Here is a 1,153,433-nt window from a genome sequence, read left to right as displayed (position 1 = left end):
GGGAAGGGGGGCGCTGGGCAGACGCGACAGGGAGTGGGGTAGGCAGAGGAGGGGAATACAAAAGGACTCAGGAGGGGGAAGAAGGGAGGTAGGGAGAAGTTTAGTGGGGAGAAAACAGGACGGAAAGGGGGAAGAGGGAGCCCAGGGAAAGGACAGAGGAAAGGAGTGGGAGTGAGGATCAGAGTTGATAGGAGGGATAAATGGAGGGAGAGAGGGCATCATCCGGGAGGGGGAGTTGATGGAAGCCACCTTGGGAAAGGAGATGTAGGGTGTAGAGATGGAGGGTAGGGGGGACACAACGGTGAAGACGTGGCAGGGGGCGGGGATGGGAGAGGAGAGGAGCAACCAGGGGGTGAGGGGGTTCAAGACGGCGGGAGGTGTAGAGGATGCGGATATGTTCGAGGAATAGGAGCAGATGGGGGAAAGGAGTCTGTTGGTTCTACCCGACGATGATAATATTACACTTGGCCCTCCATGACCGTTATCGGAGACATGCCGTGACGTTACAGTAAGCAAGTGACTAAGGAAAATGCATCGCAGTGTAAACACCTTCAGGACAGTTGTGTATATGTTATCAAGTGGTTCAGCTCGTCTCGTGAAATATCAAGATAAAAACTCACAATAAGCTGACCAAAGTGCCCTCATTCCCAGGTCCAATAATATTGTAGTGGACTATACACGTCACACAGATGTCAACGAAGTTACTCCATTGGTACACAAACATTGCGTCACTAAATACATTTCGAAACCATGTGTGTTATCGATTACAGTAAGTATACTTATTCCAGTAGAAGAAGTTTTATTTGTAAGTGTGATGTAGTAATAATTTAACAGCAGAACATTTCATAAGATAACAGTTTTAAACATACTCTCGAAAGCTAATGTTAAATAAGTCCTAAATATAATAAAATGCTAATTTCCAATACAAATATAATACCGAATTGTATACCACCAGATAAATTAATTAAAATTATCAGCACTGCAGCAAATATAAAATTTCTGGAATTGCTGTAGGTAATCTTGGACATGTTTTCTATGTCCACCAGGAAACTGTACGATGTGCATGAAAAGTAGTTTCAGTTTGATTTCTTACAACGTTACGATGTGGTAAATGCTTCATTTTGTAATTTCCATAGTTCTTCATACACCATTCCCGGGAGATAAGAGTACCGCAACATGGTGCGCTATACTTAATCATTTGAGTAGCGATTCATGTGTAATGAACCACAAACGTCAGCAAAAACCGCAGCTTGAGCCTTGTCCCGAAGTTACGCAGGGTCAGCCATCGTTAATCGGCTTTGGCATGTGAAGCATGTGAATGTTTAAAGGGTGGCCAGATGCCCTTCCTGCCGCCACCCCGTACCCCCCGGGACGGAATTAGTGTAACTCCAACTGTCCGAGTCGAGTGTTCAGATGTCTGCGAGCCGTGGAACTGAGGCGGAACATGGGGAACAGCCCGGTATTTACCTAGCGGGATGTGGAAAACCGCCTAAAAAGCACACCCAGCCTGGCCGGCAAATCGGTCCTCGTCGTTAATCCGCCGGGCGGATTCGATTCAGGGCCAGTGGGCCTACTCGAGTTCATGAACCAGCGCGTTAGCGCTCTCGGCTGCGCTGGCGGGTTACCAAAAACAGCAAATAATGTTGACGAATGTGACAGAAAACACCGCCACGTAATCAACACGAAATTAAGAAATTGTCGGAGGGTGTGATTCGTCTTTAAGCACAACACATTCAACCCCCCCCCCCCCCCATGAACCATGATGGACCTTGCCGTTGGTGGGGAGGCTTGCGTGCCTCAGCGATACAGATGGCCGTACCGTAGGTGCAACCACAACGGAGGGGTATCTGTTGAGAGGCCAGACAAACGTGTGGTTCCTGAAGAGGGGCAGCAGCCTTTTCAGTAGTTGCTGTGCTGGTACTGCGAACGGCTGAAAGCAAGGGGAAACTACAGCCGTAATTTTTCCCGAGGACATGCAGCTTTACTGTATGATTAAATGATGATGGCGTCCTCTTGGGTAAAATATTCCGGAGGTAAAATAGTCCCCCATTCGGATCTCCGGGCGTGGACTACTCAAGAGGACGTCGTTATCAGGAGAAAGAAAACTGGCGTTCTACGGATCGGAGCGTGGAATGTCAGATCCCTTAATCGGGCAGGTAGGTTAGAAAATTTAAAAAGGGAAATCGATAGGTTAAAGTTAGATATAGGGGGAATTAGTGAAGTTCGGTGGCAGGAGGAACAAGACTTTTGGTCAGGTGATTACAGGGTTATAAATACAAAATCAAATAGGGGTAATGCAGGAGTAGGTTTAATAATGAATAAAAAAATAGGAGTGCGGGTAAGCTACTACAAACAGCATTGTGAACGCATTATTGTGGCCAAGATAGACACAAAGCCCATGCCTACTACAGTAGTACAAGTTTATATGCCAACTAGCTCTGCAGATGATGAAATGTATGACGAGATAAAAGAAATTATTCAGGTAGTGAAGGGAGACGAAAATTTAATAGTCGTGTGTGACTGGAATTCATCAGTAGGAAAATGGAGAGAAGGAAACATAGTAGGTGAATATGGATTGGGGGGAAGAAATGAAAGAGGAAGCCGCCTTGTAGAATTTTGCACAGAGCATAACTTAATCACAGCTAACACTTGGTTCAAGAATCATAAAAGAAGGTTGTATACCTGGAAGAATCCTGGAGATACTAAAAGGTATCAGATAGATTATATAATGGTAAGACAGAGATTTAGGAACCAGGTTTTAAATTGTAAGACATTTCCAGGGGCAGATGTGGATTCTGACCACAATCTATTGGTTATGAACTGCAGATTGAGACTGAAGAAACTGCAAAAAGGTGGGAATTTAAGGAGATGGGACCTGGATAAACTGAAAGAACCAGAGGTTGTAGAGAGTTCGAGGGAGAGCATAAGGGAACAATTGATAGGAATGGGGGAAAGAAATACAGTAGAAGAAGAATGGGTAGCTCTGAGGGATGAAGTAGTGAAGGCAGCAGGCGATCAAGTAGGTAAAAAGACGAGGGCTAATAGAAATCCTTGGGTAACAGAAGAAATATTGAATTTAATTGATGAAAGGAGAAAATATAAAAATGCAGTAAATGAAGCAGGCAAAAAGAAATACAAACGTCTCAAAAATGAGATTGAGAGGAAGTGCAAAATGGCTAAGCAGGGATGGCTAGAGGACAAATGTAAGGATGTAGAGGCTTGTCTCACTAGGGGTAAGATAAGATACTGCCTATAGGAAAATTAAAGAGACCTTTGGAGAAAAGAGAACCACTTGTATGAATATCAAGAGCTCAGATGCCAACCCAGTTCTAAGCCAAGAAGGGAAGGCAGAAAGGTGGAAGGAGTATATAGAGGGTTTATACAAGGGCGATGTTCTTGAGGACAATATTTTGGAAATGGAAGAGGATGTAGATGAAGACGAAATGGGAGATAAGATACTGCGTGAAGAGTTTGACAGAGCACTGAAAGACCTGAGTCGAAACAAGGCCCTGGGGATAGACAACATTCCATTAGAACTACTGATGGCCTTGGGACAGCCAGTCATGACAAAACTCTACCATCTGGTGAGCAAGGTGTATGAGACAGGCGAAATACCCTCAGACTTCAAGAAGAATATAATAATTCCAATCCCAAAGAAAGCAGGTGTTGACAGATGTGAAAATTACCGAACTATCAGTTTAATAAGTCACAGCTGCAAAATACTAACGCGAATTCTTTACAGACGAATGGAAAAACTGGTAGAAGAGGACCTCGGGGAAGATCAGTTTGGATTCCGTAGAAATGTTGGAACACATGAGGCAATACTAACCTTACGACTTATCTTAGAAGAAAGATTAAGAAAAGGCAAACCTACGTTTCTAGCATTAGTAGACTTAGAGAAAGCTTTCGACAATGTTAACTGGAATACTCTCTTTCAAATTCTGAAGGTGGCAGGGGTAAAATACAGGGAGCGAAAGGCTATTTATAATTTGTACAGAAACCAGATGGCAGTTATAAGAGTCGAGGGGCATGAAAGGGAAGCAGTGGTTGCAAAAGGAGTGAGACAGGGTTGTAGCCTGTCCCCGATGTTATTCAATCTGTATATTGAGCAAGCAGTAAAGGATACAAAAGAAAAATTCGGAGTAGATATTAAAATTCATGGAGAAGAAGTAAAAACTTTGAGGTTCGGCGATGACATTGTAATTCTGTCAGAGACAGCAAAGGACTTGGAAGAGCAGTTGAACGGAATGAACAGTGTCTTGAAAGGAGGATATAAAATGAACATCAACAAAAGCAAAGCAAGGATAATGGAATTTAGTCAAATTAAATCGGGTGATGCTGAGGGAATTAGATTAGGAAATGAGACACTTAAAGTAATAAAGGAGTTTTGCTATTTAGGGAGTAAAATAACTGATGATGTTCGAAGTAGAGAGGATATAAAATGTAGACTGGCAATGGCAAGGAAATCGTTTCTGAAGAAGAGAAATTTGTTAACATCGAGTATAGATTTAAGTGTCAGGAAGTCGTTTCTGAAAGTATTTTTATGGAGTGTAGCCACGTATGGAAGTGAAACATGGACGATAACTAGTTTGGACAAGAAGAGAATAGAAGCTTTCGAAATGTGGTGCTACAGAAGAATGCTGAGGATAAGGTGGGTAGATCACGTAACTAATGAGGAGGTATTGAATAGGATTGGGGAGAAGAGGAGTTTGTGGCACAACTTGACCAGAAGAAGGGATCGGTTGGTAGGACATGTTTTGAGGCATCAAGGGATCACAAATTTAGCATTGGAGGGCAGCGTGGAGGGTAAAAATCGTAGAGGGAGACCAAGAGATGAATACACTAAGCAGATTCAGAAGGATGTAGGTTGGAGTAGGTACTGGGAGATGAAGAAGCTTGCGCTGGATAGAGTAGCATGGAGAGCTGCATCAAACCAGTCTCAGGACTGAAGACCACAACAACAACATTCAAATACATGTCTGAAATAAACACAGTGGTGCAACGATCAAGTTAAGAAATTCCCTCGACATTTTTTAAACTTCTACCATTGAATCAAGACTTTACAAAACGTTAAATGCAATAAGAATACAGAAGTACAGGACACACGTTTGGATCAGCGATATCTTCAGAACCTTATTAGAAACTATCCAATCATTGGGTAAGTATCAAATGTGAAAGAAACTGATTCAAATCAGTCTGATTTATTATTAGCGGAAACGAAGCAAATTCAGAAAGAAGGAAAGGATGAGAATATAGCGGAAAACGATCGTCTTCTTGCTCTGGCACATATTCAGCCATAAATTCCTTGGTTCCATAATTTACTGCCGAAAAAGACGTAAGTGTAGCTTCACTTACGCGCGCGTCAGATGGAAACATCAGTGTTGCGAGAGGAAGGCCCTAATTTTGGGGCGTTGTAGTGACTTGAGTCGGTTGCTGCACACACTCTACGCCGCTCGTGAATACGGAAATGAAGAGATCTCCGTAAGAAGACGTGACGTGACGGCTCCCTCTGAACGCTGGCGCATTTCCTACCTCCACGTCGTGCCTCAATTATTTGCCCGCAGCCGCGCCTCTTATCTTTACGGCCTTCAATTCATAAACTCCTGCTTTCTGCGCAACCTCATGCATTTCAAATACGCATTGCCGCTATTTCACGGCCCGCACTGTCACGCAATTAGCGTTTCGCGTTTTTTCGGTCCGAAGCCTTTTAATTTAACAATTTAGTAGCTCCCACAATATTATAAATTATGTGGATTATTATTTGCAGAACTAGCACTTACTTTATCCACTTCATTCCAGTACTGAAATTCTGTTTTAAAATTTACTTATTTGCCCCGAGGTGATCGATACCATTATAAGTGGAGAGGAAAACGGATTGAGTAAGTGTCTTAACTATTGGGAGGTGAATATTGACTGTTCGTACACGGTCCGTCTGTCTTCACACTCTTCCGATCCTGGAGGCTCGAAGAATCTTAAGTCCGTTCCAGGTAAGATTACCCTCACTACGGGCACAAAACTGATTCTCTGTGATTGCACAATGGCTTATTAAATGATAGCCCTGAGTAATAATCGTTTTCGTGTGACTGCGTAAAGCATTTCATTCGCTTGGAGCATATCTTCGTAGCGTCATAGCCCTGAGACTCACAGCGTTTGCGTGAGTAGATATTGTAAGTTCACAGTGTTGCTTATTACATATATTCCAATACATTTTGAAGTTTGTTGGTGGGTGCAGCTACACTTATATCGGTATAGTAAATAAACGCACCATTCTTAATCATGTTCAGCATTAGTGACCTCAAGTTTTACCTAACAAATCTATTTAAGTGTCGTTTAACAGCATCACCTAGTAACTGCCATATTCCTTTGGTCAGCTCTACAAGCTGGCGCTGTAATACAAAATTTAAGCATAATTAACCAATAACTGAGGCATTTGATTGTTTGCGCCACCATGTGCCTCGATGGGGTCTTGTATTAAAATAAACTATTGCACAATTAATAAAATGTCTTCCGCTCGGGCTGTTAAAATCCATTATTGAAAGGTTGCTTCCGGTTTCGCATTCTTAAAATGCATCATTATGTGATCTGTACATTGGAGTAATATTCCCTTATTTTATAGGCCCGTTTTTGGGCCCAACGATTTTAACTTGGACCACCGCTTCACAGCGGGTTACTTATTTTTATTGCTTTGACGATGAACGATAGGACTTGGCTATAGCTGTTTTTCCTGTATACTACAGTGACTTAAAAGATAATTTAAGTATACTCTTCTTAGCTCTCTTATGTGATTATGATCATTTATTTTCAATCTTTTTAATTTTTGAAAATTAGTTATACCTATGAAGAAATACGTTACTGCTCCAAAGTACATATCACCTAATGATGTATTTCAAGAACGCGAAACTGATCGCGACCTATCAATAAATGGCTGTAACTACATGAGCGAAAAAATTTTTATTCAACATGCAGAATTTCGGCTGTGGATGCCCTCATTTTAAAGTTACGTGTAAGCTCTAGCACTTATTTTTAAACACATGTCACATCCAAATACATAACATGCAGTGTGGTCGGAAACAGTCTGAAAAGCTTGTAATGGTGTTGCAGGGTAGGTTGTGCTGCTAAATAAATGTCAAGAAAAAAATTCGATATGTTACGCCGTTTTCGAGGTGATTAGCACTGAAGTTAGCCAGTCAGACCGCTGCGCGCTCCAATTCGTGCTGCCCGCCAGAGACGGAGTTGCCAAACGTGTTCTTCGTTTGGTTTCCTAAAACCGAACAAGAGAGCGACACAAAAATTCAAAAATTGGACATGGGACAGTAGTAAGAATCGACCCCGAGTGAAAGGCTGAGCAGTCTCGAGTGCTATGAGGATAACTGTCACAAATTATATCTGGCGAGCAGCTTGAATTTCCCCTTTCAACGGTGTGATTGGCTAACTTCAGTGCTAATTAACTCGGAAACGGCGCAACGTATCGAATTTTTTCTTAATAATTATTTCTCAGCTCAACCTACCCTGCAACATACAAGCTCAGTCTCGTGGGGTACCTGCCTGGTCTCAGGCGCCTTGCCACGGTTCGCGCGGCTACCCCATCGGAGGTTCGAGTCCTCTCTCTGGCATGGCTTAAGTTACTTTAAGTTAGCTTAAGTAGTGTGTAAGCCTAGGGACCGATGACCTGAGCACTTTGGTCCCATAGGAACTTATCACCAAAATAACTTCCAAGCTTTTCAGACTGTTTCTGACCATCCTGTATAATAGCATTAATTATTTCTCACCTCAAACTAATCATCATAACTACTTTACTTTCGGTACCAGTAGTGTTAGTAGCTCACCCGATAATTCGATAACCTTCTATTTGATCTCCATATAGGATACAACTGACTTCGTGTGAAAACATTCCAGTCCTTATTTTAAAAACATTAATTAATTCGCTTATTTCTCATTACGCAGCTCCCATGATTAACTACTCAATAAATACCTTTCTTCTACATCACAGCATTACACTTCGGTCACAGGGACCATCTTTTCGTTCCTAGTATAACACCGACACATATGCGATATTATCCATTGGTCTGAAATTTCTCCAGATACCTGCAGTGGAAGTAGAGATGCCACTTTATGTATTCATATACATGGTGTTACATAAAGGTACGGCCAAACTTTCAGGAAACATTTCTCACACACAAATAAAGAAAAGATGTTATGTGGACATGTGTCCGGAAACGCTTAATTTCCATGTTAGAGCTCATTTTAGTTTCGTCAGTATGTACTGTACTTCCTCGATTCACCGCCAGTTGGACCAATTGAAGGAAGGTAATGTTGACTTCGGTACTTGTGTTGACATGCGACTCGTTGCTCTACAGTACTAGCATCAAGCACATCAGTACGTAGCATCAACAGGTTAGTGTTCATCACGAACGTGGTTTTGCAGTCAGTGCAATGTTTACAAATGCGGAGTTGGCAGATGCCCACTTGATGTATGGATTAGCACGGGGCAATCGCAGTGGCGCGGTTCGTATGTATCGAGACAGATTTCCAGAACGAGGGTGTCCCGACAGGAAGACGTTCGAAGCAATTGATCGGCGTCTTGGGGAGCACGGAACATTCCAGCCTATGACTCGCGACTGGGGATGACCTAGAACGATGAGGACACCTGCAATGGACGAGGCAATTCTTCGTGCAGTTGACGATAACCCTAATGTCAGCGTCAGAGAAGTTGCTGCTGTACAAGGTAACGTTGACCACGTCACTGTATGGAGAGTGCTACGGGAGAATCAGTTGTTTCCGTACCATGTACAGCGTGTGCAGGCACTATCAGCAGCTGATTGGCCTCCACGGGTACACTTCTGCGAATGGTTCATCCAACAATGTGTCAATCCTCATTTCAGTGCAAATGTTCTCTTCACGGATGAGGCTTAATTCCAACGTGATCAAATTGTAAATTTTCACAATCAACATGTGTGGGCTGACGAGAATCCGCACGCAATTGTGCAATCACGTCATCAACACACATTTTCTGTGAACGTTTGGGCAGGTGATGTCTTGATTGGGCCCCATGTTCTTCCACCCACGCTCAATGGAACACGTTGTCATGATTTCATACGGGATACTCTACCTGTGCTGCTAGAACATGTGTCTTTACAAGTACGACACTACATGTGGTTCATGCACGATGGAGCTCCTGCACATTTCAGTCGAAGTGTTCGTACGCTTCTCAACAACAGATTCGGTGACCGATGGATTGGTAGAGGCGGACCAATTCCATGGCCTCCACGCTCTCCTGACCTCAACCCTCTTGACTTTCATTTATGGGGGCATTTGAAAGCTCTTGTCTACGCAACCCCGGTACCAAATGTAGAGACTCTTCGTGCTCGTATTGTGGACGGCTGTGATACAATACGCCATTCTCCAGGGCTGCATCAGCGCATCAGGGATTCCATGCGACGGAGGGTGGATGCATGTATCCTCGCTAGCGGAGGACATTTTGAACATTTCCTGTAACAAAGTGTTTGAAGTCACGCTGGTACGTTCTGTTGCTGTGTGTTTCCATTCCATGATTAATGTGATTTGAAGAGAAGTAATAAAATGAGCTCTAACATGGAAAGTAAGCGTTTCCGGACACATGTCCACATAACATATTTTCTTTCTTTGTGTGTGAGGAATGTTTCCTGAAAGTTTGGCCGTACCTTTTTGTAACACCCTGTATGCTAAGTTAACATAATTCCACTTTTCTTACACACACACACACACACACACACACTCACATATAATGCGAATAATATTCATCCCCACCTGAGCAACTGTCAGATGTATTACGCAGCTGCCGGCCGAAGTGGCCGTGCGGTTAAAGGCGCTGCAGTCTGGAACCGCGAGACCGCTTCGGTCGCAGGTTCGAATCCTGCCTCGGGCATGGCTGTTTGTGATGTCCTTAGGTTAGTTAGGTTTAACTAGTTCTAAGTTCTAGGGGACTAATGACCCCAGCAGTTGAGTCCCATAGTGCTCAGAGCCATTTGAACCATTTTTTTATTACGCAGCTACACTTGGGATGCCTGTGAGAATTCGTTGAAAGCTTTTACACCAGAGTAACGATTATATTATCCCAACTTAATTTCAGCTGCAGCTGAACTTTTCCAACTGCATTTCTTCCATTTAACGATAAACAAATAAACTTTAAAGTAAGGCCATTGCTCCCATGTAATTAAACAAATTCAACAACAGCATTATATTCTTGATTAATGGCCTTGCTTAAAGAAAAATATTTTTCCATTGACACTACTAGTAATACTGTAATCTCAAATAGCGTAGAGCAACCTACACATGATTAAAATACCTCCCAACACTTATAATATTAATTTAATATTCAATTCCAATAATGTGCATACGAGATTTAATGTTATTCAACGCCCGATCGCCTGCGAGGAATTAGTTTAACATTAAGCGTGTACTATGTTGCTTAACTAACTGTTATACTCAACACTAGACCTTCTGCTGCAGCAGACAAGGAAACAGGAGAATACTCAACAACATACTGTACATAATTTAAAAGCTTGAACTCTTTCAATTTGAACCTTTCTCTCGAACAATAAACAAGTATGTGAATGAATAAGGCTATTGTCTCCACTAAAATAAATAAAATTACTATAACTGTGTAAATCTGAGCCAACAGCTTTAGCTTTGAAATAAAAGTTCTTTGCCAAACCTGTCACTGGTCGTCATGAGGAAAACCGCGTTTGCAATTATTCTGTGTGCCCTCAGCATGAAATAACACGAACACATCCAGGTTTTGGCAATAGATGCACCTTAAGTCTTTATCTTTTACTTTCTCGGTAAACAACACATCTGTTACACGTAAATACATCACATCTACACAACGCAGAATGCCTGAAATTGCACATAGTCCTCTAATAATAAACTTTGTACGTTCCACAGACAGTAATTCACATAGCAGCATATATACTAGGGATTCATGGCTTAAGGCTTCATCCATATGTTCATTAACGTTGATATTCGTATTGTCATAAAGCTTAAAAACGCTTCATACTTCAGCATTTACGCTAGCAGTTAATTTCTCTTGACGCACACTGTTTTCAAAGCTTAAGAACTCCTTATGAATACTTATAATACCTTAAACATTTTTCACAGTTAGTTATATGACGGTCGTACATTTTGGTACATTCACTGCGAGACATAAATGCTTTCTTAAAGGCTACTTGGAACCTATCCTATTTTTTAAAGTTATTTTGGCATTTCATACCCCACTTAGTAGCTTCTCCTCTTAAACGCCCAACTATAACCCTTATCCTCTTAACTTCGACCAGCATTTCGGAAATGTTCCTTTGAATGATTTCTAATTGTAGAGGGTTTATATTGCCCTCTGGATCGTATGTAAAAAAACTTAAGTAAACTAACGCATGATCTCCCGCTATCTCTTCTTTAACTTCAGGTTTACTCTTTTTAAATCTCTTAAAATTATTATTTTTTACTTGTGTCATTGATAGGTTCATCTCATGTAACTGAAATTTGTATAAATGCCAAATATATTTTATAGCACCTTCACAGATTTCCCTCTCAGCATAACCATACTCCCCTCCAGATTTCTTAGACTTCAATATTTACAAAGTTTTGTTTCCCATACTTAGCTAATTTATCCCTCAGTCCTGTGGCTTCTACGGATTGTAATACACGAATCACACATGGGGATCTAGTGTTGTTAAAAACAGCTCCTTCATTCTTATTAGTTAAGTGATCTATATGCTTATGTACTACTGGTTGTCTTACAGATACCTCCTCTGCATAGTTAACTTGAAAATTCTTTACTAATTTGTCAACTTCGTATTGTAAATCATCTTTTAGTTCCTTACCTTCAGCTTTCCCTTCTTCTTACTCCGCATGTCTTCCTTCCTCTTCTGCTTCTACCTTAGCGTTGCTTTCCTCATACTGCTTACATCTAGCTTCCCTTTCCGCTTCATGTTTAGTTCTCACTCCCCATCCTTGTTATATCTAGCTTCCCTTTCCACTTCGAATTTAGCTCTCATTTCTTCCAGCTTCTTAATTCCATGTTCCCTACCTCCCTCATGTTTAAGTATCATTTCTTCATACTTCTTAAATCTAGCTTCTCTTTCTGCCTCATGTTTAGCTATCATTTCCTTCATATAACGATGTTTAACTATCATTGCTCTAGTGTTTACTGTGCACCACTGCAAATCTTTCCTCTACTATCTAAATCCATGATACGGACATTTTATTCACTATCAGTATACAAAACGATGCCAAAAGCTAAGAAACCAAAAATATATCCTGTGAGATAAATTGAAGCCATGGGCTGAACAGGCAGATGGGGATTATCGAACAGTCGAACAGGAAGACAGAACTTTTATTATAAGGTAAATCTAGGAGAAGTACTAGGAGTTAAACAGACCCATTCCGATAACATTTACACATATCTTCAAAGTATATGACAGGGACCATTGGCTGCTTCTGTACAACATTTGGAGGGGGGGGGGGGGTGAATATGGTTTTTTCAGGAAGTTAGTGCAGATGCAGAGACAAGAACAAAGGTGAAATATAGAAAGAGACAGTCGTACAGTTCAACAAATATAAGGAGCAGTCAAATAAAAACGAGACATGTGGAAAAGAAGTAAGTAAACTGTTTATTATTTCAAAAGTATTTGCCATAACTGTTAATACATATTCCCACTGTGAGGAAAGACAGTCAGTGACGCCATGGAAAGAATTTTGCGTTTGCCTATGGAACCATGATTGTACCCATGCTTGCTCGTCTTGGTCCGAAGCAAGAATATAAAAAGGTAGATGTGACATGGAGTTTTTGCGGAAAGCATTAGATTACATTGGACAAGGACACACAGACAATAGTTAGTTTGGATATCTTCAAGCGTACATATAACGGCAAATTGGATGTCAAGTGGAGAACTTATTTTAAGGAAAAGTAAGAGTTTCTGCATCGTTTAATATACGAGTAGAGAAAACTGTGAAGGGCAAGAGTTATGACCTAAAAGCTGCTACTAATGCTGAGTGCGGATTCTGACGCCTGACGCCTTTATACTACTTTATAGTACTCGTGAACAGCGAGAGAAACTTGTGAAAGTCATAGAAGAAGAAGTAATTCTTAGAAAAAATTAAGTTACAAGAAACATTTGTTAATTTAGTAGCTGTTATGTAAATGATAAATAGAAAGATTTTACGTACTGTGTGCGTATTCTGTGTGTACTTAAATCAAATGTAAATTACAGACACATTATTTGAGATCTCCAGATATTCAGTTTCGCTAACAAAGCTAACAAATGACTTAATTCTCTCCCGTGAAGGATTGTTTAACTTGCAGCCGTACATCCTACGAAGAACAGATGACTGCTAACCCGACCGATTTTCCGGCATTTGTGCTATTGTACAACGCTAATCGTCAGCAAATTCGAGAATCGAAAAATAAGCCAGTGAATTACCACGGTATTTACTGGCACGCAACGCAATAATCAGCTTCTGATAAAGAAGATAGTAAGTAACATCTATAGACGCATATGTCACAAAACACGCGGCAAATGGCACTGGTCGTGTACTGAATAATCTGAATGACTTAGGTTGGTATGCCTGTGACCGCGACAGCAGTATGGCACAGGAGCACGAAAGCGACTACAGAATCCTATGGCTAGTAACGATTATACAGGACGACGTAAGTGTTAGTGGTCGCTTTGCACTCGTAAACATTGCGTTACGCATACAAAGATGCGTTCTTGCTTCCCAGTTCTCCCTTTCTTCTTCTAAGGTGCGAAGGAGTTTCACTGCCTTCAAATTTATTTCCTTCTCTAAAAGTAGGGGCCCGTTTTCTCGGCTGAGAGCCACAAATGAAATATGGGCCTCTTTACTGCGCTGGCTCCTCCCTATTATGAGGAGTAAATGCATATTCATAGTTGTGTATAACGCTCCACTTAGATTCGGTAACAGACGTGATAACTGTATTCGTTTACGTTGAAAAACAAGTGAAACTTGTAAGTATAAATCAGACAAGTACGACAGTAAAATGTTTACCTTTTTTCGGAAGTTCATCTTATTAGTCTGGTAATAGAACACACAAACCCAATTACTTTCGATTTCATTGCACTTAAACTCTTATTTAAAAGCGCCCCGGTGAATCCTTACAGATTTATTCAGAAATTGCGGTAGCCCAGAAACTTCATTCGTAATATTCGGGTTCATAGCCTCAAAGTATTTTCTGATGGTCAAAATAATTTTGTCCCTCATAGACTGTTTAATTTAAAAAGTCAAGCTTTTAAAGAATAAACTAAACAGTAATTATAGCAAAGCTAGCGGCCGTTGAGTCTATTGACCTCGACTTTACCAAAGTAGAAATGATTTCACTGAATAAGAAACTTAGGTACATCATTGTTCTTAAGTTATACAATTATTAGATTACATACTTAACGGCCACAGTAAGACGGCATTGCATTTTTATTTATTTTTTATTGCATTTTAGTTTGGCTTTCAACAGTTTAACTATTCTACCACTTACAGCATTATACTGAACAGGTTAACCGTTTGTAACAGTAAATGAACGTCAAATGTAGTAACTACCGTGAGTGAACATAACTAAAACACTAATGTGCACAAATTTTAGGTTAACAAAATTTAAAAATACGAAAAAGGTACTTTATATTAATAATTGTAATGATAATGATAATGTGATAATAATAATACAATACAAATGTACTTCTACTGATTAAATTAATACCTTCTATAAACTAATATAGTGTATGAATTTATATGAATTAAGTTTTGTTAGGTTGTATACAGAAAGAACTCTACACTTCGAGCCTAGTATCTGCTAGAAAACATGTTACTCGGTGAGGAAATATGTTTCACTTTTGAGGTTAATAAGTAATTTTTCTATTTGTTGTTTATTCTTACCACAAAAAATAACACGTGATTTAAATCTCCCGCTGAACTACTGAACTGCACAGAAACTGATATCCTCTATTCTCAGCTTCTTAACAGAACCTGAGAAAATCCTACGATTGAATCGTAACCTGATTATTGATTTGATTATTGATTTTATAAAGTTCCTAGTGCATCTCAAATTGTGTTACGTGGGATTTTTTCAGCATTAGTTAGGATCGCCGGCCGCTGTGGCGGAGCGGTTCTAGGCGCTTCAGTCCGGAACCGCTACGGTCGCAGGTTCGAATTCTGCCTCGGGCATGGATGTGTGTGATGTCCTTAGGCTAGTTAGGTTTAAGTAGTTCTAAGTTCTAGAGGACTGATGACCTCAGATGTTAAGTCCCATAGTGCTCAGAGCCATTTGAACCTTTTTTTTATTTAGGATCCATAACGACACCTGACGTCTCTCTTTACTAATTATTGTGCACTCGTCTTGCCATTTTGTGAAGGCTTTTTTCTTTATTATTGTCATTAAGTCGGTGTATGGCAGTGAAAACATTTTTTATTTATTTTGGCCTTAAATAACATTGACCATATGGCTAGCAATAGTTACAGAAGTACACAGTTAACATGATTTAAAAAATTACATTGGAGCAATGTAGAAATATAAGTCCTTAAAATAAATACGCAATTGACAACGCATTTTGCTAACCGGGCTGATCCCATAAGAGTACTTTGATCACATCAACTTATAGCTCAAATCTGTATTTCACTTTCTTTTAAATATTTCACTATCAAATTATATTTATGTGCGTCGGATTGGTAGAGTAAGGAGGTTGTTGTTGCTGTGCTCTTCAGTCCAGAGACTGGTTTGATGCAGCTCTTCATGCTATTCAATCCTGTGCAAGCTTCTTCATCTCCAAGTACCTACTGCAACCTACATCCTTCTGAATCTGCTTAGTATATTCATCTCTTGGTCTCCCTCTAAGATTTTTACCCTCCACGCTGCTCCAAATCAAAAATTGGTGATCCCTTGATGCCTCAGGACATGTCCTACCAACCGATCTCTTCTTCTAGCCATGTTGTGCCACAAATTCCTCTTCTCCCCAATCCTGTTCAGTACCTCCTCATTAGTAACGTGATCTACTCATCAATCTTCAGCATTCTTCTGTAGCACCACATTTCGAAATCTTCTATTCTATTCCTGTCTGAACTATTTATCGTCCATCTTTCACTTCCATTCATGGCTACACACCATGCGAATACTTTCAGAAAAGACTTCCTGAGACTTAAATCCAAATTAGATGTTAACAAATTTCTCTTCTTCAGAAACGTTTTCCGTGCCATTGCCAGTCTACATTTTATATCCCCTCTACTTCGACCATCATCAGTTATTTTGCTCCGCAAATAGCAAAACTCATCTGCTACTTTAAGTGTCTCATTATTCATCCCCGTCGACGAGCAGGTCGCCGAAGTGGCGTCAAATCGAAAGACCTGCACCAGGCGAACGGTCCACCCGACGGGTGGCCCTAGCCACACGACATTTCCATTATCTAATTCCCTCAGCATCACATGATTTAATTCGACTAAATTCCATTATCCTCGCTTTGCCTTTGTTGATGTCCATCTTATATCGTTCTTTCAAAACACTGTCTATTCCGTTCAGCTGCTATCCTGGTCCTTTGCTGTCTCTGACAGAATTACAATGTCATCGGCAAACCTCAAAGGTTTTATTTCTTCCCCATGGATTTTAATTGCTACTCGACATTTTTCTTTTGTTTCCTTTACTGCTTGCTCAATATATAGATTGAATAACATCGGGGATAGGTTACAACCCTGTCTCACTCCCTTCCCAACCACTGCTTCCCTTTCATGCCCCTCGACTCTTATAACTGCCGTCTGGTTTCTGTACAAATTGTAAATAGTCTTTCGCTCCCTGTATCTGACTCCTGCCACCTTCAGAATTTGAACATCAACATTGTCAAAAGCTTTCTCTACGTCTACAAATGCTAGAAACGTAGGTTTGCCATTCCTTAATCTATCTTCCAATATAAGTTGTAGGATCAGCATTGCCTCACGTGTTCCAACATTTCTTCGTAATCCAAACTGATCTTCCCCAGGTCGGCTTTTACCAGTTTTTCCATTCGTGTTAGTATTTTGCAGCCGTGATTTATTAAACTGATAGTTCGGTGATTTTCACACCTGTCAACACATGCTTTCTTTGGGATTGGAGGTTACACATTTAGATAGGGGAAAACCTCTTGGAATCAGTTTCCTGTAGAATACGTCTTGTGCATCTTCGTATTTAGTGCATGCCTGTGTTACATGATTCAAATCTGCTACGTCAGATTGCACTGCATCGCAGTTTCCAGAATCTAGAATTATTTGTCGCTGTAAATATGCGGGTGGAATCCTTGTCCTAGCCTCATTCGAATGATGGATGTTACATGATGTCTACTAAGTTTCACACAGTCTAACCATAGCCGTGGAGGAATGTCCGGTTGTACGGCCGCCAGGTGTCTGCCCTTACGAGGGCTGAGGCACAAACATTCACGGTTCCAGTGAATGCTCCTCTTTGCTGGGGAGTCGACTACTTCGTTATGTAAAATTCCATGACGTCCGTTAATCCATAGCAAGTGGGCATACGAAATAAATCTTTAGTCTGCTTGTTCGAATTTTGGAATTTGTCATTTCTGCATAACGCTTTGGGAGTCCGTGAGTAATAACAGGAGCATAAATGTCTGTATGCCACAAAAACTAGCCTACCTTATGGCCAATTACTCCGCTGTGTGGACAGAAATTTTGGATGGAAGTGCAATCGTTTTATAGGTGCCATTAGAGGGGCACTTGTTTTAGTAAAACCTATGTATACACAAGCATACTGTGGCCAATATCGTTCAACAAATTGCTATAGTTCCTAACTGATATCCTTACCTTCTCTTAAATCGTATGGCAAGTGTAACACTGGGGCTGCATTCAAGGAGATGTCAAACAGATAGTGAAAGCAAGGGAAGTTCGGGTCCTGTAGGACTATCGGTAAGAGATTTCGCGATTTCTCGTACCTTCTTACTAGAAGCGAAATTCAGTTCGTTCTTTTCCTGTGAGGTGTTCTTGTTAGACCCAAGAGTTTGTTCACTGCCTTTATGGGGCTACAATCAGATATCGAAAACCTACTTAAGAGCAATGTGTCTGACAAAATCTGTCTCCCTGTCTTTAATGGCATTTCGGAAGCTTTCACCAACAGTGGGTTCAAAAATGGTTCAAATGTCTGTGAGCACTATGGGACCCAACATCTGAGGTCGTCAGTCCCATAGAACTTTGAACTACTGAAACCTAACTAACCTAAGGATATCTCACGCATCCATGCCCGAGACAGGATTCGAACCTGCGACCGTAGCGGTCGCGCGGTTCCAGACTGAAGCGCCTAGAACCGCTCGGCCACACCGGCCGGCTAACAGTGGGGGTTGCTTTCATGGTACTAAGAGTTAAGCGGATCATTCTGTAATGGAGTACGTCTAGTTTCTGCAAAGTAAGTTTTGGTGTGTTGCCGTATGTGATGCTTCCGTAGTCGAAGACAGAGGGGATCCAGAACTTACGCACAGTCAGAAGCATCGTCCGTCCTGCTCCCCACGAGACTCTAGCAACTATTCGTAGTATATCTGCAGTTTTTTCCAGCTTGTTTATTAGGCACGCAATATGACGAATCCACGTTTGTTGTAGTCAAGTAGACTCCACGTAGTTTAGCATGTGACTGTATAGGAACTTTGTACAGAACAAACAGTATTTTTGTTGAGAAATATCACCACGTCGAATTTTTCTGGTGACATAGTAAATCTATTGCCTAACGTCCACTTGGAAAGCACTTCACGTGCATCGTTTAGCCATAACTTTCCCCCCAAAAATATAGGGAATGGGTGTATACATGAGGGTTGTCCATAAAGTAATGCACTGTAATTTTTTTCTTCAACAGTACTTTATTGAACATGATGAAAATTACACACACAATAGAATGGTGTTTTATCTACATACCCTATTTTTCCACGTAATCTCCATACCGTTGTATCGCCGTCCTCCAGTGCGAATCAAGGACGTGTGTGCCCTGTCAGTACCAATCCTTGTCCTGGTGACGGAGCCAGTACTTCAATGTGTGAATCACTTCCTCGTCGTCCTCAAAATGTCTTCCACGATCGGGGCTGTTAGGTGTGACAAGCCGTGGATGGTCTCCCCGACCGCTGCAAATCGTGGAGCTCCGTCGAACTGCCTTCTGATGACCTCATCCTCTGTGCCCAGCGACTAACTGTACTTCTGTCAACAACAGATACTCCATACACTTTGTCAAGCGTTTGTGAATATTCCGCACTGTTTCTTTCCCTGCAGTGAGAAATTAAACGACGGCACGTTCCTTGTAACGTACGTCATCTATAGACGCCATTTTGAATCTATCCTGCAGCTACGCTATCTGTCAGACGTGGCGGACACTTGGCGCGCTCCCTCAGGAGGCTTCACATAATACATACGTAACGTTTCGCATTCGCAGCATTGTTTTTGGCTGAGAAAAAAAATGCGGTGCATAACTTTCTGGGCAACCCTCGAACAAACGTCGTCCGCATACTGAAGAGCTTTGATGTTGTCGTAGCGTAAGCCCTTTGCTCTTTGTAAACCCTGTTGTTGTATAAATACTGCACCTGTCCTGTCTGTGACTGGATGCTGACCGGAACACTGTAGGGAAGTTGGAACTATCGCCGTACACGTATCCGCTGCAATAGATATAGCTCCTGCAGTGGTTCACCTGATGATGAAAACTCCAACAACTGCTGCACTGAGTTACCGGAGCGGCATAAGTCTCAACCGGGCATCGTGCCGCGAAAATAGTAACATGTGAAGGAAAATTTTGTGAGCGAAACACAATTCTTTTGCGTATGTTTTGATACTGTATCTACATGTCGTCAATTATCTCTTTACCTATCAGACTAATATCTGTATCTCGGATAATTCCAAACTTATGAATCAAGAAGTTTGGGATATACACATCTAATTTATGATCCTTGAGAACGGAAGCCACTCTTAAGTCGTTGGCAGCCGCAGTGGACTTCGGTTCTATCTTAACTCTACTTCTGTCTGATGGACTAATGTTGACAATAACATGTTTCAGATGAGAACCTTAGGCGTACAATAACTTGCCTACTGACACGGGATGTAGTTTGCCAAGGTTCTTGTCCAAGCTATCCACGAACACAATGAATGGGCCTGTATCAAATCGAGTGTACCAATCATTTGCGCTTGGTCGCACAACCACATTGTTTGTAAGCGGTGGTTGACCCCGAGAGTGATCTGTGTTCGTTGACACTACGCCTCTATAAGCAGGAGTATGTGGACACGGTATCTCGTTCATGCCACAGTTTCGGTCAGTGTAGGAGTCCACGCGTAACCGTTTACTGAGGTGACCACTTTGCTGCTGCTTGTTATCGATTATACCGTCATTAAGTGCTATGCTATTAGTGTCGAGCTGCTTGTTGACTTGCTGCTTGACCTATTGTTGCTGTTGATTTAGTTTCATTTGTTGGAATTGTTGCTGCTGGACGAGCTGTTGTTGCTACTGAAACTGTATTTGTTGATGGTGCTGGTGCAGAAGCCTCTATTCCTGTAGTTGTTACAGCTGCTGTCGCTGAAGGAACTGCGGGCTCTGAGTTGGTAGTTCAGCCTGCTAAATCTGACAATGAATTTCCAACATCGTCTGCGTTGTGCAGTTAGCTAGCTGAATTTAAAAGTATTTTCTTTGAAAAAAGTTATTCAGCCAAGTTTTGTTAGCTCGACTCACTTTTTATCGACCGAACTACGCATAGCACCTCACACGGATTCGCACCGAGAAGGGGTGCCGCAGTGCTAAGACACTGGATTTTCATTTGGGAAAACATATTTGCAATCTCCTTCCGACCATTCAGGTTTAGGTTTGCCATGGTTACCCATAATCAGTCAGTGCAAAAGAGGTATATTTCCTTTCGAAAGAATATGACCGATTCCCTCCCACGATTCTGTTTCTAATGACCACACCGTGGAAGGAATGTTAAACCCTAATTTTACTTTGGTTTCTATTTTTGCGATATGTCACTTGTTTGATTAGCGCTTGTTTGCACTGCAGCTCGGATTCCACGTTCAAATCTAAGCACTAGCTCTGTCTGGGTGAGTTCATTCTCAACTAGATTGATGACTCTACAAATAGCAGTATGAAACATTTAACACCAAGCTCACAGGTCATAAACGGTGCTGCTGGTTGGGACAGGTGGAGAACTTGCCATGTCAGAGAGCATGCTGTGTGAGAGTGTCGACACAATGAAATTCGACGGACGGGCGTTCTCGGTGTGGAGAAGAGTTACCACACTCGCTTGTTCAGAGAAGCTATAGAAATGCACAAACATGACAATAACTTCGACAAGAAAGAGGAAAGCCTCATTCTAAGCGGATCCGTGGTCCCTGTGCTGCAGAGGACGACCGGTGCAGGGAGCAAGGGAAAAGTCGACAAACGTTAGCGCAATACATACATATAATCTGCACTCCGCCACCAGCAATAGAGGGTGAACCGTTGGCAATGCCAGCCACTGACTCTGGCGAAACGACAGAAAAGTCATCAAACGTCGGTGGAAGAATCAGAGACAGAATCCAACAGGCAATATGTAACCAAGTAGGCACGGAAGCCTCAAAGATTCTGTGCAGGCACTTCTCACGATCGTTACTTAGTTACTGACAAGTAGAATTTTCTATCAACAAATTTTTTTGAACAATGTTAAAAGACATAACTGCTTTTGGTAACCACATATACGAATATATGACTGACATTTATAAGATCGAATTCAAATTTTCCTTGTACAGAACTGCATAAAAATTACTTCAGCTTACTAATTACACCACTAAGTATTCCTGTGAAAAGTGTCAATAACAACAGGGTAAGACGGACGATTTTGGGAAATAAATTGGCGATGACCCTGCTAAAAGAACTGAGGTGGGATCCTTTGTAGTGACTTAGAGAAACCACATAATACCTCAAACGAGATTAAAAGCCACCCACTGTTTATAAAATATTGAAAACATCTAAATATTTGTTCGTATCCCCAGTGGGTCAAACTTATGGCATATAGCATGGATTTCTTTGTACCCTCGAGGATCCTATTGAATAAAACAGTGTCTATCATTTATTAACTTCCAATTAAGGTCAGGCCATATAAACTTTCATTTAATTTGGCCCTATGTTCTGTCACACAGATACCGTGCAACGTGAATTTCAGTACGGGACTTCATATCGACCAATCAAGGAATGAATTTCGTTAAATGGTTCCGAATATCTGTCTGTTATAGGGTAAATGAGGTTAATGGCTACAGAAGGTGAAATGATGCACTGGTATGCACATTGGGGAAAACCTTAACAACCACGTTGACTCCAAATTGACATTTTTCCACAAAATGGAGAGTACTTCTCAACTTCGGTAAACATTTAACACGTATAAAATCCTAGGGCTGTGGTCTCGGAAGGGGAATTTGTTAGGCACTACATTAATGATCATGATTCAGCGAGGATTATGTTAAATAAGGTTCAAAATGGTTCCAATGGCTCTGAGCACTGTGGGACTTAACTTCTGAGATCATGAGTCCCCTAGAACTTTGAACTACTTAAACCTAACTAACCTGCATGGAGAGCTGCATCAAACCAGTCTCAGGATTGAAGACCACAACAACAACAACAACAACCTAAGGACATCACACACATCCATGCCCGAGGCAGGATCCGAACCTGCGACCATAGCGGCCGCGCGGTTCCAGACTGTAGCGCCTAGAACCGCTCGGCCACCCCAGCCGGCGTTAAATAAGGAACGCAACATGGACGCTCATGGGCTCACACACAAAGATTCATTCATTTAACGTGAAATGAGATTTGTAAAAGATAAATGGAAATATGGTAAACAACCTAACCATATACACATACATAAAATACCCACAAAAATAAATCACATGCAAAATACGCAAGTGTATCGGTGTTTCAAGAAATAATTAATTTTGCAAACAACAATAAGAGGCGTCACAAAATGCTGTCAATCATCAAAGATCTGTCAAACATAAAATATAAACTACCAATAACTAGGTACATGAAAGCGTGGTCCTCATTCAAACTAAATGTGATGCAAGGATATACTTAAATCGTTATTAGATCAATGTCTTTCTCAGGAATTAAGAAACACGTAATAGAAAAACAATCGTAATACGAAATATGGTTCTCGTTCGGACGAGACTGAATGAAATCTTTACGTAAATCACTGTTTTTTCCTGCGAAAAATAACCTCATGTTCAGGAAAACAGAGCACCTTGAACGACTAGAGATAGTAAATTCATATTCACAGGACATGTACATTAATATGTTTTGCAGAAATGATTAGCATTTTAGTCACCTCGGTTCAGCATGTGTCCAATTGTCTAGCAGGCACGGGGTCCGGCATAGGTCCTGATAGCTTGTTCCATGCGTGATGGCATTGACACGTATAAGGCGCGAATGGCGTCCTGTGGAGTAGCCCTCCATGCTGCATTCAACTGGTTCCAAAATTCATCTGTGGTGGTTGGCATTGGATCACAGCGCTGCACCCATCGTTCGGCGGACCATGGCAAAAGGCTGACATCCTATGGCACCAAGAAGACACGAATTCATGCAGCAACATGTGGTCGTGCACTATCTTGCTGAAAAACGGCGTCTGGGGTTTTGTGCAGAAAGGGTATTACTACTGGTCGCAGAATATCATTCACGTAGGTCACAGTGGCGACCGTGCCCTGGACACGCACCAACTCTGATTTTTGGCTGTACCCAATAGCATCCTTCACCATCAGGCCTTCAGCTGACACTGTACGACTTGTGGGAATGCAGTCACTGTGATGCCGCTCCCCCTGTCTGCGGCGAACCAAAATGCGGCCATCGTTTTCAAACACAGAGAACCTGAATTCGTCCGAAAACACTACCTGATGCCATTCCTGTCCCCACAGACGTCATTCCTTACACCATTGCCGTCTAGCATGTTTCTGCACATTAGGCGGAAGAGTGGACAAAGCTCACGTAACCCATGCCGTAATAATCGGCGATGGACTGTCCACTCCTGATAGTGTACGATATGTTACACCGTTCCACTGTTGCGCCAGACCCGAGGAGGACGTAGATCTGTCCTGCAATGCCATTCGGATGAGTGTAGATCTTCTCAGTGGGTGGTCTGGGTAGTGCGACCTGACCCATCTCGTTATGTTCTACGACCTTCTGCGACCATTCTGCACACATTCGTTGCACTGCCGAAACACTTCGTCCCACACGAGCAGCAATTTCCCGAATGGATACACTACGTTCTCTCATACCAATAAGCCGCCCTCTTTCAAACTCACTGATTTGACGGTACGTTTCGCGCACACGTCTGCGAGGCATTCTGCACGTCTGTTCAAGTCACACGGATCCATTACCTTTGGTTTATAGCGACAACGAGAGCCGCAGGCACATTTTGCTAGTAGGCGGTGTTGCGCCGCGATATCGATGTTGACTTTGAATCCGTGGGTCGACATAGTTCAATTACTAATAATTTCTGCAGAATATACTAATTTACATCTCCTGTGAATATTAGAGTCCTGTCTCTAGTCGTTCAAGGTGTTCTGTTTTTTTTTCTGAACTTGACTGTACACAAACAAATACACAAAGGAAAATTACATTCGCTTGTGAGATGTCACGCAGTGCGCATCCTAATCACTTCACTTCATTGTCTCTGCACAAGTAAAAACACAACCTTCAGTTGGCTATAACATGGTTTGTGAAAGTTCTGATGTTTCTTTCAAGGCGCCATACTCTGAACAAGGACGTGATAAAAGCGGTAATTAAAAGAGGGCGGTTTCTAAGTAGTGTCTTTCATACAATCTGTCTCTTTACTTTCAAAATGCCATAGCAAGTCCATTGTTCTATCACGGACCACGTTTCTGCAATTATTGGTCGTAAGTTCTGAAATTCTACAACCTACAGCGGCCATTCTACGTCTTTTCCAAAAAATTATCACATCTTAAATAGAGATTGCCCTTCATTAGCATTGCCCATAATATACAGAGGTGTCAAAAGTTACGAGGTACCGCCTAATATCGTGTAGGACTTCCTTAGTGCAGAAACTCGACGTGGCATGGACTCAACAAGTCGTTGGAATTCGTTTGAAGTTGTTGCCGGTGCAGGATGTTGGGCACGAACTGTCCTCTTGGTTACGTTTCATAACTGTTCGATGGAATTCACGTCGGCCGATCTGGGTGGCCAAATCATTTGCTCGAACTGTTCAGAATGTTCGGCTACTTTGGAACCATCTCCACCCAATCGTGGACTTCATGTTCCCAAACAACGATGGGATTTTTATGGATGAAAATGTTCCGTGTCACTGGGCCACAACTGTTCGCTATTGGTTTATGCCCAGTGACACGGCGCATTTTCATCCATAAATATCCCATCGTTTTTGGGAAGATGAAGTCTACGGATGGGTAGAGATGGTCCCAAAGTAGCAGAACTTAACCATTTCCAGTCAATGACCGGTCACTTGGTCCAAAGGACCCACAGTCCATTCCATGTAAACAAAGCTCACGCCATTATGGAGCCACCACCAGTTTGCACAGTGCCTTGTTGACAACTCGGATCCATAGCTTCGTGGGGTCTGCGTTGCACTCGAACGTTACCATCAGCTCTTACCAACTGAAATCGGGACTCATCTGGCTAGGCCACGGGCCCAGCCGTTTTGGTCGCAAGCTTACGAGAGGCGCTACAGACGATGTGCTGTTAACAGTGGCATTCGCGTCAGTCGTCTGCTGCCACAGCCTATTGACGCCTCATTTCGTTGCACTGTCCTAAAGGATACGTTCGTCGTACGTCCTGCATTGAATTCTGCCGTTATTTCACGCACCGTTACTTGTCTGTTAGTGCTGATAACTCTACGAAAGACTGCTGCTCTCAGTCGTTAATTGGAGACAGCAGGCCCCTGAGTTGACCATGGTGAGAGGTAATGCCCGAAATTTGATATTATCTGCACACTCTTGACATTGTGGATCTCGTTGAATTCCCTAACGATTTCCGAACTGGAATGTCCCATGCGTTTAGCTCCACCTTCCATTCGACGTTCAAAGTCTGTTAGTTCCCGTTCTGCGGACGTAATCACGTCGGAAACCTTTTCACTGAATCACCTGAGTGCAAATGACAACTCCGCCAATGCACTGTCCATTTATACCTCGAGACGCGATACTACCGCCATGTGTATATGCGAATATCGCTATCCCATGACTTCTGTCACCTCAGTGCATAACAGTCACTTGTGTACAGGCTTTGCTTAATCAAAAAATGGTTCAAATGGCTCTGAGCAATATGCGACTTAACTTCTGAGGTCATCAGTCGCCTAAAACTTAGAGCTAATTAAACCTAACTAACCTAAGGACATGACACACATCCATGCCCGAGGCAGGATTCGAACCTGCGGCCGTAGCGGTCGCTCGGTTCCAGACTGTAGCGCCTAGAACCGCACGGCCACTCCGGCCGGCTATGCTTAATCGTCTCCCTCATTTTGTACCGAATGAAGAACATGGCGCGAGAAGGTTGTCAGTAAAACAGTTCCTCCCTCGCAATTCAGTCTTCGATTACTTAGTGGGCACAACTGCATGTCATTACGAACAGTCACAAGTCTCTGGCCCATTCACTGTTCACCCAGTGCCAGTGTGCAGGACACTAAGAAAGAAAAGCCTTGTGCAACTACTAATTACTGCTCATCCAGTCCTCGTTTTCGACGTGGCTGCCTTTTGTTGAGATGCCAGCTTTCACAAAACAAACGCCCAGGGCAGGTCGACTATCTGGAGAGTGGTGTGCTCAGCTGCTACATTCTGGAGGGGGCCTATTCATGAGAAGTGGCCACAGGCTATCGGAATGGGATCGAAGGCAGTCGGCGCCACACATCCCTCTGGATATGTCTTCTTGTTGGCTAGCTTGCCTGCAGCCAAGACCGTCTGGAGGTCAGCTGGCTTCAGGGCAGGAGATGGAGACACCTCTCCCCCCACAGTCACCCCCATCGTAGTGCTGCCATCAGCTCCAGTTTGTCAGACTGGCCTCCAGCTGATCGCAGGTGCATGTGCCCCCAAGGCTCGGAGACGGCTTTGGCATTCACAGGAAGCAGGGGCGAAGCACCTGCCGTTCTTCCAAACAACAAGGAATGTGGCCACCCATGCTCAATATGCTCACCCGTCAGCTGATGATGACTGCTCCACAGGCGCTCTATTGGAGCTGTCCCAGTGCACGCCCTCACTCTCTTCAGCATTGCAGAGTACCTCATTTCATGTGAAAATACAATCCTTAGATTATAAATATACACATATATCTAAATAAGGTACCATAACATTACAAGGATATCTAAAAGTTCTCAAAACATCCTCTAAAATATTGAATCGATTTTTAATTTCACTAGATTTTAATTACATAAAAATTAATTTGAACATCTTGCATTGAAATCTAAAATTCAACAGTTTACAAGTGAGTATCCTCAGCTCGATGTTTTATAAGAAATTATGTCACAAGTAAAATAAAAATGTATCTCCGTATAAACAAAATAAACATGACTTTAGATTATCCCCTTTTGGGATAGTGGATGGGTTCTTGAGATTTCTCACAAAACCCACACTATGAAATCACCAAATAAACACTACAATAAGAACACAATATATCTAATTACTTTCTGATTCCAATGTCACGATTCCAATGATGCACGTCGATACAGAAATGTATCATCAGTCCTTCCCAAATCTATTTATCATTGAGTCGCTCTTACAATCAATTACATGCGAAACTGCATTCAGATATATACGTGAAGACTCACCATGGACCTACATACACAAGACAGTAAAGTTTACTTTGGATATATGTACTTGTTAGCAACAAGCATAAACGAAATATTCCACCATACTCTTTTCTACACGACATTCTCTTTGTGTTCTCTCGTCTCTTGACAGAATATCTTCCCTAAACACTGTGAACATACAGTTGGAACCATACAAATGGTTAGGAGATACAAAGTAGTACCCTGAATGGCAACACCTTATGGCTAACACAGATTTTAACATGCACCTATTTAGAGATGTATATACCACCTTGTTACCCTCCCAATTATTCTCCCTCTTCTCGACATGTTTTCCTTATTGCAGGTCATATGAGAGCTTAATGAAAGTGTTTTACGTCTCTCTTCCATTAATATTGTGGTCCAATCAGAGACGGTTATGTTTAAAAATAACATACTAAAAGCAAAACCATGGACATCACTCACAGGCAGTCGATCTCCCTTGGTCCTATGACTTACGTCTACTCAGGCAGGCAAACAAAGAAACACAAACAGCTTTACCTCTGCATCTACATGCAGGTACTTACCTCTGCATCCATGTGCATGTATGCAGAATTTTATCTCAGCGTTTTCTCCGACAGCTTGCATTTGCTTCCCATTACTTCTTCTGCCACACTCATCCTTTTCATATAACTGATAACTCTTAACTGTGGATCAGCATCGTTCTAAATCGAGATCCCTTTCTTCAAAGTTCAGTTAATAGCTCACGTAATGATTTAACCCATAAGAACTCTCTGTCACCTGTAATAATTTTCAACTAGCAAAATAATCACATGCGAAACACGAGGTCTCTTTGTGCGTAAGGATTCTACCTCGATTATATTTAGGTGCATGACTCTGCGCACCCGAAAGGGACCACAGTACACATAAAAAACTTCTTGCAGGGAAAATTTCACTTGTTTGACAGGTGTTGAGCCTTAATAAGTACTTTGTCCCCAGCTTCCAGTCCCATATCTTGAATGTTTCCTTTCTGGTTCACCTTACTCCTTCCCGTAGCCCTTTCAATACTTTCAATAGCCATCCATATGATCAGTGCGTGACTTTCTCTCCTGGTTGGCGGAAACTTGATTACTTCTCTAATTTTATACGCTGACCACTTGTTCTTCAAGACCAGTACCAGAGCCATTCCGGGTGTTTCATGTAGTAAACCATTAAAGTCTTCTTGGAAATAATCCAAGAAGAGGTCCCAGTTTCTATACTGAGTGTGAAAATATTCCTTGCTTGCAGGAATAGATGCAGGGTGATAATGAGATGTAAATGTAGAGGTAATCTTCTGCTGATGAACCAGACTTTCCCATTGTCGAGACCTAAACTGGACCCACTGTTTGATGTTACTTTACTAACTTTTCACACATCTTTCAGGAAAACTTCAGCAAATGCTTTGCATACAGCTTTCGCGGTAGCATTTTGCAGCACCATAAATATGGCGTATTTTGATGTAAAATCAACAATAACCAATACATATCGATAACCATGCATTGATCCTAGCACTGGACCAAATAAATCCGTGGAGGCGAACTCTCACAACCTCACATGTACAATCAGAAGGAGTGGGGTCTTCTGTACCACCATTGTCAGTATCACACATTGGCACACCTGGAAAGTTTCTAAAGCCTTCCATATTCTCTTCTCCATATTGTAGAAATATGCTATCTTATCACAGTGAAGCACTACTGCATGATAAAATGTGTGTTACTAAGATATACATATTATATTAATTTGTTAAAAAAAAACTTCTGGTACGCACAGCAGCCAGTAGTCATCTGCTGGATTTCTATTCTATTCTATTCTATTCTATTCTATTCTGTTCTACTCTATTCCTGATGAGGTAGTACGGCCTAATCATGACTTCATTCTTGTTTCTCCACCTGTATTTATATCCCATAACATCTGACCCTTGTCCTGGTCTATGGAGATTTCAAATCGGATAACCACAATGAAATTCTCGAAGGTCACCTGTCTTAGATATCTAATTTAAAATACATTTTCCCAATTCTCCCCGTTTTCCTCAGACTTTAATCCTGCAGGAGCACATGAAAGAGCGTCCTCTACCATGTTATCCTTTCTGGGAATATAAACGACACTTAACTTGAATTCTCTGAGTTATACTAACCACCACGCTAAACGATCAAGTGTAAGCTTGTCACTTAAGAGAAACAGCAGGGTACTGCGGATGCAGTAAACTTTCGTATGCTTCCAAAACAGGAAATAATGGAACCTCGTAGACCCCACGCAGTTACGAGAGCTTCAAGTCCTGTGAATGAATAGTTACATTAGTACTTTGCTAAAATGCAACTTGCAGAAGTGAGTGTTTCAGCTGCCATTACGCCTTTCGGTTCTACTTTCTGGAACAAGTGGAGGCCTGTACCTTTCCGTGAGCTGTAGGAAGCCAGACAGAACTCTTTCTCAAGGTGCAGATGACAGTATAGGTGCATTGACCAAACCTTCCCTTAGCAGCACGAACCCTCGCTTTGTTCCCTTTTCCCAGGACCAGACGGTGTTCTTGCCTGTGTGTTGGCAGGGATGAGGTGTAGACACGGTCATGTCGATAAAATGATTGTAGACGTTTATGAGGCCTAAGAAAGCACAAAATTGGCGCTTATACCTTGTCACAGTAACGTACCTAATTGCTTGAAGTTTCTCAAGGTTTGGCAGAAGACCCAGGCAGTCAACTTGCTTGGAACCAAATTCACATTTCACGAGGTTTGCCATTACCTCACGCTCTCTGAATACTTGCAACAATTGTCCTTGTATCTTACCGTGGTCGTCCCAAGTTTTCTTTGCAATTAGCGTGTCACTGACGTACAGTGTTATCCTTTTGTGCAGATCATCCCAAATGAAGTCGTTAGACCCTGTAATAAACATTGTCTGTCAAATGTTAAGACTGAATGACAGTTTCTTGAATTCGAAACACTGTCTGAAAGCAGTGTATTGGCAGCTCTCAGGATGAAATTCTACTTGCTGGTAACTCATCTCCAGATCAACTGAGTGAGCACTTTTACTCGGTCGAACTGTTGCAGTGTCTCTTCCACTGTCCCAGGACAATTATTTTCAGACTCAGTAATAGGATAATATGCCGTGAGCCAAGTACCAGCCGAATGAAACCAATCTTTTGTAGGGATGTACAGAAAAGGGCTTTTTAAGAGCTGATTGCAGCTTCAATAATCTTCTTCATGGCCATAGATTATAACTCCTCTTCAACGCACTCCTTAACTTTAACGGGATTGAATGCGACCACACATACGACTTCCTGTGCTGTTTAACTTTGAAGCGGTACACAAAATTCGTAATTGCAGTGTTTCCTTCAGAGAATACTTCACAACAATGAAGTTAAAATTTAGCGAAGCTGTTCTGTCTCTCTGGAAAGCTCCGCATGTCCTAACTTATCATTTATCTCATTTAAATCTATTCCTGCACGCTCCACTTGGTTTTTAACACATCCTATGTGTAAGATCTATATGAACACAATGGACAAATCTTTCTCCAACATGCCGTTTTCAACCCAGTCAATCCGAGTTTAAAGTCTCAGTAATGTGTTTAGCTTTGATCAGTTTTAATTGAAAGTCGATAAACATCTTATAATAATTAATGCAGTCAAGACCAAGAATCACATTCACTGTTAGGAACATTATAATCACAAAATTCGCCCACATTTCTTGCGACTGACACATGAAATCTATTCTGATACCGAGCGAGGTGGCGCAGTGGTTAGCACACTGGACTCGCATTCGGGAGGACGACGGTTCAATCCCGCGTCCGGCCATCCTGATTTAGGTTTTCCGTGATTTCCCTGGATCACTCCAGGCAAATGCCGGGATGGTTCCTTTGAAAGGGCACGGCCGACTTCCTTCCCCATCCTTCCCTAATCCGAGCTTGCGCTCCGTCTCTAATGACCTCGTTGTCGACGGGACGTTAAACACTAATGTCTTCCTCCTCCTCTATTCTGACACATGAAATCTATGCGTGGAATACTCAGTCAACGCATTGTGTTGCTTCATGACAACGTACGTCTCCCTTTTGCTGCTGTCACTCAAAACCTTATTGAGAAATTCGTACAGCCCCGTTCTCACTCCTTCTGATTACTACTTGTTCTTGAACATGAAGCATAATTCTAGAGGGAGGTGCTTTGACAGTGATGATGACGCAAAAAACGATGTTTAGTGAAGCTGTTTACACTGGCGACATCTTTTTATTAAGAGGACATAGAAAAGTTGGTTTCTCGGTATGACAATTGTCTAAACAATGGGGACAACTCTGTAGAAAAATAGTTTAAGATACACTCTTTCTTGATATGAAAAAATTCCCTTTTATGAGTTTTTTTTCCAAACCGGTGCTTACTTTCTGGAAATGCCTCGTAATTGGATTGTCCAGCTCCACAATGATCTTAGACTGGTTTTCCGTCAATTCCTCTAGTTTATTGCCAATGTCGTCATGCCATTGGCAAATTATCTGTAATTATGTTCGAACTTCTCCTATTTCTTCCTATTTCTTTCATTATATGCATTAATTATGGTGTTTTTTGCCTCAATCTTTTACCAGTTTCTCCTAACACAATTTTAACTTATTTAACTCAGCGTCCTACACCTCGGTCCTTGTTTCCACCTCAGTATTCTGTACCTGAAGTTGCTGTAAAATAAGGTTTTGGAAAGCAGAAAAATCATAACTGCACGCAGCATGTGACTCTTATTTTGGCAGTTTCCTTACTTGAGTGTTCCGGGACCTCACGCACCACCTGAATTGCTCGTGTGGCCAGATCAATCACCGCATTAAGGCTGATTCCTTCTGTGTGGTTCTTCAAGGGTCGAGTCGGCGGTGCAACTGATAAGCTTGGGGACAATGCTACTTCCCCATTATCGCTTAAATGCTTGGCCTCCATTAGCAGAACACTCTCCCCCTCTGATATTTTTCCTCATTCGCTTTCATTGCTGTTACTCGGCCTGCTGACACTTGTTTTGTGATCCATCCCAAATACTGCGGTGGGGCAGGTTAAATTATTTTTGTCTCGAACAGTCGTCGTACTGTTCATATTAAATGTCCACCTACCTCAGTGCGGCTTCCGCTCGACGTCCCTTCACTCTGCAATCGTAGGTACTTACTAGACGGCGAAAAAGCAGCGTTGAAGAAACCGTCCCCCAATACCAACCCAGCAGAGACAGCGTAACTCTAGTGGTGGAAACCGTCCCTGAAAGTTACTATTTATCAAGATTTCGGGTGGTAATTGGTGTAATTTTGACTGAAATACGCGTCCTAAAATTTCAAGACCAGTAATGTTTATTGCTTAATAACACACGTTTATGGCTATGATGTCCGCATTTAGTGAGGTACTATTCTATAATTCTCAATTCCCAGTGAAACAACAAATTTCAGACGCAAAACCGCCAGAAGTCTACACAAGTCCGACCCGTTCATGTTTGCGATCTCACAGTCTCTGATTCACGACTGTTTGCGAGTTCTACATTCGGCCTCATTCAGTCGTCTTACATAAAAGACGCGCTCGCCAAGTACTCCATAAATGAATACAGAATATGCCACGAGGAATTTTCACTAAGGCCGAAAGTTCACACGCTAGTAACTTTCCAACAAAACTATCCAGAAACTTCAAACTTTCATCAAAATGTTCGTAACTGCGACAGCTTTAGTCACGACTCGTACTACACGCAAGAACTCAATATTTCCTCGTTTTACACATAATGAGCACCGTGACATTTACCATGACCTTTCGCATCCTATAGCTGGCGATCGACTCTGTCGATGCCTCCCCACTCTCTGCATATATAAGTTTCTGCGCGCGGGGACAGCTTAATCCTGATTAGCTGATCAATCTGGCTGACCAATCAGAATGATCCTTCGAGGTCATTCTCGCGCTAAAACTTGCCTAAGCCAATCACTCTTCAGAAGGTAATTTACGTCATTCTAAAATCCAAATACTAATATATTGTTTAATAAAAATGACCGAAATGAAAAATAATTTTGAAATTAATTCAGAAACTTATTACACTCTAGACTGCTATTCTGGCTGCTCTCTTATAAAAGCATGCACACCTCGACATACTTCTTCAGTATCGTGGTTACCATACAGCTTTCCGACACTCCAATTGCGTAATGTTTTACAGAAAATAATATTGAATTTTACGTATGTCTCACATACACTCTCTCACTCGTTACCATTTATACACACAACAAAATAATAAACGATTAATAATTTTGAATAGTTTTTACACTACTAAAAGCAGAGTAATTAAAGTTTTGCAAAGAAAAATTTCAATAAAATTATTTTTATACATTGAGAACTCTGAATGACTTTAAATGATAACAAAAGACAAACTGTCATTGTTCCTAACTGAGTTTTTAGACCTAAGTGTCGCTGTTCTGACTTTTAAGTAATTTTTTCAATCTGCGAAACTATAATAGTTAGAAAGCTGTAATTTGGATGAGATCTTCTACTGGATACCAAAACGTAGTATATCAAGTTTGAAAACAATTGTCCACATAGCGTCAGCTGCGCGGTGATCCATAAAAATGGTTCAAATGGACTTAAGGACATCACACACATCCATGCTCGAGGCAGGATTCGAATCTGCGACCGTAGCGCTCGCGTGGTTCCAGACGCGGTGATCCATAGTCGAGGCGTCTTCCTGCAGCCTCCGTGATACACGTCTGCTTGTTATACTGTACTAAATGTTATTTGGGAATAACGTGCTACGTTACAATACTTTTTGAGTCGGGGATCTGGTACATATACGCATACTAAACCATGTACACTGGTAACCGTCAATCGCAGACAGATTTTAAAAAGCATCCTTAAACCCCAATATTTCAGTATTTATAAAATATTGGAAAGATGTAAGTATTGGAAACTGGATATTCATTCGGACAAACCTTTGCCATATAACATGGACTTTTTCACACCAAAGAGCATCCTACTGAAGAAAATCATCATCCACTAACTTCCGCCAGATACCAAACTATTTGAAATCACATAAACATTAGTTGAATTTTGCCCTATGTTATATCACAAAGATATCGTACAACGTAAATTTAACTTCTATACTTCAGATCGACCGAGCAGAGAATAAGCATCTATAAATGCTTCCTAATAATCTCTCTCTTACAGAGTACATGAGGTTAATGACCGCAGTAGGCGACATGGTGTGCTGGTATGCACACCGGGGGAAAAGTTTACCGAACTAAGTTGATCCTAAATTGACGTTAATTCACAAAATGGCACGTACTTTTCAACTTCAGTGAACATCTAAGACGTTTAAGATCCTAACACCATGGTCCCCTAAGGGGAAACTGCTTTTCATTATATTATATTCATAAGATTAACTAAGGAATGCACCATCGATGCTCAAGTGCTTACACAAAAAGATGCATACAATCGCACAATAATCGACGGTAAAACACATTATTTTCTAGTAAACGTTAAGTCGTCAAAGCCAGCTTTTGAGTCACAGCGAAAAGAAGTACGCAACGTAGTGGGTGTCATGACGCCTGGGGTGAATCGTGACCGAAGAAAGAAGAAAATCGGCCCTATCGGGATCTAGTTAACTATAGCAATTTTACCACTCATGATAAACCCGTAATACTTCTGCCAAATGATTTTAAAAATGATAGAAAGCTCGTAACATGAAAAACTACACTAGCTCCTATCCAAAATCACTTTCCAAGTGCGCACAGAAGCTGCATATCATACTCACCAGACACCAGCACGGCCTGATTCTGCAAAAAATCCGACCTACTGCGCCTCCATGGACAGAGACAGAAAGAAACTTGAAGGAGGGGGGGGGGGGGGCGAGAGGGTGCAACCGGACCAATCGACATGCCGAATTTTACAGTGATACCAGCCATCTCCACCAATCAGAACGTAGGAGAAACCGCGACTGGTTGCTTTGCTCAAAGTTTTGCATAGGCTCAACGTCTAAAATTTGAACACGCGCTTGCCTTGTTCGTAGGCATGAGGGAACCAATCGCGAAGCCGTGCGTTAAGAAAGACCGGGCAGACAGACACCGTGAAACTGGGGCCCCAAGACAGTTTCGAAAACTGGGAGTGCCAGATTCTAAAAATTAAACTCCAAGTCCGTTCCCAAGCCCTGCTACAAAGTTGAATCAAGGAAGTCCACCTTAAATTTCCAATGTACGTGATTTTGCAATTACTCTCACATTCATACAGTCTAGCAGTCATACACTTTTAGGAAAGGTGGTTAACAATAAATGGGATGCTGAATAAGAAACCTAATAAAAATGAAGATAAAAATCAAATTCAGTCCCTAGCGTGATCGTCTCCCCATAGCACGGCGAAAATATGAGACGACACAGAGAAAAGACACTCTGCAAAACTTGATAAAACTACAAAACGAAATGAAAGGTGGATTGACCAAAAGCGGATTTGAATCCTACTTCTCCAATCTCATGTGCCAGGCATTTTATAAAAATATTAACTGCTACACCATAAACATTTCGTTTTAATGTATTAATATTGTTGTATTGCAGACATTCATCCACGTCTGAAGGAATAAACACTACTGTGATCGACAGCTGTATGAAATACAAGAAATGTATTTGCACTTGCGAATATGCTCAGACTAACTGCACAATGTATTGGTGACAATGAGAATTTGTGACTGACCGGGACTCGAGCCTGTATTTCACACATGCATGTCTGAAAGAACTGCACTGCAGCTATCGACAGTTGTATGAAACACGAGAATCATATTAGCATTTACGAATATGGCTAAACTTTATCTGCTCTACGCATTGGTGACAACGAAAATTTGTGCCCAGCCATGACTCGAACACAAATCTTTCGCTTCAAGCGAGTGGTCGCTCTGACCTCCACGGCCCCCAGAGCACGCTCCTCTTTTCTTTTTTCTTTTTTTTAAATTGCCATTTTTACATAAATTAAATAAATATTTCTACATTTCTTGAAAACATAAATAAGTATACTTTTTCAACATCAGTTTTATTTCAGATCATGTACGAGTATCATACATTTTTTTAGATCACGTAGGATGCCCTCCAGGCGAAAAATAATGATGTGTAATTAGCATCGATAAAAAACAAAACATAAAGGGAATTAAAGAACACGTCTTCTTGGCAGAAAAAAAAAACGAAATTGCATCCACGTCCCTCCAACTTTTGGTTCAAATGGCTCTAAGCACTATGGGTCTTAACAGCTGTGGTCATCAGTCCCCTAGAACTTAGAACTACTTAAACCTAACTAACCTAAGGACATCACACACATCCATGCCCGAGGCAGGATTCGAACCTGCGACCGTAGCACCAACTTTTGGGTAGACGCGCTCTGAATCCCAAGGCAGTCAGGCATGTTCCAGGCACGTCTTCGCGAAGAATATTGCATTTTTCCGGTACAGTTGACCGAGTACTGGTATTACACCATCACACTGAAATCACCTTGTCATACCTGGGACACCCCAGCTGCAGGAGGGATCGACGAAGGCACTACCCAAAAAGTTGGCATAGTACTGACAGTATTGCGGATAGTGCACGAGGAAAGTAAAGCGATCTTGCAGGAACGTCCAAAAATCAAGAACACTCTTATCGCCTTCATGGAACAAATAGGAGATCGAGAGGCCTTTTATCCAGACTACAGCGTTGGTCTTCGTACGTGGGAAGTATGTCTCATCTGGGAACAGAAGTGATTTCGGTGTAATGGCAAGGGGAGCCGTACGTAGAAGAAAGGCAATCATCTTCTGAATCAGCTGCCACACCTCTGCAGAAAATCCACACATCAGTCGATATTCGTCCGTGTCAAGCGTGTGACAACGAGGGCACAGTGGCGAATCTGTTATTTTTATGGCATGTAGACGAAGTTGTGTCATGTATTTTCCATTAAGGACCATACACCAGGTCGCACGACCGATCGTGTCGAGGAGGACATGGTGCACACGACGCCAAACCACGGACCATGCGATCGTAGGATATCGGCTTTCCACAACATTCCGAGTATGATGTCTCATTAGGCGGTAAACATCACGTGCTGTAGGGTTCCTCGTACTAGGCAAGTCGGCTTGGACATAACTCTATTCAATGAAAAAGATCCTGACATGGGAGAGAGAGGAGGAAATATGGGCTACTGAACGGACGCCACTTGAGAACGAAGGTCCAGTTCGTCAATCAAGCTTCCCGATAACCCGGTTCGGCGGCGGGTCCACGATTTAATCATCGTACTGACATAAAGGGCAGCTGCTCTCGCTTTGACGTTGACAAGGTCGAGGCCGCCATCTTGAGGAGGAAGTGTCGACGTGTCGTAGCGGACTTTGATGATAAGACCCCCCCTTACAATGTAGCCGAACGCCGCCTGCAGTCTGTGTGCCATTGCCTTTGGCATCGGTAAAATCTGTGCTAAATGGGGTAGTCGCGAGATTAGATGAGTGTTGACGAAATCCACCTGTTGCAACATGTCCAATGCTCTCAGGAGGTTGCCAGGAACGTTCCTGCGGATAGCTTGAAGCAGGCGTTTATAGTTAAATGAGATCGTGCGCTGTATATCACGCGTGAAGGTGATCCCCAAACATTTGAGCTTGTTCACTAATGGCAATGGAGCCACACACACTGCTGGAAGACCTCTACCGACGAACATAGCACTCGATTTCGTCAGGTTCACACGGCTGCCCACAGCAGTCCCGTACTGGTTGATCCATGCCAGTGCCTCTCGCACTTCATCCTCTGATAGAACCAAGAACACCACATCATCGATATAGGCGCGGCAGATGAAAGTATGCCCTCTCATAGTTATCCCTGTCAACCGGCTCCTCCAACCGTGTAACAGTGGCTCAAGGGCGATGGCGAAAGGGACCATCGACAGTGGACATCCTTGACGACCGACCGCATGATATTAATAGCGCCCGCCACACGGCCATTGACCAGCACTCGCGACGTGTCACCTCGGAGGAGCCGCAAGATGATGTGTTTAAATTTGTGGGGGAAGACCATCTGTCGGAGTACGTTTTCTAGAAAGTCATGACTCACTCTATCAATGGTGCGGTCGAAGTCCACTGTCACTAAGGCGCCGAGAATGCGGCAGGTCGTGGCCAAGGCTATGACGTCACGGCAATGGCTGAGTGGCGTTTGTATGTTACTGTCACCACCAAAGAGAAATGACTTGAGGGATGACGCGCCGAGGGCGAGCGGCAAGAATCCGGATAAAAATCTTGAAGTCACAATTTAATATGGTCAAGGCCGATAATGCCCAACTCCCCGATCTCCCGACGGCTTGGGGACCGGGATAAGCAAGCCTTCTACGAATTCGGGTGGGAGGGGAAGGTCAGGATTCATCAGTTTTTCATATATCGCAGTCCAGCGTGAGCACCTGATGTCGAGGAATGTGCTGTAAAACTCCAGCGGAAACCCGTCGGGACCTGAGGCACTGTTCGCCGCACCCTTATGAAGAGCATCAGCGACGTCATAAGCCGTAATTGTGGTTGTGAGAGTCTCCGCAGCAGCGCCGTCAAGGGTGCTTGTTAAGGAACGGAGGACATCAGTCGTTTCCGCCATGTTCTGGTCCTCTGCTGCATAGAACTGTTTGTAGTGATCCACAAAGACGTTTACGATATTATTCTGGGACGTCAATCGGCGACCATCTAGCATGTCGAGGCCGTTGACCAGCTTTCTTCGACACCACCGCGTCTCTCGGATAATATGATGCATGGTCGGAGGTTCTCCTAGTACACAGTCGTGATATCTTGCGCGTACTATTGTACCTTCAGTGTGGTGACCCATAAGTGTAATTATCTTCGCCTTAATCCGTTGAATTTCAGCCTGTCGTTGAACAGAGGGGGCATGGTTTGAGAGTTCGCGGAGAATTGTGAACTAGTATTCCATGGTATGTCGTTCCCATAGCATTTTGTAGCGACCGTAATTCATCATCGAACGACGTAAAGCAGGCTTGGTGCAGTCGATCCACTACCGGAGTGTTGAAGGATACGCTGGAAGGCGTCTCACACAGCTGTTTCACGTCGTCTCGAATACCTGCCTGCATTCTGGATCCTTGAGATGGGTGACATTCAGCTTCCACAGACCTCGACCGCGCCACACCTTCTGCCTCTGGAGTGAAACAGTGCAAATGTAGCCGATATGGTCGGAGAAGCGGTAGGCCCTAACTCAGCGTCAAGCGTGGCGCTTCCGAGTCCTTGAGAAACGTAGACACGGTCAAGACGGCTTGCTGAATGGCTGGTGACGTACGTATATCCATGTCGATCACCATGCACGCGGTCCCAAGCAGCGGTGAGGTTCAGTCCATGCACGAGCAGCTCGAGTTCTGGGCATGTGGTGAGATGGGGATGTTGGTCCTTCTGGGATAACACACAATTGAAATCGCCTCCAAGAATAATTTAGTCATATCGGCCACCAAACAAAGAAGCGACCCGTTCTGAATAGAATTGCGACCGTTCCTGTCGCTTGGCCGTGCCCGAGGGAGCATAAACATTGATGATTCGGACACCGTGGAAAGTCACAGCAGGACCCCTAGCCAATGGTAGGTAAATCGCGTCGTCTACCTCAATGCCTTTCTTTAAAAGAATAGCCGTCCCACTGCCACCGTCAGCACATGGCGCGAGGTAAGAAACATAGCCATAGATATTGGGAAACGTCGCTAGGCGAACTTCCTGCAGAAGGGCAACATCGAGATCCGTCGTCCTCAACATATCACGGAGCAATTGTAGTTTGACAGGGGTACCAATTGTGTTGACATTGATGGAGCCAATCCTGTAAGCTTGTCGCGGAATTGGGACTACTGGGACGCTCATGGGGGCACGAAGAGCAGCAGCGAAGAGGAACGTTGTCCCAGCAGGCTGCACATCCCCATTCAGTTACCCTGTCGATTAGCAGTCGAGGGTAGGAGCAGCAGCAATCACTGCCGTCACAACGGTGGGTGTTTCGTCGTCTACATCGTCAGACCACGCAAACGTGCGTGGGTGATGTGCGTCCAGTGGGGACCTGTGGAGTGCGAAGGCGGCGTCATGTCGGCAGTGGAAGAGTGGTGCTGGCTCAGCTGCTGCTCAACGTCCATAGGTACAGCGCCTGGTGCATGCGAAGATGGTTGCTTCCACCACGGAATCATCCATCGGGGGAACATCTTGAGAGCTGTGATCCTCATCGTCTTGAGACTGCGTCCTGCAGGTGTCAGACGGGGCAATCCGCCGTCTCCGACGCTTCTTCGGCGACCGCTGCTTGCGCACATGATCTTCAGTGTCCGAAGACGCCTAGGGATCCGGATGGTCAAGCACAAAAGCATCGGTAGGCACAAACATGGAGTCAAGGGCCATCCCCTGCACTAGAGATTACTCACCACTGCACACGACAGGAGGCAAGGGCGTCGGTCCGTTTGCAGCAGCCTAAAGCCGTCGGCACACGGACCGTGCTGTCGAACGTTCAGGTTGAGCGTGCCAAGTTCAACGGGCTGCTGAACGCCCAGGAACGATGCGACTTGTGCATACGGTACGTGGCCCCCAACGTGGTATACACGATCGCAACGCACTCCAGCGGCAGTTGAGGGATGTTTCTAGTTCGTAAATCACACTGTTTACTCAACGGGCCAGCGAAAAATTCCCACGTTAGCTCTAGTAAAACGCACATTTTCTCCATCGTCCACGAAAGGGAAAGTACCATGTCCAATCAATAAGGACGCAGGCTTATAAAAGTTCCATTACAAGCAGCGCGGTAAAAATTTGGAATACTTCTCCGCATAAGAACAATAAATAATGTTTATTATTTCATCATTCCTACATTTTAGTAAAACTCCAAGGTCAGTCTCACTTGATCACTGTTCCTACCCGGAAGCAGAATCTTTGCAACATGAGAATTACGAAGCGGAAAAGAAAAAGGAGCAAACTATCTTTATACAAGTAGCGCAAGCTGTCTAGTAAATGGTTCAAATGGCTCTGAGCACTATGTGACTTAACAGCTGTGGTCATCAGTCCCCTAGAACCTTACTAACCTAAGGACATCACAGACATCCATGCCCGAGGCAGGATCCGAACCTGCTCAGGAACGGCATATATACACATAGGCTTGAAATGAATTCCAATATGGCGCCTCCCAACTCTGTACTGAAGAGAGACGGCGTGCTGTGACGTAGGTGGCGTTGTGCCATCTCATTGGTCAAAGCTCAGACGCACGCTCAGAATATCTGACATGCCAGATATTTCTCTGCACGCGGTTCCGGACTGCAGAGCCTAGAACCGCACGGCCACCGCGGCCGGCGATACTGTGAGTCCCGTACACGTACAGGAATAACCATTTCTTATGATGAACAGTGCCCTGATGATAACTGTAGCATTTCACTTGTCGGCCGGCAAGACAACTGACTCTTCATCCTTCCTCAAAGATTTCAGTTCTTGATTCTCGACTCTGCTAATACTGGACTTAAGGGGCTTGGCAGTCGCTAAAATCCGGCTAGTGGCAAAGCTTATCTAACTGCCGCAAGATGCCGCACTGCTTATTCCACTGGACACAGTGGCGTTCACGGCACTGTCATCAACTTCTCCGACGGGGAACTTCACGAAGCCACCATCTCGGTGCTCAGTAAAGGATTGAACTTCGCTATAGTTCCACAAACGCTACCAGTGGCCGATATTATCAGTGGAGCAGGCTGTAATTTATTGACATAGAGGGCACTACCTAAGTACGCGCTATTTCTGTCATCATGACGTTATCGTCCGCCCCCGGCAGCTGAGTGGTCAGCGCGACAGAATGTCAATCCTAAGGGCCGGGTTAGATTCCCGGCTAGGTTAGAGATTTTCTCCTCTCAGGGACTGGGTGTTGTGTTGTCCTCCTCGTCATCGTTTCATCCCCATCGACGCGCAAGTCGCCGAAGTGGCGTCAAATAGAAAGACTCGCACCCGGCGAACGGTCTCCCCGACAGGAGGCTCTAGTCACACGACATTTACATTTATGACGTTATCCAATCAGTTAGATGCCGTTCTCTGGGTATAAAAATAAGAGGCTCACCAGTTTCACGAGATTCAGGGTTAGGCAGTCTTTGAAAGCTCGGAATCTTATCCGAATTTAACGCGGCAAGTAAACCGAGAACATTTAACCATGTTAATTGTTCGTTTCAAAAAATAGCATTTACAAGAAGAGCAAGACTTACTGAATAATATTTTTTTCAAGTCCAGCTTTCCTTATTATGTACCTCCAAAAATTTTAAAAATTCTTCCATATTTATTGACTCTTGTTCGTGTGCTGCTAACTCTTCTATGAGTAATTCGTAAAACGGAATCAGGTACCTCGGGTTCGAGGTTTTCTTCTCTCTGTATCGTTCCAATTTTGGTATATGTACTGCCGAAGCGAGTTCCAGGTTTTCGTCATGACTCTCATTTCTCAACCAGCGATTCGGCGCCTATTCTCGGTCACGCGTATTGAGAAGTTTTCACCATAAGCGCGGCTTCGATTAACTGGGAAATAACTTTGGGAGATTGTATTATTTTCTGGCTCGACAATATGTTGATGAAGAGGGGAATGGTGCGCGACTACCGCCCCGTAATTCCCTAAGGGTCGGCAAATGGAAGGGGAGAGGGGAGAGGGAAGCGATAGCTGTGCACGCCGCACGCCGCACGCCGTCAAGGTATCGCTCGCGGCGTCGCGCGCCGCAACTTGCTGCGACTTAATTACAGGGCGTGCATCTTTGCAAAACGGATAACACCGAGTTTTGTTACTACTGTAACTTCGCTCTCTTCAAAAATTTACATTTTCTAACTTAATTTACTGCAAAGTGGTTTGTTCCGCTCTCTACTACAGCTGCAGGACAGGGATATTTCTCGTTAGGCCATAATACTGAAGGTTCTTTCTCTTCTATTTAGGAATGGGGCAGTGGAAGAAAGGTTGCCTGTTGTACCTTGGAGAAGTGATCTTAATTTTCGTTGTATGTAGGTATCTGCCAGGATATTTCTACATTTCTCACTGAATACTGATTCTCAATATTTTGTGATTATATCTTCCACGCAAAAGTTCACCTTTCACTTGGTTAGCAGTTAAAATTTTCAGTATCTCAATAAAACGGCGCACGAACACTATAAACCCGGAATTCTTTCCGCCTCCTGCGGTATCTCTTGCTAGTCTCATAATAATTCTCAGTAAGTCGTGTATGCATTCTGTAAACCCTCTCTTTCGTAGAGGACTGTAGGATTATATGACGCTGTTGGTGTTAACCCTTTCGGGGCTTATGGGACACATATGTACCATTAAAGTAATATGAAGTTTTGAGCGTTGGAACGTCTGGTGCTAGCGTGCAGCGAGATGCTTTCAGAACTCGGAGAAAAATATCACGAACTATGGGGTGGATATATGGAAGGCTGCGAATGATCAAATGAGGTGGCGTGTGTTTAGAGGTGTCACAGTGCATCTTTTTCACGAAAATCAGGTCAGATCATCATTTTCTCCATTCCAAGAACGTCTGAAGTAATTGAATGTGTTTTCTTATTCATTATGGACGTTGTTTTGAAACATTACTACACATCTCACTAATTCTACTGATCTGCACAGACTTGGTATCTACTGAGACATGCATGCCCAAGAAATCTTCAAAGAATATAGAAAACATTGATGAGTGATATATCAAAACCATTTTCAAATGTTATGTTGAAAACATGTGAGTGATATTTCACGTTTTCCATTGTCAAGAGAATAAACGTGTTTTGGTACTGATTTGTTATTCTTTTTCCGTAATGAGTATGCTGATAATATCATTCTAAAATCAGATATTTAACTCTGAAAATCCTAGGTACACTTGAAAATATGGATCTTGTTAGGTTCAGGGGTTACGTGTGTCCTACATCGCCGATTTTCAAAATTGGTCAGCTTAAAATTTTTTTGGTATTTGAAATGTGTTATCACAAAGGAAGAGAGGTTTTGGCCTTTTATTTTTCAAATATATGCTAAATAAATTTTAACCGTGAAAGGGATAATCATCCAGAACAGAATTTTTGTGATCGTCCCACTTCATACCACAATACCTTGTACTTTGTAGCCGGCCGCGGTGGCCGAGCTGTTCTAAGCGCTTCAGTCCGGAACCGCGCGACTGCTACGGTCGCGGGTTCGAATCCTGCCTCGGGCGTGGATGTGTGTGATGTCCTCAGGTTAGTGAGGTTCAAGAAGTTCTAAGTTCTAGGGGACTGATGACCTCAGATGTTAAGTCCGAGCCCAGAGCCATTTTAACCATTTTTTGTACTTCGTGGGAAACACATGACAAATAATTTTACATGTGACTCATTATGTTTGTAGCGTAAAGCTGATATATTATTGTGCTTAGACTAATGCTGAACTTTACATTCTACTATACGAAGCGCCGATCTCAAATTCTCACAGCAGGTCGAAATCTTATAAAAATCTTACTGGAAAGTAATGAAGTTTTTTACTGTTAACATCCTGTCGTATATAACCTCATCAGCCACTACATTTGGAACACAACGTTCAACGTTACCTATCATGTGAGTCATAGGATGCAACGGTCGTGTCACACTTACATAGGGAACATGTGACGTAATCGACGGTTCTGTACCTGATAAGCGCCATAGCTCTCAAAAAGTCATCAGTTATCACAGGCATGTCTAGCTTATCCACACTAACGTGGTTTCTTCTGAGAGCTTTTAGAAAGTGAAAGAAGCAAGGCCCTTCAAATTTAGGTTATAAGCTGGAAAATCGGGATAAGGCTCTCAGACGCTCGATTTCTTTTGCAGCAGTTGCTAATCGAATCAGAGTCGGCATTGATATGTGCTAGCTAAGATATTTGAAACAGATTACGAGAATTCCAAGCCTGCAAATGCAAATATACGGTGTAGTCACATTAATGTGACCACCGCCTATGTCCGACGTCAACGTACAGTAACCGCGTGTGGCAAAACGGTGCCTTCCAAAGTCGACGTCGAGACAACTGTGGTGCACCACAGGACATAGATGACAGGCGCGAACGACGGCTGCGGGGATTTGTACAGCTGAACAGAAGTGCAGCTGTTGAGCAATTGACCACCCATTTGAACCAAGGAGCTACCGAACAGTGTCTCCTCAACGGTCGTTCAGTGAACGTTGCCACGTATGGGCCTCTGCAGCAGGTGCCTGGTTAATGCGCCCATGTTAACTGCAGTTCATTGGCGACGAAGGCTGGAATTTGCACGCCCACAACTAGACGTCCACGGAGTGGCGACAGGTGGCCTTTTCACATGTGGCATGTTCTGTGCTCCATTTGATAGATGGTCATTGGCTTGTACAGCGTGAAACGTCTGAAAACAACGGGCTGGAGGAGGTAGCTTTATGGTCTCAGGAATGTTTTCGTGGTATTCCTTGGGTGACCTCGCCTTTCAGGGAGGCACAATGGATCAACACAAGTATGCATGCATCCTTGCGGACCATGTCCACCTCTGCATGCAGTTTGTTTTTCTTCAGCACAGTGGCATCTAACAGAAGTCAGTGCAACATGTTACACGTACATGTACGTGCGTGGTTCGAAGATCACCAGGATGACTTTACCGTACTCCCCTGGTCACCAAACACTCCCCTGGCCACCAAATACCCCTGATTTAAACCCGATCGAGAATCTGTGGGACCACCTCAATCGAGGTGCTGGTGCCATGGATCCTCAGACGAGAAAATGTGGTCACGGAAAAAAAAGACACGGGAAGAAATCGGTACTAAATTGTGTTTGTGTAGACAGTTACGCGTACCCACAGTGCACCAAGAAGAGTAAGTGAATTCTTCCTCGGTGACTGGTAGAATACGATAATGTTGTAGAAAATCGAGTGGATTTCTTTTTCGATATCATCAGCGAAGTTATATACCTTCAGAAAATATTACCTTCGCCTAAAGGAATGGCAAAGTAATAACGTTTATCGGTTCCTTATAAAGATTTTTAGGACCTAATGCTCCATTGAAAGGGAGATAATAGCAGGTAAATGAATTTTGTAAATATATTATACCAAGGGAAGTTTTTGAGGGGACACTATTCTAGAATTAGTACGCCCGAATGAAGTGTGTAAGCTGCCCTGTACAATGTGGTCGTGAAGTGAAAACAGCATTTAAATTTACACTTCGGAAGCCGGAGGGTACGCCTCTGTCGCTGTCAGTATGAGCTCTCATTCCCATCGTGGCCATGTGTGTAGGTGACAGTAATATGTCGTCCGAGTCTTCGTGGAACGTATGCTCTCGGAATTTTAACAGTAAACGTCTCCGTGATGTACAACACCTCTAATGTAGTGTCTGTCATTGGATTTAGATTTGCGTATACGTAACGCTCTTACGTTTCTTAAACGAACCCATGAGGCAACGCGCCGTTGTTCTTTGGATCTTCTTTATGTTTTTTATTAATCCAAACCGGCGTGAAATACAAAGTAATCGGTTGGACGGTTATTTTGCAACCTATTTTTCCATGGATGAATTACGATTCTATAGGATTCTTTCAATTAATCTCAGTGTAGTGTTTATTTTCCGTACAATTGGTTTTTCTGATCTCGGTCACTCTTCACGGTTACTGTAAAGTATTTTACAGTTGTTACTGTTACCCGCGATTTACTGGCAGTCGATCTTTAATGAATTTTTCCAGTTTAGTCCTGGATCCATTCACAGGTTTCGGTAACCTCGTATATTGTTCACCAAAGACATTATTTAAAAAGTTACGTAGAATGCTAAATAGAAAACACTATACGTCCAAGTCACTGTAATTCCGGTGTACCCATATGAAATTTTAGTAAGTAATCGTTTCATCCAATAGTTTAAACCACTCATCAACTAACGTATTTCGGACATTAGAGGTTTACTGCCAACTGTCTATAGTCGGCTGATGACATCACCTGTCTGTGCGCACTTTTTAAGCATAGAGTGATCTACGTATTAATGTATGTGGTACATCCATTTTCGCTACTAATGTCGTGCCACGTATTCAGTCACTACATGTTTACATTTTGTTCGCAGTGCGATTGTTAATCAATAATGGGAATATACCAATCCCATCTTTTTCGTTCTTCTTTCAATCGACACGTCAAACTTACTATTGATCTTTTAGGCGAAAATGTTTCCTTGATCTCTGCAGACATCTGCGGAAAGAGTTGCCAGTTATTTTCTTTCGAGAATTCTGTAATGTTTCATTCACCGCGAGCACTGTAGTTGCTCAATAGTATTTAAAAGCTTAACATTCTCTAATTTGTGCATAATTAACATAAAAAATGTCCTACAGCTATCATTGAACAATCCCATTCATTTTCGTATTCCTATTTCATTATTAACAAGAGGTTTCATCATCACACGCGCGATAAATTACTTCATCGAGAAGACCGCCAAGAACCTCTCATGCCATGAGGTTCAATAATATGAAAAACGGTTTTAGTCACTCTTAGCGATGTGAAAAAGTAATTTTATTCCTAAAATACCTCTTATTTCACAATAAGAAAGGGGTAAAAATACAACCAGCTTCACTTCGGGGGAAACGATAGTCATTTCATATTATCTTCACCCTTACTCACCTTGTGAAACACCGCCAGGACTTTAAACAGTAAAAACGATTTTTTTTAAAAGTGAAGTGGGTGTAGTGAAATATGGACGCAAGTGTGCGTAATAAGATATTCTAAGGTTACAAGTATATACATAAACGATGGAACAGCTAAGACAAGCCACCCCAGAAATATACATAAAGAACAAATATGCCGAGGTGCGCTTTTCGCCAAGCTATATCAGACATTATGGAGAATTTATTGGTATCCGCAAGTAATTATTGTCGTTTGTTGTCGCCGAATTACAACATCGTCTTTGTTTTTTTTATCTGATGGAACTACATAATTTTTTCTATGGCATTTGAAATAAGCTTCTAAGAGACATTCAGCACATACCATGACTGAGATTTGATCAAATGGTATCAAGATAACAAAGCTGCAAACCACAGATGAAGCCTGTCAAAGGGAACAGGCACGACAGCGACTATAGCCGTTATGAAATACATTAAGGTATCCGCAGTTGCGAACATGGACCGCCATCAATTGTATAATGGAATGACGACAAGAAAATTTGTACATGAAATGTATTCTCAGTTGCGAATTTAGGTAACCATCAGCTGTATAAACGAATGACGACAATGAAAATTTGTGCCGCATCGGGACTCGAACCCGGATTTCCCGTTTATCGCGAGCGGTCGCCTTACCATTAGGCACCCGAGCACGAATAACGGCAAGACCAAAACCTCCATTTGTCATCAACCACGTGTCTTCAACCTGTTCTCGTATATCCATTATGTACATTCCCGTACAGGCGAGACGTTTTACTTGAAAGTCGATTGCCAGGTGTCGGTGGATAAATACGATTGTGCAGTGCCTGTGTTATTCTGAATTATGATGCAATGTTTCTTTGGACATGCATGCATTTAATGACAGATCCTCTTAAGAGAACATTTGTCGCTCAGGAAACGCAAAACAGTCTGCACACTCATCAAATTTAACACTTCTATACTTTTATCTGTGGTGAAAATTAAAATAAGACGTCTATTAGGAAACACCGAGGGCTCCCGAAGGCATTTAATTCCGTATAACACGTGCCTATGCTGCGTTAACTCCAGATCAGAATCACTTTATAGTGTTGTGCAATGCTCGAGGTCAACAGTTTGAGCCCTGGAAATTACAGTCGTGAGAATAAACACACGAAACACACTTTAGTTAGGCGTTTCCTTACATTTGGTGTAATAGGGCAAGCGTTTGTGGAGCCTCTTTTCCTGTCGGCACGACAGTGGTTTTCAGTGCTATTATCTTAATACTGTTTGATCAAAACAAGTCCCATACATGTTATTTCGTTGAAGTTCTCTTAGGAGCTTCTTTCAAATGTCACAGGGAAAGTGTATAGCTCCACTACGGAAAAGAAGTCGTTGTCGTAATGTGATGACTTGCGAACATCAGGAAATTCGCAATACTGTTCGCTATAATTGGGGGAAAACCGCACCTCGATAAGAATTATCACCGTACTTGTATGACGAAGATTAGCGGAGCTACTATTTCTATGCGTAAAATGGTTTATAAACGGAATAACAAAATTTCCAAACTACAAATACATGTGATACGTCATCTGAAAGAATATAAGTCGGCTATAAAATGAGCATATTTAACATACCAACAAAAATAAATATTTATTGTAAATAAATAACCATATAATTGTCTTTAAAGAGCCAAACAAAGAATTTTCCACAGTTACTCAAAAAGATTAACCTCTGCATAGAAGATTTATACTATTCTTTGTAATTGTTTACGTTTATTTAAAAAGAAATTTGTGAATAAATGTTCGTAAAGTATCCATTTGACTAACGTAGTAAGCGAGCAGCGAAAAGAATGAAGATGCTCACCATTCCAGTTTGTGTAAAACAATAAAGAAGTATATAGTATAATAAGGACAAAAGTTAGAAAAATGTAGTTTAATGTTAGTTATTTACCAATGTGTGAATAAAAGAAAATCATATTCAGTTGCATTAGTTCAAAAGTGTATATTTTACATATTAAGAATATTTAATACTTGTATAGAATTGTATTCGTGAAACTGTGGTCATGTATGAAGTTAATATGTTGATTCAAGCTGTCAATTACATGACAGAGGTTGTAAACAAGTGGACAGAGCTTGTATGGGGGTATTTTGGACGTTCTCGTGTGGTTGGTTGAGATTGGTAAGGTCTCCCGCGGCTGTAACCCACGTGTGTGTAAGTGACAGCGTTGTGTGCAGTTAGTATGGAGTTATGCGTTTTCAGTGCAACAGATGACAACTTCGGGACTGTGTTATCATTGAGTGCCAATAGAGACATACGTTACTGAACTGTGCTGTAAAGAATTGGTTATTGAAAATAAATTTGAGTGAACAGGATGTATTTTAGGAACTAATTCAGATTATCCAATTGGTGCATTGCACAATTCCTTTCAAATAGTTAATGAAATTGTAAAAACAATGGCCAAAGTTGTAGAATTATATCAAGATGCTGCCTTGTTGCCATACAGCAACCCTCCGATGGTTAGATAGCTACAAATTTATTTCATCTGACAATTAATTTCAGATCATCTATATGTTACCATTAATCACCCATTACGGTACAATATAACGTTATGGTGCAGTGTCATGTTTTAAGGTTATGGAATTAATGGAAGGGCATAGTGGACTAAATATGCAAAGAACTTTAAATTGCCATTGCCCGCAGGAGACTCTTCGAAGCAGAGAAATCAGTGTTGGAAGCCACCAAAGAAACAAGAGGAAGAATAAGAAGTCTGAAGAAGAGAATGGAGGAAGAACAACACCAGAAACAAGATGAATGTGAACTTCGGATATATTAGTGTTATACCGAGTAGGTAGAGAAACAGGTTTTAACATTAACTTGAATTTCCCGGAAGTTCACTTTTTTATGTTCTGGTATATATTGTGAATGTATGCTTTCCCGGCGTATACAGCTGGCGAAGAGTTCTCGGGCTTCCAGCCGGGTGGCGGTGTCTTCAAACAGCGACGTTTCGACGAGTGACATACTCATCATCTTCTGGCGAAGTGCCGAGACTTTGCGGATGCCGGTCCCTTTATACCTGCGGTGTGCCCCCCACCACCTGGCCGCGGGAGGCTGGGTCCAGAGGAGCCGGCGGGCGAGGTGGAGGGGGAAGCGGGTGCGCCGTTCGTGTCTCCGTCAGAGCATTCTGATTGCGTCTCGTGAGCTGGACGGTTCTTGTTGCGTTCCTGGCGTATTGCGGCTAATGCTGGATTCCAGGCCGCGCTCAGTTGATAGCCTTCGTCCCTGTTCACAAGGTTCTCGTGATCCGTATTTCTATTGATTCTTTAATGACGCTATCCCAATAGCTCCCGGCTCGGCATAGCACCCTGGTGTTTTCGAAGTCAAAGGTGTGGTTTTGACTTCGAAAACACCAGGGTGCTATGCCGAGCCGGGAGCTATTGGGATAGCGTCATTAAAGAATCAATAGAAATACGGGTCCACGAGAACCTTGTGAACAAAAAAATGGCTCTGAGCACTATGGAACTCAACTGCTGAGGTCATTAGTCCTCTAGAACTTAGAACTAGTTAAACCTAACTAACCTAAGGACATCACAAACACCAATGCCCGAGGCAGGATTCGAACCTGCGACCGTAGTGGTCTTGCGGTTCCAGACTGCAGCGCCTTTAACCGCACGGCCACTTCGGCCGGCCCTTGTGAACAGGGACGAAGGCTATCAACTGAGCGCGGCCTGGAATCCAGCATTAGCCGCAATACGCCAGGAACGCAACAAGAACCGTCCAGCTCACGAGACGCAATCAGAATGCTCTGACGGAGACACGAACGGCGCACCCGCTTCCCCCTCCACCTCGCCCGCCGGCTCCTCTGGACCCAGCCTCCCGCGGCCAGGTGGTGGGGGGCACACCGCAGGTATAAAGGGACCGGCATCCGCAAAGTCTCGGCACTTCGCCAGAAGATGATGAGTATGTCACTCGTCGAAACGTCGCTGTTTGAAGACACCGCCACCCGGCTGGAAGCCCGAGAACTCTTCGCCAGCTGGTATATATTGTCTAAAAAATGTTGGAAATAGAGGGCTGAAATTGTTATACTGTCTTAAAACATGCTCATCTAAAAGGTAGACTGTTCTTACGAAATAAATCTGAAATTCAAGACTTATTGAAGAAAAACTATGATTTAATTATTGAAATTTTTGATAATCACCACAATTTTTTTAAAAGTCTGCTTCAAACATGATAGTGTAAAGAACTTCCAGAAAAATGCCAGGCTTCTGCTTTTTATTTCGAGATAAGTATACCTTTGCTGGACATAAATAATTAACATGTGTCATTTCACTTGCAACACAAAATATAATTCAGAGAAAGATGTGAGGCCAAAAGCTGTAGTTGGTACCACAAATTGTTCCCAAAAAACCTGTTAAAAGATGGTAAGCGTTACATGGGCTTTGAACCCTTATCCCCTGAGATACACTACTCACGCATCTGACAATTTTTTCAAGATTTCCCCTTGTGTTCACCAACTAGTCCCCTTAAAGACCACTGAGAATGCTACAGAAATAAAAGAAGTGAAACGCATATGGCCGTTAGACAAACTAATTTTTATTTAGTCCTTTATTTACCTTAACTCATATACTAAGAAAATTGTGTATAATCGCTATTACTGTATTGTCGCATGCGATAATTCTTAGGGTTGTTTGAAAGAGCTTTAGTTATGATCGCTTGGATTTGATCGTACTGTTGAGAAAGTACGTACCACAATCTTGAACCACTGCCAGCAGATAACACCTGCCGCAGAAGAGGATCCGCTCGGCATCATTCACAATCAGCGCGTCCATTTGAGCGTCAGCCAACAGCCATGTGAAAATATATTGCATGAGGTGTATCACTGAAGCGTCGTCGCTACATTGCCTGTCTCCAGCCACGAACCTTCGCAATGTGCACTTGTCCCGTTTTCCATTATGTGTTCTGAATTACTTTTCAACCTTAATATTTATTGCGTTTCAACTTTTAAGTGAACGTAGACTCGATTAATTAAACTAAATAAAGCCTAGTGGTCTTTAGCTATTTTTGTGGCTGGTATTAATTATACACTGATGAGTCAAAGAAACTGGTACAACTGCCTAATATAGTGTAAGGCCCGCGCGAGCACGCAGAAGTGCCGCAACACGACGTGTCATGGACTCGACTAATGTCTGAAGTAGTGATGGAGGGAATTGACACCACGAATCCCGCAGGGCTGTCCATAAATCTGTAAGAGTACGAGGGGCTGGAGATCTCTTCTGAACAGCACGTTGCAAGCCATGCAAAATATGCTCAATAATGTTCTTGTCTGGGGAAACTGGTGGCCAGCGGGAGTGTTTGGACTCAGAAAAGTGTTCCTGGAGCCATTCTGTAGCAATTATGGACGTGTGGGGTGCCGCATTGTCCTGCTGGAATTGTCCAAGTCCGTCAGAATGCACAATGGACGCGAATGTGTGCAGGTGGTCAAACAGGATGCTTACGTACGTGTCACCTGTCAGACTCGTATCTAAACGTATCAGGGGTTCCATATCACTCGAACTGCACACACCCTACACCATTATAGAGCCTCTACCATCTTGAACAGTCCCCTGCTGACATGCAGGGCCCATCGATTCATGAGATTGTTTCCATACCCGTACACGTCCATCCGCTCGATACAATTTGAGATGACACTCGTCCTACTACGCAACATGTTTCCAGTCATCAACGGTCCAACGTCGGTGTTCACGCGCCCAGGCGAAGCGTAAAGCTTTGTCTCGTGCAATCATCAAGGGTACACGAGTGGACCTTCAGCTCCGAAAGCCCATATCGATTATGTTTCGTTGAAAGGTTAGCACGCTGACACGTGTTGATGGACCAGCACTGAAATCTGCAGCAATTTGCAGAAGGGTTGCACCTCTGTCTCAATGAACGATTCTCTTCAGTCGTCGTCGGTCCTGTTCCTGCAGGGTGTTTTTCCGGCCGCAATGATGTCACAGATTTGATGTTTTACCGGATTCCTGATATTTACGGTACACTCGTGAAATAATCGTACGGGAAAATCCCCACTTCATCGCTTCCTCGGAGATGCTGTGTCCCATCGCTTAGGCGCCGACTGTAACACCTCGTTTAAACTTACTTAAATCTTGATAACCTGCAATTGTAGCAGCAGTAACCGAGCCAACACCTGCACCAGACACTTGTTGTCTAATATAGGCGTTGCTGACTATAGAAGCAGCGCCGTATTCTGCCTGTTTGCATATCTTTGTACTTGAAAACACTTGCCTATACCAGTTTCTTCGGCACTTCAGTGTATGTTGTAGTAGTGAGGGTGCGGCCGATTAAACCCCCAAATTCAAGGTCATTATGTGTCCCAATACTCACCCATGCCTGTAGGACAACTGCATCTGATAATTCATGGTCTGTATATAAGGTGATACTTATAACGTCTCAAGATATCTCCCTCGAAGGTCCCCCTTCCGCTGTACCAGTTGAAGCCCCAAAATCTAGGTCACCCTTCCCCAATTCATCTAGGCCAAATGGGTGACTTAAGAATGGCGGGATAACCAAGTTCCCACTCCCCTCTTCTCCTCCCTCTTCTCTCTCTAAGTCAATACTGTGAGACTCGTCATCGTAGTGAAAGCATCATCATGAAGCGTCAATAGAGATCGGCCACCACCTCTGGACACCTTAAAAAGAATAGGACTGTCACACTGGAACGAAAGTATCAATCCATCCATCTCTCTCACTGTCATTCATGTATTAATATTCTATGCGTTGATTTTCCAAATAGTTAAGTTCTTTTTTACTTCTTTCCAACAACGCAATACCTCCTTGATGCAATGGAGCGGGAACCAGCACTAGCTGATATGATGGACCAGCTGTCTAAGCGTCTTTTGTCTGCACGACAACACGCACGCCTTTATTATGGGATTAGGATACGCACCCAGTGTATATACCCCAGAAATAGCAGCAACATCACAGTGATGGGCTATCGGAGTTTCTTCAGCAAGATCGAGCCGCAGTTAATTGGTTCCAGAATACTGCTTTTCACCAATACTTATCACGTGACTGCTAGCAGATCGAAACACTTGAATCCAGGCTTAGCTGACTCTGGCGTAATAACTGAAATTGAGAATGTATGACGAGTTGGTGCTCAAGTGTATACTTGGTTTCAGTGGGGCTACCTATGTTGCGTGGCGGGGTGCAGTGAGAGGAACATGACGATCGAGTATGGTCCACCTCATATTCCTATTGGGGTCCAAATATTTGGCAGGAAGTTATCCATTATTAATATATATGGAGAAGCAATGCTGGAATTAACTTCTAGAGTCTCGTGCATTTACATAAAACTTTTAAGTTTTGTGAAGTTTGTGCAACCTGTAAATTGCGTAATCGATAGTGAGAAACAGGGTACATCGCTGTCAGCTGTATGTCAAAGCCATATTCTATGACTATGTACGTTATCTACGTAAACATAGTGTGCATGTGAGTGAGTAGGAACAGTGCATAAATTCAAGCGTTCATACAGTGCCAAAGTGTGCCACAATTGCCCAAATAAATATAAAATCCATAGAAGCAGAATTTACAGCTATTAATGCGATACAAGGTGAATTTATTGCATACAGATAACAATTATTTGTAAAATATTTCAGAGAGCCTGTAATAATTTTAAACTATTATGATTATTGGTGACAGCATAGGTGGGGGTGGTGGGATCACTCATGGGAAAATTCCGGTAGTTGTGGATGTTAGAGCTGCACCTTTTTTAGATTGAAGTCAGCTGACAGGTATTCCTGCTTAAGGGAAGTCTCTCTAACAAAGAAACCACTTTCGACAAAGCTTAGGTATCCGATTAATGAAGTAATTAGTATATTTCATCCAAACATACAAGGCATTAGAGATAAAGTTAGTGAACTGCTTATAGATGCTGACTCTGAAATTATTGGTATATCTGAACACTTCTTAAATAAGGAGATAATTCAGAGGCTTCCTTTACCAGGATACAGGTTGGCTAGCAGCTTTTCTAGGAGCTCTTTGCGGTGTGGGGGAGTAGCCATGTATGTGAAAAACGGTATCCCATTTGAGTCAATTGATGTTTCAAAGTACTGCACTGAAAAGGTGTTTGAATGTTGTGCAGGTGTGGTTAAATTTAGTGGAGCTAAACTTCTTACTGTTGTTATTTATAGATCCTCAGACTCCGATTTCACAACATTTTTGCTAAAGCTAGAGGAGGTTCTTGGTTCACTTTATAGGAAATACAAAAAGTTAGTTATATGTCGTGACTTCAATATAAATTGTATAAGTGATTGTGCAAGGAAATGGATGCTGGTAGACCTCCTTAATTCATATAATCTGATGCAAACCGTATTCTTTCCAACGAGAGTTCAAGGGAACGGTAGAACAACCATAGACAATATTTTTGTTCATTCGTCATTACTAGAAGGGCACTCTGTTAGCAAAATGGTGTATGGCCTTTCAGATCATGATGCACAAATTTTAAGTCTAAAAGATTTTTGTGCTGCAACACATGATAAATATAGTTACCAACTTTTTAGGAAAGCTGATCCAGTTGCTGTAGAGACTTTTGTAAACCTTATCAAGGAACAAGAGTGGCAAGATGTTTATAGTGCTGATACAGTAGACGATAAATATAATGCTTTCCTCAAGACTTTTCTCGTGCTCTTTGAAAGTTGTTTTCCGTCATAACGTTCAAAACAGGGTACTAGCACAAACAGGCAGCCTGGGTGGCTGACTAAAGGTATAAGAATATCTTGTAGAACAAAGTGGCAATTATATCAAAACGTTAGAAACAGTCACAATCTAAATGCAGTAGCCCATTACAAACAGTATTGTAAGGTGCTTAAAAAAGTTATTAGGAAGGCAAAAAGTATGTGGTATGCAGATAGAATAGCTAAGTCTCAGGATAAAATTAAAACCATATGGTCAGTCGTAAAGGAAGTGGCTGGTCTGCAGAGACAGGTCGAGGATATAGAATCAGTGCGTAGTTGGAATGTCCGTGTTACTGATAAGTCGCATACATGTACAGTATTTAATAATCACTTTCTGAATATAGCAGGTGAACTAAATAGAAACCTAGTCCCAACAGGGAATCATATAGCGCTCGTAGAAAAAAGTGTTCCGAGACTGTTACCTGAAATGCTCCTCCATGATACTGACAAGAGGTAGATTGAGTTAATAATTAAATCACTAAAGACCAAGAACTCTCATGGATATGACGGGGTATCTAGCAGAATACTGAAGTATTGTTCCATGCATGTTAGCCCAGTACTTAGCCATATCTGTAACTTTTCCTTTAGGAGTGGTCGGTTTCCTGACCGATTAAAGTACTCGGTAGTGAAGCCACTTTATAAAAATGGAGACAGGGATAATGTTGATAATTGTAGACCTACTTCTATGCCGTCGGTGTTTGCTAAAGTTATCGAGAGGGTCGTATATACAAGGTTACTGCAGCATTTAAATTCACATAATTTGCTGTCAAATGTACAGTTTGGTTTTAGAAATGGCTTAACCACTGAAAATGCTATAGTCTCTTTTCTGTGTGAGGTTTTGGACGGATTAAATAAAAGGTTGCGAACGTTAGGTGTTTTCTTTGATTTAACGAAGGCTTTTGACTGTGTTGACCACAAAATATTACTGCAGAAGTTGGAACATTATGGAGTAAGGGGAGTAGCTTACAATTGGTTTGCCTCTTACTTTAAGAACAGAAAGCAGAAGGTAATTCTCCGCAATATTGAGAATGGTAATGATGTTCAGTCCCAATGGGGCACTGTTAAATGGGGCGTTCCCCAAGGATCGGTGCTGGGGCCACTGCTGTTTCTTATTTATATAAATGATATGCCTTCTAGTATTACAGGTGATTCAAAAATATTTCTGTTTGCTGCTGACACCAGCTTGGTAGTGAAGGATCTTGTGTGTAGTATTGAAACTTAATCAAATAATGTAGTTGATGAAATAAGTTCGAGGCTTGTGGAAAATAATTTGATGCTAAATCACAGTAAGACTCAGTTTTTACAGTTTCTAACTCACAATTCAACAAGAACTGATATTTTAATCAGACAGAATGGGCATGTTATAAGCGAGACGGAACAGTTCAAGTTCCTAGGCGTACCGATACATAGTAAGCTGTTGTGGAAAGCCCATGTTCAGGATCTTGTTCAGAAACTAAATGCTGCTTTATTTACCATTAGAACAGTATCTGAAATAAGTGACATTTCAACACGGAAAGTAGTCTACTTCGCATATTTTCATACGCTTATGTCATGTGGTATTATTTTTTGGGGTAATTCTTCTGATTCAAAAAGGGTATTTTAGGCTCAAAAACGGGCTGTTCGAGCTATGTGTGGTGTAAGTTCCAAAACCTATTGTCGACCCCTATTCAATAGTCTGGGAATTTTGACATTGCCCTCACAGTATATATTTTCTTTAATGTCGTTTGTTGTTAGCAATATTAGCTTATTCCCAAGAGTTAGCAGCTTTCACTCAGTTAATACTAGGCAGAAATCAAATCTGCATGTGGAATGCACTTCCTTGACTCTTGTGCAGAAAGGAGTGCAGTATTCTGCTGCATCCATTTTCAATAAGCTACCACAAGAACTCAAAAATCTTAGCAGTAGCCCAAACACTTTTAAGTCTAAACTGAAGAGTTTCCTCATGGCTCACTCCCTCTATTCTGTCGAGGAGCTCCTGGAAGAGCTAAAAAATTAAGCAAATTCCAGTGTTACATTCTTGATTTTCTTTATTTAAACTAACGACGTGTCGCCTGAATATGTTTCTTATATTTCATTTTATCTGTTTCTACAATCTACAACTGAATATGTTTCTTATATTTCATTTATCTGTTTCTACAATCGTGTTATAATTTCATGTATTGACTCGTTCCATGACCATGGAGACTTCTCCTTAATGTGGTCCCACGGAACAATAAATAAATAAATAAATAAAATAAATTAACAATATATAAGTTTACATATCTTCTTATGACCCATGGACCTAACCGGTGCGTAGCGTAGGTGAAGTCTCAATGGAGAACTATGTGTTGAGAGGCCAGAAAAACGTGTGGTTTCTCAAGAGGGCCAGTAGCCTTCTCAGTTGTAGGAGGGGCAACAGTCTGGGAGATGGACTGGTTTGGCCTTATAACATCAAACCAAAAAGCCTTGCTGTGCTGGCACTATGAAACGGCTGAAATCAAGGGGAAACTAGAGCTGTAGTTATTCCCAAGTGCATGCAGCCCTTGTGTGGTTAACTGATGATGGCATCCTCATGGGTAAAATATTCTGGAGGAAAAGTAGTCCCCCCCTTTGGAGTTCCTGGAGTGAACTACTCAGCAGGGTATCGTCATCAGGAGGAACCAAACTGGCGTTCTATGGGTCGGAGAGTGGAATGTTAGACCCGTTAATTGGGAAATTGGTACGCTGAGGTTAGATAAAGAGGAAATTAGAGACGTTCGGTGTCAGGAGGAGCAGGACTTCTGCTCAGGTGAATATAGGGTTATAAATACAAAATCCAGTTGGGGTAATAAAGGAAGAGGTTTAATAATGAATAAGAAAATTTCTATGTGTGAAAATTTCTATGAACAGCATAGTGAACGCATTATCGTAGCCAAGATACAAAAATAAGCCCACATGGGGTGAAAGACGCCCTGCGACAACGTGCTGGTTGGCCACATCAGAAACTGCAGCCTCGCTAATAACTAGCGAGCTTCACTTCGTGGATCAGAGACATCACTCGCTGGCAGCCACATCTGAGACACTCTACGGCCAAAACAACAGCTCCGCCAAGAGCCAACGAGCTCTACCTCGCACCTTGACGACGCTGGCCACCCACATCAGGGAATAAAGAGCCAATGGCTTTGGGTCTCTGTGTCTATGAGACACCGTCAAGTCTTCCCAATGGTCGGTGAGCGCCCACACACACCTGAGATAAGATCAGCAGGCCGCTAGTATTGAGATGTGGGCGGAATTGTATCAGCAGCAACCTTGATAAGACCTGCAGGACATTAACTCTTGGGTGGAGCAACCAGCAGAGGAAAGTACAATGACTAAAGTGGTCTTAAACAACTCTAATAATTTGTATCACATATGTTTCTAATTCTCAAGCATATTAGTGCGATCAGTCGTCATTAACATCCAATAACCTTGACATGCTACTACTGGTAGCAAAATCCTCCCGTATAGTAACATTTTGCAGGTCATAAATCTCCAGAGAATTAGATGAACTTCCTGAAAACACGGAAACAATCAAGAAACATTATACATTATTGCAGTGAGAAACGACAGTATGATAAACGGCGACTGACGGAGATCGAATCGGAATTCACGAAGAACAATACAAGAAACTTCTACACAACGTTCAGAGAAAATATGACTGGATATCAACCACCCAACTTGTGCTTCAGAACACCGGATGAAGCCCCAGAAATCAATACCAAAAACAATTGTGACACTCTGGCAAAGTACTTCGAAAAACTCCTCAACGCGGACCCTCCTATGGAAGAACTGATGACAGAGACGAGCACGTACAATCCAGATAGTGAACCTCCAGCTCTATAAGAAGTTAAAGAAATAATCAAGTTACTCAAGAATCGTAGGGCACCAGGAGAAGATGGCATCATGGCGGAAATCTGGAAGTTACAAGACCCAGAACTCACCAAAGACACCAACAGGATCTTGGAAGATATCTGGGAAACCATGAAAATTCCTGACGATTGGAAAACTGCCCTGATACACCCACTACACGAAAAAGGTGACAAGACTGACTCGAACAACTACAGAGGAATATCCCTACTACCCGTCACATAAAAGATCCTCTCTAAAGCTTTACTAAACAGACGAGAATGCCAGACCGACCACTTGATTGGGGAACAACAAGCAGGTTTCCGTAAAGGGCGGTCCTGTGCGGAAGAAATTTGGAACCTGAAAATGCTTTTAGAACACAAACAGAACCTGATCATTACCTTTGTCGACTTCAAAAAGGTGTACGACTCTATCGACCGGAAAACTCTCTTCAAAATTCTAGCTGAATACAAAGTAGACAACAAAACACGGACTATCATAGGGCAAACCTTGACCAACACGACCTCCAAAGTAAAGTTCTGTGGGGACCTATCAGAGCCCTTTGCATTCGCACAGGTGTCCAACAAGGCGATGGCCTCTCATCTCTCCTTTTAAATCTAGTGTTAGATAAGGTAATAAAAGAATGGGAAATATCACAACCTTAAGAAACCTACAGATTAAATGCCTGGCTTTTGCAGACGATTTGGCGATTGTCGCGAAAGGTATAAACGAAACAAAAGAAGCTATTGAAGAACTACACGAAATCGCTTCCAAAACTGGACTAAAGATCTCTTACGAAAAGAGAAACTTTCACCTCTGAACACAAAGTACAGCACGATTTACAAAACGGCAAACTTCAAATACCTCGGTGAAACACTACAAATGAGCGGATATAACAGAGACTCAAACGAAGAAAGGAAAACTAAACTGAACAAAGCATACAGAATAGTGTGGAATCATTCCAACAAGAAGTCTATATCACAAAAAGCCAAATTACGCCACTACGACACGGTGGTGTTCCCCGAAGCACTGTATGCAGCAGAGACCACACTCATCCTACGGCATACACGTATCAGACAACTAGAAAAAGTAGAACGGAAAATACTTAGGAAAATATTTGGTGCAACTAACAACAATGGAACATGGATCAAGAAACCTACAGAGAAACTATACAAACATACGGAGACAATCACAGAAAAGATTAGAAAACACAGACTACAGTTATATGGACACCTATACAGAATGACATCACACAGCCTGACCAAACAGATCTTTGACTGGGTAACCACTAGAAACAACAAATAGGTGGCAGAGGTAAAAACCCACGTGAACCAAGTCAACATCACACCAGACACAATAAACGACAGAATAAAATTCAGAAACATCATTAAGAAAAGTAAACTACATGAGATACACTGTGACAAACGAACAGGCGTAAAATGGACCGAAGAACGCGAACAAGATCACAGCCGGAAGATGAAAGAAATATGGGCAATCAAAAAGGCAACCAAGATGAAGTCGAAGACACGAAGCCGACAAGAAGCATGGACGGAGGTCCGAAAACAGAAACACAGCAAGCGAATGAGGGAAGTTTAGGCAGCAAGGAAGGCAGAAAAAGGAATTGGCCATGTAGTTTAGTCTAACTCCGCTCTTTAAGGGCAAAACACCAATAATAATAATAATATACATGCATGCTGTAACTTAAAGTCCTCTGTCGTCTTTTTCTGCCTAAAACTAATCCCTGGAACTTCTGTAGGGATTTTCATGAAGTTTTGCACTGATAGATACACTGATTCACAGCGAAGGTTCAAGTACATAGCTTATAAATATATGGTGCAAATGTGCTGAACTATGATGAATTACAGTCTTTCATCATGTTTTATTCTGTGTATCTGAACGCTAACTCCATAAACTACTGTAGGGATTTTGATAAGGCTTTCATTAGTAGGTACATAGCTAATGAGGGAAGTTTGTGTATATAATTTATAAATATTTGGTGCAAATTTGTTGAACTATGATGAATTACAGTCCCCTGTCACATTTTTCTGTCTATATGTGGAGATTACAGATTTTGATACTCGCGATGCACTGGAGCGACTACCCTGACGACGAATGAGTGACTGCAGAGTCTTTGATACAAGAATTGCATAGCTAGGGATTGCAGTAAGGCAGCCTTCTCATGCCGTTAGGCACTATAGTACGCCAGCAAGTGGTGTGTGCTGCTTAATTCGTTTCATTTATATGAAATTAATGATAGTCAGTTAGCTGACGCTGTTCTCCTATTCTTAATCATTGCTCTGTGCAGTGTCCCTTAAATCAAATTACCAGTATGCCAGATAATTTGTCCAGTCCCAGACACTTAATGCTACCTGTGCAAAGCTGAGACGGATGCTAGTCAATAATAAAACGACTTGAGGCAAGAGGGCTTAGCATATGGCTGCAACTTTTCTCCCTATGTATATTTTCTTTAAATGATTTGTCTGTTGCTATGGGAGTTACATAGGTATATATGTGATTCTTAAATGAACCTACGTCCACTTATACTTCAAGATTTATGTTACACTCTAAAAGTGCTAGGAAAAATTTCTTTACCCTCAGTCATAGAATACTCGTACACGCACTAGCATGCAGCTGATTTTTTAGCAGGTCGATCATCATATACATTGAATAAATGAGGTGGGTATGCCCTTTATCCTGTGGAGGCATGCAATGTGTAATGATAGTGACAATCATCTGAGATTTATGCCACCGCTCAGCAACACAGCGCTTCAAACTGGCACTAGCATTAACATGAAGGTTTCATACTGTACTGACAGATAGTTTTTGACGTACAGCCCACGCATGTGCTAGTGGAGACTAAAAGTATGATCGCTCAGAGCGGCATTAAACGTAGATGGATGCGTCATATTGCCCCACCTTATTTCTCTAACTTACACCGGCCATTCTTACCACACATGCAGCCAACCTCACCTACTAGTCTCATCAGCTAGGGCACATCTCATACAGCCTAGTCGTGCCAGATCCTGACCACGCAGTTAACTAATAATGCTTGCCAGCACATGATGTCTGTGATCTGCAAACTGAAGCCTACTGGCTAACATCGAGGCAGCAGTTTCTCATCTGGGCGGCCGGCACAGCGTCTCAGCACAGCCGTATATATATAGGGTGTCCCATTTATCTTGACCATCCTAAATAACTGTTTGTCCAGATGCAAATTACAAAACGTTTCAAGTAAATGTTCTTTAGCCGTCAGGGGGACATCAATCAACATGATTGCCTTCGTTGCAGCTCTGTTTTGACTTTTTTAGGTGGCAACCTGTATTTTTTATTCGGTAATTCATTTCCTCTCCTAAAGAACTATTCAAAAATGTATAACAGTGTACCATTTACTGGAACACAACGTTATTAATTACATAACACTACGCTGACTTTGGGCCCGGGATTACAAACTCGTCCACTTGCTGGAGTTGTCAGAAAACAAATGAAAACCAATTAAAAACATAACACAAAATTGAATTTGACTCCCCTGTACCATTGCCCAGGAGTAGAACATTCAGAGGTGCTCAAAGTGGTGACCCTGGACACCGATATACCGGTGCACTCGTTGAATGAAAGAATTATTTACTGCTTCCATTGTTGCCTGCTCAAGAGAATTACAAGCAAGCACGATACGTTCCTGCATGTCCTCTGGAGTTGTTGGAATATCGCGATAGATAACGTCTTTAATGCATTCCCAAAGAATGAAGTCCATTAAATCAGGAGACGTAGCAGGCCAAGTAATTGTTCCTCCTCGACCAATCCATCTCGCAGGATACCTTGAGTTTAGAAGACGACGTGCACGCAAGGCATTATGTGCTGGACATACATCGTGTTGATACCACATAAGCATTCTGGTTCTTAACGGCACTTCATCCAGAAGAGGAGCAAGAATTCGTCTGAGAAAGTTGGCATACGCTGTGCCGTTTAGACTACCATTGATGAAATAAGGGGCAATAATTCTAGTACCAAGCATCCCACACCAGACGTTAACTCTCCATTGACGCTGATGTCGCACCTGTCTAAGTCATTGTGGGTTGTCGCTGGACCAGTAATGCATGTTCCTTGTATTTACCTGTCCTTTGTTTTAGAAGGAATATTCATCGGTAAACAAAACATTGGAGAAGAAGTTCGGGTTGGCGAGGATTTGCTGCTGTGCCCACTGACAGAACTGTACACGATTCTGGAAATCATCCCCATGCAATTCTTGATGTAGGTGTACATGGTAAGGATGGAACCGGTGACGTGTAAGAATACGATGTACACTGGTTTTAGGAATGTCAATCTCATGTTCAAGCTGTCGTGTGCTCACATGTGGATTCATAGCAACGGAAGCGAGAACAGTTGCTTCGGCGGCTTCGTCTGTGCGAGTGCTACGACGATCGTGTTGTCGTGGGTTGAAACTTCCCGTTTCCTGAAGCGTCGCAACAAGAGGAGAAAACGTCCTTCGGGAAGGTTGGTTTTTCTCAGGATATCGCTCTCTGTACAGTTCCGCTGCCTGTTTAGTATTTCACCTACCTTCAACAACAACAACAATAAAAGAAACGTTATGTCGATGCAGTTTGTAGGAAGTACAGCCTTTCCGTATGCCTACTCTACACAACAGTATTTAGAAGGACTAAACTACTGTACTAAATGTACCCGTACACAAGAAAACAGTATTGCAATTACTGTTCTCCTGATTTACATGCCCCACAGATGAGTAGCATTTCTACTTTTTCTGTGTTGGTATACATTCTACTCACACAACTCTTCAACTGACGATGGTTGACGGAACGACGGGTGTGCATTCTACTTATGTTTACATTTGTCCTCTGTCGACGTCAGCATGTGGATGCGTTCCATTACCACGAGTACCTGCGCTGGGAGCGTCAAAGTCAATGTTGTGTTATGTGATCAATAACATTGTGTTTCAGTGAATGGTACACTGTGATACATTTTTGAATAGGTCTTTAGGAGAGGAAATGAATTACTGAATAAAAAATACAGGGTGCCATTTAAAAAAGTCACACCCCTGTTCAGTTCTACAACGAAGGCAGTCATGCTGATTGATGCCCCCCTGACGGCTAAAGAACATTTGCTTGAAACATTTTGTAATTTGCATCTGGACAAACAGTTATTTAGGGTGGTCAAGATAAATAGACACCCTTATATACAACCAAACATTGTTGCTACATGTGCAAGGTAACAACTATGAAAACTGAAAATTTACGAGCTATCTAGAGAATAGCACATGGCCATGGAGACGATTATACATGGGACTATTCCTCGCATTTATTTGTTTATTTTAAATAAAGTATTTGAATATAATACTCCCCACATTATTCCAGTGGTGGTGGTGGATTGGGGAGAGTTATTTACAGGGTAAATTTGGTGACATCTTGTTCGTGTTTTTTTAATGTAAAATACTTGTCTTTAGAAATACTGCTACTTGGATTTTACCGCCGTTAGTTACTAATCTACCACAATCTTATAGTTTCGGACTTCTCTAAGGCATCCTGGTAATGACTTTTATCTTTTTAACCCATTATGAAGTCATTACTGTACTGATGGTGCTATTTAGAAGCAGAGGTGAGTAGGTGATGACCGTTTACAGTGTAAATTTAGTGACATATTGTGTGTGTACGTATTTGTCTGTAGAAATGGTCCTACCTATATTTACGGTCATTATTTACAAGTCTGCTGTAATCCTATAGTGTCACACTCCTCTAAGGCAACCTTATAATGACGTAATTGCATTCAACAAACTATAATACACACACACTTGTGCACAGACAAGTTTCTTACACTGAAATATGGACATGATTTCCCAATGTTAAATATCCTTTCTTTCCGAGAAAAAATAACATGTGTAGTCATTGCAACTTAGCAAATTGGTTGGATTACGCTAATGGGACTATTTCTGAATAAACTGCTCTTAAGAAACAAACGCCTTACCCACTGAGCTACAATGACAGCAAATCTTTATTAACAATTATTCACAGTTGCCTCACAGGATGGTATGGGGAAAATAAAACTATTTTGTAGGAAATATTACTTTTTATTGTGGAAATTTATATACATCATCAACCATTATAGTTAAGAAAATTACAGTGATTTTGTTTTACAGTAATTGGCCTGCCCAAAATTCACATCGTATCGTATTCAAACCTATTGGAGCAACAAAATACATATAATTTCGCCTGTAGATTCTGCTTCAATGGATTTTATAACTATTGGGACAATAGCATCATTTTTTGCCACTGTATGAACACATGAATTTATACACTGTTCTAACTTCTTATGGGAGTAACTATGCTTACATAGATAACTCACAAAGTAACAGAATATGGCTTTGACATGTGGCAAAAAATGGTTCAAATGGCTCTGAGCACTATGGGACGTAACATCTGTGGTCATCAGTCCCCTAGAACTTAGAACTCTTAAACCTAACTAACCTAAGGACATGACACACATCCATGCCCGAGGCAGGATTCGAACCTGCGACCGTTGCGTGACATGTGGCCACCAGAGACTCAACATATCTGTTAGAATTGATAACATACTATACAAGTTGCATAACTTCACAGTACTTTAATGTTTAATGCAAGTCCACAAATCTCCACAAGTTAATACCTGCATAGATTCTCCATACATATTGACAATGGACACTATCCTAGCAGATCGACGGACATCGATATGAGATTGGTCATATTCAGTCATCACGTTCCTCTCAATGCACTCCATCATGCAACATAGATAGTCCCACTGAACTCACGTGCACTGCACTTTAGCTCCAAGACATCATACATTCTCAGTTTCAGTTATTACATCATCAAAATCAGTATCCGGTGCCAAGCGTACATTCATGTGGTTTGATCTACTGGCAGTCACGTGATAAGTATTGATTAAGGGCAGTATTATAGAACCAATTAAAGGCAGCTCAACGCGTTGATAAAACTCCTATGGCCCATCACATTACTGCTGTTGCTGTTTCTGCTCTGCATACACTGGCTGTATTTCCTCATCCTATAATTAAAACATGTGCTGCTCTTTTGGTACACACAAAAGAAACTTGAACAGCTGCGTGCTCTGATCCAACATATCAGCTAATGCTGATTCCTGCTCCATGGAGCCAGGGGGCCTTGTGCTAGTGGAAAAATAAAAGATGAAATGTTTGAGAAAACAAACAGAATATTAATAAATGAATAATAATAAGATGACTAGACTAACACCTATATTCGAATGTGACAGGCTTCTTATTCTTTTTATTCCACCTAGAGGCAGTGGCCAATTTATTCTGATGCTTCATGATGATCCTTTAGTTACAGTATATAGATCTCAAATGACAAGATTCGCATTATTAGCGTAAACATGGAAGGTGCAGAGGGAATGGGGAAAATTTTTCCGCCATTTTTATGTCCCACAACTTACCTAGTTAGAGAAGGGGTTTTATCCAATTGGTCCAGACGAATGAGGAGAGAGTGACCTTAACTTTGGGGTTTGAATCGACGCAGTGGATAGGTGAACCTGGAAGGAGTTATCTTAAGACATGGTGTGCACAGGTTACTTAGTGACGCTGAATTTATTGCAGGCAGTGGCCCTGGATCCGTGGGTGGTGTATCACGTTACAAAGCTATGATGGATGATGAATTTGAGGGTTGAACTGTCCCAGCTTCACTACTTATAGTCCATCTGAATGGTATAGGACGCTAGTTACTTTACTTGTTTCGATTTGATCGCGTTTTAGTGAACACGAATGTTTTATTGGTTACCTGTTCGAGATATTGTACGACGAGTAGGCTTCCAATCCATCTATGATGTTAAACTCCCTTGGTACTTCACTAAAAACATTTCCGCCATCGAGCATGAAAAGACCCAACAGTCTGCTGTGGTGTAAATGGATACATCGGTTTTGCTCGTAGGTGCGGATCGAATGCAGCGGAGTACGTCCAGTGGGTAGCCTAAGTACGCAGGGGAGATCTACGGAATTTTACGATGGAATACCGAGTACAGCAAACTACTCTTACGCGAAAAAAAAGCTAAGTTCTGTAAATTTTCTTCAGTTTGACCTTTTTTCTTGATTTGTTTCGTTATTGTTAACCTGTCCTAGAGTGTCCTTGTTGTCTTCCTTGTTCAAAAACATAGCTGTTGAGCTCATAATAGTTTCTGCCAATATCCTCTGCCTAAAGACAACATGGAATACACCAGACGTCGGTAATGACAGAGAAAGCATTAGATAAAATATAAAAGGGTCGTCGTGATATTATTATCTAACTTACTTAGCCGGTTTATTTACTGCAAGCATTATATTCTTCAGGATATCACACAACCACTAATACATCGATACGTTAAGCTTTATTATTCTCTCAGCCACTAGACAGATTTCTCGTGGACCATTTGTAGATGCTAGACGACGTGGACAATTGTACTAACAAAATATAAGCGGTGTCAGGTACCCGGTGCAGCTATCTTCACCTTAATCTAATATACAAGCAGATCAGTGGGTTAGCAATGCGTACCAGCGTACGAGAAGTATTACTAAATAAACTGCAGCAAAAGTTAAAAAAACACTTGCCGTGCTCATAATAGATGCACTTTCACAACATGTATGTGATGGCCAACACATCCTTCAGATGCTCAAAGACATAAATAAGAGCAATTACCTGAAGTAGCAAAATGAGAATGCTAACACATGCAGTATCCTTGATTTACGAGGGGCGTTCAAAAAGTAATGCAACACATTTTTTCTCGGTCAGTTTTGATTGAAATAATGCGGAATTTGTTGTGGGACGCCGTGGAATATTCCTGCTTCGGCCTCTATAGTTTCGTGAAGTCCTGATAGGTGGCGGCGCTATAGGTAGCCTTCAAAATGGCGTCTGTAACGTAGGTGCTTTCCAAACAGAGGGCTGTCATTGAGTTCCTTTTGGCGGAAAATCAAGAATCGCAGATAACAGTAGACGCTGGCAGAATGTCTACGGAGACAAAAGCACGGTGAGTCGTTGGGTGAGGCGTCTGGCAACAAGGTCGCACAAACCTGTTCGATCTCCCACGTACCGGCCAGCCGCACACAGCTGTGACTCCTGCGACGTTGGAATGTGCGGACACACTGATTCGCAGTTCAACTGGACGTCTCTGTTGGTAGTGTTGACACACCCGAGAAGAGCTCACAAAGCTTCATTGGACTGTTCTTCCTCGTCCACCCTACAGCCCGGATCTCGCACTTTCCGAATTCCCTCTGAAGGATGCACTCCGCGGGAAGCAGTACCCTGATGATGGGGAAGTTATTGATGCAGCAAGACGTTGGCTCTGACGTCGTCCAGGGGAGTGATACAATGCGGGTGTACAGGCCCTCCATGTAAGGTGGCGTAAGATCGTCGTGTTGAAGGAAGATATGTTGAAAAACAGGTTTCGTAGCCAAAAGATTGGTTCAAATGGCTCTGAGCAGTATGGGGCTTAACTTCTGAGGTCATCAGTCCCCTAGAACTTAGAACTACTTAAATCTAACTAACCTAAGGACATCACACACATCCATGCCCGAGGCAGGATTCGAACCTGCGACCGTAGAGGTCGAGCGATTCCAGACTGTAGCGCCTAGAACCGCTCAGCCACTCCGGCCGGCTAGCCAAAAGAGTGGGGATTAAGATAGTGTACTGTAATGCTGAATAAAACAGGCCTCCTTTCAGAAAAAAAGCGTTGCATTACTTATTGAATGTCCCTCGTAGCTGTTTTCAGAGAAAACGATAACTCTTTCTTCCGAATGTACAAGTCAGTAATTACCAACTGAGTGTATCAATAATCCCTCTACTACGTATAGGGGATGGACAAAAATATGGAAATACCCTGATAAATGCATGCTTGAACATAAATGCAGATGCTAGCAGAGCCTGCAGTTTGCGTTGTTGTATCTGACCACGAAAAGCTCCTCAGTAAGTGTCAGTCGTGGTCAGAGCAGTGTTCTATGTAGCTGTGATTGCATTATGTGAGATCAAAATGAATCAGAATGAGAGCAGATTGTTGTTTCCCGCATGGTGGGCGCTTCCGTAACCAATGTACCAGAGTTGTTTCAAGAGGCACCGCATCCAGGGAGAGTGGAAGAACAGTCACAACGCGGAGAAAAGCGTGTGTTGAGTGATCGTGACAGACGGCTACTGAGGAGAACTGTGCGAAGACGAAGGAGATGACAGCTATAAAAGTCACTCGCGAAGCATTTTAGCATCAATACAACACGAAGGGAACTGCAGGGCGAGCTGGAATTCCAAAACCACACATCAGTGATGCAAATGCCGTAACAGGAAAACGTGGTACCGAAGCTATAAAACCTGGACTATGAAACAATGGAAGAAAGTCATCTGGTTGAAAGTCTTTTGACCGGGTGAGTCCGGTTTCATACTGTTTCCATCTTATGGCCGAATTTGCGTCCCATGAGTTGAACATGGTGGGGGGTCGGTGACGATTTCGGCATCCATGTCGTGGTATTCCATAGGCCGTCTGGTTACTCTGCAAAGTCGCATTACACCAAGTTAACACCACAATACAAACAGCTGTGTCTGGAGTGGTACCGTGATTGAGAACCGTGAACTGCAGAGTAACTGCGCCACATTATGTTCAGAGAAGAATCATGGTTCTACAAAGAGGTACCAAATGGTTCAAATGTCTCTGAGCACTATGGGACTTAACATCTGTGGTCATCAGTCCCCTAGAACTTAGAACTACTTAAACCTAACTAACCTAAGGACATCACACACATCCATGCCCGAGGCAGGATTCGAACCTGGGCCGTAGCGGTCACGTGGTTCCAGACTGAAGCGCCTAGAATCGCACGGCCACATCGGCCGGCAAAAAGGTACCACTCTTCCCATGTTTTGGAGGGGTACAACGGTGTTATTCCTGGCGTTCCTGTGGGGAGCCATCAGGTACGCATTCAAGTCACAGATGATAGTGATTGAGGGAACTCTGATTGCAGAACGGTTCATGTGGTACCTCTCATGCAACAGTATCTTTATGGAATTTTGCAACAGGATAGTGCTCATTCACAAATGGCATGTGTTTCTGCCTGATGTTGAGGTTCTCCTGCAGCTAGCAATATCCCCAGATCTCATGTGTGGGGCCGGCTCGAAGGTCAATTCCATCCCAGTGCCAGTATCCAAGGATACCAAGAATCAATTACAAGAGTTGTGCGCTAGCTTTGCCTCAGGAAAGGATTCAACTGAATTGATTGAGAGGTGCAAAGTCATGATGATAACTAGGCTCATAGTACCAAGTTCATATAAATCTAACTCGATTTTGTAATCACTGAAATAACATCACACACACCCTCAACCGATAAAGTTTCATTTCGTTCCCTCCTCTCCATCTGAGTGCTTCAATGTTTTTTGTCAAGCAGTATGTCAACGAGTAGCAAATGCTCCAGTGCATCACTATTTTTGTCTTATGTAAAGTTGTTTTGACCGTCTCGTGTCTGTTGGCAGTGCGACTTGCGACTAAGTCAGTACCACGCCTCTGCCAGACGTCTAAGATTGGTCAGTGTTCGAACATCTCCAATTGCCTGCATTACCACACATTTTGTCAAAAATTGATTTTTACAGTCTTTAGTAAACAGCAAAAATCACAAGTTTATTAAAAACTGTGAAGGGAAGGTGGCTGCAATGGACAGCTGAAACCTGTCAAAGTGTCATTTGGATTGTTTACGTTCAATAAAAAACACCAAAAAAAACTTCCTGGGAGATTAAAACTGTATACTGGATCGAGTCGCGAAGCCAGAATCCTGCCACTGATTTGATTAAGTTATCCAAACACGACTCTCGTCCGCCCTCACGTCTGTGAAGTCACGGCCTAAATAACATCACAATCGTATGGAAAGTGAACTACCTTACTTCTCGAAGTACCACTATAGACGAAACTATTCACCTATAACAAAAAAGACCGTTTAACACCCACATTAACATGTTGACTGCCGATGTCTTTTGGGTGTCCGTCAATAGACGCTTTTAGATTTTGACAGTTTTCCAGCAGTCATTGACGCGTCAGTGCTATGGTACTGTTCTGGAGAAACAATAAAATACAATTCAATTTGTCCACAGTCATCTGTTTCCATTGCCTTGTGTAACACGTGCGCTACTGGACATTCTTGGAGGGAAGAACATCTTCAATGCATACTTCTTCGTTTGCTCATCTACCTCATCAAGTAAATCATCAGCTGTCATTTTTAAAAAATGTAAACGTTTTCCTCGCCTGGAACTGGTGGCAACAGCTGCTGACGTTTATGTAGGTAAATGTTTTCATCGTTCCTGTGTTACTCCACTGGATACTACTGAAAAACATTTCCTTCTTCATAACTACGCAGGGTAAGGTAGCTAAGAAAAGCCACCCCAGATATACCCAGAATGAATAAATAATTGTCTTTGCAAACGTTGAAAAGTTCTAGAAACTTGAAGTGAAGAGAATAAAATACGCCAAGGCAAAAGAGGAGCCACAGATGAAAGAAATGAAACTAACATTTTAGCAGCAGTAACACACAATGTAAATATCACTTAAAGTCATCTCAGAAGTATGGAAGTACAAATGCAAACACTACGTCCCATTGCATTTCATCCTCTTCACATTTCGCTGAATTTGCAGCTTCGTGGCAATGGCTTCCAAAATTGGGTGCAGTTCTCTCTATGTTACCTACGAAAAGAGAAATGTGATGCAGCGTATCTGTGGAAAATTTTGTTTAAGGAAGTAGCATCGTTTACAGACCATGGGGAAGTCAGTCTTTGCAATACGCACTAATCATAAGATTAAATTCTGCTCTGACTCTTAGAAGTGGATAAAAACAACGTTCTTGGTCTATCAGCATTCGATGAGAGTGTTTTCCAAGACACTCAACATTGGTCTCTATTTTATTGACAGGAATGTAAACGCGCTGGAGTATCTCGAGTTCATAAGACATGCTGGGGCGCAGTTAATGGAAGACAGCCCACTGGACATAAGACAGTCAGTGTGGTGCCAACGTGATGGATGTCCCCCCTCCCCCATTCCGCACAGGTAGTGACAGACAACGTACACCCCTCCATGTCGATCATGTTTCCTGTCGGCTGTGGCATTTTTCAACATGATAATAATGCGCCGTGTCACGAGACGAGGAGTGTCATGGAGTGGTTCGAGAACCACAGTGGCGAGTTTTAATTGATACGATGGCCCCCACAACTCTCCAGATCTGAAACCGACCGAACACATCTGGGATGAGATTGAACGTGGCGCTAGAGATCATCGCCCGCTCCCCGGACTTTACGAGAATTAGGTGACTTGTATGGGCAAAAGTGGTGTCAACTACCTCCAGCGAGCTACGAAGGCCTCACTGCTTCCATCCACGATACGTCGCTACTGTTATTCGTGCCAAAGGTGGACATACCGTCTATTGGGTAGGTGGTCATAATGTTTCGGCTGACCATTGTATAGCGTTGTGCAATGCTCGAGGTCAACATTTTGAGTAGTTGGTATGACAGCCGTGATAATAAACACCAAACAGTGCCTGAGTTAAGGGTTTGCTTACATTTGGTATAATAGGGTAGACGTTTTTGGAATCTCTTCTCCTAACAGTGAGACAATGGTCTGCGGTCTGTTATCTTGATATTGTTTCAAGTCCCAGAATACAATAGTACAACAAGCAGCAGTAGACGTAGGTTAAGGTTCTCATGAAGTACGCCTATCTGAATTCCTTTTCCTGAACCTTTACTTGAATGTCACATCATCTCTTCCTCACGTACACGACCCGTACCAATAGGTCCACTTTACTCGAGTGTCTAGCATGCGTCACGTCTTAATAATTATGTATCATAAAATGATTCTCAAGGTTTCAGCGTCAACTCGTCTCGCTTTCGGTTCTCTTGCCTTTGTACTCATGTTTCTCTTTGATATACGTTGCCAACGGTCGGATCCTTCGTTCATTCAGAACCTGCTCTACGTTTTCGAGCAAAGTTCAGTTAAAGCCCAAAATTCGCATTTTTAAACGTTTAAAACTAATTCTTGCTCGTGTGAGTAACATTTTTATGCTCGGATGTTCGACACCACAGCTCAAACTGCTGCAATAATTAAGTGAATCGAACATGCTATGTTTTTGTCGTTATTACTAATTATTATTTATTTCTCTCCTTGCATTATAGCACCTCTCTACAATGTGTGTTTGCGAAATTTTTTCATTTTTTCATCAGTTTTAATTATGAGGGCGTGCTGGAAACTATTGGCTCCGAATTTTTTGAATGAAAACTGTTTAAGCTTTTTAAATAAAACAAACTTATTGACATTCTTCATTTTTATTCTTCATGTCTACATATTTGCAGCCCTCTGCCCCTACAGGGCTCCAAATAGTAGCATGTAACATGGCGATGTGTAACACAACTATTTTGGTGCGTGAGAAACGGCGTGCTGTAATAGAGTTTAGAATTCGAAGAGTTCGTCCACACATGGACCATTCTCTCCTTCAGCACAATAATGCCAGACCACACATGAACGCTGTGACATCTGCAACTATCTGACACCTTGGGTTCACTTTGATCGATCGTCCTCCATACAGTGCCGTCTTTTCATCTGTTTGCAAAACTGAAAAAACACCTTCGAGGACTTCAGTTTGATAGTGATGAAGTGGAGCAAGCAGAGATGAGGTTGTATCTCCGTCAACAAAATCAAAAATTTACAGTGGCAGTATCAACAAACTTCTCTCGTTGGGAGAAACGTCTTTGTCGCTTGTGTGACAGCGCTGGAAAATAAATAGATAGATATGATGAATAAAGACGTGGAATGTTAATAACGTTTGTTTTGTTTAAAAATCTTTAAAAGTTTCCACATAAAAAGATCGGAGACATTACTTTCCAACACGCACCCGCAGTACGAACAGTACCATAGGTGCTCATGCTTAGCACACGCATTTTAAACAAAAAGAGAGAATGTATTAAACACTACACAAGGAACAGACACGCGAACGCGCTTTTATACGTGGCTGCTCTTTTCTACGCGGTAAGATATATTCAAAGTCTGAACTGATGCACTACGTTCCGATCAACTTTTACAGTGCACTGTTTCCTCAGTGACAACAAACCGCGAAGTAACGTTAAATCCAGTCCTGTCTGGTATTTTAAACCACCGTTTCAATCATTTAAACGTTCCCTTGGCCTCCCTTTCCCTTCTCTATGGAAGCAATTCAATAGCGCCCGCCACTCCCTGCTAATTAAGATCGTTAAGCTGCCATGAAATGCAAATTACGTTAGAAAGACGACGGTCCAAGTCAAATGAGTGCCAGCGAATTTCTTGGGGAGATTACTGAGTCGGCCGATACGTGCACGGCTTATGACATTTCGCTGATAAGCACCTTAGAATACAAAGATGACAGGGGCAGCGAGCGTGTTATTGTTTCGGCTGGTGTGCTGCTATTCTCACTGCGCCAACTATTAGGATTCGTTTATGTGAACCCCCTCTTGTTTTATTCTTCTCGTGAAATGAAGTTAGAGGTGAGTTTCCACGGGCCCACGGAAAGTTAGTTAACCACCAACGGATTTCTTTCATTTGTCCTCGATGCTTCACAGAAGACGGCAGAGAGAAAAAACACAGCATCCACCAGCAGCTGCTTGCCCGTAGTTTGGATGCCGCCGATTTAGCAGTAGCAAAAATACTGAATTCTACTAATAAAACAATAACCGTTTCTATCTAAGGTATTCACCGTTTGATACGTTCTCTATTCTGAAATTGAGAAAGTGGTAAAACGTGACCCTGTTTCCCTGTTATGTCGTACATATTAAGTAACAAACTCACGCACACCACCAGCCTCGAAAACTTGTCTTTAGAAGTCGAATGTTGTATGCAAGTAAATGGCATCAAAGTATATCGTTGCGATGTTGACATATTCAAAATTTAAAAACAATTAAATATACCGGAACAAAGTTAATAACTAGAAATCCGTTTTGCAAATACAGGAGAAGATGTCTTTTAACGGAACAATGTACCTTTTCCCACGGCCTTCAGGCGTCCTTGATAATAGTAGTGTAACTATCCAACATTCGTTAAGTTTTGAAGTGAAACTATTCAGATGAACAAAAACGCGGTGAAATGTCGTATATGCGGGTATCTTATTTTATCGCTGGAATGTATTCTGACAAAAATTTAATTCGCTATTGTGGACCGTGGACTGCCAAATTTGCATAAATTATCTGCTTAATGAATGGTTAACAATCTATACGCAATGGTACCTATCGTATAGCTGAACCATACCTAACTGTAAGAGCGAACCTAAAAATTTGTTGCTCTAGATCTGTAAATTAACATAAATTTACAATTTCTTGTGTCTTCTTAGCATGATTGATTTATAGCATTGTGTCGGTTTTCTAGCTGCGTTGACGACACCATTTTGTGTGATTTGGTGATCGTGCCACAAGTGTTTTTACGCTCTGTGCAAAGATCGTACATCCACCACTTGAGGAAGGGCGATGCCCGGAACTAGTGGCTGTCAAACAAGTAAAGAAGCAGTGAAGCTTTGATCGGGATAACAAGCTATCCAAAGCAGCTGCGCAGCTGGACATGAATAGCAAAGTGGAGTGTGTAATTAGAGAGCGTCATCCCATCAGATGGGTCGAAACGTCGGCTCGTTAAAGAAGGAGAGGAATGTCAAGGGGTGTAGGAAAATGACGAGTCCTAATCATTCAAAAAATTTAGTTTTAATAAATAGTTTGAATATACAAGCAAACATTTGGTTTCTTGTTACTGTATTCCATATCTTGGCTGTGTCTGATTCGTCATAGCAGCAGTGTTGCCCATGATAGTAACAGAAGCTGTAGCGTCGCAGCGGATCGCAGTGTCGATGATTGTACCATGGCGAAACGAATGCCGATGGTGTGCGTTGGTTTTCAGGGGAACCCTCAAATGGTGCAGAAACAATATTCTACAATACGTCATGAGACGGTATAAGTAGTACTGACATTTTTCCGTCAGCATGCCATAAGCAGGAAGTACAAACAGAACCCCATAGTACAGCTGTCTTTAAATAGTTTTCTGTCCTATTGATACGCTACCATAAAATCGGATCGTTAGTCAGTCTGTAGAAATAACGGTTCTCCAGAAGATTTTTAAAGTATTCTTGATACCTCAGACGTCCTAAGACAGTGTGGTCTAGGGTTCAAGCTCTCCTCAAGAATCTTGGATCGAATCCCGTTTGTTCTTATTTTATTTCTTTCAGAAAAACGAAATTTATTCTGATGCTTTATTCATAATACACAGTCACAATCAAATTAAAATCCTTCCACAAGAGTAACATTTTTGGAGACTTGCAAATTAGCAATTGGCAAGAGGCTGTCAGTGAATCTTATTAGGAAGGTAGAACGTCTTCTGGCAGCTGGGCAGTTTTCACAGAAGTAAGGCTGCGACGTGCTTCGTGCTAGTGTCTCTCCTGGCCCTGGACGGAACGTGCCGTGTCGCAGTTGTGGATCTGCAGAGAATAACTCAGCATTAGATTTTTGCCTATTATGTGCACACAGTAAAGGACGAGACACCAAGACGCCGTCCGACCAGAAGAGTCCAGTGCTTTCTCTTTAAAATTTGGTGAGTTACCCCGCCACCATGCTTGGTACAAAGAAGCCGACCATTCGAGAGCACACTACTCCATCCCAGTCTGAAGCTCTTATTTGTTAAGGTGCGTTTTGTACACCGAGAGTGGGAAATTTCTGCAGCGTTCTCCTGATGTTTTCATGAGACAAACGATATTTTTGTCTGTCACATTGGCAACAGCACTGAGTCATCACCTCTATCCAGAGTTTTTTAAAGTGCAGATTTGTGGAGGGAAAGCTATGTTTCGTGTTGCTTCGATCGCCGTCTGCCGTGTGGGTCATTGGGCTCCCGACTACGGCTGGTACTGATGGGTACTCGGTTTGCTGATTTTGAGGAAATGTGCGATCCATATTCTGATTAGCTCGTTACTTGCTTACTTTTCCAAGTAACTTGTGTTATTTAATTTGGTTATATTTTGTGGCATCTGGTTGTATCCTTAATTCTATTTCTTGAACCGCCCAGATGAGCAGATGATGTCTCACTTTCTCCATACAGTCTTCGGCATATTTTGGTATCTCCCGACAGTGTCAGCATGATTTTGTAACTTGATTCGCGTTTTGGAGAACTTGGTGCTCTGTTAATTTTTTATTGTGATTTTTGTTAGTTATTTGAGCAAATAAATATCAGTTAGTCTCAGTCTTGATTTAGATTCTTAGATTCCTTATATTGTCCTATGGCTAGGAGTCCCAATAATGATAAATACAACCTGATGAACACCTAAGCTTGTCGCTCTCACGGTGGCTGTGCTGTCGTTGTCTACAGTGGCGAAACTTTACGATCAGTTATAATAAGAATTTGGAGAAAAACGAGAGTATTGCACTCGCTCGTCTTGACGAACAAATGTCTTTTTTTATAAGCATTGCATTGATGCTCCTCAGCTCTGATCGAGAACTGGGACCCAACTTCAACCGTAAGAAGTTTAATTCATCCCTTTAGCAGTGTTATAGTGTAAGAAGTGATTCACGATCAGATTTTTAATTTCTCCTATTTATTTTCGCTTAGTGAGAGTGACTCAGCATGCAAGTCTTTGTTCAATACGAGAAGCAACCCCACGGGAGATTAATGCTTTGTGCTTCGACTTCCATGTACCGTTTAGTTAATGATTAAGTCAATCATATTTCACGAGCCTTAAAGATTATCATTCTATCTAATTTATCTTTATTTTAACACAGTACCCTGAATGCTGAAGATTAGATGGGTAGATCGCATAACTAATGAGGAGGTACTGAATAGGATTGGGGTGAAGAGGAGTTTGTGGCACAACTTGACTAGAAGAAGGGATCGGTTGGTAGGACATGTTCTGAGGCATCAAGGTATCACAAATTTAGTATTGGAGGGCAGCGTGGAGGGTAAAAATCGTAGAGGGAGACCAAGAGATGAATACACTAAGCAGATTCAAAAGGATGTAGGTTGCAGTAGGTACTGTGAGATGAAGAAGCTTGCACAGGATAGAGTAGCGTGGAGAGCTGCATCAAACCAGTCTCAGGACTGTAGACCACAACAACAACAACAAACCCTGTATGTTGGGATTTTAATCTTTTGTCCACCAGATCAGCATGTAATGTCGAAATCAATCTAAATTCACTCAGAAATAACTGCATGGCTAGAGCAAACGCTTTCAGAGATCTATCTTTGCCGATTCACCAACAACCGCCGGCCTTTGTGGCCGAGCGGTTCTAGGCGCTTCAGTCTGGAACCGCACGACCGCTACGGTCGTAGGTTCGAATCCTGCCTCGGGTATGGATGAGTATGATGTCCTTAGGTTAGTTAGGTTTAAGTAGTTCTAAGTTCTAGGGGACTGATGACCATAGATGTTAAGTCTCATAATGCTCAGAGCCATTTGAACCATTTGAACCAACAACCAGTAAATATTTATCAGATGAATTACATTGTTTTGATAGACGTGGACTCAGTCTTGAGGCACAGATCCCGACACGTGCTGTTTGTTTAATATGAACCCATTAATGCTGCAACAAATCTTGTAATACACGAAATTGCCTGAGGTAGGACTGCTTATATGCGTAACGAATTTATTTTCAGTTTCTGTGTATAAAATCCCTCATCCCCTCAGCTTACTCTTTGATTGTCTTGATTGTAATGTTTATGGGAATCAATATCAAACGTAGCATCCCCGTGCACTTGATTTCATGAATATTTGCGTGTAAACCAGTTATCTTTGTCCTACCATGTTCTTCCATTCCTGTCTCGAACACTAACTTTACTTTGCTTATAATAGTGACATTGAGTTCATTGTTCCCTGTCTTTTACATGTATAAGGTGTATGTATTGTGTATTAGATTGAACTGGGGACCTAGAAACGACGGAGAGGCTTCGTCCCTCCGTAGCCCTTAGTGGTTCACGACCCCACAACAGGTCACAGCAGTCCACCCACCCCACCGCCGCGCCACGCCGAACCCAGGGTCATTGTGCGGTTCGGCCCCCAGTTACTTCTGATCGTCAGGGAATTCGCCAGATTGTTCGCTATAACTTGGCGAGGAACACATCTGGATACATTATTTCTTTCTGGATCTGGTGTGGCCTGTGTTAGCTGCCTCACCATATACACCGACGTGACACAAGTCATGAGATACCTTTTAATATTGTGTCTGACCTCCTTTTGCCCGGTGAAGTGAAGTAACTCGACGTGGCATGGACTCAGTCGTTGCAAGTCCCCTGCAGAAATATTGAGCCAAGCTGCAAAAAATTGTTCAAATGTGTGTGAAATCTTATGGGACTTAACTGGTAAAGTCATCAGTCCCTAAGCTTACACACTATTTAACCTCAATTATCCTACGGACAAACGCACACACCTATGCCCGAAGGAGGACTCGAACCTCCGCCGGGACCAACCGCGCAGTCCATGACTGCAGCACCTGAGACCGCTCGGATAATCCCGCGCGGCAGCCAAGCTGCCTCTATAGCCGTCAGTAATTGCGAAAGTGCTGCCGGTGCAGGATTTCGTGCGCGAACTGACCTCTCTAGTAAGTCCCATAAATGTTCAATGGGTTTCAGGTAGGGCAATTTGCGTGGCCAAATCATTCGCACACGAATTATCCACAATATTCTTCAAACCAGTCACGAACAATTGTGGCCCAATGGCGTGGCGGACTGTCGTCCATAAAAATTTCATTGTTTTTTGGCAACTTGAAGTCCATGAATTGCTGCAAATGGTCTCCAGGTAGCCGAACACAACCCTTTCCAGTCAATGATCGGTTTAGTTGGAGAAGAGGACCCAGTCTGTTCCATGTAAACACAGTGCACACCATTCTGGATCCACCACCAGCTCCTACAGTACCTTGTTCCAGGGCTTCGTGAAGTCTGCGCTACACTTGAATCCTACTATCAGCTCTTACCAACTGAAATCGGGACTCATCTGACCACTCCACGGGTTTCCAGTCGTCTACGGTCCAACCATCGTGGTGAGCCAGGAACAGGCGCAGAGGGCAATGGTGCTGTTAGCAAAGGCACTCACGTCGTTCGTCTGCTGCCATTGCCATCAACGCCAAATTTCGCCGCACTCTCATAATGAATTCGTTCCTCGTACGTCCCACATTGATTTCTGTGGTTATTTCACGCAGTGTTGCGTGTCTGTTAGCACTGACAACTCTACGCAAACGCCGCTGTTCTCGGTCGTTAAGTGAAGGCTGTCGGCCACTGTGTTGTCTGTGGTGAGATATAATGCGTGCAAATTTTGTATTCTCGGCATACTGTTTACACTGTGCATCTCGGAATATTGAATTGCCTAACGATTTCTGAAATGGAGTGTCCCACGCATCTAGCTCCAACAACCATTCTATGATCAGAAACTGTTAATTCCCGTCGTGCGATCACATCGGAAACTTTTTCACGTCACTCTCCCCGAGTACAAGTGACAGCTCTACCAATGCGCTGTCCTTTTATACCGTGTGCAAACGATACTACCGACATCTGTATACGTGCATGTCGGTATCCTATGCCATTGATCACCTCGGTATATATCCATTGTCCCATACATAATATCTCAATGTAAAAGTGGTATTTATAGGTCAGAACATTATATTCCCACATAACATCACTATATAAATACGAGACGGCCGCCAAATAAACTTTTAATGCCTGTTGATGAGCACTGTTGGCTCGAAAAGTGTTGCAAATTACGTTGTAATGCAACTAATCCATAAACTTTGTGTTTTTTATATAAAACCTTCACAATAACAGTCAGAGAAAACAAATACTACCAACATAGCAAACGATTATTACGAATAAATGTAATGTACTGCGTGTAATGATATTTCATCCGTGCTTCACTCCTGCAATTAGCACTTATATGCTGACGATATTCAGTTCTACATAAATGCAAGAACATTTCTACTGACGTATCAGGTATGATTGAGATCTTTTTGTAGTATCACGATGAACACAAAATGTGGATCCTAAATTATACCCTAAGAAGCTACAAGTCATAATTATATCTCACCGACAGTTGATCAGCAGACATTTTCGTGAGACAGTATCTCTGATACTTCTCAATAGTATCCAAGTAAAATTTTAAAAAAACAATGAAAGACCTTGGTATTATCTTGTATGAGCAGCGAAACTGAGAAGAACGAACTGTTGCACGTTGCTGGGTATCTCATGCCTACGAGCAATTAAAAAATTTAGAAAAATATTTCTACATCAAATTACACGAGAATTTTAAGAACTGCCTTATGAAATACACAGCTGTAATGGTATATTTTATTAGAGACGACCGATTTCATTCTAGGTTCAGACTATCATTGGATTCACGGTACGTAAGAAGAACGGAAACACATTCAACAAAGTGTGTAACATTAAAGGATATGACTGTTACGTGATACAAATTAAATACAGCACATCTTACAGCACTGTAACAAAGTACTTACAAAACCAACTATTAATTTTCGTAATCGAAATAACAGTTGTCAGATGTACATTGTTACATCACTGATAGAAGCTGTATACATGTAACATTATGTCCACTTAAACTCATAGACGTGTGTGTGTGTGTGTGTGTGTGGTATACTCATGCAATGAGCACAGTAGGACAACGATTATTCAATGAAGCATTTGAGGAATTGCAAAGATATTCCAACTGCTGATTAGATCGATTGTTAATAGGACATAGGTGTTAACGTTACACATAATTTCAAACATAAAAAAACATTTATTATGTTGCAAGGTTAGTTTTGCAATTAACGAACTATTTGCTTGCTATATAACATTAATGGAACACAGGCAGACTCACTTCAGGTAACCAACTCTGAAAGTAATATGGGCACTAATCGTACAGAAGCATCGTTATGACATGCAGTTTCTCCCTCCCGCATGGGAGAGTAAAAGAAAAAAAAAAATATTAAAATTTCTTAAATTCCAGGTATTAATTACTAGGAAAATTGTTATTATTATTATTATTATTATTTTCGATCATTCCCATTGAAAGAGAGAGTTTGAACTTGAATTCCTTTATGATGATTGTTTATGCTTTTTCAGAGCCCAAACTTTCTTCATGTGTTCACTGTATTGTTTCTTTCGCTCCGCTGTCCATTTGCATCCTGATCTCTTCTGTGTTGTGGTGTCAAATTTATGTTTTTTGATGATGTTCCTGAATTCAGTTCTATTTTCTGCATCATTTACTGTTATGTGTGCTTGTCTGAGTTCCTCTTCAACTTCTTTTATCCATTTTGTTTTTCCCCTGCCTAAGTTGATGACTTTTAGAATTCGCTTTGAAATTCTGTTTTCATTCATCCTGTGGATATGTCCGTAGAGCTGCATTCTTCCTTATTGTATCCGTAATCATGTGTGTGTATTCATATAATTCTGATGTTGGTCTCATCTTCCAGATTCCTTGCTCTTGTATCGGGCCAAAAATTTTCCTGAGAATTTTCCGTTCTTGTTTCTCTATTTCTTTGATTTTAGTTTGCCCACCTATTTGTGTTGTTTCAGATGCATACAGTGCCTCTGGAAGTACGACAGTGTTGTAGTGCCTCAGTTTTGCGTTAATGGATATGGACTTTTTGTTATAATAGTTCCACGTGAGTTTATATGCTTTCTGTAGTTTTTTTATTCTTTCCTCATTGGCCTTTAGGTTGATCCCTGATGGCTGGATGATTTCTTCCAGGTACTTAAAATGTGGTACTTGTACGATTTTCCCATGGATTGTCACAATAGGCAATTTGTCTTGTGGCACTCTTTCTATGTCCTGGGTTTTCTCATACGAAATTTGCAGGCCAGTTCTTTGTGCAATTTCGTGTCACTTCTCTATGGCGTTAGTGGCTTCTTTTCTATTATTTGTGAGGATTGCAAGGTCACCTGCAAAAACTAAACACTTCACATTGAATCTATTATCTTTTCTGATGCCAATTTGGATTCCTTTGACTTCTTTTTCCCATGTCCTGATAATTTTTTCAAGAATGATATTAAAGAGTAATCTTGAAAGTCCGTCACCCTGTCGCACTCCAGTTTGGATTTCAAATGGCTCAGAGATATCCCCCATAAATTTGACCTTGGAGACTGTGTCAGCTAATGTCTGCCGAATGATTGCTCTTGTCTTTTTGTCAATGCTGAATTCTTCCAGCGTGTTGCAGAGCGCTACTCTGTCTATTGAGTCGTAGGCCTTTTTAAAATCTACAAAAGTGACCACTGTGTTTCGGGTGTTTCTCATCTGGAGAATCATTTTCAGATTCCAGAGCTGTTCTATGCATGATCGTCCCTTGCGAAAACCAGCCTGGTATTCTCCTATTTGTGGGTCAGCTTGTTCTTCTAATCTATTCATGAGAACTTTTGATAGGATTTTATATGTGACCGGCACGAGTGAGATATCCCTTTAATTATTATGTTCAGTTTTGACCCCTTTTTTATGAAGTGGATGGATGAGTGCGCATTTCCATTCAGAACGGATCTGTTCTGTTTCCCAAATGTTTAATATGATTTTGTGGATTTTTCCTGTTAATCTTTCATCATTTAACTTCCATAGTTCTGCAATAATTCCATCGTCTCCTGGGGCTCTATTGTTTTTCAGTGTGATGATAATTTCTGCTATTGCGTTGATGGTTGGTGGTTTAGCGTCGGGATTTGGCGTAGACGTCTGGTAGTGAATATCCTTAGGTCTTTCGCAGTTGAGAAGTTTGTTGAAATAGTCTGCGAGGATTTGGCAGTTATTCTTCGTGTTAGTTTCTAGTGAACAAGCCGGTTTCTTGAAGCAAAGATTGGGTGGCTGGTATCCTGCAATATGTTCTTTAAACGTCTTATAAAAATTCCTGGTGTTGTTCTTCTTAAAGTCTTGTTCTATCTTATCCAGAGTCGCTGTTTGTCATAATTTCTTTTTTCCCTCCGAATTGTTTTCGAAATTTGTTTTCGGATTACTAGAAATTGTTGCCATTTTTCTGATGTTTTGTGACTATTGAAGTTTTTCCAGGCATTGGTCCTTTCTTCTATTGCTTGGTCACATATATTCCACCACCTGTGTTTTCTCCTTCTCGGAGGTTGACCCAATTTCATCGCGGATTTGAGGACGTCCACAAGTTCTGTCCAGTTTGTGGTGTTTGTCTGACTAATTTCCTGTAAGACGTTTTCCTTGTTGAGTTTTATGCATTCGGGGTCTGGTCTCAGCACTTTGTTTAGTTTTGGCTTTTTCCTATTGGGTTTTAATCTGGTCTTTATCTGTAGAAGATGGTGGTCTGATTCAAAAAATCCTCTTCTCGTTTTCACATTCAGAATTTCTGCTGTGTTACTCTTGGAGATGGCAACATGGTCTATCTGGAATTCACCCAACATTGTGTTGGGCGACTTCCAAGTATACAGTTTCTTGTTGGGTTTTTTAAATTGTGTTGACATAATTACAAGGCCGAAATTTAACAGCTGGATACCAGGCAGACGTTAGTGGATTTCGGTTGATAGTTTTGGTCCACCCCGGGTATTTTATTTCCCTGGTACCCTCCATATCTGGAGAGCATTCCCCTATCCGCCACCTGGGGAGGCGCCCGATGGGAGACTATCAACTCCACACGGGATTATTACTATTATTATTATTTGTCCTGGCAAGAGCAGGACCTTTAGGTCATCTCTTACATCTAACCAGATTTCCTCAGGAAATATTACAATTTGTACTTTACATGAGCAATATGCAATAATAATAATAATAATAATAATAATTATTATTATTATTATTATTGCATATTGCTCATGTAAAATACAAATTGTAATATTTCCTGAGGAAATCTGGTTAGATGTAAGAGATGACCTAAAGGCCCTGCTCTTGCCAGGTCAAATAAATGCTTGAATAAATAATGGAAGAAATAATACTGTTTCGTTAGACTTTGCTTTCGGCCATCAGTCACAGGAATCACTCACATCCTTTAAACAGGATTTCTTGACTCATCAGCTAATTACTTGAACTCAACTACATCTAAGTCGTAATCCGCATATCATGTAGTTATGTGTAGGTGAGGGTACTTCTGGTAGCACTAACTGATTCTTCCTTCTCTGTTCCAAACGCGAGTGGCGCGTGCGAAGAATTATTTTAGGTAAACCTCTGTATTAGCTCTAATTTCTCGAATTTTCTCGTTGTGATCATTTCTTGAGAGGTATGTGGGAGGAAGTAATATTTTGTTCGACTCTTCCCGGAAAGGGCTCTCTCGAAATTTCAATAGTAAACCTCTCCGTGATGCCCAACGCCTCTCTTGTAGCGCCTGCCAATGGAGTTTGTCGAGCATCTCTGTAACTCTCTCGCACGGACTAAACGATCTTGTGACGAAACGCGCCGCTCTTCATTGGATCTTCTCTATCAGTTCTTCCTGCTAAGGATCCCACATTGATGAACAATTTTCAGAAATCGATCAGTCGAACAAACGCCTTGTGAAACACTTCATTCAGGGATGATTTACATTTCCTTAAGATTCTTCCTATGAATGTCAATCTGGCACCTGCTATTCCAACATTTGTTTTATATAGTAGTTCCACTTAAGGAAGCTCTTGGCAGTTAGTCCTTGATATTTTACGGTAGATATTGTTTGCAGCACTTTGTCACCAGTAGTGTAGTTATACAGTAGTAGATTTCTTTTCCTATGTATGCACAATATGCTTCATTTATTTAAGTTCAGAGTCAACTGCCAGAACCTACACCATACGTCAATGTTCTGTAGGTCATTCTGCAAATCAGTATTGTCTTTTGGCGTTGCTTCTTTCTTGTAGACAATCCTCCCAAAAAAATAAGTCTTCCATATTCCGTGCCTGCTACTGTTTCTGTGTGTTCGGTTTTTTATATGGTTTCGCAGCATTTCCTCTATATCTTCAAACAATATGATAAGGTCCAGAAATGAACAACTAATCACGTAACTACATGGCAGAAACGTAATCTAAAAATAATCTGAAATATATCAATGTATCACCCTCTCTTATTTTAGAGCCGATCTCACGAAGCTAAATGTGAAATATAGAGTAAGAATCTTTTAACTTGTCTTAAAGATCAGTTACAGAACAAAGAGGAAATCACACTTATATCGTTTATTTTATTATCACCGAAGGGTCTCTTTGAGCCTTTTCTTTGTTCCGTTCGAATACTCTTTGTTAAACTAAAACTGTCACTTACGGATCATACAGGAAACCATAATTATGTTCTTACTTGTCATGACGCAGATTTATTTTTTATTTATTTATTTTACTAACTCCATCTGACTGATCCTTGTTTTCGTTCACTAGAGATTGGAAAACATCAATTTAGACGGTAGTACCTCAGCCTTAAAGGTGTTTCTAATGGCGCCATGTCATACTTAAACATTTGCTGGTGTTTGTTACAGTGTTGGAAACTGCTGGCAGTGGTAATTGTCCTTTAACGTTATCAATCCTACACCGGGTGGGTTCTGGTGGCGGCTTCATTATAACGTGCTCATATAGCGCCATCTAAAATTGTGACTTACCCCGATTACTCGTTTTTATGAACTTTGGTATGGCAGAGGTAGAACCGAATGATTTTTAGATAAACTGTGACACGTAAGTACGACATTTAGACCTGCTAAAACAGTGCAAACTCTTCAGTAAAAGTGCAGTAAAACCAATAAAATCAGTACAGTGATAAAAGACAATATTATGTTATTTTTAAAAGAAAGAGGCGAAGAACAAAAGAATGGGACGAGGGACGCGTGAAGTCCGTCGTTAAAACATTTCACACAAATGCTATCCTTTTATGATTTTGAACATACAGGAAAACACCATTTGTTTTATACTTGAAGAGGAGATATTTATAACTGGCGATAAAAGGTGTCACATCTATTTCAAAGTTTGGCAGGACAATGCTGGTTGTTTCTTAGGGAAGGGAGAAAGGGCTCCGGCGAGCGGGGTTTACATGGTAAGCCGCCCTCACGAAGCTTTTTAAAAGAGGCTATACATATTGGGTGGCAGGATATTCTTTCCGTTCTCCTTAGCCGCCACCATCATCTCTCTCGCCAGAGCCATTATTTTCTCTTCGCACATTTTTTAGTCCGCGTCCCCTCCCTCAGCTCCGGGGTGGACATACAAACCTGCAACCAATAGCCGCAGACACTCTCCAACTGTTTCAAGATCACGGCAAGAAAGAGAGTTTCTCAACCGAAATTACTGTTGCTTATAAGGGAAACGCTCACCAATCTCTTACTGGTAGCACAGTGAAGAAACTTAACTCAGCGGTAAGGATAAAAAAAATCAGTTTTTCATATATGCCGTTCGCTGCTAACAGAAACAGCTTCTAATCGTTCCATCAACTTGACTATGTTAACATAATAGATGCTGAACAGAGTTAAGAATTTTTATGGGAAATTCTCAGCGAGCAATGAAAGCAGGAAGGAAATTCTAATTTTTAATACTAAATTCTCTTATTTGAGTATCACATTTATATAACAGACTGATACTTAAAATGTTTTGCAGAGGCTGAATGCGAGAGGCTCTTTCTATGAAACGAAGTAACGAATCACAGTGCGGTCGCTTGCCACGAAATGACTACACAGTTTCAGCGTCCGACACTAAACAAACTTATTTTGCATGACGCACTGGCGTCATGACCACTGGCTGGTCGAATTCGGTAACTGCATTTTTAAATTTTTGTGTTCGTTATAACAAGAAGATAAAAGAAGTCTGTTCTGTCTGCTAGATTTTTCTCACAACTAGTTTGTTATTATCAGTATAGGCGTCGTCCAATCACACAGGAATATCGACGACTGTTTTAATGGACGTACAGTACTCGTTTATGTAAACCTATGTATCAGGATTTTCTTATACATTGCATTCTTGTTGGTGTTATTTTATATTTTATGCGCAGATTCTAACTTTAAAACGTGCAATTTCTTCGCAATACATTCACAAGGAGTTGTACGACATTGTGTTGCCGTGGACTCACTGGAGAGGAAAATACGTGTTTCAAATCAGTACCTTATTAAACTAAAAATTGAAACGCGAAGTTCTGTTGTGTGATGTGATATTTTATTTCCTTTGTGCTTGGTTCACAGATAGAGTGATGTGGGTGCTGTAACTTATACTTCATATTTAGTTCATGATGTAACAGTAACAGTAAACAGAAGCTTTCCGTTGCAAGCGAGGTAACAACTCCGAACGCACAAACAGTTTTTCTTTTTAATGCAAGCTCCAGTCGCCAGTTTATGGAAGTGTCTCTAAAAATGAGAGTTTCAACTTCTTTGTAACCTAAAAGATTTAAAATTCCATCTGATAATTCGACTATGGCGGCTATAACCATTTTCGTTACTGCAAGCACGTTCCTTGGTGGTGAGGATTCGCCTGCGCTGTATGAGCACACGATATCGCAGCCGCTGTCAAAAGAGCGCTTCCAGACAGCTTGTCATCTGCAACCGAACGACGTTGATGAGAAATTTTGTTGGGAGTTAACCTATAATTTTACGCTCTAAACGTAATTTAGTTTGTCGCGATACTTTTAATAAATACTGTAAGTAGGCTGTTTAGGTTTTTTTATTGGTAACGCCACCTCTGTATGAAAATCACTGGCTGTGCTGTGTGCAGTCTGTGGCTGCTTTGCATTGTTGTAATACTCGCCATTGTAGTGTTAGGCAGCTGGCTGTGAACAGCGCGTAGCGTTGCGCAGTTGGAGGTGAGCCGCCAGCAGTGGTGGTTGTGGGGAGAGAGATGGCGGAGTTTTGTAATTTGTCATGAACTGCTATATATATTATGACTTTTGATGATATTAAGGTAAATACATTGTTTGTTCTCTATTAATATCTTTCATTTACTAACTATTCCTATCAGTAGTTAGTGCCTTCCGTAGTTTGAATCTTTTATTTAGCTGACAGTAGTGGCGCTCGCTATATTGCAGTAGTTCGAGTAACCAAGATTTTTGTGAGGTAAGCGATTTGCGAAACGCATAGGTTAATGTTAGTCAGGGCCATTTTTTTGTAGGGATTTTTCAAAGTCAGATTGCGTTGCGCTAAAAATATTGTGTGTCAGTTTAAGCACAGTCTTATGTATAATTGTTCAAAGGGGACGTTTCAATACTGGTGGTCGTGAAAGATCATGCACATGAAGTGCAAAGGTATTAACAAAAAGAAACGAATTGTTGTTTGAACTAAATATCCACATAATTATGTAATCATCTAGAATAGATGTTCACATTACAGATTAAATAAAACTGAAACCCACTGACGATGGCACAGTGGTGCTGAAACATGTTTGAGAACTTGGAAAAAACGGTGTTTTGCATAACTGGTGGACCTTGCATCCAACAATTTTAACTGCAAACACCGTAAACACAAGGAGCTGCAAATCCAAATGATGAATAGGAAGTGAAACCGTTAAACAAGTATGTTTTCCTGCTTGTTCTGTAACTGATCCTCAAGCGTGGTGAAAATATTCTTGTTCTGTAATTGACATTTACCCTGATGGGATCTAAGCTTACATTTATGAGGGTAATATATTTCTTCATAGATTTTGGTCACTAACGGCGAACATATTGAACCTCAGTACTAAGAAAGCCACCGAATAAGATAATAGCAAAAAACGAGTATCTCTCTCTGATGCAATATTCACTATGAATTCGTACAAATTGATTTTTTGTATGAAAGTCATGTCCCGCATTAAAAGAAAGTCTTGCACTGCAATTTTTTTTCCAGGTAGCCAAGGAAGACCAATTCGTTGCACAACATGTTTTCATCACTAAAGCGTGTGCGGAGAAAATACTCCACTCTGTAATTGAAGAATGTCACGTTATAGTGTTCAAGCCCGACAATGTCAAGAGTATACGCTCACTGCACATAAGTGTTCATTTTATTTCAATTGAATTATTAAACATTGATATAGTAACTTAAGAGCTTAGTGACAATGGTGATCCCAACTATGAAGGAAACAACCTTTTTTTTTTATTTCAAGGAGAGACTCGGAATAAATGTCACAGTTACTGAGTTTTCATATTTACATTTTCCATGTTCCAACTATTTTCCTAAAGAACCGAAATTATATCATGAAGCTATGAATGTCGAGTACTTTTCAGAAATGCAATTAAACTCCTATAATTCGTGATATTGTTTCGAATAGAAACTGTAGAGTTTTCATCCAGTAATCCTCTGTAGAATAAATGGACGCAGTAGTGCTCCAGCTAGTGGCTACGAGGCACACGAAAAACATTACATCAAATAGTCCTAGAATTTCCTTTACGAAAGTGTCTGGGACCATTTATTGACTTTTTTTACTCATGCAACATCTTTAATAGTCTCTCTCTAATCCGTAGACACGAAGTTCGCGCGACGACCCTGTTTTCTTCGTATCGCCATTTCTTTCTCACTTCTGTACGTAAATGCAATTATAATTCCGGAAATGTAATTATTGCTTTTTGTACCACAATGAAACTACCAAGATGTTTAATGACTTCCTTCTTAAACATTACTTTACGAATTTGTAACACAAAAATTAATTTAGCAAGTGTCATTAGACTGAAGTTTCTTTAATCTTGAGACTTTTAGTAAATGAATGTAAACAAATGCAATTTAATCACGTATGGTAACAATGCGGTCCATTGTAGTTGTGTTTCTCCACTTTCTCACTTTAATAAACTACACTCACACACAACGAATTCATTGGCTTTTTTCACATAATAAAGATTATTTTTAAGATAGGATTTAAGTAAAGTAATGATAGGTATTTTTAATGAAACGATAAACTGATTTAAATTAACTGTCAATATACTGAACCAAAAATACATTTCAACACAAGCTATTGTCTGTAGCTTGTCTTGTCAAAAGCAGTGAAGTTACAGTTCAGTATACTTCGTTCTACATAAAATGCGTTCACAAAAACGGAAAACGGCAAAGCACCCCTGTCAACCTATCTCAACGCTTCCACACTGGGTCTGCCTATTGCACATTTTCCTTTGTAGAAAAGGTGTTCACAAAATGGAACGACAATGGCAAAAGCTTGGCCGTCCTCAGACCTCTACATCGACATCTGCATCAACATGATTACTTTAAAATTCACGATTTAGTGCCTTGCAGAGGGTTCACCGAACCAAACCACATTTAAGCTATTTCTTTACCGTTCCACTCTCTAAGAGCTCGTGGGAAAAACGAACACTTAAATCTTTCCGTGCGACCTTTAATTTCTCTTGTTTTACTATGACTATTATTTCTCCCTATATAAGTGAGCGCCAACAATATATTATGACACTCTGAGAAGAAATTTGGTGATTGAAATTTCATGAGAACGACTTTGTTTTAATGACTGCCAACTCAGTTCGTGTATCATATCTGTGCCACTCTCACCCGTATTCCTCGTTTCTTTGGAGAAACTTTATGCTTTTTTTAATAATAAGTTCTCACATCCTACGGTAGATCTCAGACTTTACAAATTGATTTGTTTTATATTCTCAATTACAGAGCAATAAAATGCAATGTTACTATAGTTTTAAAACGGTTTGTTCACATCGCTCTCTCTCTCTCTCTAAACCATCATCATAAGCATTAATAAATCAATTTAGATTTCGTCAAACCACTTGAACGTGCCGTTATAAATAAAGCTCCGAAAAGGACAGCTGAGCATTCTACTTATATAAGTGTGAATAGTGCAGAACTGACATAGTTTCTATCTGTACTACAGATCTAATTGACGTTCAACGCAAAAATAACTTTGTGATAGGCACCTTATCCTACTGGACAGGAATTTTTTAACCGTATCTCATATTTATATTCCCCCTTCCCCGTAGTAGGTGGCAGTTTGACAGTGTCCGTATAGTCGCTCTTCAGTCTTTGTATAATATAATTAAAAGCGACGGAAAAATACATTGCTAGGAGTAAAAACGATGCTGTTAGACTTGATGTACTGTCATTAATTTGTGTAGTCGTGAAACCTGTAGGAAGATGGTGCAATGGAACCTACTATTATTTTCTGGATGAGGGATTTTAAACAGTGAAGGTTGGTAAGGGTCAAGAGACGGGATGTTGATGGTAGGAAACGGGAAGGCCCACAGTTATGCGAGGAAAGGTGGGTTGGAATATCCGTTTGGAAGGAAGACGTAGGGTAGCCTTTAGTTGATAAATTTCAGGAGTTGGTTCATGGAGTGGGAGACAAATCGGTTCACATTAGCATGAGATAGGACACGGGGTGTGTAAATATGTGGCGGCGAAGGTGCGGAAGCAGGCCATGGCTTAGGGTTGGCGACAATAATGGAGCTCTTTGAGGGAACGTGGAAATTTTATCAGTTGTAATAGGAATGGATGGGGGAGGGCAACAAGGAAATAAAGGTAGAGCACATGAAGTTCAAGGATTTGGAGGGAGCGGAAAATTTTGGAACAGTAAAGACCCATGCACCAGCTGCATAGGTAAGGATGGAACGGATTAGGCCTGAATGTCATAAGACATTTCTCCCTGGCTACTTTTAAAGCGTTTGTTGAACTCTTAAAACTTCATCAAGTTGCGTGTCGCCACCACGCCACAAACAGCTTAAACAGTGGTTTGAAACAAACCACATTGTTTCCCTATCGGAGTCAGGCGACAACACACCGAAGATACGCAGTCTTCTGGCTGCCCAGCCATTCCTCTCTTTAGAGAACGTAGTGATATATTCCAGGTATCTGCCAACTCTTACGCCAGAAAGATCAACAGCATATGCACGGTCGATAACTGACCAACTTCTGTAGAATGTAATGTTTTCGGATCCTAGCCATATTTACATAGTATTTTACTAAAATTGTAATTGTAAATATGGTATAGTTCTTACAACGCCATTATATTGATCCCAAGTTCTCTATTTCTTTGATAGCAGGAACATTAAGTACAACTGTACGCAAAACGTAGGGATGAAAGTAACTTTCACATGATATGGCACTGATAAGTTACAAAGGTTGATGAAACGTGGGCCATACATAGAAAGAATTGCTACAGTGTCATAAAGAATGTAACAAAGAAATACACAACGAGAATAGAAATTACACATTTATTCAAAGACACATCTCACTATATGAGCTACATAAGTCGAACATGATCCATGTGTTATGCTGTGGGGAGGCATAATGCTGTTAAGTCCGCATTGCGTTATCGTAACACTGTAATCCTTCCCCCTGTGCGTCATTTCAGGAGTGCATTTGGTCCTGACTTTATTTTTATAGATGACAGTTTGCGATGACTTTGAACTGCACAGGTCGTGGAGCTACTGGCAGTTGGCAACTGTGCTGCCCTACCACAAGAAATCATTACCAAACTTGTGGCCATCATAGGAGAACGTTGCAGAGCATGTACTGTAGACCGTAGTTTTCACACACACTATCAAGAACCATGTCGCGCTGTTCTGATGTTCTGAGGACCATCATAAATCGCGAAGACTTCAGGGTACTTGTTCTATTTGACCAAGAGTGTCATTTCTGTTCGTATCATTGCCTATTTCTTTCAGTTGCCCTCTGTACTATACTGCAGCCGTTCTTTCTATGTATGATCCAAGTTTCATCGAGCTATGTTACTTGGCGTTGACACATCATACAAAAGCTACTTTCGTCCTTTAGCTTTGCACACTAGTGTACACATATATGTGTTTCTGAGTTGGCATGGGTGAATATTATACTATACTTCGAATTCTTTGCTTTGTAACCACGCCAAATTATCATGATCGTTTGGTCTGGAAGCTCTAACAGCAGCTGTGTTTACAGACTAGCTTACGGAAATTCAAGCCCTCCTATTATGCGAAGCAGTAATCCCTTTATTTCCCAAACATGTTACGACTAATTTAGAGACGTGAATGATTGTACCAACACATGATGGAAAACTGTGCCAAAACATGATTGGAAATTATAAAAAGCATTTGAAACTCCCTGCAAAATTAGAAATGTGTGCCGTCCAGTAATTTGTGTCGCTGCGCTTCTGTGAAGTTTGGAAGGTAAGAGAGAGGTAATGTTAAAAGTGTGGCTGTATAACGGAAATGTGGCAACACAATAAGAAATAACATTAAGGCTATGTTACGAAATGTTCATTAATTGTGGTACAATTTTATGTATGGCACTTGATGTCCTAAACCTAATAGTCTGTAAATATCGACTGCTTAATTGGAAGGTAGTGTTCAGAGTTCTGTACTGAGCTAAGTGCAGGCGCTGAACAGTGGTGTGGCATATCGTGTTTTGTTGCCTCTCGGCGGAAGGATTTGCAAGTTCATCAGTACGAGGTGGAAATTGACTTGTCTGCGGTTGACAGCGCTCCCTAAGGCGTGCCCAACTACTGGCAGACGTCCGCGTCGCGACGGAAGAAGTGCTACAGAACCGGGAAGAGTGTGTGAGCGCCATCTGGAGGCTGCGGCACAGAGCTAAGGGCGTCGGGGAAGTTGTGCCTGTGTGGTGGCGACCAGTCGCAGTGTTGTGTTTCTATTGATTGGTACACAACAGCATAATATGCCTATCTGAGTTCTCAGAATGATGCCAAATCATAACAACATTTAATGCAAGACAGCAGTACATAATTATACTGCTTTATATTATTATTATACACTCCTGGAAATGGAAAAAAGAACACATTGACACCGGTGTGTCAGACCCACCATACTTGCTCCGGACACTGCGAGAGAGCTGTACAAGCAATGATCACACGCACGGCACAGCGGACACACCAGGAACCGCGGTGTTGGCCGTCGAATGGCGCTAGCTGCGCAGCATTTGTGCACCGCCGCCGTCAGTGTCAGCCAGTTTGCCGTGGCATACGGAGCTCCATCGCAGTCTTTAACACTGGTAGCATGCCGCGACAGCGTGGACGTGAACCGTATGTGCAGTTGACGGACTTTGAGCGAGGGCGTATAGTGGGCATGCAGGAGGCCGGGTGGACGTACCCCCGAATTGCTCAACACGTGGGGCGTGAGGTCTCCACAGTACATCGATGTTGTCGCCAGTGGTCGGCGGAAGGTGCACGTGCCCGTCGACCTGGGACCGGACCGCAGCGACGCACGGATGCACGTCAAGACCGTAGGATCCTACGCAGTGCCGTAGGGGACCGCACCGCCACTTCCCAGCAAATTAGGGACACTGTTGCTCCTGGGGTATCGGCGAGGACCATTCGCAACCGTCTCCATGAAGCTGGGCTACGGTCCCGCACACCGTTAGGCCGTCTTCCGCTCACGCCCCAACATCGTGCAGCCCGCCTCCAGTGGTGTCGCGACAGGCGTGAATGGAGGGACGAATGGAGACGTGTCGTCTTCAGCGATGAGAGTCGCTTCTGCCTTGGTGCCAATGATGGTCGTATGCGTGTTTGGCGCCGTGCAGGTGAGCGCCACAATCAGGATTGCACACGACCGAGGCACACAGGGCCAACACCCGGCATCATGGTGTGGGGAGCGATCTCCTACACTGGCCGTACACCACTGGTGATCGTCGAGGGGACACTGAATAGTGCACGGTACATCCAAACCGTCATCGAACCCATCGTTCTACCATTCCTAGACCGGCAAGGGAACTTGCTGTTCCAACAGGACAATGCACGTCCGCATGTATCCCGTGCCACCCAACGTGCTCTGGAAGGTGTAAGTCAACTACCCTGGCCAGCAAGATCTCCGGATCTGTCCCCCATTGAGCATGTTTGGGACTGGATGAAGCATCGTCTCACGCGGTCTGCACGTCCAGCACGAACGCTGGTCCAACTGAGGCGCCAGGTGGAAATGGCATGGCAAGCCGTTCCACAGGACTACATCCAGCATCTCTACGATCGTCTCCATGGGAGAATAGCAGCCTGCATTGCTGCGAAAGGTGGATATACACTGTACTAGTGCCGACATTGTGCATGCTCTGTTGCCTGTGTCTATGTGCCTGTGGTTCTGTCAGTGTGATCATGTGATGTATCTGACCCCAGGAATGTGTCAATAAAGTTTCCCCTTCCTGGGACAATGAATTCACGGTGTTCTTATTTCAATTTCCAGGAGTGTAGATTACTGTTATTACATTACACTGAGATGACAAAAGTGATGGGATAGCGATGTGCACATAGGCAGATGGCGTTAGTATCGCATACACAACGTATAAAAGGTTATTGCATTGACAGAGCTGTCATTTTTACTCAAGTGATTCATGTGGAACTGTTTCCGACGTGATTATGGTCGCACGACGGGAATTAAATGGCTTTGAATGCGGAACGGTAGTTGCAGCTAGATGCATGGGAAATTCCAGTACAGAAATTGTCGGACAATTCGATACTCCGAGTACTTGAGTGTCAAAAGTATGCCGAGAATACCAAATTTCAGGCATTACCTTTCATCACGGACAACGCACTGACCGGCGGCCTTCACTTAACGATCGAGAGCAGCTGCATTTGCGTAGACTCGTAAGCGCTAACAGACAAGTGCGCTAAATAACCGCAGAAATCAGTGTGGAACGAACGACGAATGTATTCGTCAAGACAGTGCTGCGAAATTTGGCGTTAATGGGCTATGGCAGCAGACAACCAACGCGAATGCTTTTGCTAACAGTACGACATCGCCTGCAGCGCCTCTCATGAGATCGTGATCATACCTGTTAGACCGTAGAAGACTGTAAAACCATGGGCTGGTCAGATGAGACCCAGTTTCAGTTGGTAAGATCTGATGCTAGGGTTCGAATATGGCGCAGATCCCGTGAAGCCATAGGCCCAATTTGTCAACAAGGCGCTGTGAAAACTATTGGTACTTTTATTATGGTGTGGGCAGTGGTTACATGGAATTGACTGGTCCCTGCTAATGTTCGGCTTCTTGGAGATCATTTGCACCCATTCACAGATTTCATGTTCCCAATCAACGATGAAATTTTTATGAATGACAATGCGCCATGTCACCGGGCCACAATTGTTCGCAACTGCTTTGAAGATCATTCGTCGAGGTCGAGCAAATGATCTGGCCACCCGACATCGAAAATTTATATGACATGATCTAGAGGTCAATTCGTGCACAAAATCCTGCACTGGCGACAACTTCGCAATTATGGACGACTATAGCGGCAGCATGGCTTAATATTTCTGCAGGGGACTTACAACGACTTATTGAGTCAATGCCACATCGAATATCTTGGTGGGCAAAAGAAGGTCCGACACGATACAAGGCGGTATACCTTGACTTTTGTCACCCGAGGAATATTTCGTTATTATAGGAACTGCTTTCTTAAACATACACTACTGGCCACTAAAATTGCTACACCACGAAGATGACGCACTACAGACGCGAAATTTAACCGACAGGAAGAAGATGCTGTGATATGTAAATGATTAGCTTTTCAGAGAATTCACACAAGGTTGGCGCCAGTGGCGACACCTACAACGTGCTGACATGAGGAAAGCTTCCAACCGATTTCTCATACACAAACTGCAGTTGACCGGCGTTGCCTGGTGAAACGTTGTTGCGATGCCTCGTGTAATGAGGAAAAATGCGTACCATCACGTTTCCGACTTTGTTAAAGGTCGTATTGTAGCCTATCGCGACTGCGATTTATCGTATCGCGACATTGCTGCTCGCGTTGGTCGAGATCCAATGACTGTTAGCAGAATATGGAATCAGTGGGTTCAGGAGGGTAATACAGAACGCCGTGCTGGATCCCAACGGCCTCGTATCACTAGCAGTCGAGATGACAGGCATCTTATCCGCATGGCTGTAACTGACCGTGCAGCCACGTCTCGATTCCTGAGTCAACAGATGGGGACGTTTGCAAGACAACAGCCATCTGCACGAACAGTTCGACGTCGTTTTCAGCAGCATGGACTATCAGCTCGGAGACCATGGCTGCGGTTACCCTTGAGGCTGCATCACAGACAGGAGCTTCTGCTATGATGTACTCAACGACGAACCTGGGTGCACGAATGGCAAAACGTCATTTTTCGGATGAATCCAGGTTCTGTTTACAGCGTCATTATGGTCGCATCCGTGTTTGGCGAGATCGCGGTGAACGCACATTGGAAGCGTGTATTCGTCATCGCCACACTGGCGTATCGCCCGGCGTGATGGTATGGGGTGCCATTGGTTACACGTCTCGGTCACCTCTTGTTCGCATTGACGACACTTTGAACAGTGGATGTTACATTTCAGATGTGTTACGACCCGTCGCTCTACCCTTCATTCGATCCCTGCGAAACCCTACTTTTCAGCAGGATAATGCACGACCGCATGTTGTAGGTCCTGTACGGGCCTTTCTGGATACAGGAAATGTTCGACTGCTGCCCTGGCCAGCACATTCTCCAGATCTCTCACCAACTGAAAACGTCTGGTCAATGGTGGCCGAGCAACTGGCTCGTCACAATACGCCAGTCACTACTTCTGATGAACTGTGGTATCGTGTTGAAGCTGCATGGGCAGCTTTACCTGTACACGCCATCCAAGCTCTGTTTGACTCAATGCCCAGGCGTATGAAGGCCGTTATTATGGCCAGGGGTGGTTGTTCTGGGTACTGATTTCTCAGGATCTATGCACCCAAATTGTGTGAAAATGTAATCACATGTCAGTTCTAGTATAATATATTTGTCTAATGAATACCCGTTTATCATCTACATTTCTTCTTGGTGTAGCAATTTTAATGGCCAGTAGCGTATATGACTCAATGAATAGTGATTGGTTTCCATCTCTTTAATTACATCACGTATCATAGGGATCATACTATTGTAGTCAATATGGGGTATCAAACTGACTCAAGATGGCCAATCAAAGACAAGTGTAAATATATACGAGGGTTGTCCAGAAAGTAAGTTCAGATCGGTCGCGAAATGGACTCCACATGGAAAAGCTGATGAATCTTTGCACAGATGTGTTGGGTAGTGTCTCTAGTATGACCGTCGATCGCATCAAGACGCTCTTTTTAGTTGTGAGCGCACTGTGAGCGAGTAAAGGTGCCTAGAACAACAATGTCTCCCGCCAAGTAGGAGGGCCCACTGAGAGGCTTCGCCTTAATGAATGCAACCCACCTAACACAACTGCCACTCACTTCCTACTTCACGGCAATGCTCAGCCGCACTCTGCAGCGGCAGCGAAGACGCTCCTGCAGCCTTTTCGATGGGAAGTGTTCGATCACTCACAAAACAGCCCTAATTGGCTCATCCTGAGTATCATCTCTGTTCACATGAAACGCTGGATACAAAGATACCACTTGGGCGCATGGCTACGCGCTATAGACCAGCGTAGATAATTGTCGGAAAGCACAGGCGGCTGCCTTCTATGACGATGGTGTTGGAAGTTTGGTATAACACTCCGAGAAATGTCTAAGTCGGAGCGGCGACTATGTAGAGAAGTATCTGGAAAGTGTAGCTACCTCTTGCAAAAAAAGTGTTTCTGATTTTCACTGTGGTTTCCATTTAGCGACCGATCGGAACTTACTTTCTGGACAACCCTCGTATTCAAGTTAATCTTGAATTAATATAACCATTTTAAAAGATTAGTTACCTCATGAAAAATGATCGTAGGAAACTTTTAACGCCCAATACAAACCCTTATACACATAATGAAGTTAATGATGTACATCAGCTTACAATGCCTGTACATAAAGGAAGTACCCAGAAAACATAATGGGATTTCAATGTAACTTCGTACACGTACACATCGTCGGCATGTATGTAAATGATTACACCTGCAATGACTTGTGACGTGTAGAACGTCCACCGGAGTGCATTGTTTTGTTGTTCATGTTTAGTGTTCTTAGCTGCCTAGATATGGTATGTAAGGTGTGAGATGTTGAGTACCTACTGTGAAAGAAATAAGAAAGCTACACACTGATACGAGACAGCGCTATAAGCACCTGAGAACCGGAGAGACTTTGAAAGGCGCCGTATTGTGGGCCTCCATTTGTCCAGCTGGTCGAATCGTGCAATATCCAGATTTGTGGGGCATTCAAATGGTATACAGGACATGAAATCTTGTCTGAGGCCTGCGATCATTTTTATGTTAATAATTGGCAACCAATGCTCTACAATCGCAATAAAGTCATGAGATGTTCAATTGACTCTTTTTATTAGAACATGTTTTGCGTTTCGGGATTACACCCATCTTCAGACATCACAAACTTCAACTCCTTCCTAACCAACCAGGCGTTCAGCCTTGACAACTCAAAGAAAATGTCCAATTACATATGACTGTAGCTGTGACAAAAGCGGCAAGCGTGAGACTGAGGAGAAGAGGGTTTTTAGACTTGTGAAGTATGATGTACCTAGATTTTCAGTAGAACTGATTCAGATAGTAAGTTAAATGTTGCTGATCGCTTATAAGAAACAGATGTATGTCAGTCATCGCCGAATACTCCTAATTTTGTTTTGTTATGTTGACAACAGGTCAGGCACATTGTTCCATCCGGAAATGGAAACATTAGGGGACATGACTCTGTTTATAAAATAAACGTTCAAAATGGTTCAAATGGCTCTGAGCACTATGGGACTTAACAGCTGCCGGCCGGTGTGGCCGAGCGGTTCTAGGTGCTTCAGTCTAGAACCGCGTGACCGCTACGGTCGCAGGTTCGAATCCTGCCTAGGGCATGGATGTGTGTGATGTCCTTAGGTTAGTTAGGTTTCAGTAGTTCTAAGTTCTAGGGGACTGATGTCCTCAGAAGTTGAACCATTTGAACTTAACAGCTGAGGTCATCAGTCCCCTAGAACTTAGAACTACTTAACTAACCTAAGGACATCACACACATCGATACGGTCGCTCGGTTCCAGACTGAAGCGCCTAGAACCGCTCGGCCACTGCGGCCGGCTAAAATAAACGCCTACTATCTTAAGTCTGTTTGGTAATTACAGCTTGCCATCTATCAACCAGAACTAGTAGTCCCCAAATTGTGAGCCTGGGGACATGTAACCGTGGACTACGTCAACCAGTACTGAGAAAGATAAGTATTCACAAGTATTTTACAGATTTACATGTCCACAGTCGTGGTGTTCCCCAGATTTATGTCGACATGTGCTAGGAAACGTATTATGCCAGCTCGCCAACGACAGAGTCGTCCTCATCTCTGCTGGTTGGTTTTAATATGGTCACGATATAAAGATGCTGCGGAGCTCCAGTCGCCAGCTGTATATGCCACAGATTGCTGTCGACTACCTCTCCAGGTCACTCGCTATCAATGGACTCCCTGCATTGCACCGAAACTGACATTTCTTGAATAGAATCGGACTCATGTAAGAGCGGACAGTCGACTATGTTACGGAACTCGCACATGTTACGGGCGACATCTACATTTATGTTTTGCAAACCACTGTGAAGTGCATGGGAGAAGGTTCTTCCCATTGTATCTAGTATTAGGGTTTCTCCAAGTTCCATTCATGTACCGAACGCAGAAAGAATGATTTCGTAAATGCCTCTTTGCACGTTGTAATTAGTCTAAATGTGTCTTCAGTGTCCCTACGGGAGCGACACGTACGGAGTTGTAGTACACTCCTGGAAATGGAAAAAATAACACATTGACACCGGTGTGTCAGACCCACCATACTTGCTCCGGACACTGCGAGAGGGCTGTACAAGCAATGATCACACGCACGGCACAGCGGACACACCAGGAACCGCGGTGTTGGCCGTCGAATGGCGCTAGCTGCGCAGCATTTGTGCACCGCCGCCGTCAGTGTCAGCCAGTTTGCCGTGGCATACGGAGCTCCATCGCAGTCTTTAACACCGGTAGCATGCCGCGACAGCGTGGACGTGAACCGTATGTGCAGTTGACGGACTTTGAGCGAGGGCGTATAGTGGGCATGCGGGAGGCCGGGTGGACGTACCGCCGAATTGCTCAACACGTGGGGCGTGAGGTCTCCACAGTACATCGATGTTGTCGCCAGTGGTCGGCGGAAGGTGCACGTGCCCGTCGACCAGGGACTGGACCGCAGCGACGCACGGATGCACGCCAAGACCGTAGGATCCTACGCAGTGCCGTAGGGGACCGCACCGCCACTTCCCAGCAAATTAGGGACACTGTTGCTCCTGGGGTATCGGCGAGGACCATTCGCAACCGTCTCCATGAAGCTGGGCTACGGTCCCGCACACCGTTAGGCCGTCTTCCGCTCACGCCCCAACATCGTGCAGCCCGCCTCCAGTGGTGTCGCGACAGGCGTGAATGGAGGGACGAATGGAGACGTGTCGTCTTCAGCGATGAGAGTCGCTTCTGCCTTGGTGCCAATGATGGTCGTATGCGTGTTTGGCGCCGTGCAGGTGAGCGCCACAATCAGGACTGCATACGACCGAGGCACACAGGGCCAACACCCGGCATCATGGTGCGGGGAGCGATCTCCTACACTGGCCGTACACCACTGGTGATCGTCGAGGGGACACTGAATAGTGCACGGTACATCCAAACCGTCATCGAACCCATCGTTCTACCATTCCTAGACCGGCAAGGGAACTTGCTGTTCCAACAGGACAATGCACGTCCGCATGTATCCCGTGCCACCCAACGTGCTCTAGAAGGTGTAAGTCAACTACCCTGGCCAGCAAGATCTCCGGATCTGTCCCCCATTGAGCATGTTTGGGACTGGATGAAGCGTCGTCTCACGCGGTCTGCACGTCCAGCACGAACGCTGGTCCAACTGAGGCGCCAGGTGGAAATGGCATGGCAAGCCGTTCCACAGGACTACATCCAGCATCTCTACGATCGTCTCCATGGGAGAATAGCAGCCTGCATTGCTGCGAAAGGTGGATATACACTGTACTAGTGCCGACATTGTGCATGATCTGTTGCCTGTGTCTATGTGCCTGTGGTTCTGTCAGTGTGATCATGTGATGTATCTGACCCCAGGAATGTATCAATAAAGTTTCCCCTTCCTGGGACAATGAATTCACGGTGTTCTTATTTCAATTTCCAGGAGTGTATATTCCTAGATTCCTCATTTAATATTGGCTCTTGAAATTCTGTAAGTAGACTTTCCCGGGATTGTTGCGTCTCTCTTCAAGTGTCAGCCACTTCACGTTTCTCAGCATGTCCGTGAGACTCTCGCACAGGTCAAATAAACCTGTTACATTTCTTGTTATCCTTCTTTGTATATGTTCAATAATCCCTGTTATTTCTATTAGGTATTGGCCCCACACGCGTAAGCATGATTGTAGGATGGGTCACACGACTGTTTTGTAAGCTATCTCATTTGTAAAGTGATAGGATTTTGAATTTGCCCACGACGGCCCACATGTCTCAAGGATTTTGTATTTGTGTTTATAAATGTCATTTGGCACACATTTTCCATTCTACATTCAGTACTTCTACATCGCAAGTGACAGTTCGGGGGGTACATGCCATACCACTGCTGTATACTCTCTTCCTGTTCCATTCACAAATGGTACTGTGTACCGTTCTGAACGAGCCCAAATGTCTCTCATTCTGGCATCGTAGTCAGTACGGGAGATTTCTGTTGGAGGAAGCAGCATCTTTATTGACCCATGTTGGCGAGCGGTCTCTCGAATTTTGTGAATAAGACTCTCCACGACGCACAACATCTTCTCGAACCGTCTCCTATTGCAATTCGTTGAACATTTCTGTAACACTTGCTAGAATTAAACAAACCCATCATGAATCGTGTATCTCTTCCTTGGAACTTTCAGAATTGTTCGAACAAATATTTTGTAAGCGACGTCTTTTGTGTATGAATTATACTACCTTAGGAATATTCCAGTAAATCCGACTCAGCCTTCTCCACGGTTTAATTTATGTCGCCGCTTCGCACATATACACCATTATAATTTATGGTTGTGGCTGATTCCAGTGACTGATCGTCGACCGCACAGTAAAACGCTATCGGACATTTTCGTCTATTTAGGTACATTACATTACATTTATGTATTGAGTGAGCTGTCAACATTTTTCCCAGATACTGATCGTCCTCAAGTCTCCCTGCATTTCGTTACAACTATCTAAAGATGTCTACGAACAGACTACTATAGTAGACTACTAAAGATATTATCCGTCATTTATGTATACAACCTACACCGGCCGTATCATACTACGCCGAAGTACGCCAGAAGTTACCTTTGCTTCTGACGATACCCATTAAGAATAACACCCTGAGTTTTATTCGTAAGGTAGTCTTCAGTCCAATCCCATATATGTATATGAATATTATATCAGACAGAATAAGACGGACTCGCAAAATACTTGCTATTGGTACTGTTTTCGATAGGAATGTATTCTTGGAAGGTTGCTGTAATGAAGTCCAGAAAGATCTAATCAAAATGCCCACCTGTTGTAGTGAGTGGCATTTCATACAAAAAAGTAATAAATACAGGAAATTGACCTAAACAGAAAAAATAATACAGCGGTGTTTATCTATCGCATTTGATTTAAGCCTCTGGTTCAAAATGGCTCTGAGCACTATGGGACTTAACATCTCAGGTCATCAGTCCCCTAGAACTTAGAACTACTTAAACCTAACTAAACTAAGGACATCACACACATCCATGCCCGAGGCAGGATTCGAACCTGCGACCGTAGCAGTCCCGCGGTTCCGGACTGCAGCGCCTAGAACCGCACGGCCACCGCGGCTGGCTTTAAGCCTCTGGGTCTTTTCATCTCTTCTGAAGATGTGAGGGTAACATTGGGAAGCTATGTTGATAGGAACGAACATATACGATCAGTTCTAGTGGAAACTAAATAAGGCATCCAGCTTTTTAGGAGAAAATGAGATGTGTAACACATCGGTAAACGATGCCGATTAGTGACTCATCTGCAACTTTGCTCTTCAAAACTCGTTTACTACTTTTTGCTCTCTCGAAATGCACTTGAAAGAAGAGATCTAAGAGAATTCAGCGTCGTACTGCTAGGACTGAAACCGACGGAGCTCTTCCGTGCTAGAGTATTATGGAAATGTTCGACGAACTTAAAAATACAAATCGTCACAGGGGAGATGACAAACCGTTGTTGCAAGATAACTATCAAGTTAGTCAGAGATGATGTTCAAACTATGCGTAATCTTCCTGGTGAGTATTTGTGCCGAATTCCAAAACGTACTTCCCACAGTTTCTGTAACGAGCAGTACCGGTAGAAAATCATTATTTCTTCTCAGTGAAACTACTAGGGATAGTGGTTTCTTCTCAGACATTAAATATCCGAAATGCTATTTTTGTCAATTCTCTTGATTTACCACTGAATTCAACCTTGAGCACAGATATGTAAAAAGCACAGACTCTCAAAATATTTTGGATATTCAAAACAGACTCGCATTGCCAACGGCGACTTTGACAGGGCGAGCAACACATCGAGTTTCCAAACACTTATTGTTCCGAAGTAATTGCTTTCCTGTAAACAGAACGTGTTTACTAAACAACTCGCGTAGCCAGAACCAGGGGCTTGTGTAAGAGACCTACTACTGTATAAAATTGTTCTCCGCCCACTACTCCCTCTCTCTTCTCGAAACTGGTGCAAACAGAACGCTGACTTCCGCTAGTTGAAATTATTTTTGTCTGCCGTTTAAGGTTTCTGATTTTGCATGATGCAATGTCTCATTATCTTGTAATCATTAAATAATTCTCTGTCACAGTTACCTTAAGTTGTTTTACAGACTTTTGTCTGTGGAGTGCTATCCCAACGCTGGCTTTCTACGGAACCACCGAGGGCGTCCTTCGTTAAAGGACGCTATTTCCTATCCACTTACATTATTACTAAGAATATATTGTCGTGTAATAGGAAGCATTCAGTCAAAGAAAGACAACAGAGAAAAATTTACTGCTTCTCAAATCACGTAATTGAATAGTGGTGACTAGAGTGGCGCTGTATCAAAATTACGGGTCGGTAGTTTTGGTACATGACGTCGTAAATCGTAAATAGTAGGATTACCGGTAGTATTGGTGGCACTGTTAGCGAATGAAAAATACTTAGTCTTAGTCTGTCATGTTCCGTAGATCATTTTCTCGATAATTTTACCTATATGATGCGGAACAAGTCAGATATATATACACACATGAATAGCGCTAATATTAATATTACTGAAATTTTTAGTTCTACAAATGCAACTACATTCAGAGGTAAATTTTTTACCAGTTCTGAAACAGAATCTCGTCCGTGGAATAGAAGGAGTTGTCCAAACGGAATTATTTTAAGCTAGATTTAAAACTTAATGTGCTACCTGCCAGACACTTTATGTTGTTGGGCAAATGATCAAAGATTTTTGTTGCTGAATAATGTACTCCTTTTTGAGGACCTGACAGCTTCAATAACGGATAGGAATGGTCATTTTTCCCTCTAGTGTTGTACGTATGAACATCACCGCTCTTCGCGATTTGAGATGGATTATTTGTAACTAATTTCATTAGCGAATATATGAACTCTGATGGTGCAATTAAAATACCTAACTCCTTTAGAAGGTGCCTACGTGACGTCCTTGGGTGAACACCACTAATTATTCTCACTGCTCTCTTTTGTGCAATCAATACTTTATGTCTAAATGGTGAGTTACCCAGAAAACTATTTCATAAGACATTATTGAGTGGAAATATGCAAAGTACGTTAGGAGGCTGATCTGATTATTACCAAGACTATCGATTATACGAAGAGTGAAAGAAGCTGCAGTTCAAGTTGTCATCAATGTGAACACCCAAAAATTTGGAGAAATCTTCCCTGCTAACTGAGCCCTGTTCATATGCTACATCAATTGTCGGTATGACTCTATTCGGTGTACAGAATTGGATGTAGTGAGTTTTCAAAATTAATGGACAGTCCATTTTCTGAGAACCACTTAATAATTCTTTGAAAGACATCCTTAACAATATCTTCAGCTGCTTTTTCTGGAATGGGGTTTATTATAACACTCGTGTAATCTGCAAAAAGTACTATTTTCGCTTGCTGAACGTTAAATGAGAGGTCATTCACATGAATAAGGAACAGCAGAGGACCTAAAATTGAACCCTGTGGGACTCCCTTTGTGATAACTCCCCATTCACTATAATTTACCATCCTCCCAACATTATTTGTGCCATTCAGCACACCTTTTTGCTTTCTGTTCATTAAGTATGATTCACACCAACTGTGTGTATAGCCTTCAATTCCATAAAACTTGAGTTTTTCTAAGAGTTTTACATGATCAACACAGTCAAATGCCTTGGAGAGTTCACAAGAAATACCAACTGGCCATAATTTATTAATGAGGGCCTTTACTATTTGATGGGTAAATGTGTAGATAGCATTCTCAGTCGAGTAACCCTTCCGGAATCCGAACTGTGACACTCTGAGTAAATTATTTTCACTTAAATGTGAGACTACTCTTGAATACATAACTTTTTCGAATATCTTAGAAAATGAAGTCCGCAATGAGATTGGTCTATAATCATTCAAGTCACTCTTGTCACCTTCCTTATGAAGAGGTTTGACAATTGCGTATTTCAATCTGTCTCGAAAAATTCCCTGTGCCAGCGAAGCATTACATATAACGCTAAAGATTCCACTTATTAAATTAGAACAACACTTCAAAGTTCTGTTGGAGACTCCATCAACACCACATGAGCTCTTGTTTTTCAGTATATTTATAATTCCCTTAATTTCAGCGGGGGATGTTGGTGCTATTTCGAAAGGGCTAAAGTCGTGGGGAATGATATTTTTTACATTTTTTTGCTTCTTTAACATAACCCTTTAACCCTATTTTTGCTGCTACATTCAGAAAGTGATTGTTAAAAATACTTGCAACTTGTGAATTATCACTCACAACATCATCATTTTCCTTTATTGCTATGGTATGCTGTGCACTGTCAGCCTTGCCCGTCTCCCATTTGACAATATTCCATGTAGTTTTAATCTTATTATCCATATTATTAATTCCTGTCAGAAACTAGAAAGCTACTCGACTACTTAATGACTTTTCTTAAACTATTACAGTATCTTTTGTAGTAAGCAAGTAACGTCGGATCCTGACTTATGCAGGCCTGTTCATATATTTCCCTCTTCCTCTTACACGATATCTTAATTCCCTTTGTAATCCATGGCTTACTTGACTTTGTAATGGCTTTTGTGGATAACGTTTCAGGAAACAAACTCTCAAATATTGAGACACATTTACGGTGGGAAAAAGCTGAATTTGGCATCAACATGGTTTTCTGTGTACACTTCATCCCATTCTACCTCTTCTAGGCTGCACTTAAAGCTCTGTATCCTGTTCGCATTAATAAGCCTCCCTGCCTTGTATGAACCTGCCTGAATCCTGTAAGGTGATATATGTGTTACTTCCATTAACTGTTCATCATGATCAGATAGCCCATTAACAACTGGGTGCACATTAATTATTTCTGCCTGAGCACTGACTATGAAAATGTTATCGATTAGTGACCTACTATACTGCTGCACACGAGTTGGAAAATTTACAACAGATACTAGATTGAAACAACCAAACAAAGATTCTAGCTCGTTTTTTCCTATCCGTATTTTTTAAGAAATCTGCATTAAAATCACCGCAAACTACTAACTGCTTCTTTTTGTCTGACAGGTAGCTCACTAATGGCCCAAGATTTTTCATGAATAGCTTAAAGTTACCTTGAGGTGATCTGCAGATTGTTACAATTACTATAGAAGTATATTGCAGTAGCAACTCACAAGCACATGTTTCAAGGATCTGATCTACACAAAAACTATTTGTTTCAATATTTTTGACTTTGTGTCCAGTTTTTATATAAGTAGCAACTCCTCCTTTTTCCACGTTCACTCTACATGAATAAGGTGCTAATCAGTAATCCCTTAAATTTAACTTCTCCATCCCTGCGGTTACATGGTGTTCAGAGAGACACAAAACATCAATACCTTCAGAATTTACTCCATTTTTTAGGCATATAAGAAGCTCATCTATCTTATTTTTCAGTCCTATAATGTTCTGATGAAACATACAAATTTTATTTCTTTGGACACTGCTACAGACATTATGGCACTGTTGTGTTTTAATCTCTTTCAATACTCTCTGTCAGTAAACTGACTCTAATGTAAAAAATGTCCCTCTGACTTCAGTAATCACAGGTATGAATGTGTAAGAGAGAAACTGTGGGCCGATGACTTCTCTCTCTCTCTCTCGCTCTCTCTCTCTCTCTCTCTCTCTCTCTCTTTTCTTCATTTAATTAGAGCTGCACATCATTCAGTGTTAGTCCCCATTGTGTATTTTATAGCCTTACAAAATGTAAACCACGTTTTATAAGTAAGAAAAATTAGTTCATCGACTAAGTACTACCCTTTTATGTAACCCATGCCATTACTATTGATGCAAGTAACGTTTACATGCACAAGAATACATAATTATTGTTATTCTGTAATTAATAGAACCTTTATTTATTTATTCATTTATTTTCACGTCAAGTCCCGTAGGACCAAACTGAGGAGCATATCTCCAAGGTCAAGGAACGTGTCAGTAGATGAAATTAAAACGTAAAAGTGATAACAGTGGACACTAAGTTGAAAATGTGGATCTCACGGGGAGCGTGCCAGCGATAAGTCCCTGCAGTCGCAGTATCCTCCGTGTCCTCGGTGGCTCAGACGGATTGAGCGTCTGCCATGTAAGCAAGAGATCCCGGGTTGGAGTCCCTTTCGGGGCACACATCTTCAACTGTCCCCGTTGATATTTACAACGCCTGTAAGCAGCTAAAGGTCTGGATTTCATTGAAATTCCATTCTTGGAGAGCTGCAAATTCACCAATGGTGTCTGTTCTTTCGGACATGTCTGAAAGAACAGATACCATCATCATATTGAATCAGGTTAATTTTTCAAGGAACTCCTCGACAGAGTAGAAGGAGCGACCCATGAAGAAACTCTTCAGTTCTGATTTGAAAGCGCTAAGATTTTTGAACTCGAGTGGTAGCTTATTGAAAATAGATGCAGCAGCATACTGCACACGTTTCTGCACGAGAGTTAAGGTAGTCTGATCCAAATGCAGGTTGATTTCTGCCGAGTGAAAGCTGTTTATTATTGGGAATAAGTTAATATTGTTAACAAGAAATGACAGTAAGGAATATATATACTGAGAGGTCAGTGTCAAAATACCCAGACTCGTGAACAGGGGTCGACAAGAGGTTCGTAAACTTACACCACTTATTGCTCTAACCGCCCGTTTCTGAGCCAAGAATATCCTTTTAGAATGGGAAGAGTTACCCCAAAATATAATACCATACGACATAAGCGAATGAAAATAAGCAAAGTAGACTAATATTCGTGTCGAACCATTACTCATTTCAGATACCGTTCGAATAGTGAAAATGGCAGCATTAAGTCTCGGAACAAGATCCTAAACGTGGGCGTTCCACGACAGTTTACTATCTATCTGAACACCCAGAAATTTGAACTGTTCAGTTTCACTAATCATATACCCATTCAGTGAAAATAAGACGTTAGTTTTTGTTGAATTGTGTGTTAGAAACTGTAAAAACCGAGTCTTACTGTGACTTAGCGTTAGTTTATTTTCTACAAATTCTGAACTTAGGTCATGACCTGCACTATTTGAAACCGAGCCAAAGTTGCACACAACATCCTTTACTACCAAGCTGGTGTCATCAGCAAACAGAAGTATTATAGAGCTACCTATAATACTAGAGGGCTAGAGGGCATATCATTTATATACATAAGGAACAGTAGTGGTGCCAACACTGATCCCTGGGGCACGCCCCACTTGACAGTACCCCACTCAGGCTCTACATCACAGCCACCCCCAACATTGTGAATAAAGACCTTTTGCTGTCTGTTGCTAAAGTAAGAGGTGAACCAATTATGAGCTACTCCCCATATTCCGTAATGGTCCAAATTCTGGAGCAATATTTTCTGACCAACACAATCGAATGCCTTAATTAAATCAAAAAATATGCCTAGCTTTCGAAACGTTTTGTTTAACCCATCCAGTACCTCACAGAGAAAAGAGAATATAGCATTTTCAGTTGTTAAACGTCTTCTAAAGTCGAACTGTACATTTGACAGCAAATCGTGTGATATAAAATGTTCAATTCTCCTTAAATACACAGCCTTTTCAATAACTTTAGCAAACACTGATGGCATAGAAATAGATCTAAAATTGTCTATATTATCCCTTTCTCCGTTTTTATAAAGCGGCTTTGCTACTGAGTACTTTAATCGTTCAGGAAACTAACCATTCCTAAAGAAAAATTACAAATGTAACTAAATACAGGGCTAACATTTGCAGCACAGTACTTTAATATTCTGCTAGGCACTCCATCATATCCATGAGAGTCCTTAGTCTTTAGTGATTTAATTGTTGACTTAATCTCCCCCTTGTCTGTGTCTCTGAGGAGTATTTCAGACATCAATCTCGGAAAGGCATTTGCCAAGAAAGTTATATGATTCCCTGTAGAAACTAAATTTTTATTTAATTCATCAACAATGCTCAGAAAATGATTGTTAAATACTGTACATCTCTCTGATTTATCAGTAACAGAAATATTTTTACTACGAACTGACTTTATATTGTCGACCTTGTGGTGCTGACCAGACACTTCCTTCACAACTGATCATATGGTTTTAATTTCATCCTGTGAATTAGCTGTTCTATTTGCATGCCACATACTCTTTGCCTTCCTAATAAAATTTTTATGCACCTTAAAGACAAGTGTTTCCTGTTATTCCTGATAAATGTGAAAGTTGTTTATGAATAACGGAAACATGTTTTACACAAGTACGACGAAGTATTGAAGCGATGTTCGATATATTTTTGCTTTGTAATTTTCTTTATTTTCTTGCTGTTAGTGATAAATCTTTATTATTTTATTTATCTTTGCTACAACATCCCTTTTCTTCACGTTACAAATTAACAATTTTCCAATAAAAGCCGAAAATTGAAAATTTCAGTTTTCCTATAAATACTGTTTATACTTAAGTAACAGACAGGAGGGTAACTATGCAGAGCAAAAATGTTCCGTAGGTCACTTGGCTCTTTATATATACTCACTCACTTTCTAAGCGGTTCATCGCTTATATTTTTTAGTGGGATCTCGGAAGACCTGATCGCATATGTAAAGAAAGAAATCGTTATAAGGTAACGCCTAATAGATATGCAACACACCTAAAGTACAAGCAACGTGAGTACGACCTTAACTGACCAAAGCTACCAGGAAAACTACAGCAGTCTACGCTGACGCGGCAGCTTTACAACTCTAGTTGTTACCATTAAATAATTTTTCTCAGGGTTTGCTAAAGTTATTTTACAGAGTTTTATCTGTGGTTTGCTGTCCCAACAGTTGACTTCCTGAGGAACAGTCGAATGCGCCCTTCGTTAAAGGACGCTGTTTCCTGTCCACTTAAATTTTTACTAAGAATGTAATTGTCGTGTAATGAGAAAGATGCAACCAAGGAAATATAGAATAGAAAATTTCACAGCTAATCAAATCACGTTTCTGAAGAGCGGTGACAGAAATTCGAGAGTGCCTCTCAATTTAGCGTGCATTAGAAATATTTCCTGTAGGAATCAGTGTGTTACGATACTGTTCAGTAAACAATTAGTTTCATATATTTCGCTGAAGCATTCTCATTTATATGTAAAAAAAATTTTTCACGATTGTCGCTTTTTGACTAAGACATATATTTCTCTGTTGTTGTAGTCTTCAGTACGAAGACCTGTTTGATGCAGTTCTCCGTGGTAATCTATTTAGCGCAAGTCTCTTCATCTCTGTATAACTACGGTCAAGCAACGGTCTCCCTCTGCAGTTTTTACCCTCCGTATAATTCCCTCCATTATTGAGGTAATTATTCCTCGATGCCTCAGGATGTGAACTATCAGTGCAGCCCTTCCTTTTCCTGGAATTCAAAGCTTTCGATTTTCTCTTGTTGCCTGTAGAAGTGAATTTCTACATTGACGTTATAAATGTGTGATATGTCGTCACAAAGAGATATGTGTGTTTTGTGAACGTTTCGACTAGACTTACGCATGCAGCATTATCAGATCTAACCCCTTTTGTCGATAATGTACCACCACGTTTCGTTTTCAGTGCCCCTTCTCCTTTTCACTCTTGTTAGTCCTGTTATGGACTGTAAGGGAGCAAAGCTTGAACTTGGTATGATAATTCTTACAATTGTTACTGTTTATCGCCCTAACCATTTCTTTAGTTTTATTCTTTTTATTTACAGACACTTTATTCCTTTTCTGAGAAATACTATTCCAGGCAGCTGGCAATTTTTCCCAATTTCTCGAGTTTGATACAACTACTACATCACTTGTTTGTTGGACTGCGATAAATACATGAGTTAATTACTTGTAAGGAAGATGAAACTTAAAAACCTATTAGATTTTTTTTCCTGTGGGGCTTTATGTAGATGACATATAATTACCGCAAAGAAAGTTTACATTTTAGTAGAAAATTTTGGCCGGTGCCGTCTTCCTTTTGTAATGCTCTCTGTTTCCACGGAATTGGAATACCAAGGAACATTTGTAACATGCGAGTGCATAGCACTCTTTGTCTCGGGTGTCTTGCCCGCTTCGTAAAGGGCACGCACTCGCTCATTGCAATGTCTGTCGGAACGCAGACGACTGCCGCGCCTGGCATAACACAATTTCTTTGCTCTAATTATACCCGTTGTTTTGTGTTGTGCTGAGGGTACCAACAAGCGAACCCAAGGAAAACGGATGGAATTTGCATTAAACGCTCAGTTTATTTGTAATGCTTTTTCGGGGCCGTGTTTATGCTGGGGTGTGGACAGAGACCACATTTCCAGGAAGCTCGTGTTTACTCACAAAATAACGCATGCTGGGTCTTCTTCGCTGGACGAAGGTGCGGGAAGAGACGAGAAGGGGAGGGGCAGCCAGGTGCAGCAAGAAACGTTAAGCCTAAACAAAACCTCGCGGCGCGGCGCAGCCCGCAAATTAAATATTTGTCCCTCAATGAAACAGTCCACCTAAACAGTCTGACATGATAATGTTGGTTTTTCCCGAAGCCTATTGTTCTTGAATGCTCGCTTTGTTGATTCAGCTTGAAACTCCATCTTGAATATGAAATGCAAAGGGGGTTGCGGGGACGGCGGGCTGGCGCTAAAGAGCTCACTTGACGAGAAACATTACTGTAATATAGCGAGGCCGGCACGGCTGCAGGCACCGGAAATAGCTCACTTCTTGATTTTCTTGCGGGCCCGCCGGAGATCAGTATTGTGTTGCAGCCGCTGCGCCGCAGCCAGAATTAAGGTAAACGGCATTTATTCTGCAAGCTCCTCGTCCGGCCCGCTGCGCAAATATGCGCTCCTGCCTCCGCTTAATTTTCCTCCGTGCACGATGCTTCTCTACGCATTATCTGTTTAACACGTCCCAAGAAATAGCTGACCGAGAATCGAAATTATTTGTTAACGTCCCTCCCTTCGCACGCGTGGAAAATAATTGTGCACCGTAAGGGATGTAGTGATTTCTACGATATTGCGGTTACTCGACACGAAGGAATTTATTTAGGTTATGTAATTTCTCATGAAAATTGAAGAAAATGAGAATGGTGCATGAGTATTACTGATGCAAATACAAATGGTACGTAAAATCATGAGATAGTGTTTATTATGGAAAGTATTTCTTTTTATGTTACACAGAAATCTGTACATTCAACTGAAACTTAAAGTTTTTTGTGTTATATGGAAGTCGTCACATTTAGAAATAGATAAAAAATAAAATGAAATTTGCTATAGTCATCTAATATTTGCATAACTGAAACGTAACTTAACAGAAGGGAAACAAAAATTGTTTTCAGTTATTTAATACTAAGCTGATTTTTTGTGCCCGATAACCTCTGTGCCTGGCTGACCAACATATACTTTTGCAGACGTAATTATATATACGCCGCTCAGTAGCAATGGTTCTAGGAACGCTAGTCGGAAAGTAAGTTCCAATCGGTCGCGAAATGGAAACCTCTGCGAAAATCCGATTAAGTGTCTGTAGTATGCCTAGAAAGTAATGTCTCCCTGCAAGCGTGAGGTCCTGGTTAGAGATTTCGCCTGATGTCGTGCAGCCCACATAACATAACTCTCATTCGTATCGTTCGTAATGACAATTCTCGGCCACACTCTGCAGGGGCAATGAAGATGCTCCTGCAGCTTTTTAGATGAGAAGTGTTTGATCACTCTCAACACACCCTTAATTGGCTCGTCTTGAGTTTCATCTCTTCTCCCATGAATCGCTGCGTACGGAGGCAACATTTTGGCACAGACAACGAGCTGAAGACGAGCGTAGAGAATTGGCTGAAAGCACAGGTGGCGAGAGTATTGGAAAGTTGGGACAACTCTACGAGAAATGTCTGAGTCGGTGCAGCGACTGTGTAGAGGAATAGCTGTAAGGCGTAGCTAACTACTGCAAATAAAATATTTTTGATTTTCACAGTGGTTTCCATTTCGCGACCGATCGCGACGTATTTTGTTTTTAGCACTGAATCATGCATTACTCTCTGAAAATATATTGTGAAATGCTTTATTTTTAAAATTTTACCAATCCAAACGTTTTTTCTTACCGGCCCATATTTTGTATTACTTAAGTACTCCTTCATTGTGATGGCTTTGTTATTTAACAGCCATGCTCCTATTGTAATGTGTCAGTAGTGTATGACTACGAATCCGACGGTTTGGGGATTCGACCTCTGGTCGGTACTACGATTTTAGCCCGTAACTCATCACTTGTCTCACCTCTGGCAATATCAGCTAATGTGAAAAATTCCGAGTTGTATAGGGTGCGGAACCGACTTTAAACTGTATTCCTCCTACTAAGTTGCTGGGAAAGACAGTTTAAGGCAAAGGCAACAGCATACCATCTCCAACTTGACCATGCCTAGTAAAGGAATGTGGTGTTCAAACCACTCTTCGAGTTGATGAAAGGTTTATCAACGTTCTAATTCGCTTTTCAAACATTTTCGGTATAATTATCCATTTCATTTCCATCAGCAGTTCATTACACACTTCGATTTCCTGGTAGGAAATACTATTTTTAGTATTCGTTTAATTTTTCGCGGTACAGGTAAGTTAAATTTAGCTCTTGCTCCACGATCGATAATAGTGTAATAATTACTGTTTTTCTAAGAGTGGAAAACGGAATGGTAGACGTGCTCCTATAGTTCAGTTAGAATCCCCAGCTCTCTAAACGGATCTTTACAATGAGGCTGATTACTGTTTTTAGTTACTATTCTTGTGAATCTTTCTATAGTTTGAATAATTTAAACATATTTTGTGCACTTGAACCCCCCCCCCCAAAAAAATGATACCCTAGCTAGAGACTGAGTGTACATGGGAATAATATCCAAATACGAGATACTGTTAGGCGCTGACGCCAGGTGTCTAAGGGCGTAACCTGCTGATGACTCTCCTCGAAGTGTCTTAACGCAACAGGCCAGTGAGACGAGGTAGAGGATAACGAAGAGGGGCTTGTACCAAATCCGTGTCTGGCCAGCCTGCTTCACATTTTCCTTGATCACCAACACGATTTCTTCCTCCCTCCTGGTCTAACTAAGCTGTTCCTGACTCAGGATTTCCCAGCTGAAGGCTGTTCGCGTGCGATGCTACTGTGTATTGGAAAGTTGCAATGCAAGAAAAAAAACTAAAACTAAACGAATCTCCTCCCGAACAGGCCATGAAACCCAACGTTACCGACGGTCCGCCGTGTCATCCTCCGCCCATAGGCGTCACTGGATGCCGATATGGAGGGCCATGTGGTCATCACACCGCTCTCCAGGCCCTATGTCAGTTTATGAGACCGTAGCCGCTACTTCTCAATCAAGTAGCTCCTCAGTTTGCCTCACGAGGGCTGCGTGCACCCTGCTTGCCAACAGCGCTCGGCGGACCGGATGGTCACCCATCCAAGTGCTAACCCAGCCCGACAGCACTTAACTTCGGTGATCTGACGGGAACTGGTATTCCCACTGCGACAAGGCCGTTGGCGCAAAAAATGGTTCAAATGGCTCTGAGCACTAGGGGACTTAACATCTGTGGTCATCAGTCCCCTAGAACTTAGAACTACTTAAACCTAACTAACATAAGGACATCACACACATCCATGCCCGAAGCAAGATTCGAACCTGCGACCGTAGCGGTCACGCGGTTCCAGACTGAAGCGCCTAGAACCGCACGGCCACACCGGCCGGCCCCGTTGGTGCAGTGCAGGAAAACTAGTGAAATGCAGGAAGACCTGCATGGAATTTACTATTAATGTAGAATGGCAATTAACCCGTAATGTAAATAATTGTAATGTATTGTGGGCAATTAAGCTGAAAGATTCACTGCTGATCGTTCACACGATCGGCGATAAATCACTCGACGCAGCTCAAATTTCTCATATCAAACGGCAGTGCCTTGCCAGAGCTTCAGAACGAGGAAAGCAACAGGAGGTTCATATAATAGATGCGCACTTTGAGACTGTAGGGGAGACGCTTTTCATTAGGAAATTACCTGAATTTTCAACCTGCCAGACTACACGGGAAATTTGGAAATTTGTGGTAAGGTCTTATGGGACCAAACTGCTGAGGACATCGGTCCCTAAGCTTACACACTACTTAATCTAACTTAAACTAACTTACACTAAGGACAATACAAACATCCATGCCAGAGGGAGGACTGGAACCTCCGACGGGGGGAGTCACGCGAACCGTGACAAGTCTCTCCTGTGAGGATAACGGGAGTTATGTCAGATGGACGAATAGTAATCTCGTCAACGCGAGTACTCTTGTATGAGTACCATGGGAGCCATGAGGAGTGCCTGAGAACAGTGGGCAAGTCTGGCCAACTAGGGCCATGAGTCCAGTCTTACCTTATAGATGGTTCACAATTGGCAGTGATCGACAGTTCTCATTTCCGCCCGTTGGCTCTTCGGTGTGTGAGACTACGTTTTGAGGCCACTGCGTGGTTTATCAAGAGCTAGATTACGGTGCGGTATGAACAGCCAGTGGCTGATGCTCCCAGACTTGATCCTCGGCAAATTGGATGGTCGTCGACCGACATAAGTCTCTAATAACGAGCTATTTAGTTTCTAGATACATGCCTTCTGAAAATGAATAGGGCACATGACTCAGTCCAACCGTTAAATGAAAAGGCTATTAGTGGCTTCATTTTCTCTTTCGACGTGGAAGGAACTGTATCAGCGTCTGTAATCACGTCTCAAATGTAGCAAAGAATGAAAGGAAAAGTATTAGGATTTAACGTGCGTTGACGGCAAGGTCATTAAATTAGGACTACAAGATTGAAATCGGGGAGGAAGTAGGCCGTGTCTCTAACAAAGAAGTCATCCAACACCTTGCGTTAAGTGACTTAAGGAAATGACAGAAAACCTAAATCTGGATGGCTGGACCGGGATTTGAACTTCCATCCTCCTGAACACAAGTGTCTTTTCAATGTGCTAGCAGAGAGAAGCCCGACACGGTCGTATGTCTATGTACGTTGAATGTTTGCCAGTAGAGCTAGCTATCAACAACTCGATGTAACGTTCGGCACCGACTCGCAACACGGCACTAATCTCGAACTAGAAGAAGGTGTCCAGGTACCCACTGCTTATAACACCGTCTTGGCAGTCTTCGTTGTAAGACAGTTCAGAGCGTTCGAGACCTGCTCCAGCAAACAGTTTTAACCTGCCCGCGAGTTTCATTCGTACACACTTATTTCATCGCAGTTCCTCCTCTACTTGTAATTGCTAAACGTTTTTGTCAGTGAGTCTGTGTACTGTAGTAGGCATAAACGTGGGGGGGGAGACGAGTCCACTGTGGGCCGAACCGCACAATAACCCTGGGTTCGGTGTGGGGCGGCGGTGGGATGAGTGGACTGCTGTGGCCTGTTGTGGGGTTGTGTACCACTGTGGGCTACGGCGGGGACGAAGCCTCTCCGTCGTTTCTAGGTCCCCAGTTCAGTACAATACAACACCATTTCCATGACTCCCGCATGATGGTTGTCATCCACAATTTGCCAACCCATCACTTTCTCCGCTATGTTGTGTCAAGTTTTTGGTTCCTTTGCTTTCCGTAGAGTGAATCTTTTGTGGGCGCTTCTGAACTGTGGGCACTGTGTTTTAACGTTTTCTGATGAGCCGCAAGTAGCACATATGTGGGTTGACCGTTATATATGTGCAGTGCTTTGAAGCCACAGACGTTTATATTTGATGAGATTAGTCTCTTCAATTCTGTTTTTACGTTTCTTATACCACTGTCAACATTAAAATACTTGTTTATGGTCCACATCTCATTGGCCACTTGTAGCATCATGTCATATGTTGTTGTATTTCGAGTCGTGGTTATTATCTTACTAAGACTGCCTGGGAAAAGAGCAACGAGGTACACCTCATCAACAGTGTGACATAAAATCACAGTTGTCCCAAAGAGACATAGACGTCGATGTGGAAGACGAAATACGGGACACAGAACTATGGAAACCACGAACTCGAACCCACATGTGGACATTAGACACTGAGCAGATGAAATCGAAGCAAGTCCTAAAATGAAGCTGACTTACTAGCAAAATGAATTACTGAAGCAACTGATAACGCAAGAATACGTGAGCTTCCAGAGGAAAGCGTATAGTACAATCACCTGCCCGCATCTCGTGGTCGTGCGGTAGCGTTCTCGCTTCCCACGCCCGGGTTCCCGGGTTCGATTCCCGGCGGGGTCAGGGATTTTCTCTGCCTCGTGATGGCTGGGTGTTGTGTGCCGTCCTTAGGTTAGTTAGGTTTAAGTAGTTCTAAGTTCTAGGGGACTTATGACCACAGCAGTTGAGTCCCATAGTGCTCAGAGCCATTTGAACCATTTTGAACAATCACCTCTCAGGCATACCATACATTTCATCGAGACTCCTCGTCAAGGGCTTAGTAAAGAACGACGACGATCATTCAGCGGGAGGAATGATATGGGGGATACCTAGCTTTGTTCTCTGGGATATTATCAATTACTTGACTGTATACCTTAGGTACTCTTCTGAACACATATTTCATGTATTGGTTTATACTCATACAATGACAGTAAACATACAGGGGATAAGGAATGTAATAGTTACGTAATTTTCATATAAATTGGTCTCACTAACTTTATGTTCTCTCTAGAGATTTCACTCGGTACACGAGATACAATTCGGACAAAGAGACTATATCTGGGGAAGGAGCAAGGCTGTGTACGCAAAAAACCACACCCACGCTCACGCAACAACTGAATTACAGACGGTCCGCAACGGCCACTAGCCATCCTGGACAGACTAAGGACAAACGCACTAAGAATTCTTATAATTTGCTTCACACCAAGCGGGTTCCTTTTCCGTCGTGGACCGGTCACCTAGAGTAAGCACCCGCGAGGGAGGGGAGGGGGGGTGGAGGGTAGCGACTAAACGACGAATGAAATATTATCCACCAGGAAATAAATACAGAAATCAAGTAAAGGACATTAGGATTGTGGAAAGAAAACCGTTTAAAATTACTTGCAGAATTTAATATTGTCCTGAATTTTGAACAGCAATACCCGTCAATGGTTAGCTAGGAACCCATGAAGGGTGCTAGCAGATAAAGCTACTCGAAGTTTCAAGAGAGAAATCATCACTGAATTTAGCGAAATTGACTCAAAAAGTCACGTTCGCACAAGTTAAGACTAATACACACCCTGAGAATCGACCCTTGAGAGCCGGCCGCTGCGGCCGAGAGGTTCTAGGCGCTTCAGTCCGGAAACGCACGACTGCTACGGTCGCAGGTTCGAATCCTGCCTCGGGCATGGATGTGTGTGATGTCGTTAGGTTAGTTAGGTTTAAGTACTTGTAAGTTCTAGGGGACTGATGACCTCAGATGTTAGGTCCCATAGTGCTCAGAGCCATTTGAACCACTCGAACCTTCAGACTGAAGGTCTATAACACCTGGGGACCTACCACTGGTTTCAGAACCAGCAGAAAGAGCGATCACCTAACATCACAAGTAAATTACAGAAAAATAATCAAAATTACCAGGCCATGCAACTCTTTCCTAGCATATAAAAGACTGAGAGAAACCAGAGTAATGGATTCTATCACTAAGTTACACATTCTGATATCAGATTCCAAAATTAGCAAGACGCTGTGACACAGCGACTGCCACTTACCTCGGCGGACCAACAACGAGAGCAGTAGCGGAGCGAGCAGAAACCGCTCGCCGTTCAGAAAGGTGGACGGGAAGACCTAACTTACGCCAATGACCAACCACAACACGCCAAAGTTCAACCCCAACGTTTATCTTTGCCTCTACCTCTAGTCTCTGTTCACTGCTGAACTAGCCCAAGTTGGCGATGAATGTACCCTGGACATACTTTAGTGGCTACGCCCTCAAACATTCAAACACGCAATTCTCACCCAAGCATTCACGAAAGACGTTAAAGGAAGAGACAGCGGAACAGATGGAATGTGAACCAGTAAATAAATGAGATACCATTGCCCATTCTTCCTCTACAGACCGCTGCTCCGCAGACCAAGCAAAAGCACAACAAAAAGAGTGGCAATCAGAGCGTGCGTCAAGCATGAAAACGCGCAAGCAACTATAGAGCGCACGTATGGTACTGTTTCAACGCTACTCTAACCCGGCAGAGGAATCGCCTTAAAACTTCAAAATCTGTTAATCATAAACGCATATGCTACCACGAGCAGATGCGGTTGCAAGCAGAGAAGCAAATTTTCCGATCAGAAGTGCCAAATTTGATGACACGACCTTATAACAAGATTATCACCGGAGGCGATTTCAATTCTGTATTAACAACAATGCCAAACTTTTTGTCATGGATGGAGAAAAATGGCCCCTGAGCTTCTCCGATGACTCGTCTTACCACATCGTACTAAGACATGTACAGCAGAAAATGGTTCTAGGGGGTGGACCATGACAGATGAAAACAGATCTCCTAAGCGAACCGGAAATGCAGACAACGGTGGAAAACATCTGGCACAAGTTCCTATGAATTCAACCAAAATACTCAGAACTGGTGACCTGATGGTCACAATATACCAACCCACAAATCAAAAAATACCTCATTCAGTTTGGGAAAGAAACGGCCTATTGGCGGAATAACATACTGGAATATTATTTCGTGCTTCCGCGGGTGTTATGTAACAATGCGGCGTGTTTAACAGGCAACGTAACTAGAATTAAGGACATCAAAGCAAAACTTCCCGCCTTTACCAGACAGTCTGTGAAGGGTGCCAGAATCAAGTCACGTGACCAAAGTGATACAACAAATGAAATTGTTTCCACACACATCATTGAAAGGGAAACGAAAAAGGCCAAACACAAGATCAACAAGATCAACAGGCGACCGAGGCAGTATGTATGACACACAGAAGTCACCGTACAACATTTCACATACATGTAAGCCAAAACCAAAATAAACGTGAAAATACAAGACTTTTCTTATCAGACATAGGAACCAGCATCAACTGAAAAGACGACAAAACTATATTAGAAGGGGTAACGCCATTGGAATTGCAGGCAATGGTTAATGATCCACCGAAGAAGAAAGCAGTATGTTTGCATGGCATACCTGTCGAATTTTACTTATATTTCTGGTACTTGATCGGCCCGCAGTCGACAAGAATGTACAACGAGATAATGTCTGGTGACACTCTACTTCTTACTTCACATAAGGACTGTTAGTGTCAGTACCCAAAAAACACCAAACTCCAAAACTATCGTCCACTAACATTACACAATACTGATTATAAAAGACGGACACGGCTCTTGAATAATAATGTAAAAGGAATTTTTCCTAAGATATTTGGTCAATATCAAACAAGTGCGAAAAAATAAGGCTCCATGTTGAATACTTTAGCCGAATATTTGGATGTAACACACCTAACATGGCCCAGCAAACCAAGGTTAACGTCAGGTTTTATCGATTTTGACAAAGCATATGACGGAGCTCATCCTTATTTTTTACCCAGTGTAATGCACAGAATGTGATTTGAGGACAGTCATTAGTACAGTCTGCAACCGCGCGACCTCTATGCTCGCAGGTTCGAATCCTGCCTCGGGCATGGGTATGTGTGATGTCCTTAAGTTAGTTAGGTTTAAGTAGTTCTAAGTTCTAGGGGACTGATGACCTGAGAAGTAAGTACCGCAGTGCTCAGAGCCAGTCATTACGATAACATGTTAGTGCGTTTCTGACACTCAGTTCGCAAAATGGTCAAACATTTCAACCAATACCGGTCAAAAGAGCCATACTACAGGACAGGATATCACAGTGAAACCACCGCTGTAAAAGTTACATGAAAGTTTACGTGGCCTACGAACCCACAGTAGGAAATCCGTATGAATCCGCATGTCATGCTTATGCGTATGACATCAGTATTATAATCAAAAACAACGGTGATCTGCATACAACAAGACGAATCCTAGAAGACTATACCAGTGCGACCGGTACTTTTATAAACCTCCAAAAGCCACAATTTAACCCACTAGAACAATATAAGAACTTCATGCAGGACACGTGGTTAGAAACAACAGAGAGAAGGTAACAACTAGGGAAGATTAGAACGTCTAACGTGAATGACATGCTAATAGCAAACTGGCAGGACAAACTCAACATCATCCGAACTGTAGTGAACGAAAATAAAGCCACACAATTAGACCGACTGAAAAATATCGCGCCAATAAATACCTGTATGTGCAATGGCTCCGAGCACTATGGGACTTAACATCTGAGGTCATCAGTCCCCTAGAACTTAGAACTACTTAAACCTAACTAACATTCATGCCCGAGGCAGGATTCGAACGTGCGGCCGTAGCAGTCGCGCGGTTCCGGATTTCGCACCTAGAACCGCTCGGCCACCGAGGCCGGCCATGTATGTACAGTAAGGCCTACTATATGGCAACAACTGTGCCTGTAACTAACGACACTGCACATACAGTAGGAAAGCGCTGGATGGTATACATGGAGAGGCAACGTTTTTAAAACCCCATTCCACACGGCACATCTACACCGTCAAAAAGGAGGACTTGGATTAGGAAAAAGCACAATTCACAGCATTATTCATTAATTCATTAACATAACATTAAAGCTAATTGAAAGTTCACCGAATCTGATAACGAGCAAATTATCACCTCCTTCGAACCAGAAGACAAAAATTCCCAGCAGATGTGGGCCATATAAATACAAATATCTATTACGTGACACGTTACTACACAGATCTGTGTTATACTGAAGCTACGTAAACGAGTCTGTGTAACATCAGAACTACAAAGATGTGTACCATACTCACGGAGGATGATTGCCCGAATCCCATTACCAAAAGACACTGCACAAATAAATAGATAAATCTCTGGAAAAACATCAATAACCCGATACTCCCAACAGAAATTCGCTAATTCTCTCCATCTGGTACGACGCAAGTAAACGACGTCATACCAACTGGCGAAAAACTACGCATCATGAAATTAAAACCCACGGCGAACTGTACAAGTGTCAAATGGTGCACAGTTTAGAGCACTTATTTACCTGCAGGAACCAAACAAAAATATGGACCCGAAGAAGAAACCTAGCAGTAATAAACATAACAGCATAATGTATAAATCATATCCTACGACCAGATTGAAAACTGTTTCCCAAATCCAAAAACATCAGCAATAACCGGATATTAAGGAACTGCATTTTTTTCGTTATAAATATTGCAAGAACAGCATTAGAAGAATACAGCATCATAGACTTACTTCAGGAAAAATACACAGAAAGTAGTGTCAAAACTCAATCTTTCTCACTTCGAAAACCCAGGAACCATTGGAAGCATTTCTTCCCCAAGTGCAAATGAAAAAGCCTAATAACACTAAATAAATGGATAAAGGAGTTTAGATTAAGAATACAAATGTTAATTTGTCAATGATATAAACGTATTTTATTTATATGATCATTTTGAACTGTATCACGGGAAGAAATTTCTGTTACTTATTATTTATCAGCTTCAAATCCAAAGGAAGAAAAGTACCTTACGTAGCACACAAAAAAGAAAAAAAACTTAAAGAGTAGTATATTTTAAATGACAAAATGGGGTTTTTCAGTCCAGCTGAATAAATAATTTTATTTTAGTGAAAGAAGAATATAATTATCATGGCAGAAGAGTCCTTTAAACTTAACATTTGCAATTTCCTTTAGACAAGCTAAGTTTATTAGTCGTACAATTTTTTTCCATCGTGGCCGAAAGAAAACTATTTATTTTTGGCAAAGCGCCATTATTTTATTGCTATAATAATAAGTTGCCATCACTTTGGAACCAGAAAGATATACACAGAGATATCTGCAATGAGGCCAGGCCTCTAGGCAAGGTTTGTCAGCTCAATGAAACGCTAAAAGGGGTGGACGTAGCCCCTAAGGAAAAAAAGGTGGAGGGAGGTTTGATCTGCTCTTCGGGTGCGGGAGGTCCGTGGAAAATGTGAAAAGTTATCCAATGGTAAATGTCGCACCATGTAGACACAAAGACGTGAGTTCGAATCTACGAGTTCCTGTACTTTTTAAACCGCAGTTTGTTAAGGTTTTTGAAAAATAGTTCTGACATAAATGATTTTCCAACTGGGGAAGTCTCGCGAATCACATATTTGATGATATTTGTATTCAGAGGAGGAGCGCAGGGGTACTGCATGCTCTAATTCAACGCAACAAACATCAAAGGGGTGTGTGAACAGACAATATTTGGCATATAGAGGCACAAAAATGGTGTGGGGCACAACGGACTCCGCCGCAGGGTTGTTTCCGTGGCCGCTCTCATTTTTTCCAGCAGCTGAGTCACAGTTCGGTCGCAGAATAAGGAAGACGACCAACAAAACTGCATCAGTTGTCATTGCTACACTATAATGCACTCTGCTGATTTCACAGACAAAACTTTCTAGGAGTTTGTTTGGGAAATCATCCTTCACACACCTATCCTGCTGATCTTGCGGCCTCAAATATTAACCACACCTGTTTCTTGTCGGACAAACGTCAAGAAAATACCTTTCCGGACGAAAATGCATATGAACCTATGAACCGTGGCTTGACGACATCTTTCATTCCGAACAATTAGCTTTCTAAAAGGTATAGAATCGGTAGACTAATTGAGCATTGTCAGACTGTTTTAGATTATATTAGAGAATATATTGTTGATGATTAATTTCTCTCTTATATTTACTGTTGTGTTCAATAAAACTAATAGCAAAACGCTATTAAAATGCGCATTTTACTAATACGAATAGACTACAATTTGCCACGATAGCCTTACGACGAAATTCTATTTTAATAAAACATAAAATATCAGTAACATGAGCATACCTAAAATGGCAGAAACAAGTAAGATATTACGCAGTTCGGACTACTTGAGTCGTATGGAAATTTGGCAGGTGGAGTGGATGCATAAAGAAATCCAGCCATGAAATTATTTCGTGCCAAAATTTCATAAATAAAGATGTGTATCCACAAATACCAAAAATTACGTCGGCTGAAGCTGAAGAAGGCATTATCAAGTGTGCTGTATCATACGTTTTTCCCTCCTTACAATTTTCGGTACTGGAAGTAGTGAGAGGACATATAGGAGCCACACAAGGACAGTGACACAACTCAAAAATGCAGTACTTGAGAAAACTTGACTTACAGAATTAATTTTATACAATTTATATTGAGGTAGTATAAGCTTCTTTTAAATTTCGAGTAAGTAGTCTTGGCAGTAAATTCCATTATATATTCTGTGCACGCTGTGGCACTTCACACGTATCTTGCAGTGACAAACTGAAAACTGCCGTTTTCTGAATTGTGTCACTTTTCTTGTCAGGGAGCAATATGGTGCAGAAGTTTTCTTAAGATTTTCTAATTGACCTTCTGCTTGGGGGTGATGGAACTCCTGTGACAGAATGAGGAAAAAAACTAGCCTCCATCGAGATTGGAACCGAGACCCAACGCAGACCTCACTTTACAGCGTGATCCCATTGCATCAGAGCTACCGAAGGACTGTGGCATTCTTCTTCCCCTTTTCACCCCAATTGTGCCTAGTATAGATAAATCGCAATGCAAAAGACGAGGTTAGCTGCAGTTTCTGCGTGGAATGACATCCCTGGACTCAGACGCATACATTGACAGCCGAATGTCACATATAAAGTGAAATTCACTTAGATTATGCAATGAAAATGACCACCAAATATCAGGTTAATAATAAACTAATGAAAAGTCACGATGTTCTTTTGAGTACATTATTCATGCCTTCCCTAACAACAGTTTGCTGTGGGATAATACATGCTCCCCATGCTGCCTGTAGAAGATTAAATAATCAGTGTTTATACATTGATAATTTTTTTTAATTTATTGGTTCGGGGACCTTGCACGTACATAATGTTGATAAGAGTATTTTTCTTTATGTTTGTTCAGTCAGATCAACCATGCTTGACAAATAAGGCATTTGAGTGGAATACTTAAAAGAAACTGATGTCTCATATGTTACAATCCCATCAAATTCTCAACGCATTACTAAATAATAAGACAGATTTTCTTGGGTAAATGTGGGTGTTGTGCTCTAATTTTTACATTGCATGATTTAAGTGAGCTAAGATTTTCGGTTGAGCCCTGTAAGAAATACTATCAGTTTCAAATCAGGGTACCTAACCTAGTAAATGAAATAGGAGTTTACAGAAAAATAAAGTAATTATAGTAGCAGTTTTTGTATTTGACGACCCATCCCAGTCAGCCAGTCAACGCAGATGCAAGTAATACAGGGAATAACCATTAGCACGTTTTACATAGCTAACCATGCGAGGACACCTCTTTATATGACGAGACTACACAGTACGAACGCTTTACATGTTCGATCCACCAATATCATTCATATTAGTACGTTTTATACTGTTTTCTGTGCCAGGATATATATTTCCTCTTGTATTATAGATCGTTTTATATTCCCTGTTCAATTCGTTTATTTTTCTGTTTCTACAAGTAATTCCGCATCCCTAATTGTACCAACTCCATGGGCAATTTCGGTAACAGACGATGGGAACAGTGTGGTGCATAGTTACATAATTTATTCCGTGGATATGTTAATGAAAGTGCGTTTAGAGAAATGCGATCAACACGTTGAGACGTATACTATCTGATGGAAAGCATTCGGACCCCTTTGCCTTTATAATGGTTTGAACTCTAATGAGAACACTTTGAGTGATGTGTTTGAATGTATGTGGACGAATGGCAACCTAACTTTCCCGAAAATCTGAAACCAGAGAAAGCAGTATCGTTGGATACTGGGTCTGGAGCTAAGTCAATGTTCTAACACATACCAAAGGGTTCCATCGGGTTCAGGTCGGTACTCTGGACAGGCCAGTCCGTTTCAGGGATGTTATTGTCCACAAAACATTGTCTCACAGATTTCCTTATGAGAGGGTGCATTTGCATGCTGATACAAAAAAAAAATCATCGTTTCGGAACTGTTCCTCTACTGTGCGCAGTAAAAAATACTGTAAAATGTGTTAATGTCCTTTTGCATTTAGCATTTTCTAAAGCGCAGTAAGGAAAACACACTCTAACTGACAAAAACACCTCCATACCGTAACAACACCTTGTTCGTATTTCACTGTTCGTAATACACACGATGGCAGGTAACGCTCTGAAGATATTCGCCAAACCCAAACCCTCCCATCGGATGGCCACAAGGCACAGAGTGATTCTTCACTCCCAGTCTCTCGTTACCAGTCATCCGGTGTCCAGGGAAGTCGCTCTTTACTCCACCTCAAGCGTCGCCTAGCACATGTGCCTCATGAGCAGCTACTCGACCATCGTACCCCATTGTTTTTAATTTCATAAGAGCAGTCTCTGTAATGTCAGAAGGGGTGGTAGCACTTTGAAAATCACGAGTGATTCCTCGACTGATTGCATGAAATGTTTTAGAACCGATCTCCAAAATCCTCGACGACCCCAGTCTGTTAGGAAATGAGGTCTGCCTGGTTTTGGTTTGGCTTTGGTTGTTGCTTAGCAATTCCATTTCTCAGTCACATCACCAACAGTCGACTTAGGAGCTTTGGAAGAGCTCAAACGTCCATGATGTATTTGTTACTTATATGACATCCAATGACTAGCCCACGTTCGAAGTCATTCAGCTCTCCTGACCTAGCCACTCTGCTGTAACTACTTCCCTACTGGCAACACGATACTATCAGCCTCCATTTATACTGGCGGGTCTGACGCTTCTCACATCTAGCGGTAAAATTTCGCATTACATAGGGGCGTCCGGATACTTTTGATCAGATGGTTTATATTCAATTAATTGGTTTTGAGTCTCAGTCCTTTTGTTCGTAACTGAAATCCAGTGGAGCGTAGATAACGGCACCAAGGCTATTGCCGTGGTCCTTGGGTTCCGGGAGCCGTTCGAAACCGTGCCGTACTGTTGCTTAGTGAGTAAAAGACGAACCTACGGAATAATGGCCTAGGTTTGTGACTGATTCCAGAACTTCCTAGCAGATAAAACACAACACATCGTCTTTCACGGGGCGCGGTCGTAAACAGTGAAAGTGTTTTCGTGAGTTGCACAAGATAGTGTCATGGGGCCATATAATTATGATTTGGTTGATAACACGTTGGAATTTCTATTACGATGTTCGCGAATGCATTGCAAGGAGACTGTAGCGTCATGCGGGAAGTCTGGCAGTGATCGACGCTTGGTCAAAAGATTGGCAGTAGCCCTCATTGTAAATAAATGTAATATACTGCCCATAAATAGGCGGAGAGATCTATTATTGTGCGATAATACGGGATGTCCCACCTAAGTGTGCCACCTCATATACTTCCGAAATGAAACAAAATCTGAATAATGCAATTGGTCAGGGATGCACCTTTGTTACAGGATCACACGACGAGTAGGAAAGAATAATCCATAAAAGTCAACGAACAGCACAAAGTTAGGTTTCTTTAAATGACACATATATGTTTTTTCTACAGAAAAGAAAACTAGAGGTATAATTATTGATGGTAGATTTAGTTTCACTGTTCTATACCTCATACATTTTGAAATATCAGACTTTAAATGATGGCAACGGTGCCGCGGTTTCCGCTGTACTGCGCATAGCAAGGGTTGCCTGCAGCGTTCTGCAGCCTGCTTTCAGGGGCTCACACAATGGGCAGCAATGCACAATCCGTAAATCGCTTTCAACAGTAAGTTACGTTTATTTAAATAGCACATGTATGTTTTTTCCTGCAGAAATGAAAACTAATTTAGTGATAAGACGTGGTTCTAGTGTCCTAAACACAATTATTAGTGGCACACAGCCCACAGAAACTTGAGGTTTGTGCGTGACATACGGCACGGAATACGCACTGACAAGTAGACGGTGACGTCACGTCACATGAACCTGCGTCACCTCAACAGATGTTCGAAGTGCCCATCAGCATCAGTCCACTTGTGGAGACGGTGAACAAGTGCGCGTTGCTCGGACTGTAGTGTTTCCACAGATATTGCCGCTCACACACACACACACACACACACACACACGCACACACAGTGGTAATGCGTTGTAGCATATCCTCTGGTGTCACTGGTGGCTCGTGGTACTCACACTCTTCCACTCTGCCCCAGAGAAAGAAGTCTAACGACGTCACGTCGAGGGACCAGGCTGGCCACCCACAAGATCTACTCACCGTATCCACCTGCTTGCAGACACTTCATCCACAACTTTCCTGGAAACATGTGCGTAGTGTGCGTGGCATCCATCATGCTGGAACCACATTGGCAGACGCGTTTTCAGTCCACGTCCTTGATGAGAAGGTGTAGAGGGCCTTGCAGAAATGATGCTTTTCGCCGTCCAGTTACTGTTCCCTGATAAAAATAGGGACCTACAATATGATTACCAGTGATGCCGCACCGAAAAATACGACATCCCACTCTCGTTGGTGAGCAACCTCGGGAAGTCAACGCGGATTTTGCACGGACCAGCAGTGCATATTCCGCAGATTCACATGACCATGATTTGTGAACGAATGTTCAGCCGTAAACAATGCATCACGTAGAATGTCAGGATGACCGTGTAACCGCTAAATTGCAAAATGACACAATTCAATGCGGGATTCACAGTCATTCACAGTCATTCCCGGACAGTTCTTGGTAGAGTGAGATATGATACAGATGAAGCACATGACTGAGCAAAATTCTCCACAGACTACTACAATTTTTTTGCAGAACTGCGTGCAATTCGTCGTACATTCACCTCAGAATAGTGTGTTGCAGGTAACCGAAACAGCAAATTTGTTGCCATTGTTAGTTGCTGTGTTTTTATGTTGACGCTTCCTGGGTGTCCAGCAGGCAGTTTCCATGAGACTTGCGCAGATGTTTGATATGCTATGACGTGAAAGACGTCGTCGATGTGGGTAGCGTTCAGCGAACGCTGCTACAGTGTGTTTGCATTTCTGTGACGTTCGCCGTAAATTAATTTCATATCTGATTTTTCTTCATTACTGACGACCGGCATATCGACGAGACGACTGCAAATGTCACAAGCCATACCAGAGCAGGGGAAGCACTGTCTAAAGCGTATGTGAAACGCGTCACAGTGTATTTTACTTTTGATACCGTCAGCAGTACAGTACGGCCGAGCAAGAGACACTAGTAGATTGAACGGTGTAGGTAGATCGTGCGTAGTGACTGGTCTGTTTACAGTAGGCTGCAGGACTGTGCAGGCAAACCTTGCCCAGCGCATTACAGCAGAAACAGCGGCGCCGTTGTCATTCTTTAAAGTGTGATGTTTCAGAATATATGAAGCTTAAAACAGTGAAGCTAAGTCTGCCATCACTAACTGTACCTCCAGTTTTTCTGTAGAATTTGTGTTGAAGGTGATGTTCGTTGACCTTTATGAATTATTCTTTCGTGCCCATTGTATGAGCCCCTGACATAGGTGCGCATTGGGCAATTGCATTGTTCACATTTTGTTTCTTTTCGGAAATATATGAGGTGTCAGAGTTATGTGGAAACAGGAACAACCCGTCACAGCCTTTTATCATGAAGAATTAACTGAAAAGCTCCAACAGAGAACGGCACGTTTCGTCACGGTTTCGTTTACTGTACGCGAGAGATTTCCAGAGATGCTCATCAAACTCCAGTGGCAGACCATAAAAGAGAGCTAATGTTCACCACGGACAGCTTTATAGTTAAAGTTCTGAGAGCGTGCAGTCCAGGAAGTGTTCGGGAACGTATTACTTCCTTCCACACACGTTTCATTAAATGACAATGACGAAAATTCGTAACAAGTAGAGCTCATACGGAAGTTCATAGACAGACGCTTTTCCACGCACCATGCTATTGATATGCGGGTTTCACGGAATTTATTTGTGGTCATTGGCGTGTATTGTTAGCCAATGAACAGATTTGTAGTAATACTTATAAAGTGTACTTTTTATACAAATGTACACTTTTTTAAATACATACTGACATTAACAACCTAAAAATGCGTTAAGTTTGAAAGTCAGTTTTGTTTGTCGCAGGATACTATACGAGTCGTTTACGAGGCATCGTATTTTCAAAAGTTTCCACACCAACGCTTGTTTGTCCATTCAACCTATTTAGTTGCAAGGTACGATGTTATTATGTTTGCTTACAGTGTGCTTGTGTGTTCCTTGAGAGCACTGCGACTTGCTATTCGGTTAGTCTGTGACAGTACAAGCACTAGGTCGTGAGTGAGCGATAGCATTGACCAATGCAGAAGAAGCCGACATGCTCATGGTGTATGGAGAGTGTAAGAAGAATGCAGTTCGTTCATGTACGGTGTATGTGGCAGTACATCCCAATATTTATCAACCTACTCAACCAGTTACGTGAAGATGGTAGTGTACCACCTAGACAACGTAACAGAAGGAAAAAAGTGATGACACAAGAGGAAGACATTAATGTTCTTGTTGCTGTTGCAGTTGATCCTCACGTTAGCTACAGCACAATCATAAGAAGAAATCAAAGGGGTCAGGCAAGTGTGCTACGCATTCCCCATCGGTATACGTTCCATCCCTATCACATCTCTCTCCACCAACAGCTACATGGAAACAATAATAAGATTTATGTTCACTTCTGTACATGTGCGTTAAGACAGGATACTCCAGATGTACTGTGAATCTTGTTTAGTGATGAAGCCACTTTTACCAATCATAGCCAGGTAAACCGCCGAAACATGTACTATTTGTCTGTTGACAATTCCCGTTGACTTCGTCAGGTTGAAGATCAGCGTCCATCGTGTGTAAGCGTGTGGTGTGGGATAGTGAATGTTTAGTGATGAAGCCACTTTTACCAATCATAGCCAGGTAAACCGCCGAAACATGTACTATTTGTCTGTTGACAATTCCCGTTGACTTCGTCAGGTTGAAGATCAGCGTCCATCGTGTGTAAGCGTGTGGTGTGGGATAGTGAACCATCAGCTCGCAAGTCCATTTTTCATAGATGGAACACAGAACGTGCACAAGTATTGCAGCCTCCTAACAGACCATCTTAGATCGATGCTAGAAGATGTTCCTCTGCGGACTAGGAGGAACCTGTTGTACCAACATGATGGCTGCCATAGTGCACGACATAGTACAGCATGTCATCACGAACTGTTTCCAAATTGTTGGATGCAAAGGACCTGCACCTTGGCTGGCCCATTCCCCAGATTTGATGGCAGTAGACTTTTTTCTGTGGGGAAAGCTGTCTACAAGGCCATACCACTTTATACCCGCTGATATATAATGACGTATTACTGCAGCCTGCTCTGACATCTCCGCTGAAATGCTAGCACACATGCAGCAGGTGTTCCATACTAGACTGGAAGCAAATATTGCTGCTGCTGGCGGTCATTTTGGGCACATCTTGTGATGGTCATTTGTCTCCTTACTGGTGACTATCCACATAACCAGTGTATGCACTTGTGTTGTTCAAAAATGGTTCAAATGGCTCTGAGCACTATGGGACTTAACATCTGTGGTCATCAGTCCCCTAGAACTTAGGACTACTTGAACCTAACTAACCTAAGGACATCACACACATCCATGCCTGAGGCAGGATTCGAACCTGCGACCGTAGCAGTCGCGCGGTTCCGGACTGAGCGCCTTAACCGCTAGACCACCGCGGCCGGCTGTTGTCCTTTAATGTGGGCTACCACAGGTATTGTACAAGTGTCAGAGTGGGAACTTTTCAAAATACGATGTCTCGTAAATGATTCACACTAGAATCCTGCAACCAACACCACTGACATTCTAATGTACCCTACTTTTAGTTTGTTAACGTCAATAAAATGTGTATGTTTGCACAAAAATACACTTTCAAAGTATTGCTACAATCTGTTGATTGGCAGACAATATGAGCCCTTGGCTCCTAATACATTCTGTAAAAACTGCAAACCAATAGCACTTCTCATTTCTGAAATATCTGCAATGCAATTTTTAGGTATGCATGCTTTAATATCTGGATGTATTCCATATGATTAAGAGGTCATTTACAAAATTAGATGTGCCTCAAGGAATCCTATATCCTCCTCCATCTGCTGGTAGTGTAATTTTTTTTTATTATGCACACGTGCACACTCCCCAACGTGGGAGTGGAGTTGAGATGTGCAGTTACAGGGCATTATACTCCACAATTCCGTCAAACGTAAATATTTGCGTTCATAAATAACACATATTTCAAGTGTACATACATAATATTTATATACACTATGATAAACAGATCATACTACTCCACATAAATGTAGACATGTTATTCAGAATCGTTAAAACAGCAACATTTTCCAGCATATGTTAGTTGCAGCAGCAATTTAACTCAGCTCTGTTGCTGGATTTCATTAAAAGTGAACCTAAATCCTGAAGTAGAGGCGGGTCTTGAGGCATTTATGACTTTATATATATTCACTCTGTAACAAATGTCATTTTGACACATTTGATTTAATGAAAAAATATAAGAAAACAAGCATTAAATAAATTACAGCGAATAATTTTTTCCATCCCTTTGGAAGATTGCCTACACAAATTAAACACTTACAAGCAGCAGCTTCTTGTAATTAGCATGGTATGAACATTCTATGCCACACGTTTTAAGTGTGCTACATATCCGTGAACACTGACCTGTAGCCCAGAGAAAAAACTCCACACAGCAAGTGTAGAAGGGTGCAGATTTTGTAGATAATATGTGACGGAAGTATGGTGTAATATTTAGCCCTGAGGACGCAACTAATGTTAAGCTTCCATCAAATATTCTGAATACGAGGACATTCCTATTCTGAAAGCTTTCTACAGTGCTCACCTTGGCGGAATTTTTTCACGTTTAAAATGTCTTAAAGAATTATTTGTTAGATACGGGTTGAAAAAAGCACGAGGTAAAGTTGTGCTGTAACCTGAACCAGTATTACTTACAAGCAGTGTGGCTTATTGGATGCCTCAAACTCATTAAAGCAGTGTCTATGGTATTAAGTGCAGTGCATGTGAAAGTGAGAGTCGTTTTAGCAACCAGTAAAAAATTATAAAAATATAATCACCTTAATGATAATCAACTAAGTTTAGGTTGCAGTTAAACAATTTACAAACCTGAAGTCGCTAAATACTTTATTTCAAAACAGTTATTTCAGTATTTGGTTGACAAGTGTTAACTATTTCATAAGCACAATAATGAGCCTGTACAATTGCATAGATATACCTGAGCTCACTTGACAGCTAAAAGCATTCTTCCAAGTTCAGTACACTGAACTAACGCATGCCATTGTTACAATCGTCTTTTTGATGGTAACATAAATGAAGGGCAGCGTTACAGCCTCTGTAGAACCTTCTTCATTAAATGGTATTATTGTATGGTAACAAATGACTTTAACTCTTCGATAGCTAACTTACTAGACATTTCTCTCTATTTTGAATATTTTACATATCCTATGTGATGTGTACGGGTCATAAGGGTAGAACAGCTTGCGTATGTCGTATTAGGTTTAGGTGCTCCAAGGTGGTCAGAGGAACAGTGACAGTGAAAACAAATTAGTGACACACAGGTATACACTTTATTGCACTGCGATACTTACCTAAAGTTGTGCAGCATCTCGTTAGATGTGCTTGTGAACAGATCTAACTAAGCAGTGGCCTGTCAAGACGTGCATTACTGAACACAATGTCTACAATGCTATGTCCGTCCTGGGCGTCCCATTGTCAAACAATGTAATAAACACTTGTCCTTATGTGGGGGCTAGAAGCTACTCAACTTGTAGACTAAGTCTTGTTGGCTGATCTCCACTACAAACAGTAGCTATGAACAGCAGCTGCAACACCCCAGTTCTCAGAACTCCTGAAGATAGACGTTGATTGTCGATATTGTATCACAGACACAGTCCCACTGACTGTTCGGAGATGTCACTAAACCGACCCAGAGTTGTAAACAACCGTGCATGAGCAACGCCTATTAGACAGAGATGGTCCGACAGCCGATCAGTTCGAGTCATTCCACCAGGAAGGCGGTACACAGCTCGTGTTATCTGTAGTTCAACCATGCCTAGATGGTCAATACCGCGGTTCGATCACGTCTGCATTGTTACTTTGTGCCAGGAAGGGCTCTCAACAAGGGAAGTGTCCAGGCGTCTCGCAGTGAACCAAAGTGATGATCGGAAATGGAGGAGATACAGAGAGACAGGTACATGTGGACCCAACAAGATGCCGATGCCGAATGGACCGTTCAGGACTGCCATCACGTTCTCTTCACCGATGCCTTCAACCAGACCATTGTCGGAGACGTGTCTGGAGGCAACCTGGTCAGGCTGAACGCCTTAGACACACTGTCCGGCGAGTGCTGCAATGTGGAGATTCCCTGCTGTTTTCGGGTGGCATTGTATGGGGCCGACGTACGCCACTAGTGGTCATGGAAGGCGCCGTAACGGCTGTACGATACCTGAATGCCATCCTCCGACCGATAGCGCAATCATATCGGCAGCTCATTGGCGAGGCATTTGTCTTCATGGACGACAATTCGGGCCCCATCGTGCGCATCTTGTGAATGACGTCCTTCAGGATAACGACATCGCTCGACTAGAGTGGCCAGTATGTTCTCCAGACATGAACCCTATCGAACATGCCTGGGATAGATTGAAAAGGTCTGTTTATGGATGACGTGACCCACCAACTACTCTGAGCGATCGACGCCGAATCGCCGTTGAGGAGTGGGACAATCTGGACCAACAGCGCCTTGATGAACTTGTGGATAGTATGCCACGACGAATGCAGACATGCATAAATGTAAGAGAACGTGCTATTGATTATTAGAGGTACCGGTGTGTACAGCGATATGGACCACCACCTCTGAAGGTCTCGCTGTATGGTGGTACCACATGCAATGTGTGGTTTTCACGAGCAATGAAAAGGGCGAAAATTATGTTTATGTTGATCTCTATTTCAATTTACTGTACAGGTTCCGGAACTCTCAGAACCGAGGTGATGCAAAACTTTTTTTGGTGTGTGTAGAACTGCCATACACCTACGCTGATCATGAGCATGTTACTGCTGTGGCCACCTCTTATCACAATGCAGAAGTCCATCTCATTTTCGGCGACATAGGGAATGCCGATTAGACCACGCTTGTGGTTGGCGGCTAACTTCAAAGCGCTACTCGTGGCACCAGTCAGAAACTGCCAGCTCCAGTTGCGTCCATTGGTGAGGACACGACAGTATGCATGGGCAGCTACTTGTTTAAACTTGAGATACTGTTCTTCCTCCATATGCTCCTCCCTATATGTTGACGTATCTCCATCTCCTTGTTGAGGTATATCTCTCTCTTTATCTAGATTATTAAATATGCACACCATTTTGTACATAATTTTTATCATTTTAATAACCTTAACAAAATATTGTAAGAGGTCTGTCGATAGGATACATCTTGAGGCATCAAGTATTTGTCAGTTTGGTAGTGGCGTGAGGAGTTTGGGGGGGGGGGGGGGGATATCGAGACTTGAATACTGTAGAATTAATTTAAGTTGCGGCAATTATGCAGAGATGAAGAGGTTTGTATAGGGTAGACTAGCATGGAGAGCAACATCCAGTCTTCAGTGTGAAGAATACAGCAACATCAGTGTTGTTTGTACATGCGAAAATATCTAGCTCTTTTTCAATTAATAACAATGTATTATTCATAATAGCATGCCAGCCATGGAACTATCCCAGTTGGCTATGAGGCTAGTTATTAGTGCTCTGAAACTGATCCCTGCTTCCTAAATATGGCAGGCATAGTGCGTACCATCTTATTTGTGTATTTGTTCATGTAAGTCGCATGCCACCTACAGCCCAACCTCCCCACCTCGCATGTCTGGCCGATTTATTCTTGGCTCCAGTAATGCTCCCCAGCACGCCGAGGCGTGTGTTTTTGTCGAGTGGCGATGTGATTAAACAGCCTTCTATTACTAGTGTGACATCTACTGCAAATGTAATTATACATTGCTTAATATTTTCTTATTCGCTCTCCTACAAAAACCCTAAAAAGTCTCCTATTTACGATGATTGTCATATGTTTTTTGGGTCGTGACTTTTCAAAGTAGTGGAACGTTAGTTCCTAGAGTCAGGTGTAGATAGGTTGGATGTCAAGGGTTGTTTCTGCGAAACACAACGTCATGGTAGAAAAACATGAGAAGGACTGTATGACAGCAAGAGGAATGCTGGGAAGCAATGTGATGTGATATACAAATCCTATTACAGCTGGCGCGACTGCTACGGTCGCAGGTTCGAATCCTGCCTCGGGCATGGATGTGTGTGATGTCCTTAGGTTAGTTAGGTTTAAGTAGTTCTAAGTTCTAGGGGACTGATGATCACAGCTGTTAAGTCCCGTAGTGCTCAGAGCCATTTGAACCATTTTTATTGCAGCTGGAAAAAATCTGTATGCGTCTGTGCATTAAAAACAAAGTGGAACGCTATTTATAACATGTACTCTTGTGCAGGAAGTGCCATAGACCCTACAGTGTTTAAGCAATGAGTAGTGTGTTACACTTTTCTGGGTTAGCATGTACATTGTAGCCATCAGCTATATAATGTACTCCGCTAGGATAAAGGGGTAAAATTAGTATCCAGCTATGAATCAGGTCACGGAAGACATTTTTTGCTTGTTTTGATTTAATTGCATACTGAGCCGTGGTGAGCTGTTTTGTTTAGTAGCGTTGAGATCGATTGTGGTTGAGCTAAGCTATCTTTGCTTTTCGCATGTCTTACTCGTATCTTCCGGATTGGCGGGCGAAGCGATTGGGTTGTTAGCCTTCGACGGGTAATCCTCGAGATCTCATGACATTCGCTGGGAGACGAGTGTCAACGGCTGCCGAATGAGCGTGATGACTGTTATATGATGTGGTGTGAAACTAGTCGGGCGTTTTGGTGACATGGGCAGCTTGGAGATACCAGTTCTGTGGCTTCGCTGGCAACAAAATTTGAAGTGAAGCGGCGAAGCTGTGGAAACCGCTCCTTCGTATTGTGTACGTGATATGAAGTAAGTGGTCATAATTGGGTTTTGTTGACCGACGCACTCAGAAGCATTTAAATTTGATTATTATGGTGAGACTTTTATAGTCTAACTTTAAGATGGTGTGGAAGAGTTCAGTTGGCCTAGTTAAATGGTGGGCGTTATTTGCAAGTTTTCTCAGAAGTTTTGCTAGTGCTCTGTGTTTCTTGTAATCAAATGATTTTATGTTGGCGTTTCCAAAGCCTGCACTCTATTAATAAAGTTGTCCATTTGTACAGTGCTTAAGGTCAAAGTTGCGAATTTGTCAGTAGTGTAACATGTTACTTTACACGTTTACCCTTATATCGAGTCAAAGGTTCTGCCGAGTGTTTCTATGTTTAAGAGTTATTCGAATGCCTTTGTGATTCGCGCAAAAACCTTTGATTGTGCCAGCACCTTGGCGGGGAGTGAAATGTCATCCGAGGACTAGGCCTGGCAGTGTTTAAGAACCTGGCCACCACCGGGAGTTGTTCACATACCGCATTCAAAAGTTTAGTATTTATCTTCCTTCCGCCAAGGCAAGTTAATCTGTTAGATATATAAATATATATTGTATGTAACCTGTTCATATACGAACCTGTTTCCTTAAATATTAGCGACTGGCAACTGGCTAAACTTTAAATTGCATAGCATCTGCTGAGTACCTTGCGCAACTCTTTCTAGTAGTCTTCTATTAACACGTCTGAGCACGTGAACATTCATTTTTAAAGATCAGTGTTTCTGCTGTATTTTTTATGCAAGTGGTTCTATCATGTTGTATAATTGTATCTTAGCTTGCCACTAGTGTCATCCTTTATTGGTAACTGTTTTCATTATATGTATTTCGAGGGAATTCTTTTATTGGAGTTTGAATTTCAGAAGTTCGTCAGTAATTCTGTTTTCTTAATAAGGGAAAATAAAGCGAGGGGTATTAGTACCCGGCAACGTTAAGTTTGTAATTGAGCTTTTAACAAGTGCTTCTTTAACGGATTGAAATAGTAAGTTTTTGCCAGCCGAAGTGGCCGAACGGTTCTAGGCGCTTTAGTATGGAACCGCGCGACCGATATGGTCGCAGGTTCGAATCCTGCCTCGGGCATGGATGTGTGTACTGTCCTTAGGTTAATTAGGTTTAGGTAGTTCTAAGTTCTAGGGGACTGACGACCTGAGAAGTAAGTACCACAGTGCTCAGAGCCAGTCATTACGATAACATCCCCCACCCCCCAATTTGTAGTGTAGGGAACAGCAGCATGTGTGTGGTAAATTCTTTACTGTGTGATTTAACGATACATGTATGTAGAAACTTTCGTAATTGGATTGCTTCCAGTTCTCTACAAGTCCAGATTAATGTCGTGGTGTCACACTCCTCTTAGGCGCCCTGATAGTGTCAGGCATTGCTTTTAGCACACTAATAATGTAGGAATAAGTTTCTTACACTGAAACGTAGCAGCAGTGTGTTTATTGTTAAATAATGCAATGTGGAAATTGTTAATAAAGGACATCAATGTAATTTGTTAAAATATTACTTTGTAGTGATTGTTAAACATTTCAAGTCTCATATTTGTGTGTGTGTGTTACTTCAGATGGAAAAACAGGTTTTTGGAATACTGAGTGGAAATCGGTAAAATTTTCGCAAAACTGTAAGTAGCAAGGTCATACTTTGGTGTGATTGCAGAAATATCATTGGGTACAAACTCTGCTGCGAATTACAAAAACGAAATAGCAAATTCTTGCATCGGCAGCAGTTTCAAACTGTCTGGAAAGTTATGACGTCAGCTGTACATCTCTTAATTGACCTAGAGAAGTGGAGTAGCGGGAGCGGCTATTTTCGTGTTATAAATTAGTCACTAAATTATACTTGCAGAAACATAACTTGTGTTGGCGACCATTTTGGGTCATAAATTGTTAGTTCATTTTAGACTTGCATAAACGTAAGTGGTGGCTAATTTGGTCATAAATACGGTGATTAAGATGACAGTCATGTTATTATAGTGGAGGTCATAAATTATAGTGACTAAGATTAGGTTAAAAACATTTGATCGTAAATTAGACTTGCATAAACATAAATAAGAACACAATCGGGCGGTTTGTTTACATTTGGGTAAGACCAGCTAAAGGCCATTTTGTTTATGTAAGAGCAAAAGAGCGTGTGATGACAATTTTGTTAATACAACGACCTTAGGCAAGTGAGTGATTTGTTTACATAAGGGGCATAGTCAAGTGATCTGTTTCCTTACATAAGGAGAATAATAGACCCACTGATCCAGAAACGGCGCTGTCACTCTGCTGGCGTTTTGTGTCGTGGCCATTATGAAATTAAGCCTTATTTTTAATTTAGGTGTCGATGGGTACTGAATGAAAGTCTTTCCGAAAGACTGTTAGTGCGAATCAACTTGGTTTCCTCTATTCATAGTACTGAGGATATCACGCTTGGAGAGCGTGAGTTGGATTTCGCAGGATCGGTGATTTGGGGAACCGTGCTGATTTCCACGGAATAGGTTATTTTGTTCCTGGTAGGTCGTAAGTGGACAGCGAAAATATCACTTTATTGAAATTCAGTTAATTCCCTAGAAACAGATCACAAAATGTCCCACAAAAATTGTGTCGATAAACGGTTTTCGAAAATCACGTGGATGCAGCTCAGCGTAAACGTGGACTCTAAGCATATGTTAAACTAATATGGAGCGTTCCCTCTGACAATGGGAGATTAGTTCGGAACAGTTAATCTCATTTTAAAATAAACCAAAATTAACTGGTTGCTGCTTATTTTCCGTATGTATTAATAATAAGATAGCTTGGAGCAGAAAGCAGATGCCCTGAGAAGTGAATGATCTACAAATGCCTTACGCAGCGGGAGACGCGGCAATATCCGTTGCAGTTCTTGCTGTCTCTGAGATGCTTAATAGCATTAATAATGAAACTAACGGCGTGGAGAAACTCAATACGGTAGCGGCTGTTGCTCTGGGTAACTGCGCCCATTAGGCTAATAACCGCACATCTTGGTAGAGGTCAGGCGACTCCTGGAGCAGGCGCATGCTAAACGTATAATCCTTCTTTCTGCAAATGCCAAAACCGGTTGAGCAAATTATATAATAGTAATAGTAGCTTTAAATCTGTATGTTCTGGGCATATGGTTTGATAACTTTGTGCACGAAGGGGAATCCTTTTTTTTTACTAAATTTTCATATTAACTCCTATCTTATTTTTTGGCATGGTTTCAGCCTCTCTCATTGATATCAATGCATTTGAAGTGTACCGAATAAATTTAATGCAAATCCAGGCTTTCTCGACGAATTGCACTGATCAATTCTTCTCCCGAAATGAACCAAGTAAAATCATCATTTCGGAGCGACATTTCGACAAGTTTCCTTCTTGACATCTCCTTTGCCTTGGGGTTTCAAGAAGGAAACCTGTCGAAACGACGTCGCTCCGAAATGAAGATTTTTCTGGGCTCATTTCGCGAGAAGAATTCATCAGAGCAACCCAGAATCGTTAACGTTCTTGCGTTGAAGGATCTCGGAGCATGTTCTTAGTTAAAACGTTATGACGTTCCTTGAGAAAATTTAGGCTTTTTCAAAGAGCAGCATGGATCCTGAAAGGACCACCGGATTGAAACACGGCTTTCTTCCTCCTTACACGATATCTTGTAAATGGAATTTTATCATCCTAGATGTTTGACACTGTCTTACATTATCTATTAACAAACAAAATACATCGTATGGAGTATCTTCAAAAAGAAGCGAAAGGTTTTTGCTAAGAGAGCCCAGTACATTATATTGGGTGGCCAGTGTTCAGAAAGTGGAAAAGTAACATCGGGTGTGCCCCGAGGGAGCGTAACAAGACCTCTAACGATCTCATTATAGATCAGATATGTTCAGTAGCATCAGATTTGACATTCAGTTCTCGTAGATTGTAGTAAGGAAATGTAGAGAGGTCTGAACAATGTTTCTATTTGATAAAATGAGAGCCAACTCGCTTTAAATGCCAATAAGTGCAAGAAAAGATCCGTATAACAAATAACTGAGTATTATCCAAATACAATATTAAAACTGAACATCTGGAGCATGCCAAGTCTTATAAATGTTTAGATGTAAAATTAACATGCAATATGAAATTGGGCGGACATGTAAAATCAATAACAGGAAAGGTGAATAGAAAATTTAAAATTGTAGGAAGGGTTCTGAGAATGTACGGTGCATCTGTAAAATAACTCCGATTCAAGGCGTTAGTGCTGCCAATTCTAGAGTCCAGTTCCATCGCTTGTAGTCGTTATCAAGTAGGCATGATAGCAGACATCGATCGAATTCAAAGACGTTTTGCCAGCATCGTAATGGGTTGATACGTACCTTTCGAAATTGTAACAAGGATGCTCAAGGGACTTAAATAGGATTGTTCAGAAGAACGGCAGTTGTTCTATCGTATCCCCGTTGGGTAAATTTAGAGAACAGCAATTCGAGGAAAAATATGCGAAATTTCTGCTGCCACCAACGTATATCATGTGTGTGGTTCATTAGAACACGATATGAGACATTAGGCAGCGTGTAGAGGCATGTTGTTATTGTAATCTTCAGTCTGTAGTCCGGTTTCATGGGTCTGCTTAACCACTGCAACGTTCATGCACTTTAAAAAATTTACTGTAGTGAAGTATTGGCCTCCCTCTAATATTTTATCCTCTGCAGGCCCATCCATAACTATTCCTTGATGCATTCGGATATGTCCTATGAAATGAGCCTGTATCTGGACAATTTCTGCGAGAAATTCCTTTTCTTCCTGAGTCTACTCAGATCTTTTCATTACTTATCCGATCTAGCCATCTAATCTTCAGTATTCATCTTTTGTACCATATATTAAAATGTTTAGTTCTCTTCCTGTTCGGAATATTTATCATCAGGTTTCGCATCCATGTACGTCTACACTCCACGCAGATAATCGCAGACAAAACGTAAATTTACAGGATGATTCAGTTACCCATACATACGGGCTTTATACAGCACACAACGCCTTCAAAACCCATACGCTAGACCTTCATACTGTCTCGATCGCTACACGCAAACTTCTAGTCCTACAGAAAAAATGAACATGACATTTTTGTAGAAAATTTAATGTAGTTAAATTTTGTCCTGGGATACGTTTTCACTGGAGGCCATGGTTTTCGAGCTGTTCAAGAGAAATACGTTTGAAGGTCACTTTTGTCAATTTTTCTCGAATAACTCGAAAACTGTGGCCTGCAATGGAAACGTATCAAGTACAAAATTTAATTATATTAAATTTCCTATAAAAAGGTCCTGCTCATTTTTTTCTGTAAGACTAAAAGTTCATGCATAGTGAGCGAGAGGATATGAAAATCTCGCGCATGGTTTTTGAAAGGGTTGCAGGTTGCATAAAACCAATAGGTAGCTGCAAATGAATCACTCTATTAGGCGTTAACATATTTCTCTTTTTAAAAAAAATTTTGCCTTTAAAATCTGATTTGTATATCCTTCTATTTCTGCCATCGTCAGTTGCTTTGTTCTCCAAACACCAAAACTCTTGTAGATCTTAGTGTCTCATTTACTAATCTGATTCCTTTAGCATTACCTGATGTAATTCTAGCACATTCTATTATCTTTGCATAGTTCTGTAGATGTTCATTTAACAACCTCTTCTCATAACACTATCCATCGCATTCGACTGATCTTCCAAATCTTATGCTGTCTCTGAGAGAATTACCAAGTTACCGGTAACCTAAAAGTTTTTGTTCTCCCTGCACTTTACTTCCGTCTCCCCCCCTGCGGGTTCGGGGCTTAGAATAGGCCCGCGGTATTCCTGCCTGTCGTAAGAGGCGACTAAAAGGAGTCTCAAATGTTTTGGCCTTAATGTGATGGTCCCCCTTGGGGTTTGACCTCCATTTTTCAAAATTCTACAGAAGTACGAGCCTTTTGGGGAAGGACACCTTACATGGTGTACCACTGGTCCTAAGTGCACTAAGACCTTGGCACTCAGCATTGCACCGGCGTTGTCACCATACCCATTATTCCTCAAATTGGGCCTAAACGCCTGATGGGTTGTCCACGTTACGCCCATAGTGCCTCTCCATCTGCACCAGCGATCATGATGGACTTTCCATGGCACCAGAAATCCAGCACGGTAGCCAGCCCGTTGTGGTGGGGTCGTCATGTACCCTCTAGGTTGTAGCCCCCTGACAACACAGGGATCGTACTGCCGATACCTGAGCTGCACCCTCCCCACGTTGGCCAAGGAGTAGATGCCCGTCTCCTTGGGGCATCAGGACTCCCGGCAATGGTCATCCTGCCAGGTGGCCCTTGCTGCGGCTGGGTGGCGCCCGTGGGGAGAGCCCCTGGTCGGAGTGGGTGGTATCGGGGCGGATGTTTCGCACATGAAACGTCAGCACGTATCAGGTCGCTCTGCGGCCGAGTCTTCCAAAAGAAAAGGTACCGTTTCTAGTTCTGGTTCTCCTGCCCTTTCCCCCTTGGCCACTCCATGGGAGGAGGGACAGGCCCGCCGGCTTGGGGCGAAGTACTTCCCCCGCTATTTGGTCTGTTCTCGAACAGATGGGGGGACGTTCGCCACCTCCAAGCCCATGTTCTTTGTTCAACACATTGAGGACGTCTTCGGGGAAATCGAGGCTCTCAGCAAGATGCGATCTGGGTCCGTTCTTATCAAGACCACCTCTGCCACACAATCGGCGGCACTCCAGGCGTGCGACCGCCTAGGGGACATCCCGGTCTCCATTGTCCCACATCTGGCACTCAATAGGACGCAGGGGGTCATTTTTCATCGTGACCTCCTGCTACAATCTGATGAGGAGCTCAGGGCCAACCTGGAGCGCCGCGGCGTGCATTTCGTCCGGCGAGTCCAGCGCGGCCCCAAAGACCGTCGCATCGACACCGGGGCCTTTATCCTCGCCTTCGAGGGGGACGTTCTCCCGGAGAAGGTAAAGGTGATGTGCTACCGGTGCGACGTGCGACCTTACGTCCCGCCTCCTATGCGCTGTTTTAGATGTTTGCGTTTTGGGCACATGTCGTCCCGGTGTGAGGCTGAGCCCCTTTGCGGCGACTGTGGACGTCCTCTTCGTGAGGAACATACTTGCACCCCACCACCTCGGTGCCCTAATTGTCCTGGCGTCCACTCGCCTAGGTCCCCAGACTGCCCCGCCTATCAGAAGGAGAAAAAGTTACAAGAAATCAAAACTTTGGATCGGCTCTCTTATTCTGAGGCCAGGAAGAAGTATGACCGCCTTCATCCCGTGTCACTGGCCACTTCGTTTGCCTCAGTTGTGTCCACTCCTTCCGCTGTATCCTCACCTTTATCCTGTCCCCCCTCCGCCTCCTCTGCCCGTCAGGGGGCTCTGCCTCCGCCTCCCAAATCCCTCCCTTCCAACTCCTCCTCCCCCGCGGCCCCCACCCCCCCTGCCCCAGGGGCCACCCTTCCTCCTCCTCCTCCCCCCACGCCACCTGAGAAGCGATCCTCTTCTCAGGCGTCCATCGGGGAAACGTTCCGGACCCCAGCTTCCGAGGTCCGGCGTTCCAAAACGGCCCCCGCGCGTGAGGACCTTCTTCGGGTCCAGCCCAACATCCCTGTGCCTCCTCGGCCTTCCAAGAAGGCCTCCAAGAAGAAATCTCTCTCCCCCTCTCCACCCCGGCGCGTTTCATCTGACGCTTCATCCGTGAGTCGCTGCTCCCGGCCGTCCTCAGTTTCGCCAGGACGCTCTGCTGCCAGGCGTTCCGCCGGCCTTTTGTCGGCAAATGATGCGGCCCCTCCTACACAATCAGGGACAGCGGCCGCAGCTGGCGACGAGTCGATGGAACCGGATCCGCCTGCCGCCAGTTGTAGCGTTGTTGCCTCGCAACCTGGCCCTCCGCGGCCATCGAGGTGACCAGCTCTTCCCCGTCTCGTTCCCCCAACTTTTTGACTAGCGATGGCGTTGTTTCATTGGAACATAAGAGGTATTCGATCTAATCGGGAGGAATTACAACTGCTCCTCCGCCTGCACTGTCCGCTCGTCCTTGGTCTCCAGGAAACCAAGTTGCGCCCGACTGACCGTATTGCCTTTTCCCACTATACCTCGGAGCGGTATGACCTCGCCCCTGTGGACGGTATCCCAGCTCATGGTGGGGTCATGTTGCTCGTTCGGGACGATGTCTATTACCATCCCATCCCATTGACCACCCCACTCCAAGCAATAGCTATCCGCATTACTCTTTCTGCTTTTACTTTTTCAGTTTGTACCGTCTACACTCCACCATCATCTGCTGTTAGCCGGGCAGACATGATGCACCTGATCGATCAGCTTCCCCCGCCATTCTTATTGTTTGGCGACTTCAATGCCCATCATCCCCTTTGGGGCTCTCCTGCATCCTGTCAAAGAGGCTCACTCTTGGCGGATGTCTTCAACCATCTCAATCTTGTCTGCCTCAATACCGGCGCCCCGACTTTCCTCTCGGACTCTACTCATACCTACTCCCACTTGGACCTCTCGATCTGTTCTACCACTCTTGCCCGTCGGTTCGAGTGGTATGTCCTTTCTGACACCTATTCGAGCGACCACTTCCCCTGTGTCGTTCGTCTCCTGCACCACACCCCATCCCCACGTCCTTCGCGCTGGAACATACTGAAAGCTGACTGGGGACTTTACTCCTCCCTGGCGACCTTTCCGGACCGCGATTTTTCCAGTTGTGACAGTCAGGTCGAATACCTCACGGCTGTTATTATCACTGCTGCCGAACGTTCCATACCTCGTACTACTTCTTCTTCACGTCGCGTTTCCGTCCCCTGGTGGAACGAGGCTTGTAGGGACGCTATCCGTGCTCGACGACGTGCTTTACGCACCTTTCGCCGCCATCCTACGTTGGCGAATTGTATTGAATACAAACGACTCCGAGCGCAATGCCGTAGAGTCATCAAAGACAGCAAAAAAGCTTGCTGGGCCTCTTTCACGAGCTCCTTTACCAGTTTTACTCCCTCTTCCGTTGTTTGGGGTAGCCTGCGCCGGCTGTCGGGCATTAAGGCCCACTCCTCAGTACCTGGCCTGACCTCAGGTAATGAGGTCCTTGTTGATCCTGTGGCTGTCTCCAACGCCTTTGGCCGCTTTTTCGCGGAGGTTTCAAGCTCCGCCCATTACCATCCTGCCTTCCTTCCCAGGAAAGAGGCAGACGAGGCTCGGCGACCTTCCTTCCACTCGCTGAATCTGGAGACTTACAATGCCCCCTTTACTATGCGGGAACTCGAACGTGCGCTTGCACTGTCCCGGTCCTCTGCTCCGGGGCCAGATGCCATTCACGTTCAGATGCTGGCACACCTTTCTCCGGCGGGCAAAAGCTTCCTTCTTCGTACCTACAATCGCGTCTGGACCGAAGGTCAGGTCCCCATGCGTTGGCGTGACGCCGTTGTTGTTCCTATACCCAAACCCGGGAAGGATAGACACCTTCCTTCTAGTTACCGCCCCATTTCTCTTACAAGCTGTGTCTGTAAGGTGATGGAGCGCATGGTTAATGCTCGGTTAGTTTGGATTCTTGAATCTCGACGACTACTTACTAATGTCCAATGCGGCTTTCGTCGCCGCCGCTCCGCTGTTGACCACCTTGTGACCTTGTCGACATTCATCATGAACAACTTTTTGCGAAGGCGGCAAACGGTAGCCGTGTTCTTCGACTTGGAGAAGGCTTATGATACCTGTTGGAGAGGAGGTATCCTCCGCACTATGCACAAGTGGGGCCTACGTGGTCGTCTGCCCCTTTTTATTGATTCCTTTTTAACGGATCGAAAGTTTAGGGTACGTGTGGGTTCAGTATTGTCCGACGTCTTCCTCCAGGAGAACGGAGTGCCTCAGGGCTCCGTCTTGAGCGTAGCCCTTTTTGCCATCGCGATCAATCCAATTATGGATTGCATTCCACCTAATGTCTCAGGCTCTCTCTTTGTCGATGACTTCGCGATCTACTGCAGTGCCCAGAGAACATGCCTCCTGGAGCGCTGCCTCCAGCGTTGTCTAGACAGCCTCTACTCATGGAGCGTGGCAAATGGCTTCCGGTTCTCTGAAGAGAAGACGGTTTGTATCAACTTTTGGCGATATAAAGCGTTCCTTCCGCCATCCTTACATCTCGGTCCCGTTGTTCTCCCATTCGTGGACACAACTAAGTTTCTAGGGCTCACGTTGGACCGGAAACTGTGTTGGTCTCCACATGTCTCTTATTTGGCGGCCCGTTGTACACGTTCCCTTAATGTCCTCAGAGTTCTTAGCGGTTCATCTTGGGGAGCGGATCGCACTGTCCTGCTTCGCTTGTATCGGTCCATAGTCCGATCGAAGCTGGATTATGGGAGCTTCGTCTACTCGTCCGCTCGGCCATCCCTCTTACGCCGGCTCAACTCCATCCACCATCGGGGGATACGTCTTGCGACCGGAGCCTTCTACACTAGTCCTGTCGAGAGTCTTTACGCTGAAGCTGCCGAGTTACCGTTGACCTACCGGCGCGACATACTGCTGTGTCGGTATGCCTGCCGGCTGTTGTCTATGCCCGACCACCCCTCTTACAAGTCCTTCTTCGCTGATTCTCTCGACCGTCAGTACGGGTTATATGTGTCTGCCCTGCTGCCCCCCGGAGTCCGCTTCCGTCGCCTGCTTCGACAATTGGATTTTGCCCTCCCTACCACCTTCAGAGAGGGTGAGAGCCCGACACCACCTTGGCTCCAGGCTCCGGTTCGTATTTATCTCGACCTCAGCTCACTCCCGAAGGAGGGTACTCCGGCTGCAGTGTATTGCTCACGGTTTGTCGAACTTCGTGCTCGACTTGCTGGTCACACCTTTATTTACACCGATGGCTCCAAAACTGACGATGGTGTCGGCTGTGCCTTTGTCGTCGGGACCGCCACCTTTAAATACCGGCTCCTTGACCAATGTTCCAGCTTTACGGCCGAGCTTTTTGCTCTCCATCAGGCCATTCAGTATGCCCGCCGCCACCGCCATTCATCGTATGTCCTCTGCACTGACTCACTCAGTGCTCTTCAGAGCCTTGGGGCTCCCTATCCGGTCCATCCCTTGATTCAACGAATACAGCAGTCCCTCCATTGTTTCGCCGATAATGGCGGTTCTGTCAGCTTTCTGTGGGTCCCCGGACATGTAGGAGTGCCTGGGAATGAGGCTGCAGATGCTGCAGCCAAGGCTGCAGTCCTCCAGCCTCGGCCAGCCTCCCATTGTGTCCCGTCATCTGACGTTTGTGGGGCTGTATGTAAGAGGCTTGTGTCCTTGTGGTGGGATGCTTGGTCATCCCTCCAAGGAAACAAGCTCCAGGCAGTCAAACCGCTCCCAACTGCTTGGTCAACTTCCTCCCGACCATCTCGGCGCGAGGAGGTCCTTCTGACCAGGTTGCGGATTGGGCATTGCCGGTTTAGCCACCGCTACCTGCTCTCTGGTGACCCAGCCCCGCAGTGCCCTTGTGGTCAGGCATTAACGGTGCGCCATGTTTTATTGTCGTGTCCCCGTTTTAGTCAATTTCGTGTTGTCCTGTCCCTGCCATCTACCTTACCGGATGTTTTAGCTGATGACGCTCGAGCAGCTGCTCGTCTTCTGCGTTTTATAACTTTAACTGGCTTGACCAAAGACATCTAACCTTTTTACTTATTTCATCTGCATCTTTGTCAGGTCCTTTTGATGTCCCCCCATCCCCTTGAGTTTTAGCAGGTTCCTTGTGCTCTAACACCAGTGACTGGGCGCTAATGACCTCAGCAGTTGAGCGCCCTTAAACCCTACAAAAAAAAAAAAAAAAAAAAAAATACTTCCGTCTCGCCGGCCAGGGTGGCCGAGCGGTTCTAGGCGCTACAGTCTGGAACCGCGCGACCGCTACGGTCGCAGGTTCGAATCCTGCCTCTGGCATGGATGTGTGTGATGTCCTTAGGTTAGTTAGGTTTAAGTAGTTCTAAGTTCTAGGGGACTGATGACCTCAGAAGTTAAGTCTCATAGTGCTCAGACCCATTTGAACCATTTGAGCTTCCGTTTGCAAAATTATTCCTCAGCATCCTGTACTGCTTGCTCTATGCACAAATTAAGTATCATATGGGATAGGCTTCCATCCTGTCTCGCATGCTTTTCACCTACTACATCTCGTTCGTGCTCTTCGAATCTTATAACTGCGATCTGGTTTGTGTACAAGCTGTAGCTAATCTTCCTCTCCTGTAGTTTGTCCTATTAACCCTCAGAATTTCAGAGAGTGTATTCCAGGCCACTTTATCAAAAGCATTTTCGAAATCTACAGGCGCTATAAATACTGCTTTTTTTTGTTGTTGAATGAAACATGAAACTGCTTTATGGTAAGGGTAGACACCCTAAGAGGTTTTGGTCTCATGTAAAATCAGTAAGCGGTTCGAAATCGTCTATTCATTCACTCAGACCATACTGGCACTGAAACGGAAGGCAACAGAGAGAAGGCCGAAATACTGAATTCTGTCTTCCGAAATTGTTTCACCGCAGAAGATCGTAACACAGTCCCTCCTTTCAATCACTGTACGAACGTCGGAATGGCAGATATTGAGATAACACAGCGGAATAGCAGAAGCTTATCATAGGCCGCTGCTGCAACAGAGGGTACCTAGCGACTGGAAAAAAGAGCAGGTCATTCGCGTTTTCAAGAAGGACCGCAGGACAGATGCAGACAATTATAGACCTATAACGTTGACATCAATTTGTTGTAGAATTATGGAACATGTTTTATGCTCCAAAATTATGACGTTTTTGAAGAACGAAAATCTCCTCTATAAAAATCAACATGAATTCCGAAAACAGAGATCTTGCTAAAATCAGCGCACTCCGTTCCTCCAGGAGATCCATACTTCTGTAGACATTGCCGGTTAGTGAAAAAATACTAGTTAACCAGTACCGGACTATATTTGAGACTTGATGCAAGACTTCCTTACACATGGATCTCAACTCGTCGCTCTTTACCGAAGGCTGTTACCAGATGATGTGTTTGTCTATAACTTTCCCAGGTTCGATACCCGGCGGGGTCAGGGATTTTCTCTGCCTCGTGATGTCTGGGTGTTGTGTGATGTCCTTAGGTTAGTTAGGTTTAAGTAGTTCTAAGTTCTAGGGGACTGATGACCATAGATGTTAAGTCCCATAGTGCTCAGAGCCATTTGAACCATTTTTTGTCTATAACAAAAACAACGCCGGAAGACAGTATCGATTTGCAGAATCACCTGCACAGGATTGATAACTAGTACAGATTCTGGCAGTTGCCCCTGAACATAAATAGCTGTAACATATTGCGCATACATAGGAAAAGAAAGCCAATACTGTACAACTACACAATTGATGAGAAACTGCTGGAAGTAGTATGTACCTAAGATATCTAGGGGTAACTAGCCAGAGAGACCTTAAGTGGAATGAGCACATAAAACAAGTAGTAGGAAAAGCAGATGGCAGACAAGGATTCATAGGAAGAATCTTAAGGAAATGTAACTCATCCACGAAGGAAGTGGCTTATAAGGCGCTTGTTCGACTGCTTCATGCGTTGTTTATCTACGTGGTCTCCTTACCAGGTAGGTATAGAAGTGACAGAAAGACCCAACGAAGAGCGGCTCGTTTCGTCATGGGACAGTTTAATCGGCGAGAGAGTGTTACCGAAATGCTCAAAAATTCCTCTGGCAGTGTTGCAAGGGAGGCGTTGTGCATCACGGAGAGGTTTACTATTGAAATTTCGATGGAGCACTATCCAGGAAGAGTCGGACAGCATATTACATCCTCCCACATACATCTCACTTAGTGAGCACGTGGACGAAATTAGAGAAATTAGAGCCAGTAAAGAGGCTTACCGACAATCGTTCTGCCCAAGCGACATTCGCGAATGGAAGAGGCTAGGGGTGATACATTAGTAGTACCAGAAGTACCCTCCGCCACATACCATTAGGTGGCTTGTAAAGTATGATGTAGATGTAGGCGCAGAAGTAGCTGAAAATGAGGTGGTATATGCGATGTTACAAGAAGAATTTGATAGTGCACAGTGTCTGTATTTTACAGTGTCTGTATCTTACTATGCAATGTACTATATAGACACTGTAAAATACAGGCATTGCTGAATTTGTATTACATGCAAAGAAAGGTTCAAACGACTATAACAACATTGTCTCTCCTTGTGCGGGATTCGCAGAATGTGGGCGAGCACTGGAGGACGTGAACACTGTGACATGAAAGTATGGATCGAACCGGGAAGTGTGCTTGGATATCCTAGGTGGTTAAGACGACCGCTCGTGCTAAGCCAGAAAATTTAAAACCACCATCTCCACTATTCTCTATTTTTTTTATTAAGCCAGTCTCGAAACGTTACTGGGGTACTGCCCATCCATAAGGACCAAGTTACGGACAAGATGTTAAGCTATAACATCCTGTCCTTAACTTCTGTTTCGAAATGTAAGCTCATTCTCCAGGCGTCCACCGTTTCACTGAAAATTATACTATCACTCCGAACGTATGTCTTTTACCGTTATGTTCATATGGCATAGTTATCCATAAGAGAGACTTCGCAAAAACCTGGAGAAAATACTCTAATCACTCTCCAGTAGTATTATATTATTGCAGTCCACTTTATCGATAATATATATTGAACGTGTCAGTACTAGATGTTAAACATGTTTGTGTGAAACTGATTCAGAGAAAGATTTGGACGACGTTGTGAAGTGTTGTAACGGATCTGTAGAAGCGAGAACACGAGTTCAAAGGAACGCTGACGAAGAAGCGAAACAGTAAACAAAGGATGGTCGCTGCTTACGAACGCCGGCAGTTTTCTTACGCTAAAAGTAGGCCACAAGAAATTTAATTGAAACAGGACGCAGCCGAAGTTTGTAAATAAGAAACAAACAGTAATGCAAACAAACAGACGGCAGCGCCTGTGGGGCGTCTAAATAACAAGCGGCGCTCGGCTCTGCCCGCGCCTGTCCACGTAATTCAGTGCCTTCCCTGCCCGTCTCCTTCGCCGAATATCACGTGTTTCCCGGTAGCGTAATTATTCGTTGTCGGCGAAGGACGAATCCCACACTGAGCTTGCTAAGTAAGCTACAAAAATTGTCTGTCTAGAGCGCTAAGTGAAAACAACCGTTGATGCAATGGCTATATAAAGACCGATGGTTTGAGCTTCTCATCTAATTTCTGTCTTATTTTCATACGCGTGCACCTTTTATGCAGTCATCCGAAAGATTGAGGTTCAAATGGCTCTGAGCTCTATGGGACTTAATTTCTGAGGTCATCAGTCCCCTAGAACTTAGAACTACTTAAACCTAACTAACCTAAGGACATGACACACATCCATGCCCGAGGCAGGATTCGAACCTGCGACCGTAGCGGTAGCGCGGTTCCTGACTGTAGCGCCTAGAACCGCTCGGCCACTCCGGCCGGCATCCGAAAGATTGACTGATGACCTTAGAAGTTAAGTCCCATAGTGCTCAGAGCCATTTGAACCGAAAGATTTTTCTAAATTTTATTCCGATAAGGTACAAACAACGTCGTGTTACGTCAGACATCGGTTTGTCACAGTAGAAACATTTTCCTTGACAACATCGCGCACTGACACAGACGTCAGTAAGTTGTCGTAGAAGGTAAAAGCACAGCACGTTCCATAATTTTCACTACATTTTCATTCAAATTTTATTTGCAAAATTTTTAAGGATAAATTTTCCAAATGCGTTACGTAAAAAAGGCTAAGGCCTCCCATGTGCACTCGTTTCTGGAATGATATCTAAGATTGGAGTAGATTTCACCCTCTGCATTGTTGTTTACCTCCAAGCACCTGTTTAACGACACTTTTCGTCAAACGCAAGTTCGACCTGATAATGATATTATTGCACTTGGCTTCCCGTAATCGTTATCGAGATCACGCGGTGACGTAAGTATAAACAAGTACATTGGTGACTACGGAAAATGCATCGCACTGTGAACGCTTTCAAGCCAGTTGTGCATATATTGTCAAGTGATTTAGCACGTCCTTGTGACAAAAATGTTCAAATGTGTGAGAAATCTTATGGGAATTAACTGCTACGGTCATCAGTCCCTAAGCTTAGACACTACTTAACTAAATTATCCTATGGACAAACACAAACACCCATGCTCGATGGAGGACTCGAACCTCCGCCGGGTCCAGCCGCGCCGTCCATGACTGCAGCGCCTAGACCGCTCCGCTAATCCCGCGCGGCCGTCCTCGTGACCCATCACTGAAAAAACACACGATAAGCCGACCGAAGCATCCTCACTTCCAATTGCAATAATGTGGTCGACTAGTAATACTTCTTTCCAGGGCTTACACGCAAATGACAGATGCTCTCGTAAACAAAAGGGGAAGAAAGAAGGTTCAGGATTAAAGTCCCGTCGTCGACGAGGTAATTGGAGATGGAGCTCAAGCTCGAAGGATGTGTATGGAAATCTGCCGTTCCATCTGAAAGCAACCCTCCACGCATTTGCCTTAAACGATTTGGGGCAATCATAGAAATCTGGACCGTCGTCCTCCAGATGATCAGTCCAGTGTATTAGTACTCCACCACATCAGTTGATGGACACATTCGTGTCCGTAAGTTATTGTTAATTTTAAGAAATTCTCCTCACTTATTTTTTAATTTTCGTAAATGTAAAATTCTGCAGCGATATTAAACCAGAAACGGAGGATAGCCACTACTGGTTCGCTCCACGTGGCCGGACACTGTAACGATACAATCGACAAGAGCCACACACGAGCTGTCGCCATCGAGAAAGCTGGCTAAGAGCTTTAAACGACTCGTGTAGCTGTCCTTAAAACGAACGGTAGTGGGAAAAAGTGTTCACAAATTATCCTATCCTAAAGATCCTTGAAAGATTACGAGTCGTAGCTACCATGTGTGCACTAAGATGTGAAACGTGAAAAAAATGATACGAGTACAAGGGTCGTGGGTGGCAGTCTATATCATGCACAAACGCTCCCCATACGCTGCATCCTGCCACCCAGCACTGCATGGCTTACGGTAACACCTCCACGATCTGGAGATCACTATTGGTCTACTTACGGATGAGGACTCCATACATAGAAACCCAGGTGACAAGGTGGTGTCTTGCTGCAGTGTCTCCCTCGCGCCGGCCGAAGTGGCCGTGCGGCTAAAGGCGCTGCTGTCTGGAACCGCAAGACCGCTACGGTCGCAGGTTCGAATCCTGCCTCGGGCATGGATGTTTGTGATGTCCTTAGGTTAGTTAGGTTTAACTAGTTCTAAGTTCTAGGGGACTAATGACCTCAGCAGTTGAGTCCCATAGTGCTCAGAGCCATTTGAACCATTTTTTTGTCTCCCTCAAATGGGACGCAGTTCCATGTGCGCTACGGAAAAGGCGCACACACTGATGCAGAATTTCATTCCTGCAGAACGCAACCAATAGAGCACATTCCAGAAAACATGAACACTGACCTACGTGCTCGTAACGTAACTGAGGCAAGTATTGATGTTAATTCTTATAAAAAGTGCAAAAAAAGCGGCTAGACACTTTTAACAGAGCTATTTATATTTTTTTCTACTTAAATCGAAATAGCTGCTTGACTGTTTTTGAAGAGGTTCATATTCTGCGTAGCGATAAGCTAGATTTTTATTTACTTTAGAGACACAAGCAGTGTAGAACACAATACGCAAACACACACATATACATCTCAATACTGCATGTTTGTACACACAAAGAGGATGACTTAAAATGTTAAAACAGTGTGAAAGAATGTGTCTGTCAAAGATATTACAATGCTTACATACGAGGAGCGTTTTTCTAAAAGCAGGTTGGTTTCATTCAGGATTCTAATACACCATATTATTCCTCTCCCTTTCGGCTACAAAACCCTGTTTTTCAACATAATCTCCGTTCAATGCGACGGCCTTATGGCACCTCACTGGGAGCGCCTGTATGCCCGCATGGTACCACTCTACTGGTCGACATCGGAGCCAACGTCTTGCCGCATCATTAACCTCCGCATCGTCCATGTACAGTTTCCTGAGGAGTGCATCCTTTTCTGGAGACTAGAAATCTACTCTGTAGGAATCAGCATGGGTTTCGAAAAAGACAGTCGTGTGAAACCCAGCTCGCGCTCTTCGTCCACGAGACTCAGAGGGCCAAAGACGCGGGTTCCCAGAAAGATGCCGTGTTTCTTGACTTCCGCAAAGCGTTCGATACAGTTCCCCACAGTCGTTTAATGAACAAAGTAAGAGCATATCGACTATCAGACCAATTGTGTGATTGGATTGAAGAGTTCCTAGATAACAGAACGCAGCATGTCATTCTCAATGAAGAGAAGTCTTCCGAATTAAAAGTGATTTCAGGTGTGCCGCAGGGGAGTGTCGTAGGACCGTTGCTATTCACAATATACATAAATGACCTTGTGGATGACATCGGAAGTTCACTGAGGCTTTTTGCGGATGATGCTGTGGTATATCGAGAGGTTGTAACAATGGAAAATTGTACTGAAATGTAGGACGATCTGCAGCGAATTGACGCATGGCGCAGGGAATGGCAATTGAATCTCAATGTAGACAAGTGTAATGTGCTGCGAATACATAGAAAGAAAGATCCCTTACCATTTAGCTACAATATAGCAAGTCAGCAACTGGAAGCAGTTAATGCCATAAATTATCTGGGAGTACGCATTAGGAGTGATTTAAAATGGAATGATCACATAAAGCAGATGCCAGACTGAGATTCATTGGAAGAATCCTAAGGAAATGCAATCCGAAAACAAAGGAAGTAGGTTACAGTACGCTTGTCCGCCCACTGCTTGAATACTGCTCAGCAGTGTGGGATCTGTACCAGATAGGGTTGATAGAAGAGAGAGAGAAGATCCAACTGAGAGCAGCGCCCTTCGTTACAGGATCATTTAGTAATCGCGAAAGCGTTACGGAGATGATAGATAAACTCCAGTGGAAGACTCTGCAGGAGAGACGCTCAGTAGCTCGGTGCGGGCTTTTGTTGAAGTTTCGAGAACATACCTTCACCGAAGAGTGAAGCAGTATATTGCTCCCTGCTACGTATATCTCGCGAAAAGACCATGAGGATAAAATCAGAGAGATTAGAGGTTCAAATGGCTCTGAGCACTATGGGACTTAACATCTATGGTCATCAGTCCCCTAGAACTTAGAACTACTTAAACCTAACTAACCTAAGGACATCACACACAACACCCAGCCATCACGAGGCAGAGAAAATCCCTGACCCCGCCGGGAATCGAACCCGGGAACCCGGGCGTGCGAAGCGAGAACGCTACCGCACGACCACGAGATGCGGGCAGAGGGATTAGAGGCCACACAGAGGCATACCGACAATCCTTCTTTCCACGAACAAAACGAGACTGGAATAGAAGGGAGAACCGATAGAGGTACTCAAGGTACCCTCCGCCACACACCGTCAGGTAACATGCGGAGTATGGATGTAGATGTAGATTGGGACAGACAGATGGAAGGTGCGAGATCCGAGCTGTAAGGTGGATCAGGAAGAACAACCCAATGAAGTTTTGTGAGCTCCTGTAGGCTGGTTCAAATGGCTCTGAGCACTACGGGACTTAACTGCTTAGGTCACCAGTCCCCTAGAACTAGAACTACTTAAACCTAACTAACCTAAGGACATCACATACATCCATGCCCGAGGCAGGATTCGAACCTGCGACCGTAGCGGTCGCGCGGTTCCAGACTGTAGCGCCTAGAACCGCTCGGCCACTCTGGACGGCGGCTCCTGTAGGATGCGCAAACTAGCGTGAGGCCTTGCATAGCCATAGAGAAGAAGTTAGGTTCTATTCTTGTGGCGACGAACACACTGAAGTCGTTTCTTCAGTTTCCTGAGGTGATCGTTGTACCAGGAGGGAGAACATCAAACAGAATAACCCCTTCAGAGTCCCGAAGACCGTTGCCATGCCTTTATCGGCTGAGGGTGCAGCATTAAACTTTTTCTTCGGAAGAGAAATGGTGTGGCGCCACTCCATGGATCGCCATTTTGTTTACGATTCGAAGTGATAAACACAATTTTCATCGCCTGTGACGATGTTCGACAAAAAATTGTCACGATGAGCCTCGTAACGCGCAAGCAATCCTGCACAGATGGTCCATCGTTGCGCTTTATGGTCCTCTGGTAGACGGCGAGGAACCCGGCGGGCACACACCTTAGAGTACCCCGACTGGTGGACGAGTGTGTCAGCCCAACCAACAGAGACGTCCAGTTCAGCAGCGAAGTGTTTGACTGTGATCCGTCGAGTACCTCGAATGAGAATTTTCACACCTTCCAACATTACAGGAGTTACAATTATGTGCGGCCGGCCGGCACGCGGACAGATTTGCTCTACCTTGTTGCGATGAGAATAGACGCTTCGCCCAACGGCTCACCGTGCTTTATTCACTGCCAGGTCTCTGTAGACTTTCTGCAAGCGCCTATGAATACCTGTGATGCTCTGGTTTCCCGCCACAAGAAACTCAATGATAGTTCTCTGGTTGGAAAGGAACTCTGTTATAGACGCCATTATGAAGGCTAGGTATAGCGCCGCCACCTATCGGAACTTCATGAAGCCATAAGGATCATAACTTTAAAAATCGCTAAGGCGTCAGCTGTTGAAAATCTTCACAGTAAATGATAAGAGCCCAATGGTTGCAGGATAAAGATTTATTGAAATCCTTGACCTGGGTTTCGGTATATCTAAATACACCTGAACAGGAGGACATCTTCATTAGCACAAAACTTAGCAACATAACGGAGACAGAGGAAAAATTTTTTTCTTTATTGTATTTCAATTCCCCATCAGGGAGGGCTGGCAGCAGCATATGCGCTGCTCTTCAGCTGAAAGACATAGAACAATAGAAGACAGTTAAAAATAACAAAGGAGAGAATATGGTGAACATAGATATAAAAAAGAGGGAACATCATGGAAGGCAATAGACAAAAAACGGGGTGACTGTAAAATGGAGACAAAAAACTGTTTAAAAGTAGCACACACAAAAAGCCACACACTGCGACAATTAAAAGAACACAAGGCACAGTATGACTGGAGCATAAAAGGTATCGACGGATGGCGTAGCACATAAAAAACACTGACGGCGAACCTCAAGGCATTACACAATTAAAATCACACCTCTTGATGCACAGGAGAAACAGCACTAAACACAACACTGATGTGGCACACTGACGATGATCAAAACGGAGGATCGGCACAAGGAGATGACGGAGGCCGGAAGAAGGGAGGGAGGGGAAGAGATGAGGGCGATGAGCGGGGGGCGCGCTGAAGAGGGCCAGGTAGGGAGGGATGTGGGAAGGAAGGAGGTGCAGGGTCTCAGGGGAGGGGGGGGAAGGAGGAAAATCCGTTCTGGGAGAAGGAGGGAAGAGGAAAAAAGGGGGACCCTGGGGAGGGGAGGGGGAAGGCCAGGTTATAGTTGGAAGGAAGGGTAGATGTCACGGCAAAGTTCGTCATCCGGGAGGGGGAGGCGTTGGAAATTGCCTTGATGAAGGAGATGGAGGGTGTGGAGGTGGAGAGATACAGCGATAGAGGCGCGGCAACGGGCGGGGGTGGTGAGGAAGGAGGAAAGCAGAGGGTGGGGGGGATCAAGCCTGCGGACAATGTAAAGGATGCGGAGATGTTGGAGGAACAGGAGGAGGTGGGGGAGGGGATCAGTTCATACAGGAGCCGTGTGGGGGAAGGAAGGCGGATACGGAAGGCAAGGCGGAGCGCATGGCGTTCAAGGATTTGGAGGGCCTTGTAAAAGTGGGTGGGGGCGGAGATCCAGGCAACGCTGGCATAACAGAGGATAGGACGGATGAGGGATTTGTAGGTGTGGAGGACAGAAGAAAATACACTTATAACTTTAAGTAACCATGAAAATTACCAGAGTTTTCACGAGCACAAAAACTTTTAGTCACTAACTGAAATCACATCCTGCAGTGCAAATGCATAAATCAATCGTGCCAAAGGCGTCGTCAGTAGTTAAAATATCGCCTCCATCTGTACAGCATAATTACGAAGATATGGTCGATGTGAACACGGCATATTATCAGTACTTAACCTGTGAACTAGCTGTGAGGGTGTGGAAGCACAGGGCAGACAGTTTCACCGAGAGGGGGCACTTGTGGTATGCGCGAGACACTCGCGCACATTAAAACCCAGGGATACATACTCATGCGCGTCAAAATTTTAAAGGTTGTGCTAATTCAAACCCTTTGTCTTAATAAATAAAACGTGTCAGAACTATTTTAAAGACCTACATACAATAGAAAATCTGAACAACAATTTGTGTGTGTCCTAGTGTCAAGCAGGTGAAGCTTGCGCTAAGGAACACATCTAACGAGAGACGGCACTAGTTTCATGCGCGAGAATCTCGCGCAAATTAAAGTCTACGATACATACTAGCGAAAACGAACAAAATTTTGAAGTAAATCGAAACCATCTGTCCTCATGAATAAAAAATATAACAGAATCATTTAAACCACACATACACATCGAGAACCGCGAACAATAATCATCAGAAATACGTAAAATCCCAACAAGACAGGAAAGGAGCATCTCACCAGCATCAACAGACAAGAAAACTAACTTCTAGTCAGCCAAACTATATTACTTTAGAGCAAGAAGGGGTTTGAAACTATCCAAAAAAATTTTGCTTCTAAGCTCCACCTGTTTTTTGTTTCTGATTAAGGTATATTTAGATATACCGAAACCGTGGTCAAACATTTCAATAAATCTTTATCCCCAACTGTTTGGGTGTTATCATTTACCGTGAAAAAAAAAAAACCCATAAGGAAATTTCACGATGTCCAACAGATTCCGCATTTCTTCAACCAATATTGGCAGAGAAACACAATGCGTTTCATTAATTACTGGATGCGCCTCACAAATGTTATTACAGAGACTTTTAAGGTCTAACGTTTCACTGCATGTAACAGTTATTGGATGAGCGTTAGTTGTAAGGGCTTTTGCTGTCGTGTTGTCTGCTCCAAAGACTGATTTGTAGCACCTGCCCACCCTGGTCTTTTTGAGCAAGGCTCTTCGTCTTTGCATAACTACTGTACTCTATATCCGTTTGAAACGGGTTATTGTGGTGAAGCCTCACTCTTCCGTTAGTTACGCGGTCTACCCATTTAATCCTCAGTATTCTACTGTAGCATCACATTTCAAATGGCTCTGCCGGCCGCGGTGGTCTAGCGGTTCTAGGCGCTCAGTCCGGAACCGCGCGACTGCTACGGTCGCAGGTTCGAATCCTGCCTCGGGCATGGATGTGTGTGATGTCCTTAGGTTAGTTAGGTTTAAGTAGTTCTAAGTTCTAGGGGACTGATGACCACAGATGTTAAGTCCCATAGTGCTCAGAGCCATTTGAACCATTTCAAATGGCTCTGAGCACTATGGGACTTAACATCTGTGGTCATTAGTCCCCTAGAACTTAGAAGTACTTAAACCTAACTAACCTAAGGACATCACACACATCCATGCCCGAGGCAGGATTCGAACCTGCGACCGTAGCGGTCACGCGGTTCCAGACTGAAGCGCCTAGAACCGCACGGCCACACCGGCCGGCGCATCACATTTCAAAAGCTCCTATTCTGTTCAGGTCTGTACCGCTTATCGTCTACGTTTCGCTTCTGTACAAGCCTACCCTCCAGACAAATGCTTTCAGAAGAGGATTCCTAACATTTAAATTTATTTCTGTTTCCCAGAAATGGTTTTCTTGCTGTAACCAGAACAACCAAATTATGAAAAATAGTACATCATAAAAATATTACGCAAATAGTTATCAGTCTTATCCCTCGTGGATTTTGCTCATAATGTGACTGTGAGTTAATCGCCTAGGTAACTACGACCAGTCACTTATGACATATTTATTTCTTTCCATAACTGGATGTTCGCGAATTTATGGTGACACTCAGTGCTTACAGTGAACAGCTGTTAAATGAATACTTCTTTTAGGAATCAGAACTGTCTCACAGTCTGCCACAAATAGTTCCTATTCACACCGGCGCAGGCTTCTTTGAAATCAACGAACAATGCATGTACTTCTCGATAATAACTCAAAAAAATATTGATAATTATCAAAATAATACACAAGATTTTTCAGACCATCATAGTTCAAATGTGTAGCTCAGGTGTCATTCTCGAGATGACTTTTCGAATGGAAGACTTAGATGGCCCGAGCGTTGAAGCATGAGCTCAGCAGTTCACGAGCATTAAGTGCTGTGCCGACATTTTGTTGAAATGCGAGTAGCGCTATCTCGCATGTTGAGTCCGGATTTCATTTGCTGCAGTTTCACAGGCAAAGTGCCTGTCACTGGGCGCTGAAAAGGACGAGCGCCCACGGCGACAGAGCAGACCCTGCCTTGTTAAAAGTAAGCACGCTTGCTAATATGCAGTCGTTTTCGGGAAAGAGCGATGTGTGGTTACTTCGTGTGGATGAGTATTTAGAGCTCGTAGCAGGCACATTTCATAGTCTGGTTCAATGGGCCAACCGTAACAAACCTGTTATTGAACAATGTCGGCGTCCGGTTTTGTGACACATGTTACTCATTTATCTGTCGTCCAAAGACGGAGAGTTCACGGTGCTCTGTTTTAATATTATGATTGCAAAAACATCGAAGTGGCAGATATTGAAATAAGTGACTGCTCGAAAGAGAAAGGCAACAAGATCTGATGAGACACGTGTAACAACTTGCCCCCATCTAGTAACTTCCTATCGAACGTCATTACAGTAACGAAGAGTTACAAAGCGTTAGGAAAAAGGTGTAGGTTATTCCTGATTTCATGAAGTTCACCGGACAGCTGCACATAATTACAGGCCTACTAGCTGCAAAACTGGCTTTGCACGGGTATTCATTTTGCCAATTTGCTATTAGAAACGTACAGTTTCTGTACGCTGGACGCAGCTCCTTCGCCTAGCTAAAACGTCTCTATGGCTACATCTTTTCATAGCTCTACAAAAGGCAAATGCTTTCGCCTACGTTTGTGCTTCTCGGTTGAAAGCTGTCAAAAGCGATAACAGGTGTCAGGGATTCCCTGAAGCTGACTCAACTGTAGGAATGTCTTAATAGTAAAAACTAAATCTATTAAAACTTAGTGCTTGATATGTGTTGTGTGACCACATATGGGACGCTGGTGCGACCTATTCTTGAGTGCTGTTCGAGCGTTTGGAATCCGTACCAGGTGAGACTCACGGAAGAGATCGAAGCAATTCGGAGGCGGACTGCTAGATTTATTACCATTAGGTTCGAACAGCACGTAAGTGTTGCGGCGATGCTTCTGGAACTCATATGATAATCCCTAGAGCGAAGGCGACGTTCTTTTCCAGAAACACTGTTGATAAAATTTAGAGAACCAGCACTTGAAGCAGACTGCCGAACAATTCTACTGCTGCCAACATTCATAGCGCGTAAAGACCACGAAGCTAAGATTCGAGAAATTATGGCTCATACGGAGGTATATAAATAGTCGTTTTTCCCTGGCTCCGTTTGCGAGTGGAATGAAAGAAGAAAGGATAGTAATGGTACCGGGTACCCTCCGCTACGCACCGTACCATGGCTTGCGAAATATCTATGCAGATGTAAATGTAAATTATACAACAGTCCTGTTGCAAATGAAAACGTCAAAGTTAAATAAATCTTTTATCCACTGACGTAATAAAGTGAGTCAAGCTACAGTAGCCCATTACAAACACTATTGTGAGGTGCTTAAAAATGTTATTAGGAAGGCAAAGACTACGTGTTATACAATTAGAATAGCTAATTTACAGGATAAAGTTAAAACCATGTGGTCAGTTGTGAAGGAAGTGTCTGGTCAGTAGCTCAAGGTCGACAATATAAAGTCAGTTCGTAGTAAATATATTTCTGTTACTGATAAATTTAACAATCATTTGCGGAGCATTGCTGGTGAATTAAATAAAAATTAAGTTTCTACAGGGAATCATATAACATTCTTGGCAAATGCCTTTCGAAATTGATGTTTGAAATACTCCTCTGTGATACAGACAAGGAGATTGAGTCAATAATTAAATCACTGAAGACTAACGACTCTCATGGATATGATGGAGTGCCTAGCAGAATATTAAAGTACTGTGTTGTACATGTTAGCCCTGTATTTAGCCATATTTGTAATTTTTCTTAAGGAATGGTCAGTTTCCTGAACTGTTAAAGTATTCAGTAGTAAAGCCCCTTCATAAAAAGGGAGAAAAGGATAATATAGATAATTTTAGACATATTTTTATGACATCAGTGTTTACTAAAGTTACTGAAAAGGCTGTGTATCTAAGGCTAATTGATTATTTTGTATTACACGATTTGCTATCACATGTACAGTTCGGATTTAGAAGTCGTTTAACAACTGAAAATGCTATATTCTCTTTTCTCTGTGAGGTACTGGATGGGTTAAACAAAAGGTTTCGAACGCTAGGCATTTTTTTTTATTTAACCAAGGCATTTGATTGTGCTGATCACAAAATATTGTTCCAGAAATTGGACCATTACAGAATACGGGGAGTAGCTCTCAATTGGTTCACCTCTCACTTTAACAACAGACAGCAAAAGGTCATTATGCACAATTTTGAGAATGGCTATGATGTAGAGCCTGAGTGGGGTACTGTCAAGTGGGGGGTGCCCCAGGGGTCAGTGTTGGGACCACTGCTGTTTCTTATTTATATAAATGATATGCCCTCTAGTATTATGGGTAACACTAAAATATTTGTTTGCTGATGACATGAGTTTGGTATTAAAGGATGTTGTGTGCAACATTGGCCAAGCTTCAAATAGTGCAGTTCATGACCTAAGGTCATGGCTTGTAGAAAATAAGTTAACGCTAAATCACAGCAATACTTAGTTTCTTTAGTTTGTAACAAACAATTCAACATAACCTGACGTTTCAGTTTCACAGAATGGACATATGATTAGTGAAATTGAACAGTTCAAATTCCTAGGTGTTCAGATAGACAGTAAACTGTCGTGGAAAGCCCATGTTCAGGATCTTGTTCAAAGACTTAATGCTGCCATTTTTACTATACGAACGGTATCTGAAGCGAAGGATCGTTCGACAAGAAGATTAGTCTACTTTGCTTATTGTCACTCTCTTATGTCGTATGGTATTATATTCTGGGGTAACTCTTCCTATTCTAAAAGGACATTTTTGGCTCAGAAACGGGCAGTTCGGGAAATAAGTGGTGTAAGTTCGACCCCTGTTCACGAGTCTGGGTATTTTGACATTGGCCTCTCAATATATACACACATCAAAATCAGTTTTGCAGCACCTCGGTTCCGACAGTTCCGGAACCTGTACAGAAATAGAGATAGACTAGAGATCAACATAAACATCATTTCCGCCCTTTTTACTACTCATGAAAACCACACATTGCATGTTGTACTACCATACAGCGAGACCTTCAGAGGTGGTGATCCAGACTGCTGTACAGACCAGTATCTCTAATACCCAGTAGCACGTCCTCTAGCATTGATGCATGCCTGTATTCGTCATGGCATACTATCCACAAGTTCACCAAGGCACTGTTGGTCCAGATTGTCCCACTCCTCAACGGCGATTCGGCATAGATCCCTCAGAGTTGTTGGTGTGTCACGTCGTCCATTAACAGCCCATTTCAATACATCCCGGGCATGTTCGATAGGGTTCATGTCTGGAGAACATGCTGGCCACTCTAGTCGAGAGATGTCGTTATCCTGAAGGAAGTCATTCACAAGATGCGCACGATGGGGGCGCGAATTGTCGGCCATGAAGACGAATGCCTCGCAAATATGCTGCCGATATGGTTGCACTAACGGTCGGAGGATGGCATACACGTATCGTACAGCCGTTACGACGCCTTCGATGACCACCAGCGGCGTACATCGGCCCCACGTAATGCCACCCCAAAACAGCAGGGAACCTCTACCTTGCTGCACTCGCTGGACAGCGTGTCTAAGGCGCTCAGCCTGACCGGGTTGCCTCCAAACACGTCTCCGATGGTTGTCTGGTTGAAGGCATATGCGACACTCAGCGGTGAAGAGAACGTATGCTAATCCTATGAGATCCATTCGACATGTTGTTGGATCCATCTGTGCCGCGCTGCATGGTGTCTTGGTTGCAAAGATGGACCAGACCATAGACGTCGGGAGAGAAGTTGTGCATGATGCAGCCTATTGCGCACAGTCTGAGTCGTAACACGACGTCCTGCGGCTGCACGAAAAGTGTTATTCAACATGGTGGCGTTGCAGTCAGGGTTCCTCCGAACCATAATCCGTAGGTAGCTGTCATCCACTGCAGTAATAGCCCTTGGGCGGCCCGAGCGAGGCATGTCATCGACAGTTCCTGTGTCTCTGTATCTCTTCCGTGTCCGAACAACATTACTTTGTTTTATTCCGAGACGCGTGGACACTTCCCTTGTTGAGTCCTTCCTGGCACCAAGTAACAATGCGGACGCGGTCAAACCGCGTCTAGGCATGGTTGAACTACAGACAACACGAGCCGTGTACTTCATGGTGGAATGACTGGCACTGATCGGCTGTCGGACTCCCTCCGTCTAATAGGCGCTGCTCATGCATGGTTTTTTACATCTTTGGGCGGGTTTAGTGATATCTCTGAACAGTCAAAGGGAGTGTCTGTGTTACAATATCCACAGTCAACGTATATCTTCAGGAGTTCTGGGAACCGGGGGGATGCAAAACTTTTTTTGATGTGTTTATATTCCTTACTGTCATTTCTTGTTGACAATGTTAGCTTATTCCCAAGAATAAGCAGCTTTCACTTAGTTAATACTCGGCAGAAATCGACCTGCATTTGGATCGGATTTCCTTAACTCTTGTGCAGAAAGGTGCGCAGCATACTGCTGCATCCATTTTCATTAAGCAACCGCTCGAATTCAAAAATCTTAGCAATAATCCATGCGCTTTCAAATCGAAACTGAAGAGTTTCCTCATGGGTCACTCCTTCTAGCTGATGCTTGTTGTATTGCTGATTGCGTTTACTTAAACTTTTGGACTGACTTTTTTCGGGTTCATAAAAATTTTATTTTTGTCTGTTATTACTTTTATTGTGTAATTTCATGTACTGACGTGTTCCATGGCCTTCGAGATTTGCTCCTCAATTTGGCCCTACGGAGCTTGACGTGTAAATAAAAAAGTAAATAAAATAATATGTCATGTGCTCTAGTTTGGTGAGCCGTCTCTCAGAGACGTCAAAGATTCCGCAGTTATGGCGGGACGAAAGTCTCGTCTGGTCACAATAACACTGTAGTAAAGTTCTACCATCTTTTTTTTCTTTTTTTTCTTTTTACTGGGATAACCAGTCGTTTTTCCAATAACATGGAAGACCTATCATCCAGGGACCCATGATACCGTGTTAAACGAATGCCTAGTCCGTCCACATATATACATGTCTGATGTATAATCTTGATGTATAATCTAATAGGTACTTCATCATGTCCAGATCGCTTTTCACTATTTGGCGACTTGAGTTATTCCTCGACTATCGTTTGACTTATTATCTAGGCTCATTTTTGCATCAGTGCGAAGATTGAAAGCAGTAAAGGTGTTGTAACATCGTTCTGTTAATAATTTCTGTTTCGATTCCATCATGACTGGCGAACATCTTGACAGATGACTTTTTTTACGTTGAATGACTTTACGCAGGACCTTAATGAAACAGGAACAAATACCTTCGGCTGAATTTTGTCTACTTTCTGTCGTTCATGTTGGACGACTCTGAATTTATGAGCTGGATTAAAGATCAGCGGTCTGTTACATCAGCAATATGGGTACAGTGTTTAAGGGGTTTTCTATACAAGTTTGTGCGCATTGTACTATTTGTGACAGAGAATGCCTGAACCCAACCTTGTTACATCACAGTACGTTGTGTAGTGTCGTAGGTGGTGCGTTATAGCGAGAGTTACCAGCTAGATGATGGGTACTGGTTGCATGTTTTTAATAAAGTGGATTTGTGAACTTGCCGGTTACTGTCAGATTATTAGGAATATTTCCTCCATCTCTGTTGGAATGAGTGGAGCTACTTCTGGAAAATATTGCAGAATAAATAACCCGTTAGACTGATTGAGACAGCGTCCATATATTTAAGCTTTTTTTCCCTTTTCGGACTGGCCGCTGCCTTTCTCTGGCTGCTTAGTGTCCTTTCCGATATTGCTGACTGGATTAAATCGCACCATTAGTCCCTGTGCAAATCCAGACTTGCAGCTGCATTGTACAATTTTTACTGCCGGCGTTCTTTTTATCAGCTACTGAAATGGCCCAGTACAGTAACAAAGAACACAGAGTTGGGGTGAGAGGTGGACATTTGGCAATAGTGGACTTATCTCCCACGTAGATCAAAACTAAGGCGCTCCATCTTTACTTACTTCTAAATGTACATGTATGCTCCGCAAGCTGTGTATGGTATGTGACAGGGAGTACTTACTGTGCGGTGTCATATTTCGCCCAATACTCCATTCGCAGAAGGTACAAATACAGAAACACTATCGGTGCCCTTCTATTTGAGAACGAATTCAGTTTCAGCGTTGTAGTCATTACGCAAGATGTTTGGTGGAGGAAGTAAATGGTTCAAATGGCTCAGAGCACTATGGGACTCAACTTCTGAAGTCATTAGTCCCGTAGAACTTAGAACTAGTTAAACCTAACTAACCTAAGGACATCACACACATCCATGCCCGTGGCAGGATTCGAACCTGCGACCGTAGCGGTCTCGCGGTTCCCGACTGCAGCGCCTAGAACCGCACGGCCACTAAGGCCGGCGGTGGAGGAAGTAATGCGTTTGTTGCCTCATTGTGGCTTTGCACAACCTCTTCCTTGCAACGTCTTCCAACGCAGTTTCTGTGACACTCTCATGCTGATCCAACAAACCCGTGACGATTTGCACAGCTCTTTTTTTAATATTTTCTACATATTGCGTTAACCTAACTCGATAAGGGTCCCAAAGTAACGAACAGTACTCAAGAATTCGTCGAACAGGTGTTTTTCAAGCGATGTGTTTCGTTTAAGAGTTACATTTGCATAGGAATCTTCCAATAAATCTAAGTATCGCTTCTGTATTTTCCACAGTTAAATTTATGTAGTCTTTCTGCTTTAAAATTCTTAGATACTTGAAGGTTGTGTCTGATTCTAGAGACCGATCGCCGGTCGCGTACACAAACGATGCTGGATCTTTCCATCTATTTACGAGCATTACTTTGTATTTATTTATGTTTAGAATCCTCTATCAATCTTTGTATCAGACACTTATTGACAGCTAATCTGTCTGCATTTTGTAACAAGCTCCTAACGATGTCACCTCGCTATACACAAAAGCAGCCTCATAGGGCTACAGATTTTATCCTCTACGTCAGTAAAATGTTTTGCACCACCTGCATATCTACGAACGTGTGTGGGCTGTGTTCTAGAAGAGCAGTAATGAAATAATAAGCTTTATGAAACTAAAAGTCTAACTTTACTGTAAAATATTAACAAACGATAACCGAATTAAGCCGGCCGGGGTGGCCAAGCGGTTAAAGGCGCTACAGTCTGGAACCGCGCGACCGCTACGGTCTCAGGTTCGAATCCTGCCTCGGGCATGGATGTGTGTGATGTCCTTAGGTTAGTTAGGTTTAAGTAGTTCTAAGTTCTAGGGGACTGATGACCTTAGAAGTTAAGTCCCATAGTGCTCAGAGCCATTTTAACCGAATTAATGGTAGTCTCCTCGGAAGTGCATGTCTTTGCCCATCTGTAAAGTGAGAATCTGCTGCTGCTTAACATTTAATACTCTGTCGCTGTACGCTTGCGAGCTAACATCCCAAAGATGTTCGGGCTCACATGCGGTTCCTCTTCGTCGAAATATCTTGACTCAAACTCGTGTCGAGCGTATATCCATTTGACACAGTTCGATCATTCACAATCTCATCGCGAAATACAAGTTATCTATGTGAAACGTTAGACTTCACAGCAGGCGCGCGGCTGCTCACCGCTTAGAGATTAAGTCCAACAATACCACACAACGTGAAATTTTCTAAGTCGTTTCACTTCCTAGCTGCCTAAAGACTGACTGTCCGCTTTCGAGTCTCAATCGGAACTGTTCCCCTTCGCGTCTGCACCAGCACGGCCTCTGCCCGTCCCCGGCCGCGTTTCCCGCGCGTCGAATATCCTCGCTAAACTGACTAGGGCAGTTCCCTTTCCTGAAGCCGTCCATCTGATTAGCACAGCTTATTCTACACTATTCTACATTTTAACATATTTAAGCAATCAAAGTTTGACCACTTTCACGTTCTAAATAAAGTAACAATAATATCTATTAATAATAAACGTTAAATTCTTTTACATAAAAGCAATACAATTTCCTTCTTAGCTTTGAATGCCACGGTCAGTAGCCTTGCCCCATTGTGCTTTTCTGATAAATAAATACAGAACAAAAGTAACTCTTTGGCACTGAACTTTACAACAAATATTCTATTACCTAATGATTCAAAAAGGTTTCATGCTGTCATCGTTCATTGTGTTTTGTATGGAGGAAATGATGATCTGATGCTTAACTGAAAATACTGATAATTTAAATGTACTATATCTTTTGAACAAATTAAGTTACAGAGTCGATATTTACACCATTTTTCATTTTAATGACGCGCTTCTATATGAAATGTCGATCGTTAAGATCGACCAAAGCGTTCAGATTTTAGAATTCAGGTCTTTGTTACAAAACTTGTGAATTTCACTTTGACAGTAAATCCTAAACTATTATAGATATGATCCATATTCAAGTTTTCTTGGGATCACCATGCGGGCTTTCAAATAGAAAATATGATGAGTGGCCCTCAATGCCCTCCATGCTCTTCCCCCACTTCCATACAGTCTCTCCATTAATGAGCGCTGTGATTGGCTAGAGCGCTCCCGCCATGTCTTCAAGCCAACGCACACTCACAAACATATTAAAACACATGCGAAATACTAGATTTATATTTAGATAACTTGAAATTAAATATATATTCTTATGGCTGGACCATAAACACGCACTAACAAACATTATTAAATACATAAACATATATCAAAGAAATAGAAACGAAAGGTAGGCTAGTAGCCTAATGTCTCTGTGCTTTCTAAAACACAGTAAATATTTGACCAATTTCATCAAGAATAGTATATAGCGGATATAAACAAAGACATAGACGAATAAATATATTTATAATCATGCTGCTACCGTTTTTCCGTGTAACTGTGGAGTACTTATGGCCTTATGCGATCGATAGTAATCTGCCACTTTGACCTCCAATAACTCATGTATTATTCAAGTTACATGCTTGTAATTTATACCAATTTAGGTTTACACTAATAGCTTTCTAAAGACACATCGATCGAGAAAATCGGATGAACCATTTAGATTTTGGAAATTCGTTGCTGGGTGTTACTTGTATAATTTATCATCAGATACTAAACTTTAAACTAATAAAGATATTGAAAATCTGATTGCATCATCAGAATCGTCGGGCAAATAATGGTAATGTACATGTTTCTTTTTGAGGTATCATGATTCATCTGGCTACTATTAATTTCTATACGAACTGTGAAATGTCTGCTATTAAGGATTCACAAAGTCCGCCACCTTTGGCACTCCCGGCATGTCTCCTTCATCGACACAGCGTCGCCATGGAATTCCCAGCCACGCAGTCGGCTGGACCACATGGTCAGGCCTTTGTGCGGCATAACGCGGTTGCTAACGAGGCGCAGCTTGCCAAGCGGCCTGAGCGGTGGCCGCCAACTATGAACTTAAAATATTTCCAGCGCACCACAATTTGCCCATTACCTCACAACCATAAAAAGTTATGGAGGATGGCGAATTAAAATTACTGTGGCTTAATTCCCTGCATTACTACAGAATTAAATAGTTTCCATAAATGTTTCCCTTTGTAGCTAATCTTAGGTCCGCCATGTTTAACACTGTTACATCTCCTCAGCCACCAACAGCTTCTACTGGGTTTCCCTATGATGTAGGTTCTCGTCTGTCTCACTCCCACACTACAGCACGTGAGCCTCAATAGACAAAAGGTGCCTGTGAGTTTCCGCATCTCCTGGTGAATCTGCGCCCTTTGTGGCACATGGTCCTGGATGACAGGGTTCGTTTCACAATTCGTGTAGGCTGACTCTTTCAGCCATATATTTAAATGAGAGCACAGTGCTCGTTAACTCACATTCTGTACATTGCAACACGCTTGGGTCTTCATGGGAATGCTGTTCACAAGATGGCTGAGGTGTACCTGCTCAAGCCTGTCCTTCTCTTCGACAGTCATCTGGTTTTCGAGGAGTGTTCCTGCAGTTTCACCTGATTGCCAACATGTTCGATCGTGTACATGTCAGCAGAAGCAAATTGATTGCTATCTTCTAGACGAAGGTTTTCACGAGTTGGACACGGCGTGTTCATGCATTATCACCCTGAAGTACGAAGCCATCGCTGAAACATTGACTGTAAGGTTGCAGGAACTAGTAGCCATATTATATATCTCTGAAACTGCCCTCGATAACGATGAGAGGCGTCAGACATCTGTAGTTGATACCGACCAAAACTTGCTCCTACAATATAGGCCTGACACATGCTTTGGAATCTGACTGCCTCGTCATTCTTCTACAGCGATCATCAGGCATCACACAAAGCCATGTCTTGCTGGTGACGAGAACTTGACGCTGTTGATGCAAGGTCCATTCCAAATGTTCCTTTGGTCACCCATTTCGCACATTATGGTAGTGCACCTTTGTTAATAATGGACGACTAGAGACCAAACTGACGCTGTGGAGACAGCAGCGTACTATGTGTACCAATTTGTCTCCAAAAAAGCAGCGCGCTGTTGGGTTAAATTCTATATGATGTTCCTATTATAACAGTTAACTCTTTTACAGTATTATTTGTACTCTCACAGCATAAATAAACACGTATAACATTATAACGCCCTGTCACCCTGTCATACAGAAACAAGTACAAAACCACTCTTGTACAACCATCTCTTGTAAACATGGCCTCCTGGAGGAGATTAGTGCTTAACATCCCGTGGACAACGAGGTCATTAGAGATGGAGCACAAGTTTGGACTAGGGAATGATGGGGGAGGAAATCCGTCATGCCCTTTCAAAGGAACCATCTCGGCATTTGTCTGAAGCGATTCTGAGAAATCACAGAATACCTAAATCAGGATGGCCAGATGCGGGTTTGAACCGTTGTCCTTCCGAATGAGAGTCCAGTGTGCTAACCACTGCGCCATCTCTCTCGCTCGTGGCATCGTGTCGAAATGTTAGAGTCAGAAACCTCTCTAAGAAATTACTATGAGAGCTACTCCGAAAGTACATTCTAAGTCTTATGTTCCCTAAGTTAGTTACCCATTTTACATCAATTTTAAAAGTTTCTTGACCACGTAGTGTATTTCTAATGGATACAAATATCAGTCTGTTATTTCGTATCCTGAAGGGATTGCAGTATGGAGCAATATTACAGGTATTCGGGGATCGGACCATTAACCTTTTGGTTCCAGGCTTTTTGTGTGGTCAAGACTATTTTTGAACGGTCGCCAGCCTAATGAGGCACGAAGCTTCATTCATTGGTGTGATTCTTCAATTTCGTTACATTCATTGGGTTAATCTATAGCGTAATTGTGATTTCCTATTTTGTATGTACCTTACTGTGCTTATAAAAGCGGAACCAGTTTCTCAACACCTTGGCTAACTTTGATTCTTACTTTGCCAACTCCAGAGGAATTACACTATAGCACTCAGATATATTGAACATTCCTCTGTTCTTTGTGCAGCTAATATTATTCAAGTGTAGGGAAAGAAAAATCTATAATTGAGATGCGAAGAACCAGATAATATTCTAAGCTAATTAAGCAAAATTATATTTTTGATACCAAGATAATATTAACACATGCACTGAAATTATCATTCTTTCATTTAAAGACCGTGTCAGCAATTAACCAACTGGCGCCCTTAAATTGTACTTTGCCTGAGAATGGCAAAAACTTGCAACTTTTATGAAATCTTTACTATAGACTGTTGGAAAAATAAGACAAATCTTATTGATTAGGTTCTATTTTGATTATAACACTGGACTTAAGCAGTTTAATCTTTAATACAACAATGTAGTATCTTTCACTGTAACCACTTTCGGTGTACTATACTTTATAAGATCAGAATGTGCTACAATCAAAGTTATTTGTCATAACAGCAAGATATTTTGTTTTTAAATGAATAATTTTCTTTCCTATTTTTGTTTTCAGAAGCAGATCTTTCCTTTCATTTCATAACTAACAAGTGGAGTTCAGCAAAATTGTAATTTTCAGAAAATTTTACATTTAATCCTCCACTAACATTTAATCATTATGTAAAAAAACGCTTTCAAAATGTTTTAATAGATTAAGTTTCCAAAATTATAGTCATTTATGGTTGTCGGATACTCGAAATCATTTCCACTGGGGTAGGACCCTGTCTAGGTATATGTCTTAGGAAAATGACGTACTTTGAACCAATGTACGATAGCAACAAATTATTATTTCTAAAAACACACACAAATATTTTACTGGTTCAAGCTGTTATTACAGTTCTAAATAAGGTTCTTAACCTTTTGCCGCAGGCGACGGGTATGGTGTTTCAATGTAGCGGCTACACAACTCTTACATTAGCAGCCATGCATCTTGATGTTTTTGGGCTTAATAAATTCGTCTTGGAGTCGATGCATAACTGTAATATAACCCAGTTGTAAATACCGTTTTACAATAAAACAGTAGTGTCCATCCAAGGCTGTTTAGGCAATGAATGATGCGGAATCCACTGTCACGTGAAACCTAAGATGGCGCGTCTATCACTGCTGCCTACAAATTAACTTCTCTCTTCTTTGTTCTACTTACCTGCAGCGCGCCAAATCATTCCACCTTTTCGCCTTACCGCCTTTCCATTCCGTTGACTTGGAAACTACTACCTCTTTTACATTTCGTTCATACTACACTAATGCTCTCAGCATGAATCAGTTTTCAAGTTGATAATATTTATTTTAACACATTTATCTTACTCAGAAATAAATTGTTTTCAAAAAATGTTCTACCGAAATTATTTTACAAATTCATCTTATAACTGCCGCAGATAAACCATAGAACTGACGATCGATTCTTATAGCACAGATTGTAAGGAAATATTTTAGCACGTTTCTTATACATCTGGGCAACTGTGCTACACTTTGGTGTTGATGTTGTGTCACACGGTAGCCGTTGAATATTCGAGCTGCTGCTCTTGCTGACAATCCTTGATGCCATAAAGTGATAATGCGATAATGCGAGCACTATTTAAGCATCAAATAACACTTGAAGGCACGTTGGCAGAATGAAGAGTGTAAAGAAGCCGCATTGTGTCATTCCGACTGGAGACTGCATTCTACTCGACTGTGCTTAGAATACAGATTTACGTTTTTTACAAATATACAGTTCCTCGTATCTAGCTATTTCCGATGGTCAAACGAATATCGACAAGATTTCCCGATTGAAAAACAAATTATGCAAGTCACGTAGGTGGAGGAAAATCTTTTTTTCCTTTTTTACCAACTCTTATTGTGAACAGTAGCGGTCCTGTCACACTACTTGATGTACCCCAATCGCTGTCTTCACTTCGGACGATGCTTCTTCATTAAGGAGGACATACAGAATTCTGTTCTAAAGAACGTCAAGAAATTTGTGGATGAGCCGCTCAAATCCACGTCTGCTTTTTTAGAGACAAAAGATGCCTGATGAAATAATGAGTGCTATCGATAGGGGATCTCAAATTTATTCGATGTTTCTAGATTTTGAGAAGACTTTTGATACCGTTCCTCACAAAATGCTGCAAATCAAACTGCGGGCCTAAAGAATATTGTCTCAGATGTGCGACTGAACTCATGATTTTCTGCCGTAAAATTGGAAATTTGTGGTAAGGTCTTATGGGACCAAACTGCGAAGGTCATCGGTGCCTAAGCTTACGCACTACTTAATCTAACTTAAACTAACTTACGCTACGGAATACATATACACCCATGCCCAAGCGAGAACTGTCCGCAGCTCGTGGTCGTGCGGTAGCGTTCTCGCTTCCCACGCCCGGGTTCCCGGGTTCGATTCCCGGCGGGGTCAGGGACTTTCTCTGCCTCGTGATGACTGGGTGTTGTGTGATGTCCTTAGGTTAGTTAGGTTTAAGTAGTTCTAAATTCTAGGGGACTGATGACCATAGCTATTAAGTCCCATAGTGCTCAGAGCCATTTGAACCATTTTTTGAGCGAGAACTCGAACCTCCGACGGGAGGAGCCGCGCGGACCGTGACAAGGCGCCCAAGACCGCACGTCCTGCCACAAAGCTCACAATGCGTAGTAAATGACGTTAAGTAAAATGCAAGTGATATCTGTCGTCCCCCAAGGAAGTGTTATAGGCCCTATGCTGTTTATAATCTATATACATGACTTACGAAACAATCTGAGCAGCCCTGTTAGATTGTGTGCAGACGATGCTGTCATTTACGATCTAGTAATGTCACCAGAATATCAAAACCAGTTGCAAAATGATTTAGATACGATATTTGTAAGGTGTGAAAAGTGGCAAGTGATTATAATTATTGAAAAGTGTGAGGCCATCCACATGCGCTCTAAAAAGATCCATTAAATTTCGGTACGCGATAAGTCACATAAATTTAAAGGCTGTCAATTCAACTAAATACCTATAGATTAAATTACGAGCAACTTAAATTGGGACGATTGCACAGATAATGTGGGGAAGACGAACCAAAGACTGCATGTCATTGGCAGAACACTTTGAAGGTGCAACAAATCCACCGAGGAGACTGTCTACACAACGCTTGTCCCTCCATTGCTAGAGTATTGCTGTGCAGTACGTGATCCTTAGCAGATATGATTAACAGAGTACATCGAAAACGTTCAAAGAAGGGCAGCTCATTTTGTACTATTGCGAAACAGGGAAAGAGTGTCATCGATATGATACGCGAATTGGGGTGATAATCATTTTAAAAAAGGTGTTATTCGATGTGGCGAAGATATTTCTACGAAATTTCGATCTCCAGCTTTCTGACGTCCACATACAGAGGGAGAAGTGATCATCGTTATAAAATAAGAGAAGTCACAGCTCGCACTGATATATTTAAGTGTTTCTTTTTCCACATGGAAATAATTAAGTGTTAGTTTCAAATTCTAAAGGTGGCAGGGGTAAAATACAGGGAGAGAAAGGCAATTTACAATTGTACAGAAACCAGATGGCAATTATAAGACTCGAGGGGCATGAAAGGGAAGCAGTGGTTGGGAAGGGAGTGAGACGGGGTTGTAGACTCTCCCCGATGTTATTCAATCTGTATATTGAGCAAGCAGTAAAGGAAACAAAAGAAAAATTCGGTGTAGGTATTACAATCCATGGAGAAGAAATAAAAACTTTGAGGTTGGCCGATGACATTGTAATTCCGTCAGAGACAGCAAAAAACTTGGAAGAGCAGTTGAACGGAATGGACAGTGTCTTGAAAGGAGGATATAAGATGAACATCAACAAAAGCAAAACGAGGATCATAGAATGCAGTCGAATTAAGTCGGGTGATGCTGAGGGAATTAGATTAGGAAATGAGAAGCTTAAAGTACTAAATGAGTTTTGCTATTTGGGGAACAAAATATCTGATGATGGTCGAAGTAGAGAGGATATAACATGTAGAATGGCAATGGCAAGGAAAGCGTTTCTGAAGAAGAGAAATTTGTTAACATAGAGTATAGATTTAAGTGTCAGGAAGTCGTTTCTGAAAGTATTGGTATGGAGTGTAGCCATGTATGGAAGTGAAACATGGACGATAAATAGTTTGGACAGGAAGACAATAGAAGCTTTCGAAATGTGGTGCTACAGAAGAATGCTGAAGAGTAGATGGGTAAATCACGTAACTAATGAGGAGGTATTGAATAGAATAGGGGAGAAGAAGGGACCGGTTGGTAGGGCATGTTATGGGGCATCAAGAGATCACAAATTTAGCATTGGAGGGCGGCGTGGAGGGTAAAAATCGTATAGGGAGACCAAGAGATGAATACATTAAGCAGATTCAGAAGAATGTAGGTTGCAGTAAGTACTGGGAGATGAAGAAGCTTGCACAGGATAGAGTAGCATGGAGAGCTGCATCAAACCAGTCTCAGGACTGAAGACCACAACAACGACAACAGTTTTTTCCGCGCACTGTTCCACAGTGGAACGGTAGAGAAATAGCGTGAAAGTGGTTCGATGAACCACCTGCCAGTCACGTAATTGCGAATTTCAGAGTACTCGTGTAGATGTAGATTTCGTATGTGAGGAAGTCGGGGACTGCGTTAGTGTAAGTGACGCTACCTGGCATTAGAGCATTTGTGGGCGGCGTCACAAAGTCTGCCGGCGCTGATCAGCCGCTGCGCTCAGCACTTCGGCGCAACATAATGCGGTACACACCGCCTCGGGTCGCGACCTCTCGTTACGGACTGCACCGGAGGGGCGTGTCAGCGAACGCCCGCAGATCAAAGGCAAACTCTAAACGAACTCGCAACGAAATTTCGTCTCCGTTCACACAAACGTACCTTCAGTTCTCCAATATCTGCCGTCATTTAGAAACACCTTAGACAAGTGACTCTTCAGTTAAGAGCAGTGCTTCCCGACTTGGGAGTTATTAAATTTCATAAAGGATAAAAACAAAAAGACCTCCTCTCTAACTGAGACGTCAGCGTGCGTAACTCATATGCAGAGAATCCGGGTTCAGTTCCTGGTACTGCCACGGACTTTTCCTCGGTTTGAAGGAGCGGTTCCAAGATCTGAAAAAGTGACAGCGGCCGAAAGAGCAGTGTGCGGACTCCGTACCCCTCCGTAACACATCCAAATGATGGAATACTGCAGAGGATGACACGGCAACCGGTCGGTATCGCGTGCTCCTCTGGGCCTTATCGCAGAGTTACTGGAAACAAAAAAGCTTCGATTATAGTTTATATACCACTCTAAATGTTTTTGCATGATCTCTATTACGATAACTACATTAGGTTTTGGTATTTATTAGATCATCATCAACGTTGGCGTTGTCGGCGTCGTCAGAATCAGCTATTTGACATTTCCTTTAGACTTTTCCTTGTATTTTTGTCCAAGTACCGGCATATATGTTACGGAACCATTAGTTTAACGCGTCGTGCTAGCAAAATACTACCACGAACTATCTACAGAAGGAAGAAGCGAGTAGCTGAAGCCAACATTCGAGAGGATGAGATTGGCTTCCGAAGGAAGAATACGCGTACCAGTACTACTCCGCGGCTTATCTTAGAACATATACTGAAGAAAGGAAAACTCACATTCCTATAATTTGTTGATTTAGAACTAGATTTTTACGAAGTTGTCTGGAATACACATTTTGAAATTCTTAAGCTACCAAGTATAAAAAAGGGAGAGAAATCTAGAACTTGAACAGAATCCAGACTGCAGTTATAAGAATGAAAGGGCGTGAAAGAAAGGTGGTTCCTGAAAAAGTAGTGAGACAGCACTATACTCTTTCCTCAATGTTACTCAGTCTGTACATTGCGAAAGCAACGATGATAACCAAGGAGAAAGCTGCAAAATGAATTAAAAGTCACAGAGAAGAAATAAAAAAATTGACTTCGGCGATAACATTGAATTTCTTTCAGAGACAGTTAAAGAACTTGGAACATCGCTTGAATGAAAAGACAGTGTCTTGAAAAGAGGTAATGAGATGAAGACGAAGAAAAGTGAAACAAGAGAAATGGAATGAAATCGAATCAACTAGATGAGGAATGAGACTATAAAAGTTGTCGATGAGCTTTGTTACTTGGGAATCTAAATGACAGACAATGGCAGGGGGAAAGAGAACGTGATAGGCAGATAGACAAAAGCAAGAAAAGTTTTCCTGGAAAAGTATAATTTATTCACATCGAATATAAATTTTGGTGTTAATGAATCTTGTCAGAAAGCCTTTATCTGGAGTGCAGCCTCATATCAAAGTAAAACGTGAACTTCATCAGTACAGACATGAAGAAAATAGCCTTTTGAAATATATTACAGAAGAATGTTGAAATGGTACGGAATCGAATAGCGAAAAAAATAAATTTCTGGCACAACTCTATTAAAAGAAGGCATAGGCACCCATAGGCACGAAGGAATGGTCAATTTGTTAACGAAGGGAGGTTCTGGGAGGTAAAAATTGTAGATCGACAGCGAGGTTTGACGATAGCAAGCAGGTGTTAGCTATGCAGAGATGAAGAGACTTACGCAAGAGCCGGCCGGTGCGGCGGAAAGGTTCTAGGCCCTTCAGTCTGGAAGCGCGTGGCCGCTTCGGTCGCAGGTTGAAATCCTGCCTCGGGCATGGATGTGTGTGATGTCCTTAGGTTAGTTAGGTTTAAGTAGTTCTAAGTTCTAGGGGACTGACGACCTCAGAAGTTAATCCCATAGTGCTCAGAGCCATTTGAACCATTTTGAACTTACGCAAGGTAAGCTAGGCTTAAGATATGCGTCAAACCAGTTCCAAAATTGAACATCACAACAATAGGTTCTATTTATTGATTCATCCACATATCATCTCACAATGGTACAGTATTTATTACCATAACACAATGAAAATAGGTATACGTGTATTCTATGGCCAGTACACATGGCGTCGCGCTATTGTCTTCATTCTGCACGGCCTATTGGCACATAGTCAACACGTATTTAGAAAACATTGTTCTTCTGAAACACAACTAGCTCTTTATTCACACAGTGTTGAGTGTTATCGACAAGGCAGCCTTTAATCAGTTATGCGACTGGATTCGTGATTTCCTGACAGAGGTCGCAAGTCGTAGTAACTGACGAAAAGTCATCGAGTAAAACAGAAGTGATTTCTGGCGTTCCTCGAAGTAGTGTTATAGACCCCCTGCTGTTTCTTATCCAAATAATCGATTTAGGAGACAATCTGAGCAGCCGTCTTAGGTTGCTACAGATGATGCTATCGTTTATTGTCTAATAAAGTCATCAGAAGATGAAAACCAATTGCAAAATGATTCAGATATATATGTATGGCAAGAAAATTGGCAACTGACTCTAAATAATGAAAAGTGTGAGGGTATCCACAACAGCGCTTAAAGAAGTCAGTTAAAGTTTGGTAACAGGATAAATAAATCAAACCTAAAGTCCGTAAATTCAAATAAATAGCTAGGAATTACAATTACGAACTACTTAAATGGAAAGAACACATGGATAGTTTTATGGGGGAAGGCGAACCAAAGACTGCGTTTCATTGCAAGAACACTTACAAGTTGCAACGTGTGTACTAAAGAGACTGCCTACATTACGCTGGTCCGTCCTCTTTTGGAGTACACGATAGGATTAAGAGAGTACATCGAGAAAGTTCAAAAAAGGGCAGCACGCTTTTTTATCGAGAAATAGCGCAGAGAGTGTCACGGGCATGTTACAAAATTTGGTGTGGAAATCATTCACACACAGCCGTTTCTCGTTGCGGCGGTATCTTCTCACAAAATTTCAATCACAAACTTTCTGCTCCGGATGCGAAATTAATTTGTCGACGCAGATCTACGTAGTGAGAAACGATCATCGTAATAAAATGAGGGTAATCAGAGCTCGCACGGAAATATATAATTGTACGTATTTTCCACGCTCTGTTAGAGAGTGAAAAAATACACATTTAGTGTGAAAGTGATTCGATGAAACCTCCGCCATGAACTTCAATGTGATTTGCAGAGTAGCCACGTAGATGTATATGTAGATTCTGCAGTGTACAGTGTGGAGGCGCTTCAGGATGTGGGGGTGGATCGCGGGCTGCCTTACCACCTGGAATTCAGAATCGTCCATAGCTAACAAAGTGACACCATCAGCAACGTTAAACCAGTGCCATAATGAGAAGTAGGTGTGCCCTTAGGCAGATGCTCTGACTTATCGCGCTGTACGGCGGGCGACACTCTGTGGAGTAGTAGATCGCAGCCTGTTCTGTTCCTACTTCGCGATTCGTAATCGGCACTTCGTCAACGCTGTGTCGCTGATTTGCATCTGAGGCAGTCCAAACTCAGCATCTGGGCTGCATGGCAAGCCGGAAAGCGCGGTAGCATTTGCGTTCTGCGTCGTGGGGGAGTAATGGATCTTGCAGGTATAGTTACTAAGGAATAACGTCCACCGTTTCAGCCCTTGTGCCGTCTTACCCGGAAATTTCGTATGCGGACCTAACGGTGAATTGAGAGACTTTTGATCTGTGATCATGTGTAATTTTGTACCATAAGTATACATGTGAAAATTCTTGACGGCGCGTTAGAAGGCCGATGTTTCTTTGCCAAATTTTAAATAATTTCTTTGTTTCGCATTTAATCTTTTAGACGCACACGCAATGAGTTGTTCCATTCCGCCGACATATTTGAGGGACAGCACTGTACAAGTCGTCCGGTATGACTCATCAGTGGCAAGTGTTAAGCGGTTGCCCGATTGGAACCTTGCTAAAGAATGGGCCGAAATTATGCACCTTTTAAGCTGCAAGAAAGTTTTCAGGTATGCCTCTGACCACATAAATTTAACACCTTTTTTTTACGCTAGTAGCATCCGGATGGGACATCTGGGCCGTGTTGGGAATAAACTTCACATAATAATTTACGTTTCTGAGGAACGACTGTAGTTCCTCAGGGTTTTTAGGAGCTGTTAAGTTAGCGACTGTGTACGAGTGAGCTCTTCTTTACTTACTATACACTGAGGTGACAAAAGTCGTGGTATACCTCCTAATATTGTGTCTGACCTCCTTTTGCCCAGCGTAGTGCAGAAACTCGACATGGCATGGACTCAACGCGTCGTTGGAAGTCCCCTACAGAAATACTCAGCCATGCTACCTCTATAGCCGTCCATAATTTCCAACGTGTTGCCAGTGCAGGATTTTGTGCACGGACTGACATCTCGATTATGTCCCATAAGTGTTTGATGTGATTCATGTCGGGCGATCTACGTGGGCAAAGCATTCGTTCGAATTGTCGAGAATGTTCTTCGAATTAAAAGCGGGCACTTGTGGCATAGTGACATGGCACATTGTCATCCATAAAAATTCTACCGTCGTTTTGGCCCAAGTAGCCGAACTTAACCACTTCGTCAATGATCGGTTCAGTTGGACCACAGGACACAGTACATTTGATGTAAACACAGCCCACACCATTACGGATCCACCACCAGCTTGCACAGTGCCTTGTTGGCAACTTGAGTCTATGACTTCATCGGGTCTGCGCCACACTCGAACCCTACCATCACAGCTCTCACGAACTGAAATCGGGACTCATCTGACCAGTCCACGGTTTTACAGTAGTGTAGGGTTCAAACAATATGGTCACGAGACCAGGAGAGACGCTGCAAGCTATGTCGTGCTGTTAGCGAAGGCACTCGCGACGCTCTTCTGCTGCCATGCCCCAATAACGCCAAATTTCGCATGAATCCCATCGAACGATTTTGGTGCATCGTAGAGAGGTCCGTTCGTGCGCAAAACCCTGGACCGGTGATACTTTCGCAATTATGGACGGCTACAGAGGCAGCACGGCACAATATTTGTGCAGGGAATTTCCATCGACTTGTTGAGTCCATGCCACAACACCGGGCAAAAGGAAGTCAGACTATTCCAAGACTTTTGTCACTTTAGTGTAATTTATATCACTGATTTTAATAAGGAGATTGTCCAGGTTCTCCAGTAATATCATGCTGTCACTTAAGGCTATGCCTCCTAAATTCAGGTGGCTACGAGGCACCACCAGTCAGATGCCACTCACAAGTGAGTGTACGTACGCTGTAGTACATACAAAGTAGTAGTTTGATTATGCAACCTGGCGCCCCAGATTTGGCGGAATGGAGCTAGGTGCACAGTGTGCAAAATCTAGCAAAGCGGCATGCTCCGAGCGGCACATATGCTGCGCCCTCAAAATCTGGCTCTGGCAGGTGACGTATCGATTTTGAACTGAACCGAGACGAGTTGAGAGCGAGCATGGAAAATAGTCCGAGAAATCCTTGTCCCATTTAGCACTTTAGGCTTTTTGATAAATCGACTGATCATTATAAAATTCGATCCAAGCAGTATGCACTTTCCAGTATGAAGCAATGTAAATTGTTATTATCGGCAAAAGATTATAAATGCTTCATACGCGATGATAAAGTGAAAACTGCGGTATGGGAACGGAGGCCTGCATGAACCTCGAAAGCCGGTTAACAGCCTCTCATCTATTTAAACTGGGTGTTCATTCAGTGGATACACTATCTGATGAAAGGTAACTGGGTACTCATCAACGGACAGGGGTGTGTTCATCCTTATGAGGGTTACAACTCCGCTGGGGACACTTTCAACCAGGTGTCTAAATGTCGGACAGCCCATTCATCCTCGCGGGCCGAAACAAGAGAAGTCAGTGATATGGGATGCTGTTGTCTGGAGCGAAGTAGACGCTCTAACTCAATCCAAAGGTGTTCCATTGGGTTCAGGAATTTTATAGTACATAAAACGTTGCCTGACAGGTGCTGCTCTTTTACAATGTGCAGTGTCACGTTGATACAGTCATCCTCAATGAAATCTTCTTCTACTGAATGCACTACACAGTGCTGTAAAGTATGTTCATATCCTCCATATTTAGCGTTTTCTTAAGCACAATAACAGCACCACACCCTAACAAAGTAAAACAGCCTCATACTGTAACAATAACTCCTCTGTACCTCACTGTTGCCACTACACATCCTTGAAGATAACGTCCTCCAGGCATTCGCCAAATCCAAACGCATCCAACGGATTTCCACATGGTATAGCATCACGTATCACTTCAAATCAATCATTACCAGTCATCCAGTGTCTAGTGGGTCGTCGTTTACGCCACCTTTTTCGACACTTAGCTTTAACTGTATAAATGTGTGGCTTACGAGGAGATTCACGACCATTGCACCCCTTTATCTTCAACTCCATACGCATAATCATTGTTCTAGCTGGACTCGGAGCAGCTCTTTGGAACTCGTGAGAGATTCCTTCCGCTGATTTGAAGGGATTTTTCTTAACCACCCTTCACAATGCTCGACGGTCGCTGTCCACAAGTACATGTACATGAAATCTGTCTGGCTTCGTTTAGCTGTGGTTGTCCTTCACATTTCTACTTCTCAATGACATCACGATCAGTCGGCCTGGGCACCCTTAGAAGGACTGAAATGTACCTGATGTATGTGTTTCTCAAGTGAAAACCAATTACTGCTTCTCTACGGACAGCATTGTACTCGCTGCTTCTTTTCTAGTGTTGGGGCCCCCCTCTCGTCAAATATGGGACAGCAGGTGTCTGAGATCGTATCACGAGAACAAAGATAGCAAATGGGGAACAACAGAGGGTAGACAAAAATTTGGAAACACCGCTGGCATTCAAAACAGTTTCCAGTCGTCTCTGATTGTTTTTTGAAGAAAATCATTCTTCCTGCAAAATAGTTTCAAGTTCAGGTAACGATGATGCAGGTGGATAACAGTTACGCACCGTTCCCTGCAAACCAGGCCACGAAAGGTTAGCAATATTGAGCCCTGGTGCTTTGTTTTCCAGGGAAGATGCGACAATTTATTCTCGTTCTCAGAAAACCAGCCCTGGACGTGTCTTCTAACACAGCCTTGTTGGAAAACAGCATCACCATCGGGGAACAAACATTGTACCATGGGATGGACCTGATCAGCCAAAGTGGCCGCATGATCCCTGCAGGAATGCGACCTTACAGAGTAACCGTGGGTACATGCAATACCACGATATGGCTGCCAAAATGATCACCGAATCCCCGCCCTGTTTCACTCATGGGACGTAAACTCCGCCAGAAGTTGGAAACAGTGCGAAGCAAGACTCATATGACCGAGTGACACTCTTCCATTGTTCCATAGTCCAATGGCTTTGCCACCATATTTTCCTGTTTGGGCATTTACATCACTGAAAAGTGGTTTTGGAATTCCACCTTTCCCTCCAATTTCTTGCTTCTGTTGCTCCCATCGTTCTGCGTTGGTGCTGACACGGTTCGTGAGTGCGACGCTCGGCTCCGCAGTGACTTTTGCAGGTGTCGCCCTTTTATTTTTCGCCAGGTTCGTCCTCAGTGACCGTCTGTCAATATCGCACAACACGCAGTTTGGTCCGCGTTGTGACTATTTTAACGTGCCAGGAAGTTTCACATCGCCTCACATCTCCCCGCAGCGTAAAAATTCATTCTGGAAACAATCCCTCAGGCTGTGGCTAAGCCATGTCTCCGTAGTATCCTATTTCCAGGAGGGCTAGTCTTGCAAGTTTCGCAGGGGAACTTACGTGAAGTTTGGAAGGTAGGAGGTGAGGTACTGGCGGAAGTAAACCTATAAAGACGAGTCGTGCTTTATTTTCATTTTTCATGACAGAAAATACCTTGCTGTAAACGAAAGAGCGCACACGCACATACATAATAATGTGTGTGTGTGTGTGTGTGTGTGTGTGTGTGTGTGGCATAACAGGCATAAGTGCAGATACTTTTATATGTGGTACCTTAATATGCACAAGCATCAGTGTGGGTTTTTTTTCTGTGTCGAACACACTCACAAACACTTCATATAATTAACTACCTGATGTTTACTGCAGGGCTGTGACTGCAGCAAGCACTAAGTGGACTATGCCTGTCAGTACAGACTAACCGTTTTACGTGTACGCGTCCACGCTACAACACCTGACCTGCTGCCCAGGGGAAAATAAGCATTAATGGCTTGCTCTTGCCACATGTACTTGGAGGTACTAACCAACATAAAGATACTACTCCTAATATTATTAGTCTGCAAATGACGTAAATACCTATGTAACGCTGTTGAGTACACCGTCCCCAGACACCATCAGAGGTATCTGCACTTATAATCATTACTATTAATGCGCCATGGGGTCACAGGGAAGCTCACTTCGATGTGTTTTGGCAGCTCACTGGAAACGCTAAATTAAATCATTCTTAACTGCACGCATGATAAAGGGCAGGTTCCCTACTCGGGGAAGGATGCTATCTCAGATTAGAATGATCCATGCAGTAATAAGCAGTTATCATGGCACTGCTTTCGTCAGCTAATTGGGAAACAATACTTTTAATTCCTAGGTAATTAAGGAAACGACACACGTAAGTGTGAACAAGTCACTTTATCATTTATGTGATTTTCGTTAAATGCTGATTTATTGGTCTTCCCAGAAATCTAATTTACGAAATTTAGTGGAACCAAATTTTAAGACAAAGCCATATGTCTCCGACTTGATTTTCTTTACTGCACAAATAAAAAAAATCTACGAATTGATAATGGTTGGCGTTATTTTGTATTCTAAAGAACGTTCGTCATCATGGTCAAATGCAAGAGTTATCTAATATAATTGATGTGTGCCAAAGTTATTTATGAATAACAGAAATACCTTTTATATAAGCTCGACGAGGTATTCAAGCGATGTTTCATATGTTTTTGTTTTGAGTACTTTTTAAAATTTTTCCTCTTTTTGAGGACCTACTGATAACAAACAGACCCGAACTTTTCGACTCTGTATGTACAGAACAGGGAATCAGTGATCATAAGGCCGTTGCAGCATCCCTGAATATGGAAGTTAATAGGAATATAAAAAAAGGGAGGAAGGTTTATCTGTTTAGCAAGAGTAATAGAAGGCAGATTTCAGACTACCTAACAGATCAAAACGAAAATTTCTGTTCCGACACTGACAATGTTGAGTGTTTATGGAAAAAGTTCAAGGCAATCGTAAAATGCGTTTTAGACAGGTACGTGCCGAGTAAAACTGTGAGGGACGGGAAAAACCCACCGTGGTACAACAACAAAGTTAGGAAACTACTGCGAAAGCAAAGAGAGCTCCACTCCAAGTTTAAACGCAGCCAAAACCTCTCAGACAAACAGAAGCTAAACGATGTCAAAGTTAGCGTAAGGAGGGCTATGCGTGAAGCGTTCATTGAATTCGAAAGTAAAATTCTATGTACCGACTTGACAGAAAATCCTAGGAAGTTCTGGTCTTACGTTAAATCAGTAAGTGGCTCGAAACAGCATATCCAGACACTACGGGATGATGATGGCATTGAAACAGAGGATGACACGCGTAAAGCTGAAATACTAAACACCTTTTTCCAAAGCTGTTTCACAGAGGAAGACCGCACTGCAGTTCCTTCTCTAAATCCTCGCACAAACGAAAAAATGGCTGACATCGAAATAAGTGTCCAAGGAATAGAAAAGCAACTGGAATCACTCAATAGAGGAAAGTCCACTGGACCTGACGGGATACCAATTCGATTCTACACAGAGTACGCGAAAGAACTTGCCCCCCTTCTAACAGCCGTGTACCGCAAGTCTCTAGAGGAACGGAGGGTTCCAAATGATTGGAAAAGAGCACAGATAGTCCCAGTCTTCAAGAAGGGTCGTCGAGCAGATGCGCAAAACTATAGACCTATATCTCTTACGTCGATCTCTTGTAGAATTTTAGAACATGTTTTTTGCTCCCGTATCATGTCATTTCTGGAAACCCAGAATCTACTATGTAGGAATCAACATGGATTCCGGAAACAGCGATCGTGTGAGACCCAACTCGCCTTATTTGTTCATGAGACCCAGAAAATATTAGACACAAGCTCCCAGGTAGATGCTATTTTTCTTGACTTCCGGAAGGCGTTCGATACAGTTCCGCACTGTCGCCTGATAAACAAAGTAAGAGCCTACGGAATATCAGACCAGCTGTGTGGCTGGATTGAAGAGTTTTTAGCAAACAGAACACAGCATGTTGTTATCAATGGAGAGACGTCTACAGACGTTAAAGTAACCTCTGGCGTGCCACAGGGGAGTGTTATGGGACCATTGCTTTTCACAATATATATAAATGACTTAGTAGATAGTGTCGGAAGTTCCATGCGGCTTTTCGCGGATGATGCTGTAGTATACAGAGAAGTTGCTGCATTAGAAAATTGTAGCGAAATACAGGAAGATCTGCAGCGGATAGGCACTTGGTGCAGGGAGTGGCAACTGACCCTTAACATAGACAAATGTAATGTATTGCGAATACATAGAAAGAAGGATCCTTTATTGTATGATTATATGATAGCGGAACAAACACTGGTAGCAGTTACTTCTGTAAAATATCTGGGAGTATGCGTACGGAACGATTTGAAGTGGAATGATCATATAAAATTAATTGTTGGTAAGGCGGGTACCAGGTTGAGATTCATTGGGAGAGTGCTTAGAAAATGTAGTCCATCAACAAAGGAGGTGGCTTACAAAACACTCGTTCGACCTATACTTGAGTATTGCTCATCAGTGTGGGATCCGTACCAGGTCGGGTTGACGGAGGAGATAGAAAAGATCCAAAGAAGAGCGGCGCGTTTCGTCACCGGGTTATTTGGTAACCGTGATAGCGTTACGGAGATGTTTAATAAACTCAAGTGGCAGACTCTGCAAGAGAGGCGCTCTGCATCGCGGTGTAGCTTGCTGTCCAGGTTTCGAGAGGGTGCGTTTCTGGATGAGGTATCGAATATATTGCTTCCCCCTACTTATACCTCCCGAGGAGATCACGAATGTAAAATTAGAGAGATTAGAGCGCGCACGGAGGCTTTCAGACAGTCGTTCTTCCCGCGAACCATACGCGACTGGAACAGGAATGGGAGGTAATGACAGTGGCACGTAAAGTGCCCTCCGCCACACACCGTTGGGTGGCTTGCGGAGTATCAATGTAGATGTAGATGTAGATATTGCGTTTTTTAGCGTTAGATGATAACTTTTTTGTTTTTCCTGCAACATACCTCTGTTTCACATTACAAATGAACAATTTTAGAATAAAACGTGAATTTAATATTGCCAGTTTCAATATAGGTATAAATATTGTTTATTTTTAAGTAACAGACACAAGGATAACTATGTAGGACAAAAATTTTCCGTAGGTTGCACGGCCCTTTATATATTCTCACTCAGTTTCTAGACGGTTCACCGCTTTCGGTTTCTAGTGGAACCTAGTCATCGCGTGCACAAAGAAAGAGATCGAAATAAGGTAACACCCAATATGTATGCCACACAACGTACAGGTAACGCGGTTACGATCTGTACTGACCAGAGCTCCTAGGAAATGTAGTAGTCTACGCTTATTTGTGATAGTCTACTGTAGCCAATGGAAGATCTACTTCTCTAGATAGGACTGACAGAAAAGATGGAGAAGTTCCACCAAAGATTGGCGCGCTTCGTCACACGATCGTTTAGTCCGCTTGAGAACGTTCCAAAGATACTCTATAAACTCCAGTAAAAGACGCTACGGAGAGATTTGCTACTGAAATTTCAAGAAATTACTCTCTGGGAAGAGTTGGGCACGATAATACTTCCTTCTACATACATCTCGGAAAATGACCACGGCGAGAAATTCGAGAAATTAGAATTAATACAGAGGCTTACCGACAGTCATTCTACCCACACCCTTAGAGGGCTTGCGGCGTATGATTTAGATGATTTCAATCCAGGACTTTTTCAGTATAATATTGTATGATTAATATGAATACTGAAATAGTTTTATGTCATTCTAGATAGTTTTCCTATTCTGTAATTTGTGAAAATTTAATTGGTCTTTGTTTTACCTAAATTTATTAATAGCTTCGACTTCTTGTACAGGCTTTTTACAGCGTCAGCACTTGTTTGGAATATGCTTCGCTTTCTATTTCTGTCCAATGTTAATATCTGTTTACATCACCAAATGCTTTTACAAAGTGTATAAAAGTTGAAACTTCGTGGCAGATTATAACTGCGTGCCGGACCGAGACTCGAACTCGAGAACCTTGTCTTTTGCGGGCAAGTGCTCTATCGACTAAGCTACCCAAGCAGGACACACGACTTCTCTTCATAGCTTTACTTCGGCCAGCACACGAAAGTTCTCCTTCGAAACTTGCAGTTGTCAGCGTTTTTAGAGTGAATTGTCAATCTTTCTGTATTATTTGTTGTCTGTTCTTCATCTCTGATCATTTCTCAAGTGATTTTAATCCTGATTGCTATCATTCATTTCTCATGGTCTTGCCGTCGACGGGAAGTTAGTCTATTGATCATACTTCTTTGTTTCTTCTACCTTTTTTATGTTGGAACAGATACATTAGCTCCACTATTTCCCATGCGTAAATTATTTTATTTGTTTTTTACGTTTATTCTTTATATGTAGCAACCTCAGGTGTAGCGTTATGCTTCCATATTTTAACAATTCTACGGCTGTTTTATACGTCGTGTTTGGTTTCATGTTTTTAATTTTTTTAAGAATTTTTTGAAGTTTTCCTGTTATGATATTATTAACTTCATCATGTTGATCACATTCTTCATCTGATAGATTTTCCTGTGCATATGCTGACGCCATAGTCTTTGTCGTGTTTGAAGCATTGGCTGTACATGTTGTATCTATTCACACTACATCCTTCTCATTTTTATTCATTTATTTTACAATTTTATAGATGAAAATTTTGCTTACTACTGATAGTCTCTTGTTGAATTACTAATCTGTAATGCACCTTTCCTGCCTAAGTAAGACTATAAATACGAGCATGGTTTCGGTCAACCTCACTCCATGACGATCCAACACACTGTAACAACACTGAAGAGTCTGGATTTTTCAGTGTAATATGTTTCAGCGAAATCATTCAAATTTTACCATTGTCTTTCTCATTGCATTTCAGTTCCCTCCCCCAGTCGATACTGCTAATTCAGTTTCTAAAGATGTTTAATTCAGATGGTATTCCACAGATATTTTCAACAAAAGAGTACAGTTTTTCATCATCTGTTCAGCGATAGTAATCGTTTCTCTGGGTTTAGAGGAATTTTCCTCATTGTAAACAACCAAACAGTTCCATATGCTCATCGGTACCTAGGACATTACAGAGGGATCACAAGCTCTCTTTCCAAATGCGGCAATGAAATTACCGCAGGGTTTTCCAAGGTATGGTCCCCTCATCAGCGATCCAATGTAACTTACAATGGAACATTACCGGCTCTTCCATATAGTTCACTTTAGACTTTGACTGCATCTGAATCAGAAAAACAAAGCTTCATTTGGTTGAATATAAACTGCTCAGGTTTCAGTCAGTCACGAAAAACAGTTTAATATTTGTGTGTTTTCAACTACATTGAAAGTAAACAATGTGATGATGTTAGATTTAATTCCATAATAAATAACACTAAAATAGCTGTTAGTGCCACGTGAGACGGAAGAGATTAAAGACAGCTGGATAAATTGCCATTAGTAGCTAGTAACAAACATTAGTCCCGAAATAACTCAAGAAAATATGATTATCAACATTGTAAAAAACCTTACAATATAAAAAGTTCACAGTACATGATAAATTCCAACATTATTTTTAATACAACTAATTCCAGATCGCTACTATTTTTCCACGAAGGCCTTAAGTAGTAACAATTTAGGGGAATGCATGAGTGAAATATTGAAATCATTCCAAATCACTTATTTATTTGTAACAAATAAAATGTGGTCTAAAACTGCGCATTATATATATATATATATATATATATATATATATATATATATATATATATATATATTCAATGCTTGATCTTTTCTACGTCAACATATTGAGTAAAACAAAATATATTACTGGGTAATACAAATTTTTTTTAGTGAAACATTTCACGCCTCTTTAAATGATGCTTGAAATCATGTATAACAAATGAAACTGCACAGACTACATAATCCACTAGGCAAATATAATCTTGTGCTTACAAAAATTCTAAGTTAAGCATTGAACTTTAAATTCTCAATCAGCACCTTATTTACTGTCAAATATTTCTCTAATTATTTTGTTTCTTACTTTCAAACAAATCATTTGACCATTTTTTGAATTTTTTCTTACAAATTTTTTTATCGGTAGTTAAATAACACACACACGTAACTCTTTATGAGCAAAATAGCTATACCTGGAAGAGATGAACTTATTGACACTTCATTTACATAGCATGCCCCAGCTGTTGGTTAGATATTTCAATTTTCTTAATTACCCTGATTACTTTCGAAGTTTTATGTTTTTGTTCTTTTTTTCTTCAAAACTAGACTTCACGGTGGTCATTTTGATAGCACATTTGTGCATTTCTCTCTGTTCGTTTGGCTGTGAAAATTCTGACAAAAATCCGTTGTGTAATTTATAATCCTAGGAAGTCTTGTTTTTTCTCATCTCAAACATCTGACTAGAAAAAAAGTGGTGCTGGAAAATAATCATGCTACATTTGATAATAGTGAATTTCTGAAGGTTCGAAAAATATTATTTATGAAGCGTAAGTGAAAAAAGAAGAAATTACAATATATCAGTACAGTTTACATCAGGGCTGCTACACGCTTGCAAGTAGATTCAACCTGTTACGTTTCAAACATATGAAAAACCTTAAAAATCGATTTAATTCCCCGCCCATGCGCATGCGGGGCCGATGCCTTAACCTCTATTCTGTGCCACCTTGATTGGAAACTAATGACATTTACATTGGGCACACTGCCAGGAACGGAAGAGGGATTTTGCCAGTAAAAACCTTATATTTTCGTAATAAGGTTGTTATGTTCTTATTTAACAGTCTGGGACAGTACCATATCCTCTTTTCAAATTAATGAATTCAGTTTCCATTTTATTAAATTTATACAATTAAAAATACAAAAATTCGATTATATTTAGTCCTAGTTTTTAAATTTAAAAATAAAACTGTCTTGTATTTGGAGCGAATAACACAATGCTTTCTAGGCAAAATTGTACTGGAGGCAGTATGCTTCGGTGTTCCTCTGACGTGAGAGCATTCTCTGTTAAGCGTAGAATGCGAGACACTGCTATACATAATTGTTTTCTCATGCACCCAGCATTACAGGAGATTAATGACAAGCTAACTACTAGAAAAAATAGCGGACACCTCGATCTCTGTTGATCCTCCGACACTTAATATCATCCGTCACTTTGCATCAACGTGTTACTTCCATTACGTAGATGAGCAATCAAATAAATCCTCCTAAAGTTCTGTCCGGCTACTCTATTGAAATAGTACTGTAGGAAACCTCGCGCAATATTTAAAACTTTTTTTGGGAATCTTAACTATACATTTTCGCTATGCTATGTGCGGCTCTAGCCGTCTAAAGAACAGAAAAGGCACAATTCATTTCGCATGCCTTCATGTGAAGCAGTCAGTTGAGAACTGATTATTCAGTGTATCTAGTCTAATCGAGTAAACGACGTTCAATGGGACAGAGTTAATGGGATAAATATCGTCCAGTATGTGAGCATACACGAAGCTTGCTATTTAATGCCGCTTCTCAAACCTCAGTGAAACAGTCTATTCACAATTAATTTCTCATTCCGCCAGCACTGTCAAGAATATAATTATCACGACAGTAATTTTAGGCCTCTGAATAAATTTATACTGACTCACTAACGCTGGTAACGCAAATTCAGTCCCGTGTTTCTAAAGTAGCCCGAAGATTGACAAAAACTGTATCTCAAACAATCAATTACTGAATCGTGATACTCAGGAGATAACTACTTATTGACTATAGTACTGTATATTGATAATAATTGATGGTATTTGAGGTATATATGCTATTTAATGTACTTCCGGCGCCGATATTTTGATATTTTGGCTTTCTAGCTTAAGATGTCGTATAAGTAACTCAAAAGTTCACAGTATACCGACGTGTGTAATCTAAATGCTATGCCTGTCACAGTTCTTTAAAAAGGAAAGAAAATCGAGACTATGTGTACATCAGCCAGTGACAGAAAGTTAGAGAGGAATTAGCTTCCACAGTAGAAGGAAACAGAACGAAATTCTTCTTCCCTAGATCAGACAAATGTCTACTGCATGTGAATTACCATTGACTTTAAGAAAGGTATAATTTAAAATTAGCAGTAGTTACTAAAAATGAACTAATCCCCACTCCTGCATTCAAACTGTGCTTTTTTATGGTTTACACGACGTTACGTCCTGTTCGTATTAACACAACAGATAACACCGTGGCTGTAGGTCAGTAACTGCTAGTTCAGATTGTCGGGTTTGCTACTGGTATCTATATATGTTATAAAAATAGATGTATGTGTGTATGTATATACATTTCATCCTAAGCCACTAGATCGATTCCAACCAGACATGGGACACACAATTCTTATTGCCTTAAAAAAATCACTGTGGACCTACGAACCACCTAACTCCCTTTGGTGTGGTGGTGGCATAGGAGATTAACCGAAAGAGAGGGAAAGAGGGTAGTGGTTAGAGAGAGGGAGAGGAAGAGGATATGGACAGAGAGAAAGGGGAGGAGGAGTGGACAGTGAGAGGGGTGAGGAGGAGATAAACAGGGAGAGGGAGGAGATAGGCAGAGAGAGGGGGAGGGATAAGAATAGAGAGAGGGGAGAGGAGGAAATGGACAGAAAGAGGAGGAATAGGATCTGGACAGAAATAACATGTATACTAAGGCATGAAGCTACTGTCCTCTTGCCCGTGACTGTTTCAGAAATTTTACACAGAAACTTTCTCTTTTATTTATTTAATCCTCAATGCGTTGAAATATTTTAGAGGGTTATCCTTTGTGTAAGAATAACACATGAAAATTAGAACACTTATCAGGAAAGAAAATTCACCATTTTATCAAAAGAAGTGAATTTATGCTCAAATTTATTACGAATTGTATATGTAGTGCATACAGCGTCTTTTCAGACGAGGCAGTCAAGTACCATATTTACATAAATAGTAGATACTACAGATACCAGAAAATGTTTGCTCGGAGAGAAAAGAGCAAGTGAAAGGCTTCGATTCAAACGGATAGTCATTGAGTCAATACATCCCCAACCAATGATCATGGCTATCATATTTCACTTGCGCATATATGACCAGTAAATCATTTAAATTATCAGAAGTATAAGAGATGGCGCCATACATTGGCTTCCTTCTGTTTGAGAGCATGAAGGCAGTGCGTTTTGTTTCCTCTCTACACTTAATAATCAGTTTCTAATGTTTCAGTTAGCATATGCAGTGTGATTATTTCATGACTAAATACCTTACATGTAAAGAGCTTAAATATTTTGCTATTTGTAGTTAAAAAGGATAATGAAATAACAAACAATCTTACAGCTATTTAATTGCGATAAAAACTAAACAACTTGAATGCCATTTTCTGACAAGTCTTTGGCACTCTTCAGTGGCAAATTGCTTTCTTGATGATTTTGTGGGCTATTTATCGTATTCACAAAAGGCAGTGCTAAGCTGTGTGTCGCACAGCGCAGTTCGTCATTCCAGAAAATCTCATCTTCCTGATTGTTTTCAGATTTGCCTATACAGAGTCTCTGGCTATTTGGCAGTTATCTGTATAACACTATAGATTTTATCTAAGATATTCTAAGGTATGTGACTGCTTTCCACTACACAACATTGTGTGTGCATTAGGACGTCTATAGGCACTTGTGAGGTGATGCTGCGGGTTTATGTCACGGATTTAAATCATTTGCTAGTGTCGTGAATATGACCTCGAATTTTTTTCAACGCCAGACTGACAGGTTCTTCTGTACCTTTGTGAACATTACAACTTTCAGGAAATAAAGACGCCAACCCTCAGGCAGTTACGTTTTAGTAGTCGGACTCATGGATCCCTCGGAGAGGGGTCTGGAATCTGGAAAGTCAAGGATATACGTTATGTTCAAATGTAATATAGTGGTACATATTACTAATACTGAAGATAATTATATTATACAGCTCCCTAAATTATAAAATATACTAAAATACACTCCTGGAAATTGAAATAAGAACACCGTGAATTAATTGCCCCAGGAAAGGGAAACTTTATTGACACATTCCTCGGGTCAGATACATCACATGATCACACTGACAGAACCACAGGCACATAGACACAGGCAACAGAGCATGCACAATGTCGGCACTAGTACAGTGTATATCCACCTTTCGCAGCAATGCAGGCTGCTATTCTCCCATGGAGACGATCGTAGAGATGCTGGATGTAGTCCTGTGGAACGGCTTGCCATGCCATTTCCACCTGGCGCCTCAGTTGGACCAGCGTTCGTGCTGGACGTACAGACCGCGTGAGACGACGCTTCATCCAGTCCCAAACATGCTCAATGGGGGACAGAGCCACCACAACGACAGCAAGGGCTTAACATCAGCACAGGGATGAGTCAGATTTGTGAGTGGTGGTAGAATTTAACGCTGAGTTAAAGAACTTAATATTTGGTGCCTTTATACTCGGAGTATGGGACCTCATCATCATCATACTCAATTGAGGGGCATCTACATAGAAACCCTCGAAATTAATACACTCCTGGAAATGGAAAAAAGAACACATTGACACCGGTGTGTCAGACCCACCATACTTGCTCCGGACACTGCGAGAGGGCTGTACAAGCAATGATCACACGCACGGCACAGCGGACACACCAGGAACCGCGCTGTTGGCCGTCGAATGGCGCTAGCTGCGCAGCATTTGTGCACCGCCGCCGTCAGTGTCAGCCAGTTTGCCGTCGCATACGGAGCTCCATCGCAGTCTTTAACACTGGTAGCACGCCGCGACAGCGTGGACGTGAACCGTATGTGCAGTTGACGGACTTTGAGCGAGGGCGTATAGTGGGCATGCGGGAGGCCGGGTGGACGTACCGCCGAATTGCTCAACACGTGGGGCGTGAGGTCTCCACAGTACATCGATGTTGTCGCCAGTGGTCGGCGGAATGTGCACGTGCCCGTCGACCTGGGACCGGACCGCAGCGACGCACGGATGCACGCCAAGACCGTAGGATCCTACGCAGTGCCGTAGGGGACCGCACCGCCACTTCCCAGCAAATTAGGGACACTGTTGCTCCTGGGGTATCGGCGAGGACCATTCGCAACCGTCTCCATGAAGCTGGGCTACGGTCCCGCACACCGTTAGGCCGTCTTCCGCTCACGCCCCAGCATCGTGCAGCCCGCCTCCAGTGGTGTCACGACAGGCGTGAATGGAGGGACGAATGGAGACGTGTCGTCTTCAGCGATGAGAGTCGCTTCTGCTTTGGTGCCAATGATGGTCGTATGCGTGTTTGGCGCCGTGCAGGTGAGCGCCACAATCAGGACTGCATACGACCGAGGCACACAGGGCCAACACCCGCCATCATGGTGTGGGGAGCGATCTCCTACACTGGCCGTACACCACTGGTGATCGTCGAGGGGACACTGAATAGTGCACGGTACATCCAAACCGTCATCGAACTCATCGTTCTACCATTCCTAGACCGGCAAGGGAACTTGCTGTTCCAACAGGACAATGCACGTCCGCATGTATCCCGTGCCACCCAACGTGCTCTAGAAGGTGTAAGTCAACTACCCTGGCCAGCAAGATCTCCGGATCTGTCCCCCATTGAGCATGTTTGGGACTGGATGAAGGGTCGTCTCACGCGGTCTGCACGTCCAGCACGAACGCTGGTCCAACTGAGGCGCCAGGTGGAAATGGCATGGCAAGCCGTTCCACAGGACTACATCCAGCATCTCTACGATCGTCTCCATGGGAGAATAGCAGCCTGCATTGCTGCGAAAGGTGGATATACACTGTACTAGTGCCGACATTGTGCATGCTCTGTTGCCTGTGTCTATGTGCCTGTGGTTCTGTCAGTGTGATCATGTGATGTATCTGACCCCAGGAATGTGTCAATAAAGTTTCCCCTTCCTGGGACAATGAATTCACGGTGTTCTTATTTCAATTTCCAGGAGTGTATTATGAGGATAAGAGTTGGCTCGAGAACAAGGGGCTCCTACTCTCTGTGATGCAATAGATTGACGAAAATGACTGGAGGTCCTAATGAATCAAATATTACTCTCCCGACTATATTGCAGTATCGCGATTAGTAGTGAGAGCTCAAATGGGATCACATGGAGAAAAAAGTAAGATGGACTTGTAGCAGAGTGAGCGCGCATGCTGTTGAGGACTTCAGTATAATATTGATAGGTCCTTCAATGCCGGAGCCGCAAAATACTTTACCAATCATGAAATCTGTAGCAGATCGTCGAGGCAGCGTTCTGATGATGTAGGCGCTGACTTCTGCTGTGCAATAACTCTGTTTCAACCCCTGGCCTCGAAGGCTGTCCGAGAATTCTAAGTTCTGCCGAAAAAGTTCGACAAGTCGCAAGACCGTCCGAATCCAACAAAGATCCGATCCTGAATGCTCTGCGCCCGCACAACGTAAGAGCGATGCCAACATTGCTCAACTCCCCACTACCCTCGAGAACAGCGAATTAGCATTCAGTACTGATTCCAAAATTCCCCCAAACTGTCTCAGAACATCTTTAGCGCCAATAGCGACCGTTCCCTCCAATTTTTGGCAGGGCTTTATGACGTCAGCTAGCCTCAGTTTATGTTAACCAATCATGCCTCTGCTATTCAAAATGGCTCTGAGCACTGTGGGACTTAACTTCTGAGGTCATCAGTCCCTAGAACTTAGAACTACTTAAACCTAACTAACCTAAGGACATCACACACATCCATGCCCGAGGCAGGATTCGAACCTGCGACCGTAGCGGTCGCGCGGTTCCAGACTGTAGCGCCTAGGACCGCTCGGCCACACCGGTCGGCCCTCTGCTATTCAGCTGAGGGCACTGAACTTGCCGTTTGACCGACTATGAAAACAACATGCCTAGACCACCGGACATCTGGCGCCAGACAATCGCGCCCAGCAGGGCACGGTCCACAAGTATTCTCAGAATCATGAGGAGAATACATTCAGTCACCGCCAGCAGTTTTCATTCAAGACGCCCCAGAATGGTGAACACATAAACTGTGGCGACACTCGGACGTCTCGCAGGTCGTTTCGCCCCGCATACAATAGGCGAAACTCGACCGACGTCAGTCGTTCCGTCAGACGCTTAAGCCCGTTGATGTACGACCCTCTCAACATTCGCGGAAGTGCAGCCCCGAACCGGAAACGCAGTGTGCCGCGTCCTCCGGTGCTCGCCTCGCACAGGCCACCCAGGGAAGTAACCCAACATGCACAGAAATTAAGTGAAAAGTATCTTGTGAGCTCTCAGTACAAATACTCTCATTACAATAACCTTATTCGGCCTCTTACCACAATGCAATGACATAAAACATTAATAAAATTGATGAAAATGAGAGGTGACATGTAAAAGAGTGCATGGAACCTCTCATATTCTCTGAAGAAGAAAAACGAACTGTCTTCGGAGTTATAACTGTATGTCAGACATAAACGTCAGAAGGAAGTTCCTGGGTCCAAAAGGAGAAGAAAAAATCATATACGAAAGTAATCCACGAAGTAACGAGCGTTTTGCTTGCATGAATTTCAGAACTATATTTCTTAACAAAAGCAGGCCACTTTTGCAATGAAAGTTTGTTTTATTCCTCTTTGTTATTTTATTATTTGTCCCATATCCTAGTCGCCAAACGATAGTCAACTAAGTCAATTGCTTCTCTGCATTCTTCACCTCGGCATCACCTCAAAACCTTTCCCAGACAGGAATTACTATCTGAGCATCGTGTTAAAGGGAAAATAGCTGGGAGCAAGGACAGGTCCGTAAGGTGGGTGATTAAAAAATTGCCATCCAAATTGATCGAGTAAGCCTCTGGTATATGCAGTTCTGTGAGAACTGACATTTTCGCAAAGAAGCACAATATCGCAAGCTTGTATTCCACTATCTCTAATTTGTCTCCGTAGTTTTTTAGGGTGTTACAATTTCGATCTGCACTGATTGTAGTGATTTTTGGCACTAAATCCAACACGAGAACACCCTTACAATCCTAAAAACCGTTTCCAAGAAGCTTCTTGTTGACAGAATTTGAAGTTCCGCGGTAAGAGTAAGGAAGTCATAAAAGGCATTTACATCTGCGTAATACCGCGTCAGATATGTCACTGCTGCAGCCATTCTGCGTGTTTTGTGTTCATCACTCACCTGGTGACGAATCCATCACGTACAAAGATTGCCACGCCTAGATGTTCGGACTAAGTTGAACCAAGTAGGAAAGAAAAATATTTGGGAAAGAAATGTGTCAACGTTTACGCGTCTTTCTTGCGGGATTTCGTTATTCATTTGATTGTTCAAATGATCTGCAATGATTAATGGAAGTGTGGGTCGAATTTTGTCATTCACATTTATTTGTCCATTGTTGAATATTTCACACCACTTTCTTTCATTGCTTTAGTACACTACTGTATCACCGTGCACTTTTTTTATTTGACAGTAAATTTATGCTAATTTCAACTAGTAACCATTCAAAAATTGAATAAAACCTCTGATCTCACAGTCGGCGAGTCCTATACGACACATTTCACAGAATGAGACATAGTCGTTGCGGGCATGCGTGGATTATGCTCCCTTACATTATTTCTAGCTTTTTACACAGCACTAAGTACCAGCCTTAGGTAGCACGTGCACCACTAGTGACACGCCGCAGAATGACAGCTTCCACGACAAGAGCTCGGTATAATAGACTTTTCACTTCAGGGACCTACCAAGCGGACAGGGTGACCGACAGAATTCGACTGACTCATGCGCTCGGTGGGATTGTTTTGTGCCTCTAATGCCAGTAAGAGCTATGAGGCCAGTGTCTAATTGTTTTGAAACTTATATCAAAGAGATAATGCATTTCACAGATGATTTGAAAAATTGAGCTTCAAATAAATATTGATACAGCCTGTTTGAAACACGTCAGAGGCTTTTATCTTGAAATACAGTGACGGAAACAAATCCCAACACCAAAAAATAATTAATGTAGAATAACGAAAGTTCGGGAATATAATTGCTTAGGTAACATATTTAAGTTATTAACATTGCAAGATCACAGTTTAATGTAAGCGCGAGATAAGCCATTACAAATGTGAAATGCAGGTACATTAATAAGCGGTGTAACTGCCAGAATGTTGAATGCAAACATGCAAACGTGCATACATTGTGTTGTACAGGTGCCGGATGTCTGTCTCTGTGGGATAGAGTTGCACGCCTGTTGCACTTGGTCAGTCAATACAGGGACGGTTAATGATGTTTGTGGATGACGCTGGAGCTGTTGTCCAGTGATGTCCCTTATGTGCGCGATTGAAGACAGATCTGCTGATCGAGCAGGCCAAGGCAATATTTCGACACTCTGTAAAGCATGTTGGATTACAATAGCGGTATGTGGGCGAGCGTTATCCTGTTGGAAAACACCCACTGGAATGCTGTTCATAAATGGCAGCACAATTGGCCGGATCACCAGACTGACTTACAAATTTGCAGACAGGGTGCGTGGGATAACCACGAGAGTTCTCCTGCTGGTGACATTAGAAATCGCACATCAGTACGGAACGAATGACGCCTGCCGCTTGGGTTCTGAGGCCATCCTTGGTTCCTTCCGGCGGCTGGCTGATTTGGTGAAGACAACCAGCATCGCACGCGGAGTGCAAGCTGAGCTTAATATCTGCAGCATAGTGCCCAGAGTCGATCGCGGTCCCCTGGTTTGGAGCCGTGTGGAGGGTCTAAACCAGAGGCTCAGACGACTCTGCGACTATAATGGTTGCAAATTCATCGACCTCCGTTATTGGGTGGAGAACTGTAGGGCCCCCCTAGACAGGTCAGGCGTGCACTACACACCGGAAGCAGCTACTAGGGTAGCAGAGTACGTGTGGCGTGCACACGGGGGTTTTTAGGTTAGAGGGACCCCCCCTTGGGCGAAACGATAAAATACCTGACGGCTTACCATCGTTGATAAAGAACGTCCGTCCTCAGAGACCAAAAACAGGAAAAGTCAACGTAATATTGGTAAACTGCAGGAGTATCCAGGGCAAGGTTCCTGAATTAGTATCTCTTATTGAAGGAAATAGTGCGCATGTAGTATTAGGAACGGAAAGTTGGTTAAAACCGGAAGTGAACAGTAACGAAATCCTAGACACAGAATGGAATATATACCGCAAGGATAGGATAAACGCCAATGGTGGAGGAGTATTTATAGCAGTAAAGAATTCAATAATATCCAGTGAAGTTATTAGCGAATGCGAATGTGAAATAATCTGGGTTAAGTTAAGTATCAAAGGTGGGTCAGATATGATAGTCGGATGCTTCTATAGACCACCTGCATCAGCAACCGTAGTAGTTGAGCGCCTCAGAGAGAACCTGCAGAACGTCGTGAAGAAGTTTCGTGATCATACTATTGTAATAAGGGGAGACTTCAATCTACCAGGTATAGAATGGGATAGTCACACAATCAGAACTGGAGCCAGGGACAGAGACTCTTGTGACATTATCCTGCCTGCCTTGTCCGAGAATTACTTCGAGCAGATAGTTAGAGAACCAACTCGTGAAGCTAACGTTTTAGACCTCATAGCAACAAATAGACCGGAACTTTTCGACTCCGTGAATGTAGAAGAGGGTATCAGTGATCATAAGTCAGTGGTTGCATCAATGACTACAAGTGTAATAAGAAATGCCAAGAAAGGAAGGAAAATATATTTGCTTAACAAGAGTGATAGGGCACAAATCGCAGAATATCTGAGTGACCACCATCAAACGTTCATTTCTGAGGAAGAGGATGTGGAACAAAAATGGAAAAAATTCAGAAACATCGTCCAGTACGCCTTAGATAAGTTCGTACCGACTAAGGTCCAAAGCGAGGGGAAAGATCCACCGTGGTATAACAATCATGTACGAAAGGTACTACGGAAACAAAGAAAGCTTCATCATAGGTTTAAGAGTAGTCGAATCATAGCTGATAAGGAAAAGCTGAACGAAGCGAAAAAGAGCGTAAAGAGAGCAATGAGAGAAGCATTCAACGAATTCGAACATAAAACATTGGCAAACAATCTAAACAAGAACCCTAAAAAGTTTTGGTCATATGTAAAATCGGTAAGCGGATCTAAATCCCCTATTCAGTCACTCGTTGACCACGATGGCACCGAAACAGAGGACGACCGAAGAAAGGCAGAAATACTGAACTCAGTGTTCCGAAACTGTTTCACTGCGGAAAATCGTAACAGGGTCCCTGACTTCAGCCGTCGCACGGACGCCAAAATGGAAAATATTGAAATAAACGATATCGGAATTGAAAAACAACTGCTATCACTTAGTAGCGGAAAAGCATCCGGACCAGACGAGATACCCTTAAGATTCTACAGTGATTATGCTAAAGAACTTGCCCCCTTTCTATCAGCAATTTATCGTAGATCGCTGGAAGAACGTAAAGTACCTAGCGACTGGAAGAAAGCGCAGGTCGTTCCCATTTTCAAGAAGGGTCATAAATCAGATGCGAATAATTATAGGCCTATTTCGCTTACGTCAATCTGTTGTAGAATAATGGAACATGTTTTGTGTTCTCGTATTATGACGTTCTTAGATAATACAAATCTCCTTCATCATAACCAACATGGATTCCGCAAACAGAGATCATGTGAAACTCAGCTCGCCCTATTTGCCCAAGAAATTCACAGTGCCGTAGACACTGGCGAGCAGATTGATGCCGTATTCCTGGACTTCAGGAAGGCATTTGATACGGTTCCGCACTTACGTTTAGTGAAAAAAAATACGAGCTTACGGAATATCGGACCAGGTTTGTGATTGGATTCAGGATTTCCTAGAAGAAAGAACACAACATGTCATTCTTAACGGTTCAAAATCTGCAGATGTAGAGGTAATTTCGGGAGTACCGCAGGGAAGCGTGATAGGACCTTTATTGTTTACAATATACATAAATGACTTAGTTGACAACATCGGTAGCTCCGTGAGGCTATTTGCAGATGACACGGTTGTCTACAAGAAAGTAGCAACATCAGAAGACTCGTACGTACTCCAGGAGGACCTGCAGAGGATTAATGCATGGTGCGACAGCTGGCAGCTTTCCCTAAACGTAGATAAATGTAATAATGCGCATACATAGGGGCAGAAATCCATTCCAGTACGATTATGCCATAGGTGGTAAATCATTGGAAGCGGTAACGACCGTAAAATACTTAGGAGTTACTATCCGGAGCGATCTGAAGTGGAATGATCACATAAAACAAATAGTGGGAAAAGCAGGCGCCAGGTTGAGATTCATAGGAAGAATTCTAAGAAAATGTGACTCATCGACGAAAGAAGTAGCTTACAAAACGCTTGTTCGTCCGATTCTTGAGTATTGCTCATCAGTATGGGACCCTTACCAGGTTGGATTAATAGAAGAGATAGACATGATCCAGCGAAAAGCAGCGCGATTCGTCATGGGGACATTTAGTCAGCGCGAGAGCGTTACGGAGATGCTGAACAAGCTCCAGTGGCGGACACTTCAAGAAAGGCGTTACGCAATACGGAGAGGTTTATTATCGAAATTACGAGAGAGCACATTCCGGGAAGAGATGGGCAACATATTACTACCGCCCACATATATCTCGCGTAATGATCACAACGAAAAGATCCGAGAAATTAGAGCAAATACGGAGACTTACAAGCAGTCGTTCTTCCCACGCACAATTCGTGAATGGAACAGGGAAGGGGGGATCAGATAGTGGTACAATAAGTACCCTCCGCCACACACCGTAAGGTGGCTCGCGGAGTATAGATGTAGATGTAGATGTAGATGTAACTTTAAGTGTAAATCCAGTGTGTCTAGCATGCGGACAGGTTGGTTGCAGGCTCACAACTGGCTTCCTTCTAACGCACGGCCATCACTGTCACCGAGGCAGAACCAGCTTGCATCAGAAAATACAAAAGACCTCCACCCTGCCCTCCAGTGAGCTCTCACTTGACATCACTGAAGTCGCAAATGGCGGTGGTTTGCGGCCAGTGGAATACACGGTACTGGGCGTCTGGCTCGGAGCTTTCCTTGAAGTAACCAATTTGTAACAGTTCTTTGTGTCCTCGTGGTGCCGACTGCTGTGCTGATTGGTACTGCAGATGCAGTGCAATGCGTTAGAGCCATACGCCGAACAGAATCGTCTTCCCTCTTGGTAGTGTCACGTGGCCGTCCAGAGGCCGGTCTTCTTCAGACCGTACTTTCTCTTGACCACCGCTGTAAGAAATTGTGTGCAATGGGTATCAAGTCTTTCTGCAGTATTGCACAAGGAACAGCCAGCTTCTCGTAGCTCTATTACACGACCAAGTGCAGACTGTGATGTGTTGATAACGGCGTCTTTATAGCCATCAAGGCATTCTTGACTAACATCAACTCACCACGTCCAGTCTCAAAGGTAACTAACGCTCACGACCATTACAGTGATTATTTACACAACACCTGATTTGCTTCGTCTACTAGCGCTACTCTTATGCGACTGGTGCGAAATCTGAATGGACATCGTCTTTCATACGTAGAAACTTACCTACCAGCTTTCGTTTATGTCTCATTACACCGTCTTGGCGTTGTGATTTTTTTCCGTCAGTGTATGAAGATCATCAGAGACGGAAGACGAGCCTGATCGGGGAAGGAAAGCGACTGTGAGTTACTGAAGGATCTATCTCGGTTTTTGCCTTGATCGATTTAGGAAAATCACGAAAAACCGACATCTGGATGGCCAGACTTGGAATTGAACCACGTTCCTCCTGAACGCAAGTCCAGTGTATCAAGAACTGCGGCACCTCATTCGACGTTTCCAAAGGTATCTGCCATTATATTCATCTCAGAGCCTGAAGACAATTGCGTCCTATGACATATATCGAGATCAAAACTCTCTTCGCTAAAACTCACTCATCCTAGGAATCGTAACTTTATTCTAATCGGGCTATTAGAGCAATGTGTAGCGCCGAACACTCGTTTTGGTTCTCAAAAATATGTGCAAAAACTGAAGAATACCTGATAACACTATAGTAAAGATAATTAGAAAATAATTTTACGTTTAAAACTGTTTTATGGTGCTTTGTTAACATACGATTTGTAGTTTTACAGTGTTGGAAAATCATTTACAAAGCATTCAGTTCAGAACTTTCCGGCTAGCCTTTGTAACCCTGTAATATCACATCTGTCATCACAGTTACCAACAGAAATTTGCATAGGAGGCATCGTTCACTTTGGATATGTAAACAGGGTGTTTGTTTTAACATGAGACAACTAAATATCTCGAAAGCGACGCATCATACAAAAAATGTTCCAAGCACAAAATTAACATTAGGGAAAGATAGATCTGTCTGCGCTACGACTGGCCACCTCATAACCACCCCTCGTACGCTGGCGGGTTCAGCTTTTTATTTTCCAATGGGAACCCCATTTTTATTTCATTTTGGAGTCTACGGCAAAAAAAAAATACGTATGGTTTACACAAACCATTGTTCTCCATTTGCCGGCCGGGATGGCCGTGCGGTTCTAGGCGCTACAGTCTGGAACCGCGCGACTGCTACGGTCGCAGGTTCGAATCCTGCCTCGGGCATGGATGTGTGTGATGTCCATAGGTTAGTTAGGTTTAATTAGTTCTAAGTTCTAGGCTACTGAAGACCTCAGAAGTTAAGTCGCATAGTGCTCAGAGCCATTTTTTTGTTCTCCATTCGTGGCAGATGGCGCTGTAATCGACAAATAGCACGTGTACTTGTGTTTGCAATTAAGAACCGACACATATGATTCTACAATTCATTTACGACGTAAATGTAAAACTTTTGTGCTCTGATGGTTCGGACGTTACTAGAGTTTTGCAAAAGAGACTGTATAATATAATGGCTAGACATTGACATTTGTGGCAAATAAGCTGCTAGCATAGTAATGTAGTTTTCTGTTCCTTACGGGATTGAGTGTTGTGAGTCCTCAAACCATCGGGATGCTTGGTTACGGTGGCACCCTCGGACCCCTCCCCCATTATGGTGACTGATTTTGGTGTGTGTTTCCATCCAACCGCCGCAACTCTCGCGCTGGCCTCTACTTGACTGCCGGCGTAATACGAACCACAGCCATTGTAATAAAGTAAAATGTCTATGAAATGATAGTGACAGACGCACCTGCCATCGTTACACACCGCAGTCTAACATCACAATAGTGCGAGGCAAGGGGACTCACGAAAAGCAAGCACTCCAATGGTGACCCCCCAGGGGATCCACAACTCTTTTGTGGATACGTGCGTAGCGAGCACGGGGCCCCGAGCTAATGTGGCCTTCCTTCCTTTCCGGGCTGCATACCTTCCCTTTCCGCATCCTTCCCCATCCCCTGTCTTCACCCCCCCCCCCTCACCTCTGGTTCTTTCCTTCACTTTCTCCCCCTCTGGGAGTATGGTTTGCGCCTACGTCCGGAGACGGACGCTTGTAAATGTACCACATTCTTCTTCTTCCTTGCTTGTATGTCTTCTTCCTTCCTTTGTCCTTCTCTTTTCCTTACCTCTTCTCTTTACCCTTTTCTCCGCTGCGGCGTTTGAGACCCCCTCTTCTTTCCTTTCCCTTTCTCTTTCTTCCTCCCTGTGCGTGTCTGAAGGCCGACCCACGCACTTCCATGCGTAGCCGGTGACGGGGTAACGCGTAATTCCCCGCCCCGGGTAGACAGGTAGGACACGTACGTACCCCCTGGTAAAGGCCAGGCCCAGGGAGGGGTGATTACCCGAGCTGATACCTTCCGAAAGTGCCGATTGGTCCCTCCGTCCGTTTGTCGGGAGGTGTGACCTGAGGTGTGAACAATCACCTAAGGCGGGTGTGCCCTCGGTGAGGGCCCCCACAAGGGAGGAGCGCGCCATCGGAGACGCCGGTAATCATGGGGGATTCTTCCGCAATGGTTTCCTCACCTTCCACTATGTCTGCTCACAAACGTAAGTTCACTGAGTCTCAGCCACAGACGGTTCTTCCATCGTTGCCACAGTTCCTTGTTGTTTCTCGGTCTGACGAAGGTCACGACTTTTCCACGGTCAACCCTTTCATTATTCAGAAAGGTGTCGACGCAATTGCGGGTCCTGTAAAGTCTTGTTCCAGATTACGGAATGGTACCCTGTTGTTAGAAACACACAGTGCCCTCCAGGCTCAAAAATTGCTGCGTACTTCTCTGCTCCACACCTTCCCTGTCCGGGTGGAACCGCACCGTACCTTAAATTCCTCGCGTGGAGTCGTTTATACACGCTCCCTCGATGGATTGTCTGACGAAGAAATTCAGCACTACCTGTCTGACCAGGGCGTCACCGCTGTTCATCGGGTTTTGAAAAGGGTTGACTCGAACATCATTCCAACCCGCACTGTCTTCTTGACATTTGACAAAGTTCAACTCCCATCAAAAATCAAAGCAGGCTATGAGATAATTTCCGTTCGCCCTTATGTCCCAAACCCTACGCGTTGCTATCGATGTCAGCGGTTCAATCACACCAGCCAGTCCTGTTCCAATCCGGCCAAATGTGTTACGTGTGGCAAGGATGCCCATGAGGGTGCTTGTCCACCTCCATCCCCTCACTGCATCAACTGTATGGGTGACCACGCTGCTTCCTCTCGAGATTGCCCCGTTTTTAAGGATGAAAAGCTCATCCAGGAAATAAGAGTGAAGGAAAAGGTGTCGACCTTTGCTGCTCGAAAGTTACTCGCCAGTCGACAGCCCACCGTGCCTCAGAAAGGAAAATACAGCACTGTCCTTGCTTCTCCTCGGCCAACAAAGGAGGCGGCCACGCAGACTTGCGACCTCACATTTAGTACCACGGTCGTCAGATCGGCCAGCGCAAAGATCGCCCGTTCAACCTCACCACTTTCGCCTGCCCACTCTATGGCTCACCCTTCGTCGGGTTCTGCTAAATCTCGAGCCCAAAAGTCAGACGCCAAGTCTTCGAAAAAAGAGCATTCTCGTGAAGAGTTTTTACGTACTGCAACTTCACAACCATCGGTTCCTCCTTCATCTAAACATCATACCTCCAAGAAGGCTACGAAGAAACACAGTTCCTCTCCTTCTCCGCCAAGGCGTGTCCCAACTACAGCACCACCTGGCGGAAATCGCCCTCGGCCATCTTCCGTGTCGCCGAGGCGCACTGCTGGTGGCCGGTCAACTGGCCGATCGTTGGTGGCAGGAGCTGCTCCTGACCAACCTATGGATCAGGATCTTCTGCCTTCGACTGAATGCCATTCCATGCTGTCGGTCGCAAGCTCTGAGCAGTCGTTGAGTTGACAGCGCCCTTGGTCACGTTTCTCCATTTTCTGTTGACCCTATGTCCATTATCCACTGGAATATCCGCGGCATTCGCGCCAATCGGGATGAATTGTCGATCCTCTTACGATCCTACTCGCCGGTCATCTTCTGTCTTCAGGAAACAAAGCTGCGTCCCCATGACCGCTTTGTTCTCCCTCATTTTCAGTCCGTCCGATATGACCTCCCCTCTGTTGAAGGCACTCCAGCCCATGGAGGACTCATGATTCTGCTCCATGATACTCTCCATTATCACCCAATCCCCTTAAACAGTCCCTTCCAAGCTGTCGCCGTCCGTCTTTCCCTTTCTGGATACACGTTCTCTCTATGTACGGTATACATTCCATCGTCTACACCACTGGCACGAGCTGATCTCCTTCATCTTCTTGATCAGCTTCCACCCCCCTATTTGCTGGTTGGGGACTTCAATGCCCACCACCCGCTTTGGGGATCTCCACATCCTTGTCCACGTGGCTCACTATTGCTAGACGTCTTCCACCAAGCGGATCTAGTCTGCCTCAACACTGGGGTCCCCACATTTTTATCTGCCTCCACGGCAAATTTATCTCATTTGGACCTTGCGGTCGGTACTGTTCCGCTAGCCCGGCGCTTCGAATGGTTCGCCCTTGATGATACACACTCGAGTGACCACTTTCCATGTGTCCTTCGACTGCAGCCTCAACTGCCATATATGCGCTCGCGACGCTGGAAGTTTGCCCAAGCCGATTGGACACTTTTTTCGTCTCTAGCGACATTCGATGACCGTCGCTTTCCCAGCGTCGACGATGAGGTCACACATTTTACCGACGTTATTCTCACAGCTGCGGAACGTTCAATACCACGCACCTCCGAATTGCCCCGGCGCCCCCCAGTTCCTTGGTGGAACGAGGCATGCCGTGACGCAATACGTGAGCGGCGACGTGCTCTTCGCATTTTCCGTCACCATCCAACTTTGGCCAACTGTATCCGATATAAGCAGCTCCGTGCGCGATGCCGTCGCGTCATCCGCGATAGCAAGAAGGCAAGCTGGCAATTCTTTATTAGCTCATTTAACACCTTCACTCCCTCCTCGGAAGTTTGGAGTCGGCTTCGACGGTTCTCAGGCGCGCCTAGTTTCTCCCCGGTCTCTGGGCTCGCTGTCGCGCATGATACCTTAGTGGACCCCGTCGCAATTTCTAACTCATTGGGTCAGCACTTTGCTGAGATTTCGAGCTCTTCAAATTACCCGCCAGCGTTTCTCCCGAAGAAACGTGCAGCGGAATTGCGACATCTCGCTTTCTCCTCTCAAAATCGCGAAAGCTACAATACTGTTTTCTCCATGCGCGAACTCCAACATGCACTCTCTTCTTCTCGCTCCTCCGCCCCAGGACCGGATGGTATCCATGTCCAAATGTTGCTGCATTTATCAACCCATAGCCTGCGCTACCTCCTTCGCCTTTATAATCGCATTTGGACTGACAGTACCTTTCCCAGGCGATGGCGGGAAGCTATTGTCGTTCCCGTTCCGAAACCTGGAAAGGACAAACATCTCCCCTCTAGCTATCGCCCCATTTCTCTCACGAGTAGTGTCTGTAAGGTTTTGGAGCGTATGGTGAATTACCGTTTAGCTTGGTGGCTGGAATCCCGCAGTCTTTTAACACCAGCCCAATGCGGATTCCGACAACATCGTTCTGCCGTTGACCATCTTGTTGCTCTCTCCACTTATATCATGAACAATTTCCTCCGGAAACGCCAAACGGTAGCAATATTTTTTGATCTGGAGAGAGCATACGATACCTGTTGGAGGACAGGCATCCTCCGCACACTGTTCTCTTGGGGCTTTCGAGGCCGGCTGCCCCTTTTTCTTCGCGAATTTATGGCAGAGCGCACATTTAGGGTGCGGGTGAACACTACTCTATCCCGTACTTTCTCCCAAGAAAACGGGGTACCCCAGGGCTCCGTGCTGAGTGTTGTACTGTTTGCCATTGCCATTAATCCAATTATGGATTGTCTCCTTCCTGATGTCTCGGGCTCCCTCTTTGTGGACGATTTTGCGATCTACTACAGCTCTCAACGGACCAGCCTTCTTGAAAGACGTCTTCAAGGATGTCTCGATCGCCTCCACTCGTGGAGCATCGATACCGGCTTCCGTTTCTCACCCAGTAAGACCGTTTGTGTTAATTTTTGGCGACGTAAGGAGTTTCTTCCGCCCTCCTTACATCTAGGTCCTGTCAACCTTCCGTTTTCCGACGTCGCTAAATTCTTGGGTCTTATGTTTGACAGAAAACTGTGCTGGTCCTCCCACGTTTCCTATCTTTCGGCTCGCTGTCTGCGTTCCCTTAACACCCTCCGTGTCCTGAATGGCACCTCTTGGGGAGCGGACCGAGTGGTCCTTCTCCGCCTCTATCGCGCCTTAGTGCGCTCGAAATTGGATTATGGAAGCATAGTCTACTCCTCTGCTCGGCCGTCTATTCTTCGGCGTCTCGACTCTATCCACCACCGTGGATTACGTTTAGTGTCTGGAGCTTTTTACACCAGCCCTGTGGAAAGCCTTTATGCTGAGACTGCTGAACCTCCGCTATCCAATCGGCGGGCAGTCCTTCTGAGTCGTTATGCTAGCCATTTGTCTTCCATGCCTGCTAATCCAGCCCATGACCTTTTTTTCGACGCCTCCCTTGATGTCGGGTATGCAGGCCGCTCCTCCTCCCTACTACCCCCGAGAGTCCGCTTCCGTCAACTGCTCTATTCCCTTTCCTTCCGCTTTCCTAAAACCTTCTTGACAACTTGGGGTACAGCACCGCCTTGGCTCCGTCCCCGGATCGACTTGCTCAGAGGCCTATGTCAATTTCCCAAGGATGGTACCCCTACACTTGTTTACCGTCGGGCATTTGCTGCTCTATGTGCACAAATGACGGAAGCCACATTTATTTACACCGATGGCTCGAAAACATCGTTAGGTGTAGGGGGTGCCTATATTGTTGGCGACACCCCAAATCACTTTCGGCTTCCCGACCAGTGTTCGGTTTATACTGCGGAGCTTTACGCTATTCTCCAGGCTGTCCACTACATCCGCCGCCATCAGCGGATACAGTACGTAATCTGCTCAGATTCTCTCAGCTCTCTCTTAAGTCTCCAAGCTCTTTACCCTGTGCACCCTCTGGTCCACCGGATTCAGGACTGTCTGCGCTTGCTCCACCTGGGGGGCGTCTCAGTGGCGTTCCTCTGGCTCCCAGGACACGCTGGTATCTGTGGAAATGAGGCGGCCGATATAGCGGCCAAGGCTGCAGTCTCTCTTCCTCGGCCAGCTATTCAGTCTCTTCCGTTTACCGACCTACGGAGCGGTTTATGTCGCCAAGTTGCTCATTTATGGCATGCGCATTGGTCAACACTTCCCCATAATAAATTGCGGGAAGTGAAAGCCCTTCCTTGCGCATGGACCTCTTCCTCCCGATCGCGTCGTCGGGAGGAGGTAATTTTAGCTAGACTCCGGATAGGGCACTGTCTTTTTAGTCATCGACATCTTTTAAGCGGTGATCCTCCCCCACTCTGTCCCCACTGCTCTCAGCCGTGGACGGTCAGACACCTTTTAATTGAATGCCCCTATTTTAATCCGTTACGCTCCCATCTACAGCTATCGCCCGATCTCTCGTCGATTTTAGCAGATGACACGCGCTCAGCTGACCGCGTTCTACAGTTTATTAGTGACAGTGAAATGACGTCAGTCATTTGAAGCCTTTTTTTTTGGGGGACAACCAACCCCTTTCTATAGTGGATTTTTAAGCATTCCTTCTGCCTTTAGTTTCTCAAATTTTATGACTTTGTTCCCATTGCTGCTGATTTTAAATTTCGTTTTTTTCCTGTTTTCTACGTCACGGGCTGGGCGCTAATGACCATAGAAGTTTTGCGCCCTAAAACCACAAACAAAAAAAAAAAAAAAAAAAAAAAAACTCCAATGGTGAGAGGCAAGGGGACTCTCCGAAATCAAGCTTCTCGATGGGAACAGAAAACTGTTACATCTACATCGTTGTTCCTAGACCGCGAGAAATGTGGTTTCTAACCAGACATTGAAGCGACTAACTGTATTCTACTATACAATACTGTACAATTTGCAACAATAAAGTAAATTTCGAACACAAATAACCGTTAGAACGGAAAGGTTTACATTTACATCGTACATGAACTGTAGAATCAAATGCGTCGTTTCTTAATTGCAAAAACAGGAACACTTAACATTAGCCGATTACAGCGAATGGAAAACAATGGTTTAAGTAAACCGCAGCTATTTTTTGGCGTAAAATCCGAACGTGCAATAAAAATTTGGGAGGGGGGGGAGGAGGAGGGAAGTTCGCATTTGAAAATGCAGAGGTGACCCTGGCGACGCAGGAGGGGTGATTATGAAGTGGCCATTTGTAGCACAGACACATGTCCCCTTTACTAATAGCAACTTATCACGTAGAACAATTTTTTCGTACGATGCTTTGTTTTCGAGATATTTATTTCTCTCAAATTAAAACAAACGCCCATTATTCATACAGGGTGTAACACGTATAAGTGCACATATTCTTATAATTTCTGTGGTACATTAACTTGTACACACATCAATGTGTTGGTTATTTTTCTTTTCTCCATCACAGTCTTCCCGCAATCACATCGCATAATTTACCACCTAATGTTCTCTGCACGGGCGTAACTGCACTACTAAGTGGACTACACCTACAGTTAGTCTATACTGTAGACTAAACTTGCACACACTTCACCATCTTACCTGCCGCCCAGGGGGAAAATAATTTTTAATGGCTTGCTCTTGCCATTATATTTGGAGGTACTAACCAATCTAAATACATATTACTCCTGACAGCTATAATTATTAGTCTGCAAATAAAGTAAACACTAATGTTATGTTGTTCAGTACACTATCCTCAGCCGCGCCTTGCCACAGTTCGCACGGCCTGCTCCCCTCACTCCTCCCCCCCCCCCCCCCCTTTCCCCGTCGGAGTTTCGAGTTCTCCCTCGGGCACGTGTGAGTGTGTGTGTTATCCTTAGCGTAAGTCAGTGTTAGCACGATACTTATATTCTGCATTAAATTCAAACTGACCTTAGTACATAGCGCATCAAACTTAAAGGCCCACTTTTCGAATACCTGTAATTGTCTCCCATTGCGATGCATAAGTTTGAAATTTGGCTCAAAAGTGCTTACAACCTTCCTCTTTAATGGTGCAAAAGCGTCGAAACTTCACACTCGGGCTCGGCGACGCTTCAGACAGCAAGGTGTTGACACATGCAGAAAAAAGACCAGTGCTCAGAATTTCATGTGAGCTGTAACATGGGTTAATGATGTCACAGTGGCACGAAATTTCACCACACTCCTGCCCAACGCCACTGTGGACGCGTCACACGACGAGAAGGTCGTGACACCCGCTCTTACCCACAGTTGACCCCTTCTTCCGACGCCTCTACGATGGTGGTCAGAACCGTGACATCCTGAGTTAAAACTCCACTGTGTTATTAAAGGATGGCGGAGGAGAACTCTTCAGACACACCGCTGCTCACAATCCACGCGGAAAGGTCTCAGGGGCAGGCATGAAGGAAGTCAATGAAACCACCCTTTCTCTCGAAGCTTTGATTCCCACATATTTCGCGGTCGAAATGGACAGTTCGCGGTACATCCTTTGACACTGCCGACGCCCCCCGGATGAGTCAACCCTTCTCTAAGGTCTGTACTCCTTTGGAGTGAAGCGCAAGAGCAATTCTTGCTCTGGTGTGCAGGATGGAACCACTATGGACTGCTCAGAACCATTCGACGAAATTTAAACGTGATCCGAAGCAGCAATGAGCGTTTATGTTTTTCTGACCCTCCTTGTTCCGCCCCACCCTGTGACCTGATGACGTAGGGGTGCGACATTGACACGTGTGAATAAAACGGCAAATCACCCAACACCTTCCAGTTGGGCAAAAACCACTGTGCGACCCACGTACCATTGTTGAGCCCTTTAAAAATGTACGTGTACGGACACAACCTGTGACAGATCCTTAGTTGCCTGCAGGAAGCGACCCTCGACACCCTGCAGATGAGTGACACTGTGCTGCTCTAGCACCTGCTAGTGGGTATGTTAAATGAAATTTCAATCCTCTACTCGTAATGGCAGATAGCTATAGTATTTCGAAAATGTAACACTTCAGTTGTGTACTCGTGGTCGTGCGGTAGCGTTCTCGCTTCCCGCGCCCGGGTTCCCGGGTTCGATTCCCGGCGGGGTCAGGGATTTTCTCTGCCTCGTGATGACTGGGTGTTGTGTGATGTCCTCAGGTTAGTTAGTTTTAAGTAGTTCTAAGTTCTAGGGGACTGATGACCATAGATGCTAAGTCCCATAGTGCACAGAGCCATTTGAACCAACCATCAGTTGTGTAGTAAAGCGCACATTAAAAAAAAACTTAATCCTTTCTATCACAAGAATTCAGTGCGCTCTAACCGTGGCGTACGTGTAACTACTGCACAACAATGGAATGGCTGAAACCGTCTGGCATATTAAAACTGTTGGCCGGACCGGGTTGGAACCTGGAAGCCTCGCCTTTTCTGTGCAAGTGTCCCACCAACTGAGTTATCCAAGCACGACTCACAGTCTGCCCTCACAGCTTTACTTCCACCAGCACCCGGTACATATGAGGTAATGTCGAAAGGGAAGCTATGAGGGACGATCCTGAGTCGTGCTCAGTAGAGAACGATGAGGTCCTGGCAGATATACAACTGCGAGGGCAGTTCGTGAGACGTGCTTGGACAGCTCAGTGGGGAAGCACTCACCCGCGAAAGGCAGAAGTCCCAGGTTCGAGTCCCAGTCTTTCACACAGTTTTCATCTGCCAGGAAGTTTCACATCAGCGCACACACTGCTGCAGGGTGAAAATTCGCTCTGAAATGGAAACGCTGTCTTCTTCCATTATTTTGAAATTGTAGTGTCTAGGAAGCCTGCGTACTCGGTTCGCTAGACAAAAGTCAAACAAATAAATGAATTTATTAGAAAAAGAAAAGGTACAGTACTTAACTTCTGCAATTACACAGATGTGTCGCAAGCAAAGGGCGACATACGAAAGAATGAATCTTCTTCATTATAAAAAATGCTAAGTCTGTGCTTCATAGTAAATACAAGCGAAGGGAATAGAGTTGACGCTTCTATCCAAGTCACTAGTCTTAAAGCTGCTATTCAACTGGGCTATCACCTGATGGTCGAGGCGCTGATGTCCTCTTCACATAGAGGCCGCTGCTGTTGCATTGTCATCCTGGAGGGACGTACGGTTAGTGTGCGATTGGCTGACTGCTTCTCACAGCCCTCTATTCCCTGTCGTTCCCGACTGGCGTGCCGGCGCTTAACTTTACGCCGTAACATTCCTCGCCCCCAAAGCGAACGGCAGGGGAGGCAGGAGCGTGGACGCTCTGGTGGACTGGAAGCTGTGGCTGCAGGGGACGTCAGACTTCCTGTCGTATCGCGCCATCCGGCCTTCGCTCTGCTGGAAACGCCCCCAGAAAACGACCAGAAAGGTACGCGTCCACCTCCTGAGGCTCATAACCAGTAGTAGAAGGCGTCAGCTGCGGCGGCATGGGTGGGTCCGACTCCATCGGTAGAACGAAAGGAGGCGGAGGAGGCGAAGGCTCCGTCTCCATGGGCTCGTCCCGAGGTGTCGTTATAATACCCTCTGGCGGCTGCTGTGGCCGCGCTGTTCTCGGGATCCGTGAATCTGGGGGAAGAGATACAGAAGAGATACAGAAAGATCACCGTCCACATGACAGTAGCGAATTTGTGATGTCGGCGCTGCAATCCGTCTGGGCCCGAAGTGAGATACACGCATGCGCCAGGTCGACGAAGGATCTCGCCTCGCGCCCACCGTCTGCTACCGCTAAAAACCCTGAGAAACACAGTATCATGCGGCGCGAAGCGATACTGGCAGTCTTCCTTCGGCGCCGGATGCTGAGGAGGGTGGAGCAGGTGGAGCAGTTCCGCCGGCGATGGTCCGTCTCGTGGATGCGGACGATAGGAGGCGAGAAACAGGTGCAATCCTTAATCCCTGGTGTTTGCGGTGCGAAGTTTGGCCATCTGTTGCTTGAAAGTTCTGACAAAGCGTTCCGCTTCGCCGTTTGACTATGGATGGAACGGTGCACTAGTTAGATATTGTATGCCATCTCGTTCACAGAACGTTTCAAATTCGTTAGACGTGAACTGAGGGCCGTTGTGCGACACTGATTTCAGGCAAACCTTCGAGGTGAAAAATAGAGGATAACGCCTAAATTGTGCTACGTGACGTTGTCGAGTTCACTGGCACAGCAAAAGGAAACTTGCTATAAGAGTCTACCTCAATCAACTAACGAATGTTCCAAAAAGGTCCCGCAAAGTCCATGTGCACACGTTGCCATGGTGACTGCGACTTAGGCCAAGCAGAGAATTTTTGTGGCGGAGTGGACTGAGTTTCCGCACATTCGAGATACAGTGACGTCGTCTGTTGTATCTGGGTGTCCTTACCCTGTCAAGTACAGTGTCGACGCGCTAACTGTTGCGTGCGAACAATCCCCCATTGTCCTTGGTGAAGTAACTGCAAAATTTATTTTTGCAAAGCTTTGGGGATCAACTCACGTGACTGTCCTCTATCATTTTGAACAAGAATCACTCCTTGCTGCATAGCGAGGCTATGCCGACGTGCAACGTATCGGCGCACACAGAGTTCTTTATGGTATGCAATGATTGAGGCCAAGAAGTGCGAATGTATTTTAGCAAAATGTTCAAATATGAATCAGCTTCCATGGCCTGTTCAATTTTCCTGCAGTTCAGAGGAAAGAATCGAAGCAATTCAGAATTCTGAGCATCGATGTAACAACATGATGCAGCAGAAGCGTCAAAGTCTGTATCAGGGCCAATCGGAAGACGTGAAAGTGCTTCCGTATTACTATATTGAGCTGTCGAGGAGATACACAATCTCGTACTAGTACTGAAACAACAACAAAGCCCAGTCAGGATCAAAGTCAACCAAGCATCGATCACTGAGCAAAGCATCTTTAAGTTCGTGAAAAGCTTCTTGGCACTCTTCTGTCCAAACAAAGGGGACGTTCTTGAGACGCAAGCTATGCAATGGAGTTGCGATTTCTGCAGCATTCGGTATGAACTGAACATAATAGTTCATTTCCCCTAAGACTGAGTGCAATTCTGTGACATTGCGAGCAACTGTCAGGTCCCGTACAGCTAACAATGGTGACTGAAGAGGATATACCCGTTGAATATTCATGACATGACTAAGATACTACAACTCAGGTTTTAAAAAATCGCAGTTGTCCAGTCTACACATTAGTCCTGCATCAGATAACACACGAAACAAAGCACGCAAATTTGCAATGTATTCTTCAGGTGCACGACCTGCTACGACAATATCGTCCATATAGTTTGAACAGTTTGGTACTTGAGCAGTCAGTTGTTCCAAATACCGCTAGAAAATGGCGGGTGCGGAAGCACTGCCAAAAGGCAAACGCAAATATTAAAACAAGCCCATATGAGTGTTCACAACACACACGGTATGAGATTCTTCAGCAAGTGGTATTTGAAGATATGCGTCGTGCAAATCAACTTTTGAAAAGTAACGGCTAGAGCTTAATCTGTCCAAGAGATCCTCTGGGCGTGGCTATGGGTAAGTATCAATCACAGTTTGTGGGTTGACTGTAGGCTTAAAGTTAACACAGAGGCGAATGCGACGTGAACGTTTGGGGAGCAAAACCAGTGGACTTGCCTGCCCATTGACTAGCTTGTATGGGCGCAATAGCTATCTTGCAGTTCTTTAACTTCAGCAGCGACTTTGTTCTGTAATGCAATGGGAACAGTTCTGGCCCGGCAAAATTTCGGCTGAGCATTGTCTTTCATAGTAATATGTGCAACAAAATTGTTAGCTTGCCTAAACCTTCAGAACAGATTTCAGGAAATTCTTTGAGCAAGCTAGCTACACTGTCTTTGGCATTGCATGCAGTCATTGTCCTGAATTTGAAAGCCAAACAAATCAAACGAATCAAGGCCAAATATATGCTCACTATCGCGGGATTGTAGCACATTGAAAGTCACAGTTCGCGTATGCGCACGATACATGGCAGGCAAAGTACATTTTCTGAGAACGGGAATGTCTTGTCCATGATAAGCAGTCAATAGCGTGCTAGTTTTAGACAGGCATGGGGAGCCTAACAGTTCATATGTGGTACGATTCAGCAGTGTAACAGAGCCATCCGTCTCAAACTGAAATTTCACACGTTTTCCACTAATATGCAAATAAAACAAAAAGTTTGTTGGTCTGGCGTAGCACTGAAGAAACTGTTCGCTTGCTAGATTTTCTAATGCCTGTTGCCGGCATAGAACACACTGCATTGATTACACGGTCCTTGTGAATAGATTTTTATGAGTGGGCAGAATTCTTATGTTTGTTCCATTGCAAACATACGGACTGTACGTGACCTTTCTTGCCACAAGCGTAACACTGTGCTTGTCAGGGTGGGCAGTCTTGGCATTTGTGCTGTGAATAGCACTGAGGGCATCACTTACTTCTGTTCGCCTTCTTAGGGAACTGTTTACTCGGCGTGGCGTACGCGGGCTGTTGCTACCTACTGGGTTGATCGTAAGCAAGGGACGACTCAACCCGAAAAATTGATGGCTGCTCAAATTTATCGGCCCCTACGACACCTGAAACATACTGGTCTATAATTTGCGCTACGTGCCGAAATAATGGATTGAACTGTTTCAAAATCTATTCCCTAAGTCTGACGTCAGTTACATTGTACACGATTGCATCACGCAACATAACACCTGAGTACAAAGCACCACAAGCACATTTGAATTTGCATTTCCTCGTCATCTGCTACCCACTCGCGATAAGTTTATTCTTACCGTTTCTTGTAACGAAAGAATTGGTATGTAGCTGCCACCACATTCACTTGTTTGTCATAATAGTTAGCGAATCTACAACCTGTTCATAGGAAAGTTTACTCAAAATGGTGTTAGGGAATAATTTCTGAATAATCCTAAAGACTGTTCTTCCTACCACTGGCAAAAAGCAATGTAGTTTCACAGTACCTGGTTCGTTGTGAGCAATGATATGGGCTTCATACTGTTGCACCCACTCAAGCCATTCCTCTCCTTTCTCATTAAACTGGCAAAAAGGAGGTATGGCACCCAGAGCTGCAGTTGATGCCTGTTTCACTGTGTATTTTCCTTGATTAGCGAGCAGCTGCTGTTCCATGTCTAGCAGCATTGTTATCTGCTGCGACTGAAACTGAAACTTACGAAATAATGAATCATCTTCATTATAAACAGTTCCAAGTCTGTGCTTCGTAGAAAATACAGGCGAAGGGAGTAGAGTTGACGGTTCTATCCAAGTTACTAGTCTTGAAACTGCTATTCAACTGGGGCCATCAACAGTTGGTGACGGAGCTTATGTCCTCTTCACATAGGGGACGCTCCTAACGCATTGTCGTCCTGGCGGGAGGTCCGGTCAGTGTGCGATTGGCTAACTTCTTCTCACAGCTTTTTTTCCCTACCGTTTCCGACTGGCGTGCTGGCGCTTGACTTTACGCCGTAACAGAAATATTTAGAGTTTTTGAACAGGGATGTCTGTTACGAAATGTCTCTTACGGTAATATTATTTTGAAGCAGAAGCACTATAGATGCTCTCTGATATCACTTTGCAACAACTCAATGAAGACACTGAAATAATGTTGTTGTTGTTGTTGTGCTCTTCAGTCCAAAGACCGGTCTGATGCAGCTCCCCATGCTACTCTATCCGGTGCAAGCCTCTTCAATCTCCAAATAACTACTGCAACCTACATCCTTCTGCTTGCTTTATTCATCTCTTGGTCTCCCTCAACGAGTTTTAGCCCCCCCCCCCTTTCCACACACACACACACACACACACACACACACACACACACACACACACACACTTCCCTTCAGTACTAAACTGGTGATCCCTTGATGTCTCAGAGTATGTGTCACCGACCGATCCCTTCTTCTAGTCAGGTAGTGCCACAAAGTTCTTTGTTTCTCAATTCTATTCAGTACTTCCTCATTAGTTACATACTTTGCCGATCGAATCTTCAGCATTCTTCTGTAGCACCACATTCCACAAGCTTCTATTCTCTTCTTGCCTAAAATGCTTATCGTCCACGTTTCACTTCCATACGTGACTACACTCCATAGAAATAATTTCAGAAAAGATTTCCCAGTACTTTAATCTAATCTTGATATTAACACATTTCTCTTCTTTAGAACCGTTTTTCTTGCCATTGCCAGTGTACACTTTATATCCTCTCTAATTCGTCCATCAGTTATTTTGCTGTCCACATAGCAATACTCATCTATTACTCGTACTTTTACTGTCTCGTTCCTGACCTAATGCCCCCAGTATCAACTGATTTAATTCAACTAAATTCCATTATCCTTGTTTTGATTTTGTTGACGTCCATATTATACTCCCCTTTCAAGACACTGTCCATTCCGTTCAACTGCTCTTCCAAGTCCTTTGCTATCTCTGACAGAATCACAATGTCATTCGCAAACATGAAAGTTTTTTGTTTCTTCTCCCTGGACTCTAATTCCTGCTCCAAATTTACTTTTGTTTCCTTCATTGCTTGCTCAATGTGCACATTGAATAACCTTGGGCATAGACTGCAATCCTGCCCCACTCGCTTATTAACCACTATTTCCGTTTCATGCCCCTCCACTCTTATAACTGCTGTCTGGTTTCTGTAAAAGTTGTAAATAGCCTTTTGCTCCCTGTATTTTGCTCCTGCTGGCTTAGAATCTCAAAGAGAGTATTCCAATCAACATTGTCAGTCTTTCTCTAAGATTACAAATGCTATAATCGTAGGTTTGCCTTTCCTTAACCTATCTTCTATGAGACGTCGCAGGATCAGAATTGCCTCGCGTGTTCCTACAATTCTCTAGCCTCCAAACTGATCTTCTCTGAGGTCGACTTCTACCAGCTTTTCCATTCTGATGTAAAAATTTTCTGTTAGTATTTTCTAAGCATGACTCATTAAAGTAATATTTCGGTAATATTCACACCTTTCAGAACCTGCTTTCTTTGAAATTGGAATTATTATATTGTTTTTGAAATCTGCGGATATTTCGCCTACTTCATGCATCTTACCCGGCGGGAGAGTTTTGTCATGACTGCCTCTCCCAAGGTTATCAGTAGTTCTAACGGATTGTCGTCTACTCTCGGGACGTTATTTCGACTTAGGTCTCTCAGTGCTCTGTCAAATTCTTCTCGCAGTATCATATCTCCCACATGATCTTCATCTACGTCCTCTTCCATTTCTGTACTACTGTCCTCAACTGCAGCTTCCTTGTATAGACCCTCCATATACTCCTTCCACCTTTCAGCTTTCCCTTCTTTGCTTACGACTGGTTTTCCATCTGAACTCTTGATATTCATACAGGTGATTCTATTTTCTCCAAAGGCATCTTTAATTTTGCTATAGGCTGTATCTGTCTTTCTCCTAGTGGTATATGCTTCTAAATCCTTACATTTGAGCTCTGTCCATTCCTGCTTAGCCATTTTGCACTTCCTGTCAATCTGATTTTTTAATCATTTGTGTTCCATTTCACCTGCTTCGTTTACTGCATTTTTATATTTTCTCCTTGAGCAATAAAATCTACTGTCTTATCCAAGGATTTCTACTCGGACCCGCCTTTTTATCTATTTGATCCTCTGCTGCATTCACTATTTCATCTCTCAAAGCTGCCGATTCTTCTTCTACTGTATTCCTCTCCCCTGTTCTTGTCAATCGTTCCCTAATGCTCTCTCTGAAAATCTCAACAACCTCTGGTTGTTTCAGTTTATCCAGGTCCCATATCCATAATTTCTTAACTTTTTGCAATTTCTTCAGTTTCAGTCTACAGTTCATAACCAATAGACTGTGGTCAGAGTCCACGTCTGCCCCTGGAAATGTCTTACAGTTTAAAATCGGGTTCCGAAATCTCTGTCTTACATTTATAAAATCTACCTGAAACCTTCCGCTGTCTCCACGTACACAACCTGAAAAAACGAGAAATAATATTGTTCTTTAAAAGCAAACTTCAAGTAAGGTACTACAATGGTTGTGACAGAAGGCCTTAAATATGGTCAACTGATTCCAACAAAAAAATGGCTCTGAGCACTATGGGACTTAACATCTAAGGTCATCAGTCCCCTAGAACTTAGAACTACTTCAACCTAACTAACCTAAGGACATAACACACATCCATGCCCGAGGCAGGATTCGAACCTGCGGCCGTAGCAGTCGCGCGGTTCCGATCTGAAGCGCCTAGAACCGCACGACTACCGCGGCCGGCAACTGATTCAACAACACTGAATGAAGTGACGATAAGCTAGTTTTATCCATCAATGTTGTGAAGCAGCAGTTAATAATTTTGTATCTTTTTACAAATAAACACTTTTTTCATTTGCATATCAGACGTAATTAAATTATAAAAACGAAATTAGGCTTAAGTACAACCTTAGATTCGTCAAACAAGGAGGATACATTTGATTCGATATTTCAAGTCCACAGGTCTAATTTGATAATCACCTGCTGCAAATTCAACTAAATAAATGAAACGATCTTGCGTGTTACTTTGGTAGAGGTGGAATCAATTACTCGCCTTCGAAAGAAGTAGGCCTATAGCCCCTGAATGGTACAGGCCTCGCTCACTCGCTGTTCTTGGCTCTAGTCATCAATAAATGAAGCGATTCTTCCAAAAACACGTACTCTTAACCATTCAGCCGCATGAGGTGGTGTTGTTGTTATGGTCTTCAGTCAGAAGACCAGCCTGAAGCAGCTCTCCACGCTACTCTATCCTTTACAAGTCTCTTCGTCTCAGCATAGCTACTGTAACCTACACCTGCTTGGCGCTGCTTACTATATTCGAGCCTAGGTCTCCCTTTACAATTTTTACTGTCCCACACTTCCCTATATTATCAACGTGAGGATTCTTTGATATGTCACGATGTGTCCTATCACCCGATCCCTTCTTTTAATCGGGTTGTGCCATAAACTTCTTTTTTCCTCAGTTAGTTCAGTACCTCCTCATTAGTTGTTCGATCTATCTATCTAATTTCTAGCTTTGTTTTGTAGCACAACATTTCAGAATCTTGTAGCCTCTTCTTGCCTGAACTGTTAATCGTCCACGTTCCACATCTGCTCTAGGCTAAACTCCAAGTAAATACCTTCAGAAAATAAGTCCTAACATTTCATTTTATTTTCAAAGTTCTCTTTCCCGGAAATACGTTCCTTTCTGTTTTCAGGCAGACTGTTACATACTCTGTACTTCGGCTATCATAATTTACGCCGCGCGGGATTAGCGGAGCGGTCTAAGGCGCTGCAGTCATGGACTGTGCGGCTGGTCCCGGCAGAGGTTCGAGTCCTCCCTCGCGCATGGGTGTGTGTGTTTGTCCTTAGGATAATTTAGGTTAAGTAGTGTGTAGGCTTAGGGACTGATGACCTTAGCAGTTAAGTCCCATTCGATTCCACACACACACACACACACACACACACACACACACACACACACACATTTCACACACACATAATTTACTTTGCTGCCTCAATACCAAAACTAGTCTATTACTTTTAGTGTCTCATTTCCTAATCCAAGTCCGTCAGCACCACGTGGTGCTCTTGTTTTACTTTTTTTCATCTTCGTCTTATAATTTTTTAAAGCTGGTATGCATACTGCTCAGCTGCTCTTCCAAGTTCTTCGCCGTTCCGGTAGCTCAACGTTTTTATTTCTTCTCCTTGAAATTTAAATCATTTTCCAAATTTTCTTCTTGGTTTCCGTTACTCCTTGCTGAATGTATAGTTTCAGTAGTTTGGAGGATAGGCTACAAACCTGTCTCACTTTCTTCTCAAATATTTTCTCCCTTTCATGTCTTTCGACTCTTATTACTGCAGTCTACTTTCTGTACAAGTTGTGAATATCCTTTCGCTCCCTGTATTTAATCCGTGCTATCTTCAGAATAACAAAGACTGTAAGCCACTAAGAACTGTCAAAAGTTTCTCTAAATCTACTAATCCTACAAACGTAGGTTTGTCTTTGTCTGATCTATTTTCTAAGACAAGTTATTGGGTTAGTACTGCATCGCGCGTGACTGCATTTCTCCGGAACGCAAACCGATTTTCCCCAAGGACGGCTTCTACCAGATTTTCCACTCCTCTATACATATGTGTGTCAGCATTTTGAAACCACTGCTTATTAAACTGATAGTTCATTAATATTCACGTCTGTCAGTACCTGCATATTTTGGAATTATAATTATTACATTCTTCTTTAAGTCTCAGGGTGTTTCGCCTGTCTCAAATATCTTGCACATCAGGAGGAATTGTATTGTCATGACTCGCTATCTCCTGAAGAAATATTATCTGCTCCTGGGTCTTGTTTCAACTTAGATCTTACAGAGCTCTGTCAAATTCTTAGTGCAGTGTCATACTTCCCTCCTCATCTTCATTCACTCCCGCTTGCATTTCTATAGTATTAGGTAGCCGACTGTTTATTCCCTGCACCTTTCAGCTTTCCCATTCCTGCTTATTACTTGGTTGCCATGTGAGCCCTTGACATTCATACACCTGCTTCTCTTTTCTCCACAGATCTCTTTAATTTTCCTACAAGAAGCTTCGATCTTTCTCCTAGTCATGCATACCTTTATAGCCTTGCATTCGTCCTCTATCCATACCAGCTTAGACATTTTGCGCTTTCTATACATCTTATTTTTCTTTTTTGCCTGCTTCGTTTGCTGCATTTTTATATTTTGTCAGTTACATTCAATATCTCGTGGTTTATCGAGGATTTCTAATGGGATTTTTCTTTCATCAGTTAGTATACTAAGTTTAATATTACTAATCACAAGTTGTTTAGCTATTTTCTTTCTCATTTCTTCTGATATGTGATTAATATTGTTCGCACAACTAAAATACGAATGCAGAACTCTCACCACATTCAGCTCACTAATTTCTTGAAGTTTGATGCCCACAGGAAAATCTGTATAAGGTCTGTTCAGTCTGTATCCTTTGTAGTCAGTTCTAAAAACTTCTTTAGTCGTTTGCAGCCTGTGTGTGTTCATTTTTCAACACCTACGTCTGCTTGCATGTTTAATGTTGACTTACATTTCAAGTGTGTTAAAGTTGTTTTTCGTTCCACAATATATTTTCGCAGACTTAACTATTGTGCCTCCTCATTGCTACCAAAAAAAACTAACCTCACATTGTACCTCTCTTTTGCTCTTTTATTCCGATTCCAGATTGCGAACCATTCCAAGTTTATATAATGCTGCACACCCTAAATTACTATTTTTCACCTTCAGCCAGATGTTCTCTTCAGTAAAATAATCATGCTGTTCTGATAGCCCGCATGCCGGTAAGAAAGGTCCTACCTCATCGGCCACGTGTGTTCCAACAGTTTCACTGTATTTGAACATTCAGAACACATTCTCTTACCTCAGTCAGTCACTGACATCCTTGGTTGCTCGTTTTAATGTATTTTTCAATCACTTCAACACTTGTAGCAATGGTGTTGCTCTACAACTATTACACAGGGTTTGAAACTACTAGCTATATGGCTGTAAACACATACACAATACCACAAAGTACGGATAGAAGACAGAGCGGTCTAAGGCGCTGTAGTCATGGGCTGTGCGGCTGGTCCCGGCGGAGGTTCGAGTCCTCCCTCGGGCATGAGTGTGTGTGTTTTTCCTTAGGATAATTTAGGTTAAGTAGTGTGTAAGCTTAGGGACTGATGACCTTAGCATTAAGTCCCATAAGATTTCACACACATTTTTTTGAACAACGAATAGAAGAGAATGGTAGCTACTGGCGGGAATAATGCTTGACTCCGAATATGCCCAAAGCTTCCGGAAAAGCAAAAGCGAAAATCGAAGTAAGCGCTCATAACCGATGACCGGGTTAGGTTAGCCACCAGGTAGTCTACATAGAATCAAAAAAGATCACTGAGACTAGGACGCGTACCTAAGGGCAATTTAATAATGCTTTGTCGTTATTAACAAAATATATTCTCATCTTGAATCGGAAATTTAATATTTTATGTTAATATAATTCCCCATACTGCCAGTACGACGTACTGGACCACACATATTTCCTGGTTCGGAAAGAGGAAAATCATTTATACCGGTACGCTGTACCGATGCGTACCAGTCCACCGAAAGCAGTGCTCATAAACAATAAATTATGTTTAGAGTTCAAATATACCGCTAGAAATGTTTTGCACTTTAAAATCATGTTTATAAATCTCTGTCTCACCATTGCATAATGTATCTGAAGCGCACTGTTGTCTACAGGTCATTACCACGTATACAACTTTCTTTAATGATTCTTGAACTAAGTGTTACGAAAATTTACGAGGCAGCTTCCACTTTCATTCCCAGTCCATGTTCTACTATTTTTCCTTCTCTTCATTTTCCTACTGTTGGATCCAAAATTAAATTTTTGTCTTCCTTAATCAACTGAATTATTTCATTTATCTCACCATACATTCTTTCATTCTCTTTATCATCCGCGGACCTAGGAGGCATACATGTATACTTGTGTGGCAGGTCTTGGTTTTGTGTCTATTTTGGTTGCGATAATGCGTTTACTACACTATATATGTAGTTCACTCTCATCTCTGTTTTCATTTATCTTTTTAGCCCATTTCCTGCGTTGCCCCTATTTGATTTTTTTTCTCAAACCGTCATCTACTCACCTAACCAAAAATCCCGTTCTTCCAAAAAATGGTTCAAATTGCTCTGAGCACTATGGGACTTAACTTCTGAGGTGATCAGTCGCCTAGGACTTAGAACTACTTAAACCTAACTAACCTAAGGACAGCACACACATCCACGGCCACGGCCACTCCGGCCAGCCCCGTTCTTCCTGCCACAGCACTTTACTTTCCAACATTCCACACTCTAATCCGTAGACTGCCAGATCTATTTTTGCCGATGATATCCTTCTGAGTTATCCCCGCTTGGAAATCCGAATGGGCCGGCCGTTGTGGCCGAGCGGTTCTAGCCGCTACAGTCTGGAACCGCGCGACCGCTACGGTCGAAGGTTCGAATCCTGCCTCGGGCATGGATGTGTGTGATGTCCTTAGGTTACTAAGGTTTAAGTAGTTCTAAGTTCTGGGGGACTGATGATCTCAGAAATTAAGTCCCATAGTGCTCAGAGCCAAATCCGAATGGTAGGCTGTGTTACCTCTGGATTATTTTGCGCCGGCCGCGGTGGTCTAGCGGTTCTGGCGCTGCAGTCCGGAACCGCGGGACTGCTACGGTCGCAGGTTCGAATCCTGCCTCGGGCATGGGTGTGTGTGATGTCCTTAGGTTAGTTAGGTTTAAGTAGTTCTAAGTTCTAGGGGACTTATGACCTCAGCAGTTGAGTCCCATAGTGCTCAGAGCCATTTGAACCATTTTTTTTATTATTTTGCACAAGAGGATGCCATCAGCATTAAGGCATATTGTAGAGCTGCATGTCCTCGGGAAATACAACGGTTTGACTTTCTTCTTGCTTTCAGCATTTCGTAGTACCGACATAGCAATGCCATTTTGGTTAATGTCAATCACCCTGCAGCTACCGAAAAGTCTGTTGCTCCTCTTGCGGAACTATATGTTAGTTTCACTTCTATAGTCACACCACCTATATGACTGCACCTATGGTACAGCTATCTGTATCTGTGGCTCTGAGCACTATGGGACTCAACTGCTGTGGTCATAAGTCCCCTAGAACTTAGAACTACTTAAACCTAACTAACCTAAGGACATCACACACATCCATGCCCGAGGCAGGATTCGAACCTGCGACCGTCGCGGTCGTGCGGTTCCAGACTGTAGCGCCTTTAACCGCTCGGCCACTTCGGCGGGCCTATCTGTATCTGTCAGGCACGTATCTGTATCGGTCATTTCTATAGGAGATGATATCCACACAGTCTACTTTCCTCAAAGACACAAAAATATATCTTACAGTGAAACTGTCGGTCCTAAAATAACTATTTATTTTTACATCAGTAGTGAACATCACTGAATATACTCCAAAAAAATATTAGCCTTTTTTTCAGATTCAGTAGGAAGAAAGCTACAATCTTCCACTTTGTCCGGAGAAATGGTCTTTAGCAAGCATGTCAGAAATCTACCATTCTATGTACCGAATACTGAAGGGTACATCATTATAAAAATATTTAAGAGTATATCATTTTGAAAACGTAGATAGATTCTAGGAAGTTTAAAGAAAATTTGCTATGTGTTTGGCATGGGGCTCTCTCTGGAATATTTTACACAATATGTACTGAATGATTCAGCTCCCCGTACTTATTGGTTTTATACAATCTGCAACACCTTCAAAAACCACTTGTGGGATTTTCATATTCCCTCACTCACTGCATGCAAACTATTATTCCTAGAGAAAAAATGTGCAGAAGCTTTTTGCAGGAAATTTAAAGTAATTACAGTTTGTACGGAGATATGTTTTCGCTAGAGGCCACGGTTTTCGAATTATTCGAGAAAAATGTGATTTAAGGTCAATTTTGTACGTTTGCCTTGAATAATTCGAAACCTAGGGCCTCTAGCGAAAATTTACCCCAGTACAAAATTTAACTACATTAAATTAACAGCAAAAACGTCCTGTTTATTTTTTCTGTGGACTAATAGTTTGCGTGTAGTGAAGGAGAGAATGTGAAAATGTTGCTCATGGTATTTGAAGACGTTGTGGGCTGTATAAAACCCATAGGTCGGGGCAGCTGAATCAGGCTGTATATAGTAACTGCAGAGATCTATAGTGCGTCTAGTAATGTTGTTGTTTATGACACTAGTTCTCTTTTTCAGGCAGTCAGTATATCTTCGTAATACTGTACATATTTCTATGGGATGTATTTTGAAGTCTTTTATCTTATGTTTGGGTGGATCAGTTCTGTTAGACACTGGTCTCGCCTCTTGCTGTTGGCGAACTTGATGAAAAGCGTGTTTTACAAGTCCACCAATGAAATCCGAGGTGGTCACTACGTGTACATTATTTGAGTTGCACCTGAATTCTGAATGATTACAAGGACCAATTTTACTTCTATTTGACGTTCCATTTCTTTTCATTGACGCTCCATGGAGACTCCACCTTTCTTGTAGATATTCAGTCAAAACCTGTTAAAATGTAAACTTTCCTCCAGATTAACCTCGTGGACTGTAAATTTGGGGCCCGCATCTCGTGGTCGTGCGGTAGCGTTCTCGCTTCCCACGCCCGGGTTCCCGGGTTCGATTCCCGGCGGGGTCAGGGATTTTCTCTGCCTCGTGATGGCTGGGTGTTGTGTGCTGTCCTTAGGTTAGTTAGGTTTAATTAGTTCTAAGTTCTAGGCGACTGATGGCCTCAGCAGTTGAGTCGCATAGTGCTCAGAGCCATTTGAACCATTTTTTTGTAAATTTGGTGTTCGTAAACAGTTTGCAGCGACGGCTGGTTCAAATGGCTCTGAGCACTATGGGACTTAACATCTGAGGTCATCAGTCCCCTAGAACTTAGAACTACTTAAACCTAACTAACCTAAGGACATCACAGACATCCGTGCCCGAGGCAGGATTCGAACCTGCGACCGTAGCGGTCGCGCGGTTCCAGTCTGTAGCGCGTAGAACCGCTCGGCCACTCCGGCAAGCTGCAGCGACGGATCCCTATTAAACTGTCACCTCTACGGGAAGAGACCTACCTGAAATAAATGTTTATTTATAGCTCCCTGTGTCAAAACCAACTGCGGAATAGATGTATAATATAATGCATCCACCCTGAAGAACCACAGGCTACAATAAAACATTTTTACCATAAATTTAAAAAAAAAGGCCTTTTAGAAATGACCAATACATATCCCTTTACGTTCGTCTCTGAATCTGTTTGTTTCACTACTTCCTTTAAGTACAATTATTTGCCTTGTTGTAGTTTCAAAATTATTGTTATTATTTATTATTATTGTTGTTGTTATTATCATCATTAATACTTGTTGACGCAAAAGAGCCGGCCGCGGTGGTCGTGCGGTTCTAGGCGCTTCAGTCCGGAACCGCGTGACTGCTACGGTCGCAGATTCGAATCCTGCCTCGGGCATGGATATGTGTTATGTGCTTAGGTTAGTTAGGTTTAAGTAGTTCTAAGTTCAAGGGACTGATGACCTAAGATGTTAAGTCCCATAGTTCTCAGAGCCATTTGAACCATTTGACACAAAAGACGACAACAAACACAGCATTCGGGACCACTAAGCTGGACTTCATTTTAATATCACCTTGAGAGACTTCTCATGTGCCTAGGAATGCGGGATATATTCGTGTATAATGCGTGTAGATTTCAGTTAAGTGGCTTTTTGCAATTGGCAAGTGGATATTTTATCAATTTCTCCACAATACTGATGTTCGATGTGTTGCGTTCTAGTGCTCGGTCAGTCTGATGTCTCACAGTAGTTTGGCTTTTCTTTTTCATTTTAGAGCACTTTCTAGCTTATGTTCCCACCAGTTCTTCGCCACTGATAAATGATAGTTATGGCTCTCATTGTAGTGTATGAATTGCCACAACATTGCGCCCTTGTTTGTAGTTTTTGTATGTGATCGTTTTCCTACAGCTCAGCATGTGGCCGGTTTTTATTATTATTACGTTTTACCCTTTTGGCGAGACTTTTTCCGGAGCTGTCGGGGTCGTTGCTCTTGTGGATAGACTCGGGACATAAATACGTGGCGTGCAGCAATTGATTTGCCGCAGCGTGGTAGTTGTGTGTCAGTATCCGGTGTCTCCTAGCTGTGCGGCTGTCTGCGTCCAGCTCGAGACCCTATTACAGAAGTCAGTGGCACAGCGGGTGAGCGGCAGAGGGATAGTTATCTGTTGTGCAAGTACACTTAATTGCAGGAGGGAGGGAGAAAAGGCTCAGTTAGCGCGTTAAGCTCAATCTCGCGATGGCCGCGCCGCATCCTCTGAGCGCGTGGGGCCCCGGCACCGCAGCCAGCCTCCACGCTCCATTTGACTGTGCCTGCCTGGGCCAGGCCGGCAACCGCCACCCGACACCATGGGAGCTACGACCTCCTTCTGTCCGGAATCCCACATTCGCGAGTTGTCGACGACAGTAGTGGCAGTCGGTACATCTCTGTACAAGTCTGTTTTACCATCTTAGTCTTTATGTGAGAGGAAGTGATTTGTTCCCCAATTGTTATTGGAACGTATACCTTGGAAACTTTAAGAGAGAGGATTATGCACAACCCCTTTCTTGTAACATCTGACACACTTTTATCTACATGCCTAGACTTGTCTGCTTACTTGTCCTGTCCTTTGCACAGCGGCCCCCATTGTTTCTTCAACTATATCACAAATTCCAGTCTCCGTGTGAAAATTCTCGAAGAGATCTGAGAAATTTGTTGCTAATAAGTTTAGTATACAGTAGGGTGCCGGACAAGTTGTTCTAGTAATTTTCAGCTATTGTAACTGTTTCACATTAACATTCCTCTCGTCCCCGACATAAGAAGCCGTAATTTTCCAAACCTACATCTATAAGTACGTCTGTACTGCGTAATTTCGTGTGTTGCGTGGCAGAGGGTACTTTGTGTGCCACTGGCGGTCACTTCCCTATTTTCCTCTTCCGATCGTGAACGGTACACGGGAAGAACGATTGTTGGTAAGCCTCCGTCTGAGCTTGAACCTCTTTTATAATACCTTCATGATCTTTTCGCAAGATATAGGTAGGAATTGGTTGACGCCTCTAGGTATATTCATCCTCACGCCATGATGCACACCACCTCCCCTCTTGCGTCTGACACTGGAGCTGGATGAGCATTTCCGTAATGCTCTTAATAAATGAACTTGTGATGAAACGCACTGTTCTTCTTTGGATCTTCCTTGCATCCTCCTATGTGTTCCAGGATGACAAGCAATATTTAAGTACTGATCGAACGAGAATTTTAAGCTACTTCCTCCTTGGGTGGACTACAGTTTCTGGGTATTCTTCCAATATATCTCAATCTGGCATCTTTTATAATACCTTCATGGTCTTTTCGCAAGATATAGGTAGGAATTGGTTGACGCCTCTAGGTATATTCATCATCACGCCATGATGCACATCATGCCACTTTAAATCACTCCGGTCCTTACATATACTCTTTGATATTTATCGGATGTGACTGCTTCCAGTAACCTTTCTGAAAGCTTGTAGTCAGATAATGTGTCTTACCGCCTATTTCTGTGCAGTACGTTACATCTCTTTATATTGAGGTCCTCGAATCTAGTATCAGTCCACTGTAGATCTTGCTGCATTTTGTTACAATGCTACAGTTTCCTAGCGTTGCGACTTCTCTCTAAACAACAGCATCATCCGCGAAGAACCACTTGGATTTCTCCACGCTGTCCACTAAGTCAGAGTTTCTCAATCTTTGTGAGGCCATTACCCCTCATGTAATCAGATTTTAGCTAGAACCCTCCCCCCCCCCCCTCCTCAACATTAGCGCGTAAATAAGCTTTAGAATAAAAAAAATTTACTTTGAACACTTTTGTTTCTACTTGACGAAAGATAAATAATTAATTTTTGTAGGTGTTTTATTGAACCACGAACTCTGAGACAGTGAAACAGCTGTACTGCTTGTTTCGAACAATTTTTTTTACGTTGTGAAGCAATTCTCAGACCATAATGTGTGCTACCTACAGTTCCTTCACAGAAAAGAAAGTTAAATATCTACGATGGGGATATACACTTAATACAAAACATGATTCTTCTATACCAATCCTCTCTCAAGCGGAACTTGCTAAAACTACAACCTGCACCCCCATTTAAAATCAACTAAGTTAAAATGTGTACACTATACTTACAGTTTGTAAATCATTTGATTTTTGGTCTCTTTACTTCTAAAATGACAAACTGAAAGACTCCAGGCTACCAATTCTTTGTGTCTGACCACTGCGACTAATAATAATAATAACAATAATGATAAATATTGAGCCCAAAACTTGTATATGAACAATACCGACTCAGAAGCAGTCAGGGAAGCAGACAATACACTAATATCCACAGTGACATTTGGACACAGAGATTAAGATTCTATGAACACATTAAAAGAAGGAACACAGACTTTCAAAACAAATAGTCGATTTTTTTGACAGCAGAGGCAAAGCCAAAACGGACACGATGAAATGGGTTGACGAGACGAAACTTGATCTGAAATTTGCAAAAATTACTACAAATGATGTCGAAAACCGCGATATCTTCATGTCCAAAATTCGAAAATGGCAAATTGACCAAGAGGAAAATTCGAAGGAGGAGACTAGTAAAACATGAACTGAAGAGACAACAGAAGTCACAGGACGAGAATGAAAGAAGTGTTGACACGAAGGAAGGCAAATGAACACGTCTAAGTACTTTGTATAGTACTAATGCGCTTATTCGCAAATAATAATAATGGTAGTAACAATAATTTAGTGTAGGACCTACAACAGTTAGTAGCAGTCACATAAATACTGTTCATTTTTTGTCAATTAGTTCGTTTATTGTTGCGAAGTGAATAATGAAGCAGTTGTTTTACTGTTGCGGGGACTACCTAACCTTGGAAAAAGCATTTCTATGATATATTTAAGCATACACTATGTGATCAAAAGTATCCGGACAACTTTTGCATTGTGCTGCCACGTACTGCCAGATACTCCATATCAGCAACCTCTGTACTCATTCGACATAGTGAGAGAGCAGAATGGGGCGCTCCTAGGAAACTCACGGACTTCGAACGTCGTCAGGTGATTGGATATCACTTGTGTCATACGTCTGTACGTGAGATTTCCACGCTCCTAAACATTCCTAGGTCCACTGTTTCCGATATGTTGAAGTGGAAACGTGAAGGGACACGTGCGGCACAAAAGCGTACAGACCGACCTCGTCTGTTGACTGACAGAGACCACCGACAGTTAGGAGGGTCGTAATGTGTAATAGGCAGACATCTATCCAGACCATCACACAGGAATTCCAAACTGCATCGGGATCCGCTGCAAGTACTATGACAGTTGGGCAGGAGCTGAAAATACTTGGATTTCATGGTCGAGCGGCTGCTCATAAGCCACACATCATACCGGTAAATGCCAAATGGCTCCTCGCTTGGTGTAAGGAGCGTAAACATTGGACGATTGAACAGTGTAAAAACGTTTTGTGTGGGTGACGAATCACGGTACACAATGCGGCGATCCGATGGCAAGGTGTGGGTATGGCAATTGCCTGGTGAACGTCATCTGCCAGCGCGTGTGGCGCCAACAGTAAAATTCGGAGGCGATGGTGTTATGGTGTGGTCGTGTTTTTCGCGGAGGAAGCTTGCACACCTTGTTTTGCGTGGCACTACCGCAACATAGGCCTACATTGATGTTATTAAGCATCTTCTTGCTTCCCACAGTTGAAGAGCAATTCGGGGATGGCGATATCCATCTTTCAACACGATCGAGCACCTGTTCATAATGCACGGTCTGTGGCAGAGTGGTTACACGACAGTAACATCCCTGTAAAGGACTGGCATGCACAGAGTCCTGACCTGAATCCTATAGAACATCTTTGGGACGTTTTGGAACGCGTACTTCGTGCCAGGCCTCACCGACCGACATCGATACCTCTCCTCAGTGCAGCACTCCGTGAAGAATGGGCTGCCATTCCCCAAGAAACCTTGCAGCACCTGATTGAACGTATGGCTGCGAAAATGGAAGCTGTCATTAAGGCTAAGGGTGGAGTGCGCCATGAACTTGTAAGTCATTTTCAGCCAGGTGTCCGGATACCTTTGATCATATAGTGTATGTGACACATAAATGTCTCAATTTTATTGTCATATACGCATAGTGCAAAGTACAAAGTATGTGTGTAGTGGGTGGTCTATGTGAACGAAACGTTCACACATCCATTTCGCAAGCTCTAGCCTCCACCACTTTTTGTCACGCTTTAATGTTTGTATTTGAAAATAGTAATTTCTGGTAAGTTGCGTAATCAGTATTATAGTCTTATGATATATTGATACTAGTAATGATCTTTTAAAAATAATTTAGTCTCATGACTGAAAAACATTTGAAAACTTTTACTTTTATCCCTCCCTCACTCAGGGATAATTTTCTCGATGCTGGGAACCACTGCACTAGGTCATTTACGTACATTCCATTGGGTTACGCCAGAAGTTGGTTTTACTTCTAAAGATTTCTTTCCGTTAAGGACGACATGTTGTACTACGATTTCCATGAGTCCTTCAATCTAGTCTTACAGCTGGTCTGATACTCCGTACGCTCGAATTTCGTTCTTTGGGCAACACTGTGGAATTGCATCGGACGCCTTCCGGAAGCCAAGGCATACGGCACCAACTCGGAAGCCGGTATTACCTCACACCTCAGAAAACGCAATGGTCGACAACCTTGACTTAACGATCTAGAGCAACGGCGTTTGCCTAGAGTTTTCAGTACTAACAGACAAGCAACACAACGTGAGATAACTGCAGAAATCTCTGTGCGATGAACGACGAACGTACTCGTTAGGAAAGTGCGGCAGAATTTGGCGTTAATTGGCTATGACAACACATGAACGACGCCAGTGCCTTTGCTAACAGCACAACACTGCCTGCAATGCCTCTCCTGGGTTCGTGACCTTATCGGTTGGACCAAAGACGACTGGAAAACTGTGGCATGATCTTATGAGTCCCGATTTCAGAGCTGATGGTTGGGTTCGAGTGTGGCGTAGACTCCACGAGGCCATGGACCCAAGCTGTCGCAAGGAACTGTGCAAAGTGGTGATGGTTCCCTTATAGTTGGGCAATGTTTACATGGAATGGACTGGGTCCTCTGGTCCAACTGAACCGTCATTGACTGGAAATGGTTATGTTTGGCTACTTGGAGACCATTTGCAGCCATTCAATTCCCCCAAACAACGATGGTATTTTAATGGATGACAAAGCGCCATATCACAGGGACGCAATTGTTCGCGACTGGTTTGAATAACATTCTGGAGAATTCGAGCAAATGATTTGGCCACCCAGATCGCCCGACATGAATCACACCGGACGTTTATGGGACATAATACATAGGCCAGTTCTGCACAACATCCTCGCAATTATGGACGGCTCAGTATTTCTGCAGGGGACTTTGAACAACTTGTTGAGTCCAAGCCACGTCGATTTGCTGCACTACGCCGGGAAAAAGGAGGTCGAACACGATATTAGGAGGTTTCCCATGACTTCTGTCACCTCAGTGTAAATAAGGAACCACAGAACGAGCGTCCTCAGTGTAACCATTTTTGAAAAAAAAATGCAATATTTCAGCCTTGTCTCTGTCAGACCCTGCTTCGATGCCGTTATGGTGGTGGTGGTTAGTGTTTAACGTCCCGTCGACAACGAGGTCATTAGAGACGGAGCTCATGCTCGGGTTAGGGAAGGATTGGGAAGGAAATCGGCCGTGCCCTTTCAAAGGAACCATCTCGGCATTTGCCTGAAGCGATTTAGGGAAATCACGGAAAACCTAAATCAGGATGGCTGGAGACGGGATTGAACCGTCGTCCTTCCGAATGCGAGTCCAGTGTGCTAACCACTGCGCCACCTCGCTCGGTGATGCCATTATGGTCACAGTGTGTCCAGACAAATAACTTTGATCCGTTTACTGATTTAAGATAAGACTAAAACTTCTAAGGATTTTTTGTCAGATCGGTAGAAAAAAGTTTACTGCCGAACTGGTTGAAAGCTTCGCGTATGGTCATTCTTACGCTAATTTTGGGGTAATTCAAATCTCCAATTAACTGTAGCGTACTTGGAAATATACACACAATGGAAAGAAGGTTTCCTGTGATGTTATCAGTTGTTCTGCAACTGTGTTCGGTGGACGATATAAGGATGAAACTGAAATTGAGAGTAATGGAAAACTGTGCTCTTCACGGAACGTGAAACTATGGTATCCTTTGACTACAGGCTTAATGAATTACAAGTAAAGTTAGTCATTTCATACCAGTTCCTGAGAGTAGCAGGGTGCGGATAAGCAACCGAGCATTGTCCTGCAAAATGATGAGCAGATCCTGCAGAACGTGTCGCATCTTCTTTCTCTTAGCGGGTCGCAGGCTGACTTCCAAAAACTGATAGCTTAGAGAAAGAAGCGTCGATACTTTCCACAGGACCCGCACATCAGTTTCCAGGACAATGCTCGGGCGTGTATGGCGCAAGTTGTGACTGATATGTCAGTACGATAGAGCTGGAAAGTGCTGTACCATCCGCCACACTCCCCGGACTTAAGCCCTTGTGCCTTCGAATTGATTCCTAAATTGAAGGAAGCACTTCGTGATATTCGCTTCAGAACTGTTTCAGAGATTCGTAGGGCAACAGACCGCTCCACCCTATCAACATACCTGGTGGTGCAAAGGTACAATCCGACTTCCACGTCGCTCGCAATGGGTTATATACAATGCTGGTGACGGCTTTGAAGCGTATATCTATTTTGTATAAGCTGTAAATAAATAGTTTCCACTAATAAAGTTTCAAGTTTCATACAATACATTTGTACGGCCCATATATTAATGCTGATCAAGCGTATGGGAGCCATATCACGTCGGACTTACAAGAGATATCGAGCGTATACAAAGAAGAGGGCGCGAATGGCTACAGCTTTGCTTGACTGGTGAGAACGTGAAACAAATTGCTGAAAAATCTCAGTTGACAAGTACTCTAAGAAAGACGCTGTAAACATCACGAGAACTTGATAAGAAAACTTCAGAAATTGTCTGTAAGGGCAGAAATTATGAATATTCTCCAGTTCCTCTAGTCTGTTCAGAAGAGATCTTGCAGGTGAAATCAGGCAAGTAACAAGTCATATACTGGCATACGAACACTCACTCTTCCCACGCTCTTTCCGAGAAAAAGAAACGTGAAGAAATCTTAGTATGTAATACAATAAAATTTACCTTCCGCCAAGCGCTTTACATTGATTCACGGAGTGTAGATGTGGATGAAGACTCTTGGGCATTCCTTTGAAGCAGACGCAGTGACAAATCGCCGAGTTACACCTCGAATGATCTCTATCGCTCCGTTTCAGCTAATCCATAGAGTCATACTTTACAATCGAATGGCGAAAGAAACTGAAATGTAGATGGTGCGAAATTACAAACATAAAGTGCATTAGACACGATCGTGGAATAAGAAAACACGTCTATGATTTGCAGAAGGTCTATAAACCTTATCATAACGGCTCGCAAGTAACAGTTCTGGCGTAGGATAAATTGACAGCTCATCATCGGGGTGGCAATAAACAAAAACATCGGGTAACGGTATTGGAAAACGACAAAGGAGACGAAAAACTGATCAAAATATATCTGGAAAAGCGGCGAGAAAATAATTTGTGAAAGAACTCCTCAGACACTCTGTATTGATTTGTTAAGGGCATACAAATAGGAACAAACTCCCCCAAGCCTGCGGTGGCCGCCGCTGAGAGCTTTAAGTGCAGGAGAGCCTAAGATGATTAAGGGGTTATCGTTAATTTCTTCGGAAGCAGAATGCAAATGCCGAGTAATGCACTTCATGGGGTGCTGTGTGCAGTCGATGGGGATATTCTGCCCTCGTAGTTTCACGAAGAGATGAACCAATGTTGTTAGCGAGAAGTGGGACTACGTCCCGTCGATTCTTCTTTGGAAGAACATCATGACGTGATTTATTCTGGTGCAACGTATGAATTATTCTATCAGTAAACCAAAATTCGACGCAAAGAACCTATAAGTCATCAATGAAAACTTTGAAGCCCCAGGTACTGTGAAGAATACAACTGCGACGTCTCCGTTCACGTCTGTAGGTAAATTCCCTACTTTCGCGTAGTATGTCATTGCAACAATCTGACAAGCTTGTCTAAAACTTACTTATTGAATTTCGTAATTTTCAAATTCTTGTGAAACTATTTTCACGATTTATTACACAAGCTTTTCGAACAGCTTTGTATATTAACCCGTTCGTTGTAAGGAAGTAAGAATTTTATTTCATCGTCACCGTAGAAAGCACCGTAGTGATCATGCTAAGGGAACCGTCAAAGCATTCGTTGACAATAAATTAATGATATAAGTTTTAATCTATGTCAGAATTATCACACCAACAAGCCACCGGTTTCAGAACGTGAGAGGTAGCTATGCGTTGTTTCACTCTTTTCGTATCACAGTTCCAATGAAAGCGCAAGACAAAATCTAGATTAACTAATGAGTAACGTAACGTTAAACAGCGAACTCATGAACCATAAAATTCTTTCACGATGTTGCGATGGGTGCAATGGTCTTGCGTATTGTACGATTTCCTACAGAAAGCTCGGCTACTCCCTGGATATTATCCGAAGAGCTTTATTGGCAGGGTTCCCGGAAGTTGTTTACCATTGCCCTCTTGTGACGAGTCAGCGTGATAAAGGGACTACAGCTTTGCGCAAGGAACGTGAAACGGAGGAGGTCTGAATGCTGTATTTCTGCACAGTAGATGTTTTATCGTACGTGAAATCAGGACTTGAAATTCGAATAAACAGAATTTGTTGCAGTTTCCAATAAAAATAAATAAATAAGCGTGCAACGAGAGAGGTATGCTCATTTCTGTGAAAAGAGTCCTTGAAATCGTTTCTTACGTTACCTTCGTTCACACTCGCTATGTGTTTACCTTGTATCGATGCCTGAAGCTAAACTGTGTCAGTAAACCTTCGGAGCATCATGAAAGGGCAAGAAGACTGGGTCGACATCTTTTGCAGACACTTGTTTTCATATTGTACGGAAATTAAAAGCCGACTGTCACTATTTCCTAAAGACATATTTCTCTTTATTCAAGCCATTGCCCTATTCAGTCATTCATGGCCAACTTCAAATATTAACTTTCACATATTAACTACCGCATGTTGTTAGCACCATGTCGTATGCTGTTGCACAATGTGAAAAGTATTTATTTCCTCGTTAAGGCCACGCTTCTTTAATTTGAAACCACGCATTTCGCTAGAAATACCAAATGCTTGCTCCACTTGCGAAAATTGTTGATAGCCAATACAAGAGATTAATACTGAACACCTACTCTCTTACATTTCGGTTTTAGACTCGGAAATTAATATTGAACATCTAAACTGTAAAACTTCTCGTCCATTAAACTGCATATAACCATTCATTTCACAGTTACTGTCTGTGTCTTTTACTTGAGAAACTGGTAATGGCTAGGATAAAGAGATAAACCTTTTTATAATGTTCACTTCGGACTTTTAACTCTCTCCCACTGGATCATGGATCCGTACAGCATCAAACGCGAGCTACTGGAATTGGCAGTTATGAGACAATGCGTTTTTCATGTTCGGCCTTATTGCGGAGAGAAAAAACACGAGTCTTAACCAAAGCAACATAATCGTTTCCGATTATCACGGATGTACAGAACTAAATATCAATAATAACAGCTTCATTTCTGAATATGTCCTTAAAGAATAGTCATCAGCTTGGATCAGAAAAGAATGAACGTTTGTCACACAGCAAATTTGTGCCCCATTCTAGGGCTCGGATCCCGAGGACAGTAAACGGAGTCGAAATATATTGCTCTCATTTATCTTGTCTTACATTATTAATTGAATAGCTTATTTAGGGCTCATGATTTTGTATAATATAATCAGTTTCATTATAAATTTGCTCGTCACATAACGCTTTCGGCATCGGCACTTAATTTTTTGGAAACCTGAATCTCCTCTGGTTAAATTCTAGCGTGCTTGTCGTGCCTGTATTGTTAAAGTCAAACATCCATTCTACTACGACAGAAGAGGCCATCTGAACAGCTTTAATGGTGAAGGAAGTACAGTCTTGACGAAAGAAATACACGACAGTAGGTGCAGCAAACCCAACGGCGAAAATTTGCGCAGGACCGAGAGTCGAGCCCGGATTTCGCGCATTACGCGAGAGATCGCCTTTGACCGCCTCAGCCATTCGACTACGTCCCCCGTCCGACCGAAATCTCCATATGCCGCACGATACAGAGTAGCACTCCCTGTCCATTAATCCACTTGCTCGCAGACTGTGTTCGGATATCGTTGTGCATCCCCACTGAAATATCGTAACTCTGATGGCTTATATGCGGTTGGTGTCCGTTGCTTTGGACATCACCCATATATAAAGGACAGTCTTGTTTGTGAAGATGGTATCCATGCCTGCATGTTTAACCGTTCAAGGAAGAAAAGCACTTGGTGTCCGTACACTTACCACTTTCTTTAGTAGTTACAATGTGTCACTTACAACCTTAAGAACACATTTCATTTTCATCTTATAAAACAACTGAACTGCTTGCTAAACAACACAGAAGAACATTACATTTCTAAAGTAAATTGGTAGCTTCTGGAAAATGTCCATACAAATGCCTCCGACATGAAACAAAGGCGTAGATGATTTTGGACTATTTTTCCAAATCCAATATACACTGATGAGCCAAAACATTATGAACACCTGCTTAATAGTGTGCTGGTCCACCTTTGGAACACATCAGAGACTCTGCTTGACATGGATTTGAAAAGTTCTGGATAAGTTTCTGGAGTTTTATGCCAACACATGTCTACGTTCAGGCCACGCAATTCACCTAACTTAACGCGTCGGTGTCGTCCCGTGTGTGTTCCATCGGGCTACTATTAAGCGAATTTGGTGGTCAGACATCGATGCGAGCTCTTTATCGTGCTCCTCAAAACACTGTAGCACGGATCTGGCCTTGCAGCACGGATAGTTATTCTGCTGGAAGTTGTCATCGTCATCGGGGAAGACGTCGAGCGCGAAGGGATGTAGGTGGTCCGCAATAACGTTCACTTAGTCATGATGCCTTAGATTACTAATGAATGTCCCCCATACAATATTACACCCATAATTGGCCTTCGTCCGTGATTCTGTAAAAGTTTTGAGCAACCGTTCGTCTGGATATCAGCGTATCCGGACACGATCATCGACATGGCGCAGTAAGAAACGTGACGTATCCGATCAGGCGACACGTTTCCAGTGATCACGGTCCAATCTCGAAGATTTCGAGACCACTGCAATCGTAGCTGACGGCGTCGTCGGGTGAGCGTAAGATCACGTAGGACTCGTCTGCCGCCAACATAATCATCAATAATCTTCACTGAAAGGTGTGCTCCGAAACATATGCGTTGCAACGGTATGGTACTGTGTTGTCAGACCTGCCACAAATCACCGCCTGTCCTGCTTTGCAGAGCGGATAAGCCTCCAAACTCTACGTTGTGTGATGAGGTGTGGATGTCCAACATCTTGTCACTTATTTCTGGTTTCACCGTGCTTCTATCACTTTATGTAGATGGTCAGTACAGCAGCGTGCGAACAGCGGAGCAGCTTCCACGTTGCCGAGATGCCCAGTCCCAGGCTCCGGGACATAGCAATCTGTCCTTTGTCAAAGTCGCTTAGGTCAGTTGGAGTCCCGAGAGGAAAGTTCCGTATTCAGGGATATGACAAGGACCATTAATCGATGCAGAAAGGCCTAGTAAACATTGATCAGAGTAAAACTGAAGTGATATCACGTGTTCCCCAGGGAAGCGTCCTGGGACCTCTGCTGTTCCTGATCTATATAAATGACCTGGATGACAATCTGAGCAGTTCTCTTAGGTTGTTCGCAGATGATGCTGTAATTTACCGTCTAGTAAGGTCATCCGAAGACGAGTATCAGTTGTAAAGCGATTTAGAAAAGATTGCTGTATGGTGTGGCAGGTGGCAGTTGACGCTAAATAACGAAAAGTGCGAGGTGATCCACATGAGTTCCAAAAGAAATCCGTTGGAATTCGATTACTCTTTAAATAGTACAGTTCTCAAGGCTGTCAATTCAACTAAGTACCTGGGTGTAAAAATTACGAACAACTTCAGTTGGAAAGACCACACAGATAATATTGTGGTGAAGGCGAGCCAAAGGTTGCGTTTCATTGGCAGGACACTTAGAAGATGCAACAAGTACACTAAAGAGACAGCTTACACTACACTCGTTCGTCCTCTGTTAGAATATTGCTGCGCGGTGTGTGATCCTTACCAGGTGGGATTGACGGAGGACATCGAAAGGGTGCAAAAAAGGGCAGCTCGTTTTGTATTATCACGTAATAGGGAAGAGAGTGTGGCAGATATGATACGCGAGTTGGGATGGAAGTCATTAAAGCAAAGACGTATTTCGTCGCGGCGAGATCTATTTACGAAATTTCAGTCACCAACTTTCTCTTCCGAATGCGAAAATATTTTGTTGAGCCCAACCTACATAGGTAGGAATGATCATCAAACTAAAATAAGAGAAATCAGAGATCGAACAGAAAGGTTTAGGTGTTCGTTTTTCCCCCGCGCTGTTCGGGAGTGGAATGGTAGGGAGATAATATGATTGTGGTTCGATGAACCCTCTGCCAAGCACTTAAATGTGAATTGCAGAGTAATCATGTAGATGTAGATGTAGATGTAGATCAAAAAAAATTAGCACTACTTCATCTTCGATACTGTGTAACAAATCTCTTCTACAGCAAGCGCTTCACCTTCCATATTTGGAGAGTAGGTGTGTATTGTGTATTGAACCGGGGAACTAGAAACGACGGAGAGGCTTTGTCCCGTCGTAGCCCTCAGTCGTTCACAACCACACAACAGGCCCCAACGTGTTGGGGATCCCAAACACTCGAGCAGTACTCAAGAATACGTCGCACTAGTGTTCTATACGCGGTTTCTTTTATAGATGATTTACACTATCCTAAAATTCTCCCAATAAACGGAAGTCGACCATTCGCATACCCTATTACCATCCTTGCTTGCTCATTCCACTTCATACAGATTTGCAACGTTACACCTAGATATTTAATCAAAAATGGTTCAAATGGCTCTGAGCACTATGGGACTTAACATCTGAGGCCATCAGTCCCCTAGAACTTAGAACTACTTAAACCTAACTAACCTAAGGACATCACACACATCCATGCCCGAACACACATCCATGCCCGAGGCAGGATTCGAACCTGCGACAGTAGCAGTCGCGGGGTTCTGGACTGAAGCGTCTAGAACCGCTCGGCCACCGCGGCCGGCAGATATTTAATCAATGTGACTGTGTTAGACGGCTCTTTTCGAATATTACTGGACTGTTTTTCCTACTCACCTACATTAATTTTAATGTTTCTACAACTAGAGCAAGGTGCCGTTCATTGCTTCAACTAGTAATTCTGTCTAAGTGATCTTGTATCACCCTACAGTCAGTCAACGACGACAGCTTCCCGAACGGCACAGCGTCATCGACAGACGGCCGAAGATTGCTGCTCACCCTGTCCGTTAGATAATTTGTGTATACAGAGAATAAGAAGGGATCCCAAAGTAATCTGTCGCAGTGCTAATACAACATATTTAGGCATACGTTTAAAGTATACATTCAGCGTGTATCTAGTACGAGGTTCATCTTTCCGCCATTTTTAATGGAAAACTTTTCTGTAGTTTCACGAAACTTTGTTCAGCATTCTTATTTCATCACCATCGAATTGTTGTTGCTTCGGTCAACAGTCTTTGTTTTACTCACGGGACTTTTTATCCATATAAATAGATAGCCTGTCATGAAACGAGGTGGCACTGTTGAAATATTCTTTACTCATATTTAGGATGACGTGGATCATTCTCTGCACATATACCCAGGCTTAGTTTTACCATGGATCTTAAAAATCCTTGCAGAATGTTTGTGGATAGTTCATTGAGCTGACCATGAATGATTTCCTCCTGACCAGTTGTTAAATTGTAAACTCACTTCTTTGTCGATAACTTGTCACGATTTTTGAGTGTTTTGCTCGGTTATCCTTTTTTTCTCGTCGCACTGATACAGTAAATGTATTATAGTCGAAGCCAATATGCTCCTCAGTCGCTTGGGACGACGTGGTAATTCTGCCTTGCTGTTTCGGTGAAGATCCTAGTAAATGTAAAGTAGTATGTAACTTCTTAAATGTTCCACACCTTGCAGGGACCAAATATTTATTGAATAACACTTCCACACGACAACTTGAATCTTACAATTATAGAAGTTAAAACGTGAGTCAGAATATCTCATTTACATTGGTGTCAGTGTGTATGAGTGGGTGGACACATCGGTTCGTCGATATATACGGGTGGATACCCTACAACAGAAATCGGAGGAAATATTATGAAGGTACAGCAAGATAGGGCTGAACATGAAAATTTAAATAGTAGAGGCAACTGACTGAGTGCGTCATTCCGTGCTGTGTCCGTCTATTTGACAACCTGGGGGCGCGGAGCTCGCACTAGCGGCAACGCTCAGCAGACGACTGCATTTTTTAGACTAAGGTTGGCCGACACTAAGAGTAAGAGAAATACCACGGCTGTAGAAGAGCAGCTAAACTCGTGCTTTCGCTCAGCAGCTCGAAAAACCCGGTACCAATAGCTGTTGGTGATGAGCATGCTTCGGCTGGCCACCACTGCGGAATTGAGTGGACTGCATTGACAGCTAAATAAACATAAATTCAATAAAGACTCATTCTACGCAGTTAGAGAAAAACCAACAACAGCTTTAAAAAGAGGAAAATAAGACAATTGCGTGCGTGGAAACACACCAACGATCAAGCAACTAGTTTAAGTTATCCGGTGGCAGATGTTTTACAATTAAAATGAAATTCAAATATTACATCTCCCCTATGAGTTGTGCGGTTTTTATAAACTAAGAGTCCATGGAGATCCATCAGAACATATTACTGTACATTGATCAGCCAGAAGACAGTGACCACCGACCTACTATCGATATAAACCCGTCGAGGCGATACCAGCGTCGCCTGGTGAGGAATGACTGCTAGTCAGGCACACGCACTGTGTGTGTAATATCAGTGAGAGTGCTGCCCGTGTGTAGAGATGGGAAGGAACGCGATTTATCTGCGAAGGCAGATTCTGATGACCGTGAGCCTCGGCACGGGCATTTCGGAAACTGCACGAGTTGCCGGGTGTTCCAGGAGTGCTGTGATGAGTGTCTTCAACACATGGCGAAACCAAGGTTAAACTACGTCCAGACGTAGTGGGGTTGGACGGCCGCCCTTTATTACAGATGTCGGACGTCGTAGGCTGCACAAACTTGTAAAACAGAACAGGCAGTGAACTGTGGCGAAACTAGAATTAGACTTCAATGCTGGGCAGAATACAAGTGTATCTGAACACACTGTGCACTGAACACTGGTAAAGATGGGTCTCCGCAGTTGTCGAGCGATGCGCATGTCAACGTTATCACCATGGCAACTACGACTGAAAAGGACAAGTGACCATCGGCACTGGACGTTGACGCGCTAGAAGAGCGTCGCATGGTCTAATGTATCCCGATTCATTTTTCATCGTGCCGACGGGAGGGTGTGAAACCGTCGTCTTCCAGGGGAAAAGCTGACGGAGACTAGTTGCCAGCGGCTCCATTATGTTCTGGGGAACATTTACGTTGGCTTCTGTGGATCCAGTGGAGCTCGTGCAAGGCGCCATGACGGCCAAGGAGTGTAGCACCATAGTTGCTGACCACGTACACCCGTTCTTGATGACCATGTTTCCTGACGGCAGTGGCATTCTCCAGAAAGATAATGCGCTGTGTCACAAGGCCAGGGGTATGATGGTGTGGTTTGAGGAATACAGTGGCGAGTTCCAATTGATGTGCTGGTCCCCCAACTCGGCAGATCTGAACACATCTGGTATGTGATTGAACGTGGCGTCAGAGATCATCGCTCCCCTCATCGGAATTTACGGGAATTAGGTGACTTGTGTGTGCAGATGTGCTGCCAACTTCCTCCAGCGACCTACAGACACCTCATTGCTTCCATACCACGACGCGTCGGTGCTGTTATCCGTGCCAAAGGTGAACATATCGGCTATTAGGCAGGTAGGTGGTCATAATGTTCTGGGTCATCAATGTATTTCTTATTTATATGTATTTGAAACTACATGCCAGAAACTACATTCTGTGCCGAGTGGTGTAGCGCAGTGGTTAGCACACTGGGCTCACAATCAGGAGACAGAGTCTTCAAACCGGCAAATTCCGGGATGGTTCCCTCGAAATGGGCACAGCCGCTTTCCTTCTCCATCCTTCCCTAATTTGAGTTTATGCTCCATCTCTAATGACCTCGTTGTCGACGGAACGTTAAACACTAATCTCCTCCTCCTCCAGTATACATTCTGTACATAAAAACGACAATTTTACTCAGTATGATTAATAATACACTCCTGGAAATGGAAAAAAGAACACATTGACACCGGTGTGTCAGACCCACCATACTTGCTCCGGACACTGCGAGAGGGCTGTACAAGCAATGATCACACGCACGGCACAGCGGACACACCAGGAACCGCGGTGTTGGCCGTCGAATGGCGCTACCTGCGCAGCATTTGTGCACCGCCGCCGTCAGTGTCAGCCAGTTTGCCGTGGCATACGGAGCTCCATCGCAGTCTTTAACACTGGTAGCATGCCGCGACAGCGTGGACGTGAACCGTATGTGCAGTTGACGGACTTTGAGCGAGGGCGTATAGTGGGCATGCGGGAGGCCGGGTGGACGTACCGCCGAATTGCTCAACACGTGGGGCGTGAGGTCTCCACAGCACATCGATGTTGTCGCCAGTGGTCGGCGGAAGGTGCACGTGCCCGTCGACCTGGGACCGGACCGCAGCGACGCACGGATGCACGCCAAGACCGTAGGATCCTACGCAGTGCCGTAGGGGACCGCACCGCCACTTCCCAGCAAATTAGGGACACTGTTGCTCCTGGGGTATCGGCGAGGACCATTCGCAACCGTCTCCATGAAGCTGGGCTACGGTCCCGCACACCGTTAGGCCGTCTTCCGCTCACGCCCCAACATCGTGCAGCCCGCCTCCAGTGGTGTCGTGACAGGCGTGAATGGAGGGACGAATGGAGACGTGTCGTCTTCAGCGATGAGAGTCGCTTCTGCCTTGGTGCCAATGATGGTCGTATGCGTGTTTGGCGCCGTGCAGGTGAGCGCCACAATCAGGACTGCATACGACCGAGGCACACAGGGCCAACACCCGGCATCATGGTGTGGGGAGCGATCTCCTACACTGGCCGTACACCACTGGTGATCGTCGAGGGGACACTGAATAGTGCACGGTACATCCAAACCGTCATCGAACCCATCGTTCTACCATTCCTAGACCGGCAAGGGAACTTGCTGTTCCAACAGGACAATGCACGTCCGCATGTATCCCGTGCCACCCAACGTGCTCTAGAAGGTGTAAGTCAACTACCCTGGCCAGCAAGATCTCCCCCATTGAGCGTGTTTGGGACTGTATGAAGCGTCGTCTCACGCGGTCTGCACGTCCAGCACGAACGCCGGTCCAACTGAGGCGCCAGGTGGAAATGGCATGGCAAGCCGTTCCACAGGACTACATCCAGCATCTCTACGATCGTCTCCATGGGAGAATAGCAGCCTGCATTGCTGCGAAAGGTGGATATACACTGTACTAGTGCCGACATTGTGCATGCTCTGTTGCCTGTGTCTATGTGCCTGTGGTTCTGTCAGTGTGATCATGTGATGTATCTGACCCCAGGAATGTGTCAATAAAGTTTCCCCTTCCTGGGAAAATGAATTCACGGTGTTCTTATTTCAATTTCCAGGAGTGTATAATGAAAGTAGCGGCAGCATATCGATTTAGAATTAGGTATTTGTGTATAAGTGTTTTTGTTCTATTTGTTTCCAATTTATTAACGACAAAGTAGCCTAACGTAACTTTATTTTATGACTGCAAAATTTTGATTACTGAGCGAACTAGTGAAATCAGAAAAAAATTGAGGACAACAGCGGAAAACTGAGAAAATACCATCTTATTCGCCGTATTATATGTATGTGTAAAGTAAGATTAATAGTTGTAAGTGTGTATGGAATACGCTTATATGTGAATTTTTGTAACGACAGTGCGAGGGCATGAAAAGGGTGATGGCCATCTTGTCCAGGGTCATTTGTTTGCCAGAGCTGGAGCAGTACGGACGTATGTAGGGGTGGCGTTTCTGCAGTGTTCAGAAATTGTGGAAGTACGAGTCATGGACTATTGACATTCGCCCGTGTCAGCATCGAATACTTGGAAATTGTATGGTCATATAGCTGTGTAGATTTTGCCGAGTTAGCGGGAGAGCGAACCTAGAATAATTCACTCCGGGTGGAAAGGACTCAACTGTGAAACATTTTCTCTAGAGTGTCAGCGTTTTGGATATGTGATTTGCACGGGTTAGCCAGTGTGGAACTCTAACTTTGAACACACATGATTTAACTTTGAACAATTTTCAGTAGTTTACAGGAAGAACCCATCAGTTAATGTGGTATGCTGCTCCAACTTTTTAATTTAATAGCGTTAGTGCTGTCGTTACGGTGGCTCTACTTGAAAAGGAATTAGTAACATTTTATTTATTAACTCGAAGGTTTTGTGAATTGTGAACATTATTTATTTCTCACCGCAAAGATAAATCCTGCCTGTATTTTTTTTATTATTGAACTGTTCTATTACTAATCGTCAGAATATTCTGAGTGATTCATTGGTTGGCCCCTACACGTTAATCGTAGACAAATAATTAAAAGCAGCCAAGCATCCTGAAACCCACGAACAGTCTAAATCATTATATCTTCATTTTATTTTTTATTCCACACAGTAAAGTCACATATAGTTGGTCTCGTCCGGGTCAACAATTTGTAGCAAAGTAATTTACAGTACACTCGAAGATGGGGTCTCTGCATCGGGACAGCTTGCGATAAACTGTCTCGTAGACAGTGTAGGATTGCGCGTGACAACCTGATCAGCATTCACCTTTCTAAGAGCAGCGGTCTCTGTGCGCGGAGCAGCCAGCCAACGTGAGCCGCCAGGCTGTTTCACACAACGCCACACCACGTCGCCAAATGACAGCGGGACGCAATGAGCAGTCAAAAGCAGTTCCATACGCACAGCAGCACATCTCACAACACAGCAGCAGTCTGCAGAAGCAGCAGAGGTCCGGAAACTACACAGTAAAGTCTTGCAGCAGGAGTTTTACTCTAATTTCAGATCTCTTGTCAGGAACAGCAATGGAGTATGAAATTAAGAAACCACCCAGTTACTGTAGTTCCACAGCTAGTGGAAGTGACGGTGTGAGCCCACAGAGGCAGGAGGTAGTAGCAGAAATGTGGTTAAACGCTATAGTCAGTTCAATGATGAGATTTGAAAAATGTATGTAATTCAATGGCAGTTTTGAAGTATGTAATGAAAGCCGATTTGGATAATTCCATGAACGGTTTAAAAACTGAAACTTCCTGGAAGATTAAAACTGTGTGCTGGACCGAGAATCGAACTCGGGACCTTTGCCTTTCGCGGGCAAGTGCTCTACCAAAAGGCAAAGGTCCCGAGTTCGAGTCTCGGTCCGGCACACAGTGTTAATCTGCCAGGAAGTTTCATATCAGCGCACACTCCGCTGCAGAGTGACAGTCTCATTCTGGTTTAAAAATTATTTAAAATTTTGGTTCAAACGGCTCTGAGCACTATGCGACTTAACTTCTGAGGTCATCAGTCGCCTAGAACTTAGAACTAATTAAACCTAACTAACCTAAGGACATCACACACATCCAGGCCCTAGGCAGGATTTGAACCTGCGACCGTAGCGGTCGCTCGGTTCCAGACTGTAGCGCCTAGAACCGCACGGCCATTCCAGCCGGCATTTAAAATTTAAATTGGGAGTCTGAACAGGAAACTGGGGAATTTAAATTTAAGGTTTGGAGAAGTAGAACAGAAATTGCTTACTAGGATTGATACACTTGAAGCTGAATTAAGAGATGAGATTGATTCCGGCAGGCAGATGTGTAACTTGAGGGACGCTGGGACAAGGCAGGCTCTAGGTGAGGCGGATAAAAAGCTGGTAGCTAGCAATGAAGAAATAAAATCTTTATTGATTGGTAAATTAACAGGCACAGCTGGTAATTTACAGGATGAGATAGAAGAACTGGTTGACGTAACTGTAAGCAAAGTGAACACTGAGTTTCACAGAGTGTACAGAAGAATAAGTAATTTAGAACTACGCAGTGTATCTAGAACTGCAGGGTTGCCTGTGATGCAGGTACCCAATAACAAAAATTCCTCGAGTGAAAGGAAGTAAGAGTACTGTGCGGTAGAGTTTCTAGCTGCACGCAAAAATTGTTCTGTGTAGGGTAAAAATGACGAGAGCAAAACTAAATTTGTGAAAATATTGTTAGAAGGTTCTGATCAGACACGGTCAAATCAAAGTGCTGGCCCGTTTGTATCATATGACGCTTCTGAGCAACTACATTTAGATAGATGTTAGAACCAGGTAAAACAAATTAGGCTGCAAAATTGGTTCTTTAATGGACCAGTATACAGGGGAGGCAGCTTCACTATGAGAGAATTTTGCCGAGAGGAATTGAGAAGGTTAGCTTATTTGGATAGACTCTTCAAGGTACTCACTGAAATTTCCACAGTAGCAAGGAGGATACGAGAAATATTACAGTGGCAGTTAGTACATTGTCCCAAGATTCAGTTTAAAGCTCTTCACATTTTGTAGGGAAGCTGGATCAAACGATGTGCCACAGACGCAGCTGGGGAAGCAATAACCAGAGAAATTACAAAGATAACACAAACGATGATAACTGGGTGAACAGTTAGCTGAGTGAAAATAGACATGGGAATCAGGATGAGAATTGGAGAGTAAATAGATGAAGAAGATTCAGTGATGGGAGCAGAAACCATGGGGGTCAATGGGAAAATCATTATAGGGCTAGTTTAGTTGAACTGAACAGAGGAGAACAGCAGAGACAGGATTCTGGGGATACTAAATTCTGATCTTGCTGGGGTCAATTCTGGGACAAGAAATTTTGTAAGAAACTGGACCAGGAGATGGTAAAACAACAATGGGCACAATAGCAAGGTGTTCTGCAATAATAATATAAATAAAAAAGTAATAGAAGAAAGAATATCTAGAATAGAGGGAGTTCTGGGTAATAACAGCGTGATAGAAGGATAAATTAAGTAAAGGAAAATTTTACATCGAAGCAGAGTGTCAGGCGGAAGCAATCAATATTTGGGGGTTTATCTGATGAAGGCGATGGCAATTGTAATAATGTTGAAGAAGACAGGTGGGTTTGGCATCTTTTATACATCTCGTGTCAGAATGAGAACTAGCTGCGCTGCCTGAGAGAATAAATGTGTGCTGGAGTGCTATAGGTGAGTGTGTGAATGGCAACAGTAGTAATATTAAATAAAGTGAATTGAAATCTACCTCAGTGGAAGTTGGTGTCAATTATGTGTGTGCAGTAGGGCTGAATCTAGTATTCTTGTGGGTGGAGACATATATGAAGGTACACGCTTCAGTAATGTTGTTTAGATTAATAATGATCAGACAGTGGTTCCTGTGTCAGGTGTTCTTGGTTATGGTAGTTGTGGATCCTGTTCTGTGGTGGAAACTGTAAAGGATGCAATGTATGCCAATAAAGTGAACTATGTTGCAAATCGCGTGAATGAAGAGGTTATGAGGTACATTTATTGGATCTTGGTGATCAGCTGATGGTTAATGATGAGGATGATAGCAGTGAACCTTGGGAGTATAAGACAGAGAATAGTTTCGATGCTAGTGCCTGGGGAGCCAGGCCTAAATTATTTCAGAAAAAGGCACCTGAAGATTATGAGCTTAGTAAGATTATGTTAGGCAGATAAGGCAGCTTAATGAAGAGAAGAAACTTTCAAGAAAATATTTCATGGGGATAAGGATTTTTAATTGTTGGGGGAAAATTTGTTTATGATGAGGAAAGATCATATGGATAATACATTGGGTGATGATAGTGGAACTGATGACACTGCAAATAATGGGGATGATGAAGAGATTCAAACATTTCTGATTATAAATGATGAGCAACATATGTTTGTGGATAAGAGTAAATTAAGCAGTGAGTAGATGGAGGAGGATTAATGTAATTACGAGGCTAAGGATTTCATGGACTTCGCAAAATTTTGTCATTAGTTAGTACCAGGATCACTGGAGCAAGCGAAATATAGTGCTGTTAGGAAGGTAGGAGGGCTGAGTAGTGAAAATTAAAATTTTAAGGAACCTTTCAATTTAATACTTGTGGGAGATAATGAGACTGAATCATTTAGCTAAAAACAGGTGTGCATGACGACTAAAGACTGCATACGTGATGTAGAAGAAGATCTTTTGGCGGTAACAAAACTGAAACATAATTTTACTAAGAAAAGTCAGCCAATAATAAATGTTAAATTGAGGGCGTATGTGAGAGTGCCTTAGTGGACGCTGGGAGTTCCATATGTGGGATCTCAGAATTGTTATGAATATTTTAAAAACAGAAACACAGATGAATTTCCAGTTACAGGAGTGATGCTACTGGGAATTATAGTACGCCTGTGAGGAGAGATATAATCTTGGATGTGAACATAGAGGACCGGTTGTTTAGCGAATCTTTTCTAGTGGTTCCAAGATCTTGTGTTTCAATAGTATTAGGAACAGATTTTGTGGGTAAGCATAAAGAAAACATTAGTTGCAAGAAGAAAGTACTGGAATTGAATAATAGAGGTGGCAGAAAGAAGTTTAAATTTAAGAATACTTTAAGTGGATGGGCATTGTGGCCAGTTTAACAGTGGAACTGATTAATGCAGAAGTGGCACAGAAAGAAGGGTACCCTAAGGTTATCAGAGATATGTACCCATGTAGGTAGTAGATTTAGGATCAATTTCTAGCTCTTTTTCACTCCTTTTCTGGACATTATTATGTAAATGTATTTAAAAGCAAGGTACTGATGGAGCACTGTCCGACTGCATTAGATAATATGAGAGTTTGCAAACAGGCACCTACAATCAGTGTGGTGGAGATTTAAGATGATGAATGTATATTATGTTTAATTTAATACTTTGGGACCGAGCGAGGTGGCGCAGTGGTTAGACACTGGACTCGCATTCGGGAGGACGACGGTTCAATCCCGCGTCCGGCCATCCTGATTTAGGTTTTCCGTGATTTCCCTAAATCGCTCCAAGCAAATGCTGGGATGGTTCCTTTCAAAGGGCACGGCCGACTTCCTTCCCCGTCCTTCCCTAATCCGATGAGACCGATGACCTCGCTGTCTGGTCTCCTTCCCCAAAACAACCAACCAATACTTTGGGAGTCATTTTGCTGCGTGCTATGTTAGGTTAATATTTATATGTTATGTTTCATATTTTGGCGGTCAGCTTATTGTTGCACTGGATTTAAGAATTTTGGTTGGGCCGAGTATATTTTATGTTTATCTTGGGGATGGTAAATTGTTAACTGCAGCGAACTGAGAGATGTAATAAGTGCTCAGCGGGCTATAACAGGTGCAATAACAGATTGCAGCATGTAATGCGCGATTAGTTTGACTATGCAGAGAGGAGCAGAAGTATGAGAGATTTAATTTTATCTATTTGTGGTTGCAAGGCTTAGGAATTGCAGTTTACGTTAGAAGGACTGATGATATTTTTGGTAACATAGTAGAAACGTTTGGTGCTTGAGGGCCAGCTGTTAACAGATGGCAAGTCAGCTGATTGTCGTTGGCTGGTTGGTTTGGGGGAGGGGACCAAACAGTGAGATCACCGGTCTCATCGGATTAGGGAAGGACGAGGAAGGAAATCTGACGTCCTCTTTCAAAGGAACTATCCCGGCATTTGCCTGAAGCGATTTAGGGAAATCACGCAAAACCTAAAACAGGATGGCCAGACCCGGGTTTCAGCCGTCTTCCTCCCAAATACGAGTCCAGTATGCTAATCACTGCGCCACCTCGCTCGGTCTATCTGATGTGAAACAGCGTATTTGAATTGGTCTCAAGTTAAGATGTAAGGATAGATTTGATTATGTATATGTTAATTTGTTTCGTGGTGCTTTTAATCATTCATGGTGTTAAGCTTGTGGTATATCAATGGCGAACAGCAGTCAGTTTTGATTTTTAGAGATGGGAGAATTAGTTCGTTTTGCTGACTCTTGTTCATGACATCTATCATCCATCTGCGTGTTATTTGCGTCACATCTTGATTTCATTATGGTTCGAGAAGCTTTATCTCGGTGTAGAACAGCTGCAAGCTGGAATGGCCCAAGTCGTTGCTACTGAAACGAGAAGTCTATACTCAGCATGCATTTCTTGCTAACACTAATATCTGAAATTTTTTTTTTAAATGTGTCCACGAATAGAGCTCATGGAGTATAATTCATATAAATACCATATATTTTGTTGCGAACTAGCAGCGATCGAGTGTGGTCCACGGAGCAACAATCTCTGACTCAGTCGGCTCTTGACTTTTGTAAGCATGTGTTTAGTATGAGAGTCGTCACAGAGGTCCGGCCATAGGGCAGCGGTCGCATTGGACCACAACAGTAAAAGTCGAAGCATGCCCGTGATGTCACCGCACGCGCCGAGCACTGCTGCACGAAAGCAGAGGTGTGCTGCTGGCTCAGCAGAGTCGCATAGAGAAGCAGCCTCACTGCTCAGCGAGGTCCACGAGAAAGACAGGCCGGGGCGAGTACGTCACCAAGGTAGGTCTGACTCGCTCACTCGCTGAGTTCAGCAGACAGACTACGCTTCTGCACCTGTTGACTCGTAATTGCGTGTTTGTCTACAAATGAGAACTGCACCTTCTACTGTGAATCCGCTATTATAGAGTCTAGGCTGCGTTCACACTGTCGGCCGGGCCGAGCCGAGCCTGGCCGGGCCGCCGTACGCTTTGATATCAAACTCATGGTTTTGAATTGCGGTGTTCACACTGGCGGCCGCGCCGACACGACGTGAGCCTCCCGGAGCCGAGCCGGCGACATCCCGAGTGTTTAATATTGCCGGCGCGAGCCGACCGCAGGCGCGAGCCTGTGGAGCAGCACTACAGCTTCTGCAGTACACGCATCACACGTCTCCCTTCTGTGTGACTGCACACGTCTTTTATTTTAAGATGTTACCTCACATTTCACAATCAGTGAGGAATAATTACGTTTATTATAATTATACATGCGAAATTACTTTTATTTCATTTATTTAATCTGCCGTATTTACATGCATTTACAACAATAGCTTGCCAGCGATCGCGGCGTTGCCGCCACTGAATAGTTCGCATTTACTTGTAAACGGAGGCAGATATGAGTGTCACTGAGGGACGGAAATGTGTCCCTATCAGATGACAATGAATTGTAAAGTCATGTTGTGGCACGTTACTATAAGCTGTTGTCTGTGACATCTTTTTGCGATCTTCTTACTTTAATGAATGCAGAATAACATATAAATGACATTAACTTGTGACCATCAATTTGGTATCAAATTCGGCTAGTATGACAGTAATGATGCAGTTTACAGATCATGGAACGAAGTAACCAAGGAGTGTGTTTCAGATAGTACGCACAAATATAAACTATTTTCCTTTGTAATTTTATTTGTTTTATTTACAGTGGAATGAGATACACAAAAATACAGTAAATAGCTAAGTACTTTCAATTCCAAAATTTATTTTTGAAAGGTTTTTTAATTATTTTAAGTTGCATTTTTAACGAAATATTCAACAAAATTGTTCCTGACAGTTTTCGAACGTAATGTGGAATTTCTGTTGAATGTGGCACCAGCTGTCTGCATATCAGCATTGTTACAAAACTTTTCAGCTTCAACATTGCATCCTTCTCTGTCAATGACAGTATTATGAAGTAGACAAATGCACTTGACTATGTGATCAGCTAAGTCATTGGATGTTTCATTTTCCTTCCTCAGTAGTCTCCATTTATTGGTCATTATACCAAATGCACATTCAACAACTTTTCTTGCTCTGGAATGTATACCATTGTATAGAATCTTCTCGTTGCCCAAATTTCTGCGAGGAAAAGGTCTCATCAAATTCTCTAATAAGGGGTAAGCTTCATCTCCCAAAATGACGTGCGGTAGTTCCTGACACATTCCTTCAAGTCTTGTTGGTGGCGGTAATAACAGTTCCCCATTTGTAAGTTTCTTATATAACATACTTTCTTTAAACACGCCTGCATCAGACTGTTTACCGTAGGCACCAACATCTACAGCTATAAATTTGTAATTTGCATCAGCAGCTGTTTGGAGTACAATCGAATAATACTGTTCGTAATTGTAAAACATGCTGCCAGAAAGTTTAGGACATTGAACACGTATGTTCTTCCCGTCTATACATCCAACACAGTTTGGAAATCCCCATCTCGTATGCATTTCACTGGCAATTTCTTTAAATCGAGAAACAGTTGGCGTTGATAAAAGAATGGGAGCAATTGACTCCCATATGGCCATACAAACGTCTTTCACCACCACTGATACGGTGGACACTCCTAATCAGAATGACGATGCTAGTGCATAAAAGGAGATGCCAGTGGACAGATAATTGAGAAAAAAATCGTAAAATGTGTTACTCAAGTGTGGTGTTGGGCGAAGTTATTGCAGTTTTGTTCGCACAGTAGTTATTTACTTAGTCCATGTCATTTCACAGTTATACAACAATAAATAATTAAAGAGACATGGCCATACTATATTCTTTCAATTAAAATACTGAAATCGAAATGCAAAGACCTGAGAGACAGTTACAGAGAATAACTTGTATAACTTGGCAAAATGTCATGTGATCCAGGGAATAGCATATTAAAATGCAATTCCACTCGGGCTTTGTTCTGTCATATGATTTTCCTAAGTTCCAAGAGCTGTGCACAGTTCCTTATCAGTGGAAATAGAACCATTGAGTCAAAGGGCATTCATTATTTCAAAACTCTTCGCCTATCATTCTGCCTATCTTACAAGGTAATGAAAAGAATTCTGTGAGGTCATCAGTGGCTCCACATGATGAACCACCACCACTGCCAAGCGCTGCATCATGAAGAAAAAAGAAGAAAAAAGTTGGAAAATTCTGAAGGAGTATTTCTGCGATTCTTCATTGAAGGCACAGCAAGACATTACCCAAAATGACGAAGCTAATTACTTACTAATGATTCTCAGGAGTCCTATAAACTCCCTTCCCCTCAGAGGTAAGCGTTTGTGAAATTTAAAATACAAAAGCATGACTACAATTAATTGGAGGTAGTGAATGCTGCACAAAGTTCTACTGCAAACCAAAAAGCGTGTACTAACGAATCTTACGTTACCGTTGTACACAAGTTTTCTTCTGCTGTTATACTTCTGCGAAAATTTGTGTTTTGTTTCGAAATTTTGTCTTGAATGTTCTGCAGCACATACTGAAATGTATTATGATTCATTCTGTAATATGAATAACATTTTTCAGGATAGTTTTTAAGTTCTTCATGTAAAGAAAAATACTCTCCTAAATGTCTGTCGCTATTTATGGGATGAATCTATAACCTCCTAGTTCTTCTGTACTTCAAAACTCGAAGAGTTACTACAGAGGCAAAACAATACCAATAAAAGAGTGAAGACATTGTTCTACCGACAGCACAGACTAGCTAAAGGCGAGCAACTGTTGACTGCAGCTGCGTTTTCCACTGACTTGGTTGTCAGCTGTCGAAGGGTCGGGATTTTTTTAAATTTATTTATTTGGCCTCCGGCAACTAACAGCCATTTAGCCAAAGAGTGGGGATTACCTTGACAGCGCAGCGCAGCCCGCCAAGGAAGAAAAAAAACAATGAAGAACAATGAAACTCACATCTGTGTCGATCTACAGTAATTTCATTAACTCTCCATTATGTTTTCTGTCAAAGTAGACAACGAGACTACAGAATTGCGCTTCAGTTTCTGCAGTAAACGTATCACAAATCTTCAGTTTGTTTTTGTGATTAGTTTTACACCAAATTTTATCAGATCTATGTCACTGACACTTCTACCTGTACATGTAACTAAGCCAAGCTGTAACCGCGCGAACTCCGTGGCTTGCGGGCGCGACACTGACGCCACTGAATAGCTCGCATTACTTGTGACCAGAGACATATCAGTATCATTATCATTCCAGAAACTTTTTGGTACTTTTAGCTACATTTCATTCGCAACAATGTATGGTCTAAAACGGATCTAACAGTAAGCTACCCGCTACATAACTTTTTCACTATAAGATTTGTAAATCAAGTGCACAACGTTGACAAATAGCATCATTTCACAATGCCTGTTAAGAAATATGGAATTTTGTACACTACCACGTGTACAAAAATCAAATTTTTTAGCCGCATACTTTCTTCAAAATCGGTTGGGAAGCGTTACGAAACTAAGAAATCACGCGAAACGAAAAGTATACTTTTTCTTTTTTCACGACGTAAGTAATGCTTTTAAGGAAAAAATAAGTTCATAAAACGATGTGGCGAAGTCTCACATACCGCTAAGAATTTTTAACACATGAAAATCGGAGAAGTGGATTTTCCCCCATTTCGCCGTTCCGGCTCGGCGCGGCGCGCAATGTGAATGCCCTACACGTCGGCCTGAGCTGGCTAGGCACGAGCCGAGCCAGCACGCGTGATCCTGGCCCGGCCCGGCCGGCAGTGTGAACGCAACCTTATTGTTTATTACCCCTACAACGATCGAATGTCCATATGCCTACTAATAGTTTGTTACGGCTGTACTGGATATAATAAAATGTTGTCGGCTGGATGAGGCACCACACTTTGTATGAAATGAGAACTGTTAAGCAGTAGGGCCGGCCGGTGTGGCCGTGCGGTTCTAAGCGCGTCAGTTTGGAACCGCGTGACCGCTACGGTCGCAGGTTCGAATCCTGCCTCGGGCATGGATGTGCGTGATGTCCTTAGGTTAGTTAGGTTTAAGTCGTTCTAAGTTCTAGGGGACTGATGACCTCAGTAGTTAAGTCCCATAGTGCTCAGAGCCATTTGAACTATTTTTGTTAAGCAGTAGAGATTCAATGCTATAAACGAACTTTATACCATTTATGCAGACCATGGATCTTAAATTACAGTTGGTCGGCCGGTGTGGCCGAGCAGTTCTAGGCGCTTCAGTTTGGAACCGCGCGCCCGATACCGTAGCAGGTTCGAATCCTGCCTCGGGCAAGGATGTGTGTGATGTCCTTAGGTTAGTTAGATCTAAGTTCTAGGGGACTGATGACCTCAGATGTTAAGTCCTATAGTGCTCAGAGTCATTTGAACCATTTTTTTTATTACAGTTACTGCACTGTCGTGTATTTTGTTGTGGTACTACTAATCATAAAGACTACAAAAGCAGATTTCAGTAGACTATGCAATTACGAGTTAACACGATTAGAAACGCATTTCGTCTGCTGAGTTGAGTGAGCTAGCTCAGGACTACCCTCGTGACGTAGTGCGTCGCGGCCTGTCTTTCTCGTAGACCTCTCTGCTCAGCCCGTGACGTCACCACATGGGCTGGCCAGTGCCGTGTGCAAGCACTGGTGCGGTAGCAGTGAACACCGTTGCGAGCTACGGTGTACGAGTAGCGAGTACAGCTGTGCGTAGAGGAGTGGTGCGATTTCTCCATTTTTTTCCTAACACAGAAAATGAGCCCAGAACCCAAATATGGTTTTGCAGAGGAAGGAGAGCACGTCAAGAAAATGAGAACTATACGAGAAACTAACCAGTGCTGAGATTAGAACTACACAGCCTGGAACGAGTCTAAAAAGTTCCATTTGGTAAGTATTTAACCCTATAGTGGATGGCGAAGGGAAAATGTTAATTTTTTTGCTGTTCGCTGTGCAGTGAAATTTACGTTCATGCTAAAGGGTCTAGTGACACTTCGCAAATTTCTCGCCATGCGTGAGTGTCTAATAAGCAATGGTGTTGTGTGGACAAGAAACGCCTTCAAATCCTGCTCAGGAGATATTGTCAATAAATGCGTGCGTTGCTATGTACGTGCGAGTCCTAAGGTCGTACTGAACTATAGGAGATGACGTTTTTTCGGGTCTCGTTCAGACGTTAGTCTTACATTAAAGTATCTGGAAAGGCTATTATACCTCATCCCACAGCCGTGTCGCGGCGCTTGGGACAATGTGCTAAAAGCCTAAGAAATATAATTATGACTGAGGTAATTGCTCATATAGCAAAAGTTAAATGCTCAGTAACTACAGACATGTGGAGCAGTGCAAGAAGAAACCATTTTCCGACATGTACTGTCTCCTATTTTTCTTGTCTGGACTTTGAAATAAATGGTTCAAATGGCTCTAAGCACAATGGGACTTAACATCTCAGGTCATCAGTCCCCTAGACTTAGAACTACTAAAACTAACTAACCTAAGGACATCACACACATCCATGCCCGAGGCAGGATTCGAACCTGCGACCGTAGCAGCAGCGCGGTTCCGGACTGAAGCGTCTAGAACCGCTCGGCCACAGCGACCGGCACTAGACTTTGAGATCTCGTGTTTTGTTTACTGCCCAGGCCCAGATGAACAAAAAACGGACGATTACATTTGAAGATAACTGTTGAGACGGTTTGTCTTTTGGTACCCATGACCCTGCTGTAAAAGACGTGCATTTTATGGATGATCAAGGTGTCAACACTGTCGCTGTGCTGTGTGCTTGTTCACAGTTGAATTTTTCCTGCCATATGCTGAATACAGTGTTACGAAATCCTTTTAATGTGGAGTATAGATGCATCAATTTCCACAAGTTCATGTTCTTTTGACTGCAGCGAAAGAAATCATCACTTAACGCAAAGTAAAGGACCTTCTTAATGCTCTTGATAAATCACTGCAACAATCCAACGATACTCGCTGAAATATGCGGTTGATAATGCTAGAATCGGTAGGAAGCCAATATTCGGGTCTGTGTGAAAAACTCTCCGAAAAGAGAGAAACAGCTCGAATTACTAGATTTGATATTGTAGTGTTGGCAGAAGAGCCAACACTGTGTTTCTAGAGGAGGCCGAAATGCACGCGTTTAATTACACGCTGACTGGCGTGAGGTCTGGAACAGGACAATATCTTGAGAAGTGCAAATAAAGTACGTAGATGAAGTAATACTTAACTTTAATCCACAATTGTAGAACATCTCTCTTGATGATACAAGCTTCACATAATAAATATCAATTGAATACGGCGCCTTGCTAGGTCGTAGCAAATGTAGCTGAAGGCTATGCTAACTATCGTCTCGGCAAATGAGAGCGTAGTTGTCAGTGAACCTTTGCTATGAACGTCGGCTGTACAACTGGGGCGAGTGCTAGGAAGGCTCTCTAGACCTGCCGTGTGGTGGCGCTCGGTCTGCTATCACTGACAGTGGCGACACGCGGGTCCGACGTATACTAATGGACCGCGGCCGATTTAAAGGCTACCACCTAGCAAGTGTGGTGTCTGGCGGTGACACCACAAATATCATGTTGATGAACGAACTAATTACTCTTCTCACGGTATATACAAGGGCAGTTCAATAAGTAATGCAACACATTTTTTTTCTCGGCCAATTTTGGTTGAAAAAACCGGAAATTTCTTGTGGAATATTTTCAAACATTCCCGCTTCGTCTCGTACAGTTTCATTGACTTCCGACAGGTGGCAGCGCTGTACGGAGCTGTTAAAATGGCGTCTGTAACGGATGTGCGTTGCAAACAACGGGCAGTGATCGAGTTTCTTTTGGCGGAAAACCAGGGCATCTCAGATATTCATAGGCGCTTGCAGAATGTCTACGGTGATCTGGCAGTGGACAAAAGCACGGTGAGTCGTTGGGCAAAGCGTGTGTCATCATCGCCGCAAGGTCAATCAAGACTGTCTGATCTCCCGCGCGCGGGCTGGCCGTGCACAGCTGTGACTCCTGCAATGGCGGAGCGTGCGAACACACTCGTTCGAGATGATCGACGGATCACCATCAAACAACTCAGTGCTCAACTTGACATCTCTGTTGGTAGTGCTGTCACAATTGTTCACCAGTTGGGATATTCAAAGGTTTGTTCCCGCTGGGTCCCTCGTTGTCTAACCGAACACCATAAAGAGCAAAGGAGAACCATCTGTGCGGAATTGCTTGCTCGTCATGTGGCTGAGGGTGACAATTTCTTGTCAATGATTGTTACAGGCGATGAAACATGGGTTCATCACTTCGAACCTGAAACAAAATGGCAATCAATGGAGTGGCGCCACACCCACTCCCCTACCAAGAAAAAGTTTAAGGCCATACCCTCAGCAAGTAAAGTCATGGTTACAGTCTTCTGGGACGCTGAAGGGGTTATTCTGTTCGATGTCCTCCCCCATGGTCAAACGATCAACTCTGAAGTGTATTGTGCTACTCTTCAGAAATTGAATAAACGACTTCAGCGTGTTCGTAGGCACAAAAATCTGAACGAACTTCTCCTTCTTCATGACAACGCAAGACCTCACACAAGTCTTCGCACCCGAGAGGAGCTCACAAAACTTCAGTGGACTGTTCTTCCTCATGCACCCTACAGCCCCGATCTCGCACCGTCGGATTTCCATATGTTTGGCCCAATGAAGGACGCAATCCGTGGGAGGCACTACGCGGATGATGAAGAAGTTATTGATGCAGTACGACGTTGGCTCCGACATCGACCAGTGGAATGGTACCGTGCAGGCATACAGGCCCTCATTTCAAGGTGGCGTAAGGCAGTAGCATTGAATGGAGATTACGTTGAAAAATAGTGTTGTGTAGCTAAAAGATTGGGGAATAACCTGGTGTATTTCAATGCTGAATAAAACAACCCCTGTTTCAGAAAAAAAAATGTGTTGCATTACTTATTGAACTGCCCTCGTATAATATTCTAATGCTGTAATTCTTATACGTTATAGATAATTTTATAACTTTTAAACGATGAGAGCTTTTGCAACTGTTGAAGGAGGCGTCCGTGGAATTAGAAATGGAGAAATCATTTACACTGCCCCTTCAGTTGGCATGGAACATGACAGTATTAAAGACAGAGAAGCCTCTGAAATATGCCTGAAATTATACTTAGAGGAAATGTTAACTGTCCAGAGGTGCCATTAGGAAGCAGCCACCATTCCGACATTTACAAATGTTATCTGAAGATAAACGGTGTGAAAGTATGGCAGAGGTAATCCATTTATTGCTATGTTAATAGTTCCTCAGTGGCCAGTTCGAAAGGGAACTGACAATACCCAATCGAAACTAAGATCGATTACAGAATCGAGTATAGGCCTCATAGGTTCAGAGTCGATGTTCCGTCGCCTAAAGAATAGCCGCATATACGAGCATATTTTATCTGATCGCTCGATCAAATTTGTGAGCGATCTTGACGGAGCCCTGAAATGGAATGAAATAGTTCAAACACCTTCAACAACAGAGCATTTGGTTTTATTTTCAATACTTTTCATATTCAGAATAGAGGTAATATTTCACGGATTTGTAAAACGATGTACTAAAGAGTTTTTGTGTTTTTCCAATGAGGCATAAAACAATATGCTGAGAAAGGAATGTACAAACCACGAAGAGGCAATTCTATCATCAGATGCTACAAAAATTCTACTAACAGAGAAACTAAATAAGTTTGCTTTGTGGGCAGATGTCGATGGTAGTGTTGCCCCAATAGATGAGTTGAAGAGATATTTAAATGAAAACGGCAAAATGGAAAAAAGCGGCTTCTTACTGGAAAAAAGAGGGCAAAATTTTCCGACTCTTCGGAGAATCACCAGAAAAATATTGTGAATAGTGAAACGTCTCCTTAGAAAAATTAATGAATGACTGTGCTGATAAATCTCTTACGTTATTTGCTTTTCAAACAGCTGAGCAAAACTGAACGTACTCAGACATTACTCTCTTTACTTATTCTGATCAACACTAAACTGACACACAATATTTTTAGCGCAACGCAATCTGACTTTCAACAATCCCTACAAAAGAATAGCCCTCACTAACAATAACATATAACTTTCGTGAATCACTTACCTCACAAAAATCTTCGTTACTCGAACTACTGCAATACAGCGGGCGCCAATACTGCCAGCTAAAGAAAAGATTCTAACTCCTGAAGGCACTAACAACTGATTGGCATAGTTAGGAAATGAAAGATTTTGATAGAGAACAAACAATGTATTTACCTTAATAGTGTTCAAAAGTCATTATATATATATATATATATATATATATATATATATATATATATATATATATATATATATAAGTTCATGACATCCAGTCTTACAAATTTACTGTCTCTGATGGACACACGTCCAGATCATCCGCTCTCAAAACTCCGCCATCTCTCTCCCCACATCCACCACCGCTGGCGGCTCACCTCCAACTGCGTAACGCTACGCGCTGTTAACAGCCATCTGCCCAACACTACAATAGCAAATTCCAACAATGCAAACCAGCCACAGACTGCACACAGCACAGTCAGTGATTTTCATATAGAGCGCTACATGGCGTTACCAATATAAAAACCTAAACAGTTTTACAATAGCATCTAGCTCTGCTTCTAAAAGAAATTTTAGTGCTGCCGTTCAATTCCGAACGCGTAACGGTCACTTTTGCACCCATGCAATACTGATTCTCTTCTGTTTAGTCATATTAAGTCTATCCGAGATAAATGAATGAAAGAGGAAGCTGAAACATAATCGAACGTTAAGTTTCGTTTTGAGTTGTTTGTAGTTATGGAAAAGTTTTCGCTTACTGCACATTTCGTTGTATATGTTTGATTTACGTAGACTGTTTTTCAAATTAGTTTAGAATTTTTGAAACGAAATAAAACAGAGTTTATTTTCAAATTATTAGTCAGCAGCAGGGGAGATTTTTCAGCCTGAACTAACGATCTTTTACATTTAGTATATAGAGAAGTATGTACACTGAAGAGCCAAAGATACTGGTACACTTGCCTAATATCGTGCATGGCCTCCGCGAGCACGCAGAAGTGCCGCAACACGACTGTAATGAGTCATCATCAGAACTAAAAATTCAGTTCTTGCTACGAAAGTAACGCATTGGGCTGGGCTGCGGCTGGGCTGCGGCGGGCAGAGGTAGCCCAGAGCCACGAGATACCGCGGCCGCGTCGAATGCAACTGTTTTGTGTACTGACTTGGCAGAAAATCATAAGAAATTTTGGTCTTATGTCAAGGCGGTAGGTGGATCAAAACAAAATGTCCAGACACTCTGTGACCAAAATGGTACTGAAACAGAGGAAGATAGACTGAAAGCCGAAATATTATATATCTTTTTCCAAAGCTGTTTCACAGAGGAAGACTGCACTGTAGTTCCTTCTCTAGATTGTCGCACAGATGACAAAATTGTAGATATCGAAACACACGACAGGGGTATAGAGAAACAATTAAAATCGCTCAAAAGAGGAAAGGCCGCTGGACCTGATGGGGTACCAGTTTGATTTTACACACAGTACGTGAAGGAACTTGCCCCCCTTCTTGCAGCGGTGTACCGTGGGTCTCTAGAAGAGCGTAGCGTTCCAAAGGATTGGAAAAGGGCACAGGTCATCCCCGTTTTCAAGAAGGGACGTGGAACAAATGTGCAGAACTATAGACCTATATCTCTAACGTCTATCAGTTGTAGAATTTTGGAACACGTATTATGTTCGAGTATAATGACTTTTCTGGAGACTAGAAATCTACTCTGTAGGAATCAGCATGGGTTTCGAAAAAGACGATCGTGTGAAACCCAGCTCGCGCTATTCGTCCACGAGACTCAGAGGGCCATAGACACGGGTTCCCAGGTCGATGCCGTATTTCTTGACTTCCGCAAGGCGTTCGATACAGTTCCCCACAGTCGTTTAATGAACAAAGTAAGAGCATATCGACTATCAGACCAATTGTGTGATTGGATTGAAGAGTTCCTAGATAACAGAACGCAGCATGTCATTCTCAATGGAGAGAAGTCTTCCGAAGTACGAGTGATTTCAGGTATGCCGCAGGGGAGTGTCGTAGGACCGTTGCTATTCACATTATACGTAAATGACCTTGTGGATGACATCGGAAGTTCACTGAGGCCTTTTGCGGATGATGCTGTGGTGTATCGAGAGGTTTTAACAATGGAAAATTGCACTGAAATGCAGGAGGATCTGCAGCGAATTGACGCATGGTGCAGGGAATGGCAATTGAATCTCAATGTAGACAAGTGTAATGTGCTGCGAATACATAGAAAGAAAGCTCCCTTATCATTTAGCTACAATATAGCAGGTCAGCAGCTGGAAGCAGTTAATTCTATAAATTATCTGGGAGTATGCATTAGGAGTGATTTAAAATGGAATGATCATATAATGTTGATCGTCGGTAAAGCAGATGCCAGACTGAGATTCATTGGAAGAATCCTAAGGAAATGCAATCCGAAAACAAAGGAAATAGGTTACAGTACGCTTGTTCGCCCACTGCTTGAATACTGCTCAGCAGTGTGGGATCCGTGCCAGATAGGGTTGATAGAAGAGAGAGAGAAGATCCAACGGAGAGCAGCGCGCTTCCTTACAGGATCATTTAGTAATCGCTACCTTCACCGAGGAGTCAAGCAGTATATTGCTCCCTCCTACGTATATCTCGCGAAGAGACCATTAGGATAAAATCAGAGAGATTAGAGCCCACACAGAGGCATACCGACAATCCTTCTTTCCACGAACAATACGAGACTGGAATAGAAGGGAGAACCGATAGAGGTACTCAAGGTACCCTCCGCCACACACTGTCAGGTGGCTTGCGGAGTATGGATGTAGATGTAGATGTAGATGGTCGAGCGGAAGAATCCCTCGGGCTCGGAGTGCTGTGCGGCGGGCCACTCTGCACTACTGTTTTGTCTGTGCCTCCGCCAGTTAATAAGGCGTACATATTTGGTATTTATAGTCTTCTTCATTCCATCTGGAGTATCTCTACCCGTGTCCACACTACACTATTACGCCACTAGCTACAAGCTTTTTTACGTTCTTGAACTCATCTTGCATCTGCTTTATGGGCGGAGACCAACAATTACAAGACAGAGACTATTTCGGTATTCAGTTCAGTGCTTTACAACAGCAGTATCAACTCTTGCCTTTGGTTAGTCATGGAAGTGACATTCCCTCATGCAGCGTCGTTGGTAACAACAATGACGTTCTTGTACCCAAACAACGTGTACTATTTGCTGACCTTCTGTATAACTACGGATAAAAATGGCATTCCTCCACAACCAAACAAGACGCTTCTCAGCAAACTACCATGGACAGACATAGACTGACGTTGTCCTATCATGTCATGCCCACCACGTCGTGTACAACGTTACCGAACACTCTTGCAGTGTGATACGCAGCCCATACGGTCGAATCATGTACCTGGATTTTCCACCCGCGCCATGGCCTCCTTATGAGATCTCGTCCATCGTTGCTCTGCGACCACACACAGTGCTAAATGGACATTAGAATTTACGTATCAGTGTTGTGCGATTTAATTCAGCACTCAAGCTGCCCCCTTCCTCCCCGAACAACCCGACATATAGTTCGCCATCATCGAGTGCATTGTCCACAATTACAGCATTACTGATGTCAGTTCAAAGTTCTTCACTTCGCTTTGTCATCTCGGAGAACATGCAGACCTCATCAGTGATACTATGTTGTCGCCTCCACCTATTATCAAATATGATGCCGCGAAAGACTGCTATCATTAACCGCCTCACGTGAACACTGGTACAGCAGCTACGTCAAGTCAACTACGACGAACGTTTAAGCATAAAAGTGGCTTCTCAACTCTAGAGACGTCTCAGAAAATTAATCGATGTGACACTCGTGCCAGATCACACTTCGCAGGCACTGGGGATTGTAAAAATTACCTCCTCAGTTACAATTAACAATGAAATCACATCAGTACGAACCATTCAAGAGAAGATTGACAGACTGCTTGCAGTATTGCAACATTGTCAATGCTGTTTGATGACATTAAAAACAGGTACGAGAGAAAGAAAACTGATAAACTTGGAAATATTAGGGAAAATATCTGAACTGTTCCAGGCGAACTGTAACAAGAACTACCCCGTGTCTGAATATCCTTCAGTGGACGAACAGTTAGTCGCTTTCAGAGGAAAGTGTAGTTTTTGCCGACATACAGGGTGTCTCAGGTGTCGTCAGGAGCATTTTCTCTGGTGTTTCAGCAGATATTTGCGATATCGTTTTTGTATTGTGTAACAGGAGTCAGCCCGAACAAATCGTGCTCATCACGACTTTCATGCGGCGCTCAATGTCGACAGAAAGCGTCGGTTTGTTTCCCGTTACATACAAAATGATATTTAAAGGCATTGATCGTCTTGTCTCACAGTGGGATATTTAAAGGGGAATTTCATGTGCGCGCATTCAATAGAGCGGTCCCAGATTTGTCTAGTGCAATATATGTACTTTACAGAAGCTCTCCTCCGAGAGGAGAGCTTCTGTAAAGTTTGGAAGGTAGGAGACGAGATACTGGCAGAAGTAAAGCTGTGAGGGCCGGGCGTGAGTCGTGCTTCGGTAGCTCAGATGGTAGAGCACTTGCCCGCGAAAGGCAAAGGTCCCGAGTTCGAGTCTCGGTCGGGCACACAGTTTTAATCTGCCAGGAAGTTTCAACCAATTTACTAGCTGCAGCTTGTCCAAGGGCCTACTGAAGAAAAAACTTACTTTGGATGGAAGTGTTCTTAAAAATAAAACTGAACTTACTCCAGAATTTGTGAATGCGAAGTTAGATGAAGTAAACAGTAGCTTATTTGAATTTCAAAAAAGAACAAGAACGTGATACTTCTTTCATCTATGGATGCCAGTAGTAAAATAGATGACAGTGCTGGTGAGAAAAAGAAGCTTGAAATCATCACACTCCCACAAAAACAGGATGAAATGTGCGGCATCTACTCTGTCACGAAAAACAAGACGCTGGCTTTCCACAATATTTTTCCGTATCCTGGATATTTCTGCCGGCTGGGGTTGCCGAGCGGTTCTAGGCGCTACAGTCTGGAACCGCGCGACCGCTACGGTCGCAGGTTCGAATCCTGCCTCGGACATGGATGTGTGTGATGTCCTTAGGTTAGTTAGGTTTAAGTAGTTCTAAGTTCTAGGGGACTGATGTCCTCAGAAGTTAAGTCCCATAGTGCTCAAAGCCATTTGAACCATTTGAACTAAACGACTTCGCGTGAACACGTGTATTCACATACACCATCCAATGGCAAATCTCTCAAAAATATTGAAACACGGTTCGCCTACAAACGCGTGGCTATTAAGCAGCACGAGCCACCATTAAACACAAACAGGAGAAAGTAATCTCACACTTAAGTAAATCGGAGCTTTTCCTATACATGGCGAGTCTACGCTCTACCAAAATTGGCGAAATAATCACTTTCTACACAAGGCGATAATCTTCTCAAAATATCTTTCGAAACGACTTAGAACTGCTTTGAAAACACATCCCCGTTGCAGACTAATTCGCGAATCGTAGGTGTGAGCCGATCTCATCACACTCTTGAGATAATCTCTCTCGAGGCTCACTACTCGAACAGTACTCGGATACTGAACTGAAATTCTAAAAGGACAAGCCAAGAACCATTCCCTGAGAGCAAACATGTCACGCTTATTCTCTCTTTAACAATAAATGTTTCTTCTTAGCAGTCGCCGGCTAAGGTTTCTAGTGGCCAGTTGCTCAGTTGTTGTCAACTTTACCGCACTCCGCGATTCAGCTGTCGGCTGGTCGTTACAAATTCGCTGACATTGACAGGACACAGCTTTCCTCGAATATTAGGTGTCACATATCTACAACATAAGAAAACCTTACAAACCTCTTTACAAACTCCTCATTCACTCAAAACGTTAAAGCCGATAATAAGTTGAGGCGATATTAAAAAGTGATGCACTTTTTCGAGCTGAAGGCATCTGGCGCATTACACAACACTGTCTCCTCAACGACAGTTCAGCGAACGTTGCTGCGTATGGGCCTCCACAGCAGGCGTCTCGTTCATACACCCATGCTGACTGCTGTTCATCGGCGATGAAGGCTGGAATCTACAAGCCGATACCGAAACTGGACGTCCACCGAGTGGTGACAGGTGGCCCTTCCAGACGAATCACGTTTTATGCTGCATCTAATTGAAAGCAAAAACTCTGCAACAATTCTCAGAAGGGATCAGACTGGGTGAGGGAAGTTTATGGTTTGGAGAATAGTTTTGCGGCATTTACTATGTGGTCCTGACAGTCTGGAAGGCACAGTGGATCAACACAAGAATGCACCTCTCCTTGGGGACCGTGCCTACCGCTACACAGTTTGGTTTTCCTTGGCACAATGGCATCTACTGGCAGACCAATGCATCGTGACACACAGCTCGCAGTGTACGTGCGTGGTGCGAAGAGCACGAGGATGAGTTTACCATATTACTGGCCACCGAACTCCCCAAATTTGATTTAAACCCATTCTAGACTCTATAGGACCACCTCAGTCGGGTTGTTCCCGCCATGGATCTTCAACCGAGAAATGTGCAGCTGCTGGCCACGGCACTGGAGTCAGCAGGGCTGCACATGCCTGTCTGTACCTTCCAGAACCTCAGTGATTCTCTTCCTGCACGTCTCGCAGCGGTCCGCGCTGCAAGAGGTGGTTACTCAGGCTTCTGACAGGTGGTCACATTAATGTAACTGGACAGTCTGGTTCATCTATACATTTTGATGATTGAATTTACGAGTTTCAAAACACACTATATGTATAGCCGTGTATTTTGATTACATTGACTTACGAGGGGACCTTCTGGGAAGTGCATCGAGTTATGAGCTCCCACTTCGCCTGCTTATGGTGTGGGTAATTGTAGGTGCCAATGCGGCCACGTTTTTGAAATATTGCATGTTAAAGTTTGGACAGCTCTTTATATACAGAAAAGTTTCACAATTGTGGCAAGTGAGCGAGTAGCCGAGTGAATAGCCGGCAAGGTAGCTCAGCGTGCTTGGTCAGAGGGTTAGCTACCCTCTGTAATAAGAAACTGAGTGAACGGATCAACAAAGAACCTGAACGGCTGTCACCGGACGTCCGCCACGAACAAATTCATCGGCCAATACAGAGCAAAATGAGATTAAAAAAAAAAAAAAAAAAAAAAAAAAAGTGGCCAGCGAGCTAGACTCCCGTCCAGGCGACCCTGGTTCGAGACCCGTCTATGCTGCTTTTGTTCCCTTTTTTTAATGCCTGTTTTAATTTATAATTAATCATGAACATTCCGCAAGGAATTGATTAAAAAGAGTTAAAAGCCTCTATAAATCAAAATTACAAATTGAATGACACATTTTGTTTCAATCCGCTTTTTTAAATTTCAACAGGAATTTAACTGTAATGTAATTTCTTGAAATGTTTATTAAAAATGTTTCATTTAATGGAAAATTAATCGATATTTTCTATATTTTGACGAGTACATTCCGACGGATGATACTTGTTATAAAAACAATCGAAACATTTGTACTTTCGACAGAACGAACGATGTAAGAATTCACATTCATTTTCGTCGCAATCGCATATTTATTTTCTCAAGTCTGTAGGAAACGCCCCTGCATTGACGTTATGGAATACTTCTTTCTGCGATGGGTCTAGCGTCGCGAAAACAAAAGTAGCATAGACGGGTCTGGAACCAGGGTCGCCTGGACTGGAGTCTCGCTCGCTTGCCACTTTTTTCCTTTCTTTTCTTTTTTTTTTCTTTTTCATTTTGTTAGTTGTTGATCGTTGTGGTTGGTTGTTGCGGACGTCACATTACATCCGTTCAATTTCGTTTGTTGGTCCTTCCACTCAGTTTTTTTATTACAGAGGCCAACAAGCTCTCTGACCCAACACGCTGAGCTACCGTGCCGGCTCCATTCGGTTATTCGCTCACTTGCCACAATAGTGAAACTTTTCTGTATATAAAGAGCTGCCCAAACTTTAACAGACAATATTTCTAAAACGAGGCCGCATTGGCACCTACAATTTTAGGGTGTGATAGGTGCCTACCCACACTATAAGCAGGCGAAGTGGGAGCTCATAACTCGATGCACCTCCCAGAAGGTCCCCTCGTTAGAACCTTACAATATTGACACTGACGAGGAAACAAACATTAGTATGTGACATAAATTTCAACTTGATATCTGTACCCGTTTTCGAAGAAAAAGGGCGTCTTAGCAGACTGACAGTGAATGGCAAATACAGAATTTTTCTGTGATACAAGTACAGATTAACTATTTTCGTAATTTTTCCTTTACTTTCACTGTGAAATCTTTCTTCATGTTGTCAAATTTCATGATTATAGGTCAACGGGAAGTACCATGTAGGTTTTGATGAGTGAGTCTGCAAGTATCGAAATATGTGATATAAAAGGCCGTATCTTTTGACTGCATTGACTTAGAAGCTTATATTTTTGACACCGCCATGAAGCCGTAGACCTCAGCATGTGACATAAATTTCACCTTGATATCTTTTTCCGTTCCTCAGAAAAATGGATGTTAACCGTCAGACACACAGACAGATGGACAACAAAGTGATCCGATAAGAGTTCCGTTTTTACCGATTGAGATACGGAACCCTAAAGCAGCTGGAGTAGTTACGTGCAATGTTTTATTCGAATCGGCCTACTCTACCACCTGCTTGAACACCCTGTACGTGCTTCGCAAGTCATGCGAGATATACGAAGCAAGTAGCAAAAATGTGACTTCGTCTTCCAAGAAGACCGGTTCACCAAATTTACCCAGTATTATAGAAAGAGAAGAGGAAATCCATGAAGATGAGAGGGGAGATGAATCTGACACAGCTCTAAAAGACCTCAGACGAAACAAGACGCATGGAAAATATGGCATTCCTTTATAATTACTGAGTTCTTCAGGAGAACCAACCGTGATGAAAATGTACCGCCTCGTATGCAAGATACGTGAGACAGGCGAAATACCCTCGGACTTCAAGAAGAATGCTGTTGTTGTTGTGGTCTTCAGTCCTGAGACTGGTTTGATGCAGCTCTCTATGCTACTCTATCCTGTGCAAGCTTCTTCATCTCCCAGTACTTACTGCAACCTACATCCTTCTGAATCTGCTCAGTGTATTCATCTCCTGGTCTCCCTCTACGATTTTTACCCTCCACACTGCCCTCCAATGCTAAATTTGTGATCCCTTGATGCCTCAGAACATGTCCTACCAACCGATCCCTTCTTCTAGTCAAGTTGTGCCACAAGTTCCTCTTCTTCCCAATTCTATTCAATACCTCCTCATTAGTTATGTGATCTACCCATCTAATCTTCAGCATTCTTCTGTAGCACCACATTTCGAAAGCTTCTATCCTCTTCTTGTCTAAGCTATCTATCGTCCACGTTTCACTTCCATACATGGCTACACTCCATACAAATACTTTCAGAAACGACTTCCTGACATTTGAATCTATACTCGATGTTAACAAATTTTTCTTCTTCAGAAACGCTTTCCTTGCCATTGCCAGTCTACATTTTATATCCTCTCTACTTCGACCATCATCAGTTATTTTGCTCCCCAAATAGCAGAACTCCTTTACTACTTTAAGTGTCTCAGTTCCTAATCTAATTCCCTCAGCATCACCCAACTTAATTCGACTACATTCCATTATCCTCGTTTTGCTTTTGTTGATGTTCATGTTCATGTAACGAATCCAAATTCAAAGAACGCAGGTGATGACAGGTTTGAATATGGTCGCAAGATACTGAGATTAATTATTTACTGAAGAATGGGACAACCGGTACCAAGCTGACATGGGGGAATATCACTTTAAATTCCGGAGAGCAGTAGGAGTGCGCACGGCAATTCTTGTACTACTACTTATCTGAGAAGATCGACTGAAAATAGGTAATCCTACGTTTATAGCATTTTTAGATTTAGACTAAGCTTTTGACAATATTGACTGGAAAACACTATTTGAAATTCTGAAGGTAGCACGAATAAATTACAGGTAGCGAAAGGTTACCGACAAATTGTACAGAAACTAGATTACTCGAATTCGAAGTGCACAAGCAAATGACGTTCTGTGGATGCGATACGAAGGGATGGGGTCAGCACACCGCACTCCCGGCCATTATCGCGGCGCGTTCTTACGAATCACGTTAAGATGACCGATTTTAGTTGATCAGCAAAAATTGAATGTGACTTAAATCAGTTTTGATTCATACGCTTCAACTGAAATCGATCAAACCATTTCAGTGTGATAATGACTTTGAAGTTAGCAGTCTGCGAAGCTGTGCATACAGTTATGTTACAATAAGAACTGTGAACAATTCTGTCAAGTGATTGATGGGTGAGACAGTAGATCTTGAGAAGAAACGGACTGGGAACTCTGGAGAGATTACTAAAGGAACTAGCATTAGAGAATAGTGAAGGACATAGAAATCATTTTAGAATGTTGGAAGAAAAATTTGGTGAATTGCTACTGAATGTTCAGTGTCACATAGAAAAAACGCGACACGGTGAAGCGACAAGCTATTTCACCAAGCTGTGAGTCAACGAGCATTGCGCTCACATTTAAATATATGGCCGAAAGAGTCAGCCTACAGGAATTGTGAAACGAACCCTGTCGTCCAGGACCGCGTTCCACAGAGTGCGCAGATTCACCACGAGACGGGGAAACTCACAGGCGTCTATTGTCTATTGAGGCCCAAGCGCTGTAGTGTGCCAGTGAGATAGACGAGAACCTACGTCAGAGGGAAACTCAGTAGAAGCCGTTTATGGCCAAGGAGACGTAGCAGTGTTAAATATGGCGGACCTAAGATCGGCCATAAAGGGAAACATTTATGAAAACTATTTAATTCTGTAGTAATGCAGGGAATAAAGCTACAGTAATTTTAATCTGCCATCCTCCATAAAATTTCATGGTGATCCCAATAAAACTTGAATAATGATTATATCTGTAATAGTTCAGGATTTACTTTCAAAGTGAAATTAACAAGTTTTGTAACAAAGACCTGAATGGTAAAATCTGAACGCATTGGTCTATCTTAACTATCGACATTTCATATAGAAGCGCATCATTAAAATGACAAATTTTGTAAATAAAAATTCTGTAACTTTATTTTTTTAAAAGATATAGTAAATTTAAATTATCAGTATTTTCAGTTAAGCGTCAGATCATCATTTCCACCACACAAAACACATTGAACGATGACGGCATGACACCTTATTGAATCATTAGGTAATAGAATATTTGTTGTAAAGTTTAGTGCATAATAGTTACTTTCGTTCTGTATTTATTTATCAGAAAGCACATTGGTGCAAGGCTACTAGTCGTGACATTCAAAGTTAAGAAGGGAATGGTATTGGTTTTATGTAAAATAATTTAACGTTTGTTGTGTAGTTGATATTATTGTTACTTTATTTAGAACGTGAAAGTGGTCAAGCTTTGATTACTTAAATATGTTAAAATGTAAAATAATGTAGAATAATCTGTAGCCAATCAGATGGACGGCTTCAGGAAAAGGAACTGCCCTAGTCAGTTGAGCGAGGAGGTTCGGCGCGCGTTAAAAGCGGCCGAAGACGGGCAGAGGGACAGTTCTTGTCTAGACACCAAAGGGAACAGTTCGGATTGAGACGCGAAAGCGGGAAGTCGGTCTTGAGGTAGCTAGGAAGTGAAACGACTTAGAAATTTCGCATTGTGTGGCATCGTGGGACTTAGTCTCTGAGCGGTGAACAGCCGCGCGCCTGGTGTGAACGCGTAACTTTTCGCGTAGTTAACGAGGTGGACTATTGAACTTATAATTCACGATGAGATTGTGAATGATTTAACTGTGTCAGATGAATATGCGCTCGAGTGTAATAGTAATTCTAAATACCACTTTCGCTATTGCTTTCTTGATAAACAATATTCTAACCAAATCGCAACTGTGTGGCCTATATCATTTATGGGTCATTAATTTAGTTTCCGATATTACTATTACTGTTATTATATGTCATATTAACTTCATACAATTTCACAAACTTGCCATCAGCCAGACAGTTTAACCAAATGATCACAAGTGTCTAATTTAGGGCGTGGAATGCGACACGTGCGGTTCAACCCCCAGACGAGTTTGAGCTAAGACATTTCGACGAAGAGGAACCGCATGTGAGCCCGAACATCTTTGGGATGTTTGCTAACAGAGCCTGAAGCTGCAAGTAACATTAAGATATTTAGCTGCAGGAGATTCATTTTCATCCCTTGCCTCTATTACCTTGTACCTAAAAACACAACTTCAAACATTTTGGAGAAAGTTGTTGTGGCTATATAGGAGGCTTTATAACAATTCATTAAAGTAAGTACAATATGTTTAACAAAAGCGTTGAATTTAAGACTTTTTTTTTTTTTTTGTAGAATACTATTTAGAGCTTTGGCATGTATATTGGATGGCTGCGTCGAATCTTCTTGTGTTGTTGTTTGTTGTTGGAGTCAGTTGCAAATGAGGATGACCGATATTCTCCATCGATGTTATTTGAACACGCTAGTGAATGGGTAGCACTTGGAGAAGGTGAAAGCACTAGCGATGGAGTTGTGTACTGGAACTGTTTCGTTATCACTTCCTATAATGTTTGTCTTAATACAGTCTTAATTTGTTCCTGGCAGATGATAGCATCACAATGAGGCATCTGCTTTAGCTAGACAGTAACATATTTAGCAAATATATCAAGTTAATTTTCAGTATCAGTTTTATTATTACTTTGCATTACTTATCGCTACATCCATCTAATGAACCTTTTTCCATTTGTGACTCTACGGAGCACGATACACTTTTGTCAGTTTCGATCGTTCTGGAGTAAACTGATTGGCAGATTCTGTGTTTCCTACATGTGTTATTAAACACGGCACACAAGATACTACACGGAAAAGCATCGGTACTCGATACGAGTTGAAAGCAAACTGGCAGGCCAATTGGGTAATCCGGATGGTTCACATGTGTCAATACTTGGTTCAGCTCAAAGATGATTCATCCCTTGAACAATAAAATTTGACTCAGCAAAACTTTTCTCGATCCACTAAAATGTTGATAAACTCCATTGAAACAAAAGCTTCTCACTAGGTTTTTCATTCAATTTTTGTGCTGATCAACTAAAGTTGACTTGTGAGGAGGCGCCTTTAGCAGACCTGGCGCCGCTACCACTCGGTCAAGTAGTCCCATAGTCCACGCACCAAGGAAAAAGTCCTGGCAGTACCGCCCGCATCTCGTGGTCGTGCGGTAGCGTTCTCGCTTCCCCCGCCCGGGTTCCCGGGTTCGATTCCCGGCGGGGTCAGGGATTTTCTCTGCCTCGTGATGGCTGGGTGTTGTGTGATGTCCTTAGGTTAGTTAGGTTTAAGTAGTTCTAAGTTCTGGGGGACTGATGACCATAGATGTTAAGTCCCATAGTGCTCAGAGCCAGCCTGGTAGTACCAGGAATCGAACCTGTGTCCTCCACATGGCGGCCAGCTGCACTGACCACTCAGCTACAGAGGAAGACTAAAGAGCATGAGCAGCTGGCAATAATTGAGAAGATAGACAGGGTTGTAGTCATCCCATTGCTAATCAGTTTGTAAATTGAGCAGGCAATAAAGGAAACCAAGGGGAAATTTGGAAATGTAATAGAAGTTTTTGGGGAAGAAAACAACTTTAAGGGTTGCCGATGACATTGTAATTCTTCCATAGATGGCAGAGTAATTGGAAGATCAGTTGTACTGAATGAATTGTGTATTGAAAAGAGGTTACAAGATAAACATCAACAAAAGTAAAACAAAAGTAATGGAAGGTAACCGAATCAAATAAGTGATGCTGAGGGATATCTATACATATAATAATGTAAATTCCCTCCTCCAGCTTCCCCCTTCTCCTCGACACATTATTTCTGGCTGTATGTGAAGGTTCATCTTAGGAAATACTGAAGGAATTCTAATACGGTTGTCACTAATAGATTGACTGATTTATGAGGAAGGTTTGATATAATTTACGATTATCGTAACGATGGATGTGTAATACATTTATTGTCATCTTTTTCATATTTAATTGGCCTTTGAAGTGTGATATCTCGTGGCAATGGTGAGATGTACGAGCTGGTCATCCACAGAGGAAAATGTCTAAAGGGAAAAGCAGTAAACAGCCACCACAACCCCAGAGTGCAGCGAAGCTTGACTAGAATCCATGCGAGGGCGTGCTGTAAAGTAATGCCTCCGAATTTTTCATGTGAAAACTCTGAAAGCTTTTTTTAAAGTAAAACAAACATTACTAACATTCTACATCTTTATTCTTCATATCTACATAGTTACTTCTAAACATAGTCACCCTGGCGAGGAACACATGTCTTCCAACGAGAGACCAGATTGTTGAAACATCACAGTACAATTTTGACAAACGCGTATCTTCGCCTCTTGTTACACAGCTTCGTCACTATCAGAGTGAGGTCCTCGAAGGTGTTCCTTAAATTTTGGAAACATGAAAATCAGTTGGAGCTGAGTGGGAACTGTATGGAGGATGGTCGATGACAATGAACCCAAGGCATCGAATTGTTGCAGATGCAGCGCTAGTCTGTGGTCTAGCACTGTCCTGCTGAAGGAGAGGAAGTTCCATATGTGGACAAACTCTCCTAATTCGAAACTCGATTACTGTACGCTGTTTCTCACGTACCGACATAATTACGTTTCACATCGGTAAGAATAATAAAGATGTAGAGTGTTAATAACTTTCATTTTATTTACAAAGCTTTAAGAATTATCGCATAAAAAATTCGGAGGCATTACTCTTCAGCACGCCCTTGTACACACGTACACAATGTGATCAAAAGTATCCGAACACCTGGATGAAAATGACTTACAAGTTCGTGGCGTCCTCCAATAGTAATTCTAGAATTAAATATGGTGTTGGCTCACCCTTAGCCTTGATGACAGCTTCCATTCTCGCAGGCGCTGGAAGGTTTCTTGGGGAATGGCAGCCCATTCTTCACGGAGTGCTGCACTGAGGAGAGGTATCGATGTCGGTAGGTGAGGCCTGGCATCAAGTCGGCGTTCCAAAACATCCCAAACGCTTTCTATAGGATTCAGGTCTGGACTCTGTGCAGGCCAGTCCATTACAGCGATGTTACTGTCGTGTAACCACTCCGCCACAGGCCGTGCATTATGAACAGGTGCTCGATCGTGTTGAAAGATGCAATCGCCATCCCCGAATCGATCTTCAATGGTGGGAAGCAAGAAGGTGCTTAAAACATCAATGTAGGTCTGTGCTGTGATAGTACCACGCAAAATAACAAAGGGCGCAATCCCCCTCCATGAAAAACGCCGCCTCCGAATTTTACTGTTGGCACTACACACGCTGGGACATGACGTTTACCGGGCATTTGCCATACCCACATCCTGCTATCGGATTGCCACATTGTGTACCGTGATTCGTCACTCCACACAACGTTTTTCCACTGTTCAGTCATCCAATGTACACAATGCTTACACTAAGTGAGGCGTCGTTGGCCATTTACCGGCGTGTTTTGTGGCTTATGAGCAACCGCTCAAACATGAAATCCAAGTTTTCTCAGCTCCCGCCTAACTGTCATAGTACTTGCTGTGGATCCTGACGCAGTTTGGAATTCCTGTGTGATGGTCTGGATAGATGTCTGCCTATTACGCATTACGACCCCTCTTCAACTGTCAGCGGTCTCTGTCAGTCAATAGACGAGGTCGGCCTGTACGCTTTTGTACTGTACGTGTCCCTTCACGTTTCCACATCACTATCACGTCGGAAACAGTGGACCTAGGGATGTTTAGGAGTCTGGAAATCTCGCGTACGTACGTATGACACTAGTGATACCTAATCACTGACCACGTTTGAAGTCCTTGAGTTCCGTGGAGCGCCCCATTCTGCTCTTTCACGATGTCTAACGAGTACTGAAGTACTGAGGTTGCTGATATGGAGTACCTGATAGTAGGTGGCAGCTCAATGCACCTAATATGAACAACGTATGTTTTTGGGGGTGTCCGTATACTTTTGATCATATAGTGTATGTATCACTACATATTATAAATTAAAGTCCCCCGTCGAGTTTTCCTGTGTGTATGTGTAGGTTAACGCCAGGAACTACCGTAGAGATATACGGCTTTCACTAACAGTGAGACTAAATCACGAGGAAGGTTTGGTATATAATTTTGTACCGCTAAGCCAGACCTGTCTTCCGACTGTATACACTTAATGACCGAGAGCAACGGAGTTTGCGTAGGGTTGTCAGTGTCAAAACGCAAGCAAACCTTCATGAAATAACAGCAGAAATCAATATGGGACGTAAGAGGAAGGTATCCGTTAAGACATTGCGGCGAAATTTGGCATTAATAGATTATGGCAGCAGGCGACCGACGCGAGTGCCTCTGCTAACAGCACATCGCCTGCAGCGCCTGTCTTGGGCGCATAGCCATATGTGTTGAATCCTAGACTACTATGCCGGCCGAAGTGGCCGTGCGGTTAAAGGCGCTGCAGTCTGGAACCGCAAGGCCGCTACGGTCGCAGGTTCGAATCCTGCCTCGGGCATGGATGTTTGTGTTGTCCTTAGGTAAGTTAGGTTTAACTAGTTCTAAGTTCTAGGGGACTAATGACCTCAGCAGTTGAGTCCCATAGTGCTCAGAGCCATTTTCAACCCTAGACTACTGGAAAACCGCGGCCTGGTCAAATGAGTCCCGATTCCATCTGGTACGAGCTGATGGTAGTGTTCGAGTGTGGGGCAGACCCCACGAAGCCATGAACCCAGGTTGTCAACAGGGCGCTGTGCAAACTGGTGGTGGTTCTATAATGGTGTAGGCTTTGTTTGCTTGGAAATACTAGGAGTGAACCAATCATTGGCTGGAAATAGTTACATTCGACTAACTGGAGACCATCTGCAACCATTCCTGGGCTTCATGTTCCCAAACAACGATGGAATTTTTATGGATGACAATGTGCCATGTAACCCAGACATAGTTGTTCGAAATTGCTTCGAAGAACATTCTGGAAAATTCCAGATTGCCCGACGTGAATCCAATCGAACAATTATTGGACAATATCGAGAGATCGGTTCGTGCACAAAATCCTGCACCTGCAACACTTTAGCAGTTATGACGACTATAGAAGCAGCATGATTCAGTATTTCTGCAGAGAACTTCCATAGACTTACTCGTTGAGTCCATGCCAATAAAATTGGCAGCCTTCCTTTCATTCAGACATCTTTTAGTGTCAATTAATATATTTCTTATTTCAATTATCGAGACTTTATTCTTCTCCAGGCTTTTTATATATTTTTTTCAAACAGAGCCACGTTTCATTGCAGAAATATGAAGCAAATTTCAGTGATCGAACTAATTAAAAAATTTGAAATTATTTTAAGTGGTCTGTCTTTGACATCAAATAATTATTTTAATGTAATCTAAAGCTTAAGAATTCCTTCAACTGCGGGTATTAACGATTGCCATCTTGTTTTTGAGTGAGATAGAAGAGCCTGATGACTGATATCAAAGTATAAGCAGAATTTTTTCCTTCTACATTTTTCCTAGTTCTTGGTGAGAGACATTCCACAGGTCGCGTCGATGAAGCCCTTCGAATTTGGTATTGGTATTATCTAAACAAAAAGCGATAAATTTATCTGATGAAATTTGAGATTGTCTTAAAGTGCCTACACAAATCTTTGTAAGTCCTCTGATGTTTCGTTATTCAATGAATCAAACTTCAAAAGCTTCTGTTGGATTCTGTCAGTTTCAATAAAGGATTGAACAACTAAAGGAAACATCTTTTCAGCCTTGTGGTTCGATGCGTCGGTGCCTATGCCGTAAAATGAAACTTCTTGCAATTTTTTTATGCATTCGGAAACGGACTGCAGTGAGAGAACATTTTTAACAATCGCTGTAGCTTCGGTCCTGGCTGTAGACTGCTTTGTGGCGACTTTGGAGTCAGGATACATTGCGGCATTCAGTTTTACGGTACACTCAAGAAGCTGAAGGACAGATGATGTTTGACAACTTTATAAGGTGTCGTTAGTTCTGCAGCTGCAACGAGCAATTCTTCCTGGGTATCTTCTTTATTCATGAATATAGAAATAGGCGTTGATGTCAATGTTACCACGAATCGAACTGTATGATTCTTCGTAGAAATCATATGCCTCACATCTGCCTTACCTCAGTAAGTTACTGAGCTACATATCTAAAGCAACGCGTCTTGATCCGTACGTCTTTTCTTGCCAGAAGACCACTAGTTTGTGTAATTATCCAAACACTGACACTTTCTCTTTCCATCCTTCGGCGTTATTGAAAGCTATGGTAAGATAAGTTTATTAGCCGTTAAACAGTCGATAGTAACACTTAAGTCATCGAATAACACGTCACTATACAGCTCACGAACTACACTCCTGGAAATTGAAATAAGAACACCGTGAATTCATTGTCCCAGGAAGGGGAAACTTTATTGACACATTCCTGGGGTCAGATACATCACATGATCACACTGACAGAACCACAGGCACATAGACACAGGCAACAGAGCATGCACAATGTCGGCACTAGTACAGTGTATATCCACCTTTCGCAGCAATGCAGGCTGCTATTCTCCCATGGAGACGATCGTAGAGATGCTGGATGTAGTCCTGTGGAACGGCTTGCCATGCCATTTCCACCTGGCGCCTCAGTTGGACCAGCGTTCGTGCTGGACGTGCAGACCGCGTGAGACGACGCTTCATCCAGTCCCAAACATGCTCAATGGGGGACAGATCCGGAGATCTTGCTGGCCAGGGTAGTTGACTTACACCTTCTAGAGCACGTTGGGTGGCACGGGATACATGCGGACGTGCATTGTCCTGTTGGAACAGCAAGTTCCCTTGCCGGTCGAGGAATGGTAGAACGATGGGTTCGATGACGGTTTGGATGTACCGTGCACTATTCAGTGTCCCCTCGACGATCACCAGTGGTGTACGACCAGTGTAGGAGGTCGCTCCCCACACCATGATGCCGGGTGTTGGCCCTGTGTGCCTCGGTCGTATGCAGTCCTGATTGTGGCGCTCACCTGCACGGCGCCAAACACGCATACGACCATCATTGGCACCAAGGCAGAAGCGACTCTCATCGCTGAAGACGACACGTCTCCATTCGTCCCTCCACTCACGCCTGTCGCGACACCACTGGAGGCGGGCTGCACGATGTTGGGGCGTGAACGGAAGACGGCCTAACGGTGTGCGGGACTGTAGCCCAGCTTCATGGAGACGGTTGCGAATGGTCCTCGCCGATACCCCAGGAGCAACAGTGTCCCTAATTTGCTGGGAAGTGGCGGTGCGGTCCCCTACGGCACTGCGTAGGATCCTACGGTCTTGGCGTGCATACGTGCGTCGCTGCGGTCCGGTCCCAGGTCGACGGGCACGTGCACCTTCCGCCGACCACTGGCGACAACATCGATGTACTGTGGAGACCTCACGCCCCACGTGTTGAGCAATTCGGCGGTACGTCCACCCGGCCTCCCGCGTGCCCACTATACGCCCTCGCTCAAAGTCCGTCAACTGCACATACGGTTCACGTCCACGCTGTCGCGGCATGCTACCAGTGTTAAAGACTGCGATGGAGCTCCGTATGCCACGGCATACTGGCTGACACTGACGGCGGCGGTGCACAAATGCTGCGCAGCTAGCGCCATTCGACGGCCAACACCGCGGTTCCTGGTGTGTCCGCTGTGCCGTGCGTGTGATCATTGCTTGTACAGCCCTCTCGCAGTGTCCGGAGCAAGTATGGTGGGTCTGACACACCGGTGTCAATGTGTTCTTTTTTCCATTTCCAGGAGTGTATATACGCGCAGGCAACACTTCAAAAATTACTAACTTGCACTCGTTGTTCGTATTACGTATAGAAATAATCGCCTTATCTGATCGCTGTTCAAATGGGAACTGCCCGACTCTTTCGCGTGGCGGTGCTTAAATAGTTCCAGACCCGTACTACTGGAGAAGTCTGGTATTTTCTCGAATGATGGCACTAGATTTAGAAGGCGCTTAATCGCCGATACAGGATATGCGACATGCAACGCCATCTGTGAGACGGCCTTGGCAACATAAATATGTTGACATAAATAAAACTAACTGAGGCTGCATTTACAGGTTGCTCCAACGTACGGCGCTACTTCAGTACGTTAGCCAATCTCATAACAGTATTTTGCAAAATCGGGACAAAATTGGGTCCTGTCGGGATGTAGGGAGAGGAAAGTCCATAACGATGACGGTCACGGTACTTCGGGACGGATGCCAACCCTAGCCTAGATTCAACACGGCACACCAAAATTTCTGTCTCATGAAAATCGTGTGGATCTAAATATAATTACGAATTATTACGTCGTTATGTAATCTGTTACTATTATTATAAAAGAGTGGTAGACTCATGCATTTATTAAAAACTTATTAACTTTATTTCACTGTAGAAAACAGACGCCGGCCTTCGTGGCCGAGCGCTTGTAGGCGCTTCAGTCCGGAACCGCGCGACTGCTACTGTCGCAGGTTCGAATCCTGCCACGGGCATGGATGTGTGTGATGTCCTTAGGTTAGTTAGGTTTAAGTACTTCTAAGTTCTAGGGGACTGATGACCTCAGATGTTAAGTTCCATAGTGTTCAGAGCCATTTGAGCCATTTGAAGAAAACAGACATTTTCTAATACGAATTTTTAAATAAATAACTCTGCTCATACCTTCAATGTGGCTCCTGAGCCTGCTTAGCTGCACACAGACGTTTGATTCGTGAAGCAAACCTCATTCCTTCATCGATGGAGCTGTGTGTCTCTCTCCCTATCTTTGATGTTTTCATTTTAGTCAACATCGAGAAGCCCAATTCACACAAACATGTAGTTGAAAGCGGTAATAACACATTAAATGCCATCTGTGAGATGCCAAGTATTTACTGCTTATTGACAACCAAATTTATCCAAAGGCATTTAGAAAAATTTTGCCTTCAGTGTTCTGTCTGCTTCCAAATCTGCCAGTCTCCCTTGTAGGCCTAAAACTAAATTACTCTAAAGATGTTTCGAATCCGCGAATGGATCACGAACCGAGTCAAAATCATAAAGACTCTCTCCAAAAGATTCCTTGAAACTCCGCTGCAAGAGTACTAAATGTTATTTACTTAAGTCTACCTACAGCTTATTATCGTCAATAAGAGATCATACAGTTGGGAACATCTCCCACCTTCCATTATCAGTTGTTTGTATCCACAAAATTAACTTAATATATCCTTGAATATTATCAATACTAGTCAGGATATTTCCGTTTCTACCTTGCATTTTTCTATTTAATTCACTGAAGTGTACTAAAATATCGGAAATTTATGCCAACATGGATACCCATTCGTCAGCAGAAAATAAATCCGCATGCTCATGCTCATCCGTAGTAAATGCAAGTACCTTATCTATAAGTTCCAACACACGCATTGACACTTTACCTCGAAATAACCATCGTACGTCTGTATGTAGCAAAAGTGTAGTGTGCTGTGTGCGTATTTCCTGACACAAAACGTTAAAAGTCGCATATTTTATGAAGTTCACAGGTTTCACTACTTTGTCCATCACAATTCTTAGATGGGAGGGTGTTTGCGGTGAATGAGACAATGGTCCTCGCCCTCATGTTGCTAAGGTTGTTTCGACTACTATGAAGAACTTTCGCTGAGAACCCTTTACACGACTTCCATACAGTCCCGATCTCTCTCCATGCGATTTCCATATTTTTGGAGCCTTGAAGGAAGACATTTGTGGCCGTCGATTTGCTTCGGACGAAGAGATGCACGCCTGGACACAATCATGGTTCCTCAGGCAACCAAAAACATTTTCCCATAAAGGCATTGATCGTCTTGTCTCACAGTGGGATAAACATATTAACAGTTATGGTGATTAATTTTGAAATAGTAAATAGTTTATTTACTTTCGCATCTTTCTCGTTTTCATTTGATAGTCCCTTATAGTTTTATTTTTACTAATAAAGAAAATAAATTTCCTGTAAGAGTCAGCGATCATTGCGTATATTTTGTGTGTAAAGCCGTCTAGTTCGTTTAATAAATTTCTTTATTTACTACGCCGTTTCGGCTATTGCAATCATCAGATATCTGCAGGTGAGGTAAAAGGAACATAAAGAGCTACAGGCGTTTGTTATACAACATACTAGCATTGAATCGTGTTTTGCAAGTTCTAAGTTTTTTGGTGAGTGAACTTTTATAAATATTTTTAGACTTATAATTTTTCATCTTCTGTACCTTGATGTTTGGTGACAAACGTCTGTCGCTCTTTATCTTCCTTTAATCTTAATTTAAGTTATCTGATGATGGCAGTAGCCGAAACGTCGTAATATATAAAGAAATTTATTAAGCCATCTAGACGGTTTTATTCACAAGAAAATTAATTTCAGGCATCCTAATCGATGTTTTAGAAAGACTGCAGCTGTTCCTTTCATGATTTAAATGAACCAGTTAATTATTTAAATCATGACTATTTTCAAAAGCTGGCAACATCATCACAGAGAAGATAAACGCATGGTGTACGAAGCTCCTAAATAAACCTCTTGTTTTTAATAGACTGCCTCAAAAATATTCGAAGTTAACATATAGTGTTATTGTAAATCACGATATATGCACAAAATGCTGTAACCTCAACCTTTACATGAGACAGAAATGAGTCTCCTCGAAAAAAAAAATCGTCGCGTTGAAAGTGAGTTTACAGTTTTTGGGATGTCTTAAAAATGGTTCAAATGGCTCTGAGCACTATGGGACTTAACGTCTGTGGTCATCAGTCCCCTAGAACGTAGAACTACTTAAACCTAACTAACGTAAGGACATCACACACATCCATGCCCGAGGCAGGATTCGAACCTGTGACCATAGCAGTCGCGCGGTTCCGGACTGAGCGCCTAGAACCGCTAGACCACCGCGGCCGGCGATGTCTTAAAAGAGCGAATCTGTTCTTGAACTGACAATGTTTTGTTAGCATTTACATTACACCAGAAATGGTTTCGTCCATAGCACTGATGTTATTCAGCAATATGTACTCATATTAGTTTTTTAACGCACTTTACTTCCATATAAAATGTAAAGATAACGCCTAATAAACTTCTATCTCTCTAGTTTAAGCAGTAGCTTGCCTTTTAGGAATAATAAGGTTATTCATCATAAAAATTAAAGAAAAATTTTGGATCACGCTGAAATTGAGCACGTGACCAGGATTTTATTACTCTTATTCTCACTGAGTGGGTAGAGTAAGGCAACCACAAAGTCAGTTTCTTACCATCGCTCGAATAACGAGACACCAGAACTGACAACTGCCCGTAGTTTCAAGTACTCACACACGTAGACCGTACAGTTCACTTTTAAAAAGTAAAATGCGTCGTGTCACAAAATTAATAAAGACGTCTGGATAGAATATAATTTCGCGAAACACTCCATAGGATTATGCAACACCATAAAAAGCTACGGACCAACGTTAGGAAAGATGGACAGCAGTGGAAGCTGGAAACCTAACACTGCGACATTCGCCGGAAGGAGAATGAGCACACTGGTGTATCAGAATGAATTAAACATGTATTAAAGTACCCACGTATACTTTACAGAAAGCGTTGAAACTTCACAACTAAAACTACTATAACGGCACACTGAGTGAGAGGAATGTAAAACAACACTAAATGAGCTAGATTGTCAGAAACCTTAAATTCTTCTGCATCTACACCATACTCCGCAAGCCACCTATTGGTGTATGGCGGAGGGTACTTTTGTACCACTAACTCAGGCCTCCAAACCTGTTTCACTAGCGAATAGTGCGTCAGAAGAAAGGTTGTGGGTAAGCCTCTGTATTGGCTCTAATTTCTCGAATTTTCTCCTTGCAGCCATTGCGTGAGATGTATATGTGGGGAAGTCATACGTTATCCGACTCTTCCCAGAAAGTGCTATCTCGAAATATCAATAGTAAATCTCTGCGTGATGCACAACGCCTCTCTCGTAACGTCTGCCAGTGGCGTTTGTTGAGCATCTCCGTAGCGCTCTCGTGCCGGCTAAACGATTCCTTGACGAATCGCGACGTTCTTCGTTGGATCTTTTCTATTTCTTCTATCATTCCTACCTGGTAGAGATCCCAGATAGATGAACAGTACTCAAGAGTCGGTCGAACAAGCGCCTTGTAAGCCACTTCCTCCGTGGATGAGTTACATTTCCTTGAGATTCTTCCTGTGAATCTAAGTCTGGCATCTGCTTTTCCCACTATTTGTTTTATGTGGTCATTCCACTTAAGGTCGCTCTGCGTAGTTACTCCTAGATATTATACTGTAGGTTCAGTTTCCAGCAATTTGTCGTCAATAGTGTATCTGTACAGTAGTGGATTTCTTTTCCTGTGTATGCACAATAAGTTGCAACTGCCAGAGCCTGCACCATTCATCAATTCTCTGGAGGTCATTCTGCAAATCGTTCCTATCTTCTGGCGTTGCTACTTTATCATAGACAACCGCATCAACTCCGAACAGCCTTAAAGAGCACCTGACGCTTTCCACTAGATCATATATACATTGTAAACAGTAACGGTCCTATCACACTTCCTTGAGGTACTCCGGAAACCCAAACGAATTTTGACTGTCCCATTCTTTCACTTGGCGGCCCATCTCGTTTACTACCTTGCTAAATCAACAAATGATTTTTTAGGAGATCTCTGCTAACAATTTAAGATAAAAAATCTTTGTTCACAATATTGCGGTGCAAATTCTTAACACTACAATAAGAGTATTCTATCAATTTAGAATATGTGAAGTATGGTAAGTAAAATTAAAATTACTACCAATGTATTCTTCTAACCTCCGAAAAATCGCACTAATCGCACTATTTTATGTCAGTGGCGCCTTATTTCCAGCACTGCAGAATCACGTGCACACAGTGCTACACAACATAAACTGCCCAAGGTTAATTTTCCCTCGAAAAACTGGGCAGTGCAGGTTTGGAGCTCCTGACAGCACGGAGTCCGTGGCATATGATCCACTGGTGTGCAAAACTTAAGGACCAAAGTAACTTTCCATGATGTGTCACTGCCAGGTAACATAGCTCGATGAAACTTGGGCCATACATAGAAAGAGCATCTACACTATAAATACAGAAGGAGCACGCAGTGAGACGAACAGAAAGACACTTTTATTCAAAGACAATAATTATACTGAAGTCACCGCGACTCAGTTGGCCCCCTGAACATTACAAAAGGTAGGACAATATCCTTAATTGGGTGTCTGAACACCATGGACGGCAGCGCATGCTCTGTAACGCGGTGTCATACTGGCCGTATCCTTGGTAAGGAATTATTGTGGTAGGGCGTCCCATTGCTCCCCCAGCGCAGTTGATAACTGCTGGATGGTCAATGGTGCAGGTGGATGTGCTGCAATACGACTCTCCAACGCATCCCACAAGATCTCGATGGGATTAAACTGGGGGAGGTGGGGGGCAGATCATTCCATTCGCTGAACATCCTCTAGTTCCAAGAGCGCCTCCATCTTGGCTGTTCGATACGATTGCGCATTGTCATCCATGAAAATGAAGTCACGGTGTAATGCACCCCTGAAAAGACGTACATGGAGAAGGAGTACAGCGTCACAGTAGCGTTGAATGGTGAGTATACCGTGCTAAAGATCTGGAAGTCAGTACGCCATGCAATATCAAGCCACCCGGCATCATAACACCCGAACCACCAAAACGATCACGTTCGACAATACTCCTGCGTGCCCTATGTGTTCGCACCCCCGCCATATGAGGGTACGTCCGGCACTGTCGAACAAAATAGTTTCAGTGGTCCATGTATTATTGTGTGGGTAGGCACAATGTTGCGCCGGCGTTCTGACTTTCAAATGTTTGAACACGATACACTCACCGGTCAGTGTTATTGTGACACTGTACTCCTTCCCAGTTTGCTTCTTTTCAGGGTTGCATGGCGCAATGTCGGAGCTGTCCGTATTCTCTCATACCAACCAGTCATACTTTAGCGTCAAGCATGTGGCCTACACAGCACAGTTGCAGGGGCAGCCTCAGCATATGACAGGCAGAAGGTTTCGTGCGCCAACTGGGCCAGCAGGTGACAGCGTGAGTTCCGCGGGGTCACATGGTCGCAAATAGACCTGACTGCAACCTGGTGCCTTCACAGTATTTAGACTGGACCCCGAAAAACGAAGGGATAGTGTCGTGTAAACCAGAGATCTACTGACGCCAGTTATTAGGTATTGGATCCTTCTATGACTGCACGCGAGATTAGCCCTGTTCCCAATTTACGTTGGTCAAGGGTCCTGAAGATGGTGTAATGGAACACCGAAACTGATTGCGTAAATAAATTAAATGCAGAAGAGACGGCTGTAGGTGTTTTAATTTTCATTTTATGTGACAAAAAGGTTGACCATGAGTAGACCACATGACTTGGCTCGAACAACATTCCTTTTGCACGGCATCAAAGGCTATGTTCAGCAGAATGCATTCTTTTAACCTATGTGTGTACTATTTATTGCAGCAGCTCAACCCAAACTCGAGCTGCACGTTCTACCGCGCGAACGATCGAAGTCATGCTTACTAGACTATTTTGACCTCCATGTACATGTTGCAGCTTCCCATCACCTGATATTCGGATGCTCTAAGGTCAATGGACAATCATATTAGGAGTGGATAGCAAGGTTAGAAGGTCTATCAAGACAGTGACATTTTCAGCATGCAAACCCACAGTGTAAACAATCGTGTCCCGCACCCTTAGTTAGAGACATGATTCTTGTCCACTCGCCAGACATGATCCTAGACCACTCGCCTGACGAAGGACTCCCCAATCATCTCCTAAAGCTTGAGTATCTCTCCTTGGATACGTGTCTTCCCATCATCATGGCTTTTGAACAATCTATTAGATCCTCGGTAGCACTGCAGGACCCCTCTCACGTGTTTGCCACCTGTCCAGCTCGTCAGACGCATCTCCGGTCTCCACTTCCACACTGGTCCGAGTCGCTCACCACAGGCAAAGACACTGCAGGCAGACGACGCCCTCAGATGCTGAGCACCTGCAGTAATTATTTCGTGATGCGCCAGCGTCAACAGTGCTACTATCCTTGAACCAAATGCTCGGCCTGTGGAAAAATGGAACACAAAGCGGAAGCCTGTCAGTCACGTCTCAAAATGAACGGGGGCTGCACTCGTCTGGACCCTCCATATTCTGGATCAGATGGAGTGTCTGGTGTATAACCTCCTGATTTACTGCATGCTAGCCTGTTCTCCCTATTCCCGATAGTCTCTTAACGCTGACAGTGGCTGTCAATACCGTTCCAGTGGTTTTCCAAATCGATGCAGGTTCGTCGATGACGATTGTCGATTGAGATACATATCGCCGTCACTTGGGCTCTCTTCCGATCCATACTTCCTTGAACAACTCAAGAGCTACAACAAAGATACTACCACAGTCAAGGGCGACATTACTGCACAAGTCCAGTACCAGGCAGCTTCATTCACAGCACGCCTCCTCGCGTTTAACGTGAAGGGGCCTATGAACACCTTAGGGTTATAGGTTTTTAACTCCCTGGAGAGGGAAGTCCATGATGCTGCTAACAATATCCAAGCGTTCGTGGCCAGCCCACACCTGCGGGTTCTTTGCTCCAAATCTAAATCAGTTTCCTCACGTCCTCCTACCAGCGTCACTGGATTTAAGGCATATTTCGCGCTCCTGCCCTCGGCTATGGACTGCTGGTTTAAAGTGAACAGTGTTCTTGTGCGTGTGTGTGTTCAGTGATAAGCTTCAGAGCGAGTTCCAACTCGTGCAGGATGAGGGCATATTGATCCCAGTCCCCAACAGGCAGTAAGCCACTCGCACCCTCGTAGCGAAAAAAAAAAAAAAAAAAACTGAAAGATTCTCTACAGATTTGTGGAGACTTCAAAACTTCAACTATCAGCAAGTCCATCATTGATGCTTACCCTATACTAACAGTAGAAGACATCATGGCGCACTTCACTAGTGGCAAGATCTTCGCAAAAATTGATTCACGTAATGTACATCACCAACTCCTGCTAGAAGAATCGTCAAAAAACTTCTTGTTCATCGTCACTCCATCTTCCGATATAATCAGCTCCTCTTTGGCATTGCCAGTCCACTGCCAATCCTTCAATGCTACTTAGAGCATCATACATGAGAGGCACTAGAGACGACCATCTTCTTGAACAATATTATTGTTACTGGTAAAAAATGATCAAGATTTAGTCGCCAACCTCCTTATTTGATGTACTCCAGCAAGCCACTCTCAAGTGAAACATGGAAAAATGTTGCTTTTTGTACCACGAGTAGAATATTTGGGACACGTATTCAGTGCAGTGGGGATGCAGTACATATCACACTATATCCAGACTGTCCAGAAACTTCCAGCCCTCAGCGACACCAAATAACTAAAATCTGTACTTGGAAATTCACCTACTTCATTCCTCATGCAGCGGCCATCGCTGAACCACTCCAGCAGAATCTATGAAATAACGTTAAGTGGGATTGGACTCCTTTATGCAACATGGATTTCCAGCATCTCAAATAATATCTCCTTCATCCAATATATCTCACAGCCTACAACGTTACAGCCTACAAGCCCTTAACTGTGGCAGCAGATACATCAGACAGTGTGTTAGGAATCCTGACTCATGAGGTTGATTGGGTGCCCTATCGCATATGTCTGCAAGACGCTAACACAAACACAATGTAATCACAGCGAAGTAGATAAGAAAGCCCTGGCTATAATTTCTGTTCTCAAAAAGTCCCATGATTACATATACAGCAGATATTTTACTATTCAAGGCCAACTCCAACATTCCAACCAGAACATCACGTTGCCCCAACGATAGGCATTGTTCCTATCGGGGTACACCTACAACATACAATATAGGTCCATGACGCAACATGCCAATGCTGATACCCTCTCGAGACTACCCCATGGACAAGACCCAAAGCTCGACACAGTGCCAGAGGTCTGTTTGCACATGAATACCAAAGCAGAAGAAGGCATTGCCGACTTCCCCTTGGATTCGGCAGTCGTCGCCCGTCAATCTTTAAACAACCCAGTCATCCAGAAAGTATTTCAATTAGTGGATCGCAAACAACTGGACCATCCAGAAGTGCAAGCCTACTGGTATCGTAGAAACGAACTGTCAACTCTCTGTTGCGTCTTATTTCCTCAGGGGGAGAATGGTAACACATCAGCCATGATTCCACGAACCCTCCGACAACGCATCCTGATGCTCCTACATGAAGGTCATTTGGGAATAGTCCTGAGCAAAAGACTGACTCACGAACATGTATATTTGAGACGTATTGATAACGATGTTACTAAATTGATTTCAGCATGCACCACAACCTGTCAGAGTAAGCAGGCAGTTGCAGCCAGGTGACATTTTCCCTCGCTGGACTCATCATCACCATGGTCTCGCCCCTACTTAGACTTTGCGGTCCCTTTCTTGGGATACTTCTGGTTAACTGTCACTGATACAGGCATCAGTTTCCCGTAAGTGTCTCAAATGCTTTCAACATCTTCTGTGAAAACAATCCAAGCCCTGGCTTGAATTTTTCCATTGAGAAGCTCCCAGAAACCATCGTGACAGATAACTGCCGTCAGTTTACATCCACTGAATTCAGCACTTTTTGTTCAGATAATGGCATCACCTGGATGCACATGGCACACTTCCATTTATCGTCCAACAGCCTTGTGGAGGCGGTTGAGATGCACCAGTACCATGCGTTGGGTGAGGCTCTCACATTGTTATTAACCTCCTATCGCTCCTCACCGCAAGATGATCTACTCCAGCTGAAAGACTGTATGGCAGGCCGCATCCATCGCAAACTCTCGTTATTCACCCGACTACTTTGCTGTCGAGTCTCCACCAATGCTCCCTATAGGGTGAGATCTGGGTGCTCATCAATTCCAAGGGCTGCCAACACTGGATGCCGGCAGTTATAACGCATCTTTTAGGTCAGACAATGGTCAAGGTTCAGCTAAAGATGGCCCCAAATGCCACAAACTTATCAACTGGAATTCTTCCACAGTTTTTGTTCCAGAGTCTCATTTCTCGACACGCAGAACCATCGACAGCAAACCCCAACCGCCACCACAACTTGCCACACACTCTCTTGTAGCTGACAAGTTCACTCTTCCCATGATGGAGAGCCCAAATCCATGGACGTCGACAGCAACCTTCGGAATTCACCTGTTCCGCTGGTTGCTGGCATGAAGACCGTCTCTTCCTGGGGTTCAGAGACACGCCACACCCTCTCGTCCATCGGTGGTGAGGGGGACTGGAGTGAGTAATGCTATTCGCCCTCTCACAGAGCAAGCAGTCATGCATCAGCGTCAAGCAGATGACCTACACAGCAAAGCCACAGGGGCCACTCCAGCAGACGATAGTCAGACGGTACCGTGCCCCCGCTCGGCCAGCAGGTGGCAGCGTGATCGCCACAAATGGTCACTGGCCCTGTGGACCTACTTGCCTCCTGCAAGTTCACATGTCCACAAATATACCCAGCTGTACCTTCTCCCTTTCGCAGTGTTAAGGCCTACACCCAGGCTGTGCTACACTAGTTCTCTCGGCAAGGTGCCTACTGCAGTAGCAGTTCATCGGAATCTCTTTAAGGAAATATCAGGACCTTCAACGCCATGTCCCACTCAGCAATCTCCTCTGCGTGGAGCAGCCAGTGGCATCATAAGGCTACACCAAGATGTGGCCTCTGCACAGGAGAAAAGTGTGGACATCAGGCTATCGCAGTGCTTCGTATTATTAATTTTCTCGTTCCAGAGTGCTCTCAGAAATTTACTTCGTTATCTCTCGAGGTTGTCAGCTCAACACACAGTTACTGTGTCAGTCATGCGCTACTTTGACCTAACCATACACTATATTGATGTCAAAACTTACTTCAAGAAGATTTGAGTTCATGTGCTTAATATTAAATTTGTTCTACATTGTTTGCCCAGGCAGTGTTCTTATTGCGCGGTAGATATCACGTTTGGGTCGTACTTCACTTTTTTGGATGACATTATGAGACCGCATTGAACAGCGCTCTTGGAGAAGTTCTGGGAACGAGAGGATATTCGGCGAATGGCCTGGCCTGTTCGTTCCCCCGATTTAAATCCATCCATGGAAGACGTACTGCGGTACGTCCACGTGGACTAACGACCATCTACTAGTTGTCAACCGCACTGGTGGTAGAATGGAACGCTCTACCACAAGAACTCCTTACCAACATCTTGGCCAGCGTGGAAGCACGTTGCAGGGCATACATTGTCGTCAGTGGCGATCACACACACTACTAAGAACCATGTACTGTCTTTTGTGAAGTGCAGGGAACCACCATGAATTGCGGTGAATTCAGTGCAATTATTGTCTTTGAATAAAAGTGTCATTTCTATTGGCCTTATTCCATATTTCTTACACTTACCTGTCGTATTGCACTATAGCAATTTCTTCTCTGTATAGTTCTAGTTTCATCGAGCTATGTTACTTGGTAGTGACACGTAGTGCGAAAGATAGTTTCGTCCTTACGTTTTGCACACCAGCGATTAGCCCCACTCTTGAACATCATTCCTCTGAGTCACCATTCAACTAAAATAATAAGTATATCTTTAAATAATTTTAATGTTACTGATGTCAAAAACTGTTATCAATCTATAAGGACTCTTTCTTTTTTTGGTATCTGATTAACGAGTTCATTGAACAACGAAGAAACAGTTAAAAGCTTTATAAAATCTTAACAAATTTCTGGTCAAAACTTGTTTGTGAATCCACAATGACCTATCCTCTCAACAACAAAATTTAAATAGAAACAGTTTGCTACTTCAATCCTAACCATGCTTTTCGAATGAGGGTCACTCTTTCTGATACATCACAAATATCCGTATTGTACCTTCAACATATCATGAGGATAGATATCATTCAGATGATTTATCGGAAAACATATACATCGATGTGGCAGGAAGTTTTTAAATTTGTAAGCGATATGCTGGAATGTTTAAAATATTGATTCGCATTTGGGAAGAGCGGTGTTCAAATTCCCGACCGTCCATGTAGGATTAGATTTCCACTGGTTTGCCTTAATCGCTTAAAGCAAATGCCAGGTTGGCGCTATTGAAAGGACACGGCCGATCTCTTTTTCCCAATACCGGATTGCGTTTCATCTCCAATGGCCACGACGCCCGCGGGACGTTAACATCTAAACTTCCTTCCTCTCTTACCCTTAGTTAAGACCAGTACATTCATATGAAATTTATTTCAGTTTTACTAATTCTGTTTGAAGCATAGAGAAAAGTGGTTTCTAGATTTGTACGTGAATCGATCGGACACACAGCCAATGCTCCGTCGCATTAGCAAGACAGTTATTGTAACACAGGTCGAGTGTCCAAGCTTGCCCCTTCAGAAAATCCGCGTGCTTTCCTTTGAACTAAGGTGCAGTAATTTCTGTTTAGAGGACATGAGTATTTTTGTGCTCATACAGAAACATAACGAACCAAACACTTTTCCCAGTGTGGTAAGGATTCTACTAACTGAAACGTTTTGGTAAGTACGTACATTCATTTATTTCGCACCAAACACCAACTGCTCGAGCCGAAAACAAGAGAAACAGCCCCCCATCCTCACGCCACCTCCACCTAATTTACCACTATCGAGGCATCTGCTAAGTTCCCACACATGACGGAACCGTGAGTGATCGGTACACAGAACCTTACAATAACGAAGGATTCATTTGCGCACCTCTAAGAGACGTCGTGATTTTGTTGTTCTGGACACGACATAAGACAGCGTCATCCCAGCTGCTTCTGTATTGAGACTGTAACTGAATTGCTCTGAAACAGCTGAGAATCACGTCTGACTACTGATTTTTACGGTACACTTAATACTACCATTGCTATGACCGCACTGCTTAGCCAGCAGTTAGCGCCACATCGTGGTGTGGAATGAAAGGATGGTTGGCGGTAGCTGCTGAATGGCGGTACAACAATCTCTAATTAAATCTGTTTGCTGTAACTTAGTTTTTTCTCACTTCACAGATGCGTAAACATGTGTCACTACTACATCTGTATATGTTTCAACTAAACATCACTGTTTTACTGCACATTTCTGCATAGAACTAAAATACTGAACGTAAAACTTCTGGCAACAGACGTCTAGAGTCCGGCGGTGTACCCTGTCCGATCAAAAGCATCCGGACTCCCGTAGGTAATGCAGAGTTCACCACTAGAGACGTACCCACCAATATACACTGAAGCGCCAAAGAAACTGGTATACGCATGCGTATTCAAATACAGACATGTGTAAACAGGCAGAATACGGTTTTGCGGTTGGCAATGCCTATATAATACAACAAGTGTCTAGTGCATTTGTTAGATTGGTTACTGCTGCTAGAATGGCAAGTTATCAAGATTTAAGTGAGTTTGAACGTGGTGCTATAGGCGACGCACGAGCGATGGGACACAGCATCTCCGAGGTAGCGATGAAGTGGGGATTTTCCGATACGACCATTTCACGAGTGTACCGTGAATTTCAGGAATCAAAATATCAAATCTCCGACATCCCTGCAGCCGGGAAAAGATCCGGTAAGAACGGGACCAACAACGACTGAAGAGAATCGTTCAATGTCACACAAGTGCAACCCTTCCGTAAATTGCTGCAGATTTAAAAGCTGGGCCATCAACAAGTGTCAGTCTGCCAACCATTCAATGAAACTTCATCGATATGGGCTTTTGAAGCCGAAGGCCAAATTATGTACCCTGATTACTGCACGACACAAAGCTTTACGCCTCGCCTAGACCAGTCAATACCGACATTCGACTGTTGATGACTGGAAACATGTTGGCTGGTCGGACGAGTCTCGTTTCAAGTTTATCGAGCCGATGGACGTGTACGTTTATAGAGACAACCTCATAAATCAATGTACCCTTCATGTCAGCAGGGGAGTGTTCAGGCTGGTGGAGGCTCTGTGATGGTGTGGGGCATGTGCAGTTGGAGTGATATGGGACCCCTGATACGTCTAGATACGACTCTGACAGGAGACACGTACGTAAGCATTCTGTCTGATCACCTGCATCCAGTCGTGTCCATTATGCATTCCGATGCACTTGGGTAATTCCAGCAGGACAATGCGACACCCCACACGTCCAGAATTGTACAGAGTGGCACCAGGAACACTCTTCTGAGTTTAAACACTTCCGCTGGCCGCCAAACTCTCCAGACATGAACATTATTGAGCATATCTGGAATGCCTTGCAACGTGCTGTTCAGAAGAGATCTACACCCCCTCGTGCTCTTACGTTTTTATGGACAGCCCTACAGGGTTCATGGTGTCAATTTCTGCAGCACTACTTCAGACATTAGTCGAGTCCATGCCACGTCGTGTTGCGGCACTTCTGCGTGCTCGCGGGGGCTCTGCACCATATTAGGCAGGTGTACCAGATTCTTTGGATCTTCAGTGTAAAAAGAAACGGGGAGTGTTGTCAGTAGAGATACAGAAACAGCAGAATGGGTCGCTAAGGAGAGTTTAGTGATTTTTAATGTGTAGTCATCGGCTGTCACATGAGTAACAAATCTATCAGCGACATTTCAGTCCTTCTAAGGCTGCTCAATTTACCTGTTGGTTAGATGATTGTGAAGTGGACACGCGAAGGCACTATCATAGGTAAACGTAGACCAGGCAGACCTCATATACTGACGGACAGGCACCGTCGAGCACTGCAGAGGGTGGTTGTAAAAAATGACACGAAATATGAAATCAGCAGAGGAATAACTAGTGGGTTCCAAAGTGCTATCAGCAGTCCAGGTAACGCAATGACAGTGATCGAACAGCCATGATTCCTCTAATCATTGATATACGACGCTTGGGGTTGCGTAAAGAGCGACGCCACTGGACAGTGGACGACTGAAAACGGGTGACTTGCAATGAAGATTCCCGCTGTACCCTGTGGCAATTGGATGGAAGGTTTTGGGTTTGGTGTACGCCTGGAGAACGGCGCCAGCAGCGAAGTGCCGAGGAGGTGATGTTATGGTATGAGGATATTTTTTGTATTTAGGGCGTGTTTCTCCTACTGCACGTATGGACACACTAAATGTGGAAGGATATGAACACATGTTACAACACAGCGAACTGCCTAAGTCCAGAGACGATGACTGTATCAGCATGACATTGCAGCCTATCATAAAGCAGCATGTATAAGGGAATAGATGTGGACAATAACATTCCTGGAATAAAATAGTCTGCAGAGAGTCCTGACCCGAACTAAGTGTAACGCCTTTAAGATGAGTTAGAACGTTGAATTCGCGCAGACAACAGCATCCAATACTACTACCTTCTTTGGTTTCGGCTCTTGAAGAAGAACGGGCTTCCATTTCTCGACAGACATTCAGACATCTCATTGAAAACATCCGCAGCAGAGCTGAAACCGTTATAAAAGCGAAGGGCGGACACACTTCATAGTAATGTCCACTAATAAGTGTCCAGATGCTTTGATCAGATAGTGCACACTGAGTGCTGGCTATAGTACACAAGAGCAGCTACAGGTTAGTTAAAAATGTATGTGAATTCCTAAGGGACCAAACTGCTGAGGTCATCGGTCCCTAGACTTACACACTATTTAAACTAACTTATGCTAAGAACAACACACACACCCATGCCCCAGGGAGGACTCGAACCTCCGGCGGGAGGAGCCGCGCAATCCGTCACATGACATGGCGCCTTAAGCCGCGCGGCACAGATTAGTTGTCAACATTATCACATAGTAACGGTATCTAAATGAATATTCATTAAGAATATAAATTCAAATTAATATTCAAAATAGTTCCTACAAAACTGAGTGAAGGGAGGACTACAAGATGAGGTGACAGGCCTAATAATTTGGACTTGTGTTCTGGAAAGTAGCATGCGCATTCCAGTCATCTGTAAAAGTTCCGGTAGCTGTGTAAATGGGTAAACTTAATTTATTTCTGATTGTAAGCCTTACGTTATTTACCATGACAGTATATGAAGTTGGAGAACTACCTGATCAACACAATATTGTAATGCTTCGTGACGCGCCCCCCACATGAGCAGAATAATCTCTTCCTTCATATGAGTAAAGAATTTTATAGTTTCTCATGCGCTATTGTTCTGCAAATGGTAACAGAAAATTATTACTATCTTTTTAAATTAAAATTGCGAAGGTGCATTGAATATCTATAGCCTGAAGACAATTGAAAAGCATTGACAACAAAAATCCAATATTTGGCACGTCCTGCATGTATACCTGTTGGCAAAGTGGATTACATGAAGTATCCAGAAGTGAAAATAATTTTCCTGTTAACTCTACATTTATTGCCCTGTTGAGAGAAATACATTGTTGTACGAATCTCTGAGGCGATGAGCAGCAACATAAATGTTGGTAGACAATGCATCATATCATATACCAACTACGAAAATATAACATGAGTGACAATAAAGTGTCCTTGCACAGGTTAACATCTGTTTCTGCATAAAGATTATATGCATAGTCCATTGGTAATTTTTATCGCTAATACTGGTATGTCTACGAAAACGACGTTAACTTTGTTTCGGAGGCGTCAGTGTTGTTTGAGACTCTTAAAGGTCTGCATCACAAGGAATTGATTTTCACAGTGGAATGAATTAGTAAAGTGAAAATAAAGTACCATCAGTTTATGATCAGCCTGCCGATGTCCATATTACTCTCAAGTTTCTTCTCCAGAAGCATGAAAAATCCGATGTAGTACAATCAAGTGGATGTAGAATCGGAAAATCTTTTCTTTTGCGTTGAAGCGACGCAATGTTTCTTGGGTAACTACAACATGCGGCCATCAAGTACAAATATCTTCGACCGGCACCCATACCCAGATGCAGTTGCACACCCAGTTAAGGTAGAGATCACTCGACTTAGCTCCTCCACGGCCCTCCTTCTTCACACTACCTTAGCACGTAGTCCCTGACTGAACTTTACACTGATTAGATCACTCAGTTCTCTGTTCTCTGCGCTGACTCATTCTCACAAAAAACTAGTCTGTGGTTTTCAAGCAAGGTACTTACACTGTATCACATGACGTCTTAAACAACGCTTTGTGTGGGGGATACTCCCCGCCGTGTATTGTAGGTCAGCAGTGAGTGGTAGGGAGTAGTATGATCCGACAGATTTTCTGTATAAATGTTGGATGCTTATGCTAGCTGTCTAATTGCCACGCATGTGTTTCTATGATGACGCTGGGGGAAGAATTATGGTATATCCTTACGCCGTTCTTAGTCCCCTAGTTTGTAACATAGACAGCCATTTTAAGCGACCCGGTGTTGCACTGATACAGATTTTCCGTAAATGGACGCCGTCCTCCAACATTAGATGCCCCAGTTCATGCTGTCAGCCCTGTTCTTGCATAATTTGAAAAATGTGGATATCAACGACTTAACCTCCAAATCACCCGACGTCATCATTAACAAGAATTACGTTCTGCTTTTGAAAGGACAAATCGGTGCAGATTTCCTATACACTCATCGCTGTCGATACTAAAAGCTGTACTGCGAGATGAATGGAATAATATATGATTGGGAGGAATTAACAAACGTAATCGCCAGTTTGTCATAACTACAAGACAGTATAAATGCTCTGCAACGCAACACAAATTGCATTTCTTCCAGTGTTTTCATTATTTTCGAAATCACCTGTAGCTGAAAGTATCACATTTCAGCAGTAGTGGTTAAATGTGTTGAGCCAGTCACATTGCTCACATAAGGACGAGTAACAGTACGAGGAGACATGATATGGAACACGTGAATACCGTAACAGGGCAACAGCGTAGAAGAATTAAAGTCGTTGGCAGATTTATGGAACGTAAGTAACCCTGTGAAGGAAATTGCATTCAACACCCTAGCGCGACCTAGTAATAGTAACAGTAGTGTTAGTAGCAGAAGCAGTAGTTTTATTCATCCATGGATCACATTAACACGGATATTCGATATGTCGAGGTATTATAGGTTAAGAACAAAAAGCAGACACTGATGAACCAAAACCTTGCGACCACCTGCTTAATACGTGTTGGTCCGCCTTTCGAACGCAAGTACATCACTGACAGTGCTTGTCATGGATTCGACAAGTCATTGATAGGTTTCCGGAGACATACGGCATCAAATGTCTACGTGCAGCTCACACAGTGTTGGTCCGCCTTTCGAACGCAATACATCACCGACTGTGCGTGTCATGGATTCGACAAGTCATTGATAGGTTTCCGGAGACATACGGCACCAAATATCTACGTGCAGCTCACACAGTTCCCACAAATTGCGGGCCAGTGATTTGCGGGAACAGAGATGGATCCAGATAGCATCCCATGTGTTCCGTCAGTTTCAGGTCAGACGAATATGGTGGCCAACACATCAAACTGTGTCAAGTATCATGCCCCTCAAACCACGGTATCAAGATTCTGGCCTTTTAAGACGACCAGTTATCCTGCTGGAAGGTGCCATTGCCTTTGGGGAAGACATGAAGCATGAAGGGATGCAACTAATTTGCAGTAATGTCCACATAGTTCGTACCTGTCACTGTGCCTTCGATTACTGCCACAAGTCGCAAGGAATCTCAGGTGGATGCCCCACACAGCGTAATACTGCTCCCACTGACCTGTGTCGGTAGTGTGGTGCATGTTTCGGACAGCAGTTCAGCATACCCTGACACCACTGTCGACCTGACGTGATTCATCGAACCAGGAGACACAATTCCATTCATCCATTGTCATCATAACTGATGATATCGTCTGGTCAACATGGGATTACATAGAAGTCATTTGCTACAAAGCTTCATGTTCAACAACGTGCTTTGAACGGTGTTCTCCAAAACACTCGTTCCCGCAAGAGCACTGCACTGTATCATCACATCTGCTGTAGATCGGCACCTGCCCTGTTGTACAGAACAGGCAAGCTTCCAGCCACCACGATCTGTAATGAGGTGTGAATATCCAGTACCTTGTCACTACTCGTGGTTTCAGCATCAGTAGTCTTGGTACGGCGTTCCTGGGACACTTTTCGAGCTGCTCTGGCCCCCCAGACCTTTCAAAGTGCCGTCATCATCCTCATCAGTACTACCATGAATGATGTCATCGATGACCTTGATGAAGTCATAAGAGACGTACTCATCCTTGTCAGCTGGTGGCTACGCCCCTCCTTATCCCCAGCTAATCATAGTGCAGTATTTAAAAAATACAAGATGCCGGAAATAGCCCATTTGCGTCAGTGGAAAAAATTAAAAAACCCTCCCTCCCTCTATGCTCACACTATTACACAGTGCAGTGTTCCCTTAGCTCCACCCAATCACACCACAGTATTAAAAAATCCGTGATGGCGGAAACAGTCCAATCGTGTCATTGGAAAAAACCTTCTCCATTCCCTATCCCCAATCAACCACACAGTACAGTGCTCCTTCTCCAGTCAGTCAGCGCAGTATTATAAATCCAAGTTGACGTATATAGACCAGTTGCGTTCTTTCTATCTCCTACCCCCTTATCTTCCCAATCAGTGAGAGTGTAGTATTTAAAAGGCGTCAAATTACATTATTTTTGACGTACAGTTCCCTGTTTCCAACTAGCCAGACTTTTATTTTAGCACTAAATATGAAGTTAATAATTACATTACACCCAGATTGAAGTAAAAGATATTCATTATTTCCGAAAGGCATTAACCGCCAGCAGAAAAATAGTGTCAGATTACATTATTTGTGAACGCATATATACCTCTGACGTAATACTAAAACGTTTGCAAGATCAAAGATACGCAGTGTATACGGAAAATGGAGCGCTCTCTCTCTCTCTCTCTCTCTCTCTCTCTCTCTCTCTCTCTCTCTCTCTCTCTGCATGGTGTACAACCTCCATCTACTCTTTCCAACAAATAAGAGCCTAGTATTAAAATGCAAGAGCCAATTTCAATATAGTCCCATCTGGGCTGTGCTCAAAACTTTCCGAACAAGCTGAATTATTTGTATCTATTAATAGATCACACACCTTGCTCTACTCCAGTCAGAGTCTAGTATTACTATTACTGTGTAGACCCATCTGGGGCTAGCCTAAAAATTATGCAAAGCACTTTTATCAAACAATACGTCAAAGTATTTGAATTCTCTAAAATACCGCAAATGTTGCCAACTAAGTTTGCATTACCGACTTCCACAAAAATCGTTTATGGACTGGCGCACCAACCACATCAGCAAATTTCATTCAGATTTATATATCATTTGCTACGGAATATTGGAACGAATATACAACGTATTGCCCGCAGCTCGTGGTCGTGCGGTAGCGTTCTCGCTTCCCACGCCCGGGTTCCCGGGTTCGATTCCCGGCGGGGTCAGGGATTTTCTCTGCCTCGTGATGACTGGGTGTTGTGTGATGTCCTTAGGTTAGTTAGGTTTAAGTAGTTCTAAGTTCTAGGGGACTGACGACCATAGATGTTAAGTCCCATAGTGCTCAGAACCATTTGAACCATTTTCTTACAACATATTCTCCTGAAATAATTGAAAATCAGCATTTGTTTCTAAAGTATGAACAGCGAATTAGGAAGACGTAGTTTTTGAACGTGATTATTATCTTAAATACTATTCTGTAAACCCTGAAAACGTGATATTCAATCACCTGCTGTTTCACATCCTCTGTTTCCTACTGTCGCCAACACAAGGCACCACTGTTAAAAAGTGTTGTGAGATCGCTCACTGTATCTTGAGTAGTTCTCAGTATCACCAACATGTGTCTGTACTGGTAAAAACGTTCTAAGTTCGATCTATGGACCACAGATTTTGTGAGACACAACAGATCCTTAAATTACTTTCTACATGTAGGATGTAACAATATTGTAAAATGTCTTCAAAATACGCTGACAGTGCAAAGAAAGCGATGTTTACATAGATTATCACAGTGCTTTTTTTTTTTTTTCATCATGTTATGTTTTGTCAATGAAACATGATTCTGAACTCTAAAAGTGTGCGCCTTCCTGGTTCCCATTCCGCAACCTATTATCCCCTTCAACATAACGACCGCTCCCTTCCCGACAACCTTTCCAAGGTCTTCTCCATCCCTGATGATCCCCACTTTGATTATTCCCTTTTCCCCACCATCATGGAACGCGCCGATACCTCTGTCGATCCACCCTCTCGCAGTCTCCTGTACTTGGGGCAGTTACCCCCTCCAACATCAACACTCCAGTCACAGTACAAGACATTATACTTATCCTCTGGTCAAAACGAAACACGGCCCCTGGTCACGACTGTGTCGCCTACCGCCACCTCAGAAAATGCCCCTTCTCCTTACTGACTGTCCATGCCGATTTATACAAAGTAATCCTCTCCGCCGACTTCTAACCAGACCTGTGGAAGACTTCCCACGTCGTCTTCTTCCTCAAACCCAACAAACACCCTTCCATTACCTCTTCCTATCGTCTTATCTGTATCACCACTGTCTTCAGTAAGGTCTTCGAATCCATCCTCTCGCATCGTATCCATCACCACCATAATCAACAACACCTCCTCCCCCTTGAAACCTTTCCTTCTCCTCTATACCTCTTTTGCTATTGATAACCTTCCCTTTTTACAATAACCTATGAAACCCTTCCTTAGGATTTCTGTCTCTTGCTTAATAATAACAAATGAAATCTTCCCCTTGATATTTATTCTCTTTCTCAATCTTCGCAAACAAATGTAATTGCTGCTTATTAAAAGTGATTTACTGACTATTTCGACGAAACATCGTCGTCGTCGTCGTGGCCCTCAGTCGTTATCTGCAATAACCCAAAACTATTCCTTACCTTTTTTACTGTTACTGGATCGCCATCTGACTGCTACATCGAACTACGACATGAATATACTTGCTCTGGTTTACTATACTCTATTAACTGCTGGTGGGCTGTCATAATAAGTGGCTGTATTTATTACCAAAGCTGACGTTATTCTTTAATAGCAAAGCTTACGTTTTTAATTAATTTGACTGAAGTTACGTAATTCATAGTTACACTTTTTCTTGACAACAATAAAATTTTTGCAAAGTTTTATGTTGATGGTTTTTGGGATGGTTTATAATCAGTAATGCAACATTGCTGGCAGGGATGGATTATAATCAGTAATGCAACATTGCTGGCAAAAATTAATTACATTCAGAAAACGCTTCAAATATTTACAGTTGGTAATGAAATGACTTAACAAACGTTCAAATGGGACTTACTTTTTTCAATAATCTTACAACTAGCATTGCGCAAACATACCTTCAGTTGTCTTGAGTTTCGCAAAGAAAATAATTCAATAATATTAGTTCCTCTTATGATAATAGCTAGTTGACGTCTCTGTACATCCGTTTATAATCTCTTGTAAATCATAGCTGGTGGCTGGCAGGCACACTACTCCTCTCAACCTCTCGATTCAGACCTGCTACCCACTCGCTTCACATCTCGCTTACTACTGACTTCCTACGAACGCTAAAGTGCGGTCTCTCCCGCCAACAATACTTTCTGGTGCAGACAATCCCTGCTACCATTACACAATGTATGAATTTCCCGCTCTTTTCTTAAAATGTATGCGTACGCGGTTTCTCCCGCCCTTTTCAAAATTATATCAACAATACTTTGGTGCAGATATTCCCTGCTACCACAATTATTTCCAACATGACAAATATTAATTATTCCTACTTAATCCAATTAATAAAATATAAACATCTTTCATAAATTGTGGTTTGACAATAGACAATAAAAATATGGACGTCTTACACCCTTACAAAAGTTGGCTTCCGACCCTCCTTCTCCACTGAAGACCAACTCCTTAACCTCGTCCATCTTCTCTCCCTCCAATTTACCTACCATCGCTCCGCCATTTTTCTTTCCATCGAATTTTTCTTTCCCTCGATCTCCAAAATGCTAATGACCGTGTATGGCATCCCAGTCTCCTATTTAAAATCCTAACCTACGCCCTGCCTACCAATTTTGTCCATCTGGTCGTTTCCTTCCCCTCACACTGTCCTTCCTATGTCACCCTCCACGATACAAACTCCCGTATCTTTTATCTCACTGCTGGCGTCCCCCAAGGCTCCGTCCCCTCCCCTCTCATCTATCTCCTGTACACGACTGATATCCCCAAGCCAACCCCACCTGTACACTTCCTCCAATATGTTGATGGCACTGCCTTCCTGGCTCTCTATCCCACCCTTCAACGGTCCCGATACACCCTCCAAACCCACCTTGACCAGTTCACCACTTAGTAAAACAGTGTTTCCTTCATATCAACCCCTCCAAGACCCAGGCAATCATCATAGGCTGCACCATCTACTCCTTCCATCTCCATGATTTCTACCTAACCATTTATGGTTATCCGACCCAGCTCACCCCCATCCTGAGATGAGATACCTTGGCCTCACCCTCGTCGACCATCACTTCACCTGGACCCCTCATCTCCTGTCCATCCAGCAGAAAGTCTATACCCTCCTCTGCCTCGTGAAACTCCTGTCTGGCCAGACATGTGGATTGCATCTCTCGACCATCCTACATACCTACAAATACCTCATCTGTCCTATCATCTGTTATGCCAGCGTTGCCTGGATCTCTGTCCCCCCCCCCACCCCCACCCCCCTCTGCTTTTAAAAGGCCCGCCAAATCCTACAATGCCATGCACTCCACCTTGTCTTCTGTAGCCGCCTTCTGTCCCCCACACAGCTCCTGTATGACCTCATCCCCTTCCCCCACCTCCTCCTTTTCCTCCAACATATCCGCATCCTTTACACTGTCCCCCAGACTTGATTCCCCCACTCACTGGTGTCATCCTTCCTCTCCATCCCCTGCCTCTTGCCACAACGCTATCACTGTATCCCTCCCTCTCTCTGCCTCCACACCCTCCATCTCCTTCATCAGGGAAATTTCCAGCAACTCCCCTTCCCGGATGATGAACTTCGCCATGACGTCTACCCTTCCTACCAACTGTAGCCTGCCTTGTTCCCCCCCCCCCCCAGGGCCGCCCTTTTCTTCTCCCCTCCTTCCCCCAGAGCGGTGTTTCCTCCTCCCCCCCCTCCGAGTCTCTGCACCCCCTCCTCGGCTGTTTTTCTCTCCCAGTGTGTGGTTTTTTGTGTACACTGCTTTTTCGTTTATTATCTCCATTTTTACAGTCACCCCCTGTTGTGTGCTATCATCCATTATGGTCCCCCATTTTTATACCTCTGTTTTGCCATATTTTCTCCTTTATGTTGTTTTAAATGTCTCCCTGTTATGTACTTACTGTCTCTCAGCTGGAGAGCGGCGCCTATGCTGCTGTCAGCCCACCCCGGATGGGAAATTTAAATTCAATGAAGAAAAAAAATCCAAAGTGTGAGTCAGAGCGGGAGGAGAGAGGAAAGATGTCTCACTACAGAAATATAATCCTTAACCATTATTGAAAATTATTCAGAACATAGGTGACGTTAAGTACAAGAAAAACGTTGAAAGATTCAAGTTACTTTACCAAAACTATGATGTTGTTGTTGTTGTTGTGGTCCTCAGTCCTGAGACCGGTTTGATGCAGCTCTCCATGCTACTCTATCCTGTGCAAGCTTCTTCATCTCCCAGTACCTACTGCAACCTACATCCTTCTGAATCTGCTTAGTGTATTCATCTCTTGGTCTCCCTCTATGATTTTTACCCTCCATGCTGCCCTCCAATGCTAAATTTGTGATTCCTTGATGCCTCAAAACATGTCCTACCAACCGATCCCTTCTTCTAGTCAAGTTGTGCCACAAACTTCTCTTCTCCCCAATCCTATTCAATACCTCCTCATTAGTTACGTGATCTACCCACCTTATCTTCAGCATTCTTCTGTAGCACCACATTTCGAAAGCTTCTATTCTCGTCTTGTCCAAACTAGTTATCGTCCATATTTCACTTCCATACATGGCTACACTCCATACAAATACTTTCAGAAACGACTTCCTGACACTGAAATCTATACTCGATGTTAACAAATTTCTCTTCTTCAGAAACGTTTTCCTTGCCATTGCCAGTCTACATTTTATATCCTCTCTACTTCGACCATCATCAGTTATTTTACTCCCTAAATAGCAAAACTCCTTTACTACTTTAAGTGTCTCACTTCCTAATCTAATTCCCTCAGCATCACCCGATTTAATTTGACTACATTCCATTATCCTCGTTTTGCTTTTGTTGATGTTCATTTTATATCCTCCTTTCAAGACACTGTCCATTCCGTTCAACTGCTCTTCCAAGTCCTATGCTGTCTCTGACAGAATTACAATGTCATCGGCGAACCTCAAAGTTTTTACTTCTTCTCCATGAATTTTAATACCTACTCCGAATTTTTCTTTTGTTTCCTTTACTGCTTGCTCAATACACAGATTGAATAACATCGGGGAGAGGCTACAACCCTGTCTCACTCCTTTCCCAACCACTGCTTCCCTTTCATGCCCCTCGACTCTTATAACTGCCATCTGATTTCTGCACAAATTGTAAATAGCCTTTCGCTCCCTGTATTTTATACCTGCCACCTTCAGAATTTGAAAGAGAGTATTCCAGTTAACATTGTCAAAAGCTTTCTCTAAGTCTACTAATGCTAGAAACGTAGTTTTGCCTTTTCTTAATCTTTCTTCTAAGATAAGTCGTAAGGTTAGTATTGCCTCACGTGTTCCAACATTTCTACGGAATCCAAACTGATCTTCCCCGAGGTCCGCTTCTACCAGTTTTTCCATTCGTCTGTAAAGAATTCGCGTTAGTATTTTGCAGCTGTGACTTATTAAACTGATAGTTCGGTAATTTTCACATCTGTCAACACCTGCTTTCTTTGGGATTGTAATTATTATATTCTTCTTGAAGTCTGTGGGTATTTCGCCTGTCTCATACATCTTGCTCACCAGATGGTAGAGTTTTGTCATGACTGGCTCTCCCAAGGCCATCAGTAGTTCTAATGGAATGTTGTCTACTCCCGGGGCCTTGTTTCGACTCAGGTCTTTCAGTGCTCTGTCAAACTCTTCACGCAGTATCTTATCTCCCATTTCGTCTTCATCTACATCCTCTTCCATTTCCATAATATTGTCCTCAAGTACATCGCCCTTGTATAAACCCTCTATATACTCCTTCCACCTTTCTGACTTCCCTTCTTTGCTTAGAACTGGGTTGCCATCTGAGCTCTTGATATTCATACAAGTGGTTCTCTTTTCTCCAAAGGTCTCTTTAATTTTCCTGTAGGCAGTATCTATCTTACCCCTAGTGAGACAAGCCTCTACATCCTTACATTTGTCCTCTAGCCATCCTTGCTTAGCCATTTTGCACTTCCTGTCGATCTCATTTTTAAGACGTTTGTATTCCTTTTTGCCTGCATCATTTACTGCATTTTTATATTTTCTCCTTTCATCAATTAAATTGAATATTTCTTCTGTCACCCAAGGATTTCTATTAGCCCTCGCCTTTTTACCTACTTGATCGTCTGCTGCCTTCACTACTTCATCTCTCAGAGCTACCCATTCTTCTTCTACTGTATTATGCTCTGTGCAAAATTCTACAAGGCGGCTTCCTCTTTCATTTCTTCCCCCCAATCCATATTCACCTACTATGTTTCCTTCTCTCCCTTTTCCTACTGACGAATTCCAGTCACCCATGACTATTAAATTTTCGTCTCCCTTCACTACCTGAATAATTTCTTTTATCTCGTCATACATTTCATCAATTTCTTCATCATCTGCAGAGCTAGTTGGCATATAAACTTCTACTACTGTAGTAGGCATGGGCTTTGTGTCTATCTTGGCCACAATAATGCGTTCACTATGCTGTTTGTAGCAGCTAACCCGCACTCCTATTTTTTTATTCATTATTAAACCTACTCCTGCATTACCCCTATTTGATTTTGTATTTATAACCCTGTAATCACCTGACCAAAAGTCTTGTTCCTCCTGCCACCGAACTTCACTAATTCCCACTATATCTAACTTTAACCTATCCATTTCCCTTTTTAAATTTTCTAACCTACCTGTCCGATTAAGGGATCTGACATTCCACGCTCCGATCCGTAGAACGCCAGTTTTCTTTCTCCTGATAACGACGTCCTCTTGAGTAGTCCCCGCGCGGAGATCCGAATGGGGGACTATTTTACCTCCGGAATATTTTACCCAAGAGGACGCCATCATCATTTAATCATACAGTAAAGCTGCATGTCCTCGGGAAAAATTACGGCTGTAGTTTCCCCTTGCTTTCAGCCGTTCGCAGTACCAGCACAGCAAGGCCGTTTTGGTTAATGTTACAAGGCCAGATCAGTCAATCATCCAGACTGTTGCCCCTGCAACTACTGAAAAGGCTGCTGCCCCTCTTCAGGAACCACATGTTTGTCTGGCCTCTCAACAGATACCCCTCCGTTGTGGTTGCACCTACGGTACGGCCATCTGTATCGCTGAGGCACGCAAGCCTCCCCACCAACGGCAAGGTCCATGGTTCATGGGGAGGAAACTATGATGCTTGTTAAAAATGTAGCAGTACTCTAAAATTCGCCAGAAAATGTAATGTTACTTGAATTAAATGTATGCATGTCCAAAGGGACATTTCATCATTCTTCCCACCAAAACAGGCACTGCAGCATTAACTTCAGCTAGGTCCCTAATACGTTTCAGTAATTGTTATCGATTATATTTCTTTATTGAGACATTATCTTCCCTCTCCTCTCCCACTGTGACACAACCTTTAAATTTCAGAATCTTGTTTTATAGACGAAAAATAACTTGATGAAGAAAGCACTGTGATAATCAATGTAATTTCGCATCTACATCTACATACACACTCTGCAAACCACCATAGGGTGCATGGCGTAGAGTAACACACACTACTAGTGATTTCCTTTCCGGTTCCATTCGCAAATAGAGCAATCGAAAAATGAAAGCCTAAAGGCCTCTGTACTGACCCTAATTTCTCACATCTTATCTTAAAGGTCATTATACAAAACGTGTGTTGGTGGCAGTAGAGTCGTCCTTCACTCTGTCTCAAATGCCGCTTCTCTAAGTATCTGCAGTAGCACCTTGTGTAAAGAGCGTCTTCTTCCCTTCAGGGATACCCATTTCAGTTCACAAAGCATCTCCATAATACTTGAGTGCTGATACAAACTACCAGTAACGTATCTAGCAGCACGCCTCTGAATTGCTAAGATATCTTCGTTCAACCCTACACAGTCGGGATCCCAAACACTTGAACAGTACTCAAGAATGGGTCGCACTAGTGTTCTATACGCCGTCTTCCTCATGGTTGAGCTGGACTTTCCCAAAATTCTCCTAATAAAACAAACCATTTGGCTTCCCTACCACCAATCTGACGTGTTCACTCCATTTCATATGAATTTCCATTGTTCTGTCTAGATATTTAATCGATATACCCCTTTTTGCATTGCCAATGTACTTTGAAGACATTTTATAATCGCCTACTGGCTTCTGTCTCGGGTTCTTCGGCCGACGTTCATCTACTGATTTTTCTGACGTTTCGCCAGCACGAGTGGCTGGCATTGTCAAAGCTTCACCCTCCATTGCCGGTGGTGAACTGGAGCCGAGCTCGCGGGCGCAGACTGTATGTACCTGGCGCGCCAACGTCCGAGGGCTTCTCCGCGGTCATTTCCGGTGCGGTTCTCCTCTTGCTACCTGCGACGGTCGTTCGCTGCAGTACGGGAAGCCAGGATCCGTTTACCTTAAGGCTTTCCTCTTTCTTGTTCAAACTGTTCGCGTGTTTTTGTATTTCCACAGCTTCTCTGAACAAGCGCGTGTGATAGAGCTTCTCTACAGCCAGAGCTTCCGTGTCGGCGAATTTTATTACGTGGTCGGTCTCACTCAGTGCGTGCTCTGCCACGGCCGATTTCTCCACCTGCCCCAACCGGCAATGTCGCTTATGCTCTTTGATCCTGGTGTTAATGGATCGTCCAGTCATTCCGACATAAACTTTTCCGCATGTGCATGGTATACGGTATATTCCCGACATTGCAAGTCGGTCTCTTTTCTCCTTCGCCGATCTAAGACACTCTTTGATCTTCCTTGTCGGTTTGGAAATCGTCTTTACGCCATGTTTGCGCAATATACGGCCGATTCTGTCCGTCACTCTGGGAGTGTAGGGCAGAAAGGCCGTACCCGACATTTCTTTTTCTGGTTCCTTACTTCGCCGAGTGTTTGGCTCTGTTACACTTCTAATATAATTTGTGGAGTACCCATTGCTCCTCAGGACAGTTTCCAGGTGTTGCATTTCTCGTTTGAGGTGTTGCGGCTCACATATTCGTCCTGCTCTCGTTACGAGCGTACTGATCATGCCCCTTTTCTGGCTCGGATGGTGGTTTGACAGTTTGTGCAGGTATCGGTCCGTGTGTCGGTTTTCGATACACACTGTGTCCCAGGTTTTCGCCGTCCCTTGTGACCAACACATCTAGAAATGACAGTTTCTTGTCCTTTTCTACTTCCATGGTAAATGCTATGTTGGCATGGAGGCTGTTCAAGTGTCTTAGGAAGTCACCGAGCTGTTCTTCACCATGGCTCCACACCACGAAAGTATCATCGACGTACCTGTACCACACCTTGGGTTTGCAAGTCGCAGAGTTCAGTGCCTTTGCTTCGAATTGTTCCATGAAGAAGTTGGCCACCACTGGACTGAGAGGACTACCCATGGCGACGCCTTCCAGCTGTTCGTAGAAATCGCCATTCCACGTGAAATAGCTCGTGGTGAGACACGCATGGAAGAGCTTTCTGATGTCTTGAGGGAAAATGGAACCGATGTGCTCCAGAGCGTCACTAAGTGGCATTTTCGTCAATAACGAAACAGCATCAAAGCTGACCAGGATGTCGTTTGGTGCAAGTTTCAGTTTCTTCAGCTTCTCAATGAAATGTCCTGAGTCCTTAATGTATGTGTCGGTCTTCCCCACGTGAGGCTGGAGCAGAGAGGCCAAGTGTTTTGCCAGTCTCAGTGGAACGTTGTTCTTATGGATCTTGGGTAATTCATACAGCCGAGGTGGTAGGGCTTCTATGTTGCGCAGGTTTCTCTGTATGTCCGCCGGCAGAGAAGACGCCTTGATTAATCGATTCGTATTCCGTGTGAAACGCTGCGTCGGATCTGCGCTTAGTTTTCGGTACGTCGTCGGATGTAATAGGTCGCGGATCTTTTGCTCACAATCTTCAGTCTTCATTACGACGGTCGCATTCCTCTTATCGGCAGGCAGTACCAATACACTCTTGTCGGCGTTGAGCTTCTTAATGGCTTGTACCTCTTCTCTCTTCAGGTTGCAAGCTGGTGGTTTTGCTCGGCGCTCCGACACACACGGACCGATACCTGCACAAACTGTCAAACCACCACCCGAGCCAGAAAAGAGGCATGATCAGTACGCTCGTAACGAGAGCAGGACGAATATGTGAGCCGCAACACCTCAAACGAGAAATGCAACACCTGGAAACTGTCCTGAGGAGCAATGGGTACTCCACAAATTACACTCCTGGAAATGGAAAAAAGAACACATTGACACCGGTGTGTCAGACCCACCATACTTGCTCCGGACACTGCGAGAGAGGCTGTACAAGCAATGATCACACGCACGGCACAGCGGACACACCAGGAACCGCGGTGTTGGCCGTCGAATGGCGCTAGCTGCGCAGCATTTGTGCACCGCCGCCGTCAGTGTCAGCCAGTTTGCCGTGGCATACGGAGCTCCATCGTAGTCTTTAACACTGGTAGCATGCCGCGACAGCGTGGACGTGAACCGTATGTGCAGTTGACGGACTTTGAGCGAGGGCGTATAGTGGGCATGCGGGAGGCCGGGTGGACGTACCGCCGAATTGCTCAACACTTGGGGCGTGAGGTCTCCACAGTACATCGATGTTGTCGCCAGTGGTCGGCGGAAGGTGCACGTGCCCGTCGACCTGGGACCGGACCGCAGCGACGCGCGGATGCACGCCAAGACCGTAGGATCCTACGCAGTGCCGTAGGGGACCGCACTGCCACTTCCCAGAAAATTAGGGACACTGTTGCTCCTGGGGTATCGACGAGGACCATTCGCAACCGTCTCCATGAAGCTGGGCTACGGTCCCGCACACCGTTAGGCCGTCTTCCGCTCACGCCCCAACATCGTGCAGCCCGCCTCCAGTGGTGTCGCGACAGGCGTGAATGGAGGGACGAATGGAGACGTGTCGTCTTCAGCGATGAGAGTCGCTTCTGCCTTGGTGCCAATGATGGTCGTATGCGTGTTTGGCGCCGTGCAGGTGAGCGCCACAATCAGGACTGCATACGACCGAGGCACACAGGGCCAACACCCGGCATCATGGTGTGGGCAGCGATCTCCTACACTGGCCGTACACCACTGGTGATCGTCGAGGGGACACTGAATAGTGCACGGTACATCCAAACCGTCATCGAACCCATCGTTCTACCATTCCTAGACCGGCAAGGGAACTTGCTGTTCCAACAGGACAATGCACGTCCGCATGTATCCCGTGCCACCCAACATGCTCTAGAAGGTGTAAGTCAACTACCCTGGCCAGCAAGATCTCCGGATCTGTCCCCCATTGAGCATGTTTGGGACTGGATGAAGCGTCGTCTCACGCGGTCTGCACGTCCAGCACGATCGCTGGTCCAGCTGAGGCGCCAGGTGGAAATGGCATGGCAAGCCGTTCCACAGGACTACATCCAGCATCTCTACGATCGTCTCCATGGGAGAATAGCAGCCTGCATTGCTGCGAAAGGTGGATATACACTGTACTAGTGCCGACATTGTGCATGCTCTGTTGCCTCTGTCTATGTGTCTGTGGTTCTGTCAGTGTGATCATGTGATGTATCTGACCCCAGGAATGTGTCAATAAAGTTTCCGCTTCCTGGGACAATGAATTCACGGTGTTCTTATTTCAATTTCCAGGAGTGTATATTAGAAGTGTAACAGAGCCAAACACTCGGCGAAGTAAGGAACCAGAAAAAGAAATGTCGGGTACGGCCTTTCTGCCCTACATTCCTAGAGTAACGGACAGAATCGGCCGTATTTTGCGCAAACATGGCGTAAAGACGATTTTCAAACCGACAAGGAAGATCAAAGAGTGTCTTAGATCGGCGAAGGAGAAAAGAGACCGACTTGCAATTTCGGGAATATACTGTATACCATGCACATGCGGAAAAGTTTATGTCGGAATGACTGGACGATCCATTAACACCAGGATCAAAGAGCATAAGCGACATTGCCGGTTGGGGCAGGTGGAGAAATCGGCCGTGGCAGAGCACGCACTGAGTGAGACCGACCACGTAATAAAATTCGCCGACACGGAAGCTCTGGCTGTAGAGAAGCTCTATCACACGCGCTTGTTCAGAGAAGCTGTGGAAATACAAAAACACGCGAACAGTTTGAACAAGAAAGAGGAAAGCCTTAAGGTAAACGGATCCTGGCTTCCCGTACTGCAGCGAACGACCGTCGCAGGTAGCAAGAGGAGAACCGCACCGGAAATGACCGCGGAGAAGCCCTCGGACGTTGGCGCGCCAGGTACATACAGTCTGCGCCCGCGAGCTCGGCTCCAGTTCACCACCGGCAATGGAGGGTGAAGCTTTGACAATGCCAGCCACTCGTGCTGGCGAAACGTCAGAAAAATCAGTAGATGAACGTCGGCCGAAGAACCCGAGACAGAAGCCAGTAGTCAGTTTGTCAACAAGTGGCCACGAAAGCCTCAACAATTTTTTACATTTTATAATACTGTGACATCATGAAAGGTTAAAATAATTCATTTAAGAAATTCTTGTGTCTTAAACTAACATTGGTCCATAGACAGAATGTTTTTACCAGTACTGACACATGACGGTGACAATGAGAACAACTCGTGGTACAGAGATCAATTTTGTGATACTTTTTAACAGTGAAGCCAACTATTGGTGACAGTAAGCGAATTGGAATGTGAAACAGCAGATGATTTCCCAGCACTTAAAGAATAGTATTTAAGGCAAAACTCATGATCTACAACTACATATTCCTAATTCGCAATTTATACTTTACTAATAGAAGCATCAGGTGTTTTTTAATTATTTATAAAGACTATGTTACATACTCGTTCCAATATGCCACAGCAAATGATACATAGATTTGAATGAAATTTGTCAATGTCACTGGTAGGCCAATCCATAAACGATTTTCTGTAAGAAAACCTAGTTGACAATATTTCTGGTATTTTAAGCAATTCAGATACTTTGATGTATTATCTGCTTAGCGTAGTCCAGATGGGGCTACATTGTAATAGTAATTCTAGACTCTAATAAGCTGAGAGAGACGTGTGATGTATTTTTTTGATGAACTATCCAGGTCGTTCGAATACTTTTGAGCACATAACCCAGATAGGGAGACCCTGTAATTGGCTCTTCCGTTTCGGTACTAGCTGGTTGTTTGGATACTTTTGAGCTCAGTGTAGATGAGGCTACATTGTAGTTGGCTCTTGCATTTTAATACTAAGCTCTGATATGTTGGAAAGAGTAGGGGTAGGCTGAACACTATGCCATCTATGTGCTCCATTTTTCAAATACAGTGCATATCTTTGACCTTTCAGTAATTTTAATATTAAGCCAGACGTATATAAGTGTACACAAACAGTGTAGCTGTCGCCATTTTTGTGCTGGGAGTAAGGGTTGTTCTGAAATAATGAATATCTTTTACTTTAATCTAGGTGTTACGCAATTTTTACTGCATATTTGGTGTTATTTTTAATAGTAGAGTCTGGCCGGTCGGAGACAGGGACTTGTACATCCTATGTAACGTAATTTGACTCCCTTTAAATACTACGCTGTGACTGGTTGGGAAGAAGAGGGGTGTGGGACTGAATTAACACAGTTCGTCTATTTCCACCAATCTGGATTTTTAATATTGCGCAATGACTGAATGGAGATACGGAGCACTGCACCGTGTGGTTGGTTAGAAATGGAAATGGAAATGTCGTGTGGCTAGGGCCTCCCGTCGGGTAGACCGTTCGCCTGGTGCAGGTCTTTCGATTTGACGCCACTTCGGCGACCTGCGCGTCGATGGGGATGAAATGATGATGATTAGGACAACACAACACCCAGTCCCTGAGCGGAGAAAATCTCCGACCCAGCCGGGAATCGAACCCGGGCCCTTAGGATTGACAGTCTGTCACGCTGACCACTCAGCTACCGGGGCGGACAGGTTGGTTAGAAATACGGAGAAGGGAGGGGTTTTTTAATTCTTTCCACTGACGCAGCTGGGCTATTTCTGCCATCTTGGATGTTTTTAATTCTCTGGTATGGAGATAAAGAGTACTGCGCTGTGTAATTGGTTGGCGATAGGGGGAGGGAGGGATTTCTCGATTTTTTTTCCACTAGCACAACTGGACTGTTCCCAGCACCTTGAAATTTTTTGTATACTGTGCTATGATTGGCTGGAGATGAGGGGGTGTGATTGTCCACTGGTAAGGGCAATGACGTCACTGATGACGCCATCAAGTCAACGTCATCGATGAAGTCATGTATGGTGTCTCTGATAAGGTTGGTGACGTCACGTTTCCAAAGCCGGAGCTTCACAAAATGCGTGCAAAAGTCGCTATAGCCCCACTGCTACTGTCCTGCAACCACTCTCCATGCGACAGTGGCACCCAAACGATGTACTAGCTTCGCCATTTCCCAAATTCTCAGTCCAAGGCACTGGCCCATCACAATCTGCCCTTTGTCAAAGTTGCTTATGTCTGTTGCTTTCCCATTTGCAGCTTATATGAGGATCCTTGGGGCGAAGGAGACTATCTTTCTGCGAAACGATATTAAGGATGTTTAGAGAACCATCATTTACGACAAATAACTGGACTGTTGTACTGTTTTCAGAGTTAATCTCCCGTGGAATCGATTCTCCTTCGTCCCATTAGCGAATGAGTCCCCATTCATTTCTGCTCCGTTTATGAAGTTTCCTTAACAGATCACTTGCCCACAACGCCACCAGGCACATTTAACTTCGCGGTGGGCGGTGGTAATCATATTTTGACTCACAGCATAATTCATATATACTGATATTAACATAATAACAGACTGGGGTTTATGTCCATGGGACAGATAATATTCTTGTTCCAGGTTCTTATGAAGGTTTTCAGACCGAAGATGTCAATAGAATTCGAAGATGGTGTACTAGGTTCTTAACAGGTCAATATAATCCGTATGAATGTAACACAGGTAATCAGGAAACTTAAATGGAAGATGGTGGATGAAAGGCGACATTGTTCTCGCGAAATACTTACTTATAAATTTAGAGAACTAGTGTTTGACGTACAAAACGTATCAGTTCTATTGCCTCCGTTGTATCTCTCTCATGGTGATAATGAGAAACATGCAGAAACAGACAGTATTTTCTTGTGTGTCGTGAATGGAAGAGAACAGGAAAGGCAAGTATTTGTACGAATCACTGAGCACCACAAGCTTTAGAGCTGCTATATGACGAATTAAACGGGATAAAGCTCATGTGTTTGAGAGAAGGCGTTCTTGTAACGAGGGAAAAATGGAAAAGCGCGGCGTCACGCGAATGTGATGTAGTCAGACTTATAATGACGGTCGGCGTGACGGTCGAGCTCCGAGTTTACCATTTACATGTTATCAGCAAGCTTGATCCAGGTCGACTCGATTAGTGCAGGAGTATTAAAGATATGCCCTGTGAGCTTATATGAGGATCCTTGGTACGAAGGAGACTATCTTTCTGCGAAACGATAATAAGGATGTTTAGAGAAACAGCATTTGCGACAAACAACTGGACTGTTGTATTGTCTTCAGAGTTCATCTCCCGTAAGGATTGTAAGGAGGAAATAATGGAGATTAGGGTTCGCACAGGATCATACAGAGAATCGCTTCTCTTTCGTTCCATTAGCGAATGGAACAGGAAAGGGAATAAATAATGCTGGTACGATGTACCCTCTGTAGGATGGCTTGCGCAGTATGTGGGTAGATGATGGTGTAGATAAAGAAACCCACCGTCAACTGTTGAGAACGACAGGCGGTTTTAATGAAAACACACAAAGAAAAACTTAAACAATGGAAAATCCAGGAAGGAGTCATGACAATATTATGGAAAAGGTAGACTGTTACTCACCATATAAAGGAAACGTTGAATCGCAGACAGGCACAACAAAAGACTGCTAAGCAACTAAGCTTTCATCCAAAGCGCCTTCTCCTGATTTAAATACACACACACACACACACACACACACACACACACACACACACACACACACACTTTCACGCTAATGCTACTTTGACACATATAACTTAGCGTTTACAGTTTAATCCCATCTTCTAACACGAATTCCACAAGCAATTTATTAATGTCAATATTCATTGTAGTCAATAGCACGTTAACACGTTCGAATGAAGTTCTTGATCAGGTGGACCAGCTCCGTAAGTAGCCAATAGGGTTTTCCTCTGTGTGGAGGGCAGCAAAAGTACACTATGTGATAAAAAGTATCTGGACACCCCCAAAAGCATAGGTTTTTCATATTAGGTGTACTGTGCTGCCACCTATTGCCAGGTACTCCATATCAGCGACCTCGGTGGTCATTGCACATCGTGAGAGAATAGGGGGCGCTCCGCGGAACTCATAGACTTTGAACATGGTCAGGTGATAGGGTGTCACTCGTGTCGTACGTCTGTACGCGAGGTTTGGAAATGGAAATGAAGTCCCATGCTTCTTTACAGAGCGTAGTGGAACGATGCAGGAGACCCGCACCGCCTTACTAGGCAAGGTCCTAATGGAGGTGGTTTGCCGTTGCCTTCCTCCGACCGTAATGGGGATGAATGATGATGATGAAGACGACACAACCACACCCAGTCATCTCGAGGCAGGAAAAATCCCTGACCCCGCCGGGAATCGAACCCTGGACCCCGTGCTCGGGAAGCGAGAACGCTACCGCGAGACCACGAGGGGCGGACACGCGAGGTTTCCACACTTCTAAACATCCCCAGGTTCAGTATTTTCTATAAGGTAGTGAAGTGGAAACGTGAAGGGGCACGTGCAGTACAAAAAAAGTACAGGCCGACCTCGTCTGTTGACTTACAGAAACCGCCGACAGTTGAAGAGGGTCATAATATGTAATAGGCAGACATCTATCCAGACCACCACACAGGAATTCCAAGCTGCATCAGGATCCACTGCAAGTACTATGACAGTTAAGCGGGAGGTGATAAAACTTGAATTTCATGGTCGAGCGGCTGCACATAAGCCACACATCACGCCTCGCTTGGTGTAAGGAGCGTAAACATTGGATGACTGAACAGTGGAAAAACGTTTTGTGGGGTGACGAATCACGGTACCCAATGTGGCGATCCGATGGCAGGGCGCGGGTATGGTGAATGCCCGGTGAATGTCATCTGCCAGCGTTTGTAGTGTCAACAGTAAAATTCGGAGGCGGTGGTGTTATGATGTGGTCGTGTTTTTCATGGAGGGGGCTTGCACTCTTTGTTGTTTTGCGTGGCAATATCACAGCACAGGCCTACATTGATGTTTTAAACACCTTCTTGCTTCCCACTGTTGAAGAGCAATTCGGAGATGGCGATTGCATCTTTCAACACGAACGAGCACCTGTTCATAATGTACGGCCTGTGGCGGAGTGGTTACACGACAGTAACATCCCTGTAATGGACTGGCCTGCACAGAGTCCTGACCTGAAACCTATAGAACACCTTTGGGATGTTTTGGAACGCTGACTTCGTGCCATGCCTCACCGACCGACATCGATACCTTTCCTCAGTGCAGCACTCCTTGAAGAATGGGCTGCCATTCCCCAAGAAACCTTCCAGCGCCTTATTGAACGTATGCGTGTGAGAATGGAAGCTGTCATCAAGGATAAGCGTGGGCCAACACCATATTGAATTCTAGCAATGCCGATGGAGGGCGCCACGAACTTTTAAATCATTTTCAACCAGGTCTCCGGTTACTTTTGATCACATAATGTAGATATGGTTGACGCCCAGGATCTCCTTACAGTCGTAAAATGGCGATAGTATAATGTGGAGTGCATAAAGGTGTTGATGGTAGCAGCGGTGATTGAATTTCAACGTGGCAATGATATTTGAAAATTGTGTCGCATTCCTTATGTCAACTGAAGTGCGTTTCAGAGTCTACTTTTCAACATACCATTAAGCCTACTGTAAACACGGCTGGATTTGTTTGTACAAGGTGCCATTGTGAAGATTTTCGGTCTCCCACACCATCTTCCGTTCGCTTTTGGAAATGTGTCTAACTGCAGCAATGAGGTCAGATGCTGGACTGCATCGTTGTTGCACGCCATTCCTCGTTGCGTCCTGACCAATTGATCAACTGTTTTCCCCATCTACATGAATACTCCGCGAGGCACCTGACGGTGTGTGGCGGACGGTGCTTCTGGTACCATTAACTGATCCCTCCTTCCCTGTTAAAATCGCGAATGGTTCCTGGGAACAAAGCTTGTCGGTAAGCCTCTGTATTAGCTCTAATTTCTCGAGTTTTCTCGCCGTATTCATTTCGCGATATGAATGTGAGCGGAAGTAATGTGGTCTCCGACACTTCCTGGAAAGTACTCTGTTGAAATGTCAATAGTAAACCTCTCCATGATGCACAACGCCCCTCTTGTAGCGTTTGCCCATGGATTTTTTTGAGCATCTCGGTAAAGCTCTCGCACCGACTAAACGATACCGTGACGAAACGTGCCGCCTTGCGTTGGATCTTCCCAGTCTCTTCTATCAGTCTTACCTAGTAAGAGTCGAGATTGATGAATAATACTCTAGAATCTTTCGAACAATCCCAGCACGGTCTTTGATCCATTCAAATGATAGCTACGTCCGGTTCTGTTTACCTCTGATACGGCAGCAGCTATTCATAATGGTAGATACCAACTCCCTAACTGACGTTAGTGTTTGCACCGCGGAGAGCGAGTCAGTGAGTATTACGATATGGGTAGCTGCTATGGTCATGCCCTATTTTAGTGCCATTTCTATGGCTAGGAGTTCAGCCGTGTAAATTGAGCCAAACCATTACTCCCGCCTGTTAAATAGTGTGTTGTTCTACTTTTCAAACACAGCACAGCAGGGACTATGCTTGGCATGGATTCTACAAGTCCTTGCCAGGATCCCAGAAGTACGTGGCACCAGATGCCTACGCACATATAAAGCAATTGCGCCTGATATGTGTTCCAATGGGTACAGATCAGGCACATTTGCAGGCCAAGACATCAGTGTGCGCTCAGCATAATGCCCCTCAAGCTACTGTAGCACCATTCTGATCTCGCAACACGGGCAGTTATCCTGCTGGAAGATGTCGTCGCCGTAGGGGGAGACTTCATGCACGAAGCGATGCAGCTGGTCAGCAATAACGGTCACGTAGTTCACTGGTGTCATGATGCCTTCGATTACCACCGCAGATCCCATGGAAGCCCAAGTGAACGTACCCCATAACATAATTCTGCCCTCACCGGCCTGCATCTGTGGAGCGGTGCGTGTTTCGTGCAACTATTCGCCTGGATGACGGCGTGTAAGGACCAAGAAATGCGATTCATTCGACAGGCGACATGTTTCTATTGATCCAGGGTGAAAACTCAATGATGCTGTGCCCGCTGCAATCATAACTAACGATGTCGTTGGGTCAACATAGGAACACGTAGGAGTCGTGCGATGTGGAGCACCATGTTCAACTGTGGTCTTTGAACGGCGAGCTTCGAAACATTTGTGCTGCACCAGCGTTGTTCTTTGCCGTCAGATCTGCCACATATCGCTGCCTATCCAGGATTACACAGTGGGGGATCCTCGGACCTGTACGTTTTGTGATAAGACGTGGTCATTCAATTCCATACGGCCTACTCGTTATTTCACCACCCTTCAACTGTTTTCCATAGTTGCTGACGACGGTGGTACGCCATCAAGCGACCAGTTTTGACGTATCAGAGATTTCGTTTCCAGCCGTAGCGTCAAAATGATATGCCCTTCCTCAAAGCTGCTTACAAGAGTGAATTTCTGCATTTGGAGGCCGTATCTTCGCTCTAATGACTGCCCATTCCCCTCTCTTCCGCTTACATTCTTCCCTCACTGCGTCACGTGCCCGTGGCACGACCAGGAGGCATTCAGCCATGCGGTGTGCAGTTGTCATAACGTTTTGGGCCATCAGTGTAGCTCACTCTTTTACTTTTAATATCTACTCGGCACAGCTGACAGAATACTTGTATTTAGACTGCGAGTTTCCCCATGATACTAAAACTCCATAAATATTTCTTAGTCTAGCTGCGAGTCCGAAGAAAGTGGTATATGTGACGTACAACGCAACTGGTCGGTCCTTTGCACGCGAGCCTGCTAAAGTTAAACAAACCCTTTCCTGGTTGCACTTAGTGACTCGGTCCTGTCTGTCCTGTGCCTTTATGTTGCTTATGTAGTCCTTCGAAATAGTTCTCACAGCGTACTGAATGCAAACAGTGTACTTATGTAGCTATGAAAGAAATTTCGGGTAACTAATCTACTTTAAATCAAAATTGGGATACCATTATGGTGTTTTTATTGACCAACACCGAGAAATCGTTTTACAGTCAATCTAAAAAAGACACTGAAAATTTATAGCTTGGTTTGCACAGAGGTCAGAGTTGAATTGCATCATAACGCTGACTGAAGTGCTTACCGCGTAACCGAAATCTCTAGTACATTTCGTATAACTCCTGAACAATTCTTATGTTGTCGGTGGAATAATAATCCATTTTTCCCGTGATAAATTGTTCACTGCATAGTGTAATATTACGGTAACAAAGCTTCCCCCTATCATTTAATATGCGGAAAGTGGAATCCAACAATTAATATTCGATATAGAAAAAACATTAGATTTGCTCCTAAATGTTGATATTGGATTCACTCTCACGGCGTACACATGGCTCCTCACTTCACCGGCGTAGTTTCAGCACAATATGACGTTGCCAGTCTCACTTCCTAAGTTCCGATCATAGGAACTGCTTTCTTGCTCGCCGCATTAGCGGCCTATATTGTTGCTTAACACAGTCCATTATTCGTATTAACGGCAGGGTCCCAATAAAACGTTAAAAAATAGCAAACAAAATATTGCTCAAATTAAGAAGACTCTCACAAGACGCAATGAAGTACACGTACCCAGCACCAAGCCATTGTTCGAGAAGGCACTCTAATTTGCTGTTATTGATTACTGGGTTCTGACAGTAATCCAAATTAATACATAAGCACAGCACCTGTCTGATCTGTTCGTAATCTTGTTCAAAGTATGGTACCAATCGCGTTCTTCGAATGAGATTCAGCGCTTGCTTAGTGTTGCAAATGCCGCTACAAATGGTGGTGTTGATTTATGTATCCAGTAATGGTTGGAGTAGCAGGACACTATAAGGTCTCAAATTTTATTTATCACCTCATCCCGTAGGCATTGTTGGTGTTTCAGAATAAATTTTCTGCCGAGGGATTTTCTACGTATTGATAAGGGTGCTGGCATTGTTTCGACTAACAGTGCATTTGTCGGAGTGGATCCATGAGCTCCTGTGCATAATCACGGTGCTTTGTATTGATACCTGTCGAGTGTCTGCAGCAGGTGCCTGGAGGCTATGCCATACAACATGCAGACGTAATGTGGCTGAGGTCGCAGCAGTGCGCGATACATTGTAAAGCTATTACGGGATCCATACCTCATGTGTTTCCCACCGTGGTACGAAGTAAATTCAGAGCGCTTTCACACTTACCTTCGATATGGGCAGTATGGCGGGACCATCTATATCAAAGCCTGGATATTTAACACGTCCTTTAAAGGGGGTCTGGTAAGCGCCTAGTCGTGTGGATTCAATCGTTTTGAATCTGTTTCATGAGTCTATGCTGACTGCCCACTTACTGGGTGTAATAGTAAATCCATTCATCTGTAACTAATACCCGAAGTGGTGTATTATTTCGCTCAACTAACTTTTAATAGCCTTGAAGGAATCATCAGTAGCATTAATACACAGATCGTCGCCAAACTGAAGTAGACTGATTATGGCTCGTAGGATACATCGCAGGTCACTGGTATAAATGTTAAATAATAAGGGGGAGAGAACTGATCCTTGTGCCATCCCAGTGCTGGTCGTCCTCGGTCCGATAGTACCCTGATCTGAAAACATCATTACCCTCCTTTCCTGTAAGAGAGACAGAAGGCTGCAGACTAAACTTAGTGGTAGCTGCACGTAACTCAGTTTCGGAGCAAAGATAGGTAACAGGACTTTATTGTACGCATTACTTTAATCCGTATAAAACGCCATTAAATATTTGTTCGTTGAGTAACACAACTGGTTATCCCCTGTCAGGTGCGATAACATATCTGCTGTGCCCTGTCCATGCCGAAAACCTAGTTGAAAATTGGGTACTTGTTCTAAATGCTATACCTACCACTCCAAACAGGTTTTACCCATACACTCTAAAGTTTTATGCACACAGGGTAACAACAAAAATGGCTCTGAGCACTATGAGACTTAACTTCTGAGGTCATCAGTCCCCTAGAACTTAGAACTACTTAAACGTAACTAACCTAAGGACATCACACACATCCATGCCCGAGGCAGGATTCAAACCTGCGACCGTAGCGGTCGCGCGGTTCCAGACTGTAGCGCCTAAAGCTCTCGACCACTCCGGCCGGCCGGATAACAACAATATTCGTCTGTATGAAAATCGGCATGATGCGTGTTGTTTTTATATCAGCAATCTTAATTCTATCCTACAACAGTTTGTTTAAAATACGTAATAACATCTGCTTTCCTCATGAGAGCAAGAATTTGATCAAGGGATAGCAGATGTTATCCAGTCTGGGGACTTTCCTTTCGGATGATTTGCTGGCTATTTCTAGCTCAGTTAATGTTGCATAAGTTGATAGTCGTCGTTTCGACTTGCTCGGTTTCACTCACGCTCTCTAGCGTTGGCGGGGTTATGCCGGACAGTATTTCTTCCATCTCTAGGTAGTTTGTCAGCGTAGAGGGCCGTGCATCCATAGCATTATGGAACCGTCGAATTTTTTTTCCAGTCTGTCGCTAACGGAATTTCATGATTTAACTTATTACAATATTCTGCCCACTTGCATTTTTTTTCTTAAGTTTTCTTTTCAGTTGCGCCTGACACTCGTGAAACCGATTGCTGTATTCCTCCACACTAACATTTTTGTGTGCTCGTAGTGCTTCTTTCCTTTCCGAAATCACTGCTCGGCATTCTTCATTCCACCATGGGGCCAGCTACCCCGTTCTTCACCAGGCGTTGCTTTACTCGTCGTGTGGATTGTCGCCGCCGCATCCTCAATAATCTGTTCCAGTCATTTTATTCTGCCTCGACGTCTCTGGATTCAATGTATGACGAGAATTCTACCTGCTGCCGCATTGTACTTTTTCCATTTGCCTTTTTTCATATTCCAGACATACAGACTGTTAACTTCGACCGCAATTCCTACCATTGCCATACTGCATATACACCGGATAGCACTCCAAATCTCCGCTGTCTTGCAGGACTTCCCATATCTCAGGAGATGTCTGCTGAGGGAACGATACAACAACATCTACTACCCACTGGGCTTCGCCTGGTCTTGATATTCTGGTGTCAGAATCGGCAGCATTGCCAGATTATGTTTGCCCAACGCATCGAGCACAAGTGCGCCCACCTGGTCCATCGTACTCCTTCCCCATGCCGTACTATGGCCTGAAATACCAGATTATAATTTCTGGGTAGGTGATCTTATCCAAAAAAATTAGGGAAGGCACGACTGCTGCCAGCAGAAAATGGGACTCGGTATACTACCACAATGGACGTTTAATGATTGTTCTAATAGCCCATAACTCGAATGGATCATCTCCAATATCTGTAGGTAGTGGGTTAAAGTCACCCCATTTTTGATTAGTATACCAACTCCCGCAAATCTGTCGTCTCTGTCTGTATTGACCATTTTAAATCCTGGCACATAAAAGTTCTCTTTCGTCCGAAGCCAAAGTTCTGCCAATCCCACAGTATGAATTTTAGATTCCTTCAAGAAACAATACTAACTTTCTCTGTTAGAACGGGCTGACCGGATGCTCCAAAACATAAAACATAAAAATGGTTGCTATCCAATATTTTGTGTGAGATTAACAGAATGTACCTCAATCACTCTCGCAATACGATTTTTCAAATCCTTTGTGACTGCACCCGACTGACCCTTACTAATGATCGAGACATTTTACATAAACGTCATCTGAAGCGGGGAACTGGGCTGGAATAACATGCTGGTGGCGACAGCGTGGCTGATCAGCAGGTAGCGGGCAGCGGCGATGAAACATGCGGCAGTGGCGGAACGTCGGAAGCACGCAGTCTGGTACAGCACGTCCTGCGTAAGAGCTGCCGGTTTCCAACCGCCGTGCCTGGTCCACAGTCGTATAATACACGAGATATTCAGTAAAATTTTGATCCCTGATCAGAAGGGGGGCCCCCGGCAGTAGACACATTGAGTCAATCTCTCGAAATTGTATACAATTATGTTATATGGTCTAGCACAATTTGCACATCGTACTCCACTGCGACGCTGTTTCTGCGAGTGGCGATCCTAAGGTATTTGCAGCACTGCGTGATATTCTGAACGTAAGGATCTACAGTGCACATCGTATCCACAAGTAAACTGTCGTCAGAAGTTTCTGCCGGTGAAAGTAATTTTAACTGACCGAGAAGGGACATATTTAACTGCTCTGTGTCTCGAACCATTCTTCAAGAAACGGAGAAATCAAGGATTTTCACTTCAGTATCCAGTGCTCCGCAAGTTCTTAGTCGGCAATGTTAGTATCTACGTCTCACATCAAACCCTCCTTGACGACAAGGAATCTAGGTACATACATAACATTCCACTGGCTTGTGGCTTGCAAAAACTGCAAGGTTGTTCGCCCAATGTGCCGTCTGAACTCAATCTGTACGCAGTTTTTACCTTTCGTAGATATGTAGTTCAACCACATTAATGTGACCATCTGTCAAATGCTTTTGCAGCAGGGACTTGCAGCAAGAGAGTCAATGAGGTTCTGGAAGGAGCGCACATGGATGTGTAGACGAGCTGCTTCCATTGCCGTGGCCAGCTGCGCTGGGTTTCCCGGTTGAGGATCCGTGGCGCGAACAATCCGATCGAGGTGGTCCCACAGATTATCAACTGGGGCTTAATCCGGGGTGTTTGGTGGCCAGAGGAGTACAGCAATCTTATCTTAACGCTCTTCGAACGACGCACGTACACTACGAGATGCGTAACACATTGCATTGTCCTGCTAATAGATGCCATCGTGCAGAGGAAGGAATAGACTGAAGATACGGATGGACATGGTCCCCAAGGATAGATGGATTATTTTGTTGATGCATTTTGCCTCCCAGAAGGACGAGATCACGCAGGGAATGCCACGAAAACATTCCCCAGACCATAACGCTACTTCCTCCGGCCTGACGATTGTTGCAGGGCCATACGCGCCAACGTTCATCATTTCGAAGGAGCACAAAATGTGACTCATCTGAAAAGGGCACCCATTGCCACTCAGTGGACGCGCAGTTGCATTACTGAAGTTCATATTCCAGCCCTCGTCGCCAATAAATAGCAGTCAGCATGAGTGCATAAACCAGGCACCTGTTGCGGATACCCGTAAATAGCAACGTTCGCCGAACGGTCGTTGAGGAGACGCTGTTGGTATTCCCCTTGGTTTATCTGGGTGGTCAGTTGCTCAACAGTCTATTCGCCCTTACACACACCGCAACCGTCGTTCACCCCTGTCATCTGTCGTCCGTGGTGCACCACAGTTGCCTCGGCGCCAGTTTTGTATAGCGCCATTTTGTCATGCTTTGTATACTTTAAAAATGTTCAAATGTGTGTGAAATCTTATGGGACTTAACTGCTAACGTCATCAGTCCCTAAGCTTACACACTACTTAACCTAAATTAACCTAAGGACAAACACTCACACCCATGCCCGAGGGAGGACTCGAACCTCCGCCAGGACCTTTGTATACTTTAGCCAACGGCCTTGCCGCAGTGGTAACACCGGTCCCGGTCAGATCACAGAAGTTACGCGCTGTCGTGCTGGGCTAGCACTTGGATGGGTGACCACCACGTCTGCCGAGCGCTGTTGGCAAGCGGGGTGCACTCAGCCCTTGTGAGGCAAACTGAGGAGCTACTTGAGTGAGAAGTGGAGGCTCCGGTCTCGTAAACTGACATACGGCGGGGAAAGCGGTGTGCTGATCACGTTCCCCTCCGTATCCACATCCAGTGCCGTCTGTGGGCTGAGAATGTGACGGTGGCCGGTCGGTACCGTTGGGCCCTCCGAGGCCTGTTCGGACGGAGTTTAGTTTAGTTTAGTTTGTGTAGTTAAGCTACGGCGGCACGCGAACAGTTTAAAAACTCAGCCTTTTCGAAAATGCTTCCCACCTTGGCCCGAAAGCCAATGATCATGCCCTTTTGGTCGTCAGATACATGGCTCCGTTTCCGCATTACGACAACAGCTGCATTGTTTTCCCCGTCCCCGCGACACGTTTCATATACCCTTCACTGCTAGTGCTGCCACCTGCCGTCTCTGACTGGTTACTGCACATTGACATCGAACACAGGGGTGGTCACATTAATGTGCCCGGACCGTATATATTGACAGTGGCATCCTTTACTCCGGGCATGACCTTACGGATTAGTTTGTCTAATGACATGGGGTGCAGTCGACCTATATTATGCTCGGAAGTGCTCAGACGCTGAGTCATACCTTCGGTGTATACGAGAAATGGAACACAGTCCTCGAATCCGTATTGGTGGGAGCCATGTCGATCCCCTGGCTCGCACGTTTTGTCTGCTCTTGCGATATGTTGCTTTCAGTTACACCGATTTCTATCTCCTCCTTACTACCCGAATGGCTTCTGTCCCCTCTGCATTCGACGTTTCCACACTAACTAAATTGTTTGGTTCCCCTTCACATTCTACAGCAGTCTTAATACGCTCCATTTTGTGTACATTAAGTTCGGACTTATTATTGACCACGACACGTCTCCTTTCTTGACAGTTTTCAATTTTTTTTTAATGCAGAGTGGATACGTACCTTTTTCGTATCCACTTTCAGGCCTACTCGGTTCTGTAAACTTTCTTTTAGCATCTATCCTCCACTGTCAGCTTCAATGGCGTGGGTAGGCCTATAGCTAAAACCCCGTCACAGTTTCACACGATTTTCTTAGTGTACTGGAATACTACTGTATCTGCACTGACGAAGATTATTCTACTCAGACAACGACGCCTCACTAAACACCGCACACACACACAAACACAGTCAGCTGCTACGATGTTGACGCGACAAAGGTTAGGTACAGACCGAAGGAGTCGCTGTTGACTATTGGAAATTATAATAGCAAGTAGACGGGTCTCAGAGCGGAAAATCAGTCTCTAGTCGACTAATTGACAAGAACAGTCGATGATCAGGCATATCATCCAGAAATACATGCTCGCTCTAGGGTACAGAAGCCACCGCCACACACGTGTATTTTCTTATCGCACGCCACGTGCCACACACATTAGCGCAGCAGCACTAACACCGCTCGAAGCTTGTGAAAGGTCCTACGGGATTGATGAATTATGGTACACTTTGGTTTCTGTCGTTGGCAGGGAACGAGTACGTCGAAAACTGTATGGAACGATGCATCCCCTCAGACGTCGTTAACGCAGATGAGACGGTACTGTCGTGCAGGAAATGCTTGTACGAATTAACATAGTGGCAGTGATAATCTGCAATCGTCTCTCTCCGAATAACAGAGGAACCTACTGTCCGATCATTTACAGGCGACACTACCTCCATTCCATTACTTCACAACTGCGTCAGAATGCTACTCTAGGGTGCTTTTGGTAGTTGACTTCCAACATCACCTTCCTCACTCCTACTGAGTGCGTCTGGGACATAATCAGGCGATGCGTGTGCAACTCGGTCTCTGTGAGTTATGGACGCCAATGGATTAGTATTGCTTCCTAACGCTTTCCGCATCTCACGTAGCCTATGGAACAACGCGACGCCGTCGTCATCAGGGCGAAGTGGGTGTTACTCGCTGCTAGGTAAACAGCTCGTTGGTATCGACCAAGATATTGCCCGCCTCTGACAAAAAGAATGTCGCTCAAGTTCGCGGTGACATCATTATTGAATTTCTCTCGTAAGTATTTTCCGAGATAAAAAAATTATAGATTTCAATACATTTCCACCCTGAAATAGACTTTCTAGACATTGGTGAAACAAGTCGCTCAGAGATCTTCACTGTGCTGTTTTAAGCAAGGAGCTTAAAGGTTTACTTACCTGCATCAGAACAGCTTTTTTTAATTATATTGTCGTGGCATATAGAAGAAGCTTATCCTTTTGCGACTATACGGCTGCAGCTATTAATTACAATAAATAAAGTTGCATCTCTACGACAATGACCTTTGTTAAAGGTCTTCAGGCGTTTTAGCGTGGACATTTAGAGCCATTTGACAAAAGATAAATCAACAGCCGCCAATTAAGGTAGCGAACACAGTAATGAAGATTAAGCATAATATACCTTGTTCCACGACAGGCATAATTGGAATCTGGTTGGTACACGGTTCCCTAATCGTACCACACTTACCCACCGTATCTTAGATACCTCGAAAGAGAAAGCGGGATGGAGTCATGGTTGGTAGTCACAATTTATAATTAAGACAGTTTATTGACATTACGCCTTTTAAAGAATTTGACAATTACAAATTGTGAACGAGCCAATAGACAAAGCTCTGCAAATATAGTTAGAAACCAACGTACTCAGTACTCAAACAAACAGTCCCTTAAGAGAAAGTTATAGAAAAACTTAATGTGACAGGCATTTATAAAAACCTTAAGCATAGCAATTATCAATTACTTCAGACAGCCACTTTATCAAACTCCTTAAAACCAGTTATTACATTAAGATGGTCACACTTAACATTCTTCACTAAAATACCCTTATAAGCTTTCTATTTCAATCCCTTAAAGAAGCACTTGTTAAAAGGTCAATTAAAAACTTAACGTTGCCCGACGCTAGTACCCCTCCCTTTATTTTCCCTTATTAAGAAAATAGAATTACTGACAAACTTCAGAAATTCAAACTCCCATATAGGATTTCCCTCAAAATACGTACAATGAAAACAGTTACCAATAAAGGGTGACTTAATCACACTTCAACACTAGTGCCAAGCTAAGATCCATTTACATTACATGATAGAACCACTTACATAAAAAACTAAGCAGAAACACTGATCTTTAAAAATGAATGTTCACGTGCTCAGACGTGTTAATAGACTACTAAAAGGAGCTGCGCAAGAAACTCAGTAGATGCCATGCAATTTAAAGTTCAGCCAGTTGCCAGTCGCTAATATTTAAGGAAACAGGTTTTTATAAGAACAGATTACATACAATATATATTTATATATCTACCAGCTTAACCCGCCTTGGCGGAAGGAAGGTAAATACTAAACTTTCGAATGCGGTATGTGAACAACCCCCGGTAGTGGGCAGGTGCTTAAACACTGCCAGGCCTAGACCTAGGATGACATTTCACTCCCCGCTAAGGTGCTGGCACAATCGAAGGTATTTGTGCGAATCACAAAGACATTCGAATAACTCTTAAACATAGAAACACTCGGCAGAACCTTTGACTCGATATACGGGTGAACGTGTAAAGGAACACGTTACACTATTGACAAATTCGTAACTTTGACCTTAAGCATTTTACACATGGACAACTGCATTAATAAAGTGCAGGCCCTTGAGAACGCCAACATAAAATCATTTGATTACAAGATACACAGAGCACTAGTAAAACTTTTGAGAAAACTTTCAAATAACGGCCGCCATTTAACTAGGCCAACTGAACTCTTCCACACCATCTTAAAGTTCGACTGTAAAAGTCTCACCATAATAATCAAATTTAAATGCCTCTGAGTGCGTCGGTCAACAAAACCAAATTATGACCACTTACTTCATATCACGTACACAATATGAAGGAGTGGGTTCCACAGCTTCACCGCTTCACTTCAAATTTTGCTGCCAGCGAAGTCACAGAACTTGTATCTCCAAGTTGCCCATGCCACCAAAACGCCCGACCAATTTCACACCACAACATATAACGGTCATGACGCTCGTTCGGCAGCCGTTGACACTCGTCTCCCAGCGAATGTCACGAGATCTCGAGGATTACCCGTCGAAGGTTAACAACCCAATCGCTTCGCACGCCAACCCGGAAGATTCGAGTAAGACACGCGAAAAGCAAAGATAGCTTAGCTCAACCACAATCGATCTCAACGCTACATGAACGAAGCAACACTAGCGCCAGCTCGCCACGGCTCAACCTCGCCCTCCTAAGCGAGAGGATACCGCCCAGGGGTGGAACAGACCCTCTCTACTCATCTCAGCTTAACCTGGCTGAGATGTCCCCTAAACAGCTTGCCCGACGCGATCTCCCTTACCTGCAAGTTAACCGGGATCAAGGTTTTGCAGAAACGACAAGGGCCCCTATATTTCGGTTTTAATTTTCTCTTGGTATTTTGGCTAGACGGAGCTGCCAAGTTACGGATAAAAACCAGGTCCCCAACCTTTCCCGAAAATGGTCTACGAACCTTGTTATATCGAAGCTTCTGTCGCCGATGGGCTGCATGGATATTCCGTCTGGCCCTTTGTCAATTCTCACGGAGGCTCTGAGGGGTAATGGACGTTGGTAAGAGGTCGTTTATACTCCACTAATTTTATAACGGAGAATTAATGGTACAGGATAACATTAACGCAGCGGGTGTCATGTCGGTTGCCTCATGTTTGGCCGTATTAAACACCTGATTGAGCCACGGCAAAGTGATATCCCATCTACCAGGTGACCGGACGTGGTAGATCGTTAGGGCTGTTTTCAAATCCCGATTAACTCTTTCGTTAAATGACGCCTTAGGATAATAAGGCGTGGTGGGTAATATGTCTAATATCCTGATTGAAACAGAAGGCCTTAAACACACGAGACAGAAAGGCAGGTGCATTGTCCCTTACCAACGATTTCGGCGGTCCGAACCAGGATATGAGCTTCGACAATTGCTGGGTGGTGATTTACGCAATGACCCCCCCCCTCCCCCACCCGAGTAGAAAGCAGCTATGTAAACCGGGAGAAAGCAGCTATGTAAACCGGGAGAAAGCATCTATGACAACCAAGATGTAATGATTGCCTTTCTTTGTCCGGGGCAACGGTCCGATGTAGTCGATAAAAACTTTATCGAGAGGATACTGTATACTGCTCCCTCTGCTAAATGTAGAAGCCCACGAGAGACCCCAGAATCAGGTTTCGCCCTTTTGCAGAGATCACACTGCCCGACCAGTCACCTAATGTCGCAATAAAGAGAGGGACACACAAAATGTCCGCAGATCCTGGCCAAGGTCTTATACAGGCCCAAACGGCCGCCAAGAACAGAATCGTGAATCGTGATAATACCGGTAGACCATCGGCACTAACTCAATTGGCAAACACACCCTCCATTGTTGATCGCCAGTACCCTGCTTACACAGTACCCCTTGTTGGAGGCAGTAACCCGGCACCGAAGCCCCAGCCATGACCCTTTCTCGAATCGGATCACAACTCGGGTCCTGCGCCTGCATCTCCTTAAGCCCACCAAACAGGTTAGGGAGGTCGGACAAAATTGCCCGAACACTAATGTCCTGTTCGCCTTGTTCCCGACCTTCCTGGGAGTCGGGTGTAAACATACGACTCAGAGCATCGGCAATTGCATTATGCGTCGTGTCTCCCCTTCATGTTCTTTAAGTAAAACTGCCGCTACCCCTGTATGACAGGCGTCGGTCTGTACCACAAACGTACTATTAAAGTCCGGAAGCGGTTCTAGGCGCTACACTCTGGAACCGCGCGACCGCTACGGTCGCAGGTTCGAATCCTGCCTCGGGCATGGATGTGTGTGATGTCCTTAGGTTAGTTAGGTTTAAGTAGTTTTAAGTCCTAGGGGACTGATGACCTCAGAAGTTAAGTCCCATAGTGCTCAGAGCCATTTGAACCATTTTTTTAAAGTCCGGCACAGCTAACAACGCGGGATTAGTAATTGCAGTCTTAATCTGTGCGGAGGCTCGCTGCTGATTTTCTCCCCATACGAAATCGCTATTCTTCATCCGAAGATCATTAAGGGGGGCTGCAAGATGGTCGAAATTGGCAAATGAATTTACGGAAGAAATTCGCCATGCCAATGAGCGAGCGACATCTTTCTTATTCTCGAGAGGGGGAAAATCCCGTAAGGCCTTAGTTGTATCCTGGTCGATGCTTACTCCTTTTGCAGATACCAAATGGCGTAAGAAAGAAACCGGACAATCCCGTACTAAATGATCGGCCGCATGGCAACGGTAGCAACACCGAACTACTGAATTAGAACTGGCATTAATACAGTTACTACACGTTGGTGCCTCAGATATTACTTTCCCTTGTGCGGCGGAACGCTGTTCATCCGCCCAAAAAATGGCATGAATAGCATCAACCAAATGTTGAAACTGTTCCGTAGAGCAAGGGCGCTGTACAAGTTTCAACCTGGCGCGATCCTGTACCCGCATGCCTTCCAACATATATTCGATACAATCAAGGTCGGACACACGCATATCCGACTCCTCTACGGACGTGCGAACCCTCTCAAAATACTGCGCTAAGGTTTCGTTACACGCTTGGACCTTCCAATAACATTCCCGCTCTAATCTGATGCGCATGCGCGCCGAGAGTCTTCTATTAATAATACGCTGACGGAGCTGAACCAAGGTACCCTGTTGTTCCATTTCCTCGGCTATCATGCTACTAAGCACACCCTTAGCCATCAGATATAATGATGCTAATACGACACTGTGGAACATGCAACGCATCAGCGTGAATCTGGAGACGGACTAGCAACCACAGGAAGGATTGAATCTGGCTCAAATTTTCGATGTGCAAGATAGATATATCTTTCAAGATATTCATAATTGGATTAGGTAACCTGGAAAATAAACTCAAAAATTCTTCGTTACACTTAACGCGTGTGACCTCACTCACATTTTCAGGCTTAGAATTAGTACTTAAACCTCCCCCGCTCAAAGCAAGCGCTACTGCAGTGACTGCAAAACCCGGCAACACCAAACAACTTATGACGGAGAGCACCCATTGCATCATTGAGATCGACTGAAGCGATATCCGATAAACAATTACAGTAATGGGCTAAATGCGCCTGCACGCGACAAATTTGTTTATGCGTCGGCTGAGTAGACGCCAGAAATTCAATTGTCCGACCTACGTCACTTAAAGCTGTATCGATATTCGACAACGAGTCACCTACCTCGCCAACGATGTCTGTCGGTAGGGCAATGGGAGTGTCGACCGCTGCACGATTCGTGGCCACCAAATCAGACACATTTCCGTCTACCGGCAGCCCGCGCACACGGAGTTCATACATCAGCTGCACTTTCCGTAAATGCGTTATGCCGGGGCAAGCTCGGAGACTCATGTTACATAACTTCGTGAAAGAGGCAGACAAGTTTCATAACACAATAATGACAATTTCACAACTTACTAAGCAACGACTACCAACATAGGAGAGGATAGGAAAAGCAACCTCTCCCCCCTTCTGTCTCTGCTACCAAGTGGTACGTAGTTCCCTAATGGTATCACTCTTACACACCATATCTTAGATACCATAAAAGAGGAAGCGGAATGGAATCGTGGTTGGTAGTCACAATTTATAATTAAGACAGCGGAAACACTGATCTTTAAAAATGAATGTTCACATGCTCAGACGTGTTAATAAAAGACTACTAGAAGGAGCTGCGCAAGGAACTCAGCAGATGCTATGCAATTTATAGTTTAGCCAGTTGCTAATATTTAAGGAAACAGGTTCGTATAAGAACAGATAACATACAATATAAATTTATATACCTACCAGCTTAACCTGCCTTAGCGGAAGGAAGATAAATACTAAACTTTGGAAGGCGGTACTCGTATGTGAACAACCCCCGGTAGTGGGCAGGTGCTTAAACACCGCCAGGCCTAGCCCTCGGATGACATTTCACTCCCCGCTAAGGTGCTGGCACAATCAAAGGTATTTGTGCGAATCACAAAGACATTCGAATAACTCTTAAACATAGAAACACTCGGCAGAACCTTTGACTCGATATACGGGTGAACGTGTAAAGGAACACGTTACACTATTGACAAATTCGTAACTTTGACCTTAAGCATTTTACACATGGACAACTGCATTAATAAAGTGCAGGCCCTTGAGAACGCCAACATAAAATCATTTGATTACAAGATACACAGAGCACTAGTAAAACTTTTGAGAAAACTTTCAAATAACGGCCGCCATTTAACTAGGCCAACTGAACTCTTCCACACCATCTTAAAGTTCGACTGTAAAAGTCTCACCATAATAATCAAATTTAAATCCCTCTGAGTACGTCGGTCAACGAAACATAATTACGACCACTTACTTCACACCACGTTCACAATACGAAGGAGCAGGTCCCACAGCTTCGCCGCTTCACTTCAAATTTTGCTGCCAACGAAGTCACAGAACTTGTATCTCCAAGTTGCCCATGTCACCAAAACACCCGACCAATTTCACACCACAACATATAATTGTCATGACGCTCGTTCGGCAGCCGTTGACACTCGTCTCCCAGCGAATGTCACGAGATCTCTAGGGTTACCCGTCGAAGGCCAACAACCCAATCGCTTCGCCCGCCAATCCGGAAGATCCGAGTGAGACATGCGAAAAGCAAAGATAGCTTAGCTCAACCACAATCGATCTCAACGCTACGTGAACAAAATAACACAAGCGCCAGCTCGCCACGGCTCACTTGTAGCTTACATTCTGTCATGTCGTTGTAACTGTCCATGTTATAATGTCTGCAGATGGATGATTAATCCTCCGAAAGTGGTCGTCTCTAATAAAGGACATTGTGGCAGAGGTGGAATTTTATTTAAGAAATTATAAACGAATTCCCACTCTACAGCGGAGTGTGTACCGATCTGAATTTTCCTGGCAGTTTAAAACTGTGTGACGAACCAAGAATCGCCTTTCACGTGAGAGCTAGTTCCCCAGTGTACACAGAGGAGTAAGGAGAACTGGCAGAGAAAAAGGTGACTGGATAGCTCAGTCAGTTAGAGCATTGCTCTTGAAAGGCAGTGTTCTGTGTTCCAGTCCCCGTCCTCCACACAGTTTTCATCTGCCAGGAAGTTCCATAAGAGCACACTATCCGCAGCAGAGAGAAAAATCCCCTCTGGAAGCATAAGTAAAGATTATGAACACTTACTCATATCTAAACTCACCTCAGTGCCAGAGTAATTTAGCGCATCCGTCTTTCACCCAGAGTTTACGAAAAAAATCGTCACTACATATAATTTACGAAGTTAGTCATTAAGTTCAAGTATTGAAGAGATCTTCTTTTTCGCTCATCACTTTATACGACTGAAAGAGGAGAACTATCAAAATTCGAAAACGTCTGGTATAGTAGCCATGACAAAGCTGTACTGCGACGATGTACATCTCACTTGAGAAAAATATTTACCGTTACTACAACTCGATTCATATAAACTGCATTAATTTAATGAGTCAAATATTTGAATTAATAATGGGACACATTTGTCATTGTGCGAGGTGATATTACACAACTGAGATATCACATACATAGGGCCTACATACGAAGTCCTTACAAAAACTGTTGGAAGTGCCCTCCACCAGCATCGATGCACAACTGTACTCGTTTCACCATATTCCGCGACGTTCTGTGACGTTTATCCTTGCCAGTGTTGCTTATTTCGTATTTAATTGCCTCGCGGAGTTCCACAGTTGTCCGCGGTCTAGTCTTGTACACTCGGCTTTTAAGATACTCCCCCAAGAAAAAATCCGTTGGTTAGGTCAGTTGATCGAGCAAGCCACAATTTTTTTGAGATTATTCGGTCACCAAAGAAACTGGCTACAGGTTGCAAGGAAGCGTTAGATGTGTGACTCTTCACCCTATATTGTTTGAAATAGCCCGCATCTCGTGGTCGTGTGGTAGCGTTCTCGCTTCCCACGCCCGGGTTCCTGGGTTCGATTCCCGGCGGGGTCAGGGATTTTCTCTGCCTCGTGATGGCTGGGTGTTGTGTGCTGTCCTTAGGTTAGTTAGGTTTAAGTAGTTCTAAGTTCTAGGGGACTGATGACCATAGATGTTAAGTCTCATAGTGCTCAGAGCCATTTGAACCATTTGTTTGAAATAAACTTCATTAAATTCTACGTCATCCAGCTGCTCCATAAATGTAGTGAAGATGCCCGTATAAACTGTAGGGCCCACGGTCGTAACAAGGAAAATGGGGCCAACAATCCTGGAAGCTGACACCGGACACCTACTCCAACATTTTCATCATGCAGTAGTGTTTCGTGGATGACATGGCGTTTACACCAGCCCAGTATCAGGTGTTTTGTGTGTTAATTTAATCTGACCGTTGGAACCATGCCTCATCTGTAAATCATGTTATGGAGAGAATGAGTGGACGCTGAATAAGAAACCCTTGAAACTTTTCGGACGATCTGTTTTTTGCTATGTGCACTCTGTATGATGGAAGTCTCGATTTCTTCGCAACATTCCAACATGTGCCATATTAAATGCCTGTCTCCTGGTTCAATCGACGCAACGATTTCCTTGCAGAGTTCTCGAAGCGTCGTCGTTCTTATCAATAACCTCTGCTCTCCGTGAAGGTCTGCGTTTACCACTGTCACTGTTTCACACACCGGTTGTCTCCAACTTCGTTACAGTCGATAAAATTGTTGCCTTTGTTGGAACATCCCGCAAATTAAATTTTCTCCGGAATGCCCGTTGTGTTGTAACCAATGAACCTATATTCCCATATATTTTCACAATAAAAACCCGATCTCGAAGTGTGTACTGCATGTTTCTGCCAGCTAAATAGTGCGAACGAATTACTAATTTGCTCCTTATTGTCACGCGGCCCGAATTACACACGCACAGAATTCACAAATCCCGACCGACGACGCCACTAACGGATTAACACGAGCCGAGCATGTGCTGCATTATACGGGGCAAAGGAGCTCATGCGCAGAAACAACAATCAGCTTGCCACCAACGGGCAGTACTTCTGATTGCCCTGAGCCACTGAGACCGTTAAAACAAGTTTCCCGTTTCTACGAACTTTCGGGTGGAAATTGTGACCCATTGAAGTACTTCAGGTTTATATCGATGCCCTGTATTAAGGGGCTTCGAAACGCCCTATACTTGCAATGTTAAAATAACGCTTATAAATTACATCTTTCCTCACAAAGTATTTGAGGTAGGAAGTTGAACTTTTTACAGATTATTTATTGGAATATGGGCTACAACTTAACACAGGGATTTTACAAAATTTTAGTTCAGTTATTAAAGTTGATTTTTTTTCAATTGTAATGAAAATTCACAACATTTTTTTGCAATTTTTTATTTATATATTCAAAAATATACAGTTTTTTGGAAAAAGGCTGTGTTAAATTATGCAGAAGGTACTGTGTGACATTTACTGAAAGTTTGAAACAAATATGTTTGGAAGATCCTTAGAAAACATGTAATTAGTATGAGAAAATAAAAGTTTTGGGAATCGAGCGACAAAGATTGGATTAACTTTTTAGTGCATTCCAGGTCCATAGGATGGATTATCTTCATCCTCTGCAAACTCCTCCTCCAGCTTCCTCTTGTTCCTCCTCCTGTTTACTCTTGCTTGTATTTCTAGACTCTTTACAGCCCTGTCTGCAGCCCGAAGGCGTTCCTTGTCTAAAGCAAGCATCGCTCGTTGTTGTGTTCGTAGATTTTGCTACCATTTTCTTCAGTTGCAGTTACTGCAACACTGTTCCAAAAGGTGGTCATGTATGAACACTTATCACATTTCAGTTGTATTTCACTAGCAAGTCCTACGTGCTTTATTATGGAGAGTTCCAGACCAACTTCACTACAATGAATACATCTTACACAGTTTGAAACAATTCCTTTGAGAACCGACATATCAAATATTTCATTCACATCCGATTCGCCCATAAAACATTCATAGTTTTCACTCATTGAACCAAGCTTCTTCTGTGAAGTATTTTCTTTCCCTCTTTGACTGCTATGGGCATGTGTACTTGAGAGGTTAGGTTCACTCACTTGGTTATCGTCTTTATTGTTTACAGTAATAACACATACCTTTGGCTTTCCAACATTTCTCCTTTTCTTAAAAGCCTTCAGAGGATTTCTAATAACTTTACTTTTACTCATTATTATACTTCAACAAAACAGAGACTCAAGAAACAGAATTAATTACGAATATTTTCGAGATAACGACAGAGTAAATAAACATGAAACAATCGACAATCACACCAGCGATATATATTGAACCATCACAGGTTAGCCACAACACATACTTTATCTCACATCACTAAAATGTACCTAATGAACACGGACGTTAATAATAACACCATTTGACAGCAGTTTAACAGCGCCACAATGGGTCACGCCCATGTAGAACACATTTCAAAAAAAATTTAAAAATAGTTGTACTCTTCGGAATTGAATAAATTATATATCTATTAAAAGGTAATAGTCTGCAGATTCAGAAAACGCAAAAAAGTAAAAATTGAACTTTTCATGATTTTGAGCCTTTCCGGAGCCCCTTAAAGCAGATGCAGTTTAAACGGAACTAAGAACATCTACACATTTCATTTTTGAGAATGAAGAAATTGATGAATCTGCGCGATCCTCGTTTATTTTTTTTCTTTATTTTTTCCGAGAAGACGTTGTTCTATACCTACATTTCAGCTCAATAAGTGAATTTTTTTTCATCAAGAAGAAAGAACCTTCACCATCTTTGACCAAGAAAGAATCCTATATCGTTTAACAAAATGCGTTTGAGATATAGTTTTAGTAAAGCACTATTTCGGGCTTCGAGGTACTCACACAAATCTGGAAATAGCTTACGATAACCGCGTACAGGTTACTTTTCGTGCGAGATTTTGTGGCCGCCTAGGGATTATTTCAAAGCGCGTCTTCCGTCAGTCGTCCGAATAGTAACTCGAAAAAGTCACAACATTCGAAGCGCAAAATCCGAAGCGCGTTTATGAAAAATGTACGTGATAAACGGCCCGTTGTTGTGATAGGTAGAGCGTGACAGGTGCAAACGGATATAAATAAATGGGATGCAAATAGTTGCGTGGGCTTTGCGTGGCGGGCGCGCGCGGCGCACGCGCACTTTCCACTGCTTACTTTATTTTAGTTCCTTTCGCCCCGCAGATCGGCGGACCCGCGAGGGGGAAAAGTTTTTTGAAAAATGAAGGCTTTCGCTAAACAATAAAAAATAATAATAAAATAAAAGCGGTCGTTAAACGATCGGGAATGTGAGAAATACTCCGACGCGCGGCGGTATGAGAACGGCGTAAAGAAAAAGATAAAAAAGGAAGAAGTAAATAAGTTGGGAAAACTTAACGATTCCTTACCTCTTAGATAGCATAATTAATTAAGTTAAACTCTATTGTTCGGGTGGCGAGAAAAATGGCGTCCCGCTGTCAGCTGCACATCGGCTCAGGGGTGGAACAATACGGTTTGTTTAAGAGGAAGGGGAGAGACCTATTTATTTGGAGCGGCTCGATAAGCATGTATGTTTCTGTCTGATAGCAAACAGCGCGGGTATTGATCAGTGCTGGCGAGTAAACAAGTACGGCCAGCCGAGGGAGAGGGGGCCGTTGCTTACATGCCTCTCTCGCAGATGCTTGTTGTGGCTCTGGTCACTCATGTAGCGACGCGAGCGCCGCCGAGCGCCGGCGGAGGCAGCCGAAGCGAGCGCCGCGGCGCGTGCTGCGCCGCCCAAGACGCGCCGCGCCACTACCACAAGTCGCAGGCGGCAGCTCGCACCGACATGCTGGAACCGCGCTGGCGCCCCGTGCAGGTAACGCGCACGTGCACGTGCTCAGCCGCGCGCCCCCGTTGTCTGCTGTCTCGTTGCTGTTGCTGGCGCTGTCGCTGTCGCTATCGCACGCCAGCCGCCGCTCGGCCGACGCCGAAAAGGCGGCAGCTAGTGGGAGGAGCCAGCTTCCGGCGGGAACTTTGACTCGGCATTGTTGCGCTACGCGGCTTTGCGCCTGTTTTAGCTCAGCGGCTGCCTTGTCATTCGCTTGCACCCTTCCGTGTCAGCGGCGCGACACTGAAGGACAGCAACTATCCTGTGTCCATTTACGTCCCTGTAAGCAAAATTATTCACGGTTTGCAAAACTACTTGTTTCACAAACATTGTTGCTGTAACTTGACAGCGACGGATGGCGTTACTACTGGTGTTACTGTTAAACAAATCTGTAAATGTATATGTCTTTGCATTACTGCGTAGCTTTAATTTGCTACTAAAATGTTCTGTTCGTGTGAGAATGTTCTGCGTACATGTTAAGATTGCGCTCTGCCTTTATACATTGTGTATTGAACTGAGTCTTGTGTGTCATAGTGATTGATAGACTTTTCTTTGCACTCTGTGACTGTTACGTTTATGTCGTGTGAAATATGTGAATTGTGGCATGTGACTTGTTTGATTAATTATGTCTCTTTCGACGCGTGCACCTTAACTCTCGTATACGTTTTCATTGCGTTATAACTGTACGTATAATGAGCAATATTTCTTGTGTAATGTGCAGTACTTGCGTCATACAATGATAGTATTCAGTATAAATCTTCTGAGTGAGTGACCGTTTCACGAATCGAAATAAAATTGCAACTGATGTATCGTTTACTGCCTACGCAGCCTCCTTCTAGATAATTACTTTTTTTGCCAGATTCCACACTTGTAATGAACGTGTCGAAGAGTGCCTACAGGAGTAGACGGAACTTGGTAGTTATTTAATTTACTGTGTGTGTCGGTCACTTACCCAAAAGATTTTTACTGAATCGGAGTTGTTTCGCAAAAGTCCATGCTCACGTATAACAGTAGTGTAGCTCTTTTGTTCTTTATTACATATGCCAGAATTGTTATTTCTTGTATTAAAATCTCTTACACGTTTCAGGTAATTATGCTGTAAGTAAGGAATATCGAAATATCTTAGGCATTTCATTTACGATTTTATGGGACAAATTTCACTACAGAAAGCGTTAGTTTAAGTGTTCTAATGCTTGAGAAAGTCGGCAGATAGAAATTCGCTTAAGAAAGAAACCTCTAGATAACGAGGTTCGAAAAGAAGAGGAAGAGGTAAAAAAATCTCCACAGATCCTCGGTTCGGAGCGGGAATGCCATAAATTTTTCACTACTTGTGTCATTCAGCCTTTCAAAAATTTCTTAGCATTGGAAACTGACAGAATTCGTCGATAGTCGAATATGTATGGACACGCAAGCAATTGTTCACGTGAGACACAATAGGGTTTGTCGAAGGGTGATAAGCTGGCTGGCGCTCCGTCGCTTTTTTTTTTTCAGTCCGTGGCAGCTTGGCATTCTGTTGTATCTGAGTTACATCCGAGTACCGAGCCCAGATAAGACTGCGCGCCATTGTCAAGGAGCACCGAGGCGCGCGTGTCTCTATTAAATTACACGCACCGGTTTCCAGGGAAGAACCGACTGCCGGTGTCGAACCGGGAGCGGAAGACGGCAGGTGTGCCGCTTGGCACTCACCCTGTATAATTAAGACTTGGCTGTCACGGTGTGAGGGTGCACGTGGCCGCGGGGGAGCGTATTGAAATCTCACCCCCTCCGCGCCTGTATCGCCGCAGCTCAAAAATGGAGACAGCCACCCCTAAACAAAGAGCCACAACAGCCGCCGACTGCCGACCGCCCCCCCTCCGCCCTTTGCCGCCGAAAGCGTCAACAGTAAATAATTTCGCACTCTTCCAGCTGCGAGTCCGGCGGAACAGCTGCCTAGGCCTGTGGGTACGCTCGGAAAGGAGAAAGACAAAAAATGTAAACCGAGGCTTTCCTCTGGGGTCATAACACGAGACGCACAGAAATATAAATGCACTGTGTTCTGATGTATCTCTGTACTATGAGTTCAGGAAGTGTAATCTGCGAAGCATGAGGATTTCTCGAAAGCAACGTAAAACAGAAAAAAAAGAATATCAAATTAAATACGAATTACTTAGGCCTAACAAAAAAAATAAAAGACTAGTATCCCATACTTTCGTAGCAAGAACATACTTGATAAGTGTGTATAATTATGAGTGGAAGATTTATTTGAGGTTGGACGGGGCATAAACGAATAAATCGTTCAATTATTGAAAGTATAAGTGTTTTGGACCTACTGATGTTGACTTTCTTTCAATATGTTAGCACAGTTCCACAATGGCTTCTAAGTATAATGTGGTCTGACTCAGAAAGAAAAAGATATTTAAGTTTTCCTCATACGAGTACATTAACTTGAACCAAAAAAATTCCTAGCACATAATTTCGTGTATGTGCAATAGTACTTCATATTTTTAAGTCTGCCATCTGTAATGACTTCGTCATCGATGAGACGTTAAATTCTAATCTCCCTTATTTTTGTAATTTGTGGGGCCTTATTTTAAAATAAGTAATAGAGACGAAAGCTCTTCTCTTTTACAGAGGTACACATGTTAATTGAATTGCTGGGTACGTGTCTCTTGGAAATTACAAAGAATTATGTCACTGTGACAAGATATCGAGTAACTGTAACAGCTATTGTGTGATATTTTCCAAAACAGCGCGTTCACAATTGACTTCCATCTCTAGTTAATACGGAACAAGGAAGAGCGTTGCGGTCGCTGCGCCTCCACCCGCCCCTCCCAGAGACGCACTTTTCATTTGAGAAGTTTCGTTACGTATACCAGTGTATCATTAGATGTCTTGTGTTCATTCTGACAAATAAAAAACACGTATTTCAAATAATCGATGTCAGTCATCGCGTCAGAGTATTTTCCTGGGTTGCTAAATTGTCGTAACAGTTTTCGAATTGTTCGGGGACATCATTAAACAGTTATCCTTCTACTGGTGAAATGGAATAGTTTCAGACGACTTACGTCAATTTAACGAACAGGAAAAAAACATTTTAAGTGATAGTAACGTCAGTAAGTTCCGGTTCATCCGCCAAATTCGATAGTGCTAATTTATGAAAAAGTGATGGGAAGTAAAAGACGATGCACCACTGTAAATATAAGCTGCAAAACAACAGTCGCCTTCTAAGAATTGTTTTTGAGCGACACCCAGAAAACTGGTCTTCAGGGGTCGTAGGTTTCGTAAGAATATAATAGAGATCGCAAGACAATCTGCGTGAGGATCTTCCTCCACACTCCATATTACTGATGAAGGAACGCGGAACAGTCTCACCTGAAATGTTCGTACCCAAAATCGAGCCGTAGTCTCCCCCATTTCGATACCTACTTCTTGCATCGTCGACCGACGTAGCGCAACGGGTTCGTCTTCGGGAGAATCGTGACAGAAATGCCGGTTGAACCAATTTTATTTAAGTATTCCAAGGCTGCCTCAAATTCCGGGATGTTTTCTTCCAGAAGGCCACAACCAGATCCTCACTACATCTTTTCTTATTGCTCTCGTCCTTCCGGTCCTACATTACTGGTAATGATCACATTATCTAACTTCTGTGTATTCATTACACAAAATACTGATGCCGTGAAGAATTGTTTCTTGGTCTGTAACGTAAATCATTTGTTTAAAACAACATTTACAATTTTTTTCGTTGGTAGAACGTCCACAAAATTTTCTTCCGTAAAACTAAATACACTACAAGTTATGATCTCCGTGGACAAGAATGAGGTTTCTTCACTGTCTCGGTAATGTTTTTAAAGCCGTTCTAATTATAGTGTTTCCGTTCAGGATACGCATATCTATATTATTATAATTTGTTTCGCTCCGCTAATTCGCTTTTAATTTTACTTGACTCTTTCCCGGAACATTTATGAGAGCAAGCCGCAGCTTGCGGCTCCACGGAATACAGTCGGGTTTGAAGAGCGGAACAAGTAAGTGTGGCCGATCGGGAAGCGTGGCGGGAGGTTGCGTTGATCCGCGGAGCAGCCGTGTTGTGGCCGAGACGCGATAAGCGGCCACGCCTTATCTGTCAGTCCGCAGGAAGGCACCCCGGCACAAACGAATTGTTCAAATACATCACAGCCGGTGCTGCTGCGCGGGCATTTCTCAGCTTTTACATAAATTAAGTGGCGCCCCACAAAGCCGACCACATAACAAAATTCTGAATTAGTTTTGTTCGTAAACCGTTCATCCGAACCGCCACGCCGGCGGTTGCCACACGTGAGTAACTCCATTGTCTTTCCGTGTAAAGTGCTTATTAAAAGCTTCCGAGTGGCGGAAAATTGCTTTATACTTTTTTTGACGACTGAATCAGAAGGAGCGCAATGCGCGCCCTGTTAAAAGTACTCGAGTTCATTAACAAATTATACAAAAGGCGAACATTTGTTTCGTGGGAAGCGAGTTCCCCGTATTAGGCAAAACATAAACTCCCTTTTGTAACAGAAGTAACAGTCTGGCCCTACGTTCGAGTTGCGTTGGTTAGCTCCGGTCGGGAGAAAGAAAGATCGAAAGAAGATTATCGTTTAACATCCCGTCGACGCGTTTGGGAGAAGTCGGAACTGTGAACATCCTGATGAACTTCTTGTCCCGTGTCACAGCGTTGCGATCAGTTAAAGAAATTTTTGCTGTGATATTGGATTCGATACTAAATCCTTCTTTTCGGGTGTACCTTGTAAACGGACTAGGTGTGCTTTTTTTCAACAAGGGTGAAGATCGTTGTCAAAAATACACCCGGATATAAAGTTCCAACATCGACTCCAAAACGTAAGTGGAAACAATTTATCTCATTCCAACCCACGAATTTCATCGTCAGTTACGGCGGCCACAGATGTCCACATTGTGAAATTCTTCTGCTCTCGGAACGTACCGTTCATAAATTAGCACAATTCCGCTGCAAACCCGAGACAATAAAAGTTTGAGAATTATGGTACCGGATATTTTCTAATGAAGGCTTACTTGCTCATCAATGACACTTGCATCGAGTACCTTGCTTGATTAAGACACAAATGGTTAACCTTCTCCAGCATCCGTAGCAGAGAATTTGCACATTTTTCGCAGGTGCTTCTCCTTCAGTTTTAGTACATTTAATACTAAAATCGTAGAGCTCATAAATTCCCCGTCGATGTCGCACTGTTCAACGAGATCGGTCCCCGTACCGTGAACACCGACCAGGATGAAATCCGCGGATATATTGAAACTTACTCGGGAACTGTGTAATATGGAAACATTTTTCAGTGCTACGTTTAACGCAGATAAGTTGACCTCGCAGGAGGAATAATTTGCTTGAAACTGCCCCTCGAAGGATGGGGAGGCTTTGGGACGGCGAGATGCGTGCTCTAAAGCATAGCGCTTACATCCATCGCACCGAGTGGGTCGGCGACGATATGTATCAACTTGTTAAAGGTACATTCACTGACGTATTTGTATCTTTATGAAAAGATCCCCTAAGATATACGAGTTCAATACTTTACTATCGTAAAAAGATTTCGTCGTACCGAAAGTGATTTAAAATACCGTATATGAAACTTGTTAATGTACGGTACCGCTCATTCCACCTTAGCGGATAGAGAGTCAGATGCAATTGCATGGTGACAGACAAGCTGAAACAGTAGTACTGCTCCATCCAAAATTAGTGAGAATGTAGTACCACTAGAGGAACCGAAATTGTGAGTGAATGGAGGTGAAATGCACCGTCTTCTCTCTGCCTCGCGCTGTATCATCGGTCGGGTCAAGACTTCCAAAAACCGTGCAAGACTGAAAATTTTGACCAAAGCGAATTCAACTGTCTGTTCTGCATCTGACGTTCACTCAACTTCATTACTGCACAGTAAGAACTGTTTCACATGACTAAAATATTGACGTACACATTTTGCCAACAAGCTTTTGTATCAACAACTGGTAGTGAATCGATGTGTCATTGTCATCCACTGTTGTTGTTGATACGTTGTTTATTAACAGATTATAAATAAATCTAAAATTATGTAGCGTAGTTTTTTTTTTTTTTTTTAGTAAATCAGCTAAAGCCAGAGAGTACTTTCTAGTATGCCGCTTACGTTTCACTTTATTCACGTTTCACATCTTCATTAGTCTATCAGCGAATAATTCCGAACGGGATGGATCAGAAAGTTTTTGACTCGTCATTTCCTGGTCTCACATGCTCACTATGAAAATTCACCTTATCAGATCAGGATGCTAGGCAGTAATAAAGAGATTCAAACGAGGGTCGTAAGAAGCGGAGAATTTTAAAAAGGGCATACATTAATATTACTCGTTGCAATATGCAGTCACGAGGCACCGAAATTAAAATAAGCGGTTAACTTAGTTCTCTCGGAGAGTTTTTTTCCAAATTATAATGTGCCCACGTTCAGTTTTGTGCGCTTTTAACTTACTGTGTGACCAATATCGGGCGAAAGTCGTACAAACCGAGCAACAATAAGAAAAAAGGTGCTCGAAAGAATAAAACTCTCTGCCAGATACTTCGCTGGCCTTTATTTCTAAGCGATTTTGTTTCACAAATAAAACAGAAGCGTATTTTTTCTCGTAATTTATGTATGTCTTCGTCTTGCCTTATCGGCCGAAGGAATTTTGTCTCACCGTGGAGATAAATTTCGAAACGTGGATTCTATTGTGCAACTTCATCTAGGGGCTCCTTTTAAGCTTTCATTATTTCGATAATTAACTCGAGAACAAAGAAACTGTTTTTGTGTTAATTGATTTAATTAGGTTGTATTGTTTTTCAGGTAAGGACGGGAGACGGCGCTGGCCGCCGGCCGTTGCTGCGGCGCCGCTACGCACGGCACGCACCGCGCGCAACGCACCACGCACTACGCCCCTCCACGCGGGATCCGTCCTGTAAGTGTACGGCCCCCCTCCTGGTAGTATCACCGCACCGCTTGTCTTACTGTCCGTCTTCGCAGCCTTCGTTTCGCAATATAGAGACCATCCTTCTTTTCTCTCAGTCCGACTAAATCGCCCTGTTCACGTCAGTTGCCCAACACATGTGGCTCCCCGGAAAATTACCTTTTCGGAAGGGTATTGGCGCGAAAATATTGACGATATCAACGTTATAGAAAAAAAAGGGGAGAAGTCGTCTCACAGAATACTAAATAGCATAACGCAGAAATAATTTAGGATCTGTCTTCAAAGTAGTATTCAAATTACGCACAGTTCTGTAATACACATATTCTAGCAATAATCGTACAAATAAATTTTCAGATATTTTCTTTATTGCGCTTTCAGAACTGATTTGTGTTTATGGACATCAGTTTTCTGAAAAATGTTAAGTATTATCCTCATTTTAGCCAGCCACACATCTTTAGAAACTTGAAAACTAATTTAGTTCTTGGCGCATGTCCGCTGTTTCCCTGTAAAATGGCACCCCATAATTTAAAACACTGATGACAATACAGCCATTATGAATTAAAAAGAGCAGACTATAACCGTAGAAAATCGTACATACGCTCCGAAACATGACTAGGGAATCAAAAGAAAGGTTTCCAGCACCAAATATACACCAAAGTGCCATTCAGTTCTTTTAATAAATAGTATTTCGCTTTGTATTTAAGGAATCAGTAGCGATTACCGTTTTGCATTAACTCGAATAATGTCCAGCGATATGATACAAAAAACTACTTTTCAAAATACTTTTCTTTTTTTTATGATTGTACCACGAACAGTAATAAGACACATTTTCACATTTATAAGAGACTTCTTTTCCTGCCTGCCTCGTCCACGCTGGAGAACCGACTCTCCACAACCCGCACACGTGAATTAGAGGTACAGGGAATTTACTCCCTCTGCCGGCAAGACTACAGGAATCGGCAAGTTGTAGCTCTATCTGTTGAAAACGGTTTGCTTATTCAGTTTCCAGTAATATGTTTCCTCTTCCTTTACACGCAAAATATTGTTTATTTCTTTGGTGGCAGTACAGTCCAATGACGATTGCCACTCGGCGAAAGATTAGCCAGTGTGCCTTCTGGATTCTTGGCGCGCCGTGCATTGTTACTGGAGCCCTCTGTTCTGAACTGATACTAAATGATTAGAATTTGCAGCAGGATATGGTCAGATGTTGAAGTACAGACACCTGTTCCGAAAAAAATCTCCTGTAATTTTTAAAACTTTAGTTTGGTCTAAATGTTCCCCAGAAGTCTTTTATCGAAATTAAAAAGTGTCCGTTTGACATCGTTGACGGTAACTCAGCACTGTTGTGTTATATGAAAATCGCACATCAAAATTTGAGCGTTAAGTAGAGTAATCAATTAAAAACTGCGGGCGAGCGTGAGATCTTCTATCGCTGCTAGTTGCAGCTTCCCGCAATAAGACAGAAACTTGCACTCCAAATTTCTTATTCTTGTACATTCCAGTTTCAATATTCAACACAATCAGAAACAGAAGATAAAGCCCTTTAAGAAGTAGCGTACATACGTAGGAAAGAAATAATTAATTGTGCCATATCTACGATGCACGGATGACCAACACACAGAAACATACAATCTGTTTCTTCAACGTATTTGAGCAAAGTCGATAATGACTTTCGAAAAATAACGTAAACACATTTTTGAAAAATTGGTGCTCTGTAGACTGCATATATTGGAAATATATATATTCTAACACCAATCTTCTTTTTTAATTGGACTAATCTACGCTTAACCCTAATTTAAATCGAAGCAAACTTATAATCACGCACGAACACATTTCTGAGATTTTAAAAGCAATTTCCGTATACACATGCAGTGGCGGCCCATCTAAAAATTGCACCCGTGTCCTGGAGGGAAGCGAACCTGTGCAACCACGTTTCGAGGGTGCGGCAACAAGGAGACTATTCTACTCGCGGAACATCTGCTGACAGCATCAGCCCGTACAAGCCCCAGCTTCTGTAATTTTATTGTAATGCTCATTACCTGAACTGGGCATAGGAATAGTGAGGTAGCTGGTCGCGTTTTTAGAATGAGCGCTCTCGTCTTATTCTCGTCTCTCCCACGTCAGTTTGTTGAGCATTCCTGGGACGCTCTCCCGCTCTGCCAAGAATTACCATTAATATCTTTAATTCTCAATAAGAATTGTACTTGACAACACAATCTCTGAGCGATTATCATTCAAATATACTGTTCAATGTTCTGGATCCTACTAGTCATACTCCAGTAACGCTTGAAGTCTTTGTCTTAAGTAGTCGGCCGACCGCGGTGGCCACAAGGTTCTACGCGCTGCAGTCCGGAACCGCGCGACTGCTACGGTCGCAGGTTCGAATCCTGCCTCGGGCATGGATGTGTGTGATGTCCTTAGGTTAGGTACGTTAAAGTAGTTCTAAGTTCTAGGGGACTGATGACCTCAGATGTTAAGTCCCATAGTGCTCAGAGCCATCTTAAGTAATCAGTTTACCAACAATTTAGTTTACGGTACGAATGATGACAGGAATTTCACGTCAAAAAAAAGTCAAGTTCTGCCGTCTACCATCATAATTGTCCTTCCTGTTAATCGTAAATATTATTGAATCTGTTCAAGATATCAGAACAAGTTTTTACTCAAGCCACAGCACTTAAAGCGTCATGTGCGTTGTTATATGTTCAATGCTCGTAACTTTTTTTAATCTACTGCCCCGATGAAATATGTTTTTGATGGAATTGTGTAATTTTAGACGGCATTCGAGAGCTCTGCAATAGAGAAAGATTTCCCTATTACAGGGCTCTCGAACTCCGTCTAAAATCACACAATTGCATCAAAAACATATTTCATCGGGGCAGTAGATTAAAAAAAGTTACGAGCATTGAACATATAGCGGTTCAGGCGCTCAGTCCGGAACCGCGGGACTGCTACGGTCGCAGGTTCGAATCCAGCCTCTGGCATGGATGTGTGTGATGTCCTTAGGTTAGTTAGGTTTAAGTAGTTCTAAGTTCTAGGGGACTGATGACCACAGATGTTAAGTCCCATAGTGCTCAGAGCCTTTTTTTTAAACATATAACAACGCACATGACGCTTTAAGTGCTGTGGCTTGAGTAAAAGCTTGTTCCGATACCTTGAACAGATTCAGTAATATTTACGAAATTCCGGTCATTCGTATCGAAAACTAAACTGTTGGTAAACTGACTACTTAAGACAAAGACGTCAAGCGTTACTGGAGTATGACTAGTAGGATACATAACATTGAACAGTATATTTGAATGATAATCCCTCAGAGATTGTGTTGGTGATCGTTATGGTTTACAGAGAAACTAGGCTAAAGATAGGAGTGGTGACACCCGCTGAGTGCGGTGGCACCGACTCCGCCACGGGAACGTCGGGAGGCGGACCGGTACCTATGCAGGAACGCCGTCGCACTTCGCACATTCTCCGGTAGAATATGAGAAACGCTTCGCTGAAAACCATACAAAGTCTCAGATCCATAACCTGCTCTTATCTACGGCTCTGGAACCCCGCCTAAAAACTCGTTCCATGTTTTAAACAAATATCTCAGGGGCCACAAAAGTGACCAGCACTGACGACTTAAGCGCAAAGCGCTCGTTCGTTGGCTTCGAAACTCTTACCGGAAAAATGGTTTCCTTATTTCCTTCGGGTCCAGAAGTATGTCTGGTTAACTGTTACTGCTAATAAACCAGTCATTGGTGTATACAGGAAGCACAACACAATGTCACACATAACGTACTTCCTTTTTTAACGTTTCCGCAATAGTCGCACTTGATACACAAGAACATTACAACATGTATATATTTTTATGTGTGAAATTCCGTCACCTGTTGGTACTTTTTATTTTTACCGATATGTGTTTCGAAGCGGATACTCCAGCTTTAGGTTTTACCAGTTTCAATCACGGCTTTTCATCATTGCGTGGTGAAGAAGTCACACCAGAGAGATTATATTGTTAAATAAACGGAAGAGACAAATGAATTCTAGTGTAAAACACTACCGCTCATGTCTTTTCCGTTTATGTAACACTATAGCTGCCCTCACCTGATACTGCTTCACCACGTCACGACAAAAAGTTCTACTGAAATTAGTAAAGCATGAAGTTGGAGAATCGGCTCCGAAATACATATACATGTAAATAAAAAATCTAAATATAAACATCTGACGTACTTTTAGGTATTAAAATTACAGATGATGGTCGGAAACAGTCTGGAAAGCTTGTAAGGATGTTGCAGGGCAGACTGTGCTGAGAAATAATTGTTAGGAAAAAAATTCTTTGTTTCGCCGTTTCCGAGGTATTTAACATTGAAGTTAGCCAACAGTGTCGTCGCGCGCGTATATTCAGGCACCAGTACGTGGTAAGATGCGGTAATGCACACACATGTATGGGTTCGTGAGTTACCACGTCTTCAAATGCTCATTGCCATTTAAAATGGGCCTTTTCCGGACCTGATAAATTTAAGTTAGGAAACCAAACGGGGACTAACTTTGGCGACACTTCCTCTGGCAGGCTGCTTGATTTTGCGCGCGCAATAACCTGACTGGCTAAGTCCGGTGCTAATTAAATCGGAAACGGCGCGATGTTTTTTTTTCTTTTTTTCTTAATAATTGTTTCTCAGCACAATCTACCCTGAAACACCCTTAAAAGCTTTTCAGATCGTTTCTGACCACCATGTATATTAAAATTATTTATTTTATGCTTATTTTACGGCCTTCATTGAACCATTCTAGTCAGTTATACAAAGGTTTATGCAGGTTGTTGTAATTCAATAATACAATACAGTTTAATAATAATTCAATAAGACAATTCAATAGTGCAGTGGTTATTTAGGGATTATTATAATTTATTATTGTATGAAAGGGGTTTTGCTCTTCTGTCTGCTCAACACTTTTTCATTCTTTCAGATATTTTCTTTTTTACTTCGTCTTCCTATAGCCCTTTTCTTGACTTCGTAAGTAACCTGGTTCGTGTCTCTTGCAATATTCTGGTTTTCTATGTTTCTTTTTTTTTAAGTCGTCTTCAGTAATTTGGAGTTCTCTTACAGCTTCCTTAATTTCTGTGATCAATTTAATGTTGGTCTTACTATTCCACAGTTTTTCTATTATTCCATAACTAATTCCGTTTTCTAGCTTTCTCATCATACGTCAAAAAAAAAAAAAAAGAGATGCACTTCTTTCTGATCGTGCTCATTACTCCTTCTATTTTCTTGTACATTTCATTTGAAGCTATTCTCCAATGCCCATGTACTTGAAATTGTTTATTTATGCATGTTCCAATTATTCTGCTTTCTATCTTCAGTATTCTGTCAGTTTCTGCTATAGTAGTTGTTTTGAATATGGTTTCAGCTGCGTGAGTTATTTCTGGTTGTATAACTGTTTTATAATGTTTTAATTTTGTTTCTATGGATAGGCTTTTTTACTGTATATGTTTTTGGTTCAGTTTCTTTATTCTGTTCGGCCACGATGTCTTCTCATTTAGGCTGCAATTTACGATTTCACCTAAATATTTAAATTTATCGACATTTTTGAATTCTTGTTCTCCTATCGTAATTTTGTTTGCAAGCGGTGGGTCAGTTAGCATAATGTCCGTTTTCTCAAATGATATTCCGAGGCCAGTTTTCTGTGATATTTCTTGTAGTGATTTAAGTCGTTGCCTGGTTAAGAGTGCATTGTTGGCTAGGAGAGCAAGATCACCAGCAAATCCAAGCAATTCAAACTTACGTTATTTTTAGTATTTCCACCACCCTGTCTATTACCTTTATTTATCTAATAAATGTGCCGATCGCTACGCTGTTGAAAATAGGCCGAGTATCTGCAGCGTCACGTCTCCCGCCGTTTGTCGTCGGTAATCCGAGGGAGGAAAGGTAAGCGGAAACAGAGCGCCTTCCGCTTTTTGTTCGCTAAAGTCGCTTCTCGGGCAGAAAACTGGGGTCGCTCTGCGCCAAGCGCTGTCTATGGGCGGCGTAATCGTAGGCAATTGAATGCCGTTAAGAAGGTGCGTCCCCGTCTTGCCAAAGTTTAGCGACCCGGTCCCGAAGGGTCACTTGGCCGCGGGGAAACAAATCTGCGCCTGCCGCCAGCACCGTACTGATACGACACAGGTACTCTGCTGTGTTAAGGTCCAGTAGCGGCTGTGGGAAGGAGGCGCTGGTACTTGAGGCTGCGGATGCCGCTCCGTTCGATTGTGTCGGCGAGCCGGCCGTGCTAACGAACTGCGCGAACGTGAGGAAATATTTGTGCGCAGCCAGCCCGCAACTTGTTGGCTTTGCACCAGAGTATTTATCAGATGTGTTTGTTGTTAGTCCATATTCTACTACACTGTTGATTTTTCAAAAGCCAGTGGAGATGGGTGCGGGCTGCTGCGCTGTGTACCTTGCTCTGTTGATTTTTTTATTTAAGCCATATTTCTTATTTATTTTCGAGTTGCATTTTCTGCGGTCCCTTCAGGTAAGCGCTAGTCCTTCTCACGCTCACTCCTGCCCGTTTACCTCTAGAATCGTCGCGCACTCATTCAATAAGTACACTGGGAAATGTCAGTTAAAATTATCCGCCAAATCTGACAGAATTCACCCCCTTTATTTATTTTGTACTTTTTTATTTTTTTCCTTTTTTTTTTATATTCCTTACGAGCCCCCGGAGGTCCCGCGCGCGGTTGGGGACGTACCCGCGCTCCACCAAATCGCGAACACTGATGCCGTGTCGGTTACCAGCACCTCGAGGAATGAATAAAAATAGACACCTGACGTTCGTAAAATACAGTTCAAATTCGAAACTGTTCGTGCTGCCTGGCACCGACCACAGTCTCACTTACACGGCAAAATTTATGAAACGATCGGATTTCGGGCGTCGAACATCATCTTTCAAGTTTCCTACAATAACATGAAACCTACGTTACTGACATTAATCTGAGAACTCTACAATAAGTCTACTTGTACAATGGAGCTAGTAGAATGCGTGCAGCTAGCGGCGAAATCGTTATTAATTTTACTGCGCGAGTGAGATTGTGCGCTACTTTGGTACGTGTCACCGTGGCAAATGTTACCGAGGCTTTACCTCTCACATCGCTTTCGCCAACTGTGACCTCCCACGTCTCCCGAGAGCACATATATCGTAAGGGCGCAGTTACTAAATTATAAGAGTTTCGGCATCGACACATGTTTCGGGTTGGAGTTGTTCTCGTACAGCATTCGCGAGTGAAACAAAATGGGGAACAAAATAATTATGCTAGTAGAACAATACGGTGGTTTGTGCGGGACAGATATAGATAACGCACCCTTGTTCGAAGAGAAATGGTGCTTCGTGATAAGCAAGCATTGCTTAACGCTCGCCGTGGAACTACGTCATTCCGACGCTCTGGGATCTTCACCTCCCGCACTCCTACCAGCCCTCAAACCGAAACACGCTGTATGATGAGTTTATCACTCGCCATTTTTCGCGTATTTTGTACGATCTTATTCATTTCAGGCAGCTAGCTTAAATGTCGTGACGCAAAGTCGAGCGCCTACTTGGTGCGGCGTAGAAGAGTAAAATTTAAAGTGTATAAAAATGGATTCGCGTAGAAAAATCTGGAAATTCTTTTAATTTTTTCTTTTTTTTTTGCGTTTCGTATGGACAATTTTGCAAGGAATGCTGCACAACGAAGGCAATATTAATATTTCATACATTCCTGAGGTATCGAAACACGCTTTTCCACAATTCGTAATATACAGAGGCGTGAGTACTTTGTTGTACAGTCGACGCTTAAACTAACGATATATTGAAAACAACCTGTCTAATGAAGCTGAATATTTCTTTTAACGTCGTCGACGAGGTCTTGTAAGGAGCAGTATTTTGAGACAGTGACGGGACCTATAAGCGTAATATTCCTTTTTCATCTGCATATGACGGGGAATGTGCTAAATGTGAATCCAAATACTGGAACAGCGGGCGGCACGTATATCGTGCTGGCAGTCATGCTTTCCGTACTTCACACCTTTCCAGCTATTTTGGCAAAACGTGTCACTACAAATTTTAGCGTGCGGCATTTCACTATACACTAGTTTTTCAGTGATTTCGAAGAAAAAATATACACGTTTGAGATAACACAGAAAATTTTCAAGCATTCGCCATATAACTGAACTCGCGCATGCTTGCGAACTGTCACTGGTAAAAAGAAGTTTAGGTGCATAGAGCCTTTTATGAAGTATTAGGGGCGCTGAAGTTACTTGGGGTACGTGTCAATCTACTGCTGTCGGTCTCGTTTATTACCTCTTAATCATATCGCTCCGTTAAAAGAAAGGCTCGGAGAAGTTGCTGTATCGAAAGGTAGGATGTTTATTGCGATAAATATTAGAATCCTAAAATGCAATGTCATAAGACAGAACCTAACATGAAAATTTGTTTTGTGTGTCACCGGGTTGATTTTGTAAGCAACTTTTCATTTCAGCATCCTATTAGCTCTGTATCTCTTTTTTATGAGCCGAATGACAATAAAACAATATCCGCTTAAACATAAGTCACAGATCCGAACTTACACACTGGAAAAAACTGCTCTATCTAAAATATTATGATATCCGTCCCGTAGGTAAAAACTAAAATTAAAGCCGCCAATCGCGGCTCGCTTGTTTATCGGCTGTACAAGTGGCGGATGCGCCCAAAATATAAATGGAGTCTGGCTCTCGCACAAAGTGTAGTAACCGACAAGCGACGCTGCAGGTCGATTACGTGACGAGTGAAATGCGATCGCGACACGCCATCCGAATTAGCGCGACGGCGGCACGCCCCTATCCTGCGCGGTGCACGCCCGTCCACTGCTGCCGTCCTCATCTTTGCAGCTACACGCGTACCGATTTTAAAGGGTGCTACTGTAATGGGCATAATATTTCTGAAAGCCGAATAGATTGTAAATCAAATGTCAGAAATAGGAAACTCTGTGAGTACAGGACAGACTATATTTTAATGCGTATTCCACGCTCTGCTCTACATAAGAGGCCCCGTTTTTTTTTCCGTCCCGCTGTTCATCGTTCTTCTACTTCTAAGAAATTCGTAATCTGTCTCCAACAGAGATATATCTTTATTTTGGTAGCAACTGTAAGCCAAATCAGGCTTCCTCCTCAGTGCATGCGACTATCTGTTTCTTCCAGAGGCCGAACGGACACAGAAGTTCTTCTTTATAATTTCAGTTGCCAGCCGTGCGCGTTCGGTTTGTCCTGCTGTATTTCTTCGATGTATATCAGTCACCAAAGTCAGAAAAGCCGACCTAGAGCCCATACTATATACGAGCTTAACAAACGAAATAAAGCACTATCTCTTGTATTTATATTCATCTCTTATGCATCAATGTTCACTACATTTACTCCTTTCTAATATCAGTGTTATAAGTTCGTGTTCGAGAAGTGCAGTTTTTAATACCGAAATGTTTAGAATTACGTAATTTTAATCTGCGATATTGAAATAATAATACAAATGCATTTTGCTACTAGTTTGTAGGTTCTGTGATCAACAGCGCATGGAACTTATACGCGATATATTTCTGAAAATTTTAGAGAGACCACAGTAAATGTATCGTAAGACCCGTTCTTCAAAAATATCGCCACAAGACATCGTGTTGTGGCGCTTAGAATTTTTCGACGTGTTTCATCGTACCTCTCGATGGCAAATATCAACGTTACAGGGAAGTCTGTCTTTCACGCGTTTTTTTATCCGCCTCTGTCTTTAAAACCATAAAAAACTAAAATATTTCTAACTGGTATCAAAGTCACAGAAATTAATCAGTGTGTGCCTGGCTCAATGAACACATTTCAATCTTTGAAACAGTTGGCTATTTGACAATTATTTTCGTTTCGCCGAACTGCTTAACATTTGTCGTATAAACACTTAATATATCATCAGCCGAATTGGAATTGCGTTTAAATAGTCAATATCGGAAGTTAAACGGGATTCGAAATATTGACGCTTATCTGCCATTTGCTTTATATTAGTTACGAAATAACTTTGTCGGATAATATTGCTTTTGAACTTACTTTACATAGCACCATCACGAGTTTGCAGCGCTCTACTTTACAAGCGAACAATAACAGGAGCGGCATACAGAATCCCAATAAAAGAATTTGGTCGCTAATCTGTCCTTCGTAATAAAATCGAGCCCTTTTCTTAAGTAGCGTTAACAAAATAATATTTGAGAGAGACAAGTCATATTTACTGCAGTTGTATGAGGTCAATATTTGCACGAAGCAATCGAAATGTAGGCTGTGATTGGGGGATTAGGGCGAGGTAGACGGGACGTTCTGCTCATTATAACTCACTTCGGAATTCGTAGCTGTGTATTTTCATCAGTCCGTTTATAAACGCCGGCCACATATTCTGCCGGTTGCGCTCTCTGCGTATACAGCAACCCAAATAGCGCCTGACGCTATCGCCTTTCAGGAAAAATCGTTCCTGCTCGCTGTCGCCGCCTTACACCGCGACCCTTCATAATGTGGCGAATTACATTTTTTCTTTAATTGCCATTTCCATAATTTCGTGGAAGCGGTTGTCAAACTGAGATCTAATCTCCGAGGAATCTCGAAACTGTGACTCTAATAACAAACTGAAAAGAAGAAACAGCAAATTCGGTGGGGTGATTTACGAAATATATATCTAGATTGGCCCGGCCACCTGCTCTCTCGGGCACCATAAACGAGAAAAAAAATTCAAATTTCACGTGTCGAGAAGTAACTTATCCTTGTATGGGTAGGAATGGGCTGGCTACAACACTTGGCTGAAAATATAGCCTGCCGTAGCTATCGCCATATCCTCGCTGGAGAAATCTGTGAATAGTCCTCGATCTCTCTTCGTAGGTGAGGAGAGATCCAAATTAACTAAAATACTATTGATGAAAACGGATATGGTATATACTTTACTTGAGCGAAATTTCTTTTGGCAAATTGAGTGTAGTATACTTTCGGAGAGATGGGAGAATCGCGGTTCGCTAGGGGACTTTATTCACGTCTTTGGTAAGCACTTGGTGTTCTTGTTGATGGGAAAATGTGACTCGCACTGTCACACACTATCCTATGCAAATCGTAAACCTAGGGTGGATCTTTAGAGTGTGACGATAATAAAGGGGAGAATCAGACAAAACTTCTTCATAATCGTCTCCTGAACATGCTAAAATGTAACCCGTACATACTCCGTTACTGCAGCTTGCAGTGTGCCTTACTTAGTATTGGGAGAATTCTTTCACCTCGTATGCTAGATATAGCGCAGATACCCCTTCCCGGTCGAGGGAAATGCGTAGCGCTTTTTCAGAACATAAATTTTTCGTTGTGCAATAACAGTGGACTCGTGCGCAGAATGGACATATAATAAAAGAAGAAAACACATTTTAGTCGGGAAAAGACGAAATTTAATTTTTCGATTCTCTTTCTGGAGTCGAGTGTGTCGTCCAACTACAAAAAAAAAAAAAAAAATGGTTCAAATGGCTCTGAGCACTATGGGACTTAACATCTATGGTCATCAGTCCCCTAGAACTTAGAACTACTTAAACCTAACTAACCTAAGGACTTCACACAACACCCAGTCATCACGAGGCAGAGAAAATCCCTGACCCCCGTCCAACTACAAACTCTTTCGCGCAAAGAACAGTAGGACGCAGAGCCCGTCATCCACTTCTCGCGTTTACGTGCTTCAGTTTTCAGGTGAAATTATTTTCGTCAATTCTTGATTAACCGTCTGTCGCTACAGAGACATTCAGCTTCCACGGCTGCACCCCTCTGAAGATTACGGGGAACGGATTTGCCTACACACACGTGGCCAGTATGGAAACATTTAGTTTCTGCTGTTCCATTCATTGCCTAAGAATAGTTCTCCAACGTTTAACGCAAGAGGGAGCATCAACATAATTATCAGCTTGAACATAATGTGTGTTACAGCACTGAAAGTGACTGAACTCTGATGCTTATCGATAACCAACTCAGAGACCTTAACAACCGAAGCATCTCGTGGCTACATCAAGTATCATAAAGTAATTTAATAGCAAAGTGTAGTGTTTTCTCTTTGAATGATCTGGTTGAGACAGATCGCTTTTGTCATGTACTTATGATTTTTGTCTAAGGCTATGGCACTGGCAAAGGTAAATTATTTTCTCCTCTTTCCATACACGTGTAATGGTAATACTCTACTTTTTGCATATGGTAGTGATTGATGAAATTTTAGAGGGAGTAGACCTTCCGTTCCTGCGGACAGGTAACGGTTAATAGACAAAAACGCTTAGTGTCTGCTAACTGTTATATTGTCATCGAGGCTATACACGAAAATTGTGTTCTTCCATTCTTCTATCCAATAATTTTATAAAAACAAGAAAAATCAATAAATTTCTTTAATTAGGAAACAAAAATCTCTGTTTTATTATAGGCGCAATCGAAGAAATCTAAAAACGAAACACGATACTAATAATGGTTGAACGGGTACATCGTCGCCCTCGAGATATTTTTCTCTGCTGTAGTAAAATAATTATTTCTGACCATTAATTAATAACTACCTTTGTTTTTACCGATTAAGTCTAAAGAAATTTGCCATGGCTTACGAACATTTCAGATTGTTTACACGTTTTACATGATTACGTTCAAACGTTTATGGAATACTTCGCACTATTATTTGGCACATTTGGAAATTACATCTGTTTATAAAAAACCATATAAATTGCAACTCAGATCCGCGTACGAAAGCCAAAATGTATTCATTGCTCGTGATATCTAATGCTTTTGACGCAGACTAGTAAAATTAGAAAACATCTTCATTTGCTTTTCACCATTAGTTTTTCTACAATGGGCTTCAAAGAAATAAAATTTGTGGTCTAAGCTAACGAAAACAGCGGAGCTGTTTCGGATTTCGCCAGGAAGCTAACGTATACAGTAGCATTAGATATGCGTACACGTACAGCATTTTAGTCGCGAATAAAATGGCTCTGAGCACCATGGGCAGGATTCGAACCTGCGACCGTAGCGGTCGCGCGGTTCCAGACTGAAGCGCCTAGAACCGCTTGGCCACACCGGCTGGCCGTCGTGAATCAGAAACATTGGGTATAAGTTGTCTCTTAAAGATGTTTTGGAAGGTGTCACCTGCGGAGACTTTTGGCCGAGGGGCTGGAATTATAGTAAATCACAGTTCACTCTGCGTCCAGGATTGTTGATGTTCCAGTTTCCAAAGCAAATTAGAGCATCATATATCTGTGACAATCTCAATAATCTACTCATTTGTTCAGATACTAACGCCACTACCTGTACAACGCTGAAAACCAGTCTTAGAAAGTATTTAAGTTCTGTGAATCTTTAGAAACAGGACGCAGTGAAATGAACCACACTCCACGTCCAGAATGCATTCTCTGCAAAACAATAAGAGGGCATGTAAACGCGCAACCGTCGTATTGGGCTTGAGCACTTCGCGATTCGATCCATTACAAGAGGGCGCTACATCTGCTTCTGTAATTCGAACAAATCTAAGTAAGCTGCCAAACGCAGTGTCGCCTTTCAATTAATAGGTACATAATCTTCATTTAAGGCGTTTACAGTTTCTTCACATTCGTAATGCAGAGAAAATGAAATAGTACGGAAACCATTACCATGAAACGTAACAACGGATGATTTTCCAAATTCTTATGCATGAAATGAAACGTCCTTCCCGAATGGCACACAACTGCCTCATACTGTACGGCTGCGTATAAACTGTGGCCTGAATCGCTATAGGCCCCTATTATCCTTGAATTTTACGTCACACGAATATCAATAAAGCTGAGCAAATATGACGGCGGCCTGGCCGGTGCCCATGTCTCCCCAGCGGTCTGAGTCCTCAGCGGCGTGATTCTGTACATTCTGCGTGGGCTGCCGATCACTCCTGCGTCTGTATCAAAGCTCATTTCTAGATGTGTGCCAACTCCTTCAGTTAGGAATTCTGCGCACCCGAGTTCACTCGTCCGTTTTACATTTTCGAGGTTTTAATAAATTAAATACAGTTCTAAAAAATAATAGGTATTCCTCGAAAGAAATAGCCGTTTGCGCGTATTCTTGGGCAGAAATACCGAGAATTATTACCTCTCTTTTCACCTGATACCATGTGCAACTTTGTTGATTGAATATTAGTGTTTCAAAAGTCCAGAAAAAGTTGAGAACTAGATTTTACAATTACTTTGTTGCAGAATACCTAGAGTCGAAAAGGAACGGAACGTAGTTGATCGTGCATGCGCGTTGTAGAAAATCTTCGGACACCGAATACACTAAGTGCACCAGAAAACACGTATCTTGATTTCTGGACTACAAAATGTGCTCCTAAGAGGTATAGCATTTGGAAGCGTAGAATGCATGTTAGTTCACTTGTCTTTGTTTGCCCCGCCTAATCCCTGCAATTAGTTCGTCTATATTATCTTTCCCTTCACATAATTGATACAGTCACCAGTTTTGTAAATCAGTTACAAGAGAGAAGAAAATTACACGATCCCCAAGACAGTTAACGTAACGAGCTTTTCGACGATTCAGATAAAATCATTTACCTTGTAAAATGAAATAAAAATCTATCTCTGCAACATTAAAAGGGCTTTCTTTTTGGAAGGACTGTTTAGTAGGGCTCGAACAGGTAATTCTTGGAAGGCAGTCGAAACATCGGTTTATTTCATTCCATAAAATGACGAGGTCTTTCATGCAGAAAAATGTCATCCAAGTTGTTCAAATGGCTCTGAGCACTATGCGACTTAATTTCTGAGGTCATCAGTCGCCTAGAACTTAGAACTAATTAAACCTAACTAACCTAAGGACATCAGACACATCCATGTCCGAGGCAGGATTCGAACCTGCGACCGTAGCGGTCGCTCGGCTCCACACTGTAGCGCCTAGAACCGCACGGCCACTCCGGCCGCATCCAAGTTGTCACCTGGCATGGTATACTACGGTTTCACGTATCAAACAAATTATTTTCCCTGTAAGTCACATCCACATGCTATTAGAAACGTCTCGCAGATGTCATAAAAAGTGGAATAGCAAATATTAATGTCACTATCGCAAAAGAAGAAACAAAACTACTAAAATAACGTCTAACGAGATGGAGGAGCTTCCATAGTTCAACTGCGGATATGTGAATACTTTCTATTAACGTTGTGCAAATGTTGTCGGAGAGGCATCTATCTGTATGTCGAGTTATAGGACGCAAAAGGGAAGCGGTGGTGCTCTGATCACATCCATGGTCTCGTAAAACAGAGGTCTCTAGTTCGACTCCTATAACTGACGCAAACACGAGTTTTTGGTGTGCCCTTATTGTGCGTGTCGTACCTAGAGGAATAAATGCGTGAATATATGTGTACTGCATTCATTCTAATGAAGAATATATCATCTGAAATCATTACAACATAGATGAGAAAATGCTTTGGACTAGAAAGGTGCCATGGACGTGCCACTTGTTTGCTGACAGAAAGATTACATTTTCTCGCTGGCAGCCACGGCATTTGCGTTACGTTTGTCTTGTGCATAAGGTTTCTCCCGTTGAAGGGTCACAACAATGCTCCGATAATATACAAGCACCACTTATAATTCTGGAACAGGACGTAAGTTAATTCATTGTACTGTACTCTGTGACTGTACTTATCTTGTATGTTGATGACGCGAAATACTAAGTCAGTATGTACAAGGTGCTTCACTATTCCTACCACAGGTTTCTAGCGGTTATATAGGGGACTTAGTACACAAAGTTCTGATAATGAACCCGACTACGGAAATGTATCGGTTCAATATAAAATAAGTTTGAAGCACGCATCACTTTCATATCTCCTGTTAATGGCAGAACTGCTCAACGCATGTATCGAAACGTTTTGTAATCGTTTCAGTTCATCAAATACCGTTTTCCTCCGACTACAAAAACCGCTGTGAGGAACTGTTACTTGGCAACTAGGAGAGCTGATTGTGGTGCTCTACGGACGCTCACCAGTGTTTATAGAGAGTGTATATGAAAACATGTGTCGCAGATACACCTAGTGCAAAGCCTCCACGTGGAGTAGCTTCTGCAGAGCTCCGCTGTCCGCGTACCGTGAAGAGGGAGATTTTAAAGTGATCCGATCTTCACATTTATTTTGCATCCAAACTGTACGTTTCTGCACATGGTTTCTTCATCAAAACTGCATCTACTAAGTCTCGTTCTGCTCACCTACAAGTTTGTAGTAAGAACTGTAAAACACCGCCGGCTGGGGTGGCCGAGCGGTTCTAGGCGCTACAGTCTGGAAGCGCGCGACCGCTACGGTCGCAGGTTCGAATCCTGCCTCGGGCATGGATGGATGTGTGTGATGTCCTTAGGCTAGTTAGGTTTAAGTAGTTCTAAGTTCTAGGGGACTGATGACCTCAGAAGTTGAGTCCCATAGTGCTCAGAGCCATTTGAACCATTTTTTGTAAAACACCCTGTGTATGACCTACAGTATGTATTGTATGCTATACAGATAAGAAACGATTTCGGGCACCTTTACACATCTTCAGTTGGCTATGTCGCACCTGTTCGTAGCACGTGGCGTTAGCGACATATCTTCCGCTGCTGTTGTAATTTTTTAATTCTTGGTTTTTCCTTCACGCACTGCAATAACAGACGGTATGTCGCTAACGCTACACATTGTGCAACAAACGTGTCTGGCCACAAGAAGATGCGCGTTGATTCTCGAAATCGCTTATGGCTCGATTTAAATGGAAATACTATAAAATATCCACAGTGGGTGTTTATAGGCGTCGTACAGAATACGTAATCGATTGAAACGAATGTACACTGATCTATTGTCACTGTATAATGATCACTGGTTTGATCAATCCGCCCGAGTTTGCTATTGAGATGCTGAACAACTTACATTGGCAAGAACTCGAGGAAAAACGCCGATTATTTCTCGAAAATCCACGTATAATACTTTAGAAAAGAAAAACAGTTAAAAATTTAACTCAGAACTTCCTAATATCGACGCTACAGTCCCGTTTGGATTTCAAAAATGAGATTGGACAAGTTGCAGTTCCAGCAGAAATATTTTAGTGGCTGTTCTTATCGTTCCACAGTCCTCACCCGTATTTGAGGAACTATCGATAATTGATACGATGGGAAATACATTCTGCACTTACTTCTGCAATGATTTACGGGGTATATCTCTAGATCTGGAATATAATACGCTGGAATACGTCCGAGACTCGTTCTGCACGGAATCTTGTTGAGTTCTGTCAACACTCGATTTGCAATAACAAAAATTGTTGGTTGTTTCAAGAGGTTATTATTAAATTATCCGAAACATGCAGACACACGGGGCACCAACATTGCCGCTATCATCATGGACTCTGTGAACTTTCTGAGAGGGATCTAGTTGGAGCAAGCACATCGCAAGCTGAAAAGAATTTGACGATGACGAACCATGCACGTACGTAAAGTGAATATACCTAGCTACTAATGGGCTTAAAAACGTTGTAGTGGGTTCTGATACTGATAAACTTATCTCGGTATTAATATTTCACATTTTTCATTTGTGTTAAGATTTTAGAAAACCATCAGATTCCGGGAAAAGAACGACAATCTTCTACACAGCGCATTTTAGATTACTCGCTTAAACAGCCACAGTAGCTTCGTGCTTCCTCTCAGTTTCTTAATTTTACCGTCAACTTTTTTTTAATTATTTGAAAGTTTTCGGTGTTTCCGGACGTACAAATAATGAAAAGTGAAGGCAGCTTCGAATGTAGTTTGTATGTGGCTCGGGAGCTCACGCAATAAAAAGTTATCACAAATACTGATTTTCTTGTTACAAATTCAGTAGTAACATTATTAAATGAATATGAAAATAAACATATTGCCATGAGAGCGATGGCGGCCTAATTAATACCGTCGCTATCAAGACGAAGTTCTCTTGTTCGAACCTGCGTAGAGAGCGCGTTATTTTATTTTTGCTTTTATTGGCTCATGAAGAGGAACATGATAAGACGAATTATAAGCAGTTGCGTCTCATAACTTTGTTTTAAATTGTGGCGTCATTTGTGGAGCTATCAATATCCTACGAAAGCAATGAATTAAATTATAATCTTCTTTTGTATCTTAGGCAACGGCCTTGCCGCAGTGGATACACCGGTTCCCGTGAGATCACCGAAATTAAGTGCTGTCGGGCGTGGCCGGCACTTGGATGGGTCACCATCCAGGCCGCCATGTGCTGTTGCCATTTTTCGGGGTAAACTCAGCCTCGTGATGCCAATTGAGGAGCTACTCGACCGAATAGTAGCGGCTCCGGTCAAAGAAAACCATCATAACGACCGGGAGAGCGGTGTGCTGACCACACGCCCCTCCTATCCGCATCCTCACCTGAGGATGACACGGCGGTCGGATGGTCCCGATGGGCCACTTGTGGCCTGAAGACGGAGTGCTTTTTTTTGTATCTTACATGAGAACTAAGCATTAAATTTCGTTCACTCTAATAGTTGCGAACCCGTTCTGCATCATGAAGATCGCGATACCAAACTACTAGTGTGTGTCCAATGCTAACAGTTTGTTCAGGGGAGCTGCATTTCCACTTATGCAATGCACTCATCTGTCTCGTACTGCGTACGGTAATTGATTGCCGTGAATAATGTAGCGCAGGTATTCGCGATTACCACGACAGGACAACGAAGCCGTTTCCCGCGTTGTGTGCCTCCCCCAGGCCGCGCTACATATTTAGAATGTATCACCAAGTTTTGACAGCACGGCAAACCAATTTCTTTTGTTTCTTCACTTGTTGACGAATGAAATTTAGGTAGGTTGCTTCCGATAAATTAAATTTTAAATATTTATGCTCGCTATACATTTATTTCACCTGCTATATTCAGTCGCTATCGTTTATTTTCGAAATTAATCGACACCATTTCATTACGATTAATTTTGTTTTCGTTATATTTTTTGTAACGCATATTTTCAGCTTTCATCTTAATACAGTTGACTAACATCGCCAAAGGACTATACAAAAGTATACCGCTTGTTTTATTTTTTTAACTACTTTTCGCTTCAAATAGATTTTTTTTTAAGAATTCTAGAAAAGATTGATATTGTGAAATGTTCTGTTTCACGACTAGAGATAATTTTTGAAAATTTTTACCGTACTGTACAGTCGACAATTTCGTATTGCAATCCTTGTTTTTTGTTAACATTTAACATATGTCAGTTTGGATCTTTAAGCTTACTTGTCGTGAAGCTGAACAGCGTTTATCAGTAAAAAGCTACACACTTATACTATCGGAGCTACAATTTGTTGCTTCCTACTGCTCTCTTTATCTCACACCGCGCATAATATTTGGCCTTCGCCAGTGCTCTTTAAGTTTTCTGCTTTAATTGTATGTGTCGACGGTGCACGTACCTTGCAACGCACAGAAACCAAATCCTTGCATGCACAGTGCTCGACGTTCGTCCTTCCGTGATATCGCTTATCAGCCGATCGAAGCAGTTTTGTGTACTCTTACTGGCACATCAGCCTGTTGTCACCGGGCGAACGTCTTTCGGGTATTAGAAATAACCACACAACTGTGTTTTGTTCTTCGTACCAGGTGACGGATGCACCGCAGAAAGATGTATTTATGGGAACTAACGATGGAAATATTTTCGACATTCTACAACAAAAAGTTTATGATTTTATAAAAATATTTTCCAGGGATTTAAATATTAAATAAGAATTACTGTTTTTTTATTGAGTTTTTTGCACAACTGGATGTTGTTATCGGCCGCAGACATGTTGAAAACAATGAAGCATCTACGTTGTTGCCGCGCTGGGTACCCGCGCGGTCTGTTGGCCTTACCACGGTTCGCGTGGCTTTCCCCGTCGGAGGTTCGAGCCTTCCCTCGGGCATGTGTGTGTGTTGTCCTTAGCATAAGTTGGTTTAAGTTAGATCAAGTAGTGTGTAAGCCTAGGTACCGATGACCGCAGCAGTTATTTCTCTAACTCGATAATCGTAGTTCTACATTATTTCGCAGTTATGTAACTTATTCAAATAGTTGTAGAAAATCTGTAATCAGCCACAATTATTATTTGTATGTATGTGTACATGGGTTTAATTGCTGTTTGCAGCCAGTCGGATTCACATTTATCATTTGTAATTTTAGCTGAGTGTGGTTAACTTTAATGTGACTAGAAAATACTTCCGGTATGAGAAAAATTTTGCAATATTAGAGTGCTCAATTGGTTTATCTCACCTTGTTTTACAATTTTTGGGTGATTTAACATTTATATACATGTGATTACGTACTTTAAAATAAAACTGCGTATTTTTGATGGAATTCTTTCGTTTGAAAGCGCTAAAGAAGTTCCTTATTATATGAAACGAATTAAATTATGTTATTATTTTCGTGATAGGAAATTTTCATGATAGCTGTTGTCCAAAAATTGCTTGTCGTAACATAGATCTTTCAGAATCGTGAATTCGTCTTTCCTTTGCGAACCATCTTCTTTATCGTCTTGGCTTTTTCGTTTAAGTTTTTTTATGGATTTAGCCTTTTATAGAAAAGCATATAACCAGAGAATGCGGCGTCCTTCGTGTGTTAATGAAGTATTATTTATATGTAAGTTTAACTGTAACGGGGGTGTTGAAATACCTATATTGCTGAATTTCACTAGTATGTGATCACATTCCCCTAAATATAGAAATATACTAATTTATCAAATATCTTTTTATTCCTCGATCTTGAGAACTCCACATTCCTATAGTAAAAGCAGCAAAAAACAAGTTGTATACTAGTCAAAAAGGGTGTGAATCGTAATCTATGCTAGCCTACTTGCTTCTTCGTCGAATACATCTAAAATTGTGCTGCATTCATAAGCTGTAGAGGCACTACAGAGCTGTGGTGCAATCTCTTTAAAATATTTCTGTATAAGTTAGTTACCAGAAATGATTAGTTTCCCCCCTTTATTGCACGCCACGTAGCCAAGAGTGAGACTTTGCCGGGAAGCGCGGTGCGTATCTGCGAACTGCGCGCAGATCTGTCGTTTAAGTTACCGGTACAGTACGCGGGATATATGACGGAGTTTCAGTTACATCATTAAATATTCATCTCGGCGTTGTGTACTTCCTTCCTAGACGTGTGCATCCCCGCACTGCGAACAGGAACAAATGTAAATTAGCCGACAGCATTAGCTCGTTGATTAACTCGAGAAGAGACAGAGAGCAGCAGAAAAGCTGGCGCTTACTTTCTGCGATGTTCCGTTTTTCATATCGCCGCTCAGTAACTTTTGCAATTAAACCGAGCCTCTTTAATCGGGGCAAATCTGCACAAAATATTAATGATTCTATGATTTACGAATTAACCGTATTCACTGACGAACCACGGGCGAAGGCTCGGAATATGTAAATAACGGCACGGGATAGGGCGGCTCGCGCCCAGAGGTGGCAACATGCCGCTTTGTTGCTGGCCACAAAAGAAGTAAAGGGAAGAAGCCGCGCAAGCAGATTAGCGGCCGCGCCGGAGACAACGATAATTGCGACAAAGAAGTGTCATCGACTCAATGAAGATTTTTACACCACCCGCAGCAACAAAAGAACAGCAACTCAGTGGTTTTCTTAATTACAAACTTCCCCCTAATTAATCCGCGGAGCAGATGCAGCAATTACAGCTTTTGCGCTGTTTTGTTCCGTGCGGAGTACCACGCGCCAAAATTGAACGTTCGGCCTATCGCTGTGCGTGCCTCCTTGTTAATTACCGGTATGTTTTTGCTGCCAGAATAAGGAAGCGAAAATTGCACTTTCCCGTGCCAAATTTTACCGTTATAAACAGTGTGATACCATGTATTTATTTGACAGTGCGAAAAACTTTCGCAGAACACAATATTAAGCTTTGCGCCATCGACATAGTGTGATAGGAAATATAGTCTCAGTATGAAAGATAGGTGTATTTAGCTCTGGATTTGGAAAGCAGGCGGCACCCTTCAATATCTGCTCTCTTACATTGCAAAGTTTTTTGAAAAGTCAGTGTCTAATAGTACAATGATCATTGTCATGAGTCTCCGTCCAGCGCACAGATTTGGACCGCCGTGAACCTGATTACTGTGTGCAATAATATTTCAACTTTTCGAGTGCTGAATCCAGAATTTCTTCATTTTCAACCCCATTTCTCGTCGTTGTTTCCTTATGAATTACGTGTTTTCTGCGAAAACGTAGACACTAGAAGAAAGACTTGGCAGATACATCCCACGAGGATCTACCTAGAAAAATTCAAATACCGTCTTTCAGGACGTAAGCTAAGAATAATCATTAGTCCATTTTTATCTGTCAGATAGAGATCAAATACTTAAAATTAAGCAAATAATAGTTAACACAGCGTGGTTCAAAAAAATGGTTCAAATGGCTCTGAGCACTATGGGACTTAACAGCTGAGGTCATCAGTCCCCTAGAACTTAGAACTACTTAAAGCTAACTAACCTAAGGGCAGCACACACATCCATGCCCGAGGCAGGATTCGAACTTGTGACCGTAGTGGTCGCGCGGTTCCAGACTGAAGCGCCTAGAACCGCTCGGCCACTCCGGCCGGCAACACAGCGTGGAAGATGCCATTAATCCTATGCTCCGTCCATGAAGGTAACGGGAAGAAATCTTAATATATGGTCCAAAAAAATTCCCTTCGCTACACACATCATAGTCATTTGTATGTGTGTAGATGTAGAAGTAGATATACAGGTAAATGTAGGGGAGAGATGTAGACCTACAGTATATGTAGTAGAATGTTCTCGACCGGAAGAAAGTAGAAAGCTGATTTCTGAAGTCTAAAATAGTCTATAACTCTATTTATCTTGTAGGACACAAAGACATCGAAAATGTACCTCGTTAAACTCACTACCACATGAACACTATTAATGGAAAATGTACTCGAAAAAATGAAATGAAAATGTATTCAGTTCTGCTTTTATACTGCGACCAGTGCAGTCCGGCTTCCACTCTGTTACACTGCATGATTCACTACAATATCTTTATAAATACAGTAGTTATTTTGTGAAATCTTTGTATCAGCTCACAGCGCTCCTTCGAAAGCACGAAAAATTATCCATACTCATAGAAGAACATCGGTATTCCTCCCGAATCTAAAGTCAATTACTTTTTCGTATTTATACAGTTAAACCACAGGATTTGTTTGACAAAATGCCTCATAAATCCAGGAAATATAGATCAGTTGTATTTAAAATTCATTTTTTGCTACATAAGAAGATTATTTTTACGAATAATGTGACATTATTGCAAAGAGTTTTGATCTTTTAAAAAGTCTATACATTTTTTAAAGTGACACGGAATCCAAAAACATTTTGGAGAATCCTACCATCCCGAGAGCATAGTTCCCTTCCTCTTTCCAAAAGACACCCGCCACTCACGAAGGAATTGTATAATAAAAACATCGCTGTTTAATGACATTATGTTTTTCATAATATCTGCTGCTTGGCTTTGTGTTTAGTATAGTCGTATATTTTGAAAGTGGTATCCAGAAAACTCTGGTACTGTTTAATTCATTTCAACATCGGCACAGGTGGTATTACAGAACTAGAGATGTTCTCTCTTCTGCTAATGTTTAAGCGCACTCCGCAAGACTTCAAAAATGATAAGTCTCACGTTTCGAACTGCATGAGTCCTTCGTACAAAATTTCTTGTTGCGCGCTGATGAAATCCACAGACTAAAATAGTAAAATCGAACATGTCTTCATATTTTGTTCGGGCTTTTTGCGTTTTCTTTCTGAGCCATTCATTGTTGCTTAGTCAACGGAATGTCCTTTAGTGTTGTATTTCAGTAAGAATTCAGATTGTCCTCTTCTTCCTTAGGCGAAAGGTGTTGAAACCTCAATTAAAATTTCTGCACTCATGGTATTTAAGAGACAGTAACTAATTAAATGAAAATATAAGAGTGTACCATATATTACAATTACCTTGTATATGCCGCTTTGTCATTTTGACTTGCAAAAGTAACAGAAAGAGCTGGTATGATCGAAGAAGTTTTCACATTCAAGGATGTGAAACTTCCGCTTGGGCCGTTCACTTATACCTACGGGTTTTTGCCCTTCAGTTATCTACAGCTGAAAGATGTTTCATAACAGTAATTTCTAAATGATTTGGAACACCATTATAATCACTCAATTCTCATTAATACATATGCATATGCCCCGTATCTCTTACAGCCATGCGAAGGCCATTAATATTTCTTGTCAGAGTGTCCACTGGGGAGCGGCAAGAGGCGAAAGCAAACACTTGTCTGTATTAATAAAGTGCTTGCTTGATAGTACCTACAGACTCACCATGCATCATTCCACCGACACTGTAGCAGGTTCCATTATACGTGCATCGACTGCTTACGTTAGGCCCTTGTTACACATTCAGGGTTAAAATAATTCTGTCTGGAGGACTGTTATCGCTATTAAGTTCACAGCAGCTTCATCATTGGAGAGTGTTTTACTATATGGCTACATTGTAGATTGTTGCTCTTAGCCTTCTAATATTAATCGCCGAAAAATATCAGACATAATCTTAACATTGTTTCTTGCTGTTGTGGTCTTCAGTCTGAAGACTAGTTTGCCCCCCCCCCCCCCCCCCCCCAACGCTGAAAAATTTGGCGTGCACATCAGGTTCCATAGCACGTATACGTAACGAACATCTTACAGATAACACAGTTGCGCTACAAAGAAAATGAAGAATTTTTTTTTTATATTTTCAATTTTGACGTTATAATTGGCTAATAATGCGCACATTTAATGTTTAAAGGCGGTCTGATCTTAGAGTTCAACAGTTCAAAGCAGACGCAGTAGTTTTCTTTCATTACTTTTTCTCGTTGCACACTTTTTTATTCATTTTGTATCACTCAATTTAAAAACGGTATTCTATTTATTAATTCGGTGAAAATTTCAATATGGTATGTAAAACACATACTGATGTGAAATCAAAAAGGGCGTTGCAAAACAATATGACGTGTTTAAATGTGCTAGTAAATAATTATTACATTTAATTCGACAATATTAAGAAATGCCACATAAGTGATAAAAATATGACAGACTAAATGCTATTACTAATGTAGAACTAAGTGCATCAAGAGTTTTATATCCTTTCAGATATTTTAGAAATGCCGTTAAGATAGTATTAATCTGGATAAGACACATTTTCTCGAGCATTATGTGGAAAGTGAACATAAAAATGATTCAAATGGCTCTGAGCACTATGGGACTTAACATCTGAGGTCATCAGTCCGCTAGAACTTAGAACTACTTTAACCGAACTAACCTAAAGACATCACACACATCCATGCCGGAGGCAGGATTCGAACCTACGACCGTAGCGGTCGCGCGGTTCCAGACTGTAGCGCCTAGAACCGCTCGGCCACCCAGGCCGGCGGAAAGTGAACATATCAAGACTTTTAAAAAAAATATGACGTGCCTAACCGAATTACCACGTCCCGCTGTTTTCGCCATAGACTGTTACATAGAAATTCATAGGTGTGAGAATAAAACTTCAACTTTTAAATACCGCAATTTGCAATACTCAAGTTCCATCGTGAAACTCTAAGGATGTGTATTTCTTAAGATTGTTTTAGTTAATTATTGAAAGTAAACATGTCTGCAAGGTAACGACGAAAGTCAGCGTGAAACGAACGCAAGACCTGAGGCAAATGCATATCTTTAATGTTGGAAGAAAGCGGTTTTTCGAGACGCAGTGCTCAGAACGAGGGCCAAGCTGCAGCCGGCAGCGCTCTGCGACGTGTATTTAGGTGCAGATGAGGCTCGTGTCCGCGGTTCCTAGTTTCGCATCCACGGCTCAACAGCACGGCAGCGCATTCGCGGAATTAGTTTTATAGTTTGCGGGAAAACTCAATTTCTCCTACAGCGCTCTCCCGCGCGCGCGACGTCTTTTTTCGCCGCCAAATGGCGGGTCGTACTAAACAACGAGGGAAAGGATTTTATTTTAATTGAGAAATCCTCCGCGGAGTTGTACTTTTTCAGCGTATGTTATTGGGACGGGCGTTATCGCGCTGCGCCAATGAGTAACTCCGACAATGAGGAAGAGGATCTCAGATTGTTGTCTTCTTCTCAGCGGAATGAAATGATTTTCCACAGGTATGCGCACCATCTCCTTATAGCGGAGGAGATTTTCATCCGTTTATTGCTACTGCCACCGGGACTCATTTAAAGGCAAATTTCCAGACGCCTTTTCTCCGTTTACAGATATCGCCCAGTATCGGCTTAGGCAGAAATTAATAGACAATGATATTGTTGATTATGATGGCGCACAATCAGGCCAGGCGCAGCTGGAGTCGCGATTCAGTTGATGAACAGTGTGACTAAACCCTCCAGCCAACTTCATTTCACTCTGCAGTCCCAACGGCGACGAAAGGCAACTTTCATTCTTTTTTCCCCTTTTTTGTTTGGCAAAATACTGCTTCCCTTAGCGTAAACTCTAATCTACGTGTACCAATCGTTAGGTTTTCTAATTGTCGACTTTTAAATGCACAGATCCTGCCTAGTAGGTAACGCACAGTTTCAAAAATTACATTGAACGAAAAGGCATGTCCGCAGAGTTCTTGACTTCCCTGTGAGACGGAGGATTTTTCCTTTTTTTGGTGTGTTTGTTGTGTGTTACAAATTGTGTCGTTCGATTGTTTTATGTACATGCAGCTTGATAGAAATGCACTGAAAGGTTACGTAGTTTACGGTATAATAATGGCAAACAATGTGGAATTGGAAATGATCAGTTACTTTGTTACCGAAATGCTCTTCATTTTCCTCTACTCCCTGCCGTCCTCTTTTTCCGTTATGTAGAAGAACGTCGAACATGAGGTGTCATCATGCCAGTTGGCAGCCTATTCCAACCAATTATGTTATATAAATCGATCTAAATCGAGAAAAGCAAAATAATAATTGTGATAAACCCGCTGAAATCGTGTAGTAACTTTAAAATGAAAAGAAACTTGAGTTTTAAATGTAATAATAAATAAAAAAAGAACGAAATCGGGCTACTGTTACGAAATTTATTAAATTAATAATCCTCTCGCTACACGTACTCCGAGGGCTGTTATGTAGATGTAAAGAACTAAAAGCTTACGATGCACGCCTTTTCGGAATTATCACTGGGCAAAAGTAATCTAGTTCGTTATTCGGTTTAATTTTGCCACATATTCTCCAATCACAACAACATTTGTACTGTAATCTGAGTTCCAATCGTGCCGCCATCCGTTTCAGGAAGGCTACGCTTTATATTTCTTTCTATGGCACAATATAATTCTTCCACATCAAAGATACAATAGTAAAGCATTTCTCAGTAGAATATTGTATTGTTTGCTGCGTCTTCAAAATATACTACGCTGACTATAAAATTTGGGAAAATTTCAATTCTACATGAAAATTTCTGTTGCAGACGTCAACATAACTTCACATATATATTTCATGAATAATTTAAATATTTCATGTCTATCAGTATAATGGGTCATAATGTTGACGGGCAGAGAAATATTAACAACTCAGCCGCGTGGAGCGTAGTTCCTCTTGTAAAAGTACGGCGTTTACGGGGTTAGAAAGTACTAGCCTTTTTCCCTGACACTTCTTTGCGACCCCTTGCTCCTGCGATGGAAATGAGCTTCTTATTTCGGCAGGTAACATCCTGCTGCTATTGATAGGTTGCAGCATCCTCCCATCAGAACGCGAACGCGCCGTCTGGAATTTGAAAAGTATACCGCATGCGTATGTTTCCAGAATAATAATGAGATTTCAATCCATTATCAGAAATTAAGCATAACTTGTCCTGCAGTGACATAAAAAATGTAGAAGGAGAACTTGGCATTACTTCCGGAGCCTTCTCATTTATCCAGATTTGACTGCAACACGACTCCTGCATTATAATTGAGCACACCTTTCGCTGCGACGGCGGTGGCGGCAGCGAGGAAACCCACGAACCGTCGCTCGAACACAGACTTACTGCCCTTCGGCTCGATCTGAAATCAGGCTCGCAGAACGACGTACGCTGCACTGTATGTACAACTGTAGCATTGGCAATGATAAGCTGCGACACTTTAAAACGCGAGAGATGACACCCGCTTTCTGTGCACACCTTACAAGGGAACCTCCCCATCGCACCCCCCTCAGATTTAGTTATAAGTTGGCGCAGTAGATAGGCCTTGAAAAACTGAACACAGATCAATCGAGAAAACAGGAAGAAGTTGTGTGGAACTATGAAAAAATAAGAAAAATATACAAACTGAGTAGTTCATGAGCAAGATAGGCAACATCAAGGAAAATATGTGCTGAGGAGCGGCCTGGTCCCGTGGTTAGCGTGAGCAGCTGCGGAACGAGAGGTCCTTGGTTCAAGTCTTCCCTCGAGTGAAAAGTTTAATTTTTTATTTTCAGTCCGATGCGATCACTTTTTTGGGAGTGATTATCACATCCACAAGAAAACCTAAATCGACCAAGGTAGAATAATCTTTTTACCCATTCGCCAAGTGTACAAGTTAGGTGGGTCGACAACATATTCCTGTCATGTGACGCACATGCCGTCACCAGTGTCGTATAGAATATATCAGATGTGTTTTCCTGTGGAGGAATCGGTTGACCTATGACCTTGCGATCAAATGTTTTCGGTTACCATTGGAGAGGCACGTCCTTTCGTCTACTAATAGCACGTTTTTGCTGTGCGGTCGCAAAACGCAGACACTAAACTTATTACAGTGAACAGAGACGTCAATGAACGAACGGACAGATCATAACTTTGCGAAAATAAAGAAAGTAAACTTTTCACTCGAGGGAAGACTTGAACCAAGGACCTCTCATTCCGCAGCTGCTCACGCTAACCACGGGACCAGGGCGCTCCTCAGCCCACATTTTCCTTGATGTTGCCTATCTTGCTCATGAACTACTCAGTTTGTATATTTTGCTTATTTTTTTCATAGTTCCACACAACTTCTTCCTGTTTTCTCGATTGATCTGTGTTCAGTTTTTCAAGGCCTATCCACTGTGCCAACTTATAACTAAATCTGAGGGGGGTGCGATGGGGAGGTTCCCTTGTTAGTTACGCAAGATACAGAAATATAGACACAACGTGTGATATGGAAGTTCGCATAGAGTTATTCTCGGTCCTCGAGCTCATGAAATTTCTTTGGACTGGAAAATTATTACTTTAGAAAATTTGGTGTTACGCAGAGATTGGTAACAGTATTTGAAGAAGGACAATATTATATACCTGTTGTTGTAGTAACCAACTACTACAAGTAGCACAGTTTTTCTGTAAGAATGAAACTGAGCGAAATTTGTTTTACCTTCTGTGTGTATAGTTGGAAAAGCTGAGTGGAATTAAGCGACCTGTCCGAACACTAATTCGTTCAAGTGCGGGTAGTAGTCCATTGCAGTAACGCCAGGATATAAAAGATTGCGCGAATTGGAAGGAGGTCACATTGATCAATTACCGCCCTCCCCCTAATGGTGATAATTTCCGATGACGACACATTCTGCTAGGTCATTATGTCTCGCAGGATAGGGATTTCCATATACTCCTCTTGGAAAGCAGCCTGTTCATGCCAAAAGAGTGAAAAATACCCGAAGAAATAGTTTTACTCCTCTCCTTGGCTTAGTTTTTACAGTAAGAATTTGCATTACGAAATTAAATTTTTTTATATTCATCAGTGTTCTGTGCACGTGCTTATTTGTGCAGCAATCTCCGTGAGTTACATCTGCGAATGTGCCGCGGAGCTGTATTCAGTAACTACTCATCAGATCGAGCGACATAGCGCTGTGGTTGACACGCTATACTGACGTACCGCAAATGCAGCTTCAAATCCTCATCATCTATCCACCTTAAGCTTTTCAGTTTTCAGTGGTTTCTTAAAAACGCGCGAGGTGAATGCTGGAATGGTGCCTTTGCAATTGCCAGAGCCGGTTTTCTGGCCACTCTGAGATTATGGTGTAGTCTCTAAAGACCTCATCGTAAATGGTGCATTGAAGCCCAACATTCTACTCTTCTTATCTTAAGGTAATGAACTTTCTGCTCCATCTTATTATACCGTGTGAGGACGACGGTTCAAACCGTAGTGCGGCCATCTAGATTTAGGTTTTCCACGACTTCCTTAAATCGCTCCAGGCAAATTCTAGGATGATTCCTTTGAAAGGTCATAGCCTATTTGCTTCCCTATGCTTAAAAAATAACCCGAGCTTCTGTTCCGTCTCTAAAGATCTCGTTGTCGACAGCACGTTAAACCCTAATCTCTTTTCTTTCTTTGTGTTGATACATTTGTTTCACTAGATGTATTCATTTTTTTGTCACTAGCACAATAAATATTGTTTGATAACTAGTATACTTTACTAGACATCTGTACACATTATCAGAACTATTTTAAAGTTTTCTTTTTCTGCGGAGTCCATTGTGCGTAGGACCTGCCCATGATTATGTATGCATATATAAATCATATTATTATATGATTATTACGAAACATCTTCTTTGACAAATGTTAAAAGTAGCCCCAACAAAAAAAAAACCATCAAAATGCATCTTACATCAATACATAATAATTAATACGACTTATTTGCAATTTCTCCAAGCTGCAGAGCACCAGATGTAAAAGACATTTTATTTTGATGTTAAATTCGTTTACAATCGATTATGAGACAATGATCACACCATCAGGTGTCAACAGCAAAAACAGCTTACGTAAGGTTGTTCCAATTCCATGATGTAACAAATAGTAATGAACAAGAAAAATGCAAATAATATATAGAGTAAAGCAAACAAAACATTTAAATCATCCTGTTATGCACTCATACCGTTTGTAAGGCCATGTGCAGCGGTACATATGTTGAAGGAATATAGAAATGTACGAAGTCAGCACGAAGAAATCTAAGCGAGAGTAAAAATTAGAACCAGACAATAATAAAACGTAAATGCAACAATCACAAGTGGAAAAGGGAGCAGAAAAAGGTTTCAAGAACTTCTATGGAAAAAAGTGGGAAGATATCGAAACGCACGCATGCGTGGTTTACAATCACTTTACTTTTTAAAGTCATTTGGCTTCCAGGTACGCAGCTGTTCACCCAACTCATCTTTTGTTTTGCATCATAATAGGCTCACATATTAGGCAGATACCCGAACGACTGCGGCTTTTCACGGGACCAAGCGGTGTTCCACAGAAAACATAAATAAGTGCTCAATTCAATATCCTTTCCCGTATTAAATAAAATATGTATTACATGTCCTCCTCTTTAATTCTGATCAGAATCACTACACACTTTTAATTACGCGCAGCCGGCCGGAGTGGCCGTGCGGTTCTAGGCGCTGCAGTCTGGAACCGAGCGACCGCTACGGTCGCAGGTTCGAATCCTGCCTCGGGCGTGGATGTGTGTGATGTCCTTAGGTTAGTTAGGTTTAATTAGTTCTAAGTTCTAGGCGACTGATGACCTCAGAAGTTAAGTCGCATAGTGCTCAGAGCCATTTGAACCATTTTAAAGAAGAATTACGCGCAAATACTGCTGTATGATTAGGATTATCCACGACTTGCCTCATCCGTATGATTGGGAACACATACTGTGGACAGTTTCCTGTTATTATGTTATGTGCGATATTTGCCTGCCGTGTAGGACGTCGTGTTACTTTGGCAAAATGGTTCAAATGGCTCTGAGCACTATGGGACTTAACAGCTATGGTCATCAGTCCCCTAGAACTTAGAACTACTTAAACCTAACTAACCTAAAGACATCACACAACACCCAGCCATCACGAGGCAGAGAAAATCCCTGACCCCGCCGGGAATCGAACCCGGGAACCCGGGCGTGGGAAGCAAGAACGCTACCGCACGACCACGAGATGCGGGCGGTTACTTTGGTAGTTTAGTGTATATGAAATAAAACTGTTGTATACATGACTGCTGCGTACGTTGTAGACACGTGTGAGTCCACTTGAAAGCGTCTGGTGGCCAAATTTAGACGATAATGGTTGAATAAACGAAAGTTTTGCTAACATGTACAGCCTTAGTGTGCAATGGTGAACACTAAAAAATTTCTTGTTGTTGAATCTAACATGAAAAAAGTGATATTCGTTGCGGCGCGATCTCAGTTCGTGTGTTGCCTGCACTCTCTGTACGCAATATGTACTTTCAGAAACTGACGTAACCCTTTGCTTTACTAACGTAAGCGCGATGGGACCACTGAAAAAATATATGTCTCGATCTTCAGACAAAGCATACGGTAACAAGAGGTGGATCTTTCGTCTTTTATTTATTCAGTTGTCAGTCAGAATTAATCGAAAACACACACTATAATTTTCGTGGAAATGTCTGTCATTGTGCAATATTCCGTAAGAATTGCCTGAAAAAATATGAGATTTCATAGCCGATATGATATTGTGAATTCTACCGACGGAAGTTAATTGCTTGCTTCGCTTGTCGATCAGATACAGACGAAGTCGCCCAACTGCCAAAAAATCAGTTTTTTCTTTAAAAGGCTTGGCAATATTTCCTACAAATTGCTAGACGGTTCTCTACTTTTTTGACGTCGTATTTCTTTGAGTAGTTAAGAGTTATAATGTATGATATACTCGATCTCTTATTTTAATTTTACCGTTTATTTTTATTAAAGAGGTTGCGCTTCAAGCCAACAAAATTCACTATCAAAAAGGAAACAGCTTCCTGATGTTCTGCAACTATCATATATTAATCACAAACCACTTCGGCCTCTTTGACCATTGTTAGGTGACAACTGGATGCCACAACGACAGATTAAATGACTTGTGACTTACAGAGATATTAGTGACACTGATACAATGCGTTCATAAAGTGAATTATTACATTTTACTATTGCCATTTAATATTTGTTTAATTGAAACTTGTTTTAAGAAGGGGGAAAAAGAAAATGTGTTTGAAAATCCAATACTAAGCTACCATTCTGAGTCAAAAGTTTTTTCTGCTGTATAAGTTGTTGCTTTCTTCGATTGTGTGTAAAACGTCAGAAAGTACTTCGTATGGGCGGCTTTCTGTTAAGAAAGAGCCGGCCGGAGTGGCCGAGCGGTTAAAGGCGCTACAGTCTGGAACCGCACAACCGCTTCGGTAGCAGGTTCGAATCTTGCCTCGGGCATGGATGTGAGTGATGTCCTTAGGTTAGTTAGGTTTAAGTAGTTCTAAGTTCTAGGGGACTTATGAGCACAGCAGTTGAGTCCCATAGTGCTCAGAGCCATTTTTGTTAAGAAAGAACTGACGGAGAAGTCAATTAATGACAACAAACTTTCATATCCTTAGAACAAAATGCCGAAGAAAACTGGACAGGTATAGTTAACTGACTTGTACATTATATCCTTCCACCCTGTTACTACCGTAATTTCTCAACCCTGTTCAGAAAAAAATAACACCGATAAACTTATAAAAGCAGCAATTGACGCTGCCATCCTGAAATATATTAGGGTCACCTGAAGCAACTTTAAACAATGATTGGTTGCGGTTTATTTAAAGAACTGATCTTAACACATTTTCTCCATTATCTTTCATCAGTAAGAATGAATAATAATCTTTTAAATTTACCTAAAGAATTATAATGCAACGTCTTTGCGTTTGGTGGGCAGAACAATTTCCACGGTACGAATCTGAGCTGTCTGCGGCGCATTCCTTCAAATTCAAAACACAAACGATGCGTGAACAGTATGTGATTGTTTGCTGCAGCGGGCCTTTAAAATAGAACTAGGAAGTGTTGCCACGAGGTGTGTGAGGAAGCCACAAAGCGAGAGCGGCTACGAGACGTATGGGCTGTGTCCGTGGATAAACAACAAACAGTGATAGCCGAGGCGCCGGTAAACATTGTGGGGCTGCGATAGTGCCGGCTCTGTCTCACTACGCGAGGCTGCTTCCAGGCCCACGCACGCGAAACCTCTGGACAACTAAGTAGCGAATATTCGCACCATTTCATTCTTCCGTGAATAAGACAGCGAGCCTTGGGTTCTATACGTACTTCCTGATATGGTAGCTATCCAGCGTCTACGTCTCAACAAATACAAAATTATCTTTTTTCAGTTATCGGACGTCATGCTTCCGCTTATTTGGATAAGACGACGTATTCACCACTGTTGACCAATTTCAACTTAAACGTCATTATCAAATGTACATAGCAATTTTACGGAACATATGAGGACATGAACGATGATATACAATGTGACAACCAAGATGATTATAGAGTCACGTGTAAACTAAAAGAGAAATAAAAACAAGTGTAATAAAAATTTAGAACTCACACGTACATATCATCATAAGTCTCCTATTATCATATCGTACATGAAGTCAAAAATGATAATGAAATGCTGAAGTGTATTCAAAATTACATCGTCGACCCTTTAATAATATAGCATTGATCAGAAAAAAATTAGTGCCTAGCATAGACAATCTAATCTATACCGGTCCTTACCTTACCAGAATGGGTTAATAGACACTACAAGAAAAGCGTTGCGCATCAACGAGAGGTTTACTATTGAAATTCCGCGAAAGTACGTTCCGCGAAGAGTCGGACAACGTATTACTTCATAGCACGTGCGTCTCGCGAAATGACCACACCGAGTAAATCCGAGAAATTAAAGCTAATACGGAGGTTTACCGAAAATGATTCTTCCCAAGCGCCATTCGTGATTGAAACAGGGAAAGCGAAAAGGTACCCTCCGCTCGCGGATTATAGAGAACTTTGCCAACTCAATATTATTTATTTTCAGTTTGTCAAAGAGCGGGCGTGGGGTAAGAGAATATTCAAGAAAATAATTATTATAAAGTACGAATCAGACAGTGGTATTACAGAGTACATGTGAATAGAACAGATGGTAAACTGCACGCTGTACTCCGAATCCGGAGATAAATACGGCTTCAGTTCGACAACAGTAAATATTTGCTAAGCCTTGTGGTACCTAGAACTCTAGACGCCAACTTAGTGGGCAAATGGAGAAAGTAAACAACGTCTTCATATCTTCTCCCTTTTTTGGCTCATGACCTACGCATTCACCAAATTATGGTTTCAGTCAAAGTGAAAAATATTGTGACTTCATGGTTACATGCGAGTGCGTGCGGATGCGCTGAGAAATGAGTATAGATGATGTATGTTCGCAAAATGAAAACCATCTATTTTGTCTGTTTTATAAGTATGTTTCAACAAGACTTTGTCATCATCAGTTGATATTTACATCCGAATACATAAAGCATGTAACGTCCAAGGATTTTCCTAATAACTTTGTGTTGCGTCGCTAGGTTCCTTCCTCTTTACGCAATGCTGATATAATGTTCTTAAAAATTAATCTAATACTATCAAGTACAATTAATCGTGAGAAAACAAGTGCTGATTGTGATAGTGCAAAACACTAGGAATCCTGCAGGCAATACTATCCTGTGACGTGACAAAGGGGGAGGTGCGTCTTAACGTGCCAAGTTGCTGATGCTGATATTTGTGATAAATCGGTTTTCAGATTTGCAATTTACACTGAAGTTAGTTTACTTGCTAGGATCAGTAACTTAATTTTTACTGTGCTTTATAAACTATGCATGCCTTGTATTCTGTTTACGAAATAGTGACATGGAAGTGGTCTAAGCTCACAACGGGTTTTCTGAAACTCTTCATAAGTTGCGGTGGATGGAAATCACTTACAGATTCTTTCAACATTTTGTGCATACGATTTTCTGTGGTACGGCGTAATTCAAAGTGAAATCACCTGGAGTACTCGGGAATGTTGCTTTAGATAACTAAGAGACAAAAGAAACGAATTTACCTACATTCTTGTGCAGGCTATTCACAAATTTTTAAGTCGATGCTATTGAGTGCAGGTCGCCCGAAATTGTGTGCATATGTTTCATTATGCGACTTCGGACAGGCTGCTAGCTATTTTAAATTACAGTGGAACTGTTGAAGAAGATTCGACATCCTTATCGTTTACGTTAATGTAAAATCCTATTGCTTTGATTATTGTATTAAAGCGTACTGTTAAATATTTGCTATAACAACTCTGTCGTCGCTTGTCCACAAATGAATCCATAAATATAGTATTTATTAACAAGGGCATCGCTGGATTTTATTTTTAAAGATTGTCTAAAAGTAATCCTAAATGAGAAAGAATGGTGCCATTTATCCGAGACTGATATGATGCTAACCTGTATAACTGAAAGGACTAAAATTCCGAACTCTCGCCTTATTAGTTTTTATTTGTTAGGGTTGATTTTTTTTTAGAGGAAATGCTGAATTAGTCCCTGAGTATGGGCAGAAGAAAATCAACTGTGAACTAGACTGCACAACTGTGACGAATGTCTGAATCTCTTCGAGGAGTGTACATGAGAAAAATAGGAATACATCTTCTATTCAATACATATAGCCGCTCAGAGTTTCAACTTTGCGCCCTGTCGCTTAGTTTATGATCAGCCGCTTTATTTTGAGAAATGAAGATTTGGTTACGATGAACAGGAGGTGAAACCGATTGCTTAAATGCATCTATAAAGAAATTCAAAAATGTAATTCGAAGACGTTAACTAATTACAGATCATATAGACGAATTTTTAATAAATACAACAAAATCGGCTGTATTTTAGCACAGTTGCACGTCCGTAGTATACGACTTATCTACCATGCAGCTGAACAGATTTGTGTATATAGTCGGCATTCTACTCAGCTTCACGTAACAAAATTTATTTCAATAGTAATTGCATTTAAGCTGTTTATTTTTATTTTTAGGTTAGCTGCTTCGATCTTGTAAGAGATCATCTTCAGATCTTACATTCCTGGATGACGATAGGAAAAGTTGGGGTGACGCAGGTCCGTCTTTGCTGGCCTGAGAACACTATAGTTTTCACAGATGATACACGCCAACGAGTCCTGCTGTCATCAAGGAATGTAAGATCTGAAGAAAATCTCTTAAAAGTTCGGTCATCTAAAAATTAAAAAAAAATAAACTTATATGCGATAAAAACTGTGATTATTGAAATAAATTATAATATTATAAACATCGCTGTTGTTCTAGGAACAATGTTCCCAAAAATGTTACACGTAACAAAAGATGTTCACACAACGGGTAAGTAAATCCCGTCAGCGTGACACATCATTGAAATATTGTAGGGAATAAGGAATTTACGGCAGACATACCTTCTAAACATTAATTTTTAAAGCTTTGACTCGACTGTGCCTGTTTGCCTGGACGTCGGGTGACGTTAGCTCAAGAAGACAACAAATGAGTTAATTGTAGCCAGGGTTCCGGCGCACGTCACGGTCGCCTCGGAAGGACACGCCTTGTACGGGAAGGACATGCGTGCTCATTAGTGCGTTCCCGCTCTTCATTTCTTGCGGAATCGACTCGGCAAACTTCGTGCACGGAAATACAGCGAGTCTAATACGGCAGGTGATTCTGCTGTTAACACGTTTGCCTGCAAACATTTCTCCCGACTCCACGGTAACGTAGGGAAGAGTGCCGCGCCTTGCAGGAGCGTCCATCCACAGCAGTGCAAAATCTACTCGTCCTCGCAACGAGTGGATCCTCATTTGTAAACTTGGAACCGTTCGGAAGGGTGTTCTTACCGAGTTCTCGCAGATGGACGTGTAATTAAAAAGATATTTACAGTGCTGCTAGGAACTCTATGTTTAACCTGTACATAGTCCTCGAATCATAACTCACGCAAACATTTAGCGTGGTGTTGGAGAGTAATCCCCCACCAGCGTTGCTGTCATTTAGAAGAATCGTAACTCCAGTTGAAAGTGAATAGGGAAGAAATCATTTGTACAAATTATTTCTGTAATTATAGTCATACTCTTCTCCCAGATGCTAGTCATATGCCCAGCCCGCTGGGTGGCAGAGCTTAGGGAGATAGTCGTTTTCATTTTTTTCTTTCTGATTTGAAGCTCTAGCTCCGTTATTACTTGTCATAAGAGTCATCCAGGCATTACTATTAAACCCCTTCATGACTAACACTTAATCTTCGGTTAAAAAAAGTTGAGTAAAAACTTTTATTTAATGTTTCTCAATCTGATAGTAAGCTTAACTTTTATAATGTGCAAAAATAAACTCTTATTCTTCTTTGAATTTGTTTTTGTATCTTTCATGTTTGTGCAAGTATCCTACGTTAATTATAGATCCCTATTTAATAAAGATTATTTTTCTGAAATTGATTCAAGTCCATCAGCGTTATCAGGCTTTATTGTATGTCCAGAACAGGTGAAGTGAAAACGATCTAGGGTATAGCTCAGTGGTTAAGCCACTGGACTAGCGTGCTGAAAGTGCTGTGATCTAAATACCTTCTGGCCTTTGTGATTCAGGATTTCCGTAATTCTTCGAAATTACTGAAGTCTAATGCCAATTAATTTCGAACCCCTTCTCTGTCCAGTGAAAGCTTGTGCTCCGCCTCAAATGACCTCGTCAGTGACAACATTAATATTACACCCTCGTTTATACGGTGGGAGCCACGATACTAGAACAGTTGAAGTAAAGGCATAGTTTTCGCCAACTGGAAAGTTGATTTGAACGCCGCAGTCCTTTGCTGTGCATGGTCGTGTTGGAGGCTATATCCTCCTCACTTCTTTCGATCTTAGTGTTGATGCACCCAGATAGTTATAGGGGCCAACTATAATGTGTGGACTCCGAACCACAACATAACCTCACAGTTTTCATTTCAACAAATCGAAGGTTAGTGGACTGACATTTACCCACCGACTGAGTATCGGAGGTACAGTCTGGAACAGTGATATATTTCCAAATTCTGTATTTATTTTCATTCTTGTAGTGTTACCAACAGATAAATTGGTAAAGGTATTTTGCTAACACTGCCTACCGTATGGAAAATTCTATCATGCTGCATATTATGTAAACGTGAAAAAAAATTATTTTTACAACTAACTACAATGCCCTGCGTTGCCCGGGATGTTTAATATCTGCCACACAAATTTATTGGCCCTGTGCGTTATTGATACCATTAACGAATGCAAACCGCATGGTAAACTGCGATCGCTTTAAATTGAAGGGCATATTTAAATCCCTGGCTGTCAACGGAATGGAAGTAATGAATACGTCTTCACCTGCGGCATACCTCGTGATGACGGTGGCCTGCCTCTATTACGTTCGGGAATAGATTCTTCACTGCCAGCCTTATTCCGTTATATGTGTAGCAACAAAAATTAAACAGTCATGTTTCTGTCAAATTCGAGAGCTTTCGCTAGTCCCTCGATCTAGTGACGTCTGATGGCACTATTTCCAAGACGGGTACTGCCGCTGTAATTTATTATTGGGATAGGAATTACAGTCCGTTTACCACGATATATTTCGTTTTTTAGACATTTAATTTTTCATTAATTTTCGTCATTGTTTCGTCTGAACGTAGAGATTCGAATTACGTCGCCAAAGAACTTTGAAGAAAATCGCTCAAGTACTTTTCGAGTCGTTTGCCAGCAACGTTTCTGTTATATATATTTTATTTATATATTAAAAATATATATATGTCCATCCAAATGGTCGTTATGAGATCGTGCAGAAATTTGATGCAAATCGGCCAAGAACTTTTAGAGATTTTTGGTAACAACCTTTCCCCTTTATACATTGTACACATATATATTTCAAGTCAGAAGCCGAAATCGTATGTAGACGGTGATCTTCCTAGTGTCTTCAAGCTAAAGCGTGCAAAATTTCATCAGTATCGGAATAAAACTGTAGATTTGTATAAATTACAGAATTCTGACAAAATCTTGACTTAGATAACTTTCCGGCTGATAAAGATGACTCTCTTCCAAGACTAGTGTTCGACACGCTACACTGTTTCCTGCATCCTCTGCCCTAAGGAAACGATAGCTATGTTAGCAGCTTACTTCACGTCGACATCTAAGTTCTTAGGGAGAAAGCACAAGCTCGCCTTTAGCGGTATGGGAAGCCTCTGGAAACTTAAATCTCAGAGAGATAATTTTAATGGTATAATCCTTTCCTTAAGACCTATGTAATCTCAACTTCTGTAGCGCAAACTACGGCTTAGATTCCAAATATGATCCTGTTGCCTCTACGAAAGAAGGTGTGTTCTCATCATCTTCACCTGCAAATTATACTTCATGCAGGTGCTAATAGTAACCATGTACGTTATATTTCAATTCTTGCTTGCGGCTTCAAGGAATAACGTTTTACGTATAATTTGTGAGTAATGGCAGGGACAAAAAATTATTCTGTTATTCCTCTATGTTGCTGAAGTAGGTGTACCGCAGCGCCGGCCACTATTACACGCTTTCATTCTTTCCGGGACACTGTCGAGATGTGGCGTTTCCTGTCTATATGATGCTGCCTGAAGAGAAACGTTCCTTATCTTTTTTCTAATGTTTCTCTTCCCTTCTACGTCTAGGTCATTAAAGACGGAGAAAAAGCCTGGATTAGAGAAGGATATGAAAGTCACTCGACCGTGTCCTTCACTATATTCTCCTTTAGGGACCTAGCGGAACCACGGGAACTAAACACGTATGACTGAACGAGTATTCGATCCACTGCCCTCCCAAATGCGATTCCAGTGCCTTTTTACGTCGATTGTTAAGCATAATGCGTGATACATTTTTTGTTCTTGTGTAGCCATTAAAATCTCACTTACTTTTCTTCAGTTATGGGACATTATTTCTCGTTTAGCTCACGAAGTTAAGAAAATCGGAGACTAGATGTCGTAATGGAATGCAGTCGACAGAGACAACTTAAATAGAATTTTCGCATGATGAAGTTGAAAAATTCACATTATTAAACTTTTCACATTATTTGGTGTTGAACTGCACTTCTTACTGGTTCTGTCTGCTAACTGAAATATTTTCGAACGTGTGAAAATTCTTTACATTCTACAAATTCATAACGTTAAAGTAGGAACCAATCTTAGTACTGACTTTAAATGTTTTCATACACTGTACTTAAATATAAAGTTCGAAGTGAATTTATTTTTTTACTTGATGCACATGTGACATACTCCACCGTGTATTCTGTCAAAATGTTTGATAATTTTATCTAATAATTAATAATCTTTTCTATAAATATTCCGATAAACACGTTCCATGCTGTCTTGTACCTCTGTGCTCTTTTAATTGCTGTTATATTTTTACACAGCAGTTCAACGTGAAATTAATAAGAATGTACTTCATTATGAATGATAGTCAACTGTAAAAAAGAATAGTGAAGAAGCGGAGAACTAATTTAAAAAAGGACTATATCTTCCGTAAATATTTCGAAGGGCGACTTTTTCATCAGACGGTACTTTAGTACATTGCTACTCGGGCGCTCATTACTTCAGCTTTAAATATAATACATTTTGCAGTAACTGTAGCTCGTAACACGCAAATATATAGACAGATACCAAAGGTACCTAATTCTGATTCACTTAAGACTTAAAATAAACTTCCTGCCTACATTATTCTCTCACATCCATACTGCTCAACACAATGAATGCGGCCACTGTAACAGTTTCCAGTTTTATTTCGTTAAGCTCATTGCGGTAATACAGAGAAACAGACTTGTCCTTAAGATAACTATGGTCAAATGGTGGTTACCTGAAGCACACGCATCACTTTTTAAAAACTGTGATTTGCTGTCAAGCGTTACATTCTTTCATATGAAATTAGTATGCCTATTCCAAATGGACTATTGCTCTTACTTTTAATCTTCTAATATTTGCACCTCTAATATTTATTAACATTAAAATAATATTGCCTGCATTTATCCATGTTCCTGCACACGTCACGTCCAATCATACCTAAAATAGTTACCTAACCTTTCTATAATACGACATTGAATGAAGGAACAATTTACTGAAACTCAACGGCTGTTGGTAGCTATACTTGTGATCTCTCTCATAAATTTTGCCCACTATAATGGAACAGAACCATAAAAACTTAAACTCACAACATTCAGAATTTTTCCCTCGTTACGAGACATAGCGTCTCAGTCACACATTTAAATAAGTTTAATTTGGTTTAATCGTCATCCTAAGTAAGCATCTTTAACTTGCTTCATCTGTTTGCAACTGTACATAGTACGAATGTCTTTCTAGCAGTTATGAATTTGAAAAGTACATTAAGGACACTTTTCGATATCAATAGTGCGTCGGAATGGGGGATGGTCAGCCCGACTTCTGCTCGATTTAGTTCTGGATAATGTGATTAGACAAATGATAAAATGAGTTAAAGCATATAGCTGTTGGTGGATGACTGAAAAACAAAATTCACCTTCATGGCGTAGCTTTTGCTATTGACATTATACCCTCTACAATAAGACAAGAAGAAACTTCTGTCGAGAAACTTCATGAAATAGCGAAAAAAAACCTACACCTAATTTCATATGAGAAGAAGCAGTACATAGAAGGAACTAAATCGGAATTCAACAGTTAGCCTTTAGTTACTGATTCGGGAAAACTTTCAAGTAGTCGAATTCAAACACTATGTGAGGTAATTGAGCCGACAGGGCTAAATCGGGACGCTGGAAAAGAAATGAAAAGCTGCAATAAACAGAGTTGAAACAGATATAGTAAAAATAATTTAGGAAATTTATTTCACCTCATAATAAAAGTATCTGCAGCAAAATACAAAATTACGTCACTATAACACAATGTTTAAAACAGAACTACATAGCGCATCCGAAACTATGATAAAACAGTTCTCAGACAAAAAAAGTCGAGAAAGTAAAACTGTGAGGAAAACCCTGGGATCAGAACGCAAAAATGCATCTTCAATGAAGAAAAAGTGAAAGGAAATTTATCGAGTTGCAGAAAAAAATCACAGATACAAGCACGAAACGGTGATCATCATTTTATTGACATCTGCGTACAATGAATAACAGCAGGCTCACAAAAGAAAATTCTGAGGGAGCTTTATCGATGGAGAACCGAAACAGCTGGCTAACGGATATTCATGAAGACGTAAAGGATGTTGTTATAAATGAAGAAATCTTTCAAGATAGATCAAAATTCATAACCGTAGTTAACTGTCACATATTTACTGAGAAGTCCCGTCCACAAGATTCTGGACAGTCAGAAGAATAGAATAAGAAATATTGGGAGGAAAATAAGAAAATAAATACTGCGTAATTTCAGACGGGCACAATGAATTAAAAATGATGAGAGGGTTTATTAGTTAACTGCACACTGAAGCGAATCGGCAACTGATCTCTTCCAGGTTAGAAAGCACAAATACTTCCGATATTAACAATTTTGTTAGCGTAGCTTGTTCATTATGAGACTGAAGTGTTCACATCACTTAGTTCATAAAGAACAGAGGGGAAATTTCGTCGCGAATGTGTGTCAATGTTTTGTACGCTCATCTTTCAATATGTGACCGTATGAGAGAAAACACAAAAATCGTCAGGTAACAAAAAAATACCTACAGATCATTCTAATTATGTAAAAAAATAAGACGTGAACTGTTTTAAATATATGGTTAACACATGTAATAACTAAAGTGTACACTATCCCGGAACATCCACCGAAGACGACTTTTCTATGAAAGGAGAAACGCATCTGCGAAATGAAATACCAGTATTGCTGCACAAAAAGGGGCTTGTTTTTAAACGATCTGTGGCAGCAAATACTGGAGACTGATGTTCTTTTCGCTAGTAGTTCTTGTGTGCGGCACATTGTTTGTCTTCCGTCCATGAAGCAGGGCGGAACCGTACACACAGTCGATAAACATGCTGGCAGATACTGCTGTACCGAGAAGACGCCCGTTTCCCAAAAGAAGTCCAATAGTAAACCGAGTATTTCCCACAGAATTGTACAACACACGATAGCTGAGCTCTGGGTGCTTTTCTCCTTTACCTCTGGGGTGTAACGTTGTAATTGTATGCCACAGAGGAGAGCGATTCGCATACAGAGTATCTCGTGGAATACAAAAGTGGCATTTTTTCCCTCTAGAATTTCAAAAGACGCGCTCGCATTCAGAAAAGAACTACCTGTCCAGGATGTTGTCATCCCTAAAGAACTGCAGAAAACAAAGGAACGACAAATGCTTACAAACAGAGAGCGCAAATCGAGAAATAAATTTCATTCAAAAGAGTGGGATTTTTTTGCCGACCTCGGGATGCATACTGAGTAACAGGAACCATCAACATCCTGAGAAGAAGGATGAAAAGCCTAATGTATTATAACTTTATTTACTCCTGCTTGGAAGAATGGGGGCTAAGTTGGCTTTTGTCGACTTTCCGCATTGGGTCCTAAATGGCTTATTCTTATGTTCTCGAGCAGTGCGCCGCCTCATCTTGAACGTACTTACGACGCTGGAGAGAGGACTTAACTTTATGTGGCTTTCAGATTGAAATCTCGCAACAGATGCTCTCTTGTGCTAAGTCAGGATCTACTTTCCATTCTTCTCTTCCCCTTTCTACGCACGTATCCAGTTTCGTCGTGGCCGAAGGAAACTCGGCGATATTTTGAGGTGGATTTTCTCGTTTATTTGTCATTATTGACTGAAAAGGAACGACAAATAGTAGCAAATGAACGAAGATTGTTTAGAAATACGTAATCATAGAAAACCTGATGATTTCTAACATACAGAATTTACTTATTGATTCAGTATCCTCTAGTTGTTTTCGTCTGGTTTATTAACCGGCGCTTCATCTACTTCCACTTGTAAATTATGCACTGCGCTTGCTGTACGGCGATCGATATGCGTCGTAAACTTACTATTCACTTCTTTTACTCCATTCGGTATTTTCGTTATGATAACACAACTGCATATGAAGAGATTGTAGGTTCTGTTTCACTAGTAATGGAAAGTAATTAAAGCGGGCCACAACTTATTAAATAATCTGGGTATACTGAATACTGAAACATATTTTAGTAACAAGAATATTTATTACACATACTTCTGCTGATGCCCCATCTGAAATAATTTAACTGGTGTAACTGTTTAGAAACTAAAACTTGATCGTGAATTTTAGCGCGGAGACGTTGGCAATTGCCCGTTGGTCCCAGTCCGGCTCAATAAATTGCACGAAGTGCTGCAGCCGCTAGACCATTAGAGAAACAAAGGCTGAGGGGCGTGAAAGTTGTGAGCAAAAGGAATGATTGGTGTCAAGATGTCAACTCAAGTCAAAGAAGCAAAATTCCTTCGCAACGAGGCTACTTCACGTCAACCCCTTTTGTTTCAATTAAGTTCAGATTTCTTGTAGCGGCGAATCTGAATTGTGGGGCTCGAAGACGCGAGCTTGTTAATGAGCGACACTTCTACATTTACATTACATAGGAACGGGTAATTATAGAACATTTCTTGTGACAGCCAAACTGATGCATTACACTACTCTGCGAATGTACTTCAATAAAAGCACTTGAAAAAAGATATATTCGCACTGGCTAAGAAAAGTTATTTTAGGTGTACCACTGGCGTTTCATAAAAGCTTATTATTTCTGGTCTCTGCTGTCGTAGATGTTTTTCCATGTTAAATATTTTTGCATCTTTCCGAATTTAAGTTATTGTGATCCATTATTATGGTTCTTCTGTCTTAAGTGCACAACAAATAGGGAGACTCTTCGACGAATCTCGTTTTGCTTTTATTTGTAAATCATCGTCAGTGCTAACGCCGTAAATATTAAAAATGTACAACACTTTCTGACCTTTCAGTCACCGTAGACTTTAGTATGTTTCCGCTCAAGGATGAGACACTTAAGTTACCTCGAAGCGTTTATTGCTCCTTTTAACGTGGAGTGTTGTTAACGGGCATTTCTTTTTTTTCGTAGAAGGAGCTGTAGCCGAACAAGGACAGAAAGGTGTTTTTCGTTAATCTTCGACTAAATTATACATTACTTTGGCTTCCGACAATATACCTAGTTTTAAAGCTCAACTCCATGTAACATCTCCAAAGAAATCGTCACAGAACTAATTGCTGAAACTCTGCTTTCCACATCAAAATGATAAAATTACATTTTATTTCGCTTTGGTTGCCTTAGTGACTAATCGATCCCCATATATTTTCGGATCACAGGTCACAATTAATTGATACAGAATCGACAATGACAAACATACATAATTATACAATGTAATCCAAATCCTAAGAGAATTTCATTATGATCTCTCATACCACTCAACAAAGTCACATACTCCTTTTGCTCTCTTAGCATGCGGGCACGACAAGTTCCGAAAAATACTTACGATGGACGAAATCTATTACTCTTAAAATTTACACCACTGATTTCTCTGAGGTGTGGAGTTTCATATTAACACATTCAGACGCCGAATTCAAAGAAACATTTCGTTACAAACAAAAGTCGACCGAATCATGTCGTACTGTAGATCTTAGTTATTAAAACTCAGTTTGTTCAGCTTTTAATAAATCTCAAATAATAAGCAGGGACTAACACAAAATAAATACATTTATCCCATTAGAAGGGAATCGAGTAATGAAAGTGATGTAATTCGTGACGTACTTGTTTCTGTAATGCCCCCAATTTCCATGCCCATTTCGTGTAGGTAGCATGATATCGTGGGAATCAATATTGACGTGATCAGTGCGGAACGATACGGCATCTAAGACTGCTCTGCATCGCGTGATCTAACCCGTTACACCAGCTTCTACAAGAAAACCCACTCGACACTGCCTCTCTTACGTTCCTTGCTGTCTTTAGACTTCTGCACTCACCCAGCCCTTTACTATGGAAATGATAGCTCGCAAGATGAATGCATTGCCATTGATCACAGCACTTTTGTATAGCAAAATGTGGTAAGCTTATCTTCGGAAATTCGAAGCCTTTGTTTATTACTTCCCAGTAGTGCTAGGACCTGTGCTTCCTGCAGAGCATGTCGGTGGACATGTAAAAATGCGAAGATGGTGATTTCTGAGAGAATATTCTTTGCGTTACCGATGACAATGGTAGCTATTACTATAGTTTATGGTGTTGTGTTTGTTGTGATCGTCTCGCCATTAGAGGCGAAGAATTTCTGCTTAGGTTAGATGGGACCCTGGAGAAGAAAACAATAACTGGCTTCACGCAAGAGCCACGTGACACTTGTTGGGATTAGACAGACAAATTAAGTCACATGTGACTCAAGATTGACTAGCTATATAGCTGTATGCGACTTCGATTACAAAGTCCTTACAGGTGCAGAAAAGAATACAGCGCTTACATCTTTATCTACCGCTAGTTATTTCATTCAAAGCATAAAATATTTCAGAAAACCATCCAGTGGTTCGTATACATCACTGCGAAGAAATTTTCCTGACATTACTGTTCCAGCCGGCCGGAGTGGCCAAGCGGTTAAAGGCGCTACAGTCTGGAACCGCGCGACTGCTACGGTCGCAGGTTCGAATCCTGCCTCGGGCATGGATGTGTGTGGTGTCCTTAGGTTAGTTAGGTTTAAGTAGTTCTAAGTTCTATGAGACTGATGACCTTAGAAGTTAAGTCCCATAGTGCTCAGAGCCATTTGACCCATTACTGTTCCATCTAACGAGATAATCAGACAGGCTGTCTGACAATCGAACCAGGATCCTTCTAGATGCCAAACTATCCACGACGTCATATTGCCCAATACGTTTTAAACGAGAATTGAAAGAAGCGACAGACTGATTTTATCTCCAACAGAATACTATGCGAATACAGTAAGTGCAAGAATATTGTTTTCGATGAAAGTGTGTGAGACTTTCTATGAGCAAACTAGAGCTCGGTCCATCATCAGAATATGTGTTATCTTTGTTCACGGAACTGCAGATCAACACAGTCGCCTTCGAATTCCAGAGCCGTGAGGTGTCCCTTTAGAGGAGAACACAATATTCTTTCTCAAACATGAGCTTCCTCAGTATCTCTTCTTGCGTGTACTGTGTCGCTTCCAGCCGGCCGTAGTGGCCGAGCGGTTCTAGTCGCTACAGTCTGGAACCACGCGACCGCTGCGGTCGCAGGTTCGAATCCTGCCTCGGGCATGGATGTGTGTGATGTCCTTAGGTTAGTTAGGTTTAAGTAGTTCTAAGTTCTAGGGACCTGATGACCTCGGAAGTTCAGTCCCATAGTGCTCGGAGCCATTTGTGTCGCTCCCACATGTGTGCTCTCTACCTCTCTCCCTCCATCTCACCTCCTTCCCTTCCTCCGTCTCTCCCTCTCGCTCTCTACCTCTACCTCTCTCACACTCCCTCTAGTTAACAAATGAGGCCAGACGAACATGCAGGTGCATGGCCCACACACTTGCGTATGAATAACTGAGCGTGCCTCTTATAAAGACAACATGAAATCTCCAAAATTAAAATAAATGCAAGATTAATTGTTTCCTGCAGAATTTCCAGCTGCGTATTTATTATTTACATAAGTCATCAGGTTTTATTATGTTTTGATTAAATCGGTACATGGAATTGCCGGGTCGCCTCTAGGCCGAGTTTTGGATTAATTGAGTAGTCGGAAACAATATAAACAACAACAGCCAAAGCTATTTGGGCTGGAGTTTGTAATTACGAAGAGTTAGTCACATGAAATTTTTTTGGCCTTCGAAATTTAAAATTAATGAAGATACGGTTTGTTTAATATTCATCCGTTGTATCAGTCCGCAAACCGACGTGCACGCCAAATTTCGTTAATTTCTGTTCGTACAGAAAGTTGTAAACAACAACTGTGGAGCTGATGAAACTTGGAACGCTTTACTAATATTTCAGCCGTTGTATGTTCGGTCAGACAACGTACATATGGCGTTCTTAATTACAGCGTTTCATGTAAGTATTCATTTCGTCGGTTGCCGTCTCATACAGCTGCAGTACATTCGTACCTCTGACTCTCAGTTTTCAATCTTACTGAGTTTACATCCACGTTTTATGGACTGCTCCCGCTACTATGCATTTAAATTAGAATAGACGAACACCACGCAACCAGTCAGTAAAATCTGTTACTTCAGTTACGACACGTTTCAGAGTATTTGCACCAAAATTGCCACTAAGTGATGAAGCAAATCCTGAAAATCGCGTTGTAATTGAAGATTTACAGTTCCTTTACAGATTACTAAGTTTGTCTCCAAAGATGGTAGATAACTGAAGCACCAGTTGGTAGTTCCCCATGTGTATTGTTTTGCTAACTACAATGTATAGCTAAAAACAACAGTTAATTCTCCAAAAGTCGTTGTGTTTATCGTGTTAGTTGTATATTGTAATTTGTGGTCACCCATATTCATACAGCTTACTCTATACGGAATGGTTATCTTCGAAAGAGGAAGGAGAGAAGATACTGGTTCGACGCCCTGTCGATGACGAAGTCACTGGAGTCGGCGTAAAAGCTCACCTGCGAAAAGGATGGTGCCTTTTTTCGTGGATACATCGAGGTATGTGACTCCAATGACTAGGGAAACTGCGGAAAGCCAAAATCACAATTACTGGAAGGGGGTCTGAACCAAGACGACTGCAGCGCATTAAACATCAACCCCTCCCCCCCCCCCCCCTCCTCCCATCTCCCACACAACTCGCTCGTAGATCGAAGAACATCAGCCACAAGAAGAGAAACTGTGCTTAAATATCACAATCGTTAATAGCGTGTGGAGTTCTGGCAGTGAGCGGAATCACAACTGTTTACTTATACAGAGAATAGGCATACGACGACTTGAGAGACAAAGATACTTTTTCATGACTGCACTTGAGGCTATTCTTTAGAAAACGTATAAGACTTTCTCTCGAATGGCAGGTTGTCTTTTTCCTGCTATTGACAGGCTCCTTTTATCTCTAAAGGCCTCTTTTTTTCTTCAAATTTTCTCACGGCTCTTGTCATTCCTCAACCTACTGTGCAGCAGTGCAGAGAGATTGTGTACGTATAGGACGGAGATGGTTGCAGATGTTATTTAGCGCAGACACTGGTAGCCGTGCGCTGCGTTTGTTTTACGACACGGGGTGTCTGCAGCAGGTCGTTGGTCGAAGCGCCCTCTTCTTCGCCGATCCAGCCAGCTTCCCAACTTTTCCACATTCGGCTGAAGTATATGTCTCATAAAGTTTTACCATTCGACATGTCTCCTTTTCCTTTTCGCTTCCCACGGCAACAGCAACAGAATCTGTACTGTCACTTTAAATCAAGTGTAGCAACCTGTTCCTGCTTCTAACCCGTTTAATGCGATTTGTTCAGAAGAACTTCGATTTCTTTCTTTGCTATTCTGTTAAAGTTAAACCCGAAGGAGAAAACTGGATGCGAAAACCAATAAGACGCACAGCTGAGCTATATGCAACACTACAACAGTCGATCGTCGACGAGTTACTTTGACACCCCAATTCTCCCTGGTTGCTGACGACAATAGCTCACAGCTGATACAATTCAATATCCAGATTTTTAGTAAAAATTAGAAAGGTGTTTCTTTTCATTCAAACGTCACATTCAGTGGCTATGTTTGTAGAAAAATTGACATTGGTTAGACAGAATTCTCATGCGAGTGCGGAACTGGATGGATGTTGGTTAGAGCGCGCATTAATGCGGTAATTAGACGAAGAGAAATTTTACGGATTAAAGATTCGTATCTGCGTGTCTGCACACACACACACACACACACACACACACACGCACACACACACACACACACACACACACACACCACCTTGTGAATTTTTTCTGTGTCAGGTAGCTGAAGTGTTCGCTGTTTCAAGCGGACTTCATCGAAGATTTCTACGGCTTAAAGGGAAAGCGAAGAAACGTCATCCTTTAAGTCACAACGCGGACGAAACTGTGTTGAATAATTGTGACAGACAGTCATTGAAGAGAATTGTGACGGAAAGTAAGAGGTCTCACTGCAGAACTGAATATCGCACTCGCGAACCCTGTCAGCACCAAAACAAAGCTCCAGAAGCAGGGAATTGCAGGATGAGCTGGAATTCCGAAACCACTCATCAGTGATGAATTTCCCGTAACGGGAAACTTTGATGGCGAAGCCATAAAACCTGGACTATGGAGCAATGGAAGAAAGTCATATGGTAGGATGAATCTTGTTGCACATTGTTTCAAACTTCTGACCGAGTTTATGTCCCAAGAATGAGACATGGCGGGGGTTCGGTGATCATTTGGGCAGTCATATCGTGGTATTCCACGGTCCCCATGGTCGCGCTGCTGCCAGGGATTGTGTAACCATTCGACAGAACATGTCCATCCCATAGGACAATATTTGTTCCCCAATGATGATGCTGAGTTCCAAGACGTCAGGGGCTAGTGTCGTCAAGGGCTGGTTTTTTGTATACAGAGTATGAACTGTCGCATTTTCCCTGGCCACCACAGTCACCAGATCGCAACATTATTGAGCCTTTGTGGTCTGCTTTGAAAAGGAGGCTGCGTGATCTCTATCCACTTCCATCACAATTACCCGAACGTGTCACTATTTTGCAGGAATAATGGTATAATTTTCCCTTGCAACCATATGCATATTTTTGGCCACCTCCTGTATTTCTGGCAGACGAGGTGGCGTTGTCACCTGATTCGTATTCAGAAAGAGCGTTCATCTAGATTAAAATTTCGCGTGGTTTCCTTATATCGCTCCGAGAGAATGCCAGGATCAGTTCTTCACAGTCGATGTTATCCGTCAGCTTTAACCTGCTAACCCATCTCGAATCATCACGCTGTCGATGGGACGTTATAAATTAACGAAATTAAAAATTAAAAGCGCTGAATCCAGCGATGATTTTGCCCTAGCTGATTGATTTGGAGCTCGGTTTTGGAAAAGAAAGAAAGTAAAACCCTCCGCAACCCGAAGCCTTCGTTTGAACACCACAGTGCTTTACGGGCCACGGCTGTGAAGGGCGGCTGCCTCAGTCGGTAAGAGCATTATCCGCGGAACGCAAGGTTTTGGGCTCGATTAACGGCCTGACAAACGGTTCTAACCTGCGAGGAAGTTTCAAAAAATAAGCTACCGAGTAAATGATTTATTCTCTTTATTTCTCGTCTTATCTGACCATTTACTTTTCAGCATCCTTCTGTAACAACACATATCGAACGCTTTGATTCTCTCTCTGTTTTCCCCCACAGTCTATAATTCTCTTCCATGCGATACCGTATTCCAGACGTACATTCTACAAAATTTCATTGTCAAATTAACGCCTATGTTTGACGCAGGTAGACATCCTGCGCTCTTTGCCTGTGGTAGTCCAATGGTTAAAATCTCCTTGCTGCGCTATGTTGCTTGCTCAGTTGGCCTGGTACATAGTGTAGCAAGGTATAACCCCATTTCCCCTTATCATCGATGCTTTGCACTTTCTTTGGTTTACTCGCTCTCCATATCAGGTTCTCAGTACACTTTTCATCCTGACGTATCTGGTAATTTTTCCCCGCTTTCATAGAGAATCAGATTGTTATTAGCAGTTGTTATAATTTATATTTTTCACCTCCTTAATGTTGTAAGTACCAGTGCGAAGGTTGGTTTGATACAGCTCTCCAGCTTTCCAGCACTTCACGCTAGTCTATCATTTCATATCTGCGTATCTCATTCAAGCTACATTCGTCTGAACCAGCTTTCACGGTCTTGCTCTCGCACTTCTCTTCATTACCACATTAACTCTTCCTTGATGCCTCAGGATTTGTCCGATCTGTCCATCTCTTCTTCAGTCTACCCCTCTATCTTCAGCATTATTCTGTAGCACCCCATTTCAAGAGTTTGTACTCTCTTCTTGCCCTACAGTTTCACTTCCACGCAAGTCAAATACTTTCTGAAAATACTTCCCATTCCCCTCACCATTTTGCCCAATCTGAGGTTGTACCCCGATTCTGGTGACCTTGTCTTGAAATGGACATTAAACGCTCCGTTCTCTATTTCTCATGTTGAGGTTGGAACTCACACTTGCGCCTGTGTTTGCTTACAAATAAATTTGTTTTTGGATAGTTTCCGCCTTGAGCAACCACAGTTTTTCTTCTTTTCTACTTACAGAATTTTAAGTGACGCTTTCACAAATTTGAAAACCGACGGTGTTTTGTATGTGTCTTATTAGTACGTTGCGGTTGTTGCGGCTTTCTGTATTTTTTCTGTTATTTGATAGAACGGAAATTAAAAAAATCGTCGATGATGCTGCAACTTCAGCGAAAAATGTCTCAATACAAAAGAAGAAAACATTGTGTTTCCTCGAGGCTGAACCTATCCAAAAATAAATTGCCTGTTTCTAATTTCATTCACATAGGGCGTAAAATGTTACTACTCCCCCCACATCTCGAACTGTTAACTGCGCGAAAGGCAAGAATTCATTAGTCCTCAGCACATGGAAAGTGGGTGAAAATTGTGATCCCAGATGAACTGCATATATTGCCATGCGCCCTCAAGTCAGTCGAATTCACAATAGGAGAGAAAATGACCATCATCTGGTTGCAAGAGCGCCATACAACGCCTTCAACGGCACCTTACAGGAAGAGCGCCGTGTGCCATTTTTCCACTTCCGCAAGAATATGGCTGCAGCGAATTAATTGCCTAATGACTTCCTCCAACCTGTCGTCACCGGGTCTGCAAATATTTCTATTACTCTCTCTTATGACTAGAATTGTGAAACTACCGTAGCCTATCAAATGGTTCAAATGGCTCTGAGCACTATGGGACTCAACTGCTGTAGTCATCAGTCCCCTAGAACTTAGAACTACTTAAACCTAACTAACCTAAGGACATCACACACACCCATGCCCGAGGCAGGATTCGAACCTGCGACCGTAGCAGCAGCGCGGCTCCGGACTGCAGTGCCTAGAACCGCACGGCCACCGCGGCCGGCGTAGCCTATCATAAGTCAGCATATACTATGGTAGTTTTTCTAGTAGCTTTGGTCAGTTAAGATCGTAACCGCGTTACGTGGATGTTAGGTGCATTGCATACCTATCGGCCGTTACCTCGTTCGATCGCTTTCGTCTAGGCCAGCAGCAGTGAACATTTTAGAAACTGAGTCAGGACATAAATTGATGAAAAAAAATCGCAACACCAAAAAATAATTAATGGAAAATAATGAAATTTCGGGAATATATTTGTCTAGGTAACGCATTTCAGTGATTAACATTGCAAGATCACGGGTTAATTAAGCACGAGAAAGCCATTACAAATGTGGAATGCTGGTCCATTAATAACAGGTGTTATCGCCAGAATATTGAATGCAAGCATGCAAACGTTCATGCATTGTGTTGCACAGTTGCCAGACATCAGTTTGTGGGATTGAGTACGATGCCTGTTGCACTTGGTCGGTCAATACAACGACGGTTAATGCTGTTTGTGGATGACGCAGGAGTTGTCGTCCGATAATGTCCCATATGTGCTCGACTGGAGACAGATCATGTGACTGAGCAGGCGAAGGCGACATGTTGTGCAGGACGTTGGGTTACAGCAGCGATATGTGGGCGAGCGTTGTCCTGTTGGAAAACACCTCCTGGGATGCTGTTCACAACAGGTCGAGTCACCAGATTGACGTACAAATTTGCAGTCAGAGTGCGTGGAATAACCACTCGAGTGCTTCTGCTGCCCTACGAAACCATACCCCAGACCATAACTCCAGGTGTAGGTCCAGTGTGTCCAGCACGCATACAGATTGGTTGCAGGCCCCCAATTGGCCTCCTTCTAACAACACACGGCCGTCACTGGCACCGAGGCAGAGCCAGCTTTCATCAGAAAACACAACAGACCTCCATCCTGCCCTACAATGAACTCTCGCTTGATATCACTCAAGTCGCAAATGGCGGTGGTTTACGGTAGGTGGAATGCACGCTACATGGCGTCTGGCTCGAACCTGTCCTTCAAGTAACCAATTTGTAACGGTTCGTTGTGTCACTGCGGCGCCAACTGATGCTCAGATTGCTGCTGCAGATGTCGTACGATGCACCACAGCTATACTCCAAACAATATGGTTTTGTCTATCGGTAGTGCCACTTGGCCGTCCGGAATCCGGTCTTCTTGCAACCGTACTTTCTCGTGACCACCGCTGCGGCAACCATGTACTGTGGCTACGTTGCTACCAAGTCTTTCTGCAGTATCGAAAAATGCAAGATCCAGTTTCTCGTATCTCTATTACACGACCTCGTTCAAACTCAGTGAGCTGATGAACATGGTCTCTTTGTTGCCTAACTGCATTCTTGACTATATCAACCGACCACGCCCAATCTGAAAGGCAGCTGACGCTCACGGCCGTTACAGCGCGTATTTAAAACAAAACTGATTTGCATCCTCATAGTGGCGCTACTGGCGCCCCCGCTCGTATGCAACTGGCGTCAAATTTGAACAGACATCATTTTTCAGAAGTAGAAACACATCTGCCAACTTAACTCCTCCTTAGCGTTGGGATTATTTTTCTTGTCATTGTATAAAGGGCGTGTAACTTATGGAAAATGTTCGCTCTAAGTACTAATCCTCCTGTCTGTTAGTTAAAAATAAACAGTATTAATAGCTAAATTGAAATTGTCAACGTTCAATTCTGTTTATATTCGAAAATTGTTGATTTGTAACGTGAAAGAGAGGGTGGTTGTAGTAAAAATAAAAATAATTCTGATTTGTTATATAGCGCTAGATAATGGAATTTCCTAAACAAAATAAATAAATAAATAAAATAAAAACTAGAAAATGGAAACATATTAAACATCGCTATAGTACTTCGTCGAACTTATATAAAACATGTTTCTCTGATTCATAAACATCTTCCTCACTTATCAATAACAACAGGAAACTCTTGCCTTTGTTCATGATGAAGAACGTTGTATTGAGTACAAAATACCGACAATAATTATATAGTTTGCTTTATCTTGTGCATGTAAACTGTACTTGCTTCAAAAGTAACTGCCGGCCGAAGTGGCCGCGCGGTTCTGGCGCTGCAGTCTGGAACCGCGAGACCGCTACGGTCGCAGGTTCGAATCCTGCCTCGGGCATGGATGTGTGTGATGTCCTTAGGTTAGTTAGGTTTAACTAGTTCTAAGTTCTAGGGGACTAATGACCTCAGCAGTTGAGTCCCATAGTGCTCAGAGCCATTTGAACCATTTTGAAAAGTAACTGTTTTGGTTACATAAAAGCGCAGAAATTACGCGATCAACTAGTTTTAGTACTTATAATAGGTAATTTCAATTTTTTAACGAAACAAATACTCAATGGACCAACACTAAACGATATGCAGCTCTAATTATGTACAAAACAAGCAAACAAACAGAAAAATACAGAGAAGTCGTCGGCTCCGGGTCCTCTCTCACACATTCTTTTATGTTTCTTTCCCTACCAATGCTACCAATACTACCGGTCTTGAAACAGTGGTTCCTTTTGGGTGGCAGAGGGGTGAAGTGGACTGAGGTAGTCGTCGTGGGGTTGTGGACCACTGCGGCTGCGGCGGGGACGGAGCCTCTCCGTCGTTTGTAAGCCCTCGGTTAACATACAATACAATACAATACTACCGGTAAAATACCATTCACTATGTCACGTACGTACGGTACCAGAACTACCGAACCGTAGTTTTGGTAGAGCGCAACTGTGCTTATTAGTGATACGCAGCGACATCTTTGGTCAGCGTAAATCGTGTACAACCAATAAAAATTTGTACAGTTTTTGTCTGATTAGTCAAGCATAAATCGCTCTCCGGGATATGAGAACGTACATTTAATGTCCTTACTCTGAAGTTGAAACATCATCTTCTGTCAGAGGAAGAACTGAAAGTTAGCATTTCGCTGTCGCTCGGTCGACGTCGTAAAGACAGTTGAGTCTGTTGCACGCATTCTCCGGTACACAGCCAATCGCTTATGGAGAGCCTCGATATCGAGTCACGGAACGCAGTAAATAATTATAGTGTTTGTTTTACTTCTTTTTAAATACCACTAGCAAGCTAAGTTGGGGAATTTCTTCGCAACAACTTTTATTGGAGTATTTTGACAGTAATGGCTAATAAAAACTTTCATAAAAATCGACCGCGCTGCTTTACGACCCCGGAATGCGAGAAAACAAATGGAAACTGCAACACGACGGCTAAGGCTTTTTGCGCTTCCTTGGCCTCGGTACGACCGTCGCACGCGCGGCTCGCGCTGAGGAGCGGAGATAGCGCGGTTAACTCCTCCACACGTGGCTCGCTGCTGAATCTGCAGTCTCCCCGTTACGCACACTCCTCTACGTGCCTCCCCGCCCCCATTTCCTACACAGTCTGACCCCTGCTCTTTGTTACCACGTATAAATCCTCTTCTTCTCTTTTCCACCAGTCGTCGTAGGATTGCCAGTGAATTTCGTCTCCGTAGTTACGTTCGCAACAAATACAATTACGTGAATGTGCGACGAACGTGGAATAAATATTCCATTTCAGCGTTAAATCGTAACTGACTTGAATAAAAAACTCTTTTCATTTCGATAGAAATAATCTATTATTCGTAATTAAATCTTTCAACACAGTCACAACGTAACCAGTCCATCGCGGAGAGGGACAGTCATTTCGCTACTTTGTTCCACATAAAAATATATTCATCGACTCTGCACCTACATCTGCACTCAGCAAACTTTTGTACAATAGCATACCTGTGTCGACCCCCCCCCCCCCCCCCCACCCCTCATTTTCCATTCGCGGATAGCACGGGGGGAAGAAAGACTAACGGCACCCTTTTGTAAGAGCCCAAATTTGTCTGTCTTTAACGTTGTGGTCATTAAGAGACTCCATGTTAAAGGAGGTAGTATGTTGGAGCCCGGTGTCTTAGAATGCGACGCGCATCGTCTCTCTTGTAACGTTCTCCACTGCATTTCCGTAGCACTTTCTCGATTACTTTACATAACTGTGACGAACTGTGCAGTTATCTCTCTCTTCTCTTAACAGAACATGGTAGGGGTTACAGACTGGGGGAAATACTCGAGAATTGATCTGACGGATATTTTGTAAGCGACCGCTTTCGTGCATGAATTATACCTTCTCAGGAATCTTCCATTAAATCTGAGTCTAACATCTTCCTTCCCCACGGATAAGTCTGTGTGTTCGTGCCACCTATAATCACTCTGGATAGTAATTCCAGTGATTGATCGCCAATCACGTAGTCGTACGATACCGGATCGTTCCGTCTGTTTACTCGTGCCATATTATTTGAACTTGTGATACAAGATACATGCATCTCATTCACATCTTCAATCTACTTTATTTCATTACCTTCGTTTAAATATCAAGTTGAAACCTACTCCTTGTCGGTGCATTTAAACATGTGCTTGAAAAAATTAGCGCTTTTACAGCGAAAACGAGATGGCGATGTTATCATCGAAAGTTTCAGTATTGCTACACGATAATGAGGTTTCAAATAGCCATAAAAATCATATTAACAAACTGTCCACTGCAGATGAAATTACAGTTCCTAGATAATAAAGCAAGTAAATATGGCTCTGAGCACTATGGGACTCAACTGCTGAGGTCATTAGTCCCCTAGAACTTAGAACTAGTTAAACCTAACTAACCTAAGGACATCACAAATATCCATGCCCGAGGCAGGATTCGAACCTACGACCGCAGCGGTGTTGCGGTTCCAGACTGCAGCGCCTTTAACCGCACGGCCACTTCGGCCGGCTGCAAGTAAATACCTACGAGATGAGTGTCACATGATTTATGTATCATTCTACGATTTTTCAGAGTAGATGGTACATGATTTATTTTATATTCTGTAGTTTTTTAGGGTACATTTAGATTTTACCAGAACTAGCTTGACACTGAGGAAAGGAAAATACTGTCAGAAACCTGAGGTAGGTGGTATTTAGAACAAAAGTACCTACAAATTTGAAGCAGTAGCTAAAGCACTAGATAAGTATACAGCACCAAGAGGATTCAAATGCCCCTCCAGTCAGTCTGATTTAAATGTACTGCGGATGCCCTTAAGCACAGCGGGCGAATGGTGTGGTGATTTCTCTCCCTTAATTTTGGAAAAAAAATTTCTTTATACAGTTCTGTACAACAACCAGAATTTCAATAAATAATATATTACGTGAACAGGGGTAACTAAATAGGGTTGAATGTCAAATTTTTTGGGTATGCATACTGAAGAAAACTTGTACTGGGAGGAACATATTACTGAGCCATCCAAACAGATGATTTCAGCAATTTTGCTCCTGGTATGGACGCTTGCATGTCAATATATTATGCCTTAGGGCATAATTTTATGACGTAAGTCATCACTTACAGAGAAGTTATTGCTGCATATATGCGAGCAGTGAAATAACACGCTGTGATCGACTATAATCTTTTTGTAGATATCTTTTTAAGAAGTTAGGTTTATGAAACGCTCCTTCACAATATGTACATTTGAGAATGAAATTCTTTGTAAACAATCCATTGCAATTTGAGGAGAAGTGTGATGTGCAGAAGTACGACACTAAAATAATAAATTATCCTTACTGGTAACATTACTAAAGCTGTTGGTTATTCAGAAAGAAGTTCAATATGCAGCCTTAAAATCCTTTCATCATTGGTCCAGTAACATAAAATATCTGACACGTACGAAATAATGTACTAAATGCAAGCTGAAATAATTTCTTTCGGATAACTCCTATTCAAAAGATAAATTTTAAATTAATAACTGGCAGTAACTGTAGCTAAACAAAATAGGTTTATCATTACTTAAATATATAATACTAAAGGCTAATATGCTAATTCTTCAATGAATTTTTCTCTGTGTAGCGGAGTGAGCGCTGATATGAAACCTTGTGAAATATTAAAACTGTACACCGGAGTGGGACTCGAAGACCGGACGTTAGCCTTTCACGGGCGTGTGCTCTACCAAGCGAACTACCCATCCTCTCAGCTTTACTTTCGTCAGTACCTTTGCCGACGAAACGAGCTCCTTGGTTCGAGTCCTGGTCCGGCACAGAGTTTTAATCTGCTAGGATGTTTCATATCAGTGCACACTCCACTGCAGAGTGAAAAATTCATTCTGGAAACGTCCCTCAGGCCGTGGCTAAGCCATTTCTCGGCAATGTGCTTTCTTCCAGGAATGCTAATCCCGCAAGTTTCGCAGGAGAGCTTCTGTAAAGTTTGGAAAGTAGGACATATGCTCGCCGAACTAAAGCAGTGAGGACGGGGCGTGAGTAGTGGTTGGGTAGCTTCGTTGTTAGAGCACTTGCACGTGAAAGGCAAACGTCCCGGGTTCGAATCCCAGTCCGTCACACTCTTTAATATGCGAGGGAAGTTTAATGCTAATTTTTATTAAATTCAAGCCAATGTACCACTTAGCAACTTGCAAATAGCCATCATGTAGCCATACACTCAAACAAATTAGGTATAGTTAATTGACTCGTTCCACACAATTACGATAAAAATCCTGCAAGTGATGCATGGAACATGTAACTAACACACTCACTCACTCTCACACACTCTCTCTACTGGGCTACTGGGCTTCCCTGCTCCATACAACGGCTTTAAATATCTCGATGCTGACTCATTGTTGAGCTCAGAAGTTATTTCCTTCATTGCATTGCAAAAGAAAAGTGGGATATCTAAAGTGATTAGTATATAAGCAAACATTAGCCGTACAGAACTTAGCAAGTTTAATTGAAAACGGTCGAGGAAATACTCTAGACTCTTATTCAGGAGGTCCGATCTTTAAACTGGTCTGCACATTTTAATACAGGATTTTATTCTACCGCGTGCGGCGCGTGCCGGAACAGTTTCTACGGCTTCTTCAGCATCTATACTCAAGTCACGGTGTGTGGCGGAGGGTACTTTCCGTACCACTGTCGCTTCCCCCTTTTCCTGTTCAGGTTGCGAATGGTTCGCGGAATGAACGATTGCCGGTAGGCGTCCGTGTGAGTTCGTATCTCTGTAATTTTGTCGTCATGCTCTTTTCGCGAGATATACGTAGAAGGAACGCTATACTGGTTGGCTCGTCTAGGAACGTTCGCTTTCGAAAATTTAACAGTAAGTCACATCATTATGCAACACGCCTCCCTTCCAGCGTTTGCCACTGCTGTTGGCTGGCATCTCCGCGACACTTTCGCGCTTACTAAATGTGTCTGTAACGAAACGTGCTGCTCTTCTTTGCATCTTCTCTATTTTCTGAATCATTCCTATATGGTACGGATCCCATACTGACGAGCAATATTCAAGTATCGGTCGAACGAGGATTTTGTAAGCTACCGCCTTTGTGCGTGGACTACATTTCCTGAGCTTTCTTCCAATGAATCCGTCTCACATTTGCCATACCAGTGATTAGTGTTTTGTGATCATTCAGCTTTAAATCCCTGTGCCTCATACTTCTAGATATTTTATGGGTGTGGCTGCTTTCAGTGATTGTCCTGCATTCATGTAACCGTCTTTCTGTCTATTTATGCGCAAGTACTTGACTTGTTTATGTTGACGGTGAGTAGCCAATTCCCGTGTCAAGCATCAATCTCTACAGGGCTTCCCGTGCTTCACTACAATTTTTTAGCGTTGAGACATCTCTGCATATAACAACTTCATCCGCGAAAAACCTCACAGGAATTTCCGCCGTTATCTTCTAGGTTATTTACATGTATTGTGTAAATGGTCCAGTAACACTCCTTTAGCGTGCGCCCGAAATTATTTTACGTCTGATGGTTTCTGTCCCTTTGAGAATGACATTCTGTGTTCTTCTTGCTAGAAACCCTTCAACCCAGTCACACAGCTGGTCCGATTTGCCGAATGCTTGTATTTTGTGCATTAGGCGACAGTGCAGAACTGTATCTAAAGCCTTCCGGAACTTGAGGAACACTGCATAAACCTGGACTTAAGGAACACAGCATCAACCTGGGCAGCGGTATCTATTTCTTTCCGGGTCTCAGAGATAAAAACCTAACGTTTGTTCTTCTGGTCAACGACCCTTCTTCAAAACTGGAGTGAACTATGATTTTTTCCAGTCACTAGGGATTCTTCGGTATTGCCGTGACCCACGAAACGATGCTCTTAGATGTGGAGCAAGTTCTTTCGCTTATTTTATGTAGGATCGTATTGATATTAGATCAAGTCCAGTGGCCTTACCTCTGTTGTGCGATTTCAGTTGCTTTCCTGTCCTGTGGTCACATACTTCGATAGCTGTCATTTTGAAGTTCGCGCGACTGTTTAAAGAAGGAACCACAGTGCTATCTTCCTCAGTGAAACAGTTTTGGCAAAAGCTTTTAGTATTTCATCCTCCTTCGTTCCGATACCATTGTGGTCACAGATCATGTGGCTGGAAAGATGGCTTCAATCCGTTTACTGATTTAACATAAGACCAAATGTATTTAGGATTTTGTCTGTCGTATTTGTTGTACGCTTCACGCATATGTCTCCTTACACTAATCTTGGATTACATCTACATCTACATCTACATTGATACTCCGCAAGCCACCCAACGGTGTGTGGCGGAGGGCACTTTACGTGCCACTGTCATTACCTCCCTTTCCTGTTCCAGTCGCGTATGGTTCGCGGGAAGAACGACTGTCTGAAAGCCTCCGTGCGTGCTCTAATCTCTCTAATTTTACATTCGTGATCTCCTCGGGAGGTATAAGTAGGGGGAAGCAATATATTCGATACCTCATCCAGAAACGTACCCTCTCGAAACCTGGCGAGCAAGCTACACCGCGATGCAGAGCGCCTCTCTTGCAGAGTCTGCCACTTGAGTTTATTAAACATCTCCGCAACGCCATCACGGTTACCAAACAACCCTGCGACGAAACGCGCCGCTCTTCTTTGGATCTTCTCTATCTCCTCCGTCAGACCGATCTGGTACGGATCCCACACTGATGAGCAATACTCAAGTATAGGTCGAACGAGTGTTTTGTAAGCCACCTCCTTTGTTGATGGACTACATTTTCTAAGCACTCTCCCAATGAATCTCAACCTGGTACCCGCCTTACCAACAATTAATTTTATATGATCATTCCACTTCAAATCGTTCCGCACGCATACTCCCAGATATTTTACAGAAGTAACTGCTACCAGTGTTTGTTCCGCTATCATATAATCATACAATAAAGGATCCTTCTTTCTATGTATTCGCAATACATTACGTTTGTCTATGTTAAGGGTCAGTTGCCACTCCCTGCACCAAGTGCCTATCCGCTGCAGATCTTCCTGCATTTCGCTACAATTTTCTAATGCTGCAACTTCTCTGTATACTACAGCATCATCCGCGAAAAGCCGCATGGAACTTCCGACGCTATCTACTAGGTCATTTATATATATTGTGAAAAGCAATGGTCCCATAACACTCCCCTGTGGCACGCCAGAGGTTACTTTAACGTCTGTAGACGTCTTTCCATTAGTTCAGTGTTTCTTTGTCTGTGAGACTTTGGTTACGTTTAAATTTATAATGAAGCTCTATTTGCTATCGTAGCGGCTTTTTAACTTGGATGTGGAATTAGAAGGTTTCTCCTATCCCTCACAACTTTGCTCGCCACATACCTGTCCAAGGCGTACTGTACAATACCCGTCAACTTCGGCCAAAGATGCTCAACATTTTCAATGCTGAAGATGAAATTTTCGTATTGGCCGCTCAAGTAATCAGAAATTTGTTTCTTGTCGCTCTGGATAAGCAGAAAATTGTCCTACCTTTCTTTATTTTCTTATTTACATCCGTAATGTGGATGCTGATGATCATTGAGTCCCTGTTCTACGCAAACTAAGTCGAGTTGCTCGGGCCTGTTGGTAACCAGGAGATGTAATGCGTGATTTTCACGAGTCGGTTCTCTGATTAGTTGCTCGATTTAATTTTATGCTAAGGTATTTAGGGTAATTTCACCTGATTTCCCGTCTCCGCGATCCGCCATAATCACCTGAGTTTCCCAGTCTATAGCTGGTAAGTTGAAATCTCCACCTAATACTATAACATGAACGGAAAATTTACGCGAGATATTCGTCCAAGTTTTCTTTAAGACTTTTCGCTATTACTGCTCCTGAGGCATGGGGTCTCAAAAATGGCTCTGAGCACTATGGGACTCAACTTCTGAGGTCATTAGTCCCCTAGAACTTAGAACTAGTTAAACCTAATTAACCTAAGGACATCACACACATCCATGCCCGAGGCAGGATTCGAACCTGCGATCGTAGCGGTCTCGCGGTTCCAGACTGCAGCGCCTAGAACCGCACGGCCACTTCGGCCGGCGCAAGGGGTCTAAAAAGCTTATGATGTCCATGTTTGATCCACGTTTAACACTTACGTTCACCCTAATTATTTCGCGTTCTGAATCTGTACATATTATCGATTTTTTACGGCTATAAACACGCTTCCACCACGGGCATTCAAAAATGGAGTTTAATATCGCGTCGACAGCGCGGGCATAAGATATGGAGCTCAAAGGATGGTACAGGAAATCAGACGTGGCCTTTACAAAGAAACCATAGTGGCGGAGCAGTTTAATAAAATCATGGAAAACCTAAATCTAGATGGTCGGACGGAGATTTGAATGCGAGTCCAGTGGGCTAATCACTACGCCACCTCGCTCGGTCCGGCGTTCACCCTGTCTCTAGAGTACACATTTCAATTGGAATTAAGAATTTCATTGTTGTTAACAAATTGTTTCAGCCACCTTTCTGTCCGTAGTACTATGTGGACATTGTTACCGTTTACAAGTGAGGCTGGTTGCAACGAGTGGGGCCAGCTGACTTCACGAATGCAGCCAGACGTCTGTTGGAACCGAGTATGGCCTGTAATCCAGGCAGCAGGCATCATTCGTGTAGGCATGAACCACGATGTGCATCCACGTGCATCCAGTGCGCTCAATCGCTGCTGGCTGAGCCTCCTTCATAGCCCCAGCAAGAAAATAGAATGGACACTCGCCTTATTTCTCAAGCAGTCCTCTGTTTCTCTAAGGGGCCTCGTGACCCACCTAACGTTGGCGCTTCCTATACAAGCAGTCCCACTCTCTGCGCTTGTTTGGACCTTCAGGAAAATCGACCCCAGTCCCAATAGATGAGGCGTCCTGTGCTGTCAGACGTACTATCAGCAGTGGACAATACCTCAGACCTGTTTTTCAAATGTAGGCGGACAGTACCCACATTCGCCTTCCGTCCAGGGATTCACGACTCCGCCACAGTTCGCCAGTCACTGACAAATAACTGTCGACCGGCCGAGCCGAGCGAATCGAGAGGCTCTGCGACACCAGGGATCCCAGACCATGCTGTAGGCTCCAGAGGTGCCAAAGCTTTCGTCTCAGATGTCCCAATGCTTTCGCAGGCCAGGGCAGTAGCCAGAGCCAGTGACCGTAGCCAACACAGCTTCCAGCTGTTTACGGACAGTGGCCAATTCCCCCTGCATCCGTACACAACAGGTGCAGTCCCTAGCCAGATTTAATCAATTTTCGTGTATACCACAAGTATTATGACGCTAACCCAAGTAGTCGGTGATGCAATCAATGTTCGGATACAACGTTACTTCTGGTTTTCGCTACCTCTTAAGTTAGTTCACACAATACAAATTTATACAGAAACATAGAATAAGTTAGTATGCACAAGTCAACACAGTAAGATACATAGATACAATTTACTTCTTCGTTGAAACATTTGCTAACAAAAACTGTGTATAAATAGAAACTGCTGCTGCTTTACCTTCCGATCACTGTCCATTTGATTTGATGTCAGTGACCCTGATGTCGCTACACTCGAACCTAAATGCAAGCCTTTGGTTATTTTAAATGTATGTCATTTCCTTTTTGTCAGTTACTCTTCCAAATGTTATGCATCAATTGGTTTAGTTGTACGTTTTAATTTTTCTGTTTTCTTTGACTTATACACAGACCTGAATAAATAATTGCACTTTTCTCTCTAAAAGTGTTTTTGTAGGTATCTGTTTAAAAATTATTTTACACTGCTGATACATTCCTAGGTTTTGTCTTTGCACTGGAATTTCATTTTTTCTTTTGTATTTTACTTTTGAATTCCAATATAATTTGAAGTTACTGCGCACTCATGTAGTAAAAAGAGGCATTCAAAATGTACGTAATTTCTAACAGTGATGTTTACGTTCATGTCTATTATGTCCAATTGTAAGAGGGGCGAAAACCATATACAAATAACGCTAACATACCAAATATATCTGAGTGATGCCACTTTCCAGACAAGCGTTCTGATTCGTTGCAACATCATGCTTTCGATGTACTTTTACGAATTATTTTTGATCTTGTTCTGTAGCTGAAAACCGTGAAAAACTGGTAATACTATGCCCATTGTCGGTCACTAAGCGTAACTGCATTTGAGGAAGTTTTAACACATGAGACAATTTTCTTCATAGTTTAGAAAAATAGAATCGGTGAATAACTTCACCGGTTGATGTTGTCCGTTTCGGAAGATTGCAGCTCCATTGACAGTCACATAGTGGAATGATGTATACCTGGTGTTGGTGGGAAAGCAGTCAGCTTTCCCTAGCTAATTCTAATGACAATGATTTTGTATCGCTTCCAGAAAACGTGTTTCAGCACCGAGTTCTCGCCTATCGTGACTCCGTGAGAGAAGAGTTTAATAATTGGGGCGGTTCGCGGTCACGCAAACACCGCAGGAAGCGGAGATTTCTGTCGAATATCTGAACTGTTTCAGTGTCAGTTCGACGTTGCAAAATGTATTTGGCGACTGCCTTCCACAGATGCATGAAATCGTTTCCACGCTATAATATTCATACACATTTTGTTTATCGTTATCAGATGGAAATTACGGGAGAGACTGTGGAGCGGAGCGGGGTTAAGACAAGTAACTTCGGCCAGAAGAGGCGAACGTTAAGAAAAAAAATGAAGCGGTGGCCTTAGTTTATCACCTCTAGGACCTTAAAGCAGTACGTAAGTCTGTTGCATTTCACGAAACTTCTCCCCCAAGTGAAAATCTCATAAAAGAATCGTGTCTGCAGCTATTTGAACCACTATCCCCAAACTAAAGCGCTTATACAACATCGCATAATCACCAACTAAAATGAGGCTAAAAATCTTGAGCAGAAAAACCACCTCGAAATAACGTACAGGCTGTTCAGCGCGAATTGTGAGATACAATATTGTATTCTCTGCCTCACAAATTCGAAAGCGTCTTGGCTTGCATAGTTGATTTCCGAAACTGCTGCAGTGTCTCAGAAACCGAGAGGGGTAGCGCAATGGTTGGCAGATTGGACTCGCATTCGGGAGGACGATGGTTCAAACCCGCGTCCGGCCATTCATATTTAGGTTTTCCGTGATTTCCCTAAATGGCTCAGGGCAAATGCCAGGATGATTCCTTCCAAAGGGCATGGCCGCTTTCGTTCTCCATATTTCCCTCATCCGAGCTTGTGCTCCGTCTCTAATGACCATACGCTCCAAGTATCTCAGAAGTGTCAGCAACTAGTCACAGATCCGTGATTCACAGAAAGTGCACAGGCACTTGTCAACACAACAGAAAGCAACAAATGAATCAGGCGCAGTTTTTCGTGATTGTCGGTGCTGAGATGGCTCCATAAAAATGTGGGAACCGCGTGTACAGCACGTCAGCTGTTTCGGCAGTCATAACACGATATTTATTGAGTTTTAGAAGATTGTAAGCTGTGCGTCGACACAGAGAATAAGAAGTAAAAAAGATTAAGATTTAATGTCACGTCGACCACGATATAATTAGAGGCGGTGCACGAACTTGGATGGGGATGGATGGATAGGAAATCGGTTGTCACCTTTCAAGGGAACCATCCCCGCATTCACCTTAACCCATTTAGCGAAATTACGGAAAATCCAAATATGGATTGGCAGATGGTGTTAGAAACCCCTTTTCACCCGAATACGAGTCCAGTATTTTACAACTGCGCCACCTCGCTGGGCTACCAGAGGATAAAATCTTATGCCGAGTCACTGAATGTTATTTTATACAATGAAAGAACTGTCTATACTGAGCTTTGTTTATCTGTATCAAATGTAAACTTCACTATCATAAAAATAAGTTAACGTAATTTCCTTAGGGTATTGGGCACTGTAATGAGTTCTCGTTGTTAGCTGAACAAACAACACATATTTATTTTAATACAATGGAGTAACATAATTTACTGAAAGTAGTGTTCTTCGGCAGTTATAGCCTTGTCCCACTTATCGGATAACAAATGGAGTTCGCGACAAAAAAATCAGTTTTTTTTTTAGGTGATCCACTTATGATGCCAGTTTTAGAGAATGTTAAAAGTTGTGAAGTGTTGTTCAGAAAGGCCATGCTGCCTGGACCGAAACAAATGTGAATCGGAAGTGGCGATGTATGGAGAATATGGCGGGTGGGCTAAGTTGTCCCATCGAAATCCCTTCAAGATTTCCTCCCAACGGTTTGCAACATTTGTTTCGGCACTGTCATGAAGCAGTATGACTTTCTCGAGTCTCTGAGCATATCGTGGACGTTTGTCTTGAAGTGCGCACTTCAGCCTGAGAAATTGTACTTCGTAGGGTTCAGCATTCACTATTCGACCCGGTCGTGGCTGCCCATGGTACACCACACCGATCAGGACGCATTTTGTCACTCGCCTCAAAATCGTTGTCCTCGAATAGTTGAAACCAATTTCTGAACATTGATTAAGACCGAGCATGTTTCTCATAAGCGAAAACTAGCAAACGATGACTTCCCGCACCAGATTTCTTGAGATGAAAGCAGAAGAGTAACTGTTTCCGTAGATGTTCTTTTGTAGGTACAAAATCCGACATGTTCAACGAACTAAATAGCTATGTTCTTTTCATTCCACTCGAAAGTTGCACACAGATCGGAAAGTTTAATGTTTCTAGTGTTAAAAAGATCTCGTGTAGCTGTCCGCTATGCTGCACTAGCGCAACTACTGCCCACTCTTCGTCAAAAGCGAAGATGAAATCGAGCCCCCAATAATTTAAACAGAGAAATCACACTTCATTACAAACTACCAGAAAACAAAGAAAGAATACACACCACGAAGAAAGAAATAATCAATGTAGAAACATCGTCAAATTTTGTTGTGTTGATCAGCTTGTCGTTAAGTGCCCCTAACCCATACACAAATTTTACTCTGAATCATCTAACAATGTTATGTTAATTTCTTTCGTCTTATTTTTATAACAAAATCTTATGATGGCTGTCTGCTGAAACACGTCATTTAAGAGCTGATTTCAATAAATAAAGTCAGATCTAGACAGTTCTTTCATGTATGTGTGCACCATGATCATACTATTTATTTTTGTCTTTTTCAGTACTCGAATGATGGTGTGATATTTCTATAAGAGATAAGAAATAGTGTGGGAGATCAAAATGAAATAACTGAGAGAACTTTGCCGATCCTAGTGATCAATACCCGGGCTAGGAAAGGAGGTCCAAGAGCAGATTTTTCGCTCTACCTGACGTCGCTCCAACAACAGTGATCCCGTTTTTGCTGTTCCTCGGCGAACAAAACAGATAGGTGATGCGTTACAGACGTTCAACAGTTCAGAAATTTGAGTGATCTGCGTACTGCTAATTCCAGTATCGCTTCCTATCACTGCGGCGATTATCGAGACTGCGCAACGCTTTAAATCCGCAACACATATCGCAGCAGCATGTTATTCACATATACATCTATGTGTATTCTCCGCAAGCCGCCTAACGTTGTGTGGTAGCAGATGGGATTTACAGAAGAGCTACAGAGTTATCAAAGAAAAGTGGTGCATTTGTCACAGTTTCATTTACTAAGCGTGGAGGCGTTGCGGAGATGCTCAACAACCTCAAGCGGCAGACGCTACGAGAGAGATGGTATGCATCACGTAGAGGTTTACTGATAAAATTCCGAGACGTCATATTCCAGGAAGGCAACATATTACTTCCTTCCACGTGACGAGAAAAACAGAGAAATTACACGTTACCGACAGTCGTACTTCCCACTACTGGAACAGAAAAAAGCTACTCGGCTTCATGTGTAGAACGCTCTGCATATGAACTCATCGCCTTCTCATCGAGACTTCTCCATGTCTTGTGTTCTTCATCTACACGTAGTCTTATCGCTCCTGCCTATTTTCTAGTATCATTCACCAACATTCCGAAATTTGCCTGATGTATCAACCACCCAACTTCCTGGGTACACCATGTCTCTCTCTCTCTCTCTCTCTAGAAATTCATGTTTGGATCGTGACAGTGTACCACTTAACCACTACACAGCACTTAAGGAGCATGGTGAAGCTAGAGGCCTACCAGTCAACTAACTGCGTGTGGCACGAGAGGGCGTCTTGCGCATTGGTTACTGCCCTCTTGCGGTAAGTGAGGCAGCCGGGCGCCGGACCACGCCCAGGCTTACTTAACTGACTCCTGAGCCGATGTCGTCAGCGTAGCGTGACCGTACCTAGATGCATTACACAAGAGAAATTATCCAAACACTATGTTTAACAGCTTGATTAGATGTGACAGGAACGGACTCGTCTGACATCGATAGCGTATTTCTTTCATAAATCAATTGCGTAACCAGCAGTCGACAAAATGTACAAAAATTGCCGACGGTAGCCCAATATCTCTTACATGTGAAGTAATGCGACTCTGGTTTCTTAACTGCTAGTCAAATATTAGGGAATCACTGTTAAATTGCATTTTACATGCTCTCTATACTGCTAATGAACTGCAAATTTGGGCAAGTATGACTGTGCAAAAAATACCGAAAAAATTAGTGACTCTGTAGACCAGGGTAGGATGTTTTAAACACTGGTTTCCAGAACTGGGTTCTCTTCGTGTCTAAAAAGAAATGTTATTTCTACATCATAATCTACATACATAACCCGCAAGCCACCATACGGTGCGCGGCGGAGGGTATCTTCTAGCACTACTAATCGTACCATTTTTTGTTCCACTCGAAAATGGAGGGAGGGAAAACTACTGCCTATCTGCCTCTGTTCGAACCTTTCTCTTATCTTGTCTTCGCTGTCCTTACGTGAAATATATGTTGGCGGCAGCATAATCGTAATGCAATGAGCCGCTAATTCCGGTGCTCTAAATTTTCTCAATTGTGTTTCGCGAAAAGAACATCGCCTTTTCTCGAGGGATTCCCATTTGGGTTCACGAAGAATCTCATTAATACTCGCATGTTGATCGGACCTACCGGTAAAAAATCTAGCGGCTTGCCTCTGAATCGCTTCGATGTGTTCCTTTAATCCGAAACTGTGGGAAAGCCAAACACCCGAGCAGTACTGTAGAATGGGTTTCACTAGTTTCCTGTATGCGAACTCCTTTACAGATAAATTACACTCCCCTAGAATTCTCATAATAAACTGAAGTCGACCATTCACCTTCCCCACTACCGACCTTACGTGTTTGTTCCACGTCATATCGCTTTGCAGCGGTACGCCTAGATATTTAATCGACGTGACTGTGTCAAGCAGCACGCCACTAATTCCGTTTTCGAGCATTACAGAATTTTTTTTCCTATTCATCGGCATTAACTTCCATTTTTCCACATTTAGAGCAAGCTGCCATTCATTACACCAAATATAAACTCTTTCTAAGTCATCCTGTATCGACCTTCAGTCATTCAACAACGTCACTTTCCCGTACACTACAGCCTCATCAGTACAGTCGCAGATCCTTGCTCACCCTATCCGTCAAATGATTTATGTACATAGAGAACTGGAAGGATCCTATCACACTTCACCGGTGCACTCCCGGCAACACCATATCCTCTAACACTCGACGTCCAGGACAACGTACTAGGTTCTATTACTTAAGAAGTCATCGGGCCACACAAATGTTTTGGAACCTCTTCTTTATGATCGGACCTTCTTTAACAGTCTGCAGTAGGGCACTGAGTCAAATGCTTTTCGGAAATCTGCCTATTGCTTTTCATCCGGAGATATCAGGATGTCGTGTCAGCAGAGCTCTGGTCTCGGAGAAGACCGCAGTTCAGCAACAGAAGTAGCTTATCGTTCTTACACAGACCGTATAAATCGTTTAGTTTAGTGGCATTCTTATGGGCTTCTGAGAAGAAGTGAACAGCAGATGCTTCTTTATCTGGTTTGAGTAGGGATACTTATTTTATTGGAAGAGTCTGCTTATTTTTCGAGTGTTTGTGTCGAGTGAGTCCACCTTCTTAGGCTAGTGTTACATTACGTGCGGTACAGACAAAAATTGATTAAAGATGGATAGGGACTGCGCCTTTTGTGTATAGAGGCAGGGGTAATTGGCCACGGTCTGTTAACAGTCATAAGCTGTGTTGGCCGTGGTCGACAGGCCTCAGGCTTCTGCGCTGGGCTGTGGTGGCGTCGGGGAAACCTGAGACAAGTGATTTGCCACCTCTCGAGACTACAGCGTCGCCCGAGTTCCCCGGTGGCCCTGCGCCTTCCGATTCGCACGTCTCGGCTGCTCGACACTTGTCTGCTGGTGATTGTCGCTTATACAGAAAATAGACTGCACATCTGAGAAGCGAAAGACATGGAAGGGAGGCACTAACTGAGGCACAGCTATAGACTATCTGCCGTGTTATTCAGTCTACATTGGAGCAAGTAGTAAAGAAAAGCGAAGGCAAATTTGGAAATGAATGAAACTTAGTGGAGAAGAAATAAAGGCTGTGACAGAATTACACTGAGGTGACAAAAGTCATGAGATACCTCCTAATAACGTGTCGGGCCTCCTTTTTCCCTATGTACTGCAGTAACTCGACGTGGCATGGACTCAGCAAGTTGTTGGAAGCCACCGCAGAAATATTGAATCGTGCTGCCTCTGCAGCCGTCCATAACAGCGAAAGTGTTGCCGGTGCAGTATTTTGTGCACGACCTCACCTCTCGATTATGTCCCATAGATGTTTGATGAGATTCATGTCGGACGATCTTGGTGGCCAAATCATTCGCTCGAAATGTCCAGAATGTTCTTGAAACCAATCACGAACAACTGTGGCCCGGCGACATGGCTCATTATCTTCCATAAAATTTCCATCGTTGTTTGGAAATATGAAGTCCATGACTGGCTGCAAATGGTCCCCAAGTAGACGAACATAACCATTTCCAGGCTATGACCGGTCAGTTGGACGTAGTCCATTCCATGTAAATACAGCCCATACCATTATGGAACCAACACCAGCTTGCACAGTTCCTTGTTGACAACTTGGGTTCATGGTTTCGTGGGGTATGCGCCACACTCTAACCCTACCATCAGCTACTACCAACTGAAAGTGGAACTCATCTGACCAGACCACAGTTTTGCAGTCGTCTAGGGTCCAACTGACATGGACACAAGCCCAGGAGAGGCACTGCAGGTGATGTAGTGCTGTTAGGAAAGCACTCGCGTCGGTCGTCTGCTGCCATAGCCCATTAACGCAAATTTCGGCGCATTGCCCTAACGGATACAATCGTCGTACGTCCCAAATTGATTTTTCGGGTCATTTCACGCAATGTTGCTTGTCTGTTAGCACTGACAACTCTACGCAAACGCCGCTGCTCTCGGTCGATGATTGAAGGCCGTCAGCCACTGCGTTGTCCATGGTGAGAGGTAGTGCCTCAAATTAGGTATTCTCGACATACTCTTGACACTGTGGATCTCGTAATATTGAATCCCTAACGATTTCCGAAACGGAATGTCCCATGCGTCTAGCTGCAACTACCATTCCACAGTAAAAGTTTGTTAATTCCTGTCGTGCAGCCATAATGACGTTGAAAACCTTTTCACAGGAGTCACTTGCGTACAAATGGCAGCTCTGCCAGTGCACTACCCTTGTATACTTTGTGTGTGTGGTACCGCCGCCATCTGTATCGCTATCCCATCAGTTTTGTCGCCTTAGTGTAAAGCGTCGTCAGCAAACCTCAGAGAGGGCAAATCACGTAGAACAGCATATGAACGGCGTCTCGACTAGAGGTTATTATGATGAACATCAAAAAAGTAAAACAAGGTTAATGAATATAGTCGAATTAAATTGGTGACATTCTCGGAATTATATCGGGAGATGAGATTCTATAGCAGTAGATGAGCTTTGCTATTCCAGAAGCAAAAAACAGAAACTATGTATAATCCAAACCGACAATAACAAAACGAGCGTGTCTGAAAAAGAGAAATTTGTTAACATGGAGTATAAATTGTGATAGGAAATGTTGGCGAAAGTGAACGGAGACGATGAAAGGTGCCATTTAAGCAGGAGAGTAGAAGCTTTTGAAATGTAGTACTACAGAAGAATACTGAAGATTACGTGGCACATCATATAACTGAATCAAAATTAGGAGTACAAGAAATGCACACCATGAGTGAAGGTGGGGTCGGTTGATAAGGACACAACTTCAGGCATCATCTAATCATGGAGGAAAGGGTGTAAGTTAAAAATTTTAGAGGGAGGTCAAAGCTTGATTACAGTAAGCTGGTTCGAACGGATGCAGGCTACAGCAATTACGCAGATGCGAAGGGGCTTGCACAGGCCAGACTAGTTTTGAGAAGTTTTTAAGACTTACCAGATGAAGCGATCTGAGACAATTGCTTGACGATCGTATAGTGAACTGTATGGAAGTGAAGTTTAATTGGTCAGCTTTCAGGTCTTAGCTCTGGACGGAGGATACTGCTTACTCACGGTGCAGTCGTAGAAAATTTGTTCTAGAGTGGCAGAAATAATTCCCATCCTTCTGTATAAACATCTGTATACATGTTCCAGTCACATTAATCTGCCACCACCTATGTTCGACGACAACGTGAAATAAAACGGCATGTGGCAACACCAACAGTGGAGGGTACATATAGCGTGTCGGGGGGACGTAATGCAGAAACAGAGCGATTTATCTGACACCCGAAAGGGCATGATCATTGGCTTTCGGGCTAAAGGTGGAAGCATTTCAGAAACAGCTGAATTTGTAAACTGTTCACGTGCCGTTGTGGTTAAAGTACACCGTGCATGGCAAAATTGTATTATCGAACACCGGCGCCATCGCAACTGTGGTGAACCACGGTTCATAGTTGACAAGGGTGGAAAACGGCTGCGGAGGTGTGAACAGGCTAATAGACTTGGAACTGTGACGAACTGCCCCCACAGATGAACTTAAGGACTATCAGCAAAGTCTACTCAACGACTGTTCACCGAATATTGCTGCGTATGCCCCTCTGCAGCAGGCGCTGGGTTCATGCACCCATGCTGAGCTCTTCATCGGCGGCGAAGGCTGGAATTTGCACGCCAATACTGCAACTGGGCGTCAGCTGAGTAGCGAAAGTTAGCCTTTTCAGATGAATCACGTTTTATGGTTCATCGGAGAGATGGCTGTCAGTGTGGACGGCACTGCAACAGTCGTCCAAAGGCTACAGACCGGAGGAGGGAGCGCTATGGTGTGCGGCATGTTTTCGCAGCATTCCCTGGGTGATCTCGTCATTCTGGAGGGCACAGTGGATCGATACAAGTATGCACCCATCCTTGAGGAAGATGGCCACTCCTACATGTAATCTGTTTTTCCTCGTTACGATGGCATCTACTAGGAGAACAATGCAATGTGTCACACAGTTTACGGAGTGCATGAGTGGTTCGAAGAGCACCACGATAAGTTTATCATACTTTTCCGTCCACCAAACTCCTCAGATTTAAATTCAATCTAGTATCTATGGGACCACCTCGACCTGGCTGTTCGTGTCACGATCCCAACCGCAGCTGGCCACGACACTGGATTCGGCATAGCTCCGCATTCCTTTCGGTACCTTTCAGAACTTCAGTGACTCTCTTTCTGCTCGTCGGCACTGCAAAAGGTGGTTATTCAGACTCTTGACAGGTCGTCACATTAATAACATTGGACTGTATATAAAGGATGTTTCCCAAACGGTGAGGGTAAGTGTCCGTGAGTAGCGTTTACCATGGAAAGTGGAGCACAGCACCGTGCACTCGTGTCTGCGAGTCAGTTTGTTCCCGCTAGCGTCTAAAGTAGGTTTTCGGTTCATTTGGTTGTGGCACAACACAGCAGAGTAACACAGAAGAAAAATGCACTGCGGTATTCTGCAACCAATGAGGTATCATTCGATTCGTGAGCGAGAGCTGTCACTGTTATTAAGGCACTAGACTCACAATTATAAAAGCAGGGCACAGTCCCCCGTCCACACCACTTCAAGTTTTCAGTGGTTTTCATAGTCGTCGTGGAGGCAGCTACTACTCGAGGGCAGCCGACTCTTTTCCCCAATCTACTTCGACTAAACTGGCGCTCCACGTTGTCTAACGGATATTAGTCTTTCTTCAGATCGTACAATGGACTCACACTCAGGAGAGCAACTCGTATACTGTTGCAAGAGCTTTTATGTTACCAGGGTACTATTCCCATCAGTGATACAGTAAGTATAACATACACTATAACAGGAGAAACCGTCGGGAGAGCTCTGAAGTGGAACGAGCAATAAAGTTAGCTGTAGGAAAAATGAATGCCAGGCTGAGATTCACTGGAAGAATCCGAAAGAAATGTAATTTATCCACTAAAAAGGTGGCTTACAGAATGCTAGTTCGATCGAGTCTTGATTACGTTCGTCAAACCGTTAGCCTTATTAGGTACAGTTAATAAGAAAAGACAGATAAGATCCAAAGATGAGCGTCACGTTTCTTCATAGATTTGTTTAGTAAGCGGGAGTGCGTTACGGAAATTCTCATGAGCCACCGACGGCAGACGCTACAAGGGAAACCTTGTGCATAGCGGTGTGGCTTACTGTTCAAATTCCGAGAGCGTACATTCCCAAAAGCGTCAAGAAACACATTACTTCGTCCCACATACATTCGTCGAATGACCTCGACCATAGTATCAGAGAAATTAGAGCTCATACGGAGATTTGTCGATAGTCGGCACGGACCATTCGCGAATGAAACAGAAAGAGAGATATATTATTGTAAAATCGGTAGTGCCCTTTACTATGTCTTGCAGAGTGTAGATGCTGCAGATGTATGGAACTGCTTTTCTGTGTGTACTGAAAGATACGAAGTTCTAAACTCACTTCGCAGTTGACTAGGAAAGGTGAATCTTCGCCGAAGCCATCAGAAAGGTATTAGTTAACCGACTACTGCTTCTTAGCATTATTACACTGCCATCGTTCTTCGCTAGGAAGAATCTAGCATATCACACAAAGAATTCTTCCGTCATCTCCACTCTTCCAACGCAAGAAAATTCCGAAAGTCTTGAATACTGAACGCTGGAGACCAGAGGTGACACCTTAAGTACTACCGTTTGTCAGGGTAAATTACTAGCTAAAAGGGGAACACTTAAAGTTCAAAGTCCTGTCGACAGTGAAGTTGTAGAGACGAAGCGTGAGCCCAATGGGAAAGGTAGAAGAATCCAACTAGCCGTGGTTTGAAGTGTAAACCTCAATTAGGAGGCCGAACGGGGATTGGAAACGCGGTGCTATCGTGAGAAAGTCGTGTTCACGACCACCTGCACTATGTTACTGTGCTGGGAAGACACAGAGCTAGAAGACTGATAACATTTATGAGATTACCTTAGTCTTGACAACCACCATCCGCTTACTGAGACACTGAGACTCTAAAATGCATACCTTAAGATCTATGAGCACTTGTTCATCTTTGCTACTGTGTAAAGCATCTCTTCTACAGCAAGCTCTCGGCTATTACGATCGACATACAGAAAGCAGTAAACAAATGGAGAGTGGAGAGTGAAAGCTTGTAAGTGAGATTTTTTCACAAAATGCGTTTCCAGTGTTGCTGTGTTCTGGGTAGTCTGTTGCATGTCCATAGACTTGATCCAGGTGCCAAATCATAGTGAAAGTGTTTCTAGCATGCATTAGTAGACGGCGCATGGTGGGCGTGCCAAGCAGTGCTTCCCTGCGTCAACGTCTCCCCCATTCAGTTGAATCACACTCAGTGTGGCAAGCAGAATGCATGTAAGCTTTTATTTGCATTAGTACAGCATCCTTGTAATGGAAAGGGAAACTCTGGATTTGAAAAATAGTAAGAAAAGCTGGAAAAGTGGACCGACAAAACTGCACGTGTCTGGGAAATGTTATGAAAAAAGACAAACAAGAGATAGACTTTTTGGTAAACGATCAGTGAGGAATGACGTTAGTAAGTCTTATTAGTGATTCAGTAAGATAAAATTTCTCCATTTACTTAACCCAGTTAATATAATGAAAGCACTATTCGTGATCTTACATTTAATGCCTGCTTTCATCTATCAGTGCGAATTGCCTGGAGCAGGGTCTAGAGTATATTTCATGTTGCTGTTTGAGGCTTCCCGGAAGTGCAGTTCTAAATGTAATAATATATCGTTCGACTGGAAGCCCGAACTTTTCAGTGAGTATGACCAAATAAAGAATGAAGCTGAACAAGCAACTATTTATTGGGTTTATTACACATCATCGAAATCAAACGACGCAGACACGGTACATAATATGATAATCCAGCAAGCAGTCACGCCAATGTACATTGTGTTACATAATACTTGATGGTGGTACTAGATGGTGATGGTGGTACTAGACAAGTTTGTAAAACAACTTTCCAAGACATATTTGGTGTCGGGCACAGATGTTTGCAAACTCTTAAGGCTAGCAAAAAGGAGGAAGCGAGATTACAATTTAACGTCCCGTCTACAACGAAGTCATTAGAGACGGAAGAAAAGGAGTACTGCATATCCAGACTCGCGCAGTAAGAACACAGGTAGTTAAAAGTTCAGTGACAGAGCTAGACAGCAAGTTAAAGATTACATGCAGAGTTTCCCATGCGATGAAAGCCATTATGCGAGTTTCAGTTCGAGTAGAGAGTATTTGAGCCCAGATAGCCGGCCGCGGTGGTCTAGCGGTTCTGGCGCTGCAGTCCGGAACCGCGGGACTGCTACGGTCGCAGGTTCGAATCCTGCCTCGGGCATGGGTGTGTGTGATGTCCTTAGGTTAGTTAGGTTTAAGTAGTTCTAAGTTCTAGGGGACGTATGACCTGAGATGTTGAGTCCCATAGTGCTCAGAGCCATTTGACCCATTTTTTTGAGCCCAGATAAAGCATACATGTACATTGCATATAAAGGTATGTATCTACTGACTTCTGTTTCGTACCAATTTTACGTGTCAAACGTTAAGAGACATTTTCCACATATTGTGTTCTTTCACCGGAATCGTACACATACATACGGACTATGTGATAAGTTCCACGTCCGAGATGATAAGAATATCTCAATTACAGCCAAAGTTGAAACAGGAGATTAATCATAAAAATTAAAATTTACTTTGGCTGTAATGGGCATTGATGTAGCCGACTTAAAACTCTTCAGTTGCGGCGCTACTGTTAAGTCTACTGATATGTAACAAGTATTGCCTCTACCAACATTGACAGATTCCAGTATGTATTATAGCAGGCAGCTACATTGCAACAATTTGGGTATTTATGACAGTGATAACGATACTGCTTTTACATGTATGTGGGAGGAAACTCTTCCTGCATAGGGTAACCCTGGGGTTGCTACATGTTTATTTAAGGTCTTCAACATGCGGCTACTTACGCACGAGGGTTTTGTCATCTGGTCAGAAAACTGTGCCAGATAAAATAAAAACAGCACGGTTGTGTTTTCAATTATATTCCTGGGATGGTTTAAAGTGATAGCACACAAGTTTATGGTCAGTGGGTGCAGCTTTTTGTGCTACGATAGAGACTTTTCGGTTATAGAGCAACGAAGAAAGGTAGCCAGATCCCTTGTTTCGAAAGATTTGCACAAGACTATTGACAGCTACAAACTTGTATCGTGTGATTCCAGTGCAGAAAGCTAACTTATTTGCTTTTAAAGATCCTGCTGCATCATAGTTGTCAATGTAAGTGTGTAAAACCTCCAAATGCAGTACGGTTGAAGTGTTTCTTAATCAAAATCTCAAATAGCTATTAAAAAGCCGTGGTCTGAAACAGAAGAATGGAAACTTGTCAGTGTAATCAAAGGAGGGAAATCATGGTTAATGTATACTATGCCGTACTTCATCTGAGGGACCAGCCACGTTTATCAGCTGCAAAACAGAAAAATCTGTTGACAATTTTGCCATTTCTTCTTCAACGAGAAAGGGAGTTTCACAGCAAAGTATGCAAAATCTAATCCGAAGTATAGTGTTGTGTATGGAACAGAGGTCAATACTGAGAGAGCTTTTTCTTCAATTTAATTTTGTTTTCCTCTTGCACTAAATTAAAAAGATACCATAACTGCTTTTGTTGCCTACAGTTGTACTATTTGGAATATTTCTGTTGTATTTCTGTACTTGTACTATCACAAATAAAACGTAGTGTCTCTGTATTAAATGCACATGAAACAAAAGCTTTCGTATTGGCTCTAACAATCAGTTTCCTGGTATGGCATTTAAAATGTTCTTAATAAATTATTTATTTACTAATTTTTCTCTTTTTTTTTTTTTTTTTTTTTTTTTTGCAATGATGAGATGGGCAGCATAATTCTGTAGTATCAGGTTATCTTCTCAATTTTTTAATAAAAATTAGTTATGCATATAGACAGATAAATGGTTCTTTTATACTGACAAATGTGAGATTTGGCACTTCGAAGCTTTTCAGTTTCACTCTTCGAATGAGGGCACATTCCTCTGTTATTGTCCATGGATACAGCATGCAGTAAACATCGGTTAGAGTGTTACTGTAAACCATACTCACAGTTCCGAGTAAGCGCTGCACATACATTAGTTCTAAAGGAATCAGTTTTATCTTTCAACTACCAGCATAATGGAGTCTTATTATTCATCACGGGAAATGACAGACATTATCTCAGTCTGTTATGGTCTGGCGAATGAAAACAACCGTCGAGCCCGTGCACAGTATGCCGAAAAATATCCAGAACGCAGGGTATCACCTGCACAGTTATTCAGTCGTCTTTTCCAGTGAGTAGCAGACTCTGGCTTCGTAGCTCCAACAACGGCTGACAGTGGCAGACCTCTCACCAACCGTACTCCTGTTATGGAGGAGCAAGTACTGCAACGAGTGGAGGAAGATCCTGCAACTAGTTTACGAAGAATGTCAGCATCTATCAGGATTAATCATCCTCTACTCTGGGCGATCCTGTATGAATAGTCGCTATACCCATATCAGGTGCAGCTTGCCCAAACCCTTCGGCCGCAAGATCAGCCTTTCAGAATGCAGTTCTCCCAATGGTTGCAAAGATGTGGTGGGAAACCACTTCTCACAACAAAGATATTGTTCATAGAGGAAGCTGGTTTCACGCGAGATAGCGCTGTTAATTATCAAAATCAGCATGTGTGGCTATAAGCAGGTGGAGTTTTCTTCTGTTGTAGCGCTTAGACATGACAACCTATACGTGTTTCATGTGGATACGAGCATCTGCAATAGGACTGTGAGGTTCGGGTCCAACGATACTAGAATTCTAGAAATAACCTGGCACATTATGCACAACGCAAATCGTACAATTAAAAATGGATATGAGTGTTGGATATCAGGTGATCGGCTAGGGTCGACCAGCCACAGATGAGATTCAAGTGATTCACCACTCTTGCACAAGTGAATTCCCGGTTGGTTCAAAAGTTTCAACTCTTCTACTCTATTCGCTAACGTTTTTAACACCCTTTACATTCCACCAACTTGTAATCGAAATGAGACCAGTTGCTTTCCCGATCCAGCCATTCTGACCAAGGTCTTCTGCGCTTACGCCAAATTGCTCTGAGCGAATTCCGACTCGGGAACGCGTAGTAAATTTAAAAATTATCCATCTATCAATGTTTGTCAAAATTAAACTATCGCTCCATCCTGGATACCGAATGAAGCTTCGTACTCGTATTCAGGCTAGAAGGGTTCAAATCTTCGTTTTTTTATCTAGGTTCACTTTTTCCGTGGTTTGCGAAATCACTTGCGACGAATGCAGGGATTGTTCCTTAAATAGGGCTCATGCTGTTTTCCACTTTCACCCTCGTCCACTCCGAGTTTGTTTTCCATTTATTACGATCTCGACGTCAATATTGAAACCTAACCTTTGCATTCACATTTTTTTTTTATTCGCAAGCCACATACAGAGTGTGGTGGAATTTCCGTGATGGCGCGTGGGAAGAAAAACTGTCGGTATCCTCGATATCTGTAGGATCGTGAACTCATCTAATTTGAGCGTCATGTTCATTTTCATGTACACTGTCTGACAAAAATAATGAAGCACCCGGAAAGGGGCGAGGAAACGAAAGGAAACTTCACGGCTTCAGAGAGTACATGTTGCTGTTTCACTGATTACAAAATAAAATCAGAATTACAAAGAATTATAGATTTGGTAGTATGAGCCCACTTGTCAACATGAAGCGGTATACCATCTGGCCCGGATGCGCGCCATGATTCGGTTGGCAATAGTGTTTTAAAGCCGTTGTATCCTCTCCTGGACCACGACTGCTGCAACTCGTCCTCGATAACCTGGGTACCGGCACTGGGACGGAGCTGACGTCCGAAGCTGGTCGCACACGTCTTCTGTTGTGTAGGCTTCGGAAGAACCTCAATATGATACAGAGACCAGTGCATCGTCCGGTTGAAAATGGCACTACGATACTGCCTCATGAAAGATAAGACATAAAGACGCAGGATGTCTGTGAGGCACCGCTGTGCCGCCGTAGTCCCCTCGGTGATTACCAGCCATGACCGATGGCTCCCCACGCCATGGTGCCAGGAAGACAACACCGTCTACCACTCCAAATCACTGGAAGAATGGGTCCTCTCCCCACGTCGCCGCATTCTCGCCGACGATTCATGTCCCGGGTAACGCAGAACCGCAGTTCATCGCTGAACACAATGCGACGCCATTCATCAGCAGTCCATACCTACTGGTGACCGCACCGCTCCAAACGCAGCCGTCTGCGTTGCGGTGTTAACAGCAGCCTACACGTAGAACGGTAACTCCCTTGTCTGGCTCCAGCTAATCCCCGACCAATGGTGCGGGATGTCACAGAATGTTGCCGGGAATCTATTACTTGTTCTCGGGTAGCAGTCGCAGATGTGAAGCGGTTACGATTGCTCGCAGCAGAGTACGGCGATGCTCCCTTGTGGTGGTCTGATGTGGTCGACGGGAACCTTGACGGTGAGTATGCTGCCCCCACGTACCCATACAGTCCAACATCGAGCCGCTATCACACCTTAATGCCCCACAAAAATGGCTCTGAGCGCTATGGGACTCAACTGCTGAGGTCATTAGTCCCCTAGAACTTAGAACTAGTTAAACCTAACTAACCTAAGGACATCACAAACATCCATGCCCGAGGCAGGATTCGAACCTGCGACCGTAGCGGTCTTGCGGTTCCAGACTGTAGCGCCTTTAACCGCACGGCCACTTCGGCCGGCGATGCCCCACAAATCTGGATACTGCACGATTAGGTCAGCCGGCCAGGTGGAGACCATAATGAGGCTCCTTCCAAACTCCGTCAGGTGCTGATAACCCTGTCTCGTCCAAGTATGCGGCACTCCGCGTTCTTCACAGTGATCGTTTAACATCTGAGACTGTTCACGCCTCTTATATGCCCTACCGGGCCTAGTAACAGTACTATACACAACTAAACTAGTGTGCCATGTTGGCTGTTCTATCTGTCACGCGCAATTGCAACTAATCATTCACACTCGATGATGTGTACGTATACGAAGTTACATTCTGGGCGCTTCAGTTTTTTTGTGGAGGAGTTGTTGTTGTTGTGTTGGGGAAGGAGACCAGACAGCGAGGTCATCGGTCTCGTCGGATTAGGGAAGGACGGGGAAGGAATTCGGCCGTGCCCTTTGAAAGGAACCATCCCGGCATTTACCTGGAGCGATTTAGGGAAATCACGGAAAACCTAAATCAGGATGGCCGGACGCGGGATTGAACCGTTGTCCTCCCGAATGCGAGTCCAGTGTCTAACCATTTGTGGAGGAGGAGGAGATTAGCATTTAACTCTCGTCATTAGAGATGGAGCACAAGCTAGGATTGGGGAAGGAAGATGAAGGAAATCGGCCGTGCCCTTTCAAAGGAACCATCCCGGCATTTGCCTGAAGTGATTTAGGGGAATAACGGGAAACTTAAATTAGGATGGCCGGACGCTGTTTCTTGACCCATTTGGAAACTGGGCTCTTGGAATTCTGTGAATAAGGCTCTCCATGATTCAAAATGTTTTTTTGTAACGTTTCCCACTGCAGTTTCTTGGGTATTTCTGTGAAACTACAAGCTGACTAAACACACTCGTGACGTTCGTACAGTTCTCCTTTGCGTCTTTTATATCTCTTTCGTTAATCAAAGTCAGATCATTTGCCCAATTTAAAGTGTGACAGGTAAATGAGTAATTTTTAGACAAGGCTTTCTCTCCTATAATCGGATTTTTGTTTAATTGTAGTAGCATTCTCAGATAAAATTAACGAAAAAACTGCAACTAAATGTATGATGGTATACAGGAGAGCTTCTGTGAAGTTTGGGGAGAAGAAGTGGCAGTGCAGCTGTATTGGGAGGTCTTACGTTGTTCCTGGATAGCTAAGCTTGTAGGAGCGCTGCCGGCCTAAGGCAAAGTTACGTGTTCGAGGCTCGATTCGGCGCACAGTATTAATCGCAAGTGAAGTTTGAAGTGCGACACTAGTTTCTTGAGTAGTATTAAAGATTTTGTTAAATTTAAGCCATTGTGCTCTTTGGAATCCGTAAACAGTTCAAATGGTTCAAATGGCTCTGAGCACTATGCGAATTAGCTTCTGAGGTCATCAGTTGCCTAGAACTTAGAACTAATTAAACCTAACTAACCTAAGGACATCACACACATCCATGCCCGAGGCAGGATTCGAACCTGCGACCGTAGCGGTCGCTCGGCTCCAGACTGTTACGCATAGAACCGCACGGCCACTCTGGCCGGCCCATAAACAGTCAGGGCATATATACGTGCCTAGTAAACTGCCTTCTTCCACATCGTTTCTATAATAATCGTACAGGAGATCTACAGAACATGTAACTAAGTATCTTAGGATCTCAGACTGAGGACAATACTCTGTAACTGGTTCAACAAGTGTTTTATAGACGTTTTTCGAAGTTCCTTTAGGAAATTTTCTAACAAATCCGAGCCTAGCATGTGCCTTACCTACGGCTGAACTTACATATGCGTTCTACTTTAAATAAATTCGATCAGAAACTCGTACATACTTGAAGGCGGTGTCTATTTGCGATAGCTGATCGCTAACCGTGTTCTGAAGTAATATCAGATTTTTTTCTGTTTCCGCACATTACGCTACATTTATTTATGTTTGGAGTGAGCTCCCAATATTAGCACAAGGCGTTGATCATCAACAAGTGTCTCTTCATGTTGTTACAAACATCTGTATCTGTATCTGTCATCTTTCTACTGCTAAAATGTAAAGTTACAAACAGATTTATCACAGCTGCTTTCTACTTGGAGATAAGGTAACACATTTGGATCTGTCACCATAATTCTTCTGTGCCCACCTCTAAGTTGACGAGGCATTAAATTCTAGAACCTGTCGATCATTTTCGTCATGTGGGCCACCACAGCCGTGTATTTGTTGAAGGACATTTTTAAGTATTCCACTTTGGCTGGTTTTTTCACAAGTATTCAGTTTATTATCCTTTGCACGATTGGACAATTTCAGCCTTACAGGCCATTTTCAAGTGCAATAGGTGTCGATGCGTTGTACAAGTATTCTGTTAATAAACAGCGATATAGACGATCTCAAAGCGAGCAGATAACGTGCAAACGTCAGAATTAAAACCAGAAAGCTTAGTGCTTGCAGTAGTGACTAGTACTGCACGCAGTAAGCTTTCTGGTTTTAATTATGACGCTTGTACGTTATGTGCTCGCTTTCAGATCAGCCATATCATCGTTTATTAACAGGCTAATTATACAGCTCATCTACAGCTACTGCGCTTCAAAATCGCACGTAAGGCTGAAATTGACCTTTCGCACTAAGTATAATAAATGAATAGGTATAATAAACTGAAAACTTGTGAAAAAACAGCCTAGGTGGAATAGCTCAAAACGTCCTTCTATCGCCTGCGTCTGGAACTAAAATCAGTCCTGAACAAACTCTCGTCACGACAGGTGTCGTCAAAGAAGACGTGAATTTATTACTGAATTCTATCGTTTGCACCGAAAAGAAACGGGGTTTCTAGACATCCGACGTGAGTAGTGGGTGTTGGGGTCCAGGCAGCGGGGCCGCAGCGGGGTAACGAATTCAATCAGCTCAAGGCGCGAGCCGTCGCAGCGATTGCTACCCGCCTGGAAGGCCGTCGCCTGACACGTTCATTCCGTCTCCTATCGCTTCCCTACTACCGCCTTGCCTTGTGCGGGAAGCGTTGCCATTCCCTTATCTCTCTCTTTAAAAAAAATGTTGTAAATAACTCAAATATTTATTTTAAAATCACACGCCTTACACCGCTGGTTTGCGTCTTTCGTAAATGCTGTGGCAAATCTTTTGTTGTAATAGAAATAAAATATTACTATGTGAATTTTCATCTCCTGACGCCCAATTCAAACATACACGGCGTTTCAGGAGGAATAGTAAATTCATCAGAAGAAGCTTGTGTAGATATTTCCGTGTTAAAAATTGGATAACACGTGTCCAGTCTTCACCGAGAGTGAAGATACAGTTCCTTGTAATTGACACGCACATTTTCCATGTGTATGCGTGTTTATGAAGTAAATGGCGAATGTTCCCGGCTGTAAGGTCTGAGTAAACGAGGCTGGAGTTTCGAGCTGGCTCTTTGTGGCAATAGGAGTTTCGCAAACAATGCCGCCCTTCTTTGTACATACATAATATGCTGGCGTGGTACTTATTTGGAGGTTCTCTTACGAAAATGCTTTTGCTGATTGTGAAAAGTACTATAGATGACTTCCAGAAAGGCAGAGAACAGGATTTAAAAGTGTTTACTAGCGATTTCATCAGTTTTTGTGAGTCAGAAGCAGTTATTAACAGACATATTTTCTTGGCGTGCAGTTAAACATAATGTGGATGAATCAGACGTCATTTTTCAATCGGTCGAACGTATTCTCACGTCAAACCCGCGAAGGAACTCCTGAAATAAATGCTTTAGATTAATTTATAATGAACATTAGCACTATAACACAGTGTAATTTCATAATATTAAGACATTTCATCGTATTGCAGTGAAATAAAATGTTGATATTTGGCTTCCGTCGACATGCCACTGACTTCTATGGTATACAACTAGTGGAACGTAATGTAGCGAACAATTTCACAGGCGATGAAACTCGTGGATTGGAATTTTGTGGACGAGTAATTGATACTTGTCGATTGCTTTGGCTCAAACTTTTCACTGATACGATTGCATACAGCCTTCGGAATCGCATGGATGTCACGCCAGAATTAGTTTATATGCTGTTCTAAGTACTCAATAGTTTTAACTCGTTTCTATATGTGGAGCATAAATATAATTTATCCCGGAAGTCAGCTTCTTTGAACACATTTCGAGATGAGCGTATTAAAACTATCGCCCGGGAAATCACGTATGATGTGAAATATTAAGATACTCACTTACAAAGGGCTACAAGGCTACGAGTATATGGAAATGGGTTGTATTTAGTATAGAAAGAATCGTTTCACCTCATAATGAACAAATTTTCGAGTGGTGACTATTGATTTTGAAAAACACGAAAACGGAATTGTAACATAGGAACTTCTTCGAAAAGATATTTGTTAACGTCATCATTGTACCTATATTCGAAGGCACTGTTCAGCAGAAATCATGCTTTGTCTTAACATGAGATATTAACCGAAAAAATGAGTTATCTTAAATATTACAGCTATATCGGAACACTTGGCGTGTAACTCTTCAACTGTCTCCATCGATCGCTAGAAACTTCATAAGACGGTAAATATCACTGGACAGTTCTTAGACCAACAACTCGGTCATTACCAAATACGTCACGAATTCTGAACTGTGCGTCGCGGAGACAAGGTCCTGTAAGAGGCCTCAGAAACTCTTAGACTACTTACCGCAAGATCGCTACGGTCGCAGGTTCGAATCCTGCCTCGGGCATGGATGTTTGTGATGTCCTTAGGTTAGTTAGGTTTAACTAGTTCTAAGTTCTAGGGGACTAATAACCTCAGCAGTTGCGTCCCATAGTGCTCAGAGCCATTTGAACCATTTTTAGACTACTTCATTTTTACAGATGTTACTGGGTGTCCGGGCTGTCCCTACTTGTAATCAATAAAATTCCGATCGCATGACAGTACCAATAACAATTTTAATATAAACAATAGCATTATGGTAAACAGAGAGCTTGGAAACTAGATACTACTTCAAATAGTTATTTATTTGATTGTTTTTGTCGCCTTCGGATGTCATTCATTTACCCATCCCCAATAACTGAAAATCGAAAATGTTATACTGCATAAATTAAATTGTTGTGCAAGTCTGTCTTTGGATATTGCGTGCAGCTAAAGCCTGACTAACCCATTCTGCTGAACTGTCTCTAATGAGATCAAAGTCGACGATACTTTCAATTTCTATACATCCTTCCTATGTTAAAAATTTACATTCCTTTTCGCCTAACTCAAGTAGTTTCTTATCTTTATTCGAGTATATTCGGATGTTGTATGCGCCTTTCCAATAAATGATCAGTCTTCCCCGCCTTTCGGTATTCATCTAACTTTTTTACGTTTCTTTTTGTATGCTTTCTGTTTTGCTCTAACGTAATATATTTCCGTACACAGACCAACGCACTTTTAGAAGATTAAGCGTACTGAAACAAGACTGCTTTCCTAATAATGAAATAATGATATTCAAAAGAAACGAATATTGTTTTAACGTCTAGTATCTAAGGCTATAGTAAAATAATTTGAGAACTATTCGCAAATGAAGAAGCACTTTAAGATAGAAATCAACACCATTCTGCAGCTTTTACAGTTCACGCTATCCTTCCATCAGTAGATTTAGTGCAGGGAGCTCCGTCTTTCCTCTGAATGTATGCTTGTAGCCCCGACTCGTGCGTCGGCCCCTACTTAATGAAATAACCTGCCCCTTAAAGGTCAATTTCTTTGCGACCTGTTATCGCCGCTCTGCTTCTGTGTTGTGATTTATACTTTTTAAATATTTTCATCAACAGTATTCGCAGCAATGAGAAAATTCTTTTAGGGGCTACAGTGCACTAGATTATTGCTACATGCGAAACTGGCTCGGATCTCTGTGCAGAAGTCTGAGTCATTGTTTCGTATATACTAGTATATTTCGTATACAGCGTGTGAAAGTCGTGACGGATGCTCCAAATAATATCACTCTTCTCACATTATTTCCAGGTTCCTTTGTTTGCAAAAGCTTTAACATTATTATTTACCTTCGAAGATATTCCGACAACTTCGACAGTTGCGTTTGTCATGTTTCGTTTCTCTCTGTTTACACTCAGCCAAACTTGCATGTGACACACTGCACGCTGCTACTCGGCTTTGTCGAAGAATAAAACACTCTCAGAAAAAGGCTATGTCAAACGATGAATAAGTTTATAAGTAAGAAAAATTGCTTAAAATAATACCAGTCATCCAAAAACGCCTTAATAGACACTTATCTGTGCGTGGATAAAGAGCAGTGATATGTTCTCCGACTTAATTTTCAAGCAATCTAAGCACAAGAGCCAAGGCTTTATTTAAGCAAAAACATGTTTCCCTGCTAGTTAAATTACCTGCTACTGCACTCTCGTTAGCCTCCTTTATTACACGCTCTAGACGTTCGTCGCCTGCGACACAATGCTGGTACTTTTTTATTTCATTTCACGTTTCCAGATGCGATAGTGTTCGACGGCAGTAGGATTTAGTTGTCTGCCTGAACCGCGTAATATGTTTGTTTTCTTTATACTTGTGGTCAACACTTCTCATAGTACACTGAGGTGACAAAAGTCTCCTAATGACGTGTCGGACCTACTTTTCCCCGGCATACTGCAGCAACTCGACGTGGCATGGACTCAACAAGCCGGTGAAAGCCCCAGCAGAAGTACTGAGCCATTCTGCCTCTATAGACGACCATAACTGCAAAAGTGTTGCCGGTGCAGGATGTTGTGCACGAATTGACCTCTCGGTTATGCCCCATAAACGTTCGATGGGATTCGTGTTCGGCTACCTTGGTGGCCAAATCATTCGCTCGAACTGTCCAGAATATTCTTCAAATCGCGGACAACTATGGCCCGATGACGAGGCGCATTGACACCCATAAAAATTCCACCGTTGTTTGGAACATGAAGTCCATGAAAGGCTGCAAATGGTCGCCAAGTTGCCGGACTAACCATTTCCAGTCAATGATCGATTCAGTCGGACCAAGGACCCAATCTACTCCATGTAAACACAGCTTGCAGCATTATGGAACCACCACCAGCTTTCACAGTGGCTTGTTGACAACTTGGGTCCATGGATTTGTGGGATCTGCGCCGCACTCGAACCCTATCGTCAGCTCGTACTAACTGAAACCGGGAACACGGTCGTGTTATTTCTAGCGTCATTTTGAGGGGCTTCATTGGGTATGATATCCGATCATCTCTGATACTAATTCAGGCAACTCTGGAGCAGCCGCGCGGGTTTAGCCGAGCGGTCTAAGGCGCTGCAGTCATGGACTGTGCGACTGGTCCCGGCGGAGATTAGAGTCCTCCCTCGAGCATGGGTGTGTGTATTTGTCCTTAGGATAATTTAGGTTAAGTAGTGTGTAAGCTTAGAGACTGATGACCTTAGCAGTTAAGTCCCATAAGATTTCATACACATTTGAACATTTTGATCAGGCCACGGTTCTCCATTCGTCTAGGGTCCAACCGATATGGACACGAGCCCAGGAGATTCACTGCGTCGTATTGTTAGCAAACGGCACTGCCGTCGCTCGTCTGCTGCCATATCCCAATAACGCCAGATTTCACGGCAGTGTCCTAATGGATTCGTTCGTCGTACCTCTCATATTCATTTCTGCGTTTATTTCACGCAGTGCTGCCTGTCTGTTATCACTGACAACTCCACGCAAACGCCTCTGCTCTCGGTCGTTAAGCGAAGGCCGTCGGCCACTGCGTTGTCCATGGTGAGAGGTAATGCCTGAAATTTCGCATTTTCGGTATACCCTTGACTCTGTGGATCTGGGAATAATGAATTCCCTAACGATTTCCGAAATGGAATGCCCCATGTATCTAGCTCCAACCATCACTCCGCGTCCAAAGCCTGTTAACTCCCGTCGTGCGGCCGTAATGACGTCCGAAATATTTTCACACGAATGACCTGACTACAAATATTTTCACACGAATGACCTGACTACAAATGACAGCTCCACCAAAGCTCTGCCCTTTTATACTTCGTGTATGCGATACTACCGTCATATGAATATTTATCCCACGACTTTTGTTACCTAAGTATGTATGCAAGTACGACATGCCACATTTGTACAGTATGTGGATTTCAACCCGTTTTTGAGCCTGAGATTACGTTTCACACGGTAAAGTACACCGAAACGATTTTTGCAAAGTATTCTCCCGATATTTCCAGAAATGGCGCCATCATATGAAAGATATGCGGTACTGACATCTCTTTCCTTAATGTTGAAACTAAACTGTCCCTATCGCAGCCCACGACACGTTATAATCGAAGTGGTGCAGAGGTAACCCACTGACCGCGTAACCGCGACTGGGTGAATAGCATAACTACGCTTTCCGCCGTTTCCCAGCATCACTTCAGAAGAATACTGGAATGGCCCCATCAACAAGGCCATTTCCGATCCTTCTGCCCTCCTTGTCCCATCTGAGCTAGTGCCGTGTCTCTGACGAGCTCAACGTCGACAGAGGGTTAAAATCTAAGATTATTTATGTCCTTACTTCCCTCGAAGAGAAGTAGGACTAAAGTAAACATGCTGTGTAGCGTATCAGTGTTCTGCGCACTTGCAGTGTCGAAGGACAGGAGGAGGAGAGTGTCGGTCTAGCAGCTGGCAGAATGCGTGGCGCTAATGACCGCGTGCCTGTCGGCATCCACGCACTATATGCATACTCCACGTCCCTGGTTCCTCCCCTTCCCCTTCGTAATAAGGGCATGACACTAAGTTTAAAGCGTTCCGCTTCTTCTCATTAGGTAGTCTGTTTCTCATTAACATGTCCTTTTACCTGCTTAATGAAATCGTCAGTCGTGAGCCCCGTAGTTTATACAAGGACAAACCGGCTTCTTGTCTACATACCTACTCTTACTTAGGCGTCCCAGTGTATTTACCAAGCGTGACGCTCGACATATTTAGCCACTCTGCTGTAATGCAACCAAGTCCCACCCAGTAAGCATCTAAAGCTGCATTACGTCAAATGTGTAGCAACAATGTTCAAATGTGTGTGAAATCTTATGGGACTTAACTGCTAAGGTCATCAGTCATTAAGCTTACACACTACTTAACCTGAATTATCCTAAGGACAAACACACACACCCATGCCCGAGGGAGGACTCGAACCTCCGCCGGGATCAGCCTCACAGTCCATGACTGCAGTGCCTTAGACCGCTCGGCTAATCCCGCGCGGCAAATGTGTAGCAGTGGATACTTTTGATAGTACAGTGTATTAGGATTTCGTCCCAATCCATTGACGGATGAAGTGCGTGAAGAACGACTGCTTGTACAAGCTGGCTGTACCTTCGCGTCGTCACCGAGATATTGTGGTCTTCACTCCGAATACTGGTTTGGTGCAGCTCTACATGCTAGTCTATCCTGTGCAAGCTTCTTCATCTCCGAATAACTACTGCAAAGCATATCCTTCTGAATCCGCTTATTGTATTCATCATTGTATCTGCCTGCGATTTTTACTCCCACACTTCCCTCCAATACTAAACTAGTGATCCCTTGGCGTCTCAGAATGTGTCCTACCAACCGATCCCTTCTTCTAGTCAGGTTGCGCCACAAATTTCTTTAGTCTCCAATTCTGTTCAGTACCTCCTCATTATTTATGTCAGCTACCTATCTAATCTTCAGCATTCTTCGGCAGCACCACATTTCAAAAGCTTCTGTTCTCTTCTTGTCTAAACTGTTTATCGTTCATGCAAGTTCATACATAGCTACACTTCACACAAATACTTTCAGAAAGGACTTCCTAACATTTAAATTTATAGTCGCTCTTAACAAATTTCTCTTCTCCACGAATGTTTTTATTGCCATTGCCAATGTGCATTTTATATCCACTCTGCTTCGGCCATCATCGGCTATTTTGCTGCGCAAATAACGAAACTCGTCTACTGCTTGAAATGTCTTGTTTCCTAATCTAATTCCCTCAGCATCAGTTGGTTTAATTCGACCACATTCCATTATCATTGGTTTGCGTTTGTTGATTTTTCATGTTATATCCTCCTTTCAAGACGCTGTCCATTCCGTTCAACTGGTCTCCCAAGTCCTTTGCGATTTCTGACAAAAGTACAAAGTCATCGGCAAACCTCAAAGTTTTTATTTCTTTACCCTGAACCTTAACTCCTACTCCAAATTCTTGTTTGGTTACCTTTACTGCTTGCTCAATGTACAGATTGAATATTCTTTGTATACGCTTGATATACCCTGTTAGTATGATCTGATATGTGCCCCATACATTTCACAGCAGTTTGTGTATGCAATCTATGTTATTTTTTTAATATTTTTTTTTTTTTTTTTAGAGAAAGTGCAATTTCCCAGTATCCTGCCAGGGATTTTTATCCTGCCAGGGATTCGTGTCCTGTCGTTTATTTCCTCTAGGGCCGAGCCTATTTTGTCGTTCCACTTCATATCCTTATACACTGTTATCCCCAAATATTTATGACATGGAGTAGTTGTAACCCATTAACTCGTTAGTGAAAGGATACCACTGTTTTACGTTTTATCATGTATATAAACGTTCATTTTTGCACAGTAAGAGCAAGTTGCCATTCTTTCGACCGGGCTAATATTTTATCGAGATCGAATTAGATATTACAACAATTTTTACCGGATAGAATTTCCTTACAAATAACTGCATCTGTACTGAAAAATCTTGGTGGATCGTGACAGACCGCAAGTAACATAGATTAATTCCTTTTCCATATTCGACATTGCTAAATTTTATTTCGATATGAAAATCGAAAAAGATATGCGATCGACACAGTTCTTATATCCGCTTAATTCGCTACTACGATTTTCATTCTTCTTCTCCTCCTTCTTCTTCTTCCTCTTCTTCAGTCCTCTTCTTCAGTCCTCGTCAGTACCTCATCGCCGCACGGTTCTATTTTCACCCTGAATTTCATTTCGCTCCTGTAGGCACATGCCATTCCTGCAACCAAATGGGAACTAATGTCGTGTAAACCTTCTACCAATGACTCGTGTAAACGTAGTGGCGTGTGTTTTCGTGTTTACCTGTCTGTACACGTTTCTGAGGTGGAGGTGGGAACCAGTCCTGCGTATGCGTAGAGAAGTTTGGAAAACTGCGTACACACCACACCTGCTTCTCCTACGTATTTCACAACACGAGGGATTTCGCCACTGCTTCCATATGGCGCCATTGCCTACACACAGACAGCGTAATTTTCGAACAACTTATTGATTTCTTTAAGTTTACCCCTTATTTTTCACGTCCCTGAATATTTGTACTTAATGAAGTGGCGACAACTTCAACAGCAGCACCAACATTTGTCTGTGATGTTTTATACACGACTTTCACATGATAAGTTCTTTCTCGTACGAAAGAAGAGGGAATAAGGCTTAACGACTGGTCAACGTAGAGATTATTAGAGAAGGAACAGAAGCTCCGAGTGGGGCAAGATATCGGCCATGTTCCTCTCAACGAAACCATCCCGGTATTTTCCTTAAGTGGTTTAAGGAAACTGCGGAAAATCAAAATCAGGATTGCCGGGCGGGCATTTGAACCACCGTGCCACCTAATGCAACTCGAGTATCTTAGCACTGCGCCACCTTCAACTGTCTCTCTTGTACAACTCATAGGTATAAGCGAGCGGAGCATCTGTGTAAACTATTAGTGTAAGTTGACCTTGAAATTCGTCGTCTTCAGGTTATGCTGTCATTGCGCGTATACAGCACCACAAGCAAAATTCATTGTCTCACTAAAAAAAGTAAAGAATGCAGAAAACACGGTCGGAAGTCTAAGTAACTTCCTACACGAACACACCATCGTTGGGTATGTAAATGATTAGAGTTACAACTGTCTGTGACAGGTAGAAAGGCTAAAGTAGTGCATTATTGTTATTCGTGTTTAATATTATTGTGGTGTGCGTACTGTAAGACCTTCGGTACACATACCATCAGATTATTTGACTTGTCGCTCTAATGAAGCAGGCGAGTGTCAGCAATACGTCTCGTGGTCTTATCGTGGCGTGTTTATCTTCTGCCGTTAAGTCAGACGATAGAAATGCCACTTGCACGCTTAGAGTAGCAGATTGACGGTGACCAATTTTAAACAGAACTTGATTAATTTTCACACATATTTATGAAAATAATAAAAATCATAGATGTTACGTAACTTGATTCTGGATGCTGTTTACAATTGACAACCTGAAGTTCCTTTGGTCTTGGTACGTTAATCTTATTCTCAAGTATCTCTGATACTTGCTTGACAAAGTGTCTATATATTTCTCTTCATGGCTATGTACAAGAATATGCTAATCTTATTAGGCGCAGACTGAAACTTGACTATAGACTGGTACAGACTAATGCAGACTGACTGATCGGAGGTCTGTAAACTCGTTATAATACCTCGCGCGTTCAGGTATCACTGCGCGAGTGTGATCCGCGTGGAGAAAAGGTTCTACGTTAGCAGCAATCTCATTGGCTGCGTTACATATTAATACGCGATTCTGCGGAAGCAGAACTTGGTCCGTCTCTAACAAGGGAACCTCCCTATCGCACCCCCCTCAGATTTAATTCTAAGTTGGCACAGTGGATAGACCTTGAAAAACTGAACACAGATCAGTGGAGAAAACAGGAAGAAGTTGTGTGGAACTATGAAAAAAATAAGCAAAATATACGAACTGAGTAGTCCATGCGCAACATAAGCATCATCTAGGACAAGCTGAGATCAGGAGCGCCATGGTCATGTGGTTAGCGTGAGCAGCTGCGGAATGACAGGTCCTTGGTTCAAATCTTCCCTCGAGTGGAAATTTCAATTGTTGTTTTCAGTTTGTGTCACAAAGTCTTATGTTTTCATCCCTTTTTTGGGAGTGATTATCACATCCAGAAGAAAACCTAAATCGGGAAAGGTAGAAGAATCTTTTTACCCATTCGCCAAGTGTACAAGTTAGGTGGGTCGACAACATATTCCTGTCATGTGACGCACATGCCGTCACCAGTGTCGTATAGAATATATCAGACGTGTTTTCCTGTGGAGGAATCGGTTGACCTATGACCTTGCGATCAAATGTTTTCGGTTCCCATTGAATAGGCACGTCCTTTCGTCGACTAATCGCACGGTTTTGCGGTGCGGTCGCAAAACACAGACACTAAACTTATTACAGTGAACAGAGACGTCAATGAACGAACGGACAGATCATAACTTTACGAAAATAAAGAAAGTAAACTTATAACTCGAGGGAAGACTTGAACGAAGGACCTCTCGTTCCGCAGCTGCTCACGCTAATCACGAGACCACGGCGCACATACGCTCAGATTATCCTTGATGTTGCCTATCCTGCGCATGGACTACTCAGTTTGTATATTTTGCTTATTTTTTCATAGTTCCACACAACTTCTTCCTGTTTTCTCGATTGATCTGTGTTCAGTTTTTCAAGGCCTATCCACTGCGCCAACTTATAACTAAATCTGAGGGGGGGTGCGATGGGGAGGTTCCCTTGTAAGATAGCGCCATCTCGTAGTGCGGAGACGGGCGAGCGCTGCGCCTGCGCTGTTGTGCTTAGCGGGGCGCTCTAGTGGGAAAGTTGTGTACGCGCTGACTACGCGGAACTATGTACACAACAATTATTATCAGGCCTGGTAGGTTATACGGGTATAAGGGGTCTGAACAGCGTCAAATGTTGAGTGATTACTGTGAATGATACGGAGATGCCGTCATGTGAGTCAGCGATATCAACACCAGACACAGTTTGGAAGGGGTCTCATTGTCGGTCTCCGTTTGACCGGCTGGTCGCATCGTAGAATACCCAGATTTGTAGGGGCATTCAGATCTGACAGTTTCCCGATGTGGGACTGCATGGGAACGTAATGTCAGTCGCGTTGGTCAGTGTTCATGTTTACCACCACATGGCAGTTGGCCGTACTGGTTACCAAGCATGTCATAGCTCCTTCACATCTGCCCCTGTCGTCCGATACTCTCTGCAACATTCTGTGGCGTACAATTACAGTCTCAGGCGTAGGCTGCCGTTAACACAACACAAACGTCTGCGTGTGGGGTGGTACCGTTACCGGAAAGCACGGACTGCTGATGATTTCATCGCATTGAGTTCAGTAATGAATCACGTTTCTGCAGTACGACGAATGACCATCGTCGGCGAGTATGACGTCGACCTGGGAAGAGGTCCCATTTTTCCAATGTTTTGGACAGCGACAGCGGTGGTAGTCTTGGCGTCATGGTGTGGGGAGCCATCGTGTATGACTTCAGGTCGTGGTTGGTGCTCTGACGCCACATCGGTATGTCACTGTCATTCTGCCTACTCACGTGCTACCTCTCACGCGATAGTATCTAGATGCCCCTCTGAACAAGACAGTGCTCGTCTACACGTGGCACGAGTCTCCATGAACTGTCTGCGTGATGTTGAAATCCTCCTGCGGACAGCATAATCAGCCCGCATCTCGTGGTCGTGCGGTAGCGTTCTCGCTTCCCACGCCCGGGTTCCCGGGTTCGATTCCCGGCGGGGTCAGGGATTTTCTCTGCCTCGTGATGGCTGGGTGTTGTGTGCTGTCCTTAGGTTAGTTAGGTTTAAGTAGTTCTAAGTTCTAGGGGACTGATGACCATAGATGTTAAGTCCCATAGTGCTCAGAGCCATTTGAACCATTTTTTTGACAGCATAATCCCGTGATCTCTCCCCGATGGAACATGTTGAGATTAGCTCGGACGTCAACTCCGTCCCAGGGCCAATGTCCAGGATATCAAGGGCCGCTAAATCTGTTGTGGGACAGATTGCTCAGGAGAAGATACAACGACTCTAGACCCCTTTCTCAACCGAATCGGTGCATGCATCCAGACCAGACAGGTTGCAATGTCATACTGATTAGTGGGCTTATACTGCCAAACTCTTTGTAAATCTGATTGGATTTTGTAATCACTGAAATAATATCACATATACCCGCCAAGGTAGTCGTTCTTAACGCGACCACTCCCAGGGCGAGGAAGTACGGGGTGTGTGAGAAAAGTACTGAGACTGACTTTTTATCTACCAAAGTTTTTATTGTTTTCAATCAACAATATTGTCGCCTTCAAAGTCGTTCCCGTCGAAAGCTATAAACCGGCGGAGTCGCTGTTCCCAGGCTTGGTAGCAGCGGTGAAAGGCTTCAAATGGTAGGGCCTTTAACGTGTCGGTCACGTTCTTTTGAATGTTCTCCAGAGACCCAAACTGACGTCCTTTGAAGACATTTTCCAATTACGAGAAAAGAAAAACCTAACAAGTACTCAGCTCAGGTAAGTACGGGGAGCTGTGGAACAACAGAAATGCCTTTCGAGGACACAAATTCCGTTATGGAGGTTGCCACGTCACGTGGGGCGTTGTTATGATGCAGCATCCACTTGTCTACAGTGTCCAGTCTCATTCGATTCACCCTTTTCCTGAGCATTTCGAGGACATCTTTGTGAAACACTTGGTTGACAGTTTGTCCTGGAGGAACACTCTCACAAAAGCACCCACACGTTCGACGTTTTTGACGGTTTTTGAAGTTGAAGGCCACTATGAGCAAGGTTTATCCGCAACGTGTTCTCGGCCTTCCAAAAATGACTTGTACCAGCAAAAAACTTGTGCTTTTGATAAGAAATGTTCCCCATAGGCCTCTTCCAAATTTCAGTGGTCACATTCGCAGATTCCTGAAGTTTAACACAAAACTTGAAGGCATAACGTTGCTCTAAATTCCGCATTCCCATTTTCGTAATGCGCAACAAAAACACAACTTCAATGACGACGCTCTCAAAAATCTCGTCATAGCTGTACGGAACATAAACAGGCTGGGTGAATAGGTGGTGAATAGTTGACTGATGACCTTAGCTGTTCGGTCTCACTAAACACTCACACTTACTCAACATCAGCATCATCGCATCACATACGGTCTTAACCTGTGATGTTTCAACTCCTCTGTTCCTCGGTGCTTCTCTCTTTTTGTCAGGCAGTGAACATGAGAAAGAGAGTAAATTAGTCACATGACCAAGTTATTTGTTACGCTGAGAAACAATAATAGTTAGAGCCGTAAGTGAAGCGTCCAAGTGAGAGTAGAAGAAACGATATCCTTTGGATGAAGGGCGATAGTATAGAAATGTGAGAAGCATATTACTGACATTCTACCACTTATTTTAAGTAGTAACGATAAACACAGAAAGAAGTTTTACGGCCATAAACTCCGCGAATGTATCACCTATATTGATGCATAAGCAGTAGAAATTTCTGATGAAGAAGGAAATTTAAATGCGCACATTATGAGGTATAGGGCACTTATCGTAGTAATGTCCGCCCCCGGTAGATGAATGGCCGCCGGCACAGTAGCTCAGCGTGTTCGGTCAGAGAGCTGGTTGGCCTCTGTAAGAAAAAAACTGAGTGGAAGGATCAACAATCGAACTTGAACGTACGTCATGTGACGTCCGCAACGACCAAACACAACGATAAAAAAAAAAAAAGTCAGCGTGACGGATTGTCGATTCCCGGCTGGGTCGGGGAATTTTCTCCGCCCAGGGACTGGGTGTTGTGCTGTCCTCATCATCATCCTATCATCCTCATCGATTGCAGGTCGCCGAAGTGGCGTCAAATTGAAAGACCGGCACCCGGCGAAACCGAGCGAGGTGGCGCAGTGGCTAGCATACTGGACTCGCGTTCGGGAGGACGACGGTTCAACCCCGCGTCTGGCCATCCTGATTTAGGTTTTCCGTGATTTCCCTAAATCGCTCCAGGCAAATGCCGGGATGGTTCCTTTGAAAGGGCACGGCCGACTTCCTTCCCCATCCTTCCGCAATCCGATGAGACCGATGACCTCGCTGTCTGGTCTCCTCCCCCAAAACAACCCAACCCAACCCCACCCGGCGAACGATCTGCCCGACGTGGGGCCCTAACCATACGATTAAAAAAATCGTAGTAATGGAACAAGAGAAATTGAAAATGATGTATTTTTGAAGAATGGAAAGTGAAACAATAGGAAAACACGTCGTTTTAGGTATCACTATCGTAGAACGCTGGGAGTCGAAGTGACGCTTTGCTAGAAATGTTGTTCAAGCACGTCAATGTCGGAAGTGAAAAGCGAAAGTGACTCTTGAAGACTAAAGGAAGAACTTGGTTGACTGAAAATTGTCGATGCGGATGCAATTTTAATGGTATCTGCTGAGCTAAGGTGCTAGCAGGGGCTGATAACAGAGTTCGAAATTGTCGAAGCTCGTGTATAAACTGAGCCAAGGGGAATCCACGATAGTGGGAAACGCAGACTCCACGTAACTCATAACTGGAGCACTTACGTGCTCGTTTTACACAACAGACCTTATTTTTCGTTCGTGGTAAAAATAGAGAGAGCGATTAGACGCAGCGGTGATGCCATTAAAGGCGGAGCAGTAGCTCAGGAGGAACAATCATGACTATTAGTAGGCAAGAAGTTGCAAGTAACAGATCAGTTTGTAATTGCTACGCATCAGGGAGGTTCTTTCGGGTCTTTGACTACGAAAATAACATGAATAATATTTTCCTCTTATTGCAGAAAAACAATGAGGCCGTGGTAGGAAATGTATATACGAATTCCATAATAGGAAGCCGAATTATGAAAAATTTGGATACACATATTACTTATATAGAGCTGGTGAAAGCTTTCGACATTATAAAGGGTATTCGGCTCTAGGGTTCTTGAGAAAAGTATACCGAATTAAAGAGATAGGCCAGTTATTTATTAATGCTTTCAACAGTATTAGCTGTTATTTACCGTGAGTGATTTGTATATATGGGCGAGAGAGAGAGAGAGAGAGAGAGAGAAATAGTTGTATGTGTCACACGCGTCCGCGGACGCTCGCACGCGCTCACACACACACACACACACACACACACACACAGGAGCCGGCCGCGGTGGTCTCGCGGTTAAGGCGCTCAGTCCGGAACCGTGCGACTGCTACGGTCGCAGGTTCGAATCCTGCCTCGGGCATGGATGTGTGTGATGTCCTTAGGTTAGTTCGGTTTAAGTAGTTCTAAGTTCTAGGGGACTGATGACCACAGAAGTTAAGTCCCATAGTGCTCAGAGCCCTTTGAACCACACACACAGGCGCGAGCGCACCCACACGCACATACTTCCAGTATTTTAAATAACTGAATAGCCGCGCCACAAGCAACAAGTAAATAAATGAGCTTCAACAGCAGCATACACTGTAGAAAAAGTGACTTTTTAAAAAGTATGTCGTTGTAAACCATTTAAGTGTAATATTAGCACGAAATAATCCCTGATGATGGCACCCCGGACCAATCCGACGATTGTTGCACGGCGTTTGTTTTCAGACACTGTACGCTGTATACGCCAACAGCTATCTGTCCGATGGAGCATAACACAGATTCATATTAAAAGTCTCAGTGGACGTCCAGTTGCAATACTGCAAATTGCAGCGTTCATCGCAGTCAGCATGGGTGTATGAGCCAGGCGCCTGCTGCGGAGGCTCATGCTTAGTGACGGTCGTTTAGGAGACACTGTTGGTTGCCCCTCGGTCATCTAGGGCGTCACTTATTCAACAGTTGCACGTCTATTAGGCTGTAGACATCTCCGAAGTCATCGTTCACCCCTGCCACCTATGGGCCGTGGTGCACCACAGTTGCCTCGGTGGCGCTTTGAGCTACTGCCATTTCGCCACCCACGGTACGTTTTAACCACGCGAACAGTTTACAAACTTAGTCGTTTCGTAAATGCTTCCACCCTTGTCCCGAAAGCCAATGGTCATGGCCTGTTGGATGACAGATAAATCACAAAATCTCCACACTACGACGACGACTGCACTTTTTCCCGCGTCCCCAGACACGCTTTATAGACCCTCCGACCGCTAGTGCTGCCACCTGCCATCTGTGATGACATCGAACATAGGCGGTGGTCGCATTACTGACTGTACCGTGTGTAATAATAGTACAGATTAAAGAAAATTTCTAAGATTCCTTTTACCGTTTGATTTTTGTATTGACTAAATAATAAAGATGAGATATAAATCTGAACACATGATAAGACCACCGGCCGGGGTGGCCGAGCGGTTCTACGCGCTACAATCTGGAACCGCGCGGCCGCTACGGTCGCAGGTTCGAATCCTGCCTCGGGCATGGATGTGTGTGCTGTCCTTAGGTTAGTTAGGTTTAAGTAGTTCTAAGTTCTAGGGGATTGATGACCATAGATGTTAAGTCCCATAGTGCTCAGAGCCATTTGAACCATTTTGCTCAGAGCCATTTGAACCATTTGAACATGATAAGACCAATAAGCGCAGGGAACTACACAGTTGGAAACGTGTTTTGAACGAAGTGAGACAGAGCTCGTTCAGGTATTCAAAATAAGCTGGATATTTATCGAAGAATTCGACTTACATGTGGTCCAATGCAAAACGAAATTTAACTATGGCTTTAGGAACAAGAAATTTGACTTATTGAATATTAGTGATGAATAGAAAAAAAACAGAGGAAGAGAAGTAAAATAATTTTTAGTCAGAAACACTGGGTAAAAGTCGATAATCCTGTTAGATGAAGTACATGAGCTGTTTTGAACGAATAGAGATTTGGTAGTCAGAATTATTTAAGTGGGATTAAGTAAATACACTCCTGGAAATGGAAAAAAGAACACATTGACACCGGTGTGTCAGACCCACCATACTTGCTCCGGACACTGCGAGAGGGCTGTACAAGCAATGATCACACGCACGGCACAGCGGACACAACAGGAACCGCGGTGTTGGCCGTCGAATGGCGCTAGCTGCGCAGCATTTGTGCACCGCCGCCGTCAGTGTCAGCCAGTTTGCCGTGGCATACGGAGCTCCATCGCAGTCTTTAACACTGGTAGCGTGACGCGACAGCGTGGACGTGAACCGTATGTGCAGTTGACGGACTTTGAGCGAGGGCGTATAGTGGGCATGCGGGAGGCCGGGTGGACGTACCGCCGAATTGCTCAACACGTGGGACGTGAGGTCTCCACAGTACATCGATGTTGTTGCCAGTGGTCGGCGGAAGGTGCACGTTCCCGTCGACCTGGGACCAGACCGCAGCGACGCACGGATGCACGCCAAGACCGTAGGATCCTACGCAGTGCCGTAGGGGACCACACCGCCAGTTCCCAGCAAATTAGGGACACTGTTGCTCTTGGGGTATCGGCGAGGACCATTCGCAACCGTCTCCATGAAGCTGGGCTACGGTCCCGCACACCGTTAGGCCGTCTTCCGCTCACGCCCCAACATCGTGCAGCCCGCCTCCAGTGGTGTCGCGACAGGCGTGAATGGAGAGACGAATGGAGACGTGTCGTCTTCAGCGATGAGAGTCGCTTCTGCCTTGGTGCCAATGATGGTCGTATGCGTGTTTGGCGCCGTGCAGGTGAGCGCCACAATCAGGACTGCATACGACCGAGGCACACAGGGCCAACACCCGGCATCATGGTGTGGGGAGCGATCTCCTACACTGGCCGTACACCACTGGTGATCGTCGAGGGGACACTGAATAGTGCACGGTACATCCAAACCGTCATCGAACCCATCGTTCTACCATTCCTAGACCGCCAAGGGAACTTGCTGTTCCAACAGGACAATGCACGTCCGCATGTATCCCGTGCCACCCAACGTGCTCTAGAAGGTGTAAGTCAACTACCCTGGCCAGCAAGATCTCCGGATCTGTCCCCCATTGAGCATGTTTGGGACTGGATGAAGCGTCGTCTCACGCGGTCTGCACGTCCAGCACGAACGCTGGTCCAGCTGAGGCGCCAGGTGGAAATGGCGTGGCAAGCCGTTCCACAGGACTACATCCAGCATCTCTACGATCGCGTCCATGGGAGAATAGCAGCCTGCATTGCTGCGAAAGGTGGATATACACTGTACTAGTGCCGACATTGTGCATGCTCTGTTGCCTGTGTCTATGTGCCTGTGGTTCTGTCAGTGTGATCATGTGATGTATCTGACCCCAGGAATGTGTCAATAAAGTTTCCCCTTCCTGGGACAATGAATTCACGGTGTTCTTATTTCAATTTCCAGGAGTGTATTTCGACGTTGTGGAAGAGGGACGCGGACAAAATATCGGATAATCTGAAAACTGGAAACATCAGAATACGGTACTAAGGAAATGAACTTCACCGAAAGTGATCGGGTTAAATCCTGTGATTTTATACGGAAAGAAAATAGTGTCATGATAGGGAAGGATCAAAATCTGTGCACTTACGATAGGGGATAGGGAAGGAAGGGCGAAAGGGAAGGGAAGGAAGCCACTGGAGTAGGAAATAATGAATGCCGACTATTTAGGCTACACAAGGGCAACGATGGAGAGACCATAACAGGACTGGCAGATTGTTCAAGTGAGTGGCGTCGTCTTTTTATTTGAAACCTCTCAAGTCAAATGAAAGATCGTCATCGATAATATTTCTCGGCTTAGACTTGACAAACGGGCACGTCAGCTATTTGGAATTCTCGTGTCATTCTCCGCCATACCTTTGAGCACACTATCACCAAATCCCGACCTTGACCTAAATGGGTTTTCGCTTGCCACCCATCGGAATGTAGCCGGCAAAGGGTTAAGATAAATCCCAGCTTTCTTTCTTAAAAAAATCTTTTGAATACTAAGAGACTGGCGTTATGAAAATTCTGATCAACAAGCGTTGTCTGAGAGCATACGAGCTCGTGCGCTGCATGAAAGATGAGGCGGCGGAAGATTGCGAAGAGGCCAAGGCAGGAAGCGCTTGCGCGCCGCACATCCTAACGCTTCATTCGGTATCGGTGCCATTTCCGTGTTTAATCAGTTAAGCGCCGTCCGAGTAAAAATCATAAATGACTGTTTCTGAAGTTCGTTTGCACGTAACATTTTCTTCGAATTTTCATTTGATTATCATCATTATCTTCTTCACAAATTAGTTCCACAGGCTTGTTCCAAACTTACTTTCTGCCTTTTCCTTGATTATGTCGGTGGTTAGTCCGTTGTTTGCTTCAACAATGGTCGCCGTTCACTCTTAAAACATACTTACCTATCCTGCTAAAACCTTTAACGTTTCTCGAAAATTCGAGCTTTGCATCTGGTATTCGACTTACTATATAACAGCCGGGCTTGACTGCCACACAGATTAGATTGGAACGCCATAGTGTAGCTAGCCGTCTTAATTATTTTCTCAGTTTTGCCCTCCACGCCGATTCCTAATCATGTCCTGTAGGCGTCATTAAACAACTCCACCTTGTTTCTTTTACAACATTTTTGTTATTACATTTACTATAACTGAAATTCAATATTCAATAGAAATAAGCACTTTCTCCTAACGTGAAAGTAGTTATATCTGGTACATAGGGTGTAACAAAAATATTCCAAAACTTTGAGAAACACGTAGAAGAAGAAAATATGTTATATGGACATTGGTCCAGAAACGCTTGAGTACTAAGCAAGAGCTGATTTTCTGCTTCTCGTCATAACCACATTAATCATGGGAAACACACTGAAACTGAACGTACAAGCATTACATGAAACGTTTTCGTACATGAATTGTCCACAATACCCTCTTTGTTACAGTGTGAAACACCCTCCTAAATGAAATGTTCAAAATGCCGTCCATTAGCAACCATCAATCCGCCGTCGCATTGAAGCCCTGGCGCGCCGATCTGTCCCTGGATAATCACATCATCAACAAATTCTTTCAGTCAACTTTTGGGCCGGCATTGTTGGTGAATGTTTGTTAGGGTCGACCCAGGCTCAACGGAGAAACTTATAATGCTTTATTGGAGAATACGGTATCTGTTCTGCTACATGTGCCTTTACGAGTGCGAAAAAACATGTACTTCATTGACGCTGGAGCTCCTCCTCATTTCAATGTCAAATTACGTAGGCTTCTAAACAACAGATACCGTGACAGATGGTAGGTAGAGGTGGACCAATTCCTTGACCTCACTGCTCTCCGAACCTAAGTCCACTAGGCCTCTGTTTGTAGGGGCACTGGAAAGCTCTTGTGTACGGAACCCCGGTACAAGAAGTACAGAGTCTTTGACCAGATTGTGGAAGGCTGTGAAACAATACGCATTTCTCCATGGATACATCGGAGTATCAGGGATTCAGAGCAACGATTAGTCGATACATGTATCATTGCTAAACGGAGGGGATTTTGAACATTTCATTTGGGGAAGTGTTTTGTACTGTAACCAAGTTGGCACGTCGTAAATTTCATGTAAGGAAACCTTCGATTTAATACTGCTACATTCTGTTTCTGTATGTTTCCTACGATTAATGTGATTATGAAGAGAAGCAGAAAATGAGCTCTAACATGAAAATAAAGCGCTTCTGGGCCCATGTCCATAAAATATATTTTCTTCCTCTGCGTACAAGTAATATTTCCTGAAAGACTGGTCATAGCCTCTTGTTACACCCTGTATTTTGGTCGCTAATCGCTGGCACATTGGCTCGGTAGCGGCGTCTCTTTTTTCACCTTGATCACTGTCGAACTTCTCGAAAGGTACACGGAACGACCTATAGTAAAAATCGCTTTAAAATGAACTGAAGTAGATACAGTACCCTTGATAGACTTGTACTCATATTATAAGCGAACTTAAATGTTGTTTCCAGACGTTTGATCTGGGTAAGAACGGTGTTCTTCCAGATATCGTTTCGACAAATACACCTTGAGACCTTACAGAAAATCTGGCTATGTACTCAACATGGAAAGACACTGAACTCGTATGAGGGAGGAGAGGGGATCATATTCGTGTTAATTCATACAGATTTAGCTTCTCCGTGGTTCTCTTAAATCGATTAAGATGAAACGCAGTATGACATCGTTAAGAAGGATGCTGCCAATACATTTGCCCATCCTTGAACCATCGGAGCTTGTGCTCCATGTCTAATATATCTACATCTAAACCTATACTCGGCAAAGTCACCTCACGATGTGTGGCTCAGGGTCATGGTGTAACAGTGTCACTTCCCCTTATTCCTGTTCCAGTCGCGTATTGTTCGCGGGAATTACGATCGCTGGTAAGCTTCCGCGCGGGCTCGACTCGCTCTCATTTTATTTTCATGGGCTTTTTGCAAGATATATGTAGGAGGAAGCAATTGGTTAATACGTGAAGGTAAGTACGCTCTCTGAACCTTAAAGGTATACCATACCGTCGTGCAGAACGCCGTTCTCGCAGCGTCTGTCCTGAGCATCTCCGTGACACTTTCGAGCGTACTGAATGAACCAGTTACGAAACATGCTGCTCTTCTTTGGATTTTTTCTACTTCCTGTATCAGTTCTAGCTGATGCAGATCCCATACTGACGAGCAATGTTCAGGTATTGATCGAACGAGTGTTTTCTAAGCTACTTCCTTTGTTGATCTCAATCTGGCATCTGCCTTACTCGAGATTAGACGCGAAAGGAGGAAATCCGTGTACCCGGCGTGTTTATACCAACTTCAGTTGGTCGGTCACAGGTTCTAATCCTGCCTCATCCATGGATGCGTGTGATGTTCATAGGTTAGTTAGGTTTAAGTAGTTCTAAGTCTAGGGGCTGATGATCTCAGATGTTAAGTTACATAGTGCTTAGAGCCATTTGAACCATCAATGGGTCGTGCGCATGACAGGTGTTTTCATTTATGTATTCTGACACATACAGCGCCATCTATTGATCAGTTTCACCGTATTTATTTTCTTCTGCCATACGTTTTCCCCCTACTCCGATAATATTCCGTAGCCATTTGGTATCGTTCTGACCAGTGGTGTTATTTCTACAGCGTTTTGAAAGTTTGACTTTAATTATTATCACCCTGAACACTATGAAGCCAACTAGCTGGGAATATAAAACCTAATAAAATTTCTTAAGAAAAGCCGTTAGATAGTTGGCTCTGAGCACTATGGGACTCAACTTCTAAGGTCATCAGTCCCCTAGAACTTAGAACTACTTAAACCTAACTAACCTAAGGACATCACACACATCCATGCCCGAGGCAGGATTCGAACCTGCGTCCGTAGCGGTCGCGCGGTTCCAGACTGTAGCGCCTAGAACCGCGCGGCCACCCCGGCCGGCTGTCGTTAGATGGGAGTACATCTTCAGCTGTATTAGAACATCACAACACAGATGCGAGAAGGAATTGTTCTTGCGGTTCAACATGAACGTCACTGCTCTCCCGAAAGGAATATTTAATGTGGGGATAACAGACTGCAGGACCTCCAGCTCCTTTGTTCTACTGTTAGACCAACTCTTTTCACGTGTGTATATTTTTTTTTCTTTTTTCGAGCAGCAATTAATCATTTGCCAGCCTGACCTTACGATGATACTTAAGGTACATTTATAATTGTTTACATTGGCTTTCGGATGTTCTTAACGCTACCTAGCAAACGGCACGCTCTAATTACGTTTACGTCGTCACAGGTGAGCAGGATACGCAGCTGCGGGCTGTAAAATGCGAGGCACGTTCGGAGACGGACGCAGAACTCGGCACATGCAGTTTTTCCTCGCAAACTGGCTCCCTGGGTCCGGTCGGTCAAGTACTCAATTCCCTCGTCTCCAGTCCGCAGGGAGGGAATTTGGATTGTAGATCCGGCGCCCTGGCCAGTGTTTCTTGGGAAGCGCGCTGATATATAGGCGGGGGACGCCGGTTATCAGATCGTTAATGTGCATCGTGCGAAAGACGCCTACTCGTCCGGTGTACGGCCCAGTGATCTCCGGCGGTCATTTTGTTTTCTTTCGTCGCTCCACTGAAGCTCACGGGTTGTTTGCCTACGTTATAACCCCAAGGTGCGTGTTAAGCGCATTTAGAATTACCCGTTTGTCGCGGATCATTATGCTATTTCCTGTACCTGATTTCCCCCGGGTGCACTGGACTTCGGGGAGACTATATATGGCTCGTTTTTTCCTCCCCGAGGGTCGCCCGCTGGCCGAGAACGTTCTCAACTGTGCGAAAATCCCTCACCGACACGGCTTAGGAAATTCGACTCTATTTATAGGCCATAAATATACGACAAACGTCATACTAGTGCATCACTCAACCCCTTACGTAATCCATTACGGCGGGACGGAGGGAGGCTCTGAGAATTGATTGTTCCGAGCAACTTGTTTATCAGATTGCACCGTTGCTAAGCAACTGCGGTGATGCCGAGGATCTTTGTTTACCGTGCCTGACAGACGGAGCGCCGGGAGCGCTAAGAGATCCCGAATAAAATTGAAAATGAGCACAATGCTGTTGTTTATCTGCCGAGGTGGCGGCCAGGGGAGGACGGGGGCGGGGGAAGGGGAAGGTCGGACGTGGCGCGTTATCAAACTTGCAGCGCGCCGTGGAGTTACGAGCCCCCCGATTCGCGGAAGAAACAGCTAATAAATATGTACTGGCGAGCCGGCGGCGCTTGCTTTGCGTGTACTATTCATTCTGGCGCTCCCCGTCGCTCCGCCTCGCCTTGCAGTTTTCCGAGACGCAGTTAGCACCCTAGCTGCCTTTCCAACTAAAGCCCCAATCACCTTCTGTACTAAGCGCCAGGAAACTTACAGTTTCGACATTCGATCCGAGGAGGTATATTTTCTCTCCTCCGCGTTCATCGTTGAGTCTGTGAGTGACTGCCAGATTACAAATCCAAAGGTTTGTGGTGCGATCCTCGGTTAGTCGTAAGACTTTCTCTTTCACTTATCGCTTGTTTCACCTTCGGTAATCGGTTGTTAATGGGAAAAATACCAAGTTGCACCGTGGTTCGAAGAGAAAAAAATTGTATTCCCCGTATCACTGGCTGGGTAAGTCAGTCCAAAGACCTGTTTTAGGGCACTGAACTGTTCATACCAACAGTAGGGTTGGGGACAACTTTACTATTTACGTCACAGTGGATTTCATCTCTGCCAATGCTCTGTCTGTGGATGCGTACGTGAAGCAGGTATCTGAAACTGGCTGTGAAAGTGAAGGAAGGACAAGCGTGTACCGCGTCCAGTAAATCCATTCATTCCATAGGATTACGTCAACATTCACACACGAACATCGAGAATGTCACTCTACAAAGTAAATACAAAAAATAAATACAATATAAAAATAAATACAAAATACATACAGTGAAAGAATACAAATAATAATAAGACGGCAGTTGTTTCGTATGTGTATCTATTTCGTGTGGGGAGTATTTTTAGAAGTTGGTTTATCATATTGATAAGAAGAGCATAGAGATGAATAGCTGTCGACAATAAGGTCTGCTTTTAATAATACTTTTTTTTTTGTATGTGCCTCCTGCTGAGCGTCTCTGTGGGGCAAGCTCAGTTTTCGGCTGCGTTTTGAGCCAATAGTTTTCCAGAACGAAAGATCAGTACCTAAGGACTGAAAAGTTACACAGATCAGCCAATACTGAAGAAAGTAAATAGAAGTAATTCGTTGAATAGCAGACCCATGTCACTAAAGTCGATTTGCAGTAGGATTTTTGAACACGTACTGTGCTCAGACATTATGAATTATCTCGAAGGAAACGATGTATTGACACACAGTCAGCAGGGATTGAGAAAAAATCGTTCATGTGAAACAGAACTAGCTCTTTATTCACACGAAGCAGTGAGAGCTATCGACAGGAATGTCAAGTTGGTTCCATATTTCTAGATTTTCAGAAGGGTTTTGGCACAGTTCTTCACAAACGGCTTCTAATCAAATCGCATACCAATGGATTATCGTCTCAGCTGTGCGATAGGACTCGCGATTGTGCAAAAGGACTCGCGATTTCCTGACAGAAAGATTACATTCCATAGTAATTGGTGGAAACTCATCGTGTAAAACAGAAGCGATATCTGGCGTTCCCCATGGGAGTCTTATAGCCCTCAGCTGTTCCTGTTCTATACAAACGATTTACAAGTAGCCCTCTTGTTGTTTGCCGACGATTTTGACGTTTTACCGGCTAGTAATGATGAAAACCAATTTTTAAAAAAATGGTGCAAATGGCTCTGAGCACTATGGGACTGAACTGCTGTGGTCATCAGTCCCCTAGAACTTAGAACTACTTAAACCTAACTAACCTAAGGACATCACACACACCCATGCCCGAGGCAGGATTCGAACCTGCGACCGTAGCAGCAGCGCGGCTCCGGACTGGAGCGCCTAGAACCGCACGGCCACCGAGGCCGGCACCAATTTCAAAATTATGTATGTAAAATACCTATATGGTGTGAAAAGTGGAAACTAACTCTAAATAACTAAAACTGTGAGGTCGTCCACATAAGTACGAACAGGAATCTGTTTAAAATTTCGGTTACACGAAAAATAAGGCGATTCCAAATGTTTTCAACTCAACTAAATATCTATGGATTGCAACTACAAACAACTTAAACTGAAACGATCTTTCAGAAAATGTTGTGGGGAAGGCGAACCAAAGACTGCGCTTTATTGCCAGGACACTTAGAAGGTGCGACAGGTCTACTTAAGAGATTGCCTACACTAGGCTTGTCCGTCCTCTTCTGGGATCCTTACCAGACAGGATTGACGGAGGACATCGAAAAAGTTCGATGAAGCGCAGCTCGTTTTGTATTATCGCAAAATAGGAGAGAAAGTGTCACAGATATGATACGTGAGTTGAGGCAGCAATCTACAAAGCAAGAGCTTCTTCAAAAAATTTCAATTACCAGCTCTCTCCTCGAATGCGAAATATTTTCTTGGCGCTCATCTACATAGGGAGAATGATCATCGTTATAAAATAAGAGAAATCAAAATTCGCACGGAAAGATTTAAGTGTTCGTTTTTCCTACCCGCAGTTCGAGAGTGGAACGGGAGAGAAATAGTCTGAAGGTGGGTCGGTGAACCCTCTGCCAAGGACTTAGGTGTGACTTGCAGAGAAGTCATGTATCTGTAGATGAACCCTTGCAATACATCTAAGTTTTCCATTCATACGTACTCCCGACGTTCGCAACTAATCTTGTAATCACATTGTATCCAGTTATTTCTTTTTGTTATACTCATTATTTGCATTTATCCGCATACAAAGCCACAAAAATTTGAAATATGTCCATCAGTTTTAGCGCCCCGTCGACGACGATGTCATAGAGATGAATAACAAAGTCGAGTTCAGGAAGAATGGTGAAGGAAACAGGTAATATTCTTTACAAGGAAACCGTGCCGGAATTTGCCTGAAGCGATTTAGGGAAACCACAGAAAAAGTAAACGTGGATGGCCGGACGGGAACTTGAACCAAAGTCCTGCAGAATGCGAGTCCAGTGTCTTTACCTCTGCACCACCTCTCTCGGCCACATTCGTTACGCCAAATGGAAACTGTATCCAAGTCATTCTATATTTCCTTACGAACACTTTCATGTCGACATTAGCATCGTCAGCGATCAACATGATAGTTCTGTTCACCCTATCTCTGTTCACTCTAACATTCCAGTCGGTGACCGCACTACTTTATATTATGTGTTGAGACTAGAAACATTTATTTTTTTTTAGTTTACATCGATAAAATACTAATTACTTCTTTTGGAAATTAATATTTAAATACTATTGAACAGGACAGTATTAAATGTTAGAATTCCATTATTCTTTATTTATTTGCTAAATTTTACAGTTCAAACATTATGTGTGCGTGCAGTAACGTATTTGACAAGGCATGTTACGATCGTCACCGCCACAAACTAACCAGAGCTGGAGCCAGTCGTTCCTGGTGCACTCTCCGAGCTGCAGAATAGGTCTGAGTGACGACGCCGACTTTCCTCGCGCGTCGTTTACACATGTGTGCGGGGGCGTCAGAAGGTATCTTTAAAAAAGAGCGACGGCCCAGCGCGTGACGTTGACAAAGTCGCGACCGGGGAAGGGGGCGCGCGCCATCTTGGACAGTGGTCAGTGCGGTTGGCGCTTTTACGCCAGCCCGTATCGCCTTTCCACTCCATTAGCTGGCCAATGATGATTCGCCGACTGAACAATACACAAACAGCCCAAGTGACCGGCGATAGATGGCGTCCATTTCTCAGCGCCGTCAGCACATCTGCATGGCTGCCCTCGCGTATGCTCCAGCACAACATGCGCCTGTTTATTTACGTTAAGCTCGATAACGGCCAACTGAAAAAAGAGCGCTACATTCTTACGACAAAAAAGACTGCCGCAGATAGCGTCGCGGTCACTTAGCACGCTACACAGATATGAAAATTTCGTCCGTTCTTTGCGGCCGGTTCTCCCAGCTTTAGGTCGAGTTCTGTTCATTTTTGTGATACCGTGACCTAATAGCTTAAAAAGCTTGTTTTAATATATTCATTGGTACAAACAATAAGCACCGAGAAGGAGAGACGGAAGTGAAATGAAAATCCACATGTTCAGAAGCTATGTGGTATTATTTCAGTGATTATAAAAACAAATTAAATGAAGAACGAAACTGGCAGTACGAACACAATGTATGACCCTTGTCAGTAAGATGCTGGGCTGGATCCACGGAATGATTTGGTTGAGAAAGGGGTCATCCAGCTGTTGCACCCTTTCCTGTGGTATATTGTCTCACAAGTACTGTAGCTGTTCCCCGAAATCCTAGATGTTGCCACTGGGATGTCATAGTCTCACATAGGATGGCGACAAATCGGGGAATTTTGCTGGCCAAGGAAGAACCTCAACATAATGCAGGCAGTTAAAAGAGATGCATTGGTCAGTGGAAAGGTGGTATCAGGATACTGTGTCATGAGAGGTTACTGTTATGCTCCAGAGTCCAAGAGAAAAAAAAAAAAAAAATGTTCAAATGTGTGTGAAATCTTATGGGACTCATCTGCTAAGGTCATCAGTCCCTAAGCTTATACACTACATAACCTAAATTATCCTAAGGACAAACACACACAACCATACCCGAGGGAGGACTCGAACCTCCGCCGGGACCAGCCGCACAGTCCATGACTGCAGCGCCTTAGACCGCTTTTTTTTTTTTAAATCTCATTTTGTTCGTTGAATCTGATAGGGGCGGACGTCGTAAGACATCCTTTTGAGTTCGTTGTTGATCTATTAACTCAGTTTTTTTTTATTACAGAGGGCAGCTAACCCTCTGACCGAACACGCTGAGCTACCGTGCCGGCGAGACCGCTCGGCTAAATCCACGCGGCTGCTCCAGAGTTGCCTGAATTAGTATCAGAGATAATCCGACATCATACCAAATGAAGCCCCTCAAAATGATGCTAGAAATAACACGACCGTGTTCCTCCTAAGCACTTCCAGAATGTATCCTCGGGGCCGGAATACTCGCTAACTATGACCATCCGCAGTATTGCAGAGCCGAGATTCATTGCTGTAAATAATACAATGCTAGTCATCAGCAGTCCATGTTTCAAAAGTATGGAACCATCCAAAGACAATCGTCTGTGTTGTCTAAGCAGCAGCCTACTCATTGTAATGCGTTTTATTAGCCCGCTTGCTGCTATTTAGTAACCGCTGGTGAGGGGATGAAACGGAGTGTTGCTGTGAGTCCATTACTTGTGTTCAGATGGCAAGTGCAGATGTGAAGTTGTAACGATGTGTTTGGTACACAATACGGCAATAATCCCTCGATTTAGTTAGACTTCGTCGACTATAACCTTGACGACACATGTCATTTCCCTCATATTCCCATTTAGCCCAACATCGAAACACTGTCACGTGTAAACACCTACATGCCTGGATGTAGTACAGTTCGATCAACTGTTCGTATATATATCTACAATAACATCCCTTTCAAACACTGACGCACGGCGCATCCATAACATAACTTGTTAAGTTCTAATAACATGCTCATATGGTGACAACACCAATGCACTCATGTGGTCATTCAGGCCCTGACAGATGACTGCAATTCTAGTTATTTACGTACTCCCTGATGGGATGTATGAGAACGGAGTTACGTCTTCATTGAACCATTCCTTCAAAGTACCTTCTTTTTGTTAGTGAGTTATCTGTTTTCTTTTTTTTTTCATTTATTTACAGAGATGTCCACGCCTGTTACTGTCAGGCAAGTAGTCTTCGAGAAGAGCAACATACAAGAGTTGTTAGCTTCGGTTTCTCCTTCGCGATAAAACGTGACTACAATGCTAGCGTCTGCGAATTCGGAATAGTTGCTTAATGTAAGGGGGGGGGGGGGGGGGGTAGGCGCCGCGCTTTACCATTTAGAAGCGCGCACGAAACGGGGAGTTGTCTGCTCCGTGGCACATCAACGCAACGACCTGAACCCAGCTGCCTGCTCGCTAACATTTCTCTCTGAGATAAAGGTACTGGGACTCCGAAAGCAAATTACCAACGCTGAGCCATTATCGAACGGAAAACGGACGCTGGAGCTCCGACTGGCATTTAGTGTTTGCGTCCGAATCGATCCTTTACGACTGTGACGCTGCTCGTCGCTTAATTTGACTCCAATATTCTAGCTCAGCGGTAAGAGGTCAGTTTTCAGCTTCCAGTTGGCTTTCAGGGCGTTTGTAGTCGCATTTCTACTGTGTTGTCTACTCTGCACGAATTCAAATAAATATCGAAACTACGTGAAATATAATTATCTGAAACCTAGATCCTTAGTGAGATGATAATACTGATCGTCAGTGCTTTCCGAAGGTCAGTTCTTGTCGGAAGGAAGAAATCGGACTGCTTTTCGCTTTATAGTGAGCTTGAATTTGTGTTCGTAATTCATCGGTCAAAAGAAATGATATGAAATAGGACGAGCACAAAAATCTGAAAATACATTTCGAATGAAAAACTTAGATTTGTTGGAAGGGTTCAGGGAAAGTGCAGTGCAGTCACATACAATAAGATACTGTGACCAATTCTAGAGTGCTGCTCCAGCGTTATCCGGTAGTCATGGCAGCACACACGGGCTGCTAGGATCCTAACAGGTTAGTTTAAGTGTAGCACAGATACTCAGGGAACTTAAATGGAAATCTTTGGAAGAAAGACGACGTTGTTCTCGTAAAATCCCGCTGTGGAAATTCAGAAAACCAGTACTCGACAAAGGCTGTGTGACAATTCTGCTACCGAGATTGCATATGAAGCTTAGATGTTGTTAGAATAAGGCAAGAGGCGTTAGGATGTTTAATTAGACGTACATATAGATGTTTTTATTTTCCTCAATATGTGAATGGAATTAGATAAACAGCCGTTACTATTGCAAAGAAGCACACTACTGTATGCTCTGTACGGCACTGAAAGCCTTCTGTTAGATCTGTAACAGTACTATGTTCGTGTACTTATGAAACCAGTTCCCTGCTGCACCTGCGAAAGGTGCACACCTGGAGGGTACTTAACTGCGGCGAGGACAGGAGATGCAGCCATAATACCCATTATTCCGCCGGTTGTTTACTCCTGACCGCCTGAACGTATGCTTCAAAAGAAGTGCATAAGGTATTTCTGTGTTGGGGCTTTACCCCTTAGTTTGTCTTTTATGCTGTTGCATACATTTAGTTTACCATCAGCTGTAGTAGTGTCCCGTTGTCAATAAGATGATAAAAAGTAAAAAAAGGTAAAATACAATGAAGAGTGGACTTAATGATTAACGAAGACCATAGGTCTCGACCATGTGTGAACGGCAACCGTCGGTCCAGATCGCGTATGACTGAAAATTGTGGCGGTGTTTACCGCACGGTTACATGCCTTATAACACATTGTCATCTCCGACTTTTATGTAACTGGTACATGATTTCATTGGAGAGGCGGTTTATGGAGAAGTTCGAAAGCAGGGGTACAAGGTGAGTAAAATTGTCGAATTGAGCTTTGGGCGGTATGGATTCTTTTGGCGTTCACCATTCGCAATACTTGCTTGCTAGCTTTCGAAAACGCTGGCGGTAAAGCAGTCTCCCTCATCGGAAAGGAAGTTCATTTCCGACTTGCGGGCCCATCATCTTGCAGAGGAATCTGCGACCAGCTTCGCCGGAGGCAATTTCTCGCTCTCCTGCGATCACAGCTTCCTATTTCTCAGCCGCTGTGCGTCATCCTGCTACGGAAATATTTCCAATGGGTGCTGTCGTTCCATATTGTTTTGTCCTCTACGACACATTACTATACATTCGGGCCACCAAGTAATGATTTATTTTGTTAATTTTTTTTATTCTACTTCATCCTTCACTACGAAACGCAACACAGAATAGTCATTTAAAAAATCTGTTCTTACCGGAAGGAAGGCGTTGGAAAAAGTGCCTAAAGAAGGACTCGTAAAAATGTGATATCAAGGTACCGAATGAGAATGGAATCATAAGATACATATGTTTTCGCAGGGATTGAATAAAGATATATGACGTGAATTTTTTCCTCTTTTTTTTTTTTAATTATTTGAGAAGACAAATAACTTGGTCATCGGTTAATGTATTCATCAGTATTAGGTCTCAAACCACAAAGAAAACATATATACTGCGATTCATGTTCAGTAATAACAATTTAAAACGAAGGCTTACTAGTGGAATGTCAAGTATTCATGGCTGCCACTAGTTTTGATGCTAGCTCCTTAGTTGTTTTCTACACAATTACTCTTTGCAGCAGTACCCTATGATTACAAAGGCACTGAATTCCGGACCCTGATGTTAGATCATTTTCTTCATGTTTGATAAATGACATTTTGAAGTTCTCAACCTCGGCTGTTTTCCACAAGTAATCAGTTAATTATCTCTTGCACGATTGGTCAATTTCGGCCTGACACGTCATTTTCAGGCACAGTAGGTGTCGATTTGCTGTACAATTATGCTGTTATTAAAAGGCGGATGTCGACAATCTGAAGTGAGCACATTATGACGCTTGCATGTTATGTGCTTGCTTTCAGATCAGCTATATCCGCCGTTTAATAACAGGATAATTGTACGACACATCGATACCTGCAGCTTGAAAATGGCCTGCAAGGCCGAAATTGGACAATCGTGCAAGATATAATAACTTGAATACTTGTGGAAAACAACCGAGGTGGGAAACTTCAAACTGTCCTTAAACTTATATAAGAAACAAAAGCGCTTTGGATCAGTAAAGGGACAAACTAGTTGAATTATAAAGCCCTCTAAAATAAAAAAAATTCTAGTAATGCCTCTTGAGTTTCCACCTTTTGACTTGTGTTTTGGTATACGACATAGAAGTGCATAACGAAGACCAGAATCTTAAGTACTACGTAGATCGCGGGGTTTCCTTTTTATCCTTACTTCACAATGAAGATGTACGTGTCTGCTTTAAAACGTGGCATTTCAGCAGTCCATCTGAAGAAACAAGTTGCAGTCGCGGTGAATTGATCTCCACATGCAATGTATCAGAACAAGATTGATGACGAGGAGACCACAGATAAACGGACTTCCTAATATTTCAGAGTCGAGGAAAGGCAGAATAGAATAAGATCTTAGAGGCCATTTCAAACCGACATCAGTTGAAGTTCGTGCTATGAATATGCCTGCGAAATTCTGTAGACATCTAAATTCATTTTGTAGCTGAGAGAAGCCTTGACTGTTTCATACTTGATACATGACATGCACAAAATACAGAGAGCCAAAGGTTATCTATAACGTGCATAATGCCAGACTGCAGTTGTAAGAAACGAAGATCATGAGAAGCAAACGGTAGTGAAGACGGAAGAAAGACAAGGTTGTAATTACGCCCACTGTCATTCAATCTGCATACGGACCAAGCAATAAAGTAAGCTAAGGAGAAATTTTGAAACGGAATGAAAGTTCAGATGATCATTTTTTAAATGAATAAATGAAGCAGAAGAAAGGGGCTTTTAGCTTCTGTAGTGTGGAAACTGTGCCCTTTTTTTCATGTTGATTATGGGAGCTGTCTCCTGGGAATACCAAACACGTATATCCTTCTCCGAATTTCGTGGAAATTCCTTCCGGTGTCGACTGCGCAACTACAGTGCGGTGACGACTTTATAAAAGAAGCTTCTCAGTCAATTAGAAAACAACGGATTTTAATCTCTAGGTCCGCAGCTCACACCAGGCTCACAATAGCAGTTGGCTGTGGCGCGCTCTTCAGCACACAATGAACGTTCACACCCCTCCGAGGCGTCTGTGCCGTAAGAAAAATTAAAACTAAACAGACCGGATAGGCTGCGCCTCTTGTGTCGCGCTGCTTGCGGCTTTCAGGGAATGTCTGTCGTTTTGTTGCAAGCAAAGTACGTGCCACTCGTAGTGTGCAAAAATAATTAAAAATGCCGCGCTCATCCAGACACAATCAAAGGCATTGTACTCGGGTCATAGTGCGCTGTGATACAAAACTCAGAAGCGACTTCAAGAAAACCGTTTGAGGTTTTGACCGTTATTTTTATTTATTTATACTTTTATTTCTCCCTTACGTCTAACCAGGCATCGTCAGAGAGTTACCATTCAGACGAGCTCGGTAGATGATCTGTACATAATAATAATAATAATACTTACAATAATAATGATAATAGTGACAGTTGTTGCATAAAGGAAAAAAAGCCCCAAGAAGCAACCAAATTTTATTTATTTGCGTAAAGGTTTCAGAGTACTAAACTCCATTTTATGTAATAATTCATTTAATTAAATTAGAGTTGTGCTAACGCCATATTGGAATGTTTACTGTCGACAATGCAAAACGCTATATGTACCATTGAATATTGGAAAATTTTAATCTAAGTACATTCAAAAATGACACTTTCGGAACTGAACCTCAATATTTTATCTTTTTATTGACACTCATGTATGTTCTTGGATAAACATAAGCAAATTTTCACGGCCGTGTGTAAGCTGTTTCATTGCCAACAGTCAGTGTCTAACATGGTTTTGGTGCAATCCTAAATTGTTATGGCATTAATACAGCCCTAAATTGCTGAAAAGAGTAAACGGAGTTACAATATTCAGAATCCAGTATGCAAATAAATAAAGTTTTGGCAGCTACTTCGTGAAAAAAATTCGGTTATACACTGAAGAATTTAATTTGAGACCCAGTTCATTTCACCACAACGTGGAAAAGTCTCAAGACAAAAGGACAATAATGACATCTTTTTATTACAGAATTTGGCCAGTTCTAGACGGTTAGATGCTGAGAATATGGTGCAGTCTTTTTCTTCTTCACTTCCCGGACCTTCTTCGTACGTTTTCTGATGGCCTGCCTCTGTTGTGTTGGTATCATCTTTCTAGATTGAGGTTTTTGTTGTTGGATAGGAAATTTTGCAGTATTGATCAGTAGCCCGAAATTTTCCCTGTTCAGTATGGTGTCCTCTCTGACGTTAAGTTTTCTTCAGTCCCTGCTTGTCTGTTCCAACCATCTCCTGGCGTTTTTTAATCTGGAAATTAAATTAAAAATTTTCTTCGTTAACATGTCATTCATTTCCAGAATGAGATTTTCACTCTGCAGCGGAGTGTGCGCTGATATGAAACTTCCTGGCAGATTCATTGTGTAAATAGGACCATAAGTCTTTAACCCCCTTTTCCTTATTGTGTCTGCGACTCTTTCTATCTTTCTCGATAATTGTCTTTTATCCTCTCCATCTAGTTGTTATCTTTGTTATTTTATGGTCCCAAAATTTTTCCGAGTGTTTCCCCCATCTTTTTTGCCAGGTCTAGTTCGCCACTTTTATTCAGTGTAAGGCATTCAGATCCGTATAGTGCTTCCCCCTTAATTATTGTTGCATATTGTTTAAGTTTTGCGAAGAAATATATTTATCTTTTCTTATACCCGTTTTGAGTGAGTTTGTATGCTAATGCCGTTTTCTATGATCATTCTTTACCTTTGATGTTATCTAATACATTTGATTTATCCATTCTTCCAGATACTTAAACTTATCAATTCTTTTGATGTTTTCGTGTTGTGTTTTTATATATTTTGCTCTGTGGTGTTTATATTCAATGCATTCCGTTTTCTCAAAAGATATTTGTGATCCGATTTTAAGTGCATTTTCTGAAGTGTTCTGTCATTATCTTTGCATCTATTTTGTCCTTAGAAATTATTGCAATATCTTCAGCAAAAGTGAGTCGTTTCACCTCGAACCTTCCTCTTCCTTGTCCTAGGGCGATTACTCCGCTGTTTTTCTCTTGTAGTTCCTTATCCCACACCCTCATGACCTCGTCTAAGAATAGATTGAGGAGTAGCGGTGAGATCCCATCGCCTTATCGAACTCATATGTTAATCCCGAAGGGTTCAGAAACTTCTCCTAGGAATTTAACTTTTGAAGGTGTGTCTGTGACTATCTTCGAATAATTGTTTGATAGTTTTGTCGATACCTGCTTCTTCCAGTGTTAGGAATACTGTCTGTCTCTCTACGTAGAATTTTTGAAATCGGTGGATGTGACAGCGGTGTTAAGGTTCCGCATTGTTTTGATCCTGCAGTTTATTTTCAAGTTAAAAATGAATATGTGCTGTTATAGGAATATCATTACTTCAAGTAAGAGACTCTTAATATAACGTTTCTGTCGAATGATAGTAATGACATGCTAACAGAAATGTATCGCAGAGGTACAGAAGGAATCAGATCTGGAGAGGACGCTGACTACCCTAAGACAGCAAAAAATAACAGTCAGCAAATGAGACGGAAGGATAAAAAACGTATATAGATACCGAAATAGTACCTCCAACATGTCCTTGGTGATTTCTTCCTCTGTCCGCTTTGGCCTCGGTTACTTCTCCGTCTCTAATGACGCCGACATGGACGAGAGGATGAACCCACGTTTCCCTTTTTGTTATCCTCTTTGTTTTATTTTTGTTTTTGTCATCATTTCTTTGCTTCCAGTCAAATAACTCCCAGAAAAGTCTGATATTTACAACAATCGAAAAATAAAATTTACGAGGGAGAGAAGAGCAAACGAACATTTAATTAAAAAAAAAATCCCTCTCAAACTGTTAGACTGAATGAATGAGCCTGATATATCACACATAAGTGTGTGTGTGTGTGTGTGTGTGTGTGTGTGTGTGTGTGTGTGTGTGTGTGTGTGTGTACGCACCTATGTAATTTGACTTCATTTAACTTAAGTCATACAGAAACAGTATTAAACAACTGAAGACATTATCAAGACGCTAAAGAATTTATAACTATTATTTCCTTAGTATAGAGATCTAGAGTGGATGAAATACGAATGATACAAAACGCTGATTACATTCGTCGAATACAGTAGTTTTAATACTGGAAAAGGAGAAATCTCTTAAAGCTCAAAAGCACAATAAACATACGGAGAAATAGCCTTGATGTACTATGGGGTGAAATTGCAGGTGATCATGATTACAGATTCAGGCTAATAGGCAACTGAAAATGTTATTTGTGTAACAGTACTATCACTTCAACAAACATCTACTTGTAATTTAAGGTAACTTCGTTGAGAACAAAAAATAATGACGTATGGCAACAATTTTTATTTACTCACAACTAGATTTTCGTTTTATAAGCCATCTGATGATAGCCTAAGATATTTCAAATTGGTAATAACAGAGGTTTTTTTGGGTGTAATGCACTATTGCGTTTTTACTCAGTATCGGCATGGATAAATGCCTAGCCGACAGATAAACGCGAGAGACGTACAGTACTTAGTTGCGTGTTAGAATCAAAGTCGGGCCTGAGCGACGGTCAACCTTCATTCCGTAACACGTTTTACTGCCAGTGTAGTGCTTTATTGCAGTTTAGAAGACAAGAACGAATCAGCTAAGTGCAATAAAGTGTTTGAAGAGTGTCTGGAACATTTGGAAACATTTTAAGCAAACCACAATGGAACTCTCACCCATCTCTATAGAAAGATCTATTTATTTTGTAGAAACGTTTAAAAGGTTCTTCATTATACTTATTGCAAAGAACTGAATTTATATTTCGTCTTATACTAGATTCAGATTTTCGAATGTCATTATTAAACAGCAGGTTAACTCAGGACTGACTCGTTTATGCTTGAGCAGTCGATTGGACTTATCGGGCAGTATCAAGCTGGATAACAGAAAACTCTTCTTTATGTTTCTCTGTTAGACAAGGATGCTTGCGAATGGCTACTGTATTCAAATACCACCCAGCTTTTATACGGTCTTCTAGCGCAAGAAGTTCTCAAATGGAAATTTAAATTGAAAGTGAGACTTTCTTCCAGAGATCAAGATATCGCTAAAATGGCGAATTGCTGAGAAAACTCTATTCACAAGTCGCGTTCTAGAAGCGCCCCGTGTACTGTGTGGGGGTCAGTTAAACACACAATTTAAATGTTTCATTGATTTGCCAGCGCTGCGTTTAAGAGCAGGGCTGCGTGATTCACTGCATGCTCTGGCTAGACAATGCTGATGACGCAAGCGGATCGTCTAAATTGTATGCAGAACATATCACTTTTCCGGAGCACTTATTTACCATGCTGAAAAGCTCGCGATCGATAGGCGGGCAGGCGCGGTATATTGAGTAAACACGCAAGGAACGGAACGCCACGCTGGGGTCCGGATAAAATTTGGCTGGCTTTTCTGTCAGTCGTAGCGATGCAAATCGTTTTTTTTTTTTTCTTTGCCTTTCTTGCCTTCCACGCCTTTAGCAGTTGTTATTTCTAGGGACAGTAAACTGTAATCACGTTTTAATTTAGATCTCGGGATGTAGTAAAATTACTATAAAGAGCCCGGGAATTTAGCTCATGAATGATTAATATACCGCAAAGTCTTCTTACTTGATCGAGCTCGACCCGAGAAATAATAAAAAGTGAGCAAGAAAAGCAGAAAAAGAGAAAGAGAGAGAGGGAGGGAGTTAGAGGACGACAGAAACTGGGGGAGGGGGCGGCAGAGTATCGTCTTAGAGGGAGCGTCGGCCGATATTAAAAGTTGTTGTACTCACCGATACGAACAGCGGCCTAACCGTGCGCTGTTTTCAAACTGTTTGCATGACGAAGAGCTGCAATAAAATACCGGCCGCAATAAAGAACGTGCAGGTAATTAAGAATTTACCCTTCTTTCTATCAGTAATACGAGACAGAATTGCTCTAGACACACTATATTTGCAATTAATGTCTGGAAGCGTAATTTTAAAACTGGTACCAGTACCTTATCCATGTGCTTGTGTGATTAACTTACTTTTGTGGGTGAAATACGTCGTAGTGAAGTCACCATCCTACGAGTTTATGCGGCATTGGTACCTTTCGCTTAGATGTGTACTCTCAGCAACATTTAAAAACTGAGTAAATTATCGCGTAGGTATTGTCCACCTGCAGGTAAAGAGGCTCCACACACGGAATGTATAAAAATACTGGAACTGACAACAAAACTGTGAAAATGGCAGATAAATGTGTGTGTGAAACGTTTTGTTCTTGAGTTACTATTGGAGACACATTTCATGTTTAAAATTTGATCAGAATGAATGATGATGTCCATGACGATTTGGTCACACTGCACGATATCTGCTGTAACGTAGAGATTTATAGGACCTATTCTGTTACCTGTACTCAGTTCTTTGGGTTTTTATGTGTGAGGACACGTACATAAACGCTTCGTCAACATATCGAGGAAACCTGTGGAACCATTCGGTACCACTTAAAGGCTCCGAATCCGACTATACTCCATGATCCAAAGAGTTCCTGCGTTTTTAAAGCAAGCGGAGTGCTTATGAGCACTTTGTGAGAGTTGATTGTGTTGGAACAGATTTTATGAGCTGGCAAATGTAGAATCTAATCTGTTCTCTCAACAGTATCTCAAAGAAAGAATTTCTAGATATATATCTACACGAAACTTTTCCTCAGTTGTCGTGAGACGATCATCCCTCAAAAGCTTGTACTAGTATTTTGGTACCCTCTTAACGTAAAAAAGAATTTCACTCATCTCATACCTAGTGGCAGAAACTGAAAACAGAATAATTTCAAAGATTTAAAGGAAAATATTATGTTACATAAAATCCTTGAACGATGGCAATCTATCGCTTTAAATTGTCAGCTTTTACTGAATTAGTGTTAAAAAAATTTTAAAAATTGAAAATTAAGAAAATTACCTTATCTGGTGATCTACAATTTATAAGACATTTATATTTATTGCATAATATCGTTCTCTCCCCCCATGAACCCTGCTGTTGGTGCGGAGGCTTGCGTGCCTCAGCGATACAGATAGCCGTACCTTAGGTCCAACCACAACGGAGGGGCATCTGTTGAGTGGACAGACAAACGTGTGGTTCCTGAAGAGGGGCAGCAGCCTTTTCAGTAGTTGCAGGGGCAACAGTCTGGACGATTGACTGATCTGGCCTTGTAATACTAACCAAAACGGCCTTGCTGTGTAGGTACTGCAAACGGCTGAAAGCAAGGGGAAACTACAGCCGTAATTTTTCCCGAGGGCATGCAGCTTTACTGTATGGTTAAATGATGATGGCGTCCTCTTGGGTAAAATATTCCGGAGGTAAAATAGTCCCCCATTCGGATCTCCGTGCGGGGGCTACTCAGGAGGACGTTGTTATCAGGAGAGAGTAAACTGGCGTTCTACGGATCGGAGCGTGGAATGTCAGATCCCTTAATCGGGCAGGTAGGTTAGAAAATTTAAAAAAGGAAACGGATAGGTTAAAGTTGGATATAGTGGGAATTAGTGAAGTTCAGTGGCAGGAGGAACAAGACTTTTGGTCAGGTGAATACAGGGTTATAAATACAAAATCAAATAGGGGTAATGCAGGAATAGGCTTAATAATGAATAAAAAAATAGGAATGCGGGTAAGCTACTACAAACAGCATAGTGAACGCATTATTGTGGCAAGATAGACACGAATCCCACGCCTACCACACTAGTACAAGTTTATATGCCAACTAGCTCCGCAGATGACGAAGAGATTGAAGAAATGTATGATGAGATAAAATAAATTATTCAGATAGTGAAGAGAGACGAAAATTTAATAGTCATGGGTGACTGGAATTCGATAGTAAGAAAAGGAAGAGAAGGAAACGTAGTAGGTGAATATGGAATGGGGGTAAGGAATGAAAGAGGAAGCCGCCTGGTAGAATTTTGCACAGAGCGTAACTTAATCATAGCTAACACTTGCTTCAAGAATCATGAAAGAAGGTTGTATACAAGTAAGAGGTCTGGCGATACTGGAAGGTTTCAGATAGATTATATAATGGTAAGACAGAGATATAGGAACCAGGTTTTAAATTGTAAGACATTTCCAGGGCCATATGTGGACTCTGACCAAAATCTGTTGGTCATGAACTGCAGATTAAAACTGAAGAAACTGCAAAAAGCTGAGAATTTAAGGAGATGGGACCTGGATAAATTGACAGAACCAGAGGTTGTAGAGAGTTTCAGAGAGAGGGCATTAGGGAATGATTGACAAGAATGGGGGCAAGTAATACAGTAGAAAATGAATGGGTAGCTTTGAGAGATGAAGTAGTGAAGACAGCAGAGGATCAAGTAGGTAAAAAGACGAGGGCTAGTAGAAAACCTTGGGTAACAGAAGATATATTGAATTTAATTGGTGAAAGGAGAAAATGTAAAAATGCAGTAAATGAAGCAGGCAAAAAGGAATACAAACGCCCCGAAAATGAGATCGACAGTAAGTACAAAATGGCTAAGCAGGGATGACTAGAGGGCAAATGTAAGGATGTAGAGGCATATATCACTAGGGTTAAGATAGATACTGCCTACAGGAAAATTAGAGAGACCTTTGGTGAAAAGAGAACGAATTGCATGAATATCAAGAGCTCAGATGGAAACCCAGTTCTAAGCAAAGAAGGGAAAGCAGAAAGGTGCATGAAGTATATTGAGGGTCTATACAAGGGCGTTGTACTTGAGGACAATATTAAGGAAAGCGTTTGTAGACTTAGAGAAAGCTTTTGACAATGTTGACTGCAATAGTCTCTTTCAAATTCTGAAGGTGGTAGGGGTCAAATACAGAGAGCGAAAGGCTATTTACAATTTGTACAGAAACCAGATTGCGGTTATAAGAGTCGAGGGGGATGAAAGGAAAGCACTGGTCAGTGGTTGGGAAAGGAGTGAGACAGGGTTGTAACCTATCCCCGATGTTGTTCAATCTGTATACCGAGCAAGCAGTAATGGAAACAAAAGAAAAATTTGGAGTAGGAATTAAAATCCATGGAGAAGAAATAAAAACTTTGAGGTTCGCCGATGACATTGTAATTCTGTCAGAGACAGCAAAGGACCTGGAAGAGCAGTTGAACAAAAAGGAGAGTGTCTTGACAGGAGGATATAAGATGAACATCTACAAAATCAAAACGAGGATAGTGGAGTGTAGTCGAATTTAATCAGGTGATGCTAAGGGAATTAGGTTAGGAAATGAGACACTTAAAGTAGTAGATGAGTTTTTCTATTTGGCGAGCAAAATAACTGATGATCGTCGAAGTAGAGAGGAGATAAAATGTAGACTTGCAATGGCAAGGAAAGCGTTCCTGAAGAAGAGAAATTTGTTAACATCGAGCATAGATTAAAGTGTCAGGAAGTCGTTTCTGAAAGTATTTGTATAGAGTGTATCCATGTATGGAAGTGAAACATGGACGATAAATAGTTTGAACAAGAAGAGAATACAAGCTTTCGAAATGTGGTGCTACAGAAGAATGCTGAGGATTAGATGGGTAGATCACATAACTAATGAGGAGGTATTGAAAGAGTTGGGGAGAAGAGAAATTTGTGGCACACTTGATTAGAAGAGGGGATCGGTTGGTAGGACATGTTCTGAGGCATCAAGTTATCACTAATTTAGTATTGGAGGGCAGCGTGGAGGGTAAAAATCGTAGAGGGAGACCAAGAGATGAATACGCTAAGCGGATTCAGAAGGATGTAGGTTGCAGTAGATACTGGGAGATGAAGAAGCTTGCACAGGCTAGAGTAGCATGGAGAGCTGCATCAAACCAGTCTCTGGACTGAAGACCACAACAACAACATCGTTCTCAACGAGATCTTAAGCTGCAATATTTAGCCTACAATGCTGGCTCTACTTCTGTATTCTCATTACAGTAATATAGCACGGAGAGAGGCGAAGTTCCACAGAATTCCCAACAAAAAAAAATTTTCTGTAACAGTGGAGTTTGGCACAGCTTATTGGAAATGAAGAAATCAAAAGCACGATATGAAGCAGTTAAGTTTTCATAGGTGCATAGTTGTTCCTCCTTAAGAATTCTACTATAAATATTTAAGACATATTTCAGTAATAATTTATAAACATAAAAATAAACGTAGAACAAATACCAGTTTGCTATAATAATACCAATTTTCTGAAACAGAGTGTTCCAAGTTGAAACAATAAATTAATCCATAAATAAAAGTAAATGACGACGGTCGTACAAATAGCATAGTTTTACGTTACAGTCTTCAGTTCAGTGTCATTGTAGCGTTAAAAAGAGAAACAAAAAAATGTTCGTAATGAGCTCAGAATCTCGCCTCAGTTGTCCTCTCAGAAGATTTTTGTTCCTTCTTAAAACGACGTAAGTTTCGTGTGAGTTGACCAATTACGGTAACTCGCTTGGCCGTGTTTTTGTAGCCGAGCTACTATCAGAGATGTATAATTCTGCACTTGCGTAATGGAGAGGTTAGCGCGGCTGCAGCCTGCATATGAATGTCTCAATCTTTGTAGGTAAGAGGCAGGATAATTGCAACCAGGCAATAAACAGGAATGTTCACATTCTTGCAAGAAGTGCTGGAGGTTAGGCTCATTCTTTGGGTTATAGCTTTATGCAGATAGCGGGAGTTGGGGAATTCCTCGCTCCTGTGGAGGCAGGCAGTTTTCTCAAAACATTTCCTTGGTACACATACTGGAAGTAGGAGCAAGTAAATGAATAACTGCTAGCGGTTTAATTAAATACAAGCTAATTGAAGACAACGGCACCAATGGAAAAATTATTTCGTGAAAACTGCGTGAAATGAGATATATGTGTAAACGAGATTAAATCGAAACTGTTGTTGTGTTTTGATGAACCGTCAGGGATAATCGTATTTATTTAGTACGATCGTGAGAAACAGTTCTTTCGCATTGAACGTTAACGATCTTGTGATGTCGCTATAGCGGACCACGGGAATTTAGTTGGATGACATACTAATAATACGCTGAACTTGAGATCTCTTTCTCTTGCGATGGATTTTGAGTAGCACGTTTAGGCTACTGAGCAACGTTCTGCCCATAATGTTCCTGTCGTTTTCAGGGTGAATGCTTTCTAGGATAGTTCTAATTTACTTCTCTGTGGGGTAATGCTAAATTCGCTAGTTTCACGATTCCGTTGGTGTCTATGGCTTTCGCAACCATAGACTCGTATTTTACACTGTTGTTACGAGCCCATGCAGTAGCATTCCGGTGTTACAAATATTGCAGGTCGTATCGAATTACCCGTAGAAGTTCTACGCAGTAATATGGTAGTTGTATGTCTTTAGCAGGAGACTGCATAAGTTATGTGCTTATTAGATAGACACTAACAAGCACTTTAGGCGGTTCGCTTGACGTCAAGATAAAATAGGTGAACTTCGGTGATGTGCATCTACTGTCGTCCATACGTGTATCAAGAAAAGGAACACGAAGTGCATTTTTGTTCGTTAATGAAGTGTAATTGCGGAAGCAATCGTCTTTCGTAGAGTAAGACAGTACTGACGCGAGCAGCGCACTTTCAGATTTGGCGTCTCCTCGGCCTTATAATGTTGCATTAACGAGCGGATTAGGGAATTGGAAGCGGCCCCTGCCATGGTTGCGGAGGTTTAATTGGGTGGTCTCATTTGGAGAGCGCATATTGTCCACTAAAGTCGCGGCCGAGCCTTCGTCGTTTGAGTGTTGCCGCTGATGGGGATTCCGGCTCTGTAATTGGCTAAGCCTGTATAATAGCCTCTAATTTGAGTGATGACTTATCTAATATTCTGAGCTGTAATCGGGTTTGCCTAGACAATTTCAGATGTTCCGTAAGTGAAAGAAAGGACCGCCGCTTGAAAGCATCTTATCCGGATTAGCGGTTACTTTGGGTAACCACATTTAAGTGTATTATAAAGATATTTTAGGTCATGTCATTAACTTGAAAAGTACCTGGTCCAGACCGGGGACGACTACAGGCCACAGGACTCTATTCATCAGGCTCCATTTCCTTACAAAAATGAAATTCTCTCTATAACTAGATGGGATTAGTGTTACACAATCGTTATCAAGGAGAAATTTTTTGTAATTTTCTTCCAAATATTAATCACTGAAGCGAATCCTTTCTTCCTTTCGATACCCTTTGTCTTTACACATTGAACATATCGAAAAACATAATTTGAGAACCGGAAGAAAAGTTAGTCAATTCGGTGAATACCCTTGGGGAAAGACCTTCCACCAAGGCTCAGTACAAAGAATTACTTTGCATAGTGTATGCATTTATATATCAGGACGTACATTATTGCTTTCATTATTCATTTCTGTCTGAAAGTTGTTGAACGATATTTAGTTCTTCAGAATATTGGCATTAAACAACAAAATTAGTGAATTTAAATAAGTACGACCTACCTTGTGATTCATAGTGCTGCAACGATGTTCACACATTCCTCGCAAGTGACCTGATATGTTTTCAGACAGCTTGTGAGTAGCTATTTGTGCAGACATTTTTCCCTGCTTAACCCAGACTGTATTCGGTCTTAGTAATTCTTGGTAGAGGACTTAGTATAATTTTCTGACTGGCTCATTCATTTACGGACAAAGACAGACTGTAAGTTAGTTCCAGAACTCCTGTTAAGTTTTCAGACGTAAAATACACCATTACCTCGAGAATTTTATAAAACTGCTAGTACATAATCGATCTGATTCACTCAGTTTCGGTTTGGTTCAAAATGGCTCAAATGGCTCTGAGCACTATGGGACTTAACATCTATGGTCATCAGTCCCCTAGAACTTAGAACTACTTAAACCCAACTAACCTAAGGACATCACACAACACCCAGTCATCACGAGGCAGAGAAAATCCCTGACCCCGCCGGGAATCGAACCCGGGAACCCGGGCGTGGGAAGCGAGAACGCTACCGCACGACCACGAGCTGCGGACAGTTTCGGTTTGAAACTGAGTTAAATCAACCACTTATTGTATTTGTTGATTACTATACTATTCTGACAATGAGAAGGAAACATTAAGTTGTTTCAACACCGTACGAAATGTATTTACTGAATTAGTGTAATTAGTAGGAATAGTGAGTGGCCATCGTAGAGTGAAACCACTGAGCCTGATACCAAAGGATGCGCACTCTTGGCTTGGACTTTGCTGTAAAATTACGAAGGAATATACGGTAGTTGTGGCTGCGTCACAGCATCGGCGCTCTGGCTTCGCTTACCCTTACAAACTTTACTTTAGCTTTCAGCGCCCGAGGGCAGGTCCCTCCGTAGTTCTCGGAGACTTAGTTACAGTTGAGAAATTTGCTGCTTAATCAGATACAGCTGCCCTTTTCCATCCTGCAGGCGACAGAATCACGTTCATTCGGCTGCCTTAATGACCGCAGCATGCTCCAAATCCTACACTCAGAAAAGTGGAATGTCAAATACTACAACTACCTGCGTGGTGTGGGACACAGATTTAATAAAATTTTGCTGCCAATATTTAAAGCATTAAATGCACGCTGCCAGCCTCACATAAGTAGTGGGACAAAGCAGGTATGAGCCCAATGATTTGTGATCCCCTCCCCTACATATCACTTTCAAGGTCACCTCCTCCCTCCCCACTCCCCTTTTTCTGTAGGCCACTCAGGCTATTATCTATTGTTTAGTTAGGCCTTATCACTGCAATTTATAACCCAGTTTATTATCCTTATCGCTACAATTTATTACCCAAGATGGTTGCCAGATGTTTTTCCAACATAGTCTTATTTTAATTAGTATTATTTATGGTCCATTATGGCTGCCTGTATATTTATATAGCCCTTGCATTTTTCGCTACAATTTGTGACCCAATATAGCCAACACACTGACATCATTATAAAATATGGCTGTCTAAGGTAAGTGTGACTTTGTGATATTACGGTGGATCCAGCCCACTATAAAAATGGTGAGAAATTGGAAAAATCAAAGTGAGATAGCATCCCCTCTTTATGTAGGAACGCTTCTCCATATACAACATTACACTGTAAAACATACCTGCAGACATTGGGAGTGCTGTGCAAAGTATAAAATGGCATGACATTAAAAAAAGTGAGATAGTTGCTTGTTAAAACAATTACTGGTTGTGTTAGTGTATTATAACTTTAGCATTGTTAAACATGAACCACGAACATTTTGAAAAATATAGCCATTGTAAAGAGCTTGTGTTCACACCAGACAACATTATCAGCACTAGAGATACTTTACTTGACGTTTTAAAACATAAATTGAACATGAAATCCATCGATATGGTGCACAGAGGCTGCCAGAGACGAGGTCGCATAGCTGACAGATGCACCACACTGCACCACTCTGAGTGGTCCACTGTTTTACATCATCCAGCATACCACTCCTGATTATGTATGTGATGAACACATGGTGAGTGGCACACATGCAGTGCACAGCAATAAGTGCAGACAGCCACTTCGTTGTGCTGCAGGTTTTTTTCTAAGTACTGCCACCTGCTCCTAACATATGTTCTGGCCACAGCATTCCACAGAGATGCAGTGTGTCCCAGCCACGATGTTGCCAACTCGTCAGGCACCTGCCCACTAGTAGTGTAACTGCAGTGGTAGTCACTTATTTTGTGTCCTGGATTATATCATTCATTCCAAACCTACCCTGAAACATTTCAGCCCTGTAGGCCACGTGAATGAGTAGAAACTACAATGTTTCAATCTAACTTTCAAATAGTGGCTGCATTCAATCAGTATCTCCACTATATTAAAGCATCCTCACATAAGACCTGGGAGAGATGTTGACTATCAGACTTTGTTTCCTTCAATACGTAAAAAGGCCCTCTCACAAACCCTGACAGAGAAACTGACATAGTACATACCAAACATCGGCAAATTTGCAGTGTCTGGTAAATATCCTGTAGGCACAGACTGCTTGACAGATAAATCAGAATCCTCCCTTCCTTCTGCCCCTGCCCCTCTCCAATAGGGTGGAAAAATGGTGAGCTGTTATTCTGTCGGCTACATCCATAGGATTTGGCCCCTGCCAACACAAGGTACAGACATGCACATCCTCCATCCTCTCCACTTGACCCCCAGGTGAGTATATACATGACACAGCTGTAAGAGTTGAATTTACTTCTGTGTTAGTTGGGCTATCCACAATGAAGCATACATGTGAAGACCACTCTGGAGACAGTGATGATGGCTGTAGGCATCTTCTTATATAACAGGTGACGGCATACTGTCCCCATTGATCGATGCCAATATTTTAACTGCTGGAGATCATAGGCACTCTGGAGGCAGATGGCTGGGCTGGTTATGGAGGCTGAACCTCCACCACTAACCAATGAGGATTGTGTTTGTTAGTACCACTCATTGTACATCTGTTGAAAACAATAATTTATGCTTGCATACAATGTTTATATGACATTTTGTTATTTCCCAGGTTTTCTGAATGATTTCGATTTCGGCCTTATGGAAATGCATCAAAGCATTTCATCCATTATGACTGAGCCCAGTGCATTGGCTGCAGGTGACGATTTACATAAGTAGCATGTCTCTCTCTTTCTCTCTCTCTCTCTCTCTCTCGATATATACACTATTACACCATTCTCATCTGTAAGTTCGCAGGGTTGGACTCTGATTGTGGAGGAACGGATGTGCAAGTGCTAATTCATAAAAGTATTTCTACAATAATAGTAATTTACATTTGGATACAACGCTTATCAGATGATTTGTTTGTAAGTCTACTTGATAATTACATACCTATGTCAGAAAGAGTCGACGGCACAGCTAACAATATAGAACGCAATGAGGTGACAGACATTTTAGTGGCACAATATATGAGAACGGTCTCAGCCGAAAGTTCCCAGGGCTGGAAACCGATTGCAGAAGAACGAATATGTAAGTGATAACTCATAAAAATTCTTCTTGGATTCGGATAGGCGCGCTGGCCCCATATCGAATCCGCCTGCCGGATTAATGACAAAGGGCTCGTGTGCCAGCCAGCCTGGGCGTGGTTTTTAGGCGGTTTTCCACATCCCACTAGGTGAACACTTGGCTGGTCCCCATGTCCCGCCCCAGTTACACAACTCTGAAGTGTCTAGAACAACTCGGCCACAGCGGCCGGCTATGTAATGGTAAGAAAGAGCTTTAGGAACCAGATTTTAAATTGTAAGACATTTCCAGGGGCAGATGTGGACTCTGACCACAATCTGTTGGTTATGAACTGCAGATTAAAACTGAAGAAAATGCAAAAAGGTGAGAATTTAAGGAGATGGGACTTGGAAAACTGAAGGAACCAGATACTTGTGGGGTGCTATTAGATAAAAAAAAAAGCTGAAACTCTGTGTAGGGATCATTACCATCCATGTGGCAAGTTCCACAGTGCAGCACACAACGCATGTAACCTGAACTACTAACTATGATAACACATGTCCTTTTCTTCCACAGTATGAGTGGGTGTGATGCTCACATCCTAACTGAGCACTTGGCTGATATTAGTTTGTACAATGATCAGGTTAGTGCCCTACCTGAGAGCAATGAAAAATATATTTCTTTGTCCTAGTGAATCACCAAGAACAGCGTGCTGCACTCCCTTGACCCGATATGATTTATACATGCGCTGCTTGAAAAACGTGCTGGAACCATGCATCAGGAGGACATGCACCTCACTCGAGCTGTACATCCTTATGATGATAAGTTTCAGATTGTGATGAAGAAAGCATCTTTCCATAGAAATATCTGGAATTGATGGAGAAACTCAACTAAACCACATTGCCCAACATAACGGCATTTTCCAATAACCTTACAGGCAACGCCATAATGGATGTGGAATATGGACTTGCAGTGAGCATTCAGCAAGAGTTCAATATCTTTGATTTTGGGGGTTATGCAGAACTTTATATAGACGCAGATGTAACCTTACTTGGCGACATTTCCGGAAAATTCTGGAGTGTATACATAGAAACATACACACTGTACCCTGCACTGAACCACACCACACCAGAGCTTATGTGCGACACGGTGCTCAAAAGCACAGTCAAGATCATACTGTTAACCAGTTCAACACTCTGTTGTTTATAGAGCACGGAAATTGTGGGGCGTTGCCTGTGCGTCAAAGTAAATAACTTGTAAATCGGTGAATATTCAGCAAAATCTGGCAATTTGAGTTACATCCTGTAGGCGGATCTAAACAATTTATATGGACATGGCATTCAACAATCTCTGCCTACTCGAGGATTTCTATGGCTGTCATATGATGAAATTGCCGGATTAGGTGATTTCAAATGTGGTAGCAGATTCTGATGTAGGATATGTCAGTGGAGATGGATATGACGTATACCAATAGTTTACATGACGAACACAATGATTTGCCAGTATGTCCAGAGCACCGAGTTTTGCGCAGCAGCTCCCTCCTCGAGGTGATTACAACGCTAGCGAATAAAAAGAGGTATGAAATGCAATACAGTTTCGAAATTTGGGAATGGAAGGGATTAGAATTACTCACGATATTTATTTCAACCAATCATACTGGAGGAAGATATACAGTCACATATTCACTGCTAAGAGGGCTTCAGTGACATGCAGTTTTGAAAAAAGATTTTTACAAATGTATGAAAAACGCAATTTGCGGCAAAACAAACGCGAATGTTATAAACCATTGTAACATTCGGTTAAAAACGAAATGGGATAGGTGTTTAACACAGCGCAAAAAATATTATATCGCCAGGCCACATTTTACACGGGCCTCCTCTGGAGATGGTTTAAGTTTCGGTAGAGATCACAAAACTGCCTATTTCGGTATGTGTACATTGGTCCTGTCCGAACACCATACGTAACAATTGTATTATGACTGTGCGGAAACTCATTTTGCAGACCCAGAGCTACATTGTATGGACACAGACTGCCATCTATTGAACGAACGTTTTTGATCCATATTAAGTAATAAGTTGCCATCCAGATGCATTAGACACATCTGCATATGTAACCAATACTGCCTGTGGTATAACACCAGCAACAACAAGGTCATCGGTCTAATGAAAGACGAGGCGAACCATTCGCAGATTGAGGAGTTGTCGGTCTTGAGGAGTTTGTCATTCTGAGCATTGGTCCATTTTCTACAGCACTTTGAAACTAGAGCTCCTTATTATGGACACCCTCTATGTCTAAACAAAACCTTCCCCATCCTTCCATAGTCCGATGCGACCGATGGCCTCGCTGTTTGATCCCCTCCCGCAAATCAACAAACCAAACCAACTGGTCAAACCTTACCTACATACTGCTGCAAAGTTCGATCTTCACCTGTGTTGTACTTTTCTTGACGGAAATCAGACATCTGAACTACTTTGATTGCACTTTGAAGTACGACCGCACTGCTGAATGCATCAATTTCTGTTAGAATGTTGTCGTTCCCCTCTTCACTTACTTGAGCAACTGCAAGAAGTGTAGGTTGAAGATACTCTTCTTGTAATCGGTCATTATGGGATTTATTTTTGTGTGTACAAATAAAAATAGTATTCAAGTATTCTGAGTAAAATCCAAAAGTTCACACAAATGAATTATTGTAAAAATAGAAGTTAACACATATCTGGAACTTTATTTACTATTGGTGGGTGAAGCATTGATGTAGGTCTGATATTAAATACAAATTTGCGGTTCTAGGCGCTAGAGTCTGGAACCGCGAGACCTCTACGGTCGCAGGTTCGAATCCTGCCTCGGGCATGGACGTGTGTGATGTCCTTAGGTTAGTTAGGTTTAAGAAGTTCTAAGTTGTAGGGGACGGATGACCTCAGCAGTTGAGTCCCATAGTGCTCAGAGCCATTTGAACCATTTTGCTTTTGAATTACATCATCATAAATGTGAACTGGACGTGAAAAGGTGTAGTCATTATGCACTACCTGAATACTAGCATAAATGTTAACAACACTTTGAAAATAATTAAAAATCCTTAAATATCTGCATTCAGTGATTTTACCCTTAACATGTGAAATTTCACGTTTTAATATTACTTTATTAAAAGACACCGTAAAAAAGTTACTAAACAACGCCACACCTTTAGACGGTAATGATCGTCCCACAGTTATGACTTCCACGTGCTTGAATGGTCTGTTTCGAGTAACTTCCGACTTCGCCGCAAGGGGTTGCTGTGCTTCCAGCATTTAGTTCAAGATTCTTAGCAAAAAACTAAGCTGAACTACACTTTTAGTTTCTGTTTTCTTTTCTTTCTTTACAGATCTATTAATTCCTTGCAGTAACATATTGTGTCATGCGACTTTATGTTTGTTTTCCTGAAGACTTTCGCATACAGTTCGAAGCTTCATCTTCATAACATCGTTAGCTACCAAGTGATTCATGTGTCTCTCTCTTTGATTAATTTGTTTCAGTCTTCCTAAAGATGAATACATATTATTTCTACATTTTGTGTTATCTGGAGTGTTTGCGTTCTTTGGAGTTGTGTGTTATCTTCTTATTTCGTTAGCCCGTTATAGGGGAGAGAGTGTCACTGAGATGATACATGATTTGGGGTGGTCGTCATTAAAACAAAGGCGTTTTTCGTTGCGACGGAATCTTCTCAAGAAATTTCGATCACTAATTTTCTCCTCCGAAAGCGAAAATATTTTGTTGACGAAGGGAGAAACGATCATCACAACAAAATAAGGGAAGTCAGAGCTCGCAAAGAAAGATATAGGTGTTCGTTTTTTCCGCGCGCTCTACGAAATTGGAACAATAGAGAACTATTGTGAAGGTGCTTCGATGAACCCTCTGCCAGGCACTTAAATGTGATTTGCAGAGTATCCATGTAGATGTAGATGTAGATAAAAGGACTGCGATAAGCGTACGATCATTGTAATAGTTGCTCTCATTTATTGGTTTTTCTTCGGTTAATTGTGCGTAGGTTCTGGTCACGGAAAGCCAGTTTGAAGATGTTCCGTTGTTTTTTTCACTCTCCTGGTTGTATGCCCATTTCCTGTACACTTCTTTTGACGTTCATATATCTGGGAGTTCTTGTTTTCAGTTTAGAGTCAAATATGTTTAAGATGCGTTTCGCCTTTCTGGGATTATTCTTGATTTGTATGTGGCCATATGACCAGTAGGCGTTATGGCACTGTTGTAATGATGTTTGATGTTTCGTGCGATCTGAAAAACTATTTGGAACTTTCTGGCTCACATTTTCTAGGCTTCGTTATCTAGGTCACTGCTTGTAATGCATACGTCCAGGTATATAAAGCTATCCACACTTTTTGTTGTTATAAATCTGGTGTTTAGCCGTGTTGTATTGTCCATCATATTTCACATAATTTCCGTTCTTTTAAAAGATGTGAAAGCAAACGCTCTGCTATTTATCTCAGTTCATGAATCTGCTCTGTTTCTCTTTAAAAATCTGCTGCCAGTATGGCTTTATCACCTGCAAAAGCTAAGCAGTATACTTCTTCGCCAGTATTCTTAATCTAATCCTCGAAGGTTTAAACAAATCCTGTGAGTTTAATTCTTGTTGCGACGGTCCATCTCCCTGTCGAACTTTTGCTTTGATTTCAAAGGATGTAGAGAAACAGCCTTGGAATTTTATTTTGGACTTGGTGTCGCTCAACACTGCTCTTATAATCCCTAGTAGATTTTCATAAACATTCGTTCCTGGCAGTAAGCATTATTATTATTTCTGTAGTATTAGTAGTAGTAGTAGTAGCAGCAGCAGCAGTTGTACTGTTATTGTAGTTCTGAAAGGTACTGTACGTTCTCGTAGAAAGCGACGGGAGTTGGCCGTTTTGCGGAAGCTTCCTCCTGTTTTGGTGTGAGCGACCTTGTTGTGTCGCGGTTAGCTGTGTTTGTCGCACACAGCAGCTTGCTGCGCTCCGCATGAGCACGTACTCCATTCCTGCCCGCCTGGTTTTGTTGGTCTCGGATGTCGCCGCCAATAGCAAAACTCTACTCTTGTCTCAGCAGTCTAACTTACCAGTAGACGGAGACTGCCAGCTTGTAGCTGCAAATTTTCTGCGTCGCGAGGGAAAATTTCTAGAGAGTCAAGGTGTAATGTTATGATCTAATAATATTCTAAAGTAAATTATTTAATCACTGATGAAATTTCATAGTTGCAATAAGTTCCAGGATTTGTCAAGTAGGTTTTACTAAATAAGAAAATCAGTGTTCAGTAAGAGTTCATGCAGAAATAATGACATCCTGCCACGATGATCTCATGCAGAGTTCTGCCGTGAAACATCACAATCGAAACCTTACCACAGTAATCCATGTGCTATTCATAGTCCATAGCATTACTTGCTACTATTGAAAATACTGAATAACTACTTCTACTACGCCTCGTTTCGCCGTTCTATGTATAGTATATGTTGGATTGTACTAGTGCAAATAGTTTCAAACTATTTAAGCTGCTTATTTACTACATTTTATTCGTAATTTTAATAGATTACATAATGTAGTGATTGAGTGGTACTCTCCCACTTCCAAATCGTATTCGTAATGAAAGACTGATCTTACACGTTCGTTCCATATTTAACGCACTTTTCATTGCAAATAACTAAAACAGCAAGGAAGTTCAGGAAAGTTCTGTTACATAACAGGCAAACTTACGACCATTCAAGATTGAACCATAATATTTCTTCTTCCTTCCGGCTTTCTTTTTGATAATTTTCCTGCTAGAGACATCACTGCCTTACGACAGAATTTATCAAATTTTAATAACTGCAGTAGTCTGGTGTGGTGGCACTGATGTATTCCATAACCAGACCATAGACTAGAATACGTGCGGGAAAAAGACAGTTGATGTGTGTGGCCGTGGACTGGGTACACATAGTTATTAATTTCTGGAATGTCTGTCTCAAAGTGTTGACCCAAACCCAGCTCTGCAAGCCAAGATACATGACCAATCGTATCGGAAATTGAGAAAACAGTACATACGGATGATCGATAAATTCTAGTAGCAGTATTTTCCTTTTCAGCTCGTGAATTGCATGCAGCTGCTTGTGAATTTGCGATGTATATTGTCGTCATATATCTGGCATCAGTACTATCGTAACGAATCATACGTATCATGCGAGATAATACGTAGTAGTTCTGTCAACTTGACGTGTGCGCTTAGCACACAGTATTCGAATTACCTGGGAACAGGATGGAGCAGCAAAGACAATTGTATGACGTCACACTTGGCCGGGTCATTGGCAGTTTTGAGGACGACCTCATTTTCCAGCTGCTGAGGAGATTCCGGGAGAGAAGAAACACTCAGCGATAGTACGGGAAAGGCCGGCCCCATACTAAAGCCAGAGCTACAGGGTGTTCAAAAATGACCGGTATATTTGAAACGGCAATAAAAACTAAACGAGCAGCGATAGAAATACACCGTTTGTTGCAATATGCTTGGGACAACAGTACATTTTCAGGCAGACAAACTTTCGAAATTACAGTAGTTGCAATTTTCAACAACAGATGGCGCTGCGGTCTGGGAAACTCTATAGTACGATATTTTCCACATATCCACCATGCGTAGCAATAATATGGCGTAGCCTCTGAATGAAATTACCCGAAACCTTTGACAACGTGTCTGGCGGAATGGCTTCACACGCAGATGAGGTGTACTGCTTCAGCTGTTCAATTGTTTCTGGATTCTGGCGGTACACCTGGTCTTTCAAGTGTCCCCACAGAGAGAAGTCACAGGGGTTCATGTCTGGCGAATAGGGAGGCCAATCCACGCCGCATCCTGTATGTTTCGGATAGCCCAAAGCAATCACACGATCATCGAAATATTCATTCAGGAAATTAAAGACGTCGGCCGTGCGATGTGGCCGGGCACCATCTTGCATAAACCACGAGGTGTTCGCAGTGTCGTCTAAGGCAGTTTGTACCGCCACAAATTCACGAAGAATGTCCAGATAGCGTGATGCAGTAATCGTTTCGGATCTGAAAAATGGGCCAACGATTCCTTTGGAAGAAATGGCGGCCCAGACCAGTACTTTTTGAGGATGCAGGGACGATGGGACTGCAACATGGGGCTTTTCGGTTCCCCATATGCGCCAGTTCTGTTTATTGACGAAGCCGTCCAGGTAAAAATAAGCTTCGTCAGTAAACCAAATGCTGCCCACATGCATATCGCCGTCATCAATCCTGTGCACTATATCGTTAGCGAATGTCTCTCGTGCAGCAATGGTAGTGGCGCTGAGGGGTTTCCACGTTTGAATTTTGTATGGAGAGAGGTGTAAACTCTGGCGCATGAGACGATACGTGGACGTTGGCGTCATTTGGACCGCAGCTGCAACACGGCGAACGGAAACCCGAGGCCGCTGTTGGATCACCTGCTGCACTAGCTGCACGTTGCCCTCTGTGGTTGCCGTAAGCGGTCGCCCTACCTTTCCAGCACGTTCATCCGTCACGTTCCCAGTCCGTTGAAATTTTTCAAACAGATCCGTTATTGTATCGCTTTTCGGTCCTTTGGTTACATTAAACCTCCGTTGAAAACTTCGTCTTGTTGCAACAACACTGTGTTCTAGGCGGTGGAATTCCAACATCAGAAAAATCCTCTGTTCTAAGGAATAAACCATGTTGTCTACAGCACACTTGCACGTTGTGAACAGCACATGCTTACAGCAGAAAGACGACGTACAGAATGGCGCACCCACAGACTGCATTGTCTTCTATATCTTTCACATCACTTGCAGCGCCATCTGTTGTTGAAAATTGTAACTACTGTAATTTCGAAAGTTTGTCCGCCCTAAAATGTACTGTTGTCCCAAGCATATTGCAACAAACGGTGTATTTCTACCGCTGCTCGTTTAGTTTTTATTGCCGTTTCAAATATACCGGTCATTTTTGAAACACCCTGTATATCTGCATCTGCCCTAGTCGGGGGACCTCGCAACTGTCTCTCGGTCACGTATCTCCAGTTACACTATATACCGTGTGAGATAATTCCAGCTAACAATGTATGCGTTGTTTTGGTCACCAAATACATAAATGTCTCAAACTGGGACTCCTTCTCTTCACTGCCTACTGCTTCATCTTAATAATAATAAGTTAAACTTCTCGTTCATTGGGTGGCTGCTAACTTTTGAAGACGATGATGCACTGAAATTCTGTTTACAGCTATTTTCATTTCAATGCTCCATGTGACTGCGAAGATATTTTACAAACCGCATTCTACATGCGATCTTGTCATTGGGAAAGGTGAAATTTGTACTAGAACTTACAGCTGGTTGAGGACTTATACCTACCATAGAGGCGCATTAAATCTGCCTGAAATTACAGCACATAATTTTTCGAGGAAACTGTCGTATAATCGACGAGACAATAATCACCAGTATTTAAACTATGACGACACGCTTGTGACAATCCAAGTAAATACAACACTAATGATTCCGTAATTCTTTTTTAACTCACGCAATTGAGAAATCTTCTTCAAATAATGGTGTGTAATTTTGTAGCATATGCTAGGCTCTCATTAGGCGGTCATTAACATAGGACTTCGATCCCTCGTGCCAGAGGCCGTCGTTTCTCATCGTCGTCACGAAAACACTAAAGCTTGATGTCATAAGATCTCTCACAGACTTCAAACAAAAGGGAGTGATAGATGATAAAAAATTTAAAAAAAGATACCGATCGTATCCGTAGAAAGGAGACACACGTCAGGGATGTTTCTCGCTTACTGTGCCAGTTAAGTTCTTCTGAAGCCCTTTGCTCGGTAGCTGCACATTCTTGTCTTGTTTTCAGCAGCATTCATCCAATGTCGGAGAGTAAATATCGGCTGGATGGGAGGAGTCGTACTTTTCGATCTGCTGGGATCGACAATTAGCGTGAAGTGGCGGAGACTATCTCCGGTTTTCGTTCCACAGCTGCTGGAAACGTTTCTCCCGTCAGTCGGCAGCATCTGTGCATGTCGCTGGAGAGCAGACTGTGACGTCGTAAACCGCTTCTGCCGGCGCCCGCTGCACGGAATATCTCGCAGCTCTTCCGTGATTATAAAAACGCTGTGTTGTGTCAGTGCACACCTGGTTCCAAAACACTGTAGTCTGTTTGTGTAAACAATAAATGTACTCTGTAAAAGAGCTGCTGACATGTGTTCCATTGAATTCTGTATGTCATAAATTAAACTGTTTACCTATCTTGAGCAGGCCGATACGTGGTTTAAAAAATTAGATTTTGTGTGAAGCTTGGACACTCTTACGTCAAATGTACACTGTTTCAAGCCACTCTGTAGAGAAAGGAGTGGTTCTGTGTAAATAATGGGACATTAAGATTTTTCGAAATATATCTTTTTTAATTACATTATTATTTGGGAAAAAACAATATCACTAAATAATCATAAAGAAAAGAATAATACGTAGTTCACATTATGAACTGCAGTGATTAAAAAATCCATTTAAGTGGTAAAGCAACAAAAAACAACGTAACAGCATCAAGATCTGTGCTTCCGCAGCAAATTGCATCGAATCAAACTGGCTGTAAAGAATATGCTCCAAAGAATAGAAGAATGACGCGTTTCGGAATTTTTATACGAATCCACTTCATTGGGTAGTATAAGGGCGGGTTTGGCAGTGTTTAAGGCATTAGGCCCCGCTCAGCCATCTAGATTTAGGTTTCCAGCTGTCTTCATAATCCACAGCAGGCGAAGGACGGAACGGTTCCTCCAACATGGAGACGGCCGACATCCTTTCCTACTCTTGTTTGTCATTCATAACTTCGTCGTCAACAGGAGGTTAAGCTCTACCCTTCCTGTCTCCCTTGTAGAGCGCCATCACAAGTTTGCGCCTAACTAAAGAAACCCCATAAATATTCCGTAGGTGACCAGTCAGTATAAATGGCTGCCCGAAGAAGAAACAAATTATACATCGCACAGAAAAGGACGTGATGTGTGGCTGAGGATTATCATTACGGACTACAGGTTCAGGAATGTACTGAAAGAGTCACCACGTCATCTCTGATGTAGCGGTCGCTGTTGAACCAGTAGATCCGAATAGTCGAAATCCTTCACGAATGGCAGTAGGGCGTCGGACAACGGCCGACTTCCGTCTGGTTTTGAGCTCGATTTGCATTCTGGGATATGTTGTCCGGCGTCATACCATATTGAGTGTACTCTGTAGTCCAAAGTGAAATCTCGGTGAGTGGAAGAAACAAGTTTGTTACTAATCACAGGTACCACTTGGTGTACTGAAGCCGCGCGGAATAGCCGCGCGGTGTGAGGCCCCTTGTCACGGTTCGCGTGGCTGCCCGCGTCGGAGGCTTGAGTCCTCCAGCGGGCATGGGTGTGTGTGTGTGTTGTCCTTAGCGTAAGTTAGTTTACGTTATATTACGTAGTGTGTAAGCTTAGGGACCGATGGCCTCAGCAGTTTGGTCCCGTAGGAACTTACTACAAATTTCCAATTTCAGTGTACTGAAAAGCCCATTGTGTTCGGCTGAGTCCTTAACATGGCGTCAGAATACCGTGCGAAAAGCAATACGAATACGAAGTGTTCAGCATAGAATGTATCCTAGAACTCTAGGAGGAAAATGTTTTATAGCTCCATACAGTTGATATAAAAGCGTATGGCCCATCATTCTCGTACGGACTTAGGTCTGTCGTAGCGTCACATTTCGTAGTCTACGAACCCTTCTGCACACTCCGGCCCCGTATTTCTCTCTTACATGACTGTAGTAGCAATACATCAGTACTCGTTGCAGTTACTTGACTCATCAAATTACATTGACGAAGGCCACCAATCGCGCCATTCGAGCTCCATGACTTGGGGCCATGACCACCGAGACGTACTGATCTGTCAGCAAACATTTATTATGCACATTGCAACGATCGGCAGTGCTCATCGTTCCACTGTACCGCTTTAATGAACCATGCAGCGCCGTGGATTCGAGTTAAAATGTAACTCAATTATGACCAAAGTGGTTTCCAAAATACTCGTTCGACAGACTCTTGAGCATTGCTCAGTCTGGGAAACTTACCAGGAATGACTGATGGAGGAGACAGAGAATATCCAAAGATCAGCGTTTCATCACGCGTTCGTCCAATAAGAGAGTGTTGCGGAGATTTGCATCAAACTAAAGTGGTCGACGCTTCATGTTCCAAGAAGAACCATGCAACACATTACTTTCTCCCACATGCATTTCGTGAAATAACCACGAGCGGAAAATCAGATAGATTAGAACTCATACGTGGAATTGCTAACAGTCGTTGTTCCTATACACCATTCATGGGACCAAAAGTACCCTCCACCACACACCATAAGGTAGCTTTCGGAGTACACATGCAATTATATGTTTCTCGTAGTTTCCTTAAATCATCTCAGGGAAATGCCAGATGGCTTCTTGAGTGTGTTCCTGCAGCTTCCTTCCTCCAATCTGCAACTGACTAAATGAACTGCGTGTGATTACCTCGAGGTGGACGAGACGCTAAACGCTAACCTTCCTTCCTTTCAACAGTCCTTTGTGTGTCTGCCTCTAGAACTCGTTGCCCGCCCATAAACGCGTACCGTTATGAAATTCTAATCGTGAACGTATCATACAGTGTTTTCAATTACACTACTAGGCATTAAAATTTCGGCTCCAGCACAGGATAGAAAAAAACGACATTTTACTTACAGTGCACATACAGAATATTAGGAAGAATGTATGATTAAATTTACAGGTGACTTTTGGGTATACATGGCGCGAAATTAGTGGGCATAACTGCCACCTCTGGCTCTGAGCCGGCTGGGTATCTATTCTAATTCAGATTTAATGACAGATTCGGCTACATGCCAGAGCTTGTCGATCGTGGTGGCTAGCAACCCGAGATCAGATGTTTTCAGTGGGTCAGAGATATGGAGAACGTGCTGGCTATGGAAACAGTCGAATACACTCTGTACTGAGGTAGGTTAGTACACCACAGGCAGCATGCGGTCTTGCGTTATCTTGTTGAAAGGTAACGTTACGGAGACCTTGAAGATAGGGCATTGCCTCGGTCCGCAACACGCCAGAAACTTAACGGCTGCTGTTGTCAAAGCTGTCCAAATTACTGGCTATGTTAACCAGAGGTGATCGTGTTGGGTACCAAATGGCACGCAATGCCATGGGCCAGGAGCTGTGGTCGTAGGACGATGAAGAATACAGTCGAGCAACGTTCTTTCTCCTCGGAGCCTACACACGTGGATACGTCCGTAGTGAAACTGTACGCACAACCGAGAATCGTGTTAAAAGACTTCCGTGCAGCGTTGTCGCTAGGCGCCCCATTGTTGGCGCCGCCTCTCGACGCTACAAGTCAGCGGCCACACACATAAAAAGACACTCAGACACTCACTAGACCTACATATTTTTCTCTCAGACATACTTTCCCTGAAAAAAATTAAAAGGTGTCACACTCCCCCGGTTTGGAACAAGGCTTATCGGAGGTTTCACTTGGGTGCAAGGAAAATGAGAGCGCCACTCAAAATTCCCAACTGTTACCCTCTCTGTCCGCTGGTATTTGGGTGCAAAAAGCTGTGGTCTACAATGAGTCGAATCTCCAACGGCCCGTTCTGCCGTTCGGGATAAAGAATTAACCTTCCTTTTTTTTTTCAAAACATCCCACACACAAATAAAATGTCGTTTGTCAAAAATTGCTATTCGAGAAAGAATGACACGGAGGATGTACCACCGATGAGTGATTTGAAAGGGTTATACACTATGAGCTGCCCTTGTGTTGTTTATAACTGCTCATGGTGTATAAAAGATGTCCCGTAACAAATATCTAAAAGCTTCGGAGCATTAAACCTTCAATATTTTTACGTCAAGCTCCTTGATGAATACTGGTTGTTGGCCACACAGTCGGACACCATCGTCTTGTTAGCGTCTTCGGCGGTTTAGCAACCAAAAACGCCTCGCAAAGCGGTGGGCTCTTGATCGTCGTCCCCGGCGTTTCGAGTGTGGATAGTTTCTTTTGGCTTGAGCCCTGCTACAACGTGTCGTTTAGTCATGGCTACGTACCTGCTTGGCACCGACGCCCTGACGCGGTCTGACAACCTGCTTCATTGAGCAACATGGTGGACAAACTTCCAGTGCCACGGTCGACTCCTACATATGGAGGGTATTTTGAACAGCAACTGTTTGACAAGGGACTTCTTACAGCCCGATGTGAAGTGCCTGCTTCATGCAACCCTACATGCCTTATTTCAATAGAACAATCTGTGGTCACAGTCGTGAGTAATTTGCGAGCCTTTTTCGAAGGACTGATGGTATAACTGTTTTCCTTGTCTGCAGCTTCACTTGACATGTCACTCATCGAACAAGTCTAACATCTGGTTGGTCGGAAATTACTCTTTAAAACAATCAAAGATTTGTGGTATCGAATGAAGACCACGAGCGGGGAGATTTCTGAGGAATATATCCAGAGGCATTCATTGTTACAAAATTCTGAATGTCACCTATCATTTACAGTTTTGTAATTCTTACTATTAGTGTACTGTAATGTACGCAATTACTAGTATAGAATTTGTTTTAGGCACTCGTGTTCTTTGTATTTGCATTTTCGCAAAATGACGGACAAATCATTCACAAACAAATAAAATTATACGTTTTAACAACTGACTGAAACGTGGATGAATTGGAAATAAGGCATCTTCCGCCAATAAACTGTAACATCTCTGCCGCCTTCCACGAGCACCCCGTTTATATATAATATGTCTGGAAGAACGGACACAGCATCTATATAATGAAGGCGAGGACGGTCAATGATCTCTTCAGTGCGGATGCACACCAAGCTCAAACTCTTACGGGAAACGGCGAAATGCCGTGAATAATGAGAATACTGGACGAGGGGCAGTACATTAGTACTGTATGGATGAGTTCAGAGGCCTGCCCTGCGGTTGCAATTGCCACTGTGTCCAGACGACTTAGTGGTCAGAACATCTGCCCATTAAGCACGAGACCCGGGTTCGAGTCCCGGTCCGGGATAACTTTTCAAACTTCCCCATTGATTTAAACGAATGCCCGCTCGCAGCCAATGTCTGTAACTTCTTTGTGTCTCAGTATCATTTTATGTAATAAATATTTGTCGTCTCATTTTAATTTCAGCCCGAGCGAATTCTCACAAAGCTTAAGACAATGGATTCGTATTCGGGCAAAGCGGATTTTAGACAAATGATCGGTCATCCTTATCAGGTTTGCAATGATTTCACTGAAATACTGCAGTGAATTTCCAGTATGGTTCCTTTAACAGGGCCACGGAAGACTTCTCCCTACGTAGTCATCTCTATTACTTCACTGTTTCCCGTGACCACTGATTCTTCTCGTAGTTACCACTAGATTTCTACTCGTAATATTGTAGGTCACTACGGTTGTTAATAGGCTCTTGATTTTCCGTGTTAATTTTATCGTACTCTTCTATCAATTCCCTTGCATCTACAGAAAATTTGATCTTTCTTTAAACACTTAAAAAATCAAGCTTGTTCCCGCCGTCTTGATTTGTTCTCGCAACTTTATACGCTTTCACTTCGTACCAGTGCACATGTCCAATAGTAAGTCCCCAGATCTGTTCTTCATTCCCTCAAATGACACTGTGATTCATTTTTGAGTAATCAGTTTCGATAATAGAGGAAGGTATTTTTGTGTACCGCATCTGCCGCTCTGTTGACGGCAGTACTCGTTTCGGTACATGTTGGCTAAGTGGTTGAAAGTTTTGTTTTGAACTGTGAGGCGTCTTACAACCATTTCTCAGGCTTTTCCCTTGGGCTCGCGACTGTTGTCGTATACACCAAGGAAAGGCTACGGACAAATAACGCCTCCCACCAGAGCCTCGACCACTCTTTCGTCAGCGAGCGAGGTGGCGCAGTGGTTAGACACTGGACTCGCATTCGGAAGGACGACGGTTCAATCCCGCGTCCGGCCATCCTGATTTAGGTTTTCCGTGATTTCCCTAAATCAATCCAGGCAAATGCCGGGATGGTTCCTCTGAAAGGGCACGGCCGACTTCCTTCCCCATCCTTCCCTAATCCGATGAGACCGATGACCACGCTGTCTGGTCTCCTTCCCCAAACCAACCAACTCTTTCGTCACTCGGTTCATATCAGCCAACGACTCGCAGCCAGTAGTAGCATAGTTCTCTAGTTTTTCTTCAAACTAAACTCTCAACATTTGAGCAAAAAATTCGGGAGTAGAATTACTTATCTACTTACCCCTTTACAAGGGCCATAGCTTAGGATGTTATTCGTTATCTTTCTCTAAAATAACATTTCGATACCTTGTAAAGAAGCATAATTGAACCTTGGTTTGAACATAGTTGTTTGTGATGAAAGTGACATATGTCAATTACGAAAAATTTTAATAACACCATAATCAATGAACTCTTATCCCTGCAGCGAATATATTAACTATCAAAGCTATTCAAACATTTCAAGTTATTCCAAATATGCTCAGTTGTGTTTCGTATGCTACGAAGCTTATTTTACGTCACCGATTCAATGCTTTTTGTTATGTAAATGTGTGTTCTCCTATAACTGTGCATTGCGGGCCTATCGTAATGAACATTTACATTTCACTACGATAGACTCAACGCAAGTTACTAGTCCTTTTATATCACAACATACCGTTTTAGTTTGTAGTTCTTTGCTACTATTAGTCAACAAAATTATCATCTCGATGAACACTATAGCTCTTTCTATCTTCTGTGTGCTGCAATCCATGTTCCATGTTTCTCATACCTTCCTGATCTGATTCATCAAGAAATGAACGTAACTAAGCGCTGAAGTTGTTCAGCTGTGGCTTCAGTCACCACATTTCTTAATTCGTAATGTTCAAGCTGAAGCTTCAACGGTGCCCAGCAGTTTGTTACATCAGATCACAGAACTATAGAAAGTAAATAAATAGTGCACGATTATGTAAACGCCTTCTTTTTTTGCTTCCTCTTCTGTTTACTATATTTACTGGCTATTTTTTCTACGTAGCTGTCTAGCGTAACATCAATATATATGTGAACCCAGCCTTGGAATTTTGTCGATTCCTTTCATCTACAATAACCCATTCCACCACTTCGCATTAAGCTTGAGGCTGGTCATCACCATCTGAACAGCGAACTCGTAATTTTACGGACGAACAGCGAGGGACATTTTTGGTTATCAGTAATCGGCGTTGCATGCGCTACTGTGTGACTAACAGCAGTAGTACAAAGATGGAATTTACAAAAAAGAGAATAAAGTGATGTTGAAGTATTAAAGCTATGAAAACAGTTTTTCTCGGAACCCTCTTTTCGGTTGCACTTTTCACTTCAACCAATGTCTACACAAGAAAATACAATAACTGGGGTTAACGAAGGAGTAGAGGGATGGAGAAAAAGTCTGATTGTTTTGCCGCTTATGTGCCGCAATGGCACATCTACACGGAACAGTGTTGATGAAGTGAGGATGGAAATAAGGAAGGAAATGCCCAGTGGAGAAAAGGTCATCAAATACTCAGACTGCATGGTCATACAGTGGATGGAAAATCTCAGTATACCAATTGAAACGTGGAATGTTTTTAATCAGCGGCACAAGACCACGAATGCTGTTGAAGGGTGGCATAGGAAACTAAGCTCCTCAGTAAACCCGAATGTACGCTTTTCGAAACGTCAGCTGAACGAGAAAGTAGCAAATGCTGTATTTGAGATTAGAAAGGATTCCATTGGTCTGCCTCTTCGACAAAGAAGAAAAGATACATGGATCTTGATAAAATGGTTAAAAGACATTATAAAAATATATAATTACTTGAGGGATTTAAGATTATGTTTAAAATCTCTGGCTTTCGTACAAAAATTGCTGCAATAATGTTGTAGAAAGAAAGAAGGAAAAAATAAGAAATGAAAAATAGAAAAGTATAAAAGTAAAAATAAGAACTGAAAAAATAAAAACTCATTTAAACATACCTGTGTACTATGTGCATGGCCAGTCCTAAGCCTCGATAAAACTTGGAAGAATCTTATTACAAAACAGTCGGCAGAGCCTCCCCCACTAGCCGGCCGGGGTGGCCGAGAGGTTCTAGGCGCTACAGTCTGGAACCGCGCTACCGCTACGGTCGCAGGTTCGGATCCTGCTTCGGGAATGGTTGTGTGTGATGTCCTTAGGTTAGTTAGGTTCAAGTAGTTCTAAGTTCTAGGGGACTGATGACCTCAGAAGTAAGTCCCATAGTGGTCAGAGCCATTTGAACCATTTTTGAACATCCCCCACTGTGTTGCGGCTTTAGTTGACAACAGGAAAAACCACGGGTAAAATATTTGTTGTCGGAACACTATTCTGACCTCACGGATCGCAAACCCCACGATCGGAAAGCCCACGACACCATTTTCCCACGCAGTCCAACACAGGGTTACTACCATATCCGAATGGCGCACAAATCTGGATAGCGCTCGATTCGACCAGCCACTTTGAAACTCTCTCGGGGGCTAATGGCGCTGTTTCACATGGGTACGCAGCATCTCCGTGACGTTCACTGTGATCACTCAACACCTTACACTGTTAACGTCCCTTATGTACCCTACCACTTAACACGGACAATACTAATGCACTCTAGTAGCCGTTCTACTTGTCACAGAGAACTGCAAGTCTAATCATTTACATACCCGCCAATGGTGTGTAGGTGTACGTAATTACAATGTCAAAAGACAATGTGGCCAGACTAAAAACCAAAGGTCTAAGATTCGAACTCTAGTGCTTCAAGAATTTTTCTCTATTTTTACGGCTTTTCCCCCTCTGACAGTAATTTGTTAACATGAAAAATTCTAAATTTCGCCGTGGGTTGGAGTCCTCGTTAAGCTGTAGGACCCCATATGATTTTCTAGTAAGTCAGTACAATGGTCGGAGGAAGGCGTAAGACCATGCGCAGTAAAGCACTGTGGTGTTCAGACCGACCTTCGGCCTGAAGACCGCATTTACAGTTAGCATTATATTATTCAGTTATCCCAACTGAGACTAATAAATGTAAAAACAACTCGTTTTAAACCCAGATTACTTCGTGAAAAAAAAGAGTAGTCTTATACTGTATTTTGTTCTAGAAGACAAACAGCGTTTTGTAGACCGACTCATCGTCCGCCGTCCAGGCAGACATGAGATCGATAAATGCAAGCTAGCAAACATGTCCTTTGCGTTAAAATTGAATATTAACTGTTAACACGACATAGGACAAAATATAATTTCATTATCCTCATTGTTATTGTTGTTGTGGACTTCAGTCCAGAGACTGGTTTGATGCAGCTCTCCATGCTACTCTATCCTGTGCAAGCTTCTTCATCTCCCAGTGCCTACTACAACCGACACCCTTCTGAATCTGCTTAGTGTATTCATTTCTTGGTCTCCCTCTACAATTTTTACCCTCCACGCTGCCATCCAATACTAAATGGGTGATCCCTTGATGCCTCAGAACATGTCCTATCAACCTATCTCTTCTTCTACCCAAGTTATGCCACAAATTCCTCTTCTACCCAATTCTATTCAGTACCTGCTCATCAGTTACGTGATCTACTCATCTAATCTTCAGCATTCTTCTGTAGCACCACATTTCGAAAGCTTCTATACTCTTCTGGTCTAAACTATTTATCGTCCATGTTTCACTTCCATACACGGCTACACTCTATACAAATACTTTCAGAAAGACTTAATGACACTTAAATCTAATCTCGATCTTAACAAACTTCTCTTCTTCAGAAACGCTTTCCTTGCTATTGCCAGTCTACATTTTATATCTTCTCTACGTCGACCATCAACATTTATTTTCTCCCCAAATAGCACAACTCATTTGCTACTTTAAGAGTCTCATTTCCTAAACTTATTCCCTCCGCATCACCTGATTTAATTCGACTACATTCCATTATCCTCGTTTTGCTTTTGTTGATGTTCATCTTATATCCTCCTTTCAAGACACTGTCCATTACGTTCCACTGCTCTTCCAGGTCCTTTGCTGTCTCTGACAGAATTACAATGTCATCGGCAAACCTCAAAGTTTTTATTTCTTCTCCATGGATTTTAATACCTACTCCGAATTTTTCATTTGTTTCCTTCACTGCTGGCTCAATATACAGATTGAATAACATCGTGGATGGACTACAACCCTGTCTCACTCCCTTCCCAACCACTGCTTCTCTTTCATGCCCCTCGACTCTTATAACTGCCATCTGGTTTCTGTACAAATTGTAAATAGCCATTCGCTCCCTGTATTTTACCCCTGCCACCTTCAGAATTTGAAAGGGAGTATTCTAGTCAACATTGTCAAAAGCTTTCTCTAAGTCTACAAATGCCAGAAACGTAGCTTTACCATTCCTTAATCTACCTTCTAAGATAAGTCCTAGGGTCATTATTGCCTGTTTCTAGGGAATCGAAACTGATATTCCCCAAGGTTGGCTTCTACCAGATTTTCCATTCGTCTGTAAAGAATTAGTGTTAGTATTTTGCAGCCGTGACTTGTTAAACTGATAGTTCGGTAATTTTCACACGTATCAACACCTGCTTTCTTTGGGATTGGAATTATGATATTCTTCTTGAAGTCTGTTGGTATTTCGCCTGATTGAAACACCTTTCTCACCAGATGGTAGAGTTTTGTCATGGCTGGCTCTCCCAAGGCTATCAGTAGCTCTAGTGGAATGTTGTCTACTCCCGGGATCTTGTTTTGACTTAGGTCTTTCAGTGCCCTGTAATACTCTTCACGCAGTATCATATCTCCCATTTCATCTTCATCTACGTACTCTTCCATCTCCACACCATTGCCCTCAAGTACATCGCCCTTGTATAGACCCTCTATATACTCCTTCCACGTTTCTGCTTTCCCTTCTTTGCTTAGCAATGGTTTTCCATCTGGGCTCTTGACATTCATACAAGTGGTTCTCTTTTCTCCAAAGGTCTCTTTAATTTTCCTGTAGGCAGTATGTATCTTACCCTTAGTGACATATACTATTTGAATCTCCTTGTGGTTCCCCTGATTCTCTGCGGTTTTGCCAAATACTGAACTGCTCATTAATTTGAAAGGGTCTTTTCCAAAATCACACATCACAAGAGCCCTCTCTTTGGTGTTAACATCTGTATACTCCTTCAACCAGTGTGACCGATTGAAGAAGTTAGCACGGGCATGTGGCTCTAATAAGTTTCATCCCCAAACTGAAACTCTGCTGGCGGTTTTTGTAGTCGATAACACATCACTGTTTATTCCCCAGCATCGTCAACAGCATGGCGATGGAACCGTCATGCAGAACTAGTCGCTCCAAACATACGGGCAAGTCACTGTGTGGACCATGCATATTAGCAGAATATGCCAGTTCTGCTTTCACAACATATCCTACAGCAGAATCTGCAGCCACATCTTGGAACTTATCCAATCTGACGATTTCCGCAGTAGATCGACCATCGAAATTCGCCAATCAGCAAAGATTGTTGCATGGTGTGCCTTTATGAGTTGTTTACATCCAAGTGTAGTATGTAACTCAAATCGTCATATGCTGTGTAATACTCGTCACTTATTCGCATGTTATTTGCAGTGGCATACCTGTGCGCACACTGGCAAAGTCCCCCATGAGACCCTCCTTCATAAAAGGGCAGCATGTCAACATTGGTTAATTGTCCAATGCTGACACACCTTTTTTAACATGATAACACATGATAGCCCTGACATGATGTAATAAAAGGTGGGATACAGCGTGTATGTGTCCATGCATGCACACCAGAATTTCTCAGAAATGTCTGCAAGGAGGTATTCGACAGTGTCAGCGTATAGTCTAGAACACTCCTCTAAATTAGGGATTTTGAATTCCTCCCAAACATTCACCGCATGCCTACACTCTACCATTATTATGGCGTTGGCTGTAAGTTTACTAGTGAATGCTGCTATGCCAAGCAATGTGGTTTCATTGAGTCTCTCCATCAAATCTAGATTTTCATATCAGAAGACCCCCTTCTTCGTCCAAAGCCGGCCGAAGTGGCCGTGCGGTTAAAGGCGCTGCAGTCTGGAACCGCAAGACCGCTACGGTCGCAGGTTCGAATCCTGCCTCGGGCATGGATATTTGTTATGTCCTTAGGTTAGTTAGGTTTAACTAGTTGTAAGTTCTAGGGGACTAATGACCTCAGCAGTTGAGTCCCATAGTGCTCAGAGCCATTTGAACCATTTTCTTCGTCCAAAATAGAAACTTTGCATCATCTGGATGTGCAGCTCTAATTACGAGGCCTGTTCAGAAAGTAAGCTCCGATTGATTGCCAAATTGAAACCACAGTGAACATCGGAAATGTTTTACTTGTAACAATCAGCTACACCTTTCAGCTACTTCTCTACGTAGTCGCCGTTCTGACTTAGACTTTTGTCATAGCGTTGTACCAACTTTTCAATAGCCTCATCATAGAAGGCACCCGCCAGTGCTTTCCGTCAATTCTCCACGCTGGCCTACACCTCGTTGTCTGTGTCAAAATGTTGTCTTCAAAGACAGCGGTTCATGTGACCAGAGATGAAACTCAGGGGGAGACAATTGCGGACTGTATTGTGGGTAATCTCACATTTCCATTTGAAAACGATGCAGGAGCATCTTCATTGTCCCTGCAGAATGCGGCTGAGAATTGTCTTGAAGAAGAAACAGCACGACTGTTATGTAATGTTAGCTGCATAGCTTCAGGCGAAATTTCTCACCAGGCCCTCATACTTGGCGGCAGACACTATTTTCTAGACATCTTTACCCACTCACTGCGAGCTCAGAAATGAGAAGAACGACGTGAGATGCTAACTGGGGTTATACTAGAGACACTACCCAACACATCTGTGCAAAGCTTTATCGGATTTTCATAGTCGTTTCCATTTCGCGACCGATCGGAGCTCACTTTCTGAACGCCCCTCGTATATGCATATCCTCCTAACATATTGTCTCAGAATGTTTATGAAGAGGTCCACACACAAACAGAAGTGAGTCCAGGAAGTGGAGCATTATTCTCAGCATAATTCGCCTGGAGAAAGAAATGTATCTTTCTACATTCTCAGGTAGGACACTTACTCATTCATTTCTCAAGTCAAAATTGCCCATGTGCTCAGTGATGAAATGAGCATCATACTCGCTCACATAGCGCAAGAAAATAGGTATTTGTTGTGGCAGTTGATATTTCAAGTTGCACGCAATGTGTGCTGCGCTACAGAACTTCCCCATACGATGACAATGGTCTCTATGTGTAATTTCCTCTTTCCTGTCTAATGGCAGTCCATAAATATGAGCGTTAACTGCCTTCTTGTATAATGTATCATTCTCTTGTGATTCGGTCATGAGAACATGGGTGTGACAAATCCCACCAAGACACTACGCTAGTTGTTGGAGCTCAGAGAGCAAATATCTCGCAGGATTTCTCTTGACATATGAATGAAAATGATTTACACTACAGTGATATCAATACACAACTTGTTAAGCTGCCACATATGGTACATGCCATTCTACGAAAGTACTGTGGGAGGCAGTGGGGTTACCTTCACAATACGCTACAAGATCTAGCAGACTCTCAAAATCAACATATACTACAAAGTGTCAACATTTCTGGTGGTCTTAAACTTAAAGAACTTGTGTACCGCAGTGGGCTTTTCCCATGAACCACTTCTTGCCTAAAGCAATTAGTTATATGCTTTGTTAAGCACTCACTTGAAGTAAATGAGTTGAGACACCTATGTTTTGCTCCAATATATTTTGAAAAGTGTGGGGTACTGACTAGTACTGTTGAAAAGTAGTGTGATCTGATGACTTTATGCTTGACATTTTTGTTCTGCGCAGTGTGCTCTTCGTGCGATTTTCTTTCACCCCAGACCATAAACATGACCTTAAAAAATCCGGATTCTGCCTTTCAAATTTAGGTATGTCCTGCAGTTTTACAAAGAATATGATGGCATAGAAGTTATAGCGCTCCCAAACCTTAGATGTAGGGTATGTACTCGTAAGCTCTGCAAGTTTCTTGTAATTTATTTTTAAAGCCAGAATCGACCATGCAAATAAATAGTCGTCATCCTCATCTGGTTTCTGTACTTTAATATAGGTGTGTTTAGCAGCAATATCCCTTGGATGCGGGATTAAGCTGGATCCCCACTGACTGGATCATAACCATGCAAGTATACAGCAAGGAGAAGCAATTGGCTGAGAGCCTTAATTCAGTAAAATGGCCCAGCATGACACTCAAGGTAAAAGTTCTGAACCACTCTGAAATTGAGTCACCGTGTGATATAACACCATTATCCTCCCAAATGAAGCCAATGGTTTTTTCTTCAATACCATTTCCAACTTGTTTCGAGGTTTGTGTGAGCTCACAGCATAGAACTGCACTGCACTTAATAATAGGATATCATGGGCTGTAAACGATCCAATTCCAACAAGTACCCGCAACCACAAAGTAGTTCAAAGCAGGTATGCGACTAACCTGGTGGTCCTTAACAAGATGGGCTATGGAACTGCTGTGAAGTCAGAGACGCGGTGATAGCCAATACCTCTGTGATGGCCGATTTGGAGGTGAGCGAGATGGTTCAGGGCACAGCAAACGCTTCATCAACTGGCCATGGCGCAGAGAATGCATTGTCAACAATAATAATAATTTCTAGTACTTACACAGAAAATCGTCAATGTCTGTATTGCTGAAATACAGTGTACTGCCTCTTAGAAGCATATCCAGCTATGTCCGGTGATGAATCTCATTTATGGGATCAGGGTGAAATTAATGTATTGTCGACAGACCTGTTTCTGGTGTTTGCCGAAGCCCACCTCTGGACAGTTTCAACACTCCTGCAAGGAATAAACGGAGGCATGGCTAAGTATTTTGTGTAACTACTGTAAAAGAACACAGTGGACATATGCAGGAGTTAATAATAATTTCTGGTACTTACACAGTAATTCATCAGCATCCCTACTGCTATCAATTGAGTGTATATCATCATCAATTGCCATGTTGCCTCTTAGCTTATCATTCAGCTCTGCATGATGATCAGTTCCATCCACTGCAATGTCATCATTGAGTGCACCTAGGAACAAAAACAAGTCTCAGGAGCCATGCATGCAAGTGTAAATTTATTATTATTATTATATTTTGAATGAGAAATTCACATATCTGCCTCTTGACAGTTGGTGTCATTCCTCTTGAACTCACACCAGAGAAAGGCATCATGGCTTTGAATACAATGACAAATGGATTACACAGTAGGATCTCCTAGGCTGCATCATCAACCCATTCCCCCAAGCTATTGTCATCAATAGCACCCAGAAAAAAGACAAGGACATCTCACAAGCAATGCAAGCAAACTTAAATTATTATTGTAGTAGAAGAAGAATTACGAATTACTAAATACAAATGCATTAGTCAATAACAAGACCTCATCACTGCGAATCCATACTATAGAAAGGTGTCACAGACAGAAATGTGTAAATATTGGTGTGAATATTAGAGACTTGTGTCAATAATTGTGGCTGGGAAATGTTAGTGACCACAGCATGTGCCCTGTGACACATCTTGTAAGTAGGCTGTTTAGGTTTTTATGTTGGTAACGCCACATAGCGCTCTGTATGAAAATCACCTACTGTGCTGTGTGCAGTCTGTGGCTGGTTTGCATTGTTGGAATTTTTGCTATTGTAGTGTTGGGCAGTTGGATGTGAACAGCACGCAGCGTTGTGCAGTTGGAGGTGAGCCACCAGCAGTGGTGGATGTGGGGAGAGAGATGGCAGAAATTTGAGAGCAGACGATCTGGACATGTGTAGTACTGGATATCATGAACTGATATATATATGATGACTTTTGAACATTATTAAGGTAAATACATTGTTTTTTCTCTATCAAAATCTTTCATTTGCTAACTATGCCTACCAGTAGTTAGAATCTTTTATTTAGCTGGCAGTATAGGCACGCACTGTATTGCAGTAGTTTGAGTAATGAAGATTTTTGTGAGTTAAGTGATTCATGAAAGGTATAGGTTATTGTTAGTCAGGGCCATTCTTTTGTAGGGATTATTGAAAGTCAGATTGCGTTGCGCTAAGATATTGTGTGTCAGTTTAGTGTTGATCAGAATAAGTAAAGAGAGAAAAATCTGAGTACGTTCAGTTCTGCTCAGCTGTTTGAAAATCAAATAACGTAAGAGATTTAACAGCACAGTAATTCAATAATTTTTCTAAGGGGATGTTTCATATGGCGACCCTGCCAGGATCCATCCCTGCAGTGTTTCACGTTTGTGCACCCTATTATAATACAAAACCATGAGTGTTCACACGGCTGTAGAATGATGATGCGAAGCCAAGCCATTTAACTAATGCATTATTCTCTTGACGTCTTACGGCACAGTCTATGACAAACACATCCAGTTCAGAGCTGTCCTGTATTTCTTCTACGTAAAAACTCCCTGCAATATCTTCGCCTTCACTTTACTTTAAGACGTAAGTTCTTGGTTTTGCTCATTGGGCTTTGAAAACTTAAAATATATCTGTTGACCAGTTTGGTGGGTAAGATTTCTCAACTGCAGTCTTGTACTTTAAAAAACGCACCAAATCAGCTGTATTAAATTTTTACTTTCATGGGTCCACCATTTTAATACGATTGTATAGTGTATTTAGACTCTCAATACCACAAACATCAAAGGGCCTCATTTTTATCTTATTATGTTTAGTTTGATTATACTGCCCAGTTATTTGCAGGACCATATCTAACTATTTGCATCATCCTCAAAGATTAAAATGCGTCCATATACAGTTTTATCGTTTTGTTCAAATGTTCCACAATACCCACTTTCATGTGGGATTATTTCCAGCAGTGATCTATCCCATATTGCTCCATTATCATATTGAAATACCTTCAGTAAAATCCTTTACATCGTCGGTTTGAAGGTTATCTGGGCAACAGTTCGTTCCCATATACAGCAACTGTTGATACACCCATGCTAGTTTCCTCCCAGTTTTCGTTTTGACAGGTAGGGGAACCCGTGGTAGAACAGGGTACTGGGGAAGAATGAAGATGTACATATTTTCGTGTCAAGGAGGTGCTGCCAACTATCGGCAGTAAGTAAAACTAGTTCAGACAGTTACTGCTCAACCTTGGCAGCCATGTTTGTTTGGTTTTCGTAAGCGTTGGATCGTGAAGTTTGCGTTGTGCTAATTTTTGCTCCTGCTTTGTAACTTCTGGCGAATTGGAAGCAAGAAATGGTACACCTACTTATTTACAATACGACTGTTGTTAGTAGATGCTTAAAATATGTTTAATAATCTTAAGTTTCATGCGGTTAAATTTTTGTTTTCGTATGTTTTTTTAGTGGCCTTACCTCCATAGCCTAAACCATTCACCTGGGGCGCAATGGGGAAGTACCCCATTCTGCCACGCTACATTTTTAACAAAGAGATCGCTTTTATTAGGCTCCTAATCTATTTTGATTTCGATTTCAGATGGTTCGAGTATATAAGATAAAAACAAATAGACAGTCATGGTCTACTGAGGCCATGAACAATGCTGTGGAGGCAGTTAATTTGCCCATTGTGGGTATTTGAAGGCTTCAAATCAATTTGACGTTCCCCAGACTACTCTGGAAAGATGCATTATAAAAAGAAGGGAAAACCCTAACCACAAAATTGATAAATTGCCTGGAAAGTTTAAAAACGTATTTACAGAAGACCAGGAACTTGAGCTCGTTAAGTACTTGAAAAGTATGGAGGCTAGGTTATTTGGCTTAACAATCAAAGACTTGCGTAGCCTAGCTTATCAGTTGCCTGTAACAAATGGCATTGTTCGTAGATTTAAAACTGAAATTGCAGGCGAAGATTGGGCCAACGGACTTCTTAAAAGACATCCTACTGTATCTTTTCACAAACCCGATGCAACATCTGGTGCAAGAGCCATGGGTTTAAATAAAGTAGGTGTCGATAGGTTTTTTTCGTTACTAACAAATGTAATTGACAAACACAAACTAATGGCTTCTCAAATATTTGATTGTGATGAAATAGGCGTTTCGGTAACCCTAAAAGCCAATCAAAGATCATAGCTTGGGAAGGGAAACGTCAAGTAGGATCGTTAAAACCTGCAGAAAGGGGCGAAACTGCAACCTGCATCATTTGTATGTCAGCAAGCGGAGCTTACATGCCTCCAATGCTTATTTTTCCACGAAAGAAGAAGCAGATAGAATTTGAGTTAGGACTGCCACCAGGAGGATGGGCTGAGGTCCACAGCACTGGACGGATGACCATAGAGTCATTCTTTGTATGGTTTCGAAAATGTGTGGAATTTTCTAAGGCATCAAAAGACTTCGCAGTTCTTCTCTTATTAGATGGCCACTCAACACATACCAAGAACATTGACGTTATAGACTACGCGAGGGAGAGTGGCGTTTCGTTGCTATGTTTACCACCACATTTCTCTCACAGACTCAGCCGCTTGATTTTTCTTTTATGAAGCCTTCAAGTCTTCATTATAGTGATGACCTTCGAAAATGGCTACGAAGCAACCCAGTAAAGTCGTAACTCTCTTCCAAATTTCAACGCTTTTTGGTTCAGCTTTCATCAAAAGTGCAACAATGAAAACCGCTATTGAAGGTTTCGAAGCTACTGGAATATGGCTCGCGGACCCACCCATATTCACCAATGCAGATTTCCTCCCGGCAGACACAACTGACATCGGACTTGATAGGCCGTCAGATAAAGAGGTTATTATATCTGTAGCTGAACAATTGGAATTGCTTCACGTAACACACCAGCGAAAAAAGACAATGCCAACGGGTTGGATGATCAAGCTGGTGAGGTTTCAGCGAATTGTAACAATGAACTGCCGCCTGAGAATGACAAAGTTATTGAGGCTAATTGTTCTAGCCCTGGGTGCTCTTTGATGACAACGGACAACACGGCCTCCTCATTTCATATTTCACCTGAAATTCTGATGAAGCCATTATTAATGAAAAAGAGGAAAAGAACTTTGCCAAAGAAGAAAGAGCAAAGAAAAAACTATTTGCGAAAGAGAATAAAATTAAGAACTCAAAAAAGAAAGGAAAGGGCCTGAAGGTAAATGGAAAAAAGAAGAAGAGAGCATCCAATACTAACGAGAGTGATTATGAGGAACTTTCTGACTGTGAATGTTTATATTGTGGCGAGTTTTATTCAAAATCAGTTGAAGGTTGGGTCGCTTGTTCCATGTGCAAAAAATGAGCACACGATTCTTGTGCAGGAATAGATAGCGAAGAAGTTGAGTCTCTCCTCGTGTGTGAATTTTGTAAATAGCCTTAAGAAAAGGATACAATACATGAAAACTGTAGTTTGACATTAAGATTCACTTTAAACTAAATAAATACCGAGCAAGCCAATATTTTCTGCATTTTGCGTGTGTTCTCCCCTGTCAAAAAAATTACAGAGAAATCGGGAGTGGAAATGTACGTAAGAATGGATAACGCTAGATTTAAATGTCGCCCTGACACCCCTAATTAATCTGCAGTGGTAGTGTTGACGATAAATCACACCTATTTTTAATTTCAAACGTGAACCATAACGAACACTTAGGGGGTTCAATGATAGGAGACAATTACACAGAAATAAAATAAAGCAAAGGGTGAATTCAGGATCAAATTACTAAAAGTGAAAGCTCTACTGAATCAATAAATTATCAACTTCAGACCATTTCCGAATAAAAAGACAAATGAACCATTTACAAATTACCCTCGTAGCTGGGGTTGGCAGTGAACTGTGTCAAAATCGGTACAAAAGGCGATCTCTTATAAATTGGCTGACCGACTAACATCAATACAAAACGAAAAAGAAGAAGGATCACTACACCCCAAAGTATCGTGAAACCTCAGTGGAGACAGTAATTGCACGTGATCCAGCTGTTTAACGCTACTCCTAACGCAGGCCGAACCGGGAGCGATCTCACCGTACTACTGCTGCTGTGGCTGCGGTCTCCGGCAGGCGACTGCGCGGCCGTGGAAGCCAGGTGTGGCGCCCCAGAAATTACACTCCTACAATACTTGGACAACAGACTGCTGTCCGTAAACTTCTCAAATTGCGACAACCTTCCCACCAGCAAATAGCTGACACGGCTCACGTCTTCTCAGAACGACAGCCAAAGACGGAAGACCTCGACAGAGAGTCAAGCAAGATCGCTCATCGCCTCTGCTTTCCCCACCAAAACTTTAGCGAGCGAATCAAATCCCTAGAAACGCTCAAAATACCCAGTTTCCCAGTGCCGACCAATGTACGGCCTGGGAATCGAACTATTTTCCACAATTCTTCCCTTTCTACCAAATTTCACGAGTAAACTCCGCCCAAGCCACCTGGGAAGATCCACAGCTGCGGACAACAACAATTTTTCTACGATTCCTGACCTGCCCCACTTCAATGACTCGAAGGCGTAAAATTAGTGGAACGTAGGCGAGAGCACACCCAGCAAGTCACTGGCCGGCCCCACTTCAATTACTCGAGGGCGTAAAATTAGTGGGACGTAGGCGAGAGCACGCCCAACAAGCCACTGCTCTGTTTTGTAAACACTCGAGGTTACACACCTGGAGATGCGCTGTCAGGCTGCTGGCCGAGCGCTGTCCCCGGTGCCTCGCATATAATGCATTGACGCAAAATCTGATAATTACAAAATCGCGTAATTCTCCCTGTATTACATTGCCAGCGTGCCGATGCTTTTCCACAGACATTTCATACACCGTAATCGAGAGTATTACTCCAACAAACAACAACTAATTATCTACAAAGCGATTGCGCCGCTGTCAGTCGTTTTTATTGACCTAAAGTGCTCGCAAAGTGATTATAGTTACGTTAAATGGACGGACTAATGTAAGGGGCAAGACCGTTGCCACCTTACAAGTTTACCATACTCCCCTGGCTACCAGACTTCCTAGATGTAACCCCAATCTAGAATCTGTTGCGACCACCTTGATAGGGCTGTTTGCACCATGGATCCTCAACAGAGTAATCTTGTGCACCTGGAAACAGCACTGGAGTCAGCACGGCTCCAGATCAGAGTCAATACCTTTCAGAACCTCATTGACTCTTCCTGCATGTCCTGCAGTAGTTCGCGCTGCAACAGGTGCTTATTCAGGCTTTTGGTATGTGGTCTTATTAATGTGACTGGACAGTCTATAAGAGAAATGTTAAAAATAAAATATTTCAATCCAACTAAGGATCTAACACTCCTTTTAACAGCCCATGCACCATATCATGTGCAATTACATAGGATAGGCAAATGGGATTCAGCCGGGTGTGACAATGATGCCTGTTTGGGAATTCCTGAGCCTATAATATTTGCATGTCCTGTTCTTTATGAGGTAGTAAAAACCTATAGAAGATAGTCAGCAACACAGAATACAGGACAACCGCTTGATACTCGTGATACATTTCAAACGCTGTGTAAACTTTCTGATGTAATATCTAACAAGGCTCAGAAAGAATACCTGGAAATGTAAAGACAGCTCAACACTGACATTCAATACTTCTGACATGGTTGGTCCAGATTCCAGTCACCCACTCAGCAGCTAAGTACGCGACAACGTGGAGTCAGGGAAAGGATTGTGAGTTGATTGGGTCTATCCCTTGTGGAAACAAGAGGTTTGGAGTTTATTAATTGTAAATGTAACTGTAATTGTAATTCAGTCACTCAGGCTGGATGCATACGACTGGACTTCTCTGTTGAACCTCGAGGTTCCTGCCCTTTATATATTAACGTAATAGGATGAAGTACTGTTAGTTTGCTGGCCGGTGTGGAGGAGCTGTTCTAGGCGCTACAGTCTGGAACCGCGTGACGCAGGTTCGAATCCTGCCTCGGGCATGGATGTGTGTGATGTCCTTAGGTTAGTTAGGTTTAGGTAGTTCTAAGTTCTAGGGGACTGATGACCTTAGAAGTTAAGTCCCATAGTGCTCAGAGCCATTGAACCATGGAACTGTTAGTTTCGCGCTCTTATAGTTGTAGTTGAACAACTGGCTGTAATTAGAAAAGTGCTGTAGGTAATTAAAATGGGTAAATGTAATTAAACAGATGTCCCAAGGAGATACATGTATCATGTATTAAAACTGTAATATAACAGTCATGTTGCAGAATTGTATAAAGTAGTAGTAACATAGTGCACTGTTGTAATCCGCTAGGGAATGGACCAAATTGTTATGCAACATCTGTCTCTTCACGTATAACTGTAACTGTAATAAATATATAAAATAAAAGTCAGAGCCTTGTTCGGAGTCCTTGCAGTGTATGACAATGTGCCGTTTGCCAGCCACCGCCGACCAAGGAAGTCGCCAATGTCTGTCACCCCCATTACCAGCACTTGGCCTCAACACTGAGGATGACAACCACTTGGCTATTGGCTGTCAACCTCATCTTCAAAACTGTTCTTCTACCAAGTGAACCTTAGACAGTATATTGTTCTGGTACCAGGTGCATCTCAGACTTTGACTCTCCATCATTTAGTCCTTAAGCCTGATTTCAGACTTGTGTAAATTCCATGCTAATCATGAACCTCTACAGACCGTCCTTTTGATTAACTTTTCTCCCACAAAGGAGTGTTTTGGATAATATACTTTTCAATAAAACTGTTCAGTATTGTTTGTCAGGGCTATGTTCTCATTGCGCCTCAACTGGCACAAGACATATCAGTTGGTGATGAGGATTTTTCGGGCCTCTGCGTCTTCATAGGTTGCATTGCCAAGTTTCGTCCCACAGCAAGTGGCGAGGAGCTATTTTTCTCTCTGCTTAATCTATCATGTTTATTCTTCACCCCACGTAGACAGTGTCTGTTCCTGTAACCCGAAGACTTTCTGCGCCAACATGTCTAGTTCCCAGTTGTTCGTCCTCAACAGGAAGAGATGCCTCAGGTCTTCTCTTTGCTCTCCAACACGCAGCAGATGCAGTGACACCTTAAGAAAAAGCTGGCCAGGATCTCCATGACATCGTAGACACCCAGCCACCGTTCCAGGGCTTCTCCAGTGTCAACCACATCTGCACACGCTTGCTGCTTCTGGCACGGCACCAGAACCCATGGCCAGGGTCATCATGGCTCCAGACGATCCCTGATGCCTTCCTCAGTGCTCTTCCAGGGTCAGTCACTGCCAGACATTACCGCAGCCGCCTCCTTTCAACACCACCTGCTACTGCATCCACACCTACCTTTATTCATAGTCCTTCCAAAATCGCTTACCAGCACGCCACTCTAGCAGCGCCGACTTCCTCCCACCTGGCCAATCCCGTGGCTGATCCACAACCAAAACGTGTGATCCAGTCTTCGGTATCTAACCTCTGGAGGGCATAGTTGGCTGTGGGAGAACCAGTATTATATGAAAACGAGTGCAGTGATCGTGCCTGGAAAGGAAAGTCATAAAACGACTTTTCTGTTATGCTGCATCAAAGATCCAAATAATTGTAAGGAAACACACATAGAATATATTAATAAACGACTAATAATCAAGACAGAGAGATAGATGGACTAATACTTACTTTTGAATGTGACAGACCACCTCATTATTTTTATTCTGACCGGAGGAGGTGACTGATATCTACTGACTTTACATGATCCTCTCACTACAGCGTACGCACCCCTAATAATAAAACTCCTACATTTGGAATAGCAATAAGAAGTGGGGAAGAGAGAGGGTTTCCAGTGATTTTAATGTCTTCCTATAGGCCTAGATCCGTAGGTGGAGGGTGACCTCATCTTAGATCATTATCTGCGCTATATCCATCACAGTGGATCGGTTACTTTCATTTTCTCACTGCCCGATCTGCGTGGGTGACCTAGCAGGGGATTTATTTTGACACCTGACAGATATCAGGCTACACCCTGATCCTGAACGTACCACACACAAGTGCCCCAGAGGCGTGGGTGGCTTACGGGTGATGCCGTGACTTTCCACTTGGGGCTTAAACTCTCACTAATACTCCACTTCTGACACGGTGTTCAACACACTCGTGCCGTATTCTGGAGGAGATTGGTGCAAACCACCCAGGGCCCTCTTGATTTGGGTTTCTCATTGTTCCCTTAATTGAGCGACCGCTACGGTCGCAGGTTCGAATCCTGCCTCGGGCATGGATGTGTGTGATGTCCTTAGGTTAGTTAGGTTTAATTAGTTCTAAGTTCTAGGCGACTGATGACCTCAGAAGTTAAGTCGCATAGTGCTCAGAGCCATTTTTTTTTGTTCCCTTAATTCACTTTTGACATATGTTGTAACGATCCTTTCGACAAGGTCCGGGCGGATTTGTACATCCATTCTTGTCCAGTCTAAGATATTATTCTACCTCTAATGAGCTGGGTCCTTAGCTCCTAATCCTAATAGTCTAATTAAAAGTACTTTTTCGTTAAAGTCTTGCATTAGCCACCTCAGCATTGCTACAACAGCTGTCACATGCACACAGGCTAAGGCTACCACTGCGAGCAGAATGCTCAAGACCAGCCTCAAAGATATTCACAGACGCGCCGTACCCACAAGGGAAACTCCTCACTGTATCCCCCTCAGATTTAGTGGTAGGCTGGCCTATTGGATACCTCGTCGAAAACTGAACACAGATCAAGTATGAAAACAGGAAGCAGGTGTACTGAACTGTGGAAAAAATAAGCGAAATAGACAGTGACAGATGTAAGATTAACATGTGCAACGTGGCGCTACGCGGAATGACTGTGGCGTCGTGGTTTGTGGTCACAGTGTTGGACTGCGAAGGTGGACGTCCGGGTTCAACTCTCCCTCGTGCTCAACATATTTTTTCACGAAAACTGTCTGTCCGGTCATTTACGTGTCTGTTCGCTGTTTCAGGTTTGTGCCTTTATTGTGGTGTAATGTCCGTTTGCAACAGCTGCGTGTAACGAAGGGACCTCCAGCCGTACGTACCTCCTATTCGTTCTACACAAATACCACATGTTATGTCTCTTGCGTTCCGTTTTGGAAGTTTTGACTCTTGAATTCCTTCGTTGTAACATAGCTCACACACGTTTATTTGTTGTTTTCATTTCTGTGAGTGGTCTACGAGGCATTTCGCCTGCTGGCACTATTTACCACATTTATTTGCGATGTGTAATATAGTCTTACCACATGACTCATATTCTATACCCAATGTGTAGTATGACAGTTGCCAATACTACAGAAGGAAAAGAGACACGTCAATGAACGGTCGGACAGTTCATACATTTGTGAAAAAAATGCGCATGAGGTAGATTTGAACACGGATGTCCCGCATTTTAGTCAAACATTGTGACCACACGACCACGATGTCGTCGTTATTGCAAGACGCTCGATGTTGCACATCTTAAGCTTGGACAGTTCGCTGTTTCTATTTTGCTTCTTTGCTTCAGTGCACTTTCTTCTTGTTTTCATGCTTGATCAGTGTTCACCTTTTGACGGGCTGTCGACTAGGCCACTTTACCACTAAATCTCAATGGCGCGATGGGCAGTTTTCCTTGGCAGCAGCGCCGCACCGTCAGTTCGCAGGGGCCTGTGAATGTGAAATGTGAAGCGTTTCCGATAAACGGCGGTGGCTCTGGACGAGCACGAATTGATTAATTTAGCTGATTCTGCTGTTTCCTTTAACATAAAGCAAATAACAAAAATGATGGCTTTCAGCTAGACGACAACTCGTTTAACATTGGTTCAATAACTGTCGTTCGAAACTAGTGATTGGCGAAATTATTTTCGAGTGGCTGAGACTACCAAATAGTCACCCTAATTATAAGGAGAATGGACATAAACATAAGACAAGCCATTCTCCTGCACGAAATACTGACTGCTACACTTAGCTACATTACAAGTTCGTGTAGCTATGAACGGAGATTCTCTGCAACTGTGGCCAAATGGCCTCAATCTGCGTTGTAGCTCGCAGTGTGTGTGGAAACTGAGATGGACCATGTGGCCAGAAGCGTGAGGATTTTCCACACATGCGGAGGTTGAGTCTCGGCTTGGTGACTAGGAGCGGCAGATTTTTTGGACCAACCAAGCCACGCCAGTCCATGTGAGTTTCCTCAGACGTGACAAATTTTGGCCATTTGGCCAGGTGTATCGCTCGTTTGTGGCTGCCTTTGCTTGCCTCATTGGCAATGGTGGGCAGTCGCGCGCCAAGTTGACAGCTCTCACAGATGAAACTCAGTACCAAGTGGCAGTAATTTTAATCAAATTTTAGTGAACGCCAAATCGTTCTGTTGGTTGAATGTAAATTATTTTGTTCAATTGTAAAGTCATTTTTGTCATTGTAGTACATAAAATCTTTCGAACTGATTTTGTTAACTGTCGATGTTAAGATCAGAAAGTAGGCGTGGTCGACGATTATGCTCTACTGGGTGGTTGACTGTAACGCTGCTGAACGCAAACGACAGATGACAGCTCCAGTGCATTTATGTTCACAGATTTGTGGGATAGACAGCAAACACCAACATTTCCTATCAGCGCTGAATAATACTGTAATATAAGAAACTATGGTACACTTGGTTAGGATATAATTACCTGGTGACTATACACGATATGCACCGAACACAAGAAACATGTGAACAGGTACATATTCGAAAGGCGCTCGACTGTGTATGACATTGTCGTCCTATAACCAAAATACGATCATGCGGAGTGCCTTGACAAATTGGCGATTGAGCGGGTGAATTTTTGATTAAAATGAACAAGTACGTTGTACTGGGTCACGGATATTCAATAGAAACGAACTTAACATCGAACATGCCCCATGTAATCACAATAGGATATCATCATATACAAGTTCAGAATACCTAAAAAATACCGAAGAGGAGAAGACTATGTTTATAAACAAATGCCTGTGTTTGTGTGTGTTATTGTGTGTGTGTGTGTGTGTTTGTACAGTTTCAATGAGGAATCGAAAGGAGTAAGTCATAGTACTACTAACCGCCTTTTTCACGAAGTACAGCCGTAGCAGCCTCTGTGAATAAACGTAGTATTTTCTCCCATCAGTGACAAAACTTCATTTTTTTTCATTTTTGCCGACAAATAAGAGAAGTATCTGGTAAATGTCGACACGGTAGCTGCGGGGAGAGGGCAGCTAACGCTCTTCAGATATTCCACGCGGCATCCCCGCTCTTCTCGCATCTTGCCTTTTAACGTTCGCAAACTCTGCCGTTTTCTCTTTTCCTCTCCTCCAAATAACACTAGTGTATCGATTTATCCGTTCCGTGACTACTGCAAGGCAAAAATATTCTCAGTGACGCCTCACTTTTTTTTCGCCCCCGCCGCCTCTCCTCTGCCCTGCAACGTTCTCCCCTTTCCACTAGACCCTCCTTCGCCCTTGGAGTGTTTGACGGGGGTAATTAGAATGGGGTGCAGAATAAAAAGGCACGTGTCCGCACCCCCAGAAAATCCGCACCACCACGGGCGCCCCCCTCCCACGGTTCGGTTTTTTTCCCCATGTCCAAGGCGCGCTAAGCGTGTAGGAGAGGGGAAGGGGACCGGCGGCGCAGGACGGAAAGGGGAGGGGGGACGGCTGTCTGTGCGGTTGTTGATTGTAGCGCGCGCAGGGCCTGCCCGCTCCCGAGTGTATACAGTGGATAGATGAATTGTAAACATCGAGGCTCAGCAAGGAAAAGCGGCGCGCCAGATGCAGCCTGCACGCTGCAACGTGGAGACGTGCCCGCGCCGCCGCCGCCGTTGCCGTCCGCCGTGACCCACTGATCGATATGCGTGAGTGCTGACCATTACGTGAGCATGCATGCACGCGACTAGCCGCCGCCGCTGCCGCCGTCTTCTGCAAAGAGAAAGTGCGGTCGCGATAGCGCCCGCCGCCTCTCTTCAAAACCCCACCGCATCGCGTCCCGCATATGTCCTCCACGATTTTAGGAGAGGACACTGCTGTGTAAATTCGCCGGGCGATAGTCGGAGGGGTTCTTTATCTGAGCCCTCGCTTGCCGTACACACAGCACGAGGCCTATTTTTGGCCGCGCCGCCTACGTGAACACGGGGATCGCTAGAAGACGCGGCTGGCAGGCGGTCGATTCTTTGTGACATAAGTGAACTACTGTCCAGTGTTTCAGGTGGTTTATGTGTGTGTGTGTGTGTGTGTGTGTGTGTGTGTGTGTGTGTGTAAGTGTGCGAGCGCGCGCGCGCGCGAGCGTGCGTAAGTTCACGCGCGCGTCTCCGCGCCCGTGCGTGTGTTCGCGCGCCTCGCTTGCTTGCCCTGTGTTCACGCTCAACACGTTTTTGACTCTTTAATGTCGACGTCGTCAGAGAAAGAGCTCTGCAGCTTGTAAAGTGTGAGATTTGCAGTAATTGGGAACATAATCGATAGCGCCTTAAGTGCTTCTTATTGGGAGCGAATTTTCGCAAATGACGACAAACCGAATTTAATAAGGCTGTCGGACTGCAAAGGAGTGTTGGTGTTCCCATGTTCGAGTCACGCTACGCTATCCCTACCACGCTGCAGCTAATCAGTTGGGCAAGGACGAGTGCAACATTGTACACTCCCGCCACTGTCGGGCAGCGCCACAACAGTCTCTGGCGCGGCCCCCGTCCGTGTGGCGAGAACAGACGAGCTGCTCGAGGTGAGCGGCGCCAGCGCGCGTGCGCGATCACGTGACTCGTCCGCCAACCGCGCACCGGCTCGCAGTAGCCCACGCAGCGACAGCGACTGCCATCCGCACACATTCCTCGCACGCGGAACTCGCTGCGCTGCCCAAATGTCCATCTTTTTAACGGCTCGCTGAGATCACGCAACGACACATTCTCCGCAGGTGCGATCGGCGTTTCCCTGTAGTATTCGTACTCACTTTCTCTCGATCATTCTACATTGCTACACACGGAACTATACATTTACTAGCAACGTTTTGAACCGTTGTTCCCCAGAGGCTGAAATATCAACGCTTTCATCATCTGACGTGAATTTAATAGGAGTAAAATGTCATAAACTACCCACAGAATATTGTATCGTGTTTGCGTATTTCGAGGAGTTTGAAGACCACGGATTTACAATTTTTGCAGCTAGTGTCCTAATGCAATTTCAATAATGGCATATTCTCCAGCGACTATGTGGCCTTTTCATTAACGCAGTGGACATTAGGTATGGAATTCTCGCAAAATACTGATGACAAAGCTACGGTTTGATCTATATGCTGAAATTAAACAGAATTACGTAAGTAATTGATAGAAAATTTTGTTTAACGATTAATCCATCGTGTCTAAGATTATCAAGAACAGTTAGGGTACCTTCTCAAAATCTTGTTGTGAATTCAACGTTCTCGAGATTACTCAACATATAGTGTTTCTCTTCTGGCGTGAGGAACTTCTGTCACCAGTCCCTGTGTGTGATACTAAAGTCCTAGATTTGCTCTGTTTGTCACCTTTGCATGCAATACCCTTCTGCAATACAGAGCGGCATTGAACTACTAGTAAAATCGCCGTAAGGTGATATTCCTTGCAAAAAATTTGATAGAAAACATTATACAAACTATTCGGTATGATGAGATACACGTACGAATCTGGCTGTGGCCGCTCCAAACTCTTCTCTAAAAGTCACTAACGAATGCGTAAATGCAGCCACCAAGTGCGTTCTTACTGTATTTGGTCTGTCGCCTCCAAGACGGTTTTACGATACGGTAACGTTTCTTTCCATGTATGAAGCAGTTAAATGTAATAACATACCCAAGGAAAGTTATTTACAAGATCTCTTTTTATCTCCAGCAGGCTGTATAGTTAATACCATTTAGGGCGCCAACTGTCCAGGTGGCCCCTACTCTTACCATTAACATAGTTCGTATAATGTTTCCTAACTTATTTCAAGCAGAGAATCGCTTTACAGAGTTTGTGCATGTAATTAAGGACCACCCTGTATGTTTCTAATTTCACTTATACACAGAAAAAGAATGATCCAGGTAGTCTCCTGTGTCAGTTTCAGACAGCGTTGAAAAAAAAACTAGTGTTCTCTGGTACATACTATCTCAAAATGATAATGTTATGTGCTAATTGGCAATAGATGTAGTGTTTTTGTTTTCCAGTCGACCTATTCGTTTGATATTTTCTAAATAAACTTGAACCCTTCAGCACTGAATACGTTGCACATACTTGCAATAGCAGAATCCAGATTTTCTCCAAGTCAGTTTGCTTATTTCTTTAACAGTGGACTGAAACCAGTTCAAGTTTCCTGTCTCTCTCACTAACACAAAGGTATCTCTGTGTGTAACGTGATGTAGCTAGTTCCTATGTGATAAGTTGCAATATGTTTCCTGGATGACGAAGCAAACACTTCTGTCACACCAACAGCTCTCGTTTTGGAGTACCAGCGATTTCACGCTACTGGTATGTATGTTCGTAAGTATATACGTTGTTTCGTCCTTCTTCACGTAGGGTGTACACATAGCTGCACGATTGCAGTGAAAAATTGTAGCTGCAATCTAATGATCCCGTACCAAGCAAGATTGCGAAATGGTTAAGACATTAGGGAGGTGCGGGTTTTAAATTTTCGTCCAGCAGTTAACATTTAGATTTTCTTTGCTTCCGCTAAGTGAAGTAAAGTGAATGACAGAATGATTTCCCCATCCTTGATCTGTTCGAGCTTGTGTTCCATCACTAATGACCTCTTCGTCGAAGAACGCTAATCCCTTTTCCTGATGTCCTTCTCATGGTAGTCGCACTGAAATAAGTGAATGAAGTTATCCTTTGCTACAGATTAATTTTTTTTTCTGTTTTTTGGACATCTGGGAAAATATCAGCCCTTCGTAGCACTTTCACAAACAGCGACAATCTTTACTCCTGGTTTTCACTGGTTGTAAAAAAAGTTTTTGCAACTGAAAATGACTATTTTTTTCGTACGGTATGCCGACATATTTATAATGTTTCCAGCATAGTGTAGCGAAAATTGAAGATATCAAAAAAGCGTATGCGCATTAATTTACCAACAGGATGTCACTGTTCAAAAGTAATTCAGATTTGTGAAAAAGATTATTCGCATAGTCCTAGAATTTTTTTCCGTTTCTGTGTATCCACTTTACAGTGGTTCCTCGTTGCTAATTTCATATAATATTTCCAATGTTCGCTGCGGTTGTGTGGAAACCTCTGACGCCATACCGTTTGTCTGTCTGTTTATCTGTAAATGAGTTCCCCGAACTGGCTCCGAGCAAATGTTTCCTTGCAGTCAGCGCTTCCCCTATCCAATGCACTTCATCATCTAGCAGGCAACACACATTCACAAACTAATAGCATGCAAAACGCACTGCTCTTTATTTCCAGCATTCTCTCTCAATAAATGGCAAAAGGAAATTTCGATTTTTGCGGATAATATCACATGCATATAATCTGAGAGAGATTATTTGAATAGGTATCTCTGCCACGAGAACTGTTCGTGTCCCTCGCTCAAGTTTATGATCCATAATGTGGAAACCAAACGTTTGAGTGTTACGCATCAAGAAACTGGGGTATGGCGCGGTGCATTCAGTACATGTGTTGGTGAAGCGAGTGGTAGGCTTTCGTTCGAGAGTAGAGTACTCGGAGAATGATACTCACCAACGAGTCCGATTGTTTGGATTATGCCAAGTGACCAGTCTGCTTCCTGCTCGGTGTATTCAGTCGAAAACATTTTTTTTTTTTTAATCAACTAAGTTTATGTGCAGTTTGTCGAAACCCAGTCTGATCTTCTGGTAGTTGACTATCTGCTGCTCCTTGTATCCTTTTTAGAAGAACTAGCAGAAGACTTTGCCAAGCTCCGAGAAAAGCGTAATAGGTCTCCAGTTTGGACATTCCCTTACATTTCCCTTCTTCGGTAATTTTATTATGCCGTCATGTGGAAATTACCTTCAGTCCTAAACATGAGAAAAGTTGCCACCTAAATTAGACAAGCAATTCGTTTCCCTTCTTTAGTTAGAATTTTACATCTTGTTGACAGCCTGATAGCTGGATGTGTTGAACAAGGGTTCTGCTATGGTCTTTGAGTTAAGAAAAAATAGAACACCTATTTGTCAAAATCGCCCCGACATGGGTGTGGACACTGTACGTCTCGAATACGAGTCCACTATATCACCTGTGCATGGAGCTAAGGCCGAACTGTGACAAAATTTTAGTGTAACAGGAATGACGCACACTCTATCTTTTAATCGTACAATGTTTCAGGATACTCAGACTTCTTAATGTATACACTGTCAAGCACCGAAGGAAAATTACACTGTGCAGTCACTTAATGTGATCGCCTGTCAGAAGCATGAAGAACCAGCTTCTGCAGCGCGGACCGCCGGAGACGTGAGGGAAGCGAGTCAGGAAGTTCTGGAAGGTACCGACATCAGTGCCGTGCTCGGCTGTGATAAGTTCCTCGGTTCAGGATCCTTGGCGCTAACAGTCCGATCGAGGCGTTCCCACAGATTTTCGATTGAGTTTAATTCCGAGGAGTTTGGTGGGCAGAGGACTAGGGTAAATTCATCCTGGTGCTCTTTGAACAACGCACGCACACTGCGCGTTGAGTGACACGTTGCATTGTCTTGCTGGTAGATGCCATCGTCCCGAGAAAAAAACCACAATAAAGGCACAAACCTGAAACAGCGAACAGACACGTAAATGACCGGACAGACAGTTTTCGTGAAAAAATATGTTGAGCACGAGGGAGAGTTGAACCCGGACGTCCACCTTCGCAGTCCAACACTGTGACCACAAACCACGACGCCACAGTCGTTCCGCGTAGCGCCACGTTGCACATGTAGATGTAGGGTGGACATAGTCCCCAAGAATAGACACATACTTGTTTTGGCCCAATTTAGCTTCCAGAATGATGAGATAACCCGGGGGATGCCACGAAAACATCCCCAAAGACCATAACGCTCCTTCCTCCGCCTCCACCCTTCCGACGATGGTTACAGGGTGTTTGCTTTCAGTCCCATGGAGCATAAAATGTGATTCATCTGCCACCCTTCGCCAGTCAGTGGACGTCTAGTTGTGGTATTGCCGTGCAGATTCCAGCCTTCGCCGCCGACGAACAGCAGAGAACAGTTAGCGTGGGAGCCTGCTATTGAGTCCCATACGCAGCAACGTTCTCTGGGCGGTCGTTCGGGATACACTGCTGGTAGCCCCTCAGTTCATCTGGACGGTCAGTTGCTCAGCAGTTGTACGTCCATTCTCTGCAGCCGCCGTTCACCCTTGTCACCTATGGCCCGTGATGCATCACAATTGCCTCGGCGCCGGTTTTGGATAGCGTCATTTTTCCGTGCACGCGATACTTTAACCACGGCGGCAGCCGAACGGTTACAGGCTTAGTCGTTTCGGAAATACTTCGACCCTTGGCCCGGAAGCCTAGAACTATGCCCTTCTGGACGTCAGATAAATCAGTCCGTTTGTGCATTACGGCGAGTGCACTGTTTTCCGCGTCCCCCGGAAACGCTTTATATACCCTCAACGGCCAGTACTGCCACCTGTTATCTGTGATCGGTTATTCCACGTTGGCGTCGAGCATAGACAGTGGTCACATTAATGTTACTGGACCGTGCATACTGATTTTATGACAACATTAAGTTTACCAGCGTCTCAGTTTTGTTTGTTTTGTGAAGTGCATGTTCTGTTGAAAATATCTCATATAACTCTGCAGGATGTTTCCATTTTGTGACAACAAATTATGTAACCCATTATTTCTAGGCAAGTCTGTTGCGTGTTTTTCACGAATATTTGAAATGAGAAATTCTTTCGATTTTTACGTATTTAGTTTCTAGAATTTTAGATACCTGTCTATTTTTAGACATGTACATAGTTCTGACATGTACATAGTTCTTCATTTTATACGAACACCTACTTTTTAGATGTGTCTTTAGTAATTATATTTTATGTTGTTTGAATGTCTCGAAACGGAATCGCCAGGTCGTCTATAAAGGCTAAGCAGTCTACCCTAATATTAGTTCTTCCAAATTTGGTTGGTAGGTCAATTTTAATGTCTGATTTGAGTTTGCGCAGCTCTTCGATTACTTTCCCTAAGAAGCAGTTGGAAAGCAATGGGGAAAATTTATTACTGTCTGTCGGTCCGGTTTTAATTTCGAAGTGTTACGAAATTTCTATCCTGATCTTTGCTTCAGATTTTTTATCATTTAGCTTTTCTCTATCAATTGCTCTGTTTTGAGGTTCAGGCCTACCACCCGCAAATTTCTGAATGGAAACTCACGCTCTATTGAATCACAAACTTTTTATATCTACAAAAGTACATTCTACTTTTTATTATATTTTTTAGTTTTAGAACTAAAACCTACTCTAGGGAAGACGTATTTCGTTTCAAACCTGCTTGATATTCAACGATTTTGTCCTCGAGCTGTTGTTGCTATTATTTCGAGTGCTGAGCTACGTGTAGCGGACGGCGCGCGCGGGTTGCGGATGGCGGCCCACGACCTCGTTAAAATGTGCGCCGGCCGTCAGGTTCGAACGGGCGACCTCTGCTTCCGCATTTGCAGTCGCGGGCAGAGCCAACGCGCCGCGTTGTTTGTCGTGCGTATTTAAAACGCATTCGTTTACATTTTCACAACACTCTGTTTAACTCAATATTGTCACATTGCCCGAAACGCCGTGCTTGTAATAACAACAAGAAGTGCCGGTGAAACGCAACGATAGTCTTTTGTCAATACCCCAAAAGTTAGTCATTGTTGTTGACCACGGGCACACCATTCCGGAGGCCTCAGCTGAATTTAAATGATTCCGGCACTCTCTAGCGGCAGTCAGTGATGGAATTACGGTGGATGCTATCATCTGACGTGCTGTACTAAACGACAAGGCGCAGGTGACTCACGGCGTAATGTCGTCAGTTAAACGGAATAAATGTATCGAGAACTGTCTACGTGTGTGTTTAGAAGAAGATTCGGTGTGTTTCTTCTAAAGGTTGCTATAATTGCGAATTTCGAGTTCGTTGGCACAGTTAAAGCGAGTCGCTGTTCAGCAAATCTGTTTAGGAAGTGCATAACACACTGTATTAAATTATGTTGTTGTTTTAGTCTTGAGTCTGAAGACTGGTTTGATGTAGCTATCCACGCTATCATATATGTGCAAACTGTTTCGTCTCTCCATAACTTCTGCGACTATCATACATTTCAACATGTTTTCTGAACTCAAGTCTTCGACTTCTTCTCCAATTTCTATCACCCACACTTTCCTCCGTTACCAAATGAACTGTTCCTTCATGCGTGTGTCCTACCTGCCTGTCCCTTTCTTTTTGTAAGGTTGTAGCATAAAGCTCTTTTATCTCCGATTATATTCATCCTCATTAGTTATCCGCCGCGCGGGATTAGGGAAGCGGTCTAAAGCACTGCAGTCATGGACTGTGCGGCTGGTCCGGCGGAGGTTCGATCCCTCCCTCGGGCATGGGTGTGTGTGTTTGTCCTTAGGATAATTTAGGTTAAGTAGTGTGTAAGCTTAGGGACTGATGACCTTAGCAGTTAAGTCCCATAAGATTTCACACACATTTGAACATTTTTTTTAGTTATCCGATTTATCCTTCAAACCTTCAGCATTCTTATGTAACAATACGTTTCAAAAGCTCCTGTTCACTTAGCAACTCTATCCTGTATAAGCCCGATCATCTCCGAATGAACCTCTTCACCTCGGAATGACTACTGCAACCCACATGCATTTGAACCTACTTATTGTTCTCATATCTTGGACACCCTCTGCAATTTTTTCCCCTCCAGTACTAAAGTGACGATTCTTCGATGTCTCAGAATGTAGCATATCAACCGATACCTGCTTTTAGCCAAGTTATGCCACAAATTTCTTGTCTCCTCAATTCTGTTCAGTACCTCCTCATTAGTTACGTGATCTACCCACCTAATCTTCGGCATTCATCAGTGGCATCATGTTTCAAAAGCTTCCATTATCTTCTGGTCTGAAATGTTTATCGTCCACGTTTCACTTCCGTACAAGGCTACCCTCCACACAAATACCTTCAGAAAAGACTTCCTAACACTTAATTTATAGTCTATGTTATCAAATTTCTCTTCTTCAGAAGCGCTTGTTTTACCATTGCCAGTGTACATTTTATAGCCTTCCTACTTTGACCATCATCAGTTATTTTGCTGCCCAAATAGCAAAACGCATCTATTACTTTTAGTGTTTCTTTTCCTAATGTTATTCCCGCAGCACCGCCTGATTTAGTTCGACTGCATTCCATTCTCTTTATTGCTGTTCATCTTATAACCTTTCAGGAGTGCCAATTCCGTTCAACTACACTTACAAGTCTTTTGCTGTTTCTGACAGAACAACAATGTCATCAGAAAACCTTAAAGATTTTGTTTCTTCTACCTGAACTTTAATTCCTTCTTCAAATTTTTCTTTGGCTTCCTCTACTGCTTGCTCAGTGTACAGATTGAATAACATCACCGATATGCTACAAGACTTTCTGACTCACTTCTCAACCGCTGCTTCCCTTTCATGCTCTTCGGCTGTTATAACTGTCGTCTGGTTTCTGTGCAGGTGGTATATAACCTTTCGCTCCCTGTATTTTGCCCCTGCTACCTTCGTAACTGCAAATAGTGTATTCCAGTCAATATTTCCCAAAGCTTTCTCTAAGCCAATAAAAGCTACAAACGTAGGTTTATCTTTCTTTAACCTATCTTCTGAGGTCAGCCGGGTCAGCATTGCCTCGCCCGTTCCAACATTTCTCCGTAATCCAAACAGACCTTCCCCGCGGTCCGCTTCTACTAGCTTTTCCATTCTCCTGTCGGTATTTTGCTACCGTGACTTATTAAACAAATAGTTCGGTAATATTCACACTTGTCAGCACCTATCTTTATTTTGAGTAGAAAGTATTACATTCCTCTTCAAGTCTGAGGGTGTTTCCCCTGTCTCATATATCTTGCATACCAGGTGGAATAGTTTTGTCATGGCTGGCTCTCCCAATAATATCAGCAGTTCTGATAGAATGTCGTCTACTTCACGGGCCTTGTTTCGGCTTAGGTCTTAGAGTCCTCTGTCAAATTCTTCTCACAGTTCCATATCTCCCATCTCTTCTTAATCTACTTTCTCTTCCCTTTCTGTAATGTTGCCTCCAAGTTCATTTCCTTTGTGTAGCCTCTCAATATATTCCTTCCACCTTTCAGCTTTCCCCCCTTTGCTGGTTTTCCATCTGGGCTCTTGATACTCATACAGCTGATTCTCTTTTCTCTAAAGGCTTCTTTAATTTTCCTGTAGGAAGTATGTATCTTCTTCCTAGTAATACGTGCTTCTAAATTATTACATTTGTTCTTTAGCCATTTGCATTTTTTGTCAATCACATTTTTAGAAGTTTTTATTGGCTATCGTCCGCTTTGTTTGCTATATTTTCTCCTTTCATCAATTAAATTCAGTATCTCTAGTGATAGCCCAGAATTTTACCTATTTAATCCTGTGCTGCCTTTACCATTTCGTCTATCAAAGCTACACATTCGTCTTCTACTGTATTCCTTCCCCTGTGTCAGTCAGTCGTTGCCTAATACTCCCTTTTAAACTCTCAACAATCACAGATTCTTTCAGTTTATCCATGCCCAATCTCCGTAATTTCCTGGCTTTTTACAGTTTCTTCAATTTTAATCTACAGTTCATAAACAATAAATAGGGCTCAGAGTCCACATCTGACCCTGAAAATGTCTTACAGTTTAAAATCTAGTTCCAAAATCTCTGTCTTACCACTATAGAATTAGTATGAATTTTACAGTGTTTCCAAGTCTCTTCCACGTATGCAGACTTCTTTCATGATTCTTAAAACAAGTGACAGCAATGATTAAATTACGGTTTATCCAAAATTCTACCAGGAGGCATCGTGTTTCATTCCCCCCCCCCACCCGTCCATATTCTTCTACTATTTTTCGTTCTCTTCCTGTTTCTACCACCGAATTCAAGTCACACATTACGATAATGTTTCCTCTCCCTTAAATATCTGAATAATTTGTTTTGTCTCATAAACAGTTGGCATATAACCTTGTACTACTGTGGTGGGTATTGGCTTTGTGTCTATCTTGGCTATGATAATGCGTTCACTAAGCTGTTCATAGTAACTTACACACATTCCTATTTTCTTATTCATTATTAGACTTACTCCTGCAGATTTTGTGTTTACAAACCTGTCATCACCTCACCAGAAATCCTGTTCATCCTGCCACCGAACTTCACTAATTCCCGCTGTACCTAACTTCAACCTATCCATTTCCCTTTTCAATTTTGCAACCTACTTACCTGATTAAGGGATCTAACATTCGACGCTCCGATCCGTAGAATGCCAGTTTTGTTTTTCCTTATGACGACATCCACCTGAGTAGTCCTCGTCCGGAAGTACGACTGGAGGACTATTTTACCCCCTAAACATTTTACCCAACAGGATGCCATTATAATTTAACCGTACAGTAGAGATGAATGCTGTAGGGAAAAGCAGCGGCTGTAATTTTCTATTGCTTTGAGATGTTCCCGGTACCAGCACAGCAAGGCCATGTTGGTTGATGTTACGAGGCAGATAAGTCAATCCTCCAGACTGTTGCCACCGCAGCTACCGAAAAGACTGCTGCCCCTCTTCAGAAACCACACGCTTGTCTGGCTAGTCAAGCCTTCCACTGTGGCTGCACCTGCAGTACGGGTATCTGTGTCGTTGAGGCAAGCATGGCACCCCACCACTGCAACGTCTATGGTTCGTGGGGAAGGTTTTTATTGTAACTCTGAATAAAACCATGAAATGTGTGGCACTATGCAACTCAAATTGTGTCATTACTTTAAAGTATGCGACACAGGCCTGTTTACAGTGTAAAACGCCCAAGACAAGCTTCATAACGTCTGAGAAACAAGAAGACGGACATCATGAAACCGTTGCGGTATGGAAAAACAGATGATTTATTGAGATAACATTTTCTCTACTCCTAGCGGTTCGGCACACAATTTTAAAATCTCACAGATGTCCATGTGATTTCTTACTAAAATTACAACAGCAAGTAGCCACTATTACTATATTTATTCAAGTCACAAGTTCATCATAACACAGTAATAAATGTTTTATGTAGAAGTCTCGTACAAATTGTTGTTGACATTGGTATTTCGCTCATACTGTCAGTTTTCTGCCTCATTGGCCAGACTTTTAAGGAGAGCTAGTGCCGTAGAAAGCTATGTGATATTTATTTCTTGTGCCAATGTTTTACACGGAGCAACGTGAAAAACAAACAGAAAAACTTATTATTTCACTTCATTGTTGGAAGCAAATTTAGTATAGAGCACCTCCGCGTTTCAGGCACCTTGTTACCAGGTAGAGTAGCGACGTAATACCTTACGCCTCATGTTCGTCAGCGTCCGGAGTTTAAGGGCAGTCTCGCTGCCTCCAGGGTTCCATTCCCACCTCGACCGCGGATATTAAGTATGCTGTTACTCTATGTGCCCTCTCGTTGCACTAAACTTACATGTGTTTGTGTGTGCCATGATTGTAACTGCACTGTCACATGTACGTATAACAGTAACGTAGTGATCTACAAATACAAGATGACGAAGTCTTCAAAACACCTGGTGTGGTCATATCACCTATCCCTACTGTTTCGATAAACCTTTGTATGCACATTGCGGAGAGCTTCCTGCCGCCTTATACTGTTATCAGTGTCGTGGACTATCGACGTACAGGATATTTTACGAGCGAAAATAAATATTTGTGGAGCGGAAGGAACGAAGGTTTCATGTCGACACCGTAGTCATCATAGACGGGGTACTAATCCGATCAGAAAACAAGTGGCTTTGTGGCCTTGTTGAAAGAACTATCCCGAGATTCGATTCAAATGATTTACGGAAAAGCTTTTCAAACATAAATCTGCAAAGCCAGGTGGAGATGTGAAAGACGCCCTTCCTGTATAAGAGTCTAGTGTCTTCACCGCAGCGCCATCTTGCTGGGTAATATTTTATGGGAGACAAACTGAGATATACAGTTGTTTTGATACATACAAACAACAGAAACCATCAAAAAAATCACCAAGAAAACGCGAATGATCTGCATATTAACATGTAAGTTTCACATGTCTTAGCACATATAGCATTTTAGAGGTGCTTTTTGAGCTCTTCTATGAGGCTAGAAATGGTTAATTGCGTATACTTTTCTTCAGTACATTTAACATTTCATCCGTTCGCCGCACGTCATAGTATAATGCAGTAGGTTGGGCGGGCCACGGTGACCAATGAGTGGAATTACTAAGACCTAAGTACCCTCTCTCTCTCCTCCTCCCCCCCCCCCCCCCCCCCCACAGTGTGTTAGTAGCATAACTCGCCCACGCCTTGTTATAACCAACCATGAAGCCGAGAGACCTCTTGCATTCACTGTGGAAACTGTCTTCTCGGACAATCAAAACTGTGGTCTTCTTAAGAAGACTATGTAGCACAACATGCTCACTCAGCCGATAGTCGATCACACTATGCCACTATTACTGAGAAACGACACTGAAAATCCAACTGAAAATGTTTATATGGTTTTTCTGCAAACAACCGCCATCAAGTTTATATCTTCCGTTGCAACCAATTACGAGGGCGGTCTGAAGGTAATACCTCCGAATTTTTATTTTATTTGAAAACTCTTAAAGCTTTTCAAACAATGCAAACTTTTATTAACGATCTACATCTTTATTCTTCATGTCTACATATTTGCAGCCACCTGCCGCTAGAGGGCTCCGAATTGCAGCGTGTAACATGGCGGTGTGTAACGTTTGTCGATGCGTGAGAAAGAGCGTGCTGTGATCGAGTTTCTAACCTTACAAAACGTCCACACTTGGAGTACCCTCGCCTTCAGCAAGACAATGGTAGGTCACAAGCGAACTCTGCAACAATATGGTGCCTTGGGCTCACTGTTATCGACCATCCTCCATACAGTCCCGACTTGGCCTCATCCGATTTTCATCTGTTCCGAAAACCTGAAAACATCTTCGAGCACTGCACTTTGATAGTGATGAAGCAGTGCAAGCAGAGGTGAGGTTGTGTCTCCGTCAACAAAGTCATACATTCTACAGTGACTGTATCAACAAAATTGCCTCTCGTTGAGGGAAATGTGTTCGTCGCCAGGGTGACCATGTTAAGAAATAAATACGTAGAGATGAAGAATGAAGATATAGGCCGGCCGGGGTGGCCGAGCGGTTCTAGGTGCTACAGTCTGGAACCGCGCGACCGCTACGATCGCGGGTTCGAATCCTGCCTCGGGCATGGATGTGTGTGATGTCCTTAGGTTAGTTAGGTTTAATTAGTTCTAAGTTCTAGGAGACTGATGACCTCAGAAGTTAAGATCCGTAGTGCTCGGAGCCATTTTTTTTTTAAGATATAGAATATTAGTAACGTTTGTTTTATTTAGATAGTTTTAAGAGCTTTCACATAAAAAAATCAGAGCATTCTTTTACAGCACACCCTCGTAGAATAATCTCTGTTGCTGCGCGCTCCTCCCACCCTCATACCAAACCTACTAAATCTACTCGAATTTCTCTTTTGTTTATATTTCGAAATTTCAGCACACATAGGCTTCCAATAGAGTGTATTTCAAGCTGACTGTACTGCAGTAAATATTTTGACATTGAGCGTAATGTCTGTTGTGCGGTTAATAGAAATTACTTCAGTTGTTAATTATCGTAATTCGTGATCGATAGGGCCATGTTAGTCATAAGCTCCAAACGCAATATTTCTTGCCGCCATTGGTGATCGTAATGTGGCTCTCTTCTTTATGTTATAGACCTTCCCTATTGTCGATAATGAGATACAATTTTTAATGCATTTCAGTGCTGCTATATTATGCCTAATGTATTAACCTTTTGAGCAGTACGTATCTGTCTTCTTGACGAAGCTCTGTATCATTAATCTATAACGGTCATCCTCGCATCTAAATAATTGACTGTTATATCACATCTATGTCAGAGAGTTCGTCAGCATAGCATCGCGGTACAATCTGAGAATACAGTGAATAGTGAATACTAAACCTCGGTCAACTACCGAGACAATTCACATCACCAGTGAAGCATGGCATGCACTGATAAAGTGTGTGTGTGTGTGTGTGTGTGTGTGCGTGCGTGTGTTTTAAAGCGAGGGGGGGGGGGGGGGAGAGGGAAAGAGAGAGGGAATAACGAGCCAGTTGGATTGGTATTTCGGGAGATACGCAGAGACATGTGGTATGAGTAAACTACACAGGAAAATTCTTTAGGTTGAGGTGACATTGTTAGTCGGTAGCGTCAGACATTTTTAGGTGATGTTACATCCCAGCGACCAGAACAGGGGGTGTGTGCTGGAGCAAGAAGTGTGTATCTTGATGCAGTGGATTAGAGCAGCTTTGAAGCTGGGACATTGTTAGGGACCGGCAGGTGCACCGGACACAAAGCTGTCGACGCTGCTCGCAAGACGTCACCTAACAAAGCGCTCGCGCACTTTGATACGGATCTCATCCCTCACCCGCTCATTAAGCCATTTCCAATGGCGCGCGCCCGTTTTCCGCAGAAAGATCAAGTGTTTGGCCGCCGAGCGACTAAGCCGTCCCGTAATTCGGCGCTCCCTGCGCCGCCGGGGAGGGAGGGGACACACGTGACGTCAGCACACTGCCGCTCAACTGTTCAGCGCGAGTTTATGCCTCCCTTTTGTCTCGCGTCTGCTTTTTGAACTTAGGACAGCGAAGGCATAAGAAGCCAAGTGCCCGGAAATGTCCACGTTTCACAAGCAAATCGCTTAGGTACCCGGACGGTTGTCATTAACTTTGAATGACGAAAGCTATACTCCGATCACTTTACGTTTAACTCAGTAGCCAACATTGTGTTATGTCTTCCTCCGTATTTCTTGTTAATTCATTGCTGTCACTGGGGCAGGAGGACTGGGCAGCAGATGCAGTATCAACTTATCCTAACAGCCGAACAAAGCAACTTCAGTCTCCACGTACATGTAAAACAGCGAGCTAACAATAATGCCATTTAGTGCAATTTTTAAAAAGGATTAATTAAGCACAATCTGTTTCTCGGCGCTTTTTTTACGGTCTCCCGCGATTTTGTTTCACCGCGGAACGCACAGCACCTTCTCAGTCTTCACAAGGCATACGAACGATAAGATAACCTGAGCATGACTGGCGAGATAGAGAAAGCGACTATGCAGTGAGATTTGAGACAGGAACTACACGAGTTGAATTTTTAGCATGGTGATTAACAAAAGCACTGAAGTTTTTCGGTGCTTCAGCCTGTCTCAGTATATCTTCCGTGCTACAATAACAATAAAATATTTAATACGTAAGTAGCGCCTGTTTCCAATGTCAGTGCAATTCCAACAGCCAGTGGATATGAAGTGCCCCAAACGACCATTCGCCGAGCGTGCGTTTCTTTATACTAGGGTTGAATTTGGCGACGATCCAAGTGCTGTCTAGCGTGATCAGCTTAGTGACGGACCCCGGATCGGCGGAAGAACAAAGCCTGCGATCACTTCCACGTCCTGTTGTTTTCAAAGATGTGACTACTCTAGGTGCTAAATGGCCAAATTCACCAGCTCGACAACTATTTAGTTCATAGGGCGTAGTGTCCACACCGTGCCGACGACTGTCGGTTTGGTACATCGGCCAGCTCGAGTGTCAGTTTCCCGCACCCATTTAGGAGAAAGCCAGGCTGAATCTTCGTCTTTTCCTTAGTTACCCCTAAAACACGAAAAGCCACAGAAAAGAGATCACCGGATTTGCTGACGGATGCTAAACACAGCATTCGTCCGCTAAGATGACAGTGACTGCTAAAAAAGCTTTTATTTAAATAAACATACACGTGCATCTGAATACATACTCCGCAAGCATGGTGCATCGTGGAAGATACCTCGCACCATTACTAACATGTCTTTTCCTGTTTCACTCGCAAACAGAGCGAGGGAAAAACGACTCCGTACAAGCCTTAATTTCTCATATCTTAGCGGTCGTTAAGCGAAATGCATGTTAGCTTCAAATACTGATTCTCCATATTTCCTTAGCAGTGCCTCCCGAAAAGAACCTCATCTTCCTTCCAAGGATTCAAACTGAGTTCAAATGGTTCAAATGGCTCTGAGCACTATGGGACTTAACATCTGTGGTCATCAGTCCCCTAGAACTTAGAACTACTTAAACCTAACTAACCTAAGGACACCACACACATCCATGCCCGAGGCAGAATTCGAACCTGCGACCGTAGCAGTCGCGCGGTTCCGGACTGCAACGCCTAGAACCGCGTGGCCACCGCGGTCGGCAAACTGAGTTAACGATGCATCCCCGTAATACATGTGTGCTGACGAGACTTACTGGTAACAGATCCAGCACCACACTTCTGAATTGCTTCGATTTCTTCCTGTAATCCGATCTGATGAGGATCCCAAACATTCGAGTAGTACTCAAGAGTTGGTCGCATTAGCGTTCTATACGCGGTTTCCTTTACATTTACTAAGATTGTCCCAATTAACCGAAGTACGCCATTCGCCTTCCCTACTACCATCCTTACGTGCTCGTTCCATTTAATATCGTTTTGCAAGGTTACGCCTAAATATTTAATGGACGTGAACGTGTCGAACACCACACGAGTAATTATGTATTCGAACGTTAGAGGACTGTTTTCCTTAGTCATTTAGAGCAAGCTGCCATTCGTCACACCAACTACAAATTTTGTATAAGTCTTCTTGTATCCTGCAACAATCATTCAGCGACGACACCCTCCCATACACCACATCATCGTCAGCAAAGAGACGCAGATTGCCGCTAACCCTGTCCATCAGATCAGAGCGCTCCTACAACACTTCCCTTGCGGTCTCCTCGTCTCTGAAGAACACTCGCCGTCGAGGACAACGTACTCGGTTCAGAGTTTAACGTCCCGTCGACTTCCAAGTTGCTTAAGGATGAGGTACAGAAATCACCTGTGTCTCTTCTGAGAGAACCGTGAGAGAAGTACTGCAATGAGAGCGTGCTTAACTGAACTTAGGAAAGTAGTATGGGGATATGAGCCAGCTAGCGGTCAGATAAATGTGGCGTTGTGGCTCAGAAACACAATGGGCGTGTTCTGCAGCTAGAGATGTGTAATGTAAAGAAGAAAATAAAATTCCCTTAAAAAACTACGACATGGAAAATAAAAATACGATCTGTGAAACTTTTCGTTAACGTCTGAAACATTCCGTGTTTCTTTTCACTATTTATATAAAGCTCCATAAAAATACATGTATTAGCTTCAGCTAGTGTTGCTACCATCACCTACTGAATTTAGAATTCAAACTAAATTTAATTTTTCGATCGTGGTCCCGTTCGATTTTTTGTAATGCTCTTCGCTAATAATTTGCTTTCCGCATCTCTTCACAATCAAAATGTACACTGAAAACTACGACAGTTCAGCAAGTTATTTCTTGCTATATGCATTGCTCCCAATTAAGATTGTATGGCACAAATATTTTATATCTTACTCCTATGCTTTTAAATGTGCAGATATGGAGAAAGCATTAATCTTTCTACTTTTTTCTCTCCGTGTTTAGCATCTCGTCAACGATCAGTCATATATTACGGCACAACAGTTCGAATTTAATAACCATTCGGGCAGTATTGCCTTTTGGCCTGTTAAGGCAGTATTGCAGAAGTATTTAGTGGAGGGCTGTTATTGAACCCGTGAGAAACACGAACAAGCATGGTCGGATCAAAATTCTGATCACTGCTCAACTCAACATCGAGTACGTCACGTCGTGCTATATTCAGAGACTTTATTCTGTTGCATGTATGCGCTAGTTTCTTTTAGTAATCAATCGCTCACCTTGGAACTTCTAATTACATGTAGGACATATCAGCAGAAACACGACAAAACGCTAAACAGAATACTTAATTCACAAGTAACAAATTAATTGTTTCTCAAAGCGTCATAATAGAAAAAGCGACCTGGTCTCCTCACAGTGCTTCATTGTGTCGCAGAAGTCTGATGCTAATTTTTGGATGACTTAGTGACTTAGGCGTTGAACACAGGGCATACGCAAAGGCCACAAGGAAAGGCAAGGGCAGGGACCGCAGTGGGTTGCTTACAAGACTCATGAAATATATACATCAGAAAATATAGATTGCGACTCGGCAAGTCACCTAATTTTTGGATGACTTAGTGACTTAGGCGTTGAACACAGGGCATACGCAAAGGCCACAAGGAAAGGCAAGGGCAGGGACCGCAGTGGGTTGCTTACAAGACTCATGAAATATATACATCAGAAAATATAGATTGCGACTCGGCAAGTCACCTTATTGTGTGTGGCCAGGAGCACTCCTGGCCCTACTATAATTTGCCTTTACCTGTTCCACTGACAAATTGAGCAATGACTGGAAGTGAGCCTTTGATTTTCCCATATTTTCAGTCTGCAAGATATATATATATATATATATATATATATATATATATATATATATATATATATATATATATATCAGGAACTAAACAAAACATTATTCGTTGGATCTTCTGTATTAATCCTATACGTTAAGGGTTCCAGACTGGTGCGAAATACTCAAGAATGAGCCGAATGTAAGCTACTTCCTTCGTGGATGAAATAAATTTGCTTAATATCCTTGTTTTAAGTTAATCTAGTAGCAAGCGAATCTCTATCGAAGTTTAGACCCATACTCAGAGCCTATAATTGCATTCTAGCGTATATCCCAAAATTTATAAAATACGCTAATGTTCTTTCACATATGTACAAAACAGTATCCCAAATACGTAAATCGACGTAGCATAGTATTAAGTTATACTTTTATTGTATTTTAAATTGCGAGGGACGTAGTTTCCGTCAATTTTTATTTTAATGAAATGACAGTTGTTAAAGAAAAAGTAAAATAAAGAAAAGATTAAAAAGTTACAAGCTCCGTGGAGGACGACCCGATGATCTTTCCAACCTGTGCGACTGCCTTTGCAAACTAAACACATCCACTCTTATCGCAAGCGCTAAAGTTCTGATATATATTGTACCATTAGTTGCACAGAAAGTAATAACAACAATAAATTGCATATCCTGATTTTTGCTTTATTTGTGAGAAAGGGAAGAACACAAGTTTCTGTAACCACTGAGCTTGCCGCCCGCGGCTCAGAGCTATGATATCTATGGCCCGTAGAGGCTAGCCACAACCTGATCTTCATAGCGAGGTATGACGTATTCACCCGTTCTTACTGAACTTGCCGTATCTGAATACTGTTTCAGTATCATAGAATTATCTCACTTCGCAATAATCCATCGTGTTTCATTCTCCTCTTTTAGAATAACGTCTTTCCATACCCTTAGAAGTTATAAAAAGTTTACGTATTTCTGTATACATGTATTAGCACTTGTCGCGTGTAATACTGATAGGCTGGTGTATAATAAAAGTGTGTTAGGGCTTAAGCCAGTGGAGTTGTCCGAGAAACAGTGGTGTATCAAGTGAGAAGACGATAGACCCCGCCTTTATCCATCATGGTCTATGTGCTGACATCCAGAAGGACACCATCAAGCTTTTCAAGACGCGAAGTAGAATCGTTCCGCGAAACTGTGCTTGGGAGCTCTTGATTGCGAACCGTGGCTAATTTTCTGCCCTGGAATATTTGCCACGTTTCGTTAAAGTATCCGTAACATCGCTTCGGAGGAACGAAATTAGTGCATTACCGGAATTTTCGCTGCGAGGATTATTGCTGGTGCTAACTTGACACGCCGTAAAACTCACACAACCGCAAAACAACTTTGCGCGGAATTTTAACATTGGATGTACAAGCTGTGGGCTATTTTAATGTAGGATCTTTACAAGATTGGGAGGCGAAGGAAGAAAAGCGTATCAAGCATCTGGCGGCGCGGCAATGCAATTTGTGCTAATGTGACGATAGCGAGTTGTTGTGAAGGCGAATTCCTGGTTCGATGGCGTCGGCGCAAGCCACCGCTCGCTTCTTGTTGTAATCTTTGTGTAGATTGTTATTGCAGGGCTGTTCCCCTTACCATGAGCGTGAATATTGCCACTGTTCTCTAACCTCGAGGCGTTACGGCTATTAAAACCTCCCGGCCCTAATGAAGTAACCATCTCCAAAACTTTCTAACGCACTTTAATGTTCTTTCGTGTTTTTATAATGACACACTCCACCGATGATGCCTTGCAAAACTTTCTATAGACCAAAATGAAGGAAATTGTGTTGGATTCACCCCTTCAACTTTCTGGACCATTTGTTTGACACTGCAAGGTTATAAAGTTAATTTAACCCAATATCGATTCGCGGTAGCTCAGTCTCATCGTCTCTTTCTAGTCGTTGCCGGCGTGTTTACGCATTTCTTCTGAGCCAGATCGCATCTTTTATGGCATGTGTAATTTGTTGCTTGCACTCGACGTCTGAAAGTGTATAAAATCTTTTTCGTCGGCGTTCGGTGAATGCGACAGTCTAACGTAAACGTAGTAACATTTCCACGTGAATGTTTATCTGTAAATCGTCCTTACAACTCTCACATGAATATACAATTTCTTTTGTTTATCTACGCTAGGCAGTTTAAGCTGTTGAAATCGAACAACAGTCTGCGAAGATTAAAGTACTGTGCCTTTCGAATACTATTTCTCTTTCACTGACTTCCATTAGATACCCGTAGTTTTGACGTAGAGTTAAGAGACTCTTTCGGCTAAAGTATACTTATAATGTTAATCTCCGAATACCCATTCGTCATTTGGATCTATGGCATAATGTCATCAACGACTGCCCGCATCTCGTGGTCGTGCGGTAGCGTTCTCGCTTCCCACGCCCGGGTTCCCGGGTTCGATTCCCGGCGGGGTCAGGGATTTTCTCTGCCTCGTGATGGCTGGGTGTTGTGTGCTGTCCTTAGGTTAGTTAGGTTTAATTAGTTCTAAGTTCTAGGCGACTGATGACCTCAGCAGTTGAGTCGCATAGTGCTCAGAGCCATTTGAACCAATCATCAACGACTTCCATAGACTCGACATAAACAATGTCTCGTGTTCGAGAGCGAAATGTTTCCTCATGCAAGTTCTTATTTGGTACTTCAAAATGTTCCGAAGTATGTTCTTGCAATGCTCATTATTGACGAACTAATTCTCAAGTTTTGTTTATCCAGCATCATAGGTACACACGTCGCGTTGTAAACACATTTCGAGCACTCATTTATTTCTCTGCTAGGGAACAAGAACACCTTCGCCGATACTAAGTCCTACAGGAATGGCTTGATGGAGAAGCGTAATTAGTCTTAAGAAATACGAATTTTTTGCCTCTTACGCTTGGAGCCTGAAGTTTGAACACTATTATCAACGTCATTGAACAGTAAAGTACAGGACATTATTCCGATCGATGTGCCAAGATTAGTGGTATTTGCGTAATTTCTACAGCTTTGTTATTGCTGTGCTATCACGAGGTTGCTAATAACACAATATTTTTTTTTCACAAAGCTCCTCAGCATATCTAGCCTCTTTCCTTTGTCTTATGATTTATTAAAATTGAATGATTAAAGTTCGTCAAAAGACATTCACTGACATGCATTGGTGTGCACTGCATATGACAAAATACAGAAGCGAGGCAAACGATTAAAATTTTACGATTCACAATTAGAAAAGGTATGAGTTACTTAGATTGTCTCTTCAGTGTATTCTTCTCGACGTTTCTTTTAGTTTTTAGCTCCGTATCTGTTTTGGTAGATTCCTGTTTTAAAAGGAGGAATCGAGGTTGTGCAGTTCATGAATTAAAAGTTGACTGAAATGATACAGAGTCTTTCTGTTTTGCCGGTCGGAGTGGCCGTGCGGTTCTAGGCGCTACAGTCTGGAGCCGAGCGACCGCTACGGTCGCAGGTTCGAATCCTGCCTCGGGCATGGATGTGTGTGATGTCCTTAGGTTATGTTTAATTAGTTCTAAGTTCTAGGCGACTGATGACCTCAGAAGTTAAGTCGCATAGTACTCAGAGCCATTTGAACCATTTTTTCCGTCTGTTTTCGTCATTTTATTACTTTTATAAAACACAACGCAACTCAACACATAAACAAAGATTATAACATTTCCAGACAAATGCCTGCCTTCCCACACTTTGACAACCAATATCCTCCAACATAGATTGGCACAAACCTGATAACATAGATAAAAACTTCTAGGTCCCATCTCTATTAGTACGCGCCAATAAGTTAACCTAAGATGACGAGTGATAAAAACCTCGCAGAGAAAACATATTACGAGATATTGATTTATACTTCCAGAGAAAATGTAATGTGATTAATAATCTACTTTACAAATGTTTCAGATTATCATCCAAAAAAATTAAAGACATATGAGTGACAATAATAATAATAAAATTTAAAAGGAAATAGGTTTAGCACAACTTTTGAGTGTTTTAATATTCAGTTTGAAATAATTTCTTACTACATTTTTTTTATAATCGACTGTAAACAAAACACTTAACTGTTTGTTTACTCATAAATAAAAAGTCAAAACTCCGCGATTTATAAAGAATATCACTGGATCGGGTAGTATTTTTATTTGAATGTATTAGAAAGTATATCAAAGAGAAAGTGCGTCACTGACCAGTTCCGTTACAGATTGTTCTTAAATTAATGAAATTTTTTTCACGAGCGCATTGTAATTCACAGTGGCAGCTTTACTGGACACTGGTCAAGTGCCGAACTGTACGATTTTAGCAAATTTCGTATACGGCTTTGTTTGTGCCGCTCCAGATGTGTGTACACACTTTAACAGGAAGCGTATCGTCCATCTACGTCCCAGCGCCTGCACCTTGGCCGCTACTTGCGCGCATGTCTCGAGTTTTGCTTGAATTTGTGCCGGCTCGGTTTGCTACTAGACCACGCGCAACTATAATTTGCGCAAATAAGCTGCATGTTGACGTTCCATTATACGTGGGCAGCAACGTGCGGGCCGCGCTGACCGTGTTTGGAGAGCCGTAATGGAGCTGTTGCAGAGCCCCCGCCACTTTTGTGACGACTGCTCCTTCCCTCACCGTTATCGTGTCTGCCTGCGAGACAATTATTTATATTCGTCCCAGTCATCACAAAGTGCATTCCGTAACACGAACTCATTTGAGGTGTCGATAAACTGAAGGACAACCGCAGTGGAGGTGGACGGTAGGGAATCTAGGAAGAAACACTCACTCTGTAACAGGAGTCGAACCTGTAAAAATTCCAGCGGGAGGCACATCCGAGTTCGAGTTACGGTCCGGCACACGTATTTAATTTTTGCTTATCACTCTTTCATTTATTAGTTGCCTTTTTTGTGTAAGACCTATATCTCTAAAAGCATTTTGCAGGCCATCTTTGTCAGCTATTATTATTTCTATTACTATTATTGTTGCATTAAGGGCTCCTAGAGAACTAGTGCTAATTTCAATACTTAATGCTTTGTTGTTCTTTCCTAGTCTCTAAGTATTCATTCACTGTTTCACTATGTTTCTTTTCCTTGTCTTCAGACCACCTTGTACCAGTTTTCTCTTCCCTCCTGCCTTGTAATCCTGCCAGTTTTCATACTTTTTCCCGAAAAAACTCTTTTCCCAATATTTCTTCTTGTCTTATTTTATTCGTTTCCAAGTATTTCCGAACCTCTTGAATCCAAGTGGTTGTTAATTTAATTTCTTTTCTGTAAGATATTTGAAGATCTCCTCGTCGAGCCTGTTGTCTTCCATTCAGTAAATTATTATTATTATTATTATTATTATTATTATTATTATTATCAGATTCATTTATAAATAGTTTGCTGTACAATTCCTAAATCTAACAACATATTATGCCACTAAACTGTTACAGATATTTCAATGTGCCTCAAAAGTTGTATGATAGATTATGTTTGCACGAACCTGACGTCTATGAAACAAGACGGGAGTTTCATTAAGAAAGGAATACAACTGACATATAGTTTGCAAAAACTGAAATTTTCTCTTTGTTGTAAGGGTTTAATGAAAATACGGACGGATAAATTCAGCGCAGTAATAAAATTCAGCAAAGGGCAAATACGAAGGTATATCGAGAGAAATTCTGAAATGCTAAAAAATTTTAACAATAGCGTCTTGAGAACTGGATTTCAAGATAAAAAATAAAAAAAGAACCAACATCACCCCCTCTCATTTATATGAGAAATTTCTTCGGTTGGCCGTGGACACTTATATTATTATTAACAGCAGGAAATGTGTTGCAAAGAAATACCTAGTTATACAAAATGTTGACTCATCATTAAAAAATTTTTCAAAATGAAGTTTCTGCTAAATCTTTCCGTGAAAGTAAGATCTTTACATCCGGGAATTTAAGAGAGTACCCAGATTTTAAAGAGATACACATTCTTATGAAATGTTCGTGTGGCAGTTTTGGCCGGCAATCCCCGTCTGGGGACTTCGGCTGCCTGGTGGAAGACATTTTATTTGACTCAATTGCAGCGATTTGCGCGTCGATGATGATGAAATGATGACGAAAACACACACACACCCACACACACACACACACACACAGTCGCGAGTGGAGAAATTCCCCGACCTGGCCGGGAATCAAACCCGACTGATCGAGAGTCAGCAACGCTAACCACAAGAACACGAACTACTCACGCCGCCAGAAGAAAACGAGACACGGTACAGTATACACCACAAACAGGTTCTTAAAAGGTTTGCCTAACGCGGAGCTGGAACCCGTGACCCTCTATGAACGTACCTATTTGGGTTGTCGAATGGAATGATGGTTATACCGCTGAGATATTTCAGCAGTTGTTGTAGACAATATCATCAAACTTTCGGCCCTTAGACCGGAATCAGATGCGTAATTATATCCAGAGGATGATTGCGGCGCGTGCTTGTGGGGCGTTCTTTGCGTACGATTATGGAAATGATAGGAACGTGAGACTGAAACCTGATGTCGACACTTGCACTAAGGAAGTCGCAGCACTTAACTCTGGACGGTGACTGACATGCCTCATCTCATTAAGACACCACAAATGTTTAGCACTTAGTCCACAACGTGATACGATGACAAGCAACTGTAGGTCGTCGTTGTCTTCCTCTAGTCGACCAAATTATGGTGATTACGTCGTCGTCGAGTGATTCTAGAAGGATACAGGATGACGTTGGTGTAACGAATGGCATTTGCTCCACATGTAGAAATAATGTAAGTTGATGCGGATGAGTAGAGAAAACAACCCTGTGACGTTCTAATACAGCTTAGTAGTATGCCACTTGACACAGTCACATTGTTTAAATATCTAGGCATAAGATCGCAGAGCGGTACAAAATGGAACGAGCTCTATTTGCGGATGGAATAGGGAAGGAAATGACTAGTAGTTGTACAGGGTACCCTCCGCCACGCAACGTACGATGGCTTGCGGAGTATCGATGTAGATGTAGATGTATATCTTTGAGGACTGATCCCTCAGATTTTTTGTTGTCCGACACGAATGTCGCTATTGTAACGATTACGAAAATTTCTGTTTTAGTCTCCTAAAGACTAAAAGATCGATATACGGGGTGTTTCGCAATTTCTATGACTGGCTTCTAGGGCAACTCTGATTCCATAAAGAACTGTTGTGCACAGCGACCATAGACTATAATTTAGGAGAGGCACACAGCAAGCAGTCGCAATCCAATCAGTTTTTATTACTCCACATTCGTGGTCCTTACGCGAAATGTGCGTTAGCGGCAGTAGAATCATTGTCCAGTGCGCCTCAAAGACCGGTTCTCTAAATTTCCTTAATAGTGTCTCGCGAACAGAACATTGTCTTCCCTCCAGGAATTACCATTTGAGTTCACGAAGTATCTCCCTAATACTTGCGTGCTGATCGAACTTACTAGTAACATATGTAACAGTTCACCTCTGCACTTCTTCGATGTGTTCCTTTAATCTGACCTGATGGGCATCCCAAACACTCGAGCAGTACTCAAGAATGGGTCTCATAGTGTTTTATATATATCGTCTTCTTACTAGGCGAGCAACAATTTCCCAAAATTCTCCAATAGCACGAAGTCGACCATTAGCCATCACTACTACCAACTCGACGTGCTTCACTTTTTTTTTGTCGGGTAGTGTATATTGCGAAAAATAACGGTCTTATAACGCTCGCTTAGGGTACGCCCGAAACTTCTTTTAGTATAAAGATTTCTCTCCATTGAGGAAAAAATGACAGTCTACATGCCTCCTTATATGAGCCCTGATTTCTCGTACCTTACCTTCGTGGTCCCTACGCGCGATGTATGTTGGTGGCAGTAGTATCATTCGGTAGTCAGCTTCAAATGCCGTTTCTCTAAATTTTCTCAACAGCACTCCTCGAAAAGAACGTCGCCTGAGATCCCCATTTGAGTTCCCGAAGCATCTCCGTAACACTTACGTGTCGTTCGAACCTACCAGTAACAAATCTAGCAGCCCGCTTCTGAATTGCTTCGATGTCCTCCTTCAGTCCGACCTAGTACGGATCCCAAACACTCGAACAGTATTGAAGAATAGGTAGCACCAGCGTCCTACATGCAGTCTCCTTTAGAGACGAATCACATTTCCCTAAAATTCTCTCGATAAACTGAACTCGACCATTCGCCTTCTCTGCCACATTCGTCATATGCTCGTTCCATTTCTTATCGCTTTGCAAAGTTGCGCCCAGATATTTAAACGACGTGACTGTGATAAGCAGGACACTACTAATTCTGTATTTATTTTTCCTAATCATCCACGTTATCTTACATTTTCCCAAGCTTAGATCTAGCTACCCAACAAGGAATTTTGTCTAAGTCATCTTGTATCTTTCTTCTGCCTATACGCCAGCAAGATCATATGGTGACATACACTGTTACGAGTTTGTTGGATTGTAACTCAAATGCAATGAAGATGGGTATTTATAGCCGAAATCTAGATATGCGAGAGTAATAAAGATCTACTCTAATCTTTTACGTTCCCGCTGATGGTGTCTACGCGTACGAAGTTACAGTGACATTCGACCATGTCTCCTCGGTGCTCCTTTGAGAATGACGTGCTACATTTACATCTACATACGAACTCTGCAACCAACCGTACGGCCCCTGGTGGACGGTCAATATACCACTACTAGTCATTTGATTTCCTGTTCCACTCGCAAACATAGAGAGGCTCCATACGAGCCTTATGATACATATGTACCCACATCTCCACCACTGGAGACAGCTGACGTTTCTTACACAAAACGACAATTTTGTCCAAGTCTCCCTGCATTTCCTTACGATCGTGTAACGACGGTACTTAACTCTAGACAATAGCATCGGCAGCGAACAACCGGACTGTGCAGCTGATTCTCATCTGATGCCTCCGATTCTTTTTATTGTATTGTCAATATCGGTTAACGTATTACACGTCGTGTATATTACTCGGTCGATTTTCCCACTTCGCTGAGACAAGTTGCTACCTTCTGCCGCTACAGAGCTCCGAATTGTATCGTGTAACGTGGCGGTCTGTAATACAACTATGTCGGTGTGTGAGAAACATCGTGCTGTAATCGAGTTTCTAACCGCAGAAAACGTCCACACCGATTTTCATTCGTTTCCAAAACTTACAGAACACCTTCGAGGACTTCACTTTGGTAGCGATCAAGTGGTGCAAGGAGATGTGAGGCTTTGACTCCGTCAACAAAGTCAGACATTCTATAGCGACGGTATCAACAAACAGGTCCCTCGTTCGGGGAAATGTGTTCTTAACCAGGGTAACTGTGTTGAGAAATAAATATGTACACACGAAGAATAAAAATTTAGAATGTTGATAAAGTTTGTTTTACAAAACAAACTTTTATTTTAAAAGCTTTAAGAGTTTTTGCATAAACAATTCGGAGGCGTTGTATACAAGGGGCAGTCAAATGAAAACTAGATGGATGGAAAAAAGTAAGAAAACTGTTTATTATTTCAGAAGTAATCGCCGTAACTGCTGATAAATTTATTCCACTGTGAGACAAGACGGTCAATGTCTTTATGGGAAAATGTTTGCGGTTACCTACAGAAATATGATTGGGCCCAATAGTGTACTTCTTCGCCCGAAGAAAACGCTTGTCCACAAGTTACAGGGTTGTTTCGATTATGCTGCAGAAGTTTCGCTGGGAAGCCATTACGCATCCTCCATACAGTCCATCTTTCCCCGTGCGATTTCTTTATTTTTTGGAGCCGTGAAGAAAGCCGGATTTGCCGTCGATTTGCTTCCGACGGAATGCTGCACGCCCGGTTACAATCATGGCTTCGTAGGCAAACACCGTCTTGTCTCACAGTGGGATTAATGTATTAAAACTTATGGTGATTACTTTTGAAATAATAAACAGTTTACTCTTCATTTGACTGTCCCTTATATACTGAGAGAAGTGGAAATTCTGTTACACCACCTTAGGGCACACTCGATGTCACTTTGACATCTGACGAACATTGGCTGTGCAGCATAACGTATTTCGTTATCTGTGAAGATACTCAGTACGATAGGATAACGATCATTAGTAACCCAAATGGAACCGGTGTGGAACCTACCTGTTCACTTTCGTCTACCGTTTGCAAGATGTGTATGAATACGGAAAGCTGTGTTGCACACCAATTACTTTTCCTGAATTAGAGCTGATTCTGTGACCGAAGCGTGTTTTCTTCTTGTAACATCATAACGCTGGAGCTTTGCATATGCTCTAGAAACAGCTGTTATCGATATTGGTCTTTAATTCTGTGCAACCTTTCTTTTAGCCTTTTCGTAAGCAAGGGAGACGTTTGCATCTTTGCAGTCACGTGGTACTATTCTCTGTAGAACCAATTAGTTAAGAAAGCGGTTAATTTCGCAGTGTATTTGATGTAAAATCTAATTGGAAATTACATCATTGTGGGCCTTCAACACCATTTTCCTCCTCATTTTTGCTGTATGATAATGTGGCTACAAATTACTCATTGCCGATGTCTGGAGGCAACATATTGTATCACACAGTAAACTTCATAATATGCCCGTGGGGAGGATGAACCTTTTCCGTCTTCACCTTTATCGAGCATTCCCAGCTGAGTGATTTCTGACGGGAGTCTTGTCACATGCATGAAGTGTTCCTTGCCCTCTTAGCACACGTTCGAGTTAGACTGTCTTGGAGAGATGACCTAAACCGTACTCAGTCAAAACGAATCCGGACAAATCCGATCGCGCCTCCTGACAGAGCAGAGTGTAAAGGCACACAGCACATTAGAGAGTATTTTTACACTGCCGACCCGCTAACAGGCGACGCAGCACTTGTGTGGAGATCCAGTTGTCGCAAGGGACGTTCCAGTATTAGAGTTGATGCAATACTTACCACTGGCAGAAATGCATAAAATTTTATCCCTGCCTCGATGTTATTAGAAGATAATTATCGATACCTACAAAACTGAAAGGTATTGGTACCTTTCTTATGTAATTTTAAGCTTTTCTGTAACTTATTCAGAATACAAGAACCACCATGAGCATAAAACCAAATACAAACGTGAGCAGAAAGGATAAATATTCCAAAGGAATACAAAATATATAAAATTTGATGTGTCAGGTTACAGTCATGTGCCATTATTACAATCAAAACATTTTTCGTAGTGGAAAGTCGTGTCTATTTGAACCATTCATTTTCTGATACGTTTCCCAAAATATTAGTTTTTCGGTTATCTGCAGTTGTGGGCACACATAACATGCTTGAAATCTGCGTTGTTTGTTACAGACCGCACATAGTAGGTCATTTTTACTTCTCCACTTGTATTCCGTGTATACCACATAGATACTGCATTCATTTTTATTCTCATTGAACTAGCAATGAAAAGTTATTATTTTCTTCTACAACAATCGATTCTTCTGATACCAGAACTGATATTTTTTTATGAAAGGAGAGGTTAGTTTAAGACAGTGGACTAAAAAACTGGACACTTTTCTTGCAGGTGTATAGCATCTTGGAAAAATCTTTAATTTCAATAAATATTTAAATATTTGGGTCTAAAAAGTGAGTTTCTTAGAAAAAAAGTTGTTTTAGTCCTCCTAACCCAATATACAAGTAAGTTAATTAACAGGACCGTGTAAGATGATGAACTAAGACAACGATTTACCTCTAACAACAAATATTAATTTTTCGATCCCAAGTTGGTTATCTTAGAAAAGTATCACAAAAAATACTGACTCGACAGAACATGAAGACTTAGAAGGAATAAAAATTTGTTAACGTACCAACAATGCTGGGCTTTTACGAATTGTTTCTATAACGTATTTAAGATCCAGTCACTCAAACTGGAAGGTACCTCAAAGTAACCGGCGCAATGGGACTATATCTAAAACGTATTGAAAAATATGCCTCTCTACTACACGTGGCTCAAAAATGCATTTCTTTTAATTTGGTAAAATGGGGGTTTCATAAACTTTTTAGCAGTAATTCACGGCTATAAGAAGAAGAGATTAGAGATATTTACTATATATACACTATTGCTTATGAAATGATGCGAAAAACGTCCATCCAATGGACTCAAAAACACGATTTTGCTTATGGCGAACTGTACGAATGGCAGGATGAAACATTTGGGCTCTTTACGTGCTAGGGATCTCCGATGATTTGGGAAGGTGCACATTCTCCGTGAAGCGTCATTTTCCACAACTATCAAATTCCCAATCTTATCGTCTTCATCATCTTATCTGACTTTCTCCTGTTGTGAAATTATTGAGTACAAGGTATCGATAGCGAAACAAAAGTATCGCTATTCAGTGAAATCAGTAATATCGGAACTTCCCTAGTTTGTCGCGGCTGCGCTCTGCACAGAACGTGTCACGGGTCGCCTTCTCTCTTCTCCCCCGTAAAGAGGAAATGTGAAATAGCCGTTCGGTCCTTTTATTGCTCCTGAGAAATATTGTCGCCGTTGGCAAGAAATGTGTATTCTGACCCCATAGCGAGAAACGTACAGCCCCGACACTCCCTTAAAAACTTCTCGCTTATGACAGCGTATTTTGGGAGTAACAAAGCGATTCTGCAGAGGTGACTGGAGTTTCCGATTACTAAAAATAACATCGCCACCAGCTGCATATCTTTCATGGAGCGTTTCTCAGAAATGCTTACAATGTTACCGCACTACCAGGTCTACGGGACCGCATGAGAAAGGTTTATATCTTACAATGAGACCGACCAATTTTGCGTACTTTTGTGCAGATGTTATCTCCCAAACGCTACTGAAAGCTAACTTCTGGCTTTCTTTCCTCGGCAATTTTATAAAAAAATTCGTCTTATTTTGCACATAATTTACACAGTTTGTTGCAAGCTACTTCATAAATTTTTCTCTTTATCAGAACATTGTAAAGGAGCTAATGCGAACTGTCAGTTTTCAGGCAAGAGGTATAATAGTACTTTCGTTCTTTCAACGGAAGATACCGTGACGTTTTAGTAGTATTCGGCACGACGGTTCCTGAAAATAGGTTATTGCAATTACACTCGAATTAACGGTAGTTCCTCGGATGTATACCCCTCGTGCTATGCAATGCACTGAATGTGATGAGGACTTGTATTTTTACTCCTAACAGAAGATATTTATCATTTCTATAATTGTAAAATTAGTGTCTTATCGCTTTTGTTTTACTAAGATTACTTTGTTTCTTCTCCAGGATATACATGCAGCGATTTCGTCACTTCTTGTACGTCGTCATAGCTCCATATCATCCGGTAGGGAAAGTAATCATTGTCTCATGAAACATTAGACGGAGCGATTGCAGTTAGAGCTTATGTCAGCCTTTTGTATCATCCTGCCCTTATGCTTTCAATTCCCAGTTTTAACTCGTGTAAAAGTTTTCGTCGTGAAAAGTATAGTTTCTCAAATTTGAAGAATCTCCTTCAATCAGCTCACCTAAACACGACTCATCAATAAATATTTTACTTGAAGGTAATGTGACGTCCATGATTCCTACTTTCTGCAAGAAGAGCACTATCCTTAATGAGCGAACACTAATCGGCGTCGAAATGATTCGTTTTCGAGTCAATAATGTTGGATGCCCATTTTTCGCTTGTTCCACTTTCCCTCAAATTTTTCAACCTGAAATTTTAGATGAAAGCAGCAGCGAATTTGCACCTATATCTAAGTTATACCAGTAGATAAGTGATGAAATTAGTTATAAGCTGTCTGACAATAGAAGAGCAGTTTGCTCGAAATTTTCCCTTTAGGATGTATATTCGTCGTAAACCAAATGAATGTGGTACGAAGGTAAAATGGTATCTGATAGTAATACAAAATACGTGTCACACCATATCTTACAAAAATTGAAAATCAACCACCGTGATTAATACTGCATAATGTGGACACGAACCTCCTTTTGTTAAAAAAAAAAATAAGCATTTGAAAATAACACACGGACACTAATGAGGGTGTTGAAAAATGCTTTAGCATTCTCGGTCAGAGATTTGCACATTTCTGAAATATATTACACGCCAGTGAAAAACCTTTACTGTCGAATTTTATACTGGTGTTAATTTTCAGTTCAGATATTTTTCACACAAGAAGGAACGAGAATGACTACCGGGGTGGTTTAATCGGAGAGAAAAATGTCTCGCGTAATGAGGCGTTTTAAATGCTATGATGCCTGAGCGTAAAATGATTAACTTGGGTCCGGTGTAAGCTCGGGAACACTCTCCCGCAGTTGTATGTATTCGAAGCGTCAGCAACACTGACTTCCAGGACGGAGCGTGAGCCTGCTTTGTTTGTGGACATGCCGCAAACTCTCTAAACTTGGCTTCTCCTTCAACTGAAAAGTACAAATACAAGACCCTGCTGGAGGTTAAGTTAGTGAGGTACACACATGTACATTGCTGGAGCCAAGTTTCCCCCAAGTTGTGGTCGTGCCCGAGTAAACGTCTTTCATTATACATGGCGGCTGCAGTTTACACGATCCGACCACTTAGAACAGACTGAGCGTAGGGGGAAGTCTTTGCAATTGTTCCCCGCGGGCAGCTGCAGTAGTGTTCCCCGGGCCCATCGCCGCCAATTACTCCAATTGTGGCGCGCCGCTAACTTGCGACGCGGCCCTGATTTACGTGCGCACAGGGTAAATAACTGCCGCAAACTTCAGACTACATAAAATCTCCTTCCTTCTGTTTCGTTAATCTTTTTCGTCGCGAAAATGATTTTCGCCTCTATGTTAAAATATGCTTATAAAAATCGAAAGTAACTTCTCCTCTCGAGACGTTAAGGATTTCAAACCTCATTCAATGAGCCTCCAGCCTCTACTACTGTCACGTAACCAGTTCGTACTGACAGCATTGACGGCACATTGGCGTGTCAGTAAAACGCCTTTTCTCTGAGACCCGCAAACTATATTAAGTTTATTATGTAAGTTGTTCGACCAGCATTTAAAATTTACAACGCTTCTGCTTGTTTATACAGACTTCGGTATGTAAGAAATTTCCAAATGACTTCAATCAATATTATTATTATTATTATTCTGGATTTACAATGTGAGTACATTTTTCCAGCACCTATTCTAGATTACAGTAAGTCACTAATTATTGTTCTCCACTCTTCTCTATTTGTCCATAAATCTTCAGGAATGTTGTTCTTCCTCATTGCTGACTGAACTCCCTGTATCCATGTATCAGGTGGTCGTCCCCTTTTTCTTCTTCCAATTGGTACCCAGTCGATTATGCATTTTGGTAGCCTTTCCTGTTCCATTCGTCTGATGTGTCCATACCATTTAAGTTGTTTGTGCTCGATGAAATCAATAATTGAATTTTTACATTTCATCTTGTCTCTGATTACTTCATTTCTTATTCTTTCTCGTCTTGATATTCTTGCTGAACGTCTCCAGAAATCCATTTCTGTGGCTAATAATTTTGATTTCAGTTGCCATTTTGTTGTCCACACTTCTGAACCATATGTAATAATGCTCCTAACTATTGTTTTAAAAATCCTTATTTTGTTATCAGTTGTTATGTGTTTGTCCCAGAGAATTCCATTCAATAAAGTGATTGTCGTCTTTCCAGAATTTATTCTTGATCTAATTTCTTTGTCCTGTTTCCCATCATTTGTAATTTTCACACCTAAACATTTATATTCCTCAGTAGCTGTTATTGTTCCCATCCCTTCTTCTGATATTAAGTCTCCATTCACTCCACCAATTACCATGTACTTTGTTTTATTCATGTTTACATTTAGACCTGATTTTTTATATTCTTGAATCAATTTTCTGGTCATATACTCTATGTCCTCATAGTCTTGGGCTATAATCAGTTGGTCATCTGCAAATTGTAACGAGTATATTGTTCTATCATTTATTGGTATTCCCATAGCGTGACATTTTTTCTTCCAATTCTGTAAAGTTACTTCTGTATATATTTTATATATTATATTCAATCAATATAATTATAATAAATTCTCTTTTCCAACATTACCCAAAACTGATTTCTCATTTAATTTAAATTATTGTGAAACTGAAACAGGTCACCCTTTTATTTCTGTTTCATAGAAAAAAATACATATAAACTTCAATGTCCTTTAAATCAAACTAATGAATACCGAGGGGCATGAAGCCCTTGAACGAATCAGAAATACCGATCTGCAGCTTCCATTTCATACCGCTCGCTTATAATGTAGTAGATTAGTCTTACTTGGTATCCCTGCTTTCTACATCTACATATACGTCTATAATCCGCAAGCCACGGTACGGTGTTTGGCGGAGGGCACTTTGTGTAGCAACGTCACTTCCCACTTTCCCTGTTCCAGCCGCGGATGGTTCGCGGGTAGAACCATTGCTGTTAAGCTACCTTGTGAGACTGAATTTCTGTAATTTTACCGTCATGGTCTTTTCGCGAGATATACGCAGGAGAAACGAATATATTCGTTGACCCGTCTGCAATCGACGCTCTCTAAATATTAGCTACTAGAAAATTACACCTTGATTGTGCGACTGACTTCCTGATTTCCTGCCTGGAGACTCACAGTGCGTAGTAATCGATGGAAGATCATCGAGTGAAAGAGAAGTGGTATCCGGCGTTACCCAAGGAGGAGTTATTGGCCATCTCCTGTTCCTAATCTATATAAACGACTTACGAGAAAATCTGAACAGCCCCCTTAGATTGGTTGCTTATGGTGTTGTCATTTACCATCAAGTCAAGTCAACAAAGAAGAAAATCAATTGCGAAATGATTTAGACACGATATCTGTATGGCATGAATGTTGGAAAATGTCTCTGAATACGGAAAAATGTTAGGCTGTCCACACGAATACGAAAAGAAATACGTCAAGTTTCGATTAAACGATAAATCACACAAATTTAAAGACTGTCAATTCAACTAAATACCTAGGAAGTAGAAACAGCTTAAACTGAAACGATCTCATAGATAATGTGGTGGGGAAGCCAAACCAAAGACTGTGTTTTACTGGAAGAGTACTTAGAAGATGGAATGGGTCTACTAAAGAGACTGCCTAAACTGAGCTTTTCCGCCCTCTCTTAGAGTACTGCTGCACGAAATGGGATTCTTGCCGGATAGGATTAACGGAGGACATCGAAAAAGCACAATGAAGGACACCTTGTTTTGTATTATTTCGAAATTGTGGAGAGAATGCCACGGGTACGATAAGCGGGTTGGGGTGGCAGTCATTAAAACAAAGGATTTTGTCGATGCGGCGAGATCTGTTCACGAAATTTCAATCATCATCCTTCTTCTCTGGAGGTGAAAATATTTTATTGTTGCCAACCTACATAAGGAGATACGCTCATCGTGATAAAATAAGAGAACTTAGAGTTCGTACAGAAAGCGTCGATCCTCTACTGGTCTGCTCGTATTTCGCTAGAGTTTTTATTTTTTTTATTTTTGCGACTTTCTATACAACAGCATCATCCGCGAGAATCCTCATGGAAATTCAAAAGTTATCCACTAGGTCATTTATAGGCGTTGCCTAACAAAGAACTGAAGCGCTCAGAAGGAGCTGAGAGGATATGAGGATATGTGATGTTACTTCAGTGATTAATAAACGAGTCTAATTTACATAGAATTTGGCGGTATATAGCTCTTTTCTCAGTATGACGTTGCACCCCCTTTGACCTAGATGCATGTACTGATTTGGTTGTGACGGGTTTATAAAGACATTGTGTCCTCTCCAAAGACAAGCTAAACAATAACTGTCGTAACTGGGCCTTGATTTCCCGGATACTGGCACTAGGATGGAGCTGACGTCCACCCTGGTCCCACACGAGTTCGCAGAGACACAAACGGTGCCGTGTTGAAAAATAGTACCACGATGCCTGTATTGTCGCATGAGAGGTGGCAGATGAGGACGCTCGGTGTCCGCGACGTACCGTTGTGCCTCAGAGTTTCCTCAGTCACTATCAGCCGTGGCTTGAATTCATGCTTCACACCACCATGCCTCGAGTGACACCGCTGTGCTTATCCAAAACGTTGGAAGAATGGGACTCTCCCGACGACGCCGTCATACTCGCCTATGCCAGTCGTCCTGAGTAGTGCAGAACCGCGATTCATCGCTGAACACAATGCGACGCAACTCATCAGCAGTTTGTTTCCCAGTCACGACACCACTCCAAAAACAACTGTCTGTATTGTGGTTTTAACGGCAACCTACGCGAGGTATATTAATTTCCTAGTTCAACGACTGCTAGTCTCCGACCAATGCTGCGAGATGACACAGAATGTTGCAGGGAGTCCATTACTTTTCTCCCTTGAGGTGATTAGACGTGGTCGGTCGATTTTTGGCGACGAATACGCCTGCCCTCACCTACTCATACAATCCAGCATCGGACCACTGTCATATCTGAATGTCCCACAAATCTGGATGTTGTACGATTCGACCAGCCAGCCAAATGAAGACCCACACTGAGTATGCTTTCAAACTCTGTCAAGTGCTGATAACGCTACCTCATACGAGTACGCTGCATCTGCGTGTCCTTCACAGTGATCACTCAACATCTGCACTGTTCACTTCCCTTATATACCCTACCAGGCCTGGTAACAACACTAAACACGAACAGTGTCATTACACTCTGGTGGCCATTCTACCTGCCACAGAGAATTTCTACTCTAATCTTTTACGTTCCCGCTGATGGTGTCTACGCGTACGAAGTTACAGTGACATTCGACCATGTCTCCTCGGTGCTTCACTTTTTCTTGTCGGGTAGTGTACATTGCGAAAAATAAAGGTCTTATAACGCTCGCTTAGGGTACGCCCGAAACTTGTTTTAGTATAAAGATTTCTCTCAATTGAGAATGACGTGCTGCATTTACATCTACATACGAACTCTGCAACCAACCGTACGGTCCCTGGTGGACGGTCAATATACCACTACTAGTCATTTGATTTCCTGCTCCACTCGCAAACATAGAGAGGCTCCATACGAGCCTTATGATACATTCGTGGTCCTTACGCGAAATGTGCGTTGGCGGCAGTAGAATCATTGTCCAGTGCGCCTCACAGACCGGTTCTCTAAATTTACTTAATAGTGTCTCGCGAACAGAACATCGTCTTCCCTCCAGGAATTACCATTTGAGTTCACGAAGCATCTCCCTAATACTTGCGTGCTGATCGAACTTACTAGTAACTTATGTAACAGTTCACCTCTGCACTTCTTCGATGTCTTCCTTTAATCTGACCTGATGGGCATCCCAAACACTCGAGCAGTACTCAAGAATGGGTCTCATAGTGTTATATATATCGTCTTCTTACTAGGCGAGCAACAATTTCGCAAAATTCTCCAATAGCACGAAGTCGACCATTAGCCTTCCCTACTACCAACTCGACGTGCTCGTTCCATTTTGTACCGCTCTGCGATCTTATGCCTAGATATTTAAACAATGTGACTGTGTCAAGTGGCATACTACTAAGCTGTATTCGAACGTCACAGGGTTGTTTTCTCTACTCATCCGCATCAACTTACATTTTTTCTACATGTGGAGCAAATGCCATTCGTTACACCAACGTCATCCTGTATCCTTCTAGAGTCACTCGACGACGACGCCTTCCCGCAAACCACAACGTCATCAACAAACAGCGGTAAACTACTGCTCGCCCTCTTCCTGTCATAATTTTTGTATGTAGGGAATAAGAGCGGTCTTGTCACACTTACCTGGGACAGTACTAATGATACCCTTGTTTCTTGTGAACACTTGCCGTCGAGGACAACATACTGGGTTCTATTCCTTCAGAAGTATTCGAGCCAGTCACATATCTAGGAACCTAATCCCTATGCTCGGAGCTTCGTCAATGTCTGCAATGGGGCACCGAATCAAAAGCTTTCCGAAAATCTAGGAATAAGGAATCTGCATGTTGCCCTTCATCCATGGTTCGCAGGATATCGTGCGGGAAAAGGGGAAGTTGGGTACATCGCATGAGCGATGCTTGCTAAACACTGTTGGCTTTCGTTTGTTAGAAACTGTTCAGTCCAGTCACACAGCTGGTCTGATATTACGAATGCTCGTATTTTATTCATTAGACGGCAGTGCTGAACTTAATCGAACGTTTGCTGAAACTCAAGGAACACGGCATCAACCTGGGCACCGATATCTACTGATTTCGGATATCGTGGATTAATAGAGCGAGCTGAGTATCACACGATCGTTGTTTTCGGGGCCCTTGTCGATTCCTACACGAGAATTTCGGTCTTCAGAAATGTCTTAATACGCGAGCATATAATATGTTCCAAAATTCTCCAACAGACAGACGCCAGATTATAGGCCTATAGTTTTGTCCGTCTACTCAACTAAATACTCTTCTTGAAAACGGGGTAGACCGGTACTTGTTTCCAATCATTATGAAAACTTCGCTCCTCCAGCGAACTGGGGTACATTCTGTTAGAAGAGGGGCGCTCTTTCGCATACTCTATGTAGAATCGTACTGGCATTACGTCAGGCCCAATGGCCTTTCCTCTGTTGAGCGATTTCAGTTGCTTTTCTATCCCGTGGTCAATTATTTCGATATCTGTCATCCTGACATTCGTGAGACGATTTGAGGAAGGAATTACAGTGCCATTCCTCAGTGAAACTGTTTTGGAAAAAGACGGTTAGTATTTCGGCCTCCTCTCTGTCATCCTCCGTTTACATTTTGTTATGGATTCAGAGAGTATGGACATATGGCTTCGATCCATGTACTGATTAACACGGAAGACGAAAATTTCGTAGGATTTTCTGGCAAGTCGGTATACAGAATTTTACTTTCGAACTCGTTGAACGCTTCACGCTGGCTCTTATTAAGCTGATTTTGACTTCTTCCAGTTTTTGTTTTACTGTGAGGCTCTGGATACGTTTGAATTTGCAGTGAAGCTCTCTTTGCTTTCGTAGCAGTTTTTTAATACAGCTGTCGAAGGACGGCGGGCGCTTGCCATGCCTCACACCTTTGCTCGGCACACGCCTTTCTAAGATGTATTGTACAATATTCTTAAACTCCGTCCAGTTTTAACAATTTTATTTCTCGAAATCCTGTGGACTGACCATTTACAAGCTACTAAAGTCTTAGACTTTCGATTTATTCTTCAACAATTATCTTTCTGTGCTACTCAAAACTGTGAGTTGTGAGACTTTCTTTAGTGCTTCCCACAAGGAACACTAATGCGACACATCTAAAACTCCATAAAATCTTTTCGATTTACGAGCCATGTCACTTCGAATGTTTTACGCGAACTATTATTCGAATCTTTAATTCGAAGTGACTCGCCTGAAGAACACAATCGCGAAAGACTTACAAGGGGTGGCCACGGCGTTGGGAAGACAGATTTACTTCAGACTTTGCACGCCTTTAGTAGGCCATTCAAACGATATAATGTGCAAGTAGTGAGATGGAGAAGTTTTACGTGTCCACTATTTAACTGACGTACCAGTACGTAAGTGCTGGACGTTAGGGTTGATGCTGGTCAAGTGGTTAGCGTTCGACCTTCGTAAGACGACGGTTCGACTCACGCTGAAACTTAATTTTTAATCTATATTTTTTCATAACTGGTCATATTATTTGATTTATATGATATTTGAGAGGTAATATAATTAAAATACACGTGTATTTGCATGAAGTTTAAGTGAATTTCATGTTATTTGACAACTTACTAATTTCAATTAAATTTAATTATTAGAACAAACGTATTTATAGCTGTCGACAAGTAAATGAAGAGACGCATAGTTTCCCGAAAATGTACACTTGTACATGCAATGTGGTAAGGAACCCGGAATTATTTTGCACCTCCACGCTTCGAGCTGAAGACAGAGAGGCAGTCCCCATTTGGCAGTTAACCCGCGTGGCGGTGAGAAGTTGCTAATGTAGCAAGAACGAATGGCGCAGGTGAAATTTTTTTCAATATCACAGACTTTAGACTCGTACTGCAACGATGAAGATTTGAGCGGTTGTTGTACCGTTGCTTCATACACGTTCGGCTTACGAAGCACAAATGCTAATCACTTGACCACCATGAACTTTAACGTCCAGTATCTACGTACAGATACATTAGCCACATAATAGACACGTAAAACTTCTCTTGCGACTTTCTCGGAATTGCCAGAGTAGTGCATCTTACTACTTGCACATTACGTCGTTTCAATAGCCTACTAAAGGTGTACAAAGTTTTAAGTAAATCCATAGTTTCAACGTCGTGGCCTCGCCTTGTCAGAGAACGCATATCTAAATTTGCGATACTACGTACTTGAAAAATATCGTCTGTATTCTCGCTTATGTTATTCTCACTCGATTGTCAAGCTAATATGGAAAATCTTACAACCAGGAGCTCATAACGTGAACAAATTTGTATTAACTGCACTTCAGTAGCAGAAGTTAGTATGTTACTGACTGGGCGAGCCGTTTAAACCCAGAAAATCATGAAAGACTGTCATGTAGACTATATTCTAAGAAGCTTTGTTGATAAGTTTGCACTATCTTTTACGAAACGTATTCGTTCGTCAGGCAACGGATCTGCGACTAACAAAGAACTGCTCACGAAGAGACAGATTATAGAGTGGATTACATTATATTATATGCTTAGGAATCCCTAACTCTTTCATACCGACTACATTCATTACAAGCAGCCATCCATCACCTTAAAAATAATGATACGCTACTCTTAACGCTAGATCTTCTTCTTCGGCCCACTTTCTAATTCACTTTTTAGTTCCATGTCACTTAGATACTGTATGTGATGGATCAAAGATACCCCCTTGAACTCTTTGGGCCAATAACAATTCATTTTTCATAAACTCTGTCACTCTTGGAATGAGAGTAAGTGCAGCCGCAGCAGTAGTTCAGAAGCTTGAAATGGTTTTTAGTTACAGTTGTTTCTGTTCACATACTATCATCAACGGTGAAAGACACTTGTTTTTCGATCAGCCTTTGAATTTTGCTCGCATTATGAGACTCTCAGTCGACGCAAACGTTGAAACTTATGTCGAACGTGCAGGTAGCTATACGACACTAGATCACGAAAGACAAAATGCTAATTGATTACTGATGCTTCTGAACTGTTCCCTTAATGCAGTCATATTTGGATGAGTAAGGCAAGTAACACGCATAAATATACATCTACACACAGTGCCGCAATGTCGTTAATTTCCTCTGAGAATGAGAGGTAGGATGTCGAACGTTCCGCAGCAGCTGGAAGAACGGATGTGTAGCAACACATCATCAGCCATCATGCAACATCAACACTACGTGGCTTTCAACGTATCTTTGGTGTCACACACATTAGACACGGAGCACTAGCTCAGTTGGAGCCTTTGCTTATTCACTTTAGATCAAACCCTAAACCAGAGTGACCGAACACAGACTAAGCTTGGTTCTCCTTACGAATCAACACGAAACATTTTTTAGTCACTGAGAGCCTATACTGACTGCTAACATTTCCAGCCGCTTCGGCAACGAGAAAGTGTTCGAGAATATTCTAAATTATTTACTAATGTAGCCTTTCACTAAAATGAGGCCGCGGTTTGGTTTCAGCGCAATACCGTTTAAAAGATGTGTTCTCGACAGTAGTCTCTACATAAACCGTGGTTTCACATGTGGCGCTCGATATCGGTTACTGCCACAGTTGCATATGGCACAAATATTCGGAGCGAGCAGTGTGAGTATTTTTGTCACGCATCGGGCCGAAAATGCTTATGTAAGAGCTTTGAACAACACCATCTTGTTTGTATCCTGAACACATCCTTTCTCTGGCTGTGGGAGCATACTCTTGTTTCTGTGTTGATCTGTTTGCGGCACCGCTGAAGTGAGCACACAGCCAGTGCTTAACCTTGGCGAGTGCCTCGTTTCTCTGTGACTGCTGCCTCAGTTTTAGCAGCGGAGTTTCGTTCTCCACGTGATGCGAGTAGATCGCCGTGAATCAGTTATTTCCATCGCGTTTATTCGCGGATCTGTTAAAGGTGAGTTAATAGTTTCTCGAAACCAATTTATAAACTTATTTGCGTTGTCAAACATTAAAACAGCTTCTAAACATATTATAAGAAAAGTAATTACTGCGCTTTATTCTCATTGTATAAAAACTGATATGAGAACTTAGAATTAATCTGATCGTCACTCATTTACTATAAAAGTTAGAGAAAGGGTTGTCTGACTGATATTGTTTTTAAGGCGCTATCTCATTCTTCCATTACGCAACTAACCAGAGAGTAGCCAGAGTTTCTACGTCTATGTATGCATGCATACTCCACAAGCCACCGTATGGTGCGTGGCGGGGGTTGCCTTGTACCACTATTAGTCATTTCCTTTCCTGTTCCATTCGCAAAAAGAGTGAGTTTCGATCGTCTACGCGCCTTCGTACGAGCCCTGATTTCTCTTATCTTATCTTCGTGATCCTTACGCGAAATATATGTTGCTGGCAGTAGAATCGTTTTGAAGTCAGATTCAAATGTCGTTTCTCTAAATTTTCTCAATACTGTTCCGTGGAAAGAACGTCGTTTCACCTCCATGGGTTCCCGCTTGAGTTCACAAAGCATCTCCGTAATACTCGTATATTGATGGAACCTACCGGTAACAAATCTAGCAGCCAGCCTCTGAATCGCTTTGATGTCTTCTTTTGATCTGACCTGCTGGGAATCCCTCGCTCTCGAGCAGTACTCAAGAATGGGTACTCCAGAATGGTCTTCTTTTCAGACGAACTACACTTTCCTAAAATTCTCCCAGTAAACCGAAGCCGACCATTCGCAATGTGCTAGTTCCATCTCATATCGCTTTGCAACATTACACCTAGATATTAATCGATGTGACTGTGTCAAGCAGCGCACTACTAATTCTGTACGGGATTAGTTTTCCTACTCATCTGCATTAATTTACATTTTTCTCCACTTAGAGCAAACATACAATTCATCACACCAACTATAAATTTTTTCAAAGTCATCTTGTGTCCTCCTATAATCACTCAACCACGACAGCTTCCCGTATACCATAACACGATCTGCAAACAGCTGTTCACCCTGTCCGTAAGATCCTTAATGTATATGGAGCATAAGTGCGATCTTGTCGCACTTCCCTGGGGCACTCCTGACGATACCCTCGTCCCTGGTGAGGACAACGTACTGGGTTCTATTACTTAAAAAGTCTGACAACCAGTTACATATCTGGGAATCTATTCCGTGCGCTCGTACCTTCGTTAACAGTCTGCAGTGGGCACCGTGTCAAACGCTTTCTAGAAATCTAGGAATATGGACTCTGCCTATTGCCCTTCATCCGTGGTTCGCAGGACGTCGTGTGAGAAAAGGGAAAGCTGAGTTTCATCGTAGCGATGCTTTCTAAACCTGTGTTGGTTTGTGTGCAGAAGCCACTCAGTCTCAGTGAAATTATATTTGAACTGAGAATACATTCAGGAATTTAGCAGCAAACCGATGTTAAGGATACCAGTGTGTAATTTAGAGGGTCAGTTCCATTACTCTTCTTATATACGGGAGTCATCTGCACTTTCTTTTTTTAGTCGCTTTGGACTTTGCACTGGGTGGGGGATTCACGATAAATGCGACCTAAGTAAGTGGCTAATGCTGTAAAGTTCAAAAAATGGCTCAAATGGCTCTGAGCACTATGGGAATTAACTTCTGAGGTCATCAGTCCCCTAGAACTTAGAACACCTAAGGACATCACTCACATCCATGCCCGAGGCAGGATTCGAACCTGCGACCGTAGGGGTCGCGCGGTTCCAGACTGTAGCGCCTAGAACCGCGCGGCCACTCCGGCCGGCTGCTGTAGGGTACTCTTTGTAAAACAGAATTGGTATTCCATCCATACGTGGTGATTTATTTGTTTTCAACTCTTACAGTTGCTTCTCTACGCCAGAGATACATGTGAATACGTCCTCTGAATGGGAGTTCAGGCAGTGTTACGCCGTTAATTCGACGAATAGCTGAGTTTCAGTGCAGCCTGTCAACAGCAAACCATGAAAGGTTTTGTCAAACTATACTTTACTGGGTCCTTATCCAAGACGTCAGGATGAACCATTTATTCTGCAGTGGTGTGTGTGCTGTTTTGAAACTTCCTAGTAGTTTAAAACTGGCACTCTAACCCGGAAGTTTCCTTTTCGCGAGCAGTGTTTTTACCCATTGAGCCATTCAGGCTCGCCATCACAGCTTCAATTCCGGTTGAAAACGGAGCACACTCTGCTGCAGAGTGAAAGATTCGTTCCGGTAACATCCCCCAGCCTGCGGCTAAGCTAGTTCTCTGCAACATCCTTGCTTTCGGGAGTGCGAGTTCCACAAGAAATGCAGAAAAACTGAGAAGTTTGGACAGCAGGGGAGAAGTGAAACTATGAGGAAGAAGCGTGAGAGTACCTGGGTGGCAGAACTCAGTCGCTAAGAGTAATGGCACGGTTCCGGGTTCGACTCCCGGCCCGAAGCACAGTTTTACTTCGTCGGAGAGTTTCAAAAAAAACTATTGGGAACAGAATGGAAGAGAAAAAATAACTGCAGTAATGTCCGAGGAATACAGCATGAGTACTTTTGCACAATTATAATTGAATATTTCTGCTGGCCTCTGTGGCCGAGCGGTTCTAGGCGCTTCAGTCTGGAACCACGCGACCGCTACGTCGCAGGTTCGAGTCCTGCCTCGGGCATGGATGTGTGTGATGTCCTTAGGTTGGTTAGGTTTAAGTAGTTCTCAGTTCTAGGGGACTGATGACCTCAGATGTTAAGTCCCGTAGTGCTCAGAGCTATTTGAACCGTTTAATTGAATATTTCTAAAACTTTTGCTACTTTGGCGCCAACTATACATACAATTTTACAATAGTTCCAGTGACATATATATAGCGTATTTCTTATGCATGTTAAAACAACTTATATAACCACTTCGCAGTCAAAACCACCTTTTAGCTCCTCTCGGACATACGAGTATACCGAGAGAATCATATGCGCTGCAGTTTTGCTCTTTCTCTATGAAAATTTCAAGTATATCATTAGACTCAAAAATTTCGTATAAATCGTTAGGCTAATGAGTGGACGCACACAACTATTTCGAAGTCAGGCCAAACAGCAGCCGGTCTTCAACCTGTGTTGCAACGCACAACAGCACTTTCTTTCCAACCTTATGAGCAGTTGCTAACCAGGACATGCTGTTTCGGGATAGGCGTGATGCTCTGCCCCAACCACAATCGAAATTTTGCTCAATGTTTGATGTATCACATTTATCATTTGGATTGTAGTTGCCCTTATGGGGAGTTCTTCGGTTATTAAAATGTATCAAAAAACTGCTTCCTTGTTGTTTCCTTTCGTGTATCGTCTACTTTACGGTAGTTAGAGACCGAGTGACGTGAGCCACATAACATCGGAGCTCCTCTATTCACCTCTGATTTTGATTAGTGTTGTACCTGATTGTGAACAACGTTAGCCAGGCGACCAGAAGCAACAGTCCTGGCATGTGCTTCTCGACCCTCCACGTTGATAATACGCTTACTGTTTCTGAAGCTTTCAAATTCTAGTGGTATCTTGCTTCCATCCTGAAGCATTTGAGACTGTTCATTACATCGACAGATTAATGCATATTTTGGTCATTTTTTTGAAAAAAAGTAAACAGAACTTCGTTTTTAGCAAGTATCTGATTGTATAGAAATACCTCCAAATGAAACAGCGAGGCTTGCACATCACGATTAAATGTATTACTGGAACGAATGTTGCGATCCTGTTGATTGTTCGTGGACTGGAAACAGAAGACATCATCCGATAATTATTGGGTTCCAGAAGTAAGCAGTATTAACACCTACAGTACAGTGGTGAGTGGCGGAATGCTTTCTAAACAGAGAGGTCAAAAGGTAGCGCAACACGATAAGCCAATCAGAACAATGTATTGTAAATCGCGTTTCCACGCCAAAACACAAATACCGTTTTGTGACTCGATAATGAATGCAAAAATTCAGAAAAAACAGTGTTTTCATTTTTAGTATTGTTGAAGCTGTAATCGTGCGTATACAAATGTAGATGAGCGAAGGACCTTCATCAATGCGAGGGCGTGGATTTTTCAGCTCCTGTTGTGATCTATTTGTAGTTTCAAAAACTGAACACTATTTACTTCGTTTATTACGTTATAGTTATATCTTCTGTGAGAGGTATTGACCTGTGTGCTTTGTGTCTTGCTTTTAACAACACTCCATTTGCCTTTACCGGTCTACTGATATTTGCAGATATCGCACTAACCCTTCTTTCAGTAACAGCAGTATCATCTGAAATAAAGGTCAAAATTTGCGTATTGTAACTGTGCAAGTAGTACATGATTAATATATTCAAGAAACAACGAAGGATCTAAGATATAACTCTGTGGTACGCCATGCCTGAGAGCCTCAAATTCAAAATGCCTACTTCCATGTGTTTTATGTAGGACTGATACATGCTACTTCTTTTTTAAGCGAAATGATTCCACTTTTGGCTGTTAAACCATTATTTATTGCGATTACCGTTTTGGTACGTGGCCATTTTCAGGCACTCTGACAACTATCAATCAACAATTTATAATACGCTTAGTTATGAATCTGACAAATGCCGAGAACGAAAATATCAGAGCTACTCATGTGGGATGTTGTAATCCACTCAATAACACAGGGCTGTCACATGCTGAGTAAGAGCAGTTGCATGTGGTGTTGTGCGTTTATCTGCTGGTCCGTATACCATACATGTTATAAAGCTGGTGAAATAATGATATAAACACTTAAGTTTAAATTTGGTGTAGCAGGCGTGGTAAATGGATCACAAAAGCGGCAAAGATGTAAACATACAAAGAATATAAGCTATGGAGTGTAAAGATGCTGATATATGGACAGAATATCATGTAGTTTGTGAAGTGTGCGCAGAAGGGAGAAAAGTGACAGAAATATGGATTAAATAAAAACGGTATCCACAAATGATACTTAGAATATAGATTAAAAGTAGGTAGAAAGATGAAGTGACTATCAAGTCACAATAAAAGAATACCCAAAAATACAAGTGCAGAATAGGGCCTACAATCTCAGACATAGATGAAAAAAGCGGTCCACATACAGATCTGTCTGTGATTTTAGACCCTCTTCTGTACATGTATTTTTGGGTATTGTTTTATTGTGACATAATAGTCACTTCACCATTTTACCTACTGTTAATCCATATTCTGTGTATTATTTGTGGATTCAGTTTTTATTTAACATATGTTTCTGTCACTTTTCTCCTTCTTGCGGCACATTTCACAAATCACATGATATTAACTCTATATATTCGCATCTTTGCACTCCATAGCTCATACTCTTTGTATTTACACATTTTTGCCGCTTTTGTGATCCATTTACCACGCCTGTTACGTGAAATTTAAGTCAAAGTGTTTATATCATTATTTTATCAGCTTTCTAGCATGTATGTTATCTGGAACAGAAAATAAATTCACAACACCACATTCAACTGCTCTAACGCAGCGTGTGACAGCACGATATTATTGAGTGGGTTACAACATCCCACGTAACTAGATTTGAAATTTTCACTCTCAATGTTTGCCAATTTCATAATTACGTGTTTTATTGTTGACGACTGATTGTTATCAGAATGCTTGAAAATGACCAGTTGTCGAAATTTCATTCGCAAGAAATAATGTTTTAATAGCCAAAAGCGGAGTGATTTCATTTAAAAATTTCAAGTAGGCTGTGGACCCAGCTATCATCAAAATACTGCTTTATATCGTAATGCTAAGATTAAAAACAGTAACCATAATGTGTCGACAATTCAGTAACATTTTAACTAAATCAGGTTTCACACCATATAGAGGCTTAGCTAAGCCACAAAATTTTCTCAGTAGACATATCTTATTATTTGTAAATTTTAATTTATCGTTGGTGAAGTTGAATAGAGCCTGTTCAATAGACAGTCCTTCTTTCATTTCTTTACTATGTGTCAAATAGCTCTTATCTTGTGGCTATCGGAGCTTACTTTTTTCTTCAAAATACCTACACTTTTATGTACTCGTAATTTTGCTTGTGGAAATAATGGTCTTCCATCCGAAGGTTGGTTTGAAAACTGCAGTGCTTTCCACTTCGCCAGGTTTTTGAGTCGACTTTCCGAGACAGTTGTGGGGCGACCTACAGTTTAATGTGGAAGTCGAACTCCAGTGCGATGTGGCTATTGTCACATTAACAAAAATACACTTTCAGAAATGAACCAGCGACAAGTGGTAGAACAAATCCTAGGACCGACTGAGAACTGAACACTCAATCTTCGAATTTATAGTCAGATGACTAGACACAAAATTTTGCTTAGGATTTGAAATTATAATTTGTAATATTAACATTGTAATCTTCAGTTGTTGCTAATAAAAACGATAGGTTGCTCTTTATTTTGTACGATATGCTGATTCCATCTGTAATCACGGGTTTGTGAGCATGGGGTCTGCTGATATAGTTTTATTTATGAGCTGTTTTTATTATAGTGTAACAGAATGTATCGTAGATTTTATTCACATGAAATACTTATACTCGTTGCATGTTCCCAATACATATTTAGCAGATAATTATTAAATACCTGAATCACTTGTAATGTTCATTTCTTCGAAAAGAGACAGCAAGAAATAACTTAGTGAAGAAGCTCATTGGCAATTCACATCCATTGTTCTACGACATCGTTTTCATATCTCCCTAACGTTGCTGTTGTTACTTCCTGTGATTGCCTTATATGGCGCCGTTGTTAAACCACTGAAATTGTGTTCGGACATATGAACTGTACCCAAGCTACAAACAGTGGCATTATTAAAGTAAAAGTTCGAATGCAGAAGAAACCATACCGACATGTGGCATACGTAATTAGGGGAACAAAGCTAAAATTCTGTCCAGTATCAGTGAGTGAATTTATCTTCTCAGATATTTGTACAACAGAGATGATCTCGATGTAGATGAAGCCTAAGAAGAAGAAAATTCCCTTCTGAATTACATATGTGTTTCACGGTGTGGGAGTCATTAACGCAGCATTTTTTTCATGGAACCGTCAAAACTTCCCTTTCAGTAAGAGAGGCGGTCAAATGTCGTGAATGACGAAAATTCGTCTTTTCTGCTGCAAATTATTTTCAAGGCCTCTGTTAATGAAACGAATAAAAATTCCGTGATCGCAATAGACGACGGAAAACTTTCCATCAAAAATGCCTTTAAAACAAAGAACTGAATCCAATTACACACAGTGTATTGGAGAACTGTTTGGTATTCAAAGCAATTACGACGGCTTCGCGTATAAATGAACGGCTTGGCAGTACGGATAACTAATTTAAAAGGAACGAAGTATCTTAAGAAGTGTTTTAAAACACAACGTGCCGAGCAGAAGGCCGCCGTCTCTTCGGGGATAAATATCAGCGCAGGACGTGCCTTTCAGGTCCGCACCAATATTAACTGTTTTAGAACACAAAATGCAAAGTCAATTACAACGTCTCATTAATTTTCCGGGAGTCTGATAACGGAGAAATGATAATAAATCGTTCCATTGCGACTGTAAAGCTCTCGTGGGTACAAGCAAACTCGACTGCGCACAACTTTCGTCTTTTGTGACATGTACTGGCCTTTATGTACTAAAACGTGCTACCGACGTTTGTATATCATCAGGCATTCATTGTCAAACTTTATCGTGTATCCAAATATTGAATAAAAGTTTGTACGGCTATAAACCCCCGAAGAAGCGCAACCTTTCAACATTATGACATTAATTTATGTAATGTGCCGCTGATGAGCAAAGAAATTCCAATCGAAACCTCTAGTAAAATGAAAGCGCTTAACTCGCGTATACCTCAAGATACGTTCCAGCGATTGCGATCAACCGACCCCACAACGGGCAGTTAAATAAGTGCGCCGAAACATACCAGGTAATTAATAGCGATGTATCTTTGAGCTACTGCTTCCTTGGATACCAGTCTCGTCCATAACCGTTCTTTATTCTATTCTGCGTTGTGCTCTGACCATCCCTTATCGCAGTTGACTTCCCTTGCAATTACCGAGAGCGGTGGCCCACTGGTAAGGCACTCGACTGGCGTTCGGGAGGACGGGGCTTCACATCTCCGGATTTAGGTTTTCTGTGCTTTCCCTAAATCACTTAACGCAAAGGCTGGGATTTGTCTTTTGAAACGGACTACGCCGATTTCCATTCTCAAGCTGTTCGAAACTGGAGCTCGTACTCCATCTCCAATGACTTCGTTCTAACGTGAATTTAAATACGAATATTTCTTGAATGTTTGGTGCTCCGCAGCTTTCAGATATTGATTAAAAGACATCTTCTATACACCATGAGCTGCACTAGAAATGTTTTGTTTGCCGAAACAGGTTTTCTGGTTTGGAACTCATCCTCACTGGCATCTGATACAGAGGAAGAAACAACTTTATGTGCATCGATTTCTACAAAATGATAAATGTACATATACAGTAGTAATATAAGTCTACCTACGTTATGCGCTTCTATAACAATGACATTGCTTTAGAAGTGCATCATGTAAGTAGACTGATATTACTACTATATGTGTAGAAATCGATGGATGCACGTACAGTTGTTCATTCCCCTGTATCAGATGTACTGAGGATGGGTTACAAACACGGAAATCTGTTTTAGTACATAAAACATTTCTAGCTCACGGTATATAGAATATGTCTTTTGACACTAATCTTTCTGCCTTCCTTCTCCTTGGAATTTTCTCACGCTACGCATCTAAGAGCAGCATATTCGTCGCACCGTATCTAAAAACGTTGTGTTCACACAGTTGCGCTGCTCACCATATGGACATCATTATTGGTGCCCATACTAGCAGCACTGCAACGATTTCTGATATATACTGTTCTTATGAGCTGAAATTCTAATATATAGCTCTGTCTTCGCATTAGAAGCAATGTCTCCGAGTCTTCACGATCTTGAGAAAAACTGACTTCTTATCCATTCAGAAACCTACTTCAATACATCATTGCAACTTCAGTTTACTGGCAGAAGAAAACAGATATTTGATCTTTTGTGAGAACCGTAAAATATTTTGCAAATTTCAGTGTAACAGCTACAGCCAAACGTCGTTAGAATACGGAAATATGAAAAGAACTCGTTTGCTGTTGCCTTTATGATCTAACAGTTTAAAACCGAGGTAACGGCTATATGCATAACGATGTGAAAGAAATTTTATTTCAGAATGAAAAAGAAAGAAAGAAACTTCGCACCCAGCGTATCTAGGAATGTGATGCTGTCATTCCGTAGGTCTATCTTAATATGAATATCAAATCTGTTTACTATTTGTGAATTATTCCCTGTCGTTATTGTGTATGATGAGTTAAAACTGTGTAACGAACAGGGACTCGAAACCGTCACACAATTTTAAAATCGTTCTTTGTATTTCACAGTAAAAATGGAGTACTGGCTAGAAGATACTTACTCTTATGAATTGTCAGTTAGGTTGCAAATCAAGAAATACAAGATACAAAACTGTAACACAGAGGCTACATACTTCTATGGTAATATAGACAAACAGCTAGCTTCAGAATAATTGAGCGAAAATCACGAAGACTATAATCAATTACGGTCGTGTGGGAAGATCAATATCGACTACATGAATAAATTTTCATATTAGCAAAACGAACTGGAGTCTGGATTATCGGGAGAAACAAAAACAGAAGGTATAAATAACATTAACTGAAAATTAGCTTAATTCATATCTGATAAATGGTTCAAATGGCTCTGAGCAGGCCGGCCGGTGTGGCCGTGCGGTTCTAGGCGCTTCAGTCTGGAACTGCGTGACCGCTACGGTCGCAGGTTCGAATCCTGCCTCGGGCATGGATGTGTGTGATGTCCTTAGGTTAGTTAGGTTTAAGTAGTTCTAAGTTCTAAGGGACTGATGACCTCAGATGTTAAGTCCCATAGTGCTCAGAGCCATTTGGACCATTTTTTGGCTCTGAGCACTATGGGCCTTAACATCTGAGGTCATCAGTCCCCTAGAACTTAGAACTACTTAAACCTAACTAACCTAAGGACAACAAACGCATCCATGCCCGAAGCAGGATTCGAACCTGCGACCGTAGCGGTCACGCGGTTCCTGACTGAAACGCCTAGAACCATTCGGTCTCACCGGCCGGCCATATCTGGTAGCCTAAATGTTGCCAGTGTACTACACATGAGGGAAATTACGTAATCTCTGTTCTGTGTCGCTTCTAACACTTTTACTCGGTCAAAAAAGTTTCCCGTTCTCCATGAATCTAAATATGGGAACTCCATTACGGACACTGGAATGGACTGCAATGCATCAGAGGAAAGTATTTTGTGCTCAAGTCTTAAAAAGTTTGTCCTCAGCACGTACAAGTAACTCGTACGTCACGTGCTGTAGTCAAGTCGAGATCGGTTGCTGTCCTGCTTGGAACTAATTACAAGATACTTTCGCTACACATTACTCTTAAAATTCAAGTCACCAACAATAACACAGAGTGAAAGGAAAAACCGATGTCGTAGGCTTTTTTTATTATCGATCACAGGGAAACGTATAACTTCGTAACTACATTTATAAATTGCGTATCTGTATGAATCCTGTGGCAGAGGATACTTTTTATAGTACCCTATATACGATTATGCTGCTTCTTCTAATCCCTTTCGCGGATAATGTGTGAGAAGTGTTACAAGAAAAATATTTTCCCAGCTTCTGTGCAAACTGTTATTATATCTGTGCAGCATCCACAAGATAGATACGAAGGCCACTGTAGCATTTTCGTAGTTTTGCCCTGGAAGATGGTTATAGAAGTTTTGTAAGCAGCTTTTCGCAAATATGTACTGTGTCTTTCTTCCAGTGACTGCAGTAAAGATTTTAAACCATTATGTTACACTCTCTTCCCAGTCAAACAAGTCATTGACGATTGAGGCCGTCCTTCTTTGTATACTCTACTAGCCCGATCTGACACGCGTTCTATACGCTAAAGAAATATTCTTGTGTTTGGTATACGGTCCATATGTTTGAAAACAGCACATTCGCGCAGCCTTATGTGGATGTGAAATTTGTGTGATAAATGATCCAGACAAGAAGAGAACAGAAGCTTTTAGCATTTGGTGCTACAGAGGACTACTGAAAATTGGGTGGGTAGATTAAGTAACTAATGAAGAGGTGATCATTCCAGTTCGGGAGAAAATAAATTTTGTGACATAAATTCACTAAAGGAAATAATATGTTGATACGATTAATTTGTTAATTGAGATAAGTTTGGATGGTAAAAATTGTAGAAGGAGACCAAGGCTTGATTAGGGTAAGCAGGTTGAAGTGTTTGAAGGTTGCAGTTGTAATGCACTGATGAGCAGAGTAGCGAGGAGAGCTGCATTAAGCCAGTCTTCGGACTGACGACTGCAATAAACAACGACAAGGGCAGTAGCTGATTGAGAGGACGAATTGCATAACTCTTTACAAAATAAAAACACACGCTAAGTTTCGACAACAGGCTGTATTTGTAGGTTGCCTTACTTGTGAAAGCTGGCGCGCCATCCCTAAGCGATCGTAATCTTTGAATCTGCAGCCCATTTCCAACGAACGGGTAGAAGCTATCTGATGGCTAACAGCTCAAAACAAGTAGCCTATTAGCCTCAAGGTACACCGACATCACCGATGCTGTAAACAGCCGTGGGTATCATCGGTTATACCAAGAGTCGTGTCGCAACGGATGTATGCTGGAAACTTATTTGGAAACAATAGATTCCAGTCGTAACAGCGGTTTTCCATAGTTTTGCTAAACTACCTCGTACCAATGGCGAGGCTCCTCTTAGTATCTTGGTTTGTGAGATGGGCCAGTAGTTGCGAAAATGTGCTCGCACACTGGAGCAGCGAATTACTAACTTTGTTCGTCCATCTAGATTTACGTTTCCTGTAGATACCATAGCCATCATTTAAAAAATCCAGCATTATTCTTTATTAGAATTATCGGCCTCTTGTCCACATATTCATCCATCCCTATTAGTGTTATGTCTCTAACGGTCACGATATCGACGGACAGCCGGCCGGAGTGGCCGAGCGGTTCTAGGCGCTACAGTCTGGAACCGCGCGACCGCTACGGTCGCAGGTTCGAATCCTGCCTCGGGCATGGGTGTGTGTGATGTCCTTAGGTTAGTTAGGTTTAAGTAGTTCTAAGTTCTAGGGGACTGATGACCTCAGAAGTTAAGTCCCATAGTGCTCAGAACCATTTGAACCATTTGAACCATCGACGGACACTAAGCTCTCATAGTCGTTCCGTCTTCCAGCTATTGTCCCACACAGTTAGTACAGCTTATCTAATGATCCCGTGCTCCCCTACCAAAAATAAACCTTCACTCTCAAATGGTTCAAATGGCTCTGAGCACTATGGGACTTAACATCTGTGGTCATCAGTTCCCTAGAACTTAGAACTACTTAAACCTAACTAACCTAAGGACATCACACACATCCATGCCCGAGGCAGGATTCGAACCTGCGACTGTAGCGGTCGCGCGGTTCCAGGCTGAAGTGCCTAGAACCGCTCGGCCACACCGGCCGGCTCTTCACTCTCACTTCGTGTGGTATAAAAATATAGGTTTCTTTTTTCTCAATCACAATGCTACTGGAGAAAGAGTTGTATCTCAGTAGATGAAATAGCGGAAGGAATCGATCACGTTGAAAAATCGATCCCGCTATGCGAATCAGTGATTTAGGGAAATGACCAATACTTGTATCATCCTGACTGCTGGTCCACTGATTTAACGCCATGTGATTTCGCTCTGCAACAATTGAAAAAGAAAGGAAGCTTATCATTCAGCACGTCGTCGACGGCTAATTTATTGGTGATGGGACAGGTGCTCGACTTCGGTACAGATAGAAAAGGAAATCGGCCGTGTACTTTTCAAAGAAACGACCGTGTCATTCGCCTTAAGCGATTCTGGACACAACGGCTGAGCTAAATGTCGATGACGATATGGGTATTTGTGTCCCACTCATCCTGAATGCGATTCAAGGGCTTTAGTAACTACGCCATCTTGACCAACGAAGCACATCTAAGGACGAGGCACTCGTAAGATTCCTCAGCTATGTAAGCTGTTTTAATACGCTCAGGTTATATGATGTAATAAAAGCAATGAGATCATTGCTGCTGATTTCTCCAGAGCACGAAACTATGTCTAGTAAAATTTTATGTTATTTCTACTACATGTCAGTTTGTTTATTCGATTAACGTTGTAATCCGCTTTTCTTCCAACTTATTCTACGTCTACGTTTATTTTAAGTGAAACTATTGTCGATTTTAATCTTGATCTTTGGTCAATAAGGTGTGGAGGTTACTGATGTTTGTCTCTCCAGACAGAGGTGAACATGCGCAGTTGTTACAAGCTACTTTAAGAAGCTGAAAATAATGAATATATTCGTTAAACTTTTCCAAGTAGGTGGAACTCATCAAAGTTCGTTCCCATTCTACACGAAATGGACTAGCATTTGAATCGTATCTTTTGGACTATGTGCAATCACTACACACATAATGATCGTCGGTGCACAGCTGCACACTGTTTACATATCTCAGTCAAAGATACATCACTCTGAGTTACGACACATAACGTGAAAATATCGAAGAAACAATGTTTACCAACATGTTATAGCTTTTAAAAATAAATGACATGACGTAATTACAATGTTTGTATAACTAAACGTAAATATTTATTTTCATAAATAATTCTCATTACTTGATAACTGAATACCACTGTTTATAAAATGTGCCTCGTGATTTATAGCGCCTAAAGTAATTGACTGATGGATTGTTCTGTTATGTTGTGTCCTTAAAAGTTCTATGATCATCACTGAATAACAAGTAAAACTACTTACGGCTCTAGCAACATTATATTACAATTCTGGAGGAAGGAGACGAAAAGCATAGTGTTACAATATTTATTTGACAATCGGTTTCTGTAAATAAACATAATTAAGTTGTAAGATTCTTAACGCCGCTATTTTGGTCTTTTACTGTAGAGTAGAATGAGGAGCTGAATTGAAAGTGAGCGATCGATATTTTACACGAGCATACGTTTTGCATATCTGCTTACACTCGTGTGTCCGAAGTTATCAACATTTTTACGAAGCAGGTTTCCGTAATTATCCCGGTTTGCACCACACCGAGAGTGTGGGTTCACGTTATATCTATCAGACCGTTCATAAACAGGTTTTCAGTTTGCTCAGGAACTGTTCGCAAGTAAATAAAGTATGCTAATTTGCTTGCTGTGTCAACAGCAACATTTGTGTGTGTGTGTGTGGGGGGGGGGGGGGGGGGGGGGATTTCTCTAATTTTTAATGTTAGCATGATTTTCTTGTTTAAAAAAGCTGATTTTTGCTTGAGTGTCTTCCTTATTCGTCTTTACCACAGTAATCGTGTAAACTTTTCTGCCTTAAGATTTATAGCTACAATAGGATTTGTCTATGAATAAAAGCATTAAAAGCTGTTTCGTTGTACGAATGGGACTGTGTTTAATTACATGCAGTAATCATATCCACAGTGGCTCTATGCGTGAGCGTGTGTTACAGACTCGGTCACGTGCAACGTCTACATTCACGTGACTAGTCTGCAGTACACACTTAAGTGCGTGGCAGAGAGGTATCGAACCACTTTCACTCTTTCCCTCTACCGTTCCATCCTCGAACAGCGCACAGGAAACCACTTAAATCTTTCCGTGCGAGCTCTCATTTATCTTGATACGCATGGGCATTGAGTCAAACAGAGCTTGGATGGCGTGTACAGGTACAGCTGCCCATGCAGCTTCAACACGATACCACAGCTCATCAAGAGTAGTGACTGGCGTATTGTGACGAGCCAGTTGCTCGGCCACCATTGACCAGACGTTTTCAGTTGGTGAGAGATCTGGAGAATGTGTTGGCCAGGGCAGCAGTCGAACATTTTCTGTATCCAGAAAGGCCCATACAGGACCTGCAACATGTGGTCGTGCATTATCCTGCTGAAATGTAGGGTTTCGCAGGGATCGAATGAAGGGTAGAATCACGGGTCGTAACACATCTGAAATGTAACGTCCACTGTTCAAAGTACCGTCAACGCGAACAAGAGGTGATCGAGACGTGTAACCAATGGCACCCCATACCATCACGCCGGGTGATACGCCAGTATGGCGATGACGAATACACGCTTCCAATGTGCGTTCACCGCGATGTCGCCAAACACGGATGCGACCATCATGATGCTGTAAACAGAACCTGGATTCATTCGAAAAAATGACGTTTTGCCATTCGTGCACCCAAGTTCGTCGTTGAGTACACCATCGCAGGAGCTCCTGTCTGTGATGCAGCGTCAAGGGTAACCGCAGCCACGGTCTCCGAGCTGACAGTCCACGCTGTTGCAAACGTCGTCGAACTGTTCGTGCAGACGGTTGTTGTCTTGCAAACGTCCCCATCTGTTGACTCAGGAATCGAGATGTGGCTGCACGATCAATTACAGCCATGCGGATAAGATGCCTGTCATCTCGACTGCTAGTGATACGAGGCCGTTGGGATCCAGCACGGCGTTACATATTACCCCCTGAACCCACCGATTCCATATTCCGCTATCAGTCATTGGATCTCGACCAACGCGAGCAGCAATGTCGCGATACGATAAACCGCAATCGCGACAGGCTACAATCCGACCTTTATAAAAGTCGGAAACATGATGGTACGCATTTCTCCTCCTTACACGAGGCATCACAACAACGTTTCACCAGGCAACGCCGGTCAACTGTTGTTTGTGTATGAGAAATCGGTTGGAAACTTTCCTCATGTCAGCACATTGTAGGTGTCGCCACCGGCGCCAACTTTGTGCGAATGCTCTGAAAAGCTAATCATTTGCATATCACAGCATCTTCTTCCTGTCCGTTAAATTACGCGTCTGTAGCACTTCATCTTCGTGGTATAGCAATTTTAATGGCCAGTAGTTTATTTTTGTACGTTCGATATTACTCGGGCTGTCAAGTTTGCTGCGGAATGTGATCCACAAGAGAATCAAAAGGGTATCAGCCAGCCGTGTGGAGCGTGCGATGATGTTGTCAGCGCAGACTGCGGGTGTGAGTACGTGCGACGTTCGAGTGCAGGAGGCACGTGCGCCGCTACTGAGTCACGGAAACCGGAGCTCTGCGTCACCCACACCGCAAGCCTCGCCGGGCTGTCCATTCACCCGGCCCAAGATTTCCTATTGTGCCACGCACCGAGCTCATCCAGGGAGGAGTAATTAATTTTGTTTATTTTTAATTAAATGCTCGTTTTTCGGACATGTCACCTCGTATTCTCTGGTAGACAGCGTAGGGGTGCATTGAATCTTTATCACATTTCGTTCCCCGTATATTTACATCTTATATAATTTCCTCACTAGCAGGCGGCAGAGAGAACCATTCCTGTACGTCGCGTATATTGAGTGAAATTGCGTGACCTAACAGACGAGGACGTTTAACTGGGAACTTTACCAGGTCTCAATGGCATAGTGTCTTTGTTTTCTAGTAAGTGAAATTACTTTGGAAAGTGAACTAACCAAAATTATATGTGTTTTTACGTATATATAGGCCTAGAGAAAGCTTTTAAGCGGAACGAGATACTTGCATTATTGAGGGAGGTAGTTACAGAATGCAGAAACGGGTGATAAATGTTTAATGCTCACATAATCTAGCGGCGACAATAACATTGGAAAACCGAGAACACGTATTAAGAAAAGTGTGTGTAGGCAAACAAAGAAGCGGAACAAAAATTCTGGACAAGATTAATGTGCAGTGATAGAAGATATTATTCGTATAATTCACAGATGACTGAAAATAAGGGAGACTTGGAAGGGTTATGAAGACGGAAAGCTTGCGATAGTTAGTGCAAAACTGGACTTACGGATAAGTAAAAGGAATTTACTGAACGCCATAACATGGGATAGCTAATTTTGAAGACGTAAAAGAATAATGTCACCTAAGAAGAAAAATTGTGCAAAATGACTGAAGCATATAAGACATGAAAAGCACATTTGCACAGGTCATGAAAGCTTTCTCTAACAGAAAAAATCTGCTGTTATCAAACGTTCGATTGGTATTAGGGAAAAAGTTAGGATCACAGCAGTTCAAGGGCATTTAAGGTAATCTAAGAGAAGCAAGTTGGAACCAGTTCGGATGTAATGTTCCGGGTGGATGTTAAGGAGAAAGTAGACAAGGAAAACATAAAACGGAAAGGCGTTAAGTAGATTAAATGGAGAAATAAGTATGCGAAAAATCTTACAAGAAGAATGGGTAGGTTAGTGGGAGAAGTTCTAAATTATCAAGTTTTCGATACTTTGGCGATAAAAGGAGATATTTGGGATAAGTACAGCAGATAATAAAATATACCCCACTATTTCATGATGTACGATGTGAGTACAGAAAACGAAAACCCTTGCCTGAATAAATGGAGGCTGTACACAGCAGTTCGAAGACAGACGACACAGTACAGTGCTACATGAATAACTAAGCCTTCTGTCATTTCTTAAGTACTCTTGATCACGCTGCTTTCCTCCACTGAATGTTGCGAAGAGAAAATTCAGTTTCTTAGTGCATGACATTGAAAACACTCTGTCGTTGAGTACTGTCAGGACCATGTATTAAGACAGTCGTGAGATACTAATTTCATTATACGGGGCTCTCTCGTTGCATGCTCTGGTGGCGTGGAATCTTTTTAGAAATGTGAATCATGTTTTAGATGTTTGTGAAGAGATTATGAGGAACTTTCTGACAAAATCAGCATTGTCGAGTTACATAAAGCTCCCAGAAATAAAGCACCCTCTGACTGCAGCAACACTTCTCCACCCCACTCTCCCTCTTTTTCATACACCTCCTCGTATACATGCCTTCGCAGGATAACTCAGGGGAAGCACGAATAAGAGTACCTAAAAATTTGTTCTTGATTACGACAATGATAGTGTACACCTAATAGGCGGTAACGATTCCCGATTTTCTAACTAACTCAGCAGCGCGCTTCCAGATCCTGCAAATTAGTGAGTATAGGAAAAATTCTATGTGCATCGTGTGAAGCAGCAGTCGTGTTACGAAATGTGATTTCCGCTGTCATTGGTGGACGTGCGAGGCTCGGTCTATAGTGCACATTCTTGTCGGTCGTAGCTGCATATCTTTTCAGATAATGGAACGTTTTGTAATGGCTTCGAGACATCATTTACAAGCTTAAATGAGGCGGAGAGCTATCACGGACTGGTCTCAGGTCCAAATCAAACCAGTGTGGCGAGACTGTTAAATGTTTGTCCGTTAACAGATTCTGATGCCTCTTTTAAACGACGGCCGGTTTCCTGGCAAAGCGACCAGAAAAGCAATAGCTTGGGTGGCTTAGGGTACACACGACTGCTCACGAGGGTCACTACCGTATAGCTGCGAATTCTCCCCGAAGCCTTTTGCCGCAAATTCGATGCCAGCTACCAGCCGACACAGAAGATGTCTGCAGGAAATATATTTTCCTTAGCTCTTCACTATGAAAGACAATTACACAGAAAATGAATTTAGTTCAGTGCTTTTTAGCTAAAAAACCAAAGTTTTCTGAAACAAGCGAAACGTCGAGGCACCGTTGGCGCCCTTTACAATAGTACATAATTGTGTTGCGACAACTATGCGTGCAAATGCAAATAGTATTTTTCCTCCAGTTCTGAATGAGCGATGCCATAAATTCTTTCCGTACTCTTACTACGAATCGGAGATACTTAATTAACGCGTTAGGAACGGTGGCCCTTCATCTAGAAAATGATACCTTGAAAATAATATAAACTGTAACGATCTTTTATTGGGCGCGAGTGTTATTGTAAGGCTATCTGGAAGTGGCGAGAGTGTAAGAAGCAGCTCGAGTCAGTTTATTCTCAGCGGTAATCCTCGGCTGTAATCTGGACACCCCCTATCTCGGCCGTGGCCGCTGCCGCGCTGCCGGCACACCATCCCCAATAAAAGTAAAAGTCCTATAGCCTTAACTCTACATTTGTTTGGATTATGGGCATACTACGACTCCCGAATCCCACACCTCCCCGAATCCCATAGCCCCTCCGTATATACACTTGCACAGATAATCCTCCTTTCACTGCGGTTGAATGTATCCACACTCTCGCGTTACTTCTCGTGTTACGTCTTTTTTATAAACTCCAAGTTGACGTAAGCGTGGAATTTAAAATTGCATTCCTCAGATGTCTTGCAAATGCGTGTGACGATATCGAATCGTCGATACAATCCGTAATGGCTCATATCGAGGGTATTTCATTTCAGTATACTTGGAACTGCATTAGTTAGTACTATGCTCTTTCTTTTATGACCGTTTGTTATCTGTCTAAAAAATTCTGCAGAGTACATAGTTTTGCGGTTCGCTTCCTCACGATTATAAATTCTTTACTGAAGACATTTTGTGTGCAAATATCGAAACTACGACAGGCGCCTTAGCATAAAAAGTCGCTAGAATTAAGGACGATACATTACATCGGAGTAATAAGAACACATGTCGGAATCCATCATAACGACGTGAATGACGCTTTAATGTACAAATTTGAAGTAAAAGCATTCAGGTACAGATACAGATACAGATAAATAAATGCGTATGCCTGAAACCTCGTTTATTCCAAATTCAGCATCGCTGTTCACCTCTGTTGCGTTCACAGTTTACCTCATTTTCATTGATTTTACACGATCGCATCATCCGCTATTTTATGTCCGTCACGAAAGCAAATTGACTGGTATCATTATGTGAAGCATTTCTTGGAGTGATCGTAAACAATCTCCCTGATAGTAAGCTTTTGTTGTATCATTTTCTCGGAGATTAGCTGCGCCTATTGAGTAATCTATCATATCAGGATGTATTTAAACTATCAGAAGTTCTCGGCCAATAGTTTCTAGCGTGGTATGCTAACATATTCTGTGAGTGGTAAATGTGGCTGTCAAGTTATCAGTGGCAATGTCAGTGAAGTTAAAGATCGTGCATATGAATGAAAGATTTGCAACAAAAAGCCATATTCATCCACCAAGTCTCAGGTAATGTGAACGCAAAGACGGGAACTTAATAACAGCGAAGTAATCTTCGTCGGCGGCTTTGACTACCATACGGGGAGTGAGGATACAGTTCCTGATACCACCAACGACTCTAGGATTCATCGAGTCTTGTAAGAACAACTCCGAAGCTAATGATTCACCTGTTTAGTATCGAAGCGTCTATAATACGTCGAAATGGATATCGTGTAATCTACATTTGCACGTAGCAAAGGAAAAGCTTGTGAATTAGAACAGCATTTACTTGGATAAATGAGGAAAGCTGATTAATCCCTCATCTAAGCTATCTTCCTCGGGATCCCATGTGTCGAGAAAAGATCAGCTAGAGCACGACGGCCGTGTTGATGGCACATGAAGCACCTCAATTGAGGAGACCAATCATTACGAGTCCGATTGTGTAGTCATTAATATGTCTGTCATTCGAAATTTTCAGTAGTGTAAAAGGAGTTAATAATCCTACGAGTGTTAACTCTTTAAAAACAGATATTTTGTTTGCTCTATGTCGTGAAAAGAGTGTGTTATTTACAACGAGGGAATGGTAAAAATTTAATTAACTCCAGAGACTGAATTTGTTTTACTTTTTTACAAATTTGGAAATACGGGATGGCTGAAGTTACAAACATTCAATGAAGCTCCTGTGGAAGGAACATAATAAATTAAATAAGAATAAACAATGTTCAGTCTACCTCGAATAAATGATATTAATCGAATAAGTAAAAGCGTCGGAAAATACTGAGGGAAACATTTCTTGTAGCATACTGCATTCCGAACGTACCCACTGAGTTTGCATATGGTTTTCCTTAATGCTAAATTTTGCACAATGATGAACTCCTCTCTGACAGGAGTTTAGAAACTTGCATAAATTTCTCTTGTGATCCGTTTGTGCCACTCTGGATGATTTTATAGATCTCACAGACGTCCTGTCAGACAGAAACGTTATCTATATGGTTCTTCAAAAGCATTGGCCTCCTTTGTTCCATATTATGTAACCGTTGATTACGTAAAAATCATTTTTCTGCCCGTCACTGCTAATTTCTTCTGACGAATCACATGATACTGGACGAGTTTCAACTTTGTAATCAGCTTCAACACCCTTATCATAAAGAGACTAAAGATTACACGGAAGCTTGATCCTCCATTTTTCAGTTGCACCATCTTTAGACCATAGGATATCATAAACCAATGAATAAGAAATAACAACGCATAACACAATACCAACTTCAGACGTATGATCAATGGTTTTGGTGCAATGAAGAAAATTTTAGGCCAAGCTCTTCTAACTGTATACTGATAAATGAAACATACCACCTGAAATCATACAAGTCAGAACACTACATAACACAAGCGATTGTTCGGGTTTGTGGGACGCTCAACGGCGTGGTTATCAGAGCCCGTACAAATTCCCAATCTTCAATCTTCGCCATTTTCCTGAATGAGTATGAAATGATGAGAACAACACAAACACCCAGTCCCCGGGTGGAGAAAATCCCCGACCCGGCCGGGAACCGAACCCGGGACCCCGTGATCGAGGCGCACTGATGCTAACCGTTAGTCCACGAGTGCCGACGAATACCAGCGAATATATAACAGTTAGTGCATGCCTTAATGCTGCTTCTCAGCTGTCCCGCAGCTCTAGAATAGAAAAAACAGAATATGTACGACGGCGCCCTACAGATGTAAACAACAGCAAGTGACACACGGGTGCTCATCTCGCAGCTGCGCCTCTTGTGGCACTGATATCAAGTGCCATCCACGCGACTGATGGGAGCACTCAAACTACGCCTAAAATATTACTTCCTCCCACATATATTTCGCGAAATTCCCACGCCAAAGAAATCGGAGAAACTAGAGTTCATACGAAAGTTTATCACCATTTGTTCTTCCCACACACTATTAGCGGACGGAAAGGAGAAGGGGGAAAATGATAAGGTACCCTCCGCCACACACCATAAGTTGCTTTGTGGTGTATAGATATACATTTAAATGGTGGCCATGAAGACACAGCGGATGGGCAAAAATATGGAAACACCGAAAACACATCACCAAGCCTCACAAGATGTGGGAAACCCGATGGCATTCAAAACACCTTCAACTGGTTTCAGAATAGATAAATACAGGTCCTGCACGGTTTTGAAGGGAATCTTATACCATTATTCCTACAAAATAGTGGCAGTTTCAGTTAACGATAATGGAGGTGGTTATCAATCATACAACACTTCCATCCGCAGTCGACCACAAAGGCACATTAGTATTGATATCTAGGGACTGTGGTGGTTATGGGAGACGCAACACTTCATCCTCCGCTCACAAAACCAGTCCTGGACGATGCGAGCTGTGTCGACAGGGGCCCTGTTGTCTTGGACACAGCATCACCATTGAGGAACGAAAATTGTACCACGGGATGGACCTGATTTGCCAAAAAATGGTCACGTAATCTTTGGCAGTAACCATGGTTCCCATGGATTACCAATGTATAGCTGCCCAAATCATCGCCGAACCCCCGCTACCTTTCACTTTTGGGACGTAAACTCGACCAACACCTGGAAACAGTGTGAAATAAGACTCAGCCACCAAACAATTTTCTTCCATTTCTCCACAGTCCACGTCGTACGTTGTATGGCTTCGGCACCACGTTTTCCCGTAACGGGCACTTGTATCGCTGACGTGTGGTTTTGGAATTCCAGGTCGCCCTGCAGTTCCCTTCTTGTGGAGCATTCTTCGTGTTGCTTTGATGCTGACAGGGATCACGAGTGCGGTATTTCAGTTCTGCACTGACTTCTGCAGCTCTCATCCTCTTGTTACTTGTCACAATCCTCTTCAGTGACTGTCTGTCACCATCACTCAACGCACACCTTCGTCCGCGTTCTGGCTTAGTGAATGAAATTTTTCCACTTTCCCTGTATGCGGTATAAATTTTCGATACGGTACCCAGTTTTTGTTGTTGTGGCCTTCAGTCTAGAGACTGATTTGATGCAGCTCTCCATGCAACTTTATCCAGTACCTACTGCAGCCTACATCCTTCTGCTTAGTGTATTCATCTCTTGGGCTTCCTGTACGACTTTTACCCTGCACGCTGCCCTCCAGTACTAAATTGGTGATCCCTTGATACCTCAAAATATGTCTTACTAACCGATCCCTTCTTCTAGTCAAGTTATGCCACAAATTCAAAAATGGCTCTGAGCACTATGCGACTTCTGAGGTCATCAGTCGCCTAGAACTTAGAACTAATTAAACCTAACTAACCTAAGGACATCACACATATCCATGCCCGAGGCAGGATTCGAACCTGCGACCGTAGCGGTCACTCGGTTCCAGACTGTAGCGCCTAGAACCGCACGGCCACTCCGGCCGGCGCCACAAATTCCTCTTGACCCCAATTCTATTCAGTACCTCCTCATTAGTTACGTGATCTACCCATCTAATCTTCAGCATTCTTCTGTAGCACCACATTTCGATAGCTTCTATTCTCTTCTTGTCTAAACTATTTATCGCTCATGTTTCACATCCATACATGGCTACACTCCATACAAATGCTTTCAGCAACAACTTCCTGACACTTAAATCTATACTCGATGTTAACAAATTTCTCTTCTGGAGAAACGATTTCCTTGCCATTGCCAGTCTACATTTTTGCTCGCCAAATAGCAAAACTCATCGGCTACTTTAAGTGTCTCATTTCCTAATCTAATTCCCTCAGCAGCGTCCGATTTAATTCGACTACATTCCATTATGCTCGTTTTGCTTTTGTTTATGCTCGTCTTATATCCTCCTTCCAAGACACTGTCCATTCCGTTCAACTGCTCTTCCAGGTCCTTTGCTGGCTCTGACAGAATTACAATGTCATCGGCAAATGTCAAAGTTCTTATTTCTTCTCCAATGATTTTAATTCCTACGCCAACTTTTGTTTCCTTTACTGCTTCCTCAATATACGGATTGAATAACGTCGGGGATAGGCTAACTTATACATTTTGTCTACTTCAGTAACGGAAGCACCAGTGAGCACTGATAATATGCTCAAGTTCGAATTCATTTACTTCCGACATAATGCACTCACAACTACAGACAACGCCGTTCTGACCACGACTGACTCTTGCAACGTATTGAGGACATTGCACAGCTGGCGTTCGCTGTCAGACAGAACACCGCATCATGCAGGCTTGACTGGCATCGGCATTTGTGTTCGAGCATGCATTTCTCTCTATGGTTTCCATATTTTTGTCCAACTCCTGTACCACCATGCTGCTTCCTGAGATCATGTTGCAAAGGTTGATATGACTTTAATGCTAGAGAGTTATCGACGGAACTTTCGTTGTTGCCTCGAAGAAGTCGCTTTTTCATTTCTCCGAATTTGTAATGCTAGTGTTCAACACTGGTGAGTAGTGGCAAATGAATCGAGAAACATCGGACGCCGCGTTAGTGGAGAGCAGCCGCTAGCGTGGCAACGGAAGCCGAAAACGCTGCCTAGGTACGGAACCAAGGTGAATGAGCCGCCGCTTGTTGGGGTTGCTTCATTTGAACAGGCCGTCCTAAGTAAGCAAAGAGGGGCTTGCAAATGGAAAGGTGTACAAAGATGTGAGAAGGCGAGCGCGGCTGACCTTGGCTTTGTATTGGTTGTTATTTTGTTTACCGTTGGAGGGATGGATGCAGCGTGCGAGGGAGTGGCGCGGCGCACAAACAGTTGACAGTTTGCCTCGCTGCCCGACGGCCGACGCTCGCTGGTGAGTCTCGCTGCTTCACTCTCCACCAGTATTACCGTCTGCTTTTCGTTCACGCGCGCTTTCGAGATCGCCGACTTATGCAAATTACTAACGCGTCACGGACTTGCAATGCGTTGCACTATTAACATTGAATGCGCCAAGCAGCCGAACTGTTGTTCATTGTCGTCCAACGCATTCTGGATTACTTTCGTCAAGCATCGACTACCTGTGTTGTATTGTTGTAACAATACTCTTCGGACAACGGCCTGAAATGAAGAGCCACATTGGATAATAGATATTTAACAGAAAAAGGTAAAAAGTCAGTAACACCGGGAGTAGTGGGAGTAGCAGTTTTCACAGAAATGTACGGGAAGGTAAGGCGATTTTTTTTTAATATGACATTTTTCCAGAATAATGATTTTTGAACGTCTGGGAGCACTGCAGCTGTCCCGTAGCTGCTCCTCGTCTTTATTTAAACAGATGTACTGGCTGGTACAGACAGAAAATAGTGTGGTCTGTCTGTTAAGCGTCCTAGGCGCGTATTTTACTCAATGAAAGTGTACATCCACACAATTTTAATTCTATTGTAATTATGTAAACTGTAGAACCAAGTTATAAGTGAAGAATGTGTATACCTGGAAAATGCGCTTCTTATTATTAAGAATCATTTTTCTTTGTGGAAGTCGACGTAAAAAGGCACATATGACCTTCAATTTTTCTGTTGTTTTTGATTTATCTGGCATTTAAAAGCTTGCATCACGCAAGGAAATACCTCCAAAAGTGACTGATGATGACTTCGATACTTATATTTCGATGCTACCAATGAACATAGAAACTATCGCTATTGTTCCAGCACGATGTAGAATAGTCGCAGCGAAGTGGAGCATAAATTTGGAAATAATTAGTTTTAAGGCTTGGCATATAAATATGTTAAGTCGCGTACTGGTATCATTGTTTCGTTTTTAGTTCGTGCATTCATATAATTGAAACAGCGAATTTTTCTTTGCCGAGAATCAGTTCTTCATTTACTTACTACTTCTATTGTTACAGCCTTAATAACTTAGAACTGGAATTTGCGTCACTCTCGTCGTTCAGACTCTAGTTCGGGACAACTAAATCGCAGCACGTCTCTGTGTACAAGAGCGGACGGAATACACTCAGAGCCGTGCTTTCTGCATCAATTAAGGAAGTGTGTTTCAGTCTTCAAAATTTCGTTTCTGTCTCTGACGTCTGATTCCTAGGCGAATGCAGCACTGATAATTTAAGGCAAACGACTAAACGATACAGGAAAGAATAACATCGAACGCTATGCTCGTAGGATGGTTCCTTTGTAATCACTATGCCCTTGAACTTCTGAATAACCTTTTTCTACGAAATTTCTGGAGACTGCCAAGGAAGGTTCATACGTTTTATTTTATTTATTTCCAGTGTATTTTAAGAATTCGTCTTCATCGTTCACCTTCGTTACTATTCCGTCCCTTTGTAATGGAAACAGAGTAGTATAACTTTAGATTTGTGCAGCGAGCCTTGTCTGAATGGCAGAACACTTTCGGATTCCTAAATTCTGTGTAAAAAGTTAATTTAAGTCGCCTAATACCACAATCGAAAAAGTGGAGCATCAGGAAACAACGAATTCAGATAACAGAAGCCTGAAGGATACCCTTCGTGTAACGATAGTTGAGCAATGGTCAGTTCTCAGAAATGGACAGCGTGGTACAGGAAGCTCCTACTGATCTACAGGTTGTACTGAAAATGCAGCATCCAGTTGCATTTCCTACGACGACTTTATTTACATAGTGAGAAGTGTGAGTAGTTGCTGCTCTTTCAATATAACCTGTATTTCAGTGCGGTCCTGGGATTCCATCCTTCCACCATGGACAAAATAATTGTCCTCTTGTTGTGCTTCTTCAGTGAAATGTTTTAGTAGTTAGGACAGTAATTTACTTCTTTACATCCAGGAAGTCTACTTACTTTACTCTGTAATATACGACAGTGAAATATGTAAATCGTTTGAAGGCTGCTATATATGTTACTTTATTTTATCCTGTAAAATAAAATTATATGGGTACCTGAAAAATTATAGATGATATTTTATGTAAATTATTGGCTGTCTACTATTTGGCTTGGTGGACGGATTTTATGTTACGGAAATATTGTTACTAAGTTTGTGCGGAGTAATACATTTCAATTTCCACTTTTTTAGTGTACGTCAGTATTTGTTTTTCATGCTCTCTAATTAAAAGAGGAAAGAACAGAAGAGTTTGCAGGCTCAATACCCCCGTCATGAATAGCGACTGGGAAGAATCGAAAATTAGAGTATAGTATCTCGTCAGCAACGAGATCACTGTAGACAAAACATTTGTGGATATATCCTATTTGCGGTGAAAAACGACAATTAGTTTTACTCATTCGCCAAGATATCGTCAGCAGCGAGGTCACTGTAGACAAAACATTTGTCGATATATCCTATTTGCAGTGAAAAACGACAATTAGTTTTACTCATTCGCCAAGATATTGTGGTGTACAGTATAATGAAAATACGCTTTCCATTTGAAATTCACATTCAATTCATGCTTCTATTTCTGATGTATTTATTCGTCGTGTGTTCACTAACACCTCATGATACATGATAGCTGTACATCAAATGATATAAATGCAGCCAATATAAGCGAACCTTCGTTTATTATGTGCTGTGTTAATCAGACGTATATAAGTAAGCATTTCAGGAACGAAATTAATTTATGGTATAGGGGATAATCTTTTAGTGTCTCGAACCATTTCGTGTCTGAAAGAACGGTGCAACAAATCAAACATAATGGATAGATTTTATCCAACGGATAAACGACATACATAATTTTTTATATAATTTTATGACAGTCTATTTAAGGTTTCCACTGAAGTATTTTCTTCGAGTTATTGTAGTTCATTTCTTCATGAAAAATAAGATTTTCGACTGAAACTGTTTATACTTTTGTCGGTCGATAATAATTTTCATCCCATATCGATATCTCACTTAGCGATATGGACACCACATGCGCCTCATCATTTCACTCACCCACAGATTTCAACTGTACATCGTGCATTACATGGTGTTTCACGTGTAATTACCAAGATAATCGTCAAGCTGTTCTCTCACATGTTAATAGATAAACGCCAGTTTCGCACGTAATATCAGTGTGAGTAAAAATATCATTTGACTGATAACTGGCGACATAACTATGCAACAATAATTGAAAATAGGGCCCATATTTTTTTAATTCTGTCAGTTTTCTACATAGAAAAATGAAGTAACACAATACAAAAAATGGGTTCTCTTTCTGTTATAAAACATCCAAGTGTATTCTGGTAGCTCATTTGATTAAGCGGGAAGTTTGTGTTTACTGAGGTTTAAGCAGCCTCGTAAGAAGCGTCTTTTTTGCTAACTTCGGGCCCGAAAAACGTCATGTAACACCATGCTCTGAATGCAACGTGAAGTTTTAACTCATAGGCAAGACGATCGATAGGATCATGGCTGCTAGGAAACTTCAGTCTTTGATTTTGCGCTCATTCATTTAGCATTCATTTTGAATACTACTTTGTACAACAACTAAATAAGGCACATTTCTTAGCTACAAAGAAAACAATGTCTGAAATATCTTGCAGACTTATTACGTTAATGATCATGCATTTTATTTTGTTATTATCAAATGCAAAATGGAAACTGAACATGATAACTGAGATAGGAAAAAATACGTATTGCTTATTTTGTACCAAAAAAAAGGTAATGATTCTTGTTTCGAAAACGTATGGACAATTTAGCTGCATTCACGTGAAAGGGAACTGAAATTATATTTTGCCTTCTTCCGGCAATACAATTTTTCTTTGTTCCAATGTACGCAGGGACTTGACCACGCCGATTAACATTGATTCCTTGTATTATGTTTCCTAGTGTGGTGTAGTCTATCTAAGATCAGATCGAGACCTGTTTCACTTAAGCTTATAATTTCATACAATTTTTGAAGCTGCCATGACTTGTGCGATTTTGCCTACATTCGCGTGTTCACAGTAGTAAGAATTTTCTTGCCTGAGATGTCTCAAAGAGAAGCAGCAAGCCGGTCTTGCCGCTGCACCACGCAGCAATTTGTTGCACAGAATTTAATATCTGCACGAAGATTACAACTCTGCTTAAGCAACCGTGTTGAATGAGACGTACCTAACTGAAAGCACAGTTATTTAGTTGCGAACGAGTTAGCCCCGGCTGGGGTAGACTCCCATTACGGAGTTAACAGCCGTCCTACAGCTAAGATGATGCGCGCCCCTTGATGAGATCTGTGTCTAATTAAACAGAGTGTGAGTGAATCGTCGCCGTTTACCCGCAAATGCAACTCGCCTCTGCCCAAATTATTACAAATAGTCGCACGGCCGTTAGACACGCCTGCTCATGTTTCGACTACTTGTAATTAAACTTGGAGCACATTTCAAGTTTGTATATAGCGAAAATATCGCTCTTTCGACGCTCTTGCTGGTAAACTGATGCTAATGACGTCTCAGTCCCAGGTTTTCCGATTTTCTGTGTTGCGAGTTCTGTTGCCAGCAACATTCTTAATCGATTATAACAGTGAACCACGAGAAGATAGCTGAAGCACGTAAGATGACTTCCGTTGCTCAGAGCAACAAAGATTCTCGGTTACTCTCACAAGCCAAATACAATGGAAATACCCTGCAGGTTACTTTCTTTTTTGCAATAAATTTGATCCCGACTGAAAAGCTATTTTGAATTCGACCTGCCTGAACACAAACATACTGTAACCAACATAGACTACGACCTGCAAGTCGGACACACTGCGCCAAAGTGCCGCCTCTTGAGTCTTTTGGAAGAAATAGAGATGTACAGAAATCCGAAACATCACTCCTCAAAACCGCTGAATAAACAAAACGAATTTGCAGCGAACTCGTATTTTTCAGCGTGTGACAGACTGTTGTACCTCTTGCGTGTCCCGATATGCTGACTATCCATTTGTTTCTGTCGCAGGCCCTGCGCCGAGACGTTTTCTTGGCTCTGTTTTCTCGAGGCAGTTGTGCCCGTGGCTCTTTTCGTGTTTCGAGATGCTGCTTTCAGTTAACTTCATTATCTCCTATATACGTCACTATTTGAGAATTAGCATTTATAATTTTAACTAACAATTTTACTGCAGACCCAAGTTCAAACTCTAGCTCCTTTTTTAAATTACGTTTTTAACTTATCCTATATTCGTTTATGTAATACGTTAAACATAATATATGTGGCTTGCAACAAGCCATTGTAAACAGTGCTTACGGTCAGCGACACATAACAGCCAAGCCCTCGCAGGTGTAACCGCACTGTGGTAACGACGGCCCTACAGCAGGGGCAATTACAATTCTATCATGTTTTACGCTACGTAACGGTGCCCAGTCATGGCTATAAAGTTTGTTTGCCTCTTTCATTAACTACAAGGAGACAAGCATGTTTTTAATAGGTGATTCTCAGGCAATGTGAATCAACGCTACTATTTATAATGTTGTTAACCTATCAAAATGCCGTTACCCATAAATAAGAACATTTTTAGATCAGCCTGATGATGATCACAACTATCGAAACCGGTCGTTGAATAAAACACGTATTTTCGATCATAGACTGTTTTAGTTTCCACATATTTTCTACTAGAGAAGATCGGAGAAAAACTCGAAAAATCTAATTCAGGCAAGAACGGCATGTTTCAACCTCAGACCATGCTACGTTTTTCTCGCATGATTATTTCATTTCTTCAAACAAATTTGTGTACTTGACCCGACCTAAGTTTATATAAAGTACATATTGTGAAAGAAGGGTCTTTTAAGTGTTTTTTGAACTTTCAGAAATCTTACTTATGGAAACGGAACAGTACTGCCTAGTTTCCGAGAATGTGTGCTCAAGCTTTAATGAAACGGTGTATGTGATGCCTGTATGTAATATAATGCCAGCAAAATTAATTAATGGGACCGTAAATAACGTCATAACGACTCATAATCGAAACAGTTGTTACAAAAATATGTAAAATACGTGTTTTCGTCAGAGAAAGCTTAGAAGCTGTAAAACGATGAACTGTCGTGGAGAAAATTACAATTGCTCTGAGACTGACGAACAGACATTCAATATAATCAATGTGTAGAAATAATGTGCTCAGAGAACATTAAATCGGAAGCAGTAGAATTTTGATGGTCACTCGTTCCACCCGAGGCACTGAATATTCTACAAGTATAGAAAATGTGTAAAAATGGGACAAGAGAAAAACTCTTTCGTAATACAAATTCTTATAAGGTTTTAAAATGTATTAGCAATAGTACAAAGCAGAGTAAATAACATCTTGAATTTTAGGTTCAAAAGGCTCTGAGCACTATGGAACTTAACATCTGAGGTCATCAGTCCCCTAGAGCTTAGAACTACTTAAACCTAACTAACCTAAGGATATCACACACATCCATGCCCGAGGCAGGATTCGAACCTGCGACTGTAGTGGTCGTGCGGTTCCAGACTTAAGCCCCTAGAACCGCTCGGCCACACCGGGCGGCTAATTTTAGGTAAATGTATAAGTAAATGTATAATTTTTATAAATAAAAATTACATTGACGACATTTATTTTTCTGCGGATGCTACTAGTTTTTTTTTAAAGTATCATTGTTTTGCCTGGGTAGTAGACGCACATTTACAATAATTTATCGTCAGTATCGGAAATCGAGTTTCAGTTCCACTCTATTCCTATGGCTGTCTCGGTGGACACGAAAATTTAAATGGTAGAAGAGAGACGTTCTTGTCACATTCTGTTAAGAAAATATTCACAGCAAGAGGACAACAATTGGCCGGCCGGAGTGGCCGTGCGGTTCTAGGCGCTACAGTCTGGAACCGAGCGACCGCTACGGTCGCAGGTTCGAATCCTGCCTCGGGCATGGATGTGTGTGATGTCCTTAGGTTAGTTAGGTTTAATTAGTTCTAAGTTCTAGGCGACTGATGACCTCAGACGTTAAGTCGCATAGTGCTCAGAACCATTTGATTTGGACAACAATTAGAAGCAAACAGCCCATCATAATGCCGTTCTTCTGAAATCTGACTAAAAGGTGAAGCATCCTGAAGGGTGGGGGGGGGGGGGGGTCAGGAAACGAAATTAACCTTGGGCTGAGAAGGTATCTGACAGTATTTCAGCGATTATAAAATCGAGTAAAATTTACAAAGAACTTTCCATTACGATCTAACTTATCAAGATGACGTTGCTCACCCTCTGGTGTGTATGCATGCACTGATTCGATGGGGAAGAGTGAAATAATGCTGTCCTGATGATAGCTGGCCCACTGCCGTTGTAACAGGTCCTTGATGTTCTGGATACTGGCACTGTTGCTCTGGGGATCTGGCTGGGCACAACACCACCTCATCGTCACGCGGACAGTTTATAGAGACACGCGAGCAGTGTCCTGTTGAAAAATGCCACCATGATACTGTCACATCAGAGGTGACACATGAGGGCACTACGTGTCAGCAACGTACCGTTGTGCCGTCAGAGTTTCTTTAATCCCTACTAGACGTGACTTGAAGTCATACGCAATGGCTCCCCGCGGCATGACGCCAGGAGTAGCTCCGCTGTGACTCTCCAAAACAATGGAAGAATGGGCTGTGCTAGTCCCCTACCAATGATGCGGGGTGACACAGAATGTTGCAGGAATCTTTCACTTGTTCTCGGATAGCAAACGCAGATGTGAAGGGGTTACGATGTGCTTGGTGCACAGTACGGCGATCTCTCCTTGTGGTGGTCTGACGTGGTCGAGCGGAACCTTGACGAATATGCCTGCCCTCGCGTTCCCGTGTAGTGCAACATCAGGCTACTGTCACAGCCAAATGCCCCACAAATCTGGAGATCGGCCAACTGAAGACCACAATGAGACCCCTTTCAAAGTCGGTCAGGCGATGATAACGCTGTCTCATACGAGTATGCGGCATGCCCGTGTCACTCACATTGATCACCCGACATCTAACGCTGTTCACGCCCCTTACATATCCTACCAGGCCTGGTAACAACACCAAAAATGCATCTACATGTACCAAGTTACACTGACACCCGGCAATGTCTTTTGGATGCCTCACTTTTTTTTAGGTAGTATATCTGTTGACGCCACACGGGCGGAGTGTTGTCTAGAGAGTGACATTTCAGCATCTCAACCCCAGTGACTTGTGTCGTTTGTGTTGGAATCATATTTGAGCACCCAGTACCCATCCCTGTAACATTTAACGACGATCACTCACCAATTCGTGGCAATCACAGTCGCAGCTGCTCGTACGGACCTCATATACAACCTTAAGTCGTAGATTTTGCCGTAGTTCTCGATTGTTTTTGGTTTTTAAAAGGGAATTATAATAACAATAAGCTACAGGTTCCGTAACTGTTAATTGTAGATGTTTGTTGACGGTTACGGTGCAGATACCTGTCTTTCTATAACTGGGCTATGGACGATACTATTTAGTCGAAATGCTTTTTATTTTCATATAAAATCTGGAAACACAATTGTAATTATGCCGCAAAATAAAAATAATTTAAACAGTTATGATAATCACGGTCGCCACCAGACAATAAAAAGTCTTACTTTATAAAATACTGTTTACGTTATACAATGAGATTTCCCGCAATTTCCCAAAGATGGCAGAATTGTTCCCATTGGAGGCCACAAATGAACATATTCTAAGCTGACATGAGTTATTCTCAGTTTGGTAGTGAATTCTGCTGCCAGCAAACAGTTACCCAGTTCTATATACGTTGGAATGTGACAAAGTGGCACAAGCTTGAAATCTCTACGTTTCTCTGAATGTTTTATTAGAATTTATTCGGCCGAGCACACAGAAATTGGAGCAGTTCATTGAAACCAGCTGACTATCTGAGGAATAGTTTTGGACAAGTGCCTAGAACTCGCACTGAAACTGGTTCGTAAATCTCTGTAACGGATTCAAACCAAATCGAGAGACGCTTCGTCACACTATTAAAACTGCCAGGCTCAACGTTTAGGGCTATACGTGTCGTTCAGAACGAAATAGTTTCTTCTCCCTCTTATGGGCAAAACAAAAAATAAAATAGCAAATTTTCGTAGTTCTCTGTTTCATCATCGTCTAAGGCCAACTGCAAAATAAAGCTTAAAATGAAATATTTTCAATTTGGCTGGCATCACAGTCAGACTGTGTTTATGATATGACATTTGGTGTTCCTATATACAACCATGAGCTGTGACGGTGCAAAATATTTGTCGCTTCAAAATCTCTTCAAAATTACTGCAAGCCTTATTTGATAATGGAATAAATATCTGAGACCGTCATCTGGTGAAAATGGCCATCCGGAGTGGCCGAGCAGTTCTAGGCGCTACAGTCTCGAACCGCCTCGGGCATGGACGTGTGTGATGTCCTTACGTTAGTTAGGGTATTACCCAGAACATTTCATACAGTTTCCTGAAACGTTGTATGAATGTCAACTCAGCGTAAAGATGATGAGATCACATTCGTGGAAAAATTTATGGAAGTGATTTTGCCCAGCTTAGAAAAGCAAATACTTAGATCTGTTCTCTGTAGTGCTCATAAACGTTGTCAATTTTGAACTGAAGACCATCCGAAAGTTTCAATACGAATTAGGATATTTTAACATTGGAAACAGTAAAGAGCGACATATTCGTTTTTATCTATATACAGTATGCCATCTGAATGTGTGTGGCGGAGGATACTTTCCCGTTCCTATCCCATGGTGTGTGGAAAGAACGAATGTTGGCAGACCTTTCTATGAGCTCTAATTTTCCAATTTTCCCGTCATTGCTATTACACGAAATTGACTTTGCCTGCCTACCAGGAGTTTCTGCAGTAAACGTCTCCGTTATGCACAACTCTTTTGCAGCATCTGCCACTGTGGTTTGGAGAGCATCTCAGTAACGTCCTGAATCATACTAAACGAACCCATGGCGAAAAGCGGCCCATTTTATTTGAATCCACTTTATCTCTTCTTTCGATACAAACTGGAAAGTTCCAGACGGCGGAGCAACAGACAAGAATCAGTCGAACGAGTGAATTGAAAGTCACGTCTTGCGTGAAGTTCTAGGGGACTAATGACCTCAGCAGTTGAGTCCCATAGTGCTCAGAGCCATTTGAACCATTCTTTCGTGAAGGAATTACTTTTCTTTGAGTTTCGTCCAATAAATTTCAGTCTAGCATCTCCTTTTCAGAGAACTAGTTTTTAGTTTTCTTTCACGTTATGTCTCTCCGGTCGATTACTCGGCGATGTTTTACTGTTTTTACTGTTTTCAGTGGTTGAACGACATTCGTGTAAAAGAAAGGTACTGAATCTGTCCACCTATTTACTCGCAATATTTTACAGTTCTTTGCGTTTAGGCAAGCTGTGGCGAAACTCGTATTAAAATCTAGTGCGCCAGATTTCTTAGTTCACATGCTGTATTCTATAAAACTGAAGAGAAAAGAGTTTATTGTGGATTTGCCCCCTGAGAAGTATTTAGTTTGTGTCGGCAGGCCTATCACGAGACGTATTTAATGGAAAAGAAGTGGCGAGTCGCAGAATGCATTAATACGGACAGCCATTGACGTTGAAGTTCTCGGAGACATCTCGAAGCCGTTTTCAAAGTGGCGCAGTTTCTAGATAAGAGACGGCGCAGAAGTGTGGCGAGTGCTGGGGCGGAGGTGGGCCTGTTCCGCCTGCAGACACCGGCACTCAGTTTGCAAAGAAGGAGGGAAACGACCGTAAACAAGATGGCCGAGCCGACGCGTAGGTGAATGCCTTCATCAGACGGGCGAGCCCCGCGACTTAGCATTCGATGCGCGTCCACCTTTCCCGACATTTTGTCGCCGAGTGTGACTGGAAATGATAAGGGGGTGCGAGGAATGCAAACTCACCACCGCGTGGCCGCCGCCTCCGGAGCATCAAATGAACCGCCGACGGCCGACCGTCGACTCAAAGATGTCGGGGTCACGCGGACGCCTAACAATGTTTCTCGCGACAATCAACCTTTGACTCGGTGGCCCGGCTTCTTACGCCTCGCGCCAGTTGATAAACTTGCGTGCGGCCTCACTTTTTGTTTTCTTTGGCTCACACGCGAACGCGCTGGTCTAGAATGCAATAGCGAAGCGAGACGTGTCCCGTTTGCCTTCCGCCTCACTGCGCCCTCCGCAGACAGAGAAGAGCGTCGACGCTCTCAACTAAGCTACAGAGCTTTTCGCGTGTTGCCTGCCACTGAGAAGACGTGTCAAGGCGTGTCATTTTCTGTAGTTGCTTTAAAAACAGAGAGGCTGGTGTGTATTGGTTAGCAACTGGCTCCCGTTTCCTTTCACTGGCGTCAATCCTGTGTTTTCTGTTATTATCTGTTTCTGTGTTGCGACGTTATTCCTGTCGTCACACAGCCACTTTATTTTAAGCTAAAAGGCAATGTATATACTCTGTGAATCCCAGTGAAGTGTGTGGCAGAGGGTACATTTTACTCTACCATCTATTAAAACATCTTCGTCAGCTGATAGTGTTGCTTAATGCGCAGACACGGATGGAATCCGTCAGGTCGATAACTACCGCTGGCTTTGAACACCAGTCAGCTCGAGTGTAATTTTTAGTGGATGTTGTACGCTCGTTTAGGCAAAGGCTTGAATGGTCCTAAATCTTCTGCTCAAAAAATACAATACACGAATAGTTAAGACACGATAACACACATAACAGAGTTTACACGATTCACACACAGATGGCCACACAACTTACGTTATCTGAACACTGTAGCGACTGGAAGGGCATCGTCCACTAAATTAAAATAAGAAAACAAATAGATAAAAAATGCCTAATCATGAAAACAGCACACTCCGTAAGGTAAGATAGACGCTAGGAAAGAGAGCGATATCTTAAGATTTCTTCGTCTTTCATTGATGGATGAAAGGTGGGACGAATCGCAGTTAATTTGGAGTAGGCAGTCTTCTGTCATACTGGGCGTTTCAACTGCATTTGTAACAAAATTTCATCATATTTCTTGTGATTGTTTGTAGACTGTACAATTCATAAAGGTGTGTTTAGTGCTGACTGCCATTCGCCGTCCTATGGAACATTGTTTCACATCAGATATCTTACTGTGTTCATGAGCTGAGGTCTGTCCGGTCTATCACAAATATCTCAGTTACCTTAAATATTTTATCCAACGAATTGCAGTTGATAGTATTTTAAATTTTTTGAAAATGAATAGACCAACATCTGTTTTTCCTCTTCAGGGTGCATTTTTTTATTGGAATTTACATATTCGTTGACGATTATGTCATCTTAGAATTTGCTGAATAGAATTTAATGACCTTGTCTTTTTTTACAAATTTTAACACCTGATATGTAAAAGGGATTAGTTAATAACACACGCCAGAATTTCAGAAGGAAATAAAGGAATATTAATATTTAATGTTCCGTTGACGACGGCTTAATTAGAGACCGAACTGGACGACAATTCGAGTGAAGCAGATACTGTCCAAAAAAAAAAAAAAAAAAAAAAAAATCTTTGAAACAGAACTATAACTTTTTCTCCTAGCTGCTTCTGGTTCCACAAATTGTCCACTGGCTTCTCTAGGAAACATAAATCACAAAACGATCTTCATCCACAACAGCAGTGTCTTATTGTTTCTAATTTGAGGTTTAATATTTTAATATCCTGCGGCAGTAAATCTTAGAAAACTTTTAGAATATAGGTAAAATATATTTCCTCCAGTTCCAGGGAAAATTGCTGTTTCCTAGGTTTCACGAACTTTATCAGTTTGAGTAGCTTCATGCGAAATTTATTCTAGAACCGAATTACTAAAGTATCTTCATACTGTCGAATCCACAAATATTTTCAACTGGGATCTCTACGGGATATTAATCCGACCTGACGATATCAAAGGAAACAATCCAGCATTTATATACAATGATGAAAGGTCACGATAATATTACAAATGCTAGGGGAACCACAAAGTGCCGCGGAACAATATTTGGCTAACACTCACCTAATTACTACATAAATGCAGTAAAATTTCCACCAAAACGACCATGTTCGACCATGTTCCTGGGTGCATTACACATTCGCAACTCTCGCTGTATGACGATACGTCCTGCGTTGTCGAGCATGATACTTTCGGAGGTCCGCATATTTTGGTGTCGGGAGGCATAGTGTTGCACAGGTGAATGGACCTCCAAATCTTTCAGCACCATAGACTCACAGGTAGACGTTATTGTGACACTGTATTCCTTTCTCCCGTGCGTTTCTTAAGGGTGCGGACTCGGCCCTGACTCCATTTTTGTGAATGACAATCCGTGACCGCCTCGAACAACACCGGTAAAGGAGCTCTTGGAACGAGAGGGTATTCGGCGAATGGGCTAACCTGCCCGTTCCCCCCAATTTAAATCCTCTGAAGCGCGTGTGCGGCGCATTGGAAAGACTTCTTACAGCGCATCCCTGTGCACCAATGACCATTATGCAGTTGTCAACCTAGCTAGTGGAGAATGGAATGTCCAGCCGCAAGAAATCCTTGCCGATCTTGTGGCCAGTATGGCAGGACATGCACTGTTGCCTGCAGTTATCACACACCCTATTAAGAACCTTTTGTAACGTCCAGGGTGTGGTATCGTCCACAAATTGCGGTGCTACACCAAAGTCTGATTTGCGTATCGATACCACAGACATTAGCGATGTCTCGCTGCAATCCGCAACGACGAATGGGAGGATCCCCTGAAGACACGCCCTCTCTCTCAGCATTGCAGCGCCATCACACGGAGGTCAATACAGAACCAACACGGACTCGCTCAGCCCAGATCGTGACCTCTGATGAAGAAGTCAACATCATCTAGCTGGGACAACAGTGCTACTCGAGTCTCAGATGGAACTATACTTTTATAAATGTTGAACTTGAACGTCAAGTGAAGAGTTTGTCATTGTGTGCATCAAGGCCGGCCGGTGTGGCCGAACGGTTCTAGGCGTTTCAGTCTGGAACCGCGCAACCGCTACGGTCGCAGGTTCGAATCCTGCCTCGGGCATGGATGTGTGTGATGTCCTTAGGTTAGTTAGGTTTAAGTAGTTCTAAGTTCTAGGGGACTGATGACTTCAGATATTAAGTCCCATAGTGCTCAGAGCCATTTGAACCATTTTTTTGCATCAAGTGACGCGTTACTGTTCAAAGACAGTTGTAAATATTCGATACATTCCTGCGGCAATGGATTGTATAAAGTTAAGTAAATCTTTTTATCCTTCTTGTAATAATGTGAACTGATGTTTCATACGCTATAGTACCAATCAGGCATCTCCGAGAATAATCAAAGAACTCACAGCTATGACCGGACGACTGTAGTTTCGTCAGGTCATAACACAGGCGACCGACATGAATCCCGGTGACTTCCGTGTAATTATTATATTTGAATAAACATGTCAATTCTGTTCGTCTCATTGCGTATTCTTTCCGTTACCTACTACACTGTACCAGTTCTTTCTATGTATCGTCCAAGTTCCATCGAGCTATTATACTTGGCAGTGACACATCATCGCGAAAGTTACCTTCACGCTTAAATTCTGCATATGCAGTATAAGATTACTTTAATAACACGAGCCGGCCGGTGTGGCCATGCAGTTCTAGGCGCTTCAGTCCGGAACCGCGCGACCGCTGCGGTCGCAGGTTCGGATCCTGCCTTGGGCATGGGTGTGTGTGACGTCCTTAGGTTAGTTAGGTTTAAGTAGTTCTAAGTTGTAGGGGACTGATGACCTCAGATGTTTCGAATTAACCATTCTAGTAACTAATGATTCATCTGCATTTGTGTTAACTTTTAATTAGGTTTTATTGTTGTATTACGTTGGCAAGTCCAATATTATTGTTAACTCATCTCGAATGAATAAAAAATTAACTTCCTAATCGCTTTCCTTAGCGAGACCGGCCAAATGAACAGGCGATGCCCTCGATAGTCTTCCGAAGCACCTGTATCGTGTCTTAGTTGGTTGTTAATTTGCGAAGTGTGAATTTGATGAGTGTTTAACGGGCGGCCTGTCGCCGAGTTGGCTGAGACGCGTTGCAGCGAGATATATTCGCAGTCATAAATGATAGCGCAGTGAATTGTGGACGGAGAGGCAGAGCTGCTGTGAAAGCGGCGTTATTGCCGGGTTGCGTGGCGCGCCGCGGCCGGCGGCCAGGTGCAATTGCTTACGGCTAAATATAGCGGCCTGCGTCGCATAAACAACGCGAGGCCACACATTCCCGCTGCTCCGCCACTAACAACATTTCTTCACTTGCGCTGCTTCTCGTTACACGATCATTTCTGTTGTCTTCGGCGGCGCTCCTGACCGTAACGGCAGTGATCTCATCTGTTCGCAGTTTACTGGTTTATTTTGTGCAGATGCCGTGAGCTGTTTGCTGTTGCAAACTTCTCGCGTAAATCTTACGAGATTTCATCGAGCGCTTGTTCTGCACTGCTTAAATTAACGCCTAAAGGTCTATTTTAAGCTCAGCGTCTTCACTTAGCTCTCGGCAGGGAACATTTGAATGGGTGTTGTGGAATACACAGTTAATCTTTCGTATAGTGTGTGCAATGTCTCTGCCAAAAAGCAAGAAAAGAATAGATACTTTCGCCGCTCCCTGTATTTAGATCTACTTCTACATGCTTAGTGCGCAGGCCACTGTCCACTGGCGTAGGTTATTTTCGCCATTTCTTTTCCTGTTGCTTCGCAAATGAAGGGGTGGAGAAATGATTGCCTATACGTTTTTATACGAGCCTTAATCTCTCTTTCTTTGTCCTATCGGTCACTGCGCAAGACTAACACCAGTCAGCAGATATGCCCTGTACTTTGTTGCAAATGCTGGTTCTCTAAATTTCCTCAATAGCGAAAAGTTTGTCTTATTCCCTTCAAGGGTTCCCATTTGAGCTCATGGATCATTTCCGTAACACCCTCGTACTGATCCGACCGACCGATAACAAATCTATCGGTGCGCCTCTGTACTGCTTCGATAATGTCTTCTTCTAATCCGACCTTCTGGTGGGAGATTCAAATGGTTCAAATGGCTCTGAGCACTAGGGGACTCAACTTCTGAGGCCATCAGTCGCCTAGAACTTAGAACTACTTAAACCTAACTAACCGAAGGACATCACACACATCCATGCCCGAGGCAGGATTCGAACCTGCGACCGTAGCGGTCTCGCGGATCCAGAATGTAGTGTCTAGATCCGCACGGCCACTCAGGCCGGCTTCTGGTGGGAGAGATAGCGCTTGTGATAGAAGGTGGACAATTAGCTGTTTTTTTTAAGTTCGGAAGCAACTTAATTTCGCTGACATTTTGAAGAAGATTGTTCCAAAATCGGGTTTCTGATGCAGAAAGTGATTTAGAGAACATGGTAGTGCTATATGGTGGCACAGAGAGGCTTTAACTTGGTTGAGAAGGAGTATTTCATCTGTGTTGTACAGACAGTAGAATAAAGTTGAAGACAGGTAAGAGAGAGTGAAATGACTGAGAAAACGACGGAGCAAACATAGAGTGTGATAGTCTTACGCTTATCGGCACGTAGCCCTGATAATTGTTTGTAGGTTAGTGCGACATGGTGCAAAAGCGTACGTCACAAATGTATCGTACACAAGCGTTCATCGCCAGCTCCAGCCTGCATGAGTTATCGTACGAAATATCTCGGAGAACGGCATCACCATAGTCAAGAAGGAGAGTATTAATGGCTCCACGACCTTCTTTTTAAGCTCGAAAGGAAATACTTTTTTTATATTTATGTAGTGAGTCAAGTGGCGCCGACACCTTCTTACAGACAGCAGTTGTGCGTTCAGTCCAGTGTAAATGACGGTCGATAATTATATCCTGGTTCTTTGCAGAAGAATGGGTCTTGTCGCCTATTTGTGTGCAATATACGACATTTATTTGTGTTGAAGATCAACTGTCAATTTCAAAGTTACTTTACATCTGTCGATTTCGTCCTTTTAAAGGCGACGTGTTGAGTTCTTTGTGCTAGAGAGTCCTGAACCTAGTTACAAACCAGCTCCGATACTCGGTGAGCATGTGTCTTGTTCACTAAGCGCCAATGACTAATTGTATCGAATTCCTTCTGGATGTAAAAGGACGCGGCTTCAGGCTGGGCTCCTTTGTCTGCGGCGCCCTGGACTCATGGACGAAGAGCGTGAGCTTAGCTTCACAAGAATACATGTTGATTCCTATAGATTAGATTTTCGCAGCCCTAGGAGGTCATAATACGTGAGCATAAGACATGTTGCATACTTCCACAACAGATTTATGTCAGCGATTTAGGCCGGCCGCGGTGGTCTCGCGGTTCTAGGCGCTCAGTCCGGAACCGCGCGACTGCAACGGTCGCAGGTTCGAATCCTGCTTAGGGCATGGATGTGAGTGATGTCCTTATGTTAGTTAGGTTTAAGTAGTTCTAAGTTCTAGGGGACTGATGACCACAGATGTTAAGTCCCATAGTGCTCAGAGCCATTTGAACCATTTTCTTCAGCGATTTAGGCCTATAAGGAAAGTATGTACCCCTTGGGCATTACGTATCCAAAACAACGAGCATGAGACAAGGTGTACTTTGTACCTCATAAGAAGCGTTATAACAGGTTTGGTACTACTTTGAAAGCTCGTAGGCGGCGACGAAACATACATATACTATTATTTGCTCACTAAATACCAGAAATAAACCGGGGTATTTGGCCTTAAAACACGTCTGTTCCGTGCAAAGGTCGTGGTCTGTGAAAAATAATTTAGTGACATTTTTTTCGATCGTCAGAGATAAACATACGATTTCTCCACACCGATACCGCTCTCGCATACTGCAGGAAGTTTTTCTCGTTTATTTCGGAAAAAGTGGATGAAAGTGATGGATAATCCAGCCTACAGTCCAAACATCGTCACATGTAGGGAGATACTTCAAGCAGTCTTCTTTCAGACGTGGCATTGTAATAAATTTTAAACCCAAATGCTCTCCCAGGAAGACGCAACAAGGACTTGTTGAAACTATGTTGTAGGTCACCGGTCGACTACTCATAATGCAATAGACATTCCATTAGATGACTCTTCACTCTTTTCCATTTGGGCGAAGAATTTTCAGAAGTTGTTGTCTTAAAATTCCCCCTGTGGATAACACGATCCAGTCTTCTCTAAAATCGAGGCTACGCCGTTACTAGTCTGCGTGTTTATTTCCAACAATTTCATGGATTTGAGGAGAATTGCTTATTGCTCACTCTGAGCCTTTGTACCTATATTCATCGAATTATTTTCTACTATAACGTGAAGCGAGGTTTTTCCCGTTCCATTCGTGGGTGGAGAGAGCTACTGTTAGTCTGATCCTACCTTCGCTATCCCTGGCGAACCGATGTGCAAAATATTCCAAAACTTCTCCCTGAAAACTTGTCAGCCGAAGGTTTTTAAGTAGATTGTGTGAGAAAGTTTAGGCGTTCTGCCAGATCATACTTTTCAGCATTTCTGTGACAGTCGTGCTCAAGTCATACAAATATCTGAGTGCTCATGTTGTCCTTTGTACTTGTTCGATGTCCTATGTTACTGCAACCTGTCGCTGAGAGCAAATAGCAATGTTTAAAAACAACCGGTAAGCCATCCGCGAGGTAAACGTCTGGGAGCAAGGAGTTTATTTAACTGTTCGCTGTTATTACGACGGCGGCGACGACGACAACGATGATGTAAACGTCTGAAAGGCATGATCGATGTGATACGACAGGCAATCTTTTTATGAAAATATTTCACATGTAATTTAAATAAGGCCATATAAAAATTATATGATTCATCAACGATTAATTTTAGTGCGTCGGTTATTATGTGAAACAATATTACAATTATGTAGAGTACAAAATTTTTTTCGTAAGAAATGTTTTCCAAATAAACCTTTCATTGTTGGAGGAATGAACGTAAGTGACCTGTTTTCCGCATTATCCTATGTTTACTTCCTGCATTATTAAATTTTCTTTTCCTTTTGTTGTAACATTTTATAACTTATTCGCAAGCGCTTATCGAGAACATGGAAGAGTCAGGAATCAGGAATCCTTTTTCCTTGGACATGTATATCTCGTCTCTCTAGACGCTACACATACATGACAAAAATAAAGATACAGATTTATACTGTAGATGAGATTGTTTAGCACATGTAAGAAGTTGGTAGCGCTAGAAAATGAGGCTTCCTCCTCGGGAAGATTTCTGTAAAGGACCTCTTTATTTTTTTTTTACTAAAGAATATTGTTGAAATAAATTGAATTAGAAAAAGGCATTTTCGTATCAGAAAATGTTATGAGAGCCCTCAACCATATTAGAGAGCCGTAAAAGAATGGCCACAATTGCTGCGTGAGAAAGTTTGATGGTCAGCTGGATGTTGGTCGACCGCGCGTTCTGAATCGCACACCACCGAAAGGTCACCTCGTAAATGCCAAACCACAGCAAGTGCAGCCGCCTCAAAAGTTCATTGAGAACGTAAAAAGTAAAACGTTACGCATTTCTGTTGAGAACATGGCGAGAGTCCCTAGTTTTTCTTTTTCTTTTTTTCTTCCCGTTGCCGCAGCCCCCTTGACTTCCTCCCATCTTTGACCGTTGTCTTGGATAGCTTCTTGTTTGTGTTAAAGGACGGATGTTTCGTTTTTATCAGTTAACTCCACCTTTTTCTGATTAACAGTGATCGTACAAGGGTCAGTCTTGCGATTCACGGTAGCGGATATTCATAAAATTAAGTATCACAGCTTATTAAGTACTCATATTTATACAGTTAATTATGGCAATCACGACTGTTTGTAGTGCGATTATGTACTTCCGAATGGAGACAGTAAGAAATCTGCCTGCGCAACGTCTCATCAAGAATGACTGATTGCCCAGTTTTTCATGACCCAGCTGTATTGTCTTCGTTTGAGTTGCGCAGAATCTGAGACAAATGCTCGTCAAAGACCATGTTTAATTTCTTCCCTAAATGATTTTCAATACAGTAAATAGTTGTCTTAGGGCGACAGTTTAGATAGGGGTTTACATGTCAACAAGGTGGGCAATGCCAAGACACTGACCTAACTTTCGACAGAAGAAAGTTAAACGCTGTAACTGAATTTTGTGAAAAATATATGTAGAAAATTTTAGAAGTAAGTTCTTTACTTTTACCACATTGACAAAGGAAAGAAACAAAGTTTTCCACCTACCGTTAAGATGAGTGATTACTAACTGTCTATGCTTAAGGAACAAGATTCCAAATGTGAAGGATGAGGCACTGCCGACTTGCCACAGATAGCAGCGTGAAGAAGCTACATTCATAATGGAAGAAGAATATAAAGAGCTCATGCATCTGCATCTCGATTTATAGTGTGAAAGCTAGCATAAAATTTGTGGTAGACGGTTGTGCTTTCCTATATCACACAAAGAAGAACCAACAATCCTGTCTACCCCAGTTCCCCTAATATGACCCCCGAATTAAGGGTATTTTTTCTGGGAGAACACACTGCTTGTGCAGTGTCTCCATATCCTCTCGAGAATTATTGTGCTGAATGAACCTGCAGCTCGTATCAGTCTTTTCTGTTAACTGAACGATTCACACGAGGAATATTGAGAAATAGGCCGATTAAACGTGCTGAGTTATGTCTGAGTTTTCCATTCGCCCTACCCACGTCGTGTTTTACTTACGCTGCCATACCACTTGAAACAAACAGTGCAAGGTATTTCACGGACGGAACGGCAGCGAATATTATACTGTCAACGTTGCAGCCAGCGTACATCGATTTCTTTTTTACCCGAGACAATTTCATTATGTTCGCATTATTTAGAAGCAGCCTCCAGAAAATGAATCACGTATTGATTGCGGTGCAGGTCGTCGCGACTGTGCAGCAGTTTTCTGGTGACAGCACCTGTCGATGAGCGCAGGCGTTTCCAAGTCCCGCTGTCAATGTGACGGCCGGAGTTTCATTGTAACCGATGCCACGGCTCATTCGTCTACTCTGGCCAGTCTTTCTCCTTCCATAGCCGTTCCGGCAAACCATCAGGTTAATGCTATTCGTGGAAAAAGTTTAGCACCTTTTTATACTATAAGACAGAAATGACGCATACCTCCACTATTATTCAATGGCAACATTCCGTGGGCTGCACCTGTCAAATGGTTCAAATGGCTCTGAGCACTATGGGACTTAACATCTGAGGTCATCAGTCTCCTAGAACTTAGAACTACTTAAACGTAACTAACCTAAGGACATCACACACATCCGTGCCCGAGGCAGAATTCGAACCTGCGACCGAGGCTGTCGAGCGGCTCCAGACTGAAGCGCCTAGAACCGCTCGGCCAGACCGGCCGGCGCTGGACCTGTCATATATCTTAGAGTTCTCTTGGATAAACGATTTAAAGTAAAGAAACACATAATGTAAATAGGGAGTAAAGCAAATGTTAGCTTCCTTATACGCCTTAATAAACAGAAATAATTCCTAAACAGGATAAACTGTGTCTCACTTTACAAAGCAACTATGAAACTAGTAAAGCTGTATAAACGCCCCATATACGGCTATATTGCGCCTACACACTTAAAAAAGAAAAAGAAAGCTCCAGACTGCCGGAAACAAGATAGTGAGAACAATTTTTAATGCTCCATGGTCTGCTAGGATCTCAACAATCCATTATGACTTAAAAGTGAGAAGCGTCTCAGAAGATATTCACGCCATATCTCAAAACGTTATCTCAAAGATTTTACAGCGAAATATCTTATCTGTTCAACGTACAAATATGTTACAATTATTTCGTGCTGCTCAATGGCGGAGTGCAAGTCTTTTGATTGGATCTCACTTTGGTGAGTTACGTGTCCGTAATCTACTCCAGTTATCCAAAGGGGAGAAGTTGCTCTACGTCTCAATAAGAATCCGAACTACGTGTCGTTCCCAGCGACTCTTCACTTAATTGAGAAGTGAAGAGTAGGTTACAAGCACACAATATTTCAGTGCTTCGACTGTGATTCGATCCCGAGACCTCTCGGTCTGCAGGCACGCACTAACCTCTAGACCACAAGGTGTGGCTTCATAAATTCGTTGACATCGACAGTATGACATCCATGATCGATACAAGAATAAACGTCCATAACTGATACTGTTGCAACTTTATTAACATAAAAAAAGAGATTACCGAACAATACTAAAAATATATTCTTTACACAGACAAGTCGTGTAAAGCAAAAAAATTTTTTTTTCATAATAATGAAAAATTCTGTCCAATAATAAAATGTATAGGTTCTTATAAACTTACAGCTGTTCTAAGTAGCTACGAATTAGTCACACTGTGATACAATTATTCGAATATATACTCATCTGTACTGTAAAATGTGTTTTTTTAACTATGTGTATGGTAATGTTTTGCCCCTATATTTATCATGTTTTAATAATACAAAATATTTTCTGTTGGTGGATATAAGGACCCACGGGTCCGAACCTTAAAAAAGGAAAATAAATAAGAAATGAAACAGCATAGAAACTGTACTGTTAATAAAAGGACAGAAAAGAATCTATTACAGAACGAGGACGGTAACCAAACACTGAAAGTGTTTGTTTTCTGTAGTATCTTCTGATTGTTATAGCCGCACTCCCAATGATTAAGTGCATCCAAATAGACCGTGTATCTCACGTAGATGACACGTTGTGTTATAGGTTAAGGAACGTAAGTCATTTGTCCTGTTGATACGAAACGGTTCTCGCTAAGTAGTTCTGTGCGACACAGGTCAGAAAACAGTACTTTTCTGATGATATCAATGTATCGCATTACGGTCAGTTGGCTGGTAGATATTTCAGTATCGTATGTCTCTATTGTGCACGAGCTGTTAAGAAACATCATTGCTATTAATCTTAAGTAATCTCGCTGGAAACGTTTTGTAGTCCAGAGATTGTGCAGTCGTATCTTTGCACTTAACCATTCGCGATATGGTGCTGTATGTCACTGTAGTTTAAAAATAGAGACTCATCACTGACAGACGCGTGCTGCTGTGATTCGCTTCTTCCAGAGCACTACACATTGGAGAAGATAATCTTTGGATGCTACAGAAATTAGCTGAACGCACTCTTTTGGGGACGTCTTCCACATCAGGGAGCGGGCGAAGAGTCGTGATGGGTGTATGCTCGTATTGTGACGAATTATTAAAGAGGCGAAGGGCGGTGAGCAGCCGGGTGCCGGATGAGCACGCGAACGGCCCATCAGTCCCCCACCTCGGCAGATATCGCGCTCTGATACATGCTATTTCTGAATTGATGCTATTTAGAAATCTCCTTCCCATTTATCTGCCTGCTACTCTGTTCGAGCGGTGGACCCGTAGACGTCTCTTGCTCACATTTCGCAATAGAAGATCTCGAGTAGACTCAATAGAAGATCTCGAGTGGACTCGAGGGCGTGGGATACGAAGTCACCGGAATCGAGTCACAGTCATCCAGAGCTGTCGGCACGAGAGTCTTTTCTCCGATTACCAGTAACAAGAAAAATATGTACAAGTAACACCGGAAAGAAAATGTCCTAACTAACAAGGCTCGTACAAATTTAAAGATTATTGACTTATAGATAACTACTCTCAGAAAACAGTTGGCTTATAATCAGGATATCTTTGAAGATGAACTATATGAGAAAATACAATACCAGTTAAAATAAAGCAGTGAAACTGATTCTGGGTTACCCTATAACAAAATATTTCTAGCAGATAGCATCTATGACTAGCACAAAAAAATTGTTGAAATGACTCTGAGTACTATGGGACTTAACACATCTATGCCCGAGGCAGGATTCGAACCTGCGGCCGTAGCGGTCACGCGGTTCCAGACGGAAGCGCCTGATGACCAGCACACTTTACTGCACATTTCTCTGTATGTTCCATCATACCCGCACTCACACGCATTGTACAGAAAGGTAAATGTATCAGTTTTAGATAAGGGACCCTGGTCCGGAAAGTTGTAAGTGAAAATCTTTCCGATACCTCTGACAATGGAATACATGTACCGGTACTGTTGTTGCGAAGGTTGTAAAGTAGTTAGTTGTAGAGGTTCCAGTATGATGGAGCTCATCCTCACTTTGAACTGAGGCTTCGTGAACAACTAGATCAGATATTCATCGCAAGGTAAATAGACGGAGGAGGTCCTGTTTCGTGGCCAGCACGTCCGCCTGATCTCTTCCTTATTCTTGTGCGGCCATGTGAAAAGTCTGCTTCACGAGACGCCTGTGGAGACCGAAGAGGATCTCCTGGCAAGAATTCTCGCTGCCTGCGACACGGTCCAAACGACACTGAGGATATTGGAACGGGTGCGTCAAAACTACGTGCGACGATGCCGTGACTTCATTAACACTAGGAAAGCCCGTTTTCAACCAATGTTGTACGTAGCAATTTATGAAACTTGTGTAGGTAAATGGAATTCATTATAACAGTACCATAGACATAGGATTTTCGGTATCCCTGACATCAAGTTACGTGCGCCTTTACTAGTGCATCAACGAGGGGAAATTACACTACTGGACATTAAAATTGCTACACCAAGAAGAAATGCAGATGGTAAACGCGTATTCATTGGACAAATGTATTATACTAGAACTGACATGTGATTACATTTTCAAGAAATTTGGGTGCATAGATCCTGAGAAATCAGTACCCAGAAGAACCACCTCTGGCCGTATTAACGGCCTTGATACGCACTGGGCATTGAGTCAAATAGAGCTTGGATGGCGTGTACAGGTACACCTGCCCATGCAGCTTCAACACGATACCACAGTTCATCAAGAGTAGTGACTGGCGTATTGTGACGAGCCAGTTGCTCGGCCACCATTGACCAGGCGTTTTCAATTGGTGAGAGATCTGGAGAATGTGCCGGCCAGGGAAGCAGTCGAACATTTTCTGTATCCAGAAAGGCCCGTACAGGACCTGCAACATGCGGTCGTGCATTATCCTGCTGAAATGTAGGGTTTTGCAGGGACTGAATTAATGGTACAGCCACGGGTCGTAACACATCTGAAATGTAACGTCCACTCTTCAAAGTGCTGTCAATGCGAACAAGAGGTGACCGAGACGTGTAACCAATGGCACCCCATACCATCACGCCGGGTGACACGCCAGTATGGCGATGACGAATACACGCTTCCAATGTGCGTTCACCGCAATGTCGCCAAACACGGATGCGACCATCACGATGCTGTAAACAGATCCTGGATTCATCCGAAAAAATGACGTTCTGCCATTCGTGCACCCAGGTTCGTCGTTGAGTACACCATCGCAGGCGCTCCCGTCTGTGATGCAGCGTCAAGGGTATCCGCAGCCGTGGTCTCCGAGCTGATAGTCCATGCTGCTGCAAACGTCGTCGAACTGTTCGTGCAGACGGTTGTTGTCTTGCAAACGTCCCCATCTGTTGACTCAGGGATCGAGACGTGGCTGCACAATCCGTTTCAGCCATGCGGATAAGATGCCTGTCATCTCGACTGCTAGTGATACGAGGCCGTTGGGATCCAGCACGGCGTTCTGTATTACCCTCCTGAACCCACCGATTCCATATTTTGCTAACAGTCATTGGATCTCGACCAACGCGAGCAGCAATGTCGCGATACGATAAACAGCAATCGCGATAGGCTACAATCCGACCTTTATCAAAGTCGGAAACGTGATGGTACGCACTTCTCCTCCCTACACGAGGCATCACAACAACGTTTCACCAGGCAACGCCAGCCAACTGCTGTTTGTGTATGAGAAATCGGTTGGAAACTTTCCTCATGTCAGCACGTTGTAGGTGTCGCCACCGGCGCCAACCTTGTGTGAATGCTCTGAAAAGCTAATCATTTGCGAATCACAGCATCTTCTTTCTGTCCGTTAAATTTCGCGTCTGTAGCACATCATCTTCGTGATGTATCAATTTTAATGGCCAGTAGTGAACCTGAGCGTGTTGGAAAGTATTCAGCGGGAATTTTCTACGTCATACTCAGGGTTCGGAAGTTGGGGCACTTAGTTTGAGCGCTGTGCTAGGTTTAGGCGTAACATGAGTAGATTTTCGCTGATACCTATCGATTCGCTCGTTACTGGACTAGGGTCCTTGTCTCAAATATATGCATTTACCCTTCTCCATTGGCTGGCTCTGAGCACTATGGGACTTAACATCTGACGTCATCAGTCCCCTAGAACTTAGAACTACTTAAACCTAACTAACCTAAGGAAATCACACACATCCATGCCCGAGGCAGGATTCGAACCTCCCACCGTAGCGGTCGCGCGCCTTCTCCATTAACCCTGAAAGTTCGTAACCTCATCACGGAATCTTTCATTAATGTCAAACCTCCATAACGTACAGGCTGGCTACTGCTCTACGGTATAGTGTAACGAGAACGACGGCTTTCGACGAATGCGGCCGCAGTTTGTGCGTGCCACATGAGCACAATACGGCAGACGTGGAGGGCTGCTACTGACTCAGTCGCGGACGCTGCAGTGATAAAGGAACAGACACTACCAACCTCACTGCACGCATCTGCGTAGATAGCCTAACTCGTACTTTTGCAGCATTAGGAACACCGTCGAGAAGTAGCGAGCTAAGAAGCGCAGTGCTTACGATACTGAACTCACATTCTGCAAGACACCATCATACTTGGTACCTTATCAGGTACATGATTGGCTCGACGAATTTTTTGACTAACAGAACGCAATACGTTAAACTAGCCTTCAGCGTTTAACAGAAACGAAAGTAATATTCGGCATGAGCTTAGGAATCGAAATACGAGCGCTTATGTTGTCAATACATACAAAAGATTTATCAGATAGGGTCAAGAGCAGAATCAGATTGTCTTCTGGCAATGCTGTTGTCCAAAGGAAAGTCCCGTCGTTGGACGGTCGTGAGGAAGTGCAGAAAACTTGGACAGACTTTTAAAACTGAGTAACGAGTAACTGCTCTCCTTAAATGTGAGCACGGAAAACAGTGGCTACAACAAAGTAATAGTACCCGATTCTATCATATTTATAGATTAGCTGCGAGCATCTGGCATCCATGACATAGTTTAAAAATTCGGGAGTAAGAAGCGATACGAGCACGAAAAATCTTTAGCAGGGACGGCGCGTGGATTACTTTGATTTGTTAAAATGTTCGTGGGAAAGTGCGCTGCATCTGGAGTGCAGCTTCAGCGTTTGGAGTCTTTGTGATAGCTGAGACTGAACGAACTCAGAGACGCCCTACTACGCTGCTAACAGGTCGGCATAGCCGATACTAAAGTGTAACAGGGATGTTCGCAAAACGTTATCCGCTAAATTTAGATAACAGATATTCGAGGCAGAGTGGTGGCCAATTGTGCTGCCACCACCACTTATCTCACCGTGGGAATAACATGCAAGATACTAGCGTGCGTACCAAAACACATAGATAGTCTTTTCGCCTCGCTCAATGCGCGAGTGGGATAGCACAGAAAATCGCCAACACTGGTACGAAACATCCTCCACCACGTATTTTACGGGGGCTTGTGGATTGTATATGCGGGGTTCAAATTCCTGTCGGCCCTCCAGATTTAGGCTTCCTGTGATTTCCTTGCAATGTTTCTGCGAATTCCAGAATGCTTTCCTTGAAAAGAATTGGGCCGATTTCCTCCTCCATCAGGGTACGTTCTGTGCTTGAGCTCCGCCTGCAATGACTTCTCGCTGACAAAACGTTGAACACTAACCAGTCTTCGTCTGGGCAACGAAATAGGAACAGCCCCACAATATGGTGTACGCCAGCTTTGGCACCAAACATTATCTAAGTCCTCCATTCATCAATACACGGAAGTCCTATATGCTGGCCATCGTGAGTTTAGGCTAATCCCTAAAATTTTTTCTGCAAAACAGTCCACAGTTGCTCGAAAATACTCAAACATGTCAATTGAGGAAGCAATGGAATACTTATTACCTTATCTTCACACATATCAACCCAATCTTTTGCATTTTGAATAATGTTAGATAGGGAATTACTATCTTGGAATTTGCTTTCCACTGCTGGGAACTGTTCGTGCCACAAAAGGACAATAGCTGAAGGAATTCTGTCCTGTAGGACCCACTAAATATCACTAAGTGGCTCTTTAAGCTATTATAGAATCTTCATCATGTTAAGACAACAGTCTGTATTGTACGCTTCCCCTTGTGTTCTCCATATGTATACATCAAATTCCACATCGTACTTCTCCAATTATCATATGAAGTGCGGCGGAAGCCGGCCGAAGTGGCCGAGCGGTTCTAGGCGCTTCAGTCTGGAACCGCGCGACCGCAACGGTCGCAGGTTCGAATCCTGCATCGGGCATGGATGTGTGTGATGTCCTTAGGTTAGTTAGGTTTAAGTAGTTCTAAGTTCTAGGGGACTGATGACCTAAGATGTTAAGTCCCATAGTGCTCAGAGCCATTTGAACCATTTTTTGCTGCGGAAGATACATAGCGCAACGGAATCATTTTCCTGCTTCTTTCTCCTTCAATGTAAAATATTGGTGTAAGTATGCTCCAACGTAGACTATATATAGAAACAAGAAACAAGACAGAGTAGAAGCTGGTATCACAGCTTTGTTAGAAGTAGGAAGTAATGACCTGTATGCGAAACGGGCAGTCAGTTGAAAAGGAGATAGATGTATAACAAGTAAGTAAACTGTTTAATAATTGAATAGTCATCGCCCTAACTGTGAGACAAGACTATCACAGCCTTCGTCGAAAAATTTTTGCGTTTGCCTGTGAAATCGTGATTGTACCCAGGCATGCACTTCTGCGTCCGAAGCAAACCGACGGCCACGAATGTCTTTCTTCAGGGCACCAGAATACGGAAATCGTGTGGGGGGAGATCAGGGCTGTATGGAGGATCCCTAAGCGGAACTTCTGTAGAGTAAGCGAAACAACATTGGCAGCATGTGGGCGGGCGGAGAGGTGCACCCATGGGTACAATCAAGGTTCCGTGGCTCCATGTAGGTATTGACCGTCTTGTCTCACGGTGCACTAAATGTATTAACAGTCATGGCGATTATTTTTGAAATAATAAACAATTTACTTACTTTTTTCCGCTTGTCTCGTTTTCATTTGACTGCAACTTATAACTGACGCGTAGCGTTTTCTTCTGTGAATAGCTGTTGCCACCCAAAGAGGTGTAATTGCTAAAACTTGATAAGTCTTTGTGATGTCCCCGGACAGAATTCTTCATGAGCCCTCCGTAGCTGCGAATCGATATTTTTGTGTGAACCATAAATGTTTCAGTATGTTTTGTTGTTTCCAGAAAATGCCTATATTGGAAACGACAACTCGCCACTGCAGAGGGCAGCATACCATTAATCAGTCGCCCCGAGAAAATCTGAGAGATCACAAAAGGAAAAGATTATTGAACATTGTATTTATTGCTATTATTATTTTTATTATTATTCACTACAGGAAAGCCATTTCAGAATTTCTTTTTGCCTTTCAAGAAATTTTTCTTTTCCTAACATCGGACCTTGTGATTGCGGTGTTCTAAGGTTTTTCTGCTGGGCGACATGTCCAGCCGAAAGTATTCCGCAATAAATGTTTTTATATCTTTCATTTTATTTGTATTATCCACGATTCTCCCAGGTCTTCGTTTACTGTTGCGATTAATTCTTTTGTCTCAAATTTATCTTATCTGCGAGTTTCAAAGAATTCCACTACTAGTGTATCAAATCTCATTGGTTCAGTTCTTTTAATAATTCTAAGGAAGGAGAGATTTTCTTTTCAAATCCGAATAAATGTAGGTACAGTTCTGAATTTCCTGATTTACTCTTAGAGCACTTTATTTTGGACCAAAAATTTTCCATATTACTTTTCGTTCTCATTCGCGTATTTCTTCAATGTGTGTCTTTTCGCGAAAGGTGAATGTTCAAGCGCCGTAAAAACACTCAGATATTATGACCGTGTTGTAATTGAGTGTATCGAGTTTACTATTTATGAAATCTTTTATCGTGAACTGTGAAGTTTATAGAAAAGATAAAAATCTCAGCAGTAAAAGTACTTTAGCACATTAGTAAGTGGAGCCGGCTGGGGTGGCCGAGCGGTTCTAAGCGCTACAGTCTGAAACCACGCGACCGCTACGGTCGCAGGTTCGAATCCTGCCTCGGGCATGGTTGTGTGTAATGTCCTTAGGTTAGTTAGGTTTAAGTAGTTCTAACTTCTCGGGGACTGATGACCTCAGAAGTTAAGTCCCATAGTGCTCATAGCCATTTGAACCATCTGAACCAGTAAGTGGAAACATTACAAACGGTTCGTATGGATGTTGTAGCACATGAAAGAAACTAAAAAGAACGCTAGTGAGAGAGACAAGCCCCGGAAATGAAGTGTTTATGGCAGTATGTTTAGCTTATTTTCTTCAATCGCTCTACTGGAGAGCTAAAAACGCAGTTGCCGTGAGGTGTGGAGCCGCCTCGGCGCTGAGCGGACTTGCCCCACGTGTGTACGAGGCTTCCCTAAACACAGCACACGGCACGGACAAACACAACAGGCTTGCCTCGGGCAGCACCCAGCCGCGCCGCCACCCGACTACCATTAATCTGCGCCCGTCTTTGCAACGCCGAATGCGACGTTCAGCTTTGGCGGTACACTCCCGACCGCTGAAAACTAATTAACTTCGCGTATGCTGCAACATAAGTGCCGATGATTCCATCGAGCAGAAGAAATTTTTCTCATTTCAGCTGAAACGCTTCTGACGCTGAAGACGAAGTTCGTGGGTGCTTAACGCCCTACGGACATCGAGCCGGCAGTAGACGAATAAAATCGGAGATGGGATGTCGTTGGTCAGTCTCTACGAACTGTCACACTAATCGCGAACATCTTTACCCAGCGAAACAACACACCAGACTCCCACTCTGAAGTAACAGGATTCATATCCCTACCGGCCAATCAGATATATGTTTCCCATGGTTTCCATTGATGAGGATGCAACCGATCCCATTCTTCAATCTTGGACTGACTGAACTCCGTCTCTAATGAAATCGTTGTCATCTGAATGTTAAAGCAAAATCTTCCACATCTACAGCCACTGTGCGGTACATGACGGAGGGTACTTTGTACTATTGCTACTCATTCCCTTTTATGCCTCACTCGCAAATGCAGCGAGAGAAAAGTGATTACCTTAACGAATCGAAACTCCCCAATTTTATTTTTAATCTTTAATGTTTCTTGCGGGAAATAAACTTTGAACGCAGCAGAATCGTTCTTCTGTCTGTATCAAATAATTTTTATCTAAACTCTGTCAATAGTATCTTGTGAAAAGATCCGCTTCTCCCTTCCAAGGATTCCCATTTAAGCTCACGGAGCATTTCCGAGGCACTGTAGTACTTCTGTCGACCGGTGACAAATCAAGCTGCATGCCTATGCATCGCTCTGATGTCTTCCTTTAATCCGTCCTGGTGAGGTCCAAACAGTCGAGCAGTAGTCAAGAAGGGTCACGCAGGCGTTCTGTACGCGGTCTCTGTCACAGATGCAGTAGAATTTCCCATACTTATCCCAATCAATGCGGTCGGCCATTTGCCTTCCTTGCAAATGACTTGATGTGCTCGTCCACTTCATGTCATTTCGCAACGTTACGCCTAGTTATTTAACCAATGTGACTGAGCCATGCAGAAAACAAATGGTACTGTAACCTCATATTAGCAGGAATGTTATATCTACCGATCCACATTAATTTGCATTTATCTATATTAAAACTAGCTGCAATTAAACCCACCAAATACAGATTCTCTCCAAGTCATCCTGAAGGCTCCTGCAGTCACCCAACGAAGGTACTTTCCCGTACATAACTGCTCCGTCAGTAAACAGTCTCTGATTGCTGCCCTCCCTTTCCCACAGATCTTTTATGTGCACGGAGAACTGGAATGGTCTTACCACACTTCTGTGTGGCAATCCTGATGTTATCCTTGTCAAAAATGGCTCTAAGCACTATGGGACTTAACATCTGAGGCCATCAGTCCCCTAGACTTAGAACTACTTAAACCTAACCAACCTAAGGACGTCACACACATCCATGCCCGAGGCAGGATTCGAACCTGCGACCGTAGCAGCAGCGTGGTTCCCGACTGAAGCGCCTAGAACCGCTCTGTCACAGCAGCCGGCTATCCTTGCCTGTCTTCTTGATTTTTGTAAGTAGTTTGACCGTGTTGGAGAAACGTAACTAATAACATCTGCGAATTTGTGAATACTCATTTTTCGGTTCAGTGCCCCGATAGTATATTCTGGCTCCAGATGCTCGATAGCTCTCGTCTCAAGACCATTAAAGCCGTGTGCTCTCTATCGTGTGGCTGTCGCAATATTTCGAATATGCTCAGCACATTAAATAAATCGTCGAGGATGTCAATATCACTATAACTGTTTACTTTCAGATTTACTCTTGTATCTTTAGCAAATCCAAATATTTGACATGAAATAAAGATACTCCGTTGTCACTGAACAAGGTGCTGCAGTGATAAGAACACTGAACTCGCGGCCATCTCAATTTAGGTTTTCCGTGATTTCCGTAAATCGTTTAAGGGAAATGCCTGGAGGATTCCTTCGAAAGGGCAGGGCTGATTCCTTCCCCATCCTTTCCTAATCCCAGCTTAAGGTCCGTCTCCAATGACCTCGTTGCCGACGAGAACTTAAACACTAATCTCCATTTTTCTTTTTCTCATCCGTCACATCTTCCGTAAATATTAAGGAGCTACAAAGTGTCCAGAAGAGCTTATGTCAATTTTGTAAAGTAGGTGAGAGGTACTGACCGAAGAGAAGGGGTGATGAGTCGTCCCTGAACACGTTGTGTTTTCATTCGCCCGAACGTTTCATGTTCTGCACAGCAAAAGAGTGTACGGTATTCTTAGCTACGGACATACGATGCCAAGAAAATAACACTTCTCAGGATAATGTGTATGCGTGGTGGTGTGCTCACCAGATTTGCTTCCACAGACATCTCACTTCTTATCGATCTATAATTTTATCATTGCTCGCTGTTCCAAGAAACACAAGGGGAAAAATCACAGGTGAATTCAGCTCTCGTGTAATTATCACACCGTGCTTCTCGTATTGCAATTGCTGTCGAAGTATTACATTCCCAGCAAAAAAATGCTCCTCTCGGGACACAAAAAAGAAGAATATGCTCTTGTATATTAAGAGACTCTGATTGAAAAGCGCGGGGGGGGGGGGGGGGGGGCGGGGGGGTTTACCAGCTGCCTCATTTTACCTTCCTCAGCACCTTTAAAAATTTTCCTAAAACTTTGGCATGCGAACACTTTCGCACTCTTTTTAACATGCAGCTCACTTCTCACTCCGACAAGCTCTCCTAACTGTAGCTCACTCACACCCACTAGTCCATAACTACACTGAGTTGGGCTGAATGAGTGAGTGAAACTGAGCAAGTGGGTGTGAGCGAGTCACAATTAGGAGAGCTTGTTGGAGTGGGAGGTGAGATGCATGTTAAAAAGAGTACGAAAGTGTACGCATGCCAACATTTTTGGGAAATTTTTAGAGGTGCTGAAGAAGGTAGAATGAGGCAGCCGCTACCTCACTTTTCAGTCAGAGTCTTTTAATAAACAGGAGCATATTCACCTTTTATGTGCTCCGCTAGGAGCATGTTTTCGCTGGTTCCCTTCTTTTCCTTGCCACATCTCAGTATGTCACTAATACGAAAAGAACTTTAGGGACAGTAAAATTGTCATAGTTGTGTGAAATTTAAATAACGCAAAACTGTATCACTTTACACATCAGACCGGATTTTACGTGCACAATAGTTTTGCATGTGCTTCAGTACTATAACAAAATGGGGTTCCCAGAACCATTCTGATGACAACAGATATACCTTACAGCATATTCCCCGTGCTGCGTCACTTTATAAACTGCGCTTCCGCCTCACGCCGTGTTTTACCTGGGTGTTTTACGTGTACAAGTAGTGTAACTTTGTACGTGTACAGGTAGGGCAACTTTGAATCTCTGTATCTAGGAAATAGATACAGATATCAAGAAAACTTTCAAGGCTGCTTTAGATCGGAATGTTAGGAATATATAGTAAAAATTTCAGTCATCTGATGTGTATAGCCCTCTTTGGACCAGCGGCTCGGTTTGATACCCAAAAACTATGTTTTTCGGGTTCTATCAGGAACCACCCATGAATTAAATCGTGTCCCCATAACCCCTTAAGGCGCACCGTACACCACATCTAATGCAAAAAAAAGAAATATTTGCTCCATTTGCCTAAGCTGTAGGAAGTGTGTAATACTCGAACTTTGACACTGTACTGTAGGTACTAAAATGTAGACTTTCACGGCCGGAAATATCATGTCCATTATAATTATCCGGGCTGTTATGCCGTGGTCGGTTGATGAATTCTGTGGTGATTCCCAACGTTTCGTCTCCGACTGCGGGAGACATCTTCAAGGGGGTCCGTAGCTCGATGGAAGGTCCAACACACACACTGGCTCGCTACTCAGTAATTTTAATGGATTGTACTGTAGGACATTTAGATGAAGTCGATCCTTCTGTTGAGTATATAAATGGTCCTTAGCCCAACCTGTCACCAATAAAACCAGAGACATGTGACATATTGGTAGAGCATGCTGTCGCATGCGAACCGATAACCTAGCAGCTTCAGTCGCTTAAAATATATTTATTTGCGTTTCGACAATGTTCATGATTTTGATTCAATAGCACGCAAAATGCTGCAAAATTCTAATTCGGCTTTCCTTAGCAAATTTCTGATAAAAATTATTCTTTACGCAATTCCCAAGACTTAACTGTACAACATATAAAGGCCTCAAGCCCCTCAGTGGTCGTTCCCAGAACATACCTTAAAATTAAATCATCAAGTCTTTGCCGTTTCCATACGAATCTTTTCAACCATGTTTAGAAGAGTGGTCTGTCTTGCAACAGATCTGGCATGAAAGTCTAAAAATATCTTGTCTTAGCTGTTGTGCGTACAATCTGTCACTGACAGTGATAGAACTCGTTACGCCTCGAGCTGATCGCGAGGTGCTCCGTGCTCACTTATAGTCGACACACAGGTTGCAGTTTACTCAAACATTTAAAGGTTTCTGACTGTTTACACACATGCAAATGTATAGGAACGTGGTAAATGCATCAAGGCCAGCCGTTTCGGACACATAGCGTAGAGATGTATACACTTGCGCACAACAGTGCTTGAGTGCTGTATATCGGAACGCACAACGCCTTCTTGCTCGAAAATATCTCGTGTGGCGCGGAACATTTGTTGTGTTGCCTGTACTCATATTTGTGTGTGTGTGTGTGTGTGTGTGTGTGTGTGTGTGAGAGAGAGAGAGAGAGAGAGAGAGAGAGAGAGAGAGAGAGTTTTACAAGTCCGCCAGTATTGCTTCAGCTTAATAACAAATATCTTTTTTACAGTTCATCAGACGGACTCTTTTAGAAAACTACCAAAACATACCCCAGGTTTCAGACGGCTCTAGGGCTACGTAAAATTTCTAGTATAATATTGATGCATAGTACAAAAACACAGTCATCCAGCATACACGGACACCGTTCACACTGTCAGCAGTTGTCAGCCGGACGCGAAACTAACTTTCCTTGAGTCGTGGAACTGAACCCCCCCCCCCCCCCCCTCCCCTACACACACACATACGGGCGCGCGCGAGTTCATTTGAAGGTATGTGACGCTGTTAAGTGCATAGAACAGGTGCGCCGTGGATACAAGGAAATATTTCGATGGAATCTTTGAGAAGAGGACAGGGGCAGCTCTGAGAACGGGAAGATTGTGATGGGGGATTGTGGGAAGGCGTACCAACAGAAAGATCGAGGCTTCGTGGGCAGCCGCAGCACTACCCATCGAAAGCGAGCGAATGACTGCAGGGAGGATGGGGTGTTCGATGCCGGTGAGCAGTGAACTGAAGAGCTAGTTGCAGAAGAATTTGCTTACAGTGTTTCTCAAAGAATTACCAGGTGGCTCTCTCAGAGTGAACTCACTCTTAATTTTGAAAAACTGACCACAGTATACCTATTTTTGTACAACATACAGAGTAAAGCGAACAGCTGTTGCATCATGTGAACAGGAGTCAATAACAAGATCGAGTGTTCCAAAGTTTTGGATGTACGTATTGACGAAAACTTGGATTGGAATACACATATTACTGAGCTGCCCAAACATCTACGTTCAGTAACTTTTGCTCTTCGTATACCCGTGATTGCCATTATTGGAAACAAGCAAATCAACATCCTAATATTTTTCTAATATTTCCTTTCATTAAAGCATTATAACATTATTTTCTGGAAAAACTCGTCACTTGAAAACAAAGTTGACGATTACGCAAAAGTGAGCAGTGAGAATAATATTTGATGATCATTCGCAACCATGTATTAGTCGCCTTCTCAGGGAGTTAAGCATTTTAACAACTTCTTTACAATATGTGCAGATTTATTCGCTTGCGAAATTCTTCATAAATAACCCATCACGATCTAAGAAAAACAGTAAAGTCCACAGTTACAACCCAGGCACTTAAGTGTTAATTGCGGGGTAATCACGTTGATGTAGCTGTAGAAGAAAAAAGCCTTTGTGATTCATTATTAAGAAATTAAATATGCAGCCACAAAAATATTTGATCATTTCACTATTGACATAAAATGTCTGACAGATAACGACCCAATTTTTAATTAACCCTAAATTTATTTCTATCGGACAACGCCTTCCAGCAAATAGCCTACTCTCAAACAAATCATTGATATGTTGCCTGCATACTGACTTGTTCCACATCGTTTCTAAAAAAATTGTACAAATTACCTCCAAATTATGTAACTAAGTACGCAAGTAACACTCTCCGTAAAGCAGAATAGGTGGCTGACTGCAGCGGAACTCACAAAGTCAGGACTCCGGTGATTACACGGGGCTCTACAGAAGACTACCGACACGTGTGCCCCGCTTAACCCCATAAGGTTGTCAATTATGGCTCTAGTGGACTATGGAGCTTCGTAACTGGACCATGTACCTAGAAAGATAACTGTATGTCCAAATGATTCAGGCAACCTTTTGCGTCACGTCATTGATAACGTCAACATATGACGTCTTCCGGGAGAATGCGTGCTTAGCACGTACGAAGTGGAGGGTTCAGAGGAAGACGTTCCCCTGCCTCCTTGAGATAGGCAGCTGACGCAGACGGCTCCAACAGAGCTGCACGTCACAACTTTTGCATCCCTACATAGTATACGGCTTCGCCGCGAGGCGTAGTACTTCCAGTCGAGATAATTAACCACACCTTTATGCTAAGTTTTTCTGCAGTTGATGGAGAAACATTTTGTTGATCCCCAAAATCACTGATTCTCAAACACGCGGAATGCTATTAAGACTTACGAACTACCTTCCAGTAATCACGTGGGCGTAGCCATCTTACTCTAGATGCTTCCCAGAGACATGTAAATCTTCCTAAGTCTTCCTGACGGCCAACTGCTGTGAGATATCGGGAAATGTCCTATTAGATGACTGCTCATAGTGTTCAGGCTGGTCAGTGCCGGTCACGTTGAAATAAAGGAAAGTCTCTCTCAATCTCTACAGGCAACTGCTCTTTTTGAGAAATTAAGAGTAAATGTTACTTCCTAAGGCAGTGAACTCCCTTTCTGTTATTTTAGTTTTCATTGCCATAATTACGTTTACTGGTAGCGTCTATGATATCAGTAATTGAGGTATATGTCGAAAAGAGAACGTAGCTATGTACTTAGCCACTTGCCATGTTATAATAAGCACCACCATTTTTTTTAATTATTATTCTTCGGCTCAGGACATTCCCGATTATACTGAGCCTGAGCAAGTGCGTGAAATATATGAAAATCGCATACCGTTGTTAATAATGCTTTTTGCTACTAGGTTTCTTAGCTCGCCGTTTACTCGGATTAATCGTAGGATCTCAGCCTCGTAGAAGATCAGTTCGAGGCTCGGCTTGTGATTGATTTCTTAAGAATGTATACCTAAACTGAAACCGTAACAAATACAGGCATCTGATGTGTGTTACTGAAGACTGATAGATTGTTTGCTGTATGGCAGTTCCCAGGAAGATTATTTTGTGGCTTGGGTGATGTGTAGTCTGAATAGGCGTGGGATGCCTGCTTCGTAGCTTCACCGTATGGTTGCTCTGACAAACATTCAACAACTGCCTGTATTGTTCCCTTAAAGTCACTCAGAAGAAAGGTTTGCGTCAGAATTCATTTCTCTTTGTTTGCCTCAGGGTTAACGTCAGAGTTCCGTAAACACTATACAGTACTCGTTTTGCGTAAATAGCTAAGTTCTCACGCTTTTATTCTCTTCTCAAAGTCCTTTTCTATATATACTCAGATATTTCCCTGTGTTATTGAAAATATACGTGCCTTGTTTGTAATATTCTAAAACATTTTTCTAACTTAAACTATTTAAAAATACATTTATGCCAGTCTTTGATCGCAAGAGTTTATTATAGAAATTTCCATATTGAAATCAGTCTGGACGACACAAAGGAAATTTGTAGTAACATCTACCTACAGCATGAAAAGATTACGAGAAGAGAAACAGAACAATATCGTCACAGGGTAATGTTCAAATGTGTGCGACATCTTATGGGACTTAACTGCTTAGGTCATTAGTCCCTAAGCTTACACACTACTTAACCTAAATTGTCCTAAGGACAAACACACACAGGATAATATACCAGTGATTATCGAATTGAATTTAAAAAATATATAAATTTTGTGGCAAGATTGGCAGAGTCATAAAATAAAAAACACCCGTTCAGTGAAGCCGATATCGGTATATTGTAATCATAAGTTGTAAATGTGTTTGTGACGAAGTAAGAATGTGAACAGTCCAACTCTCAATAAACAGATTATCATCATGTGTCAGTAGTAAAATAAGAAATTGAATTAGCCAGTATAATTAAGTCACAGTGGAATTATAATTTACACAGTTACTGTAATAGAAGCTGCTTGCAAATGTAATGGTCCGCAGCTCGTGGTCGTGCGGTAGCGTTCTCGCTTCCCACGCCCGGGTTCCCGGGTTCGATTCCCGGCGGGGTCAGGGATTTTCTCTGCCTCGTGATGACTGGGTGTTGTGTGCTGTCCTTAGGTTAGTTAGGTTTAAGTGGTTCTAAGTTCTACGGGACTGATGACCATAGATGTTAAGTCCCAGAGTGCTCAGAGCCATTTGAACCATTTTTTGCAAATGTAATGATGACGTAAAATATGTAATGTAAAATGGATTGCCGGCCGGGGTGGCTCAGCGGTTCTAGGCGCTACAGTCTGGAACCGCGCGACCGCTACGGTCGCAGGTTCGAATCCTTCCTGGGGCATGGATGTGTGTGATGTCCTTAGGTTAGTTAGGTTTAAGTGGTTCTAAGTTCTAGGGGACTGATAACCTCAGATGTTAAGTCCCATAGTGCTCAGAGCCATTTGAACCATTTTTTTGTAAAATGTATTGAAATAGCCCTACAAAGGCATCGATAAATAGATATTAAGAGCATGGTGGATCCGTCTTTTTTTTCGTAGAGGCCGCGAAGCGTAACATTGAACTCGTTATTGTTTAAATCTCTTTACCTTTTCCAGTGTTTTCATAGAGTACTTCACTGAATTCCAGGATGATTCTATCAAACCCCATTCGTTCCCAGCTGTGTGAAGGGAACTTAAAATCTAATGTTCATTTCTTCCACTCGTGCTAAGATTAATTGCACACATAGCAAAAACTCGAAAACGATTGTCCATATGATGACTTTCCGCGAGTATTACCTTTGAGACGATCCAGCTCGTTATGCAAACTGTCTAACGATTTTTCACTCTTCTTTTACTAAAATGGCTCTCTGACTTCTTTGATAGATAGTATAACCAGCAAAATGTGTATTATTGAATGAAAGATATAGTATTTATTTCTTATTTACAACTCTCATGTGCGATAACTATTTGAGCTTGTAAGTAATACTTTTCATCTAACCGGTAACAGTTTTACAAAAATGGTTCAAATGGCTCTGAGCACTATGGGACTCAACTTCTCAGGTCATTAGTCCCCTAGAACTAGTTAAACCTAACTAACCTAAGCACATCACACACATCCATGCCCGAGGCAGGATTCGAACCTGCGACCGTAGCGGTCTCGCGGTTCCAGACTGCAGCGTCTAGAACGGCACGGCCACTTCGGCCGGCACAGTTTTACAGTCTGGATGTTTCTATCTTAATATAACACACGAGTTTTGCTCTCGAAAAAGAATGTGAAAACTTGAATCAATGTATGCGACTCTCACAAAGATGTTATAGGCACCTTCACTGCTGAAAGATGATACAGTCTCTCGTCTTTCGTTTATTGTCGTTGTATCATTTTACTGAGTAAAAGACAATTTTTGTTAAAAATTTTCTACTTTGTACAGAAAGTAAGGTTGATAATTTATACATCATAAAAGTTTTTTTAAGCATTTCGATGATGTGGTAATGCGACTTTATAAAATTGTTTGAAACGTAGATTTGTGAAATTGAATGTCAATAATGCCACTGGAAGCGATAAAATCATTCCGGAGGAGCTTTCGGAAAGTAAATAGGTATTTCTGGGATAAAAATAAATCACACTGGAATATACTGGTAGAACATCGTGACAGCAACGAGCTAGGTCATTATGGACAATTTTTCTGAAAGTTTATAACTCTACCTTACTACATCACTTTCAGGTTTTCTTTACATTTCCCGATAATCTACATATTCATATCTTCTACTTACAATTCAGAAATGCGCTGCTTGAACATATTATTTTCTTACAATATATTACTAAAATTTTAAATAAATATCTAACGATTATTAGTTTTTCCATGTTTGGGGCGATATGTTTAGAATAACGTGTAGGCTAGGGGCCAGTAGAAACCAGAAACGTCCGTCAATTCATTACTTTTCACTTCGACGCAATATTGCATGTTGCTGGAATATAAAACATTTACAGCCACTCTGCAACTAAACTAAATCTTACCGAGAATAAAATAGTCGTATCGCAGCACACAAGTAATTCGCGCCCACTTCCGCAGTCCGTGCAGGAGGAGAGGTATCGGCAGTGTTTTAATGATGCGAGGCGGTCGGAATACGGACAGATGCGTGTTTATTTACCCGGGGGAACTTGAGCCACGAGCAAACAACGTGACGTCATGCCAAACACTGATGTCATGGGAATTTAATTTCGTGAGGGAGACGGCGGCGCTCGCCCCCGCTCTAAATGCGGCATTATTTTGCGTTCCAAATGCACCAATGTTTCCCCGAGGTACGTTATGAAGCGTCACATAACTCTGTGTGGCTCCTCTTTGTCCTCGAATATTACACCCTTTCCCCGCGCCACCAGCCAAGACGTGGGCACAACTCTTACCGAATACGTGTTACCTCTGCTAGCTTCCCCGCGCGCCAGAAAATAACCCGCACTAACTTCCAGTGAGTAAACGTAGTGAAATATGATTGTCGTTCAAGGACAAGGAAATGAGAGGGTACTTCAGGCGGCGCGGTCTTGTACGAAAATGCGTTAGGCGTGCTTCTCTCCCTTGTTTGGGCTTCGAGGCGAAGGACGGAAGAGAAGAGACAGCGAGTCGGAGTAGGGGGGCATTCCACCAACTTTCTTTCCTCAGTTGTGCGTAATTATTTACGAGGTCTCACACATTTGTAACAGCAGACGAGCAGCGATGCAAAACTGAGACGGATCTCTGAACAGAACAACCTTCCAAGTAAAGTACAAAACACTTCGCTTACAGTAGTAATCGTATTTCCTATTTCAATTGTAATTTCTTCTAAAGTATAGCTATTTCTTCATTTGCATAAGGTGTGGCTAGTACGGAAAATGGAAATCATACTATATATTCTAAAGGCCTAATCTAGGGCACAGTCCTAGTTGAAGGTTGTCTGTCTAACAGCTGTCAGGGGCAACAATAATTTTATTTCCTAGTTTTCATACAGTTAGCAAGCGAATTTAAGAATTTAAAATGTTGTCATAATCTACTCATTAAGACCTGGAATATTATGCTAAAAGTTTATAACAGTAAGTCAAGTACTACAATTAGAAACCGTGTATATACTCTGGGGCAGCGTAAATCAGTCGCGCAAATTACCCAGACCATATTCATCCAGTATTTGAGAATGAGATTGACATTTTTACGAAATGTTTTTTGTTGACATCCTCCACAAAATGAAGAAAGGAAAAAAGACTGTCACTTACCACATTTTCCTTTTTCATCCAGTAAAACTGCCGCATCGGGCACGGCGTTTTAATTTATTACTTATGTACTGCTGACTATATTCACAACACGTTTTGTAAATAGTGTCCACATATACCGCTGAATACACCTGGTAAATTATATTATTGTACGACACGTAGTTCGGGAGATATGACGTTTTATTCGCAGGATTTCGATTCTTTAAAAACTCGGGGTGGGGGTTTACTGATATCTTTAGAATCCACAAGGGCTCCAACCAGTACTTAATGACCACGGGAAAAAATTACAGAGCACGTCATACAAGTGGGGTATCGATAATTGTTCCTTCTGTGTACCATTCACTGCCTTTTAGCTTATTCAGGTGCATTTATTTGTTTATTTTGAGGATCAGCTACCAGTATTTGCAGTAAGCGCTGATCATCTGCACTTAGCAACTATTTTCTGATTATATGACCTCCCTGTACAAAAGTGTATAATCTGCAAATACCTTCGACAAATTAAAAACGTTGTAACAGTAAACACATCCTTCAGGTACAGTAGTTGGTTGTTCTTTTTCTGTCCAGACATCCTGACTATAAGAACCACTTATTGAGAACAGACCTTCATTTCAACTGCAGACCTGTTTCGACATTCAGTAAAAATGTCTTCTGTTTACTGTGTGGCTGTGTCGAAGACTTTACGACAGTTAAGAAACGTGGAAGTAATCTGAGCTTCTCTGTTTACAGCTTTCTGGATGTTGTGATCGAACGGAGCGACCTTGCTCGCGGAACTCGTGTTGATTTCTATCGAGGAGTTGTTCATTCTCCAAAATACGCCAGTTAGAGAAAGCAGGAGCGATTCGTGCCTTTCTCCAGTCAGGTGTGATGCTCTGTTGTTCCTGCAGCATGCCATAAACTGTTGCACAAAGCAGGGGACAGTTCTTTCACATGTGCGATATAAAATCCAACGGATTCCTCATTCGGTCTATTGATCTTTACTCAGTCGAGTACCTTCAGTTTCTTTCCAGTTCAGCTCTCATTGGTTTCTATATCTGACATTTTTGCGTCGGTGCGAAGTTCGAAAGTAGGAACCGTATTGCAATATTCTTAGGCGAAACAATGTCAGTAGACAGAATGTGGTAGACAGAATGTGTTGCTTCAGCCTTCATTTTATCATTTCCCGGTTCCATACCATCATAATCAACAATGATGTATAGAGACGACATCGTTCCACTGACTGATTTTTTCGGCAATCCTGCTGGAAAGGTCTTGCCTTCGAATTCATTGCACTTTTCTCGTATAGCTGTTAATAAGCTTGTTTTCACTTTGATCAGATTTTGTTTGACATCAAGGATTTGGTTTGGATTGAATCTGCTGTGCAGCTCTCTCTGCTTTCGTAATATCCTCCTGTTATTGCTATTCAACCGTGATGGGTCCTTACCATAATTCACAGTCTTCCATTTCACGACTCAGCCTAATATATGGCCTAAAATGGGGTGAATTTGTGCCGTAGATCTTCGCTGATTCTCTTCATCAAAGCTGACTTTTTGCTGCCGCCTCCATAGATAGTTCTTAATCATTAACTTGTCGCATTTATTAAGCAGAAATATCTTTCGAATGTCCTCCACCAGCGATTAATGACGCTATAATAATCCTGACCTTGTTGATTTTGATCTATATGTTCGCTGAATCTAAAATTTCCGGCCTCTTTGTTGCCAACAGATCTAATGCGCTTCCCTCGCACAAACGATGTCTCACCAACAGCGCAAAATCTGTTTTGGAAAAGGCTTTTAGTACAATCAAACAAAAATCTTTGTCCTGTCCACCCGTTCAAATCACTTGTGTCTTGTAGTATATAAATTGAAATTTCCTCTTATTGCTAAGCATTATCAGGGAATTCTGTGCTCTAGTTTGCAAGCTTTTCCTGAAGCGACCTATCTCCTTGCAACGCGACCAGAGTGAGTGAGAGAAACATGCGGTTGCAATATATGACTACTTTTGATGTTTCTGTTCACCCAAATAATCTTGCATTTCGACTGTGTATTTACCTAATTAGATATAATGGAGTTGATACACCTCTGTCTCCACCGTTGCTGCCCAGGCTAGCTTTCCGGTATATGTGCATTCGGAATTAAATGTTTGATGAGTATTTGTCTCGAGTTACAGCTACATTTCTGTTCCAAATACTACAAGGGCGTTATTACCGTTCATAAGAGAAAGCAGTTATGTGGCCTTAGCATGAATGCTCCAATAATTTCTCCACATTCCCACTTTATATGTGATACCTGAATATCTACAAAGGTTTACACGTGCTCAGATAAGTTCTTCTGTGGGGTAGGTGGCGAGTATGGATTCCCTGTGTGATAACGAATATTCTCGTGATATATGTACGAAATCGACCATTTTAGAGAGGAAAATTAGGAAACGATACGGTGCTGGCTAAGAAAGTCCAACAAATAAATAGAGAATTCTTGCTGCTAGGATGAATCTTGACGCTAAAGGAGTGTCAACTATCGTCAAGGAGAGGACATCTGGAACCCCAAAAATGTAAATTTATGCTGATCCACACGACGACCTTCATGTTAGAAGTGGGCATTCCTTTTACCTACCACCTCGATTTGAGCCCAAAAAAATGGTTCAAATGGCTCTGAGCACTATGGGACTCAACTGCAGAGGTCATTAGTCCCCTAGAACTTAGAACTAGTTAAACCTAACTAACCTAAGGACATCACAAACATCCATGCCCGAGGCAGGATTCGAACCTGCGACCATAGCGGTCTTGCGGTTCCAGACTGCAGCGCCTTTAACCGCACGGCCACTTCGGCCGGCGATTTGAGCCCAGCACACATCTTTAATGATGTTCATTCTGAAATCCGTGAGCAACCCTTTGATAAAAATCCAGTTCCAACAGTGGAAATAACGACTAAGTTATTCCAATTTTCAGACATTCGACTGTGTGCTGAAATTTTGACGTCATTAACCTTTACCACTTGACCACAGACAATACTTACAAAATGGTCGACATCGATTTTTACATGCTACAACGTGTTATCATTGAACTGCTTGTTAAAGAGGAAAAAATCTGCTGCTGTAATCAGCCGCAGACTACAGCGAGCATATTATTGGGGTCGCTCATTGCTGGGCTGGGAACCCCTACCGTTTTGTTAGAATGCAGGCCGAGGACCTGTGTGACGTTGTTGAACCCAGTAAAACAGTATTCAGCATTATTCCATTTATCACTCAGCACCTAAGTCGTTCTCGTTTTCTCTGCGACGGCTGGTGGTTACCTAATCCGGAGAAGAATCCGTTGAATCCACCAGCAGAGTCAAGGCTACCGAGGACGCTACATCAGCTCGGAGAGGAAGTCGATGACACCCTGGCGCGGTGATTTGCCACCCGCTGGCGGGATAGGCTCGCCCCATCGGTAGCCCTGCTTGGAGATGGCGGTGATCGCGACTTATGAGTCTGATTGACACGCCGTTTCAGGGAGTACTCGAGCCCTCCCAGATCACTGCCCGCGTTATACCATCAGTTGGACCAAATGGTTCAAATGGCTCTGAGCACTATGGGACTTAACATCGGAGGTCATGAGTCCCCTAGAACATAGAACTACTTTAACCTAACTAACCTAAGGACATCACACACATCCATGCCCGAGGCAGGATTCGAACCGGTGACCGCAGCGGTCGCGCGGTTCCAGGCTGAAGCGCCTAGAACCGCTCGGCCACACCGGCCGGCCTCAGACCGCGATATCGGATGCCGTGATGTCGCGCTGAATGTTGAACCTGGCCCGCTGGTACGTCAGGCCGTCAGATTCGTGCGACGCTAGTTTTAGGGCACCTTCTGCCCTGGACCGGAGCCGTGTTGGTGGAGCGCTAGATTACCATCAGTACTGGCTGCTGTGCTTCTTGAGTACTGGATGCTCAACTTCATTATCCGTGATCGCTGATCTTCTCCTAAGACAGCAAGTGTCAGAGCAATCTCGCACACAAGATATTACCATACCATAACCAGCGAACGACGTGGTCAAGGATAGTCTCCGCTGTACGACGTATTCGTAATGACTGAATAGGTTCCACTCCTCTTAGCCGTTAGCGGTCTTCAGTTCTGCTACATTTGCTTAACAAACTTGTATATTGTCTTTGTTGCTTAGTCAAACCGCTGCTAGGCGATATTGCGTCCTACCTAGTGTCTTTTGCGTAGCGTTACAAAGGTAGTTCGGTCTGCACTCTTCTAACGATTTTCTGCTGAGCGCTCTCGCAGTCTTGCTCAACAGTCTCGAGGTTCCTTTCTTCCTGATCGAGTAACGGTGTTGAATTACGCTTCCCGGCTGGCGCCTGTTGATATTTCCGCGTAACTGAGTAAACACAGAAAATTTTACTGTCCCATTTCCTTACTAATTTGTCTCGCAAATATATGTGGACGTGTGCATGTGCGCCAGAATTGTTCTGAGATGGACAAAGCGCTCTAAAGACAGGGATATGATTATACTAGAAGAGCCTTGTAGCGCTCGCCCTCGAACTATCTTCACGGCACGCATCAAGGAAACAGCTGATGAGTTCGTTAGGGAAGACACTCACTGAATGAAATCGCAACAAAACTTGCAATATGACATAGTGCAGCGCAGGAAATGGTTCTAAGCTTGGGTTATCAAAAAAATTTTTCATGCTGGGTCCCACATTTATTGACCGAAGACTACAAGTTCAGATAAGACCATCACCCAAAGTCTTCCTTAGTGATTTCTAAATGAAAGAGGCAGTTTCTTTATGTTGTGACAGATAGTGAAAGCGGCTCCATCACATCCCTAAAACAGGAGTATGGAATGGCACCATTTGGATTAAGTATCGAAAAACGCAGGCAGGACTGTGAGTTCTGGCAAAGTTACGGGCAGCGTCTTCTGGACTGCAGGGGCCTGTATTCCGGTTGATTTTCTCGAATTTGGGAGGAGCATAAATATGTTCGTTACATCCGGACAGTTTTGAAGCTATGCCGTGTATTGTGCGAGATACGGCCTGGGAAGATTATCCTCAATCACAATAACACGCGGCATCTCACTGTGGAGAAAATTGGGACATTTGAACGAGTACGTCCTCTGCAACCTCCCTACAGTCCCGAGTTGCCACATCCAACTACCATCTTCTTGATCTTGTGTAAGAACAGCTGTGAGGCAATACTATTAGACGCTGCGGGCTACGCAGAAAGTGATGCTCAGCATCTTCGGGCAGGTGGAACGAACTTCTACTATCAGGGAAACTTCAGAGTAATGTAACGACAGGAAAGATTTGCGAAAAGATAAGGAGACTATATTTGTTAGTGACAGAGAAGTCTGTTGATTAAGATTTTTTTAAAGTCATCAATCTTTCCAGTACTTTGATCCTGTCCTCTATCGTTTCCTAGCTTGTGGCAATATTTCCGTCTCTGCATACCTATCACAATCAAAATTCTCGATCATCCCTTTTGCATGTTCTAGTCTGGTTTTGTCCCTACTGTTCTTCCAGAGCCAGGAGCTATTCCTGGATTCCGTAGCAGTTGTTCCGGTAACGTGTCCCTTCATCTGGTGTTTTCTATATACTGTACTTCAATTCTCATCTATTTTTAGTTTTGCATTTAAGTATCCACGTTTCACTTCTACACAATTTTGTGCTCCAAGAACCTTTTCCTCAGTCCAAGGCCGATATGTGATACCTGCAGAGCTTTTTTATTGAAGAAAACACTTTCTGACTGCGCCAGTCCACTTCCGATAGAATTTTCGCTTCGGTCATCCTGTGTAATCTTGCTTAGAAGAAAGGAGAATTCTTTCACTTCTTCCACTGCTATGTCGTTCCCAGGTTTGATGTTATCAATTCGTTACTCTCATTTCTACAGTTATTCGTCTCTTTAGTCTTTATACCGATTTGTCTAAAAAATTTAATGTAATAATTCGTAACTGAAGGTTGCTCGTGACTATCGGTATGACCCTCGGGAAGACTTATGTCGTAACGCCTACGGTTCTGGGATGTTGAGACACGTTGTTACAACAAGTCTCAAGAAGGGAAACAGACAGTGTGCTCATTTAGCAGCGGCTTGACACGCGTCCCCCTGGCGGCTGGGGCTTTCTGTGGGCTGGCGCGGGCCCCCGGCGTGTGAGTAAGCAGCGCCCCGGCAAAAGGAGTGGTAAACGCGCTTGGCAGCAGTTCTTTGTGATAGCGCCAGAATGAGAGGACGCCGGCCGCACTTTGAATGAGGTGCGGGCTTCGAGTGGTGAGCTGATATTGCGGGTGTCATCGGCTGTCTGTGTGACAAATGAGTGTGACGCGTGAGTGTGATGTTGCCGCGGGCACCGCGACGCCGCGCCGCGTCGCACGGCGGCAGCCACACGCCGCCGCCGACGCCCCCAGCCGTGGGCTCCCCTTCACAAACTCACTGAGCACCGCGCGGGACGTTTCGCGACGCTCACTGTGCCGCCTCGGTTTTAGCTGGCCATTCTAATCTGACTTTGTGTGTCGCTGTCTCTCGCGCACACCCCTCATTTTCCACACATAAGCCGTATTTAAAGTTCACACGAAACGTGCTGGCGGCTCTGGCTCTCATTGTCCGCATGCGCCTACGGAGTATCATTTTCTGGAAATCTGTGACACCGGTGACAAAATATGTTCTCTAGTTGTTGGCAGTACAGTCAATACAGTGTAACAAAGGACAAAAAGTATCTTATCAGAAGCTGTGCATTATTATACGTCTAGAGCAGGCTCGGCAACCTCTAGTGACCCGCGAGCCTGATTCACGTACTTAAGCACCTCCTCACGTGATGCGATACCAGCGCTCCTACGGCCTAAAGTCAACACTATAGCGTCTGTGACTAACGTTCGTGGGGTAACGCACCGATATTAGTGGGAGCCCTCTCCCAAGACGCCACGCCGACAAATTATGCCTCAAAACCCCCGTTTTTGAGACTACATTCATTTTATGTTCACCACATTTCAGATGCTTACATTTACTTCCGCGTCGAGAATATTGTTTTTTTATTTAGGACGTTTGACAACAGCTGTCTTAAAAATTTCCGTTGCAAAATTCTACAACGCCTTAAGTAAATAAATGTAAATAATAAATGTAAACATCTGAAAATGGAATGTCAGGTATCTCAAAATGTCATCATGGAAAAATAAAGGCCTACAGAAGCAACTGGTTGCAGCTGACTCATTACTGAGCACCTTCAATTTCAACAGTTGTAGTGTTCTAATATGTCCACAGCCAACCAAAATTATTTACTAATGTTAGCACGGAAATATCCGAAAGTATGTCCCAGGTGGAGCATAACGCGAGCACCTCTCTCTCTCTCTCTCTCTCTATCTATCTATCTATCTGTCTCCCAAAAAATTTCTTCTACGGGCCGGACTGAAACCACCTGCCCGCGGGCCGCCGGTTGTCCACCCACGGTCTAGAGTCTAGACGGTAAACCACGTTACTTGGAAACACCGAATACTTCGTAAACGATTCTACATGCTAAAACTAAGTTTCTGGAAAATGTAAACGTAAATGTCTTATAGCATTGGTGGCTGAGAAATCCTATGGGGTGGGTTCAGCCACCTGTCGGAAAGGGTGTTCTTCCACCGCTCACAATGGTCCCCTGCGTTGCTGATTTGTGAGGTCTGTGCCGTACATGTGTTTCTGTAGTGTTGTGTCGTGTGATGCTGGTAAGAGAAGGCAGAGGGCCGGCACACAGCCTACTGCTCCCAAATAGCACCGAGGGGGCGCGGAGCTTCCCGTCTCCATCCGACAGACGGTTCATCATCGACAGTGTCACATTCCGTCACTTCGTGAGACACTGCGGAGAGGTTTGGAATTCAGTCCAGAGCGTTGACCCAAAACCTTTGATCCAGAACTTGACGCCCTACACCTCTCCTCCGCTTGCCGGCCAATTACTGTCATTGAAAATTTCAACCACCGACATGATTCGAACCGGCTTACTTCAGAGTCGAGTGCTGCTGTACAAGAGTGCGTTAGAGACCTCAGCTGTGAAGGCGGGGCCGGCCGAAGTGGCCGAGCGGTTCTAGGCGCTACAGTCTGGAACCGCGCGACCGCTACGGTCGCAGCTTCGAATCCTGCCTGGGGCATGGATGTGTGTGTCGTCCTTAGGTTAGTTAGGTTTAAGTAGTTCTAAGCTTTAGGGGACTGATGACCTCAGAAGTTAAGTCCCATAGTGCTCACAAGGGAACCTCCCCATCGCACCCCCCTCAGATTTAGTTATAAGTTGGCACAGTGGATAGGCCTTGAAAAACTGAACACAGATCAATTGAGAAAACAGGAAGAAGTTGTGTGAACTGTGAAAAAATAAGCAAAATATACAAACTGAGTAGTTCATGGGAACATATGTAACATCAAGGACAATAGAATCGCAGGAGGGCCCTGGTGTCGTGGTAACGTGAGCAGCTGCGGAACGAAAGGTCCTAGGTTCAAGTCTTCCATTGAGTGAAAATTTTTATTTTTTATTTTCGGTTTATGTGACAAACTCTTATGTTTTCATCACTTTTTTGGGAGTGATTATCACATCCACAAGAAAACCTAAATCGGGCAAGGTAGAAGAATTGCCAAGTGTACAAGTTAGGTGGGTCGACAACATATTCCTGTCATGTGGTGCACATGCCGTCACCAGTGTCGTATAGAATATATCAGATGTGTTTTCCTGTGGAGGAATCGGTTGACCTATGACCTTGCGATCAAATGTTTTCGGTTTCCATTGGAGAGGCACGTCCTTTCGTCTACTAATCGCACGGTTTTGTGATGCGGTCGCAAAACACAGACACTAAACTTATTACAGTGAACAGAGACGTCAATGAACGAACGGACAGATAATAACTATGCAAAAATAGATAAAGTAAAATTTTCACTCCAGGGAAGACTTGAATCAATGACCTTTCGTTCTGCAGCTGCTCACGGGACCACGGCGCTCCTGAGCTTACATTGTGCATGATGTTGCCTATGTGGCCCATGGACTACTCACTTTGTATATTTTGCTTATTTTTTCACAGTTCCACACAACTTCTTCCTGTTTTCTCAATTGATCTGTGTTGGTAATACATGTACCTTCTTTTATCTAGAACATCTCTGACAAGGATGTATGCGGTTGTATTCTCTTCCATTTTTACAGAGCAGAATAAAAGCAAACTTAGAATGAGACTAACTGGTAGGATCAACAAACACTTGAGCTATGCTTTTGATACATCGTGTGAAACGTTTTGGGGGAAAATAAAAAGTGATTAATATTAAAACTGAACTAAGCAAACATTTATCACTGTAGGCAAACAGCAACGTCACATCGTTATTCAACGTTATTCAGTTCAGAGTCTGCGCTTACCTGAAATAATGGCTACAATTGGTCATATACCGAACATCATTACTATTAACCAAAAAGCGAAAAGGAAAGGTTTTAACAAGTACATAGCTCATTTTAATAACAGTAAATCAGTCGTTTAAGCTCCAAAAAAGCCCGATTTCGCCTTCTAGCAATCTAAAGCAGTAAAATAGGCACAGAACTTGTCTCGTGCAGGAGGGTAAGGGGGGGGGGGGGGGAATACCTGGCTCTTCCTGCTGAAACATATGCCGGCGCCAGGTGACGCGCTAGCGGATGCGTGTCCAATCACAGCGCTGCATCGACTAGAAAAGGTCCTGACAAACATGGCCACGAAGGCCAGCTCTTGTGCTAGCCATGCTTACTTGAGACAGATTATCTGTGGAATCAACTCTGCGGCTCCATGAAGCTGTTCGCGGGTGACGCATATATGTACAGGGAGGTGACAACCTTAGAAACTTGTGAGCAAGTGCTAACAGACTTGCAGACATCAGTGCTCGATGAAACCACTCAAGTCGATCCTAAACATTTCTAAATAGAATGTAATGCGAGTAAATAGACGAAAAGGTCTGATATGTTTTTGACTGCACGATCGGCTATAAAGCACTAGAACTAGTCACAATCTTCTTACCAAGTTGGATTAGCGGAAGATATAGCAACGGTTCTGTGGTGTCACCGCCAGACACCACACTTGCTAGGTAGTAGCCTTTAAATCGGCCGCGGTCCGTTAGTATACGTCGGACCCGCGTGTCGCCACTATCAGTGATTGCAGACCGAGCGCCGCCACACGGCAGGTCTAGAGAGACTTCCTAGCACTCGCCCAGTTGTACAGCCGACTTTGCTAGCGATGGTTCACTGACAAATTACGCTCTCATTTGCCGAGACGATACTTAGCATAGCCTTCAACTACGTCATTTGCTACGATCTAGCAAGGCGCCATTACCAGTTACTATTGATGCTGTAAAACATGTACCGTCAAGAGCGATGTTCACCATTTACGGATTAAAGTTAAGTATTCCAACAGCTACGTCCTTTTTTGCTAAAGTCTAACTTCCTTGTCCTGTTCCAGACCTCACGCCAGCCTGCGTGAGCTAAAACGCGTGCCTTTCGGCTTCCTTTCATAGTGGGTTGGCTCTCTTGCCAATCCACAACAGATTCTTCATGGGTTTGTTCAGTCATCATGACAACGCCACGGAAATGCAGTGGCAGACGCTACAAAAAGGCGGCAACTCACTAAATTCAACAAACAAACCGCTTCCTCCCCAACATTTCGCGCAATCATCAGGTCGCCTAAAATAGAGAAATTCCGACTCGTGCTGATGAGTACTACAATTATTCTTCCCATATACAATCAGTGAATGGAATAGGAAGGGAGAGAAGTGATACTGGTACGCTATGTGCCTTCTGCCACACAGTACAGATGCATGTGTGGCAGATGGTAACAATAGCCGCTTTGGAAACACGAACCGATCTTGCCCTTACGTAGTACAAATTAATTAGCTTGGCTTCCAAACGAATTGAATACAAGAGATTGGTAGGTCGGATTCTTTTCAATCTATCCTGATTTCGCTACAGCCTAATTACGATTTGCAGTATCGTAGCCAGGATTGATCGGAATCCTACGGTTTGAAGCCGAGTGGAGGTCTGAACAAGAGGCTCCGTCGATTGCCTGATGGTCCTGACAACACATTTGTAGACGTGCGTTATGGAGAGGAGAATTATAGATCCCGTTGATAGAAAAAGGATGCACTACGCAGAGGAAGCAGCTCCTCGTTGAGGTCCTCTGATAAAGGCTTGCCACTCAATACGTAAAGAGCGAAATGACGTCGCGTGCAAAGTAAAAGCACTTCGATTATCAAGATCTTAACAGTGAGGAGACATGACGGTAGCTGTTTGGTCTCCTTACACACTTACTCAGCATCGGCAGCATCTTAATAGTAAATTACCGAAGCTGTAGTAGAGAAGTCCCTGAAGTTACCTCCTTCCAGGAGAGCCGCCGCGCTCAAATTTTACGCGGAACCGAGATCTGGATGAAATCCGAAATAGAAAGATCTGAAATGTTTAACGAGACATGGAACATACATCCAACAGACAAAATTAGTATGATGGTTGACACACTCCCGTCGATTAAATACCTAGGCGTATCGACGCGAAACTACATGAACGGGAACGAGTACGTAAGATCGGTCGTAGGAAAGGTGAATGGTCGACCTCGGATTATTGGGAGAGTTCTAAGAAAGTGTAGTTTATCTGTAAGGAACGCCGTGTACGGAACGCTTGTGCGGCGAATTCTTGAGTACTGCTCGAGTGTTTGGTAACCGCAGCAGATCGAAATAAAGGAATACATCGAAGCAGTTCAGAGTCGTGTTGCTATATTTGTTAGCGGTAAGTTTGATCAACATGCGAGTATTACGAGAACTCAAATGAGAATCACTAGAGGGCAGAAGACGATCTTTCCGCGGAACGCTATTGAGAAACCCCTCTCGTGGGATACCACTCTATCGAAGACACATTCAATGTCGGGCTGGAGGCTTTGAGTGCTTCGAGGAAGCTGAGGGCGATGCCGGCGCAAGCGTAGCCTCCAGCGAGGCCAGAGGAGCCAGGCAGGGCTCAAAAGGCCAAGCTTCCCGAGGGACGAAGCGCTAAAACAATTGTCTTCCAGGATGGGGTCTGGGCGGCGTGGAGCCAATAACCCTACACTGCAAGAACGTCGTATTACGGAAGCACAACAAAAGCCTTGGATAATGGGTGGGACATACAGAACACGACTTCTCCAAAGGAAACAGACACAAAATTTGACAATAATAACTTGGAATATAAGAACAATGTTGAAACCCCGAAAAATAAGGTCATGGAGTTTAAGTACAGTATTGTGACACTGCAAGAAATGAGATGGCAACAGCAAGAACAGGTAGATATGCCTCAGTGTTCTCTGCTGTATAACGAAACAGAAAGTAGAACAGGTCAGTCAAGGTTTTATATTCACAAAAGGGATTATAAAAAGTCTTTTGGAATTTGAACCTATGAATAAAAGACGCAGCAGACAGAGAATAAAAGGGAAATTCAGGAATATCACGAGAATAAGAGCGTATACAGCAACAGAGGAAGCAGATGGCTGAATAAAATAACAATTTTATTAAGACCTTGAAAGTACATGTAGTAAAGTAAAAAGCTACGACCTATTTCTAGTTTTGGGAGATTTTAATGCAAAGGCTGGGCTAGGTTAATGTGGAAGAGTATTAGGGAGATATACTTTACACGAAGGCAGTAATGAGAATTGAGCTGTTGTGTTTCAGTTTGCTGCTAGAAGTAATTTGCTCATCAAGAATACCTGTTTTCCACACAGAAGAATATACCATGGAAAATGGAAATCGAGTGTAAGAGGAGTAGTTAGCCAAATAGGCAAAGCACTAGTGAAAGCACGAAATGCCATATCAGTCATACATGTGCGTGAATGTGGCGATCTAAGTTGTGATTCAGATCAATATGCAGTAAAAGTTGTTGTTAGAGAGAAGTTAGCTGTAATACATGAAACTGAAATGGACACAAAAGAAAACTGAAGTACAGAAAAACTGAATGATCCCGAAACTGTAAAAACATACCAAATAAAAATTAAAGATGCTCTAATAGCCGGTGAGGAAACAATAGGAAAACCGATGGATGGAAAAGAACTCGGAAAGCTGTGAAAGAAGAACTAAAAGAAACAGTTAGGATAAAAAGAAAGAAAATAAATGATTTGGTTGATGACAAATATAGACTAAAAAAGAACACAAAAGTGCAGCAAGACTGAGCATGTTACAGAGAAAGACCAGGAGAAATGTGGAGGTGTATAAAGAATTAAAGTCTAATGCTCAGTGGATATTTAACAAAACGAAAAAGGAATGGCACAAGAAAATTTTATCATGCAGTAGAAAAGATGAAGAAAATTTGTCGCATAATATCGAATTTTTCAAAAACTGGATTTAGCATTATTTTTCTAAACATTTATTTTCGATTTGCGTTTCATATTTTGATGCTATTTTACCTTGTTGTCCAGTCTCCCCACCCTAAAATATATATATATATATATATATATATATATATATATATATATATATATATATATATGTGTGTGTGTGTGTGTAAGTGTGTGTAGAGTACGAATTCTGTATTCATACTAATCAAGTTGTAACATCGTTACTGAATCAGGTTGACCCACCCATGTACAAGTACATCTTCAAAGTGTTCAACAAAGGCGGATGGGTGCCACCGAGGGAGTTGTCGTGCCATTTTATTCAGGAATGTGTCGATATCGCAGCTCGCCATGGTCACGCCACAGGAGGGCGCGATACAGCAGTGCTGAAAAAGCAAACGCACCCTGTGCTGCTTCGAATCGCGCTCAGATTTGGTCGCATAGTTTTGAACTGTCCCTAGTGGTTCCATCCAGTACACCAGAGCAAAAATTGCGGTCGCACTGCATTTCAAAATGATGCCGTCATATTCAGATGGGGTCGTTGGGCCACGATGTCCTGAGAGGAAGGATGAGTCTGTAAAGGTACCACCGACCACCTTAAACGGCAATCGTTGCCATGTTATATCTCTGCGAGAAATTTTTGAAAAGTTGAGCTGGAGATAACCTAATGAAAACAGAACAATCAAACTGGGAATCGTTTCCGAAACACTCCAGCAGAGTATAACTAACAGTAAACACGTGGATCAGAAAGAGACGTTCTCCCAGCACAACAGTAGTTATAACATTACATATTAAAACCGGTCGCTAGCCTAGTTAGGCATTCTTCTGTCAAGCAAAATGATGAAGCAGAAGGAAGTGCTAAGGCTAACCTAACTTTCCTTGACACCCACATTAAACTCTTTCCTTGTATCTGTTCATACTACAACACAGTAACCTAACCTTGCAGATAAATGTGCCACTAACAAACAAATGGCCAATGAGATAGTGAACAGTAACATGCGCCTCTCAACAACACGTAACTTAAATGAACTAGGTGTAAGAGTTTATAAAACCCGTTACCGACACACATGAAACTAGTAGCAATACTGAACAGGGAAATTCTTGAAATGGTTCTGAATTTAAATAAGGGGTCTGCTAATGATCATTCTCTGTTAAGTCATTGCTTAGTACAGGGTCTCCGTGCCTGTGCACTAACCCACTTGCGTAACACAATAAATAATTCTTTCTTAAACTCGGTTTGAAGCAACTAAACACAATGAAAATCTAACTACACTGGCTCTGAAGGAGCCTTTGCATTGCTTCATAAACTTACTAGCGTAGTCCATGAGGGGCCTTAAACTTTCATGGTTTGAAGAACAATGCTCATTAAGAAAACTACACCAGTATACACGAGAAATTGTGAGTATTCTTAATTATTAATTACATAAAGCACAACAAACTATAACTCTTTAAATAACAGATTTCCTTCCATAAGCAGTCTTTTGACATACTCAAAAATATAATTGGCTGTGAAAATGACAACACAACATTAAATTCAAGTGCAACCACTTTGTCATAATAAATCAGGATACTCGGAATTAAATTCACTAGGATAGGATTCCTGTCCAGGTTTGTGATTTGGGATGATCACGGGTGTAAGATACAGTTTTAGCAATACAACGATTATTATCATAAAATCAACCACATTTCAGAAATTCCTGGTCCATGTATAGAGTCCAAATATACACAATTTAGTGGAAGGCTGGTGGCACTGGTGGGGCAATTTACAGTCGCTATTAACCTAGCGGCGATGCAGTGATAGCAATACTGTTGGCCTCGCAGTGTTACCTATCTTCTTGTCGTCGAAATTATATTTTTATAGTGCCAAAAACCATGCCACGATAATGGTATCATCAAATGCAGCATCCGAGGCCCATAAATACTGCCCATAAGCTCTTCTGGCCTAAACACTCCAGGAATGTGACCCACAATTATCCGCAGCTGCTAGTGAGATATTAACCAAAGCACTGCTCAGCCCAAAAAATGGTTCAAATGGCTCTGAGTACTATGGGACTTAACATCTATGGTCATCAGTCCCCTAGAACTTAGAACTACTTAAACCTAACTAACCTAAGGACATCACACAACACCCAGCCATCACGAGGCAGAGAAAATCCCTGACCCCGCCGGGAATCGAACCCGGGAACCCGCTGCTCAGCCCAGACTCCTTACCCGTCACAAAGGACGAGTTGGCACTTGCGCGCCAACGACACACTTGCCACCCCGCCAGACTACTTCTGTAGCTGCGGGGTATCCCCACATCTTTTATATTCACCCCTACGTCCCCTAAATATGGACCATGTCATTTGTAGTACATTATATAACAGTCATTCCAATAGTTACTTAAATTCACAAGCCTAGTTTAAATAACATGGTTCGAAAGTTCACATAACTGTAATATGTATCCATAGTCAATGAATTTCCATGATATATACAACACTCCACATAAGCAACACTACAAACTGACATAGAAAAATCGATACAGATACAAAATAAACCGAAAATAGGTGTTACAAATCGCCCGGAGGGTATCAGCAGTGTCGATCTTGGTGAAGATCTTTGTCCTTTTGCACACTGCGCCGTGGACTATCGAGGTGTGTGGGAATCAGCGCCCTAGGGCAAGAGGTGGTTTCTTTGACGCCCTTGATGTCACCCCCTAAAGCCCTTACGTGTAGATTCTGAGCGGCGGCGTGTCTGAATTGTTTTCCTCGGCCACCTGTAAGAAAACCGCGTGATTTCAGCGCTAGGCGTCACGGTTCTCACCGTCATCGCAGAGGCGTCAAAGAAATGGATGAAATGAAGTAAATTCGACGACCTTCCCATCGTGTGACACGACTTTGGTGGCGTTGGGCAGATTGGTGGTGAAATCTGGTGCCAATGTAACATCATTAACCACGTCAACTTCTGAGCTTTGGTCTTTTTCCGCATATGTCGACACCTGGACACCTTGCTGTCTGAAGCTCGAGAGTGACGTCGCAAGGCGCCACGCTTTTTTACCATTACAGAGGAAGGATGTGGGAACCTTTGAGCCAAATTTCAAACTTTTACGTCGCAACTGGAGACATTTACGTAGCTTAGAAAAAGTGTTGCTTTAATTGCGTTGGGCAGTGCGGTTCCATCTGGAGGACGAACCAGCGTATAAGCAGTGTTACATAACCCTCGCTTGATGAGGCACTGCAGGGAGAAGATACCAAGTTCGAAATCCACACATTTTCGTACAGAACTTTCCGTGATGAAAACCTAATGATTTTTAATGTGTATCTGTAGTAGAATATAGTTAAATGATATTTGCGTGGGAAGGGAGTTTCTTGCGAACTGACATATGAAATCGCTTGTAGCTCCACAGGTGTACATCTCATCCCCTGCAACTGTTGCTGCACTGAGATCGAGGTCGTTTCCTTATATGAAACTCGACTATGCTCTCGTCGCCATTGACCTCGAAGTCTACTTTGTAACGTGTATACTACCGACGTCGCATTCACTACTAGGCCTGCAGATACAAAAAAAGTTCTTCCGTTGCATTTGTTTTTGGCGTTCTCACACGTACTACTTGCTCTGGAAACACTAGCAGAGGCCGTTTTCCACGCCCCTGACGTTTGTATCGTTACCACAGAACGATTGTTAGTCGGCCAGCCTCGGCAGAGTCAGGTACGGCGCCTTCTATTTCGGCAACATTTAATTGAAGCTGAGTGACAGGGCGCGCGCTGTTTGTTTGTGTGTTTACCGGCGTTCGCCTTGAAACGGCGGCGCGCACATTACGTCGTAAAACAAACAGCGCAGCGCGTGTGCCTGGCGCGGCCTTCGCGCGACTTTTGCCGACTCCGACTTCGCCTCGGCAGAGGAATTTCTAGTCAGCTATCCGCGCGCCGGCGACGCTCATTGTTTCCGGTGCCATCTATTCCCAGAGAAGGCGAAACCGCACGGATGCCCATTTGTTGTTACCGCGTTATTTCTCGGGCCCGTCTGGGAACTTGGATTGAGAGCCACTGGCGACCTCTGCATCACTCAATCGCCTAGAGAGCTGTGTCGTGTCGCAGGCAGTCCCGGACTGTGTGGTTGTAGCGTCGCCGTCTGAGCAGCCGTACGAGGCACTGAAAGGAACGACTTGGCTCTGTGCGCGGAGTGTAACATGTTGTCGCGTCGACCGTCGTTTCTTCTGGCAGACGTTTAACTGTTCTGAAAGCTTCCACAAGGTATTGCTCCTTTTCTTGTTCTTAAATCTGTACATATTGTTTACTGTCTGCATGTGCAACGACACTGTGTGAGATCCATTTTTCCTCGTCGCCGGCTTTCATATTGCCGTCTTCCAGCGTGATATGTCAGATGCGTCCCCGTGATAAGCAATTCTGTAGTATCGCGTTATTTTACTGCTCTGCGTGCTTATGCTAACGAAAGAAAGCGCAAGGGTGACTTCGGTTCTTGCCCATGGCCAGTAGCTTTCGGCTGGGTCGGACGTCGGCTTTATCCCGAGCTTGGGTTGGGTTGGAGAGTGCTAGTTTGCTTGCGAGTTGGCGAAACAAAAAAGTGTGATTTTTTTTCATTTCAATGGGATGTTTATGTCCACGTTCACTAAACAGCCAAATGATGTGATAAAAATTCCTTCAAGCTCTTGCATCCCGATCGGCCACTTGAGATCGAGACGCATCAAGTTTACCACGATTTAATACTTTGACCCTTAAGTTTGCATCCACACTGGCATCGAGAACGGTAGCCAGAAGTCGCCCGATAACATCGGCCTGTAGCTTGGTCACCGTGCGTCCGACCTCCTTCGTCACTTTTTGGCAGGATCGAGGAGGTTAGGATAGGTCCGAACATATTCTTTCGGTGAGGTTAGAATCTCTTTCCTCACTTACTGGAATAACCAGGCAAGTTTTACGAATATACGAGATGAAGAAAGAAATGTTCTATCACATAATCGAGATGATCCGTGGTGACATTGAAAAGTAAGGTTACGAACACTTCGCTCAACTTAAAAAAAAAAAAAAAAAAATCACCAAACCAGACACATGTCAGTTAACCTTCAATGATTGTCATTCAGCATACATGTGAGAGACACACATGAATTTTAGAATAAGAAACTCAGAACACATAAAGCACTCACATAACAGATTCACGAAGATACCGGCATAAAAAGTCAGCAAGCGGTAATAATAATTCATAGACAGCTCATGTACACCTACGACAACCCCAAAAAGATCCACTACAGTAACTTTAAGCTTAAATGGTTCAAATGGCTCTGAGCACTATGGGACTCAACTGCTGAGGTCATTAGTCCCCTAGAACTTAGAACTAGTTAAACCTAAGGACATCACACACATCCATGCCCGAGGCAGGATTCGAACCTGCGACCGTAGCGGTCTCGCGGTTCCAGACTGCAGCGCCAGAACCGCGCGGCCACTTCGGCCGGCCTTTAAGCTTAAAATATACCATCTTCTTCACTTGGAAAAATAATTGTTTGAGGTTTTAGTTCAGCCCTATCATTTTTGGTAGCGACGGTAACAATTTGTAGACAGCTAAACTAGCCAAGAGCCACAACCCCCTCCTGAATCACTACAGTAACATCAAGCGTCAGATACGCCATCCTTCTCACTCGAACAATTTATTCTTCGAGGTTTTAATTTACGCCTAAAATTTCCGATAAAAATTTTGCCTTCTTGTGGTTTCCAATGAAGCTACGATTTCAGTCCATTGGTTGCAAGCTGTATCACGTTTAAGATATTTTTCATTCTCAGGACGTCACAAACTCCTTCTTTCTTGGACTAACCTGATCAGTTCCTTATATTTCGTACGTGAGAACGTCTGTCTACTCGACCGAAGAAAACAAACTGATCTGAATTTCACCGATTGTCGTCCGAAGCCTGTACGTTTGGCCGACGAAATCGGCTGCGTTGTGACCGCGCACATCCTGGCGTGCTGATTTGAAAACTTCGACCGATGCCGGTGCCATTGTGACCGCAGCCTAATGCATGCATAATAGTCTTATCGTAGATGTGTTGACAAATATACTGGATGCTTAAGAAAGTAAGTCCAAATGACAATGATCTGCCTGCCTAGCCGCTCGATGGACAGGTAGCCGGTTCGTATGCTGGGGGCGGAAGGAATTGACATCGCCGTGACGAGCCGGCAAAGGGAGGAGCGGGGCTGCCTGATCATCGGACGTTGCGCAAATATCTAACGCTAAATTCCAAACCTGTGCGTAGAGTCTCATGGAATTAGGGCGCTCGTCCGTCGGATGGATACGATAAGCTCGACGCCCACCTTGGTGCTATTTGAGAGGATTACGCTATCTTGCAGGACCTGGTTTCGTCTTCTCCCTTCTCTTTCTCATCGTCGTCAATAACACAGCCGCAACATCACTATACGCACTCCTCAATCGCATGCAGTGGACAGAAACCCTTAACACCCAACTCTCACAGATCGCGACTTTTATGTCCATATGACATTACTTTTATGGTCAAACGAATCCAGGTTAGCAATAGACGCAGCTCATTATTTATATACTTTGATGTACTTATTGCATCGAGGAGTTTTTTCAACTATATCATCGTGATTGCGGACACATCCTACCGCTGTCACAAAGAAACAGTGTGTATACAAATATTATTCGTCAGTTCTGTCTAACAGTTCCAGACCCTTCAAAAAGTAATATATTTTTAAACTATTAAATGAATCGTTTTCTTTGTCCCCACTTGCAGGACTCGCTAAAACTGACAGTAAAGTGGTTGAGTTCGTTACTTCACAACAGCTTCATTTTATCACTCAGAGCCAAAGGAACATCTGCACATTGTGTTTCCCAAGTATCGTACCTTATTTTCTATCACCTTGATGCTTTTACGATTGTGGGTGACAATTTTCAGGAAGTTCACTGCGTAACGTATAAAATGCTTGTTTACATTGTATGCGTGAAGTTTCTTTGTGTTACCCTTTTCGGTATTTGTGCGAAACAAAAAATTATTTTAAAACGTAAGAAGGTTGGTACGCCGACATCAAGGTCATTACAGACGAAACATAAGATACGTTGGTTAAGGATTGGCCGCGGCTGGTCGCCCACCTTGAATTGATTTTTGGGAACCTATATCAGAGTCACCTGATGTTGATTTGATTCCCACTTCCTTGAATTAGATTACTGTATCTCAGCTATTTTACCATCTCTCTCTCCACGGAAATTCCGCGAGAATGTGATTAAAATCACACATACCTTATAGTAATGCGGCCAGTAGTAACAGCTTTGTCCAGCCCATCCGTCTAAGATATAGCAATTCCTGCACAACTTCGTGAAAACTGCTCCTGAAGACTTAGGTTTCCGACGAACACAGATATTACACAGAAAGATAAAATGCTTCACAAAAGTTGAAAGTTTTCCAATTCTCCTTTATTGAAAGCAGACAATAAAAGGTATACAGTTGTAAACAGTGTATAATTTAAGTTGTGTGTTGTACCAGAGTGCAGATAACATTAGTGACGTATTTTCATCGTTGCTGTAAATGTAGCTCGCAGTACAAGTCTCATAATGTTCTCAAAATAATACCAGACAAATGTTATCAGAATACGGAACTATTACACTGGCAGTTTTAATTTGCTCTCATGTTTCGGTGAAAATTATCGTGAATTCTTTTAGGCTGTAGAAAACACGCCAGCGTACAGGAATACGAAGTCACCTCAGGACGACTCCGTGTTGGTCGCAGGATGCTATATGTTTTTGATGAGACTTAATTACTGTGCGCCTCTCGTTAACTACCCTTGTCTATCGAATGAAGACATTAATGTGTCTACCTTAATGCTTAAGATAAGTAAGAATAATGCCTCAGTTGCTCTAATGCGTGTGTCACATAAATCTCACCTTTTAACGAGATAAACTTTGTCATGGCCTGCAATGAAAATCAATTTTAAGATGCGCAGCTAGTCATTCATTTCTCTGAGTAATGAGTGGCTCGGTTTATTATAGCCAATGGAAAATTAATTTAAGAAAGACACGTCCTACAGTACGTGGTTGTACACCCGAAGAGACACCCATTTTATTGCTAACTCACCAGTACAGTAAACAACAGAAAAACCCTAGATAAGCTGCCATAATGAATTTTCTCTTTGTTTGAAGATAGTGCTCCATTTCTCCTATGTAACAAAGTCTTCTCTTTCTGAGGTTTCAGTATAATTTTTGTTCTCTCTTACGCTGCTTAAGGAATGCTTTTTGTTTTAATCTTTCGCATTTTGTACGACAAAAAAAAATTAACATAGGCTTCTGATTACAATATGCACACTGTATGTAAAACATCAGCAGACATATAATCTCGAATAATCTGCTTAAATACTGTAAATGCATATGCTGACAGTTCAAAGAAAAGTAATGGACTTATTATGTTAACGAGAATTATAGAGTGTTGTATCCCTAGAACAGTTCTTCTCCTTCAAACACACAGAATTCCTATGGAAAAGTCGATATCAAAATAATCTGAAGTATGTTCTTCCATGGGATACTAAGAGGAAGAAATTTGTCCAGCTGTGCACACGTAGCTATCTAAAGAATCTTTCTTATATAGACGCGCGATGCGAGAAGCATGACGACTTACATCAAAACCGAAAAGAAACTGCAGCTGAAATTCTGCACACGCTTGCGTGCGTCTCTCTCTCTCTCTCTCTCTCTCTCTCTCTCTCTGTGTGTGTGTGTGTGTGTGTGTGTGTGTGTGTGTGTGTGTGTGTGTGTCTGTGCGTGCGTGCGTGCGTGCGTGTGTGTGTGTGTGTGTGTGTGTGTGTGTGTGTGTGTGTGTGTGTGTGTACAATTCACTGAATTAGCCAAGTTTAAGGTGTTTTTTTATATTTTATTCAGTATGTGCTTAGTTGTATAGATTTTTTTTATTTTTTTGTATTATAATTCTGTTTCATGTTTTTTTGTTATGGGCGCTAAACCTACAATACGGTTTTCTTAGTGAAATTCATAATCGTTTCTAAGAAAAGAATTCACTGCGAGACACTAAACCTTGATCTTCATTCTTTTTTTTAATTTGATATATACATGTACATGGTAACAATTATTGAACTATATGAAATAAAATCACCATAACTTCTGAACGGGTTGTGTTAATACGTTCAAACTGCGCGGTTGGCCGCGGGACATGATGTGTGACTGTGAGCCCACTTGCATTTAGATGGGTTCGTCAATAAGCGAAATTGGCGCATTTGGGGCACTGAGAATCCGCGTTTCGCGATCGAAAAGTCTCTTCAGCCTCAACGGGTGACTGTGTGGTTTATAATATCCAGTCACAGAATAATCGGTGCGATATTCCTTGATGGTACGGTGGCCACCGAACGGCACGTGAAGGTGTCTGAAGATAATTCCATCCCCATAATCCAAAATGACCTCGATTTCAGAAGATGTGGTTCATGCAAAACGGAGCTCGACCCCGTCGAAGCAAGAGAGTGGTTGATGCCCTAGAGGAGCTTTTTGGGGACCGGATTCTGGCTCTGCATGGCATGGATCTCGATTGGCCGCCATATTCTCCACATCTGAACGCATGCAACTCCTTTCTGTGATGCTATATTACAGACAAGGTATACAACAATAACACCAAAACCACTGCTGAGCTTAAAACTGCCGTTCTGGAGATCATCGACAGCATCGATGATCCGACACCTCATGCTGAATTTCGCTATTCGTCTGCGCCACATTATCGCCAATGATGACAGGCATATCGAACATGTCATAACCTAAACCCGAATATCTGTATTGACGTTTACATGTTGAATAAAGTGTGTGTACGCCTAGTTTGTAAATAATTTACGTTTTTCTTCATATAGTTCAATAGTTGTCACCCTGTATGTCTCTCCTAAGAGATTTTGCAATGTGTCGTTGGAGTTAGCCCAAACAAATACTGCTGATCACGTCTTTCATGCGACGCCCAGCGTCGACGGAAAGCGTGGGTTTGTTTTCTGTTGCAAACAATATGGTTTTTTAAGCGGTATTTCAGTGGTCATTCGATAGAGTGGACCTAAATTAGTCTAGTGCGGAATTCGTTTCATCAGTCCGTATCAACAGGAACAGTAAAATACGAAGAATAACCAGTACTCCAGCACTGCTGTATGGAGGTAGCAGTCAGTCTGGGCCAGGCCGGTGCTGTCGCTGGTTAGTCTCGGTCTTTTACTGTACCCGTTAATACATATCGATGAAGCGAATATCGCACCAGACCAGTTTTCTACTGCACTATCGAATAGGCACGTAAATTTTTGCTTTAAAGGAGACGTGGTCGGCTGTCGGAGTAACGTCGTATACGTACACACCATCGGCGGGTGCGTAAATGATTATAGAGTTGCAATTCTTCATGAGAGGTAGAACGGCCACCAGGATACATTAGTGATATAACGGGAAACAAAGCGACGCTTTCCGTCAACATTGGGCTTCGCATGGAAGACATGATGAGCAGTATTTGTCTGGACTGAGTCCAACTACATACTGCAAAGCGGAAATTGCAGGTATCTGTCAGCTCTTATAAGAGCATAGACTGCTGACAAAAAAAGATAAATAAAGCCCCCAGGAGACGTGGTCGGCTTCCAGCGAACATTGTACACGTACACACCATCGGCGGGTACGTAAATGATTATAGAGTTGCAACTCTCCATGACGTGTAGAACGGCCACCAGGATGGGTTAGTGATGTTCTTATTTAGTGTTGTTACCAGACCTAGTAAGGTATGTAAGGGACGTGAACAGTGTCTGATATTATCACTGTGAAGAATACGAAGATGCCTCGCATTCGTTTGAGACAGCGTTATCACCAACTGACAGCGTTTGAAAGGGGCCGTATTGTGGATCTCCTTTTGGCCGGCTGGTCGAATCGTGCAATATCCATATTCGAAGGGCATTTGGATGTGACTGTGGCCCCGTGTTGGACTGCAAGGGAATGTGAGGGTAGGCACACGTGTCATCAAGTTTCCAGTCGGCCATGTCTGACCACCACAAGGGAGGCACCAAGCACACTGCTACCCCTTCACGTCTTCGCCTGGCCTCCGAGAACAAGTAGCGGAGGCTGCCGTTAAAACCGCAACAGAAACGTCTGCGTTTGGAACGGTGACGTAATTGGGAAGCATACACAGCTGATGAATGGCGTGGCATTGTGTTCGGCAATGAATCGCGGTTCTTCAGCAGCCCGGCTTAACCATCGTCGATGAGTATGGCGGCGGCCTTGAGAGGCGTCCCATTCTTCAAATGTTTTGGAGAGGCACAGCGGTGTTACTCCTGACGTCGTGGTGTGGGTCGCCGTGGGTTATGACTTCAGGTCACGGCTGACAGTGATCGAGGCAACCCTGACGGCACAATGGTACGTCACAGACATCCTGTGTTACTTCTCATGCGACAGTATCGGGTGGTCATTTTTCAACAGGACAATGCTCGTCCACACACGGAACGTGTGGGGATGAACTGTCTGCGTGATGTTTAGGTACCTCAGTGGCCCTCACGATCTCTGTACTTGTCCCGGCTAGAACATTGTGGAGTAAATTTGGACGAAACTCGGTCCCAATACCAGTATCCAAATTATTAAGCACCAGTTACAAGAGTCGTGGGCCAGCTTGCCTCGGTAGAGAATACAACGGCCGTATGACACCTTACCCAGCAGAATCATTGAATGCATCCAGCGAAGTATGGTTCAAAATGGTTCAAATGGCTCTGCACACTATGGGACTTAACATCTGAGGTCATCAGTCCCCTAGAACTTAGAACTACTTAAACCTAACTAACGTAAGGACATCACACACATCGATCCTCGAGGCAGGATTCGAACCTGCGACCGAAGCGGTCGCGCGGTTCCGGACTGAAGCGCCTAGAACCGCTCGGCCACATCGGCCAGCGCGCAGTAGGGGTGTAACATCATAAGGATGAAATGGACACCTCGAAAACATAACGGTACTAATTAATAGTGAAGTTATAGAACCCGTTAATGAGTTTTTGCATCTAGAAGAGTTGAAACGACGACTGTAGATACATATGAAGCAATAAACAAGAATAAAGATGTGGCTGAGTGCATTGGTAAACTATATTATAGTCTTCAAAAGTAAGCTTCCAATCTGTCTGAAACTAAAACTTACAGTCACCGTATGTTGGCAGTTTGTAACCTATGTCAGTAAGACAATGACTTTTAACACAAAAAGCATTCAAAAACTGAAGTTTGGTCAGCGATGAATAGAGAATGCGTCCTGAAAACTATTTAGGGAAACAGGAAACCAGATAAATAAATCTGGGAACAGACTGAAAAGACATAATTATGAAAATGAAATTGAGGTGTGCGGGACAATAGAGATGCGAATTGGTACTAGGTGGAACTGCGAGATTAGAATGATGTAAAGGGAGGTGACCAGATGACAACAAAAGTATACGTATAGCTGAAGCCCGTAATGCCTGGAAAAGTCACGAGTTGGTCTTTATTAATGCCTGGAAAAGTCTCGAGTTGGCCTTTGTCCAGCAGTGGATGCCCACTGGCTGAGGATGGGTAGGGAATACACGTCATTAGAGACGAAGCGCAAGCTAGGACTGCATGGAGCAACCGGCCTTGTTCTTTTTCTGGGCATTTTGGGAAACCACGGAAAACCTGAAACTCAGTGGCAGGACGTGTTCCATGCGAGTCCAGTGTCGTAATTATTACGTCACCTCACTCGGGCCCGCATCTCGTGGTCGTGCGGTAGCGTTCTCGCTTCCCACGGCCGGGTTCCCGGGTTCGATTCCCGGCGGGGTCAGGGATTTTCTCTGCCTCGTGATGGCTGGGTGTTGTGTGCTGTCCTTAGGTTAGTTAGGTTTAAGTAGTTCTAAGTTCTAGGGGACTGATGACCATAGATGTTAAGTCCCATAGTGCTCAGAGCCATTTGAACCATTTGAACCTCACTCGGCATCTGTTAATGTTCCGTGTTGCATTCTTTGTTGAAAGCCTTCTTAATTTGTTCCAAACTGAAAACCGTCACTTGAGGTCTGTGACGTGTCTAGCTATCGCTCTAATAAGCTGTCCTATACATTTTTTACTGCTCCAGTAATTCTCCTTTAGCTGTTGTACATAAGAAATATTTTACCGGATCTACTGCTGACATTCACATCTGGTTGAGAGAATATGAGATGCAACAATATACATGGTCCGCTGCTCGTATTTAAACCATCGTGTGGTCATCCTGATTTAGATTTTGCGTGATTTACAAGAATCACTTCGAGCGAATGACAAAGTGATGCCCTGGGCATGTCTCCTAGCCCCACTTGTGTCCAAATGAGCTCGAGCTCCGTCTCTTGTGATCTCGCACATTGAATTTCAGCACAGCAGAGCTTTCTCAATCGCTTTTCAGAGGTGCGATCTACTCACTGGGAAATGCGTTGAACCGAGTACAGATTAGTTCAGTTTTGTGCTTAAAAATACATTGCCTTTCATTGATAAACCCTCGTAGCTTCTGATGCCAATACACACGTAGTTCCACACTTCAAATGCATACACAGCTCGATACCAAAAAACTCCGCCGTCATGCTGGAACAACAAATGCATCTGCGACGTATAGGTTCCTACTTTAGGTGGCTATCGAAAATATCATACTTGTTTGTTGACGTAGTTGTTTACAGGACGTTTACCAGTAAACTTCTGAGGGATATTTTTATAGATTACTCTTCTACTTGCAGAGAAGCCTCGGCCTTTAACAAACTAATTTGATATTTTTCTCTTCTTAAGAAGTGATTCGTGAGTTACGAATTAGTGACCTAAAGAGTTGACCCTTTGGTAATATTTAGCAGTCATTTTCAGGATGAGCGCTATTCAAACACCACCCGGCAATCTGAGACATTTTCTAAAAAAAAAAAGACCACAATTAATTACTGTCCCTTACTTGTCCAATCCGAACTGTTGCTTCGTCTCTAATAACCTTAATCTCAAAGGTACATGTAGCTTTGACATACACACGAGATTTGCGGGATAGTTCTTTCTTCTTCATTCTCGAATATTAACATTATTTTCTTGTCCTGCGTTACGAGTACTAAATTTTACTAATGCCCTTGCTATGAATCAGTTGTAGGAAGTATGTATCGTAGTGCTTATTTTGTCTGACATACTGCTGAGTAGCATTGTTAATACCGTTGCGAAACGTGTGTTGCAAGAAAAGTCACGTCCCACTTGTCGCTTGAATTGCTTACCGAAATCTTTTGCGCCTACCTTTGTGAGACCCAACGCTCTCCGGCTTTTGTTATCTCTAATAACGTCCCATATTCTATGTTTAAGTTGTAACTGCAAACGATGAACGAAATCTGAAAATGTTGATTTTGGAACAGTCTTATTTATGTGGCGTTAGTCAACTGTGTAACATGCTGGCAACCAGAAAACAGTTTACTTGTATTAATCAAACACAATATTAGCGTTTGGGTACGGTATTACAAAGCATCTAATGACCACATAAGTGTTATTTTGTCTTCATTCCACATCTACATATATCCTCAGCAAGTTACTGTGCATTACTTGACGAAGGGTACTTCTTAGCACTATTAGCGATTATCTAAACTATTGCATCCGAGTACTGAACGAAGGAATCCATAAATGTCTGCGTGCGCCCTAATCTCATGACTCGTACATGAGGTAAACGATGGTTGTCGCCCAGGCGTCCTCGAATACCTCTGCGTTTCCTAGTGCCTATCCCGTTGTGGTTAGTAATATTACAGATTTTTTTTACTTAACTTATCTGTTGGGCAGGATACCTTTCCTGTCATCACAGTCGTCAGTAGACCTAAGGGGGATGCGCCATCTGTTAGGAAAGCGTATAAACTTTGCTACGTGTGTTATCGTATTTTAACTGTTCGTGTATCGCATTTTCTGAGATCGAGATTTGGAACTAGCCCATCTTTTGCCTGAACGAGCGTGGAAAATCGCCTACAAAACGCAGTCATAGTGTACCATATCAACGGTAGTTCAACCGCCGTGAGGGTTCGATCCACGTCTTGCTCACCTCGCTCTCCTCCACTCTAGGGCTATACAAACAGCTCAGTCGTCCTAAAACACAATTCTTTTAATTTATCCGAGAGGTTTTTTCGCGAGAACAACGTTGCCTTCCTTTCTTCCAAAGATCCCATTAAGGTCTCAGTATCTCCGTTTCGTGTAGACTGTGCAGTCTTCATGTCTGCTTGTTAAGGACAGTAGACAGTACTGATCGTACTAGTTTCGTGTTTGCGATTTCCTTTAAAGATGCATCCCGCTTTCCCACAGCCTCTCTAAAATATCTGAGTCTTCCATTCGCCCTACCTGTTACAGACTTTTCGGTTCCTTTCCATTTCATGTCGCGTCCTAATATTAGTTGTAAATATTTGAAGGTACTGACGTGGTCTACAAGATCGCCACTAATATTGAGTAGTGTAACGAAGCAGATCTTGGTGCATTCTCCATCGTTACCAGGTTTCTAATGACGTCATCATGTAATGTTGGCAAACTTCTCCCATTCCCCTTCCTCGACCCACAGACATGGGCCAGTTGCCCTATGTGTAAAATGGCGGGAAGTTAAAATAAATGGTGGGCTATTCAAAAAAATCTGGGGGTTTTCTTCACCTCACTTGTTCTAAGCATAAATTAGCGGGAAATTCAAAAATCCAAGATGGGCCATTGTCCTATTGGCTGAAAATTAGTAGGTGAGGCGTGATTAACATCTCATCAAAGCGATGCGTTTCAAACAAGTAAGAGGGCAGAAACGCTCCAGTTCTAAGATTGGAACAGGTTCAGTGTGAATTCATGTATCCAGTTGTGAATTGTGAAGGGAGGGGGGACTGCCAGTAGCATACAATACAGGACAAACATCTTCCTACATTGTAGCTGGATGACGTGGCAACAGGTGGTTCAGACACGTATTGTGGAGGTGGAAGCAACTGGACAAACAAGACAAAAAGGCCTGCTGGAGCATCTAGCACTGAGTAGCGAACACGATGGCTGAGGTGCCTGAGTCAGACGCCAGTTGACTCCGTCTCTTGGACCAAACACCTTGCGAGAAATGCTAGTGGACTAGTGTGGTGTGAGTGGCAGTGCTTAAACAAATAAAATGTAAATGAATACCAACCCCATTCCTATCCTGTTACACAGAACACGGCAGTTTCAATTTCGTAACAGCCATGTAGGATACACCAGTGAGCTATAAAGTTTCAAACTTAGGACCAGTGCTCTAGTTCTGACAACCAGCGGGCCCCCCTACAATTTTAAACTTTGGTAAGTGATTTTTTTTTAATTTCTCGCCTTTTTAAACTTAAGCCAAGTGAATTTTTTCAATATCCCACCATTTTAAGCTTAGGAGAAGTGAGTTCTCCGGTTTCAAACTTAGGGTTTAAATCTTGCTAACTGCGACATCAGAGAGGTGGAGGATATTGTTTAAACATTAAATACGAGCATAGCACAAGCGGATATATGACAGCAGCCTCTGGCGCCACAGACTGTACTGGCAGCGAACTTCACGAAGGGGATGTGTGGAGCTTGTGGTTGGGAACATTCCCTGCATTTCTTTATTTAAATAAAGATACATTTGTTTCTGTCGTATTCCTACCATAAATATTTAAATCAGGGCAAGTCAGCTCCTAGTTTATGGTAGCAGTTGTTTAAACTTGATGTCAGAGGGGTGAGAGAAATTGTTTGTACATAAAATAAAGGTGCATCTCTTCATATTCTATCCTACTGTAAATGTTTAAACAGCACTTAGCTTTTTAAACTTGAATGTCTGGAATGGGGAAAATTGTTCAAACATCTAAGCTGTGTGAGTTTTAAACGTAGGTTACGTGGATTTTTTTAATTTGCCGTCATTTTATACTTAGGGCAAGATTCTAAACTTCGAACACATGAAATGCGACAACCACACAGGCTTCAACAATATCTCAGGGTCTGCCCTGTTGAACTCTTATGTTATAGGGGCTGGGGAAATCTGACAACCACGCAGGATGCATTAGTATCCCAGCGTCCGCTATCTTGGATTTTCAACCAATAGGACAACTGCTGATCTTGGGTTTTTGAATTTCCCACTAATTTATACTTCGGAAAAGGGGCCTAATCCACAGTAATGTCAGAGGGGTGGAGGAAATCCAGCAATTTTTTAATATCCCGCCAGTGTTTTGAATTTCCCACTGTTTTACACACAGGGCAACTGGTCTATGTCTGAGAGTGGGGGAAAGGGTAGAAATTTGGCAATGTTTCATGATGGTATCATTGATGATGCCGTCGGAAATCTGTAAACAGTGCATATTGCACCTTAACCTGCCTAGCTACACTACTATATTGTAATTAGATACTACCATGTCCCTTCTCTCTGTCATACGCATTATCTTATATCTATCTGTATTAACGAGAGTTGTCATCCACTACATCAAATTGAAATTTTATATGTATTTTCTTACGATCGTCCAGCTGTGTCATCTTCCTGTAGACAATAGCATCATCAGTGAACAATCTGATATTGCTGCTACCCCGGTCCATCTAATAAATCGTTTACGTATACTGGAAGCATGAGAGGGCACGCCGGCCGGAGTGGCCGTGCGGCTCCAGGCGCTACAGTCTGGAACCGCGAGACCGCTACGGTCGTAGGTTCGAATCCTGCCTCGGGAATGGATGTGTGTGATGTCCTTAGGTTAGTTAGGTTTAAGTAGTCCTAAGTTCTAGGGGACTGATGACCTCAGCAGTTAAGTCCCATAGTGCTCAGAGCCATTTTTTTGAGAGGGCACTTTAGGCTTGCACGTCACACAAAATATTTCCGTTCTGTTTCGTTTCCGTTGAACATTCACCGTTCTGTGCCAGTTTCTAGGTTCTATTATTTAAAAATTTGTTTTGTTAATCCCACATCAGTGAAGAAACTCCATAAGATTGTGTTTTAGTTATTAATTGCCGATCCAGTAAGGTGTCGAACTCCTCTCGGAGATCTAGGAAGACGGAATCTACTTGCATTTGCCATATGTAGGATATTATATATGAATAGAACAACTGGTGTTACACATGAGTGGTTTTCCCTAAACCCTAACTCATTCTTAGAGAAAAGCTTGTTATCCTGCGGGAACGTGATAATACCGGAACTGAGAATGGGCCCTAGCATCCTGCAACAAGAACTCACGCTTCCTTCGTTCAGTTGTGCAGCGCAGTCGTCTTCCGGAGAGCGGGGCTTCAGCTCCCGTCTGTCCATCGGAATGTTTGTCGTCCGTACTTTACCTAAGGGGCTCGAAGTGTTTCCCTGACTGCGGTTGCAGACAGCCCGCTCCCTAGCCTCGCACCATCTCATTAAACTGGACTTTCCTTCCTAACTTGTTTCCGCTGGACCACGCGATGCACGACCAAGGGCATTTTCGTAATTTATTTTAACCTTCATTTGTGTTCATTTTACTTTCACTTTCTCACAACGGACTCTTGTCCCATCATCAGCCTAAGTTTTTTCTGCTTCGTATTTCATGTTATGGGATCCATCCTACTTTCACTGCTGTCATCAAATGCATAGTCTGAATTTTAGCTTTACTGCGAGATCCGTAGCATCTTGTTTAGTGGGCTCAGTTGTCTTAATATGCCTATTGACGTTTAGCCTGCGTTTTTTATATACTAATAAAATTTGTCAAACGTCTGAATTATTTTATAAGCTTTTATTCTGTATATTCCATCCTCCGAGTATTTTGGACCTAAAGTTTTCCTGATTACATACCGGTCTCTCTTGCCGATTTCTTTAATGTTTCTCTTTATGTTTAAAACGAGTTTTTCAGCACACAAGGGCACTCTGATATGATGGACGTGTTCTAGTGATTTATTTTCGCAGTTTTTTTATTGGCAGTGTCTTCTGTAAGTCTGATTGTTGTTTCCAACGAATTGTTAGGCTAGTCTCTTGAATGGTTTCGTCTAAATGTTGGAAATAAAACACTTTCTCGATCTTTCCGTGTTTAGATTAGATGTCAATAGACTAAACTCAGTAATAATTAATAATATATAACAGATATAAAATATAGATTTAGATTTCCTTATTTAGAAAGTTTTTAAAATTTTGAGTGGTTGCACATTGTTAGACATTTACGTTGTTTACGATCTCTCGAGACATATCGTTTTTCTTTATTTGTTTTTGTGCTGTTTGAATACTTAAAATTATAGTTTATTTTGTTGTTTTTTTTCAGTCTGGATAAAAACTGAGAACATTGAATAAGCCGGCCGGAGTGGCCGTGCGGTTCTAGGCGCTACAGTCTGGAGCCGAACGACCGCTACGGTCGCAGGTTCGAGTCCTGCCTCGGGCATGGATGTGTGTGATGCCCTTAGGTTAGTTAGGTTTAATTAGTTCTAAGTTCTAGGCGAAGTTTAGTCGCATGGTGCTCAGAGCCATTTGGACCATTTGAACATTGAATAATAAAATAGCGCAGATTATTTATTAACGAAACGTCGATTAGTTTCGACAATTGTGGTGTAAAGCGATTTTTGTTAAGTGTTACCGGTGCCTTATAATATGTACCTGGGTATACGAGCTGCAGTTACTGCTTAAGAGCTACAGCTACAGAGAGCGGAGCGCTTGCATCGCTGTCTTGTGATGGTGACCACGGTGTTGTGCCCCATTGTGAGACGTGTGGTTTTTGCGGTGTTGCAGGGTCACCTAGGCGATAACCCATTCGAGACGGGTTCCTGGGCGAAGGCTCACTTCTCAACACACGCAGCGCCCTGGCAGACGTCTTCACTTCGCACAGGACATGGTCGGCCCACAGTGAGTACAAATTTTCCTCACTACGACCTCCACATAACTCAGCGCGGCCAAAAGCCGCCTGCACTTTCCGTCAAACTTTGCTCTCTATCTTCCGTAGGCGTGACGCGCACCAATACTTTTATTTATTTTTTATTTACACGTCAAGTTCCGTAGGACCAAATTGAGGAGCAAATCTCCAAGGTCATGGAACGTGTCAGTACATGAAATTACAACATAAAAGTAATAACAGTTAAAAATAATTGTTCATGAACCTGAAAAAAGTCAGTCCATAAGTTTAAGTAAACGCTATCAGCAATACAATAAGAATCAGCTTAATTTTTCTGTATGTTCAGTCGTCGCAAGTGACTTCAAATCTGACTCGTTAGAGTAAAGCTTTTCATTATTTCTTTGCACCAAATGCTACCGTAAGCAGTCCACACAAAACATTTATTCTCCACCTATGAGTACTTGAGAACTGCTATTCGATTTCATTTCCTGTTTCATAATACAGCTAACGTTATAATGGTTCTGCAAGTACAGTACCTATCTCTTTATTACTGAAAGGTACCATTCACCAATACAGAATTTCAGACCCTTTTATGGACGGTGATTTCCCTCTATAACAGCGCAAGAAGTGAAACAAGCCCTCTATAATTATCGGTGCTGAAAGGTGACGGTGCACCAAAGACTCTCCCCATCTATATTTATAGGCTGAAAATGACATTAACGTGGATAACGTGCATTTTTTTCTGGACCGTACTATCGATTTCCTTCAATTTCTTTCGGAGATTTAGTATGGGAACAATGGCTGCACACACACACACACACCTGTGTGCGAACTGTTAAGGCTTAGTTCATCTTAACGTCCTCTGCACGATCTATATGAATGGGGTTTAAAATATTCTAAAACTGCGGCGGTTCTCGGAACTTTCCAAAGAGCCCGAGAAACAGTAAGCATCGCTGTTTAGATTATACTTCTTATTTTTCAGCTTGCCAATTACTCCTCCCTGCGACTGAAACAAACTTGTACCCGTTCGAGATGTACTTCATTGTAGACGTGATATCAACCTAATGTTTATCCTACACATTAGACAATATAGGCCTCCCAAGTGCTTTAAAAGCAATATCTTTTATGGACGATGTGCAGTTTCACAGTATCTTACCCACCAACTGAAGCATTTGATTCACGTAACTTACTACTGAGCGTATGTAGTCGTCCCACTTCATCTTTCCACTGATTTGTATGACATCCTAAGTATTTATAAGGCATAACTAAAAATTACATTTTCTCAAAGAAGGAGAATTATCGACATTCCGGGGAGCTTCTGCATCTGTGTCCTTCGCGATACAACACCCTGGTAACGAAATTAACATTCCTCGAGTATTTCTTAGCGTTGAAAATAAATAATATGTGTGAAGTACCTATCTAAGTTTTACTCACCAATAAATTTAAAATTGTTTTTCGGTTCGGTAGCAGTCCGACGTCCTTCACATTAAAGAACAGTAGCTCACATGCACTGAAAAACCGGAAAAATATTGGCAAATTTAATGACAGCACTTCTCAGCACGCCCTGTCACTGTAGGTGCGGGATCCGCATTTCCAACGACAGCGTGTTTTTTTTAAGCCTCCTTGCCCGACAGATCACATGGAAAATACAACTTATACGACGCACTGGATGCCAGTGACTTTGGTCTCTAGTCGAAATTATCGTTTAAAATTGTTTTCTCCCATGTCAAAAGAATTATACGTAAGGACAGTGAATCGCTTCACAAGTAGTAATGTAAGGGGCGATCAAAAATGTTTCATCTGCGGGCGTTGCTACAGCGTACAAGCAACCCACGCGACTTCTATGCAGGTATATAAGGACCTACATGTAGGCAAGGGGTTAGCGTGGCCTTCGAGTGGAAACTTTTGGATCGTCTCTCATACCATACGACACTTCTGCTGTGCTATTCGTTGCTAAACTACCCGTCATTTCATTTAATCGCAAATCTGTTTCTGGATTCTTCTTGTAAATTAACTGTAGCACAAGGTAACGTTAAAAAATATAGATGACAATAGTGTGTCATGGAGATGCAGTAATGGCTCACAAAAGCAACACTATCTATGGAATTTTATTAGCTGCACCAAGTCACAGCATACATCAATACTGGAAACTTAAGTCTGAACTCTTCTACATATTTTAAACGTGCATGATAACTGTGGTAACAAAACAGGACAACAGCTGGATTTTAAAGGAAAATTTCGTGGCACATGTGCACTACAATTAAACTAAAAGAGATATCATTTAGTAACCGAGGAGGTATCAGGTTCCCATTAGTAACACCGTAGAATAGACAACTAATCAAAACTATCGGCGCCGACCGCTGTGGCCGAGCGGTTCTGGCGTTTCAGTCCTGATCCGCGCTGCTGCTACGGTCGCAGGTTCGAATCCTGCCTCGGGCATGGATGTGTGTGATGTCCTTACGTTAGTTAGGTTTAAGTAGTTCTAAGTCTAGGTGACTGATGACCTCAGATGTTAAGTCCCATAGTGCTTAGAGCCATCATTTGAAAACTATCGCCGACGAAAAATGTGTGAGTATTGTTGTGACACTTTTCTTTCTGGGACATAAGAACATCACAGCTGGAGCGATACTGACTAGACAGCAGTGAAGCTTTTAAGTTCAGCAACTTTTGCTCTTCGCATAATTCCTAATTTAGGAATCAGAAACGTCAACATCATAATATGCACACGTCCATTCATTAAAGTCTTACGGAATAGGCTTTTGGGATAACTTATCATTTAAATAGAAAGTATTAATTGCACAATTGCGAGTAGTGAGGATAATATGTGGTATTCACCCGCAATCATCTTGTAGGCGTCTCTTCTGGGAGTTAGGATTTTAACTGTTTCTTCACAACTTTCATACATGCTAATAAAATGCGTCATAAGAAATTGATTACTATCGCTGCCCGTGGTTCAGAACGGAATTCAATATACATAAAAAAAACCTTTAATTAGTTGGCCAATAACATAGAAAGTGAAAATTTTTGAAATCATTCTTCTTCGGGAAACTCCTATTTCATAGACGAATTTTTTATTAAAACTGCTGTTAGATATAACTAGAAAAACTAAATTGAACTATACCACTACTTAAACGAGTAATTAAATAGTAATATGGTCATTTTGAATAAATTTGAGACAGTGTGTTATTTAGGAAACTTTAAATCGCTAGCGTGTAGCTATACTTACAAACAAATCGTGTACATCGTAGCCTCGTTCCATATCATTTCGATAAAAGTCGTGGAAATGACCTTCAGAACACGTAACTTGCTCACTCACATACTCCCGCCCTATTGCCTATGATTCTCACACCTTTACTGTACGCTAAATAAATTAAGTTTCTTTGCGCTCTGTATGCTAACGTCAATTTTGTGATTCTTCTCGTTCACATGATACTACAGCTCTAGCAGTAGTTTCTCGTGTGTTTTTGGAAATTATATTAATCGCGGTAATATAAGCAGGACAAAAAGTGCTTTATAATTTGGGTTCCATCTGCGGTGAGGGAACCGGTAGGTAACATATTCTTTAATAAGGGCACAACTAGCATTCCTGAAGGACACGGCGCGCCACATTTAATATAAAAGCCAGCGATTAGTTTTTACGTGGTTCTTAGAGTTCCATAATACGCACAGTAAACAGCAGAATTTGGCACCCTGGCCGCCGCCAGCAGCCGATACTCACAGAGCCTATTAATGAAACGGAGGCTGTGCCTCAACTGTCCGGAAACAAATTATAGCGGCATCATTCCCGGATTCCTGCTATTGTCCTTCTCCTCTCCCCCAAGCGCCAACGTCTGCAGAAAAATGCTACACTTCTGATTTACGTTTCCGGAAAGAGGGGACCCAGTAGATAGTCGTTTTTCCCCTTTTCTTTATACTTATAAAATTTCCTGCCCTTTGCCTCCGGTTCGTGGCTAGCGAGGGCGTAAACTTGGGGGTTATAGGAGCGATAATTTCCTCGGTTTTTCTGCAAGACAGCCAAACAAACATACAAACAATCGGTCGCAAATTGGCAAGCATTTTCTTGGCCCGAAGACGGAGTTGGCTTGCAGAGCGAGACTCGTACCCCTGGCCATTTTTTCCTAATAATTCTTGCGACGACAGAGCAACACCAGTCGCAATCACAACAATATTATTATGCCTTGTGTAAGCTTGTGAAAAGACTCTGTGGGGGAGGGAGGTGGGGGGAGCTGCCTGGTTCCTATTGAAGGCCTAGTAGTACAGAACTGCGCACTAATATTCCTTTATTTCTTCGAAGTATAACAGATAATCTTAAATGATCTCAGTAAACGAAATCACCGTTACCGATATCAGAATACGTCACGATTAATTTTCCAGCATTGTTTTATCAGCGTGTAAAAGTAAATTTCTGTCAGAATTACATCGTAGTCTGTCTAGAAGTTTCTTAAAGTTATTAGAAAACGTTCTCACGAAAAACCCACACTGTCTTACGAACGTTTCGAAACATTTCTGTTACATGCACGGTATCTGACGTATATACGCATGATTATCATCTCAGTGTGTGCAATAGGTAGCGTCCCGGGTGCGAATCCATGTCTGGCGTGCTGTCTTCGAAGGTAGTAACGACGCTAGCAATTTGAATACTTTTTTTTGTTTTCTATTGAAAACCAGTTGTGAACTGAAAAAACTTTGTTTCAGACTGATATAATGTCACCTTGTGTGAACTTTAAGACCGTTGGGCAGGTATTTTTGTAATCGATGCATGTATTAACGTCAATTTAACATTTATTTTTTCGTGCTGACCTCACCGAAATTCTAGACGTTTTACAGAATGTATTGCATGGAGAGTGTATAGCACATACAACACAATATTAACCCATATTTTTTTAAATGTGGAAATGTGTTTATGCTTTCTTGTATTGCTGACTGAAAACGGCGTTGCACCTACTTTGCTTTGTTTATCCTTAAGTGACAGCAAACAGTATTGAAATTGAAACTTCCTGGCAGATTAAAACTGTGTGCCCGACCGAGACTCGAACTCGGGGCCTTTGCCTTTCGCGGGCAAGTGCTCTACCATCTGAGCTACCGAAGCACGACTCACGCCCGGTACTCACAGCTTTACTTCTGCCAGTATCTCGTCTCCTAGGTAAAGGTCCCGAGTTCGAGTCCCGGTCGGGCACACAGTTTTAATCTGCCAGGAAGTTTCATATCAGCGCACACTCCGCTGCAGAGTGAAAATCTTATTCTGGAGTATTGAAATTGGTAGACTTGCTTCGTTCAGGGTAATCGTGTATCCAAGTATACGTTACCGTCAGACAACATTGCTCAGGCCCCCACAACAAAACTTTCCGGTGAATAATTCCTCGTCACTTACAAGACATAGTTTCGTAACATTTCAACGTTGGCAGAAGGTCTAAGTTCGTCTAAAGTGTTTAGTAACAGTGCACGAATACTGAAAAACTGAAGCAATTTGCGCATTTCAGATTGCACTTCAGAACAAGGTCCTTGTTCTATAGGTTGTCAAATTTTACACTTATAACCTTTTTTTTCAAAATAGCATGTGCCCTCGCGGTAATCTAAAACCTACTAGTATTACAAAGAAAGCATTTAAATTTGCATCTCCATACCTCTGAGCGCCGTGGTAACACCCAGCACGCCATGTCCTATACATTACGCAAGACATCCACGGTCAGCTCCACACAATACAGTGACATTGCACCTGTCGACGACCTCGAGAAAATACGACACATTTGTCGATCAATGACACCTGCCATTTTTATTTATTTATTCATTCATTCACCCAGGGATCATCTCAAAATGATATAAGATTTTTCATCATAATGAAACGTAAGTAAATAGCTCCAGTATACACAAACACAGTATATATGTTACATTTGGCAATGCGTCCGCAGCTCGTGGTCTAGGGGCTAACGTTGCTACCTCTGGATCACGAGGTCCCGGGTTCGATTCCCGGCCGGGTTGGGGATTTTCTCTGCCGTGGACTGGGTGTTTGTGTTGTCCTCATCATTTCATTATCATCATTTGTGACAGTGTCTAGATTGGATTGTGTAAAAATTGGACTGCGTAAAAATTGGGACTTTTTACGGCCGCTGATGACCTCGCAGTTGAGCGCCCCATAAACCAAACATCGTCATCCATTTGGCAATGCGTAACAAGAGTTTATATTACTTGTCAAAAAAAAAAGTAGGGATGTAGCAAATTACGATTCTTTGGCAGTACAGCTAGGAGTCTTCTTCATACAATCTATCCGGTTTTTCAAAAAGACGAATTAAACTTCTGTAAATCTGAAAGATTTTGCAACGGTGATTTTCTGTCCAGAGGTGTCACTGAGGAAGAGGGCAATATTGTTACCTAGAGCACTTCGGTTGCAATTGGTTAGTAAGTTCTGAGACAAGATAATCTGAAATTATTGACAGAAGGCAAAAAAATATCATCCAAGAGCAGTGCATACCAGCAATATCGTTTTATTCCGCCTAACTATTAAAACCGGCGTTTGTGGATAAGTCCCCTTTGCCATTTAATTTTAATACCATTACATATGATTAAATAGATTACGTGTCGTGGTGGTGTTACGTTAAGCACTGTTGTCTTAACAGCAGCTGTACTATCTCTTACCAATTAACCCCTTATCGTTGTAACATAATTCGTAATTTAAAATACCTCCTCTTTAACTTGTTTGCAATACATGAAATTCGCACACAAATACATAAATACATGATTCAGCCAATGGGAAGCTCAATAATGCTATGTGTTGTTCTGTATAAACATGTCTTAATATCCGAAACGTATAACGCCTGATATCTATTTAATTTCAGTTTAATTGTAACATAGTTTTAGCCTTGGAATATGATTTTAGTGCTGTTATTAGTACTGCACCATAATTTACTTATTTCCTTATGAGTTTATCAACACACGGTTTAACTACTATAGCTGTATACTTCTTTTTATTTGAGACACATATTATGTCAACAGCCATTACTGCTTTCGTTCGTATGTTGGCCATCTTTAATTTCTGTAGGTCACAGACTGTATTTGCCGAACACTATACAGATGTTGTGTGATAATTGTCTTGTCTCACAAAAACATATTAATAGGAAATGGAAATACGACAGAACATTCAAAGTTGTGTTTTTTCAAGTAAGAAATTGTTTTACTAAGCCACAACGAAAGAAACCATAATTTAAGAAATTATAGAAAAAAATAATTTTAATCTTCTGTTTGTAGTATTGCAGAGATGATACAGAGTTTAATTCAGTTATTCCTCTATCGGCATTGGACCAAAACTAACAGCAGTACATTTGTTTTAGGCTTTTTCGTGCCGCTGAATTTTTATTATGAGAGATTTATCTCGTAACCATTGGCACGTGGATGAAAGTTTGCCCAAGAAACATCGAGACCATATATTTCTTTGCGCACCCGGTGAAGTTATTTTGAATATGCTGTATAAATAACGGTCTGAAACTAAGGAAGTCAGTTATCGCTGAAACAATCGGTATATATATATAATACTCGCCAGGTTAACCTGAGTGTTAAAATGATGCAAAATAGGAAGTTTCTGAAATAACCGATTTTCGGTTATTATTCCTATTATTATCTGTAATAAACATAGAAATTAAGCAAAAACTGAAAAATTTTGAATCATATGCATAGACTCAGAAGATACATAGAATCAAAATATTAAAGTAAATAGGCAAAAAAAGGAAAGAAATCTCAGTCCATCCACTGTTATCTGCTTTCCTCGCAAAGTGATTAGTAGTTGAATATTTCAAAAAAATCATCAGTATTCTCCTGTTGATCCTAATTTTTTGAAACTCTGCTCAAAAATCATGTTGCAATCGCGGATCACGCCGCTGTTTGGGCACTACGTATACTCAGTGCTGAAAGATGAAAATTGAGACTAAAAGACTCTGTTTTTCGTGTTAATTTGTCCGTTTTTAAGGGCTACAATCATATAAAGGAATATTATATAGAAACAAATAGCAGATCCGCTACTTTCTATTTTTATTGCATACTAACAATGAATTGTTAAGTTTTTAAATTATTACTGTTACAATAATTTCCTTCCTCTTTTATTATTTCATAGAAATCGCAGACAAATCGTTAATCTTTTAAAGCAAACGAAGAACTGTACTTCATTGCTACGTCATTCCGTAAAAGTGTTTCCAGACTAGGGTTAGTGCCATGCTGCAATTCAACGGATGGTGTCTGTGCAATGCAGTACCAATTTTTGTGCTATGTCTTTGCTGTTAGTTTCCGTCGCCATTGTTATTAAAATAGCAGTGATCGCTTTTCTCATTATCCACAACGCAGTATTTCAAACCAATGCACATTTTACGAATAAAACTTACTTCTCTTTTGAAGAAAAGGTTTGTTTAAATTTTAGCACTGCTGCTATGGCTAATTGATATTTAGGTTTTTTACCCGATCATTACTAAAAAATAAAAAATACCGTTATAGCCGAAACCAAATAAATACCATAAAATACCGCTTATTCAGGACTAAAATACTGGTATCGGTTTAACCGCTCGTTTTTTCCCATCCCTAACTGGTACAGTGGTCACTACAATTTGTGATCGACGCCTTTGTGCTTACCGGAAATGATGGCGTCACGTAGGAGCGGCAGATTGTTGTAAAATACTCCTCAAACACGCACTGTTTAAATGCCGGCGCGGCGCCATGGCGACGGCTAATTTATTATGTCACTTGATGTGTGCCTAATTACTTCCACCGCCCAGCAAAACAAACAAGGCACTCCCTCGATTTCTTCCCTTGCGCCCTTATTACAGCGGTTTAAGGAGTTATTTCTATCGTTATTAGGCTGCACACGCGCAGCGCCTGCTCTTCAGAGACGCGCCCAAAACAATGTTGTAGCAATTACTGCTGTTTTAAGCTATTATTCAAAGTATTTCCGTCTGTCTGCCTCACACGTTTCACAGATCTAAGTACCTACTCTGGAGTGCTGCATAAAATACAACTGTGTTGCAATATCATCGACGTCAACACGACTTTCTCTTCGCTAACGTTATTCTACACGTGACTTAAAAATAATTACATAAAATTTGTATGCAAACACTAAAACGCCCAAGAAAAAAGTGGAAGTATTAAACTGCGGTCGATACACGTGATGATATGATGCGGTGGTCGAAAGCAAATCGTTTTTAAATCCACAGCTGCACAACTACTAGAGAATTTTCCCAGATGTAAAATGTACGATACGTACAGAGAAGTGGAGACGATGTTCCTCCCTCTTAATAATTTGAAAATTCATTCGTCAACAGAGACGCTGCGCGATTGCACTCCCAATGCAATCTGTTGACCTTGGTTCCACAAGGAATAAGTAAACCACGGCAAAAATCCATTTGTGAATTCGAAACTCGTGAGCGCCTTAAAATGAACGTGCTAATTTCAACGACACCACACAGCTTTACAGCTTCCGTACATACACATTTGCCAGATTAAGATAAATATTTGCATATTATTTAAATCTGTGTTTACTGGCGCCCTTTTAAAAATTTAATTGTCACCCGGCGGGCAGTTAATTAATTATCCGCACCAGTAACACGCTTCTCAGTTTTTCGCAAATACTCCTTCCTCGGCTTGCCGTGTATTGTTTGCACTGGCCGGTGTCTCAGCAGTCGTTTTATATATCTATTCCCGCGGCTGAGTGAATCCGCTGCAAGAGTTGTCTCGAATACTATACACATTTCTGTGCTAGGATTTCTCGCCGTGCTTTATCTTCTCTTTAAAATTCGATTTGGCCAACTGAATGTTACTAGCCACAAAGTGTATTCCCCTTCTTAATTTATTATTACGTATATCGAAATTGTGTAGCATTTGCTTTACAGTACTGTATTCTTCACATTCATGATTTTCGCTTTAAAAATACTGTGTACTCGTTCTCGTTTCCTAAGCGCCATAAAATAGCACATACGAATGACTGCGTCGATATGTTTCAAACAATTCGTATTTTTTGTCTGTGACCCTTTTCACCTTGCGTAGCCTTTAAAAGACAAAGTTTTTAGTGTGTAATGTGTATATGAAAAATGCTGGTGCCTTATATACGTCTTTTCTAAGAATTCTTTAATTTGACACATGAGTTTTTGGAAAAGCGTCCACGCTTTAAACGTAAAAATAAACTAGCCGTTTTGCTAGGCTTGATTTCCCTTGGTGTAGGTATCGCCTGTGGGGCCATTCCTGTAAAAAATCGCTCGCATTTCCTTAAAAAAGTGGCGAAAATTTCATATGAATAGGATGTCCTCTGCAAATAGGATTGTCCACTGCAAATTAATCACATTTTCTGCACGTAGCTTAATAATAAAAAGTACAATTCTTCGTTCGTTTACTATCCACACGGCGATCTGTCGACATAGATTCTCATTTTTACGATATTCAGCTGTGTTTATACTAAAGTTGCTTATGAATATGTAAATAACAGTAAACGAGATAGCGATTACAGTGGACAACAGTACGTCGATTTACAAAAGTTGCATAATCCACTAGGAAGCGCACGTCGGAATATTTAAAGAAGAAAGATGAACATGTTTCTCACGTATTTCTTTCTTACAGCATTGTAAAATGTTCATACTTCATTCCTGAAACGATAAAAATTGATCATTCTAAAAGTTTCATTGTTTGTCCGATTATTACGGATCCCTCGTCCAAACTGAAACATTTTAAGTATTTGTTCTCGTCGTTTTCTCCTTCACCGTAGCATCGCCGCGCTGTGAAACAGTTATTCATGCGAACTACAACGTGTTCTTTATATCCTCCGCGGAAACCACGCACTACCAACAGCAGAGGGAGAGGGTCACAAGTAGAGATTTTTTACGTTCTTCGACATTTTATTAGCGAGTAATAAGGTGATCCCGCGAAAGCGTAGCGTAGCACATAAATTGCTTATATAAAACAAACGAGCACTAAAATATTCACGACGTGTACACAGGGGTGGTTTCTGATTGGTTCCTTCAGCCACAAGGGATCACAACTCTCCGATAATTACAAGAAAAGAGTTTTCGCTTCCTTCTTACGAGGCAGCTTTCAAAATATTTCACGGGTCTAATTAACAACATTCGTAACTTAAATTTATGTAAACTGCAATTCGGATGGAGAGCGTAATAATGGTTTAAAGTAGTGTCGGGCTGCGCTTCCCCAAGGGAGCACGCCGTCTGGGCTGTTCTTCCCTTTCTTCGTGTCTTGGCCTCCGAAACTGTTGTCGTATTACAACACTGGCTTATCAACTTTACCCTCAGTCTTGAAGCTCGAAACTTGAAGATGAATCTGGACAACTGGAATGATTCTCAGGAGAATCTTTCATGAGATTCAGTTATCAAATATTGCCAAGAGAATTAGCAGCTTCATAACGATATACAACACTTTTCCCCTTTAATTCCATTACCCACTGATTTTAATTTTTCGTTTGTTACGAAGAGAATTCTCTGTCGCCTTTTCATATTACGTCGGTAACAGTAGTAGAGTATACTGGACGTATATAATAAGTAATTAATAAATTATTTAAGTGAAACGAAGAAACTAAAAATTACTGATTAAGGAAACATTACTGACCTATGTTTCACAAAATTTTACACTGCCTTTGTTTCTAGTCACAAGCTCATTTTATAGTGTTACTGTGTTTCGAATTAACCATGAATATCTTTTGTCGTTGTGGAAGGCGAGGGTAACTTATTTGAAATAGTAACAATAGAAAATGGACCACATACCCGAAATCTAGTCCGTGTAAAATAAGCTAAAACTTTTGGAGGCATAGGCCAAAAAAGTTGTTTTTCCTTGCCTAATTATTTACAAAGTTTCATAAAAGTCGATGAACCAAGACAGTTAAACTGTCTAAATAAATTTTCATCGCCATATCCATCGTGGAGCAATGTCGTTGCTTATTTTAACGACAGACTCTGCCGTCTTGTTAGGAACAGCTACAAAACGAATGAAAGTATATTTAACGTAAGGATAGGGTTGCCAGAGAAGTCTTTTTATTTTATTTTTTGTCGTTGCATGCCCCTTAGAATAAGAACGAGGCATCAGACGGAAACGAAAGCGCTGATGAACGCCTAACAGCCACGCTGCTATCATATTTTGTTCCGGCGTTATTTGAATGTGTCGCAGAAAGGGAGAATTAGTCACAACGCTGGGGGAGCGTCCGTCTTATTTGTATATTTGTTTTCAGGCAGTGGTCACAATGAGGTTTCAAATGTCAGCGCCCGAGGCCGGGTCCCAGTCTGCTCAGAGATTAGTTAGAACTAAAAGAGAGAGGCTACACATGCTGAATACAATGATGCGACAGATGATAGTCAGCTGAATGGAAAACCCCTCGGAGCATTTTTACTCGAAATTTTCCTTCTTTAAATATGGCAAACAAACAGCTCGCCCAGGCCACATTGATTATTTCTCGCAAGATGTAGAATGCCCTGGAGATCTTCTCTCGCGTATTGTAAAGGCGAGAGGCTTAGGGCAATCTCGCGAGACACAGAGCCCATTCTTCTTCTTCATTTTTTATTTTCTTCAACCTCTGGAAATTTTACTGTTGCGTTATTATCGTACAATTATCTTTCCTTTCGTACCGATTATCTAATGTGACTTGAAAAGAAGATTTATTTCGCGGTATAATTTTGTTCTCTCACACACCTTTCTCTAGATGTTAAATAACTGGCGAGTTCATTGAACTCATAAAACTGCCACATTCGGAGGGTGTTCATTCCAGCGAAAATATGACTGACAGCCGATGTTGGGATGCGCGAATCACGGTTGTCAGATAGAAAGCAAGTTTATTTGAGCTGCATCTCATTCGTGTACGTATCATGTGTTGGAAAAGGTTAGTCGAGGGGGGGGGGGGGGGGGAAGCATCAGACATGTTCGTTTTTCGTTCCATTGCATTCCATCGACGCTATTAATCTCACGAACTCTAGCGATTTATTGAAACATTCGTATATTCGTATAAGACTGCAGTGCGACAAAACGTCCCCGCAGCACCCTTAGGAACATTGTTTTGTGTTAATGTATGTAAATTTTTCGTTCTCTCCAGGATTTACTTGGCTGAGAAACAGAGATCCGTCAGTCAAGCTGCAATGATATTTGCATGCCGTTGTTCTGAGACTCGTTGCTGATGCGAAGTAAATGAATATATGTTAGAAGAACTGGTGCGTTAATGAATGTTGTTTTGTTAGCACTTAGCCGCAGTAAGTGACATCCTAAGCACAAATAATTCGTAAGTACGTTGCACCGATTAACAGTAGCATCGCCTTGTAGTTCCATTACGTTTCAGTACTGACTGAGACGTAATTAAGTAAATATGATAAACTGTAAGGTGTCTGGCAGAGATTTTATTCTTTTCAAACTTACGAGTAAGTAATTCTCAGGAAACTATCAACAGAGATTTTATCGGTCTTATATATGTGTCGCTTTCTGTTAATCATTGAAAGTCATTTAGTTCAACAGTTCTCTCAATGTTGCTTAATACTGATCGTGCTGTCTTATACATGTGCAACAATTATGCATCTACACTTCGAGTTTATATCTAGCCTGAACGATTTACTAGTGTGTTCTGTAAAATAATGCCTCCGAATTTTTCATGTGAAAGCTCTTAAAGTCTTTTAATTAAAACGAACGCTGTTAACAGTCTACATCTTTACTCTTCATATCTACATATTTATTTCTCAACATAGTCATCCTGGTGACGAATACATTTTTCCCAACGAGAGCACTGGACTCGCATTCGGGAGGACGACGGTTCAAATGGTTCAAATGGCTCTGAGCACTATGGGACTTAACTTCTGAGGTCATCAGTCCCCTAGAACTTAGAACTACTTAAACCTAACTAACCTAAGGACATCACACACATCCATGCCCGAGGCAGGATTCGAACCTGCGACCGTAGCGGTCGTGCGGTTCCAGACTGTAGCGCCTAGAACCGCTCGGTCACCGCGGCCGGCTACGACGGTTCAATCCCGCGTCCGGCCATCCTGATTTAGGTTTTCCGTGATTTCCCTAAATCGCTCCAAGCAAATGCCGGGATGGTTCCTTTCAAAGGGCACGGCCGACTTCCTTCCCCGTCTTTCCCTAATCCGATGAGACCGATGACCTCGCTGTCTGGTCTCCTTCCCCAGAGCAACCAACCAACCAACCAACCCAACGAGAGACCAGCTAGTTGATACCATTATTGTAGACTGTTTGACGTTGTTGACGGAACCACAGCCTCACCTTTGCTTGCGCCACTTCATCATATCAAACTGCAGTCTTCGAAAATTTTATTTAAGTTTTGGAAACAGATTGAAATCCGATGGGGCCAATTCGGGACTGTATGGAGGATGAACGATGACAGTCAACCCAAGTAGTCGGATTGTAGCAGACGTCTCAGCGCTCGTGTGTGGTCTGCATTGTCATGCTGAAGGAGGGAGTGCCCCTTGTGTTGACGAACTCTTCAAATTCGAAACTCGATTGCAGGGCGTTGTTTCTCACGCAGTCTTGTTACACCTTACGGTTCGGAGCCCTCTAGCGACATAATGCTGCAAATATGTAGACATGAAAAGTAAAGATGTAGACTGTTAACAACATTTGTTTTATTTAAGAGTTTTATTAAGAGTTTTCACATAAAAAATTCAGAGGCATTGTTTTGCAGTACGCACTCGTACTTGTACGTGCTGCAACAGATATTTTTCAGTAATAAGCTAGTTCCAGAATACAGAGTTAGAGGTCACCGTTTCTGAGTTTCCACTAATTCAGTCGTTGTTCAAACGGTTTGTTGGACAAGGTGTGCATTCCTAATAGAAATGACACTGTTTGCGGTGGTAAGAGAAGTTAGCAAGTTCTTGATTTTCAACTTCATTTCTAAGTTGGACCTGTTGTTAACTACACACTTCACGTTTAGAAGGTAACTTGGGAATCATCTGTCAGGGATAAATAGATAATTCGATAATCTGTTATTAAGTGTATTTTTCGGAGGGACGTGCAAAAATGTGTCAGACCGTTGTACATTAAATATCGAATTTGCTACTGTAACTTGAGATAACAATATTTCTGTTAGTCACAAGCGACTTGATTTTATGGTTTAATGCTTTTAACGACGGATTAGCGCTATTTTCTATATAATTAGACGCTCTTGCCAAAAAAAGCTTCGAGGTGAATTCACACTCTCTTGTGCAGTGCATCAAGAGTCGTTTCCTGGCAACTACGCGGTTTTCTAGCCTTTCGAATTTTCCCTTGCGCATACTAGAAAATTGTGGAATAGTGTAATCGCCTTGGCACTATAACATCCTACACGGGATGTCAAGGAACGGACTCAACTGCTCTATTCGTTTCGTCGTTGTCGATAAGTGTTCATTCATATTCGCGCAGGTCATTTTCAAGGAGTATATCGCTATAAGATTCTCTCACTTAATGTTAGCTACCACAGCCAAAGCGACTCCTCGACCACGAACAACACTAATGTTCAATAACCACGCAGCATTTGGCAGTGTTGCGTAAATATAAAACCGATATTTCGCGGACTGTGACGTGATGATCAACATCTTGAAAGTTTGCCACATGGTTGTGGAAAGCGCTGGACCTATAGCACGGTCCTCATTGTACACCACACAGCTACTAAATGTGTTTATTTTCAATACCGGTTTTCGGTGGTCTAGCGGTTCTAGGCGCGCAGTCCGGAACCGCGTGATTGCTACGGTCGCAGGTTCGAATCCTGCCTCGGGCATGGATGTGTGTGATGTCCTTAGGTTAGTTAGGTTTAAGTAGTTCTAAGTTGTAGGGGACTGATGACCACAGATGTTAAGTCCCATAGTGCTCAGAACCATTTGAACCATTCAATACCGGTTTCGTAGCAATATAGCGCCATTTTAAATGCAAAAAATTCATTTGCGGTCGTGCATATAATTTAAAGTCGCCATGTCAGAGTATTATCCAATCGGATCGGAAATCTCCAACATAGAGGCCTTGAAACTAATGTGCCATTCTTCGAATGCAATTTTGCTCTCTCTCTCTCTCCTTTTCTTGAAGACCATCAGTGAACCTGTAGCTTGAATGAATTATTTGCGTCGAGAACAGATCTATAACGCTCCGAAAACAGTCAGCAAAATAAACTTTCTCAGTAGTGGCATGGTTATATTAGTGTTGTTTTTTTTTTTTTTTTAAATAATGCTGATGGACGTCTGCCCCCGGAGCGCCATATTGCTTTCCTCGCGATACCTGCTATATCAGTGAGCGTAAGACTTGTTAATTGCGCAGTGCCAACTCCTACCAAAGGCGATTGTTTTCTTCGATTATGTGTGCGATATTCTTGGAAAGCAGTACCATGCCATTGTGCTGTTTATAGCGCGCGCGCTTAGATGGCGGCCCGCTAGCGCTCCGGCGCGCACTTTTGTAAACAGCTGTGTCGTCCAGCGCCTAATGAACGCTCACCCTTTCAGCGTGCTTACTGGAAGCGCATTGTCTTGCAGTGTGAAAGTTTTTGTGTCACAGAATTCCTTGCGGCGCGTGGTGACGGCACGTTTTAATCAGTGACAGTCGGCAGCCAATATCTGACGCAGGACGTGTTGGGCGACATTGTGTGGCGGGCCTTGCCCTGACAACCTGAGGACTCCTGAGCAGCGCCACCTTTGACGCTGCTGGGGGGCAGCCACTTTTAATACAAATAATTTGCCAGCATTGTACACAGGCCGGACGTTTAGCAATTCAGCCGTACGATTGCAGTCAGAACAAAAGCTAAAGCAGCCTGCCTAATGCTTCGGACTCTGATGTTAATATCTTTCCGTCTCTCTTTTTATCATTATATAACGCTCGACAGTGGACGTATACTAGACGAAATAATCTCTCAATATCCGTGTGAAACGAAACTGGAAGTCAAATGCTCCTTCGTGTAAGTCAGAAACTTCAGGCTTGCGTTACTTTTCATTTCCACTCTTTCATATACAAAAATTTTATTTTCAGTCGCAGTCGCAAACGTTTACAGCTGTTACGGGTTTCGACGTTTGAGTCACCGTAAGATAGTCAAACCAACAGGGAGAAAGGTCATCACTTCTGTATACGAAAATAATGAAACCAAAATCTAAAAGACGTTAGTGATAAAACAAGAGCATATCAGTAATGGAGTACTATGACAATCACTTTATATCCACCTATTGTGGCTCTTGATCCGGCTGGGAGCGACGTCTAAAATAATCTTTCACAGCTGAAACTTCGGTTGCTGGTCAACTGCAAAGTTGAAGTTCGGTGCCTGCTTAAATAGCGCTCTCTGGTCACTATGAGTGATGGAGTTATCTTCTCTACAGCATTCTTCGAGTTTCCGTAATATTTTGTCAACATTTAGCACCAAACAACATTGGAAAACAAAAACACGCGATACCGTTAGACGGTGCGATGGAGAGTGTGGGTATGCTCTGGTGTAGAATGGTGGTCCGAGGTAAGTTCAGAAACCGATCGGATGCTGTATAATCCATTTATTACAGCGAGGTAGATCTAATGCAACTCAGCGCATATGCAGCGCTGCTGGAAGGCGGCCCACTGAATTCTTCCTGTTGCCGCAACTAAAACTAGTTAATTCTTTACATTTCATTGTGGACACATCAGATTAGTCACTGGCTCACAAAATCTATAAGAGTTCGCCTGCGACACATCAACAGCTAAGAGCGGTAGACGATCACGTCATGATTTTTGATCCATCTCGCTGTTTAGACGCAATCGTCTACTTTCTACATTGATCTAAACCTCACTGGTACCCACAGGCTTCCACGTCTCAGTCAACCATTATCCCTACAGTCATGGAGTAATGCCCTCTTTGCTGGCATACACAAGAAACTACGTAGTGTGATTCGGTGCACGGGGCCATATGACCTCGTATGTTACTCTGTGTCACTGGTTCACACTTGGGTCATTCCTAGGTACCTCAACCTACATCTATATCCATATCTATGCTCTACAAGCCACCTTACGGAGTGTGGCGGAGGGTACTTTCTGTACCAGTGTCACTCCTCCCCCATCCCCCCTTTTAGGCGGCGCGGAGCGGCCGCGCGGTTTGAGGAGCCATGTCACGGATTGCGTGGCCCCTCCCGCCGGAGGTTCGAGTCCTACCTCGGGCATGGGTGTGTGTGTTGTCCTTAGCGTAAGTTAGTTGAAGTAGTCTGTACATCTAGGGACTGATGTCCTCAGCAATTGAATCCCTTAGGAATTCACACATTTCCCCCCCTTTTTCTCTTCCAGTCGCGAATGGTTCGCGGGAAGAACGATTGCTTGTAAACCTCTGTGTCGGCTCGAATCTCTCTGATTTTATCTTCATGATCTTTTCGCGAGATATACGTAGGAGGAAGATGACCCTTCGAGGAACGTAGGCGCTCGGAACTTTAACAGTAAACAACACCTTGATGGAGTTCGCTGAGCATCTCTGTGACGCTTTCGCGCTTACTAAATGAGCCCGCAACGAAACAAGCTGCTCTTTTTTTATCTTCTCTATTTCCTCTATTAATTCTGTCTGGTACGGCTCCAGGACTGAAGAGCAGTATTCAAATATTGGTCGAACGACTGTTTGTAAGTCAACTCCTTCGTTGATGGACTACATTTCTTGAGGATACTTCCAATGAATCTGTATGCATACAAAGATGGCAATATTACAACCATAACAATGCCAAAGACTTCCACTCTTAGACATATTTCATTATGTACATGTGTGTGACAGTAGAAATTTACCTATCGGTTAGAAGCCGGTAACGGCGCTGTTTAAATAAATAAATATCATTGTAAAAAGTGGCTGGTTGCTGTCATATTTTGTGTGAGAGTCAACCTATTCATTTGTTTACGTTGTGGGTCAGTTGCCATTCATTGCACCAAGCGTCGATTCTCTGTAGATCTTCCGGGTCGCTACAACTTTCTAACGTTGAGACTTCTCTGTACACAACGGCATCATCCGCGAGAAGCCTCATAGAACTTCCAGCGTTATCTACCAAGTCATTTACGTGTATTGTGAAAAGTAATGGCCCTATAACACTGCCTTTTTTTTTACGTCTGATGACGTCTCTCCGTTGAGAATGACATACTGGGTTATGTTTGCAAGAAACTCTTCAGTCCAGTCACACAGTTGAGCTGATATCCCATATACTCGTATTTCGTTCATTAGGCGGCAGGGTGGAACTGTGTCGAGCGCGTTCGAAAGTCAGGGAGCACGGCATATACAGTGCCTGTGCGCCTCTATATACCGAGCGAGGTGGCGCAGTGGTTAGCACACTGGACTCGCATTCGGGAGGACGACGGTTCAATCCCGTCTCCAGCCATCCTGATTTAGGTTTTCCGTGATTTCCCTAAATCGTTTCAGGCAAATGCCGGGATGGTTCCTTTGAAAGGGCACGGCCGATTTCCTTCCCAATTCTTCCCTAACCCGAGCTTGCGCTCCGTCTCTAATGACCTCGTTGTCTACGGGACGTTAAACACTAACCACCACCACCGCCTCTATATACGTCTTTCTGGGTCTTGTGGACGAAAATAGCGATCTAGGTTTCACGCGATAGCTGTTTTTGGAACCTATGTTGATTCTTACAGAGGAGATTTTCGGCTTCCAGAAATGTTTTAATACGCGAACATAAAATGTGTTCCAAAATTCTACAACAGGCCGACGTCAGAGATATACGCCTATAGTTCTGTGCGTCTGTTCGACGACTGCTTTTGAAAACGGGAGTGACGTGTGCTTTTTCCCAATCATCAGGAACGTTTCACCCATGCAGAGACTTACGGTACACAGCTGCTAGAAGAGGAGCAAGTTCTTCCGCATACTCTATATAGAATCGGACTAGTAGCCCGTAACGTCCAGCAGCATTTCCACTGTCGAGTGATTTCAGTTGCTTTTCTCATCTATAGTCGCTTATTTTATCTGTCAATTTGTCATTCGTGCGACGATTTAAAGGAGGAACTACAGTGCGATCTTCCTCTGTGAATCGACACCTGACACAGTGAAAAATATTACAGCTTGAAACGTCCCCTTAGAAAAATTTATGAATTACTGTACTGATAAACCTCTTACGTTATTTGATTTTCAAACAGCTGAGCAAAACTGAACGTGCTCAGACATTTCTCTCTTTACTTATTCTGATCATCAATAAAATGACACACAATATTTTTAGCGCAACGCAATCTGACTTTCAATAATCCCTACAAAAGAATGGCCCTGACTAACAATAACCTATACCTTTCATGAATCACTTACCTCACAGAAATCTTCGTTATTAGAACTACTGCAATACAGTGAGCGCCAATACTGCCAGCTAAATAAAAGATTCTAACTACTGAAGGCACTAACTTCCGGTTAGGCATACTTAGCAAATGAAAGATTTTGATAGAGAACAAACAATGTATCTACCTTAATAGTGTTCAAAAGTCATTTTATATATATATATATATATATATATATATATATATATATATATATATATATATATAAAAAATCAGTTCATGACATCCAGTCTTACAAATTTACTCTCTCTGATGGACACACGTCCAGATCATCCGCTCTCAGAACTCCGCCATCTCTCTCCCCACATCCACCGCTGCTGGCGGCTCACCTCCAACTGCGCAACGCTACGCGCTGTTCACATCCAACTGCCCAACACTACAATAGCGAATGTTCCAACAATGTCAACCAGCCACAGACTGCACACAGCACAGCCAGTGATTTTCATATAGAGCGCAATGTGGCGTTACCAGCATAAAAACCTAAACAGCCTACTTACAATCTGGAACAGGACAAATCCAGGAGCAACAGACACAAGGACCCCACGAGGAATTGTAGAATGCGCATGCTGGTACTTACTTGCGGCGCCCTTTGTAGCTACAAACGTCGAAATACCACTGCAGCCTCCACCCAGTTCTGATACCACTTTAAGAGAGTGTGGGTTTGCTTTGGTGCAGTGTGATGGTACGGCGGGTCTCCGAACTTGCAGTCTCTGTATGCTCGGGGACGACTCGCCAGTTTCAGCTGCTGCCCCTGTAACAGAGAACTCGTCATTTTGAGTCTTTTGTTGACGACAAGATAGACGCATAGAAAGGAGACCGAGCACACGAATTTGCGAGTATAACCGTGGACTCACGGCATTGCCTCTACATTCACAACGGTTCCGCATGATTATTATATACCGATATAATGACCGATCAGAAAGCAGTGAATATTGCTCTGTTATACAATGCGCAACAGAACTAACCGATAATTTTCTCGAAACCCCGTAATATCCACCCACTCCGACACTTAAGTTTGAAATTTGACTTCCTCTGTAATGGTGCAAAAGCGTGGCAGCCTGCCACGGTATCCTCGGGCTCGACGGCGCTTCAAACAGCAAGGTGTCGACACAAGCGAAAAAAAAAGGCCGCATCTCAGAAGCTCACGTGTCGTGTAAGGTGGGTTAATGATGTCACGTTGGCTCCAAACTTCACCACAATTCCGCCCAATGCCACCGTGGACTTGTCACACGATGGGAAGGTCGCTACAGCCCCTCTTACCCACACCACATTTCACCCCTTCTTTTGACGTCTCAGCAGTGGAGGTCAGGACCGCGAAGCCCGGCATTGGTACACGCGATTTTCTTATGAGTGGCCGCGGGAAACATCCCAGACACACCACCGTTCAGAATCGGCACGGAAAGGCTGCGAACTGTCGTTTTCAACCACGAAATATGTGGGACTCAACCCCAGGAAAAGGCTGCATTCACTGACGCCTTTTATGCCACGCCCTGAGGCCTTTTCGTTCCGATTCTGAGTAGCTGTGTGTCTGGAATGTTTTCCACGGCCACTCGTAAGAAAACCGCATGATTTGAATGCTGTGTGTTGCGGTTCTAACCTCCAGCGCAGAGGCGTCAAAAGAAGGGGTGAAATGTGGGTAAGAGAGGCTGTAACGACTTCAAATGGTTCAAATGGCTCTGAGCGCTATGGGACTTAACATCTGTGGTCATCAGTCCCCTAGAACTTAGAACTACTTAAACCTAACTAACCTAAGGACATCACACACATCCATGCGCGAGGCAGGATTCGAACCTGCGACCGTTGCGGTCACGCGGTTCCAGACTGAAACGCCTAGAACCGCACGGCCACACGGGCGGGCCTGTAACGACTTTCCCATGGTGTGTCCCGTTCACGGTGGCGCTAATCACATTTTTGGTGACGTTTGGTGCCGATGTGTTGCACGTTGCTGTCTGAAGCGCTTTCGAGCTCGAGGGTGACGTTGCAGGCTGTCACACTTTTGCACCATTAAGGAGGAAGCTTGTACGCACCTTTGAGCCGAATATCAAACTTCAGCGTCGGAATGGGTGAAAATACTGTTTTGAAAACTGCTGTAAATATATTTTACTATTTAATCTATATTCAGAAAATGTCAAACTTACGTTGACATACACACACTTTAGACACATGACCTGTGGCGATAGTGCAAGAAAACACGAAACGAAACTGAAATGCTTTCTCTAAATGAAATGAAATGAGCGTTTGGCGTCATTGGCCGGGAGGCCCCTCGCGGGGCAGGTCCGGCCGCCATATCGCAGGTCTTATTGCATTCGGCGCCACATTGGGCGACCTGCACGCCGGATGGGGATGAAATGATGATGAACACAACACAACACCCAGTCCCTGAGCGGAGAAAATCTCCGACCCAGCCGGGAATCGAACCCGGGCCCAGAGGACGGCAATCCGTCACGCTGACCACTCAGCTACTGGGGCGGACTTTCTCTAAATGATGATCAAATATTGAAGTAAATGTACAATAGTCTTCGAAAAAGTTACAGAAATCAATGATGAGTTACACAACTCTTTGTTATCACATAAACACAAGTTCCCATAACCAAAACAGTACGGAAATAGCGTGTTTCTTGGTCTCAGGAACGTAACAGTGACATTACTGTGTGCCCAGCTCTTGTTTGACGGAGCACACCTATTTTCTCATAGTGGAGATAATATAAACAAGATTGCATCCACATTGTTTGCACTGGACGAAATTTGTATGTTTTTCATCTGAAGCATGGACTATAGCTTGGAAATTATTCCAGACATCACCCTTTATCTAATGGCACAGTTTGCAATTTAATGCACTACGTCAGTTAATTTTCGTGTCACACCCGCGACAGTCGCACAGAAAACAGCTTCGTTAAAGGCCATCTGACCCCGACAACTGGTCATTTCGTCTTGTGAATGTTACTTTACAACAGTAATATTCTGCATTCAACTTCCGTGTTAAGTTCATACTTGCCTTACACTCCTGCACGCTTCAGTAAGAGCGAACGAGTAGGAAGCGACCGGAGCGCCACCTTTCACAGATTTTTCATATTAGGGCAACTACAGCGGGGACGAAGGAAGGCGGTATAGCACTGACGTAACAGCGGTGAGTTGTTTTGTGAAGTATGAAAGCCGCGGTATTACTCTCTTACTCGCACCGTTTCTGATCTCTATTGACGACTCTATGACTCACTGCTTCGACGCATACTCAGCGCGGCCAGACGGTTACTATTTATTCGCGCCAAAGCGGGTTTGTCCGGGTGCTGCGGTTGCAGTAAGTAGTCATGTATGCCACATGCCAGGGGCAGTGACCACAGGCGGACAGCGACGCGGCGCAGGTCTGGTCAGTTTGTTGCCGGAGTAGCCCACTGGCCATATTTGTCGTTACACGACATCAGAAATTCTAGTAACATTCCACTACTTGTCCACGAGCTCTTTAACAAATCACTTTTTACAAATGTCGGAGGATAGCGTTAGATTTGTTAATGTTTTTAGATAGGAAACGATCTGTTAAACTCACTTAGTCCATCTTCTTGAACCGCAACTACTGAAGGTTTCGTTTTCTTCAGATCACATTTGGCACTGACTCAACAGAGTCTCTAGGGATTGTGATCAGCATTGAATCTTTCCACCGACAGGATACAAAGTGGGATATCACGTATACGAGAAACCTACAGATCAGAAACCACACCAATATTCACGGAAGGTTTCGACCTTGCGGTTAGTGACAATACACCTATGCATCTATGGATAGCAGTGTGGACACTCTTGTGACACATACCAGCTGCTGAAGTTCGTGATTGCTTGAAAATTTCTTCGTCGGTCATATAACAGTCTTAAAAAGACACCTTTAGAAGTAACTTTAATATCATTGCTATAAACGTGGAAGAAGAATGACTATGAGATGATCGTCTGGCATTGTTGGCCGAGAGGTCCCATCCGGGGTAGTTTGGCCGCCGGGTTGCAAGTCTTATTTCAGGTGACGCCGCATAGGGCGACTTACGTGTCGATGATAATGAGATGATGATGATAACACAAAACTCAGTCTACGAGCGGAGAAGATCTCCAATCCGGCTGGGAATCGAACCCGGTCCCGCTGCATGGGAGACAATCACGTAACCACTCAACATTTTTTTTAAAGTCTTATTTTGTTCGTTATTGTTTGTTACATTTGTTCGGGGCAGATGTCCCATGATATCCGTTCAAGTTCATTGTGGTCCCTTTACTAAGTTTTTTTTATTTTTTATTTTTATTGCAGAGAGCGGATAACCCTCTGACTGAACACGCTGAGTTACCGCGTTGGGAAGCTAAGCAGGCGGACAGAATGACAATGATCTGTCATCATAAATGGAGTAACAATAGAGACTGCCTTGATTTTCGTATTACATACCCTTTTTTAATCTGAGATGGTTGTCGCGAAGAAAAAAAAATCTAGTGCCATACAGTTAAGGAATCAGATATGCTTTTGTAGTAAAGATCACAAATATACAATCTTTATGCACAGTTATTAAAACGAGTAGGGCATGCTACAAACTTCTCTGCATAGATTGTACTAATTAATTTTCCCCATTAATCCTGTATGGTTTCATCATAGATAACCATCAAGAGAGTTCGGAAAGTTATGTGAAGAAAAAAAGTAACCACTGTATTGACTGTTGAAATGTGCGCTGTTACGAGATTTTTTAAACTTCATAATCAGTGCGTGAAGTGCTGCTTCGCTCCTGCAAACAAATTTCCTTCAAGAACAGGTAATAGTAACAGAATTCGGCCAGAGAATTTAGTTCGATACGTTGGTAAAAAGGAAATCGTTCCCGCGTATTAGAGCTCGTACGTGCAGAAACCGGGCTAATAGCACTTTTGCAGTTGCACCTGGTAAGTTGCAACCACAGTATCTGAAATTTCGTACATACGAGATAAATAGGACATTTTTCAATTTTTGTGTTAAATTGTAAGTTGGTAGTTTCAGTAACAAACATCACTATCGTTATACCGTCATATTCAGTGAGAGTAAAATGCAGTTATTACCTCTCGTTACTTTCAGATGAAAGTCTACATTTACAGGCATTCTCTGCAATTCAGACTTTTGTGCCTGGCAGAGGGTTCATCGAATCCATTTTCGAACAGAATGCGGCAAGAACGAATACTTAAATTTATCCGTGAGAGCTCTTATTTCTCTTATTTCATTATGATGATCATTTCTCCCTGTGCACGTGGGAGGTCAGCAGAATATTTTCACATTCGGAGGTGAAAGTTGGTGGGTGCAGTTTCGTGAAAAGATCTCGCCGCTACGAATAATGCCTATGTTTTAATAAAGAAGTCCTATAAAAACAGTTATTATCATCAGTGTCAGCCTCTGGTAGCTGAGTGGTCAGCGCGACGGAATGTCATACCTAAAGGCCCGGGTTCGATTCCCGGCTGAGTCGGAGATTTTCTCCGCTCAGGGACTGGGTGTTGTGTTGTCCTTATCATCATCGTTTCATCCCCATCGACACGCAAGTCGTCGACGTGGCGTCAACTCGAAAGACTTGCACCAGGAGAACGGTCTACCCGACGGGAGGCCCTAGCCACAAGGCACTATTATAATCAGTAAACTCATTTCTAGAAAACCTACTGGAAGTCTCATGAAACAACTAAAAGTAACTGGAAAAACGGAAATTGGAAAGAAATGACTAGAAACTGCTGTATAAGCTTACTTAGTAACATTTCAGTTGGAAGAAATTTTGTTCATGTGAGGCACACGATAAAGACCAAACGTAGTCTGCACAGCAGCACTAAATCACAGCTCTTCTTATGCAGGAGAGGTGGCAACACGAAGACTTCAGCTTCTGTGGTAAAAATATTCATCTTGTAGAAGGGCACAATCGGGTCTTTTCCGTAGCCTCGTCTGACATGATAGGAGCTTCGTTGGTTATGAACTCGTTATCTAAAGTACTTTAAATCATAGAAAAATTGAGGGGTGTTCAAATCTAAAAAAATCGTTCATAAGTATTCCTCTTGTTTTTTTTTTGTTTTTTTTTTTGTTTTTTTTTTTTCTTTTGCACAGCCGTTTCTAAAAAGTATCGCTGTATCCGCCTGTGGCAAAGACGTTAGTAGTTAAACAAACACTCCAAATAGTACTTAGAGAAGTGAAGAACTTGTTCAAATTTTCTTCTAGGAGAGCCGTAAGAGTCAAGAAAAAAAAATTAGAAATCTGTATCCGCGAACGGTATCGTTTTTAATAAAACGACAGTATAAAACCTGGCCTTAACACAGTCTCCGTAATTACTTTCTTAATTTACCCATGTCTCAGACATTTAGTTTTAGCACGCCTGAAAGCACAGAGGATAATTCAAACACAGGCAGTTCAAAAATATATCAGCATGTCACGCAGATTTTACTTTGCTTATCAAATTTATTATTTATGCTCCAATATGGACTAGACATACAATTTTCCAGCCAGCTTCGCTGGAACAGAAAAAATGATCATAAAAAACTGAAGTAACAAAGTCACTGTAACGCTAACGTAAGAAGCTTTGTCTTTTCTGGAAGTTAAGCAATGTGGTAATACACAAAGGTATAGCAGCAGGACGACGGTTCAATCCCGCGTCCGGCCATCCTGATTTAGGTTTTCCGTGATTTCCCTAAATCACTCCAGGCAAATGCCGGGATGGTTCCTCTGAAAGGGCACGGCCGACTTCCTTCCCAATCCTTCCCTAATCCGATGAGACCGATGACCACGCTGTCTGGTCTCCTTTCCCAAACCAACCAACCAACCTATAGCAGCAGGCAAAGGCTCTGTAGATATGAGATACCATGAGGAGATGTCTTGATTGCAAAATAATTACAAATATGAATCCGTGTTTCATAGTATCCTCAGTAAGAGGGAAATTTTTTACAGCGTATCTTTAGTCTTTAAGCCTTCAACATTCATTGATTAATCTCATTCCGTCAACCTACAAAGTTTCCCAGTGTACTGTTAAACGAATGCGACGGTGTTTAATGATTTACCCTTTGCCTTCACCTATTTGTCGTTTTCGATTCCGTAGCATAAGATTACTTACGTCTGTATCACAAAATGACTTAGGAGAATCACAGGTACGTGAACTCCCGCAGTGCAATACTTTTACTTGTACTGGTACTGAACGGAAGTCCATTGTAGGGATAGAACTCAAAATGCTGCATTATTTATTAAAGCGTAACACGTAATTTCTGCTATTGAGCCCGCACTGTAGGGAGAAGCAGGTTTCGACTCAATTATTGACATAAACAGAAATGTAAATGTAAGCAACGATTACGTTCCAGCATTTGAGAGATTTGATAGACACACGAAGAACCTTTCAAATACTTTGATCCTTGTGTTGATTCAGAATATCGAGTTACTCACTAATAATGTACAGATGTTTGGGGAATAATTATAATGGCCGAGTGTCTCAAGCAGTAGAAGGAACAATTCAAAAGCAATTAATTAATATTTTGTTGGATGCCTCTTTTGGGGCCCCACAGAAGTTTTATAGTTTATTCTTCGAGCACGCCATACTGCGATGAAGTCACAGGCCATCATCTTCGTTAAAAATATAATGCTTGTTTAAACTTCGCAACCGAACTTTCTTCATTCTGCTGACAAAACTACTGAATTCTTTAAATAACATAGGAACTAAATGTTAACGGTGCCAAATAGAGCTGAAGAAATACTGTCGCCATTGGAATCGACAGCGCGTTCCCTTGCATAGTAACGTCATAGCATACAACCTGCAACGAAATTTCTTACAGCATATATTTTAGATAGAAAATGGACATCAAAACTGGCGTTTTGGCAATGCATTAATGGCTTGCAGCTCACCTCTCTTGTTTTACTACTGTATATTAGCGCTGATCAGTTAATTCAGAGGTCAGAACGCTGTGTTAGAGTAATCAAGGTGCAGGATTCGATTTCAATTGTAGTTGTACTTGCGTTATTTTATTATTTTCTTCTGTGGGATATGGTCTCTGGCTTCTTAATCATTATTCAGAAATTCCAGCAAGTCTTCAAAAAACACATGTAGTTACTCAATCTTAACACACAAATGAGAGTGCGATAGTGTTTATTGTTTCAGGTTCAAAGATATATATAACCTTTGAGCATTAACTCTATTTCCTTACCACGCAGTATACTACTTCACTCTTTTCGGTCCATTGACAGCATTGCTTTCCCCCTTCTTCAGTCTTTCCTTTCTAAAAAGTTTTAAAAAACCGAACTGCATCCATCTCCTTTAAAAAAATTATCCATTATGGATTTGGAAGATTGCGACTGTGGTGAATAAAGGTTTCCTGAAATACCTCCAGCCAGTTGCCTTTTGTGATGCTTCGAGTTTTATTGATCGTGACAGGCTGCTTCACGAAGCCTTTGCCAGTAGCGAAGTTTGTGTAGTGCTATAGAGTTAACGTAGCTGTAAAAAATAAATTATGTTTTCCAAAGTAATGTGTGCTCCAGGAATAAACTCAAGGATGCTAAAAACTGGACACGACCTCCACAGTGCTCCAAATATTCATTAAAAATGTTTACCGTCTGATGATGAGTTGTTAGGCTAATTGAAACCGGCCGTGGTACATAAATTAAAGTACCACAAAAAAAGACTGTTGCAGTTATTTCTGAAAACTTCTTTCGTCTGCTTTTTGGTGTATCCTTGCTTTTTGTGTTCTCCACGAATAAATTTATGTTTGTACTAGGTAGATAAAAAATAAACATCATTCAGACACGTGATTTACACAAAATGTTTCATACCATTTCACGTATTTTATTCCAACGCAGATATCCGAAATGCCTCGAAGAACTACTTTTGGCTTAAGTTACAGTGTTGCCATACAGGCTATCTTCGATGTAGATTTTTTAACGAAAACACACACAGGACGAAATTTCGTTACAGTCATTTTTGTGCTGCTAGTGTGCGAGGAATCGCGCTCTGAAGTCTGTGCGCACGATTTTTTCTTCGACCTGCGTAGGAGTTCATAGAATTTATGGAAAGTAAGTGCAGCACTGGAAGAAATGTGACACACAGATAAACACGCATGCGCGGGAGGAGGCAGCAGAATAATTGTGGGTGGGTCTCTAGGCGCCACCGCGCCCTTCTTTTAATTGAAGCCATTCTTGGCCCCGTTCGCTTCTCCCGGGAGTGGCTATTCCTTACATTGCTCTCATTTCGCATTTCCCTCCCTATCGTTCTCTATTTGCTGACGGAAGGCACGCGCTCAGGCAAAACGGGTGACATGAACCTCTCTTCGCAGATCTGCTCGTCTGTCAGCGATCACGTTCCAGGTTGCTACCGTAGTTTCAAATTAACGGTATTTCAGTGACGAAACTGTCTAGCTTACAGCAACTCACTATCGTACAAAAATATTCTTCATCTGAAAGAAGTATGACCAAACAAACGAGTAGAAACTGGAAAAGCTCACTGATCCTGATCGTTCAACAAATGAAAGATCATCGTCCTTCGTGTGTGATTTTTGACAAATCCCGGTCTTCCGATCACCTACAGAAAGGATCGTAGAGACAGTATGTTCTTCCAGAGGTACTGTACCTGGAACGGAAGTGAGGCCACATTACCATTTTTTGAGTAGGAATAGCAAGAATCTCGGAATGCATCTGACATCTTGATCAGCGTGGGTGTGTAGGTAACACTGTTACTATGTTTCTGTAGTCACGCGGGCCTGGAAGGCATTCATAGTACAGTTGTCGACTTCATACGTACGTGACAAATGTATATTTTTGTGTTCGGCACTACAGCAGTGATTTCCAGTCAACTTAAAGATATAAAACGCAGCGCACAGAATTTGAGTGGTATCACCAAAATCAGATATCTATTCGCTGATCTTTCTCGAAGTACTATTTTTTTCACTTTGTATTTATCATTTCAAAAGTGAACTTTTAATGATAGTATTTTAAGCAGTTCTGATTAGCTAAATGAAATTAGGTTCATATTTATAGCCACTACAGAGACAACGAAAATAGCTGTATTTATCACTTTTAATAGTACTTTTGTGACTGAGAAAATCAGAACAGATTTCTCATTCGAATGTCACTTCTATTATGAACTGAGTGTTTACCCGCAGTTATTAAAAATGAGTAAGACACTTCACAATCTTCTCTGCATAGATTGTACTAATCAATTTTCCCCATTAAACCTGTATGGTTGCATCAAGGAAATTCGGAAAGTTCTTTGAAGAAGAAAATAACTGCTGTGTTGACTGTTCATACATGTGCTGATGAGGTTTTTTTTTTTTTTTTAATTTCATAATCAATGCATGAAGTTGTGCTTCTTTACTGCAACCAAATTTCCTTAAGGAACAGGTAACAGTAACAGGATTCGGTCAGAGAATCTAGTTCAATATATAACTAGAAAGAAAATCGTTCCCGCCTATTAAAGTTAGTGTGTGCAGAAACCACGCGAATAGCACTTTCGCAGTTACATTAATAATACAGTGCGTAGAGTTTCTGTACCTGTAAAATGCAACTACAATATCTGAAATTTCGTGCATTTAAGATTATTATAGCATTTTTCTATTTTAGTGTTAAATTATAAGTAGGCAGTTACATAAGAAACATCTCTATCGTTACACGTTCACAATGAGCACAAGTGAATTTCGGTTATTACCTATCGTTTCTTTCATCTACGTCTACATTTGCATGGGTATTCTGCTATTCACACTTAAGTGCTTGACAAAGGCTCGATCGAACCATTTTCACACTATTTTCCTCTATTTTCTCTTCGAACAGCATGCAGGAAAAACGAACACCTAAATTTATCCGTGCGAGCTCTGATTTCTCTTATTTTATTACCATGATCATTTGTCCATATGTAGGTGGGCGCCAACAGAATATTTTCTCATTTGGAGGAGAAAGTTAGTGACTGAAATTTAGTGAAAAGTTCTCTCCGCAACAAAAAATTCCTTTGTTTTAATGATTGTCATCCCAATTCGCGTATCAATCCGTGACACTTTCTTCCCTATTTCACGACAGTACTAAACGAGCTGCCCTTCTTCGAACTTTTCCGATGTTCTCCGTCAAACCTGCATGATAAGGATCCCATTCAGCACAGCAGTACTCCAGAAGAGGACGGACGACCGTATTGTAGGCAGTCTCTTTAGTGGATCTGTTGCATCTTAAGTATTTCGCCAGTAAAACGCTGTCTTTTGTTCGCCTTCCCAAAGTATTGTCTATGTGATCGTTCCTATTTAAGTTGATCCTTATGTATTTAGTCGAATTGATGGCCTTTAGATTTGTACGATTTATCGTGTAAACGAAGTGTAACGGATTCCTCTTAACACTCATGTGGATAACCTCACACTTTTCATTATTCAGGGTTAGTTGTCACTTTTCGCACCACATAGATATCTTGTCTAAATCATTTTTCAACTAGTTTTGATTTTCTGATGACTTTAGTAGATGCTAAATGACAGTATCATCTGCAAACAACCTTAGAGAGCCGCTCAAATTCTCTCTTAAATCACTTATATAGATTAGGAACAGCAGGAGGTCTATATCTCTTCGTTGTGAACGTCAGATATCACTTCTGCTTCATTTGACGACCGCCCGCCAATTATTGCGAACTGTGACCACTCTGAAAGGAACTGAGACGCCCCATATGCTCGCAATTTAAGAAGCTACTTTTGAGGAAGGGTGTCAAAAGCTTTCTGAATATCTAGAAATATGGAACTAACTTAAGATCCCCTGTCGATAGCACTCATTAGTTCACGAGAATAAAGAGCTAGTTGTGTTTCACACGAGCGATATTTTCTGAATCAATGCTGACTATGTATCAATAGATCAAAAAAATGTGTGTGAAATGTTATGGGACTTAACTGCTAAGGTCATCAGTCCCTAAGCTTACACACTACCTAACCTAACTTATCCTAAGGACAAACACACACACCCATGCCCGATCAGGACTCGAACCTACGCCGGGACCAGCCGCACAGTGTCAATAGATTATTTTTTCAAAATAATTCACAGTGTTAGAACATAGTATATTTTCCAGAACCCTACTGCAAATCGATGACGATTATAAAGATCTGTAATTCATCGGATTACTGCGATTTCATTTCTTGAGTATTGGCTTGACCTGTGCAACTTTTCAGTCTTTAGATACGAATCTCTCATCGGGAGGGCGGTTTTATATGATTGCCATGTATTGAACTCTTATATCAGCCTACTCTGAAAGAAATATAATTGGTATACGATCTGGACCGGGAAACTTTACTTTATTAAGGAATTTGATTTACTTCACTACACCAACGATATCTACATTTTTATTGCTCGTGTTGGCAACTGCTCCTGATTAGAATTCCGGAATATTTACTTCGTCTTCTTTGGTGAACTAATTTCGGAAAGCCATATTTAGTAACTCCGCTTTAGTGGCACTGTCATCAGTAACATTTTCATTTTTATCACGCAATGAAGGTAGTGATTGCGTCTTTACATACGACCAGAATCTCTTTGGATCTTCTGCCAGATTTCGAGACGGAGATTCATTGGTGATATTATTAAAACCATCCCGTATTGAAGTCCGTGCTAAATTTCGAGCTTCAGTAAAACTTCGCCAATCTTTGGGATTTTTTGTTCTTCTAAATTTGGTATGTTTTCTTCGTTGCTTCTGCAACTATGCTCTGACCTGTTTTGTGTACCATGTAGGACGAGATCAGTCCCTTATTAATTTATTTGGTATAATTCTCGCAACTGCTGTCGATATATTTCCTTGAATTAAAGCCACACCTGGCCTACACTTACATAGTTCGCTCGGAAATAATGGAGACTGTCACTCAGGAAGACGTCAAGCGAATTTTCATTTTCTTTTTTTAAAATAGATATAATTCGCGTTTATTTTTGGTTGGATTGTATGTAACGATATTCAGTCTCTAGATAAACTGTCTCTAACAGAAAAAGCACTCCATCACCAAATATATTTGATCTATCCTTTCTGAACACCATTAGGCAGTTTGTAAAAATTTCTGTTTAATGTATCTCTGGCTTTAGCCAGCTTTCAGCTCCTGCAACGGTTTGAGCGTCAGCGCTTTTTAGCGCCTAGAGCTCCGGTTTCCTCGTCCTGTGTTTGTCCTTGACCCTTGGAGGCTCGAGCCTTTTCTTGTTCTTTCCCGAAACTCTCTGACCCAAAAAACCACCAAGTCCACTCCACACAGCCCACGGCACACAAGCAGTCGCTTGCTGTGTGTAATGGACCCCTGATCTATGAAGGAGAACCAGATGTACCAACACCCAAAGGCGCAAGTCGAGGAATCTGCAACCTACACGGTAACAGAAGCCCTGAGCCTCTGATTCAGCCCTTCCACTCGGCTCTGAACTAAAGTGCGTAGATGGTACTGTCGATGATGCTGCAGATGGTGAGTTCTGTCTTCATCCCACAAGCAACACTGGCAGTCTTTGCCAATTCAGATAGCTGCGGGAAACCAGAGAGAATCTCATCCGATCCGAAGTGACACATTTCATTAATACCGACACGAGCCACCACCTGCAGTTGGACGCACCCTGTGATCTTCATCATGGCATCTGGAAGGACAAGTACCACATCTGTCATGACACGCCTCCCCCTCCCCTCCAGTAAGCCCACAGAGTGCACACTAAATTTCTTCCCCTCCTTGCCAGACATATTCTTAAGGGGCCAAATTGCACGCCTAAATTGGAGCTCCCAACAAGTAGTAATCACGTTCTTTGTGAATGCCCGGATCTTGCAGGGTGAGAGGCTTTCTCTGAAACAGGACAAGTGACTGCATTCGGCTCAGGATCTTCATCAGCCACAGACAGCACAGAGACAACGACCTAAACCCGTTTCTCATATTAACCAGGGGGGTCTTTCGACGCCAACCCCACTCCTTGGATAGTCTTTCGCTGCTTGCCTACCTTCAAACGACCTCCCAAACGACTGGAAGGCCGAAGCTAGCACGAGCCGGAGCTGTGAGCGAAGAATCTCAACCCTAGCTCGCGTCCGAACACAGTAATCACAGTGCCAGCCCATATTAAAGACGACGGAACTATACACAAGGCAGTTATTAAAAGCCGGCCGAAGTGGCCGTGCGGTTAAAGGCGCTGCAGTCTGGAACCGCAAGACCGCTACGGTCGCAGGTCCGAATCCTGCCTCGGGCATGGATGTTTGTGATGTCCTTAGGTTAGTTAGGTTTAACTAGTTCTAAGTTCTAGGGGACTAACGACCTCAGCAGTTGAGTCCCATAGTGCTCAGAGCCATTTTTGAGTTATTAAAATGCAGAACTGTGCCTAGTAAATATACAAACACGCAATAAATTTAAGAATTAAATTACTAAGCACACAGAGGCCGGCCGGGGTTGCTGAGCGGTTCTAGGCGCTAGAGTTTTGAACTGCGCGACCGCTACGGTCGCAGGTTCGAATCCTGTCTCGGGCATGGATGTGTGTGATGTCCTTAGGTTAGTTAGGTTTAAGGAGTTCTAAGTTCTAGGGGACTGATGACTTAAGAAGTTAAGTCCCATAGTGCTCAGAGCCATTTGAACCATTTGAACTAAGCACACAGACAAATGAAAGTAAGTCACTTCTAGTTAGAAACTCATAAAACAGTTCACAAACTAACGACGTACTCTCTTTTGTTCTGTAGAAAAAAAACTTACGGGTTAACTAGGGTGCCTTACAACTGAAGTGACTGTTCAAAGAAAAACAAACGAATGACTGTGGAAGTACTATTACAAGAGGCGGAGCTGTATACCACACAGTTATTAAACCACGTAAACACGAAATAAATTTAAGAATTAAACTAGTAAGCACACGGTTAAACGGAAAATAAGTGCTTCTAGTTAGAAGCTCGTAAAATAATTTACAAACGAACGATGTACTCTCCTGTGGTGCTGCAGGGTTCTAAATAAATTATTCATCCAGTATAGCAGCGGACATTAACGCAATCTCATCTGGCCACCTATCGCTTAAAGGAGACCGCTGTAAAAGCGGTTGGAGTTCTTATGAAATAGACACGACAGCAGACATAGCATAAAGGCAAGGTTGCGCTGCTTACCATCGTAACAGGTAAGTAAAGCTAATACGAAAGTGCAGCAGAGATACTCGGGAAACGTGAATGGAAATCTCTGGAAGGAAGGTGGCGTTGTTCTTGTGGTGACTATGCAGAATCTGTATTCCAGGGAGACTGTGCCATCATTCTGCTGCCACTAACGCATATCTCACGTAGGGACCATGAGAAATTAGAGCGCGTAACGAGTCACATAGGTAGTTGCTTTTCCCTGGCTCAATACGAGAACGGAATAGCACAGAAATTCGAAAATATCGGTTCTACGTAGCCGTTTCTACGCACTGTGCAATGGATCGCGTGGTATTATGTTGACACAGATCCGACATGTTTCAGGTTAGTAAATGCTAAACTTAGTCTGTTAAGGTGACGACAAAACTTTCCTTTAGGTGAAATTGATCTTAAAAGATTTCTGAAAGTGAATAATCATGTAGCTTCCTAATTTTGAGGCACTTGTCCTGGATGTCGTATAGAGTACGTAACGTGTCTTTTACTCTCGATAAATGAGAAGAGTTACTTTATACCACGCCTATCCTTTATAAGACATCGGCGGTACTATTATTCCCTATCACCGCTATTTGCTTTTGTCGGAAAGTGAAATAATTTAAGTATGTTACGACGAAGATGTACACGGTGTAAAGAACGGAAAAAAAGAAAATTATTCAATTAGTGAACACTTACTTACGGACACGATAAAGGCTGCTGCACATTTTTCAAACTTTCCCGTCGAAGATGTTATACGAATAAATATCCCGCAATAATGCACAAACCCCGAAGGGGATAAGTCGCGAGGTGAAATACCAGTAGTCAGTGCGAACTAGGTATTTTGTTCAAACAGAAATTCGAAACGGGAGAGCCGGGTATCGCTCGGCACAAAGTGCACATCCGGTCTCCATTGTCCGACGAGGACGGGCCGTGGACGCAAGCTCGTCGTTTCTATTTCATTTCGTTCACCGCCTCCCAGTTGACCCGAGAGTGGCTCCCCGAAGCTGGCGGTGGCGGATGCCTTCGGTTTCGCGGGAAAAATGCGTCAAGTCGTGGGTGCGCTAATGGGCGCGCCGGCAGCTGGCCGGCACCACTAGCGCTCCAGATTTCTCATGCACGACGGCCGCTGTAATTTGTTAAGGAGGCGCTGCTGGCGCTGCCGGGCGGGTGTGGCAGCGAGTGCGCGCTGCGCCGCCTCCGCCTCCGCCGCCTCCGCCGCCGCCACCGCCGCCGCCGCCCCCACTGCGCAAGGCGGGCACGCGGCCCGCCCCGGGGGCAGGTGTGGGCGTGGCTCCGGCCAACCAGGTGATAGACACGCCCCCCGCCCCCGCCCACCGACTCGGCCCACTGCGACGCCCCGCCGCTCCTTCCCCGCCGCATTACTTTGCAATTTAATGAAACGAAAAATTATTGTTTAAAATTTCGCCGCCGAACTTACAATACCATTGGCTAATTGCCCGTCAACAGTTTTGTCTTTTGAGGTTGACAACTCCCCCCTTCAGTTTTTGGTTTAGGCTTTAGAATTCTCGTTATTGGCGACTTCTTTTACCCAGAAGTACGAAGATACGCTTCACCTTTTATCGATTTCAGTACTCGGCCGAAGCTGAAAAGTAGTTACATTTTTGTTACTTACTCTGTATAAGCAAATTCTTACCATTTCTGCGTTACGATCGATCGAGACAGACACGACCCTCCCACTTTTTTGCCTTTCGTATCCAGAATGCGTCACAATTTTTAATTCTCCAGTTGCTGTATTTCGATACGGTTAAGTTGCGTAGGACGGGATTCGTTATCCATTTCCACCTCTCAAATCGCCTACCCACTTCGGTCCCCTGATTCTAAATCGAATTTTGCTAACTTCCAGCACTAACTGCTACGGTTAGATTTTGGCATCGCCTGCTAGCGCTACGTCTTCGTGAATGATATACTTGTAATTACGTGCCTTTTCCTCCATTTCTATACACATACTAACATTACCCCTACTTTTTCTTTCGAACCACGTAGCGTCCCTTAATTTGTGATTCCCACCCGTCGTATAAGACGTCTCTTACATCGAGCAGCTGTTTACCGTGGGCACCACGAACATCGATATCTACCTTTGCCTCTCTTCGATTCTGAACCGAATCTAGCTCACTTACTCCATTTGATGATCGTATCCTCTGTTTAGAAACACTACTCTGTGTTGACTATAGACCTGTACTTCACATACGCTGATGTCCATTCCACTTTCGCAACGCATATCGCGTCGAGACTTGCAGTGCTCCAACATACACCATTCATCGGACGACGGATCATTTCAGCTATAAAGGGGATAGTCTGCTAGATATTTCGGAGGGTCCACTCTGAACTAAAATGTGTCCACTTCCATCGGTAACTGGGATGATTCTGTCGTAACTGTATCCCCTGAGAAACACGACAATTTTCAAGATTTTCTATTCCTGCAATGTACAGACTTGTAGATAATACACTCTCACAATTGGCTTCTACTTACAAATATAAGCTATCAATCCTGTTAAATTTACTTTCGTAATTCAGAACACTTAAGAATTCATGCTACTCCAACAGCTACACACCGACGTGAGGTATAAATGGGTCGATATAAACATCTGCTTTCCTAAGATATTTCGCGAGCCCGAGTATCAATTCCATCGTACTCACTTCTCTCACTACCGTGATCATTTGATTACAGCTTCCTCTACTGAGAAGTACTAACACTGTCTTGAGTTTTGTGAATGAAGATTCCTGATAGGTTCGGAGTCAGCGTTAAGATGTAGAGTTCTCTACAACTTGCTGGGAATGTCAGTTACGAGGTTGCACGAAGTAAAGATATAGCGCCATGAGTATGATCATGGATAGCACTTTGATGTACACAGCAACCATCTGGTCGAGCACAAATGTTTCAAATGGCTCTGAGAACTATGGGACTTAACATCTATGGTCATCAGTCCCCTAGAACTTAGAACTACTTAAACCTAACTAACCTAAGGACAGCACACAGCACCCAGTCATCACGAGGCAGAGAAAATCCCTGGCCCCGCCGGGAATCGAACCCGGGAACCCGGGCGCGGGAAGCGAGATTTCGAGCATAGATTTACTTTTTTATGACTTATAGTGTAGATGTGTCTTTTGTTCAAGCACGTAAACTAACGCTCCCCTTTATTTTTCCTCTTTTAATTCAGTTGTGTCTAAATTTGTAAGGTTCTAACTGCAGCACGCACATATCTTTTATTGGACATCGGCATATCTGAGATGAAACAAGGATTGATGTTAATCTATGCATGTCTTGCACATCCAGTCTCAAATTCGGGCTGTAATCAAATACACTGACATCGTGAAACTGACAGTCTTCAACAGCATCTACTGCCACTGAGAAACCTTAGCAGTTTCTCTCGGTAGTAACAAGTAGTGATATGGTTTGTACGCCAATAGTATTGGGTTGTGCAGTTTGGCGATTCTGATAACCTTTTGCTGGTGTCTCGTCACATTGACAAAATAATATTTTGATCAGGACGAGAAAGACAAAACTCTCAACGTTACGTGGTCCGCTGTAGGTGAGCAAAGGGCTCAGTTTTTGTCATAGTAGTTGGTAACCTTAAAATGTCCTAGAATACAGAAGTACAGCAGTCGTACTAGAAAAGTGTTCTTATTCCTAAAGAACTTTCGAACGTCTCTGTAATTCAATTAGAAATCGATACCGCCATTCTGGTCCTTGCGAAACAGCTTTCTGAAAAAAAAGGTGTTTTTTTTATTTACCCTTCACTTTGAAACCACATAATACTTAGGTGACCAAATTTGTCAGACGGCCGACTACAGTTCTCTGTACAGCAGCTACGGTCTAAAGGTTATATATAGAACGTGTTGTGGATTATAGTGTTCGAGGATACTAGTGACCGCTGACGTATCTTTCCAGTTGAATCAGGTGGTATTTCAAACACTGAAATCGTTCACGCTCATGTGACAGTCTTCTACACGGATGGAAGAAATACTTGTTAGAATTGTCTGGCGTCTTATCCTCTGATACCGAGAATGAGCTCTAACTCTCTTTCCGGTCCCCTTAGTCAGACATTTCAAAATGGATAGCTCTCTTTATGGATTTTGCGAGTATTTGATTATTTCGTACTCTAGTTTCTTGTTTATACGACAAATTATACGCAAGATTATTAATCGTTCTAAATACAGCTACATCATTTCATAGAGTTAACAATACGGTTATCAAAAAGCGACCCACGGAGTCTAAATCAGAGTAAACAGAGCAGAAGGGGTATATTAAACAGATAGCTCTATCCGCATGTGGCAATCATCCTTTATTTGTGTGTGCTTGCTCATTCGTTGGAGCTGCCATTGTTTATGCACTGAACATGGACAGCTTACTTGACGATTGTGCAATAACTATCTGAAGAGTCTATTTTTCTAGTTAAAAGACTATATTTTAGATTTCTGAAATACGTATTCCTTCGTGAACATTTTACCCCATTATAGATTGACATAATACAATTTTCCCTTAGAAAGGAGATGTTCCGCCTCGATTGCTTTTCACGATCACAATTACTGCTATTGAGCCATGTCACAGCTCACTGTTACGTGCGTCGATGAATGTCGATCCTTTTAAGAGGAACTGCCTTCGTGCTGACGACGTTTACGTATTCCAGGAGTCTTTGTCACTCATACAAAAGAAACTCCATAAGGTGTATAAATTATTTTTAACCTCTGTTAACTTGACTTAATTTCCTAAGCGACTGACAAATGTTTGTGGAGGCATGAAGAAAATGGTTCAAATGGATCCAAGCATTATGGGACTTAACATCTGAGGTCATCAGTCCCCTAGACTTAGAACTACTTAAACCTAGATAACCTAAGGACATCACACACATCCATGCCCGAGGCAGGATTCGAACCTGCGACCGTAGCAGCCGCGTGGTTCCGGACTGAAGCGCCTAAAACAGCTCGGCCACAACTGCCGGCCAGGCATGAAGATATGACTTAAAACTACCTTCTGATGTCAGCAATCGCTACAGACAAATACAGACATTGAAAAATACGACGAAGACTAAAATTGAGACACTTCATAGTTTAGCGTAGACAAAGTTGGACGAGGAATGAGGAAGAACACAACATATGTTAATCTGTTCAGAGCATCGTCAACCATTGTGAAGTACACCACACAAGCTTATGGCAAATATTGCTGAGGGCCTTGAGCTACCACTTTTAAGTTGCGTAGCTAAAATCGACGACGAGTACCAACTATGATTTAAAAAAATGTGTGTGAAATCTTATGGGACTTAACTGCTAAGGTCATCAGTCGCTAAGCTTACACACTACTCAACCTAAATTATCCTAAGGACAAACACACACACACACTCATGCCCGAGGGAGGACTCGAACCTCCCCTGGGACCAGCCGCACAGTCCATGACTGCAGCGCCTGCAGACCGCTCGGCTAATCCGGCGCGGTGAACTATGATTAAAGATAGTGCGCCAGAAGGGAGAGAATGGCGAAGAAACTCAAAAATTAATGCCAAATGTTAACAACTAAATTTCGTCCAACATGGTAAACAACTAAATCAGAATCAATAATGTCAGTAGTGTAAGGGTAGTCATTTGTCTTCACAACCTTCCGAGAACTGGAAGAATAAATCAGAGGAATACAACTTTCTGTCGGTTCACAGAATCGTCAATGTTCACTCTGAGAGCGTCGAGGCAGTGTGGTTAACGTGCTATACTCGGAACAAAGTTCAAACTCCTCCTCACTTACCCTGATTTTGGTTTCACGCGATTTCTCTGCACTGTTTTCATAGAATGCCGAAATGATTCTTTCAACAATGCTACGGTCGATTTCTTTACTTGCGCATATGGGTTAGAGCTCCGTCTCTAACGACTTCGACGTTGACTCTAACCTATCTTTTGAATTTCTGTTGCGGCTAGAAGAGCTTCCAAAGTCCAACTGTGCTGTAACTGAAAAAATAGGGAGACAGAGACAGCACGACTCTCCCTCATACCACATTCCTGAAGTAGATTTTCGGGAAAACAGTTAAGATGAGCGTATGCCTTTTGTATCCAACGATAATCTTTTAGACACACAACAGAAATCTGAATTATTATCAGTCTCGAAATTTCTGCCTCCACGATCTGCTTCAGCGTAAATGCAACAGAAATTCATGCCGTAAATAGGTTCCCGCAGTTACTATCCTGAATTTCGGAAAGTATCCTTAGATTCGTCCTTTGCTGCTATCTGCAGCATCTGCTCTTAGTTCTCAGAACTTACACGAATTAGCCATAGATTTGACAGCTCACTAGTGTTTTCAGAAATAATGTCAGCGTGTCTTCATATCCTCGATAAGTTTTGTGATATTTCCTTCATATCTCTGGAATTGGGGTAGAGTGTTCTTAAGTGGCTTGTAAGCACTTAAGTTATGGCTAAGTGACTGAGTCAGTGAATGAAAGAAAATTATTACAGGTTTTATTTTAGTGACGTTGGTTTCATCGGTTATATAAGTTAATTATGTTGTAAAAAAGGAAATGAAGAGTTGTCATCGATATTGCGCATCGACACTATAACACTAAGTGAAATTCTTCTGTATAAGAATATACCTGATGGACATGATCACTAGAGCCCGGATTTTCATGCACTATCAAATCGTAAAATATGCATGCACAGTGAGACAGCAAAACAGCAAAAATATGCGGCATCAGAATTCAGTTCTATATTTATTTCTATTTTCTTCTAAATTAGTACACAACAACTAATTTCTCCAAAATTTTCTTCACTTAGGCCCATGTGGTTATCTGACAGAACATTTCTGTACATAGAGAGATGAAGTTTCTACTCCACAAGAAGTAACATACGCGTAGATAATTGAAGAACTTTCGAACAAAGTCAAATAAAGTTGAAACTCTTTTGCATATTCGCCACAAAATATTTTTCTTTTTGCATATTCATAACCTCAGAATCAGTATTTGAGCCGATAGCTTTGTTCAGCAAGTCTTGTGTTACAACACCCACTCCGCCATAGCATAGTTGTTTCCCATCCTCTGAAGCAACAGTCGAAGATTCCACCAGTGGTAGTAGCCTTGTGACTTCCAGATTCATTACTGTTGCAAACAAATGCGCAAAATTTGATTCTATGTAAATCAGGTCTTTCTTCAAATCTGTGTTCCCGGATGCCACTTGCGCGTCTTTAATGCAAGCTATATTAGTGGCTTTAAAAGTGTGTACGACCTAAAACCGAAAAATAGTACAGTTACGGGGCAGTAGCTTTAGGTTTATCAGTAGAATGAATCAACTTCAGTAAATCTGTGGGAATTTACGGTCTTTATTCAGGTACCCTGCTGGTTAAAATAGGTTCTGGTTGCAGAGCTAAATGAGGCAGTGTAACTCCAAATGGCGCGAAAAGGAAAACTGTTTTCAAGAGCACCTTTAAAATGAGAAAAAAGTCAGGGTATGATTTAATTAAAGCTGTCAGATTTATCAAACCTTTGTAGTTTATGCGCCTACTTAATTTGTTTATGGATGATATCAACGTATTCGCACTGTCATGTTTTAGACGTACTCTTTCAGCTTCACGATGTGTCCCATGGCGTAAACATCTAACGTTCCTTAGGTCAGGAATAAAATATTTCAATCGCTTTCCCGGCCTTCATCATATGCGAAGCGGCAGCGCTTAACAGCAATAGGACCCGTATTCATTTATGTTTATTGGCCACAGTATTCCTAAAAATTAGTAATATCAGATTACTGTAACATTTTAAAACATGACCTACAGAGCGTAAATGTTTTAGCAAACCCCTGGTTTGCGGGTGGATAACAAGGAGCATAAGGACTTGCAAAACGAGAGGTGCGATACATGAAGAATCAGTTTCAGTCACACCGTGCAGTGCTGACAATGTACGCTTCGTGCCGATCATCCGCTATAATAGAAATGTTGTACGAAACTCGGATGTGACAAGATAACGCAAAAGCTCATACTAAAGAAGGTCATACTCAAATATTGTTCTCTTTGAAGTAATCGCTGCAGTTCCCTGACACAATATCAAAAATAAATAATTTTTACGTATTTTTAAATAGATGCACGTGGAAACTGATTTTCATATGAAGTAATTTACTTTTTCACATAGCTGTGAATATGATATTTGAGGATAATTTTTGTGAAACACAGACGGATCCGAGACATAATGTTTTGTGTAATTTTCTAAAAATGATCTGAATGTGGGTTTTGCTAGTTTTTCAAATAGTTCATTTGGTCCTGCCAAAGTATCACATAAGTCCACAAAATATTGATTGGTTGGTTTTTGGGGGTTCAAGGGACCAGACTACAAAGGCCATCGGTCCCTCACAAAATATTAAGTTTGCGTTCGCTTACTTGGTATTCTACTAATAAATGATTGCATACTTTGCACTTTTGAGTCTTTCCATAGTTTCATCTTTCCATTATGACACGCAGAAGTTACGTGCTGATCTAAATGAAACTTTTGTGAGCGGTTGACCTGTAAACTAAACATAACCTAAATCAGTATTACTTCTTTTTAGGCTTAACGTTTCAGTAAAGTGGCTTGGTATGTTGTACAAGAGTTTAGAAAAAATATTGCTTAATACACGCTATTGCCTGGCAAAAAAAGTTAAATACACGACTACTTACGTCCTTACTACAGCAGTCACAGTAAACGAGAACACAGCCTGTTCTTAGAAATTCCTTTTTCTCGACCCATATTTCATTGTCGATAGACTTCGTAATATAAACGCGGGAAGGAAATTGTTTAGTGACATGCTTTTGCCGTACTTTGTACATACTTCTACGAAGTAGCGTCCTGTTCACAACTGCTAAAATTTTTCACTTATAAATCATAATTGGCATAGGCTGTAAATCTATACTGAACTCGCTTCAGAGCCAATTGCGGTGCGAGGGCAAGGAGCTGGGAAGACAGGAGGTGCGGATGGATGTATCTCGTGCAGTGCTGGGGAAACATACCTTTCCTGCTGCGTAGCTCAGTACAGTAGTTTCCAACACTCGCCTTAGATAGCTAGGATTGGCAGCAATGAGAGAAGGCACGAGTATATCGACTTCTGCCAACATCTACCGTCATTTGAGTTCGCTATAAGGTTTGCAGACTGTAACAAAATCCGCTAAATTAGTTATGATCCGCACTTTTTGCTTAATGCATATGAAAAAGCGCGAATAAAAGGTGTTATCGTGCAGTTTATTGTAATGTATGTACTGAAGCCAAGGAAACTATATAATACGCATTATAAACGTCTAAATTCGTGCTATTATATCGAACAAATCTTCTAAATATGCATTTACTCGCAATCTGGCCAAAACATACATGTAAAATGTATTTGCTTAGAAATCCGGGCTCATGATCGTATTGCTGTACCGTCTCTCTTAATCGGGGTGTTCCAGTGGGTATGGTCATTATTCAGGGATATGACAGGAACGACCATTCGAAGCAAAAAAGTCTTGTAAACATGGGCTCTAAAATGCATACTTTAAGAGGTATGAGCACTTGTTCGTCTTCGCTACCACAAAACACATCTGTGCTACTGAACAAGTAGCCATAGCACCTTAGAGCCCATATTTACTAGACAATCTTTTCTTGTTTTGGTCCACACTACCCCCTCCATAACTATGGAAATAAACGACGTGCAGTAAAAGAGATGTGTTTTACAGTATCGTAGATGTAGATGTGCTCATAACTCTTACGGTATGCATTTTATACTACACGTTTACTTAACTTCTTCGCTTCTAATGATCGTTCCTGTCATATGCCTCAATATTGACCAGTCCTCCTGGCACACGCTGTTTAGGGCAGCCGACAGTTTCCTGTTGTATTCCTGATACTTCTGAAATCTAAGTGAGAGAATATCATCCCTGACAATACTTGCACAAATAAAACAGTAAATGCTTCATACCCCGTGAAATGTGCTCACAAACTTTCTATCCGTATGTTCAAGTGGTTCAAATGGCTCTGAGCACTATGGGACTTAACATCTGTGGTCATCAGTCCCCTAGAACTTAGAACTAATTAAACCTAACTAACCTAAGGACATCACACACATCCATGCCCGAGGCAGGATTCGAACCTGCGACCGTAGCGGTCGCCCGGTTCCAGACTGTAGCGCCTAGAACCGCTCGGCCACTACCGTATGTATGTGGTATCATCACATACCTGTCTACATCGATTATCCATTGTAATATTACGCCAATGCAAGTGTATGAGCCGCACTCGACAGCACTCTCTAGTTAGTAACCACAAAAGTGATGGAGAATTACAGATATAAATGAAAACTTTTAATTTTGTGTCTGATGGCTTCGTAGGTGGAACGTGGGGAGAGTGCCAGAACCTTTGTGCTGTATGTTGACCGATAATACAGTCTTTCGTAAGCGCATTTAGGTTCTTCGCAGTTATCATTTATGTCCAGATTCTTTTTTGTTTGTTTTTCCATATGCAACTCTTTACAATAATTTTTTAAAAAATTGCGGCTTTAGATCGTTGAGTGCACTGAAGTCTCGTTCTCCATACTGTCGGAAACGATATAGCTTCTCTGCCTTTCGCGGTGAGAGGACTTCTCAGCATGCGCACCCAGAATCATGTTATTTGCTCTCGATTACGGATGTATCTCCATTCCCTCGGAGAGCAACCCTTGATCCGATAAAATTATTCACCATTCCGAAGAGACACTAACCGCAGCAGGCATACAAATAAAACGACTTCTTAATCTGAATCTTTAAAACACTGCCGCCGTCGCTGGCACTGTAGTCAAGATATAAGGCAATTGGCTTTCATTTCCAGTCGATCGGAGATGTACGAGCGTTTTATCGTTATTTTCTGCGCGCTTCCGTTATTAGCTGCGACATCTTTCCTTCACATTTTTCACCGATAAAGAGGCAGTTTCTTATTAAAACTGCATATCGAGCCGAGGGATCACCCGGGGTGCTGCACTGACATCACAATTCTACCAGCTGCCTCGTGGCTTTCTATGCATTGGCTTTTCCACAAATTCCCACTATTCGTAGAAAGAACAGCGACGTGAAATGCTTTTATGAGCGATGTGACGCATAGGTTGACACTCCACATACTGTTAAAACCTACGAACAGTCTAAAGATCACTGCTAAATAACTGCTGCAATTGCACCGTTTCAGTAATTTTCACAGCTCATCATAATGGTTCTTGTAAGTAATAAAGTTATCTGCCAATAACCTATGTCTTTCGTTGGTATTTTTTCAATTATAATTACATAGGAGGATTATTGACCAAAACCTAACACACTGAAACAGTTATATTTGCTGCCATTTGAGTCTTACGCAGAATTCTCAGCGGAAACATAATTAGGGCTGTTGCTAAACGTTAACAGGGTGCAATTCACTGGGTGGTAAGAGCTATTCGTAATCCAAAGCTCTACGCGTCAATTACGTACAAAGCATTATTTGCAACTACCATCAAATGTACAACAACTCCCACTCCGACTTGTTTCATGCTTCTATATATATATATATATATATATATATATATATATATATATATATATATATATATATATATATATATATATACTCTTACGTTAGAGCTGTTTATACCAATACTTCAAGCATTATTTAAATAGGAATATTTCATTCAGTATGCGTTACGTAACTGTAGTTAACAACATGATATAATTAACACATATTTCTTTACACGTGTCTGTAGTTCATGTTTCTTTTTTAATATTAATTATTCAGATCCTACTTTAATGAAGAGTATTTTAAGCAGTATTTATCATTATGTTGTTATGTAAACCATGAAATTTTTAAATTAAAATACCTTCCAAGCTGTTGCATGTTAGATAAATTAAACACATTTCGACAGTAAGGAGACGTAATACTGTAAACCAGTACAGGTCAGTGTTGTAGCATAATTCTACTAGCGGTATTGATATTTTTTGGAACATGGCACTGTGAAATTTTAACTATCAAAAATGAAAAACAAAAATTCATCAGAAAAACTAAGTTACACTATAGGCACCAGCAAGGCATAAATCATGCTTTGAATTGGTAATTTGGAAAAAGTAGTGTGTGAAGTGATTTTGATATATACTAGGTATTTGTTGTCCGGAATAAAATTGAAAAAGAGGAAAGAAAACATTTGTTTACTCCAGGAGTGATATGAATGCAACTGGAGATAATACACTTCGCTAGGTTTCAACCTGTATTCGGAATGCACGAGGTCCAAAACCTAGTGCGACCAACCTTTTGTAGAACTTACGTCCGTTCTCTAAATAACGTCAGATGAATTCTGGGATGCTTCCTTGGGCAGGCCACTAGTTAGTATTACACTCCCTTCCTCTCTCCCCGTCCAAAATGTTCAAATGTGTGTGACATCTTATGGGACTTAACGGCTAAGGTCATCAGTCCCTAAGCTTACACACTACTTAACCTAAATTATCCTAAGGACAAACACACACACCCATGCCCGAGGGAGGACTCGAACCTCCGCTGGGACCTGCGTCCCCCCCTCCAATCTCATGCCAGTTGAGCTTGTACTCCGTCTCTTGTGTCTTTGTTTTTGCGTAGCGACTGCCCGCTCACATTTCTGATGATGCAAATTAATGTAGATGTCTCAGCAGAGCCGGCCGAGTGGTTCTAGGCACTTCAGTCCGGAACCGCGTGACTGCTACGGTCGCAGGTTCGAATCCTGCTTCGGGCATGGATGTGTGTGATGTCCTTAGGTTAGTTAGGTTTAAGTAGTTCTAAGTTCTAGCGGACTGATGACCTCAGATGTTGAGTCCCATGGTGCTCAGAGCCATTTGAACCATTTCAACCATGTCTCAGCAGAAAATTTAAAAATGAAATGATTGAGCTTCCTGTCAAGCAGTATTGGCTCTTTAGTCTACTGTGCCACGGCTGTGTAGAAATAATACGATTCATTTAAATACGATCTGCTAACCGCAATTGTATCTTCCCTTTAATTGGGCCTGAAATAGTAATAACTAACGTATGAAATACATTGTTGTTAATGTAAGCTAATTCTTTATATTGGTTGCATGCTATGTGCTGGAGAGAATGTCAGTCTCGCCACTAGAATCGTGGACGCACTGGAAGAGGAGCAACCAGTGGCAATAACTGCTCTACACGCGTTGAATTTGAAGCATCATACGCCATTCCTGATGTGGCAGTAATACTTATTAGTTTATTACTATCTGATAGGACGTAGTACCTGGCGGTGACCTCTCAGCGGCAGATAGATTATGTTAAACATAATAGTAATTGTGACTGGCAGTTGCTGCGCAAAAAAAAAAAAAAAAAAAAAAGAAAAGAAAAGAAAATAAACGTTACTGCTTGCAAAATGAAGGTTTTAGCTTCTTTTCTTTTTAGTGTCCATCGCGACAACTGTGACTGAGTTATTGAGTAATTTATTTCTGAAAAAGGTATAACAATGTATACCTGTGATTTCTTTTCTTTTGTACCGGAGCTATTTTCACGTACATTATAACTGCTTCTCTCCGTTAATCTACACGTGCGCGCGTGTGTTCAGGAGCACTCGCATGTGTGCCTATGCGCTCGAGAAACAAGTAACACTATTTGCCACTGCTGGTGGTGGGTGGAGAATTCCTATTATAAACAAAAAGTCATTCCTTTTCTCCCCACGTTCGAGTCGTATAAAATGGAAGAAATAATTTCCGTGCTGGCTGGTCGACGTCGCGATCTCTTTATTGTTGCTAGCGCCCCCCTGTCAACCAGCAGCCAATAGACTGCCTGCCGCCTTCCACGTCACTGGAAATTTACATTTCCTTCGTCTCCTCCTTTCTGTTCTTCTTCCGTTCGGCAATAAAGTGTGAGCTGGCGATTTTTCGATCGAGAGTGCCGGCGCGGCTGTGTGACGAGACGTGATAATTGGAGATTCACTCAAGTCGCGGCTGTCTCTTTTATCCCGTATGCTGATGAGCCGCTGCTCCTGCGCTTCCTGCTTTATGATGACGCAAATGCTCTTGTCAAGCCACCACTAACTGTTGTTAAATTCATAGATTACTCAGCCGTGATCGAGCGAGGATTTACCATTCGAAGGAGGCAATTATTCTCGAAAGAAATCCCATTTAGTTTTAAGACGTGGGAGGGTGGAAAAAGTCCCGTGTAACAACCACGCAGCCCATTTCTCTGTTTTGTAGATTAAGAGTTCCCAAATGTTCTGAGGTGCGCTCGCTTAAGATTCCTTTGTAATTAGATTGAAATGAGGTTTCTTTCGTAAACTGCGGGGGCGGTGAGGGTGGAAGGGGCGTCGAGCCACGGTCGGAATTACCGAACAGACATTTGGTAGTGTGACACACAAACTACATTTCAAACGTGATCGAAGACGGCTGATCTGCTCTGAGGTAATTATAGATGATCTCTCTTGCAGAGCAAAAGAAATCGAGCTTAACTGTATTTTTCTGAAATGACATTCGTAGAAAAAATGGAAATGTGTCTCGGAGTTTAGAAGACTGTTTTCGTGCTATCTCCTTAATTCAGACAGCTCGTTTGATTCCTTTTCACGCTGGCGTTCAATTTAATAACTTACTGATGCCGAGAAATAAACGAGTATATCTTAGTTATTTTCTTTTTGTGAGAAAATATGTAGCTTTAGGGTTTTGGAGTCGTAGCTTGGAAACTCATTACTCCAAGATAACGGTGGCTGTGGATTAAACTGCAGTAATTGTCCCATTTTAATACAGAAAAGACGCCTTTCGGAAATACATTTCTATCTTCATCTTGTCTAACATAAAAACCAATTCATGTTGCTATCACATTTCCCGAGTTGTATATTTAGGATTCACTTCCTTTATTCTGAAACTTGTAGGTCCTATTTTCGTATTTATATGTATATGACAACATTTATAGCTTCACTGATGTTCTGATGTTAGGCAGCATTCGTCATGTGGCCGATTTATGGATTTGTTTATATCAGAAGCTACACTTAAACACTAAAACAAATCTTTTCAGTCCTTCTGAAACTAAATCTGAAATCAGTTGTGGCCGATTGCTGTATTTCTTCAAGTAACTCGTTACTCTAGCTTGTTTTCTCGTTTGTTTTAATGTTTATGCCGGCCGTGCGGTTCTAGGCGCTGCAGTCTGGAACCGCGAGACCGCTACGGTCGCAGGCTCGAATCCTGCCTCGGGCATGGATGTGTGTGATGTCCTTAGGTTAGTTAGGTTTAGGTAGTCTAAGTTCTAGGGGACTAATGACCTCAGAATTTGAGTCCCATAGTGCTCAGAGCCATTTGAACCATTTTTTTAATGTTTGTTTATTTTCGGCAGAGCTGGACAATTTTTCCCTATCATGTGTACTGTCATGTAATTTGACAGTTTAAATTTTCAAATATCTAAGAATATGGCAGTATTCTGAGAAATACGGACTCGATAGAAGACATAAACAGCTATAATGACGGACCTCACGTGGTTACACTCAAGAAAGCTGCCTGTGATAACAGGCGAAACGTTGGTCTTCGTTCTAATTACGTCCACAACCTTTTTTTTTTTTTTTGTTTCCGAATTTGTCAGAATCACATTGTTCCTTTTTTTTATTTAAAATCGTGCTGTGACTTGCAAACCTACTTTCTGCTCTAAAATTTATTTTTCATTTGAGGAATATAACGAAGAATACTTTGTTATTAGTTTCAGTGATTGGGAGAAATTTGCCGGCACGTGTAATACATAATAAGCGTGGTGATCAGCAATCATTTTTAAAGTGAGGAACATGCCTGAAGTATACGGTATCACTGTAGTACTTTTCTGTTATTTTTGTGTTTACTCTCGCTTAAGTCAAATATAGTACAAAAGACAATGTTGAAAATTGTTTAGTTAATGTAAGAAGCATTTTTCGCATTCCTAATATTTTATGCTGCTTTATATACAGACTTGATGTGTTACTGCGGAAACAAAGAAAAACTGAGAAACATTATGTCATCGTCCCTCCCTCTCTCTCTCTCTCTCTCTCTCTCTCTCTCTCTCTCTCTATCTCTCTCTCTTTCTCTTTCTCTCTCTCTTCTTTTTGTTAACGTTGCTCCCCTACCTTTCCTCGAATGATGAACGAGCCGTTGTTGTTATAAAATCCCAGACAGACTTGGTGGAATTCCTTGCTTAAGAGATTCTGCGGAATCCTGTTAATATGTGCATGAAGTAGCACAGAATATTCGCGTGCTCCACCGTCTCCCACATTCTTATTAGCCGAGTAAAAGCGCCGCTAGGATGCGCTCCCCATTTTTCAGCGATGTTCATGGAGTCAGTGACGCAGTAGAGCTCACATGATAAATTGAAATCCCGCGCCACTGTAGTGTCGGCTGCGTTCCCAATTGTTGTTAGCCACTCAGAGTAGATCGCACCGATGGTCATCCGTCTTCGGCAACATTCTTCATGAGCAGCCGCTGCTTTCCCATGTCGAAGAGATATATCTCCCTCGCATCCGGGATGCCGATACACATATGCTGCTGACCGAGCAGCTTTAGCTCCATACTTCCGCGATTGCTCACTTCAGACGCGGCCGACAGAAGCGCACGAGCCATTAACTGAACAGGTGCGTTGAGTGATAGGCAAACCTTTCCCGGACGTAAACTTACTATTTGGACTTGGTTCTGTTACAATGTAATTTCTCAGGACTCTGAGGTTCTTAGAGACATAGCATAACTCTTTTGTCGACAGATATGTGGAAAGGAAAAGCCGTCTCATTGTTAGAGAAACAGTCCCAACAGTTACTGTAAGCAATTCACATTAAGCTTATCTACTATATCAGGCAATGAGAGCTAGGATCAAAATCTAAATTACTCTAAAAACAATAACTATTTTTGAGTTTGTGCAGCTTGTCACGATATACAGCATGGCGTCACATATTCTATTTTATAGATATTCTTTAGCTGTCTTAATTGGATTGATTATGCTGCGTAAATTTGGCACTGGCTGAAACATAATAATGCGAAGAAAACATCTGATAATATTTGAAAGTGGTGCAATAGATAAGAAATTTTGGCTGCTCGCAGAGTTTGCAGTTCTGGATACGTTTGTCTTCTTTTTACAGATCGGTATGGCGCAGGTGTGACCACGTGAAATATTATGGAACTGCCGTACTGTTCTGGTCATCCTCGTCCTAATTCCTCCTTTTACGCTTCAACTACTACAGAGAAAGACATCAATATTTAATTCATTAAAGGTGTTCCGTTTCTAAAGAAGGAAGGAGGACAGATCACGGTTTAACGCCCCGTCGACGACGAGGTAATTATAGATGGAGCACCGCCTCGAAAAGCGAAGGATCGGAAAGGAAATTTATCGCGTCCATTTCAAAGGAACTATCGTATCATGTATCTTATGGAAACAATGAAAATCTAATTACGGATCGCCGACAAGGATTTGAACCACCGTACTTCCGAATATGAGTCCTGTGACTTCAATACTGCGCTACCAAGCTCAGTACATCAATTTCTAAAGACCAATCCGCTGAGTGAACTTTCGACTGTTGGTTGAGACTGCCGTGATGCCAATTCTGAACCTGTGTTACACACTAACGCTTGCGAAAGTGCCAACGCCGAAAAGCAAACATGTGAGTGAAATGAATTTTATATCTCTAACTGAATATATAGCAATATGCAAGTGATTAGGATTACAGAACTGTCCATGATGCCCGACTTCAGTATGATGTGAAGCCCCCAAGAGTAGCAACCAGAACGTCTAACCGTCACTCTTGGGGAACAGTTCTACACAAAACAATGACAGTGGCTGCTGGAAGGAAGAGACCAACAAGTTGCCGATGAACCACGTTCGAGATATTTTCGACAAGCGAAATGCGAGGGAAGCGCAGTACCCGTACTCGTTTCAACCATGGTCAGATATTCCTCGCCGCGTATGACTTGGCATTGTTCTGCTGAAATATGGCATGTTGCGTCGGGTGCAGGAAGGGCAATACATCAGCCTCTAATACTCCCGAGTGTATTGGTTGATGTTCAGATTTCTCTCAGCACCTAACAATTAAGATCACACATTGTATCCAATGGCGTTCCAACCGCACGTAGCCTTTGTCCGCTAATCCGCTTGACAATGCACAACGTAGCAGGAGGCTACTGAGTTGTAGACGACCGCGTATGCGGTCGTCATTGTAGGAGAAGTTGTTGCTGGAAAAGTTCAAAATTACATTTAGCGTTCATGCTTCCATTGCAGTGTGAGGCCATTATGGTGCCTGAAAAATGGAGGCCGACGCATGGGCACCCATGCTACCTAAACAGCATGCACGCCGCATGTAAATGTCGACGTAAACAGGTGCACATCTGTTCTAGAACTCTGTGTTGAAGTTGTGGAACAGATCGAGGTGGCGCAGTGGTTAGCACACTGGACTCGCATTCGGAAGGACGACGGTTCCAACCTGTCTCCGGCCATCCTGATTTAGGTTTTCCGTGATTTCCCTAAATCGTTTCCGGCAAATGCCGGGATGGTTCCTTTGAAAGGGCACGGCCAATTTCCTTCCCAATACTTCCATAATCCGAGCTTGTGCTCCGTCTCTAATGACCTCATTGTTGGCGATACGTTAAACACTAATCTCTTCCTCCTCCTCGAAGTTGTGGATCCATTTGGTCCATACGGACGAGACAGCAGTCATCTCATGCAACGGTCACGCTGCATACGACCCTCTGTATCTAAATCTATATCAGCAGCTATAGTCTGCGGATCACTATGACTTTGTATTATGGTTTCTTCCCGATTCAACGGGTGGAATGTGTGTGAAAAACGACTTCTTGTGTTCCTCGACGCGACCGGTTATTTGTCTAATTTTACCTGCACGATTTCTGCGAGGTTAATACACGAGAGAGACTGAACAATATTTGCAGCTTCTGCACTGAATGATGGTTCTCGAAGTTTTCTAAGCAGGTTATCGAGAGATAGTGCGCCAGTTAAGATTTTTCAACATTTCTGTTAATCTCTCATGTCGCCTTGGTATTTACTTTATATACAGTTGAGACTATGTGCTCGTTGCACTTCATATCTCTACACGTCTTAACTCCCAAATATGTGTATGACGTGACTGGCTGTACTAGTGACTCATTAATCCTGTGGTCAATAGATACCACAATGCTATCTTTCGTTAAGTGCATAACTTTGAATACTGTGTATTAAGACCAAGTTGCCAGTTCTTGCGACAGGCTGATATTTTGTAGATATCTAACTCGATGTTGCTGAATGCTTTACCAGAATGAATTTTATCATAGGTAACTGCATCATCTGCGGAAAACCTGAGATTGTAAGTAATACTATGTCCCTAGTTGTGTGGTTCGGTGTCTGAGTGAGAAAGTGCCAGATTATAAATCCAAAGGTTCGGATTTCGATACTCTGTCAATTTTTGGATTTTTCCTGGCAATAATTTGCTTATGTGAAAACTACCAAGTTGCACCGTGGTTCGGACTTCATGTTAAATTCTAAGACCCCCTACAACGGCCCGGTAAGTCAGTTCAAAGGTCGTAGGAAGATCAAGGTATGCCACCTCAAATAGAACCGTGCCTAGCTCGTTTCTAGTAAAGCATGTGGTGTTCGGGCCAATCTTCGGGCTTTGGACAGCCTTAAAAAAATGGTTCAAATGGCTCTGAGCACTATGGGACTTAACTGCTGTGGTCATCAGTCGCCTAGAACTTAGAACTACTTAAACCTAACTAACCTAAGGACATCACACACACCCATGCCCGAGGCAGGATTCGAACCTGCGACCGTAGCGGACGCGCGGTTCCAGACTGTAGCGCGTAGAACCGCTCGGCCACTCCGACCGGCCCTGGACAGCCTTACTTAAGTCATTAATGTCTAAGATGAACACGACTCTCGCTCTGGACACCCCAGATATTATATAAGTGCCTGTATATGACTTTCCATCCTGAATAACATGCTGTATCCTACTCTTAGGGGAATTTCGATTCAGTCACAGACTTGGTTATATATCCTTTAGCTTTGTTAACAGTCTAGAAATACTGAATCGACCTGGTCTACCCACGGGTGCCACACACGCATGACGAGTGAACGGCAGAATATGTAAAAAAAATTGTGTTAGAATTGTGTATGCTTACAGTAGTTTTGCGAATTTCACTTGAAACAAACTACCGCCTACCGCAGGTACACGTTTGTGTTATATTTACATCCCAATAAATGTCCTACGCCCTGACGATGAATAAAACACGCTATTGAACAGTTTTTCATTCATTACGCTGTCCCGATTTTGTGAAGAATAGCTTCTACGCTATCTAGAATTACCGCTAACTTACTGCATTATGTTTATTTTTAGCACTGGTAGGATTTATTCTCCATGTGCCACTTGTCCCTGCGTTTTCGCTTAGTGCGGTAATGCTTCCACAATATTACCGTCTCGTAAATAAATGCTATGAAACTTCGTAATGCCAGATGGTGATCGCCACAGATAGAAGTTAGCTAACAAAATAAATAAATTTCTACGTAGCACCTTATGGAGTCCCCAGAATTATATCCTTCGAAACGATGAACCCTGTTTGTAAATCCCAATGCTGATTATCCCTAATTAAGAAACCAGTTTCTTAGTAGTTCTCAATACTCGCTGGGTTCCAGCTTGGTAGCGCAGCGAGTTCGCCGCCTAATGTATCGTACTTCATTTCTATGCTACGTTGTTAAAAAAAATTTTATAACAGACTCTACCACAATAGCAGATGTTGGTACTATGAGTCTGTGGAGACTGAAGACTTAAATTTTGTGACCATATACTCTCGAAGAAGAAATGGATTCACCTACAGAAACTACCGTAGCGAAATGTGATCAGTAACCATAACGAGAAGCATTTTTAACAAGGAGAAAGATGATACCAAATTATTCCTTTTAACGTATTATTGAATAAGTGGCTGAGATTGCACGTTATTGGCCACGCTCTTCACATTCCTTCTACGCAGAGAGATGCGATGCTGCTTCGTTAGACTCTCCCCTTTAGTGTTAACAATTTAGCGAACGCCTTTAAATGGCTTTAAAATTTTTGTTTACTTTCTGCGAAGTAGGCTGCTGTTCTAAAAACAGAAAGCAAGAAGTGATCACGCCGGCGCGAAATACCGGGGGTGAGGCGAGTATTCTAACACGTCGCGCTCTGCGTACAAACAAACAGCGCTAAAACCCACACCGCTAAACGGACAAACACTGCTTCTGATTTCTGTCTACATGATGGCTTTTTGAGGAATTTTAAACTTTTTCGAGATGTTTCAGAACCGATGTCTCCTAAATTACGTGGCGTATCAGAAACAACAGTTGGATATTCAGTGTATATAACAACACTAAGATTCTAGGGACAAGTATGTGTTGTTGCGTGGGCAAATACAGAAGACAACCAGAAATAAGGGTAGCTCATTGTTCCACATCGCACATTAATTTTACTGGTACGACCTTTGAAATTTCTGGATTCTTCACGTTATCTGTCGACAGATTTTACAGGTCTAAGTGACCTGCGAACTTGCCAGACGTGGCCTGTCATTTTGCGAGATCTGAAGCCCACTATAATATCCCTCTATCTGCTCAATATCAACACAAACTGACTCCTCCATTCTGAGCAAAACTTCCTTTCTGTCCGCCTTTCATCCTTGCGTGCCTCGGGATTGCTGTACCATCATCAGTGCACAATTTTAATTCTTAACTCTGCACTTAATTCTACATGTGGCTGGCTGTGTTTTTGGTGTATGTGCTTTTATTCTACAAGTGCCATTATCAATCAGAAATTCCTGAGATAGTGCTCATTTTGTACGTTTTGAAGCTCACTGTACAATTCCATAAAAATTACAAACTGTCAAACCCAAAAAATGATGGTCCGAGCGCCATGCCAAGTACGTAGATAACAAACTCTATCAAATACCACACGTACCAGCTAATGCAATCAGTCATAAGTAAAACAAAATTACGGTACTAAATGACGACCGAGCGAGGTGGCGCAGTGGTTAGCACTCTGGACTCGCATTCGGGAGGACGACGGTTCAATCCCGTCTCCAGCCATCCTGATTTAGGTTTTCCGTGATTTCCCTAAATCGTTTCAGGCAAATGCCGGAATGGTTCCTTTCAAAGGGCACGGCCGATTTCCTTCCCCATCCTTCCCTCACCCGAGCTAGCGCTCCGTCTCTAATGACCTCGTTGTCTATGGGACGTTAAACAACAATAACCTAACCTAACCTACTAAATGACGCAGTGATGATTTTACGACTGAACCAGGAAATTTTCGTGGACAAGAGAAAGTATTGCACTACTCTTTGCTCAAAGAGGTAACAAACGATTATTTTATAACTGAAGACAGTTCTGAAAACTTCACCAATTTCTTCCAGAAATAACTCCTCCGCGCTGTCAGCTGAGACGGCACTTTTCCTGTGTTTCATAAGTTGACTTTTTGGGATGATTTTACACTTCTGTAACGCCGCAATGGTATGCCTCAACGTCGATTTGCGTAGAAAAGCTTTCGTTGTACTATACAAAAGTTCACGACCAGATATTGATACTGCATTGCATACTGATGCTGTATTAAACCACAGTTTAGCCGGCCGGAGTGGCCGTCCGGTTCTGGGCGCTACAGTCTGGAACCGAGCGACCACTACGGTCGCAGGTTAGGTTCGAATCCTGCCTCGGGCGTGGATGTGTGTGATGTCCTTAGGTTAGTTAGGTTTAATTAGTTCTAAGTTCTAGGCGACTGATGACCTCAGAAGTTAAGTCGCATAGTGCTCAGAGCCATTTGAACTAAACCACAGTTTCAGTACAATTACATTAATGCAATACTTTTCTTCTGTCTCTTCAAAACAACTCAGGATACGACTTCAGCTATTATGTACGTTACATTCTGTTAACTAAAGTTTCTTTTGCGGTATTCTGAGCTCAGAAACCATAAATTTTCTTCTTACTCGAAATCAGTAACACGACATACACAACACAATTGTAATTAAAAGATATAACTACTTGTAACTGCCCAAGCACTGTCAAAATGTCTAGTTGCGGTGCCAAAAAAACTAACAACAAAAATAATAACATTACAGGAGGGCTCAGTCACGGTACGTGCTGTAACGATGAAAAATGTGCTCAGCTTTGAAATGGAACCAAGATATGGTATTCAGTGCGACGAATATTTTTCTTTGTTGAAAGCTTCTTATTTTTATTTCTATGTTGGCAGATTTGGACGAATGTTAGTAGGTACTGTACCATAGACACCGTAGAACTGTGACTGTCATTGATTTGTAGTACAGTACTTACAACTGAAACAGGCGAACCTAAAATGTACTTATCTGATGGCATCGCGTCACAATCTCAGGAGACTGGAAAAGAGCGAAGGAGTATGTTAGTTTTGGACTGTGCCAGGAATGTTGCCCATGGGACGCAGAACTGATCAGTGCACCATTTGCTCCATTTCATAGACAAAAGAGGAAAGCAAAGGAATAGTAGGACAAGGCGCTATCCCCTCTTACTGTCTGTCTCAAATCACCTCGTCTCTAAGCTGTAAGCGTCCTTCATATTCCATGAATTTCTCTGAAGTCTTTTGTTTACCGAACGTAATATATGGTAATAAACTGAGTTTTAATTGCAAACATTTGTATCTTTTTCCGGGAGGCTGTTGAACACCTCGTTTCATTTTTAAGTAAGTGTCGCACTGTATATGGTGTTAGTACCGACCCGAAAGAGCTTTATCTTTCTTGAACAGAATAACGAAAGAAAATCCTCGTGGCCTTGTTCCAACTCGGACGAACACGGCGTCTCACGAGGAGAAATTAGTGTCACTAGTGCAAGCAGTTGCACAGAGGCTAATGGAAACAAAAGCTATGAGTTTCATGTTTATAGCATCGTGCAGTCGAGGTACGTCATCCGTTCCTCTTTTTCAGCTCGACTGCTCTAAGTTACATTACGAAAATAAACAACTACTCCTGGAAATTGTACAACACTCATTGCACAAATAAGATGCTGGTATCAACAAACTTCATGAAAAAATCATACTATAGAAATTTGCAGTTCGAAGTATCTCAAGTGTCCTGGATAGACGAGGAAGGGAAGTTATCACAGATATGTGTAATAACCTGTAGTGAGTTTAACTTCGTTGCACATCCCCAGAATGCAGGTTTGAAATTGCCTACGGACGAATTACAAAGTCAAGTGGTATCTCATGCACAAAACTAGGAAGTTATACAACTCATATTGTTAACAGGCTTGTTCTCTCCAGCGTTCGCCGCGAATATCAGTCAAAACATAGTGTAATCGTAGTCATAATGTGTTTTGACACAAACAATGGATTTCTCATTGAGTGTGTCGTAAATGTACCTATAACAGTTCACTTTCCTCTGTAAGATAAAGAATTCTATGCTGCACCGAAGACATTTACTAATTGTCGCCAACTGATATTACAAGAGCACAAAAACAGCAAAATTTAGCCAACAGAGGTTGCATCAAGTTATTGTTTGCTCCACATATGTCGACCTTTAATTCCTCAGTTATCAAACAAGTTTTCTAATTCGTCGTTAGAAACCGATAAAAACAATCTGAAAATATAAATATGCGAAAGACAAGGTACAGGTGCAGAACGTTTCGCTTAAACCAAATACTCAGCTGTCCCCTTCTGAGTTGAAACGTTGTACAGTGATTCTTTGTGGATAAGCAACTACCTAGTAACATGTATAACTCCCATTCACTCTAACGAAGGTGTCGAGGCACGGAGACCACGAAAGCGTCGAGGAGACATCCTGATCCGCGACCGCGCAGCCGTTCAGGGCACGGTCTTGCAACTCTAAAGCGGTCCATAAGTGCTCAGAAATTTGTGAGCAGGTTACCTGAGCAGTGGGCAGAGACATGTGGAGAATTTTGAGAGCAATAGTGTGGTGCACTGGCTTGCTCAGCGTAGGGAACGAACATTACTGTACTGTTCGCCAGCGAATAATGTTACCACATCTGTCAGAAGCTTCATTCTATCCAATGTTACGTTCCTCACTCGAGCATCCCACCAACATCTACCACAACGCTGCATCACCTCGTGAGTTATCGACGTACTGTGCCGTGCCAGTAGTATGTAGCAACTCTTGAGCCCGGACGACTTTGTTCCGTCCCCCGTGTGTCCAGTTATGATGTTTCCTCGCCCACGCTAATCTCTGTGCCCTGTGCCGTACAGTGGGCAAAGTTTCGTGTGTGAGTTGGTAGCTCACGTACCGCACAGCGAGCAAGCGGTTCTGAATGCTAGGGCTACACATACGTTTTTGTTCTCCAACACTGGACTGAGGAGTGCTTTAATACATCTCGGCAGTTGTAACGGCTGTTGTAATCCACGAAGCTTGTCACAACATAGTGTTGCCCACGGAGCTATCGTTAGTTGCAACGTCTTCCCCCGAACCGAGATGCTCACGGCATGTACTTGTCGCAGTAGCACATAATTAGCTAGTGCCTGCACGACGGAAGAGATGGAGAGTCCCACCCATCTGGTACTCACAAGCTGCAACGTCACTATAGCGCGTCATCCCCGTACTGTCATCTCGCTGGACAATACAAAGTCTGACGACACCCCGTACTATTCCGGCGATGAATGAACTCCCTTACTCAAACTAATCGTCTATCTATAACTCAGTACAGAGCTCTTTCGCTAAAGTAAAATCAGCAAACAGGAAAATATATTGTCTTAATCGGAGTTCTTACATATGATGCTTAATTTTCGAAGCGCCAGATTTTTTGCTGTCGGAAGGTGTAAGTGAAAATGCAAAAATATAGTTTTATAGGTTGTTGTGAACTTTGGAACAAAATAAAAGCCAGCAGTCACTATTTTATAAAGGTTTACTTCTACATTCGAGTCACAACCGGTTTCGGGCACATACGCCAATCTTCACGTGGGTGCATTCACACTGAATGGTGTTAGTACCACGTTATGCTGCGTGAGAAATAATTTGTTTTGATTTGAATGTATGTATTCAGCTACGAAGACCAAATGTACCCTTTATTTGCAAAAATTGTTGATTACTGGCAGGAGACGTTGATGCAGAATGCCTGTTTACGTGTTTTCCCGCTTTTGGATCGAAAAACCACGTTGCGTGTTGCACGATATTTAATTTGAATAACTGCTTGACCATCATTTCAATATACAGACTGTTAAAGAAAAGTACCGAATATTTTTTAAGGTGGGAGTAACCATCAAAACAAGAAAAACCTCAAATAGACATACGCTCTAAAATGCATACGTTAAGACCTATGAGCACTTGTTCATTTTCGATGCTGTGAAAACATCTCTTCTACTGCAAGATCTTTGCTTTCCATATTTTGGGTGGAGGTAATACGAACCAAAACAAGAAAAAACGGCCAGTAAACAAGAGATCTAAAATGCATACTTTAAGAGCTATGAGCAGTTATTCGACAGAAGAGATGTGTTTCACAGTAGCGAAGATGAACAAGTGCTTGTAACTCTGGAGGTATGCATTTTAGAGCTCATGTTTACGGAGCATTTTTTCTTGTTTTGGTCCATTCTAGTCCTTCTCGAAACATGGGAAGCAAAGAGCGTGCAGTAGAAGAGATGTGCTACACAGTATCGAAGATGAACAATTGCTCATAGGTCTTAATGTATGCATTTTAGTGCTCACGATTACTGAATTTTTTTCTTGTTTCTATGGCTACTACCACCTCTCAAAATATTCGTCACTTTTTAACGTCCTGTATAATTCGAAGAAAGATACAAATGAAAAAAAATATATCCAAATGTGCTGAAAGTAGATTGTCAGACTAGACTCAGTAACAGACAGGAAGGCTCATATATCTAAATTTTTCGATACAGAGATTTTTTCTTAGAAACGGAAAAGAACTGGTGTTTAAGTTAGATGTCGTCTCCTCCGGAATCAGAGGTGTAGCAATCTGGCGCCTCCACTGAAGGCTTTCGCGGGCAGAGATTTATTAATTTGGCGGGGAGCAGCGCGGCGCGTTAAGCGAGTGTGATGCCGTCACTCTCGCACGCCCCCGCGCCAAACAAATAGGGCCGGCGATTGGGTTTTAGGGAAGATACTTAATTTGAGTCTGAGTTCCCTTCCTTCCGCCTGTCGGGGCTTTGTTTAGAAGAGGGCTGGGGCGGCCAGGGAGAGCAGCGGCCGGGGTGACGTCTTGGCCGCTCAATGGACAGTGATTGTAGGTGGGGTGCGGGGGCGGCGCGGCAGGCGCTGCTGACCCGCGCACAAAGTAACCAAGACGACAGAGCAAGCTCGGCACTTTTGGGAATGGGTTAGCTGCGGTCACTCTTCCCTCGTTGCGGGCATTCGCGCCCCGAGATAAAGCCGCCCTATTATCCTGCTTTATTCCCTCGCCTTCTCCTTGACGACCAGGATAAATGAACGGAGGGGAGCCTCAGGTCGCTATCTCTCTCTTTTATGTTTTTTGGAGGCGCAGGAGCCGATCGGTGATTTGTGGCGGCGCTGTCCCGTCGCCGTCCGTCGGCATATCTTACTGATTAACCGGCGCCGGCGCGCATTTCTTCCGAATTCCTGTGCCACGCGCGGTAACGCCTGCCAATTACCCTTCTCCCCCGCGGCGCATTCTACTTAAAATTGCATTTCGCCGTGCCAATATGTGTACTGTCCGCGCTACTTCGGCGCCCCGCGTCCCTGTCTTCGTGTTCGTCGTCGCTGCCGTCCTGCGCGGCGTGTCGGAATAAAACTTTTTGTCCGTCAGCACGGAAAATCGCTTCGTCTGACTTATTGCTCCCCAATAAAATTGTAGCTCCTTCTGGAAACGATCTGGATTTTAGTACTGAAAATCACCTACTTACCGATATCGAGCCGTTACACAACAAAAACGATTCCTAAAATTTCCATACTATGTTCAGGCTGTTGTCAGAGATATTAGACTATGCGGTTCAGTTCCCCGTCCGTGGACCCAGATTTAATTTTTCTCAATTTCCCTAAAGTTCTTAAGGCAAGTAATGGTACAGTTCATTTAGAAGAGCACTTCCCATTTTCTTCCTCGTGTCTCTGCAATCGGAACTTGTGCTCCGTCTCTAATGACCGTTATCTTCCTTCATTCCTTCGCGCGCAAAATTCTGTACACTACCTCAATCTGGCAGTTGCTCAGAGAGGAGTTCAGTGTACAGCAATAAAATTTTTTGATAACTTGCGCAACAACATAAAATGTCTGACAGGTAACGAAGCACGTTTGAAATCTAATTTAAAATCATTTCTCCAGGACGGCTCATTCTATCCCATAGACAAATTTCTGCTTGAAAACTGGTAGAAAAAAAACCTTGCTTTTAAGTGTAGTGGTATGAATAGGAGTAAAATAATAATGTGTTCATTAATTAACAGTTATCATACATATCCTGTAAACTGACTCGTTCCACATCGCTTCGATAAAATAATCGTTCATATGATCTATGGAACATAACTAAGTCAAATCAATGAAGCTTTTAGTAAGTTTCTAAATGAAGTGATTGCACTTTCGAATAAGCCCGACCCGATCTGTAGAGTGTTCCAGGAGGAATGGTCAATATGCAGGGATTTGACGGGAACGATTATTCGAAGCAAAGAAGTCTCGTAAACATAGACTCTAAAATGCGTACCGTACATTACGAGCTATGAGCCTTTCTTCATCTTCGACACTGTGACACTAATCTCTCCTGCTACAAGCTCTTTTCTTTCGGCATTTGAGAAGGAGGTAGTACGGACCAACTGTCTAGTAAATATGGGCCCTAAAAAGCATACCTTAGGAGCTATGAGCACTTGTTCAATAGAAGAGATGTGTTGCACAGTAGCGAAGATGAACAAGTGCTAATAGCTCTTAAGTGTATGCACTTTAGAGTCCACGTTTATTGGACATTTTTCTTGTTTTGTTTCATACTGACACCTCTCAAAATGTGGAGAGCAAAGACCTTGCAGAAGAAGAGATTTGTTTCACGGTATCGAAGATGAAGAAGTGCTCATAGCTCATAAAGGTACGTATTTTATAACCCACGTTTACCGAATTTTTTTTGCTTCGAATGATCTTTACTATCGTATCCCTGAATACTGACCATTCCTCCAGGGACACCCTTTGTATTCGTAACAAATCTCTTGTGAACGCCGGAATGGTTCTTTGAATGACGACGCTCTGGCTCGTCTCCTTCGTCCTCGGCAAAGACCAAGCGAATGCTTCTTCTATGATGACTTTACTGCCTACACGACATTAAGCCCCTACGAAGAAAGACAAAAAATGCATGATGTGTGATAATGTCAATATTGCTCTGAACTCCGAGCTCATTTCGTATGCCTTCACTCTTTTCATGATCAAGCAGTAATAATCCGATAGGTGTAGTAAAAACTTCATTTCAGTAGCGCCTATTTGTTTTACTTGGGCAGATATATGAGTCCAGAGATCACTCACGTACAGCAATTATGGTACCACAGTTAAATCCGACAACTTAAGTAGAGCCTCCTTTCTTACTTTTTGTTGTACCGTTTGTTGTGCTGTTCCCACGGAACACCTAAATCTGTTAAGTTTGATATGCTAGTTAAAGCCCACGTTCGTAAACACCGAGCTTGCTCGCTGATTGTTTTCTTCTGGTTGAGTTTGACCGTAACGAGAACAACAAACATACAGATTGGTTCAAATGGCTCTGAGCACTATGGGACTTAACATCTGTGGTCATCAGTCCCCTAGAACTTAGAACTACTTAAACCTAACTAACCTAAGGACATCACCACATCCATACCCGAGGCAGGATTCGAACCTGCGACCGTAGCAGTCACGCGGTTCCGAAACATACAATTATTAAATAGCTCCTTACAGTAAATTCCGGATAAATAATAAATAAGTCCACAAACTATTTGTAAAGTCCCCTTTTTGAATACTATTTAAAGTACGTTTAAGACATATCTCTGCTTTTTAATGTACGAGAAATTGTCTTGCGGACTCTTAACATAATTGGCAGATCCGTGAGTTTTCTTTTTTATTTCCTGTTAAATAATTCCAGTTGGTTTGCTCTGTTAGCAATGTTCCAGCAGCCCAAAACCTGCTATGAACACATTTCGATCTACTCAGAACCTTGTGATAAATTTTATAGTCACGCGGTAAAAGCAGGGATACCTCTGTCACAATTCTTCTGTCGTTGTATATCATTCAAATGCAAATACAGAAGCAAGAGCGTAACTCTCCGTGGGTTTTCTTAATTCATACGTGTTTGGTATCTTTAATAACCTACTGTGGCCCTTATGAAATACAAATGTTACAGTATGTTTCTTTCCTTACATACAGTAATAGTTATCGCACTGCGGAAAAATTTTATTCTAACCCTAATTCTGTCAACATATGTCTGGAGAATATCCCTTCCTTGTATAAACAGCAAAAACTGCTGTCTGTACAGTCATTTTTTAATCTGTTTCAAAGACAGTGCCTTCTGCTGAAAGAAAAATCTGCAGTACTCCGAGAAGTATATGTTACTGTTGAGTACCAGCGTCGTGCTAATGGCACTGTGATAAAATACCGTTTTTTAACCCCATCTGTGCTGAGCCAGAGTTTTCATGTAGCCTCTGTATAATGCAATGCCCGGGACACAGCTTCGCTTCGTACGCAATCCTCGGGCTGCACACTGACGCCAAAACAGCTGTTTTCCTGGCGTTATGAAACAACTTGTTATGGCACAGTCGGCATGTGGAGCGTTTCCGCTCCATCTTGTAACTGTGCTTTCATCGTTTCAGTAACATTCTTCAAGTAACGCGATGGAGTCCTGCATTTTTTTTTTTTTTTTTTGATAACGTATCCTTAAAACAATATTACGTAGCTTGTGTTCTTTCATTGTTCTTCCTTGTGGTCTCCGTTACATAACAGGAAGTGAGTTTTAATGACAGAGAGAGTCCTCCCTGTATATCTGCTGTACGATTACTTTGTGATAGAACGATTCACTAGAAAAATACTTTCAGACTAGAACTCGAGTTTCCAAAATCTTTTACTCACTCTGTATACCTTACAGCAGTTATCAGTCAATAAAGTATTACTTCATCATTGCTGCCAACGCTGAAAGCCTGTCATTGACATTGTTCGGTTTAACCTGTGCACTTTCATTCTTCAGTGTATTGGAATTTTATAAATATTTCATGTCCCATTTTATCCTTAACTGTTGGTCTGAAGACAGTTATTTAACAGAAACGACTCACCAAGTACTAACAAAAGATGACTTGGATTGTTTTGAGATTAGTTTTTTGATAAGCAGTTGCTGTAATTCCGTAGCCGCAATGCCTAAAATTATCAGATTTTATTTGTCCGTTAAGTGAAAGGCACATAGGTTACAAACTCCAGTCATTGTTTCCTTGTTCGTTCCTTAAAATCGTCGCGACCATCTTGAGCTCTGTTGAATTGAAATCCAAAATTCCTATTCGCGACCTGCTGTCAGAGAACAGCTTCTCCTTGAGTCTTAATAAACTTGTATCTTTACCTCCCGGATAACCCGGGAAACGAAATGATGCTTTAAAAACTGTCGCCATTAGAAAGCCACCATCAGGGCACGAACACAATTAAATGTACGATGAGGATAAAGTCCATCGTCAACACCTGTAAGAAACTTAGATGACTTAACAGTGCTGAGTAATTCAAACAGTGCTGCAAGGACAGAGAACTTCAGTGACTGGGAAGGAATATAAAGAGTTCCATGTTAGGTCCACTCTTATTACTTTTACATGTGAATGACCTTCCAGTTTACGTACATCAAGCAGAGTTAGTGCATTTTGCAGACTTTACAAACGACATAGTAAATCCAAAAGGTTTTATTTTTCTGATGATTCGTCTTTCTCAAGTTCCTCTGGTCTGTCCAATTTGTACTTCAGTGTTATTCTTACTATTATTGTTACTGAGTATAATTAATTGTTATTCGCTTCATAATTTGACGTTTCATTATCGTGTGCAGTGTTCCAGTGGTCGATTAAATTAAAGAAAAATATAAGTTGGTTAATAGCTTATTGAACTCTGTAACGATTGTTGTGCTTAGCAAGGCATTACTTGTGACGACGCATTTGTTTTGTGCAGGATGATGGCATGATGGATCATGAAACAGACGGTGACGGCGCCATCAACCTGTCTACATCGCAGCGACCATCTGCGGCTACAACACCTAACGGCAGCATCGAGTACGATGACCACGACCAGGTGAGCTTCTGTCGTAGTCATTCCTGTAACAAGCAAAAACGAAAAAAGGAACACCTTTTGCTATCCTTTCCAGTGCCAAGCCAGCTTATGATGCTAATGTGAGTCGGTATGCGCAGTCAGTTTTTCTCTTGTTGAATGAAGGCGTGACATACTGTCAAACGGTAAAACCTGCAACAACTAAATTATTAAACTTTTTTTTGTCTCATTTTAACGACAGTGACAACGAGTCTCGTTCTGTTACAGAACATCTTCGACAGGACTCAACACCTTGAACGATTCTACAAATGTTGAGTTCGTTCCGAAGATGTTCTGAAATTGAACGGAGCGGGTTTTCATTTCAGAAAACATGCGAAGGTAGTCTGTAATAAAATACTTTTTAATTTTTCGCTGTGTTTTATACGTAAATGCATATACCTCCTTAAAGCACTTTGCAATGATGTTGATGTACCTATCGTTATCGCCAAGAGCCGTATCAACGCTTTTATAGAGTGGGCAAAAAGTACGTTCCATGTAGATGTGTTACTTTTTTTTCTCTATCCACGCTTGACTTACAAGTTTCAGTAATTTGAAACTGGAACTGTAGTGTTATCTGTGGAAAAAAATTGTGCGACGAATCCGATAAGGTAATAAATTGCACGCCATTCGCTTATTTCACTTCCTTGAAAACGGACTGGTCACGAATATCTGAAGTTTTCGTTTGATAATCAAAAATTGACGCCGAGACTGAGAACGTGACGTCAAGTGTGAGTGACACAATGTGAGTAGCTGGTGGGGTTCGTGAGCACAGCACAGCATCTTGCCGGCAACTTGTCTTAATGGCAGCTGCCTCCCCGCGACAGTCAACACCTTTCGCAACCTCCCTCAAAGTGCCCTGTTTACCGCCCGGCCGGGGTGTTTTCTAGGTTACTCTGCTAGCTGTTTATGTCACACAGCGCTCCCCTCGGGGTCAACAACAATGCAGCACTGTCAATAGATGTCACTTCAGACCTGCATGTCGTTTTTCTTTTTAGCTTCCGAATTCTGCCACTGTCGGTTAGGTATACACGGACTTCCTATGAGTTTCTAAAATCGTTGTCCTCCCATTTGTATGATATTCGCTTTCAGTTTATGTACTTTATTGGTAAAAGAAAGTTTAGAAAAGAGGTTTACTTTGACGAGAACTGAGTCATACTTGTACAACTAATTTCTGTACGGAAGCGAAGAGGTAGTAGGATTTGATTGTTTCTGTTCATAAGGCACTGTAATTTCAAGACCTTACACACAGGAAACAGGGTCTTTTGTAGCTTAAATCAAATACTGTATAGACTTATTGCGTTTGCAAGTTAACTTCGAAAATAAGCCTTCCAGTGACGTATAGTTGTGGATTCAGGTTACCTCTGCCTTGTTTAATATTGAGGTGAATAAATATGTTGTGGTTGCCCTTCGGCAAAATAACAAAAGAAAATTTAATTTTTTATGTTGAACTCTATTGATAATTATTGTGTACGGAAATATCACTAAAGGAGATTTCATGAATGTGAGACGTCGAATGTAGCTAATCACTCGAAGGAAGAAAAGAATGAAGGACGATTAGGTCGTAGGGTCCCAACGGCGCCGAGGTGTCAGGAGACGGCTAACCGCTTCATTTAGTCTGCATAGTTTGTATAATGAATTTCGGTGAACCATTGTTAGAATAACTATAGAATTGGTGTCTCACACAACGTATTCACACTTATCGCCGGCCGCGGTGGTCTCGCGGTTCTAGGCGCGCAGTCCGGAACCGTGCGACTGCTGCGGTCGCAGGTTCGAATCCTGCCTCGGGCATGGATGTGTGCGCTGTCCTTAGGTTAGTTAGGTTTAAGTAGTTCCAAGTTCTAGGGGACTGATGACCACAGCAGTTGAGTCCCATAGTGCTCAGAGCCATTTGAACCATTTTCACACTTATCGACTACAAGATGCTGTGGAAAGTGTATAGTTTACAATCAAGATCACTTTCATAATTTTTTGAGAGATAATTACTCCATTTTTGTGGTTCTCTTTTATAATACCAAGAGTATTTTAAATCCCTTTCCGGTTATGTTTTAAAGAGTTAATTATTTTAAATGCTATATAGAGCCTATTTCAAGCTGAATAATTTACTCCAAAATATGACTGGCTTTGCAGTAACAAAATGAAAAAGTAAAAAATAAAAAATCAGTTTCAGTCTTGTTTGTATGTAATCTCCAGACGCTCAGCAGCTCATTATCTTTCCGAGGTAAATATTTAACCTTGTTCAATGAGACCTCCACAGGTTTTATACGAACACACCGAGGCTACACAACAGTATACGGGACGTTTCACAATTCCTATTACACACTTATAGTGGTTGTATAGGAGACTTGGTAGATAAAGTTTTGTTAAGGGACCCATGTCCGGAAATGTACCATTTGGATATAACATAAGTTTGAAGATTGGATCACTTTCAAATCACCCGCTCCACGTTACACACGCAAACTGAGAAGAGGGCGCTGTTATTATGTCATCACGTACCATTTTCGTCTGACCACAGCAATAGCTGCGAGAAACTGGCACGTTCGCAACTACGAGGCTTGATTGCGGTGCTCCACGGACTCGTTGCTCTCTCAACTTTGAAGAGGTCGACGTTCGTCGATTTATCCGCCGGCGAGTACTCGAAACATTGCTCCTGTAGAGCACACAGGTCACAGCTCATTGTTTCTGCAGTGTGCGTACCGTAAAGCGGGACATTTGAAACTTATCCGATCTTCAAACTTATTTTGCATCTAAACGGTACGTTTCCGGACATGGGTTCCTTATCAAAACTTTATCTAATACGTCTCCTCTACAATCGCTAGAAGCCTGTAACAGGAATTGTAAAACACGCTGTCTAATAAAGGGGATCTGTGATCACAAGCTGTTACGTCTTCATGTAGACTATCTGCGATTGAAACACTAAGTTTTGAAAACAAGAACTCTCCTTTCAGATCTGCAATGCACAAGCAATATTAGCAGTAACATCGACATATCTCTCAGTAGTATTTGTACTAGCGTAATATCGCTAACTCAAACGAAGAAAAATCGTAGATGTCATCTGCAACAGTAAATATCGTGCGACAATTCGAGCAACAAACAGTTCATTTTCCTTGTTCACACAGTTTCTCATTAACAGGTTGAAAAGAAGCTGGTTGTGTATTTGAAATTCAACGAATTGAATTAATTATAATTTGTCTCAAACATAGAAGAAACAATTTTACTAGCTGGATATTTTTCACAACGCTGTAGCCATTTCTTTCTCCCTTTGCAACACATTTTCGTTCTCTGTCCTGGTTTTTGTGACTGCTCTCCCGGCAAATTCTGTTACGTGAATATTTCTACGTTCCTAAAGTAACACTTTGTTGTGGGATAGTCCCGTCTAATGTTTCTGAAGAATTTGCAATGACCAGAATATAACCCAGCCTCTGTTTGCTGTGGGACATACAATTTTGTGTTGTATAAACCACATCGAAGTACCTGTTGATTATGGCACTCATTTTGGAAATCGAGTGGTGACATTGATGACGCTCAGCTGCTTCGCATTATTGCATATTATGGTCAGAGTTATGATCAAAATTGCGTTTATTGTCATATTCATAAAATCATGAAACGACTTCCGGCGAATGAATTTTTAAGAATTAATATGATAGTCTACGGAATATTATGAATTAGAACAAATTATTATTTCTGTGAAGCTGTTTGTTTTGGAGCATGAAAAGCAGTTATCTAGGAATAGTATACGTGTGACTGTAATAATTAACACGAATTAGAACGTGGCTGGAAAATTCTGCGTTTATATCAGGCTCTCACAACCAGATTTCGTATACCGATTTTACAATACCGCTTCTGGTTGCTCATGTAAACAGTCCAATATCGATTGTGGAAGTGCGGTTCTAGGTGCCGAACTTCCTTTTCAACAATCGATTTTTGCTCCCATGTAAACGCACAACCGGTTTTGTAACGTGCCTGGACTGTCAGTTTACGCCTTGTTTTTAAAAATTCTGGACAGAGTGACGTTTTGTGCAGTGAAGGATATTTAATTGAAGAGAGGCCGCCATTGTGCTGCCTAAATCAGAAACCGGAAAAAGCGGTTTCCGAAACTCGGTTTTCATCTTCCAGGAGTTGTCTCTCATGTAAACGTAGCAAAAGAAAAGTCATCAGAAACTGAAAGGATTGTAGTGAGATGAGAACTGTATATCAACTACTCCTGTGGAACAACTCAGGCAGCTTGTAAGCACACGTTGCAGAAATGAACAGCCAAGTACAGGTACATGTCTCACACCTACAAACATACTCTTACAACTCCTTTTCTTGTGAAAACTCCCTCATGTCGAAAATAATCCATTGATTCCATGTTTTTGCATTTAGTACTTTCTTACACCGACTGATATCTCTAATTTCTGGAGAGCGCGAAAGTACGTACGGTTTAAAATTTTCGTCGACACTGGGGCTATTAGGAGTGAAGTGTTACCTCACGAATCCTCACAGCAATCAGGAAAAGCACGAAACTAGAGAATCGATTTATCCGAACGGGGATCGGAATAATAATAATAATATTTATTTATTTATCCTATGATCATTTAGTACTACTAAGTAAGTGACTTTTAAAAAAGTATATAATACACAGGATGTCGATCATAGCACATGGAAACAAATTTGTGTGTCTTAATTATGTAATAAAGAAAATCTTATATTCTAAAGCTTCCACACGTCTCATATCCCCTAGCACACAGAAGCACATAGGCGCGCGCGCACACACACACACACACACACACACACACACACACACAGAGAGAGAGAGAGAGAGAGAGAGAGAGAGAGAGAGAGAGAGAGACTAGATTCCATCCACGCCACTTCACACATTCAGCTTCAATCACACTATCCTTGTTGTTCCTTCGCAGGCTCACTTCGACAGCTTCCTGGTACCCGAATTCACTGACACAACCAAAACAGAGAAGCAGCAGCAAAATCATTATTTATATGAAAGATATAGTAAACGCATCACATCACATATATTCTTGAATATAATGGGTGATCAGCGTCAATGCGTGTAATTTATGTATTCCTCATTCCCACCGAAACTATTAGATCGTTTTCAAATATTTCTAAAATAAACCTAATATTATGCTCTGTGATTCTGTATGCAACGCACTGAAGATTATTTCAGATTGATACTGGGTACTTTTCCGATACAGCGTCTATGAATTTTTTACATAAAAATCACTCCTACTTGTAGTTTCATGATTAAGAACTTAATTGTTTAGTAGTTTTGTAAACGTGGCATCACGGAGGATGTGAACCACTTATTCTTTGGTTTGAAACAATCGATGACAACAATCCGCAACATTGTTTTGGCGCCTGGTGGCGTGAAAATGTTCTCTTCTAACTTCTGTCCTAACACTCCTGGCGACAGAAAACTATACAGTATATAAGGAATTCTTTCTCTGAAGGGTTTCACGATTGGATTTCTTAGCTGCTGCTGAATCTTCCTAGCACACTCCAGTAGCGACTGAGCAGCGCTGATGCAGGGCAGTGTTGTCACTGCTGGAGTACCAGTTATTCTACGTGTTTTACTGCCCCTGTTAATACATATCGATAAAACGAATATCGCACGAGACTAATTTTGGACCACTCTATCGAATGGGAACATAAAATTGGTCTTTAAAAATAATTTTGTTTATAATGGGAAACAAACCTATGCTTTCCGTCTACACCGGGCCTCGCACGAATGACATGATGAGCAGTATTCGTTATGGATGACTGCAACTACACACTACAAAACCTAAATTGCAAATATCTGCCGAAGCACCGGAGAAAATGCGCCTGACGTCTCTTAGAAAGGACACCCTGTATACAACAAATAATTTAAAATTCTAAAAAAAAAAAACCCTGTAGGTAAGCCATTATTCCTTTTTTTTTAATTTTAAGGGATGGTTTGGAAAACTTGCATTGTCGTACAGTAGCACGCCATACCATAACGGTGTTTGCACATCTGCATAATAAGTCCGTAGTACCATTTCAGTAGTTCCTAAGCACTCTTAAGACACAGTATTTACCCATCTTTTGTTCAGATGACGAGTTAGCACTATTTTAGAAGAGAACGCGCCACCGGACGAGATAGGCCCGCGAAATAATTAAGCAGGCAGGCTCGTATTTGCTGCACTCTCGTAGTGGAAGGCAGCATCTGCAGTGGAGCCCAGCGCCGCAGGCCGTCAGCGGCGGCCGGTCGCATTAAAATGATAGCGCCGCGCGGGGCTTGTTGTGTGACCACTGCTTGAAAGACGGCTGCTCAATAATGCAGGCGCTCTGATTAGAGTTGCAGGCCGCAACTTGCCTTGTCTTGTCGCCGTCTTGCAACTTACTTCCCTCCTCTGCGTATTCAATTAATGCGCTTAGGCAGGACCCTCCCCGTTGCCGGTTCTCACGTCCTTCGGCCGTACACTTACCATGCTCTCTCTAGTCCCTACGCTCCCGGTAAAATGCGGCACATGCTCCGCGAAGACGCAGCAATCAGCGGTCTCGGTAACGGACCTCAGCTCTGTATTGCAAATTGTTTCTACAATACTTTTGTAGCCGGTACGTCAAGTCAAGAATTCAATATCAATTTTTCAAAGCAGTTCAATGCAACTGTAAAAATTCTCGAAAAATAAACTTTGAAGTTTTCTGAGCGTCTTTAAAGACTTAAAGGAAGGACTTTTTTCTTCAGGCTCTGTGGTAGAATGCTCACCTCTCAGACAGGGATCCCGGGGTTCGGTTCCAGGGCAATGCAAAGTTTAAACAAAGATGCATGTTCTATGAGCATTTCTGTGAATTTTAAAACACATAAAGATAGGAGAATATCAGCAGCGGTCGAGATTGGTAATCGATTGGTCCCTAGGTCGAGTGTCGTTGCAGTCATTATTTTCTTCGGTTTTTCTATTCAGTTCGAATACTGGCATCACTTAAATAAAAAATTCTTTAAATAAATGCTAATTAACATTTCCTAATTGTAATTTTATGAAAAATTCGTATCTTCTTATTTCTAATTACATGTTACACAAAAATCCAATTTTCTTTGCAAATGTAAATTCCTAATTATCGATCTTTTATAAAAGAATGTTAATAACGATTGTTTACATAAATAAATCACAATTTTTTTCATTCTTATTTATTTTATGATTCACGGAAATGGCAGTAGAACCTGCCCCTTTGTTTAAAAATTACCACAGCTGGAACCTGAACAGGGGGCCCACGACAGAGCAACGCGGCTCCTTGAAAAACAATCTTGCTTTACGTTATTAAGGAAGCTCGGAAAACTTGAAAGTCGATTTTCTCGAGAATTTTTGCGAGTTGCATGGAATTTCTTTGGCAGATTGACATTTGCGTTGAGAACTTCACGCACCATAAATATTAAAAAAAAATCCCATGGCCGTGTGGCCTGTTGTAAGTGATTTTTGGGCTACTGGCGAAGAAAAATCTTTGAGCTACAAACAGATTCTCACGGTTCGTCATTTGCCTATTTCATATTCCGAAAGAGTTTTAAAACTTCAGGGACTCGTTGGTGGAATCGTAACACCTCGGTATAGCCTACATGAAAGAATAATGCAGACGCTCGGGGAACGTAAATGGGAATCTTTGGAAGAAGACTGACGTCCTTCTCGCGAAACACTTTTAGGTAAATTTAGAGAACCGATATTCGAAGAATACTGTCCAACGATTCTTGTGGCACAACCGTCTGGGTCATGACGAAAAGATAAGCGAGATCCGAGTCGTATAGACAGTCATTTTTTCCTCGCTCAATACGCGAATGAAATATTACAGAAAATCGCTAAGTACCATTCGCAGCGCACTGTATAGTGGCTTGCGAAACACATATCTGGATGTAGACCGGAAACAAAGATATAATTTAGTATAATCTATCCTTCAGTTTGAAGTCTTATTCTGTGGGCTACTTTTATGAAAATTGATACGTCAGTGCCCAAACACAAGAAACGCATGTAATGTCAGTCACATTGCCTATTTCAGAAATAATAAAAGTGGCAAAACTGATATTAATTTCGCCTTCGGAGTCAAATGTATTCAAATCTCTATTCAAAGATAGTTTCGGCAGTGAAGACGAAGCAAACGTTTGATGTCAGTATTCACATTTTGCCGTTGTTATTATAACTGTTGTTTGGTCTGGTGTACTTTCATCCTGAGGCTTCCATTTAAAAATACCGAGTGTGCGAAGCTGAATTGAAATCATAGAGGCAAATTTTTATTTGCGTCAACATTCAGTTATTTCTTTCGAAATAAAATATGTCTAAAAATACATCGTTCACGGTAATTTGAATGTTACGAAATATACGGAATGTTTCAAAGTCTTTGCACCAAACGTCTAGGAATGATATCACGTCACAGGGATCTTTTGTTAGAGACAAAATGTTCGCTGGCGCTTCCCCGCGATGCTAGCCTTCCTTTAGCATACGCGGGCCCTGGCACTTCGAGATTTCATCGAACTGGCAGGGTCTACTGACCAGGTGTGCTACATACGTACCCGCGCCAGTGAACTGATACACTGATTATCAACAAGAAAGTCTTAACAATGGGTGTCTCTAAGCTAAGAAAGATATTTTGGAAGGGAATAGGGAACTTTAATTTTGCTGGGCGTACCCGTTTTCATGCTGAGCAGACGACTGGATTACCGGCAACACACAAGGCACACACACATTAGTGCGACGTAGGAAATAATTAAACGATGCGAGCAAAATAAAAACTGTTAAATTAACAGAAAGTATGGTGTTACTACCACTGCCTAATTCCTGGTAGCGTTGGCCACAGCTGTAAACAGAGGCCTTTGCATTTAACCACTAATTGTAATATTTTTGCTTTTCCAGTGGAGTTCTGATGCCAGATTCTAAAATACAATACGTCTCAGCTGTATTAAAATCAAGTTATCTGTATTAAAATCATAATGTAAGGCTCTGAAATTGTTTGGGAGGGTCCAGTGGCGTACTGTACCTCGTTGTTCTGTAGAGACAAGCTCGCTTTTGAAATGTCACTAGACCTATGACACGCCTTTGAATTCAAAAGTTGCGGATTCTTCCAGTAATGATAATTTTTATGCAGAAAAGTAGTACAAAAAATTACATACGCCAATCAGCACCTGGCAGATTAAGATGACAGATAAGTAAGTTTTTAATAACGATTCTGCCTGAACACACACTTTTGTCGTTCCTTTCACCCACACACGTTTCAAACGTGTTACATAATCATCAGTGGGTTCCCTTTATTTTTCTTAATAGCAAGTCACTCCATCTCAAGCGGCCTAAGGGTCCCCACTCGACCCTCTACAATGTTTATGAAACCTTCACAGGATGTACATATAGGTCTTACATGAAGCCATGCAAAATTACAGCTCGGTAAGTAGTATGGTGAGGCCACTAGCCATGCATTTGTAAAGTCCAATTTTTCCGTATCGCAACAGATGTGAATAGATCAAGTTTGCTTTAATCTTGCTAATGATCTAAGGGGACTTCATTGCTGAAACTTGATGGTTCTGTTCAACTTTTTAGGTACAACAGCCTAGTTGCTGAGAATATGCCCAACGTACAACATATCACAATTTACTATCAAAGTAGTTCACAACTCTTGTCATGACAAATTTGGCACATGTTTTGGCAGCTAGTATCTTACGATACAATGACTTTCTGATGCAGATTTTTTTTCCTAATTTGCAGCCAACCAGCATGTTACGAGTAGGTGGCGAAAAATGTTCTGGTGAATTCCAAAATGGCACGGAAACAAAATAAATGAACAGATAAACATTTCTAAAAGTCAAAGTCTGACCAACTGAATTTTTATTTTAAGAAAAAAAGACAACTAATAAGAGCTTTAACAGATTTTACATGATTTTCAAATATCGATATTCAAAAAGTCCACACATTCTTCGCTCTTAATAGAAGTTACGTGTTTTTTGAACTTATTTATTATCTTTGAACTGGTTTGCCTCAAAAATGAAACAAACTTTTCCTAATCAAACAAAATGAGCTGTTTTCAATGATGTAAAGAAAAATCAAATCTGAGACGAGCCTTTTTGAGACATAGCTTTTTGAAAATTATACAAAATCGACGAATAGATTTTTTGAATCGACTTTAATCTTCGATAACTCAGTAAGTATTTGCGCAATCAAGACGCCGCTTGCACAGCCTTATGACATACTGACTGACTGCAAATGAGGAGAAAATTACCACCAGAAAGTCGTTCTATCACAAGGTACAAGTGCCAGAACACATAGCAAATTGTGATACATCTGCCGTACACTCAGTACATAGGACGTTGTACCTAAAGAGTTGAGCAGAATCACCAGATTTCAGCAGGGAATTCTCCTTATATATGAGCAGTAGTAAAACAAACTTAGTCATTTATTCATATCTGTCACGATATGGAAAAGCTGGCCTTTACAAGGCATGGCTAGTGGTTCCACCATACTTATTATCAATCTGCATGGATTCATGTAAGACCCACATATAAATCCTGTAAAAATTTCAGGAAAATTGGAGAGGGCTGAGTGGCGATCTTGTTTAAATTTAGACCTCTAGGCATCCAGTGACCCAGCACATGAGCACATATTGTTCGATGTAGTTGCCACCTGCAGTACAGCCGATATTTCACTAGTTTGACATCTGAAATTTTTGAGCTCTCCAGTTGTCAAGTCTCTACGAAACTGCAATCAGAAACACACAATGTATCACTGTTTACGAAACATTCAACTGTTGCGCCATCTTGTTTTATGCGTATAAGACAGGGTCTTTCAAGACGTTGTCCATTAACATACAGTACCGTGAATAACATTCTAAATAAATTTTTTTAAATATTTGAAGGTGACATGTTATACCGGAATTTTTTTCTTCTAGGTAACATTCATTTCTTGGTTAACGTCTTCTTCGGTCTTTACGTAATTCTGATGATTTGTCGATACTAAACTGTTTTGAGAAACAGCTGTCACACCGTAGTGGGTTATACTGCCAGACTCAGTTGCATGATCGGCTCAGAATACGAGTGAAGAATGTGTGAAACGTATAGAACTAGAGGAATAAGGGAGTTGCAATATTATCTTCGATCAACTGTCAGTAAAGCTGTTGGACTCTGCAGTGGGTAAGCACCAATTATACAAAATCAGTGACGTGCCAGAACATTGTTTCTATGAAATATGCCCCAAAAAAATCTGATAAGACATATAATCAGAGAAGAATTGATAAAAAACCGTGAAAGCGAGTAGCTGAATCGGAAATAAATTTTGTTCCAATCTGACCTCTGTTTCTTTGATGTGAGGTATCGTTATCACCATCAACAGAACGAACAGGGAAATTCTGTGATACCTACGTAGAATATACTAACTTCGTGGACATATATTCCAGTGTGTTCATTTATGTAAGATGCAAATGTAGTTAATGCAAGAAAAACATCGCGACGTACAACAAGATGCAAACTGTAATGAGCGTGTGAGTCTTAGGAAAGTTTTACTGTTGTCTACGTTGCGGATTTTTAAGAATAAGAACTTCCGAATCCGCCGCACTAACAGGACAATTAAAATCGAAACAACAAAAGTGTAACACATAATACACTAAACACCTATGTGTCATGTTAGTACTAAGGTCGACGGACACCAGACTACTACAGCTTTTGCGTCACAGTAAAAATTTCCAAGACTCGGTGTTATTTTAGTCGATTTCGTACAAATGGCAATAGTATGTAAAATACCGGTTCAAGATACTTTACAGCGTGACTTTGAAGACGATACTGCACAACAAAGAAGAGGGAGAAGTCGGTAATGAGCAGAGTTCGGATCACTCGCTCTGTTCCCCTCGCAGATAAGCGCTCTTTCCCTCCAGGCAACACAGCGCCAAAAGATCCATACGGTTTTGCATTTACTGCTTACGGCCTATAAAAAGTTAACAAGTTTAAATACAGAAAGCTGACTCGACAATAAATGTTTCTGGAGTTGATGAGAAAAACAGTGGGTATGAGGCCTGCAGGGTTATGCTAAATACGTGTGTCGTACTGCGCGGGGCGCCTGCTTCCAATCAGGAGCCGCACACCCCTCGCTCTTCTTCTCCCTTCTTAATTGAAAGAGTTCGCCGAGCCAGATGGTTCCAATATAAAAAATGCCAAGAGATAATCCTTGTATTTTTCTGTATGACGTTTGTTAGACGAACAATAAAGTTGGCCCACCCCAGACAGAGGGTGGCCCGCTCGCAAACATCATTTTTTTTCCTCCGACTTATTTTCCGAACTCATATTAAGTTTCGAGAGTTTCATTAATGATAGATGTCTTCGATGAACTTTTTGAAAATTAAGATATTTGCACGCCGCTATAATTAGAAATGAAGCCAATTTTTCATCCTTTGTTTTCAGCACTTTTCTTCGCCTTTAATTAGAGGGTGACAAATGCCAGGTGGGCGACGCACCGACGCTGATGCCGGAATTAAAAAGCGCTTTTAAAGATAATTTGATGTGAATTAGGTGACCTTCCCTGTGCACCCTTATTTGTCATATTCTTCAGCGAACTTGACTCGCAGGGAACGCACTGTTCTGCTGTGACACTCGCAATCAGAGTCGTGCGTTTCATCTAAGCTAGACGTCTCATTAAAATATCCGACCAATCTCTAATTTAGCGCCAAACCGATATTGTTTTCCGTCCGTGAGATTTAAAGAATTACGCGTAATTTTAAAGGATGCTCTGGACATAGATATAGGAGCAAGGAATAATAGAAACTAGAACACCTTCAAAATTGTAGGCTGCATTCGCTCTTATAACTTACGAGGAAGTTGTTTATTTATTTTCTACGCGACCTTAAGGTGACCTCCTTGAGCTGAACTTGCATTCCTTCTCAGTTATAATTCACGAACATATGAAATTGGATGTACTTGTTTCAGCAAGGTAATGCTGTTTATAAAAGTGAGTCACATGAGGATCGATGAAATTCCCTAGACTGTGAAAGGAGCTATATATCACAATATCCACCCATAGTATCAGTAGGTTTATCATAGGCAAAATGAAACTCGTATTATTAGTCGCAGCTTAAATTCTCTGAGTCTGTTAACGCGAAGGAGAACTCTTAGGAGCTAAATCAGTGGTGCATAAATATATTCATTATTGCCTCTGATATCATTGACTTCAGTTGGTCTCTAAAGAAAGAAAGACAGATACTTCTCAGATGTCGCCCTTGACATCTTGAACAACAATCAACAACAATAAACAATAAAAAACAGTAAAACAATAAACGACGACTGGAGAAAATTATTTAGTTTTTTGAGGTATAAGTAACATCATATCTTGCTCTACAAAGAATATTTCTGAAACACTTTAATACAAAGAAACTTATGAAAACTGCTTCAGCACTACATATCAGCAAAAATATCTAGAACATTCTATGACTAATATTAATTTTTAAACACAAAAATCTCAACTGTTTAAGTATCTACTGAAAAAGTTTACCGCATTGTCACAGTCTTGCTTACCAATCAGCAACACCAAACTCTTGTTTCATAAACAATTTCCATCACACTCTCTTATCTACGTTCCTCAGTTCTTCGTTTGTACTTTTTTATAGTACCTTGCTGTGCAGGTGAGGGGAATTATTAGATCTCAGGAAGTACGTAAGGTTTGGAAGAAAATGCGGTGTCAAGTTCGTAAAAATGTCCCTGGGCTAAAAGACTGCATTCGGCTAAATGTGAAATGAAGATTATTTCTTCACTTCACGTAGAATATTAGATAGAGGAAAAATACAAAAATTGAGGATTTTGTTTCTTTTGAGACGTCAGGTATTGAATCATCACGATAATGTATCTCGTTAATGGATTCTTCCGCTGCTGCTTCTTGGTGGAACAGTTTTATGTCTAAAGGTGAAAAGCAAACAAACTGCGTCTTGTTCCATTAATATTTGATTATTACTAACCGGATTCCGGCTTCTTAGGCCATCATCAGATAACAACTGACTAGCGACTAGTGCGCAAGAAATCGACATATTAACAACTACACTGAATCTTTCGTCGTGAGATTAAGCGGGAAATGTTGCATGTCAGATATGTTGCACTAGTTACTGGCGTTTAGTTACTGTAGGTCGGCCGGCGTGACCGAGCGGTTGTTGGCGCTTCAGTCCGGAACCGAGCTGCTGCTACGGTCGCAAGTTCGAATCCTGCCTCGGGCATAGATGTGTGTGATGTCCATAGGTTATCTAGGTAGTTAGGTTTAAGTAGTTCTAAGTCTATGGGACTGATGATCTCAGATGTTAAGTCCCATAGTGCTTAGAGCCACTTGCAAAAAAAGAAAAAACAAAAAAAACAAAAACTGTAGGGTGGCACAGCTGTATACTGAAAGAAGGTGAGAAGGACACAAACAGTGGCCACAATACTAGAGAGACGTCTCATAATTTTGAAACTGTTGTACTCTTTCTACAGGAAAGCCAACACTTACATTACTACAATTAAATTTGCATACAGTCTGTAAAGCCTCGTATAATTCATGGTCCTATTCCTTGTATAACGAATCACGTATTCTTGGTATCGTAACTGATGCCTCTTGTACTTTTCCCCAGTGTTACTACGTCAAGACTTCATTTTCATTACATTCATACAACCTGTGTACTTCAATATACTGTGTTTTCGCCTTGTGCTGTTTAGGTACCATGGCGAGCTAACATCCCAAAGATGTTCGTGCTCACATGCGGTTCCCCTTCATCGAAATGTCTTCACTCAAACTCGTTTAGAGGTTGAACCGCACGTGTCGCATTACACACACTAAATTAGACACTTGTGACCCTTTGGTTAAATTGTCTGGCTGATGGCAAGTCTGCGAAATACAAAGTTAATACAACATATGATAACAGTAATAATAATATCAGGAACTAAATTATAAAATATAGTTCGGTCTCTATGCACAAAAATCACAGGTTTATTGGAAAGAACAAGTAGGCAAAATCTCTACTGGATATTTAAGGTGCAGAATATAACCTTGAAAAATAATTCGTTCAAGTGACAAGGATGGTGTATCTTATGCTTAAAGTTATTGTAAGGGATCTTTTTGGGCTTTGGTGGATGGACACTGTCTACAAAATATTATTACTGCTTACTGCCTTTTCTATGTCAGGGGACTGGTGATTCTATTACAGGAAGTGGTTTGCGAATGTAATGTACGTATGTGTTTCTACTTTTCAGTACTTTAGAGGATCAAACTATCTTATTCTAAACTTTGTTTATCCTTCGCAAGTATGCTGAATGACAGTAGTTGAAGGTTAATTGGCGTATGTTTACACAGCCTGAAATAAATTCAGCAAAACCGATTTCGAGTTCTTATGGAGGTGTGATTCGAGTTCTATTAAAAAATCCGATTCTCGCGTTAAAGATCCAGTTCTGGCTCAAATAAAACTAGAAGTGACACTTTGATATTTGACGTCTGCTGATTACATCTTTCCAATAATTAGACCTATTGGTATACTACGCTTTGAAAAGTACAGTTTCAAAGTTTTTGTGTAATATGTTGGATACTATTTACGATGTCCTAAATACTAATTAAAAAGTTAAATTTTCACTCTTGCACCCCAAATACTACGATTTTTTTAAATTTACTCTATACCAAATGTTGGAGCTATGCTTCGAGCAAGTGCACTAAAGGACGCTGTTATATAGTTGATTTTCTTTATTGAAAGCTACCCTCAATCTGAAATAATACTGGCACCAGAAATTTTGTTACTTCTTTTCTCAGATTCACTGGGAAAGTGTTTACAGTACAGTGAATATTACAGTACTCGCCACGTTCTTTTCGAGACAGCCTTATAGCTCATTTACAGGCCTCCGGTTTATTTGTAATAGCAAACGCCGCATTCCAGTACTCGTATCCAACCATAGAAGAATCGTGGTATCCTTTTAGAGGTCAAAATCTAACCTACTTCATACACAGAGTAGATTCTAACCTAACCTCCTCGACCCCGCCTAAAACTGACGAATGAGATCGGGCGCACCGTGACCAAGCTGTTGGCCGATGTTATCGGGCGACCTCTGATGACAGCGTCGGTTGTCGGTGCCACTATAAAAGCAACCTAGCAGTTGGCGTTGGTTCCATAACGGTAATCTTAAGTCGCTCAAAATACTCCTTTGGCGTTTCTGGAGAATTCAACATTACAGAGCATTTGCAAAGAAAATGAAGTGAAAGAGAATAGGTGTCGCTGTGTAGCTGTTGAGTTACTTCAAATTTCTTGATTTTGGCTGTTACAAATCTTTTAGTGCTCGATCTTCTTCTGCCCTACTACGGTATGCTTCCTTCTGATTTGTCCTTCCAGATCATCCCAGTCACGAAAATAAGCAAGAATAACTGTCACGAGAAGTATACCTTAACTTGACTATGAAAACACGTGAACTAGTCATTGGTATCACCTGAATGACAAATCCATCGGGGACATTTCAAGCCTTCTGAAGCTGTCCAAGTGGAATGTTGGTGTTGTGACTGCGAAGTAGAAACGTGAAGGAACAACCGACACCAGGCAGACCTCATGCACTGACGGATAGGGACCGTCGAACGTTACGGAAGATGGTTCTAGAAAGTCACACGAAATTAACGGAAGGAATCACTCGCGAGTTCCAGAGTGCTGCCAGCAGTTCAGCTAGCACAGTGATTGTGCGCAGGGAGTGGGGTGCAATGGTCGAGCATCTCGTCGCAAGCCACAAATTCCTGCCCTCATGTGCTAAGCGACGGTTAAGGTGTGGTAAAGAGCGATGCCACTGGACAGTGGATGACTGGAAATTGATTTGGAGAGATGATTCACGCAATACCGTGTGGCAATCCGATGGAATGCCTGAAGAACGGTACATGACCAACAGTGAAGTTCGTAGGAGCTGGTGTTACGATGTGGGCGTATTTGTCACGTTTATGTTATGGTCCCCTCACTGCTCAAGCAAACGCTCACATATTACAGCACAGTGTACTGCGTACAGTAGAGGAACAGTTCGGCGACGATGACTGTTTCAGTATGACAATGCACCCTGTCAGAAAGCAGCATCTGTGGGGCAATCGATTGTGGACAACATTCCTGAAATGCACTGGCCTGTCCAGAATCCCGTCCTCAACCCAATGGAACACCTTTGGGATGAGTTAGACCGTTGATTTCTCTGTAGAACCCAGCGTCGAACATCACTGGGTTCTCTGGTTTTGGCTCTCGAGGAAGAATGGGCTGTCATTCCTCTGCAGACTCCACTGAACGCGTCCCCAGCAGATTTCAAGTCGTCATAAAGGTGACAGGTGGACGCACCTCATATTAATTTCCACTGATAGATGTCCCCAGTACCTCTGATCATTGTATTAAGGCTCTCTTTCTACACATAATGCATAAAACTAAAAGAAAGACATGTATAAAAATCATCTAAATTTTAACCTGTATTGTAATTTTTCCATTCAACTTTCTCCGAATATTTTACAGAAAATGATAAGAAGTTCAAATGGTTCAAATGGCTCTGAGCACTATGGGACTCAACTTCTGAGGTCGTCAGTCCCCTAGAACTTAGAACTACTTAAACCTAACTAACCTAAGGACATCACACACATCCATGCCCGAGGCAAGATTCGAACCTGCGACCGTAGCGGTCTCGCGGTTCCAGACTGACGCGCCTAGAACCGCTCGGCCACACCGGCCGGCGATAAGAAGTTCGTAAAGAGCGCAACTATTATTACAGTGTTGTATTTGTTATAAAAATATCTATCGTATCGCCTTAATTTCCATGCCTCATTTGCATAAAACGGAGAGGGACAGTGTTACGTATTCTGATCTAATTATTTCCTTAGATGTTTCTCAAGGAGCAAATTAATCCATCCATTCAGTTTGTTGTATTTCTGTACATTGTTTTCTATATCAGCAGTAGTCCTGTTAACAAATATAGATGGTGTATCAAAAAGAATAATCCGTTTTTAAAAAAATCGTAACTATTATGCCATTTGATATTTGTGCGTGAACAACATACTGTTGGAAAGAACAAACTCTCGAGTTTTACATGACACACCAAAAAGGATCGTGCGATTACAAAAAAGTAGTAACTATTATGTTATTTGAGACAAGGTGTGCGGTTCATTTTTCTTTTCCGGGAACACTGTTACAGGAAGCACGTATCTCGATATGCTTGAGAACTTTCTTTTCCTGCAGTTGGAGACTGATTCGAACGACTTCATTTACCAACAGGATGGGGAACCGCCACACTGGCATCTGGAAGTGCGGGAATTTTTAAATGGAGGGGTTACTGAACGATGGATCGGTCGCACTGGGCCAAATGATTCAGCCTTACATTACTGGCCTCCGAGGTCACCGGACCTGACTCTATGTGATTATTTCTTGTGGGTGTTTGTAAAAGACTCTATTAATGTGCCCCCGTTACCAACAAAAATGAATGAACTGAGACATCGCATAACATGAGCTGCGAAAGCTTTAACTCAAGACATGCTCCCCACAATGTGGGAACAATTTGAATTCCGCATTGACATATGCCGTGCATCTCAATTTTGAGTTTCCCGTTCATTGAAAAGCAAAATTCGTTGTATATGTTTATTAGTTTCAGAAATATACACATTGCAAATAGGATCATTCTTTTTGATACACCCTGTATTGCAACCCAGGTATATGAATGAAGGTAACTGTTGTGTTTTTTGCTCCTTATCAACTGCTTTTGCTCGCCCTACATATTTTCCTCTCATAGCCATTGTCTTAGTTTACCTATTTGACAGTGTCATGTATTTTGTTCGATTTCGTTACATTTATTTTTAAGTTTTATTCCGAATTTGCTACTAGCACCTAGTTGTTCGCGAAAGATCATCTCGCGTCTAAAAATACTGTTATAAAGCTAAAACAAAGCGAGTTGTCGGTCAACTGCAGCGACAAGGAGTCAGCAGTTCCATTAGTTTCGGAACTTTTGTTTTTTACCCAGTCTCGTGGGGAAGAGGAAGAAGAAGAAGATAAACATACTTGAGATTTGCATCTCTTTTCGTCTAAACGGTCAGAGAGTAATTGCGCCATATTTTGGGGCCAACAGTTTGGAACCGAAAAGCGAATATATCCACACGAAACAGAGTATAAATGTTGTTACTGTTACGAATACAGTAGAGATACGAACAGAAGCTTTCTCAAGAAGTAGTTATCTCCGCGCGTCGATGTGTAGAGGCGCTTCGTTTTCCGCTTTGCAGAGCGCCGGCTTTTATTTCCCGTATTCTTTGCACAAAAAAGAAAAGAGTGTATGCGTAGCAGCTTTGTTGGCTTTTTCATTGTGTGTTAAAGCGCGTCGGCGACGTTATGAAGGCAGAGCGCGACTGCTCTGAGGACCAACAAGTGCGGCCGGACCCTCGCAGCCCCGCAGGCGCGATTGAAAATTCCGAGGGAGCGCTGACCACGCCTCATACAACACAAATGTTACACTTTTGCGCAGTTACGCTAAAAGCCGGGGGAGTGCTTCCCCACTCCGTCTCGATCTCAGGTCCGCGGGTTGAGCTCTCCGTGCCCCAGCACTGCACTCAAAAGTACATTCCGTGAGAAACATTCCCCTTTTTGTCAGAATGACAGGGCGAGACGCAAAAGAAGCTGTAAAGACGTAGCACTAGAGGCACATTTTTGTCCATTAATGTCGATTATGTACAAAAAGAAATGCGAAAACAAGAAAAAAGTCCAGTAAACATGGGCTGTAATATGCGTACCTCGCATTTGTTCAGTAGAATACATTAATAGAGTCTTTTACAAACACCCACAAGAAATAATCACATAGAGTCAGGTCCGATGACCTCGGAGGCCAGTAATGTAAGGCTGAATCATTTGGCCCAGTGCGACCGATCCATCGTTCAGTAACCCTTCCATTTAAAAATTCCCGCACTTCCAGATGCCAGTGTGGCGGTTCCCCATGCTGTTGGTAAATGAAGTCGTTCGAATCAGTCTCCTGTTTCATATCAGCGAAGATGAAGAACTGTTCATAGCTCTTAAGGAATGAACTTCAGAACCCATCTTTACTGTTCCTTTTTTCATACTACCGCATTTCAGAATATGAAAAGTAGCGAGTTTGCAGTTGAAGAGATTTGTTTCACAGTATCGAAATTGAAGAAGTGCTCATAGCCCTTAAGGTATACGTTTCAGAGCCCATGTTTACTGAGATTTTTTTGCTTTTAGCGTTGTGTACTTTCAATTGTATGCGTTTACGCCATTAATTATGATACACCCTTTATTTATCAAAGAGACTACCTTACTTTGTGAAATAAGTGTCTATCCAAATCTCCCAAACCGTCTCCCATCTTATCAGTGGGCAAAACTAATAACATCTGACTGGATTCCCGGGATTTTGTTGACCTAGGAGTGCAGTGTGAAACACGCTCTTGCGTCTATTACAGTCTTTTTTGCGCTACTCGTCAGAGCTGGTGCTGAGCTGAGTAATCTCAAAATATTTATTTATTCTTACACCCATGCAAGCACGATTTTGGCTTCGGCTGTTGTTCTGTCCTCTTCGAGGTGCGCGAGTTTCAAACACTTAAGAACGTTTACTCTCCTAACTTCGTGTAAATCACTTTCTATTTGATTTGCATTCTCGTATGGGCTACAAGAGTCAGTGTGGCAGTTTTAGTTACGTTTGCCTTATCCCATGTCGTGTGTTACATATTACCGAACGTATTTGTAGTCTAGGACGAAGATCTATTTTCCAGTATCAGCATTTGGTTGTTGATAAACTTTGCGCTCGTTTCTCCACTGACAATGGTAAAGGAAAAAGAAACCGGTTTCTTTTCTTTAAATCCAAAAATATATTTATACACAACCCATTTCAGTGTTAACACCAGTGTAGTACGAAAAAACATTACATATTTACTCCACAAACCACTGCAAAGTGTATGGTAGAGAGTACGTCCCTTTGTACCGGTTGCTGGCTCTTCTTCCCAGTCCATTTACGTATCGAGTACAGGAAGAATGATTGCAGAAACACCTCTGTTCGCGCTGTAGTTAATCTTGTTTTCGCGTTCTATACGGGAGGGATACGTAGGGTGTTGCAGTATATTCATAGATTCATCGCTTAAAGCTGGTTCATGAAACTTTCTAAGTACACCTTCTCAGGATAGTTTGTCTTCAAACGTCTGTCAGATCAGTTTCTTCCGCATCTGAGAGTAACACCCTCTCATGGGTCGAACAAACCTGTGATCATTCGTGCTGCCTTTCTATGTATACGTTCAATATCACTTGTGTCTTACTTAGAATGCCCAACTGTTTGAACTTCAGAATTTCTCTAAAGTCTCCGAGAGAAATATGCGACAAATGAATATTAGTGTTAAAACCCCATTGAGCTGACCACTTTTTCACTTACGAGGGAACCTCCCCATCGCACCCCCTTCAGATTTAGTTATAAGTTGGCACAGTGGATAGGCCTTGAAAAACTGAACACAGATCAATGGAGAAAACAGGAAGAAGTTGTGTGGAACTATGAAAAAATAAGCAAAATATACAAACTGATTAGTCCATGTGCAAGATAGGCAACATCAAGGACAATGTGAGGTTAGGGGCGCCGTGGTCCCGTAGTTAGCGTGAGCAGCTGCGAAACGAGAGGTCCTTGATTCAAATCTTCCCTACAGTGAAAAATTTACTTTATTTATTTTCGCAAAGTTATGATCTGTCCGTTCGTTCATTGACGTCTCTGTTCACTGTAATAAGTTTAGTGTCTGTGCTTTGCGACCGCACCGCAAAAGCGTGCGACCGTGCGATTAGTGGACGAAAGGACGTGCCCCTCCAATGGGAATCGAAAACATTTGACCGTAAAGTCATATGTCAACCGATTCCTCCACAGGAAAGCACGTCTGATACGTTCTATACGAGAATGGTGACGGCATGTGCGTCACATGACGGGAATATGTTGTCGTCCCACCTAACTTGTACACTTGGCGAATGGGTAAAAAGATTCTTCTACCTTGCCCGACTTAGGTTTTCTTGTGGATGTGATAATCACTCCCAAAAAGTGATGAAAACATAAGAGTTTGTCACATAAACTGAAAATAAAGGATTACACTTTTCACTCGAGGGAAGATTTGAACCAAGGACCTCTCGTTCCGAAGCTGCTCACGCTAACCACGGGACCACGGCGCTCCTTGGCTCACATTGACCTTGATGTTGCCTATGTTGCACATGGACTACTCAGTTTGTATATTTTGCTTATTTTTTCATAGTTCCACACAACTTCTTCCTGTTTTCTCGATTGATCTGTGTTCAGTTTTTCAAGGCCTATCCACTGTGCCAACTTACAACTAAATCTGAGGAGGGTGCGATGGGGAGGTTCCCTTGTTAGTGTTGAAATAGTAAGTCAAAACCATGAACCTCGATCCAATTTTAAAATTTTATTCCTGGAAATATTAAGTTTTCTCACTCTTCTTCTTCTCGTCCACCCCCCACCCCCCACCCCCGCCGCCTCTCCCCCCCTTTCTCTCACGCTCCAACATCCCCCCCCCCCCCCCAAACCACCACGACCTTACGATCTCGTAAAAAATCTTCCACAGTAATGAGTGGGAAAGAATTAGTTGAGAAATTGTATTATTTATACGTATGGCCTTACCACACGATACTTACTTCAATCGAATAAATAAAAATGCTACCTGCAATTTTTTTCGTTATTTGTAGCTCTCAGTAAAATTTCCGTATCTGGTGCCACAGTTTGTGAACATTCAAAGAAAGTCCTAATCACTAGGATAAGCTGCCACTGGAATAAATTATAAGTTCCGATTACGTAGATCATAGTCCCTACGTTAAAACCGTAAAGCGTGAAGGAGACCTGACTAATTTTGTCACGATTTATCGTTGCACAAGGACCTGATAATCTCGTAGTCAAATAAGGTGTGTTTACTCGAGCAGTAGTAGCTTACAAGTAGTAACACGTAATGTTCGTAAAAATGTTATCTAATATAAACTACCCCCATATGACTGGGTTCAAAAATGATGTACCGACTCTGCTGACGAATTTCGTAGCGTCTTCCGAGGAGGTGCAGTCCTGTAGGCGAAGCGCGAAGAAGGTAAACTGTGCCATTAAGGCTATTTGGGAGAGGAGTAAAATAAAAGGCGCGGAGCGCGATAACGTCTTGGCGGCCGGAGGGCAGAGATGCCGGCTCTCCTGGGGACAGTTGTGGCCGGAACAATATCGCTATTGATCAGCGGGGACAGTTTAACGCGGCAGTGTTTACCCCTAGCGGACCGCCTGGACAGCTGACTCCGCCGTCGCTTTGTTACCGTGTAGCCAAAAATGTTTCCAATTTTCTTTGTTTATGCAAGAGCTTGTGTGTTGTTCTCCTTGCTCTATGTGGCAGGGGACCAAATTGAATTTGGGACTTGGTCGCTGTTTAGATTCCTGGTTGGTTGTTTAGTTTAGCGGAACAAAGAAAACAGGCACGTGTTTATTCTGGCTGAAATAGCAGGCTACCACGGGCTGGTTGGTCCTTCACTTGAGATGGGATGGCAAGCTAGATCGATACCAGCCAAGGAAATTACTCTCTAAAAGTTGAATACAATGTGAGAGCCGGACAGTGGTGGCTGTTTGTACTCTGAAGCATCCATCTGCAGAATAAACACGGCGCGCACATCCCCGCCATTATCTCGGGCGGGCCCCCGCCGCTATAATATAAACACCGATAGGTGACAAGCGCTGCCTTTTCGGCCGCCGCTGTTTATTGAAATGTGTAATGATGCGCTCACCTGCAGATGTCGTCCGCTTCGGCAAACAGATTTCTGCCTCCCCTCGGCTCGCAATCCCTAAGACAACCTCGGCTGTCCACTGCTTTCCCGAGTGCGCGTTCGCCGGTCTCTGACCAAATAAAGCCTCGAGACAAGTTTCAGTCTTTGCTCGCGTTCAAACACTTTCTCCTTCGCGACTGTTGTCGACACCTGTATTATTTAGTCTTCTTCTCACTTCTTCTTTTTTCTCTCACGACGGTTGTCGATATTTTTGTCTACTGTTGAAAATACGGTCCGCTTTTTTTATCCACGTTACAACGTGAAAATGTATTTGGCAACATGTGAGGAAACGACGATACAATTGTAAAATGTTCCAGCGTTTGGGTGCTCCGAGGTTCGCATTTAGACTTTACTGGCTTAACAGCTCCACCCCCTATCTGGCACAAAGCTGCGGCAGTTCTTAATTTGAGTGTCCTCGTCAAATCCTCCTGTATGGGTATTCTGGAATAATTTGTACCCCCAAATGACATCCGTGTAGGCATAAAAATAAAATTTATGCAAGAAATGTGCGCAAGTTCTCTTCAGTTGTTCCGTTTCATATGATAACTTTTATCCTGAACATCATCTATGGAACATCTGACTCCCTCGCATATTCGATGCCTTGCAGCGATCGTATATTTATTGATCAAATAATTTGTAATCCAACTGTCCTGCTATTTATGTTACTGATTGCAGAACAGTGTTCCGAGCGAGAATATGTGATTAGTTTTACCTCACTTGAAACATCTCCATCGCCTCAACACCATAAGAAGAAATTAAAAATGATATTTTACCTATGACGTATCCATTACTAAAATCAAATGTTCAACAAAGACAAGATTTATGTCTTTTTGTACCGCCAAAATAAAACCACATAATTCCCAGGAGAAAAAGCCGCGTACATAGACGCAACATGAATCGGTATGGATAGTTTTTTTTATTTGCACAGGGAAGTGTTTAGAGGATTTACTAAAGCTCTTGTTCAGGATAAAGATTACTATTGTTGTCAAAAATCCCCACATGTGGTCAGTCGTGTTAATGGCAATATTAGGCATTTATAAGCTTGCTTTAATTCATAAGAAAGTTGGAATAATAAAGAATTTTTGGCAGATATTGCCTTTATTTCGTTTAAGGCGGAATAAAAACATGGAAATGAAGTGAGAGATGGAATTGCCATTGGCTAAATTAGTATTCAGGTAATGCCTCTGCTACTTTATTGTCTCTCGGTTGAGCCATTTATTCATTTATTTGACATTACTCATTAAATTACAAAATAGCGTCATTCTGTGTTTCAAGTCTTCCAAGCAGTATTCGCGGATAAAGAGGAGAAACTGACTCAGACAATACAGAGCTGCCGGATGATTTTGCGAGAAAGTGATGTAAGAGGGCATATTTTACATACTGTGGTGAGTGACTGCAGTGAGATAGTTTCTATGCCCTACACAGACGCCAGGGTAGAGCACATGAAGTTGTAACAAAAATAGGAAATGTTATCTGAATGAATATGAATCTCAGAAAATCCACTGGAGTATTTACTTATTTAATACAGGTAGTTCACGGAATTCCCTCGTTCTCCTTTCTGCCCATTTCCTTAGTAACTAGTGTTCCTTGTGGAGTTCGAAGCAGGCACGCTATTAGGCACACTCCTTAATGAATATTTTGAATCATATTGTTTAGTCAACTGTGGACTTTCCTGTGGCCATTGATTCGTTCACACGTCTTTGAAACTGAAAGATAGCAGTGCAACTAACGGGACCTCTTCGTATGTGAAATCATTTTCTAGTAATAAATCACACCCGTCGTAGCAACTGTAAACCAGTAAACAAGAGTACAATGCTATGGTCAGTCCCGTACGGTACTGCAAGAATACAAAGGCGAAGATATTTTCATTAATAAACTGGTAAATTGCATGAAAATGTGGCATATGAAATCTGAGAGGGCGGAGTACTACGCCATCGTAGTTCAGAAGTCGGGAAAATTCCTGCATCTGCATTTTGCAAATCTCCGGCCCCCCATACAGACAAGTTTTTCGCGATATCCCTGAATCGTGTCGGGATAGATCATTTGAACACCGCGTGCGATTTGTTTCTCCATCCTTGTCGGCCTAGGTCATTGGAATTAATGGAAAGTGCAGTCGCATATCTTTTAAGAAAAAAAAAATTGTAAGTGCGATGGTTCCATGTGATGATGGCCAAATGGCAATAAAAAAGAAAACATGAAATGTTCAATCACGTTTTTAATGTAACCAGTCAACCAATAATGCAGGTGATAAAACCGAAAGCAAATAAAAATTCTAAACAAGGAAGATCCAGGTGTGTGCACGCTCCTTGTACTTGCGCGAATGTTGAATTTCATTATATCATAAGAAGAGCCGACCTTTTGCACTCACACATTATTACGCGAAACCTTTATTTTATTTATTTATTTTCTTCTATTTGCCATTGTCAATGATTGTTACTTTTGATTTATTTTTTGTTGCCATTAGTATTTCATATATAAACAATAGAAAATAACTCAAAAATTACCCAGTTTCAGATTACGAATTTGCGCTAACACTTCATAGAATGCCCATCCTCTGTTTCGAACGTACTTAGTTATTTGCGTTTATAGGTTTCTTTTTGTTCTGTGAGATTTCTTTCTGTTCTGCGAATGGCGGGATCAAGGTAAGAAAATTTTACATTAACAGTTATTTCACTCAATAAAGTTTAGTTTCACTTCTTGTTCATTTTAGTGAATCAGTTTTTATGTGATTCCTACCCATATCACGGCATTCCACCAGACTGTCGTGCAACGTTCGTATGTCTTTTTTCTTTTTTTTTCTTTTTTTTTCCAAGAAACAGTGGAGAGATTATCGCATCCCTCATCTGATAAATTTTTCACTGGAGCGTGTAAATTAATGACGGATCAACAGTACTGCATCACATCTTCTTTGCCCTCTTCTTCAAAGCGCTAAATCGAAATGCTTCCGAAAAATATTGCTGTCATTAATTTAAAAACTTATCTGCGAAAAAAAATTATTACGTCAACGTAAATCGATGTTTTATACCCCCTCCTCCTTTCCCCCTGAAGGCTACAGAAGCTCCCCGGAAATAAAAAAGTTGCATACATTGCACATTAGTCTCATACCAATAATTACAGAGAATTAATATGCATTCCCCCGGTTTAAATTCCGAGAGCCGTCAATCTCAAAGTTGCTGGCAAAGAAAGAGGGAAGGAAAATAACTTCCTCAAAGTTGGTATGCGCTAACGTAGTTAATAAAGCCGCATTAAGGAGAACCAAAGAGTTCTTTTGTGATTTGAAACAAAGTTGGAGAGGAGGTGCAATCTATCATCGCGTTGGCTCGTGACAGGTAAGCTATGCTTAGGATTTCCGTGACTGACACGCCTGCCAATCTCCGCTAATTTGTTACTAAATATTTGCTCCCCACTTTTTACATTGCGTTTTATGGCGTTAAGATACAAAGCAGCCCATTAAATTCTCAGTTTATGTCCAGTGCCTTTCCTTTGCTTGCACAATGCTTATCGCCGTTTGGAGGACAAAATTGACCGAATTAACTGGAACCATAGGATAGTTTCAAGCACACCCTACACGTTTATGTTTGAGAAACAAGCGAGCTTCTGGTGTCAGAAAGATTACCCGGCGATTGTGACTGCGTCATTGCGTCAAATAAACCAAAGCTACGGTCGCTGTTGCCAATGAAATGACATTAAAGATTCCATCAATAAAACACCTCATCCAGTAAGAAGTCGGATTTCAGGACGCCGTCATAGTGTTATAGCACTCGTAGGGAATCCAGTAGTATATAGAGATGTATACTGTCGTCCCGACGGTCATTTGCAGTAAGGTCGGAACGTAACACTTCCCGAGGAATTTTACTCAAAGTTTCCAGTTTGCCTGCTTTATGTGTCGAAATAGTTACTGTACATTCTTATATCACCAAAACTGGAAGAGTCATTATGTCACTATAAGTGTCTTACGGATATAAAATTACTGGTGTGATGTTCAGGACATTGGCAGCATCATACAGCCTCTCAAAACGTGTAAGCATTGGAAGGTAGAAATTTGCGGCTTCTGTAATAGTTTCCGCCACCACTGATGTGAAAAATTCTTAAAAATTAATTAGAGGTGAGCAAACACGCTTAAACCCGTTTTCGCCTATGGCGTTCAGTAATGTATTTAGTTTCTAACGTAAAATGTTGGAATGAGAGGGCGCGCACTCATTCTCTCTGGCGTACGGCTTTGGATTACTTTGGGAAATAAATGTTCGCGTAGTTGGTGGGCTACCCCTAGCGATAATGCCCTCTTGATGAGGAGTTGTTTATGGCGCACAATCAGCGTTATATGAAAAACGGACATGCAACACGCCGGGATATATACTCAGTCGCTTCGCTCTTAAATCAAAGAACAGTTACGCCTAGAGCTGAGCTTCCGAAACAGTTCGACCCGCCGTGTATAGCATTTGCGTAAATTCTTAACTTCTCCAGTTTATTTAACAGACAAAATTTTAAGCTGTTTGATAGAACTAGAAGAACAAAGAGAGGCATATGTCTCGGCTTTTAGCAAACTCCACGAAAAAGCCCACCTCCAACTTTTCCGTTCGTGGCGTGAGCCGTATTTACCCGTGTACAGTTTATGAAAATTTGCTACAGTTAGAACTCAGTACTCACTTGTCTTTTTGCTATCGCCACGGACATTTTTATTACATCTGATTGTTTTATGAGTGGAAGAGGAAGTAGCCAGTAGTAAGATAAATATTTCAGATTGCGACAAAACTGTGCTGTCGTAGACGAAATGTAACTTGACGTTGGAACTTTGTATTATCACAGGAGACACAGACACGCGTGGAATTTATTCTGAAGCGATACAACTGTCCACTATTTTTTTATCATTGGTACTGACGTCTGCACGGAATAAGTACCCATACATTTCATCTCGTCAGTATTCTGTCAGAACACGTTTACTTTAACTACACGTCGAAGCAATTTTTTCGACATTCTCACAGTTAGAGACTCTCCAGTCACGAGCAAATCAAAAGTACAAGACGATCCGCCACAAAATTAGCAAAACCTGGTCTTTTATAGCCTGTAGCCGATGCATGTGAAACGACGCTTGAGGTTAATAAATTATTATGAAAGACTAACACTGCTCAATTTTGGTTATCTTTCCAGAGTTATAACAGATTAATCAAATAAATGCTGTAGTATTTCTGGAAACACAAAACAACAGATACTTGTATCACAAAAATAAAACTGTCTGGAAAGAAATAGTTTAAAAAAAATCTAAAGTAGCAGAGAGATTCTTTGCGATATAAAAAATATATACTTGTGAATAAGAAATTAGGAGTGAGGATGGTAGAAGAAAATGGCAACATGAGGCGAAGAAGAAATCTGCAATGCAGAGACAACGAAGAAAGAACAGGATGCATTGTTATAAAGTGACTCTCATTGGTTAGTAAGAAATAAACGCAATTCCACTTTTTCTTTCGGTTTAGTCAGGTTTACAAATTATGCAGTTCTTTGTTGCTTAAGGGGCAGAAGGTCTGCAGGCATTTATTTAGTTAGACTTAAATGTGGATTTATTGGCAGTGTATATGGGGGTGGTCACAGTGGATTTGGAATCAAGTTCTTTCCAAATATGAATCCTGTGTTTTAACAAAGCACTGTATAATCTTTTTCGAGGCTCTCAAACAGACAAGAGCTACAAATGGGGCATGAAAATGAGTATCGCCGGATCCATATCATGTTATACGGAGCATAACATATCTTGTGATGGACGTTCTCCGCTGAAAAGCATCGTTGTCAGTGAGGTATTTGTGAAAGAAACTGCGTCAGCAGTCAGAGAAGGGGAAAGTTCATCTGTCTTATCATATTTTTCGGAAAGCCTTACCAAAACTGTCGTTTAGCATACTGAAAAATGCTCGAAAACTTGCTGCTTATCATTTGCTTCGAGAAACAAACAAATATTAAATAAAGCGTTGCTCCACATCGCCATTTGTCTTTTACGTTTTCCGTCGGTCCCTTGTTGCCTCAATATTCTTGAGATGAGGTTTGTCTAATGCAATTAAATGAAAAGCTGTTTGTATTTCGCCACACGTGTTTGGCTTCTTTTTGTTTGTGAGGCAGCTTTACTGGCCTGTAATAGAGTTGTTTTTGGGTATTATATTTGCGTTATAGAATAATTTCGGATTTCATACTACATTACAATTTTTTGTTATTGTGCATGTATTCCAATCCCCTTTTCTCCCGTTGACGTCCATGTCAGTGAAGACGGAGCACAGGTGTGGACTGTGCGAGGATGGGAAGGCATCATACAGTGAGAAGCAGCAGCCACGGAAAACCAAAACCGAGGAAGTTAAACAGGGATCTGAACTCTGCTCTTCCACTGTCTGAAAACCTGCAGCAACTCACTCTTATTTGTTCTTCTGCAATGTCAATATGAAAAGTCACAATTTTTAGTTCATTTATCTATTATGTGACAGTTTGCATACCTGGGAAACTAGGCTGGCTATAAATCAGTCTATAAAACGTATAAGACCTATACAGTGATACAGTCCAAGGATTGTGGACTACACGAATTTTTTTCAATCAGAATACTTAGATAATTTTAGTTTTTGTACTAGAGCATCACTTAGCATTTCTGAAACCACATCGAGATTGCTGGCGAGAATGGAAATACACTGGACTTGTATTCGGAAAGGAGGCGACTCAAATTCTCGCACGACCGTCGGGATTTGGATTTTCCGTGATTTCCCTAACTCGCTTAAGAAAAATAGCGGAATGTTTCCTTTGAAAGAGACGCGGTCATTTCCATCCCACCTTTCCTCAGTCCTTCTGTAATGCCCTCGTCATCGATAGGGCCTTAAATCCTAATTTTCTTTCCTTCCTTCTGTAAGGACAGTTTACTTTCTTTCATGATAGTGTTTAAATGAATACGCAGTTTACTAATACGCATTACTCAAATCGTCAATTTTTCTTATTGAAATTACTGTGACACTCCTCCTCCGCTGGTTTAGAAATTTGTTGCTGAAACAAAAATATGTGAGCAGTTGGCTGCCCCTGACAAACTTATTCACCTGTACCTGCTTTCTAGCTAAACCCTACTTTGCTTTCCTGTTTTATTTTAGTTCACTCATTTCGATGTTTCATAAATTCAAGGATTTCCTGCGTATGTAAATGTGTTTCTTTTTGAGATCTTTGACAGGTGTTGGTGTTTGATAGCTGAATTTATCGTTACTTTTGACGACAAGACCAAATGGCTTTTGCTGAAGAGTACTACAAACACGATCGTTATATGCATTCTTGCACATTTTAGTTACTGCCTACATTTGTTACATCCAACACTGGGCTTGAAATCGGCACAATTTCTCATATTTTTATTACTGTGGTAGATAAATAGCTAAAAACAAAAGTGTTTTTGACTAAAATTACGTAATTTTTCTCAACATCTGACACTCTGTGGCTAATCTTAATATAAATAAGAAAAAAGATTAATATGTTTTGAGTCTGATAAGTATTTTACTATAAATCCTGCTTTCTAGGTATGACTTAACCACTTCCGAGCCACATATGTTATTCCTAGTAACTCTGATTTATGCAATAAAATTCTGTGATCAGCTGTTTCGAAGGCCTTTGATAAATCCAAGAAAATTCCATTCACACTGTCCCGTTCCTCAAGAATGACTTTTGTAAACTGTGCAGTAGGAGATTTTCTACCTTTTCTGGGCCTGAAACCGTGTTGGCCATTGCAAAGAAATTTAACTTTATTTAGGTACTTCATTAATCTATTTTGCAATAGTATTTCAATAACTTTGGAAATGATGTACAGTAAAGAGATGGCTCTGCAGTTTTCTACATTTTCTGCATCACCATTTTTAAGTTTGGGTATTAATTTTTCTTACTTTAAATAGTTGGTAAAACACCCAGAATTTTTGTCAGTAGAGCTTTTGTGGTATTTACGCATTCTTTAAGGACAAAAACTGGGATATCATCTAGATCAGTGGATTTTTTATTTTTTAATTCGTGTATGATATTGGTCACGTCTCTCTCTGTTGATGGATAGAGAATCATTGAGTTTGGTTGTTGGTTCTGGGTGGGGATTAGACATATGTGTCTGGAAACTTCTGTTGTAGTTTCTTAACAGTGTTGCTGAAGTAAACATTCAAAAACTTTTCCATTTCTTTTGGGTGGCTTATTTGACTATCTTTGTTTTTAATTTGTGAATTCAATTGTTTTTGCCCAGTTTTTGATTTCTCGTCTTTGATAATATTCCTGGATGCTTTGCTTTTGTTTTATGATTCCGGTAGTATTTTATGGTTTGTAAGTTTTCTTAGCAGTTAGCAGTACCTCCCGTAAATTCTCCCATACTTTTCACTTCCTCTCACCCTTCATATTGTAACTGTGGTGAAAATTCATGCAGGTTTGACTTGCAGTAGACCCTTTTGTGCACATTTAATGTAGGGGGCTTTTCTACACAAATATTTACTTTTAATATTGGACACATATGATCCCATAGGACTAGATTTCGAACACGTATATAGCAGTTTTTTCTGTCTGCATCTGTTGCTAGATTGTCAACCAATGCAGAACAATGGATTGTTTGTTTCTCGAGTGGGACAATTTACAAGTGAAGACACTCTATAAATGTGCAGAATATTTAAGTTGGCGTTGCTGATATCATCTGACTTCATTGTATTTATATTCAGATCCTCAAAGACGGTTTTGTTTGTTTCTGACCGAGATGCCATACCTAAGGTTTGGTGTAGCTTTGAGAAAAAAAATCCGTATCACTACTGGATGGATAGATATACACAAAATACAATCAACTTTGTTGACATGCTTTTTTTCTTTTACTTCAACAGCTGATAGTTCAAAATAGCATAAGCTCATTTCTAACTTCAAATGAAATACCTTTTTTCACATAAATACATGAACTCCCGCCTATCAATGAGAGCCTTCTACAGAAAAAAGCAAGTTAATATAAGGTTAAAGCTAAATACAAAATTTCATTCATTTTGCACCAATGTCCAGACATACAGTTGATCTGTCTAGTGTTTGCAAATCTACTTCTAGTTGCTGGACTTTGTTTTTTACGGACTGTATGTTTTGGCGGAAGACTATGAAACATTTAGTTGTACTTACCCTGGTGGTCTCCTCCCTCTTCGTGCTTGAGGTTAAAAAGTCCTTCGAATGAGACGGAGGCACTGTTTTTCGTCACCAAATGGTTCAAATGCCTCTGAGCACTATGGGACTTAACATCTGTGGTCATCAGTCCCCTAGAACTTAGAATTACTTAAACCTAACTAACCTAAGGACATCACACACATCCATGCCCGAGGCAGGATTCGAACCTGCGACCGTAGCAGTCCCGCGGTACCGGACTGAGCGCCTAGAACCGCTAGACCACCGCGGCCGGCCTCTTCGTCACCACATTTCACTTGTTGTCCGTTCCTCTTTTTCTGGAGATACCTCAGCTTCTGTTGTTTCCGCTGACTGACTTGAGAAGTTGTCTAATCACAACCCTGAGTATTTGTAATTTCCTTGATTTTTTTTCATAAAAATGTCACTTTAAGTTTTAATTTTTTTTTGTCTTAAGGATCTTATAGAAGCACTATATGTGTCTGGCCTTTAGAATATACTGGCGCTGCAAACGGACCTTCTTACATTATCCCTCATTACTGGCATCGTTACACAATTGTCGTTAATTACCGGTACTGTCATTGGTTGTGGCTGTGGTACCATTTGCTCAGTCCTCTCTGTATCCTTTCATGTAAGTGATATTGCAGACTTCGGTTGGCTCTTTTCAGAGATGACTGCAAGTAAAATTACGGCCATTTCTTCTTTTCCTTTAGCATTTAGGTGCTGTCCATGAGAACTGAACCAGTCTCTGTTTTCAGGGGCTCTTATAAACTGAATTTTTTGGAAAGCTTTCAGTGTTTTGGCCATTTTCCTATGGGTTCGCCTGGATTCGTCATTCACGCAAGACCAGTTTGTGTGGTATCACAATTTGTGTGTTGAAGGTTCATTAATGTTGATGTTATATATTTTAATGCTTCGTTTGTGGTTGCACCATTTCTGCTATCCCAGATGATAGTTGTGTCGTTCATTGTGAGGTTCTGTAAGTTATTGCAGTTTTTTTTTTTTTTTTTTTTTTTTTTTTTTTTTTTTGTGGTGAGAGCTAAAGCTGCAGCATAGTTGGCAGAAATGGCTAATGCTTCCCTCAAAGATTTTCACGACTGGTCATTGAAAAATAAAGCTACTTTAAACGTAAGGAATACTAACTGAATGTCCTTTTGGTTAAATAAAAATTAGCGATGGTGTAATACAATGTGTAACGGATATCGCATTCTGTGGGCTGAATGTAGACTGTCAATTGAAATGGACAGAACATGTAAAGGCTTTAGCAAAGCGACTGTCCATAGCATGTTATGCTCTGCGAACCCTTGCAACCAGTATGCAATATTTCATGCCTCAAAGTGATTTATTTTGGATACACAAATTCAGTCCTCAGTTATGAAAACATGATTTAGGGAACAAATGCAAGGAACATACAGACTGTCTTCAAGGAACAGAAAACGGCAGTACAGATAACAACAAATAGTAGCAATAGGGCCCACAAAAAGGTAGAAATTCTGACTGTCTCATGTAAATACATCTTCCAGACTATAATGCGAATGAGGAAAAAACCTTCATGTTTATGCTACAGACAGTTCAGTACATGACCATGAAACTAGATCCAGTTATTACTTATACGTATACAGGAAAAACGAGTCAAAACCACACTTGCTACATAACGGCCTAAAACTGTATAACAGGCTGGCACAGGAAATTAAAAGTGTTAATGAACTTCATACCTTTTGTCGAACGCTAAAACAATATTTATTACGTAAAAGCAGTTACACTCTAAATGAATATTTAAAATAACTATAGGTAGCAACTTAATATTGATGAATACCCCACGTATTAAACAACAGTATATGACATACTTATAAATATTGTGAGACTAATTATAAGAAGTAAATCTGTAAGAATCCACGTATCTTTATTTTATAAGAAACATTGCACTAACAATTGAAAACATTTGTACAGTTTGTACTGTTTACGAATAAGTAAATAAATTTAAAAAATCAATAAACCTCGAAATATAGACTAAGTGTGAAGAAGAGAATCACACGAGAGGCCGGTCTCAAGAACAGTTGAATGAGAGACGGCTGCCTAGTAACGTGTGCAGCTACTTTGGGTCCGATGACGACGGTGAGGCTATAATGGCATCGACTGCACGAGACACAGAACGCACTGCGTATATTTCATGATCGATGATTGTTCTGTCGCCACCGTCAGAATACGAAGATCGGTCGCAGCTGCCCCAGATGTACTCAATAGGACTCAGCTAAAGGGACCACCGTCGTCCCCCTCTTTTTTTATTCATACTTCGTTAATAGTTATCAATGTTGTTTCACCGTGGCATCCACAAAGGTTATTTACATTAGATATTTGAAAACACTCGCAGCGTCGAAATTCGTTTTATGGTCATCCAAAAATAGTCAGATAAACGGTTTTTGAACGTTTGAGAATGTGTTACTTGTTTTCAGAAGTTTATCTTCTTATTTATGCGCACGATTTTGAACTTTATGGATCTGCTTCAAGACGTCAACAACAAAAAATCTTCACAAGAATCATCTCTATGATACACTATTAATTCTGACTGTTCGCATTTGGCTTTACTCTTTAAATGCCGATAGCTTTAAGAAATAACGAAAAGAGTTTTATCAGTAAAAACTTATTCGTAAATACACCGTAAGAAGTTGAATTGACGTCTTGGCCGACTACGAGGAAGCCCTCAACAGCTCCACCTTTCATAAAACGCGACTATGCGCAGAAAAACCTAAACCGCGCCATCGCTTTATCCCTTCATACATGAGCGTTAATTTTAAAGTAGCGACGCATTTTCACGTTTTTTGGCTCACCGCTATCGGAGCTCCGAATTATTTCATTTCTCCGGAGGGAAAAATAAGACTGGGTGGGTGCGTTGTGATGCGGAACGAGCGGAAATGACAGCTTGTGTTTTGTATATCGCCGACTCGCTGCATCTTGGCTGAGCAGTGCGCTGCGCGAAAATGTTTCACCAGCATCACACAAGGGCTCTCTTTCTCTGTTGAGAAAGCGGATGTATTTCATGCGTTAAATTTTTAAGCGTTTCTAATTAAAAGGCTAGTTAAACAAGCCCGTAGTGCCTGTAGGGATGTAGCCGAACGCGAGAGAAGAGCTTAGAGCAAAGCTAAAACACACGCGAAAACAAACAAAGCCACGCGCCGGGATTGACTACAAGGACGAGATACAGAGGGAAGAGACTCAGAACTGGATAAAGCTTTTGAAGTGCGTTTTTGCTAGAAATTACAAGTGTTGCTTTCTTTTTCTGATGTCGCGCAGCTTGGCCGTCAAACACGCTACCATGTCACGTCACTTTGTAGACGATCCGAACTCTTTGTGGCTTCTGTTTGGAGTGAAAGTAATTATGTCTCGTTGTTATTTGCGCTACAGAACACGACAAATTGCTGCGGATTTTGCTCTTTCTCGGAGGGAAATCTGGTTTAGGCGCCTCGACCTGAATTGTGTTTCAATGCCCTTATCCGAGATGCTAGTGGGCCGACGATTTTGCGAGAGAAGTTTTAAAATTAAAAATGTGAGACAGCAGTGGTCCCACAAAATTAATATAGTGTGCTTTTTGTAACACATTACTTCCATTGTCGTAAACCCTTCCGTTCCTTTTAACAGGATGCTTTTCCTTTATAAGACAATTGATTTCTGGATTTTGTACTTTGTAGAATTAACGTTTCAGTTATCCTGACGTGAAGCTTATAATCACGCGTAACATCAGCTGAAACACACGACGATATTTTTCTCGTTATTCGTACTTGAAAGCATTGTCTCTTATTTTTACGTCGATGTGCACCTTTTTTAACAATGACCACTGTACGGCACTACCTTAAACATACTGTGTTTTTGTATTTCTCGTGATGTGCTTCTTTTCATCTGGTCTCAGTTGTTAGTACGGGTAAAATTCTGACCAAGAAAAGCGATTATTGTCTTTAAAAGGATTAACAACAACGGTTACCGCGGCTAAGTCCGCGAGATGAACTCCGTTTCATCGCAAATACTGTCGTCGCCGAAGAGAATAATGTCCAACGATCGCCTCAGAAATCACGCTTGCTTACTATGCCGATTTTTTTGTCTTTATTTGACTTTGTCTGCCCCGGCCGCTTTTTTCCAATCGTTCCCTTTTTCCCTCGCTTTGTCGGTACATGTCTCTGAAATTAAGGAACGGCATGCCTTGATAAAACAGGGGAGAGATGGGGCGGCCTCCTCCAAATAAAAATTGGGTTTAAAAATCTTGGAGTTGTATTTAAACAGTAGCACTTGATTGCTGAGCCCGTTGCCATAGGGACTGCAGTATTTCCGAGTAGAGTGCACGCTGCTGTAAAAGCAATTAAGTCTGCCATTGTTTACAGACTCGATATGGAAAGTCGCCGGCATCGACTCGTATTCATGTGCTAACTGGAGCCTGTGCTACGGATTCCACAGAGTCAAAGTTTCTTCCCGCCAGCGCTACCACACAGATATTACGAGGTTAAGAAAATGTTATTCCTGCGACACTGGCGTGTTCTGCTTTAGCTTGTAACGTGATATGTATCGACGACTAAAGTGTATATCAACTTACAGAATATTTGGCATCTGTTTGTAGTAAATAAGGGAGCAGTTCAATAAGAAAAACTTTGCTACAATGAATATGTTTAATATATTTTATAGCTTCGTTTTGTTGTCTTCGTAAGGAATATTTGAAAAACAGCCAAATCAGTTGCAACAGTAAAAAGGTTCATTAAAACCCCTTGACCTAGGTTTCAACGTCTTTAAAAAGGTCTTTTTCGTAAGGATCAATGACTGACACTGGTTACGTAATGTTGCGGAGATAAGTTAAAAATGTAGCTATGAGGCACAAACGAAGATAAAATCCACCTCCGTAATAATAAAATCACAACATATCGGGCTGACTCTCATTAGAAAGTGGTTCACAACTGCAGTTAGCGAACTAACCATTTCTTTGAACTTGGAGCCGTTTTCTCGACGTCCGCCATGGTGGAATTAGGTCTCCAGTGCGGCAGACTCTCTGTTAGAGTTATCAGAATAAGTTATTTAGTTACAGATCATCTAATTCATTTTTGTTCAAAGTTATCCATGTTACGAAAGTATGAACACAAGTATGACGTGCCTTAAGCATTGCGGGGTAATACCGTGCTGTAGCATATTAATTTCTGTGTAACCTTTTTGAGTGGGTTTTAACTTACGTTATTGATGGTTTCTTTGTGATTAGCATGTCCATCTATGTCCACAACCCCACGAGATGATGGTTCCAGAGCTAGTAGGCAATAGTTCCCTTCCTTGTGTAGGACATTAAGGTCAGTATATAGAAATTAAGTAAGTGTTGTCCGCATTATATTTTGGTGACAGTTTGTGGGAGTTTTTGAAAAACTGTCGCTGTAGAGGTATGATTAATATGAATGTCATCCACCATCACCAGCGGTCGCATTTTGCTCAGCTTGCCCGCTATAGCTAGTAGCCCATCTAGTTGCCCATCGTTTTATTGAGTGCATGAGTGTGAGGGTGATTTAAATCTTAGCACTAGCCACAGGTAAATTATGTTGTCCATTCCCGATCCCATCCTCTGTACATCTACGTAAAGCGATTATGAGATCAACTATTCTAGTGCGATTTTTGATACGCATGTTTGCCTAATGAATATGATGAATGTGCTCCAAACTGTTACCGTCAAATCTTTGGGTTTAAGAAGATAAATCCTCATTATGTTGATTACAAATGAAACAGAAACCCTGTCAGTCACGCCAATGGTTTTTCATCAGCCAAGCCATTGGTAGTGTCTGCTAAATCATTTTCTTCCCGTGGGACCAATACACTTACAAAGTGGAGACTGATGACTTGCTAAGTATTGAATGGCAACATAAATGAACTGTATGGGAAAACCAGGAGTTGTGTACCTAGCGTTCTCTTCCCTGATTGCTAGCATCCACTTGCGTTATGCGTTGTGCTTTCGATTGTTATGCCACTAAATATTGTGCTAACAGATGTGGTACCATTAAAAAATGTACCATAAAATGTGATAATTCGAGTATCGAGCCAGATCATTCCGTATTAAATCGAGCTTTTAATCAGAGAATGGTACGTTTTCCGAAGCACAACACAACTTACAACTTTTTCTAGGAAAGAGACTACTAAATGAAAGTAAAACTATAAAATCAAATCAAATGGTTCAAATGGCTCTGAGCACTATGGGACTTAACTTCTGAGGTCATCAGTCCCCTAGAACTTAGAACTACTTAAACCTAACTAACATAAGGACATCACACACATCCATGTCCGAGGCAGGATTCGAACCTGCGACCGCAGCGCTATAAAATCAAAAAAAGTTTTGCATCACCCCAGTTCTCAGAACTCCTGAAGATAGACGTTGACTGTGGATATTGTATCACAGACACAGTCCCCTTGAATGTTCAGAGATGTCACTAAACCCGCCCAAAGATGTAAACAACCATACATGAGCAACGCCTATTAGACGGAGGGGGTCCGACACCCGATCAGTTCCAGTCATTCCACCAGGAAGGAGGTACACGGCTCGTGTTGTCTGCAGTTCAACCGAGCCTAGACGGTCAATACCGCGGTTCAATCGCGTCCGCGTCGTTACTTTGTGCCAGGAAGGGCTTTCAACAAGGGAAGTGTCCAGGCGTCTCGGAGTGAACCGAAGCGATGTTGTTCGGACATGGAGGAGATACAGAGAGACAGGAACTGTCGATGACATGCCTCGCTCAGGCCGCCCAAGGGCTACCATGGCAGTAGATGACCGCTGCCTACGGATTATGGCTCGGAGGAACACTGACAGCAACGCCACCATGTTGAATAATGATGTTCGTGCAACCACAGGACGTCGTGTTACGACTCAAACTGTGCACGGTAGGCTGCATGATGCGCAACTTCACCCCCGACGTCCATGGCGAGATCCTTCTTTGCATCCACGACACCATGCAGCGCGGTACAGACGGGCCCAACAAAATGCTGAATGGACCGCTCAGGATTGGCATCACATACTCTGCACCAATCAGTGTCGCATATGCCTTCAATCAGACAGTCGTCGCAGTCGTGTTTGGAGGCAACCCGGTCAGGCTGAACGCCTTAGACATACTTTCTAGCGAGTGCAGCAAGGGCATTATGTGTGGCCGACGTACGCCGCTGGTGGTCATGGGAGGCGCTCTAACGGCTGACCGATAGTGCAACCATATCGGCAGCATATTGGTGAGGCATTCGTCTTCATGGACGACAATTGGAGCCCTCATCGTGCACATCTTGTGAATGACTTTCTTCGGGATAATGACATTGCTCGATTTAGAGTGGCCAGCATGTTCTCGAGATATGAACCCTATCGAACATGCCTGGGATTGATTGAAAAGGGCTGTTTATCGATGACGTGACCCACCAACCACTCTGAGGGATCTACGCCGAATCACCGTTGAGGAGAAGGACAATTTGGAGCAACAGTGCCTAGATGAACTTGTGGATAGTATACCACGACGAATACAGGCATGCATCAATGCAAGAGAACGTGCTACTTGGTATCAGAATTACCGGTGTGTACAGTAATCTGGACAACCACCTCTGAAGGTCTGGCTGTATGGTGGTACAACATGCAATATGTGGTTTTCATGAGAAATAAAATCTCTATTCCAATTTTCTGTACAGGCTGTGGAACTCTCGGAGCCGAGGTGATGCAAAACTATTTTTGATGTGTGTATAGTACACCCCGCCTTTCACTCTGAACGGACATACATCTTCAAACGTAAGTAATGTTTTGTGAGAATATAAAACATGAAAACTTTTCTTATGTGACAGAAATTTTTTCCTTTTCTTCGAGGCAATAACATTATCTGTTAGTGGTAAAGGCCTTGCATAGATTGCACACTGGAGGTTCCTATCTCACGGCAGAGTGACGTGGCGTAGGATTGTTATTAGAAACTTACGCAGTTTAAAACCCATCTAGTTTTAGGTTTTCCGTGACTTCCTTAAATTACATCAGACGAATGCCTAGATGACAACTTATACCCCACCCATCCCCCCCTCCCCCCAACCCACCCCCAGCTGAGGCAGATAACGTGACGAGACTTGACCTCTGCCGTTCTTTTAGACTTCATCATTCCATTTTCGGTCCTTATTTTCCGTTGTAATAATTCTTATCTTGTTCGAAGCAATGAAGTGGAACAAGGCGGGTAGATATCCTCGTTTTCTCATTGTCCAACAGAAATTATTCGTGCAGGATATTATTTTTCAAAATTATGGTGATATCCTTAACTTCAGCGATGGAAAAAACAGTATCACATATCAGCTTTAAAAATTGTTAAAAAGTGATAAAAATGAGCTAGTCAAGGACTACTGAAACGTAAAAACAAACTGATATTAACCATTATCCACCTGTTGGAACCCCGTGGCGTTTGATACTTTCTCCTAAAACCAAGCTTGGAATGATGTGCAAGCCTTGAAATCTACAGATATTATTGAAGTTTCGTGCTTGTACATGCTCTACAGAACATAAAGCTCTCTGTCCAGTACAGGACGTACAGTAATTAAGTAGTAATAATATAATTACTAGGTCATCTAGTAAAGTTTAGTGTGTAACATTTCCGAATTCATACGCAGCCTGAGTGACATTTGTAGATGGGTGTTCAGTTCAATTTGAGACAGTCTAGAATGTGAGTCACCAGGACAGCCTAAACATGAAAAAGAATAAATACATAGAGCACGCAATCATACGTCTTAAGCATTACTGACTTGGATGAATTTAGTGGAAATTAAAACACCTTCTGAGAAGTAACCCGCAGTTGACTACTAAAAAATATTTAGTGTCTTATACCTTAACTGTGACCTTTCATTGGAAATCATGTGTAATTTGGTTTCAGTACCGTTGTGTTTTGTGTACAAATGACGCTTAATACTCCCTGAGTGAGCCGGCCGATATGGACGAACGGCTCTAGGCGCTTCAGTCTGCAACCGCGCGACCGCTACGGTTGCAGATTCGAATCCTGCCTCGGGCGTGGATGTGTGTGATGTCCTTCGGTTAGTTAGGTTTAAGTAGTTCTGCGTTCTGGGGGACTGATGACCTCATATGTTATGTCCCATAGTGCTCAGAGGCATTTGAACCATTTGAACTCCCTGATTAATCACATTACACTCTAAAATAGTTTCACGTTTACTCTGCCCAGTCCAACAATCTCGTTTCCCATTGTCTGCCAGCGCACGTATACCACAGCTGTGTTCTGCTATTCGAATTTAAATGCTACGGGTACGTATTTTTTACTAGCAAACGTTGTCTAACATAGATCTGACCGAGAATTATTTCTGATGCAGTTGGTTTTTTTCATTGTCCAAAGATTACTTTACTTCGATATTACATCCTAAAAATAACTTCCCGTTGTACTATATGTTACTCCCAAAGCTTTTCTTGATTATATTCTCTGAGCTAATGTCTATATGCTTGACAGTAGTTGGCCTCGTACGTCAACTGCCAGTCCATTGCATAAATAAATGTTGGCAGAATACTGACACTGAGGTATTTTCAATCTTAGATCCGTCTGTTTTAAGTTGAAAATATTGCCACATTTTACTGAAACTCAGCAAACTAAAATAGGAATCCTTGAAAAAGCAAAATGGTATTGTTCTTGCGAAACCTTGTTCGGTAAATTTAAGGGGAGATGTAAGGCAATTTTTATCCCTATTCCGACAATGCTGTTTTACCCTTTGAATAGGTACACTTTTCAAAAGAATTATAAGTTATAAAACAATGAAATTATCACTGCATGTATATAACATATATGTCTCAATTTACAAGTAAAATGAACATAATACACCTTATGGTTTTGAAGAAAAAAGAATTATTCTTTCACTAATAAAATTTAACTTTTTTTGGACATTAATTATAAAACAGTTTCTGACAGTTCGGTGGTTCTCAATTTACTTGTAATAACTTATTACCATCCGCAGTTCAAATTGACCAAATTTCAGGTTTCTAACACCATTAGCTTATCAAATAATGGTACTTGAAAGTAAAAAAAGTGTAGTTTTGAGAAAAATCCATTTAAAGTTTAATATTGCAATTCTATTATAGTTATTGATGAGAATTACTTACCACAATATTTTCCTGCCCCATACTGAGCATCATCTGAATCATACTGACCTTCTTTTCTGCTCTTGGTCCCTCTGTGTGGCTTCTTTTGTGCATTTTAAATTAGCAATATCTGCTTTGCAGATTCTCTCTTTATCTATTTGCACCAAGGATTTTGCAATATTTCCACTAGACTTTATGCCCAATAATTCCAAAACATCCAGTTTTCTAATTACACCATCATTGAAGCATGAAATAGCATCATAAACACAAAATTTTTGAGGATTGTAAGCTGAACAAATACAGTTTTCGGTAACCGGTTCCAAATCACAGAATTCATACATTCATTTAAATTTTGGGTTTTCCCGTGAAGACATTTCGTCAACAGGGTATCTTTACAAAGGTCTCTAAATATGGGTTTAATTTCATTCATTACTGATGCAGGTAAAGAATGTTTGTGGTCATATCTGGCACTTCTCCTGTACTTGCACCAAGTGTTAGGATCATTCGGAAAAATATAGCCCATACAGCTTTTTTCGTGTTTTCTAAATTCCCTACATTTCTTCATATGGCCAAGCCACAATACTTCTGTAATCTATCTATTTCAACATTTGTCAGGCAACCTGTACCCCCTATCTTCTTACCATCTTCCAATACTATTTTTTTACTTTTCTTTCAATAATCTTCTCAACCTGGACCCCATTCTCTTCTGGACATGCCCAATGTACTCTAATTTAGAAATTGTGACATTAGGGCAATAGGGTTGATCCGCACATACCCGGTCATAATCCTTGCTGTCGCCGTCCCCTAAATACTGCGTGTATCTGACACCTCTGAGTGCCACCGAATGATTAAAAATCCTGAGAACTGCTGCTACTTCCATCCCACCACTTGGGCGACTGTAATTCATCTGACGCTTATGTTCATGCTCTTTCTCAGTTCCACTGCCACAAGTTTTACAGTACTTGCTTAGAATCTCTACATCAATTACCTTACCGGTATCAAATGATGTAGCTGTCACGACACCATTTAGTTAAGTGTGTCCACGTTTCTGCCAGCTGCCATCAAAACATGCACAAATATCACCACTTTCACTGTCATCACTTTCCTTGAGTGCTTTTCAGCTGCTTCCTTCATTGAGATGTTACAAACTTCAGCAACAGGAGTACCAATAACGTTATTGAAAGTCATAAATTTTGCCGGAGGATTTGGAATGTCAAGTAATGCACATAAGACTTTGCCTGCCTCCATCCCTTTACCAACAGATCTGAGACCATAAACTAGCCGTATGTTGTTCTCAAAAAAAAATGGCTCTGAGCACTATGGGACTCAACTGCTGAGCTCATTAGTCCCCTAGAACTTGCAACTACTTAAACCTAACTAACCTAAGGACATCACAAACATCCATGCCCGAGGCAGGATTCGAACCTGCGACCGTAGCGGTCTTGCGGTTCCAGACTGCAGCGCCTTTAACCGCACGGCCACTTCGGCCGGCTGTTGTTCTCATATAAATTATTATTTGCCATTTTTTATGTCATTGTTGTAGCAAGTGCACCACATTTTGTACAACTCAGTGTCAGGTTTGACACAATCCCGTTACGAAGACGCTGATTCTCACCCACAGTAGTCTGCACACAGTATTTTTGTAAATGAAATCATAGACCATGCTAAGGTTCACCATAATATTTCCAAACGAATGTTCATCTCCACAAGCTGACTGGGAGGAAATGCCTCGAAGACACTTCAGTTTCCTTCTTGATATGCTGATTTTCTTTACGACTAACATTCTTGGGTCCTTTGACCCACTGACCTCATTTACCTTTACGTATTTATTTCCTCTGAATTTTAATTTAGGCGAGAATTTCTTTATTCGCGGCATTTTTATGAAAACACGCGGAACCAAAGAAAATACAAATCAACACGTACTTCACTCACAACAAACTTCACTAAGTACAAATATTAACGCTCGAAAACAATAACAAACACGATCAGGAAAAACGAGTATCGATAGTAGATACAGGGTAGGAAACATTGAAGCGATAAAACAATAGAAGAATGAAATAATACACAAGAATGCTGTGCGTTATCTCTGAATGGCGAAAAAAGGAAGACGTGGCATTTAAATGCCAGATTGAACAGAGCGTCAGGAAAAACATCATATCTAACGAAAAAATTGTCGTATTTATATAAAACAGAAACTGTTTCACACAGAAAAGACCAGGCATTTCAAATATCCTAAAATCTAAAAATCTAATTTTTGAAGCCCACTTGCCTTCCGTTTCTCCTTAAAGCAGCATTATTATAGGAAGGTTGTGCGACAGTTGACTTATCACGATCGTACCCGGTGGTTATAATTAAAGTGCAGCTACTCACGTCACTACAGTATCGGTAGATATGCTAAGGCGTTAATGCGGAACCGCTTTGCGCTGAACAAAAAAACATAGTTCCAATTTTGGCCACCAGGTGCAAATCTGGCGGTGTACAGCATCTCGTCATCGTCTCCGGTGCTCACAATGAAAAAATTATGTAAGCGGCGGTTAGTAATAAAGTGAGCATTGCCTTTCTCTCTTGTTTGCTGTTTTCTGCCCAAGTCCTGTTCGTAATCCATTGCGTAGGGGAACATTTCTATACGTCTTTATTGCATTCACAGCGCCAGATTTGCATCTGGTGGCAAAAATAAGAACTAATTTTTTCAGCGTAAATCGGTTCCGCATTAACGCTTTAGAATATCTACTAAGTTTCGCTACCATTCGTTAATTATAGCACACACTGGACCTCTGTGAGTAGCTGCACTTTAATTTTAACCATCCAGTATGTAGATGGGATCGCAGTGCCTCTTGCGCGAAATGTCTTTTGCGCAGAGCGGTGACGAGACGATAACCCCGAATCGCAATTTTTTATTGCATTTTTTCCATCTTTCCTTTTAGGCTCTCAAAATTAGCCTCGGATCTGGACGAAGAAGGAAAAATAAATTGGAACCGGCAAACGTCATGCTGTGACAAAAAGTAAACTGATGTTCGTGAATAAAATACGTGTGGAGCAGCGGGCGTGATAGCGCGCGGCCCAGCCCTCTTCCATCTGATACCTGCGCTGTCCACTCACCGCTGACCGCCCCACCCCCACAGCTCGCACCCTCAGCCAAATCTTTCTTCAGCCTTGTACCTTAAACCGCCATCTGACTTACAAGTAGTGAAAAATGTGCGCGTCTTATCCAGAACGTCTCACCCTATTTCTTTCTGAACGGTTGGCCGACACACGGTCTGAAAAACAACCGTTGTCTTCATTCATCAGGATTTTCTTATCGCCAGACAAGGGTGGCGAGAAGGAAATGAGAAGTTGGCGTCCGGAGTAGTTTTAGCTACGGCGGACCGGCGGCTGGTAATTTAGTCGTTACGGGATGTGGAGTGTCGTGGGAATTAGAAGGCGGTCTCTCGTCCCTTCGACAGGGGCGCAATCTGGCACGATTGATGCCCTTGCTGACGGGCGTGCGCGCCGCCGTCCTGTTGCCTAAATACGGCGTCGTACAGCCGTGGCACACACGCGCCCACCGTCATCTAATACAACGGCAGCATTCCTCAGAACACTAGCTGCACGTGTACTCAGTGGGTTCTTCACTGCCTGCATATACCCCTTCAGCTGAATCGTAGCATGGTTTCTCCAGAAAAGAAAGGTCCCTTCCCTCACATTGTCCAACTCGAGAGAAGACGTCAGCATCTTACAAAGACTGGTTACTTGCCTTTAAGCCGTGAACTTCATGAAACGTAAAATCCTGCTAAGTTATGACGACCGAAATTTTGAGTCACAACTGGCGTTAGTTGTATTGTACGTACGAGGACTATTCGGAAAGTAAGGTCTCATCGGTGGCGAAATGGTAACCATTGTGAAAATCAAACATGTTTTATTTGCAGCAGTTAGCTACATCTTCCAGCTACTTTTCTACACAGTTGCCTCTCCGACTTAGATGATTGTCGTAGTGTTGTACCAACCTCGTCGTATAAGGCAGCCATCTGCGCTTGCCCCCAGTTTTCTACCCTGGTCTACAGCTCGTTGTTTGTGCCAAAATGTCTTCATAGCCAGCGGTTCATGTTAGCAGAGATGAAACTCATGGGGAGCCAATTACTGGCTGCATTGTGGGCGATCAAACACTTCCCAAGGAAAATGCTGCAGGAGCATCTTCATTGCCCGTGCAGAGTGCGGCCAAGTTGTGTCATGAAGAAGAAAATGTATGACAGCTGTGTTGTGTGCGCTGCATGACATCAGGCGAAATCCCTCATAAGAACCTTATAGTTAGTGGGAGACACTGTTTAGCGAGGCATATTTACGTGTTTACTGTGCTCTCAGAACTGAAAAGAGCGACGTGACGCGATCGACGGGCATACTAGAGACACCGTCCAACATATCTGTGTAAAGCTTCATAGATTTTTCGCTGTGATTTCCATTTCGCGTCCTATCGGACCTTACTTTCCGAATAATCCTCGTGTATTTCGGAGTAACAGTTTGTAGGGTAAGGCAAATGATAGCCTCCTCTTTAGTAGTAGGGTAATGAGAAACTGCGTTTGTCTACAAAGGAGAATGAATAAAAGACACTTCTACGTTCTACACTCTTATGCTATTCGATTGTATGGGACACTTCTGGTCGTATTAAAATGGGATATCAACATATACAAAGAAGGACGGCGTAAATGGCCTCACACTTGCTATATCTCGCCAGCACCTGCTTAGGAACCTTCGAGAAGCGTCTTTTATGGCAAACGCTAGTATTATTCTTCTGCTCCGTGAGTATCTACTCCCTAGAGATCAGGCAGTTAAACTGAGTGAATAATAGCTAGAACAAAGAAGTCCAAACATTCTGTCTTCCTATCCTCGTTCCGAAATCTGAACGGGAAGATGTCACAATATAAGAAAATCGAAATATAACCTTTGCCACAGACTTAACGGAACATAGATGCAGATGCAAGGAACGAGATCTATACTGAACTTACATTTACAAAGAAAGAATAAACATAACACTCAAAACAGCATTTTCAACCAAGGAATAAAACTGTAAAGTAAGTTTCCAAATTAGATTAAAGAAATTGCTAAAACAAACATGTTAAAACGGCAGTTAAAAACTACCTGTTACACACACATTCTATACAGTGAAGGATTACGTATACAGCACAGGTCAGGGGTTTGGTAAAAAATGTAACACGAATAAATAACAATGATGTTAAACTTCCTGGCAGATTAAAACTGTGTGCCCGACCGAGACTCGAACTCGGGACCTTTGCCTTTCGCGGGCAAGTGCTCTACCAACTGAGCTACCGAAGCACGACTCACGCTCGGTACTCACAGCGTTACTTCTGCCAGTATCTCGTCTCCCACCTTCCAAACTTTACAGAAGCTCTCCTGCGAACCTTGCAGAACTAACACTCCTGAAAGAAAGGATATTGCGGAGACATGGCTTAGCCACAGCCTGGGGGATGTTTCCAGTTTTAATCTGCCAGGAAGTTTCATATCAGCGCACACTCCGCTGCAGAGTGAAAATCTCTTTCTGGAATAATGATGTCAATTAAAGCATTTATCATTCCACTTAACAGTCACGCTATATTTTTCCTTCTTTTTATCTGTTTCTGGAAAAACTTACTCCCAAAGTTACGCAATGTATAATACTAACACCTTATTCTCTTTCTGAGGTCAACATCTCACTCGTTACAGTGGGATGATGAGTTATCAGGCTATCAAATGGTAAGTTGCGGTTCACAAAATGGCGAAATGCACCTGACGAAGCTGATACTGTGTGTAGTGTCAGGAAAACATGTGTACATAGTTGTGTTGTGTGTGCAGTGACTGGGAGTGAGAAATGAATGAAGAGTCTAGCACTAGCCTTTTATATTATTAAATAAATTATTTGTAAAACAGTATTGTGCATTAGGGATACATTTGCCTTACACTTGGCTGCGTCACCATCTGGGTCTGCTGAGCACTGTTAACAAGCAGGGTGCACCCAGCCCTTGTGAGGTCAATTGAGGAGCTACTGCACCGTGAAGTAGTGGCTCCGGCCACGAAAACTGATAACGGCCGGGATAGCGGTGTGCTGACCATATACCCCTCCATATCCGCATCCAATGACGCCTATAGGTTGAGAATGACACGGCGGTCGGTCGGTACCATTGGTCCATCCGAGGCATGTTCGGGCGGAGAGGAATAAACTGAATGAGGTAGCAATGTTTTAAATAGTGACTGTGTATGTGGGAAAGTGGAAGCTCCAGTCTTCATCGATTCACCCTGACTTAGATTTTCCTTGGTTTCCCTTAATTACTTTAGGCAAATCCGGGACTGTTCCTGATAAAGGTCACAGCCGACTATTCGTCCCATCCTTGTCATAGTAAATGTCTCTATATTTGAATTACTTCATTTATGGTGTCCTTAACTTGTAATACGAAGCCATGTCCAATACCCTTGTAAAAGAGGTCTACAGGTGAATAAAACTACTACTGTCATTACTACTACAACCACTCTATAAGTAGCATCTGTATCCGTCGATATCGATGCCAATGGTAGATAAATAGATTGTAAGGTGACCATATCGTCGGACACCTCAGATGTCACGTCGTCATTTTTATTAATGCACGGATGATTAAAAAAAATCCTTATTTGCACACGAACATCTGAAATGTTCCTTTAATCAGTGCCCCTGTCTGGTCATAAAAGTACCATAAAGAAAAGGAATTTTCACAAGAGTATTGTGCTCCTCTGACAATCAAGTCTGTTGCTGTCAGAAACTGCGTGTTGTTCACGTGATCACAGAGTGGAATCCATGTAGAGACTCTTGGCTGAAGGGATACCACTTCAGTGGGAGACGTATGGTGGCATTGGGAGAACAGAGTTGGATATGTATGTCATGGCAGCCCATGTAAAGAAATGATAAAATTAACATTTGGGATAGGATGCCGAGAGTGCAAAAAAGAGATGAGTTTTACAAGTCAAACAGTAACACAAGTACAGAAGCTATTCAAAGTTCGGTAAAGTATCAACAATTCATAAACACAGGCGTCATGCGTCGATGTGCAATGTCCTGTTGGAAAAAGGTACCACGGTGTTGTCACGTGAGAGATAACACACGACGACACAGGATATCTGTGCCGCACCATTGTACCGTCAGAGTTCCCACAGTCAGTACCAGCGGTGACCTGAAGTCATACCCGATGATTCGCCACAACATGACGCCACGAGTAACACCGTTGTGCTCTCCAAAACATTGGAAGAATATGATCTTTGGCCCGGTCGCCACCCGACGCATCGATAATGGTCATCTGGGGTAATGCAAAACTGTGATTCATTGCTGTACTCAATGCGATGCCATTCATCAGCACTCCGTGATTACCAGCCACGCCACCACTCCAAACGTAGTCACTTGCGTCGTGGTGTTAACAGCAGCCTACACATGGGACGTTCATACTATTGTCCGGCTGTTATTAGTCTCGGACAATTGGTGCAGGGAGTCCATTATTTGTCCTCGGATGGCAGTTGAAGCTGTGAAGGGGTTACGATGCGCTTGGTGCATAATATGGTGATCCTCCCTCGTGGTGGTCCATTGTGCTCAACCGTGTAGTCCAACAACACGCCCCGCAAATCTTTGTACTGTACGATAGAATCAATACCCTACCGTACTTCCTCATAATAGCTTGTCTACATCTACACCTACACATACATAGATACTCCGCAAGATACCGTACGGTGCGTGGCGGAGGGTACCCTGTACCACTACTAGTCATTTCCTTTCCTGTTCCACCCGCAATGCAGCGAGGGAAAAACGATTAAATTGGGGATCATACGGAGGAATGATCCATAATTTCTCGAATTTTTATCTTCGTGGTCCTTACGCACAATGTGTGTTAGACAGAATAGAATCATTCGTCAGTCAGCTTCAAGTGCCAGTGGTCTAAATTTGCTCAATAGTGTTTCTCGAAAAGAACGGTGCTTTCCCTCCAGGGATTCCCATTTGAGTTCCCGAAGCATCTCCGTAACACTTGCGTATTGTTCGAACCTACCGGTAACAAATATGGCAGCCCACCTCTGAATTACTTCGATGTCTTCCCAAAAAGGGACTGATGACCTTAGCAGTTAAGTCCCATAAGATTTCACACACATTTGAACATCTTCCCAAAAACACGCAAGCGGCACTCAAGAATAGGTCGCACCAGTGTCCTATATGCGGTCTCCTTTGCAGGTGAACTACTCTTTCCTAAAATTCTCCCAATTAACCGAAGTCGACCGTTCGCCTTCCCTACCACAGTTCTCACATGCACGTTCCATTGCATATCGCTTTGCATCGTTACGCCCAGATAATTAAACGACGTGATTGTGTCAAGCAGGACACTAGTAATACTGTAACCGAGCATTACAGGTTTGTTCTTCCTATTCAATCGCATTTTCCACATTTAGAGCTAGCTGCCATTCATCATCTTGTATCTTCTTACAGTCACACAACTTCGACACCTTACCGTCCACCACAGCATCTTCAGCAAATAACCACTGCCCGCGGTTCTATCACACTTCCCTTGAACACTCCTGACGATACCCTTGTCTCATATCGGATATCAATATACGACGCATATCCTGAAGTTCTGAAACATCTTCTGGATCACGTAAATACGTCGCTTAGTTTCTGCTCCTTCTAATTTTCTACTTCCAAGTACTCTGCTAAATCATTAAGAGGCAACAGTTATTCACAACAACGAGAACTCGATCTACTCTCCGCCATTGAATCATGGTTCACCATCAGATGCGCCTCATCTTCGACCTCCACATCCTCTCAATCAGATGCTACTCATGTTTCTTCTACGACCATATAGGTGATATCCAAATTTGCTCCCTCGTCCTTGTAAAACTATTTCGTCCCGAACCAGTAAACTAATAATACCTTCAGAGAAAACTTCAAGCTCTTCTTCCACCAATTACAAGCGTAGCGACTCTTCTGGATTTTCTTCAAACTGTAATACAATTTTTCGACTGTCGACCCATAACTCCCCACTTCTATTGCTCAAATCGGTTCTTTCTTGATTCCTCTTTAAATACTCAATGCCCATTATGATATAAGAATTAAGGCCTTCAGCTATTAATAACTTTAATTCTCTCCATTGAGACTCCACAACTACACTCCTGGAAATTGAAATAAGAACACCGTGAATTCATTGTCCCAGGAAGGGGAAACTTTATTGACACATTCCTGGGGTCAGATACATCACATGATCACACTGACAGAACCACAGGCACATAGACACAGGCAACAGAGCATGCACAATGTCGGCACTAGTACAGTGTATATCCACCTTTCGCAGCAATGCAGGCTGCTATTCTCCCATGGAGACGATCGTAGAGATGCTGGATGTAGTCCTGTGGAACGGCTTGCCGTGCCATTTCCACCTGGCGCCTCAGTTGGACCAGCGTTCGTGCTGGACGTGCAGACCGCGTGAGACGACGCTTCATCCAGTCCCAAACATGCTCAATGGGGGACAGATCCGGAGATCTTGCTGGCCAGGGTAGTTGACTTACACCTTCTAGAGCACGTTGGGTGGCACGGGATACATGCGAACGTGCATTGTCCTGTTGGAACAGAAAGTTCCCTTGCCGGTCTAGGAATGGTAGAACGATGGGTTCGATGACGGTTTGGATGTACCGTGCACTATTCAGTGTCCCCTCGACGATCACCAGTGGTGTACGGCCAGTGTAGGAGATCGCTCCCCACACCAAGATGCCGGATGTTGGCCCTGTGTGCCTCGGTCGTATGCAGTCCTGATTGTGGCGCTCACCTGCACGGCGCCAAACACGCATACGACCATCATTGGCACCAAGGCAGAAGCGACTCTCATCGCTGAAGACGACACGTCTCCATTCGTCCCTCCATTCACGCCTGTCGCGACATCACTGGAGGCGGGCTGCACGATGTTGGGGCGTGAGCGGAAGACGGCCTAACGGTGTGCGGGACCGTAGCCCAGCTTCATGGAGACGGTTGCGAATGGTCCTCGCCGATACCCCAGGAGCAACAGTGTCCCTAATTTGCTAGGAAGTGGCGGTGCGGTCCCCTACGGCACTGCGTAGGATCCTACGGTCTTGGCGTGCATCCGTGCGTCGCTGCGGTCCGGTCCCAGGTCGACGGGCACGTGCACCTTCCGCCGACCACTGGCGACAACATCGATGTACTGTGGAGACCTCACGCCCCACGTGTTGAGCAATTCGGCGGTACGTCCACCCGGCCTCCCGCATGCCCACTATACGCCCTCGCTCAAAGTCCGTCAACTGCACATACGGTTCACGTCCACGCTGTCGCGGCATGCTACCAGTGTTACAGACTGCGATGGAGCTCCGTATGCCACGGCAAACTGGCTGACACTGACGGCGGCGGTGCACAAATGCTGCGCAGCTAGCGCCATTCGACGGCCAACACCGCGGTTCTTGGTGTGTCCGCTGTGCCGTGCGTGTGATCATTGCTTGCACAGCCCTCTCGCAGTGTCCGGAGCAAGTATGGTGGGTCTGACACACCGGTGTCAATGTGTTCTTTTTTCCATTTCCAGGAGTATATTTTGACTTGCTCAGCTACTTCAAAATGTTTTTCCATAAATACACTTTTCGGCTTCACTTTCCAAGGAGGTACTGTTGTATATGACTTGATAGCTTCTCATTCATTTAACAGTTCAATATTATCAAAACTTATACAAATTTCAGGACAGAGAACACGTTTCTTCAGGGGTTGATTCACTTCCAACAAATCTGCTCGAATATCGTGTTTGTCCAGCGTGTTTATAAAGAAATTTTCTCTTTCAGCTACATTATTCGAGACTCCATGAACGCTAAGTAAACTTTCTTCATGTGGTCCACTAACTTCTTGACATCCATCATCTTTAGAAGTTGTCTTATTGTTACTAACCTGCTCATTAGGTATGATATCAGCATCAACGGCTCCAAATATGTATGAATTAACAATAACACAGTTTTGTGATTGAACCGCTGTACTCTCACGTTTGTCTCTCTGCAAACTTTTATCCATTTGAGTGTTTCCATTACATTTCTGGTTTGAGGTGGCTCCTTTACGGTATTTCCTGTTCACTTACCTGCATTGATTATTTAAACATGGTCATAATGTTTTATCTGTGGCTATGGCAGGAGGTCATATTTCTGTATTATGTTGCATTGATTTCTTCTTGGAAATTTGGGGTAAGGTCTTACGGGACCAAACTGCTGCCGTAACAGTTTCCAGTCCTCATGCGGTCAATATTAAATCAGTTCCACCTATTGTTTGTATCCCTGTTACATTTCTTGACTGGAAATTGTTGTGTGATGGTTCTAAACGTCTTTCTAGCTGAAAACATTCCCTGCTATCCTACCAATTAGTGCCACTTAGAATGTGATTACCCAAACCCTCCAACGCAGAAAGAAATTGTTCCATACTCTCTTTTCTGCTCGTGATAGCAACTGCCAATGTGTGATGAGGCAATTTTGGAATCAATATATGAATAAATCTTCAAGTGGCAGTGGCTGGCACCAAAGCAAGTACCTTTGGTAACAACATTTAAAAAATTCAGCCGTGGTTTATTGTTTGCCACAATCAGGATAATTACGATCATTGAATATATCAGCCTTCAGTCTTCCTATATTCCATACACTTTGCTGCAAGTACATTGGTAAACTCGTTCTCTGATACCGCTGGATGAACATTCCATGACTGTTGCATGTGAGAAATTGTTGATGTGTCCAAAATATGTACCTATAATATTCTTGATTATTCCATCGATTCATTGACTATATAGTCTGTTCAGTGGCAGTATTCACAAAATTACTTTTTTTGCGAACAATATCCATATCGGGACCTTGAACGCAGCCGAAATTCTAGGAACGATTACCACTATAATATAATATAATTCGATCTCAAATCTTAGATAGGTTTCATCTTTCGTAACTTTCTTCCTGCGTTTCCCTAACGTGTTGCTGGAACTTTTGATATTCAGGAGTGTGCAAATGCCACAGGTTCCATATGAGCAAGTGACAAATTGCACTCTTGATACTTCTCGCCATTTATCTGGTTTTCTATTTAATTCAGCTTCCCTAAGCATTCGTTCACATCAGTCAACTGCTGCCTTATACTGCCTTCTTCTAATGAAGAAGTTCTTTTCTCAAGTTTGATACACTGCCCTAAACTTGAATGTCTGTTTGATTCAATGTTTGACTTTGATAAACTAATGCTGTAATTAATGCATATTTGTACCTCACAACTCAGCAATGTGCAAGTCATGATAATAGTATGTTTGCTATGTTCTTACATAGTGCCTTTTATGCCTTCCACAAACTTTTCGATCAATGTATTTTGTTCGTGCAGTCTCTCTTCTTCCGGCCTCTTAGCTGAGTGGTCAGCGCGTCTCACTGCCATGTAGCGGGCCTGGATTCGATTCCCGGCCGGGCCAGAGATTTGCTCCGCTCGGGGACTGGGCGTTGTGTTGTCCTCGTCATCATTTCATTATCATCATAGACACGCATGTCGCATAATCTGGCGTCAACTGAAAAGGCTTGCAACTCGGCGGCCCTACTTCCACAGGTGGTGACTCCCATCCATCAATGCCATACGATCATTTCATTTCGTATCTTTTACCATCTGTCTTAATTGATATAAGGTCTCGCCCTGCTTTTTAGTGGTTTCGCCTTGTTTTTGCGCGGCTACAGGCTGTTGGTCACCCTGTTTTTCACTTTTTTTGTTTCTGGATTATTTGTAAAAGTGTTTGGAATTGGTGGGGTACAAATACTGCACTCGATATGTCACACACCTCGTACGGTTGTCCGTGCACTCGTGTGGCTTCAGACTCTGTGCCATCGGCACTCTGAGGCTTCTGTTGTTTATAAATTGAAGAATTATGATTTATACACCTATGACTCACGAGGAACGAAATGTACCTCCATCTGATCCGTGACCGGTCAGTCACAGCTCACAGCTCATGGAGACTGATCGGATGTGGATACAAGGAAGTTACATCTTGACCTATGGCATCCCAAATGTACTCATTAGAACGCCGCGCGGGATTAGCCGAGCGGTCTGAGGCGCTGCAGTCATGGAATGTGCGGCTGGTCCCGGCGGAGGTTCGAGACCTCCCTTGGGCAGGGATGTGTGTGTTTGTCCTTAGGATAATTTAGGTTAAGTAGTGTGTAAGCTTAGGGACTGATGACCTTAGCAGTTAAGTCCCATAAGATTTCACACACATTTGAACATTTTTGAACTCATTAGAATTGATGTCAGGAGGGAGGGGAAGTGGAGGGGCATCAGAAATATCTTCATGACCGTGGAGTGTTCCGCAAACGATTCTGATGCAGTTCGGGAGCAAAAGGATCTGTAACCCGAGGTGTTCTGTAGAGTAACGAACGCATGCACGTAGTGAGACAGTAGTTTGCTGCATCTTTCACCAGGGAGAGACGATGACAGTCATATAACGTACCTTATATAAATATCTCACGAGGGGTAAGATAGATACTGCCTACAGGAAAATTAAAGAGACCTTTGGAGAAAAGAGAACCACATGTATGAATATCAAGAGCTCAGATGGAAACCCAGTTCTAAGCAAAGAAGGGAAAGCAGAAAGGTGGAAGGAGTATATAGAGGGTTCATACAAGGGCGATGTACTTGAGGACAATATTATGGAAATGGAAGAGGATGTAGATGAAGATGAAATGGGAGATACGATACTGTGTGAAGAGTTTGACAGAGCACTGAAAGACCTGAGTCGAAACAAGGCCCCGGGAGTAGACAACATTCCATTATAACTACTGATGGCCTTGGGAGAGCCAGTCCTGACCAAACTCTACCATCTGGTGAGCAAGATGTACGAGACAGGCGAAATACCCTCAGACTTCAAGAAGAATATAATAATTCCAATCCCAAAGAGAGCAGGTGTTGACAGATGTGAAAATTACCGAACTATCAGTTTAATAAGTCACAGCTGCAAAATACCAACGCGAATTCTTTACAGACGAATGGAAAAACTGGTAGAAGCTGACCTCGGGGAAGATCAGTTTGGATTCCGTAGAAATGTGGGAACACTTGAAGCAATACTGACCCTACGACTTATCTTAGAAGAAAGATTGAGAAAAGGCAAACCTACGTTTCTAGCATTTGTAGACTTAGAGAAAGCTTTTGACAATGTTGATTGGAATACTTTCTTTCAAATTCTGAAGGTGGCAGGGGTAAAATACAGGGAGCGAAAGGCTATTTACAATTTGTACAGAAATCAAATGGCAGTTGTAAGAGTCGAGGGGTATGAAAGGGAAGCACTGGTTGGGAAGGGAGTGAGACAGGGTTGTAGCCTATCCCCGATGTTATTCAATCTGTATATTGAGCAAGCAATAAAGGAAACAAAAGAAAAGTTCGGAGTAGGTATTAAAATCCATGGAGAAGAAATAAAAACTTTGAGGTTCGCCGATGACATTGTAATTCTGTCAGAGACAGCAAAGGACTTGGAAGAGCAGTTGAACGGAATGGACAGTGTCTTGAAAGGAAGATATAAGATGAACATTAACAAAAGCAAAACGAGGATAATGGAATGTAGTCGAATTAAGTCGGGTGATGCTGAGGGAATTAGATTAGGAAATGAGACACTTAAAGTAGTAAATGAGTTTTGCTATTTGGGGAGCAAAATAACTGATGATGGTCGAAGTAGAGAGGATATAAAATGTAGACTAGCAATGGCAAGGAAAGCGTTTCTGAAGAAGAAAAATTTGTTAACATCGAGTATAGATTTAAATGTCAGGAAGTCGTTTCTGAAAGTATTTGTATGGATGTGAAACATGGACGATAAATAGTTTGGACAAGAAGAGAATAGAAGCTTTCGAAATGTGGTGCTACAGAAGAATGCTGAAGATTAGGTGGGTAGATCACATAACTAATGAGGAGTCATTGAATAGAATTGGGGAGAAGAGGAGCTTGTGGCACAACTTGACTAGAAGAAGGGATCGGTTGGTAGGACATGTTCTGAGACATTGAGGGATCACCAATTTAGTATTGGAGGGCAGCGTGGAGGGTAAAAATCGTAGAGGGAGACCAAGAGATGAATACACTAAGCAGATTCAGAAGGATGTAGGCTGCAGTAGGTACTGGGAGATGAAGAAGCTTGCACAGGATAGAACTGCATCAAACCAGTCTCAGGACTGAAGATCACAACGACATATAAATACCTCTCATACTAGGAAGAGTAAACCCCTGTCAACATGCGGGATCTATCACTCCGAGTTGTTTTCGACTTTCGCGCCCCTGCAATCGGCGTGTACGTGCCACGACTGTAGGCCAGACACGCTTTCTCCGAGCTTCGAGTGTCCAAAGGCACCACGCCGTTTGTTCTGTCTCTCTTGACCGGTTGTTAGCTGAGGTACACATGTGGCGTGCTGGCTTCTGTATCACTCAGCTAGGACGTGACTTGTCTCACGAAGGTTTTTGTTGTCTGACACTGAATTTGACAGAGATCTGCTGCACTGTGGTCAATTTAACAGTTCGAGATAACCGATGGTAACGTCTCGCATCGACACATTGTTGCTCACTGCGGTTCGTAGTGGCAATTGCATTTTCCCGCAAATTGAGTTTTGGTACGCCCTCAACTCGGTGGACCGTGAGAAGCACAGAGCTTTGGTGATTTGGAAATGTGGTTATTCCCGCGCCCCTGTCCACCCATTAAGATTTTGGTTTTCCTCAATTTCCTAAACGGATGCAGGAGAATTGTGGGATGGTTCCTTTGAAACGGAAACGACCGATTTCCGTTTCCATTCTTGTCTTAACCGAGTTCAATACGCGCATTCATTACTCTCGCCCTCTAAGGGGCGTAAAACCCAAGTATTTCTACATCCACAAGTTCAGCAGCAAGCGTTGGGTAACGACGAAGAGACGTAGCCGAGCAACGAGCGAGCGTCTAGGTGCGCAATGTCTCCGAGACGGAGCACCGGCCTGGGGTCACAAAGGCGGCAGCTATTTACTCTGGAGTCGGCAGTAGTGCACGGACTGCAACTAGCCGCAGCGCAAACCGCCACCGAGGACGTCTAATTAGCGGCGTGTTTGTTGTGACGCGCCTAATATCCGGCTCCGGGTGTCGGCCAGCGATACATGTAGCACGTCAGCCGCACAGCCGCAGCCCGCCAATGAGCGTCTTTGATTCGGAGCGCAATTAATTCCTTCCGCAATCTCAGCTTTGCTCCATCTTGGCATTTAATTAAGAGCGCGAGGCGACGCAGCGGCCAAGTGACATCTTGGGCGTGACCGCGCCCGGCTCCTTGCGCCTTGCGGCTTCCACATTAGCCGCCGGAGGCCGGCCCGGCTAATTACTGGTGCTGGCATCTGGTCGCGATTAAAAGGACGGGCCATTGGCCAGCCTAACTTGCTGCAACAACGCGGGCCCCCGCCTAATTTGGCCGGCGCCCTTACTCTAACGCCTCCACAAAGCGCGTATATAAAGTGCACTTCGGAACTTTGGCGGATTTGACGCCCGCGCAACTACAGGCAACGTCTGCGAGCGCAGGAACGTGCGACTCCTATTGGTTGAATAAAACCTGCCCTCACACTCCGAATTCTCGGAGAATTTGCTCAAAATTAGAGGCAGAAACTGTCAGGGAGAAACTTTGGTGAAAATATACCCCAAGAGGTCACATTTACCTTTCCAGTTACATCAGAAATAGCTTTCCACTTTGTTTGACAGCCAATCGTCCGAAACTGACAATGTGTGAAAGTGACAACGTTGCCCAAGTGAAATATTCTCCAACGAGGAGGTTCATCAACGTCTACATCCGGAACTACACTAGCGGGAAAAAAATCCCAATACTAAAAAATAATTAATGTAGAGTATGAAATTTTGCGAATACATTTGTCTGGGTAGCATATTTAAGTGATTGGCATTGTAGGTTCACAGGTGTTGCAAATGTGAAATTCTGGTACATTAAGAACGGATGTAAACGCCAGAATGTTGAATGAAAGCATGCGAACGTGCGTCCATTGTGTTGTACAGGTGACTTATGTCAGTTTGTGTAATGGAGTTTCAAGTCTGTTGCACTTGGTAGGTCAACACAGGGACGGTTAATGCTGGTTGTGGATGACGCTAGAGTCGTCGTTCGATGATGTCCCATACGTGCTCGACTGGAGGCAGATCTGGTGACTGAGCAGGCCAAAGCAACATGTTGGATTACAACAGCGGTATTTGGGCGATCGTTATCCTGTTGGAAACCAACCCCTGGAACTCTGTTCATGAACAGCAGCACAACAGGTCGAATCACCATACTGACGTACAGATTTGCAGTCAGGGTGCGTGGGATAACCACGAGAGTGCCCCTGCTGTTATACGAAATCGCACCGCAGAAACTCCAGGTGTACGTCCACAGGTCTAGCACACACACAGGATAATTTCAAGCCCTCAAAATGGTTCAGATGGCTCTAAGCACTGTGGGACTTAACATCTGAGGTCATCAGTCCCCTAGATTGGTTAAATGGCTCTAGGCACTATGAGACTTAACATCTGAGGTCATCAGTCCGCTAGAACTACTTAAACCTAACTAACCTAAAGACATCACACACGTCCATGCCCGAGGCAGGATTCGAACCTACGACCGTAGCAGCAGCGCGGTTCCGGACTGAAGCGCCTAGAACCGCTGGGCCACAGCGGCCGTCTGCAACAAGCCTTCAACTAGCCTCCTCCTAAGCAACACATGGTCATCACTGACACCGAGGCAGAACCAGCTTTCATCAGAAAACACAACACACCTCCACCCCGCCCTCCAATGAGCTCTCGCTTGACACCATTGAAGCCTAAAATGGCGGTGGTTTGGGATCATTAAAATGCACGCTATAGGGCGTCTGTATCGGAGCTGTTCTTGAAGTAACCGATTTATAACAGTTCGTTGTGTCACTATGGTGCCAACTGCTGCTCAAAGTGCTGCTGAATGTGCAGTACGATGCGCCGGAGCCATACGCGGAGCACGATGGTCTTCCGTCTAGTAGCGCCGTATGGGCGTCCGGAGACCGGTCTTCTTGCTACCGTACATTCTCGTTACCACTGTTGCCAGCTGTCTTGTACAGTGGTTACATTTCTGCCAGTTCTTCCTGCGCAACTGCAGAACGAATATCCAGCTTCTCGTAGTCGTATTACACGACCTCTTTAAAACTTGGTGAGGTGTTGCTAATTGCGTCTTTGTCGTCTTAAAGGCATTCTTGACTAATATCAGCTCACCACGCCGAATTTCAAAGATTTCAATGTGTATTTAAAGCAAACCTGATTTGCATCCTCATAGTGGCGCTACTAGCGGCACACTTATGCGACTGACGTGAAATTTGAATAGACACACTCTTTCAGATGTAGAAAGACGCCTATCAACTTTCGGTACTGCCACACAACTCCTTCTTGGTGTAGCAATTTTTTTCCGCCAGTGTATGTTCCTGAAATCACCCCCTCCCCCTCCCTGTCTTTCATCATCTTCCAGCGCCGTAGCTGGTGAGCGGGACGAACGACTGTCGATCTGTCGATGTTCCACAATAAAACAGGTATATGTCGATGAAGATTTTTGATTATGGGGGGGGGTAAAAAACAACGTTTCCGCTTCATAGGTAGTATGGTGTCAAATAAATTTGTTTTATTTACATCTATGATCACAAAACTGTTATGTGATTATATTACCGACTTCAGTCAGCAATGACCATCGTCAGATCTGCAGCAAGACACTGAAAAAAAATATATATATACAACTAGTCGATTGTCTACATCTTAAACAGTAAAGTAACCATGATGAAAAGTATTATTGACATACATGTGGAAAACATATGCTAAAATATGACGGGCGTACCTGTTTTAAAACATGTCCTAATATAATGAAACCGTAATGATTTCATTAAAACACACAGAAAAACAGTTTCGCATCGTCGCACATATTTAAAATATGGTACATACTATTAATTATATTATCAATCGACTGGTACGGTGTTTTATCATTATTTTCTTGGAAAGACGTGTTGCAGGGTATGAAAAGCCGTCTGGCGATTAAGTTCCTCGAAGCACTTCTCGCCTAAGCTGCATTCTGGCGACCGAGTCAACAGAGGGCGCTCATTCCTTACTTCAACCCTTTCTTTCATTCATTTTGTTTCTTTCCCTATTTACTTTATCATTTATTTATTCTTCTGTTGGCTGTGTAAGTTTGTTCTTATGCATGTCATTATTTTTATCTAAAATCGCCGCAAGGGGGTCTCCAAATTACATATTGTCACTTCCTTTTTAACTTTAGTCGTGTTTTTAATTTATTGCATTTTATCACTGTAGCTGTAACTTATACAATTGGTAAGCCCACTATAGACTTCACCTATTGTATTGTTCTTTTTATTAGATTTTGTGGAATTATATAACTGACGAATATGTGTAGGCTCACAGTAGTGACACGTAACGAGCGTACAACACAAACATTTTGTGGCCACTGCACTGCAGTTTTTTAAGAACAGTAGCGCTGTCAACAAGATGACTCCGTCGACACCGTGGCCTAGTACATATACAATATGTGGCCGGAGTGGCCGAGCGGTTCTAGGCACTACAGACTGGAACCGCGCGAGCTCTACGGTCGCAGGTTCGAATCCTGCCTCGGGCATGGATCTGCGTGACGTCCTTAGGTTAGTTAGGTTTACGTAGTTCTAAGTTCTAGGGGCCTGATGACCTCAGAAGTTAAGTCCCATAGTGCTCAGAGCCATTTGAGCCATTTTGTTCCTGTTTTATGCATACGTAAACGATCTGTCGGATAGAGCAAGCTGCAGTCTTTGACGGGTTCCTGACCACGCTATTTCGTGTGGGAAAGTGTCGTCGTTGAGTGACTGTAGGGAGATTCAGGATCGCTTGGACGAGAAGAATGGCAGTTTGCTTTAAGCGTGAATAAGTGCTCGATAAGTGGTTTTAGTGGGAACAACGGTCCTGCAATGCTCGAATACAGTGTGTTGCTTGAATCACTCACATCGATTGAATATCTATGAGTAGCAATGTGAAACTACGTGAAATGAAAGTAGACATGAGCTCAGTTGTACGGAAGGCGAATGATCAATTGCGGTTTGTAGCGGAGTAGTGCACCTGCATGGGAGACAGTATACAGAATGCTTGCGAGCCCCTTTCCTGGGTACTACTCGAGTGTCAGTGAGCTCCACCAGAGTGTGTTAAAAGAAGACATCGAAGCATCTCAAAGGTTTGCTGCCCAATTTCTATCTGCAAAGGGAGTGTTACAGAAATGCTCCGTGAGTCTAAACTCACGGAGCATTTCTGTAACGAGTATCCTCGTGGGGAGGAAGACCATTTTATCGCGAAACGCTGTCGAAGAAATTTAGAGCAGCATCTCTTGCGGCAGACTGCAGAACGATTCTGGTGACTCCAACGTTCAGTTCGCTTAAGGATCGTAAGCACAAAATAAGAAAGGTTACGGCTCTTTCAGAGGGATACGGATAATCACTTTTTCCTAGCTCAAATTACGAGTGGAACAGGAAAGGTAATGATTGACGATAGTAGAAGGTACCCTCCACCATTCAATGAACAGTGTCTTGCGGATTATGTACGAATGTGCAGAAGTTTTCTTCCTATTCAGAAGGAACCCGTTTCAGACTTCCGTCCATACGTCCTGATTTAGTTGTTTATATTTGTCATAGGATGGCAGAGCAACTGCGATTCACATATATCACATGTTAATCGCGTGCGATGTATTCTGATGAATTCACTCAGCTGATCCACTGACAATTTCTGGACAGAATTTCTAGACCATGAGTGCGGTCCCAACCTGTTACTGCTGGATAAATCGAATGCGAATGCGACTGTTAAGCCATTTTCCATGCCGTGATTTGGTCTTTGCTGTTTTAGATCATTTAGACTAAATCCTTCAAAACTCCAGAATGTACTAACTGCGTAGTTTTACACAGTGTTATTGGAGAAGTATCTGTCTGTACCCAGTCACACCACAAAGTAACAAGGTAACCAGCTCACACTGTGACCGTCATAATTAATGCGAAAGGTCCTGTATTACGTAATAACCGTATACTGCAGAACTATTAAGCCAAAAGACACCTCGTTGTTCCACGGTGTTCTGTGTTGCTTTTTAAGGGATGTTTGAACACCGCCAAACTTGTATCTCGCTGTGTATAAACTACCTTTGTCGGAGCTAATAATTAACGGGATTAAATCTCCTGCTAACACAAATATATCATCCTGCAGACGCAGATAAGTTTCGCGTGGCGATTTATAGCTAGCGTTCCCGGTGAGTCTTGCACAAAACTCGTGTGCAGAGCAATTTAAATGATAGCGATCTCTTTAGCCAGAGAAATAATTACCACCAAATTTAAAACGAATTTGTTTTTACGAAAACACTTTTTAATCCTTATTCACATTGGAGGTGTTCTTTCTGTTTCGCGTACTCCTTTCTGATAACACATCGGCTCGTCAGCGGGATAGAAGCAACTTTTTGTTTTCTTTGTTTCGGTTTATACTGCTACCAGAGTTGTCCACACACCACCCGTGAAAGCAGTGTTGTTAAGAAACAATTTTAAAGGAGATGAGGTTATGATCGCCCAAAATTTGCGATTCTGTATTTTTAACAACATATAGCCTATAATTATTTATGTTAATTTTTAGAAAGCCTAAATGTAGTAACGTAAATTCTGAACCTCCCCCTGCACGACTGATACAGCCTGTGCATTTGGGTAACCAACCCAGGTGGATATTCCTTCTTTCTGTACAGTATTTGGACGACTGGCGTAGTTCATGCGGAGTCCACACGGCGAGCGTGGATACCAACTGACGAAGACAATACTGCGCTGAAAAATCTGCAACTGATTCGAATATTTCTTTATCTCAACGTAGCAGAGTCGTCTAACTAAACAACCTAAATATAATTCGAGCTCCCCTACATTAGAGACGTTAGTGAAAGTGCAAAGAAAAACATCTTATCTAGGAAAGGAAAAAATATATTACCTTAAATATCGCTTTCACGTCTGTCACTTCTGGATGAGAGGTGGACTTTAGATGTCGGCATGCGGAACCGTCGGTAAATGCTGTTACACCGTGTGATTTTTTTGATTGGCAAAGATTCAGGAAAGCTAAGCTTCAAAAACTGTCCTCATAGAGAACATCAAAAATGAGCATACAACTTTACGGTCTTACGTTGCGTTATTTCACTAAAAAGCATACTACAAGGGTAATATATTATTTATTTTAAGATGAGTTCTTTGGCGTTAAAGACTCAGTTCCTCCTGTCATAGTACAACGGTTTATCGACACCAATATCATCACAATACTAGGTAATATCTTAATTCTGACATGCGTGAGGAGACCACTTATTCCTGCCCTTGTTGAAGAAACAATCCTCAATTAGCAAAATGGGGCACTGGCCACAAGAAACATAAAACAGAAAGTCTCTCGAATAGTTTGTACCAGTATTTAGGTCGGTTCAAATTACAGCCAACTATAAGAAAACGGCTCCAGAGACTTGATAATGACATTAAGTCTGATCAGCATCATAATCAGCCATTTTCGCCATGGTTAACGTTCCGTCTGCAGCAGAGCGTTACAGAAACTTGTAACTGTTACTCCTGACAGAGCTTCACATGAATTGACACCACAGATCTATGTAAAGCATAATCCCCGGTTTATCTCTGATATCGCTATAATGTTGTCACCAAATAAGGAAATTTAGTAACAAAAATATAAATGTACCCTAATGGATTTGGAAACTGTTTCTACCTCATCTTCGGCTACCTGAGTCGGACTTGTGTGTTCGATGCAGTAACTGTAATCGTCTGTGGACGATATTTGACGAGTTACGAGCTGCGACTATATAATTTGAGAAAAATGAAGTCGAAAACTCGACTAAGAAATGCGTGCAGATAGATTTTGTGATAAGTAAAGCTTGTGGAATAAAAACTTCCCTGCTGTAATTTATTTGCGTGTAACGAGTGATGAAATATTTGCGAAATATATGCTCTGATTGTTGCTGAAAGGCTTACACGTTTATTTTTTATTGCTGTGGAAGGAAATTGCAATCAAACACTAAGATCTGACATGCACGAGTGTGATTTGTATAGCGCTTGGTATCTTAAGCAACAGAAGAAGACATCCGAAGGAACTCTTCGAGAAAAAGATTTCAATTCTCCTTTACTTCGCTACATAGTGACTAATTCGAAATTTATTGGCACCTACTTAGTAACAATGACAAACTCCTTTTTTGTGTCACATTAATAAATGAGTTCTTATTTTATTTATGAAGACAGTCTCTCGCATTCTTAATATGTAGTCTGTATGCGAAAAAATCAGCGACAACTCCAGATATTTATAGTGAACACACAGAGAAAGTATTTGAGGTAAACGATATCGAATGTGCCAACAAACCGATTCGCAGTCTCTTAAAGCGAAGGTCTGTGTAATTTGTACAGCGTGTCGTGTCTTGGGCAACAGAAGAAGACAGGTAGGAACACAAGTGAGCTGAGCGATTCGGCAGGCCTCCACAGTGCAGGCGCAGTGTTGACTAAGATAGCAGGGCGGCCCCAGAAGTGCTATGTTTAAATGTGGAATTGGCTGCGTGGTCCGCTCGCCGCTTATCGAATAGTCCTCGGCCCACATGCAGATTCGAGCGCTCCGCCATGATAAATACACCTCGCTACCGCGCAACTATAGTGGAAGACCAATATTTGCGCACGTTTCCGGCTAGGGTAAAATCGAGCGAAGGAAAGAAATGGTTTGCCGTCTGCGACTGATTCTGGTAAGAAAATACGGTATCTCATTTTTCATTTGGTCGAACTTTGTAATCCTCATCTGCTTGCTGTGTAATAATAACTTGAGGGACCGCGTTTTCTCCCGAGATCGCGGTAGCAAGAGAAAAGAAGCAGACCCTCTCCCAGAAACAATGATACTCCAATTAAAGCTGGTGTTTGCTTAGCATCCCGGAGATATGAAGACGAGAGACGCCGTAACCCAAATAATGAGACAGTGACCGGAAGTGCGTAATGGGACGCAGAGAGGGAGAAAACGCGGGCCAATTTATCCCTTGTTGTTCCCGTAACGAAAAATAATTACAACTTCTGCCCCCCTTCCCTTCTCTTACGCAAATATAACCGCCTCATTAAATACGCCATCTACTGAAATCAACATCACTTGTTTTCTGCACTGATCACTCAGCAAAATTGTGTTCGACCAGAGACAGCTGTACGTTTATGGTTGTTTTGAATTTGCGGTGGTCTCATTCTACAAATGTTTTCTAATTGTATTACATCAGAAATGGTTTGAAACACGTTTGCTCGGATGATTAATATAATAAAAGAAACGCTTCACCTGATTAATTTGTTTATTGATCTTCGCCATCCTTTGTGTACACTCAAACAATGAAATATGAGACAAATCGATTTTGGATTAGAATTGTATGATCAGAGTATGTGTTTTGGATGATATCATGGGTAGATTGATGAGGTAATAATAAATAAATATTTAAAATATATTTAGTTAATAAGGTTAAATATTAATGGGCGCACACATAATAATTCAGCAGCCATGTGTTTTGTATACAGTATCCACTAAGCAAGTAAATATTGCTTTTACGACAATACCGGAGAATAACATAATAATGAAATAATGCTATAAAAGTTTTACAATACATTGTAATTCCAGATACATATAGACTTTGTAGTACACAGATGAGAAAATTTATACTTTTTCATATTGGCAGATTAAGGATTAACATTTATTTTGGCTATATTCAATTAATACAACGAAATACACATCCAAGTTGAATTAAAATTTATTTGTGTATTTTTAAGAGCTGTTTTAAACTTCGTTATATTTTTGGGTTATAATGTTTTCTCCCACTAACAGAAGCTTATCTTTTCCGAGGTTTGTTTGAGCATAGTCAGTAGGCAGTCCTTATATGTACACACAGCTTCATTTTTACGATTTACTTTGTGGGGGTTCTCTAAAATTGATCCTGCTTTTGTTCTTAAATGCACATCAAGACAAATGATTCGATATTCTGTTGAAGTAGCGTTTAAGTTAATATACCAGTATCCATGTTAAGAAGTCTGCGAAATTATTATTTTTTCCTGGATGTTAATGAGATTAGAGCAATTAAGGCTAAGCTGTAATTGTTTCGTATTCGTTGATTTCTTGAAAGATGTCGAAATCATTTGCAGATAGTGATTCTCGTATTTCCGTCTATCCTGTTCGTTAGATAACAAGGATTCCCCATCCACTCCTCCCCCAAATGAGCCATCCTTGCCGATGTGGGGAGACTTGCATGCCCCAATAACCATACAAACAGCCGTACCTAAGGTGCAACCACAATTGAAGGATACCCGTCGAGAGCCCAGACTAACTCGTGGTTCCTGAAGATGGGTAGCAGCCTTTTCTGAAGCTGCAGGGGAAACAGTCTCGATGATTGGCTGATTTGGCCTTGTCGCGTTAGCCATCATGGCCTTACTGTGCTGGTACTGTCACCGGCTGTAAGCAAGACTTAATTACACCCGTTATTTGTTTTCCCCGTTCGCATGCAGTTTCACTCTACGGCTTAATGATGATGGCATTCTGTTAGGTAAAATAATCTGAAGGTAAAATAGTTCTCCATACGAAAATCCTGGTAGGGACTACGCAAGAGAATGTTGTCAACAGGAGAAACAAAACTGACACTCTACGGGTCGTTGAGTGGTACGTTGGGTCCTTAAATCGGTAAGTAGGAGAGATGATTTTAAAAGGGTAATGGCCAGGTTGAAGTGATTCCAGTTGACTGCATAATGGTAAGACAGAGATTTCAGAACAAGATTTTAAGTTGTAAGATATTTCCATGAGCAAATGTGAACTCTGATCATACTTAATGTTGGAGAAATTGCAAAAAGGTAGGATATTAAGGATATGGGACCTCAATAAATTGATAGAACCAGATGTTGTAGACAGCTTGAGAGGGAGCATCAGGCAACGTTGGACTGAACGGTGGAAGGACCACAGCAGGAGACGAATGGATAGCTTTAAGAGATGAAATAAGGAACGCAGCAAAAAGACTAGGCCTAATAGAAATCCCTGAAAAAACAGGAGATATTGAATGTAATTGACGAACGGAGAAAACGTAAAAATGCAGCAAACGAAGCAGGTGAAAGGGAATACAGACGTCTAAAAATGAAATTGACAGAAATTACAAAATGGCTAAGCGGGAACGGCTAGAGGACAAATGTAAGACAGTAAGAAGCATGGATAACAAGGGGAAATAAATCAGACTTATGGACGAAACAGAAGCAACTGACTAAATGTCAAGAGCTCAAATGGAAAGTCAGTACCAAGCAAATAAGGAAAAGCTGAGAAGTGGAAGGAATGTGTAGAAGGTCTGTATAATGGAAACATATTGTTATAGAAAGAAAGGAGGCAGCAGGTGAAGATGAGATGGAAGATATGATTCTGTGGCAAGAAGCCGAAACAAGGCCCCTGGAATAAACAACATTCCGTTATAATTATTGAGATCCTTGGAAGAGACAGCCATAACAAAATTATCCCACTGGTGCGCAAGACGTATGAGGCAGATGAAATACCCACGGACTTCGTGAAGAATGTAATAATTCGCATTCCAAAGAAAGGCGGTACTGACTTGTGTGAATACTACTGAACCAGCAGTTCAATAATTCCTGGTTGCAAAATATTGACACGAATTGCTTACAGAAGATGGAAAAACTGGTAGAAATCGATGTTGGGGAAGATTACTTTGGGTTCCGGAGAAATATAGAAACACACGAGGCAGTACTGATCGTACGATTTATCCTAGGAGACTGGTTGAAGGCAAACTTACCTGTATAGCAATTGTAGATCTAAAGAAATTTTTTTGACAACGCTGATTAGACTACTCTGTTTGAAATCCTGAAGGCAGCAGGCACAACATACAGGGAGCGAAAGGTTATTTACAACTTGTACTGGAAACAAACAGCAGTTACAAGAGTCAGAGGACATGAAAGGTAAGCCGTAGTTGAGCAGGGGGTGAGACAGGGTTGTAGCCTATCCCCGATGTTATTCAATCTATACATTGAGAAGCAGTGAAAGGAACAAAGAAGAAGTCTAGAAAGGGAATTAAAGTTCATGGAGAAGAAATAAAAACTTTGACGTTTGCCGACGACATTTTAATTGTATCGGAGATGGCGACGGATTTGGAGGAACAGTTGGACGGAATGAATAGTCTCTTGCAAAGATATTGTAAGATGAACTTTAGCAAAAGTAAAACAAGGGTAACGGAGCGTTATCTAATTAAATCAGGCGATGATGAGGGAATTAGGTTGGGAAATGAGAAACTAAAAATAGTAGATGAGTTTCGTTATATGAGCAGTAAAATAACTAATGATGGCTGAAGTAGAGAGGATATAATATGCAGACTGGCAACAACAAGAGGAACATTTCTACAAAATAGGAATTTGTAAACATAGAATATCAATTGAAGTGTTAGAGTCTTTTCTAAAGATATCTACCTGTACTGGAGCCTTGCACACAGTTAAATTTGGGCGACAAACATTTCAAACACGAAGACAATAGAAGCTTTTGAAATGTGGTGCTATAGAAGAATGCTGAATATTAGATGGGTAGAACGAATAACAAATGAGGAGGTACTAAATTGAAATGGGGAAAAAATAAATTTATGGCAAAACTTGACTAGAAGAAAGAACAGGTTGATAGGACACATCCTGCAGCATCATGGAATAGTCAGTTTGGTGTTGGAGGGAAGTGTGGGGTGTAAAAACTGTAGAGGGAGACCAAGGCTTCATTACAGTAAGTAGGTTCAAATGGATGTAGGTCGAAGTAACTAAGCAGAAATGAAGAGGCTTGCACGGGATAGAATAGCACTGAGAGCTGCATCAAACGTCTTTGGATTGAAGACTGCAATAACAACAACAGATAACAGGAACATCTCCGTCCAAAGATTTTATTAATCTAGTGTTAATCTCTCACCCAAAGCCAAGTCGCTAATATGACACCCACGTTCGTTGATATGCTCTCACTCCGGTACCAATGAACCAACTCCAGTAAACTACCGATCATGAAAGAGGAATATGTTTAAACGATAAAACAATCCTCAATCTGAAAGTTGCTTTGAACATAGGACGTGGTTCTGTTGGAAATGGTAAGTCCTTGCGTTCCTCTGACCTTTGAATTGACATACAGTGAAGCTTTTTGAGTGACCTACAGTTTATTGTACACTCCAAACCAAGACGCAGCGTGACATATCCAAATAACTACCAGAAGCGAATGAAACGATAAGTGACGGAACGAACTTTATGATTGTCACCAGACCATAGAGCTTGTAGGGAAACACATTCCCATTCGGCCAACGTGCCACACGTAAGCAGTGTAAATGCGGTCGGATTAGGATGTGAGTAATTAGTTAACAGCTGGTTTGCGTAGCTAGTGCTGGCGTATCGAGCTGTAGGACAAATTTCTATTTGTTGCCGTACCCTCATGTATCGCTTGAACGTTTTTGTAAGTTACTTTAAGTTATGTTCAGTCTTCAAGTACGTTTTCAAGGGATGTCCTTTTCAACGCCGGCCGCGGTGGTCTAGCGGTTCTAGGCGCGCAGTCCGGAACCGCGCGACTGCTACGGTCGCAGGTTCGAATCCTGCCTCGGGCATGGATGTGTGTGATGTCCTTAGGTTAGTTAGGTTTAAGTAGTTCTAAGTTCTAGGGGACTGATGACCACAGTAGTTAAGTCCCATAGTGCTCAGAGCCATTTGAACCATTTTTGGTGTCCTTTTCAGGGTTTGAAATACTCGTATTTATTTTACTTACGTAATATAATCATAGTAAAATTCTTACAACGCAAAAGAAACAATGTAATGAGACATGAGATAGGATACGTAAATTGCGTACATCTACATCTGCATCTACATCTATACTCTGCGGACCATTGTGAAGTGCATGGCAGAGGATTCGTCCCACTATATCAATTAATGGAGCTTTTTTTCCATTCACGTATAGAATCCGGGAAAAATGATTGTTTAAATGCCTGAAATCAATCTAATCTTATCCTCACGAGCCCCATGAGAACGATGTAATAGCCTTGTAGACAACGCTGAATTTATCAATAAAATCTTCTTTTTATTTGTACATAGAAACTAATTCTCCCAATTAGTAATAATTGCAAATTATTAACCAATATGGGGTTAGAAAAACGAATCTTTTGGATCTCCTTGAAAAAGTGTGACATGTCGTTGTTGGTGAAGCGCAAGTTTTTGCGTTAGTTTTTGGAGATTGGTCTATGCAAAATGTATCGAGAGTAAACGAATAGTGTATTAAGGTATTTGGAATCTCATGAAAAGATTGTTAAGAACCTGTTGATAGGAAGCTTTATAAATCGACAATAAGGCATAGAAAAGAAGCAGTTTTGTATTTCTTGAAGTATTCAAAGTAGGGAAACTGTATTGAATCTAATCCAGTAATGCTGGACGAGAATTCCACAAATGATCCCCCCCCCCCCCCCCCCCTCCCGCCAAGCCTTTCTTGGCGAGGCGACACAACATCAGTTTAAGGGAGTAAATTGTGATAAAAAAAACGCTGTTCATCGGTGTTAGGCAAAAAGCGTTGTCAATTAACCTGGTGTTACGCAGTTGAATGTAAAACCGTAAAGACGTGCAGAAATGAGACATTTCGGTTTGTGTAATCATTTTTCCTTCCAATTATGAGGTTAAGCGAACCGTTCAAGTGTAAGAGATTGATTTTTGTTTTTAATGAACAGCAAAAACACACTACCTACGTTTATAGTTTTAAAGGCATGTGAACATTATAAAGAAAGGCGCACGCAATGCGGATACACAAATTCGACACAAGAAATATACACGAGAAATTTGCGTGAGTTGTACCCACAATCATAAATAGCATGATTCTTCTCGTCTCGTAGCACACATTTGTGAAATTAAGTATTCTGCAAATGTTACAGTGCACCATCACCGATGAGGCTTTAGTACAATATATTGAAACACATATAATACGAATAAAAATAACAGTTGAGTAGTTACACGTAGACATTTTCTGACTAATTGGTTAGTGGTCTTGTCGAGCCATAGTGACGATTCCGTTTTTACGCGCAGTATTTCGTCGTCTTCTTCAAAGGCTGCTAACTATCTCTAATACCTGTGCCCTTTATCTGGACCCCCAACCAGTCTTTTTGGAGAAGAGTAACCAAATATTCGTAATTCTTCGCTTATATCGGGAGAACACTTAAAACTTTGTAGCAACATTTACTGCCGTAATATTTTGGCACGTAATATGTTATTCTGTCGATTTGTATGAGATGAATTGCGTGGGCTGGCTTAGGGCACACCTGAAGCTCTGCGTAAATTGCCGTATCATCATTTCGCGGACGTTGCTCCGGTTGAAAGATTACAAGCATCTGTCACGAGGCTAATGCCTCAGTAAGGACATTTCCGTGTCTTGGCGCATGCAAAGCCGCTAAGCTAGCAGCGGGATTTGGCTCACTGCTGAGGAGACGTGTCTGCGAATACATAGCAGCAGGCGTGTTCCCACCACACTCCACAGGGCACTCACTGCTGCTACCGAACTACATATTCTACAGATCCTAATGATACACGCCTACAACTATATCTGAACGAAACTGGCCGCTCTTACCATTTCTTCCGGAATTATCTGCTCTTTGTGTCATCTTTTCTGCACTTATTATTCAGAAATTCGTACGGATCTACGTGTATCAGACATGTAACTGAAGTTCCTCCCTGTCTTCATTCTCGTTCGACGACGTATTACTTCTCACTGTCACTATTTTCAAGAGTAATCTAACTATTAACTGTGATGAGAGATTAGTTGCATTCATCGAGTAAGTAACGAATAAATCCTGGAACGACTCAGCGAGATAAAATGTTTACTAGAGAACGCAATTTACGAAGACGTCAAATGTTTGGACACACATAAAAACACGAGTCGGAGCGGAAAACTGTCGTTGATTGGATGGTGGAAGGAAAGAATCCCGAGAACAGACATGAAAGGCAGATGGTCGATGATGTGAAACACAGCAGTTATGCTGAAATGAAGAGAATAGCTGCTAAGCGATGAAAATAGATACCTGCAGCAAATCAGCCTTAACGATGTACTATGGCCGGCCGCGGTGGTCTCGCGGTTCCAGGCGCGCAGTTCGGAACCGTGCGACTGCTACGGTCGCAGGTTCGAATCCTGTCTCGGGCATGGATGTGTGTGATGTCCTTAGGTTAGTTAGGTTTAAGTAGTTCTAAGTTCTAGGGGACTGATGACCACAGCTGTTAAGTCCCATAGTGCTCAGAGCCATTTGAACCATTTGAACCTTAAATTATAAAAAGCGTGAGGTCATCCACATGAGTACCAAAAGGAATTCGTTAAATTTCGGTTACATGATAAATCACCCAAATCTAAAAGCTGTCAATTCAACTAAATACCTAGAAATTACAATTACGAACAACTTGAATTGGAACGATGACGAAGATAGCGTTATGAGGAAGGAAAACCAAAGACTGCGTCTTATTGGCAGAACACTTAGAAGATACAACAGTTCTGCAAAAATGACCGCCTGCTCTACGTTTGTCCATCTTCCGTTAGAGTACTGTTGTGCAGTACGGGATCCTTACCAGATGGAATTGACGGAGGACATAGAGAAAGTTCGAACATAGGCAGCATGTTCTGTATTATCGTGAAATAGGGGAGAATGTGTCACGTATATGATAAGCGAGTTGGGGTGGCAATCATTAAAACAAAAGGCGTTGTTCGTTGCTGAGAGATCTGTTCACAAAATTTCAATCACCAGCTTTCTCCTCTGATTGCAAATATTTTATTGGCGCCAGCATACATAGGAAGAAATAATTACCGTAATGAAAGAAGAGAAATCAGAATTCGTACGGAAAGATTTAACTGTTCATTTCTCCCACGCGCTGTTAGAGCACTGCTGGAAGGTGTAACGGTAGAGAAACAGTCTGAAGGTGGTTCGATGAACCCTCTGCCAGGCACTTAAGTGTCAATTGCAGATAGACATATACATGTAGATGTAGCTACTGCATTACACTTTTCATTACCCCTGTGTTACATGTATCAGAACTATTCGTATTATACAGTGTATTACACTTGTGGGTAACTCCGTTACCAATAAGGTGCTGTTTTCTGGCTGTCAAGTTGTTGGAGTGTTTCACTGACTGTGGTCTCTCGATTCGTCTTGATACACTGTTCCTTGTGATATACTTGACTGAGTACAGGAAAGTTCAGTGAAGGAACAATATCTCAAGTAGTAACACGTGCTAAGAATGTGACATGCGCATGAGGAGAAACAAAAGGAACAATACTGGCCGCGTTAGAAGGGAGTTGGTTGTGGTGACTGTTGCTCGACCGTGGACTGTATCCTTGCTCTGCGACGAGTGTCATCAGAATTGCTCAGCCTAATGGCAGTGGCCGAGCAGTTTATACTGACGCGTTCTTACGCTCCAGGGAAAGGGAAAGACGACGGCGCTGCTTCGCATCCTCGCGGGAAACAATGTCCACAAATATTTTGAATCCCGGAAAGAAATAATTCACTCGTGTATGAACTCAAATGAGTCCCTGTTTTGGAGGCAACAGTTACTAACTGAACATATTTGCTAATAACATGTATTTGAGGCAATTTTTCGTTTTGTTTGGTTGCAGACCTCGTGCATGACATCGCACGCACGCGTTTGTAGTAAACTGCTCGACCATTGTCTTTTCATTAATCAATTTTGATTAAATTTGGCACAGCGCAAGGACACTGTTCGAGAAAGAAAACTAGTCGCGCAGCATTACGGAGTGGCAACTGGTTGCTTACCAATGTGAGCGGGCTCGGAGGTGTACGTCGAGAAAGATCGCAGATGCTTCTCTTGCGGCCAGTGGAGCACCCACTTCATACCGCATTAATATTAATTGTTGGTAGAGATTTCTAACAGATGGGTAATAATGTGCTTTCAGTGTAGGTGCGAGCCGACAGAAATGAGAATTTGTGTTCATGACTCGTTCAAAAGGTTTCACGCAAGAAAGAAAAATATCGGTGATGCGCCACCTTCAGTCAACACCGAGAAACTGCGACAATGTTGACAGAAAGCTAACATCTGTTTCAGAGACTGACTGCTGATTATCGAGGACTGAGTCAACGCCTTCATCTACAAAGATCTGCGTTTGTGGAAGAAATGATGCCGCACAGTTAGAATGACAAGCGTACAGTACGGGCGAAAATGGCTAGAGATTCAACTGGCACGTGAGAGCTGACTGAATCTTTCTAGAAACAACCAGCAAAGGGAACGTTGACCTGGGGCTATACGGAGCATGGCAGACAGTCATCACGATCATTCCTAAATAACACATCGTGACAGTTTCCAATAGCTCTGCATACATTTTGGAAATCGTCTATTGTGGCTCGTGGGAGGCTTCATCAGAAGCAAAGGTAACGCCCGCAGTACTTCATCGTAGTGCAAATGGCTCTGAGCACTATGGGACTCAACTGCTGAGGTCATAAGTCCCATAGAACTTAGAACTACTTAAATCTAACTAACCTAAGGACATCACACGCATCCATGCCCGAGGCAGGATTCGAACCTGCGACCGTAGCGGTCGCGCGGTTCCAGACTGTAGCGCCTGGAACCGCGCGGTCACCCCGGCCGGCCTCATCGTAGTGCTATAGAGCCAGTGCTGCTTATAATATACACGAATGACCTGGTGGATTACATCTGCCGCTCCATGAGGTTATTCACAGGCGACGCAGTTACGTAGACAGAGGTGACGTCGTTGGAATCTCGTTGCGATATGCAGACAGACTTGCAGGTGATTCAGTGTCTGGTATAAAGCTCGGCAGCTGACACTAAATACAAATGATCGTAATGCAACGCGTGTAAATAGCCAAAAAGATACGATATCGTATGGCTGCACGATTGGCGAACAGTCGCTGCGGTCAGTCACGACTTTCAATTATCTAGGAATTTCTTCTGTCTGGAGTGATTTCAGGTGGGACGACTTCATAAATCTATCCGTGAAGAAGCCAGATGTCTGGCTTACATTTACTGGAAGGCTCCTAAGCAAGTGTAAGTCAAGCACGAAAGAGGTCGCTTACAATACCGTCGTTCGATCAAATTTTAAGTGTCGTTCATCAGTCTGGATTAACGAAAGAAATATAAAATATGGAAAGAGGAGTCACTGCAGAGAGCCTTACTAATCAAAATCCGGGAGCCCCCATTCCAGAAGGACTCGACAAACATTTTACTTGCACTCTAAAATTAGAGAAATTGTGGACGGCTACAGTGAGTACCGAGAATCCCGCATGCCATCTGTGAATAGAATGAGAAGGGCCTCGCGTACCTTTCGTCGAAGTACAGATGTACAGTGAGCTGAAATGATCGTATGGCACTGATGGCCGGGAGTCTCCACCTGGGGAAGTTTGGCCACCGAGTTGCAAGTCTTTTCAGTTGACGTCACGCAGAGGAACTCTCCAACCCGGCCGGGAATCGAACCCGGGCCCGCTTCATGGCAGTCAGATGCACTGATCATTCAGCTAAGGGGACGGACAGATGTACAACATTTAGTGAACAACGAGTTTGTTTCTATCTTCTCTTTGCTTTACGATACCATTCGACGACTTCTTTTTTACGATCCTTTTACATCGCCCAATCGTTTCCGTTAGCCGCACTTGCGGTCACGTTCCAGACGCACGAATCTCCTCGGCCGAAATGATCACGCTGGCAGTCTCTTCCGCGCGTCTTTTTTGCTCGTCGAAGGAGAGCCGAGACGCGGTCCACGGGGTGGCAGGTACTCGGGGGAGAAACATTAAAATGACGACCGATTGACGGCGCGTGCAGTACTTCTTGGGGTGGCGGCGGCACTTCTTTTGTTTAGCGGTGGCGGGGACGGCGGCGGAGGCCGGCCGTGGAGCGGGGGCGTGGGGCGCGGGGGCGTGGGGCGCGCTGCTGACTCGGCGGCGGCGACGCCAAATGGGGGCTCTAATGGCCGGCCGGCAAAAAGTCCGCCGCCCCAAGGCGGGCGGCCGAGCGGCCGAGCGGGCTAGCGCGCGGCTGACCGCACGCCGATTTGAATCCCAGCCGTTCATCAAGCCGGCACCGCGCACCGCAGCTCCCGATAAATTCCCGCAAATTTCGTCTCGGCCTCCAGCTTTGCTAAATATTTTACGGAACGTTTCTTCCACGTGTTCCGCGAGCGCGGGATTATGCATTTAAACAGATGGACGGCAGGGTGGCGAAGCGAGGGCCGCCGGATCTCCGAATGTTACACGCCACGGGAGAGGTGGAGGACGAAGAAATAAAGCGGCTGAGAATATAAGCCGGAGGGGAAAAGATGGAAAGATGGGTATCGACGAAATTGCTTTTACTCCGGGGTTGACACCCTTGTCGATTATTTGTTGGCGTGGTCGCCCGAGAATATTCGGTCCCCGAGATTGTAAGAAATGATTTGGGGTGATAAAGCATTTGCAGGTAGGGCGGGAATATTTTGCAGCAGGTGCTAGCCGGCTCGGCTTTCCAATAACGGCGCTGTCGCGTTTCCAGCCTCCGCCTGAAATACGTGACGGCGACACACCGCCTCATTAACATCTACATCTCCTCGCCTTCTTCGTCCGCTCCGCTATTGTTTTAGTTATCGCCTACTTATTTTGCCTTCCGTATCGAATAGAAATAACTAAATTGGCGGAAATAATTTCGTTCCCGAGTCAGACAGTGGCTCGACAGTTTTAGAAAAACACTACCCTTATGTACATAATTCAGCTACGGTGTTTTAAAACAGAAGGAAACACTTCTGAGGGCAACGCCGCAGGCTCCTGCATTATCCTCACATTTTTCGTCGTAGAAAACACCGTAGCGTCACTCCACTGTGTTTGGGTAGACAGTTATTTCGTTTCTAAGTCTACGAAGTTGAAATGTAGCATGTGTGTGGATTCCGACTGATAAAGAATTTAGAACTTACAACGGTAATACCGTAAGTAATGACCTGTTACACATTCACACTGCCGAGTTTGATATTCCACTCCTGTCCCAGGTCGACTGGTTTTTCGACACTGACCATCAGTGTTGCAGAAGTTCCATTCTCTTCGCCTGGCCATTCTCATGAAACCAGTGGCACCTCAAGTTTCGATATACTTTGTCTTTCAGTTGTTGAATGAAAGTAATCGATGCAAATAGGAGCCCACTAAGCAATGACTTACATGACTAGTATCTGTTTTCTGTTTTAATAATTTACCATTTTATGTGAATCAATATTCGGAATTAATCCTGTTTGTATAAGGGGTAATCAAATGAAAACGAGACAAAAAATGGTTCAAATGGCTCTGAGCACTATGGGACTTAAATGCTGTGGTCATCAGTCCCCTAGAACTTAGAACTACTTAAACCTAACTAACCTAAGGACATCACACACATCCATGCCCGAGGCAGGATTCGAACCCGCGACCTTAGCGAAAACGAGACAGATGGAGAAAAAATAAGCAAATTGTTCTCTATTTAAAATATAATTTCTATAGCTATTAATATCTTATGAAACTGTGAGACAAGACGATCAATGCCTTCGTGGGAAAATATTTGCGGTTACCTGCAGATTCATGATTGCACCCAGGCGTGCAGCTGTTTGTCCGAAGCAAATCGACGGCCGCGAATGCCTTCCCAAGAATGTGGAAATCCCATGGGAAGAGATCTGGGCTGTATGGAAGACGTGCATCCCAAGGAAACTCCCCCAAGCGTAGTCAAAAACTTTGACAACTCGTGGGCGGCCAATATTCTGCAACAAAATGCTGTCATCCGTCAACATTCCTAGGCGTTTGTACTTGCCGGCGCGCTTCAATTTTTGCAAACGTCCGCGTACCGCTGTGTATTAATGTAGGCGCCGTGTTCCAACAAATCAGTGAGCAGCAGGCCTTCACATTCAAAGAAAGGCTCATAATGACTCTTCCGGATCTGGAGTGCCTGTTATATCGACTAAGCTGTAGACGTTTCTCTGGGAAACCTCAACACATCCTCCACACAGTCCCGGTATCTCCCGTTGCGACTTCCATATTTTTGGAGCTCTGAAGAAAGACGTTCGTGGCCATCGATTTGCTTCGGACGAAGATGTTGACGCCGGGGTACAAGTCATGGTTCCGTGGGCAAACGCAAACATATTTCCACGTTGACATTGACTGTCTTATCACACAGGAAGATAAACGTATAAACAGATATACCGATTACTTTTCAAATAACAAACGGCTTACTTACTTTTTTCCTATCTGTCTCGTTTTCATTTGAGTACCCCTTATAGATTATACAAGCACTGTTGTGAAGCCGAGCAAAGAAGCTTCGATAGAGAAAATAGTATATTATGGTTTTGTGAATATTACTGACTGGTTTTGCATAATTGAGCGAGCTTTAAACTTTTTTTAAAAAAAGCTCATCCAATTTTTTGTACAGTTAAAAATTCCCATCTCCAGTTAACTTAGTATGCAAACAAGAAATGATGAACAGGATAAAAAATTCTAAATTCTTAAGTGTTAATATACACGAAAACTTAAGATGTAAAAACTATATAGTAGACCTGCTAAGACGCTTTTGTTCGGCTACTTTTGTCATAAGAATAATTGCCAGCTTTATGGATACCGAGGTCAGTAAGTTAACTTATATTGCATATTTTCATTCACTGATTTCTTATGAGACAATTTTCTAGGATAACTCCTCACCTAGCTAACAAGTATTCAATTCATCAAAGAAAGTAATTGGAATTATGTGTGGGGTTCACACACGGACATCATGCAGGCATCTCATTAAGTAGTTGAAAATATTAACTACAGCCTCACAGTAATATTCACCAGCACTACACTAAAAGGAAAAATTATGCACATTACCGTTTAATGAATCTAACCTGACACAGAAAAGAGCAAAATACGCTGCTATAAAACTGTCTGATACTACACACGGAAATAAAATGTGCGACAGATAGCAGGAGATTAATTAAATGTAGATGAAAGTTGTTTCTCCTTAACAACATCTTCTACACCATAGAATAATTCTTGTGAAAAATAATCAGCAGTTTTTACAGAAAAATATGTAAATGAACGCCGTCCCGGTGGTCTAGCGGTTCTAGGCGCGCAGTCCGGAACCGCGCGACTGCTACCGTCGCAGGTTCGAATCCTGCCTCGGGCAAGGATGTGTGTGATGTCCTTAGGTTAGTTAGGTTTAAGTAGTTCTAGGGGACTGATGACCTCAGAAGTTAAGTAAGTTAAGTCCCATAGTGCTCAGAGCCATTTGAACCATTTGAATCTAGCCACTGTCACGAATGATGATGATGATGAAATGATGAGGACAACACAAACATCCAGTCCAAGGGCAGAGAAAATCCCCAACCCTGCCGGGAATCGAATCCGGGAGCGTGTAATCCAGAGGCATCAACGCTAGCCACTAGACCACAGAGGGGCTAGGGAATTACCGTCCCATGCGTAGGCTGCTACTAACATCTCAACACAAAGGCTTCGTTTGGAGTCGTTCCGTGATCAGGAAGCACGGACTGCTGACGAATGACGTCGCCTTGTGTTGAGCGATGAATTTAGGTTCTGCACCAAGTGGGAGACTATCGTCGGCGAATATGGGGAGAGGCACAGCGGTGTCAGTTCTGGTGTCATGTTGTTGGGAGCCATTGGGTATGACTTCAGGTCATGGCTGATAGTGACTGAAGGAACGGTACGTCACGGATATCCCGGGTCCCCAGGCGTCTCCCCTCATGCGGCAGTATCGTGGTGCCATTTTTCAACAGGACAGTGCTCGTCCACATGTGGCACGTGTCTCCATGAACTGTCTGCGTAATGTCGGGTTTCTGCTGTGGCCAGTAATATCTCCAGATCTGTCGGCGATAGACTAGGAGTGAGACCAGTTTGGATGTCAGCTCCGCCCCCGTGCGAGTGTCCAAGACATCACGGACCAGTCACAACTTTGCATCAGGAGAGGAAACAACGCCTTTATGCCACCTGCGTAGTCGAATCAGTGCACTCATTCAGACCAGAGGGGTAGCAACGCCATACTGATAAGTCGGCCCATACTGAAAAGTTCTTTGTAAATTTGATCGAATTTGTAATCAGTGCAATAATGTCACATACCCCCTCAATCTGGGAAGTTTCATTTCGTTTCCTCCTCCTCTTCTGGGCGCTTCACTGTTTGTAGGTAGTATATTGTGTGTGTGTGTGTGTGTGTGTGTGTGTGTGTGTGTGTGTGTATGTGTATGTGTGTGCGCGCGTGTGCGTGTGTGTGCGTTTGCGTGTGTGTATGATGACACACACATCATAATTTTTATTGCGAATTTGAGCTATAGAACAAGTTACTAACTGCGAATGTCAACGGATTACTGATGATACACTGACGTTATTTCGTAGCAAAGATGAAACCTTGTAGTGTTTTACGTTTCTCAACACAGAACTTGAGACTCGTATTCGTTGTTAACACGTGTGACAGGCTCCGATGGAAGGTTCAGTTTTCGATCCTATATCTGCTTCGCACATCGTAGGGCGGTCTAGTTGGTATTACAAAACACTTACGACGTGCTCTTCCTTTTTCTGTCATATATTTACTGCACTAAACATCTGTGCATGTTGTAATAATCATACTGAGAACCATTATAGCGACAGAAGATAGGTAGACGACTGAAATTTTCTGAGACATCGCCTGGACACACTTTGATTATATGATCAGTACCGAGAGCAGTGGACTTGATATAACACGTAATGTACAGCTTAAGGGAGGACTGGCCGACTACTGAAAATGCAATGCATCTTTCAGAACAATCTGCATCCCGTATCAGGTGAAACCATTTTCACGAGATAACTGCAATTGTGATTTATTAGGACTTTGAGCGGAGATTTACACATAGCCTTACACTTTAGTCCGCAGCTCGCGGTCGTGCGGTAGCGTTCTCGCTTCCCACGCCCGGGTTCCCGGGTTCGATTCCCGGCGGGGTTAGGTTAGGTTAGGTTAGTGTTTAACGTCCCGTCGACGACGAGGTCATTAGAGACGGAGCGCAAGCACGGGTTAGGGAAGGATTGGGAAGGAAATCGGCCGTGCCCTTTCAAAGGAACCATCCCGCCATTTGCCTGAAACGATTTAGGGAAATCACGGAAAACCTAAATCAGGATGGCTGGAGACGGGATTGAACCGTCGTCCTCCCGAATGCGAGTCCAGTGTGTTACCACTGCGCCACCTCGCTCGGTCCCGGCGGAGTCAGGGATTTTCTCTGCCTCGTGATGACTGGGTGTTGTGTGCTGTCCTTAGGTTAGTTAGGTTTAAGTAGTTCTAAGTTCTAGGGGACTGATGACCATAGATGTTAAGTCCCATAGTGCTCAGAGCCATTTGAACCTTACACTTTAGTGTGAGAAGAAGAAAGTGTCTCTTAATGTCGGCGTCAGTGTTTCTCAGAAAGATACCTACATTAACATCGAATATAAATTCACGTTTTATGAAGTTTTTTTTCTTGCAGTATTTTTGCGAAGATTAGCCATAGATGGGCGGTAAAGAGCACAGACAAGATGCCAGTACAAATGTGATGCTTGCTACAGAAGAACTCCGCAAATGAAGTGGTTACATTGGGTTACTGATGAAGAGGTACTGAATGGAATCGAGGATAAAAGAGCAGCTTAACTAAAAGAATGGATACACTGTTTGATCAAATGTATCCGGACACGTATTAGTGGGCATTAATATGGAGTGTGTTCACCCTTCGCCTTTATGTCGGCATGAACTCAGCTGGGGACACTTTCAGCGAGATGTCTTAATGTCTGTGAAGAATCGCACCCTTTCTTCCTCAAGAGCAAAAACCAGAAAAGGTAGCGGTATTGGACGCTGGGGTCTATAGCGAAGTCGACACTCTCATTGATCCCAGGGTTCAAAGCGGTACTCTGGGCAAGCCAGTCCATTTCCGGAATGTTACTGTCCACAAACCATTGTTTATGAGACAGTGCATTGCAATGCTGATACAAACAATCATCGTCTCCTAATTGCCCTTTTTACACAGAACACAGTGCTGTAAAAAGTGTTCATATCTTTCCGCATTTAGCAGTTCTTTAAGCATAATATGGGACCACACACTAATCAGGAAAAACTCCCCATACCTAACCATCACCATCTCTGTAGTTGGCACTGTTCAAAATAGCAAGTAACATTCTCTGGGTATTCATCAAACCCAAACCTTTGCGTCGGGCTGCTACAAGGTACAGCGAGATTCATCACTCCAAACCACTCGTTTCCAATCATCCACTGTCCAGAAGAGTCGCTCTTTGCACCTCCTCAAGCGTCGCTAAGCGTAGACTACAGAACTCGACGGTTTGTGAGTAGCTGCTCGAGTTTTTTTTAACCCTGCGTGCACAGCCACTGAGCTAATTGGACAGCTGGTTGCACTTTGGAACACGCGAATGTTTCCTCCCACTGATTACAAGTGAGCGTTTATAACCACACTCCGTGTCCACCCCTGGTAGTCGAGTGGTCACCGCGACGGAGTGTCATACCTAACGGCCCGGGTTCGATTTCCGCCTGGGCCGGAGATTTTCTCCGTTCAGGGACCACCATTTCATCCCCATCGACACGCAAGTGCCCGCATCTCGTGGTCGTGCGGTAGCGTTCTCGCTTCCCACGCCCGGGTTCCCGGGTTCGATTCCCGGCGGGGTCAGGGATTTTCTCTGCCTCGTGATGGCTGGGTGTTGTGTGCTGTCCTTAGGTTAGTTAGGTTTAAGTAGTTCTAAGTTCTAGGGGACTTATGACCACAGCAGTTGAGTCCCATAGTGCTCAGAGCCATTTTTTTTGACACGCAAGTCGCCGAAGTGGCGTCAACTCGAAAGACTTGCACCCGGCAAACGGTCTACCGCCGGCCGCGGTGGTCTAGCGGTTCTGGGCGCTCAGTCCGGAACCGCGCGACTGCTACGGTCGCAGGTTCGAACCCTGCCTCGGGCATGGATATTGTGTGTTGTCCTTAGGTTAGCTAGGTTTAAGTAGCTCTAAGTTCTAGGGGACTGATGACCACAGATGTTAAGTCCCATAGTGCTCAGAGCCATTTTGAACGGTCTACCCGACAGGAGGCCCTAGCCACACGGCATTTCCATTTCCATTACCGCCCTCCCTCGTGCTCGATGATTCCTGTCCGTTAGTACATGAGGTCTGCCTGGTCTTGCTTTAGCTGTGGGTGTTCCTTCCCGTTTACATTTCTCAGTCATTCCACGAACAGTCAACTTCGGCAGCTTTAGAAGGGCTGAAAGTCCCTGATGTATTTGTTACTCAGGTGGCATCCGATGACTAGTCGACGTTCGAAGTCACTGAACTTTCCTGCCCGCCCCTTTCTACTGTTACTGTTTCGTTACTGACAACACAGTACTTCCCGCCTCCATTTATAACGGTGGTTCTAGATGCCATTTCTGTATTACGTAGGGTTTTTCGGACCCTTCTGATCGAATAGATGATGTTGATAAGGTACATCCTAAGGCACCACTGAACACTTAATTTGTTAATGCAGGGAAGTGTGGAGGGTAAAAACCGCAGAGGGAGACCAAGGCTTCGTTACAGTAAGCAGGTTCAATTGGATGTACGTTGCAGTTGTTATTTATGGATGTGTAGATATATAAATTAGCTCTTATAAGTTTCCACCCCATCCTCGATTCGCAAACGGAGTGTAACTGAAACAGAAGAAATAATGTCGAAAACAGCGAATGTGTCAAACAATAGGGTGCTGTGTTGCTGCTTATGTGGCTGTAGACCTCTACGGAAATACAATTTATTTACATATGAACGTAGTATCTGTTGCCGAAATAACAGATGCCATAGATGACCGTGCAGCTTCTCTAGAATGAAATGATAATTAAATCGACACCCTAGCTGCCACCAGGTGTTGATATTCATCATTGGGGACATGTTGAAAATGTGTGCCCCGACCGAGACTCGAACCCGGGCTCTCCTGCTGACATGGCAGACGCTCCATCCATCTGAGCCACCGAGGGCACAGAGGATAGTGCGCCTGCAGGGACTTATCACTGCAGGCGCACTATCCTCTGTGCCCTCGGTGGCTCAGATGGATGGAGCGTCTGCCATGTCAGCAGGAGAGCCCGGGTTCGAGTCCCGGTCGGGGCACACATTTTCAACATGTCCCCAATGATGTATATCAACACCTTGTTGCAGCTAGGGTGTCGATTTAATTATCATTTCATACAATTTATTTATTTATGAATTTATTTCGTCTGGTATTGTTTATCTTACATCTAACCACACGTACTTCGTGAGTTAAAATTACAATATACATCACACATAAGCTATACATAATAAAACTAACTGACTTCCGAAGTTGGCCACACAAATCGCAGTCGGTCTTTAACTTTGCCAGTCAGCCTGTTCCAACTTCCTCGATTCGTGTATTCTTCTCCAGGTAGTTCCACCGTACTCAGCAGCGGTCTACCCCTCAGCCTGTTGTCTCTGACGTTTTCTTTCACCACCTGCCTGGTGATCTGGTCTTCTAGGCACATTCCGTGCCCAAACTACTTTCTCCTCTCTCTAACCAAAGCCACAACGTGCAGCGATTTGTACATCTCCTGCAATTCACGGGTTTTGTTTTTTCTCTAGTCGTCTTCATCCTGTACTGACCCAAAAATCTGCCTCAGAACAGCACCATTAAATAATAATAATAGCCGAAAACAAGAACAACAGCAAGAGACACAGAAATAAATGTATACTATTACAGGAATACCATTCTTATTAACACTATATTAAATAATTTTCTCGCTACGTTCTATTAGAATGCTAACAGAAATGCGTGGCAACAAGTACAGAATGAATCAAATCTGGAGATGAAATTGACTTATTCAGAGGAGAGCGTGCAATAATTCAGTAGAGTTAGCAAATGAGATGAATAAATAAGAAAACAGAAATTCACGGAGATAAAGAAAGCTGAGATAGCGCAGACAATGTGATGGAAATACTGATTTGCTGTTGGATAGGAGGAAGACATACGGGATATGCTGAGAGGAAGTCTACGCCAACAATACCAGACAAAGCGATAATCTCCTCTGAAATTGCGTGGTTATGGATCAGTTACAAGTTACTGGGCAGCTTGTTGGAGAATCGTTCGGCTTAAATGGATAAGGGAATGAGAAGGATTTATTGTCGTTCATAGTTACAGTCAAGATGCTTGACGAGTCAGATTTTGTATTGTAGATATGGAATGATATTCGAGGAAAGGTGTGGAGTCACCACTGATTAAATAACCGATGAAGAAAACGAGGGGTATGAAAAACATGTGACCTGCCCAGTCTTATCCATTCTGACTGAGCGTGGGAAGGACTGATGTGATCAAACAACCACATGTTACCGCACCATTCATGGCTAGATCGAGTCACATGGAGGTTTCGCCATTTGGACCGTGCTAAACTACATTACAGTAGTGAAGATGTGACAGGACTGTAGACTGGACAGGTATATAGAAGGCGATTTACGACGTCGTGGTGTGAGTTTGTTCTTCGCAGTTTAGAGGCTCATTCAAGATTATGCCTAATTCTTTTATTGTTTCTTTATTGGGTAACTCGATACCATCAAGGCGTACGAGTGGAACTGTTCCACGAATACGTTTGTCGATTAAGTTCTAGTGTGATATGGAGATCATCTGTGACTTCTTAGGCCTTAGTTTAAGAGGAGATTCCACCCTAGAACTTCAGTTTAAAGGAAATGCAGTGGCTGTTTCACATCTTTGGAATGTGAACTGTTAGATTCTAAAACGGCTTGCTTGTATTCGAATTACAAGTACGTCTAAGAAATCTTCGAAATATAGACTGCGCGAGAATCTGTGACACACCGTGAGCTGCCAAAGTGGTACAGACAGTGGCTGTCTATCAGAGACTCGCATCTGATGCACTGCTGGCTAGACACCATCGTGGCAGAACACAAAATGCAGAAGAAAGTTTACACAGCGTCATCTGTACCAAATCTCCCAAAGTGAAAAGAAAAATAGATGTTCTTGGGTCTTGTAGAAACTGTTTCTTAGCTCAGAGTGGGATGTTTGGAGGATGAAGAAGGCAGGTGTTCCAGCACTCCTGTATCGGCCTCCCAGAAGAAGACCTCCTTATCTAGAGATCAACGACGAATCAAGCAGTCTACAAGATGCTGCCTGGAGAAGGAAAAATTTAAAAAAAAGCTACCCTGGTCTTCAAAGTACAAGAAGAAAAGCCTTACGTATGGTGATGGTGAATGTTAATGGGTATATGTCTTGTCGTAGCATTCATTTTCAATAAAATTTTAAGATCAGTTTTCACGTAAATTTGTTTTTCTAAGTCCAATACCAACTTTTTATCCTAAATATTAACCAGTTTCAATGAAATTTTTGCAGGAAGTAGTCTTGAGATATTTACATGCTTATATGGATTAATATTGCCAAAGATGTGGCTTATCTATTTTACTATCACATTTATGAACCAATAATTGAAGAAAATTTAAATTTGGAACTTCAAACAAATACTGACAGTAAATTAATAATATTTCTCATAAAATGAATGCATCGAAGTATTGAAAAATGTCTTTTGAAAGTACCTAACAAATCTGGAATGTGAAAATTGAGATCTGAGCACCAACAGTTGGTTATCAAAATTGAAATTAAAAGCATATTAAAAATTCAAAACTCGAAAACCAATAAAGTTCTGGACATCAGAGCTTGGGTATTGCTACATCTTTACGTGATAGACATGGTTTTTAAATTCACTTGTAATCGAAAAAGTACAAGAAAAGTTAAAGATTTGGGCGGAGCCTCTCATTTAGATCCTGCTTTTGTGCCCATCGTGATACTGAACAAAGGTCGTCAGGCGTACATGACTTACCAGAAGTGATGTTCTTAGGGCTGACGAGTGGGCACAGCTGGATCTCACTACGTATTAGTTATAGTTGCAAGAGTGTAAGAGAGACGAAACGTCGTCGATGTACAGGGAAAAAAGCAATAGGTCAAGGACTGAAATCTAGGTGTTACTAACACACGTTTCTGTAATGACTGGTTGATATTTGTTATCAAAGCAGCTATCGAACCACGGTATTATTCCTCAGAGAAATTCAGCTGTTTCTTTTTGTAAGTAATATATCCAAACAGACAGCGTCAAAAGCCTCGCTGAGGTCACGCGGTATTAAAATGGTAGCTTCGCGCCTGCGAAAATAAAATAAAATATAAACGAACACTCGGAGAGTTTTGAGGCAAAAGAGCGAGGGTGGCCGAGGTATTTTGGTGGAGGAGACAGTGAGAGGTGTTTGCAGGGCCGCGCCGAGGAGAAATATTTCACGGAGCAGGAGGCGAGGGGAGGCGCTATGTAAAAGAGAGAGCATTTATTTAATATTGTCCCCTTGGGCTGCGCGGTGCGGCGCGGCGCGGCGGCTAGGGCTAGTGCCCGGTCGATCGGTCAGCTGTGTGATTTGTTTGTCGCTGGCTCCCCAACTTGAGAAGTTACAAATGACGGCTGTCCGCCGCAGCCTACCGCCGGCCCAGATGGCGTTAGTATCGACAGTTTCCGGCGGAGGCCTCGTAAATCAGGCGGCCTTATTATTGCCGTTTCCACGCAGATGGATACACTGACGGACCAGAAATGGCCCGTCTTTATTCAATGTGCCGTCGTAAAATGGACTTTCATGTGTGAAATTCAGCAGTCATAGGCATTACCCGGAATGGGGAGCACTAAATTACGGCCGGCGCGCCGCACCTGCTTTATTTCTTCTAAAATGAGAAATTTGTCAAGGCTTTCGACTGTAGACAGTTTCGCTGAAATATGCTCCAGTGTTAAGCCGTGGAGATATGTCAACCACCTCCCGAGCTCCGGCCGAAGAACGTCTTTTTCCCTGTCGTGGGTATTGGGAATGTGAGTGGATAATGCATTACACCTTGCGCTGACCACCCGAGCCGTCCCCCTCGATGGCGCCGATTCTTCGAGCTGGCTCCGTGCGCGTTTACCCCTCTTTCTCTTTTTTTCTGGTATTTCATAGTTTTTCCGTTCCAAAGCAGCCCACGTCGCACGTCTGTCATTGCACTTATCGCAGCTTACGAGATTCTCTAATGAGCTAATTTTAACTGTGGAGTTACTCTGCACAACTCTTCCTCGAGCTTCCCCTCCTTCACTAGAGACGATGTTTAATAACTGCTGATACGACTTGCCTCTAAACAGTTTAAGGAAAGAGAAAACGAAAGAAAGTCACTTATAATAACAATGAAAGGCAATGCCCTATAGAACCAGCTTTCGACAAGAACATTTCGCCAACACACGATAAGAATCGGGAATGCAGAGTCTCGAAGAAGAGCGCAATTTAGGTGCCTGGATTTTTGAAAACTCCGGCGTTAGCGCATTACTCTTTCTGCAGTTTATTTAAAATAAACTAAAAAAAAACTAAGGTATACGTTCTCGTAATCACATATTGTCTTTGCGAAGAAGGCTATCGAAGATGAAAGCGGGATTTCGTAGTATCACGGATCAGTTGACAGACTGTCCGGGCTCCCAGATCTGAACATCATCACCAATATCTCAGGAAGAAGTAAAATCAAGATTTAGTGCCCCGTCTACGACGAGATCATCAGAGACGGTGCAGAACCTCGAATTAGGAAAAGATGGGGAAGAAAGCTAGCAGTATCTGTTCGAAGGAACCGTCCCGATATTCGCCTTAAGCGATTTAGGGGAACCTCAGAAAACGTTCCTGCACAGTCAGACGGGGATTTGAAGTGCCGTCCGCCCGAACACGAATTCCATGTTCCACCTCACTCGCTAATTTCTCCGCAAGTAAAATTCGTGTTTCACACTCTGTAAGAAATATCTACACTGCTTTCAGTACAGAAAAGTTTGATAAAAACCAACACGAACCGATTCAGAATGCAGCTTCATCGCTGTACAACTGAAATTTTATAAGACCGAAATTTCTGGTAGGATACTCAATTCTTGCCGTTTGAGAACCTTGAAAACCGCTATCTACATGGTTGCAAACTGCAAAATGTGAAAACAGGGATAGAAACTTGCTCATAGCTTAAAACTGTGCGGACGGGATCTTTGTACGTCGTAGGCAGTATTTTTATTTGTGCTTGTAAGATCAATTTTTAATTTTTCCCTTCCTTTTCCACAGTCTACTGAAATCTTGAGATTCCATCATTCTGCATTGAGTGATCTGCCTGTGCCCAGAACTCACTTGTGGGTATATATTTCTGGAGCGAAACGTCCTGCTTCTGACGGACAGGGTGAGCACCAACCTGCAGCTGTTTGCTGATGATGCTGCAGTGTACGGGAAGGTGTCGTCGTTGTGATACAAGATGACAGGCAAAATTTCTAGTTGGTGTGATGAATGGCACCTTGTTCCACGTGTAGAAAAATCTAAGTGATTGCAAATGAGTAGCCGAAACAATCCCGCAATGTTCGAATACGTTATTGGTAGTGAGCTGTTCCCACAGTCACGTCGATTAGATATCTAGGAGTAACGTTGCAAAGCGATTTGAAATGAAACGAGTAGGTGAGGACAGTAGTTTGACATGAGTGGTCGACTTCGGTTCATTGGAAGAATTTTAGAAACGTGTGGTTAATCTGTGAAGGATACCACGCATAGAACACTAGTGCGACCCATTATTGAGTACTGCTCGAGTGTTTGAGGTCCTCACCAGTCCGCATTACACGAAGTCATCGAAGCATTTCAGAGGTGGGCTGCTAGATTTGTTACCGGTAGGTTCAATCAACAAGCAGGTATTACGGAGAAGCTTCGTGAACTTAAGTGAGAATCCCTGGAGGAAAGACGTTCTTTTAACGGAACACTATTGAAAAAATTTAGAGAACCAGCTTTTGAAGCTGACTGCAGAACGATTCTTCTGCCACCAAAATACATTTCACGTAAGGGCCACGAAAGTAATATAAGAGAAATTAGGGCTCGTACGGAGGCATATAGATAGTCGTTTTTCCCTCGCTCTGTTTGCGAGTAGAACAGGTAAGGAAATGACTAGTAGTGGTACGAGGCACCCTCCACCACACTCCATTCAGTGACTTGTGGAGTATATTTGTAGAGGTAGATGTAGATGAACTGCTCTTTTCATTTACCGAACTACAGATTCAAGCACGATGTAGAAAGATCGTACCTACTGGGCGTTCCTCACTGAGAGAATTCCATCTTTCGGATGCGTTTTTTGAAGCGGATCCTCTCGTTTCTAGTTCTCTACTTAGGAAAGTTTTGACTGTAGCCGACCCTCAGTGAATAACTTTAGTGATGTTGTTAGCGTTGTAGCTTTAGTGATTAGTTTACTAAGCTCTTGTTCAAGCTTTCCTTGTATTTCTGAACTCCTCGTTGCGTTCTGTAAAGCTGTGACCGTGACATACGTAGGCGGATCTTATCCTAGCGTAACACAAAAGTAGGGAACTATTCGATTACTCTTCCTCCTGGTAACTTAAAGTGACTGTCAGAGTAAAATTTTTAGCTAATTCTGTAAAAGGCTTGACCAAAAATGACAGCTTTCCACTAGTATTAAGAGACACTGAAGACATTTGACACAGAAAACGTGTGTTAAAGAGGGAGATAATAGCAATGTAGCGTTAGTGTAAAATATTACAAATTCGTTGTGGTTTGTTCGTGAAAGACAAAGACCCGAATTTGAAGTATCAGAAAGTGTCAACACAAATTAGTTGCGTTTGTAAACATCTGCATATATAGTCCACAAGCCACTGTGCAGAGCGCGGGTGCGTGGGAAAGGGTGCATCGTCCCAATGTTACGACTGTTTGTGCTATTCTGTTCGCATATTTGGTGAGGGAAAATGGAGAAATACCCTAGAGTTTGTCGCATTAGCATCTTACATGCTATTTCCTTCACAAGTGTACTGCCCTTAATTTTTTGTCGCTTGGAAAAGTTATTTCTGAGATGTTGCACATTAATAATGGTAGACTCCACGTGCTCCTCCGTAACGGCGTCGCTGCCACGGCCCCTATAGCGTGTCGCCTAGCACACCAACTATCATATATCACTGGTGTTTTTTTCGCAATTTATCATAAGCAACACATTCTCTGAACGGCACTTTCAGTACACTGAGGTCGTTAATTGGCTGATCTGTTCCAGAACACTAAATATTCCATTAAACAACCTAACTAGTAGGTGATATATATTCGGTTCTCTTGTAATAAGTTATCCTTTGATGTCGGAAGTTTCTTTCTGAGGTAAAGGTCGTTTCTCCTTGTCGTTCATTAATAAATATGTTGCGGCCGGAATATAAAGTTTCAGTTATAATGCGTTTTAACGAGGACACAAACCCGTCACGTCGTCTCTCGAAACTCTGCGCAATCAGTATCAAAAGGGTCTTTTCACTTAACATTAATTCGGTGTACGATATGCAAATTTCTTCTGAGACGCGCCGGTGCACGTAACACTTCCCTCCTTTCACACGCGCTTTCAAAGTTAACTTTCGCAGGAATTTCTAGAAAATGAGCAATCCAACACCATCAGTATCCTGATGAACTCAATTATACTGATTAACCTTTGTGAGGGGAATATCAATGGCCATCTCCCGTCGCCTTCCAGTGACGCACATATCCGCCAATAACAGCCCGACCTAACAATACACAAGGAGAGGCAGAAGGCAGGCGCTGCGCGTGAAATATCAATGAGCGACGACCGACGCGTGAACCGCCATTACGACAAATTTCCTAAGTGCTTCGGCGCATCTTAACGCTATTCAAAGTTCCTTTGAGAATTCCTTCAGAGCTGCAAGCATAAGCCTCTATCTCGAATCTCCTTTCGAGGCTCAAGATAGAGACCGAAATGCGTGTGGTAGATTTTTATTTTAGTGCTTTCGTTTCGAGACTACGTAAGTCAAACAACCAAGTGCAACAACTTTTTCTCTTAGTATAGTTGCTGGTCTTGGAAAGAATCATATCAACATCTTAACATGTTTTGCATATTTCCACTCATTAATGTCTTAAGTCAGTATTTTCTTGGGTACCGCATCAGTTACAAAGAAAGTATTGATAGCACAAAAGCGAGCAGTGACAATAAGATGTGGTGCTCACTCACGATCATCTTGTCGACGGCACTTCAAAGTGTAAGTCACTTTAAAATATGGAAACACCACAAGCACTATACAATACCAAGCCTAATACGGTCTAGGAAAACTGTTGACATTCAAAACAGCTCTCACTCGTCTCGGAATGGATGAACACAGGTCATGTATGGTTTTCAAGAGAGTCGTATACCATTCTTCCTACAATATAGTGGCAAGTTGAGGAAACGATGATGGAGGTGGATACCGACCACGCACCCTTCTTTCCAAAGTAGGTTACAAAGGCTCAGTAATACTGAGATCTGTTGACTGTGGTGGTCAGGGGAGATGCGACAGTTCATCCACGTGCTCACAAAACCAGTCCTCGACGATAGACTTGTGTGAGCAGGGGCCCTATCGTCTGGAAACGCATCATTACCACTGCGGGACAAATATTGCACCGTGGGATGGACCCGATCAGCCAAAATGGTCACATAATCCCTGGCCGGTCGGAGTGGCCGTGCGGTTAAAGGCGCTGCAGTCTGTAACCGAGCGACCGCTACGGTCGCAGGTTCGAATCCTGCATCGGGAATGGATGTGTGTGATGTCCTTAGGTTAGTTAGGTTTAATTAGTTCTAAGTTCTAGGCGACTGATGACCTCAGAAGTTAAGTCGCATAGTGCTCAGAGCCATTTGAACCATTTTTGAACATAGTCCCTGGCAGTAATGCGATTTTGCAGAGTAACCATGGGGTACATAAAATACCACGACATAGCTGCCCAAATCATGAGTTCCACCTTTGCACTTTGCCTGTAGGTGTCATTTATGTGTGTAGATTTTAACTTCTTTGAGCAGGCCCGGCTTTCCGCATTTGTTGTCAATCTCTTGTGCTTAGATGTTTTTTGGATATATGTCATTTTGTATGTTCACTCTCATTTAAGTGAAGGCAAACTTTGACCTGCGTATATGTTTTTAATTGAAGAGTGTCTTCATTGTTTCTAGGATCTTGTACAAACATATCTTTTCCTTTGCCCCATAAAGCATTAGGAATAGGAATGGCAAATGCATAAAATTAATGCAGAACATCGTATTTTCTCTTTGTTTTTATTATATTCTATAAAACACAAAAGGAAAATTTGGTTTAAAATAGAGCTAATGTTTAGATGACTTCCGTTCAGAATGGTCCATAACGGCATATACCGATGTACGTCTCCTTCCTTCTAAACACCCTGTACGGGTAGTTAACAGCCATCTTCACAAATTCTTAAGTTGTTCTGTTTTGATCACGTCGTTTCTTATTAAACTTAGCTTTATACGAATTTCGAGCTCATTCGTGCTGGGAGAGAGCCTTAGATTTCCCTCGCTGAGTTAGTTTAGCAGCGAATCAGTGGAATGAGCGGAAGCAATTTAACGGTTACGCCGCCTACTGAGACTCTCACCTATGCGAAGATGCCGTGTAAAGTCGACTCAACTCTGCAAAGTAGGGTTTCTGTTTCATTTCTAGTTTTTGCGCCAGCTTGCTTTTGTTAGTTGCCGAGCTGCACCGCATCATTGTTTGGCTTTGCCTGTCACGTATTTGGTATGCTCGTATTGACGCTCGGCCGTCTTGCACGCGTGTTTTGTTTCCGCACGGCGCGCGCCGCCTCCGTGGGACATGTATTATACAACAGAAATCAAATGAAGCTTTTGTCTAAGCTGTCTAGCCCGCGTACGCCTCACAAGTGCCTGGCTGCTTTACATTTTTCTCCGAGTCCCCTCCCAGTGACTCTCGAGGTTGAAATTTTGATTCTTATTTTCAGTTCCAGCGTTGCGTGAAGAGATTCCGCCGAGAAAACTTGTGCTTAAAAGGCAGAAAAAGTGGGATCTTTTCTTCCTGTCTGTCAATCTTCCGGATATTTACAGGAGCGTTATTTTTCTCTTATTCTCTCCGCCCTGCGGGATAATTCGGTAAAGTTTGGCTCCCCGCTTATAATTTTTATTCGGCTACCAGACATCGTGTATCAACATGTTATTCTACGTTTCGGTCAATTTTACAGAAAAGCTCAGAAGTGGATGGAAACGGAAAAACTATAAGTTGGTGAAGTAGAGTTTCGCGCTTGTAATTTTGCAACAAATATTACAGTCCGCGAGAAAGTCCATCAAAAATTATTAAAAAATCAAACATTTGTGACTTATTAGCAATTTACAACTTGAGTCTTGGTTTATCCTGTCGGTCAGATTTGTCATATATCCGTGACGTGAAAGTATACAGTTTTAAGAAACGACTTTGGCTGTCCTATCTCGTAAAGTTGTATTCCGACTTAGGCGTAGCTGTGTGTCTCCAGTGTGATGTTATTGTGTGTGTTATTGCAAATACAGTAGAACATATTGGATTCGAAACGTATGTGCTATGTCCTCTCAATGCTTTAGAAGGTAATTATTCTGATACATTCCGCTCTGAATCAGTTGTTAGAGGCTGGCTCAATGAGCGACCGCAGGAGGTGAGATTTTCTTGAAAAATTTAAATCATTTAACATTAAAAAGTAATTCTATATATAATGAAACAGGTGAGGTTTTAGTATGCAAGCACCTGAAATCCTTTTTAAACTACAGCCTAAAAGAGTTTTCAGATGCTGTTGAGACCAACGACAACGAATTTTCACTTGGACAGTGATTTAGGATCATTTTTGCTTTGTACTTTATGTCTCCAACTGTCTGTAAATCAAGGTTGTACTTCTCAGTGAATTAGTAACAAGTTTTCCGCAGCATAAAGAATGCCGCTCTAGACCCAGTCACAAAGACAGGAAAAATGCAGAAATAGCAAGTAACAAAGGAAAATGGAAACGAAACACGTTTAGTAACCCGTTTTACTGTAACAAAATAAGTAATCTTAGTGATGTACTCCATTGCCAGCAAGTTATTTGGCTGTGAGGCAGTCGTACCGTTTGTTTCGGCACAAGGAATTTGTCGGAAGCAGGAATCAGGTTGAGAAACATCTATAGCTGTGTCACCAATTTTGTGAATCTAACCGAAGAAAACGATATCATTTGAACTGACACATAAGTTCTTTACTGAGATTATGCCGAGAAGTCCTGAGTAAGTCTTTAAGCCAGGTACAAGTTGCTTTATCTTCGCTGGTGTTTAACACACGGACGTATGCAGAAGCAACGTTACCTGTTAGTAGTAGTAGTAGTAGTAGTAGCAGTAGCTTACTCATTTGTGGAACACTTTTACAAGCATAGTGGGCATATAGCTGTGTTGCATTTAGGAACAAAAAATATAATTAATATACCGGGTGTGCCAGGAGGAATGGTCAATATTCAGGGATATGACAGGAACGATCATTCGATGCAGAAAAGTCTATTAAACATGGGTTCTAAAATGCATACCTTATGAGCTATGAGCACTTATTCGCTACTGCGAAACACATGTTTTCTACTGAGCAATTGGTCATAGCTCTTACGATATGCATAGAGCCCGTGTTTATTGGAGTTTTTTGCCTTAATGGCTGTCTCTGTCTATACCTGAGTATTGACTATTCCTTCTGGGACATCCGGTATACACACGTTTACGGGTGTAATTTGGCTATGATGGGACAGGTAGTCGGCTGTGGCTTAAGAGTGCTGTACGCACACTACCACAGGTGGCAGCAGCTTGAAGGCATAACAGCTACAGCCTGATCTATCAACATAGTCCACTTCGCACACCTAACAATGATACGGCTGATGTTTTACACTTTCTTCTTACGCTCTCTGACCGAGAACGTCGCGTAGCGCGACCCTCGTAGGAACCATCACGGCATTTGCTTGAAGTAATGTAAAGTATCAAGGAAAAATTACATCAGAACAGTCGGATGTGGACTGGAGCCTCCACGCTACATGGAATGGAGTTAGTTAGGTTAGAAATGTTAGAGAAATTTGAGAAGAAACATTAAAGTTAATGCTGTTCCAGAACCAAATGGCTGGCTCTGAGCACTATGGGATTTAACATCTGAGGTCATCAGTCGCCTAGAACTTAGAACTACTTAAACCTAACCAACCTAAGGACATCACACACATCCATGCCCGAGGCAGGATTCGAACCTGCGACCGTAGCGGTCGGCTGTTCCAGAACCCCGCTGTTACTAGTGCACAATCTTTTTCCTTAGTTCAGTCTGCGTCTTATTACAACTGTTTACATCCTTTGTTTGTGAACACGGGAAGACTGATGATACAGCTAAAAACTAACTGTCCAAATTTATTTTGCATTTCTGAAGTCTCGTACGTACTTGCCACGCCACACACTGAATCAGTTGCAGTACACAATGCAAACGATATTCGCCTCGCCCAGATCATGGCAGCAACTCGTAATGAAGTATGAAATTACAATTTTAAGCTCTTGAGACCGCTGACTATCAGCAGGAAAGCATTGTTATGCGAACTTACCTTTTCATTCCCGTAGGCTTAGGTGAGTATGTTTGTGACTTTTTTTTACTTTCACTACCATTCCAATTGTGAATTTTGCCTCTGATGCGAGTATTTTAATGTAATTTTGGTATATGTGATATCCTTGTCAACAAATAGTATTTTCACAGACAATCTGGATACGAGGTTAAATAAAAGCGTTTTCTTCGAAACAGGATAATTAATACATATTACGTAGAAGTAACCGTCTGTATAATAAAGTGTACAGATGCTGTCGTGGAATATTGACACATTTTTCTTTTAAAAATGGAGAATTTAAAATTCGTAAAAAATTTGTTTTTTCATTCATCTTCATAAGTTTCCGCTTACCACTGAGTCGCTGCCACAGACATCAATAGCATTCATAGACAGCACGAAACAAACATACCGTCAGCAAATATCTACTTATGTGCTCGAATTTCCGAGATATTCCTTTTGGGTACTAAATTCATTCGATGAAAAATTCTACGAATGTTCAGCTTCTTACCACAGTAATTTCCACGAATGTTCCTCTTTCTACAGTTAGCAATTTAAAAACTGACGGCAGAGTTACTTTCGTCCATCTTACAGAGCAACACTCATCGTTAGTATTAGAAACAGTAACTGCGCAAACGACGCACCGCATACTGTACGCCTGTAGCCATTTTGAAGGACGTTGATGTGTAAAAGATTGTCCAACACGGCGCGGATATGCAGCTACACATTCGCGTCTCGGAAGACGTAAAACCTCTCTGTGCTGGCGACAATGCACGTAAACATGTCACGTATGGCCCTTTTGTCACTCGCGTCATTGTTTCGAAACATTATTTCCGTCTGGCGCGAGCAAAATTGTCACTAACTCAAAAGCTACGGCCGATCACGAACAAATATTTACTCGCCGCGCTGCGGTTCTTCGCACGGAGTTGTGAAGACGACGCAATGAATGATAAGACGTTAAAATGCATTACCATGATGTCACATGAAATAAAAGCCATACACAGGGGCGCATTATGTGAAAAATATGGAAATAATATTGCCCTCGGCAAGCAAAACAGCCCTCTGCATGTGAAATATGTTATAAGGGATCTTTCCTCCAAAGGGATGAAACGCCGTGCCGAGTTTTTAAGTTTCTGCGGCGTTTCGCGGAGAATACCAATGGCCTAGGTATGAGCCGCGAACGCAATTTTCAGAGAATTAACGAGAAAACAAAGCGTGTCGGGGTGGATACGAGAATGATTTAACCATTCCTTGGCCTTTATTCGCCGCTCTGGTGTCGAGTTAGGCTTCATGCATTCAAATTTCGGGGGAATCGTTATAGGCGGGCCGTGTCGGAAGCCGAAACTTGCGGGGGCCGACGGCGCATCAATATGGAGATTTCGCCGTGGGAATGACAAAGCCGTGTACCTTAGCGGCCGAGTGTCCACTCCACGCCCCCAATTTCTTAGCACTCCATTCGTTGCTTGCCAAAGCATTCAACGTGCGTGTCGGCCGACTGCAAACTCCGAGCCCACAGCTCAACACGGGACATCTACTTTTAATCTGCTGCGATCGAGTTCTTCTGTGTCCACCACTCCAATAGAGAACTTCTTCGTTTGAAATTGTATTTTTCACTGCTCTGCTAATGTATTTCTGCTGCCGAAATAGCTCTTCTTTCTGAAATACATCTGCCTAAAATTGTTGATGTGTGGAAGAGACTTGGAACTCTTTAAATGCCCTGTTCACATTTTTCGAACAATTTCACCACGACTGTGGTCAAGCCCTTGGTCCTGAAAGATTTGTAAGGCTATATGTGAAAACTAAGACAAAATTTTTGGAGTAAGCGACGTTTATTGTGTCTGCTGCATAACTGGGTAGGTAAAGGGCGACGATGCCCGTAGTTCATCTTTGTCTATTCGTCTGGTTATATGCACCGTACACATGCTCTTACATTTCAGAAGTCACTATGGTCTGATCAACTCTTGCTTTTATAAAGAGCATTTATGGAGACTAGTACCAGTCACAATAATTTCTCATCGTGAGAACGAAGTTTTTCGCGACGACACTCTCGTACAAAACATTCTCAAAGTCCCTGCCGCGTCAGTTCTGTATGCCGCTTTATATAGTCCATGGACGGCTTCTGATTGGTTGGCGCACGTCATCCTTACGCCGTGCTGCCATCAACCGAACATTAAAAATCGGAAACGTGTGAAATCAGCAGTTGCTGAGAACAGCTTTCCAAATAAACACAAAATATTGTTTGAATAAAGAAACGTTTTGTCCTAGGTATCTACAAACAGGGATTGTATCATTAAATAGGATGTAGAAAGTAGAACCTTCGAGAACAACTTCAACTGGGGCAGCAGATATGATCTTACAAGGAGGCCACACAGCAATCGAATTATTGTGATTTTTTATATTTGTAGTACGTGAATTTCAGAACTCATGTATCAAACTCCCAAAGCAAGTTGATGCAACTCTCAAAAATTCTCGAGAAAATCGACTTTGAAGCTTTCTGAGCGCCTTTAATACGCCAAAGGAGGGTTTATATTTCGACAGGTAGCGTGACTTTGTGGTAGAATGCTCATCTGCTACGTCGGAGGCATGGCTTCGATTCTTCGGCAATGCTAATGATTAAATAACGGTGTTCTACGAGCATTTCCGTGAAGCGTAAAATACATAAAGATGGAAAAAACATCGGCAGCTTGTGAAATCAACAGAAACACAAAATATTGTTTGAATAAAGGAAAGTTTTGTCCTACGTATCTACATAGGGGGATTGTGTCATTAAATAGGATGTAGACAGTAGAACCTGCGAGACTGGTAATCACTGGATCGCTGATTTGAGCCTCGTTTCCGTCCTTTTTTCCGTTTTCTGTTCGTTTCAGTTCGAATACCTACCTCGTTTAAATACAAATTTCACCAAATGTATGCTAATTAACACACATGTAATTGTCATTTTTATGCATAATGCAAATCTTCCTATTTCTTGTTGCAAAATAAACTTTTCTTTGCAGATATAAATTCTTAATTACCGATCTTTTATAAGAGATTGTTAAGAAATATTGTTTTAATTAAAAAGACATTACAAATTTAATTTCATTCATCTATTTTATGCTTCACGGATATGCTCGTGGAGCATGCACCTTTGTTTAAAAATTTATTCAGCCACAACAGCAATGCGGTCCGTCGAATACTCGTCCTTGTTTTAGGATTTTAAATCCGCACAGAAAACTTCAAAGTCGATTTTCTCTCGCATTTTTGAGAGTTCGTAGATTGATATTTGAGTTGTGAACTTCACGTACCATATATATATCCGATTGCCGCACGGTCTCCTTGTTAGTGGTGCGTGGACGCAATTTTTCGATACTGACTTGAGAAGAAACAGAGAAATCCGTCGAATTGTTTACGCTCCTACGGTGCCACCGCACCACCATCGTAGACGTTGACACCGTAAGTCGTATTTGAGCCATACAGGATGAACCAAAATTCGCGCACTCGGAGGTCACGGCACGATTCCTTGCATACTAACAGTGGGAAAATATCTGTAACAGAATTTCATTCTGTGCGTATTTGTTCCTCGATTTAAGTCTGTAACTGTGCTGATTTGTTAGCTGACGGCGCGGTAGCTCACCTTGTTCGATTAGGGGCTGGCTATCTGCTGTATTAAAGAAACTGGGTGATGTTATTATCGTTGGAGTTTGAGAGACACCATTTGATGTCCGCACAAAACTACAGAAGGAGAACGATGAAAAATCAGATAGGAAGAAGAAGAAGAGGAGGAAAAAAATTAATGTATGGGGGAGAGTTTTGAGTAGCCTGCTTGAGATTCAGAGTTCGATTCCGGGTGTAGGTGTAATTTTTTATTTTACATTATTTTATAATTTTGATCTGCCCAATCTTGCTGCAGCGTGGGCTGTTTCCTAAACTATACATATCCTACAACTTAGTTTTTTAAACAACGAATATGGCAGTTATTGGCGAGACATTTCAGAAATTTTAGTGAAGAGTAATAATCAGTAAAAAATTAATTGACTATCATCATAGGAAAGAAACATATCAATGTGAAAGACACGTACTATATTCAGTAAGATCTGTCAGTTGTAATATTTTAAAATCGCTGTCAGCGACTACATGTCTTTCGCAAAACATACATAGTCTTCCGAGCAGATGCTCAAACATACCTCTCTGCGTCTCCAAACATCCAGCGATTCGCTGGATCATACTTCTCTGAACTCTTCGCAGTATTGCTGCATCCTTAGTTACGTGAGAAGCGTGCTACCAGTTTTTCCACATTCATCACCGGAGTAGAATAAACGTAACGTAAATAACGTGAAGCGTGTTGCTAGACTGGTGACGTAGTGTCCTAAAGAAACGTAATGGAAATGAAAGTGGTAAGCATAACCCTCTTCTTTTTCTTGTGCCTTCGTCCCGCATCAGCATGGTTATTAACGGGTTGGCATGGTTAATTTAAGGGGTGGTCGGATGCCCACCCTTTTGCGACACCGTTATCCCCGGGACGGAATATATGCACCCCGACTGTCAGAGTGTGGGGTTATTTATGTGAAAGTGAGTGGAAGTTTTCTAAATGTCTGCGAATCGTGTAACAGAGGCCAGACTTCGTAACTAGCCCGGTATTCAACCTTGTAGGATGTGCGAAGCCGCCTAAAAACCATATCCACACTGGCCGCTCACAGCATCTTGTTGTTAATCCGGTGGGCGGATTTGATCCGAGGTCAGCGCACCATCCCGGCGCTTTAACACTCGTGGCTATCCGAGCGGGTAAAGTGGTAAGTATAACAGTTGGTACTACTCGACAGAACCAATCGCAGGCCAGTATAATGGAAACTGGGTCCGAGTGAAGTTAATGAAGTAGTGTGAAACAGTACACTTAGATCATGTGGCTACGTGACTTGCCTGGTTGCCCTGGAACCATTTCGGAAAAAAGAAGCAGGTTTAGACCAAGTGAAAGCGTTTTTTATTTCCTTTTACTTTGGACGAAGGGGCATAACTGAAGAAAAGGGAAGCAATTCTGACAACACATTGGAAAACATAAAAGAGAACAGAGTAAACGTTTATATGCGGAATACATCTTTAAAAATGCAAGAGTAAAAACGATAACTATTATACTGTCATTTCTGTGTTACTCTTAAATAACTTCATTTGTTTCGTTAAAGACCTGCTGTAATTACTGTATTACGATTAAGAAGTCAGATACCATATCACACGAAACTAAAATAAGAAAATATAAAAAATTACGCAGACCACGAATCGTGACTGGTGACGAGGCAAGAGTTTCCTATGCTACAATGGAGACAAAACAGTTGTCAATGGTGTGGGGTCACATTTCTTCGCCTAACATATGTAAGAAAGCGAAAAGGTTATGGCTACAGGTTTTTACGGCACTAAGAGGATCTTGTTTAAGGCGTTAATGGAACGTGCAACTACAATCATTTCAGAAGTGTACTGCGAAACATTAAGAAAACTGAGAAGAGCAAAAGTGACGCGGTTATTTTAATAACTGGTGTGTTTTTGTACGACAGTGTTCGGCCATACACTGACTGGCTAATACTATAAGAGTAGCGTCAGTTCAGACGGGGCTTTTTTCAACATCATAGCACAAACATGGTTCGAAGTGATTTCCACCTTTTCACACATGAAAAAGTGATTTGTCTCCCAACGCTTTGACTCTAATGACGAATTGGAAGACACTATCACGGGCTGGCTGCAATCTCAGACGGAAGAATTTAGTGAAGGGGAATTTGTAAACTCGTTACAAGATATAATAGATGGTTAAATCAGTGTGGTGGAATGATATGTAAGAAGTATTAAAAAGGTGTAGTTTTTCATTTTACTTTACCAATATTTACTGTACAGCCTAACGGAGATTACTTTGCGGATAGCGCTAGTACGTACACAGATTTTACTGTAGAAGTTTTTAGTCTTAGAGTTTGCTGTGGGCTGCCTGAGGAGAAAGAGAAATATAACAAGTTTGACAGAGCGTTTACTTCGTTTGGTGGCCCTGTTGGTAATATGAAAACGTAAATAAACAATCACTATTCACCAGATGCAGCTGACCTCGTTTGGCGTATTCTCCTTCTTCCATTACTGCGGCGTTCTGAATTTTGACGTCCAACGTTTTTACCTCGCGAAATACACAAACAATTCGCTGTTTATCGTATACCACATCATTGTGCACTAGCCGACCACGATATTATTGCACTTGGCAGAAGCACGCGATGACGTTACAATAAACGAGTACAATGGTGACTTAGGAAAGGAAAACGCAACGCACTGTGAAAGATTTAGACACAATTGTACATATACTTGCAAGTGGTTCAGCGCGTCCTCGTGAAATATCACGATAAAAACTGATGGTAAGCCAACTGAAACGCCCTCACTCCCAAATGCAAAAACATTTGCATTTATTTCTCTTTCTCCACAAGCAGTTCTCAGCACATGCCGAGACTGAAAACTACTACACCAGAATCGACGTTTATGTAAATTAAATGTTTTTGCATTGCTTCATTTGCCTGATGACGAGGACTTGCATCAAAACATTATCCGTAAATAAAGAAACTGAAGCGAGGTAACAAAGAATAGTGACTGGTAACTGTCCCTACAAAAACTGTTTATAAGTTTTAACCAACACTCGGGGTCGAATAACAGCCAATATCCTTATAAACTATAGCTTTTCTTTTACACATTTCTTCGTCCTCGTATTCATTCACAATATGCTTATTTCCACTGCTTTCTGAATTTCTAACCTTTTTTCATATTTTCCTCATTTAAGGTGTCCGGTTCACCGTCGCTGACTAGATCATTGGGAGCAGGACGAATCGAACACGAGTCCCCCGCGTGGTAGTCAAACTATTTGCTGTTACAACATCCTTGAACATATTCTAAGCTCGAATACAATGAGGACTCTAGAGGGATCATAAACCAGAAAGGATGAAGAAAGCATCGCACATCCGAAACGAACTTCACTCTTTTCGCAAACAATACCCTGCGAACCGTGGATGCAGACCAACAGGCAGATTTTATATTTCCAGCTTTCCGGAAAGTCTCCGATACCATACCAAGCAGCTGACCGTTAACAGAGGGCTGAGCGCACGGAATTTATCACTGGCTCGAAGACCTTTTGTGTAACAGATTCTAGTACCTATTCACGAACAGTAAGTATTCAGCAGATACGAAGGTTACGTGAAGAGTAATCGTGTAATCGATCTGTCAATCAGGGTGGGCAGCAGCCCACCACTGCTTGCAGATGCTCTTGTGTACGGCAAAGTGTCGCCGTTGCTAGACTGAATGCGGATTCAGTATGGCTTAAACATAATTTCTGCTCGATGCGTTAAATGGCAACCGATAAGTAGGAGGAACATTTCGGGTAACCTTCGAATACTGTATTGATTTTGTCTCATCGGATAGATATATTAGCAAAACATTGCGAAATGACATGAAACGGAACGAGTACGGAGGATAAAAAAAATTGAGATCAATGCTCGTACCGAGGTATACAATCACATTTCCCTCACTCCATTTGGAGTGGAACAGGAGAGGGAATGACTAGCAGTGGTATAAAGTACCCTCCGCCATGCTTATGGCGTATATGTTGATGACTGCTCAGGTACGAAGAAGGACAGCTTTGTACTGTGTCTTACTGAACTAGACGACAGCTCGATGAGAATAATCTGCCACATCGTAATACACTCTCTTATGAAGTTTCCAATGTAGACGTCTCTGTCATGTGGGGGATATATGAAGCTTCCTGAACTGCAAATAACAGCTGCTGTGTAGTCAGAGAAATCATTCAGTTGGCGGGGAATAGAGAAAGTTTCTAATTTACGCGAAGTTTACAAAGGGCAATCTGGGACACGGGGTCTCGTCGATAATTGTGTACTGTACTGCGAACGGATCACAGTGAACCCGCGAGTGCACGACAAAACAGTGAAAATCTGTTCGTCGTTAGACAATTTGAGCATCGAATGGTTGCCAGTGCTGTGAATCAGAATGGTCGGTAATCAATAGGAGGCTACGATGCTGGAGAAGGCGCAAGTTGTGCGAGTGTCATACCGTGGGGGTCTTCACTGCCAAAGCTGGGCTCTTCACTGCTTGCACCCTAGCGCCACTGCTTCATCCCCATGATACAACAATTTAGTGTAATTTGTTAACAGCTGTTAATGACCAATATTTGCCAAACTCTATACAAAAGTTGTACGAGGGTTATTCGGTAAGTAAAGAACGATCTGTCGGCTCGACGGACACATGAATATCACAAAATTGTATGGAGTATCTGCGTCTTATTGTAACAGTCTAATGATCTTACTGTTAGAATACGTATCGTGCGCAAATGATGGACACCAAAGTTTCCACACGGTGTTACTTTTAGTGTTAGTTAAACAGAATGGAGGTCCAGTCGGTTCGGACGACTCAATGACGCTTAGGACAAAAATGAAACCACAGTGAAAATCCGATGAAGTTTTGCACAGGTGTGTTGGGTAGTGTTGGGCAGTGTCTCTAGTATGCCTGTCAATAGTGTGTGATCATGATGTGTAACCCTGAGGACCTTAATGCATTTATCCAGCAGTGAATGTGTAGTGGTTGACGGTGGTGACACTCATAATGATCACACCGAGCGAGGTGGCGCAGTGGTTAGACACTGGACTCGCATTCGGGAGGACGACGGTTCAATCCCGCGTCCGGCCATCCTGATTTAGGTTTTCCGTGATTTCCCTAAATCACTCCAGGCAAATGCCGGGATGGTTCCTCTGAAAGGGCACGGCCGACTTCCTTCCCCATCCTTCCCTAATCCGATGAGACCGATGACCACGCTATCTGGTCTCCTTCCCCAAACAACCAACAACATAATGATCATGATAGATTTTAAAAGAAGCAGTACACTACGTTGTACATGAAAACCATGCTGCGGATAGTGTTATACGAGGAGATAGATGGCTGGCAGTTGATGAGGGGCGGCTAGCTTACAACCAGGAGAATAGCTGATGGTCTGTGGCAGGACACAGAAATCTGGCCACGTGCAAGAACGGAGCAAAGAAGGCCTAGGGGAATGGGTAGGATATCAGTTTTGAGTTCTTTAGTAACACTTATAAGGAGAAAGAAAACGATGTGTATACCAGGAGCAAACATCACAGATTTTATTTGTATGACTTAGTAAAAAGCTAAATGTGCATCTTCCGTAGGTAGGTGTAAAAAACCTGAAACAAATCAAGGGTAATGAATAAATCTGAATATTTAAATAGTGACTGGGTCTGCAAATCATTCCTCAGTACGTTACACTTGCAGTATTGCTTAATCTAATATTCCGAATACAGGGTTACAAAATCAGTAGGCTCGACGGACACATGAATATCACAAAATTGTATGGAGTATCTGCGTCTTATTGTAACAGTCTAATGATCTTACTGTTAGAATTCGTATCGTGCGCAAATGATCAACACCAAAGTTTCCACACGGTGTTACTGTTAGTGTTAATTAAACAGAATGGAGGTCCAGTCAGTTCGGACGACTCAACGACGCTTAGGACAAAAATGAAAATGAGGGCCAATTACTCATCAAGAGTAAAAAAAGAAATAACCGTGGACGAATTAGCTAGCGAAATCTTGGAATGTTGACCTGTAATGCAGTTACACTCTTCGACACACGACCGTGCACTAGAAGAGTCCTGACTGGATGTCTGTTACAACAAATTTACATTAAAAATCACTCTATAGTTGCATCATTTTGTGCTCACGTTAATGATCCATGGTGTCGGGTTATGGGTATAGCCCCAACAGTGATCTGAAAACGGGAAGCGTTTTGATTGAGCTGTACATTTCTCACCGAAAATAGCTCATACTACTACACCGGTCTGATAACGAGTAAATGCTTCTTTTGTAATAAAATACAATCGTTTTGCAAAGCGATCTTCTTACAGAAAACTGTGTCAGCTTTAATTTGCTCATCTAACTTAAGATAGTAGAATACTACTAGGAGAAATAAATTTATTTGAATAAATAAATAAATAAACTAGGAGAAAACGGCGAAAACGGAAGGGGGGGGGGGGGGGAGAAGATGCAGAGGGAAAGAGAGAGAGAGAGAGAGAGAGAGAGAGAGAGGGAGGGAGGGAGAGGTATGTACCCAATTCTTATCTAAAACATATTACAGTATACTGTAGAACAACTGTTGTTTGTGTTTTTCATTGATAAATTAGTTTTCTGGTTATATTGCGAGCTGTCTCAAAATGACGGTAGAATTACTGTGAAATTAGTACTGATTTTATGGGTATTACAAATGCAATAATTTATATATTTCTAAATACTACAAAACGTGACATGTGACTACAATACCTTAAAAGTAAGGACGCTATTTGTTCGTTTAGAGTTCAGAGAATTCTACGAAACGCAGAAACACGCAGAGTTAAAGACGGAAGGAAAGGGCTTTCATACAAAATGCAAGCGGCACAGGATCCTAATTTGAGCATGAAAAATGAGTTAATCTGGAGACCTTCACGGATTTAATCTTGACGTTACTTTCTCTAGATACAAGTGAGAGGCGGGAGGAGGGGGTCATGTAATTGCGTTAACAAGTCTATTGTGTGTTGAGACAGGGTTCTCTGTCTTGCGAGTTAAGTTATTCTGCTGTCAGAGGCCTATGCATAACATAGCCCCAGTCTCACTCCAGACGGACTTCATTATTGCTTTCTAAATTCACAGCAAGAGTTTCATTATGAAAAAAGTAGAGGTGCTTAGAATGTAACTCGGCATTTAGCATGCAAGCAAAGCAGCGACCCGTACGCGCGTATCGGTGATAAATAATTTAGCGACCAAGTGTGGATGGAACGGGAGAATGCAGCTATCGGATCTACCATTGTATCCAGCACATAAAGATTTTACGCTGTGTTTTCCACAAACAGGTCAGGTCTTCTTGGCTGAAAGGGGAACCCGAACATCTGAATAATTTAAAGCAGCACTAATTGATACTAAATTATGAAGCCTAGCAAAACAGCAGTTTCGGCCTGTCAATGCGTGTTTGACCTCATTTTCTGGAAACAACAAAACAGGCGGCCTGTAAGAAGAGTGCGGACCAAAAAGTCGTTTACGCCGCATCACAGTAATATATTAGATTTACGGCGAGACTGAGGGGGGCGTGTTTTATCTCGTTTGACGAAGTTGGAAAACGCTCGAGGTATCGCATAAATATCGTTCGGCTAACCAGAATAAAAAGAAGAGCTGTAGGCTTTCTTACGACAGAAGGGGAGAAATACCTTCCAAATTCTCTCCGTTTTCGCTGCTGACAGTATTACAAGTACAGAAGTGTGAATAATAAAATCGGGTGTTTCCCCTAAAACATTGATCAAGCGCAGGTAGAGGGGCTCTCAGATAATTCGAATTATTCGCTACTGTAAACTTCAAGCATGGCTGACTTCGCCGAGGCAAGAGTATGTATCCTCGAAGGAGTTCAACATTCAAATATTCCAGTCACATACCTAACGAATTCGCTGGCTGCAAGGCAAACATTGCTATCTGTTCTGTTTGGTCTCCAATTGTAACTTTAAATACAGGCGACGCATGTATTATTAGAGTGCAAAATCTTACACGCTGTTACCTGCGGTAGCGGAGGACGCGCTAATCTTGTTTCGTCGATCGATTCTACCCGTGTCATCGTCTCTGCTGCCTCGACATCGGCTTTTTCCCAAGATTTTCGTTTAACTTAGATGTCCATAATGCATCAGAAGCCGCCAAAAAAGCTACAACCGTTCCTCACATGCATATTGCGTCAAATGCGAAATCTAGAACTTTATTAAAAGCCTGTGGAATATTATGGATCTACACCATTGCTATTCGTAGTACCATCCGTAGGCAGTTAAATTTTTTAGGAACCACTAAAAGTGAAAGTCTCATTGAAGAAGCGAAATAGATCGCACAGTTTGCCCTTGTAACTTGCTGCAACGTGAACCAAAATCTTACCTCCCTATTATAACGAAAGCCAGACAATGGAGAGACTTGCCAACGGTTATATATGCGGTTAATAAGAAGACGTGCATTAGGCGGCCGCAAAAGCCCAGATGATGTCTGCCGGCCAAAATCGCATTACACGTATTTCATTTAATGATTGACTTTAGTGCGGTTGTACCACGTACAGCGCTGCTACTGGTCTGGAACTAAACTGAGTACCGTAATACATAAATCAATTTCAGAGATTCACACGTGGTCATTCCTTAAATAGATTCCCTGCACCATCCAGGTCCAATCCTGACATGTCCTCCGTCTCGACCTCGACGGACCGATAAACTCTAACCTTTCTCCCTTCTTCCATTACGCCGCCGTTGTTTTCTGAGCGATTAGCAGTTGTTCTTAAATTCTGACGGGAGCTTTGGTACTAGAACGCTTTTAAGCGTAAACGTACCCAGAACGAGCGCTAACACCAGGTGTAAGAGCCAGAGATTGTCAGTTCGGAAATACAAACCCACGCATTGCCATGTATGCTCATTCCCATGTGTGAACAGCAATTCTGCATCTGAGTGTCGAAAGAGTGAGTTAAATATTGAAGTGGTGGTAGGTCACTTGGCTCTCTGCGCTTTGCTACATGTCAGGAATCTGCGCGAGGGTTCTTGCTGTTGCAAAGACCATAATTATCCAAACACTCGTATTCTAACTCTTCTGTTGTTACATAACGCTGTACCGCCTCGCTACACAGCAGAACGAACTCACTAAGCAACGTTCTGGCGTGAGTGCTCTAATACGGTTGGTGGAATACGATACGCGCTCTCTATTCTGAGAACCTAAAGTCATTTTTGCTGTTATTTGGGCTCGGAGAGGCACGAATGCGCTAAATAACGGATGTTAAGCATAGATAAGGTTGTTCGTCGAACTCGGTGTAATATCACCGAGAATGGCAGCTATGTGGTGGCGCTGGACTCGTATTCTGGACAAACGGCGTTCAATCCATATTCGACAGTACTTGTTACGATTAGGGCAAATATCCTTCGTCATCCTTCCTGAACTGAACAGATACACAGATTTTATCGAAATCGAAGGTGACGAACGTTAGCAGTGAACGTTCTTCCCGAAGTAAGACCATTTGGAGAACATGCAATATCGGCCGTGTGGCCAAGTGTCACTTTCGACCCAATTATTGGCACGTATCACTCGGACTAGCCAGTGGGTAGTTACTGAGAGACGGGAAAACAAAAAGATATATCCATATTTCATAGGGATAAAATTGAGCTCTCAGGTTTTCTCGACGCGATCGATTAATAGTGTGCTCCGTGCGTCCTACCCAGTTGTTGATGCCATTTTATGCACAATATTTCGACGATCTGGGTCTGCGAAAGCCAGGTGTTTATCGCATTCCATGCGGATGTGGCAGGTCTTACGTGGAGCAGACTATCAGAGCAGTCGAGGAAAGCTGCGAGATACGTTAGCAACTTACCTGACTAAAACAACCAAGCAGATCAGTTGTCTCCGAGCACTGTCGCGAATATAATCATTAAATGCAATACGATGAGACCAGTATCGAGACGCAAACGCCAAGTTTCTGGGGCAGCATAATTATGGAGTGTAGCGAAATAAAGATGTCAGGAAACGTAATAAACAGTAATGGCAGTTGAAATGGCTCTGAGCACTGTGGGACTTAACATCTGAGGTCATCAGCCCCCTAGAACGTAGAATTACTTAAACCTAACTAATCTAAGGACATGATACGCATCCATGCCCGAGGCAGGATTCGAACCTGCGACCGTGACGGTTCCAGACTGAAGCGCCTAGAACCGCTCGGCCACTGTAGCCGGCAGCAACGGTGGTTTCAATTTAAATACGCTTGGGATCGGGCACTCAGTTTATTAAAATCTCGTCGGTTTTAGAAAACGCTTGAAGAATTTGCATTTCAGGGAATATCAATGCGAGCTCTGAAAAAGAAAAGGGCATCAAAAGGTGTAATGGGTGTCACTAATCAAACTTGGCTATAAATGGCGGCGTGAGACCAACAGTACTGATGGCGTCCAAAGAAAAAAAAAATGGCTCTGAGCACTATGGGACTTAACTTCTGAGGTCATCAGTCCCCTAGAACTTAGAACTACTTAAACCTAACTAACCTAAGGACATCACACACATCCATGCCCGAGGCAGGATTCGAACCTGCGACCGTAGCGGTCACGCGGTTCCAGACTGTAGCGCCTAGAACCGCACGGCCACTCCTGCCGGCCGTCCAAAGAAATGCGGATGAAAATTCGTAGAGATCTATTAGCTCATAAATTTATACTTTGCAGGGCAGCTATATCATTATGTCAACTTCTTCAGAGACTTCGGATGTTCAGGTAAGTTATCAGTGCCATGGACGTACCGCATGGCATAGAGATACTTCTATTAGCCTCCAGTTGAAGTCTCTCTAATACATCATTCCGCCCATAGTGAATTGTGTGTCACCTACTTTCAGGTTTGAGTACGAAACCCTGGGCTACAATCTACATTATGCGATCAAAAAATGTCGTGTGACGAGGGCCTCCCGTCGGGTAGACCGTTCGCCTCGTGCAAGTCTTTCGATTTGACGCCACTTCGGCGGCTTGCACGTCGATGGGGATGAAAATGATGATGATTAGGACAACACAACACCCAGTCCCTAAGCGGAGAAAATCTCCGACCCAGCCGGGAATCGAACCCGGGCCCTTTGGATTGACAGTCTGTCGCGCTGACCACTCAGTTACCGGGGGCGGACTGTGCGATCAAAACAATCCGAACAATTCCCAAAAACATACGTTTTTCATATTAGGTGCATTGTGCTGCCACCTTCTACCAGGTACCCCATATCAGCGACTTCAGTAGTCATTAGACATCGTGAGAGAGCAGAATGGGGCGCTCCATGGAACTCACGGACTTCGAACGTGGTTAGGTGATTGGGTGTCACTTGTGTCATACGTCTGTACGCGAGATTTACACACTCCTAAACATCCCTAGGTCCACTGTTTCTGATGTGATAGTGAATTGGAAACGTGAAGGGACACTTACAGCACAAATGCGTACAGGCCGACCTCGTCTGTTGACTGACGGAGACCGCTGGCAATTGAAGAGCGTCGTCATGTGTAATAGGCAGACATCTATCCAGACCATCACACAGGAATTCCAAACTGCATCAGGATCCACTACAAGTACTATGACAGTTAGGCGGGAGGTGAGAAAACTTGGATTTCATGGGTGAGCGGTTGCTCATAAGCCACACATCACGCCGGTAAATGCCAAACGACGCCTCGCTTGGTATAAGGAGTGTAAACATTAGACGATTGAACAGTGGAAAAACCTTGTTTGAAGTGACGAATCACGGTACATAATGTGGCGATCAGATGGTAGGGTGTGGATATGACGAATGCCAGGTGAACGTCATCTGCTAGCGTGTGTAATGCCAACAGTAAAATTCGGAGGCGGTGATGTTACGGTTCGGTCATGCTTTTCGAGGAGGAGGTTTGCACCCCTTGTTTTTCGTGGCAGTATCACAGCATAGGCCTACACTGATGTTTTAAGGACTTCTTACTTCCCACTGTTGAAAACCAACTCGGGAATGGCGATTGCGTCTTTCAACGCAATCGAGCACGACCTGTGGCGGAGTAGTTACACGAAAGTAACATCCCTGTAATGTTCTGGCCTGCATAGAGTCCTGACATGAATCCCATAGAACCTTTGGGATGTTTTGGGACGTCGACTCCGTGCCAGGCCTCACCGACCGACATCGATACCTCTCCTCAGTGCAGCACTCCGAGAAGAATGGGCTGCCATTCCCCAAGAAACCTTCGAGCACCTGGCTGAACGTATGCCTGCGAGAGTGGAAGCTGTCATCAAGACTAAGGGTGGGCCAATATCATATTGATTTCCATCATTACCGATGGAGGGCGCCACGAACTTGTAAGTCAGTTTCAGCCAGGTGTCCGGATATTTTTGATCGCATATTGTATACTGCATCCAACAAGGGTCTTCTCCCCCTTTGCGACCTAAGAACAGAATATCATTCACCTTTATGGCTGAGGTTCTGGCAAAAGGAGGATAGCACTACATAATATTTATGATAATCTGATAACAACAGATTCGCAGAGTCCCCGCAAAAAATTAGTACACCAATACTGGAACTTTGAAACAAACTACAGGAGAACCTCAGTTATACTTTTTTTTAAGGGGAATGATAAAATAAGAAGTGAGATTGGCCATGAAGTGATAATTCTTAATATATTTGTATTAACTTTAAATCAATCGAAACAGAAGCTACATGTACCGTACAGTTGTTCAAATAGTCTAAGTCATGAACAGTTACAGTTACTTAGACCTAAATAATGAATCAATTGTGGTTTGTTTTTTGGATGTGCTTCTGACAGATTGTGGTTTGTTTTTTGGATGTGCTTCTGACAGATTAGGATGGGCCACAGATTCACCACGTGATTCTTCGAATTCCTCAGAATTGTTTTTTTTTCAGTTGATAGAGGCACAACATCTATAATTATTTCTTCAAAAGACACGGCATTATCAGCATCACACTCTACAAAATAATCAAAATCAGTTCCATTTGAAAAACGTGCCCAGTCATTGTCTTCTGATACATCGAACTCTTACGTCAAATTCTTCAGCTTATTCGTGCTCAGTTTGAGTTCCATCTTTTGTGATGCCAGCTTTTCGAAAGCACTGGCCTGTTGTGTTTGGTTTTAACTGATCCCAAGCAGTCCTTTTGTACTACATTGCCTAGATATGTAAAAATAAATTAAAGAGCTGCCTCTACCGATGTTGTTTATGCATCATATAATTCGTGCAGTCGCAAACTTTTGCACAGTGGTAGAAGAGAGTGCCATAAACAACATGCTAGAAATCTTGGTCTGTGGGGGCTGAGTGTGGGAGTGGGGATGCGTTTGAAAGCCACTTCTGTACGTTTTTCTTGAATAACTCGAAAACTACGGCTTGTAGCTAAAACAGCCCAGTACAAAATTTAAATAAATTCCCCGCAAAAACGTCTGTTCATTTTTTCTGTAGGGTTAATAGTTTGCGTGTGATTTATGAAGGCCGTATATAACATTGGCGGTTGCGTGAAACGAAATCAGTAAGGGCAGCTGAATCAGTCTGTGTATGTATATGTACTGCATTTAATTCTGTTTATAGATCTTGTCTAAAACTTTTAGTGACTTTCAGAGGGAAATGACAGGGAATGCTACACATACGTAGTGTATCTGGAAATCTACAGTGCGATTATTTAGTTTGCCTGCAATGCGTCCAGTTTAGAATCTTCTCTCCCATTGCCGAGATGTGCGATGACGCGTTGACTCAGCATCTTCCTGTACCTCGCTTTTGTGGCAACAGTGATGCCCAAGTCGAGTGGTTGAAGACAGCTCGTGCAATTTGCTGGAAAAATTGACAGTTCTATGTTGCCGGAGGGTGAGCCGAACAATTGCCCAGATGCAAAGGTATTTTCCTCTTGTCACGACGCGTGTGGGCATTCAGCTTTTCGAGATGACTCTTGCAGAGGTTTTCAGTCATACATGCCTTTTTGTTTAATTTGTAGTAAGCGGGCTAAGATTTAGCTCCTTTGAAACATCGAGGTTTTGCTGACTCCCCGATCACTAGTGGTCGGAATTTATCAGCGGCGTGTGCGTTTGTGGTAAAGAGTGTCGTCATTCTTCGCTTGCTTCTCTTTCCCTCATGCAAGGCGTCACCCCTAAATGCCAATTTTTTTTCCGACAGTAAACGAAAAAAGTTCTATTTCATCTGTGTTGTAAGTACCTATCAGAGTGTATTTTGCAGTTAGACGTGGAAGATCACGCTCTTTCCAAAATTCTACGGTGATATAATCCACGCTGTTAGCCTCCCGACAAACTCTGTGGGCCAGTAATACCATATCTTCCATTGAAGCGATCTAACCACCCAGAAGAAGCATGAAAGTTTTCAACAGTTAACTTTTTTCCGAATTCTAAAGCCTTTTCTGTCGACATTGTGCCTGAAATAGGCACGTTTCGTGCACGCTACTGCTGAAACCAAGTTTTTAGGCATTTTTCCAAGTCCGTGAACTTTCCACCCTGGACATGCTTTCGTTTCTCAGCGCTTGGCACGGCTTTCGAAGCACTAGATCTTATCTGTGTGTCATTTGCCGTTACGGTAGTTAAGGTAGAATATGGGATTTGGAGGCCCTTTATGATGCTTGCTTTATGTTCACTAGAACTTCTTTCTATTCTTTAATTATGTTTATTTTCTTCTGAATGGAAAGGCATCTTCTTTTGTTTTGTGACGAATTCATCACATTCGCATGAACAAAAACTGGAAACTGTACGCTTCACTCAATGTATTCTGCACCTGCTCACACTAGTGTCAATTGCAACTGCATACCACTCCTATGTATTGTGACTGTTGGATCGCGGGCAAAATTCCCCCTCCTTATCTCTGGAAAACCCCTCAGATGAAGAAAAAACAAAACTTTGCAAGGATTGAACAAAGCATTCTTAAAAGAGCATGATATCCAAAGTGAAGACTTCCACGGTGACGTGCAACGTGTCGTAAGAATGCAAAATGGACGCGGGTGTTTTTGCGGCGGCGCGGTTCTTCCCGACCTGTGAACATTGTCTCAGCAGATCATCAGTAGGAAAGCCGAGTCAAACCTACTGTACTTCGACGTGAACCAGGCTGCAATTAAAGTCACTAATCTACGTTTCGGGAGAAACACGAAATGAAAAGTTGGAAATTTTGTCCTCAATTAATATATTCTGAAACTTAGGTGAACAAATATCACTGCCAAGCCCGTGCTAGTCTTAACACAGTCACTCACAATCCCTTTCACTCACGTTAGCAAGTTGCATTACCCGAAAACGTAATAGCTACAAAAATACTAAAAGTTTTTGATTGAGAACGCTCGCCAAATATTAAGTCTGCCGGTACCAAATGCAGTCACAGTTTTTAGCCACCGACCTGCTCAATACGTCACGCGGAATTTATGTCTTTTCTCGTCACAAAATTCACCTAAAAATTCCGTAATTTCTACACGCCCATCGGAATAATTATGCCGTCACTTTACCACACTTTTGATGTATGAAACACTGCTAGATCCGGCAACTTATCATTTCCATCGGAACTACTACTGCACACGTCCGATCTGATCTCTTTCATGGCTAGGCTTCGACTCTCCCCTAGAACACTCTAAGTCTTCTCTACCAGCAGAGAAAGGCGCGCGAAGAATATTGCTTTACCATTGGTCAGTTTACTCAACAGCCAATAGCAAAACAACACTCTCCCGCGTCAGTCCGCGCTTTTCATCCATAACCAATCGCAAAATAGTAAACCTCCCGACTGCACTTTTTACCGACGTAATTATCTAATATGCTGAAGTTTTGCTTAAGCATAAAGTTATTTACTGTTGTTATTTATACCTGAATTAACTTTCCCTTTGCCATAAACTTACTTTACAAAACTATTCTACAAAAATCCCCTTTGTCCATATCCATACTTCTTCGAAATGTTCCCACACTATATCCTACTACATAACTCGTTAAACAATTATCTCCATATTAACCTTAAACCACACTCACACATCATTCATACTGTTAAAACATATTGATAACATTTTACGTACACAAAAAGACATAATAACACTTTATGAATATACTAGAACCGTTTATGTAAAACATTCTATTACTTTAGTGCGCTCTAGTGGGCACAATCGAAACTAAAATGACAGTCCCCCTATCCAATATTGTCCTCTATCGGCTCATACATAAACTACGTGCGCGTCCAGTCTCGCGTCACCATCTGTCACTCTCCAGCTCTGAGACACATCTCCCACTTAACCGCCTCTGTACAGAATCAACATTTTAACCTCACCATACTGCGAACATCACCCCTTAGAAGTAGCAGTTCTAAATTACTTTCTGCTTGTTTTCCCGCTACGTCAGTCGACAGGCCAATCTTTGAAAGACAATCGTCAAACTGGAAATTCCTCTATCCAAGTGACAGGAGTCTTACCCGACAGTCAAAAATCTACGACCATATCGCAAGATACTTTCAAGAGACGGACATTCATCACTAAACTCCAAGCTGTGAAGACACCGAGCCGCAACAGCCAAATTACACGGTCCATTCACATTAATGTGACTACCGCCTATGTTCGACGTCAACGTGCAATAACCACTCACAGTCGGTAGGCGGCAGTACTCGCAATAGAGGGTGGGGAGGCGCAAAACAGTGCAGTCGTTTTCGTAATGCGTAACGGAGTGATTTATCAGACGTCCAGACGAGCTTCATCATTGGCTTTCGGGCCAAGGCTGCAAGCATTTCCGAAACGATTAAGTCTGTAAACTGGGCATGCCGCCGAGGTTAAAGTAAGCCGAGCATGGAAAAATGACGCTATACAAAACCAGCGCCGGAGCAACCGTGGTGCACTGCGGACCATGGATGACAGGGGTGAACAACTGCTGCGGAGGTGTGTGCTGACTAATAGACGTGCAACTGTTGAGAAACTGACCGCCCAGATGAAACAAGGGGCTACCAACAGGGTCTCCTGAACGACGGGCCTCCCAAAAGGCGCCTGTGCTGACTACTATTCACCGGTGCGCAGGCTGGCATTTGCACACCAGTAACGCAACTGGGCAGCCACTGAGTGCTGACAGGTGGCCTTTTCAGGTGAACCACGCTTTATGCTCCATAGGACAGATGGCCGGACCTTCCCCCACTTTCTATTGCACCTCTTGCTCCTCACCCCTTTTCCTCCAACTCACCTTCCATTCCACTATTTTGCACTCTGTTCATTTATGTTTGGGGCCAAATAATTCAACATTAGCCGCATTGTAATAATACCTTCTCTAGTCACAGTAACTACTTATACTTTGAATATTGAAGTAAAGACTCTGAGTGTCAGAACACTAGTAGCTTCCGGATTACCAGACCATAATGCTAATGTAAAATGGCATATCTACTTACAGTTACAGTACATAAACCTGCCATTAATTTTAAGGGATTAGATAGTAGGTTCTTGGGATGAACTTTCTAGCTGTAATAAATATACTCAGCTTTGTGTAATGATTTTATTGGCGCACTGTTTCAATTACTGTGGCAATTATTGTTTATATTATACAACCTACATTAGGTAACAAGACTGCAGGCTTAATCAGCAACAATAATGAGTAAATAAAAAAATATCAAACTCCCGCGGTTGCAGCTCTACGTTAAATGATCACTGTATCATAGCAATTACGCTTCTCCTGTTAGTTTCTCAGCCACGAGCGAGACAAAGAAATAAAAATATGCCGTTGTGTGCTCGACGAAGAGCGAATCTTCTCACACGGTCATCACATACGCGAATCCTCTTCGAGAGAGAGAGTATTTTTAGTATTCGATAGTTAGTTCAGTGACTCATTTTAGTCGCTTCTGCTGTAGAATTCCAGCAATTTGTATACATACGTATTACTTCTTACTGGCAAGGAAAATGATAGAAAGGACACAAAAAAATGTGAACAAACTGCCAGGAACGTGCAGTTAAAGCTGCTAAAATTAGGTGCTGAGAAAACTATTATATACTAAAACATTTCGTTGTCACATACGCCGCTTCTCCATGTGCATTTGCGTGAACAGTGCCTGCGATGGAATCTCCGTTCTTGGCCGAGCTCGCAGCAGCGTATTTTTATTTCTCTCTGTCGCTCATGGTTGAGAAACAAGCCGGAGTGGCGTAATTGCTATGAAAATCTTGGGGCTGACCCGCCATATTGAGGGTTTACCTGCTATTGTGCAGCCCCCTTACTCCGCTGCTAAGAGCTCCATTGTCGCAGCCTAATACGGAAATGATAGCCACTTTCTGCAGGTCGCCTTCCTGCAATATGCTGCTTATTGACTGCAGAGCTCTGTATCGCCAGCGCAAAATGAGTTCGTTTGTGATTCTGGTGTACCGAAAAATACCCTGCTAGCAATGCGACCCGTGTCTATTCCTGAGAATAGCTGCGAACGTGTATCGCGTCTCTAGTTGTGACGAATGTACAGTGGTATACAGGCTTGTTACCTACATTATTCAGTCGTGGTAATTAACTTTGTGCCGAAAATTTAACCTACAGAGAAGTGCCAAAATAGTTCCAATGTTAAAGTAATAGAACTGCCTTATTTTCATTAGAGCACGAAATCATAATGTTCTCGGAACGTTCAGGTGTACATTCCTATTAACTGAGATTTCTTGGAAGTAAAGTAAATGGGGTATAAAAGGCTGAAGAACGAACCAAAATTAGGAAGCAACAGCCATTGTATATTATTCATAATCGCAATTATGGATGGATATATCAATAATATTGATTCTCTCGAGTATTTAAAGTAAAGTCACAGCAACAACATATTTTCATTAGCTTGTAAATGATCACTGTATTGTTCGTTAGAGCACAGCTGACAACAAAATTTTCTTGGAGCTGAATGTTCGGTTTACAGTGGAAGAAATAAAACTGAACTGAATAGTGCCTGGTTTGCACTTACTGCTAGATTTAGTTAATTTTTTTCCCTCCTCGAGAAATTTCATTCACGAAAATAAAACGAACGTGAGCGGTTTCTATAAACTACTAATGTATCAGTCACGCTTGACGTAGAGAAAACACACTTACTATGTAGATATACTAAGTGTAAAGTTTACAGTGCCCCGTTTCAGGTCGCTTCTTTATGTTACTATACTGTGTACGGCAGCGAGCCCTGCTGCAGATACATGGCACTGTGTGTGTGTTTCCTGCAACATTTCGGCACACTCCGATCAGACAGTGTTACAGTACCGTTTGTGCAAATCGAGTTAGTTGTCTCCTCAACTCTGTCGGGCCATCCTGATTTGAAACCATGTAAACATCTCATACGAATGCCAGATGGTTTCCCGAAGAGGACCATTGCTGATTTTGTCCAACTGAGCTAGAACTCCTTCTCTGTTATCTCTCGTAGTAAACGGTACAACAAAATACATAAACTCCTTCACTTACATCTGATCTCTTTAATCAATGTCCACAGGGCAGAAAACACATGTTCAGTGATGACTGCGAGAAATATGACGACAGCATAAACTACTAAGGGAAAACGGAATTAGTCCCGTCTTACAGTATTCCATTCATCTTGGCACCGTGGATGCTAAGAAGGCATACGTCATCCAATTTCAGTGCAACCAGTTTGATATATGAGCAGTATAGGCCACAGGCATTCTGGAACACTTTGTTTACATCACATGTTCTGGCCCACTTTGTTTACATTTATGATGAACCCAAAGCTCCTATGACGTCATCATAATCACATGACAAATCACTCTCCCTTTCACCCTCTCCTCCCCTCCCTCTCCTCTCCAACAAATGACAGCACGGAGTTGAAATGAGGCAGTCAGATTTTAGTTTCAGTAAATAAATAAAATAAATTTTTAAAAAATCCAAGTAGCCCAGCTGTGCTTTGAATACATCCCACACACACACACACACACACACACACACTCACACACTTTGTACGCCATTCAGAAGAATTAGTACAACATGTTTCTGAACGTTGCCATACAGCGTAGAGCAGCTACTTACAACTAGGGGTCCCACCAAAGGCACCTTTGTTATAATACGCAACGCAACACAACATGGCTGGAACCTCGTTTCAACAGAAACCTAAGTGTCCAAAGTGGGACGAGTTGCTCGTCTAGTCACCCAGGGCGTTTGTCATCAGAGCTCGAAAGATTTAGACGGACACTGAAATAATGAAAACATATCTGATTGTGGATTCGTACGTGGAATTTACTTCCTTCATTGGGGTAAAAGTTGACACTTGAATTATTAGTGAGCTGTATTTTATTACAATTTTACATCCAATCGGGGTAGCCGTGCGGTCTATGGCGCCTTGCCACGGTTCGTGCGGCACCCCTAGCAGGCGGTTCGAGTCCTCCCTTGGGTATGGGTGTGTGTGTTGTCCTTAGCATAAGTTAGTTTCACTTAAATTAAGTAGTGTGTAAGCCTACGGACCGATGGCCTTGGCAGTTTGGTCCCATAGAACTTACCACAAATTTCCAAATTTTACATTCAGTCGCGTTAACAAAAGTCCCTTAATTACTGAAATACATTTTGTTTGGTGCTGCATACGTGTCCTGCAATTACTGATTATTTGAAAGTATTTAACTTAAAGACATATGTGTACTCTCAGAAATGGAGAAAGATTTCACCTTGACAGGTGTGAAGTGGAAAACACACGTGATCGAAACAAGGACAGGGATTTGTATGACATTATTCCAAGAGTCTTCTCTGAAAATTACTTTGAGCATTTGGAGAACCAAATCAAGAGGGGCACGTCTTTGATCTGCCGGTAACTAACAAAGTCGAATTTCTCGATTCAATTAACGTAGAGGAGGAAATTACTGACCTTAAAGGTACATCAGATAAATGAAAACATGTATTATAAGTAATAATAAGAACTATAGAAATATATTTCTACTTAACAAGTGCGACAACATCAAACATTTACTGTGTGTGGAAATACACTATGTGATCAAAAGTATCCAGACACCCCCCAAAAACATACGTTTTTCATATTATGTGCATTGTGCTGCCACCTACTACCAGGTACTCCATATCAGCGACTTTAGTAGTCACTAGACATCGTGAGAGAGCAGACTGGGGCGCTCCATGGGTCTCACGGACTTCGAACGTGGTCAAGTGATTGGGTGTCACTTGCGTCGTACGTCTGTACGCGAGATTTACACACTCCTAAACATCCCTAGGTCCACTGTTTCAGAGGTGATAGTGAAGTGGAAACGTGAAGGGACATGTACAGCACAAAAGCGGTACAGGCCGACCTCGTCTGTTGACTGACGGAGACCGACGACCACTGAAGAGGGTTGTAATGTGTACTAGGCAGACATCTATCCAGACCATCACACAGGAATTCCAAACTGCATTAGGATCCACTGCAAGTACTATGACAATTAGGCGCGCGGTGAGAAAACTTGGATTTCATGGTCGAGCGGCTGCTCATAAGCCACACATCACGCCAGTAAATGCCAAACGACGCCTCGCTTGGTGTGAGGAGTGTAAACATTGGACGATTGAACAGTGGAAAAACGTTGTTTGAAGTGATGAATCACGGTACATAATGTGGCGATCCAATGGCAGGGTGTGGGTATGGCGAATGCCCGATGAACGTCAACTGCCAGCGTCTGTAGTGCCAACAGCAAAATGCGTAGCCGCGCGGTTTGAGGCATCATGTCATGGACTGCGCGGTCCCTCCCGCCGGAGGTTCGAGTCCTCCCTCGGGCATGGGTGCGTGTGTGTGTGTGTGTTGTTATTATCACAAGTTAGTTTAAGTAGTGTGTAAGTCTAGGGACCGGTGACCTAAGCAGTTTGGTCCCTTAAGAATTCATTCTGATTTGAACATACTTTTTTTTTTTTTTTAATTCGGAGGCGGTGTGTTATGGTGTGGTCGTGATTTTCAAGGAGGGGGCTTGCACCCCTTTTTGTTTTGCGTGGCACTTACACAGCACAGGCCTAACACTGATGTTTTAAGGACTTATTGCTTCCCACTGTTGAAGAGCAATTCGGGGATGGCGATCGCATCTTTCAAGACGATCAAGCACCTGATCATAATGCACGGCCTGTGGCGGAGTGTTTACGTGATAATAACATCCCTGTAATGGACTGGCCTGCACAGAATTGTGATCTGAATCCTATAGAACACCTTTGGGATGTTTTGGAACGCCGACTTCGTACCAGGCCTCACCGACTGACATCGATACCTGTCCTCAGTGCAGCACTCCGTGAAGAATTGGCTGCCATTCCCCAAGAAACCTTCGAGCACCTGATTGAACGTATGCCTGCGAGAATGGAAATTGCCATCAAGGCTAAGTGTGGGCCAACACCATATTGAATTCCATCATTGCCGATGGAGGGCGCTACAAACTTGTAAGTCATTTTCAGCCATTTGTCCGGATACTTTTGACCACATAGTGTACATAGATTTTCAGTTAATAATTTCAGAGTATTGTGCCCAGCGAGATTTCGAAGGATGGGAAGACCTACCGTGGTTCAATAGCCATGTTAAAGTTACTGTGAAAACGAAGAGAACTTTATTGCAGATTCACACCAAGAACGGAAACTGATCGAAGCCTAACCGATCGTATAAAGAGCCAGTGTTCAATTAATTTGAAAGTAAAATTTCGCCTACTGATTTGACGAAGAATTATGAGACGTATTGGTTTTCCGTAAAATCGGTAAATAGATCGAAGACACCTATTAATCGCTCAGATATCATACTCAATCCGAAATGGAAAGTAAGAGACAGAAGGACGAACTTGTTTCACTGAGTAAACTCATACGACGATTCCACTTTCCTTTATATGCACGAATGTCGAAATGTCACATATCGATATACGTAAGCCCATTGAGAATAATCTATTAAAATCGCTCAACAGAGGAAAGGTAACTGGAGCTGATGGCATACCTTCACGAGTCTATATAGGTTATGCGACAGAACTGGCTGCCCTTCTACACTGAAGAGCCAAAGAAGCTGGTACACCAGCCTAATATCGTGTAGGGCCCCTGTGAGCACGCAATAGTGCCGCAACACGACGTGGCATGGACTCGACTAATGTCTGAAGTAGTGCTGGAGGGAACTGACACCATGAATCCTGCAGGGTTCGTCATAAATCCGTAAGAGTACGAGGGGGCGAAGCTCCCTTCTGAACAGCACGTTGCAAAGCATCCCAGATATGCTCAATAATGTTCATGTCTGGGGATCTTGAGGCCAGCGGAAGTGTTTAAACTCAGAATAGCGTTCCTGGAGCCACTCTGTAGCAATTCTGGACGTGTGGGGTGTCGCATTGTCCTGCTTGTCGTATCTAGATGTATCAGAGGTCCTATATCACTCCAACTGCACAGGTCCCACACGATTACAGAGCCTCCACCAGCTTCAACAGTCCCCGGCTGACATGCAGGGTCCATGGATTCGTGAGGTTGTCTCCGTACCCGTATACGTCCATCCGCTCGATACAATCTCAAACGAGACTCGTCCGACCAGGCAACATGTTTCCAGTCAAAAGTCCAATGTCGGTGTTGACGGGCCCAGGAGAAGCATAAAGCTTTGTTGATGATGATGATGTTTGGTTTGTGAGGCGCTCAACTTGGCGGTCACCAGCGCCCGTACAAAGTCCTAATTTTTTTCACAGTCCAATTTAGCCACTGTCACGATTGATGATGATGATGATGAAATGATGAAAACAACATAAACACCAAGTCCACTGACAGTGAAAGTAAAGCTTTGTGTCTCGCAGTCCAAAAGCCCATATCGATCATGTTTCGTTGAATCGTTCTCACGCTGACACTTGTTGATGGCCCAGCATTGAAATCTGCAGCAATTTGCGGAAGGGTTGCACTTCTTTCACATTGAACGATTCTTTTCAGTCGTCATTGGTCCCGTTATTGCTGGATCTTTTTCCGGCCGCAGCGATGTCGGAGATTCGATGTTTTACCGGGTTCCTGTTATTCACGATACGCTCGTGAAATGGTCTTACGGGAAAATCCCCACTTCATCGCTACCTCGGAGATGCTGTGTCCCATCGTTCGTGCGCCGACTATAACACCACGTTCAAACTCACTCACATCTTGATAACTTGCAACTGTAACAGCAGTAAATGATCTAAAAATTGCTCCAGCACTTTTTGTCTGTTACCGATCGCAGCGCTGTATTCAGCCTGATTACATATTTCCGTATTTGAATATGCATACCTATACTATTTTCTTTGGCGCTTCGGTGTATTAGCAGTTTATCATAGGTTTCGGAATAGCGAAAGTTACCAAGTGATCGGAAGAAGGCCCATATCATTTCCGTTTCCAAGGAGGGTAATCGGAGAGAGATATAAAATTATATTCTTACGTCACTGACGTTAATCTTTTATAAAATTATGGAACATATTCAATGCTCGCGCATTATTACCGTTCTGGAGACCAAAAATCTCATCTGTAGGAATCACGACTGATTCCACAAACGCCAGTATTGCTAAACCTTACTGGATCTGTTCGTCCGTGACATCCAGAAGGCAGCATAAACAGGGCCCCTATGATACTGTAATTTTTACTTCTGGAATGGATTCGATACATATCCACTTCGTTGATGAGTGAATATTTCAGTAATTTTGTGATTGTATTGGAGACTGTCTTATAGATAGGACTCAACACATCGCTCATCCTTTTACAATAATGTTTTCTTCTATCTGCAGAATAAATACAATAGAATAATAAATAAAACTACTCTGTGTGTAAAGTAAAGTGAAACTGTTCTCAAATCATAAGGACGGTTGGTGCTTTAGCAGGCATGGTTCTATTGGAGGAGGTACCTCTCTGCCTTCCTCTGGCCTGTGAGTTGACTAACGCAGTCAGTTGTAAGGCAATCTACCGTTTAACGTGGATTCAGAACCTCGGTGAAACTTTGCATTTTTGAAATGCTCAAATAATTGCCAGAAGGGAATGAAATGATACGTTAAAAAATCCTAGAATTTGGTGGGGATCAAATCCTGGACGTTTGTATCTATAGTGTAGCACTTATCCACAATTTAATAGCCAAACCAATTTTATTTACTCCATAACAGTTCAACTAATACAACGACAAAAAAATCATTTTGTTTTCAATATCATCAACGTCCGTAGCTTTCAACGAACATTGCATTGTTAAGTATTCGCAATGACATACACTGCATACATTGCCTGACAAAAAAAGTGAAGTAGCCAGAAGACATCGTCGGTTGTCAATATAACTTCGCATACTACAAGCACGTACCATCAGTGGGTATATAAACGATTAGTTTTTCAATCCCCTACGATTGGCAGAACGGCCACCAGTGTTCGTTTTAGTGCTGTTACCAGGCCTGGTCTGGTATTTAAGGGTCGTGAACAGTGTCAGATGTTGAGTGATTACTGTGAAAGACACTGATTTGCTGTGTATTTGTATGAGACGTCATTATCAGCACATGACAGAGTTTAAAATGGATGGGTCTCCATTTGGCCGGCTGGCCAAATCGGGCACGGTGCAGATTTGTTGGGCGTTCGGATGTGGCACTAGCCTGGTGTTCGACTGCATGGGAACGTGAGTGCAGGCACATTTGCCCTCAAGATTCCAGTCTTTTATGTCCAATCACCACATGGGAGAATCGCCATATTGTGCAACATAGAATACTGTAACCCCTTCACAGAATACATCTGAGAACAAGCATTGCACTCCATGCAACGTTCTGTGTCATCCCACACCTTTGGTTGTAGTCTAGCAGCAGCCAGACTATGGATTTACCGTCCTGTGCTTAGGGTTCTTGAACACCACAACCTAAATAGCTGCATTTGGAGTGGTGCGATGGCTGGGAAGCATGGACAGCTGATGAATGGTGTCGTACCATGTTTAGCGATGAATCACGGTTCAGCACAACCTGGGGTGACTAATGTCAGCGAGTATGGCGGCGACCTGGGCGGAAGTCACACTCTCCAGTTGTTCTGGAGAAGAATATCGGTGTTCCTCCAGGCGTCATGATATGGGGAGCCATCACGTGTGACTTCAAGTCATGGTTGGTAGTGATTAAGGGAATTCTGACGGCACGACAGTACCTCACGCACATCCTGCGTCCCTGTGGGCTACCTCTTATGCTACATTATCATGGTGTCATTTTTCAGTGGTCCAATGCACATCCACATTTGACATGTGTCTCTATGAACTATCTGTGTGATGTCGGGGTACTCCCATGGCCAGCAAGATCCTCAGATCTGTGTCTCTTAGAAAATGCACGGGACTAGTTTGGGTACCAACTCCATCCCAGTGCCAGTAGCCCAGATGTCAATGACCAGTTACAAGAGTTGTTGACCAGCTTACTTCAGCAGAGGGTACAATGGCTTTATGACACCCTTCTCAACTGAATCACTGCTTACATCCAGATCAGAGGCAGTGACACATCATACTGGTAAGTGGGCTCATACTGCCTAGTCACAAATTTCACTCGATTTTGTAATTACTGAAATAACATTGGACACTCTCTCAGTGTGTGAAGTTTCATTTCGCTTCCTCCTTTTCTCTCGGGTGCTTCACTTTTTTCCGGCAGTGAAAGGATACAGACTTTCATCTTTGATAAATATTTTTTGTATATATAAAATATAAATTGTGTTGATGTCGACGTGACTAGAAATTAATAACACATACTGGCACACTCACTCAACTCTTATGTGTGGACCTGTAGAGTTCACTCAAGAAAACTCTGTGCAGAAGAAAAATATGAACACATGAATAATGGAATTACAAAAATTTTAAAAAATGTGTTAAAACAGTGAAGTGCATTATCATTTAGAATATAAAGCTGCAGTAGTTGCTGCTGATAAATCAGTATCTCTTTTCCTCTATCTCAATACAATAAATTCGACAGGTTTGTTGGTATAGTAACTTTGAGAGTGCACTTCACATCATCGAAGGTACTTCCCAGTTTCTTTCCTGACTTCTATATCAGAGAAGAAGTATAGTCACTACATAGAGCTCATTTCAATAAATGGGGCTGACTTGCTGGTCAATCTTTCAACATTCTCTCTGGACTGAGAAACTTTCCAGACAGATTACTTATAAGATTGTAGTCTGTGGCACTTCTGACACATGCCGTAAAAGTGTATTAACTTGAATAATATTCCATTAAAGCCATAAGATACCAGACAAAATGGTTCAAATGGCTCTGAGCACTATGCGACTTAATTTCTGAGGTCATCAGTCACCTAGAACTTAGAACTACTTATACCTAACTAACCTAAGGACATCACACATATCCATGCCCGAGGCAGGATTCGAACCTGCGACCGTTGCAGTCGTGCGGTTCCGGACTGTAGCGCCTAGGACCGCTCGGCCACTCCGGCCGGCGATACCAGACATGTAGAAAGGATGTTGACTGAACATAATTCGAGAAATAGTGTTCACAATGTCACATTTTTTTCTCGGCTGGTGTCTTAATGCTCGTCCCATCTTCCAGTTACTGATTTCCATATTTTCTTTTCCTTTCACTGCTTATCGTACCAGTATACTTAATTTTAAGCATCTTTCTGTGACACCAATAATCTTTACTTCCAGTGTTTACATCTATATAATGCTGTGCTCTTGAAATATACTGTATAGAATTTCTTTCTCAAATTAAGGTTTATTTCTGATACTAGTAGACATCTTTGACAAGAAATGATGTCTTTGCGAGTGCTAGGTAGCTCCTAATGTCTTCGTCACTTCATCCGTCGTGCGGTATTTTGCTCTTGATGTAGCAGAATTACTTCACTTGGTCCAAACCTTTTTATTAGAGATAAAAAATTCAAAAAATAGATAAAAGGTTTCAAAATTTAGAAGCCAATATTGTAAATTAAAATCTGGTAGTAACAACGAGAGCAGCAACCTCAGCGAGTTGAGGGTATGTTCCAAACATTTTGCAGGCGTCATCGTCGGTGAAAGTGTTGAAGCAACAACAACAGCAACAACAACAACAACAGCCCGCACAGCCGCAACCACCACAGCCGCAGCAGCAGCCGCCGCAGTCGCAGCCTCAGCCGCAGCCGCAGCTGGGCCCACACGCGGCGCAGCCGGCGCGGGAGCGCGTGGAGGGCGAGGCGCCAGCCAATGGGAAGGGCTCCGCGGCGAGCGGCAGCGCCAGCGGCAGCCCCAGCCCCTGCGGCGCGCAGCCGCAGCCGCAGCCGCCGGCGCAGCAGCAGCAGCCGCAGCGGCAGTCACCTCAGCCCCAGGCGGCCTCGCAGCCGCAGGCGGCGCAGGCGCTGCCGCCGCACCAGCCGCAACAGCCGGCTGTCATGCTGTCTCCCGCCTCGGGGCTGCACCAAATGCAGCAGCTGCTGCAGCAGCAGATCCTCAGCCCGGCACAGCTGCAGTCCTTCATGACGCAGCACTCCCTCTTCCTGCAACAACAGCAGCAGCCGCCTCAACCGCCTGTGCCGCCACCTCCACCGCCACCCCACCATCACCAGCCGGTAATTCGCAGCCACGTTTCACTCCTTCTGTCGAGACCTCGTATAAGGGTCAAGACGTCCCACAAATAAAATGAAAACTTCGATTTGTGGGTGGGTCGAATCTGCCTGTACTCTATGTCGGCTTTGACTTGCAACGCAATGACGTTGTGGTGTGTGACGTCGTATTTATGTGGACAGAGAAGGAAAACTGTGTTAATAATACTTAGTTCACCCCTATATTATTTTTTATTATAATGTTAGTGGTGGCAGACTGCTCTGTAGCATAGCCCAAGGTCTCAATTAGATTGACACATAACAGTTTGGTTCTCAGTTGGTGAAGCCGACAAAAGTTTCACAACAAACTACACTACTGAAAAAAAATGCAACGCCCCCAAGGACAAGATCATTTTACATCATTGCAGGAGTATATGATAACAAATTCAGACCAAGTGAAACATGCATCGCAGCAAAGGATGACAAAATAGTAACATCAATACACACTGTACAACCTCCATTGGCAACTCAGGCATGTATCCTCATATGCAAACGATCATAAAGACGCCAAATGGCAACCTGCAATACACTGTCCCAAGTATCCTGTGCCTTTTCCTGCAATTTGGCAACGGTTCTTGCAGGCCCTGGAGAATGAGCAAGTTCCCACTTCATCATGTCCCATACATGATCAGTTGGTGATAGATCTGTTGATCTTGTTGATCAGGGTGGTTGTGGTGCAACACAAAGAGTACATTGATGCAGCAGCTGTATGTGAACATACACTGTCCTGCCGAAAAACATCACCTTCCTGTCGAAGAAATGGCAGTAGCAGGGCACTGCTTACTTTACCGTGCAGAAACACCAAATGTGACTACGAGTTATAACTGATTGCCCACCACGTCGTGAAGCCTGGGATGGGACCTGTGTGTCGTAGGAGAATGAAGCTCACCACGTCTATGCCATTCCCATTAAACCCTCACTCACATGTGGATAGAACCTACTCTCATCACTGAAGACAACAGAGCGTTTTCCCACTCTCCAGTCAACTCTTTCGTGAGTAGCCGTGCTTGGTGGTGTCGTGATTTCCGTGGTAGCGTGGACAGAGGCACATGTGATCTTTACCCTGTCGCAAGTAGGCAGACCCCAGTGGTCCGTGGTGACACAACAGGTGCAACATGTGCCCAGATTTCGTCCCTGGATGATGTCCGATGGTTGCTGGTCGCATGATGCATCGATCTTTAAGTGCATCCAGAACCAGGTCTAACGAGGGGAGGCCGCCAATTGTGAAATTCAGATTCAATTCATACTGCGCATGATAAAAGCTCATGGCCAGAGGTGTAATGTGGCAAAGCACCAAGATGCACTTCTCAGCCGTTGTCGAGAAAATCGACAGTTAAAATAAACCGTTGCTGTGAAATACTCTCAACGATTAACAATTATCGACAGCGTGGTGGCGCAGCGGTAAGCGCTCGGGTTCGTAATCCGAAGGTCGCCGGATCGAATCTCGCGCCATGCAATTTTTTTTTTTTTAGTATTTGTTTTTTGTTATTCAAATGTGTCTATACACACACACACACACACACATATATACACATATATATATATATATATATATATATATATATATATATAATTCCCGGCAATCAGTTGCAACAATTATGCATATAATAAGGTGTTGAAGGTCGTTTGTCGTGGAAAAACTGGCGACTTCGAACATCATTATGTTTTCCGCAAACAAAGTTGTATTTCACGAATGTTATTAATTGTCTTCATAATGTTAACCACGTATAGTTAACGGAAGACGTAGAAACGATATTCCGAAACGAATACGTATAGCGTAAGTCAAGCGTTCGAATTAGAAGAGAGACCCCACGAACACAAATTTGCTGTGGCAGGTATGAAATATAAGCTCCGTTACTCGCTCGTTACACTTGAAGGACAGATGTTGAATGGGCCGAAACGAGCCGCCGCATAAAAGCGTAGTTGCCTGCTAACTTCGAAAGAAGGTAGATGCGGTCCCTAGCGCAACTTATAACATCGTCGAAAATCAGTGCGGACGTGAGAGCTTTGGTACACCCTGTTAAACAAACGGAAAAATGGAGGCGGTACAATTGGAGAGCGATCCGCCTTCACCAAAATGCATAAGCAATTCATTAATAGTTTATATATATATATATATATATATATATATTTGAATTACAAAAAACTAATAATAATAAAAAATGTTGCATTGCGCGAGATTCGAACGGGCGACCTGCCGATTACAAACCCGAGCGCTTACCGCTGCGCCACGACGCTGTATGAAATTATTAACCGTAGAGAGCATTTCACCGCAACGGTTTCTTTTAACTGTCGATTTTCTCGACAACGGCTGAGAAGTGCATCTTGGTGCTTTGCCACATTACACCTCTGGCCATGAGCTTTTATTATGCGCAGTATGAATCGAATCTGAATTTCACAATTGGCGGCCTCCCCTTGTAAAGGTTTAGGAATACTCCACAGATCATTGATGAAAGCAGTTTCACCACCAATACGTTTTACCCAATATATGAAACGATCTGTCGATACGCCTATCCAGCTTCACGCAGGCCCACGATACAACACTGTTCAAACTGCAAAAGGAGTTCAACAGGAGTATGTACTTGTCGGTGGTGCGTGGTCGTACCCTAGAGTCAGTGTTGCAAACATTATCCACCTCAAAACTCAGCACAATTACTGCCTGCAGGGTAAAAACAAAAGATGGAGAGACAGGCGTCCTGGGCGCCATCTGGTTGCTCATGACTATGACAAATAAATCACTAACGCTACAACCCCACAGTATACACATACTATACCCTGGTGCCACTGTACACAATTCTTGATGGTGTTGCATTTTTTTTTTTTTCCTGCTGTGTATTTTATGAAACGAAGGTTGTGGTGAAAGGCTGATCTGTAGCACAGCCAGAGGTTTAGGTTAGATTGTAAGGTGGCCCTTTGTTTGGGGGCTGATGATACCAACAACTGTAAATATATAATCTTAGTCGTGGTGAACATACATTCTGAAGGGTGATTTATGTACACCATTTTGATGACATCACATGTCAAAGCAGTCGTTTAGTGTTGGCAGGTTCAATATTTCCCCGCTGGGGTTCCAATGGAGGAGCTTTGCCTGCAGCTCTTAAATTACAAAACTCCCAGCCAAAACCTCAGACCGCACTTCCAGATTCGATAGTTCTGAAACGGGTTGTTACTGAATGTGGAAACTTGAAATTAGAAATTCGAACTTTAGAAATCTAAATTCCAAATAACGGCAACACTGTTGTCAACGTTACACCCCAGGCGGTAGTTGAACGTCAGCATCACCAGAGCAGCCCCAGCCCACAACAACGGACTTCTGGAGCTAAGAAATTGCTTCAGGTATGTCCACCATGGGACAGCTTAGTAAAATTTCCTGGTAACATTTGAAAAAGAAAAGAGTATCTCAATGTAGACACTGCAAACACTCCAAAATGGCTTTCAGGTGACGGCTAGAGATCCGAACAGTGCTTAAACGCAATATTTCATGTGCCGTCAGTTATCCAGAGTGTGTGAGGCAGTCTGAATCTATAGGTCATTCCACTGCCTGAAGAGTAACCGCAACGAAACTTGAGAGAACTGAGATTTGAAAATACACGTTAAGACAAAAACAAGACCCACCACGAAGAAATTATCAGAATGGGACGGAAATCGGTAGATGTGACGTACATGTACAGACAAACAAATGACTACAGTTTCAGAAAAACTGAATGATTCATTCAAGAGGAAGTGCTTCATTAATTGAGCAAGTCAATAACGCGTGGGTCTACATTTGGTCCTTATGCAAGTAGTTATTCGGCTTGACGTTGATTGACTGACTTTCTGGATGTGCTCCTGTGGGATATCGTGCTAAATCCTGTCCAATTGGCGCATTAGATCGTCAAAACCCTGAGCTGGTTGGAGGGCCCTGTCCCTAATGCTACAGATGTTTGCAATTGGGGACAGATCCGGCGACCTTGCTGGCCAGGCTAGGGTTGACAAACACGAAGACAACAGGTAGAAACTCTCGCCTGTGCGGGCAGGCACTATATTGCTGAAATGAAATGTAAGACCACGACGGCTTGTCATGAGGGGCAACAAAACGGGTCATAGAATATCGTCGACGTACTGCCGTGCTGCAAGGATGCCGCAGATGACAGCCAAAGGGGCTCTGCTATGAAAAGAAATGTCAGGCCATAGGGTGGGCGGCAGCCAGGTTGGTATCCCACCACTGCCTTGGACGTCTCCAGACACGTCTTCGGTCTGTAATTTCATTGACTGGAGTAGAATTGTCTTTAGTGATGAGTCTCGCTTTGAGGTGAGCCTCGATGGCCAATGTAGACGCTTCTGGAGACGCCCCGGACAACAGTGAGAGACTAGCCCGACTGTCACCCGCCATACGGCCCGACAACGAGGACTTATGATGTGGGGTGTCATTACTTTACATGACAGGACTGTTTTGCTTGTCATCCACGGCACCCTTGCAGCACAGCGGTACGTCAGCGGTATTCTACGCCCCATTTTGTTACCCTTCATGGCAAGCCACCCTCGGCTTACATTTCAACAAGACAATGTTTGCTGTTTGCTTTCGTGCTCACCAATCCTTACCTTGATCAGCAAGTTCGCAGGATCTGTGAATGTGAATAATGCAGGAAACACAAATATGAAAGAAGTGTTACTTCATCATTCTCTGCTTCAGTAGTACTACAAAAAAGTGAGAGATAGGTAACTTTGAGAAAATCTTTGATGACAAATATAAAATGGCTTACATCACACTCTACACTGAAAGAAATCCAAAAGTTTGTTTTCGAAATGATTGCCCTTTGAGACGTCTCAGTTAATTCTCCGGTCTCAAGTTTCGTTGCTTAATGCACTTTCTTATGGAAAATTGTGTTTCAAAGTCTTTACAACAACCGTCTAGGTGTGCTAGACCGCGTCATGGGGAACAACTTTTGTCAGAGGCAGAGCTAAGGCATCCTTTAGTATTCACCAGCACTGGGACGACGAAATGTCACCGAACTGGCAAGGGTGTACTAACCAGGTGTGCGGCATACCACCTACCCCAGTATATTGACAGAGTGAATTTCAACAGCCGGCCGCGGTGGTCTAGCGGTTCAGGCGCTCAGTCCCGAACCGCGCGACTGCTACGGTCGCAGGTTCGAATCCTGCCTCGGGCATGGATGTGTGTGATGTCCTTAGGTTAGTTAGGTTTAAGTAGTTCTAAGTTCTAGGGGACTGATGACCAGAGATGTTAAGTCCCATAGTGCTCAGAGCCATTTGAACCATTTTTTTTTATTATTTTCAACAAGAAAACCTTAAAATAAGTGTATCTAAGCAGAGACGTACACTATCTGATCAAAAGTATCCGGACACCTATTACTGGACATTAATATGAGGTGTGTCCATCCTCTGCCTTTATGATTGCTTGAACTCTGCTGGGGACACTTTTGGTAAGACATCCGAATGTCCGTGGACGAGTGGCAGATCATTCTTCTTCAAGAAGCGAAACGAGAGAAGGTACTCGTGCTGGAATCTGGGGTGTCGAAGGAAGTCGACATTCTAACTTAGCCCGAAGGTGTACCATTGAGTTCAGGTAGAGATTCTTTGCACGCCGTGCATTTCAAGTCTGTTACTGTCAGCAAATCATTGCCTCACAGATACTGCTTAGGGAGATGGTGCATTGTCACGATTATGCAAACAGTCATCATCTGCGGACTGTTCCTCTACTGTACGTTGTATACAATGGTGTAAACTGCGTTCATATCCTTCCGCAATAAGAGGACCACACCCTAACCACGAAAATCAGTCCCATACGTTCTCCGGGCATTGCCAAACCCGAAGCTTTCCATCGGCTGGCATAGTGTATAGTCACTTCAAATCGCTGCCAGCCATCCACTGTGCGCTTTTCACCACCTCAAGCGTTGCTTAGCACTGACTGCAGAAATGTGTGGCTTATGAGGAGCTGCTCGACCCTTGTAACCAACTACGTTCAGTGATTGTGCAAGGTCACTAGTGATTCCTTCCGATAATTTCATGCGCTTTTTTACATCCACCCTCCGCAGTGCTCGACGGTCCCTGTTCGTCATTACATGAAGTCTGCTTGGTCTTGGATTACCTATGTGGAAGATTTGATGTTTTACTGGATTCCTGATATTCACGATACACTCGTGAAATGGTCGTACGGGAAAATCCCCACTTTATAGCTACCTCGGAGGTGCTATCTCCCATCGCACGTACGCCAGTATAAAACCACGTTCAAACTCACTTAAATCTTGATAACCTCCCATCGTAGCAGCAGTAACCGATGTAAGAACTGCACTGGACACTTATTGTCTTATATGGGCGTTGCTGACCTCAGCGCCGTATAGTCCCTGTTTACATATCTCTGCATTTGAATACGCATGCCTATACCAGTTTCTTTGGCGCTTCAGCGTATAAAAAGGATGTTTAAAAGTCTTTGGAGCAAATTTCCATGGTGATAGATCACGTCATCGGGGACCATCTTTTTTTAGAGACAAAATCTTCACTGATGCTTCTCAGTGAAGCTAGATGTCTTTTGTATTGGGGATGCCCCTGAGGGGCGGTAGGGCGTAGCCACTCTGCTGCGTGCATAGACAATGTGTGTTGCCTATAATCCGGTCATCTACTCTGCTTGAAAGGGCTGGCCAGGCAAAATCAAAGTTCCTGATTCACTTCAAAAATATTTTTCTCCACCTACGGACACTCATTTTATCTTTTTCTTGTCGAAAATCACCAGCACACTTGCTTAAAAGGGTGTGCTAGTTTGGTGAAATCTCGTCGTCCCAGGGCCAGCGAATACTAAAGGACTCCTAGCGTTGTCGGAGTGTATCGGAGAACATTTTGCATCTAACAAAAGTTGTTCACCATGACGGGATCTATCAACCCTAGACGTCAATCGTTAGTTAAATTATTAATTTGCGATAAAACTAATTTTGTTTCGTTAATAAAGAAGGTGACAGGTTTACACAGTACTGTTGTTATTCAGAGATTATAATTGCGTAAATACTATCTCTAGCTCCGACACGACCAAACAATTGTGTAGCCTCCGACGCTGACTTCGAGTCCACCCCGCTATAAAGTCCTCATTTGTGAAGTTTGTCTTACAACTTCTCTGTGAGACACAGATATCGTCTTTCGTTGCCCCATTGACTATAACTCTTCTGCACAGCTGTTACATCTGTTTTCCTATGTCAATTTACCACTATATCGAATCTTACAGAGTTTCGACGTGGGTGAATTGTCAGTGCTACTTATCATTCACGGCTAGAGTTACAGTTGTGCTGCATCTGCAAGGTGCGACAGCACTGCGAAGCTCGCAACGCGCAAACCGGTGTGTTCAGTTCCAGTCTCAGCTCCGTACAGCCATCACGCGATTTTTGAGAGGGTCATCAGTGAAGTTGTGTTTTTGTTGTGTGGTACGCAAAGGGAACAGCAGGATTTAAAGCAACGTTATGCTATCAAGTATTCTGTTAAACTTTGGGAATCCACGAATGTGACCCTTGAAAAGTTGAAACAGGTCTATGGGGACCACTTCTTATCAAGAGAACAAATTTTTCTCTGGCACAAATAATTTTTGGAACGTCGAGAACACATCACTCAGAGAGACTTTCAGCTTCAAAAACTGACGAAAACGTCGAACGTGTGCGTGCTCGTGTGAGATCAGACCGACGTTTAACAATAAGGATGATGAGCGACCGCTTAAACACTTTCACCGAACATCAAATTTTGACCAAAGTTTTGAAGGTACGAAATGTTTGTGCCAAAGTGGTGCCGAAAAACCTCACACCTGAGCTGAAGAAACGTGTGCGTTGATCTTCTTGAGAGGATTGCCAATGACCACGAATGGTTCAGCTGTGCGATCTCAGTTGATGAATCCTATATTTTTGTGTGCGATCCTGAGACAACGAAGCAAAGTGAAGAGTGGCACATCGAGACATCTTCTCGACCGAAAAGCTCGAATGATCTCATCAATGATCAAAACAATGCTGATTTGCTTTTTTGGCGGTAGGGGTATCGTGCATAAGGAATTTCTTCCTCTGGGACAAACTGCCAACCAAGTGTTTTACAAAGATGTCGTTTAAAGGCTCAAGGGAGGGTGACTCGAGAGAGACCAGACACTGTGGATGCTGCATCGTGGCAACGGACATCAGACGGCAACTTTCAACACTGAATTTTTGACCTCAAAAGGCATTCCTGTTGTTTCACAGCGCCCCTTTAAAAGGATGTCATTATAGGACCCCGGAGAACATTCAAAAGAATGTTACCAACATGTTAAAGGCCCTGCCAGTTGAAGTCTTTCAACGCTGCTACCAAGACTGGGAACAACGCTTCAGCTGGTATATAGCTGCCGAAGGCACCTACTTTCAAGGGGACTGTATTGTTGCTTGAAAAAAAATACTTTAGAAGATAAAAAAATCAGTCGTGTTACTTTTCTCAGACGCCTCCTAATCTCGTAACAGTTACGGTAGGTGAAGAAGAGATAAACTGGTCAGTTACGTAGAGAATTATTACCTTTTATAAGAAAACCACTGACGCGAGAGAGGATGCCGAGCTGTGTCAACAAAATCGATGCAATGGGAACTATACAAACTAATCGTTCTTCGCAGAGCCGTTATTTCCAAATCTCTCGTAAACCAAACGAATCCGAAGAACCGGCTTTAGCAAGAAATGAGCACAAAATCGCAACTGCTGCCGCATGCAGTACGTTCAGCGAACCTACTTTTACACTGTTCCCTACGGCAACAAAAGCGTAGAATCGTAATGTCTACTTCGAGCTGCGAAGCATGCCACAGGTTCTGTTATTATCTAAATGACTGCACTCGGATTTCGTTGATTCTTTGCTCACACTAAAAGTAAAGATAATTGATGAAGTCTATAAAATAGTTTTAGGCGACAACATGCTTGCAGTGTAACAGGCACTGTTCCGAATCTACCCTCATTCACATCGATATACCTGTAAATGTCTGACGCCGGATTAACAATCAAAACAAAGTGTTGTTGCCAGTAGTAACTATTTCAGAGAAGGTGAGGACAGTCCCAATAGCTTACAAAGTTATGGCGACGATTGTTGGGATTTTCTTATAAAACGGAAAAATGATCTCTCGACAATTTGACAGTGAGATATTGGACCTGTTCGAAAATAAATGGAAGGATACATAACCATATTTGGTGAAGAAGAAAGTGCTATTTCCCAGCGGCATTTGTCGCCGCGAAACTGCCCCAGTTGGTATCGCTTCCTAAATGTTCGCCTGACATGACCCACTGCGATTTCTTCTTTTTGCTAAGCATAACGAAATGACTCTCACAACAAATCTGCTCGAATGTGGTCGTCTACGAGACAGAGCTGTGTTTTACATGCGTGACAATTACTAATTCTGAAAGTGTTCAAAATATGACCAGGACATTGGGAAAATTATTTATCACAAAAGGCGACTGTATTGAAAATTAAATACGGTAATTTGGTTTTGAAAAAAAAATGACGTCTTCATTCTTAACACGGATACTTAACTCAGCTGTCCTTGTCAGTCAATTTCATGTAATGATGTAAACTGATCGAGCACCTTAAGATGAGCCCACATGGCTCGAAATGCATCGTGTATTGAATTAAAAATCAGGATTAGTAAGGGAAAGCGATTTATTTCCTTTTGACGACTGCGATGCAGTTATAGCGACAACACTGACAACAATCGAAAAAATTAAGTCTGTTCCTTTCCTCAGCTACCCGCATAGTCACTATCGCTATGTGTGGCAGGTTCGAATGCTGGTGGTGAGACAGGTTTATCAGTAGTACTCGGGCGGTGAAGAAAATGTCCTCCTAAATCCCAAACCTCAGTGCACTGGAATAAGGGTGCGTAACACCCTTTAAGCTGATACCCCAGTTAATAAGGAAGGCGCAGCATGTTATCTTGGATGGTGAGTCATCCTCTGATGTAGAAGTAACTTCGGGCGTGACCCAGAGAAGTGTCCTGGGGGCCTTGCTGTTTATGTTGTATATTAATAACCTTGCGGACAATATTAATAGTAACTTCAGACTATTTGCGAATGACGCAGTTATCTATAGTGAAGTACTGTCTGAAAGAAGCTGAATAATTATTAAGTCAGAACCTGACAAATTTTCAAAGTGGTGTGAAGACTGGCAACTTATTTTTAATGTTCAGATAAATGTAAAAGTGGGCACTTCACAAAACGAAAAAAACGTAGTAACCTCTGACTATAATACCAATGAGGCACGGCTGGAATCTGACAACGCCTACAAATACCTGGGTGTATCAATTTGTAGGGTTATGAAATGGGATGATCACATAGGCTCAGTCGAGGGTAAAGCCGGTGGTAGACTTCGTTTTATTGCTAGAACGCTGGGAAAATGTAATCGCTCTACAAGGGAGAGCGTTTACAAATCATTCGTGTAACCCATCCTGGAATATTGCTCGAGTTTTTGGGGTTCGTAAGAAACAGGACTAACAGGGTACATTGAACGTATGCTGAGGACAGCACGAATGGTCACAGGTTTGTTTGACCTGTAAGAGAGTGTCACAAAGATGTTGAATAAATTGAACCGGTGGACTCTCGAAGATAGACGTAAACTATCCCGAGAACGCCTATTTACAAAATTTCAAAAACTGGCTTTTAATTATGACTAAGAATATATTACAGCCCCCTACTTATCGTTCGCATAGGGATCGTGAGGGCAAGATTAATCTAATTAATTGCAGCGCACACAAAGGCATTTAAACAATTATTCTTCCCGCGTTCCATACATGAATGTAACGGGAAGAAACCCTAACTGGTAAAGTGGGACGTACCCTTTGTCATGCACTTCGCAGTGGTTTGCAGAGTATAGAAGTAGATGCAAATGTAAGAGTTCGACTTAATATTTGGTACTATTGTAGAAATGTGTTTAAATGCGGGCACAAGTTTCTGACTCCTCGTGCGTTGCGTCTCATTTCGATGATCGTATGCAGGGTGTTACAAAAAGGTACGGCCAAACTTTCAGGAAACATTCCCCACACGCAAAGAAAGAAAATATGTTATGTGGACATGCGTCCGGAAACGCTTACTTTCCATGTTGGAGCTCATTTTATTACTTCTCTTCAAATCACATTAATCATGGAATGGAAACATACAGCAACAGAATGTACCAGCGTGACTTCAAACACTTTGTTACAAGGAAATGTTCAAAATGTCCTCCGTTAGCGAGGATACATGCATCCACCCTCCGTCGCATGGAATCCCTGATGCGCTGATGCAGCCCTGGAGAATGGCGTATTGTATCACAGCCGTCCACAATACGAGCACGAAGAGTCTCTACATTTGGTACCGGTGTTGCGTAGACAAGAGCTTTCAAATGCCGCCATAAATGAAAGTCAAGAGGGTTGAGGTCAGGAGAGCGTGGAGGCCATGGAATTGGTCCGCCTCTACCAATCCATCGGTCACCGAATCTGTTGTTGAGAAGCGTACGAACACTTCGACTGAAATGTGCAGGAGCTCCATCGTGCATGAACCACATGTTGTGTCTTACTTGTAAAGGTACATGTTCTAGCAGCACAGGTAGAGTATCCCGTATGTAATCATGATAACGTGCTCCATTGAGCTTAGGTGGACGACGAAACTAAAATGAGCTCTAACATGGAAATTAAGCGTTTCCGGACACATGTCCACATAACATATTTTCTTTCTTTGTGTGTGAGGAATGTTTCCTGAAAGTTTGGCCGTACCTTTTTGTAACACCCTGTATACTAAACATAAACACAATAGTGCACTGCATAAGTTGTTATCACTGACATCCATATAACTTGGATACATGCTACACTGACGAAATAAGTGTTTTTCGATAGATGCAACCTTCCCTATGGAAATGATTCATATCACTCAGACTCGTATAAAAAACTATATGCACTCATGATTTCTACCTTCAGTATGGTCCTACTAGTTTAAATAATACTTTGTTTTTATGAAATACTCATCATTAACCTCTGATCGCTTCCTTTCCCTTGACTTTTTTCGAGTTCGTACTTTCCAATGACACCGGCATGGTCTCTGGTGTTATCAAAACTGCTGTATTTTCGACCAACTGATGAAAGGAATATAACCTCCCTGATAAATCATACAATTGCATGGAATCCTTGTTCATCTTATTCCTAACTTAAGCGACAATCACCATGAAACCACCTTTCTTTCAGTGAAGTTTTCAGTGAATATGGTGAGCATAACTATTTGTGAAACGATCTGTAGCAATAAAATGAAACAATTTCTTCGCCCAACAATACAACTTTAAGCGACCACGCGGATACAGATGGTAACTGAACATGTGTTGACTATAACGTTAAGCGCCTATAAGGAATGGTCCAACATAGACGCGGTTCCATACACAAATGTACCATCAGCCGGTTTATAAATGGGTCAGCGTCTCGTACAGTACTGACAACTAAGTTTTCGTCCTGATTATCTGCTATGGTATGAATATCTCACGGAACTACAACAATTGTGTAAGCGCAATTTAAGGACTTTCGCGTATAGATGTACAATATGGCAGCAACACACACGGTTCATGTGTAATATATCGTACCACAGTCACTGGAATGCAGTGGCAGTGCGTGGTGTTGCACAACTCCCAGTAATTTTACACTTCGTATTTTCGGTTTAGTAAGCCTAACACGTACCATGAAATACGTTACCTCTGGTTGTCCAATGCTGTATTACCTTGTAAAGGACTCAGAAATGTAGCTGGACTCCAAACAAACTCAAGGGGGTTGTGTCTGGCGGACACCACGGCCAGCCTAACTTGAAACGGGCCTGTCTGTGGCACCATTGGAAGCTTTGCGGTTACTTCACTGGGTGTTGTAGTAAACTAGAAATAGTTCCGAATGCTCCGCGAGGTAGCACCAGTCTACGGAGAACACTTCTCCCAGCATTCTCTCCTCCCGCAACGTTAATTTGCTATCCTAGCCGCCAGGATACGCCACCCAGAATATGACCATTAGCGATATTTCCGCAGCAATCATAATACTTTTTCTTCATTCACATATTTGTTTTTAGGGTAAAAATTCGGAGGAAATGTCTTCTCATCAGCATAACTGCATTTTACATTTTTGTCGGTCGTGAATGAAGAACGTCGGGAATCCAGGCGCCGAGAAACGGAATTTTCTCTCTGGTAAGCGTCTAAAAAATACAACCTTGAAACATCAGTGCTACACCCAACTTCAAATACTGCCGGCCACCACTGCTGGAATGCTTTCCAGTAACCGTCTTCGTATCAAACAATAGATCACTATGGTTGGCAGCTGTGATAGAAGGCATGAAGTTCAGCATCTGCGTTTGAGCTCACTATGAATTAGACAGTGTTTTGGACCCGCTTTCTGTTCTTTTTACCTTCGTTGCTCTACTGCTCGATCGTGGTTCCCCCAAAATCGTCGCTTCTTGTCGGCTGTTCCACTTCTTGTTTCTTTCGTGTTGTGAACTCTGATTGACGTGATATGAATCATTGTAATTTCGATAGTGTGTTGTAAAAGAGTGACGTGATGTGAATCATTGTAATTTCGATAGTGTGTTGTAAAAGAGCTGAAAATATATATAGTAAAAAACTAAAACCAAGGCAAATGGATAGGATAGTTTAATAATTTGTAACAAAATATATCAAAAATGTATTCACGACTGCCATCGCTTCAGGAACCGTGGTATGTCTCAGGCTGAAAAATACGCCCACCAATTTCGTTACATACCACAAGTAGTAATAATCACTTGTCAGTTAAACATAGTGTGGTCAGCTCTTTCATGCTGACAGTACCACTTCTGTTAACGTTTATGTATGCGACTTATGCTATCCAAGCACAAACATGTCATAAATGATCTCATGTAACTCTAGAAAATGAGTGGCTTATGTTAACCGAAACTAGTTGAAAGAGTACCGTATTATTTTTAGTATGTAATGTTACACTTTGCAAACACGTGTAGCAAGGAATATCCCATTTCATTCTGTGAAAATAAGCTGTTATGGGAGCTACCTTTATGCTGGACTAAGTACAGTAGAGCGTCGATTATCTGAACTAATTACTGGAAATAGATGTTCGGAAAACTAGTTTATGCGAACAATCGAACTACATACAGTAGAACTTCATTTGTACTTTTTTGAAGGGGGATGATAAAATTAATGTACAGATGAAATTAACGTTTATACTTTTCTTGAAACTAAAAGAATTTAAATGATATCTTTTTGTCACTGTCTTTCAGCACTTTTTTTTTTTTTTTTACAAGGTAACGTATATGTGAGGTGGGCTACACTAAAAGAGCATACTTTTTGTTGATAAATCTATTAAAGATCTAATAAAATAAATATGCCTCGAGGAGTTCATACATCTAAAAGAGAAAGTGAATTTCAGCAGAGAAAAGCAAAACAGGTTACAACTGATGCACTTCAGAGCGTTTCTGGCGCCATCTTAGAATATGTTACAAGCACTGATGATTGCCAAAATTCGTCAAAAGAAACTGATTCTCTCATTGAGGCAAGGACTGATTCGGATAATATCAGCTCATGTTCAGAAGGCACCAACGACAATACAGATGTGGTGATAACGCAAGAAGCAGACAAATCTGAAAAAAATACTGAAAATGGCTGCGATAATACTGATAATGTTATTACTATCGAAGACTAATAATGTAAATGAGTCTCTGCAGGACTTGAGAGAAGTATCTCATTGGAGCATACCTGTTCCTGATTATGTTCGCATTGCGATCATGAAAAAAGGAAAGGAACATTTCCAAACCAGAGAAGGGCCATTGGGCTCTGTATCTAGGCACGGATTAAAAGCAAAAGGCGACATGCGGTATCTTTGAAAGAAATGGTTTTATAAGGTGATGCTCACTGGTGAAAAACTGCGGTCTTGGATGGTTTACTCTCCAACTAATAACCTCTAATGTTTCTTCTATCGTTTGTTTGTTACCACCAGTAGTATTAATGCAAGGTCTACATTTGTGACTGGATTTTAGTAGTGGTGGAAATTGAATCCTAAAGCGGCCCACCAGGAACCTACAAATGACCATCTGGAAAGTCGTGAAAACTGGAAAACTTTGGAAATTGCATAAAACAATAGATGACGCAGCCTTGCAATTAATGGATACTGAAGAACTGAAGTGGAAGGGTCTTTTATCGAAGTTATTGCTTATAACTTTGTTTCTGGCTAACAAAACCTAGCATTTCGTGGACACAATGAAGGACAAGACTCTACAAATAAAGGCAATTTCTTAGGACCGATGAAACTACTGTCAAAATATGATGTAGTGTTGAAGGAACACACATGGAACTAGGAATATGGTAAATCTCAAAAAGTGTCACATTTATCACCAGAAGTACAGAATGAATTTATAAATGTTTTAGCGGACCACGTAAAATTGAAGATTGTAAAGAAATCAAATCGTCTGAATGTTTTGGTATTGTTTCACAGCACAGCTGACCTTTCATATATTGATCAGATGTCTGAAGTGATTCGTTTCGTGAAAGCTGATAACGGAAAAGTGGAATTAAAAGAAGTATTTCTTGGATTTATTCCTCTAAAAGGAAAAAAGCTGCTGATGTAAGTGACTAAATTCTTAAAAAGCTTGAAAATGATAATTTAGACTTTATGATGTGTTGATCCCAAGTATATGACAATGCAGCTGTTATGAACTATGTAGACCTATATGGAGGAGTGCAAGCCAAGCAAAAAACAATAAAGTCGTTTTATTGGATGTATTGATCATTCAATTAATTTATGTGGGTAACATTCCTTTGCACAGAATGTATCTTGTGTAACATTTTTCGGAACAGTAGAGACAACTTTTACATTTTTTTCTGCTTCCACTAGTTTTTTGCGATGTTCTTATCAAACAGGGCAAAACATCTGTTAAAAGACTCTCAACAACGTGTGCTCAGTATGCTGCATTAAAAGCTCTGGCAGAAAATTTTTATGATGTTGTCACTGCAACTGACATATTATGTGATCAGAGGTGCTGCACAAAATCTTATACCTGCTGTATGTAATTTCAAATTTCTGTGTTATCTTTACTTTTGGAATGATGTGCTGAGAGAAGTAAATTGTACTCAGCTTGCATTGTAAAGTAAAGGCCTGAGTCTTGATCATTATTTACAAAAATAGGCGTACTTCGTTTTTATACTGAACAAAAACGAGGTCATATTGTAGAAGAGGCAATACATCTTGCTGCGAGAAAGTCAGAGGAATACGGCACTCCAAAAGAAAGACGAATTAGTCGTAAAAAACGAATGGCTAGTGAATTGGCCACCGATAAAGAACTCACACTAAGACCAGAGCATGAAAAGGATTTGTTGGATTGTCTTGACCGATTCAGCATTCTACTCCGAACCAGATCAAAGTCCATTCAAGGTGTCTCACTCTTCGAGCTTGTGCGGCCAAATACTTCGCTTTCGGCAAACAATGAGGCGTTGAAATTAGCTGTTTCAAAATGCACTGGTTTTTATGATGAAGGATCAGAAGGAGAACTCCTCGATGAGATTCCAAGGGTTAGAAGACATTAAAAAGCGGCAGTTGTTACAGTTTCTGATTGGGCATGTCTTGACATTTTGAAATCCATCGTGGAATGGGATTTTAAAGACTCTCTTCCAAATCTTATACTCTTCTAAAATTACTATGACGATTTGCGTGTCAATTGCGTAATGTGAGAGGAGTTCTAGTAAATTAAAGGTAATTAAAAATTACTTATTATCAACAATGAACAACACGAGGCTAAATAACTTTCCCATGTTAACTAACGAACATGAGGCAACACAAAATATTAATTTTGAATGTGTGATATCAGTTTGCGGGTGTTAAAGCTAGAAAGAAATTTTAAGTGTTTGTGTCTCGCATTAGTAAATGTTTTTCTGAAGTATTTAAGCTAATGTATAGAGTATAATACTACATACTAATGTATAGTGCATAATACTATATACTAATGTATAATGCATAATAAAAGAATACTATTACGTATGGCAATTTGATGATTAATGACTCTAAGGCCTTCATTTGTCTTATTTAAATTCATACTTGAAATGTACCCACTTTTACTGATTTTAAGAGTTGTTGTTAGTGGGGTGACACCGCTGGTATCTGTCCCAGGTGCCACCCATGCTAGCTATGCCACTGAGGATATGTAATGGGAATGCATGCGTGAGATGATTCATGAGGACAGCAAATTGCCAGTAAGAATCTGTGTACTCGTGTAAAGAGCAATATTGTGGGTCAGCATGTCGCCAGCTGGTAAAATAATGAATATTGAGGTGAGCGGTCGGCCAAGGCAATGGCTCGATGTTGGAATAAATGGGAACATGCGATAATGGTTTTGTACGCATTGTCGAGGTTCTGGCCGACCAAGTCTGACCACACGAAGAGATGATCTCTGTTGAGCATCTAGCTCATTGTAACACCTTCACGTCTGCATCTGCCACCCGAACATAATCAATGGACTAGCTACGACACATCCTGCATTATTGCTCGGAAACTAGCAGAAGCCATTATATTCAGTCACCATCCGATGCAATGACTGCTATTAACACCACAACACAGACGATTGCATGTGGAATGGTGCCGTATGCAGGAAGCATGGACTACTACCAGTGAGCTCACATCATTTTCGGCGATGAATATCGCCTCTGCACTAACTTAAATGGCCATTGTCTGCAAGTATGATGGTGCCGAGGGAAAGCTCACATTATGCCAATGAAAGGCACACTGGGATTACCCCTAGTGTCATGTGTGGGGAGACATAGTGTATGACCTCTGGTCCCCACTGGGAATTTTGATGGCAGAGCAGTACTTCACAGACATCCAGTGTTCACGTATGTTGGTTCTCATGAAACAGTAGTTTGGTAGCATCTTTCAAAGCGACAACGCTCGTCACAAATATCATGTGTCTCTGTGAACTTTCTACGTGATGTAGGGGTACACTAGGAAGATCCCCGAACCTATGTCAGATCAGTTCGGGTGTTAGCTGCATCCCAGTGACTTTTTATGGGATATCGAGGCCATTTACAACAGTTTTCAGCCAACTTACTTCAGAAGGGAATCAATGGTGTGTAACATCATTCCCAACAGTAGCAAAGTATGAATTAATAGCTAAGGGGTGCAACAATCTACTGTCAAAGGTTGAGAAGTGTAGTCGATCCTCCAATTTCGTTGTTCATTTAACTTGATTTTGTAATCACTGGAATAAAACAATAAATCGGTACCATCTCAGTGCATGACATGTCATTTCAGTTTCTCATCTCTCTCCAGGTGCTTAAGCTTTGTTAGTTAGTGTATCAATCAACCAGCAACTCTTTTTCATCATAGTCTTCAAATCCTTCACCTATAGTGTAAACTTAAGAAAACTAAATATCTAGAACATCGCTTTTCTATTCTGTAGTTCAGTGTGTCAACTGAAAAAGGATTATGTCTTTTGAACAACATACTGTATTTTCGACAGTAGACTGCTACTGCAAACAAAACTGACTTTCCTTATAAATACAACACTTGAATGATTGTTTTATAACACTGAACATAATAGTGTTACATCAGCAACTGTTACTACATAGAATACACCTCGACAGGGAGGAGAAATTTGAAATGAAACTTCACCTTTTGAGAGGTTATGTTGTTTTACACGATCCAGTCACCGCCTCTGTTCGACGTCAGTACGTCAGTGTGTAATAACGATACATAGATGGCAGATTGGAGAACTAGCAGTGGAGGGTACACAAAGCGTGTCGGGGGGATGTGGTAAACAGTGCAGTCGTTGTCTAATGCAGAATCAGAGTGATTTCTCTGAAGTCCAAAAGAGCGTGATCATTGATTTTCGGACCAAGTGTGAAAGCATTTCCGAAACGGCTTAGTCTGTAAACTGTTCCCGTGCCGGGGTGGTTTAAATATACCGTGCAAGGCAAAATGGCGCTGTATAAAACTGGCGCCGAGGCAACTGTGGCGCACCACGGGACGTAAATGACAGAGGTGAACAACGACTGTGGATACGTGTACGGGAAAATAGATGTGCAACTGTTCAGCAACTGGCTGTCTAGACGAACCGAGGGGCTACCAATAGTGTCTACTCGATGAATGTTCACCAAATGTTGCTGCAGGCTCCCGGTTCGTGCACCCGTGCTGACTGCTGTTCAGCAGTGATGACAGGTGGAATCTATACGCCAGTACCACAACTGAACAAAAAATGGTTCAAATGGCTCTGAGCACTATGGGACTTAACACCTGAGGTCATCAGTCCCCTAGAACTTAGAACTACTTAAACCTAACTAACCTAAGGACATCACACACATCCACGCCCAAGGCAGGATTCGAACCTGCGACCGTAACAGTCGCGCAGTTCCAGACTGAAGCGCCTAGAACTGCTCGGCCACAACGGCTGGCCCGCAACTGAACATCCACTTAATGACAACAGGTAGCTTTTTCAGATGAATCACATTTTATGCTCCATCGGACAGAAGGCCATTGGCATTTACAGCTCTGCAACAACCGTCAGAAGGATCCAGAGCAGAAGAAGGAGCCTTTTGGTATGGGAAATGTTTTTGTGGCATACCCCGGGTGTTCTCATCATTCTAGAAGACACAGTGGATCGACACAAGTATTCCTCTGTCCTCGGGGACCGTGTCCACCTCTTACTGCGGTTTGTTTTTCCCTTGGCACGATAGGGTCACTTAGCAGAACAGTGCAGTGTGTCACACAGCTCACATGTAGGTATCTGGTTCAAAGAGCACCACAACGAGCTTATCGTACTTACCCGGCCACCAAACTCCCCAGATTTAAACCCCTTGGAGAATCTGTGGTATCATCTCGATCGGGCTGTCCGTGCCACAGATCCTTACCCGCGCACAGCTGGCCACGGCACTGGAGTCGGCACGGCTCCACGTCCTTATCAGTATCTTCCAGAACGTCATTGACTCCCTTCCTGCACGTGCTACAGTGGTCCGTGCTGCAAAAGGTGGTTATTGAGGCTTTTGACAGGTGGTCACATTACTGTGACTGGACAGAACAACAAAAACAATGTAATTAATATATGCAGGCATTTGCGTACTTGCAGGTCTAGTTTGACAAGGGACTGGTAGTTGACCATGGTCTTATAATAGAAAACATCCCAGGATGTGCCTGAAGTAATTTGGAAAAAAACATGGAAAACATAAATTAAGAAGGCTGGATGAAGACTGGAGCCTCCAACCTCCCAAATACGAGGCCAGTCTGTTTAAAACAGTGCTACCTCATCCAATTTATCCCTGGTGTACATTACTGTTTACAAAGTTATTTAGTAATGTGAAGGGTTTATACTACACTGTTCATTCATTTCTCACTCTTAGCCACTGCAAAAACCACATGTAACACTACACACACTATCAGCTGATGTCAGGACCATAGTGACAGTGCCTGTTTTCAGTTTTTTGTATCCGAACTTTGCATTTGCTAGCCTGAAAAACTGAGCCAGTATCCCGATGTAACGAGTGAGATGTTGAGCTCAGAAAAAGGATGAGGTGTTAGTATTATGCATTGTATAGCTTTGGGAGTAAGTTTTTCCAGAGAAGAAAAAAAGGAAAAACTTAATGTGAAAATGTTATGTGAAATAATATGTCTTGTTATTATTGTTTATATGTCTTACATTTTTACCAAACCGCAAATCTTTGTTATCTATGTAATCCTTTAATGCATAGACTGTATTGCTTTACAGATGTTTTTTAACTGCCTTTTCAAATGAGTTTGTTTCAGTAATCTCTTTAATCTCTTTGGCTAATTTATGGTTCAGTTTTATTCCTTGGTATAAAATACTGTTTTGAGTTGTTCATTTATCCTTTCTTGCTGAATGTAAGTTCAGTCTATCTTTCATTTCTTGGTCATGGGCAGTACTGTTTGTACAGTAATTATCAATGTTATTTTTGATGTACACAGCTGACTGGTAAATGCACTCACATGGTGTAGTTAAAATCCCCAGTGTTTTGAACAGATCTTCACAACGAGCTTGATTACTGTTTTTGATTATTATTCTTTTGGCCCTTTTCTGTAGCTTGAAATCTGTGTTCTTGTATTTGTTCCCCAGAAAAGCATTCCATAACAAAAAATTGAGTATACACGTGATTAGTATAAGTGTGCAGCTAAAAAACACTAGCTGGTACATGCTGGTGACAGGACTCTAAGGGCATAACACGCTGATGAGATACGAGTTAAATGAACAATTTGCACTGTGAGCACATGGCTAGTCCCTTGTGTGTGAGATGTTACATCCCATTGGGTGTGGATACGTGCACTCGTGTGATTGGGAAGGATATATTACATACGCCTTACCATCTCATGAGCTTAACTGCCCCACAACATTTGTAACTGCATCTCAGTATCTTGGGTCTTGGTACTGGGATGAAAATGGTATCTGAGTTGGTCCCACAGAAGTTCTATTGGGGGCATACTGGTGGATCTTGCTGGCCAAGAAAATATCTCAACAACGTGTGATTCATGTCTGGCTTCTGCTAGTCTCAGACCAATGGTGCAGCATTACATGTGAGTTCATTACTTGTGTTCAGTAAGCAGGCACAGCTATCAAGATATTATGATGTGCTTGCCATACAATATGGTAATACTATCTTGGTGTGGTGAGGCCTACATAGACCAGAACCTTTATGATGGATGTGATTTCCCTTACCTTCCAATTAAGTTCAGCTTGGGTCCTCTGTCACATCTGAACACTTCACGCACTTGGATATTTCACAATTCCACCAGCTTGGTCCGTGGAGGCCAAAATGTTGATCCTTTCAAACTCTGTCATCTGTTGGTGATGTTGTTTCTAATGAGCATGTGGTATTTCCCATGGACTTTCAAAGTGTTCACTTACTATTTGCTACATTGCACACCAGTTAAATACCCAGTGCTTCTGATAATGTGATATTCTGGGGAAAATATGAAGTGATCAGGTGGCTGTTTGAGCTACCACAGATCACTCCAACTCTAATCACTTACATACCTATTGGTGGTACATTATCTATTTGTGCAAATTGCATCTACAGTGTACCATTCCTTACACACACTTAACTTTTTTGTCATTGGACGAAGAAAAACTGAACCAACATTAAACTTCCTGACAAATTTTCAAAATTTAACAACCTCTGCAGATCATTCACTATCTCAAAGATCTATGAGCTCTTCAAAATGCTCAGTATTGCTAACTTTTGCTATGTCAATATGAAATTGCAGATTCTACCTATGTGTACCATGTGGTTAGTGAAGGAAGCAGGAAAATCAAGGTTTCATATCTCATTAAAGATCAAATGATGATGGAGTAGAAAATGAGCTGTGGTGTTTTAAAATAAATAATTCTAGCAGATGTCTGCATCACTTTCTTTGGTTGAGGGAAATGAACCATCTTTTAGGGTTATGAGCATGTGCAGTACTGCAGTTAGGCTACACGATTATCAGAAAAATGCTGAAGGTAGTGCTTTTTTCGTGCCATCTGTGCAATAATTCATGTTTGAAGCTCGTTTTGCATTATAAACAGAATATCTTGCATGCCATTACAAATAGAACTCAATAGATGAATTTGTTTAGAACAATGAGAACTTTCCAAAACATGTCAGAATGTTAATGAATCAAAGAATAAGATAAGTTTCACTAAATATGACAGGCTATTCTTTAATCCCTATGCAAGTATATTCCACAGAGACCCCATGGTTTCAAATGATATCTCTCTCTCTCTCTCTCTCTCTCTCTCTCTCTCTCTCTCTCTCTCTCTCTCTCTCTCTCTCTCTCTGTCTCTCTCTTTCTCTCTCTCTCTCTCCCAGTCATTCAGTTATTATTTTTATGCACACTAATGATGTGACAAAAGAGATTATATGCACAGAATTTTCTTTTCTACACTGGGAATGTAGAACCAGTTTAATGCTTTATTTTCTTCTAGGAAAGTACAGGTGACCATGCAAGCAGTGATCGATTCAACTACCTCACACTGAAGTCTGTGGTAAGTAGTAAACATATTTACTTTCATTAGTAATCCATAACTGTAAATATCATGAGTTTACCATGTGATTGTTAATCTGTGTGCTTAAAGTTCCACTTATTTGTTTTGGCAGTGTACTTAATCTGATTTTATTCACTTCCTCTAGTCAATATGCATGCATTTCAGTTGTAACGTGACATTCAGTTCATGTGGGTCAATACACATTGCTTTCCCCTTACCAGTAACAATTGACTTCTTGATGCCACTACAATGTAAGCTGTCTGTGACAGGCAAAAATGGATGAACAAAATACAAGAAACATTTGAGCATCAGGAAACATAACATCTGTTGATGTTCGTTACCTTAATGAATTCAATTTCCCAATGAACAACCTTATTTGTCAGCCTGATACGTAAAAACAATTAAATGAAATTATTTGTGGGGTATTATTTGTTTAATATGAACTACAATTCAAAAAGCAATTTGAAAGTTTTCTGTTTCCTAATAAGTAGTATTTATGTCAGAAATTTAGTGCAACACTAGACCTTGCTGTTAGGATATTTTGTCAAGCAATCCACATCCTTTTGAATGATTTTTTGACTAATAAAGAGTCATTATGTACATTTTCCCCAGTGATTTGGTAGATATATTGAATTTCAGTTATGCACAATGTAAATGGAGTTACCCCAAATGAATAATACTCATCAAATTTTTCATGCAACACCAAGCTCCAAAAGAAAATATCATTTTGTTTCTCATTTCAAGAAAAATGTTATTTGAACTTGAAATTTATATGTCCAGCTGATAGATCATTTATAAATTAATGTAGTACAATGTTTAGCTTATCAATAGGTATTAAAAGATGCAGTAAAACACAAACACTAATCAGTACTCCAGCAGCAACTGAGTGTAACTGAGTATAGTGAGGTCTACATGGTGATAGCAGATAGATAACACAGTTCAGGTTGACACAAGAAAGACAGCAAATCACACATGTTCAAAACAAATTTTCCAGATGGCTTGAAAGTGATATTGAAGGTTGTATTGGTATCATGGCTAGATGGCTTGCTCTTGATCAGTTACCCACAGTAACAGACACTGAAGTTTCAGTGAACATATCTTTGCCATGTCTTCAAAGTCCAACTTTCCTTCTCTTGTGTATTGATCCATTTCATGCTATCTGTCTGGTACTGCCATATGACAGCACTACTGAACCGCTGTTGGGATGCAGGTTAGTCTTTGTGTTTTGCTGCAGAGGATGCAGGTTAGTGTTTGTGTTTTGCTGCCCCTGTTAATGCATATTGTTAAACCAAATATCACGCTAGACTAATTTGTAACGTCTTTATGAAATAGGTACAAATGTTCCACTTTAAAAAAAACATTTTGTCTTTATTGAAACACAAACTGATGTTCCCCATCAATCCTAGGTACTGTGTGAAACATGGTGAGCAATATTTGTTTGGGCTGACTCCATATATACAGTGCATAAACAAAACTACAAATAGCTACTGAAACATCAGACAAAATGCACCTGACAAGTCTTAGGAAAGATACTGGTACACAGCTGAGAGACACAAAAGCATACTTTCAATCAACATATAGTTATGATGTTGAGTGAAGTGGTCATAAGAGCATGTCTGAAAGATCTTTACTGGCAACAATGGATCAGGAGAATGGAGCTACTGTTTCAGCAGTGCAGTTGTCCAACTTTATTTTAGTGGATGCATATGTACCATTCTGAAAAGTTAGGTTAATGCATAATTCATTCCTGTTTGCATTTATTTTGCATTTGTGCCAATAAGTAACTGACAGAATTTTCATCAGAGTTCAGACATTAAATAGAACATGAATGAAAATAACTACTACACTTAAAAATCTTCAGGCAATATTGTACAAAAATCAACAGTTAGGTTGAAAATAACACTGAAAAATATATGAACATGTAGTAAATAGTTAATGCACACAGATACAATTTGTGGAATACACAAAAGTTGTACAATATAAACAATGCGTGTAGAGTGCACTGACAAGCAACTACACAGGTCACTGCTCACCATCATTACACATCACACAACAGTGTTTGCCCACTGTGGATGTTGGCATTATTTATTGGTGCTTCATGTAATGAGTAAGCTTCTCATCATGGTGTCATCATTAATGATATGTTAAACACTGATAAATTGAATGGCATTAGTCAAGATCTTATCACATTTACAAATAAGTATGAAGTTGAGAAACACATTTAATATTGGCAGATACATTGTATACAAAAAAATGTATAGACACACAAGACAAAAAATGTATAAATGCACAAGTTTTTAGGGGTAGATAGGGAGAGGGGTAGCACTTTTAACTTGATGTTGATTATTCATGTATTCATCAATGTTGCTGGTTGTCAACACATTCTTTGATTCATTTTTGAATTTACCATTGTGACAAGTCTTTGACTTTTGAGGCAAAGTGTTGGATTAAAATTTTATTTGATAAAATACACTGTTCTAGTATAGGGTTCTCCTGTGCATTTTCCCATGAAAATAATTTTTGTTTTAATGATTAATAGATATGGCTGTTTAGTGTTGATGAATGTCTGCATGGTTTTTAGGAAAAGATGCTGCCATAGATATGTATAAATGGAGTGTCATGCTTTTAAGTTCTTTAAACATTTCAGTACGTGCTTCCCTTTGGCTAGCCTCTTTCATGTCAGTATTTACAGTCTTCAGCTGGAGTTTAAATGAATTTTGTGCTACTCTTGTATCACCCCAAAACAGAAACTCACATGCCAGTCAGTTGTGTTTGAATGGATGATAGGAGCATAGCAGAGTTTCTGTATTACATTATCTTTTAAGAATTCTTGAAATATAACAGTAACCAGAATGAAAAATGTTCCTCTGGTAGCACAAAAAGATGACTATGCCCTGGGCATAGTTAGGGATGTAAAAGAAAGGGAACTATCTTTTTGACGTATATGGCAGCTTCAAAGACATTTAAATCAGAACATTGTCATATTCACAGTTTTTTACTTGTTAGTATTAGTCATGTAATATAATGTATTGTGTCAAGTAAAGTAACATGATACCTGACGTTATGTCATATAATGTGACATATAGCATCATGTCATCCAACCAATGTGACACAACGTGTCATTAAAGTTTAGGATTCATACATCCTCACTCTAGGATACTTACTATTATAGGTGCCCTCCAACTCTGCTGCTATCTATTTTAGATGCATCCCACTCACTAGAAGCACACAAATTTGTGTCTTTTTGTTCTTACACCCCACATGACATGTGTAACAGGGGGTGGGCCTAAGAGAGCTCACTGCAGTGAGGAAGTAGGATTAACTCATAAAAAAGTGCAAATATGTCTTTGAAGCAGTCAGATAAGCCAAAAAGATAGTTCCCTCCTTTTACATCCCTAATTCTGCCCAGGACATACAGTATTTGCCTTTTTTGTGCTGTGGTAAGAACATTTTTCATTCTAAATGATAATTAATTGCAACCCTCAGCTGCCGACAGGTGTTGTTGATATACATTGATGGGGACAGCTGAAAATGTGTACCCTGACTGGGACTCGAACCTGGGATCTCCTGCTTACGTGGCAGATGCTCTATCCATCTGAGCCACTGAGGACACAGATGAATAGCGCGACTGCAGGGACTTATCCCTTGCACCCCTCCTGTGAGACCCACATTCCCAACTGTCCACAATCTATGTACACAATGTTCCTAATAGATATTTGCCCATCCACTCATTACTCGTGCCAGCTAAGGTGATGATTCCCGTAAGAGTTGAGAACATCTTACAAATCTAACTGCACATTCTTACTCACACCATTTCTCAATTGTAATAGAAGGAAACAAATAGTGGATAATGTTCATTTTCTTCATTTGCCTGACTAGCAAAATCAGGATATTTTACTTATTTACATTCATGAAACGCAATATTAAATGGTCTGGTGATGTCAGGTATGACTTTTCCGTAACGAAGTCTTTTCATAAACCAAACTGACAGACAGTCAATGAATAATTCAGGGTGAATAGATGTGTTTACATGATACTGAATCATTAAAAGTAACTTCCAGTGGATACTTACTTTACATTTTATTATTTGTGTTTTTGTGTTCATTCATAAGCAAATGTTTATTAAATTAAAAAAAAAGAGAGAAACACTGCAACTGCCTCACAAATTATTTGCTATTTGTCTGTTCCCACTATTATAAATGTGGTCAGATATTAATGTAACTTGGTACACATACATAGCATTGGTGGGTACATAAAAGATTAGAGATGCTGTTCTTTGTGACAGATAGAATGGCCAACAGAGTACATTAGTGTTGTTCATATTTCGTGTTGTTACCAGGGGTAAAATAAGGGGTGTGAACAGTGTCAGATGTTGAATGATCACTGTGAAGGACATGGAGTTGCTGCAGACACAAGTCAGACAGTGTTATCAGCACTTGAAGGAGCCAGCTGATCAAATCATGATTTGAGTGGCATTTGTGTGTGACAGTGGTTCAGTGTTGGACTACATGGGAATATGAGGGTAAGCATATTTGTCATAAAGGTTCTGGTTGACCACATCTGACCACCACAAGGTAGGATAGCTGTATTGTGCAGTGAGCACATCATAACCCTTTCACACCTGCACCTGCCATCTGAGAATATGTAATCGCACCATGGGTCAGAGACGAGCAGCCGACGGATTAGAGAATACCATCCCATGTGTAAGGTGCTGTTAACATCACAACACAAACAGTTACATTTAGAGTGGTGCCACGAGTGTGAAGCACAGATTGCTGATGACTGGTGTTGCATTGTGTTCACCGATGAATCTCGATCCTGCACTATCCCAGATGACCATAATCCTGTTTGCGCAGTAATGACTTAGGGAGATGTCCCATGCTTCAATCGTTTTGGAGAGGAACAGTGGTGTTAGTTCTGGTATCAAGGTGTGGGGAGCCATTGGACATCATTTCAGATCATGGCTCATATTGACTCAGGGAACTCTTATGGCATAATGGCAACTACATCATGGACATCCTGTGTCCCCTATGTTACCTCTCATCAGACGGTACGGTAGTGCCATTTTTCAACAAGTTAAGACTCATCCACACATGGCACATGCCTCTATGAATTGTTTGCATGATGTTGAGGCCAGTAAGATTCACAGATAGGACATGTGTGGGACCAGTTGGACATCAACTCTCTCCCAGTGTCAGTATCCAGGATATCTAGGACCAGTTACAACAGTTGTTGGCCATCTTGTCTCAGGAGAGTATACAACTGCTTTATGATACCATCATCAATTGAATTAATGCATGTATCCAGGCAATAAGGGGTCCAACATCATACTGATAAGTGGGCTCATACTGCCAAGTCATTTGTAAATTGTACTTGATTTAGTAATCACTGAAATAACATCAGTTACCCTCTCAACCCATGAAGTTACATTTCATGTCTTCCTCTCCTTCTGGATGCTTCATTTTTTTGTCAGACATTGCAGGTGTTACTTTTTTATAACTGAAACACCAGGTAATTCTACAAAAATTTCTTTAAAGTAATGCTGTGCTGGAGTGTATTAGTACTGTGGTCATACGATTTGCTCTCAGTCAGTCTCTAGTGCAGTCAGTAACAAAAAGAGAGACCAAAAGATTGGTAAACATTAGTTCACCATGTCTTCCATGCCTGACTTTTTCTGTCTCGTATGCCAATCTGTACTACACAGTCTATCTACTACCAACACGAACCAGGGCTACTCAGTCACTGCTGTAGTACTGGTCATTTCTCATGTTTTGCTGTTCCTGCTAATACATATACCATAATAGGACATTAAATTAAACTAATATGGTACCACTCTATCAAATGTACACATAAAATTTGACTTTAAAAGACATTTTGTTTCTAGTAAAAACAAATAAATGCTTTTTGTTGATGCTACATTACATGTGAAACACTTTATGTGCAGTATTTTCTCAGATTTACTCCATCTGTTCATTGAAAAATCTAAAGTGCAGATATCTGCCAAAACATCAGACATCGGAATGAGATTTTCACTCTGCAGCAGAGTGTTTGCTGATATGAAACTTCCTGGCAGATTGAAACTGTGTGCCGGACCGAAACTCGAGCTCAGGACCTTTGCCTTTCGCGGGCAAGTGCTCTACCATCTGAGCTACCCAAGCACGACTCATGCCGCGTCTTCACAGCTTTACTTCTGCCATTACCTCAACTCATACTTTGCAAACTTTACAGAAGCTCTCCTGCGAACCTTGCAGAACTAGCACTCCTGAAAGAAAGTATATTGTGGAGACATGGCTTAGCCACAGCCTGGTAGAGCACTTGCCCGTGAAAGGCAAAGGTCCCAAGTTCGAGTCTTGGTCCTGCACACAGTTTTAATCTGCCAGGAAATTTCATCAGACATCTCTTGAGAGAGAGACACTTGATATATATGATTAATGTCTATCATGGTTGTGAGCTTAGAACTGAGGTTCTCTATTGGAACATGTAGTGTCTTTCTAAGTAAATACAATCCACATTTTATTATTTACTTTTAGTGCATATATATTTTGATACAGTCACAAAGAATTCTTTGAATTTGCTCATTATTGATTTTAATTCAGTTTCATCTCTTTTACTTCTAGACAAAATGGAAATATTGCAGTAAAAGATAACATCTTGTGTACTACCTTCTTGATGTGTACATTCCTAAACCGAAGGTTAGAGGAGACATTTATTTCTCTCCACCCCCCCCCCCCCCCCCTTAAAAAAAAAAAAAACTGAGTTTGGCGGTGCAGTGATAATGTGGAAGTTCAAATCCACATCCAGATTTAGGTTTTTTGTGATTTCTCTAAAATGGCTTAAGGCAAGTGCTGAAATGCTTCCATCAGAAAAGACACTGATTATTTCCTTCTCCATTGGCAGGACATTGAAACCTAATTCCTTCTTTTCCTTTTGTAAACCTATGTTTTGTATCACAGGTAGCAAGCACCAGCTATCATTGCATGGAGGATACCTCGTGGTGTTAGCTGCCAAACAATTCACATGCTATACATTTGTATTAAACTGCTGTATTTATGCTGATTACATATTGTTTCTTTTTTGTGTTCCTTTCAGGGCCACACATATAGTTTGTTTAGAGACAAGGCTAAAAATGTGCATAGTTATCCCCAGCTGCTTCACACAGAGGCACTTTTCTTGGTTCCAGGAGAAAAGCAAGCTAAAGGAAATAAAATCTGCATAAATGCTATATTGAAGCTGCATTTACACTGTCAAGTTTTGGACCACACATATTCAATGTCCAGTTTTTACTTGCACCAGTTAATTTTCAGCATAGCTTGTAACACTTAACAGATTAAATGTTTCTTGTAAACTCTTTTCATCTGTTTGGAAATTTTGTTTGTATTCACATTTCAAATGGGGATAACCAAATAAAATGTAGGGAATTAACCTTGTACTTGTACAGACTTAAAAATGGTAGTTACTTTCTGACCTGCAACTGGACTGGAACCTGGAACAGGTAATTCGAAATAGAAAACAAAATTCATCTCATGACAAATAAATTATAGCTATGGAAATAACATTGCTCAAATGACAACTGTGATTTATTTGCCAATCTATATGTATGAAACCAATAATGGTAATGCAGACTCACCTAACTATAAACCTTGCACGGTATTTTCATGCCTTGTGAAAGTTTTCGCAAATATTTCCCAAAACTCAATTCAAATAAATATTGTATTAGGGATACATTTTATATTCATGTAAGTAAAGTACAAGAATTTACTTTTGCACTATAGGATACTTTTGATAGATTTATCTACAGAGCTTTAAAACCAATGTTCAAGAAACAGAATGTTCTGTATTTAATGGGTATTCTGGACGAAAGCATTAAAAGTTGTAACACCATATGTGTTACCTACTTGTATGAAAAAATGTTTTCTACGCTAATTTACACTAGCATGGAAAGAGACTCAAAACTTTTTAGCTTGCTCTCAGGATACATCGGACAAGAACTCAACCTGCTGTAGCTCTGATCATCATTAATTAACTTGATTGTTTTAAAATAGCACATGTTGATTGTGACCATTTCACGCTGTTCATGGGGTTTGTCACCTCACAGTTTAATTGAAATGGGCTTGGCATTAAAAAGGTGTAGAAATTCTGCTATGGACCATCTTCCAGGTAACTTAAGTATCATTTTTATATGTTTTTCTTGCTTTATACCCCTCCTTCATTTTAACTCAAGAGTTCTGTTGTTCTTCACATTATTGTTTCCCAATTTCTTGGAATGTTCTGGGTATCTAATGATGTTGGCCACTGAGTAACCTTTCTAAAATGTTAATTGAATATTCTACTTCTCATTGAAGCTATTCGTTTAAATTGTTTAGATTTTTCCACTAATACACAATGTACTTGTTGGCTGTTACTGCATTGAACTGTTTACTCATGTGATTTACTAATGTTTGCAATAACTACAACCAGGCTGGCAATAATGGACATATATTGTGTCATTTGTCTCCCATTTAATATATTACCATACTCCTGCTGAACATTAATTTGGATGAATATATGTATGGTGTTTATGTGTAATAGGTAGTGTGAGTAAAAACTATTTTGTGATAGACCATACTCAAACTTTACTATGTGAGGATTCAGAAGATATAAGTTTTCAACATTTTCCACTGAAATACTGAGAAGATTCATGGAATGGGATGTAGTTAAATTATTCTTGATGATCTATCTGTAGTAATCAGTACCGCAGAAGATAGGCTTAACAATCTGCTGTCAACACTGGATTAATAATCCTCGAAGTATTAGCTGACTCTAGCATGTACCAAGGGGATGGCAAGATAGGCCCCCATCAAGGATTCAGGCAATTAAGGGGCCACACAACATGATCAGAGGAAAAGGAAAGATGGTTTAAAAACTATTCAGTATGGGTATGCAACTTTTCCTACATGTCGTGTTCCTATTTTTACCTACCCAGAGAAGCCTTCCCCTTCACCCATGACTGTAAACACACGCTGTTCTGACCATATTATTTCCACAGTGAAGTTCATCCATGTTGCCTCATGAAGATATCATTAATACTGAACAGACATCTGTCATTAACACGTGTTGTGGCAATAGTGTGCTTGGACCATATGTCTGTCACATATACATTTACACATGTTCAGCAATGGAATTCTTGCTGCTACTTTGCTTCATTGTTGTAGGACATTTACAGCATTGTCCCCTTACCTAGTGTGCACTTATTGTGTGTTTGTAACCCAGCACAAAGTCCCAAGTGACTGGAAAAATGGGCAGATGGCTTCTGTACACAAAAGGGAGATAGCATGAACCGAAAAAATTACAGACCAATATCCTTAACAGTGGTTTGTTGCAGAATTCTTGAACATGTTCTCACTTCCAATACACTACTCAACAAAAGTTTGGAAAACTATCATAAAATGTTGTCTACAATACTAGAGCTCTCATTGACTTAGGCGCTTCATGCATTATCCAGTTATAGACTATATACTTGACAGTGTTTACTACAGGTAAGTTTAGTGGCGATTTCCCAATCGTGTAAACATACCGCTGCCCCAGTGGTACACTGCGAGTGGTCCAGTATCTACAACATCTTCATTAACTTTGTGTTTAGCACTGCAGTAACATGCCATAGAGGCATACAACACTTTGATACAATCATTTAGCGACTTTACTTTCAGCAGGTCATAAACAGCAAGATATTGCCGATTGGTAACATGTCATTCAAGTGGTGTGTTTAAGGTGTGGAGAAAGTACAGAGAGACAGGAAATGTGAATGATAGACCTCGCAGTGGTTGTCCTTGTATGACAACTCCAAATTCTTCATTTCTTCCAGCTGTCGGCTTGCATTCACCCAACATCAACTGCAGTAGGGACTCATATCTCAGACCAAACAGAGCACAGAAGATTGCATCTGGGTGGTCTTCATTCCAGAAGATTATTGAGAAGATTTGCACTAAACCAATGGAACCAATGCGAGTGAAGGACCTGAGATCTTGCACATCAACATTGGACCATTGCAGAATGGAATAATGTCATGTTTTCAGATGATACCAGGATTGGTCTGTGACAACACACTAGATGTATTAGTGTTTGGAGAAGCAGTAGATAACACCAGGAACCCTGATACTTTCAGGAAGTCCATCAGTTTGCTGGTGGAAGTGTAGTGTTGTGGGTGGCAATAATGATGGGACAGTAGACCTCTCTAATTCTCATCTATGGCAATTTGACCAGTCCCCGATACCTCCAAGAGGTCCTACAAATGATTGTAAGGCCCTACAGACATGAAGTCAGTTACAACTTCATCCTAGTTGATCACAATGCAAGGCCGCACTGTACTCTACCAATGTCTCGGTTTCTTCAAAGATGCAATGTCAACTGAATACATTGGCCAGCACTGCCCCAGACATGAACGCAATTGAGCATACATAGGGTCTGTTGAATGTGGCAATTGGACAATGTCTGAATCCAGCTGACAATCTTCAGAACCTTACTGAAGCAGCCATTGAGGAGTGGGACCACATACCCCAATATAAAGTTGATGGTCTCATCCAAAGCATGCCTCACAGAGTGGAAGAACTCCTCCATTTGTGGGGATGACATACTCACTACTAAAGACTGATAACCATCGTCATAAGATAAAGATTTTCACTGTTTTTGTTGTCAGGGTGTACACCTAGGAGAGAGCCTACTTTGTTTCGTAATTTTTTTGTAACTAACCAAAATCATTCTTGGTTTCAGAACTAATTATGTTTATTCTGTTAATATGGTACTGTACAAACCTCAGTGGGTGTACTACAAGAAGTTATTCCAAACTTTTGTTGAGGTGCATAAAATAAATTTCCTTGAGACTGAAAAGCTTCTCTCCAGGTAACAGCATAGTTTTAGAAAGCATCGCTCATGCAAAACTCAGTTTGTCCTTTTCTCACATATCTTGTGAACTATGAATGCAGGACAACAGGCATGTTGCCCCATTGCAGACTGTTGATGAAGGTGTGAGCGTATGGAATAAGTTCCCACATGTGAGTGCAGCTTGAAGACTATAAAAATCACCAAATGTAGAAAAATGTAAGTTAATGCAGATGGGTAGGAAAAACAAATAAGTAATTTTCGAATACAATATTAGTAGTGTGCTTCTAGATACAGTCAATACAGTCACACCAATTACATATCCAAGCATAATGTTGCAAAGCAACACGAAATGGAATGAGCATGTAAGTATTGTAGTAGGGGCGGCAAATGGTCAACTTCTGTTTAGTGGGAAAATTTTAGGAAAGTATGGTTCATCTGTAAGGGAGAATTATGCATATATGACTCTTTCATGACCCATTCTTGAGTACTGCTCAAGTACTTGGAGTCCACACCAAGCCAGATTAAAGGAAGAAACAGAAACAATTTAAAGGTAGACTGCTAGATTTGTTATCAATAAGTTCGAACAACACACAAGTATTGCAGAGATTCTTCAGGAACTCAGCTGGGAATAATACCTGGAGGGAAGGCAATGTTCCTTTGGAGGAACTCTACTGAGAAAATTTGAACTGGCATTTGAAGCTGACTGCGGGATGATTCTACTGCCACAAATATACATTTTGTGTAAGAACTATGAAGATTAGGGCTCAGCCACACGGGATTAGCCGAGCGGTCTAGGCGCTACAGTCATGGACTATGCAGCTGGTCCCGGCGGAGGTTCGAGTCCTCCCTCGGGCATGGGTGTGTGTGTTTGTCCTTAGGATAATTTAGGTTAAGTAGTGTGTAAGCTTAGGGACTGATGACCTTAGCAGTTAAGTCCCATAAGATTTAAGAGAAAAAAAAAAAGATTAGGGCTCATACGGAGGCATTTAGACAGTCGTTTTTCCCTTACTCTCTTTGCAATTGGAACAGGAAAGTAAATTACTAGTAGTAGTACAGGATACCCTCTGCCACACTCTGGATGGTGGCTTGCAGTGTATGTATGTAGATGTAGATGTAGGTGTAGAGATAGTCCTCAAAGGTCGGCCAGCAGGTAATGAAGCAAATGCCCTATTTGACCAAATGCTTCTGATCTTTCATGATTTCTGCTGCCTGAGTACTGGAATCAGACTATTTGAGCTGTAGTGCTTCATAGTTTTTGACAGACTAATAAGTGAAAGAAAAAACAGATCTCACATATATCACATCATTTCATCTGACTTTAATTTCCTGGTGGGAAATGTCTTCAATGAAAGCTCTTTAAATGTGTAGTTGATTTTGGACCAGATAGAGCAGAGGTACTGACACAGCTGAGCTAGATACGAAGTAGAAGCTTTCAAGCTCCAGATGAAAAAGCTGATGAAGAGCATTGACATGACGTCCCATCAAAATACTTTCAAGATTTTTCAATTGAGTTAAGAGATACTTATCTAAACATCACAATAGCTTTGAGAACTTTCGTGGCTGTGACATTGACTGTAACATCTTCTGAATGCAGTCTCATTAGATTAAAGATGATAAAAATTGGTGTGGGTCAAATATGGGTGGAAGTAGACTATCATGTTGATAGATTATGACACAGCTGCTAAACTTGACATCAATGACATAATTGATAACTTTGCATCACTCAAAGAAGGGAAGTGTAAAGTAAAATTATAATAAAAAAGCAGATCCTGGAAAGGGATATTTTCACTACTGTTTAATTATAGCCCTTTTTCTTTTATAGCAGATTAATAAGTTATGCTCTTTATGAGGAGCAAGTAAAATCTGTTCTTTATTGTATATCATTCTAAAGCCAATGTGCAGTAGCTACCATAAAGACTAAGATATAGATCTTGTTTTAGTTCCAATTTTTTTTAAAAAGTTTAAACAATTTGTAATTTATTTCCTATGGTGATATAATGTAATTTCTATGCCAGTCACATTTTTCCAGAAGTGGTCAAAACAAAAACGACTGACCAATGGGACAGAAATTTCAATATGTAGGTGGCTGACCAGCTACATTTTACTGAGTTCTTATATTACCCATTAATTCATATGAGTTTTAACAATGCATTATATAAAAAAAATCATGTTTGTAATTTTATGTCATGAGTGCTGGATGGTGAATATGCAAGTAAAAATTAGAGAAAGTGGGAGTGGGTGAGTGTTGTTTTAACTGAGACTGTATCTTATGACTTTCATAACTTCAGGTATTGGCAAGTCCACCAATGGCTATACAGGGTGTCTCTTCGAAAAATCATAATTTTAATGAAGGAATCTTATCAGCTATGTAAGAATTGGATGCTAATGAAAATTTTTGCTGGAGGATATGTTTCTGGGTGATTTGAAAGAAGGGTCTTTGTTGCTGTGAAGAGGGATAGGAACAGACTGCACAGGAGTTTGTCATTGGCCAGTGTTGGTGGAGTAGACAGAAGAGAAAAACATGAGAGAGATTATTTGTGGAAGTGTTGACGGATATAGTATTTCAGCAGATTCATTTACTATAGATATGTGCATTTCATGTGAATTAGGTGAGCACTGTCAGAGTGGAGATAGTATTGTTTATTGGTTGGCTTGATGTCAATGTGGGTAATGTGTCTGTCTTGCAGATGTCCAGGATGATGCAACAGACCTCAGTGCTTGTAACTCCTCTTGGGTTAATTGGATTTCCTCAACCAGAATAAATGCCCATTTCAGAGATAGGGACTTGCATTCCAGCATATCTTTTAGTTTGGTGAATCTCCCATACTCAGCTTACAGTAGCCTCCCACACTCCACTCTCTTTTCCTCTTTTTCTGTATTTCTCCTTGCTTCTTCTATTCTCTTTAGGTACCACCTCCCCCCCTCCCACAAATGTACTCTGTATATACACACTCTAAGACAAAAAAATGACACGCCATGAAGGTATTATCTGAATGCAATGAAAACCAGTAGATGTGATGTACACATACAAACAAACAAGTGATTACAATGTCAGAAAAACTGGACTTTTATTCAAGAGAAAGAGCTTCACAAATTGAGAAAGTCAATAATGCGTTGGTCCACCTCTGGCCCTTATGCGAGTAGTTATTCAGCTTGCCATTGATTGACAGAGTTGTTGCATGTCCTCCTGATGGATATTGTGCCAAATTCTATCCAGCTCATGCATTAGATCATCAAAATCCTGACACAGTTGGGGGACACTGCCCATAATGCTCCAAACATTGTCAGCTGAGGAGAGATCCAGTGACCTTGCTGGCCAAGGTATGGCTTGGAATCTCAGTAACTGGAGTAGAATTGTCTTCAGTGATGAGCTCCACTTGAAATTGAGCACTAATGACCAGTGAAGATGTATTTGGAGACGCTCAGACAGCTGTGAGTTACCAACTTGACTTTCGCCTCCATATGGCCTAACTACGACGACTAATGGTTTGTGATGCCATTTCTTTTCATAGCAGGACTCCCCTAGCTGTCATCCATAGCACCCTTATGGTACAGCTGTACATCAACAATATTCAATGACCCATTCTGTTGCCCTTCATTTCAAGTCATCCTGGGCTTACATTTCAGCAAGATATGCCCACATGCACGTGGCAGGAGATTCTGCTTTTGTGCTTGTCAAATCCTGTCTAGGCCAGCAAAGTCACCAAATCTCTCCCCAGTTGAAAATATTTGGAGCATTATGGGCAGAGCACTACAATTAGCATGAGATTTTGATGTTTTGATGTGCCGATTTAACTGAATCTGGCATGATACCCCTCAGGAGGACATCCAATTACTTTATCAATCAATACCAAGGCAAATAACTGCTTTCATAAGAGCCAGTGGTGGACCAACAAGGTGCTAACTTGCTTAATTTGTGAAGCTTTTGCTCTTGTACAAATCATCCAATTTTTCTGAAAATGTAATCATTTGTTTGTCTATAGATGTACACCACATCTGGCAATTTCCATCTCATTTTAATAATTCCTTCATACTGTGTCTATTTTTTAAAGTGTGTAGTATACTTAATTTTTTATAATTTTGCTTTATTAATTTTTCGCCGGCCGGAGTGGCCGAGCGGTTCTAGGTGCTACAGTCTGGAACCTAGCGACCGCTACGGTCGCAGGTTTGAATCCTGCCTTGGGCATGGATGTGTGCGATCTCCTTAGGTTAATAGTTCTAAGTTCTAGGGGACTGATGACCACAGCAGTTAAGTCCCATAGTGCTCACACCCATTTGAACCATGTTTTTAATTATTAATTTTTCCCTGTAAGTTTCTTTTCTTCTTCCTTACCCATCAGCAATTCGTTTGCAATTTCTCCTGTTTATTATAATCAAACTATGCTTACTGATCTTCTGCTGTTGACACATTCACACCTTCCACTCCCAAAAAATAGATACCCCTGGCTCCTTTTTCTTTGTATTTGTCTCTCATCATCTCTGCACATCACTGAACTATCTTAATGTGTATTTTTAGTGCAATACTGCTTTTGTCATAGCTGTTGTAGCTTCTTCATCTTGTTTCTCCCTGGAGAAGGAACCTTGGTTCAAAAACTTGGAACAGATTTTACTTATTTTTATGCATTTGCAGTGACTGTACTATGAGTTGTACTTCCCAGAGGTAAGTGTATTCAGTCCCACCTGTCTCTTTGTTAAGTTAGCAAACACCTCAGAACTGTGTTCATTTTTGGAGTTTAAATACTTGTTTCATTTTAAACTAAGTAATGACAAAAATGTAACTAATTGTAGTTAAAAAAAAACAACAAAAAAACACTGGTTTACACCATTAAGAGTCATATAGCTGCATTGGAAGCAAAAAGCAGAAGTTAGAAAAATAAATGATCTTAGCATTACACCATGAAAGTAAGGAACTGTGACTATCTGTTTGTTTCAGCAACAACAGCAGCTGGCTGAACTTGGAATGAAGCAATTACAGCAAGCAATGCAGCAGTTACAAGAACAGCTGCAACTGAATGTCATACAGCAGACACACCTACTGCAGTCAGGGGACAAAAAGAAAGCTTCAGGCCCTTTGCAACAGTTAGCACTGCAACAACAGCAACTCATGCAGCAGTTACAAATCACACAACGACAGTATTTACTGCAGCAGGGTATTGGCATTCAACCAATGGTGCTTGCTCAAGCTCAGGCACAAAGTGCAGGTAGGCATGGAGATAACAAACAAAACTTGCCAGCTCTGGGTGAGCAAAAATCCTTGATTCAAATTGAATTGTCAACATGAGGCCCCTCCACTGGACCCCATTTCCTAGGAGTATTTGATGAAATGTCAAAATTACATTGTAGTGGTAAGTCGGTGGCATAACGTTTCATCTTCGAGGTCTGCAGCTGTTTTTATTCTCAAGAGAAATCTGTTTTTAATTTTTATACTTGCATGAAAAAAGAACATATTGCTGACATACTGTGTATCGTACATTGTCACAGAAATATTCATGTAAATTAAATAATAAGTGCCACAGCATGGTAATGGAAAATTTGAGCAACATTTAAAAGGCTTAGAGGAGGCACAAGTAAAGAATTTGGACATAGAGAAGGAAAAATTCTGTGGCAGCTTTAAAAATAGTGGTGATATAAAAGTAGTATCTGGTACTGGACACCTGAGAAGAAGAAAAAGGAGGAGGAGAAGCAGGAGGACCTGTCAGTGTGCAGAAGTATCAACGATATTGTTCCTTCAGCTTAAGTACTCTACAAGAAAGCATCCAGTAGAACATCAACACCGATATTGCTGCTTTGGTACAAAATAAATAAATAAATAAAAATGAAAAAATAAGAAAAATATTTTTCTTTAGTTTAAAAAGCAGTTCTGAATTATGGTATCAAGTTTACACAGGAGGTTCAGGACTAATACTTACAGAAAATATCCTGAATATATTCATAGAGAAAACCAGAAAACTTGACAGCTTAATTCAAGGTTACAAGGAATAAATTGCATTGATATATCAAACAACAGCCAACAAAACACAGCAAGAGAAAACCTGATATGTGAAATTTGCCATTCTTTAATATGACATAAGTCCTACAAAAACTTTTAATTTGGGACTGAAGTCAGTAGAAGAAAAGAGGAGAAGATACAAACAGAAGTGTGCAGTTTGAATGTTCATAGACATGCATACCACAACAGGCAGCATTACTATGTAAAACGGGAAGTACAAATCTATGAAATAATAAGTGCATTGCTGCTACAAAATTTGTAACTTCATAGATAAATTTAAAGGTGGTGTAGTAGCAGGCCGCACTAACATGCTCTTGAATTTACTTGTTCTGTAAGTGGGAGGAGAGAAGCATATTAATTTATATTTTTACAAGAAAAATTTGAATATAATTGTGAAAGATATTTTTGTACATGTTGTCCTGTAAATGAACTTATTAAAGAACATCATATCAAATTGTAACGTGTTTTTGGGAAGACGTTCATAGTAAAAAAAATTATTTTATCCAAGATGGTATCAGTTTCATCCTCTTAAGAGAGCAAGCGTGCATTAGTTTGCTATAATTATACTTTTAAACAAAGAATTTCAAATATGAAAAGTTGAAGATCGGAAGACAAGTGCTTCTCAGATGCAGTCACATCTTTTCCTGCTATAAACTTCAAAACAATAAAGCTGAATTATTTGGTCAGATGCACTCTATATTTAATCGAGGATACATCACAACAAGCATGTGCTGTTCACCGTTATTAACAAGCTGACAAAAATACTGAACAACGAAATCATTGTTTTCTCTGGAGAAGCTTGCGTTTTATTCTTAAGCGATTTCAGTTGTGTGTGAACTGATTTTGTAACTAAAATTAGGTATTTCAAACTCTTTTGTCATTAGTACATCAGTGACAAATTATAATAATTGTACAGTATTCATTATGCAAGTTAGGCACCTTCAGTTGATTTTTAAGTGCAAGACAGTATGTTTTCATAACAAGCTTATTGAAGCAGGAAGATACCTTACAAAATGGGGACATTATGAGAATCTCTGGGAAAATGCGCCTCAGTTACTGTGAGCAGACATAAAAACAAAATATAACCGTGGAAAGTTGCTAGGCTGTTTGGATCTTAATAATTTCAGCAACAAAACATTCATTCATTTTGCCAAGTAAAATATTCTAAATAAATTTTATATGATAGCTCTTGCAGTATAAGTCTTAAAAAGTGTGGTTTAAGAATTTGTTCTAAAGCATTAATTGTTCATTTGAAAAGTAGGGGTATATCTCCATCAGCAACAGCTCTGAAACAAAGTAAATTATTTGAATGACAAGAACTGAATGTCACTCTGGGGATCTTCACAGTAATCAAACTGTCAAAATGCAGTGCATCAACTGAATTTTAATAGTTTCATTACATTTACGTGTTTTGGTCTTTACAGTCTTGCATCACTTACACAAATAGGACATGATTTTCTTTTAATACAGTTATGAGTTGTAAAACTTTTATTTAAAACTTAACTTCATTCAAGAATGTGTGGCGCCAATAGAAGTTTGAATAAAAATTCAAGAAAAAAGTATTTCAGTGATCTTGATCTATTTATAAGTAGCAGTGGCAATTTCTGTTGTAGCATGAGAACATACAAGGTTTTACAATTCACATTTACTTGCAGGACCTACTGTTATCGTAGTGTTCAAACGATTTGCCACTGTTGAAATGACAGTAATTAGCTTGAAATAAAGTATGAAATTTTAGAGTTTGTTGGGCTTAGAAAGGTAAAGAATATGTAGGCAGTTTCCAGCTGGCTGAAATATTTTATCAAACAGTTCTGAAAAATGTGATGAAGGAATACAATTTTATCTGAGACATAAATGAGAATCTGTTGTTAGAGAGATTACAGAGTAATGAGCTGAAACTCTATCCACATATTGCAGAATGAGAGAGAGAGAGCTCCATTTTATTTAAATATTCTTGCAAAAGCTTAAAAAATACAGACAGTGGATTAAAAAATATTATTTCAAGAAAAAGAAATACTATTTCAATATTAAATAAAGTTTCATCTGCGAAATGAGGTACATAATGAGGACACATACTTGACAAATCTACAATTTTGTTTTTGAGCCACACTACAACTGAAGAATGAAATATTGCTAGATAACTTCATTTTGAAGACAGCACACCATCAGGGAGGTTATACAGTTACATTATCAAGTCAAAAGAGTGTAAACAAAAATGAGAGACAAAGGAGTTCTGCTAAAAAGCATCGGAATTGTGAGTTCCATATAGTTTAATGTACCTACTTCAGCCTTATTTCAAGAAGAATGCTGACACTGTCCTGAATTCATCATGTCTAGTATCAACAACTTCATTTCTGCCATAAGATGTCCAGATACATGCATCACCTGGTTTTGTTAAAAGAAAATGTGTCGGACTCAACAACTTCTAAATAGAGTCAAACATGTAGCTCAACAACTGGTGTATGCTTCTCTCAGGAACAGCTTGTGAAATCCAAGAAAGAATGAAAGTATCAATTGCAGATATACTCCTGAGAGTCACCGGCATTCCAAAAGCGGTTTACAATAACTTCAGTATTTCATCTCACAGTCTATTATTTCACCATGACATGCAAACAGTGCTAATGTGGAACTGTTTGAATGATGTGGGCATAGAGTATGCAATATGTAATAAAATTGCATGCACAAACATACAGGTGGATGTATTTAAAAAGAGAAAGGAAGACTAAAATGAAGAAAAATCTGAAGGTATGTTTGCTGAACTGTTTCTTGATCCAGTCAAGACAGATTTTGGAAGTCCGCACTACCTGGGTGTCCTGTAAGACATTGCCAAACAGCACTGTTGTATTCATCACATCACTGCGATGGACAAAATATCTTATGCTGTCTGTGGTTCACTGTGGAGGGGTCTACTTTTTATATTAACTCTGACTTGATGTGTGGAAGCTATTGTACATAATTACAGATATATAAATTATTCATCTCCCATTGTTCCCCAGAGCTTGCAAGAAATTACTTTGGTCTGAAACAAAAATATTAAAACCTGTTTTATTCAGCTATAATGACACCCACTGCAGTGCGGAGTTCCAAAGTGCTGTGGAATTCCTTTTTTTTTTAATGTTTAATTTGTATTGTAATTGTACTTATTTTATTTACCTTTAGTTATTTTCTGTTGGCTGTAAAGCTAAGTATTATGCAAAACTAATAGGAACATTATATAAGCTATAATTTATTTAATTAAGTAATGAAGTGTATCTTCAATATAATTGTTTTCTCAGTGTTCATTTACTTTTTTAGTGAATTCGGGAACAAGTAACACATATGTCTTTAAATTTCTCAGCAGTGACATCAGATGTACCAAATCCTTGGAAAGAACCACCTTCTGAAAACCATGACACACATCACAATGTTTCGGCACATAAAAATGTCCCAGGAATCAATGGTAAGTACACTGTCCTTCCAAGCTTACATTGAAAGAAACAGCTAGTATCTTATGTAACTAAAAAGACTTAAATAATGCACTGAACAAACATTGTCCAGCATCATCGAATCAATACAGGTCTCTCACAATTTCTCTGCTTGAAGCTAATCTTTTTCAGGACTAGCCATTTTGTGTATTAAAAAGTTCCATCGATGTAATATTCAACTGTTAAAAAGACTGCCTTCAAAGCAGGTACTAAATTCAGGGCATTTTGAGAACAAAATATGCTGGGAAAGCAATTTTGTAAGCATCTCTGTTGTAAGGTCTTAGTATTGTTGCAGCTGTACAGATGCCTACTGTCTTTTTTGCAGTCATTGGTGATTCATAGTTGAAAACTGGCTGTAGTGCTAATAGCTGTCCAGGATTTTATTACTCTGACTCAACTATAGAATGTCTCAAGCAACCTCTGAGGTGCCAAAGCATGGCCAATCACCAAAGACACCGGGCAAATGCGGAATGTTCCAGCAACATTGAAGGTAGAGAAGCATGCGAGAAGGACTGATAGAGAAAAACATCCTCCAGGAGAGCAGAATTACCTGAAAGAGTCATGAGAAAGCTGTTTGCAGGCATTGACACTTTCCTGACCTAGTCTTGCCACATCTTTTCATATGACATGCAAAAACTAAATGATTCATAAGCTGCTGGTAGATACCAATATGTCCAAAGTTAAAATCTGGCTTGTTTGTCCACGTCATATTTCTTCAAACAATCAATTTTTTGACCTCTCTGGTGGGATCTTCTTCAGGATCTTGTCTCGTCCATGATAGATTGAGCACTGTTAGAGACCAGTGTCATCTGCTCTTATAGAGAGGATTTTTCTCACAGTTGTGCTGAAGAAGAGGGATTATAGACTAAAAAACCTTGTGGCTATCACTGATGGGCCATCATCATTGGGTAGTAAAACAAGTATTCCGACACTAATGCCAAAGAAGGGGGTTTATTGGCTAAAACTCTTGTGGCTACCATTGGTGGTTCAACATTACTGGCTAGAAATGAAATGGGCGGAGCAAGAGAGAGGGAATGTTTACTCAAAATATTATTGTCTGCAGGTGTGGCTTCCAGGGCATTGTTTATATTGCTCTCACACAATGCAGTCATGTATTTGCTTCCTTGAAGGTCAGAAGCCACAATACCAGAAGCCTATAGCTGTAGTCTCTATTGAACAATGTAAAATCCAGGATGGAATGTACCAATATTATGAAAAGAAAAGGAAAGTTGCTAATCACTGTATAGCAGAGACACTGAGTTGCAGATAGACACAACAAAAAGACTCTCACAATTAAAGCTTTCGGCCATTAAGGCCTTCGTCAACAATAGATGACTGACACACACACACACACACACACACACACACACACAAATGCAGCTTGCACAGGTGACTGCAATCTCAGGCAACTGAAACCACACTATCTTCAATACAATTGTTTTCCCAATATTCATTTACTTTTTTCATGAATAAATGAACAAGTACCACATACATTTTTAAGTTTCTCAGCAGTGACATCAGATGCACCAAATCCTTGGAAAGGACCACCTTCTCAAAACCATGACACACATGACAATGTTTCGGCCCATAAAAATGTCCCACACTGTGTGGTGATTTCAGTTGCCTGAGACTGCAGTCGTGTGTGCAAGTTGCATTTGTGTGTGTGTGTGTGTGTGTGTGTGTGTGTGTGTGTGTGTGTGTGTGTGTCATCTATTGTTGACGAAGGCCTTAATGGCCAGTGGGTTTAATTGTGAGAGTTTTTTGTTGTACTCTCTATTGAAGTTACATTCTGAAGAAGATCCCAGTGGAGGGGTCAAAATGTAAATTGTTTGAAGAAAGATGATGAGCCTGACAATCCAGAAGATTTTAATTTCAGTGATATTGGCCACAAAAGCCAAATTATGTGCAAGATGATATAAATCATCTCTTGAGATGTGCAAGCATGGCTGACCACAAAAGGTGCCTGGTAAATTTGCAAGATGTTCCAGCAATGTTGATGGCAGAGAAGCATGTGAGAAGGTCTGACATTGGAAAAGATCATGCAGGACTGTGGAGTTACCTGAAAAAGGAGTGAGAAAATTCTTGACAGACATTGACATTTACCCACTTTAGATCAGAAGGACTTCCGACAACTACACTCTAACTGCTCTTTGACAGTGCCAACAGCGAGCATGAACACTGACCATCTCAAGAGCTGCAGAAGTTATCAGAATTATACTTCTCCTCACATCAGAAATTGTTGACTTCCTTCTTTCATATTAAAAAATAAAACAAATATTAAATCAAAACATAAATTGGAACTTTTCTGCCTTCTCTTGGTCTTTATATTCTTAATAAAGATAGAATATTGATTAATATTTAAAAATATTGGATTAACACTTCCTGAACAAAACTTGGAAATAAAAGAAAATATATTAAAAAAGAAGGTCAAATGTTTTGTGAAATCATTTGTCTAAAAGTAAGAAATAAAATAGATTAGAGAAACATTTGATGCACCTTCCAAAATTTCTTCCCAGTATTCCTCATATAGTGTGCTTTAAACACCATGAGTGAACTATTGTTTATAATTCTGTTATATGTGTTTTCATGGCCTGAACCAAATTACTTAACATGTTTTACCATCAATATCCATCCATCATCACAAGATAAACAGTTCACTACTTTTTACATTTAGTTCATTAAGGGTATTCAAGTCTAAGAACAAATTGTAAATGGCTTTTACACCATGACCTTTTATCCTAGATAAGAATTTTACTGTGGGAATATCAGTCTGGGTTTCGAAAAAGAAAAGAGCATTAGAAGGTATGATGGGCATCAGGAGTCAAACTTAACTATAAATAATGGCACAAAACTAGTCCAGGCAGCGAATACACATAACAGCAAAGCTGGAATCACATGAGTAAGATGACTAGGTTGTTCATTTTACATAAAAGTGAAATGGCAACTCAGCTGAATAAGAGAAGCACACCATTAATTGGCCGCACCAATAAAACCTCAGAGATTAAATTTCTGACCTGTTGGTTTTGGAGATTTTTCTGAATAGCCTTGTAATAATACTAGTTATTTTTGGTGATACAGTTGCTACAAAACTGCACGTTTGTTTGGAGTAAACTTTTAGAATCCAATATTTAAAAGGCAATAAGTTACATGCAGTATTTATTGACTTTGAAAAAGCATTTGAGTCAGAGTGTGGTTGATATAATTTTTTATCCTATTGAAAGCTTTTCCATCTTATTGAAAGAGCTCTCAGAAAACCCAAAGAAATATTGATCTCATATAAATGTGACTTGAGTGGTAAAATGTCAGACTGCAGATCCAAAGGTCTCAGGTTTGATCTCTGCTCAGACCTAGGATTTTTATCTGTCACTTATATTTTCATTTACCTCTGGAAATATTGGTTAATGTGAAAAATACTGAGTTGCACTGTGGTTGAGCATCCACATTAAACTGTATGTCCTCCTATTATTGGCAGACTCTGTCAGTTCAAAAGCCAGAGGAAGGCAATTGCATACCACTTCCAATAGGACCATGTCTAATAAAGCACTGTGGGGTTCAAACCAACCGTTGGGTTGATGACAGCTTTACCCTTATATGAGGGCCATCAATGGCACCAGGTTTAGTGTTCAGTGTAACTCTTGCATTGCTACAAAGATGATGATATAGAGACATTACTGTCTGTTCCATTGAGAAATAGATGAAATCACTAAAATTGAACAAGGCTCCTTGGCTCGATGGACTCCCTGTCAGATTCCACGCCGAATTTGCAGCTCTCATTTTAATCATAATATACTGCAGATCCCTCAAACAAAGCAACTGCGTCCACTAGTTGGAAGAAAGCACCAGTCATACCTGTCTACAAGGAGCATAGCAGAAGTGATTCACAAAACCAATACCCAAAGATATTGATGTCTACCAGTTGTTGAACCTTCCCACTTTTCTCAAGCCATGGATCAAGGCAATAAGTTACATGCAGTATTTATTGACTTTGAAAAAGCATTTGAGTCAGAATGACACTATTTGTTAACAAAAGTATGATCATATTGGGATCAAACAAGATTTGTGACTGGACTGAGGATTCCTTGTTGGGAGGATGCAGCATGTTATCTTGGAAGAACATCAACAACTGACTTCAGGCATGCCACAGGGAAGTGCATATAGACCTTTCTGCTCACATTCTATGTTAATAACCTGGCAGACAATACTAACAGTAACCTCACACTCTTTGTGATGATGCAGATATCTTTAATGAAATAGGGTACTGAAAAAAAGGAAGAAAGAAAGATTGGCAAGTTGCTTTAAATGTAAGGAAATTTAAAATTATGCACTTCACAAATCACCAAAAAGTAGTATCCTATGACTACAACATCAATGAGTCACAAATGGAATCAGTCAAATCATACAAATAGCTTCGTGTAGCAGTTAATATGGATATAAAATGAAATGGTCACATATGCTCAGTTATAGTTAAAACAGGTGGCAGAGTTTGTATCATTTGTAGTATATTGGGAAAATGCAATCAGTCTAAAAATGAGACTGCTTACAAAGCATTTGTGCATCTCATCTTAGAATGCTGCTGAGGTGTGTAGGACCAATACCAAATAGGACTAAAAGAGGGTATTAAATATATTACAATAAGAGCAGCAGCATGAATGGTTATGGATTTATTTGACTTGAGGAAGAGCATTACAGTGATGCTGAAAAATCTGGACAGGCAGATGCTTGAAGATAGATACCATCTGTCCCACAAAAGCCTTCTTAAAATGATTCAAGTACCAGTATTATGTGAAGAACCAGGAAAAATACTTCAAACTTTTGCACATTGCTCCTATAAGGACTGTGAAGGTAAGATTAGACTAATTACAGCACACACAGAGGCATTAAAGTAGTCATTATTCCATACTCCCTAGGTGCAGACTGCACTACAGAGCAGGTTGATAAGGCAGGCAAATACTATTTCCACACAACATACTTGTCATGCAGAGAAGCCTAAATGGCAGAGACTGTAAAAACACATTTTTGCTGGTATCTCCACATTCAATTAAAAAGTGAGGTCCTAGAAATGTCTCCTGGCACCTCAGAAACAATGACAAATCCTTCAATGATAGGCAGGGTGATAAAATGAGGGATAAAATGCCAGGAGCCTTTTTCAGACATTGTGCCTTCTGATAGATTTTTACTTACCTCACAAAATTTGTAGACTACATAGAAAGGCCTGAATCATGTTTGTGTTGGATGACCAATTCTGATATTGACATTTCTGATACAACATTTTTTTCTTTGGTTTAAACTACAGACTACATCCAATATAATGCAGTGTAGTAAGTGGCCAACATTCTGTGTGAACATATGAACACGGAATGCCATAGGAAAGTTGTGAGCTCAACTCCTTTGAATATTTGTGCTTTTGGTCACGTTGAATGACTTAAAATTCATATTAGCTGTAAAGTAATGTGAGCTCATTCTCACTCTTCATTTGTTTCACTCATGAAATTATCTTTAGGATTTTTCTGAAATTTTGAAACACAAAATTGTAAGCAATTATAAGGAAGAACAGAATGTATAACACAAATCAAACTTCTGCGGGAAGCTGCAGCTACAAACTCACTTACATTTTCACCTTATGTGTTGCATATTTAGCACAGTGCAAGCGCATTTGAAATCTCCAGTTTATGCTGTATCATCAGTTTGTCATTGCAGTCACAAAATAATTTAACACTTGCAACGTTTTTCTCTTGTGAATTTTTCAAGTTTCAGTAATGTGTATAATTTATTCTCTCCTTTTTTATATCAAAATTAAGGAACTTGTACCTCACCTGTATTGTTCTTGACACTGAGAAATCATTTTAACTTCAGTTGTGGTGAAAGTTATTTCATTATGACTGTATGCTACATGCTTCGGTGTACTAACTAGCAAGAAAATTGAAATAAAAAAACTGGACACAGAAGAACTGATTTGTTTAAATATTAAATACCTATGCACCGAGATGACAAAAGTTAGGGGTACTTACTAATATCTTGTCGGAGCTCTGTTTGCCTGCCATAGTGCGGCAACTTGACATGCCATGGACTCAACAATTCATTGCAAGTACCCTGCAAAAATATTGAAACATGCTGCCTTTATAGCCATCCATAATTCTGAAAATGTTGCTGGCGCAGTATTTGGGATTTGTGTTGGGCAATCTCGGTGGCCAAATCGTACACTCCAATTGTCCAGAATTTTCTTCACACCAGTCACAAACAGTTGTGGCCTGGTGACATGGCACGCCGTCATCCATAAAAATTCCATCATTGTTTGGGAACATAAAGACCATGAATAGCTACAAGTGGTCTCCAAGAGGTTCAGCTGGACCAGAGGACTCAGTCCATTCCATGTAAACACAACCCACATCATTATGGACCCATCAACAGTTTCCACAGTGCCTTGTTGACAACTTCGTTCCATGGCTTTGTGCGGTCTATGCCACACTCAAACACTACCTTCAGCTTTTACCACCTGAAACTGAGACTCATCTGACCAGGCCATGGTTTCCCAGTCACCTAGGGTCAAACCAATATGGTCATGAGCCCAGGAGAGTCACTGCAGGTGGAGTCATGCTGTTTGCAAAGGAGCTCATGTCGGTCGTCTGCTGCCTTTGCCCATTAATGCCAAATTTCACCGCACTGTTCTAATGGATGCAATTATACATCCCACATTAATTTCTGTGTGTTGCATGTCTGTTAGAACGGACAACTGTATACAAATGCCACTGTTGTCCGTCATTAGCTGAAAGCATCAGCCACTGTGTTGTCCATGGTGAGTGATAATGTCTGAAATTTGGTATTCTCAGCACACTCTTGATTCTGTGGATCTCAGAATATTGAATTCCCCAATGATTTCCAAAATGGAATTTCCCATGTGTCTAGCTCCAACTACCACTCTGCATTCAAAGTGTATTAATTCCCATTTCGCTGTCATAATATCTTCAGAAACTATTTCACGTGAATCACCTGAGTAAAAATGACTATTCTGCCAATGCACTCCCCTTTTATACCTTGTGTATGCAATACCACTGCCATCTGCATTGCTATCCCATGACTTTTGTCACCTCAGTGTATTATTCATGTTTCTAGAATCTAAAAAGAAATGAAGTGAATGTGTTGTGGCGTAGGTAAAACACAATATTAGTTGTATCTTTTTTTTCCAAAGTGTTTCAAACCTGTAGTATGCTACTTGTTATTTCAGGACTTCTGGGAACTATAGGGTTGGGCCGCAGGGATAGCATGAATGGAGTTGCTGGTGTTGGAGAGGAGAAGCTTCTTGAAAGTTGTGGGGACAAAATGCATCCACTTTATGGTCATGGGGTCTGCAAGTGGCCTGGCTGTGAAGTTATATGTGATGATTTCCAGTCCTTTCTCAAGTAAATATAATCAGTTAACATTTAATTCACTATTACACCCATAGGTGATGTAAGACTGAATTTGTATATTAGTGAAGTTCCCTGTGAATAGGTAGTTTTCTCTGTGTTTAATGTAGTCAGTAGCTATGGTGAATGATATGTAATGTGTTACCTAAGTTTACATCTCACATTATCTTCTAATAACCATTGATATTAGTTTTGTTTTGGCAGTATCAATAAAATACTTTTGCATTTTTGTGTTTATAATCGATTTTAACATTATGGAGATATATTATTAACACATGGAGAAACTATTAATGCTTTCCCTTTGTGCAAAGTCATCTGCTTCATACCCATTAGTGAATATTTAAGAGGGGGGGGGGGGGGGGGAAGTTCATGAAAAACACACACTATTAAAAGATACACCAAATCAGCAATTTTGAAGATACAACAGTGAAATTTTGTACTATGCTTTACATGAAATTAACACATTTACTGTTAAGTTCCTTGCATTATATATATTTAACATTTTTATAGAAGTTAAAAATTTTATTTTCAAAAAATAATTTATGTACCTTTTTCTCATAAAATATTCAAGAGACTTCTACAAAATTTTCTTTGTTTAATCTCTGTGCATAATTAGTTATTTACATGTCTGATACATCATTTGAATGCTTCTTTTATCAGAATGATGTGGAATAAGTCAGTTTACAGGATATGTATACATAATCAGTGTTAACATTAATGAACACATTACCATTTTATTCCTACTCATACAACAACAATTTAAAAAAGTTTTCTATTTTTCTGGTTACCAGCTTTTAAGTAGAAATTCATCATTAGAATAGAAGCAGTTGTCCAGGAGACATGATTTTAAACTATATTTAAAACTTGTCTTGCCACCTGTCAGACATTTTATGTTGTTGGGCAAATGATCAAAGATTTTTATTACTGCGTACTGGACTCCCCCCTGACAGCCTTAACAGTGGATAATAAAGATCAATTTTTTTCTTCTAGTGAAGTAGGTATGGGCATCACTTTTCTTTCCAAATTCTGATGGACTGTGTATGATGATTTTTATTAGTGAAAATACACTGAAGAGCCAAAGAAACTGGTACACCTGCCTAATATTGTATAGGGCCCAGCGAGCATGCAGAAGTACTGCAACACGATGGAGCATGGACTCAAATAATGTGTGAAGTAGTGTTGAAGGAAATTGACACCATAGATCCCTCATGGGTGTCCATATATCCATAAGAGTACAAGGAGGTGGAGATCTCTTCTGAACAGCACGTTGCAAGGCATCCAAGATATGCTCAATAGCGTTCATGTCTGGGGAGATTGGTGGCCAGCAGAAGTGTTTAAACTCATAAGAGTATTCCTGGAGCGACTCTGTTGCATTTATGGATGTGTGGGGTGTTGCATTGTTCTGCTGGAATTTCCGAAGTCCATTGGAACGCTAAATAGACATGAATGGATGCAGGTGATCAGACACTATGCTTACATATGGATCACCTGTCAGAGTCATATCTAGACATATCAGGGGTCCCATATCACTCCTACTGTATGTGCCCCGCACCATTACAAAGCTGCCACTGGCTTGAACAGTCCCCAGCTGATATGCAGAGTCCACAGATTCACGAAGTTGTCTCCATACTGTACATGTCCATCCACTCGATACAATTTTAAATGAGACTCATCTCACCAGGCAACACGTTTTTGTTCATGGCCCAGCATTGAAATCTGCAACAATTTGTGGAAAGGTTGCACTTCTGTCGCATTGAACGTTTCTCTCCAGTCTTCATTGGTCCCATTCTTGCAGGGTTTTTTTCCGGCCACAGAAATGTTGGAGATTTGATGTTTTACTGGATTCCTGATCATGGTACACTAGTGAAGTGGTTGTACTGGAAAATCCCCACTTCATTGCCACCTTGGAGATGCTGTGACCTGACATTCGTGCACCACTATAACGCCATATTCAAACTCACTTAAATCTTGATAACCTGCCATTGTAGTAGCAGTAATTGCTCTAATGACTGTGCCGACACTTGTTGTCTTATATAGGCATTGCTGAATGCAGTGCCGTATTCTGCCAGTTTGCATATCTCTATATTTGAATATGCATGCCTATACCAGTTTCTTTGTGTGTAATTGTATTAATTTTATTGAAGGCCATTGGTGCTACTTGTAGTTGCTTAAAGTTTTGTGGAATGACATTTTAATATATTCTCTTGCTTCTTCAACTGAACTATTTAATCCTATATTTGCTGCTACATTTAAGAATTGATTTTTAAAAACACTTGCAGCTTGAATTATAAGTCACAACATTGGCATTTAGTTTAATTGTTATGGAATCTTGTACACTGACTGTCTGTCCTGTCTCCCATTTGGCAATGTCTCATATAGTTTCAATCTTACTATCTGCATTAGTTATTTCTGTCAGCATGTGCATACTTCCAGATATTTTAATGACTTTTCTTAAAATATTAAAGTATTTTTTGTGGCATACGAGTAATGCCAGATCTTGACTTACTCTGACTGTTACACAGATATCCCTCTTCCTCTTACATGATGTTTTAATTCCCTTAGTTATCCATGGCTTACTTGCTTTTTAATAGATCTTTAGGATAATTTTTTAGGAAAGTAGATTATAAATATTGACACAGATTTACTATAGAATAAATGTAATTTGGGATTAGCATCTCTTTCTACATATACCTCATCCCATACCACCCCTTTTAGCTTGCTCTTAAAACATTGTATCCTGTTCTCATTAAAAAGCCTCACTACTTGTATGAACCTGCCTCTGGGTTGTAAAGTGCCATACTGTTTTATTTCCATTAATTGTGCATCATAATCAGATAGTCCATTAGCAATTGGGTACACATTAATGGTTTCAGCCTGAGTTCTGTCTATAAAAATGATATCAACCAGTGTCCTACTATTTTGCTGCACATGAGTTGGGAAATAGACTACTGAAATTAGATTGAAACACCCAGTTAATAATTCTAGCTCCTTTTCCTTTCCGTATTGTTTAAGAAATCTACATTGAAAATACCACAGAGCACTAAATGTTTCTTCTTGTCTAACAGGTAGCTCAATAATACATCTATATTTCTCATAAACTGCTGAAAGTTTCCTGGAGGGGATCTGTAGACTGTTACAGTCACCAAGAGAAGTATTCTGCAGTAACATGTCACAACCACATGTTCTAGATTATAATCTAAACAATAACTATTTGTTTTAATATTTTTGACTTTTTAGATTTGCAACTCCTCCTTTCTCCATGTTATTTACATGGTGTTAAAAAAGGCACATAACATCTATCCATTCAGAATTTTCCACGTGTTCTAGGCATGCAATAAGCACATTGTCTTACTTTTCAACCCTCTAATGTTCTGATTGAACAAACTGATTTTATTTTACTGGAAACTATTGCAGATATTATGGTCTTTACTGCTCTATTTTCTTTCAATATCTCTGCCTATAACCTGAGCCTGACCTAAAAAAAAGTGCCCCTTTGATTCCAGCAATCACAGTGATTTTTTCTTGTGTGCTTGTGGCCACTCTTACACTTTCTGCACTGCTCAGCTAATCTTTTCGTTCCCCTCCCATTTAGGTGGAGGCCATGATTATTGTGTCCCCATCTCCCAACTGCAGCAACAGGCACAGAACAGACATCAAACTTTGTTTCAATCAAAATCAACTTGATCAGCTCTTTCTTCACATGGCTAACAGCAGTGTTAACCCAAGTATAATAAGAGTCTTTCATAAGGGGTTTTGAATGTAACAAATAGGAAAATTTTAATAATTTTTCAATTGTAATTCTGTAAGTGTAATAGAAAATTCATGAAAAATTCGAATCACTTTGCCACATATCTCAGCTTGTACTCAGAATTTCAGAATTTACTCTTGACTCAACATTTATGGGGTTTGTAGAAATCAGTGTACAAAATTTCATAATTATAGCCTTCATAGATTCCAAGGAAAAGGTACATAAACCTTTAAGCATAATTTTCAGGAAATGCAATTTGAAGTTCAATCTGAAGTTTTTTTCATACGTCACTTGTTCAGAAGGTCCCAGATTTGTACTCCAGGTCATCTTTCCCTTCAACGTTTCTCTTCTGGTTTCTTGTTTTCTGCCTTCTTTCCTTTAACAGGTCTTTAACTGACTTTTCAGCTTCAGAGCTGTGCTGTAAATCTATTTTTGTCAGGATGTCTTGAGCAAAATTTCCTATCTTAAAGCCCATTCTCTTTAATACCTTCATCCTTCCTACATCCCCATGATTAAATACAAGAACTCCATCATAATTTGCATTTCTAATGACTATAGCAGATGAAAATGTTGTTTTAGGGTATTATTGTCACATGAGTGAATTTAGAGAATCATTTGGAGTTTGGTTTTTGCTATGAAGATACTTTTTTAGAAGTTCACAATCAATCATAAATCTGTAAGTGGGTTTGACAACATCCAGGATACAATTTGGAAGCCTCTCCTTGTGAATGTAGGGGCTTTTACTCGTCTGAGCCTATAGGTATTTACACCCTGTAATGTGACAGGGACGATGAATCGGATATTCATCTGGCGCAATACATGTAAATATATTGCCCATACTGTACTTTTCATGTCACTTATACTGGATAGGTTCTGTATGATAGCCTTGCCATAATAAACTTGAAGAGTGTCTATCATCTTCTTTGTGAGGCTGTTTTGTCCATCAATGCCCTTTGCATCTTCAAACTTCGTTACTAGTCCTAAGATATGGAACAGAATCACAGATGATCTGTAAAACCAAAGAGTATGTATCACAACCATTTAGATATAGCACATGCAAGTTTGCTTGAAAGCAATCCTCAGAATCATTGTTCACCGAGCTATTATTGAAGAGTTGCTTCAAAAAGTGGGTGTGGCCGGAAGGTTGCATCATACATTTAATTATTGTTGTTTCTTGATTTAAACTTTGAGAACTTATAGCCCATGAGTTCACTAATAAATAAAACACAAATTGAGAATGGTCATTTTTGGTCAATTTCGTGAAGTTAGGTTCTTTCATGTATAGATTTATCATTTAATAATGATCATCTTGTGAACTTGTAGATGCAGCTGTACATGTAATTCAAAAAATTAATTGTATTCAAAAAATTAATTTTAGAATTAATACAACTGAGCATTGATGAACGTTATAGTAAGAAAATGATATATTGGTATTTGAAAAAGGAAAAATTTGTTCATCACTTTTGAAATTAGCTTAACTTTAGATGTTTCTTGGAGTTACTGAAGTGGTGAATTAACAGTGATATTGGGTTAGCAAGGGGAAATATAAACTTTTGGCACAGTTATGGGACACAAGCTAAGATTGATAGTCAAGCTAAGTGCTGAGTTTGGTGACTGTTGTGTGTCAACAGGCATAGCACTGTGGGCAGCTAAAAAAAACATTGTACTCAACCTGATAATATGTACCTGGTCACCATATCCCATTACTTGGGCATATGGACTATTCCAGTAGAAGGTCAATTGCTTACTTGCTCACTTACTTGTTTACTTACTTACTTACTTACGTCTCATGCTGTGTTACATGTAGAAACTGCTTGTGTAGTGCAACAAGAATCCCAGATGTGTAGTTTACTGTTTTAAGATACCCTGTTGATTTAATAAGTTATTATTTTTTCCCCATTCTGGGAAAAACATATATGCACTTGGCATAAAACACCTAAGACTATGAACGCATCAATCTTGGTGATCATATTGCAGGCATGTGATTGCAGATGCATAATCTATGTCAATTTTTAAACAAACAGTGGAAAATCCATGACGGAATAATGACAACTTTATGAAAATAGTAGGTTGCTACTTGCTGTATTGTGGAGATGTTGAGTCTCAGACAAGCACGACAGACAACTACTGAACACATAAGCTTTTGGCCAGAAATCCATCTTCTGAAATAGACAACATACACACACACATTCATGCAACTGCAATTCACACACACACATTGTTGTGGATTGGCAAGACAGCCAACCCACTATGAGAGGAAGCCGAAAGGCACGCGTTTTAGCTCATGCAGGCTGGCGTGAGGTCTGGAACAGGTCAAGGAAATGAGACTAACAAAAAACGTACGTAGCTGCTGGAATACTTAACTTTAATCCATAATTGGTGAACATCGCTCTTGACGGTACATGTTTTACAGCATCAATAGTAACTGGTAATGGCGCCTTGCTAGGTCGTAGCAAATGACGTAGCTGAAGGCTATGCTAACTATCGTCTCGGCAAATGAGAGCGTATTTTATCAGTGAACCATCACTAGCAAAGTCGGCTGTACAACTGGGGCGAGTGCTAGGAAGTCTTTCTAGACCTGCCGTGTGGTGGTGCTCAGTCTGCAATCACTGATAGTGGGGCCACACGGGTCCGACGTATACTAACGGACCGCGGCCGATTTAAAGGCTACCACCTAGCAAGTGTGGTGTCTGGCGGTGACACCACACACATCACTGTCTGTAGCTCCTGGGGCCACTATAAAGAAGTAAATTTTCGTGAAATTATCTTCAGAGAGAGTGAAATACTCTTCAAGAGAAGTTGTATTATTTTTCTCATTGAACAAATTACAATTTTAGTTTTGTCTCTGTGAAATACACTGGTGTCCAAAATTAAAGCAACAAACCTGCCATGTGTCTAATTCACACTGTAGTTGTACAGACTGTCAACAGATGTACATACGATTGTGTTCTGTATGGAAGATGGCATTCTGGTCAATGCACAATCATGCCAACGATGACGTTGGTGCATCTATCAAATGGGGCAGTGTTTGCTGGGTAGTTTCACATCCACAATCTCTGTGTACACAGTCACAGATTGTGCAGAATGTCACTGAGAAGACACTTACCAGACTCTCTGCAGTTGAGGGTCACAGGAAGAATGGAAACAGGACAGATGCAAATTGTAGTGGTCAGATCACTTAATGTGAATTGTTCTGTTGTTTCTCAGATGTGGCAACAGTTTATAGAGAATGAAACTGTATCCCAAAGACCAGTGCAGGGCCGATCGTATGTGACATCAGTAAGAGAGGACCGTTCTTTGGCTATAAGGGCATGACAGTTCTGCCTTAGTACTGCATGGCAACTAGCATCTGACCTTGCAGCATCCAATGGACAAGTTGTATCAAGGCAAACAGTGAACAGAATGCTTCAGCAGTGTGGCCTTTATTGTCAGATATCTGCTGTATGTGTACCTCTGATGCGTCTTCTCAGGAGGGAACATCTAGGGTGGAGTCATCAACATGCCACCTGGAAGGTCAAACAGTGGGTCAATGTTCTTTTCACAGATGAGTCCCAATTTGGTCTGAAGAGTGATTCTCAATAGATTCGCTTCTGGAGAAAACATGGAATGTGATTTTGTGACTAGAACATTGTGGAAAGAGACTGATATTGTGGATGGTCCCTAATGGTGTGTACAGAGATTGTGTTGACTTCTCAAACACCTCTTCATGAAATTGTATGGGTGAATTGGCAAGGATTAACTGCTGTCAGGTAGCACGACAAGATTTTGGGACTTCGTGTCCAGTTGTTGTGAGGCACTGTGGACCCAGACTTTGCATTGATGGACGATAATGCTCGACCTCATGGAGCATGGGTGGTTAATGTTCTCTTGGACGTGGAAGATATCACATGCATGGCATGGCCTGCTAGGTCTCCTCATCTAAATCCAACAGGGTATGTCTGGGATGCAATAGGGAGATGGGCTGCATCACATCAGTATCCAACAATCACTCTCTAAGAAATGCGAGCAGCTCTGAAGGAAGAATGGGTGTTATTGCCTCAACATGTGGTTAATAACATCACTCACAGCGTGCCCTGTTGTTATCAGATCTGTATTGCTGCCAGAGATAGTCACATCTCATACTGAGCACAGTAACCATTTGTCAGGATGTGTGTGCAAATATGTTAAGTTGAAAAAATGAAGAAATTTTTATCTACTGTTATGCATGTTGCAGTTGTTTTATGTTCTGTATTCTTTACATTGTTTCTACATTACTATCACCTGTTCATACTGTTTTGTGGCAAAATAAACACAAACTTGCAAAATTTCCATCTGTTGCTTTAATTGTGTATTAAATTGCAAGGGAACCAGCTGGTCAGTCAGTCTCACAAAAGAATTGTTTCCTTTGTACTTACTTTGTTTATTTTGTACAAGGCTAGCCATGGCAGATGTTTCAGAGTGAGGCATCTAGTTCTGGCTCTTGTCAGCATGCTGATCCTATGGCTTACAGTGTCTGTATCTGGAAGAAAGAAAGGAAAATGCTTTTAGTGAATAGAAGGAAGTGTGAGGAGCCCAGTCAACTTCTGGATTGTCATTAAGCATCATGGTTTGTGCTCTATAGAGATACTGGTAGAATTGGAGCTGTGAGGACCAGTTGTGAGTTGTGCCTGGATAACTCTGTTGGTAAGAGGATTACATGCAAAATTATAGGTTTCAAGTTTGAGTCCAAGTCAACCACACAGTTAAAATAACCAGGAAGTTTCCAAGATAGTGCACACTTCATTGCAGAATGAAAGTTGCAGTCTGGTCCTCAAATTAGGTCTATATTACAACCCCCTACATAACACACCCATACAGAGTGACAGGGTAAGATTAAATTAATTACAGCATGTACAGAGGCATTTAAACCATCATTTTCCCTACTCTCCATATGTGAATGGAACAGAAAAAAGCCTTTATAACTGGCACAGTGCGTAATACCCTCTGCCATGCTGTTTATAGTGGTTTGCAGAGCACATATGTAGATGTAGATGTAGATTGAGGCAACAATAGCTTTATTTAATTACGTACTTTTGAAGGATTGCAAGTGAGCCATCCTGTTTTATGCTTGATCTGCATTAAAATTTCAATAGAAGTTGTGATGGATAAATTTTATTATGAAATGTATTCACAAATTGTGAATATGATTGTACATTGTCTGTACAATTTACTGGTAACATATGAAAATTTGTGCCCGATGGGAACTGGAACCCGGATTTTCCACTTAACATGAGTGGTCACCGTAACCTCTTTGGCTATCCATGCACGACTTATGGCCAGACCTAAACTTCCATATGTCCTAGTGTCTACAACCCATAGTGCTCAAATACAAACTGTATGATTCCCACACAGGGAGAGACATTGTTTTTGCTCATCAGATGGCCTTGCTTGGGCATGAAATACAATACATGTTACTAGTAAATCATACAGCCTGTGTACATTTATAATTTAATATGGCTGTCAATTGTCAGCACTGTCTGCTTCTTTGGACATGCATGTACGTCTGAAGGGAACTTTCATTGAACTATACAGACACTGTAAAATACAGACTGTGCCGTACTGGATAAATTGTGTCTTTATTTTTAATTGAATACCATTATATTTTCTGATAAATCATAACCATGAAAATTTAAATTAATATAATTTTTAAATTTTATCACACATTACCAGGCATCTAAACACAGAACACACGCTAGATGACAGATCTACAGCACAGGCAAGAGTGCAGATGCAAGTTGTATCTCAGCTCGAGCTTCAGCTGCAGAAGGAGAGGGACAGGCTGCAAGCCATGATGCATCACCTTCATATGACCAAGCAACAAGCATCTCCCGAACCATTAAAAACAGAGGCAAGTGTAAGTTAGTGCGAATCACCTTCTTATTCAGTGACAGCTTTAATTTACACCACTCTTAATATCAGTATGTCTGAAATTGAACAAGGTAGTGTGAATTGTAGTATTTGTTTCATACTAGCCAAATACCCAGTGTTGTCCAGGTATGTATTTATTCCAGTTTAGAAAGAGATGTAGACACACACACACATTTTGTCTGCTTGTGTCTGTGTATGTGCGGATGGATATGTGTGTGTGTGTGTGTGTGTGTGTGTGTGTGTGTGTGTGTGTGTGCGCGCGAGTGTATACCTATCCTTTTTTCCCCCTAAGGTAAGTCTTTCCGCTCCCGGGATTGGAATGACTCCTTACCCTCTCCCTTAAAACCCACATCCTTTCATCTTTCCCTCTCCTTCCCTCTTTCCTGATGAAGCAACCATTTGTTGTGAAAGCTTGAATTTTGTGTGTATGTTTGTGTTTGTTTGTGTGTCTATCGACCTGCCAGCACTTTCATTTGGTAAGTCACATCATCTTTGTTTTTAGATATATTTTTCCCACGTGGACTGTTACCCTCTTACTCTTAATATCAGTATGTCTGAAATTGAACAAGGTAGTATTGAACAAGGTACTATATATATATATATATAGTTGGACACATAGCATATTATGCATAAATTTTCATCAAATTTCATTATGGTTATGTTTAAATGAATAACAGTAGTGTGCTATGAAATAACAATAGATTTAAAAGCATCAACTATAACTCTCTCTCTCTCTCTCTCTCTCTCTCTCTCTCTCTCTCTCTCTCTCTCTCTCTCTCTCTCTCTCACACACACACACACACACACACACACACACACACGCACACGCACAAATAAGATGTTTTTTGCTACAGTGACTTTATGAGGTTTGATCGTGCTGACTGCTGGTCATATATAGTCCTCGTATAAATTTTCTTGGACTTTTGAGCATCTTTCTGAAGGATACAGAGTTTTTTTTCTAATGGGGATTCTGTGTCTGAAAATTAGACAAATGCTCAAACAAGAAGTAATATATTCCCCAAAATTAGCTTAAAATTACTCTATCATATTTTTCAGTCATTGTGCAGCAAACTGAATGAAATGAAATAATGTTAAATAATTAGAATGATATTTCTGCCTCATGCTTTACTTCACACATGCTAGTCTGAGATATGTTAGAGCTGATATGCTGCTCTCAGTTCAAATTAGCAGGCATATTTTACAGGAAAACATTCAGTTTTGGTGGTAACTGTATATATGTCCAGAAAAATGTAGACTGCAGTAATATGATTAAATTTTGACTGTCTATATAGTGAAAGAAACAAAGAAGTCACTGTAGGTATCCTGTGGACACAGCCACTAGGCTGTTGCTTAGATTGTATAGAGCTATGAAATTGTGGGGGTTTTAATTGCTTTATTTCACCCATTCTTTCAAATAGCTTCAGACATTGTCTGTATGATTTAAAGGGCCAGTTGAGGAGTGAAACAGTTCTTGAGTGATTGCCAAACCATGAATTTATGCATGCAGGCCTGTGAAGATGGCTGTTGCCACCCCTGTGGATATGTCTATTGTTATTGTGGAAGACAGAAAAGTCCACAGCATACTGAACACAAAGATTTAGTACAGAAGGAAACACTTGGTCACCAAGAATGTTGAAATAAGCATCCTGATTCATGTTCACAATAACCTGAATGAGTGTGCCCAAGACCAGGTATGTAAAACACCCCTGAAACATTGCAGAACCATCACCAGTCTGAACTCTATGCTACACACACTGCAGTTTGACTCCTTATTAGATTGTCAGTCCACTCGGTACCTTGCATCATTTGAAAAGAGACAAAACCGTGGCCTGGTAGACCACATTATGAGCCTCTGGTCAGCTACTGTTCAGTTTCTGTGTTTTTTCATCAATTGTAGATGTGCAGCTTTAAGTGCTGCTGTGAGCAATGGAGGGCCTCTTGCATGATACCTGACTCCAAAAGATCATTGCCACCCTTTGCAATATTGCTCAGAAGCTGGTTAAGATCGACAATCATCCACTGCCTGCAGCAATTCCTTTTGAGTCTGGACTCAAATGTCACTGACACCGCATGAGACTTGTCTCCAGACCCTGTTGGTTAGGATTTTGTTTACAGCTATTGTTCTTATGCTGTGTTACTTGGTTGTCTGTGGTTACACCATTCATTGTAGACACAGTGGTCAATCTGAGTTGATACATCAACAAATTGGGCAACTTCATTCATGCAGTGGGCATATTGAAACACAATGCCTTGATTTTGCCATCCTGGCATGTTTCTACATCGATCCATTTTACTGCAATGATTCCATATGACCCACTGGCTCATGCATACAACTTCACTGCCATGACTTATATCAGCAGTGAAGACTCACATAACTGCTTTGTAACAATACTACACCATTTTCCCTGCTCTAAAGTGATTATTGTGCTCTTTTTTTTTTTGGGGGGGGGATGATATTTTGTCCATAAAGCTTATATAGGCATACACAATTTCATTTTTGCAGTGTGCATATGGAGTCAGCTCAGACAAAATACTGCACGTCAGTGTGTCATATGAAGTCCTGCAATGACAGAAAACATTGTTTTGTTTTTTGTTACAAACAATTTTTTTTAATGAAATTTTGTGTGTTCATTCTATAGAGTGGTCCCCAATTAACGTAGCTCAATATCTGGTTAAACAATATTTATTAACAGGGCCAAATGAATACACAAAATAACCAGCACTCCAGCTGCTGCATGGTGGCAGTTGACAGCTTTGGGCAGTGGGGTGGGCTGGGGGGATGGCAAGTGAGATGAAGCAAACTGGGTGACTGGGTGGAGGAAATTTGGTAAGGGAAACGTGACAAACAAACATTTACCTGCCTTTCATTGTCTGCTGCTGTTGCTACTGACTGACGGAGGACAAGCCTTGTAGCTTCTGTTCTAATACAGTGTGAACCATTTATCACATTCAAGACTTTTACAGAATGACCTGCTATTTCACAATCCATGTGCCTACTTCCCCGGCCTCATGTGCTGACCTGCACTGTACTATTTGCCAGTACCATGAAGCACTACTATGCAATTACTGCTGGGGTGTGGCTGATTATTTCTTTTGTAGCCCTCAATATTGCAGTAGACTAATATGGAATTGCTTTGTTGAATGGTCACAGAAAATAGCATTTTGTTTGTAACCACAAACAAACTGATGATTTTTGTCAATGTTGGGTGTTACATACAACACATGATGTGTTATGTGCAGTGTTTTCCTGTTCTTCCATTTAAAGCATTGAACATTGCAGAGACAGTGTTGCAAATACCTACAAAAACATCAAAGAGAATTTGCCTGGCAACTGTTACAGGAGGCACCCAATATGTAAGAGCCTATATAATGTATAAAAAGCATAATAATGTGTAACACATAATGATTTACAAGAGTAATGTATTGTAAGGGAAGTCTTCACAATTTTGAGAGTCCGTAAGTTTCTTGACAGTGCCTGTGTTAGTCTTGAGCAAGAGTATACTTTTTGTTGTGTATCCTGAAGGTTCTTCTATCTTTTGATCTGCAAATGTTTGGGCATAGTTCATATTGTATCCTGTTATGAAGATATGATGATGTCTAATTTTCAGCCAGTTTATGAATATCAGTATCCCCTAGTTTCATCAGTAAAATAATTTAATTCATTGTGTCTTCTGGTCATCATATGTAGATAAAAAAGAGCTTAATTATTATATAGAAGATTTTCTAAAATTCTTAATGCTCTGAAGAAATACATTATTGTATGTAGTGACTGCAGTACTAATTTCTCGAAACAAAAATATTTGAAAAATTTGTGGTTACATATAATCATTTTAGTAGCTTTTCCGAAGAAACTATAACAAACTATAACAAAATCTATACAAAAATCATACAAATGGAACATTATAGGCATAAAAGAATCATGCCAAAATAAGAAGAGATTGTAGTTATACAAGCTGACTAAACATTCTGATTTCCTTGAATACTGTAAATGACTCACAGAAATACAACTTATTTTAAAATAAAAAGAAAAAAAGGAAATAATAACAAAATAGAGAATTCCAGGAACAAAACTAAAGCCACCTTGAAAATAATCAGATGTGAAATTGGTACTAAATCATTTAAGCACAGTGTTATTAACTTGATTGAAAATAACAAATAATTTATAAAATGACATTATTCATGTATCCTGTAATACCTAAGGAATTGCCAAAAATTATAAAGTGGTTTCTGAATAGCTTTCCAGTGGTTATGAGGGATACCAGATATTACCATCAAAGCAGGTGTAACCTTTATTTTAGAACAATTAAAAGACTTTTCGACTTTGAAAGAAGCCTATTTTCAAATAATCCACAAACTGTGAATGTAAATGTAGTACACAAGAAGAGTGACAAATGTAACATTGCTATCTTCAGACCCATATCAGTTTTTTGGGACTGCAGCAAAAATATTGAAGTGCAAGAAAAAAACAGTTTTGTTAAATAAAGAAATGCTGATAAATGAATCACAAATGGATTTCAGACCTAGCAAGTCCACCCAGTGCTCAAATTTTGCATTTTTAAGGGAATATTAACATAAATATATAATAAACAATATGTTTCTGGTATATTTCTCGAACAGTGCAGATGATGTGCAAAAGCAAATCAGACATGGAGTTCCTCAGGAGTCTGTTCTAAGCATTGGCCAAATTCTTCTCTGTGTAAATGAATGGGTAGAATAAAAAAAATAGTAGGACTGCAGTAAATTTTGCAGAGAACATAAATATTTTCATTAGATTACATGATGAAAATATCTGTTGGAATCTGCAATAGGTGACATATTGATTTTGAATTAACATGCTCATAAAATCTTAAAAACTGTAGCAGTCAACCTTCACTCTACATACAACCCTCATCCTGAACTGTATCTATTTGTCATTGAAGGCAAAACTACCACAACTGTTAGAAATACAAATTTTTAGGTATAATATTGAAGAAGAAATGAAAATAAAACACCACTGTACTTGTAACTATATCCTCGTTCAAAATATGAGCAAATCATCAGTGGTAACATTATCCATGGCAGTTTTTAGTCATCACTGATGTAACTTTTTTCTGGAGGAACATCACAGTTAGCATTTGGGCAACTTCATTCATGGAGTGGGCTATGGAAACACAATACCCTGATTCTGTCATGTTTCTACATCGATCCATCTTACTGCACTGATTCTATATGACCCACTGGCTCATTCATACCCACTTCACTGTCATGACTTACATAAGCAGTGGAGATTCACATAACTGCTTGGTAACAATACTACACCATTTTCCTGCTCTAAAGTGACTACCATGCTCTTTTTTTTCTGATGGGTGGGGGGTGACATTTTGTCCATCAAGCTTATTATTAACAGAGACAGTTGAACACACAAAATAACCAGCACTCCAGCTGCTGCGTGGTGGTTTGTTGAGATTAAAGAGAATGAGTGGTAAAGCAAATTACATACATATATTTCTTATATAGAACATACATTTATTTATTTATTTATTTTATTTATCCATCCATTGACAATAAATATTGTATGGATGTTGTCAAGGGTACATGTAAGCCATTTCAAAGAAATGGGACACAAACAATATATACATAAAAAAGTACAAAACAAAATAATACAATGAAGTTAATAATAATACAATGAAATTAATATAGCCTATATACATCCCTGCTTGTTATTTTAAATGCATAGTCTGTTTTTCATAAGGCTTTAGTTTTGTCCTCCCTAAATGGCAAGTCCTTATATACACAACACTGCTTAAGTATATATTTACATCACACAACAGCTGTCCTTTAAGTATGTAAATGTAATGAATGATTAGGTACAGATAGAGTATTTTCCATTTTGCCTTTATAAATGTCATCAGAAAAAATGTATTGACCTACATAGTCATTTACAGAATAAAAACATTGTTGTACTAGAAATTTTTTAAATTCTGCTTTAAATTTGTTATCATCTTCTAACTGCCTGATGTTGACTGGTAGTGTGTTGTACAGTTTTGCACCGATATGGCTCACATGCCTTTGTGTATTCGTTCTTTTTGTTCGCTGAGTATGGAGTGCTGCGCTACTACGGGTATTGTAGTTATGAAAGTCGGCATTTGTCTGAAAATCTGCAGTGTGGGTCCTGACATACAATACACATTTGTATATGTATAATAATGGTATAGTAAGTATTCTAAGCTTTTGGAATATGGATTTGCAGTGTGTCTGTGGATGACTGTGAGTTATTATTTGGATGGCCCTCTTCTGTAACAAAAAAATTTGTTTTAGACGCCCTGTTGTGGATCCCCAAAATATTATTCCGTATGTGGCAAGAGATTGAAAATAGCTGAAATATGCCTTTCTGGCACCCTCTGAGGTACAAACATTTGCAATAATTCTGAGGGCAAAACAGGCTGAATTAAGTTTCTGTGCAAGTTTTATTACATGGTCATTAAAATTTAAGTTTTCGTTCACACAAATCCCCAGCAATTTTGTGGATGTCATTCTGTCTAAGGCTTTGTCACCCCGCACCAGATCGAGATTTACATTTTGACATCTTTTCCCAAACTGCATATAATTTGTTTTATTTACATTCAGTGTCAACCTGTTTGCATTGAACCAAGATGGATGTAATTTAGTACCTTATCAGCAGTTGTACATCAAAATTAAATACACTTCAAGTGAAACTTAGATAGTAATTATTTGATCATTGCTTCTATTCTGTTTCTGAATATTTGGAGTGTCATAACAATTTAATGTAATTGATCAAATGTTGTTAGTAGTATTATTTTCCTCTGTACATTAATATTAAAATATTCATCATAGAGTCCCATTCGGTTACTGCTGTTGCATATGTTGGTTATATTATTCCATTGTTGTTTTATATCATAGTAGTGACGTTCCCTGGCTTTGCATAGATAGCACTAAGTATCCATGACCAGACGACTTGTTTACAGTATATTGTGATATGCACAAACATCCATTGTAAATCAGTGTATCGATTAGTGAAAACCAAATCAAAAGCCCTGCAGTAGTTCCTGAAGCTAGCCATCATGTACAGACAGAAAATGTAGTGTGGGACTTGAATTCATAAGAGGTATGGATTCTGGCCAAGTTTTGCTGCTCACTTGAGTTGCAGCAATTGTTACTTTACATTTTTACCACCAGATACTGATGACCAGCTTGTAGCTCCGATCATTGCCACAAGGTGTCACTCCAAACACCAATTAAGCATGGAGTAGACAACAGTACATACTCTATGCCATCAAAAGTATCCGGACACCTGGCTGAAAGTGACTTACAAGTTCATGGCGCCCTCCATCAGTAATGCTGGAATTCAGTATGGTGTTGGCCCACCCTTAGCCTTGATGACAGCTTCCACTCTCACAGGCATACGTTCAATAAGGTGCTGGAAGGTTTCTTGGGGAATGGCAGCCCATTCTTCATGGAGTGCTGCACTGAGGAGAGGTATCGATGTTGGTTGGTGAGGCCTTTCATGAAGTTGGCTTTCCAAAACATCCCAGAGGTGTTCTATAGGATTCAGCTCAGGACTCTGTGCAGGCCAGTCCATTACAGGGATGTTGTTGTCATGTAACCGCTCCACCACACACCGTGCATTATGAACAGGTGCTCAATTGTGTTGAAGGATGCAGTCGCCATCCCTGAATTGCTCTTCAGCAGTGGGAAGTAAGACGGTGCTTAAAACATCAATGTAAATGTGTGCTGCAATAGTGCCACGCAAAACAACAAGTGGTGCAAGCTCCCTCCATGAAAACATAACCACTGAATTTTTCTGTTGGCACTTCACATGCTGGCAGATGACGTTCACTGAGCATTCACCATATCCACACCCTGCCATTGGATCGCCACGTTGTGTACCATGAGTTGTGACTCCACTCAATGTATTTCCACTGTTCAATTGTCCAGTGTTTATGCTACGTACATCAAGGAAGGTGCCGTTTGGCTTTTACTGGCATGATGTGGGGCTTATGAAAAGCTGTTTGATCATGAAATCAAGTTTTCTCATCTCCTGCCTAACTGTCATAGTACTTACAGTGGATTCTGATGCAGTTTGGAATTCCTGTGTGATGGTCCAACCTCTTCAATTGTTGATAGTCTCTGTTAGTCAACAGATGAGGTTGGCCTGTATGCTTTTGTACTATATGTGTCCCTTCACATTTCCACTTCACTATCACACTGGAAACAGTGGACCTAGGGGTGCTTAGTAGTGTGGAAATCTCACATACAGATGTATGACACAAGTGACACCCAATCACCTGACCACTTTTGAAGTCTATGAGTTCTGCGGGATGCCTTATTCTGCTCTCTCATGATGTCTAATGACTACTGAGATCGCTGATATAGAGTATTTAGCGATAGGTGGCAGCACAATGCACCTAATATGAAAAACATATGTTTTAGGGGTGTCAGATACGTTTGATCACATAGTGTGTATTATACACTCATCATCATCATTTAACGGAGAACATCGTCCACTGTCCATCCTCTGGTCACTAGATCAGCCTTAATCAAGTCCATCCATTGGGTTCAAAGTCTTCCATGAGGTCTTTTCCCATCCACCTTTCTTTCCAAATTTAATTTTGCTGTTCTCGTTGGTTCCGTTCTCATCACATGACCGTACCATCAAAGTCTAGACGCGCCAATTCGATCTAATAGGGATGACTTTATTCTGGCTTCTTTCCTCACCTCCTCATTCCTTAACTTGTCCATCTTGGTCTTCTGGATGGTGGATCTAAGAAATTTCATCTCTGATGCTTGTAGCCTGGATGATTCTCTTTTTTTGAGGGTACATGTTTCCATACCATAGGTCAATATTGGTATGAAATAGCTATTGAACATCATCAGTTTTGGAATCAAGTCATCCCATAAAAGTGATCTTGCTGAAAACAATAAATTATATACAAAAATCTTCATTGTGAATCAGTCTATCTATTAGAGAAAACCATATCAAGATCCCTACAGTAGTTACTGAGATTAGCCATAGTAAACAGACAGAAAAACACAGCAGGAGACTTTAATTTATAATATCTAAAGATGTACAAGTATTGTACTCTCTCAGGATTTGCTGGGCCAGTAATAAATACATATACAGATAAAATGAACATAAATGAATTTAACTTTTGCTGATCTTCATTCATTGTAGTCAATGCATTTTATTTTTTTTAATCTGACCCATTATGGTTGTTGAACCTGACACTGTGGCTAAAGTAGCAGTTGCTTTGTATTAATATTCCAACTAGTCACTTCATTATGCTTTCCAAAAACATTTATTTTTCCAAGCTGCTGAAGGGGCATCTTCAGATAGTTGATATTTATAGGCCCTGGTATAAAACGTGTTGTGTCTGTAAATATTAATGACCTTCAGTGGCTTGAAAACTAGCTAATGAAAAAATTAATATTTTTGGAAAGCATTATAAAATGAGTGGTTGCAGTATTAATATAAAGTACCTAGTAGCCAATATAGTCCACCTCTGTAGCTGAGTAGTCAGCATAGATGGCTGCTATATGGAGGACCCGGGTTAGATTCCTGGTACCGCCAAGGATTTTTCTTTGGTGGGAGGACTGGTATGGGGTGCACTCAGCCTCATGATGCCAATTGAGGAACTACTTGACCAAGTAGTAGTGGCTTCATGGTCTGGAAAGCCTGCAAAATGACTGGGAGAGCAGTGTGCTGACCACATACCCCTCCATACTGCATCCACATGATGCCACAAGGCAGAGGATGATGCAGCAGCTAGTAGATATCCCTTGGGCCTTCATGGTCTGCCAGTGGGCTTATTTAAGGTAGTCAGTATAGTAACCAAACAATTGACGTAATTTGACCTTTAATATAAAAAATAATTTTATCATCTGAATTACCTAAGTCTTTGCTATTATGAAACAGTTATGCTGTTTGGTAAGTTTTAATGAATTAAAGCAGTGACAGCATATTACTGTATAGGCTGCCTCTATAAAACCTACCCAAGAATTTATGAAACTAGGGTAAAGTATTTAAAAGAATCGTTCCTTTTCATAAATATTCCCACTATTTATACTACTATTCTATTCAAAACAATTGTCAATTAAATGAGTGTTATTTCAGTCATTCTGACCATTAAATGCAGATTCATCCTTCATTTTATGTCATAGACTAACATTTAATTGTTAAAATACTTGCTTTTGTACTGTATATTGTTACCAATACTGTGTTACTTATTTTAATAAATTTCTATGAAGAATATCCAAAAATCTTTCAAAATTTCAATAGAAAAACAATTTTTTCCAAGAACATTGTTTATACTATTTCAGCTTTAAGTTCATAGATAATACATGTGATTTCAGAAATTCATATTGACACTCTCTACTTGTTCTGTTTCAGACGGGGCCAAATCTCTCAAAACTTAACCTTTCCTCTGTTCTCCTTAACCAACCCCCACACTCAATGCCATCTTCAGTCAGTCAGCCTGTTTCTATGTCATCTCTGGTGTCTGCAGTCCGATCTCCAATTCTCCAGCCTCCTACTCCAAACATTAGTGGACCAATCAGAAGGCGAATAAGTGATAAATCTGCTCTGTCACTTGCTGGAGGTTAGTTGCTACACTTATTTGATAAGATATTTTTGAAATGTAGATTTCAAAAAGTAACAAAATATAGAAAGTAGGAAACTGAATTAAATGGTATTTATAGATGTAACACACATACAGGTACCTAGCAAAACAGTGGTGTGCGTGAACAGAGACAGAAAGTCATTTCATAGTAGATTTTGTCCCCTAGAGTGCAATGCCAGTACTTGCACAATGTTGACTTTCTTGTCAGATCTTGTGGCAGGTACACCTCACTTGCAAAAATAATGGTGTATTTTGATTTACACTATTGTTCAGTTATCAGCCTAGAAAACTCCATGAAAAAAAGGATAGTGTAGATGAATTGATTGTTATGCTGAAATTATTATAACCAATCAGCAGATATTTTTACTCTGACAAACTAGAACATTATAAAGACATTTATAACTGAGAAACTTTATGAGCTATGGATCAGTTTGCAGCTTCATTGTTAGTACATAAAAATACAGTACATAATGTGCTGTCCAGTCAAATTAATGTGACCACCTGTCAAAAGCACAAATAACCACCTTTGCAGTGTTGACTGCTGGGAGATATGCAGGAAGAGGGTCATTGAGATTCTGGAAGGTTTCAACAGTGATGTGGAGCCATACCAACTCCACTGCCATGGCCAACTGTGCTAGGTTTGTCAGTTGAGGATCCATGGTGTGAACAGCCTGATTGAGGTGGCCCCACAGATTCTTGATTGTATTGAAACCCGGAGAGTTTGGTGGCCACAGAGTATGGTTAACTCATCTCAGAGCTCTTTGAGCCACGTATGTACACTAAAAGCTGTGTGACACATTGCATTGTCCTGCTGGTGAGTGCCATCATGACAAGGAAAAACAAACTCCATGTAGATGTGGACATATGGACATATTCCCCAAGGATAGATGCATAATTTTGCTGATATATTTCACCTTCCAGAATCTTGAGATCATCCAGGGAATGCCATGAAATCATTCCCAGACAATAATGTATGCAAAGTATTTGTTTTCAGACATTTCATGCTACACATCCATCAGCCATCTCTCCAGTGTACCATGAAACATGATTTATCTGAAAAAGACATCTGTCACCACTTAGTGGATGTCAACTTGCAGTACTGGCATGCAAACTCCAGCCTTCATCACCAATGAATAGCCATCAGCATGGGTACATGAACCGGGAGCCAACTCCAGAGGCCCATACACAGCAGCATTCCCTGAAGAGTCTTGAAGAGGCACTATTCATAGTTCTTTGGTTTATCTGGGTGGTCTGATGCTCAACCATTGGACATCTGTCTCCAGTACACATCTCCACAGCTGTCATTCATCCCTGTCAACCTATGGCCCATGATACACCACAGTTGCTTTGGCACCAGTTATGGATAGTGCCATTTTGCCATGCACAGTATACTTTAACTATGGTGGCACATGAACATTTTACAGAATTAGCAATTTCAGAAAGGCTTCCACCCTTGGGCTGAAAGCCAATGATAATGCCCTTTTGAATGTCGCATAAATCACTTCATTTCTTCATTACTACAATGACTGCACTGTTTTCCATATCTCCGACACACTCTATATACCCTCCCCTGTTAGTGCTGCAACCTGATTTCTGTGAGTGGTTGTTGCATGTTGACATTGAACATAGGCAGTGGGCACATTATTGTGACTGGACTGTGCAAATGCAGCACATATTGTTATTGCAGTGTGCATTACTACAGAAATCTTAAAAGCTATTAACAACATCAATCATATCAAAGAATTATTTAGTGTTGTGTAATGAGATTTTTAGTAGCCTTGTGTGCAGCTTATCTTTAAAGTATTTACTGCCTGGACTGAGCTGAAAGATTTACTTTATTAAGATTCTGAATTGATTCATATAGTGAGAATATAGTTTTCTTGATATTATGCACCTTCTTATATCCATACATGTCTGAAAGAACAGACACAATTTCAGTTCTGGAGCTATTATTAATAATTCAAGACACAAAGGAATTAATAACATTAGATTTTGGTGGTCATTGATTTAAATGAATGACGAAAGTTGAAAACTTTTGCCGGACTGAGATTCAAACCCAGGTCTCCTGCTTACTCGGCATTTGCACTGACCACTGCGCCATCAGGTCACAGTGGTCATCACAACTGCATGGCTAGGGTAGTGCATCTGCCTAGTAAGCAAGAGACCCAGGTTTGAATCATGGTCCAGCACATATTTTCAACTTTCCCCATTGATTTAAATCAATGCCCACTGGCAGCTAATGTCATTGATACCTTAGTGTCTTGATTTATTTTATCCAACTCAGCCTTATGCTGATCAACTTACTCCCTGACAACAAGCTCTGCAATAATGTTTTAACATAGCTTATCAAAATATAAATGGATAAATTCACTATTGTAAGTCTGATAAACAGAGGACGACAGTCTCCATATGGAAATTTTTCACAAATTAAACACACCTTTTTTTTAAAAAAAAAATAAATCATTATTTGAAAGGAATGTTCCCATATAACCATGCTAATTATTTGTAATTATCAAAATATAAATGGATAAATTCACTATTGTAAGTCTGATAAACAGAGGACGACAGTCTCCATATGGAAATTTTTCACAAATTAAACACACCTTTTTTTTAAAAAAAAAAAAATCATTATTTGAAAGGAATGTTCCCATATAACCATGCTAATTATTTGTAAGGCTGAAACAGTTAAAAATAGATACTCAAAAAAATTGAACAGTTACCACATCACTTAGACTCCACATGAGGTACGATGGCTGGGATATTTTACACAGACGTAATTGATATGTACTTCTCATTGGGGTTTGGAGTCAATATACACATGTAAAATACTTACAGGTTTAGTTTCATGTATCCCTTGATGATTCCAGTATGAGATTTTGTGTTTTGTTTGGATTACATACGTCTCTATTAGGGTCAACCACATAAAAACAGATGGAGTATTTTTTTGTTGTTGTCAGATTAAGAACTGTAATTATACAATATGTGATAAGTAATTCATCAGCAGCGTAACTTATGACATATGTAATGAGATAAATAATCGATTCTTTTAGTGTAAAAAGAGTGTGAGGGCATAGGTACCTGTGGAATATCAGGACAGATTTCATCTAAGGAGTAGTATTTATTTTGACTGAAAGGAATTGTTTTGTTTTGTCCAAAGTAATCACAGCCAATATGGACTTAAATACTGCATTAATCTCCTGCTTACAAATCCACATTTTGTTTGGTAAACAGTTGTATTTCATTGCATCATAGTCACTTGTACATCACTGAACATAGACGAAACTAACTGTTCACTCGCAAATCACATAATTCCTGTAGGTTGTAATGAGGTGGTGTGCAAGCCTGGCGAGGGATTCAGTTACACTTGAGATGTGCACAAGAGTATGAAAACTATGTGGAGTGTGAGGTCTGGGATAGCAACTTGAATTCATCTTATTCCAGTGGGAAGTACTGTTTTATTACTTTTGTTTTGTACTTTGAAACACCTGATATTTCCACTGCAACATGCATTACTGAAAGCTGCACTGTTGTTGCTGTCTATTCTTCTTATGGTGTCATTATTATTGGATAAAGCATGGAGCATCAGCAGTTAATAGTAGTTTCATAATCATTTGTTCACTTTGAGTATATAACAACATGGGAACATTCCATCCATCAAAATATGTTCTTTGTCAAAATTATTTAAAGCAGCAGATTTAGCACACATAGGCAAGCCAAATGAACTGCACATGTCCCCAACACCTGCATGCATAGTTTTTCCATTACTTGAGTCATGTTAGTTGGTTGGTTTGGGTAGTAAAGGGACCAAACTCCAAACTGCTGGGTTATCATCAGTCCCTTGTTGTATGGCAGGTGTGTGTGTGTGTGTGGGGGGGGGGGGGGGGGGGGGGGGAGTGGAGGGGAGGGGTGCATTTAATTTAGATTTATCTGTTTACCTAAAATGTTCAATGACAACAAATGACTCATTCAATCATTCACAACAGTCTTCAGCAGTGTGTTTTTTAAGAGAGCAAGACCAAATTGATGTTAATGACATCATCTCATGCTATTATATTGCAGAGCGTGCTATCTTTAACTGCATGCTTAACCATATGAATATCATTCTCCCCCAATTGCTCTGTGCCTTATTCAACACTACTATCTAGAACTCACACAGAGAGATTCTTATGTTAGTCGTGTTCAGAAAGTAACAGGAATTTTGTAATTTTTCATTTTTTATTAGTCCAGTTTGCACAGTTTTTTCGTTGTTGCATTGGTAAACATGCCTGAAGAGTATTCAGAGGATATATTACTCACACTTGCATAAACCTGTCTTCAATTAACTCACATCAGAAAGTTCTGTAAAAGGTAGCAAGCTAAATATTTGGAGAAAATAGAAATAACCACATATTTGAGAAAACATCCTGACAATATTTTGAATGAACAGGCCCAAACTAAAGAAACAAAAAATTGGAAATTTACTAATATTTTCATAAATTTTTTGTGGTGAAATATATTTCTTTATGTGGACATTCTGTTAACATGTATAATGTACTTTAGAAATGAAATTAGGGTATATATCTATCAAATAAGCAACTCAGTCAATATGTTTGGATGTTAAGCACATTGGTATTGACAAGCATGTTGGGGGAACAAGTTGCAAAGGTCAGTGATGCACCTGAAATGTGGGAGATTAAACAACAAAATATGTGTTTTTGAATCTTTGTTTTGAAAAGGGTGGAAGGAAGATTGCGTTTAATGTCCTGTCAACATTAAGTCATTATAGATGGAGCACAAGCTCAGATTGTGTCAAGGATGGGGGAGGAAATTGGCTGTGCCCTTTTATCCTGGCATTTGCCTTGAGTGATTTAGGGAAATCATGGAAAACCTAAATCTGGATGGCCAGACATGGATTTGAACTATCATCCTCCGTAATATCAGTTTCCTACATGCTATATTTAATTAATTGGAAATGTGGTAAAATATAGTTCAACAATGTGATGTTTGCCTATAAATTAGCAATTATAGGTCAGTGACAGTGACATGAGTGAATCACCACTTCCTCTCAATATTACATATTGTTTTGCTTTTCCCATTTCCCTGTGCAATATGGCACTCTGGACAGTACCATCTACAGAATAAACACTTCTACAGGACCCCATATCTTTCACAAAGCCTGACATCTAGTGCCAGTGCAGTTATTTGTTACTAAAGCAGCTACTGAAGAATTGTTAAATTCTGATATTGTGTGACAATCGGATAGTGCATGGGCTTCCCTCTCGACGCTTTGTGCGTAAAAAGTATGGCACGTACAGAATGTGCAGTGACTACTGGGCATTGAATGCCCAAATGGTACCTGACAGGTATCCAGTTGTTAATATACAACACTTTGCCCACTTGTTAGCTGGTACCTCCATATTTAGAATTATTGACTGTGAAAAGGCATATCTGCAGATTCCGATGGCACCAGAAGACATCTCCAAAACCACTGTCATTACTCCTTTTGGGCTGTATAAATTCCTGAACATGCCATTTGGATTAAAAAATGATGCCCAAATTTTCAGCATTTCATTGATAGGGTCCTCAGTCATTTTCCATTTTGCACCCTGTACTTAAACAGTATACTGATTTTCCACTCTTCAGGTGAACTGCATGAAGAGCACTTGCACTTAATCTTCAGTCTGCTGGAGAAATTCAGAAAGGGCATAAAAAGGGACAAATTCCAGCTATGCAAGCAGGAGGCTGCGTTCTTTGGCCACTTGATGATGTGGGACGGAATCAGACCTACACAAGAATGTACAGGACTCATCACATGGACACCACACCCAACAATGTGTCATGAAGTTCATAAACTTCTTGGAATGATAAACATTAATATGCATCACAGCTCAAATTGAAAATAAGCATACCCCTCTAACTAATGTCTAGGCAGATAAAAATACTCAGGGTAAACAGCCTCTGCAGTGGATCCCAGAGATGTGACATGCATCTGACACTATCAGAAATTGCCTTCACAGAACCATTACTTGGCACACCATTCACCTTCCGAGCAGCTGTCCATAATGATAGACACTGACAAAACCACAGTCAGGTCAGTCCTGCATAAACAGTAGAGCACCAACAACAACTGCCCCAATTCTTTTCACAGAAACTCACCAAGCCCTAAAAAATGTGTCAGCTTATGACCATGGACTTTTGGCTCTATACAAAGCCATTAGACACTTCTGTGAGGACACTGAGTGATGGCTGTTAACTATATTCACTGACCATCAACCACTGGCACACATAAAAAACAACCCCGGTAAGAACTACGCTGTTTGCCACTTCTGTCATCTGAATTACATTTGGCAATTTCCTGTGGGAATTTGCCACATTAACAGTGCCGATGATGTGGGTGCCAACTTTCTGTCTTGGATAAAGATGCTAAGTGCTACAATGTGCTTTAGTGAAATAGCAAAGGAACAAAAGTTGGATCAACAAGGTAATAGTACTATTGGTGGAGATCAACACTGGGTTAACTGTGGAACCATTACAGATTCCTGGCACAGACACTGATGGTGTAGTACTTCCCAACACAGAGTATGTCTGCTGGTGCCATTAAAGTTCTGCAGTGCAATTTTTGACAATCTATGTAACCGTTGAATCAAAACACCTTCAGCCATCTAAATTTTCAGTTGTTATTTCATTTGAGCAACCAGTTTCAATGCTACATTACACCATCTTCAGGCTCCCTGACTGACATACAGGAAGAATTCCCCCTCTGGTCCAGTCAAAATAGGAGCCAGCATTCAGTGACTGGTATGCATAGATTTATTCTTGACTCAGTGATTCCTTCGACCATCACTTGCCGACTGTTGGTCTGACAGTGATAGCTTGTCACAATCAGCAGATTGTCATACTACCAAGTTAATCACAGAGCATTTTGTGTGGCCCATTGTTAAAACCAACTGCAAAAAAGTTCACAGTAGTTGCAATGGCTGCCAGTGCAGCAAAGATGGGTGCCATGCCTACCCACAACACTGAAAATACAAAATTCCTAAAGGAAGACTACTACACCTGCACATGGACTTGGTGGGTCCACTATCAGAATCAAATTATTTTCACTATTTATTATCAACCATAGACAGAGTGGCGCACTGGATGGAAGCAGTTCCACTTGTGGACATGACAGTATGACAGCCTTCCTAAAGATGTGGACTGCACATTTTAGCTGCTCCACATTGACAACCACTGACCGAGGCTGACACTTTGAGTCCCACCTGTTCATAGAGATATGCAAATTGGGTAACGTCCAACAGTTTTGAACTATGGCATACCAACCTCTGAGTAATGGCCTTGTTGAACACTGCACTGCACTGCACTCTTAAGGCTGCTCTCACATCTCATTCCACGCAGTGGACAGTGTTGCTGGGCCTGCATACTGCCTACATAGAAGATTTTCAGTTTACTTAGCAGACATTTTGTTTGGCAAATGCCTAGGTCTGCCCTCTGATTTTCTGACTACTCTGTCCCAAGTTCTGACCAACGGTGAGTTACCAGAATTAGTAACAGTGGTGAAAGGGTGCAACAACATATCGCTCATATCCGTAGAGCCCCTCCTCAGGTGCAGCTAATATTTGTCCACGAGGCATTGAAGGACTGTGGGTGTATCATGCTGCATGATGACACTATATGGGCAATCCTACAACAGTCACACTCTGGACTTCATAAAGTGCTACAGTGTGATTATTACACATTCATAATATTATTGAATGGCAAGCCCTTGACGACTGAAACTGGTTTGAGTTGTTGTGCGAGATGGCCTCACATCTACCTCTGATACACTATCCACTGGATTTCATCTCAGTTCTTGTCCCCCAGTGCTTGAAACAATGCTGACTATGCCCCTCACTCACATTACAACTGGGCTTTCAGGACTCAGCTCTACCTGCCTCAGTACCTACAGGAATAATGGTACCATTACCTCCACCTTACCTAGCACTGGTACTCCTTACTGGAGGGGAATGGGGACAATAGCCTGAAAAGACTGATGTTACATATGAAGTCAGAGACTAAAGAACGAAATGTGTGTGTCTTTATATCTTTGTTTTAAGTCATTTGTTCAGTCTATTCATGCTATCTGTCTTAAGCTCACAACATATTTCAGTATTTTTGCATTGTCATGTAGTGACTCCTGAGCAATTTGCATTTGCCACTGTCTTGTTCAAAATTCAACAATTTTGAGACAATTGGTGTCTGGTATTTGTGCTAATAAAATGTTGTAATTTTGTAGCAACAATATGCAAGTGTTATTGCACCTACTTATGTGAATCGAATTTCTCATAAGTACATAATATCCCAAATTAATATGCTGATTAAAACTGTCATGTAATTTGATAATTATATAACTGTTATTGGTGAATGTCTTTTGTATGTTCTAAGAGGCTAAGGCAAGTTAAGTTACATTAGAAATAGCAGTCACATTAATGAAATACTATACATGAGAGATAAATATATTTTGAAAGATTGCCTTCTGTAATGCCGATGCTGCTTATGATGAGCATGCACCCAATACTAGTCTGGCAAATTCCCAATACCGGTACAGTGTTAATCATATCAGATATTTAATGTGTTGCAGCTGTCAAAAAGGTTTGATGTGTTTTGGCAGTGAAAAATGGAGCAGAGAATTTGTGTTAAATTTTGCTATTAAATAGAATGAAATGCAGTCAATATTGATTTTTGAGTTTGCTATGAGTAAAACAAGATTTTTGAGTGGCATAAGTGTATTGAAGAAGACCTTGAAGATGTTGAAGACGACAAGCACCCTGGTTGCCACAGCACATTATCAGCCAATGGAAGCCTGGAAAAAGTGAAAGAAATAATTATGAACAGTCACCAAATCACAATCAGAGCAGTCATCAATGATGCTGAAATATCAGTCACCTCACACTATGAAATTTTTTGGATGTTTTGGGTATGAAATGTGTTGCAGCAAAATTTGTCTCAAAATTGTTGAATTTTGAACAAGACAGTGGCAAATGCAAATTGCTCAGGAGTCACTACATGACAATGCAAAAATACTGAAATGTGTCATCAGTGGCAGTGAATCATGGGTTTATGGATATGATGTCAACACTAAGGCTTGGTTGTTCCACTGAAATCATTGTGGATTGCCAACACTGAGAAAAGCTTGACAAGTACAGTCAAATGTGAAAGTTACACTGATCACCCAGAACATTGTAACCACTGACCCACTATTGATATAAACCCATCCAGGTGATAGCACTGGCACCTGGTGAGGAATGACTGTTAGTCAGACACACATACGGTGCACGTAGTATCAGTGAGCATGCTGTCCATGTACAGAATGGAGAAAATGCCCAGCCTATCTGACCAAGGGCTGATTGTGATGGCCCAGAGGCTCATCATGAGCATTTCAGAAACCACACAACTTTTTGGTCATTTGAGGAGTGCTGTGGTGAGTGTCTTTAACATGTCAAGAAACCGAGGTGAAACCACATCCAGACGTCGTGTTGGATGTCATAATCTGGGCAGACTGGTAAAACAGGACAGGCAGTGAACTGTGACAGAACTTATCTCAGACTTTAATGCTGAGCAGAGAACAAGTGTGTCTGAACACACAGTGCACCAAACATTCATAACGATGGGCCTCTGCAGCTGATGACCTATGCGTGTGCCAATGTTAACACCACAACATTGCATCTATGACTGAAATGGGCATGTGACCATCAGCACTGGGCAATGGTGCAGTGGGAGAGTGTTGCACAGTCTGACAAATCCCTATACCTTATTCATCATGTCGATGGGAGGGTGCAGATCTGTCGCCTACCAGGGGAACAGCTCCTCGACCCCAGTACTGCGGGTCAGAGACAAGCTGGCGCAGCTCCATTATTCTCTGGGGAACATTCATGTGGGCATCCATGAGTCCAGTGTAGCTCATGCAAGGCACCGTGATGACCAAGGAGTATTGTACACTGGTTGCAGACCACGTACACCCCTTCATGACAACCATGTTTTCTGAAGGCAGTGGCATTTTTCAACAAGATAATGCACTGTGTCACAGCACCAGGAGTGTGATGAAGTGGTTCAAGGAACACTGTGGTGAGTTCCAATTGATGTGCTGGCCCCCCAACTCACCAGATATGAACTTGATCGAACACATCTGGGATGAGATTGAACGTGGCATCAGAGCTCATCGTCCCCCCTCCCTAGAATTTATGGGAATTAGGTGACTTGTGTGTGCACGTTGGTGTCAGCTCCCTCCAGTGACCTATCAAGGCCTTATTGCTTCCATGCCATGATGTGTTGCCATTGTTATCCATGCCAAAGATGGCCACACCTGCTATTAGGTAGGTGGTCATAATGTTCTGGCTGATCACTGTGTTCTTCAATTTTAACAGCATAGTGTAACATGAGTTCTTGCCACAAGCTCAACTGATCAATAAATATACTACTTTCAAGTTGAACACTGTTTGTGTGAAGCAATCTGAAAAAAGTCTTGATTTGCGAGAAAAAATTCATATTCACCAGATATTGCACAATGTGACTTTTTTTGTTCCTAAAAATAAAGAAACCTTGAAAGGTTCCTTACCTTATAAGCAAGGTGAGATTAAAAATACATCACTGAGAGAGCTACAAGGTATCCCAAAGATCAAGTTCCAAGAGTATTCTGAGGATTGGTTAAAGTGCTGGCATAAGTGAATAATATCTAATGGAGACAATTTTGAAGCAGATAACATTGATGAAGATGAAAAAAACATTCTTTCCAAAAAACAAACAAAAAACTCTTATTTTATGATCACACCACTTACTTGTCTTTACTCACTAAGCAAGAGATAACTTATGTAGGCAATACTTGATTTGCTGCATTGATATTTTATGATACTTGATCAAAATTAAAAGTTGTTTAACCAGCAGCTTGTTGGTTCTTTGAACATTAATCAGATTTACCTGTAATTGCCTCATTATGCACATGCTTTTTATTGTATCATCTTCAGTGATGTTAGATTGTTTATTTGTCCACAAGTGACTAATTATTTACTTAGCATATGGCTTACAGAATTATGGTTTACAAGTACATACATTAAATTGTACAAAGTAAGATAATATGAAACAGTAAATGCATATGCCACTTCCCATCACAGTTGTATATACAAAGACTCCAACTGCTACATGTCATGTGCCTGCAAAGTCTTTCTAAGTATCTGTGAATTTTATTTTTAGGCAGTCATCCAAAATGTGATCCAGTGTTTGTTCCAATAAACCGCAGTCACATTGAACACCATCTGTCATTCTCCATTTATGTAGTGTTGCTTCAGTCATGACATGACCAGTTGTGATATGGTTCAGGAGATCCATATTTTTCTTGCTAGGTTTGCTCCTGGGGGTTAGGTGGTCAGATCTGTTTTACCTGTCTTCTCATGATGATGGAAAGATGTCCACTGATGTCTCCATTCTTCTCTCAGATCATAGCTTCCTGGAGTAAGTTGGCCATTGTTTGCCTGGATTGGTTCTTTAGATATTAGTCACATGCATGGTAAATTGTTCAGTGTTTCATGAACTGGTAAGTCTCTGGATTTTTTGAGTTTCGTTATTCATGTGTTATTGTTTGTTGTCATCAGAGATTGGTGGAGCAGTACTGATGAGTACTAACTGTCAGGGTATTGGTGTGCATTTAAGAGTTCCTGTCATGATCCTCATTGTGTCATTTAGATGGATACATATTTTGTGGACATAGCCACTTCTACTTCAAACAGGAGAATACTATTTGGTGACAGGATACATCATAAAACAGAAGTCAGCTCATTCCATCTAATGAACAGAAAGACAAAGAACTAAATGTAATCTTACACAATAATAAATTATATGTAGTTGATGACTCATCTATTTAGTTGTGACTCTCAACAGATCACTGACAGTTAGGAAACACCTAGGACTAACAGGACAAAAGCTAAAATCAAGATATAATATATTAAGGAAACTCACGTGCTAACTAGGGATCTAATGCAAACGAATGACTAATAAACTGAGACCATGAGATCACATTAGTGCTCATATGATGACTGTGTTTATCAGTTACTGAACAGCTGATAAATTAGTTTACAGGAATAAGAGAACTAGTTTAGGACTAAGGGATTGGTAACTGCATTGTTGGTTGAATTGCCTATGCTCATGTATGGAACAAGAGCTTAGTTCAGTATTAAATGTGTTTCAGATAAGAATATTTATCTTACTGTCTCCCTAGATGCCATTGATATAAGGCACTCTGCCTGCTGGTTTGCTTTCTTCCTTCTTCTGATTTCCGTATTTACTGAAAACAAAAAGTTCAAATTGGCAGTTGGATAATTTGAAGCTGAGGATTATGTATCTGGTGGAATAAGATTTACTTTATATAAATAACTAATAAATAGGCTATTTTTAGCATCAAAATAACATTTCAAGGTAGACAATAATAGTGTGAATTGCAAAAATTAGTTTTCCTTGTGTATTGAATGTTATTCAATGAACTCTGGATGAAGCCTGACCAGCAGGCATTACATGCAATGAGCAAAAATAATAATGCATTGAAAATGGCTAGCTTCTAGCTGAAATCTAGATCTGCCAATAAAATTTAAAAAGGACGACTGATTGCTGAAAATCTATAATTTACAACTCCACTATTGCCAAACATTGTGTGAGGGAGTACCCAAAAGAAACCAAACTTATTTATTGGTGGGAAAAGCTTCTGTAGCACCACATTTTGCCACTAGGAGTGCATAGAGCATACATTCCAGAGTCTGTAAGCTGTGTGCTGTCACTGAAGAAGGTCAGGACTAGTTTTGGCAGAGTTTATAGTGACAACTGTTATGTGTGATTGTCATTTTTGCAGTGGGTGATTTTTGTGAACAGCATGTGGTGGTAAAATTCTGTTGTTTACTCAGAAAAACTGGAATATAATCTCTGGAAATGTTAAAAACAGCATACAAGGACAGCGGTAATGGGAAAACTCAAGTTTTTGCATGGTTTTCTGATTTAAAAAATGGTGAAATGTCAATTGACGACAAACCTCAGTCTGGTCGTCCTTCCATGGCACAAACACATGAGAATGTTGAAAACGTTCATGCAGTCATTAACGAAGATCAATGATCAACCATTAAAGAAATTGAAGCACTTTTTGGTGTGACTTGGAGTTCAGTGTAACAAATTGTGACAGAGAATTTTGGAATGAAAGTGGTGGCTGCCAAATTTGTGCCATGACTGCTGACTGCTAGGGGAAAAAAAAAAAGAAAAAAAGGTCATGTGGAAGCATGCTATGCTTTGAAAGAAGAGTCCCAAAATGATCCAAACTTTTTTTCAAATATTATCATAGGTGACAAAATTTGGTGCAATGCTTAAAATCCTGAATCAAAGCAACAATCAAGTCAGCGGAAGACTTCAAGTTCACCTCATCCCAAGAAAGCTCATCAGGTAAAATCAAGCATTAAAACAATGCTGATTTGCTGGTTTTTTTTTTTCTTTTTTTTTTCGATGTGAGAGGAGTTGTCCATTCAGAGTTTGTTCCACAGGGTCAGAAAGTCAATCAGGCTTTCATCTTTGAAGTTTTAAAAAGAGTGGGCAACAGTGTGCACTGGAAGAGGCCTGATTTGTATCAGTTAGGTATCTGGTTTTTACATCATGACAATGCTGATGCTCACATAGCCCTGTCGGTACAACAATTCTTGACCAAAAATTGTATGACCCATGTTCCTAACCCCCCATGCTAACTTGATGTTGCCCCATGTGGCTTTTTCGTTTCCTAGAGTGAAAGGAGACATGAAAGGAAAATGTTTTGCTGATGTTACTGAGGTGAAGAAAAAAAATGATGGAGGTGCTGTCAAGCACCAGAAATGATGAATTTAAACAATGTTTTGAAGAATAGTTAGACAAGTTTATTAGTGCAAGTGGATAGTACTTTGAAGGGGATTGAAAGTTTGTGGTTAAAATGTGAATAAATAAGTTTAAAAAAATAAAAAAATAAAAAATCAGTTTCTTTTGGGTACTGCTTGCATTTCCATTGGACATTGAATGAAGAAAAATGATTGTAACCACAGCACCATCATTTTGGAACTCCATTATTAAAGAATCCATGGAAATATGCCTGGCAGATAATCTGATGAATTGTGATAGTGGCTACCAGCTAGACAATGTGTGGAGTCCTATCATCTCCACAGTTTGCTCAAACTGAAGATGCAGAGTGCACCAACAGCCAGTGGCAAGTAGCAACATGGAAGACAGCTGAGTTCAGCAGTTCCACCACCAAGAATGCTGCCACCATGTAGTGTGACCCATCTGTCAACATGATTTTGACATGTGTGTAGTGCACTATATCTTTTAAATGGAGGACATCATTATTAATCTTTGATGGCTCACCTCTGGATGACTGTTGATGACTGTTAGGTCCCTAGTTAAAATATAGTGGAATGTACTGAATGACAACTTCGTTTGAAAATACAAAACACTTTTCTTGTCTTGTGACCATATAAAACAAGATATATTTTGTTCCCCATACACATTTCATTTAAAACACTGCATTACCCACATGTAATGGCAGACTTAAATTAGTTGAAGGCATTAAATTCCTAAATTCAAAGACAATGCAAAACCCTCTGGTAAGTCAATTGTTGAAACTTCCTGGCAGATTAAAACTGTGTGCTGGGCTGAGACTCGGGACCTTTGCCTTTCGCGGGCAAGTGCTCTAGCAACTGAGCTACCCAAGCATGACTCATGCCCCATCCTCACAGGTTTACTTCTGCCAGTACCTCATCTCCTACCTTCCAAACTTTACAGAAGCTCTCCTACGAACCTTGCAGAACTAGCACTCCTGAAAGAAAGGATATTGCGAAGACGTGGCTTAGCCACAGTCTAGGGGATGTTTCCAGAATGAGATTTTCACTCTGCAGCATAGTGTGCGCTGATATGAAACTTTGGCAGTCATTTCAATGTATTGTTATTAGTCAAACCAGTCTTTCATGTACTGGTAAGTGCAACCAGTTTATCTGTCTTTATTGTTGTGTGAGACTTTCAGGTTTTAGTTTTACTGTAAATTTTATGTAATTCCATTCAGCAGATAATCATAGTAATGAAATTATAGAAAACCTACCCTTGTCTAAATTATAACACATAGGCAAGAGTATCAGTTGAGAGAGTCCTTGCAAGGCACAACTAAAATTGGAATGAAATTCAGAATTGCACAACACCATTATAACAGCCTGTCCTATACCTGTATATTACTAAAATTAATTTCTCATGAAAACCTCTCTTCTTTCTTTCTGTGCTACTTACTTCCTGGCTGCTGTCCTTCATGTAGGGCTACCATATATGCTGGAACGTGCAGGACTTGATGTTCAACAAGGTAAAGAGAAGATTGTCTATATTTTCTTCACTGTATCATTGATTAAATCATGTTCCAGTATACTTAATTGTAACAAAAAGAATAGGATGTCATTCCTATTGCTTGTGTAATATCTTCAAGGGTCCATTCTATTTGCCTCTGAATTTTATGTGTCACACATGGCCTGTGAATATGAGTTTAGTTGGTCTCAATAACCAAAATCAAACTTAATACTTAATGGAAGGGTGTATGTATTGAAGACAATTAATTTTTTGTGTTTTCTTATGAGTTTTGAGCATTGTATTTGTGGAAATTATAAACTACTTTCCTTAAAATTAATAATTCCATTTTATGAGTTTCATTTAATGCTACTGTTAATTCATAGAATTTATTGAAAATATTGGGAACAAAAAAATGTGATATAGTATCACATAGTATGTAAGCAACTGAAAGAAACTGAACTAATATGAAATTATCTTCATCATACGTCACATTACTAACAAATAACAGGCAATACATTTGCTTGAAAACTTAACTGCTTCCCCCTCTACCACTCTCATCGCCCTGTTACTGACACTCTCTCTCTCTCTCTCTCTCTCTCTCTCTCTCTCTCTCTCACACACACACACACACACAAACACACACACACACACACACACACACACACATGCGCGCACCCACAGAGTTTTCTCACAATAACATTAATTTTTAACATTGCATTTAACAGTTTTGCATTTTATAACTTATTGAGATGTAAATTTATTAATGTGTTATTATCAATAGGTAACATAGTGATGTTTATGAATGATAAAGAATGTGAAAAATTGTGTGTATTGACTTTTGGATATTAAAATTGAGGGGTTTGGTGCAAGAAGGAGGCAGCTCCACACACTAGTTCCAGAGAAATCCAACAGATGGAGCTGCCTGTACTCTGAGTTTGCATGAAAATGGAGGCAGCTCTAGCTCTGGGAGCTGCCTTGTTCTTCCCCCAAATGATAGCAGGAAGGAGGTTATGTTATGTATTCAGCAGACCAGTGTAAACATTGTGCGTTCTCTGTGAGAGGTATTTTTTATCAGGCTTACTATCTGTTTTGTGACTTCATCATCTTTTGGTTTCACGGTTTCTGTCAATATGAGTCAATCAGAACAGGAAGGACTGTTTAATTGTAACTCTTCAGAAAACTATGAGCCAGGTGAAGATGGGATGTCTACTGATTCAGAAGAAGATTCAAGAAGCAGAGGAATAGTTGTTGGACCACTGAAGAGCAAGAATGGATTGCACAAGGAACAATGGGAATGGAACATAAGAAAACAGTGGAAAGTTGACAGAAAGCAGTACAAGAGCACAAGTGGAAAAAACCTGCCTCACCCGACTGCAGGTATGATTGCAGTTGCAAACGCAAGTGTTTCACTGAATTCAGCATTGAGGCAAGGCATCATATTAATTATGCTTTTAATGGCCTAACAACTATGTACACCCAAGATGTGTATTTGGCTGGTTGCATAAAAGGTTTACCTGTTAAAATAAATAGGCCAAAAAGTGGAACAGGAAAGGCCAGGGCATTTTCAAATGTTTATACTGTTTGAGTTGGTGAGAGTAATGCAAGAGTCTGTAAAAAAGTGGAAAACATCACAAAGCAATTTTCTTTTGAAGGAGCTATCACACCAAAACCAGATGGTAGGGGAAAGCATAATACAAGATGTAACAAAATTCCAGATGAAACTGTGTAAAAGGTTCATTGTCACTTTGACAGTTTTCCTAGGTGAGAATTGCATTACAGTCAACAAGACAATGGCAGTAGACAGTACTCGATTGCCGACCTCCTTATCAAAGAAATGCATCTTTTGTAGACGAAGAAGCACTCTGAATCTCCAGTAGAATATGATTTTTACTTTCAGTACTTCAATATACACTTCAACATCATATCTGCGCACCCAAGATTGGACACGTGTCAAAAGTGTGACAACATACAAAAGGAACTCAGTGCCTCTTCTATCTCAGATAAGAGACATAAGGAGCCCCAGATGCCATGCTACTTCATCAAAGTTGGGCGGATTCGTTTTATCGGCAGATTAAAGACACAGTGGCACTTGCACAATGTAATAATGACACCGAGATGTTGTGCTTCAACTACCAACAAAACATGCACTTCCCCAAAGTTCCTTCTGGAGGCGCAGTTTATAAATGCCAATTGTGGGTCTATAACTTTGTGATTTCATCTGGTAAGACTGGAATACATCATTTTTATCTCTATGATGAAACCATAGGAAAAAAGACACCCAATGAGCCAATCAGTTTTACACATCACTACATCAACCACATTCTAATAGGTGATATCAAAATACTTTACCAATTTTCTGATAACTGTGTCTCACAGAATAAAAATCATTCATTAATGCAGTACCTGTTTTACCTTGTGCGAAGTGGCTGTTTTACAAAGATCGTTCATCAATTCCCAGAACCGGGCCACAGCTTTATGCCATGCGACAGAGCATTCAGTAACATAGAAAAGTGTTTGAGGAAGGTAGAAAGAGTTTTTCTTCCAGTTGACTATGCTTGCATTATCAGAAGAACCAGCCCCAAATTTCATGTCACTGAAGTGAACCAGGGATTTATTTTCAACTTTGTTGACAAGTTGAAGAACGTTTGTTTAAACAACCCTTATGTATCATTATTGAACAAGAAAAGAGGAAAATATTTAATCAGTACAAAATATTCCTCTATGAACAGCCATACATTGGTAAAGGGATTATTCGAGGCAGTGTGACTGTAGGGATGACTGTCTTCAATAATGCACAACTTTGCAACAAAGGACTTGCGAGTCTCATAACAATGGACCACCTTCATCAAGCTTATGGTTGTCTCCTCCTGCTTAAAGACCAAAAGTTTAAAGATGTCAAAGAGCTGGTCAGAAAGTATATTGGGCAAAACGAAATGTGGCTTTACAGCCAGGCGATGTCAGATGCTTCAAACGATCCAGAGGAGACCGAGGGAAAGCTAGAAGACTGAAGAAGAACTGTACATATTGATGTATTATGCCAATAATGTTGTACTTTCTTTATTAATAAATGTTTTTCAAACTGAAATATGGTTAATTATGGAGAAAATCGTTCTACAAAGAGTTTTTAATTCACTTTGGAGCAAAATGGAGGCAGCTCCAAAATTCAAAACTCCAGTGTACGTACCTGAGTGCGTGCATTTGTGTGTAGTCTGGTCAGTAGTGTTAGATACCCCATAACCTAACACAAAGCTGACTATATTTTTTGGTTTTGATGAAAATTAAATTAATTCTTTTTTTAATTTGCCACAAAATGGGAAAAGTGGAGCTGCCTCCTTCTTGCACCAAACCCTTCAATTTCTAATTCACAACTGAAGAAAGAAGAAATGTGTAAAATGTAGTCACATTTTACAACATTTTTCATCTTTCTCTCTTCTGTTCCTATGTTTTTTGTTTGCATCTGCATATAATGATATTTGTTCCACTGACACACATTTCAGTTACAACATTTATATGTTTTTCAGATACCCATTATTTTAAGGTTTGGGGTTTTGTATAAGCTTACTGTTTTCTCTGAAAACTTTTTTTGGGTATCATCACACAATTTTTAACATTTTGTTAAATTTGTATAGAAAACTAAAACCCAGGCTCTTCCAATGAATTTTGTCTGAGGACGTACATCAGGACACGATTTCTTACTTTCATACTTTCACAGCTGCTGGATGAAATATTTGTGAAATTTGTCTGATATGAAATTATTCTGTTTAGAAGTGTCACATTTGAAACAGTAATTATGTTTCAAAGATAAATATCCAGAAGATCCAAGTCAACTTTCATGGACTGTGTCAGAATTATAACCACTGAGTACCACAATCCAAGTGAACAATCATATACAGCCCATTGTGCTGAAAAATGTTGTTTGTTACTATTTCTATTTTACTCATCTTCCACTGAAGATTTATATGATATTGAATTTTTCACATGTTCAATAAAGGAAATTATAAAGTGCTATGTACAAACAATACACAAGTTTCATATTTCATAATGCATAATCACAAAACTAAAAGAAATATTCAGATTAAATTCACTGCAGAATACATGTATTATGTTGAGCATAATAACAAACAAATATATGGTATGGCCTATATACGGAAAAAATAGAAGTGGATCACATCTCACACAATGCCAAATCCCACCATTCTTTCCATTGCCATAACAACAAAGTGAGTGGAATTTTGGGACTGGTGAACATCAAGGAGGGTTTTTATCTTCTACCTCATTAGGTGAAAATGGCAGCAGGTTGATTCTTATGTGACTAATGTACTTTGAATTCTAAGACCAAAGTGACTGCAGGGATGAATGTTTTTCTTTTACTGAATCTGATGAAAAATAACTGTTGCCACAGTGCATTGTTAAATCATTTCCGTTTATTTTTTATAGTTGCTTACTGTGATGGATCTTGGACAGAATTAGCCTCATATTATGACTACTGTTATGGGAGCAAAGAGAACTGAAGTTTAATAAAAATTGACAATTGGTTCCATAAGCCTGGTGGATTTTAGAATTTTCTGAGTATTCTGCCATGGCGAGATCAATAAAAGTTCAGTTAAGAAAGCTTCTGCTCTAAATTAAAATTCTTCTTTGGGAGCTACTGGAAAAATATCATGAGCATTGCACCACCTGGTACCAGTAGATGACATGACAGTGCTGTGAGCAGGCAGTGAATAATTATTATTGTAACAAAGACAATAAACATCTTTTAGGTCCCTTGCAATGTGCAGACCAAAATTATCCTCTTGGAATAGAGGTCTGGAAACATGTTGAAAGCTAGCTGTTGCTTTGAACTCTACAACTTTTCTGATCTAAGAATAGTTGTTGACATTATCTGCAATTCAGAGTAGATGGGATCATCCATAATTTGCAGTGATTTTCACTTAGGGTACTGACATGGTATGACACTGATTCTGGGTAATATACTCTAGAGATGGTCTACACTGTGAGACTGTGATTTGTTCTCAGCTTATTCCTGAATTTTTATGTTTATCAACACATTGTGAGTTCTGCAGGCTGCAGTCATATTAACAAAAATAAATCTTGTGCCTCATTTTGAACTATGTAACTTGGTTAAATATTTCCCTGTGGAATTAATGAGAACATCAATTTCTCATATAGTATTTACTGCTGCATTCAGTGGCAAACAACATTCAGTACTTCCATGTCATCTCAGGCATATACATAAACATGGCCATTTAGTAGGTGCTTCTCAGCTGTTCATACACTGTTATTCTATAATCTAATTAGACAAGATATCGTACTCTGTTGTGAATATTCAGTAAATATAATATCACCTTGAAGCTCCCATAATTGCATAATTTTCAAACATATTTGTGTTTATATTATTCAACAGAATATCTTTTTGTAGCTTGTATACAAGGACTTAGGTCTCTCTTTTGTGATATTCACTGTTGTGCCTTCATCATTGTACTAGTTTTTAAGTAAGAAGGGAGTATATAACTTGCAAGGAACATTACTGTAGCTACAGTAATATAAATTTTATTAAAAAATCGTCATATTTGTAAGTTTACTAATTACAACAATGATGAATGCCATTATGGAATAAGCTTCAAAGCTTGAGAGGTACACATCTGAATCTCAGAACTTTGATTCACACAATACTTTCAGTAGTTTTCATAAAGCTTGTGCCCTGGAAATCTGACTACTAATGGCAAAATTTTATAAATAGCATTGTCCATGGTAGAAGATTAAAGTCTTGCATAAAAAATTAATATTATTTGCATGTACTACAGGTGGTTTTTGTGTTGCTTTTGTAAACAGAGTCCACAGAAGCAGTTTAGACATGGTGTATAAATTACTTGCACGTGGTATCCATGAGTGATTGATATGCTAGAAGATGCATGAAGCAGTGATCCAAACAACTATCAGTATTTAGCAGAGGGTTTATTACTCACTGGAAGATAATCTGGTAGCATTATCCATAATTTAGACCATTAGGACTTCTCAGTGGTTCCACATTAGTTGTCATTGAAGGTTTAAGCTATCTGAATTTTTAACATTTGCCAGCCATGAAGAGCAAGGGGAAGCCTTACTACTACTAGAAATGTTACCTGATATTTAAAATAGATAATTTTTTGATGTAAACTAACTTTGTATTTTTTTGTCATTAACGCACAACCATCACTGCATCTATTTACAGCTGTGTCTACAGAATTGAACAATATCAATTTTTGTATATTATCTTTGGTAATTAATTCTTTTAATAAGTGAGCACTGTCTCAGAATTTGAATTACAGTAGAGAAATTTCTAATGGTAAACATACTCAAACACTGGTTTGAATGCTCTGAGAAATTATTATGTCAAAGAGCAGTCACATCAGTCACTATTTGGTGTTTATCACTTTCAGTACAACAATTACTTTTTGCTTCCAATCTTTTCTATCCCATTCTAGATATTCCTGAATTCCTCGAGTCATGTGTTTACACCTCTTTGGGGTCTTAGTACCTATCTTAATGTCAGTCCAAAATTTGTGACACCACGTCCTTTACACCAAAATTGTGAAGATTTGTTCTCCTGTGTGTGTCACAGATACACAAGATTTCCATTTCTTCCAATGCCAAAATAAACTTATTTATATGTGTGGAACATCACAATCAAACAATACTACACTTCCAAAACTAATAATAATAACAATTATTATTATTATTATTATTATTGGGTTGAGTTATAGAGCCATTTGTCATTTTTCATCATTTGAATGTTAAGTTGTGAGATGTTAACTTGTAATGTCCTGTAGCGTCTAAGAGACCTCAATTTTTTTTTCTTTTCTTAAAAACCCACCTAATTCAGGCAATGTCCTTTAAGATTCTCTTATATTTTAACATGTACAGATAAGGTGGTAACTTTTCTATACTCTGATATTTCAGAAATTCAGAGAAACAGAGAATTTTACAAGAATGCTGATGTGCGACCTCCATTTACATATGCATCGTTAATACGACAGGTAAGTCTAACACTTTGTTTTGTGTATGATTCCTGAAGTTTAAAGAAATCTGCTATCACAAAGGTAAACCAACCACTAGCATGAGTTATTAAAAATCCTGAAAATAAAGTGAATAATTTCCATTGACATTCAATAAATTGTCACTTACAGAATTTAAAAAAATCTTCAATAATGTCTGATGGTACTATTTTCTTATTTCAGTCCATCATTGAGTCACCAGACAAACAACTTACGTTAAATGAGATCTACAATTGGTTTCAAAATACTTTCTGCTACTTTCGTCGTAATGCAGCAACGTGGAAGGTAAAGTAACACATTTTTACTATAACATTAAGCACTAAAAAAACAGCAACTGTGTGTATATTTGCTCTGTTCCTCTTTGTGAAAGTTTATCACTTTTGTTGCAGGTTAAATGAATATAACATTTGTTCAAATATTGCTAACAATACGTTAATAATCATGTAATTGCAATTACTGAAAATATTAACTATGTAGTATTAATACCTTATCCCAGTAGTGTTGCTGTATGTGATGTGATGTGATGTGATGTGAGTGAGTGAGTGAGTGTGTGTGTGTGTGTGTGTGTGAGAGAGAGAGAGAGAGAGAGAGAGAGAGAGAGAGAGAGAGAGAGAGAGTCAGTGAGTGAGTGAGTTATGTCTTGTATCTTTTCTTCATTGCCATCTTTCTTCCATCCATTTGTAGGAGCTTTTTCATGTGTAGAAAACTAGTAGAACAAAAAACACAGTCTGATTTTGTGTGTGAAGTAGAATCATCAATAGTACTTACCACAGCCTCTTACCTATGCTTCTTTTTTTCTTTCCTTCATTAATCGTCCATTACACCATATACATGGCAGCATAGGATTCGCCAAATGTCTTATGTAGTTCCAATCAGCGCATTAAGTAAGTGAAGTTGTACTATATTAAGAAAAGAGAGTGTAAAAGCCTATACACATGTGCTAAAAAATATGATTATAATGATGGTATGAAGTATACAATTACATATGTAACTAAATTATTATAGTGGTGCACACACGCACACACAGACACTCACACACACACACACACACACACACACACACACACACACACACACACACAGAGCAGATCACTGTGTCACTGATATACTGTACTTTTCATCATCTTAACATTCCCAAAAGCCAATAGCCTGTAATAAAAATTGAACCAGTATAAATCTACCGTGAAGGAGGTTTTGTACTGAAGAAAGTAAGAAATAAGATTAATGTATTTATTTATTTGTTTATTTCTTCCTTAGTTCATCAATCTGTCTTTGATGATCTCACAAGCATTTAATCTGTATCAATTCATTTTTTTCTTTTTTTTCATCTGAAAATGTGGGAGTCTTCTAAAGGAACCAATATGCAGGTGGTAGTGTCACAAAGGAGATGAAAGTAATATTAGATTACATTAAATTATACATACCTCCATATTACACCACATAGCAGATGTAGAAATTAAAAAATAAGTGGAAACCATTGAAAAGAACTATGTCTGTTACATTGTTATGTATATAATTATTGAATCTTAGATTACATTTCATCACACACAGATTTTGTCATTTAGAGACTCCAGGCTTTTATTTTTATAAGCATAGATTGCTTGGTCAGTTCACAGATACTTTCAGAAACTAAACTGTCTTTTGTGAGAATATTAAATCAATTTAGATATTTCAAAATTCTTGTACACATATCTACAAAAAACCACCCAGAAGAGATACTAGTCTACAATTTGTAACTTTTGTTCAATGTAAGTTTTCCAAAAATGTTCCAAAAAGCCACACAAAGAAAATCATTAATTCTAAATTACCCATAAAAAGCCTAATTGGCTGCTTCTCCTCCATTACAGCCTTCCTTACTATATAAAAAATCATAGCAGAAATAATTGTTAGAGACAGAAAGAGATTTCTATGTGTGTAGATAATTTATTTTGAGGTTTCTTTTCTTCTCTATTCTTTTGTTTTCTTTCCCTCCCCAGCATTATAAAATTTAGTTCCCAGACAAAGGTTTAGTTGCTGCCAAAGAAAGATGTACTAAACCACAGAGGGAATTCATCATTTCCCAAAAATGCAGCAGCAAGTTATTTAGAGTCGCAACATCAAGGGAAAGCTAGTGTTAAACATTTTTTGTAAATTGACATTTGACTTGGAAAATGAGGAAATTTATCACTGCAAGTACAAAAAAATAGTGTGATGCCAGTAAAGCTAAACCCAAACACTATATAGCTGTTAATAAAAAATTGTCAGGAAACATCATATATCTGGTCTTATAAAGGAAAAAAATAGTAGTAGTGCAGAATAAACTCACATTACACAGAATTCTTATTATTTGCCATCAACCACACAGTTCAACATTTTCATCACATTATGTAACTGTGCAGTGTGGCCAAATACTAATTATTTTAATTATGTATAACATGCATAAGCTCATCTCCGATAGAACTGATAAGATAAAAATACTCTGATTCACAATGGAGCTGTAATGAATATTAGCATTATAGCAATATGCTAAAGAAAATTGTTTGCAAATGGAACATCATAGTTGTAAAACATATATATTCAATTCTCACTGTAGTGGTGAAAGTGGTGAAAACAGTTTTCTTTTCCAGAAGTGACTATAGTCATTAAAGAACAACAGCATAGCCTGTTTAGCTAGTTTAGCTTTGAATAATTTTGTGTTTCCTATTTATACCCCCTAGTAGTTCTTGAGTTCTGTAAAGCATAAAAATTGCACCTCTATATATATATATATATATATATATATATATATATATATATATATATATATATATATATATATATATATATTTTTTTTTTTTTTTTTTTTTTACTTCAACATTCACATACAGCACCTTATGAAAGTACACGGTGTACAATTCTGCAAGGACAGATGTATTTAGAAAATATTTTCCAAGTACCTGAAGAGACTATAAGAGAACCAAGGTACCAGTACTGACCGCCAGAATAGATTTAATGTGTAGGGAAAGGGAGAGGAGTTGTAGAGATGCCCACAGGGAAAGTAAGACAATTGCGGTGGAACAAAAATACCACAATTGCTCAAAACTCTCTAACAACACCAAATGGTGTTTTGTTAAAAGTTGTTGGAATTATTCATTCAGTTCCAGTGACTAATATTTTTTCTCCCAGCAGTTCAAATTGCATGTCACCAGACTATTCACATTCCTTAAGTAATTATTGTTTGTAAAGAAAAGTCATCCACTGAGTTGTATGGCTTCTCCTGCACTATTCGTACTGAAATCACAGTGCATTACCTTAATTTATCATATAAGATAGAACTTCATTGTCGAGACAGTAATATTTACTTTAGAACATTATTTGCCCCATAAATTGGCGTTGAATTATTTATAACTCATACATTTGTGTAATACTATCACAACAGACATTGTTCAGAATTTTATGAAAATTAATATACATATGTACTATAGCATTAATTTTGAATATTAGTACTCTGTTTTTATAACTGCTAGGAGTATCTCCTTGTGATTGTGACACTATACTGCCTATTGGTAGTGGTGATAAATAGTCCAACATTCTTGATATAAGGAATACTCCCTCAGTTCTTTTGCAAAGTAAACAGAAGAAAGAGAAATGTAATGGAATAACAAAATTGGGAAAAGCCACAATGTTGCGATCTTAGTGACCCATGCAGAATATTTTTATCAACTGCTTTTGCATAGGAGTCATCATTAATTGTACACTTAACCAGGTAAAATTACAATGTTAACGATGGGTAATCAAGATTCTTTTCATGGGATACTAAAGTGATGAAAGAGATAAATCATCATATCCATTAATTTGTAGTCAATCTAGGATGTATTTGGTGTCATTAGCTTAATTTATTTTGTAGAATCAGACAAGACATGCACACAAGTTACTTTAAACATAAACTGAGAATACTAATTCAAGAATCCATATTTCATTTACAGCCAAAATATACAGAACAATGCTCTTTACTCATTTCTACGTTTCTTTAGTTGTTATAATCCTCTACGAAATGGAAAATATTAGTTGAAGAAGGGTTTTTAGTATCTGGTATTCAGTGTTTGTGAAATATATTCTTCTGACTAACTGACTGACTGACTAATAGTGTCCCAAGCAGTACATAATTTTTATGATTATTTTTCAATGCTTCGTCAATCAGTTTTCAAAATCTGCATGCCCTAAAAGTGTCGAAGAACACTTTATATGAAGGTATGTAATGCTATACCTATTTCCCAATGAATTACATTTCTTCCTAGGCTGTAGTAATTCCACTAATGAAATAAGTACTCTGAATTCGCTGATGACTGTTCTCTTTATCCCATTCTTTCAAGGAAAAGCATAATATCTTACTGCAGCCTGATAAAATTTTGTAATGACTTTTGAACACACACAGTAATACTGATGCATTCATTATTACCATATACTTTGTATTTTATACCTCTAGTACGGTTTGTAACACTTTGAATGATGGTTAGAATCACAATAACTTTACTTTCATACTTAACTGATATAAACTGATCGCAATAAACTGTATTATTTGTTTTAAAATTGAGATGTGTACATATCTCAAAGGAATAGTAATTATTATTTTTCATTGTGGTATTTGCAACCAGAAAACAAGGAGGTCACATATCATCATTTTAAAAGTAATCAAGTTTTTCTGTAACTATTGCACCATGTACTTATCAATAGTACAGGTGGTAGTCATTGAAGATTTTCGCTCCTTCATGACATGACACAGAAACAAAGCCAGCAGAATGTGAATGTGCCCTATTAGGATGCTTATGTTTCTGAACTAAAATGCTAATGTGAATTTGCTATGGTATACCTGAATGAATATAGCCAAAGTGAAATTCTGATACATTTTCTTAAATGTTGCCAGATATAAATGAATATACTGTAGCTGTCACGATAAACATTATAATACATTCCTTATTTTTCCCATATAACACACATTGGTCTTTTGCATCTTCTGCTTTGTTTACATAATTTTTGTGCACACATTTTCTTCTATAAAATAAGAAAAAAACTTTTTCATACGCAATATGATATGCATACAATGTAAAAGAACATTTTGACTGACAGATTAATTGCTGGTTAATTCTAACACAAAACTTTCATCTATGCATGTCAGCACTTTAACTTTTCTGAGCTTGAGTTATGTAATTCTTTTAATAACTTTGGACAAAGAATTTCACTGTTTTATCCTGTTGTAAATTTGTTACGTTCCTGTGTCATGTAACGGTATCTAATGTGTTCAATGAGCAGTTAGCTATTGGACAGAAACTTTCATATATGTTTGGCATTTATTTTTCAATATACCATTTATATGTATTCTTGCCTTTTTGGGTATAATCTATGTAGCACAATTTGGAATTATAGTGTTAACAATTTTTTATGTAAATTTGCAATGAACATCTGAAATTCATTTTTCTTGTCATGAAATATGCCTCACTATTAATGATTCATTGGATAATGTTTTTTACCTCTGACAGGTGTATTCTTATTGATAAATTAGCTTTCAGAAGTTCCAGTTGTATGGCTGTAGTCTGAATTTGATGTAACGTAATTGTAGATGCATTAATTTAAATCAATATATTTCTTTTATGTCTCAAATTTCCTGTAATGTTAGGTTACACATTGATCACAGTACTCTTTTGTTCCTGTTCACAGCAATCACAAGTGTTAAAGGGATATCTGTATCCATAGGGCCATCTTTACGTATTCACTTATACTGCAGGTGAACTGCTGATGGCTTGTTTGTAACTATTTCATTCCAGATTATAGCAGCTCACTTCTTTAAAGGACACTAATATGAAATTATGATTAACACTAGTTTTGTCACACTAATAATTATGGGAATTGTTTGTAGATGTGTAGTTTCTTTGCAAAAATGCACTGCTCATTCCCGTACAACTGTTGTTGTTATCTAATACTCCAAACTAAGCATTTAGGTAACTGTTCTCGGTTGTCTCTATACTGACAAAGTCCAAATCTGTTAAATGCAGATATAAGATTTAAGTTGAATTTATAGCCATGCCAGCTATTCAGGTAAATTGTAGGAGTGGCTAATGACGTATTCTTTTGCTTAGTTTTTGAATTTTCAATTTCTTGCCTTGAGTCTACTGGCATCCCATTTTAGTCTTTCACACCAGGATATAAACTTCCATTCTGAAGCCTAGACAGTGGTGCATAGTCAACATGGATATTATTTTTACTTCTTATCTTGTACTCGTGAATGCCATAGTTCATTCTGAATTCAGTCTTCTTGTTACCCTCAAATATTGATGAGTATATATACAGAGGAAGTCAGGAGGAGAGTAAATGCTTTGAGGCATGATGGTGTTGGTAATTCTGAACAAGAAACTTTTGTATGTTTTTTTTTGATAACTCAAAAAGTGCACCCTCCAGCAAAAATGTGTTGCAGTACCAAATTAAATGACATTAAATTTCTGACAAAAAAGGTCCTATTAATCTTTTTATGTAGGACTAATAGCTTGTATGAAGAGAGTGTGAGAATATTGAAAATCTTGCACAACATGTGTTTACTGTAGCTTAGGTATTTTGTGTAGGCCATTTGGAGATAGTTTTCTGACTTGATGGCCTCCAAGTGTCTTGTGTCAAACTGTTCATCTCAACTTGCTCTGCACTAATGTGGTACATTGTAAACATTGACATTGTTTGAATAATACAGAAAATGAACAACAATGTACATTAAGTGTATTCATTTGGAATAGGGCATATGTTCATGTGATGTGCTTTGTTCAGAATTGCTAATACTATCATTTCTCAAAACATGTTCTTGTCCTCCTGACTCACCCTGTATGAACACATAAGTGAAAGAACCCTAAGTATCTGAAAAGGCTTCTGCAAGATGTTCAGTTACCAACTTCACACAATATTCTTAATGGAGCTCCCCTTGCCCTCACTGCAAGTGGATCCCTCTCACCATGAGTTGTGAGTGGTAATATGCCTCTCTTTTATAACCTTCCACAAATTATCCTTCTATAAACTGTGAGCCAGGGATTATGAGTTCTGAAAGCTATAATAATTATTTTATACATTAAGATGTATCAGTTGTTAGTAATTAGAAGATATACAATGGCCAGCTAATTTTGAGATACATACAGCGCATTGTAGATATGTGAGCCATGATTTAGACAGTCAGTTTACTCCATTCTTTGTTTATCTTTTCAGCAAAGTTGTTTCCTGAATCCTCAGTGATTTTTCCTTGCTCAGATAAAATTTGGCTACTTATAATAATAACATATTTTACAACAAAATTTTGAATTTCATTTGCAGCTACTTTCTGCAATGGTTTCAGCGGGATTGGAAGAACAAAAATAGGCTGATAGTTTCGTACATATCCTTTGGTTCTTTCTTGAACAGAGATTTAATTTCTGAATATTTCAACATATTATGAAAGCATCCATATTCAGAATGTTGCTTGATTATTGTATGGAAAATACATCAGACGATGTAAAAAATGTTTGGTTTTATACTGTAATTACAAATGAAATGCATGCCTGTGAGTTGTTGACCCAAGTGGTCAACTAGCAGTGCCAGCTTATAACATGATTTTGCCCCCTTTATTAGCGCTGATCATGTAATAAGGTAACAATAAGATAAATGATCTTATATCTATAATTCTAAGCATAGGAAACATCACTGCACTAGATGGAGGTATGCTGAAGTTCATCAACAGTTAATTCACCATTCCTGATGAATTTTTCACCAAGCACATACGTTACCCATACAAGCTACTAAAAGTACAGGACAGTATAAACACTTCTCTGACTCTGGGACAAGGTGAAGGTGTTCTGACCTGTTCCCAGCTTAGCTCTCTGGCAGTTTTTTAAACACCAAAAATGGTGAATTCTAATTCTTTCGGAATTATGCATACATAAAAATTCAGGACTGAGCCCTTAATGTCCCGTTAGGCTACCAGTTCCTATGTCTCAGGTGGCACTTGGAAGGGGTTACTTGGTGTCTAACCAGGCTTGGTGATTTCCATCCAGCTTCTAATAATTTGCTGGTGCTTTTTCTGCTTCATGCTCATTTCACCACCTCATCATTTGCTCTCTGTACACTTTACTATATGCTAACATAAATTGAATAGTACATATTCCATCTCACAACTGTGCTCTTAGAATCAGGTTTCAAATCAAGGATTCCATAATGGCACTCTCAATTTGAGACCATTCACTTCAATATTGGGGCCTGTGAGAAGAACATCTGGCTGGCATGAAGCTCAGAATTCCTTTTCTTTTCACCCATATTGAATTTTTATTTTGTTTAATTCAGAAGTTGGTGGTTTGCATTGAGAAGCTTGATGTTTCATCTGACTTGAATGATCTTATTTTCTTTTTTTATGTGGATATATTTATCCATCATATGATGAACTTGGGGCTCTATTTTATTTTCAATTTTCCTTCTTTTTCTTTTACCTTTGCTTTGGTTGATGGGGTGGTGGATCAGGTACGTTGCTTCTTTATTAACCTCTTAATGATAATCATTTCCATCAGCACACAACCATAACTCATTACAACAATTAAGACTGCTTGAGCTGAAATTATATGTACATAAAGGACATCAGGTTTTTTGTGTGGGTGCTTCTCTGTTTGCTTCAAGTTTAGGTGGATCGTGCAGAATACCCTCTTGGCTGATGATGTGCCATGGGAATTTCACCTGTCTTTGACCACATGCCAACTTCCTATATCATTAGTGAGACCACTATTCTTAAATATTGTTAATACTTTGTACAGGATGGAGTAACATTCATACCAACTACTCACAGTAATTAGCACATTGTCCACATACGGAGTAACTTTCTCTGACAAGTTCCAACCTAGGACCTGTTGCAGGGCATGCACAAAACCAGATAGGCTCACTTTCAGCCCAAAGAGTTGCCTCAGTTCATCATGCAGGAATGAAATGTACTAACTACATTTAGCATGTTACCCAATCTTCCAATACCCAGCTGTTAGATCAAGACACACATCAGAATCTTATTTAACTTTCTAGCATCTAAAGCTAGGTGGACACTACCATCTTTCTTAGCTACTGACACTATAACATTATTGCACTGACTTACTATGGGTCGAGTTACTACAGCAGATACCATGTTCACTACTACTGTCCTTTTGGCTAGCAGTATTAGGGATGGTTGAGTATAAAATGATTGGTGTGCTAACATGCGAGACTCATAAGTAATGTTACTGATTTCTCATGGGGACCTAGAAAATACATCTCTGTAATTATAAAGGATATTTACAAGCTCTCACCTCCTTCATTCATCAACATCTTCCATCTTTGCAATTTTCTTGGCTGTGTGCTCTTAAAGAATGACAGCTTCCTTTTTTACACAAGAGCTCAGTTTGGTCAGTTAGTTTTTCCTGATGGATACATATTCTGTTTGTGCATGACCCTGTTGAGGCACACAAATGCTGTAATCCTGGGTCTTTGCTGTTGTCCTTTTGTATCCATGTCTATGAGCACATTGTGTAGACCCCATAGCTGGATATGTTGGGTAATTGACCCTTGTCTATCTTTAGTTTATCTTGCATCTTACTCAGAAAATCCCACTTCAGGAAAATGTCAGCATGGAGTTGCAGAACCATTAGCACAGGATGCACTAAGTGGTGGATAATAATGCTAAACTCCAATCAGGCCAGCTTCTCTACTGCTTAAAAAAGTACACTTTTAAAACTTTTGCTGTCATAGTTGTATGTTACCAAATGGTATGTGTTGGGATCTCTACTTACCTTAGTTCGTCACATTTTTTGCATATTACTGATACTTTATCAACCTCCTGGCTGGTGCTGCCACAGCCAGCATATCTTGCAGTGTGCTTTTTTTTATATTGGTATATGAGTTGCTGTTGTCTCCAGGTATGCCACATCATGCATGATAGGAAACTCAGTCAGCTGAAGTCAAGAACAAATCACCTTCACTCGTGTGTTCAGTAGCAGTGCCACATACATTTCTGAAATGATTGTTGATTAGTTCATATTATAATAAAAATACTTTTAGTTTTATATTCTTTGGACAGTTTTGGAGAAATTTAGTTATGTGGAGAATAAAAATGAAAAATACACACTGGTATTTCAGTTTCTCACATTTCTCACATTTTAAGTCAAAATGCTTCATAGCAATTAAAGATCTTTTGTGCAAGTGAAACTAAAATTCTAATTGAATTGAGCTGAATTCAGATGCAGCATTCACCATACCAGCCTGTTTCACTACTTCTGGCTCACCAGTGAAATGAAGATGCGATGCATTTCAAAAATGCTGAATTTAGATGTTTAATTACAGAATTTAATAATATGTTTCTTATTTCCACAGATGTGTCTTTTGCTTGGAGAATACCTAGTTAACCTTTTGAATAACAACTTTCTTTGAATTTCAGATTCAGTTCATCATACTTGCTGCTTCTGTATATTTACACTTGCAGCTTCTTCAATATTTATAAAGCTAATTGGTATATTCAGTTATGGTTTTCATTTTGCTTGTAGGTTAAGGAGTTTCATTCCAAATGTAAGATGTATAATATGTATTACAAGGGCTTTAAACATCAAAATTTCCACAGCTGGTAAATGAAATAGCAACAGAGGCAGTGCTGAAGCAAGAAATGAACCAGTTGCATCAGAATGTTGGCGTGATTTGTTACACATTTCTTCTGACAGTCAGAACTTGAAGGACTTCAAGATAAAGCTAATTACTGAAATAATTTTGTTCACTGATTACATACATAACACTGAGGCATGGCTTGTTTTTATTATTTTTGTTGCTATTAGACAATGCAGCCTTGAAACTGATTATGACTGGATCAAGGAAAAAAGTTCCTGACAGTCTGTTTTGAAGTTGTAGTGCATGTCTGTTAACTTTTTTTGTGGCTTTACTTGCTTCTCCCTCAGTCCCATATTTCAACAGCTTCTCTTTATCTTCATCCATTGAGGATAGATTTTTACTGTAAATCTTTTATTTTTTAATATGACTCATTCTGTAAGCTAAATTATGATTTTCCATTGATTACAAAAATTAACATGCACAAGACACACCACAGACCTGCATGACAGTTGCTTTTCTGAATTTGTGTTCTCATTCTGTTTGTATAGCTGAGTACATAATTTATAGAGCTTTAGAATTTTTGTGAGCTTTTGTTAAAATGCTTTTCATCTCCTTTTTTAATCTCTCCTTTTTGATTTGCGTTGCTTACTTGTATGTGTATTATTTTGTATAGAATGCAGTGCGACACAACCTGTCTCTCCACAAATGTTTCATGAGGGTGGAGAACGTGAAGGGAGCCGTATGGACTGTGGATGAAGTGGAATTTTACAAACGCCGGTCACAGCGATGCACTACAGGGTACGTCTACTCAGAGCTGAGCTGGACACGCAAGTTGGTCTCGGACTACTTTAGTCTCTAGCTCCTTCTAGCAAACATTTGGATTTGAATTTTTTCCCATTTTTTCCATTCTTGTCTTATTCCATTTCTGTGTTTTATTGTGTGTTTTCCACTTTCTTTCTCTCTCTTTCTCGCTTGTATCTGTGTGTGCGTAACCAGCATGAGGAAGCATTAACGAGGACTAACGACGTGTGTGAGGCGAACAGGGTGGACGGGCGATGGAAGGTATTTCAAATCGAACATGTCTTGCTCAGAAGGCAGCTAGAAGAGAGACTTTACGATTTTCTCAACTTTTTTTCTCTTTAACTTTGTCTTTTACTCTCTTTTCTCTTTCTTGGTGGTCTGTGTATACAGAACGCGATCCGCACCAATCTGTCACTGCACAAGTGTTTTGTGCGCTATGAAGACGACTTTGGCTCCTTCTGGATGGTGGATGATGCGGAGTTTGTCAAGCGACGCCATCTTTCTCGTGGTCGTCCCCGGAAATATGACCCCACCCCATCACCCACTCCACCCCACCTCTCCGCCGCACAGTAAGCACTGACTTTTTGCAAACTTTGCTGCTGCTGCTGCTGTTCTAGCTTTAGTCTTGATGTTTATGAGCCACACGACTACAAGGACAGAAGTGGTTATAGCCAGGTATCCCTTAACACATGGTAAACAAAAAATCTAAATTAACACCTACTGGGATACTCCCAGTTTTCAGACTGCAATCAAAGATCAGTTACTTACTGTTACATCTAATTCAATCAATATTAGTTCTTGTTTGTGCCAAATCACATTGCATTGATCAATAACACAAGTTTAGAATAACAGCAAAAAATATGTAAGTATGTAATACAAAGGTAATACTATCACACACATGTTACTACAGATGCACGGGTGAGTGCTCCACACACACACACACACACACACACACACAAACACACAAACACACACACACTCTGCAATCTCACATTAATACATAACGCAAAATAACTGCTGAGAAATTAGTACATTAAATGAATCTATTTATCAGTAACTACCACAGAAAAGCAACTACAGGGACTAACTGGCAGCAGAAGTGTATTTTGGTTTAATGAACTGCAGCAGGTAAATAGATGTCTGATTATGGTAAGCAACAGTAACGAAAGTATGGATAAAACTTTACCTCACATTAGCTGAAGTTGGTCTGTAAAATAAGTGATGCTAATATGTAGCACTTAGAGTTGTAATTTAGTTGCTGCATGGTCTTTGGACAGAAAACCAAGTCATGTGCATGAAATGTAAATGCCTGATGTGGAAACAAAAAAAAACCTATAACATCCTTTTGTCTACTTCATAGGACCACTAGTTCCTGGCAGATTACAGTTTAGAATCTGTAAATAACCTTTCATACTGGCAGAGAGTTGAACAAATATAACAAAAAATTGCCCCATGTTTATTACTCTTAAAGATTTCAGGTAACTGGTTTCCCAATGGGAAGAATAAATTCTGGATGACTGCTATTAAAGAAATAAACAAATTTCCCATGATGAAATATTAGGGATAGTCTGAGTAAAGCAATGCATATTCTCCAAGTTTTCTATTATCCCATTTGTTTCCTCCAGTTCATTATATTTGGTAGGACACATGACTCAGTGTTAAAATTTCTATGGACAAACAGTTATGTTATAAAATTCTTCTACTTAGCAAACAAGTTTTTCTTGTGATCCAGTTGACATTTTGGAGCCATTTGACCTACCTGACATTTTGTCACATATAACTTTAGATTGTCATTATATCTGAAATTGGAACAATTTTTCCAGATGCTTGCATGAGCATAGTTTAATGATTCATTCATTTTCTGTTTTTAGAGCACACAGACACAAGTTGTGAAATGATAATTGGCTACCTCTTATAATCTAATCTAAACAGATGTATCAATATTTACATATGAAGAAAGATGTTTTATAAGTACAACTATATTATTGGTGTTACATCTTCTGTGTACTTAAAATCATGAAATTTGTTACATCAGTAAAGTGATGGACCATGTCCACTTTGATCATATTCATTTAGTCTCCCATAGTTATATTGAACCTCTTACAGATGAAGCTGAGAGTGTGAAGACTCTAAACCAAATTAATTTTTTTTACCTTCAGAATTAAGGATATTTCATCCACAAAATAGCATGTGTGCATGTGTTTCCATTATCTAAGTTGTTGAGAAAGAGCTGATGAATCTCGTACCACTTCCTTCTTCTCCGTATCTTCTTCGTCTTCTGCTTTTTCTATCTCTTCCATCTCCTCTTCTGCTGAAAAGGAAAACTGTTGCATCAGTCAAATAACCTGGTCCAGAAAACTACCTGAAATTTCCATTAAATCAATATGGGATTTATTTAGGCACATGTGTGTTTAATCTCCTTGCTACATGGACTGAGTGCTTCGTATACTGTGTTATCAAGGCAGATTGTGGACAAGAGATAGTTACTTGTCCCAAAGGCCATATTCACAATAAACTTTACATTGTGAAAACTGCTAGTTGCTGTACACACTCCTTAAAAATGTTTATGTTTAATTTACTATTGGTACACACTTGTATTGAAGAATCCACCATGAGTACAGAAGATCTTGTTAAGGAGAAGTTGTTTTAATTTGCACTTGTTGTTGTCTGTCAGACATTCTATTTTCAGGAGTAGAGTGTCAAAGAATTTTATATTTGTATCTTCAATAGGAATGTGTCGAAACCCAAGACATATTCAAAATCCGTTTTGCTCATACAATGAATAATTTTTCCTCAGGTGAGGTCTTACCCAAGTTTATTATTCTATATAAAATCAATGAATGAAAACATCCTAAAATGTTAGCTTACTGATTTCTATGTCCCTAAGGCTGGCAATTATTTTTTTACAGTAAAAGTAGCTGAATCTAAATGTTTTACCAGGTATGCTATACAGTTTTTCCTGTTTAAGTTACATCAGTATTCACACCCATGAACTTATACTCTGCCTTGTTTATAATTTCTCCCTGATTCAGTAGATTAATTAGAGATGGAGTATTTTGAACAGAATGAAAACGGGTTATCTGTGGTTTTTCACTGCTTAAAGGTCGTCCATTTGTGTAGAAACCAGTTAGTAGTTTTCAAAAAGTGTATCATTTACTACATGTTCTTATGAAAAGATCTTGGGTTTCTGGTCAGTTGGGCCAGTTGGCAGTGTTAAGATACTTTGACATCTCAGTACCATTCTCATCATCTTTGTGAGAATAATGAGTATGATAATTGTCAAAATATCTCAGTATATAAACACTGCCAGCTCGCTGGAAACCCACAGTATTTTAAAATTACCACATAGTTGGAAATCCGAGGGTTTTTCATCAGTAGTACACATTTGGAATGTCTGCATTCTCATATTTACTAATTCTTCTGTTGTTGCATCTTTATCTAGTTTGACAAAAATACTTGTTCCATCTTCAAACTAACAAATTCTTCTTCTTGTCTCAAACTAACACATAGCACATATCACAAATAGTCACAGGCTCTTGATTCAAATCTGGATGGTAATTTATCTCAATGCAGATAATGTAGTGTCACCCATATTACTTGAACACATTAGCATGTCATTCAGCATCCTGTTTCTTTCCATGCTGAAACATGTATTCATACAAACAGTAACTTCTCTGACAGTAGGACTGAATTTCATTTAATATATCACAGAAGTGATCAATTACTGATGTACTATCTTTTTAAATATTTATTACCTTTGTTGGGTAACATGCTATTACTGCACAGGGGGGGGGGGGGGGGGGGGGGGGGGTGAAAATAACTAAATACTTTAGCTTCTCAGACTTTTTCAGAAAGTGGTGTAATCAGAGAAACTAACCAGTGGATACTAATATCTGTGGAGGCCCCTCTTCTTATAGAGACACACAGGTGTGGCATGCATCATAACTTGATGAAACTCCCTACTTTAAAAAGTAATCTTTCATTGTTGAAGGACAATACCGTCTCACAGTGACCTCTTCCTTTACTAATAATATTTCATGCTTATTTTATGACTGAGGAAAAATTACTCTTGTATTTTAATATTACCTGACTTGATAAGATGATTTAATAAAGATTAGGGAATGCAAGACTTTTTTTATATCTGACACTGTATTATATTAAGAACACATGATTATCAACTGCAATAGTAAGAAGACCAGTCAACAGGTACAGAGCAATGCATAAAACTACAGAAAGCAGCTCTTAACCAAAACACGCCTGATTACTTCAGGGGCAATGTGTGGCACCCTGAATAACAATGCTACCCATTGCATGATCTCTTCCTGAAATATAATAAATTTTAGTTATATATTAATGCTCAGTGACACAAAAATTACTCCCCAAACACTTACCGGTCTTGATGACTCAAAAGTCAAAAATAGAATTCATTAAAGCTAAATCCATATGGTGAAATGAAGTTTTTATAGATTGATTTGCAGTTCATAATCTAGGGACAATGAAATTCTGCAATTATTTTATTGGTGTACTCTTTAAATATCATGTTATCAACACTATTTGGGTTGCAAAGTACCTTAAAACTCTCAAATTCAGCATATTCTCAATGTCCTATGGCATTCTTGTCAAGTTTCATACAAAATTTGTAAGTAAATTGACATCACTTATAGTCATATTTTATTGCAGATTCCATAAGCAGAGAAAATTTCTTAATAATTGGAAGTATATGCAAGTCACACACACATGTAAATGGTACCAAAGAATTTTAGAGGGTAATTGCCTACCTCTGGGAAAAAGTAGCTGCTGTATTGGAATTAGCACTGTTTCCAGGAACACTGATTGTGTGAAACCTAAGATGCACTCTTCACAACCATGTACCACATTGCTAACTTTTTGATGCACAAAATTCAGCATAATGTATGCATCTGCAGACACAAACACAATTTCAGTGATGCCATAATAAAGTACAATAGGGTCACTACAGTTCATGTAACATGTTAGTGACTCACCAGGTAATGAATTAAACTATTTGGAGTTCATACCATATAAAGATTTGGAATTAAAAATATCTATCAATACAATTTCAAACTGCAGTTCACTTATAATTATGCTGACTATGAAATAAATAGCACATGTACAGCAGATACTGGAATACTTTTAAATTATATGTGAACCTCACCAGATAAAATAACAGTGTCATCAGAATTTTACTAGATTTTTGAAAATTTTCATAATGACAAGGACAACAAGTTGATTATTTAATTGTTATGCTTCTGAGACTAGTATTTTGCAAAACACATGTAAATTTGTAATTTAAGACCACCTTTTCCCACATCTGTAGCTCATTTTTTGTGCAATCTATTTTCCAATATGAGATTCCATCATCAAGTACTTGTCTTATTACAAAATATTTAAGAGTTCAGTTCACTGCACATTATGAAAATACAGCATTTTATTAAAGGACATCAAATGTATCTGCATAGAACCTGCACTGTTTGATTAAAACCACAGACTTTGAAATGTGACTAAATTGTGGTGTCATATAGTTTTCATCATCCATCATCTTGTCACTGAGATCTGTATGTCATGCACATCAAATTTAAGAACCCTGTAACCTAGTTTGTTTTTCATTACTCTACAGCTTTCTCACTGAAGAAATGTTACCCATTTCACTTTACAAAAGTAATCAAATATCTTAATTTGGATGTTCAAATCAAAACTTTACCCTACTATTCCTGAAATTTGATTCATCATATTGTTTTAGAATTATGACACTATTATTATTATTGTTGGTCTATGTAAATTCTGTTTCTTTGTATTGTTACGTGCAAGTACTTACTTCCCATGATTGTCAGTATATAAACTTCTGTCATTTCTGTAGGAGAAATACGACAGTGGACTTCACAAAATCAAGAATCGTCCATCTTTGTCTGTACTTGGCATTTTATCTTATTGCTTACCTTCTCAAAGGTCATACTTATTTTGTTACTTTCTTTCTTGCCCAATATGGTTTAACTATCTTTCAATGTAACTCAGTTTGTTAGAATGGTATTATTGTCACCTCATTCACTATCCTTTCTGTATATTCATTAAGTTCTTTTCTCATAAATTTTATTTTACTGCCTCGTTTCTCAATACTGAATGTTTGAGGGTCAGCCCTTAAAAACTATCATTAAGTTTTACTTTCCTATTTTATCGAAATTTTAATTGTGAAATGACAGTCTCTATAATAAACAACTGGTAGTACTTTTGCATGTGAAGTGGTGTCTCACAATATTTTGTATTGAGTGACACAAATATTTCCATTATTCCAATAACTGCTATAGCTCTCTCTTGATGCTTCTAGTGTGAGAACATAACACATTCACAGAGAACATTATCACCCTTGTTGGGACAAACTTACATCACTTCCAAAAGTAGCACATTGAGTAAGATGACATAGAGTTTAAAGTACTGGATTCACTTTGCGACAATCCAGCCATAAATATTTAGGTTTTATGGTTTTCCTTAATTGTTTAAAGAAAAGATCTTGATGGTTCCTTTGGAAAGGACAGTCTAATTTCCTTTCCCATCCTTCATCCTTCTTCTATCCATGCTTGTACTTCATCACTAATGGTTGTCTTGAAATGTTAAAACTCAAATCTTTTTAACTTCCATGAATTTTCGTCTAGATGCTCTCTTTTTTACTCTTTTGCATGCTTCTGCGAAATTTACTCCATGCTTTCTAAGAACTCTAAAAGTAACACAATGTTCAATGCTGCCATTCTCTCTCTCTCTTCTGTTTTTCATTCTTATTGAGCTTTATATTAGCAGTCTGGTTGCAATATGCTAAAACAATGTCTGGAAAGTGCCACTATCTTAACTCCTGTAGCTGCAGAATGTACTTGAAAATCTTCATTAGTTTCTAAATGTTGACTTTAACCTGACCTTTAGTGCATGCAGTGTGTCAGTACTGATGTTAGTGTTGTGAATAATCAAGCATTTACTGGTCTTGACCCATAGCACAGCATTTCACATTCCTCTACAGTTTAATCTGTTGCTTATTTTAATTACTTTTTGTTATTACATACTTTCCATTGGAATATCGACAGTGTAGCAAAGGATATATTGCTACTTACTGTAAAGGAGACACATTAAGTTGCAGACAGGCACAATTAAAAGACCCTTACACAAAGCTTTCGACCACAGTCTTCATCAGCATAAGAAAAACGCATGCCATTCATACACACAAGCAAGCACACCTCATGCACGCATGACCACCAACTCTGACAGCTCAGGCCAGAATTCTTGCCCCAACTCCCAGAGTTGGTGGTCATGTGTATGTGAGAAGTGCTCGCTCATGTGCATGAGTGGTGTGTGTTTAACTTTTGTTGATGAAGCTGTAGCTGAGAGCTTTGTGTAAATGTCTTTAATTGTGGCTTTCTGCAATTTAACGTCCCTTCCTTAAGGTAAGTACCAATATTTCTCTTCTTACATTGTTGATATTCATACCTGAAGTTTCCATTGTTAGGTAGTTTCCATTGGGTAACCTGTAAATATTGTTAACACATGTAACCAAATTATGTAAAGAACATGTTGAAAAATGTTCTCAACATTTTCAACATTGTAGTGATAGCTATAATAATTCAGAATAAAACTTTCTTTTCTTCTTTATAATTTCTATACATACACATATCAGCACACACAGTATAAATATACCAGACAGTTTGTGAAAAATTCACACTCTGCTGCAGAGCAAAAGCTTCGCTATAGAAAACAATTGCAAGGGTGTGGCTGAGCTATTTCTCTGCAGTATCATCTCTTCCAAGAGAGCTATTCTACAAAGATATGCTGGAGAACTTTTGCCAAATATGGAAAGTAGGAGAGAGATGTTGGCAGAATTGAAAGTGTGATGGTGGGTTATAAAATGCAAGGTGTTCTGGTCCAATATTCTGTTTTAATCTGCCAGGAAGTTTCAGAATAGCACAGTCTCTACTGTGGAGTGAAATGTTCATTCTAGAATTTATAGTGAGATTCACACATATGCATGTACTCAAAAGTGACAACATAGTTAACCCTGAGGAATGGGGCTTCTCAGGATGTAAAAAGCAGGTGAATATTCTCATGCTGAAAATAAGTTACATAATTTGTTGCCAAAAGTTTTGTTGATTGTCAGAATATGCAAATAATTCAATCCGTAATAGTTTTCCTGATAATACATGCTTGGGGATATATTGTTTTTACATAAATGTCTATGAGACAATACTACAGATATGTTAAATATTGTTGCTCAGAATGATGAAATTAGCAAAATTCATGCAACATTTAGGTAAAGGAGTGTGTATGTACAAATTTTATTTGGGTTTCTATGAAACTGTTTAGTATTTATTGAGAGAGAGTGACAAGAAGACCTACATGGTCTAAGTAATTTCAAATGAATAACTGTGGTAGAAGAAGACATTATTAAACCATAATGATAATTATTTTAAAGCATTTATGCTGATAAAATCATAACTTAAAACAAAAAGAACCATTGGGGCAATGAACATGGGAATTTTTGTAAATTGAAACCTACCAAAGAGTGTAAACATCAATTTAATCTTGCATCCTTCTGCGAAATAAAATAAAGATCTCAAATTTAGAATAAAAATCAAAAGCAGGAAGGACCTTTAATTCAAGGTTCCATCAAAACTTAAGTAGAAGAAACTATTGTTGATCACAATGAGAGCATCAAAAGTAAATAGAAATATGTCAGTGTGATGCATCATAAATGATGGAAGAACCAGGGAATGAGAAACTGACGTGGACTGACAGAAAAGACAGTTTATGTGTTGAGTTGACGTAACTGAGCCACCTGTCATGAAAACTGCCTAAGTACAGAACAGATTCCCAAAAATTCAATAACAACTATTAGTTGCTTTCATAATTTGATATTATGAAGAAACAGCATGTATATGACTTGTCCACCATTAGTGCATCATGTATTACCACCTCTAGATGCATGGTTTTACTGAGAGTCCTCATAATATTTTTATTCCATAAGATGTTCCTTTGGCATTTTACTAGTACTTAGAGTAACTAAAATACATTTTTTATTGATCCATCAATCTCCATATGATTAATATACTGCAAACTTCATTCTAGAGTTCTGTTTCACAATTTGGCTTTATAGTTTCTGTCATCAACAGTTTTTTGAAATGTTTGTCATTCACATAGAGCATGTGATCACGCCTCATGAGTAACTGAATATGAATAAACATTTTTCACAAATATAACACAACACTTTCAATTACTGTGTAGCTTTGCAGCCTATTCTATTGTTAATACAAGACCAAAGGGATACATGCATTTGAAGACACAGCTGTGTGCAATGTCTCAGCCCACTGCATGGCACCTTCACAGACTAATGAATTTAGATTACATAAATGACAGAACAAGCACTTTTGTAGTGTACTATGCTGTGTAGTAGTTATTTACACATTTTTTAACAGTTAAAAATCATCGCATGTTCTTAGTGATTTGAGGATAACACTTTTAAAAAATCTAAATCTATAGCCAACAGAATTATTTTGTTTTGTATCTAAGGAGAACTTTCTGATTTCACCAAGAGCATGATATATTTTCATTTCACCAATAAGCTTCTCAGACACTTAACCCATAAGGAAATAGAATTTAGCAGATTAATAGCTTCATAGTAGCCAATAGCTTTTATGACATGGAATACTTAATAGTCAGTCATTAACCATCTCCAGAAATGAGAGTGTCATCATAAAAGGTATATTTTCATGGGAATGGAACTTAAGTACTCTAGAATTTACTTTAATCTACTCTTTTTCCATTTCTCTATTTTCTACATTTCTATAATCTATTTATATTTATCAGTCTTTTCATAGTTAAATTTTTATAAATCTTTCAAATTTATATATTTCACTCTTTCGAAATTTTTTACATTTTACTATTTATCTTTCTCACATATTTTGTTTACATTTTTAAATTCTAACTATCTAGAGAATGTTTCCAAGATAATTTTAAACTTTTTCATTTTTTCTTCATTTTTTCAAAGTTTTCATTTTTAGAGAAACTTTTCAGGAAGAGAAGAGTGATCATCAATGAAAAGGTAGAATAATTACTTGGAAACAATTCTCAGCTGTTTCAAATCACAGTATGATCAAATAAGCAATTTTGTTACATGCACAGTATCATGGCCATCATCAGGGAGTAAGTTGTGATTGTCAGTTGATTTGAAACAGTTTTTTTATTCATTTTATACTTATCAATTATTAAATTGCAAATAAATAATTGTAACTCATTGTGGTGAGTAAAATATTTCCTTTTATCTTTCTTTCTTTTTTACTCAAATTTTTCCTTCTTGCAGTTTTAAGAATTAACATAACTGATTTTTTTTGCAGCTTTTCTAAACCAATGTCATCATCATCAATATTTATTATTGCCATAGACCATCGAATATTTCATTATTAATAGTCTTTTTCTTTTGTTCTCTGAAACAATAGGGGTGTGCAGTCAAAAAGTCCCACCCTGATACACAGCCCAACATTATATGGAGATGCGCTGAATACGAGTCTTCAAGTAAGTATTGTACTTGCCTTGTCTTTCTCTGTTGTTAAACTATTAGGTAAAATTGAAAGAGAAGTAACTGAGATTTCAAATACAAATTATTACAATTATTGGCAAGTAATACAAATTTCTGTATGTTTCAAGAATGTCCAATGCGAGAATTACTCAGAGGTAATGTATAACATTTAACTTCTATTTTACTTCATACATCATGACAGCTACACCTAATATATCAGTACATAGATTACAAATGTTTATCGGTTAATACTAGTTGGTAAACCACTTTATTTAAGTTATTTATTTATTCATGAATTTATTTATTTTTATTTCTTTATTTATTTTGTGTTCCTGTGATCCATGTTGTGAATATATCACAGGAACGTGTCAGTTTTACAGATTTGTGATGGTATTATGTAAATAGTACTAATCAGTTTCATATTAAACTATCTACAGCTTAGGTTCTATTACAGAGAAATAAATTTTGCAGTTAAATAAATGTTACAGAAAAATAAATATTATAGAAAATAAAAATACAGAAAATATGTTGTAGAAAAATAAATACATTTACAATAGTAAATAGACAGGATCGCAAATAAAACTTAAACTGAGGGAGGGCACTTTTATAATTATAACAGTATATAGGTCTCCTTCGGGAAACTTTCATTTATTCCTGGAAAACTTGGATGTCTTGTTGTGCTGTCTGTCAGATAGGCGAAAGTAAATTAATATTTGTGGGGACTTCAATGTTGATTCACTGAAAGAGTGTAATAGGAAGAATGACCTGGAAGTCTTGCTTGGTTCTTTCAATTTGACATCTGTCATTAATTTTCCTACTCGGGTAGTAAAGGACAGCAGCACATTGATAGATAATGCTTTTATAGACCAAGATAGGTTTAAAAACATAAATTCTTATCCTGTTGAGAATGGGCTTTCTGATCATGATGCTCAGCTAGTTACAGTATATGACATAGCTCCATTCAGTAATTGAAAGGTATCCTCCAAAGTTGTGCATTCAATTACTGACTCAACAATTAGAAATTTTAGCGAAAATCTTCAGCAGTTAGATTGGGATGAGGTGTACAAGGAACCCGATGCTAATTTAAAATATAACTTATTTCATGATACACTTGTAAGAGAATTTGAAAACTGTTTCCCCAAGGAAGTAGTTAAATCTAATTAGAAGAAACCATGCAAAAAACCTTGGCTTACTAAAGGAATAAAAATATCTTTTAACCACAAAAGGGAACTGTATCTAACAACAAGAAAGAGTAATGACCCAGAAACAGCCAAATATTATAAAAACTACTGTGCTACATTAAGAAAGGTTATTAATAAGTCCAGAAGCATGTGCATCATGTCTGAGATTAATACCTCTGATAACAAAATCAAAACAATTTGGAATATTATTACAAGGGAGACAGGGAAACCAAGAGTACAGGATGACGGCATCACCATCAAAGTGAATGGAAACTTGATAAACGACAAGCCGGAAGTCGAAAACATTTTGAATAATCATTTTTTAAATGTTGTAGAGAAAATGGGATCTAAATGTTCCTTGGAAGAAGCAAGGCAGTTAATGGAAGAGGCCTTACCCACACCATTTGATACAATTGAAATTCCACCTACCTCTCCTTCTGAAATTAGGAAGATAATAAACTCACTCAAGAATAAAAGCTCACATGGAATTGATGACATTTCCAGCAGGATAATAAAAGCTTGTTCCCAAGAAATAAGTGGGATTCTTAGCCACATATGTAATAGCTCTCTGAAGCAGGGTATTTTCCCAGATAGACTGAAGTATGCCATTGTTAAACCACTGCATAAAAAAGGGATACATCTGACGTCAACAACTACTGCCCAATCTCTCTTCTGACTGCCTTATCCAAAATTCTTGAAAAAGTAATGTATTGTACAGTATCTTCACATGTTTGTAAAACTAAAGTTTTAACAAAATGTCAGTTTGGTTTCCAGAAAGGTTTTTCAACGGAAAATGCTGTATATACTTTCATTAATGAAATATTAAATGCTCTGAGTAACTGGAAGTCACCTGTTGGGATTTTTTGTGATCTATCAAAGGCTTTTGATTGTGTAAATCATGGAATACTTCTAGGTAAGCTCAAGTACTGTGGTATGAATGGGACAGTGCTCAAATGGTTTAAATCATACCTAACTGGAAGAGTGCAAGGTTTGGTCGTGGGTCCTCTGCTGTTCTTAATATATATTAATGACTTACCATTCTATATTCATGAAGATGCAAAGCTGGTACTTTTTGCTGATGATACAAGTATAGCTATCACACCCAACAGACAAGAATTAACTGGTGAAATTGTAAACGATGTTTTTCAGAAAATCATTAAGTGGTTCTCTGCAAATGGGCTCTCATTAAACTTTGACAAAACATAGTATATACAGTTCCACACAGTAAATAGAATGACACCATTAATAAATATAGACTTTGATCAGAAATCTGAAGCTAAGGTAGAATATTCAAAATTTCTAGGTGTATGCATTGGTGAGGGGTTGAAATGGAAAAAACACACTGATATTTTGGCGATATACATCTGAGTAAATTAGCTTACCATGCCTATTTTCATTCTCTGCTTTGTTATGGCATCATATTCTGGGGTAACTCATCATTGAGTAAAAGAGTGTTCATTGCACAAAAGTGTGTAATCAGAATAATTGCTCGAGCTTATCCAAGATCATCCTGCAGACACTTATTTAAAGAGCTAGAGATCTTCACTGTAGCCTCACAATATATATATATTCACTTATGAAATTTGTTATTAACAATCCAAACGAATTCAAAAGTAATAGTAGTGTACATGGCCACAACACTAGGAGAAAGGATGATCTTCACTACTCAAGGCTAAATCTAACTTTGGCTCAGAAGGGGCAAATTATGCTGCCACAAAAGTCTTTGCTCACTTACCTAATAGCATCAAAAGTCTGACAGATAGCCATATAGCATTTAAAAGGAAATTAAAAGAGTTTCTTAATGGCAAATCCTTCTACTCATTAGATGAATTTTTGGATATAGTTGTGTCATGTAATATTTTGTGTAATGTAATATCTTCTATAGACACTTTTTATTAACCTGACACATTCCACATGATTAGAAAGTGTCATATTCATGATCTATGGAACAAGTACTAACCTAATCTAATTTAATCTAATCTAGGAATTTATCTGAGAGTTTCATGTACATTGGTACTATTCATTGTGGTTCAGAACTCTTCTGTGGTGTAAAATGATCCTTGCAGTAGCAACTGCTTTAAGTTTTTTTTTAAAACAAGAGCTCATCATCTATTGAACACTTTATTTGTGAAGGTAGGGCATTAAAAACCTTATTGGCACTAAAGTGGGCATGCTCATAGTGGATACTGTCTTTTCATCTAGTATCATGACTATGATACATAATTTTTTTCCTAATGAAACACATTATGGAGAATATGTATTGTGGAATGCATGTGAAGATTTCCCATTCCTTGAAAAGATTGTTGCATGTGGCTCTGGGCTGGACTCCATTCATGATTCTTATGGCTCTTTTATGTGCACATAGTACTTTTGTAGCATGTGGCTGACTTCCACAGAATATGATTCTGTACACCATAATTGACTGGAAATAGACATAATAAGCTAATTTAATGGTTTCAAATTATTTAGGAATAAAGGAGATGACTCACTAAAAGGCAGAAGTGCTGTGTCATTGGTATAAAGGAATAAAGAAGAAGAATAAAGGAGAAGACTCACCAAAAGGCAGACGCATTTCATTTCCAATAGGTACACAAACAAAAGCCATTCTAATCGCTAGCCAATGACACAGCACTTCTGCCTTTTAGTGAGTCATCTCCTTTATTCCTAAATAATTTGTTACTAGCAACCAGAACTTTCCATACATTGTAATTTAATGGCTTCTATATTTCTATAAGAGCAGTCAATGTGTAAAGCATAAGTTGCAGAATTCAGTCTTTTGCAACCATCCAGGATGTGATTTGACCAGTTCAGTTTGTTATCAGTATGTAAGCCCAGGTATATGAACTATCCACCCTAGATATCTGCTGGTCAGCTATTTTTCCTCCTATTTCTCCATCTTTAGAGGCTGTGTGAAACTGAATATAGTTCATTTTACTGTAATTAACAGGAAAATCATAATTGTTAAACTAGTGAACAATACCCCAAAAAACCTTAGTAGCTGACACCTCAAGTTTTTCTATTGAATTATAATTAAGTAGTGTAGTGTTATCAGCAAAGATGATGAATTTACAGTATTCTCTGCAAATATCTAGATCGTTAATAAAAATAATAAAAACCGGAGAGCCCAGAACAGAGCTCTGAGGCACTCCACATGTGGTGGTACTCCATTCTAATAATTTTGAGACATATTTTTGTGTATCCAGTACATCTTTCTGTTTTCCATTTGAAAGATACAAATCAAGCCACTTCCCTGCTGCACCATTCATACCTGGATATGTAGCTTTGTGTAGGAGTATTTTTTGTAGGTCACAAAATGTTCTAGCCATCTTCATTTTTGTGTTGATGGACACCAAAGCGTTGCAGCAAATGAAAATATTGCATGTTCTTTTGATAACCCCTTCTGAAATACAAACTGGCTTTTGCTGATGATATTGGGCTTCCTGGGGAGTTTGACAGTCCCGGCATGCATTAATTTGTTTCTTGTCATGGTATTGGATCTGTTATTACCTGTATAAGTTGAAGATATACTTTATGGCAGATGATTTCAATATTTTTTACAAAGATTTATTGGGCATAAGACAAACTACAAATAAAAGGCCTTATTCTCTAGGAATTCTTTTGATGACACTTAAGATAATTGAAACTCTAGAAATTCATCAACAGACTGGAAACAGTGCTGGATCAGGAAACTAAACAAATTTGCGTTGTGAAGTAAACAATACCCCAAGTACACTTCATTGCACTATTCAGATAAATGGAGATTTTTATCTACATATGAAGTTGTTTGTAGACAATACATGTGGGATAGGCAGCATTTCTGATTCTATTGAAATTAGTTTCATAGCTGTGAGTGGTGTTAATTATATCTTGATTGTTCCCTTTTTTACTGCGTGTGTTCTCTTCTACTGTGACCCCCTCCTCTCCTCCCCAGAAATTCTACCATAAAAAATAAATGAGTTTATAAGAATATAGCATACAGTTTTCATGATGTCACATCATACCTTAAACTAAACACTCTCAAAGCTTAGTTGAGTCTACTGTTTTGCTCAGTAGTACACAGCTGTGAATATTCAACTGTATAGTGTTATCTATCCAGTTCCCAAGGATCTTAGTTTCACTGATCAGTTCAATACCTGTTGATTGTATATCCATACTGTATGATTATTTAAGATGACAAAAGATCAAGTCAAATATATCAACAAAAATAACCAGTTTTTCAAAATATAATGTAATTTGGTACATACAAAATCTACTCACCAAGTGGTGGCAGGAAAACAGACACACATATGAAGGTTAAGGAAATGTGCAAGTTTTTGGAGCCAGTAGCTCCTTCTTCTGGCAGAAGGGTTGAAGGGGAAGGAAGAAGGATGAAGCAAAAGGACTGACAATGCTTAGAAAATGGCGAGAATCTGGAAAAGTCACCCAGAACCTCAAGTCAAAGGAAGCTTACTGGACAGGATAAAAAGGAATGAGTGATTGTTGGGGATTGCACCTGATGAAATATCACTCAGTGCAGTCCCCAACAATCAGTCTTTCCTTCTCATCCTGTCCAGTAAGTCTCCTCTAACCCAGGGTTCTGGTTGAATTTTCTAAACTTTCCCCATTTTCTAAGCCTTTCCAGTCATTTTTCTTCATCCCTATTCCAACCCCTTCAACCCTTCTGTCACAAGAAGGAGCCACTGACTGTGAAAGCTTGAAAATTTGTTCAACTTTTATATGTGCATGTTCTCCTGCTGCTACATGATGGCTAAATTTTGTACCTATTGAGTTACATCCAATTTTCAACATGGTTAGATCAGGTGTTTTAGTCATATGAAGCCAAACATTGTTATCATAGAAGTAATACAAGGGTCTTTTACAGCTTTTCTGAATTATGTTGTGAATAAGGTTATTTTTGGTGGTTGGGGGACCTGTTCCAGCCAAAATAGTGGAAAGATTGTTTCAGCACACTTTTACTGCTGTTGACTTGCTTAGCTGTCATCTGCTGTGAAGAAACCTTATGAGAGAGTGTGTTCGTATTTTCAAAAAATAGCATAGGTACTGTTGATGGCAGGTTTTCAATGAATAAATTAATAAATAGAATGAAGATTAGGTAACATGGGGCTGATTCATGTAGGATGAATGACATTTTGTCTCACAGACTTGTTCTTCCTACATTGAATTTATTTCTACCAGCTGCTTCTGCCTTGTACATAGGACTGAAACCATTCTCTGGAGCATCTAGTATTACAAGTGTCCAGTTAGCATAAGAAGACAGAATGATTTACTAAACAAAAGACTAAACCCTAGAAGCATTGTGTTTCTCACTGAATGCATGTAGCATGTGGTCAATAAATGAAAGGAAATCTTCTTTAACAGTTTTACTTTTTCTATAAAAGTTGCGCCGTTGTGCTGTTAATAAGGAGCTCTATCAAGGAAGCCTTATTCATGTGCACATGATTTTTCCCTATTATTTTTCACTCATTTGCAAGGGATAACGAACAACCTTGCAATTTTTAAATAGTTCCAGGTAACTGTTAGTTCTCTAGGAAGAGATTGTTATATTGCGTGACACATTTGTATTTCACTGTCAGTCATTTTCTTTAAGTGCCTTGGTATCTCACTGATACCAGATAAGTGAGAAGCTTTAATATTTCTAATAATTTTGAGAACCTCCTTCAAAGTTTCAGGCATTAACAAAAACAATTCTCTACATCTAGTAGGATTTTTCTGATGGAGAGTGGTGAGTTGGAAGATGCTAGCTAGATCTGCACAGTGTTTGTTAGATGCTTCATACACTAGATCTGAATAGTGTTTATCAGATGTTTCATACACATGGTATCTATAGTTTTATGACATCTACAATTGAAAAATTTTAATGTTTTCTGCTTGGTGTCAATGTGTGAAATCTTTTTGACAATATGCAATATGGCTTTGCATTAGTTATTTAAATCTTTGATGGATATCTTATTTGCTTATTATTTTATTGTAGATATTATTTTATAAAGGACTGTCTTATGTAATTTGAAATTCATTCAGTCCATAAACAAAATACATTGTATGGATCAGGTAAAATTATATCCCATACACTGACAAGCATCCATTGTTTACTAAACAGCATTTAGTAAATTATGATTTGTACTATAAAATACTCTTGGCCTACTTCATATTACATTACAATTGTGTTTACATCATTTATGGTATATGAACAGATATGTGTAAGTTAAATCTCTTTTTGTTGCTGGAATAGCATTGCAATTTGTCTTAAACTGTACTACACATAAAATAACTTATACTAGAGTAACAGTTTTCCATCAAAAATGTGTTGACAGATTAAAAAAATAGGTTTATTGTTTAGCTCTCTTAAGTGTGAAGGGAGTTTCCCTATGGATTGTGGTCCCACATATGATGACTTTGATTTGTATTTCATAGTGTAGTGTATGGGTTCATGGAAGAAATTCCATTTCCTTGTGTCTTGGTTGTGTTGTGTCTTGTTATTTTGAGTACTGGGGCTAATTTGAATTTTGTCCAGCATAGGAGCTTGTATACAGGGTGTTACGAAAAGATATGGCCAAACTTACAGGAAACGTTCCTCACACACAAATAAAGAAAAGATGTTATGTGGACATGTGTCCAGAAACGCTTACTTTCCATGTTAGAGCTCATTTTATTACTTCTCTTCAAATCACATTAATCATGGAATGGAAACACACAGCAACAGAATGTACCTGTGTGACTTCAAACACTTTGTTACAGGAAATGTTCAAAATGTCCTCCGTTAGCGAGGATACATGCATCCACCCTCCATCACATGGAATCCCTGATGCGCTGATGCGGCCCTGGAGAATGGCGTATTGTATCACAGCCGTCCACAATACGAGCACGAAGAGTCTCTACATTTGGTACTGGGGTTGCGTAGACAAGAGCTTTCAAATGCCCCCATAAATGAAAGTCAAGAGGGTTGAGGTCAGGAGAGCGTGGAGGCCATGGAATTGGTCTGCCTCTGCCAATCCATCGGTCACCGAATTTGTTGTTGAGAAGTGTATGAACACTTCGACTGAAATGTGCAGGAGCTCCATCGTGCATGAACCACATGTTGTGTTGTACTTGTAAAGGCACATGTTCTAGCAGCACAGGTAGAGTATCGCGTATGAAATCATGATAATGTTCTCCACTGAGCGTAGGTGGAAGAACATGGGGCTAATCAAGACATCACCAACAATGCCTGCCCAAACGTTCACAGAAAATCTGTGTTGATGACGTGATTGCACAATTGCGTGCGGATTCTCATCAGCCCACACATGTTGATTGTGAAAATTTACAATTTGATCATGTTGGAATGAAGCCTCATCCATAAAGAGAACATTTGTACTGAAATGAGGATTGACACATTATTGGATGAATCATTCGCAGAAGTGTACCCATGGAGGCCAATCAGCTGCTGATAGTGCCTGCACACGCTGTACATGTTACGGAAACAACTGGTTCTCCCATAGCACTCTCCATACAGTGACGTAGTCAACATTACCTTGTACAGCAGCAACTTCTCTGACACTGACATTAGGGTTATTGTCAACTGCACGAAGAATTGCCTCATCCATTGCAGGTGTCCTCATCGTTCTAGGTCTTTCCCAGTCACGAGTCATAGGCTGGAATGTTCTGTGCTCCCTAATACGCCGATCAATTGCTTCTAACGTCTTCCTGTCAGGACACCTTTATTCTGGAAATCTGTCTCAATACAAACGTACCGCGTCACGGCTATTGCCCCGTGCTAATCCATACATCAAATGGGCATCTGCCAACTCCGCATTTGTAAACATTGCACAGACTGCAAAACCACATTCATGATGAACATTAACCAGTTGATGCTACGTACTGATGTGCTTAATGCTAGTACTGTAGAGCAATGAGTCGCATGTCAACACAAGCACCAAAGCAAACATTACCTTCCTTCAGTTGGGCCAACTGGCGGTGAATCGAGGAAGTACAGTACATACTGACAAAACTAAAATGAGCTCTAACATGGAAATTAAGCCATTACGGACACATGTCCACATAACATCTTTTCTTTATTTGTGTGTGAGGAATGTTTCCTGAAAGTTTGGCTGTACCTTTTTGTAACACCCTGTAGGTATACAGGGTGTCCCAAAGTGTAGTAAACATAGGCATTAAAATTCATACTTAAGAGCTATGAGTTCTCTTCAGCTTCAATACTATGAAATACATCTCTTTTTCTGCATGCTCTTTGCATTCCATATTTTTGGAGATGGTAGTGTTGACTAAAAAAAAAGTCCAGTAAACATGGACTCTGAAGTGCATACCTTAAAAACCATGAGCACTTGTTCATCTTTGCTACCGTGAAACTGAACAAGTGTGCTCATAGCTCTTAAGATATGCGTTTTAGATGTTATGTTTACTAGACTTTTTGGCTTTCAAGGATCATTCCTGTCACATCCCTGAATACTGACCACTTCTCCTGGAACAGCCTGTATGCTGGGTAGTGTTAATATCTCAAGAGCTGTATATGTTGGCCTACATGATTCTCTCAGTTTGGCCTTGAGTGTCATTCTTATTGCTCTTTTTTGTAATTTGAATGCTCTATTAATGTTCTTTTCAGAAATATCTCCCCACAGAATAATGTCATAACATAATCTGAAATGGATTAGTGCACAGTACATCCTTTTCACAATATTTGTGTCTTTTAGGTAGCTGAATTTGTGCAGTACACATTGGTTTGAGCTGAGTTTTTCACTTATGTGCTCAGTTTTCTTATCCAAATTTACATTTTCAATAACTACTCTTCCAAGAAATTTTGTGTATTTGATGGCCTCAGTCTATGCAAATGTTGATATATTCATTGTATTGGATTTTTAGTTTCAGATTTAAGCAAAGCATTTTAGTAATGTTGTTATGCAAATTTAGTTCAGTAAATCATTGGATAGTATTATTTACTTTTAAGCTGCCTTTTATTCCTAAATTTACTGCGTCTTAGTGCTTGAACAGTAGAGATATACCATCTATATAAGTAGCTACATTTCTATAAACAATAATTTTTGGGATATAATGTGTATAAAATGAAAAGCAATGGGGCAAGGATGAGTCCCTGTAGGACTGACAAGTGCAGTATTCTCACTTCAGCTCTTATTTTCTCTCCTGCCATTACTGTAATTTCTGTTATATTGACTCCTATTTGACAAGTATGATATGATTCAATCTTCTGCATTCCCTCTAATAGCAGATATGCCCAATAGTTCTGCTAAAGTTTTCTGTTCCCCACAGTCAAGTGCCTTTGTTAGATCCATAAATAATCCAACACATTTATTTCTAGAATCTGATTTGATTATGACATTCTCTATGAGATTTGTGACTGCATCTATGGTGTGTTTATGTTTCTGGAAGCTAAATACAATCTTGCTGAGCATTTCATATTCCAACAGAAATGTAGTGAGTCTCTGTGCATACATTCATTCAAATATTTTTGATATGACTTGTAGAATGGCTGTGGGTCTATAATTCCCTGGTTCCTATTTGTTTTTTTATATATTTTTTTTTTATTTTTCCATATAAATCTCATTTTCAGTACATATATTGTACACAGGATATTGGACAGAAAACCTATTTAGCTATTGGTTCTTCAAACATTTCTGTTTATGTGTTGGTTCCATCAGTGATGTCTTTTGGAAAAGTTTCTTCCAGGAATTATGTATTGATTAGTTAAGTAAGAGGTTTCTTGAGTCCCTGCATACAGTATTTAACTTCTGTACATGATATTCTTTCAGTTACCAGTACACATAATTTATTTGTTTTAGGTTTTTTTATTACCTGTATTGTGCCTTCTTCTGTCAGAGGAAACAGCACCATACTTTTTTCTTTGGGCACCTGCTAAATGTTTTCTATATGTTGTGGTATTTAGCATTTGCTTTTTCTCTTATCTTTTGGTCTATTTGGAAAAATGATCATTGAAGATCTTTATGATATTATTTTGTTCTATTGTAGTTTTTTGCTGATCATAAATTTTATTTGCCTGTAGTCCTGTGAGTCTGATTGATGTATGATTTGTATTTATAATAGACCAGCAAGCATTGCCTTTATCGTCAGCACTACTTACTTAAGTTGTTGTATCTATTTGCTTGGCTGCTTGCAGAATTTTGGCATATATTTTTTATATTTTCTGTAATACATTTTAAAGTGTTCATCATTTTTAGTTTTATATATCCTGTGTAACATTTTTGTCTTGTTCCTAGAGACCAAAGTACCTTTGTTATCCATCCTTTTATTTTTATTCATGATTTTGACATTATTCATTTTTACTGGCCATATTATATTGAAATAGTCAGGAAAGGTACTTATAAAATGTGTCACTCTGTAATGTCATGAAGAGTCTTTTTCCATCCATTCCCATCCTTCTCCCTTAAGTTTAAGCCTAAGGACCATTAGGTTTCATTCATTTTGGTTGTGTAAGCTGAATAATTTGTAGTTTGAATCTGATCATAGAACCACCACTTCGTATTACACATTAGTGGGAAGCAATAACATATTATTTCAATAAATATTGTCTAACAATGGAAAGTCCAGGGTGGAATATGAACAATTATGAAAAGGATAGGTTGCTACTCTCCTTAAAGATGACACGTTGAGTTGCAGAGAGGCACAATGAAAAGACTATCACACTCTCAGCTTTTGGCCAAAGCCTTCTTCAGAAATGAAAGGAAAATTCACACAAGCAGGTATTCCTTACACTGACTTGACCACTATCTCTGACCACTCTGGCAAAGCCACAGCAGTTGCATTGAATGAAAGCAGCAATGTGGAGTACGGAATGGGGCAGGGAAGTGAGAGAGATAGCAGAGTTCAGGTGGGGGAAAAGAAGAGTGCTGTCTGGTGGAGCATGCAGGAGCTAGAAGGTGTCAGGACAGGGCAGCCAGCCACAGCTTTGGGAGGCTGTGGGGTGAGATTGAGGGGGAAGGGGGGGGGGGGGGGGGAGAATGGGGAGCAGATAAGGAGCGGAGCAGAGATTTGGAAAAGACTGGTGGTTTTGCTAGCAGAGAGTGGTGCACAATGAAGGTGAAGGGGACATGTATTGAGAGGAGTTTACAGGACATCCTAGTCCAACCCTACACCATTGCCAAACCCAACTGCTTGCTACAGGGATCATGTCCCTGTGGAAGACCCAGATGCAAGACATCCCCAATCCACTCACACAGCAATTCCTAATCCAATCCTGTCACTGGCTTATCCCATACCGTCAGAGGCCAGGCTACCTGTCAAAGCAGCCATCTCATATGCCATCTCTATTGCAATCATTGCATAGCTTTTTAGATTGCTACAGGATGAATGGACACTACCAAACTGTGGCCAAGAGCAAAGTAGTCAACCCTGTGACACAACATGCAGCTGCTTGATTTCAATGGCTGCTTGACAACCTAGCATATTGGATCCTCCCCTCCACCATCAGCTTTTCTGAACTGTGAAGGTGGTAATTATTTTTACAACACATTCTTTGCTCCTAGAATTATCCCAGCCTAAACCTATGATAACCAACTGTCCCTACACTCCTGACCCAGCAGTTTCTGCCCACTGTCACACAACCTCCTCCCAGTTCATGTCCCCTCATCCTCATTGTGTGCTGCTCTATTTCAGAGCACTCACCAGTCTTTTCCCCTCTCCTCTCCTTTTCTGCCCCCCACCCCCACTCCCTTCCCCCACAGAATCCTGATGCTGTACCTCATTGCCTTGTCCTACCACCTTTTAGTGAACTGCCAGATATCATTATTCTCTCTCCCCACCCATATTGTGCTACCTCTCCCCCTTCCCTGCCCCACTCCAGATTGCTGCTTTCATTGAATGCAAGAGTTGCAGCCTGGCCAGAGTGGCTGCAGATAGCAGTTATGTGTGTGTGAGGTGTGCCTGCTTGTGTGAATGTGTGTGTGTTGTCTTTCCTTTTCTGAAGACCTTGGCTAAAATCTGAGAGTGTAACAGTCTTTGTGTTGTGCCTGTTTGTGACTCAATGTGTCTATGGTGAGTAGCAATGTATACTTTTCATAATTCAATGAATATTGCAATTTTATTGTGAACATCTTCCATGCATGCACTGTTTCAAATCTGAGGCTGAAATAGATTTTTAAATGTGCTAATACTGTGTTCTTAACTGCACATTCTCTAGCTGAAAGTAGGTGATTCGGTATTTATTTCTGACTAACAGAGACATAACAGCATCCATTGACAGCCAGGAAAACCCATTTGATGAATTCAAGACATTTTATAAATGACAAATTTAGTTTTCATGAATACTACATCTACACTACTGGCCATTAAAATTGCTACACCACGAAGATGACATGCTACAGACGTGAAATTTAACTGACAGGAAGAGGATGCTGTGATATGTACATGATTAGCTTTTCAGAGCATTCACACAAGTTTGGCGCTGGTGGGGACACCTACAACATGCTGACATGAGGAAAGTTTCCAACCGATTTCTCATACACAAACAGCAATTGACCGGCGTTGCCTGGTGAAACGTTGTTGTGATGCCTCGTGTAGGGAGGAGAAATGCGTACCGTCACATTTCCGACTTTGATAAAGGTCGGATTGTAACCTGTCGCAATAGCGGTTTATCGTATCGCGACATTGCTGCTCGTGTTGGTTGAGATCCAATGACTGTTAGCAGAATATGGAATCTGTGGGTTCAGGAGGGTAATACGGAATGCCGTGCTGGATCCCAACAGCCTCATATCACTAGCAGTCGAGATGACAGGCATCTTATCCGCATGGCTGTAACGGATCGTACAGCACGTTTCGATCCCTGAGTCAACAGATGGGGACATTTGCAAGACAACAACCATCTGCACGAACAGTTCGACAATGTTTGCAGCAGCATCGTCTATCAGCTTGGAGACCATGGCTGCAGTTACCCTTGACGCTGCATCACAGACAGAAGAGCCTGCAATGGTGTTCTCAACGACGAACCTGGGTGCACGAATGGCAAAACGTCATTTTTTTGGATGAATCCAGGTTCTGTTTACAGCATCATGATGGTCACATCCGTGTTTGGTGACATCGCGGTGAACGCACATTGGAAGCATGTATTTGTGATCGCCATACTGGTGTATCACCCGGCGTGATGGTATGGGGGTGCCATCAGTTACACGTCTCGGTCACCTCTTGTTCGCATTGACGGCACTTTGAACAGTGGATGTTGCATTTCAGATGTGTTTACGACCCATGGCTCTACCCTTCATTCGATCCCTGCGAAAAGCACCATTGCATGTTGCAGGTCCTGTACGGGCCTTTCTGGATACAGAAAATGTTCGACTGCTGCCCTGGGCAGCACATTCTCCAGATCTCTCACCAATTGAAAATATCTTGTCAATGGTGGCTGAGCAACTGGCTTGTCACAATACGCCAGTCACTACTCTTGATGAACTGTGGTATTGTGTTGAAGCTGCATGGGCAGCTGTACCTGTACACACCATCCAAGTTCTGTTTGACTCAATGCCCAGGCGCATCAAGGCTGTTAACACGGCCAGAGGTGGTTGTTCTGGGTACTGATTTCTCAGGATCTATGCACTCAAATTGCATGAAAATGTAATCACATGTCAGTTCTAGTATAATATGTTTGTCCAATGAATACCCATTTATCATCTGCATTTCTTCTTGATGTAGCAATTTTAATGGCCAGTAGTGTATATATTACCTTGCATTAGATGCTATCCCCATTTGGTCCTTTGTTACATTTTGAATATAAAAAGTTGCTAAAAGATTTATGAAATCACTCACCCTGTGTGAAATATTTTGCAAAATTCATGTTAAAATCACCAGGTAATATGTTTTCTTTCTTTGACTTAACATGACACCTTAAATTTTGATCAAAAATTTGTGCATATTGCTATTTGGTGAATGGTAAATGCAGACATTTATTACAGCAGGCTGCTTGTTTTCAAAGAGCACAAGATTCAAAATGCTTACTAATATTAAAGTGATGTGTTTTTTTGTATATACTGAATATTTTGCCTCCCATTATATGTACTAGACAGTCATTTCTTGTATTGCTAGAGCAGCAGAAACAATTGTTGATGGTCTAATTTAGAAATCTGAAAAACAAGTTTTCATGTTTGAGATGGTGTTCCAGAAAGTGAGTAACATCAGCATTGAATATATTGCTCATCTAAGCTGACTTTATATATTGCATATTTTGTAATAGTCAATAAAATCTAAGAAAAAAGTTATTACTGGTTCACTGAATTGTAATGTTCTTTACATATTAGACAGGCATTTTGAGTTTCAGTTATCATTTGAAGCACAATTACATTCACTCCAATTAGTGCAATCCCTGATTTCCTATATTTGCCACTTTCATTTGACATCGTAATATTGACTTCCCTCTCCCTAATAACTTAGTTTAGTTGTTTCATTTTACAAATATTGTTAAACATTTTACTAAATACAGCATAACTTTGCCAAAATGGATTTCACAGAATTCCATTGGATCAGTACACATTGTTCAAAATACATCTTATTGTAAACTTGTACTGTTGTTTATTCTCTTCATGTGGGGATCATACACTGGTTGTCTCTTTATGGTAGCAGCTAATCATAATATTGAGTCCTTGAAACACATTTTTCTATTTTATTAACTAGGTTTTGACTACTTTTTTCACATGCAGGCCTATGTTGTAGTCAGTTTGTGTATACATGAATGGAACACATCTGTAAAATTTATTCACATCACTTCATCCTACTTGAATGATTTGAAGAATTTAATGTGATATAATTCCTGCTTATACATTTACTTTACAGTTTGATGTGGCAACATTTCTAGCCACAGAATTACCAGTTACCACCAACTCACTATTTGTGGATATTTTACATTCATTTAAGACTTCACTTCATAATGTTTGTGGTTTAGGGCTTTCAATTTCTTCTTATTTATGTTTTTTTTTAATAATTTTGTTTCAATCTTATTTCTATGTATTGAGCTATGGGATGAAGAGTTGTATTTATCTGCAGTGGTCTCCCATTGATGCAAGTGGCAGTTATATTGGAATAGTACGGGAATCTCATGACCTTAGTGTTGTATGCCTGCTTCTTCAACAACACAAATTTTATTAAGCACGCCTTATTTACAATGAAATCACAGAAATTAATAGTTACTGACTCTTCTGAAAATGTACAAAACAAAAGACTTCTGAAGATGGATACCTTAAGGCCAATACAGTACTTTGAATGTTTGTTGAATAACTCTCATTTCAGTCCTGGAGAACACAATTTGTAGCATGAACTGGGAAACACTCTGATACAAACCACACTTTCAGTTCACCCATAAGTCATTAGTTTGTTCACTGAAAACACAATGGTTGGTTCAATGGTGAGTGAAGACAGTCTTTATTAAGAAGCCAGGCAAATCTGTGCATTAACCAAACTTTGTCAGTAATTAACACCAAAGTCCAAATGATAGTTCAGTAGAAAACCTCAGAGCACATGGTCATTGTAAATATGTACACTGAAGAGCTTGTTGTAAACATCGGCTGGTTGACAAGTGAAGCTGTGACTATGTATGACAGCCTTTAAATCTGCCTAGGGTGTGTCACCATGTGACCAGGTGCAAGCGGATGTATCCTTCTACACCACTTCTAGAGGCCTTGCCGAACATATGTATAGTTATATCAGTTGTAATCCAATGGGACATACAGATGGAATAAGATCCCTCTCCCACTGAACCGTCTTGGACAGTGCATGGGTGGACAAGGTGGGTGCAGCGTGCTGCAAAGGCTGGGGTGTGGCTTTGAGTCCTGTTGGTTGTAGAGGAGCCACTCTCAGGTCTGATGCCAGAGAGGCAGGAGGAAACAATTGTTCAAAGTCGCGGCTTGCTGATGTTTCTGGAGAAGGCTGTGACTCTGACATCAGATCTGATGCAGACTGGGAGGCTTCCTGCACACTGTCTGGCTTCAGATCCATAGGGATGATGGACAATCGTTAGAGAAACAGGAATGAATGCCAGATGGCCCCTGCCTGGGATGTCAAACTGGAACTGGACACCATTGATGCTGTTTCTGCTCCTTGGAGTAGTCAATGTGGGCTGCCCCCCCCCCCCCCCCCGCTCCCTCCATCCTTCCACCTGCTGCACCACCCTACCTGTACACCTATACTTGTCCCCCCCCCCCCCCCATCCCCCACCACCATTCCATTGTGACATATCCAGAGATGAATCTTGCTGTGGGTAGTGCTAATGGAGCTGATTTCAGTGCCAGCAAAGGATGCACTGAGGTATAAGGCAGATCATGCACTCCCAGACAAGGATGCTGTTTAGACATATGTGACAGGTGGTAAGCATGGGGTGGCACTGGTTGCTGTGTCTGACAAGCTTACCCTTGTCGAGCCATGCACACAATATTTTCATCAACCTGTGGCTAATACACATGTCACCATGTCAAAATCTTCTTCCTGGAAATGTCACTGGGACTGATGCAGGAGACAAAAGATACAAGAGTACAGAACCTCCATAAACACTACTCAACACTGATAGTCATCTTAATTCAATAAAAAGACACTTTTGGAAAGACAAAGGGCATGGTGTCATGAAAAGAAACAATGAAGCTGCAGGGAGGCTGCCAAAGGAATGGCTGCAGCCAGCCAGTTTATATGAACTGGCAAACCTGTCTTGAGAGTGGGTCCTTACATGTTCCTGCTGTGAAATTTCTGGAAGTGATGAGAAACTCTTCCACGGGCTGTTCCAATTGCAAATCAGTGGGAAAATAAACACTCTCTTGTTTATTAAATTCCTCATTGAGACCTATAGGGAACTGTGACATAATGTCTGTATTCACATGCTGATCTGATTTGCAATAATGAATGGAATATCAGTAATTTGATAAGAAAAGAGCCCAATGTTGCAACCTCTGATATGTTTGTTCAGGCAGCTATGACTCTGGGCCCAATATGGACAATAGCTTGTGGTTTGTGACACAATATGAAATTTGTTGTCACACTGGGAAAATGTGGAACTTTGGGATACCAATGATAATTGACAATGTCTCTTCTCTATCAGGGAATAATTTTCTTGTGCTGTGGTGAACATCTTAGAGGCAAACATGGTGAGCCACTATGAACTGCTGTAATAGAATGGTGCCAGTGTTACAGGATGACATGCCCATGGTGAAAAGTTTGCAGACACTATTTCAACTTAATAAATGCTTGCTGACAGAATGTGAATCACTGGAAAGGAACTCCTTTCCTCTGCAATCTGTTTAACAGTTGGATTGGCATTGCAGTTCGGTTGATAAACTGGATGTAATGTGTAAACTTGCCCATAAAAACCTGCAGGTCCTTTACATTCTGTGATACATAAATATGAGAAATGGTTGCCACATTCTCCAATGTTGGTTTAAGATGAAGGAGAATTTTGAGATATTACATTTAAATTTGCATTCCAAAGGCAAAAAAATTCTCTCCAGATATTCAGCATATGCTCTTCCTAAGTCCATCCTATGAGCACTGTATCATCCAGATAATTTACACATGGTGGCAATAGTTTGTTCTAAACATTTCTGAGAGAGTGCTAGTTGCTAGCAATGCCAAACAGTAACTTGTTATATTGATACAGGCCAAAAAGGAGTATTTAATATCATAGTGCCTTAGAAAGCCTAATCCAAAGGAAGTTGAAAATAAACTTGCTAAGGATCAGCCTTGGAGAAATACTGACCCCCTACCATCTGTGAAAATAATTCATCGGGATACAGAAGGGAGTATGAATGCACAACTGACTGAGCATTTATCACTTTTTTGGAGTCCTCAAAAAGGTATAACACATTACCTGGTTTGCAAACAGTGACTAAAGGTGGTGCCCTGCTGCTATCATTATCAGGGATAGTATTATTATCTCCTCTAAGCAATCCAGTTCACCTTTATCCTCATGCTGTAAGGCAAAAGGTATCAAGGTAGGATGGATACATATAATTACAGGCCTATATCATTGACATCAGTTTGTTATAGAATAAGCCAACATGTTTCATGCTCAAGAATTATGACATTTCTGGAGTAAATCTGTTCTATAAAAATCAACATGGATTCACCAAACAGGACTGTTACTATTTACAATGTATATAAGTGATATAGTAGAAAGCATTGTAAGTGCTTTAAGACTGCAGAGGATGCAGTTGTCTATAAGAAAGTACCAATGCCAGAAGACAGTACTGATTTGAAGAATGACCTGTAGAGGACTGATGAATGGTGCAGGCTATAGCAGTTGACCCTCAACATAAATAAATGTGACATATTGCACATACGTAGGAAAAGAAATCCACTACTGTACAACTACACTATTGATAACAGATTGCTGGAAACAGTATCTACTGTAAAATATCTAGGAGTAATTATCCAGAGTGACCTTAAGAGGAATGACCACAAAAAACAAATAGTAGGAAAGGCAGATGACAGACTGAGATTCATAGGAAGAATTTTATGGCAGTGAAACTCATCCATGAAAGAAGTGGCACTTGTTTGGCCAATTCTTGCGTATTGATCATCAATATGGGATCCTTACCAGATAGGACTGATAGAAGAGATAGAGAAGATCCAATGAAGAGCTGCACATTTCATCATGGGTTGGTTTACCATTGAAATTTAGAGTTGCTGCAGAGAGATTTACCATCAAAATTTAGAGTAAACACTTTCCTGGGAGAGTTTGATAGCATGTTACTTCCTCCCACACATGTCTCGCAAAATGACCACGACAAGAAAATTTGAGAAATTACAGCTAATACAGAGGCTTACCAACAATTGTGCTTCCCAAAATCGTTTGTGAATGGAAGAGGGGAGGTGGGCTCAGTTAGTGGTACCAGAAGCTCTACCACACACCATTAGGTGACTTGCAGATTATGATGTACATGTAGATGAAGGCTAGGAAAAAGAAGAGGAGGAGAAGAAATTTTCCATAGATAAAGCAATATTACAATAGTTTGACCTCCGAAGACATAAGTCTAAATATGGTGAAAGGATCACAGCTAAGATCTGCAGATAAAGACACATAATAATAACACAAGACCCACAACAGTGTTTTGTCTGGTTAAGTACAGATTAGCAGGATTGAATCAAAAATGGTGCACTTCTGCACAATATAGTAATTCAGTACAGCTGCATGTCACTGAATCACCCATACATGCTGTAAATTATTACACATCCACTTGACTGCAAGTGGCATATCAGTCATGGCTCAAGGTATCCTGTACAGTGGAGACATTGATCAGGTAGAACTCAGGATGTTGCACCCATCAAACTAACCAACAGATCTGAGGTGCTGTCTTGCACTGAAACTGAGTCAGCAAGATCCACTGCCTGTGTCAAGGGGCAGCTAAAGAAAAGAAACAGAGATCTATTAGTCATTAGCAGTTCAAACATACAGCAAATAATGGTACCCTTTAGGGAAATGGCAGCAAGGGATGTGAAGGAACACCAGGTGTACCCAGTGTGTATGCCTGGAGGCTTCATTCAGCCTGTCGAGTAGGATATTCTGGTAGACATGGAGGGAACAGGATGCAACCAACTGCAGATTGTGGCACACATGGGAACAAATGATGCTTGTCATCTGGGCTCAAAGGTCATACTTGGATCATTCCAGTGACTAACAGTGAGGGTTGAGATTACCAGCCATCTGCACCATTGTCCCCAGAACAGATGATGGCCCCTCCAATTTGAACCAGAGACTCCAAAGGTTTTGTGACAAGCTAGGCTGTGATTTCCTAGAGCTGCACCATAGAGTTAAGATTGTAGGTTTCCCTAAATGGGTCAGGTGCACACTACACATCAGAGGCTACTACCCGAGTAAGTGGTGTGCACCAATCCAGGTAATGATAGCTGTAGTAATATCCATATGCCTCCACAGGTAAGAGCATTAAAATCATAATAGTCAACTGCTGAAACATTTACAACAAAGTGCCAGTGTGGCATACTATGCTTACTTTAATTCCATAATGTCATATGGGATTATTTTTTGGGGTAATTGATCAAGTGAGAACCACTGCTGGAAAACTTGCTGTGTCTTGTGTCAAGGGGCAGCTAAAGAAAATAAAATTTAAGCCTATGCTGAAAGGATAGGGAAATGAGTAACGGAGGTGGTATATTTGTCACAGCAGATGTAAAAACTCAAATCCACCGAGACAGAAATTGAAGCAGCATGTGAGATTGATTATGCAAGAGTCAATATCAGTGGTGGGCATAAAATTATAATAGGCTCCTTCTATCAACCACCAGACTCACCTGCTGATGTAATTGAAAACTCTAGAGGTAATGTTAGTTCACTTGTACATGAGTTCTCTAATCCTACTGTAACCATTGGAGAAGACTTTAATCATCAAACAATCAATTGGGATTATTATCGTTTTGTTTGTGGTAGGCATAACAAGATTAAATGGCTTCTCTGAAAACTACCTAGAACAGATAGTTCAGAACCCTACTCTTGATAGAAATACATTAGGTCTAATGACAACAAACAAACTTGACCTTCTTGAGGAAGTTCACATTGAAACTATCAGTAACCATGAGGCAGTTATAGCAACAATGAATACCAAAGTACAAAGGGCAGATAAAACTAGCTAAAAGATTTATATGTTCAGCAAACTAAACAGTAGTGTCATACCTCAATGAGGAACTTGCAACATTTAGGTTTGAACAGGGGCATGTAGAGGAACTATGGCTCAAGTTTGAAAGAATTGTTGAGCATGCACTGGATAGATGTGTATGAATAGAACAGTTCATGATGGGAGAGATCTCCCATAGTATACAGTCAATGCAAAGAGACTATAAAGAAACAGAGACTTCTGCATAATAGTTGTAAAACAAAGAATGGGACTATAAATAGAGAGATGCTGAATTAAATGCATTTGACAGTCGAGAGAGTAATGTGTGAAGCCTTTAGTGAGTACTTTAGCAGAATATTGTCAAAAGATCTTTCACAAAACCCAAAGAAATTTTGGTCATATGTAAATGCTGTTAGTAGTACCAAAGTTAGCATCCAGTCACTCATGGATAAGGCAGGAACTGAAACTGAGAGTAGCAAACCAAAAGCAGAAATATTTAACACTGTTTTCAAATACTCCTTTGCAAAGGAAAACCCAGGAGTATTTCCCTAGTTTAATTCTTGTATCATGCGTGAAATAGATATTAATGTCAGTGCCATTGAGATATATTAGTATATTTCTCATCATTCTGGGAACTGTACCAGACAGGATTGATAGGTTAGATTTGATCCATAGTGAGGAGATCCTCCAGGATGTAGAACATGTCGGAAAAACAATAATACATGACAAATATTTACAACTGAAACAAATAAGCTAATTTACATCCTCAGGTCCCAAGTGGAATGATTGTCATTTTTTTAATGAACACTATATGAAAGAATCATTTTACAAACACTCATTTACTAAGATCGCATTAATGCACTGAATTTTGTGCCCTCGCTGGCTCAAATGGCTAGAGCACCAATGCACTGAATTTAAAATTAGAAAAAAACTTTTTATTTTTAAGGTAATAAACGTATAATAGAACTACTACAATACTTATTTACAATGAACGCATTACTGCACAGAACACTGAAATGGTGCAGAAGTTAGATTGTACTTATATAGACATATACACACACACACACACACACACACACACACACACACACACACACACAAGAAATCCTTTAGGCTTCTCTTAAACTGAATTTCATTGGTTGTTAAGCTTTTTATGGCTGCTGGCAAGTAGGTGTTCCTAAATAATGCACACCTTTTTGTACAAGAGTAAGTGACTTTATATCCTTGTGAAGATTATTCTTACTTCTAGTATTGATTCCATGAATTGAGCTGTTGATTTGAAAAAATGATATATTTTTAATGACAAAATTTCATTAAGGAATAAATATATTGGGAAGCAATAGTTAGTATCCCTAGTTCCCTAAACAGGCTTCTGCAGGATGTTCTCGAGTTCAGACCACATATAACTCTTATTGCATGTTTTTTGTGCCTGGAAAACTTTAGCTTGGCTTGATCAATTATCCCAAAAAATAATCCCATACGACATTATAGAATGAAAGTAAGCATAGTATGCCAGCTTTATCATTTTTATATCCTCTATGTCTGACACAATTCTCATTGCAAATAGAGATTTGTTAAGACACTTCAGCAGTTATGTGGTGTGCTCCTCCCAGTTGAATTTGTTATCAAGCTGTAATTCCAAGAATTTAACACTGTCCACTTCTTCTATCTGTTTGTCATCATATGTTAGGCATATACTCGATACTCGTGGGACACCCCTTACAAGTTCTGAAATGCATGTAGTGTGCTTTTTGAAAGTTTAGTGACAAAGAATTGGCTAGGAACCCGTGATTAACATCCACGAATATTTTATTAGCTGATCTTTCTAAGACTACACTTGATTCGCTATTTTTTGCAATGTATGTATCATCGACAAACAAAACAAACTTGGCATCTGGTAATGTTACTGATGAAAGGTCATTAATATACACAAGAAAAAGTAAGGGCCCTAAGGTGGAACATTGTGGGACCCACACATGTAATTAGTTTCCAGTTGGATGATGCCTGATAGCTTAATACATGTCTCTTTCCTATTAACACCCTTTGTTTCCTGCCACAGGTATAAGATTTGAACCATTTTGCAACATTTCCTGTTACACCATAATATTCCAATTTACTTAATAGGATGTTGTGATTTACACAGTCAAATGCCTTTGACAGATCACAAGATATACCAGTTGCCTGCAATTTTTTGTCTAATGAATTAAGTACATTTTCACTGCAAGTGTAGATAGCCTTCTCAATATCAGAACCCTTTAGAAACCTGAACTGCGACTTTGACTGTATGTTATTTGTGATAAAATAGTTATAAAGCTGATTGTACATTACCTTTTCTAAAATATTTGAGAATGCTGGCAAAAGTGAAATTGGACGGAAATTTGATGCTATTTCATTATCTCCCTTCTTAAACAGTGGCTTAACTTCAGCATATTTCAACCATTCAGGAAATATTCCACTGATAAATGACTGGTTACACAGATAGCTTAATATGTTACTTAACTCAGAATCACATTCTTTAATTAACTTTGTTGATATTTCATCATACCCACTAGATGTTTTTGATTTTAAAGATTATGGACATTACTTCTGCTGGGGTAGTGAGGGACAAATTCATATTATTGAAGTTACCTGAAATGTCTGGTCTGAGGTATTCCATAGCAGCATCTACAGAACCTGACAATCCCATCTTTTCAGTAAAAGTTATAAAATATTTGATAAAAAGTTCTGCAACACTATACACATCTATCACCAATGTATCATTTACTCTTAATGCTATTTGTCCCTCTTCAAGTTTGGTTCTACTGGTCTCCTTCTTCACTATATCCCATATTGTCTTTATTTTGTTATCTGATATGACTACCTTTCCTTGTAATATATTTCCTTTGATGTCCGTATTACAGTCTTTAATATTTTGCAATATTTCTTGTAATGTGCTATAGCAGCAACATCGGAACTGTTTTGGATTGACAGATACAGTTTTCTTTTTCTTTTACAAGATACCTATATTCCTTGAGTAATTCATGACTTATTTGTAGACTTTGCTCTAACATTGGTTGGTTTAGGGGGAAAACACTGTTCAAATACAATATATTAGCAAAAGTGTTACATTTTTCATTCATGCCATGAGCACTGTAAACATCACTCCAGTGAATGTCTCAGAGGAGTGTCCTAAAATAATCAAATTTTGGCTTATTAATTACCCTCTTGAGCTCAGATTTAACAGATTTTATATCCTGTCAGTATTAACATTTAACAGAAGGAACTGCATGTCATAGTCTGAGAGGCCATTAACTATTGGTTTTGTAATATAATTTTGTTCATTCTACTTTTCGATAAAGATATTATCAATGGCTGTTTGTGACCAATTGGCTACCCTAATGGGGAACTTTACAGTGGGAATTAAGTTGAATGATAGTGTTACTAACTCAAATAAGTTCTTATTGGGAGGGTCTTTAAGGAAATTTACATTGAAGTCACCGTCAACCACTGTTTCTTTGTTTTTAGTTGTTAAATGGGCCAGTACAGCTTCAAGGTGGTTTATGAACAGATTAAAGTTACCTGCAGGTCCTCAATATACACTTAATGTTATGAAGAATTTTTTGTGAAATTCTAATTCTGTTGTGCATGCTTCCATATGCTGTTCTAGGCAAAATTTACAAATGTCTAGAGGAAAAAGAGATGACCAAATAATAGCAACACATTCTGTTATAAGTTCATTTAGTAACCATGAAAGTATCATGGAGATTCTCAACCAATTCCAGTCGCAGACGCTGTAAGAGTGGTGTTCTTCATCATGGTGTCGTTTACTGTTAAAGTTCTGAGAGCATATATTATTGGAAGAATCAACCAATACATTGCTTCCTCCCATTTATATCTCACAAAAAGACTATGGAGATAAAATCAGAGAGATTCAGAATTCAAGGCCACACAGAGGCTTGCCAACAATCATTCTTCCCACAAACCATTCATGATGAGAGCAGGTAAGGAGGGAAGTAAAAGTGGTATGCAAAGTGCCCTCCCCCACACCCCATAGGGTGACTTATGGAGAATATATGTAGATGTAGATTCTAAGGTTATTTTTATGCCCGAGAAACAGTCTGTTATGAGACCCTATGCTTTGTGTTATGGAAGTAAGATTATACCTATGTAAGAGGGATGCTGTTACTGCCATAACACTTTAATTTACTAAGTAGAATTTTGTGATTTACGCAACCATATGCTTTGGAAAGGTCATAAAATATACAAACATGATGATTTTTCTTGTTTTGCTTTCCTAGCACATTGTCTGTCTTGTCTTGTATTGCTTTTTTGTGGAGAATCCAATATGAAAGCCAAACTGAGAGGTGGCTATGCTCAGTTACATGAGTCAATATTCTATCACTGGCCACAGTCACAAACACTTTTAAAAAGACGGAAAGTAGTTTGATAATCTGCAGTTTTGTAGATGGGTATCATTACAGAATATTTAAGTCTGCCAGGAAATATACCACAAGTTATTGATTGATTATAAAATGCTTAAGGGCCATTCTATCAATTCAGCACAAGATGTTTTTGTTATGATAGAAACAGTATCCTAGCCAGCAGAATTACTAGTTTTGAGTGACTTGATGAATTTTTTTAGTCACGATAGGAGTTCAATTTTTTAAATTAATGTCTGTTGGTGGTACATGCAGTGTCTACGTAAGTAAATATAATGCATCTGTATTTGGTTGTTTGTTACTGGATGCAGTGTTTGCAGCCACTGTGAGGAAGTAATCATTGAGTTTGGTGTCCAGTGATTTGAAACTGTTACCAATTCCTGTTAAAGCTGTTTCTTGGGGTCTCAGCCTCATTTGAGTTACAAGTTTTGTTTTCTTCTTGTTTAATAGTATTCCAAATAGTGTTTGCTTATGTCTTGAAGTGTTCCATCTTCTATGGCTTTTCTATGTCTCTGTTTCAACAAAATTCTATACTGATTTGAGAACATGTGCATACTTCTGGTTTTTTTACAACTTTTCTTAATATGTCACAGTACTTCTTAATAATATTAAAGTATGTCTGGGTAATTACTTGTTCTGGCTATTTTGTATGTATTCTTTTTTTGTTCTGAAGATACTTTGGTGCCTGCAGTGCTCTGAGGTCCTTTTAATGACTTCCCAGTACTTCATTTAATTATCTTTTTAGAAAAACTACTTTCAAAATTGGAAGTAATCTCATTAACAAATATATCACATTTAGAGTCAGCATTGGACTTTTTGTAAACTTCACCCCAAACATCTTTTAAACTTTCTTTAAATTTATCAACCATTTTTTTGTTTGTTATGTCCAAAAGAACAGATACCCCAAAAGAACAGATACCATCTTAGTATATAACATATAATTAAGGCTCAAGCCCGAACTCTTACGGGAATTGGAAATGCGCCGCAAGTAATGAGTATAATGGGCGGGGGCACTACGAATGTAGTGCGGGACAATACATTGAGAATGTGGGTTTCGCAGGAAGGCGTGCCAGAGATAAATCCCTGCAGTCGTGCTATCCTCTGTGCCCTCGATGAATCAGATGGATAGAGTGTCTGCCATGTAAGCAGGAGATCCCGGGTTCATGTCCCGGTCAGGACACATATTTTCATCTGTCCCCGTTGACGTATGTCAATGCCTGTAAGCAGCTAAGGGTGTTCATTTCATTGTAACTGTTTTTTTTTTTTATTAATTAGCAACATTGTTTTCTTTGAATATTTCTGAACATACAAAAAAAAAAAGGCCTGCAAAATTGCTGACTAATATCCTTAACGTCAGTCTGTTGATGAATTCTTGAACATGTTCTCAGTTAAAATATAATAAATTTCCTTCAGATGGAAGAGATTCTGCCCACAAATCAGCACAGATTTAAAAAGCATCACCTGTGGAAAACTCAGCTTACCCTTTATCACAATATCCTGCCAATCATGGCTGACCAAGCAGAATGTTAACAAAGGTACAAGCATACATAATATGTTTCCAGATGTTTGATTGGTTAAAAGATGTCTTAAACAATAGAACCCAGTTTATTGTTCTTGATGACATGTGTTTGTCAGAGACAAGGGTATCATCAGGAGTGCTCCAGAGAGGTGTGATAGGTCTACTGTTATTCTCTACATACATAAATGAACTGATGGACAGGGCGTGCAACAATCTGTGGCTGTTTCCTGATGATGCTGTGGTGTATGGGCAGGTGTTGTCATTGAGAAGGATATGCAATGATCTAGACAAAATTTCTAGTTGATGTGATGAACGGCAGCTAGCACTAAATGTAGAATGGTGTTAATGCAAATGAATAGGCAAAACAATCCTCTAATGTTCAAAATATCATTAGCTGTGTACTGCTTGACACAGTCACATTGATTAAATATCGAGGTGTGACATTGCAAAGAAATATGAAATGGAAGGAGCTCATATGAGCGGTAGTAGGGAAGCTGAATGGTCGACTTTGGTTTATTGGGGAACTTTAGGAAGGTCTGGTTCATATGTAAAGAAGGCTGCATACAGAACACAAGTGCAACACATTCTTAAGTACTACTTGAGTGTTTGGCTTCCTAGGCCAGATCAAAGCAATACATTCAAGCAATTTCACTAGTAGGTTTGATCAGGATGTGAGTATTACAGAGAGGCCTTGTGAACTCAAGTGGGAATCCCTAGAGGGAAGATGATATTTCTTTTGTGGAACACTGTTCAGAAAATTTAGAGAACTGGCATTTGAAGCTACCTGCAGAACAGTTCTACTGCCACCAATGTATATTTTTTGCAAACACCATGAAGATAATATAAGAGAAATTAGAGCTTGTACAGTGACAGAAGGGATAGATATGATTTCATCAGAATTTCTAAAATCATTGGAAGAAGTGGCAACAAAACAGCTATTCATGTTAGTGTGTAAAATGTATGAGAATGGTGTTATACCATTTGACTTTCAGAAAAACATCATCCACACAATTCCAAAGATTGCAGGAGCCAGTAAGGGTGAGATTATCACACAGTCAGTTTAACAGTCATGCATCCAAGTTGCTAACAAGAATAATATACAGAAGAATGGAAAAGAAAATTGAGGATGAGGTAGATGACAATTAGTTTGGCTTTAAGTAGGGTAATGGCACCAGAGAAGCAATTGTGATGTAGTGGCTGATAATGGAAGCAAAACTAAAGAAAAATCAAGACACATTGATAGGATTTGTGGATGTGGAAAAAGCTTTTGACAATGTAAATGGTGCAAGATGTTCGAAATTCTGAGAAAAATAGGCTTAAGCTAGAAGGAAACACAGGTAACATGCAATATGTACTAGAGCCATGAGGGAACAATAAGAATGGAAGACCAAGTACAAAGTGCTTGAATTAAAAAGGGTGTAAGACAAGGATGTAGTCTTTTGCCCTTACTGTTCAATATATACTATAGAGAAGCGATGGTGGAAATAAAATAAAGGTTCAAGACTGGAATTAAAATTCAAGGTGAAATGGTGTCAAAGATAAGATTCGCTGATGATATTGCTATCCTCAGTGAAAGTGAAGAAGAATTACAGAATCTGCTTACTGAAATGAACAGTGTAATGAGTACAATATATGGATTGAGAGTAAAAGAAGCAAGATGAAAGTAATGAGAAGTAGCAAAAATGAGAACAATGAGAATCTTAACATCAAGACAGGTGACACGAAGTAGATGAAGTTAAGGAATTCTGATACCTAGGCAGCAAAATAACTCGTGATGGATGGAACAAGGAGGACCTAGAAAGCAGACTAACACAGGCAAAGAGGGCATTCCTGGCCAAGAGAAGTCTGTTAGTAACAAACATAGGTCTTAACTTGAGGAAGAAATTTCTGTGAATGTACATTTTGAGCATAGCATTGTATGGTAGTAAGACATGGACTGTGGAAAAACTGAAACATAAGAGAATCAAAGAATTTGAGATGTGGTGCTACAGGAGATTGTTGAAAATTAGATAAGGTAAGGAATGAGGAGGTTCTCTGCAGAATCGGAAAGGAAAGGATTATGTGGAAAACATTGAGAAGAAGAAGGGACAGGATGATAGGACATGTGTTAAGACATTAGGTATTAACAGCACTGATACTTGAGGAAACTGTAGAGGGTAAAAAACGTAGAGGCAGACAGAGATTGAAATACATTCAACAAATAATTGAGGACGTAGGTTGCAAGTGCTACTCTGAAACGAAAAGGTTGGCACAAATGCAAGTGGAACAGGAAAGGAAGTGACTGGTAGTGGTATAAGGTACCCCCCACCATGCACCATATGGAGGCTTGCAGAGCACGTGTGTAGATGTAGATGTTGGCATGTACTAGCCATTGAACAGTACAACACTCCTAAATATGTCCATTCACACTCCTGTTTCACATAATTAGTCAAACCATAAGTCTATCATTCTTGAATGGCCACTATCTACTGACTAAATAATCATGTATTTATGGGCTATGGTACTTGTGCTTTAATTTTTCACAAATCTAACAAGGATGTATTTACAAGTTTCTTAGGTGACAATGAAACAGTAATTATTCAATATAATCAATGTTCATCAATATTTGTTTATAATTTTTCTTAATGTCAGTTATTAAGTTATGAAGGTCTGATTCTTGTATACTTAACTGTTGTAATTTCATGGAGGAATTAATGAATTTTGTACTGATTCTTTACATACCCAGAATTTTAAGGGACGTAGACTATATTCTTTTCCAATTTATTGATTCATTCACAGGTCTTTTGTCCCAAAATACTGATGTAGTAGACCTATTCATAGTTAGTTCATTAGTTACGTTCATGTTCCATGGATCATTTTGCATGATAAATTGTCATGATGTGGAACGAGTCATTTTACATTCATATTGCAAATTAATTTGTACTCTAGACCTTACCATATAATTATTTTTTTTCCCTGAAATGAAAACAAGATATACAGATTGAGTTAGCAATTCATACTCACCACCTTTTACACATTACAAACATAGAAATTATGCCTCAGAATTGAAGGAGCTGTCAAGGAGAAACTTTTTCAGTTTATTTTCAAATTTTACCTTGCTGTCTGTTAGACATTTTATCACTGGATAACTGGTCAAAAATTTTTGTTGCAGCATTGTGCACCCCTTTCTGTGCTAAAGACAACCTTAATGTTGAGTAATGAATGTCAGTTTTTCTTCTAGTATTGTGTACATCATTGTTCCTTTTGATCTGTAGTGGATCATTTACAACAGACTTCATGAGGGAATAAATATACTATGAAGCAGTACAAGATGATTGCAGTTGAACACTTACAGCATGTTTTTGGGCAATGAAGACCTTCTTTCTTAAAGATGAGTTACCCCAGAACACTATTCCATATGACATTACTGACTGAAAATAAGCAAAATATGTCAAATTACTGATTTCTCTCTCCCCAAAATTTTCTATGATTTTAAGTGCAAATGTGGTTGAACTAAGTTTTTTAGGAGTTCGAGAATTCCAATTTAAATTCGCATGAGTATGGGGACCTAAGAATTTTGAAGTTTCCACACTATGTATTATTTTATCACCATGTGTTACACTTGACACTGGCACGGTAGCCCTCGAGGTGCAGAACTGAATATGATGTGTCTTTGTTAAATGCAGGATGAGAGCACTTGCAGAAAACCAGTCAATGACACTTTTGAGAATTTTGTTCACAATTTCTTCCATTTTTGTGTGTAGACTGGGAGTGATTACAATACTGGTGTCATCTGCAAAAAGAACTAATTCTGCTTGTACATTAGATGGTAGATCATTTGCATACATGAGAAACTGTAGTGGATCCAACATTGAGCCTTGGGGAACCACATACATTATTTCTCCTCAGTCAGAATTATGTCCCTGGATTCTGTTTGTTGAATTACTACTAAGTACAACTTTCTGCATTCTTTTGGTTAGCTATGACATGACCCATTGGTTGGTTATAGGGGAGGGTGAGGCTAGTGTGGACATTTTTTATGTTTCATGCTTTATCCTAAAACCATTTGAGGCAAATTTTTTAAATTCAGTACCTTTGGATTCACCGGTTTTCACATTACCAGAATCATTAAAGCAATTCTTTGTATCTTCAACATTTTAACCACCAACTAAAAAATGCAAGGTGTCTGCAATCTGTCCACATTTGGCCCACCCTGTGTCCACTCTTACCCCATGTCAACATTAGCCCCACTCTCCCCAGCCATCACTCCCACAAAACTTCAGTTTATCTAGGAGTATGCTATGATTCTCACAATCAAATGCCTTGGATAGGTCACAGAAAATACCTACTGGTGCTAGTTTGTTATTTAATGCTTGTAATATCTGGAGTGTGAACATATAAATGGCATTCTCTGTAGAGCAACCCTTCTGAAACCCAAACTGTGATTTGCTGAGGATATTACTGTTGCCAAGGCGAGATACTATTCTAGAATACATCACTTTCTCTAAAATTTTGGAAAATGATGTCAGCAGTGAAATAGCTTGGTAGTTACTGACATCTCTCTTATCACCTTTCTGAAAGAGGGGTTTAACACTGGCATATTTTAGTCTCTCTGAAAAATGCCTTGAGTTAGTGATGCATTACATATTTCAGACAATACCGGACTTAATATACATGAACAAATCTTTAGTACTCTATTGGAAACACCATCAAAACCAGAAGAGCTTCAATCCTGCATTCGGCCATCCTGATTTAGGTTTTCCGTGATTTCCCTAAATTGCTCCAGGCAAATGCTGCGGTGGTTCCTTTGAAAGGTCACGGCCAACTCCCGTCCCCATCATTCTCTAATCCGATGAAACCGATGACCTCGCTGTCTGGTCTCCTCCCCTAAACAATCCAACTCAGAAGAGTTTTTATTCTTGATAGAATGTATGGCCCACTTAATTTCGGAAGTAGAAGTTGGTGGTACGTTCATATGATGTAATTTTATGAGAGGTACTTCTTCAACATATTGCTGTGATTTTTCTCTTGAACTGTTGGTCCCTATGCTTTCTGCTATTTTTAAGAAATGATTATTAAATATTTTTGCTACCTGTGACTTGTCATTTATAAGCCTCCCATTCAATTCAATGGTAATATTATCCTCTTATGTGGTTGGTTGTCCTGTCTCTTTCTTAACTATATTCCATATTGCCTTAACTCTGTTGTCAGACATACTGATTTCTGACTTTATGTTCATGTTTCTTGATTTTTTAATAACCTTTCTTAGTAATTTTGAGTAGTTTTTGTAGTGCACAATTACTACAGGGTCTCTAGTTGTTCTTGCCAAATGATACATTTCCGTTTTCCTTTCACAAGAGAATTTAATCCCCTTAGTGATCCATTGCTTTTTTAATGGGTGTTTAATGTCCCTTCTGATTAGCTTATGCTGAAAGCTATTTTCAAACACTGATATGAATTTATCATGGAACAGATTAAATTTTATATTGGCATTTGGTTGTTTATAAATTTCATCCCACATTGTTTCTTGTAAACTACTCCTAAAAACATTTGCCATGTAGTCATTAATGATTCTTACTGACTTCCACTGAGGTGTGTCACACTGTAAGGTACTATGTCATTTATCCTGACTAACTGTGCATCATGATCAGAGAGATCATTTGTTACTGGGTTAACAGCTATTTTCTTGCTTTGTGCCTCATCAAAGAAAACATTATCAATTAGGGACCTTCTGTCTTTATCTACCCGTGATGGAAAGTTAACTAATGAGAACAAATTATTGGATCAAAATAAGGTTTCCAGATCATTTTTCCTATAGTATTTAACCCGACTGTAACATATATTTTGAAATGTATTGCAATTTTTAGTTTGTTTTTAATACAGGCTGAGCAACAATCACTGGTAAAACTGTCCTTTTTTTCAATAACAATTCTTATGATTCTGATAATATCATTAATATAGATTGAAAGACATTCATTAAAATCACATAATACACAAAACCTTTTCTGATTTTAACCACTTTAAGTGTAAATTACACACTAAATTGAAAGCACTAGCGTCTTTTACTTCCAAATTATATTTTAAGTATGTATACATAGTGAAATACACTCTTGGAATTTTCATAAAATGAATCTGCTGAAAATACAAACTGTAAACTGAATAAACAAATATTAAAATGTGTATTAACATGTTGATTATGATACTAAATTGGTCATATAATTTTAATGGTTATTTCTTTCGTAATGCATCTGTACCATTAAAATAAAAAAATGATGAATAAATAAGATTAATGAATTATCTTGTAGTCAATGTACAGACTGGAAATTTCTGCTCATAAACCAACAATAAGGTAACTAGTTGTCAACAATCATTCATCAGCTAGTATGTTTCCAGACAAGTTTGTTAGTACAGGCTCTACATCTATACTCTGGAAACCATATTGCAGTTTGTGGCAAAGGATACTTTGTGTACTGTCACTTCCCCCTTTCCTGTTCCAGTTGCGAATAGATTGCTGGAAGAACGATTGACAGTAAGCCTCTGTCTAGGCCTGAATCTCTCTAATTTGATCTGCATGATCTTTTGGGAGACATACATAGGAGGAAGCAATATGTTTATTGACTTTGCTGTCTCAAAACTTTAATAGAAAACCACACCATGGTGCAAACACCTGTCTGACAGTGTCTGCCACCACAGCTGGCTGAGTATCTCTATATTGCTTTCATGCTTACTAAATGCACCTGCAATGAAACATGCTGATCTTTTTTGGATCTTCTCCATTTCCTCTATCAATCCTATCTAGTATGTAACCCAGACTGATGAGCAATATCTAAACATTGGTCAAAAGTGTGTTTTGTAAGGTACAACTGTGATTAATTTTATGTGGTCATTCCACTTCAAATAGCTCCATACATACACTCTTAGATATTTTTTATAAAAATAACCACTTCCAGTGATTGGTCTACAATAATGGATCTTTCTGTCTATGTATACACAATACATTACATTATATATAAAAACAAAGATGAGGTGACTTACCGAACAAAAGCGCTGGCAGGTCGATAGACACACAAACAAACACAAACATACACACAAAATTCAAGCTTTCGCAACAAACTGTTGCCTCATCAGGAAAGAGGGAAGGAGAGGGGAAGACGAAAGGAAGTGGGTTTTAAGGGAGAGGGTAAGGAGTCATTCCAATCCCGGGAGCGGAAAGACTTACCTTAGGGGGAAAAAAGGACAGGTATACACTCGCACACACGCACATATCCATCCACACATACAGACACAGGCAGACATATTTTTGTCTGCTTGTGTCTGTATGTGTGGATGGATATGTGCGTGTGTGCGAGTGTATACCTGTCCTTTTTTCCCCCTAAGGTAAGTCTTTCCGCTCCCGGGATTGGAATGACTCCTTACCCTCTCCCTTAAAACCCACTTCCTTTCGTCTTCCCCTCTCCTTCCCTCTTTCCTGATGAGGCAACAGTTTGTTGCGAAAGCTTGAATTTTGTGTGTATGTTTGTGTTTGTTTGTGTGTCTATCGACCTGCCAGCGCTTTTGTTCGGTAAGTCGCCTCATCTTTGTTTTTATATATAATTTTTCCCACGTGGAATGTTTCCTTCCATTATATCAATACATTACATTTGTTTATGTTGAGGGTTAATAGCCCCTCATTGCAACGAGCATTGATCATCTGTAGGTCTACGTGCGTTTTGTTACAATTTTCTAGGTCTGCAACTTCTATGCATATTGTAGCATCATTGACAAAAAGCCTTGTGGAACTTATGAGTTGTCTACCATATCATATAAATATATTGTGAAAAGTAATTGATATATAACAATCCCATGGGTTACACCCAAAGTCACATCTATGTCGGAAGATTTCTTTGCATTGAGAATGACATGCTGTGTTCTGTTTATTAGAAATTCTTCAATCCAGTCACACAGTTGGTCTGACATTCTGTAGGCTCATATTTTGTTCATAAGATGGTAGTGTGGAACTGTGTAGAATGCTTTATGGAAGTCAAGAAATATAGCACCTATCAGGGCACCAGTAACTACCACTTTCTCGGTCTCGTGGACAAACAGAGTGAGCTGGATTTCACATGATCATTGTTTTTGAAACGAATGTTGATTCTTACACAGGAGATTTTTTGTCTCCAGAAATGTCATGATATGCAACCAGAGAGCATGTTACAAGATTCTGCAAGCAACTGATGTCAGAGATAATAGGCCTATAGTTTTGTGCATCTCTTTGATGAGCCTTCTAGAAAATGGAAATGACCTGTGCTTTTGTCCAATAATCAGGAACCCTTCACTCCTCCAAAGAAATGGTACACAGCTGCTAGAAGAGGGAGCAGTTCTTTCACATACGTTATTTAGAATCATACTGGTATCCCATCAGGACCAGTGGCCTTCCCTCTGTTGAGTGATTTCAGTTGCTTACCTGTCTCTTGGTCACTTATTTTGATATCATCAATTTTGTCATTTGTGCAATAATTTAAAGGAGGCACTAAAATATGCCCTTCCTGTGTGAAACAGTTTTGGAGAAAGACATTTAGTATCTCAGCCTTTTCTGTGCCATCCTCTGTTTCTGTGCCATTATGGTCACAGTCTGTCTGGACAGATGACTTAGATGTATTTACTGATTTCACATAAAACCAAAACTTCTTAGGGTTTTCTGTCAAGTCAGTAGATAGAACCTTACTTTCGAATTCATTGAACACTTCACACATTGCTCTCCTTACACGAATTTTGGCTTTGTTTAATTTTTGTTTATCTGTGAGACTTTGGCTGTGTTTAAATTTGTGTTGAAGCTATCTTTGCTTTTGTAGCAGCTTTCTAGCATGGCTAGTGAATCTATCACAACTTTGAAATTAGATTAGATTCATTTTTAGTTCTGTAGACCCAAAAATGAGATGATTCTTGTGGGTGTGGAACATGCCAGAAAGTATAACATAGAATGTTTGAATATAATACTCACTCCCCTCACCATTTGTTAGGAGATTATCAAGATATGTGAATACATTACACTAAACTGGAACTGCTAATATTTACAGAATTAGTACACTGTCAGAGTGGAGCATAGTTATGCACTTTTAATAAATTTATCATACACAGAATACCTAGTCTTGACTGTTGTGATCAAGTGCTGTAAAACTGAAATGTAATGGACATTTTTATATAAACTGATCTAACAGTCCCTGTTAAGATATTCATCTATAGAGTAGAAGGAGTTTCCCACCAAAAAGTCTTTCAAACTCTTTTTATACTGTGTTCTATCTGAAAACAAGTTTTTAATGGTTGCTGGCAATGGTTTCTTGACACATACCTGTCTAAAGCATATTTTACAGTAATCTTGAACTTTGTCCATTGATACTCAAAATGTTACTGCTGTAGATGAAATTTTCATGCCGACTGTTCAAGTAATCTGAAATCTGTTTCTTGTCACTCTTGCTAGACAGAAAGATCTTCCTAACTTTCTTCGTATTCCAATTTACAGCCTTATTCAGTGATGCTGTAATGGCCTTATGATCACTGGTTCCCTGTTCTTTGCTAACTATGTGTAAGGACTTGGACCTGTTTGTCACTAGCATATCTAAGATGTTACCTTCATGAATTGGTTCTCCAATTAACTGCTCAAGGTAGCTTTTGGATGTACCATTTTACATGATCCCTGTCCTGACTTTCGAGCCCAATCACTTGAGTCTCCCAGTCTTTAGCTGGTAAGTTCAATTCTCCACCTTTTAATACAACAGGACCAGAACATATATGTAAAATATTCAATAAGTTTTACCACAAATGTTCCAGCACTGCTGCTCCTGAGGCAGAGGGTCTGTAAAAGCCTCCAATGACTGTGTTTGATGCACCTTTAACATTCATCTTCAACCAGATTATTTTTTATTTGGACTCTGTACTAATTTCACTATATAGTATCATATTTTTTGTTGTTATAAATGCACCTCCACCACCAGCATTCAGTCAACCCTTGCGATATACATCCCAATCAGAATTTAGAATTTCATTGGTGTTGAGGTCTCCTTTCACCCAGCTTTCTGTCCCTAGTACTATGTGGGCATCATTAACATTTATAAGCAAGACTAATTCCCAGACATTTCCAGAGATGCTCCTGCAGTTAACTTTGTCATTCCTGCTCTCTGTCTGTTTTCATTTTGTATGGTTTACTGATATTTATTATTAATTCTAATCTTGTTCATTTCAGTGTTTATTATAAAATAGTCAGTCATGAGAGCAAGTATAGCAATACAGAAATTAACTGTCTTGCAAATGTGAACGAATTCTAATGGCATGAGTTTGCGCATCCTTTGTAGATAATGGAACTGTTTTACAAACATCTCCATACCTTTATCTCTAAGAACAAATTTTATCCAGTTATTATTAGGGGAAAAGTAACCAATTGCCTTCCTTCCATCCAAAAACAGTAAAAAACAGTATAGGCAATATACAGCTTTCATTATTTATCATGTAGTAACTGTCATTGAGAAAAATGTGAATCCGACAAACTCATGTAAGATGATCATTTAACAGAAAAAAGTTTTGAATCTAGACACTGTTGCCACATTTGCAAAGGAATGGCCTAATCTCTGTGTAGAAGGATGTTTCAAAATGTGTCATAAACAAGTACTATTTTACTGGCCTTAGGGTTACACTCTTTAGATCCACAAACTTATATAATTCTTCATTCTCATTGTGGAGATATAAATTCTGTCTGTTCAAACCTGCAAGAGTACTATGTATATTTCTGATACCTGTGACATGTAAACCGCATGATTTACCACCTACCTTTGCTAATACACTCATTTTATAGAAGTTTACTTCCTACTGGTATCAGTGACTAGTTCATCGGAGTTTGGTGCTTGGTGCATCCATGTCACTTGATATACAACACCGCCTGCCCTTGACCTTGAGCACCTCACAGAACTTAGCCAGTATTGGCTGGGTTCAGATGTGAAAAAACTGGTGTTCCTTACTTGGGGCCTTGTGAGCACTGCCAGCCCTCTATAGCCCTAAGCTCTGCCTATGTGTCAGTAACCATCATGTGGTGATGGAATGTTGTGTGCTACAGCAAACTGAGCTTTAATTGCTCTGAGCACAAAGATGGCACAAACCTCTATTTTTTTCTTATTTATTTTTTTTAAAGGAGGGGCACTCTCTGTGCCCCACTTGTATATAAGTGGAACTTTGCCTGATTCATCATCTGTTTCCATTGTAGCTCATGGGGCATCCATGAAGCGTACAACAACCACTAAAAACACTCTCAGGCATTTGAACGGGTTGTTGAGTTTGCCCTAACACACATTTCATTGAGAGAAGTTGTGTGTTCAGCCCTCTTGAACACTCACACACCAAGATGAAACCAGATATAAGTAACACAGCAAATATCAACTGCCAGAATGTGTTTGTTATCATTAAAAGGTAGGAAAGTACAGCACAAAAGTTGTCATATTTCCATATACAGAAAACTTTGTATTTGATGGCAGGATCCCTGAAGTCATTCAAACACCTCTAGAATGGGACACTGTTGCTTTATGTCAGGCAACACTGCTGCTGATTGTGAAATGACTTGGTGAGTACCTAATTCTGAGAGAACAGCATAACACTGAAAAATTTAGTGAAGGTGTAAGTTCAGGAACATAGCAGACCTAGAAATTAGTGAATTAAAGAAAGAATGAGATGTTGATGGAGTGATTGATGTATGTGACATCATGAAAACTTGATGGGGAACTACGAAAACCAACTGCATTTGTTTTGCTTTTTAATATGTGAGGCATGTTTTTTAAGTAAGTACTGTTTTGAAATAAAAATAAAACAAGTAGACTTTTCTTAACAATTTTGTTTTTAGATGAAATCCTGTATTTTAATCTAGCTTTCTACATACACTGAGATGACACAAGTCATGGGATACCTGCTAATACCGTGTTGGACCTCCTTTTGCCAGCTGTAGTGCAGCAACTCAATGTGGCACAGACTCAAGAAGTTGTTGGAAGTCCCCTGCAGAAATATTGAGCTACACTGCCTCTACAACCATTCATAATTCTGAAAGTGTTGCTAGTCCAGGATTTTGACCTCTTGATTATGTCTCCTAAATGTTCGATGGGATTCATGTCAGGTGATCTAGGTGGCCAAACGATTCACTCAAATTGTCCAGAATTTTCTTCAGACCGACCATGAAAAACTGTGGCCCAGTAACATAGCACACTGTCAGCCACAAAAATTCCATTGTTATTTTGGGACATGAAGACCATGAATGGCTCCAAATAGCCTCCAAGTAGCTGAACATCCAGAGCACCCAGTCCATTCCATGCAAATACAAACAACACCATTATGGAGTCACCACCAGTTTTCACAGTGCCTTGTTGACCACTTGGGTCCATGGCTTCATCGGGACTGCACCACACTCAAACCCTACCATCACTCCTACCAACTGAAATTGGAACTCATCTGACAAGGCCATGGTTTTCCAGTCATCTAGGGTCCAACCAATATAGTCACAAGTCCACGAGAGGCACTGCAGGATACATTGTGATGTTAGCGTAGGCCATCATCTGTATAATTGCATATCACTATCCAATGACTTGTGACAGCTCAGTGTAATTCCCACCAATATTCAACGTGTTTACATTCATTTGTGAGTATTTGAAATGCCTCCTCTGATTGAGAATCCCGCCAGCTGTGGAATGCACATTGTGATTCATTTTCTTAAAGGCATGAAAGCAACTGAAATTCATCATCAGATCAGTGAACTGTATGGAGAAAACATTATGAGTGATGCTATAGTAGGGAAATTGGTGAGAGCTTTTAGAGATAGCCGTGTGAATGTGCACGAAGACGAATGAAGTGGGTGACCTCCAGTCAGTACTGACAATTTGGTGCAGAATTTGATGAAAAAGTGAGTGAGAACAGACACTTTAAGATTTTCATGTTATGTGATGAGTTTCTGCAAGTGGCAAGAAGTGTGCTTTTATGCAATTGTTGCCTAATCAGGGGGCAGATTTCTATGGGGATGGTATTCAGAAACTGGTTGTATGACATGATAAGTGAATTAATATTTGTGGCAATTACATAGAAAAGTAAATTAAAGTACAAGCTTTCATGTATAAGTAAAATTGCTAAGAAAAGTCTACTTGTTTTATTTTTATTTCGAAACAGTACTTACTTAAAAAAGTGTCTTTTATCTATTCTTCCCCGATATATCTAAGCATGGTTTATCATCTTAAAAGTGTGATTCTGCACACAAAATCCCTTAAGGTGTTTTTGATGCCAGTATTTTGCACACAGTGAGCTGTTATGTAAGGGGCAGGCAAATTGTAGAAATTGTAGCAAAGCAGCCCATGGGCCTAGCACTGCATGAATACCTTCACACTCTGTCGGACCCCCTCTGTTTAATAGGTGCTGCTCATGCATGGTTGTTTACATCTTTGGGTGGGTTTAGTGATGTCCCTGAAAAGTCAGATGGACTGTGTCTGTGATACAGTATCCACAGTCAATGTCTATCTTCAGGAGTTCTGGGGTCTGGGTTGATGAAAAACTTTTTTTGATGTGTATAGTTCAGTAATTATTGTCCTTTATGATGACATTTATACAGACACTGTGGGCTGTGAAGCCAGTCTCATGGAACCACAGATCCCATCATCCATTTTATCATCCATTTTAGGTTCCCCAACTCAGTAGAAGGTTAAGGGGAAAGTTGAAGAAAAAACCTTACTGCTAAGAGAGTTCCCTTTTTGTAGCATTAATGAATGGGTTCCTTGTGCTATTGTGCTAGGAAGATCCATGTACATATGTCTTTTGTGAAAACACATTTTAAACCTCTTTGTGCCCAAGTGCTAAGAGGCAGTACCCTCCATGACAAGGATGATCTCAGTGAAAATACAGTCCAAGGAGAAGTGATTGTGTTTGTAAATAACATATTCCATTTCTCTGTGTACCTGCGACTATAGACCTTCAAGCAGTTTCTGTTGAGATTCATGTGGACAAAGGACTACAGTATCCTCTCTGTGCCTGCTGTAACAAGAAGCATTGCATTATAAGATTTTCGAGACCCTTATAGTACAACTGAACTGGCCACTTCTCATAATAGAAGACTGTAAAGCACACAAAGGGTAAAGAGCCTTAGGATTTGTTTGCCCCAGGTGTCAAGGTTAAGAGAACCTCATGATGTCTCAGGAGCAGTACATTGCAACCATTGGAAACCATACATACTTCAGCTAGTGGATCATTCTCAGCCATATACCTCTCTTCCTACTCTCCTGCTCTCTTAGATTATGCTCAATTGTAAGTTCCAGTGACCATTTCCCACACTGGATTCACCTTCTGGACAGAGCAGTCTCCAAAAGCAAGCTGCTGAGAAAGAAGATCAGTAAAGTAAATTGGTCACAGCACAGCCAACTGACTGTTTTTGAACAGTGAGGCAGCATTCACAACTGGGTGGACCATACCATAAGCATGACCCATGATGCCATTGATTTATCCACCACTGAATCCTCAGCTCATGTTAGAAGGCTACATGTACCTTGGTGGAGCGATGAGTGCCACTCGGCTGTGTGGGCCAGCTGTGCAACTCTGCAGTAGTTTGAATACTAATCAACAGCAGAGAACCTTGTGGCCTTTCCAGTGACAAGGGTCAAATCTTGGCGTACAATCAATGGCACCAAATAAAGGCAATGTGAAATATTCTTGGACTCTATCAATTATTTCAGTTGTTTTGTATGGGAAACAATCAGTAGGATTTACAATAAATGGAGCTAAGCACCTATAGCAGCTGTGAGAGGAAGGGGTGTCTTCAAACAACACCTGGGGATATCACCTGCACTGCACAATGGCAGAGCACTTTACAAAGGTTAATGCCACTACTGGCTAGGATCCAGTATTCCACTGCAAACATGCAGAGGTATGGTTTGGATTTCAAATTCAACCATTCTGAGCCATGTTACAGCCCATTCTCCACATCAGAATTGGAATCACTCTTGGATGCTGTGTCTATCCTGACTGAATTCTATACAGCATGCTGCAATACTTGCAAATAGAATAATAGGAAATCCTCATAGAATGTTTCAGTTTGATGTAGCAGACAGACCAATTTCCTAGCTCATGGAGGGAGGCAATTTTTATTGTGACTCTCAAACCAGGGAGAGCTGAATATGACTCATTAGTTACAGATGTGTCACCTTAAGAAGCTGTGTAGGAAAGACCTTGGAGGGAATGATCAACTATCACTTGATCTGGACACCTGAGTCTAGGTAGCTCGTTAGTCAATGTCATAGCAGATTATGAATTGTTGCTCCACTGTTCACAATCTGGCCCTGCTGGAGGCAGCTATAAAACAGGGTTGTTGTTGTGGTCTTCAGTCCAAGGACTGGTTTGATGCAGCTCTTCATGCTACTCTATCTTGTGCAAGCCTCTTCATCTCGAATTAACTACTGCAACCTACATCCTTCTGAATCTGCTAAGTATAATCATCTCTTGGCCTCCCTCTGCAATCTTTACCCTCCATGCTTCCCTCCAATACTAAATTAGTGATCCCTTGATGCCTCAGAATGTGTCTTACCAACAGATCCCTTCTTCTAGTCAAGTTGTGTCACAAATTTCTGTTCTCCTGAGTTCTATTCAGTACCTCCTCATTAGTTACATGATCTACCAATCTAATCTTCAGCATTCTTCTGTAGCACCACATTTTGAAAGCTTTTATTCTCTTCTTGTCTAAACCGTTTATCATCCTCCGTGTTTCACTTCCATACATGGCTACACTTCATACAAATACTTTCAGAAAAGACTTCCTGACAAATCTATACTGGATGTTAACAAATTTCTCTTCTCCAGATATGCTTTCCTTGCCATTGCCAGTCTACATTTTATACCCTTGCTACTTCAACCATCATCAGTTATTTTGCTGCCCAGATAACAAAACTCATCTATGGCTTTAAGGGTCTCATTTCCTAATCTAATTCCCTCAGCATCACCTGATTTAATTTGACTACATTCCATTATCCACATTTTGCTTTTGTTTTTTATTCATCTTATATCCTCCATTCAAGACACTGTCCATTCCTTTCCACTGTGCTTTCAAGTCCTTTGCTGTCTCTGACAGAATTACAAAGTCATTGGCAAACCTCAAGGTTTTTATTTCTTCTCCCTGGATTTTAATTCCCAATCCAAATTTTTCTTTTGTTTCTTTTACTCCTTGCTCGATATACAGATTGAATAACATCAGGGATAGGCTACAACCCTGTCTCACTCCCTTCTCAACCACTGCTTCCCTTTCATGCCTCTCAACCCTTTTAACTGCCACACGGTTTCTGTACAAATTGTAAATAGCTTTTCACTCCTTGTATTTTATCTCTGCCACCTTCAGAATTTGAAAGAGAGTATTCCAGTCAACATTGTCAAAACTTTTCTCTAAGTCTCAAAGGCTATAAAGATAGGTTTGCCTTCCCTTAACCTACCTTCTAAGACAAGTTGTAGGGTCAGTATTGCCTCGCGTGTTCCTACATTTTTACGGAATTCAAACTGATCTTCCCCGAGGTCAGCTTCTACCAGTTTTTCCATTTGCCTGTAAAGAATTCATGCTAGTATTTTGCAACTGTGACTTATTAAACCAGTGGTTCAGCAATTTTCACACCTGTCAGCACCTCCTTTCTTTGAAATTGGAATTATTATATTCTCCTTGACGTCTGAGGGTATTTCACATGTCTCATACATCTTGCTCATCAGATGGAAGAGTTTTGTCATGGCTGGCTCTCCCAAGGCTACCAGTAGTTCTAATGGAATGTTGTCTGCTTCTGGGGCTTGTTTTGACTTACGTGTTTCATTGCTCTATTGAATTATTCATGCAGTATCATATCTCCCATTTTGTCTTCATCTAAATCTTCTTCCATTTCTGTAATATTGCCCTGAAGTACATTGCCCTTGTATAGACTCTCTATATACTTCTTCCACATTTCTCCTTTCTGTTCTTTGCTTAGGACTGGTTTTCCGCTTGAGCTCTTGATATTCATACAGGTGGTTCTCTTTCTCCAAAGGTCTCTTTAATTTTCCTGTAGGTGACAGCTATCTTACCGCTAGTGATACATGCTTACATTTGTCCCCTAGCCATTCCTGCCTAACCATTTTGCACTTCCTGTCAATCTCCTTCTTGAGACATTTGTATTCCTGTTTGCTGCTCCATTTACTACAGTTTTATACTTTCTCCTTTCATCAATTAAATTCAGTATCTCTTGTGTTATCCAATGATTTTTACTAGCCCTCATCTTTTTACCTACTTGATCCTCTGCTGCCTTCAATATTTCATCACTCAAAGCTACTCATTCATCTTCCTTTCCCCTGTTCTTGTCAATCACACCCTAATGCTCCCTCTAAAATTCTCTACAACCTCTGGTTCTATCAGTTTATCCAGGTCCCATCTCCTAAAATTCATACCTTTTTGCAGTTTCCTCAGTTTCTATCTTCAGTTCATAAATTGTAGTCAGAGTCCACATCTGCCCCTGTAAATGTCTTACAATTTAATATCTGATTCCTAAATCTCTGACTTACCATTATAAAGTAAATCTGAAATCTTCTGGTGTCTCCAGGTCTCTTCCACATGTACAATCTTCTTTCATACTTCTTAAACCAAGTGTTACCAGTGATTAAGTAATGCTCTGTACAAAATTCTACCAGGTGGCTTCCTCTTTCATTCCTTACCCCCAATTTATATTCACCTACCACTTTTCCTTCTCTTCCTACCGAATTCCAGTCCCTCATGACTATTAAATTTTCATTTCCCTTAACTATCTAAATAATTTATTTTATCTTATCATACATTTCTTCAGTCTCTTCATCATCTGCAGAGCTAGTTGGCATATAAACTTGGACTACTGTGGTAGACTTGGGCTTTGTGTCTACCTTCGCTGCAATAATGCATTCAGTATGCTGTTACTATTTTTTTATTCATTATTAAACCTACTCCTTCATTACCCCTATTTGATTTTGTATTTATAACACTGTCCTGCTGAGTAGTCCCTGCCCAGAGATCCAAATTGGCGACTATTTTACCTCTGAAATATTTTACCCCAGAGGACACCATCATCATTTAACCATACAGTAAAGCTGCATGCCCTCAGGAAAAATTATGCCTGTAGTTTCCCCTTGCTTTCAGCTATTTGCATTACCAGCACAGCAACACCGTTTTGGTTGATGTTACAAAGTCAGTTCAGTCAGGCATTCAGACTGCTGCCCCTGTAACTACTGGAAAGGCCGCTGTCCCTCTTCAGGAACCACACATTTGTCTGGCCTCTCAACAGATACTCGTCAGTTGTGGTTGCACCTACAGTTTGGCTATCTGTATCACTGAGGCATGCATCCCTCCACACAATGGCAAGGTTCATGGTTCACGAGGAAGGGGGGAGGGGGGGGGCGCAGGGTTACCTGCATGAAAAGTATTGTGTAGGAATATTTTATGAGTTAAGAAAGATGTACAACAATATTTGAAGGTGCAGTGTCCTAGGATATCTGCACCATTGAGATTCCATATCTATCTGCTGTATTCATTCAGTTCTTTGTTGGTGAAATTCTACCTGAAAATTTTGAGTAGGAGAAAGATGTCCCTCAATCACTTGTTTCAAGTGTTACCCTACTTACCATGACCATAAATAGTATGACAACCACAGTAAGGACTTGTGTGCAATGCTCTTTATTTATGGAAGGGTTGAAGTTTTGTTTCTCCATTGATCCTGTGACAGCAACTAGCCAGTTGCAATTCATAGGTAGTAGATTACAGATATGAGCTGCAGAAACAAGTTTTTACTTCTACACCAATAAATTTATATGTTTACTTTAATCATTCTTGTTATACTTTTCCCTTATGATATTTGCACATGAGAGGCACTGTTCTACGTTTGGAGATTCATTGAGGTTTCTAGATCTCATATTTGAAAAAGAACATGAAGACAAAGACACTGAAGGCACTGGACATCTTAAAGTGCCTTAGTCACTGGTCTAGGTGAGCGAACTAGATGTACTTCCTCCAGTTTCATGTGGGGCAGTTGCCAAAGGGTTAGAACTGAGTTCTACCCTGCTTACTGAGCAGGCTAAGGTTAATTTTGATTTGGTTTATAAAGAAAGGACTATATTACTTTTAAATTTGATATTGTACAATGTTTAAAATGACTATTGCAACTGTGTGGGTCAGTTAACACGTGGTTCAAAACCAAGGGACTCACTTGGCTGCTCCTTGGTTTTCCCCACATGTGTCCTCAAGGTATGTCTACATACAATTGTAACAGCACTAGAGAAGATGGGGTCATATTGTATTATATTTTTAGTGGCCCTTTAGATCATACATTGCACATCATGATATTGGACAAGCCAGAATGGGTGATATGATGGGAGCACTATCATGGCTGCGTTTAAGATATACTGTACATTGCTTCACATTGTGGGTATTAATCTGAGAGAAAATACATGGCCAAAATATAATTTTTTAATTACCTTTAAAGCTACTGTGCTTCACATAATGGGTAGTAATCTGAGAAAAGAAGGCATACTAAAGAATTCAGAACATGAATAATTAATAAATATTTAAAAAGAAGCCATACACAAAAATAAGTAAGGAATAATTGAACTGTGCAGACAGCACCATTATTAAATTACTCTGGTAGGTTAAAGGGTCTAAGATTTACAACCATAAAATTTATACTCATTTGTCCATTTACACACAGTCACATATATAACAGTAGTGGGTGAATTAATGTAGACATATGCCTCATGTTGTTCAGGCATGCTACTGCAGATCAGATTCCACGAATTCCTGTATGCATGCTGGAAAAGCAATGCTTTATTAGGAGTGATCTTGGATTTATTCTAAAATCCTTTAGCTGTCTGATTTTCTTTGTCAGTTTTGTGGGATGACTATACAGCTTTATTCACATTTATTTGACACCTTTTCTGTACAATTTTTTTTGAGAGGAGAACCAATCTTAATGAGTTTTTGATCTTGTATCATGGTGGTGCCAGTCTGAGTTCCTGCCAGTTTATTGATGTTTTCTTCATAAAATATAGTGGGTGGTTATAATCAAAGGGCAGCTACTCAATGGAGGTTAAGTGTGGGCTGTAATTGTCATATGGCAGTGAAACTTGATAGATATGCTAGTGCATTAATGCAGAACCAAATTACACGGTCCATTAATGCAGAACCAAATTACGCTGGAAAAAAATTGGGTCCAGTTGTGGCCATCAGGTGCAAATATGGTACTATATGCTGTCTGCATGACAGTATGACATCCACAGTGTCATTTGACAAGCCATAATGCAAGTTGAACAGTATCACTATTGAGAAGAGAGACCATGCACTGTTATTGAAACTGTTTTATACGAATGGCGGCAATTACAGTGGTACATTGAGAAATATCACTGACTCAAAGGTCTGAGGGGAGGCCCAATGCCATTAAATGATTTAAATAAAATATTAATGAAATTAAAAAACACAGGTCAGCTTGGTTGAAGGCAGCCTATCCCAGTAGGCATTATTGACAAGGTTGCTGCTGCTGTAGCTGACCATACAGAACAAGCCCTGGGTAGTGTTAGTGCTCATGCAGTGTCACAAGAATTGTCCATCCCATGGTCAACAGTCTGCAGTCTGTTTTACACTGGTACTCATACAACATCCAAACAGTGCAGCTCTGTTTTCATGCAAGATGAGCAACATCTTATCTCACTTGCCCAGTGAAAAGGCTGCTTAATTCAATCTTCCATGAATGTTTTATCTCCAGAGGTTTTCCAGACGCATGGCCTGCAAAAACACCTGATCTCAATCCATGTGACTTTTGGCTCTAGGAATATCTAACAGAACCATGGACATGTTCAGTCTCTACCTGATCTCAAGACCAGTATACAGGAACACATTGCTCAGATTCCACCAGAACTGCTGTGAGTAACTGTTGATGATGTCATTTTATGGATGCAGCATCTCATCAATGTCTCTGGTGCTCATACTAAACAACTTATGTAAGCAATGGTTAATAATAATATCAAAATGCCTTTATCACTTGTTTGACCTATTCTGACCATGTCCCATTCCTAATCCACTACATATGGAAACATTTCTATACATCTTTCTTGCAGTCACAGTGCCAGATTTTCACCTAGTGACCAAAACTGGAAATAATTTTTTTCCAGCTTAAATCAATTCCACATTAACACATTAGAACATCTACCAAGTTTTACTGCCATATGATAATTACAGCTCACACTTGACCACTTGGAGCAGCTGCACTTTAATTATAAGAACCTGGTATTTGGTCTAGTATGTATCAGTCTGGGAGGGTTAATGTACTTCGTTTCTTAAACAATCACTTAAAAATTTCTTTTTGCTGTTTGAGCAGTATTGTTCTGACTGCTTTTTTTTGTGAGCTCAAGCAACATTACTAACTCTGCACTTTTACCCCAAGAAATAATTTTATAAATGAGTATCAAATGATAAAGAGCGTAGTACATTGATATCAGAGTACTGACATTTGCTAAACTTTTTATTGATCTGACCATAAAAAACAATTTACTCATTTTGGTACTGGTTATTTCCATGTGGCCTTTGAATTTGAGTGTGTCATCATGGAATCTCCTATGAATTTGGTTTCATCGATAAATTCATTGTGGTTATCATCCAGTGATATAATAGGACCAGTGGAATTTTATTCTGAGCCATCTAATAGATTAGTCCCCCTGTTTTATTTTCATTATGAAGCAGTCAGTTTGATTTAAGCCATGAGTTTAGTTGGGCTGTACTTCTATTCACCAAAGTCTAGACTGGTTCTTTTGTGTTAGGTATGAGACTTGTGATGTCATCAGCAAAGAGAAAAGGTCTGTTGGTGGATAAGTTTAAGGGAAGGTCTTTTATGTAATATAAGGACAATAAGAAGCCTAAGACTGATCTGTGTGGAACCCTATGTACTTTTTGGTTTGTATACTTAAAAGTGCAGTACTGACAATTCCTCAAGTCTTGATCTTATTGACTTGAATTTTTTTTTTTCCTCAGTCTACGAGATAACTTTTAAACCAGTGTGGCTGTTTTACCTCATTCCATATGAATAAATCTGTTCCAAAGATGGTGTGATCAGTCAAGTCAAAAGCCTTTGTGAGATCAAGAAATATACATATTTCTGGTAGATTCTTTTCAACAAGACTAAGAGTAAAATCTAGTAATTCCTGCATTGTATCAGCTGTAGTTTTCTATCACTGGAAGCCAGACTGTTTAGGGGTCAAAATTTAACTGTTCCTTATGAGTGTATTTAGTCCGATGACACTGATGTATTCAAACATTTCACTGAATATTAAGAGTACTGAAATTGGGCTGTAGTTGCTAGTACCCTCTTTACTTCCTTTTTGTGTACTTTTACGACTTCAGCAGTTTTCAGTTTATGTGTAAATGTGCTATTCAGGAATGGGAAGTTTATAATGTAGGACAATGTTTTACTAATAAAACTGCTGCACTTATGGAGGAGGAAGCATGGGATTATATCTGGTCCCGTGAATTACTTTTCCTTTACTTTTGTTTGTATTATTTTTTCTATCTCTGCTTCAGATGTCAATGCAAAGAACAGTGAGTCAGTGCAAATATTTGGGTTGAGCTCTTGGGGGATGATTATTCTTGAGATCTGTGAGATTTTCAACTGTTTCTGTGAAGTTAGAGTTGAATTCATCACCTTTTTTTTATAACTGGAAAATAATCTCTCATTTACTTTTAGGTTAATGTTATGTGACAACTGTTTGTTTCAACCAGAGTTTGTATCAATAATTTTCCACGTGCATTTCCTTGTGTTGTAAGATGATTTGAGCAGATTACCATTTTGTAGCTTTTTGGATGGACTAGCTATGTTACTAAAGATCTTTTTATAGGTCATGGAGTACTTCTTATATTCTTCACTACTGCCAAATTTTGTTTTGCTCAGGGAGAAAATACCACTCTTTCTTTTAGCTGATATAATGATACTTGGGGTGATCCATTTGGGGGATTTCCTGCTGACACATATATTTATTGCTTTCAAAGGGTACTGGCAGTTAAAGTTATAGCAGAAAATATTCAAGAAAGCTTCAAAATTACTATCAACAGTTTGGAGCTGGTACACAGTCTGCCAATTTGCTCTTTTTGTGTATGGCTCAAAAAGTGTGCACATGGCTTTCACAAAAGTTTCTGCTTGGTGTTAGAATTTCTTGTGTTGAAGCTCACTCAAAGGCAAATTTCTCTGTATAATTAGTACTTTGAGGTCAGAAAATCCTCGGTTTACAGACCACAGAGTGCATTCAATGTTATTATAACAATGAAAATAATCCATTTTTGGCCATTTTTATCCAATTCAATGTTATTAGCTACTTGATTGAGACAACTTATACTATGATTTCTAAAAGTGATTGGAGATTTAAACATGAGTTCAAGAGTGTATCAATTAATTTTTTTTTTAAATTTAAGTAGTCGTTATCATCTAAGAGGAAATTTATATTAAAGTAGGCACAGATTTGGATACTACAAGATTTACTTTTTATTAGTTTCTCTGTCACTAATGCTAAATCCCTGTAGAAAATGACCATGTTGCCTGACGTTCATCTGTAAAGGGATATTACAAAAACACTGGAATCCATGATTCCATGCCAGGACCTGAAACACCGACACCACCAGTTCAATGCCAAACATTTCTTTGTCAGTGCTGTTGGAACTGTGTATGTCCAATACTAAGTCATTGATATTGTCTTTTTTTTTTAATATGTAACTCCTTCCATACTGGAAATTTGTTTTCAAAAAGTGAAATTCCAGTCTGTACTGCAGTAAGACAACACATTATATTTCAGAATACCTCATGTAGCACTCAGTACATCTAGCAATTCACAATTACTATTAATTAAGATTTTTGTTTCAATAACATTGTTCTTGAGCCCTTTTATATTATGAAAATTAATTTTTGGGTAACAGTTGTTAGAAATAAATGCATATTGTTGACAGATTTTTGATACTATCTTATTTACTACTGTTGACTCATGAGATTTTCTGGGAGTATTGCAGTACTCCAAATATCTTCCTTTTTGTAAGAGACCTTTAACCAACCTGCCTGTGCCACAATTACATCAGGTTTTCAGACAATACAAATGTGTTGATAAAAGGGAAGATCAGAGATGAGGTGCGGTATGAAACCAAAAAATATACCACATGCGTTATAGATACGAAAAACAGTCACAATTCATCTGCACACAATACAATAAAAGCATTAATTAACTGCATCTATGAAATTATTCATCAAACTGCAGTATGGATTCAGGTTTCTCCCCCTCAATCTCCTCCCTTCTCCCTCTGTCCATCTGCTCTTCCCCCTTTACCTGCCCATCTTCTCCCCCCTCTTTATCTATCCATCTACTCATCTTTCCTCTCTCTGTCCTCCTCCGCCCCCGTTCTCTGTCCATCACCCCATAATCAGCCCTACTGTTGCCCCATTGGAAGATTGGTGGTTTTTACCCCCACTGTATTTCTTTACAGATTTTTAAGTAAAATGTGTACCAAGTTTGGTTGAAATCAATCCAGGGGAATAGGTGAAGATATTGAAAATATATGTATGTGATGTATTCTGCATGCATGTATGTCTAATACTCTGCTGTTTTACACCATACAACTCCAGAGAGAATGTTAAACTCATCTGTGGTATTCAGCCATATGGCTTGATGTTAAGTTCCAAAACCCGTCAGTGAGATTATTGAATCACTGCGTTGCTCATTCTCGCCACGTGGTTGATACACTGAACAGCACAAACAAGTGACAAATTGCATATCATACTTTTAAAGTATTCCAGGTCAATTAAATAGAGGTAATAAATACAAATATGTTGTTACTGACATTTTTACATCACCTCTTCTCATCCACACCCCCATGCCTTGTGGTAGTGGGAAATCTTACTTTGACACTAATTTTAGACAAATAATAAGTCATGTAGCTAACAGATTTGTTTGAATTCCTCCAGTTGTTTCTGAGTTATGTTTCAGCATCACCCCTTTTTGTTTCCACCGCTATGGGCAGTAGCTATAGCTGGTTCTTAGTGCCATAGTGCTTGTTTCCAGATAGTAAGCAAGCAGTAGGCCTCTGCTTCTTTAAAGAAACTGTGTGTGAAGTTTTTTGCAAGTCACAGGCTGCTCTGATTTTCAAATACTTGATTAATATAGTCTGGGTATTTACTTCTTTCCCATACAAACTAGTTTGAGAGGGAGAACATTCTTAACCACCACAGTGCTTCTTTCTGTATAGCAAGTAACATGTGTACCAAATTTGATTGCAATTAATCCACTAGTTTAGGTGGAATGTTGAACATCATGCAGACAGTGGCCATTTATAACACTGAATGTACCTGCAAAAGCATTTCATTGTACAGCATATAGTACAAGAGATATGATGTCATAGACACTGAGATGTGTGAAAATCTATGTATGTACCTACATATATTTTTATAAGATATATAGGTAGGAGAAACCGGCTTATCAGCCAGCCACATATCCCTGAGTCTTTTGAGTGTTTTTGAACATATGACTATAATCTTTTATTCTTTTTCTGCTAATGTGAACATTCAGGTGTGTGTGGGAGAGATTTCGAAAGTGTGAATGAGTGTAGTATTCTTGAAGATTGTTTTTCAATAATTATTACTCTTTTAGAGATTTTAATCACATTCATCATGATTTATTTTAACAAGTATGCTGACAACCCCTTTGCTTAGTATCCTTATACTGTAAACACGCGTGTCAAATCACCAGTTATGACATAAATTGTGTGCTTGCAGTGAAAATGATGTTAATCACTCATTTAGAACATATAAGATAATTGTACAAAATATGCTTTCATACCTTGTGAAAAATAGGTGGAATGTTTTAGTTTTTTGTCAGTTTAATAGTTTTGTATAATTCATTGATTTCAGGCTGCCCTGGGAGAAAGCAATATGGGATTCGTCAACAACTCAATGAGTACGTCAACAGCAACTAGTCCAGAAAAGGTCCCATCACCAGCAACAGAACACAGGTATTTGTTTTTTTATATATAACTACATTAGTTAAAATGTATTTTGAAGCCATTTACACACAATTTCACTTTGCATTCACCATGAGCTAGCAGGTGGACACTCTTATCCACCTGCCTGGTAGAATACAAAAAAGCAATGCAATTGAACTGAAAATGTTGTTTCCCCTTTCAGGATTGAGAGAGAGAGAGAGAGAGAGAGAGAGAGAGAGAGAGAGAGAGAGAGAGAGAGAGAGAGTAGATATTTCATATTTTCCCTGCCAGTGTTTTCCTTATATTCTTATTGAATTGTTATTTGTTAATGCATTATACAGTGTTTTTCCTTCATTAGCTAAGCATAAATTTACCAAGTGTTTTATTCTTAACTTTGACTTATCTTGGCTGGACATTCAATCTATACTCACTTAAATATCTAAGCCATCAAATACAATTGGATCTAAGAGAAAATTAAAAGTCATACACTCATTAGAAATAATGCACGAGGGTGAATCAATCAATAAAACGCAATATTCTAAATGTTTGGGTGTTTGTGCTGATAAGAACGTTAACAGGAGGCCACATGTTGCAAACCATCTTAAGCTTCTGCAACTTTTGCACTAAGGATAATATCAGATTTTCCAGATGAAAATGCCAAAAAGTTAACTTACTTCTTCTATTTTCATTCAGTAATGTCTCATGGCTCCCTATTCAGGGGCAATTCATCATTGAGGAAAATTGTGATTGTTGAGCACAAGTGTGTATTGCCTCTTGTAGACTACTCTTTAAACAGTAGGGCATACTGACAACAGCCTCACTGTGTATGCATTGCCTTATGACGTTTGCTGTTAACAATCAATCACAGTTTGAAAACAGCAGTAACATTCATAAATATCGGTCTAAGACTAGAAAGAGAAATGATCTACATAATAGGTGATGTGAAAGAAGCATTGACCATAGTTATATATGTGTGTATGCATGTGTAAAAATAAAAAGTAAAACAAAAACTGAGGAAAGTTCATTGGATATTTTACTCTGAGAAGATGTATATTTATTTATTTGGTTCATTTTGACCCTTTAGGATCACACATAACTTGTTCAGAATGTCTTCTTCCATCCAAATACCTCTCCTTTCTCTTGCCACCCCTGGTTCTCTCTGCTTACATGATCTCCATTTTGATTCTGGTGTCAATCCACATATGATCTTCCACAGCATTCCAATAGATCGATCTATCCTGCTTATTCCAGTTGTTTCCCAGTCCCCCTGGCCTATTTCATCCATATGTTCACTATTAAGCAAGTTGTGTTCCATATCTTCTTAGCCATCCTCATGATGTGCCCACCAAAACTCAGTCTTCTCTTCCACATCATTCTTGAAATTGGTTGAACACTCTCATACAGCTCCTGCCTTGGTCTATGCATCCAGACTTCACATTTTTTGTGGCCTATATGTTTCTGAAGATCTTTTGTTCCTCCTCCTCCTCCTCCTCCAGATGAATAGAAGCTCTCTTGCCCAATGCGATACTCTCCATTGCATACAATGTGGTATGTTTGATTGTTGACATATAATGTCTCAGTTTGGTATTCCTGGACAGGTTTTTCTTTCTTTGTAGCATATTGTAGTATCTGCAGAGTTTAGGATGTGTCTGTTGTGCTCTAGTCAGTCTGTAACTTATGTGTCATGTTTTCCCCCAGGTAAAGGAAGCTCTTCGCATTCTCCACTACTTGAAATTCAACATCTTGATTTCTGCAGTCCAGACCTCAGTCTTATTTTACACTATCTTAAGACCACCTTTTGCTGCAACTACAACAAAATTTTCCAGTGCCATCTTCTTTGTTCTCATGTACCATTGTATCATTGGCAAAGGGTGGGTTGTCTGCTGTGGTGTTATTGGACACTATCGTGATGCCACCTTTTGCTGCAACTAAAACAAGATTTTTCAGTGCCAGCTTCTTTGTTCTCGTGTATTATCATATCATTGGCAAAGGGTGGCCAGTCTTCTGTGGTACTATGTTTAACTTTGTACCCAATTTGAGCACCTACAATTGGCATAGTTTTGTTCACCTGTCTCCACTTTTCGACCATTCATCAATACTCATCATAAGGGCTTCACTTCTATTATCTGGTTTTCCAGAATGTACTTGTAAAGTAAGGGTACCTTAAGATTGTTCTATACTGTATAAAATCACAGAACAGAACTAACTTCCTACATAACAGTATATCTTAGCTTAGGTAGTTTCTGGTCACCCATGATAATTTTTCCTGCAAATATTTAGAATACTATATCATTCGTATTGCAAATAAATAAAATCTGGTGACTGTATGCTGAAATGAGACTGCAAATATTTTAACTTTGTACTCAAATGGAAGTCTCATTTCCTTTAACGGAAGACTGACAAAGAGTAAAATGGTTTAGGGTAATTGATACAACACAAATGAACAGTATACAAAAAGTGACAACAAAGGGATTCTTGTGCCATTTCTTGATGGTGTATTATGTATTTTAATGACCAGTTCTGCATTTTGTGTTCAATCTGCATTGTGCACAGTGCAGTTGCTCTGTCCAGTATCTCTTATGACTTAAAGCCTGGAATTTGAATCTGTTTGCAGTAAAAGCAACCATTCCTCTTTCCTTTCTCTTATTCGTGCAGCAGAAGGAATGAAGTATCTACTGTTCTGAGCTCAGCTACTCAATTTCTGCAACAACCAATTGGTGTGCGGACTAGCAGATAACGTCTGCAGGTATCCTATTTGCAATTTCAGTCTCTTGTGCTGATGCCAGTAGCTCATTTTATTTAAGAGACTTCACATATTGTGAAATTGCATTTACTTTTTGATTCTTTCATTACAGAGTTTCTACATCTAGTTTGTATATACTTGTTGGTTGTACAACATTGTTAATGGTTTTCTAAATATTTAACCAGAAACAACAACATGGACATAGATTACAGGAACTGCATGACCATTGTGACCATTGTGAATTTTTTGACACTGTCCTGTCCAATAGCAAAAGACATTCTGTCTACTACATTTACATATACTTCATGATAGGTGTGATATATTTGAGTGGTACATGTATTACATGGACAGTGAAATTTTATGTTATTAGGAGTTATTTACAGAGAATGGTTATCACAAGTATGAGTGAAATGAGTAAAATTCATAAACACACTGCAATAATTCATAGTGTCTTACACAGCTTTGTGAAACTGATTAGCACAATTGAACACAATCAAGAATACAGTATAGTGTTTTGTATCCCAGTCCATCATCCAGAAACACAAAGATATTGACTACTCCAATTAACTTTGTAGTCACTTTGTTCAGGGGACATAATATCTCACTACTCTTATATTTATTTCCACCACATAATCATCTTATTTCAAGACCAAATGCAATAACTTAAAGTTAGCTCATAAAAAAACCTTTTAAGGTTTTACATAAACAGAGTTATTCTTAGACTTCCGATATTCATTTTCAAAATTCTGCTTTCATGAAGTAAGGCAGAAAAAGAGGTGGAGTCATGCAGAAGAAGAATTATAAAATACTCTCATTATCCATTCTAACGTTCCTCCAAAATTACTTGAGAGAATATGATGCCAGAAAAAAAACTAATCATGAGATTTCACACACTTACTTTTCACTTATTCTTTGAGTGCATCCTGTGTCTTTTGACAATTCCAGGTCATTAGTTTTACATAAATAGCATATTCAAATGACTTTTGCCATATCCTCTGAATCCCATGTTCTACAAGCAAAGAAAGCACACTGTTTTCACAGCTTTTTTGTATAAGGTAAGGTCATTAGTGTTGAATACAAGGAAAAAGTACAAAGTTTAAAGAAAAGGAAATTCTTTTTGCAAAGTACATAGTGAAATATAAAATCATAAATTGGGTAGTTTTCATTCAAAACTCACTTCTTTAATACATTTATTTATTTATTTACCACATAAGATGTGATCCATTGTCAACCCATCTCACTGACGTATATCCATGCATTTCACATTCACAAAACGAATATGACACAATGCATGTTGGTCTTACTGAAAAAAAATTTCTCTATATTAAAGAAAAATAGAAATCTTAAAGATAAAAAAACTAAGTGGAAGTAACATACGTCATTTCTCACCCACCATTGGGTCTATTGTACGAAAACTGAATCCAATCTACTCTGTAATGTAATATAATTCTATGACCTTCCTGACAGAAGTCTATTATTTTAAAACTATACAATTTTATGATAACTGTCATGAAAAAAAGAACATATACTTAATGAAAAAAACCTACTGTAGGTATATTAATATGTGTGAACCACCCCTCACCACAACTTTGTTTGTTAATGTTTAATGTCATTCGTGCAAGCATAGTATAGTCCAACAATGTGAAATAACTGTTTTTGCACAAGTTTTTCTTAATAACATTGTTCATAAGCATTCTGGAATTGTGTAAAATCTATTTTTGTGGTTCATTTACATATTTGTTTTGGAGATGAAAATAAAGTCATTTCTGATGTACTAATTTTATGAAATTATTTAGTTATTTTTTCGAATTTTGAATCGTTTGGAGATCTGCATCAGTGATACAGTTTCATATAATACGTCATAACATACTCACAACTTGCTGTATTTCTACATCCTCATGGATACTCTGCAAATCACATTTAAGTGCCTGGCAGAGGGTTCATTGAACCACCTTGTCAATTCTCAATTATTCCTATGTCGTATATCACATGGAAAGAACAATACCTATATCTTTCAGTATGAGCTCTGATTCCCCTTATTTTATCATGGTGATCATTTCTACGTATGTAGGTCGGCATCAACAAAATATCTTCACTTTTGGAGGGAAAGTTGTTGACTGGAATTTCATGAGAAGATAACTTTGCAACAAAAATGCCTTTGCTTATTTATGTCCATCCAAAACACTGTATAATTTCAGTTACACTCTCTCCCCTATTTTGCAATAACACAAAATGTGCTGCCCTTCTTTGAACTTTTTCAAAGTACTGTGTCAATCTTCTCTGGTAAGGATCCCACACCATGCAGCAGTATTCTAAAAGAGGATGGACAAGCTGTGGCGGTGTCGTTACTTTTATCCATTATCTACACCTACCTGTGAATTCATTGCAGCAGATTGCCAGTAGGAAAGCTGAGCAGAAACCTACCATACTGCAACTCGCACCAGGCTGCATACAATGTAACTATTCCAAAAATCAGTAAAAGGTCTTAATTTTGAATGAAAGGTGGAAATACTGCCTAAACTTCAGTATATTCTGAACCTTGATAATGTACACATTCACAGCCAAGCCCATGCTAATCTTAACACAGTCATGCACAAACCCTTTCGTTCATGTTAACAAGTTTATGGTAATGTATTTCTTGAAATCTGAACAGCTACTAAGCACAGATTGTTCTTAAATTAAAGTGCTTGCCATACTATTAAGTTTATCGGTGTCTAATGCACTCAAGTTTTTAGTCACTGATCTGCTCAATATGCCATGCAGAAATACTGTCTTTTCTTATACACAAAATTACTTACAAAATCTGTATTTTCTAAAAAACACACAGGAATAAATATGTCTTCACTTTCAAACACCTTTGAAGCATGTAGCACAACTATACATACTATGCATGACCACACCATTGAAAGGCTGGGCTCTGACTCTTTTAGACTGCAGTAAGCATTCTATATCTCCAAGAGAAAAGATGCACGACGAATATTCCATTCTGATTGGTCAATTTTCTTTAAGTCCAATAGAAAAACATTATTATTATTATTCTCCTATGTTAGTTGACACTTTTCATGGCTAACCAATCAACAAATAACACACTTTTGAACTGTACTTTTTCCTGAACTAAATACTTAACATTCCGATATTTCAATTCTACTTTGCATTATTAACTACTTTCATTTGCACTCACTCATTTGCACTTGAATTAGCTTTCTTTTTACCATAAACTTACTTAACATATTATGATACAAAATTCCCTGTTGTTTACTATCACACTAGTTTGTACAGTGTTCATCGGTAGAACAATGATCTACATATTTATTTTAGACCACATCCATGCATCATTCAGACTACTAAAAGCATGTACTAAACTGTACAAACATAAATAAACAAAAAATAATCTCCAAGAAATAAACAGCACAATTCACAAAAACATTCTCTTGACCTGTTTCTTGAATATCTCAGTGCACTACTGGACTCTGGTGGATGAGAATTAGAACTATATACTCAACTGAACCCGCTTCAGACCATCTGTCGCTGTGCACGCATGAGAGATTCTCCTGATACACAGGCTCTAAACAGGAGCAATATAAGGCACTACACCTCAAAACATAGTGTAGGCAGTCTCATTAGTAGATCTGTTACATTTTCCAAGCGTCCTGCCAATAAAACACAGTCTTTGGTTAGCCTTCCCACAACATTTTCTATGTGTTCCTTCCAATTTCAGTTGTTCATAATTATAATTACTAGGTATTTAGTTGAATTTATAGCCTTTAGATTTGACTGATTTATCGTGTAACCAAAGTTTAGCAGATTCCTTTTAGCGCTCATGTGGATGACCTCACACTTTTCATTGTTTAGGGGCAATTTCCAATTCACGCACCATATAGATATCTTTTCTAAATTGTTTTGCAATTTGTTTTGATCTTCTGATGACTTTACTAGTCAATAAATGACAGTGTCATCAGCAGACACCCTAAGACGGCTGATCAAATTGTCTCCCAAATTTTTTATATAGATAAGGAACAGCAAAGGGCCTACAACACTACCTTGGGGAACACCAGAAATCACTTCTGTTTTATTTGATGACTTTCCATCAGTTACTATGAACTGTGACCTCTCTGACAGGAAATCGCAAATCCAGTCACATAACTGAGACAATATCCCATAATCACACAATTTCACTACCAGCCACTTGTGTGGTACAGTGTGAAAAGCCTTCCAGAAATCCAGAAATACAGAATAAATTTGAAATCCCTTGTCAAAAGCACTCAGCACTATGTGGGTAAAGAGCTAGTTGTGTTTCACAAGAATGATGTTTTTTAAATCTGTGTTCATTGTGTGTCAATAGACCATTTTCTTCAAGATTATTCATAATGTTCAAACACAATATATGTTCCAAAATCCTGCTGCATATCGACATTAATGATATTGGCCTGTAATTTAGCAGATTACTCTTACTATCTTTCTTGAATATTGGTGTGACCTGTGCAACTTTCCAGTCATTGGTATGGATCTCCCATTGAGTGAATGATTGTATATGATTGTTAAGCATGGAGCTATTGCATCAGCATACTCTGACAGGAACCTAACTGATATACAGTCTGGACCACAAGACTTGCTTTTATTAAGTAATTTAAGTTGCTTCACTACTCCAAGGATATCTCTTCTACGTTACTCATGTTTGCAGCTGTTCTTGATTCAAATTCTTGGATATTTACTTTGTTGTCTTTTGTGAAGGCATTTCAGAAGGCTGTGTTTAATAAATCTGCTTTGGCAGCACTGACATGATCGTATCTCCATTGCTATTGTGCAGAGAAGGCATTGATTGTGTCATGCCACTAGCGTACTTCACATACGACCAGACTCTCTTTGGATTTTCAGACAGGTTTATAGACAAAGTTTCATTATGGAAACTACTACAAGCATCCTGCACTGAAGTCTGTGCTAAATTTTGAGCTTCTATGAAAGATTGCCTATCTTGGAGAATTTGTGTCTGTTTAAATTTGCCTTTTTTTCTGCATGTGTTCTGACCCATTTTGTATACCAAGGAGACTCCATTGTTTGTTAATTTCTTTGTTATAAATCTCTCAATTGCTGCTGATACTATTTCTTTGAATTCAAGCCACATTTGGTCTACACTCATAACATTAATTTGGGAATGGGGATTGTCTCTCAGGAAGGCATCAAGCGGATTTTTATCTGATTTCTAAGAATTTACTTCTTTTCACAAGTCTTAATAATGGGCAGAGAAAGTAGACAGTGTTGACCATGGCTTATTATCAGAAGCCATCTTGATATTTACCTGGAACAATTTGGAAAACTTGTATCACAATAGCTAGAGCAGGTAACTGCATCTACATCCTTTTTACTCAACCAACTTTTTTGCATCCCATTCCATATTAATATCTTCTGATTGTAATAACACAATAATAAAAATCTAATCTACTCATATATGAACAGTATTGTTAATTATATACATTTAATTAAATTACATTTTCATGATCAACTAAATGGGACCAAGGAAATATCTCAGGAAACAGACTGAGTTTTCCAGGAAGGAAGCCTTAAACTTGAGTTTGAAAACTAGCAGTTCATCACTAACAGACTTAGACTTGTGTGGAAGGTTACTGACAACATATGTTGAAAATTTTTGTGCATTTTTTTGATCAGTACTTAGGGAAGTGATCACAACATTAAGATCATTCCTCTATCTTGGCCGGCCGTGGTGGTCTAGCGGTTCTAGGCGCTTAGTCCGGAACCGCGCGACTGCTACGGTCGCAGGTTCGAATCCTGCCTCGGGCATGGATGTGTGTGATGTCCTTAGGTTAGTTAGGTTTAAGTAGTTCTAAGTTCTAGGGGACTGATGGCCTCAGATGTTAAGTCCCATAGTGCTCAGGACCACTTGAACCATTTGAACCTCTATCTTGTGTTCACAGAATTTGAGCTGCTGTTGCTTTTAAAAAGTTCATGTTGTTAACCGCAAATTTCAAAAGCTATCAAATGTACTTCGATATCGGAGTAAGACTTCTTAGTTCATTAAAAGAAGCCTACAGAAATTGCATAAATGAACACCACGTATGATTTGGATCGCTCACTTTCTGAATATAAATATTACCTACCTGAACTGAGTAGCCCAAAATATTAACCAATATGATGTCAACAAATGAAAGTATAAAAAGTCTCAGTATATCACTAGTGCTGACAGGAGAACGATATTCTAATTGTAAAAATAGTTTTGTACAGCAGATCATTAATTTGTACCACCCACAAGTGCTTACTGCCTGTCCTCATTTTCATAATTCTAATATCTTCTTCTTCACAAAAGAAAGTTAAAAATCAGTGCAAATGTAATTGTATGTAAGAAACTGTAAGTACTAAGTTTTTATTACAGTTAGAAGTCCGTGTGTTCGCTGTGAACAGAGGATTTCATCTCTCCACTATATGATTTATTATATTATTGAGTTCCTTTCTGGAATTAAAAACAATTATAATTAATGGAAGCAGTAAAGATAACTACTTGCCACATTGTTGAGAAACAAGTGATCAACAGGAATATTAACAAGTGCATAATGTTTTAGATGAACCGAGTACATCATATTAATCTACATATTTCCTGTCACTTTTCAATGTAGTCTCCATTTATTTGCACATATTTTCCTGTCATTCTACAAGTCTGAAAATACCCATTTGATAGAACCTTATTCCAGCTTCCCAAAGAAACTGATGCACCACTTGCTGTAGTGTAGAGTAGAGTTTTATTGGTCCTGTTAATCATATAGTACACAAATAGTACATTCTGGTGTAGGACAAGTCAATGTATAACAAAATGTAATATTAAATTTGCATTAATTTCATTATTTCTACATTAAATGATCACCAAGTTACAATATACAGAGCAAATATTGTACAAAAATAAAGAGTAGATATTTTAAAGCAGAAAGAGCATGTACTGTACTGGCAGATTAATATTTGTATTACAGTAACATGTACATGGTAAATCATTTAAAGTTCTTGTAACATTTATATGATACATCACTAAGGCAGAGACACAAATCGTTAGTGGACTTTCTGAAGGAACTTGTGGAGGATATAGAAGCAGTGATGAGTCAAATATGCCTTAGCAGCTGACTTGAAATTTGCCAGGTCATTTATTAATTTAATTTGTGGGGGAAGTTTATTATAAATAACTGTCCCATAATACAGGGTTCCTTCCTTATTTAGGGAGGTGTTAGTCGGCTGTAGATGAAAGTCTCCTTTTTGCCTGGTGTTATAGGGGTGGCTATTTTCATTTTTCTGTAAGAGAGTGGGATTTTCCATTGAATATTTTTTCACAAAACACGGTTATCTCATACACTATATACATGGAAGTGGGAGGATTTCTAGCTTTTTACAGAGTGGTCTACAGGTTTTGTTCCATTTTACACCTTCCATTATGCTTATAATTCTTTTTTGTAGCCTAAAGAGCTTTTTGCTAAGAGAAGATTTACCCCAGAAAATAATTCCATATTCTTTAGTTGTGAGTATATATAGGCATAATACACAGTTTTCAATGAATCTTTGTTGCAGCATCCCTCTAATATTCTCATTAAGTAGCATGTAGTGCTTAATTTCTTACAGAATTTTTTAATATGTGTCCCCCATTTAAGATAAGAGCTTAATGTTGTCTACATTTTGAACGTCTTTGTCAAATATCTGAATCTGAACAGCTTGCTCACCTTTTTTCACATTATAAAAATTTAGTGCCACTGTTTTACTTGCATTTATTACCAATTTGTTGTGACTGAACCAGTTTTCAATATTATTCAGTGTCTCTGTTGTAGACTTCTGAAGCAATTCCATTTCTTTCCCACTCATTAGCACACTAGTGAAAGTTTTGGTTGAGATTCTTCTCTGAACTTTCTGTGCATTGTATCCCACTACAAGCTTTTCAATGATTTCATTCATTGTGACATGTCTGTATTATCTAATGAGCTTAACAACTTTACTTATAGCACTCTGTGGAAGCAGTTCCAGCATAACTGCTAAAAGGGTCATCTCATACACTCATCTTTCCACCTCTGAAATGTTTCACCCATCTCCTAACACTGCTGGCACTCATGCAGACATCTGCGTAGGAACACTGAAATCTGAGGCAAATTTCAGCAGCACATTTTCCTTCTTTGGTAAGGAATTCAATGACAGGGTGCTGTAGAAATGAAACATTGGTGGTGGCCATTTTGGAAGTTCTGCCTGTGATCAGGTGACAGACACAAATGACATGATAGTGTGGCAGCACATGGTGTAACATCTGTAGATTATGATCTTGCAATCTTTTGGTTATATTGTAGGAATTGGAATTTTAACAATGGGTTGCTCACAACTTTCAGTATGGCCCTTGTTTTATGTCATAGGCTGCAATTTAATACTTGGTTCTGGCACCGAAAGCTGTGATTTTGGTTAGTGACAGTATAAAATTTCCTTGGAGAAGTACAAGTGTGTGGTAAGCAGTCAGTTATTGCAAGACATCCAATTCATTCAAGGACAGGATGAGAATGTTGATTGTACAGATTTTAGTGTAGAATTTTGCATTAGATACACAGATCAAACTGACTTTAGTGCAAGAAGCTATGTTTGAATATCATTTTCAGATGGACAACCAGAGACTTAGTTCAGTGTGTTGCATCTTGTTATCAATAGAGTATTTCATGAGTAAGTGGTAAATGATCAGTTAAGATTCTTTAATCTTAATTAAAACATATTCAGCCAGATAAGTTTTCATGCTCATGTACAGAAATGAAATCTGTTATCCCAGCTGGCCACTGTGGCCGAGCAGTTCTGGGCGGTTCAGTCCGGAACCGCGCTGCTGCTACAGTCGCAGGTTCGAATCCTGCCTCAGCCATGGATATGTGTGATGTCCTTAGGTTAGTTAGGTTTAAGTAGTTCGAAGTCTAGGGGACTGATGACCTCAGATGTTAAGTCCCATAGTGCTTAGAGCCATTTTCTGTTATCCCAAATATAACTGTACCATTTGTTATTCAACAACTAATTTAGGATGCACTGCACCTCTGCTACCAGTGGGTGGTTACCTTTACTCTACTTCTTGCATTATTTGTATTTCACCTAGAACTTCCCTGTATCTTATTAATGTAAGCAGGTAATTTCTGATTTCCAGGCAGATCTTCATTGCTGTTTATGATTGTGCTACATTTCTTCTCTGTTATTACTTGAAATAAAAATTGCACAAATATGTGAAACATGATAAATATACATTGTATCTGGTTCATGCATATCTTTCCAAATTCAATGGCTGTCTTAAATTACGATGTAGATGTGGCATTACCAAGACTGACATAATGAAAAACTTTATAAATCAAAAGCTAATATGTAGAGTAGTATGGGAAAAATTATGAAGTATCCAAGAACAAAATACACAAGGATCCCTTAAAACATAGTGATACTGAGCATATCATTCTGTTGTACAGAAATATGAAGATCAGAATCATATCATACGTGTTTTCTTTGATGCATACATGAATTATTCCTACAGCTCTTCTAATCACTGTTGTTTGGTTACATATTCTTCTTTTTTTTAGTTTTGCCATTTTTCTCTGAGCAAGAAAAGAGAGTGGTACAACTAATAACATTTAAATGGTTATGTTTTGAACTCAATGGTTCAGTCTTTGAACTTTTTGGACATGCAGAAATTATTATGTTTCGGATATATAAGCCTTTCATTAAACTCCTGCAGCATCTTCCGTGTTCACTGTTTTTATTAACAACTGAGAATATAATTTAAACAGAAGACTGTCACTCAGTTTATGCATTGATCACTTCACATTAACCAGCTGAAGAATTCATGCAATCCGGTTATCGATAAAAATACAAAACTATTATTTCTTGAGGATCCCTACTCTTTTGTCTGATAGGGTAACTGCCCTGTAAACTAGCAACCCTAACACACTAGTCTTCTTTGCGAACTGATACTTGAAGATGCAGGCTAGGATGTTCCTCTCTCTCTCTCTCTCTCTCTCTCTCTCTCTCTCTCTCTCTCTCTCTCTGTCTGTCTGTCTGTCTGTCTATCTATCTATCTCTAATCATTATCAAGGTATCTACCTTATCTGTTTATGTTGAAATTTTTACTACAAGTAGCTGACATGCCTCTTGTAGTTGAATGGAATGATTTAGACTAGGTGTATTATGAGACTAATAAATCACAATTCACAATCTTTTATTTAATCTGTTCATCAGGGAATGATAATCAGCTCTCTCTTTGCAGTTGTAGGAGAAAGCTGATGGTTAGAAGGTTTGAGGTGAGATGTTTGAGTCCATGTAATGAACTTAAAGTTGTTATGTACTAATCTTTATACACATGTATAATTCAGTGCATATACCTTCAGTGCCTTTTCCTCAGTGAACACTGTCAGGGTAGCAGCTGAGTAATTCAACACTGTGTGTATGATGAATTCATCATTCAGAAACCTGAAAGATTATTGTGTCTTAGATAAATACTTACATATTGCTGCATATACTTGTTTATATTGTGGAGATGCACCTGTACCTGCTCTATTATCTGTCAATAAAAAAACTGAAGATATAAATATACACATTATTATACTACATATTTATGGTGATGATTGCAAAGGAATCAATTATATTGCTTATGGACATACCAGCTATCTGTGGGTCACCAGATACAAGTGCACACATCAGAGAACAGGCAAGAAAGGATGACAATGCAAGGTGGGAAAACCGCATGCAGTCAGGAGTCAAACCTATGCTGAAGTCAAGTATTACGGCAGACCCAGCACAACAAGAGCAAGGCAATAGCAATCTAGGCTAAAACAAAGTGCGACAAACTTTCAACACAATGCTGTCAAAAGATCATGCAAGAGCCACAATACAAATCAAGACCAGAGGGGAAAACCAGTCTCAAGCAAAATGGATGTCCTGGTGAGACATGTGAAGCTTGTGAAACAATTTCTGCATGAATCATACAAAGACAAGTCATGATGTTGCTGCAACCTGGTAGTCATCTACATTTATGACATTGAGGCAGCACATGTGGTGGCATATGAACTGCCATCACTTGCAGCCTTCCCATGAGTCTTTGTTAGCCACCTGCGCAATTTCAAACAAATGAGCAATGCACAAGAAACACACTAACAGCAAGTTATCCAGTTTCGACACCATCGTGAAAACCTCCAGGTCAGGTGCCATTTGAACCACTACATAACAAATCAAGGAATCAGTGTAGGAAGCCTTATAATCTCGAGTAGTGCAGGTAAAAATCACATTTTTGGCTAAGTCCTTGTAAGTCAGTGACCCACAAGTGGTTTGAGTGTCCCGGCTGTTTACTGTATTGATGAAATTCTAGCCTGGAGGCAACCACGTGGTACCACTGGGAATAAATATTAGTCAGCAGAGTGCATATCTCCTGAAAGGAGAGGGCAGTGGAGTCAGACAGATGCGCCAATTTTTGTAGGAGAAAAAATGTGTCCGGCAACACCCAAGACAGAAAAAGCAACTGCTGCAATGAACTGTCTGTGACTTGAAATGCTGCAAAATGTTGCTTCAGTTAATGCAAAATATGTGTTCCTCTCCTCCATAACATCACTAAAGGAGGAAACAATGGAGGGTGGAACGTGGTGTCAAGTGCAGGGGGCACCAATCGCTGGCGCACAGAGGCCTCCTCTTGCACATGAAATTTGTCTGCTAAGAGCTGAAGTGACTTTTGTAACAAATCCATCTGTATCTGCTGCTGGTGCTTTAGCTGCTGCTTTTGCTTGAGCAGGCTAACCAATTTAGCTTCCATGCTATGAAACAACTTCCTTTTTTCTTATTACCAATTGCTATATCCTTAAGTCAGCAGATACCGGCACACACATCAGAGAACGGGTGAGAAATAATGACGATGCAAGGTGAGAAGATCGCCTGTGGTCAGGACTCAAACCCACATCAGAGTGGAGCAATAGGTTAGACAAACAGTGGACCTGACACAAAAACAGAAAGGCAATAGCAATCTAGGCTACAACAAAGTGCAACAAACTTTTGACACAATGCTGTCAATGGACAAGCATGAACCACAGTCCAAATCAAAACCAGATAGGAAAACCAATATCAAGCAAAGTTGTTGTTGAATAGTCAGTAGTATGGTGGAGATAGTAACAAATGCTATGAAACAAAGTACTCAACTGACTGAGTGGTCAAGGGTTGGTGATATTTACGCTGGCTGCAGGGGACACTATTGGCAGGTCTATTCACTTGGTGAGATTGTGGCGTACTCACTAGGCAAGTGCAGTACTGCAGTGATACTGTGTTCTATTGGCCATTGAGATCCATTTGTTCTGGTGGATATTCAACTTCCGTGCAGCCCAGTACCAGACCAGCATTGTTATATAAAATTTGATATAGTGTTACGTGGGCACATTTTTCAAATGTATATGGTTCGTTCATTCATTCATTGATAATGTTCTGCAGATCCTACCAAGAGAAAGAACCTCCAAGGATATGCAACAAGTCAAGGTACACATCAACAAAAGAGAAACAACTCTTAGAAACTACACGTATACACTGTATTAACAATAAACTTTGCTGCTAACTACCATTTATGCTCATACCAACTAAATGTAACCAAGTAAGTTACCAGGAAAGCTGTGGCTTTGGAAATAAGTTGCTGTTTTCTTAGTTATATTGAATAGCTGTTGCTTTTCTCCTACTGAAACCTTGATATTTATGTAAATATAGTGGTATGATTCAAAGAAAATACTTACATATTTGTGTAATAAGTAAGACCTCTTTTCAAACCACTACTACTTGTCATGCAACTTTATACATTGCTACTGTAAGGATTTGAAAAATATGTACTTCAAATCCTTAAATCTACATTATCATATAATTTTAGTAATGGTAATTAAGTACATTTTTAATTTTATGAAGTGAGTAAAGCTGTGATCAATCCAAAGTTTGGTTTGATCACTGCAATGGAGATTGGAAATTGTATGCACCTGTATTCCTCCAACCCTTGACTGGATGTACCCAGTCATTTATATGGACATCTATTGAGATTCTGAACCATGGAGCATCTTGACAGTTTCACATGAACAAATTGTTGCAAGAAGCAAAGTGAAAAAAAAAGAACACCCGTGTCGTGCCAGTTATCAAAACATTTATCTTTGGATTGTTAACTTGGCTGTTATGCTATGATAAAGATTCCCAGTTCCATACTTTCTGTCTGATGCGACCTTGTTGAAGATATTTTCACCAGAATACATTAACTCTGCCCGGAACCCTAGAGTTTTCTCGTTCTTGCAGACAGCTTTCCCAATATCATTTGTGAGCATAAATATAAATAGTAGTTAAATAAAATCACAGCGTGTCCAAAGCACATGTGTAAAACACACACACACACACACACACACACACACACACACACACATGTGCCCCAACCATAATGATTTGGAATTCACATTAATCTTTGTACTGTCCCACTCTGACTTGGCAACTCTTTGATCAGAATATGAAATGAGAAGAAAGTCTCAAATCATCTCAATAAAATATCACCAACAAATAAATTTACTGATCACTCATAGTACAGTAACCAATGTTTTGTAACTGTGAAGGATACTGTTCCTATAAGCAAATGCCTACTACATAACTATATTTGTTTCAGAATATTCAATGTATATTGTTTGTAGTAAAGATGTTACTGTTGTAATTGTACTACTCCATCTATCGATCCTTTCCAGTGCCCTGTATCCAACAAATGCTTGATCAGGACTGGTATGGCACTTCAACTTCACAGAGAACCGTAGCTGTATATAGGTTATTATTGTGTTGGGATCACAGGGTGATTTTTTGGGGGGGGGGGGGTGGAGAGGGGGAGAGGGGGGGTGGGGGGGGGGGGCGAATTGGGTAATCCATGTGCCCTTTCTTTCTATGTCCAGGGTATATTGGATGCTTTAACACACTCAGCTATTTGGGCAGGTTGTCAACATCCTACTCCAAGTAGGATACTGAACATATTTAAGGGATAGTTAATGTTGTTTTGCTTACTAGACTTCTGTATTCTATGAGGCCTATGACTGGTATGTCATCACCTATTGTCATTCTCTTTCCAAACAAGTTTTCGCCTCAGCAACAAGATGCTACCCAAAATATATGAGAATTTTGTTGTAAAAATCAGAAAACTATACTTACATCTTAATGTCCTCTGTCACCTTCAAAGTAGTACCTCAGGCTTGTATGCAATGATCCCAACATTGTTCCCATTTTTGGAAGCACTTATGGAAATCCACAGGGTGAAGGGTGTTCAAGACACATTGCTATTCCACTTGGATGTCTTCAGTCAAATCAAAACATCGCCCTTTCGACTTGATGCTCATCTTCAGTAACAGGTAGAGGTCGCAGGGGGTTGGTCGGGTTAGTAGGGAGGGTGAGGGACCATTGTCATGTTATGTTTGGTGAGAAATTCCTCCACAAAATGCCTTATTCACTATTCCCTGAATGTTGATAAAATGATCAGCATTGTCTTCATGTTGCTGTGAACTTGTCAAGCTTTTTTTTTTTTTGGCCTTGTATAAGATGACCTTTTTATTGTGATGAAAGCTGCTTTGTTTCACACTCATAACCATAGGCCCAAGATTCACCACCTGTCATGACTCTGGACAATGATTTTGAACACTTTCAAACTCTTTGTTGCAGCTCAGTGCACATTTGAATCCTGAGGTTTCAGTGGTTGATGCTGAGAAGGCGAGAACAACCTTCACTGCAGTTGATCTCATATTCAGCTGATCAGCTAGAATTAATTGACATTTACCGTATGACAGCCCAACTCTGTTACAAAAATTATGAATTATCTGCCCCTTGGTCTTTGTGAATCACGTCATGCACTGTCATGATCATTTCCAGCATTGTACATGTTGACAGTTGACCAGAATGTTTGTCTTCTTCTACAGATTCTCAGCCTTTCTTTCAGTGCTTGAATCATTCAACTGTTCTTTCATGACTCACTGCACTCTCACCAAATGCCTCTGTCAGCATGCAGTGGGTTTCAGCTGCAGTTTCCTTCAACTTGAAACAGAATTTGATGCATATCAGTTGCTCCTTCATGTTATCAATTTCACAATTCACAGAAGTAATGAAACACATCCTGACATTCAACTCACAATTGTGTGCACCAAGGATGACACAAGTTGTGTCACAGTAGCTAAGATGTGTACCTCAAGGCATCTAGTGGCGGAATGTTGTACTGCTACTGGTTTTTATAAGTAGAGTGAAATACTCGAATATTTTGGGTAGTATTGTGTTTCAGAATCCATATTAAACTGTAGCTCTCCCTGTAACTGATTGGGTAAGTCAGTTCTGATGTTGAAGGATCATGACTAGCAAACCACAGCAGTGTTCAAACCAAACTCTGGGCTGAGGACAGTTTTGCTTTACTTTTTGGGCATTGATTGCTTCTGTAAAACGTCTTCAGTAACTGATCCACTTTTATGTGTTCTGTGAGAGTTTCTCTGACTTCTGTAATAAATATTTGTTACAGCTGATTATTCCAGAAATATGAGGAAGTAATGCAATGTCTAGTCACATTAATGCGACCACCACCTATGTTTGACATCAATGTGCAATAACTATTTGCATATGACAGGTGGCAGCACTAGTAGTGGAAGATAGATGACATGGAAAACAGTGCAGTCATTGTAATGCAGGAATGGAGAGATTTACCTGGTGTCCAAAAGGGCAAGATCATTTTCTTTTGAGCCAAGGGTGGAAGCATTTCTGAAATGGCTGCGTTTGTAAACTGTTCATGTACCACCTAGGTTAAAGTACACTGTGCAAGACATGCAACTGTTGAGCAACTGACCACCCAGATAGACTAAGGGTCTCCTCAATGTCCATCCAGCGAATGTTGCTGCATATGGGTCTCTACAACCGGCACCTGGTTCATGCACCCATGTTTATTGCTGTTTGTCGGTGATGAAGGTTAGAATCTGCATGCCAGTACTGCAACTGGACATCCACTGATGGTGACAGGGGGCCTTTTTACATGACATTTTATGCTCCAACAGACAGATGACGGTTGGTGTGTACAGTGTGAACGTCTAAAAACAAACACCCTGCAACAATCATCCATAGGGTCCAGGGCAAAGAAGGGAGCATTCTGGTCTGAGGAACATAATTGTGGCATTGCCTGGGTGATCTTGTCATTCTGGAAGGTGAAGTGGATCAATACAAGTATGCGTCTATCCTTGGGGATCATGTCCATCCCTACATCTAGCTTGCTTTTCCTCAGTACGATGGCATCTAACATCAGGACAATGTGATATGTCACACAGCTTTCAGTGTATGTGCATGGTCTGAAGAGTTACCAGAATGAGTTAACTGTACTCCCACAGTTATAAAACTCATCGGATTTAAAGGAGTGACAAAATGTGAACAAATAAACCAAAACATCCTTGTGAAGTTAATGGGAAATCCTGAACTATTATCTATAATTTCCTTTTCCTGTAGCTGATGAAAACATGACCAGAGGTGTGATTTAGGAATACTGAAAGGGGGGATAGGCAATAAAACTGGACACGGGATTTGCACCAGATTTTTTTTGCAACTAAGATAAAACAATGGAAAACAGCAAATACATAGTTTAAAGAAGTAATGAACAACAGAGATTTCCTCAAGTAACTCTGGCCTACATTGTACAAATATATGTTCTTACAAGTTAACACAGCACTGAAATATTCTCAGGTTGTGTTCCATGGAATTATGTTTGATTAATAAGGCATTTTGTAGAATAGCCCTCCTTTCATTTCTTGTCAAAATAACCCCATGTATTTTGACACAGTCATTTGGATACATGCCATACATTTCCCTGTGAATTTCACTTGATTTATACCCTTTGGCCCACAAATATCGAACTACATTTTGCTGTTCTTCACAGGTTGATGACAGTAACATGTGCACCATGTCTGTTTCATAGTTCAGGCTTCTCTCGCTAGAGCTGCACATGAAAACCAAATACCCTCTGTAGTGCAAGCTACAAACTACATTTTGGTGTACTTTCAACATTCCAGCTGCATTAACAGGGGAGAAAAAAAAAATTCTTCTGCATTAATTTCCGATCCCCATTCATATGTCCAGATGGCCTGTGTGGCATAGTGGTAGCAAATAATACACGTGAACCTTCCTGATGTATCAGTCTATATATTAGTGAAAACTGTATCAAAATCCCTATATTACATCCTGAGATTAGGCTTCACATACAGACAGAAAATTGCAGCAAGGACCTTCAATTCATTGTAGTTCAGTTAGTTTGCATGAAATATTTATAAATCACATGCACAATCCTTCCTCATGAATCAGTCTCTCTACTAGTCAAAATTCTTACATTAGTTACTAAGGTTAGTAAAAGTAGAGCTGCCATCAGTCAAAAGATTATGTTGAATACTACAGTCCTTTACTAGGCATGGCCCTCTTGGTGGTGGTATAACTTTGCTGTTCTCTGACTGTGAAACTGACTTTCTCTACCAGTTATAAGGGGACTTACAATTTAATGAGGATTCTAAATCACAGTGTAACTCAGCATATCAACAGACATCACTACAGGTGAAAGAAGATGTGACAAATAAAAATCCTAGGATTGAGTGGGGACTGAGCTCAATACCACTGGATTTGTAGATTGAAACTTTATCACTGGGCCACCAAGCCTCCACATGCAGTCAGAAAAATGCAGCAGAGGACTTTAATTTATAGTATGTAGTGAGAGATAGATGGGTAGATATTCTGGTCAAGCTTTACAGTTCTATGGAGTTTCTGCAGATGTTTACTTTACTGCCTCAGGGGCTCGGCACTCCTTTTCTGCACACATATTTGGCAACCGTGGGGTTCCTGAGCTACGGATGGGTAAGCGCCAACAGTTCCCTCTACTGTAAGCTCTGGGCATGCTTCAGCGACCACTGTGTGGCACAGTGGAGGAACATTGTGTGTCACAGAAACTGGGGATCATGGCTTGACCACTGAGATCACGAGGATGATACAAACCTCTATATAAATACATAAATAAATAAATAAAATTAAAAAAAAACAACCCTCAACCTCAAGGTGTGCTTCATGCTGATGAGATGCATGGCTGTTGAGGTGGAGAGGTAACCAGCCACAACTCATGTGTATAAGGTTTACCTAGACATGCTTGGCTCTGTCTAGCTGGACTTTTATTTCACTAGCTGCTCATGGTACAAAGATGGACCCTTTGAAGCTTTATCTGTAATCTCTCAGTGGAATGGGTGGGCTGCTGGTAGGCAGTAATACATATCAAATAAGAGGGCTCATGTAGCCAGTCCTCCGGACTTAGGTATATTAAAGAATTCTAGTGTCTTTAGTAACAGACTGCATACTGCTGGTCAGAGAGTGTTTTTATTAGTTAAAAGGAAAGAGTGAAGTTTCAAAGAAGTGTCATCTTTTTATAAACAAATGGGTTTAGAGGGGATTGCAGGTACTTCAAAATCAGTTAAGTGGTTACAAAATGGGACACTGTTTGTAGGAAACATCAAGTTCCCAACAAGTGACAAACCTGCAGAAGAGAAAAACCCTTGGGGAATATGCCATTGGGACTGATCTCAACACCACATTAAACTACAGTAAAGGTGTCGTAACATGCAGAGACGTAGTGGACATCCCCAGAGAAGACCTGAAAGCTGAATGGGCCCAAGAAGGCATTGTAGATGTGCAGAATATTATGAAAAGAATGGAAGGCAATCTGATTAAATTCAACTCATTCATCCTTACTTTTAATAGCACAAAATTCCCAGAACATATAAAGGTGGGTTTCTTTGCTTAACTGTGTGGCCCTATGTACTCAACCCAATATGCTATATTAAATATCAGCACTTGGGTTATACCACTCTTGGATACAATTTAGGAGCCACTTGTAGCAAATGTTGTAAGGCTGCCCATGAAGGAGTCAGATATTCATCTCCTCCAAAGTGTGTGAATTGCTCTGGGGCTCATCCTGTTTGGAGTAGGAACTGCTGTGTCTTCCTTGAAGAATGGAAGATACAGGAAATTAAAACCACAAGATGGATCCCTTACGGTCAGGCGTGTTGTGTGCTGTCCTTAGGTTAGTTAGGTTTAAGTAGTTCTAAGTTCTAGGTGACTGATGACCATAGATGTTAAGTCCCATAGTGCTCAGAGCCATTTTTGAACCTTATGGTCAGGCCAAGAAGGTTCATATGATTGTGCAGCACTCCAATGCTTGCTACCTCCTTTGCTTCAGTTGTTAAACAGCCAGTACAGAAAACCAACACGGCTACACAAATGGAGGTAACTACTGTTACCACTAGTACCTGCATTTGTCAGTGTATTCGTGCTGCTACAGTTACTTCACAGCCTACATTTCCTCCCAAAACATTAGACAAGTCTATGGTCACTAACACTGCAGTGCTCTCTGCTCTTCCAAACGTTCAGTCTGGTCCACTGTCCAATGCTGCCACTTCCACTGCCTCGGTTGTGGCTCCAAAGCCCACCCAGGGCAAAAAGTCAAAGGCCTAACGTCCACTGCTGATGGTGTTGCGAAGTAAACAGTCTGACAATATTGACGCCATCCTCTCTTGACTCTTTGGTAGAGTTAATGGACCTTGATGTTGGACTGGGGCAACCATATCGCCTCAAGACTGAGCCCCCACCCATTATAGGCCCCCATCCCGGCAGAAGGACAGAGTGAAAGTACAACCCCCATGATAGATAGCTCCCATGTCACAGTGGAACATTAACAGGTTCAGGACACATGTAGAGGCACTGAAACTGCTAGCATAGGAACACCCCCTGTGCCTGTGTTTACAAGAAATACATTTTAAAGCCATTGATGTCCCTGTGTTATAAGGCTACACCCTTCACCAAAACGATGTCCTGACTGGGGACGGAGCCAAGGAAGGGCTTGCTGTGTTTGTCAATAAAGTGCATCACCCCTCTACTCTTCCTGTAGCTACTGACCAGCAAGCAGTTGCCACAGAAATTCATGTGTGTCAGAGAATCACTGTTTGCTTCCTCTATCAATCTCTGAAAGCTGCAACAGACTCTGAGCCTCTCACACATCTTATACAACAGCTCCCCTGACCATTTCTCCTACTGGGAGACTTCAATGCCCATCATGATTTGTGGGGCTCAGCTTCTATTTGCCCTTGGGGTCAGATTTTGGAGAGCCTTATGACATCTCATGACCTCTGCATCTTTACCACAAGTACTCCGACCCACTTCTGTGCTGCTTCTGGGTCATTCTCAGCCATCAATCCCTCTTTCTGCTCTCCAGCTCTAGCGGACTCTTTTCAGTGGAACATAACTGACAACCTTCATTCCAGTGACCACTTCCAACTCCACATTCACCAACTGGATGGAGCATTACCTGAACAGAATCCATCAAAATCGATGGTCAGCAGGAATAACTGGATGCTGTTCAACCAGATACTGATCTCAAAGTCCTCAGATCATCTTAGGAGATGATCTATACCGTGGTGGACAGATGAATGCTGTTCAGCAGTCCGTGACAGACATGCAGCTCTTCGATAGTTTAAATGGCACCTGAAAGCAGACAATGTCATAGCCTTTCTATTTGCAAGAGCCAAGGCTCAACAGATAATTAAGAAGAGTAGGGAAAGGTCATGGCAAGCATTCCTGGACTCTAGCAATCATCCACTTGTTCAACAAAACTATGGGAAGGCATTCAGAGGATTTCTAGTGAACACAGTCATTTACTGATAGCAGCAGTGATGAAACAGGGGTATCTTCAAAATTGCTGGGAAACATCACTCAGATGCTGGTAGAGCATTTTGTGAAAACAACCGCCAGTGTTAGCCATGCTCTGTTGTTCTGCCATTACCATGTCACTGTAGACAGAGGCAAGTTGGACTTCAGTTCCCGGAGTTCTGAATCTTACAACTGCCCTTTCTACACGTGTGAGTTGGAATTGGCACTGTCTGAGACTCATGATATCGCACCCAGTCTTGATAAAATCTGGTACTCCATGCTTCAACATTTGCCAGCAGTGTCAAAGGACATCCTCCTTGGATGTTTTAATTTGTTTGGCAGTCAGTTCACATCCCCAATTCATGGAGAGAGGCAATTTTGATACCTCTCCTGAAACCAGGAAAGGACTTCACATGTCACAGTAATTATCAGAGTATCACCATAATATGCTATGTAGGAAAGTCCCTGGAGCAATTGGTTAACCATAGTCTGGTCTGATTGTCAGAGAACAGGAAACTCCTTAGTCACTCTCAGTTTGGATTTCGGAGATTTTGGTCCACTGTGGACAACCTGACAGCAGACTTTCCTATGTAAACATTACTGTATCAGCATATTCTTTGATAGCAGTAAGGCATAGTATACTACTTGGAGAAAAAGTATTCTCACATAACTGCATCAATGAGGCTTTTGTGGCCACTTCCACATCTTCATATGGCCTTTCCTGTCTCACCAGCTTTTTAGGACCCAAGTTGGTAACACACATCAGATCACTTTGAGCAGGAGAATGGTGTCCCTTGGGGCAATGTTTTAAGTGTTACCCTCTTTGCCATCGCCATAAACAGTATCATGTCTGTTGTAAGGAGTCCTGAACAATGCTCCTTAGGCTGGCCACGGTGGCCTAGCGGTTCTAGGTGCTTCAGTCCTGAACCACGCGACTGCTATGGTCGCAGGTTCGAATCCTGCCTCGGGCATGGATGTGTGTGATGTTCTTAGGTTAGTTTGGTTTAAGTAGTTCTAAATTCTAGGGGACTGATGACCACATATGTTAAGTCCCATAGTGCTCAGAGCCATTTGAACCAATGCTCCTTAATTTGTGGACAATTTGCTGTTTTCTGTTCCTCCTCCTGCATTGCAAGAGTGAGCTGTCAGTTGCAACTTACAGTGTGGAGGTTAGAGAAGTGGGCTTCAATAATGGGTTTTCAGTTTACTGTGGATATGTGTGTGTGTGTGTGTGTGTGTGTGTGTGTGTGTGTGTGTTTTCATTTTAATCATTCTTGTCGTATTCTTCATTTGCCTGCCTTACCTATGAGGGATACCATTCACCATTTTAGAGACTTAGTGAGGTTTCTGGGCCTCATTGCTGACTCCAAATTGTCGTGGTTGCTGCACCTGAGGGACCTGAAAGCCATGACCCTGAAAGCATTGAGCATCATAAAATGCCTTAGCCACAGGTCTTGGGGAGCGAACAGGGTGCATCTGCTCCAGTTTTATAGGGTTGCATGTGTTTGCGGCTAGATTATGGGTGCACAGTGTATGGATTGGTGAGGCCTTGGTATTTGAAGATCGATGACGCTGTCCACCGTGAGGGAATTTGGCAGCCCGTACGAAGTCTCTTTGCTGTGGCTGGTGAACCACTGATTACAATTCGGCAGCAATTCCTCATGGTGCATCAGGCATGTAAGTTCCCCACAGCTCCAAATACACCCACATACCATAATGTTGCTCATCACCCTGTGGAAAGCCTTTTCTCCCATTGTCCATGAGCAGCAAAGCCATTTGGGATCCATGTGTGGCATGTGCTGGAGTCACTTGGAATTGAGCATGTCCAGCCTCAAAGCTAGGATGCTAACCACCTGCCACTCTGGTTACCACAGAGGCCTAGAGTCATTATGGATTTAGTGCAGTGCAGGAGAGACTGCACTCCTGCATCTGTTTTAATGCCATTTTTTCTGGCATTTTATATAAGCACCACAACTATGTAGCTGTCTTTACAGATGGAACTAAACAGGAGGACTCTGTTGGTTGCTCTGTTATTATCCGAGATTGTGTCCTCAAGGTCTGTCTGCCTCAAGACTTTGTTGTCTTTGATGCAGCATTATATGTGATCTTGTGAGCACTGGAGCAGATGATATGTTCTTCCAGTGCTAAATTTCTTGTCTGCTCCAATTCCTTGAGTGCTCTTCGCTCTCTACAATGTTTGTACCCGGCAGATAAAGTAGTTCCCTAATATCCAGGATGCCCTCATCCAACTACAATGACTGAGGAATGAGGTGTCATTCTGCTGGGTATATGTGCACATGGGCATTGTGGGGAATGAAAGGGTGGCTCTAGCAGCTAAGGAGGCATGTCATGATCCTCAGTTATTTCAGTGTGCTGCCCACCTGCATGCTACAGCCTTGCTGTTGAGATCCAGAGTCTTGTGCTGGTGGGAGGATGAGTAGCTGGAAGTGATAGACAATAAGCTCTGCCTAGTAAAGCGCACAACATGGCTGTGGCATACCTACATTCTGATAGGATGATGTCGCCTTACCTGTTTCGCATGAGCCACAACCCTAGGACACATGGTATCTTGCTCCGATGAGAGGAGCCTCCAATGTGTGGTGCTTGTGGTACACAGGTCACTATGTGCCATATTTTATTGGAGTGTGTTTTATTTTCCAACCAGAAGGCTGTCACAGATTTGCCAACAGATCTGCCCTCTATTTTAATTAACGCTCAAATGAATGTGGTTCAAAATTTAAAGTTTTTTGAATTGTCCAATATTTTTCCCAAGATTTTAGGGAGACAGTCTTAGGGTGACTGGCTCATTCATGTTTTTTGTAAGTGGTCAGCTAGCAATATTTCCCTTTACCTTTCTTTTAGCTCCTTTGTTGTTTTACTTGTGGTTTAGGCTCAGATATGGCTGCTTTTACTATTTTTCTGTTGTTTTAGCGCTTATGAGATGGAGTGATTGTGTGGTCCATTTGAGTGCATGGGTGTGCCACAATTTTAGAGGTTTTCTTCACATTTGCTTGTTTCAATGAGTGTAAGGGCGCTGATAACCTCACCGCTGAGCACCCATAAGCTCCAAAGACACACACACACACACACACACACACACACACACACACACAAATATATATATGCAGACTGTAGTTGACCAACTTGTAGCTCCAATTGTTGCCCAGAGATGCCACTCCAAACACCAATTAAAAATGGAGCAGGGTGGAGAAAAACTGTGTCACGAAATTTTAACCCTGGATAGGTGATGCCAGTAGGAACCAAAATTTCTAATGTTGTGTAGATCAGCAACACACAATTTTTAATCCATGGAAACTTGGTGTCACTCAATCCAATTGGCTGCAGGATTGTCCTGTTGCTGGATGCTCTGGACAGTGCATGACCGCAAATGCTTTTCCTGCTGGAGATCGCGATGTATCCAAGATGGCCTCCATGCTCAGTGGTAGTGTGCCAGCCTTCCACTCTGGGGGCCTGGGGGCGAATCCTCTGAGGTCCTGACACATCCACTGTTAGTTTCATGATAAGATGTACTGGGAACAAACTCATACAGAAAGTCTTTTACAAATTGTGTCTGCCCTGAAAAGGGCCTTTTTTGTTGCTAGGACATTGTTTACTTAAAGCAGGTGCTCAAACTGGCGACCATCTGACATGACACAAGGTTGGTAACGTCGAACAGTGTTTTGCCGAACTCATTCAAATATCTCTGGTATTACCCTGATGTGATTGGCAGTATATTGAATGCAATCCATTAACTGCTCTTCTTTTCTGGGTGGTTCGCGTCAACCTATGAACAGCAACAGGGGCAATCCCACAGCCAATCAAAGCACGTGGTGCCAAGTTTCCTAGTTTAAAAATGGTGCATTGTTGACCTATGCAATATTAGTAATTTTGGTTCCTACTGGCATCAGATATCCAGGGTTAAAATTTTGTGACACATTTTTTCTCCACCCTGTGTATTGTACACTCATGATGTTACAGTTATAAGCTATACACACAAACCTTACTTACAAACAAAATTCCCCACCCCCGGTAATGTATGTTATGGAAAATGCCTTGGTATTCCTAGGGTTAAAATTCAAAGTCCATTCTAGAACATATTTGTAGTTAATAACGTTTGTATTCTATAAAATGAGAAGTGCAGGTAAATCTCTGCATAGCTACTGCAGACTACATCCATTTGAACCTGTTTACTGTTAAACATTGGTGTCCCTCCCAAGTTTCACCCTCCCTGCCCACTGCCCTCCACCCCTCCCTTCCTCAAACACATGTATTTCCCTTCATTACCAAATTAATTATTCCTTGATGCCTCAGGATGTCTTCCATCAACCTATCCCTTCTTTTAGTCAAGTTATTTACCAGTGTGAACGGATCACTGATTGAGCAGTTCATATTTTGTTTTGTTTTATTATGTAGATTAGTGCTTAGAAGTCTCACATGTGTTCTATTAATGTTATTGCTATGCCTCAAAAGTTTTAAAATAACTAAAGTTCATTAACTGGTGTTACCATACTCTCATTAGATGTCCAATATATATGTTGCCATTTGCACAGAAGTTGTCTTTGAAGCAGGAAAAAAGATAATTGGTTGAAGAGAAAGACAAAGTGGGGAACTGAAAATTGAGCTTTGTGAAAGAAGAAAAAGATACATTGAGGATAGTTGCAGTTGATGAACCCGGAAAAGCACTAATAGTGCTGTAGTATGACCAGCTGATCATAATATTAAAAGGATCAGTTAAATAAAATTAGAATGTATTGAGCATTTTTTTAAATCATCTTATATTGTGAAGCATTTCCATCTGATCAGATGACAGTTACATCAGCATTATGCCTGAATGGTGTAACTCTGAGGCACGCTACTTCATGTATGGCTATGAAAGAAGGCCACTATTACAGTTGGAATACTGAGAAGAGTGTGTGTGTGTTTTTGTTTTAAACAAGCAATATTTAACATACTCTTTACATAGCAGTAAAAATGGAAAGATTCACAAACAGGATAAATATCTTGTTTGTATCTTCTCCACATAATAATGACAATATCATAGCCTAGTTATTATCATGTCTACTAGGCAGGTTAGAAAAACAATTCATTCCAAACACATGATTTCTTTCAGATCTTCGGTGGATGGATCACTCATGCATATCAAGCAAGAGGCCTTGCAGACACCATCTATGAATCCTGACAATGATGGTCTTGTCCATTTAATCAAGAGGGAGATAATGGAGCATGGAATAGATGCTGAAGAGGTGGAGGAAGTTGGGGAGGAGCGAGATTTTGTACCTGGAGCTACAGTGGGGATGCAGCTGGATCATGGACATGAATCTGAAGAGCCAGACGAGATGGCTGAAGACTTATCTATGGTTCCAGATGTGTCTGAAGAAAATCTGGAAGCATAGTTGAGAAAATCGCATCCTGATTTTAATCATATCCACTTTTTAATGTGAATGATACTGTTAACAAAAAAGTAAATGTATCGTGTATGGCCACAAATGTGGTGCAATGAATTTGAAAGACAGTGCAGGAGTTAATTCATATCTGTGCGGAAAAAACGATTATTTCAAAAACACTCGTGTTGTATATTAAAACAAAATGTCCGTATCAAAATGAAAAAAAAAAAAAAAAACTATAGATTATTTCCTGGCTGTGTGAGTAAACGTTATGTGTGCAAGTATGTGTGCCAATGAAGAAATATGTACAAAATTAATTAAGAGCACTGTATGTATGTGAAACAACAATTGTGTATAAAGCACAGCTTATATATGTTATACAGAAAACTTGTTTGTCACAATGTATTGTTCTAGCAGTGTCACAGGCAGCTGACTAAAAAACATGAATCACATATTCCTCAGACTGATTATACAAGAAAGAGACAGAAAGTATGAGTATTTCATAAAACTGTCTATACACAAACAACTGCAATACACAACTTGATCATGCAGTATGTTGACTGCTAATGTGAGATATGAGATACTGAATAATGAGTCTCTTCCATGTTTGAATGTATGAATTTAGTGTTTCTTCTTACATGAAAACTGTTTTTATTTAATCAGTTGTATGTGAAAGCACATAAATTCTGTGTATTGTTCAGTATCTTACACATCAAGGCAATCAGAATAAAAATTACTATTACAGTTTTAATAAGTAGGTTTAAGGAACATTTTGTTAAAAATTAAATGTTTAATGACATATTGTATGGAATAGCTCAGGATATGACTACATTTGCTTAAATTACAAAACAATATTTTCAAATTATCAGAATTTAAATGTTGTAAGTACCACTATTTGAGTCCCATTATTCTTATAGATGACAATATCTTTCAAAGTACTAGCAGTGCTTTCACATTGTCTATTTTGAGTTTATTAAGTTCAGTTAATATGGGACAAGCTCTTTCTGAAAATTTTAATATGCATTTCTGGTTTGGAATTTCTATGAATTATGTGAATCAGCAGGAAATGAAACGGATTGTACATGAAGACATGGAGTTCTGACTCCTATGGTTTACATGTATAAGCATTGTTTTTAGCAGCACCACAGTGAATGTTTAACAGATGGCTTTACTGTGTTAATAACTTAACACAACATATTAACATGGAGCAGGAAAGCAGAAGTCTGTCTGTCTTTCTCTCATGCTTTTGATGCTGTGCCATGAGTGAAGAGAGAGAGAGAGAGAGAGAGAGAGAGAGAGAGAGAGAGAGGGGGGGGGGGGGAGAGAAAGGTAGGGAGGGGAAGGATTTTGTCTAAAGTATTGTTTATATATTAAATGCTGTCTAAGAAATCTGTTATATGTGATGTTTTATCAACTGCAAATTCATTTATGTTTCATATGTATGGATGTGTAGGTAAGAAATTATGTTTATTTGTCAGCATCAACAAAACCAGTGCTACTGCATTACGAGTAACATACAAATCTGCTGCTGACAATGAAAATGTGTAGAAGTATTTGAAAACCTTATCAGATTCTGAACACTTCCTTTAAAAAAAAAAAGAAGAAATAAGAGCATTTAGAAAGTATTTTTTCTGATCTACATTCTCTATTTTTAATCATAGTAAGACCCACGAATAAACTTCACCAGAATTATATTATTAATTGATGATAACAAGAACCTCAAATCAGTGGCTACTGCAGATGAATTTTTTTGATGATAGCAAACCAAATGACAGTAATTATCTTCTTACAAACAATGTTCTACACAATAATAAAAGCTTTTTCCAAATGCAAAACAGCATAGGAGTGAGAAAAAGTGGAATTATTTTATAACATAAAAAATATTGATTTTGTTCAGGATCATTTATGGATTACTTGTAGTTGCTACTTTGTAGTGATATCAGTAATTTATTTTCTGTATACAGCTACATACACTTCCTGAGGTTTTCGGCTGCCATTAGTACTGGTTGCTTTTTCATCCACTGTTACAAGTGAAGATTGAGCTTCATAGTAGTTACTTTGTATAAGTCATTAACCTGTACATAAAAAGTCTGTACATTGATAAAACTTATAATTTGTGAAGGTGGAACTGTGTCATCTACACACGATTGTAATTCTGCATTTTAGTTTTAATAATGGCAGAGATCAGGTATGTTAGGATACAGTCTACATTATTTATTGCTCTGTGTGTCAAATGAATTTTGACATGGTGTTTACAAAGACCCGAAACAATATAATAATATTTTATGAGACTTCCTCCATTATTAGCAGGGCAGTCAGCATCAAACAGGAAAACAATTTTCTCATAAACCAACTTATTCTATAATTCTCTGGTGTAAATTGTCAGATTATGCACAATTTGGAAATAATTGCATAACTCATTGTGGTTTCCATTATGAGAAAAATATTAGGGATGGAATATTTTTGCCATACACGTAAGTTTTCTTTACATCTTTCATCAAAAGATTGTCCTCATACAATCCAACTCCAATTATACATTAACTGTGATGATGTTTTCTTCCCAACATTGGTTTATTCACTAAACTTACAAAAGAAATACACATATTTATTTACAAATATTTTTACAAGGTTTATCATAATTAATAGCAAAAACTGGAATGAGTGAAAATGTATGGTAATAGAATAAAAAATGTTCCAGTAAACATGGGTCTGCAAATGACCAGAGGATGCAAGATAACTGTAAATGAGTGATTAAGAGTCATCACTGATGTCAGTATTGTCCTAGTTTGCTCTGATTTAATTTAAATGTTCTCTTTTTTGATCAGGTCCTCATTTAAGTAGGTTCAAATTTCCTACATGATCTACATTTACCAGAAATAGAATGCAATAATGCTGTAGGATTTATGTGTTGCAATTTACTGTACATTCATTACCAGAAATAGAATGCAATACTGCTGTAGCATTTATGTGTTGCAATTTACTTTACATTCATGTCTTTTACAGGAGGTGTTTCACATGTTGTCCTTGCATTTGGATGAAATATTGCACTTGTATTTGCAAAGTGTTACGAATTCTTTCAAACACCCCTGGAACATCTCATAAACCTTGACAAGACTGTACAGTTTGCTGCTCCAATTCTTCAACTGTTTCAACAGATGTGTTGTAAATTCTGAGATGATCCCAAACAGAAAAATCTAGAAGACTGAGGTCAGGTGATATTGGAGGCCAAGGTAAATGCCCTGCTCAACCCTTCCATCTTAGGCCATGTTGATGCTTTAGATTTCATCCTGCATCAGCAACAAAATGTTCTGGTACCCCAATATGCATCCACCATATTGGCCAACCATGAGACACAGATGAAATTTCAGCACTATTAGATGGGCACTTAATCAAGAAGTTTACATTTCAAATACCTATGCATATACTAACAAGGACAATATTTCACATTGGAATCAGTGAGGGTTTTAACCCCAAATTCATAATTACCTTGCTTTTGTTTGTGGGCCCATGTTTACTGAGATATTCTTGCTTCTAGTGTTGTATACTTTTGCTGATGTCAGTTTTCACTATTAACAATGATTTCATCCTGTATAATCCCCACATATTAAAGTCATTCTGGCATAAATCCATAGGAGATTTTGAACATATGTGAGAAAGTGACTGCCCATGAAAGACCATCAAATCCTCATAGGGTAAACTTGTACTCATTTCAAAGAAGCAGAATGGTATTTAATAATAGGTGTGTGAGTGTCATATCTCACTTTTCTCTCTCAGCTAAAACACAAAGTTAAATATTATTTGAATGGATGTGAACTACTATTTTACAACAGTGGCATAAATCAGTACTGATGTGTCTTTTCCATTGAATGCAACCTTTCAGAAAAACATTATGTATCAGTGCTGCATGGTACTAGTTCCTTCTCATTTGTCTGGACTAACTTTCTGTTTTCTGTGAAGGGATACTGACAGGGCCTCATATATGTTGACAGTCATCGTAAGTGATGATATGAACCTTTTCCCTGTTTTTTTTTTTCTTAATATATTCTGTTTATGTGGTGTGTAGGTGGAGTTATATCAAACAGATGCTAATAACAATAATAATAATAATAATAATAATAATGGATGATGCCAAACACATAGTAAATTTGATGGCATTGAGCCACAGTCATGGAATACTTTTTAAAAGAAGAAACCACCAGTTGAGTGTTTATTATTATATTTATCTTTTGTAATGTCCTTATTTCGGCTTTTATGCCATTATCAAGTACAATGCTAAAGGTCATTAGATCTTTATTAAGTTATATTTGTTAAGGCAGTCCAAAGCAGTTAAACAAGGGTAACACATGTCTTTAAGATGTGACTAATTCTTTGACAGTCACATCTGCAAGATGTGTTATCCTTGTTTACCTTCTTTGGACTGCCTTAACAAATATGATTTAATAATGGCCTAACAACCTTTAGCATTGTACTTCATAATGGCATCAAAGCCAAAATATGGATAGTACAAAAGATAAATATAATAATACACAGTCAGATGGTGGTTTCATCTTTTAAAACCATAATAGAGTGATCACAGTAATAAATGCAACAGTAAAGTGGGTTAGCCATTGAAATGACAACATTACACTACAATTGTTTAAATGCTTGGGAATGGGTGAGCAGCTAGCTATAGTTGGTTTCCTTATTTAAATGCATATGCAGGAAGGCCCCATACAAGTAGTGGAAGTTTATTAAACAGTTTATGTCGTATTAGTGAACAGATGTTATTTGATCTGGAAGATAGGTGGTGTATAGGGTAAAAATTCAGTTCTCCAAACATCACCTCTTATGTTCAGTTTTCTGCAGTAATTTTATGCTAAGTCATAGGTATTAGATTCAATGACTATAAGTTTATCCTCCATAAACAGAAAATATCAGACTGATGCTCCAAGGCAAAAGCAATTTAATGATAAATTCTCTATTATTTACTGCTTCTCCTACTGTTGTTGGTAATGCTGGTAGCTACTGTTGTTCGATGTTCTGTTGCTGCTGTTGAGGATGTTATTTTATTTCATATGATTTTATTGTTTTCACTTTCTCTGATGCTGACAGAGCATCCACAACAAGTGTTGATACTCATGTTGACACTGCTTGTTTCTTTTTTTCTGGATCAGCTAACAGTGCAAGTTTTATATCAGCAGCCAGTGAAGGCCTTGTTTCATGCTTGTGTGGTTCTGTTGCTGATCATTTTAACAACAAATGGCTAAGACTGTTATTTCACTTGTTTGCAAACTGCTCAGGGGGCATTCTATGTGATATCCAGTGTTAACAGTAAACATTATTTTGGATTTAATTGTATACAAAATGTTGTTTGAAGTGTAAGATTGTGTGCTCAGGGGGTTGAACACCTTCAGCTTATTCTGATGGACTATTTAGGTGAAAGATATTTATTGAAAGTTACAGTTAGATCTTTCAGAAAAGACGGTAAGATTACTGTATAATGGGACTGTGAATGCAGTGCAACACAGCACATTGCTTACTGAGACTGTGCTGGTAATATTGCTGTCACTAACAGTAAATATTCTTAAACTGAATGCTGCACCAAAGTACTTTGAGGTTGCCCTGTCAATTGGATATGAAAACCTACACATTCAGTAACATTTTGTTTGTAATGAGAGCCATAGTGATATTTTTTGTTGATCCTTGACAACACATGGAATACTCTCTAAGCAAACTTTGTTTTGAGAGACCAAACCTGCATGCCACAAAAATAAAATTGAAAATATCTTAGAGGCATTAGGGAAAAGGCTCTGATGACCCTCAAGAGGGACACTTTATTTACATTGTGTGCCACATAACTCTTTCACCTCCAATTTCTTTTCACTGTTCTTACACAGAAAAATAGTGTGTGTGTGCGTGTGTGTGTGTGTGTGTGTGTGTGTGTGTTGAAATCATTTCTAATTGATCTGTATATTTCATTACTATTATATTCACATAAATGTAACTGCTGTTTCTAATTTTCACCTCTTCTACTTCAAAATATGCTTATTCCAATCATCAATAAACAATAATAATATTACAGTTGCCACATTATGTATCATTTCCTTTCAAATATATGAGTTCTGTTGCTTCATATTGGCTAGTACACAGTGTTTTGAAAAAGAGTTCTTCTCCAAATTTTTGAGACTTCCAAAACTCTGCAATGGTCTGTTTAAGTAAATAAAACAGCTCAATCTCAGATATTACATGACTACTGAAAAGTGATACAGAAGTACATTGAAATCCATGTATCAGAGTAAATCAACAGCTTCAATAGAATTTCAATAGAAATGTTGGATGAGTTATATCCTGGTCTTTTACAATCATTTTTCAAGAGACTTAAGAAACTGCAGAATAATGTAATTTACATACAATGAGTTTTCAGCTGTAAATGTACCCTCTATGATAACATATTCAAAAATATATAAATTTAATACATTTTTTTCTGAATCACAAATGGCTTTAGGTAACATAGTTAATGTAGAGTTCCATTGCTTCAGTAGCTTCACATCAGCTTTTTTCTAATTTGTTAGTGATGATAACATCTTAATGCATGCTGCTTCAGCAGACTGAGTAGTGGATTATGGAACTTTTAGCTATAAGATATGATGAAATCACATTTTCTTACATCTTCTCAAACCTTTTCCTACCTTTTTTATGACAGAAAACTTATCGGATACCAAAATGATGTCTTGATTATGTGGGTGATGGATGACATGTCAGATCAGGTTTTGGATTCTAATATTATTAATTCCTTGTGGAACACACTTTTTCTGCAGCATTTACATCAATCCATGGATTTATGGTTAATTAACATTATTATTGATCAAAATTAATCTGTTCAGCACATTATCATTCTGTGGCTCTGTACATAAATAAATATTGACTTCCCACCTACCCAAATGTAATTTGGATAAAGCATTATTTTTTCTGTTACATAAATGGTAAAATTATCCTAATTTCTTCAATTAGGTAATCTTATTTATATGAAAAAGAAAACAGTAGCTATTAGTTTGCTTCTCTATGTCATATTTGGTACAATCCCTACCAGAGTAATCATTTTGTGTAATTACTAAATTCTACATTGCCACCATCCTATATTCTTTTAATTTTCAAATAGCCGCTATCTGTCTGCTCACTATTGTCTTTGCTGGATTTAACAACATTGTTACTACCATGTGATTTATTCACAATGTTAACCTCTTGCATGTGCATAATTATCATGTCAATTTAATTTACACACCTAAGTAAACCTTCTTTCAGTGTACAAGTGAAATTATGACACATTGACACATTTGTTTAAAGAAGGTTATCAGTGTGACGATAAGAAATGAAATGTGCTCTATGAAAAGTTGACACTGTGTGGTGCTGAAAGATAAAAAAAATGCCCAAAGAAATTTCAAATTGGAAGATGCAGATTAGAAGTACTTGCCAAGAAAAACTGTTATGGATACATTGATCTAAAGAGGCATCACATATTTCCATTTGTTGCCAACTAGTGTTTAGATGGACTTTTAGTGTTGAAGAGAGGGAGTGAGTGTAAAAGTCAGTCCACAGATGTGGTTACAAGGCTCTTGGCAGTGCTATGAATGCCATATTGTGAATACAATGAACAGAACAAAAAAATAGGCCAAACAGATATATAAAATTACTTCAATGACAGTAAAATGGATGAAACTGTAATAACAATGAAAGTCTGGAGGAAATTATGTAGTGAGGATGACTTGTGAATATGATGTGATATTGTTTTTTCCCTCCCGCTTACAGTTCTCAACACCAAAAAATCCTTTCATTCTCAAATGCTTAACAAGAATGTATAATTTATTAGTTGATGTGTGGAAATCACAATAGGGTCAAGTAGTCTCGTTTCTTGTGTACTGCATATTTCTACCATTACACACACTGCCCTGATAGCTGATAATTCATCCTTCTTTTAGTAATCTCATTATGATTTATTGAGGAAGTAAAGTTATATTCTCATATTGGTTCTACATGTAAAGTTTATTTGGCATTACATTTGCCCAATTACATTGTGTAAGCTTCTGCACCCAGTAAGCTCCTTGTTACTTGTAGCATTTTCTTTCCTTTTATGTGTGTTACTGAATAATTCATTGTATTTTCATATTTTTGTTTCTTTCTACCATCCTATATGTGCTATCATTTCTTTAATTGTTTGTTAACAGTCTGTATTCACAAGTGCGTGTTTGCATTTGTTTTCCCATTTTCATTAGTCCATATTTGCCAATTTTCTCCAGAATACTTAGTCATTAAGAAAATTACTTTATTTATTACACAGAAGAAAAAAAACACATTTTCTACAGTTTTAAACTTGCAGATCAAATTAACAGTTCATATATGATGTGGATATACTCCTGCTAAACAAGGGCCATGCTCTGCTATTTGAATAAATGTGTAATAATAAATGAAAATTCAGACTATAACTAAAAGGAAAATAATTGAAAGTAGCAGGATTAGGAGGTCAGGTAACTTACATGAGAACATTAAAGCACATGCAGGTGATTTGTACAGCCTGTTAAATAGTTCTGTTCCTAAGGACATACTCACTGTGAGGAAACAGAGGTCAGTCTACTTTCAGAAGTTCATTAAATTAGTAATTTTCCATTTTGATATGACGAAAAATAAAAAACTTGAAAATAAGATAGATGAGGAAATACTGAAGCAATGAATTTAGATGCAAGTGTTAGTACAATTCAGAATAGCTTTGACTTCCAGTGTTTATGATGAGCTGCCTCATACCTGCATGTCTTGCAAGTTTTTTTTTCCTTCATGTGTAAATGAAGTAGTATATAAATAGAGGTAAGAAGCAGACATACGACACAACTATTTGCAAATAACACAAAACGATATACTCACAGTTAAAAAAAAAAAATGCTAAGGAAACAGAACAATCAGAAGCATTTAGTTATATATTTCATTTTTTGAAAATCACATGAAAGAGTATAATTAAGCTTACTATCAGTTTTATTTAAAATGAAAATGTATGAATCAGTGTACTTGTTGTACAAGAAAAAAGTAAGAATTATTCATTGTGCACATTGAAACAGAAACAGGAAGGATGCAAAATTTATTTGTTTATTTAAACACACACACACACATACACACACATGAGGGAGGAACAGACTGATGTGCTCCCTTCTGATTTTGACCCCATCTGTTTATGTCTTCTGGGTGCAATCATTTTGTCTAATTAACATTCATCAAAAAAGTTGTATATACATTTTATTTGGGCATTATTGTACATGCCATGCAATTTATTCTGATATGAGATTCATAGTCATGGATTTAGTTTTCATCACTTACTGACTGCCTTGATTCCTATTACAATGACAGTATGAAATTTTATTGGAAGAAAAGTTATTCTTAGTTATAAATAACCAGTGTTTTGGGGACACTAATTGATAGTGGAAAGTAAGACCAACTTTAGACGTGGAAAGAGAATACTGGTCATTAAAAATGTTACCTGATGTCAACTTTCTACTCATATCATTCCACAGTTATGCTAGCATAACAATTATCAAACTATATTTTTGTTTATTTTATCCCTTTTTTTGTAGACGTAGCTTTTATCCTGTTTCAGTAACCTCTACCATGGCTGCTCACTTCTTCTTTAGTGTTTATTTATCTAAAATCTCATAATCTCTATGACTGTATGCAAGCATCTACCAGTAAAAATATAGTTCCCATTATTAAGTGTTCTTTTCATATATGTGTGTGTGTGTGTGTGTGTGTGTGTGTGAGAGAGAGAGAGAGAGAGAGAGAGAGAGAGAGAGAGAGAGAGAGAGAGAGTGTATGGATGATATTAGTACTGAGTATAGATCTGCATTCACTATTGTTCAAATATGGACCTTAGTTATCAGGGGCCTTTTGTAATTTTGTTATTGTGGATGATTGTGTGTTTAGTATACATTACATGGAAGTGTATCAAAAGGTATGTTACAAGGCATGGTGGTTGGTAGATGGGTACCATGTGCGCATATTGTGCTAATAAACTTATATTTGAAAACACTTGTCTTCTAACAATTCTGAAATGTGAAGAAGGATGTAAGCAGTTTTGACAGCACAAGCTAGGCAAGGAGTAAAGGAGACAATCTACATTACTGTTAGTAAACACTGGTTTAATTCTCTTACAGAAGGTGCTCAGTATGACCAATACCAAATTCGATACATTTTGTGTATTGCCTGATGATTTCCTGCTGAGCCCTTGGAAATATTCCCAGAATATCATGGATTACTCCAGCTGCTACTCATAGTGACTCGACCATGCTTTTCATGTGCCCACAGAAATGAAAATTCAGTGATGTCAGGTCCAGTGAGTGAGAGGGCACATTTATTGTGCCTCTGTGTCCCATCAGTATGTTGCCAAGGGTGTTAATCAAGTGGCCACATACCACACTGTCGAAGTGTGGTGGAGCACTATCCTGCTGGAACCCCATGTCATGTGAGATGTCCAAAGGCACCTTGACCAACAATCGGGTTAAGACCTGTCACAGAAACACAAGGTAATTTGGATCATCAACACATGTGGGCATGAGGTACGGACCTATGACGTGGTCATCAATGAGACCTGCCCACATCTTGACAGTAAAGCAACTGGTAAAGATACACTCATCAAGAAACAGGATACATTGTAGGGAGTGAGAACCCTGCCTACTTTGTTTGAGCAGCTGATGAGGAAAGTCTTCCTCAGTCATCACATGAGCCTTCTGGAGCTTATAAGGATTGAGGCTCATGTCATGCAGAATGTACCACACTGCTATGTAGTTCACATCCACAGTGTGTGCTACAGCTTGGGTTCTTGTCAAAAACTGGTCTGCAAAATACTGCCATACAACTTCTTCCTACTCTGGTGTATAGTTTGTCCACAGACACCCAATGTAGTGACCATTAGGACGTAAGCAGCCAGTTTCATGAAAATGCAACTCCAGTCTTGCATATATGGTGTAGGGTGGGTGATGCCTGGTGGGGTAATGTTCTTCGTAGAACCGTCAAGCCTCTCTTGCATTCCTTTGGGATTCCCCACACACAAGAAATATGTCAGTGTACTCTGCAGCTGTGTGAACAACTGCCATTGTTCATTCCCATTTTACAACAGCCACATGAATCATTAAAAACTATGTACAGTATGAAACTACAGACACAAAAGAGTACTGTTCTCTACCATTGTCTATGTAAGACTGTGGAGTGCTGTGTGTGTGATGTAATAAATGAAGCAGTACCACTGGTAAACACTCCTGACACATAGTACACACAGTATACTTTCTGCTGCTTGTCTGTGTGGTTTGTTTACCTACACCAACATTTCAGAGGCCCTAGCACATCAACAGTCTAAGAACAATGCAATTTACATTTCCTCCTTTACTCCTTATCTAGCTTGTGTGCTCCAGACTGTCTGCATCCTCCTCCACATTTCTGAGATGCTAGCTCACAGACTAAGCATTTTTGGACAAACGTTTATCAACAAAATATTCTCACATGGTAGCCATCTGCCAACCACAATGCCTTGTAACATAACTTTTGATAAACCGTGTAGCATGTGACTGCATGCACTAAATCCAGATATTATGTGGTTTATGACTCTTTGCACATATATATTTCTATAATGTCTTCACTGCTGATTCAATGTTAAAACATGTGGCTAATAGGAAAACTATTACAAAAATGGTGTGTTGAATGGAAGAAAGAGGGAAGAGGGACTGATAAGAGAGTAATTCATGCTTTTTTGAGTCCATGTTCTCTGCAGATAATTATTTTCTATTATTTTCTTAATTAATCTGATGTAACATATTGTGCCTCAGGATATGTATGATTTTTCTTTGTGTAAAAACTTATATTGTATTCCACGTGCTCTTACTTTAATCTTAGTAGAAACCACAATAAGTAAACAGCTATAAAAAATATGAGATGAAAATTCTCTCTGATAAAACCCCACAACCATAACAAATTATAAATTTAATTAAAATGATTTATTCACTAGCAATTAAGTTCATAAAATTTAATGTGGAAAATTTAATGTGGCATTAAAATGTCAGTTACAATTCACATAAATGATAAAGGCAGCAAACTGCAACTGGTATCTAACTAGTAACATTTGCATTTGTGTGACAAGTGTGTTACTCTCTCTACACATCAAAAATAATGTGGCATCTTGACAAAAAGCTTTTCATAAAGTGCATTATAAACACATTTTTCTTTTTGAATGTATGTTATCAGGGGATGAAAAATTTGTATGTGTTACATGATTTGTTTCATAAATAATTTACCATCATGCCCACTGTGGCTAAAAAAACTGAATTTTACAATTTTTATATGGAATAGTAAATTCCATTTTACACAAGTTTACATTAAAAGAGGTATAACTGTTTTTGTACTTGGGATCTCTAGAGAAATTGTGACAACTGCAGTAACTGTAAGGGACATGATGAACATTAATGTGCTAATGTATTGTTTGAAAATTCCGTTCATCTGTTCAGCAAAGTTCACTCTGACAAGAATTTGATGTAGTACAAGTGTCCCATTCAGCATGTCTATTGTGGAATTAGTTATTACATTTTGGAATTAGTAATTATATTTTTAGGTACACTTTTAGAAAAATGTAACTCCCGGAAAACAGCAATCACAACTGAAGTCTACCTGCTGATTTAAAGAAGTTTGTTGTTCCATTCTGTGAAAAATTCTAATTTGTGTGAAGTCTTACAGAAAATCCTCAAGTTTCAGTACCAAAGGTTCCTTCCTAGACCAAAAGTGGAAAATATAGACAGCTAATAGACATGGGAAATTCACAGAAAATACTAGACAGAGAATGGCTCTGAAGAAATGGGTCTAAATAGAATGGAAACAATAAACATAACCTACTGTCTCCGTTCTGATCAGATATGGGCTTTCTGTGATTCTTCTGTTCTGGCAGTGTGTTTAATTCATCCTTCTGTTTTAGACTATTTCTTTACTTTTCATAATGTCTCTTGTTCCTATACTGTCCCAAACCTGGAGAGAAAGGTTTCTTTTGATTCAGTGTTTAAATGCCATTTTGACAGAATTCGTTCCAGAGTTTATGAAGAAGGATTCTTTGGCTCTAATGCTTAAAAGTAATTTTGTCAGTATCACTTATTCTCATTGTTATCAAGAATATTGTTTTAATTCATTATGAAAATTTTCTGTTGACATAACATGTATTTCTACAGCCTAAAATTGTATCAGCAATCAAACAATAACGTTCAGTCAATACTCAAGAAACAGTAATAGTACTTCCATATTGGTCCAGTGTAGAAAAAGATGTTTGTATAAAAAAGTTCAAAATTTTCCATTTATACGAAGAGAGACCTCACGCTATCATAATTTAGTAATTCTGAGCCTCCAAACAATATTAGTTTAAGCAAATTATGTAGTAAATCACCTGAAACTTACTGAAGTAACATAGCTGGAAACTAATTTGTAACTAAATTTATGTTGAAATTCTTCTCACATGAAAAGAGGAAATCATGTTTCCACAATTATATGCTTTAGCAGGCAGTATGTATTGTGAAGCTACAGAACTGTTGACATTGTGACATAATCAGTGAGATTCTAGTAGTCTAGCCCATATCATTGTCAAACCAGTTGTATTATTTATGCTCTGTGATAAATGAACCTATAATCTGTGCGAAAATATTTGTAAATTAATATGAAGTGGTATACTTGCATTGTAGAAAATTAAATATTAATTTATGGAAAGTATTATATTACTAGAGTTAAGTGCTGAAGATAGTAAATATTTGAATATTACTGCAATTACAAGTAATTTCTAATTCTTACAACTGAAATTTAAGTTTGAGTACTTTACATTTACACTTCAGGTATTGTTTCCACTATATATCACACACACACACACACACACACACACACACACACACACACAAAAGCAAACATATGGGCATAGCCGACAACATAATTACATGGTGATTCGAGAGAATATTTGGAACTTGTATTAAATACCTGCTTCTTCACACATAAGGCAACACAATGGGAATATAAGTAACAGATAGATAGATAAAGAGAAGATTGTAAGAAATAATGTTATATCAGGTTTATATCAGCATTTGTCACTACTTGTAGGTGAAATGTGAGACAGAGAGACTTCCTCTAATGTTAATATGACAGGTTTCACACATTATTACAAAAACTGGCAAAGTATGATAAAGAAGTGGCCATGAAACTGAAATCTTTTGTAGGAATAAAATTAATATGATCTTTCAGATTAATTAGTCATTGAACACAATAAAATTATCTATGGTTGCATTGGTGGAATATAGAGTAGTGGTTTCATAGGTCTGTAACACTGTTCATATTTAAAAAGTTGCATCTGAGAATTGCTTGTGCTTGTTCTCTAAAAGGGACAAGGCAAGAAACAGATGTGTGCAAAAAGTTAAAACTATATACAAAATCAGCAAGTCCTTGTAAAGAAGGGTGACAGAATGATTTTCAAATTTCACAAAGTGATTCCTGATGTGCACATTCACTATTATTTTGTATATTGCATAGTTATTTGTGATCATATTATAAAAATTAAAGCCTCCTTTTCATTTTGTTCGAAGAATCAGTAAACTCTTCTGTGAGCTGCTGATACATTTTTATTACATGGATCTTTGGTATATGCTGCTGTCAACACATAACCACTTGTATTAAATTGTATTTGACTTCAAAGTTTCTGATTTTTTGTTTCTGTGATGTATTCATATACTTGTAAGAAGTTGAAGTATGAAACTTTTCAAGAGCTCATTTTAGTGGTGCAGTTTTATGAGCCACATTTGAATGAAAGTGATAAAACGGATGTTATGTTGGAGAGGTGCTTAATTCATGCGAAGAGTAATTTGATTCTTAGCATAAATTGTAGCAATCACAGTTCACTCGAAAGTTTTGCCAAACTGTGGAGTTACTCAAAATCATCTCAGCCGACAATACAGCAGCTGAAATGAGTGGTTCTATAATTCTCTTTTACATAAACATTATCATATTGTAGACTACATAATATGACTCAACAGATTCCTAAATGCCTACCTATATTATTTTCACTTTTCACTGCTTTAGATGCAAACCAAATTAATTCAACTAACAGATCACTCAGTTTACTAAATGAATACATTATAATATGAAGAAAGAAAAGTTAGAACACTACTGTGAAGATTTCCATGGTTATGTGCCCAGTTTGTATGTAAAGAAAAGACACATGTGAAATTAAACATTCTAACAGAATATTTTATTCATTAAATTTTATTCTTCATTGCTTTCATATACATCTACATTCACCATTTCTTAAGCAAACTGTGGGAATTCTACGTATGTATAGAAACAGATACATTCATCTATGAAAAGACTGGAAAAATGTGATGAATGGAAATAAGTAATTGTGCCAACTTTCATATTGTCTAATTCTGAGTGGTTTCATACAGTGTATTGACATTATAGTTGCTTTTCAATAAGCTCATATAATTTTGTACTTTCGTGTCTGGATCTTCTCATTTCTGAAAGAATTATGACTATTTCATCCCTGAAGGCCATGATATAATGCAGTGTGGTTTTCTAATAAATTATTCTCGACAGTCAGGATTTACTGAAGAATAATTGTTGTGGTTATGAGAGCCTCGTGACAGAAATCGTTCAGGATAAAGAGAGATATGTCTTCACACCTTAGCTCCCCATGACAGGATGCTGTACACTTACTTGCTGTCATTAATACCTGGCATTTGTCCAGTTCAAAGTACAACATAATATTCGTTATAGTATTTTCTATTTACTAAGATAAATATACATCTCATTCTTTTTTATTTTCAGTATCACATGTATAACACACAATAAAAACAAAAAATTGTCGGTCAGTTACATGAATATTGAACAAATAACTTACAGTGGCTATATTAATCATAGCATGTCAAATCTGTTCTCTATTTAAATCAGTATAAGAATCTATCTGGGTTATTCTTTTGTCTAGTTTTTGAAAAGGATTCACATCTTGTTCCATCATTCCTATACTGACTTTTTTGTCTCCATACATCTTTCATACCATTTAGAAAACCATTTATGCCTAAAATCCTGTGACCGTCATCTGTTGTTTATAGTAAATCCTGATGTGGGTAGAGGATATGGTGGTAGAGACCATGGATTACAGAACCATTTCTCAAGGTTTTATTGAAGTTGTTCCTTGGGAACATGTTTCACCCTCGAAGTTCAGATCAACAGTTCTTTAACACTACATCTTCCAGTATTTATCTAAACTATCAACCTAGAATCCAATTGATAATTTGAATTCATGCAAAACATTATATAGTATCAGATATAGCTTTCTGAATTAGGTGGTGATTGCTGTTGATATTCTTCCAATGGCAAAGAAAATTTTAGAACAAAGTTATTTAAAAGTTATGATCATCAAACAGGAGACTGGAAAACTGCACTGCACATATCAAATGGTTGTCCATATGCCATTATCATTAAGAATATGCTAACACTTTGACTTATTTTGTCTTTTGGCTTTTGGAAACACAAACACACACACATACATACACACACCTCAACATTTCAGGCAGTGAAATCTGTTAATCATGTGATAAATCTATGATTAATGTAATGCGTAATAGCTCTATTGGTAATATTAGAAATGTTGGCTTCCAGTTACACTTACAGCATACATATAATGCTTCTAAAAAGACAAAATAATATGAAAATTCAAAATGATATGACAGCAGCAGATTATTATAGAACAACAAACAATGTGAAAAAATTCTGTAAACAATCTTTCAGGATTGTAAAGAGAAGAAAAATGTAAACAGGTGCAAAACGGCTCCCTAATTGTGCGTAGAATGGAGAACACAAAAAATAAGTCCACAGATATCTCCTTGTTAAAATTTACTAAAGCAGCTCAGAGCTTCTATTACTTTCAAACTTATGAATGACATAACTGGTTCTTCATAATCTTTCTGTAGTATTTGAAAAAGTGCTCTCACTGACCTGCGGAATGAGGCATGCTTTGATTTAAAGGTTTATGTCACTAAATTACTTCTTACTATCTTTGAGTGATAATTATGTACTTTTCTGTTGATGCCAAGTTTTTCTCATTGTGTAGCCTCAGCATGAAAATTTGAGGAACTTCAAATGAGAGGGGAATAGATGAACTAAGAGGTATCACTAAATGCTGAATAAATATGCTTATTACAAATATACATTTTAGATAAGACTGAGAGGTTTCTGATGCAAAAATTAACAAATGGCAAATGGTTGTCATCACAGTTTGATGTTAAAAATGTTAATGATATTTGTTGGATAAAATGTAATGAACAGCCAAATCTATAAATTTGGACACAAACCAAAATCTCAAATACTGTTCTAATGTATCAAGAAAGGTTACAGAACATGCATACTCCTTAGCTATCATCAAAATATGGTGTCTATCACTGTGGATAAATAGTGACCCATCACAATGTGTGTTCAATATCATCGCAGTTGTTTCATTTTTTTCTGTATGAGGTACTTATTTTTCTGTTTTACAGTTCCTTTGCTTCAGAATAACAAACACAATTTCTTCAGTAAAATTATCTTTTGGTTTATTTAAATAATTTCTACACTTGGAATGTATTAAGAATCAGAGTATTTTTTAATTCAAATATTTATTTTCCTTTCCAAAGCTGCCATGGTACCCAAGAATGTCCTTCTTACCATTCCTAAGTGACTACATGCATACAAAGAGTATGTATGAAATTTTTGTAATATTCCTTCATTTACTACAAACACATCTACATATGATGCTGCATGCACCTATGGTTTATGCCATATTGGAACTGAGATCTCATATTGTGACTAGGAATGCATTCATTATTACTAAATCAGCCAAGCAATCTGTTACAAGATGTTAATACAATGTAACACAGTAACAGATAATAACTGGAAAACTAATTGTCCATTAGATAAGATATATGATAGAATTTGTTTTAGATCACAACACCTGCTAGTGTACTTCATGCTGTTTTACCAAAGGTGCTGGGGAATATAAATTAATTTTCTTTTTTTGTGAAACATTGTTGTTTCTATTTATGATTCATTTAAAGAATTTTGTGGTTAGCCTATGAAATGACTCTTATGTAATAACTTCATCCATGCATACCTGTGGCAGTAACATCATAAAAAATGTTAACTGACACAGAAATAGAGAAAAATCCCAGGCACTAACCTGCTAATTTTTCATTTGCTAACTTTTCAGTTTTATCAGTATTCAACAAAAATTATGTATTTGTACCAGCTGCCAAACAATTATCCTATGTATATATCTGTATTCATTATTAATGTGTCTTAGAAGCACAAAAAGAAACTTGTTCTTGTTAAGAACAACTAATTTTCTGTGATTGTGGTGCAGCATGAATCACAAAGTTGATTTAGAAATAGTTTAAGCTTATGTCTTAATTTATTATCATTGTAAAATAAAGCAGGAAAGCATCATATCATTTGTAGTTTCATAGAGTACAGAAATGCATTTTATAAAATACTGTCTGAATATTTATATAAAGCTAAGAAATAAAGCAAGTCGAGACTGTTATGGGAAAACCATTACAAATTTATAATTGAGTTAAAATTATGAATAATATTAATCTACAACCTATAATACATATAAAATGTGGCTGATGTTATACGTATTAAAAGCAAGTTTTTCAATACAGACTGGAATTTTTTCTCAATGAAATCATATTTTTATTATTTGAATTAGCACTCATTGAAGTTGAACACAAATACAATGGATATTATTCATGACCTATAGTCATTTTCCCATAGATTAAGGACAATATATTCAAAGGAATGCTGGAATTTACAAAATATTACTGTCTTCTTAAGATACCCACATATAGGGGGAGACAAGATAAGACAGCATGTGTCGACAAGTTGCTATATAGATCTCTGATTCATTTAAGCATGTTGAGAAAATCACTTCAGTCTTTTACATCCTTTATTAAAACTAACTTTCATCACAGTATTTCTACTGGTTTCTATTCATTACAGTTAAATCTAAAATATTATGATATCTAAGAATCTTAACACATTTTGGTCTCTACAGTCATATATCGTTAGTATCCAATTAATAATGCTGTTAATTTAAGAGCTTATAGAAATAATCCTCTGTTTCCATTTAGTTAAAACAGACTTTTGATTTCTTCCAAATGGCTTCATACAGCCAGTCTATACAGTTTCTGATGTTAGTTCCTTTTATAGTTCCATTGCTTCTTGTCGGAATATGGGCTGACTCACATCTGTATAAGCAAATATACTACCAGACACTTCTAAAAGTCTGTTAAATTCTTGTAAGCATTCTTTCTCTTCATACTTTGTTGCCTTTTACTCTGGAAAATTATATTAAAGGCATCATGATTTCTGCAAAACCCCTCTTTCACATAGTTTCATATTGTTACACAGCAGCTCAAGCAACTTTTACAAAAACTACAGCACCATTCCACATTCCTCGTTGTTATGATGATTGTGTGATTTAGTCTGTATTTCACTTCTATATAAAGCATTAATTTTTTTACTACCCTGTAGATGACTATCCTCTGCTTATGGCAATCAATACTGAAAACCAAATTATGACTGAGGATAAAAGGAATGGTCAATAATTCATCCTTTGTTTCCTTTTTCATGTGTAATTGATTCATTCATGCACTCAAACATCATTTCTCATAAAGCCCACCAAGAAAGTGAGCCTTTGGGTATGTGAATTGAGTTGAGATGTACATTAACAGGCAGAAGAAGCCACTGCATGCTATTTCTGTGTAGTGTGCCAACAAGAAATTGTAGGTATTGCTAACTTACTCACATTCTAACAATGTTTACTTAACTTTTACTACATGTAATTGAGCATATTATATATATTAGTAGAAAAGCAGCTACTGTAAAGAAAACACTAGTCTACTTATTACACTACTCAGTTGCTGTTTTATCTACTACTTTGCCTGTGTGAGACATAACTAATAACTGATAAGGCACTGTTTCATTTTATTATTGAATAGCTTGTTGGAGTTTCACATTTCTTATTTGATTGCAGTTGGCAATCCATTGAAGATCTTTGCACAACAATACAAAACTTCGTTATGAACCTTACATATGTATATGGAAATTACTTTTACTTTTAGTATCGTGGTTTTGGATTTCATAGTTCACCCTAAAAATAAAATATTATTGTTAACCATAAATGATACTAAGGAAAAATTAATTGGTACATGAGTGAAAAAATTCTAAGGTTCCTGCAGAAGATTCTGAGAGATTTACAGTTATTGACTTTAGGCAGTTTCTTTCTGCAAGTTGTAACACATATTATACTGAACTTTAGCTTCTTAAAATTTTTATTTGACTGTGTATAACTCAACATCTCTACATTTTTCAAGGAATAGATTGTTTGTAATATTAGTATATGTGTCATGTATCATTTATTTATTTATTCACCCAGGTTTCATCTCACAATGACATCAGATTTGCATCATAACACAGTAAGAATAGATAGCTCAAATATACGTTCACATAAAATGTATAAGGATGTTTTTATGAGTATAGGACAGGTGCTTATCTATGGCCTTGCCCCTTATCAAAGAAACCATTCTGAAATTTGTGTGAAATGATTTAGGAAAACCACAGAAAACCAAAATCAGGATGACCTTACAGACCAAACTCCATTCTTATGAACATGAAGTCAATGTCTTAACAACTGCTCTCCCTCATTTTGTTGGTCCCTATTGTACAATGTGCTTTTGATTATACACAATTTGCATAAGATAACTCATAATATAAAAAATAGTTTTGCAGTATTTATGTGTCTCACTAGACTATGACTGCACACTATTGTAGCTCTTATTTTGCTATTTTTACTTTTGCCTGTGTTACCCCTCGGTTTGGTTCCAGTGCACAAAAAAAAACAAAGTTGGGTGCAATTTTGGCTCAATGGGACAAGGGCAATGTGTGTCTCTCAGTCATCACACTTGGAGAACAATATGAAGAACAGTATAAAATCTTATTTATGTTTTACTCAAAAAAAAAATGTTGTTCAGGAGTAATCTATTAACCAATAATCATCCCATGTAGGCTTTCACGGCCGGCGTCTTTATCAGTAAACACTTCCGGGCAAAGTTGCCGTGGTCGATCTGTAGAAATCGACGCCACGTGACATGTGGTGGCGCCCTCTACGATCTCCATATAAGCGGCAGCCCCAGCTCCTAGCAGCCAGTCGTCGACTCACCTCGGAAGATGTTCTCCGTAGTTGAGAACGAAATGTCAGGGAGAAGAATTTCTACAGATCGACCACGGCAACTTAGCCCGGAAGTGTTTACTGATATTAACAAATAACTTGATTACTTTCAATGTAATTACTAATATTCCTGTATTAACTTTAATAATACAACCTCTAAGGCTCCTGTGTGTGAGAAATCATATATTTAGTATGGGAAGTTCTGGGAGAGTGTAAATACTTTTAGGAGTAAACAGACCACTTACTGAATAGCAGAAGCACTGAGTCATCAAGGGCACACACAAGAGAGAAATAAAACTTGCTAGCTTTCAGAATAAATCCTATTGTAGCTAGATTATAAAATACACACACACACACACACATGTAGACCTAAATTGTACTGGCTGGACAAACAATGCTGGGATTGGATTTCCACAAGAGGAGTAGGCTGGGGTGAACTAGAGCCAATGGGGAGCAGTGCATGATGCATGATGAAGGTGATATGGAGATGTGGATTGGGAGGGGCTGACAGGACAGAGGAAGGAAAAACTGTTTGGTAGAGTATGTGGGGACAGTGGGTTAACGGAGATTGGGGTCTGGAGGGTTACAGGAGTGAAGGATGTGTTTCAAGGATAACATTGACCTGCATAGTTCAGGAAAGATGGTGGTGGAGAGAAGGATCCAGATGACCTGGGCTGTGAAGCAGCATTGAACTCGTGCATGTTTTGTTCAGTTGCATGTTGTGCCACTGAGTGGTCAACTTCATTCTTGGCCACAGTTTGGTGGTGACCATTTGTTCTGGTGGACAGCTGGCTGGTTGTCATGCTGACATAAAAAGCTTTGCAGCAATTGCAGCAGAGTTGGTATATGACACGGCTCCTATGCTGCCTCCGATGGTATAGCATAAGCCTGTGACAGATCTAAAGTAGGAAGTGCTGGGTTGGTGGATTGGGCAGAAATTGCACCTGGGTCTTCTACGGGAATATTAGCCATGTGGCAAGAAGATCAGCATAGGGATGATCTAGGATGTTGTGAAGGTTGGATGGGTGATGGAATACCATTTTAGGAGAGGCAAGGTCACCAGTGGATGATGTATGTGCAGCGACAAGAACTCCTTTGCCCAGAGTGCTGTATGTCTCACAAGATCCTTCACGGACCAGCACTGCCCCAGAAACCTAGTCCACAAACAGATTTCTAATGCTGTAGCTTCATACACCCCTAATCCTCACACCACCCCTAAGAATCAGCTATGAAGAAGTGCCCCCTTCATCATGCAGTATCACCCTGGCTTGTAACAACAGAACCATATGCTTCACTAGGGCTTTGAATATCTATCATCATGCCTGAGAATGAGGGACATCCTACCTAACATCTTTCCCACCCCACCTAAAATAGTATTCCATCACTCATCCAGTGTACCCAACAACTTGGTCCATCACTATGCCACTCCCACAGCTTGCCACAAAAATCATATCTCTGTGGTAAACACTATGGCAAGACCTGCCCAATGAACCCACGTGTGCCTTCCAACTCCAGTCTTGTCATGTGTAAGTCTTATGGCATCAGAGGCAAGGCCACCAGTGAATGCAACCATGTCACATAACAGCTCTGCTGCAGTCACTGCACAGGTTTTTACGTTTGTATGACTGCCAACCAGATGTCCACCAGAATGAATGCCCATTGCCAAACTGAAGCCAAGGATGAAGTTGACCACCCAATGGCCCAACATGCAGCTGAGCACAAAATGCTTGAGTTCAGTGGCTGCTGCACAGTGTGGACCATCTTAAACATTCCCTTCACCACCAGCTTTTATGAACTACTCAGTCTGAAACACATCCTTTGCCTCCATAACCCTCCTGGCCCCAAACACTGTTAACTCACTATCCCCACACCCTCTACCAAACAGTTTTCCCTTCCTCTGTCCTGCCACCCCTTCTCAATCCACATCTCCATGTCACCTTCATCATTCAGTTCCCCGCACCCTGCCAGATCAAATACCTGAATATCACATGCTTAGCCTGTGCACTGGCCACTCCTTCCTCCTGCATTCCTAGCTAGCAAACCTGCTTCCACCCTCCAAGATGCTGGCTACTCACCCCAGCCCCTCTCCCTGCCACCCAACTCCATCTCTCCCCCACCCACCCCACCCAACACAAGCCCATCCCCATGCTATTCCACCTGCTGAAATGCAAACCAGCATTTTGTGTCCAGTTGGCACAATGCAGAGGCACAGGTGTGTGTGTGTTTTATTTGTACTCTAGCTTGACAAAATATTTATTCTGAAAGCTAGCAAGTTTTATTTCTCTTTTGTGTGTGATTCAACTTTTCTGCTATTCAGTGATTAGTCTCCTTGGGACCTAAAGTATTTGCAGAAACTATATTTCTTTGAAAATTCTGATTTTGTGATAAATGCTCTTTTTATGCTATGAAAACTTATGATGCTACTCAGATGCAGCCTGACACACATATTGCTTGTTTATTGCTTTCTGTAAATTATTTATTGTAGGCCTCTGTGAGATAAATTCTTCTTATGGCTGGATCATTTACAACTTTCAGTGTAGAGCATTGATGAAATCTTCGTTTTCATTGTACTTAGAAGACTCTTGTCATAAGTAACTTGTCACTCAAATCAAATCTGGTAAAAAATACTCTTATTTTACTGGAAACAAACTATTTGGTTCCAGTATTAATTATGTCTTGGATTTCCCTTGTTCTTGCTTGAATCCTTTAAATATTTTCATCTCATAGTTCTGTCTCATAATTCAGCATTTTTATTTTGGTCATTTTCATTTTTGGTTGAGAAGACTAATTGTGATTAAAGATGTCCTTGGCAATAGAACAAGAGACAGACACCATACATGGTTGAACAGTCCCTGGCTGTACTGCCCATTCGTATTGTCCCACTGGACACTATGAATTCAGAGTGTCCAATGGAAACATGAATCAGCATGGACTTAACAAACTAACATGCCAGAAAAAACTTAAGAATCGCAAGTACCATATATGACTTTTCAGATTCTATAGACACACATGATGAAGATCAGAGTTCCTTATATCTATTAAGTTTTAGGAGAATACTGAATTACCTTTGCAGTGTTTTAGCTTTTGAAAGAGTGCAGAATCATGCTTTGAATTACTTAGTTAATTAGTTACATATTCCATAGATCATCTGAATGATTCTTTTATCAAAATGGTATGGAACGAGACAGTTCAGGGGGTATGTACACATGATTAGTGTTAACATTAATGAACACATAATTTTTAGTTTACGGGCTAGCAGTTTCTAAATAGAAATTCATCAGTGGAGAAGTAGTTGTCCAGGAGAAATGATTTTCACCCTGTGGTGACCCAGAATTGAACAATTCCAACATTATTTGAATTATTCAGGACAACTTTTTGCATTTTGTTTGTTAAGTACGATTCAAGTCAGCTGTGAATAAAACCATCAGTTCCACAAAACTTGAGTTTTTCTAAGAGAGTAGCATGATTTACACAATCAAAGGCCTTGGAAAGATCACAAAAAATACCAAATCACAGTATTTTATTATTAAGGCTTGTACACTCCTGGAAATGGAAAAAAGAACACATTGACACCGGTGTGTCAGACCCACCATACTTTCTCCGGACACTGCGAGAGGGCTGTACAAGCAATGATCACACGCACGGCACAGCGGACACACCAGGAACCGCAGTGTTGGCCGTCGAATGGCGCTAGCTGCGCAGCATTTGTGCACCGCCGCCGTCAGTGTCAGCCAGTTTGCCGTGGCATACGGAGCTCCATCGCAGTCTTTAACACTGGTAGCATGCCGCGACAGCGTGGACGTGAACCGTATGTGCAGTTGACGGACTTTGAGCGAGTGTGTATAGTGGGCATGCGGGAGGCTGGGTGGACGTACCGCCGAATTGGTCAACACGTGGGGCGTGAGGTCTCCACAGTACATCGATGTTGTCGCCAGTGGTCGGCGGAAGGTGCATGTGCCCGTCGACCTGGGACCGGACCGCAGCGACGCACGGATGCACGCCAAGACCGTAGGATCCTACGCAGTGCCGTAGGGGACCGCACCGCCACTTCCCAGCAAATTAGGGACGCTGTTGCTCCTGGGGTATCGGCGAGGACCATTCGCAACCGTCTCCATGAAGCTGGGCTATGGTCCCGCACACCGTTAGGCCGTCTTCCGTTCACGCCCCAATATCGTGCAGCCCGCCTCCAGTGGTGTCGCGACAGGCGTGAATGGAGGGACGAATGGAGACGTGTCGTCTTCAGCGATGAGAGTCGCTTCTGCCTTGGTGCCAATGATGGTCGTATGCGTGTTTGGCGCCGTGCAGGTGAGCGCCACAATCAGGACTGCATACGACCGAGGCACACAGGGCCAACACCCGGCATCATGGTGTGGGGAGCGATCTCCTACACTGGCCGTACACCACTGGTGATCGTCGAGGGGACACTGAATAGTGCACGGTACATCCAAACCGTCATCGAACCCATCGTTCTACCATTCCTAGACCGGCAAGGGAACTTGCTGTTCCAACAGGACAATGCACGTCCGCATGTATCCCGTGCCACCCAACGTGCTCTAGAAGGTGTAAGTCAACTACCCTGGCCAGCAAGATCTCCGGATCTGTCCCCCATTGAGCATGTTTGGGACTGGATGAAGCGTCGTCTCACGCGGTCTGCATGTCCAGCACGAACGCTGGTCCAACTGAGGCGCCAGGTGGAAATGGCATGGCAAGCCGTTCCACAGGACTACATCCAGCATCTCTACGATCGTCTCCATGGGAGAATAGCAGCCTGCATTGCTGCGAAAGGTGGATATACACTGTACTAGTGCCGACATTGTGCATGCTCTGTTGCCTGTGTCTATGTGCCTGTGGTTCTGTCAGTGTGATCATGTGATGTATCTGACCCCAGGAATGTGTCAATAAAGTTTCCCCTTCCTGGGACAATGAATTCACGGTGTTCTTATTTCAATTTCCAGGAGTGTATTATTTGGTGATTGAGTTTATAAATAGCACTCTCAGTCAAGCAACTATTTTGGACTCCAAACTGTGATATGTTATGTAAATTGTTTCTACTTGAGTATGAGACTGTCGTTGAATAGAGTACTTTTTTGAATATTTTGGAAAAACATGACAGTGAGGGAGAAGTTCGGGTTGGTTACACCAAACAACACCCATTTAGCAGTAGTTCATTTATTCATCTAAACACATGCAAGGCTCACAAAGAACTGACATGGCGGAAAAGCCCAAAGATAATGCTCAGAGTCCAAAGACGATGCTCAGAGTCCAAAGATGAACGCATATTGATGCTGGTGTCGACCTCATCAGTGCCACATAGCCACATAGCCCCCCACCCCCCCCCCTACTAAGGCATTGGCAGGGGTGGTCTGCAGGAGACGGACCACAGTCACCTTGACAGCGTCGTCGGGGAGCTGTGTGGGTAGGTGTTGTGAAGGAAGGTTTGGCCACCAAACCTGGAAATCATTGAAGCAAGCCGGGCATCGTACTGGGAGTGCTGGTCATGTGGCAACAGGTAGGCTGGCGGTTTGCGGGTGGAACGGAGCGACGATGACGATGTCTCCAGTGGGCATGGCGAACACACAAAGCATGTCTAGGTTGATATCGGGTGGGAGGGGAACACATTTCACCAGGTGGCAGGGAATGGTGGAGGTTGTGTCATGAGCACTGGATGAAGAGAAGCACATGACAAACAGTGTATAATCACGCAGTATTATTGAGATGTCATGGATTATGACCAGGGGGACAAACACAAACACCTCGAGCGAGGGCACGTTCAAGATGGGGGGGCGTGAGAAACCTCGACAGGGCGAGGCAGGTGATGGTGGAGAGGTCGAAAGGACCGGTGAAGGGCCTGGCGGCGAGGGCGTGATTGTAGGTAACCTCGGCATGGGGAGCATGTGGTCACTCAATGGAGTGCATGAGACCGGAGTAGAGGGCGAGGTCGGAGGAGAGCTCGACGATTGGAGCTCGAAGTCATTCAATCGAGTGTGTAAGTCCAACGTGGAGGGAGTGGTCGGAGCGTCAAGAGCCACAACAGTGAGTGGCGTGGTCGTGGCCTGAAGGGGGGTAGAAGAGGGCTCAACATGAGCAGGCTTAAGTCTGTTGAGAGAGACCGTAACAGCTGAATCTTTCATCTGGATGTCATAGGTGTTGTCTGAGTGACGGAGAACTCGGTACGGGCCGGTATATGGAGGTTGGAGGGGAGCACGGACAGTGTCATCTCAGAGCATGACGTACTCGCAATTGTCCAGAGATTTCGAGACATGAACGTTAGGCCGGAGGGATATGGAGGTTGATGAAGTAGCATCTGACATGGTCAACGAAGGAAGGTAAGTCAGACTGAGGGAGAGAAGTGGAAGGGCTCACAAGTTCGCCAGGGAGAACAATATTCTGCCCATATACAAATTCGGCTATCGTGCTTTTGAGGTCTTCCTTATGGATCGTATAAATGCCAAGTAGCACAAGGGGAAGGGAGAGTCATGGCATCAAAGAGCCGCCTTGAGAGTGTGGTGCCAGCGCTTGACTAGCCCGTTTCTTTGCGGATGATATGCTGTGGTATGGATGCGCCGGATGCCGCAAGTGTTACAAAGCCCGTTGAACAGGGCTGACACAAATTGTCTGCCCTGGTCATACGTGATGATAGCTGGACATCCGAAACGCGATACCCATGACTCGACGAAAGCTCGTGCAGCAGTTTCTGCCATAATATTGGGGCGGGGGACAGCCTCGACCCAGTGAGTTGTTCGGTCGATAGACGAGAGAACATAACGAAAGCCGTTAGATGGGGAGAGAGGGCCATGCTGGAAACACCCAGGAGGGATCAAAACGAGCTGAGGGAGGGGGGGGGGGGGGGGTGAAGTGTGCTTGTGAACTTTGCAGCATTGGCACACGACACAGGAGCGTGCCCATTGCTGGCAGTCCTTGTTGACATTTCTCCACACAAAGTGCTCCACTACGAGGTGGGCAGACGCACGAACACCGTGGTGGGCTAAATTATGCAATGCGCTGAAGACAGCTCGATGGAGTGTGGTTGGGATGAGGAGGCGTAACGCGCCTGTACTGTCGTCGCACCAGATCTCACCAGAAATGCCAGGGAAGGTGGTGCGGATGAAGTGTAGTAAAGAAGTAGAGTCTTAAATCAGGTTTTGTGTTTCCTCGTCAGTGGGTTGGAGGTTAGGCAGTTCAGAGAGCTCTAACAGCGAATGGATGGTGTTGACTTGCGAACAGAAATCAGTAACTATATTGTCAGCACCCTTTATGTGTCTGACATCGGTGGTGAACTGAGATATGAAGACCATGTATCTGAAGCGGCAAGGAGGCGGGTCAGCTGGCGAGTGTGCAATGGCTGCAGCCAGGGCTTTGTGGTCCGTGAACACATAGAAAGGACGTCCCTCGACGTCAGTCTTAAAATGCTTGATCGCTTCATAGACCACGATCAACACCCTGTCAAACGTGGAATATTTCCATTGTGCATTGGTGAGCTTGTGCGAGAAGAACTGCAGAGGCGAAGTTTGGCCATCGATTGTCTGGCTAAGGACAGTGCCGATGACAGTATTGCTCTGAAAAGCTGTGCCTTGGGATGAGGATGCGCGATGGTGCAGGCCTTGGCAAGGAGATTTTTGAGGGCAGTGAAAGAGTCAGTCATAGCAGGGGTCCATGGAACGAGCCGAGATCCAGAAGTGTTTGTGCCTGCCTAGCATCCATCAGTGGAGTCTGAAACTCTGCAGCCCGAGGTAGATGTCGACGATAATAATTAGCCGTACCCAGAAAGCGCCGGAGCTCTTTGAATGACGAAGGTCTGGGTAGGTATGTTTGTACTTTCTCAGGGGGTGGTGAAATGCCGTCGGCAGAGACCCGAAAACCAAGGAAAGTGATAGCAGGTTGATGTAGCTGCAATTTGTTCTGGTTGGTCTTGATGCCTGCTGCCGTGAGAGTGTTCATAACAGTTTGCACAAGTCGAATGTTGTTCTCCATGGAGGAGCTGAACACAAGAATGTCATCAAGATATGCAAAGCAGAATTTTAGGTCGAATAGCACTTCTTTGATGAAGCGTTGCAAGGTCTGGGTTGCATTTTTCAGACCGAAGGGCATGAATTGAAACTGAAATAACCCAATCAGGGTGGAGATTGCTGTCTTCTTGATGTCTTCAGGTGCCATGGGGATCTGGTGATGGGTCTGTTTGCAATCAATGACAGAAAACGTGGTCGCACCTGCGAGGGAACTGGTAAAGTCGGCAATTTTGGGAATGGGGTAGGTGTCCATAATTGTTAGTGTGTTTAGTCGACGGTAGTCTCCGCCCATGCGCCAGGACCCATCCTTCTTGGGTGTCATATGTATGGGTGTAGACCAGCTACTGGCAGAGGGTTCAATGATGCCAGAGTTTAGTAGCTCAGAAATCTGATTTTTAAGGTCGGAGAGGTGCTCGGGACAAAGTCAACGTGGTTTACTGGAGATCGGGGGATCTGGTATGAGGCGAAGCTTGTGAAACATGCCATTGGTGATGACGGAAATGTTGCTGGCAGTGCGGGAGGCAGTTTGTTTACAATGTGTGGCATGCCGGAGCCACTAAGCGGATCCGACGGGAGCCGAGGTGACAAAGTGTCCCAGGAGTCGGCGCGACAAGATGGCCGCTGGGCCAAAGCAGTGGCACTATGGTAGGGTAAGCCAGGTAGAGCTCGTGAGCCATTAGTGAGTCCATTGTCCGAGGGCGCGGCCTGTGGCAGCACGGTCGTGGGCAAAACGCTTGGCGCGAGTGCACTGTTTGTGTTGACAGTGGCGGTCGCACGGTGGTGCGCAGGAGCTGAAGTTGCATAGTTTGAGGTGCTCTCTGAGAGGGGCGGGGTAGGAGCCGTCAGTTCGGGAACACGTGGCGCTCGTTGCGCATGCGTAATTGTGTCCGACCGAGTGTCAAACACTGCCATGTTAGGAGGGTGTGGCCCTGCAGAACTGTCAGTACATGTTATGGCAGTCTTGATAGCACAGTTGCGAGGGGTAGAGGGAGGTAAACACACGGAGGCTTGATTGCTGGAACTGCAAGCATATTCGTCGCACTTACTGACCTTGCTTTGTCCTTGCTGTAGGGTCTGTAATTGCTGTGCTGCATCGGAGAGCTGGAGGTACGTTTCGTGAAGCCTGAGGGAGAGCTCGAAGTTTTCCTTGTGTAGGCGAGTGACATGTTCAAGCTTGAGAAGGCACTTGTACGTGGTTTCTTGTAATGTCATCGACAGAGATGAGCATGTACCGATGAGATGAGCCCGGACCGATGTGTCACGGGGGGGGGGGGGGGGGGGGGGTTTGCTCGACGGAGCACAGGGGAAGTGAGTCTTGGACAGATGATGAAACATGGTGTTTCGCAATAGGTCCGGTTAAAGTTTGTGGTGTCGCAGGAAGTCAATGCCTAGTATAGGTTCGTCAATTTCGCACACTAAAAAAGTCCACTCGAGTTTGCAGTTTGAAGAGAGTGAGACGACGCGGGAAGTTGAACCCGAGCATTATAGTTTAGTTGAATTCATGGCTTGCAGTGAAGTATGATGAGGGCAAATGTTCAACGACACTAAGGATGTAGGCAGTAGCGAAACATTGGCGCCTGTGTCCACTAGGAAAAAGTATCCTGACGAAATGTCTTTAATGTAAAGTCGTCTACATTATCCGTTCGTTCCCGGACAGAATGGAGCACTTGGGGGGTGCCTGTCATGTTGTGCACAGGAGGCAGCACCTGGACCTACCTGCGATTGGCGTTTGGGAAGTAGCAGGATGGTCTGCAGATCCATGCTGCCTCACCAAACTGTGTGTGGAAGTAACAGTATGGGTAGTGCGGTTGCATTTCCTGCGGAAAGTTCATTGCCAGTGGCGGGTGGCTGAGGTTCAGTGGCCGCAGCAGGTTCAGTTGCAGGAGGGGGTGTGACCGTGATTGGAGCCGGTGATGTCCCAGTTGCTTGTTTACTGCTTCCCGGAGTGAGCGGAACGGTCGGCACAGTACAGGCCCGGCCTCGTCACGGCCGCAGGGCGATGAGCCTGAACCTGAGACTTGTCAGATAGGCAGTTGCTGACAAAATAGAACAGTGATGCATTATGTAGCTTGTCAGCAATTGTCATTCTTTACTCGACAGGTTCAGGAGACCTTTGAGCCAGAGCAAAGTGGATGTGAGGAGATAGTTTATCTGACCAGATGGCGAGGAGAGCTGTGTCAGAGAATAGATCGGCACTGACCAGGGCACGTAGCTGTCTCCAGAGCTGGGAAGGTTTGTCATTGCCTAGTTGCTCGACATGGAGCACTTGCCGTATTGCTGCCCCGGTTGAGTGTGCAAGCCGACATAGAACTGTCTTTTTGGCTAGAGTGTACTGGGTAGATGAGACCGGGGCGTCGACCAGGTCAGCAATCAAGTCCCCCTGGTCATGCAGGTGGGTGATGAGGCACAGAAACCTGGTTGACTTGTCGAGTTTGTAATGGTCGAACACTTCATCCACAATTTTTAACCAGGTTGTTGCTCTGTCGGAGAGCAGGTTGAGTTGAGTTTGTCAGGGCACTGCCTGAATCGAGCTGCTGTTGCTGTAGTATTCCAGGAGCGTGTGCCTCCAGGGGATGTGGCAACCACGGCTGTTCGGGTGGAAGTGTGAAGGTGACACGTTCTGGTTGAGCACAATCCGTCACGACGCGGGTCAGACACCATAATGTGTTGATTGCGGTTGCGGAAGCTCATCACGTTGCAGGTGTGTTCGGATTGACGCGTCATGGAAGACCGACGCAGATGAGGCACCGAGATGTGCTGAGAACGGTAGCGGAAGCTCGACTGGACCCAGCGCAGTGGCGACACGTGAGAAAAAGTTCAAAGTTTGAGAATGCGTGTTAGTCCGCGGAAAGTTCGACATATGTTCAGAGCCAGGGCCACCCATGTTGCAGGGAGGCTGCGGAGGTGCGGGCTGTCCAGAAGCACAGTGTGGGAAATGATGTCGAACATGGGATGGAATGTGTGAATGTTCACTGTTCATAGTCACTCCACTCAAAACGGTGTGCAGACAAGATGAATGTCGTGGCACAAAACACTGAGGCATAGCAGTGGGACGGAGGTGGAGGTCAGGCACAGATAACATGTTATTGTTCCTGTTGCAGGCTGAGGTATTGAAGTAGGAACGCATGTGCTGATGCTGAACCAAGGCAGTTGCGGGCGTGGTCGGATGCTGAGGAGGTAGACCTACGAATGAAGCAGTTCCGGCCACGTGGCAGGTATCCGCGCGGTACTGCATGGATTGCGGCATGTCAAATCATTGTCCTGGCGGTGGTAGGTTGTCCAAGGAAGCATTTGCAGATATCGGCATTGGTCCCGCACTGCACGGAGATTCATAAGAGGTAACTGCGCAGTCGATAAGGGAGGGCACATGTGGTGGGAACAAAGGTGTTTGATAGCCAGAGTCATGCGCACTCATAACCTCACTTGTTGTTGCAGACTCAAAGACGTCCAGTGAAATCGGCGTAATTGTCGAGTGAGAGGCATTGTGTTGCTTGCAGTCCTGGCGGGTGTTCATCGCCCGCAATACGATGCATGTCGATCACAAAATCTGGCGTTAGGCGCTGGGCCAAAGCCATTGTTGGAATGCTGTGTCGATGTAATACACGTGAAAATAACCGACGCAGAGGTCACGGACACAGTAAAATGGCGAAAGCGGAAGACATTACAACTCGGTGTCACCAGTGTGGGATACGTTCGGGTTGGTTACACCAAACACCACCCATTTAGCATTAGTTCATTTATTCACCTAAACACATGCAAAGCTCACAAAGAACTGACATGGCGGAAAAGCCCAAAGACAATGCTCAGAGTCCAAAGACGATGCTCAGAGTCCAAAGACAAATGCATATCGATGCTGGTGTCAACCTCATCGGCACCACAACAGTAAATAAACTGGATGTTAACTGTTTAAATCTGTCTTGTCACCTTTCTTATGAAGAGATTTAACAATTGCATATTGTAATCTGCCTGGGAAAATTCCCTGTGCCAGTGATGCATTACACAGATCACTAATGGCCCTACTTATTAAGATGGAACATTTTTTCAGACTTCTGTTTGAAATTCCATCAACACTAAATGAGATTTTTTCAGACTTTTTACGATTCTGTTAATTTGCATGAAGAATGGTGATGCTACTTCTAGTTGCTCAAAGTTTTGTGCGATGACATTTTCAATATATTATCTTGCTTCTTCAAGTAAACTATTTAATCCACTGTTTGCTGCTAGATTTAGAAAGTGAGTGTTATCAGTCACAACATTGTCATGTAGTCTGGCATACACTGTAATGGTGACAACAAAAATGATGCTAAATGTGTTCTCTTATTGTGGCCATAATTCAAAATCAGCACACAATATAAACATTTTCAATCAAGAAACAGCTTTCAACACCAACCTTGCATAGTGGATAATCCCTGGAGCATGAAAAGGTACTCCATGAAAAACTCCTGAGATAAGAGAGATCACAGTTCCTCAGTTGTTCTTCTTTCAAATTAGCTCAAACAAAATCATGTATGGCCTTGATCCAAGTGTTCCTTGATCTTTGTGGGATAAATTCCAGTTTAGAATTTATTAAATTCAGTACCAGACCAAGTCTTTTTAAATTTTTGCAAGATCAGTGTAGTCACATATGTGTTTTCACAGCTTGTCTTTTCGTCAAAAATGCTCTTGAAATGGTTTCATATAAAAGATGTCAGCAAGGTGAATGCAAGAAGTCTTTTTCAACAATATTTTCAATCAGAATGCCCCTCTAAAATTTTCTGTTCTTGATGAACATCAACAAAAGCAAAGCGAGGATAATGGAATCTAGTCAAATTAAGTTGGGAAATAGATTAGGAAATGAGACACTTAAAGTAGTAAAGGAGTTGTGCTATTTGGGGAGCAAAATAACTGATGATGGTCAAAGTAGAGAGGATATAAAATGTAGACTGTCAACGGCAAGGAAAGCATTTCTGCAGAAGAGAAATTTGTTAACATCGAGTATAGATTTAAGTGTCAGGAAGTCATTTCTGAAAGTATTTGTATGGAGTGTAGCCATGTATGGAAGTGAAACATGGATGATAAATAGTTTGGACAAGAAGAGAATAGAAGCTTTCAAAATGTGGTGCTACAGAAGAATGCTGAAGATTAGATGGGTAGATCACATAACTAATGAGGAGGTATTGAACAGAATTGGGGAGAAGAGGAGTTTGTGGCGCAGCTTGACAAGAAGAAGGGACCGGTTGGTATGACATGTTCTGAGGCATCAAGGGATCAAATATAGCATTTGAGGGCAGTGTGGAGAGTAAAAATCGTAGAGGGAGACCAAGAGATGAATACACTAAGCAGATTCAGAAGGATGTAGATTGCAGTAGGTACTGGGAGATGAAGAAGCTTGCACAGGATAGAGTAGCATGGAGAGCTGCATCAAACCAGTCTCAGGACTGAAGACCACAACAACAACAACATGTCCAAAAGTAATATAGGACTGACAACTCACCCCAGTGACAGTTTCAGTAATCTTCTGCCTGCTCTTTTCCATAGTTAGTCAAATGACAGAAATATCCATAAAATTAGCAGCACAGAAGGTGTAGTTATTATCTCTTTAATTTTAATTTTCAAACATATTTATGTGTAACATTTATATTAAAAGTACATATTTAGTTCACTTTTGTCTCTGCACAGCTGCCTCTCTCACTCAGATACCCTTTTCCTCAAAATACTGGTGACCAGTTCCATGTATGAAGCTTCGTCCACCTTTTAATCATTGATTCATCAACAATTGGCTGTCTCTTTAAATAGTAACACATGTGCTATGTCCCCAAGTTATTGTTATTTTTGCTTACGAATATTTGACATTTTTTCAGTATATTCTTGTTGTTGCCTCCATTGTTGACACTAAACTTCTAATTTTGGTATCAGTTTCTCAGCTCCTGTGTCGTAATTCATGCTTTTTCCCAATAAATCATCACTCCCTGCACAGCTGTTGGGTACTCTGAATCATAGTTAATTTACTCACCCACATTAATTTGACAGATGACAGTTTACGTCCAGTTGTTTCATACAACTAATTTCCAAGTAAATACATTATCTCCATAATCCAAATGAAGATGATGCATTGTACTTGCTACAATGGTTGCCTTCCCTCACAAATGAAAGACATTTGGATGATCCAGGTTGTAAAAAAAGAAACAGCTCTGCTCTCCTTGCCATCTCCCTACCTGTTGCAGCATGACTTCTGACCAATGTGATCTATGAGAGGAGCAATTATTTAGTTAAAGAAATTGAAGGAAACAACATGCCCTTATTAGACAATGAAATAATTTATCATGCAAAATTAATAGCTAGTGAAGTTGATGTTTTAATATTTTTCTGAATTTTCTGATTTTGGAGGTCCAGGAGCACCATTTCCCCTCACTCTATGGACCTCAACTTTTCACATATGCTATACATGGGCCACCCCATTGCACATGTTATGGAAACCCACTGGCAACTCCAGGACTATGGGCATGCTCCTATGCCCCTTGGACTCCCTTCAGTCCATCCATAAAACTGACTTCAGTTACATAAAACTTCTACTTTGCCCCCATCCAATTCTACATCTATATCTACATGGATACTTTGCAAATCACATTTAAGTGCCTGGCAGAGAGTTCATCAAACCACCTTCACAATTCTCTATTGTTCCAATCTCGTATAGCGCATAGAAAGAATGAACACCTATAGCTTTCCGTACAAGCTCTGATTTCCCTATTTTGATCTTGGTGATCATATCTCCCTATGTAGGTCAGAGTCAGCAAAAAATTTTCACATTCAGAGGAGAAAGTTGGTGATTGGAATTTCATGAGAAGATTCCACGCAACAAAGAATGCCTTTGTTTTAATGATGTCCATCCCAAATCCTGTATCATTTCATAACACTCTCTCCCTTATTTCTTGATAATACAAAACGTGCTGCCCTTCTTTGAACTTTTTTGATGTACTTCATCATTCCTATCTGGTAAGGATCCCACACCATGCAGCAGTATTCTAAAAGAGGACGGACAAGTGCCGGCCGCGGTGGTCTCGCGGTTCTAGGCACGCAGTCCGGAACCGCGCGACTGCTACGGTCGCAGGTTCGAATCCTGCCTCGGGCATGGATGTGTGTGATGTCCTTAGGCTAATTAGGTTTAAGTAGTTTTAAGTTCTAGGGGACTGATGACCACAGCTGTTAAGTCCCATAGTGCTCAGAGCCATTTGACGGACAAGTGTAATGTAGGCACTCTCCTTAGTAGATCTGTTTCATTTTCTAAGTATCCTGCCAATAAAATGCAGTCTTTGGTTTACCTTCCCCACAACATTTTCTGTGTGTTCCTTCCAATTTAAGTTGTTCATAATTGTAATTCCTATGTATTTAGTTGAATTCACGGTCTTTAGATTTGGCTGATTTATCATGCAACCAAAGTTTAATGGATTCCTTTTAGCATTCATGTGAATGATCTCACACTTTTCATTATTTAGGGTCAGTTGCCAATTTTTGCACCATATAGATATCTTTTCTACATCATTTTGCAATTCCATGTCATTCCTTCAATCCGTCTGGAAAACTGTGTCAGCATCCCCAGTGACAAATGAGATGCTGAGCTCAGGAGAATGACTAGACATTAGTTTCATGCATTCTAGATCTTGGCATATGATTTTCTGGTAAAAGCACTACATTTTGGTCATATATTGTGATGTGGTAGGGTGTTGCATCTGTCCTCTCTCTTTATTAACCCCTACTCTGAGTTTTCTAATTAATCTTTAATTCTTTACAATATTGCAGAGTCTATGTTGTTAAGAACAGCGCACATAATTATATCCAAGATTTACAATAAATGGAATAATAACACACTCATATTTGCATCAGTACACGGTCTTCTTCTTCTTCAGTACAGTATGTGATGAAACACAATGTATATCCATGTTGGTATTATGAGCTATACTAGACGGTGGCATGTCAGTTTTAAAATAATAGCTATGTACACACACGCTGTTGAGCCAATTACAAGCACTCACATTCACCACCACTTTACAACTGACAGACCCTAGCATAAACATTCTTGGTGATACATAAGTACAACAGATAGTACAGTAGTAGTACAAATCAATATTGTCATCTTACATTCGATAATGGCATAGATCTGTCATTCCATGTAATTACATATGTCTAAATCACTATCATAATATGCAAGCCAAGTCAGTATTCTACAGTTTTCAAAAATTGTCTGTAAATCGTATGTAACATTCATAAAACATAATTTACATCAAAAAACATTTTATATCATTTTAGAATACTTTTCAAAAAATTTTAATAAAAATTCTTAATCAAAATGCCTGTTTTAGAACAAATATGTTCATTTGATACTCACCCTAGGTGACGAATGTCAAAAATGCTATCGTGTAACAGAATATGGAAGTCCAGGTCATTGTAATTTAAGAAAAAAAAGTTTTTACAACAAATCCTTATGACAATTTTTCACACAGAATTAGCTCACATACTTTGATATTAGGAATGATTGAAATAAAATTTTAGAAATATTTTGAAAAAGCTATAACAATCTGGACACTGGCCATTTTCTGTTACATGATGGTATATTCGATTGCAGTCATCTAGGGTGAATATCACATCAGCAAATTTATTCTAGCATGCACATATGTGAAAGTGAGCTGGTAATGCTAGATGACAGGGTCAGCTTAAGAGCAATTTCAATCGCTTGCAGTGTAAAAATTGCTCATTCATTATATTAATCATTGTAAGAGTGTTAACCTAGGTGTCAGACAATGATGATATACACACATAGATGTTTGGTGGCAAGATTTCACCTAGACCTCGAGTGGCATGTTGTCACAGATACATTTATGTAAACATCATAATTTATAACAAAAGCACTAATATTAAGTAGCTCCATTGTTGGTATATATATTTGGACTGTATTTTTGATGAAATATTTCTATGCCCGTAGGTATCGAACTGGATTTATTAAAATCAACCTACGTATGATACTATTAGATGTGCAGAGATAGATTTAAAGTGATTACAAGCTGTCAAGTTGTTTGCGATTTCATGTAAAGAGAAATTTATGAGTTTTTAAGAATTTTTCTATGCTATTGTTGTTGTGGTCTTCAGTCCAAAAACTGGTTAGATGCAGCTCTCCATACTACTCTATACTAATGCAAGTCTCTTCATCCCTGAGTAACTGCTGCAACCTACATCCTTCAGAATCTGCTTACTGTATTCATTTCTTGGTCCCCCCCCCCCCCCCCCCCCCTATGATTTTTACCTCCAACCCCTGCCATCCCCCCCTCCCTCCCCCCTCTATTCACTCCGCTCCAGTACTAAATTGGTGATCCCTTGATGTCTCAGAATGTGTCCTATCAATTGATCCCATCTTCTAGTCAGTCTGTGCCACAAATTTCTTTTCTCCCCAATTCTATTCAGAACCTCCTCATTAGTTCTGCAATCTACCCATTTGATCTTCATCATTCTTCTGTAGCAAAACATTTTAAAAGCTTCTATTTTCTTCTTGTCTAAACTGTTTATCATCTGTGTTTCACTTCCATACATGGCTACACTCCGTACAAATACTTTCATAAAAGACTTCCTGACACTTAAATCTACACTTGATGTTTGTTAACAAATTTCTCTTCTTCAGAAACGCTTTCCTTGCCATTGCCAGTCCACATTCTACATCCTCTCTACTTTGCCAATCATCAGTTATTTTACTGTGCAAATAGCAAAACTCATCTACTACTTTAAGTGTCTCATTTTCTAATGTAATTCTCTCAGCATCACTTAATTTAATTTGACTGCACTCCATTATCTGTGTTTTGCTTTTGTTGATGTTCATCTTACAGCCTCCTTTCAAGACACTGTCCATTCCATTCACTTGCTCTCCCAAGTCCTTTGCTGTCTCTGACAGAATTACAATGTCACTGTCAGACCTCTAAAAGTTTTTATTTTTTTCTCCCTGCACGTCAATCCCTACTCCAAATTTTTATTTGTTTCCTTTAGTGCCTGATCAATATACAAATTCAATAACATAGAGGATAGGCTACACCCCTGCCTCACTCCCTTCTCAACCACTGCTTCCCTTTCATGCCGCTTGACTCTTATAACTGCAAATCTGGTTTCTATGCAAATTGTTAATAGCCTTTCGCTGCCTGTCTTTGACCTCCATTGCCTTTAGAATATGAATTTTCTAAAATGACATAAAAAGGTTTTTATCGTATTTTATAAATCTTCCACATGATTTTACACAAAGTTTTTTTTTTAAATCTGTAGAATATTACTTGGCTTATGCAGTGATGAGCCAAAGAAACTGGTACACCTGCCTAAATTAGATTAGATTAGTACTTGTTCCATAGATCATGAATACGACACTTCGTAATGATGTGGAACATGTCAGGTTAATGAAAGGTGTCTATCCAAGATATTATATTACACAAAATATTATATGACACTTAATTTTTTTTGTGGGGGTGGGGAAATTACCCACTTACCATATCCAAAAATTCATCTAATGAGTAGAAGGAGTTGCCATTCAGAAATTCTTTTAATTTCCTTTTAAATGCTATATGTCTATCTGTCAGACTTTTGATGCTATTAGGTAAGTGACCAAAGACTTTTGTGGCAGCATAATTTACCTCCTTATGAGCCAAAGTTAGATTTAACCTTGAGTAGTGAAGATCATCCTTTCTCCTAGTGTTGTGGCCATGTACACTGCTATTACTTTTGAATTCGTTTGGATTGTTAATAACAAATTTCATAAGTGAATATATATATATTGTGAGGCTACAGTGAAGATCCCTAGCTCTTTAAATAAGTGTCTGCAGGATGATCTTGGATGAGCCCCAGCAATTATTCTGATTACACGCTTTTGTGCAATGATCATTGTCTGACACCTAGGTTAACACTCTTACAATGATTAATATAACGAATGAGCAATTTTTACACTGTAAGGGATTGAAATTGCTCTTAAGCTGATCCTGTCATCTAGCATAACCAGCTCACTTTCACATATGTGCATGCTAGAATAAATTTTACTCAGTGATGAGTTACCTCAGAATATGATGCCATACGAAAGTAGAGAATGAAAATAGGCATGGTAAGCTAACTTACTGAGATGTATATCACCAAAATTTGCAATGACCCTAATAGCATAAGTAGCTGAACTCAAACGTTTCAGCAGATCTTCAGTGTGTTTTTTCCAGTTCAACCCCACATCAGTGCATACACCTAGAAATTTTGAATATTCTGCCTTAGCTACTGATTTCTGATCAAAGTCTATATTTATTAATGGTGTCATTCCATTTACTGTGTGGAACTGTATATACTGTGTTTTGCCAAAGTTTAATGAGAGCCCATTTGCAGAAAAGCACTTAATGATTTTCTGAAAAACATTGTTTACAATTTCATCAGTTAATTCTTGTCTGTTGGGTGTGATAGCTATACTTGTATCATCGGCAAAAAGTACCAGCTTTGCATCTTTATGAATATAGAATGACAAGTCATTAATATATATTAAGAACAGCAGAGGACCCAAGACCGAACCTTGCAGCACCCCATTCTTGATTGTTCCCCAGTTTGAGAAATCACCAGTTTTTTTCATATTATGTGAACTGCTTATTTAAACTTTCTGCACTCTTCCAGTTTGGTATGATTTAAACCATATGAGCACTGTCCCATTCATACCACAGTACTTGAGCTTATCTAGAAGTATTCCATGATTTACACAATCAAAAGCCTTTGGAAGATCACAAAAAATCCCAACGGGTGACTTCCGGTTACTCAGAGCATTTAATATTTCATTAGTGAAAGTATATATAGCATTTTCCATTGAAAAACCTTTCTGGAAACCAAACTGACATTTTGTTAAAACTTTATTTTTACAAACATGTGAAGCTACTCTAAAATACATTACTTTTTCAAGAATTTTGGATAAGGCAGTCAGAAGAGAGATTGGGCGGTAGTTGTTGACATAATATGTATCCCCTTTTTTATGCAGTGGTTTAACAATGGCCTACTTCAGTCTATCTGGGAAAATACCCTGCTTCAGAGAGCTATTACATATGTGGCTAAGAATCCCACTTATCTCTTGGGAACAGGCTTTTATTATCCTGCTGGAAATGCCATCAATTCCATGTGAGCTTTTATTCTTGAGAGAGTTTATTAGCTTCCTAATTTCAGAAGGAGAGGTGGGTAGAATTTCAATTGTATCAAATTGTGTGCATAAGGCCTCTTCCATTAACTGCCTTGCTTCTTCTAATGAACATTTAGATCCTATTTTCTCTACAACATTTAAAAACTGAATATTCAAAATGTTTTTAACTTCCGGCTTGTTGTTTGTCAAGTTTCCATTTGCTTTGATGGTAATGCTGTCATCCTGTATGCTTGGTTGCTCTGTCTCCCTTGTAATAACATTCCAAATTGTTTTGATTTTGTTATCAGAGGTATTAATCTCAGACATGATGCACATGCTTCTGGACTTTTTAATAACCTTTCTTAATGTAGCACAGTAGTTTTTATAATATTTGGCTGTTTCTGGGTCGTTACTCTTTCTTGTCGACCAGCAGAAGTGCCACAACGTGACGAGGCATGCACTCGACTAATGTCTGAAGTAGTGCTGGAAGGAATTGACACCATGAATCCTGCAGGACTGTCCATAAATCTGCAAGAGTATGAGGGGGTGCAGACTTATTGATACATAACCAATACGGATTCAGAAAATATTGTTTTTGTGCAACACAGCTAGCTCTTTATTCCCATGAAGTAATGAGTGCTGTTGACAAGGGATCTCATATTGATTCCATAGTCCTAGATTTCCAGAAGGCCTTTGATGGCGTTCCTCACAAGCGACTATTAATCAAATTGCACGCATATGGAGTATCGTCTCAGTTGTTTGACTGGATTCATGATTTCCTCTCAGAGAGGTCACAGTTCGTAGTGGTAGACAGTAAATCATCGAGTAGAGCAGAAGTGATATCTGGCGTTCTGCAAGGTAGTGTCATAGGCCCTCTGCTGTTCCTGATTTATATAAATGATCTAGATGATAATCTGGTGCAAAAAAAAAAAAAATGGCAAATGGCTCTGAGCACTGTGGGACTTAACATCTGAGGTCATCAGTCCCCTAGAACTTAGAACTACTTAAACCTAACTAACCTAAGGGCATCACACACATCCATGCCCGAGGCAGGATTCGAACCTGCGGTCATAGCGGTTGTGCGGTTCCAGACTGAAGCGCCTAGAACCGCTTGGCCACAACGGCCGGCGATGATAATCTGAGCAGCACCAATAGATTGTTTGCAGATGACGCTGTAATTTACCATCTAGTAAAATCATCGGATGATCAATTCCAATTACAAAATGATCTAGAGAGAATTTTTGTATGGTGAGAAAAGTGGGCAATTGGTGCTAAACAAAGAAAAGTGCAAGGTCATCCACATGGGTACTAAAAGAAATCCAATAAATTTTGGGTATACGACAAATCGCACAAATCTAAGGGCTGTCAATTTGATTAAATACCTAGGAATTACAATTACAAGCAACGTAAATTGGAAAGACCACATAGATAATATTGTGGGAAAGGCAAAACAAAGACTGCGCTTTGTTGGCAGAACACTTAGAAGATGCGACAATCCCACTAAAGAGACAACTTACATTACATTTGTCCATCCTCTGCTGGAATATTGCTGCATGGTATGTGATCCTTACCAGGTAGGATTGACGGAGGACACCGAATAAGTGCAGAGAACGGCAGCTCGTTTCGTGTTATCACACAAAAGAGGGGAGAGTGTCAGTGATACGATAACGTGAGTTGCGGTGGCAGTCACTGAAACAAACACGATTTTCTTTGTTGTGAGATCTATTTACTAAATTTCAATCACCAATTTTCTCTTCTGAATGTGTAATTATTTTGTTGACATCCACCTACATAGGGAGGAATGATCATCATAATAAAATAAGAGAAATCAGAGCTCGAATGGAAAGACTTAGGTGTTCCTTTTTCCCACACACCATTCAAGAGTGGAATGGTAGAGAAGTAGTATGAAAGTGGTTCGATGAACCCTCTGCCAGGCACTTAAGTGCGAATTGCAGAATAACCATGTAGATGTAAATGTAGATCTCTTCTGAACAGCATGTTGAAAGGCATCCCAGATATCCTCAATACTGTCCATGTGTAGGAATTTTGGAGGCCAGTGAATGTGTTCAAATTTATAAGTGTGTTCTGGAGCCACTCTGTAGCAATTGTGGAAGTGTGGGGTGTTGCATTGTCCTGCTGGAATTGCCAAAGTCTGTCGGAATACACAGTGGACATGAATGGATCAGACGGAATTCTTATGCATGTGTCACTTGTCAGAGCCGTATCTAGACGTACCAGGCATCCCATATCACTCCAACTGCACACACCCCACACCATTACAGGGGCTCCACCAGCTTGAACAGTCCCCTGCTGACATGCAGGGTCCATGGATACTCTGGGTTGTTTCCATACCCATACACCTCCATCTGCTCGATACAATCTGAAATGAGACTCATCCAATCAGGCAACATGTTTCCAGTCTTCAATAGTCTAATGTTGGTTTTAACAGGCCTAGGCAAGGCATAAAGCTTTGTATCATGCAGTGATCAATGGTACGCAAGTGGGTCTTCAGCTCCAAAATCCCATATCGATGACGTTTCATTGTATGGTTCTCACGCTGACACTTGTTGATGGCTCAGCACTGAAATCTACAGCAATTTGCAGAAGGGTTTCACTTCTGTCACGTTGAACAATTCTCTTCAGTCATCATTGGTCCTGTTCTTGTAGGATCTTTTTTTCCAGCTACAGTGATGTCAGAGATTTGATGGTTTACCAGATTCCTGATATTCACAGTACACTTGTGAAATGGTCATACAGGAAAATCCCCACTTCAGCGCTGCCTCAGAGATACTGTGTCCTATCGCTCATGCATCAACTATAACACCACGTTCAAACTTACTTAAATCTTGATAATCTGCCATTGTAGCAGAAGCTACCGGTCTAACAACTGCACCAGACACTTGTCTTTTAAAGGCATTCTGACCACAGTGCCGTATTGTGCCTGTTTACATAGATCTGTATTTGAATAGACATGACTTTACCAATTTCTTTGACACTTCAGTGTATCTTATGATACTAATTTAGGCATGGGGTAGTAGATTCATGCCTTAGTCTAATATGAGATGATAATATCAGTTTCAACTATCACTGTGCCTTCTGATACACTTATGTAACATTAATAATATTTATGTTGGGATTTGTCAGTTGCAAAGTGGTGATGAATGTGATCACTTGTAATTGGCACAATAGCATACATGTACATGGCTGTTATTTTAAAATTAACATGCTGACTTCTAGTATGGCTCATAATACCAACACAGATATACATTATATTGCACCACTTATCTTAATGAAGGAGAAGCTTGAGTAATATATAAACATTGTGTAGTGTCGGCAGACTTGCCAACACTACGCACACTAATTGAAAGAGGCGGCCAAGATGCACGTGCCAACTCACGCAGGCGGGTGCTAGGTCTGAAACAGGACACGTAATGAATGCTACAAAGAAAAGCACGCAGCTTCTAGAATACCCAACTTCAATCCATCACCCGCATACAGCGCTCCTGATGATACAAGTGAGACTCTCTCTAGATAAATACAATATAATGCTAATGGCGCCCTGCTAGGTCGCAGCCATGGACCCAGCTGAAGGCCATTCTAACTATCTCTCGGCAAATGAGAGAAAGGCTTTGTCAGTGTAGTCGCTAGCAAAGTCGTCCGTACAACTGGGGTGAGTGCTAGTCCGTATCTCGAGACCTGCCTTGTGGTGGCACTCGGTCTGCGATCACTGACAGTGGTGACACGCGGGTCCGACATGTACTAATGGACCGCGGCCGATTTAAAGCTACCACCTAGCAAGTGTGGTGTCTGGCGGTGACACCACACATTGGTATGTGGTTATTCTATGTATTGCAAATCTGGAATATATAAGGGCTATTTGGAAAGTGAAGTGTGATAAGTCATGAAATAGAAACCACAGTGAAAATCAAAAATGTTTTATTTGCAACAGTTTGCTACATCTTCCAGCTACTTCTCTACATAGTAGCCACACAGACTTAGACACTTGTCGTAAAGTTGTATCAGATTGCCAATACACTCATCATAGAAGGCAACCACCTGTGCTTTCCAGCAGTTCTCTACACTGATCTGCAGTTCATTTTTTGTGCCAATATGGTCTCATAGCCAGTGGTTCATGTGAGCAGACATGAACATCAGAGGGACCAAGTCCGGGCTGTATGATGGGTGATCAAACACTTCCCATCGAAAATGCTCCAGGGGCATCCTCTCTAGCCATGCAGTGTGTGGCTGAGAATTGTCATGAAGAAGGTAATACATGTCAGGTATGTTATGTGCAGTTGCATGAAAACAGGCGAAACCTCGCAGCAGGTGCTCATACTTTTCGGGAGACACTATTGTTCTGCTCTGAACAGAAAAGAGTATGTGATGCAATTGACAGGCCTACTAGAGACACTGCCCGACACATCTGTGCAAAACTTCATCAGATTTTCACTGCCATTTGCATTTTGTGACCTGTCAGACCTTACTTTCCGAATAGCCCTTGTAATCATATATGCTGTTATGTTAGTTCCTGTAACTTGACATTTCCAGCCACATCTTTCACACATCTGAAATAAATGATTTTAGCGATTCTGGCATTGGGGAAAACATAGTGTTCACAGCTAAGATAACTCCTCACCCATCTCCTAAATGTCTGAAAAAATCATTGATACATATTACGAACAGAACTGCACCCAATACACTACTCTTAGGAGCACCTGTGTTTATATACTTTTCTGGCAGTTATTTTACTAAAAATTTGTCACTGGCAGATGGGTGAATCATTTCTACATTTTTCTCCCTATTTTCCAGATAAAACTGGAATCTCTTGTTTGTTTTCCTCTTGCATCCAGTGCTTCTAGTTTTTTTAATAGTATTTTATGGTCAACAACGTTGAGCCTTGGAAAAATCTAAGAATATCCTTGTAACGCAGTCATTCTTGTCAAGAGCTTCAAGTACCACTCTTTTTTTAAAGTCTGTATAGTGCTTCTACTCTGGTAACAAAACTGTGTTTTGTTAAGAAGGTTGTATTTATTCTGGTAAATCATTAGTCTGTCTATCAAGAGAGACTGAATTATTTTTGAGAATGCTGGCAGTAGCAAAAATGGCCTTTAGTTTTCTATGCTCTCTGCATTACCTTTCTTTAGTTTTTACCTGTGATAATAATTCAGGAACTGTGTATTAGCACAGTGCTGTTGTAAATAACTGAGATATTTAAGTCTCTGGGAATTTCTAATACTCACAGTTCGTGATCTATTTACCTTATCAGTTGCTGGTGAAGTGGCTTCTTTTGTATTTGTCTCCTCAAAAATTAATTTTACTCTTTCAGACCTGAATGTTTTCCTGGGGGAAGGAAAATTTTTCTTTGTGTGGTAATGCTCTTGGGAGATTTTTTAATGATTTTAGATACACGATTTATACAAAAAAAAAATATGTACCCAATTTCAAAATACATTAATATTGACTAAAATGACTAATTATGAAATATTCTCCATTGTAATTAATAGTAAAATGCTCATTTAATTATACTGAGGAATATAGCAAAGCAACCACATCAGTGTATTCCGGTGGTCATGAACTGCTGCACACTGCTACATTGACTTGCTGCTATTTTCATAGTGACTCAACAGTTGGTAGCGCTTGTGCACGATGAAAAGGTTGAACATTCACGAATGTGTACCCCATTGGGCAAAAAATACTTCTGTGGCAGCTAAGGCACAGTAAAAGTTAATGTACATAATTATAGCCAGAGTGTCTGAATAGGTTAAACATTATGCAGAACTTAGATAACTTAGTCTACACAGTTTCCCACATACACGTCTTCCCGTGTGTGATTTCCTAAGGTCCTAGAGAAATTATGTATTTTACATTCAGAGAAAATGCTTTTTTAGGCCTGGAGCTTAGTGGATTTTATCAATACCATCAATAGCTTTCTTATCCAACAGTAATTATCAGAGAAGCCAAGATCTTTTACAAATATTTTACAATTTTCCCTATTTATATCTGTAGGCATATGGTCTAAGGCTGATGCAAAACTTTTTGATACACCAGTAGTCATGTTCATCATTTGTGCTGTACCAAAAGTGTTCAAAATGTTTAGGAAGTTATTACTAATTTAATCCTCCAATGTCTATGTTTATATTCACATCTTCAGATATTATTATACTGGTTTTGGGAACCGAGATTCTTTCTAGGATTTGAGTTAATTTGTTGAAGTTGCCTGATATATTCTGCTGAGTAGACAAGATCGGTTGCTGATGCAATTACTTACATATGAAGATGATACAGTGTGATCGCAACATGTAATTCAATTAAAAAAGTGGACAACTGAGAGAGTAATAAATGAGAATTATCTTAAATATCTACTTGTATACAGTTGCTGAATGCTGTAAAGATGACTATGTTGATTATAGTGAAGAACAGACAATAATGAGCATATTCCTGTGATGTTTGCCCTTAATATTTCTTTTCCTCTCTGATAACACAGTATGATATGGCTAGGGACTGTGCTTGTTGTGAGTGGACACAAAGAGAGTTGGCTGCTGTCTGCAAACAGCTGGAAGCTGTACTGGCTACTGTCGACAAGCTTCTAGCTGGGTCTCCAGATTTAATGTTGCTGGATTTCTTTCTGAGGGCATATTTAAAAGATAAGGTGTACCAACAAATGCCAACAGGTTATGAAGACATGGTCGACCACATCAGAAAGTCGACCACATCAGAAACATCTGTGCTAATATTCCCACAGAAACACTTCTGTCCTGTGTATGGTCATTTGAAAAGCAGATCACTTAGTGTACTGAAGTTGGCAGTACTATGTTTGAACACTTACTACAATTGGAAAAGTAAAAAACATTAATAGCTTGTTTTTCTGACTTTGGAATGAAATATATCACTGATTCTGCATATCAGGGATCTGACAGTCTGTTGGTAGGTTTATCAAGGTACATGGCATTAGATATCTGTCATGTAATTCACATAAATAATGGGCCGCTGATTTGCATATGCAGTGATGATACCCAATAGCAACCCAGACCCAGGCATTGGCCCCTTATGTAGCTTATGTTTATCATGAATCTCTCACCCATCACAAAGTCCAAAGTGAATGGAAGAAGGCACAGTTGACTCCAGTATACAAGAAGGGAAAAGAATGGATCCATAAATTATAGACCAATTTCCCTGACTGCTGTTTGCTGTAGAATTCTTGAACATATTCTCACTATGAATTAATGAATTTTCTTGAGACTGAGAAACTTATGTCCACAAATCCGCATGGTTTTAGAAAGTATCACTTGTGCAAAACTCAACTTGCCCTCTCCTCACATGATGTACAGCGAACTATGATGAAAGGCAACAGGTGGATTCCATATTTCTAGATGTCTGGAAAGCATTTGAGACGGTGCACCATTGTAGGCTTTTAATGAAAGTATGAGCATATGGAATAAGTTCACAGATATATGAGTGTTTCAAAGACTTCTTAAATAATAGAACCCAGTATTTTGTCCTCAATGGTGAGTGTTCATCAGAGAGAAGGGTATCATCAGGAGTGCCCCGGGGAAGTGTGATAGGACCACTGTTGTTTGTCTCTCTCTCTCTCTCTCTCTCTCTCTCTCTCTCTCTCTCTCTCTCTGTCTCTCTCTCTCTCTCTCTCTCTCTCTCTCTCTCTCTCTCTCTCTCTCTGTCTCTCCCTCTCTCTCTCTCAACTTGGCAGACAGAGTGAGCAGCAATCCACAGCTGTTTGCTGATGATGATGATGATGCCACGGTGTACGGAATGGTGTCAAAGTTAAGTGATTTTAGGAAGACATAAGATGACTTAGACAAAATTTCCAGTTGGTGTGATGAATGGCAGCTAGCCCTAAATGTGAAAAAATGTAAGTTAATGCGAATGAATAGGAAAATCAAACCTGTAATGTTTGGATATAGCATTACTAGTGTCATGCTTGAAACAGTTATGTGATTTAAATATCTTGGCATAACACCGTAAAGCAATATGAGATGAAACAAGCATGTGAGAACTGTGGCAGGGAAGGCAGATAGTCAACTTCGGTTTATTGGGAGAATTTTAGGAAATAGTGGCTCACCTGTATTACAGGAGACCACATATAGGATGCTGGTGCAACCTATTCTTGATCTGTACGAGGCTGGATTGAAGGAATCTCTTATTGAAGGAAATAGTGCGCATATAGTATTAGGAACGGAAAGTTGGTTAAAACCGGAAGTGAACAGTAACGAAATCCTAGACACAGAATGGAATATATACCGCAAGGATAGGATAAACGCCAATGGTGGAGGAGTATTTATAGCAGTAAAGAATTCAATAATATCCAGTGAAGTTATTAGCGAATGCGAATGTGAAATAATCTGGGTTAAGTTAAGTATCAAAGGTGGGTCAGATGTGATAGTCGGATGCTTCTATAGACCACCTGCATCAGCAACCGTAGTAGTTGAGCACCTCAGAGAGAACCTGCAGAACGTCATGAAGAAGTTTCGTGATCATACTATTGTAATAGGGGGAGACTTCAATCTACCAGGTATAGAATGGGATAGTCACACAATCAGAACTGGAGCCAGGGACAGAGACTCTTGTGACATTATCCTGACTGCCTTGTCCGAGAATTACTTCGAGCAGATAGTTAGAGAACCAACTCGTGAAGCTAACGTTTTAGACCTCATAGCAACAAATAGACCGGAACTTTTCGACTCCGTGAATGTAGAAGAGGGTATCAGTGATCATAAGTCAGTGGTTGCATCAATGACTACAAGTGTAATAAGAAATGCCAAGAAAGGAAGGAAAATATATTTGCTTAACAAGAGTGATAGGGCACAAATCGCAGAATATCTGAGTGACCACCATCAAACGTTCATTTCTGAGGAAGAGGATGTGGAACAAAAATGGAAAAAATTCAGAAACATCGTCCAGTACGCCTTAGATAAGTTCGTACCGACTAAGGTCCAAAGCGAGGGGAAAGATCCACCGTGGTATAACAATCATGTACGAAAGGTACTACGGAAACAAAGAAAGCTTCATCATAGGTTTAAGAGTAGTCGAATCATAGCTGATAAGGAAAAGCTGAACGAAGCGAAAAAGAGCGTAAAGAGAGCAATGAGAGAAGCATTCAACGAATTCGAACATAAAACATTGGCAAACAATCTAAACAAGAACCCTAAAAAGTTTTGGTCATATGTAAAATCCGTAAGCGGATCTAAATCCCCTATTCAGTCACTCGTTGACCACGATGGCACCGAAACAGAGGATGACCGAAGAAAGGCAGAAATACTGAATTCAGTGTTCCGAAACTGTTTCACTGCGGAAAATCGTAACACGGTCCCTGACTTCAGCCGTCACACGGACGTCAAAATGGAAAATATTGAAATAAACGATATCGGAATTGAAAAACAACTGCTATCACTTAGTAGCGGAAAAGCATCCGGACCAGACGAGACACCCTTAAGATTCTACAGTGATTATGCTAAAGAACTTGCCCCCTTTCTATCAGCAATTTATCGTAGATCGCTGGAAGAACGTAAAGTACCTAGCGACTGGAAGAAAGTGCAGGTCGTTCCCATTTTCAAGAAGGGTCATAAATCAGATGCGAATAATTATAGGCCTATTTCACTTACGTCGATCTGTTGTAGAATAATGGAACATGTTTTGTGTTCTCGTATTATGACGTTCTTAGATAATACAAATCTCCTTCATCATAACCAACATGGATTCCGCAAACAGAGATCATGTGAAACTCAGCTCGCCCTATTTGCCCAAGAAATTCACAGTGCCGTAGACACTGGCGAGCAGATTGATGCCGTATTCCTGGACTTCAGGAAGGCGTTTGATACGGTTGCGCACTTACGTTTAGTGAAAAAAATACGAGCTTACGGAATATCGGACCAGGTTTGTGATTGGATTCAGGATTTCCTAGAAGAAAGAACACAACATGTCATTCTTAACGGTTCAAAATCTGCAGATGTAGAGGTAATTTTGGGAGTACCGCAGGGAAGCGTGATAGGACCTTTATTGTTTACAAGATACATAAATGACTTAGTTGACAACATCGGTAGCTCCGTGAGGCTATTTGCAGATGACACGGTTGTCTACAAGAAAGTAGCAACATCAGAAGACTCGTACATACTCCAGGAGGACCTGCAGAAGATTAATGCATGGTGCGACAGCTGGCAGCTTTCCCTAAACGTAGATAAATGTAATATAATGCGCATACATAGGGGCAGAAATCCATTCCAGTACGATTATGCCATAGGTGGTAAATCATTGGAAGCGGTAACGACCATAAAATACTTAGGAGTTACTATCCGGAGCGATCTGAAGTGGAATGATCACATAAAACAAATAGTGGGAAAAGCAGGCGCCAGGTTGAGATTCATAGGAAGAATTCTAAGAAAATGTGACTCATCGACGAAAGAAGTAGCTTACAAAACGCTTGTTCGTCCGATTCTTGAGTATTGCTCATCAGTATGGCACCCTTACCAGGTTGGATTAATAGAAGAGATAGACATGATCCAGCGAAAAGCAGCGCGATTCGTCATGGGGACATTTAGTCAGCGCGAGAGCGTTACGGAGATGCTGAACAAGCTCCAGTGGCGGACACTTCAAGAAAGGCGTTACGCAATACGGAGAGGTTTATTATCGAAATTACGAGAGAGCACATTCCGGGAAGAGATGGGCAACATATTACTACCGCCCACATATATCTCGCGTAATGATCACAATGAAAAGATCCGAGAAATTAGAGCAAATACGGAGACTTACAAGCAGTCGTTCTTCCCACGCACAATTCGTGAATGGAACAGGGAAGGGGGGATCAGATAGTGGTACAATAAGTACCCTCCGCCACACACCGTAAGGTGGCTTGCGGAGTATAGATGTAGATGTAGATGTAGAAGACATTGAAGTAATTCAGAGGCAAGCTGCTAGATTTGTTACTTGTAGGTTTGAACAACACCGAAGTGTTATGGAGGTGCTTCAGGAACTCAAATGTGAATCCATGGAAGGAAGGCAATGTTCTTATCGAAAAAGACTGTTTAGAAAATTTAGAGAACGGGCATTTGAAGTTGACTGCCAAACAATTCTATTGTCGCCAACATACATTGCGCATAAGGACCACAAAGATAAGATACAAGAAATTAGGGATCATATAGAGTTGTATAGACAATTGTTTTTCCATCACTATTTGTGAGTGCCAGCCATTGTGGCTGAGCGGTTCTAGGCGCTTCAGTCCGGAACCGCGCTGGTGCTATGGTCGCAGGTTCGAATCCTGCCTTGGGCATGGATATGTGTGATGTCCTTAGATTGGTTAGGTTTAAGTAGTTCTGAGTCTAGGGGACCGATGACCTCAGATGTTAACTCTCATAGTGCTTAGAGCCATTTTATTTGTGAGTGGAACAGGAAAGGAAACAACTAGTAGTGATACTGGGCACCATACACCATGCACCGTAAGGAGACTTGAGGAGTAACTATGTAGATGTAGATAGTATTTACATCAGGCAAATTTGGTCACAGACATCAACGTGAGTTCACTACAATACTCCTCAAACCACTGTAGCACTGGCTCTGAGGCATGAGCAGTTATACTGCTGAAAGATAACATCACGATCATGAGGGGATGCAGGTGGTTCACAGCTGCCGGTGTATCTTTAATTACTAATACAGGTCCTATACAAGCACAGCAGAATGTCTCCCACAGCATAAACTGTTCCCACATCCTGTGTGTGTGATGCACTGCATGTTTTGAGCAACCATTCACCTTGATAGCATTTGTGGAAATGACCATCAACCTAGTGTACCAAAAATATGATTCACCCAAAGAGCCAACACATCTCCATTGATCAATGATTGAATCCTGATGTTCCTGTACCCACTGAAGTTGTAATTAATGATGATGTTGAGTCAATTTGTGAACACATAGTGGTGGTCTGCTACAGAGCTTCACATTCAACAATGTACGATGAACGGTTTGCTCTGGAACACTTGTGCATGTACCAGTGTTGTGCTCTTGACAGAGATGCCATAGATCACCATCTATCCTACTTTACATAGCAAACAAGCCTCCAAACTTCACATTCTGTGAAGAGTCTTGAATGTCCAATCATTTAGTGCCTCATGTTAGTTTCACTGTCCTCCTGTTTTTTCCATAGATGCTCACAACAGTAGCACATGAACATTTGATCACCTTTCCTGTTTCCAAGACACTTGTTCACATGCTCTGCATGATAATAATCTGCCCTTTGTCAAAGTCACTTACCTCAATGTATTTCCCCATTTGTAGCCCATATTTTCACTAGGGTGATCGCCTGTCCATATGTGCTCTGCTTAAATACTTTTGTTACCATGTCACCACCAGGCAGCATCCAACGTTGTGGTTGGCAGTGGACATAATGTTTTGGCTTATCAGTGTATTATTCAAAAGCCTTAGATGGACAGCAGTGTACACTATTGTTTCTTATTTCCTAACTTACAGAGCACTTCACTTATGAATTCACACAATGCAGTGACAGTCAAATAGCTTCTTTTCATACCATGTAGTGCTGTGAACAGGTGTAGATGTGTACCTAACAAACCTGATAACTTATTTTGGATAACTTTTTCAACTACTTTTAAGAAATCTTGTAATAGCACAAAAAGGATACCTACCATTTGCTACATTTTCTTTCTTTCTTCTCTGGAATAACAGCTTGAGCATAAAATTCTTCAGTCAAAGCAACTGAAGTGGCTCAACTGGATGGGATGATCAAAAGTGGGCAAGAGTGATGTGTTGGCTCTAAAATGGTCTCATAATACATGGTATGGTTAACAGATGACTGTTTCAAAGTGAGAGGTTATATGCATGACAAACTTGGAGACACATTTTTTGTAACCAGAGTCTTGCAATCCCACCAGACACTTTGATGGCTCAAGTGATGTAATTGTGCACATATCTGGCAAGGTTGCTGCACACAGTGTGGAAAGATACATTCAGTAGCATCAGCTCATGTGGCAGAACACCCATGGCAAATTTAAGGATTGCCGTGACCTGCCCCCAGCCTCACTTGTTACAGCTTGCCAATGTTAACTCTCTGGTGTGCTGTTGATGATAATGGTGCACTAGATCGTTTCTCTTGGTCTGTGATTAGGACTTTGTTATTAGCTTCTGTCAATGTCTAGTTAGCACATTGGACCTGTCTTCAGTGACTGTTCAACAACTGTTTTGTTTTCAGTGAACAAACCAATGGCATATCAGTGAACTGAGAGCAAAGTTTGTATTTGATGGTTCAAATGGCTCTGAGCACTATGGGACTCAACTGCTGAGGTCATTAGTCCCCTAGAACTTAGAACTAGTTAAACCTAACTAACCTAAGGACATCACACACATCCATGCCCGAGGCAGGATTCGAACCTGCGACCGTAGCGGTCTCGCGGTTCCAAACTGCAGAGCCAGAACCGCGCGGCCACTTCGGCCGGCCGTTTGTATTTGAGTGCTTACCATTCAAACTCACAGACTGTGTTGTCCTGCACTCACGAGTGAGTTATTCAACAAACTTCCAGAGTACTGCATTGACCAAGAAGCACGCACCTCCAGAAATCATTTAATTCATGTATTTCCAGAAGCATCAGATACTATCACATTCTGTGGTTTATTTGTGTTTAACAAAATCAGAGGTGTTGTAGAAGCAGACGTACAACACAGAGCACTGTTAAGTCTTTCTGATTTCCAGTATTCCAACTAGTCTTCCTTAGGGTACAAAAATTTTAAAGACAGGGCTGCATAATAACTATACACTCAGTACCAGTAATGAGTGGAAATACAAAAAAACAGCCATTAGGACAATACAAATGATAAAAAACATTAAAATATAAGTATCCAGTTAAATAGGAAATCTGAATTGTTCATATTAGTAAAGAAAACTGAAAAATATGAGGCTATATCTAGAGACGTGTTATGCATTACTGAACATCATTTGTAAGTAGCAGAAACTGATACATACACCTAAGTGCATACAAGTTAGTATCATGTTATTGTAGACATAATATAATATGTTGAAGATAAAAATAGCCTCAATAAATAAGCAACGCATGGTGATTTTATTGTTTCTCATTATTCTGGTCTTCCAGCCACCTGACCTGCATGGTTAATTGTCAGAGCTTCAGATGCTGTGTTGAAAATGCCATGAGCATCTTTTCTTATTTTTAATAAAATTATCTTTTCCTATGGCTGACTGTGTGTTCTTTATGTGTGGCTACTTTGATCTTGGATATAGTATATAAGGAAATGGGGGTGGCTATTTAAATCAAAATGTAATAAAGTCCCAGCCCATATAGCTAAATAAGTACTGCACCAAAGAGCTGTTTCAGTGATATGCTTCACTAATAATGGAAACAGAAGATATCAATTTGTACTCGTTGTTATCTTACTGGTTTCTTAGATAACCGAAGAATTGTTTATAGAACCTTAGGCGGTATAGTGTTGTAGGACAGCACTATTACCACGTGTTATTGGTTTCCATTCAATAAGCTATTTGAATGGGAATAATAAGTCCAGTGCCAGCACAATTTCAGCACGAATTTGTTAGTAGTTGCTGAAAGATTACATACCCAATAACTGCAGATCTCGTTTGTCTAGGGGGTTTCATAGTTTTCTTTGTCTGCAGGATGATCATTCCAACATCACGCATGGCCTGGGTTTTTTTCTGTTTAAATAAACTCCATCAGATTGGAAATACTTTCTGCTAAACATTACATTTATTCATACTTTTTGTTCCAAACTACACCATTTTCACTATCAACATTAATTACCTAAATCTGTTATACATCACTGGTTACAAAAGCACAACTGCCTTCCTCCAAGACTGAAAAAGAAGTGGCGGGCAAGCCAACATGTGTCTGGAAGTTGCAGATATTCCTGCTGCTTAGCTTCTTTGCTGTACTGACCTTATAAACTCCAAAGATATATGCATTTAACATCTTAAATAAGTTCATTATTTATTACAAAAGAACACATTCATATTAAATTAAGAAATTAAGCACGTTTTCTGGTAACATAAAACAATCATGAAATTACTTCAACTCTTTACTATGGGCATCGTACTTTTCGCTTTAGATAAACCTTATTTCTGATGGTCGATTACATTACAATAGCCCACCAGAACTTACAAGTGTACCCTGTTCCACTTGTCAGTCCAATACAGAAACTGCATCACTGTCTTGGCTCGTATCCAACCTTTTATCACAACTCTAGTAAATTGTTCATTCTTCCATCACCCATTGACTCCTTCCTTTGTCTCACAACATAAATTACATAAACACATATCTATTTGTTGCCCAGAAACTTACTATAAAATAATACCAAAGTTAAAACATTATCTCATATTAGAATAAACATAGCACTAACTCCTATATCATCACTGATGTTACAAAAGTATTTCAGTTCAACAATACTATTCTCTCATGAACCTTGTAGATTATGTGATAGATATCAAGATTGCGAGGTGAAATAAGCCAACATAAAGTATCTGTGTTGTGTGATCAACACAGCCGAATAAAAATGGTTGTTCATGACGAGCATGATGCAAAACAAAAGCACACTTGCATGTACAAGAAAGTATAGTCTATTAACTATAGAACATATTTTATATGCATTATGGTCTGTTTAAGTGAATGAACAAGATTTCCAAAATTATGAGATTTGCTATTCTCAAACTGTCGGGGTGGGTGACATGTATTGTCCCCTAGCATCATCATTAACATAACATCCCTCATTTATCAAGTTTACATATTTTGCAATTCATTATACATTATACAATAACTTAAACAAGCATATTGGAATCACGAAATCTAATGGTAAAAAAGAATTAAGTGAATATCAGTCTAGATAGAAAATCATTTTGCATGAGATATGTTACATGGCTTAATATGTTGATTGTAATATGTACCTGTGGCCATATTTCACAGAATTTCGTTTTTCCAGTAAATTTCTTTCCAAATAAAGGCATGTTTGTAGGCTCAATTTGTCCTTTACTCAATATGCAGCTTCAAAGAAACAACATTCCTAAGACCAAACAGCTTTTTCAACTTGGGATATACTAATTGGTATGCATTTGGGTAGGGGTTCTCAGTAGTCTCAAATGGCCCAATTGAAATATCAAAAAACTTCTCAAGTTCTGCTGTTAGTAACTTCGATCGTTTGTGGGGTTTCACTAAGACATGGGTCGCCCACTCTGAATGTGGTAACCTTTATTTTCCTATCATGTCTGTTTTTCCTAGCTTCACCTAGTTTCTTTGTGGTTTTCTTTACAATTTCTTCACATTCTTTCATTGATATTAAGGCACATTGTGGAACGTCTATTAATTCAGAAATAAGATTCACTGGTCTGAGATGAAACATAATTTCATATGGTGAAAATCCAGTAGAGCTATGCTGCAATCTGTTAATGATGTCTTCAAAGTTGTTTACATGGTCGGACCAACTAGGGTGTTTGTGACTACCTATTTCTCTCATGTACCTTCCTGCTGGGTTTGAAGATGGGTTGTACACAGATATCAAGATGTGTTTTGTGTTAGTTTTTTTCCATGAATGCTTTCCAGTTTTTTATTATCAGATAGTATGGCTTTAGGTTTCCCTATGCTCTTTAAGTAATCTCTTTCAATCTTTGTAATGATCTCTTTACTAGTAGCTTTTCGAACAGAATAAAGTTTAATTACTTTGGAAAATACATCAACCATGACAAATATAAAACAATGACCACCTTTGCTTTTAAGTAAAGAACCATAGAAGTCTACAGCTACTAAATCTAATGGCTTATCCGGAATAATGTTCTTGCATTTCTCCCCAACATGTTCTGTTACTTACTTTTACTCTTTGACATTTGTTGCATGTTGATATTTCATTCCTCACCTTCTTTACCATGTTATAAAAGTAGATGTTTTATTGTAACTTTTGTACGCATTTCTGTATTCCACAGTGACCATAACTTTCATGGGTGTACTTTATTAACTTGTCTGCCTCACACTCTAGTCAATATAGCTTCCAATTGTCAGAGTCCACATCTGTTTTAAAGAGTGTTCCCTTAAAGACCTTATAATATTTGTCAAGTTTATCACACCCTCTTTTGCCTAAACACTCCTTAACCAATTTCCAATTAGGATTGTTATTTTGTCCCCTTTTTGTTATTGCAAAGTATCCTTATGAGTTTTTCATCTTGGATTCCCTTCATGCATCTTATTTTAAATTCTTTTTCTTCCTCTTGATCAAGTTGTTAACCAGGTGTTAACTGCATTCGAAAATAAGGATCTAGTATCAGTTGTACTTTGTGATCTTGGCAAAGCCTTCGACTGCATACCATCTAACACCCTGCCTGCAAAACTGGAATTTTATATCATACACAAACCATCTTTAGATGTAATCAAATCATACTTAAGTAACAGGAGGCAGTTTGTATCAATTAAAAATAGATGCTCCTTGCTGAAGAAAGTTCGGACTGGAGTGCGTCAGGACTCAGTCATAGGTACTTTTCTGTTCATCATTGCAATTAATGACTTACCTTACCATGTAGGAGAAAATTCAATTGTGTGTTATGCAGATGACACAGCATTGCTCATTACACACCATGACACAACAGAACTGCCTCAGGCAACACAGGAAAAACTAGAACTAGTAATGAATTGGTTTTCTTCTAATGAACTCCTATGTAATCCTGATAAAACACAAGAACTAATTCTGGGTTTAACTACAGCTGTTGAAAGCAAATCAGTAAAATTGTTAGGATTCGACATTGATTCAAAATTAAACTGGGAGGAACACATTAGCCATATCTGCAAGAGAATAACAAGAGTGTGTTATCTCATCTGGAGACTGACAGATGTAGCCACTGATGAGTATCTAAAGGTGGTATATTTTGGCCTGTTTCCATCACACATTTCCTACAGCATATTGTTATGGAGACATTCTCGCTTTGTCAGTGAAATTCTGAAAACTCAAAAAAGTAATCAGAATAATGAGCAAAGTTAAGCCCAAGGAACACTGCTGCCCCCTCTTTATCAAGCACATGATATTAACTGTTGTGAATCTATACATCTACACAGCACTGCTTTATGTCAAAAGCAATTTAAATGAGTTCGAGACCAGAGAGAACATACATCCCCACAACACCAGAGGAAAACTGGACTTCGACATACAAAGACACAGACTCACAAAGACTGCAAACTCACACAAAATAATGAGTTTAAAACTCTTCAATAAACTTCTAGCATATGCTCAGTCACTGACCAGTAATATTTTCAAACATAAGATTTATGACTGATTACTCAAACACCCTTTTTATAAGATAACAGAATATTTTGAAATAATCATTGACATTAGTATATAAGAATATTCCTAAAAGATAAGGAATTAAATTGTAAAACTTTACTGTAAAGTTATTGTTAATTGTAACTTTGATGTTCAGACCTATTCCGCTGTAAGTGGTCAATGGTGAATAAACTGAATCTCCTCCTACTGGTAACCTGGATACAGCATCAGCTACTACATTTTCTGACCCCTTAATGTACTCAATTTCACAATAAAACTGTTGCATGAACATTGCCCACCTGGTTAATCTATTATGATATAGTCTACACTCTTGCAAATAACTTAAAAGTTTTGTGGTCTGAATACACTTTTATCTTGTGTCCTAACAGGTATGTTTCACATTTTGTAAACACCTAGTGTACTGTGAGTAATACTTTTTCTGTAACTGTGTAAGTTCTCTCATGTTTAAGTAACATTCTACTGGCAAATGTAATAGTACAATGAAGATTTTATCCATTCACAACTTTCTACTGAAATAGTTCTGCTCCTAACCCATAATCACTACTGTCAGAGTGAAGACAAAATGGTAAACTAAAATCTGGTGTGTGTAAAAGAGTGTTCTTACAAAGTTCATTCATAATTTTCTCAAATGCTTTCTGACACTCTTTGGACCAATTCCACGTAGTGTTTTTTCTGAGTAAGTTGCTTAAACTTGTGACCCTAAGGCATTGTCCATTTATATATTTTCGATAGAATACACAGATTCCGTAGAAAGATTTCAATTGTTTTCTGTTTCTAGGATATCGCAAGTTTATGATAGATTTTATTTTCTCAGGGTCTGCACTTATCCCTTCCCTAGTAATGACATGACCTAAAAATTTGAGTTCTGACACACCAAATTTGGCTCTGAGCACTATGGGACTTAACTTCTGAGGTCATCAGTCGACACACCAAATTTACATTTTTCTAGTTTTAGTGTCATTCCTTCTCTTCTGAGTGTCTCACGCAACTTTTTCAACAACTTCAAATGATCCTCCCAACTTTGATTAGACACTAATATATCATCTACATAAATGGTCCATTCTGACAACTTCTTGGCCAAGTACATAGTCTAGTGCTCTTACAAATTCTGCAACTGATGAGTTTAATCTGAAAGGCACTACACAATATTGGCAACATTTCCTGTTATATAAAAAAGCAGTGTACTTTCTAGAGTGAATTGCAAGAGGCACTTGATGAAAACCTGAAGTTAGGTGGAGGCTCGACGTAATTTGGATATTTTAGAATTTATATAACAACTCATCGATGTTCTCCAGCTGGTCAGTTTCTCTGTATAAACATTTGTTTAACTGTCTGGAATCGAGTACTAATCTGACATGCCCATTTGATTTATTTACAATGACCAACGGATTATTATAAGGGCTTATACTTCTCTCAATGATTTGACACACTTCCATCTTTTGTCATTCTTTCTCCACTGCTACCATTTTAGAGACTGAAATACCATACAGTTCATGTGGCTTCAACTGCCAAGTATATTGGTATCCAATTACTTTACCTGGTAAGTTGCTAAATACATCACTATATTCCCACAAAAATAATTTGCTCTGAGCACTATGGGACAACATCTGTGGTCACCAGTCCCCTAGAACTTAGAACTACTTAAACCTAACTAACCTAAGGACATCACACACATCCATGGCCGAGGCAGGATTCGAACCTGCTACCGTACTGTCGCGCGATTCCAGACTGAACCGCTTGGTCACTGCGACCGGCCACAAAAATAATTTCAAATCTTGTTTTTCGTTCACAGTTCTCTAGCTTCAGCTACTTTTTCATTTACCAAGTTTTCAAACTATCTCATCTGTATCAAAATCTGTGACATAACTTTCAATGTATTTACCTTCTTTTGTAAATTCTATACTGTTCACAGTCTTATTCATACAAGACATATTTGACGTAAGAAGTTTCGTAGCAATGACTTCACCACTTGGTAGGAGTCATCAATTTCTGTCCTACCCCATCAAATGCTGCACTTACTTTTGCTATCCCAGACATGCCTAGGACAAAATCCTCGGGTCAGCGGAAGTGTCCAATTCCACCCGTCAGCTTTGACCCATGATGTAATCCCGTTGTGGTGTGTGACGTCACGATGGCGCGGAGTTTAGTTTGCGAGTGTGGCTGGTTTATAGGTGTTGTTTTGATGTGGTCAGTGGTGCTCTCTGGTGTTCTGTTTATGGGTTGAGTGTTATGTGGTGTATTGGGCTCAGTTGCCTGTTAGTCCTTGACGCATTCGGTATTGCTGTTGACTGTGCGTTTACAGGAATAGTTTTCAGTGAGTTAACGATTTAGCTTTTGTTGTGTCTAAATTCTTGTAGTGTTGTTTGCTGTTCGCCGTGTGTAAATTTTTTTAAATTACTCTGTTTATGTCTTTGGTAGGTACTGATATGACTGACAAATTGAACTGTATGCGTTTGTGTGTGCAGATGGGGGACAGTGCTTTGTCCCTTATCACACTTCTCCAGCTTTTTGGGCTGTTGGCCAAAGGGGTGAAGGGCTCTGTCTGTCAGGAGGAAATGAAATTGACGAAAGTTCCAGCGTCTCAGACCAAGGACGGCTAGATGTGTAGGTGCTGCAGGGTTAACCTATGGCGCTCCGTAAGGCGAGGTTCCTGGTTCAAGAAGTCTAAGTTGAGCATGCGAGAAACTGTGTTAATGACTTATTTTTGTTATAGATCCTTTCACAGTTTCTGTGCGCATGAGATTGGTGTGAGTGAGAGGACTGTGCTTGATTGGTTTTCATTTTGTCGTGAAGTGTGTTTGGAGTATATTAAGTAGAGGGGTAAGTTGGGTGGGCCTGGGGTGGTGGTGGAGGTTGACGAGTCACAGTTTGAGACGATAAAGTATGGGAGGGGTAAGTCTTTGGTTTGTGTATGGATGTGGGGGGCTGTTGTATCAGGGGGTGGTTCTTCAGAATGTGTATTTAGGGTTTTGGATGGGCGGACAAAAAGGGAATTAGTGGGATGAATTGAGGATTTCATAGAAGAGGGGAGTACCATTGTTTCAGATGTGTTTTCATCTTATAGGGGGTTGGATGAGCAGGGGTACAATCATTTAGTAGTTAATCATATTCTTGAGTTTAAAAAATTATGAGACTGGGGTCTGTACAAATACCAGGGGTTTTGGAGGGCTGTTAAGTCAGTTACTTGGAGGGGGAAGAAGCACTCTTCAGTCTCATTTAGATGAGTACTGCTGGAGGAAGAGCGTCCCTGAGGACTATTGTATTTTTAGAGTTTTTTTAAGGGGAGTTAGTAGGATGTATAGGCTGAAGGTTGTTGGTTGCGGGGGGGGGGGGGGGGGGGGGGTGACATGTGGGGGGGTGGCTGCAGCTCGGGAGGGGGGGGGGGGTTAGGGGTTAGTTGTTGGCAAGGTTTTTTGGAGGTAGGTTGGTGGGGGGGGATGGTGGTTGTTTTGTGATTTTGTTGTGGAGGATCTCTTTTATTGCAGTTGTTGAGTTGTAGTGTGTGACTTTTTTGGTTTTTATTTATTTATGGGTCTTTGATTTTAGGGGGAGGGGGGGATGTTGGGGGGGGGGGGGGGGTTGGGAATTTTTTTTTGGTTGTGTTTTTTTGTTGGTGTGTGTGTGTGTGTGTGTGTGTGTGTGTGTGTGTGTGTGTGTGTGTGTGTGTGTGTGTGTGAGAGAGAGAGAGAGAGAGAGAGAGAGAGAGAGATTGCAATGCTTGGTTGTAGCTATGGGTGGTTTGGTATCGTGAGCTGATGTTAACCTATGTAGGTCAAGGGAATTGTTCGACTCCAATTTGGAGGTTTATAATGTGGTATCGATAGTTGCTGTTGAGCTATAGAGGTCAAGGGAAGTGACCGATTCCAGAGGATATGGTGGGTCGTGGAATTTGGGAAGGTTGTGGGGTCATTTTATTTTGTCATTTTGTGTCATTTGGCATAGTGGCATGTGTTTATATTTAGTTTGTCCCCATTCAAAAACCTCCAATTTCCCATGCTTGTCCCATTAGTTTCATTTTATTTTTGGAGGAAGATGTGTGCGATGGTTTTTCGACCTATTTTCATGTTTGTCGTCTTGCGAATCTCAATCGGCAGACGTGTACAAATTAAATGTATTAGGACTTATTCATCAGGAAAGACAGCTAGGCGTAAGCTCCGGGACTGAAGCATTGCGACAGTATTTGTCGACGACACAGGCCAGCGCTGACAGAGCAACGCCAGGAGACAAATAGCGTTACGTGACTAGCTGGACGCTGCAACCGAATGCATAACAGGGATCAAAGTAGCTTTCTCGCATCACATGATGGAAATATACCAAGCACGTGGTCAGCCTCCAGGGAGGAGGTATAGAACATTCTAGAAGATTTCCGTGATGCACAAAGTTAGTATAAACAGGGGATCCGGAGGACCCTATAGGCAGTCGAGATCTGCTGAGCATACTGACACGGAACCTGTGTCGTTCTACAGCAGACGTGAGGGACTCAGTACAATTCACTAGCCTTGGCTCCACAACAACCAGGGAGACAGATTCCCGAGTAAGACAGTCAACTGACAGAAAGTAGTGCAAGATAGTGCCAGCAGAGATTCTCAGTTGTCAAACTATAAGGGATCTTACGAATTCTACCCTGCAGCAGTAACCACTCCTCACTGAGTTCCGTATCCTGCAACTTAGCATTAGCTCGCTCCTTCTAGCTGTCAGAGATGCAGAAGCTGCCCACGCCTGCTTCTACTCTTGGAGAAGATCGAACAAGATAAGACCCCTGAATATAAGTTGTGTCAATCTCACTCCTTCTCGGGACACGACAGAGGCAGAAGAAAATTTGGTGCTAGGTGTGGGGTTAGCTAGGTGCTCGTCCAAGGGAAATAGACACCCAGGGTACTGGAATAAGTGCAAGGGAAGGAATAACGGAGCACTAGAGGCTTAGGACGGGGAGTATCTGCAGACATGGGACAAGGGATCCACAGTTCGAGAAGTACCAGCAACAGCAGACGTGAGCAGAAGCCCACCGTTCCCGAGGTAACAGCGGCAGCAGATGTGGGTAGATGCCCACCATTCCAGAAGGTGACATAAGCTCCCGACGTGGGTGAGAGTCCCATCATACCAAAGGCATCACCGGCTGAGACCACGAGGAGGTGGCTCACAAACTCCAGCAAGGCATCAGCATCAACAGCTGACATGAGTATGGGGTTTAACACTACAGCAAGCAGCACAAGAGCATAAGAAGGTTAGTGAACATGACTTCTACTGCCGGTAATAATGACAGACTATATTTAAGCTATAGTGAAGCCACAAAAATTTGATGGAGACTGAGAACAACTCTCTGAGTTTTTAGACAATTGTGACAGTGCAGTGGGTCACCAGAAGGGTCCGATAATACCCACTGGCTTTGACCTGTGACGTTAAGTCTGTTGTGGTATGTGACGTCACGACGGCGCAAAGTTTAGTTTGTCAGTGTCGCGTGTTTGTAGATGTCTTGTTGTGCTGTCGGTGGTGTTCTCTGGTGGCATGTTTGTGGGTTGCAGGTATGGTTTTGTCGTCGGTTTAGTGTATGATTGTGATGTGTTTGTTGGTAGCGTATAGTTGCTGTTGGTGGTGAGCTCTGGTGGTGTTTGAGGGTTGTGTGTCATATTAGGTTCATTTGAGTTGCTGATGTCGGGTGTTCTTCTGGTGATTAGTGAATTTCTAGTGGAATAGTTTGCAGTGAGTTGACAGTTTAGTTTTTGGTTATTTCTAAGTTAATATTGTGTTGTGTGTGGTTTGCCGTGTCTGAATTTTTTATATTACTTTTGTTATGTCGTTGTTAGGAATGGATATGACCGATAAAATCAACAGTTTTCGGTTGTGGGGCACTCATCAAATTCCTGCAGCTGTTTGGTCTTCTGGCCGAGCTGGTGAAGTGTGCTGCATGAGGTGAATATAAGAAGTTAACGAAAGTTCCGGAGTCTCGGACCAGGGGCGGCTATATGTGGAGGTGCTCGCGTGATATGTTTGGTGCTCCATTCGTTGGGGTACCTGGTTCGAGAAGTCTAGGTTGGGCGTGCGTGAAATTGTCTTGATGAGTTATCATTTTTGTTAACAGTCCTCTCACAGTTTTTGCGCACATGAGGTGGATGTGAGTGAGCAAGCGGTCCTTGATTGGTATTCTTTTTGTTGTGAGGTTTGTTCAGAATACATTAAATACAGGGGTAAGTTGGGTGGGCCTGGAGTAGTGGTAGAGATTGATGAGTTGCAGTTTGGTAGGAGGAAGTGTGGGAGGGGTAAGCCTGTGGTTGGTTTATGGATGTGGGGTGCTGTGGTACCGGGGTCTGGGTCTTCTGAATGTGTGTTTAGGGTTGTTGAACATCGTGCAAAAAGAGAGTTAGTGGGATTGATTCAGGAGTATGTAGAACAGGGGAGTACTGTAGTTTCTGATGGGTTTGCTTCTTATAGTGAATTGGGTCGATGACAATGTTTAGTTTAAGAATTATGAGAGTGGGGCCTGTAAAAATACTATAGAGGGGTTTTGAGGGGATGTTAAACCTGTTATTGGGAGGGGGAAGAGGCACTCTTCCAACCTTCAGGCTCATTTAGGTGAGTACTGTTGGCAGAAGAGCGTTCCTGAGGGGTATTGATTTTTAGGGTTTTCTTAAGGGCTGTTAGTAAGATGTACAGGCTGAGGGTTGTAGGTTGGTTAGATTTTGTGGGGGGATGGGTGGGGCGTTGGCTGTGGCTCGGACGGGGAGGGGGGGGGGGGGGGGGGGGCAGGTCGGTGACGTTTGCGGAGGTAGGTGGGTGGGAGGGTGGTTGTGGATTTTTGTTTTTGTTGCTGAGGATTCGTTTTGTTGTGGTTTTTTTTAGTTGTAGGGTGTGTATGGTCAGGGGAAGTGTTCAATTCCAGATTTGGTGTTTTTTTGTGGTGTTTGAGGTAGTGATGATTGTGGAAGTGGTTGCAGGTTTGGGTTGTATGAATTGGTATCGGTAGTTTCTGTTGAGCTATATAGGTCAAGGGAAATGTTCGATTCCACTGGATATTCTTTCTAGCATATTTTGGGAAGTTTGTGGTCATTTTATTTTATCATTTTTGTCGTTTGGTTTAGTGGCGTGTGATTACTTTTTATTTGTTCCCACTCAGAAACCCCCAATTTCCCCCACTTGTCCCGTAGTTTCATTATATTATTGGAGGAATATGTGTTTGATGGTTTTTCGATCTATTTGCATGTTTGTCATGTTTATGTAATGACGTCATAGTTGCGATATGGGAGTAGTTGTGAATAGTCGTTTCTGCCATATTGGTGACATCATTGGTCAAAGCACACAGGTGGAATCGGACATTTCCGTTTACTCAACAAGTAGAACCAGGTTCTAAAAGGTTATTTCTTAAGTATATTAAAGGGCAAATAATGGGTTCTGCCCGTAGTAAACTTATTGTTAAGAGACAATACTGAAACCTGGTTGTAAGTGAGAAAGATTCTCACAGAAAATTATGCTAACAAACAGACATTAGATTATTACACATGCAAGATATTCAATAGCTGCCAAACTAAAGATGAAAGTGTGGTGCAATGAGGAGCCCGGGTAGATTCCATGCAGTTCCATTTCAGGGAGGCCATGCGAAGGGTAATGACAGCCGATGGAATTCCAGGCAGTTGCGCCTTAATTGAGAAGATAGGTAGCGCTGTCTTTATATAGGGATGTTTTAGCGATAGAATAAAGACTATAGTGTGAGCCCAGGGAGAGAGGATAACACTGTCTGAAGCAATTGATTTAGCATCCACAGAAGAGAGTGCAATCCAATCCGAGAAAGAAAAATATCGACAGGCAGGTTGTACGAAGCAATCTGATAAGAAAGGGTGTTATAACTGTGGGAAAATAGAACACTTAGCGAGAGAATGCCAAAGCCGAATACCAGAACGTAAGTTCAGTCAACCCAAAAGTGATGAGTCACTACCAATGAGAAAGAGACTATCCATAGAAAAAACAGGTGTTAGCAAATTCTAAGGAAATGGTCCTCGTGGAGAATGTCCTCTGCCAACACAGTGCACACAGTGTAACCTAACAGGACATTCCCCTCCTTGCAATAGAGTGAAATTGGTGACGTGCTTCACATGTCATCGCACAGGACACTATGCTAGTGACTGTAACGAGACTCGTTGGGCAAACATACAGCAAAAAAGGAAGCAGGGAAACGAACCGCAAATGTAATGCAGCAGCCCATTACGTCAGGAACAGTACGTACAGCAAACTGCATTGGAAAAAATGACTACATACAGCTAAATAGCCAAGATAAAATAGAGAGCAAGATAGGGCTGTTAGTGGACAGCGGGGCACACTAAGCATAGTTAAAGCTACTACTTCTACTCTTCGAGAATATGGAACGAGGTAAGATCCCTGAATACAATTCGTGTCAATCACACTCCCTCTCGAGACATGACAGTTGTCATGTTTATGTAATGACGTCATAGGCACGATATGGGAGTAGTTGTGACTGGTCGTTTCCACCATATTGGTGACGTCATGGGTCAAAGCAGGCGGGTGGAATCAGACGCTTCCGTATTCCCACATCAATCTCATGCTTTATTTTCTCGGTTAGTTGCAGGTAAGAACAACAAACATCTGTGGATGGGGCTTTAAAACTGATATTAAAATTGGTGACAAAAATTTTCCAGAACAATCACTGCGTAACATTTAGATCATCAGAAACCAATTTCTGGTACATTTCCCACTTTTTAGCTATACTTGTGAAATTGCTTGATGTCTACTATTTTCAGGATACTGCAGTTCTTTCCTCTATGACCATAGCTTGGAAATGCTGGTAATTTCTTCAGTCCATTCCTATAGCACAACAATGACATTAGACACTAACAAAAACTCATGTTGTAACTAAACCTTTATAACAGTTGCTCCTGAAGGAAATAAGTTTTTATTTAACAACCTCACTTTCTTCTCTTTTTCACGTTTCCATTCCTCTCATTTGATGACTTCTGTTTTGTGAAAACAGCAGTGTGTAAGTGGGCTTTAATGTGCAAGAGCAACACTTGCTGCAGTCTTCTTCACCATTTGTGTAACATTGTGACTGCAAAGTGTCTCAGATACTGGCAACAAATGCCAGCTGTGATGGATACACCTTTGGGAAGTGGTTTGTAGAACATAACACTCTTTTTGCCACCAGTTGTGTGACATTATGTTTTGTGAAGTCATACTGACTATTGCTTGTGATTTTTTAAAGGGTTAAACCATTAATTTGTTTTTATGACATTATCATGCAGGTTCCATATTTTGTCTGCAGTAGGCCTAAAGTTATTCAGTAGGTATGCCTGATGTGCCAGCTGATAACATTTAACACTTACATGGACAATGGAAAGATATCTTCCCACATATTTTAATGTCCTCCTGGGGCCAAGGACTCAACATGCCCACGTCTAGCCGGTGCTGCCATCTGTAGACTATAATTAGAAACACGTGAAAATTCGCGCCGCTGCCAGCAGTCGCTCTGGCAACAACTGACGGAGTATTATATGTCTGTTGTGCTCAATCTGGTGGCAAGTAGACATCGTTTTGATGTAATTTCATGATTTTGTTTGTATATCCGCAGACAATGGTGTTTGCAAGTAACTCCACAATACTTAAGGGAAAGCAGGGGAAACGTGTGCAGCGGGTAAACATGCGCATCGCTGTTTCTCTGATTTAAAAGCTTTGTTGAACTTTGTAACCAGTGCTACACCTAGCGGCAGGTTAGCAAACTATTTTCATCTGGTCACTGGGCCGCCATTACAGTCCCGCGTTCAGTGAGTTTGCGAATGGTGAAACGTAATGTTGTGATCTAATTTGCAGTCCTCGGGATTTAAGACAGTGAGTTTCTATTTATTACGTTGACTAAATTTACTTGTGACATAGTTAAAGCCTGTATGTTATGACGTGAGTCCTGCTTGGTTGTAATTAGTTTTAAGAAAATTGTGGCCAAAACTTATTTCCAAGACACTATGGGGTAAAGGTGTGCACCGATGTGTACGTTTCCCCCTCATGTAGTTAAATACCAGCAGGCCACCAACAGATCTTTCTACCCCCCCCCCCCCCCCCCCATTCACCCCTTCACATGCCGAGAAAGTATGTCTGGAAAACAGAGCAGTACAGTTATACTGCAGACATGTTTAACAAGCAATACACGCAGTAAGTACAGATGGGAGGAAAATCAGAGAAGTCGGTAGGAGCTTCAAAATACCAGAATCAACAATACGAAAATACCCCGTGAAGCCCGTTAGCGAGGTAACACAGCCAAGTTTGGGGCGAAAGTCTATTATTCCAGAAAGTGTTGAGCAAGAAATGGTTGATTTTATCGTTCTTCTTTGCAACTTGTTCTATGGCCTAACACCTACAGGCTTGCAGAAATTGGCATACGACTACGTTGAGGAGAATGGTATTAACCACAATTTCCACAAAGAGAGTGGCTTAGCCGACAAAGATTGGAAGTACAGTTTTCTTAAGCACCACCCGGCCATCAGACTGCGGCAGCCGGCAAATACTAATGTGAATAGAATCACTGCTTTCAGCAAGGAAGAAGTTACTCGATTTTTTGACAATCTGCTAACTTTAAAAGAAAAACTGAATATTGTACCACAAAAATGTACAAGCAAGATGAAACTGGCATAACCGTTGTACAAAAGAAGTGTTCTAAGGTGTTTGCTACCAAAGGCTCACAGAGGGTAGGCGCTGCAACTTCCGCTGAGAGGGGCAGGACCATCACTGGTGCGTTTTGTATGAGTGCTGGAGGTCATTTCATACCTCCCATGATGATTTATCCAAGAAAACAAATGAGTGCAAATCTTCAGAAAAATTGACTGGATGGGGCCATTTACTGTTGTTCCAACAATGGGTGGACCAACACAGAACTATTCAATGAGTGGCTTCTTCATTTTAAAAAACATACTCGCCCAACAGCTGATGAACCAGTGCTCCTCATACAGGACAACCACAACAGCCACATTTCCATTGAGTCTTACAAGTTTCGTAGAGAAAACCACATCCACATGGTCTCTCTGCCACCACACACGTTCCACCACCTACAACTCTTGGACCTAACCTTTTTCGGCCCTCAGAAGAATGCTCTTTCTAGAGAATATGACCTTTTCATGGTACGAACAGGGAATTACTCAGTACGAAGTTGCTGAACTTGTGAAGAATGCTTTTCTTAAAGTTGCTACATTGTCAAATGCCTTATCTGGCTTCTGTGCAGCTGGTATTCACCCATACAACCCCGACAAGTTTTCTGAACTTGATTTTGCCCCAGCTCAAAAACTAGACAAGCTAAAAGTGGAAGCAGCCACAGATTGTGACAATTCTTCAACATCTGCAGCACATAAGACCCCATCAACTGCTACAAGTCCATCTGTGGGGCTATTTGATGACCCTACTTCCTCAACATCCACGGGAGGTTTTACTGAAAGCCATAAGAAGTTTATGACTTGTCTACCAGCTTTTGACCTAAATTAGGAATCTGATAGGCCTAAGCCTATCAAGGTTAAAACAAGAAAGCCCAGACAAAAGCAGCACTCTGAAATACTAACTAGCACACCCATGAAAATAAAGCTTGAGTTGGATATAGAAAAAAAAAGGAAAAAGATGAGGTGAAACAGCAAAGAATTGCCAATAAAAACATAAAAGTTACTACAAAGCTTAATCTCGGCTATAGGCCTAAGCCTAATGCAAAAGAAAGTATGGATAAGAAGAGACTTCAAAACAAGAAAAAGGATAATCAAACTTTTGGCAAGAAACACTTACAAAAGAAGGTAAAAAAAAAAAGAAGATGATTGAAGAAGAATCAGACGATTCAGATGTTGACGAAGTTCCACTGTGTAATGATGACGAGTCCGATAATATTTACATGGAGCTGTTTGACCCTGGTGCACTTCAAGTAGCCCATGACGAGATTTGTGGACTTTGTGGACATCATAGTAAAGACAGGGACTATGGTACAGATGTACTTTGTGCAGAAGATGGGATCATGCAGCTTGTACTGCAAATGATTCTGCTAAAGATTTTATATGTGATATATACAGTGAAAGACTTATCTAACTTGTTAAATCTGTAGGCGCCTAACATCAAAGAAAACTTCGCATTTTATTTGAAAACCAATAGTCCTGAACTATGTTAAATTTTGTAAAATTTGATTAAAACTTATGTTTAACCTAATCTAATATGTGCCTTATCAATATAATCTTTGGAACAAACCTTGTATTGTTTATTTTCATCTCCAGGTATTACTGCATATCAATTCTTCTAACATGCACACAATTACCCCACCCGATGCGCACGTTTCCCCGACGTTCGGGAAACCGTGCACTTAGGTAGTATCTTGGAATTTTGTTTTTGGTGTGTTTATTTTTGAATATTTTGGGTTATCTTAATTTTCTATAGATACTAAAATAGTTGCTCTAAGTTTTGGTATAAAACAAACTTTATTTAACGAAGTCAAAATTTTTTTAAAAAAAAGTTCCGCTTAGGTGTGCACGTTTCCCCTACTTTCCCCTATTTGATATTTTATGCAATTTGCTTCATGTTAACGCATGAAAGAAATTTTCTAGTCGATTCTAACACATCAAAAGTATGTCGTAGGCATGTGGAATATTTGCTCCCACAGTTCAAGTTGGCCATACGTCTTGCACTATTTCAAAGCTTTAGTGTAGACAATAGGCCTGTTTACTGATGTGTTATTAGGCATATTCACTTAGTTTAGGTATTTCTAATTTCAGAATTACTTTACTAGAGAGGAAGAGATGCTAGAATATCTCTTCTCATGTTCTGAGAATGAGTCAGTTTCTGACATCGAATCAGACGATGTTTCAATAATGAGAAGAGTAATATGCTGAGCATCCACTCACAGTCTCCTGCTACTTTTCAACAACAAGTGCCTTCAGTAGGAGACGATGTTTCAGGCCATGGAGCGTGTTCAGTCTCCGTAGGTTCTTCCACACAGTTGAAAAAAATTCCATCTTCGAGTGATAGTGATGAGAGTCCTGAAATTGATTGGGATGAAACATTGCCTAAGTGTTTAGACATAGATTCTGTTAGAGAAAGCTTAACATTGCCAAAAAAGCATTCTCTAAGATGAATCGTCTATATGAGTATTTTCTTGAGATCTTCAATGAAAATATCATTCAAATTACTGTCGAGCAAACAAACTTGTATGCATCCCAAGAGTGACACAATTTTCGACTGAGCTCTGAATCACCTGTAAAAACAAAGAACTCGCTGGACACGACAATGTCTGAAATAAAAAGATTTATTGGGTTGCTTATTGTTAAGGGCATCCACAAATTGCCACATTTATCGAATTACTGGAGTTCAGATACGCTTCTGCATGTTGAAACATGCAATGTCTGAAATAAAAAGATTTATTGGGTTGCTTATTGTTAAGGGCATCCACAAATTGCCACATTTATCAAATTACTGGAGTTCAGATACGCTTCTGCATGTTGAAACACTGTCGAAAGTGATGACTCTAAAACAGTTCAAAAAAATTTTAGAAAACCTTCATCTGAACGATAATTCAAAGGCAGTGGGGAAGGGTGCCCATTGATATGATAAACTATGTAAAGTGAGGCCCCTGACTAATGCCCAAGTGCTAATTTCTTAGAGGCATATAATCATTCAGGCAGATTATCTGTTGATGAAGCTATGATACCTTTCAAGGGAAGGTCGAGCATAAAACACTATATGCCCCTTAAGAGAGTACACTCTAGTGAAAACACTTCTGGATGATGAAATATGTTTTGTAGGTACTGTAAGAATCAACAGAAAATGAGTTCGAGAAATGATGACGAAAAATGACAAACTTTCACGAGGCGAGTGCAAGGTGCAGGTAAAAGATTCAGTCATTGTGATAAAGTGGCAAGACACAAAGACAGTAACAGTTTTGTCTACAGCAACATCTCCCAAGGATGTAACATTCATTTCCAGAAAAGGAAGAGATGGTTCCAGATGTAGCATTGCTTGTCCAAGTGCCACAACATTGTACAACAGTGTAATGGGTGGTGTGGATCTCTTCAACTAGAAGCGACAACAATATGAAGTTGGACAGCAGTCGCTAAAATGGTGGTACAGAATTTTTTATTTTCTGGTTGATGCTGCCAATGTGAATGTGTTTATAATGCATGCAACAGTCTTAGGAAATGGAGATCAGCTGACATTCCATTTAGAGTTGGCAAGAGAATTACTGTCAGAATTCTCATCAAGGAAACAACATGGATGTCCACCTGTATTCATTTCAAAAGAAAGCAGGCAGCATTTGTGTTCCTGATGTACTCAGACTTTCAAATGTGGGTGAACATCTGCCAAAGAAAATTGTGAAGTATAGACGTTGTCATATGTGAAGTACAAGAAAAGAAGAACGAGAATAATATCCTCACATGACAGTGTTGCTTTGTGTGTAGATCCATCTACATCTACATCTACATTTATACTCCGCAAGCCACCCAACGGTGTGTGGCGGAGGGCACTTTACGTGCCACTGTCATTACCTCCCTTTCCTGTTCCAGTCGCGTATGGTTCGCGGGAAGAACGACTGTCTGAAAGCCACTGTGCGTGCTCTAATCTCTCTAATTTTACATTTGTGATCTCCTCAGGAGGTATAAGTAGGGGGAAGCAATATATTCGATACCTCATCCAGAAACGCACCCTCTCGAAACCTGCCGAGCAAGCTACACCGCGATGCAGAGCGCCTCTCTTGCAGAGTTTGCCACTTGAGTTTGTTAAACATCTCCGTAACACTATCACGGTTACCAAATAACCCTGTGACGAAACGCGCCGCTCTTCTTTGGATCTTCCCTATCTCCTCTGTCAACCCGATCTGGTACGGATCCCACACTGATGAGCAATACTCAAGTATAGGTCGAACAAGTGTTTTGTAAGCCACCTCCTTTGTTGATGGACTACATTTTCTAAGGACTCTTCCAATGAATCTCAACCTGGTACCTGCCTTACCAACAATTAATTTTATATGATCATTCCACTTCAAATCGTTCCGCACGCATACTCCCAGATATTTTACAGAAGTAACTGCTACCAGTGTTTGTTCCGCTATCATATAATCATACAATAAAGGATCCTTCTTTCTATGTATTCGCAATACATTACATTTGTCTATGTTAAGGGTTAGTTGCCACTCCTTGCACCAAGTGCCTATCCGCTGCAGATCTTCCTTCATTTCGCTACAATTTTCTAATGCTACAACTTCTCTGTATACAACAGCATCATCCGCGAAAAGCCGCATGGAACTTCCGACACTATCTACTGGGTCATTTATATATATTGTGAAAAGCAATTGTCCCATAACACTCCCCTGTGGCACGCCAGAGGTCACTTTAACGTCTGTAGACGTCTCTCCATTGATTCAGACCGTTCCGTAACATCCACTAATTGAATTTTTGTTAATATTTTGTGAGTAAAAGATAATCTTGCAGTGATGTATATTTTTTATTTTGTTTTGCAGTGTCAATATTTAAAATAAAAAATTGCTAAAAATTTGATAGTATCATCTTGCGTTCTGTGGGAAGCCATCTTCCCACATAAATTTTCAAAAACATGGGTGCCTAAAAATTCTTTTGTTTTTGCATCATATGGCATAGGTGGTTCATCGCAAGTCACTGAACTACAAACTGTCACCTGTAATAAACTCATAAAAATGTGCCCACGAAAGGTTTAAGCAAAAAAACCATGTATGGCCACCAAGTGATTTTAGAACATGCACTATCCCTGCATATGGCATTTTGCTTGGGAATATGGTAGCTCAAGTCTCCATGTAGTCATCCTGATATAGGTTTATCACACTTTCCCCAATTTGCTGAAGGAAAATTCTGGTATGGTTCTTTATGAAAGGGCATGACTGATTTCCTTCCCAATCTGAAGTTATGCATCCTTAATGAATTCATCACCAATGAGACAATAAATCCCAGACCTCCTCCCTTCTGTTTTTTCTCAACTTTTGAGCCTTACCCACTGAATGAAAGCGTTTCACAAAGGTTAAGTGGTCACAGTCCATCACATTTATCAATTATCAGATGCACTTATGTGGGTCAAACTGAATCTGGCAAATAATCCACAACAAAACAGTCCTACTTGAAATGAGAAAACAATTTCTTCAATGTCATTCATCTGATATATGGCACAAATGTGTCAAGTTGCCTCTGCTGCTTTGCCCCTTTGCCCCCCCCAACCCCCCCCCCCCCCCCCCCCCCCTCCGTTGACAAGTTGATATCTGATAAACACACTTATATTAACTCATGTTCCAACAAGGCAAAGAAGTCGACAACTTATGCACTACCTAATTTACTTGTTTATTTTCTTCTCAGGTAAATTTTAAATGCAGTGAAAGATTAGAACTTCATTATTCATAATATGGTGCATAAATAAATGTCACACTACTGTTGTTACTGCAAGATGTTCAGTCAGTTTATTGAAGATATTTTTTGTGAAAAATTAAGAAAAAAAAACTTTGTGTTCTGCCTTATGGCATGTTAAACTACAATAATAAATAAGTTTATGCTTATCAATGTGAGTGCGGGAATGTATGATGTAGATCATACATCCAAAGTGTGGTGCATCATGATCACCTGTGAAGCTGATAGATGGCATCAGATGGCCAGTGACAGGTGGCTGATGTCTGCTGCAACAAGAGGAAACTCTCAAGCAGAAATCGTCCTGATCTGGACAGAGACCAATGACTTTGTTCCCCAAAATGCTTCTCGAAGGGTCTTCTATTAGTGGAAGGTCAGAAATTTAAATAAACTGTCTTCGTGCTTCTACCAGACTTATACTTCAAACAGACAAATGAAATTTGGTTTGAAAAATAAAGGAAGGAATAGGTTTTAACTCTCAATGTTGCGTTTACACTGCATACTGTTTAGCACTTGACTGAGTGCAGATACACTACCCGAACACCTCAACTGGAAGACAAGGAAAAATTTACTTTCTGCAGTGTTGTCAGTTCATACAGATGGCTGGTCTTTGCATTCTTATGGATGGCCAGTTTTATTGCCACCTTAAATTCACCATACCTCCAAACAAGTAAAAGGTTAGTTTGATAACTTTCTTTTTCTATGGTGATAATTAAAACTTCATGACCACATCCCGTAGATGTGGCCATGGACTATCTCAGACTATCTGTTATAAATAACTTAAGTTATTGGTATGCATTTCTCATGACACCAGAAGAAGTAATTTCCACCATGAAATCTTTCAAACAAAAGAATTTTAATAGTTATGGAAAATATCAGCAGAGTTAACTAAAGAATGTTTGTCTGAATTTAGTACCTTTGTGTAACCAGTCAGTTAACAATAGAACATTTTGGGATTGATAGTTTCATGAAACCTAATAGTTTAGAGACAAAGACATAGTCAAGCAAAACTTGACATGAATTTTTGTCCATAATGTAATATTCTTGTTTGATAAGAAACAAAACAAGTAAACTTTTGAGGGCACAAGATCAGATGAATAAATGCAGTGAGGGATGACTTCCCATATAAACTTCTTTTGTGAAATCAGCAGAGCATAGGTGGGCATTAACATGCAGTAGCAACACTTGATGTTGTCTTTTGGTTGCTTTTCTTAAACTGCAACTGCAAGGCATCTAGATTTTGCCAACAGTTCCAGATGTGAAGGACACATCCCTGGGAAACAGTCTGTAGTTCAAAGACCATTCTTTGTGCCACCAGATGTATAAAATTATGTTTTGTGGACAAACTCAGACAATTTTAGAAAAGGTTGTGGGAATTCATTTACTCCTCATTTGTTTTGCTAGTGACTATCGTATAAGCTAACTGCTGAGTGGTAGGTATGTCAGGTAAAGAAGGAGAGAAAACAATTTAAATGCTCTAGCATTCAAATGGTCCATTTATTGCAATGAAATCTACCTACAACAGGGAAGTTAAACAATAAATTAATGTCCTACAATGCTAACAGCAATATGTTGATGCGAGATTATACAAATATGCAGCAGTGGACAAATGTACACAATGGTCCATCTATTGCGTCCGGGCCCAATACATCTCACCACTATCGCAGCTGAATTGGGATATGCAAAAAGTTTACACTCTCAGAATAAGAAAACAAAACCCATATATTACATGGAACATACACATCTATACCTGGAGAACACAAAGTACAATGTTTTGTTCCCAGTGTAATTAGGTGAAGGTCACATTCATGTAAAATTTACATCTATAAAAAGAAAATGAGGTACAATATTATGATCCCAGCAACATCAAACGGTTCCTATTGTGGATGTCTGTCTACCACAGTGGTTACGCGCACAGTGCATAATTTTACTCTATGCTTAGCTGCTATCACAGGAAGGGTACAACAGCTATCTTTACACACACAAAGGGGTGTGTTGTCTGCATCCTACAGGGGAATACACATTAAATCTCTGGAGGTTGCCTGACTGCCATTCTGGGTTAATACTAATATTGGTGGTAATCAAGAAGCAATGCCTGATGTTGCACCCAAAATATCTGTCTAGGTAAGGGGACTGTGACTGCCCATTTATTTAAAAGAGGTGGGCCCACTGGTTCTCCATGATAATGTGAGCAGTCTGCAATGCTCATGCCATGTAGTCACACAAAGCCAACTTAACAGCACATGGTTTCTGAATGCACATACATCTGTGTGTAGCAAGCCATTAAGTTCTGTTGTTTTTTGATTACACACTGCACAAATCACTCAGCAATTGTGTCCAAGGTATCACTTGCTTGGCATCACTGTGACAAGTGTCAGAGGTGGGGTAAAAGCTTCTGGCAGTACTTTCTGCCTGGAAAAACCCACCTACAGCAAAGAGGTAGCTGGGCAGAGGATCCAAGTCATGTTAAGGGTGTTCATTACATTCAAATGGATTGCTGCATGCCCACATTTTGTGCTGTAGTGCTTGTGTCATCTGCTTGAGCAGACGAGTGGCAGGCATGAACATTAGGGAGCATGTCACCACACAGTTCCCCTCCTGTGAGAGGGAAACAGTGGGTTGTAGTTTGAAGAACTGCTCCTGGCATCAATCGGCAGACTGGGGGGCACAGGAACACAACATTGGTGGAACTAGGATCAGCGGTGAAGGTCTGCGACCCAGTGGTGTGACGGTGGAGGTGGCGATGTCGTATTCAGCTCTAAACATGTCGTGCAACCCGTTCAGTGAAGGAGTAGTGCCCTGCTGCACTGCCAGCCACGGTGGGGGTTGGCAGTGCCTGCAGCTGGTGGGCGTGCGCAGGTCTGTGGTGATGTGGTGGTGGGGTCATGCGGAGGGAGGGGGGGGGGGGGGGGTGGGGGAGGTGAGGTAGTGTCTGGGCAGATCGTGCACGGGAGGTAGTGCACTGTGCGACTAGCATGTGAGATGTAGCGTATGTTGGCACACAATGGCACCATCGGCAGCTGCTGTCTTCACACCTTGCTGGAGGATCTAGCTCTGTATTGCTGCTGGATTGCATGTTGATATTGGATTTCAGGCAGTGGCAAGTGAAAATAGTGCTGCAAAGAGGGCAACAGGTCCACCAGCATTGAAGCCAGCACATCAGGCCACTGGCTGGGCGTTGGGTTTTTGTCTGACAACAGTGGTGAGTTACCCGTTGTGGGCAGCACTTCTGGAACAGGTGGCAGCAGAGCAGGTGGTAGGGTGGGTTCAGTGTCCAGGTCTCAGATCCTGGCCACCATGTTGGTGACAGCGGCGGGGATGGTAGTCTCTGCAGTGGTGTCATTGTTGTCAGCTGATGACAGCTCAACCTTGACCACTGGATTTGTGTAGGGACTGGGGAGGTAGAGAGTAAACACCAGCTTGAGCCAGCCGAAGGTAACTGTGGCCATGGTGCTGTGGAGGCACAGAGAGAAGGTCTCTCCCCCACGATTCTGGATGATGAGAGTACCCAAGTACTGCGGGAAGTGTCACGGCTGGCCGTTGTCTATGCAAAGCGTGACAAGTGAACATGTTTGCAGGACTCGGTAGAGCAAGAATCTGCATTCTTCATGGTGCTGTTGTGGTTTCGGGCGTAAGTGGGCCGTGCAGTCCTGCAGATGGTGCATGAAGGTGGGAATACAGGCAGTGGCAGGCAAGGAGTGTGGCTCGAAGAAATCACCTGTCAAGGTGAACGGCTGCCCCTAGATAACCTCCACAGTGGATGCCCCCAAGTTGGCCTTGTGGGCAACTTGCAAACCTTGGAGACCCAGTGGCAGGGTGGCAGACCACGTGATACTTTGGTAGGTGAGGGCGGCTTTTAAAGTCCTCTGAAATCACTCCACAATGCCATTGGTGGCATGGTGGTAGCTTGTTGTGAAGTGAACTAAGGTGCTGCAAGTCTTGGCGAGTGCTATGAAAAGGCAGGATGTAAAATGCCAGCTGCGGTCCGAAGTTATGTAGTGGGTGTAACCAAAATGTGAATCCTGTGTGTCAACTAAAGTTTTAGTGATGGTATCCACTGAAGTGTCTGGGATTTGGATGGCCTCCAGCAAGCAAGTGAACCTGTCAATCATGGTGAGTATGTATCGGTAACCAATTGATGATGGGAGGGAGCCCACAACATCAATGTGCACGTGTAAGAACCTATGTTCCACATGAGGGAAAGCAGCAGTCGGAGCATGTACATGACAACCTACCTCAGTGCGTGGCATGGAATATGGGAATGGGGCTAGTTGCTATAATCCTGCTGAATTCTGGCCAGAAGAAACACCCCCACATGAGCGCCATGTGCACCAAGATGTGATAGGTCGTAGGGGTGGTCATAGGCTGGTTTGCGGAAGTCAAGGGGAAGGTAGGTTTGGATATGGTTTGCCGAGCAGTCAAGTGGTTGGAATGTGTAAGGAAATCGCACCAGACATGAAGGTCAGTGCCGGGAGCTTTGTATGGTTGGAGGACAAGGCCCATGTTTGGGTCACTGTGCAGTTTGTGTAAGTCAGGTTCCGGGGATTGGTCAAAGGCCAGGGCCCTGTAGTCTAGAGGGGAGGTAATAGTACAGGAGATGCTGAGGCAGTCACGACGATATTATTGATGCCTTCTATGTGCCAGATGTCTGTCATGAGTTGCTGGCGGAACTGTATGGAGAATATCTGGGGCATTCCTTCCAATAAAACCCTGTCATAAGAGGACAGTTGTTGGTGGAGACAGTAAAGAGAAGTCCTACTGTGGGTCAGAAGTATTTGACTACCTCATAAACAGAGAGCTCACAATTGTATGTGGTCCATTTTTGCTGTGGATCAGACAGCTTCACTGAAAAGAAGGCCAGTGGTTGCCAGATGTCTCCAACCTGTTGCTGGAGGACAGCACCTAAGGCAGACTAGCTGGTTTCAGTGACGATGTTGAGTGGGGCAGTAGGGTGAGAGTGGGCCAGAAGGTCTGCATCAGTCGAAACTGTCCATCATTTGGACAGTTCAGGGCACGGGCTTTTGTGCAGTCGCCTCAGAGTGCAGTGGTGCAGGACTCTCAAATGCTTGTGCTGTTTCTTAGGTGGCAGCTGAAAAAATGTCCTATGCCAAGGAGGGGTAGAGTGTTTCAGAGACCCTGTCTGCCCTATCAACTGCCGCGTCAGTGTTAATGCAATCACATATGACCAGGGCTGTGGGGACTGCAGCAGGCAGATTTGTGACCTAGTTTGGGAATAACAGCTTTTCGGTCATTATGATGGGTTCAGTGAGTGTGCATAAGTGTTGGAGAAGCTGTGAGTGCCACATATCAGTGCATTTTTATGACGAAAAGTGTGTGTGCATTCACTGCATTTTGGATGACACTAACAGTGATATTAAGTGGTCCTTCAGCATACCAAAACTGTTGGATTGCAGTGGGTTGCATATTATGCCACAAGCAATTAAGGGAATGTCTGGAGTGTTGGAGGGGTGGCTTGCACCTGAGCAGCAGTGCTCCCTGCAAGCTGTGCGCAATGATTGCTGAAAGCCTGAAACCTGGGCATTTGCACTTGCACGTCAGGGGTCATGGCTATAGAAATATCAGACTGAGGGTGCTCTGCAATGGACTCAAATCACTGTAGCAGGGCACTGGCTTCATGAGAGAAAGGAGGGGCAGCTTGAAGCAGATGAACAGGGACATACGGAGAGGAGGGAGGAGGGCTCACGATCAGTCGTGGAATGTAGCCTGGGTTGGGACGCTGAGTGGGACAGGAAGTTCAGTCTGCATGAGTTAACAGTACTCAGTGTTACTAGATGGAAGGCAATGTTTACAGAAACTCAATACAAAGAAAACGGGGTACAACAACCTGATCTTAGAGATGCCATATAGTTAGTAGCATGGATACCCATCTACCACAGTGGGTTAGACGCATACTGTATAATACCACTTGATGTTTAGCCACCATTACAGGAAGGACACAAGATTTATCTCCATGCATGAAAAGGGGTGCAGACTTTGCATACTACAGGGGCATATGCATTAAATCATTTAGCAGGCTCTAGAGGGTACCGGACTCCCATCCTGGCTAATATTAATGTTGATAGTAATCAAAAAGCGATGCCCGATGTTACACCTGCAATAACTGTCTGGGTAAGGGAGCTGCGAGTGGCTGGTTATTTAAAAGAGGTAGCCCCCCTAGTTCTCAATGATACTGTGAGTAGTCTGCAATGCTCGTGCCATGTAATCACACAAAGCCAACTTACAAATACATGGTCTTTTGAATGCTCATACAGCTATTGGGGAGGACTGTGTGGCAAGTGGTTAAATTCGGTTGGCACATGACTACACGCTGCACAAATCACTCAGTGATGGCATCCGATGTGTCACTCACTCAGCATCCACGTGGGAAGAGTCAGTCGTGAGGTAAAAATTTCCAGCCACAATCTCTGCCTGAAAAAACCTTCCTATGGCAAAGAGGGGGCCATGGAGAGAATCCAAGCTGTTCTACGGGGCTCACTACACCCATATGGTTTGGTCTGGCACATGCCCACACATCGTCTGTTGTAGTGTTCCTGTCATCTGCAGGCAGGCATGAACATTAGTGAGGGTGTCACCACAAGGTAATATCCAAGCAGCTTACCAACCATATCGTTAAAAATCAAGTAACTGTCAAAGTCAAAGTTCCAAATTCTGAAGGGTTCTAACAATAAGACACTGTTTAAACACACAGTGGAATTGTACTTAAACCAATGAGCAATAAATTACAGGTTACTTATATGTTCTGTGATCTATAAAGGGCATTTGACTGAGTGAATTACAATATTGTCTCTACATATTATAAATTAAAGTCCCCCACCACGTTTTTCTTCCTGTATGTGCCAGATAATGTTAGAAACTATGGTAGGTATTTTAATAGGGATTTCACTAATTAATAGACTGGTTCAAAGGAATGTTTTTGTATATAAAGTTTATAAGTGCATCTGTCTCCATTGTCCTAAGTTGTTACTAGGTTCACATTAAGAAGATATATATGTATTTTTCATAGAGGGTTGTATCTTTCACACAGAAAAACAGTAGTAGGAACAGTTGCTGCTTCCCACCCACATTTTGTGGGTACAGCACATTCTGGGGTACGGTTTGGCTGTCAAATCTGGTCTGAATATTGTATGTGGGGGGGGGGGGGGGGGACAGGCTCCCTTTCCCTCGAGGTCAGGAGAATCTCAGAATTTTTATAAAATTTTCAAGTTGGCCTACAAAGGAAACTAGCTTCATTTACAGTTTGATTATAGGATTCTAGACTCTTCCCAATAAATTTTTCATTTCTTTCTTTTCTGTTTCTCACAAGGCAATAGTAGCTGCTGAGATGCATTGCAAGTATTTTTAAAAAATGTCAAAAATTGCCGAACTCATAGCTTGCCAAATGGATGGAGAAATATATACCCCTACTGGATATGTAGTGGCCTGCACATGTGCAACATGGGAGGTGCATATCCTTGGTTGATGGTGCATCACTAAACAGATAACACGACTTGGCCCGATCATAATTCATAAAGCAAATTTCAGTTTTTGTTGATAGTTTCTCTGAAACAACTGTTTGCAGTTACTGTTCACACAAATTTGTAACTTATTTGATAGCCATAATAATTACCAGTTCCTTGTATGGTAATGTAAGTGTTGACAATGGAGCTAATACTGAATTAACATGCATTGTGTTTAATGCTTAATGTTAAGCAACATGCAGACCTAATTTCGCTTCGTAAAATCTGACCATTATCTGTATTAATGTAAGAAATACAGACACTAAGTAGAACAGATAGCTCTCAGGTTTCCAACAGTGTCAAGTAATTAAAATTACATGAGCTTTTGGCCAAGCACTCCTTGGCCATTGACAAGTGGTATGACTGCCAGTGGGCTGCAGGTACACCCTTTGTATACACTAGCTGCCGGCTGTCGCAGCACTGGTTCTTGCAGCATTGCCATATATGGGAATATGTTGATTCAGCTTTCGATGTTCCCACTTCAACCGTGCGATAGCTGAATCCAATACCATGGTGAGCTGCAGGCCACCAACTCTATTTAAGGTATTAATGGTGATTTTTATTTTAATGGCTTCTTTAATTCTGCACGCAACTATATGAAGATACTCTTCGCAAACTCCCAGGTGACCGAGCATCGAGAACAATAAGAAAGATGCCCGTACTTCTCAAGCACTCTTTGGCGGAAGACGATGTGGTCAAGAATATTCTGCCACAGGCACCTAAACAACTTACTGCTTATGCTTTATCTAAGAGCCACGAGGACAGGATGCCATTCCAGCTCATCATATCCACCACTGGTTCACCAACATACAAGCTGGTGAAGTACTTGTCTAATCTCCTTGACCCACATGTAGGACACTGCAAACATCAGATTAAAAATTCACCTGGTTTTATCAATTGAATTAACCATCTTCAACTTAGTGAGGGTGACATTATGGTCAGTTTTGATGTGTTAGCACTGTTTACGAATGTGCTTGTCAAAGACTGTCTGGACATAGTATCCCAGTTCTTTTTAAGTGAAGTGGTTGAGCTATTTAGGCACACTCATACATCTTCTTATTTTCTTTATAACAGCCAGTGTTATGACCAGATGGACGGTGTTGCATTGGTAGCCCTTTAGCTCAATCTGTTGTAAATCTCCTCATGGAGAATTCTGAGGATATTGCCCTAGACACAGCACCATTAAAGCCTAGTTGTTTCTTTTGATATGTTGATGACACATTTGTCATTTGGTCCCACAGATGTGAGAAAGATGACGAGTTCTTGGGACACCTCAGCACCATTAACAGTAACATCCAGTTTACCATGAAGGTAGAAAAAGTCAATGCATTGCTTTCCTCGAGGTTCTCATCCATTACAAGCAAAATGGATGCCTCGGTTACAGCATCTACGGAAAGCTCACCCACACCAACCTGTAATTACATGCCATCAGCCATCATCACCTGGCACAGAAGTACACTGTTTTACAAACATCGGTGCATAGGACAAGAATGGCATCAGACATTGATAACCTGTCCCACAGTCATTTAAAGCAAAACTCACAACAAGAACACCAACAAGGAGCAGGAAAAGAAACTTGCTTTCTTGCCATTCTATGGCTTTGTGTCAGACAAGATAAGCCACCTGCTGGCATGACACAAGATCAAATTGATCTTCAGGCCTCCAACTAAAATCCATCAACTACTGAGACCAGTTAAAGACACAACAGGTCACAAAACACCTGGGTTTTATAAGATACCTTGTGAGTGTGGCCAGTCTTACATCAGACAAACAGTATGCAATGTGGGACAACGGAGGAAGGAGCACGAGAGGTTTTATCGTCTATGCTACCCGAGAAATATGCTTTAGGTGAGCATGGTTTAGAAAATGGACACCAGATAAAATCTGATGTAACATCCATTGTGGCTCACTGGGATAGTGTAATTAAAGAAGTCACCGAAATAAAAATCATGGTGGCCTGCGGCTTAGCAACCAGCAGTCGCACAGTTGGAGAAGGCGCATTGGACACCGAGTTAAACTATGCCCATACATGTCAATGCCATGGGCACCCACTGGTCAAAGTTGGCAGCTAGAGTAAGTAAGGGTTATACCAGTAGCCCACTGGCACTCTTATCACTTCACAATGGCCAAGGAGCGCTTGGCCTAAAGCTCATGTAATTTTAATTACTTGATGCACCTAAAAATCCGAGAACTTTTTATTCAGTGTTACTGCCATGAGACTCTACATTCTCACAGACACTAAATAGTAAATATGTGCCCAAATGAAACTTTCAAAACTGTGAAAGAAAAACTATCCGAAAGATTTACTGTATAGGGTGGCCACAAAGTCTCATTACACCCCTGCGCCCCCCCCCCCCCCCCCTCAATTAATAACCAACATAAACCCCTAAACTTGAATAAATAACATGAATAACAGTTCTTTAGAGGAGTTTTCTTAAGATGAACTATTTAGAGACGCTTGTGAGAGACAGTGCAGGGTGGCTAATCAAACCTGGAAAAAAAAAATCTCTGAGAATTCCAGGTAAGTATTACAAATTTCCAGGTAAGTATTACAAATTTCCAGGTACGTATTACAAATTTCCAGGTGAATATGCTCATTTCTTTCTCATATATCATCACTACAGAAATTAATAAGTAATGTTACTCACATAGAAAGGAATGGTACTTAATAGCATAAAAAAATGTTTGAAGTGTTACGTGTTGTGTTGTGTAGATTAGAGAAAAACAATACTCTTATAGGAGGTTTACAATGAAATGGTTAAAAATTGTTGACAAAAGGCCACTCACAACAAAAGAAAAATTATTAAATTGTTAGAAATCTATTTAAAATCAAGCAGGCTTATACAACATAATACAGGGTGTGTCAAAAAGAATCATTTGATTTTAAAAAATCGTAACTATTATGTTATTTGAGATATGAGATGACAACATACTGTTGGAAAGAGCAAACTCTCGAGTTTCATGTGGTTCCTGCTAGGTAGCAGCAGTGTGTGCCCTCTTCAGTTCTAGCAATAATGGTGTTGGGACAACAGAAAGCATTTTGTGCTCTACGTTTTGAGCAGTGTGAGTCAGTAAAAACTGTTCAGCATGACTTTCGTACTAGGTATGGTGTGGATCCCCCTACACCACATAGCATTAGACAATGGCATGAACAATTCCAAGAAACAGGTTGTTTGTGTATAGGCAAATCGCTGGGCTGTCCCCGAGTGTCTGACACAGACACTGAATGCATCCCCCATAGTTTCCCAAGGAGTTCGCAGAAATCCGTTCACTAGGCAACATACCTTTTAAATGGAAAGGTGAACCATCATAATGTGAGAATATTGGGTACAGAACAACTACATGAAGTTGTACAACATGTGAGGGACTCTCCAAACTTTGATGTGTTTTGTGCAGTTTCACGGGAAAAGGTGTATGGTCCATTTTTCTTTGCGGAGAACACTGTTACAGGAAGCAAATATCTCAATATGCTTGAGAACTTTCTTTTCGCTTAATTGGAGACTGATTTGAACGACTTCATTTACCAACAGGATGGGGCACCACCACACTGGCATCTGGAAGTGTGGGAATTTTTAAATCAAAGGATTACTGAATGATGGATAGGTCGACTGGACCAAAATATTCAGCCTTACATTACTGGCCTCCAAGGTCACTGGACCTGACGGTATGTGATTATTTCTTGTGGGGGTTTATAGAAGACTTTGTTTATGTGCCTCCATTACCAACAACAATGAATGAACTGAGACATCTCATAACAGCAGCTGTAGAAGCTGTAACTCAAGACATTCTCACTGCAGTGTGGGAACAACTTGAATACCACATTGACAGATGCCATGCACCTCAAGGAGGGCATATGAAATACTAATGAAAAGGTATGAAAAAAAAAACTTTTTGAGTTTCCCATTCATCAAAAAGAAATTCATTGTATATGTTTATTAGTTTCGTAAATACAGAAGTGATAAATAGGATGATTCTTTTTGATACAACCTGCACAATTTTCTGCAAAAAATAAAACACTGTAAATACTATTTTCGATAACAAATAATGTGTACTTACACAGTACTTATAATTTAAATGTTTCATTTATGCTGGTCCCAAGGACTTCTTAAAGCATTCAAGTCCCAACTTGAAACACACAAAATGTCAATTTAGAAATTTGGTAGAGGACCAAAATTTTGATTTTTTCTGATATTTTCACTATTTATGAAACAAATACACCGTCATAATGCAGTTATCTAATTTTTAAAGCCTTTATTTGTCCTTCAAGTGCGAACACTTGTTTTGTAGCACTTTCTAAAACTTTCAAAGGCTTTGTTTCCAACTCTTTCACTTCCAAGTTTTTTTTTCTTTTCTCTAAAATGCTCTGTTCCTCTGCAAAGTGGTGTTCTTTGAACTGATCATGATATTCTACATTATTTGAGTGTGCATTCCTTGTGCTGGGAGTAAGGGATTTTGTAGTACCCAAGTTTTCAATGCCTCCTATATTGGACACACCATCATTCAGTAATCTTTTCGTTTAAAAATTCCTGCACTTCCAGGTTCAAATGGCTCTGAGCACCATGGGACTCAACTGCTGTGGTCATAAGTCCCCTAGAACTTAGAACTACTTAAACCTAACTAACCTAAGGACAGCACACAACACCCAGCCATCACGAGGCAGAGAAAATCCCTGACCCCGCCGGGAAGCACTGTACTTCCAGGTGCCAGTGTGGCGGTGCCCCATCCTGTTAGTAAATGAAGTCATTCAAATCAGTCTCCAACTGTGGGAAAAGAAAGTTCTGAAGCATATTGAGATATTTGCTTCCTGTAACATGTTTTCAAAGAGGCATTCACCACAAACAGAAAAGCCCCTTTCAATGTTAGCATTTCCATGGTAAAGACTGCAAACTAATTTCATGACAACCATCAAATTTTGGTATTTATCACTAAGTATATCCTACCAGAAATGATTAACTATTTTTTCAGAACAGCTGTATTCTTTAAAAGAATTGATAACATGTGGTAGAGAAGTCAGATCCTTGAATCCATGCATTACATTATCTGCTGCAGTTCCATTTAGGTGATTATTTTCTATGAGAATACAAAGCAGCTTATGAAGACGTGATTTTGCCAAACTGATGTTTGACACAATAAAACCTGGGCCAAGACACATACTGGCAAGTGTTTGTAGACTTGCCTTACATTCTTGTTGAAACTTAAGAATATTGACAGTTCTTACATCTGAAGTGGTTTCTTTCATTCTTTACGGGCATCAAAACCTAGAATTACGTTTCTTGCTGGTAACAGACTTTTTCCTTCCTTGACAGCAGCTAACCTGATTGATGTGGTTTCTTCTTAATAAAATGTCTTAATACCATTTTTACTGTAGATACCAAAGCTATGTGGATAAATGGAGTTAACGGACCATGTGTCTTAAACTGTATTTGGAAAGGTTCGATACCACAGGTTAATGACTTGAAAAAAGCAAGTTTGGCACAAAGCAACAGATCATTAATAAATTTACTCACCAACAAAAACTTTCACTCTTTGGTTCATTCTTATCCTTGTTCACACCCTTGTGAAATTTCTTCATGTTTGGTGTTGTGTCAATTGCTCTTAGAACAACAGAGGATTTCTCCAGTGGTTTGATACAACAATATTTTTTTTGGAAAAACAGTGGAGCCAGAATACTGAGTATATAATGCTCTCCTGGCTGGCACGTCCTTGAAAAAAAAATAATGCAATGTCCCAATGTGTTGCCTTGGTTGCATCTCTGAA

At 41.5% G+C, this 1,153,433-nt stretch overlaps 1 protein-coding gene and 1 pseudogene across 1 annotated transcript; one reads left to right on the top strand and one right to left on the bottom strand.

Annotated features, from left to right (window-relative positions):
• Nucleotides 1-118,489: 118,489 nt before the first annotated feature.
• Nucleotides 118,490-118,607, bottom strand: LOC124557577 (annotated as a pseudogene).
• A 230,839-nt stretch (nucleotides 118,608-349,446) lies between these two features.
• LOC124555068 (forkhead box protein P1) lies at nucleotides 349,447-1,064,340 on the top strand. Its single transcript, XM_047128852.1, has 17 exons — nucleotides 349,447-349,492; nucleotides 668,733-668,846; nucleotides 736,016-736,135; nucleotides 889,277-889,336; nucleotides 905,127-905,394; nucleotides 909,520-909,621; nucleotides 916,869-917,043; nucleotides 926,486-926,669; nucleotides 937,071-937,278; nucleotides 952,604-952,648; nucleotides 959,569-959,645; nucleotides 959,847-959,948; nucleotides 971,424-971,602; nucleotides 981,518-981,593; nucleotides 981,726-981,752; nucleotides 1,035,178-1,035,278; nucleotides 1,063,808-1,064,340. Exons 1-17 carry the CDS (start codon nucleotides 349,463-349,465, stop codon nucleotides 1,064,088-1,064,090), a joined length of 2,151 nt encoding a protein of 716 aa, XP_046984808.1. The 5' UTR covers nucleotides 349,447-349,462; the 3' UTR covers nucleotides 1,064,091-1,064,340.
• Nucleotides 1,064,341-1,153,433: the final 89,093 nt, after the last annotated feature.

This window comes from Schistocerca americana, chromosome X (genome assembly GCF_021461395.2).
Source record: "Schistocerca americana isolate TAMUIC-IGC-003095 chromosome X, iqSchAmer2.1, whole genome shotgun sequence".
Classification (NCBI taxonomy): domain Eukaryota; kingdom Metazoa; phylum Arthropoda; class Insecta; order Orthoptera; family Acrididae; genus Schistocerca; species Schistocerca americana.
The sequence above is the reverse complement of the archived record's forward strand: the minus strand, read 5'-3'. Positions and strand labels throughout refer to the sequence as shown.

What these genes read in the sequence shown, in the direction of transcription:
- LOC124555068 (XM_047128852.1), top strand. Translation starts at nt 349,463, where the DNA reads ATGCTGGAACCGCGCTGGCGCCCCGTGCAG. An exon ending in CGCGCTGGCGCCCCGTGCAG is followed by an intron (nt 349,493 to 668,732) that starts GTAACGCGCACG and finishes GCGGTGTTGCAG; the next exon opens with GGTCACCTAGGCGATAACCC. An exon ending in AGGACTTGATGTTCAACAAG is followed by an intron (nt 952,649 to 959,568) that starts GTAAAGAGAAGA and finishes CTGATATTTCAG; the next exon opens with AAATTCAGAGAAACAGAGAA.